General features: G+C 55.4%; 330 protein-coding genes and 10 non-coding genes across 340 annotated transcripts in view; 171 read left to right on the forward strand and 169 right to left on the reverse strand.

Moving 5' to 3' along the window:
• Nucleotides 1–2,576: 2,576 nt before the first annotated feature.
• On the forward strand, nt 2,577–7,063 carry C8Q71DRAFT_724489 (uncharacterized protein; the record flags this gene model as incomplete). The annotated part of the gene is made up of 18 exons (XM_047921639.1): nt 2,577–2,829; nt 2,907–3,135; nt 3,245–3,446; nt 3,524–3,782; nt 3,838–4,017; nt 4,081–4,160; nt 4,249–4,415; nt 4,469–4,653; nt 4,705–5,039; nt 5,097–5,143; nt 5,360–5,394; nt 5,605–5,728; nt 5,771–5,978; nt 6,037–6,209; nt 6,271–6,282; nt 6,327–6,469; nt 6,650–6,740; nt 6,871–7,063. 18 exons carry the CDS (start codon nt 2,577–2,579, stop codon nt 7,061–7,063), a joined length of 2,916 nt encoding a protein of 971 aa, XP_047777543.1.
• A 14,633-nt stretch (nt 7,064–21,696) lies between these two features.
• On the forward strand, nt 21,697–22,091 carry C8Q71DRAFT_858777 (uncharacterized protein; the record flags this gene model as incomplete). The annotated part of the gene is made up of 2 exons (XM_047927556.1): nt 21,697–21,725; nt 21,776–22,091. 2 exons carry the CDS (start codon nt 21,697–21,699, stop codon nt 22,089–22,091), a joined length of 345 nt encoding a protein of 114 aa, XP_047777544.1.
• Nucleotides 22,092–24,415: 2,324 nt separating this feature from the next.
• On the reverse strand, nt 24,416–25,559 carry C8Q71DRAFT_797407 (uncharacterized protein; the record flags this gene model as incomplete). Its single annotated transcript, XM_047925748.1, has 4 exons — nt 24,416–24,681; nt 24,796–25,156; nt 25,218–25,281; nt 25,330–25,559. The coding sequence occupies 4 exons, from the start codon at nt 25,557–25,559 to the stop codon at nt 24,416–24,418; spliced, it is 921 nt and encodes a 306-aa protein (XP_047777545.1).
• A 1,779-nt stretch (nt 25,560–27,338) lies between these two features.
• On the reverse strand, nt 27,339–31,671 carry C8Q71DRAFT_764050 (citrate synthase-like protein). Its single transcript, XM_047924050.1, has 8 exons — nt 31,571–31,671; nt 31,202–31,512; nt 30,342–30,872; nt 29,084–30,285; nt 28,238–29,032; nt 27,998–28,188; nt 27,794–27,945; nt 27,339–27,743 (listed from the first exon to the last, which is right to left on the reverse strand). The coding sequence occupies exons 1-8, from the start codon at nt 31,581–31,583 to the stop codon at nt 27,477–27,479; spliced, it is 3,462 nt and encodes a 1,153-aa protein (XP_047777546.1). The 5' UTR covers nt 31,584–31,671; the 3' UTR covers nt 27,339–27,476.
• A 4,228-nt stretch (nt 31,672–35,899) lies between these two features.
• On the forward strand, nt 35,900–37,349 carry C8Q71DRAFT_764120 (ubiquitin-related domain-containing protein). Its single transcript, XM_047924051.1, has 2 exons — nt 35,900–36,602; nt 37,002–37,349. The coding sequence occupies exons 1-2, from the start codon at nt 36,092–36,094 to the stop codon at nt 37,214–37,216; spliced, it is 726 nt and encodes a 241-aa protein (XP_047777547.1). The 5' UTR covers nt 35,900–36,091; the 3' UTR covers nt 37,217–37,349.
• A 1,045-nt stretch (nt 37,350–38,394) lies between these two features.
• Nucleotides 38,395–40,308, forward strand: C8Q71DRAFT_908323 (uncharacterized protein; the record flags this gene model as incomplete). Its single annotated transcript, XM_047928990.1, has 2 exons — nt 38,395–39,471; nt 39,530–40,308. The coding sequence occupies 2 exons, from the start codon at nt 38,395–38,397 to the stop codon at nt 39,836–39,838; spliced, it is 1,386 nt and encodes a 461-aa protein (XP_047777548.1). The 3' UTR covers nt 39,839–40,308.
• On the reverse strand, nt 39,984–43,040 carry C8Q71DRAFT_104005 (ASST-domain-containing protein). The gene is made up of 19 exons (XM_047916275.1): nt 42,847–43,040; nt 42,700–42,785; nt 42,531–42,645; nt 42,406–42,477; nt 42,146–42,345; nt 42,048–42,086; nt 41,906–41,983; nt 41,797–41,853; nt 41,565–41,731; nt 41,483–41,500; nt 41,305–41,414; nt 41,203–41,249; nt 41,135–41,149; nt 41,009–41,075; nt 40,879–40,952; nt 40,810–40,827; nt 40,614–40,762; nt 40,443–40,554; nt 39,984–40,362 (listed from the first exon to the last, which is right to left on the reverse strand). Exons 1-19 carry the CDS (start codon nt 42,922–42,924, stop codon nt 40,353–40,355), a joined length of 1,512 nt encoding a protein of 503 aa, XP_047777549.1. The 5' UTR covers nt 42,925–43,040; the 3' UTR covers nt 39,984–40,352.
• Nucleotides 43,041–45,096: 2,056 nt separating this feature from the next.
• On the reverse strand, nt 45,097–48,045 carry C8Q71DRAFT_811652 (uncharacterized protein). Its single transcript, XM_047926060.1, has 9 exons — nt 47,734–48,045; nt 47,337–47,653; nt 46,826–47,268; nt 46,672–46,792; nt 46,146–46,635; nt 45,921–46,094; nt 45,807–45,868; nt 45,343–45,750; nt 45,097–45,288 (listed from the first exon to the last, which is right to left on the reverse strand). Exons 1-9 carry the CDS (start codon nt 47,786–47,788, stop codon nt 45,163–45,165), a joined length of 2,196 nt encoding a protein of 731 aa, XP_047777550.1. The 5' UTR covers nt 47,789–48,045; the 3' UTR covers nt 45,097–45,162.
• A 1-nt stretch (nt 48,046) lies between these two features.
• Nucleotides 48,047–49,812, forward strand: C8Q71DRAFT_764141 (Cys/Met metabolism PLP-dependent enzyme-domain-containing protein). The gene is made up of 3 exons (XM_047924052.1): nt 48,047–48,461; nt 48,510–48,809; nt 48,867–49,812. Exons 1-3 carry the CDS (start codon nt 48,270–48,272, stop codon nt 49,683–49,685), a joined length of 1,311 nt encoding a protein of 436 aa, XP_047777551.1. The 5' UTR covers nt 48,047–48,269; the 3' UTR covers nt 49,686–49,812.
• Nucleotides 49,813–50,339: 527 nt separating this feature from the next.
• Nucleotides 50,340–52,037, forward strand: C8Q71DRAFT_710235 (uncharacterized protein; the record flags this gene model as incomplete). The annotated part of the gene is made up of 8 exons (XM_047920727.1): nt 50,340–50,599; nt 50,675–50,781; nt 50,840–50,889; nt 50,945–51,037; nt 51,100–51,369; nt 51,426–51,569; nt 51,626–51,784; nt 51,837–52,037. 8 exons carry the CDS (start codon nt 50,340–50,342, stop codon nt 52,035–52,037), a joined length of 1,284 nt encoding a protein of 427 aa, XP_047777552.1.
• Nucleotides 52,038–53,633: 1,596 nt separating this feature from the next.
• On the forward strand, nt 53,634–55,536 carry C8Q71DRAFT_764152 (uncharacterized protein). The gene is made up of 4 exons (XM_047924053.1): nt 53,634–54,330; nt 54,390–54,670; nt 54,742–55,149; nt 55,200–55,536. Exons 1-4 carry the CDS (start codon nt 54,036–54,038, stop codon nt 55,335–55,337), a joined length of 1,122 nt encoding a protein of 373 aa, XP_047777553.1. The 5' UTR covers nt 53,634–54,035; the 3' UTR covers nt 55,338–55,536.
• Nucleotides 55,537–55,702: 166 nt separating this feature from the next.
• Nucleotides 55,703–58,102, reverse strand: C8Q71DRAFT_908329 (glucose-6-phosphate isomerase). Its single transcript, XM_047928991.1, has 5 exons — nt 58,031–58,102; nt 56,567–57,678; nt 56,305–56,517; nt 56,075–56,249; nt 55,703–56,014 (listed from the first exon to the last, which is right to left on the reverse strand). Exons 1-5 carry the CDS (start codon nt 58,050–58,052, stop codon nt 55,824–55,826), a joined length of 1,713 nt encoding a protein of 570 aa, XP_047777554.1. The 5' UTR covers nt 58,053–58,102; the 3' UTR covers nt 55,703–55,823.
• A 2,833-nt stretch (nt 58,103–60,935) lies between these two features.
• C8Q71DRAFT_836890 (kinase-like domain-containing protein) lies at nt 60,936–62,408 on the forward strand (the record flags this gene model as incomplete). Its single annotated transcript, XM_047926455.1, has 2 exons — nt 60,936–61,837; nt 61,881–62,408. Exons 1-2 carry the CDS (start codon nt 61,148–61,150, stop codon nt 62,406–62,408), a joined length of 1,218 nt encoding a protein of 405 aa, XP_047777555.1. The 5' UTR covers nt 60,936–61,147.
• A 690-nt stretch (nt 62,409–63,098) lies between these two features.
• On the reverse strand, nt 63,099–63,780 carry C8Q71DRAFT_764182 (uncharacterized protein). The gene is made up of 3 exons (XM_047924054.1): nt 63,645–63,780; nt 63,489–63,579; nt 63,099–63,429 (listed from the first exon to the last, which is right to left on the reverse strand). Exons 1-3 carry the CDS (start codon nt 63,729–63,731, stop codon nt 63,353–63,355), a joined length of 255 nt encoding a protein of 84 aa, XP_047777556.1. The 5' UTR covers nt 63,732–63,780; the 3' UTR covers nt 63,099–63,352.
• Nucleotides 63,781–64,530: 750 nt separating this feature from the next.
• On the reverse strand, nt 64,531–65,860 carry C8Q71DRAFT_797412 (uncharacterized protein; the record flags this gene model as incomplete). The annotated part of the gene is made up of 2 exons (XM_047925749.1): nt 64,531–65,585; nt 65,752–65,860. The coding sequence occupies 2 exons, from the start codon at nt 65,858–65,860 to the stop codon at nt 64,531–64,533; spliced, it is 1,164 nt and encodes a 387-aa protein (XP_047777557.1).
• Nucleotides 65,861–66,181: 321 nt separating this feature from the next.
• On the reverse strand, nt 66,182–67,904 carry C8Q71DRAFT_104691 (uncharacterized protein). The gene is made up of 7 exons (XM_047916278.1): nt 67,773–67,904; nt 67,523–67,719; nt 67,362–67,457; nt 67,153–67,303; nt 66,907–67,098; nt 66,624–66,841; nt 66,182–66,559 (listed from the first exon to the last, which is right to left on the reverse strand). The coding sequence occupies exons 1-7, from the start codon at nt 67,810–67,812 to the stop codon at nt 66,341–66,343; spliced, it is 1,113 nt and encodes a 370-aa protein (XP_047777558.1). The 5' UTR covers nt 67,813–67,904; the 3' UTR covers nt 66,182–66,340.
• A 347-nt stretch (nt 67,905–68,251) lies between these two features.
• C8Q71DRAFT_104766 (translation initiation factor 3 RNA-binding subunit) lies at nt 68,252–69,929 on the forward strand. The gene is made up of 7 exons (XM_047916279.1): nt 68,252–68,290; nt 68,414–68,483; nt 68,532–68,572; nt 68,622–68,716; nt 68,775–68,945; nt 69,293–69,827; nt 69,886–69,929. The coding sequence occupies exons 2-7, from the start codon at nt 68,470–68,472 to the stop codon at nt 69,903–69,905; spliced, it is 876 nt and encodes a 291-aa protein (XP_047777559.1). The 5' UTR covers nt 68,252–68,290; nt 68,414–68,469; the 3' UTR covers nt 69,906–69,929.
• A 130-nt stretch (nt 69,930–70,059) lies between these two features.
• On the reverse strand, nt 70,060–71,978 carry C8Q71DRAFT_105028 (uncharacterized protein). Its single transcript, XM_047916281.1, has 7 exons — nt 71,636–71,978; nt 71,516–71,570; nt 71,344–71,459; nt 70,927–71,289; nt 70,794–70,872; nt 70,534–70,722; nt 70,060–70,463 (listed from the first exon to the last, which is right to left on the reverse strand). The coding sequence occupies exons 1-7, from the start codon at nt 71,762–71,764 to the stop codon at nt 70,453–70,455; spliced, it is 942 nt and encodes a 313-aa protein (XP_047777560.1). The 5' UTR covers nt 71,765–71,978; the 3' UTR covers nt 70,060–70,452.
• A 2,556-nt stretch (nt 71,979–74,534) lies between these two features.
• On the reverse strand, nt 74,535–76,010 carry C8Q71DRAFT_764211 (flavoprotein-like protein). The gene is made up of 3 exons (XM_047924055.1): nt 75,294–76,010; nt 75,030–75,243; nt 74,535–74,932 (listed from the first exon to the last, which is right to left on the reverse strand). The coding sequence occupies exons 1-3, from the start codon at nt 75,513–75,515 to the stop codon at nt 74,805–74,807; spliced, it is 564 nt and encodes a 187-aa protein (XP_047777561.1). The 5' UTR covers nt 75,516–76,010; the 3' UTR covers nt 74,535–74,804.
• Nucleotides 76,011–78,735: 2,725 nt separating this feature from the next.
• On the forward strand, nt 78,736–79,263 carry C8Q71DRAFT_858796 (uncharacterized protein; the record flags this gene model as incomplete). Its single annotated transcript, XM_047927557.1, has 5 exons — nt 78,736–78,794; nt 78,845–78,937; nt 78,996–79,104; nt 79,163–79,180; nt 79,234–79,263. The coding sequence occupies 5 exons, from the start codon at nt 78,736–78,738 to the stop codon at nt 79,261–79,263; spliced, it is 309 nt and encodes a 102-aa protein (XP_047777562.1).
• A 255-nt stretch (nt 79,264–79,518) lies between these two features.
• On the forward strand, nt 79,519–81,277 carry C8Q71DRAFT_764232 (uncharacterized protein). Its single transcript, XM_047924056.1, has 10 exons — nt 79,519–79,617; nt 79,674–79,689; nt 79,753–79,798; nt 79,862–79,962; nt 80,046–80,105; nt 80,177–80,204; nt 80,262–80,319; nt 80,372–80,396; nt 80,447–80,874; nt 80,934–81,277. Exons 1-9 carry the CDS (start codon nt 79,539–79,541, stop codon nt 80,868–80,870), a joined length of 837 nt encoding a protein of 278 aa, XP_047777563.1. The 5' UTR covers nt 79,519–79,538; the 3' UTR covers nt 80,871–80,874; nt 80,934–81,277.
• A 1,433-nt stretch (nt 81,278–82,710) lies between these two features.
• Nucleotides 82,711–85,493, forward strand: C8Q71DRAFT_764260 (uncharacterized protein). The gene is made up of 18 exons (XM_047924057.1): nt 82,711–82,733; nt 82,796–82,888; nt 83,020–83,226; nt 83,277–83,369; nt 83,430–83,538; nt 83,600–83,617; nt 83,671–83,696; nt 83,755–83,780; nt 83,839–83,900; nt 83,963–83,987; nt 84,048–84,059; nt 84,115–84,130; nt 84,181–84,226; nt 84,285–84,385; nt 84,458–84,517; nt 84,570–84,712; nt 84,767–84,791; nt 84,845–85,493. The coding sequence occupies exons 3-18, from the start codon at nt 83,168–83,170 to the stop codon at nt 85,272–85,274; spliced, it is 1,251 nt and encodes a 416-aa protein (XP_047777564.1). The 5' UTR covers nt 82,711–82,733; nt 82,796–82,888; nt 83,020–83,167; the 3' UTR covers nt 85,275–85,493.
• Nucleotides 85,494–90,037, reverse strand: C8Q71DRAFT_811677 (DNA mismatch repair protein). Its single transcript, XM_047926061.1, has 24 exons — nt 89,869–90,037; nt 89,473–89,807; nt 89,191–89,415; nt 88,991–89,132; nt 88,837–88,935; nt 88,603–88,784; nt 88,429–88,543; nt 88,305–88,366; nt 88,141–88,248; nt 87,986–88,078; nt 87,674–87,934; nt 87,441–87,612; nt 87,327–87,390; nt 87,213–87,274; nt 87,055–87,155; nt 86,975–86,993; nt 86,885–86,925; nt 86,663–86,830; nt 86,565–86,610; nt 86,464–86,509; nt 86,241–86,416; nt 86,119–86,186; nt 86,023–86,065; nt 85,494–85,967 (listed from the first exon to the last, which is right to left on the reverse strand). The coding sequence occupies exons 1-24, from the start codon at nt 89,912–89,914 to the stop codon at nt 85,717–85,719; spliced, it is 2,925 nt and encodes a 974-aa protein (XP_047777565.1). The 5' UTR covers nt 89,915–90,037; the 3' UTR covers nt 85,494–85,716.
• A 775-nt stretch (nt 90,038–90,812) lies between these two features.
• Nucleotides 90,813–91,365, reverse strand: C8Q71DRAFT_858798 (uncharacterized protein; the record flags this gene model as incomplete). The annotated part of the gene is made up of 5 exons (XM_047927558.1): nt 90,813–90,913; nt 90,968–91,034; nt 91,098–91,122; nt 91,175–91,257; nt 91,330–91,365. 5 exons carry the CDS (start codon nt 91,363–91,365, stop codon nt 90,813–90,815), a joined length of 312 nt encoding a protein of 103 aa, XP_047777566.1.
• An 868-nt stretch (nt 91,366–92,233) lies between these two features.
• C8Q71DRAFT_797417 (pectin lyase fold/virulence factor) lies at nt 92,234–93,461 on the forward strand (the record flags this gene model as incomplete). Its single annotated transcript, XM_047925750.1, has 3 exons — nt 92,234–92,794; nt 92,850–93,110; nt 93,168–93,461. The coding sequence occupies 3 exons, from the start codon at nt 92,234–92,236 to the stop codon at nt 93,459–93,461; spliced, it is 1,116 nt and encodes a 371-aa protein (XP_047777567.1).
• A 1,522-nt stretch (nt 93,462–94,983) lies between these two features.
• Nucleotides 94,984–95,664, reverse strand: C8Q71DRAFT_858800 (uncharacterized protein; the record flags this gene model as incomplete). Its single annotated transcript, XM_047927559.1, has 5 exons — nt 94,984–95,029; nt 95,093–95,107; nt 95,172–95,345; nt 95,397–95,482; nt 95,533–95,664. The coding sequence occupies 5 exons, from the start codon at nt 95,662–95,664 to the stop codon at nt 94,984–94,986; spliced, it is 453 nt and encodes a 150-aa protein (XP_047777568.1).
• A 1,507-nt stretch (nt 95,665–97,171) lies between these two features.
• Nucleotides 97,172–99,152, forward strand: C8Q71DRAFT_870418 (concanavalin A-like lectin/glucanase domain-containing protein; the record flags this gene model as incomplete). The annotated part of the gene is made up of 8 exons (XM_047928327.1): nt 97,172–97,316; nt 97,371–97,498; nt 97,553–97,688; nt 97,745–97,973; nt 98,031–98,046; nt 98,110–98,270; nt 98,333–98,393; nt 98,461–99,152. 8 exons carry the CDS (start codon nt 97,172–97,174, stop codon nt 98,731–98,733), a joined length of 1,149 nt encoding a protein of 382 aa, XP_047777569.1. The 3' UTR covers nt 98,734–99,152.
• C8Q71DRAFT_764288 (NAD-P-binding protein) lies at nt 99,063–100,765 on the reverse strand. Its single transcript, XM_047924058.1, has 9 exons — nt 100,659–100,765; nt 100,367–100,599; nt 100,284–100,299; nt 100,190–100,221; nt 100,103–100,127; nt 99,961–100,051; nt 99,788–99,902; nt 99,616–99,726; nt 99,063–99,517 (listed from the first exon to the last, which is right to left on the reverse strand). The coding sequence occupies exons 1-9, from the start codon at nt 100,757–100,759 to the stop codon at nt 99,207–99,209; spliced, it is 1,035 nt and encodes a 344-aa protein (XP_047777570.1). The 5' UTR covers nt 100,760–100,765; the 3' UTR covers nt 99,063–99,206.
• A 1,229-nt stretch (nt 100,766–101,994) lies between these two features.
• On the forward strand, nt 101,995–105,525 carry C8Q71DRAFT_858803 (uncharacterized protein; the record flags this gene model as incomplete). Its single annotated transcript, XM_047927560.1, has 3 exons — nt 101,995–102,793; nt 102,861–105,118; nt 105,178–105,525. 3 exons carry the CDS (start codon nt 101,995–101,997, stop codon nt 105,523–105,525), a joined length of 3,405 nt encoding a protein of 1,134 aa, XP_047777571.1.
• A 1,622-nt stretch (nt 105,526–107,147) lies between these two features.
• On the forward strand, nt 107,148–109,109 carry C8Q71DRAFT_858804 (G-protein alpha subunit; the record flags this gene model as incomplete). Its single annotated transcript, XM_047927561.1, has 11 exons — nt 107,148–107,352; nt 107,417–107,990; nt 108,039–108,091; nt 108,139–108,204; nt 108,261–108,320; nt 108,372–108,398; nt 108,453–108,529; nt 108,579–108,759; nt 108,815–108,897; nt 108,963–108,996; nt 109,060–109,109. 11 exons carry the CDS (start codon nt 107,148–107,150, stop codon nt 109,107–109,109), a joined length of 1,410 nt encoding a protein of 469 aa, XP_047777572.1.
• A 100-nt stretch (nt 109,110–109,209) lies between these two features.
• C8Q71DRAFT_105738 (uncharacterized protein) lies at nt 109,210–110,810 on the reverse strand. Its single transcript, XM_047916283.1, has 2 exons — nt 109,986–110,810; nt 109,210–109,931 (listed from the first exon to the last, which is right to left on the reverse strand). Exons 1-2 carry the CDS (start codon nt 110,697–110,699, stop codon nt 109,407–109,409), a joined length of 1,239 nt encoding a protein of 412 aa, XP_047777573.1. The 5' UTR covers nt 110,700–110,810; the 3' UTR covers nt 109,210–109,406.
• A 48-nt stretch (nt 110,811–110,858) lies between these two features.
• C8Q71DRAFT_764312 (putative adenosylhomocysteinase) lies at nt 110,859–112,841 on the reverse strand. The gene is made up of 8 exons (XM_047924059.1): nt 112,767–112,841; nt 112,665–112,711; nt 112,576–112,611; nt 112,471–112,523; nt 112,352–112,421; nt 112,253–112,287; nt 111,780–112,194; nt 110,859–111,730 (listed from the first exon to the last, which is right to left on the reverse strand). Exons 1-8 carry the CDS (start codon nt 112,783–112,785, stop codon nt 111,113–111,115), a joined length of 1,293 nt encoding a protein of 430 aa, XP_047777574.1. The 5' UTR covers nt 112,786–112,841; the 3' UTR covers nt 110,859–111,112.
• A 171-nt stretch (nt 112,842–113,012) lies between these two features.
• On the forward strand, nt 113,013–113,441 carry C8Q71DRAFT_710295 (uncharacterized protein; the record flags this gene model as incomplete). Its single annotated transcript, XM_047920730.1, has 3 exons — nt 113,013–113,158; nt 113,216–113,302; nt 113,357–113,441. The coding sequence occupies 3 exons, from the start codon at nt 113,013–113,015 to the stop codon at nt 113,439–113,441; spliced, it is 318 nt and encodes a 105-aa protein (XP_047777575.1).
• A 3,558-nt stretch (nt 113,442–116,999) lies between these two features.
• On the forward strand, nt 117,000–118,283 carry C8Q71DRAFT_823039 (uncharacterized protein; the record flags this gene model as incomplete). Its single annotated transcript, XM_047926229.1, has 1 exon — nt 117,000–118,283. The coding sequence occupies one exon, from the start codon at nt 117,000–117,002 to the stop codon at nt 118,281–118,283; it is 1,284 nt and encodes a 427-aa protein (XP_047777576.1).
• A 440-nt stretch (nt 118,284–118,723) lies between these two features.
• Nucleotides 118,724–120,338, reverse strand: C8Q71DRAFT_764334 (thioredoxin-like protein). Its single transcript, XM_047924060.1, has 7 exons — nt 120,155–120,338; nt 119,945–120,095; nt 119,738–119,809; nt 119,506–119,672; nt 119,286–119,449; nt 119,215–119,230; nt 118,724–119,165 (listed from the first exon to the last, which is right to left on the reverse strand). Exons 1-7 carry the CDS (start codon nt 120,239–120,241, stop codon nt 119,127–119,129), a joined length of 696 nt encoding a protein of 231 aa, XP_047777577.1. The 5' UTR covers nt 120,242–120,338; the 3' UTR covers nt 118,724–119,126.
• Nucleotides 120,339–120,946: 608 nt separating this feature from the next.
• On the forward strand, nt 120,947–123,131 carry C8Q71DRAFT_848869 (uncharacterized protein; the record flags this gene model as incomplete). The annotated part of the gene is made up of 11 exons (XM_047926684.1): nt 120,947–120,955; nt 121,005–121,140; nt 121,200–121,258; nt 121,322–121,360; nt 121,413–121,531; nt 121,584–121,682; nt 121,743–121,820; nt 121,955–122,068; nt 122,122–122,527; nt 122,593–122,702; nt 122,763–123,131. Coding segments are annotated over exons 1-11 (1,533 nt in total), but the record flags the coding sequence as incomplete, so codon positions are not given.
• Nucleotides 123,132–126,339: 3,208 nt separating this feature from the next.
• On the forward strand, nt 126,340–130,641 carry C8Q71DRAFT_106368 (uncharacterized protein). The gene is made up of 9 exons (XM_047916285.1): nt 126,340–126,590; nt 126,648–126,764; nt 126,820–126,885; nt 126,944–127,338; nt 127,402–127,456; nt 127,508–127,789; nt 127,846–128,055; nt 128,105–128,290; nt 128,343–130,641. Exons 1-9 carry the CDS (start codon nt 126,546–126,548, stop codon nt 130,500–130,502), a joined length of 3,516 nt encoding a protein of 1,171 aa, XP_047777579.1. The 5' UTR covers nt 126,340–126,545; the 3' UTR covers nt 130,503–130,641.
• Nucleotides 130,642–130,779: 138 nt separating this feature from the next.
• C8Q71DRAFT_710393 (uncharacterized protein) lies at nt 130,780–133,742 on the reverse strand (the record flags this gene model as incomplete). The annotated part of the gene is made up of 3 exons (XM_047920738.1): nt 130,780–131,104; nt 131,444–133,312; nt 133,372–133,742. The coding sequence occupies 3 exons, from the start codon at nt 133,740–133,742 to the stop codon at nt 130,780–130,782; spliced, it is 2,565 nt and encodes an 854-aa protein (XP_047777580.1).
• Nucleotides 133,743–135,201: 1,459 nt separating this feature from the next.
• Nucleotides 135,202–136,340, forward strand: C8Q71DRAFT_106386 (ribosome recycling factor domain-containing protein). The gene is made up of 4 exons (XM_047916286.1): nt 135,202–135,702; nt 135,771–135,868; nt 135,927–136,065; nt 136,121–136,340. The coding sequence occupies exons 1-4, from the start codon at nt 135,259–135,261 to the stop codon at nt 136,199–136,201; spliced, it is 762 nt and encodes a 253-aa protein (XP_047777581.1). The 5' UTR covers nt 135,202–135,258; the 3' UTR covers nt 136,202–136,340.
• A 239-nt stretch (nt 136,341–136,579) lies between these two features.
• Nucleotides 136,580–138,474, forward strand: C8Q71DRAFT_106415 (uncharacterized protein). The gene is made up of 5 exons (XM_047916287.1): nt 136,580–136,829; nt 136,896–137,263; nt 137,322–137,985; nt 138,045–138,247; nt 138,304–138,474. Exons 1-5 carry the CDS (start codon nt 136,674–136,676, stop codon nt 138,374–138,376), a joined length of 1,464 nt encoding a protein of 487 aa, XP_047777582.1. The 5' UTR covers nt 136,580–136,673; the 3' UTR covers nt 138,377–138,474.
• A 702-nt stretch (nt 138,475–139,176) lies between these two features.
• Nucleotides 139,177–140,535, forward strand: C8Q71DRAFT_764366 (mitochondrial carrier). The gene is made up of 4 exons (XM_047924061.1): nt 139,177–139,407; nt 139,460–139,615; nt 139,663–139,838; nt 139,891–140,535. The coding sequence occupies exons 1-4, from the start codon at nt 139,324–139,326 to the stop codon at nt 140,516–140,518; spliced, it is 1,044 nt and encodes a 347-aa protein (XP_047777583.1). The 5' UTR covers nt 139,177–139,323; the 3' UTR covers nt 140,519–140,535.
• A 2,664-nt stretch (nt 140,536–143,199) lies between these two features.
• Nucleotides 143,200–146,358, reverse strand: C8Q71DRAFT_764375 (uncharacterized protein). The gene is made up of 7 exons (XM_047924062.1): nt 146,140–146,358; nt 145,707–146,077; nt 144,704–145,642; nt 144,445–144,636; nt 144,192–144,381; nt 143,792–144,126; nt 143,200–143,725 (listed from the first exon to the last, which is right to left on the reverse strand). Exons 1-7 carry the CDS (start codon nt 146,293–146,295, stop codon nt 143,263–143,265), a joined length of 2,646 nt encoding a protein of 881 aa, XP_047777584.1. The 5' UTR covers nt 146,296–146,358; the 3' UTR covers nt 143,200–143,262.
• A 459-nt stretch (nt 146,359–146,817) lies between these two features.
• Nucleotides 146,818–147,348, forward strand: C8Q71DRAFT_106520 (uncharacterized protein). The gene is made up of 3 exons (XM_047916288.1): nt 146,818–147,029; nt 147,091–147,244; nt 147,319–147,348. The coding sequence occupies exons 1-2, from the start codon at nt 146,931–146,933 to the stop codon at nt 147,205–147,207; spliced, it is 216 nt and encodes a 71-aa protein (XP_047777585.1). The 5' UTR covers nt 146,818–146,930; the 3' UTR covers nt 147,208–147,244; nt 147,319–147,348.
• A 2,260-nt stretch (nt 147,349–149,608) lies between these two features.
• Nucleotides 149,609–159,395, forward strand: C8Q71DRAFT_764402 (uncharacterized protein). Its single transcript, XM_047924063.1, has 33 exons — nt 149,609–150,034; nt 150,088–150,388; nt 150,439–150,463; nt 150,521–150,898; nt 150,956–151,064; nt 151,120–151,497; nt 151,548–151,639; nt 151,698–152,256; nt 152,385–152,963; nt 153,019–153,148; nt 153,201–153,283; nt 153,336–153,508; nt 153,564–153,630; nt 153,683–153,834; nt 153,886–154,140; nt 154,204–155,481; nt 155,535–155,575; nt 155,632–155,726; nt 155,777–155,820; nt 155,877–156,073; nt 156,130–156,176; nt 156,228–156,300; nt 156,349–156,590; nt 156,640–156,702; nt 156,755–157,008; nt 157,059–157,244; nt 157,297–157,743; nt 157,795–157,878; nt 157,934–158,110; nt 158,167–158,288; nt 158,342–158,494; nt 158,545–158,607; nt 158,666–159,395. The coding sequence occupies exons 1-33, from the start codon at nt 149,998–150,000 to the stop codon at nt 159,069–159,071; spliced, it is 7,290 nt and encodes a 2,429-aa protein (XP_047777586.1). The 5' UTR covers nt 149,609–149,997; the 3' UTR covers nt 159,072–159,395.
• A 691-nt stretch (nt 159,396–160,086) lies between these two features.
• C8Q71DRAFT_709872 (uncharacterized protein) lies at nt 160,087–161,738 on the forward strand (the record flags this gene model as incomplete). The annotated part of the gene is made up of 3 exons (XM_047920710.1): nt 160,087–160,490; nt 160,549–161,346; nt 161,405–161,738. The coding sequence occupies 3 exons, from the start codon at nt 160,087–160,089 to the stop codon at nt 161,736–161,738; spliced, it is 1,536 nt and encodes a 511-aa protein (XP_047777587.1).
• Nucleotides 161,739–162,161: 423 nt separating this feature from the next.
• On the reverse strand, nt 162,162–163,702 carry C8Q71DRAFT_858815 (uncharacterized protein; the record flags this gene model as incomplete). The annotated part of the gene is made up of 4 exons (XM_047927562.1): nt 162,162–162,819; nt 162,871–163,241; nt 163,295–163,514; nt 163,590–163,702. The coding sequence occupies 4 exons, from the start codon at nt 163,700–163,702 to the stop codon at nt 162,162–162,164; spliced, it is 1,362 nt and encodes a 453-aa protein (XP_047777588.1).
• A 679-nt stretch (nt 163,703–164,381) lies between these two features.
• C8Q71DRAFT_908353 (uncharacterized protein) lies at nt 164,382–167,660 on the forward strand. Its single transcript, XM_047928992.1, has 8 exons — nt 164,382–164,644; nt 164,703–165,097; nt 165,166–165,470; nt 165,524–166,019; nt 166,079–166,282; nt 166,347–166,578; nt 166,644–167,017; nt 167,092–167,660. The coding sequence occupies exons 1-8, from the start codon at nt 164,468–164,470 to the stop codon at nt 167,570–167,572; spliced, it is 2,664 nt and encodes an 887-aa protein (XP_047777589.1). The 5' UTR covers nt 164,382–164,467; the 3' UTR covers nt 167,573–167,660.
• A 355-nt stretch (nt 167,661–168,015) lies between these two features.
• Nucleotides 168,016–168,951, reverse strand: C8Q71DRAFT_848877 (uncharacterized protein; the record flags this gene model as incomplete). Its single annotated transcript, XM_047926685.1, has 5 exons — nt 168,016–168,392; nt 168,458–168,479; nt 168,585–168,691; nt 168,753–168,894; nt 168,940–168,951. 5 exons carry the CDS (start codon nt 168,949–168,951, stop codon nt 168,016–168,018), a joined length of 660 nt encoding a protein of 219 aa, XP_047777590.1.
• A 1,271-nt stretch (nt 168,952–170,222) lies between these two features.
• C8Q71DRAFT_709897 (P-loop containing nucleoside triphosphate hydrolase protein) lies at nt 170,223–171,333 on the forward strand (the record flags this gene model as incomplete). The annotated part of the gene is made up of 3 exons (XM_047920712.1): nt 170,223–170,491; nt 170,564–170,696; nt 170,755–171,333. Coding segments are annotated over 3 exons (981 nt in total), but the record flags the coding sequence as incomplete, so codon positions are not given.
• A 724-nt stretch (nt 171,334–172,057) lies between these two features.
• Nucleotides 172,058–173,412, forward strand: C8Q71DRAFT_106740 (uncharacterized protein). Its single transcript, XM_047916289.1, has 3 exons — nt 172,058–173,172; nt 173,241–173,290; nt 173,345–173,412. Exon 1 carries the CDS (start codon nt 172,385–172,387, stop codon nt 173,162–173,164), a length of 780 nt encoding a protein of 259 aa, XP_047777592.1. The 5' UTR covers nt 172,058–172,384; the 3' UTR covers nt 173,165–173,172; nt 173,241–173,290; nt 173,345–173,412.
• A 470-nt stretch (nt 173,413–173,882) lies between these two features.
• On the reverse strand, nt 173,883–176,063 carry C8Q71DRAFT_106775 (NCS cytosine-purine permease). The gene is made up of 10 exons (XM_047916290.1): nt 175,714–176,063; nt 175,572–175,662; nt 175,411–175,518; nt 175,303–175,362; nt 175,130–175,252; nt 175,011–175,079; nt 174,755–174,961; nt 174,660–174,705; nt 174,336–174,610; nt 173,883–174,285 (listed from the first exon to the last, which is right to left on the reverse strand). The coding sequence occupies exons 1-10, from the start codon at nt 175,850–175,852 to the stop codon at nt 173,910–173,912; spliced, it is 1,494 nt and encodes a 497-aa protein (XP_047777593.1). The 5' UTR covers nt 175,853–176,063; the 3' UTR covers nt 173,883–173,909.
• Nucleotides 176,064–177,543: 1,480 nt separating this feature from the next.
• On the reverse strand, nt 177,544–178,943 carry C8Q71DRAFT_106851 (uncharacterized protein). The gene has a single exon (XM_047916292.1). The coding sequence runs from the start codon at nt 178,582–178,584 to the stop codon at nt 177,862–177,864; it is 723 nt and encodes a 240-aa protein (XP_047777594.1). The 5' UTR covers nt 178,585–178,943; the 3' UTR covers nt 177,544–177,861.
• Nucleotides 178,944–179,145: 202 nt separating this feature from the next.
• On the reverse strand, nt 179,146–180,840 carry C8Q71DRAFT_858823 (uncharacterized protein; the record flags this gene model as incomplete). Its single annotated transcript, XM_047927563.1, has 3 exons — nt 179,146–180,180; nt 180,232–180,387; nt 180,439–180,840. The coding sequence occupies 3 exons, from the start codon at nt 180,838–180,840 to the stop codon at nt 179,146–179,148; spliced, it is 1,593 nt and encodes a 530-aa protein (XP_047777595.1).
• Nucleotides 180,841–182,266: 1,426 nt separating this feature from the next.
• Nucleotides 182,267–184,263, reverse strand: C8Q71DRAFT_106876 (uncharacterized protein). The gene is made up of 3 exons (XM_047916293.1): nt 184,184–184,263; nt 183,775–184,127; nt 182,267–183,719 (listed from the first exon to the last, which is right to left on the reverse strand). Exons 2-3 carry the CDS (start codon nt 184,015–184,017, stop codon nt 182,367–182,369), a joined length of 1,596 nt encoding a protein of 531 aa, XP_047777596.1. The 5' UTR covers nt 184,018–184,127; nt 184,184–184,263; the 3' UTR covers nt 182,267–182,366.
• Nucleotides 184,264–184,617: 354 nt separating this feature from the next.
• On the reverse strand, nt 184,618–185,402 carry C8Q71DRAFT_764429 (uncharacterized protein). Its single transcript, XM_047924064.1, has 2 exons — nt 185,260–185,402; nt 184,618–185,209 (listed from the first exon to the last, which is right to left on the reverse strand). Exon 2 carries the CDS (start codon nt 185,046–185,048, stop codon nt 184,704–184,706), a length of 345 nt encoding a protein of 114 aa, XP_047777597.1. The 5' UTR covers nt 185,049–185,209; nt 185,260–185,402; the 3' UTR covers nt 184,618–184,703.
• On the reverse strand, nt 185,152–187,146 carry C8Q71DRAFT_106892 (uncharacterized protein). Its single transcript, XM_047916294.1, has 5 exons — nt 186,704–187,146; nt 186,563–186,652; nt 185,943–186,507; nt 185,536–185,889; nt 185,152–185,480 (listed from the first exon to the last, which is right to left on the reverse strand). The coding sequence occupies exons 1-5, from the start codon at nt 186,886–186,888 to the stop codon at nt 185,256–185,258; spliced, it is 1,419 nt and encodes a 472-aa protein (XP_047777598.1). The 5' UTR covers nt 186,889–187,146; the 3' UTR covers nt 185,152–185,255.
• A 2,272-nt stretch (nt 187,147–189,418) lies between these two features.
• C8Q71DRAFT_764438 (delta9-fatty acid desaturase) lies at nt 189,419–191,417 on the forward strand (the record flags this gene model as incomplete). Its single annotated transcript, XM_047924065.1, has 5 exons — nt 189,419–189,838; nt 189,895–190,316; nt 190,370–190,730; nt 190,784–190,959; nt 191,012–191,417. Coding segments are annotated over 5 exons (1,547 nt in total), but the record flags the coding sequence as incomplete, so codon positions are not given.
• Nucleotides 191,418–191,744: 327 nt separating this feature from the next.
• On the reverse strand, nt 191,745–193,206 carry C8Q71DRAFT_724534 (uncharacterized protein; the record flags this gene model as incomplete). The annotated part of the gene is made up of 3 exons (XM_047921640.1): nt 191,745–192,206; nt 192,262–192,973; nt 193,031–193,206. 3 exons carry the CDS (start codon nt 193,204–193,206, stop codon nt 191,745–191,747), a joined length of 1,350 nt encoding a protein of 449 aa, XP_047777600.1.
• A 1,595-nt stretch (nt 193,207–194,801) lies between these two features.
• Nucleotides 194,802–197,191, reverse strand: C8Q71DRAFT_764447 (uncharacterized protein). The gene is made up of 10 exons (XM_047924066.1): nt 197,037–197,191; nt 196,775–196,967; nt 196,545–196,718; nt 196,424–196,490; nt 196,025–196,372; nt 195,757–195,973; nt 195,622–195,704; nt 195,341–195,573; nt 195,162–195,290; nt 194,802–195,104 (listed from the first exon to the last, which is right to left on the reverse strand). Exons 1-10 carry the CDS (start codon nt 197,082–197,084, stop codon nt 194,869–194,871), a joined length of 1,728 nt encoding a protein of 575 aa, XP_047777601.1. The 5' UTR covers nt 197,085–197,191; the 3' UTR covers nt 194,802–194,868.
• A 401-nt stretch (nt 197,192–197,592) lies between these two features.
• On the reverse strand, nt 197,593–198,366 carry C8Q71DRAFT_848884 (uncharacterized protein; the record flags this gene model as incomplete). Its single annotated transcript, XM_047926686.1, has 3 exons — nt 198,294–198,366; nt 198,085–198,246; nt 197,593–198,051 (listed from the first exon to the last, which is right to left on the reverse strand). Exon 3 carries the CDS (start codon nt 197,908–197,910, stop codon nt 197,593–197,595), a length of 318 nt encoding a protein of 105 aa, XP_047777602.1. The 5' UTR covers nt 197,911–198,051; nt 198,085–198,246; nt 198,294–198,366.
• Nucleotides 198,367–198,776: 410 nt separating this feature from the next.
• Nucleotides 198,777–199,474, reverse strand: C8Q71DRAFT_107032 (uncharacterized protein). Its single transcript, XM_047916295.1, has one exon. It carries the CDS (start codon nt 199,355–199,357, stop codon nt 198,959–198,961), a length of 399 nt encoding a protein of 132 aa, XP_047777603.1. The 5' UTR covers nt 199,358–199,474; the 3' UTR covers nt 198,777–198,958.
• Nucleotides 199,475–200,224: 750 nt separating this feature from the next.
• On the reverse strand, nt 200,225–202,044 carry C8Q71DRAFT_858829 (uncharacterized protein; the record flags this gene model as incomplete). Its single annotated transcript, XM_047927564.1, has 4 exons — nt 200,225–200,278; nt 200,341–201,397; nt 201,459–201,838; nt 201,889–202,044. The coding sequence occupies 4 exons, from the start codon at nt 202,042–202,044 to the stop codon at nt 200,225–200,227; spliced, it is 1,647 nt and encodes a 548-aa protein (XP_047777604.1).
• A 166-nt stretch (nt 202,045–202,210) lies between these two features.
• Nucleotides 202,211–204,096, forward strand: C8Q71DRAFT_908363 (uncharacterized protein). Its single transcript, XM_047928993.1, has 4 exons — nt 202,211–202,331; nt 202,384–202,711; nt 202,766–203,477; nt 203,533–204,096. The coding sequence occupies exons 2-4, from the start codon at nt 202,536–202,538 to the stop codon at nt 203,863–203,865; spliced, it is 1,221 nt and encodes a 406-aa protein (XP_047777605.1). The 5' UTR covers nt 202,211–202,331; nt 202,384–202,535; the 3' UTR covers nt 203,866–204,096.
• Nucleotides 204,097–204,139: 43 nt separating this feature from the next.
• Nucleotides 204,140–204,803, reverse strand: C8Q71DRAFT_764456 (uncharacterized protein). The gene has a single exon (XM_047924067.1). The coding sequence runs from the start codon at nt 204,567–204,569 to the stop codon at nt 204,225–204,227; it is 345 nt and encodes a 114-aa protein (XP_047777606.1). The 5' UTR covers nt 204,570–204,803; the 3' UTR covers nt 204,140–204,224.
• On the reverse strand, nt 204,613–206,514 carry C8Q71DRAFT_107181 (uncharacterized protein). Its single transcript, XM_047916296.1, has 6 exons — nt 206,225–206,514; nt 206,084–206,173; nt 205,464–206,028; nt 205,057–205,410; nt 204,781–205,001; nt 204,613–204,730 (listed from the first exon to the last, which is right to left on the reverse strand). Exons 1-6 carry the CDS (start codon nt 206,407–206,409, stop codon nt 204,718–204,720), a joined length of 1,428 nt encoding a protein of 475 aa, XP_047777607.1. The 5' UTR covers nt 206,410–206,514; the 3' UTR covers nt 204,613–204,717.
• Nucleotides 206,515–207,911: 1,397 nt separating this feature from the next.
• Nucleotides 207,912–209,229, reverse strand: C8Q71DRAFT_107219 (uncharacterized protein). Its single transcript, XM_047916297.1, has 2 exons — nt 208,150–209,229; nt 207,912–207,993 (listed from the first exon to the last, which is right to left on the reverse strand). The coding sequence occupies exon 1, from the start codon at nt 208,916–208,918 to the stop codon at nt 208,250–208,252; it is 669 nt and encodes a 222-aa protein (XP_047777608.1). The 5' UTR covers nt 208,919–209,229; the 3' UTR covers nt 207,912–207,993; nt 208,150–208,249.
• A 3,984-nt stretch (nt 209,230–213,213) lies between these two features.
• Nucleotides 213,214–214,106, forward strand: C8Q71DRAFT_107290 (uncharacterized protein). The gene is made up of 2 exons (XM_047916298.1): nt 213,214–213,306; nt 213,357–214,106. The coding sequence occupies exons 1-2, from the start codon at nt 213,290–213,292 to the stop codon at nt 213,925–213,927; spliced, it is 588 nt and encodes a 195-aa protein (XP_047777609.1). The 5' UTR covers nt 213,214–213,289; the 3' UTR covers nt 213,928–214,106.
• A 3,364-nt stretch (nt 214,107–217,470) lies between these two features.
• Nucleotides 217,471–219,372, forward strand: C8Q71DRAFT_107490 (uncharacterized protein). Its single transcript, XM_047916299.1, has 6 exons — nt 217,471–217,760; nt 217,812–217,901; nt 217,957–218,521; nt 218,575–218,928; nt 218,984–219,204; nt 219,255–219,372. The coding sequence occupies exons 1-6, from the start codon at nt 217,576–217,578 to the stop codon at nt 219,265–219,267; spliced, it is 1,428 nt and encodes a 475-aa protein (XP_047777610.1). The 5' UTR covers nt 217,471–217,575; the 3' UTR covers nt 219,268–219,372.
• Nucleotides 219,062–219,845, forward strand: C8Q71DRAFT_764513 (uncharacterized protein). Its single transcript, XM_047924068.1, has 2 exons — nt 219,062–219,204; nt 219,255–219,845. The coding sequence occupies exon 2, from the start codon at nt 219,416–219,418 to the stop codon at nt 219,758–219,760; it is 345 nt and encodes a 114-aa protein (XP_047777611.1). The 5' UTR covers nt 219,062–219,204; nt 219,255–219,415; the 3' UTR covers nt 219,761–219,845.
• A 42-nt stretch (nt 219,846–219,887) lies between these two features.
• C8Q71DRAFT_764515 (uncharacterized protein) lies at nt 219,888–221,774 on the reverse strand. The gene is made up of 4 exons (XM_047924069.1): nt 221,654–221,774; nt 221,274–221,601; nt 220,508–221,219; nt 219,888–220,452 (listed from the first exon to the last, which is right to left on the reverse strand). Exons 2-4 carry the CDS (start codon nt 221,447–221,449, stop codon nt 220,120–220,122), a joined length of 1,221 nt encoding a protein of 406 aa, XP_047777612.1. The 5' UTR covers nt 221,450–221,601; nt 221,654–221,774; the 3' UTR covers nt 219,888–220,119.
• A 1,760-nt stretch (nt 221,775–223,534) lies between these two features.
• On the forward strand, nt 223,535–224,727 carry C8Q71DRAFT_107524 (uncharacterized protein). Its single transcript, XM_047916300.1, has 3 exons — nt 223,535–224,306; nt 224,359–224,512; nt 224,582–224,727. Exons 1-3 carry the CDS (start codon nt 223,731–223,733, stop codon nt 224,617–224,619), a joined length of 768 nt encoding a protein of 255 aa, XP_047777613.1. The 5' UTR covers nt 223,535–223,730; the 3' UTR covers nt 224,620–224,727.
• Nucleotides 224,728–225,109: 382 nt separating this feature from the next.
• C8Q71DRAFT_764520 (uncharacterized protein) lies at nt 225,110–227,660 on the reverse strand. The gene is made up of 2 exons (XM_047924070.1): nt 226,687–227,660; nt 225,110–226,626 (listed from the first exon to the last, which is right to left on the reverse strand). The coding sequence occupies exons 1-2, from the start codon at nt 227,374–227,376 to the stop codon at nt 225,370–225,372; spliced, it is 1,947 nt and encodes a 648-aa protein (XP_047777614.1). The 5' UTR covers nt 227,377–227,660; the 3' UTR covers nt 225,110–225,369.
• Nucleotides 227,661–227,709: 49 nt separating this feature from the next.
• C8Q71DRAFT_848893 (uncharacterized protein) lies at nt 227,710–230,568 on the reverse strand (the record flags this gene model as incomplete). The annotated part of the gene is made up of 13 exons (XM_047926687.1): nt 227,710–227,911; nt 227,960–228,126; nt 228,180–228,368; nt 228,423–228,590; nt 228,642–229,103; nt 229,154–229,189; nt 229,243–229,410; nt 229,528–229,538; nt 229,591–229,615; nt 229,679–229,938; nt 230,005–230,211; nt 230,448–230,501; nt 230,532–230,568. 13 exons carry the CDS (start codon nt 230,566–230,568, stop codon nt 227,836–227,838), a joined length of 1,860 nt encoding a protein of 619 aa, XP_047777615.1. The 3' UTR covers nt 227,710–227,835.
• Nucleotides 230,569–231,418: 850 nt separating this feature from the next.
• Nucleotides 231,419–234,715, forward strand: C8Q71DRAFT_797434 (uncharacterized protein; the record flags this gene model as incomplete). The annotated part of the gene is made up of 7 exons (XM_047925751.1): nt 231,419–231,569; nt 231,591–232,189; nt 232,245–232,535; nt 232,680–233,183; nt 233,281–233,811; nt 233,872–234,199; nt 234,351–234,715. The coding sequence occupies 7 exons, from the start codon at nt 231,419–231,421 to the stop codon at nt 234,713–234,715; spliced, it is 2,769 nt and encodes a 922-aa protein (XP_047777616.1).
• A 163-nt stretch (nt 234,716–234,878) lies between these two features.
• C8Q71DRAFT_764522 (uncharacterized protein) lies at nt 234,879–235,850 on the reverse strand. The gene is made up of 3 exons (XM_047924071.1): nt 235,761–235,850; nt 235,374–235,710; nt 234,879–235,315 (listed from the first exon to the last, which is right to left on the reverse strand). The coding sequence occupies exons 2-3, from the start codon at nt 235,515–235,517 to the stop codon at nt 234,947–234,949; spliced, it is 513 nt and encodes a 170-aa protein (XP_047777617.1). The 5' UTR covers nt 235,518–235,710; nt 235,761–235,850; the 3' UTR covers nt 234,879–234,946.
• Nucleotides 235,851–237,050: 1,200 nt separating this feature from the next.
• On the reverse strand, nt 237,051–238,301 carry C8Q71DRAFT_107575 (uncharacterized protein). The gene is made up of 2 exons (XM_047916301.1): nt 237,745–238,301; nt 237,051–237,676 (listed from the first exon to the last, which is right to left on the reverse strand). The coding sequence occupies exons 1-2, from the start codon at nt 238,125–238,127 to the stop codon at nt 237,136–237,138; spliced, it is 924 nt and encodes a 307-aa protein (XP_047777618.1). The 5' UTR covers nt 238,128–238,301; the 3' UTR covers nt 237,051–237,135.
• A 3,604-nt stretch (nt 238,302–241,905) lies between these two features.
• Nucleotides 241,906–243,314, reverse strand: C8Q71DRAFT_107747 (uncharacterized protein). The gene is made up of 3 exons (XM_047916302.1): nt 242,706–243,314; nt 242,112–242,644; nt 241,906–242,052 (listed from the first exon to the last, which is right to left on the reverse strand). The coding sequence occupies exons 1-2, from the start codon at nt 243,033–243,035 to the stop codon at nt 242,156–242,158; spliced, it is 819 nt and encodes a 272-aa protein (XP_047777619.1). The 5' UTR covers nt 243,036–243,314; the 3' UTR covers nt 241,906–242,052; nt 242,112–242,155.
• A 1,223-nt stretch (nt 243,315–244,537) lies between these two features.
• Nucleotides 244,538–245,592, reverse strand: C8Q71DRAFT_709855 (Pyruvate/Phosphoenolpyruvate kinase-like domain-containing protein; the record flags this gene model as incomplete). Its single annotated transcript, XM_047920709.1, has 5 exons — nt 244,538–244,639; nt 244,703–244,763; nt 244,815–244,947; nt 245,000–245,216; nt 245,269–245,592. The coding sequence occupies 5 exons, from the start codon at nt 245,590–245,592 to the stop codon at nt 244,538–244,540; spliced, it is 837 nt and encodes a 278-aa protein (XP_047777620.1).
• Nucleotides 245,593–246,973: 1,381 nt separating this feature from the next.
• Nucleotides 246,974–249,350, forward strand: C8Q71DRAFT_858843 (cytochrome P450; the record flags this gene model as incomplete). Its single annotated transcript, XM_047927565.1, has 14 exons — nt 246,974–247,225; nt 247,285–247,399; nt 247,450–247,467; nt 247,521–247,540; nt 247,596–247,607; nt 247,662–247,727; nt 247,783–247,888; nt 247,945–248,096; nt 248,159–248,384; nt 248,447–248,456; nt 248,509–248,802; nt 248,863–248,949; nt 249,004–249,123; nt 249,182–249,350. 14 exons carry the CDS (start codon nt 246,974–246,976, stop codon nt 249,348–249,350), a joined length of 1,647 nt encoding a protein of 548 aa, XP_047777621.1.
• A 1,107-nt stretch (nt 249,351–250,457) lies between these two features.
• C8Q71DRAFT_797437 (RlpA-like double-psi beta-barrel-protein domain-containing protein-containing protein) lies at nt 250,458–251,025 on the forward strand (the record flags this gene model as incomplete). Its single annotated transcript, XM_047925752.1, has 4 exons — nt 250,458–250,562; nt 250,618–250,728; nt 250,787–250,874; nt 250,928–251,025. 4 exons carry the CDS (start codon nt 250,458–250,460, stop codon nt 251,023–251,025), a joined length of 402 nt encoding a protein of 133 aa, XP_047777622.1.
• Nucleotides 251,026–251,912: 887 nt separating this feature from the next.
• On the reverse strand, nt 251,913–253,946 carry C8Q71DRAFT_848898 (dynein regulator; the record flags this gene model as incomplete). The annotated part of the gene is made up of 9 exons (XM_047926688.1): nt 251,913–252,257; nt 252,318–252,581; nt 252,642–252,767; nt 252,825–252,956; nt 253,015–253,111; nt 253,172–253,349; nt 253,416–253,731; nt 253,787–253,854; nt 253,934–253,946. 9 exons carry the CDS (start codon nt 253,944–253,946, stop codon nt 252,234–252,236), a joined length of 1,218 nt encoding a protein of 405 aa, XP_047777623.1. The 3' UTR covers nt 251,913–252,233.
• Nucleotides 253,947–256,168: 2,222 nt separating this feature from the next.
• On the reverse strand, nt 256,169–258,293 carry C8Q71DRAFT_811737 (FAD/NAD-binding domain-containing protein). The gene is made up of 5 exons (XM_047926062.1): nt 258,141–258,293; nt 257,511–258,073; nt 256,769–257,451; nt 256,604–256,718; nt 256,169–256,543 (listed from the first exon to the last, which is right to left on the reverse strand). Exons 1-5 carry the CDS (start codon nt 258,246–258,248, stop codon nt 256,351–256,353), a joined length of 1,662 nt encoding a protein of 553 aa, XP_047777624.1. The 5' UTR covers nt 258,249–258,293; the 3' UTR covers nt 256,169–256,350.
• Nucleotides 258,294–259,440: 1,147 nt separating this feature from the next.
• On the reverse strand, nt 259,441–261,124 carry C8Q71DRAFT_858846 (uncharacterized protein; the record flags this gene model as incomplete). Its single annotated transcript, XM_047927566.1, has 8 exons — nt 259,441–259,847; nt 259,916–260,030; nt 260,090–260,096; nt 260,159–260,346; nt 260,401–260,455; nt 260,505–260,884; nt 260,940–260,993; nt 261,047–261,124. The coding sequence occupies 8 exons, from the start codon at nt 261,122–261,124 to the stop codon at nt 259,441–259,443; spliced, it is 1,284 nt and encodes a 427-aa protein (XP_047777625.1).
• Nucleotides 261,125–262,984: 1,860 nt separating this feature from the next.
• C8Q71DRAFT_764594 (uncharacterized protein) lies at nt 262,985–264,111 on the forward strand. Its single transcript, XM_047924072.1, has 3 exons — nt 262,985–263,353; nt 263,614–263,751; nt 263,833–264,111. The coding sequence occupies exons 1-2, from the start codon at nt 263,024–263,026 to the stop codon at nt 263,665–263,667; spliced, it is 384 nt and encodes a 127-aa protein (XP_047777626.1). The 5' UTR covers nt 262,985–263,023; the 3' UTR covers nt 263,668–263,751; nt 263,833–264,111.
• C8Q71DRAFT_764595 (FMN-dependent dehydrogenase-domain-containing protein) lies at nt 264,093–267,027 on the reverse strand. Its single transcript, XM_047924073.1, has 12 exons — nt 266,793–267,027; nt 266,104–266,333; nt 265,858–266,047; nt 265,737–265,806; nt 265,627–265,678; nt 265,416–265,575; nt 265,126–265,347; nt 265,024–265,077; nt 264,931–264,964; nt 264,803–264,873; nt 264,453–264,741; nt 264,093–264,398 (listed from the first exon to the last, which is right to left on the reverse strand). The coding sequence occupies exons 1-12, from the start codon at nt 266,937–266,939 to the stop codon at nt 264,289–264,291; spliced, it is 1,629 nt and encodes a 542-aa protein (XP_047777627.1). The 5' UTR covers nt 266,940–267,027; the 3' UTR covers nt 264,093–264,288.
• Nucleotides 267,028–271,501: 4,474 nt separating this feature from the next.
• C8Q71DRAFT_108510 (uncharacterized protein) lies at nt 271,502–273,365 on the reverse strand. Its single transcript, XM_047916304.1, has 6 exons — nt 273,017–273,365; nt 272,727–272,967; nt 272,640–272,676; nt 272,506–272,584; nt 272,121–272,449; nt 271,502–272,059 (listed from the first exon to the last, which is right to left on the reverse strand). The coding sequence occupies exons 1-6, from the start codon at nt 273,102–273,104 to the stop codon at nt 271,610–271,612; spliced, it is 1,224 nt and encodes a 407-aa protein (XP_047777628.1). The 5' UTR covers nt 273,105–273,365; the 3' UTR covers nt 271,502–271,609.
• A 146-nt stretch (nt 273,366–273,511) lies between these two features.
• On the reverse strand, nt 273,512–275,413 carry C8Q71DRAFT_710334 (uncharacterized protein; the record flags this gene model as incomplete). Its single annotated transcript, XM_047920733.1, has 7 exons — nt 273,512–273,627; nt 273,669–273,756; nt 273,812–274,498; nt 274,549–274,710; nt 274,790–274,974; nt 275,024–275,243; nt 275,297–275,413. Coding segments are annotated over 7 exons (1,575 nt in total), but the record flags the coding sequence as incomplete, so codon positions are not given.
• A 301-nt stretch (nt 275,414–275,714) lies between these two features.
• Nucleotides 275,715–277,284, forward strand: C8Q71DRAFT_836976 (Mob1/phocein; the record flags this gene model as incomplete). The annotated part of the gene is made up of 3 exons (XM_047926456.1): nt 275,715–276,218; nt 276,272–276,407; nt 276,457–277,284. Exons 1-3 carry the CDS (start codon nt 275,917–275,919, stop codon nt 277,282–277,284), a joined length of 1,266 nt encoding a protein of 421 aa, XP_047777630.1. The 5' UTR covers nt 275,715–275,916.
• Nucleotides 277,285–278,095: 811 nt separating this feature from the next.
• C8Q71DRAFT_108417 (guanine nucleotide binding protein, alpha subunit) lies at nt 278,096–280,731 on the reverse strand. The gene is made up of 15 exons (XM_047916303.1): nt 280,314–280,731; nt 280,246–280,260; nt 280,162–280,182; nt 280,081–280,106; nt 279,403–280,028; nt 279,299–279,351; nt 279,185–279,250; nt 279,073–279,134; nt 279,017–279,020; nt 278,934–278,964; nt 278,811–278,883; nt 278,570–278,750; nt 278,432–278,514; nt 278,334–278,367; nt 278,096–278,268 (listed from the first exon to the last, which is right to left on the reverse strand). The coding sequence occupies exons 1-15, from the start codon at nt 280,528–280,530 to the stop codon at nt 278,216–278,218; spliced, it is 1,545 nt and encodes a 514-aa protein (XP_047777631.1). The 5' UTR covers nt 280,531–280,731; the 3' UTR covers nt 278,096–278,215.
• Nucleotides 280,732–281,871: 1,140 nt separating this feature from the next.
• On the forward strand, nt 281,872–287,125 carry C8Q71DRAFT_858853 (uncharacterized protein; the record flags this gene model as incomplete). The annotated part of the gene is made up of 8 exons (XM_047927567.1): nt 281,872–282,826; nt 282,880–283,142; nt 283,197–284,606; nt 284,672–284,925; nt 284,974–285,244; nt 285,306–286,720; nt 286,791–287,016; nt 287,105–287,125. 8 exons carry the CDS (start codon nt 281,872–281,874, stop codon nt 287,123–287,125), a joined length of 4,815 nt encoding a protein of 1,604 aa, XP_047777632.1.
• A 1,772-nt stretch (nt 287,126–288,897) lies between these two features.
• C8Q71DRAFT_108579 (uncharacterized protein) lies at nt 288,898–289,884 on the forward strand. Its single transcript, XM_047916305.1, has 3 exons — nt 288,898–289,084; nt 289,131–289,504; nt 289,567–289,884. Exons 2-3 carry the CDS (start codon nt 289,204–289,206, stop codon nt 289,761–289,763), a joined length of 498 nt encoding a protein of 165 aa, XP_047777633.1. The 5' UTR covers nt 288,898–289,084; nt 289,131–289,203; the 3' UTR covers nt 289,764–289,884.
• A 498-nt stretch (nt 289,885–290,382) lies between these two features.
• C8Q71DRAFT_108596 (uncharacterized protein) lies at nt 290,383–291,461 on the forward strand. The gene is made up of 2 exons (XM_047916306.1): nt 290,383–290,900; nt 290,959–291,461. Exons 1-2 carry the CDS (start codon nt 290,552–290,554, stop codon nt 291,357–291,359), a joined length of 750 nt encoding a protein of 249 aa, XP_047777634.1. The 5' UTR covers nt 290,383–290,551; the 3' UTR covers nt 291,360–291,461.
• A 1,674-nt stretch (nt 291,462–293,135) lies between these two features.
• C8Q71DRAFT_108631 (uncharacterized protein) lies at nt 293,136–296,840 on the forward strand. The gene is made up of 5 exons (XM_047916307.1): nt 293,136–293,652; nt 293,707–294,225; nt 294,283–295,125; nt 295,196–296,272; nt 296,334–296,840. The coding sequence occupies exons 1-5, from the start codon at nt 293,248–293,250 to the stop codon at nt 296,565–296,567; spliced, it is 3,078 nt and encodes a 1,025-aa protein (XP_047777635.1). The 5' UTR covers nt 293,136–293,247; the 3' UTR covers nt 296,568–296,840.
• Nucleotides 296,841–297,217: 377 nt separating this feature from the next.
• On the forward strand, nt 297,218–297,904 carry C8Q71DRAFT_764653 (uncharacterized protein). The gene is made up of 2 exons (XM_047924074.1): nt 297,218–297,798; nt 297,861–297,904. The coding sequence occupies exon 1, from the start codon at nt 297,232–297,234 to the stop codon at nt 297,712–297,714; it is 483 nt and encodes a 160-aa protein (XP_047777636.1). The 5' UTR covers nt 297,218–297,231; the 3' UTR covers nt 297,715–297,798; nt 297,861–297,904.
• A 113-nt stretch (nt 297,905–298,017) lies between these two features.
• On the reverse strand, nt 298,018–299,842 carry C8Q71DRAFT_764655 (uncharacterized protein). Its single transcript, XM_047924075.1, has 6 exons — nt 299,307–299,842; nt 299,186–299,242; nt 299,073–299,129; nt 298,935–299,000; nt 298,829–298,879; nt 298,018–298,765 (listed from the first exon to the last, which is right to left on the reverse strand). The coding sequence occupies exons 1-6, from the start codon at nt 299,495–299,497 to the stop codon at nt 298,204–298,206; spliced, it is 984 nt and encodes a 327-aa protein (XP_047777637.1). The 5' UTR covers nt 299,498–299,842; the 3' UTR covers nt 298,018–298,203.
• Nucleotides 299,843–303,620: 3,778 nt separating this feature from the next.
• C8Q71DRAFT_710059 (uncharacterized protein) lies at nt 303,621–305,665 on the forward strand (the record flags this gene model as incomplete). The annotated part of the gene is made up of 4 exons (XM_047920719.1): nt 303,621–303,787; nt 303,958–304,202; nt 304,340–304,697; nt 305,044–305,665. 4 exons carry the CDS (start codon nt 303,621–303,623, stop codon nt 305,663–305,665), a joined length of 1,392 nt encoding a protein of 463 aa, XP_047777638.1.
• An 838-nt stretch (nt 305,666–306,503) lies between these two features.
• Nucleotides 306,504–306,851, reverse strand: C8Q71DRAFT_684739 (P-loop containing nucleoside triphosphate hydrolase protein; the record flags this gene model as incomplete). Its single annotated transcript, XM_047919794.1, has 1 exon — nt 306,504–306,851. A coding segment is annotated over one exon (348 nt), but the record flags the coding sequence as incomplete, so codon positions are not given.
• Nucleotides 306,852–306,858: 7 nt separating this feature from the next.
• Nucleotides 306,859–307,943, reverse strand: C8Q71DRAFT_108758 (uncharacterized protein). The gene is made up of 2 exons (XM_047916308.1): nt 307,354–307,943; nt 306,859–307,304 (listed from the first exon to the last, which is right to left on the reverse strand). Exons 1-2 carry the CDS (start codon nt 307,794–307,796, stop codon nt 306,956–306,958), a joined length of 792 nt encoding a protein of 263 aa, XP_047777640.1. The 5' UTR covers nt 307,797–307,943; the 3' UTR covers nt 306,859–306,955.
• A 2,713-nt stretch (nt 307,944–310,656) lies between these two features.
• C8Q71DRAFT_858862 (uncharacterized protein) lies at nt 310,657–311,225 on the reverse strand (the record flags this gene model as incomplete). The annotated part of the gene is made up of 2 exons (XM_047927568.1): nt 310,657–310,880; nt 310,949–311,225. The coding sequence occupies 2 exons, from the start codon at nt 311,223–311,225 to the stop codon at nt 310,657–310,659; spliced, it is 501 nt and encodes a 166-aa protein (XP_047777641.1).
• On the reverse strand, nt 311,043–311,936 carry C8Q71DRAFT_108954 (uncharacterized protein). The gene is made up of 2 exons (XM_047916309.1): nt 311,842–311,936; nt 311,043–311,791 (listed from the first exon to the last, which is right to left on the reverse strand). The coding sequence occupies exon 2, from the start codon at nt 311,729–311,731 to the stop codon at nt 311,255–311,257; it is 477 nt and encodes a 158-aa protein (XP_047777642.1). The 5' UTR covers nt 311,732–311,791; nt 311,842–311,936; the 3' UTR covers nt 311,043–311,254.
• Nucleotides 311,937–312,813: 877 nt separating this feature from the next.
• C8Q71DRAFT_710270 (uncharacterized protein) lies at nt 312,814–313,164 on the forward strand (the record flags this gene model as incomplete). Its single annotated transcript, XM_047920729.1, has 1 exon — nt 312,814–313,164. A coding segment is annotated over one exon (351 nt), but the record flags the coding sequence as incomplete, so codon positions are not given.
• A 125-nt stretch (nt 313,165–313,289) lies between these two features.
• Nucleotides 313,290–314,953, reverse strand: C8Q71DRAFT_764688 (uncharacterized protein). Its single transcript, XM_047924076.1, has 3 exons — nt 314,528–314,953; nt 314,287–314,464; nt 313,290–314,226 (listed from the first exon to the last, which is right to left on the reverse strand). Exons 1-3 carry the CDS (start codon nt 314,886–314,888, stop codon nt 313,434–313,436), a joined length of 1,332 nt encoding a protein of 443 aa, XP_047777644.1. The 5' UTR covers nt 314,889–314,953; the 3' UTR covers nt 313,290–313,433.
• C8Q71DRAFT_764692 (uncharacterized protein) lies at nt 314,809–316,168 on the forward strand. Its single transcript, XM_047924077.1, has 3 exons — nt 314,809–315,285; nt 315,358–315,511; nt 315,560–316,168. Exons 1-3 carry the CDS (start codon nt 315,065–315,067, stop codon nt 315,950–315,952), a joined length of 768 nt encoding a protein of 255 aa, XP_047777645.1. The 5' UTR covers nt 314,809–315,064; the 3' UTR covers nt 315,953–316,168.
• Nucleotides 316,126–317,655, forward strand: C8Q71DRAFT_870583 (uncharacterized protein; the record flags this gene model as incomplete). The annotated part of the gene is made up of 7 exons (XM_047928328.1): nt 316,126–316,292; nt 316,350–316,510; nt 316,563–316,718; nt 316,784–317,003; nt 317,049–317,179; nt 317,227–317,422; nt 317,555–317,655. The coding sequence occupies exons 1-7, from the start codon at nt 316,250–316,252 to the stop codon at nt 317,653–317,655; spliced, it is 1,008 nt and encodes a 335-aa protein (XP_047777646.1). The 5' UTR covers nt 316,126–316,249.
• A 2,174-nt stretch (nt 317,656–319,829) lies between these two features.
• On the reverse strand, nt 319,830–320,886 carry C8Q71DRAFT_724568 (uncharacterized protein; the record flags this gene model as incomplete). The annotated part of the gene is made up of 4 exons (XM_047921641.1): nt 319,830–319,964; nt 320,033–320,094; nt 320,215–320,263; nt 320,323–320,886. The coding sequence occupies 4 exons, from the start codon at nt 320,884–320,886 to the stop codon at nt 319,830–319,832; spliced, it is 810 nt and encodes a 269-aa protein (XP_047777647.1).
• Nucleotides 320,887–321,981: 1,095 nt separating this feature from the next.
• C8Q71DRAFT_858866 (uncharacterized protein) lies at nt 321,982–327,626 on the reverse strand (the record flags this gene model as incomplete). The annotated part of the gene is made up of 12 exons (XM_047927569.1): nt 321,982–322,191; nt 322,238–322,263; nt 322,324–322,834; nt 322,876–323,540; nt 324,366–324,525; nt 324,595–324,957; nt 325,017–325,181; nt 325,242–325,674; nt 325,729–326,054; nt 326,118–326,467; nt 326,526–326,931; nt 326,985–327,626. 12 exons carry the CDS (start codon nt 327,624–327,626, stop codon nt 321,982–321,984), a joined length of 4,257 nt encoding a protein of 1,418 aa, XP_047777648.1.
• Nucleotides 327,627–330,047: 2,421 nt separating this feature from the next.
• Nucleotides 330,048–331,189, forward strand: C8Q71DRAFT_109082 (uncharacterized protein). Its single transcript, XM_047916310.1, has 4 exons — nt 330,048–330,205; nt 330,258–330,329; nt 330,379–330,866; nt 330,931–331,189. Exons 1-3 carry the CDS (start codon nt 330,168–330,170, stop codon nt 330,839–330,841), a joined length of 573 nt encoding a protein of 190 aa, XP_047777649.1. The 5' UTR covers nt 330,048–330,167; the 3' UTR covers nt 330,842–330,866; nt 330,931–331,189.
• Nucleotides 331,190–331,345: 156 nt separating this feature from the next.
• Nucleotides 331,346–332,458, reverse strand: C8Q71DRAFT_908394 (uncharacterized protein). Its single transcript, XM_047928994.1, has 3 exons — nt 332,260–332,458; nt 331,744–332,198; nt 331,346–331,693 (listed from the first exon to the last, which is right to left on the reverse strand). Exons 1-2 carry the CDS (start codon nt 332,298–332,300, stop codon nt 331,766–331,768), a joined length of 474 nt encoding a protein of 157 aa, XP_047777650.1. The 5' UTR covers nt 332,301–332,458; the 3' UTR covers nt 331,346–331,693; nt 331,744–331,765.
• Nucleotides 332,459–334,951: 2,493 nt separating this feature from the next.
• Nucleotides 334,952–336,206, reverse strand: C8Q71DRAFT_109175 (uncharacterized protein). Its single transcript, XM_047916312.1, has 4 exons — nt 335,986–336,206; nt 335,842–335,923; nt 335,731–335,783; nt 334,952–335,656 (listed from the first exon to the last, which is right to left on the reverse strand). The coding sequence occupies exons 1-4, from the start codon at nt 336,126–336,128 to the stop codon at nt 335,185–335,187; spliced, it is 750 nt and encodes a 249-aa protein (XP_047777651.1). The 5' UTR covers nt 336,129–336,206; the 3' UTR covers nt 334,952–335,184.
• A 186-nt stretch (nt 336,207–336,392) lies between these two features.
• Nucleotides 336,393–337,428, reverse strand: C8Q71DRAFT_109189 (uncharacterized protein). The gene is made up of 2 exons (XM_047916313.1): nt 337,054–337,428; nt 336,393–336,972 (listed from the first exon to the last, which is right to left on the reverse strand). Exons 1-2 carry the CDS (start codon nt 337,282–337,284, stop codon nt 336,577–336,579), a joined length of 627 nt encoding a protein of 208 aa, XP_047777652.1. The 5' UTR covers nt 337,285–337,428; the 3' UTR covers nt 336,393–336,576.
• A 438-nt stretch (nt 337,429–337,866) lies between these two features.
• On the reverse strand, nt 337,867–338,870 carry C8Q71DRAFT_764711 (uncharacterized protein). The gene is made up of 2 exons (XM_047924078.1): nt 338,317–338,870; nt 337,867–338,260 (listed from the first exon to the last, which is right to left on the reverse strand). The coding sequence occupies exons 1-2, from the start codon at nt 338,676–338,678 to the stop codon at nt 338,209–338,211; spliced, it is 414 nt and encodes a 137-aa protein (XP_047777653.1). The 5' UTR covers nt 338,679–338,870; the 3' UTR covers nt 337,867–338,208.
• Nucleotides 338,871–339,444: 574 nt separating this feature from the next.
• On the reverse strand, nt 339,445–340,642 carry C8Q71DRAFT_109152 (uncharacterized protein). The gene is made up of 3 exons (XM_047916311.1): nt 339,875–340,642; nt 339,744–339,794; nt 339,445–339,687 (listed from the first exon to the last, which is right to left on the reverse strand). The coding sequence occupies exons 1-3, from the start codon at nt 340,538–340,540 to the stop codon at nt 339,646–339,648; spliced, it is 759 nt and encodes a 252-aa protein (XP_047777654.1). The 5' UTR covers nt 340,541–340,642; the 3' UTR covers nt 339,445–339,645.
• Nucleotides 340,643–340,745: 103 nt separating this feature from the next.
• C8Q71DRAFT_858869 (NAD-P-binding protein) lies at nt 340,746–342,091 on the reverse strand (the record flags this gene model as incomplete). Its single annotated transcript, XM_047927570.1, has 6 exons — nt 340,746–340,947; nt 340,998–341,126; nt 341,186–341,586; nt 341,637–341,784; nt 341,870–341,910; nt 341,981–342,091. 6 exons carry the CDS (start codon nt 342,089–342,091, stop codon nt 340,746–340,748), a joined length of 1,032 nt encoding a protein of 343 aa, XP_047777655.1.
• Nucleotides 342,092–342,918: 827 nt separating this feature from the next.
• Nucleotides 342,919–346,042, forward strand: C8Q71DRAFT_109350 (ABC transporter transmembrane region 2-domain-containing protein). Its single transcript, XM_047916314.1, has 10 exons — nt 342,919–343,329; nt 343,410–343,745; nt 343,801–343,991; nt 344,051–344,278; nt 344,337–344,421; nt 344,481–344,655; nt 344,708–345,185; nt 345,238–345,406; nt 345,465–345,516; nt 345,575–346,042. The coding sequence occupies exons 1-10, from the start codon at nt 343,078–343,080 to the stop codon at nt 345,871–345,873; spliced, it is 2,265 nt and encodes a 754-aa protein (XP_047777656.1). The 5' UTR covers nt 342,919–343,077; the 3' UTR covers nt 345,874–346,042.
• Nucleotides 346,043–346,568: 526 nt separating this feature from the next.
• C8Q71DRAFT_109382 (uncharacterized protein) lies at nt 346,569–348,214 on the reverse strand. Its single transcript, XM_047916315.1, has 3 exons — nt 347,985–348,214; nt 346,753–347,907; nt 346,569–346,690 (listed from the first exon to the last, which is right to left on the reverse strand). Exons 2-3 carry the CDS (start codon nt 347,891–347,893, stop codon nt 346,677–346,679), a joined length of 1,155 nt encoding a protein of 384 aa, XP_047777657.1. The 5' UTR covers nt 347,894–347,907; nt 347,985–348,214; the 3' UTR covers nt 346,569–346,676.
• A 1,497-nt stretch (nt 348,215–349,711) lies between these two features.
• On the forward strand, nt 349,712–352,041 carry C8Q71DRAFT_764723 (uncharacterized protein). The gene is made up of 3 exons (XM_047924079.1): nt 349,712–349,829; nt 349,884–350,013; nt 350,073–352,041. The coding sequence occupies exon 3, from the start codon at nt 350,103–350,105 to the stop codon at nt 351,798–351,800; it is 1,698 nt and encodes a 565-aa protein (XP_047777658.1). The 5' UTR covers nt 349,712–349,829; nt 349,884–350,013; nt 350,073–350,102; the 3' UTR covers nt 351,801–352,041.
• A 59-nt stretch (nt 352,042–352,100) lies between these two features.
• C8Q71DRAFT_811773 (uncharacterized protein) lies at nt 352,101–355,764 on the forward strand. The gene is made up of 2 exons (XM_047926063.1): nt 352,101–353,217; nt 353,270–355,764. Exons 1-2 carry the CDS (start codon nt 352,331–352,333, stop codon nt 355,656–355,658), a joined length of 3,276 nt encoding a protein of 1,091 aa, XP_047777659.1. The 5' UTR covers nt 352,101–352,330; the 3' UTR covers nt 355,659–355,764.
• Nucleotides 355,765–356,607: 843 nt separating this feature from the next.
• C8Q71DRAFT_109409 (uncharacterized protein) lies at nt 356,608–357,680 on the reverse strand. Its single transcript, XM_047916316.1, has one exon. It carries the CDS (start codon nt 357,439–357,441, stop codon nt 356,692–356,694), a length of 750 nt encoding a protein of 249 aa, XP_047777660.1. The 5' UTR covers nt 357,442–357,680; the 3' UTR covers nt 356,608–356,691.
• A 26-nt stretch (nt 357,681–357,706) lies between these two features.
• C8Q71DRAFT_109476 (uncharacterized protein) lies at nt 357,707–359,933 on the reverse strand. Its single transcript, XM_047916317.1, has 2 exons — nt 359,873–359,933; nt 357,707–359,803 (listed from the first exon to the last, which is right to left on the reverse strand). The coding sequence occupies exon 2, from the start codon at nt 359,631–359,633 to the stop codon at nt 357,972–357,974; it is 1,662 nt and encodes a 553-aa protein (XP_047777661.1). The 5' UTR covers nt 359,634–359,803; nt 359,873–359,933; the 3' UTR covers nt 357,707–357,971.
• A 281-nt stretch (nt 359,934–360,214) lies between these two features.
• Nucleotides 360,215–362,207, reverse strand: C8Q71DRAFT_109483 (uncharacterized protein). Its single transcript, XM_047916318.1, has 2 exons — nt 362,109–362,207; nt 360,215–362,038 (listed from the first exon to the last, which is right to left on the reverse strand). The coding sequence occupies exon 2, from the start codon at nt 362,028–362,030 to the stop codon at nt 360,303–360,305; it is 1,728 nt and encodes a 575-aa protein (XP_047777662.1). The 5' UTR covers nt 362,031–362,038; nt 362,109–362,207; the 3' UTR covers nt 360,215–360,302.
• Nucleotides 362,208–363,551: 1,344 nt separating this feature from the next.
• On the reverse strand, nt 363,552–367,313 carry C8Q71DRAFT_764743 (uncharacterized protein). Its single transcript, XM_047924080.1, has 4 exons — nt 366,554–367,313; nt 365,688–365,888; nt 364,749–365,636; nt 363,552–364,696 (listed from the first exon to the last, which is right to left on the reverse strand). Exons 1-4 carry the CDS (start codon nt 366,821–366,823, stop codon nt 363,902–363,904), a joined length of 2,154 nt encoding a protein of 717 aa, XP_047777663.1. The 5' UTR covers nt 366,824–367,313; the 3' UTR covers nt 363,552–363,901.
• Nucleotides 367,314–370,288: 2,975 nt separating this feature from the next.
• C8Q71DRAFT_710346 (uncharacterized protein) lies at nt 370,289–371,079 on the reverse strand (the record flags this gene model as incomplete). Its single annotated transcript, XM_047920734.1, has 3 exons — nt 370,289–370,645; nt 370,702–370,776; nt 370,843–371,079. Coding segments are annotated over 3 exons (669 nt in total), but the record flags the coding sequence as incomplete, so codon positions are not given.
• A 1,438-nt stretch (nt 371,080–372,517) lies between these two features.
• C8Q71DRAFT_710215 (PIF1-like helicase-domain-containing protein) lies at nt 372,518–372,939 on the reverse strand (the record flags this gene model as incomplete). Its single annotated transcript, XM_047920725.1, has 2 exons — nt 372,518–372,664; nt 372,727–372,939. Coding segments are annotated over 2 exons (360 nt in total), but the record flags the coding sequence as incomplete, so codon positions are not given.
• A 4,347-nt stretch (nt 372,940–377,286) lies between these two features.
• C8Q71DRAFT_681253 (uncharacterized protein) lies at nt 377,287–379,331 on the reverse strand (the record flags this gene model as incomplete). Its single annotated transcript, XM_047919751.1, is given in 8 exon segments — nt 377,287–377,418; nt 377,473–377,652; nt 377,709–377,916; nt 378,041–378,381; nt 378,395–378,591; nt 378,646–378,759; nt 378,819–378,958; nt 379,015–379,331. Coding segments are annotated over 8 exon segments (1,629 nt in total), but the record flags the coding sequence as incomplete, so codon positions are not given.
• Nucleotides 379,332–389,282: 9,951 nt separating this feature from the next.
• C8Q71DRAFT_676050 (uncharacterized protein) lies at nt 389,283–390,122 on the reverse strand (the record flags this gene model as incomplete). Its single annotated transcript, XM_047919711.1, has 1 exon — nt 389,283–390,122. A coding segment is annotated over one exon (840 nt), but the record flags the coding sequence as incomplete, so codon positions are not given.
• A 3,148-nt stretch (nt 390,123–393,270) lies between these two features.
• C8Q71DRAFT_858885 (uncharacterized protein) lies at nt 393,271–397,004 on the forward strand (the record flags this gene model as incomplete). The annotated part of the gene is made up of 3 exons (XM_047927571.1): nt 393,271–394,625; nt 395,182–395,213; nt 395,269–397,004. The coding sequence occupies 3 exons, from the start codon at nt 393,271–393,273 to the stop codon at nt 397,002–397,004; spliced, it is 3,123 nt and encodes a 1,040-aa protein (XP_047777668.1).
• A 925-nt stretch (nt 397,005–397,929) lies between these two features.
• C8Q71DRAFT_764765 (uncharacterized protein) lies at nt 397,930–400,944 on the forward strand. Its single transcript, XM_047924081.1, has 3 exons — nt 397,930–398,340; nt 398,963–399,533; nt 399,582–400,944. The coding sequence occupies exons 1-3, from the start codon at nt 397,957–397,959 to the stop codon at nt 400,559–400,561; spliced, it is 1,935 nt and encodes a 644-aa protein (XP_047777669.1). The 5' UTR covers nt 397,930–397,956; the 3' UTR covers nt 400,562–400,944.
• Nucleotides 400,945–401,446: 502 nt separating this feature from the next.
• C8Q71DRAFT_764773 (uncharacterized protein) lies at nt 401,447–403,896 on the forward strand. The gene is made up of 2 exons (XM_047924082.1): nt 401,447–401,660; nt 401,710–403,896. Exon 2 carries the CDS (start codon nt 401,900–401,902, stop codon nt 403,661–403,663), a length of 1,764 nt encoding a protein of 587 aa, XP_047777670.1. The 5' UTR covers nt 401,447–401,660; nt 401,710–401,899; the 3' UTR covers nt 403,664–403,896.
• Nucleotides 403,897–404,513: 617 nt separating this feature from the next.
• On the reverse strand, nt 404,514–407,100 carry C8Q71DRAFT_764781 (amidase signature enzyme). Its single transcript, XM_047924083.1, has 7 exons — nt 406,880–407,100; nt 406,017–406,800; nt 405,827–405,905; nt 405,685–405,772; nt 405,570–405,631; nt 405,145–405,515; nt 404,514–405,089 (listed from the first exon to the last, which is right to left on the reverse strand). Exons 1-7 carry the CDS (start codon nt 406,909–406,911, stop codon nt 404,814–404,816), a joined length of 1,692 nt encoding a protein of 563 aa, XP_047777671.1. The 5' UTR covers nt 406,912–407,100; the 3' UTR covers nt 404,514–404,813.
• A 1,457-nt stretch (nt 407,101–408,557) lies between these two features.
• On the reverse strand, nt 408,558–409,701 carry C8Q71DRAFT_908407 (uncharacterized protein). The gene is made up of 3 exons (XM_047928995.1): nt 409,156–409,701; nt 408,971–409,103; nt 408,558–408,910 (listed from the first exon to the last, which is right to left on the reverse strand). Exons 1-3 carry the CDS (start codon nt 409,651–409,653, stop codon nt 408,675–408,677), a joined length of 867 nt encoding a protein of 288 aa, XP_047777672.1. The 5' UTR covers nt 409,654–409,701; the 3' UTR covers nt 408,558–408,674.
• A 3,718-nt stretch (nt 409,702–413,419) lies between these two features.
• On the reverse strand, nt 413,420–414,290 carry C8Q71DRAFT_109667 (transcription initiation factor IIA gamma subunit). The gene is made up of 4 exons (XM_047916319.1): nt 414,041–414,290; nt 413,893–413,980; nt 413,775–413,834; nt 413,420–413,716 (listed from the first exon to the last, which is right to left on the reverse strand). Exons 1-4 carry the CDS (start codon nt 414,076–414,078, stop codon nt 413,561–413,563), a joined length of 342 nt encoding a protein of 113 aa, XP_047777673.1. The 5' UTR covers nt 414,079–414,290; the 3' UTR covers nt 413,420–413,560.
• A 582-nt stretch (nt 414,291–414,872) lies between these two features.
• On the forward strand, nt 414,873–419,264 carry C8Q71DRAFT_109706 (hydantoinase/oxoprolinase). The gene is made up of 21 exons (XM_047916320.1): nt 414,873–415,019; nt 415,267–415,623; nt 415,673–415,755; nt 415,807–415,924; nt 415,981–416,659; nt 416,714–416,859; nt 416,913–417,026; nt 417,078–417,118; nt 417,169–417,406; nt 417,463–417,569; nt 417,619–417,675; nt 417,725–417,742; nt 417,801–418,004; nt 418,064–418,074; nt 418,128–418,200; nt 418,250–418,373; nt 418,426–418,577; nt 418,636–418,821; nt 418,877–418,953; nt 419,007–419,102; nt 419,158–419,264. The coding sequence occupies exons 1-21, from the start codon at nt 414,992–414,994 to the stop codon at nt 419,228–419,230; spliced, it is 2,982 nt and encodes a 993-aa protein (XP_047777674.1). The 5' UTR covers nt 414,873–414,991; the 3' UTR covers nt 419,231–419,264.
• A 330-nt stretch (nt 419,265–419,594) lies between these two features.
• C8Q71DRAFT_858892 (hydantoinase/oxoprolinase) lies at nt 419,595–423,829 on the forward strand (the record flags this gene model as incomplete). The annotated part of the gene is made up of 19 exons (XM_047927572.1): nt 419,595–419,622; nt 419,964–420,320; nt 420,371–420,453; nt 420,508–420,625; nt 420,678–421,356; nt 421,409–421,554; nt 421,617–421,730; nt 421,782–422,060; nt 422,117–422,223; nt 422,274–422,330; nt 422,383–422,400; nt 422,455–422,649; nt 422,707–422,790; nt 422,844–422,967; nt 423,021–423,172; nt 423,228–423,410; nt 423,471–423,547; nt 423,601–423,696; nt 423,751–423,829. The coding sequence occupies 19 exons, from the start codon at nt 419,595–419,597 to the stop codon at nt 423,827–423,829; spliced, it is 2,976 nt and encodes a 991-aa protein (XP_047777675.1).
• On the reverse strand, nt 423,751–425,628 carry C8Q71DRAFT_109783 (uncharacterized protein). The gene is made up of 5 exons (XM_047916321.1): nt 425,588–425,628; nt 425,188–425,405; nt 425,071–425,127; nt 424,062–425,018; nt 423,751–424,007 (listed from the first exon to the last, which is right to left on the reverse strand). The coding sequence occupies exons 2-5, from the start codon at nt 425,364–425,366 to the stop codon at nt 423,992–423,994; spliced, it is 1,209 nt and encodes a 402-aa protein (XP_047777676.1). The 5' UTR covers nt 425,367–425,405; nt 425,588–425,628; the 3' UTR covers nt 423,751–423,991.
• Nucleotides 425,629–425,682: 54 nt separating this feature from the next.
• Nucleotides 425,683–428,077, forward strand: C8Q71DRAFT_109847 (phosphatases II). Its single transcript, XM_047916322.1, has 6 exons — nt 425,683–425,948; nt 426,004–426,220; nt 426,280–426,374; nt 426,428–427,293; nt 427,386–427,640; nt 427,694–428,077. Exons 1-6 carry the CDS (start codon nt 425,873–425,875, stop codon nt 428,009–428,011), a joined length of 1,827 nt encoding a protein of 608 aa, XP_047777677.1. The 5' UTR covers nt 425,683–425,872; the 3' UTR covers nt 428,012–428,077.
• A 989-nt stretch (nt 428,078–429,066) lies between these two features.
• On the forward strand, nt 429,067–431,046 carry C8Q71DRAFT_858895 (uncharacterized protein; the record flags this gene model as incomplete). The annotated part of the gene is made up of 7 exons (XM_047927573.1): nt 429,067–429,115; nt 429,187–429,300; nt 429,350–429,400; nt 429,465–429,582; nt 429,634–429,783; nt 429,838–430,703; nt 430,781–431,046. 7 exons carry the CDS (start codon nt 429,067–429,069, stop codon nt 431,044–431,046), a joined length of 1,614 nt encoding a protein of 537 aa, XP_047777678.1.
• A 381-nt stretch (nt 431,047–431,427) lies between these two features.
• Nucleotides 431,428–432,190, reverse strand: C8Q71DRAFT_858896 (uncharacterized protein; the record flags this gene model as incomplete). The annotated part of the gene is made up of 6 exons (XM_047927574.1): nt 431,428–431,451; nt 431,503–431,558; nt 431,618–431,744; nt 431,809–431,893; nt 431,950–432,044; nt 432,101–432,190. The coding sequence occupies 6 exons, from the start codon at nt 432,188–432,190 to the stop codon at nt 431,428–431,430; spliced, it is 477 nt and encodes a 158-aa protein (XP_047777679.1).
• A 267-nt stretch (nt 432,191–432,457) lies between these two features.
• C8Q71DRAFT_764810 (armadillo-type protein) lies at nt 432,458–435,987 on the reverse strand. Its single transcript, XM_047924084.1, has 11 exons — nt 435,809–435,987; nt 435,691–435,747; nt 435,461–435,625; nt 434,964–435,409; nt 434,516–434,913; nt 434,208–434,464; nt 433,777–434,155; nt 433,395–433,729; nt 432,950–433,340; nt 432,776–432,894; nt 432,458–432,722 (listed from the first exon to the last, which is right to left on the reverse strand). Exons 1-11 carry the CDS (start codon nt 435,929–435,931, stop codon nt 432,522–432,524), a joined length of 2,871 nt encoding a protein of 956 aa, XP_047777680.1. The 5' UTR covers nt 435,932–435,987; the 3' UTR covers nt 432,458–432,521.
• Nucleotides 435,988–436,060: 73 nt separating this feature from the next.
• C8Q71DRAFT_109955 (DNA binding protein) lies at nt 436,061–439,224 on the reverse strand. Its single transcript, XM_047916323.1, has 14 exons — nt 439,034–439,224; nt 438,848–438,985; nt 438,620–438,792; nt 438,470–438,563; nt 438,283–438,417; nt 437,986–438,226; nt 437,843–437,936; nt 437,635–437,788; nt 437,468–437,576; nt 437,135–437,410; nt 436,965–437,079; nt 436,752–436,908; nt 436,536–436,697; nt 436,061–436,467 (listed from the first exon to the last, which is right to left on the reverse strand). The coding sequence occupies exons 1-14, from the start codon at nt 439,127–439,129 to the stop codon at nt 436,201–436,203; spliced, it is 2,211 nt and encodes a 736-aa protein (XP_047777681.1). The 5' UTR covers nt 439,130–439,224; the 3' UTR covers nt 436,061–436,200.
• A 98-nt stretch (nt 439,225–439,322) lies between these two features.
• Nucleotides 439,323–441,670, forward strand: C8Q71DRAFT_837024 (uncharacterized protein). The gene is made up of 2 exons (XM_047926458.1): nt 439,323–439,645; nt 439,706–441,670. Exon 2 carries the CDS (start codon nt 439,724–439,726, stop codon nt 441,335–441,337), a length of 1,614 nt encoding a protein of 537 aa, XP_047777682.1. The 5' UTR covers nt 439,323–439,645; nt 439,706–439,723; the 3' UTR covers nt 441,338–441,670.
• A 273-nt stretch (nt 441,671–441,943) lies between these two features.
• On the reverse strand, nt 441,944–449,915 carry C8Q71DRAFT_908417 (cell morphogenesis N-terminal-domain-containing protein). Its single transcript, XM_047928996.1, has 9 exons — nt 449,824–449,915; nt 448,935–449,773; nt 448,424–448,887; nt 448,240–448,363; nt 448,044–448,181; nt 447,786–447,986; nt 445,322–447,733; nt 445,116–445,270; nt 441,944–445,064 (listed from the first exon to the last, which is right to left on the reverse strand). The coding sequence occupies exons 1-9, from the start codon at nt 449,852–449,854 to the stop codon at nt 442,199–442,201; spliced, it is 7,230 nt and encodes a 2,409-aa protein (XP_047777683.1). The 5' UTR covers nt 449,855–449,915; the 3' UTR covers nt 441,944–442,198.
• Nucleotides 449,916–454,201: 4,286 nt separating this feature from the next.
• On the forward strand, nt 454,202–455,308 carry C8Q71DRAFT_724594 (uncharacterized protein; the record flags this gene model as incomplete). Its single annotated transcript, XM_047921642.1, has 3 exons — nt 454,202–454,647; nt 454,701–454,778; nt 454,828–455,308. 3 exons carry the CDS (start codon nt 454,202–454,204, stop codon nt 455,306–455,308), a joined length of 1,005 nt encoding a protein of 334 aa, XP_047777684.1.
• A 9-nt stretch (nt 455,309–455,317) lies between these two features.
• C8Q71DRAFT_764858 (uncharacterized protein) lies at nt 455,318–456,117 on the forward strand. Its single transcript, XM_047924085.1, has one exon. It carries the CDS (start codon nt 455,431–455,433, stop codon nt 456,070–456,072), a length of 642 nt encoding a protein of 213 aa, XP_047777685.1. The 5' UTR covers nt 455,318–455,430; the 3' UTR covers nt 456,073–456,117.
• A 240-nt stretch (nt 456,118–456,357) lies between these two features.
• Nucleotides 456,358–457,323, forward strand: C8Q71DRAFT_110144 (uncharacterized protein). Its single transcript, XM_047916324.1, has 3 exons — nt 456,358–456,526; nt 456,594–456,786; nt 456,844–457,323. Exons 1-3 carry the CDS (start codon nt 456,483–456,485, stop codon nt 457,171–457,173), a joined length of 567 nt encoding a protein of 188 aa, XP_047777686.1. The 5' UTR covers nt 456,358–456,482; the 3' UTR covers nt 457,174–457,323.
• C8Q71DRAFT_110164 (uncharacterized protein) lies at nt 456,970–458,246 on the forward strand. The gene is made up of 4 exons (XM_047916325.1): nt 456,970–457,345; nt 457,408–457,495; nt 457,550–458,087; nt 458,153–458,246. Exons 1-3 carry the CDS (start codon nt 457,324–457,326, stop codon nt 458,082–458,084), a joined length of 645 nt encoding a protein of 214 aa, XP_047777687.1. The 5' UTR covers nt 456,970–457,323; the 3' UTR covers nt 458,085–458,087; nt 458,153–458,246.
• Nucleotides 458,247–460,244: 1,998 nt separating this feature from the next.
• On the forward strand, nt 460,245–460,929 carry C8Q71DRAFT_110185 (uncharacterized protein). The gene is made up of 2 exons (XM_047916326.1): nt 460,245–460,772; nt 460,836–460,929. Exon 1 carries the CDS (start codon nt 460,395–460,397, stop codon nt 460,752–460,754), a length of 360 nt encoding a protein of 119 aa, XP_047777688.1. The 5' UTR covers nt 460,245–460,394; the 3' UTR covers nt 460,755–460,772; nt 460,836–460,929.
• Nucleotides 460,930–463,707: 2,778 nt separating this feature from the next.
• C8Q71DRAFT_764878 (uncharacterized protein) lies at nt 463,708–465,188 on the forward strand. Its single transcript, XM_047924086.1, has 4 exons — nt 463,708–464,055; nt 464,116–464,220; nt 464,277–464,369; nt 464,428–465,188. Exons 1-4 carry the CDS (start codon nt 463,901–463,903, stop codon nt 464,855–464,857), a joined length of 783 nt encoding a protein of 260 aa, XP_047777689.1. The 5' UTR covers nt 463,708–463,900; the 3' UTR covers nt 464,858–465,188.
• A 370-nt stretch (nt 465,189–465,558) lies between these two features.
• On the reverse strand, nt 465,559–467,415 carry C8Q71DRAFT_764881 (histidinol-phosphate aminotransferase). Its single transcript, XM_047924087.1, has 4 exons — nt 466,730–467,415; nt 466,415–466,671; nt 465,892–466,364; nt 465,559–465,822 (listed from the first exon to the last, which is right to left on the reverse strand). The coding sequence occupies exons 1-3, from the start codon at nt 467,276–467,278 to the stop codon at nt 465,908–465,910; spliced, it is 1,263 nt and encodes a 420-aa protein (XP_047777690.1). The 5' UTR covers nt 467,279–467,415; the 3' UTR covers nt 465,559–465,822; nt 465,892–465,907.
• Nucleotides 467,416–467,567: 152 nt separating this feature from the next.
• C8Q71DRAFT_811807 (uncharacterized protein) lies at nt 467,568–471,661 on the forward strand. The gene is made up of 5 exons (XM_047926064.1): nt 467,568–468,129; nt 468,209–468,453; nt 468,504–468,618; nt 468,670–471,096; nt 471,163–471,661. Exons 1-5 carry the CDS (start codon nt 467,986–467,988, stop codon nt 471,415–471,417), a joined length of 3,186 nt encoding a protein of 1,061 aa, XP_047777691.1. The 5' UTR covers nt 467,568–467,985; the 3' UTR covers nt 471,418–471,661.
• Nucleotides 471,662–472,112: 451 nt separating this feature from the next.
• Nucleotides 472,113–473,698, forward strand: C8Q71DRAFT_764885 (WD40 repeat-like protein). Its single transcript, XM_047924088.1, has 6 exons — nt 472,113–472,224; nt 472,279–472,704; nt 472,763–472,851; nt 472,920–473,261; nt 473,313–473,538; nt 473,600–473,698. The coding sequence occupies exons 1-5, from the start codon at nt 472,173–472,175 to the stop codon at nt 473,499–473,501; spliced, it is 1,098 nt and encodes a 365-aa protein (XP_047777692.1). The 5' UTR covers nt 472,113–472,172; the 3' UTR covers nt 473,502–473,538; nt 473,600–473,698.
• Nucleotides 473,699–473,754: 56 nt separating this feature from the next.
• Nucleotides 473,755–476,469, forward strand: C8Q71DRAFT_823076 (glycoside hydrolase superfamily). Its single transcript, XM_047926230.1, has 17 exons — nt 473,755–473,966; nt 474,019–474,326; nt 474,378–474,476; nt 474,538–474,575; nt 474,641–474,733; nt 474,791–474,927; nt 474,981–475,019; nt 475,079–475,089; nt 475,149–475,293; nt 475,354–475,458; nt 475,574–475,593; nt 475,654–475,674; nt 475,741–475,760; nt 475,816–475,976; nt 476,031–476,052; nt 476,111–476,204; nt 476,255–476,469. The coding sequence occupies exons 1-17, from the start codon at nt 473,924–473,926 to the stop codon at nt 476,279–476,281; spliced, it is 1,383 nt and encodes a 460-aa protein (XP_047777693.1). The 5' UTR covers nt 473,755–473,923; the 3' UTR covers nt 476,282–476,469.
• On the forward strand, nt 476,464–477,556 carry C8Q71DRAFT_837041 (uncharacterized protein). The gene is made up of 3 exons (XM_047926459.1): nt 476,464–476,656; nt 476,717–477,096; nt 477,155–477,556. The coding sequence occupies exons 1-3, from the start codon at nt 476,571–476,573 to the stop codon at nt 477,442–477,444; spliced, it is 756 nt and encodes a 251-aa protein (XP_047777694.1). The 5' UTR covers nt 476,464–476,570; the 3' UTR covers nt 477,445–477,556.
• A 388-nt stretch (nt 477,557–477,944) lies between these two features.
• Nucleotides 477,945–479,394, forward strand: C8Q71DRAFT_823077 (uncharacterized protein; the record flags this gene model as incomplete). Its single annotated transcript, XM_047926231.1, has 8 exons — nt 477,945–477,966; nt 478,204–478,415; nt 478,470–478,515; nt 478,571–478,669; nt 478,822–478,887; nt 478,956–478,984; nt 479,201–479,297; nt 479,354–479,394. 8 exons carry the CDS (start codon nt 477,945–477,947, stop codon nt 479,392–479,394), a joined length of 612 nt encoding a protein of 203 aa, XP_047777695.1.
• Nucleotides 479,395–479,985: 591 nt separating this feature from the next.
• C8Q71DRAFT_764895 (isoleucyl-tRNA synthetase) lies at nt 479,986–484,202 on the reverse strand. Its single transcript, XM_047924089.1, has 17 exons — nt 483,875–484,202; nt 483,753–483,825; nt 483,633–483,702; nt 483,402–483,465; nt 483,211–483,355; nt 483,106–483,159; nt 482,819–483,054; nt 482,606–482,759; nt 482,123–482,555; nt 481,969–482,057; nt 481,126–481,916; nt 480,995–481,076; nt 480,701–480,948; nt 480,546–480,646; nt 480,395–480,492; nt 480,243–480,344; nt 479,986–480,194 (listed from the first exon to the last, which is right to left on the reverse strand). The coding sequence occupies exons 1-17, from the start codon at nt 484,124–484,126 to the stop codon at nt 480,070–480,072; spliced, it is 3,117 nt and encodes a 1,038-aa protein (XP_047777696.1). The 5' UTR covers nt 484,127–484,202; the 3' UTR covers nt 479,986–480,069.
• Nucleotides 484,203–484,278: 76 nt separating this feature from the next.
• On the forward strand, nt 484,279–484,361 carry C8Q71DRAFT_t87. Its single transcript has one exon. It is a non-coding gene; the product is annotated as a tRNA-Asp (tRNA).
• A 234-nt stretch (nt 484,362–484,595) lies between these two features.
• Nucleotides 484,596–487,400, reverse strand: C8Q71DRAFT_764901 (prolyl-tRNA synthetase). Its single transcript, XM_047924090.1, has 8 exons — nt 486,848–487,400; nt 486,352–486,795; nt 486,167–486,302; nt 486,055–486,119; nt 485,912–486,001; nt 485,244–485,863; nt 484,883–485,190; nt 484,596–484,829 (listed from the first exon to the last, which is right to left on the reverse strand). Exons 1-8 carry the CDS (start codon nt 487,326–487,328, stop codon nt 484,670–484,672), a joined length of 2,304 nt encoding a protein of 767 aa, XP_047777697.1. The 5' UTR covers nt 487,329–487,400; the 3' UTR covers nt 484,596–484,669.
• Nucleotides 487,401–487,516: 116 nt separating this feature from the next.
• C8Q71DRAFT_764904 (cyclin-like protein) lies at nt 487,517–490,137 on the reverse strand. Its single transcript, XM_047924091.1, has 4 exons — nt 490,020–490,137; nt 488,481–489,968; nt 488,288–488,425; nt 487,517–488,232 (listed from the first exon to the last, which is right to left on the reverse strand). Exons 1-4 carry the CDS (start codon nt 490,035–490,037, stop codon nt 487,975–487,977), a joined length of 1,902 nt encoding a protein of 633 aa, XP_047777698.1. The 5' UTR covers nt 490,038–490,137; the 3' UTR covers nt 487,517–487,974.
• A 120-nt stretch (nt 490,138–490,257) lies between these two features.
• On the forward strand, nt 490,258–491,326 carry C8Q71DRAFT_764907 (bucentaur or craniofacial development-domain-containing protein). Its single transcript, XM_047924092.1, has 4 exons — nt 490,258–490,362; nt 490,412–490,496; nt 490,548–490,679; nt 490,752–491,326. The coding sequence occupies exons 1-4, from the start codon at nt 490,305–490,307 to the stop codon at nt 491,185–491,187; spliced, it is 711 nt and encodes a 236-aa protein (XP_047777699.1). The 5' UTR covers nt 490,258–490,304; the 3' UTR covers nt 491,188–491,326.
• On the reverse strand, nt 491,327–494,026 carry C8Q71DRAFT_764909 (uncharacterized protein). The gene is made up of 5 exons (XM_047924093.1): nt 493,804–494,026; nt 493,554–493,730; nt 492,140–493,470; nt 491,703–492,082; nt 491,327–491,650 (listed from the first exon to the last, which is right to left on the reverse strand). The coding sequence occupies exons 1-5, from the start codon at nt 493,940–493,942 to the stop codon at nt 491,581–491,583; spliced, it is 2,097 nt and encodes a 698-aa protein (XP_047777700.1). The 5' UTR covers nt 493,943–494,026; the 3' UTR covers nt 491,327–491,580.
• A 190-nt stretch (nt 494,027–494,216) lies between these two features.
• Nucleotides 494,217–494,318, reverse strand: C8Q71DRAFT_t97. The gene has a single exon. It is a non-coding gene; the product is annotated as a tRNA-Thr (tRNA).
• A 57-nt stretch (nt 494,319–494,375) lies between these two features.
• C8Q71DRAFT_764914 (DJ-1) lies at nt 494,376–495,663 on the reverse strand. Its single transcript, XM_047924094.1, has 7 exons — nt 495,493–495,663; nt 495,264–495,432; nt 495,070–495,199; nt 494,929–495,009; nt 494,824–494,875; nt 494,741–494,751; nt 494,376–494,669 (listed from the first exon to the last, which is right to left on the reverse strand). Exons 1-7 carry the CDS (start codon nt 495,540–495,542, stop codon nt 494,563–494,565), a joined length of 600 nt encoding a protein of 199 aa, XP_047777701.1. The 5' UTR covers nt 495,543–495,663; the 3' UTR covers nt 494,376–494,562.
• A 95-nt stretch (nt 495,664–495,758) lies between these two features.
• Nucleotides 495,759–495,830, forward strand: C8Q71DRAFT_t88. The gene has a single exon. It is a non-coding gene; the product is annotated as a tRNA-Glu (tRNA).
• A 95-nt stretch (nt 495,831–495,925) lies between these two features.
• C8Q71DRAFT_764916 (chaperonin 10-like protein) lies at nt 495,926–497,592 on the reverse strand. The gene is made up of 8 exons (XM_047924095.1): nt 497,410–497,592; nt 497,283–497,349; nt 497,164–497,231; nt 497,006–497,107; nt 496,847–496,950; nt 496,315–496,795; nt 496,179–496,262; nt 495,926–496,123 (listed from the first exon to the last, which is right to left on the reverse strand). Exons 1-8 carry the CDS (start codon nt 497,446–497,448, stop codon nt 496,034–496,036), a joined length of 1,035 nt encoding a protein of 344 aa, XP_047777702.1. The 5' UTR covers nt 497,449–497,592; the 3' UTR covers nt 495,926–496,033.
• Nucleotides 497,593–498,945, reverse strand: C8Q71DRAFT_111047 (uncharacterized protein). The gene is made up of 4 exons (XM_047916328.1): nt 498,702–498,945; nt 498,613–498,643; nt 498,412–498,472; nt 497,593–498,363 (listed from the first exon to the last, which is right to left on the reverse strand). Exons 1-4 carry the CDS (start codon nt 498,815–498,817, stop codon nt 497,798–497,800), a joined length of 774 nt encoding a protein of 257 aa, XP_047777703.1. The 5' UTR covers nt 498,818–498,945; the 3' UTR covers nt 497,593–497,797.
• C8Q71DRAFT_710449 (acyl-CoA synthetase) lies at nt 498,840–501,835 on the reverse strand (the record flags this gene model as incomplete). The annotated part of the gene is made up of 12 exons (XM_047920742.1): nt 498,840–499,010; nt 499,087–499,302; nt 499,353–499,369; nt 499,424–499,536; nt 499,596–499,763; nt 499,885–499,992; nt 500,055–500,250; nt 500,318–500,351; nt 500,536–500,566; nt 500,619–500,980; nt 501,327–501,411; nt 501,471–501,835. The coding sequence occupies 12 exons, from the start codon at nt 501,833–501,835 to the stop codon at nt 498,840–498,842; spliced, it is 1,866 nt and encodes a 621-aa protein (XP_047777704.1).
• Nucleotides 501,836–502,529: 694 nt separating this feature from the next.
• C8Q71DRAFT_764931 (uncharacterized protein) lies at nt 502,530–503,599 on the forward strand. The gene has a single exon (XM_047924096.1). It carries the CDS (start codon nt 502,681–502,683, stop codon nt 503,440–503,442), a length of 762 nt encoding a protein of 253 aa, XP_047777705.1. The 5' UTR covers nt 502,530–502,680; the 3' UTR covers nt 503,443–503,599.
• A 32-nt stretch (nt 503,600–503,631) lies between these two features.
• Nucleotides 503,632–506,202, reverse strand: C8Q71DRAFT_764934 (phosphoglycerate mutase-like protein). Its single transcript, XM_047924097.1, has 12 exons — nt 505,745–506,202; nt 505,458–505,686; nt 505,342–505,375; nt 505,215–505,261; nt 504,994–505,149; nt 504,850–504,929; nt 504,673–504,791; nt 504,542–504,613; nt 504,448–504,481; nt 504,204–504,378; nt 504,013–504,146; nt 503,632–503,961 (listed from the first exon to the last, which is right to left on the reverse strand). The coding sequence occupies exons 1-12, from the start codon at nt 505,965–505,967 to the stop codon at nt 503,771–503,773; spliced, it is 1,494 nt and encodes a 497-aa protein (XP_047777706.1). The 5' UTR covers nt 505,968–506,202; the 3' UTR covers nt 503,632–503,770.
• Nucleotides 506,203–507,892, reverse strand: C8Q71DRAFT_764947 (oxidoreductase). Its single transcript, XM_047924098.1, has 5 exons — nt 507,561–507,892; nt 506,961–507,510; nt 506,786–506,907; nt 506,703–506,730; nt 506,203–506,645 (listed from the first exon to the last, which is right to left on the reverse strand). The coding sequence occupies exons 1-5, from the start codon at nt 507,835–507,837 to the stop codon at nt 506,504–506,506; spliced, it is 1,119 nt and encodes a 372-aa protein (XP_047777707.1). The 5' UTR covers nt 507,838–507,892; the 3' UTR covers nt 506,203–506,503.
• Nucleotides 507,893–508,199: 307 nt separating this feature from the next.
• C8Q71DRAFT_111060 (exocyst complex component Sec5-domain-containing protein) lies at nt 508,200–512,203 on the forward strand. The gene is made up of 17 exons (XM_047916329.1): nt 508,200–508,236; nt 508,290–508,567; nt 508,622–508,726; nt 508,781–508,806; nt 508,855–509,052; nt 509,111–509,191; nt 509,244–509,389; nt 509,445–509,689; nt 509,738–509,856; nt 509,907–510,026; nt 510,088–510,218; nt 510,267–510,618; nt 510,672–511,045; nt 511,107–511,223; nt 511,285–511,426; nt 511,487–511,665; nt 511,758–512,203. The coding sequence occupies exons 2-17, from the start codon at nt 508,494–508,496 to the stop codon at nt 512,058–512,060; spliced, it is 2,712 nt and encodes a 903-aa protein (XP_047777708.1). The 5' UTR covers nt 508,200–508,236; nt 508,290–508,493; the 3' UTR covers nt 512,061–512,203.
• On the reverse strand, nt 512,102–514,442 carry C8Q71DRAFT_110748 (DUF155-domain-containing protein). The gene is made up of 13 exons (XM_047916327.1): nt 514,111–514,442; nt 513,928–514,040; nt 513,492–513,875; nt 513,415–513,440; nt 513,307–513,361; nt 513,205–513,249; nt 513,102–513,153; nt 512,907–512,997; nt 512,776–512,852; nt 512,708–512,719; nt 512,550–512,639; nt 512,386–512,485; nt 512,102–512,332 (listed from the first exon to the last, which is right to left on the reverse strand). The coding sequence occupies exons 1-13, from the start codon at nt 514,360–514,362 to the stop codon at nt 512,292–512,294; spliced, it is 1,338 nt and encodes a 445-aa protein (XP_047777709.1). The 5' UTR covers nt 514,363–514,442; the 3' UTR covers nt 512,102–512,291.
• Nucleotides 514,443–514,573: 131 nt separating this feature from the next.
• C8Q71DRAFT_764956 (DnaJ-domain-containing protein) lies at nt 514,574–518,178 on the forward strand. The gene is made up of 13 exons (XM_047924099.1): nt 514,574–514,754; nt 514,805–514,959; nt 515,009–515,030; nt 515,084–515,103; nt 515,158–515,216; nt 515,272–515,493; nt 515,543–515,680; nt 515,742–516,313; nt 516,370–516,525; nt 516,587–516,714; nt 516,774–516,910; nt 517,527–517,656; nt 517,759–518,178. Exons 1-13 carry the CDS (start codon nt 514,690–514,692, stop codon nt 517,773–517,775), a joined length of 1,821 nt encoding a protein of 606 aa, XP_047777710.1. The 5' UTR covers nt 514,574–514,689; the 3' UTR covers nt 517,776–518,178.
• A 2,097-nt stretch (nt 518,179–520,275) lies between these two features.
• C8Q71DRAFT_111511 (Gti1/Pac2 family-domain-containing protein) lies at nt 520,276–522,376 on the forward strand. The gene is made up of 6 exons (XM_047916330.1): nt 520,276–520,580; nt 520,635–520,712; nt 520,770–520,809; nt 520,867–520,949; nt 521,014–521,147; nt 521,207–522,376. Exons 1-6 carry the CDS (start codon nt 520,453–520,455, stop codon nt 522,013–522,015), a joined length of 1,272 nt encoding a protein of 423 aa, XP_047777711.1. The 5' UTR covers nt 520,276–520,452; the 3' UTR covers nt 522,016–522,376.
• Nucleotides 522,377–524,034: 1,658 nt separating this feature from the next.
• On the reverse strand, nt 524,035–526,483 carry C8Q71DRAFT_764982 (DNA glycosylase). The gene is made up of 8 exons (XM_047924100.1): nt 526,036–526,483; nt 525,891–525,967; nt 525,812–525,833; nt 525,537–525,752; nt 525,197–525,451; nt 524,917–525,139; nt 524,335–524,824; nt 524,035–524,262 (listed from the first exon to the last, which is right to left on the reverse strand). The coding sequence occupies exons 1-8, from the start codon at nt 526,411–526,413 to the stop codon at nt 524,199–524,201; spliced, it is 1,725 nt and encodes a 574-aa protein (XP_047777712.1). The 5' UTR covers nt 526,414–526,483; the 3' UTR covers nt 524,035–524,198.
• Nucleotides 526,484–526,783: 300 nt separating this feature from the next.
• On the forward strand, nt 526,784–528,523 carry C8Q71DRAFT_811863 (SURF4-domain-containing protein). The gene is made up of 7 exons (XM_047926065.1): nt 526,784–527,143; nt 527,206–527,260; nt 527,319–527,560; nt 527,609–527,851; nt 527,909–527,931; nt 527,992–528,033; nt 528,089–528,523. The coding sequence occupies exons 1-7, from the start codon at nt 526,848–526,850 to the stop codon at nt 528,124–528,126; spliced, it is 939 nt and encodes a 312-aa protein (XP_047777713.1). The 5' UTR covers nt 526,784–526,847; the 3' UTR covers nt 528,127–528,523.
• C8Q71DRAFT_t96 lies at nt 528,468–528,539 on the reverse strand. Its single transcript has one exon. It is a non-coding gene; the product is annotated as a tRNA-Glu (tRNA).
• A 57-nt stretch (nt 528,540–528,596) lies between these two features.
• C8Q71DRAFT_870717 (acyl transferase/acyl hydrolase/lysophospholipase) lies at nt 528,597–531,412 on the reverse strand. Its single transcript, XM_047928329.1, has 10 exons — nt 531,015–531,412; nt 530,861–530,957; nt 530,639–530,805; nt 530,309–530,578; nt 530,162–530,258; nt 529,910–530,113; nt 529,741–529,858; nt 529,482–529,691; nt 529,249–529,458; nt 528,597–529,195 (listed from the first exon to the last, which is right to left on the reverse strand). Exons 1-10 carry the CDS (start codon nt 531,372–531,374, stop codon nt 528,916–528,918), a joined length of 2,013 nt encoding a protein of 670 aa, XP_047777714.1. The 5' UTR covers nt 531,375–531,412; the 3' UTR covers nt 528,597–528,915.
• A 469-nt stretch (nt 531,413–531,881) lies between these two features.
• C8Q71DRAFT_709852 (WD40-repeat-containing domain protein) lies at nt 531,882–534,462 on the reverse strand (the record flags this gene model as incomplete). Its single annotated transcript, XM_047920708.1, has 4 exons — nt 531,882–532,384; nt 532,439–533,324; nt 533,384–534,061; nt 534,130–534,462. The coding sequence occupies 4 exons, from the start codon at nt 534,460–534,462 to the stop codon at nt 531,882–531,884; spliced, it is 2,400 nt and encodes a 799-aa protein (XP_047777715.1).
• Nucleotides 534,463–534,711: 249 nt separating this feature from the next.
• Nucleotides 534,712–534,783, forward strand: C8Q71DRAFT_t89. Its single transcript has one exon. It is a non-coding gene; the product is annotated as a tRNA-Glu (tRNA).
• A 221-nt stretch (nt 534,784–535,004) lies between these two features.
• Nucleotides 535,005–537,722, forward strand: C8Q71DRAFT_837093 (uncharacterized protein). Its single transcript, XM_047926460.1, has 2 exons — nt 535,005–535,584; nt 536,083–537,722. Exons 1-2 carry the CDS (start codon nt 535,115–535,117, stop codon nt 537,506–537,508), a joined length of 1,896 nt encoding a protein of 631 aa, XP_047777716.1. The 5' UTR covers nt 535,005–535,114; the 3' UTR covers nt 537,509–537,722.
• A 25-nt stretch (nt 537,723–537,747) lies between these two features.
• On the reverse strand, nt 537,748–537,848 carry C8Q71DRAFT_t95. Its single transcript has one exon. It is a non-coding gene; the product is annotated as a tRNA-Asp (tRNA).
• A 68-nt stretch (nt 537,849–537,916) lies between these two features.
• On the forward strand, nt 537,917–539,316 carry C8Q71DRAFT_765005 (uncharacterized protein). Its single transcript, XM_047924101.1, has 3 exons — nt 537,917–538,149; nt 538,206–538,732; nt 538,790–539,316. The coding sequence occupies exons 2-3, from the start codon at nt 538,354–538,356 to the stop codon at nt 539,011–539,013; spliced, it is 603 nt and encodes a 200-aa protein (XP_047777717.1). The 5' UTR covers nt 537,917–538,149; nt 538,206–538,353; the 3' UTR covers nt 539,014–539,316.
• Nucleotides 539,317–539,863: 547 nt separating this feature from the next.
• C8Q71DRAFT_710232 (WD40 repeat-like protein) lies at nt 539,864–541,567 on the forward strand (the record flags this gene model as incomplete). Its single annotated transcript, XM_047920726.1, has 8 exons — nt 539,864–539,967; nt 540,032–540,092; nt 540,157–540,408; nt 540,467–540,727; nt 540,780–540,869; nt 540,922–541,250; nt 541,319–541,354; nt 541,420–541,567. 8 exons carry the CDS (start codon nt 539,864–539,866, stop codon nt 541,565–541,567), a joined length of 1,281 nt encoding a protein of 426 aa, XP_047777718.1.
• An 875-nt stretch (nt 541,568–542,442) lies between these two features.
• C8Q71DRAFT_111990 (uncharacterized protein) lies at nt 542,443–544,056 on the forward strand. Its single transcript, XM_047916333.1, has 5 exons — nt 542,443–542,703; nt 542,754–542,982; nt 543,045–543,262; nt 543,322–543,518; nt 543,568–544,056. The coding sequence occupies exons 1-5, from the start codon at nt 542,679–542,681 to the stop codon at nt 543,955–543,957; spliced, it is 1,059 nt and encodes a 352-aa protein (XP_047777719.1). The 5' UTR covers nt 542,443–542,678; the 3' UTR covers nt 543,958–544,056.
• Nucleotides 544,057–544,281: 225 nt separating this feature from the next.
• Nucleotides 544,282–546,535, reverse strand: C8Q71DRAFT_111803 (NADP+-dependent D-mannitol dehydrogenase). Its single transcript, XM_047916331.1, has 10 exons — nt 546,465–546,535; nt 546,056–546,390; nt 545,920–545,986; nt 545,840–545,851; nt 545,721–545,776; nt 545,562–545,663; nt 545,399–545,508; nt 545,002–545,338; nt 544,700–544,927; nt 544,282–544,644 (listed from the first exon to the last, which is right to left on the reverse strand). The coding sequence occupies exons 2-10, from the start codon at nt 546,089–546,091 to the stop codon at nt 544,552–544,554; spliced, it is 1,041 nt and encodes a 346-aa protein (XP_047777720.1). The 5' UTR covers nt 546,092–546,390; nt 546,465–546,535; the 3' UTR covers nt 544,282–544,551.
• An 800-nt stretch (nt 546,536–547,335) lies between these two features.
• Nucleotides 547,336–548,467, forward strand: C8Q71DRAFT_111899 (uncharacterized protein). The gene is made up of 4 exons (XM_047916332.1): nt 547,336–547,717; nt 547,780–548,010; nt 548,065–548,225; nt 548,278–548,467. Exons 1-4 carry the CDS (start codon nt 547,582–547,584, stop codon nt 548,446–548,448), a joined length of 699 nt encoding a protein of 232 aa, XP_047777721.1. The 5' UTR covers nt 547,336–547,581; the 3' UTR covers nt 548,449–548,467.
• A 166-nt stretch (nt 548,468–548,633) lies between these two features.
• On the reverse strand, nt 548,634–549,950 carry C8Q71DRAFT_765033 (signal recognition particle SRP19 subunit). Its single transcript, XM_047924102.1, has 3 exons — nt 549,536–549,950; nt 549,208–549,455; nt 548,634–549,152 (listed from the first exon to the last, which is right to left on the reverse strand). Exons 1-3 carry the CDS (start codon nt 549,787–549,789, stop codon nt 548,728–548,730), a joined length of 927 nt encoding a protein of 308 aa, XP_047777722.1. The 5' UTR covers nt 549,790–549,950; the 3' UTR covers nt 548,634–548,727.
• Nucleotides 549,951–550,196: 246 nt separating this feature from the next.
• C8Q71DRAFT_797491 (uncharacterized protein) lies at nt 550,197–550,827 on the forward strand (the record flags this gene model as incomplete). Its single annotated transcript, XM_047925753.1, has 3 exons — nt 550,197–550,219; nt 550,267–550,375; nt 550,426–550,827. The coding sequence occupies 3 exons, from the start codon at nt 550,197–550,199 to the stop codon at nt 550,825–550,827; spliced, it is 534 nt and encodes a 177-aa protein (XP_047777723.1).
• A 624-nt stretch (nt 550,828–551,451) lies between these two features.
• C8Q71DRAFT_765040 (P-loop containing nucleoside triphosphate hydrolase protein) lies at nt 551,452–553,895 on the forward strand. Its single transcript, XM_047924103.1, has 2 exons — nt 551,452–552,295; nt 552,357–553,895. Exons 1-2 carry the CDS (start codon nt 551,474–551,476, stop codon nt 553,674–553,676), a joined length of 2,142 nt encoding a protein of 713 aa, XP_047777724.1. The 5' UTR covers nt 551,452–551,473; the 3' UTR covers nt 553,677–553,895.
• A 987-nt stretch (nt 553,896–554,882) lies between these two features.
• On the forward strand, nt 554,883–555,811 carry C8Q71DRAFT_112216 (uncharacterized protein). Its single transcript, XM_047916334.1, has 3 exons — nt 554,883–555,073; nt 555,132–555,328; nt 555,385–555,811. Exons 2-3 carry the CDS (start codon nt 555,176–555,178, stop codon nt 555,643–555,645), a joined length of 414 nt encoding a protein of 137 aa, XP_047777725.1. The 5' UTR covers nt 554,883–555,073; nt 555,132–555,175; the 3' UTR covers nt 555,646–555,811.
• Nucleotides 555,812–556,392: 581 nt separating this feature from the next.
• C8Q71DRAFT_724628 (uncharacterized protein) lies at nt 556,393–557,085 on the reverse strand (the record flags this gene model as incomplete). The annotated part of the gene is made up of 2 exons (XM_047921643.1): nt 556,393–556,616; nt 556,677–557,085. 2 exons carry the CDS (start codon nt 557,083–557,085, stop codon nt 556,393–556,395), a joined length of 633 nt encoding a protein of 210 aa, XP_047777726.1.
• A 121-nt stretch (nt 557,086–557,206) lies between these two features.
• On the reverse strand, nt 557,207–558,500 carry C8Q71DRAFT_765049 (uncharacterized protein). Its single transcript, XM_047924104.1, has 3 exons — nt 558,338–558,500; nt 557,877–558,280; nt 557,207–557,818 (listed from the first exon to the last, which is right to left on the reverse strand). The coding sequence occupies exons 1-3, from the start codon at nt 558,369–558,371 to the stop codon at nt 557,513–557,515; spliced, it is 744 nt and encodes a 247-aa protein (XP_047777727.1). The 5' UTR covers nt 558,372–558,500; the 3' UTR covers nt 557,207–557,512.
• A 322-nt stretch (nt 558,501–558,822) lies between these two features.
• Nucleotides 558,823–560,621, forward strand: C8Q71DRAFT_765052 (uncharacterized protein). Its single transcript, XM_047924105.1, has 7 exons — nt 558,823–559,147; nt 559,204–559,413; nt 559,469–559,552; nt 559,610–559,734; nt 559,786–559,942; nt 560,087–560,268; nt 560,319–560,621. The coding sequence occupies exons 1-7, from the start codon at nt 558,878–558,880 to the stop codon at nt 560,485–560,487; spliced, it is 1,197 nt and encodes a 398-aa protein (XP_047777728.1). The 5' UTR covers nt 558,823–558,877; the 3' UTR covers nt 560,488–560,621.
• Nucleotides 560,543–562,566, reverse strand: C8Q71DRAFT_823101 (NAD(P)-binding protein; the record flags this gene model as incomplete). The annotated part of the gene is made up of 3 exons (XM_047926233.1): nt 562,116–562,566; nt 560,769–562,058; nt 560,543–560,590 (listed from the first exon to the last, which is right to left on the reverse strand). The coding sequence occupies exons 1-3, from the start codon at nt 562,347–562,349 to the stop codon at nt 560,543–560,545; spliced, it is 1,572 nt and encodes a 523-aa protein (XP_047777729.1). The 5' UTR covers nt 562,350–562,566.
• On the reverse strand, nt 562,567–565,119 carry C8Q71DRAFT_765057 (CTP synthase). The gene is made up of 11 exons (XM_047924106.1): nt 565,026–565,119; nt 564,866–564,973; nt 564,676–564,812; nt 564,489–564,623; nt 564,242–564,436; nt 563,927–564,186; nt 563,745–563,877; nt 563,610–563,698; nt 563,402–563,559; nt 563,028–563,330; nt 562,567–562,974 (listed from the first exon to the last, which is right to left on the reverse strand). The coding sequence occupies exons 1-11, from the start codon at nt 565,084–565,086 to the stop codon at nt 562,727–562,729; spliced, it is 1,827 nt and encodes a 608-aa protein (XP_047777730.1). The 5' UTR covers nt 565,087–565,119; the 3' UTR covers nt 562,567–562,726.
• Nucleotides 565,120–565,612: 493 nt separating this feature from the next.
• Nucleotides 565,613–566,511, forward strand: C8Q71DRAFT_710022 (uncharacterized protein; the record flags this gene model as incomplete). The annotated part of the gene is made up of 3 exons (XM_047920716.1): nt 565,613–565,646; nt 565,715–566,155; nt 566,225–566,511. 3 exons carry the CDS (start codon nt 565,613–565,615, stop codon nt 566,509–566,511), a joined length of 762 nt encoding a protein of 253 aa, XP_047777731.1.
• A 615-nt stretch (nt 566,512–567,126) lies between these two features.
• Nucleotides 567,127–571,972, forward strand: C8Q71DRAFT_837132 (alpha-aminoadipate reductase Lys1p). The gene is made up of 6 exons (XM_047926461.1): nt 567,127–568,295; nt 568,366–568,806; nt 568,857–569,849; nt 569,898–571,091; nt 571,145–571,750; nt 571,810–571,972. The coding sequence occupies exons 1-5, from the start codon at nt 567,200–567,202 to the stop codon at nt 571,720–571,722; spliced, it is 4,302 nt and encodes a 1,433-aa protein (XP_047777732.1). The 5' UTR covers nt 567,127–567,199; the 3' UTR covers nt 571,723–571,750; nt 571,810–571,972.
• A 1,058-nt stretch (nt 571,973–573,030) lies between these two features.
• On the forward strand, nt 573,031–574,575 carry C8Q71DRAFT_858944 (uncharacterized protein; the record flags this gene model as incomplete). The annotated part of the gene is made up of 2 exons (XM_047927575.1): nt 573,031–574,042; nt 574,100–574,575. The coding sequence occupies 2 exons, from the start codon at nt 573,031–573,033 to the stop codon at nt 574,573–574,575; spliced, it is 1,488 nt and encodes a 495-aa protein (XP_047777733.1).
• A 1,231-nt stretch (nt 574,576–575,806) lies between these two features.
• Nucleotides 575,807–576,493, reverse strand: C8Q71DRAFT_858945 (uncharacterized protein; the record flags this gene model as incomplete). The annotated part of the gene is made up of 2 exons (XM_047927576.1): nt 575,807–576,030; nt 576,091–576,493. 2 exons carry the CDS (start codon nt 576,491–576,493, stop codon nt 575,807–575,809), a joined length of 627 nt encoding a protein of 208 aa, XP_047777734.1.
• Nucleotides 576,494–577,841: 1,348 nt separating this feature from the next.
• C8Q71DRAFT_765086 (uncharacterized protein) lies at nt 577,842–580,765 on the forward strand. The gene is made up of 15 exons (XM_047924107.1): nt 577,842–578,054; nt 578,108–578,200; nt 578,258–578,361; nt 578,419–578,458; nt 578,933–579,005; nt 579,056–579,089; nt 579,140–579,153; nt 579,226–579,233; nt 579,284–579,412; nt 579,474–579,494; nt 579,555–579,595; nt 579,646–579,698; nt 579,751–579,758; nt 579,813–580,343; nt 580,398–580,765. The coding sequence occupies exons 1-14, from the start codon at nt 577,927–577,929 to the stop codon at nt 580,306–580,308; spliced, it is 1,242 nt and encodes a 413-aa protein (XP_047777735.1). The 5' UTR covers nt 577,842–577,926; the 3' UTR covers nt 580,309–580,343; nt 580,398–580,765.
• Nucleotides 580,766–581,504: 739 nt separating this feature from the next.
• On the forward strand, nt 581,505–582,269 carry C8Q71DRAFT_710050 (uncharacterized protein; the record flags this gene model as incomplete). Its single annotated transcript, XM_047920718.1, has 2 exons — nt 581,505–581,909; nt 581,964–582,269. Coding segments are annotated over 2 exons (711 nt in total), but the record flags the coding sequence as incomplete, so codon positions are not given.
• Nucleotides 582,270–583,486: 1,217 nt separating this feature from the next.
• C8Q71DRAFT_112765 (uncharacterized protein) lies at nt 583,487–584,791 on the forward strand. The gene is made up of 3 exons (XM_047916335.1): nt 583,487–583,587; nt 583,650–583,680; nt 583,745–584,791. Exon 3 carries the CDS (start codon nt 583,748–583,750, stop codon nt 584,693–584,695), a length of 948 nt encoding a protein of 315 aa, XP_047777737.1. The 5' UTR covers nt 583,487–583,587; nt 583,650–583,680; nt 583,745–583,747; the 3' UTR covers nt 584,696–584,791.
• Nucleotides 584,792–585,719, forward strand: C8Q71DRAFT_112766 (uncharacterized protein). The gene is made up of 2 exons (XM_047916336.1): nt 584,792–585,334; nt 585,391–585,719. The coding sequence occupies exons 1-2, from the start codon at nt 584,888–584,890 to the stop codon at nt 585,406–585,408; spliced, it is 465 nt and encodes a 154-aa protein (XP_047777738.1). The 5' UTR covers nt 584,792–584,887; the 3' UTR covers nt 585,409–585,719.
• An 83-nt stretch (nt 585,720–585,802) lies between these two features.
• Nucleotides 585,803–587,327, reverse strand: C8Q71DRAFT_710253 (glycoside hydrolase superfamily; the record flags this gene model as incomplete). The annotated part of the gene is made up of 6 exons (XM_047920728.1): nt 585,803–585,981; nt 586,035–586,095; nt 586,157–586,814; nt 586,869–587,014; nt 587,072–587,153; nt 587,218–587,327. The coding sequence occupies 6 exons, from the start codon at nt 587,325–587,327 to the stop codon at nt 585,803–585,805; spliced, it is 1,236 nt and encodes a 411-aa protein (XP_047777739.1).
• Nucleotides 587,328–588,076: 749 nt separating this feature from the next.
• Nucleotides 588,077–589,892, reverse strand: C8Q71DRAFT_765105 (uncharacterized protein). Its single transcript, XM_047924108.1, has 3 exons — nt 589,752–589,892; nt 589,438–589,693; nt 588,077–589,384 (listed from the first exon to the last, which is right to left on the reverse strand). Exons 2-3 carry the CDS (start codon nt 589,526–589,528, stop codon nt 588,318–588,320), a joined length of 1,158 nt encoding a protein of 385 aa, XP_047777740.1. The 5' UTR covers nt 589,529–589,693; nt 589,752–589,892; the 3' UTR covers nt 588,077–588,317.
• Nucleotides 589,893–590,666: 774 nt separating this feature from the next.
• C8Q71DRAFT_765109 (uncharacterized protein) lies at nt 590,667–592,931 on the forward strand. The gene is made up of 3 exons (XM_047924109.1): nt 590,667–592,517; nt 592,569–592,805; nt 592,860–592,931. Exons 1-2 carry the CDS (start codon nt 590,942–590,944, stop codon nt 592,778–592,780), a joined length of 1,788 nt encoding a protein of 595 aa, XP_047777741.1. The 5' UTR covers nt 590,667–590,941; the 3' UTR covers nt 592,781–592,805; nt 592,860–592,931.
• Nucleotides 592,932–593,987: 1,056 nt separating this feature from the next.
• C8Q71DRAFT_710398 (serine hydroxymethyltransferase-domain-containing protein) lies at nt 593,988–595,946 on the reverse strand (the record flags this gene model as incomplete). The annotated part of the gene is made up of 8 exons (XM_047920739.1): nt 593,988–594,328; nt 594,382–594,616; nt 594,672–594,801; nt 594,859–595,160; nt 595,231–595,321; nt 595,424–595,635; nt 595,687–595,794; nt 595,857–595,946. 8 exons carry the CDS (start codon nt 595,944–595,946, stop codon nt 593,988–593,990), a joined length of 1,509 nt encoding a protein of 502 aa, XP_047777742.1.
• Nucleotides 595,947–597,180: 1,234 nt separating this feature from the next.
• On the forward strand, nt 597,181–599,254 carry C8Q71DRAFT_113076 (uncharacterized protein). The gene is made up of 4 exons (XM_047916339.1): nt 597,181–597,363; nt 597,428–597,831; nt 597,912–598,513; nt 598,569–599,254. Exons 2-4 carry the CDS (start codon nt 597,569–597,571, stop codon nt 599,021–599,023), a joined length of 1,320 nt encoding a protein of 439 aa, XP_047777743.1. The 5' UTR covers nt 597,181–597,363; nt 597,428–597,568; the 3' UTR covers nt 599,024–599,254.
• C8Q71DRAFT_113047 (uncharacterized protein) lies at nt 599,154–601,206 on the reverse strand. The gene is made up of 5 exons (XM_047916338.1): nt 601,134–601,206; nt 601,041–601,071; nt 599,935–600,976; nt 599,316–599,875; nt 599,154–599,260 (listed from the first exon to the last, which is right to left on the reverse strand). Exons 3-4 carry the CDS (start codon nt 600,971–600,973, stop codon nt 599,340–599,342), a joined length of 1,575 nt encoding a protein of 524 aa, XP_047777744.1. The 5' UTR covers nt 600,974–600,976; nt 601,041–601,071; nt 601,134–601,206; the 3' UTR covers nt 599,154–599,260; nt 599,316–599,339.
• Nucleotides 601,207–601,798: 592 nt separating this feature from the next.
• On the reverse strand, nt 601,799–604,335 carry C8Q71DRAFT_765131 (uncharacterized protein). Its single transcript, XM_047924110.1, has 7 exons — nt 604,146–604,335; nt 604,027–604,090; nt 603,828–603,904; nt 602,660–603,773; nt 602,537–602,601; nt 602,103–602,472; nt 601,799–602,044 (listed from the first exon to the last, which is right to left on the reverse strand). Exons 3-6 carry the CDS (start codon nt 603,855–603,857, stop codon nt 602,158–602,160), a joined length of 1,524 nt encoding a protein of 507 aa, XP_047777745.1. The 5' UTR covers nt 603,858–603,904; nt 604,027–604,090; nt 604,146–604,335; the 3' UTR covers nt 601,799–602,044; nt 602,103–602,157.
• Nucleotides 604,336–604,787: 452 nt separating this feature from the next.
• On the reverse strand, nt 604,788–606,970 carry C8Q71DRAFT_710442 (carboxylesterase; the record flags this gene model as incomplete). Its single annotated transcript, XM_047920741.1, has 5 exons — nt 604,788–606,172; nt 606,232–606,320; nt 606,371–606,472; nt 606,522–606,701; nt 606,756–606,970. 5 exons carry the CDS (start codon nt 606,968–606,970, stop codon nt 604,788–604,790), a joined length of 1,971 nt encoding a protein of 656 aa, XP_047777746.1.
• Nucleotides 606,971–609,580: 2,610 nt separating this feature from the next.
• C8Q71DRAFT_858957 (oxidoreductase-like protein) lies at nt 609,581–610,583 on the reverse strand (the record flags this gene model as incomplete). The annotated part of the gene is made up of 3 exons (XM_047927577.1): nt 609,581–609,687; nt 609,747–610,010; nt 610,073–610,583. 3 exons carry the CDS (start codon nt 610,581–610,583, stop codon nt 609,581–609,583), a joined length of 882 nt encoding a protein of 293 aa, XP_047777747.1.
• Nucleotides 610,584–610,766: 183 nt separating this feature from the next.
• On the forward strand, nt 610,767–612,043 carry C8Q71DRAFT_765156 (Mov34-domain-containing protein). The gene is made up of 4 exons (XM_047924111.1): nt 610,767–610,957; nt 611,018–611,069; nt 611,120–611,695; nt 611,745–612,043. The coding sequence occupies exons 1-4, from the start codon at nt 610,821–610,823 to the stop codon at nt 611,892–611,894; spliced, it is 915 nt and encodes a 304-aa protein (XP_047777748.1). The 5' UTR covers nt 610,767–610,820; the 3' UTR covers nt 611,895–612,043.
• A 1,296-nt stretch (nt 612,044–613,339) lies between these two features.
• C8Q71DRAFT_113379 (uncharacterized protein) lies at nt 613,340–614,782 on the forward strand. Its single transcript, XM_047916341.1, has 3 exons — nt 613,340–613,602; nt 613,657–614,530; nt 614,590–614,782. The coding sequence occupies exons 2-3, from the start codon at nt 613,729–613,731 to the stop codon at nt 614,691–614,693; spliced, it is 906 nt and encodes a 301-aa protein (XP_047777749.1). The 5' UTR covers nt 613,340–613,602; nt 613,657–613,728; the 3' UTR covers nt 614,694–614,782.
• Nucleotides 614,783–615,819: 1,037 nt separating this feature from the next.
• C8Q71DRAFT_113496 (uncharacterized protein) lies at nt 615,820–617,419 on the forward strand. The gene is made up of 3 exons (XM_047916342.1): nt 615,820–615,892; nt 615,935–616,843; nt 616,896–617,419. Exons 2-3 carry the CDS (start codon nt 616,009–616,011, stop codon nt 617,354–617,356), a joined length of 1,296 nt encoding a protein of 431 aa, XP_047777750.1. The 5' UTR covers nt 615,820–615,892; nt 615,935–616,008; the 3' UTR covers nt 617,357–617,419.
• A 778-nt stretch (nt 617,420–618,197) lies between these two features.
• Nucleotides 618,198–619,079, forward strand: C8Q71DRAFT_710184 (uncharacterized protein; the record flags this gene model as incomplete). The annotated part of the gene is made up of 3 exons (XM_047920724.1): nt 618,198–618,283; nt 618,344–618,720; nt 618,784–619,079. The coding sequence occupies 3 exons, from the start codon at nt 618,198–618,200 to the stop codon at nt 619,077–619,079; spliced, it is 759 nt and encodes a 252-aa protein (XP_047777751.1).
• A 255-nt stretch (nt 619,080–619,334) lies between these two features.
• Nucleotides 619,335–621,964, forward strand: C8Q71DRAFT_765179 (uncharacterized protein). Its single transcript, XM_047924112.1, has 3 exons — nt 619,335–619,513; nt 619,570–620,768; nt 620,823–621,964. The coding sequence occupies exons 2-3, from the start codon at nt 619,662–619,664 to the stop codon at nt 621,858–621,860; spliced, it is 2,145 nt and encodes a 714-aa protein (XP_047777752.1). The 5' UTR covers nt 619,335–619,513; nt 619,570–619,661; the 3' UTR covers nt 621,861–621,964.
• An 868-nt stretch (nt 621,965–622,832) lies between these two features.
• Nucleotides 622,833–624,615, forward strand: C8Q71DRAFT_709965 (phospholipase C/P1 nuclease; the record flags this gene model as incomplete). The annotated part of the gene is made up of 2 exons (XM_047920714.1): nt 622,833–623,379; nt 623,786–624,615. 2 exons carry the CDS (start codon nt 622,833–622,835, stop codon nt 624,613–624,615), a joined length of 1,377 nt encoding a protein of 458 aa, XP_047777753.1.
• Nucleotides 624,616–624,865: 250 nt separating this feature from the next.
• Nucleotides 624,866–625,479, forward strand: C8Q71DRAFT_858964 (uncharacterized protein; the record flags this gene model as incomplete). Its single annotated transcript, XM_047927578.1, has 6 exons — nt 624,866–624,903; nt 624,943–624,977; nt 625,052–625,120; nt 625,171–625,226; nt 625,276–625,378; nt 625,439–625,479. 6 exons carry the CDS (start codon nt 624,866–624,868, stop codon nt 625,477–625,479), a joined length of 342 nt encoding a protein of 113 aa, XP_047777754.1.
• Nucleotides 625,480–625,976: 497 nt separating this feature from the next.
• Nucleotides 625,977–628,026, forward strand: C8Q71DRAFT_710027 (uncharacterized protein; the record flags this gene model as incomplete). Its single annotated transcript, XM_047920717.1, has 5 exons — nt 625,977–626,122; nt 626,174–626,260; nt 626,319–626,397; nt 626,677–627,848; nt 627,906–628,026. The coding sequence occupies 5 exons, from the start codon at nt 625,977–625,979 to the stop codon at nt 628,024–628,026; spliced, it is 1,605 nt and encodes a 534-aa protein (XP_047777755.1).
• A 465-nt stretch (nt 628,027–628,491) lies between these two features.
• Nucleotides 628,492–629,664, reverse strand: C8Q71DRAFT_113687 (AAA domain-containing protein). The gene is made up of 5 exons (XM_047916344.1): nt 629,355–629,664; nt 629,176–629,294; nt 629,020–629,125; nt 628,564–628,964; nt 628,492–628,509 (listed from the first exon to the last, which is right to left on the reverse strand). The coding sequence occupies exons 1-4, from the start codon at nt 629,575–629,577 to the stop codon at nt 628,651–628,653; spliced, it is 762 nt and encodes a 253-aa protein (XP_047777756.1). The 5' UTR covers nt 629,578–629,664; the 3' UTR covers nt 628,492–628,509; nt 628,564–628,650.
• A 655-nt stretch (nt 629,665–630,319) lies between these two features.
• On the reverse strand, nt 630,320–632,634 carry C8Q71DRAFT_113656 (uncharacterized protein). Its single transcript, XM_047916343.1, has 6 exons — nt 632,469–632,634; nt 631,484–632,405; nt 630,951–631,430; nt 630,837–630,899; nt 630,741–630,772; nt 630,320–630,686 (listed from the first exon to the last, which is right to left on the reverse strand). Coding segments are annotated over exons 2-5 (1,197 nt in total). The 5' UTR covers nt 632,137–632,405; nt 632,469–632,634; the 3' UTR covers nt 630,320–630,686; nt 630,741–630,771.
• A 16-nt stretch (nt 632,635–632,650) lies between these two features.
• Nucleotides 632,651–634,435, reverse strand: C8Q71DRAFT_765193 (endopeptidase). The gene is made up of 7 exons (XM_047924113.1): nt 634,242–634,435; nt 634,074–634,193; nt 633,409–634,020; nt 633,250–633,359; nt 633,099–633,192; nt 632,978–633,045; nt 632,651–632,917 (listed from the first exon to the last, which is right to left on the reverse strand). The coding sequence occupies exons 1-7, from the start codon at nt 634,387–634,389 to the stop codon at nt 632,864–632,866; spliced, it is 1,206 nt and encodes a 401-aa protein (XP_047777758.1). The 5' UTR covers nt 634,390–634,435; the 3' UTR covers nt 632,651–632,863.
• A 1,103-nt stretch (nt 634,436–635,538) lies between these two features.
• C8Q71DRAFT_765207 (uncharacterized protein) lies at nt 635,539–636,626 on the reverse strand. The gene is made up of 4 exons (XM_047924114.1): nt 636,273–636,626; nt 636,182–636,221; nt 635,999–636,126; nt 635,539–635,938 (listed from the first exon to the last, which is right to left on the reverse strand). Exons 1-4 carry the CDS (start codon nt 636,407–636,409, stop codon nt 635,773–635,775), a joined length of 471 nt encoding a protein of 156 aa, XP_047777759.1. The 5' UTR covers nt 636,410–636,626; the 3' UTR covers nt 635,539–635,772.
• Nucleotides 636,627–637,260: 634 nt separating this feature from the next.
• Nucleotides 637,261–639,819, forward strand: C8Q71DRAFT_765220 (cora-domain-containing protein). Its single transcript, XM_047924115.1, has 13 exons — nt 637,261–637,741; nt 637,794–637,814; nt 637,873–637,937; nt 637,993–638,070; nt 638,133–638,243; nt 638,306–638,349; nt 638,425–638,602; nt 638,920–638,953; nt 639,016–639,158; nt 639,219–639,299; nt 639,349–639,411; nt 639,470–639,567; nt 639,626–639,819. Exons 1-13 carry the CDS (start codon nt 637,369–637,371, stop codon nt 639,729–639,731), a joined length of 1,395 nt encoding a protein of 464 aa, XP_047777760.1. The 5' UTR covers nt 637,261–637,368; the 3' UTR covers nt 639,732–639,819.
• On the reverse strand, nt 639,820–641,313 carry C8Q71DRAFT_765228 (macro domain-like protein). The gene is made up of 2 exons (XM_047924116.1): nt 640,648–641,313; nt 639,820–640,584 (listed from the first exon to the last, which is right to left on the reverse strand). Exons 1-2 carry the CDS (start codon nt 640,848–640,850, stop codon nt 640,062–640,064), a joined length of 726 nt encoding a protein of 241 aa, XP_047777761.1. The 5' UTR covers nt 640,851–641,313; the 3' UTR covers nt 639,820–640,061.
• Nucleotides 641,314–642,044: 731 nt separating this feature from the next.
• On the forward strand, nt 642,045–642,472 carry C8Q71DRAFT_765231 (uncharacterized protein). The gene has a single exon (XM_047924117.1). It carries the CDS (start codon nt 642,101–642,103, stop codon nt 642,326–642,328), a length of 228 nt encoding a protein of 75 aa, XP_047777762.1. The 5' UTR covers nt 642,045–642,100; the 3' UTR covers nt 642,329–642,472.
• Nucleotides 642,401–644,658, forward strand: C8Q71DRAFT_765236 (uncharacterized protein). Its single transcript, XM_047924118.1, has 2 exons — nt 642,401–642,909; nt 643,036–644,658. Exons 1-2 carry the CDS (start codon nt 642,729–642,731, stop codon nt 644,181–644,183), a joined length of 1,329 nt encoding a protein of 442 aa, XP_047777763.1. The 5' UTR covers nt 642,401–642,728; the 3' UTR covers nt 644,184–644,658.
• Nucleotides 644,659–644,792: 134 nt separating this feature from the next.
• C8Q71DRAFT_765242 (uncharacterized protein) lies at nt 644,793–646,153 on the reverse strand. Its single transcript, XM_047924119.1, has 8 exons — nt 645,945–646,153; nt 645,771–645,889; nt 645,634–645,712; nt 645,509–645,583; nt 645,389–645,452; nt 645,261–645,328; nt 645,120–645,202; nt 644,793–645,052 (listed from the first exon to the last, which is right to left on the reverse strand). Exons 1-8 carry the CDS (start codon nt 646,120–646,122, stop codon nt 644,957–644,959), a joined length of 762 nt encoding a protein of 253 aa, XP_047777764.1. The 5' UTR covers nt 646,123–646,153; the 3' UTR covers nt 644,793–644,956.
• Nucleotides 646,154–646,190: 37 nt separating this feature from the next.
• On the forward strand, nt 646,191–647,605 carry C8Q71DRAFT_837178 (uncharacterized protein). Its single transcript, XM_047926462.1, has 3 exons — nt 646,191–646,762; nt 646,822–647,077; nt 647,130–647,605. The coding sequence occupies exons 1-3, from the start codon at nt 646,407–646,409 to the stop codon at nt 647,541–647,543; spliced, it is 1,026 nt and encodes a 341-aa protein (XP_047777765.1). The 5' UTR covers nt 646,191–646,406; the 3' UTR covers nt 647,544–647,605.
• A 1-nt stretch (nt 647,606) lies between these two features.
• Nucleotides 647,607–648,986, reverse strand: C8Q71DRAFT_765245 (P-loop containing nucleoside triphosphate hydrolase protein). The gene is made up of 5 exons (XM_047924120.1): nt 648,741–648,986; nt 648,525–648,679; nt 648,367–648,448; nt 648,288–648,312; nt 647,607–648,233 (listed from the first exon to the last, which is right to left on the reverse strand). The coding sequence occupies exons 1-5, from the start codon at nt 648,798–648,800 to the stop codon at nt 647,737–647,739; spliced, it is 819 nt and encodes a 272-aa protein (XP_047777766.1). The 5' UTR covers nt 648,801–648,986; the 3' UTR covers nt 647,607–647,736.
• Nucleotides 648,987–649,066: 80 nt separating this feature from the next.
• C8Q71DRAFT_t90 lies at nt 649,067–649,146 on the forward strand. The gene has a single exon. It is a non-coding gene; the product is annotated as a tRNA-Val (tRNA).
• Nucleotides 649,147–649,403: 257 nt separating this feature from the next.
• Nucleotides 649,404–651,003, reverse strand: C8Q71DRAFT_765252 (uncharacterized protein). The gene is made up of 3 exons (XM_047924121.1): nt 650,966–651,003; nt 649,964–650,867; nt 649,404–649,910 (listed from the first exon to the last, which is right to left on the reverse strand). Exons 2-3 carry the CDS (start codon nt 650,835–650,837, stop codon nt 649,471–649,473), a joined length of 1,314 nt encoding a protein of 437 aa, XP_047777767.1. The 5' UTR covers nt 650,838–650,867; nt 650,966–651,003; the 3' UTR covers nt 649,404–649,470.
• A 1,333-nt stretch (nt 651,004–652,336) lies between these two features.
• C8Q71DRAFT_765266 (Aldehyde/histidinol dehydrogenase) lies at nt 652,337–654,919 on the reverse strand. The gene is made up of 10 exons (XM_047924122.1): nt 654,394–654,919; nt 654,020–654,336; nt 653,574–653,964; nt 653,229–653,506; nt 653,077–653,151; nt 652,968–653,023; nt 652,856–652,915; nt 652,763–652,801; nt 652,632–652,704; nt 652,337–652,573 (listed from the first exon to the last, which is right to left on the reverse strand). The coding sequence occupies exons 1-10, from the start codon at nt 654,439–654,441 to the stop codon at nt 652,477–652,479; spliced, it is 1,434 nt and encodes a 477-aa protein (XP_047777768.1). The 5' UTR covers nt 654,442–654,919; the 3' UTR covers nt 652,337–652,476.
• C8Q71DRAFT_724657 (uncharacterized protein) lies at nt 654,647–655,718 on the forward strand (the record flags this gene model as incomplete). The annotated part of the gene is made up of 3 exons (XM_047921644.1): nt 654,647–654,932; nt 655,040–655,123; nt 655,510–655,718. The coding sequence occupies 3 exons, from the start codon at nt 654,647–654,649 to the stop codon at nt 655,716–655,718; spliced, it is 579 nt and encodes a 192-aa protein (XP_047777769.1).
• C8Q71DRAFT_t94 lies at nt 655,141–655,222 on the reverse strand. The gene has a single exon. It is a non-coding gene; the product is annotated as a tRNA-Val (tRNA).
• Nucleotides 655,719–656,920: 1,202 nt separating the features above from the next.
• C8Q71DRAFT_870860 (uncharacterized protein) lies at nt 656,921–660,626 on the reverse strand (the record flags this gene model as incomplete). Its single annotated transcript, XM_047928330.1, has 11 exons — nt 660,385–660,626; nt 660,040–660,321; nt 659,872–659,983; nt 659,548–659,812; nt 659,277–659,490; nt 658,848–659,202; nt 658,361–658,776; nt 657,884–658,280; nt 657,590–657,831; nt 657,325–657,492; nt 656,921–657,271 (listed from the first exon to the last, which is right to left on the reverse strand). Coding segments are annotated over exons 1-11 (3,036 nt in total), but the record flags the coding sequence as incomplete, so codon positions are not given.
• Nucleotides 660,627–661,694: 1,068 nt separating this feature from the next.
• On the forward strand, nt 661,695–663,372 carry C8Q71DRAFT_870872 (uncharacterized protein; the record flags this gene model as incomplete). Its single annotated transcript, XM_047928331.1, has 7 exons — nt 661,695–661,982; nt 662,043–662,156; nt 662,216–662,305; nt 662,368–662,496; nt 662,554–662,721; nt 662,788–662,912; nt 662,969–663,372. The coding sequence occupies 7 exons, from the start codon at nt 661,695–661,697 to the stop codon at nt 663,129–663,131; spliced, it is 1,077 nt and encodes a 358-aa protein (XP_047777771.1). The 3' UTR covers nt 663,132–663,372.
• A 545-nt stretch (nt 663,373–663,917) lies between these two features.
• C8Q71DRAFT_709876 (transferase) lies at nt 663,918–665,621 on the forward strand (the record flags this gene model as incomplete). The annotated part of the gene is made up of 8 exons (XM_047920711.1): nt 663,918–664,007; nt 664,059–664,426; nt 664,476–664,591; nt 664,651–664,758; nt 664,811–664,917; nt 664,979–665,147; nt 665,212–665,392; nt 665,447–665,621. The coding sequence occupies 8 exons, from the start codon at nt 663,918–663,920 to the stop codon at nt 665,619–665,621; spliced, it is 1,314 nt and encodes a 437-aa protein (XP_047777772.1).
• Nucleotides 665,622–666,100: 479 nt separating this feature from the next.
• C8Q71DRAFT_710097 (cytosine-purine permease) lies at nt 666,101–668,222 on the forward strand (the record flags this gene model as incomplete). Its single annotated transcript, XM_047920720.1, has 12 exons — nt 666,101–666,249; nt 666,306–666,395; nt 666,450–666,533; nt 666,592–666,615; nt 666,671–666,730; nt 666,789–666,948; nt 666,998–667,029; nt 667,095–667,301; nt 667,351–667,396; nt 667,448–667,731; nt 667,792–667,853; nt 667,909–668,222. The coding sequence occupies 12 exons, from the start codon at nt 666,101–666,103 to the stop codon at nt 668,220–668,222; spliced, it is 1,512 nt and encodes a 503-aa protein (XP_047777773.1).
• Nucleotides 668,223–669,120: 898 nt separating this feature from the next.
• C8Q71DRAFT_765306 (uncharacterized protein) lies at nt 669,121–670,760 on the forward strand. The gene is made up of 3 exons (XM_047924123.1): nt 669,121–669,255; nt 669,307–670,239; nt 670,293–670,760. The coding sequence occupies exons 2-3, from the start codon at nt 669,348–669,350 to the stop codon at nt 670,745–670,747; spliced, it is 1,347 nt and encodes a 448-aa protein (XP_047777774.1). The 5' UTR covers nt 669,121–669,255; nt 669,307–669,347; the 3' UTR covers nt 670,748–670,760.
• A 414-nt stretch (nt 670,761–671,174) lies between these two features.
• C8Q71DRAFT_765316 (uncharacterized protein) lies at nt 671,175–673,266 on the forward strand. Its single transcript, XM_047924124.1, has 5 exons — nt 671,175–671,349; nt 671,405–671,418; nt 671,475–671,675; nt 671,734–672,263; nt 672,317–673,266. The coding sequence occupies exons 1-5, from the start codon at nt 671,304–671,306 to the stop codon at nt 672,951–672,953; spliced, it is 1,428 nt and encodes a 475-aa protein (XP_047777775.1). The 5' UTR covers nt 671,175–671,303; the 3' UTR covers nt 672,954–673,266.
• On the reverse strand, nt 673,267–677,173 carry C8Q71DRAFT_765318 (uncharacterized protein). The gene is made up of 9 exons (XM_047924125.1): nt 676,995–677,173; nt 676,234–676,942; nt 676,012–676,182; nt 674,848–675,956; nt 674,693–674,792; nt 674,523–674,642; nt 673,991–674,469; nt 673,906–673,930; nt 673,267–673,848 (listed from the first exon to the last, which is right to left on the reverse strand). Exons 2-9 carry the CDS (start codon nt 676,853–676,855, stop codon nt 673,454–673,456), a joined length of 3,021 nt encoding a protein of 1,006 aa, XP_047777776.1. The 5' UTR covers nt 676,856–676,942; nt 676,995–677,173; the 3' UTR covers nt 673,267–673,453.
• Nucleotides 677,174–677,192: 19 nt separating this feature from the next.
• On the forward strand, nt 677,193–678,200 carry C8Q71DRAFT_114431 (orotate phosphoribosyltransferase). Its single transcript, XM_047916347.1, has 2 exons — nt 677,193–677,403; nt 677,457–678,200. The coding sequence occupies exons 1-2, from the start codon at nt 677,309–677,311 to the stop codon at nt 678,040–678,042; spliced, it is 681 nt and encodes a 226-aa protein (XP_047777777.1). The 5' UTR covers nt 677,193–677,308; the 3' UTR covers nt 678,043–678,200.
• Nucleotides 678,201–679,859, reverse strand: C8Q71DRAFT_114450 (uncharacterized protein). Its single transcript, XM_047916348.1, has 2 exons — nt 678,864–679,859; nt 678,201–678,804 (listed from the first exon to the last, which is right to left on the reverse strand). The coding sequence occupies exons 1-2, from the start codon at nt 679,762–679,764 to the stop codon at nt 678,359–678,361; spliced, it is 1,347 nt and encodes a 448-aa protein (XP_047777778.1). The 5' UTR covers nt 679,765–679,859; the 3' UTR covers nt 678,201–678,358.
• Nucleotides 679,860–680,406: 547 nt separating this feature from the next.
• On the reverse strand, nt 680,407–681,470 carry C8Q71DRAFT_114532 (uncharacterized protein). The gene is made up of 6 exons (XM_047916349.1): nt 681,170–681,470; nt 680,866–681,111; nt 680,761–680,811; nt 680,624–680,704; nt 680,521–680,564; nt 680,407–680,469 (listed from the first exon to the last, which is right to left on the reverse strand). Exons 1-5 carry the CDS (start codon nt 681,375–681,377, stop codon nt 680,533–680,535), a joined length of 618 nt encoding a protein of 205 aa, XP_047777779.1. The 5' UTR covers nt 681,378–681,470; the 3' UTR covers nt 680,407–680,469; nt 680,521–680,532.
• Nucleotides 681,471–683,856: 2,386 nt separating this feature from the next.
• C8Q71DRAFT_765354 (DER1-domain-containing protein) lies at nt 683,857–685,046 on the forward strand. Its single transcript, XM_047924126.1, has 5 exons — nt 683,857–684,088; nt 684,141–684,174; nt 684,232–684,271; nt 684,330–684,420; nt 684,474–685,046. Exons 1-5 carry the CDS (start codon nt 683,939–683,941, stop codon nt 684,909–684,911), a joined length of 753 nt encoding a protein of 250 aa, XP_047777780.1. The 5' UTR covers nt 683,857–683,938; the 3' UTR covers nt 684,912–685,046.
• Nucleotides 685,047–685,770: 724 nt separating this feature from the next.
• C8Q71DRAFT_765355 (uncharacterized protein) lies at nt 685,771–689,073 on the reverse strand. Its single transcript, XM_047924127.1, has 6 exons — nt 688,939–689,073; nt 688,151–688,835; nt 687,730–688,101; nt 687,246–687,675; nt 687,034–687,194; nt 685,771–686,980 (listed from the first exon to the last, which is right to left on the reverse strand). Exons 1-6 carry the CDS (start codon nt 688,980–688,982, stop codon nt 685,937–685,939), a joined length of 2,736 nt encoding a protein of 911 aa, XP_047777781.1. The 5' UTR covers nt 688,983–689,073; the 3' UTR covers nt 685,771–685,936.
• A 3,190-nt stretch (nt 689,074–692,263) lies between these two features.
• On the reverse strand, nt 692,264–692,924 carry C8Q71DRAFT_114732 (uncharacterized protein). The gene is made up of 6 exons (XM_047916351.1): nt 692,756–692,924; nt 692,653–692,697; nt 692,556–692,600; nt 692,458–692,502; nt 692,352–692,406; nt 692,264–692,300 (listed from the first exon to the last, which is right to left on the reverse strand). Coding segments are annotated over exons 1-6 (279 nt in total). The 5' UTR covers nt 692,844–692,924; the 3' UTR covers nt 692,264–692,299.
• Nucleotides 692,925–694,193: 1,269 nt separating this feature from the next.
• On the reverse strand, nt 694,194–695,230 carry C8Q71DRAFT_114729 (uncharacterized protein). The gene is made up of 7 exons (XM_047916350.1): nt 695,186–695,230; nt 694,865–695,104; nt 694,668–694,718; nt 694,558–694,614; nt 694,448–694,504; nt 694,331–694,387; nt 694,194–694,275 (listed from the first exon to the last, which is right to left on the reverse strand). The coding sequence occupies exons 2-7, from the start codon at nt 694,965–694,967 to the stop codon at nt 694,229–694,231; spliced, it is 372 nt and encodes a 123-aa protein (XP_047777783.1). The 5' UTR covers nt 694,968–695,104; nt 695,186–695,230; the 3' UTR covers nt 694,194–694,228.
• A 1,017-nt stretch (nt 695,231–696,247) lies between these two features.
• C8Q71DRAFT_765423 (DUF803-domain-containing protein) lies at nt 696,248–698,207 on the reverse strand. The gene is made up of 7 exons (XM_047924128.1): nt 697,914–698,207; nt 697,767–697,863; nt 697,673–697,687; nt 697,546–697,621; nt 697,335–697,495; nt 696,987–697,278; nt 696,248–696,940 (listed from the first exon to the last, which is right to left on the reverse strand). The coding sequence occupies exons 1-7, from the start codon at nt 697,995–697,997 to the stop codon at nt 696,379–696,381; spliced, it is 1,287 nt and encodes a 428-aa protein (XP_047777784.1). The 5' UTR covers nt 697,998–698,207; the 3' UTR covers nt 696,248–696,378.
• A 78-nt stretch (nt 698,208–698,285) lies between these two features.
• C8Q71DRAFT_765426 (Creatinase/aminopeptidase) lies at nt 698,286–702,131 on the forward strand. The gene is made up of 25 exons (XM_047924129.1): nt 698,286–698,721; nt 698,777–698,845; nt 698,920–699,001; nt 699,063–699,094; nt 699,144–699,175; nt 699,224–699,275; nt 699,327–699,470; nt 699,523–699,660; nt 699,729–699,904; nt 699,961–700,014; nt 700,100–700,169; nt 700,220–700,349; nt 700,404–700,521; nt 700,580–700,601; nt 700,662–700,702; nt 700,757–700,856; nt 700,916–700,925; nt 700,986–701,026; nt 701,078–701,084; nt 701,140–701,162; nt 701,219–701,242; nt 701,303–701,329; nt 701,388–701,432; nt 701,484–701,608; nt 701,665–702,131. The coding sequence occupies exons 1-25, from the start codon at nt 698,508–698,510 to the stop codon at nt 701,824–701,826; spliced, it is 1,938 nt and encodes a 645-aa protein (XP_047777785.1). The 5' UTR covers nt 698,286–698,507; the 3' UTR covers nt 701,827–702,131.
• Nucleotides 702,132–702,346: 215 nt separating this feature from the next.
• C8Q71DRAFT_765439 (uncharacterized protein) lies at nt 702,347–705,750 on the forward strand. Its single transcript, XM_047924130.1, has 6 exons — nt 702,347–702,469; nt 702,598–703,243; nt 703,293–703,664; nt 703,726–704,155; nt 704,205–704,371; nt 704,428–705,750. Exons 1-6 carry the CDS (start codon nt 702,426–702,428, stop codon nt 705,535–705,537), a joined length of 2,769 nt encoding a protein of 922 aa, XP_047777786.1. The 5' UTR covers nt 702,347–702,425; the 3' UTR covers nt 705,538–705,750.
• A 1,678-nt stretch (nt 705,751–707,428) lies between these two features.
• Nucleotides 707,429–708,198, reverse strand: C8Q71DRAFT_858990 (mitochondrial ribosomal protein S5/S7; the record flags this gene model as incomplete). Its single annotated transcript, XM_047927579.1, has 2 exons — nt 707,429–707,483; nt 707,537–708,198. The coding sequence occupies 2 exons, from the start codon at nt 708,196–708,198 to the stop codon at nt 707,429–707,431; spliced, it is 717 nt and encodes a 238-aa protein (XP_047777787.1).
• A 1,612-nt stretch (nt 708,199–709,810) lies between these two features.
• C8Q71DRAFT_837214 (uncharacterized protein) lies at nt 709,811–711,162 on the forward strand (the record flags this gene model as incomplete). The annotated part of the gene is made up of 9 exons (XM_047926463.1): nt 709,811–710,119; nt 710,148–710,193; nt 710,249–710,362; nt 710,418–710,444; nt 710,507–710,572; nt 710,625–710,693; nt 710,746–710,771; nt 710,824–710,920; nt 710,977–711,162. The coding sequence occupies 9 exons, from the start codon at nt 709,811–709,813 to the stop codon at nt 711,015–711,017; spliced, it is 795 nt and encodes a 264-aa protein (XP_047777788.1). The 3' UTR covers nt 711,018–711,162.
• Nucleotides 711,163–711,168: 6 nt separating this feature from the next.
• C8Q71DRAFT_811995 (uncharacterized protein) lies at nt 711,169–714,072 on the reverse strand. Its single transcript, XM_047926066.1, has 6 exons — nt 713,623–714,072; nt 713,493–713,573; nt 713,199–713,396; nt 712,716–713,145; nt 712,504–712,664; nt 711,169–712,448 (listed from the first exon to the last, which is right to left on the reverse strand). The coding sequence occupies exons 1-6, from the start codon at nt 714,061–714,063 to the stop codon at nt 711,291–711,293; spliced, it is 2,469 nt and encodes an 822-aa protein (XP_047777789.1). The 5' UTR covers nt 714,064–714,072; the 3' UTR covers nt 711,169–711,290.
• A 6,597-nt stretch (nt 714,073–720,669) lies between these two features.
• On the forward strand, nt 720,670–722,266 carry C8Q71DRAFT_115825 (uncharacterized protein). The gene is made up of 10 exons (XM_047916352.1): nt 720,670–721,112; nt 721,167–721,212; nt 721,268–721,381; nt 721,437–721,463; nt 721,531–721,596; nt 721,652–721,720; nt 721,778–721,833; nt 721,902–721,998; nt 722,054–722,150; nt 722,205–722,266. Exons 1-9 carry the CDS (start codon nt 720,849–720,851, stop codon nt 722,092–722,094), a joined length of 780 nt encoding a protein of 259 aa, XP_047777790.1. The 5' UTR covers nt 720,670–720,848; the 3' UTR covers nt 722,095–722,150; nt 722,205–722,266.
• Nucleotides 722,267–722,358: 92 nt separating this feature from the next.
• Nucleotides 722,359–726,563, reverse strand: C8Q71DRAFT_724675 (3-hydroxy-3-methylglutaryl-coenzyme A reductase; the record flags this gene model as incomplete). Its single annotated transcript, XM_047921645.1, has 7 exons — nt 722,359–722,809; nt 722,867–723,719; nt 723,772–724,750; nt 724,802–725,047; nt 725,260–725,790; nt 725,841–726,209; nt 726,261–726,563. The coding sequence occupies 7 exons, from the start codon at nt 726,561–726,563 to the stop codon at nt 722,359–722,361; spliced, it is 3,732 nt and encodes a 1,243-aa protein (XP_047777791.1).
• A 3,997-nt stretch (nt 726,564–730,560) lies between these two features.
• C8Q71DRAFT_710359 (photo-regulated tyrosinase) lies at nt 730,561–732,665 on the forward strand (the record flags this gene model as incomplete). Its single annotated transcript, XM_047920735.1, has 7 exons — nt 730,561–730,684; nt 730,739–730,932; nt 730,991–731,331; nt 731,385–731,590; nt 731,646–731,798; nt 731,852–732,432; nt 732,492–732,665. The coding sequence occupies 7 exons, from the start codon at nt 730,561–730,563 to the stop codon at nt 732,663–732,665; spliced, it is 1,773 nt and encodes a 590-aa protein (XP_047777792.1).
• A 193-nt stretch (nt 732,666–732,858) lies between these two features.
• Nucleotides 732,859–734,531, reverse strand: C8Q71DRAFT_765493 (uncharacterized protein). The gene is made up of 8 exons (XM_047924131.1): nt 734,327–734,531; nt 734,171–734,269; nt 734,091–734,115; nt 733,996–734,040; nt 733,858–733,932; nt 733,731–733,810; nt 733,164–733,678; nt 732,859–733,109 (listed from the first exon to the last, which is right to left on the reverse strand). The coding sequence occupies exons 1-8, from the start codon at nt 734,468–734,470 to the stop codon at nt 732,977–732,979; spliced, it is 1,116 nt and encodes a 371-aa protein (XP_047777793.1). The 5' UTR covers nt 734,471–734,531; the 3' UTR covers nt 732,859–732,976.
• A 486-nt stretch (nt 734,532–735,017) lies between these two features.
• Nucleotides 735,018–735,643, forward strand: C8Q71DRAFT_765497 (uncharacterized protein). The gene is made up of 3 exons (XM_047924132.1): nt 735,018–735,249; nt 735,317–735,502; nt 735,555–735,643. Exons 1-2 carry the CDS (start codon nt 735,108–735,110, stop codon nt 735,454–735,456), a joined length of 282 nt encoding a protein of 93 aa, XP_047777794.1. The 5' UTR covers nt 735,018–735,107; the 3' UTR covers nt 735,457–735,502; nt 735,555–735,643.
• Nucleotides 735,644–737,082: 1,439 nt separating this feature from the next.
• Nucleotides 737,083–737,657, forward strand: C8Q71DRAFT_858998 (uncharacterized protein; the record flags this gene model as incomplete). Its single annotated transcript, XM_047927580.1, has 6 exons — nt 737,083–737,188; nt 737,247–737,285; nt 737,342–737,374; nt 737,442–737,456; nt 737,522–737,557; nt 737,626–737,657. The coding sequence occupies 6 exons, from the start codon at nt 737,083–737,085 to the stop codon at nt 737,655–737,657; spliced, it is 261 nt and encodes an 86-aa protein (XP_047777795.1).
• Nucleotides 737,658–740,120: 2,463 nt separating this feature from the next.
• C8Q71DRAFT_710298 (uncharacterized protein) lies at nt 740,121–740,966 on the forward strand (the record flags this gene model as incomplete). The annotated part of the gene is made up of 1 exon (XM_047920731.1): nt 740,121–740,966. The coding sequence occupies one exon, from the start codon at nt 740,121–740,123 to the stop codon at nt 740,964–740,966; it is 846 nt and encodes a 281-aa protein (XP_047777796.1).
• A 1,819-nt stretch (nt 740,967–742,785) lies between these two features.
• C8Q71DRAFT_116574 (uncharacterized protein) lies at nt 742,786–746,156 on the forward strand (the record flags this gene model as incomplete). Its single annotated transcript, XM_047916355.1, has 6 exons — nt 742,786–743,053; nt 743,178–743,835; nt 743,885–744,262; nt 744,316–744,745; nt 744,796–744,962; nt 745,018–746,156. Exons 1-6 carry the CDS (start codon nt 743,010–743,012, stop codon nt 746,152–746,154), a joined length of 2,814 nt encoding a protein of 937 aa, XP_047777797.1. The 5' UTR covers nt 742,786–743,009.
• Nucleotides 746,157–747,454: 1,298 nt separating this feature from the next.
• On the forward strand, nt 747,455–748,255 carry C8Q71DRAFT_724679 (uncharacterized protein; the record flags this gene model as incomplete). The annotated part of the gene is made up of 5 exons (XM_047921646.1): nt 747,455–747,575; nt 747,693–747,803; nt 747,853–747,912; nt 748,044–748,104; nt 748,207–748,255. 5 exons carry the CDS (start codon nt 747,455–747,457, stop codon nt 748,253–748,255), a joined length of 402 nt encoding a protein of 133 aa, XP_047777798.1.
• A 2,103-nt stretch (nt 748,256–750,358) lies between these two features.
• On the forward strand, nt 750,359–754,238 carry C8Q71DRAFT_116692 (P-loop containing nucleoside triphosphate hydrolase protein). Its single transcript, XM_047916356.1, has 9 exons — nt 750,359–751,117; nt 751,170–751,652; nt 751,705–751,767; nt 751,820–751,866; nt 751,929–752,310; nt 752,367–752,933; nt 752,984–753,267; nt 753,324–753,605; nt 753,662–754,238. The coding sequence occupies exons 1-9, from the start codon at nt 750,498–750,500 to the stop codon at nt 753,979–753,981; spliced, it is 3,048 nt and encodes a 1,015-aa protein (XP_047777799.1). The 5' UTR covers nt 750,359–750,497; the 3' UTR covers nt 753,982–754,238.
• Nucleotides 754,239–754,373: 135 nt separating this feature from the next.
• Nucleotides 754,374–756,847, reverse strand: C8Q71DRAFT_710468 (major facilitator superfamily domain-containing protein; the record flags this gene model as incomplete). The annotated part of the gene is made up of 19 exons (XM_047920743.1): nt 754,374–754,605; nt 754,660–754,755; nt 754,807–754,827; nt 754,878–754,912; nt 754,968–754,998; nt 755,049–755,112; nt 755,165–755,198; nt 755,254–755,303; nt 755,368–755,482; nt 755,531–755,546; nt 755,598–755,664; nt 755,723–755,745; nt 755,796–755,950; nt 755,999–756,030; nt 756,085–756,166; nt 756,220–756,404; nt 756,455–756,530; nt 756,584–756,612; nt 756,661–756,847. The coding sequence occupies 19 exons, from the start codon at nt 756,845–756,847 to the stop codon at nt 754,374–754,376; spliced, it is 1,530 nt and encodes a 509-aa protein (XP_047777800.1).
• Nucleotides 756,848–758,337: 1,490 nt separating this feature from the next.
• On the forward strand, nt 758,338–760,499 carry C8Q71DRAFT_710360 (Aspartate/glutamate/uridylate kinase; the record flags this gene model as incomplete). Its single annotated transcript, XM_047920736.1, has 7 exons — nt 758,338–758,546; nt 758,599–759,034; nt 759,086–759,181; nt 759,233–759,395; nt 759,442–760,112; nt 760,170–760,413; nt 760,480–760,499. The coding sequence occupies 7 exons, from the start codon at nt 758,338–758,340 to the stop codon at nt 760,497–760,499; spliced, it is 1,839 nt and encodes a 612-aa protein (XP_047777801.1).
• Nucleotides 760,500–761,018: 519 nt separating this feature from the next.
• Nucleotides 761,019–763,834, forward strand: C8Q71DRAFT_116809 (MFS Git1p-like glycerophosphoinositol permease). Its single transcript, XM_047916358.1, has 19 exons — nt 761,019–761,103; nt 761,243–761,412; nt 761,478–761,506; nt 761,568–761,643; nt 761,711–761,895; nt 761,959–762,040; nt 762,095–762,126; nt 762,186–762,340; nt 762,394–762,416; nt 762,479–762,545; nt 762,599–762,614; nt 762,667–762,781; nt 762,840–762,889; nt 762,949–762,982; nt 763,036–763,096; nt 763,152–763,182; nt 763,234–763,268; nt 763,321–763,341; nt 763,400–763,834. The coding sequence occupies exons 2-19, from the start codon at nt 761,277–761,279 to the stop codon at nt 763,791–763,793; spliced, it is 1,542 nt and encodes a 513-aa protein (XP_047777802.1). The 5' UTR covers nt 761,019–761,103; nt 761,243–761,276; the 3' UTR covers nt 763,794–763,834.
• Nucleotides 763,835–764,470: 636 nt separating this feature from the next.
• On the forward strand, nt 764,471–764,956 carry C8Q71DRAFT_116941 (uncharacterized protein). Its single transcript, XM_047916359.1, has 3 exons — nt 764,471–764,628; nt 764,683–764,755; nt 764,807–764,956. Exons 1-3 carry the CDS (start codon nt 764,528–764,530, stop codon nt 764,891–764,893), a joined length of 261 nt encoding a protein of 86 aa, XP_047777803.1. The 5' UTR covers nt 764,471–764,527; the 3' UTR covers nt 764,894–764,956.
• Nucleotides 764,957–765,973, reverse strand: C8Q71DRAFT_116959 (uncharacterized protein). Its single transcript, XM_047916360.1, has 2 exons — nt 765,633–765,973; nt 764,957–765,577 (listed from the first exon to the last, which is right to left on the reverse strand). Exons 1-2 carry the CDS (start codon nt 765,795–765,797, stop codon nt 765,020–765,022), a joined length of 723 nt encoding a protein of 240 aa, XP_047777804.1. The 5' UTR covers nt 765,798–765,973; the 3' UTR covers nt 764,957–765,019.
• Nucleotides 765,974–766,680: 707 nt separating this feature from the next.
• On the forward strand, nt 766,681–772,689 carry C8Q71DRAFT_837249 (uncharacterized protein). The gene is made up of 17 exons (XM_047926464.1): nt 766,681–766,891; nt 766,946–767,070; nt 767,125–767,245; nt 767,296–767,800; nt 767,853–768,284; nt 768,334–768,424; nt 768,480–768,697; nt 768,753–768,992; nt 769,043–769,346; nt 769,397–769,540; nt 769,601–769,746; nt 769,795–769,955; nt 770,008–770,118; nt 770,170–770,834; nt 770,886–771,428; nt 771,484–772,300; nt 772,357–772,689. Exons 1-17 carry the CDS (start codon nt 766,803–766,805, stop codon nt 772,613–772,615), a joined length of 4,971 nt encoding a protein of 1,656 aa, XP_047777805.1. The 5' UTR covers nt 766,681–766,802; the 3' UTR covers nt 772,616–772,689.
• A 5,777-nt stretch (nt 772,690–778,466) lies between these two features.
• C8Q71DRAFT_724686 (uncharacterized protein) lies at nt 778,467–779,316 on the forward strand (the record flags this gene model as incomplete). Its single annotated transcript, XM_047921647.1, has 2 exons — nt 778,467–778,755; nt 778,814–779,316. 2 exons carry the CDS (start codon nt 778,467–778,469, stop codon nt 779,314–779,316), a joined length of 792 nt encoding a protein of 263 aa, XP_047777806.1.
• A 467-nt stretch (nt 779,317–779,783) lies between these two features.
• Nucleotides 779,784–779,901, reverse strand: C8Q71DRAFT_t93. The gene has a single exon. It is a non-coding gene; the product is annotated as a tRNA-Pro (tRNA).
• Nucleotides 779,902–780,857: 956 nt separating this feature from the next.
• C8Q71DRAFT_116988 (uncharacterized protein) lies at nt 780,858–783,797 on the reverse strand. Its single transcript, XM_047916361.1, has 5 exons — nt 783,532–783,797; nt 782,954–783,475; nt 782,756–782,896; nt 782,294–782,563; nt 780,858–782,235 (listed from the first exon to the last, which is right to left on the reverse strand). The coding sequence occupies exons 1-5, from the start codon at nt 783,775–783,777 to the stop codon at nt 781,012–781,014; spliced, it is 2,403 nt and encodes an 800-aa protein (XP_047777807.1). The 5' UTR covers nt 783,778–783,797; the 3' UTR covers nt 780,858–781,011.
• A 109-nt stretch (nt 783,798–783,906) lies between these two features.
• C8Q71DRAFT_765604 (Prefoldin subunit 3) lies at nt 783,907–784,981 on the forward strand. Its single transcript, XM_047924133.1, has 5 exons — nt 783,907–784,049; nt 784,099–784,172; nt 784,234–784,345; nt 784,407–784,577; nt 784,637–784,981. Exons 1-5 carry the CDS (start codon nt 783,975–783,977, stop codon nt 784,856–784,858), a joined length of 654 nt encoding a protein of 217 aa, XP_047777808.1. The 5' UTR covers nt 783,907–783,974; the 3' UTR covers nt 784,859–784,981.
• Nucleotides 784,982–786,613: 1,632 nt separating this feature from the next.
• On the forward strand, nt 786,614–788,677 carry C8Q71DRAFT_709969 (cytochrome P450; the record flags this gene model as incomplete). Its single annotated transcript, XM_047920715.1, has 6 exons — nt 786,614–786,839; nt 787,065–787,454; nt 787,508–787,937; nt 787,994–788,389; nt 788,448–788,547; nt 788,606–788,677. The coding sequence occupies 6 exons, from the start codon at nt 786,614–786,616 to the stop codon at nt 788,675–788,677; spliced, it is 1,614 nt and encodes a 537-aa protein (XP_047777809.1).
• A 482-nt stretch (nt 788,678–789,159) lies between these two features.
• Nucleotides 789,160–790,882, forward strand: C8Q71DRAFT_765610 (dihydroceramide delta-4-desaturase). Its single transcript, XM_047924134.1, has 6 exons — nt 789,160–789,405; nt 789,454–789,650; nt 789,702–789,980; nt 790,044–790,156; nt 790,212–790,491; nt 790,545–790,882. Exons 1-6 carry the CDS (start codon nt 789,180–789,182, stop codon nt 790,824–790,826), a joined length of 1,377 nt encoding a protein of 458 aa, XP_047777810.1. The 5' UTR covers nt 789,160–789,179; the 3' UTR covers nt 790,827–790,882.
• Nucleotides 790,883–792,052: 1,170 nt separating this feature from the next.
• C8Q71DRAFT_765616 (uncharacterized protein) lies at nt 792,053–793,383 on the reverse strand. The gene is made up of 5 exons (XM_047924135.1): nt 793,111–793,383; nt 792,958–793,056; nt 792,802–792,900; nt 792,369–792,750; nt 792,053–792,302 (listed from the first exon to the last, which is right to left on the reverse strand). Exons 1-4 carry the CDS (start codon nt 793,281–793,283, stop codon nt 792,369–792,371), a joined length of 753 nt encoding a protein of 250 aa, XP_047777811.1. The 5' UTR covers nt 793,284–793,383; the 3' UTR covers nt 792,053–792,302.
• A 1,499-nt stretch (nt 793,384–794,882) lies between these two features.
• On the reverse strand, nt 794,883–796,235 carry C8Q71DRAFT_117229 (uncharacterized protein). The gene is made up of 5 exons (XM_047916362.1): nt 795,866–796,235; nt 795,731–795,814; nt 795,553–795,678; nt 795,106–795,493; nt 794,883–794,992 (listed from the first exon to the last, which is right to left on the reverse strand). Exons 1-4 carry the CDS (start codon nt 796,069–796,071, stop codon nt 795,112–795,114), a joined length of 798 nt encoding a protein of 265 aa, XP_047777812.1. The 5' UTR covers nt 796,072–796,235; the 3' UTR covers nt 794,883–794,992; nt 795,106–795,111.
• C8Q71DRAFT_117238 (uncharacterized protein) lies at nt 795,859–796,908 on the reverse strand. Its single transcript, XM_047916363.1, has one exon. It carries the CDS (start codon nt 796,818–796,820, stop codon nt 796,128–796,130), a length of 693 nt encoding a protein of 230 aa, XP_047777813.1. The 5' UTR covers nt 796,821–796,908; the 3' UTR covers nt 795,859–796,127.
• Nucleotides 796,909–798,164: 1,256 nt separating this feature from the next.
• Nucleotides 798,165–801,941, reverse strand: C8Q71DRAFT_765627 (NMDA receptor-regulated protein 1a). Its single transcript, XM_047924136.1, has 16 exons — nt 801,776–801,941; nt 801,521–801,714; nt 801,256–801,459; nt 801,048–801,204; nt 800,872–800,994; nt 800,707–800,817; nt 800,167–800,654; nt 799,953–800,084; nt 799,818–799,897; nt 799,689–799,758; nt 799,577–799,631; nt 799,447–799,527; nt 799,183–799,380; nt 799,030–799,128; nt 798,731–798,975; nt 798,165–798,667 (listed from the first exon to the last, which is right to left on the reverse strand). Exons 1-16 carry the CDS (start codon nt 801,915–801,917, stop codon nt 798,473–798,475), a joined length of 2,574 nt encoding a protein of 857 aa, XP_047777814.1. The 5' UTR covers nt 801,918–801,941; the 3' UTR covers nt 798,165–798,472.
• Nucleotides 801,942–802,019: 78 nt separating this feature from the next.
• C8Q71DRAFT_765630 (armadillo-type protein) lies at nt 802,020–807,293 on the forward strand. Its single transcript, XM_047924137.1, has 22 exons — nt 802,020–802,661; nt 802,714–803,301; nt 803,357–803,421; nt 803,469–803,555; nt 803,614–803,799; nt 803,854–803,902; nt 803,954–804,023; nt 804,083–804,216; nt 804,274–804,632; nt 804,688–804,808; nt 804,862–805,026; nt 805,073–805,281; nt 805,333–805,453; nt 805,504–805,638; nt 805,694–805,736; nt 805,791–805,896; nt 805,949–806,063; nt 806,113–806,259; nt 806,325–806,414; nt 806,468–806,544; nt 806,599–806,803; nt 806,858–807,293. Exons 1-22 carry the CDS (start codon nt 802,044–802,046, stop codon nt 806,921–806,923), a joined length of 3,756 nt encoding a protein of 1,251 aa, XP_047777815.1. The 5' UTR covers nt 802,020–802,043; the 3' UTR covers nt 806,924–807,293.
• Nucleotides 807,294–807,307: 14 nt separating this feature from the next.
• C8Q71DRAFT_117349 (60S ribosomal protein L44) lies at nt 807,308–808,200 on the forward strand. Its single transcript, XM_047916364.1, has 7 exons — nt 807,308–807,502; nt 807,560–807,573; nt 807,634–807,664; nt 807,718–807,838; nt 807,897–807,982; nt 808,037–808,085; nt 808,136–808,200. Exons 1-7 carry the CDS (start codon nt 807,486–807,488, stop codon nt 808,136–808,138), a joined length of 321 nt encoding a protein of 106 aa, XP_047777816.1. The 5' UTR covers nt 807,308–807,485; the 3' UTR covers nt 808,139–808,200.
• Nucleotides 808,201–810,564: 2,364 nt separating this feature from the next.
• Nucleotides 810,565–812,389, forward strand: C8Q71DRAFT_908525 (uncharacterized protein; the record flags this gene model as incomplete). The annotated part of the gene is made up of 6 exons (XM_047928997.1): nt 810,565–811,145; nt 811,268–811,355; nt 811,407–811,533; nt 811,583–812,191; nt 812,247–812,298; nt 812,370–812,389. Exons 1-6 carry the CDS (start codon nt 810,680–810,682, stop codon nt 812,387–812,389), a joined length of 1,362 nt encoding a protein of 453 aa, XP_047777817.1. The 5' UTR covers nt 810,565–810,679.
• A 1,053-nt stretch (nt 812,390–813,442) lies between these two features.
• Nucleotides 813,443–816,502, reverse strand: C8Q71DRAFT_849024 (Pkinase-domain-containing protein; the record flags this gene model as incomplete). Its single annotated transcript, XM_047926689.1, has 8 exons — nt 813,443–813,968; nt 813,990–814,118; nt 814,169–814,363; nt 814,417–814,658; nt 814,708–814,862; nt 814,914–815,086; nt 815,136–815,909; nt 816,027–816,502. 8 exons carry the CDS (start codon nt 816,500–816,502, stop codon nt 813,443–813,445), a joined length of 2,670 nt encoding a protein of 889 aa, XP_047777818.1.
• Nucleotides 816,503–818,778: 2,276 nt separating this feature from the next.
• Nucleotides 818,779–822,336, forward strand: C8Q71DRAFT_765651 (MFS general substrate transporter). Its single transcript, XM_047924138.1, has 17 exons — nt 818,779–819,029; nt 819,083–819,305; nt 819,541–819,569; nt 819,725–819,800; nt 819,889–820,073; nt 820,144–820,225; nt 820,285–820,316; nt 820,377–820,531; nt 820,586–820,608; nt 820,665–820,747; nt 820,841–820,955; nt 821,065–821,114; nt 821,183–821,216; nt 821,367–821,427; nt 821,495–821,560; nt 821,624–821,740; nt 821,799–822,336. The coding sequence occupies exons 2-17, from the start codon at nt 819,137–819,139 to the stop codon at nt 822,025–822,027; spliced, it is 1,506 nt and encodes a 501-aa protein (XP_047777819.1). The 5' UTR covers nt 818,779–819,029; nt 819,083–819,136; the 3' UTR covers nt 822,028–822,336.
• Nucleotides 822,337–822,362: 26 nt separating this feature from the next.
• On the reverse strand, nt 822,363–823,557 carry C8Q71DRAFT_117581 (uncharacterized protein). The gene is made up of 3 exons (XM_047916365.1): nt 823,175–823,557; nt 823,006–823,116; nt 822,363–822,952 (listed from the first exon to the last, which is right to left on the reverse strand). Exons 1-3 carry the CDS (start codon nt 823,366–823,368, stop codon nt 822,457–822,459), a joined length of 801 nt encoding a protein of 266 aa, XP_047777820.1. The 5' UTR covers nt 823,369–823,557; the 3' UTR covers nt 822,363–822,456.
• A 1,369-nt stretch (nt 823,558–824,926) lies between these two features.
• On the forward strand, nt 824,927–828,665 carry C8Q71DRAFT_765665 (chaps-domain-containing protein). The gene is made up of 12 exons (XM_047924139.1): nt 824,927–825,044; nt 825,108–825,150; nt 825,206–825,279; nt 825,356–825,504; nt 825,557–825,649; nt 826,194–826,378; nt 826,431–826,616; nt 826,669–826,886; nt 826,935–827,081; nt 827,133–827,843; nt 827,902–828,195; nt 828,255–828,665. Exons 1-12 carry the CDS (start codon nt 825,003–825,005, stop codon nt 828,420–828,422), a joined length of 2,310 nt encoding a protein of 769 aa, XP_047777821.1. The 5' UTR covers nt 824,927–825,002; the 3' UTR covers nt 828,423–828,665.
• A 468-nt stretch (nt 828,666–829,133) lies between these two features.
• On the forward strand, nt 829,134–830,450 carry C8Q71DRAFT_765668 (uncharacterized protein). Its single transcript, XM_047924140.1, has 5 exons — nt 829,134–829,229; nt 829,331–829,444; nt 829,502–829,597; nt 829,656–829,760; nt 829,824–830,450. Exons 3-5 carry the CDS (start codon nt 829,506–829,508, stop codon nt 830,185–830,187), a joined length of 561 nt encoding a protein of 186 aa, XP_047777822.1. The 5' UTR covers nt 829,134–829,229; nt 829,331–829,444; nt 829,502–829,505; the 3' UTR covers nt 830,188–830,450.
• A 1,695-nt stretch (nt 830,451–832,145) lies between these two features.
• Nucleotides 832,146–834,223, forward strand: C8Q71DRAFT_859020 (G-alpha-domain-containing protein; the record flags this gene model as incomplete). Its single annotated transcript, XM_047927581.1, has 11 exons — nt 832,146–832,359; nt 832,409–832,429; nt 832,481–833,120; nt 833,169–833,221; nt 833,276–833,392; nt 833,512–833,538; nt 833,593–833,669; nt 833,721–833,901; nt 833,954–834,036; nt 834,087–834,120; nt 834,174–834,223. 11 exons carry the CDS (start codon nt 832,146–832,148, stop codon nt 834,221–834,223), a joined length of 1,497 nt encoding a protein of 498 aa, XP_047777823.1.
• Nucleotides 834,224–835,552: 1,329 nt separating this feature from the next.
• On the reverse strand, nt 835,553–835,639 carry C8Q71DRAFT_t92. The gene has a single exon. It is a non-coding gene; the product is annotated as a tRNA-Arg (tRNA).
• A 934-nt stretch (nt 835,640–836,573) lies between these two features.
• Nucleotides 836,574–840,056, reverse strand: C8Q71DRAFT_765681 (glycoside hydrolase). The gene is made up of 14 exons (XM_047924141.1): nt 839,696–840,056; nt 839,339–839,639; nt 839,222–839,287; nt 839,033–839,164; nt 838,879–838,972; nt 838,767–838,822; nt 838,636–838,708; nt 838,547–838,579; nt 838,337–838,492; nt 837,745–838,283; nt 837,626–837,694; nt 837,076–837,571; nt 836,816–837,019; nt 836,574–836,755 (listed from the first exon to the last, which is right to left on the reverse strand). Exons 1-14 carry the CDS (start codon nt 839,829–839,831, stop codon nt 836,738–836,740), a joined length of 2,373 nt encoding a protein of 790 aa, XP_047777824.1. The 5' UTR covers nt 839,832–840,056; the 3' UTR covers nt 836,574–836,737.
• Nucleotides 840,057–840,264: 208 nt separating this feature from the next.
• C8Q71DRAFT_812065 (uncharacterized protein) lies at nt 840,265–841,469 on the reverse strand. Its single transcript, XM_047926067.1, has 5 exons — nt 841,341–841,469; nt 841,206–841,246; nt 841,069–841,148; nt 840,889–841,006; nt 840,265–840,827 (listed from the first exon to the last, which is right to left on the reverse strand). Exons 1-5 carry the CDS (start codon nt 841,404–841,406, stop codon nt 840,584–840,586), a joined length of 549 nt encoding a protein of 182 aa, XP_047777825.1. The 5' UTR covers nt 841,407–841,469; the 3' UTR covers nt 840,265–840,583.
• A 188-nt stretch (nt 841,470–841,657) lies between these two features.
• On the forward strand, nt 841,658–844,368 carry C8Q71DRAFT_117894 (uncharacterized protein). Its single transcript, XM_047916366.1, has 4 exons — nt 841,658–841,908; nt 841,959–843,219; nt 843,278–843,456; nt 843,513–844,368. Exons 1-4 carry the CDS (start codon nt 841,723–841,725, stop codon nt 844,242–844,244), a joined length of 2,358 nt encoding a protein of 785 aa, XP_047777826.1. The 5' UTR covers nt 841,658–841,722; the 3' UTR covers nt 844,245–844,368.
• An 827-nt stretch (nt 844,369–845,195) lies between these two features.
• C8Q71DRAFT_765691 (glycoside hydrolase) lies at nt 845,196–848,644 on the reverse strand (the record flags this gene model as incomplete). Its single annotated transcript, XM_047924142.1, has 15 exons — nt 848,125–848,644; nt 847,774–848,074; nt 847,658–847,723; nt 847,468–847,599; nt 847,326–847,419; nt 847,217–847,272; nt 847,093–847,165; nt 847,008–847,040; nt 846,798–846,953; nt 846,354–846,744; nt 846,207–846,330; nt 846,088–846,156; nt 845,538–846,033; nt 845,276–845,479; nt 845,196–845,216 (listed from the first exon to the last, which is right to left on the reverse strand). The coding sequence occupies exons 1-15, from the start codon at nt 848,258–848,260 to the stop codon at nt 845,196–845,198; spliced, it is 2,352 nt and encodes a 783-aa protein (XP_047777827.1). The 5' UTR covers nt 848,261–848,644.
• Nucleotides 848,645–849,864: 1,220 nt separating this feature from the next.
• Nucleotides 849,865–851,803, reverse strand: C8Q71DRAFT_765696 (uncharacterized protein). Its single transcript, XM_047924143.1, has 3 exons — nt 851,654–851,803; nt 851,252–851,599; nt 849,865–850,858 (listed from the first exon to the last, which is right to left on the reverse strand). Exons 1-3 carry the CDS (start codon nt 851,777–851,779, stop codon nt 850,124–850,126), a joined length of 1,209 nt encoding a protein of 402 aa, XP_047777828.1. The 5' UTR covers nt 851,780–851,803; the 3' UTR covers nt 849,865–850,123.
• A 911-nt stretch (nt 851,804–852,714) lies between these two features.
• On the reverse strand, nt 852,715–856,118 carry C8Q71DRAFT_117996 (glycoside hydrolase). Its single transcript, XM_047916367.1, has 14 exons — nt 855,789–856,118; nt 855,434–855,734; nt 855,321–855,386; nt 855,131–855,262; nt 854,987–855,080; nt 854,882–854,937; nt 854,754–854,826; nt 854,668–854,700; nt 854,458–854,613; nt 853,860–854,398; nt 853,740–853,808; nt 853,185–853,680; nt 852,919–853,122; nt 852,715–852,859 (listed from the first exon to the last, which is right to left on the reverse strand). The coding sequence occupies exons 1-14, from the start codon at nt 855,925–855,927 to the stop codon at nt 852,839–852,841; spliced, it is 2,379 nt and encodes a 792-aa protein (XP_047777829.1). The 5' UTR covers nt 855,928–856,118; the 3' UTR covers nt 852,715–852,838.
• Nucleotides 856,119–858,219: 2,101 nt separating this feature from the next.
• Nucleotides 858,220–860,261, forward strand: C8Q71DRAFT_908538 (uncharacterized protein). Its single transcript, XM_047928998.1, has 3 exons — nt 858,220–859,342; nt 859,404–859,677; nt 859,736–860,261. The coding sequence occupies exons 1-3, from the start codon at nt 858,513–858,515 to the stop codon at nt 859,838–859,840; spliced, it is 1,209 nt and encodes a 402-aa protein (XP_047777830.1). The 5' UTR covers nt 858,220–858,512; the 3' UTR covers nt 859,841–860,261.
• Nucleotides 860,262–860,433: 172 nt separating this feature from the next.
• Nucleotides 860,434–863,056, reverse strand: C8Q71DRAFT_859028 (uncharacterized protein; the record flags this gene model as incomplete). The annotated part of the gene is made up of 4 exons (XM_047927582.1): nt 860,434–861,231; nt 861,285–861,463; nt 861,519–862,848; nt 862,904–863,056. The coding sequence occupies 4 exons, from the start codon at nt 863,054–863,056 to the stop codon at nt 860,434–860,436; spliced, it is 2,460 nt and encodes an 819-aa protein (XP_047777831.1).
• Nucleotides 863,057–863,545: 489 nt separating this feature from the next.
• On the forward strand, nt 863,546–865,278 carry C8Q71DRAFT_765706 (glycoprotease family-domain-containing protein). The gene is made up of 6 exons (XM_047924144.1): nt 863,546–863,783; nt 863,835–863,895; nt 863,947–864,117; nt 864,171–864,727; nt 864,783–864,859; nt 864,909–865,278. Exons 1-6 carry the CDS (start codon nt 863,593–863,595, stop codon nt 865,064–865,066), a joined length of 1,215 nt encoding a protein of 404 aa, XP_047777832.1. The 5' UTR covers nt 863,546–863,592; the 3' UTR covers nt 865,067–865,278.
• Nucleotides 865,279–865,598: 320 nt separating this feature from the next.
• On the reverse strand, nt 865,599–868,306 carry C8Q71DRAFT_908540 (uncharacterized protein; the record flags this gene model as incomplete). The annotated part of the gene is made up of 4 exons (XM_047928999.1): nt 865,599–866,517; nt 866,571–866,749; nt 866,805–868,098; nt 868,154–868,306. 4 exons carry the CDS (start codon nt 868,304–868,306, stop codon nt 865,732–865,734), a joined length of 2,412 nt encoding a protein of 803 aa, XP_047777833.1. The 3' UTR covers nt 865,599–865,731.
• A 1,035-nt stretch (nt 868,307–869,341) lies between these two features.
• Nucleotides 869,342–870,497, reverse strand: C8Q71DRAFT_118054 (uncharacterized protein). The gene is made up of 2 exons (XM_047916369.1): nt 870,174–870,497; nt 869,342–870,123 (listed from the first exon to the last, which is right to left on the reverse strand). The coding sequence occupies exons 1-2, from the start codon at nt 870,357–870,359 to the stop codon at nt 869,413–869,415; spliced, it is 897 nt and encodes a 298-aa protein (XP_047777834.1). The 5' UTR covers nt 870,360–870,497; the 3' UTR covers nt 869,342–869,412.
• Nucleotides 870,498–870,618: 121 nt separating this feature from the next.
• Nucleotides 870,619–871,534, forward strand: C8Q71DRAFT_710171 (uncharacterized protein; the record flags this gene model as incomplete). Its single annotated transcript, XM_047920723.1, has 5 exons — nt 870,619–870,768; nt 870,873–870,913; nt 870,970–871,049; nt 871,112–871,229; nt 871,291–871,534. The coding sequence occupies 5 exons, from the start codon at nt 870,619–870,621 to the stop codon at nt 871,532–871,534; spliced, it is 633 nt and encodes a 210-aa protein (XP_047777835.1).
• Nucleotides 871,520–873,415, reverse strand: C8Q71DRAFT_118051 (D-amino-acid oxidase). Its single transcript, XM_047916368.1, has 7 exons — nt 873,038–873,415; nt 872,860–872,978; nt 872,765–872,810; nt 872,571–872,707; nt 872,122–872,520; nt 872,036–872,070; nt 871,520–871,971 (listed from the first exon to the last, which is right to left on the reverse strand). The coding sequence occupies exons 1-7, from the start codon at nt 873,069–873,071 to the stop codon at nt 871,638–871,640; spliced, it is 1,104 nt and encodes a 367-aa protein (XP_047777836.1). The 5' UTR covers nt 873,072–873,415; the 3' UTR covers nt 871,520–871,637.
• Nucleotides 873,416–873,442: 27 nt separating this feature from the next.
• On the reverse strand, nt 873,443–875,294 carry C8Q71DRAFT_765722 (D-amino-acid oxidase). The gene is made up of 8 exons (XM_047924145.1): nt 875,153–875,294; nt 874,978–875,096; nt 874,876–874,921; nt 874,688–874,824; nt 874,227–874,634; nt 874,128–874,162; nt 873,838–874,080; nt 873,443–873,776 (listed from the first exon to the last, which is right to left on the reverse strand). The coding sequence occupies exons 1-8, from the start codon at nt 875,199–875,201 to the stop codon at nt 873,692–873,694; spliced, it is 1,122 nt and encodes a 373-aa protein (XP_047777837.1). The 5' UTR covers nt 875,202–875,294; the 3' UTR covers nt 873,443–873,691.
• On the forward strand, nt 875,295–876,029 carry C8Q71DRAFT_765731 (uncharacterized protein). The gene has a single exon (XM_047924146.1). The coding sequence runs from the start codon at nt 875,414–875,416 to the stop codon at nt 875,726–875,728; it is 315 nt and encodes a 104-aa protein (XP_047777838.1). The 5' UTR covers nt 875,295–875,413; the 3' UTR covers nt 875,729–876,029.
• A 217-nt stretch (nt 876,030–876,246) lies between these two features.
• Nucleotides 876,247–878,653, forward strand: C8Q71DRAFT_859035 (DUF500-domain-containing protein; the record flags this gene model as incomplete). Its single annotated transcript, XM_047927583.1, has 8 exons — nt 876,247–876,310; nt 876,365–876,405; nt 876,459–876,582; nt 876,635–876,735; nt 876,790–876,795; nt 877,283–877,404; nt 877,454–878,462; nt 878,519–878,653. The coding sequence occupies 8 exons, from the start codon at nt 876,247–876,249 to the stop codon at nt 878,651–878,653; spliced, it is 1,602 nt and encodes a 533-aa protein (XP_047777839.1).
• Nucleotides 878,654–880,396: 1,743 nt separating this feature from the next.
• On the forward strand, nt 880,397–884,927 carry C8Q71DRAFT_765740 (uncharacterized protein). The gene is made up of 4 exons (XM_047924147.1): nt 880,397–881,128; nt 881,873–882,287; nt 882,339–883,477; nt 883,528–884,927. The coding sequence occupies exons 1-4, from the start codon at nt 880,435–880,437 to the stop codon at nt 884,469–884,471; spliced, it is 3,192 nt and encodes a 1,063-aa protein (XP_047777840.1). The 5' UTR covers nt 880,397–880,434; the 3' UTR covers nt 884,472–884,927.
• Nucleotides 884,928–885,332: 405 nt separating this feature from the next.
• C8Q71DRAFT_859037 (D-amino-acid oxidase) lies at nt 885,333–886,841 on the forward strand (the record flags this gene model as incomplete). Its single annotated transcript, XM_047927584.1, has 8 exons — nt 885,333–885,381; nt 885,450–885,568; nt 885,619–885,664; nt 885,722–885,858; nt 885,915–886,316; nt 886,368–886,402; nt 886,465–886,707; nt 886,757–886,841. 8 exons carry the CDS (start codon nt 885,333–885,335, stop codon nt 886,839–886,841), a joined length of 1,116 nt encoding a protein of 371 aa, XP_047777841.1.
• A 391-nt stretch (nt 886,842–887,232) lies between these two features.
• Nucleotides 887,233–889,154, forward strand: C8Q71DRAFT_871088 (D-amino-acid oxidase; the record flags this gene model as incomplete). Its single annotated transcript, XM_047928332.1, has 8 exons — nt 887,233–887,278; nt 887,338–887,453; nt 887,505–887,550; nt 887,607–887,746; nt 887,808–888,206; nt 888,271–888,305; nt 888,361–888,603; nt 888,659–889,154. 8 exons carry the CDS (start codon nt 887,233–887,235, stop codon nt 888,750–888,752), a joined length of 1,119 nt encoding a protein of 372 aa, XP_047777842.1. The 3' UTR covers nt 888,753–889,154.
• An 873-nt stretch (nt 889,155–890,027) lies between these two features.
• Nucleotides 890,028–892,853, forward strand: C8Q71DRAFT_849041 (uncharacterized protein; the record flags this gene model as incomplete). Its single annotated transcript, XM_047926690.1, has 4 exons — nt 890,028–890,180; nt 890,236–891,565; nt 891,619–891,797; nt 891,850–892,853. The coding sequence occupies 4 exons, from the start codon at nt 890,028–890,030 to the stop codon at nt 892,681–892,683; spliced, it is 2,496 nt and encodes an 831-aa protein (XP_047777843.1). The 3' UTR covers nt 892,684–892,853.
• A 792-nt stretch (nt 892,854–893,645) lies between these two features.
• C8Q71DRAFT_849042 (uncharacterized protein) lies at nt 893,646–894,548 on the reverse strand (the record flags this gene model as incomplete). The annotated part of the gene is made up of 4 exons (XM_047926691.1): nt 893,646–894,074; nt 894,123–894,194; nt 894,254–894,395; nt 894,472–894,548. The coding sequence occupies 4 exons, from the start codon at nt 894,546–894,548 to the stop codon at nt 893,646–893,648; spliced, it is 720 nt and encodes a 239-aa protein (XP_047777844.1).
• A 697-nt stretch (nt 894,549–895,245) lies between these two features.
• Nucleotides 895,246–898,320, forward strand: C8Q71DRAFT_118720 (uncharacterized protein). The gene is made up of 5 exons (XM_047916371.1): nt 895,246–895,247; nt 895,304–895,641; nt 895,697–897,044; nt 897,104–897,282; nt 897,336–898,320. The coding sequence occupies exons 2-5, from the start codon at nt 895,489–895,491 to the stop codon at nt 898,113–898,115; spliced, it is 2,460 nt and encodes an 819-aa protein (XP_047777845.1). The 5' UTR covers nt 895,246–895,247; nt 895,304–895,488; the 3' UTR covers nt 898,116–898,320.
• A 704-nt stretch (nt 898,321–899,024) lies between these two features.
• Nucleotides 899,025–899,669, reverse strand: C8Q71DRAFT_859042 (uncharacterized protein; the record flags this gene model as incomplete). The annotated part of the gene is made up of 4 exons (XM_047927585.1): nt 899,025–899,363; nt 899,423–899,473; nt 899,528–899,598; nt 899,657–899,669. 4 exons carry the CDS (start codon nt 899,667–899,669, stop codon nt 899,025–899,027), a joined length of 474 nt encoding a protein of 157 aa, XP_047777846.1.
• A 632-nt stretch (nt 899,670–900,301) lies between these two features.
• On the forward strand, nt 900,302–906,898 carry C8Q71DRAFT_765758 (uncharacterized protein). The gene is made up of 20 exons (XM_047924149.1): nt 900,302–900,821; nt 900,877–901,411; nt 901,481–901,675; nt 901,728–901,844; nt 901,891–902,150; nt 902,210–902,591; nt 902,648–902,952; nt 903,005–903,335; nt 903,391–903,775; nt 903,828–904,519; nt 904,576–904,955; nt 905,012–905,180; nt 905,233–905,336; nt 905,396–905,605; nt 905,654–905,710; nt 905,761–905,920; nt 905,973–906,406; nt 906,464–906,552; nt 906,612–906,696; nt 906,750–906,898. Exons 1-20 carry the CDS (start codon nt 900,438–900,440, stop codon nt 906,804–906,806), a joined length of 5,331 nt encoding a protein of 1,776 aa, XP_047777847.1. The 5' UTR covers nt 900,302–900,437; the 3' UTR covers nt 906,807–906,898.
• Nucleotides 906,899–907,302: 404 nt separating this feature from the next.
• On the reverse strand, nt 907,303–908,657 carry C8Q71DRAFT_765762 (uncharacterized protein). Its single transcript, XM_047924150.1, has 2 exons — nt 907,988–908,657; nt 907,303–907,936 (listed from the first exon to the last, which is right to left on the reverse strand). Exons 1-2 carry the CDS (start codon nt 908,313–908,315, stop codon nt 907,647–907,649), a joined length of 618 nt encoding a protein of 205 aa, XP_047777848.1. The 5' UTR covers nt 908,316–908,657; the 3' UTR covers nt 907,303–907,646.
• A 1,619-nt stretch (nt 908,658–910,276) lies between these two features.
• On the reverse strand, nt 910,277–911,406 carry C8Q71DRAFT_765763 (uncharacterized protein). The gene is made up of 3 exons (XM_047924151.1): nt 911,176–911,406; nt 910,981–911,099; nt 910,277–910,868 (listed from the first exon to the last, which is right to left on the reverse strand). The coding sequence occupies exons 2-3, from the start codon at nt 910,993–910,995 to the stop codon at nt 910,617–910,619; spliced, it is 267 nt and encodes an 88-aa protein (XP_047777849.1). The 5' UTR covers nt 910,996–911,099; nt 911,176–911,406; the 3' UTR covers nt 910,277–910,616.
• Nucleotides 911,407–911,628: 222 nt separating this feature from the next.
• Nucleotides 911,629–913,549, forward strand: C8Q71DRAFT_118851 (uncharacterized protein). The gene is made up of 13 exons (XM_047916373.1): nt 911,629–911,752; nt 911,838–911,855; nt 911,912–911,956; nt 912,019–912,358; nt 912,414–912,459; nt 912,511–912,624; nt 912,683–912,709; nt 912,763–912,828; nt 912,881–912,949; nt 913,002–913,060; nt 913,119–913,215; nt 913,276–913,364; nt 913,429–913,549. The coding sequence occupies exons 4-12, from the start codon at nt 912,086–912,088 to the stop codon at nt 913,314–913,316; spliced, it is 792 nt and encodes a 263-aa protein (XP_047777850.1). The 5' UTR covers nt 911,629–911,752; nt 911,838–911,855; nt 911,912–911,956; nt 912,019–912,085; the 3' UTR covers nt 913,317–913,364; nt 913,429–913,549.
• Nucleotides 913,550–914,853: 1,304 nt separating this feature from the next.
• On the forward strand, nt 914,854–917,798 carry C8Q71DRAFT_119192 (uncharacterized protein). The gene is made up of 5 exons (XM_047916376.1): nt 914,854–915,113; nt 915,170–915,503; nt 915,594–916,622; nt 916,679–916,857; nt 916,910–917,798. Exons 1-5 carry the CDS (start codon nt 914,964–914,966, stop codon nt 917,702–917,704), a joined length of 2,487 nt encoding a protein of 828 aa, XP_047777851.1. The 5' UTR covers nt 914,854–914,963; the 3' UTR covers nt 917,705–917,798.
• Nucleotides 917,799–918,223: 425 nt separating this feature from the next.
• On the reverse strand, nt 918,224–919,780 carry C8Q71DRAFT_119011 (chaperonin 10-like protein). Its single transcript, XM_047916374.1, has 5 exons — nt 919,714–919,780; nt 919,218–919,659; nt 919,049–919,162; nt 918,576–918,991; nt 918,224–918,516 (listed from the first exon to the last, which is right to left on the reverse strand). Exons 2-5 carry the CDS (start codon nt 919,549–919,551, stop codon nt 918,325–918,327), a joined length of 1,056 nt encoding a protein of 351 aa, XP_047777852.1. The 5' UTR covers nt 919,552–919,659; nt 919,714–919,780; the 3' UTR covers nt 918,224–918,324.
• Nucleotides 919,781–919,846: 66 nt separating this feature from the next.
• C8Q71DRAFT_765788 (40S ribosomal protein S26) lies at nt 919,847–920,757 on the reverse strand. Its single transcript, XM_047924152.1, has 4 exons — nt 920,677–920,757; nt 920,353–920,530; nt 920,232–920,297; nt 919,847–920,178 (listed from the first exon to the last, which is right to left on the reverse strand). The coding sequence occupies exons 1-4, from the start codon at nt 920,677–920,679 to the stop codon at nt 920,033–920,035; spliced, it is 393 nt and encodes a 130-aa protein (XP_047777853.1). The 5' UTR covers nt 920,680–920,757; the 3' UTR covers nt 919,847–920,032.
• Nucleotides 920,758–921,614: 857 nt separating this feature from the next.
• C8Q71DRAFT_765800 (uncharacterized protein) lies at nt 921,615–923,579 on the forward strand. The gene is made up of 4 exons (XM_047924153.1): nt 921,615–922,273; nt 922,326–922,868; nt 922,931–923,063; nt 923,123–923,579. Exons 1-4 carry the CDS (start codon nt 922,083–922,085, stop codon nt 923,342–923,344), a joined length of 1,089 nt encoding a protein of 362 aa, XP_047777854.1. The 5' UTR covers nt 921,615–922,082; the 3' UTR covers nt 923,345–923,579.
• A 595-nt stretch (nt 923,580–924,174) lies between these two features.
• Nucleotides 924,175–931,184, reverse strand: C8Q71DRAFT_710121 (uncharacterized protein; the record flags this gene model as incomplete). Its single annotated transcript, XM_047920721.1, has 11 exons — nt 924,175–924,951; nt 925,003–925,181; nt 925,234–926,137; nt 926,309–926,587; nt 926,643–927,059; nt 927,384–927,483; nt 927,821–927,883; nt 928,719–929,533; nt 929,582–929,760; nt 929,819–930,709; nt 930,995–931,184. Coding segments are annotated over 11 exons (4,794 nt in total), but the record flags the coding sequence as incomplete, so codon positions are not given.
• Nucleotides 931,185–932,861: 1,677 nt separating this feature from the next.
• C8Q71DRAFT_765812 (uncharacterized protein) lies at nt 932,862–934,475 on the reverse strand. Its single transcript, XM_047924154.1, has 5 exons — nt 933,880–934,475; nt 933,748–933,825; nt 933,374–933,685; nt 933,121–933,326; nt 932,862–933,065 (listed from the first exon to the last, which is right to left on the reverse strand). The coding sequence occupies exons 1-5, from the start codon at nt 934,051–934,053 to the stop codon at nt 932,966–932,968; spliced, it is 870 nt and encodes a 289-aa protein (XP_047777856.1). The 5' UTR covers nt 934,054–934,475; the 3' UTR covers nt 932,862–932,965.
• A 181-nt stretch (nt 934,476–934,656) lies between these two features.
• C8Q71DRAFT_765815 (zf-PARP-domain-containing protein) lies at nt 934,657–936,940 on the reverse strand. The gene is made up of 9 exons (XM_047924155.1): nt 936,735–936,940; nt 936,638–936,655; nt 936,513–936,579; nt 935,894–936,228; nt 935,830–935,838; nt 935,708–935,771; nt 935,381–935,654; nt 935,129–935,326; nt 934,657–935,074 (listed from the first exon to the last, which is right to left on the reverse strand). Exons 1-9 carry the CDS (start codon nt 936,808–936,810, stop codon nt 934,970–934,972), a joined length of 1,146 nt encoding a protein of 381 aa, XP_047777857.1. The 5' UTR covers nt 936,811–936,940; the 3' UTR covers nt 934,657–934,969.
• A 517-nt stretch (nt 936,941–937,457) lies between these two features.
• Nucleotides 937,458–941,901, forward strand: C8Q71DRAFT_765820 (WD40 repeat-like protein). The gene is made up of 13 exons (XM_047924156.1): nt 937,458–937,635; nt 937,690–937,975; nt 938,565–938,650; nt 938,702–938,794; nt 938,855–939,044; nt 939,098–939,239; nt 939,294–939,472; nt 939,525–940,393; nt 940,442–940,592; nt 940,645–940,743; nt 940,794–941,300; nt 941,353–941,438; nt 941,488–941,901. Exons 1-13 carry the CDS (start codon nt 937,599–937,601, stop codon nt 941,562–941,564), a joined length of 2,802 nt encoding a protein of 933 aa, XP_047777858.1. The 5' UTR covers nt 937,458–937,598; the 3' UTR covers nt 941,565–941,901.
• An 8-nt stretch (nt 941,902–941,909) lies between these two features.
• Nucleotides 941,910–943,593, forward strand: C8Q71DRAFT_119335 (uncharacterized protein). Its single transcript, XM_047916377.1, has 11 exons — nt 941,910–942,070; nt 942,157–942,185; nt 942,242–942,382; nt 942,441–942,481; nt 942,530–942,622; nt 942,684–942,730; nt 942,794–942,804; nt 942,853–942,955; nt 943,012–943,115; nt 943,168–943,234; nt 943,300–943,593. Exons 1-11 carry the CDS (start codon nt 942,023–942,025, stop codon nt 943,375–943,377), a joined length of 762 nt encoding a protein of 253 aa, XP_047777859.1. The 5' UTR covers nt 941,910–942,022; the 3' UTR covers nt 943,378–943,593.
• Nucleotides 943,594–943,727: 134 nt separating this feature from the next.
• Nucleotides 943,728–945,570, reverse strand: C8Q71DRAFT_119473 (uncharacterized protein). The gene is made up of 4 exons (XM_047916378.1): nt 945,325–945,570; nt 944,761–945,084; nt 944,457–944,616; nt 943,728–944,402 (listed from the first exon to the last, which is right to left on the reverse strand). Exons 1-4 carry the CDS (start codon nt 945,463–945,465, stop codon nt 943,801–943,803), a joined length of 1,227 nt encoding a protein of 408 aa, XP_047777860.1. The 5' UTR covers nt 945,466–945,570; the 3' UTR covers nt 943,728–943,800.
• A 1,600-nt stretch (nt 945,571–947,170) lies between these two features.
• On the forward strand, nt 947,171–949,053 carry C8Q71DRAFT_765837 (uncharacterized protein). The gene is made up of 7 exons (XM_047924157.1): nt 947,171–947,301; nt 947,361–947,549; nt 947,607–947,678; nt 947,742–947,961; nt 948,022–948,318; nt 948,388–948,544; nt 948,620–949,053. Exons 1-7 carry the CDS (start codon nt 947,188–947,190, stop codon nt 948,702–948,704), a joined length of 1,134 nt encoding a protein of 377 aa, XP_047777861.1. The 5' UTR covers nt 947,171–947,187; the 3' UTR covers nt 948,705–949,053.
• Nucleotides 949,054–949,298: 245 nt separating this feature from the next.
• On the forward strand, nt 949,299–950,593 carry C8Q71DRAFT_119544 (uncharacterized protein). The gene is made up of 6 exons (XM_047916379.1): nt 949,299–949,497; nt 949,554–949,679; nt 949,802–949,844; nt 949,896–949,980; nt 950,038–950,209; nt 950,276–950,593. The coding sequence occupies exons 2-6, from the start codon at nt 949,570–949,572 to the stop codon at nt 950,358–950,360; spliced, it is 495 nt and encodes a 164-aa protein (XP_047777862.1). The 5' UTR covers nt 949,299–949,497; nt 949,554–949,569; the 3' UTR covers nt 950,361–950,593.
• Nucleotides 950,594–950,667: 74 nt separating this feature from the next.
• C8Q71DRAFT_765851 (uncharacterized protein) lies at nt 950,668–954,377 on the forward strand. The gene is made up of 15 exons (XM_047924158.1): nt 950,668–950,731; nt 950,803–951,119; nt 951,226–951,398; nt 951,454–951,606; nt 951,662–951,817; nt 951,873–951,917; nt 951,979–952,161; nt 952,216–952,281; nt 952,355–952,460; nt 952,515–952,565; nt 952,622–952,701; nt 952,757–952,980; nt 953,032–953,525; nt 953,587–953,776; nt 953,833–954,377. The coding sequence occupies exons 2-15, from the start codon at nt 950,999–951,001 to the stop codon at nt 953,915–953,917; spliced, it is 2,127 nt and encodes a 708-aa protein (XP_047777863.1). The 5' UTR covers nt 950,668–950,731; nt 950,803–950,998; the 3' UTR covers nt 953,918–954,377.
• A 735-nt stretch (nt 954,378–955,112) lies between these two features.
• Nucleotides 955,113–957,884, forward strand: C8Q71DRAFT_724729 (uncharacterized protein; the record flags this gene model as incomplete). Its single annotated transcript, XM_047921648.1, has 11 exons — nt 955,113–955,283; nt 955,342–955,491; nt 955,864–956,088; nt 956,148–956,213; nt 956,288–956,555; nt 956,613–956,692; nt 956,748–956,959; nt 957,022–957,238; nt 957,284–957,473; nt 957,541–957,733; nt 957,800–957,884. 11 exons carry the CDS (start codon nt 955,113–955,115, stop codon nt 957,882–957,884), a joined length of 1,857 nt encoding a protein of 618 aa, XP_047777864.1.
• Nucleotides 957,885–959,994: 2,110 nt separating this feature from the next.
• Nucleotides 959,995–962,322, forward strand: C8Q71DRAFT_710170 (Metallo-dependent hydrolase; the record flags this gene model as incomplete). Its single annotated transcript, XM_047920722.1, has 13 exons — nt 959,995–960,235; nt 960,296–960,342; nt 960,408–960,761; nt 960,818–960,856; nt 960,913–961,022; nt 961,085–961,217; nt 961,265–961,364; nt 961,429–961,633; nt 961,703–961,780; nt 961,839–961,851; nt 961,910–962,035; nt 962,088–962,153; nt 962,221–962,322. 13 exons carry the CDS (start codon nt 959,995–959,997, stop codon nt 962,320–962,322), a joined length of 1,614 nt encoding a protein of 537 aa, XP_047777865.1.
• Nucleotides 962,323–963,016: 694 nt separating this feature from the next.
• C8Q71DRAFT_119703 (uncharacterized protein) lies at nt 963,017–964,439 on the forward strand. The gene is made up of 7 exons (XM_047916381.1): nt 963,017–963,045; nt 963,105–963,257; nt 963,311–963,466; nt 963,520–963,588; nt 963,639–964,185; nt 964,272–964,348; nt 964,409–964,439. Exons 2-6 carry the CDS (start codon nt 963,186–963,188, stop codon nt 964,346–964,348), a joined length of 921 nt encoding a protein of 306 aa, XP_047777866.1. The 5' UTR covers nt 963,017–963,045; nt 963,105–963,185; the 3' UTR covers nt 964,409–964,439.
• Nucleotides 964,440–967,399: 2,960 nt separating this feature from the next.
• Nucleotides 967,400–969,298, reverse strand: C8Q71DRAFT_849058 (iron permease FTR1). Its single transcript, XM_047926692.1, has 5 exons — nt 968,702–969,298; nt 968,529–968,645; nt 968,398–968,469; nt 968,207–968,341; nt 967,400–968,153 (listed from the first exon to the last, which is right to left on the reverse strand). Exons 1-5 carry the CDS (start codon nt 969,117–969,119, stop codon nt 967,651–967,653), a joined length of 1,245 nt encoding a protein of 414 aa, XP_047777867.1. The 5' UTR covers nt 969,120–969,298; the 3' UTR covers nt 967,400–967,650.
• Nucleotides 969,299–969,997: 699 nt separating this feature from the next.
• C8Q71DRAFT_724732 (Fet3 ferroxidase protein) lies at nt 969,998–972,371 on the forward strand (the record flags this gene model as incomplete). The annotated part of the gene is made up of 8 exons (XM_047921650.1): nt 969,998–970,155; nt 970,213–970,356; nt 970,412–970,502; nt 970,552–971,167; nt 971,223–971,326; nt 971,378–971,655; nt 971,710–971,900; nt 971,950–972,371. The coding sequence occupies 8 exons, from the start codon at nt 969,998–970,000 to the stop codon at nt 972,369–972,371; spliced, it is 2,004 nt and encodes a 667-aa protein (XP_047777868.1).
• A 923-nt stretch (nt 972,372–973,294) lies between these two features.
• Nucleotides 973,295–975,444, reverse strand: C8Q71DRAFT_765866 (DUF647-domain-containing protein). The gene is made up of 8 exons (XM_047924159.1): nt 975,196–975,444; nt 975,034–975,136; nt 974,970–974,979; nt 974,841–974,917; nt 974,699–974,782; nt 974,280–974,638; nt 974,052–974,229; nt 973,295–974,001 (listed from the first exon to the last, which is right to left on the reverse strand). Exons 1-8 carry the CDS (start codon nt 975,283–975,285, stop codon nt 973,376–973,378), a joined length of 1,527 nt encoding a protein of 508 aa, XP_047777869.1. The 5' UTR covers nt 975,286–975,444; the 3' UTR covers nt 973,295–973,375.
• A 480-nt stretch (nt 975,445–975,924) lies between these two features.
• C8Q71DRAFT_119868 (uncharacterized protein) lies at nt 975,925–978,678 on the reverse strand. Its single transcript, XM_047916383.1, has 11 exons — nt 978,140–978,678; nt 977,800–978,084; nt 977,675–977,752; nt 977,471–977,626; nt 977,339–977,413; nt 977,154–977,273; nt 977,026–977,101; nt 976,888–976,972; nt 976,404–976,837; nt 976,170–976,344; nt 975,925–976,113 (listed from the first exon to the last, which is right to left on the reverse strand). The coding sequence occupies exons 1-11, from the start codon at nt 978,431–978,433 to the stop codon at nt 976,026–976,028; spliced, it is 1,866 nt and encodes a 621-aa protein (XP_047777870.1). The 5' UTR covers nt 978,434–978,678; the 3' UTR covers nt 975,925–976,025.
• Nucleotides 978,679–979,583: 905 nt separating this feature from the next.
• On the forward strand, nt 979,584–982,395 carry C8Q71DRAFT_119916 (FAD-binding domain-containing protein). Its single transcript, XM_047916385.1, has 15 exons — nt 979,584–980,028; nt 980,087–980,212; nt 980,276–980,410; nt 980,463–980,480; nt 980,531–980,596; nt 980,648–980,752; nt 980,803–980,856; nt 980,904–981,061; nt 981,118–981,232; nt 981,286–981,450; nt 981,513–981,719; nt 981,781–981,903; nt 981,959–982,044; nt 982,098–982,129; nt 982,184–982,395. Exons 1-15 carry the CDS (start codon nt 979,741–979,743, stop codon nt 982,243–982,245), a joined length of 1,740 nt encoding a protein of 579 aa, XP_047777871.1. The 5' UTR covers nt 979,584–979,740; the 3' UTR covers nt 982,246–982,395.
• Nucleotides 982,386–984,288, reverse strand: part of C8Q71DRAFT_119909 (uncharacterized protein) — a 3,607-nt gene continuing 1,704 nt past the window's right edge. Inside the window, exons 7-11 of the mRNA XM_047916384.1 lie at nt 984,165–984,288; nt 983,719–984,103; nt 983,485–983,661; nt 983,240–983,432; nt 982,386–983,185 (exon numbers count right to left, since the gene is read on the reverse strand). The exon at nt 984,165–984,288 is cut by the window's right edge and continues 364 nt beyond it. Coding sequence (XP_047777872.1) covers nt 982,545–983,185; nt 983,240–983,432; nt 983,485–983,661; nt 983,719–984,103; nt 984,165–984,288 — 1,520 coding nt within the window. The 3' untranslated portion in view covers nt 982,386–982,544. The remainder of the gene's footprint in view (nt 983,186–983,239; nt 983,433–983,484; nt 983,662–983,718; nt 984,104–984,164) is intronic.

The following is a 984,288-nucleotide window of genomic DNA, read 5'->3' on the forward strand; positions in this document are numbered from 1 at the left end:
CTTTTCTTACCACCTCCTGCTTGCGAAATCGACGAACCAGCTCCCTTAGGTCGTTCAGGAGGCTTAGGGGCTTCCTCTTCCTCCTCCTCGACTCCAGACGGGAAAATCTTTGCGATCCTAGTGAAGTACTTTAGCACGGTCTCCACCTCGTCCCGGTAGCATGCACAGAGAATTTGGTAGTCATGCGGAGTGTATGCTACACTAGGATCGAGCCCGTCTTTGTCGAATACGGGAACGTTCGGGACTTCGTACAGTTGACCATTCAGAAGTCCGGCAGCATTGTAAAAGTAACTGCTGAGCTTTCGTTTGAGCCACAGGTAAGTGTGCTCATCAGGTCGGATAGCTACGACGTGCCCGTCCTCGTTGTACAGAACACTAGGAAGCGTAATGAAGCTATCCAGCTTATCAAAGATTTCTTTCCAAGCTCTAGTTTCCTTTCGCTTGAAGCCTTCCATAGAAATCTGAGCTGGTAGGGAGTACAAGTCTCTCTGAAGGTAAGAGAAACCGATCGATCGAGCCTTAATCCTCTTCGCAATGTCCAGATCGAGCGATTCCATGTAGGATAAAGGTGAGGCGGTCAGCGGCGCGTGAATAGAGTTCATCTTTTCAGCAAAAGGAACGAATTCGGTGAGGGGAAGCCCACCGATTAATTCGTGGACCGGCAAAGAGGAGAAGTCGATCGGTTGACCCGAAACAATCGGATCGGCGAATAGTTCTTCGTCGAGTCTCTGTTTCCCTTTGCCTTTCTCAGGCGATTGAGAACCAGAGTCTGGCTTCGATGCATCGGAATTTCCAACATTCTCGAAGCCTGAGCTTCCTGCGGGAGTAGCGTTAGCGTTAGCCATCTTGAGCTTGCAAAAAGGTTAGTCGGAATGTTCGTTTGATAAAAGTGGACCCCCCAACGTCCACCAATGTTATGGACTGGGATTGCTAACTTACCGAGTACTTACTTAGTAACAACCGTCGGTAGTTACGTAATCGTAGTCGCCTTAGTTAAGAAATGAATTGAGGATTATCTCGTTGTGAAGAGGATTAACACAACGATTTGAGTGATCGACTTATGAGGTTTAGTCGATCGAGAATCGATTTCGCTCAACAAGTTCACGCACTAAGTCCGGAGTGGCACAGTAGTGCCTACGTTCTTAATGAAGCTAAGAAACTTGGTTGAGCAAAGTAAGTCGGTTACGACTTTAGTGAATAGAGCGTTACAACAATAGTTGAGGATGCCACTAAACACGAACCCGACTCTAACCGTAGATCGATGAAGCTTACTCTTACCGAACCCTTCAGAGTAGCGCGAGGCTATACTAATGAAGGGGTCAAGGTAGATCGACTTAGCGCACGGCTATAAGTACGATCGACCTTAGTATGTCCAGCGCGGAGCTATGGACGATCGAGTGGCTCACACCGATAGATTGAAGTTCAAGAGAGTGTTATTTGTCTGGTCACTACCACAGTGTTTAAATACATTCCAAACGTACTAGAATATTCTACAAGAGAACAATAGCCTTTCCAATGTCCTCGGTCGAGTACCCCGTATACTCATTGTTCTTAGACCGAACCGATCGGCTTTAGTTCGGTTGCCCTTGCCGAGTCTAGACAAGTCGATCCCTCGCCCGAGCGATCTCCGGGATCAGCTGATACTGACTCTAAAGGGTAAGTAAGGACTTGTACCGGAAAGGAAGGTCTTCGCCGTAAGTCACGTGTCAGCGCTTAACCACTTTGACAGGCTTTCGCGACTTAGGCAATCCCTTTGACGTTAGGCCTACCTAACAGGTATGGGTATGCTGCCAGACACCCATGGGTACTATATCGGGCCGGGATCTTGGCCACCGTTCCATATCATTCCTTGATGTCCCATCACGTCCTATATCACTCTTTGATGTTCCATCATGTCTCATATTATTCCTGATGTTCCATCACATTTCATGTATCTCTCCACATCAAACTCCGAGTTTTGGCTTACTCATGCTGCTTACCAGCTTACTCATATCCCCAAAACCTCGGACTTAGTGCTTACTGATGAACCACTGATACAGCATGTGACCTGTATCAAATGTGTATATATACTGGGCTGGTTTGCCCTGTAATGATAACGATCCTTCGTCCTCTCCTCTGCCTGCCAGCATAGGATCTTCCCTTTGGGACTGGTCTGTTCACTCACTCTTTAGTCCTTCACTGCCACTGGGCTTACTAAGCCTAAAACCTCTTTCTTCAACATATTGTAGTCCTGCACCCTTGATCTTGTAGCCAACGTAGCCAATGCCCCGTCATCCATATATAAGGTCAAGAAGATGCAGACATTGCTGAGCAATACGTGTAAGATTGAAGTAAAGCGGTACATGGGTGCCTTTGGTCATACCTACCATATTGTTTGTCTGTGTTCTTTGGTCACAACGGTAAGCATAGGGCATTGCAAAAAACAGAATGATGACAAACAGCTTTTTTAAACCTTGGCAAACCCTCGGATACGCCCTCACCTGTGTTTCTTCCCCAACAATGCTGGCAAAATACTTGAAGAGGCCTACCAAGCCAAGCAGCGGCTGAATGAAGTTGATCCACACCTACTCACTCCTATGTATTGTGTCAGAGGGAATGACTTCTACATGTTTGAGCCGGTGCAGTTACTTGGCGGCAGGTTGTGTATTCCATACCAGTTTTTCACTCGCCAGGATGTCATGCACGTCAAAGCATGGCCCATCATCCTCGGACATGACAACCTTAGACAATACAGTTGGATCATTGACAAGGGATCTCCATTTACCTGTCCTGTGAAGGATCTTGCCATGACAATCATCAGCCTCCTACATGGTGGTCATCTTGATAATTGTGTGCCAGATATCAAGGAGATCCTCAGTAGTTATCTCATTCAACTATCCTTCAGTATTGTCTGAATGTATGCACAGGGGAACATGACACTCCTTTGTTGCTGCTAAGTCCTTGGACCAAACCTCTGGTCAATCCGTGGTGCACCAAGGCCAAAGGGAAGTGGGTCTTATCATCTGCATACTGGCTATACTGTGACAACACCTCTGGCAACCATTCAAAGAAGTGGAACGAGCACAACAGCTTCATGACACCTGCTGGTATTCCAAGGGAGCATGCTCAAATTGATTCCAACCATCCATTTCCTATGTACCTCAAATGCTGCTCTGCCTCTAGAGATGCTAGATAGGGTTATCTCAGAGATTGAGTCAGCACAGGGATCATTATTCATGCTGCAATGGCTGACATTGTACAACAGAGAAACACAAGAATCAGGATTCTGGGCCTATGATTGTCATGAGCATGATATGGTCCTTGTCATCATCTGGGTTCTTGCCATGCTTGGAGATAACCCCATGCAGAGTGAATTTGCTTGCCATGCTGGACTTGAAGCCAAATTCTTCTGTCGCATGTGCTGGGTGAAGGGGAAGGATGGGCACCAGGAGTCACTGAGTGCCATGGTAAACCGTGTTAAACAATTTATGAAGTTGAATCTGACATACTTGTCTTCAGATTTACTGACCATCATGATTCATAGGTAGGGGGACAGAGACAACCAGCAGAGACTCAAAAGCTCTCAGAAGATGTCCTCTTCAAAATCAGCACTATGCAAAGGCAATCAGATACCACTGAGCTTCACACTAACTCCGGGATCAAGGATCGATTCTTGCAGTTTTTCTTGGACAAAGTAGCCAAGATGAAGAAGCTGAGCCCTTTTTGTGATGATGAGGAATTGATCAGGGAGGCCTTCAAAACAGTTCCTCTCATACCATTCAGTCCAATCTGGCACCTCAAAGGTATATACAAAACATGATATATATGTTTGGAAATATTGATACAGTGATTTTACAGGTTTGAACCCTCATGCACACACCCCTGTGGAGATTCTCCATGTCATCCTTCTTGGCATAGTCAAGTACTTCTGGAGAGATGCAGTAGATCGGCTCAAGGAGAAGGAACTGGAGATCCTTATAATCCGACTCAACAGCCTTGATGTCTCAGGTATTGACCCTTTGGTCAGTGCCTTGGCAGGTGAGACACTTGTCTGCTATGCTGAATCGCTGGTTGGCAGGGACTTCCATATCATTGCACAAGTGGCAGTCTTTGTCCTCTATGATCTCCTCCCCCCAAATATCATCAAGGCTTGGGCTGCCTTGGGTGCACTGGTACCATTGGTATGGATGCCTAAGATACCCAAAAAAACAGCTTATCTTGTGAATCAGTGTTATACAAATGTGCTGATCCCTGTGATATTGTATTCAGGTTCAATTGGAGGCTGCAATCGACCACTTCATGAAGTGCACAATGGAATGGACATCATGTTGGTTCAACAAGTCCAAAAACCATTTCCTCAAGCACCTGCAGGAACATATTTGGCAATTTGGGCCAGCTGTCCTTTTTGCAACCTTCAATGCTGTTATCCGTGTATGGTGCATTGACTCAAATCGGCTAGCCCCATCTCATGATACAGCAAACCGTGCAGCTTGCTTAGCACGTGTTTGCCACCTCATCAGTGGGGGATTCTATTGTTCAAATCCACAAGAGCAGGGGGTATTCAACAGGAGGACCAATGGAATACAGCTGGGCCCAATCCCTTTGAACTGGTCTCTCAGCCATCTATCATCACTCAACGCCTAGAATTACAAAATGCAGAACCTGACAGGACAGGTATCATCATACATCTCATAAAATTATCCAGCTCATTCATCAATTTATCAGGCTTTGTCTTTGGCATTGAGAAGAAGGCTCATCCCTGGAGTTCAACAATGAGCTCTGGAAATGCATCAATAAATAACCTTCCTGCAATGGTCTACCTAGGCAAAGATGTCATCATTGCTAACAGTGACAAGGTTGGTGTTGAAGACTTTGCAATCTGTCAAGATTCCATGGCAAAGAACTGGGTTGTCCAGCTGCAGGAAATCCTAGTACTTCAAGATTCAAGATCTCATGCAATGGGTGTTCTGGTGGAGCTCTATCAAGCCGGGGACTTTGTTGAGCCATACTGTATGCCACACCTCAAATGGACAAGAACTTCTGTATTTATTCATCCTTCAGTGAGTGCCACAGAATTCAATGAGCAACAAAATATGATATGACTTGATGTTCATCAGAAAGTTTGTTGCTCGGTCAATGTGCAGCACATATTCCTAGAAGCAGGGTGACTGATTCAAGATAAGCCTGTGGTAAAACACAAATAGCCAGAGAATAGTCCTCAATGCATCCAAAATGTGGGATGCATCATGGATACAAACCTTTGCGCAGACTACACCCTCAGTTACAGATCACAAGCTGGAGCAAGCAATCCATGAAGCCTGCAGGAGGGATTCTCTGAGTCTTCACTTAGACAAGCTGGACTTGTTGCAACACGGCACAGGAGTGATGTAACAGCCACCTGTCACACTGTCACAAGTGGGTTGTGCCGCCATGCCATCAGTCCCCATTCCTCATCGCTCAACATCTGCCAGGTCTGCAGTGACAAATAGTGGCAAGACTCTACCATGAGTAGTCTCGACTCCATCATGAATTGCTCACAGGACATGGAGCAGTATCAATATTCCCAGTCTAATCCATCATATCCATCTTTGTTTTTGACTGCTCAGACGACATCTCACCCCATAGCCCCCAGTCATGCACTTCAGTCGTGCACCCTTCCTACACCTCCTGGCTTAGTAGCCCCTATGACAATGCACACTCCTAACAACAACAGCATGGCCTTTGATATCTCCGGTGACTTCAATGTTCAGTCAGTCTCATTTGGCCCAGGCTCGTCTCGTCCACCTACCAGTACTCCACCTGTTGCCAGTCATGGCAAAGGCTTGATTGCGGCTTCAAACAAATGTCCTCAGATGGACTTGGAAGTGGGATGTGGGCACCATGACGAGAGGGTTCAGTCACAAGGCACCGGCGTACCTGGAGTCAGGCATGCTCAGGTCCTGGGCACGAAGCTGGGACTCAACGCAGACAACATGGTGATGTTGTCTTCATGGGAGGTGGTGCGTTTATTACATTATCTTTGTGACTTCAACTAGTTGAATCAATTTCCGGGTACAGCATGCATCAAAGGAAGGCCTCCCACATGCAGATTACATGTTGCATCTCATCACCTACGCCACTGCCCTCCACACCAACAAGCACCATGAACGTGTCAGTGCAATGGAGAAGAAGATTGTCAATCTTCTGAACAAGGGCCCAAGGAGCTGTCCAAAGGCAACAGTGGATGCAATGTTAGCATGCTCGAAAGTAATAAAATTTGATCACAATTGAATGTCTTTTGTCAACATGAAGTCAGAGCTGCAGGTGCGTTTTCATCTCCTGTCTCACACTGTGACATCCATATTGAGCATTTCCATTGCAGGAGATAGCCAAAGCCAGCTGCAACAAGTTCAGTCTCGATCCAGCATGATTGACTGTCAGCTTCAAGAAGGTGCTTGCAAAGGCAGCGCAGAAATCTTCGAACAATGGCCGTGGTTTTGTACACAAAATGGTGAGTATGTTATGTCTATCATGAAACTACCCAGCACATACACGATCACATCTGCAGCTCATCCCCTCTGTCAAACCATTGAGCGTGACAATTATGCTATGCTAGCATCACTACACACGCACACAAGGCAAACATGCATATGCCAACAATGAAGTCAATAAGAACAAAACATTGCCCCAGTCCACTATGAGTCCTGCACCATTGTGGTTGAGCTCAGTGACCTCGCAGACATCCAAGAGAGGCAAGAAGAACGAGAAAACAGTGACAAAGGGTTTTTGGGGTCCAGTATGAGGTGTACTTGGCCAATTTTGTTCGCACATATGGGTGGCATGGTGCGGCATACAATGAGTACATCAGTATCATCAATGTAAAATTTTCACTCTGATTGACTGCCTTTTCAGCCACATTGCCTTCCTCCTCAAAGAGGACAAGATGATGTACCCTGATCCAACAGCCCCAACCTGCTTGTTGCCATGGCTGCAGCGGCTGAGTCATGGACAACCCATTGCTGGTTCTAGTACCGGGCCCGGTACCATGAATGCGGCAGCCTTCAATGGACTTTGGGACCTTACACCTCCACATCATATGGTGTAATACCCCCTCTCCAGTCAAGAAAACCACTTGAGTACTGGCCGGCTAGACTGGCAAACCCGGCTCTGGCTGACCCAAAAGTCTCACACTCTGACTGGGCCAGCCAGACCCATTCAGGCTGGGTTGGCCAGGGCACAGAACCCCTCTTTAAACTGCACTGGTCAGGCCGGATATGCCATTCAGACTGGCTTGGCCGGAGACCAGCCAACTCAGGGAGACTGGATTGGCTGGAGACTGGCTGGCTCAGAAAGACTGGGCCAGCCGACCCACTAAGACTGAGCCCACCGGAGGTTGGCCAGCCCAGTCGAACCGGGCCAGCCGGACTCACTCCAACTGGGTAAGCCAACCTCGGGCTCACCCAGTATGACTGAATTGGCCGACCACACTACCACCAGATTGGCCAGGCGTCGGCCGGTCCACACCCCATGGAAAATACTATATAGCTGCCTGCCCCTGGAAATGGGTCTGGTACCTTCAAAAGCATCCATCCGGTGCCGGAATATCCAAATTTTGAGCCCCAGGCTCTTGAATACTATGAAAAATGCATGTCAGGAGCATCCTGTATTATAAACATCATTTGATACTGTTCCAGGGCATATGACTGGAGGGTGCCTGTATAGGCCAGTCCAATGCCACTGGGGGTGTGTATCAGGCGCCCCAAAAGCCCACACAATGCTGGACAAGCTTTTAAACACACACTGGCAGTAAACCAGTGTAATTTCAACAATATGGTTATTATTCCAGGGTGGATGCCATTATTCCCTTAAATAGGCCAGTCCAGCACTGCCTGGGTGTGTAACAATGCTCATAGTAGTCTGTCAATATATTGATTCAGTGTCAATCACAAAAGTAGTGATGATTAACATAGGTCAGTCAAGTGCATTTTTGGAGTATGTTTGTGAGGCATTTGTGCCGATTTACAAGCCATTTGCAACGAAAGGCGCACGGCAGCAATTTGGCACCAATTTGCACCACATTTTCATAGGGGTGGTTTCCTGATGCACCGCTGGCTCATGCTATAAACACTTGCCCCAGTCGCTGCACCAGTGGCCATCACTCGGATTTTTTGACTTCAGGAGTTCTCCTCCATGCGACCTGTCTCCAAAACACGAACCCTCGCCAGCCAGTCCCATCCTCCAAGTTGACAGCCACTGTGCACTGCACGCCAAAGGCGGGACACCAGCAATGAACAGCGGCTCAGAAGCTTTACCAATGACATGCATCGACACGTCCACTGACGGCTGGCCCTGGCAACGCACTGAATTACAAGTGAGGACGTTGATAGCTTCCCTCGCGCTGTATTCAGGTTGTGATAGCCTTTTATATATTGTTCATTCACGTCATTTCATAGCATTCCTACGATTTCAGACAGACATTGTATTGTTTGCTCATTCCAAAAATGTGCACGCCGGCTCTGCCTCCGCGTGCCCTCATATGGCAACTAGCGTACCACAACGCTCTTGAGTGAGCATGTTGCTCTCGAGGGTGCTCCACAGAGACACTATCTCTGCAAGGAGACAAAGTCTCCATATGGTACATGGCGAACATCAGCCCTCATCTCCGAGCCTTGATCTCTGGGTGTGACGGATGCTGTAGAACGTATCAAAGCAGCGTATACTAATGTCTATAGGACTACCTTTGAGAATCGCGACCCGCAAGCGTTCGTACCTCGACCCTAATTAATTAGTATATCTTTGTATTTTACTGTAATTACGTAGGCGCGCGCTCGCTGTTACCTCGCGCGTGCCCAGCAATTAGACGCCAGCTTCTCCCTGTCCAACTCCACCATTCGCCCGTGTCCGATACCGCACCGTACGAACTAGGAGCTGAGTCCCTAAGTCGTGTGAGCTCCTCGCTCCTCGACGCACAGTGCGTGCTCCTCGCCGCACTGAAGGATAGGCTCCTCGCCTACTCCTGCCCCGAGCTCGGCTCCTCGTCGTCTCGTCACCTGAGCTCCTCGCTGCAGGCACGACTTACCCTCGCCGGCTACCCGCCTGCGAACGTCCACGAGTACGGTCGTCGGCTCCTCGCCTCGACTCGATAACTCGTGCATCACTGGCTCCTCGCCAGTGCACGTCCGCGTACGTGTCAGGCTGGCTCCCCGCCTAGGCCCGACACTCCACTCCCGGCCGGCTCCTTGCCAGCCCACGACCTCCACGACCTTAAATACGACCCGGTCTCTGAGCGACCACCAACGTTCAAACCGACAGGTAGCCCGTTCCCTCTCAGTGCGAGTAGACGAAACCACCGTCCCTCACACTGGGGGACTACAGGGTGAGGCACGTGCCTGCACTTGCTGCCTTTTGGGACGATGGAGCAATGGTCTCCTTAGGGAGAATCAGGCATTTCCTGATGTCAGTTCCACAAGTGAACCGTCAATTTCTGTCATGCAAATCTCGCGCGTACTCCCAAACATAGGCCGCCAGCGGCTCACTTAAACGCGGGGTGTGGGTGACATGCCGATCAACCATGAACTGTCCCACGCAATGCCTGCAGCCTCCCCGCCAATCCATGTGAAGCAGGGCAACCCGGGTTGAAAACTCGTGCTCTGTGCTAGTGCGCATTTTTCCCCATACCTTCACCGACATTTCCTGTTCACTGGAGCTCCTCACATCGTACATCAACAACACATGTTGCAGTTTGGGTTTGATGATGCAGGCCTCCGGGTCTGTAGTCAAGAATTCGGGAAGAGACACCATCATCAAGTTTGCCAAAAGGCCAACAGACGAGCTATTTGCCACCCTTCGCATGAAGGTGATGGAGCTCCTAACCACCCTCGCCGCTGAAAAGCACCCGGGGGAGTTGTTCCAGGCGGCTGTTGAGCACATCACATCCCTCCACAAACAGTGCAACAAGCGCATGCATGAGGCAGATGCAAAAGTAGCCGAAATGGCTGACACAGCAATGGCAGACGCCCAGGGGGAAACCTCAGGGCCGTCTTTGTAATTTCACCAGTATGTTGCCTTATCGAACCACAACCAAACATAAATGCTGATGCGGGAGGATCAGCCAATCCTTTCCCTCCACATGTTGAGTGGCGGCCCACCCCGACGCACTTTGACGACGAGCCTATCAATGCAGAGCAGCTCAAATCTTGACCGGTGGCTTCAACAGTCCCCCAGAGTACCTGTAATCGTACCTGTACCATCTCCAGTACTGAATGATAATGTTCCTGACAATGAGGTTGAGCCTGAACCGGCCTTCAATGTCAAACTTGTCTCTGCCAACATGCAGAAATCTGCTGAGAATACAACCCAGCTTCTGGAGCGCTACAGAGATGCCGACATCATCTGTGTGCAAGAAATTTTCTGGAGACATATTAAAAATGTGCTATCCAGTAAGAAAAAGGATGGGGACCCGTACAAAAATACAACCCCTCACCGAAATTTTATGTGCTTTGGTGTGTCCTCCAAATCCCGGGTTGCCACATACGTGCATCGCCGTTGGCATGGAGCTAGTCCCCACATCATCACCAGATCAGCGCCTCGCGGTGACTGTCTCCTGGTCTCCTTTGGTACACCACAAGGCGCGTGTAACGTGCTCAACATGTACAATGATAACGGGCCGAGCAATGTGATTTCTCACTTGCTCGAGCACATGGACTCCCTCCCGCCTATCACCATGATGGCAGGCAACTTTAATTTGCACCATGTCACTTGGGAGAAGGTGATGCGCAACTGCAATGAAAATCCTCCTCATGGAGGTACAATTCCAGACCTATGGGACCTAACCACGGAGCTTCAGCTACTCCTAGACAATGACCCTGAAGCACCCGCCACTTGGAAGTCTAATAACCCCAGGCTGGCTGTGCAAACTCTTGATCTGGTCTGGCATAGACCAGACATCGAAGTATTGAACTTTGAAGTCAATACCCATGCTCCGCTGACGTGGGAATGGAATGCCAGCGATTCACCGGAACCCGACCCAATAATTGCACGTGTTGGACCCGGACCCGCATCAAACAAGTTCTGCGTTGCAATTGCCAAGCTTATTGCTGATCTTCCCATGCGGTGGGAGACAGCTGATGAGCTACAACAAACTGGAGACAAGCTTTATGCTTATATCCAGCGGACATGGAAAGGAAATGTGGTGAAAACTCAGCGCACAGCCCATTCAAAATCCTGGTGGAATGCAGAGTGCAGTGCAGCTCGCAAGCGCCAAATTCTCACATCTAAGCAATCCACCTCCTCGTTGGGAACATCACCGGCGTCTACCATGTGACGTGGCATAGCATCAAACCAGGCAAGCACTTCTTTGTCATGCTCCCACTGTGATAATAGATGCTGGGCAAATACCTCAGCTTTGTCATTGATTTTGTCAAAGAATTTGACAACGTCATTGTGATTTTTTGAGAAGGGTTTGTCATGGATACCTCCTTTCCCGATATGCTCATTCAGATTGAGCCACTGTGTTTGGCGCCAAACTGTGTGAGCATGTAGTCACGCCCAATTAAGGGTAAGCATATCACCGCAAATTTTGTCATCCTTACATTTGGACAGGATCTCTGCCCACTCAAAGGTGGCTGCTAATGGATTCATATAGGCAAAATCCGCAATATCACTGAGGCCCAGCCACGCTGGGTCCGGCTGTATTAGGTGTCCACGTGTCGCTGCTTCCTGCCAAATGGGCCGATGAACGGAGAATGTTTGTGCTTTATAACACACATCCAGAACAGGCATTTGAAAAGTATGTGATCACAGGTTTCTTTATGTCCGCCGTGTCCGCACAGGCATTTGATTGGTCCTTGAACTGTTCATGATATTCTCCACAAGGGAAGTGATTGGTCAGAAGACGTGCAATTTTTGCCATTTTCTGGTTGCTAAACTTGAGACCTTTCGTCTTGAATAAGAACAATTGGTTGCAAACATTGGATGGTTTAAGCTGCTTATGCCACCACATCTTGTTGCCCAAATACTTGTTAGGGCGTGATAGGATAGAGGGGTGAGGGACACCTCTAACTTTGACTTTCCGCACGTGGTTTGGATGTTTGTATTCCCGGGCCCACACACTGAGCATCTCACTCCAAATGCCTTGCTGGGCAAAGGAAAATGAGACAATATCAGCCATCGGAATGTCCCGATCATTAACGAGGTCCGAAGCAAGCTTGTTGACTGCTTCGTTCCAAAGGATGCCAACGTGTGATGGGCTCCACAGGAAGATGACCTTGCAATCACGTCTTCCTTCCAGGAAGCGAGCAGCTTCCTGATTTGCCATGAGGGCAGCCAGCTGGCTCGGACCCTTACCCAGCTTCATGATCTTCTGCAAGTTACTGATGTTGTTGCTTGCAAAGATAACTGTTTCTGTGCTGCCTTCGACATGCTCCCAGACTTTGTTGGCTGCCTTTGCAGAGGCAAGAACCTCCGTGTCATAGCTAGTAGTGCGTCTGGCGCTGAACGTGCCTTCTGCAACCTTCTGAAGCTCCTTTGTGATAATCCACGCAGAAGCACATCACGTGTTATCCGGGATGTCCCGGTCAATGAGCACAGATCCATCGGTCCACATCACTAGGGTTTTCTTATCAAAGATAAGGTAGAAGGTGCGGGGTGTCCAGGTGTCTTTGATCCATGCTCTGAACTGTCTGCTAATTTTTCTGTCCTTTTTTGGAGGAGGATCATCTCACTTCTTATGCCGGTCTCGTTTTTCCCGGCTGAAGAACATCTTCTGGACTCGGTTATCATCTAAATTGATGAGCTGGTCTCCAGGTCGACATGCATCACTGTAATGAGAGAACTCCTCATTGCTGCGTTCAGCAATTTTTGTGTTGAACTTCCGAGTTTTCAGTGTTCTTATCTTATCAGTTATGTATGAATATGGACTTATGTTCTGCAATGTCAGATTACATACGTTCTTTGATGGACTTTGCCTAGATTACGTCATGTGACTTTAGTCCGGATCATTCCATGATATTCCACGACATTCCTTGATGTTCCATGATGTTCCATATCACTCCTTGATGTCCCATCATGTCTTATATCACTCTTTGATGTTCCATCATGTCTCATATTATTCCTGATGTTCCATCATGTTTCATATATCTCTCCACATCAAACTCCGAGTTTTGGCTTACTCAGCTGCTTACCAGCTTACTCATATCCCCAAAACCTCGGACTTAGTGCTTACTGATGAACCACTGATACAGCATGTGACCTGTATCAAATGTGTATATATGCTGGGCTGGTTTGCCCTGTAATGATAATGATCCTTCGTCCTCTCCTCTGCCAGCCAGCATAGGATCTTCCCTCTGGGACTGGTCTGTTCACTCACTCTTTAGTCCTTCACTGCCACTGGCTTACTAAGCCTCAAACCTCTTTCTTCAACATTTTGCAAACACCCTAAGTGGTGTGCGAGATGCCTTGCGGCTGCCCTCAATAAAGGGCATGACAACGTTGAGTTGGGAAGTAACCCACTCTTTACCCAGGATCGCCTTTGTGGGGTGGCCCTCGCCTAAAGTTCAAAGACGGAGCACGTAGCGCTCCATGTATTGGGTGATATTCTCTTTGAGGGGCACTAAGCCTGCCAGTGATTCCATTGCTCCAATGGGTGTGGTGCGGAAACACCCCGTAATCCATCTGCAAGCGCGAGCTTGGGCAGTGTGAACTTTGCAAAGTGTCCACCCAATTCCTTTCCAGCCCAGCTTCCACCTGAGCTGCACACCATAACAAATGAGCGGAAGCACATGCGCTATGTATAATTGTCTCTTCTGGGCCGGAGTGAATCCGCAAAGAGAGTTGCCTAACATTGATATTGATGATACCGTGCTAGCGACTTTGCAAGCGTAGAAACGAACATGCGATTTGAATGACAACTTTGGGTCAAAGTAGAACCCGAGGTATCTCATAGACGATGAAGGGACCACCCTCACGGTTTGGTTCCCAAGTGATAGAACCACATCTGGCCCGAAGGGCCGGTCTGGTCGCCATGGGTCCCAATGTTTCCAAAAATGGATGCACTCGAGTTTATCTGCTTCCACAGATAGCCCGAGCCTGATAAGGTCAAGCATTAGAGTGTGGAATATCACCTGTATTGTAGCACAGTTTAATTCCACTTGGGTAAGGTTGGACAAGTTCCGAGGAACTGCCACTAGGATGCCTCCATCATCAACAAAGAATTGGATGGAAGAGTTACCCAGCATCGGTTTCCCAACTGGGTATTGCTTATGTGACACTGGGGCAATATAGAATCCCGATGCAACAGGTGACAGTGATGAGCCTCATCCCATTCCAAGTGGAACAGCAGTTGCCTCCGTGACTTTGCCGTTGAATAGGTATTTGGTAAACCTTCCCACGAAGTAGTCGGCAAAGAAGTTGTAGAGGTTGTCTGCAAAGCCTTGCTTTCTGAATATTTCCACCATCATTTTGTGATTGATGGAAGGATAGAACTGTGACACGTCCAGCAACAGCACGGATGGTGTCATATTTCTGGCCCAGGCTTCATGCATGAAGTGCACAACTTGCATTCCTGCATCAACCGTACTGTGTTCAATAGTACCACCGAATTGGCATGGGTGTAAGATGCCATATTTCTGGCCATCAAACTGCATGTGCATTGCAAGAAGCTTCTCAAATAGCTTCCCAAACATGCTAAGAAGGTGTATTGGTCAATATGCTTTAGCTTTGCTATAATCCAGCTTATTAGGTTTTGGTATAACAACAGTGATGGACCTCTTAAAGATGTCCGGGAATTTGTGCAATTGAATGCATGCATTGTAATATGCCTTAAATAAGGCATAGACTTTAGATCCCCAGTTGATCATGTTAATCCTGTTCCCCTGTTTATCTTTAACTTCTTCAACCATGCGGAATATGTGTTTGCACCATTCCCAATTGACATGATCTTCGCCTCCAACCAACGTGTTTGACGTGTCAGCCAGATGTTCCGTGATCTCTTCCATAGAGATTTCGTTGAAGGGATGCTTCTCGAATTGCTTGAACTCTTCTCGAATTGTCTCATTGACTTCCTTCAGAATAGAAGGAGTGAATTGCTCTCTGAACTCTGTTTGGAGTTCATCCTGCAATTGGATAACGGATCCGTCGGTGCACTTGATCTGTACGCTAGCATCCAATTTCCTCAGCTTAGCCCAACTTACAAAGTTGGAGATGAGCTGGGGGTGGCAGTTTGACAGCATTTTGTCAAAGAATTCTTGCTTAGCGCTTTTTTAGAAGCACAGTGGAGAGAGTTGTTCACTTTACAGTGTCTATTGTTAGCCCCTTCGTAGAGCTTGTGGTAGTTTTGTACTGATTGGCATCTCTGCCTACCATACATAGAGCAAGGCCAATAAGGCCTCGCACTTTGTCACATGAGATGTTGCGCGTGTTAGACCAACATGCTCTACCTCATATTGATTCGCTTCTAGACTCAGTGGCTGGCCTTATGGCCGATGCCAGTCAGTTGTCAGACAAATTAGCACCTAACTGGTCTCCTATTGGACAGCAGGGTGATGCCCTTTGGTTCACCCCGTCACCAGGCAGGTGAATGCGTCGAGGGACTCTCTATTATGATACTCTGCATGTACCTACGTTGTACGGAGTCTAAACTCGGTGAATAAAAATAAATAAATAGAAATATAAAAAAATGCCTGCAGCCGTTTTTTTGCCCATGTACAGTGACCGGTGGATGACTGTACAGTCATTTGCATATTGATTTGACAGTCGTGTCGGAGGATTCTTTGTTTACTCTGTACAAACATTGCCATATCTGGAAGCTCTAGTGCACGCCCAGTGTAACGGCATGACACTCAACATCACTGCAGTCTTGAATTGTGTGTGGCCTTGAACAAGTGGTCTTGGCGGGAGCATCCGTTGTGGGTGCCTTGTGCAGTTGGGTGAGCTACAACACTGTTCATGTGTAGGTACTAGGCTTGCAATTGAGGCTTGGAGAATGCTGTGTATGTATTGCTTATACTGCAGTGACTCATATCTCTAACAGCTACATTGCCTACTGTAGGTATAAATTACATGGGCTATGGAGTCTCTAATTACGTGGCGCACGCGGATAGGCATCCGTCCCACGGTTCTCAGAAGTGACATCGTGTAATGTGGGGCACGTCAGCATGTCCGTCACGCTTCTGCTAGAGGGGTCGGACGTGCACCTCCAATCTGTATCAATGTTATGATTGAGACGTCTACTTGCATCGGAGTCTGACAAAAATGAACGTGTCCAAGGTGTCGAGATCATTGCCAAAGACCAGGGTAACCACACGACACCCTCGTATGTCTTGTTCTCCGACAACAAGCAGTTGATTGACGATGTCGCGAAGAACCAAGTTGCGATGAACCCCTGCAACACCGTCTTTGATGCAAAGCGTCTCATCAGTCGCAAGTGCATTAGTATGATGTGACTCTATGTACATGAGATCATAGCTCGTAATCTAAGTACATGAAGGTTACAGTATGCACGACATAAGGACTAGTATACAAGTGTACCAAAGTGAGTAGTATTAGCTGTGTGTGTGGTGTGCACACCAGTGCGACGGCGGGAGTCCATATTAGTGTATGTACATGCATGAGCCAAGACCGGAATCAACCAAGTCGTTCGAGCTCTGACTGAGAATGAGGAGCCGGCGCAGTGGCACAACGCAATGTGCGTGAATTGTTGGAGATGAGCCATTCGGCTACATCCATGTTAAACACGGGGTCTTGGACCATGCCGAAATGCACCTCTTCGCTCGGAAGGTTTGTGATGACATTGTGTGACTTGCGGTGCGATCAGTAAAAAGTCGGACCCCTGGTAATCAAGCAAAATCGAAGTTATGACATACTTAATGAGGTCCAATAGCACATGGTGCATCTCACCAGCATCCTCCTAAACAAGGATGATGCCGATGTTGGATGTGTGTATGGGGGAGTTCCATCCATCAAGCAGAACGTGAAGTGCATGGTTACGATGCTGGGATCACGCACAGTAAATACTCAATAACATCCAAATACAGAAAGCACATACCTCGAAATACGCCGTCAGATGAGGTGCCAAGTCCTCGTAAAGCCTCTCGACATCATCGCGGACTGTGTCCTTCAACGGCACTTTGAGATTTGGGTTCCGCGAGACAAGCCTTAACTCATCGAGATACTCCGGGTCTTCAACCGAGAGGAACGACCGCTTCCAAGCAGATACATGGACGGCAATGAGTGTGCGATGGCAAGCTTCTGAATATGGTGCTAGATGTTGTATAGCTGAGGGACCCTTTCCGTGCCGAACGTCGCAGCTTGCCGCAGCGGTGTGAAAGAGTCGCTCATGTAAATGTGGTCGGTGCGTGGGATTGCCGTACTTGCAATTGAGACGAAGGAAGATGATTGCCTTGCCGTTGATCAACTGTTGAAGTATAGACTTGGTGTAGTGTACATAGCACGGTGCGTGCAAATGGAACTCAATGACCTCTGCAAATAAAATGAGCACTGTGTGTGCCTAGATTAAAACCATGATGATATGAGACGTACCGAGGATCAGCTCATCGTCCTTTTGCAATAACTCTAAATCAGATAGCTTCGAGAGCTCGTTCAGCTCCCTCTCCGAGTCGTGCTCAGTGCCCTGAGGGAGGCTGGTCTGATTGCGCTTCCAAACGGGCTCAACGGTGGCGGGATTGAAAGGTAGATGTTGCGGCTGTGCATGCAGATGACACCTGCGTGGGAACGGGAGATAATGCGGACGGAATGGATGCCTGAGAACCTGAACTTGATGGAAGAGAAGGGTCTAGAAAGGAAGGATGTGACAGAGCTGGAGTACTACTAGTAGCGTGACCGTGAGTCTGAGTGATGTAATAAGGAGTAACGTTCGGGTGATGAGGGTTCATACCAGTACTGTAGTACTAATAGTAGTGACTGGCGTGTTCCGCACTCCTGACTCGAGGGGAGGCAATTAGTATTGGGTTGTCAATGGTGCGCATCACCTCATTTATAGGACGGGACAAGCTCGCACTCACCAGTCCCGTGCAGTTCAACAAAGACGACGCGTCGGCACGCGCATCTCGTGCTACATACAATGCAAACGCGTCGAGTGACGGGACACGTGTCGCTTGTAACTGTCGCATTACAGTATGTGACTCATTGTGACCTTACATGTCATGGGAAAAACTGGCGTGGAAACGGATGGCTCGCCCTGAGAACGGATGGCTGGGAAACGGATGGCTGGGAAACAGATGATATCTGCAGATATCCGCGGATAGCCCTATCCAAACCAAGCCCTGACAAGCCCCTCTAACGACTGGGCAATTTGGGCCCCGTTTACCTTGGTCACCCCGTGGGAATCGGGACTTGGTGAAATCGTGCATCTGCGCTCTGCACTCTTGACCTGGCTTTCAGCTTCATGCTTCCATACCAGCATTTGAATGTCAAATTGAGATATATTGGATGTCCCGTAGGTCACAGAATGTACAGTTGTATACGTATAGACTTGTGAATAGATTGCTCGCCTGCATGAAACCCCCAAGCACGCTGGCAATGCAGGTGGATGGGACATGTCCAAGGGCGAGAGGGGCCACCACCATCAATGCCGAGAAGAGAATATGCGGGAGGTGGAGAGGTGGAACCACACTCATGAGGAGCAGGTGAGTACGTTGAAGGAGTGCAAGTGAAGTGGTGCAGCCGTATTTAGCAAGAGCGGCATTGAATAGGCTGAATGCCGATACTGGTGAAGGGTCGGGTGGGCAAGGAGGCGGGGCAATGAGCGCGCGGGCGTGTGAGCAGGCGTGCGCCGAGCAGGCAATCATACGGGGATGCGGGGGTGCGGGTGAGTGAGTAAGCGAGCATGCACGTGGAAAGTGGATGGGTGTATGGGTGGGCGGGTCACTCACCGGCCTGCCCATCTGATCACCGCTGGCCTGCTCGCTCATTGACCTTGCCCCCCGCCCATGGTATCCGCCGTTTTGCTCGCGCTCGACCTTGCGTGTGTCGCATCTGTGCATCCCTGTTATGGACTGGGATTGCTAACTTACCAAGTACTTACTTAGTAACAACCGTCGGTAGTTACGTAATCGTAGTCGCCTTAGTTAAGAAATGAATTGAGGATTATCTCGTTGTGAAGAGGATTAACACAATGATTTGAGTAATCGACTTATGAGGATTAGTCGATCGAGAATCGATTTTGCTCAACAAGTTCAAGCACTAAGTTCGGAGTGGCACAGTAGTGCCTACGTTCTCAGTGAAGCTAAGAAACTTGGTTGATTGAAGTAAGTCGGTTACGACTTTAGTGAATAGAGCGTTACAACAATAGTTGAGGATGCCACTAAGCACGAACCCGACTCTAACCGTAGATCGATGAAGCTTACTCTTACCAAACCCTTCAGAGTAGCGCAAGGCTATACTATTGAAGGGGTCAAGGTAGATCGACTTAGCGCACGGCTATAAGTACGATTGACCTTAGTATGTCCAGTGCGGGGCTATGGACAATCGAGTGGCTCACACCGATGGATTGAAGTTCAAGAGAGTGTTATTCGTCTGGTCACTACCACAGTGTTTAAATACATTCAAAATGTACTAGAATATTCTACAAGAGAACAATAGCCTTTCCAATGCCCTCAGTCGAGTGCCCCGTATACTCATTGTTCTTAGACCGAACCGATTGGCTTTAGTTCGGTCACCCTTGCTGAGTCTAGACAAGTTGATCCCTCGACCGAGCAATCTCCGGGATCAGCTGATACTGACTCTAAAGGGTAAGTAAGGACTTGTACCGGAAAGGAAGGTCTTCGCCGTAAGTCACGTGTCAGCGCTTAACCACTTTGACAGGCTTTCGCGACTTAGGCAATCCCTTTGACGTTAGGCCTACCTAACAATCCCCGCCCACTCGTATCTGCCATGCCATTTGCCTATCCGGGCAGCTCGAGCGTTGGCCCAGTGGTTCAATGACCTGCTGGTCTGCTCGTGCACCCGTCCTCTTGTTTGTCCGCCAATCCCCTCGTTCACTCACCACCTCCCGCCCGCTCAGCCGACCACCCAGTGCCCAGACACATGCCTGTGGTCTGTTCATCGGCTGTGCTTGCGGGCAGGGCAGTTGCTCTGCGTATTCGCAGTCGGTGTGAGCTAGTATGTGCCTGCAGTCAACTCGCTCGCGTGTGCTTGCACTCACCTTGCGTCACCGCCTCTCGTATACCGACCTTCACGTTGAGTGCGGGTGCAGCAATGGTCGTTGGTCGCTTCCGCAGAGGTCGGGCGGCGAGTACTCGCGAGTCGAGACAGCGTGAGCGGGCGGGTCCTTGCCCATGAGTCGTCTGTCTTTGCGTCTCACGCGGACACGGCAATCCTTGTAGGTAGGCGAGGGTGACTGGGACGGACAGCCTGCTCCTTGCATTGCTGCCTGACCTTCAAAGCTCATTGCCTGAGACTAGAAGACTTGTCAGCATAGTTCCATTTGATATCACTTTACAGACCTACATTGCACGGGAAGTCATCAGGAAAATCCCCCCCTCGGAATTAGCATTAACGCTGCAACATCCACAGTATTACTGCGAATACGTGGGATTACTCCGCATGCCGACAGCCATTCATGACATTCTCGTGAAATCCTAGGTATGATAGGAATCGGTTCTGTATACTAAGTAATATTGGTGTCATTGATGTCATTCACTGTGTCAGGCACTAGGTTCACATACAGAACGAGAATAAGCATGGCATTCCGACACATGTACATAGTGGTACTAATATAAATTGTAGAGGCTATGGGGGCTTTGGTACTAAGTTGGACATGGTACATTCATTTAAGACGTTCTCGCTTGTCCAATGTACTGGAGGCTTACGCGCGGGCACGGTCAAGTACCCGCCCCGTGTGTACAGTCATCCCGGGTCCTCGCAGGCTGGCGCGGGTACGGATATTGGCGACGCATCAAGCGGGCGAGGAGAGTGGACGGCGAGCAAGCGTGCAAGGACGAGGGCGATCGCGCGGGAAAGCAGGGGGTGGACATGCGTGCGCCGTGCGGGCAATCGCCAGCAACTCGGAGGAGTGAGTGCGTAGACAGATGAGCAGGCGGCAGGACCTGCCCGCTGCCGGTCGCTGTGCATATAATGGGTACGTGCGGCCTGTGCTGCGCGCATGGCGTCCACTTGTCAGCCGTCGCTGTGGGTGGGGCATTTGCCCTGCGCACTGCTGGTCGCCATGTGCATCGCCTGAGCGGGTAGCTTGACCGGTTGCCCACCGGTCTACTCCCCTGCTAGCCTGCCTCCTCATCTGCCCCTGTCTGCTCGCCTGTCCACTCACCCGCCTGCGTGCTGGGAATTTGCCACGCCCGCTTGCGGTTGCCGTGCATGTCGCCTGGGTGTGCGCAGCTCAATCGCTTGGGTGCGACTTTGCTCGCGTTTGAGGGTGTGCTGCGTGCCGCGTGCTTGCATGCGAGTGGGTCGGGTGTGCGAACGCGCAGGTGGGAGGGGTGGGTGGTCGAGCAGGCGGGTATGTGTGCGCGTGAGTGCGCGTGAGTGAGCGTGTGCGCAGGCGGGCTAGGGGCATGGCGCACGTCCACAGCGAGATGTGCTGCTGATTCTTCAGTGTACATAGACACCGGTACTACCTATAGATCTTCGTTAACATGCTTGGAGGGAATGCTACTCACCTTTAATGAGCCCGGCTCCAACGATAAGACGACAGTAATGGCTGAGTCGCTGCGGCGGCCAAGTCGTGAAGGCCTGGATCTCGACCGGAGGAGAGCACGTGCCACGATGCCACTGCCACGTCAGGCGCTCCCAGAGTCCCAACTCTAAGTCTCCCTCCTCTTACTGCCTCACCCTCCCTCGCCAGCTCCCACCACGGCTTCATCCCCTACGCGTACCACCCCGATGTCGACATGCACTCTAGGCCCGACGAGGATGGCCTTATCTTTGACCCGACCTACGGTGAGTGCCGTGCCTGGTGGACGAACCTCAGCTGGCGCGGCGTCCTCAACGTCACCGTCACACTATCCCTCCTCGCCCTCTTCATATCCTACCCCATCATCTCCCACCACAACAACGTCCTCACCCACATCGCCACTGCCGACACCCACATCAACACCACTGGTCAATACGATTTCTCCTTCCACTGTCCCTTCATCTCTGCCGCTTCCCTGTTAATCTGACACATCATCCCCAGGTCCAACGTGCGGAGATACCCGCTGCCCTTCCCACAAGACACGCCATAGTACCCCGGATGCACGCGTATGCCCTCACCATGACGACGTCTCTCAGGTACGTTCACCCCTTTTCCTGCTATCTGTGCCTACTGTTTGTCTGCCGTTGTACCGTATGCATTTCCTGACTATCCTCGCTGCACTTCCCTAGCAGTCCGAGCCCCGCAGTCCAGTAATGTGCGCGTGTGAACACAATATGCAATTGGTGTCCACCTAGCTCGGGCCGTGGCCAAGCACCCCCGCTGCCCATGCCGGTCCCATCACAGCAATGTAGTAAGTCTTTCCCGGTCTCCTCGCAAACCGAACCTGAAGTTGACTGTATATGGACCATGCACGAGCATGAGCATACCCATGACACTCACTCGGCGCCAAGTGCCGCGGCGATGAGCTACAGAAGGACTGGAATCTCGTCAAGAGCCGGATCTGCGCAGGGTGAGTGTGTTCCTCATCTCATGCGAGGGAGGCGTGTAGACAGCTAGCATCTCTCCGCCTCGCCCTACAGGCCGCCTGTCTCGCCGCTCTAGCCAGTGTGGGTAGTTCATATAGTGTTGTTGAAGGTAACGTACTCTGTCATGTCGCTATCAGTTTTGCTTGTCTCGTTGTGATTGTTCTCTCCATTTACGACTTTTGCTCTTGTAATCTCGGACACCGGATCTGCGTAGTGTAACACTTGTTAGGCCCTTATGTAGTAGTACCATTGAATGCAGTGCAATACACGTTATGTTCTCTTCAGTATCCTGTGTGAATGGAAATAAGATGCCAGACTGCTGTGAATGTCCACGGAATACTGCAGAACAGATTGCTCATTACATAGGTATGTCAAGCAAATCCTTTGTAATTACACGTATTACGGAGTATTCATATTTGAACCCACCGGGACCAGGGAATTTTTGTCTTTACGAGAACAGAAAGAATAATCGGGATTACTATCAATATCATGGAATAACACTATGTTCTTGCTCATTCATCAGAGGTATTTTTCCTGATGCAATAGAGTGTATTCGAAGCGCGTTTGGTTTTGTATTAGCCGCGCTCCCTTTTGTATTATGGCCCGCCGTGGGGGGCCGGGAGACTGCTCTAATCCTTGGAAAAGGCTGATCTAACTAATCAAAGAGCCCAGCCGCATCGAAGAGGGCCAGTCTGGCCAATTGCGGTGCTCACCTGGGCAATGCTGGGGCAGGCGGGGCAGCCTGGCAGCGTCCCCAGTTTTTCACTGGCACGGGAATCATTGGTATTAGTGGGGAGCTCCAACGCCCATTTCGAATACACTTGAATGTGTTGCGAATGTGAGGGTCAGTGAGGGTCGCAGGCTGACAAGGCTGAGAGAGCAAGCAGCGCACGCTCAAATTCTCTAAGTCCCGTTTCCCACGGGTCGACCAAGGTAAACGGGGCCCAATTCGCCCAGCCGTTCTGGCGAACTGAGGAGTGCCACGACTGAATTTGAATTTCTTGACGCCAGAACGGCTGGGAACGAGCCTACAAATCAATATGCAAGTCACTGTAGCTGTCAGACATTGTTTGCCGCGTGGGAATCTGGGTGCACAGTCACGTGATATCTATCACCAGCGCATAAAACTGCTCGACGCACGTCTCCCTTCCTCACTCATTTACCGGACTCGCACTATTGTCCCCCTGTGACCGAACGCCTTCGGGCCCTTCTCGCAGGAGTCTACCGCTTGTCCCAGAGCGCACTCACCGCCCCAGCTGGAGCGCACGCCCTTCCCTTCGGGTTGTCGACGTCGTCGGCGCTGGCGTGCTTTTCCTTACCAGGGGTGGTACATTCCCTCCACTGTTTACTCGCTTTTCTATTGCTGCCCTCGACTCATGGTATCGGTCTAGACAATGGATTCAATGCTTATGTATGTTGTGTATGTAGTATGTACCAGTCAAATTGAACTTCTATGTTGTACGTAGTGTATGCACAAGATGCAATGCAACCTTCCAGACCCTCGACAGCCGGACTCGAGTGACAATGAGGCTGAAGCGCCACGTCAAGGAGGCAGCACGCCTGCGAGGGAAGGGAGGAGTAGAGCAGATCAAAAAGGACAGGTGTGTGTGGTCATACTGGGATGAGCTCTCAACACGAACCGCTACATCACCTCCGTCCGCGCACGTCAGACGGCTCCCCCTAACGTACGACGCGCCTTCCCCGACAGCGCGTCTCTACTGGCCGCATTCCGAATCCAAACTATACCCCAGGGAGCGTCCCACCACACCCGTCCTGTACCGCTACCAGTCGCCCCTCCCTACAATCGAGTATAGCCCGAACATGTTTAGGCCGTTGCGGGCTTCTTGTTCCCCTTTGCACCCTCCTTCCCGGGCACGAAGAGCCACCAAATCGCCACGATCGCCCGGATACCGCAACCAACGCCGAGGGTGCCCGCGGCGCCGATCTGGTCAATGAGAGCGCGGCCAACGAAGCCGCCGAGGAAAAGCGAGAAGATGGCGATGACCTTGTGGTCGCGGGAGATGATGTGGCGGTTGAGCTGGAAGAGCTTCGGGTCGGCCATGAGCTCGCACCACACGGTCGTCAGTACGACTGCAAAGGGAAGGTGTCAGTTCGATGATTCACGATGCTTCGGGGTCATGCGCGCGGCATCGGACAACACCTAGATCGCGGCGCGACCCAACCAGCTCACTGCAGAGTACCCACCAGTAGTCGTGAACTGCGTGTTGACCCGCTTGCCCATGATGCCCTGCAGGCCGATGCTCGCACTCATGAAGCCGAGCGCAACAAAGCCGAGTGCGTTCGTCCAGGCGGGGTTGAAGCGCTCGGTAGCGACGGAGATCTGGCCGCCCTGCCAGGCGGCGATGGCGGCGGCCATGGTGAAGAGGGCCTGGATGAAGGTGCCGAGCATGAGCCAGGCGCGGGACTGGGGCCCCATGCGGTCGCCGAGGCGGCCGATGAACGCGCCGGCATTGAAGGTGATGAGGGAGCAGAGGGCCTGCTGGTCGGCGATGTGGAAGGTGTGGTCGGTCGGCCTGGAGAATAGACGGGCGATGGCGAGGCCGAGCTGGGGATGAATGAGCGGGTGTGAGTGATAATACAAGGTAAGAGGGCTGCGTACGACGCACCTGGACCGTGTTTCCTGTCTGGAAACCTGCCCACACGAAGACGGCGGTGAACGCGACCGAGTCACTGGGAGACGGTGAATTTGTGAGGATCAGTGATACTGTCACCACGCACATGAAGCCGGTCATGAAGCAGAACGCAGCCAGCGGGATAGTGGCCTTGACTGGGCTGACATCGCCAAAGAAATGCTCTCTGGTGAAGAGGGTGGATGGCGAGACCCAGAGACGGGCGGTCTGCTGCATGGTCGTGACCGAGGCGGGGTGGGGGAGCTCTTCCGCTCTGTTCTCGGCGTAGTGCGGGCCGGGCGGGACATCGTCGCGCTTCTCGGAGCTGTGGGCGGACATGATGCCGGGCCTTCTCTGCGGGGGAGGGAGGGGGCGAGGGGGAAGATCTGGGACGCGAAACGAGCGGGACGGCCGGAGGGCACAGGGAGGAGGGCGGTGGCGGGGCCCGCTATTCTTGTACCGTCTCCTCCTCCATCGCGCAATGCGGCGAGCCGCCCAACCGCGCTCTCCCATTGGCCAGCGATGTTACGCCCGCCCAATCCCCGCCTGTGTCTCTCCCCGACTGCCATCCATCCCTTGGCCGAACAACACCGCAAATGTCCAACATGATTGCCAAGCATCCTCCCATGCCTTCCCGAAGATCTGTCTGGCGCGGTGGCTTTTTCTTCCGCTCAAACGGCACTGTGTCTACATCGAGTACACAAGTGCGAGCCAAGCTTCTTGGACAGTTTTATGAGACAGTATTCTTACCACGTCAAGAGCCCAGCGAAGTAAACATTTCTCGGCATGTCATGTATGGAATACACTTGCTCATAAAAGTCTGACGGCGTTACGTGTCTTCTCGCTTCCCGTCCAACTATTCTGTCAGACTGACGGGAGTAGGACAGTGTACCCTACTTAGGACGGACCTGGACGCGTTCCGAGTGCCACTGCCAAGTCACGGTCGCGACTGGTCCGCTTGGCTAACGAACTCTGGGGCCACTGCAACTGATCCGCGGAGAGGTCTGGTCTGAGACACTCAACTTCACAGCAAAATGAATTGCCCGAGGTAAGTCTACTGGACAGAGGTGGAGTCGAGCGACGCTGCGCACCCGAATGTGGTATGACGCACCCTTGTCTCTGTGTTGGACGGACTCAAATGCATTCCCACTCGGAGTGGTGCTCTCTCAGCGGAATCTTGGATTTGATTGGTCCGTAAAGTACTCACGGCACGTTCGACAGGAACCTATGATCGCGAGCTCTTCTTCCCTGCAGTCTGAGTTCCAGTCAGAGCGAGACCTCGAGAAGCGGCGGTACGATGATGACTGTGATGAGTCGAAAATTAAGCACGCTGGCAGCTTCTACGATTCGGTCAGTGAGCACGGAATCAAGTGATATGCCAATAAGAGGCCCACAGCGCTTTCACAGAACTTCCCTGAGACCATGTTCATCGACATACATTTCGAGGATCCTGTCTGGCATTCCGCATGACAGGCATCAACTCCTTGAGTTCAAGAATAGCGAGTACTATCTCAGCGGAACGCGAAGAAAACTCACCACCAAACGAGAACTTGCCCATTCCTGAAGTGATTGAGCCTGACAAGCCCGGACTAATCTCAGTCTGTGGGCTGACCTTGTTCAAGCTGGCTACCTATCCGGTTCGAAAGTCAGCGCCTCAACGAGTGAGTGGGCCCACGTCACTGCGGACAAAGCAGGTTGCGCGGAGCGCTTACATTGTCTGAACATTGTCAGAACGTGTATGTCAAGATCCGAATATTATCTATTTTCCTAGACCGAACATTGAAAAGCAGCCAATGAGGAGCCGTGCCTTTCAATGTTCGGTCACCGATAATAGTTCATGTTCGGATTTCGAGATGATATACTCATTCTAACGATGATCTGACACTTATCCGACGCCAAACAAAGGGGTTTGTCCGCAGTGCGTACTGACCTTGACAGAACATCTCGAGTACCGCCTCGATCACGACAGGCTCATCCTCCCTCCATAAGACACGCTCCACCTAGCCATGCTAGATCAGCCCGCGCTTCACGACAAAGGCAACATCGCCTCCGCTCGAGTCGCACCACGGAGTTAGATAGTCTCCGACTCTCCGTTGGGAGTTAGAGGGGCACAACAAAGAGAAGGAAACCGTCTATGTCGATGCATCATTAGTCGTTTACACATGCAGTTATAACTACGAAAGCGTGATAGATGTACTACAACAGCCCCAGTCCAATCCGCCCGCACCCAAGAACAGCATCGCACCCTCCGCCATCTTACGCCATCTTGCCGAGCACGCGCGGCTGCTGCAGGTCCGCCATGTTGATGAAGATGTCGTCGGCAGGGTGACGGTAGAGCGGCGCGCGGAGGCGCTTCTGGTCGAGGTGGTGGCCGATGAAGCCAATGCTGCGCCCGAGCACGAACAGGCCGTTCAGCGTGCCGATCCTGATGTACTCGTCCGCCTCCTCGGGCGCGAACGCGCCGCTGTCCCGGAGCAGGTCGACGAAGCAAACTGCGATGCAGCCGTCGACGTTCAGGATGAGCTGAAGCAAAGTCAGTAACGGGAAAGAAATGTGCAAGTGGATGCACGTACTGTGTCCTTCTTGGACGTCGTGACCTTCTCGACCGCGAGCGCGTAGTCGAGCAGGCTGTGGCTCGGGAAGTGCTTGTGCACATACTCCTTCACGAGCTCGACACGGAGGTCAGGGTTGTTGACGCTCTTGATCTTGTGGCCGATACCGCTGACTGTTGTCCTGGTCAGCACTTCCCCACCGCCATACATCACGGAGCCACTTACTCAGCTTGTTCTGCTTGCGGCATTGGTCAACGAACTCGCGCGGCGTGAGACCAGTGTCGCGCGCGCCAGAGAACATCGAAGCGGCCTCGTCGAGCGCACCACCGAAGCGGCTGCCGATGGTGAGGAGACCGGACGCGAGCGAGGAAATCAGGTCCTTGCCCGCACGGGTCGCGACGATGGTGTTCATCGCACTAGACGTCGTCAGTCTCACATCAAATGATCCCAGTGAAAGCTACTCACCCAGAGACAGCCGGACCGTGATCGGCAGTGAGCATGAGCACCATCTCAATGAACTTGGTCGCCCACGGCGGGAGGCGGCGCTTGAACCACAACAGAGATACGACACCGCCGAGGCCGATGTCCTCCTTGAAGACATCCGTGATGCGCATGCCGGCGTAGAGCAGCTCCTGGCCGCGCTCGTCCGAGATGGTCGAGATGAACGCCGCAGGCTTCCTGATGAGGCCGAGCTCCTGCGCCCACTTGTAGTCCATCGGGATGACGGGGGGCTCGCGCTCCGGCTTGGGCACGATCGCGCCGCTCGAAACAAGGCGCTCGTAGGTCTCCTTCAGCACCGCGGGGAGGTCCTCAAACGTGTCGGGCACAATGAAGCCCGCCGCGCGCATCGCGCGGTTCTTCGCGTCGGCCGTCTCCATGTCCGAGTTGGCCATGGAGCCCGCGTGCCCGAACTGCACCTCCGTCGTGAACATCTTCGCGCACGTCCCGATCGCCCATGCGACGATCGGCTTGCGGATGATGCCCTTCTTGACGGCTTCGATGACGCGGTATTCCTCCACACCGCCGACCTCGCCGAGCAGGACAAGCATCTTGCAGTCGGGGTCCTGCTCGTAGCGCAGGAGATGGTCGATGAAGGTCGAGCCGGGGTAGCGGTCACCACCGATGGCGATACCCTCGTAGGTGCCGTTCGTGACGAGCGAGAGGATGTTGTTGAGCTCGTTCGACATACCACCAGACTTGGATACGTAGCCAACGGAGCCTGCGCGGTAGAGCTTGGACGCGATGATGTTGTCCATCATACTGCAATGAAACCTGTCAGCCTGTATCGCTTCAAGCTAGACATCAACTCACCCTCCAGAGTTACCAATACGGAAGCAGCCCGGCTTGATACCACCAACAGTAGCAGGACCAATGATGAGGACGCCCTTCGCCTTCGCCGTGTGCAAGATCTCGCGCGCATGGCGCTCGGGCACACCCTCCGCAATGAGGGCGATGCACTTGATCTGAGCGAACTGGAAGATCTCGAGTGTGCTCGAGTACACACTGCGCGAGCTCGCAAAGTTCACAACAACGTCCGCATCGGGGTGCTTGCTCACCGCCTCCTCAACGCTGGTGTACACCGGCAAGAGGGTCTCCTTCGTGCCCCAGTAGAACTTCTGGATGTGGTGTCCACCGAAAGGGTAGATCATCGCCGCGACCGACGGCGCCTCGCGTCCGCACGAGTAGTCAAAGTCGAGCATGCCCTGAATGGCGCGGGGCTGGAGGCCGTACACGAACGCGCGTGTGCGGTCGTCAAAGGGGCGGAACGCGGGACGCGTGCCCTTGGCCTCGACGTTGTCGAAGCGCACGATCTGGTCGTTGGGCTGCGAGCGCTCGCCGTCGGGGCCAATCGAGCCGATGGCCGTCGCGGGGTCCGCGCTGGCCTTGATCGTGGGCGAGGGCGGGCCGACAGGGGTGGCAGCGATGGAGTGAACAGGGTTCTTGGGCTTGCCAGCGACGCCGAGTGCGAGAGGGACGATCTCGGTGATGTGCGTGTCGGGACCGTATACCTTGATGGGGACGCCGAGCGACTCGCCGAGGAGACGCATGGCCTTGAGGCCCTCCTGGTAGTTCGGGCCACCGCGACGGATGTAGATCTTGACGTTGTGCGCGATGAGCGGGGACTTGTACTCCTTGAGCGCGCGGATGATGCCCTTGAACGTAGCGGCGACGTTCGTGAAGTTGGCGATACCACCGCCAATGATGAGGATCTTGCCCTCGGAGTGGGGCGTGCCGCGGGTCATGAGGTCGATGATTGTCTTTGCGTACTCGTACGTCTGGCCCTCGGACGGCGCACCCGAGTACTCACCGTAGTTGGCGAGCTCGTGCGCGAAGCCGTGCGCAGCGATGGCGTCAGAGTACACAACGGAGGCACCACCACCCGCGACCATGGTCCAAATGCGACCCTCGGCGTTAAGCACGGTGAGCTTGAGCGAAGCACCGGTGGAGGCATCGAGCTTCTGGATGTACGCCTCCTCCTTGGTCAAATCACGACCGAAGGGAGCGGGCCAAACCTATCATGACGGAGCAAATGAGCACATAGCATAAATGAGGTTCGGACGCTACTTGCCATGGGCGGACCACGGTCAGCAGAGACAGTCTTGCCCTTCGAGGTCGTCGCCTGGCTGCCAGGCTCGTACACAGACAGGTCACGCGCGATCGCCCACCTGGGGCCGCAGATGGACTCCGCGGTCTGGTCGAGCTTCGCAGCCATATCGAGGTAGTAGATGGTCGGCGCACCGCCATCGACACCATCAAGGCAGATGAGCGGGTTGATCTCGAGGTACGCAAAGTGGAGGTCGACGTAGACCGAGTAGAGGCGGATGAGGAAGTCGACGAGGGTCGCCTTCTTCGCCTCGGGGACGTACTTGAGGAGGGTGTCCGCGATGGTCTTGCGGTCGGGCACGGGTGCGTTCACGTGGATCTGGAGGGTCAGTGCCTTCGCGTCGACGTCGCCGATGTCGACGCCGCCCTCGTGCGTGAAGAGGATGTTATCGCCATCACGGTCGGAGTTGATGCAGACGTAGTACTCGGTGTTGGAAGGGTGGGGGAGGAAGGGCTCGACGATGAAGTTGTTGAGCGTGCCTGTGATGGCCTCGACCTGCGTGTTCCGACAATCAGCTACGGTTCATCTCGCTTGTAAACTAGGCTGGCCAGAACAGCGAACGCGTCAAGAGGCCCGACGGAACGGAGAGAGCGTGTTGCGGCAGGGTCACGTGGTGACATAATCGGTACGCGCCTCGCCCACAACGCGAGGCGATGTATGTCCCCAACGCAGTGCTAGCGGACCAGGCTGCGCGTGCCCCCAGAATGGGGAGCGGAATGCAGGGATTCCACTGCGGGGGATCGTCCGCGTCGACAATTGACGCCATGGGGGCGGAAAGGAAACAAGACCGTTCGGAAGCGGGGAGGCATAGCGGAAATCCGTACCTTCTGCGGCTTCCCCGCGCGAGCCTGAATCCACTCCTTGGCCTCGTCCCAGGTCTTGTTGAGGGCAAGGAGCCCGGCCTTGCCTCGCCGCTTGATGAGCTGGTCGGGCTTCGCGACGAGTTTTGTGGTGAACACCCAGCTCGGGAGCTGCGTGTCGGGCGTGATGGCGTTCGTCTCCGGGTCCCACGACACCTGGGCAACCTTGGGGGCGGGGAAGGCGAACTTGGTGGCCAGCTGCCAGGAAGGGTCTACGGCGGGTGCGCGCTCGAGCCAGTAGGCCAGCAGGAGTTTCGCGTCGTACTCGCGGATGGCTGGGGTGGTGTAGCTGGTTAGCGATGGTAGAACAGATCAGGCGGAATCGGGGCGTACCTTTTGAAGACATGGCAGCAGCTGGTGGGTCGTGAGGAGGAGGGAAGGAGGGCGCGAGGGGCGATATTGGCTGGAGGGTATTTATCAGTCGGATGTCGCCTCACTTTGCGCTGGACGATATTCGAAAATGGGGAAATGGGCCTCCCCCAAGTTTCGCACGGTCCATCTCGCCACGGCCGTTCTGCGCTGCGATTGGCCCGCTCGCCCTCTCCAGCCTTGCCATTGATCTCTCCGCTCGTTTCAGGCAACAGAGTCGTACGAGCTCATGGCCTGCTCGTGTCCGACGCTCCTTTGACATCCTCTACGTGTCGGTACGCGGTCCGCAATCTGCTACTTATCGCTGCATCTCCTTCTGCAACATGCGGTGCGGCACCCACTCGTTCGTACTTGCCATTTTAGCACAGTGTTGCGCGAGTAGCTCTGCTCGCGACACATACCGCGAAGAAGCCCCGGTGAGTCTCCCGGACATCCTCTACGCACTTTCGCAGCGTAGACTGCTGTCAGTTGTCATCACACCCACCCGAGATGCTGTCGGGCAATCCGACGGGCGCATCATTGTGCTGCAGTACGGCAATAAGCCCACTTGAACCGCTGGCAGACAAATCGACAGGTCCTGCATCACCACCACTGTAAACACTTGCTGCTGATGATCATACAGACCTCACAACGCGTATCCCCATAAGTGCCTGTCGTGGTTAAACCTGTGTCTAATCCGCGTAACAGGACTGCGGTCGGGACGGAGCTTTCTCAACGCGTCACTGCTAGACATAGCCAGACGCGTGATAGGTTACATTGCGGGACTATCATCCGGGCGTTGTCCGTAGGGGATGTTCCGAACCTGCTAACGGGATACGACCAAGTCATGGCTTCGTCCGAGCCGACCAACGCGATCGCACTGCCCGGATTCCGGCTCAGTCGATCCTTTGCGCGGAAGGAGGTGTCCGAGCGATACCTTCTGTAGGCCGACTCTGAGCACGACCTGTTCAGGGTGCGTACGCGGTCGAATACATACGGAGCGTCGCATCGACTGAGAGATCTCTTATGGTCTGACTCTTGAGCTTTATAGGCATCACTGACGGGCGTATATGAGCGGCGCTCAACTTTGTGCGACGGGCGGCGATACGGATTACAACAGTGCTCTCAAGCCTATTGCCCAGACGAAGTTGTCCAGATAGACCCAGCGGCGTCTAGGCGTCGAGGGGCTGGACTTCGAATGTCTTTCCTTCGCGGACACTGGGCTGCTCCACCGATCGCCGTGTGTGTACCACGAGCTTGCGTCATGCACGCACGTCGAGTACTGGTCCGTACTGTGCCTCGGTGCCATGGTGGCGTCTGCTTCACAGCCGTGGTGAGTGCTACTTGCATTAATATTGTGGTGCAATCCGGGCCCATCCAAGCAACAGGTCTAACACCGTCCATATCCAGGTAGTCAGCTGCAGAGCATTCAACTTGGAATGTCCGAAACAATTTGACTGAGTTTGAACAGCCAAAACAAATGCAGGGTTACATTGTTCGATTCACTTTATCTGACGCAACTGCGTAGAGACCCGCTTCAATCCACCCTCCGAGCAGCCCTCGTTGGGATACCTGCAGTACCGGAGTCTAACTTCAGCTGACACTGTATAGCCACTCGGACTAGCACCCGTTGACCACAAAACATGTTCACAGACTCTAGGAGGCTCATCCCGGCTGGCCGGTGTCTTTCCCCCATCCTCCGCTCCCTTGCGGCGACCGCGGTGAGTTTTGCATGTGGAAAGCGACCCTCGTCATGGTTGTGGTGTGACATAGATATATGATCTTCTATGCCACCAACAGGCGAACCTACCCTCACTTTGTGCAAAGACATGCAGGGCAACTCGTGGTTGGTCAAGAAACCCTTCAACGGCAGCACGTGGAAGCACTTTTCGGACATAGTACAGTATCCGGAGTATCCGGACGTGTCGGACAAGAATAGCTTCCTAGAGAAATGCGAGGAAGCTGCCGCGAAGGCAACCCACGCCGCCATGGTCAAGTACGATATAGGTCTACGCAAGGGATGGGCGTACGAAGAGATCGAGGACATGAACCACATAATGTTCGACAATGACCTAGCCAATGCCATTTTGTGGGACTGGTCTGGGGCGAGGAACATCGAGCACTCGGATGGACCAACGGTAAGCGTTTGCTGTGTCAGGTCATCAGCGGCAAGGTGCACTCTGACAATGTGTGCCAGTTGACGAACCTGAGGGACCAAGCTGAGGACAAGGTCCACCATGCGCTGCTGGTGTACTGTGACTACCCGGTGTACCACGCAGGGGGGACGGATAGTGCTAGCGAGGCCTCCGATCCGGACGCTGCTATGCGCCCTCTGACGCCTCCTGACGGAGTTGGCTTTTACTAGGTTGCGGAGATTGATGGGTAACCGGTAGACTCACCAAACCGTCTATCCTGGAGAGAGTAGAGTATACCTAGGTGGTGACATGGCTTGAGAGTCGCGTGTAATCTAAGTTCACCTTTGGTCCTATTAATGGCACTCTCCTCCGTGACCGGTGCTGCGAAGCGTGACGGTCCCAATATTGGCAGCTGCAACGTCAGAGACTATGCAGAGCCGGGGTTAATGTCAAAAATTGGCAGAACAAAACAGCTGTACAGCACGTACTTCTCTCGGAACGCATCGAAGGTCGTCCTATTTTAAGTCATGGCGGAGCTGCCACTGCCACATCTCAAAAACCAAAAGTAACAAAAGTAACCTGCCACCGAGGCGGCACATACTTGTTGTTTTAGCAATCCGGACTATACAATTTGTGCCGGGACACGTGCGATGTGACTGGGCCACGCCGTCGAAACCGCGGACCGATGCGACGAAGTGTCAGTGAGCTGACAGCGCTGAAGTACGAGGTAGTCACTAGTAGTGAAAACGCACCTCCGTCGTAAGCGCATATGCATATGCGTCAGTCGTGGATGTATGCGCGCGAAGTACAACGACGAACCACAAGTGCGGTTGACTATCGTGTCGCGCGACGACTGACGTCGCGGCCAACATCCTGCGCGGCCGGCAAGGACCACTGACTGCCGCGAACCTCGCACGCACACGCACAAACACAGCACGTCCAGCAGATACAACAAGTACCAATATGGATGTAGCAAGCGGGACCGACCCCGCGATACTTAGGGATCGATGTACGCTGGAGGCTCAGCAACTCGTCCGTGCCCGCGTAAGTAGGCTCGATGGTCGTCGCAAGCGCGCCTTTCGCATACTCAATCAGATAGGATACCGGTGCATATCGAATCGATCTCTCGAGACACTCGTCAGAGTCAGAAAAGAAATGGGGCATGGCGACGATGATGCGAACGTCAGCGACTGTAGCAGACCTTCGCTATGCCGCGTACTGCTGCAGCACAGGGGAAGTACGAGTAGGTCGTCGCTCAACACACGGTTGACCGACGGTGGCCAGTAGTGGACAATCAATGAACGTCATGTTCTATGTGATCCCAATTATTCGTTAGTACAAGACGGCTATGCTGTGTACTACGTGACACTCACCTGCGAACCGTCTCAGGCTTTACATCAGGCACCACCGCGTTCAACCTCAGACTGTTTTTCCCGCTTTCCCGCCCGTCTCCTCCTTCGCCGGCATTTCAGAGAAACTCAGAGCTACCTCCGAAGGTTGAATCACGTCTGCGCCACTGGGCGAAGGAAGAGAGGTGCGTTGAGGCAGGCACACGATGGACGCTGACCGCACCTCGTACGACAAGGAACCCCGGACCCGATTGCGTCCAGTGGTTGTGCACCTCACAGAGGGACTGTCGTGCGACGTCGCGGTGCCGTCGTCGCCGGCCACAGGCGACGCGTTCTGGTCGCGACTACGCACGCCACGTCGAGCCAACTGTGGAGTGACATTTTCGCCTCGCAGAGGGCGACAGCGAGGTTCGAGAGCGCATCTTGTGTGGGAGGCCCACGGAGGCGCACCAACCGGTCGTGTTCCCTTGGACGGAAACGGGCGGAGGGGCGCCACGTCGTGGCCCGAGGCATTTGGGAGCGGAACGCGTCGGGGAGGTGGTGAGACGTCATGATGGGCGACGCGCGGGCTGGGTCAGGGAGGATGGCCTCCTCGCGCTCCGAGTTGAATGTCGAGGGTAGGATGAGAGGTGTGAACGAGAGCATGGCGGAGCGAGGCGAGGCGTACGCAGAGTGTCTGGACGGCGAGATCCAGATCGAACGGAGGCCGCCAGATGGCATCGGGCAGAGGCGGCGGCTATGTGCGGGACGGTTCCTGATTGGCTGTGCTTGCCCCCGCGGCGTCTTCAAATTCAGCTCGCCTGGCCAGCGGACGACTGTGTGCGCCCGCCCTCCGCCCTCGCTGCCCCTCCGCCTCGCCCGCTGCCCCTCGCCCTCGCCAGCCGTCGCACGGATCACACGCTCCCATTCAGTCGCCTGCCTTCTCGCACGCCCCGTGACCCACTCTTCTCAGCCTCTCACGCGCACCCAGCCGACGCAATTAAAGCCCGTCCCCGCCTGCACGCTTCCTCCCTCTGCCCGCCATGTCGTCCCCCGCACCAGCGCCGCCCCACCCGCCCACAGACGACCCCCACCCGCCCCCGCGCTCCTTCTCCCAGCCCCAGTTCCCCTACCACTTCGCCCCGGCGCCCCCCTCCGCCGCCCCCTCCATCCGCGAGGCCACCATCGTCCGCCTCTCCGCCCGGCCCTCCACCGCACACGCCCCAGGCAACCCCCAGCTCGGCCTCGGCGCCTTCGCCCCCATGTGCGCCTCCGCCCGCACCTCCTACACCCGCGTCGACCAGACCGCACCCGGCACGCCCCAGCCCGAGCCTGCAGAGCTCGAAGACGCAGACCAGCCCCCAGACGCCGCGGAGCTCGATGCCACCGAGAAGGTAGATCCGGAACATGCTCATCAGGAGCAGGCCGTCCCCCAGATGCCCCAGGTCGCGCTCACCTTCCTCACCATCACCGGCAAGCGGCGCACAATGTCCTTCGACCCCGACGCGACCATCGGTCGCGTAAAGGAGCTCGTCTGGAATGCCTGGCCAAATGGTGAGTCCTCCCCTCTGCGGGCGCAATTGCAAAGAGACCTGCCATGCTCCGACGCCCCGTCGGCGGAACCTACGTCTGCGTCTATCTCTCTCGTCTTCCCTTGCCGCTTTCATGCGATCTGCGCATCCGCTCCGCGCACCAGGAGCCTACGCAGAACCGGCGGCCTCGCGAGATCGGAATCTCCGCCGTCTTCGCCGGCGTACCCACACCCACAGATCACTGGGAGATTCTCAGTCCACAGAGCCACGGCTGTTCGCGAGCACAGTAGAGCTGGGCACGTGCCGCCCTCTGCCCCGCCTTCCCTTCCATCTTCCATTATTCATCTCGCATTCATCGCGCCCGCATTTCCGTGACCCCTCCGCGCGTATCACGGCCACCTTACTCACCCTCCAATTGCAGAGTGGCAGGACGAGCGGCCGCCCGCGCCGTCGTATCTCCGGGTCCTGTACCTGGGCAAGATCCTTCAGGACGAGGACACGCTGTCGAGTGCGTCCCACTCCTTCTCTCGCGTGCATCGCAGGCTGACCGGGCGCCGCTCCCCTGCTCTCTCATTCTCCGGCGCATCGTTCTGCCCCACTCTCGCGATATACGTCCTCCCACTCACTGCACGCTGACCGCGCCGCGCCCGTCCCGCCGCGCAGAGTGGTCCTTCCCGGTTACGCAACCTGACCCCGCCGCGCCGCCGCCCCAGGCGACGGTCGTGCACCTCTCCGTGCGCGCGGTGCCCCCGCCCGCGGACGACGCGCCGAAGAAGCGGCGCGGCGCGGGCGTCGGCGACGAGGAGGAGGGCGCGTGCGGGTGTGGCGGGTGTGTGATATGTTGAGCGCGATGTAGGACGGCGGGGCGGGGCGCACACACGACTCGGAGCGCCGCAAGTGTGGTGGATCGCTCCGCCTGCCCGCGCACGTTCCAGACGTCCGTTAGGCCGTCCCCCTGGCCATTGTGGTACGATACCTATGCTTGCCCCCTGCCCCTGTTGAGACTGCCTTGCTCGTTCATCCCTATTCGGATCCCTGTTCTCTCCCTCGAACCCCTAACCCTACGCCAGGCTCAGCCCGCCTTCTCCTGTCCTCCCGACGCCCCTCTGCCCGCTCTCCCCGACCCCTACGCGACACGATATGACCGCCATGACCACCGCTCACCGACTAGTTAGTGCTTCCTTGCTCTCGCCGAGCACGCCTGGATATCCACACACATCGCATATACCGCCCGCATGCACACACCATACATCCCATCCCATCCCATCCCATCCCGATTCTATCTTGCACCCATTCGAGTTCTGGTTACGATCGCCCCGTTGCCGCTGCTGTGATTCTTAGTACGAGTATAAGTACGAGTTGCTAAGCTTAGCTTACCTTAGAGTGTACCTTTAGTGCTTAATGCTGGTTTTGGAGACGCTGCATTTGTTTGTTGGACGGGGTGTGCGTGTGAGGATCCGTGGTCGGCGGGTAAGGCGCAGTGGATGCGAGTCGCGTGCCATGAGCACCTGCATATGCATTACATATGCCTACAGTATGTTCTCCGCATCCCTGCGTTCCGCCCGCGAGCTTCACGCTCCGGGGACGAGCGGGGCACGACAAGGTCCCGTGTGCATTTTGGCCATCGCCGGGTGAGTCGAGTAGCCTCTACGCACACCCAGTGGACCCTCTACTTACGGCATACAACGTGCGCGTGTGCGTACACGCCACAGACGCGAGCCGCTGGGCCAAGAGCTCCCCACAGCCACCGTTCCAACCATCCGTGTGCCTTTGACCACACCCTCCCGGAACTTCACCCAACTTCTCACGTAGCAATGTCCACGAGCCTGTTCTCCCTCAACGACGATGTCCTCTCCATCATCCTCGCGCACCTCTCCACACGCGATGCGTGCCAGCTCACCATGACCTGCCGCACGGGCCACGCCCTCGCGATGCCCCAGTTCCTGAGCGAAGTCAAGTTCCTGTGCATCTCGCCCAGGAGCGCAGGGCGCATCCGCCAGTTCTGCGCGTTCATGCTCGCGGACCCCGAACGGCGGATACCGTGCCTCCGCACGCTGCGACTACTTGGGCCCGCATTCGCCCTCCCGGAGTCTATGGGTCCCGACGGAAGCGCAAATCTGAGGTACGAGTGTCCGTGCCATCTGAGCAGAGTCCTCCAGCAGGCCTCGCGGCTGCGCGCGCTGCACCTCTGGAACGCCGCCGCCCTGCTCCGCGCCTCAGACGGCTGCTGCTTCCCCGACGCACTCGCGGGCCTCCCCGCCCTCGACGTCGTGCACACGCACGGGCGTCCGTGGGCCTGCGCCCTGCTCGCCCGCACGGCATCCCGCCCGCGCGCCCTCCACCTGCACGCGGAGCGCGGCCTCGCGCGGCCGCCCACGAGCGACTTCGCCGCGGGCAGCCACCTCCCCGCGCTGCTCAGCGCCGCCCTCGAAGAGCTGCGCCTCCAGCAGTGCGTCGCGCTCGCGGAGAACCTCTACCACGCAAGCGTGATCTTCCCGCGGCTCCGCACGCTCACGCTCTCGGGGTATTGCGCGGCGCTGGCGAGCATCGCGAGCGTGTTCCCCGCGCTGCGGACGCTCCGGCTGCAGGACGTGACGTTCGCGGCGGGCCAGCCGATCGCGGCGTGGCCGGTGCTCGAGGGCCTGCAGACGAACGGCGACCTCGCGATGCCCCTGGTGGGCCGGGTGCGGAGGCTCGAGCTGCAGGTCTCGCTGAACGTGCACGAGCGGATGCCGCTGTTCGTGGCGCTCCTGCAGCGGACGACGCCGGCGGTGCTGTTCTGCACGGTCGCGCATAACCGGGTCGCGGAGTGGATGAAGGAGGTTGCGGGCGCCGCTCCTGGGCTCAGGTACCTTCACCTGGCGTTGCAGTCGCTCGACGCGAGATTGGTGGTGGGTGGCAGGGATACAGGGCTAGGTACTCTCAGAGCTGAAAATCCTCTTTATGCAGACGAGTTGCGCTGCGGCGCTGGGCGATGCCCCTCTGAAGGGTGTGTCCTTCGGCTACACCGCGCGCCTGCCCTTCGAACGCGATGAGCGCTGGGCTGCGTCCCTCGCACTCAAGGTCGCCGCGTGCGTGCCGTCAGTGCAATATGTCGGGTTCAACGTCCAGGGGTTCTCGTCTGTCGTCTATAATGACCTGGACGCGGTTACGTGGTATAACGTTGATCGCGCGCAGAGGGGGGCGCAGGTTGAGCGGCTGACGGACTGGAGGGCGGAGCAGGTGTTGGGGGAGTTGCTGGTCGCGAGCACGGATTGACAGAACAACCGTAGGGTAACGATCCGTCAACACGCATTGGCGCTTCCTGATATGCCTGGTAGTGGACGACGTGCTCGTCAGGCTTAGAGTGAGTATATCCCGTTATCCACGAACCGGGAAGTCAACATATGTACACTGCAGCGGGTCTGCGCTGTGTGTACCACTTGCATACACTGTATTAGGGATATTTTATGGTGATGCGACCGCTCGAGCTTTGCATTCACCATCGGGCTCGGCTGAAGACGTGGATATCCACTTCAGCCCCGAGGTCCATGACGGGCTGATACTCTACGCTGGTGCGCCACGCGGGCGGTGCGACTTACATATGGGTGCCATCGCTCTCGGGACCGCCTATCTGCTCCCGCTGTAAGCCCATGGCATGTGTGTATTTGACGAAGCAGGAAGGGCAGAAATGGCACGAGAGGCACGATGTCTCTCGTCCGGTGCGTACGATGTATAGGGCCGTGAGCCTCTTAATCGCCATGTCCATGTTAACGCCCTGCCTCATATTGAGTCACAGACTACTAGGTGCACGATACGGGCCAAGTGTTCCCTCGTATCGTAAGAACAATCTATCATACGCACTCGTTATTCCATGCCTCACTTCTGAACAACACGTCCGTCAATCTCAGAGCGTTTCCGGTATTGACCATCCGTAGAGACGATGGTGCTGTTCGCGTCGAGAACGTGGCTCTGTCCCAGGACTGCACCCCACGCTGAATTTCGACGCAACTCGTGAGCAATCAGCAATCATCAGTGTCTGCGGGAAACTCACCATCATAAGCTCTCGCACGAGCGTACTTCGCGGAATCGATAGTGATCTCCGTTTCAAAGCCGTCCTTTGGAACGACTGCTACTGGACGCAGGATGCTAGGGTGCGCGCCTGTCAAGATCTCCCACTCCGCGACCTCCGTCGCGCCGTTCCTATGCTCTGTCAGCGCGACTCGCTCAAACGTGCACCCCAAGCTTACCAGCTCGCCCATACGGTCCTGAACAGGGATCCGCTTAGCGACTATCGACTCAGATATACAGTCACTCACGATCCGTTGAACGCGATGTCAGGGGCTGTTTGCGGATAGCCAATCCATGTCGTTGTCTTCAGTGAGCGGTAGTTCTGTCAATCATCACTTGATGGCGAGCACATCAGACGAGCAAGCTAGCGAGCCATACCTCAATCAGCGAGTCTACCAAACCTTCGCCGCCTAGTGCCGCGGAGTAGATCATCGTCCCATTGGGTCTGTTGGTATATCTCAGTCACACTGTCGCTCTATTTGCGGTACGCATCTCGATACGGACAAGTACTCGGAGATCCTAAGTCACTTGTGGTTATTACGAGACATGGTCGACAACTGAACGCGACCTACCATGGGTTCGTGCCTCCTCCGAAGACGACATTGCCATCAGGGTCATACTAAAACATAAAGACTCAATGGATGTTTCGCCAAACACGTCCCGTCTCAACGCACCCTGAGAGATCCCTGGGAAGTGCTGGTGTATGGTGTCAACGGAAGGAATTCGACCAGCATCGTCGCCTCCATAGTCGTAGTATTGAGAAGAAGAGACAGTCCTCGCTCGGCTGTCCGTGCGCCGTAAGCGATCCATGTCTTCCCGAGACCCAAATGTCCAAATGGAAACGCAACGTACTGGTCTGGCCCGTGGTGGCTTAGGACAAGTCATCAGTGTCAGTCGAACAAATCTCGTGGGCAATTCATAGTAGTATTCTCACCTTCGCCAACATGCATACTGACCACAGTGGGTCCGTCGACGAAGCGCGCATCTTGTTGCCCGTAGAATGTCGCGTTGAGCCCGAAAGTGAAGCTGCTGTTCTTCCCGCCCAGCTTCCAGATGATCTCACCGTCCGTGCCGTCAATGTAGTAGAGCGCTTGCGTGTGACTGAGTGGTCGCGTCAGTACAAGATCAAAACTTTCGGATGGGGCAGAGGGGCTCGTCTAGCATACCCAGAGGAAACAAGATAGTTGCCAGATGTATCCTTGTCGATCGAGTTGATACGGAAGCTACGTATAGGGGGTCAGAAAACGCAATTGGGATGTAGAGTGAGAACTGTACTAGTCCCAGGCGTAGTACGCGGTAGTGCTGTTCGCCGCAGTAGTGTATGACTCCGAGAACGGAACGTGTTCAGAGGAGCTGATCGTAACACATCAATGCGTCAGTAGTGCTCGGGGACGATGTATAAACAAGAGGTACACACTTCCACTCGAAGACGATTTCGCCCGTAGCGATGTCAATCCTTGCAGCGCGCGATCTGTCATCAGAACCGTAGGAGACTCGGATGCCTTCTAAACTTACTCTTGGAAGAAATTGTATAGCACCCATCCATCCTCAGTACCGCCGTAGTCGGAAAGATCAGCCTGCACAGGCCAGTAGACGGGGAGCAGAGCGGTCGAGTTTGTGGCCTTGGGTATCGTGAACTCGTGCAGATCACAAGTGTCGTTGAACGTGGTCGCGAGCACATGCGTGACCGCATACGTCGAGTCCATTATGTACGCCTGCGGCAATAACGGACATTAGAGGCATACGTGTGCGGAGGATGATGCAACGGCACTCACTTGACCTATGCCGTACCGCGAAAATGGGTTGACTGTGCCATTCCAAAATGTGAGCACATCCGTCCCGTTGAGCTATGTGAGCCTTGAACCTCTGATGCCATCCAATTTGCTGCGCATGTACGCACGTTTTGAACGTCCAGGTCGAAGCACATGCCCACTTCAGGATCTGTCCATACTAGATCTCCCTTGGAAGTGTAGATCGCCGGTGCGGGCTGCGGAACGTCCGTACTCCAAGGACAACTAAGGAATCGATGAGCCAAACGCGCGAGATCTCCGTACAATCCATAAACCTACGTCATGTAGTACCCGTCATGATAGTTCTCGGTGGGTTCTTTCGCGACAATCCACTTCAGTGGTTGGAGGTCCGGACGCGAGCGGAACTACCCGAAGGATACTTTTAGCATACCTGCACAGCGAAGCACTGAGGACATATAGACGTACGCTGAGAAGCTCCTGCGCGCGTGCAACAGTTGCACTTAGAGCGAGCAGAGCCAGGGGCGGCGAGGGGAATAGCTGCATTTTGGGCACCGTTGTGGACCGGGCTACACAGCACGGTGAGGATCGTCGCCATATATACTAGCCAACCTTTGCAACCAGTTTCCGAAGTGCCCCGTAATGACGAGAGCCTGTATTACACGTCGTGCATATTTCCGCCCTAAGGCCGCAAGCACAAGGAAAAATTCGGCGTCTTTCCTACTAGCTGTCTATTCAGTCCTCCAGAAGCAAAACGTACGTGCCGATGGCTGCCTTGCTCATTAACACCCACCATTCCGAAAGAACGGAGACTTACCTCGGCTAAAGGACCCACAATTCGGAATTGAGGGAAACCCCGGGATCCTTGATGAGTATGTTAGTACAAAAGGGGATATACGATATGCGAGGATGCCCGTTCATGGCGTACCTCATGCCAGTAACTTCACGTCGCTGCCTCCAGCAACGAGAACACATGGCTAGAATCGCTCTGCGATACAGGATAGCACTAGTGCGTATGCAGAGAGGAAGTGACTTAGTACCGAGTACAGACATCGCGCGTAGGTAGTCATTCCGAACATCACCGTGTCGTGAGAAGCCCGTTTTGCTACCGCGAGTTGAAGTGGAGACACCCGGTGCCATCCATCAGGCCTTCGTTCAAGCCTTCAGGTGCGTGACGCAGCCTCGGCGCGACGAACATTCAAAGGCTAGTCCCCGGAGATATACGCTGCCGACGTTATATACGTCTCGCTTGATATGACGTCGCGTCAGTTGTGAGTACATATACCAGAGTGCAAACGACTTGATCGCGTCGCTGCGTGCCTGACGCTGCAACGGCTATGTATCAATGTAGAGCCACTGGGTGCAGGTACGTACAGACTCACCTTTCATATACCCTTGCTGGCCGAACTCAGACACCTTTCGGATAATGGCATCTGCTTGGGTACGTCGCGCAAGACTCCAGCTGCCTGAAGTCAGATGGGTCGGGGCGAAACTACTTCACGTAGTCACCGTAACAAATTCTTACAGGTTTCGGTGTCTGCCACGGATTACAAGCGAGAGCTTTCTAAGGGGCGATACATTGGATACATGGCCCACTCACGCTGCAGTGGAAGTTGAAAGCATACGTGGGTAGTACGTGGGTATCCAACCAGTGTTTAATGTCAGACTGAATGTACGCCGGCGAACGTTCAATGGACACCATCAACATGTCACGATCGAACTCCGCCGCGGTCACGTGTTATGGGGTACACTTCGCAAGTCGAGTCTCGACTCCACAGAAAGTCCGATCCACGGGGACATGCGTTCCCGGAACGCGTAACGCGGAACGCGGAACGTCACGCCCTGTGACGTTTAGTGACGTTCCTAGGGAGCGCAGCCGCCGCTTTGTTGACTCCTTTTCACTCAAAGTACCATCTAGAACTATGTTTCCAACAGTAGCATTACTAGTATAGACCTTTCGGCTTTGCGATGCAGCTGGCGGAGCGTGTTGTATCATCTGTGATCATTGAGGGTGACCGTGACGAATTTGACGATGTTACCGGAATAGGCAACTATTGCTCGGCCACATCTTGCCTCAGCCTCGCGGGTTGGTATAATCAGTTTTCGTGCTATACTGAGCATGCAGACAGTGTTACAATGCTGTCAATATATCGGAGTGTAGGCCTCAATAATATTGTTCTTACTGAATGTACTTTGTCGAAATCAATTTCAATTTGTACTAGTCTAGTATGCATTTCTGTGATGACGCCGAAGACGTGCCACAATTGGTGCTGAAATACACAGTGGACAATATTCACAGCTGCTTACGACCATAGTTATTTTCCAATGATCAGTAGGTGGTAAGAGCTTTACAGAGTGATTAGTCAAGATTTCATATACTGTAAGTAGTAGCCTTCAACTACGCTTTGAGCTCTCGTCACGATGTGACGCGTTCCCCAAGGCCGTTCCGCAAGAGCGTTCCCGGAACGCGTTTCCGGAACGTACCTCCCAGTCGATCGGACGTTCTCCGACTCCAAGTTGGGCTGGCGAACAGCGTGCTTTGGCGTGTCTCGGGTGAGTTTAGACTGTATGTTCCTCGAACTCGAATATCAGAACACTTCTTTATTTACAGCAATAGTTTCCAGTGGCTAATTTATATATAGGTATGCTCGTAGTACCATTGAGATGGCACCGGCGCAGCACTGACACTGGCCTGTTCTTGTCATCAACATCAGGTTATAGCTGTTCAAACAACAGATCATTTCTGCCCTCACTTATATACAGGACTACAAGCCAATGATCATCCTACTTTGAGGACCCCTTCATCATCTCTGGATGGTGCTCCAATGTTGAGATACCTTTCTTCAAGATATTGAGGAAGGTCTTGTGAGGGAATGTGTCTTGATGAGGTAATTCATCATCCATATTTGACTGAATAGCCTGTGAGCAAATTCATAATGTCATGATGTAACAAGAAGCTCTCACATCACCATACATGGCTACAAGTGCTTCATGATGCCTCTTCTTTTTGTTTGCAGTCTTGACTTTTTCCAGTTCCTCTCCTAATCCATTCAGGACATCTGCAAGAGCCATGGACACATGTTCAGCTGTGAACAAGAGACTTTGCTTATCAGTATCATGCATGTACACCCAATAAAGGGGTTGAATATTGGTGCGCTGGGCAATGATACCCTGAACTGTTGTTTCGCCAAAGCATGTCTGGAGACCCTCCTTCAGAGACACTGGACAGCCTGGAGTGTCAACCAGGTGTTGCCAGACAGTGTGCCCCAATACATATGCAATAGACTCAAGGTCATGAGCAGCTGTGTGAGGAATCAACCATTCAGCATTCACTGCTCTGAGCAATTCCAAGGCAGTGAATTGTAGTGCATCCTGAGGTCAATCACTCCATGTCAATCATGTGAGTAGTAAGATATGACTAGACCTACCATTGCAGGCACACTATCAATTGGTCTAGAGGATATACCATTGGCTGCTTGCATGCATGCATCTGTCATGGGTTGTTGTTTGAGCCACTTCCTCTCCATGTACAGCTCTCATACCTGATATTCCAAGCATTGAGCCATCTATCTCAGCCATGCCAAAGTCGGCCAGAAACCCTCTAATTGGCCAATCATTCGAGCCGGCCGGAATTGCCGGTTCATCACGCCAGAGCAACATGGTCCCCGGATTGACATTGCCGTGGAGTATCCCATGTTCGCAGATATACTGATGTGCTAACACGTAGAATTAGAAACACTGCGCACGTCAAAGAACAGATGACTCACCTTCGACAATCGAGTAAACTGCACAGAGTAGCTCAAGTTCGTCCCTATACTTCCACAGCGGCTCTGCGACCCTCGGGATAACGGTACGATGCAAGGTCTTGGACGGATGCACCCGGGGACACTCGATCTCACCGCGGATCCGTGCAACGGTAACCTTAGACCACGTCTGCGGGTCCGCATCATGACAGCAGACGTCGCCGCCACATAGCAATCTGGGGATACCGCGCGGGCAACCCTCAAGTTGGTCAATCAGCGCGTATACTTCTGTCTCAGACAGACTGAGGGGATTGCGCCAGTATGACCTCAGGAGGTGGAAGTCGCCCTTGAGAGCGAACCCTCTCCCCGACTCGGTCAGCTCGAGCACTTTCCATACCACCGTGCCTCGGCCAACGAGGGAGAGGGAGGTCCAGATCGGCGGCCCTACTGTACACCACTGGCGAGCGTCGTCCCCGATGTGGCTGATACGATAGGACGGGTAGTACTCCGGACGCTCGAGGCACACTTGCTGTTGGGCAGAGCTGGAAACAGAGGACAGTTGCAAGCACAGCCTCAGGTCGCCGCGAGACAGTGGCACCACGGACGGGTCTTGCCCCAGCTGATACTCCGTCAGGTGCCGCGTGAGAGCGCGCACGACGCGTACGAACGTCCTCGCATCGCGCTGGCCTGGCTTACATCCAGACGTCGCAGCATCGTCGACGATGCTGCGAGCAGGGGAGAAGATGACGCCGCTACGATCGGCGATCATGACTCGGAAGACGGTGCCAGATATAAGGAGGGTGATACTGAAGTTCCAGAACGGCCGCAGAGACATGTGGTAGCGAGCGTAGTCCGCACACTCGAGGATAGCTGGTGCCGCAGTCGGCGTGCTGTCATTCGCGGGAACAATGTCTTCGTCCATAAAAACCTTCACCTTGGCGAACCCAGCGCAGCAGCCCCAGATTGGGCGGTCTTCATTTCTATCGGTGAGGGTGAAGTCAGGACAGATATTGGTGTTTCCGGGCGTACAGGCTCCGGCCGCGCGAACTGGAGGCCAGGAGGACGGAAGGTCAACCGCGCGCTGGAACTCGCGTAGTGCTCTTGAAGTGTCATCCCCAGAGTCCGTCAAGAACGTCAAAATTCTTTGCTGCGAATGCCGACATCATGATGGTCAGCACTCACGCGTTATATCTTCGGGACAGACTCTGTGCGCACCAACTGCTCGCACATATACTTCTGAAAATCGACGCGTTCCAGCCTTCTGCGGATTGCCCTCAACGCCACTTCATCGAAAAAATCCCGGTCAACGGCGCGTAGCTCCTCCTCAGCTGTAGCAACGACACGGAGAAGAGTGTCGATGTTCTCTGCCTGTTCCGCTTGATAGCGTTCATGACAGCGCTCGACGGTAGCCTCGTCTTCTTCGTCTATACGGAGACGCTTGAAGACGGAGGGGTCGTCGTACTTGATGCTATCCTGGAGCTCCCGAGTCAGGAGTAGCTCTGTCTGCCAGTTTGGGCTTTGAACAATCTGCACTACATCCGAGTTAGTACCAATGTCAACTCACGGAGGGTTTGGTTAAATGATAGTCGAGGAAGGGAAAAGAAATACTCACGATAATGCTCATACTCTTCCACTGAGTCGAAGTAGTCGAACAAGTCCGTTGCCATGATTCAGACTCGGCCGGTGTACGGGCCTGACGCCAGACTGAGAGACAAGCTGTTGACGGTGTTGGATGAGTCCTGTGTTCCCTTGTACTACGCGAGCTGGGAGCTAGCGGAGCTTCCTGAACATGCAATCGTAGCAAACAATGGCCTCCTCCTACGAAATGCGAAGAAAAAAGCAATGATAGTCGGAAGACGAATAAGCTCTGTGGGGTGTGTAAGCACGGTGGCCGTAGTCTCCCAGCCGCGCGCTACGGGGCCAACGTCTGTGTCGCGACGCTTTCGCCAGTCTCTCGTCAGCCCTGTCCCGGATCTCGTCATGCTGTCAATCCTCGTATATAATCCTCGCTACGTCGTCTGTGCATCCTATCATCTACGACCATCTCCGACCACTTGGCGCGCCGGAGATAGACTTTGTTTCCCCAGTCCCATTAGCTGAGACCTGCTCAAGCTTTTCCCCGCTCGCCCGGACTTCTCTGTACCCACCATGTCCCCTGTCGCGGTGAACGGCAAGACCAACGGTCTGCATGCGAGCAATGGCGTCGCTAAGAGCCACCCAGATGGTTTTGGGACGCGGGCGATTCATGTAGGCTCAGAGCCAAATCCCGAGACCGGCGCTGTTATCCCAGCCATCTCCCTGAGCACAACGTACAAGCAAGATGGCGTTGGGAACCACAAGGTGCATTGCCAGACACTCTTCCGTATCTCATACTCACTCCGTTCGAAGGGTTTCGAGTACTCGCGTTCTGGGAACCCGAACCGCAATGCACTCGAGGCGACCTTGGCCTCGCTAGAGTCAGGCGGAGCTTATGGCCTGGCATTCGCGTCGGGCTCCTCCACCACCGCGACGGTGTTGCAGTCTCTAGGCCCTGATGCACATATCATCAGCGTGAACGACGTCTATGGCGGAACTTTCCGGTATATGTCGCGGGTCGCGGCCGAGAATCAAGGGTTGCAGACGACTTTTGTAGACTTGGAGAGTGCGGACGACGAGACCATACTCGCGACATTCCGATCCAATACGAAGGTACGCATATCCCATGCTGGAGGGAATGAATCGCGCATTGATAGCCGTCTTCTCTAGCTCATCTGGATAGAATCACCTACAAACCCAACTCTGCGACTCATCGACATCCCCCGAATCGTCTCTCTTGCACGTTCGACTCCCGCTTCACCTCTTGTTCTCGTAGACAATACATTCCTGTCACCCTACTATTCCTCCCCACTCCTGCAAGGTGCAGACATCGTCGTGCACAGCCTGACCAAGTACGTCAACGGGCACTCCGACGTCGTCATGGGCGCACTCATCCTGCCGGCACACCACGCCGCGCTCGCGGAAAAGCTGCGCTTCCTGCAGAACGCCATCGGCGCGGTGCCGAGCGCGTACGACTGCTGGCTCGCACAGCGCGGCGCGAAGACGCTGCACCTCCGGATGAAGGCACACGGCACGAACGCACTCGCCGTCGCGCGCGCGCTGCAGCGCTCGCCGCACGTCGAGGAAGTCATCTACCCCGGGCTCGCGACCCACCCACGGAATGACCTCGCTTACCGGTCCCTCTCGCCGCATGCGCGCAAGTTCGTCGACCAGTACGTCGCACAGGACGGCGAGGGTGGCTTCCCGTACGGCGGGATGATCTCGTTCAGGATCCGGGGCGGCGCGGAGGAGGCGGACCGCTTCCTTACTGCGACGCGCCTCTTCACGCTGGCGGAGTCACTCGGCGGCGTTGAGAGTCTGGCTGAGCTGCCCGCGCAGATGACGCATGGGAGCATCCCTCCCGCGGAGCGTGCCCTGCTGGGGATTGGCGACAACTTGATCCGGCTCTCCGTCGGTGTGGAGGAGGCTGAGGATCTTGTTGCGGACGTTGATCAGGCGTTGGAGGCCGCGGTCAAAGCTTCAGATTAGACGGATGGACGTTTGCGAATTGTGAGAGTAGTGTGGGCTTGTAGCTGCAATCTGGAGAGTACTGTACCCTATTGTAATAGACGATATTCAGGATTCGAACGCAACAAGGACGTGAACTTGAACGACATGACAAATGTCCACTTGTCCCCAATAAGATGCGCTTGGCAGCTATACAGTGAAACCGGCAGGAATGTTGATGAGATATACTATGGGGCACAAGGTCGCGGCAGACGCAGTGAATGACTGGGCGCTCTGTGGCTCACAGCGGGCGTCTGTGGACGCACTCCGCTCGTGAACGACTCACTCTCAGCCATTCTTCTCTTATATTAGGTTTGCGTAGCCTCGCGTCTGCCTCGTTGTTGAACGCGCTCCTGGGCCTTACTTGTCTCCGTGGTCAACTCAACGACAACCTGAAGACGACACATCTCTCGGCCTCTGGACAGTGCGATCTTGCCTGCCGCCACACATACGCGTCGAAGTCCAGGTAAGCCTGTCCCTCCATTTCTACGTAGCGCACACAAAGATCGGGGAAACGTGAGACACGGGAGTTCTTCTGTGAATCGAAGATGTCGATGGCGCCGTTCTTGAGAGCACTCGACACTAGAAACTCCGGACGCTGACGTCCTTTCCTCAGTCCGTCCATCCATCCGCGCGATGAGCCAACCAGGATCATCAACAGGGCTCCTGCAGGCCGTTCTCCCAGGGTCGTCCCACTCAGCCGATGCGCCCTCCGTAGATGCGCTCGTCGCCCAGATTGTCGGGAACGACAACCCCGACACGCTCGCCCGAATACTCAAAGACACCGCGCCGAAGGAGTCGCGCGACAATGCGCTCGTGGGCATGCTCGCGAACGGGCAGGACCCCTTGCTCGTTCTAAACCCTGAGCAGCATACACTTGGCTATCTCTACATACTGTGAGTGCTTCGGTCTTCTGTGTGGGGTACATGGCGTCTGAATGCGGGGTGGCGGCGGGTGTCGGATGGGTGTAGATCTGCGCGATTGAACAGCGCGGGGGCACCGAGGCCGAGTCGGGAGGTGATCGAGGAGTTCTGCAGGAGGTTCAACCCGGAGCAGGCGCGGCTTGCTCCCCAGAGAGGTGCGCCATCTTGCCATCGCGAACTGGCCTCGCTTGACTAACACGTCCACTCTACTAGTGACTGCACTCGCAAAGTCTATTTTGCGCGCAGCCCATGATGCAGGACACGTATGTGCTGTTCTTTCAGAGTGCGCCAGAGATGTATTGATACCCGTCTGCGCAGGACAAACTCGCGCTGGGTCCATTGTACGACCTTCTCACGCGATACCCGCCATCACTAGCGTGTCTCACCACTCTGCATCCTCTATTCGTCACAGTACGTGCTTTCCTTCGAATGTCCTCGCCAGAATACCAAAAGACTAACCCACACTCGACCAGTATTGCGTCGCCACGAAGCACTACACCCTCGCGCTCCCTGTTCTCGGTGTGCCGATAACGACTATTGACCTGAAGCTCTCCGACTTGACATACACGGACAACTTGCAGTACCACTATGCGGGTGGTGTGGCGCTGGGAGCGTTGAAGCAGTGGAAAAAGGCGGAAGAGTTCTTTGAGATATGTGCGAGCTCCCCGGCGCAAATGCCTGCCGCGATCCAGCTGGAAGCAAGCAAGAAGCTCGTCCTGGTCCAGTTGATCCTATATGGGAAGGTTAGAGTGTCAGTATAGTCCGGACCATTCTCCTACTGAAGCTCTGGTGTATATAGACCGTCCCCCCGCCTAAATACACGAATGTCACGCTACAGCGACTGCTCAAGAGCTCTCCGTATGGGGCGTTCGCGAAGAATTATCCTCAAGGCAAGAATCGGCTGCTAGCGAGCATCCACAAGGACAGGGATCTCTTCACGAACGTCAGTGCTAGTTTTCTCTTGGTATGCATCATCATCCGCTGACTGTACCCGTACAGGAGAAGCACCTCGGTCTGGTTCTTCAAGCGATAGACCGCGCGCCGCGCTGGCTGATCCAGAAGCTCACCTCGACGTACCTCACGCTCGGCCTCGCGGACATCGCGAAGGAGGTCGGCATCGACAGCGAGGAGGAAGTGCGCTCGATCATCCTCAGCATGGTGCATTCCCTCCACCCCTTCACTCACCCTGGCTGACCATGCGTGGAATCAGATTGAGTCGGACGAAATCAATGCAACGATTTCGGAGGACGGCACGGTGACATTCTCGGACCCTGTCCCGCAAATCTCGAAGGAGGATGTGGACAGGATGCTCCGCCTGGCGCAGGAGCAGACGAGGCTGCTCTATGAGCTCGAGCGGACCATGAACGCAAACAAGGACTACTTGACGAAGGTCCGCCGTTCCACTTTCTGATCCTTGTACGATGTTGGGCTGATCGTGAACGTGGGCGTGTAGGCTGTCAAGCATAAAGACGAGGCGGGCTGGGGCCCAGACGAAGATGTGTACTCTACGGGAGGCGGTGGTGGCTGGGTGGAAGATTCGGTCATGTAAAAGAATAGTATGTACAGGTATCCTTCCCGTGTTGCTTTCGAACGATTTGCTCGCTGCATGACAAAAGAAGATCTGTTCGAAGTAGTGGGCTGCTGGCGGGCGATATAAGTATGCCCTGAGATCGCGTGTTGCAAGCCCCCCGACCAATTGAGTGACATGCTTGTGCAGGTTGATAGGCGATGACAGTCATAGGATGCGAGGATAGGTGTCCTTTCAGTAAATTTCAGTAAGATGGAGGGATAAGCCAGTCTGTGACTCTCACTGTGTATGCGACCCAGAGGCACGTGATCGCGACGCGAAGGTTGTCTTGGACATTGACCTCAGCCCTAGCCCTACAACCTAGCCAGACCGGTTCGAATCACACTTTGTGCAACAGGGAGCTTGGGAAACACCCACTGCTTTCATTGACTAGGACTCGGCTGGTGTTGCCACAACGTGGATAATTCTCAGCGGTCAACATCAATCGCAAACAGCTGCGTCGAATTCCTCTGGATCCACAGGCACTGCAAGTGTATCCGGAAGGCTCCTGTGATGGATTACTATGACTACTTTGACTCAGACGAAGAGTATATGCGGTATAGTAAGTGGTTCAAGTGTATTTCCCCGACATCATAGAGCCGATTTCCGCAGGCAACCGCACCTCTGAATTACCGATGGCTTGGTACTAATCTGCTTCGAGAACAGCACATAGCCCAGACCAACATGAGCTTCTCCAGAGGGTGCTTAAAGGGAACGTCAAGTACAATGATCCCTCTGTCTTCGAGCGTCTCCGCTTTTGACAAAGACGATGACGCCGTCATCGAGCATTGTCACGAATGCTATCAAACGGAACAGGAAGAGAACATCAACAGTTTCATCCGCGTCGTTGCAGAGGCTGAAGAGGATCTACGCGCCGTCGACCGCGATCTTTTCGGCGACACAGCACTGGGGGCAATACGTGAAAAGCTAGCACACACAAGGTTTGTGTGAGCGATTGGTGCGCAAACAATGTATTGGGGATGTGGTCCGTGCTGCTAACCATCATGATGTCGGCATTTGCAGCAGAAAATTTTGACGTCCTTGACGGACTCTGGAGGTGACACTTCAAGAGCACTACGCGAGTTTCAAAGCGCGGCTGAAATTTCGTCCTCCTGGTCTCCAACTCGCGCGGTCGGAGGAAATACACCCGGGATCGCCAACTTCTGTCCTGAGTTCGCCCTCGTTGAGAGGACCGAAGACCGTCCATCTTGGGATCGCTGTTCTGCGCTCGTCAAGGTGACGCTCTTCATGGATGAGCACGTTGTTCTCGAGGACGACAGCGCGGCGACGGTCACACCAGCGATCCTCGAGTATGCGGACTACGCTCGCTGCCACATGTCTCTGCGGCCGTTCTGGAACTTCAGTGTCACCCTCCTTATAACTGGCACCGTCTTCCGAGTCATGATCGCTGATCGTAGCGGCGTCATCTTCTCCCCTGCTCGCAGCATCGTCGACGATGCTGCGACGTCTGGATGTAAGCCAGGCCAGCGCGATGCGAGGACGTTCGTACGCGTCGTGCGCGCTCTCACGCGGCACCTGACGGAGTATCAACTGGGGCAAGACCCGTCCGTGGTGCCACTGTCTCGCGGCGACCTGAGGCTGTGCTTGCAACTGTCCTCTGTTTCCAGCTCTGCCCAACAGCAAGTGCGCCTTGAGCGTCCGGGGTACTACCCGTCCTATCGTATCAGCCACATCGGGGACGACGCTCGCCAGTGGTGTACAGTAGGGCTGCCGATCTGGACCTCCCTCTCCCTCGTTGGCCGAGGCACGGTGGTATGGAAAGTGCTCGAGCTATCCGGCGAGTCCGAGAAGGGATTCACTTTGAAGGGTGACACCCACGTCATGAAGTCGTCCTGGCGTGATCCTCTCAAGATACCCGAAACAGAGGTATATACACTGATTGGCCAGCTCGAGGGCTGTCCGCGCGGGGTTGCGAGACCGCTTTACGGTGGCGATGTCTGTTATTATGAGGTCCTGCAGACGTGGTCCAAGTTGACCGTCGCGTCGCGGCGACGCCAAGGATCCGATGCGCCCGTCCAAGGTCCTGCACCGTGTTGTTCTTCCGAGATCCGGAGAGCCGCTATGGAAGTATACCGACGAGCTGCAACTGCTGTACGTTTCCACTCGATCGTCGAAGGTGAGTTGCATCATACAGTCGGTCAAAGTCCGCAGTCGTTCAACCTCAGCCTTTGGTAGCGCATCGGTATCTGTGTGGGCATGGGATCCTCCACCAGGACATCAATCCGAGCAATATGTTCCTCTGGTCCGACGAGGCGGCCCTCCCACCGTATACGGAAGATAGGCCAGCCAGTGGTATCCTAGCCAGCTCCGACATGGCCGCAGTGGATGACTCGCTGCTCGCAGTCAGCTCTGTGAGGAGAATCACTCCGAGCAACGAGGGCATGGCAGATGACAAGATCCCGGATAAATCGAAGATTGAGACCCGTCAATTCACACCGCGTAGTGTGCCTGAGATAGTGAGTGCATGTATATCCTGTCTATGACTGATCTGACAAATTTGTACTCAATAACTTAATCACCACACTAGGATACACTACAATTCATGGCATTGGAACTACTCCAAGCAGTACATGCTGGAAGGGACATTCCCCATACAGCTGCTCATGACCTCGAGTCAATTGCATATGTCTTGGGTTACACTGTCCTGCAGCATCTTGTTAACACTCCAGGTTGTCACATTGCCCTAGCAGAGGCCTTTCAGGAACACTTTGGCTACATGACAGTCAAAGGCATCATTTATCAGCACTCTGGTATCAGGCCCCTCAAGTGGAACTATCTGCAGGACTGTGGTAGTCCAGCAGAGGCATTCATAGCAGACCATGTGTCATTGGCTGCCATCTCAGATCTCCTTGATGACTTAAGGCTCAAGGTGTCAAAAATCCATGCAGCATATGAGCAAAGGAAACTTGCTGAAACACGTGGCAACATGTACAATGTGAGTAGCTCCTATGCAAGGTATTTGTCATGCTCATATGACCTATGCAGCTACAAAGCACAAGGCAATTGTCTCAGGATGAATTCTTTGATCACGCTATGCTCCTGGAGCTATTGGGTAGCACTATCTCATACCTAGAGCAACATCCAGAGGAGATTAAGTATTCAGCCATTCATGGGAGTATGTAGATGAGGCTATCTAGGGCTGAAGGGTACAAATTTGTTGAAAGTTATGGGCTACACCTCGATGATGTATACCATAGAATGAGCAGAGGCATAGCTCTGTAGTGCCCATTGTGTTCAATTTCTATCTTATATTGTCTGTTTTTTGTTACTTCATAGTGTACTTGAGCTGGGATGCAAACACCCATGCCATCATACTTCCCTGGCCATTTCAAGCTAGGGCATTGATATTCTCTGTATCTGTATACAAACATTGATAGTCAAGTTTGTAGCATAGGTTGCCTTGCTTTGTACAATAACAAGGTGATCAGTTCATCCACAACAACTCACATATCACATCTTGACTGATTTGCAGACCTTGTGGAGCATCATGGGATCAAACAAAGAGACCTGTTTGTGATTCCTAGTACAATTTCTCTACATGTGGTTACTTCTTCCTGCCCTATTTTCATCTACTTCTCATGACTAGTACCGTGCAAGACCGGAGGCAAGTCACTCAACCCTATGCTTCTGGTAGTAGTGGATGACACCCGTCGTCTGCAGAGTTATGCATGTCAGCGGCATGGTCATCAGGGAGAAGTGTGGGCTTACCGAGCTGTCGTGGCCGACGACATCCTGCGGCTTGTCGAGTTGCGCGAGGATGTTCTTCGCAAGCACCTTGCCGAGCTCGACACCCATTTGGTCTACGTCATTGTTATCAGTTCATGTTCTCCAGACATGTAGAAGCTCTTAGAGCCGCTCACCGAAGGAGTTGATGCCCCAGATGACACCCTGCGTGAAGATCTTGTGTTCATAGAGTGCGATGAGCGCACCGAGCGTCGCGGGTGTGAGCTTCGGGAACATGATGCTGTTGCTCGGGCGGTTGCCCTCGAACACCTTCGACTTGATCAGCGCCTCCGACGCGTTCGGGCCCACCTCCTGCACGACCCTGTCAGCAACTGCTTATCCGACCACGACCCAAGCGGATACTCGCCTTGCGGACCTCCTCCTCCGTCTTGCCGAACGCGAGCGCCTCGGGCTGCGCGAAGAAGTTGCTGAGGAGGATGCGGTGGTGCAGCGAGTTGCGGATCGGGTTGTGCGTCGTCGCCGGCGCGATGAAGTCGGCCGGGATGAGCTTCGTGCCCTGGTGCACGAGCTGGTAGAACGAGTGCTGGCCGTTCGTGCCCGCCGCTCCCCAGATGATCGGCTACGATGCTCGGTCAGTCAACCCTCGTAGCTAGCAAGTGAGCACGTACACCAGTCTGGTAGTCCACGCGCTGGCCGCCCTTGGTGACGAACTTGCCGTTCGACTCCATGTCGCCCTGCTGGAAGTAGTCTGCAAACTTGTGCATGTACTGGTCGTACGGGAGGAGGAGCTGTGTCTGCGCGCCGTAGAAGTCGTTGTACCACAGACCGACGACCGCGAGGAGCACGGGAAGGTTCTGCTCGAGCGGCGCCGTCTTGAAGTGCTTGTCCATGCCGTGCGCGCCCTTGAGCAGCTCCTCAAAGTTGTCGTACCCAATCACGAGCGCGATCGACAGGCCGATCGCACTCCAGAGCGAGTACCGGCCGCCGACCCAGTCCCAGAACTGGAACATGTTCGTAGACGAGATACCGAACTCGGTCACAGCCTTTGTGTTCGTGCTCAGCGCGACGAAGTGCTTCGCGACGTGCGCCTTGTCCTTCGCTGAGGCCAGGAACCACTCTCGCGCGGTGTGCGCGTTCGTGATCGTCTCCTGCGTCGTGAACGTCTTACTCGCGATGATGAACAGCGTCCGCTCGGGGTCGCACTCCCGCAGCGTTTCCGCGATGTGCGTCCCGTCGATGTTCGACACGAAGTGCGCCGTCAGGTCGCGTTTCGCGTACGGCTTCAGCGCCTCCGTGACCATGACGGGCCCGAGGTCGGAGCCACCGATGCCGATGTTGACGATGGTGTTGATCGTCTTGCCGGTGTAACCCTTCCAGGCACCGCTCCGGACGGCCTCGGTGAACTCCTTTATGTGTGCGAGCACGCCCTGGACCTCGCTTGCGCCGGCCTCCTGGATCTGGAAGTCGTTGAAGTTGCGGAGCGCGACGTGCAGCACGGCACGGTCCTCGGACGTGTTGATGTGCTCGCCGGCGAACATCTTGTCGCGGTACGTCTCGAGCTCCGCCTCGCGCGCGAGCGAGAGCAGCGTGTTGAGGATCGGCTCCGTGATCAAGTTCTTGGAGTAGTCGAGCAGGAAGGTGACCGGCGGGCCATCTGGCGAGACGTACTCCTTACTGAACTTGGCAAAGCGTTGCGGGTCCTGGGCGAACAGTTCCTTGAGGACGAGCTTTGACTTGTCAGAATCATAGGTCTGCTGGAGCTTCTTCCATGAAGGGTATTCTATGCCAGGCTGCGTTAGCAAACTCGCGCATGAACTACATGCGAACGATATAGAAACTGAAGTTGACTTTGAAGCCCGCGGCGATCTATGACTCCCGCCATGCTACAAACCATTACATCCCTCTCTCGCGCGTATGACCGCACACGTCCTGTGCGCGATCCCCACACCACGAGCGAGCTAGGCCAAGCCAAGTTCGATCGCTCTCGTCCTCGGCAGAGATCAGAGACTGCAAGCTCATTGACTAAGTCTCGGTCGTCACTGCTGCATCGCTACATCGCTCGTGGCCGGAAATAGCAAGTCGTCCGAAGCGAGCTCATGGTCGCGCGCTTCTTGTCTTCGTCCCACACTCACCTGAGGCAGGTCTTCCGCTCATGTTGGATATGTGATCTGTGGGATTGGGAGAGGTGAAGGGAGGAGGAGGGGAGGTCGAGGATGGCGGACCGGCGTGGCCCCAAGGTTATATCAGGACGATCGTGCGAAACCTGACGATATACCTTTTGCCCGACCTCCCACTTCGTGCTCCCGCTGCTCACGACCGTCGATGATTTCCAGACATTATTGCCATCCTATCATCCGGCATCCTGTCCCGCTCGAAACGTGGCTCGGATTCCCAGACCGAAGGGAATGACTGCGGGACTTGCTGCGGGCGCTGGACGCTCACTAATCGCTCGTCCGGACCACAGCGGTATCGTACGGCCTGACTGGCGCAATGACAGAGCAGACGCGGGACTTTGACCAGCCAAGGCGAGTTTCGGATGACTTCTGCGATCCTCTGTTGCTGCTCTCAAGCGGGCGGATGTCCGGTACTTTAGACACGTGCGTGTTGATCGTCGTCGTCGGTCTCCGAGTCCCTAGGCGTAAGCAGGCCTCAGGCCATGCGTTCCATGACACATGCAAGGTGAAGTACCGTGCAACATACCTGTAAGCGTGCATGCTGAGTATCTCGGAGCGGGAGGCCACGGGAGCGGGGTGGGGGCACGGATGGCAACCTCAGACGGAGGAAATGAGACAGCGCGAGTGCAGTCGCACACTCCTCCGAGGACCGATAAGCACCCGTCTCTCCGTCTCTCGGCAACGTGCTAGTGAGTCTGTCTTTCACAAACACGGCAGACGTCAGTGGTTTACTGCCTGCTAGCAGACGTGGTCGATTGGCCGCATTTCGAGGAGGACTATATTGCGAGTGGCGAGACGAGTGAAGGATGCAATTCTCCCGGAGGATACACATTCCACGACCACATGTTGATACTCACACATGTTCCTGTTCCCACAGTCTACAGGCCTGCTCGAGTAACTCATGCGCTGTTCTAGGTACGTCAATCCATCTCAATAATACCCTTGGTTGCATCCTGACATGCGCATGATACAGTCCATAAATCACTCCGTAAGATATGCTCTATGCGGAGACCAATGGCACAGATGTCGACATAGGGACCCCTCGTAGACCTATTGCGTCGATCGCTAACCTCTCTCGTGCTCAACGCAGAAGTCAATAGTTCCACTCTGATACATCACCCTCCGGCTGTGGCCCTGCAGCTCTGCCTGACCTGTCGCGCCGTCTTCTTGCTCGAATCTCGAATGTACAATATACGGACATCGAGCATGGCATCATCGAGAGTACGCATTCATTGCATTAGTGTAATGTCATGGTGGGACTGATACGATCTCAAAGACTTCGACCAGCCATGGCATTGCTACCGCACTCACGAATGATCACCATGTTTCTGTGATCATGTCGCGCTAGCAGGAAATTCATTGCACGCTCTGTCTCGAATTCTCGATCGCTGGTCGCCCCTTTGCAGACCACATGTCGTATGACGTACCCAGTTGATTGAATCCGTCATGGGAGGAATACAAGCCGGTCCTGGGCACCCATGGTGTTTTTTTCGCGTCACCACAGTAAGCGATGGTATTCTGCGCATGCAATCAGGACACGATGCTAAGACGCCGAACACCTCGAATGGTATGCGTAAGCCTGTAGACGTCGACCTCTCGTCGGGGTAAGTAACTGGAATTGGGAGGGTCAATGCAAGGCGTTGGAGTATCACGCCGCCTGTCAGTTCCATGACTCCTTGCCCCCGAGGCCCAGGGTCCTAAGGCGCACATACATAGGGCGGTACGCTGGTTGGCAGTCGTGCAACCCGAGTCTACTACAGCGCGCCGACTCTCCAAGTCACTCTCACTCATTTTTCGACTTTCCTTCGCATGATACGGTTGGATTAATTTCCTCGCAAGACTTGTTGGCTTCGCCATGACCATGTATGACAATATCCTAGCCCTCGCCGTTAGTCCCCTTGATATAACTTACCGGTCTTGCAATCCGTATCTATTGTGCGTCATCGTCGTTGCTCAATTTACAAGGACCAGAAGCTGTATATCTCTTGACAGGTCAGAAAGAGTCACTTCATGAACTTATTTGACCTCGCTAACCTCCAAACACCGACAGGGGATATTAGACAGTGATTCATCCGGGAAGCCGATGCGTCTCAGAAGCAGGTTCGACCGTATACGTCGCACTCAGCTATGACTCTGTCTTGAAATTGAGCGGAATGATAGGGATGAGTGTCCAGTAGCCCCGAACCATACACGGCTAACTGTATATATTCCAGTGGCCCATGCTGTATGTGTCCGACCCGAGGGAACTACATACTATCTCACCAAGGAGGAAAAATCGTATTTACACCGTGACCGCAAGGGGCTCATGCACAAGGCAACTTCGTGTTTTCAGCCACTCCGTCGAGGATCAGCCTGGCATATACGGCAAGTCTTCTGGTGATCATTATCCTTCGCATGCCTCTCACAACTTAATCTCCCGTAGGCAGACCACTCGACGGCCTTTCTGAGGGAGACTCGGATACTCACAACTGTCAGGTTTACTGTAGTATCTGACCGACTTGAAAACAGTCAGAATTTCACCGTTGCCACACGCAACTGCTGTCGAGTCTACCGTGACGGAATAGTCAGGTTCAGACATTGGACCGTGCATGAGCCCGAAACAGGCGTTCTCGTAAGCGGAAGCCGTGTTCCTCCCGCTGACTGCGTTGATCATTCACGCGACGGAGCGCATCACCCTCTCCGAGTCGGAAAGGTACCGGAATTTCACGGTAATTTTGAAACGAACTGCAGGTAAGCGGCAGCGCCCTTCATGTCTGCCGCTTTCCCGTAGTTCGACCCGACGCTTCCGCCACTCTCTTCGAGGTCCATAGATGCATTGTACTGTCTAAAGCATCAGCAGATCCACTGGCCGACACGTACAAGTCATCACTACACCTCTGTTCACTCGTTGTTGCTATTCAATCGGTTCCAAACCACTCAATACAAACAATCCCTCCGTACTAGTCGAGAATCACGAAGATAAAAGACCATCACAATCTTGACCGATGCATCCATCGCCGTCGGTCTAGGCCGCGGGTAGACCAAGACTCGATAGGAGGCCCGCACACATCCATCCGCTGCTACGAGCCGACGAAGATGCCTCGAAAACACATAAAAGGGACAGGTTTTCGCCAGTGTTCGCCATTATTCTCGTCTTTGCATCAGCATCCGCACACTCAGTTACAGAGTTGCATATTCTTCACGATGCTTGTTGTACTTCCTGACTTCACTGGCATAACCCTCGACGCTGGTCGTCTCGAGCTACTCCAATCCGTGGGCGCTGGCGCCTACGGTGAGGTGTACCTCGCCATTGATCATGAAGCCTCGGCCTCCTCCCTGGTCCCTGTCCGGCGTGCAGTCAAGATCGTGCCGAAGGCTGGTCCTTCGAAGCGCGACACGCAGCGCCAGCGACGGGAGATCACGATCCAACGACTCGTCTCGGACGTGCCCGGCGTCCTCGAGTTGCTCGATGTCATCGAAGACGACGCGCACTTCTACCTCGTGACGGACTATCGCGACTGCGATTTGTTCGATCTCCTCGTCGAGGGCGTCGTTTTTGAGGGCAACGACGAACGGATCCGGTCGGTGTTCGTGCAGATTCTGGATGCGGTACACGGGTGTCATCAGAAAAGGATGTATCACTGTGACCTTAAACCAGAAAACATCCTCTGCACGGCCGACGGGAAGGAGGTCGTTGTGGCCGACTTCGGGATGGCGACGCCTCTAGCGCGAAGCTACTCCCGCGGCCACGGGACGGGCTCCTATATGAGTCCTGGTAAGTCCTTGGTGCACAATCATTGACGGGCAGCGCTGACCTTCATCGACAGAGTGTCTCGATTCCGCTACTGGGCCGTACTCCACCAAACATGCGGACATCTGGGCGTTGGGGAGGATCCTCATTGACCTCATCACAGGCTGTAGCCGCCCCTGGTCGGAGGCCTCGCTCGACGATCCCGACTTCAGGGAGTTCCTCGAGGATGAGCAGTACCTCGAGAACGAGTTCGGCATCTCGAGCGGAGCCGCGGACCTCCTGAAGCGGATCTTCAGGCTGAACCCCATTGCGCGCCCCAGCCTTGCGCAGATCCGCAACAACGTCCTCCGCCTCGACACGTTCTTTGCCGAGTCCGAGGAGGACCTTGAGTGGGACGACGAAGACAACGAGTCAATCGACTCCACTCCCACACCTGAGGACAGCGTCGCCGTTGTCGGTACGCCCGGCAACAAAACTCCGATAGCTCCTCGCTTCGTCGTTTCCAAGGAATACGTTCGACCCCTGCTGCTGCCAACACTGGCAAGAAAGGCCGATGCCGATGAATTCGCGCTCGGCTTCCTTGACGGCCTGGAGATGCTTATATGAAAGTAACTCCAGTGCCAACCTAGTCATGCGAGGAACTTAAAATCTGGGCGCGGATTCCCGCCGCCTATTACCAGCTGGATCATCACAGGTTAACGAACGATAGAGCCTGAGGGGGGAAGGAGAGCGCCTAGTGCCAATGGACATCTACGGACACATGTCTTGGGACACTTATGCATATGGACGCTGTGCCATCGGACACTTCGAGTACACTGCAGGACAGTCAGTATCGGACAATGTGCCATGGTCACGTAGGTTAGAACAAAAAGCCAAAGGAAGAAAAAAACAGCACATACATAAAGTCAAATACATCATCATGACAATCTCTTCTGCGTGCACGTTTGCTACACTTGCGTCCCTCTCTCCGAGTCAGCGAGATCAAACTCGGCAGCTAATGATGGTAGTACTTACCCAGGCTCCCAGACGCTACTAGTACAAGTCATGTCGCTCGGGCACTGGTGCGTAGTCAGCACACAGCTGTGCGTGTATCTCATGCCCTCCCCGACAAGTGCCCTGTAACCTCAGAAGTTCAGTGTGTTGGTCCAGCTGCATGATGATACATCGAAGTGTGACTAGTTGACTACCGGCCACTAATGCGTAGCGGATACCGCCGTCACGTGCACATACGCATTCTGTAGGATATCGATCACTGACAGTGGCAGGGTACCTGCGAAGCTGCTACAGCAGATGTTGGATTGAGGTAACGACTGGTTCCCTACAGACTTTTTAGTAGAGGGACGAGCGGCTGCTCTGGACGTTCATAGATCCAATAGTAATAACCGTCTAATCAACTGCCACTGGAGTGGACGCATCGATGATGTTCGACTTCATGCCAGTGCAGAGTTCATTGCTTCGATATAATACACAACTTGCGCATCCTTCCAGCTCATTCCGACAGCTAACAATACAACAACACATACAACAACACAGCACACGCGCATTCAGTATTACTTCCTGCCAGCCTTCTTCGCGGCCGTCCGGGCCCGCGTGATCTGCTTCTTCCAACCGTAGCACTGCGTGCAAGCTGCCGGGCGCACCCTCAGCCACACGCCCTCCTTCACGTAGCGAACAGCCTGAGCTTACCGGCAGAGCCATGCTTCTTGCACACGTACTGACCTTCCTTGTTGACGCTCGACGCAGGCGCCTCGATACCTTCGCGGTTGATGGGGTCGAACTGCGCGAGAGCATGTCGTCAGACACGCCAGAGGCACGCTATGAAAGTCATTGGTCGGGACGCACCCCAAAGAAGGTATCGTTCTCTTCCCGTCCGTCGAAGGAGCAAGTAGCGCACTGCAGAGACGAGCAACGCTCAGCGACACGCGGCATCAAAGGTAGTGGACAGCGGGACTCACGACTTCCTTGAAGTGAGGGCAGAAAAGGGCGTCGTTAATCTCAACAGACGCTACGCTGCTGTCTGACATATTCGACGGGTTCGATCGAGAAGAGACTAGGCTCAAGCAGAAACAACGACACTAGACAAACTCAGTGCAACGAGACAAGAGGCAATATGGCCGTGGTGTCTGGCGAGAGGGATAGGGAGGTGGGAACGCACGGGGGCGGATTATATAGGGAGCTGCGCGGAAGACGGTGCATCTGGGTTCGCGACGCTACCTTGCCTGACGAAGGCTGGAGTGCACTGGGCATCTGACAGCGGGTGTGGCCAGATGACCCTCGTCTCCTCTCTCCTGGGTCCAGGAGCGGTCCCATGACATCACGTGCGGATGGGTGCCATATTTCATGCACACTTGTTCTCGACGACGAAGCTGGCGATACATTGTCAATGGGAAGTGCTAGTACTGGCCTTGCAAGCGGAAGTAACATAGACGATGCATAGGCAGGTACCAAGTTCTTGCATAACTTGTACCACCACTTTAAGCGCCCACCCATGTAGAGAAGTCGATACCGTGTAGCACGACTGAATAGGCGTATTGAACGCTCGGAGGCCCGCTGACCATGACCATATCTAAGGAGGAGACAGAAATCAATCCAGTAACACACTTGCACGCGATCTGAACAGCACTCTTTAGCGGCTTCACCCTGCTCATCCGAAGTGCTACGTACCTCCGAGTAATAGGCGAGTACACCGTGACCAAGGCCGCAGCACGTCAGGAAAACCATCGCAAGCTCAGCTCGTTCGTACGACCTGATGGCAGAACCTCCCACCAAACTCAATCGCCCCACAAGACGTCCCATCCTCCTCAACACCCAGATACCCCGCCTCCACGCGCGTCCACCCCGCCCACGGCGCCCTCCTCACAAACAGCTCCGCCCACACCGTCGCCCGAAAGCTCTCAAACGCAAACCTCGGCTCGTGGCCCTCCCGCAGGGGCGCGGGTAGGCCGATGAACGAGTCCGGCGGGGCGCGGACGACGACGCGTAGCCTGCGGGAGAGCGTCCGGACGTCGAGCTCGACGACGCCCGCGCGGCTGTCATGGTGGACGTGCATCCACGGCGAGAACCCAAAGACGCCGGCGGTGAACGGCGGGCGGAAATCCCACTGGAACCGCGGCGAGCGGTAGCCGACCAGGAAGGCCTGCACGCCGGGCAGGGCCTCTCCGCCCGCGAACGACAGGCACGTCCTCCGTTCCGAATCAGGCCCGAAGGCCTGACACCAGATCCACCCGCGGGGGAAGGACGTCCCCCAATTCTTCTCGAAGTGTGTTTTGCCTGTGAGCTCGTGTGTGAGGCCAGCGTGTGTTAGCCTGGCGGAGGCGTCGCTTGCGACCGTCTGGACGTGCCAGTTGAGAGGGAGGTAGGGCGAGAGGGGCGCCAGTGGACCCATCGGGCCTAGGAAGGAATGCAAGTTGGACCATGTTCGTTGATTAGAGAGGTGGAGGTTCAGGGAGAGCTTGGCGTCGGGGACGTTGATGGAGTAGTCGACAGATTCAGGGCCCACGCTCATGGTACCGATACCTTCGGCTGTGACGCTGAACGACACAGGCTCGTTCGGAACGACATCCTGGACCGAGATAGACAGGTGATCCGGAAAGAACTCGTGCGTGAAACCAGTAGCCTCCTGGCCTTCGGGAGGCATATACGACACGCAGACAAGGTTTGGCCGTCGATCTGCCTGCTTGACCAAGCAGAATATGATCGCTAGCGTGGCGCCACCCCCCAGGAGCGTGCGTGAGTAGTAGCCCTCGAAACCGGACGCTTCATGAGGTGCGAAGTCGTCGATGACTCTCCCAGGAGGCCGGATGCGCAGACGTGAGCATATATGCGTGGCGAGTGTCTTGAGAAGCGCAAGCGGCAGCAGTGACCAACGTGATACGGTTTCCTGCATAGAAGACATTCAGATCCGTGCATACCGTGCACATGCGAACGAGACCTTTGTCAGGCAACTCACCATGACCTTGCGCGTAACAAATGCGTGGACAAGTCACCGTGACCACCGAGTTAACGGGCAGCAGACGGGACGATGGACTGAGTGGTTGAGAAGAGGGCCGCAAGATCATGCAGAGCCCAGAGCTCGGTACCTGTAGATATAGGGACTTGGGTATGCGCGAGTGCAGCGGCAGAGCCCTGTCATAACGTCATCGACAGCAGAGTGCGACTACCCGCTCAGCGTGTCAGTATCCGCATAATATGGGCCATGTCGCCGAGTATCCAGTTATGCAAGGGTCATACTCGGTCAGACCGTGATCAAGGACAAGCTGACGAATATACGCAAGAGGGGAGATTGACGGAGCGTATATGATTGTCGAATTGACAATGACCAGTGCACGGCAGAGGGTAGAGATGTCACACCACGGTACATGACGGTGTTATGTCACGGATCTTGTCACACAGTGACACGCACCGATCACAGTAAGTGGCAACTGGCCCCAGTCTGGCTCTTTCATGCCTCGAAGCGAACGTATTACAGTCACAGAATGAGTCGACGTATTGGCAGCACGGACACATAGCTTCGAGCACAGATTGGGACACCCTCGCGCTCAGTTCGATTCCAACACGCTCTTCAACAGCAACCCGTGTTTCCTCTGTTTCGTAAAGTCGACCCCGCCGTTCTCCTGTGCGCGCTTGAACTCATACTCCACCTCAGGCTTGATGCCCGCCAACAACAAGTCCTTGGTAGCATACTTCGGCTTCCACCCCATCGCAAGCGCACGATCCGCGCGGCAACGGCAGGTCGTGCCTCCATATTTGCCCGCAAGCTAGCACACGTTCAAGTCAGCCGGTCGGTCGAAAGCACTGCGCAGCGGAGACCCTGAGACGTACCACGGATCCCCAGTGCTTCAAAAGCTCTTCGTCAGTGAACGTCGTCGGTTCCGCGTCTTTTGCGAGCCCGAGGTCCACGAGCGCTTGTCCGATGGCCTGCCCGATCTCGTAGAACGAGACGTGGTCGCTCACGCCGAAGTAGTAGCCCTCCCAGCCGTGCCCGACACTCTGCGGGTCTGCGCTGATAGCATCGAAGAGCGCGATGTACATGTCGACGGCTGTGTGAGAATCGAGGCGTGTCAGTTGCTGTCACGGTGCAGACGAGCTTGGAAGGACCACTGACTGTCCTCGATGTTGATAATTGACCAGACGGCCTTGCCAGGCCCGATCATGCCCGCCCGGTTCCTGTCCAGCGCCTGCTTGATGAGGGCAGGAATCTGGATAGAGAGCGGGTTCGCGATCCCAGCCTCGAAGACAGGTCCAGACGCAAGGCCGTCTATCATCCCGGGTATCATGATGTACGAGCGTGTGTAGCCTGCATAACTGCATCAGCGTGCCCGGCCGTAGCTGAAGTCTGAAGTGAAGCTACCTTGCTCGTCTGCGCCGATGACGGCGAGGGAGACCTTGCGGTGGAAGGCCGTCTCAGGAATAGCCTTCAACTGCTCGACGTTCAAGTCTGAATAGACCGTCTCCGCAGCGTATTCTCCGTTCGCCGCCTCTGCGATCTCGCCTGTGCCCGACTAATAGTGATCGTCAGTCGTAAAGTGGACTATACGCGCGCATATGCGCTGTACTAACGGTGTGGATGAGAATGGGGAGCTCTCCGGTAGTCTCGTACGCCTTGCGCACACCCTTCAGGAGTGCGTTTATGGCCGGTAGGTCGTCCGAATTTGCCTGGACAGAATAACTTGCGTATCAGCGTTTGTTCTCAACTGGCAGAGGTACGTATGAAGACTGACGACGTTGAAAATGACATGCGCGCGCGAGGCAAGCTCCTCTATCTTGTCAAAATCGCTGAGAGAGGCTATCTCGGCTTTCACTCCCAGCTTCTCCAGGAGCTTCGCCTTCTCGGGAGAGCGCACAGTCGCGGTGATACTAAAGGTATCTGCTTTGGGATGGCTGAGGAGGCGGTTCAAGACAGACCCTCCGATATAGCCTATGATATACAAAAGTCATGTTACCGCGTACGACGTGCGACATTGCACATACCTGTAGCTCCGAAGAGAAGGATTTCGGTCTTGCTTGTCATGTCGATCTTATTCACTGTTAGATGCGGGGTCAGGACTCAGAAGAGATGCAGCTGCAGGGCATCGACGCTCATGATTTATATACGGAAGTCAACCGAAGTCAACCGAGGTTCCCTAGCATCCAGTCCGTCGATGGGCCAACCCGATGTCAGCGGTTAGATGGCGGATACGGCTTCATAAGAGCGTTCAGTACGCGACGGGGTCTGGGTGGCGCATATCTACAGGCTGTAGACGGCTTTCCTGCCCGCGGTGGCAACAGCCTCGGACTCGGAGCGGGGCGTGGCGCCCAGAGCTGGCCCCACAGCCCACTGCGGACAAAGCAAGTTGTGGGGAACACTTAAACATCGTCAGAACGTGTGTACCATCTCGAAATCCGGATATTATCTATTCTCCGGGATCGAACATTGGAGGCGGCCAATCACAAGCCGCGCCTTCTAATGTTCGGTCACTGATAATAGTTCTTGTTCGGATTCCGAGGAGGTATGCTCATTCTGACAATGTTCTGAGACTTACTGTAGTATGTACTGTATCCCCTTTAAACAAAGGGGTTTATGTGCAGTGGCCAGGGCGCTGACTAATCGTGTCTGCGCCACGTTTCTGAAGATCTCTAATCTGCGATCGAGCTGAAGCCGAAGCTTATTCCTCTGTCCACGACCACCATGGCTAGCGCAGCGTACGTGCTTCCAAATATCATTGAACTCTCCCTAACACACGAACGCAGACCACCAAAAACATCCTGGGCCGACGACGTCGACGAGCTCGGTGAGTAGGTTTTCGTCCTCACCTCGTCCTCACTAAATTTCCGCTTCAGAGCAGCCCGCCACTAAGTCGGAGGACTACGTCGACGAGAATGGGATCCGTACAACGGTCGAGTACACCGTAAATGACGATGGGAAGAAGGTCAAGGTATGCATATCTAAGCTCGCGTTATCTGAAAGCCAAGCTCACGGCGCACACCGTTCAGATTACCCGCAAGATCAAGCGGGTACTCCATAAGGCGGTCGTCGACCATACAGTCGCTGAGCGGCAAAATTGGACGAAGTTTGGACAGGAGAAGGGCAACAAGGCGGGTCCTGACCGGGCAACAACCGCGGTCGGTGAGAACGTTTACCTGAAGCTGAGCGCGGGCAACAAGGTGAGCAGTACACGTCGCTCCTGTTTCATCAGCTGTGTATCTCCCTTGTGTGAGCTCATGCCCTGGCCTACTTGCGCCGGAGGAGGCATCCTGTTATCCGTCTATGTGTCAATCGACGCCAGTCATTGGCTCGAGCATCCCTAGGCTGCCGTAGCGCGGCCTGGCGCGCGAGGGCACCTGGACGTCCACTACATATCGCCGCGATACATGGAGCCAATGGCCCTTCAGCGGTTCATCAGCTGTTCGTGTCCCCTGCTATCCTACGCATATGATGCATATGTCGCTCAGAGCGTACTCAAATGATCGCACAAAACTAAACTTTCCTACTAACACGGTACTGCGTCTAGTCTTCCGAACCCGAGCCCAGCGCGGAACAAGCCGTGAAAGCCAACCTCGTACGCGCTGGAGCGGGCAAGGTCGTCTGTCGTCTCTGCAAAGGCGACCACTTCACCGCCAAGTGTCCCTACAAAGACTCGCTCCCGGGGCTCGACGGCGCGGACGCGCCTCTCGGCGGGGGCGACGACACGGGCACGCCCGCGGAGCCCGCCGCGGCGCCGACTACCGGGGGCAAGTACGTCCCGCCGTCGATGCGCGGCGCGCGGGGGCCCGGTGAGTCGATGGGCCGGCCGGGCGGGTCACGCGACGACCTTCCGACGCTCCGCGTAACGAACATCTCGGAGGACACGCAGGAGAACGACCTACGGGACTTGTTCGGCGCGTTTGGCCGCGTCGCGCGCGTATATGTGGGCCGCGACCGCGAGACAGGCGCGGGCAAGGGCTTTGCGTTCGTCAGCTTTGAGGAGAAGTCGGTCGCGCAGAAGGCGATGGAGAAGATGCATGGGAGGGGGTATGATAACCTCATCCTCAACATTCAGTGGTCTCGTAAGTCGTATTCTTGTGGTATGCGGTGCATTGCGGACGCTGATCGTATCGTCGGCAGAACCGAGGGAGCAGCGGTGATCTCCATGCTGTTGTATTGTACTGTATATCCTTGCGATGCTTATGCTTTCACGACGGCGTGCCTATCCGTGTCGCAACATGTCTTGCGAATCTCTCGTCAGTATCCTCGCTTTCTAATCGAACTTGCACAGAAGCAGCTAAGTCGCGTGACAATCTCACCGTCCTGAAACCGAGCGGCCCGGCGGGTCAGTGCTCATGAAAACCTGAGTGCCAGGTTGGGGTCAGGCCGGTCAGGGCGCAGCCTGAGCGAGCGCAGTTCAACAACGCCATTGCCGCATCAATGGCGGCGTGTGTGACGCGGCGGTGATGATACCCCACGTAGGCATCGAGAGCACGACTCAGATCATGAGGCGACAAACTCAAGCACATCTCAAAGCATCTCAAAGAGTAAACTGGCAAGCCGTAGATTGTATAGACCTCTGTCCACAACGCGGATATGTCCATGCTCACCGCATGCTACAAGTGACTCACAGGTCACACGCGATCAATTGACGGTCGCATAGCACCCCGCCAACTCGTTTGCATGTCCAAACATACATTAACTTGACTATCGAGGATCTGTGTGGAGTCATGCAGTACATACATAATTGAGCATCGCGAGTGCATGATTGCGATTGGTGCAACGCACCTTTGCTCAACGAAGCGATATGTCGCTTCAGCTCTCCGACACTATTCGATAGGACAAGCACATTAGCCGACAAGCCCTGCATGTCCTTCCTGAGAGTACTGATCTCCTGAGTGAGATCTTCATCCACCGTACTCGGTGTCGGTCCATTGTCGAGGGTGCGATTGGACCCTGAGGCCCTACTAGTACATGCTGTGTACGCGCACATCGGCGGCGGTCAACACAAGGCCGCATATGCCTCCCATCTGAATGATAGTGCTCACCAGACGACGTGCCCGCGGGCGGCTCCAACTGACGTCGCTTTGAGCTACGCCCTCGATGCGATGGTGACCGCCGCTTCCGCTGCGCAGGCAAGGAGTCGTCAGTGCGACTACAACGGCAAATTGACCAACTGACCTTGGAGTGAGTAGACTCATCGTTGTCGCCCTCAGACGACGTAGAGCTGTCTACATCACTTGCAAAGGACACGGACCGACGTCTTGACCGCGACCGCAACCTCGATGACGACCGACGCGAGCGGGATGCCGACGAGCCACATGAGCATGAACGGCAGTGCCGCCTGACGGACCGACTGCGTCCTCTGGAGCGTGACCTACTTCGCCTGCCATACTCGTCATCGTCACAGGGAGCGATGCACGCCTGTCTGTTCTTGTGACACCTGTCGCATGCAAAGGGCCCTTCACGCGACTCCACATATTCTGGGCTCAACGAGATCCAGCACCCAACATGATGGCGACGACATGTTACACAAGCAGGCGACTATTGGTTGGTTAGGTGAGTGCATCCGTGAAACCCGCACCAGCACCTGCTTACCATTATTCGCCTGTATTGGCGCTTTCTGTTGACAGTCTCTATGAGATCAATTTGTCCGCCGACATTACCCCTGCCATACACTCTCTGGGGCTTCTTAAGAATCGATTTGGGTAATGCTACACAACGTCAATGTCAGTGTTGCTATATCACTGGAGCAACCAACTTCACTTACTTCCGGCTTGAAGCTCAAACTTGACTCTTGGCGAAGGTGGCGCAACGTCATCGCTCTGTGAGTTGATCACTCAAAGCTCAGCGACGTGACTTCAAAAGCCCATGGTCTACTAGTACTCACAGACTCATCTGACTCAGACCTATTGTTTTCATTGTTGCCAGCGACCTTTCCATTCAACTGTCCGGACTTCCTCCGGGCATTTGACCCCGCTGTCTGCTCTCGCTGCCGGCCCACGCTATGTCGTGCCATCGGGTGCGGCCCCGGGCTCTTGCTCGGTGGTACGTCGTGATCCTGTTCGCGGCGACTCCCGGTAGTTCTCGCGCCTTGCCTCGCGCTGCTTTGAGCATATGGCTGCCCATTGCGACTGCCAGACGCCTTGGCAGGCTGTGTACCGGATTGACGTTGGGTAGCAGTCTGATCCTAATTCAGACATGAGCGATAGGTCAGCGCAGGGTGTGGTGCATGACTGACATTCTCGGCGACAGGAGCTGATCGTGATTCCGAGCTGTCTCCGTTGGAAGCACTGTTCGTATCAGATGCATCGACTACCCCGCTTCCTGTTGAGCTCGCATTTGCCAACGTTGTTGTGGTATGTAGCTTGCCCCCACCACGCTCTCCTCACCATTCAAAAATTCATGAATAATAGAGAGAACGTGATTGCTAGGACTGACCTGCTTCGATCCTCAATTTCAAGTTGCGGATTTCCGCGCGAGCAAGGTCTGGCTTGTACTGCGGATAAGCTGTGATACGTGGGTCGTCAGCGCGCACACGCGACGGCCGAAGGCCAATCACCGACGCATCGTCACACTCGACGAGGAGCGAGCATAGCAGCGGAGGGATCGCGACAATGAGTCGCATGTTCTTGGCTTCGTCCAGTACGTTTTTGGCTCGCATCTGCAATCATCAGCATCGGAAGACGAGGTGCGTAGTGCGAGACGAACCACATATACTGCGAGATCGGTACGCTAATCACCAGAGGCATGAACTACTCTGAGAACATCGACGGTCAGGACGAGGGGGACTCACCAACAAGATCTGTTCCCTCTCGTTGATCCCCTCGATTTCCCCTCCCAGCAGCGTCTCTAGGATCTTATTGATGTTCGAAAGTGTCGAGTTCATGTGTTGGAGCTTCTGAAGCTTCTCTGACGCAGACCCAGGTGTGGAAGTGGATGCCATAATCTCCGAACGAATCAGCCACAGAGGGAACCGCAAGTACGAGGTGAGGGAAAGGGGGAATATGCAGAGCAAACCCTGCGCGATGCGATAGATTTCAGGGCTTCAACAATCGCGATTACGCATTGATGTACAAAGTTAGTTCCATAGATTAAGTACGACGCAGCAACGGCAGGACATCGCGAACCTTTTATGTAAGTTCGCCTGCATCCCGCGCCAAATCAAGCATACGTTTTGGACGGCAGCTGCAGAGGAAGACTTCCCCATATGCTTCCATCACGAAAGTATCAATCCGCTCTAAGACCTCCACCAGTTCGGTGACGCATCATTCTCGTGCGAGCCTCTACCTCACGGTCGAACCAATATGACGCGGAATAACGAGGATCTCGTGGCCAATATACTGTACAGGCTGAGAGCATCGAGCGAAAGCCATATCAATGGGCACAAGACCAACGTAGGGAGTGTACGTACCCAATCCGTCAGCTGGTTAGTATGGTTACAACCGACGTAATGCCGCGCGCCTGAACGAGTCTGCTTTAACGCAACATCTGCTTGTGAGATGCCGTCAACGCCGACGTCGTACAATCAGCATTCGCGAACCGCTGCAGTGTCTGCCCACCTGAAGCACGAGCATATTGTCCCATCGGATATCGATCAGGAGGGCGTCACCGAGTTGGCATGGTCGCAGTATCAGACCATCGGGAGACTGTTCACCCTCGCCTTCAAGAACTCGCCCCCCCGGAAGAGTTACCTAGAGCATCACCCGTCAGTCGACAAGTGACAGTAGCGAGACAATTAGGGGAGGAGGAGTACTGACAGTGTTACTGATGAGTCGACAGTAAAGAGTAGTAGAGCGCCCGAACCCACGCGCAATACGCGGTCAGGTGACCGCGATTGACAGTGACACGCTCATTGTGCTAACACTGTGATAGAGCGACATGTCTGCGCATGCGCCGTATATTATCGTAACATACTTAGAGGCGGTGCCATGGTATGAGGTTGGCGCTCTGTCTAGACATCAATAGACCTGGCATCTGAGCGTGGCATGCCCGCACTTGCACCGGCGCAGACACTGCGTCAATCCTTGGGAATAGCAAGAACCGCATACCGATCAACCCATTCAAGGCTAATTAGTAGCTACCCACTCACCTCTCATTCTCGACCGAGTAGCGTTTCCAACACCATCACCCCGTCCGCCTCTCCGTCCGCGCCCAACTATGTATCCTGAACGGGCGCGCACCGGCAGCGACGTCGACGCTCCAGTTCAATTCCAGTCCTCGCATCTCTACTCCACGCCGGCAGCATTGTGACGAGGATCACGCAATACGAGGCGTAGACGCACAAGGTACGGCGGACCCAAGTATGGGACCAGTAGTGCCAGGAGCGACCTGTATCACTATTAGTAGGCCAAATGACAGCCAGCAACCGTCAGAAATCAAATCGTAGTATTTAGACACTCTGACGCGGACGTACCGCCCAGGGCACCGGTCGACCCCTTTGCAAATTGCGACAGCCCATCTGTATCGCTGCAGTCTTCCCGGGGCCGATCCGCGTAGACTACAAGCCCGCGTCGACAGGAAACCATATGAGCGCAAGACAGTGACGAGCCTGAGTCTGCACCGGTTAATCAGCGCAGCACATAGCGAGTGCAGGATACGTTTGTTGGACACAGGTTCGCAACGCCGTCAACCCAGTGACCCGCTGACCTGATGGTGACGTTAGAGTTGACGTCGACGCGCCGTCGAACATTCCATCGAAGCTTTCATAGGTTCGCAGTGGTTCGCACGCAGGCGTCGAGGCGGACTCTGGAGAAGCCGAAGCTAAGTTGAGAAGGGAGTGAGAAGGGAGAAGATCGGCGCCCGGGTCCGCGTGAGCCATCGTGCCATTGACCGGCGAGTTCGCGTGCGTAGGGACATGGGAGCAGCCACTGCTCGCTGCTGGACAAGACAAGGAAACGGCGTGCACACCGACCTCATCACCTCGACCCACAGACATGCCAGAGCACGGCAACAGCCACGACCCGACAGCGAGAAGAAAGCGATAACAACAAGACGCTACAATACGGATACAATGTCATTCGAGCACTAGTCCTTACTAGCTAGTCCCTCGTACACGCTTAGAACTTGACCTTCGAGACGACGCTGTAGAAGTGCTCGCCCTGCAGCTTCGCGAGCTCGAGCTCGAGCGCGGTCGGCTGGCGCGAGCCATCGGCGCCCGCGAACGTGCCGGCGCCCCACGGCGAGCCTGCAGATGAGTTGTGGTCAGCCATCGGTGCGTCATACGGGGAGCGGTGGGTATATGCTATATGCGCGCCCCGGCACTTAGGGAGAGGAGGACTCACCACCGCGGACCTCGGTGAGGTTGGCGAGCTGGCCGAAGGTCTTGCTGTAGCCGAGGGGGACGAAGATGAGGCCGTGGTGGACGAAGGTGGAGAGGAGGTTGATGACGGTGGTCTCCTGGCCGCCGCCGGGGGTGCCCGTCGAGACGAACACGCTCACGTACTTGCCCGCGAGCGCGCCCGTCGCCCAGAGCTGGCCCGTCGCGTCGAAGAACGCCTGCGCACATCGTCAGCATCCGCGCTGCAGCAAGCCGGAGGGGGACGCACCTTGAGCTGGGCGGGCATGTTGCCGTAGCGGGTGGGCACGCCGAAGATGAAGGCGTCGAACTGGGGGAGGTCGGCGGGCTGGAGGACGGGGTAGGCGGGCTTGGCGGGCGCGTGGAGCAGGTCGAGGATGTCCTGCGGGAGGGTCTCCGCGACCTGGTAGATGGTCGCAGAGCCGCCGGCGGCCTCGACACCGCTCTTGACGGTCTCGGCCACTACACGCATGTCAGTACGCAGCAAGGACCACAGAGCGAGGACGGGACGCACTCTTGGCGATGTGGCCGTACATGGTGTAGATGATGATGGCGATCTTGGGGGAAGACATGGCTGGTGGTGCGGGTGCGGAGGACTGGGCTGGCTTTATATCCTTGGGTGGGGCGGGCTTATCGTCGTCGAAGGCGGCTTTAGTCTTTCTGGAGGGGAAGCACATACACTGCACGCAAGACGAGGAGCAGGCCCCCCCTTATAAGCATCGATCGAGCGCCTAGGGCGAGACGGCTGCAGGGTTCTGGAAGGGCCGTGCATCGAAGGACAGCGAACGCGCACCCGCCACCGCCGGGAACACGCTCCTCGACATGGCAGCACCCCGTGGGACGGCCCTCCCATATCCGGCCAGGCGCCTCCCGCTTCAGGCACTCACCGCGCGCCCACCGCTCCCGCGCCCGCTTGTCAGCACTCGTCAGCCCGCTGAGTCCGCCTGCGGTGCCTGGGGTCGCTGAGCAACGCCGCCCGGACGTCGCCGGCGGGAGTCCGCGCCCAAATGCGGCAGGCGTGGTGCGCGCGCTGCCCGATGTGGCGGATACGCCCCCGTGCCCGATGGATCTCGCGGCGCGGCGAGTGCGGCGGACGTCATGGCCGCGTCCGATCGCGCGAACATCTTGCCCGAGACGTGCGCGCCCCCAGGCAGTCCCCAGGCGCCCCTGTCCCCGTCGAAGCGTGTCGCCCGTTGGAGGAGGAGTCTCCCACACCGCCATCGATATCCAGTCCTCCTACCCCGCGGATCCCCTCGCTTGCAGCCGCGTGCTGACAACACCCTCAGACAGGGAGCGTAAGGCCGCTTGCGTATGGGACCGTATGTACTCGCTCGCTGACCAACCCTTGCAGAACCTCGCAGCGACTGTTTTGCGTTTCGCAGGACGCCCGGCTGTCGACGTCTGCTGGTCACCGGAGCACGCTTCTTCATAATATTAACTCTGTGCTTCACCCTGGCGCCGCGACACACCGACGGATAATCGCAGGTTTACGTACGTCCAAGACAAATGCAACGCCTAGGCTACTAATCAATATTCTCTTCGCATCCTATGCTTTCGAGAGGCAGAACCTACAAGCCGGCGGTCGGAAACCCGGCTGTCCTACGCTGCTGAACGTTGATCACATCAGTACGTGTGCAGCGCGTCCGACACGCACCCGCGACGAACTAGACTCGTAAAGAGCACCGTCCTCCCACAGAACCTCCACCCTCAACTCGAGTACCACACGGATGTCAGCCCCCTTAATCAGCGCGAACACAGGAGTGTCATTTCATTTACTTGCCCTCGGTCGTCTTGAAAGTTTCGTAAGCACCCCCGAATACAGCGGAGCGTCGCCATTCGCCACATTCACAGCTCGACAGGGTACTACGCCTGCGTGACCTCTGCGCGCGTCCTGTACAGGTTATCTAACGGTCACCTATAATCAAGGCTACAACGACGAACACTCATCTCTCTTGACGGCGTCCTTTCACTCTCAGCTTGCCTGACAATCCCCATGGTCCGTAGCGCAGACAATGACACGCCTGCGAACAACGGCGCTCGGGACCGAGACGCTCTATGTTAAGTAGTAAGTCCATGCCTACTTACACCTGCCTTCTCACAGCGATCCGATCTCCAGGCTCGAACTCTTCGCAGGCACGCCGCACGGACCAACGCGCTTACCACTTGCATGACCCTAATATTCTGATAGGGCAGCGCGCATCTATTCTTGTCCATTCCGTCCGTTCAACACCATTGACGGATGGCTTTAAAAATTAAATAGCAGATACCACCCGCTTCCCCTCCTCATAACATACGCTGTAATCCCGGGGACTTGAACCTGACTCTACCTCTAATGATACAGGCGATCCACCATCAGCATACACTTCAGCTTCCTCCCGCATCCATACCCGCACTCGCGCTCTCGACTTGAAACTGAGCGACGACGTGGCTCGGACGCGGGGTTACTCGCCCCGAGGACCACGCAGAGGACCGCGCCCGGACGTGGGATTAGTAGTACTAGTCTAATACTAGCAGGCACCAGCGTTGGAGCTTAGCGGAAAACTTGAAGACTGTCGTCGTCTTCAAGTTTTTGTTCAAGTTAGTAAGCACTCAATGTATTCCCTGTTTCCATCATTCACAATATACCCTCGCGGTACCCATTCGACGAGTTTCGCCTGAAGTACATGGCATTGTCCTGCCAGTGGAGCTCGTCGTCGAGTCTCTAACACCGTGAAGTGGCGTAGGTGGCGGTAGCGTGCGATCCAATCTCGATCGTCCCGCCGGGGCCCGGCGGCAGACAAGCACTACGCCGACTCCGACTCGTGGGGACAGTCACTTACTACTTTTCACGATTCACGATGACCAGAGGACCTCAGGCTTCAAGCTTCCTGGCAAGGCTCACACGCACGCTCGAGCTCAAGCAGAGACTGGCGAAGTGATCGCTGCTACTCCAAATGTGCCAGCTCGGCGCTGTCCATGATGGCCTTCGTGTCTTGCTGTCACCATCTATATGGTGTGATTCTGAAGAACGTTCTCGTTGGCAGATACAGAGTCAACGCTTTCCAGTCATCATCGAGACGAAGTGTGGCTGAAAGCCATCCCGGTGAACGGCCGGCGCATGGCTACACAACTTCCGCCTTCCGCTTTTGGCAGATCGTCAATGTGGCTGCCTCCCAAGAGCTTCGTCGAGTACCTTTCTTGCCTCTGCTGACACCTATCTCATCGTCTCGCGATGCGCAACGGCCACACAGCGCCAACGAACATGATTGGGTCCCTGCAGTGTATGATACACTCACATGGTTGCATGTAGTTCTACCGTCAACCGTTTTGACGGGCTCGAAAATTTGGTATGACGATTGCCTAGATTTCCTTTGCTATATCAGTTGGACTGACGGGTTGACTTGTAGAGTTGAGCCAGTGCTGAAACCTTGATCGTCCCCTCAGGAATTCATGCGTTTGAGCACCTGCAACTCCTCGTCGTCTTGGTCCAAAGATATCATCTGTGTGTCTTGATCTTGTTGAGATGTTATAACTGTCCATTTAGAGAGCGCCGACGCCGGTGTTCTACAGGTATGGATGGCTTGATCAATTTGTGTTCTATCACGTCGCTGTCTCTGCAGGTCTCGTCCAATCTTAAATATGAGGCGGCACCTGAAGCGGTTCTGTCCGTCCCCTTGCGCCAGTGCTCACACATCCCTCGCCGGCAGGTACTCATGGCCGGACTGGGCAACACATACGGCGCCGCTCTTGTCGGCACATGCATCTCTGCTGTGTACGGCTATAACATCCCCCTTATCCTACGCTTACTTATCATGCGTGTAGGCTTTATGGCGTGACGATTCTGCAAGTATTCATGTGTTTCCGAGAATACCCTCAAGATAAGTTCTGGGACAAGCTCGGCGTCTGTCTATTATTGTACGTACCCTAACCAACACCTCGGGCTATTGCTTATGCAAGCGATGGTGTACTGTAGGATCCTGGACTCGCTTCACACTACATTCTGCATATATGCGATGTATTGGTACCTCGTCATCAATTTCGGCGTCTTTCCTGAGCTTGCGATGATGCACTGGAGTTTCGAGGTGCGACTGTCTTTCATCGGGTCGATCATTCGCCATTGAACCACCTATATTGCGATAGGCGCAACAAATGCTTAACGTAGGCAGTCGATCATATAGCTGTAACTATTCATTTGATGATCTGTATGTCAGGTGCTCGTGATATCAGGTGTGCACACGTAGGTTTCAATCTCATGTTGACAAGCTAGAAAGATACCTTATCTATGATCTCTCAGGCTATATATCGTGCGCATATGCAAGTGTGAGTACATGGACACGTTCATATGCAAGGCCGCACTGTTTAGGCTGAGAACCGGCCCAGTGGAGGCTGTAGCAGGCATTGTTTATGGCCGATATCATTTCAGACCTATATTATTGTCTGCTGTGAGTTTGGCGAACACCTACTCCTGGCGTAGACTGACTGTTGCGATCTCAGGGGATCGCTCTATGCGTTGCATATGGTACGTATCAGCCCAATCGACCCTTCTCACGCCCATACCGAACATCATTACTGTCTCGCTACAGCTACAGCACTGGGTAAGTGTTCATACTTACCGATTGCAGTTGGCTGTATCTGAAGTCATCAATTGCAGAGAGTTGTTACGAAATGTGAGTAGCTCATCGGTCCCGATCTTGTGTAATCACTTGTCATCAACTGCATTCACGGCACAGTTCGACGTTGAAGATTTTCGCATCGGCTTTTGAGTCGGGTCATTTGGTACGTGCTACTCTGTTCACTCCCGTAGGACTATGCTTTGACTAACCTCGCTGGACCTACCAGTGGATCATGTACTACTCATTATCGATTGCAAGCTGCATTGATATCTTCATCGCCGCATCGCTTTGTTACTTGTTGTCGAGGTGCCGAACAGGCTTTTGTAAGTAAGTACCTTCGTTCCTGATGTTCATCGCCGAGCGCGAGTTCGCAAGGTTCATATCCATTGACATGACTCGGCACGGAACAGGACGGACTCTCTGATATCGTGGCTGATGTTCTATACCATCAATACAGGGCTAGTCACGAGGTATGTAATATTAAGAATTCAGAAGAAAGGATCAACTGATAATCCCCCATAATCCGGGCCTCTCTGCGTAGTATGTGCTCTCTTGTTGCCGTCATCATGGTATATTTTAGACCTGCATGCATGCCGCAGATTTCTAACTAGACACGATCTCGACAGCTTGCGGTTTTCCCAAGAACATTCTTGACAGTGGCGTTCCAATTTGTTCAAGTCAAATGTCTGTCGAACAACTCTACTGCCTGTCTTCGCCGAACTGATCCCACACGTAGTATATATCAATTCATACCTTGCTATGTCAGTTTTGTTTGCTGTCGAAACCTTGGTACGTACTGATCAGGTCGTAGGCTCAATGCCCGTAGCTCTCTGCGCAGGCATAGGGATGGATCCCTAGGTGGTGGCCTCAGTATACCACGCAGTATGATCTTCATGCCATCAAACTCCGCGGGCGAGGCAAATGGCGTAACAATAATCCCCGATCCGTGTAACTCGAACCCCTCTGTCAGGGTACAAAGTAACACACGAACCGGACGACACAGCAGTATGTCTGTGGAAATCGACCCCCGTCGCGATGCGCACGGCGGCGTTCTTCACATTTACAAAGACGCATCCTTGGCACAGTCGCATGAAACCCTAGTGGTCATCAACACTCGACTGCGAGACTCGTGTCCTCATGTTGACGCAGATAACAATCCTTACGATAATCGACGACCAACTGTGCGCAGGCCTTCCCCGACGTTCGCTCGGAGGACATCGGTCGTATTCATTTGAAAAGGTGAGAGAGCCTGTGAAATACTATGTTAAAGACTCTGACACAAGTTACGAGAACTCTAGTCGTGCCATTCTTGACCTTGTATTCACGGGCTTGCGTGTCGAGTGGGTGTCATTGATGATGATATTGTATGTGAGGATCACGGCTTTGTTCTTGGCCAATATGAATGCGTCGACTCAGTACTCGGGATTTTCTACGTCGTATGTTTTCCATGTTTATCTACTGACGAAGAAGTGATGGAGACCAATCCCATCGAGGGGACAGTACACAGCATGACCCGCCGCCGAGGTGTATAGCACTTCCCGAATAAGGTATAAAACATGGCACTCTGGTAACTCACTGGAAAAGTGGTCCATGTCTGTAGAACTAGCTCAGGGCGGTGGCGATGCCAGCAGCCCAGTGCCACGTACAAAGTATAACATTGATCTCGTAGAGCGTCAGCTCTATTGGGCTGCTCTTCGATGAATAAGATTATCAGCATGCCAGTGCTATATTGACCGAGTCGTGTCCATAATGATATAGTCTCTGACAAGATGAGGCTAGTAGCGAACATACCATATCGAATGATATGTTTCCAATCTCTGAGTGCCTCCGCGTCATGTGGCGCATGTCGGCGATCTGGACAGAAGAATGAAGATACACAGCTCGGACATAGGTGAGCGCAGTCCTATGACTCACCGCCGGGACCGAGTCGACTAGGTCGCAGTGCGCGCGTAGGTACTACGTAGTGACCAGCGCCACAACTTGCGAGAATATCAAGTTGTCTTGTACCAGTGCTTCGCCGGTGCAGTCCTAGGTGACGCAATATACTACTTGCCTCACTGTTTACAGCATGTGTTGAGGGATTCGTGCAACAAATCCCACCTCAAGCGCCTGGTGTAAAGCAGTACTCCTCCAGCTTGCGTCGTCGACTCGTTGGCAGGTGGCGTAAGTGGCGGTAGCGTGCGATCCGGTCTCGGCTGTCACCGGAACAGCGGAACTCTTTCCGGTCCTTGGACTTCTCCTCCTCGAAGTCCTCCTCCTCAGGCTCTCCTCTCAGGCCTGGTGGCACTGCGCCGAGTATCCGACTCATCGCGCAGTTACGCGGCCCGAGATCTTAAGCTCAAGTATACGCCGGCGACGTGAGGTATCTCCCTCCAGGCCTGTCAGCTTCGCGGTTCTCCATCAGGATAGCCATGACATATCCTTGTTGACCTCACAGTGTTCACACTGGCCAGCACGTTGACAGAGTCCATTGATCCGCGGTGAATGGCTCGTGCGGTGGACATGACCAGAAAGACGAACGCTTCACTCGTCTCACCGCTTCCACGTTCATTTGCACCGCGGTACGAGTACAAGCACTTCCCACATGGGCCGTGCACGTCCTGGGCCGTATGACACGGAGCATGGATGCCACGTCAGGCCGGAACTCGCTGCCCCAAAGGTGAACTGATGCAGCTAGCTGCTCTTCAATCCCGTTGGTCATCGAGTCTGCGGGAGCAATCTTGCGACGCTGCGAAGGTCCGCACGCCAGCGCTGGCATCAAGAAGGAAACCCTAGCAAGTGATTCTCTTAGGCCAGTGACTCGGAAAACCTGAGCATAGAACTGCCAATTACGACAGTAAGTTCTTCTGACATCTCGACGGCCAGCGCATGGCTCATTGATAGCCCTTCGCTTCGCGTTCGTGACAGATCGTTAAATCGTCGGCTTCTCAGGTGCTTGGTCGAGCGCGGCCATTGTATCTTAACTCTCTTAGCTATAGGCCAGGCTGTGCGCAAGGACCCTATCACGCCAACGAGCATGATTTGGACCTGTGTATGCGACTTACTCACATGGTTGTATGTTGATTTACCGTCAAACGTTTTACGCGCTTGATGATCTGGTATGTTGACTGCCCAAATTGCGCTTGCTCTACTAGTTTGACTCATTCTTTGACTGGTGGAGTTGAAGCGGTGCACAAAGTTAGATCGTGCCGTCGAGCGGTGTTCCGGATTTCGGACGCGTGATACGATGTATCCATCGAACCTACTCGTTGCGGTATGTTATCTGCTTCTCGGATCCTGTCAAGGCTGCTGTAGGCCGTCAATATCAGGGGTGCCGGCGCCGATGCTTCACAGGGTTGGACAATTTCTATCACCGTATGATATCTCACGTCACTGTCGTTGCAGATAAAACCAGACCCGACTACGAGGACCTACAGTGGTTTTATCCACCTCTCATCCATATTACGCAAGCACTTTCTGAGGTATTCTCAGCCCAGTATTTCTATCGTACAGCTGGACTAGCTTCGAACTTGACGCGAAGGCCTCCCGGATCATGGGGGGACTAAACGACACGTACGGTGCCGTTTTTGTCGCGATATGCATCTCCGCCGTGTATGGTCAAGCCACTTCCTTCATCATACACACACTCATCATGTTTCTAGGTTGTACGGAGTGACGATTCTGCAAGTGTTCAGCTACTTTCGGGACTACCCTCAAGACAGGTTCTGGGACAAGCTCGGTGTCTGTTGGCTATGGTATGCACCTCAATTTCACTGTAGGGACGCAGCTCACGCCATCGCCGGTGGTAAAACTAGGGTTCTGGACTCGCTGCACATCGCATTCTGCATATATGCGATGTATTGGTATCTCGTCATCAATTTCGGCGTCTTCGCTGAGCTTGCGGTGATTCACTGGAGTTTCGAGGTTTGTGATTCCTTCAGGTGGACCCTCAAACTGAGCATTTGGCCAACCCACACTGCGATAGGCAGCGGAGATGCTCAATGTAGGCCATATAATCGATCGCTTTCGACGCGTTGTTGACCATATGTATGCCAGACGATCGTGATATTCAGCGTCCAGGGGTGAGTTCCTATCTTATGCCGACGAAGGACGATAATTTATAAATGAATAACCTATAAGACTATACATCGTGCGTGTATGGAAACGTGAGCGTGTCCGTTAACGACATGTTCATCATAATTTATACCCTGAACTCTGGGCTAGTGGATGCTGCTGCAGGCGTCATCTGTGGTCGCCGTCAGTTCAGACCTATATCCATCTTGGTTGTGAGTCTGGACGCTACATAGCCGTATGCATTCGATAGCTGACTTCCACCATACCATAACAGGGGGTCGCTCTGTGTGTCGCACTAGGTGAGTGTGGGCTTATCGACCCGTGACGCATGTATACCAAACACGATTATCTGCCTGCAGCTACAGCATTGGGTGCGTGTTCATAGCGATCGCCATCGTTGGGTATATCTGAAGCTATCAAATTAAGAATGTTGTTACGAAATGTGAGTCGCATAATGACCGTTGCTTGCTGTTCACTCAACGTACGTTGCAGTTCGAGGCTGAAGACATTCGCATCGGGCCTTGAGCCTGATCATCTGGCAAGTATTCCTTCCAAGACTAGGTGATATAAGTATCTCACTATCTTCCCGAACCCAGTGGATCATGTACTACTCCCTATCAGCTGCAAGCTGTATTGACATTGTTGTCGCCGCCTCGCTTTGCTATCTACTGTCGAAGTGCCGGACGGGCTTTCGCAAGTGAGCTTCTTTACTTCTGCGATCATTTCCGGAGTAAGCTTTATAGCCATTGTCTAACTTGGCGCGGCACAGCACAGACTCACTGGTAAAGTGCCTGATGTTCTATACAATCAATACGGGGCTCGTCACAAGGTGTGTACTGTGTAATGACACCCACTTAACGTCTTACGACCTGTCTACATAGCATGTGCTCTCTTGGTGCCGTCATCATGGTGCGCTTTACAGTTACGCGCATGCAACATACTTTTGATAAAGGACAATCTCCTCAGCTTGCCGTGCTTCCTACAACGTACCTCACGGTGGCGATTCAATTACTGCAAGTCAAACGTATGTACACCGACTATGTAACCCTTGTTCTTGCCAAGTTAATTTCGCACATAGTATACGTCAACTCCTATCTTGCCATGCGAGTGAAATTCACTATTGAATCTCGTATATTGCGCATTGACCAGAACATAGGCTCAATGCTCGCTGTTCGCTGCGTAGGCAGAGGGACGATTCGCCGGGGTATAGTATCAGCCTACCGCGTAGTATGGTGTTCCATTCACCACTCATCGCTGGCGAAATGAGTCGAGCAACGTCGACGGCTGACCCTGGCGCCACCATACGATGGAGCAACACGCGGACTGGATGCGGAAGGGTGTCTGGGGAAGTCGACCTTAGTCGCCATGTACATGACAGCGCTCATGGCGCCTACAAAAGTACAGCGTTGTCCCGGTCCGACAAGTCTCTAGTCACGTCATTGGACATTTTACCGGACTCTCCTTCGCAACTTCGAAACTCCCGCCTTTCTATTGACGCAGACCGCAATGCTACCGAAGCTCGACGGCCAGCTGTGCGTAGGCCTTCTCCGACGTTCGCTCGGAGGACGTCAGTTGTTTTCCTTTAGCAGGGTGCTGATGTTTGATTCACAGATCAACGAAGTCTGATGACGTCGTGGTGTACGGGATTCAAGCCGTAGACTACTCAAACCAAGGGTTACGCAGACTTTCGGACAGATAGGTACTATGTAGCGCGATGCTTGTATGTAGGATGTGTAAGCCCCGTGGCTGAATAGGCGTTGACATCGGGGATGATTGACCTGCTTGTATATATGAAGTATCTGCGTGGTTGTTGTGTCACGTCAAAATCTGCTGAAGAGGTGCTACTCACAGACATACTTAGTGGTCAGTGAATCCGGTTGCATTACCGCCGACGATGTAGAGTCCGTAGGGAGTATACAGTACACATGAACATGATCGTAGCATATCGACAGCGAGATAGCAAGAAATAGTGATAGAGGCGACGAGAGAGCAGCACCGGGGATACAATATGAAGCAGGGAGTATCTGATTATATTAACGAAGCGAAAACACTTTGTACCCACGCATTACTCTCAATCCGAGGTTGGAAGCGCTCGTAGCACTTCTTGAGTTCCGCCAATTGTGCAGCCGCATTGGAATCATCGTCATCATCGGCCATGACGATATCTTCACCGTCATCCCGGGACGTGCTGGCGGCCCATGTTCGAAGCAACTCCTCAATGATCTTGGTGCCTTCCTCCACGACCTCAGCGGGCAGTTCGGGCTCTCCGTGCTTGTCTTCTGTCGGCCAGGTCGATGGTAAGCAGCGCGGTGCAGTTGAGTACATCGTACATACCAGTATTGAAGTCCTCCAACTCATCCGCCTTCCGTTTCGCGAGCTGGGAGGGCATATGAGCAGGCCTCTAGGCCATCTGTGAGTTCAGCCACGTACCTTAACGACATTCTCTGGAAAGTTCGCGAGCTCAGCGACGTGAATACCGAAGCTTTGGTCGCAGACACCTAACCGCAACGATGAGAACGAGGCAGCACGAACCGAGGTGTCATATATCGTACCGGGTTTAACTTGGTACAGCAATGTAATATCGCGATCTCGGGTCCCTTCGTCTGCCTTCGAGACGTGAGCGACTACATGGAGGTTCTTGACGTGGGGTATTTGCTGGTCTAGGGCGGTGAGCTCATGGAAGTGGGTAGCGAACAAGCAAAATGCATGTATCTCGGACGCGATGTGTCTATGGATGGTCAGCGCCGCACTAAGGCAATTGAAAATGTGACGTACTCTGAGATAGCCCATGCAAGACCAAAGCCATCGTACGTTGAGGTACCTGTGAAAACCATGATTTCATCCATGGCCACTTGTAGTCTGTAACCAGAGCGTACCTCGACCCAGCTCGTCGATGATAATCAAGGAATCCTTCGACGCAGACTATCAAGGCACGATGTCAGAAAAACCGACTAGGCAGTGTGAACATACGAACCCGAAGGATTGTAGCAGTCTCAAGCATTTCTGCCATGAACGTTGAGATACCCTTGAGCTGACTATCGCCCGCTCCCACTCGGCAGAGGATGGAGTCAAAGACAGGTATGCTGGCCTCTGAGCACGGCACGAAGCAGCCGGTCTGTGCCATGAGGGCAATCAACCCGGCCTGCAGAGCGATATGAGATGTGGTGCTGCAGCTAGTCAGCAGGTCGCGCCGTACCTGTCGGATGTATGTGCTCTTGCCGCCCATGTTAGGTCCGGCTATGTACTAGTCAGTACTCTGCGGCGAAGCGGAGGTTCAGGGACGTACTAATGATCTGGAACTCGCTCTCATCTTGTGAACGGACGATGATGAGCGGAACGCAATGCAGTTAGTGAAGAAGGTAACAGCTCACTCTTGATCATCTCGATATCATTCGGGATAAAACTCATATCATCCTGAACCTCGAGGCATGGATGCCGAGCGTCTTTGAGGACCAGACTACCAGCTCCTTCATCGTACGATCAGCCTGCTATCCCCAAAGCCCCTTTCCACGGACTAGACTCACCTTTTTCTTGCATCGTCGGCTTCACGTACGCCTCCGGAGCATTGACCGCCACGTGTGCAAAGCTGCATGCCTTCAGCGTCAACCGTACCCCATACGGCAGCGAAAACGCCTCACCTCACGATCACATCCAGATGCGCAAGTACGTTGTTCCACGACTCCAGCACGGGAGCATATGTCGCTGCACATAATCAGCCAGTCACCCTCCAGCCCACCAGCGGATGAACTCACACGCAATGTTGACGACCTCCTTGACGAGCCCGCTTTGCGTCTTCTGGTACTGCTCCGTCGTTTCCTGATACTCGGTCGCAAGCTCCTTCAGCGCCTTCGACGTGAAGAAGACGCCGCCCTTCGTGACGCCCAGCTCAAAGTACCCCTTGTTGCCCGTGACCACTTTCGAATCCTACACACCCAAGTACGCTCAACCCGTCCATCTTCCATCCAAGGAGAGCGAGACTACTCACGCCTTTCGGCACCCGGAAGACATACCCATAGACCTGCGAGTTCTCCAGGTGCAGCTTCTTATCGAGGTTGAGCCCGAGATCACGCCCCGCCTTCTTGTGCTGCTCGTCGAGGCCGTCGCGTACATCCTTCAACTTTTCTGCGAGCGCCTGCAGCCGCGCGTCGTAGTCGGGCTTGATGACGAAGTTGTGGTTCTCGAGCTCGTCGAGGTCGAGCGTCTGCTCGACCATCTCCGCGTACTTTGACAGGCTGTCATTAAACTCCTAGAGAAGACGTGAGGCGCAGCACGGGTCTGAATTCATGCGGAGCTTTACCTTCAGCTTGGTGAGGTAGGTCTCTTCGAGAAGCGTCTTATACTCGTCGTTCGACGTGTCGACGCTCTCGAGGGTGGTGATGAAGCCTTCCAGCTGTGGAGAGATCACCGACGTGTTAGTTTCCCATAGGAGCGGAACAGCGGACAAAGCATCACCTTCAGGATAGCCTGATATATTCGTACCACGTCTTCTAGAGAGGCCACAGACTTCTGGAACCTCTTGCATATACGATGCATATCCGGCATCATCTTCAGGTAGTCATCCTGTACGAGATGCGTTCAATCGAGGTGCATAGGAACACGATGAACGACCCACGTACCTGTAGGATCCTGCGTGCATTGGCGTCATCGATGAAGGACTCGACCAGGTTCTGTCTCTTCCCTACACTCGTCGCAAGACATTCTCAGCATGAGTCTCGCGGAACATCTCAAAGCTGTACGTACGAATTTCATGCAAGTTGACAAGCGGCTGCTTCAACCAGCTTCCCAACAGCCTCGACCCCTGGGCGGTCTTGCACTTATTGAGCAGCCCAAACAGCGTCGTGTTCTTGTTCGAGCCCTACGTATCCTCGTCAGCCCCCCACGTCCATACTGGACCACAATCACAATGGCCCTCACAATGTTTCCGGGAGCCTCAGTGAGGTTGAGCGCACGCAGCGCGCTCGCGTCGAGCCGCATGAACTGGGACAAGTCGTGTATGCGGATGCTGAACGTGCCGTGGTTCGATGGGTCAGAGAGAAGGGAGAGGTATGAGACGAGGGCGGATAGGGCGGAGGGCGCGGCGGGGAGCGAGAGCTCGGCTGCCAGCGATATGTTAGGATTATTGTTAGGTTGAAGAAGGTATATGCGCACGTATGACAACCCCTGCGTCGGCGCTTGACGTCGAAGGCATGGAGCTCGGGCTGAGCAGACGGACCATGTCCTCCTTGATGTTCTTCGCAGTAAAGTCGCCTATAGGGCGTTCAAGTTGACCTTTCTGTTACACTTGGAGAGAGCCTTAGCTTACTGGGTTTCCGTTCTGTAATGACCACCCCACAGCGGTCCAACACCTCCTTCAGCTTCTTTAGCTCAAAGTCTCGCTCTGAATTGTTTTTGATCGTCCCTGTTGGTATCAACGCCTCCTTGACCGAGAGCTGGATGATCAGTGTCTGCACAACATAACCAATTCATCAGAGAGACACCCTCATGCAGCATATACCTGCATACCTCGACGTTTGAGTAGAGGTCATTGTCCACGAAGTCAGCGACACCGATCTCGCGCGTACTTGTGTCTGCGTACGCAATGCCGATCGTTTTGGTCCGTGCCTTGGATGGCTCGCCCTGAGCCATAGGTGAGGACGTGATTTTGATGGCCATAACGATGGGCGCGGAGAGGATGTCGGTGTTCACGAACAACAGGTCCTCAACTGCCTGCAGGTTCCCTGGTGACGCCTACAAGCGAGATAAGTCCACATACATAGCACCCAGCAGCTTCATCAGAGCACTCACCTCCTTGTCCAGCTTGAACTTCGTCGCCTTCTTCCCCTGGCCCGCCTCCGGCGCCCAAATCTCCACCTTCAGCTGCCTCGCCGTGAGCGCCTCCCTTAAGAACGACTTCGCCTGCCCTTCATTAAGTGTCACGCTCGGGAGGCCGTGCTTCCCGCCGGGTCCCAGGTACTTCAGGACGGTGTTCGTCCGGAAGAGATGCGTCGCCACGTAGAGCGCGTCGGGCCCGTGGGCGGAGTACCACTCGCCGCGGAAGAAGAGGCGCAGTGTGCCGTTCTCGGGCGACTTCGGTGGGAGCTTGGCAAAGAATGAAATAAATCCGGGGTGCGAGGAATTGTCTGCGCGGATGTGAGGATTGCTGCAATGCTGGCGTGTGGTATGGCGCGAGCGTAGGCTCACCTATCTCATGGTCCGCGTCTTTCTCCTTCCCGTACATCAACGACATTCTGAACGACCCAAACAAAAAATTGGGGACAGAAATTGAAATAATCTCTCAACAAAGCAGTTGTGCTGGCGTAGCAGTCGTGAATACCGTCGACAATGAGGTGCACGCGCGCGTTGGGAGTCGCGTCGACGCGTCTCGAGCGCCTGAGCGCGTCGTGGACGCGTCGCGGTTTCGGACTCCGCTCAAAGGCAGTTTTCCTCGCGCTGACGCGACAATCTCTTCTCGACCGTTCACCACCTTCTGGCTGCTTGCTCAACGAGCTATCCATCTAATTCTCGACGCCACACCCTTCAAGACAGCTTCTACGAACCCTTGGTACCTGTCATTGCGGGATGGAACAGGACGAAGGGCACGCAGGATGTGTCCCTATGCAGATTCGCTCAGTCACCCATCTTCCGTGTCCTCGCTTCCGTCTACCATGTTACACAGACCCTCAAGAAAGAATGGGATATATACTTAGTACATAACAGCACCATTGTGTACAGGCGCAGCGGCTTTCCTCACCGCAGCCTCTGAAGTGGTTTTACGGTGCAAGAGCGACGTGTACGCTCGTCGTACTTCTCCCTTTATTACTCTCGCGCCTCTCTACCATGGTGTAGGAGTTTGTCACGGGAGATACATCCCACATCCCATTCTCATATCATAGTATGTTGCAGTAATCCAATGAATGTCAAGTGCCAGTACTAGAGTAATGCTCTAGTCTCGTATGAATTCTTCACTCTGACGCCGGTGAGAGCCTGAGGGCGTAATACGCGCGTCAATTGCAACAGTCTGGAGGGGCACAGATAGATTACATCCATTGTCAACAGTCAAGGGCCATTGTGAACGGCGGGGAGGATATACAGGTCCAAAAAAAAGGGTTATCCAACAAAGTTCGAGGCAAGTATTAACCACGCGTTTAATGCACGTACGCACCGCCGGTAGCACCGTAGTTCGGGCCACCCGGAGGTACGCCGCCTGGCTGGGCGTAGAGAGGCTCGTACTGGCCACTTCCGACGTCTGTTATACCCGTCAGTGAGCGAACGGACCTTGGGGAATGGGACATAGACGTACAGCGGAAGCCACCCCGACCATAACGCTCCTCAGCCTGCATCTTCTTGTAGATCAGCCAGAAGGCGTGCTACAGCAGAACACAGAGAGTCAACACAACGAGGAGAAGGCGTCAGGAAGACCGAAGACTCACGATGTGACCAGGGAGATATCCAAGACTAAAAGTCTGGTCAGCCCAGGCGCTGCAACACGGAACACAGCCATACTCACATTGTCAAGCAAATGTTGATGAGCAGGTCGCAGCTGCAACCCGTAATCATCGCTGCCGCGGCAGGGGGGAAGATGATAGCAATCTACCACAAAGGCAGTCCCGCCGTCAGCACCTCCAAGGCTCCCCAGCCGACCCTCCGCAAGACCATACTCACCAGTATCAAGCAAATGTCGGAGCCGCGAATAGCCATCGTGAACTTGGATTGGATGTAAATTTGGGTTCGGACTGAGAGCGAGTAGGTGAGTGGTGCCGTGCGAGAGAGGGAGCTGAACGCAGGTAGAGGGCGGTCAGCTTAAGTACAGCCGCGAGCTTGAACGCAGCTGCGGCTTGCGGCAGGGGCGTGTGACGTAGGGCGGAGCTATGGAGGATCGAATTGACTGGGTCACCGTGTGAGTCTGAATCGATTCGATGTAGATGGGCGCCTCTCACCTCTACCCCTACACTCATCTTCTAAATAAGTTACTGGATGACATGACATTGACAGTCGGGACTGACCGCCTGCAGTATCTTATTTGAAGAAAAGCCCATCTTTGAATCATACAGATGATGTGCCATGATGAGTAGCTTGTCGTATGATCGCAAAGCCAAATACTTGTTGGAATTCGCACGTTCGTCTCGGATTCAACGTTCAATTCGCGAGGCACCGTATCCGCCAACCTTCAATGTTCATCGATGTCCAGGTCATATACTCAAAACTACGTCCCATGGCTTAGGTCCTCACGCGACACATATTCTCGTGCTGACTGAAGTTGTCCTGAAGTTGGCTCTCAAAATACATCGCGCGCAGAACGACCGCCGTCCCGCGGCCCGGGACTGACATCAGAAGGTTCGTTTCTGCGTCACTTGATTGCGTCCCGGAGACATCTTACTCTCAGACCTCCAGAAAACGATTGGTCCAGCTCACTATGAGTGACACGCTCCTATGCTACGCCTCGTATAAATGTCGGTTGCTCTGAGCTCGACAGCTGTCGCCTCCTGTAGTCCGTCGCGGCTTTGTATCAAAAATGGCGTTGAAGAGCTGGATGTCTGTGCTCTGCTCGTTCGTACTAGCCCTATATATGTCTGCAACACTCACCGTTGCCCTGTCGTTCGACCGCGCGACATGCCAGTACCCAACGGACGACCCGCTCGAAGGCTGTCCATCCGGCACGCTCCTTGTCGGGCCCTCCGGCAACTTCAGCACCATTCAATCCGCGGTGCTCAGCCTCCCGAACGACACTACGCCGTACATCATCCTCGTCGAACCGGGCAACTATACGGAGCAAGTGAACGTCACGCGGCCAGGCCCGCTCTACCTGCTTGGCCAGACGCTCTCGCCGAATGACCGCACACAGAACACCGTCGCGGTGTACTGGGCGGCCATTGCGGGTACAGGCGACAACGCGTACACGAGCACGCTCACGGTCGCGCCGACGCTGAACGCTAGCTTGACGGGCTCGGGGCCGACGGGGAACCCTGTACCGCCTGGGACGCCCTTTGGAAACACGGACTTCAGGGTGTACAATGTGGACTTTGTCAATGACTATGCGCCGTATTCGGATGACCCGAGCCTGGCTGTGAGCGTCAGCTACGCGAACACTGGGTTCTACTACAGCGGGTTCTACAGCTACCAGGACACCGTAAGGCGCTTCGTGGATTCGTGACATGCAATCAGCACTCACCCCTCACCTTCAGGTCTATATTGGGAAGCTCGGAAACGCCTACTTCTACGACAGCGAGGTTGCCGGCCAGACAGACTTCTTCTATGGCTTCGGCACCGCCTGGGTCCAGTCGTCTCTCGTAACACTGCGCGGCTGCGGAGGAGGCGTCACCGCGTGGAAGGGCACCAACACGACCTTCGAGAACAAATATGGCATCTACATCCACGACTCTGCCGTCATAAAAGCCAACAACAGCCTGAGCATCGCAGGCCAATGTGCGCTTGGCCGGCCTTGGGTGCGTCTTCCTCCCGTTTGCGCCCATATCTGCTGACAGCTTCTGCACGCGCCGCAGAACGCGCAGATGCGCGCGATCTTCGCGAACAGCTACCTCGACGACAGCATCCGGCCGGCTGGGTACATCGAGTGGCAGGACACGGACCCGCGGATCGACTATAACACAACGATGGCGGAGTTCTATGACGCCGGGCCCGGGTTCAACCTCACCGGGCGGATGGAGGGCGGCGTGACGACGCTGCTGACCCTGGAGGAGTACGCGCCGTATGCGACCGTCGAGCAGGTGTTCCAGTACCCGTTCAGTGGGGAGTTCGGGAACGTGGGGTGGATCGACTACGCGCCCTGGAGTTAGGGACGAGAGCTGGCAGGTCTGTAGCCTAACACCTCGTACCCATTGCGAAGCTATATGGAAACAAGTGTTTTCGGACGTGACAGTCATACACGCTTGTCACAAAGTGATGATCGTGACGCTCAGTCGAGATTATAGAATACTCAACGTTCTTGTCCCACAGGCAAAAGCCTTACCCTACACGTTCGGCATCCTTGCTGCTCAGATTATCCACTGCCAGACGAAATGTACGTAACCAATGTTCCATGCTCCCATTGACTCAACGAAAGGGCTCATTGGGCCGTGCACCAGTATACGTCAACTTCTACCTAGCCTTATGAGTCAGACCCGAGCACGGCTGTGACCTACCAAGACACTGGCCTTACTTCTGCTCACAGGGCCAACGTCCGCAGCTCGCTCCGCCTACAGAACAACCGACGAGCGGCCTTAAACGGATACATGCTGCGCCCCGTCGGTCCCTCTTCGCAGCGCTCAGACGACATAGTTGCCATCAGGAAGGACCCGCTCTTCCCCGAAGAGAGCTACGCCGGAGGACCCAGCACGCTCATCGAGCTGTCACCGAACGCTCGTGCGAGTAGTGCGTCCTACGTCGGTGAGAAGATGGCGATGACAGAGGAACCGTGAAGCTGCACCCGCTGCTAGCTTTGAAGCTTGCTCGGTCACCTTGTACGGATGCAGACACGGAGGAAGCTCCACTGCATTGCATACGACGCAATGATTCGATGATTGAACGGAGTTTTTGTATTGATGTTTGTTCTCATGTAAGATATTGCGACGACCGAACTATGTCTCTCGATGTTGTTCGAATAGCGTTCATTGCACTTCTCGGTCAGACGGACCTATATCAACGATATCTGGAAGCTTCATATCCACCGCGAATCTTCGGGTTGTAGCGGCTCGTCTCCCAGGTGCGACCGACTGACTCCACCAACGTACAACTATGTAACCGACGAGACGCCACACCGGGCCCAATACGCTCTCCGAGCCTCCCGTACGGAGGCGAACGTCCATGTCGCCGCAAGGCTCGACCTGAGCGCGGTCCCTGCGCGGTCTCGCACCAACGCGACACAGCCCAACAGCGAACCGCCGTTGGTGCGACGAACGTCCGAACAGTAAGATCCTCTCGGATAGCGCTGTACATGTAGCAGACAACTTCGGGGCGGCGATTGAGAGGGGAGACCACTGCCAGAATAGCGTATTCGTCTGCAGAGCGGCGAGCCATGGCTGGACCGTAGCCCACTGTTCAAGCCAAAACGCCGTACCTAAAAACAGCCTAGCCAGTAGCGAACATCTGAACAACGTACCATTTGGCAAGAACTTGGTGGGGCGGGCGTACCTGGCCACTACTGACGTTACTAGCAGAGAATATGCACCAATTCGAAGAACAATGTGCGTGCATGCTCAGCATTGTTTGTCTCGAAGGGAGACACGGTCTTGAGCCCGTGTATAGCGGAATTGGAGCAGGTCCATGGCGGGTTACATCAAATGCACATTATATAGTTGGCGGCGCTGCCATGTGAAGCCTCTAGTGATGTGCCTCTTTCTCCGCGTCCTCGACGAACTTCTTGATGCTGTTCATCCTGATCAGTTGGAGAAAGTCCGTTCAGCTCAGGAAATAATGTACGAAGACTCACAACTGCTCCTCCTCGCTGTATGACGCAGAAGCGCTACACGTGAGCCCATACGTAGTAGAGCGAGACGTAAGCTACGCACCTCGAGCCCGCGTTGAACTTCACAGTCTCCTTCACGGCCTCGATGGGCGACTTTCCTGTGCTCGGGGGAGCCGCCTCCTTCTTACCACCTGTCGACAGCAAGCCAATGCCGACCGCGGTCGCGATGGTGCCAAGGGCGAGGTATTCGTTTTTGATGGCTCTGCCAAGGATGACGCTGTAGGTGCTGTTAGGAATCTGCTCAGATACTTTAGGCAGCAGGACGCACTAGGACATGGTGGCTTTGAAATCGGGCGGAGGAGGCTGCTGGACGAAGAGGACAGCAAGGACGACTCCGGCTCGCCCGTCCGGCAACTGCCGACCCGGTTTACCGCGTCGGTGGCTGCGCCTCACCAACGCCTCACCTCTTTAAGCTTCAACTTGATTCTCAACCGCCGTTCGAGCGGGGCTATTCTGAATTCGACTTCCTGGCAGTAATTTGTAACCTCGTCTTCATCACCACAATATAAACCGCTAGTGCCACTGTATCGCGGCATCGTCTGGACTGTGTCAAGTTAAGGGCACGGATCTACCGTAGGTCTTCATACGAATCGGTGAGTTTTTGTGCAAAAGTTTCATGCTTTGCAGTGACTCTGAAGTACAGTACGTAGGTGCCTTCTGTGTGCAGTATGTAATGCTTTGCGCAACCTCACGAAATCGGCGTTTCTGGCCAGCCACGCACAAGGTCCATGTTCGCGTCGTCTTGCCCAAGCGACGAGTAACGACACACGGTCAGAAATGCCGAGGAGAAGCGTTGAACGGTGAACCGTCGCATGATCTGGTCGCACAAGCATCGCGGTTGTGCCCATGTGCTAGGTACTTGTTGAAGTTGGGAACTGACTGACCGCAGTGCACTGGCCAAGCTTTCGCGTCGCAATCTTCCTAGTTCCACAATGGTTGAATATGCGCTAGATGTAGGGGTGACTCGGAAACGGTAAGAAGACTCTTCCTCCAGGCTCAGGCGGGTATGCCGTCGCGATGGTAGTTCGGACCGCCGCCGTTGTGTATCCAACGCTCCCACGCGGCAGGCCCGAAAGTTTAGGGTGCCTGACACTCTTGGCGGTTCAAATTAATCTTGCTCGCTCCGGTTCCTTGCGTGCCACATCACAAGCGACGGCAGCCCATTACAGATCAATCCCGACTTTGCCTTTTCAGTTGTTCGGCCCCAGTGCAACGGTACGAATGCGTCCAGGACGCTAGTGTTAAGTGTGCTTACCTCGATGTTGTCAGACATGAGGCCTGAAGGCCTGACGATCTGTTTATGCCAGGTAAGTAACAGGCTTTCCCTTGTCCAGCGCTGTGCAGCGATCGATGAACACAAGCTCGAAAGAGTTCATGTCGTCTTCGCGTGGGGTAGCGCGGTTTCGGAGCGGCTAGTCCATGTCAAGACGTTTGCTGTGTCGCCTCCGTCGCAAACGGGCAGGATATGCCGCTCGAGGCCAGCCGCCCTGGCTGTCTTTTGACAGGCCTCGATCACACGCGAGCGTCGGCATTGCCACAGCCGGTACCCTCAGCCCTCCTGTCTGGTGAAACCGAGGGGAAGAATCGTGCTGCTGGAGTTGCTCCTCATGCATCCACTTCTTCTCGCCCGCGAATACGGGTCATCGGGCCACATCGTCGTATCAGCGCCCGCGCGACACAATTCGCTCGGAGCGGCGTGTTGTGGGCGCCACGTGAGTGTGCATGAGGCGACCATACTGCCCGCTCCGAAGCTAGGCCTGACGGGAGCGGACCTCATGGGCTGGAGATTGGAGGCGAGATGCGTATGCTGTCGGAGACAAACACCCAGCTTGGCATCTGTCCAACCCCGGTCTGTTTGCGCCGCCATGGGCCTGCTGTACACGGGCGCGTCTCGGGCCTTAGCAGGGCCTTAAGCTCAGTCTTAACGCGCCGTGTGTTTCCGTTCCTCCTTCCTCTCGTCCTGTTCGTACTCTGCCTTGTTGCAGCCCGAGGTCTCCGCCGTACCGCGTGTACCGGGCAGTCCCTTCATTTCGTTTGCCCGTCATGGTCCTACACCGCCAAGTCCTCTGTGCTACAATGCTCTCCTTGGCCAGCGCCGCACTGGGATACGAGCTCATCCATGACTACTCAGGGAATACGTTCTTCGACGGTTGGGACTACTATGGCAAGTGGGACAACCTGACCCTAGGTAAGCGCACAACACATTACGAATCGACATACATCTGAGACTGATGGGATCCAGGAAACGTCACCTACCTGACACAGGAGGCTGCGACGCAGCAAAAGCTCACTTACGTAAACGACGCTGGAAATGCGATCATCAAGGTAGACAACTTCACCACGGTTGCGTCCGGTGAACGGCGCAACTCGGTACGTTGACAATTCAACGGATTCCGTCCTCTCGCTCACTCTTCGTTTCACCAGATCCGTCTTACGTCCCAGGAGTACTATGACTTCGGTACCGTATGGATCATTGACGCCCTCCACATGCCGTGGGGGTGCTCCGTCTGGCCTGCTTTCTGGAGTACGGCACCCGACTGGCCGGTTGGTGGCGAGATTGGTGAAATGCAACTCCCCCTACGCGATCGCAGCATTAATTGACAGCCCGCGCTACAGACATTGTTGAGGGTATCAACACCCAGCCCAACAACCAATTCGCTATCCACACGACCGAGGGTTGCTATCACGACAACCCGCCAAATCAGGCGGGGTTCAACATCGACACGAACTGTAGCCAGGCGTCAGGATGCACTGTAGGCATCAATACCCAGAACAGCTACCAGGCCGGGTTCGCTGCAGCCGGAGGCGGTGTGTATGCCACACAGTACGACACCTCCGGTATCTAGTGAGTTCTTACGGTCAGACACCTGGAGAGGCGCACGGCTGACAAATTGCGCACTAGCATGTGGTTCTGGAGCGTGAGTTCATTGAGTGTCGTTTAGTGTTGTATACGATGGCGCTGAGCGGTCTTCATCTCCCAGCGGCCGAATGTGCCTGCCTCGCTCAGCAGCTCCTCGACGTCGATCAATATCTCTGATTGGGGCACTCCGACTGCCAGTTTCCCGAACGACCAGGCGTGCAACACGACGAAATTCTTCAAGCCCCAGCAGCTCATTTTTGACATCACGCTGTGTGGCGACTGGTGAGCGCCGATCGTCCCATTATAGCCTTTGCAAGTCCTCATGATCGAATTCTCGTGCCTAGGGCGGGCGTCCCGGGTATTTACGACTCAGAGTGCTATAACGCGGGACCGCACCACGACTGCGTGAGTCCCGATCATACGTTCCACCGGATCCGCAGAAACAGCACTCACAAGTGGTTGATATTTGCAGTATTTGGATAACGTCGTGGGGAACGGCAGCAACTACGACGACGCCTACTTCGAGGTCTCCTACGTACGCACGTACGCCACCGGAGCCGCGCTCGCCGCCGCACAGGCGAGCAAGACCGCGACGACTTCGTCCACGGCGTCGACCTCCTCCGCAACGCAGTCGCATACGCAGACGTCCGACGCCTCCCTGCCGCGCGTCAGCCTGCACGGTGTACTATTCATGTCGATGTGCGTCGCAGGCCTCATCGCCGGGAGCGTGCTGCCGTTGCTCTGAGCCTGCCTGTGAGGATTGGCGGCTATGTATACATCCCACCCAGGACCTTATTGGACTTCTCTCTCTCTTGATCGGTGTTCTGCGTGTGTATTTACACCCTCGACCTCCATGCTGATGACCCGCCGATGACCGCCGACTCTGCACGCTCGCTCCGTAATTTTATTGCTTTACTGTACTTGGCTTCTCACATGGACTTTTGCTTGGATGACCTGGTGTGTCACTCGTGGACTGTCTGGTGTATTCCCCTTATAATGTGTCGTGTTGGGTTTGGGTGTTTTCGAACAATGCTGTTGTATTGGGCAGAAGTCCCGCTGTCATTCGTTTCCGATGCACGCGGACACCAGTGTGGTTTGAGCGTCAGGTAGGGCTCTCGTGTCGTCCTCGTGTAGCGGCGTGCTACAGAGTGAGTCGCATAGCAATCGCCTCATATCACCGCCGCTGCGAGTGTAAGTGGAAGCTTTCACCGTGCTGCTTCAACTCGCCATCCGCCGTGCATCGTGCACTTTTATTCCCATCTCCTCCAGAAGGCGGTTCGTGGTATCCCACAGCTCCCGCGCCAACGCAGGATTCCGTGCGTCTGCATGCGGAGGCGCTCCGATGCGACCAGGGGCCTGCAGATATGCGCCCTTGTAGCGCTCCATCTGTGCGCGTACAACCGGCGCAGCCGCGGCGAACACAGAAGTGAAAGCGCCGCGCGCGGGCGGTGTCCACAGCGCGCGGATGAGCAGGGACATGACGTGAGAGACACCGGGCGGTTGCGATGCAGCGTCGTTCTCAACGCCCTCTGTCAGTGGGCAGGGGTAAGGCGATGAATCACAGCGGTAATGAGGGCATGTATGGTCGGTAAGGAAATGAGATGGGGCGCGGTGGATGGAGACGTACCGGTGCGCACTAGGCCTGGGTCTACGGACATGGTGACGATGGGTGTGCCGGCCTCGTTGAAGCGTCGTTGGAGCTCGGTTGTGAAGAGGACGTTCGCGAGCTTGCTGCGGCCTGCCGGGCGAGGTGTTGTCGGTCAGTACAGCTCATGCGAGGATACAAGACGTGAAAGCACAGTATCTGGCGAGGCTAGGACCCGGTATTATGTCCCATTTGTGTTCGTCATTGAAGTCATCCCGATTGCGGAAACGAATCCCCCGTCTGAGGAATGCAATGCCTCCGGATGAAACCTCAAGAAGCACGACAGTCAATCATGGCTGTCCGTTGACCGTATGAACGGATGCTGACGTTCACAATGCGGACATCGCTGCCCGGTTCCGCCGCTGTCTTCGCAAGGAGCGGTAGGAGGGTCATCGTGAAGACGAACGGACCGATGTGACTACGAGCTCTCACCTCAGGACCCAGTTGAAGTAAGAGAGGGCATGCGTACTTGGTCATCATGGCATCCTGAATGTCTAGCAAACCAATGTATACGACTATGAGTACAGTAACGAATTCCGTGGTGTGCACAGCTCACCATGTTGTGCTCTTGTATAAGGACCGCGAGGCCTTCGTAAGACCTAAAGCATCAGCAGGAGTTCCTCCAACGGTGAGCCGCAGGTCGAGCTCACATCGCCGCGTTGTTAACTGGGAATCATCATTACTCATTTCTTGAGCCAACTCGTACTTCCGGCAAACGGTAGCAACAACATACTCAGTATGTCCAGACGATCTTCCTGGGAGAGCAGCTCTTCCGCCGCTGCTCGCGCTACAGAAGGTTCGTTCAGATCGAGCCGTAGCCATATTATTTGCCCATCTCCGGGAGCCAGCCCTTCATCGTGCAGTTTGTCGATGGATGCCCGTGCCTTCGCTTCATCCCGAGCGGCCATGTACACCTTGGCGCCGTGACGGGCAAGGTGTTGTATCGTAGCGTATCCGATGCCTCCACTACAGGTGAAGGCCAATCGTCGTCAGCTATACACAAAGGATGAAGATGCGATGCTCACTTTCCGCCGGTAACGACCACGACTTTCCCGGTCAAAGACGGGAGGTCATCTTGGGGATCGAAAGTGTCCGTAGATCGATACATGAGTCCAAGTGTGTCCATCAAAGCACGTACCGAGGATAGTCTCATCCTTATCAGAAGCCGAGCTGTAAGACCGCGAGCCTGAGAAGATATCTACACTCGAGCTCCGAGTCGGCGGCCGTCACCGACGTGGCTTGCAAGGTCCAGCAAGGATATGCCAAATGGCGCCGGCATTGGTACCAGGCCATACTGATCCCTCAGCGGAGTATTCGACATACAGACCCTACTTGATACTCAGGCTCGTGGTACTGTGAGATCAATGTCGATGTATACATATGACGACGCGGACTGCAAAGGCAAAGTGACATTCGGACAGGACGATCACTGGCACGTTCCGGAGGTGGGTTCACGATCATGTGATCGCATTATCATCGCGTCGCGGTACTGCGTGCGCCTGATTCGCACCACGCTCATCGCACAATCGTAAGCAGAAGACCAGAATCGCCGGGCGCAGGTGGACAGCTTGGAGAACAGACCATACGATGCCAGATCGACAACCCGCGAGCGTCCGATGGACTCCATGGTCGATGTACTGTCCGAGGATACTGCACTGCACCCTGGTACTCACAGTACGTACGTCTCGGCAGGCAAAGTGGACAAAGTCGTCTCTACAAGGTAGGATATATGACAACTGTACTGAGCCCACCACTGCCGCCGGGGTTTCCATGACCAGGAAGGTTTCTGACAAATTTGTTGTCGCTCACACTGGAATGTCAGTCCTGAGAACAATTATGAGTATTTTATATCTCCCGAGTTCTGGAAGACCATGCCGCGGATATATCAACGTTTCGCGCAGGGTCCGAGCTTCAAACTTCAGCCTGAGGTCTATTCGATCAAAACCGTTGAGAGGACTCAAGGAAGATTAGTTGCAATTGGAATTACCAAATCGGTCTAGATAAGCCTTACACTGGTAACTCATGTTATTTTCTTGCGCCAACAACGTACAAAGAATAACGTAACTAATAGTGGCACCCCCTTGTGAGGTAATGATCAACGGGCCTTGTTTCTGAATTGCGCGGAAAAGCGCGTTTGCAGCCTTGTGCACCAACTTGTTCTCCAACCACCATCCTCGCTCCTTCTTACTCTCTTCCCCGCCCGCTTCCCCGCCCACTTCCCAGGAGAAGTCTCGACATTCGCCTTCCCGTGAATTCCCGTATCTCCCCGCTGATCGATATACGAGGCTCTATTTCGCCGACGCCCGCTTGCGCGTCTTCAGACACCAACTCCTCCTATCGGACGACCTGGTCGTTACTCGCATGGTCTCCTCGCAGCCACCACAGCTCTCCAGGCCTACTGAATCGTACGCCGACCGCGCAAAGGGCGCGCAGCCTGCTAAGCCAAAGAATGGCCCTGCTGTCCAACGGTCTCCTCAGCCATCAACCTCGGCGACCGGTGCATCTGGAACTGCCCCAAACACGAAGGTGACCGCTCCCAAACCAATGCCGTCTCCAGGCTCTGAGATGCCTACATCTCCCGCCACACAACCGAGCTCGAGTTCATACGTACCTCCTGCATCGGCCACACCCACCATGAACGGTGACGTAAAATCACCCTCTGCTGACTCGCCACCCTCGGTGCCGCAGAATGAGGCGGCATCTACCTCGTTGACTGCACAAAAGCTCGCGCCTCCTCCTGTGAATGTCTGGAACCGCCGCATGGAACAGATAGTGCAGACCCGAGCGAAATCTGGACCAGTTTCCTCGCAGTTTCCACAGCCATCACCTAGCCCTCAGGACCCTTCTCCTAGTTCCCAAAACACCCCCAAGCCTGCAAGCTCGTCAAGTTCCAAGCTACAGAATGTCACTAATCATGCAACGGCGCCACCTACAATTGTGGCGAACGGCACGAGCAACGGTGGTCACGGAAACGCTGAACACGACGCGTTTGTGGTGCATTCGCGGGTGCGGGCACCTCTTACCGATGATCCTGAAAGCTGGCCGGAGGTCGGAAAAGTTGTGAGTAGTGGGAGTGGGCAGACTGATTCCGAGCAGAACGTGAAGGGGCGAGAGAAGGGAGACAGAGAGAGCGAGCAGGCACCAGGGTCCACACGGAAGAGTGCGTCTCCTCTTTCATAACCTTGTCCGCTCCCCAATTCGTCACCGCTTCTATTTCGCCTTGTGAGGTACCGTCCGGACATCACTGCGCATCGATACTAACCCGCAGACCGCGTTGTCCTTCGCAGGTGAAAAGCCGAAATGGGTACCCATCCCAGCAACCGAGCTACAGGCTGCCGCGGATGCCCAGCAACGAGCACAACATATACGCAACCGCTCTTCGCAACATCTCCATGCGCATTCGCGACCTTCCAATCAGGGGTCCGGCTCGGCGTCGGCGTCTGGATCAGGCTCTCAAGGTCAGAGCCGGACGCAGTCTGTCGCGGGAGGGACGCGCCAGTCCGCGTCGGGCTCGCATGCTGGGTCTGTCTCACAGTCGCAGACGCAGAGCAGGACAGGCAGCACGCAATCCAGCCCTCCTGGCGCATTCGTACGTGGCGGGCGGCGCCTGCCGGAGGAAGGCATGACGTACCCGGTAGGCGCAAGTCGCAGCATCAGCATGCGTTCGTCGCAAACCGGCTCGCCTCAGGCCTTCCAGCCTACGCTCCCGCCGCCTCCTGACGCTGTCCAAGGCGCGATGGGCTACCGCGGCATCCCACCGAGCCTGGGGAGACGAGGCTCCGGTCAAGGCGAGCAAGACCAGCCAGGAATGCCTCCGTATTACGTGCCCATGCCGCCCAGATCTTATCACTCGCCTCATCCCTCCGACTCACCAGCTCACCCTCAGTACGGCTTGCCCCCGATCGCTCCTGTACCAACATTGTATTCCACACCGGGATTGCAGCCGCCGCCTCCGGTGCCTTTCGCCGGGACGCCGCCCTATCCGATGTATTCGCCGTACGGCTATCCGTACCCACCGTATATGTATTGGCAGCATGGCACATCGCCGGTTGCCCCTGAGGGCGTTCCACCGCCCATGATGCTTGGTCGACCTTCTTTGCCGGGGGAGAATGAGGGTTCGACCACGTATCGCGATCCCAGCTTCGTATTGCCTCCGCCTGCAACGTACGAACATCCTGCAGACCAGCAAGTGCAGGCGACCCAGGTTGGGAGTACAAAGAGCAGCGCAGCGCCGGTTGAGAGGGGCCGGAGGACGAGGGAGTTGAGCTTCGGGACGATAGATTCGGATGTTGCAGCAAGTCAGGGTGATGGCGAGGAGCCAGAGGTATTGGAGCTGCGCGTGACCAGCGAGGAACCACAGGAGGGCAATGGCACGACGAAATCAGGAGCACCATTCGCCATAGGTGTCGCGCCAGGTGAGCCGGGACCCGCGCGCATACGATCGCGTACATCTTCCAAGGGACGTACGCTCGTGGTCGGGGATACTGTCCCCGCCGTCGCACGGTCGGTGTCGGGACAGTCGGAACCGTTCGCTCAGCTAAGCGAGGATGCCGCCTCTGGAGTGCGGGGCCCAGTCGAGGAGATCGAGGCGGCTGTGAAGGTGATCGACCTGACGGAGCCCGGGGAGACTAAGTGGGAATTTGGCACGACCATGCAGGCGGAGGCGGAGATCATTGCTGAGGTGGGTCCCAGACACACTCACGTCAACGGTGCAGAGCAGGCTGTACCACCACCTCCCGGTCCTGCGCTGGGCGTGACGGGAATGAACGCCGCCTCGCCGCCCTTCGTCTACCCGTCCACCTACGCGCCACAGCCCGTCTTGCCCCCGATCATGACCACCACGAACGGATTCGCCTCCGCACACTCGCCCTCGTATGCGGGACCATCAGCACTACCGCCTCTATCCACTACCGAGAGCCCGAACGATGACTGGCGCGTCAAGGACTATGGGTACGGCTTTGGGCGGAAGAACTACGCTCCTGCCTCCGCGGGCGGTGAGCGGGAATACTATGGTCGCTCGAGGCGGGGGTCGTTCGGGGGCGGCTATGGGTACGATCGTGGCCATGAGCGGGGTGGGTACGCAGGCCGTAGGGGGCGCGGAGGCGGGCGTGGGTACGAGGGGAGAGGCACCTTCCACGCGAGGACACATTCAAGGGGCGGCAGCGCATACCCCAACGCGCAAGCGCGCCAGCCGCCTTTCGTTGTTCAGCAGCCACCGTCGTTGCAGACTGACCTCAACGGGTACTATGCTCCACCGCCTTCTGGGACGACGTACTACTCTCCTGTGTACGACCCCTATGCCGCAGGCTACCCTGCACCTGCCTATCCACCATTCTTTCAGAACTTGCCTCCCGGCGCACCTTTGCCCATGCCGATTTCGCCGCTATCCTTCCCGCTGGACTCCATTCGGTACTACCTCCTGGGCCAGCTGGAGTACTACCTCAGCCCTGAGAACATGGCGCAGGACTTCTTCCTCCGACAACACGTAAGTACATCGATGGGGACTCGAACCTGATGCTGATGCTGACGCTGATGTTCGCGCAGATGGACTCCCGCGGGTGGATATCGATACCGCTCCTCGCGTCGTTCAAGCGCGTCAAGCAGCTGACGCCGAACCTGCAGCTCGTGAAGGACGTGCTAACGCTATCTACGTTCGTCGAGGTCCGGGACGAGTTCGTGCGCATGCTGCAATGGGCGCAGTATGTGCTTCCCAATGCCCCCGAGAGCGCTGTCGAGGGTGCAGAGCGCCCGGAGGGTGGTGCATCAGAGAAGGCCCCTGCTGAATACATTCCTCCGCATGGCGAGAATTCCCCGGCTGAACACGGTGAGGAGGCCGAAGAGGAAGAGGAAGATGTCGTTTTCGTCCTGGAGCGCCCTGCTGCTGAGGCCTGAGTATCATCTAGATGGACGTGGCTGGGTCGTCGTCTGGGGCTTGGACTCGCAGCTGCGCAATTCACCACGCCGCCGTAGCCTCTCATCGCTATCTTCTGGTCACTGGTATCGCCGACACACACAAGTCGTCGCCTGATTAACATGATCAACGAACAAAACCCGCGCATAACTTCCTGCGCACCACCATTGTTAGACTATGTCGAGATGGGCCGTCGATGGTCGCCGGCCCACCAGCAAGAGCATCAAGACTCCACCTCGGACTTCCCCCTCGTCTCTCGTTCACTCTCTACCCGGTCTGCTATCGGTACTGTGACAAACTATCGCACGAGCCTCGAATGTCAATGTTCTCATCGCATACACAACGCATATCCACCGCTACGCTAAGCTATCTCCGTCTCTTCTTGGGCACCCCGTATATTCTCCATGTCCTGTCATGTCGCGCGTACGTGTATTCTCTGATACTGTGCCCACCATCTTGTCCACGATCGTTCCCCGGTATTATTACTATCCCCTCCTGTGCATAATCATCCCTGTGTTTTTCTATTACGGGCTTCCGGTCCAGGCCAATCGAGCGTCTTGCTGAGATGACAGCCCGAGTCGCCCGCATTTGAGTTGTTGACCGGGTGCAACCTGGCTCCCGGCCGCCGGTACGTACTTCGGTGGCTGGGAGCTCACATACACAGATTGGGCTGTCGTGTGCTTTGTATCAACTTCGTGCGCCACGGAGGTGTGCTGTTCCACACCTTGACGACCAGCTGCCAGTGACGGCCACCATGCAATTGACCTGGATGGCCGGAGCGGGCGCTCGGGTGGTCTTTTTGATTGCTCCTGCAGAAGGTTCAAAAAAGCAAATTCGAGTATGCATGCCTTCCCGCCTGCTGAGAACAAGCTCCGGGGTGGACGTATCATATGTTCGCCAGTGTATGTACTGGGCAAGGTGGCTGCACACCGGTCTGCACCGGTACCACACAGTGGTGTGCATGTGGGCAAGCACCGATCGTCCGTGGGCGGTGGTACATTCCACTGATCCTGTGCAATCATCCAGGGGCTGATCAGGACTTAGTTCCATGCTGCTTGTCATTCTACCAGCCTCTACTTTAAGTGTACAGCCGGGTCCGCTATCAAGCCTCGTACCAAGTCGACTGAGTGGACCGCGGGTGGCAACAAGGGCAGCATGCGCCTGTGACATAACGAAGATTAACACAACGCGCTGAGCGCTGAGTTGCAATCACCGACTCCGGATTGAGTTCACTGTTTAGCAGCCGTGGCGGTCGCGATGCGATAGTGGTTCACCACTCCGACTGTCATGGTGGGGGCACTGGCACTGGCCAAATAAGACTGCCGCCCGCCCTCCTCCTTTGTGGTCTCTAGCAATGATTATAACATGGCGAATGGATCATATAAAGCGGGTAGTACTTACTGTATTTGCAAACACCAGCGGCCACCATATCGCCGCGAGGCTTGATCTCCATGCGTGGATCTTACTCTTCGATCTGGAGAGATGTCCAGATGATGCACATAACCGCCGACAAGTTCGGAATAAAGCTCTCTATCCGCATGCGCCAGCCTCTCGCAGTCCACCTCTCCCGGGCCCAGCAGATGCCCGCGCTCTTGTCCCGTTCATGCGTTGGTCCAAGCCCGCCACCCCCACGACACCAGAGACATGGCCCCCTCATCCTCCACCGGGCGAGACGGAGCTCGAGCGCGCCGTGCGGGTCGAGGAAGAGAAGGAGGCTAAGCGAACGTCGGACGCAATCGACAGGGAGCTAGAGCTGGAGCGGGTAGAGCAGCGGAAGCACAGGCATTCCACGAGGGTGTTACTGCTCGGTCAGTGTCCCCCTCGCCCCCTACTTACGTGCGACGCGAGCTGAGCGGCGATGCGGACTGCCAGGCCAGGCCGAGTCGGGCAAGTCGACGATGCTGAAGAACTTCCAGCTGCACTTCGCACCTGAGGCCTTCCACGCCGAGTCCGAGGCGTGGCGCGCAGTCATTCATCTCAATCTCATCAGATCCGTCAACTTCATTCTCGACCTCCTGCCCGGCGGCCCGTCGTCGACCCTCTCGGAGCTGCGCCACTCACGTAGCTTCTCCGGAAACACGCTGGGTGATGCTGACAGCCTCTTACGGCATTTCCGAGTGCGACTGTCGCCTCTGCGTCAGGTCGAGCTCATCCTAGTGCAGCGGTTGAGTGCCGACGATCCGGCGCGCACAGCGGTCAACGTCGAGGAGGCCACGCCATGGTACTATGGGCGAGCTTCAGAAGTCTCCATTCGCGGAGGGTCTGGATGGAAGGCGCTCCTGCGCCGGAAGTGGAACTCACAGATGGGAGCCCGTCCGGACGAGCTGGATAAGGCGAGGCAAATCCTACATGCCTGCCGAGAAGACATTGCCGAGTTGTGGGTACACCCGGACGTGCAGAAGGGACTGGAGGCAGAAGGTGTAGTCCTGCGAGATCAGTCTGGATTGTGTGTTCATTCGGTCTGAGGTTTCGGTCACTGGCTGACGACTCTTAGTTTCGTTGACGACGCGCTTCGTATCGCAGCTGCAGACTATGAACCAACGCCGCGTGCGTATGCACCTTTCGCGCCTCTGGATGATTCTCATACTGCGCAGTTGATATCCTCCGAGCGCGCCTCCAGACAATTGGCGTAGAGCAACACATCATCTCGGTGGAACGATGTACATCTCCCAGGCCTCGTCTCCATTGCATGTTATGGCTGATAAGTCCTCTCTAGTTGGCGAACCCAGCCACCGATGGGTCTTCTACGACGTCGGTGGCGCAAAAGGCCACAGAGGTCAGTGACTCTGGCCACCGACTACGCACACTTGTTCACACGTTGTACCAGCCTCGTGGGCTCCCTTCTTCGATGACGGTTAGTCGCGTCTACTTTCTCTTGGGACGATAGAATCGACTTGACTGCTGTCAGTGGACGCAATCCTCTTCCTCTGTCCCATGTCCGGCTTCAACGAAGTCTTGCTGGAAGACCGCAGGGTGAACAGGCTGGTACGCAGGAGCACTCGCTGTGTCGCGCTGTACTGAGGCGTGTTCGCAGCTCGATTCGTTCAATCTGTGGAAGACAATATGCATGAGCCGGCTCCTGAAAGGGACAACCTTCATCCTACTCCTCAATAAGACTGACCTCCTCAAGACCAAGCTCGAGGCCGGCGTGTCCTTCGCGCAGTATGTGAAGAGCTACAAAGATGGCCCTAACGAACACGAACATGTTTGCGATTGTCTGTCGTCTTGCCACTACGTTGGTCCCTACGTCTGACGCGTGGTCTGGTGTAGACCTGAAGCGCAAGTTCGTCGCCATGTGCAAGCATAACTCCGCTCGAGAACGGCAACTACACGTCCACGTCACCTGTGCCACCGTAAGTCCCGCCCGACCACATTCTGATTTTACAATCTCCACCCAACTAACGTCCATTGCTACCAGGACATCAGTACCACCGCCATCGTCATCAACCGCAGTAAGTCCACGTACCATTGACCACCCGAACCTACCACCCTGACGTCGCCTTCCGTGCCTGAAGTCAAGGATGCGATTGTCGTGAACAACCTCATTTCCAGCGACTATCTCTAGTCTGTCTATGATTATCTATGGCCGCTGTGCGGACCGCGTGCAAAAGTATTGTCTTGTATAGTGCGTCCAATCATTGATATATGTCCGTCCGGGCTGTAGCCTTCCTCACGATACTTGTGCCTATGTAATTCGTATCTGTACGTCATCTTGTTGTATCTGTCACCCTTCTTTGCGGACCATGGGATACCAGCGTGCCTTCTCCGTCTAACACAACGAGGACGTTTTTACGACAGCCTAACCACCGAATAGAGACGAGCCGAAACTATGTACAGACTGATCACACGCAACCACTATAGCTCAGGAACCCTCGTGAGCAGTAGCCTCCTCAGGCTCCTCGTCGTCTAGATACGGGAGCCAGCTGAACGACGGTACGCGGAGGCTCAGACGGTCGTCAGCCTCGTCGAAGTGCATGGCAGCAGAACCAGGTCGGCTGCAGTCGTGGACGACGATAGTCGGGACCGCCGCGGGGTCGCCGGGCGCGTTCACGTCAGCCGCGACAAGGAGCGAAGCGAAGGCCGAGCCGGAGACGGACGGGGAGACCTCGACGATGTCGACGGTGAGCCCGGCTTCGGGGATGCTTTCGAGCGTGGGCGCCGAGAGGTCCTCGGAGAACATCGCTACCAAAGGCTTTGATTCCGCAGTTGCAACTGGAGCAGGAAGCGAGACGATAGTGGCCGAGGGATGAACGTCCCGCGCAATAGGGAAGCTGCAGTACAGCAGCCTGGGAGTCCACTCGGGGCTGAGGAGGTCCTTGGGCTTGTCCTCGAAGTCCGAGCCGACGAGAGTGGGGCTCGGCGCGTGTTCGACGTCGGCCTTGCTGATCTAATGTTCGCAGCGGTCAGTGTGCAGGAACGGTACAGAGGGACGATAGCGAACCCGCTCGACATTGGTGGCGCCCCACTTCGGAAGGAACCTGCTAGCGAGGGACGCTTTACCGCGAGAAGACCTGACAGTGTTCATAGTCGGAAGCAGGAGCGGCTTCGGGCCCTGCGAGCCCGCGACGAGTTCAACCTTGCTCGACCCAGAACGCAAGACAAAAGGGCGAATCGCTTGCTGCTTCTTCTTCCTCTTCGCGAGTTGTTTCTTGAGTGCGAGACATTGTATGAGGACCCGGACGAGAGCGACGCTACAAACGATGGTGGCTAGGACAGCAAGCATGACTGTGAGCACGAGAGCAGTAAGAGGCGACAGATGAGCGGCAGCAGATTGAGATGCAGCAGTAGCATTGAAAGACGAGGCCGTCGAATTGGTACCAAGAGCGGGCGCCATGGCGGTGGATTCGTCGGTCTTGAGGGTCGAGAGCTTGACGATAGCAATGGAGCGAGAGCAAGAGCACACCAGGTATCGATACTCGATTCGCCCAGCTTTAACATTCGGAGGCTGACCGTCTACGACGGGGCTGGCACTCAACCATATATATGCTAGGTCCATGCAGTCTAGACCTAGCGACATTGCGTCCTTGACCGAATTTTTGCCAGCCGCCCGGCGACTTCCTGACCTAGAGAGTCTCAGCATACAATTCGGGACACAAATTGAGGCCTCAAATGAGATACTTCCGTGACGCAGCACCCCTTGGCTGAGCAGATTCATTTCAGACGACGTGGCGATCGCCTCACCCGTTTCGATATCCTATACTTATACATCGGCAAGACTTGCGCAACAGCAACCTGCACCGAACCACATTGATGAGCACTTGCGAATCTTGGAACCTGATTGGGACCAGCCGGGCTGACGTTTCTCACGAGTGTATATCGCGTAAATATGTTTGATTGCAAGAGACAAGGCGCGTTGAGGCCCACTCTCCAAGAGAATACATCCATGTAACTCCCCACACCCGCACCGCGACGCGCCCCAGCACAGCGCACACGCCCACCGCGGCGCGCAGGCACTGCCACTAGCCATCAACAAAATCGGGATGTTGAAAATCCCTTCCCAGGACCTTTTTCATCGGTGAGGGCACGTTGAGGCCGTCTGTCTCGATATCGTCCTACCGCCCGACGCGTCTAGTAGCGGTAGTGGAGGGGCTTGTACGGACCGCCGACGGGGATGTCGAGGTACTTGGACTGCTCGTCGGAGAGCGACGTCAGCTTGACGTTGAGCTGCTTAAGGTGCGCGCGCGCGACCTCCTCGTCCAGCTCCTTCGGCAGCATGTGTACGCCGAGAGGGAATGCGGAGTTGTTCGTCCAGAGCGCGATCTGAGCGAGGACCTGGTTCGTGAAGGAGAAGGACATGACGAAGGACGGGTGGCCGGTGGCACAGCCAAGGTTGACGAGACGGCCCTCAGCGAGGAGGAGGATGTGACGGCCGTTGGGCATCGTGTAGCGGTCAACCTGAGGCTTGATGTTGACGACGGACTTTGCGTTGGCCTTGAGCCAGGCAACGTCAATCTCGACATCGAAGTGACCGATGTTTGAGACGATGGCATCTTCGGGCATCACCAGGAAGTGCTCGCCACGGATGATGTCACGGTTACCGGTGGTGGTGACGAAGACGTTGGCACGGGGAGCAGCCTCCTCCATCGTCGTGACCTCGTAACCAGCCATCGCGGCCTGGAGGGCGTTGATGGGGTCAATCTCAGTGATGAGGACGCGAGCACCGTAGGCAGCGAGGGATTGCGCGCACTAGACAACGATCAGACACAATGTAATGGGACATGCGAGCAACACTTACACCCTTGCCGACGTCACCGAAACCAGCGACAACGGCGACCTTGCCGGCAAGCATGACATCGGTGGCACGCTTGATACCGTCGACGAGCGACTCGCGGCAGCCGTAGTAGTTGTCAAACTTCGACTTGGTGACGGAGTCGTTAACGTTGATGGCGGGGACCTTGAGCTTGCCCTCACGCATCTTACGGTAGAGGTGGTGGACACCAGTAGTGGTCTCCTCAGACAGACCGCGGATGCCGGCGAGGTACTGGGGGTACTTGTCGTGAACAAGGCTGGTGAGGTCACCTCCATCGTCGAGGATCATGTTGAGGGGCTTGCCATCGGGGAAGGCGCAGAGGGTCTGGTCGATGCACCAAAGGTACTCCTCCTCAGTCTCGCCCTTCCAAGCGAAGACGGGGACGCCAGTCGCAGCGATGCTAATCAATGTGAGATCGATCAGTTGAATGTTCTCACGTAGATTGATTAAACACCAACGCGGCAGCTGCGTGGTCCTGAGTCGAGAAGATGTTCTGTACGGAGAGAAATATGTCCCGCTTCAGTACGGTCCTCAAGGCAGGATAAACTAACACCCACGCATGAAGACCATGAGACCTCAGCGCCAAGAGCCGTCAACGTCTCGATGAGCACTGCGGTTTGGATGGTCCTGGAGAGGTTGTGAGTAATCTGTGAGGGAGGACAAGCCGTCTACTTACATGTGCAGACATCCAGCGACGCGCGCACCCTTCAAGGGCTTGGATGCACCGTACTACAGAAAATGGTTCATTACGACGTCCGGATTGGAAACAAGTCCAGCACACCTTCTCGCGCATGTACATGAGACCGGGCATCTCATTCTGTATCGCAAATTGTCAGGACATACTTGAGCACTGAGGTGCTCTAGACCGACCTCAGCGAGCTCGATCTCCTTGCGACCGAACGCGGCGAGAGAAATGTCTGGCGAGAGATTTCAGCAAGCTGGAATGATTGTCGCTCTTGCAGAGGTGCTTACCAGCGACCTTGTAGACCATCTTTGCGTGCAAATCAAGAGCGAGGGGCAATGGAGAGGAAGGTGGGGGTCGAGGACAGAGGAAGGTGAGAACTGGCACGATAACGCGGATCGAATTTATTGAGCAGCGTCACGTGCGTGCTCAAATACTCTGCCGTGCGACCCGTGCAACAACGTTGTTCGCCTTCCCTCACCTGCCGTCTCGCGTCGAAGCAGGAATCTGACGATTCTTCATGGGGTTTCCCGTTTATGGCCTCCACTACCAGTAGTGATACTAAGGCCGTGTCCAGCAAGTGCCGGCTGGCCGAGATAGTGCAATACAAGTGCGACATTGAGGTCGGAAAGCGCAGCGAGCCACAGGTGCATTGCTGGCCGGTGCCACGAATCTTCAGGATGTACGTCCCACGAGCTGTTCTTCGCGCGCGTTGAGATACAAATCCTTGGGAATCTAGCTGTCCTGGACGACCGGCCGTGGAGCTGACGCGCTTCGTGGAAATGGACATGAGCACCGGTGAGATAAGCCTCCCGTCGGATGCGAGGTACGCCAGGCTCGTCCGTGTGCATAGGACACGTTCCGAGACGGTGTGGAACAGCCAACAGCTCCCGAAAGGCAAGCCATGGCGAGACATTGCCCGGTACGATGAGAAGGTTGCCGTATCGACGGGTGAGAAGGCTTGAGCGAGTTGTCGTAAGTCATCTGTGCGACCTGTGTGGTACAGTTCAGATGATCTATGTTCTAGTCTATTGTAAACGTCTCGGAGACTTCACTATGGACTGTCGGCTTGCCGACTTGTCGCTATGGTCGGTGCCTCGCTGTCTGACGAATGACCGACACATTGATACAAACTATGTTGTCGCCTTCACAGAGCGACGCAGAATCTGACTCACAATCTTCGCATACCGATGAGCCACACGTCCTATAGGACGTCGCCCGGTGGCAGTGGTATACTGTGCAGCGAGGCTTTCTTGATATCATTCTCAAATATCTCCGGCTCTTAGCTACTCGCAAAATGGCTATGGTCGTGATTGTATCCACGTCTTAAGGCGGCTTTGACAGTTCAACCTCACATAGCCGCCAGGCAACGAGGACGGACGATCATTCCACACGCCTGCGCCAGTTCTACGCAACAGCACAATGCAACCGGTTGTTGCCTTCATCGACAACGAAGCACCTGGCCAGCCTTGGAAAGCCTTGGAAAGCCGGGCTCACGATCTGAATGCTCCGCTTCTCTCCGAAATTACCATCCGAAGAACGATATGTCCGTCGCCTAGGCACGGCCGTCATGACGGGGTTTGTCTACGTCCTCCCCTAAGAGGCATATAAGCCGACTGCAGTGCCTGCTGGCTGATCCCTTCCGTGATCCCGCTCTATAACTCACGACACCTTGCAGATGGGGGCACCATGGCCTCAATCACATCTCGGTGAGCGCTGATAGCGGCCCAGTGGGTTTCTCAATCTGAACACTGTCGACCAGAACACCGCTGCTTCAAGAGTCTGCACAGGCGTCCCAAGATGCGCCCACCGTGCATAGACTTTGAACGGCAATGGATGCCTCGCAGGTCGGACGCTCGCGCATGCACAGCGCCTGTCGTTGGATCGGAGCAGTGCGTTTCGGTGTGTGTCCTGTCCAGATGTTGATGGGGCCCCAGCCGTTTATAATTATGAGGCTTGAGGTGGGTCATTGTCCGGAGGTGCGTGTTGGGTGCGTGCAGTCGTGGCGGCGCAGCCTGATGCAATGGGCAAGGTTGTCAACGTACAGGAAAGCGGCTTGATGCGCTGGGGATGCACATAGTGCGCTCAACTGCACTTGTGCTGTTGACTGTGCGGTCTGCTCTTGCATGCAGTGGGCTGTAGCATCAAAGCGGGGTAAACTTGGGTACGTCGGCATTGATCCGCCTATTCGGCGTGTTTGCTTGCAGGCTTTGGGAGCGTTTAGGCGTTAGCTCATCCCCGGCGTCGAATGTTTATACAGCCGACAACACTGCGGGGCCCACACCGGCATCGAAGCGGCCGCTGCCTCTGAACTTCGGCAGAGCAAGTCAATCAGTCGTCGATGTCGATCATTTTCCCACCTTTGATATCTGGACATCGCGGACGCCGGAAGCTCCGGTTAAGATCGACACAACATGTTGACCAGCGGCTCCGCGCGTGCGCGTTATCTTTGGACCGGAGGCCCGACTGTGCCCTCTGTCACTGTGCTTTGGCGTGACCGTGGCTAACGGTTTCCAACCCGACGCAGCATCCCGGACACATCGTCCGGAACCGCGCGGACATGATGGCAGGCGCGAGGCGGGGTGGGATGATCGGCGACACGAGTAGGACAGCCCGGACAATGCCCGGACCCCCCTCGTTGTCTTCGGGACAGCCCGCCCTTGCACAGCCACCCATCGTAGGTTGTCTCCGACCCCGGGTATTGCTGGATGACGCCAGACGGAGCGCACACCCTCCGTATGCATTGAATAGCCGATGTCTCTTCGCCGACGGAAGTATGTGCGTGTATCTCAAGGGACGTGTAACTGAGCTCGGAGGTTATAGATCCTCTCTAGGTTATACTCTACCACAACTACTACATTGAACTCAAAACCTCCGGCGGACGCATCGGAATGGGCAGATGCGGCCGTCGAGAGCAGAGTCTGGGACGCCCTATGGTCGGCGATCGTGAGACCGGCGTCGTACCTGCTGCCCTTTAATGAAGCCTGCGACAAACATTCTGCCCCGGCGGCATAGCTACTTGTGGGTCTCTACCAATTTCTGACGGTCGTCCCGGCGGTCCGTACTCATCCCTGTGTAGTCTCTGACACGAGCGATTTCTATATTCCCCTCGGCGCCAGATGTCTAGGCAATCAAGGCACTCGTTCCATCAACCGTCAAACCGCCGCCTTCAAGGTTCGAGCCACATTCCCTTTCTTGGGACTTTGCTTCACGTCGGGTTGTCTTCGGGCTCCTCGTCGAGTCCGAGGGCCATGTCGCTTCGACACAAATCCTTCGAGTCGTTCATCATGCATCATGAACTGCGTCTTACAGGCTGCGCGAGCCTTAGCATCATTTGGCAATATGTTGGAGTCGTGTCAATGTCAGTTCGACGTCAGTTGCCACTCCACAGCCACAACTTCCAGGTGCTGTATTCTCTCTTTGCCCGCCCACGCTTGGATGGTAAGCCTGTAGGCTCTCATGTTCGTCATAAAATGATAGTATCATGTTGATGGCTGACAGCTTCGAACCGATGTCTATCACTTAGTCTGGCCCCAGTGTCGGCTTCGGCGGGGCCATACTGGGATGTTGTGAGAGCTGTGGACCTCACGGCGCAGCATCCTGAGAAGGGATACTGTAGAATTTCGACATCATGTTCAGTGGGTGTGACCTGTGACGCTGAACTAGGTAGGCGCCCCAGTTCAGGACCGGCTGGGACCTGTGACCATAGGGCTAGTTCAGTCCAGAGGGTCTGTCCGCGCTGGGGCCTACGTATGTTCACAAACCGTCACTGTGACCATCGGCAAAACCTCAGTTCAGGACCCCCTGCGACCTGTGACTTCTGAACTGAAAGCCCAGTTCAGAGAGGCCCGTGACCTGTGACTGAACTTGATGTCGAAATTCTACAGTAATTGTGATATTTCTGACCTATTGCGCCCGCCCGTCATTGATTAGCATTGTTTTGCAGATGCTGTGCCCCGACTGGTTCATCATGAGGATCAATGAGGCAGTGCTATATGCCATAGCCCGTCGTCTCATGACAACATGTGATTTGTTGTACGTACCAGTACACCATCTACCGCGTAGAGATGATACGTAGACGGCACGCAGCATTGCGGCCTAGAAACGGTGCTCTCCCAAGACTTAACGCCCGTGTGCAGCTAGAGATCGCGTGCGGAGATCGCGGTGCCTCGCGACCTCTCTGATCATCGTCTTGGGTTAGAGTGGACACCATCGGTCGGTTACGAGCTTGCGACCGTAATGTACGCTGAACACGGGAGTGCAGTGGCACTGCCAGCTGATGAGTCTCAGCGTTTCACTACCTTATAACTGCCCGTACCTACTCCTTACCTCCCCACTCCTGCCGAGACACACTGTGTTCGTGCTCACTTGAGCTGGCATCTCTTCCTACCCTTGTTTCTCGCCAATCCGCCTTCCCTTCGGATCTCGCCTCCCTTGCGAGTCTAGACGATCTCCTGACATCGCCATCCCAATCCATTGGCTTTTGAAGTTGCATTTCCAATTGAATATCGTCATCCGCGTCAATGTCGTACCCTCACGGATCGTGGTCGACAAAAGAAGAAGGCGGACATGGGCGGTATACCGACGCTCCAGAAGCAGCAGGCTTTCAGGTGAACTACATAGCGCTGAACTTCATCAATACCTCAACTGACATGATATCTCGACAGGGAACCCATTACCGACGCGTACCTGAGCGCGGAATGGTGAGGCAAGCGTCGTCGAGTCCAACGTCGAGTCTATCTGGCGCCATGGGAGACGCTCACATCACGAACCCTCAAATGGGTGGCGGCGTACCGTCGGGGATGGCTTGGTCCATCCCCCAAGGTGCCTACGGCCAGTTGGCGGACGAAAGTTCGATGTCCTCCTTCGGACCTGCGCCACCCACCCCCGCCTCGGCTAGCCCTTCAGGGCAGTTCTCTCTTTACACATACCAGAACGCATACAGTACTCCGTCATATAGTCCTAATCCTGATCCATACCCTCACCATCCTCCCTCTCTTCCATCTCCGACTCCTTTCGAGCAGTTTGCGATGCAGCAAGCTAATGCAGATGCAATGGCACGAGCTCACCACGGCATGTCAACCCCTAGCCCGACCTCCGCTGGCGCCATGGCTGGCCAGATGTCCATGGCCCCGAGCCCCATCCCAGGCGCGGTCCCAATGGGACGAGCCCCTCGCCGCTCAAGCTCAGACGAGATACGGCAGTTGCACCAACGGATCGCAGAGCTCGAAGCCGACCGTGACACCGCCCTCCAGCGCGCGCATCAGCTCGAGCAAGAACTAGCGCGCCGCATAGGCGGGTTTGGGAGCTCCTTCGCGTCGGGCTCAGGTGCCCTTCCGTCCCCCGTCCCTACTCCTACGCGTGCGGCCCTCCCGATGGCACTGGAAGAGAACTGGCGCGCGCGCACCGAGGCCCGCCGGCAGATCTTCTGCTCCGTCAACCGCGCAGGAAACGCACTGTGTGCGTGGCACGACTCCCGCCGGGAACGCAGGGCGTACCCGCCGCGTAACGCACCACCTGGCGTGCTCAACTGCGGCTGCACGTACGAGGAGGCGCTCTTTGAAGAGAGCCTCTCGCGGCACGGCGTGGGCAGCTACCACCCCGGCGAGTCCGTGCGGATGGACCCTGCGCTGCGGAACCCGCTGCTCCAGCTCCTTCAGACCCGCTACGGTTACCGCGACGGCGACTTCGACTTCGACCCCGTCACTCAGACGTGGCGGGACGGCGAGGACGCCGCTCACTGGAAACAGAAGCTTGCCTCTGGCGCGGCCAACGCGAGGCGCAACCGCGGCGAGGACCGTCGGTGAACCCATGCCAACCCCCCAAAAACGTCTGCATGCATATGATCTGTGTGTTCTTCATTTCATCTCATCGCATCGTCGCATCTCCCCCTCTCTCCACACATGCATCTGCTATCGTCCAACAGTTCGTCCTTAATTCAAACATCCTCGATTCCGCCCCACTGCACCGTTGCATTACTATACTATGTTTTCATAGAACGTTCCTTTCTCGCTTCACTCTTTGTATCCCCACTGTAGCCATCATCCCGTATCACGGTCTTTTTCTCTCTTCGCTCCATAGAGGTTTGGTTACCGGTCTGCCCCCCACTGTATCCCTAGTCGCCCTTACGATCGCTCAGTAATCGATGGACATCGTCCGCGTTGTAACTTAGCGCAGCTCTGCTTCCCCGCGACTCATCATGCATCAGGCCCCAGGACGTGTACGCTCCGAAGGTGACGTGCGGTAAGTCCATTAGAGCTCGCCGAGATCCGTCCTGACACCTTACATTGACAGCATCCCTATGCTGATTCAGGTTTCATAGGTGTTAACGGGGCTGTTCGGCGACGCAACCTGAGACCGACAGCACACCGCTTCCTACCCTGCCTCTGTGCATCGAAATGAAGACGCCTTGCAGTGTATTGCCTCTGTCGACAGCGAATCACTGCACTCGGTGGGTTCCAAGTCCCGCAAGGCTTATGTTACAAAGGTTTCATCCGTAACATTCGACTCGAGAAATACATCGCTGCTTAGTTGCCCAAAGGGGAGGCCGAAACTGACAAGATGCAATGGTCGATGGGAAAGGGCAAGAATGGGCCTGAAACCCAATGCCGTACACAGACTTCACGGACGAAACGGCACCAGTACGAAGATCAGGGAGCGTAGTCATACTTCCCTCCCAGTTCAAGTCCCTACGGAACCGGTAAGTCCTAGTTGTTGATGCGAGTGGAGAGCACTCACCCGTCGATACGCCGGTCTAAATCCAGTTGGCATGTCAGCGTAGATTCTCTCATACGGTAAGCATAACGCACCGCTCGTGGATGCGACGGAGGTATCTCTGAGTGTTGATTCCCAGAAATTCTGGACACAGCATGGACATGCCTTCCAGCGGGAAGATCATCATGTAATCTGCGGCCGTCGGTTGCTCTCCCCCCGCAATCCATCCTCCGTCAACTTCCGTGAGGCGCTGTTCAATCTGTAGGAGAGATCAGCTGGTCCTTCGGTTACAAAACACTCATGCGCGAGCCTCACCATTTGCGCATGTGTGCGTAAACGCGGTTCAAGGGCCTTGGCTCGCAACTTGGCCATAAGAAAGCCGACGATGGGTCGGATCAGCCAAGGTGTTCGCTCCGTAATGATGTGCGTAATGTAGCTGTTCACAAACAGTGGCATGAGAGAGCCCTCGGAGGCGTGCGTGTCTAGCGCAATCACATCAGTCCATCATGCTCGTAGCCACAGTGGCTCATATGTTCGCGAAGCGTACAATATAAGTCATCGACTTCTCCACTCGCGGGAGGCCGCGCCCTGCCGTTGCCATATTTGCGAATGATATACTCTGAACGTATCTGTCAGTGCCAGCAATGGGAGACATCAATAGCTGCGCGCCATGGTCGGACTATGTGCTAAGCAGGACGAAGCGTACAGCTGCACGGGACCATTATGGAGGCATTAACCATTGAGATGAACACACCAACAATAGCACCGCTCTCTGCTAGATTGACAGAACCGTCGGTGATGACGGGTGCTGTTCCGATAGGATTCACCGCCTCTAGCTCCTCCGGAGCCAGTAACCCAGGGGTACGCTGGTATTTCTTGATCTCGTATGGCACCCCAAGTTCTTCCTGGAAAAAACACCGAGGTTGGTACTCTAAATCTGCGCGTAAGATCATGGGGTGCTCACCAGGAGCCACAGTATGCGCTGAGAACGCGAGTTGTTCAGGTGGTGCACGATGATCTTACCAGACGGGAAATTGTTCGTGTCTGCCATTGTGGTAGCCTCGACAAAATGGCGGATTAAATCAGGCGGATTGGGTCCGGCGCGTGGAGTGCAAGTAGAAAAGAGGACGTGGTGGTTGCAACTCTGCTTCAAGACATGCGATTACTAACTCGGACGCGGTGGCGTGACGTGCGCGGTGGCGCGTACGCGTCACGTAGCCACGTGCGGCCAAAGCGCCGGGGCGGGGCCTGGCAGTCCGAGTCGCTAACCGCACCGACCACGACATCATAGAGACTCAAGCGGCACACTACAACACTGCTGTCTTTCCCGCGTAGAAACGGTGTGGGGGCTACAGCGCAAAAGAACAAGAAAATATGAACCTGTCTCTATTGATCCTACTGGCTTGCATCCTGCTTTCGGAACACTCGCGAGCAATCTCGTGGTTCGAAGGCAAGCAGAAGGAATCCACTGCGACTCCAGGCCAGTCATATGAAGAAACACAGGAAGGTAAGGTAAACTCCCGCAGCACCGTGGTTGTATAGTATGGTTCATCTTGGGACCCAGATGAAATAGCGACGATTATACGGGGTGCAGGTGAGCATGTGCCCATCCTACTTGATACATACAAGGTCAAGTCTTATATTCTGGTTCTGGCAGAGTCTTTGCAAACATACAGTCGGAAACCAGACTGTTTCAGACGTGCTGCGGGCCTCATCCAGACTCGTTGCAGCGAGCTAGATATGGACGAGGACGAGAGAATAATGGGTACGGCTCTCACACGCCCTTGTTGCTATCATTTGACCTTTCCACTCAGCTGCGATATCGATGACTCTGTGCGAACTCAGCACTGCGAACCACCACTCACCTCCTCTGGAGTGCGTCGCGTTCTCTACCGAGTCGCGCTCGTCTCGACCCCCTGCCCACGGACCAGCGCATAGAAGTTGCGTTGAGTGAGTTTGAAATCACAGAGGTGCATGTGTCGATCTTAACACCCCGTCATCTTGGTCAGAGCATTGTCACGTAGTGCTCAGTATTGGTCGAGCTACTCTGGATACTTGCGTGAAGTTTGTCAGTGCCCGTGGTGTTTCTACCCGCATATATGCGCACTAATTATACTTATGGCTTTTTCAGCGCAATTGTGCTACGCGTTTCGGCGTTGGAACGACATTGGTGCGAACACGGTAGCCGGCCATAGCCTGACTAGGCACTGATGTCTCCACAGATACCGCCAGGGATATATACCGGAATGCAACACTGGAGAAAGTGACGCTGCTTCAATACCTCAATGATCGGGAACTCAAGCTACGCCAAGCGGAGGAAATTTCTCAGCTCCTTTTACGGGTGCGATTCTGTGATCGTCGCATGGCGCGCCTATTCATCACTTCGGTCGTAGGATATCCTAGATGGGGTCTCAAATTTTCGCTCCTCTGCCACGGACACACAATCAGCTATTCAGGATCTGGTTCGTAAAGTATCAGCGGGGTTCGATCAGGTCTGTTGTGCGGTCCTCTGATGCATTCATGTAACACTCCCTGACACACTTATGGTGCAGGGCGCGCTTGCTCTGGCGGATGCTATCAGTCTGCTCCTCGCACATGCCGAACACAATCAGATGGAAGCAATTTTGCGGGTATGTTCGGGGAAACGAGCGGCGTACACGCGCTGAACGTGGAGACAGGTCGATTCTGCACTCGGCGAAGCTATCCAGCGTGTAAGAAGGCACGTCTTCGAATCGCGAGTTGCTGATCAGTGGTGTGCATGCAGCATTCGACATCACTGGACCTCGTCTCGACGTCGACACAGCGGTCCTTCCACGACCATGTCGAGGGAATCTTCGCAATCTCGAGGCGATACTTCGCGGACATAGGCGATGTTGCAGTGAGCCATATGACCGTACGCACATATCGACTCACAACATTGCGTCTTTTTAGGGCGAGATCTATATGCGCTTGTCGGTCGTGGGCGGTGAGCTCGGGGACATGCACCAGGCAGGTCACAACCTCCCATACAGCGCTCCGTTCTCTTTCTCACACGGAACCCAGTCTGTTTCCCAGCTAGCCACCTCCCTATCCGCTCTTGGCTCCCAAGTCGACTCCAACCTCGCCCAAGCGCAAGACACGCACGCGCTACAAGTGGAGTCCTCCGAAGCCGCCTTAGACCTCGCGAACTCCCTCGCGGAACTCAGCGCGGCCGCACATCATGAGATGCAAAACATCTCTGGCACCGCAGAAGGAATCCGCGAGAGCATGCTGGACGCCGCGGCGGAGGCGCTCGGTCCTGACTGGCTCGCGTGGGGAAGGGCGTTCGCTTTGTGGGTGTGCGGTGTGATCCTGCGTGGTAAGTGCCACTGTACTATACTGGCTATGACCTGAAGACGCAGATTAAAAGTCATTCTTGTGCAGTGGATCCCTCGAGTCTAGAGCACGTCGCCGCTCTCCCCATGGTTCGCGCGCTCATCGCCGCAACTCGGGTGGCGAGCTGGTGCGTGAGGGCAGCCGCTTCCTCGTCTGTGGTGGGTGTTCCTTAGATCCCCGCCCATTATATAAGGTTTACTAGAACAACATTCACCCAGAGTGTGCTATTGCTCGTGCTGTCCGCGAGGCGCTGGCTAGGCAGCTTGCCAATGCTAGCCTCGAGCCAAGACCCAGAGAGGTACGTCCCCTCGTGTCGCACGACCGCACTGAATCGCAGACCCCTGGATCTGGTCACAGCGACTATGCGACTACTCCGAAGCCTGGGACCCTCAGTAGCGCACGGGCGATCCCCTCTATCGGCTGGTCTGAGCAGCAGCGCTATCGGCCCAACTGTTCTCTCTCGCCGTCAATTTCTCCAAAGCCAGCAAGACGTTACCGCCCTCGAGTCTCGCGCATCCCAGACCGATTGTGCAACCCCTCCGCCTCTTGACCGGAACATCTGCCCTGAGCTTGCATCGAACCTTGACTCTCACTGGGAACCATCTCCGCTCTGCACCAGCCGCCTGTGGACACTTGCCGTTCTTCTCCGTCTCCGCCCGCGGCCGCCTCGTGTTCTCGCCCACCATCCGATACCAATCCGCGCTGGTCTGGTCTGGTGCTACGGCTTCTGCTTCTATCAAAGCTTTCTCATTCACCGGCTTCTGTGTGTGCGTGACACTCTGCTCTCCTTTCGGTGACTTCTGGCTCCGGGCGCTGTGCGGTCGCGGTTAGGGTTGGAGGGTTGGATTTTGCACACCTTCAGTGACGGTATGAACCTATGCATTGGCGCTCGATACATATTCCTTCGGTGGCGCTACTGTACTTCCACTCGGTGACAGTTTCCTACTGCTGTAGCTCTATGTCTCTCACACACCGTCTCGCTGCTCTCACAAACCCGATTGCGCAATTTGCGTCCCAGAATGTAATATTACTCAAGTATAATACTATGTTCCCCTCGTACCATGCTACCGTGCGGGTTTCATTCATGAGAAGACGGCTACTGTACCAAGGGTTCGGTAGCTCTGTGGACAGAAGAGGATCCGGGATTAGCCGTGCTAAGCCTGGAGTCTAATCGCTCGAATAGGCAGGATTAGGACAGCTAAGCTTCAAGTAAGCCTAATACTTAGCCGAACCCTAATCACGACGCTGACTCCCTGACTGCGAGTCCTCGGAAGCGACCTCTCGAGCTTCTTCTCTTTCCTACCGACCTCCTCCCTGGCATGCACGCATCTCCCTGACTGTACTAACACCCACTTGAGCAAACCAGGCATGGCGACGAGGACCAAGACGTCGCGTAACGCCACCAAGGCGAAGCGCCCAGCTGAGCTGGCCACTACCACCGTGATCGGGGCTCCGCCCGCTGCCGGACAGTCGAGTAGTCAGGCGAAAACAGGAAAAGGAGTTCCTCAGCAGAACTCCAACTCAGCCTCTGTAAGCTAGTATTCTACATGCACGGAAGACATGGATTAAGACCAGCGCGCCGACGTCGGCTGTGTATTGTCACTTACAGGTTTCCAAATCTCTTGAGACAGTGGCGACACGCCCCAAAGACACGAAACAGGCTGAGCCTGAGACAAGAAAATTGCCGACTCCGCTGAAAACCTCGCCTGCTGTCAATGTCACTGCGAGAGATTCTTCACAAACCTCACCATCTACAGCGCCACCGCAAAATAAGGTAAGCAGCTAGTTTACGACGAGGTTGCAAATGCTCAACTACACGTAACTGGTTAGGTGAACCCATCATCTGCAGACTCCGTCCCTGTATGCAAGAAGTATTCCACTGGTTGCTGCAAGAGGCAAAATTGTCCTGATCTACATGTGAAGGGTAAGACGGACAGACCGTCCAAATCTTGGTGTCACGCTGACATTGTTCAATATGGAATCCTGATTTGTTAGATGCGCCTTCAGAGAGACTCAAACAAGAACCAACTTCCGCTAGTGATCTGCTTGACGTTCTCTCCGACGTCGCACAGAAACAGCCAACCCATAGAGGAACCCGAAAGGTGGGTTGTGAGCGAGCCATTTGCATCCTGCCCCTCTTGACCAATTTTCGGCGCTTCAGGGAGTACGCAAATCAAAGCCGGTTTGTTGGCCATACCGTCGCGGTCAATGCAACGACGCCAATTGTCCGAAGAGGCATCCTCGCAGTTGGGGCCCTGAACCATCGAGAGAGGAATCAGGCGACGAGGAGACGGAGGATGAAACCGAGAGACCTGCTGCTGAGGCCTCGAGACCTATCGCGGACGTTTCGCGTACAGCGGACGTGGCGGGAGTGTTAACTGCTGTGCCCACGATCCCTACGAACACCCTGACTCGTTCGTCATCCACGATGCAACCACAGAAGCGCGACAAAGTGGCGAATGCTGCCCGCAGTAATGGAGGTGGCAAGCATCTAGGCAAGGATCCAGACGATAGCCAAGTCAGTCCCAATTCCCATGCCTTATGCAAGATTACGCTGACGCAGTCCTCTCACTTCCCTTCTACAGCTAGACCAACGAGAGATATGCCGGAACTACTCAAAAAACCGCTGCAAGGATCCCCGTTGCCCTCGACGACATGTCGAGCCGTTGCGCAGGTCTAAGACGCGCGAAGGGGATGTGCAGAGCGAGCAACAGCGACAGCAGCTTGCTGTCGGTGCTGTTGACTCTGTAGCAGCTGGCCCTCCGCCGTCGGTGACGCAGACGCGTGGCGCTGCTGCTGCTGAGGCCAACAGAGGTATTTCCCGTACTTCTCGAGCGCCTGAAACTTCATTGTCGCCTTTACGCCCCTCTACATTGCAAAAGGCGCCTTTGCATCCACTCCCTTCGGCTCCTGTGCCGTCATCGTTATCCCCGGTAGCTGTGTCCCAATCGCCAGCATCGCGAAAGGCAGCAGAAGAATCGAAAGGCATCGGCGATCCTCCCTCGACAGTGCGTGTTTCGTGATGGTAGATTTCGTAGCGTTGACGGATCTTTGCAGAACGGAGACGTGTGCCGGTTCTTCTTGGCTGGCAACTGTATAGTTGCTAGATGTAGGCATTCGCATGAACAACGGAAACCGGCCCCGCTGGCTCCTTCTCCCATCGCAGTAGCACCAATGCCGTTTATGGTCAGTGCTTCAACAGTAAGTCGGCCCCTACTAGTTCGCTGGTATCACGCTCAATCATTTTCAGGAACTGGACCATCAATCTCCTCTCAACCATTTCCCATTCTCTGATGAAGCAGAAATTTCTATGGAAGCTTCTCCCCTAATACACAACATCAACGGTCTCCCGCCGAAGCCTGTGGGTTTATCTGTCAAGCCCGGTGCAGATATATCAGCTCAAGGCGAGCATCCTGCGCCACAGGACGGCCGCCCTACGCGCAAATGGGTCCCCGACCCTAGACCATCTAGAGTATGTTTGTTTAGATAGCCTCAGAAATCGATGACTGACGTTTGCCCCAGAGGTCGGATGTCATGTGTCTGCACTATCGCAGAGGCACCTGCAGTTACGGAGACGACTGCTATTTTACCCACACACTAGCGATTGACAAGAGACGCGCACGGGTACGCCGTCTTGGACCTGTATCTCGGGTTGAGTGGCTGATGGTCTTCGGCAGAAAAAAGACGAAGTGTGTAGGTTGTTTGTGTTCGGAGTTTGTGATTGGGGCGAGAACTGCCAGCGCATGCACATATCGGCGGACAGCCCGACTCTGGTGCTTCCAGTGCAGCGACCGGGGCCTACACAGCCGGCGAACTCGGAGGCACCAGCGGCAGGAACAGTTCCCACTTCGGAGGCACCGGACGCGAGCGGGTCTGAGGCGGTTGCTAGTCGGGTCAGTGTATAAGGAAAATGCGTGGATGCAGGCCGCTGATTGTATCTCTGACAGGGATCATCGGTACTAGATAGTCAGCATCTCGGGATTGAACAGACGCGCATAAACATGGTGCGTAGTCGATTGAACGCGATTGACAACAGACCGGCTCGGGTATGTCACCACCTTGCGTCAACTCTGGGGATACGGAGACTCACCGTGGTTAATCAGCGGTATCCCATCATATGCCTCGACAACCTCCGCGGGAGGTGCAGAAATGAGGAACATTGCCCACGGACACATGTTCTCTCAGGGCCTAACTCGTCTTCAATGACTTCCCCCCTGGAGGTAAGCAATGCATTGTCTAGTTTGTAGTCAAACTGACGCACTCCTGATTGCTCAGAAGTCGCATGGTCTGCCGCCGCCACCATCTGAGCGGGTGGGTTTGGCATGCAACGCGAAATCTGAGGTCAGTGTCACACTGCCGACAGATGAGTATCAGATGGCTAATAGGCCTTGATCCTCAGCCGCCTGCCCCTACTCCCAGCACGCGAGATGTCTGCATGAACTGGCTGTTCCGGGACACGTGTTTGAACGGAGCGAGTTGCATGTATGAGCATCCACCAAAATCCGGATCAATGAGACCGGGGCCAGCTGTAGATGTCTCTTCGGGGACTGTCACACCAATGCCCACAGGGGGCTCAAACATCCGTGGATACATACCGGCAGAGAGTAGACAGCCTGAGTCGCTGAATCTTGGTGGTGCAGCGGATGTGGTCACTCTATCCCGCACTCCCGAGCGTACGGTGCCTTCAACGAATCTGCACCCGGATACGACTGATCGTGAACGACGGCCTCAAGGCACGACGGCCGGAGATCTCCTGCTTGATCTCAGAAGAAATGCCAAAGGGTCAACTCATACGTCAGTGGATAGTACTTATCTTTGCTCACGACGAAGCTGACCTTCTCCGTGACATCTCATCAGGTCGCATTCGTCTGCTTCGGAAAAGCCAGGCCCGAGTCAAATCCGCCTTCAACAGGTATATCTACCGCCACGTATATGTACGGATCGGCTCACTGTTGCCTTACAGGGCGAGATTCCAGCATCGACGTCGACGTCGACGCCTTACGAGACAGCAGCGAGGGATGCATTTAGCGCGCTGAGTCACAGGGCCGGCGGCTCCTCTTCGTACTACGAGGTCTACGGCTTGACGTTCGCAAATTTGCGTGCCAGTAATGTTGGCCCTCGCCTACGGCAGCAAAGACCCGAGTCTCAGGGAGACCATGGTGGGGGAGTGCCTGCACACACATCTCGTGTCAACGTTCCAATCGAGCATGCTGAAACCTCGTCCGATACATCATATTATTCCGCGGTAGGTGTTCTTTTTGCATCGTGTTTCTCGAAATCTCTGATCATCTTCATGTACAGGAATATGGCTCCGACCCCTCCGTCGATGCAGCCCAGTCATCAAACACGTCCTTTGATCTGTCGCAGACTCCCGCTGAGCCGTCACAGCCTGTATGCTGGGACTTCCTACATGGGGAATGTACAAGGCATGTCTGCCGCTTTCGGCATGAAGAATTCGATCCAAGGAAGGAGACCTTGAGCACGGAACGTCGGCGGCAAGTCTCGGGGGTCGTATGTGAGGTTGTCTGCGTCAGTGAATTGCACTAAACCAGTTCTCCAGCGTCGATCCGATACATACCCCTCGCGAGGCGATCATACTGCAAAGAACTCTTCGACTCGTATTCCCGGCTCGACCTCAAGCGCAGGACATCATGACACCTCGCACGATTTGCCCAAGTCTGATCAGCCCGGCCGTGCTGAGCCTTTCGCGGCACCTGCATTGCCTCCTGGGCTGGGCTTGGAAACTGTGCGTGTCCCCATCAAACACCTGCTTTCCGTACACTTACGCGCTTCGACAGAGACGTCCTAACCCAGGCCTCACCGCCCAGCGAAAGGAGCCGCCCGCGAATATCACGTTGTCTGTCCTTGATTCGACACGAGTGACATACGGACCAGGTTTCGTTGTCCAGAGTGTCGTCACGGGCTTCGAGACGCGGCAGGTGGTTTTGAAGGATCTCCCTGTTGATGTCACTCCTGCGGATGTCACGGCTGTTCTGAAGGCACACGGAGAGGTCGCCTCTGTGTATCTCCCTGATCCAGGGAAAAGAGGCGTTGCTACGGCCAGGGTCACGTTCGCTTCATCCGAACAAGCTGTGACTGCTGTGTCCGCTCTCGATGGGACCGAGGTCTTCGGCACGACCATCAGCGCGCGTATGTGGTCAGGACAATCCTCCCTGCTTGGAAAGGCCAGGCTTGCCGACGGAGACGTTCTCTTCGAGTTCCCTTGTGCCCACAAGACAGGGTATATCGGATATCCAAGTCGCGCACTCGCGGAGAAAGCCATTGCCCATGCCAACAACACAGAGGTCAAGGGTAATTGGGTCACCGCTGAGATGCATGAAGGGATTCCGATGGTCGGCGCCTTCACTGTCCGCCTTCGGGGCCTCCCCGCCAGCACTCAGGTCAAGGACCTCGGGCGCTACGGCAAATCAGAAGGTGTCATGCTGGAGCGTCCCAACTACGACTCGTCGAAGGTCGCGATACACCGCTTGCGCGTGATCCTGGACAATTTCGGGTCGATGTTTTCATTCAACGTGCTGCCACCGCCGTACAAGCGAGGCACGATCCGTGCGTATGGTCAGTTCGAGACGCCAGCAGCCGCGGAAACGGTATGTGCAGCTCTGCACAACCGACGACAACCATTCTGTGGCCATGGAACACTCTTCGCTACCCACATCAGCACGCTCGTCTACGAGCTTCCACCCGCAGTCTTCGACGCTCTGTCGTCCGACATACGTCTCCTCAATGCGTTCATCTGGAACACCTTCGAGCCAGGCAGTAGCATATCTATCGTCGACAAGCGTGCGACTGTGGGTCCTCGTTGCCCTGTCCGCGTGAAGCTTGCAGCACAACGCATGCCAGCGCTTACCAGGATGAAGAGTCATTTCGATCGTCTGCTACGCGGAGAGAGGGTCGAGCAGGACGGCGAGATCATGTGGGACAGCTTCTTTGCTCGACGCCCAGGTATATTCTTCCTAGAGGAGCTGCAAAGGCGGCATACGGGCGTTCTCATCAATCGAGACATTGGGCGGCATATATTAACGCTTTTCGGCCCAGAGCCAAAACGCGCGGCTGTTCGCTCGGCCATCGTGTCTAGGGTGGACGAGTTGAGGCGACAGAACTGCCACGTCATCCCCCTGCCTGGTCGACTCGTCGGTCTCTTCTGGGGAGCAGATCTCGCGGCTCTGCGACGACAATTTGGAGAAGAAAATGTTTCTCTGGATCCCGTAGCACGTGCCTTGAAAGTGCGAGGGGACGATGTAGCCCACGAGGCAGCACTTCTGGCCGTCAAACAAGCTCGCGAGCGACATGTCAGCGAGAGGCAGCAGCCTCAGGTCGAGTGCCCGGTATGCTTCAACGAGGTGACCAACCCCGTGAAGCTGGGGTGCGGCCACACATGGTGCAAGACCTGTCTCCAGAGCTACTTACGCGCATCGGTCGACAACACCGCTTTCCCACTCCTGTGTCTCGGGGACGAGGCCCGCTGCTCTTCACAGGTACCAATCCATATTGCCCAGGAGGTCCTCTCGACGAACGACTTCATGAGCGTCGTCGAAGCGTCATTCCGCGCCTACGTCCACTCACGGCCGTCGGAGTACCAATATTGTCCTACCCCGGACTGCTCACAGGTTTATCGCCGAACTTCCAGCAACAACACTCTGCAGTGCCCGTCGTGTTTGGTGCGGATCTGTCCGAAGTGCAACTCTGAGGCCCACGAACGCTCGCCTTGCCAGTACAACGAAGCGAGCGATCGTCTGCTCTTCGATGACTGGAAGGGCAGTCATGATGTCAAGGATTGCCCGAGCTGCAAGGCACCGATCGAACGAGAGGCGGGCTGCAACCACATGATGTGCATACGGTGCAAGACGCACATATGTTGGGCGTGTCTGGCTACGTTCGATACCTCAGGCGAAGTCTACGAACACATGCGCTTGATCCACGGAGGAATAGGACTGTAGCCACCGGAAGGAGCGTGTCGCATTCCCGCGTTGCAGTGGTTCAGTTATTGTGGTATTTATGCGTGTGCCCTTGCGTTGGGAACTGTTGTTGTACACACTACTCGTGATATCCCCCATTGTAATGTACAGACGGGTCTGAATGCGATGTTTATGCGAGGGATAGTCTGATAATGAACAATACATGCTTCGGATGATACAAGATAGTGAGCGGACGCCATACAAATAATTAGTACAGATCGAGTCCTTAAACCCCCAAAAGATCGTAAACTTGAAAGACTCAGACGGTGACATATTGCACGAACTGCGGCAACCCGTGAGCCCACGTACACCGAGCGAGCCGAAGGGAGACACACACCTCTTTATACGGCCGTTTCGGCGGCTCCCCATGGAGCGGCAGGGACTCGGGTAGCTCTGGCACGTTCGGATCGTACTTCACCTTCTGACCATGGTGATCCATGAACCCGTCCACCGGCAAAGGATAGTTCGCCAATTCTGGGGGATTCGCCGAGTTGCGCGGTGCGTACACCATGCACCACCGGTTCTGGTCGTACACAAGGTGGTCGCCGCGTTTGTTCCAGAAGCCCTTCCGTACCGTGCGGGTGCTAGGCGAGTGTCCAGGGGGCTGAGGGGTCGGCGCAGAAGAGTAGGCAGGCGCGGCAGACGCGGAAGTGTAGGCAGAAGAAGAATGGCTATGGCTATGAGTATGCCCACTGGAGGAATAAGAGGACGTTGGCTGTTTCTGAGAGGCATAGGCGGACGAGGACCGAGGAGGAGAAGAGTAGACGTGAGCGAGCTGCGTACCAGATGCACGATTCGAAGCCGGCTGTGCGCTGGAAGGATATGCAGACGAGGACTGAGGGGGAGAAGAGTAGACCGGAGCGGGTTGTGTGGCGGACGAGCGAGTCGAGGCCGGCTGTGTGCTGGAAGGGTATGTAGACGACGTGCGCCCGCTGGAAGGATAGGTCGAGGTCGAGGACGGCTGAGAGTTTGACTGGTACGTAGTAGCTGCCGGTTGTGTAGCAGAGGCAGAGGAGTACGCTGAGGCCGAGGACAGTGCTGGGTAATTCGAGGGCATCGGAGGCCGGGGCAGCGGATTCTGGGTCGCGCGGGAACTTCGTGAGGGCGACGGCCCGCGCGAGCGAGAATGTTCGCGCGAAACGGACTGTGAACGAGAGTGCGAGTGCGATGGCTGAGTGGGCGACCTTGGTCGTGCCGTCGGCGATCTCGTCGTCGTCGCCGCAGCATTAGGCGAGCGCGTCGGCTGACTGGGCGGCGAGCGCGACGACGTATACGACGCCGACATCTGCGCATGCGCATGCGCGGACTGACGTTCGTCCAGAACGGGGTACGTCACACTCCTCGATATCCGTTGGGGGCCACTCTCCGGCGATGCATGGGACGACCTTGGTGGCGAGCGCGCATTCGCATACGGCGTCGCCTCCGGGTCGCTATACCGCGCCCTGTCCACTGGTTTCGGCGTGCGCGGCTGGGATAGCGCGCGCTCCTCCGGGATCGACTCGAACGTGGTCGACGCAGAGAGCGAAGGGTACGTCGAGCTCCGGCCGAGCTCGCGGCCGCCGCTGGGGCTCGCCCCGCCGATGTTGCGCGGCACGGAAACCAGCGGGCTCAGCAGACCCTCCGGCTCCTCCGAGAAGGAGGCGAGGTATGGCAGCGGTGCGGCCGCGGAAGGTGGGGAGCCTGATGAGGGCGTGGGTGCCGAGGACCGGCGCTTAGACAGGCTGTTCGAACGGCTGGGGGCGTTAGATGTAGTTGTAGACGCGGAGGCGGGTGCGTAGATGGGGCCGTGCTGCTGATTGTTCGGCGATACCGGTGCACGGGAAGATAAACGAGCGGGGTCTTCCTGCGTAGAGCGCCGAGAAGTGGGGGTGGACGCGTAATGCGCGTCGTCACCACTGAGGCGGCGGGAAGGGGTGTTAGCTGCAGACGGTGCGCTTGGCTCACCACTTGACCGACGGGTATGTGCCGAGGTTGTATGCGACTCGTCCGTGGTCGACCGACGAGTGGGGACGGGTGTTGAGGTCGCGGAATAATGTCCCGGCGTGCGGACAATGCTTGGACTAAACGTCGGATGCAGTTCTCTCCTTGAGCTGAAGGCTTCTGTGGCAGATGGTCCACCGGCCGGTCTACCAGAACTGGCGGCGGTGGCAGCGGCCGCTGCCGCAGATGCTGATGAGGTTGGTGGCTTCGGGGACGACCGTGGCTCCACTGGCCTTGTATCTGGAGGGCGTGGCGAGACATCATGACTCCGCTGACGCTGATGCTGTTGGGAATAGGAAGAGTATGACGAGTATCCGTTGGGCATGTTCGGTGGCGGCGGAGGGACAACATTGGGCTCTGCAGCTGGCCCCTCCGTCCGACTTCGACTGGGATCCCGCGGAGAGCGTGCAGTGGTGGAATCGTATCGCTGTCGGGGCTCCGGCCTGTCCTGCGCACGAGTCTGTCCAGGGATCGTATCGCGCGCTGAAGTCGAGCTTCCGTACGTGGCACTATACCGATCCTGAGGATACCGCGATGGTGCGTCCGCTGTAGACGTACTTCGTTCGTGGCGCGACCGCGACGGCTCCCGAGTGGGCGGGCGGTCGTCCTGCATACGCGACGTATCCCGACCCTGTCGTCCATCCACCCCCTCCCTTCCCTCCCTTCCTTCCCTCCCATCCCTCCCATCGCGCCCATTGGGCAGGTCAGTCGTATCCTGGTGCTCAGGAGACTCACAGAGTTCCGTCGGGACCCACACCCAGGGCGTGTGCACAACCCCATTCTCACGCGTCTTCTTCTTGGGCGTCGTATCCCTGCGAGGAAGAGACGTGATGACGGTTTCTGCGGGCACGATCGTGCGGGGCGCACGCACCTAATGTCCATATTCTCGAGCCCCAGCGGATTGTCCAACAGCTTCGTGCTCCAGTAGTCGCGATCGCCCGGATTTGGCTGGCGCTTGTACGGGTTGAAGTTGTTCGCCGCGACATACGCGCTCGCCGCCTGCGAGCCCCAGCTAGGATGCGGCGCCCACGCGGGCACGCCAGGTTGCGCGCCGGGGACGGGGCCGCGGAACATGGGGTTGAACTGCCACCGCCCCGAGGTCCACGCCTGCGGGTTCACGCCGGCAGGGATGGGTGGGGGCCCAGAATACCCGGCGGGCGCGGTGGGGGGCCATGAGCCGACCCAGCCTGTGGGCGCGGTCCACACCTGGAACTGCTGCTGCTGAGGATTTGCCCAGGACATGGCTCCGCCAGAGACGGTCGTGCGCTAGCAGGATCGCGCGGTGCGGGAGATCGGCGTGTGCTAGATTGGGGGCGGGCCGTCTAGGGTTCTGTAAGGATACTGGCATAGATATATAGTCTTCCGATGGCTGGCGGTGGATGGCTCTTGGTCACTTACAGTGTCCGCCACGGCATGAGAATGGAACCCACCCCACTACGATCAGTCGCGGACAGACGCACAATGGCTTGAATGAGGCGATTGTTGTCTTGCTGTGTGCGCACACACGGTATTGTAAGGGTAGACAAGCTTGCGGAGGCTGCGCGATCTGCGCCGGCACAATAGCGAAGAGCGGTGCCCGATGCAGAGGCCGCGGGGCGAGTGACGAAAGGCCTCGACTGGTGGCTTGATATAGCACGCGGGGACACCCCAGTTCCTCGACACGCCCTCAGGTGGCTGCAGCACGGGGAAGGTAGATAGCGTTGAGTGACCCCGGCCAGGTCCGATCCACAGAATTAAATCGCGCTTCGCTGCACTGATCGGGGTCAAGATACGCGGCGCGTGTCATCGTGGCATCACACTTACCGCGAACACGTCTTGCTGTAGTCAAGGTTGAGACCGCAGGCACGAGAGGACTCCGGGAGGACAGTGCGCAAGATGCTTCCAAGGAGGCCCAAGCCAATGCAGTGCCCTGCCGGGCTGCACATCCCCGCCTGCGGTACGTTGTTGATGCTTGTTTGTGCGAGGTGGCGCCGGTACAGTACTATCATAATTGCAAGTTAGCTTCGAAGCACGGATAGAGGCGTTCGACATTACAAGGAGGTCCCGAGACGCGTGCCTGGGGTGCGGATGTTGTCGACCCGCTCATCCAGCACCGGATGGTGGTAGTTCAAGGGAAAGAGGCAGGCCCCTCGTTCCTCGGTGTAGCCCGTCTTATATAGCCGCACCTGGACAGCTGGCATGGAATAGCACGAATTCGAGATGTGAAGAGGCGGGTGGCATGAGGTGTGCTAACGATCCACGGCTCTCTGACGCATTAGGAATGTGGACTACCCGATCAGGCAGGTTTTCAATGCTCAGCAGTCCCACCGTCACTTCTATTATCCGTCAGTGCAGCGCACCATACTACGTATATATGCAGCTATGTACATTTATATTGTTCTTTTGGATCTACAGCATCGAAGACTGAGGCCCGGGATTTTGTTATAGGACATATTACTGCAACGTGGTCTTTAGGTCGGTTGGATCAGCACCAGATCCGTAAAGGGCCCATCAGCTTTCAGTGACAGTAGAGCCCTCAGATATTACAGTATAGGCAACGAGTCCGCCCTTGCTACTGAGGGAGGTGACTGAGCCGCTTGGGCGTCGGGCGACGCGTGTGTACAGTCTGAGTAGAGAGTGGATACGCGTCGCCACAGACGCGTCTGTCACGTGCTACGCGTAGCTCAAAAGGATGCCGGGTGTAGTCGGCCCAAAACTCTACGCAGGCTGCTAATACATTGCGCTTCTGGCCATTACTGGCGGTCACCTCTCCGCACCCATGTCTCTACCGCGAATATGCTCCGCATCTTCACGCCTTCGCCTCATCGCACCCGCCCGGCGGCCAGCAATAGCCATCTCAGCCCAACGTCGGTGTTACGCCTCCAAGCGGAAGGCAGAAAAGGAAGTGAAAGACGGCAAGGGCAAGCACACGCACGTCGTCTTAACCGACACCCTCGTCCCCGGCTCGCAACAGAAGCTCGCGGGCGAGGAATACCACAGGACCGAGGAGAAGATGAAGGGGCTCGTCGAGAGGTTCCGGAAGGACGTGGCGGGCATGGAGATGCGCGCGAGCGGGCGGGTCACGCCGGAGGTGCTCACCCCCGTGCGCGTCACCGTGCCGGGGCACAAGGGCGGCGATGGGCTTGCGCACCGGCTCGAGGAGCTCGCGACCGTCGGCGTGCGCGAGGGCACGACGCTCCTCGTCACCGTCTTCGACGAACATGTGAGTGTAGCGGAGGCGTATGCGTGGTGGCCGGCCTGCGGGAAGCTCATCTGTGGTGCATCTAGTAGACGTTGAAATTTGTGGAGACGGCAATATTGGACGCGAAGATCCAGGGCGTGATGCCCCAGAGACTCGATACGAGGACACTCAAGATCCCCATGCCCAAGTGAGTGGCGCGGCGTTCTCGTGCCCTTCGTCCGACGTTGACGATCGGGACTTGACAGGGCAACCGTGGAGGCGCGCAATAACATGGTCACCGCGGCCCAGCGACAAGCGGAGGAGGTGCGCCAGCTGGTGCGGAAGCAGCATACTGCGAGCATCAAGAAGGGGAACTACAAAAAGCACGCGCCCGAGTTGGATGAGGTCCGTTGTGCTCCACAACCTTTGGTTCCCAGCGCATGTTTGACACACCTTATAGTTCCAATCGCTCACAAACCAGTACCTCGCGGAGATCGACAAAACCGTGTCGGACATCAAGAAGAGCGCCGGTGGTAAGTGATAGGACTCCGTCTTGTAAAGACTGGCCTTCTCTGGGTTATTTGGTCGCGCACGAACACATAGCTATACCTCATCACTACATTAATATCGAATCTCCCTTCCTTTGCCTTGTATACACAGGCAATCTTGAGAACCGAGTGGATAGCGCAGGAGGTGCGTCCTCCGCATGGTATGAAAGTCCTCCATGTGCTTCGCTATGTCTGTCCAGTGACACCCACGATACATAGACCGTTCTATGCATATCCCCTGGCATCGTCCCATTGTATGCTGGTAGCGGTGCGTGCAGCCGTACTCGGCGCTTACTGCACTTACGTATACGATTCGACCGACAGCGTGCAAACCTTGCGGTCTTTGACGTGAGTACTGCAAATCAGAACTCACCTCAGTCTGCGCTTTCGCCTCCTCTTTGACTCAGTCACTTACCGTCGTCTCTTCAGCTAGACATTACTAGCTAGTAGCCTGTGACCATCAGGATGACGCTTGAAAATTGGACTCTTACCTCTCTCGACGAGTTTAGTTCCCTCGATGATGCAGTGCAGGAGCTCTGTCGACCTCACGTCAATTATCTGGAGCAATTGAAGGCATACTATCGGCAAACGACGTTGGAGATTCCTCACGTCTGGATCTTCGTATGTGCAACTTTGACTATATTGAAGTGTGACCCATCGCCGTCGAGTGCTAATCCGCATTGATAGGGGGAAGAATCAGTCACATACAGAACTTGCATATGGACGGAAACCAATTGGTTCAACGCAGAGCTCCTTCGGACGCAACTTCGCTGTGTTCAAGAAGATCTCGCCTTCCTAACTGACGAGCAGATCATTGGACGTCTGTTGAGTCCTGATCCTGCAAAGCCAGTCAATTTCTGTCGGTCAACCGAACGCCACTATCAGGATTTTTACGGCCACTCGGTGACTGATAACGAGGATACAACGGTATGCAAGACGCACATGACGCTTTGCCAAGTGGCGCAAGTACTTCAATATGATGGGAACTCGGAGCTCCTAGCCGAGCATGCCATTGCTATAATGTTCGATGGCATCCCAGGTGCCTACGTCCGAAGGTATGATCCTGTCTCGTTCCCCAACGCATGTTTACCCTGACAATGACAATGACATCAGGCAGAATCTCGGTGTCATGGGTCTCCGACAAGGAGACTTGGAGGATCCAGTTGGTCCCATTGACTGCGCCGTGCTCTCCGTTCCCGTAGAACCATCAACGCCGAGGTCCTTGGAACAGCTATCCGGTTTGCCTATCAGCGCTGTCAACCCTGCACTTCTGTTATGCGCGAAGGGCCCGGCACGATGGCTCAAGTCGGCGGAGCCTCAGTCGGGCGCGCCAAACGAGGAGCTCACAGCGACCCTGGTCCGTATTGCTCGTTTGGCCGAAACTAGTCTCGCGTCACTAGTGGCTCTCGGGACCCCCGCGGCTTCCTCTACCAGGGACGATGCCCACTCAGAAGCAGGCGGCACAATGGCACCCACCGCGGGAACTCGCACTTCGGAAGCTGTGGAACTGGGGGACTGTCCTCTCATGACAATGGCTCTCGTCTACGACTCGGAACGTGTCCTTCTAGTGGCTCATATTCCGTATGCTGCCCAAGATGTGGCCGACGGACGCAAGTACTTATCTTTGGTTTTCGACACCCTTCCGTTTGCTAGCCGATGCTCCGACAGGAGCATCCGTCAGTTCATTCGACAGCGCTATCAAGTTGCACTTGCGCTGCTATCTGTGCAGCAGCACGTTCTCCGCATGGCCGCGTATATGGAGCGTTGCAGTTGGCCGGTATGTGCCGAGAGCAAACGGTCGTAGATGACCTATACGAGAGGCTGACGAATATGCAGATGCATGTCGGCACATTGACTCCGACCGAACCATCAGTCGTTGCAGAGTTGGCGACATCGCATGGCTTCATACCAGAAGCGGTTGCCAATCCTGAGGCAGTTTGCGCACAGAGCACAGAAGTCGTACAGGCCTGGTCGCAGGAAACACGGTCGCCGGAAGACATCCGGGGTGCACCTCAGCAATCTCAGGTTGCCATTGAGAGGCACGCACTACAATCCCTTATTACAGACTCTCCGTTCTGACTCATAACGTCATTAGCTCGGATGGTTTGAGAGAACAGCCAACAGGCCCATTTGCGGTGATCAACGCAGACGTCGAAGGCAATCAGTAAATACCGATCAATCACACTCTGTGGCTGAGCGATGGACTATCCATGGACTTAGGAACGCCGACCAAGATCCCAGAAAGTATATGCAAGCTAATATACCCTCAAGAAGCACAGTACGTCACTGAACAATGGTGATCCTGCAGTACGTGCGAGTTACTCATGTTCTGAACAACCTAGCCTGAGGACTCTCATTGGCGACATGACTGCTGATGTGCAGTGGGAGTACAAGCACCGTTTGGAAGACCGCCCGCAAGATCAGGATAGCTGGTACACCCTTAGTCAATACTACAAGCCATTGACAAGGAAGTACATGAACACGCAGTTCTGGCGAGGAGATGTGGCTCCGATACCTGTTTCCCCCAACTACTCAGCGGAGGTATGGTTCTTCGTGAACGCTCAGTTCATGAAAACGCCTGAATTCCTCAGATACTGGCCAATGTGGTTATACGAGCGAGTGGATGTTTTTCAAGTATTCTCATATATCACACAGCATATCGAAACATGTATGCTAGGGCCACGGTACTCTATCGGTCGGACGAGAAATGTATAGCAATGTCATTGGTTTCTTAGCTACATGTTCCCGGAGTATATACTCGATCTAAAGGGCGTCGCGATGACTAGGCTCTACTGTAAGACTAACGACCGCCCTCCTTACCTCATAAAGGTCGTCCTAGTGGGCTGCCTACGGGAGACTACTGTAAGACTGAAGCCGACGACTGCTGCACTGCATGCCATCGACTCCGAGCGCTTTTCCCGACTTCTGCTACTCAGCGCTAAATAGGTATATGAGGCGACTCGACTCGGATGACGACTGTGACCGTCCTTCTCCCCCATCAGGCTCTTTCTCCTCTCTCTCCCGCTGCACGACTTCCTCTATACCTTAGAGTATTTGTACACATGCGCTGAAGTTTCTTTTGCTCATACCCGACGCTGGCCAAGCTTGCGGAGTAATGGATGCCCCAGAACCGTCTACGGTATCAGCAGACGCTGACCCGATGAGCATACGTGCTCTCAAGGATATATCCTTCGGTTCTGTACGTGGACTTCATCACTATTAAGGATCGCGGCAGTAATAGTTGCTAACAGATTGCTGGAATGACATCTAAAGTATTCGAACACCCCTTCGACCTCACGAAGGTCCGACTACAATCGCAAGTCCTAGACGCAACCGCACGCTTCAACGGGCCAATCGACTGTCTAGCACAGACATGGAAGAGGGAGGGGTTACGAGGCCTATACAGGGTGAGCACGCTTCTTTCTCAAGAAAGCCGTGTATGAACTGTTGGCAGGGCTTGCCAGCACCCATAGTTGGGGCGATGGCGGAAAACGCGTCGCTTTTTTGGACGTACACCGAACTTCAAAACGCCATCCGCTGGTATGAGAGGCAGCCGACGACGCATCAATTATCACTCGGACAGCTCGCCCTTGCTGGCTCGGGTGCGGGTTGCATAACGAGTTTCGTACTGTGAGTCTCTTCCTGCATCATCGCTGGACGGTCCAACAATTGTTTCGCACAGTACTCCCATAGAGCTAGTGAAGTGCAAGATGCAAGTACAAATGCTTATGGTCCCAAGCGTATTACCAGTTCAGGCTGCGGCAGCGCTATCCTCCATCGCGCCCGCTGCCGCTCTCCCCGCAGATGTTTCTGGCTCGTCTCTTCACAAGCTTCCTGGCCCCATCTCCGTCCTCAAGTCAATTATACGCACCTCTGGATTCCGCGGGCTGTGGCTCGGCCAAACCGCGACGTTCATCCGGGAAACCGGCGGGGGTGCAGCTTGGTTTACGTCCAAAGAGGCCGTCGCGACGCTCCTGCTCAAGCGGCGCAACGTTCCGTCCCACGACAAGAAGGAGCTGCGTCCATGGGAGTCCGCTGTGTCTGGCGCCGCGGCGGGCATCGCTTACAACGTTGCGCTCTTCCCGGCGGATACTGTGAAGAGCGCCATGCAAACGGAGGCGGAGCTACGACCGAGGGCAGCTGGGGAGCCGGGCCCTACATTCCTGGGTACCTTCAGGGCGATGCACCAGGCGCAGGGCATCAGAGGGTTGTACGCTGGCTGCGGTATTACTGTGGCGCGGGCGATACCTAGCAGTGCCCTCATCTTCTTGATCTATGATGGTCTGAGCAAACGATACGGGTCGCAATGACATACATTTCACCATGACAACAGTGAGACGACTTTTAGCGGTCGTAGCGTCCAAGGCATTATGGTGCGGGCCACCTAGACAGCGCTACTGTTGCACCGCGGTCAGATTGGCCGGGTGACATGCTATGTCGGGACGTGCGGCGATGCAGTTTTACGGTGTGAGAAGCACTCGCGGGCGAGATCTCCACACTCCCGCGATGGGTCATCGAAAGCGATGAGTACTCGAACGACTGCGCGAGGCGCATACTCATGGACGTCATGCCCATCGTGGAAACAGAGGACGTGCTCTACGAGGCATGTCCCCGCGAACAACGTGCGGTGCGCGGCATCGTCGCGAAGCCGGCGACGGATCGCATGGATGAGGATTTGGTAGTGGAGGAGAGGTCACCAAACAGTAGGCGGCTCACGCCCTGCACACCGTCCATGTTTACGTCGAGCGGAGAAAAGCCGGGTGGAGACCGAGGTGCTGGGGACGCTTGAAGTCATATAATACGGACCATGCCCCGACTGACCATCGATGCGTTCCCACTTTCAGTTGCGTGAGCTCGGCTTCGTGCATGGCCATTCGTGAACGTAGCTTAAGGCATTTCGACTTCTTCTGCGCGATGGATGGCAAGAGATGTGTATGTCTGCGCTTAAGGTTCACATAGACTTTTGAGATCGACGCACTTCTCCGTGAGAGTAACTTAGACGAAGCGATAGAGGTACTTTTCGTCAACGCTACGGTTATGCGAACCGAGTCGACCGTTTCCCGGCATTCTTTTTCATCGAGCAACGTGTCTATATATTGAGCGATGATCTCGGACGCAAGTACAGCGAAGTTTCAGTGACTTACTGTCACACCATTACCAGACCCACAACACCATACGGTGTTTGGGTTCGTGACATAGTTGTTCTGGTTGTTGCCATCTGCTTGCGTTTGACCCAGCGACGCAGACATGCTTAGCCGTTGAGCTTTGATCGATAGCTTTCAAGTGTTACTTCAGGCTCGACATGACGGAGAAGGCGAGATGAGCATCGGTCCGCGACGTCGTCTCGAGTGAGGACCCCACAGGCATTCGAAGCACAAGGCGTAGCGCCCTTCGTGTGGTGCAGAGGATGTATGGTTGGGTAGAGTTGATTCGTGCTGTTGTGAGCGAACATGTCGTGGCTATTACTGATCTATCCCCTTGAGTCATCATTCGTAGCAGGGCGTGAATGAATGTTCCTATCATTGGATCATGTTACGCAGACGACTCACTGTGTTTAGTCTTGAGGGATCTAGCGCTCCTAGACGTCAGGCGGCGAGTCTATGACTCCATGTCACATCCTTCCCTGCCCAAAGATGATGGTAAGTTAAGACGCACCCTCAGCATATGATGGCACAGATCGCGCTGTGAGAATAACCTTTCCCGTAACCGGTACATACGCCAGCGCAGGTGTTTGCCTTCGGGTTGTTCAAGTTCGAAACGTGCGACCAACGGTCTTGCGTGCCCAAGACGACTTGACAAGAAGCCAGCATCATACATACAGAAGGGCGTATCGCTTCCCTGCTGATCAATCATCGTGTGAGCTAAATATTGTCGTAGCAGAAACTCCCGGGTAGACGAAACATCGAGTCGCTGCATGTTTTAAGTTGACTTATGCCGCAAAAGGCTCACGGCTGACGCGCTAACGAAGAACAGTAGGCCACACGCGAGACGTGAAGTGGTTTTAAATTATCATCAGGTCTAGATCTCGGGATGTGACACGAGCGAGAGACGACGCAAGCCAGACACTAGTAGTAGATTTGACCGGCGATATACCGTGTTCCGTCACCACATAGTATTCGGGTCTAATACCCGCAACAAGCAACAGCGCACACTTGGTGAAGACAGCAACTGCCGCAGCCTCGATCCATGATAGAGTCCATCTTAGTGCTTCTGCTTCACCGAATGCGAATAAATCAGAGGGCGCGCCAGCGTGTCGCGTGTCATTCTCTACCACACTGATCCCGTCATTGAACGTTTACGTGAGGGGAGGCTTCATTGATACGTGAGGCTTGAGGCCTTGGGGACGTACCGTATAGTAGTAGATAGCAAGAGCGTACGTGACTACGCCTAGTCATTGTTCGTCGCTCGTCACCATGAAAGACCGATGTCGTGGGGCTCGTCTGTGAGTGCCTTGGCGAGTGCCTCAGTGCTCGGGCTTCAACCTGTTCTGTGTGATCACAACCAGTCAATGCTATCAGACTTCAAAGCACTCCGAAAAGTGCCGCACATACCGCTAACTATGCCATAAATGTTCCATCATGATGAGGTACCGTGCTGTAAGAGGTTCAAGTTCATGAGTCCTTCCCACAGCTCTTTTGGTCTATGCTTGTAGAGCATTTTAACCGTTGAAACGTCGAAGCTTGAAGCTTTGAAGCTTGAAGCTTGAAGCGTTGAGTCGGAAGACGGTATACACCAAGGAGACGAAAGCTAAGCGCTCGCGCGCGCCGCTCGACTTGCTGGACCGATTGATTTGGGACCATAGCTTCAACTTGGAACTTGAAGAGAAGAGAGTTCGTCTCCCTGCATCTTCTCATCTCTCAAATGAACGATTATCATTCATGAACAATCTTTATGCATGCGCTGAGAACCTCACACTACGTCCGGCGACAGCTGCGGCCTCAGGCTTGCGAGTCGGCTGTATCCAGCGCCGCCGCGACGTGCATCCGAACATCTTCGGTCGTGCTTATTGACGAGTACAGGCTACATACGAACAAATACATCTTGCATTACGTTCCTACTTTGCATCGATCTTGAGCTGGTTCCGCAACAAACGCACATGTCGCTCGATGAACAGTAGCGCCTGGTAGATAGAGAGCCACTCCTTCATTCCCAACGGGTGTCTGCAATGCGAAATCTCCATGACTCCGGCGTTGATGAATGACCACCGGTACCGCGAAGTAGAATGTATCCACTCAATTGCTGGGAAGTTGATATCGACTTTGAATGAGTTGCTCGTGTAGAGCACGCTCAAGACAAAAAACTTCTGGTTGACTTGAACGGAACATTCCTGTTCTGTAAGGTCACGGTCAAGGCTCCAGCCTTGGTTCTTGTAATGCTTAACAAGAAGAAAGGTCATCGTTCGACGCAATGCACGAGTTATGCACTTGCGAGCAGCCATCACGGAGGCATAACTGCCATCAGAGTCGCCATGGTGAAACACCACTAGAGGCAGGCAGCCGCAATGGGACACCGTGGCACTTGAAATCCGAGAATGACAAGGCCCTATCAGCTGCTAGCATGCTGCGAGAAAAAAAATTGCGAACCCTTTAACCGGCCGTGAAATTGCAGACCAATACGGGCCATGCGGGCTGAACATTCTCCGAACTGCGTCTCCGATGAGCCTTTCGGAAGCCAATTCCCGAGCAAGTTGCTGAGATGGAGTGAAGAGGTAGGTCAAACTGAGCAGACTGCCTATCTGATCTTCAGTCGTGTTAACTCGAATGAGTAGTCGTGGCACGTATTCCGGATACTGCGACTTGGAATGTCCTAGCCAAGTATGCCCGATGACACAGCCGTTGAGGAACAGCAGGATCGTCTTGACACGCTCTGTCAGGAGTTGCACCGCGTTCTTTATGTTATCCTGCACGCCGGTATCACTCTGATTGTGGGCACATGTAAGACAATTCACGTTCTCGACATCTTGCCAGAGAGCCATGGACATACCTCTTTTCGGTATCGAGGCAGGACGGGTATTGTGGTGACAGAGCTCATTGGATGACTCGACTCTAGATGTCCAGTCGCCGCATCCCAGAAATATTTAGATAGTGTAGAAGTGTTCTCCGTTGGACGCCACCCGAAGCCACGGAAGTCCCATTCAATCTCGGGGATGCTGGTAGTAAGTTTGAATTGGCTCCTAGTACGCGAGCCCTTAGTACTTCAGCACAAATCCAACATATGCCAGTGTATTGTGACATACCGGATTTCAAGCTCAACATCATCCGTAAGCTTACAGAGATGACAATTGTCGGGAGCATGAGGTCCATGCCACTCGGAGGCACTACTACAGCGGGACCTCGCGTGGCTGACTTGTGGCCTGATTGAAGAGTGCGAATGGCCGCGAACACCCTCTTGGGACGTGGGCGTGTCATTCGCGAGCATAGGTTGCGAGCTGACACCCGATGACATGCAGTTGGTTAACGTAGTGTTTTGGGATGCTACGGTATGAGCCACGTTACCTCAGTTGGTCCACTTCTCCTAGGCTTGCGGGCTCTGGATGTTCTGTGTGACATCCTTGAAGCCAGGTTTCTACGTCTCGATGTGTCAGCTGTCGGGCTGGTTCTTGGATATCAATTGATCCGATCGGCATAATCGTCTCAAAATATTTTTGCCACGATCCTGCGCTTTCTTGAGCTTGTTGGGGGTTTCCACGCGAAGATTCAGTACGTATTTCGAGTCCAACCGACCTATCTTCCAACCATTGTCGCAGGATCTCCACATGCGACGATAGAACATCCTCGGGCCATTGGACGCGTTCCAATAATGTCACGAGGCGGACGACATGTTGTTGCAGCGAGAGGAGCGCAAGGGCGACCCGATAGCGTCCGCGAATAAACTCTGGGACATCGCCAATGCATCGGCAAGGGAAAGGCAGGGTGTCCACGACTAAAGACAAGTATGACTGATTATTGTCGTCAGTGACACAAGGGATGTGCGCCACGATGTGGATCTGTTCCGAGTCATAGATGAGGCCCATCGTCATAGCACAGGCCGGTAACAGCACCGACGCCGTTGAGCCAGTGTTCGAGTCGTGCGATGGTGGTAGTAGAGCGTCCTGAGGGCTCGGAAAGTGGGAAAATGATCGGATAACAGAATCCAGACTCATCTCCGTTGTCAATGCGAGATTGCGAAGCGTCCGTGATAAGTCTTGTTCCGTGGGGGTTGGCTCGGTCAGATCATTGTTGCTCGGCCCGGGCCATCGGGTGGGACCTTTCATGGTAAGCATAAGTGCCGGATTCATAGCACTGATTGGTGTGTATGCAAGTCGCTCCATAGACTTCGAGTTTGCAGGCCCCGTCGGGTAGTACATCAGCGCACAGTCGACAAGCTCAGGTAGAGTCGGAGTCGATGAAACCCCTGAGTCCGCATGCCAAAGATCTAGGAAAGACAAGTTTTCTCTGGAAAGCGGTCTGAGAATTTGCAACTGGTGATGACATGGTACATGCAGTGCTAAGACATTACCTGCGCACATAGGTTGAAGTAATGCCGTCAAGACTTGTGGCGATGGCATGTTCCGCTAGGACCTCTGAGTCCTGATATTGCAGTATTTGCGCGACCTGTTGTAGCGACATATGTGTTGGATGCCGCGGGCGGTCGCTGTTGTATGCAGTCCCCCAGTCAGGACGATCGTGGGTTATGTGGCGCTCAACCGGCATCGAGAAGTGTAGAGGATGATGATTCAAGTTATTGACCACCCCTGCGCGATCGGTAAGTTCTTCGTCACTCAAGGGGTGGAGGTCCGCTTCAATGCAGCGTAGATGTAGGCGGACTATGTCTCTGCTGAGATCCCCAAACCACGTTTGTTTGTAGTGCTTGTCAGAACTTCCCTCGTCCTGGCATGAAAATGCAGGGGTTGGTCAGAAGCTCCTATCAAGTTCTAGGGGCATCGACTCACTGAAATCCAGGAAGCTGGAACTTCAAATCTTTGGTGCCATGAAGACTTGAGGTCGTAGAGATAGGTGATATGATGTTGAACGGACTGGATCTGCAGGTCCGACTCGCCGGAGCCTATTGACGAGATGGAGGCAAAAGTCCATTTTGAGGCCGTCATGATGGATGAAGTTGTGACTTTGTAGAAGGCAAATGTACACGCGATGCGTTTTCAAGCTTTCCGTACAGAGCGATGGTGTTAAATCGTGACTGCAACTTGAAGTGCATATATATTACACACTCTCCAGGGCATTCATGGACGATCCCCACGGAATCGGGTTTTTTCATAGTGACGAGCGGCGAACGATGGCTAGACATAGTCACGTCTTGCTATCTATTAGCAAGTAGAGTACGTCCTCAAGCCTCACGTATCAATGAACTCTCTGCCTCCCCTCGCGCAGACGTATGACTGATAGGATCAGTGTGGTAACAGGTGAAGCGCGACACGCTGTTAGGCTCCTCGATACCTTTGTATCACCTAAAGCAGAAGGGCTAGGATAGACCCATCGCACACTTGGGTCGAATATTCACATCAAGCGACGCGAAGACTTGGTGAAGACAACGACTGCGGCAGCCTCGACTCACGATGACGGAAGGTTAGGCGCTCGCGCCGCATTTGGCGGCGGCTCGATTGCTGGACGGACTCGGACCGTGACTTGGAACTTCCGTCTTCCTTCATCTCGTCCTTATCCCTCGACTGAACGGCTTCCTCTGAACTACTTGCATGCATGCACTGAGAACCTCAAACTACGTTATATGCGTTGGCAAAACTTGCACAAGCAACCGGACGCTTCAGAACCGCTTGCGGCTGACCCCATGAGCATACGGGCTCTCAAGGATATCTCCTTTGGTTCTGTGAGTAACTGCTACCTCTGCTTGAGCTCATAGAGCTCATGAAACCTGACACATTGCTGAGATGGTCTCTCAGCTATATCGCCAGCCCTCAAATTGCACGAAGGTCCGAACATATTCGCAAATCCTAGACGCATCCGCACGATGGAATGCGCCAACAGACCGTCTGATGCCAGTGTAGACATGGAAGAAGGAAGGGTATACGGGGACTCCTCAGGGTGAGCACGACTTTCTTTTGAGGGTACGCCATGGATGAATATTGAATTGTTGCGGGGCTTGCCGGCGCCCATAGTTGGAACAATGGAGGAGAACGTGTCACTTTTCTGGTTGTACACCGTGAATCATCCGAAGCAAAGACGTTCGGAGAAAGCTAAGAAGACACAGTTTGTCAGACATGGGAAAGAGAATGCAGAACGATGTGAAAGGAGAAGCTTGGAAGCAGGTCAGTAGTAGGCGGGACATGCGCTCATGCTAGGAAGCTGAATGAGACAATCGTAGGAGCCGGCCACCTTCAACACGGGGAACTAAGTCCGCACCAAACGATGCCTTGATGGGCGTACACGCAGACTGGTCGGCAGCCTGACAGCGCCTCGCTGGTTTCTTCGAAGGCAAGCGCAAGTAGAGGCAGCAAAGAAAAACGAATGGAGATAGCATTGCGCCCTTTTAGCAGCATCTGGGTGTGACATAACAGTGAGTCTGCGCATAAAAACGAAGTCGGTCGAAACTGACTTGCTCATCGGGAGAACAGAGTGCCTTGTGTGTAGTCCAATAAGGAGAGACACCGCGGCGCTAGCCTACCGTATGATGAGGAGCCGCTCAGAAGGCCTGTGCATAGGAAGGGTGAGTAAGGATACGAACACATCTCGGATTTTCCCATGAATCTTCGTTATGCCATCAACGCGTCTGAACAACCTCCGGAGGTTGCAGACATGCCCCTCACGACACTGAAGCTTGAAGAGGACCCGGACAGCAACTGGCGCGAAGATGTGTGTCCCGAGCCGGTGATGTAGCTGGCAGACCGCGTTGTTATTGCTTTGCAGGAAGGCGACTTCCTCTCGGCGTCCCGATGTCCTTCAAGCTCAAGCTTGGAATGCAGCAATACTTATAGCTCTCATACAACGGAGACGTGATGCAGTAAGCGGACGATGCCATTGCTTGTCCCACATGGCGATTATTGCTCCTCAGCGTGCTGCGTCGTCTGAGGGCTATCCGAAGCTTGTGATTGTCCAGCGTCGGTTGGCGATACTTGACGTCGGCTGCCATCCACGGCATGTGAAATCGCGTCAGTCTACTCATGTTTTCGCCTGAAACAATTCGCTCATTGACGGTATAAATCCATCGTCCCAGAGCGAGTTGAAAGTTATCCATCCGCAACAGCCCGAATGCACTCCCCGGCGTTGACTTCCCTCCATTGCTTGTGGCCTCTGCGCATCGCTGCTTCCCTGTAAGCGACTTTCGGCGTCTACTTCCGTGGATCTACACCGCTGTGTCCGCCCTGCTCACTCGTTGCTTATGCGTATCAACACATGACCTGCTCCGTGACAGGCCACCTTCTGAGTTCTCATTTCGCCCACTCATCCGCTGCACACGCGCACGGAATTGCACCCCCGAAGGTAGTCTTGTGGACAACTTCCGATCGATCTACGAGCGCACTCAGTGCTAACTGCCAATTGTGTCCTAGGTCTTGCGGACCTACTAGCTACGTCGGCGAATTGCGGGGTGCTTTGCTGGTCAAGGTATGTCGTCATTGCCTCAACTTCCCTTGTAATTCTAGGTACTCCTCCAATTGAATCGCATGTATGGAAGTAGACGGCAGCGCCAAGAAACCATCGAATCCTGGAGCGCGAACGCTCACTCGGCCCGACTCTGCTCGCTAGGTACGCCAGTCTTTTCGAACGAGCATCGATCTCAGGAGAAGTAATCCGTCAAACTCAGGGTGTGGCCACCTTCGCCAACTCGGATGTCCACATGAGTTCGATGCGCGCAGGTACCTGTCTGCAGAGTCTGCATCGAGCGTGCACCGAGCGCCGCCATGCCCTCGGTGATAATGGCCATGCAGGTAGGTCTATGTTCGCATCGTGCTCGTGCTCGTGCTCGTGTGTTCCTAGTCTCTGTCACAACTGCTACCAACATCGGATTGGAAATTGGACTGGCATTATGTGCAGGCGCTCGCTATGGCGCGTCAATTCGTTACTTCTGCGAATGGTCCATTGGTTCTGACCACATGAAACGAGCCCCATTGAAGACCCTCCACAGCTACCTACTCCGATTTCGCAACCTGATCTTTGTACCAGCAGCCATAGACGTTGGCGTTAATCAGGCTTTTGCGTGCCGATGAGGTGCAAAGCCCTCGAAGTTGGATGATTTTTTATCTCAGGCGAGCTTAGTCAGCCCTTGGAGGACTCACACTCTCGGACTCACACTTCCGGATGCCCGACTTCAGCAAATGACAAGTTTTGTGCCCCAGGTCATGGACGTCGGGGTCATGTAGAAGCATTAGCTCCACCCCCCACCCCCCCCCCCCCCCGATCCGAGGGGTACTATTGTGGATTATGACCTGAACGGCCTCCGGACATTGGTCTCCTCGAAATGGCTATGATGACGGACCAGTCCCCTTTGGTCTGTTACGCGGTCTGTTTGATCGAACACGGGAGCCCCCGCGTGACTGGGGAAGCACCACCTCGGCGTGATGAAGAGTCGCTTCTGCGATCGGTTGTAATTCTGAACGCGCCTTTTCCTGAATCCTCTCAGCGTACCGCGTTGTCGCATTCTCACGTCCCGATGCCAGGGAGATCATGCGGCACAACTCGAAACGCAATGCATCCCCAAACACGCGTGGGTCCCGTATTTCCAGGAACGTACGACTGCTATATGGCTTAGGTCGCGAAGCCGGTCTGCTTTTGGCCTCCGTCCCTAGGTTCGTCCAGTCCTACCGTCCTCCACTCCTTCCTGCTTGTGCGCGTTGGCAGCGATGTCGGCAAGCGGCTCGGAAGACCGGCTTGTGATCGGTATGTGCGAAATGTTAGACTTGACTTCACAGGCTGACGTAGCCTTGTTTCAGCATCTGAACCCCCCGCGGGGTACGATGCCACGGGGACGCAGCCAACGGCTCCTGCAGCCGCCACACCCACGACGACCGCAGCAGAGCGCACTTCAGGCGCAACGACCGCCGCCGCTGCAAAGAAGCAGCCATTTTACAAGCGCAAATGGTTCATCGCGTGTCAAATCGTGACGGCGATAGTTGGCATCGTCCTGATCTTCGTTCTGCTCTTCCCTGTCGTCAGAGCCATCGCGCAGGCCATCGTGAACAAATCGCAACTCAACGTGGAGAAGGCTTCCATCCTGACCCCCCAAAATACGACGTGCGTCTCACTTCGGATGTTAAGTTTGCTTACGCTGACTACGGGTACAGCTTTCAGCTGCATATGGAAGGATATGTGAGCCGCGTTGCCATTGCCTGTGACGAGATTCATTGACGCCCGCGTCTGTCCAAGGTATCGCACACCGGTATATTCAACGCGAAGATAGCGTTCCGTGAGCCTATCAGCGTGGCCTGGGTCGACCAAAACGGCGACCAAGAGGTCGTGCGCAACCTCGGTACGATGGAGCTCCAGCCGCTCTACGCCAAAGGGAGCACGAAACGCGCCCCACTGAACCAGTCGACGACGTTCACTATCACGGACGAGGACGCGTTTGGAGAGTTCACTATTGCAATGATCACGCGCCAGAACTTCACATGGCGTTTGACGAGCAACAACCTTCAAGTGAACGCTCTCAGGTTTCCTGCGGCGAAAGGTCTTCACTTCAACAAGGACGTAGTCCTGAACGGGATCAACAACTTCGATGGCAAGATCGTGCTCGAAGACTTCCAGGTGCGCCTCGTGTATTGGCCAGTGAACATCGTTCTGACTCAATGCATCCTTGTCCAGCTGCCAAGCGATGCAGCGAATGGGATCAATTTCGTCGCTAAAACGAGTCTGGACAACACGAGCCCCTTTCAAGTCGATCTAGGCACATGCGTCTTCGCACTGAGCTATCGTACGTCGCATATCAGTTGGACTCATTGGACCCCTCAATAATTAACGTCGTTCAGGCGAGGTTAGCCTTGGGGAGGGAACTAGCACCGGTCTTACGCTGACTGCGGGCAACAACTCCGTTGATATGTCGGGCGTGCTTGTCAAGCATACGAATGAAACCGAACTCGTAGTCATGGGCGAACTCTTCACACAGTACCTTAACAGCGAGATCTCGCCGGTCATCGCGAAGGGAGTCAGCTCACGACAGTCTGATGGTGCTGCCGTCTCTTGGCTTTCTGCGGGGTTGGAGGCGTTGTCGCTCACGGTTCCATTCAAACCCAACGCGCCTATCAACCCCATACAATCCATAGATGTCCCGTACATGACCCTCGGGTTCACGCCGGAGACGGCTTGGCAGCCTTCGACCTCGAGCTACGGCGTGCAAGCTCACATGAGTTCGTATCCATCCATATATGATCGGTACAATGCTCATATTCTTCGACAGAGTTGCCCTTTGGCTTTCACGTGTCTATCGGCCAGATCGAGAACGCGTTCAACATCTCTCATAGCAGTAACAACATTGCGTCTCTTTCTACGGTAAGTCGCCTTCATTCTCTCACGTACTTTCAAGTGCCCACGTGCTATCCTCCTTCAGTCATTGGGCCAGTCCACGTCCGATATCAAAGTCCTGAGCTCAACGGACACCGAGGGGATCGTCAATATCACAATCGAGAACACGCCCCTTGTGGTTCCTAACAACGACGCAAATCATGACCTGTTCTCGATGTTCAACCTCAATCTCACGCAGCAAACCCAGTCAGATTTCCGGCTGGTCGGGCACGCACGCGCCGTTGCGAACATGAGCATCGGGTCTATCGTCCTCAATCCCATCAAGTTCGACGTGCCTTCGCAGCTCAAAGGCTTAGGTGGCCTTCAGAATGCCACGAAGATTTCCAGTGTCGATGTCTTAGGCGGGACGAACGACGCGATGACTCTGGCGATCAACGTCTCGATTCACAATCCGTCGAACCTCAACCTGAACACGGGCAATTTGACGATGCAGCTGTATCGCGGCGGTGGATACATGGGCACGACGCTCCTGCCGAACCTAAATCTGACGATGGGGGATAATATTATCCAAGCTACCGCGGCGTTTGACCCCAATGCTAGCGGCGAAGGCAAGCAGACTTTGGATGACTTCGTGGGTGGTACAGGTAAGATAGCTCTCACTAGCCATCTTCTGCGGCCATGTCGGGGTCTTCGCGCATGTGCGCATGTGCCCAATCGTCTCTCGCCAGTCATCCCAATCGCTCTGTTCATCGACTGACTTGTTGCATTGCAGACGCCGACATAATTATCAAGGGTTTCGACTCCAGTACCGAAGTCGCTTCCCTGCTGGGTGCTTTCAAAACGCTGAGTTTAGGAGCGACTCTGCCTGGTCTGACGTCGAGGCTTCTTGATAGTGCCTCGCTGACTATCTTGGAAACGACCGGCATCACGAACAACATCTCTCACGTCACTGTTTCTCTCGCTAATCCATTCACTGCTGCCTTGCAAATCACCAGCATCGCGTCGACGGTCTCCTCGCATGGCCTAACTCTCGGTACCATCAAGTCGACCGATGCGTTCACGTCTGACGGGAAAGCCACGACGAACTCACCAGAGCTCGATCTGGACATGGACCTCGATCCCGCGGTGATCTTCTCGTTGCTCCGCGCTCTGGCGGTGGATCAGGGGATGGACACGGCTCAGGTCGATGGCATCATGGAGATCGGCGGCATTCAATTAGCTCAAACGTATGGAAGGCGGAACGTCCATGCCAAACGCAATATTTACACGAATTTCAATCTCCCGTCATACGTTGACCAGGCATTTGCCAATCTGACGTCTAACGTCACTTTGAGCGCTGGTGTGAAAATCGGTATGTCAATTGCTTTCGTCGTCAGTGTGAACGCCCTAGTCATGATGTTTGGCAGGCGACTACGAGACAACATTGAACTATACGCAAGGTGACCTCACGACCAAGACGGACGAGAGCTTGAACCTGCTGCTTCCCGTGTTAGCTCAGCCGATCGTGCAGAAGATCGTTACGGACTCCGTTCTTGGGTATGTACGCCTATGCGTCACGCCATCCTCTCATCTCATCTTTATAACGTAGCATCGAGACGTTGACGATTAGCAATCCCACTGAGACGAGCTTCTCCGTCTTGCTCAATGGATCCATAACCAACGCCGGCCCATGTTAGTGATTTCTTTCGTGACGACGGGTACACAGTGCTGACCGTACTCGCAGTTGACGCTACGATCATGTTCTCGGATGGGCTGTCCATCGCGTGGAACAACCAGACTTTGGGAAAGATGGCGATGCCGAACGTGAGTCTCGTTGGCGATGTCGGTGCAGCCTTGAACATCCAAGAGGCATCGTTCGAGATCGCAAACTCAAATGCTCTGGAGAAGTTCACTGAGGTAAGTTGCGCTTTCTGCCGGATTTTCGTGCCCTCCGATTCATCTGTCTTCATAGGTTCTATTAAACGAGGAAAGCTTCGATTGGACCATCTCCGGTGGTGGTCTCGTTGTGTCTGCCCTAGGTATGTCGTAACATTTGCCACAGGAGCAGCTTGATCATTTCTCGCACCCCAGGCATCAATGTCGAGAACATCACGATATCCAAGTTGGTGACATTGAAGGGTATGAATGGGCTCCAGGACGGCGTTGTCATTGAATCATTCGACCTTCCTGAGAACGATCCGGCGGGCGGTGTCCACCTCACGCTGAACACGAGCATTACGAACGTATGTACGGTCATTTGCTGCCTTGATCAGCGTATTCACATTCTGCTTTAGCCATCACAAGTCGGTATCGCGCTGGATTCTATCGCGTTCTCGAACTACTATGGCTTGACATACTTGGGCCCGGTCGCATCGGAGAGTAGTTTCGATCTGGCGCCTCTGTCTACGACTAGTCTTCCGCTAGTCGGACGTCTGGTCCCTCAGAATGAGTCGAGTGGCCTCGCCGATGTGTCGACCATCTTCAACAACTTCATTCATGGCAAGGATAGTAACGTCACCGTTTACGGCGCCTCCGCGGGTTCTGCAGATGTAAGCACACATGCCATTCTCTTAACTGAGTGCAAAATTAATGATCACACCGTATGTGCGTAGGTGACATGGTTGAACCAAGCCATCAAGACACTGGAGATCCAGACGTCTCTCCCTAATCAAGGCGTCCAGAAGATCATCACTGGGGTCACGTTGGAAGAGATGTCAATGATGTTCACGCAAGACACGGCCTATGCGCCCGCAACGAGCAGCAATGCAACGACTGCTTCTTTCACCATCCCGTTCAATTTCCCCGTGGACATCACGGCAGTCGCTCAGAACATCACAGCTGCGTACCAGGGCACTGACTTTGCTCAGCTGATTATTCCTCAAGGACCGGCGACAACGGACGTCGATACTCGCATCATTCATCTGACGTTCTCGAACATCCCATTCGACGTCATATCCGGCCGAGACAACGTTTTCCAGCAGTTCTTGGCCGAGGTGACGATGTCGGCGAACGAGACGTTCCAACTCTCAGGCAACGCTGATACCGAGGCTAGTACGGCTGTGGGTACTCTATCGCTGACGGACATCTCGTTCTCGGTCGACACAACGATTGCCGGATTGCAAGGTCTGGATGCGGAGCCGGCACTTGTCCGCAACCTGGACGTTTATCATGGTTATTCTGACTACCTGCTCATCACCTGCGCGACGACGCTCCTGAACCCGAGCAACTTGACCATCGGTACCGGGGACGTTTCATTCGGCCTGCTCTTCAACGGCCAGACCGTGGGTAGCGCGGACATCGACGGTCTCGTCATCGTTCCTGGTTCTGCGAACTACAGCACGGGCGTGCATTACTCTCCGCAAGGCGAGTCTGCCACCGCCGCGGGCGAACTGATGCTCGAGAACTACATTCAGGGTGTCATTTCCTCCACGACGATTCAGGGCTCCACGGATACCACAAACGTTGACTCGCTGAAGCTAGCCATGTCTGAGGTGAAGCTGCAAGCGGACATCCCGGCCCTCCACCAGAACCTCATAACGGCCGCATCGCTCGTCTTCCCGAAGGATATTGTCAAGACTGGCGTTGCTGATGCAACGTTTACGATTGCGAACCCGTTCACCGCAAGCATCAACCTCTTGACGGTCAATGCGTCAACGTTCTACGACTCGCTCTACATCGGCGGGTTTGACCATGTTGACATCAGCAGTTCGCCCATCTCCGTCCCCGGACACGACAATGCGACCTCCTCGACGCTACCATTTGACTTCGACCTGGATCCCTTGGTGATCATCCAGATGCTCGAGTCGGCCGCACAAGCAGGTGGTGTTGACCTCGGACCCCTGACGGATTTGTTCCAGATGGTCATCGACGACCCTGATTATCATCCGAATGTGGGTGGTCTGTGTCATCTTCTCTGGCTAGTGTCGTTGACGACTGTTGTCAGGTTACTGCTACAGTTGCGGATGGGGATTCAGGATGTTCGAGGTCTGTCGGTATCCGCGACTACGATTTGTGCCATTTCTGATGAAGCCTTATTACAGCGGGAATCAGTTTGACGTCGACGATGCCATTCTGAACGCACTTTCTGGGCTGAAGGTGGACCTGACAGTGGAGAGCGGACTCAAGCTAGACGACTGTGAGTGCATTATGTATTCCATCATGACTTCGCTGACAGCAATGCAATAGTTGCCACTCAGTTATCGTTCAATCAGTCCACCGTCCCAGCTCAGGTAAGCTCGGAACATCCTTCTCCTCCCGTGACTTCCTCTTACCGTTGAATCTATAGACCGACGAGACCGCACTGTATCTCATTGGCGTAGTTGCTCCCCCAATCGTTCAGAAACTCGTGTCGGCAGCGTCCATCAGCTTCAATAGGGCCATCATCAGCGATATCTCTGAGGATGGATTCAGCCTGTCACTGAACGGCTCTCTCACTGGCACAGGTCCTCTGGACGCCCTGATCGAATATGTGGAACCGGTGGCGTGAGTGCTTAGCAGGTGTGGAATGATGCATGACCCTGATGATGAATCTCCCAAAGGGTTAACTGGCAAGGCAGCGACATTGCTACTCTCACTCTGCCGAAAGGTGCGTATTTACGAGATCGTTTGTGGCGTCGTCTCACATTCCTACTATCAGTGTGTGCTGCCGCAAATGCGGGTGTACCCAACTACCAGACCGACGCACAGTTGGCGATCACGGATCATGATGCGTAAGTGAAGCAATGTTCACCGATATACATCTGCTCATGTGTATTCAGCTTCACGGAGTTCGCGACGTATATGCTCCACAACGAGGATTTCGAGTGGACGATCTCTACCAATGCTCTCCGTGTCACTGCGTTGGGCACTGTCTTCGACGGCGTGCAGCTCACCAAGAACGTGACGCTGAAGGCATTCGATGGTCTACCGGGTGTCACTATCTCTAACTTCCAGCTGCCTGGCGATGCTCCTGAAGGCGGCATCAGTATCGAGACGGACTCGTCGATACCATCCCCGGCTCGTGAGTCCCCGACTTTCCTGACGACCTACCAGCGCTAAGTGTAGCGCAGAACTCGGGGTGTCTCTTGGTACCGCTACATTTGAGGCGTATTATGAAGGCGTACTCGTTGGACGTAAGTGCGCCTTCGTGTTGCCCAGTACAAGTCTCACGCTCTCCCATCGTAGCTCTTCAGGCCTCCAATCTTACACTGACGCCGGAGTCGACAACGTCCACGCACTTCAGCGGTCGCATGATCCCACAGAGCGGAGGAGACCTAGATGTTGTTGGCCAGCTCTTCTCTAACTTCCTTGCCGGGGAGAACCAGACGTTGAGCGTAACTGGAGAGTCGGTGGATCCAGGATCTGGTATAATTGAGTGGCTCAGCACCGCCTTCAAGACGCTCACGATCAATGTGACACTTCCTGGCCAGAGATACGAGGTACATTCTTCACATCACTCCTACGTGCGCAGTCGTGAATACAGCCACAGGTCATCAAAGCGATCACAATCGGTGACTTGGAGGTCGTCATGACGGACGACGGCGAGGCCTACAGCCCACTCTCTAGCTCGAAGTCTACGGTAGCGCAATACGCGAATCCTTTCGGATTTTCGTTGCAAGTCATCGAGTCCGCAGAGGACATCATCATTAGCGCCGGCGGTGGCGACGTGGCATCGGTAGGCTGCCTGTATCTTCGACTCAATGAGAAGATGCTAACATGTCCTCTAGCTGAGCGTACCGGGTCAGCAAGTTTCCAGTGGCACTTCGACAGGAAACGACGTCGACATGGTGCTGAGCTTCACCAGCGTCCCCATGAACTCTCTCAGCGACAGCAACTTCAACGCCTTCTTCGCGGGAGTCACCCTCCAGAACGGCGTGGCCTTCGAGCTTTCTGGGGCAGCTAACACCACCGCGCGCACCCCAATCGGTGACGTGCCGATCTCGGGCATTCCGTTCAACGTCTCCTCGTCTCTGGCTGGAATTAACGGGTTCGGTGGCACCGCGTCCATCTCAAACGTCACGATCACTGGCAGCGGTGGTAATGGTGGTGATGAATATGTTGTTTCGCCGCTGACGACGACGATCAACAACCCTTCGAATATATCGTTGGACACTGACGACATCTCGCTCGGTGTGACCTACCAGGGGACCTACATCGGAAGAGCAGCCATTCAGGTGAAGTAACGCACACAACTGTCAGTGTTTCTCTCATTAACGCACATGCAGACCTTCAACCTTACCCCTGGCGAGAATGCCATCGCGTCAGAGTTCCACTACGAGCCCCAAGATGCCAACGATACGACTGCTCAGGTTTGTCGCGATTGAAGCGTGAATATCATACCCATCGTACTTATTTCGTACACAGGCCTTCTTGGAGTCCTTCCTCACGACTGGCGACAGCCTTGCGTTGTCTATCAAGGGCGACTCCGACAGCACTTCCTTCGGATCGCTGGTGACCGCTCTGGAAGGCGTCTCGCTGAGTTCGTCCATCACGGGCATGAACGCGAACCCCATCCTCACGCACGTGAACGTCTACATCTCGGTGAGTTGGTGGACGTCTGGTCCACCCGCCTCCTGGCCTGACCTTAACCTGCTCAGCTCTCGACGCTCGTGACAAACCTTGTCGAGGTCGACTTCGACGTGCACAACCCCTTGGATGCGGACCTCGACATCTCGCGCGTGCAGGCCGATAGTGGTGTCAACAACGAGGTCTATGCATTGTACGAACTGGTCGTTTGCTTTGACCCTGTCACGCACTCACCTTGTCGCACAGCTTCAACCAGCCATTCGACTCGTTCGTTATTCCGCCCGGTGGGACAGTGAACAGCGGGAAATTCGGGAATGTGCTCCTGACGAAGGGCGCTCTCGCATCTCTGCCGATTATACCATTGGGCTACCTCGACGTCGCGTCTGCGCAGACTCTGACGTACGTGGCTCCTCACTACTACATTGGTTCTTTTCTGACAATCTGTACAGCATCGCAGTAGGAGGATACGAGGTCCCTTGGATGAAGCTCTGGCAACCAGGCACGCCGACAGAGTGAGTGTTCCTCGTCCCGTACAATGCGCATCCACGGGCCGCTCATGCTCTACGACAGTTACCACCTGGACATCCTTGGGCTCGATTTCGGTGATCTCGAGTCGGCACTGTCGAACAACTCGAGCTCGAACTCGATCATGTCTGCTGCGTCCTCCGCTGCAGGCATCGTGGCCTCCGCGACATCAGCCGCGGGGAGCGCCGTCTCTTCCGTGACGTCAGCCGCGGGGAGCGTATTCTCCTCTGTGACCTCGTCCGTCGGCGGCGCGGTGTCGTCTGCTGCGTCGGCGGCAGAGAGCGATGCGAGCTCGTTCGCCTCTGCAGCGAGCAGCGCCGTGACGTCCGCCGCGTCCGCCGCACAGAGCGTTGGGTCCGCAGCGCAGAGCGGCGCGGCGTCCGTAGCGTCCGAAGTGGCGAGCGACGTCATGGCCAAAACCGCGTCGCCCGCGACAGCGTCCAGCTCATAGACGGGCTCGCACGACGAACCGTCATCCCTACCGAATACCCGGCTAATGTGTACAACGGCATACGGACAATACGGCATATGTGGCGATACCTTGCATGATTCTTGACGGCTTGTACTTCTTATGTGTAACTCTTATGACGATTTGACACGTTCTGTGACGGCTTGCGGTATACACTCAACTTACATACCGCTGTATTAGTAGTACCAGTTCACCGTATTGGCTTTTTGGCGGAGTGCTGTATCTTTACCAGTCGTTTACATGTATGCTGCATGTACGAGCTGATGATTCCATGTTGAATTGCAAACTGTACTCGTCTGACAGTCACGGCTCAGCAGGCCTTATTCGACTCGGAGCACTATCGAAGTATTGCTGATCGGGTTTGAAGTATGATCATAACTTATGCGAGTCTTGAGTAGAACCATAGAGTCATATCATCTCCCGGTGTCCTACTAGACTATGCCATGCTCTCCAGTCGACCAAGGGTTCCCTAGACGTACGCGTTCGGCGCCGTGCGAGCCTCGTGTTGAGCTGCATGGCTGATCGCTTGTTCAATAGAGCCATTTGGTCATTATTGTCGACGCCGACATGCGGCCGGATGAAGGTCGGTACCGTCGTCGGCGACTGCAGTCCGCTCAACTTGATGGCCTTCACGCGCGACACGCGTCAGTGTCAATGGGTATCCGAGTTTGTCTGTCGGTCACGCGACCGCGACGCGGGGGGACGCATGAGCACTCAGCACAAGTCCTCGGTGCATAGTCCATAAAAGATGTGAAATTCAGGATGATCCACAAGATGGGCGACCGGAGAGTGGACGACGTTAGTTTTAGCCGGATACAGCGTTGTCGTCAAGATCGAGTTCGCGTCGTTGACCCAGGCGCTCGCGCTACCACAGTGGGCGCCTACTCCGCGTTCATCGCTTCGACCTCCTCACCCATCGCTCCGTTTACGTTCCCTCGCCAGCTCTGTTCAGTCCCGGATGTCCTCACAATAATCACCCTTTCTTACTTCTACTTACATGAGCACTGGCAAGTTCTCAGCAAGGCCACTCTCCCTCACTGGGCCCCGTCCGCTCCAACTCGTAGATGGCAACGCTCAGCCAGGAGGGTTAGGTTCGCCCTCCGCATCCTCGTGTCCTTCTCCTACCATCTCTGGCCTCTCTACTCCTCCACCGACGGCCAAGTCATCTAGAAGCGGCAAATCTCGCCGACAGTCTTCAATATCCTACTTCCCTAGCGATAACGCGCCAACATGGGCGTTACGCTCCCCGACTATCGCTGTTTCGCCATCGCTGAGGCGGAGCGCGTCCGTAGGCCAGCCTGTGAAGAGTCCACCTGTTGCGGGTGACAGACGGAGTCTCGGGAGCTCAGAAGGGCTGCAGTCACCTCGGGGTGATCGTGGACCACTGACTCTCACGGAGAAGTACGTCGATCCCTATAATCTTCTGCTTCTCGGGAAACGAGATTAACGTGGATCGTAGACATGCCGACCTTTTGCAATTCATTGCACAGAAAGAGTCGAAATGTTTGGAGCTGCGCTCACAGTTGGCTGTGCACGAAGCCGAGCTTGCACAACTGAAGCGAAAGTGGGAGCGTATCGTCAGTCGGGGCGTGGACCGCGCGGCTTCAAGCGCCCCCAACTCCTCGGTCGCAAGCCCGCTCTCCCCGCTCGACGGCATCAAGGAGGGTGTGCAGGGCGTGAGCCGCCTACTGCTCGGCGACCTCTCCTCCCCCTCCACATCCTCACCGACGGTACCCGTGCAGTCCGTTGCCGGCTTCGCGACGAAGTCGCGTGCCGCACATCGCTCGCGCGGACACGCCACCTCGCAGAGCACATCCTCTGTCTCCACGACGGGAACGACATCGACGAGCGTGCGCCTCTCGCAGTCGTCCGCGTCGTCCCTCGCCTTCGACGACCCGCCGCGCGAGCTCGACGAAAAGGGCGATCTCGCAGAGCAGGAGTGCCGCGGGAGCGTGGAGATCTCGCCCGCGAGCGCACTCAGGGCCGCGAAGCTGCACCGCCGCAAGTCGCGAGACTGCGCCCCCGCGCCCCTGCCGGACTCGCCGACGACCCCGAACGCCGCGTCCGCGATGTCGCCCACATCCGCCGCAAGCAGCACACGCGCGAGCAAGCGCGCTAGTTTGAACCTGGCGAGCGGCCTACCGCCCCCCGCGATACCCGGTGTGGGCGCGTTGGCGGTGCAGCCGATGTCCTCGTGGATGGAGACGGTCGGGAGCAGCGTCGGGCGGAAGTGGGAAGAGTTACAGAACGGCGATACGTGCGTCATCTCTTCGTTTCATTCACACGCGCTGGCTGTGTCTGACGGTATGATATAGGTTCACGAAGGGCCAGAAACGCGCATCCGTCCTGTTCTCGGACGTGTCGCAGTCACTCTTCTCCGCGCTCGCGTCGCCTGGCCCCGTGTCGAGCAGCTCCGTGTCAATATCAACGAACCCGTTCGCGGCGACGCTTTCCCCGCTCTCGACGTCGCCTTCGCCCTCACCCTCGCCGGTCGGCGCGCAGGCTGCGTCATCGTCGTTGTTGGAGGACGATGATGGCGCGCAGGGACTCGGCAGCGTGTTGGTGCCTGATTCGCGATCACCACCGATCTCGAGCACCCCTGCGAAGCCCAGCAGCCGCGATCAGAGCGACGACGAGTGGAATTGGTAGACTACGTGGTTGACGCGGCTTGGATATGTCCGTCGCGTTGCGCACGCTATTCCGCTTACGCTTTCCATGGCTGCCGCGTGGGTATGCGCTACATAATGTGTTGATACCTATGACGAGTGTCCGCAGGTGGACATATTTGTGCCTGCCCCAAATCATCAACTGTTGCTGTGCATCCTCAATCGTGACTCGGAATTCATCAAGGCTTCAATTCAACTGTCGCAACAATCTTGTATACCACCGGGGTTACTCCATGCCTTCTACAGACTGCCGATTCCGGTGCAAGAACTCCTTCGCGGCCTCCGTCCATATATCAGTACGTGCTGATTCCTGTTACTACACGGCGACTGACGACTATGAGATAGTGTCAATATTGCGATGATTTTACACTAGACTCACAATGCACAGCAGTTTCCTTCATGCCTTTTATGTCTTTTTTGCTGGTCTTTGTTCACTTCGTCGATGGATGTCGGTAAAATTCCGAACTACATCCAGACGTCGATACCTCTTCTGAAGGCGTTGATTGTGTGTGGACACTGTCAGAATGGCAACAAAGACTATCCAAACTTCCTCCACTGGCATGTCCACAGCAAGTGCATACTTGGCAATGACCCGTGTGCGCAGAGTCCAGGAATACTGATCTTGACCGTTCTTCTTCGTCTTGGCAATAGCAGGGTAGTTGGCAACTATGGTGAGATCATTGGCACCATAGAACACTCCAAATGTGACATCCAGTTCATCCAGTTCATACTTGGTGAGTTGCTCAACCTCTGTGTCATATGGAAGTTTGTGTTTGTCATAGTGCATGATGATGACAACCAGCTCTGTTGGATGGAGTGCTGCACTCATTTGGGTGATGGCTTTTTTGAGTTCTTCTGGTCCACGTTTGGCTTCAGCAATGAAGGTGATCACATCTGGAACAGCTTGATCTGCAAGTGTGCTGTCTTCCGATTGTGTAACATCCCATTGGCCTTCCATGGGTACCTGGGTCTGTTTGCCTGTTGCTTCTGCTTGGATGAACATGTCGGGGCTTGCACCCTTTGTAGTCCGTGATAGTGCATAGATCAACTCAGCAGGGGAGTTCCTGGACAAAGGTGAGGGCATGAGTCATTTAATGATTGATTAGAATGCTCACGATCCAAATTTGAAGCCTTTGCCTGCAGCACAGCGCATAATGGTGTCAATCACAATGCCAACGTGTTTCTCCGTCACTGTCTCCGTATCCTTATAGCTTGCTGGTTGAACCAATAATAGGAACACCAAAGCAAAACAACAAGAAATTGCATCAGCCCTTGTCAGAAGATCTGGCACAGATGCTTTCAAGTCATCATGATCTTTTGTTTTTGCATTCTTCTCCTTAGCCTCAAGTTCCTGGATGTTCCAAACCTCCACCATATTTGCCTGTGCAAAGGAAAATGCCATGTCAGTTATGAAGTATCTCCCTTGGTTGCTTTCATATTTCTGTATGTTGTTCTCTATGGATTGATTGATGACCAAGGATGAGCTCTGGCCAAATTTAATCATTTTGACAGGTATATCTCAAGACATGATGAGCTTACTGGGTGGTCCAGTCCCATGAGATCTTGTGCATCTTCATATGATACTATGAGGTATCGCTGTAGCTTGCGCAGGAATTCATGGATCTTCTTGGTACAGATGCCAACATCTTCATTGGATTTTGAAATCCCATATAGTGCCACTTTATCAATTTGCGTATGGTCCCAGTCATTCAAAATATTGATATTCTGCTTCTTGAGACTGTTGAGACTGCTGTGTGCACTACTGCAAGATACATCAGCAGCACAAATGGTCAAATCAATCATAGCTCTACTATATTTGGCATCAGGAACAAACCTTGCAGGGACTTCAAGGTCTCGCTTGAAGCCCAACAGATCCCGGATTGACTGGTAGGTGATACTGGGATTGACCTGCTTAGCATTGAGCTGTCTTGGTGTCTTTGGTGTCATGCTTGTAGGTGTTGGATGAACAGGCTCTTGTGTCTCCAAGCTGTGAGATGCTGCACTTTTATAAGGTGCAGACTGGTCCATTACATAATCACTATGAGTCAGCCAGAACGATGGGACAATTGTTAAAACAGATTGCTAAACAAGGTGAAGCACAACAATAATGGTCTGATAATCAGGCCTATCATCAACAATCAATATGTTCCATCTTCAGGGTGCTTGTGTACGTTGGGAATGTGTGTTGTTTTGCTATTATATTGCTGAAGGTTCTTATTGTGCCTAAGCTTCACACAAGGCTCCAATAAGTTGGGATTGTAAGCTCATGGTGTTGTGCATCATGTACAGTTGATGCCGCCGGCATGTGGGATGCTAAGATGTAAGTGCTGGTAGTTAGTAATGTGACAAATCTGACTGAGGGAACAGTGACTTGTGGCTGCAGTGGTACAGGTAGCCCCAATGCGGCTCCGAGTACGGCATATACAAAATGGAAAGAGGTCTAGAATGAGCCAAAGGTGAGTCAGAAAAGAGAACACAAAAGAAATACAAAACAATAAGTCTATTTGTAGGGCCGAGCATCGGGCGCTCGTGCGATGTATCCTGGCGCCCACGCATCGGCCTCAGTAGTACACACATTTCTATTGTGAAGCTGAGACTGAAACATCATCAATTCATTCCTGTGTCTGTTTTGTGCTCCTGTACCCACTATTTAAGCTGCAGACTCGAGTCGTGATTCCTCAGAGATACGCAACACCTTCTGATCAACCTACTATGCCGCCACCTGCTAACTGGACATTTGCCGCATCAATCAAGAACACAGATACTATCCTAGTCGACTCGGATGAGATTGAGAACTGTTGCTCACAACAAATTGAATATCTTCGTGCCCTGAAGGCTTCTTGGTACGGGACTCACTATGACTCAGAAGTCCTGGCTAGCTGGAAATCGGTGAAGTTTCCTATCATTTGCTCTGCTGTCGGGAAAGAAGTTGATACTGGAACCGCAGCTCAAGTTAAGTGGAACACCGTCGGAGGATGATGGATATCCAGTTGCAACTGCATTCAATGTGCAGATCATCGGCGCCCAATTGTCTCATGTGTCAACCTCCGAGACCCTTGTTTCCGACTTGGAGAATAGTGGAGGGTCGGACGTGAACGTGGACCACTCTACAGTGCATGATGGTCTCTGCGCCAGGCTGAGACGACCAGTGTCTGTTACGCGCTGCTCAAGCTCTGCATACTGGGCCGGGTGGTACCCACTGAAGGCCGATGAAGCAAATGTTGACCTTGCCATGACGCTGTTTCAGGTAGCCCAAGTACTGCAGTATCAGGACTCACAGTTCCTGGCTGAACACGTTATCGCCACTGCATTTGATGGCATTCCTGGCACCTATGTTCGAAGGTATAACCTCTAATGGTACTCGGACACACTCACATTGCAACTGATTCTGTATATTCGATCGTGATCAGGAAGAACTTGGGCATACTGGGGCTTAAACACACTGAACACGCAATTGAACCCGTCGATTGCGCAGTAATTCATGTCCCCACAGGGCGTTCGGTCGAGTCTGCCCTCGAATACCTGGCTCACATCCCGATCAGCGCCAAAAGCCCAGCATTTGTTCTCTGTATGAAGGGACCTATGCAATGGGAAAGTGGCTCATGGCAAGCCGGTTCAACGGGATCACAGAGGCCAGACCTGCAGTCGATCATACACGATTTGGCACGGTTGGCAGAAGTCAGCCTATCTTCTATGGTGCAATGGTGGAGCACACGTCAGTTTGTAACCCTCGTCATGATGTATACACGCTAACATCGACTACCACAGCTAGTACAGATGCACAGACTATAGCCTTCCCGCCCGCTTGTGCGATGACAATTGGCCTTGTCTACGACTCAGAGAACATCCATATGGTGGCGCATATCCCCTATCACACAGATGGCAACTACAAGTACCTGTCGCTGCTCTTCGATAAACTTCCCTTCCCCTCCCGATGCACTGGAAGTGTTCACGAGTTCATTCAAGGTCGCTACCGAGTCGCACTCGCACTTCTCTCCCTACAGCAACACATCTGTCGTCTCACCGAGCTCCCACAACAGCGGCACCTGGATTCTGTGCAAGCACCGCTCATCGTGCCATTCCCTGGGACGCGTGTCGATGACGAACAGATACAAGCTACAGACAAGTCGGAAACAGAGGTAGAGGAGCCGTATGGGCTAGGCCGGGAACAAGTCGAGAACTGGCGCCGGCAGACGACTCGGACGCTCGAAGCAGGTATGGAACCAGAACTTCAAGAGTATATGACCGGGTCCGACTCAGACAGGTGATGGTGATTTGGTGACTGCTTGTCAGTACCCGTGAACTCACTACACCATAACGCAGGCCCAGATCAAAGGATGCTGCGCATCAGTCGTCTGTCATGCACTTCAATGATGACTCGGACTCCGCGGATCCAAACTTTACTCCTATCAGTCCTGTTGAGGACGTGTACAGGCGTTTCACTGTCTCTCTGGAACGGGAAGACCAGCAACTATTGTCTCTTATGAAATGGCTTGCATCTCCGAGTCATTCCTGTGATACTTCGAGGTAATGTGTCTGACTCTCACTGCATGCACGTTCACCTACTCACAATGTTTGTACAACGCTCTAGTGACAGTTTACTATCGCTGACAAGAATTGTGTGCGGCCACGATACAATACTGCCAATGGCTCCACTGATGGCTGAGCGATGGAAGCACCTTTCGCTACCATGGGGAAAAGTGTATGAGTCTGCGAAATTGTTGCGTTCCTACGCCCGCGACGCAACCAGGGGATTTTTCATGACCGGTTTCAACAAGGAGCGGACAAAGGCCATTCCTGTGGGGTTCTATGAAACACAAGAGGTAAAGTTCTACTTATGGCTCATAGGCCATCAACGCTTGCATTAACTGATCTCATCGCCTACTAGTACGTCACTCAGAGTGATGGTGATACGCATGCGCCGCAATCTCAGGCTACTACTGTTACTGCCGCACAATTGACCTCTGGTCTCGTCAAGAAAACCATGCAATTCTGCAGTCAATATATGACATCCGAGGACAGTTCTTGGCTGGGCTCGGGCTCTGGCCGCTCCGACGACTACATGGAGTCGGTGCCGAGGGTCTACGTTCGAGATGACGCGACAGCGGAGCAAAGAGCCAGTATCTTGACTCTCTTTCACCCCTGTGCTCCTTCCTTGCAGCTAGTACAAGAGCTGGCTTCTGAGCACCTCATCGGAGACACGATCCTGAAACTCCTTGCGCCTTACTCGGGCTATTTCGCCTTTGTGCCTCCAGTCATAGGGTACGTTGTCTTCTGCCTGCGATCGATCCGCACAGAGTTTGTAAGCCTTGCGCTTTGCTTACTTCATTTTACAGGGCCCATTCCGCCATCGACGAGAACTGCCACCTTCCGTTGGCAGTGATCTTACCTGGCGATCCTAGTATCAAGACGAAAGATATTCCGGGTGTGAGGCGTCGTATGGCTGAAACTCTCAGTCGTACTCTCACCACGCTTGTCTTGCATCATTACCGCAACAATGACTGGATGTACGATCGGAAACTGACTGAGGAAGATGCAGCGATTCACTTGGACAAGCACTTCTTCGTCTTCAGTATCTTCTATAAGAGGGACTACTTCAGCATCGACATCAACTACCCCGTGGTTGAGCCAGTCATTCCAAAGAGCAAGGACTACATCTGGAGATTCTGCAGTGTAGAGGGAATGCACAGGACGCTGGAGGACCGTGTGCCACTTGGTCCCGAGGATAAACACCCTATTTTCCAAGCACTTCTATTTGTCGAACAGCATATACACTTGCTGCGACGTAAACTTACCTCCAGCGGGATGGAGCTGTAGATTAACACGGTTGCTTACTTCCTTCTGTAATCATTCCACTTCACGAAGCGACACAGATGTAGATTGATTGTAACAAACCTGTCTTCACTGGCAGCTCGCTGAGCGCGCTGAGCGCTGAGCAGCAGCTCCTGTGCCAGCCAACGGGCTCCGCAAACATAAATGGTCTGTCATCAATCTAACCAAACGATCACGGTGTAATGCCACAAAACGTCCCATTCTTGCTAATATGTGTTGAGCCATGGCCCTGTATACAGCTGTGGTCGCATCTCTTCACTGAAATCATACCGCGTCTTCGCTCCAACCATATGAATAACTACATGAGTCCGGTTCTTGTGAAGTATGAGCCGTAGCGTCTACTCGGTGATACTGCATCCAGCGAACAAGCCTCTGATGCCCTGCGCCCGACACATCGCTCTGTACTGAGGAACGTAGGGTCCGGATCCTCAGCTGCCCTTGACCGCGACTTCCGCCTCCGTCTGTATTGCGCGCTTCATGGTGTCCGCCAAGAAGCGACGTTGTAGGCAATATTCGCCGCGGCACCAGACACAGCGGACCCCCATGTACGCAGTTCCCTTCTGTGGTAAGACGGGACGTCGCGCCGCTTGAGCAGGAACGTCGCGACGACCTCCTTTGAACGCGAACCATGCGGCATCCCCACCGGCCTGCCGGATGAGGGTCGCGGTTTGGCCGAGCCACATCCCACGGAACCCAGGTATACGGATGATGGGCTTGAGGATGGAGCTGGGGCCGGGAAGCTTGTGGAGAGACGAGCCAGAGATTTTTGCAGGGCGAGAGGCAGCGGGCGCAACAGAGGATAGGGCTGCCACCGCAAGAGCGAGGTGCCCAAGTGTTCGTCAAAAGTGTGTCGCCGGCTGCTTCTCATACCAGTGAATGGCGTTTCGGAGTTCTGTGTACAACCAGAAAAGCGACACGTTCTCCTCCATCGTTCCAACCTGCGTTTTGCTGAAAACGTGAGCGCTATCTTGTGGAGGGCAAGCGAGCGAAAACACACGAGTTCAGTGGGGTCACCGCCGACTGCGCGGTACGTGCCGCACTTCTGGCTCAAGAAGTCGTCGGGGGCGCCCTCTCTGCGCGCCCGGTCGTAGCCAATCGACTCGCCTGGACATTCAAACGTCGGTCACTCTCGCGACGAAGTGGAGGAGCATGGAGCACGACGCACCCTTCGAGCAGCTGGGGAAGAACTTGAGCGCCGGGTGGCTCTGGACGCCGTACGTCTCGGCAAAGAAGTGCAGCGATGCAAGAGACCAGCTCGCCGTGCCAGCCGCCCAGCGCAGCGCCGCGATCCGTTGCGGGCGTTCGCCCTACAGTCACGTGCAGCGTGGCGTACGCGTCGATGTCTTGCTGACCGGGTTTGACATTAAAGCCTTGAGCTACCCCGGAGCTACCTCTGAGACCAACGCATGGCCAAAGGGGCCGCCGGCCGGCAAATGCGCCAATTCTTACACCCAGCCAGCTAGCGATGCCAGCGCTTCGCCGCGCCGCCTTGCGCACGGGCCGTTAGTGACGGAGAATATGTTACCTATTGGGCCACAGCCCATGAGTTAACCAGGAGTAGCGCGGCGCAGCCGATTGGAATGCGGGTGAGATGAAGAACGCAGCCACCGTCGAGAATGTCTGTCCTATGACGGCGGCGCGCAGCGACCTTCTTTCAGGGCACCCCCTCCCCTTTATACCCAGCCCAATATGCCAAAACAGAGCACACGTGCATGCATTAAACAAACGCGACCTCGCGAGTCGCGTCGGACACATGATCGCGTTTTATAACGTTAGCGCGTTCCCACGTGATTGCTTCCATCGCGGCAGGGGTTGGCTTGGATAACGCCATCCACGGATATCCGTAGATATCATCCGTTTCCCCGCCATCCGTTCTCACCAATAACCATCCGTTTTCCTGCACAATTTACTCCCACGGTAGGTGGGGTCACACGCAGTCAGAGATTCGTAACGAGATGGTCACAAGCGACGGGAGGTCGCCTCTAAGTAAGTATCGCTCTCTATCTATGTACTACCTGCAACCCGCCTCTGCCCGCAATGCGCACGGGTGCTCGTGCAGTGCAGGTGAGCGAGCGGTTGCAAACTAGATAATGTCTGCTCAACGCTGTCTAGTCCGTTGCTGCCTGGCCACACCCGCAACCTCGACAACCCCACTTCAACCTCCAAATTTCGACATGCCGACCCACGAGTCTGCACCGATGGCGCCGACGCCGGTGTCAGTGGCACCCAGACCTGCAACAACGCCTTGGAGAAGCACCACGAGAGCGAGCCGGGCAGACACAAGGGCAAGAGAAGGTGAGTGGTCTCCAACCTACGGTCTCGGGCACGGCTGATACCGTACGAGCACGGAGTGCATGGCGACAGCGCGCACGCAGGCTGAATTCCCCGCGCGTAAACACAGCTGACAAGCGCACCACGACCACCAGCACGTCGCCGCGATGGGAGACGGAGACCGGGAAGGACGCCGAGTGGACGGTAGGTGTGGGCGCGGGCGAGCGGATGGCGGGCACCATTCACAGCGGCGACGTAGGGCCCAAGGATGATCGCCGGGTTGGCCAGGTCTGCAAAGCAAACCGGCTTGCGCGATTGCAAGACTTGGGCACTGTAGTCTCGTCCGGAGGGCGTCGCGACACCCAACGCCTCGTCCATCCTGCACCTCCTCCGCGCGCACCCGTCTCCGCTCACGCCCGCCGAGCTGTCTCCACTCTACATCACCTCCGCGGACTTCCACGCCGCATTGAAGCAGGTGCAGCGCTCTGCGAAGCGCGAGGGCTTTACCTCTGTGCCCGACGTTACTTGGGCGGACGTAGGTGCGCTGCATGCGACGCGCGAGGAGCTGCACATGGCGTTTGTGCAGCCGATCAGGAGGCCGGAGCTGTTCAATGGTGTCCGCGTGGGGCGGGCGTACATCAGTCCTCTCTGACACATATGGCATTCAAGACAGGGATTCCAACGTTTTGACCAGCCTATGCTCAGCGCCCGTCCTTGGTTGTACGGCGTGCTCATGTGGGGCCCGCCGGGTTGCGGCAAGACACTCCTGGCGAAGGCGGTCGCAAACCTGAGCAGGGCGAACTTCATCAGCGTGAAGGGGCCGGAGCTGCTGAACAAGGTGGGTACCTCTGGTCTTCATCCAGTCTTCGCACAATTTGATCAATACGCCGCGACAGTACGTCGGCGAGAGCGAGCGCGCCGTACGCCAGGTCTTCTCGCGCGCACGCGCCTCTGCGCCATGCGTGATCTTATTCGACGAGCTCGACGCGCTGGTGCCGCGGCGGGACGAGGCGCTGTCCGAGTCGTCCGCGCGCGTCGTGAACACGCTCCTCACCGAGCTCGACGGCCTCGACGCGCGCCGCGCGGTGTACGTCATCGCCGCGACGAACCGCCCCGCCTTGATCGGCCACGCGATGTGCCGCCCCGGCCGCCTGGACAAGCTCCTGTACGTCGACCTGCCGAGCGCAGAGGAGCGCACGGAGATCGGCCGCACGCTCATGAGACGAGAACCACGAAAACGCCGCAAGCCCAGGGAAGGACAAGAAGGCGTCCTGCAAAGGCCCGAAGGTCGACCGCGGACAGGTCCTGCTCAAGCGCCTCGACGCCATCATCGCCCAGGAGCCTACCTTCCTCGTCCCCGACGACTCCATGCCGTTCCCGCTCGTCACCGCGGACGCCCCGCTCCGAGGGAGGGTGATGAAGCTGCTCGAAGACATCATAGCGCAGGGACCCCCGTCGCTCGGCCCAGCCTCTGACACGTCCGACTGAGACGCCTCGAGTGTGGAGAGCCCGTTCCCGGTTACGCCGCCGACCTTCGCTGTGGACCAATGCCTCCAAGTGCTGCGGCCACTCGACGTCGTCCCGCTTCTTCGTCTGTCTTCATCGCCCGAGCACCGCGTGATCCTGCTCCCCGAGTCCTCGCCGCCGCTAATACAAGAGTCCCTTACTATGACCCATGAAGAAGAGATCTGGTCCAAGATCACCGAACACGGAGTTTCCCTTGAACAGTCGCCGCCATGGGCGGGCTCCCACTCTAGACAGCGGGCGACTGCTTGGTCTTTCGCATCGAAACGTCCCCGAATATGGAATATCTCCAGCCGCCTCCTCCATCCTCCTGGAACGCACCGAAGGAGGAGGACGTGCCAAAGCATGTCTGCGTGCCGAAGATGATCGTGAGGCTAGTCAGGCCGAGGCCATCGCAACTTCGTGGACCGCCCGTCAGGCCAGCTGGTGTCTGAGCCTCGTCCATCGGCCCTGACGTTGATCTTGGCCTCTCGATTCTACTGAAATTCTCATCTTCAGCAGCGTCGGCACCCAACGCGGGAGATGCTCACTTTCTCGTCCCTCCTCTGGTCATGGCTGCGGCCACACCTGTTCATAAGACTGTGTCGCTGTCCACGGGTAACTTCTGATATTTGCAGTATATTGCTTCGTATTCCTAGTTATCTTGCCATGCATTTGTCACGCCTTCCAAATTCTTGTTCCTCATCCACAATCGCTCTGGTTGTCTCCGGTGTCTTCCATGTACTGTCATCCTCGTCTTAATCCCTTGGCTATTTCGATGAGTGCACCTACCCAATCTGTATCAGCATCATATCCGCCTCCGCGGTGGGCATCACAACCTAGTGTGTTGAATACTCCTATTACATATTCGCCATAGGAGGCGATTCGCGTTTGTCAAATCTCCATAAGCACTAACGCGGATACACATGGCGTGCCCATGTGCGACGCGAATAATGGCGCTTCCATGTACTACATCGAGGGGCTGGGCCTGAGGACAAAGTGATTGAGTACCCAAGTACACGGATGAGGAGACACATGCACGCTGAGAGTCGCGGATCATGCCGAAGGAACGCTCAAGAACTGGCGAATATAAGAGACCATCCCTGGAGCTGCTGCCGCGCAGTGTACTGCACTCGAGGTCTGGGGTTGATTTCCAGGGCATCGTACCATCTCAGCGGGGGGAAGAAGACATACGAAGAGGCGGCGACACCATGCCCTTGGATACAACATCCTCCCTTCCGCCTTGATGCGCCTATAACTCTTCCCCGTCTCACCCTTCAATGCGACGCGCATGTCGTAGTCTTAGTCTACGTCGAGGAGATGCCTGTTACGGGCGAGGGGAAAGCAAATCTGACCTGGGTGGTTAAGACGAGACCTATCAAGCAACTCGGGAAACGCCAACACCTAACCCTAGAGATCGACTCACAACGCTCCGGGGTAGGCAAACTCACCTCCGTTGTCGAGTTGCGCCGCCATTGGATCCTGTTTACCGTGTCTGGCGGCCCCTTTCTGTGCAACCTCCGCGTCCCCGTACCGTGGGCGGCCCTCGACGACCTCGAGAGCTTCACCCACTCCAAACTGTACTTCACACTCCCCGTGCTGCCTCGTCCGCACGAGGAGTTCCGGCGAAACCCGCTGTTCACGAATGACGAGGAGAATCCGTACGCCTTCGAGCCGCCCGAGAGAGGAGCATCGGAGTTGGAGCCTGCGGTGCGACTCGCTCGGATTACGTGTCAATGGAAACCCCCTTCGCTAGACAGGAGCGTTGACTCGGAAGGGGAGGTTCGGTCCAAAAGCCACTGAAGAAACCGGTAAGTGTCATCTTGTCCCGAAAGCGTAGCACACGCAGCATCTCACCCATGCGTCCTATGTTACATAGGCTTGGCCTGTATATTCGGGTCAGAAAGGTCATCTTGACGAGATCTGAAGGTATGAATGATGAATCTACTCACTGCCCGACATACCGATGATCGCCCACCTCAGAACAGTCGTCTCAGCGGCATGCCACCACGTCTCGCAGCCGATAGGAAGTCGAAGGGGGCACGAGAGAGGCAGCCTACGGGAGACTGCCTCATCCTTGGCCTTTCAAGCGACGAGAAGAAATTGAGTGCCATGCACTCTGACAGTGCTGGAATGCGTCCTGGAACTTATATGATCGTAAGCCAGTAGTTGGTAAAATGAACACCGACGCACATGTTCCCTCCAAATTGCGCCAACGGCTATCCCAAGTAGTTTGTGATCAGATTTCAAATTTCAAGAGCGACATGACATGGCTCAGAGCATGCATAAGTCAGCAACAAGCAAGAACGCGTCAGAGCTCGAAATCGAGATAAAAAGTGCATTCAACGCGTCTGTCACAGGCATGTGCGCATGTAACGTCACGCTGCCACTCGCAAAGCAGCGGATGAATGAGTGGTTAGAAGTACAGGCACGGATTCTGGTCTATAATTCAGAATTGAGCAACACAATCTACATATACTTATGTTGCTTCTAGAAGCGCAATAATCCGGGGGCGCCTTCACGGAGCCTTCTTGACGACGCGAGACAATCACACCAGCCTCCTAAACCGCAACTCCACCAGCCTCAGCGGGACGTAGAACAGCGCCGTCGCCACGAACGCCAACTCGAACCCAATGTCCCCCGTCGTCTTCGCGAACGGGCCGATGAACCACACCTGGTCCATCGACGGCACGATCAGGCCGCACGCGAGGAGGCACGCGCCGATGGCCGCGAGCCCGAGCGGGAGCCGGCGGTAGTCGTTCCAGTAGCGCAGGTCGTAGAGGGCGAAGTCGCCTCGGCGGATGACGAGGTGCTCGACGATGACGACAGCACAGAACGCGCTCGACCAGTAGCCGATCAGGCCGAGGAAGTTGCTGAGTGCGTCGTAGAACTTGTGCTGGCCCACGATTGAGAGCGGGATGATGCTGCGGGGGTGTCAGCGCGAGACGCATTAGGCGGAGGAAGTGGGACGTACATCGCTATGGCGAGGACGGAGAAGAAGTATCGCGGCACGTACATGGCCTGCGGGATGAACACCTGGAAGGACATGCAGAACGAGTAGAGCGTGATCGCGATGTTGCCCGTCGCGCTCAAAGCGAGCATCACTGTCAGGAACTTGCCGAAGTTCCCGACGGGGCTGAGGATCGCCTCGAGCAGCCCGCCGACGTTCCCGTTGTTGTACCCGTCGTTCCACGCGGGCACCGCGGACGCGGCAACGGTGAACGAGGCGCCGAGACATTGCAGGAGGATCTGGGGAGAGGTCAGGACTGCGCATCTAGAACGAGGAGGCGAGACGCACGATGGGGACGTTGAGACCGAGATAGGTGTACGTGAATACCTTCCAACTGCGAGCCAATGAGGGAGTATCAGCGACGCTAGGTACGAGGGACTTACGCTGGGACGTCTGGCGTGTAGTATAACGTGTAGTCCGAGCTTATGGGCGCATAGCTTATCACGAAGCCCGCGATGACCGAGGCGAAGCTCAGGATGGCGGCAGCAGTCGCTGGTTCTGCCGGAGGAGGGTTTATGAGGTGTTTGCCGCCAAGCCCGGCAGCGACGACGTATGCAACTAGCACTGGTATCCACATGAGTCGCTCGTACCTGGGCACACGTCAGCAACAAACGGAGTGCCATGCATATACACACACACCATACGAGGACTTTGTAGCCGCAGAAAGAAACAAAGAGTGAAATTATAGCAATGATTACGATCCCAACACTTTTGAACCGGTTAGTACGGGGAACGAGTTGTGAGAGAAGGCGACGCACGTCCAAGTAAGGTTTCCATTCGATACACTTGATAATGTCTGGCCTCCAAGAATACAGTTCAGAATGTTATACCCCATGCCCGTCGCCATACCCAAGATGCTCATAATGATAACGCCGAAGTAACTGGGATTCGTGGTGAGTACGAAGTCGCGGTGCCTATTGGAGTGACGTACCCGAAACTGTAACGTGCTTGGCACATCTGCCGGAGCCCTAGCCTCGGACCAAACGTTGCGCTGATATGGGATGAGATGACGATGACAGTGGAGGTAAATCAGACGTACAGATACGCTGGAGGGATGTTCGTGAGGAGGTTGATAAAGAGGATGACTAGGCATGTGTCTCGAAGCCCGAGACCGTATGCAATGGGCCCCAGCGTACCCGCCGAGAATCTAACAGGCCAAGATAAGTCAAGCACAAGCGCATACAGCCCATGGAGACGCACGAGAGGATGTTGAAGTTCGCGGAGAAGAAAACGAAGAAGACCTTGCTGTAATGTCTATCCGTTCGGTCCTCCGGGGCGACGGGGACGATGCCTTCACGGACGATGAGTTCAAGCCCTCCGTAACGACTGCAGTACCACATACCTCGTTCCTCCACTCCCCATTTCAACAACTGCTGCCTCCACCGGGTCTTCGCGAATAACTGATGGTTGTGCAAATCCCCCACGAGCGACCCGGCGTCCCTCTCCGAATCCGCCACAGGGTCAAATTTCTCCTGGCTCATTGAAGCCGTTCGTTATACTTGCGTCCAGCAGCCGTCCAGCAGAAATACGTGGGGTGTAGTCCTGGACAAGCAGTGCGGGATGCGATAAGCATGCGGTTGGAGAACTATATACATAGCTCCGGAGACAAGGCCGGATGAGGGCACCTTGATGCCCCAGATTCCGACAAACTCTATTCGCTACTCACGAGTGTCAGATTCTCCACCACCTATGCCGTCCTCGATTTTCCTTGTTTTGTGTAGGTGCGTGTACTGAGGGCGCGGACGCGTGGGTCGAGCAGGAGTTGGTACAGGGCTGCCATGCGGATTCCGGAAGCAAAAAAGTCAGGGTGGAGAGCGGGATGCCGGCGGCGCGGATGTTGCGGGCTGACTCGATGCATAATAATATGGCTGCTTGAGAGAGGCAAAGATTGACGAAGCCAGAAATGACAGAAAGCAATGTGTGTACGGTTGGTGTAGCATCAGGTCGCTCGCCGTCGTCCTCAGCAGGACCCCTGATAATCCCTCTAAAGCCTAGGTCGGCAGGTCTCGAGTTTTTGTCCGACCGAATTTCACAAGATTTGGACGGTCTGTGTCCGAAAATCGACCTAGGTTCCGCCTGGCGGCGGTTCTTGTCCGGATTTTCGAGACTGGCCTAGTTTAGGGTCGATTTTGTCCGCATTCTCTGTTCTAGCCTGTTTTAGCGTCCAATTTCGCCCCCGACGTGGATTTCGCTGTAGAGACACTGATCAGCACCAGTAGTATCGTTTGAGGGTATCAGAACGTCTATCAAGGATGATACAATATTACCTATGCCCGACCTATGCCCAGCCTCACCTCCGCCGCCTATTGCGCAGGCACAACTAGCTTGCGCATTCGGATCATTGAGTGACTGGAATGAAGATTACAGTGAATGTCGTGGACAAAGAGACATACAGTATCTATGAGTACATCGCAATGACCATCGAGCGCATACCATCCTCGTCGGCCTCAGGCTATGCCTGCCAGTGATGGAACGACGTCAGAGGATGTTCGACGCACACAGTCCATGGGTCGTCACAGTCCTAATGAAGATATCTCGACAACACAATGTATCTACTGTTAGGTCTAATGTTAGAGGCGTTCACTGTCTGAGCGGTGCGGCCTGTGCCTACATGGTATATCTCCCGCCCCAGAACCCTAACCCCGCCGGACCCCGGAGCTCCAACCCCAGGCTCCATGTCCGGATGCCCGACCGGCCTACCCAGAGCCACCTTGTTTTTGTCCGACATCCACGTCCAGCAATTTTCGATCTTGGACCTGATTTGTCCGGATTTTGACCAGGCCAAACCGGCCTCTAGGGCCAGTTTTTGTCCGGATTCCGACCTATGTGTTGGGGGTATTATCAGGGGTCCTTCCTCAGCTCCATGAACGGGAGAAGCAGGTGATCGTCGCGTAGCGTAGCCTTGCGATGCGGCACTCGCTCGCAGGTTGACACACCGAATCGAGTTCCATCATGGCTCGTTCCCGAGGAGCAACGGAGGCCGTCCCAGAATGAATGCAATTCTCAACTACATACATACAAACGGACGTGTGTTTGTACTGCGAGCCTCTTACTGCAACGATCCGTTGAGCATGAGGCGACCTACGAGACTCGAGACGCAGAGCGAGCGCTGATTACGTCATCATATTTGGCTAAGGCAGCTCGCTTCGGAGACAGCCAGCTGCAGCCCTTCCTTCTGTCCCTCCTTGAGTCTTGAAGCTTGACCAGACGTCCGTGGTCGCGTTGCTTGCAATATCTGAATTCTAATACCACAATCGACCTCAGTAAAGATGCACACTTCAGCCCGCTGGTTCAAAGATCAACTGATCGCACGGGACCATGAACGACGACTTGGGCCCACTATCAGTACGTCCGGCCGTTTGTCTACCGAGTCCAACAACCGTTTCTCAGTCCCAGGTATTTAACGTGATAAAACACACAGATCTACTGCTTATGCAAACCAGTGACCACAGCCCTTGCCCCGCCAAAGCTTGAGAGCGAGCTTGAGCCTTCAACCGGCCAGCGATCCCGGTATAATGCGCATCGACGTATGCCCTGAACTATCACTCTCGGAGCCTCCTTTTCTACCATCCGGCCCTTCTGTCATCTTGCTGCGGCTCGTGCGGCGATCCGCGTCAGCGTTGGTGATGCGCGCAATCAGTCGCTCCGACCGCGACTCTGCCCTCTCGCCCAGCTCAAACTCGTACGGGTTCTCCTCGTCGCTCGTGAATATCGGGCTGCTGAACTCCGCGTGCGGGCGCGGTAGCGCGGGGAGCGTGAAGTAGAACTTGGAGTGCGTGAAGCTCTCGAGGTCGTCGAGCGCCGCCCACGGGATCGGCACGCGCAGGTTGCACGAGTGCGGCGCGCCGGAGACGGTGAAGATGACCCAGTGCCGGCGCAGGTCCGCGACGGACGTGAGCCGCCCGATGCCCGACCGCTGCGCGTTGGTTTTGAGGACGACGTGTTGGCGTTTCCCGAGTTGTATCTCTGGTCTCGACTGAACTATCCAGGTCAGGCCTTTGCCCTCCCCCATGGTGGGCACATCCATGACGTGGACGTTAACTATGTCGTGCTCAGCGCATTGGATGCTGAGAAGAGGAAGGGTAATGGGCGGAGACGGACGCGTCGATTGCCTGCGGCGTTTCACGCCCGCTGTCTGTGCCGTTTGTGCCACGTCCATGGGCCGAGGGGTCTTCGACATAGACTCGGGCGCAGGAGGACGCGTTGCCTGCATGACGAGGTATGGCGATGGCTCTGGTAACTGCTGGCACAGCGGGATGATACATATATTCGCTTATACCTGGGCGTTTGTCGCCGCGATACGCGTCCCCTGCGCGCTTGTCAAACTGTCTCTGCATGCATACACTTCGTTGCCTCATCTCGTCGCTGACGGACCTTGCCCCTCAGACGGTTCTGGCACTGGGGGCGCCGTTGTTCGCTTCACAGTCGTAGAATACCACGAGTAGGACGGAGGAACATCGTTATCGGTTCCTGTGGAGAGGCTTTCACCAAATGGGCGCCCCTTTATCCAGTGCGTACGGCATCCAATTTCACGCACGTCGTGTCAATAATCCATCATCGCGCGCATCACGACAGATGAGAAAGACGGAATGGGATTCACACCGCCAGAGCGGCTATTATACTGATACAACACGGATATGTGTAGGAGCGATAGCTGGTAAAACGAGGCCAACAGCAATGAAACGAGAACAACAGCAAGGGAAGAAAGGAGGCATTACAGAAGGAAGATCAGAAACGGCGACATAGGCAATTCAAAACGAAGCGACGTGCAAAACTAGACGTAGGAGTATAGTGACGCGGCCTTGTCAGCCGGTCTTGCCGCAGCGATCATTCGCGGAGGGACCCCCGCGTTGGATAGTGACACTGACGGCACACTGGCAGATCCTGGGTGCTCTCGAGGAATCGAGAGGCCTAGACCAGCTCCGGGACCGAGGGACGACACCTGCACGCCAGTTGGTCTGACGGGTGGTCCACGAAGTTGTGAGCGCCTCGGCTTGAGGAAGGGCGTGGGCCCGCGAACATACATCGGCCTCACGGGCCTCACGATCCTCCTGGGTACGCAGACTGGCTTGGCGTCCTCCTCCCTCGGCGCGTTCCATGACGGAGGCGGTGGCTGGAGGTAGTCCATCTCTGGCGATGTCTCGTATCGGAGGAGCGAGCCGCCGTCCGGGATCTGGAGCGGGAGCTCGCCCAAGGCGGTGTCCTCGAGGACAATGGCGGGCGGCGACTGCACAGGTGAAACTCCGTGTCCGGTGATCTTGGACCAGGTCTTCTTGACGGGCCAGATGAAGTACTCTTGCATTAGTGGCGGCGAGGATTCGGGCAGCAGGACCACGCGGTGCTCGGGCGATGGAGAAGGCAGACGAAGAAGCAGGACGACGTCGAGTGGCGGCAGTACTTGGAGGCCTTGGTCCACAGCGAGGGTCGGCGGCGTAACCGGGAACGGGCTCTCCACACTCGAGGCGTCTGAGTCGGACGTGTCAGAGGCTGGGCTGAGCGGCGGGGGCTCTTGCGCGATGATGTCGTCGAGCATGTTCATCACCCTCCCTCGGCGCGTCACGTCCACGGTGACGAGCGGGAACGGCATGGACTCGTCGGGGACGAGGAAGGTAGGCTCCTGGGCGATGATGGCGTCGAGGCGCTTGAGCAGGGCCTCTCCACGGTCGACCTTCGGGCCTTTACAAGACGCCTTCTTGTGCTTCCCTGGGCTTGCGATGTTCTCGTGGTTCTCGTGCTTGGGGCCTGTCCTGGTTACTGGCGGGCGGAATGGCTCCGCGGACTGAACCGCGTTGGCAGTGTCGACGTTCGTCTGTGGAGGCTCGCGTGAGTCGATTGAGCGATGAGGATACAGGCCACTCACCAGTTTGGTGTCCAGAACAGGCATGCCCGGTGCGACGAGCTTATCGTGAGGGAAATCTTCATTTGCGGACGGTAGAGCAAGCAACTCGCTTGGATTGTCGCTGAACCCGCTCTCCGACGCAAGTACCTTGGGAGGGTCGGTGACCGGAACGGATGGCTTCCACGCGCCGTGTCAGCCGATGTCATTGGGCCAGATGTATGCACTCACTTGTGTGGTCGACTCGGACTCGTTGCATCTCTGGGTCCTCAAATTACCTATGATTTGACCAGGTGCTTGCCCTTCGACTTTCTCGGCATTGCCCGTATGGGTACCTCCGTTCAGAGTAGTGCTCGAAGAGCACCCGCGAGCCAAAGGCTGACGGTGAGCCTCCGCAGCGGAAGCATTGCGAAGCTGTTGATCTTCATCCTCCTTCGTGGTCCCAGACTGTTGGCGACGTCGGCGGAGGAGGTGCAGGAGGTATACTCCAGCGGCCAGGAAGAGGAGGATGGCGACGAGGACGAATGCGGCATAGATCAAAAGCCTCTTATTGTCCGTGAAAACAGTGGGGAAGCTTGAGGAGCCATGGCTGGTAGACTGAGGTGCTGCAGGCGAAGTCGGGATGGGAGCCATCTCGACCTGCTAGAGCGTCGACTGCCGGAGACTTGGCGGACTTGGGGGCGAGGAAGGTAAGGATGTGGTAGTCGAGGAAGAAGCAGCGATGTTCTGGCTGTCGGTTGGTCGGAGGATGGGCTGGTCCATTGGAATTCAGGCTTGCTTGCCAGCCGCGCATCGTCATTCGTGCTGATCGGTTGCGAGCATAGTCTGAATCTAAATGTCATGTGTCGTACATTTGAGTCGCGCTTGCTCTCTGTTAGCCTATCTTGATGTCACTACCTAGGAATAGGTTGAAATATAAGTATTATGCGGAGCGTGCTGCAAGGGGATTGTGGATGGTCTATGAGTGCTCTCGACGCTTCTGCAAGACGCGTCTCTGAAGTCGCGGGTGTACCCACGTGATCGCGTTCGTTGAGCGCTTCGCAGCATCGTGCTCCTCCCGCTCAAACGTAGCTGATCTCTCGCGGTCTTCATAATATGTCAGCGTACAATCACGAAGCATCTTCTTATGGATTCCCGAAATTACTGCGCTAGCCCGCCAGCATCATGTACGTTTATTTAATCTCTTTGGCCATAGAGGCTTGAAGCCCACTCCGGGCCCCCTCCCCGCACTGCTGCTGAGTGCCGGCGCCGAGGCGACCGTCGACAGGACAACAAGCATAAGTAACAGCCGCCACGTACTTATAAATGATGGACTGTACATTGGCGACAGCAGATCAATACAAGATGAGTTCATATCCGGCTTGGCCGCTTGGTGCGTGTTCAAACTTCATCACTTGCACGATACTTCGCGGATAATCTTGTGGGACGCCCTACTGTACTTCACTGGGGTAGATGAAAGGGCAAACATATGCTCCTTCCCAACGCCAGCTTGATGTCTCACTTGCCGCTCATCAGCCACATTAATGGTCGTCAGTCGAACAATTGTGCTGACGGCTTCAGCTCGTTGGCTTCCTGTACGCACTGGTACGGCAGTGAGACGCGGCTACCTGTCAGGCCTAGATGTCTAGTCTATAGCGCTCTACCAAAGACCGAGAAATACACCGATGCCCTCGGCACGCCTACCGCACACTATTGCAGTCGCCGCGACCCTCGTACTGCGATCACCTAGGCTCAAGCGTTCGACGAACGTTCGACCGCGTCGCTAGGGGATCCCCTTCCCTTTCTCGGATATCCGCGCCCGCTACGGACGATTCGATCGTACAAATGCACCATGGGCATGCGAGCCGGAAGGACTACGTTGCGTTTGCGCCGAAGAAAGACAATTTGCGACGGACGAGGACTTGAAGTGGCCGAAGGATGTTGGGGATGATACGGCCATGCGTGAGTGGTCACTGAAGGTGGAATGTAGTGGGTCGAGACAATGTCTGATACAAATGAATTGAAAGTGAAGTGAAGGCTACGGCATTTGGACTGAGGCAGAAAAGGGGTCACGACGTCGTATGAACCGACATCTGCGTTTGTGAGACTGTAAACACACGTTAATCACCAACGACATGACAAGGTCAATTCACGTCTAACGGTGGGTAAGGCTCACCGACTCAGGCTGTATCTTCCGACTGACAGCCGTCTCGCAATTTTCTCATCGCCTCCTCCACTGGCCTCCATGAATCACGTATTTCATCTATCTCGTCTTCATTAACGCATGTGAGGTTAGGGAAAATCGCGTTCAACACAGCTCCTATCTCTGAGGGATCACCCAACACAGGCGAGTGAACAGTGGAAAGATCGTCAAGAACATGATTGCAGTGGCTGCCATCGAGTTCCGAGAGAGGCGTGGTGATGGGTCTTGATGTGTCCACGTTGATAGCGAGTGTTTGCAGCGACGGACAGTGCTTGGCGAGGTGCATCAGTCCTTCCAGAGTCGTTGGAGTCAGGCTTTGAGGCGGCGCTAGCACCCATAGCTCCAGATATTCGAGACACGGCCAGGATGTGGCCATGTCTCTGACGGTGTTGTCGTCGAGGAGGAAATGTAGATCCGCGCCAATTTCTAGGATGCGCAGACGGCGAAAGACGTTGAGAGGCCTTAATGACACGGCGGAGAATAGCTGCTCAGAGCTGTCTCCATCGATTTGTACATTGATTTTCTCCAGGACGGTATGTGCACAGCACTGGCTGATTAGCCGGACCATGGTAGCCAGGTCCTCCGAGTCCAACTCCGTGCTTTCAACTTTTTCGACCCGGATATACAGCTCTTGAAGCCGTGGGAAGCAGCAAATCCTGAGAAACACGTTGGATTGAGACATGTAATCAGTTTGCAGGCTCAGCTTTGTGAGAGCAGGGAAGGTAACATCGGGCATGGTGATATCTTCATCGTCTTGATCTCCAGTGTCCATATATTGTACACTGAGCCACAGTTCCGTGAGACTTGAAAGAGTCGCCAGCCGAGGGAGGACGTCGGGGACCATAGACATGGTGAGCATAAATTTGAGGACCTTCAGCCGCTCCAACGACATCAAGATCTCGACACCGATAGATTCTGTGCTAGGTTCCCAAAGTACCTGGAGCTCTAGCTTTTGGACCTCCGGTGAACAACGTGGGAGATGGTGCAATGTCGGGACAATGATCTGTGAGGCAGTGGGCATAGCCTCATACGCTGCATCGATATATATTCTGGAAAGCCGTGGACCGAAGAGCATATGCGCACATGCATGGGAATCGAATGTCTCTCTCACGATCCAACGGAGGGTGGTTAGACTGGGGAGAGGGTTACGGGATGGCCTCGACGTAAAAAGCCAACAAAAAAGCCTCTCCGACTCGGAGACAGTGCCAAAGTCATTTTCCGGCGGATATATTGAGCGCACGCCATAATGTAATTGCCGTATCCGTTTGGCGTAGAAGTCAAAGCGCACCCAGTCCAGCTCAGTAGTTGGCCTAGTAGGCTCCCTGAGCATCTGCATATGTCGCTCAGGTTCAGTTTGCGAGTGAGCACCATGGGCTTGGACTTACTAATGTCTTTCTCGGGGGATGACTACTAGTAGAGACCATCCACAGGTCATCCGGCAAGCACTGTATAAGACGAACTAGGCGGTACTGCTTCTCCCATAGGACGTCCAAGGCTGGCTCGTGGAACGTGCGGCATGTGAGCACTAACGCGACAAGCGTCCGTGTGTCGACCGAGAGCCGCCGATCGCCGCCCGCCTCATTGACTATCAAACAGAAGAGCTCCGGGATAGTCAACGCACGATGCATCGTAGAGAGGGCTCCTGGGATGAAGGGGCCTCCGGGATTGGAATATTTTTGTATACGAGAGGACTGTCTGCAAGCGCGAGTGGCACCAGAGTGGCACCGTTCTGTGAAGACTGCCAAAACAGTAAATTCAATAGTCTCGATATATGAGCTACGGCCCATTACTCACTTCCTTGGATTAGGTGTTAGCTGTTGATCTCGATGTCGAATGGACGAAGGCCCGTGTGGCTTGCGTTTCGACAAGCAGAGGTCGTAACTTGAGAGCGGGGCCGCCGGGGCGACCGGTCACCGCGACGCGGCGACTCGCGCACGTGATCTGCATGACAGGCGCTCACTCATGATCAACAGTGCACGGGTGACGGCGCCCGGTCGATTGCTCGGACTCACTGGTACTCAGAGTCACTGCCAGCGGGACGTCCCAATTAATAGGACGTCCGTAAGATGTGCTCTTCTTCGCTGTAAATCTTACAAGAGATCTAGACCTATAAATTAGAGCTTGACGTGCTGGCTGCCTGATGTTTAACTCAATCTTGTAGGACACCCCTCATTGTCTTCACCAAACGGTGATGTTCGACAGCCCGGTTTGCCGCAATGAAGGACACGTATGTATCTCAACTGCGATGCATTCAACGCTATATGGATGGCTACAAGATGATACCAGACAAATCGACACATATCGAAACATATACCTAACCGTTTCCGTACATGGTAGAGGTCCGGTGAATCCCAAGTCCAATGATGCAAGGACTGCAAGCTAGAGAGTACAGATCAAGGCGAAGGAGATGAGTTGAGACCGTAGCCAGGAAACATGCAAGGTGAGACATATAGTAGAGAGACAAAGAGACGCGTATCGTACAAATCGAGATCCGGAGAGTTATCCGCCGAGTCCATGCTGTCCGAGTCCATGCTGATGTCATATGCAAGAGATGAGAACGGAAAGAGAAAATGGAAAGAAAAAGCGAGTCAAGACTGAAGTATGCCCCCAACAGTCCTGACCCGCGCGATGAACGGCATGCCACGAACCCGCAGGGCATCACGGGTTCGCGACATGTCGGACATCAAGAAAGAGTGGTGGTACAGTACGAAAGGGAAGGAACATAAAGAGAAATAATGATAGGCTGTGTGGCGTCGATGGTCGACGCGTTGATGAGCAGAGCGCGGCGTGCGTCTGCTGCGCGGGTTCTACAGGTGGACGCTGCAACGACATCAGTATGGATTGCATTAGCCAACCCGGGAGCCACTCACCTCTGTCCACCGGTAGCCCACATCGACCGAAGGTTCTCCTGGAGGATCTTCCGCCCCTCCTGCGCGTGACGGAGGGCGACGTCCTCACCCATCTCGTCCCGGAGAGCACGCAGCTCGGCGTGGCGGCGCACTCGGCGCTCCCGGAGGCCAAAAAGGTTCAGGCCAGGGTGCTGGCGGCGCAGGAAGCGCTTGCAGAAGCTCATCGTGGTAGGACACGGACCCTGAGAGCGATAGATGAGCATCGAAATCACGAGCATGTAACACAAAGAAGCTCACCTCGTCCTCGATGAGCGAGACGTTCGTGTAAGGCCCGCTCGAAGGAGCGGGGCGGGCCTCCATGAAGGTCATCGCGCTGAACGTACGCGGGCGCGTGGCAGAGCGGGGCAGCGCAAGCGGGGTGGGTACCGGGCCGTCTTGGAAGATGACAAGCAAGGGACGAAGAGCCAGAGGTGCGGTGGGCGTGTAGGTCGCGAGGTCGTATGCGACGAGCGGGCGAGGACCACCGATGAGCGCGTGGTCCTTGGGGAACGCCCGAGCCATGCGAGGCTTAGGACCGACCTTCCGGATGGCACCCGACGCGCCCTGAACGTCCAAGTCGGACGGTATGCCCGTGAGCGAGGTCACGAAGAACTGAAGCAAACGCGTTAGCCGACTGTATGCGATGTATAGATGATCGCACGCACCATAGACCAGTACAGAGTCTGCCCCACGAATCCCAGAACAGCTTGCAGGCCAAGATGGCCGATGGGTGTCGTGCGCCATGCCGTCCGAACCGGCTCGAGGGTAGCGACGGCGACGTAGGCGATGACGAGCGTGTAGAACACGACGAGGGCGTGGATAGCTCGACGTGAGCCAAGGTGATGGTGATCCTGGAAGCCTCCGACAACCGTACGCGCAGGCTTGACCACGTACGGTGTCTCAGGCGTCCAGTCCGAAGCAGGCAGTATAATGACGGTCTCGGGCGATGGCTGCGAATGCGTCCGCGGTCGCTCGGCCAGGAGGCAGGTGTTGGGAGGGACCCAGACGACGATGTCCCCTGGAGGCCGCACGATCAAATCCGTAGTCCATTGCGCGAGATCGAAGGTAGGTGCCGCGATGAGATCCTTGGTCTTGCTCCACTTCCGTACGTCTTCCTTGATGTCCGCCAGCTGCGCGAGGTATGGGTCGCCGGGGTCGTTGAAGAAGGTGAAGGAGGAAAAGGTTGGAGCGTTGTCGAACACGTCCGATGTGATCGGGATAAGGCGTTGGCTGCTCGATGAGACTGTCAGTAGATGCATGATGGGCAGCGGACAGTTGGACTCACGTAGTGTCGTACACGAACCCTGCCATACCAGACCCGATGTTGCCCACCACCGATCCTCCGACAACGTTTGAGAGCTTGTCCCCGATGCCACTGTGTATACGGTTAGCTATGGTGTAGTCATCAACGACTATGAGCGCGTACCTGAAGGAGTTGGAGACATGGTCGATGAACGACTCGACCTTGTCGATGATGAGGGGGCAAGGAGGGTTACTGCCAAAGAGGGCGTGGGCAGCGAGGCCTCCCTCGCCGCTCAGTCGACAGTAGATGTACGACTTGGGGGCGAGGGAGAGTGCGCCCGCAACGAGGAGGGCACCGAAGGTGAACATGGTTGATATTATCAAAAGGGGGGATGGAGGACGAGGGCGCTGAGAGGGGCGCTCGAGGGCGAGATGGGGAGACAGGGCGGTGTGGGCAGCCGTATTTATATGTTTGTGGGGAGGCTGTTGGGCGTTGTTTGGCGGATTAAACGGACTGCGTGCGTGACCGCGACGCGACGCGTCGTTTGCGCGCGGCGCGACCGACGCTTTCCTTTTTTGGCTGACAGGGTTGGTTCGAATTCTGCCCAGACGCTCCTTGTCTTTATACCACACCCATCACCCACGCCCCGCCCTCGCTGCGCACTCGCACTCTTCTCGGCCATGGCCTCAGCGACGTGCAGTGGGCCATTCACGTCCACATTCCGCCCCAAAATGTTTCTTCTGCAGTCAAACAAGACAGGAAGCGCATACATGCGCCCCGCCGCCAGGGAAACTTCATATGCAACGCCGCCGACAACGGCAACGCCTTCCGTAGGGTCGACAGAAGATTGGAATATGGCCAGGGAGGTGTGCGCGCACTAGTGAGTAGTCAGTACGCGATTCGCGGCAGAGCCAGACACTCACCAGCAACCTTCGAGGCCGATGTCTCATATACGACCTCAGGTAGATTACTAGGTTCGCCTTCCGCGCGTTCCTTTCGTCTTCCCGGCGGTAATTCCTGCTCAGATACGGCTTTCCATGTGACGCACTTTGCGCATTAAACACTGCTGCCGCACCATGGCAAATGTCTATCCTGCCCAGAGATGGTGAGTATTCAGCAAAATCGCGGAAGCGGGTGCACAAGCGCCAGCGGCTGGTAAAGATGTGATCTCAGGCGCCTCTCGGCTGAGAGGATTTGCCAGGATTTGCCTCCGCTCCCAGCCACTCCAGGCTCGCACCTGGCTCCGCATGCGCACTGTTGAGCCGCAGCGCCGACGCCTGAAAGCTGCGCTTGTTCTTGCTTGGTGGAAATCAGCCGCGAAGCCACGAATGACACGTCCCCCACACGAACAAACCAGATGCAATAGGGTTGTGAAAGGTCTCAACGGGCTGACGCAGTGACGGCGCCGGCGAGCTGCACATGCCACTCGCGCTTAGCCTGTGGTCCCTATGCATGCACAACCCCCAGCTTGCACAAGCCTGGGGATGGTGACATCGCAAATCACCAGCATCTAGCCCTTCACTATCGACTCCCCCGTGGGTTTCGTGGACATCATGGATTGTCCAATCGCTGTGTCATCGGTGACGTACAGTTTGTCCAGGTACGACGATTGCAAAGTCTGACTGGTACGACGAGGTTGCCTAGCCCGACAGACCATCGAAACGACGCTGAAGTCACGGACGCTGCCTCAATCGCCCACGTATCGTCCATCATGGGGAAGTAATAGGAACTCCGCGATGGAGGCGAAGGGGGACGACAGGACGACCAGCATTTTAGAGCTCAAGTGACGAGCTATTCGTTTTGGTCGCAGGCAACTGCAAGGTGACCTTATCTCCGGTCCAGGCTTAGTCCGTGCTTAGACGTACACAACTCGTGAACTCACCTCTGCAGACGCCAATGTGTACGCTGGGGTAGCAGATGCGAGGCCGATATATGCTCGTTCCCCAACGCCAGCTATTGCTGTTCATGAATTCATGGTTGGTCAGTACTCAGTAGTCGCCGAGGGACTCGCTCGTGATTGTGCCGGCAGCTTCGGCTCGTGCTTCAGTATCCTGTACGCAGTCGTACACTAGTGACCTGTTGCTCTCTAGCAGGATGCAGCGATAAGACGTGTCCACAGCGCATACTTTACATCGTCATGTGTACTGACTATGGCAAACCCTATAGTCTTTTGAAGACGGAAGCCTAGGTAGACGGCTGTGAGACTTCGTCAAGGCTACGTTCGCGAAGGTACCTACGTGTTCAGCAATGCGCATCCTCGCCCGTAGCAATCTGAAACGGTGGGGTTCCCAAACACATAAACATGCCAATGCGTCACTTCCATTCACCAAGGTCTGTCGACTGCGTCTCATTGTTCCTCGTATGGTCGTGAATCGACTGAACAGCTTTGCGCCGATGCGCTATAGCTACCCTGACCAACGACTGGACTGTAGCAGATGTAGTACTGTCAAACATGGACTGAGTAAAGGTCTGCAATACACATTGCGAGAACAGTGACGTACCGTCCGCGTCAAGCTTCGCACTGCGACCCAGTTTGATACGGTCGCGTCAGCCTGAGAGTCAGAGCATCACACCAGCCTCCGTGAAACTAAACCTATTCCTGTCAATCGCCGGACACACTGCATTGTCGGGTTAGTCTTGGGGCAGTCTGTGGCGCGTGCATGATGAGCCGTCTAGTCGAATCCCCAAACGATTTGAGCGCAAAGAAAGGGCAATACATCGTCGAGTGTAACCTGTGGAAATCCAGAGTCTCGTGAAGAATATGACGGGTGTGTGAATGAGACTCTAAAGCCCACAGCCCGTGGAGCGGTCGACCGACGCCCAAGTTAGGCTTTGTCTGGACAAGCGCCCGTGCGTCACCAGCATGTACGGGGCGGCACGTGATGACGAATTCGTTGGGGATGGCCGCCACCGTTGGGCCTGCGAAGGGCGTATATATTCTCTGCCCGAAAACATGTCCCGCCGCCTTTCCTTCCCTCCCCCCGTCCACGATGTCCACCGTCGTGCAGACACGGCCCGCGTCGCCATCAAAGGCTCACCCCAGTCCTCCCCAGACTCCGCCGCACAAGCAGGCGAAGCTTACTAAGGAGGAGGAGCCGGCCGACATGAACATTCCCGACAACTATGTCGCCTGGACCCTTAAGAACCAGAAGGCCCTTCCGCCCATCACCCGGGACAATTGGTGGAGGGAGTTGAACTACCTCAGCTTGTCTATCCTCACGATCACCCCGACCATTGCCCTCGTGGGCGCGTACTACACGCAACTTCGCTGGGAGACAGCGCTCTGGAGTGTCATCTATTACTTTGTGACTGGCCTCGGTGAGTCTATGTGTCGATGACCGATGACGCTCGTCGTTGACTGACACTCCTGACAGGCATCACGGCGGGATACCACCGTCTCTGGGCCCACCGCGCGTATAACGCGTCCAAACCTCTCCAGTACGCACTGGCAACCGCAGGCGCAGGTGCCGTTGAGGGCTCGATCAAGTGGTGGTCGCGTGGTCACCGTGCGCACCACCGCTACACGGACACGGACCTCGACCCGTACAACGCGCACAAGGGCTTCTGGTATTCGCACGTTGGCTGGATGATTCTCAAGCCGCGTAGGAGGCCGGGTGTTGCGGACGTGAGCGACTTGAGCAAGAATGAAGTCGTACGGTGGCAGCACAGATGGTACCTGCACCTGATCATCAGCATGGGTTTCCTGGTGCCGATGACTGTCGCTGGTCTGGGGTGGGGCGACTGGGCAGGCGGCTTCATATACGCCGGTGCCGCTCGTCTCTGCTTCGTTCACCACGTAAGTATCTCGGTCACTCCTCTGGTAGAGTTGGTTCTCATTCTGTGTTGTAGTCGACGTTCTGTGTCAACTCGCTCGCGCACTGGCTGGGTGAGGCGCCCTTCGACGACAAGCACACGCCCCGCGACCATGTTGTTACCGCTCTAGTCACGATTGGCGAAGGCTACCACAACTTCCACCACCAGTTTCCGATGGACTACCGCAACGCCATTAAGTGGTACCAGTACGACCCCACGAAGTGGTTCATTGCGACGATGCAGAAGATGGGGCTTGCGAGTCACCTTAAGGTCTTCCCCGAGAACGAGGTGCGCAAGGGCCAGCTCACGATGCAGCTCAAGCGTCTTCGCGAGACGCAGGAGCACCTGACGTTCGCACCGGATGTGAATGAACTCCCGGTCATCAGCTGGGACAGCTGTAAGTACTGATGCGTTTTTCTTTCTGAATGCTGGGATTGACAGTGCGATTAGTCCAGGAGCAGGCGGCTAAGCGTTCTCTTGTTGTCATTGGTGGCTTCATCCACGACGTCTCCGCGTTCATGGACGAACACCCTGGTGGCCGTCACCTCGTCACGAAGAACATCGGCAAGGATGCGACCACTGCATTCTTCGGTGGTGTATATGACCACTCTAACGCTGCGCACAATGTATGTTATCTGCTCTCTGCACTGGTACAGGAGCTCATGTATCATCTCGCAGTGGCTCTCTATGATGCGGGTCGGCGTCCTCCACGGCGGCACACAACACGGTCTCGAGGACAAGAACGTTCCGCCCTCGCAGCGTCTTCGCATCGCACGGTACAGCGAGCTCGGTTCTGGGAACGCGTCGTCGACGGCGTACTCGGACGGCGAGGGCCTCCTCGGCTGAGCTTCGTTCCTCTGTGGCCCTCGTGTAGCGCGTGAGACCCCATGCACGCACCCGTTGTTGTAGTATATGTCACTTTCCTTTGGATACGACGAAAAGGCAGCGTCGGAGATTGGTTGGTCGGTGATGCGACGCGTGGCTGATGGTGATTGTGGACTTTTTGCATAGATACATTCGCTACGCTGTAGATCATCGCACTATTTACGAACGGGATGACGGAATGAAAGGTTCATTAGACCTATTGCTTCGTGTGCGCGGGGATGCGATGAGAGATGTGGTCCACGTTCGCGCGTTTCACTATAGAGGTGCTGAAGGACTAATAAAGAAACAATCATGGCGCGGATGGGACGTCGCGACCTAGTACAGGCGAGTGACGAGGATCCCTACTACGCTCCCAGAGACAAAAGACAACGAAGACCCAAGAGACGATTGACACCGAGACAATTCACCGAGAACATAGATAGAAATAACGATAACCATGCCGTAGGTGGGACAACCGGCGACCCACCTGGCTTGCCCCCTCAACCCCCCGACACTGAGGCTCCAGAGCCCCATGTCGGCACCTCCTCTACCTCTCCTCACCCTCTCCATCCTCCCCGTCCTCCCCGTCCTCCCCGTCCTCCCCGTCCTCCCCGTCCTCCCCGTCCTCCCCGTCCTCCCCGTCCTCCCCGTCCTCCCCGTCCTCCCCGTCCTCCCCGTCCCCGTTCTCCTCAACCTCCTCGTCCTCCCTGGGGAGTGTGAGCGCCAGGAGGTCGTCCGCGATGCCCTCTGCGTTGGCGAGTCCGTCCTCCACTTGACTGAGGACGGCATCCTGCAGGTCGAGCCGCGCGATGCCAGACTGGAGAAGATCCTCAATGTTCGCGTCGTGCTCCGCCATCGCGCGCATGAGCTCGGCGATCTCACGCTCGAGCTCCTCATCCGAGAGCGCTGAGAGGTCTTCGGAGTCCGAGTGCGAGTCGGGTGTTGACTTTGTCGATGCTGATACTTGTGTGGGTGTTGTGGGCTCGTTGAGAGCTGTTGGAGCGATGGGCTATGCACATAGATATCAATCGCAGAGAGTGTGGAAGCGAAGTAGGGTAGCTTACGAGGAAGAAGTCGAGACCAATTTGGGCGACCCCTAGCACAGCCAGAGGAACGCCACAACCAATGCCAGAGTTATACCAGGATGTCGGGAGCATGCTCCAGAGCATTGCGCCCACGACGAGCAGATAGAGACCGTAGCCGGGGAGGTGCGCGGTGGCACCGACGGTGAGGCTGACCTTGCGAGTCCCGAGTGCACCCGAGAGCCGAAAAAGGCGCAGTAGCAGAGCACCAAGACGTGCCGTGTGACGCGGAGCCTCGAGGACGCGAGGCGCTACGTCAAGGGAAGCTGGCAAAGAGTGCAGGTCCCTGAGCAGGCACGTGTTCGGAGGAACATACACGACGAGCTCGGGAGCTGGAACGTTGAACAGGTTCTTCATCATAAACTGGCCAGGGCAGACCGTGCACATTGGGGCTTCCCAAGGGATCAGCTCGTACTTGGGTGCGACGATGATGTCCGTCGTCGTTGCGAGCTGCTCGAAAGTGCCGTTGTTGTCAGGGTCGCTGTTGACGAGGTGCAGGACGAGGTTGGTGAAGCCGTATACCGTGTAACCGTGGACAGAAGAGGTGTCGTTGACGAAGGCGAGGTTGTCGGAAGCCTCGGTGGCAGACATAGGAGCGATGTTGCCGCCGATAACGAAAGCCATCATGTCGGAGACCAGTTCGTGTCCGATGAAGGAGTAGCCGAGAAGGCCAGAGGTCGTGTTGTCGAACCCGCTGCATGCGTGATGTGATCAGAGAGTATGAGGCAGTGGGAGTGAATATGTAACGAACCTGAGCGAGTCCTCAACCTTGAAGACGACCTTGTCGACGGCGCCGATGATCCTAGGGCAGAGACCACCAGCGCCGAGACTGCCAACCGCACTCTGACCGAAGTCAGACGGGCAGTAGGCATGGGCGAGATGGCTGAGGGCCCGAAGGCCCCCAACAATGACGCCGAGGAGAACCATGTTGCAGTAGAGTGTTGAAGTTGAGCGAGAATTGTACTTGTAGTTGACGGTAGCGGAGCAAGAGACGAATGCCCTGTGGCCGGCCTTTTATGCTGCAGTTCGCCTGCAGTCTGGAGTGCAACCTTGGTGTCAGCCTCAACACTAAGCCACATGTTGGTTGGTCGACGTCAGCAACATGATTCGAGTTCTGACTGAGCTCACATTGACTCATCCGACAAGTATGCCACCGAATCACTCTCAACGTCGTACCATTATCAACGCACTGATGATCTTCACTCTGGCAAATCAGAGGTACGACGGGGCGAGCTTAGCCTGAGTGATCAGTGCAGGTCCCGCCAACTTGAATGCCGTCTGAGCCAGAGTTTTGAACTTGTGCCGTTCTCGTTGTCATCATCATATGGAATGCAACACTGAGAGCAGGAATTAATCATACCGTGGCCAAGAAAGTGAATGGAAAAACTTACATGATTCGTGACGGTGTGCCACTTCCGAGTCCTCAACTTGAACAAGACCGACCGTGACGGTAACGCGAGTCGTACATCGCGTCGCAGCCACACGGGCGCCTATACACGCTTCCCGCACGTCGACGCGTCTGCACTCCCGCGTCCTCTCACTCGCCCACCTGTATGTGGACACGGCATGCCAGGAACCTGGAGCGGCGCATTCCGTGCCGCGTCGCAGATCTAGCAAAACAACGGCTCCCGCGGACTGCTGCAGGGACACTCTGCGACCCTACTCCACATATTCCCGTACGCGGCCATCAAGTTCATCGCCTATGACCAGGTCGAGCATGTCTGTCCTCTCCGCTCTCTGCACCGAGCGCGCTTGCTGACTGCGGCACGCAGATCCTTATGCCAACGCGAGAATCACAGACGAATGCACCGCGTCTCGCAGCATGCGCGATCACTGGATGAACAACTCACCCGCCCTCGCCAGGCATGGTCTCTGTGTTCTTCACCTACCCGCTCCTCTGCAAACTCTATAGGGCACTCCCCGTCACACTTGTGGTACAATACCGGCGACATGCACAGTGCGGCGAGTACGATCTGCTTGAGGACGTCCGCCGCGGGGCGGAGCGTCTTCCCCGCCGCCCACGCCACGATGGACACAGACACGGTCGTCCGCCGCCTGCGCAGCTCGCGCGTGTGCCCCTGCTCCGCCTCCGGGTCCGCGTCGGGTGCGCGGTCGGGGTGGTGCCGGAGCGCCTTGGGGTGCAGCGAGCGCGAGTAGCGGATGGACTTCGCCGACTTGGGCGAGCGCGAGAGCGGTGAGAAGAGCGAGCGCGAATGCGGCGGGGGAGAGCGGAGAGTGCGGGGAGCTAAGCCGGGAGAGGGATTCGAGTACTAGTGCGGCGGGTGCAGTCTTCTGGTGGAGGACTGGGGCGACTGCGATGGTGTCAGTGTATTGTCTTTGAGCGCCACGCGCGGGAACGTACATGTATCGTTCTGCTACTGAGCTCCCGCTCTCTTCGACACACGCAACCCGCGCGCTCGGTTATTTGTCAAGTGTTGCGTATGCTGTGTATGTGTGGATGTTCAGCGCTGATGCAATCGATCTTTGAGCAGCAGACTAAAGGCTGTATCATTGTATCGCAGTGCACGGTGTGGTGAATGGCCTCGTTGCAAATGTTGAAAGGCACGTAAATACAGTACTGCAGCACACTCATGAAGCCTCAACATTATTGGGAAAGAACTTCTCCACATCAACCGCATAGTCTGTCGTGGTGCTTACGCGCGCATCCTTCGCCTGCTTCAATGTTGCGTGCCCGGTTTCCGAAGTTTGAAGCATGGTAGCCATATTGAACCAAACTGCAGACCCACGCCCACATTCGTCTCCTTCTATCACATTGTGCTTGTCCTTCTCAGGCACACTACCATCAGTGTGGACGAACTCGATATCTGTACTGCCAATGTCAGTTTAGCGATTCTGTCATAACAGATTGGAGCAATACGTGCCATGGACATCAATGTTGAAGTGCAGAAACAGGGATGATGGGTAGATTACTGGGGTCCATGGTGGAACCTCTATGACAATGCCTGCTTCCCAGATTACCAGCCATGATCTATGCTTGGAATTGAACTTTGCTGTAAAGAACATTAACAGGCTATAAATTTGGAACACTGGAATGGCTTACAGTTTGGTAGCACATACACCATAAGCACACATATACCCACCGGATTCTTGGCATCAGAGTGCGGCATACAATGAACACGGGGTTGATTTGGGAATATGCCATTGAGACAAAAATCCCAAAATCCACCAAACAGAGGATAGAAGCCTGTGTTCTCTGCATGCCACTCAGCTGATTTTTTGAACCTCTGAAAGATAGCTGGAAACACAGCCTCAACTGTACTCTCAATGAATTTACTAAGAACAGATGTGAGTTGTGAGAGGTGTATGACATTGATGGCTCACTTCAGCCTTATAAACAGCTCATCTTCCAGAAGGCCATCTACAAGCTCTTTGTTGTTCTTGTGCCAATTTGTCAACGTAACACGCTGCAAACATCAGGCTCAACATTGGTTAATAGCAAACCGTAAAAAAACATACGGGGCTGGACTGGCGATAATGACCTATAATGCGTGGGAGATGGGGACCGCGATGCCCTTTTGCAGCCTTCTCTTTCTCCTTGGGATCAAGTAGGGCGTTGCTAAGGAGCATGTTGTGGATGTGAACGAAGGCTTCCGCGTTGAGAAAAGGAGCTGGAAAGCCGCGATAGAGGAACAGTCGTCCATGAATGTCTACGACCTTCAGCGTTGATGCTGGCCTGACAAAAAGCATCAACGGCGATGGATTAAAATGTAAAGATCAAACTTACCCATCGCCGATGTAAGCTAAAGGTAAGAACTTAGCTACTTCATCTCTTATGCTTCCGTCTCGCCAGCGGGCTGTAATATCGTTACGCGACCATTCGGGGACATTTCGACCCTGCCAGCCCGTGCTGGTAATGTTGACGTCCGTCTTGATATCGAAAGACGTAATCGCAGCCGTAGTACCTGACGTAGACACCCGGCTTTGTAGCTGAGCCATATGCCGCTGTGTCTTCTTCCTTTCCTGCTGGATGTGCTGTCTGTAACGTGTGAGCGATGCCTTACCCGCTCTGTTCCGTTTCGGTCTGTCGCTGCTCGGATTGCTCGCAGCTTGAGCCTTTGGGCCAGCGACCGTTCTGCATACATGGGAAGGTTAGACTGTAAAAGAGATAGTTCGTAACACTTACATAGCATATTCAGGATTAGGGACGTTTAGAACTACCTTATTGTTCTGTTTTGTGTGATACGCAAAGCCTAAGTGACTCGGTTCATTGCATTGGTTATCAAGCGAACTAATGATAAGCTCACCCGGTGACTTCGTAGACGTATCGTTGGCAACTACCCGTACGTTGCCTGACCAATGACTGGAAGCTGCTACTGGTACTAGTTTGACGTCTTCATCATCGGAAATTTCGCCCTCTTCTCTGTCAGCACTGCTAGGGAGCGTAGCCACGGCAGACGGAACGGCTTCGGATACATCGCCTAGCAAATAGTCACTGAGACATTGATTTTTTAAAGACGGTTGACATATTTGGTACCTTCGGCGTCGGTCCCGCCACCCGTCGCAAGTGCCGACTCTAGGTCGTCACCCTCTATCCCTACTCCAAGAGCAGCGCAATCCAAAGCAATGCAACCCGCGTCTTGTACGTAATCGTGCATATTGGCTTCGTGTTCGTTCAATTCCAAGAAATTTAGGACAAGATCCCGTATGTCACACATCGTGTTGACAGTCTGCATATCCGTTGCGCGGTGCATGAACAGGTGAAGACGAATGTGCAGTAGAATAGATATATCGCTTACCATCTCAGACACAGGACATTGGACCGTCGTACCGCTGGGCATAACCATCACTTAGCAATTGAACACAGACAGACACCGACAGAGGGTGCCAGAGGTTGAGAATCTTGAGATCGCAAGCTGGTGCAGAACAACGAGCGTGCTGACGATCGCGTGCGAGCGCGCCACAGACGCCCGAAGCATCTGCGATCCCAGTCTACTACCCTGGTCCCAGCGCGCGAGATAGGCCGATAGGTCGCATGACCACGCATTGCTAGTGCCTCTGCAGGCTCTCCTACCCATCTTAACATCTCACCGCGAAACTGATTTCCGTTCTGACAGGCCCGGCACCCGCGCGTACGCCTCCGCACAGCGCAAACGCGCCCCCAACGCCGAGCTCACGCCGCTCTCCGCGTCCGCCTACTTCGCGCAGGCGACCCAGATCGCCGTGCCCGACTCGGGGCTCGACGTCCGCGCGTACTACACGCCGCCGCGGGTCAGAGAGGGCGGGGAACCGGGGACGGTGATAGTGTGCCATGCACAGCACAAATGTACTCTACATCTATTGACATCTTGCAATCTAGCTCTCGTGCATGCCTCCGCCCTTGCCTTCTTTCCCTTCGTCAGTCGTGACACCGACAGGCAGCCCGCTCCCGCTCAGCTTCACCCGCAAGCTCGCATACTTCCGCCGCTGTGCCGTGCTGAAGCTAGGCTGCGCCTTCTCCAGCGCTCTCTCAAAGTCTGGGACGCCCTTCGGTTCCTCGCCAGCAGTCGCCAACCCATCCGCCTCCATCTGATCTAGCGCGCCCAACGTCCTTCGCAGCGCAGCGACGCCCGCCTCCCGCACGACGGCCGCAAAGTCCGCCCCGCTATACCCCTCTCCCCTCTCCTTCACCATCCTCTCCACCTCCGCCCTCTGCGACTCCCCACCAAGCGGGACCGCCGCTTGGAACTTGTTCTGGGTACTGGCGGGCACAATGGCCCCGCGGATTGAACCGTGTTGAGGGTGTCGACGTTCGTCTTCGCTGGCTTGTGTCACCTGGACTGAGCCATACATTTGTAGGCCACTCACCAGTTTGGTGTTCCGGACAAGCGTCCCCGGTGCGGCGAGCCTATCCTCAGGGACCTTCTCGCTCTTGGACGACCGATCAAAAGACGCACGAGGGACATCGACCACCCGCTCTCCGATTTAGGATGTACCTTTTGTGGTGTCGGCGAGTGAACCCAACGGCTTCTACGAACTATGTCAGCCAACGCCAACGAAGCTGGTAAATTACGTGCGTTCGCCCTTCGACCTTCTCGACGTTTTCCTTGAGAGTATCCTTGTTCAGGTAGTGCTTGAAGAGCACGAGCATCCGCGGCTCAAGTTCAGACGTTATGCCTCCACGGTGGATGCATCACGGGGCCGTCGGTCCGCACGCGCTTCCCTAGCCTTGGCTTGTTGGCGACGTCGGTGGCGAAGGTACAGGACGTAGGACCGGCAGACAGAGACTCAGAGAAGGACGGCCACAATTTAAACTTCAAGGCGATCTTCAGTTGCACTCGGGGAAACACTAGACAGTGCAAATCATTGGTGTGCATTCATCACCACTGTGCAAACGCGATGTCCGTGGTGCCGGCCCCTGCCAGAGGGCGTATGGCGATATCAACACAATCATGATTCACGATGAGTGCGTTGTATCTGCTTGCATATTAAGATATGACCGATGACAATATCAGGTCCTTGTGTGAACCAGCGTGCAGCACCTGATGGTAGGCTCAAGAATCGGACTCTTCGACTGCTTAATTTACGTGCGACGCAACGATTACTCATCGGACCCAAGGATGCTTTGAGATAGTCCCGGATGTCCGTACTGTGATTTTCGCTCGAAGGTCGCCACGCGCGTACTTGTTGAACGCCGGTATAGACTAGATACAACGTGATTGCATTTTGCATTACATCCCCACTACGCCAAGCCAAGTTGTCTCCGCAGCAAGAGCGCATGTTGCTCGATCAGTAGTAGTGCCTGATAAATAGCGAGCCAATGCTTCTGTCGGAATGGCTGCACACACGGCGACAACTCCACGACCAAGGCATTGATGAATGTCCACTGGTATCGATGCGGGGTGGATTGCGATCTCTCAATCGCCGGGAAATTGACCTCGACTCTGAACAGCTCACGACTGTAGAGCACGCTGAAAACAAAGAACTCCCGGTTCAGCCCAACGGAAGCCTCTGTCTGCGTCAGCTCCTGATCAAGTCTCCAGCCTTGTTTCTTGCAATGTTCAGCAAGAAGAACAGTTACAGTTCGCTGTAATGCTTCAGCCATGTGTCGACGCGCAGTCATCACGGCCTCATCGGACATGTCAGGGTCTCCATGAAGGAAAACTGCTAGAGGTAGGCAGCCACGATGGGAAACAGTGGCACTGGAATGAAGAACCACACTGGAAGATTAGTCCGATTTGCATGTGGTGAGTTGAACATCGGCGCACCCCTTGCTTGTTGAGATAGCGGCCCAATACGGACCATGTGGGCCGAACAGCCTTCTTATTGCATCTCCGATGAGCCTTTCACTAGCTAATTCTTGAGCTAGTTGCTGAGATGGGGCGCGTGCATGGACTAGACTGAGTAGGCTGCCTATCTGATCTTCGGTTGCATTCTTTCGCACGAGCAGTTGTGGCATGTATAGCGGATACTCGGTGGGCACAGCACGACCCAGCCACCTCTGTCCACGGGTTCGGTTGTTGAGAAGATTCAGGAATAGCTTGACCCGTTCCGTCAGCAATTGAGTAGCGGTCTCCGTGATATCTTGTGCCCTTGAACCACTCTGTAAGTATATCAGACCTGAATTCACTACACTGTTCCGGAGCACCGCAATTGACAGCGTACCTCTGTTTTGTAACGAAGTTGAACGGGTATCGGCTTGACAGAATCGAATGGCCTAGAGGACAGTAGTTCCATCCCGACATCGTCAACATAGTCATGCAGTGATTCGGTGTTTACCGTTGGTGGCCATCCGAAGGCACAGAATGTCCATGTCACAGGACCAGCTGTGCCGCCGTGACAAATGTCAGCAGTCATTTTTTGGCTCCTGCGCTTCCGGTTCAGCACAGGTATTGTCATGCATTGTATCGCGACGTACCGAAGACCCTCGACTCGAACATCACTTTCAGACGTGAGCTCACAGAGTTGGCAATTTCCGGGATCATGACTCGGGGGTCCGTAGGCACTGCTAGTATAGCTTGTGGGCTGTGGAGAGGCAATCCTGATGCGGATATTTGTATGACTAATCAAGTTAATCAGCGTAGTTCAGCACGTATTACAATGATCATGAAGGCACCTTTGTACCACGTTCGGTAGCTCCTCCTCCTCCTCCTCCTCCTCCTTCTCCTTCTCCTCCTCCTTCTCCTTCTCCTCCTCCTCCTCCTCCTCCTCATGCGAGTCCGGCATCTCCAATTGAACTCCCTGGAGTTCGTCTATCCAGTTTTCGACTCGCAACACCGCTAGCATCCGCTCCGTGGCTTTTCGCTGCTGCTCTTCGGCCAAATCGTTCGAATCAACCGAGTCGGTGTTGCCTGCGTCATCCGTATTGGACTCGGATTCAAACGCAGATGGATCCATCTCGTATTCATCCCGCAAGACATCGCGACCTCTAGGCTCTCGAGGCTCACCGCCAGTGGATTCCGAACGTATATCGAACTCAATCGCCCTGTCTTCCAGTAATGACTGCAGTGCCTGCTCTTGCGCCGACCGAATATGCTCAGGCCAATGGACATGTTCTAGTAACGTTACCAAGCGGGAGATGTGATGCTGCAGCGAGAGGAGAAGAAGAGCAACCCGATAGCGGCCACGAATGAACTCGGGAACGTCTCCGTTGCACCGGGAAGGAAAGGGAAGACTGTCCACGAGTAAAGATAGGTATTGGCGTCCATCTTCATTGAAATATGGCATGTGCGCCACGAGGTGAATTTGCTCCGAGTCATAGATGAGGCCCATTGGCATAGCACAGGCCGGTAGCTCGATGGTCGGCGTCGAGCAAGCATTAGAGGATGGCAGTGTGATATTCTTGTCACCTGAATGGTGCACCAAGGATTGGAAAATAGCCTCTACACTGAGCTCGCTCGTCGACGCAAGAGTGCGTAACGTCCATGCCAAATCCCGGCTTGGTGTCCGGGTCGGCTCGCTGTCCGAGTGGTTGCCGCCTGGCCATCGTGAAGGACCTTTCATACAGAGCACTAGTGCTGGGTTGATGGCACTGATCGGTGTATAGGCGAGATGCTCTAGAGACCTCGAGTTCGTGGGGCTAGGTCCCACCGGATAGTACATAACGGCACAGTCGATGAAGCACAGGCTCGGTAGCTCTTCTGATTCTGCGTGCCAAAGGTCCAAGATGCCCAGATTTTCCCTAACAAGTAGAATGATCACTGTTGGCATGATATGACCTAGACCGACTGGCGGGACGTTACCTGCGAATGTAGGTCGAAGCCACACCATCCAAAGCTGTGATGACGGAATGCTCTGCTTGTATCTCCGAGTCTTGGTATTGCAGTATCTGAGCTACCTGGTGAATCGACATGTGTGTTCGGTGCGTCGCATGATTGTCAATGAATGCATTCGTCCATTCAGAGCTGGGGAGACGGTCCACGTAGCGCTCGACAGATGTGGAGAAGTGCACAGGAATGTCGTTCACCAAGCGGTCGGCCAGTTCGTCGTCAGTCAGGGGATAGAGGTCCGCTTCTATGCAACGAAGGTGGAGGCGGACTATGTCCCTGCTGAGATCCCGATGCCTACTAGTAGTCCAATCGTAGCGGCATTTGCTCCCTTCGAGTTCGTTGATGACATCCTCCTGACACGACTGATCAGAAATGCTCTACGGACTCGACAGACGCGACTCACCGATATCCAGTGCGATGGGATGTCTAGTCTTTCATTCCACGCTCGCTTCAAGTCATGGAGATAGGTAAAATGATGTTGGAGCTGGACCTGTAAATCTCGGTCGAGCGAGGCGGCTACTGTCGATAAGGAGCTGAAAGACCATTTCGTGGTTACCATGACTTTTTCAGGCTGGACTTGGGCAATTTCGTACAGGTGACAGCATACCTCGACATGAGTACTACGTTCAATTGCTGCAGGATCGGTACGCGACCGCCACTTGGCAAATCACGTGGTCGTGTTTCCCTCGACGTGCGCGGCGCGGCGACTGGCACTGGCAGCCTTTCGATCTTGCCAATGAGCTCAGCACAAACCTCAAGTAGACAACGCCAGCTGGCAGACCGTAACTTCGCCACAGTGCACGCTCATCTACAGATACAGAATGTCATAGCATGCCGCAATAATGGGTGAGCGATTCGATATGCCAGTCGAAACCGAAATGGCACTGATGTCGGACAGGCGAGGCTTCCAGCTGATGCTGACACGGTGGATTGCATCCTAGACCACCGGCCAGCAGAGCACAAAAGGCCGACCGCAGGACGTTTGCCTCTTCCTCCGCTACCGTCAACTTCCAAGTCAACGCACGCACAACTTCAACACTCTACAACAACATGGTTCTCCTCGGCATGATTGTCGGGGGTCTTCGGGCCCTCAGCCATCTCGCTCATGCTTACTGCCCGCCTGACTCCGGTCAGAGTGCAGTCAGCAGTCCCGGCGCTGGTGGTCTCTGCCCTGGGATCACTAGCGCCGTCGACAAGGTCGTACTCAAGGTTGAGGACTCGCTCAGGTGAGTCTCTCTTCTCAGTCGCGCTGCTCAATGTCCGCTGACCACATCGCGCAGCGGGTTCGGCAACACGACCTCTGGCCTACTCGGCTACTCCTTCATCGGACACGAACTGGTCTCCGACATGATGGCTTTCGTCTTTGGCGGCAACATCGCTCCTATGTCTGCCACCGAGGCTTCCGACCAGATCGCCTTCGTCAACGACACCTCTTCTGTCCACGGTTACACGGTATATGGCTTCACCGACCTCGTCCTGCACCTCGTCAACGACGTTCCCGACAACATTGGCGCCCCCAAAGTACTCGCAACGACGACGGACATCATCGTCGCACCCAAGTACGAGCTCATGCTCTGGGAAGCTCCGATGTGCACGGTTTGCCCTGGCGAGTTCCTGACGAAGAACCTATTCGACGCTCCGGCCCCCGAGCTCGTCGTCTACGTGCCTCCGAACACTTGCCTGCTCAGCGACCTGCACCCTCTGCCTGCTTCCACCGACGCTATGCCTCATGCACTCAAGGCTCCCCGTCGTCTCGGCTATCTGGGAACTATGCTTCTGCGTCTTCTCCGGCTCTCGGGTGCACTCGGGACTCCTAAGGTCAGCCTCACCGTCGGTGCCACCGCGCACCTCTCCGGCTATGGTCTCTATCTGCTCGTTGTGGGCGCGATGCTCTGGAGCACGCTCACGACATCCTGGTATAACATCGGCATCGGTTGTGGTGTCCCTCTGGCTGTGCTAGAGGGTGCCCGAATTGGACTCAACTTCTACCTGGTAAGTTGTCATAACATGCCTGTATGCGCCCGGCGGCTGACAGGTCTACGCACAGCCTCGTAAACCGACAATTCACCTCGCATCCCAAACACCGGTATCAACGAACTCAAACCCCAGCTCAAATTCGAATGCGGACTCGGACTCGGAGGATCTCTCCGCGCTCTCGGACGAAGACCTCGCGCGCGAGATCGCAGAGCTCATGCGTGCGATGGATGAAAACGACGCTAGAATGGACGCGTTTGGGAGCGGGATCGCGAGGCTTGACGGGGGTATGGACGCGTTGGACAGTCGGCTCGCGAGGCTGGACGCGCTGGACGCGGGCTTTGCGCGACTGGAGGAGGAGATTGGCCACGGACAGGGTATGGAGGGGGAGGGCGAGGAGGGTTGAGAGGGTATGCCGGGTGGTGCGCTGTGCGTGCCGTTCGACAAACTCTCTCACTCCTTTCTTGGTTATTGGGATGCATGGCATCCTTCGGTCAACGGTCACGGTCTATGGTTACGTTTACTTTATGTTCTTTATCTCTTCTCGTTCTTGGGTATTTATGGGTGTTGCAGCATGATTGTCGTCTCCGGCCTGTACTAGGTCACGGCTTTCTCAATGCAATTGGGTTCATTGACTAGATAATGTTCGACATACCGGTTCGCCGCAATGAAGGACACAAATGTATCTCAACTGCGATGAATTCAACGCTATACGGATGGCTACAAGATAATACAAGACAAATCGATACATATCGAAACGTATACCTAATCGTTTCCGTACATGGCAGAGGTCCGGTGGATTCTAAGTCCAACGATGCAAGGACTGCAAGCTAGAGAGTACAGATCAAGGCGAAGGAGATGAGTTGAGACCGTAGCCAGGAAACATGCAAGGTGAGACATATAGTAGAGAGACAAAGAGACGCGTATCGTACAAATCGAGATCCGGAGAGTTATCCGCTGAGTCCATGCTGTCCGAGTCCATGCTGATGTCATATGCAAGAGATGAGAACGGAAAGAGAAAATGGAAAGAAAAAGCGAGTCAAGACTGAAGTATGCCCCCAACAGTCCTGACCCGCGCGATGAACGGCATGCCACGAACCCGCAGGGCATCACGGGTTCGCGACATGTCGGACATCAAGAAAGAGTGGTGGTACAGTACGAAAGGGAAGGAACATAAAGAGAAATAATGATAGGCTGTGTGGCGTCGATGGTCGACGCGTTGATGAGCAGAGCGCGGCGTGCGTCTACTGCGCGGGTTCTACAGGTGGACGCTGCAACGACATCAGTATGGATTGCATTAGCCAACCCGGGAGCCACTCACCTCTGTCCACCGGTAGCCCACATCGACCGAAGGTTCTCCTGGAGGATCTTCCGCCCCTCCTGCGCGTGACGGAGGGCGACGTCCTCACCCATCTCGTCCCGGAGAGCGCGCAGCTCGGCGTGGCGGCGCACTCGGCGCTCCCGGAGGCCAAAGAGGTTCAGGCCAGGGTGCTGGCGGCGCAGGAAGCGCTTGCAGAAGCTCATCGTCGTAGGACACGGACCCTGAGAGCGATAGATGAGCATCGAAATCACGAGCATGTAACACAAAGAAGCTCACCTCGTCCTCGATGAGCGAGACGTTCGTGTAAGGCCCGCTCGAAGGAGCGGGGCGGGCCTCCATGGAGGTCATCGCGCTGAACGTACGCGGGCGCGTGGCAGAGCGGGGCAGCGCGAGCGGGGTGGGTACCGGGCCGTCTTGGAAGATGACAAGCAAGGGACGAAGAGCCAGAGGTGCGGTGGGCGTGTAGGTCGCGAGGTCGTATGCGACGAGCGGGCGAGGACCACCGATGAGCGCGTGGTCCTTGGGGAACGCCCGAGCCATGCGAGGCTTAGGACCGGCCTTCCGGATGGCACCCGACGCGCCCTGAACGTCCCAGTCGGACGGTATGCCCTTGAGCGAGGTCACGAAGAACTGAAGCAAACGCGTTAGCCGACTGTATGCGATGTATAGATGATCGCACGCACCATAGACCAGTACAGAGTCCGTCCCACGAATCCCAGAACAGCTTGCAGGCCAAGATGGCCGATGGGCGTCATGCGCCATGCCGTCCGAACCGGCTCGAGGGTAGCGACGGCGACGTAGGCGATGACGAGCGTGTAGAACACGACGAGGGCGTGGATAGCTCGACGTGAGCCAAGGTGATGGTGATCCTGGAAGCCTCCGACAACCGTACGCGCAGGCTTGACCACGTACGGTGTCTCAGGCGTCCAGTCCGAAGCAGGCAGTATAATGACGGTCTCGGGCGATGGCTGCGAATGCGTCCGCGGTCGCTCGGCCAGGAGGCAGGTGTTGGGAGGGACCCAGACGACGATGTCCCCTGGAGGCCGCACGATCAAATCCGTAGTCCATTGCGCGAGATCGAAGGTAGGTGCCGCGATGAGATCCTTGGTCTTGCTCCACTTCCGTACGTCTTCCTTGATGTCCGCCAGCTGCGCGAGGTATGGGTCGCCGGGGTCGTTGAAGAAGGTGAAGGAGGAAAAGGTTGGAGCGTTGTCGAACACGTCCGACGTGATGGGGATGAGGCGTTGGCTGCTCGATGAGACTGTCAGTAGATGCATGATGGGCAGCGGACAGTTGGACTCACGTAGCGTCGTACACAAACCCCGCCATACCAGACCCGATGTTGCCCACCACCGATCCTCCGACAACGTTCGAGAGCTTGTCCCCGATGCCGCTGTGCATACAGTCAGCTAAAGTGTAATCATCAACGACTATGAGCGCGTACCTGAAGGAGTTGGAGACATGGTCGATGAACGACTCGACCTTGTCGATGATGAGGGGGCAAGGAGGGTTACTGCCAAAGAGGGCGTGGGCAGCGAGGCCTCCCTCGCCGCCCAGTCGACAGTAGATGTACGACTTGGGGGCGAGGGAGAGTGCGCCCGCAACGAGGAGGGCACCGAAGGTGAACATGGTTGATATTATCAAAAGGGGGGATGGAGGACGAGGGCGCTGAGAGGGGCGCTTGAGGGCGAGATGGGGAGACAGGGCGGTGTGGGCAGCCGTATTTATATGTTTGTGGGGAGGCTGTTGGGCGTTGTTTGGCGGATTAAACGGACTGCGTGCGTGACCGCGTCGCGACGCGTCGTTTGCGCGCGGCGCGACCGACGCTTTCCTTTTCCGGATGACAGGGTTGGTTCGTTTTCTGTCCCGACGCCCCTTGTCTTCCTACCACGTCCATCCGCACTTTCCCCGCCCTTGCCGGGCCCTCGTCTTCCTCGCCGCTATGGTCCTAGCGACGAGCAACGCCCTGGCGACACGTGAAGTGAACAGAAGAGCGCATCGATGTGCATTACTACAATCGTCCAGTCAGCAAACAGAGCGCATACAATTTCCCTGTCATGGCCTCGGTCGCCGCATCCGGGGCGTGTATGCTGCCACGGAGGCTCCTGGGCCCTGATAGGACACCGGTCTCCCGGACGTGTCATCTAGAGCATGAGGCAAGCGTTCAGAGATATGATTCCCTGCTATTCACAGTGTGTGCACTCACCGGGACCATCCAGCGCACGACCTGGTGAAGGAAGGCACTCGGAGATTGGCGCAATGCCAAGCGTTGACGCAAAAGCCCAGGCACACTACCCCTTGTAAGTCGCTTTTGCTGGTCCTGTGCACCGCATATTGAGCATATGTTCACAGGAGAACAGAATGTTCGTAAATACCACCTGCTAGCCTGCGGAGAGACGGGTGACTGGTGAGCACTGATCGAGTACAAGGTAAGCAGAAACGAAGTTGCGCGCCCCGATGTATGGTAAAGATGTGATCTTAGGCGCTTCGCGGATGCAAAACTCTCCCTCCGCATTATCTCCGAGTCACCGAAGGTCGCCGACTACGTTGCCGGCAGCCAGCTCGCCCTCGGTGTTCTATCCCACCGCTATGCACGTATGCCTCAAGATCTCCTCTTGAACACGTTCCAACTTGGCACGCAAAGCACTCACAAGAGACCGGGTATGCGCTTCTATTACCCAGCAGGCAAGAATGGCTGTGTCATAGTAGTCGCTGACTTCTACATGCTACGGACAGGTTAACTTTGTACATCCTTTGGACCAAGTCATGGAGCAGATCATCTGCAACCTCTACCCGGAATGATCTCCTCGTCTGTAGGGCCGTCGCATGCAAGAATGTGTTCTCCGATCGTCCTCGCCTCCTTGCCTCTCCGACGCGTTCGATTTCAATAGTCGACTTCTTGCTTATTGGCGACTCGTCGTTTGCGAAGGCGCGCCTGCTCATTTGCATGCACGGCGGCGATGGACAACACGCGCGGCCAAGCGATTACCGGGGACTATTGGCGGTGGCGACCTTCGTCTCTGCCCACGAAGGGGCACAGCGTCTGGTTTCTCTTGGTGAGCCTCTGGTTTTCGGTGCCCCTAGCTCCCTTTCGCCTTTTTCGTCCTCAATGTACGTGCTCGTTTAGCCGGGCGCGGCTCTTGCTTGTCATCGTCCCCTTCCCGGCCCCTCTTGTGGCCCGCCAAATCAGGCTTCTTTGTGGCAATGCGAGTCCTATAAAGATTGGGCATGTCAACACAAATCCTGTCTCGACTGTACGAGAAGGGAGCATGACTGCGTGGGTAGGCCAGCCGCGACTCACTGGCAACCGTATCGGTCGTGCAGTACGATGACCCCATCGAACAGCGATTACTTAATCGTTCTACTCACCTGTTCTTGGGCGGGAAGTCCGCTTGAGTTCCCTTTCGCACATTGTATTCACCATTTCGAGGTTTCGTGCACGGATGGTCTGGATGGTGTGGGGCGTGAATCAGCCCCAGTCCTCCGGTGAATATATGCCTCTAGCCATACCTGTAGTATCCTCGATGGCAGCCCCACCTATGTTTGACTCCGTTCGTTTCGTTCTTTCCTGGATCCTCGCACTTCGTCTTGGCTCGTTTGCCTCCTTGTGGGCCACAACCGAGCGTGTATGTGGCCGCGAGCTATCACGGACCTTCGCAGCACTGGCCAGTGTCCTCTCTCTCATGGATGGTGTGGTGCGTTGTTTCCTTTCTGTCGCGTATGTTCGCTTTGGGATCACGTCCGCCTCGGCTGCTCGGCGATGGAAATGAAGGAGGAGGGCCGCATCCTTCAGTTCGCGGGCCTTCACGCTCGTCGCCTTCATGAAGCTTGGACTTCTATGGATTGTCTGGGACATGGTGATCTTCAGCTGGATAGGGGATTGTGTACGTGGGTTGCGTATGCTTGTTGGGGAGTAGGGGTAGGTGATGGCTCGTCTGCTTGTGGCCGGAGGGCCCAGGGCCACCTTGCTTTGTACCTCGCGTCGCGTCACGGGACCGCGTGCAGGGGGCCCCCTTCGCGTCGCCACTCGTGTGGCCACCCGGGGACAGCGGCTGTAGTCCACTGGATGTGCTACGTTCCAGCTCTGCGGTTTCCCCGACAGTGATACAGCATAGATATAGATACCCATGCGAGCCATTAAACTCGCCTCTGAGAGCAGTTGATTTGCGAAGCACGAGTGTGTGGAGGCTGGGGAGCGACAATTGAAAGGGAGCCAGAGGCCACTGGTGGTCGATGATAGAACGAGATTGACGATGCCAATGAGGGGAGGATCATGCACGTTCTGGTCATCGTGCGCTATTTATATTGCGAAAACGCTTCCTTTGTTGCCGCAGCCGTTGTCTGACAATGCATGATGGATTACGCGAATCGCATTGGTGACCCATTGAACTCGAACAGAATAGAGACACAAGACTCTATGAAAGGAGAACAATTGGCTGTCTGAGAAAGCCATGGGTGACGAAACAATCGCTCTCGGACTACAGCCTTTCCCGCTGCCCAGGAGCTGAGCACCGCACGACTCCACACTATAGGGGTTGCTCAAAGAGTCGAGATTGAATGCGACATTTCGAAGCACGCCTTGGAGTGGTCCTCGTATATGCGGCAGCTACACAGGCGGCTCGACGGTCTGATTCAGCTATGCTTCAGTGACTAATCGTAGTTGGTTGGACTCGAACCGGATGCAACAGATTGGAGAAAACACGCTACGTCCATAACTCCAGTTCTAGGAAGGGGTGGTGTTGATATGGCAATCACGAACCGAATCGAAAGGTGCTAGTACTGCTATGTACCCGTCAAGGAAATCAATGGCTTCACTACCGCTACAGCATCGAGAGTTGAGGAACTACTCACAGAAGACAAACACGACATACTCCTTGCGGAGAGCTCGTATGATTGGTAAGTACGCTGCCTGCAATCCTTGCACACTTGATTTCGCCTGTCGTGACCCGCCCGCCTTTCCATAGAGCCGTTTCATTTTGATCCCATACATTGTTCGTGGCCTACAACGTAAAAATGGAGAGTGTTCAAGTACAACGCGAACGTCGAGGCAATTGCAAAGTCGCACGCCGCCGCCCGGCGTACAGTAAAGATGCGATCTTGACAAGCGCTAAGCGCTTTGCGGATGCAAAAGCCGCCTTCCGAATCGACTCATCCGATATCGCCGAGGCCACGTTGCAGGCGGCTAAGCACTGCCGCTACGCATCCCTGACGCATCCTGCTTTCGTCCTTCGCTACTCCGCTACGGAGTCTCACTCTTATCGGTGTGTATCATACTGTGCCTGCCGCCTCGGAGACCGTGACCGTGTTTACAATCGACTGTGATTCCTCCGAAACATTGTTACACAAGCATCCTCCCCTTCTGGATTGGGTCGATCAGCCACGCACGCCGGAGCCTGGAGGGTATCCAACGCTCGAGTTAGCATTGATTAAGCTGATATTGATATACTAACCAGATATTCTCACTTATATCTGATCACTGGTCGCAAGAAGCTCGCCGGTATCGCCGTCAGTCAGGAGTAGCGTCAAAGAGCGCGTTCATCCTTCTGCAGACTGCAGGTTCAGGGAAGACACCCACCGGTACCGCAGGACGGACCAAATGTGGCGCGAGACTCAGGCACTGACCTGAATACATCCCAGGAACCAACACCGTACACATCGCAGGGAAGCTGATCCGCACTGCAATCCTCAAGACAATAACATGCAGAAGATGGTCGTTGCGTTGTCGTGCTACGAGAAACGGAGATGTCTGAGTCCTGGAGGTGCGACAGCAAACATGCTCTCCAGCTGAGCTGTCGATCTGACACACGACTGAAACAGGTGCATCGTCATGGAGTCGCTCAACTAGAGACCACGCATGTCATTCGGAGAAGCTTGGCTACCGAAGTCACATCGAGAAGTGCGTCTACCGACCTTTCTCCCTGATGACTAGGCTCCTTATTCAGGTGTCCCATCGGATGATCGTTAAGTGCTATGGCGGCCATTCTTACTTCGACGACCACACAATTGACGCCTCTCGGCAAGATCCACTCTTCATTGTTCACGCCTATCTCTGATTTCTCCGATTTGCCTTCAGGGCACCGAGCTATGTATTGCATTTCTGTATCGTAGTGCTGCTCCTTATGCTGAACAGTATGTTGTACCCAGATGACCGTAACACCCTCCATTGCCCGGAGGATGTCATCGCTGCAGTCAAGCGTCAGCCATACGCTTGAGTACGGGGCACACCGGTCCCAACAAATGATGCATATGCAACACCAAAAGTACAAGGAATTCCTCTACTGGACCTCACCCTATTCTCCAATTCTCTTGGACGTCAAGAAGTCTTGATCGGTGAGTGCTACGGACTCCGCCGTACGTATGATTTGATCGTCAGGTACACACTCCCTCGCTGTTCATTTGGCTGTCGCCAATCATTCAAGGCACTCCTATTCGACCGACGTCAGCGCCGGTGCTCATTACAGGGAAGCCTTTTGTGTTCGATAATCCCACTCCTGAACGAGAAGACGTGAAGCTTTGCAATAGAAAGCTTCTGTCGCTGAAAGCATTCGGTATGTTCCTTCACATTCTCGCGTGCGCGGCTTCGATCTAATGGTATGGACGGGCCCGGGGGACATCTGTTGGACAGTTTTCTTGATTACCTACTGCATCGCAGAATTGAACCTTGCGTTCGAGCTTGGAAGATTGGTTCGGCGGGACAGACCGTGCGATTGATGGATACATTGGAGGGCGAACACATCCCTTTCTAGCTCATGGCCGACAGTGAGGCCGTCGACGCTCATCGCGGCGATGAATCTCCGCACACGGTTTAAGGCCTATAGATACCGACCGCGCATGAAACACTCCTGACTTCTCTTCGTGAGGTCGTCCCGCAATCTCGGATACAGAAGCCTCCAAATGGGGATGACTTGAGGCGATGGTATTGCTGTGCGCCTTCTATTTGACTTCACTTACATAGATGCAGCCACAGAACGTGGCTACCGCGTGTCCGAAGCCGCCGATCGTGATAACTTGGTTTGGCAAAACATAATCACCCATGTGAGTCTCTCTCCTCTGGCTTCTGGCTGCCCAATGGGCAATGATCTGAGTTCGCAGCTCAACGAGAGGATATAGGGACGACCGGGTAGAAGTCAAGTTGAAACAGTGCCCTGGTGGGATACTATGCTAAGAGCAGTGCTGTGGCTGTGGGGGCCCGTCGACAATGGGTGGAATTCGACAACGCTCAGAAGTTGGGAGACGACGGCCTGTCCTAGCCTCTCTGACTCCCTCATCAAAGCATGGAAGTGTAGGGTCATCATTGACTGCGCTGTTCGTTCCCGTCTGGTGGGTTGTCGTAGCAGACGCCCTCCGCCCCTCTGCAAGAACAATGGGGACCACATACAGTATGTGACGAGCACACACCACTGGTTGTCATGCTTCTGTGTGTCGGTCCCTGGGCGCCATGACCTCCCTAGTGCTTCCGATATCCTTGTTCGTCTTTCCACTGATGATTGCTAGGAAATGAAGTGATAGAACCTGAAACGGCTTCTCATTTCGAAAATATTCGCGTCTGCGGAACCTGGGAGGCAATGAGGAGTCGTCCACCTTTGTTGTGGGTCGCGCGTCTCCCACATGATGCATGAGGTAGGGCGATGAGCGACATGCCGACCTAAGCACGGTGGCATCAGCTTGCCCAGTGGACTTGAGCTTACCTTCAGCTGACCTTGCGGTACCAAGAATCGCACAGATGCTGCTGGCTTGTGTGTGCACACTGCCGTTTATAAGCCGGCGTTGGCATCGCGTCCTTCCAAACTTTGCCCCGCTGCCTTCGTAACATCATCTCCACGCCGTTGGGACAGCTCTTCAGAGTGCAACGGCTCTCATCCTCGCGAGCCACTCTACGCTTGTTCGCCAACGTTCCGTACAGCGGAATCGCCGCCACCGACCTCCGGCTACGAGTCGTATCAACATGACCAACCCACCGACCGGTGCCCCGTGGTCCACTATGCCTGCACATCAGGATCTATACAGTACGGGTCGCCACCTCGTCGCGCAGCATCGACCTGAGCAACAGACGCTGTAAGCACTGTCAGCTTCCAACGGTCGAGCCGGTTCTAATGGCGTCGACCGCACCTTTCCCAGGACATCAGCGCCGTCCACACGAAGCGCCAATAGCTATGCTCAAAATCTACCTCCGTAAGTTCGCATATTGTTGCGTGTAGCCGATTTTCTAACTCTCATTCTATTAGGCGTGCTGTGTCATCGCGCAGCGAAGCTAGCTACCATCGACCATCGTTTCCTCAGTAAGTCCATACATTTCCGATGCCCCGTCCCTTTCAATACTCACATGTGGGTGTAGAGGCGCTCAAGCGGCGCAGCCATCGTATGCGTACCACAGCGCATATAATGCCGATACGTACAGCCCTCAGTGAGGCACAATACTTCATGAATTGACTCATGATGTGTCTGACCGCTACGCTCATGAAGGTACCCACGTGTCGGGGCTACGCCCTCTTTGTATACCTCAGCGCAGATGCCCGGGACAATTCCGTACGTAATAGCAGCGACTCTGATAGCACTGCCTGACGACGTTCTTCCAGGCCAGCGCTCCCGTTCTGGTCAGACGCCGGGGCCACCAGCATTCATCACAGCACTGCCTATGGACCGGCGACCGCCTACACCGATCAGTACCGGGATTTGTCTCCAACAATGTACAGCCCGCACCAAGCGTCTTCGCCCGGGTCCCCTTCTTCGTCTTCGCCCTCGAGTTATCACTCCGTTTCCCCCCACCAGCTCATCGGCATGCCGCACATTCCAGAGTCGATTCCATTTTTTCCTGCCGATCCCGTCCCTCGCGTTCCATGTCTCTGGCTTGGCTGCAACGTCCTACTCGATGATATCTCTACTGCAGGGATCAAACGCCACATCCGCGACTGGCATGCGGATCTGTCCGGGACGTCCCACAAGGACCGCAGGGCATGCTTGTGGGATGACGGCAATGGAAGCGTATGTGGCCGCGAGCTCGACGCCGCTAGCTTTGCCAAGCATATCGCGTCGGTGCACTTAAAGAGCACCGCACAGGAGTGCGAGTACTGCCACAACACGATCGGTCGGGCCGATTCGCTCGCTCGGCATAAGCGGGACCACTGCCCGCATCGTCCTCGCAAGTGAAGCCGAGCACATGCCATAATCATTTCGCGGCTTGGAGGGTGGTACGCCTGGTTCGTCTGGTCTTCAGGCTCTTGATAAGTTCTTGCACTACTTTGTGCGCCTACATCCCGCCTCCCATGCCGTGTGGCGCAGGCGCTATCCACAAAAGTATACCTCGTACTGGTTCATTGGTTATCTGGTTCATTGGTTATTCCCTTCGGTTTCGCGACTCTTCCCTTGGATTTTGTGTATTGCTATGCTGCTCGACTGTATCATATGACCGCCCCGCCTCGATGTAGCACGTTCCCCGCAGTACTGGATAGCTTCTGCGAAGAGATATGTCGTGATTGTCTTCTATGCCCAATCCACTCTCAATACTTTAGCGATCGTGTATTCGTTGCTTCTCCTGACACGTAACACAGCAGTAGCATCTCCGGTAGCATGCTGCTCCGCTTGCAATTGAACGTATCGATCTATATTGCATTTTCCCCATGATACTGAGTTGACTCAGTAGAACTGAAACCATGCAAGTGGCGGATTGTCGCCAATCAGTTGCATCCGGTCTGAGTCCACCCAACTACGATTAGCCACTGAAGTGCTTAAGGATAACCAGTACTACACCTTGTAACTCAGACTGTCGAGCCACCTGTGTAGCTGCCGCATATACGAAGGCCAGTCTAAAGCGTGCCTCGAAGCTTCATGGCGACCACGAGTCTATGAGTAGCCCTATAGTATGGCGCGGGGCAGTGCTGAGGTCCTGTGTACTAATCGGATGAGCGACAAGGACTGTAGTACTCGAAGCGCAACCAGCGGGGATTCCGAGAGCGGCTGATCACCGCTTATGGCGATATCAGGCAGCCGATTGTTCTGCTTTCGTGGAGATGCTTGCGTCCCTCTTTTGTTCGATTTTGTCGGGTTCGTTTCGGAGTCATCAGTGTGATTCGTGGAACCCCTTATGCATTGTCAGACAGCGGCTGCGGTGACAAAGGAAGCATTTTCGGGAACATTGTCGCAGTATAAATACCTATAGCGTACGGCGAACACAACGTGCATGACGCTCCTCCTCACCGGCGGTGTCACACTTGTTCCACCATCGACCGCCAGTGGCTCCCGAAGCTTTCGCTTTCGTCGTTCCCGAGCTTCCACAAACTTGCAGTAGCTCGCAGAGGCAAATCTGATGTCTCGAACCGATCTCTATGCTGGTTTACTCTCGGGAGAACAGCAGAGCTGGAACGTAGTATACATAGTGGACTACAGCCGCTGTCCACGAGTGGCCACACGAGTGGCCCAGGCGACGCGAAGGGGGCCCCCTGCACGCGGTCCCGTGACGCGACGCGAGGTACAAAGCAAGGTGGCCCTGGGCCCTCCGGCCACAAGCAGACGAACCACCACCCACCCTACTCCCCAACAACCGCAGCATACGCAACTCACGAACACAAGCCCCTATCCAGCTGAAGATCGCCATGTCCCAGACGATCCAAGCAAGTCCAAGGTTCATCAAGGTGGCGAGCGAACTGAAGGATGCTGCCCTCCTCCTGCATTTCCATCACAGGGCAGCCGACACGAGCATACCTGCAACCCGGTCAAACGCGCACGGCGGGCGACAACACAACAAAGCATTGACGAGAAAGAGTCAACTGGCCGATGCGACGAAGACTTGCGAGAGCTCGCGGCCACGTACACGCGCCGCGGTGTCTGTGGAAGATACAAAAGCACCAAGACGTAGTGAAAGAATACAGGCAAAGATGAAACAAAGGGCAGACACAAAAGGCGGAGTTGCCCCGGAAGATACTGCAGGTACGAGGGCCTGCAAGCGTTGGTCACCAGCATACTGATCCACGCTATCGATTGGCCCATACCTCCCAGGCGACAGAAACGAGCACGGTGAACACAACACACCGAAGAAACCTGACCCGCCCGAAAACAGGTGAGTTGGACCGCTGTTCAGTGCCATCGTATTGCACGACCAATACTACGATCTATCCACGAAATTGTGCTCCTCGCTCGTGCATCCGTCAAGGAATTATATATTGATTCGTACAATCGATACAGGGCTCGCATTGCACCGAAAAGGCGTGCTTTGATAAGCCACAAGAGGGGCCGAGAAGCGGACGACAGCAAGCAAGAGCCACGTCCGACTAAACGAGCACGTACGACGAGGACGGAAAAGACCAAAGGGAGCTAGGATCATGGAAAACCAAAGGCTCACCGAGATAAACCAAACGCGGTCCAAGGAGTCCCCCGTCGGCAGCGACGAAGGTCGCGACCGGCAATAGTCTCCGGTAGTCGCTTGGCCGCAAATACTGTCCATCGCCGCCGTAGACGCGAGTGAACAGGCGCGTCGTGACGATGTCGAGTCGACGATATGGAGGAAGTCGACTATTGCTTGGGAGATGCGATGCGAAGAGGCGATGAGGATCCGGAATCAAAGGGAGTAAACGCACGCAGTCTTGCATGCGACGGCCCTACAGACGAGGATATCATTCCGGGTAGAGGTTGCAGGAGATCTGCTCCATGACTTGGTCCAAAGGATGTACAACGTTAACCTGTCCATAGCATGTCAAAGTCAGCGACTAATACGACACGGCTATAATTGCGGCCTGCCGAAGAATAGAAACGCATACCTCTCGTGTGAGTGCTGCGCGTGCCAAGCTCAATATGCTCACCCAGAGCCGAAGAGGTAGTAGATCGTGAGGCATGCATGCATAGCCTTGCATAATGGTGGGATAGAACACCGACTCGGAGAGCGAGCTGGCTGCCGGCAACGTAGTCGGCGACCTTCGGTGACTCGGAGATAACGCGGAGGGAGAGTTTTGCATCCGCGAAGCGCCTAAGATCACATCTTTACCGTACATCGGGGCGCGCGACTTCGTCTCCGCTTACCTTGTGTGTGCGCAACGCTGTCTCCGCAGGCTACCAAGTGAGTGCTATTTGCGAGGATTCCCCTATGAATAGATAACCATTCCACGGCGCACAGGATGTGTAAGAGCGACTTACCGCTTGGCGTACTAGTACTCCCGCCGGACATCTGCGCCAACGCTGAACCTCGCCGCGGCGCCGTCCTCCCCCACCCTGCGGAAGATGGTGATCAGTGGGTAGCATACACTCTGAAAAACCAGGAATTATTGCTCTGAACGCTTGCCTCTTGCTCTAGATGACACGTCCGGGAGACCGGTGTCCTATCAGGGCCCAGGAGCCTCCGTGGCAGCATACACGCCCCGGATGCGGCGACCGAGGCCATGACAGGGAAATTGTATGCGCTCTGTTTGCTGACTGGACGATTGTAGTAATGCACATCGATGCGCTCTTCTGTTCACTTCACGTGTCGCCAGGGCGTTGCTCGTCGCTAGGACCATAGCGGCGAGGAAGACGAGGGCCCGGCAAGGGCGGGGAAAGTGCGGATGGACGTGGTAGGAAGACAAGGGGCGTCGGGACAGAAAACGAACCAACCCTGTCATCCGGAAAAGGAAAGCGTCGGTCGCGCCGCGCGCAAACGACGCGTCGCGACGCGGTCACGCACGCAGTCCGTTTAATCCGCCAAACAACGCCCAACAGCCTCCCCACAAACATATAAATACGGCTGCCCACACCGCCCTGTCTCCCCATCTCGCCCTCAAGCGCCCCTCTCAGCGCCCTCGTCCTCCATCCCCCCTTTTGATAATATCAACCATGTTCACCTTCGGTGCCCTCCTCGTTGCGGGCGCACTCTCCCTCGCCCCCAAGTCGTACATCTACTGTCGACTGGGCGGCGAGGGAGGCCTCGCTGCCCACGCCCTCTTTGGCAGTAACCCTCCTTGCCCCCTCATCATCGACAAGGTCGAGTCGTTCATCGACCATGTCTCCAACTCCTTCAGGTACGCGCTCATAGTCGTTGATGATTACACTTTAGCTGACTGTATGCACAGCGGCATCGGGGACAAGCTCTCGAACGTTGTCGGAGGATCGGTGGTGGGCAACATCGGGTCTGGTATGGCGGGGTTTGTGTACGACGCTACGTGAGTCCAACTGTCCGCTGCCCATCATGCATCTACTGACAGTCTCATCGAGCAGCCAACGCCTCATCCCCATCACGTCGGACGTGTTCGACAACGCTCCAACCTTTTCCTCCTTCACCTTCTTCAACGACCCCGGCGACCCATACCTCGCGCAGCTGGCGGACATCAAGGAAGACGTACGGAAGTGGAGCAAGACCAAGGATCTCATCGCGGCACCTACCTTCGATCTCGCGCAATGGACTACGGATTTGATCGTGCGGCCTCCAGGGGACATCGTCGTCTGGGTCCCTCCCAACACCTGCCTCCTGGCCGAGCGACCGCGGACGCATTCGCAGCCATCGCCCGAGACCGTCATTATACTGCCTGCTTCGGACTGGACGCCTGAGACACCGTACGTGGTCAAGCCTGCGCGTACGGTTGTCGGAGGCTTCCAGGATCACCATCACCTTGGCTCACGTCGAGCTATCCACGCCCTCGTCGTGTTCTACACGCTCGTCATCGCCTACGTCGCCGTCGCTACCCTCGAGCCGGTTCGGACGGCATGGCGCATGACGCCCATCGGCCATCTTGGCCTGCAAGCTGTTCTGGGATTCGTGGGACGGACTCTGTACTGGTCTATGGTGCGTGCGATCATCTATACATCGCATACAGTCGGCTAACGCGTTTGCTTCAGTTCTTCGTGACCTCGCTCAAGGGCATACCGTCCGACTGGGACGTTCAGGGCGCGTCGGGTGCCATCCGGAAGGCCGGTCCTAAGCCTCGCATGGCTCGGGCGTTCCCCAAGGACCACGCGCTCATCGGTGGTCCTCGCCCGCTCGTCGCATACGACCTCGCGACCTACACGCCCACCGCACCTCTGGCTCTTCGTCCCTTGCTTGTCATCTTCCAAGACGGCCCGGTACCCACCCCGCTCGCGCTGCCCCGCTCTGCCACGCGCCCGCGTACGTTCAGCGCGATGACCTCCATGGAGGCCCGCCCCGCTCCTTCGAGCGGGCCTTACACGAACGTCTCGCTCATCGAGGACGAGGTGAGCTTCTTTGTGTTACATGCTCGTGATTTCGATGCTCATCTATCGCTCTCAGGGTCCGTGTCCTACGACGATGAGCTTCTGCAAGCGCTTCCTGCGCCGCCAGCACCCTGGCCTGAACCTCTTTGGCCTCCGGGAGCGCCGAGTGCGCCGCCACGCCGAGCTGCGCGCTCTCCGGGACGAGATGGGTGAGGACGTCGCCCTCCGTCACGCGCAGGAGGGGCGGAAGATCCTCCAGGAGAACCTTCGGTCGATGTGGGCTACCGGTGGACAGAGGTGAGTGGCTCCCGGGTTGGCTAATGCAATCCATACTGATGTCGTTGCAGCGTCCACCTGTAGAACCCGCGCAGTAGACGCACGCCGCGCTCTGCTCATCAACGCGTCGACCATCGACGCCACACAGCCTATCATTATTTCTCTTTATGTTCCTTCCCTTTCGTACTGTACCACCACTCTTTCTTGATGTCCGACATGTCGCGAACCCGTGATGCCCTGCGGGTTCGTGGCATGCCGTTCATCGCGCGGGTCAGGACTGTTGGGGGCATACTTCAGTCTTGACTCGCTTTTTCTTTCCATTTTCTCTTTCCGTTCTCATCTCTTGCATATGACATCAGCATGGACTCGGACAGCATGGACTCAGCGGATAACTCTCCGGATCTCGATTTGTACGATACGCGTCTCTTTGTCTCTCTACTATATGTCTCACCTTGCATGTTTCCTGGCTACGGTCTCAACTCATCTCCTTCGCCTTGATCTGTACTCTCTAGCTTGCAGTCCTTGCATCGTTGGACTTAGAATCCACCGGACCTCTGCCATGTACGGAAACGATTAGGTATACGTTTCGATATGTATCGATTTGTCTTGTATTATCTTGTAGCCATCCGTATAGCGTTGAATTCATCGCAGTTGAGATACATTTGTGTCCTTCATTGCGGCGAACCGGTATGTCGAACATTATCTAGTCAATGAACCCAATTGCATTGAGAAAGCCGTGACCTAGTACAGGCCGGAGACGACAATCATGCTGCAACACCCATAAATACCCAAGAACGAGAAGAGATAAAGAACATAAAGTAAACGTAACCATAGACCGTGACCGTTGACCGAAGGATGCCATGCATCCCAATAACCAAGAAAGGAGTGAGAGAGTTTGTCGAACGGCACGCACAGCGCACCACCCGGCATACCCTCTCAACCCTCCTCGCCCTCCCCCTCCATACCCTGTCCGTGGCCAATCTCCTCCTCCAGTCGCGCAAAGCCCGCGTCCAGCGCGTCCAGCCTCGCGAGCCGACTGTCCAACGCGTCCATACCCCCGTCAAGCCTCGCGATCCCGCTCCCAAACGCGTCCATTCTAGCGTCGTTTTCATCCATCGCACGCATGAGCTCTGCGATCTCGCGCGCGAGGTCTTCGTCCGAGAGCGCGGAGAGATCCTCCGAGTCCGAGTCCGCATTCGAATTTGAGCTGGGGTTTGAGTTCGTTGATACCGGTGTTTGGGATGCGAGGTGAATTGTCGGTTTACGAGGCTGTGCGTAGACCTGTCAGCCGCCGGGCGCATACAGGCATGTTATGACAACTTACCAGGTAGAAGTTGAGTCCAATTCGGGCACCCTCTAGCACAGCCAGAGGGACACCACAACCGATGCCGATGTTATACCAGGATGTCGTGAGCGTGCTCCAGAGCATCGCGCCCACAACGAGCAGATAGAGACCATAGCCGGAGAGGTGCGCGGTGGCACCGACGGTGAGGCTGACCTTAGGAGTCCCGAGTGCACCCGAGAGCCGGAGAAGACGCAGAAGCATAGTTCCCAGATAGCCGAGACGACGGGGAGCCTTGAGTGCATGAGGCATAGCGTCGGTGGAAGCAGGCAGAGGGTGCAGGTCGCTGAGCAGGCAAGTGTTCGGAGGCACGTAGACGACGAGCTCGGGGGCCGGAGCGTCGAATAGGTTCTTCGTCAGGAACTCGCCAGGGCAAACCGTGCACATCGGAGCTTCCCAGAGCATGAGCTCGTACTTGGGTGCGACGATGATGTCCGTCGTCGTTGCGAGTACTTTGGGGGCGCCAATGTTGTCGGGAACGTCGTTGACGAGGTGCAGGACGAGGTCGGTGAAGCCATATACCGTGTAACCGTGGACAGAAGAGGTGTCGTTGACGAAGGCGATCTGGTCGGAAGCCTCGGTGGCAGACATAGGAGCGATGTTGCCGCCAAAGACGAAAGCCATCATGTCGGAGACCAGTTCGTGTCCGATGAAGGAGTAGCCGAGTAGGCCAGAGGTCGTGTTGCCGAACCCGCTGCGCGATGTGGTCAGCGGACATTGAGCAGCGCGACTGAGAAGAGAGACTCACCTGAGCGAGTCCTCAACCTTGAGTACGACCTTGTCGACGGCGCTAGTGATCCCAGGGCAGAGACCACCAGCGCCGGGACTGCTGACTGCACTCTGACCGGAGTCAGGCGGGCAGTAAGCATGAGCGAGATGGCTGAGGGCCCGAAGACCCCCGACAATCATGCCGAGGAGAACCATGTTGTTGTAGAGTGTTGAAGTTGTGCGTGCGTTGACTTGGAAGTTGACGGTAGCGGAGGAAGAGGCAAACGTCCTGCGGTCGGCCTTTTGTGCTCTGCTGGCCGGTGGTCTAGGATGCAATCCACCGTGTCAGCATCAGCTGGAAGCCTCGCCTGTCCGACATCAGTGCCATTTCGGTTTCGACTGGCATATCGAATCGCTCACCCATTATTGCGGCATGCTATGACATTCTGTATCTGTAGATGAGCGTGCACTGTGGCGAAGTTACGGTCTGCCAGCTGGCGTTGTCTACTTGAGGTTTGTGCTGAGCTCATTGGCAAGATCGAAAGGCTGCCAGTGCCAGTCGCCGCGCCGCGCACGTCGAGGGAAACACGACCACGTGATTTGCCAAGTGGCGGTCGCGTACCGATCCTGCAGCAATTGAACGTAGTACTCATGTCGAGGTATGCTGTCACCTGTACGAAATTGCCCAAGTCCAGCCTGAAAAAGTCATGGTAACCACGAAATGGTCTTTCAGCTCCTTATCGACAGTAGCCGCCTCGCTCGACCGAGATTTACAGGTCCAGCTCCAACATCATTTTACCTATCTCCATGACTTGAAGCGAGCGTGGAATGAAAGACTAGACATCCCATCGCACTGGATATCGGTGAGTCGCGTCTGTCGAGTCCGTAGAGCATTTCTGATCAGTCGTGTCAGGAGGATGTCATCAACGAACTCGAAGGGAGCAAATGCCGCTACGATTGGACTACTAGTAGGCATCGGGATCTCAGCAGGGACATAGTCCGCCTCCACCTTCGTTGCATAGAAGCGGACCTCTATCCCCTGACTGACGACGAACTGGCCGACCGCTTGGTGAACGACATTCCTGTGCACTTCTCCACATCTGTCGAGCGCTACGTGGACCGTCTCCCCAGCTCTGAATGGACGAATGCATTCATTGACAATCATGCGACGCACCGAACACACATGTCGATTCACCAGGTAGCTCAGATACTGCAATACCAAGACTCGGAGATACAAGCAGAGCATTCCGTCATCACAGCTTTGGATGGTGTGGCTTCGACCTACATTCGCAGGTAACGTCCCGCCAGTCGGTCTAGGTCATATCATGCCAACAGTGATCATTCTACTTGTTAGGGAAAATCTGGGCATCTTGGACCTTTGGCACGCAGAATCAGAAGAGCTACCGAGCCTGTGCTTCATCGACTGTGCCGTTATGTACTATCCGGTGGGACCTAGCCCCACGAACTCGAGGTCTCTAGAGCATCTCGCCTATACACCGATCAGTGCCATCAACCCAGCACTAGTGCTCTGTATGAAAGGTCCTGCACGATGGCCAGGCGGAGACGACCCGGACAGCGAGCCGACCCGGACAGCGAGCCGGGATTTGGCATGGACGTTACGCACTCTTGCGTCGACGAGCGAGCTCAGTGTGGAGTCTATTGTCCAATCCTTGGTGCACCATTCAGGTGACAAGAATATCACACTGCCATCCTCTGATGCTTGCTTGACGCCGACCATCAAGCTACCGGCCTGTGCTATGCCTATGGGCCTCATCTATGACTCGGAGCAAATTCACCTCGTAGCGCACATCCCGTATCTTAACGAAGATGGACGCCGATACCTATGTATGGTCGTGGACAGTCTTCCTTTTCCTTCCCAGTGCAATGGAGACGTTCCTGAGTTCATTCGTGGCCGCTATCGGGTTGCCCTTGCCCTCCTCTCGCTGCAGCATCACATCTCCCGCTTGGTAACATTACTAGAACACGTCCATTGGCCTGATCATATTCGGTCGGCGCAAGAGAAGGCACTGAGGTCGTTACTGGAAGATAGGGCGATCGAGCTCGAGATACGTTCGAAATCCACTGGCGGTGAGCCCCGAGAGCCTAGAGGTCGTGACGTCTTGCGGGATGAATACGAGATGGATCCATCTGCGTCTGGATCCATTTCCGATAAGGATGAAATCAGCGTGCTCTATACCCACAAGCTGTTCCGAGTCGAGGTCAATTTCCCGGCGATTGAGAGATCGCAATCGACCCTGAGTCGATACCAGTGGATCTTCATCAATGCCTTGGTCATGCAGTGTTCACCGTGCGTGGAGCCATTGCGACAAACGCATTAGCTCGGTACTTATCAGGCACTACTGGATGACTATCCGTAAGGATTTAGAGGCGTCTGATGGCCTCTAAACAGTTTGTAGCGGAGTTTAAATAGAGCTTAGAACGGGTTTCTAATCCGTAAGACGTGTTTAGATCGTCTACAGGTCGTTCTAAGACTCCCATGCGCTTCTTCGGTGCGAGTGACGACGAGTATGAAGTCGAGGAGGAGGAGCGCCTCCGTCTCGGACTTGCTGCTACACTCATCCTAGGTGCCCTTGACTCTCGGCTCACCAGGCAGGTGCATCGCCACCGGGCCTACCTCACTCGCCCAGAGCTCATGCCTGATCCACGCATTGATACACCTTGGCAGCGGCTCTGGCAGAGCCAAAATGACCGCGCGTTCATCACGACAATGGGAATCGATGTCGGGACCTTCCGTTACCTCCTCGAGAGCGGGTTCACGAGGATTTGGACAACGACTGCAATACCACGCACTGACACCGATCCGACCGGGCGACCTCGACTTGGTCGCCGCTCACTTGATGCTGCTGGCGCACTCGGGCTTTACCTACATTATCTCAACTCTACCATGTTCGAGAAGACCCTCCAGGAGGTTTTTGCACTGGTCCCCGGGACGACCAATCGATATCTCAAGTTCGCCCGTCGCGCTTTGCTGACGACGCTGCGGAGCATCCCCGAGGGGAAAGTCAAGTTCCCGGAAGTTCATGAGTTTCATGAGCTATCAAAGCTCATACAGGTGTGTAGGCCAGTCAGAAATCCGGGTATAGGTTTGCTGATTTGCTCTGTAGAAGCGACACCCACTCCTGAACGGCGCATTTGGTAGCATCGACGGGCTGAATATCGCGACGCAAACGTCTGATGACCCGGCCATCGAGAACGCAACGTACAATGGATGGTTGCATGACCATTTTACAAGTTGTGTTATTGTCTTCTCGACTAGAGGTGAGCGGTGTCAGTTTCGGTATTGGTTGTCGCTGAACATCGATGACAAGGGGTTGTCATTGCGTGTAGTCTCAACGCACCCGGTAGCTGGCATGACGCGAAGGTAGCCCGTCCGATCTACAAACAGCTCCGTGATAAGGCTCCCGACGGCTACTTCCTCGTGGCAGACTCGGCGTTCCCGCGAGGCGGTGCGGAGGTTGAAGACCATATTCACTCGCCGCGGCGGTCTGGGGAGCTGTTGCCTCAGGATCACCGAGAGCGAGCGGCTGCCATTGCCTACGACAATCAACTGTTGTCGTATCGGCAGACGGCAGAATGGGGCATGCGTCAACTTCAAGGATCGTTTGGCCGCCTCCGTGTCCCGCTTGATGTCAATGACAACGACGGACGTGCAGACCTTCTCGAGAACTGTATCCGGATGAATAATGTACGTGCCATACGAGTTGGGATTAGTCAGATACAGAGGGTGTATGAACCTATTTGGCGAGCCTCAGAGGCAGCTGAACTCTGGAATTCATTCGAGCGGATGGTGATTCGAGATATCCGGCGCGGAGATAGGGTAGCACGATTTCACATTGTAGACTCAGATTGACTCAATACATATTAAAATGTGTGTATTGTCTCTTGAACTATATACTGTCACTACGAAGCATGGTATCTATGTCGTGAGTACAAAGCGCTAGACTAAAGGTGAGTAAGGTAGAATAGGCTGAGTGAGTAGGGAGGGCATATGTATATGTACACGACATCGGGAAATGAGTGTGTTATCATATGAGACTATGTGATTCTGAAGTGTATATACGGCAAATAATATGATAGGGAGATGGGTATAGTACTCGCGCGATCATGTACCTCACTTACTCTGGGCCCTGGGGTGTGTTGCGTGCGATGCGGCGTCGACGGGGTGTGACGGTTACCTCATATGCGAGCTCTCCCGCTGGCTGTGAGTCCTCCACGCTTGCAGCCGCAGCCGCAGCGAGTACATGAAGCCCTGGCTCTCCGACCGGCGTGCTAGTACGCTCAGAGAGCGACGCCGCCGCCGATGCGTGCGAGAACACACCAAGCGATGGTGTTCCGGTGTTGGCGGGACCGCCCGCTGGCGACGCCGGCGCTTGAGGCACCGTCAACGGTCTGCGACCATCACCAATGGCAGACGGTGGTGTAGAGCTCGTCGTCGCAGCGCTCCGTGAATGCAGGGGGATGTACGCATCACCCGCCTCTTCGCGGGCAAACGCGGCCTGAGCGGCCATTCGCGCAAGGTCGGGCGGTGGCGAGTAATGCCGGTGGGTAGCCCAGTTTGACGGACCTGGCGACGGAGGTGGCGGTTCCGAGGGGAGGAGGCTTGGTGACTCGTGAAGATAGCGCGCTGGGCTTGACTCGTAGGTAAACGGACGCGGAACAGCAGTCGCAGAAGAGGGCGCGGGAGATGCTGGTAACCCGCGTGGCGTTCCCAAAACCCCGAAGGGGTGAAAATTTGCTGAATGCGTGCCCTGCGCCTGTTCCCGCCGGTCACGACGACGGAGCTCTTCTTCAAGTCGCTCCGCCCGCCGCCTTTCTTCTGCAAGCTGACTGCGCGTGTCGCGCATCTCATCAAAGAAGAGCTGCAGAACCATACCGTCGGCTTGTCGAGCAGCCCGAACGTCATCCCGGGCAGCTTGAGTAGCTGGGTCAAATGCAGTCGCGATGTTGCTGAGCAGGTTGTTGGAGATTCCTGAGCGTGTCTGGCGGCTCGCCAGTGCGCCAGAGCCTGCGCTGGTATCGACAGTGGCAGATGCTGTGCTAGATCGTCGCAGTGGGATGGACGGTGTGTTGTCACGGCGGTGCGTACTCGAGGCAATCGCCGTCTTGGCCTTCTTACGCGGGGGAGCTGACTGCACGGCATCTGGATCAGGCTTGACCTTCGGAGGTACCTCTTCATCTGAGTCGAAGATCTCGATGACGTCGGGTTCGACATCGCCTTGCTGCCGCTCAGGCTGCTCGACACCGTCAATCCCAGCGTCATCGTCAAGTGTGCGAAGGTGTGCACGTTCGTTGATGAGCTCCTCGATGGTCCATGCTTCTTCAACCCACCATGGCACCTCCGCTTTACCGGTCGGCTTTGGCGTGCGAGCGAGCTGCACAACATCAGGGTAAGGATCTTTGAAATTTGTATAAATGCACTGAATTTTACTCACCGCCTCAAACTTTGACCTCAGAGGTTTGACTTGACGTTCAGGCCGACCCTCCGTCAGCGCCCACTTGTTGTAGATCGACTTGGCGTTCGACCACTCGTCTGGACCAAGTGGCAAGAGCTTGCGGACAACGTCCATCAGCGTGCCCAAGTCTGCTTCGGTATAGGTCGCTGCACCTGGCTGGCGACCACCGCGCCTTGGAGCTGCCGGCGCCGCTGGCCCGGGTGCACCACCACCATGAGGAGAACGTCCACGTTTGCGTGCGGTCGGTACGCCTGAGCTGCCACCCTTCGAAGCTGGCTTGGACGCTGTCTTCGATGTCGTGGTAGGGTTTCGGACAGGAGTGGCCCGTGCTGGGACTTTCTGTGATCGGCTCGGGGGAGGCTTCACTGCACGGCCTGTGCCTGACCCGGGAGCATGCGCATGAGTACGGAGGATCTCCGAGACTTCCGGCAGCTCATCGTCGCTGCGTGGCTCCTCCTTCACCTTCACGGCGGGAGAACTCTGCGGCCAGTGAGTGCGGAGGGGTTGGCTTGGACCGGGCATGGCAGCCCCAGCCGCCGCCCAGCCTTCGGCCGGCTCCGAGCGGGAGTCAGTCCTGGCCTGTACAGGCGGCACCGGTGGCGGTAGGTCTTGGTCATCGAACCCAGGGTCCAATGGGCTACGATCTCGCGGTGAGAAGCTCCAACCCATCAGGAAAATACCCACCTGAGAATTCGCTGTGAACCCCAGCTTTTCCTAAGAAAATCAGGTAAAGACGTACATTCCTATGTTTCTGAGAATCGCGGGAAATAGCCATGCTCTTCCCCGTCGAGTCAGAATCACGAGATAACTTGATGTATTCTCAGGAATAAACCATAGCTACTCACTCTTGATATACTATTACAGTTCATTCTCTGACGAGCCGTTGCGATTATTCACTCCATTCGGTGACCATCAGACGGTTGTTACGTTGAACGACATTAATTTCCATGTGGTATAAGATAACAAGTCCGTGACGACAAAGCAAACTCAGCAAATGAGCGAGCAAGGAGAGCAACACATAGCACATGAACGAGCAAAGGAGAGCAACACGGAGCGAACGAGCGAGCAAAGGAGAGCAATTACTACGATTTACTATGATTGATGCTTCGTGAAATATGATGATGGGATCTATTCGTCGGGTATAGCGTTCCAGTCAATGTCCGAGCCACCAATCCGGATTCCTGTATTCAAACCGTGACCGCCGCTGAGATAGATGTCAGACGTGCATCACAGTAAGTTCGGGGAAACATACGTCGCGGCCTCGAAGATCTCATGCATAACGCGATGATACCGTTTTGGCCTCTGCTGGCGCAGCTCTGCGAGACGAATCATGTGTTCGCGGTACACAGGTGCACTTGAGGCACCAAATTCCGAACCCTTGACGAGTTTAAGATGGGCATCCATAATGACAGACTCAACCTAGTAAAACGGGGAGGATCAGAAGCTGCAACAGAGAAGAGGATGAAACACACAGCTGTCATAGCTAGAGCCACCATTTCCGGCGGTACCTCATACTCCAACGGTACACTCCGCATAGACGACGGGCAGAGTGCGATGTTCTGCGACCCAACGCCGAGATAGACTGCGTTTCCAAAAAAGGCCGAGCGCACCGCCGACTTGACGAGCGGACCTTCGTAGAGAGCGCGCCGATCAAATCCATCCTATGAATCCACCTTCAAAACACATGTGAATGCGAAGAAGCAAGTCATACGTACCGCTGGTGTCCACGGATAGATGTAGCACATCTCTTTGAGGAATGCAACCTTGTCGGGAATAGGGTGGACGCCATCCGCCGAATCATTTACGAGCTGGAACATGTGCTCAGCACATGGCGTCACAGCTCGTTTGATCGCAGTTCGACATTGCCCTAGCCGGTGAGCAACCTACGGAACAGTCAGCATTTGTGAGTATAGTATGCAAGGAATGGTACTGACGTAGACCGTCAGAGGTCTGATGTAGAGCTTGTATGACCCACGTTCCAGGCGGTCGGCGACGTCGCGCTCACCGGTATACCCGAGTGCATCAGCCGCCTGAACGAGTGCCTCGAGTGCCATTTGATCAAGGCCCGCTTTGTCCATGGGCGTTAGCAGTTGAGTGAGAGCCTCTAAGTCAGCATTGGAATCGCGGTCATCTTTGCGGCCAAAGACCACCATTTGGTCCCCGATGGTGTAGCTGTAGCGGATAACCTGCTTCATAACCTCGTCCTGAGCCCGCAGGTTTATCTTGACACTTTGCGGATTCTCGATGATATCGATCCTAGTCCGCGGGAGCCACGTGTCATCGTCCGCCGAGTTGTCAACTTGTACTGCGGTTGCGGTTGCATGCGCCGGAGCGTTGCGTCGCTGTGATTGAACCGTTGCCTTCGGAGCAGCCTGCACCGGCCGAATCACAGGCACCTAACGTAGTTGATGTGAGTTAGCACATACACATGAGCTCGTGTACGTACCTCCGTCTTCAGCTTTGCGCGCTGTTTCTCCGTGAGCTATATCATCTACTAAGTCACACAACAGCTATTCACTTGTGAGTTGAACGCACCTGCCGTTGTCCACGCGATGTGACTACCGGGAACTCATCTTCGTCCAACTCATCACTAGGGTGAGGACTTGCATCACTCCGCCTCTCGTAATAGTTAGACTGAAGGCCGGGCTCGTCCTCCTCTTCCGAGTCATTCACCATGATGGCGTCGTCGTCAGTAGTTGGAGGCTCCATGGGATACAATGAAACCGAAGAAACACTTGAAGATCGTGAGCTCCTTGAGCGGAATCGAGGAGGGCGAGCGCGCGATGCATCGTCTGAGTCACCATCTTGAAGGTCGCACACCAACTGTGAGCCTGCTGCATGGCAGGTCGTAACTCGTTCAATCACTCAGCAAACGTCACTCACCGGAGCCCTTACTGATGGTCACTCTCTTGTTGACCAACAAATCCAACCGTCAGAGAGAAGCACATCAGTAGGATAGGATGGGCCATACCTCTGCCTCGAAGTTGTCACACCGTTCCCACTGCTCCTCTACTAGCTCGTCATCGCTCATCTCCTCGTCTACATGCTTGTCAGTGGGATTACCATGCGAGTCCGCATCTTCACCATCGTCGTCCATGGTATCTTCAGCGGATTCGAGTGGGCGGCCCGTGACAGTCGCTGTTTGTGGCTTCGAAGCACGCCGAGGATGCAGCTGCGGCGCCGGCAAGTCTGAGTCCGACTCATTGATGATCGCAGCCTTGTATGGTCGCTCTGAACGTAGGAACATCACGGGTGAGGCAGGAGGTAGGATCGCTAGGATAGCGAGTCGCGACTCACTATCATTGACCTTTGCTGGCCGCGGATTGCCGACCTTTGCTTTCTTCTGCGGCTGCCGCTCTGTCTCGTCGCGATCTCCACTCTGGCGTAGGCTTGCCCTTGCTGCTGTGCTCCCACTCTTCTTGACACCCTGGGTGTTGACCGAGTCCGCCCTCTTGCGTTTCTCCTTGTGGACATTCGACAGACTTCCGGATCCGTCGACATTTGCTAAATTTAGCAAGTCAGAACCTTGATCGCGCTCAAGATAACCTCTGTTGACTTGCCTTGCACTGTTTGACTGTGAGTCGTCCCTTGCGATTTCACTGCCGTCTTCTTTGTCTTGGACTCAGCTGACTTCGTATCTACATCGGCGCGTGGCTTCTTGACCATTGGAGCCCACGCTACACGATGCACGGGCAAACCAAACGGTGAGTACTGAATCTTAAGCGAACACAATGACTTACCTTTCGATGCCGCCTGAGAAGCAGCACGAACTGGCCGTTGGCTTTGACTTGGGACTTTGACATACAACATGTGAGTACACCTACTATGGTTGAACACTGCCGCAAAACTCACGTTCTTCATGGTCAAGACCTTCTGCCACGGCGGCACCGTGACCCTCGTCGACCCTCGAACGCTGACCAATTCGGCTGCCGGGAACAATCCTAGTGGGCGCCATCCAACTTGGCTCTCATACAGTGGGCCGCTTGCCAGTGAGAGACAAGGCGTGAGAGAGGTATACAAGGTATAGTCGTTAGAGTTACCGGTGTATGCAGCTACTCAGCAACGGTATTAGTTCTATGTAGACGCATACTACAAGAACAAATCATACATGGTCGACGCCCTTGTCACGCTGGCACTGGAGCCGGAAGCCACGTATTCTCGCGATGAGGACGTCGGGAGAATTGGAACAAGGGAAGGAGTGTCTTCAGGTGAGTGGTGATCTATGCACGAAGGAAGGATTGATGATTGAAGTAAAGGCCGACGTGTACGATTATGGATGGGTTGGAGTCGTGCTGGCACAGGCGCGTGGTGACCGGTGAGGGATCGGGGTTGCAAGTCTGCGTGCGTGCAGCTCGGCAAATGGCGACCCTCGCTTGTGACACTGACAAAGCGGTACGTCTTGCGCGTTCAAGTTGCTATCGATCTCCCACATTCTGATACTCACAATTTTGTCTCACTGCTGAAGACCGCCTACTTGACTAGCATACTACCGCATATTTTGGTGAGTAGAGCAGTGCAATTGACTTGCCCCACGTCCGGACAATTTTACTGATGGCTCACTAGTCTTTTTGTGTATAATACCGCAATGTCGTTCAACTTCAGATGCAATGGATGTAGCCGTCTCTTCACGCAACATGGTGCCTACATTCGACACCTCCAGACGAGTGCTCTGCCTGCCTGCCAAGTCGCCCGCGCGCGGCACGAAGAATCTATGCGCCGGCCAACACGTCGGGCCAATCATCGCCGCGCTGCACAGTCGCAGTCAAGAAGCCGATCACCAGAGTCTTCACAAGCTAGCAGTAACGATACGCGACCCGCGGAAGAAGACAACGACGATGGGGATGACCAGATTGCATTTGAAGGTGACTTCTTCGGTTCTGCAGAGGACTATAGCATGGGCGATCTCCCGTTCAGCAGGGATGATGGCGAGGATCGAGGCGAGGATGGTGAGGATCGAGGCGAGGATGGCGAGGATCGAGGCAATGAGGCTGACGTTGACGAGTCGAGTGATGACGAGTCCTCCGATGAAGAAGCTGTGGGACTCGACATCATCGAGCCAAGCGACGAAGTCGAGCGCGACGGACGTCAGCTCCCGTCCTCGATGCCCGACCGTGAGGGATCAGCAAGTCCCAACCAGGATCATGTAGAGAACGATCGCGCAGCAGAAGAAGCCTTCCTAGGCCATCCGCCAGTAGGACGGGGCAGTGCACCCGGTGGACTACAGCCCGCTGCTCATGAGCAGATCCGACAGCCGCCGTCGTATGTGGTTCCATTCCCGGGTGGCAAGGCAGGCAAACCCGTGCCTCCTGGGTCTGGACAGGCATCTAAGCCGGGTTACGATACCTATGCCGAGACGGTCGACCCTCAGTCCAAGAATCCGTACGCTCCGTTTGCCTCTAAAATGGACTGGGAAATCGCACGTTGGGCAAAGTTGCGCGGATCAGGATCGACAGCTTTCTCTGATCTACTTGCCATACCTGAGGTACGTCATCTGTGCTTCACGCTCACTCACCAAGGGCTGACTGGTTTTACTGCAGGTTCGTGAACGGCTTGGTGTATCTTACAAGAACTCGGACCAGTTAAACAAGATCATTGACGAGAAATTACCGACCCGACGTCCGATGTTCCAGCGCTTCGAGGTCGCTATCGGCGGCGAACGTTTTGAGATGTTCAAGCGTGACGTTCTCGAATGCGCGCTTGCTCTCTGGGGCGATGCGGAACATACGCCATACCTGTGTGTCTCTCCAGAGCGCCACTATGCTGACGCGGACCACACCCAACGTCTCTACCACGATTTCAACACAGGCGAGTGGTGGTGGGCAACACAGGTATGTTGTAGGCTGTTTGTACAGAGTGTTACAAGTTACTCAGTGCTATGGTAGAAAATGCTCGAAGCGAAGGAGCCAGGCGCGACCGTGATACCAATCATCATCTCCTCCGATAAAACTCAGCTCACGACGTTCCGGGACAAGACAGCATATCCGGTCTATCTCACGATAGGCAACTTACCGAAGGAGATCCGCCGAAAGCCGTCACATCGCGGTCAAATCCTACTCGCGTACCTACCGGCCAGCCGGCTGCAGCACATTAAGAACAAAGCCGCGCGCCGCCGAGCTCTGGCGAACGTTTTTCATGCCTGCCTCTCCATGGTTCTCGAGCCTTTACGGAAGGCTGGTGTCGACGGTATTGAGATGACAAGCGGTGATGGGGTAGTGCGCCGCTGCCATCCCATCCTCGCGGTGTATGTCGGAGACTACCCCGAACAAGTCCTCGTTACAGGAACCTACACGGGACAGTGTCCCATCTGCAAATGTCCACACGACGAGCTCGGCAATTACCCCCGTGTATGTCCTTACCGCGACGTTGATGAAGTTCTCGACGCTCTCCATCTCTTCGGCACCGCTGACTACAACCATGCATGCGAAGCGGCCGGCATCAAACCGATCCAGCATCCCTTCTGGGAGCATCTCCCCTACGTTGACATCTTCCAATCCATAACCCCCGACATATTGCAAACTGCATCAAGGCGTCATCAAACATCTCCTCGCATGGATCACCGCCATTGTTGGCAAGGACGAGGTCGACGCACGTGTCAAGCGACTGCCCCCAAGCCACGGCATGCGCGTTTTCCACAAGGGGATCAGCGGACTGTCACGCGTGACAGGTACAGAGCACAAGCAGATCGCACGTTTCATCCTAGGCATTCTCGTCGACGTCCCATTACCGAGGAGCGACTCCGCGGAGCTCATCAGCGCCAGCAAAGCGCTCCTCGATTTCCTCTATATCGCGCAGTACCCGGTCCACTCGAAGATGACTCTAGATGCGCTGGAACACTCTTTGTCCGAATTCCATGCCCACAAAGGTGTCTTCGTAAAACTGGGTGCTCGTGTTCACTTCCACATTCCGAAGCTGCATATGCTTACCCATTACGTTCGAGCGATCAAGTACTTCGGCACCACTGACAATTACAACACGGAGGCCACGGAGCGACTCCACATTGATTTCGCGAAGGAGGCATATCGCGCAACGAATCACAAAGACGAATTCCCGCAGATGACGAAGTGGCTCGAGCGCCGCGAGAAGGTGTTGCAGCACGCCGACTACGTTGGATGGCGCCTACTGCGTGCAGAAGGTGGTCAAGACGGTACGATTACGTCGCGTCAGGGGGTACGCTGGCGTCCACCGGACATGGCATGTACGCTCCATCATCTCATGACGAAATACCCTAGCCGTAAGGCTGTTCCTGTCACCGAACTGGTCTCTTCGGAGGGCTATGGTGCGACATACCTTATGCCCGCTCTGGCGCGCTTCCTCATCGAGCACAACAATCCCTTACTGTCACGGAATGAGGTGGAAGCTCGAGCTGAATATATCCGCTTCCCTTTCACGGCTCTGCCAGTCTTCCACAAGATCAAATTTCGCAACATTGAACATCACGGCAAGGAAACTCTGGACTCGATACACGCTCGACCGCGGCAGCAGGGGCGCAACAGTGAGGTCATGATACCTTCCCGGTTTGACACTGCCCTCGTACATGTACGGCCCGGCCCACAAGTTGACGGACATGCTGAGCCACGGGAAGGACTGTCAGGTGCGTCATGTTCCCTTGATTTGCACAGCACACGACTGATGTTCATATACAGATATGCGTGTGGGACGAGTTCGTGTCGTTTTTACGCTCCCACAGAACGTTCTTCCCCAACTGTTCTCGGTGGTAACGACCCAGGGTACGCGCTGCCCGCAGCACCTTGCATACATCGAATGGTTTTCCCGATTCACACGCAACCCTGACACCCATACCCAAATGTACAGGATCACGGCACTGACTGGTCCTGACAAGATCGGTTCTGTAGTGCCACTTGCCCTGCTCGAACGTAGTGTCCATCTATTTCCGAAGTGGGGCGGTCCGGCGCCAGTACACTGGACGAAAGAGAATGTATTGGATCAGTGTAAGGCATACTATCTCAATCAGTACAAGAACCCGCACGATTATTACAATCTGTATTAGTACATTGTTACTTAGCGTTACGTGTCAATGCACTGTTGCACAATTGCTCTCAACTGCGGGCTCCTTAATGCTTCAACTCCCAAGATTGAATACTAAATGAATACTGTATTCTCGGATCTGACGGCATCATTCTCAGGTCACTCTCTGCGGACCTGGGATTGACCGCCGTTTCCTGAGAAAGCCCGAAGTGTCTGAATATTCTTGATAATTCCCGAACCTACATGAGATTTCTCAGGTGGGCTTTTTCCTGATGCCGTATGGGTCACTGTACGTAGACGGTTCATGCTCGGTAGAAGGTGGGAGGGAATACGGGTACGGATGCGCCACCGAGGCTTGGTTGGTACGGTAGTGTGAGAAGCCTTGATGAGCAGCGGGCGGCATGGAAGTGGAGTGAGATGAGATGTCGAAAGGAGGGGACAGGCTGTACGGCGGGGACGGCCCTTGAAGAAAATAGGAAGGTGTATTACTATATGGTGCGTGCGTGTGGAAGGATGGACGAGGCGTGCCGGCTTGACTGACTGCTGGCACAGGACCGTGGGTATCAGGAGAGTCTTCTGTCGTCCGAGTCTGTCCACCAGACCGGAAACGTTCGGTAGTAGGCTATAAGGAGGGTGCGTTCAGTCTCTGTATTCCTTCGCGTGGCTGACACAAGACGTACCACAGTAGACTCGGAACGGAACTCTGTAGTACTCAGACCATGGAGACCTTCGGATGCCGGTGGGCCGACGGCCTCGTCCTCTGAGAGTCGCCTTGCCTTTTGCTTCCCCGCGGCTTTGTCCGACATCGGTGGTTGGCGCTCCATTGGACTCGGAAAGTTGAAGGCTCTTAGTAAGCACTCGACAAGTCTGTTGAGGAGGAGCCGAGTTGGAAGATGATTAAATGAAGAAACGAGAATGCAGGATAAGAGTAGAATGAGAGTAAGGGATGACAGGTGAAGGAGAGTGCGGTAGAACGAGTGGATATGCGTCAGAAGGTGAGCAACCGTTGTGTTTTCTCTAGAGATGGATCACTGCTTGGACGTCTTGGATGATCACTGTTTATATACCACTTTCTACAGCCCACTCTCGACTCAGGCCAAGCGTACCAAAGCATGACGCCGTCTGGGGCTGGAACTTGGCATTGTGCAAAGGTACGCTGTGTCTCAGAATAATCTGCACATTTGAGCTCACCGAGACATCCGCGGCGAGTGAGCGATGGTTTATTCAGCAATGTTCATGTGGATGTGGTGCCGTAGACACAGCTTACGAAGAATCGAGCCTCTCCAGGTGCGCTCTATGCATGCTTTTGGACGTCCCCGCCATCGGAATATTTCCAAATATATCCATTCCAAATATGCTCCCATGTGCTACAATCCAAACCACCATGCCTGTATTGTACAGCCTGCTGCGGCGCAACCCCCTTGTTGGTCTCGCCATACATCGCTCACAGCGGCTATACCAAATGAGGAAGCCGGCGGGTCATTTTTAGGATTTAGTGCCGTGATGACCGCTGATCTAGGTCGGGGGGCTCCCCCCCTCATTTCAAAGTTGTGCGTTTACGACCGGTCCAAACCCTTCAAAGCCTCTGAAACGCAGACAGGCTCTAGCAAATATGATTTTCCGATCTCGATGTGCTCCATGCCGCGCGGCCATCTTCCGACCTTCCCTGTTTGAGGTTCGGAGTGTAGAGACTTTCAAACTCCATGCCTTTACGGCGGCCAGTGCCCCCGTTTGATGACCTTCATTTCGCGTTTAGAGCTCGCAAAATCCATCTAAACCCTTACGGATAGTCATCCACTATTGATCGAGCAACATACGCTCTTGCTGCGGAGAGAACTTGGCTTGGCCTCGTAGGGATGTAATGTACAATGCAATCACATCATATGTAGTCTATGCCGTTCAACAGGCGAATTTCGAGCGAAAATCTCCTGCCCACCAGAACTGGGCAGGTCAGTATATCGAGGACGACACGCGCAAATCACACAACAGGATGTTGAGAGCCTCAATATTGCCAAGCCCGGGTACGCCCTGCTGCAACGAGCTTCTCCACCTCACCGGTACCAGGTTACCCAATGCGAACTTCAACGCTAACAGCGCACAATTCGGCTGACCCGATCTTGGAGACTCGGCCATCGAGGGATACATTTGCAATCACTTGCGTCTGTTACTAGTCATCACCGAGGCGGCTAAGAAGATGCATGGGCCGAAAAAGAGCAGTCCGCAGACCTTCCCCCAAGCGTCCCAATGGCAGGACTTACTTGACATGCATATGACCGTGTACCACGTCTACGTACACGTCCTTTCTCCGTAGACAGTGGATGCGACTCTATGGACGTTGGCACAAGACGAACCGTCCTGGGATCGATTGTGCGGGCAAGCTCCAAGATAACGGAAGGTGTTGAGAGTCCTGCGTCTAACATCTCCACGGCAATCATGCAAAGATCATTTCATTCCGGCGAAAGCACGACAACAGACAGATTGCAAAAGATAACCACCACAGCCAGAAGCACGCCCTAGACGGAGACCACCGATCCGAAAGGAGAAACAGCACCCCGACGAGTCCACGAGTCTTCCACGTATCCAGTGGGCAGTGAGTGCTGGTGTCCATTTGTCGGACAGCCTCCGAGATGATGATAGACCGGAATGCGCGTCTCCCGAGTTCCGACAAGGCAGCTTCAGCTGGCGTTCGCCTGAGAAAAGGTAACAGACCGGAGCCAGAGTCGAGGGTGGAAGCCCGGCAAGCCAAGCAGCAGCAAGTCCCAGGGAAGGCAGAACCAAAACTCGCCATAAGCGCGTGCTCGAAACCCAAGAGACCGAGGACAAAGACCAGGAAAATGCAACGAAGATGGCGAGATCGAAGGCGGCGAGACCGGAATTGATTCCGGACGAAGATCGAATGCGAGAGCGGGAGTGAGTAATGACTGTTTCGGTCACATCTGAACGGAGGACGAGCGCAGACCCACGCGTCCTCCGCGACCAAAACCTATGAACCCAGCATTCATCAGCTATCAGCCTCGCCACCGCACTCCACAAAACCCAAGCGATACTCACCAGACATGTGCACTCCCACGCCTTACTTGGACTCGCGCCGCCCCGCGCCTCGCTGAGTGCCTCAGCAGCGGCTCTCGGGGCGGCGGCTCTCGAGCCCAAACTATCTTCCTCCTGCTCCCTCCTCTTCCCTCCTCCGACGCAAGGTTCAGATGAAGTGGGGGAGGGGAAGGGGCTCCCGCCGAATGCGCGCGACGATCGACGCGGGGACCTCGGGGAAGTCTATCGCGTACGTCGTCGACGGGGGCGTCGTCCAGCCCCGGGTCGAGAGCGAGGGAGACTTGGAGGAAGGTGACGGCGAGCGGAGAGAGGGCGGGCGGTTGGTGCGTGCCGGGGAATTGAAGCCAGACATGCTCGCAGGCGAAGATGTGTCCGAAGGGGCGCATATGGGAGAGAGCGGCGGCGAGCGCCGCCCCGCCATCTTCGCCTGTGCCGCCTGGAGTGCCCACGAGGGTGCCCAGAATCGCTCGCCCGAGGAGTAGGCATTGCCATAGATGTGAAACGAGGAAGTCGCGATGCCGGGGGAGAGCGCGGCGGTCGGCGAAGCCCGAGGAGGAGAGAGGCGTGCGAGGCGAGGCGGGGATGTGTAGACTGGTTGTGGGGTCGGAGGGGGTGCTATGGGTTTGGGTTCAACGGGAATCTTCGCTTCGACTGTCAGGACGGCCGTTGGAAGTCCGCGATCTATAGCAGTGACAAAGGCGTCAATCAGCCAGACAGCCCCGCGCATATAGTGGGTAGAGCTCACCATGAGCACCCCTACCACGACGCGACCCGGACCTCGAGGACTTGAAGAATGCGCCTAGCGACCAACGTCCAGTGGGCTTTTCGATCCCCACTTCCCAGTCATACCCCGCCCGTCCGCGTTTCGTGCGCCCGAGCCAGATACAGACGAGAGCGATGCAGATGATAACCCACGCCGCGATGCCGACCCCAATGAGCGGGTAACTTGCAGAGCCCGTCGTGGGTACGAACGCCGCGTCCTCCACTGTCGTAGTGGGGGAAGGGGCGGGCGGGTCCGCGCGCTCGATGCCAGGGTGATACGGGAAGGCGATGGGTGCCATGATTCAAATTGAATGTTGTGTGCTTGAGCTTGAGCGAGAGGCGAGTGCTTCAGCGGAGCGAGAACGCAGCAAAGATGATGGTCCGTACAAAGAGAGGGAGGAGGGAAGCAGGCCATAATTGAATCCCCTTGCATTCCTGACTGAAAGCCAGAACAGCGATGACAATAGTAGGGCTCGAGACTGCTTTAGACGCTGTGCAGACAGGATCGCAATGAGGGTGATGTATTCCATGATGGGACGGAATCTAACGAGCCACGAGTTCAGCATAGACATCTACTGGGCCACTAGGAAAACACGAGCACGACGACAGGTGGGATTTAGTGACCAGCCATTCCAGCATCGGAGTCGGGTAGATCGAGGTCGTCTTCGGTCGCGCATGGGCCCTGAGGCACACCCACGGCTACGTTCGCCCACGAGAATGGAGATGTATCGCACTGTCGGGTGTCATCGTGGCTGAACGGGGTGTCTGCGATGGCGAATGCCGTGCTACGCACGGTGAGTCTGACTGGTCTGGTGGTCGTTCGACAACGGCGGCGAGCGACTGAGCGATGTGTGTCCGTGTGTACGTAAGCGACACGAGGCTCCGAAGCGCTCCCGGTCACTGTCAGCGCACGATCGGACCTCGTATGTACAACACCAACACCCTGTTGGCCTCGACGACCAACTAACTGGGAATATTTGACTTCGACTCGGAAGCCATATAACGCATGCGTATAATACCACATCCAATTGAACTGAAGATCCACACAAGACTTAAACCTCAAGCCCGCCGATTAACGTTACAAACACCGCTGGGGTTCAATTGCATTGAAATGTAGTCTCTCAGCAAGAATTTGATTCACACATCCGACTTCTGCAACGCCAATTTCTATTCCATAGCGTGCAATACAGACTGTTCCAAGTAAGTCATTACTGAGTATTGAGGAGTGACAGTAACGACTCAAATTCGGCATGCGCTAGTTTCCCCGGGCCCCCTTCGCATTCAGAGCGAAGATGAAGGGCCCAGGTACTCAGCCCGGGGACCAACGACAAGGTCCATGCCAGGACCAGCCTCCGCTCGCCCATTGCAGGCATACGCAGAGCTGACCCGTACCCCGGGAAAGGAGGGAACATACTTACCTGACTCGCCCGCCCAACACCGCGATGGACACCGCCCACTATGCACTGTGTCCGTGCCCGTCAGCCCCTCCGACCAACCGCATCACCAATCGAAGCAACTCACGCGTTCATATTGCCACAAAATCCCACCACGCCGTCCTCCGCACTGTGTGTCGCGCCCCTCCCCCGGCACATTGCCAGCGGTGCGTCCTCCCTGGGCTCGCGGGAGCGCGACAATGAGAGGCTGACAGCCCGGATTCCCGGTTAGTACGAGTGGCTTCTGCCACCGCATACCGTGCAGTGCCGCGCCCCTGCGGCCGTACCATGCTGGTGGTCGCTCGCCGATCACCGCAGGGGCTTTGCTGTCGCGGGGCGTGCGAGGACGTTGAACGTGGCTGCCCACCGTGCGGCGCATTTATGCTAGGCGACGCCGAAAAGTGGTGAGCACCCCCGGTTGCATGAACCGAGAAAGGATGGACTTACCATCGGTGGGTCACAGAGTTGCCGTTACTATCAGTGGCGGCGGCGGCGTCGACGAGATACACCACGGGTCCCTTGATGACCGACGGTCTTGACGACAGTCGAGTCGACCCGAGGATCCAGATATGAGTGACCTTGTGAGAGAGGGAGCCGGTGGACTTGAGCTTGAGCTTGAGCCGAGCTTGCCTGCGCGCCAGACCAGACGGGGAGGAAACTAGAGCCAGAGTGAGAAGATGGAAGAAGCAGACAGAGGACAATGAGACTCCATGAAGCGTCAGGTAGGGTCTTTGTACCTCTTGGATGTTCTGTTAATGACCGTGCTCATTGCGTGTCAGCCCCACAGCCAGCCTCAACGGCGGGCGGCCAGAGGCCTGACGAGGTCAGCCATCTTCGACGTGTCATTGGCATCGCCCTCGTCCATTGCCTCGTGTTAATGTACGTGCCCTCTGGAATGTGCGGGCGAAGGAGACCGACCCGCTACATACTGGACGGTTGGTTATATTGCCTCCGTGACGCGGTCACGTGCCCTCAGTCTCGAAATATGGGCGATGCATAGAGTGCATTTGCATTCGTTTCAAAGATAGAGTCACAATTTCTAAACGCAAAAAATAAGTAAAGTACTGACATCCACACCGCCACCACGCACAGATCACCCGCCCGACATCGACCATGTCGGCCCACTCCTTCCAAACGCGCACATGCCAGTAACATAGCACAACGCGAATCAGACAAGCAACCACATGTTAGCGTGCATTGAACAGCACTATCGACAGGGGCCGAGAATCGGCGCGGGGCCAGTTCCTCCAACGATGTTGGGATGGACGTCACGTAGGGTTGCTTGGGGAGGTGAGGGAGGCGGAGTAGGCGGGATGGTCAGTGAGCGGCGAGCGATGGTGCGTGATGTTGGAAAGGTATGTATTCGGGGATGAGAAGGGGCGAGTGCGGCGATCCTACGTAGAAGGTAGAGAGATGGGGTGTAGGACCGAATGCATTAGGGCGACTAGTAATGTGATTAAAGAGCGGAGGGGCGACTAGGACAAGTTGCATCGGGTCAGCACTTGACATATACGAACTACCGTGCGGGCGACTCACCTAGTACGATAGTGACATATGCGATATCCGAGCGAAACGTCATAGAGATAGTCGAAGCGTTCAAAGGTGAGGTCCTATGCGGGAAGACTAAGAAAGTAGGGCGTAGGACCAAAGCATTATACCAGTGGAGGGAAAGATTAAAGGGTAGAGATGCGACTACAAGAAGCTGATGCAAGTCATTCATCTACGACTAAACGAACGTGCACCATAGCACTTACCGAGACCATAGGATACACATAACATGCGAGGCGGAGATTCAGGAGCGAGGACCAACGTCGGGAAAGCGAAGCGAGTTGAGCATAGGACCAAAGCATGAGATTAAGTGGCGAAGCGATTATACGTTAGAGGGGCGACGACTCAGAGAACACGCATTTAGTCGGTCGTCTCATCGAACTAGACTTCAAGAGCGTACTCACCTAGTATGTAGGATCGTAAGATACGAAGAAGACGGGCAATGCAAGGAAGCCAAAGGGTTCCGGGGCGGGGTGTGGCGCGAGGAATGCAAGGAGAAGGAAGTGCGAGACCAACGCATTAGGCCGAATGGCGAAGTGATTGAAGGCGGATAGGCGAGCATGAAGACCTACGGTCGGGACTTGTTACTCAGTCCCCAGCCAAACAGAGACATGCGGCAGTACTCACCGGAGAGAAGAAACAAACGCGATACAGGAACGGAAACAGATAATTCAAACGCGACCAAACGAACCACCGAATGCAGGTTCAGGATCGGCCACACCCTTCATGATCGCAAAGCCACATGCCGCTACGGTCTTCTCGGCGCCGGGCTCAGTTGGCACGACCTCGTACTCGAGGGCACCACTTCGCCACGATCCACAACTCGGGCCGAAGCGGGCCTGGAGGTCAGCGAAGGCGACATCGAGCTTGAAGCGCGCCATCGCGAGGTCGTCTTCCGTGTACGTCGCGGGGTTGCAGCAGACAGTGTACGGCGTGCGGCTATGGGCGTGACTCGGCTTGTCTGACTCCGGCGCGGGAGCAGCGTCCGGAGAGCGCCTGATAGGAACGTGCGGGGACCGCAGAGGAACAGGGGAGTGCTTGACTAGAGAGCGAGGGCGCGAGATAGCGATCGGCGGGAAGTCTGGGATGGAAAGCAGAGGCGGCGAGGAGGCGTAGGGAAGGGCGGGGTGGTAGGCGAGCCAGTCGGTTTGAGTAGAAGTCTGGGTAAAGCGGGGAAGATGCAATTAGGACGGGGTATACTGATGGTATGGAGCAGCGCACCTTCTCGAAGGACTTGCTCTTGAGCATCGGACTCGCTTCGACGTCGAGGCCGGTACTTGCAGTGTGTGCCCAAGGGAACGTTAGGACACGCCAGATTCGCGTCTTCAAGCCAGGCCGAGCCTTGAGGCTGTCGAGCTCGTCGAACCAGTCGGCGTCGCGCGGGGTCAGGCAGACGTAGAGGGCGTACCACGCGAAGAGCACCGCGAGGAGAGCAGCGACGAGGAGCATAGCCAGACTGATGCCCTTGCCTGTGCCGGAGGCGATGACCCCACGCAAAGACACAAGGAAGGACGTATCTTCGAAGACGGTGGAGGACTGGATGGGTGCCATTGATGCTTATTTGTGAGATGTTGATTTGTCGAGGAGAGCCTTGCGACTTGAGGGTGCGACGCGACTTTCGACAGGTGGAGGTGACGACAAAGAGGGAGGACATGCTGCGGTCCTCGGTTTTGTAGCACATTCCGCCGGCGACTGGTCGTCTGGAGAGCTACGAGACCTGACGTCGTCCAGCCTGAACTAGAGCGTCGTGGTTCAGCCTGATGGACGCTGCTATCTAGGCTGGATAATGGCAGACCTCGTAACAGTTCAGTATGCGCATGGAAGGCACAATCACAATGCACTCACGCGAGAAAGCCCTGCATCGACTGGCGTTGTATCCGTTGGGACATCTCGAGGAATATGCAGCTCAAAACATGGCCAGATGTCACCGTGCCTAGATGGTCAGAATTGCGATTACTCGATGGTCTGCATGTCCTTGCGATCGAGACAGGGTCGTTCGATGCTTTGCGATACACTGGTTGACTGTAGCACGCCAGAGAAAGGTCCATACGCAACGAATGCAGGGTGTGCTGAACCATGGCAGCCGGCGAAGTGGGCAGTACCCACTCGTTCAACGCGAACTTGAAGATGACTGCACGCTTAACGGGTCAGTCCGAGACGAGGGTAGACCGTCCAAGTGAAACTTCATCCGTGTTGCCCATGCCGTCAAATTGAAGCGAGCTCGACACGGGTCACTGCCCCAAGTGGTCAATATCAGAGGACTTGTTGCTGAGCGACTGACGATGTCAAGACTTTGAAACCACAGTGTGCGTGTCGACGTCGTACTAACGTGCCCAGACATGCTAGCCATTGCGACCAGAAGTCGCATCGATTCCGAGAGAACACACGAGAGCCAACTTGCCAGTGTGTGTAATATTCATGGTGCAGTGACTAGCAGATGAAAACGCAGCTGGCAGTCGACGGCAGGTTGAGAAGCGCAGTATGTGCAGAACACCACTAGATATGCGCGTGCGAGCGAGGAAGGTGAAGGAAACACGGATGTGTGAGTCTGATTCGCATGAAGGTGTCCATGGTGAGCGTTGTCACGGTTGTGCACAGAAGGAAGTTGGGAGGAGGATTGGAGGAGCATGGAGGACCTGGAGAGTCGGGAGTTGGAGGGGAGACTCAGGTCGCTTGCGACACCGAAGATGAGCGTTTCGGTGTATGCCGAACCTCGATCCTCCTCCTCCTCCTCCTCCTCACACGACGACCGTCAAAATTCGACACCCGTTTCCTGCGACACTATACCCAAGCTACAACTGAGACCACGCCGGACCATGCCACATCTACCGAGTCTGTATCCCATGCAATGTTTGAATGGTGGTCACACCGCTGGCTTCGTCAGCTACTGCCGCTACTACTACTAGACTCCAGCAACGTAGCTTTACTTCGAGCGGGTTGAAAGGACGGCAAATGTCGAGTCTGGAGCACAATGTGTTCGCTTCTACCATAAGGTCTTGGTACGAGAACATGCATTTACTATTCTACAGACACGCAACTGCTTTCGTCTATGCTCAGTACCTCAGCCCCTGCGACCCGACCTGCTCGCCCGCTGCGACAGCGAGGCTTTGTGCGAGTGCTTGGGCCATCGCACCACTGTCCGACGTGACGTTGATCTATCGCTCGTTGCGTGAGCCCTCTGCGGGAGATGATGCTAGGCAGACAAGCATGCAACGCACCATGTCGAAGCCCTCTTCGGCGCGTTTTGCGGATTGGGAGCCGGAGGTGCAGTAGATCGCGCTGAGAGAGCAGAGGTAAGTCCTGGCCCTCCATGTGACCTCGACAACGTACCATTTCTTCCCCTTCGCGTGCGCCTTGCGCAATATCTCCTGGATGATCACCTCCATATCCGGGTGTGGATCCGGCGACGGCGGCGGGTAGCCGTGCGCCAGGGATAGGTCGTAGGGCCCGATGAATACGCCATCTGCATCACCTCAGTGATTGTGATTCAAGCGTTCATACACGAGAATGCTCACCCAGACCATCCACGGAGAGAATCTCGTCTAGGTTCTTCACTGCATCAACGGTCTCGACCTGGGTCATGACTATAACGCCGTCATTCGCCGTCGCAAGGTAGTCCGCCACAGATATGCCCCATGCCGTCTGCGTGAAGGGACTGCCGAAGCCACGGATACCCTTAGGCGGGAACCGGGCTGCTGCGACCACAGACGTCGCCTGCGCCGCTGTCGACACCTATTCCAGAGAACATGAACACAGGCAGCACGCGCGAGTACTCGAGACGTACCATCGGCACCAAGACGCCCCTTGCCCCCGCATCCAGCACATACTTGATCTGCCACCCCGCACTCCCATCCGCACACGCCCCCGTGGCCGGGATGCGCACTATCGTGCTCGGCGCGTCCTTCCCCAGCCCAGAGATCGCTACGATGCTCTCAGCCGCCCCCGGCTGGAGCGACGTCATCCCGTGCTCGCAATCGATGAGCAGCCACGAGAGGTGCGGGGACGCGGTCGCGGCGACCCGCGCGTTGAACGCCCCGGGGAGGGTCAGCCATGCGCCGAACGCGGGCTTGGACGTGCGGAACGCTTCGAGCAGGCGGTGGGTGGACATCGTCGTCGTTCAAGTTGTAGATTGGGAGGGTGGGCACTCACATCCGATATATAGCGCACTTTGTTAGGGTTTCGGCGTCGAGGAACCGGGACGTGGAGAAGGGCTTGAAGCGGTGGCCATGAGACGAGGTACGAGAGGCAGATGACCCCGAAGGCTCTCCGTTGCGTCCTCCGGATGGATTTGCCGCATCAGGGCGACCATCGAAGTCCATCCGGCCCACTCTCGGATGACGCGGCCCGCTGCTCCTAACCTCCATTGGCTGAGTGTCGATCCCAACTTTCCCGGCTCACGGACTGGATCAATGCGCACATCTGTTTCGGTGAGTGTATCTGGCTGTTCAGGCGTTCACACCGATGCACTTGGACTTCCACTTAGCGCGCGCACTCGTGCGCTGGAGCGCTCAACGGCCTTACACCAGCTTAGCTCCGTATAGGCAAGGATCCTCGCTCAAGTTGAGTGTCATACGCGGACGTACATCGCACAGTGGCATGCGTGTACTCAAGGTTGACAACGCTGAGAGCTTGAGATCCGTAACACCATGCCTCTTTTGTTGCCTAACAAGAGGTAATGTTCACGTCGGTTATGGCGTAGACACAGCATGGCTGGATTACTATGGCAATGCACTATGTCTAGAGCTCACGGTGGTCCTGCTGCCCACTGACGTTCCGCTGTGCCTAAAATACTGCGAGCTTCGATTCAGACGGAACCCTGTGCTCTTATCAGTGCCTGACATTGACAACACCGTGACATAGACCCGCGCCGACTGTATGTGCCAGCTTACGCGCTGGTGCTACTAGTAGTGGCAGTGGATGTCGCTCAGCATTGGTATCCCGCCGGTCAGTGCTGTGGCTCCGAGTATTTGTCTCGTCGGTTTGAAGTTCAAATCTAGATTCTCGATGTCTATATCGCTTGGTTCTGATCTCCATTGAGTTGCTGACTCATCGTATGCTGTAGATCGTGGAGCAAGGCTCAGAGCGAGAGTAGGTGTGCTCTGGACTGGGATGGACACAATCTCCGACGTAGAACACTGCGGTTAAGCCCATCGCGTTGCAATCACAGCCTCGACAGCATTGACTGAATGGTTCGTCGGCTACTACTCGTTGACCCAGGCTGCTGCTGCGATAGTCGACGCTCCGTGAGACCTTTCCCAATTAGGAGTGCATCATCAATTGCGTAGCCACGCGGTTATTACCGCCCTTGCACAGAACAAGACAGAACACTGCGGCGCAGGTCAGTCAAGGCCTGTCGACAGAGGTTAGCGAACCCCAGCTTCATTTACGTTGACAGATTGCCGCCTCGCGAGGGCTTTAATAGGGGGACCTCTCCAGAGACACTGAACAACAACATCTCCTCTTTCCCGTGCCTGGCAGATTCAAGTTGAATGGCTAGTACCAACTACGCAATCACAGCGCTCACGTCGTTTGCCACCGCCGCTCTTGCATATGCCCTATGGAAAGTAGCGAAGATTATCGCTGGGCCATACCGATCAAGCATACGCAACCTTCGCGGTCCACCGAGCGTCAGTTGGATCCGCGGCAGTCTTCGCGACATACAAGCGGAAAATGCGCACGTCTTGTTCGAAGACTGGCCCCGTGAACATGGGCCGACCTACACGTTCCAAAACTGGTTGAACGTGAGTGGCGATTACCAGCGCTCTTATTTCAGTTGACACGTTCCTGACCATCGTTACAGTCATATGCACTGTTCACGAAAGACCCGAAGGCAGTGACCCATATCCTCAACCATGGGCAGATATATGCGAAGGGACAGATGGACGCGTTCTTCCTCGGCAAGATCTTTGGACATGGTGAGTAACCAATACGTCGCTTGTGTAGATTTGCGGCTTAAGCATCGTAGGACTGCTCACTGTGGACGGTAAGCGTATTCTAACGTGTTCCACCTTTTGTCGGAAACCTCATCCACACCAGGTGATCAACATCGGCAGCAGGTAAGGAAAGCCCAGTCTCGTGTGCTGGGTCTTCTGTTTACCGACCTTTAACTAGAGGCGCATCATGGTATCAGTCTAGTTCGTTTCGAGTTCGTAAGGTCCTTGCTCAGCCATCGAGTAGAACCCCGCATTTGGTCCCGCTCAAGTTCGAGAGCTTGCGGATATCTTCGTGGAGAAAGCACAACAGGTAACTATGGCCTCAATCCCGCATGCCCGTCGCTCACACGTCACGATTACTTCAGCTTCGAGACGTCTGGAATGAGCAGATAGCAAAGTCTGAGGCATCAGCTCCTATCGAGGTCACTTCTGGATTGAGCAAGGCGACTCTGGATGTCATTGGTCTCGCAGGTCGGTTCTGCATCATATAGCCATGCTCCTGACGGTTGTGATTGACTCGAGTATAGGTTTCAACTACGCGTTCAACGCGCTCGATCCCAGTGGCAAACCGAACGAGCTGAACGAGGCTTTCACGTCTATGTTTCAGATGCTCAATGACAGCTCGAGTATCAACTGGCTGCTCATGCTCAAGTATGCACTACCCATTCTGCGGATCTTCGTGAGTCCCTTCTGCTGAGTGGGTATGCCATGTATCCATAACATCTAACATATGATGCGCAGCCTGATCAGTTCGGCCGGGAGACAGCCGCCGCTCAGGCGGTCACCCGGCGTGTTGGGATGAAGCTCATCCAAGAGAAGAAGGCGGAGGTCCTCAAGGCAGCGTCTGGCGGGGCAGACTCTGGTAACGCCTTGCGGAGCCGCGACCTCCTCACATTGCTCATCAAAGCGAACATGAGCTTGGACGTCCCGGAGAACCGCAGACTCACCGATGAGGACGTGCTTGCTCGTGAGTGAACCGTTCCTCACCTCCCCGCCTCCGTTCCGGTACATAGCTGACGATATACACAGAGGTGCCCACGTAGGTGGACTTGGTGAACCTTGTAGGAGCGGGACTGCTCACTGCGAGTTAGGTTCCTCATCGCTGGGCACGAGACCACGAGCTTTGGTACCGCCTTCTGCCTGTGGGCCCTCGCGCAAGCTCAAGACGCTCAGCAGAAGCTCCGCGAGGAGCTCCTCAGCGTAGAAACGGACAGGCCTACCATGGAGGAGCTCAATGCGCTTCCGTACCTCGATGCGGTCGTACGCGAGACACTTCGTGTGCACGCTCCCGTGCGGGCTACGGGCAGGAGGTCTACGCAGGATGACATACTCCCGTTGAGCGAGCCTGTGACTGACAGGAATGGGCGCGTCCACCACCAAATAAAGTGCGCTCGGACTGATATGGACGACTTGGATGGTGTAGGCTGACCCTCCTCGTTTTTCAGGATCGACGCGGGAACGGACGTCACGATCCCTATCCAGGCTATGAATGTGTCAACGACGATATGGGGTGAGGATGCTGCTGAGTTCAAGTAAGTTGCACGCCACAAACTTCAACCCGCACCTCGTAACGATGCGTGGTCCAGACCGGAGCGATGGGAGAAGCCATCTGAGGCGATCCAGGCGATCCCGGGAGTCTGGGGCAACATGATGACGTTCCTCGGCGGCTCGCACGCATGCATTGGGTATCGCTTCGCATTGGTGGAGTAAGCAACTTTCCTAGACGTCTCACAGCGTACCCTCCCACTCACACCGTCAATATAGGATGAAGGCCTTGCTGTTCGTGCTCGTACGCGCGTTCGTCTTTGAGTTGGCGCTCCCAGCAGATCAGATCATCAAGCAGAGCGCCGTCGTTCAGCGACCGTACATCAAGGGCAAGGTCGAACAGGGCGCTCAGCTCCCTCTGCTGGTGAAGCCGTACCAGCGTAGGTAGCTCGTTGTTTGCTCTTTGCTCGGAATGTGTCAATTTATTCGCCTGCCGCCGCTGGCGGACACTGCGACACGCCGCAAGCAGTGCGATGTAAGTGGCATTGTGCAGTACGTGTTCCCCCGACGTCATGCGCATCGAGGAAGCGAAGGAACAGATCTAGAGTCGCAGAGCTCAAGACTGTCAGCCACGGGCTTGGACCCCGAGACTACGGTCACCAACCCCGACCCTGTAAGTCTTCCAAGTTCCACCAGCACAAATTTCCTGCTCGCTGCGCACCAGGCGGACAGCCTTACATATGTATGCGGAGCGGGCCAGCTAGCATAAACAACACCTCCCTTGATCCCTCGGAGTGGTTTACGGAGCCAGCGCCACCGGAGTCCGAGGCACGTCTGCCCCGCCGGGTCGGCGCGCCTTTCACAGGCATTCTCGGCACTTTCACCATTGATGAGCAACTTGAACTCGTCTACCAGGATCGCGATAATGACACACTATAACGCCGTGGTTTGTCCAGGGCTTTTCTCATGCAATTGCAGACCCCTAATGCACCTGCACTACACTGTAAGCACACACGAAACGCGGCCAGCCACACTTGCCAGAGCCGCGCACCAGCGCCAGCGGCGGGCCGCCGCCGCCGATTGGCCAAAGGCGCTCCGACACCCCTGTTTGGGAAAAACGTCGGCCTAGCTCTAGCCCTTCGTCATACGTAGCACAAGGGCGCGGTACACTCGACCGTCCACACCCCGGACGTCGACAGTGTCGTGCCTCTCGGGCTATTGTTTCGGCGGCTTGGAGGCGGCTCGACCGATGAGCGGGAATGTCTAGGCCCTCCATGTGTTGCGAGTTGCATTTCGGGGTGCTTGCCGAGCTCGTTGCTCGTGCCCTCTGCGTTAGAGGTACACAGGGATGTGGACTCGGTCGAGCACCCTCCTTTTTTTCTTCTCGTAGCGTCGAGGGGTCGGAGCGTTCTGGGATATAAAGGGCCCCATGCATCGACTTTGTCTGCACCGAGCCCGCTCGTTCCCTCCCGTCGACTTCGTTGCTCAGTCCCTCGCGCCTCGCACCCGCGACATCACTCCTTCGTACCCACCTATCCCTCCAACATCGCCGACAATGGTCCACTTCGCTACCCTGGTCATCGCGCTCTGCGCCTTCTTCGCCTTCGTGGCTGCTTCGCCCGTGGCGAACCTCGAGACGCGCACCACCAACACCGGCACGGTAAGCTTCGACGTCAGCTGTGAGGAGGGGCATGGTGCTTACAGTGGCTTTGCAGGGTACGTGGTACGAGGTCGGGCTGGGTGCTTGCGGGTCCACCGACGCCGACTCGGACTACGTCGTCGCGATCTCGCACGACATCTACGGGAGCGGCGACAACTGCAACCAGGTTAGTCTGCCTCGCCGCCATAGTGGTTTTGAATGCAAGCTGATGAGTATTTTGTCAGTATATGCGCATCGAGAACACTGCCAACGGCCAGGTCGCGTACGGCCAGACTCGTGATAAGTGTATGGGCTGCGAGTCGACTGCCATCGGTGCGTACCACACACGTCTTTATGACGATTCCCTCGTCTGATTCATAACGCAGACATGAGCCCGTCGCTGTTCCAGGCCCTCGGTGCCTCCCTGGACGACGGTACCGTGACTGTCTCATGGAACTTCATGTCCAAGGACTACAGCCCGTGAGCATCGAGCTCCGCCGCCAAAATTCCACCATATTAGACATGTACTCGCGTCATTACCGACGAGCCGCTCCCCAGGTGGAAGCAACTCGTCACCTTGTCTGTAGCATAGAAAACAAAATGTAGCGTTTGCTTTCGACAGAACGACTGTCATACGAATTGACAGGCATGAACTCACTGGCGGACTGCACCGCATGAAAGCTACTAGTGCCTGTTTGAAGCGGGGGAGTCTCCCACAAAGCATCTGAGCGAACGTCGGCTGTCAGTACTTCAGTATCGGTTCATATTTGAGACGGAGTGCTTACTAGAACGCTCTCAGGCTGACCGCATATATGCGTTTTCCGGGCCTGCATGGAGAACGATGTACTAGTGCTCGGTCAGTAAAAGGATGACACCGACTCGGCGTCAGTTCTCGTCAAGTACAACGAGGATTCGGCGCAACTTTGTGAGTAAAGGCTAACTTAGCCGAATGAGATCGTATCATCTCTGACACAGCGAGGCACAATCAACTAGGACCGGTACTACTGCCGCTGACCTATTGTTCGGGCTGGCAGGTTGAGTTCTAACTTCTGGTAGAGCGGCATGAGAGCTGCTATATCAGCCTGGAAAGAGCCACGAATCTATCAGCATTGCTCTCCCAGCGTGTATGTATACGATCAGCCGTTCAACGCACTCGGGACCGTCCCTGGACCGGGTGTCATGCACGGCGACACTTCACGGCGTTGGACACGCATGGGGATATTCCTTGAATTACTAGTAGATGCCGCAGCGTCGGCTGATGTAGGACTCAAATAAATCAGCGTAGTCACGATGCAAGTCGTCGAAAGGTGAGGAGGACATCGAGGTCAGGGACACGAGGGCGGGATACGTAGCCACGTGCCAGTGGAGGTTGGAAAACCGCGCCACCGCCATCAAACCGCCCCCATCACTTTCTGAACGAGTTCGGAGTAGTATGATCATAACTGCGGCCTCGCGGAATGCTGCCAGCAGTATATGCAGAATCATACAAAGACGGGGGGATCATCAATATCAATCCGGTATAGGGCTATCATACAGGGCGTAAGGACATAGCAACAATAGTAGAGAGCAGTGATGCAGAGCGAATGAGAGCTTGGAAAGACAAAGCAAGAGAACGGTATGACGAGGAAATTTGTAGAGTCTATCTGTCCTAGGTGTGAGGACATGTCTTATCGACGGGCCGAGACCGCCTTCCTAAGGCTTCCAGATTTTCACGGTCTGAACACAACATGAATGAGATGGAGGGTTCCGAATGGCGAGACAGACGAGATGACGCACGTAATCCCAGCACCCCGAGGCGATGACACTGACTCGCCTTGGCGCTTGGGCCTGCCCATCCTTGCCATCGTTGGATGCAACTCCTCCCAAAGTCTGCCGGCCCCATGCTAAAGAGGATACGAATCGTTCGCCCGTCTCCATCTTACGCATGCAGCGTCCGGTCTTGAGATCCCATATCCGGATAGAACCGTCGTCCGCAGCAGATAGCAGATATTGTCCGTTCGGATGAAACACGAGACCATGCACCCAACCGTCGTGTCCAATCTACGAGAATAGTACGTTAGACACGCGTGTAGTATTATCCAGGGCCAAGATGAGGCGCACCAAGGTATGCAGGCATTGTCCTGTCCGCGCATCCCATATCTTGATTTTCTGATCCCGAGAAGCCGTCACTACAAATGCAACGGATGAAGCATCGTCTGAAGCGGCAGGTTCGGATTCAGTGACCTTCTACGTATGGTTAATCGTCTGCAGTGCTCGGCATGTTCAACGACATGATGGACACACCTTGAGCCCAATGAGCTCACGAATGGCTGATACCGCGTTTGCAGGCACAAATACAGCATTCTCAACCACATTATTATGACCTCTTAGTTCTGCCCTTGTTGTTCCAGTCGTCGTCTCAACGACGCGGGCAGTCTGCGCTCAGCCTCAGAGGTGATTGTGTGCCCTAGCCGAACGAAGAATATGCGCTTACGTGGTCCATGCAACTCGTCACAAGGAATTTCCCATCTGTGCTCGGCAATGCTGTCCTGATCCAATTCTCGTGAGGTCTCATGACCTTGACACAATGCCTGCGATGAATGGTTGTTAGGACAATCAGCAGAGAATTGGAAGGACGCATGTACACGTACGTAGTAGCAATTTCCCATATACGGACGCTTTGATCGCGACTGGCACTCACAATGCGATCATCACCTGGTAGGAACCGGACGGTAGAGATAGAGTGGTCGTGTCCTCTGAACGTAGCGATGTTCTTGTACTCGTTTTCCGCATCCCACAACTTGATGAAAAGGTCGTGCGAGCCGGACACTGGGCGTGGTGACGAAGACCTCATTAACAATGCGTGCGGTACGCCGCAGAGGCAATGCGACTCACCGAGATATTTCCCCTTGGAGTCATACTCGCAATCGCTAACACGCCTCGTATGCCCTTGAACTGTCCGTTCCAGTTCTCCACTCTCCCAATCCCATACCTTCATCGTGCTGTCATCACTTGCAGACACAAGAACAGAGTAGCGGGGATGGAATGTGACTGCGTTGACGTTGGCCCTATGTCCCGTGAGGACTACTTTAGGAGGTACGACTGTCGGGAGCCAGTCTGGGTTGCTTCGTTGATTGAGGCTTGCGGGGTTGGCAGCAATGTTCGCATTGTCTTGCAGCGCCTGAGCCAGTCGAGACTCCAGGTCGATGATCTGGCGTCACATATGTGAATAATTGACCAAGTGTATAGCCTTCGACGGTATTCACCTTCTTCTGTAGACGTATAACGCTCGTCCACTTTTTGACCAGAAGTCCACTCGTCTTCTGGTTTGTATCTATAAAATTATGGGACGGCGGTGTCGATGTGGCGCGCGTAACTCGCGTGGTTTTCGCGTACGCCCACGAGAAACGCACATGGAGCGCACATGGCGTCCACGTTCGCCGCGTGGCCTCAGCCACCTACCGGCCGGGCGCTCTCTCCTCCCCGGCGCCTGCGACCCCGCCCGAGTTCAGCGCGAAATGCAGGACAACTCAGTACCGGGAAATAGGACCTGTGAGTACTGAGGGATGATAAATTAGTCAGCACCGGGAAAACATAACATATCAGTAGTGGGAAAACAGGACACATCAGTACCGGGCAATAGGGAATATCAGTACCGGGAAATAATAGGATGAAACAGTGGTGATATTCAAAACATCAGATCATATTCAAGAAGACAATTGCTGAATGTGTACCACAGGCCAGGAAACATTCAATTAAAATGAAATTACAAGACTGAACATATTGTGAGCACCGGGAAATCAGTACCGGGCAATAGGATACCAGGACAATAGGGAATGTCACACCAGCACCGGGAAATAGTAAGAAATGTCAGATTATATTCGAGAAGACAAAGATATCACTGAACCACAGGCCGGGAAGCATGAAGACTAACACACAGCATTGAATGAACTAATGCTGCCAGGCCGTGGCGAAGCCATGGGCTGGCAATGCCCAAGCATATAACCTTCAAAGTAACACAAAGCACAGAATGAAAGAACCGCCGCCAGACCTGAGGCGAAGCCCAGGTCTGGCATTGCCTAAGCATGAAATCTTAAAAGTAACATGAAGCACAGAATAAAGAAATCACCTGCCATGGGCTGGCAATGCCCAAGCATATAACCTTCAAAGTAACACAAAGCACAGAATGAAAGAACTGCCGCCAGACCTGAGGCGAAGCCCAGGTCTGGCATTGCATAAGCATGAAATCTTAAAAGTTACATGAAGCACTGAATGAAGAAATTGCCCCGTAAACCCGTGGCGAAGCCACGGGTTTGCGATGCTCGTCTATAACATTATGGGACGACGGTGTCGATGTGGCGCGCGTAACTCGCGTGGCAAGCCACGAGAAACGCACATGGAGAGCACATGGCGTCCACGTTCGCCGCGTGGCCTCAGCCACCTACCGGCCGGGCGCTCTCTCCTCCCCGGCGCCTGCGACCCCCGCCCGAGCTGTCCCCGAGGCGGGATTTCCGCGCGAAATGCAGGACAACTCAGTACCGGGAAATAGGACCTGTGAGTACTGAAGGTAGTGGGAAAACAGGACACATCAGTACCGGGCAATAGGGAATATCAGTTACGGGAAATAATAGGATGAAACCGTAGTGATATTCAAAACATCAGATCATACTCAAGAAGACAATTGCTGGATGTGTACCACAGGCCGGGAAACATTCAATTAAAATGAAATTACAAGACTGAACATATTGTGAGCACCGGGAAATCAGTACCGGGCAATAGGATACCAGGACAATAGGGAATGTCACACCAGCACCGGGAAATAGTAAGAAATGTCAGATTATATTCGAGAAGACAAAGATATCACTGAACCACAGGCCGGGAAGCATGAAGACTAACACACAGCATTGAATGAACTAATGCTGCCAGCCCGTGGCGAAGCCATGGGCTGGCAATGCCCAAGCATATAACCTTCAAAGTAACACAAAGCACAGAATGAAAGAACCGCCGCCAGACCTGAGGCGAAGCCCAGGTCTGGCATTGCCTAAGCATGAAATCTTAAAAGTAACATGAAGCACAGAATAAAGAAATCACCTGCCATGGGCTGGCAATGCCCAAGCATATAACCTTCAAAGTAACACAAAGCACAGAATGAAAGAACTGCCGCCAGACCTGAGGCGAAGCCCAGGTCTGGCATTGCATAAGCATGAAATCTTAAAAGTTACATGAAGCACTGAATGAAGAAATTGCCCCGTAAACCCGTGGCGAAGCCACGGGTTTGCGATGCTCGTCTGGCTGATAGTCGGACTATGGGGTATTGAAGGCACATGATAACAACGATTCAATGCGCCACCCGCCTCAGAGCATTCCTCTTTGAACTGTTCAACCGTCTTATGGTATCCCGCCAAGCTGAGGTAATCTAACATTGCCTTGTGCCTGAGTGCAGGGAACGGATGAGAACGAATGAACCGATGATACACTGATACCAATGAACGCACAACTCATGCTGCTGACGATCCGTAAGTCCGATCGACATTGCAGGCGGAAGGAGAAGTGCGAAGGGTTGGGCAAGGATTGAAGGAAGCAACCAGTGGACTCGGATGTTACGTTGGGTATGATATATTCCAACTTTCGAAACGCCACAACTACGGTCACGTTCTATTTGTTTATATTTGGAGGCCTTGGCGTTGGCTGCGTCTCGAACATGTACTTACTGTAACTTACATACACAGGCCCGGGCAGGCCATCATTGAACGAGTCCGGCAGACCAGGATGCCTGCATAACCGTACAAGTGACACTGGACATCACAGTACACCCCCACAGACTTATTCGCTACTTTTTATGCTCGACATCTCTCAGTCCTTGAGAGAGGAGCGAAAAACAGACATGGTCATAGACGAGCTTATCCGTCCAGTCCTCGCTTGAGCCCCACAGCTCCTTGAACTTGACCACCTTGTCCGGGTAGCTTGTCTGGAGGATCTCGTAGACGGCGCGCCATGACGCGTCGAGAGCACCGACGACCCAGCTGTGTTGAGCAGGTGTCAGCTCGCGACCATTCAGGTGTAGTGCAAACTCGTGTACGTACGCGTGTCGAGTGCTCAGGGCCTCGCCTGCGAAATGGAGCCGGCCAACAGCAGCGGGCTGTGTCAAGTGCGTATATGCGTAGGAGAATTGGCCAGGACCAAACATGCCGTATGCGCCTGCAATGCCACGTATTAGTGAATAGGCATTCAGTGGAAATCTCACATACCCATGGACTCCGGATGGACTGCCCAGCTATACTTGTAAGAGTCCACCCACTGGTCCTTCAGAAACGTGTAACCCTCGTCCGGCAAGAACCCGTGGACGGCCACGAGGTCCCGCAACACGATGTCCTTCACCTGTTCTTCAGACGCATCTCCGAATAGCGCGCTCCAGCGGTTGGCGTCCTCCGTCCAACAGTAGCTGACCATGAGCACCGTGGACTTCTCGCCTTTCCCCTCGCCGTAAGAGGGGTAGACGACGGTGCGCACCATCCGGTCGCTGTATGACTGCCCCCCGACGATCGCCCCGTACTGATACTCCGGCTTCTGGTACGTCTTCATCGTGCCCGCGTCAGTCCACCAGGACGTCTTGAACTTCACGCCGATTTTGATTGCGGGTCCGTAGCGCAGCTCGCGCAGGGCAGTGTCGTGCTCTGCGGTGAGCGACGCGCGGCTGAGGTCCATTGTGCGCAGACACGGCAGTGGGACGGTGCTAATGACGTGCCCGTATGAGCGCGGTGCGACTTTGCCGTCGGCGAAGGTCAGCTCGACCTGCGCTTGGTCGCTGCCCCCATCCTCGTCGGGGTCGAAGCCTTTAAGGGCGATGGCGGTTACTCGGTGGCTCTTCTTGACAGCATGAGGTTTGGTCAGTAGACCGTTCATCTTCTCCGCGATGACTTGTGATCCGCCGCTGTCGAGGACTCATTCAGTACATTGGGTGAGCGACAAGTCTCGCGATTGACGACTCACTCGATGCACCGCCATTCGACCTGTTTCTCCTCGTTCCCGCCGCTGGGCGGAAAGTTGAATGCCAGGGTCTCCAGGACCGTCTCCGAAAGAGCGTGATCATACCACCCACTGGACTTGTCGAACATCTCCAACCAATCGACTACGGGCGTGGGGTATGGCATGAGCCTCAGCTCATCGAGCTCCGGACGAGTGTCGCTGCGGTTAGCAGACATATACGCGCGGGTCGAGTACTGGTCGTACTCCATCATGAGCTTCCATCCCTTCTTGTCATCGCGCTTGATGTCTTCGGCCAACTGCTTGACGAAGGGATCCACCACGTTATTGACGAGGGCGGACCAACCCTCCTGTGCGTACTGAGAAGGAATGTTGCGGACATCCCAGGCGGTCGGGTCTTGGGTGGATGACGCGCGCTTCATGATCTTGCCGTTGTACAGCAGGGTGGAGTTAGGACTCTCGAATATATAATCTATGAGCGACAAGTTTGCCTCCTCGGTGAGCTTTTTGAAGAGATGGAAGGTTCGTTTCATCATCGGCGTATCTGGGAAGCGCATCGCGCCTACGTCCTGAATAGAAGCGGTGCAATCAACTATCTGACGATCCCAGCTGACGGAACCAGAGCGGATAACGTACGAAATAGTCATGTTCCTTCTTCGAGAAGTTGTAAGTGTAGAGCCTGCCGCCTACGCGGTCGGAGGCCTCCAAGACCTCATAGTCGATATCGAGAGACTGCAACATCATCGCGGCATAGAGGCCCCCAACGCCAGCCCCGATGATGCCGACCTTGGCTGAACGAGTGTCCGGTGGGCAGCCTACCAAGATCGCGCCATAGGGAGGGTAGTCCAACAAATCGAAGTCGTCGCCAGCATTTAGTGCCCAGGAGACAGGAGTCCGAAAGGCTTGTGGTAGGTGCATGGGGACTTTGTATCGATACTTGTCATTGATCCTGGAGTGGAAGTTGTCGATAATGGCCTTGCCGTAGACGGAGAAAGGGTCGGTGTAGTCGACAGCGGTGGGTTCAGAGTCCTCAGACGCCATGGTGCGAATGGATGCTGGGTAAAGTTGCCGCACCGCAACAGACATATTTATCTGTACTGCCGTGACATCTTGCAGGAAGCTTAGTCGGTCATGCAGAACGTCCGGGGCATGATTGTGGTTTCCGTGGAGTATGTTCGTTGACTTGATGTCATACCGCGAGACAAGGAGTGACGCACCAGCAGTGATATGGCTTGGAAGGACGGATCCCATCGAGGAGCGGCCATCGAGAATCCCAGAAGCGATGATCTGCCCATAGCTTATGGAAAAGAAGAGGTGATCATTGGGTATACGGCTCGAATTATAGGACCGCAGTCCGTCATTGACTGTTTTGAAGGATTGGTTGCCAACCTCATTGCCAGTGGGGAGCCATTGCATCCATGACACGTCGTCGGTCTTCGTATAATGCCGCTGCGTCTGACTTCTCCTCATCTTGCGATCGGAAGGCGAATGCCACTGTCTAAACTTAGGCACATTCAGCCACATTCGTAGTATGCACTGAAGTCTGGATGTCAGAACAAGCTTCTGTGGACGATCGTCATCAGACTGCTGCCTACATCCCGACCCAGTGTGCACTGAGACCGCTCACCTTACATGTACTTGCTGCTGACCTCGACGCAATGTCCACGTGCCCAGAGTCTTTTCAACGACAATCTTCCTCGGCTACAATATGCAAGTATCTGAGAAAATATACATCTAATGCCCAGCATCATTGAGCCCTAATACTACAACATTGACGGTATCGGGGAAGGAGCGACGTTTCCAAAGAGCGCAACAACAAAGAAAGCTACTCGTACAGAGTCACGTCTAGAGCCAAGCCAGCCAACTAGAACTGATATTGATGCGACACCTAAGGACATATCGCCATGGGCACTCACAAAAATCAAGGTCTAGACATCTACGAATGGCCGATAATCAATACGCCGTGGTGCCAGTTGCGCAGGATCGGAGTCTGCGAGTCCGCGGAGCTCACGGTCGAGTTGCTCGCTGTGGAATCCGAGCGCCTGACAGCCGCAGCAGGGTCCGTGACAGCCCAACTTGAATGCGCGACGGCTGGCCTCTGCGGGAGCCTCGTTCCAGGGATCGACTCGGCCCCGGGGAGCGGAGGCAGGTCCTTCTCGTTCAAGTTGACTTCCGAGTCCTTTGTCCTGGCCTCCGAACTTGAAGGTGTCATCACGAACGGCGTGATGCCATACGCCTCGGGCGAGTCCTGGTTGATGCATTTCCGGGGCATGAACATCGGGAGGCAGGCCGTGTTCGGAATGAGGTGGCGCGTGCTCAACACGAGGATGACGTTCACCAGACCTGGCAATGAAGCACCCGATAAGCACCGGGGCGCCGGCGAACTCGAAGACACGTCAATGTCAACTCACCCTGAAGGTTGAAGATAAAGTCTGCCAGGACTGTCGCCCAGAAAGGGACGTCGTGCCCGCCGAAGGACACAAAGCGGGCGATGGTTACCGGGAGAAGGCATACGGTGTACGCAATCTAGGGTATGGGGAACTCTATCAGGATTTTCATCAGGGAAAGTCGGGGTTTGTGCGTACGGGATGCCTAGCAGGACGGAGGTTAGCAAGTGTGTGCGCGAGAGAGGCAATGCGGATTATTATGCTTACCAGACCATCCGAGCGGCGACGCTCATCATTGCTGTGTCGGTAAAGTCCCGCGTAATGGCCAAGAGCCACCGTTGACCGCGCGGGACAAAGCGAAGGCACCATTTGCCGTCCATCTTCGTCAGGTTTCCTCGCACGCGAAGAACGATGACCGTATAGAGTAAGACCGAGCATACCGCCGAGACGAATTCCTGTCGTAGAGTGAGCTTCCAAACCTCAGCACTCGGTAGGTGTTGCGGACATACGAAGAAATACTCCAAGAACATCTGTTCCGCATAGTAGTTATTCGTGATCCAACACCTGAAAACAATCAGCATGCACTCCACCAGGCGAGATACATAGGTCTTACCAATACCCTGACGGACCGAAGTACGGCCCTCTAGCCTCCGTCTGGACAGCAGTCACGCCGATAACAGGTACAAAAATAATGAATGACCAGCCACCGATCACCAGAACCGTGCAGGTGGTATTGCTCATGTTTTTCCTCAAAAACAGAAGCATGAAAACGTGCACAGACAGCGCGACCGACCAGAATGCAGCCGCGACGTTGCCGGCATTCTTCAACACGCCCTGGGTGCTGCAGAAACTCCCGCCCTCCACGGCACCGTCCTTCAGCCACTGAAGGTCCATCATGGACGCGATCGCCTGGAGGTAGTTTGCACAAAGCAGGGAGACAAAGATCGGGATGACGTGCGTATTGCGGTAGCATGGTGGTCGAAAGGCGATGACCTAGGACCTGCGTGTTAACAAGACACTATTGATTACAGTGTACATGACTGCTCACCGCACACAGTGCGAACACCGCAATCCCGGATAGCGCGCCGGCAGCCACCAGGCTCTGGTTGGGGCAAGTTCAGATCTGGCGAAGAAGCACACCAGACAGAGGCTCACCCGTATTCCCGCCTTCTCTGCATTCCCATAAATAACGGTCAAAGCGGACGCATCGATGCCGGAGACTGAAGGAACCATAGGAAACCAAAGCAGAGCAAGCTCTGTGTGACGAACAGACCAGGACCGGCCGGAACACGAGAAGAAGGCCTAGTCGTGAGCGGCGAAAGGGAAAAAAGGTCGGAAGGGGTGGCGGACACGCTCGCTGTCATCACGAGTACTTACGAGGCAAGGGCCCTGAGTTCTCTGCACGTTCGCACATTCATCACAGATATCACACTTACTGTCATGATATCAAACTGTGTAAGGATAGCTGTCGCCATGGGCACGTTCATGAAGCAGGGGCTGTATGAGTTGGCAGGAAGATAAGAGAAAGTGAAAGCTTCGAAGCCAATCCTGGACGAGAAGTTGCGGGACTTGTGCGGATCCCGAGGCGGAGAGTGCCATAGCTACCCAGCTGACAGCCCTTGGGTTCGCGGGCGGTCCACTTGTCCGTAAGACGTAGTTCGACAACCTTTTTGGCGAGAACAACAAGAAGCGAGCTGAGAACATGCAATCAAGTGTTCCTGATCCATGGCCATATTGGACAGAACGAGATCATTGGTCTTTCTGAGGTAGATCTGTGGTTTGCACTGGTAAGCGAATGACGACTTGATGAAAGTGGAATTCAACAATCAATCGTTGATTGGTAACTCACGTTATTCAGTCTATCGCTCCTCAGGCCGTCAGGATTCTGCACGATTCGTCTGCATCTACACTGTAGGTGCATGGAGTGTTGTGGGCTTCGAAAAATCTGATTGAACAAGTATGTAAAACACTGCGTTAGCCTGAGAGAGCCTCGCCTGGGAGCGTGCGGGGTCTCATCATCTTCGTGAGATGATGCATTTCGCGCGCGCATGTATCGTCGCATAATGGTCGACGTAAATTGCCCTTTCCATAGGGCTCTCGAAGCCATCCGGAGTACGCAAACGGTTCTTATTGACTGAATTGCTCTTCTGAGCACAATCAGAGCATATTGGTTTGTCCCCTGACGTTTGGTAGGACTCGGAGGCAGGATGGAGGGACGCGGTGAAGCCTGAAGGTGGTGGGCGCTCCTGGACCAAGTCTGGACTTGATGGGTCACACGACGTTACTGTTCTCGGTCACGGTATTACAAGCGCGCCGGCATTGTGACTCAATAGCCCCACGCTGTCACACGCATGGCAGTAAGTACTGCTGGCGACTCGTTCAGGAACGACCGTGACATGTACCTGGACATCCATCTCATCGGAATTACCCTCACACCGACAGGCTAAAGTTGATGACTGCAACGTACCAGCTTTAACAGACCTTATTGACCGCGAAGGACTACCCAAGTTACACTAGCGACTGATCGCGCGCGAGTCATCCATTTGCTGCGGTATGTAGTTCTTGCTTTCTTTCCCCTTGGAATGATGTGAATTTCACAATATGTGGAGGGGTATTCGCCCCCATGTCACTTGAGGTCTGTATCTCGCGCCGGTATACTACTCAGCTGAGAAGGAACCGCGTCGAGATGCAGGTCAAGAACGGAAAGCTGAATGGATTGCTTCCATCTGTATTGTCGTCATCCACTCTTGCTGACGCATCGTAATCCCTAGGGTACAGCACTCATAGATGTGACCAGCATCATTAGTGGCTCTTCGAACGCTCATATAACATGGCCGCCGCAATCTGGCCCTCTCAATCTAGCCCTACTCCTGGATAAAAGTCATGGCCGCTTTATATTTAACGTTTGGTTTCCCATGTCGGGATTCGCCCAACAACGGATTGGCGGTTAACTGACCTCACGCCAAGTTTGGATTCTGACGGGCTCACACCGTCACTTGTCAGCCAAGTACGAAGGAAGGCGCTCAAGCGCTCGCGCGGTTGTCTCAAGCAGCTAGCAACCTTGTCCTCGGTCTCAGCTCCCATCTCCGTCGCTTTCATTTCCTGCTATCTATCGTTATCGCACTGCCCAAGATGCCCACCAACGCCAGCGCAACCCCGAAGACCGTCCTCCACGCGATTCACAATCTTCCCAAGAGGGTCAAGAGTAGCGGGCAACTGCGCTCCCGGAGCATCCGCCGCGGAAAGGAGAACTCTACATCATCGTCGCGCGCGCCCACTGCCTGCCGCACCCGTGCCGCTAATCTCATCATCGCCTCAGAATCATTCGTGGCGGCGCGGTGGGCGCCCTGGGACGGCAAGGTCGTCATCAAAGTGGCCGTCCCGTGCATGGACGACATCTGGAAGTTCAAGATCCCCGAGGGCATCACTCTCGAGAGGCTGACCCGGCGGGTCGAGGCAAAGGTCGGCTTCCCCCTCGCGTTCTCGTATTCGTACGCGGCAGGCGACTGCGAGCGCGCGGTGCGCACGGAAGAGGCGTTCCACCTATGGGTGGAGACGAGGGTTCAAAAGGGGATCAACACACCACTCATCGCGCGTGTCCGGGTGTAGGAGTTGGCAGGCTGGAGCCACTCACTGGCGGGGGCCGTCTGTCGCTCGTGCTGTTCTCTTTGTTTACTCGTTGGCCAGTCTGTCTCTCGGCTCTGATCATCTGTTGTTGTCAGAAAAGCCATCACTTCTGCGTCCTCAGAGTCCAAGCTCCTTCGTTCGCTCCTTGACGGTTCTTTCCGCGCGAGGTACAGGCTGCGGCGCCGAGGTCATTGAGCATAGCCTGTGGTCGACTGTCTGAGCTCAGTCTAAGAGTGAGCACCCATTCTCACATACACGCATGGCAGACACTGCCTCGTGTACAGCTGAATGCTCATACAAGTCACCGATAACAGGATACTTGGCAGATGAGAAGTCATTCTGACTGCGCAATCAGGTATCGTCCACATGCAGACGGCAGATATTCGGGTCGAAGTGCGCGAAACGACCAAATGTGCGACGATGACGAGACGCGTTCGGCCGCGTGTCGGCGCAGAGCACCAATGGCCCGCGCGTACGTATACTGTAGTCAAGTGCATGCTCATACGTTGGGGCCCGGAGGGGTGATGGCACCGCGGGACACAGTGCATGTGCAGCACCAATAAGCCGTTGACAGTATGTCCGAATCACATCGCCCCGACTCTGGTTCTGTAGGCAACATACACCCACGGAGCAGCGGCTGAGTACTGAGTTCTGGAAGTCGCGACTCGGAAGCCCTGTCTGGGAGTACGAAGACCTAAAAAAACAAGGTATCACTCGGTTACCATCCGACTCGAACTACTCGTGCACATCATGATCTACTCAATCGACTATCAAGCTGCCCCTAGTCTCTTATCCATATAGCTCAAAAGCTCCGGTCTAAGCTGGTCAAGGCTTGTCACACCCAGCAACCTCATCCCCGTCTCGATTTCCTCGCGCATAACTACAACTTAATATCAGCATCCTCTCCGCACATCACGAAACACCGTGGACGCACTCTGTATGACACGCCGGCAGCCATCCTCGCCCCACACGCCATTCGCATACAAGAACGGCCGCCCGAGCCCGACGCCCCGCGCGCCGAGGCAGAGCGCCTTGAGCACGTCCGTCCCGCGACGCACGCCGCCGTCGATGTACACTTCGTGCTTCCTGAGGAGGTCCGGCCGCTGTTGGTAGAGCTCGTAGAGCACCGTCATCGGCGCGGGGGAGTAGTCCAGCTCTCGTCCACCGTGGTTAGAGAGGATGATGGCCTTTACACCGTACTCATCGAAAGCCTTCTCTGCGTCCTGAGCCGCGGTCAGTGGGATTCAGTGGGATGCAGTACGTATGTCATTGAATGGTTCGCACCTCGACGCACTGGATGCCCTTGATGATGATAGGAAGTTTCGTTATGCGGCGGAGCCAGGGAAGGTCGTCCCCTGACGATGACAGTCATGAGCGACTATGGGGTATTTGACTCATCATCGCGGACTTACAGAGAATATCCGGGTCTTGATACCCAGAGATCGCCTGGAGGGACAAATGCCCATGTGCATTCTCCAGAGTGAGATATGCATGGCATCACTTACATGCGCAACGCCCATCCCACTACTCCCAGACTTCCCAAACGTCGACGGGCCATCCTGCACGACCATCAGCGTCCACTCAGCCCCACCAAACATCTCCCCTACCTTCAAATCCTCGCCCTTCGCTTTCTGATCGAGCTCGCGCTTCCCGGGAACCGCCGCGTCTACAGTGAGCATGATCGCCTTGAAGCCCTGCGCTTCGATCTTCTTCACAAGCGTCCCCGAGGCTTTCCGGTCCTTGTTAAGGTACAGCTGGAAGACAAGGCCCTGGCCCGGCAGCTTCACCGACATGCACTCTTCCGTCGAGCAGCTCGCGTTATTCGAAATCTACCGCGACCATGTTAGAACGTCGAATGAGCACGGGCATTCAGCATGAGGTGGGAGAGTCGGCTTACACCTTGAATGACGCCTTCCTGTCCGGCAGCGCGCACGGCGTTCATCTCACCATCGGGGTGTCCAAGGCGGTAGAGCGCAGCAGGGCTAATGAAGATAGGAAGAGAGCTAGGTAGACCGAAGAGCGTTGTCGCTGTGGAGATTTGAGAAACCTTGTTCATACTGAACCCTTTCACTGAGTGTGATGTGCGTGTGAGATATAGCTTCACCTACACCCGAGGCCGAAACCAGAACCGTTTGAAGGCGTTGCTGTTCTCGAAGTACGCTAGCAATGGGAACATGGTCAGTATGACAAGTACGAAGGTACGTCCATGACCACCTACTGGCTTCGTCGTCAGCGGTCGAACGGTAGTATGCCCACGCCGTACCGGTAAGGACCTTCTCTGCCAATACCTATGGAGAACATTGAGTGCGCGGAGAATAACAGAAACAGTGATAACGTACCTCTATGTCGTGCAGGTTAATGGCGGCAGACGGAGGAGGAAGGTTCCGCCTCGCTTCTGCTATGCGGATTTCCTCCTCAGTAGGCTGGTTCGCATCCTCTGGAATCGTCGCTGGGTCGACGGGTCCGATGTGGGCCTCCATAGGTAGTTGCTGGAGTGTATTCGGCGGGTGGATGGGGACAAAGGCCTTGCTGCAATACCATAAATTGAGTGCGACATACAAGACGCCCAGAAGCTGAAGACATACGTCGCATCCTTTCCAGCGTTCTTCAGGATCACAGCAGGACCTCCTGGATGCCATTCGAGCACTGAGGTGGCATCATAGACCTGGCCGTCGATGATGACCCAGCAGCTCTCCCGTGTATTGTGCTTCTGGACTTCCTCGTACGAAATGTAGTCAGGGGCGGCTTTGCTAGGTTTCGGGACCTTGTTTCTAGGAGCGTCAAGATTAACTGGATATAATGACGCGTATCCGGCCTGGAATAGATGGTTAACACTGGACACGAGCAACATATCAAAGCAGAGAAACAGACGTGCGTTCAGCATGCATTATGCTATAATTAAGTGCTATGACAATAGGCGGGGAGGCCAGACCGCGAGCTGGCGTCCTGTGTCCGAATCATTCTGAGGTTTGATGTGAATAAGATCAGACGTGAGACAACTCAGGACGCTGACGCCCCGACGATCTCACCATACCTCCGCCAGTCGACTCGCACTTTTGCCTGGATGAGCACCTGGCCTCCTCGTCTATTGCCAACTTGAGCTCTCACAGCGACCCAATTTGCCTCTGCTTTCCTCCTCGCGCAGAAGTGATAGCGTAGATTGCTGGAAACATAGCAGGTCTCCACCCGCCGGCAGTCTCTGGTAGTACGCAGGGTGGGTAACTCGATCCAGAAATCCCCAAGCGATTCACGAATAAGGCTACACAGCACTCACATATGACCCGATCACGATGCCCGTTGTGAGGATAGCAGCAAGCCATGGCCGTCCATTGAAACCAGCGTGAGAGTGGACGCGAGACGCTCCGCGTGTTCCTCGCCGTACGTTGCTCGTGAACAACCGAAACGACCTCGCCGCGAGCATTGTCTACGTTCACCCTCCTCTTTGCGGTGAGTCGAACCTGCCGTTGCGTAAGAAGACGAGGGACATCGGGAGAACACCTTCGTGGGTCTTAAGAGGTGCTCAGGCGGGCGTCTCTCCGTGCCTCTTAGGGGACCTGACCATCACGTGGACGTGTGTCTGCGGGGATACGGACCGAGCACCGGAGACCGGGCCCGTTCAGCAAGTCGGATTGAATGTAAGTTAGGTGCGAAAGCCACCATGTATTTACATGAAGAGGTTGAGGAAGGTTTGGACGACTTGACGGCTATGCAATCCTGTTGCTCATGATTTGTCGGCTGGTACGGCGCGTCCGACTCAAAATCGGGGCTGACTACCTGAAGGGGAAGGTGACCTACTAAAATTGGCAAGAAACCTGCCAGTGGGTCACCTGCGACCCAGCAGGACCCGGGCAACTCCCCTGGGTCTATGTCCGGAAATTGGGTGAAGGAGGGGCCCCGCAGGGGCGGAAACTTTGTCCGGTATTGGGTGGCGAAGGCCGTCGGACGCCTGATCTTTGTCCGGATATAGGGTGGTCGAGGACCGTGACCTCCAGACAAGCGCTCGCTTCCGATAAGATCACCGATATGGTATCGCTCCAAGCTTCAACCATCGACCCGATACTGAACGCTGAGCCGCTGTGAAACAACATAGCGGTATGCTCGAATAGGTTTAGCTCGGGCCATAGGTGGCCCACATGTCTGTGGCTCGCGGAGCCACAGGCCTTAGGCCACTGGTTGCCGGAGCTGAACGCGGTACACTCTTCAACATCGCGACGCGTGCGCAGATTGCATTGCGGTCTGCCATGTCTAACCTCCCCGACTTCAGTACGCGCGAGATACGCAGGATTCATATATTCCACGATGACCTAGAGCCTTTGGTCCCCGGAAGACAACAGAAAATACCCGGAACGACCTTGAACGCGTTCGGCGCATGGCTACAAGACCTGGCCCCGGGGTCAAGGCAAGATACGTGTTTCTTGTCTTCGTGGTTGCCCGCACTTGCAAGCAATGAAGTGCGGAGTGATACCTGGCATGGATCTATAGAAGGACATATACTTGCCGCGCAAAGAAACAGTTCCGGGAAGCGCAGTTCCTCACGCAAGTTCAATATTATGGCCCAGCAACTGCGCCACCGCGACCAGCGCTAAACGACAAATCCGCTATGACATAAGTCACGTGACCTGCAACTATGTCCGCTATTGGGTGGGCGAGCGCAAAATTATTGGGTGAACGGGGCCGATTTTGGGTGACCTGGGCGGACATAGATACGCGGGAGTTGCCCGGGTCCTGACCCAGCCATCGCCAGCCACTATTGACACTGTTACTGTTTCTGCTGACAGCCAAACTCATAGTCTCGATTCAGACGTTATAGCAGTGTCACGTGTGCCTATCAGCGGAGATCGAAAAACGCATACCACAGCCACTGCTATAACGTCTGGTCATTTTCGTAGAGAGGGGTGGGGGTCACTCGGCCCCGTGACGAAACGCGCCGCGAGAGAGGCGGCGGCGGGGGGCGCAGCGCAACGTTACTCGTCTCTGTCGCGCCGACGGTCGAAGTACATACCGTGACTTGCTCTACTGTGCTCGCTAACCTCAGCAATGCTACCAAATTACTACCGCGGCTCTGACGCTACACCAGCCGCTGGTCTCACAAACTCGATGTCAGGGCAACTCTCGCTGTTAACGGGATACTGAACATCACACACGCCCATGCTCACGCATCTCGTCGCTCTGACTCCGCGAAGGCCGACGAGAATGGCATGACTCCGTACGACTGGACCGCAGGTCAACGTTACGGAGGCGATCAATTTTGGGCTCGACTGCATCGTAATTGCGGGAACTGGCGCCGGGAAGATGATGCCTCTCGCAATGCTACTGGCACTGTTGGGGGCCTAGACAAAGCACGAAATAACGCTTGTTTTATCACCGCTTCACGAGCTCGACCTCGATCAGGTAAGCACACTGTGAAGTTTAAACCATGATAATAACCCCTCCACGCTCACATCTCAAAGTTGTCTACGGCGCCCGCTAGTCACGTCGGGCAGGGCAGCCTCAAATCTCGACACGGGCTTCCTGGACGTTTCTGTTGACGTTGTATGTGGACATGCACTTTCCGTTGCAGGGCTCGTACGGAGGTCTTCGCGCGGCGAGGTTGCAGAAGGGCGTCGAGCAGCGCAAACTGTGGAGCGCATGGACCCTGTGGGTTATCTTGATGGGCTGTATCAGGGTCTACTGCGTTTGCAGGGTACAGAAGAACTCACCCTACGGTTGGACTTACATTGTATCACGTCCCCTACATTCCGGACCTAACATGGTCCATGCTGCCGGCGGGAGGAGATTGCAGAGCTCGAGGTGATAGTATAGCGCGGATGTATACAGCAGATACACCTCATCTGTGTGTGCGCAACGCGTCGTGCACCGCGACGTATGCGCCTCTCTTGCGGCGCGTTTCGTCACGGGGCCGAGTGACCCCCACCCCTCTCTACGAAAATGACCAGACGTTCTGGAGGTGTGTGTGGTATGGGTTTTTCGATCTCCGCTGACGTACGCACGTGACACCTCCAGGACGTCTGGATCGAGACTACCAAACTCATATTGATAGACGTTTCGCGCTCACGCGACGTTATGTTTCCGGCCGAGGTGCCGGGCTGCCGCGCCACAGCTGCCACCACGTGGCACGAGGCAGGCTGCAGCCACCGCCCGCCACCCTCCGCCACCGGTGTTCGCAGAGCTCGGGATTAGCGCAAAGAAAGGTCTAAATACAATGAACTTCGGGCTGGCGGCGACCTTTACGCTAAGTATCGTCTGCTGTGATTGACTTTGTACGGTACACATACTGCTGCAACACAAAATCATGACTCTTGGACCGCGCGAAGAAAAGACGTGCAACGACCACGCAGCAATGAGAGCAGGGACACTGATGCGGGAGCGGCGCAGACATACCAAAACATCGCGGGAGAGAAGGCTGTCGGTTGCGGCACGCAGCGGGTAGCGGGCGGCGGGCAGCGACATGGCAATCATGTCCGAATTAGTCTGCGTGTAGTAGGGGAGCAGGCACGGTAGGTACCGGTGTGCATGCGGGCAGTCAGACGCGGGCGATCGTACACACGGAGGCGAGGCAACGTCGAGCGAGACCAGGTTGAGACCATCCGGAGGTTGAAGCCGTGAATCCAGTGCACAGTGCGCAAACACAGTCAACATACCTGCGCACGCCGGTGACATCCTCCCACTTCGACCGAACCACCCTGTTTTCCACAACCAGTGCTTGACCATCCGTATCTCAAAGGGCATCCACAACAATTAGAGCCGCGGTATCTAGGCTAGGATACACAGCTCGAAGGACTCTGCGGCGATGGTGTTCGGGTCCTCGCACCTTGACCTGGACCATGGCTGCCGCGTAGCCATGCTGAGTTGACCAATGTTCCGTAAGAGACTTGGGAAACGAGCTGACTCGAGCAGAACATCGAGACATCGAGCACGGATTGAGCGCTGAGCGCGGGTAGTCAGCGACTGGTCAACGAGGATAGCACTAGGTGCGTTCAAAATTGGCTGGAGCCCTGGAGCCCTGGAGCTTGGAGGTCGGAGGCGCCTGGAGGTCGGTGGCTGGACGCGAGGGTTGTCGGCAGTTGCCGCGAGCAGTCCCCCGATATTCTGCAGCGGTTCATGCTTATGTCATGCCAGTCACACCGTCTCTTAGAATAGATCTGAAAACCTACTACAGTTTGTGACCGTACAGTGCTGTTCATGAATTCCCCAAATGTATGTGTCGCTGTACTCGGCCGGGGCTAAGACTTGGATGAGGGCAAGGAATTGTATACGGTAGATGGACACATCTACAGTAATTATGTAAGCATGTGGCAATGACTGTAACTTGAAGTTAGTAGGTTCACGACCGCATCCGAAGCAAATCATTGACATCCCTCACGCAAGTATGCGATGCGCTGACGTCGATAATGATTAACTTCAAAGAACGGCGACTGGAATTATCGTCCACAAACCCCGAGCCTCAATCGCTCAGGTCACCCGTGTGTGACGCGTCGTTATGCAGGAAGACGAGCACTGGAGTCTGGAGGAATTTGCTCGCGGCAACTGCCGACAACCCTCGCCGCCAGCCACCGACCTCCAGGCGCCTCCGACCTCCAAGCTCCAGAGCTCCAAAGCTCCAGCCAATTTTGAACGCACCTACTGAGCAGTACGAACCGCGGGGCCGGGGCAGCTGTGGCGCGGCAGCCCGGCACCTCGGCCGGAAACATAACGTCGCGCGAGCGCAAAACGTCTATCAATATGAGTTTGGCTGGAATTTGAGCGTCTATGACATAGCCAATGAGCGAATTCTTGACCTGATCATCATACGCCGCTTTTAAAACGTCACATTGAACCTCAATTACATTTGCCAGTGAGAGCGGAGCCCCAGTATGTAGACAACCACAGTACATGACGATTCGTCTTCTCTTTCCCATCTCATCTCGAAACATCCCCAGCAAGGAATCCATTAACTGTCGAGGTACACCACAGCTCCCACCAACTGTGCATCCAAGCATCTGAGGAAGCGACCGCACTGGCACAGAGCAGCGAGTTTGACATTTTCACTATCGCTCATTGTAACGCGAAGGGATGGTCTATTTGGCGACATACATACAATGTATCCGGAGGTCAACTCCTGATTCGAGCCATCGGTGGAGGTTGCGGCGTTCCCCACGGATCTGGCAGACCATTCGGATAGCCTAATTCAGCATCCGAGTCGCTACCACAGCTTGTAGGGGTATCTGGACCCCAAGAAAACAGTGGCTCAGGAGGCCGCAATTCCAGGGGTCCGCAATCTCGACTCCGCCTGCGCTCGCTGGAATGTGAATATGTGAAAGAGCTGATATCTGTCGCTGGTTGTCGCCTAGGAATGATCACTATAGATTCGAGTATTTCCGAGACGTCCGCCGGGGTGGTGGGTGACGTCGGTCGTGACGCAGGCTCTAGGTGTAAAGAGGCCTTCTCCAGAGCATCCTGTACATCGAACTGAAGACTGGTGGGCACCGTTTTCCGAACGGAATCTTTCGGAGCGTCCCTGAGTTGGACTGCACGAGCAGTGAGTAACAATGATGGAATAGCCTGCGGCAATGGTCCGGCAATGGTCATTATTCTATCAGAACCGGCAACGACGACGACGTACCTGCATCTGCCCAAGCAAAGGCAGTAGTGCAGCTCGCATAGAGGTATCGATCGCGATCGTCACAATTGTGATGATGGCCACTGCTGCGTAGAATGCGGTCGCCTCGAACATAACACTGATCACAAAGCCATAGACGTTCCGCGGCTCTGTTGATTTCCAGAATCCTCGCAGCTCTCGCGAGACACGGTAGATCCGGATGACCATGATGGCAGGCAAAATAAGGTTGTAACCGAGTGCGACACCGAGGTAGACTAGGCCTGGCGTAGATGGTGTGGTGGTCCAGGTCATGATCAAACCTGTGAGGTCATGACGGAAATAGGACCCAGTGACTATTTCGTCCCTTCGTCAGCGGCGCACGAAGACATGTATCGGCGGTGGAACTTGCCGACGAGTCCAACAAGTATAGTGCCCATAGGCATCCATACTGATGGCGCATTATGACAAATCATGCTGCATCTCCAGAGCTGCTCGCGATAGTCAATACATTCCGTGTACACGCCGACATATGATGCAACCAACCAGTAACGCGTCGGAAGACCAATGGAGGACGAGATATCTGGAAAAATCGCGTCAGCGCAAGGAAAGTAGAAACATCGTGAGACTGACATCATGGTGACGGCAAGACTGAGTTTGTTCGTGGGGGTGTATGTAGTGAATAACTCGGTCACATCCAGGTTGTCACTACTCCCGAAGAAGATCTTGATATCACAGACGAGTTGCAGAACGATACTGAGTGTTGCGATAGTAAACAAGTAACATGTACACGCAAAGAATCGGCCGTTTATACGGGATGAGAGAGGTCGCAGAAAGTGTCTTAGGACGCAGGAGAAGAAGGCAGCATGGGCACCTGAGAGAATATCAACAGGCATTGCAGTGCGAATAGTAAGAGAACCAACCGTACGCCAGCATTGATAAGGCCATTCCTAGCATATTTGCCTCCTGAATTCGAGAAGATGAGTTTGAATGAACGCAGGCGGTAGTCATGGGTAGCAAGCACAAGCAGAAGAGTCTCCGCTTGGTCCGCACTGTGATGTCTGCCCACGACTAAATACCTCGTCCAACGTATACCTCTGAAACTGGCTGTATAATACACCCAACTGTAGTACATGGTATCATGCGGGCTCGCGTTCTTGCATTTGCAGCGCAGGCTATATGAAGGGTGGTATGCTGTGTGAGGCGCCGGTCACAGTCGTAATAGCTGTGTTGTATCCGGATTCCAAATATCGCTGGGCGGGCACTGGAAGGTTCGGAATCGGCAATCAGGGTACTGAGATCGTTCCACAAACTTTGACTGCACATGGTGGCCAAGTGCCCGGGGCACGCGAACTGTCATGATGTAGACCATTTTCGTCGCACTGGCTGTCATTGATATTCGTCGACCTACCGCTTTTCTATTGCTGTCGTATCTCCTCAACGGAGCTACTTACACGATCCAGCCACATGTCCAATATCGCCAACTGCATGCCAGCATCATGGCCATCTCCGCTAGATGCAGTAGAACCTGATACTATCGTTTAGTAATGTATTGGCGTTGTAGGCCGGCCTTACCGTAGCCCCATCGACTCAACTGCGCCTTCAGAGGATCCACTAGCGTGCGCGTCGCGTTTCTCAAGTTATCCTTGTCTCTGATCCCAGTCTGCAGGTGAAGGGAGACGTAAGTCACTATGTCTTCCAAGTAACGCCATACGCACCCGGTTACGGACATCTCTCATCAGGAGAACGTAGTATAAGGACAAGCATTCCACCAATCTCAGGGGCTCCTTGGTGTTCAGAAACTCGTCTAGCTCCAGTGTATTTCCAGGGGCAAACAAGTCAGGCGGATCTGGGCGCAAGATGATAGGTCCAAAGGCCTTCAGGAACGCGGGCGAGGCAAACACGTTCCTCTGAGCTTCGGCGGATCCTGGTGGTGCAGCCAGCGCCTCGAGTAAAGCTTCTTTGACTAGACCTACGGAGGCTACGCGCATTTGCGGAGAGGAGTCATCGTCTGTTAGGAGGCCCTGCAGGAGTTGTACCCGGACAGGTGAAGGTGCGAGTGCGAGGGCAGCGGATAGCACGCGGAAGGTGTAGTGGCGTATACCGGGATCCGGGTGTACGCTGGCTAGAGGGGGAAGGACATGCGCGAGGGGGACAATGAGGTCTGGAGGGAACTCGGGGCGCGGCACCTGCGAGACTAGGGGAACAATAGCATTGATGAGCACTGATAGCACCTCGTCCAGGGCCGTGTTAGCTTGAAGTGACATCAGGATTACAGGGAAGAACGAGATCAGGGCTGGTGTGTCGAATTTGTAGTTCTGGAAGTGTGCTAGAAGTATCATGGATCCCAACGAGGGTTGCGAGGCGCAGTTCTGGACTGTCAGTCCGAGAGCTGCCATGGACGCCTGTTGGATAACTCAGATGACACGCCTTCATACCGTGGAGTCGGGCGCACCCAGATGGCCTTTACAAAGTCTTCCTCTTCCGGCGTATCTTCGTCTTGGGTAGGAATAACTAGTCGCGGGTACTGTGACTCAAATGCATGTCGTGCTAGAGAACCATTTGTGCGGTTCGAGCACAACTCCATCGTCGAGAGTATAAACGGGATCAAGACATCCTACAGAACATCATGAGCCCAGCAACTCTCTACAGGGAATAATACATACGACAATACTCTTGCGTTCTATCTCGTCGACCTTGTCATCCGACTTGGCCCATCGTGTGATCTCGTCCACCAGTTGGTGCGTTGAGTCCAAAATCATGCGTCCTGAGGCGCCACTAGCGCTCCTGATGGTTTGCGACATGACCGACTGAAGTTCGGAGAGCAGTGATCGAAGTTGTTCAACAGGGGATTTCTTGCGCCTAGGCAAACGCGGTACAGCTTGACCAATTGAAACAATTGGGGGCGTTCAATCATGGAGGATGCCTACCTAGCGAGTATATGGTCAAGATTCGAGCGATCTGACGGACTAGCCAAAGCTCGTCGTCGGCAGCTTCTTCGGGCTCCTGGTCCAATTCTAAACGTTCCACGATCTCTTGCGAAGCCATAGTGGCTTCTTTGGCACTGCACTCTGTGCATATCAGTCGTATGAGGTGATCGGCACCGTCGCTGGGATGGGGTATCAGAAGTGGAAGGATGGTCAGAGGTTCCTGGTATCCTCACATAAGTCAAAGGTACAGGTGCACATAATCACTGGACGCACCAGCGAGGATACAAGATCAGAACTCTGGATCGCTTGAGCGAGCTGTTCCAGCGTATGGCGAGCATTTCCTTCACGAGCAGCTGAGGTTATAAAGATCGTGAGGGCCAGACTAGGATCCTATATCCTGATGTCATTAGCGATTGTCTCAGTGCAATATGGAAGTCTTGAGGTCTCTACCTCATCTGGCAATTCATCCTCGATACCCAGCTCTCGTCGAAGTTTAACCAGTGCATAATCCGACATGAATGATGATGACTCCTGCGATGTGAGTGCGTTCAATTGGGATCCGTCTGGCCTATTCTGTAGGTGGTTCTGTCCCAGAAAAGCAGTAGCTCAAGATACAATGTGAAGAGGTCACGGTGAGAGGCGAGCGACTCGGACCGGTGGTTGCGGCAAGAGTTACACTGCGATGTAATCTATAAAAGCGTGCTTGTAGAATGTGTAGTGGACCATCAGTGTCAGACCTAAGACACTGCTTACGAGAGTAAGAAAGTAGTAGCACTGACACTAATACGCCCGTTCCATACGAGTGTACTAGTGTACTAAGTGACTCAGTATTGTTGACCTCTGCCTATAACGTCCACGTCCGCCAACTCATTCCCGTCCCACTCTGGGCAAGTATGGCCGCAGCGACTGTGCATCCTATTCAGCGTCCCCTGAAGGGCTCTCGTATCTCCTCGTTCTACCCTGTGAAGGATATTCCACCACTCTCAGCGCTCGACAGCGCGTTCCAATTGCAAGAGTACATCTCACTGCTCATACGAAAGGACGTGCATGACGTCGACGCCATCGTGTCAATTCCGGGGAAGGGGAAGCAACGGGAGGGAAGCGACGGCGAAGGTGCTAAGGGTGACGATGCGGAAAGCGCAGAGAGTAAGGAAGTGACGGTGGACGAGGCGTGCTGGATCTACGAACAGCTGCGGTATGGCTACGACTGCTCGTGTGTACGCGTGTAAACTCACGGCGGCTTCGTAGACGACTTGCGCAGGACCTATCCCATCCGCTCATTACGATGCTGCAGCAGGAATGCACGCGACAGACGTGTCCTGAGATGAAGGCCGGAGAGTGGTTGTACCTCTGCGTTGCCCACGGCACCGAGGGCGCAATGGAGGTGAGTACCGCTTCTTCATCATAGTCGCGAGCTCATGTTAAACCTACAGCAATGCTGCGCCATCGACTACATCCTGCACACGCTCGACAGCGCGACCTCACTTCTCAACTCGCCGCGTAACTTCCCGTCCCGACTCTCCATCCCTGCACCCTCGCACCGGCACTTCTCATCCCTTGCCCGGCGTCTCGGACGTATCTTCGCACACGCGTACTTCCACCACCGCGCCGCGTTTGCGCAGGCCGAGGCAGAGAGCGCTCTCTACGCCCGCTTCCTCGCTCTCACCTCGCGCTTCGAGCTTGTTCCAGCTGAGTTCCTCGTCATTCCTCCCGGCATTGTCGGTTACGACGAACACGACGGTCCGGATGAATACCCGCGCAGCATGCTTGGTGCTGCGCTCGACCCGCGCCGTGAGCGCGAGCGCGGTCGCGAGGACGAGCCGCGCGGCATACTGAATACCGACGCACTCGGGGAATCACTGCCTGCCGGAGAGGAGAGGCGTGAGCCTAGCCCGCGAAAGATGGGAAGAAGCAGGACCGACACGATGGTGCACAGCGAGATGGCGAGCGTGGTGGAGGAACTCGGGCGCGCCAACGCTGCGGACGGAGAGGCAGACAGTAGAGAACGCGTACCTACCATCCGTCCGGGCGACGTCCAGAAGAAGGCCGAGGAGCAGACAGCTACTGAGGAACCCCTACAGACTCGGACAACGGAGGGGCCTGAGCATGAGCCCGTAACTGAAGCGGAGCCTGTCAGAGAAGCGGAGAATGCCGTTTCTGAAGAAACCCAAGCTCAGTCAAGCGATGTAACAGAGCCTGAAGAGGTACGTCGAAGACTTGCGCATGGATTAGGTGTTCACGAAACCTACATTTCAGGTTGAGACAGAGACAACGCATGACAGTGCGGCGCCGGCTGAGGAAGCTGTTCCTACAGAGGAAGCTGATATCACGTCGACGGAGGAAGCTCCTGCTGACGTCTCCGTTGAGCAGCACGAGGACTCGCAGCCAGAGCCTGAACCCACTTCCGAGGCTGAGCAGGCCGCGCAGGAAGCTACGGAGACTGAGGAGGAGACCGTAGCTCATGCAGAGGAGCTAGCTGCAGACGTGGTCGCCGAAGCCGAAGCAGCACATGAGGGGAGGGCGGACGAGGAGTCAGTGCCTCAGCCGGCAGAGGACGAGACTCAGCATGAGCCGTCAGTCGACGTAGCTGAGGCAGCGCCTGCCGAGGAGACTGCTGAGGTAGAGGAGGCGCAGGCCGATCTCGTCGGAGAGGTACCGTCGGACGAGGAAACTCACGAGGAGTCGACAACGACCGAAGAAAATACGGCGACCATCGCGGAAGAAGAGGTCACGCCGGACGTGCATCCTACGACTGAGGTGGCGGGCGGAGAGGAGTGACGGCCCGTCCTGTATATTGTTACTTCGGACTGACTTTGGAATACATTTTCGAGCCCCTGACGGCTTTGTTGTCTCAAGTTTCGTCGCTTCGGGATTACATGAGAAGCCGCCATGGGCAGCTCGAGCTGCAAGGTGGGACTGTGAGTGAGATAATGAGCATAAGCCCTAGCTTAGTTGGAGTCGATCAGGATGAGACGCACGCCTCCAGCACGAATGTCAGCGACCTCGCGTCGAATGTACATACTGCATCTCCACAATGAGCAGGGGTACGACACTGCTGGTATCTGGACAGAAGGCGTACGTGGCATTCACCGTCGCACTCGAAGTAGGGTATCTCCAACTGCAGTATTGCAGGCTAATGTACAACATCATCCAATCCGCGAGCAAAGTCCACTGCCCAGAACATAGATCATGTCATGATATCAGACTGCTGTCTTTTAGGCTTCGTACAACGACAGTGTCTTGCACTAAATGACGCAGGGTATTGGTCAGCCTGATGCCACGAATAGGTCCCAGCGTGAGCAGCACTTACCGTCCGCAAGGATATGTTGCGTGGACTTGGTATCCTGGGGACAGGAGCACAGTTAAGACAGGGGCAGGGTAGATCAGACGTTGGTATGGTCAACTTACGGTCACAGTCGTGAAATGACAATAGAACATTCTCGGCTCCGGGCTTCGTTCCTTATGGATCTGCGCGAACTTCCGCTTAAGGTCTATCCCCTCCATCAGCATTCAGTCGGCGCTCCTCAATAGCAATAAAAGACCGACATATAGATGTACTATCGAAATCGTTCGTCCGGTTGCCGTACGAGACTATGTACTTGCTTAGCTTGATGCCCGCCTCGAGCTTCGCCTTGAATATGTCGACCTTGTTCAGGAAGAGTACGATGCTCGTTTTGGCGAGTAGCGGGTTTGAGACGATCGTTTTCCAGAGTACGACGGAGTCTTCCTGCATCGGCCGAACAGTCTATTAGCTCATTGCGAATGAGTGAGTCGCAGAGTTACGCACCAGTCGGTTGACAGTAGGGTCTTCTTCGAGCGTCTGGTCGAAACAGCTGATGGGTGCGAGGAAGAGGATCGCGCTGATGACGCAGTCAGTGCCGAGTCGTACTTTGACAGATGAGCGGCGTACTTCATGTCGTCAAAGTACGGCGCCCATGCCGCTGGTTACGAAGTTTCAGTCAGGGGTTATCATCGTACACAATGGGACCGAACCTCGCTGTAGCCAATGTAAGTATGGTCTCTGAGGAAAGAGATCACACTATACTCACCAATGATCTGTGTCCTCCAACGTCGTATATCCTCCAGTCCCGCGTAATCCCGCCCAATGTACCTGAAGATGAAGGTCAATAGACTACGCAAAGCAAGATGGAGCTTACGTGCCTTCCTTGATGGAGAATCGATACTCGGTAATTCCTAATGTCTTTAGACGCGCGCGGAGAATGTCCTCTGGAAGATCCTAGTATCTAGAGCACAATTTTTTGGTGACTCACGCACCATCTGTTGGAACGTATCGAGGGGACGTTACACGCTCTAGCGAGTCGAGGAAGCTACACCCGGATGAGCAATACGTTCCGTGTTGTGGATGCAGAAGTACTCACAAGCCGGGCCGGTCTTCTAACCTTATACCTTGTATTTGAAGCAGCGAACGAATGGTCTCGTCGTTCCACAGGCGAATCATATCCTCCCCGCACGCGTGGATGATCCGTCCCGGATCCTGCCATTGACGCATAAGTAATGCTATAGTGAGAGATACAACTTCAGAGCTCGCCTGTGGGTCATTCCAGTCGATGCCGTCCCCACTGTCTGCGTCGCGGCTGTCCGACAACAACCTACCAAAGACGCCCTTCCACGCAAATAGGGAATTCACGGCGACCTCCTTCTGGCGGATGCGCTCCAAGTAGCTCACGTTCGACGCCTGGGCAAGGTGGGTCGCCTCGAACTCGGCAGAGCCGGGTGGCGTGAGCTTGCGGATGAGCGCCTGCTCGACCTGGAGGAGCGGGGAGAGTCGCATCTTGAGCTTCAGGTGCTCCGCAGTGAGCGGCGGGTATACTCGTGTACTCGAGTCAGAAGGTGTGCGGCTTCTGGAGGGGCGACCGCCGGTGGGGGTACTTGGCTGCGCCTGGGCATTTTGTGCTTCTGCCATGGCTTCGAGGATGTTATGGATTGAACGGACAACATTGAGATGAATCACGGCGCGCCATGAGGCTCGTTCGGCGCGAAATGCCTACGACTAGGATCAGTTTATGCGCTGTAGGAGGACTGGGTCGATGACTTGCTTTCGGAGAGTTCATAAGCTGGAAGTCTGTCGATCCTCAAAGTCAGCGTAGCGCACACAACGTTTCAGATATTGCACTCACTCTTGAGCGTAGTCGATTTCCCTTCGTGCCACCATCATGTCAGATGTCGGTAGCTCGACCTGAAGCACAAACGACAATACTTGCCTGATTCACTTTGACCTTCATATCCGACGGCTCAGCGACCTCCGACAAATGATCGACAACGAGCTCACCCAGAAGCAAGACTTTGATGGGTTTCGGGCCCCTCTTCTCTGCCCTTTCCTGTGCCTTCAGCTCCTCGTCAATCATCTCCGATACCTTCCTCGCATCCTCTTCCGCGGACAGCCTCGCGCTGCGATCCTCCTCGTTCTCGTCTTCGGGTGGCCTCAGCGCCACATCGAGCGGGTCTGGCGGTGTCAAGACGCCCGACATCTTGTCGCCGTACGCCATTCGTCGTCCCCTGTCTCCTCTGGACCGTCGTCGCGCCCGGGGCAGAGAGGGCTCACTGCACGGTGAAAGTACGAGCGAAGGGAGGCGAGTTTACCGAAAACGACATAACGACAAGCGCTAGAGATATGGCGGAAAGCGCGGACAAGTCGCGCTTATCCTCGACCGTAGCGTGGTACCGCCGCCGGCAACGTTTGATTGGCAGTTGAGTACACGCGGCACCTATCCTAGTCTCAGGCCTGCACTCAGCTCGCATATGCATGTTCTCCCTAGCAACAGCGCGAGATCGCCATTCGTTGGCACGACTTCACGTCGACGCTCGTACAAGTCGAGCGTATACTGGCCTTCAATTCGCGATCGACGTACATCCCCGCGTCACCGAGCGGAACCTAACAGCAGCTGGGTCTTGCCGGTGTGGTTACTGCCGATGAACCGGAGTCTAACGGAGGCTAACCAAGTTTGCCTGGTCTCGAATGCGTACACCATAGCACAGCTCATATGTACGCTTTCGCAGAGTCGGGACGACAACCACTCCGGCTGTGGCCCATGCTTCGTGCGTTTTTACATCCACAGGCTGCAATTCAATGTCCTGAGAGTCCTCCCACCCTCATGAACGGAAGCAAAGAAGCTTCTTCGATTCTTCAGCAGACGCTCAGCAACGATTGATAAATTCTTCCGTCGTCGAGGAGGTTAAGTAACGTACGATGATTGCGATCTTCGTCGAGCGTACCCACGCGATCTGCAACGCGGACACCCCGGAGCGACGGCCGCATCATAAGCCATCATATGATAGTACAGTAAGTAATTTTGTGGACAACTACGCAGGTCGCTCTAGGTTGCCGCATCATCATGATCACGCATTTCGCATCTAACAGCCATCTAACAAAGGACCCCTGATAATACCCCTAACACATAGGTCGGAATCCGGACAAAAACTGGCCCTAGAGGCCGGTTTGGGCTGGTCAAAATCCGGACAAATCAGGTCCAAGATCGAAAATTGCTGGACGCGGATGTCGGACAAGAACAAGGTGGCTCTGGGTAGGCCGGTCGGGCATCCGGACATGGAGCCTGGGGGTGGAGCTCTGGGGCTCGGCGGGGTTAGGGTTCTGGGGCGGGAGATACTCCATTTCGGCACAGGCCGCACAGCTCAGACATTGAACGCCTAACATTAGACCTTAAGTAATAGATACATTGTATTGTCGAGATATCCTCATTAGGACTGTGACGACCAATGGACTGTGTGCGTCGAACATCTTCTAACGTCGTTCCATCAGGCATACAACACTGCTTCCTCACACTGCTGTCCAGCTTCTAGGTTCATTCTTGCCATTCCTGTTCGGAGATATGACACAAAACAATACCGTCGTTGATCTCACCACCGACGACCAGGTCTTCAATGCAAAGGACTGGATTGGCGTAGGCAAGACGTGGCCGCAGGATGTCCCTGGTTACCTACAGGAAGCACGGTCGAAAGTGTTTACTATACCTAGGGAATGGTCTGCTATTTTCCCTGAACATGATCTACCCGTTCTCGACTTCGTAGCATGGTCACTACCACCGGTATCATTCGACATTCGTTTCACCCATCCAGGGACCTGGTTCACACAAGACGTATCAAACACCGACGTGACCGTGCTCATGGAACGATCTCTCCCAAGTCGGGACTACGTCGAGAGCCTAGAGAAGGCATCTAATCAGGCGTGGTTGAATGGTGCGCAGTCAATGCACGACTTACGTTATAACGACCGCAGAGAGCGACTGCCCCTCTACACGTTGACCGCATGGCATGACCTGCTGGAGATCCGGGATGCTCAACAGTCCTGGAAGAGCTCCAGGAGTTGGCTCGCACACGTTCGCAAGGACCCGAGTCTAGCGGCTGGTGCTGTTGAGGCTGAGAAGCTTCTGCTGTCACTCAGCTGGGATAAACCGTGTTCAACGCCTCCCCGACTTGGAGCCAGGACTTGTCTAACAAGTACGCGCACCTTGAACCGCCTGCTGGATGATAAAGCGTGGATATCGGGGAGCCTGATGGATGCTATGATTGAGCACGTAAACCGTCGGCTGCAAGACAAGAGGGAGCTTGCCTTCGAAGTGCTCATAGCAAGTCATGTAGTCATGCAGCAACTCCGTCGCGCAGTTTCGCTGCATGATTATGGGCAGAAGAACGTACCCATGCTCGCACGTTTTGAGCAGCGCGTCAAGCTCGATCGATACGAGCGGTTATACCTACCTGTCTTCGTGCATAACTGTCACTGGATTGCGGTCGAAGTCAATTTCTCACAGAGCACGATTGCATATGGTACGTACAGTACCTCAGACACACTCTTGATCATGCTAATTGAGAGATTGCAGGTGATTCGTTACACGACATGCCAGCTCCAGATGCGGAGATTGAAGTAATTCAGCACTGGCTACGAGTACGCTTTGCATGGCTACGTTTCAAGGATCTGGGCAACTCGTTAGCGCACGGAAGACAACACGACAAGAACCAGTGCGGGATGTGCGCCGTCAACACCATCACGCATGCGGTATTTGGTGACAAGCTTTGGGAGAAATCACGAAGCTGTCTGGAGCGGTTGCTCTGGTTCAATAAGTTAGCGAGCCGACTGACAATCGTCAGTACTACATCATATGAATGAGAACAAACACTTACACGTAGAGACACACAGCTGCAAGACGCTAGTACAGAGCATCCCCTTGCCGTGGACGGCCTCCGAACGACACCTATGGCTACACCTCCTCACGGCGATGATCGTCGGCGAACCTCCGCGCTCTCGCTGTCAAGTATCCTCAACCCAGTGTTTCCATCCGATGTAGCACCCTCCGCACGCTCGTCAGACACACGCCCTCATGGCGATGATCTCCGGCAAAGCTCTGCGCTCTCACTGTCGAGTATCCTCAACCCGCTGTATCCATCCAACGTGGCACCCTCCGAACACTCGTCAGACACACACATTCCACCGTCTTTACTGCCACCCTTACCGTCTCCTCCGATTTCACCACCTGTGTCGGAAATCAGACGTTCGCCAACTCCCTCACCAGTACCACATACCGCACCGAACACCAAGCCCTCGTCGTCGGCATTCTTTTCGATCTTCCAACCGGATACTGAGGCTGCTTGTCGCACTTCGCGGTCTTCAAATAAGAGACAGGTGTCGGAACGATCGCCATCTTGTTCCCCCTCGGAAGGCACTGGCTCCTTCACGAAGAAGAGGAAGATGACAGAACGTTCGCCGTCTTGCACTCAGCCCAAGGAAGGGACTAGCCACTCTGCTGTCCATGAGCGCAAACAGCGGCGGGAGCTTGACGCAGGCACCTTGGCCGTTGACGCGAGAAAGCTGGCAACCTTCAGGAAAGGGATTCTGTTCATCGATCAGCGAGCAGAGTTCGATCGCAACGACATACGCATAGTCAGGTGTTCAAAATGCGGCAAGGAGCCCAAGATGAAGAGGCCTTACGAAGTGATGCGCTTCCGCGAGCATTATCGCCGCTGCAAAGGATCCACAAGGCGAAAGGGAACAGAGGCGGGAGGAATGTCAACGCTTGTTGCATTGGGCTGGACTGCAGCATCTTCCTCGACGTCGTCCCGCCCCCAACAGAAACAGATCCTCGCACAGCCACAGCGAAGCGAAGTGCCATGTCCAGGACTCACCAGCCATTACCACGCATTCATAGCCCAGTATCTTCACCGCACGGCGGTCCACGGAGGTGGTGCGCGATCCATTGTGGTGCTGGCGAAAGAGCGATATGGCAAGACGTATGCGCGACTGACGAAGAAGGAGAAGAACATCGTATTAGACGCGCAGGCGCTTGAGCATCGGTGGCGGAATGACCATGCGCGTGAGCGCGTGTTCTCTACGCAATGTAGCCGGTTTGTGGAGGTAGGCGTAGACGAAGAGCTATCGCCTTGCTTTTCGTGCCTACATCTACCTTCACTCGAGGCATTCGCACACGCAACGAAGAAGCCAGCGCCAGCAAACAAAGACTTCATCTTCGTCAATCATCGCTTCCGGGACCCGGTCTTGGGCGAGCTGTATGCTAAGGTTATAGGAGTGAAGGAGCTCATTGACGAGGCTCAGGTATGTGTGTACTTCTATTGCTCAGTGCCATGAGACGCTTATGCAGGTGACGGGTCATTTGTTAGCTTGATTCCTGTAGTCCGTTTGTACTGTACGCCAACGGTGTATTGAAGGGAAAGTTCAAGAGCGACAAAATCCTCTCAGGCCTCCTTGAAGCGTTCCTAATCCGGAACGACAAAGATTTCCGAGGCGTCGGCATGCAGAACTTCAAGTGGCCATCAGGGTATGACGAGTTCGTCAACCTCATTCGTTTCCACAGTCCAAGCGCATATCGGGTTGTGGCGCAGTACCTCCCTAGTCGTACCGATCGCAGCTACAAGTATGTCATGAGTTATATCGCTGTGTCGTTGTTCTCATGAATATTTAGGCATTGCGAGGCACGACAGCCTAAACTGCATATGGGAATCGGTGATCCAACCTTCAACGCCGTGGTTGATCAGCTGGCGATCTATGAGTACAGTGGCCCAGTTGGTCTTAGCTGCGACGACACGAAGCTTCTACCCGCCCTCAGGATTTACTGGGACTCTAAAGAGGCAAAATTCTTCCTCGTTGGCGGAGTTGAGGGGCGATTGCAGGTGACGGACCCGGACGCACTCGAGAAGTCAATAGATGATTGTGGGGCAACGCCTGGAGCGAAGGTATGTCGCTACAGAGCTACTACAGGATGATATCGTACTGACTCCACACAATACAACACAGCTTCGGCTCTGGTGTATCCAAGTCCCGTTACCCAAGATACCACCCATCGTTGTTGCGGCGATCGCAATAGCAAACGACATGAATGCAGACAACCTTGTTCCCCTCTCGGACAAGATTCTGCGCGGACTCATAGCCCGGGAAGTCCAGGTCGTATCGTACGCGTGTGACGGAACGGAGGTTGAGCGGTCTGTTCAACGCCTGCTAACAGACCGTGCAGAGGAGCGGCTGAAGTACGTCATCCCCAGCCCCGATGCAGACAGCTGCTTGGAACCACACGAGATCGTGATCCCCGTGATCGCTGGTCAGCCTGTTGTGATGATTCAAGACTCAAAGCATGGCGCGAAGACGTTTCGGAACAACGCCTACTCTGGCGCCCGCTTTCTCACTCTTGGGAACGTCTACTTCCTCTATCGCCACATCAGACAAGCAGCCCGAGGCAAGGATAGTCCACTCTACGAACGCGATGTTGAACGACTCGACCGGCAAGATGACAACGCTGCTGCACGTCTGTACTCGGCACAGTTCCTGCAGTATCTGGCAAATGAACACCCAGACTTCGTCGGCGAAATTCTCCTTCTATTCGTCTTTGGTGAACTCATCGACGGCTACCAAAATCGGTCAATCTCGCACCATGAGCGCATCAAGATGGCGCTCCGTACACGCTACTTCCTCGAGATGTGGAAATCGTACCTCAGCGCAACGGGCCACTCGCAGGTCAAGTACTTTATCTCTAGGGAGGCAACCGATATCATGCGCATGCTCGTAGACGGGCTGCTTGGCCTAATCTTCGTACACCGGGACCACGTTTCCATGGACCCCAAAAGCGAGTCTATGCACGGCTGCTTCCCTCTTCTTCCGTGGTATCATGCATCCGAACCATGCGAGCATGTCTTCGGTGAGAGCCGTCGACTTGTCAAGGACTTCACTATGTTGGACTTCTACTTCATGGTCCCGAAGCTGCGCTTGAAGATTCGTGAGGCTGTTTTCCGCGCCGAGATGTCCGATCCAAAGGCGCGCGCCAGTGGCTATAACCATACGTACTTCGATGTCCATGGACTCGACATGCATGCCCTAACGGTGTTCCCGACGGTGGCCGAAATTGGCTTCATTTCAAAACAGGTGTATGATGAGGCGTCATCGCTGATAGCACTGACTGGACTCTCGCCTAGTCAGCTTGTTCAGCCGGCAATCCCAAGCATCTCATCATGGTACACAGAACCTGCTGATGACGACGACAGCTCGGACATCGACATGTACGAATCAGGTGTCAAAGACGATGGTGGTGATATCTGGAAGATGCTAGGCCACGATGAAGAGGACGATATAGCCTGTAAGCGGCTGCCCAGCGAAGATGACGAGATGGTCTCCCTGAAGCTCGCGGCAATTTCGACTACTATCAGTGACGTGGTGAATGTGTACGTCAATTTCGTCTCTGTGTGCTGACACATGCTAATGCTTATGCTTGTTGGTGAAACACCATTTCAGTGCGGCGATGCCTGACATCGAGGACGATGTCGAGGCCGATGTATGTGCTGAAGAATACCGGGACATCCGTGAGGCAATCTACGCGGCATTGCCTCCTGTTGATCTCCCCGCAGAGAAGCAGAAGCCGCTCGGGCTGGGTCATATCCTCCCTGCTCAAGTCGACTTCAGCGCACTCGTAGAGCTTCGCAGGATCCACCAGACGCGACAGGCAGAGAAAGGTGTACGAGTGCGTTCAGCCATTCCTCGCACTACTGCCGCCGGCGACGAAGAGAAGGAGTCGATACGTCGTCAATTGATAAGACGCTTCACATCAGGAAAACGTGCAAAGTCTCTGACGGTGCCTGTCAGGGACTTCAGAAGCGCTCAGGACACTTCAGGTCGCTTCAGATTGCTCCAGTTGATCAGTGCTCAGGAACTCCAATTTTTGGAATATATTGTCGTCAGACAGGTCTGTCAGACAGCCTCAGACAGCTCAGACAGACCGTCAGGCGGCTCAGATTGTCAGATTAGTCAGTCAGGACATGCTCAACAAATATATTTTTGGGCGACGAATCACTACCACTGTACTGTACAACACTACATAGGCTCACGCGATCTACAGCACGCACGTCGAGGTATTATTGTTCAAGCACTGCTCCGCACGCGTCGCAGCCGTCTTTGCTGCGCTCGTGCTTGTTGGTCGCGCACAGCACACACGGGGGGGGGGGCGCTTACAACTTGCTTGACGGGGTCGTCTGTGGGATCGAGCGTCGACTTGGAGCGCACTCACCTGTGCTTCCGGCTCTGCGGGTGGCAACCTCGGTCCCTCTCAGCATACTCGTCCTCCAGAAATCTTCAGCGATGTGCTTGGCGCATCGCTGTAGCTTGTTGCGGCCGTATGCGCTTGTTATGCACCGTGTTGCTGTAGCAGCGCAGGCTCGGGTGGTCGCGCTGCGCCGCGGCCCATTCCTCCATTGCGACGTGCGTCGGGAGGCTCAGCGAGCAAAAGACACCCGGCGTGCGCGGATGCACGTCGCCATACGGGTTGATGCCTAGCTGCGTGAGCCGGTTCAGCGCACTCTAATCGAGTAGGTCCAACACGTGCCGGAGTTTGAGTTGGGGTGCGTCAAGGCCATTGCCCCAGTGCATCAGCACGCGTTCCTGTGTGCGCAGCCGGAGAGGTGGGTTGCGAAGACGAGCTGTAGGGAAGGGGATATCTCGGTCATCGAGGAGGGTTATGACATTGAGAGGAGGCGTACCCATGTGTGCATGAACAAGAGCCTCTACTACTGGTGCACCTGGGGCCGTACTATCTGGGGGACGGACGTAGTAAGACCGCGGGCTGTTGTCGAAGTGGATGGAGATGGTGCGGATCTTGTCCAATGCGCTAGATGCCATCGCAAAGAGTTGCTCCACGGACGCAGGCCGCCGGTCTCGGGATTATACTGGTAGCCCTCAAGCTGGCAGAACGTGCTGTTGCGCGGGTTGCCGATCAGGCCCAGCAGCTTCGAGCAGTGATGGGATCCTCAGGCGGTACATCAGCGAGCTCGGCGACGATGAGGCGCGCGAGCTTCTCGGAGGTGCCCGTGCTCGCAGCGCCGTGGACGTTCTCCTCGGAGGGCGCATACTGCGTGTAGGACCCGGCAATCGAGCAGGAGAGCAGTGGTGGTTGGCTCGCCAACGACGTAGAGCGGGACAGTCAACCAGTGCGCTGCAGGTCGTCATGAGCGTGTTTGCATGCCTGAGGTGACAGACGCGGATACTCACTTGTATCGCCCGGCCCCAAGGTCGCCTCCTCCCCGACGAGCTCGAGCACGACCATCTTATACACCTCGCACTCGTCACGACCGCCCCGCCGAACTCACCGCATTCTGAACCCACGACGATTGTCTCCTTCAGCTTGTGCATGCCACGCAATTGTGGGACGCGCGGCGGGTCGGTCCACGTGCCGACGTTTTTTGCGGATGGGCCCACGCGTATGTTCTCGAGGTAGGCGGCAAGAAGGCAATGGCGAAGCGAAGGTGAGACGGCGATGAGGGTGCTGAGGCCGAGTGAGTGTGGTGAGAGGAGGGTAGCAAGCGCGCGTTGGTGGCGTGTCGTGGCAGTCGTGGCTGACTCGGAGGCGCTTAGCACTTCAACTGCGCCTGCGAGTCGTGACTCACACTACAGCCTCCACCGTCAGTTCACTCCACCCACTCTACAGCTCGACGCTCAAGCCCGACGCTGCGAATAGCAACCTGCACTAAACACGACAGGGATGTGAGGGTGGCAGAGAGTCGAGACGGAGGAATGGGGGCACGGCGGGGATAATACAGGCAAGTGCGAATGCTCGATGTTTGTTTAGTGACCCCTTCTTTGCAGACAGACAAGTGAACGTAATGTTCGTTCACTCCTGACGCTCACTCGCGCACCCGAGCACCCTCGCGAGTATCCCATGGTGCCCGTTCCCGTTCGCAATCGGCGCGCAATGGGCATCTTCAAATCGTCCATCACCTCCGAGTTGCTCAATCCCTCCCTCAAGTGCGCCGTCTCTGCGCGTTGTGCGCATTCTGCGCACGCGTGGAACATCTTCCTCGACCGCTTCCTCTGCGGCACGCCCCATAGCCTCGACATGGTGGAGGCGGCGCCACGATGGACAAGTGGTACGCGTAGCTTTGGACGTACGAGCGCGGGTCGAGAACAAGTGCGGGGAGTGGGGACGGGCAGTAGGATATGCATGAATGCAAGACCACCAGGTAAGTTGCTGCCCAATTTGCTGTTTATGCCGCGCCGCTCCCCGCACTGTCTCGTAGCGTAGAGCGTCCTCGAGCGCGCTGCGCGTGGAGTTCACTTCGCCGGGCGTGCAGGCGAAAGACCGCAAGTGGCGGCGCGTGCTCTGCGTGCTCGAGGGTACCATGTTCAAGGTGTACAAGTGCCCGCCCAGCATCGCGGGTGTCAGCGCGATCGAGTCGTGGTGGGAAAAGAAGGTTGGCTTGGGCAACATCACTGTCGTGAACACGGGCGCAGTGACACAGTCGGGGATCAGGGTGAGTGCTGTCTGAGGACGTGCCGACAGTGAGCGGACGGGAAAGGAGGATACGGACCTCACGAGCCCAGATCCGAACGCGAGGGAGAGTGAGCCGCAACAGCAGATACCTCCACCGACGCAGTCGAAGCTCCGCCTGCCGGGGAGCCTTCTGCACCCCAATCAGTCGAATAATAACTCCAAAGGGAGCTCGACGCCAAGTCGTCTGAGCATGTCGAGCTGCCAGTCTAGTACCTCATCTCAGACGCAACGGCGCCGGAGTATGGAGCCCTCACAAGATGACCACTCATTGATACGTTGCGCGTGTGTCGAGCGACACGCCCTCTCGTTGGACAAGTTTTGTATCGTCGAACGCGACCTCCCCACGGAGTGCCACGTCCAACCAATCATCCGCAACCTCCCCGCCCGCGACTGAGCTGCGTGCAAGACCCACATCGGAAGCCAGCACTGCAGTGGTTCATGCACCCGAAATGCATGCTGTCATGCCCTTTGCCGCGCCCAAACTACCTTAGACATTTGTAATATTATGATTGTAGTAGCTCTGAATACATTGCATTTGCGCCGATTTACATGCAGGGGAGGCTTCCTGACAAGCTCTGTGATATCTGCTGTCTGATGTACTGTGCTCTCTGACACTGTCTGGGACTTTCTGAGGTCAAATGAAATGATCTGATGAACAGCCAAGTCTGGAGTCCCCTGAGGCCTCTGACGGTTGGCTCTCAGACACACATACCATCAGAGATTGCACGTTTTCCTGATGCAACGAGATCCTGAAGAATCAACAAGTAAGAAGCACGGCTGGTCAAGATCGCTTACAACGATGGTGCGAATCAGATGCAAAGGCCCTAACTGGCAATTCCTTGAACGCTGCGACTACGGCTGCAGCTTCAGCGAAGAAGGTCTGCCTGATTGTTTCGGACGATGGGTCTCATTTGCTGACACAAATGCATGCCAGATTTTGAAGAAACGTCAGCAGTGCTTCAAGAAAGCAGGTGTTGTGCACGCCGAGGACCTTGCACATGGTCAAGTGTCGGACCTGCGACCTTTGCAAGTTGGCGATTTCGGCATTGTGGTTGGAGAGGACGGTTCAATAGTGATTGCCGAAGGTGAGTCCCGTCATCATGATATAGCTCTGCTTTACTGATATCTACCTGTTGATCCTAGTCATCACGATCTATTCGAAGACTGGCGGTAAGAACGGCAAACATGCGCACGTCGATAATGCAGTCAATATTGGCGCGGTGTCAAATATTGCAGTACAGCTGTTCGAGTACAGCTTTAACACTCAATTCCGCGCACTTACGAAGGCGACCTCCGCCTTCCAGACGCATAATTTCGCGCTGTTACCATCAGTGCAGTTCCTGTGCCTTCTCCGCCACAAACCTCACTCAGCTTCGGGCCCATTCGGCGCGATCACCGTTGATATGCACGTACAAGATCTTCCTTTGTTCAGGGAGCTTCAAAGATCAAAGGCACAGATCCACGCAGCCCTCAAGCTGTTCAGGAAACGCGGTGCGAAAGGTAAATCAGCAGCTGAGGCCGACGAGGACGGTGTGGTGGAATGACTGAGGTTCTGGCACTCGTTCGTCATTGCGATGTACTCATAGACATGTCTGTTTGTCCACGACATTCACTGTAGTCTTCATTCAATCTATGTTCCGAATGCGCAAGTCAGTTGTGCCTGCGCGATAGGCGGCGGAGGCGAGGTCGGGCATAGGTAACATTGTATCATCCATTATAGACGTTCTGATGCCCTCAAACGATACTACTGGTACTGATTTGTGTCTGCAAAGCGAAATCCAGGTCGGGGGCGAATTTGGACGCTAAAACAGGCTAGAACAGAGAATCCGGACAAAAATCGACCCCAAACTAGGCCACTTTGAAAAGTCCGGACAAGAATCGCCGCTAGGCGGAACCTAGGTCAAATTTCGGACACAAAACGTCCAAAATTTGCGAAATCCGGTCGGACAAAAACTCGAGACCTGCCGACCTAGGCTTAAGAGGGATTATCAGGGGTCCTTCTAACAACTACTATAAAATTGACCGGTTGTCAGCTTGGCGCGGGATGGCATGAGGAGGTTGCCTTCGGTATTCAGTGAGTTCGCTTCCTTTCCCGCGGACGCAGGTTGAGCGGGGGCCCAGAGGTCCCGGTTCAAACGCTGTCTTCTTTTGGTCGAGTGCTAGAACTTCCTTTGGCAGGAGCGGTGAAGAAGTTCGGAAACGGCCACAGACTCGGACTTCTTCATCCTCCTGAGCTCATCGAAGAAACTACGTACTGTCATTCCGTGGCACCCCCATGACCCTCTGTCGTCTAGAATTCTGAACGTGGCTCTTCGTGCGTGCGTTCCATTGCCAGACGTGAACGTTTGAACGTCTGGCTCACCCCATCCGTCGGTCCGCTACTTAGCTAGGTGCCTCTCCATGGATGGCGCATCGCCCCGCCCTCGGTCAAGGACACTTTCAAATTTGCCTCACGATGCGGGCGCCGTGTACCCATCATTGTCAATTGTATGGTCCTCCGTGAAATCACCACCTCGTCTCAGTCTATGGTCTTGTTTCGGGGATGTGCCACTGTCTCGTGAGTCGTGCCAACAGCAGATCATATTCGGTTCCTCAAAGTCGACGTTGAGCAAAAGCCTATATACGCCTACTGAGAAGACATGTCACGGCGCGGTATTGACTGGGAATTGACGACTTCCTCGTTACGCTCTCTTTAATGGGACATATGATAATTGTTGTCCGTTCCTGATAGATTGAGCCATTGTATGAAGATCACTCTGAAGAGCAGAATGTCCTATTGGGCGAGTACAGTCGCGGCGACACATGAGTGACTGACAAATGGGGTTTGCATACCATATCGACTGACCCCTGAATGGTCCCGGGGTCGGCCTGGGAGACATAAAGTTTCTCCCTGAGACGAGTGAGTTCATCGCGCCAGTTGTTCTTTTGAGAGTTACTGGGCGACATGGAACCGACGTCACAGTTGGAAGATGAGTTCAGCTGATATGGTAGACGATGATTGAATACGGCACTCGAACACGATCTGCTGTTCACGACGTCAGGCGTCGGCCGAACTGCGAAGGACTGACTCCGAGGAGGAGGAGCTTGACCGTCAACGGCCGTCACGGTGCAAGCTTCAAGTTGGACGCGGCGGATATCGGTCCTCGTCACCTCGCAGATAAATTTGAAGCTCAAGAAAACGGCGCCGATTCTCTGTAGCGTGTCTCTCGCGTTAATCCGGAAGTAACTTAAAGATGCTCACATCCGAGTACGGGATGTACTTTCTGTAAGTTTCGTTGACGTCTGGAGACTGGCCGCGACGGCGGAGACGCTCAGAGGTGGCGACGAGGTGATTTTGGGACTCCGCCACCAGCATCGCTTGTTCTCCTCCCCAATCGCAGTCGTCGGGTCGGTGAGAGTGGAAGCCTGGCGTCGGGTCAGTCGTCTGGCCAAATGAGCGCGTCCTACTATCGCGAGCAGACCCACTTCTACCCGAGCGTTCATACCACCGTCTCCAACAATGTCGTACTACCCGATGACCACACACAGGCCGACATCGTTGCGCAAGACAGCCCACCGTCGCACCCAGCCGGCCCACCGCGATACTGCACCGTGAAGGGATGCACGGTCATTTTGTTGTCGGACTACCTGCATAAGATGTGCGAAGCCTGCAGAGGTCGCCATCGCGTCTATGCCATGACGAAACGCGCGAAGCGCAAGATGGAGAAGGCAGCGTTAGGATCGCATGGCGGACAACCCGTCATATGGATGCCACAAGACGACGCGATCGAGGACGAGGACGACGAAGGAGAGGCTCCTCAATCCTCACAGTCTGTCGAGGCCGAAGAACGTGCTGAAGTGAGTGATACGATGCCACTTGCCTATGGAGCTCTGAGCATAGTGATCGTTCAGACCGCGGAGACCTTCCGCTTTCCCCCCGAATCATGGGATCACAATGCCATCGACCCGACGTTGTTCTCGCAGGAGTCTGCGCTTGCTGGCGCACTGACTCTTCCGGGGTCGTCAAACCATTCCTTGCGAACTCGTAACATTGCCCGACAACAAGAAGCATTAGCCGATGCGGCTTTGAACTCCCCATACGCCCCGCTTGCGGATAACCCGACTTCCATGAATCTTCAGACCGGCATGCAGCTCCCTCTAGCGTCGTTGAGCCCAGCTATTTTTGATCGCCCGTCTGACGGACGAGATGAATCTGCCCCTCCTCGAATCTGTTCCATCAAAGGCTGCAAGGCCCACGTGCCCGGGAACTCTTTTTTCAAGATGTGTGAGCCATGCAGAGACCGATATCGCAACTATGGCATCACCAAACGCGCCAAATGGAAGCAGGAGAAGGAGGTCGCGGTCGCCGAGCTACAGAAAGTACACGGAGAGGAGGACGATCGCCCAGCGGAGGCAGGATTGTCCATGTCGGTCAGTCGCCCGCCTTGTTATATATCCTCGCCCCGTGTACTCATTTCCCTTATGCAGCCGCTGCTCAAGTCGACCGAGCCCGAATGGCACGAGTGGCAAACTGACGGGACAACCCGCATGCAGACGCCCCAAAGCGCGGACGGCGGCGCGGGCCCGAGTGCGCCCCGCCCCGCCCGGATGTGCACCGTCTCGCACTGTCGCGAGATTCTCCCGAGCGACTACCATTTCCTGCGGTGCGACCGGCACCGTCTGCAGAACAGGCACCACAGCAAGCTCAAGCGCGTGCGCGACAAGGAGGTCAAGGTCGCGGCGTTCAACCACTGGATGGCCTCCGTCGGTCACACCAACGGCAGCGAGCCTCCGCCGGCGCTCGTGCCCGACGACGGGTCCGACTCGGAGGAGGAGCACGGTCCCTCGTATGATAATGAGGGCACGCCCGGGACTGGGATACCCGCAACTGGCCTCCCGCCCGCTGCACGCGGCATGCGGCGGACGAACCATGTTTGCTCTATCAAAGTGTGCTTCAATCTGCTCGCACCGACGAATCCCTGGCGGATGTGCGATGCGTGCCGGGCGAGGGACCGAGCGCATCGAAGGGAAAAGGCACTGAGGGATAGTGGGGTTATTACGACGCCGCCACCACGGGCGCCTCGGAGATCAAGGACTGCTGATGGAGTTGATCAGGAGCAGGCCGGAGGTGACGGAGCAGCTGGCGACCTACCGAAGAAGAAAAAGAAGAAAAAGAAAAAGAAAAAGGCGGTCGAAGAAGCTCCCGCCGAGTCGCAGCCAGGCGGATCGGATCCTGCAAGTACGACGGTGCAGCAAGCGCCGGATGTAGAGGTGTCGGGCGAGCCGCAAGCGCCAGGTTTGGTGTTCATGGCACCTCTGTTGCCTCCTCAGGTATGCTCTGCGATGATCCTATTGAGGTGTTGTCTCACAGCTCTGTATGCTTGCTCCGCCCACCGCCTAGTCGTCATCTGCAGCAGTCACTGAACAAGCCCCTCCGTCAGAGATACCCGCAGATCCAACACTACCCGCGAACTCAACACCGCTTGCCGAGGTACTACCAACAACAGATGTACCTCCACCTGCGAGTTCACATCCAATGGCTGAGCCGATCGCAGCCCCTTTCCAGATCGTCTCGGCTGAAGAGATCGTCTCGAGGACTACACAAGCAGAGGCTACCGCGGCTGCACCCAAGAAGAAGCGGAAGGTGCACAAGAGCGCTGCAAGTGGCATGCCCTCTGCTCCCGGGCACGTCAACGCTGAGGCGTCGTCAAGCACCTCTGGCGTTCCTGCTGCACCGTTACCCCCGCCGCCTATCCAACCTGCCCCTCCGGCTGCCCACGAACCACTTCCGTTCCCCCCTCCGCCTCCATTCCCTATCGACGCACCCCCGCATGGGTACCCCCAGTACTACGCACAGCCGTACGGCATGCAACCGTACGGCGCCCAGCCTCCCCCATACCCATATAGCCACTATGGTCCGCATTACCAGTACCCTCCACCGCCCTACGCGTATCAATCGCCATACCCTGCGTACCCGCAGCCCTACCCATACGCACCCTTGCCACCTTATGGCCAACAACCTTACGGACCTCCACCGTACTCTGTGGCCGGGCCTCCGCCGCCGGTTCCCCCACCACCACAAGGAACATACTCGGTCTCGTCGGACTTCGTGTCGCGCACGGACTACGCGGCAGCGTCGCAGAGCGTCCACCAGCAGGGTGGGACGTCGTACGGGGGCCCGGCGGGCACCGCACCGCACTACGCAACGTTCTCCGCGAAGACCGGTGAGCCGCACAACAGGGTGTCGTCTGTGCCATCGGTGTTGCGGCGGAAGCGCCCCCTAGAGGGAGAGGGCATGTTCTATGCGGGCAAACAACCGGCGGCGAGTGCCAGTAGCTCAACTGAGCAGGGAGCTGCTCCGCCGGTGCCTGAGCGTCCTGCGGCTTCGGCTGCGCCTGAAAGCGATCCTCATCCCGAGGTCATCGCTAGTGCGTCGAACAGTGGAAGTGGCCCAATTGATGATGCAATGACCCAAGTGGTGCGTACCAGACGAGGGCGAGCTAAACTGACTGGCTGACTGGGTGGGTTTGCCTATGCAGGTGTGTGGCAACCAGAAGTGTCGGCGCCCGCTCTCTGCGACCCACCATGGCGGCCTTTGTGCGCGCTGCAGGGAGCGTCTGAAGAAGCGCTCGGAGAAGGCGAAGCATCGGTTCAGGCTCGAGCCGCGCAGACTCGTTGGCAAGGCCGGTGCGACTGCTGACGATCGTGGCTCTGTCGAGAGCAGCGAGCAGCATGTGCACGTCACTGAATTAGGAGCCGCGTTGGCTGCGTGATGTAGGCAACTGCATTTTCATTGCGACCAAGTCGCACAGTCGCTGTATGGCTGTATGACCTTTCTCATGTAAGCGGCTTCGCTGTTTGTTGTAGCATTTGGACCGAAATGCATGTGAGACCCCTTAGCTGTTATATAATACAGTCTCGTTAACCCAGTCATGACTTAACTTACTTGCATGTATGAGGAAGTTTCCGTTTTCGGTCGGGAATTGGGATCGACGCTGACGTCATGGCGACGTATCCAGAAAAGGAAGTTCAACTGATGGACCCATTTGGCGCGCGTCGTTCTTGTTCAGTTGCCACCACCATCATTGACCATCGCCGACTCTTCGCACTCTCCGTATAAACGGAGCTCATATGCAACCCAATAACGCAAACGTAAATAAGAACAAATCGAGGCCTTCTGTCCCGTGGACGAAGGGATACTTCGCGTTTCCGCCAACTGTAACTCCGGATGGCCGCGTCGTCTTCACCTTCGCGGTCAATGGCAAAACCGAGGATCCGCAAATCCTGCGCGAACGCGAGGAGAAGGCTGCGCGCGCTGCGGAAGCTGAGCGGCTGGAGCGTTTGAAGGAAGAGGCCTGGCAGGAGAGGCTCCGGCGCGACGCCCAGTTGCGCGAGGAGCGCCTAGCGCAGGAACGCGCCGAGGCTCTCATCGGCGAGATGGACTGGGTGCGCAAGGGCGGCTCCCTGCGCGATGCGAACGGCCGCCGCGACATGGTGCGCACGGAGCAGCTGCGCGCGCAGGTCCGGATGCTGGACGAGGAAGCGCGGCTCATGAACCTGTGGAGTGGCTACGAGACGCGTTGGCGTGCCATGCTGGCGGGAACGGGCCCCGTTACCTTCGCAAACGTGCCTTGGCCCCTTCCTGTGGCACTGAAGACTGTCGACGAGCTCGTCCCGGCTGCGTTAGAAGAGTTCCTGTTTGGGTCCTTGCGACTGAAGGATAACACGGTTACGAGGCGCGAGCGCATGCGTGCGTCCCTACTGCGATGGCACCCGGACAAGCTTTCCGTTCTCATGTCGAGGGTCGTCGAGGAGGATGAGGCCGTGGTCCGGGAAGGCATCCACACGGTGTTCCGTCACCTCAAGGCCATGCAAGACTCTGACAGGCGAAGTCCTGACAGTGCCGCTGGCAAGTCATAGAGTTCGACCATCGATGTGATTGTCGAACAGTCGTTTTCATCATGGATATGGTCCTGCAGATCTTCGGACCCCAATGTAGATTATGTATGTGTACAGCCCGTAGATATGTAGTCGCCCTTGTATCATTTACGCCGCCGTGTCCATAGTGTACTTCTTGCCCTGTATCATACAAAGTTCCGCCGCGTCAAACATATGCATGTAGTAGTCAACCTTCTCTCTGTCGCACCTCCGAAGTGCCCCTTGCCCGCAATTTGCATTGCGCTCTTATCCGACTGTTTGTATTGCAATCACGAGGATGCTTGAGCGCAGAAGTGAATTCAACTTCCAAATTCCAATATCAATGTGCGTTCCGAGTCAACGCAAGATATACAGATGCCATACAACCAGGATAAGTTAACGCAATCGACTACTATTAAGTACACGCAACAGCATGATTAGACCCAGACGATCGACCTACAAGTATGTATGCACAAGACATTCAAACCACCCCTACCAGCTACGTCTCGCGGTACAGTGGTCGCGTTGGTGGCGAGTGAGCGAATCCGCGCGTCCGATGACGCTGTGGCAGTCGTCGCATATCCTGGCCGTACTCTTGAGGTGCACAGACGCGACGTGCTTCGCGTAGCTGTTCATGTCGAGCGGACGCCCGCAAACACCGCCGTCGAACTCCCACCTGCAGAACCCCCGCGCGCCTCTCGCGCATTCAGCGCGGCTGAGGTGGTGATGGTCATACAGGTGACGCTTCACTCCCGACGGAGTGGTGTCGATCAGCACGGTGTTGCATCCGTCCCACCGGCAGATGGGTGGGACAGATGGCCCAGGGAACATCGCGGGTCCGGAGACGTTGGCGTAATGGTGGTCCTCGAAATACGCCTGGTGAGGCTCAGAGTACCCGCCTTGATAGGCCGGCATCGCCTCAATGTTGTAGGGAGTGGCCATCTGCAACGAGGGTGGGTGGGGCCAAGATGGCTGGTCGTCTATGTGCGCCGCATGATTGACCACACTCCCGTAATGGATGGGATCTGTGTCCCAGGACTCCCAAGTTGTTGACCTGTAAGGAATGAGTGGAATGAAGATGGTGCCCTTTGGAGCGTTTGCGGACAGTGTGACGTACGGTGGGTTAGTGGTAGAGACGGAGGCGCCATATCGTAGCCAATCATGGTCTCTGCCAGTTGTGCGCGATGAGTTTAGTTCGAACTGTGGCAACTTATAGAACGTACTGAGCGGCCGTGTATGCATTGGTGTCGAGAGTTGAATTGCCCGCTTGATCCACAGTGTTCACATCGCTGGAAAGTGAGATCGACGTGAGTTTTTCTCATGAAACAAGCGGAACGCCGAGAATGGATATGCAAACTCACTGCGTGAGATAGGTGTAACCATACCCCGTCGTCTGTCCGTACGACGTCGCACCATGACTAGAAGGACATAGCTGGATGAGAGACATATCGGACGTCTTAGGCCAGTGACTTACGAGTATAGTCTCGTACGATAGCCTGAAGTGGGTACGAGTGCCTCAGTCGGTGGGCTCCTGAAAACGAGTAGAAGAAGCCTTCAGGTCAATACCACGTTACAAGAAGCACATTGGCGCTTACCCTCGTCTGTAAGAGGGATCCAGCGGTCCGATATACGGTGCACGAATGTGCTCGTCTCCTGAATAGTCGAAAGCGAATTCGCGGCGAACTAGTGGCGCCGCTTCCTGTCGCATCGATTGGAATCCGCCACTGTCAGATGTGAAAGCATGGAAAGTGTCCGGACTGTGACTGCCTCTGTGCCGGGAATTCATGAGGACGATCGTGGTCGACGTGCCGCAGGGTGGAACGCGAGCCTTTTTGCGCGCGTCTGACGTGGAAATATGTGGGGAACCAGCATATATAGGACCTCAAGACGCTCGGTGGGATGCCCGTTCGTTCCACCGCCTACTCCGAAGGCTGGGCTGTCGATGAATATGTCAGGTGTGTTAGTTTGCCTCTTCTTTTGTGGTTGACCTGCGTGCGCTACTCCAAAGATGGTTGCGGGCTTATCGTGGCGAATCGCCTCGGACATCCATTTCCACCGTATTGCCATTCCGTAGCTCGCCCCGTCGCTTCACCCTCAGTGAAATTTTCAGTGGAAACGACACACGCTCACCTCAGTCCTTCGATCTTTCAGGAGCGAAACGTACAGACGCGACCGCACTATGACAGTTCTGAGTGGTCTGCGACACTTCTGAACCTGGCCTGTATCCCACCGCCCTGGATAAATCCCAGTTCTGTAGTGAACCAGTCCGGTTCGTGAAATCTAGCGGAAACTTTACAAATCGTTTAGTCCGTCAGTATGACACGCACACAGATATAGACATGCACGCACAGAATATGGGACGCATCATAGAGCGAATTCCGCAGTTAAGATGATACGGCACGTATTCTGTCCCGCTGTTTGCACCCGACATCATCCCCTGAGGTAGGGAAGGTAAAGAACAGTACCGTTGACGTCACTCACGACGGTGAAGCTGCTTCGTATCGGCACGACACTCTGCAAATCAGCACCACGCCGATAATTCTTGCAAGGTATCTCACCAATGATTTCGCGCGAGTCACCACGAAGACAGTGGTCGATGGAACCTGGGGCTTTGCAATGCTCCATGGTTCGCGCTGGAGCCAAGTCAGTGGAAGACACCAAGGAACCGCGCTGAACATCCAGAGTGCTTGCCAACTACTCGCCACCGTCTGTCGGTGCATATGCACATGGGATCATCGCGAATAGCGTATTGATTACGGGCAATGATAGTGGCTAGAAACCTTAGCATCACACAACGGGCTATGGCCGGATTATGACCGCCTACGCCCCATGACATCTCGCCACAGAGCCCTTATGGTGACGTCAGTCCGCAGCGTTCGTTAGGAGAAGGAATGGTATGACTCACCCGACAGGACATGACAACGGTGTCGCTGCGATTTACCAGCGCTCAGAACCGCACGACGTAAGCTTCCCGAAAGCGAGTACCCAGACGGCACAAACACGGCCAACTCGGGCAGCGGGATCGTGCCCTCTGTGAAAGGGACTCTGTGAAAGCAATACCATCAAAACTTATAACATTTTAACGGTCTGATGTCCTGGTTGTTGGTACTGACATACCGCACTGAGCTTGGGAGTTTTGCAGACAAACAGCAACTTTAGTACGTCGTTGATACATTGCCCCAACGTCCCGAGCGGCATAGAATGTGATGTAACCCAACTGCGACTCTGCAGCTAGCGATTTTAGGATCGTCGACGTCTGTCGACATTGCCAAAGGAAACGTCTGGTTGAAGGAGCGATATCAATACTTCCTCCCAGCAAGGCGGGTCAACGTTTATTCCATCTTACTGCTGCGCGCGTTGAGAACAAGAGACAATCCGCTTTCTTGCATTTTCAGGATGCTAGCAACGGGTGGTCGAGGAGGATCCAAGATTCACATTGATTAACTCACTAGATGCTTTCCCGCAGAGGTTGGCACCGTGTTGTCCTCATTTCACGCTTTGAATCTCTGCGGCACGTCAAATTGTCTCGGTTAAGTAGCACCCTTTCGAAGTCCGTTGACCCCTCCTGAACTTTATTTGTAAAAAGGGTCAGCGCGCCCCTTTCTAGGCTGAGAAACGTGAACATGCCGTCGAGGTCCGAATTCTCGCCCTCTTGTTGGCTCATGCAGCCATTCCTACGGCTGTTCATGACCGTCCAAAGCGCCATAGTGTTGCACCTTGCATCGTGAGGCTACGATTGAGCATCCCAGCCTTTCAGTCGTACCTGCAGGACGGCTACGCGCGCTGCATCCAACTCCCGCTGTGACTCCGAATCCTTCAGGAAGGTATCCACTCCGTGATGTGATCCACATGGTATCTGCAGATCATTGTGGTACCAAGGTGGCACCTGTACAACAACAACGTCACGGCGTGATCAGATCTAGAACAAACGAACGACTGATATGCCTCGAACATACTCACGACCTCAGGCCTCAGGTTTTAACAGCGATGTCAGCAATAACTCCTTGCATTGCTTCCACGGTATCGAGGGTCCCGTTAGGTGAGCCACGATGTCGCTGCTGCTCCGCGCCTCGCACATCTTGAGATCGGTGCGTGCGGCTTGCGTTCACTTGTCGAGCGCTCTGAAGTCGTTCATGATGAGATGGGCCCTGGACCCTGGTATCGACTGGTGAAGTTTCTTACCGAGATGACCAGTTTCATACGATGTTGTCGGAGTGGCCGCCTGATGGGCTGCCAACGCCAAGGCGTCGTCACTGTACACCGTCAGGAAAAATGTAGTGACCGTGATGAATAGACTGTTGAATAGGTCTTCAGTTGGGCAAAGGAGTCGCTCGATCCCGTCCTCCGGAGCTACATCTATCACAAGTACCGCAGATCTTGTTGTAGTGTCGAACGGTCACGTCCAGTTGCAATCAGAGCCTAAGACGTGGTCCTCAATCGTGAATAGTTGACTGATGACTTGTACGCAGCGAAATCGTGGTAAGAGAGCAGTACACAACGGAGGTGACAGTTCATTGCAGCACAGCGACCAGGAGTCTTCATGGATGTTCTCAAGTCGCAGTTGCACTTGAGGTGCGACGACCAAAGGGCCGAGTAACGACTCGGAATTGAATGAGAGTTAAAGTTCAGATCAGTTCGGCAATCTCCGGTGGCTCATGGGCACGCCACAGACTCGGACAGGGGGTCGGACAGGCTCTGTTCAACTTCGTACTACTACCAGTACTAGCTTTCGTGAGTCGAAGGATAGGTCGCGAGCCTAGCCTAAGTCTCTGCAGGTCTCCTCTGTATGAGTGGCGTTTTCGCGGGAAAATACGTACGATCGTCACTTGAAATTACTAGCTCTCACTTACCCTGGCATCGTAGTCGGTGGCTTCACTTGCTAGCAAGCCATACATTAATGTACTTACAATTTACGCTCGACCACTTAGACTTACCGTTCGTCGCTTAGACGTACATCATGGTTCGTGTGCTGTCCTACTCGTAAGTCTTAGGTCTCGCTCAATGAGACTTAGTCTCGCTGACATTGACTTAGTGTCACTTACTTAGACTTAGTGTCGTCCACTTGGACTTACTACTCATCGCTCAGACTCGTGTCGTAGTTGGTGCCATCACTTACTAGTGACCATTTAGTCTCGCCGACAAAAATTTAGTGTCGCTCACTTAGATTTAGTGTCGTTCGCTTAGACTTAGTGTCGTCCACTTGGACTTACAACTCCTTACTCAGACTCGTGTCGTAGTTGCTGCTAGTAAGCCTTAAGTCTCGCTGACATACACTTAGTGTTGCTCACTTAGACTTAGTGTCGTTCGCTTAGACTTAGTGTCGTCCACTTGGACTTACTACTCATTACTCAGATTGTGTCGTAGTTGCTGCTATTAAGCCTGAAGTCTCGCCGACATAGACTTAGTGATGCTCCCTTAGACTTAATGTTGTTCGCTTAGACTTAGACTCGTCCACTTGGACTTAGTATTCATCTCTCAGATTCGTGTCGTAGTTGCTCCTAGTAAGCCTCAATTCTCGCTGACATAGATCCAGTGTTGCTCACTTAGACCGAGTCTCGTCCACTTAGGCTTACTATTCGTCACTGAGGCTAGTGTCGTAGTCTGTGCCATCACTTACACTGACTCATGCGACCTACTCTGATATGTTATAAACTGTAGTCGATGACTGTATGCTACTCGAGCAATCTCCAGCCTGCAGTCATGGAGCCTTGTGACTATCTGTACTACTGGCTTCGATGACCATCACATTGCTCACTATTCATCGCGATTGAACCGGCTCAGTCATCTATGGCATCGATCGCGATAACACACCTACATTGTACTATCTGCTTCACCGGTGTTCAATTGCCGCTCCCACAATCGCTCAGTGTTATCATCGCTCTTTACTGCCCTTATACTTTGCTGGAAACATGGACTTGAGTGACGATAATACAGGAGCCGATTCGCACCCTCAGGGACAACAGCTCCTCACGGAATTCCGGTCACGATACCACCAGTACGTACGGAATGTTGAAGACATCACAACAACCTCGACAGATCCAATCGTCATATCTCGCCTCAGCGATGACCTGCTGCAGTTCAGTCAGCTCGTTGAGCAGGTGAGTGTCTAGGTGTCGATACCTATTCATCGCTCTGAAGCAGCCTATATTCGAAGCATACAGGTGTATTCGATGCCTCAGAGCTCACGATCATGCGGGAAAGTGTCGCTCTCCTTCGACACGATGTTCACCTTCTATATAACGATAGCCTCGACCAATCCCATCATGGACGGCCTGTCATATTGACCGAGGTCCACAGTGGCGGTCGTGGCCGTCCGAGGATCGTCATTGACCCGACTTGGCTACGCTGGGCCTATGGTCACAAATCAATCGCGGAAATTGCTCGTTTCTTGAATGTACACCGTTCTACTGTTCGTGCCGCCCTCCTCGAGTATGGCATCACCGAGGCCCGGTCAAATCCATTCTCTCGCCCGGGAGACAGCCAGTTCAACGGTGACCTGGACGATGGCAGCCAACGTGATGATGACGAGCCTGCTAATGCCAGAAATGAAGATGGCGACGAGGACGAGGACGATGGTAGCCGTTCCGAGTTGCCCGAGCATGCGGGGGAGAACATGTATGTATCCGAGACCACTCACATGTGGGCTCGACAACTGATTTCGATCCCCATTGTGTCAGGGAGTCTCAGGCTGGGACTGATATGCCTCAAGTCACATCCTATACCCGCCCTCTCACCGACATCAGTGATGATGATCTCGACGATGCTGTCCGCAATCTGCGCAGCCATTACCAACGTGCAGGGATCACCATGATGCTTGGCCTTTTGCGAGGAAATCTTGGAATTCACGTATCAAGAGAGAGGGTCAGGCAGTCACTGCTTCGAATTGACCCAGTCCGACGTGTTTTTGATCGTATCCGGATCGAGCGCCGCAAATATCAAGTCGCTGGGCCAAATGCTCTCTGGCATCATGATGGTCAACATGGTTTGTCAAGCTGTTGTAGTATGGTCAGTACTCATGACTTACTCACAAGCATCATTGCACAGGAATAATTCGCTGGCGTATCGTCATCCATGGGTTCATTGACGGCTACTCACGATTGATCGTTGGCCTACGTGCGAGCAACAACAACCGTGGTTCGACTGTCCTTGATCTGTTCCTGAATGCATGCGGAGTCTATGGCGTGCCATCACGGCTTCGGGGAGATCATGGCACAGAAAACATTGAGACTGCATGCTGGATGTACGACAACATGGGTGCCGGACGAGGCTCATACATATGGGGACGGTAAGCCATACAGTTCAGACCCTATAACCATCTGAAACTTCATACAGGAGTGTTCATAATGTTCGAATCGAGCGGCTCTGGGTTGACGTCACAGCACAAGTAACGTCCAAATGGGCCACGTTCTTCACCGACCTCGAGCTGCGACATGGGCTGAACATCAATGATATGGACCACATCCACCTCCTACACTTTCTCTTCCTTCCCATGATCAATGCTGAGCTTGTAGGCTTTGCCTCGGGCTGGAACCACCACACGATTTCTGGGATCAACCGGACACCTTCCGACCTGTTCGGATGGGATATGTATGTCCACGGTGTTCGTGGTGGCCAACTTGCTTCGGACAGTGAGCGACCACTGTCAGAACAAGAGCTTGAGGATTATGGGGTCGATTTCGAGGGCCTCGCAGACGATGCCCTACTGGAGTCGCGCGAGGCGAACAATCCTCAGGCAGAGGATGTGTCATCCTTCCTCGGTCGCATACCCCCTCCCGATCGTCTCAACACCATCACTGTCGAGACCGAAGACCTGGACTTGCCAGGGGAGATGATACAGGGTTTACAGCAGCTGAAGGACAGAGTACATGACCAGGCTGACGACGAGACTCTCATAGGACTATGGACTGCATCACTTGTTCTCATGTCTACATACTTTGAAAATGGGAGCCTGTAGCCGAGGATTGAATATGCTCGATATGATCGCAGTACCGTACAGTACCATACAATAGCGCTATTAGTCATATACTATGCATATGGACAAGAGGTGGGTCAACTGTTCGGAAATTCAGGACGAGAAGGGGGACGGAATGCACTACGAGCTGCACTTCACCGACGACGGAACGACAGCAGAAGCTGACATTGTCATTGGGGCGGATGGTATCACGTTAGCGGTACGCACGACACCGCTGATCGACAGGACTTATTACAGAAAGCGACTGTGAACACTGTTTGAGACACATTACCACGACACCGAAGCGAACGGGTATCATCACTTACTCTTACTATCGAGCTATCGAGCTATCATACCGACCGACCAGTAGAGACTCAGGGCAGTCAATCCTGAGCATCAAGGCTTTCGGTACACAGTAGGCATGAGTTCACATATATATACAGATGTTCGACAGTAGACCACTTACCATAGAATGCTCGACTACCTGACGACATTGTGCCAGACACCAGTATTCTGGGAAGTCAAAGGCGATGGAATCTCATCTTGTGCCACTCGTCATCATTGGTGCCTCGGCCACCTCGACCACCTCGAGCAGGTCGGCATCCGTGTCCGCATCTGCGTCAACCTCTGCGTCGGCATCTCTGTCAGATGTACTCTTAATTACTATCATGAAGTCGCGTAGCTCCGCCTCGATCGTTTCTGGCTTCAGCAACAGTCGGTCGTTGGCCAACTTGTAGATCTGTCTGCGGGTAGCGCCTCTAAACAGCGTTGAGAGCGGCCTCCGTACAGGGAGCCTACAGATGACGTTGGACGATACCCCACAATGTAATTCAAACAGACGCACTCTCAAATCAGCACCACCATAACCCTTCGTGAGCTTCGCCAGGCCCTGGACGTCAGTCTCGCCTGTCTCGCCCTCCCAGCCAGCCCACTTCTTCGTCATGATCCGCAGGATACGCTCAAGAGCCTCAGAGCTAGGCAGTGGGAAGTAGAACTCTCGATCGAACCTGCCCGGTCTCCGCAACGCAGGATCAATAGCATCAGGCCGGTTCGTCGCGCCGGTCACGATGACCTGCCCTCGGCCGTCCGTACCGTCCATGAACACCAACAGCCTCGACACGATCGACGCGTGAATTTGGTCCTGCTTGGACGAGCACACAGGCGCGAGGCCGTCAATCTCGTCGAAGATTTTGCATGGCCGTCGAGGCGCGTAATGCGACTCCTCCTCCTCCTCCTAGTCTTTGGCACCGTCCGCTTCTTTCGCGGGCGAGGAAGGGCGGTCTGGATCAAGCACTAGGTCGTCTTCGCTCCCTGATTCTCGGTATGACCTGCGGATGACCTTCGCGTGACCCTGTATTCGGGCTGCAGCGGCTTGGGCTTATCCTCGTCTACTGGCACTGGTTCTTCGTCCACGTCCATGGATGCATTGCTCTCGTGATACTCTGATCCCGACGCAACGGATTCAGACTGCGCGCGGGCTGCCGAGCGTGTACTGGGTGGCATGAACAACGTCTTGAGGGGTATCTTGATCTTCAAGGGCTGGCTGTGGTTGGAGGTGGTACTGTGAGTGGCGAGGCCGTTCGGCGCAGTAGAGTCGAGACACCACCATTGCCGGGAGAGCAGCCGCCGCCGCCGCCCGGACCTGGGAAGGAAGTGAGCTCGCAATCCACGCGCTCCTCGGGATCACACACCGCACCGCAGGCTCGTACAGCCCCGCACGCGAGTTCCTCGTCGACGCGCACGCGCAGCACGCACAGGTGAAGGTGAGCACGTGGGTCGGGGGCGTCGCGCTCCTAGAGCTCACGGTGCTCGCACTTAAGGAGGCGCAGGCGCGCACGAAGGGCGTACCTGGCGTCGATGCGGCGCACGCAGACGTGCGCAAGGAGGAGCTGGCGAGGCGGAGAAGCGGGGCGTCTGGGAGGGCGCGATGAAGGAGGCGGAGGGAGGGCTCGAGGACGCGCTTGCGCGTAAGTTGTTCATGTGGGAGGGCAGAGAGCCGCGGCGCGAGAGAGGGAGTGCGGCACGGCGAGGTAACCGCGGCCGATGGGCGATTGGGAGCGGTGGAGCGTGCGGCGTGCACGGGGACGGGGACGAGCTGGCTACCGCCGTCCGCAACTACGCGAGAGAAGGACATTCAGGCGAGCGTCGGCGGCGAGGTAGTGGTTCAGCTCGGTCCAGGCATCCCGGATGACGCGCAGACGCGCCTCTGCATCGTCGCGGGCGACCTTGGTACGTTCCACGCGTGCCTTGGCGTCGAGGATCGCCTTGACGGCAGCGTCGGGGAATGGCCGGAGCTGGCCACTGGAAGGGGTGGCATGGGTGGCCCACGAGGGTCGCTTCCGAATTGGCTCGTCCTCCGAGTTGCAATCACCTGCAGGTATGAATATAGTGTCCACATCTGCTAGTGCGTTCTCGTTGCTTGCATTCTGTCACGTCCGCTGCTCGCCATCTGGCCGCCGCTGCCCCTTCCATGTTCTCGCCCTTGTCGCTTGCGTTCTGCCGGTGATCATCCTGAGAGGCGACCTGTGCACACACATTCCGCGCGTCGATAACTTGTTTGAGGCGTCGGGTGAACAGGCGCGATCCGCTGCACAGACATGGCTCGTGTCACTAGAACGCGATCGGCTAGAAGGGATGCGAGTGGTCGCGATGGGCCGGCGATGAGCTGGTTCGGCGCGTGGCGTGGTGCCTGCACAATGCAAAGCACGTCTTCGGGCGGGCACGTTCGTGATTGTGCAGCTCTTTGTGGCTGGCGAGAGACACCAGGGGGGCCGTGGGTGAGGAGCTGAGCGAACGCGGCGAATATACCATGCAGAATATGTTGCTGCGCCACGTCCGGTGCACGACGCCGTGTCGAGCTGCCCCACATAGCTCCCCATAAGTCCCCGGTATATGGTCGGATGGTCTTCCACAACGTGAACGAGGCGTGAGGTGGCTACCCTTGCACTCCTGGGCACAGAGATCGTGTAGACCGAGTTACACAGCGTGCTCGCCAAATCATGTTTTGAGACGTACCTTTGACACTAACTCTACTTCGCCCCACGCACGCCGACCTACGCGTTCAATGGAGCGTCCGCCGCCCTTACGAGCGCACCTTGGTCGATGTGCAATGAGGTGGTGTGACACCGTGCGAGTGGCAGCTGTGAGACGATGGCGTCCAGGAGGCCCGTCCGACACGGAAACCCATGTTCAGTGGTGTGTCGGCCTCGTCCAGGATAAGCTACAACGCAGGGTACGTTGTAATCACTGATGCCGAGCGAAGGACGCGCGGAGTATCACGCACCCGGCCATGTTAGTCCGCTTCAACGCCTCACGAACATCGAGCTCGTTCTCCAACACATTCCGGACACGACCTGGACCCCTGGGTATAGTGGTGTGTTGCCTTTGTGGATGTCGCAGCAGACGGGATTGATGCGGATGTATGAGCGCCAGGCGAAGCGCAGGACGAGGCGCGTTGGGGTGGCCGGACTGGCGGTGTAAGAGCCCGCCTGGCACGCTGGTGTGCATTGAGCGGCGCGTGTCGGTGTGACAGGCCGTGAGTGTGCGTGGTCTTGCGCACAGCGAGATTGAGCGTTGCAAATGGGGGGCACAAGACGGGGGAGGATAGCTGCGGCTGGTGGGACTACGGCTGCGGCTGGTGGGGACGGGTACTTACCTCGTTATAGCTCTGTCGGCCCCTCTGTCCCTCCCTGCCTCCTGTGTCCTCCTCGAGGCTCCAGCGTCGCGGGAGCCCGTTACGGCTGCTTGAGGCGCGGTGCTGCAGCACGCGCCGGCCATACGAAGCGGACGCGATTGCGCGTCCCCTGTGCTACGTCACGGGACCGTCTCTTGCTGATGGACCCGCGGGCAGTGTTGTCGAGGGTACGGGTGTGTCGGCGGGCGAGAGGGAGCGGTGGGAGGGCGGTGGGAAGGTCGCGCAGAGCCGGATAGGGGAGGTCGCCGGGCGCTGCGGGTCGTGCGCTCGGTGCGTTTGCACTTACTGTATCTGGTAGTAAGCCCGGGCCTGAGCCGCCGCTGGGCCGGGCTTGGGCTTGTCAGCCCGGCCTACGACATCACTAACCTGGATCGCCCGCCGATGGTTGTGCTTGAGGTCGTAAGGCGCGCTCTGGTGACGACGCGCAGACATGGTGTCATGCGCGTCCGCGCCCGCGCCCAACGGCGTTGGTCCATGTCGCGGTGCTCGGGGTGGCGGTTTGTGACATTACGGGGGTGGGATGCGAGTGCTCGCCGTGGGCGATGTAACGGTCCGGCGGGTGCGCACAACACAGCACAAAGCACGGCTTCGGCCATATCCGCACGTCTTCGCGTAGCTGACGAAAGGCACCAGGGGGGCGGCAGGAGGCGAGCTGGGCACATGAGAGATGTTCGAGCCGCGAACTACCGTACAGCATGTCTTGCCGTGACACGTCCGGTGCATGAAACTACGTCGAGCCTCCCAGCATAGCTCCTCGCATGTCTCCAGTATACACACAGCGTGGTCCGACGGTGTTCCGCGACGTGAGCAAGGCGTGAGACGGCTGCCTCTGGGATGGTGGGCGCCGAGGTCGTGTAGGGCGAGTTAGACAGTGTGCATGGCACATCACGTTATGGGACATACATTGTCGAGTCTATACCGTCCTCCGACAAAGTTGACGAGAGGCGCGAGAAGGATGCCGGTGGCTGTCGGTGCAAGCGAGAGCGGTTGCGGGCGCTGTTGGCTGGGCCGCACAGAACATCGCCGCGTTCAAGCGCGGCGTGGACGATTGCTGCAAGGGGCGGTGAGTCAGCGAATGAGAGTGCGGGCGACCTATGGGGACAATCGTCGCCAGTCGTCGCCTCGAGGATCTTTGACACTCATAGAGCTCTTGTGGCTGCGGCTGCGGGAGTGTGGCGAGCGACCGCGCCTGCGAGCGTGCCGCTCATGGTGGGTCGGACGACCAGACGCGTCGACGTAATGGATTTGGACCGAGTCGTCGCGGTTACGATGGTGAGCGTGGTAGGAAGGAGCGGCCTGGCTAGAGGTGCTGTGATACGGATGAAGGGCCGGGACACTCGCACTGCCAGAAGTGCTGCAGAGGGACGAGGCCGGGGTCGTGACAACCGTTCATGTAGCCATACCAGGGAGAGGTGGAAGGCTGGAGGAACATCCTCGTCAGGTTCGACGCACTCGCTAATATCTTCATCGTCTTCAGGCTGTCCGTCGACGTCGTGCGCACCTGATGCGGGCGCATCCGCGGGGCTGAGACCGGGCTGCATATCGGGGACGGCGGCCCGTCGACGTGGCATGCGACAGCGTGCGCGTCGTACCCGCGTACGGCACAGAGGGCGACGTCGGCGGCGCGTACGCGTACGCCGAGGGCTGGGCATGGGATGACGAAGATGCCGTGTGGATGCTCGCCGTGCGCGCGCCCTCAGTAGCCTTGGCGGCCTCGCTCGCCCAGTGGACCGTATTCAACCGCGTCGGCGTGGGAGGCGGAGGGATGACGGGTGCGGGGGAGTGCAGGTGAATGCTCTTGATCGTTGGATCATGCAGGATTTGATGCAGCTGTGCGCGCCGGCGCACTTGCCGCTCCTCCTCAGACATCTCCTGGCAGTTCACGTACCTCCGGGACGTCAGGTTCCGCCGAATCCGCTGTCCTTGCTGTCCTGGGCCTCGCGCCGCTCGTGGATGGCCGTGTGGAGGTTGTGCATGCCTGGGGACGTTGAGCAGCCCGCCATGTGCACGTCGATGAGGCTCCGCGGGAGCGAGCGCGCCATCGGGTCCTCGTACCTGAGGCGCGACGAGCCGGCGCGGTGCAAGCCGTTCTTAATGGGGATCGCCTTCGCACTGCGGTTGCGCACGCCCTCGTCCTCGCTGTCGGGGATGTCGTCGCTGAGCGCACGGAAGGTCTCCGACGTGAGCGGCGGGATCGGCTGCGTCTGCGCGACGGGCGAGACGTGGAAGATGTTCTCTCTCCCGCCCATGTCGATCTTGAGCGAGTTGGTAGGCTCCGGCCGCTCGTCGGCTCTCTCGTGCACGATGACCATGTCTTCTTGCGGAGGAGAGGTCTGAGGGCTCGGGCGGCTGCTGATGTCGTAGCGGGGAGGCATCGGGAGAGGATTTTGGTGATTACACTCGCACTCCCGGACCGCCTCAGTGAGTCGCTTGCACTCGTTCGAATTAGTGGGAATGTCGTCTCCAGGACAAACAAACCACGTACCCAGTCCAGTTGCGGTCAAGCTTCGTGAGTTACTCCCCAAGCTCTACCTCGGCATTCTTGAATTCCTGGCGGTCATGATCACGTAACCGCTGGAGCTCCGAGGCCAGCGTGGTAACCTTCGAGACTGCAGGAACGCTGCCGGAACGTGGCCTCACGCAGCTAGTAGCATTGGGGAGGGGAGGTGGGAGAAGAGAGGGAAAGGGCAGGCGGTGGCTGCTCGAATTGGTGCGAGGAGGCAGTGACTTCGTCGGGGTAGGATGTGTTGGTGGGGTGGCTGGGAGAACGGATAGCCAGACGAGTAGCCTGTGGCATGCACGAAGACGAGGACGAGCTGGCCATCGCCGTCCGCGGCTATGCGAGAGAAGGACATGCGGGCATCGGCGGCACGGACCTCGATGGTGTTGAATTGGAGATAGTGGCTGAGCTCCGTCCAGGCGTCACGGTCCTGGATGACGCGGAGACGCGCCTCTGCGTCGTCGCGGGCGACCTCTGCGCGTTCGACGCGTGCCTCGGCGTCGAGGATGGCCTTGACGGTGTGTCGCACGGCAGCTTCATCAACTGGATCGGTTTCAAGACGAGGCCAGAGATGGAGGGCACCGTCTACGAGGGCAAGTGGGCCGAAGAGGTTCCAAAGGAAGAGATCCTGGAGCTGTTTGAAGGCTGGGAGAAGGAAGTCCAGGATATGGCGCAGGTACGTGGAATGCCTCAACGGAGAACCGCTGTCTGACGCACGCGCTCAGTGCGTCGACACACCTACCCGCTGGGTAATCAACATGATCTCGGATTTGCCCTTCTCGGTACGCGGACGCGCAGCCTTGCTCGGTGATGCGGTATGTGTTCTGTGACCTACCACTCCCGAGACGGTCGGTGAACAGCGCCTAGGTGCACGCAATGGAGACGCATCTCGGGGCCGGCGCAGGACAAAGCATCGAAGTACGTCCGATGGTGCTACTGTAGCAGCATAGCCTAACGACGCACCTACAGGACGCATACATCCTCGGAAGACTGCTCGCCCATCCCTTGACGACACTCGACCGCGTCCACGAGGTCCTCCGGATTTACCAAAGCGTCCGGCTGCCGTTCGCCAACACGATCTTCAAGTACGCTCGAGAGACGGGTCGGATGTGTGAATTCAACTGGCCGGGCCAGTACGACGGGAGCGACTGCTCCAACGAGCGCGAGCAGCTGGATAAGTTGGGCAAGTCGATCTACCGAAACTGGCAGTGGCAGTGGCGCGAGTCGTTTGACGAGCAGTGGGATGTGGCGGAATGGGCTATCGAGCTGTTCCAGCACACCGACGCGCAGAGAGTGCAGGCGCAATGATGATCGGAGTACTTTGAATTGATCAACACTCGACAGCGTAGAATGTAGAATACTCACCGATGGGTGAGCCGTGATGGATATGCTTGCTGCGTTCCTTGAGGCTTGACACTCCGAGCACTGCACGAATGCGAACGACAGCACAATAACATCAGAACAATCTAACTACTACTTCATACAGCACGACACGCGGGATTAATGTTACATAGCAGCGGCGACAAAGTTCGTGAGTTCATGCAAGCAACTGAACACGGTATACCAAAAACGACTATTTACATTTCTTCCTTCTTGAGCCACTCGTCATCGTTAGAGTTGTTCGCCTCGGCGGCGTCGACGGCCTCGAGCAGGTCGGCATCCGCGTCCGCATCTGCGTCGACCTCCGCGTCGGCGTCAGCGTCCGCATCGGCATCAGCATCACCATCTGCATCCATGTCCTCGGAGCGTGAGCCGCCACCGCTCGCGCGCGAGGCGTCAGAGCCTCTCGGGGATCCTCTGGCGGACGCGGCGGCGCCGTTCGTAACACCGTTCAGGGGCGGCGTGTTGCTCAGTGAGCTGCTGCGGTCGGTCGACCGGTGGTTGCTCTGCAGCACCCGTCCGGCGGGGCTCTGCGCACGGGAACCCTTGGGCCGTGAGACGCGGTCTCGTTCCATCTCGTAAGCGTCGTCGTCGTCGCCAACGGATGCACCGGGCAGCGTGGCGATGTACGGCGGGGTCGGCGGCGATCGTTGGGATCCCAAGTGGCCGGAGGGCGGCGACGTCGGTTGCGTCCTTGCTTCCTCACGATCCCGTTCGTGGTCCCTCTCATGGCGTGAGTACGGCGACGTCATGGACGAGGCGAGACCGAGGTGTCGCGAGGATTGCGAATGCGGGTAGGAGTGGTTGACAGGGAGGGTATCCGAGCAGTGGAGAGAGCAATCAGGGCCGGGGCCGTGCCCATTGAGGGTGCTGTGGTGGTGGGAGGACGGGTGGATTGCCGCGGGTGGCTGGTGATGGTGGGAAAGGCCCATGGCGAGTTGTCCGTCCATGGTGCCGCGCCGCTCGACGCGCTTCATCTTTTTTCGGCAGCTGTGGATCGCGCGCTGTCAGCTACGCTCGCGGTGGGAAGGCACGAGGAGATGGTCTCACCGGTCGCACACTGTCCCCGGGCCTTCGGGCCCTGGACCCCACTTCTCGACGCATTTGCCTTCCTTGTACCGCCCTGGCAGGCCGCACTGGCGGCAGATGCGTTGACCGGATGCGTTCGTAGGCGGGAAGCCGCCACCGCCCATGACCGAGGGTCCTGAGATGACGGAGCCGTTGGGACCTGCAAATAAGCCTGCTCGTCAGCACGGAGGGACGCGGCGGTACGACAGTGATCAGTACATACCCAATGTAAGGACGCTTCCATTGGGCCCGAGGCTTCCAGAGCTCGCTGCGCCGGACAACTTGCTCTTCTTGACGGGCGCTCCAGTGACTGGCGGCGCAAAGATGTGTGTCTGGTAGGTCTGCATCTGGCCAGGGGCGCCGAGGGGGCCGTTTACGCTGGGATGGCCTGGGATCGGCGAGACACCGCCACTGCCAGGAGAGCCGCTGCTGCCGCCTGGACCTGGGAAGGAAGGGGATGGGTAAAGTTGTTCGTGGGTGAGGGCAGAGAGCCGCGACGCACCTCGAGAGCGGGAGTGCGGCACGGCGAGGTATTCGCGGCCCATGGGCGACTGGGAGCGGTGGCGCACGCGCGGCATGGACATTTGCTGCGAGGGGTGGTGAGTGAGCGACTGAGAGTGCGGACGACCTATGGGGACGCCCTGTCGCTCATGGTCGTCGCCGGTCGTGGCCTCGAGGATCATCTCGTCGACGCTCATGGAGCTCTCGCGCTGCGGCTGCGCGAGTGTGGCGAGCGACCGCGGCGGCAAGCGTGCCGCGCATGGTGGGTCGGACGCCCGGACGCGTCGACGTAATGGATTTGGACCGAGTCGTCGCGGTCAGGGTGGTGGGCGCGGTAGGAAGGGGCGGGCTGGCTCGAGGCGCCGTAGTACGGGTGAAGGGCCGGGACACTCGCACTGCCAGAGTGCTGCAGAGGGACGAGGCCGGGGTCGTGACGGCCGTTCACGTAGGCATACCGGGGAGAGGCGGAAGGCTGGATGGGTTGTCAGACGGCGACGGAGAGGGAGACGCGAGGGGTGCTCACCGATACACTGTACTGCCGCGTGCGGTCAGTCTGCTCACGCTCGCTGCGGATGCGCTTTGCCGGGGGAGGGCCACCGGGGCCAGTGAGGCTAGCGTGGTAGGCTTCGAGGCTGCCGGAACGTGGCCTCACGCGGCTGGTGGAGTTGGGGAGGGGAGGCGGAGGGAGAGAGGGAAAGGGCGGGCGGTGGGTGCTGGAGTTGGTGCGAGGCGGGAGCGACCTCATGGGGGGTAGGGTGTGGTGGTGGGATGGGTGGGAGGACGGGTGGCCGGACGAGGGGCCTGCGGCGTGGACGGGGATGAGGACGAGCTGGCCGCCGCCGTCCGCGACGATGCGGGAGAAGGACATGCGGGCGTCGGCAGCACGGACCTCGATGGTGTTGAGGTAGTGGTTGAGCTCCGTCCAGGCGTCCTGGATGACGCGGAGACGCGCCTCTGCGTCGTCGCGGGCGACCTCTGCGCGTTCGACGCGTGCCTCGGCATCGAGGATCGGCGCCTTGACGGCAGTGTTGGGGAAAGGATGGGGCTGGCCACTGGAAGGGGTGGGATGGGCGGCTCACGGCGAGCGTCGCTGGGCTCGTCCAGGCTTGTGGTACCTGTCATGCACCGAGCCTGTACACCGCCGTAATGGGCCAGTGGCCTTGTCAATGGTCATACCCACGGATATTGGCACATAATATGTCGTATCCGCGTCCAGCCCGCCCTTCAATATTCAATGCTGGGGATGCCACTCCTCCGGCGGTGGAGGAGGAGGAGGGGGGACCATTTAGCCACCGGCCGATAGCGCACGCGCGTCTCGACTTCTTGACGGGGTCGTCGATCGGGTGGGAAAGCAAGATCGGGCGCTAAACAGGCTTGCGCGCGTCGCTCAACTTCAATCGCAGCTTGATCACAGCTCGCTCTGCTGTCCGAAGTCATTGCTACAATGCCCCGGGCTAAGAACAATGCTGATTCAAGGAATAACAACAGTAATCATGTAGCTCCTGGCATCTATGAGCCTGTACATACTGAACTTGTCTTTTCAGTGATGGTACTGCAGTATCTCACCTCTGAAGAGGTTCTGCAGCAGCTCAGCAACTTAGAGCCTCACGATACGGATGATGAGTCGCCTGTCCTGCAGAACCTTGTGGACAAGGTCATAGGGTATCGTCCGTCCCTGGAACAGAAGTCTAGTAACCGGACTGAAGTGAGTCCTCTGCTCATCTACATGGTGTAAATTTGATTCAATTGTCCGATAGATCATAGATCATGTCATCAACCATGCAATTCAATTGCTGTCTAAAGAGCAAGAGCAAGGACATGACAGCTACCTGGCTCTATTTAGAGAGCTACAGAGCAAGCGCCAGGTATATATGTCCCAAGGGACTGCATCTCACTGGCAGAAACGGGCTCTGGTGAGACATCATAGGTCTTACAGAGTTCATTGGAGTGTACATGCTAAGTGCTCTCACTTTTTCAGATCACCATGCTTGGGCTTAACAGTAATGGGCCCTCAATCTCTGACTTGATGGCTGGTCATGCCCTCCCTACGGTCATCCGCAGCCGTGGGCCTACACAGATGACCCGCTATCAATGGATGTCAGAACGCAAGCGCAAAGAACATGTGCTTGTCAAGGAGTCTACAGGCTATTATGTTGTACCACCTGATAAATCTGTTATTTTCTTGTCACAAGCCTCAGGTGAGCTACACTTGCATTTTTTTTTGATCTGTTAACAATTGCCAGATGAAGGTCCACCTGAGATTGAGTTGGTAGTCATCCGCAATATAGCCATGGATGCCCCCATCTCTGGGGCCTTATACCAGTGGCTGTTTGACATTGCAGAGACTGCCTGCAGTGAGAGGCGTGATACTCGTGTATGTCTCTATATATTCTTTGTTCTATCAGGTTTTTTCTCACACAGTGGGCTAATATACAGCCAAAGCACCCTGGGAAGATGGTCCAGGTGGGCTTGAATGGTGGCCCCCGTCACGCCCGTGTCCTAGGATGGGCCAAAAGCTACACCAAGGTGCTCAGCCGGGACAGTCGGGAGCAGCATGATACCGACATCATTGGGGCCACAGGCATCGTATGGAGCCTCATCCAGTCAGCTGCGCCACGTGAGATCATGGAACATGTTGAACAATGTCTCCAGAATGAAGGGATGCCAGACATGGCAACACGTGATGTTGCAGAGGGTATATTTCAAGCTAGCTTTGACTGAATGTGTTGCTGACTGGCTGTGTGTCTAGGCCAAGGCTTTACAATCAAGGCTGACGGTATTGATTACAAGTTGTCAACTGCTAGAAGGTCTCCTCCGGAAGCCTACATATCCCGTGGATATGCTGCGTGAGTTTCAACTCAATCAATCAGTTCATAAACACACTCAGTGAATTGTCATTCCAGCTGGTCTCATAGAGACCCTGCATATGCCAAATGGGCATTCTCATTCTGTGTATCGCGCACTGTCAGCAAAGCACAAAAATCGTTGCCTGATGGTGGAGCCAATTTCGTGGACGCAGCCCTCAAGGTTGTTGTCAAGCAAGCCAAAGGAACTCTGATGATATTCAAGCCAGATTCCCTCCATGGGACAACCCCTTCATGTGGCGCCATGAACCATGCTATCACATTTGCATTCTCAAAGCGCATAGCTGATATGAAACGGGAGCTGGATGCCCAAGGTCACTCAGTCATATCGTTTGCAGGAGCGGGAGAGGGGGACTTAATGGAGTAGCTTATGTAGTACATGCTGCTGGCTCAATACCAATACAAGGCTATGCATATGTTAGGTTCACTCCACGTCTAGGCCGGCAAGCACAGTCCTCGAGATGATTGCACACTGCGCAGAGCATGGTCACATCTCTGGACATGCACGCATCAGTCTGGTGCCCCGGTATTCATGATGCAGACAGCACACTCCACGGGCAAGCAGACGTTCTTGCGAGTCCGCACCCAAGTCTCAGGCCGAGCGTCAGCTAGTGCGAACACCTGATTGAGTCGGGTGTTCCTGCTGTTCGACGATGAGGTGAGTTCTACTGCAGCAGTGATCGAGATTGACTTACCGATCGATACTTGACAGGACACATTCAGCCTCACGAAGCTCTCAGCCCAGTCATTGACTGCATAGAGGTCAGGCACCGACACCGCAGGTGGGTGTTTGCAATCGACCTGCCGAGCCTGAGGCTGCACTTGGTGGCTTCAGCCCGCCAGTAGGATTGGCCCTACACACCACCCGCGGCTTGGCTCAGCCGCCGTCGCCGCTGTCCACCGGATCAACCGACATACCACTTCTCGGTCGAGCAGGCACGCGGTGTACGCAGGCCAGGTCCGTGAGTGATCGCAGAAGGCTCGCCGGCACCGTGTCTACGGATACTTGCGCCTACTGCCCGAGTACTGCCCCACCGTCTGTTTGTGGCTCTCGGGTGCCAGCTGGTGTGTGGACGCCAGGGGTGAGTTCTACGTCAGCAGCAGTCGAAATACACTTACCGAGCAAGATTGGACAGGACACGTCGACTTGGATCGTCGACGTGAGTGTCGCGAAGCTCTCGGCGCGGTCATGTACTACGCACACTGCACAGAGGGCGGAAAGCCGGGTCGTTGGTCGCAATGCACTCGCCGAGGCTGCATGTGGCCCTCCCACTGGCATGTCTCATTCCACGACCGCGAAAGATCACAGCCGGTCCTACAAACTACTCAGGGCTCGACCCGTCGCCACAGTCCACCGGACGTATCGACAATCGCCACGGGGCGCCGGTGGTGGCAAAAGGTTCGCCAGCGCGGCGTCGAGCAAGCTTCGAGGCTGTGCGACGAGAGTGCGGGCAGCCGCGCAGATGAGGAAAGCGGTGCCAGCGCGTGCTCCCATATCCGTCAACTCGATACATACCTGCCCGTATTGCTGGGTCGTTCCACTCGTCAAGTGCACGGATTGGCTGTGAGTTGCGCTGGTGTCCGACGCGGGCGCATGCTTCAAGTTGCCCGCACACACGAGGGAGAGTGTGGGGAGCTGCGCAGACGAAGTTTCGTCAGCGCGCCACGTCAGGCGGTTTAGTTGAAGTGCCCAGCGAGAGCACGCTGATGGCGCGAAAGGGACGCATTTGTGCGTAGTCGTGTCGAGGACTGCGGCTGCGGGAGGGCGGAGCGTAGTTAGCGTAGCAGTGTCGTAGTGGTACGCAGCAGGCTTGCGTGCGCGAAGTATGCGCGTGAATGTTGGCGCCCGTGTGGTGTGCAGCCCATCCTACACACGACGAGACCTGAAGTGTCCTCTACATACTACAACACTCCCTGTCTCACGAAATCCGCCCGGTCTTGTGGTCCCCCACACCGGCCCGCCCTCGCCAACTGCCGGCCGACCCGTTCGCAGCGCGCCCTGCGGGTAGAGCTCCCCGTGTGTGACGTGCAGGTGAAGCCGTCGCCAGGCCGTGCAGGATCCCAACGCAGACGACATCGCACTGCCTGCGGAACGTCCGCCAATCTGCGAGCCGTAACGTAAGCCAGGTGACGTCAGCAGGCTGTCAGGACTTGAAGGTACTAGTGTACGTTGTAGAGGTCGGCGTTCGAGCTGGTGATCTGGGGCGCGTATGCATCCAAGAGGAGCATACGCCAGAAGAGGTCAAATTCCATCTTCCCGGCTTTGTCGAGCTCTTGCCACAATAAGCCAGAGTTCTGACACATTAGACGTGTGATCAGCGACCACAGACTGCCAGCGAATAAAGAGAAGAGTGCACACGCACCTGGAAGACACCCGTATCGACTTCGCCGAGTGCGATCATAACCGCCCTTTCGACACGCTCAGCTCCAGACACACGCTCAGGTGTAAGCACGGCTGCGCATCACTCTCAGTGCCCTTGTGATGGCTGCGGTACCGAGTCAGGCCTCGTAGCCATGCGATCAAAGACAGGATGAGAGCACTCACATTTCATGGAACCTTTCGCAGACGATGCGTGCCGTTTGTTGGACGCGTACTATGAGGAGACCGACGAAAGCGATGTCCGTGGTTTGCCCTTTCCGGAGCTGCCCGGACGCAGGCTCGATGCAGGGGCGGATGCGGGGCGAATAGCATGCCCATGCCTGCCGCACGCAGCCCGAAGCTCTCCGCCGTGCTTGTGTTCGCATGCGTATATGCGTTCCCCGCAACGGTCTCGGGTCTAGGTCGCGCGCCCATAGGGGTGCTACCGATAGTATACCCGCGTCGTCGTGGTGGCGGCTGAAGCGGCGGAGGCGTCGTTGCGGGGGCGGGTGTAGCGCGGAGCATTGCCATCGAGAGCGGGGATCGTCCGCGTAGCAGCGCGCTCACGTCCGAACCACCGCTGTACAGCATAGACTCGATCAGATCCAGATCCTTATCTTGCAGGATCGTGCGGTCCAGATGTGCATGCGGCTGTGCGAGTTGTGCATCCACCTGGCGCGGGGTCGGGGGCACTGGCCCGGACACCCCGCCCGCACCCATCGAGTTCACAGGCGATATCGGGCGCTCGCTGGCTGTGGCGGGTAGCGAGGAGGTCCGGAAGCGAGGGGGACTTGGCAGCTCATCGAAGATGGAGAGAACGGGCGGCCGGGGGACAGCGGGGGGTGTAGGGCGGGACATGGAGGAAAACAAGGATGGCAGCGAGGAACGCGGCGCCAGAAGGCAAAGGTGACGATGATCATGGCGTGTCGCCGGCGGTCAGAGCATCTGGGATGAAGACAAGGAGACCAGCACGGTCGACGGCGGGGTGGGCGGTGGGAAAACGGGGTCGAGAGCGTCGCAGCCAGCGACGACGACAAGTAACCGTGCAGGCCAGGCTTCCCACGTGCTCGCCGTGCTCCGATCTATGCTAGGGCAAGCATGTGGGCGCGTGGATAGGAGAGCCGCGAGTGGGCGTGCATGCGTGTCTCTGCACGCTGGTTCGCCCCTGTCTCGGCCGTCTTCGCGCTGGACACAGGTAGATTAGTGATCATTGGGTCATATTCGCAGGCCGCAGCGTGTCGAATGAGGGTGGACGTGCGCAGTGCACACGAGAGGGAGGGAAGGGCTTATAGGCTGTGATACTACTCACCATGGCTGCTCCTCTCCTCCCTGCTCTTCTACTCGATCTGCAGCTCTGCTGATGCTACACGCGCTGGGCTGCCCTCCTATGGATTCTTCGCCATCGGTAGACCAAGTCGCGCGCGTCTTCAGCGATTCGCATGCACGCGTCGCATTCGTGTGGCGTGCCAGTCAAGCGAGCTGGTGTGAAGGTAGGTTCGTCGCAGCCCGCAGGCCTGGGCTTGGTGCGACGCCCCGCCGTTGAGGCGCGTGAGAGAAGGATGTGGACGAAGGTGGACGATCGCTGCGAGAGAGAGTCAAGCGCGCAGAGCTGGTGCAGAGACGCGCGCTCAGGCGATGGTGGGTTTCCCACGAAGACGTGCCTGGCGAAGTCAGGCTCCAGAGCTAGCGGCGGATGAGGGCGGCTGGGACCCTCAAGGCGAGATCGTCGAGGAAAGGTGAAGGGATGGCCTGTATGTAACAACTACGTCCTCGCCGACCTCTTCGACCTCTTCGCGTTTCGCGCACCGGCACCCTGCCGTCTTCTCGCAGTCCAAGTCTACTTCCGATGGCCGGACCTCCGCTGTGATACATCGACGACACTGGTTCCCTAGGGCAAACCGAGCCCGCTGTCTTGTCTAAGCTGTGTGCCATCTCCCGGTTCTCTGCTCCCCGTCACGGTTGAGTATCGATGTCATTGAGATATTGCAAAAGACAGGTGACGCCGTGTGCCAGGATGGTGCCCGGAGCCTCGGAAAGTTTAGTCTCCATAGTGATCGATGGTATATCTCCCCGTGGTGTAGTGACGCTGACACTCATGGTCGGAGCGGGGGGTACAAGACTCGGAGCCGGTGATGGAGGCAAAGGAACGACACGCGGAGATATCTATCACGAATTTAGTGTGCGCAAAACTTCATGTAATGGTACTCACCAGTCTAATGGTCGGCGAAGGCATCACTTGAGAGTAGGAAAGGCTCAGTAGATACCTCGTCCTCTGCAATTGATAAAGGGACCGACAAGGGGTCGCGGCTCGAAAACAGATGCGCTCATAGAAATGGAGGACACCGTTGAGATAGCCGATGGCGTGAGTAGGGGGTAGACACGCAGAGAGCGGGGCGAGCGCGGGGGGAAGAGCCGCAAAACGTTCGCGCAGGGGCGGGTGCGAGCGCGCAGGAGACCGCTGGAGTGGGCGCGCTGGAGACGGCGGATGCGAGCGTGCGCGTTCGACGTGGACGGGAGCAATGGGAGATGGCGAGCGCGCGTAGCACGAGGGCAGAGGAGAGGCTGGAGGGTGGGGGTTCAAGGTACTCACCGATGCCATCTCCTCCCTGCCAACCTCTCTACCCGTCCCTTCGCGATGGATGTCCCGCGCGCTCGTTGGGGCTGGTCGACTGATCGACGCGCCTTGCGAGACAGTCTCGCAGTCGCAAGTCGCGCTGTTCGAGTGCGCGGTGCGCGGGCCGTCGGCCGCGTTTGCTCTTGCACGCATCGAGGCGACCTGTACGTCGGACTTGCGGGTGCGCTGGACCTCGGCCGTCCAAGGTGAGTGACCTCCTGTCGAGGCCTTACCGTACGCGCCGACGCGTCGGGCTCATCATCGCTCAGAGGGCGCGGCGGCTCGACCTCGGGCCTTGAACTGAGAACGGCAGAGCGGCTACCGGTACCGAGCGTGCGGTTTCGCACAGCTCGGTACGCCACTTGCGGGCCGTTCGCTCGAGCGGATCCGTAGGCGGTACCGTGGAAGGCGGGGCGCGAGGGAGACGGGGTTCGAGGAGGGTCGGCGACGCGGAACGTACGCGCGTGCGCGCGAAAGACGGCGGTAGGTGCGTGCGTTCGACGGGCGCGCGAGGGTGGAGTGAGGGCGGCGGGCACAGCCGCAAAACGCACGCGCGTGGGCAGGTGCGAGCGCGCGCGTTCGAAGGGAGGCGACGCGTCGCATTCGCGGGGCGCAGACGCGTCGGTCCGGAGCACGCCGGTTGGCAGTGGGGGCGGAGCAAGCGCGGCGAGCACCGCCGTGCGGGAGAGCGTTACCGTTGGGAGCGGTACTGCAGTCGAGATAGGGGTAGGCGAAGGAACACTCGGAGGAAGGGAGACCGTCGACGGTGTCGGTGTGATGGACTCGGAACTTGGCGACGATGGTACCGGCGTCGCAGACTCGGCGGTGCTCAACTCTGTGATGGGAGTCACTGGCAGGAGACTCACATCTTCCTCCTCTGTGAACGGCGACTCGTCCACTAGGTCGGAGGAAGGATGTCTCAAACGACGTCAGGTATAGCGGGGCTGGATGGAGTCGGTGGCTGCTCAATTGTGGAACGAACATCCGTGAGCGTTGGACCATGCTGTGAGCGCGACATTCTTGGTGCTTTGTCTGTCTGCGAAGACGCGACCTGCAAGAGCGCGACACGTCCAAGTGGTGAGCCAGGCCAGACGCGACGGCTCCCTGTTGTTGCTGTTGCCAGTCTGCACTAGCTACACAAACGCACTGCGCGCACGGCGTTAACGCACTGCCGTGGAACAAGCACGTTCTGCAGGTTTGTGCAGACCGATAACGTCAACATGATGGAGTCGCCAGCGCGAGCGAGCAGCGAGATGAGACATCCAGACAGGTGTAGGAGGGTGAGTAGAGGAGGGCAGAGGCAGCTCGGGTGTGGTGGTGGCGCGATACGAACTTGTGCTCAGTCCATATTTGGCCAATACAGCCTCAACATTCGTATTATTTCGTGAACTGATGTTATAGAAAATCCTCCTGGCATGCCGAACGAAGGCGAGGAACACACTCGGCCGAGAGCAAACATGGTATATTAAAAGTGAGTGTCTGTGAAATGAAGCGATATCGTAGGGAGAACAGATTAGGAAGGGGCGATAGTGGGTACGAGGCCATGTGAGCATAAGATGGCATGAGTCGTTATGTCAGGAAAAAGCGATACATGTGAACCTGGCGAGCCATATAGTATGGAATCAATAGATTCCTCCATGGGGGGTGGCGATCGCAGTCAGTATGTCCTCGAGCAACCAGCTATCTATGGCGTCGATGAGCGAAGCTGGTCCATCAGGGGCACCAGAGCCATACGTCTGTCGTACGAGTTGGGCCAGATACCCTGTCGGGATCGTTCCTGAGTTGAAGCAGGTCTGCCAGCTGACGATACCCTGCTCCAGACAATACCTCCGAGTGTTCGTAGGACAGATGTAGTCGCTGTCGTTGTCACCGACAAAGGTGATCTAAAAGTGACGACACATACAGGTCGTAAGCGAGAATATTCACAACTTTGGATGATGTCATGCACGAACCTGGATGGGTTCACTGCTGACGATCGAATCAGAGCCTGTCGCAGCAATCGCAAGCATACGAGGTCGGAAGCTCGGAGAGTCAATCTCGCCCAGCTCAACCAGTTCAGACTCAAACAGGCCTGCAGCTCGCTTTCTCTCGAACGATGCACGACAAGGGATCCCAGTTCGCTTCAGGAAGCCCCTGAGAACATCGGCGAGCTTCATGGGACCTGAGTCGGCAGTTGGGATCAAACGAACTGGCAGCGAAACCGAGTGCTTGACGAGGATATCGAGGCTGTCTTGCAGCATGGCATACCCAGTGATTCGTGTCGAGTAGCTTTCAATGACGAGAGCAGTCGGTCCACCAGCGAATGCCTGTGCAGCCTGGAAGCAAACATCTCGCCTCAGAAGGCTACAAAGGATCGTAATATGGCTTGACAAACCTTGGACAGGGTAAGACCATTTGCACAGGGCAGGTTGAAGCCCGAAAGAAAGGCTCGTGTGTCTGCATGCGATACGACAGCATCACTTCCTAGCAAGGCTCGATACAGCAGAATCGGGGCAAGGGCAGCATGACTTTCGGCATCCCGATTTGCATAGTGGGCGACCTGCAGCACACTTCGTCAGAATCGCCACCAGAAATACCAGTTCTGCAAACAACGACTCACATCAATTCCAGCATAGACCTCAAGATGGTGTGCGAGTGGTGTGAGGTCGTCAGTTGGGCCCATGTTGTCTAGCTCAACGATTTTCGCAGCAAGACGAGGGTGGAAAGCTTCCATGACCTCCCTCGTGATCGCTGCAAACTCGCAGCCATTCAGGAGGTAGATGAGCCAAGCTCCATCGATACCTGGGACAGCCAGCCCATTGACAAGAGATATCCCTGTGATCGCTCCAAGAATTGCGAGTCGTTGTCTGCGAGATTGATCAAAGCTTCGCAAGGGAGGACAGGCGAGAACTTGTGATCTCTCGCCAAGTCGTGCTGTGAAAAACGACGACAGATATTGTTTGAAGCCGGCGAGTAGGATCGTGATAGTCTGTCGTTCCAAGCCATCTCCTGAGGATACTGTAATCGAGTGCCCATCTGAAAGAGCCTGTACCCTGTTCGAAGAGTGATGATCAGTCAGAGGTTCAATCGCTCGATGGACGACTTACACTCGGAATGAACGATCTTTAGAGAGGATTTCTGAGAAATCATGGCCAGCTGCAGCCTGACCGAGCATGTCCTCGAAGACAACTGCACAGTGCGATGTATCAGTGCCCTGGACTTGCAGGTCAGGAGGGGCTTCGTCGCCAGAACAAGCAGCCCCGAAGACAGCATTCCTGAACTCTGCGAGCGACTGGCATGGCCGGGCAGGGCTGTATGGCCCCAGGGATGGCTCAAATGGAACCGACCAGGGCAGACGAGGAGGTACCAGCGAAAGGAAAAAGCTAGGCTGTGTGCCTTCTCGCCGAAGCCGATGGCTGTGGTACAACGATGGCTTCAAGGGAGGTAGCATTTCGAGGTGAGAATCGAGAACATGGGACACAGAGGATCAGCTTACCAGGCGATCTGGTGTTTCTTCGCTTGCAACCCGAGGGAGACGATTCTGTTCTGCTCGCGAAGGTCGGAACTGTGATAATGCTGGAGGAGAGTCGTCGATCATAAACATGCCCAGCCTTGGGCTCGTGGGAGGAGTTGGGCCTAGGACTTCTTCAACCTCCTCGTCAGCAGCACTCGAATCTACGATACACGACTCGCAATGAACCCCGTGAACCTCGGGCACGAGCCCTGGGTTCATGTTATCACGAGGTAGAACATTGTAGAAGTGCTCCGAGACACAGGTGTGTGGGCGAGGAAAACTGCCTGGTGGTGCATCTGGCAGACACAGCGAGACTGGGCAACGAGCAATGACTAATACAAGGACATGGCATCAATGTGAGTGTGCTGTACGACAGATCAAGATACTTACCGAAGTACACAGCAAGGGAATTGCCCTTAATACACAGCCGAGGTTTGCAGAATTGATGAACATAAGAGCGATTAGCCATGTTGGCGACAGTCATCTCTGGTGAGATCGGGTGTCGGCGAAGGTACGAATGTCCATCCCGAGCACTCGGGGTGCCCTTGTTATGAAGACCGAGAAGCTGCACCTCCAGGTGCTCATGGCGATGCTGCAACTGGCCTGGCTCCTGCACAAACTCGTACCGAAACTGCGAGTTCCTGAGGTCGGTGATGATCTGTTCGATGAGACTGACAACAGATGTCTCGAAGGTGCACTCGTATCTTCGTGCAAGGCCGATAGAGTTGAGCATATCGAACATCGACGAGTAATGGAACTGGAACAGAGGGAGCAAAGTTGAGGCATCCTCGTCGATCTATCAGACTTGCAAGTCAGACATTGTCATACAAGGACAAGAACAACACTTACGTTCGGTGGATAAATATGAGCGAGGATGCTCAAGCACCCATCGTTCGTCAGGCACTGCTGGGCGACCTCTTGCTGTGTCCCAGGTGGTGCAGCAGAGGCCTGGCTCTGTCGCGATCGGGAGCTTGAAGCCACTGATCGTGTCTGTCGCTGCCCACGACTCGAGCTAGCTGGACCTAAGGTGCGAGCTGCAGATGCGCGCCTCGCGACGTTCACTCGCTGTGACGTGCCTGGTGCCTGGGTTGCATTGAAACCAAGGAACGGTTGAGTAAGCGAGGGAGCAGCAGTAGATCCTGCCACAAGAGCAGCGGGGAAGCCGAGGGATGGCTGCCCCAATGAGACTGGATGCGACGACGAAGAGGCTGTCGGGATACTAAGGGCTGACGATGATGCAACAGGAACAGTGCTACGACGGCTTTGATATCGAGTGACTGGAGGTGCAACGACAGCTAGCTGGCTGCCAGCAGGAGGGTGATCGCTGGCAGCAGGTTGCTCTGAAGAGATAGTCGCCTGGCTGAGATAGCTAAGAATATGATCAATCTGGGCTGGAGAGCACTGCGAGAGGTCGACCTGAGCAGCATTAGGTAACTGCGAAGGAGCTTGGGGAGAGCCATTGGGGACTCCACGAATGTTGCGATTATTCATGATGCTGAGTACAGTCATGAGTGTCACAACGAGGTGCCTGAAGGACAACGCTTACTCACCGAGTAGTATATGTTATTGTTGGCGATAAATGAAGCGACTGAAGGCTGCCAAAGCCACAAGATAATTGTCAGGGCCATCCCACATTCGGTCAGAGAACATTGGACTCACATTTACGATGACTGAAGAAGAACAGCCAACAAAGATTGACTGTATGATGTGGAGCGACTAAAGTAAAGCAAATCAATGACAATGAACCACCAGCAGAACAACGAAGACTGGCCAATTAATGGAGAGGAGCTGACAAAGATTAGAGGCTAACCAATGAAGAACGACTCGACGATGGCGAGAGCCCGACGAGTGGCGAAACGACGAAGGATGACTGACAGGGAGGAAGCAGTGATCAATACCGAATCCATAAGCGACTGGGAGCTGGAGACTCACCGAACAACACAGGCTGACCGATGAAGAACGACTCGACGATGGCGAGAGCCCGACGAGTGACGAAACGACGAAGGATGACTGACAGGGAGGAAGCAGCGATCAATACAGAATCCATAAGCGACTGGGAACTGGAGACTCACCGAACGACACAGGCTAACCGATGAAGAACGACTCCACAATGGCGAGAGCCTGCCGACTGACGAAACGACGAAGAACGACTGAACGAGAGTAAATAGGTGAGAATGAAACATAGGGCCCATGAGCGACTGCACACTTACCAGAAAACAAAGGCTGACCGAACGACGACCAGTGACCGACAATGAGCGATTTGACGGTGAAGAACGACCAACGATGAGCAGCAGGAGGTGGTGGGAAATGAGCAACCACACGACAACGACTCCTGACTAGACAACGACGAGAGAGACTGTAACAGGTACTGTCGATGTGCTGCAGATGCGAGGACGAACAGTCGGCCGAGTGTCGTGCGACAAGGGGAAGTGCTGTAAGTACTGGGCAAAGGTGGCTCGTACAGGTGGTGATCGTAAACTGACCTCGTGTATCTTCGCTAAGTTCGCAGCAGCTTCGCTAAGTTAACGAGTGCCAAGCCTGACCAGAGGTCGGCAAGTTCTGAGCGAAAACAGTAAGTATTTGGGGCCTCGTGTATGCTGCGACACACCTAAGGTGTTTCAACCCAAGTTACTCGTCGGCACATGAACGAGAACCTGCAATCGAGCTCAGTAAGTTGCCTCGGATCTTCTAAGAAGCTTACCAAGGCGATCTGCGAGTGCAAGCGACCTCAGCACATTCTTGAACCGAAGTCCAAGTACATTGGAGAATCGTAAGTGTCGGCAGTACGATACACCACTGTGCCTAAGTACAGCATCTGCGACAAGCGATCAATGTAAGCCGAGATCGTACGAAATGAAATGCTCAATACAGCCTCATTGTAAGTCTTAGTGAGTGACTAAGTAGTAAGTGTTACCCGGCGACTAAGTTTTCACTGTAAGTATTTTTCCGCGATAACGACCGTCATACCTCTGCCACCCCACAACCCCCTGTGCTTTCATCGATGGACGACCTATACCTTCTCTATCTAACTATCACAACGTGCCTGCCACCCCCGAGTCATTAAAGGTGCTCCTCACGAATCCGAGCTTCTACCCAAGCTTACCTTGTGGATTTGACATGCAGTACTGGGAATGAGAAGGCATGGAATACTACACCAAATGGACGCGTACAAACAGCCTCGCCAGTGTGATCAACTTGAATTATGGCTGCGAATCCCGAGTCACGGACAGTGGCAGTTGACCGGGGAACACGCGTCCTGCACGCGTCGGACATACACTCTCCGTTGATGCTCTGACTTACTTGTCGTCGTATTGTCATGGGTGCTAGAAGCTGAGAAGCTCTTCATATGAACTTCGCGGTGTCCGTTCATCGACGCTCTGTGGGGCTGTGGCTATGCATGCCGCACCGGAAAGCCCAACGGAGGCTGTGATGTGACTGTCGGACCGGCGGGAGAAGGCACTTGCATTCGTTCTTCAATCGTGCGTGTTTCCATGATCCGCATGCATCCTGGACGGCGTTGACAACATACAAGCCATTACGAGTAGACATTCGATGCGGCTGTACAGTCGGCGCTGCGTCTGTTGGCTGTGTAGCTTGACCGGGAGCGAAGTCGTCCGTGAAGATAGACCGGGCCGCAGGCCCACCACAGGCCTTAGTCTCGTTCGCTGGTTTGCATTTACGGCGTATGTGACGAACAGCCTCGGCGTCGAAGCCTCTCCTTACGCCATAAGTCTTGCTGCGCTGTCATGCCGATTAGGATCGTTCAAACCGACGGACCGGCTCATTGAATAGTGATTCGTGTGACATACGCTTCGCTGCAAGCCACACAAGGGTTGTGACATAACCCTGACTTGGCTGACCCATTATATACCCATGCCTCGCGGACTGCGAGTCACCCTCGTCCCCTGCTTACTGACCACGTTCTTGTGTCCCACACGCTCGTTATGCCTCACCTTCGCTATAACGACAACCCGACCGCAAGATCTGCTCACGTAGGCCGTTCTCGAGAACATTGGGGGCTCGACCCACCGTATGCTTACCATAGTGTGCAACCAGTGGCATCTTCGTCAGTGCGCACCTCTCAGATATATTGACGATGATCCTGACTCGAAATCCTCTTAGTTCACATGTCTACGGGGCTACCACCGTGTCTAACGGTCGCTTGACTATTCATCCTACCAATGACGACAATTTGTAAGTCAATCTCCTCTTCTTGGTCGGAGCACGAATGAACAAGGCACAGCCAACGTCAGGTCAACTACCAGCCTTCCAATCATTACGCCCAGAACAATCCCCCTCCTAGCCTTCTCAGCCGCGACCAATTTGGAGCGAGCCCCTCCTTACACTCCGGCACCCCGAACTTGAATCCTCCTCCTGGCGTGCACACGGTCCCCTGCTGCTGGGGCTCCTGCACCATCTCTCTGGACGACAAGTCGCCGGGCGGTATGAAGCGACACCTCCATGAGTTCCACAACCAAGACATGACGGGTGGTCCGCCCTACACATGCAAGTGGGATACCGAGAACGGAACTCCCTGCGGGAAGCCGTACGCGAGCGAGGTCACACTCACGAGGCACATCGCCGCGGTTCATCTTAAGTCGTCCGCTGAGAAGTGCCCGCATTGCGGGATGCCGATGAGCCGCAAGGACGCGCTCAACAGGCACATCCAATCGTCGTGCCGCAAGGCCAATGGCCCGCCGCTCTAGATCGGAGGTCCTGCACCAAATTCTGGTAGGTAGGCCCTAGCTGATTTGATCGACAACCCGCTTCTCATTGACATACCTTCCTCCCGTAGCACTCCTGCCGCCAGCGGGTCTGACGACCCAGGGCGTTGGACGCTCGATGCCCGTATGAACTTCTACTCGCCAATAGAGTCACCCTTCATGCGCACACTGACTTCTTTCCCCCGTATAAGTACCTAGAGTGGCATACGCCTGATCCCAGTCACTACTCTGATGTATTTTTAACGAGTGCTTGACGACTATTCGAACTTCATCACAATGAGCAGCTGTCGCTTCGCCACATCGAAGATGTCCTTAAGTTCACTGCACAGCCCTTTGTGTATTGCCGTCTAGACTTCCCGCTGGATCCAGAGTGATGCGACGCTCAAGGCTATGTCATACCTGTAGCACAGCACTCACGGCGGACACAGAAGTATCGTCGACTTTGGAGGGCCGTGACGGCCACATAGAAGACTTGAGGCGCAGTCCTGAGGCCTGAAGCCCTGAGGGGCTGTGGTGATATTGTGATTCTCGGGCATGCATGCTGAACGTATCCTACAGATGAAACACTAGAAGGCTACATAGATGTCATAAGGTATAGTACCGATTAGTGCAGATCTAGAATGAGTGTGGTCCGATGGATGTGGTGTACGATGAGTAAAGTAAGGTAGTAATGGTCATTAAAGGCGATGTAAGACAGGGGTAACTTGAACATTGAAATATTGAAGGAGTATGCCGAACCACGACCGTGCGTGGTCCACGGGCATGCTCGAAGGCTTCCGTGAGCAGGTGTCGTCGCCTGGACGACCTTGCGCTAGCATCCTGTGCTAAAGGGACCTGCAAGTTGTCATCAATATGGGCCCACAGGCATAGAAGAGTCCACTCACATGCGTGAGCCGGCTGGCGACCTCAAGCATAGTACCCCTGCAAGACAGGGCAGTACTGTTCCTGGTGCCGCTTCAACGCGTCCTTCCTACTAAAGTTCTTGCTGCAGAACGTGCAGACCTTCCTGCCCTGACCGAGGTGCACCGTCGAGATGTGCCTCCCGTGCGCGACCGCGCTCCGGCACTCCGTCTGGCAGGTGCCCGCGCCGTCGTCCCACCGACACTCCGAGCTGCCTTGCGACTGCCCAGAGCTGCTCTTGGGCGGCATGTCAGCGGCGTGGTACTGCTGGAGGTGTCGTTTGATCCCGGGGCCGGTGACGTCGTCGAGGGGGACGCCGCAGTGGCCCCATCGGCACAATGCGAGGGGCTGGGGTGCTACCGGCCCGGGTGCTGCAGCCTGAGGTTGAGGTGGCATGTAGTAGGGATGGACAGGAACGCCGTTGCTGTTTCCCGCTCCACTGAAGTATCGATCAAATGAAAGTCAGCGTGGTAATACCTTCATGAGCCTGAAAGACTCACTATGTCTGATATCCGTACTGATGGAAGTTATAAGAGGACATATACGTAGTAGGAGGCAAGGGCGAGGCCGTGAAATAAGGCGGCTGCAGCGTTGGATGCACGGAAGGCGAATTAGGGGTATGAACTACAGATATAATAGAAGAACAAAAGAGGAAAAGAGAAATGACCACGGGAAGTCCCTCGTAGAACGAAAGGGGAGAGGAGGGGATGAGCCTCAGCGTACAGACGCGCCCGCTATATATTCGTCCTCAAGCGTCACGAGGTGGATCGTATGTGGTCTTCAGTAGTAAGGGATTACGCCACTGAGACGATAACGTATGCATCCTATCTGATCGTACGGCCACATAACATAAGTCACCCCTCGTGGAGGAGCCCATGAGAGCGCAGAAGGGCCCACTACGGTGGTCGGGAATCTAGCCTGCACAGCGAACCGGCAGCGGCATAGCACGATGTCGTATCCCGGTCTACTATGGTGCTGGCCCCGCGGGCCGAAGACACGACGCTCACGTTGCCTCCCGCATCTGAAAGGCCGCCCGAGGATCTGACAGCGGATCGTGGGTCACCGGTGAAAACGTTGGATATTACTCTGCTTCGTCGAAGACGCGACAATGTTGGAACCTGATTCTTTGCCTGGTCAGCGTTCGCGTATGGACAACAACAGAGCCAAATGAGATCCCAATTGAGCCTCGGTAACGCCCACGGACATAAGAGGCTCATTCCGCAGCCATTCAGGGGGATCCCGCGTGTGCTCGAAGAAGACAGTTCGCCGCGGTATCACCCCACGAGAGCATAATTATCGGGCCCGCGATAGTAGAGCTCTTGACGTGAGAAAGCCTGAGCAGTAGATCAGTGACAGGAATGTTCGGAAAGAGTAGAAGCCATACCCCGGGACACATGATGCCAGAGATTCCCATGCTACGATATGCAATAGTCAATTTCTCAGAGCCGCCGTGGGAGTCCCGCGGAGAGCCTGCTTGCGTTGGAGGATTGCAATGCAGATGCTACAGGAAGTATTGCGCATCTTCTAGTCCCAACATCTGCTACGCGTCCGGCCCGACAACCATAGTGTGCGCGCAACGAGAGGATCCCAGTACCCAGGCACCAGGCATGGCGCTCAATCATAAAGGCGCACGTCGTTCTATGTCATCATCAATATGACGGACACTTTCCGTGCCCGACGGGCCATAGGGCGCGCGGACTCGCGAAATAAGGAAGACAAACGTTTGACGCGTTTGACGAGTTCGATACAAGTCATACCACAAACGCGCCTATAGATCACGGCCCACATCGACAGCGATGTCAATGGCCGTCATAAACTTGAAGAGCTCACAGAACAGCCCGGTAGGGTCTGATCGGGCTACTGGCCGGAACCCAGACTCGGAATTCACGGCACCAGACTGTGGCAGGTAAGTAGACGGGACTGACTACTGCCAGTACCACGCAAAGCCCACTGGCAGAATGCCAATTGTAGAACGCATCACCACAGCTTATCTGATCCGCTGTATTGCAAAGCCGTCTGTCCTATGGCGGCAAGTTAAGCAGTTTGCAATCCGAGCAGCAACACTCTCATCATGTGGGTGAAGACGAAACGCACCGACAGCGATGGCCCGATCTCCGTTTGCATACTTTGCCGGCCGTCCTTACACAGCACGTCCTCCAAACGCATTCACTTGAGAGACCGACATGGCAACCTAGCCTGAAAGCTATCGAAGGGGCAAAAGACATCGTCAGCGAGCACTTTCAGCGACATGAGTCCATCAACACTGATAAGCTCTACGCACTAATAACGCTGCCGTCAGGTATCACATAGTTTTTTCTCGATGTACTGGCATGAGCTCGCCACACTAGTACGCGTTTCTAGCATGGGTAGGACATAACGTGTTGAGATCGATCGAACATCGTTTCAGTCGTCTGGATTTCCCGCGATGGATGTGAACGTCGATCAGTGCTTGAGATGAGATTTTTGCGCTGTTGCCCACAGTGAACCAAGGCGAGGCAAGCTCGCGTCCGTGGACACGAGGATCGTGGACGCAGACTCTGCCAGACTGAGACATCGTGGAAGTCGGAGTCAAGCCAGAATCGGAGGAAAGGCGCCGAAGGTGATCAAGCACTTGAGTGGCGCCGGCTCCATGTCGTACCAACGGGCCAATCATTGAACTTGTCTAGCGGGATGTATGAGATCGCGATGAATGGACCGAATGTGCAGGGTGATGACTTGGTGATGACTGTATCGATTCTATCCAGCCCGGCCCTCCATGACATTAAAAGCGAACACGAGCCTCGTCCTTCTCAATCAGCAAAAACAAAACCCTGATGAGATTGGAACAATAGTCTCCGTTCTTCTAGAATATTTTGTAATGCTTCGACTCAAAGTCATCCGGCGCCGTCTCTTTACTAGACTCCCGAGTCGACCAAATCAACACAACGGGATCTCTAGCGTGATACCTGCCGATATGTAGCAGTAACGTGCGTTCGACAAGGTTGAGGCGGACGTTACGTGACTTCCGATGCTGCCAGTGACGCCGCACACGATGCGGTGTAAGTTCATCTCATACATACAGGTATAGCGCGCGGTCGCTCCGGACACTGTACTGGCACTGACAGTGCCTCTCAGGATCGCAGCGCCAGACCCTCCGACCGAGCAAGAACCTCAACCAGGGCATGTTCAAGGGATAATACATCGTCGGCACGATAGATCGGGAAAAGCAAGGGGGGAGGCAGTACTACATGTCACCATTCGAGACGCCAGTGTGTCAGTCACAATAATTCAGATCTCACATAGAAGGATTCTAAACAGGCCCAGCCTGAGTATCCGTTCTCAAGGGGCGCATTCTCACCGCACGTCCAGTGTCTTTAGCTGCCCCGCACAGCATTCCCACTACTGTGCAACCCCTGAACCACAGAGAAGCTCCTGAGATCCATGTACTACTCGCACGGAGGAAGGGGACCCGAGTCGAAACCTCCAAGCCGGCCGACATCGCCTCCCAGGCTACGCGCCGGGGGCGTGGGGCAGCTAGTTTGTTGGTGACGCGTCAAGGCGTCTCCTCGACTGAACGTCTTCTTGCACCAACCGCAAATTCTTCTCCCATACTTGCAATGACAAGTCGAGATGTGGCGCGCTAGCGTGAGCAGCGTCTTGTACTCTTGTTCGCAGGTATGGCCATCGTCCAACGTCCAGTGGCACGTCAGCACAGTTGCGAGGGCTTGGCGCCAGCCGACGCCCGCTTTCCCTGCAGCGTTGGAGGCTAGACCGCCTGGGGGCGTAATCGCGCGATTATGGAAAGCTTGAAGGTGGCGTTTAAGCCCTCCAGGGCTATGGTCATCGAGGGGAATGCGGCATGTTCCCCAACGGCACGGAAGGTGGCCAGGAGAAGAGTGGGACCCGTGCCGACCCGTGCTATTTTGTTATGTGTTTTGAATGTGGATGAATCAGACTGTGACGAGCGTTTCCAGAAAGAAATCTACACGTACGAGGCTACAACGATAGGTCTGTCACGCAGGCCGTACTGCATAGTCGAGCCTGCCTGAGCATGCGAATCGAGGTCACATAGCATGCTCACCGCAATTTCAAGAGTTACTCACCGAGCCTTGAGGATGATGAGAAGCCAGGCGCTGTTCAGGCGCCCACACCTTCTCAGGATCAGTGTGCGCTAGCGATACTAGTCTGTGATGACAGCGTCCGTGAGACTGCCAAATCTACGATTATCACAGTGAACAAGTTCTTACTCTTTGTGGCAGACAGCATCTAGTACGGCACCCTGGCGGCTGGCTGTTCCCGTCACGGTCATAGGTAGGCGTCCGAGGAGTGTGTATGGCTTCCGCGCAGGCGCGCCAGCAGCATGATCGTATCGCTGTCGATATGGAGCCATCTTTGTAACGAGACGGCAGGATAAAAGAAAGACTAAGGTGAGAAACGAGCGAGATAGCGAGAGGCTGCGCCGTCGACCTACATGATTTATAGACAAGTGAGAACTGATGTCACTGGCTTGCACACGTTCAACACGAGGTGGTTTTGATGTCGTATAAACATCGTATAGACTGGACGAACCGGTAAGCAAGGTCGGGGCGCGACCTGCATGCTCCCCAGTCCACCAGGCACGCTACAAGCGGGAGGGTGGACGCGGATTCGATTAGGTCCGCGAGCTGCCCTTGACACAATAGCCACGGGGCTAACCGCATAATCTGGAGTAACGTGCCGTGTAGCGGGTGCCAGTGGCATGGACACGGCGATCTTACGGCCTTCGAGTTCTCGAAAAATTCCTACATTGATATGTGGTCAGAGCCAGGCCAGAAATGCGTGCAAGTGAACACCGAATGCTATGGTATCGCATATTGCGTTCGAGATTCCGTGGCCGGACCCAAATGTGTCAAGGCACGCAAGATCGGCACTCCATTTGAGGAAGGGGCGCCTTTCCAGACAGATATAACGTTGTGTAGCATGTTCAGCGAATCCACTGGAACGCAAGCGGGCACTGCCGTTGCACGCCCGATCCGGAGATGAGGCTGGCATGATCGGGGGGGCTGTAGAAGAAATCCTGCGAGTCGTGAAGTCCACCAAACTCCAACTGCTGCCGTTATGCCGGATCGTACGCGCAGATACACAAGGGAGAGATACAGGGGGCTCAGGTCGCGCGCGGTCGCCACCTCGACGAGGCAGAACGTACACGGCATGTCGTCCTCGAGATGGCGGACACCGGACATGCGGTATTTAATCTATCGGTGGACGGATGCCGTCAACGCGAAGAGACGTCAAAGTTCAGTGACATCGCGAACGTCAGCATGCTGCAGACTCACCGGGGAATCGGCGCTGCAGAGCGGAAGTCTCGTAAATGCACCGCCGCATAACATGCTCCTCTTGCCAACGGCGTGCCACTGCCACGAAGCCATACACTGGGTATGGTTTCCCCCGCATAGCCACGTAATACTGCAGCGTTGGCAGCCCAGTAGCACAGGAAGACTGCGGTGTCCTGGGCGGTGGTGGAGAAGTTCGGGGCCCAAGACAGTCCGAAGTGCGTAGAACAGCATGCAGACTCGGAAGCAGCCCAAATTTGAATGGTGATAGAGTGGTGAATGAACGGTCGGAGTGTTCCGTTGAATACACTGGGGTCACTGTCAACATAGTCCAGTCATGGCTATGAGCCGCTTGACCAGTGCTGGTGCCTTCCGGCCGCTAGTAGTTCTATGGAATGACTCGGAGCGAGGTATTGAGACGACGACAACGCAGTGACCTACCAGTGCGACGTTGATACCAAGTGGCTCTCCGTCCCATTCATTTGCATGAGGGAAACGGTCGGTCGTGTGTCAAGGACACTGTTAACGAAAGACTCGCAACTGCATCGCCCGGCGCCGAACCACTGCCACAGTGGCCAGGCCTGAGGCCAGCCACCGCCGGGTAATTACTAATATCCGCTCTTTACGCATGTCATACTTATCCCGCGAATCGCCGCGCCAGCCATATACAGTCTGTTCGTCTTGCCGGATCCTTGGCCTGAGACCTGGGTCCAATGAGAGTCGAGTGTTAGACGTCCACGATGGACTCGGACAAGGCTGCACTGTTACACGCCGCGTCGACGTCTGAATGCAATCGACATTACATAATACATAATGGTTGCTTGTAGCCATCATTTCATAAGTGATAGTAGAGTCGGACATAAGATGGGAAATGTAAGTCATATGTTAGCGCTACTAAGTGGACATGACGGGTAACACGGAAAACGTCTCATACACCGAACACAATGCAATGTACAGAGGACAGAGCGATAGGCAGATGACCGACAATAAGTTAGATCATACCCGGGTGATATGGCACATAGATTGTTGAACAATAGAGGGACGAGTGTACAGATGTGTCGTGAGTGGTGAAGCTTGAGAAGACCGTTAGATGAAGCAACACAGTGTGTCGTCGAACAAGGAGCGAGCCGCGGTACTTGAACTTGGAGCATAACGGGTTCAGACCCGTGCATCCTGTGTGGTACGAGTCGCGTTCGCCTTGCAGTGACGCCTGCAAATGATTCGAGATTAGCTATGCCTTCAGTTGGTAGAAATGAATCGGCCGACCGTCTGGTTCGGCGCAAGGGGCCGCCGGACTGCCCGCCAGAATAGCCTGGATGGCGAGGACAGGTCGCCGTCTGGTGCCGCCTTAAAGCATCTTTCCTACTAAATTCGATCTCGCAGAACTCGCATGTCGCCCGCCCGACGCCCAAATGTCGAGACGATATATGGCGGGCAAGCGTACGGACCGTATGATAAACATGCGCGCTCGGACAGGGTTCGCCGTTCAAGGTCCACTGACAGACCAGCGCGCATGCAGCATTGGATTGGCCGCCACCAGCGCTGCTCGCGTTTCCGCATGGAATCGCATCCTCGTGGTGTTCCGTCAGATGTCGCATCATTCCTCCGCTGCGGTGATCGTCCAGCATGATGCCGCATGGACCCCAAAGGCAGGGCTGGAGTGCAGGATGAACCTGGGATGGGGCCACATTTTGATGTCGCGCAGCGACACTATTACTTTCGCTGAAAAGAGCAGTCCGATAATTCAGACAACGGCTTCATAAGGTAAAATCCAGCCCGCGAAAGTCACTGACGTACCGTGTGCTAGATAAGGCCGGGATTACCGGATAACTCGAAGTCTGGCTTGTTATTGGAGTCTAAAATTGCATCACGCTTCATCAGTCGCGTGGTCATAGCGAAGAAGAGATGCACCAACTGGTTGCCAGGAATATTGCGTATCCGCAGGCTGTGAGACATTGTGGTTCGTAAAGTTGCCATAAATAGACGGCTGTTCGAGACTGGACCGGTGGCAAAGTCGTGAGAATACAACGTCCTTCCTGCTGACGTTCGTGACTCACTATCCATACGGTGCCGCTGTCCACCGATGATGCTCCTGGGGTCTTCCTGATGGCGCGAAACCGGGCTGAGGGCCGGAGGCCGTGTGTGGAACCGACAGAGGGGCGTAACGAACGGGGTACTGGCTGGAGTGAGACATGCCAAAGATTGGGATGAGGGGCGTCAATAGGCGTCGTGAAGATATACAGTTGCAAGTTTGCAGGGCCGCTGTTCGTCGTACCTACAACATATATATCATGCAGCATCTACAGCCGGTGGAAAGGCAAACCCGCGTGCAAACCACGTTTTGTTCATATTTGGAAGGTAGGGAGAGTTCAACGAGGACCGTGGACGCGTGCCTGTCATGTCAATGTCATCGCGGAGTCGAAGCTTGTGGTGGTGGTCGCTGGGCGTCTAATGTATGTCAACCGCGACCGACGATGAGCGCGACCCCACAGTCATTGAGAAGTTCCGACGCATAGAAACGGCACGAGCGTAGGTTTTCAGTGTCGCAAGCCCTTCCCTGAGCCCGGCATCGACCGTCGGCTTGTATGCCTGCACTCAGCTGAGACGAGCCAGCTTCAGGCCCCACTGCAGTACCACCTATGTCGGCACTGTGTTTGAGTTCGTGCCAGTGAAATCAGTGGAAATTGACCCACCTCACAGCCCGCCACGTTGATTCCAGGCGTATTGGCGTTGCAAGATTGCCACTGTAAAAAAAGTGCCGCCATTCAGGAGGGCGGATGATCCTTTGATTGAAGTCTATTCTGCTTGCCCGGAAGGCACGCACTCGGAAGCTCGTGAATTGCAGGAACGTGTGCGACGGATGGCGAAACAGACTCCGGGGTGCAAGGCCTACGCAGCCAAGGCGGACTTGACAAGGTTGGCCCACCCGCAGGGGAAGCACGATGTGGACGCATATCACTAGCGAGTAGTGCAACAATGCGCTCCCGGGCACCATACACACGACGAACAAGCCAGCCTCGTTCACGGCTCGTTGTTGACATCGCACCCTCTCCTTCACCACTAGAATCAGGCTTTGCAACCGTGCTGCCAACTCGTGACACGCCACACTCCCAGGGTTCTGCCATATTTGGCAGATTTGTGGCGGGCGCGCACTCGTGTGATACAGCCAGTCGGCCTGCAGAGATGGACCATAATCTATATCACCACGCACCCTGATACGAATGATTTGCCACAGGGTCGAGTCACAGTCAGTGATGACTGCCCCAAGGCTGTCCATAGAATGGGAGGGCATTGACCTACGTGTGGCCTTCTGAGCTTGAGAGCTGCCTATATTGGTAAGCCGGGCCCAACAGGACCACCGCGCCCGTACCACAGAAATCACAGCTTGACTGCGCTTGCGGTCGGATGCATGCCTCGGTGGCCCTAAGGAAAACGATGCTTCTGCCACCGATCCCCGTAGGGCGGAGGGCGGAGGAAATCCTATCGGCATCGACGAGGCGGGCGGACCACAATCTGCAGTGGTCTGATGGCGGGTGATATGTCAATGCAGAGAAGAAGTCTCGACGGGGATGCAGCAGCAGAGCAGACATGAGGCGAAGGGACGGCCTGAACGCTCAATAACGCCACTAGATTCTCACCATGCACACGTCGCAGTGACATTCGTCTTTAAATGTTATTCCTCCCCACACCGCCCCTCACTCTTCGTCAGCAATCTTGACAAGCAGCTTACCGACCGTCTGCCCGCCAGTCAGGTCCTTCTGCGCCTGCTGCACGCCCTCGCTCGTGAGCGAGTACTCCTTGTGGACCTGCACCTTGAGCTTGCCCTCGGAGGAGAAGCGGAAGAGCTCAGAGGAGTAGAAGCGTCCCTCCTCGGCCGTGTAGACGTAGTTGCCCATCCTGCGCAGCGCGTCAGCTTCGCATTGCATGAAGGGAATAAGGAAACGCACGTAGGTCGGAGTAGCTTGAGGTTCTTCTCCACGAGCTTCAATGGCGGGAACGGCGGAACGGCGCCCGATGCGTTCCCGACGGACACGAGCGTACCCTTGCGGCGGAGCATCTTGAAGTTATCCTCAAAGCTGCAATAGCCGGGCCCTGTGAGATTCGCGCACTCAGAACAGTGGGCCGACCGACTCACGTATCCTTCCCCACTCCGTCAAACACAGCATGTACGCCCTCGCCCTTCGTGATCTCCAGCACCCGCTCAACCACATTTTCGTCCTTATACAGGATAACGTGGTCCGCGCCGTAGCTCTTCGCGAGCTCCGCCTTCTCTTTAGTCGACGTCGTCCCGATCACGATCGCGCCGCGCTCCTTCAGCAGCTGCGCGAACTGCAGGCCGAGCCCGCCCGCGATGGTATGCACGAGGATGTAATCCCCCCGCTGGACGTTGTACGACTCCGTGATGAATGTGAGGGCGGTTAGGCCCTGGACGAACAGGCCCGCGGCGGTCTGGAGCGACACGGACTCGGGGACGGGGAAGACCTTGGTCCAAGGGATGCTCGCGTATTCAGCGAATGTTCCGACGTTGCCGGCGTACTGGACTGGCATGAGCACGTCTCCTCGACAGAAAGGGGGATGCAACGCACAGCAGCCACTTTCGATCCAACCTTTAACCCCCGCTTCTTGAACTCCTCATCGTTTACGACGCTGGGATCGGACGGGAGCGCAGCAACGGTGCCCGCGCCTTCTGTGCCAAGCACGTATGGGAATTGGTCGATCTTATAGAGTCCCTTCCTGTTCGATCGTAGGCGATCTCAGCCCCATTGAAGCACATCCAGCGCGCGCCATGCGGCAACGGGCAGGTGGATTACGCACTCACCTAAAGTACGTATCAATGAAGTTGACACCGCCGTAGTGCATCTATAGGGACCCACGGCGATCGAGATTAGCCTCGGTTATGGAGACGGACATGTAGAAGACGTGCCTTTACGAGTACATTGCCGGGTGCATTCTCTGGGAACGGCAACGTCAGGTTCTCGATCACGTCGAAGTCGCCCGTCTTGTGGATGCCGACGGCTTTGATGTGTGACGGGAAGGACATCTTTCGGCTAGCGGAGGTCGAGAGGAAGCGGGATACCTGCGCAAGTCTGCGGGGAGCTCTGGGTCCAGTGATCATAGCAGGCTTTATGTAGGTGCAGATTGAGTACGGAGATTATATGCTTCTTGCTGAGTCACTTGCTGTAGCACTCGAGATCACGTCACAGCACGCAGCTTTGGTTGTCCCGGGAGTAAGGAGTAGTACATCTGTGCGTGCCTTGAGGTTAGAGCAGCGGCCAGCCGGCGAAACCGCAAGTGACCTGGGAGGGAGCGAGAGGGCGTCGGCCATCGTCCGGGCGATAGAGTAAGGCGGCCCGGACGATTGGTAATGGTGCAGGAGTCCAACATAAAATGAATATTCGCGTTTCTTGCATCGGACATGCTGGACTGGCTGCATACTGCGCATAGACCACAGGAGACGTGCCAAGTAGCGACAAAACCTCAGTACGCTGCTACGCAATTAAGATAGCAGAGCTGGACTGGAGCAGATGAGTTGCGCTGTATTCCCACGCGCTGTGAGCTGGTTTGACTCATTCGCGCCCTTGGGTTGATCGATCGAGATGCAGCATCGCGAGATCCCCGCGTGGGCCTCCATCTGCCTCCATACGAGCATCCTCCAACGCTCAACGTCCCCAGCCGATTTATACGAGCTGTTGACCTGATGTGTACCTATCACAATAACTATGTACGCTTTATACCAGTAAATCGTATTCGTCGGAATACGGACCGAATGATCTACTTACGTAGCGAAACCAAGATTCGAGCCCGATACAGTACATGCATGCATATGACGCGCGACAATCACATGTCGCGCACGGCGATGGGCTACAGTGAACTTGAAAGGTCGCCGTCGTACACCATCATCATCTCCTCGCTGGCCCATGTCCCCTACGCGGTAGAGACGCTTACTCTACCTGCATACCACTTCGACTGTACCACTAGCCCATCTGCCACGTGTCCGAGATATCTCAGCGAAGTGCCAGTGACGAGATGTCGATCAGGAATCGGCTTGTCAACGCCAAGGGTGCTCCGCGCCCTTTGCTTTTGCTCATATTCTCCTTGATTCTCCTCCGCTCTCGCCTGTACACAGGACCAAGATCAGCAATACGCAGGTTGAGGGCAACTGCGTCCAAGCAGAACATCAGCGAGGAGGAGTTAACGCGGGCACTGCAGCAAGTATACGTGAAGGATGCGGATGGAACGACGCGACTTCTTGTACCTCATGAAGGTCACATCGAGCAGGTACGTTCGTACTCTCTCCGCTGTCTCTTCTGGAACGCTGGCAGAGCACAGTGTTGCTCACGTCCGCTCAACCCAACCAGATCCCCATCCGCCCCACGCCCCCATCTGTCATCGCTGACAATGCACGCAACTTCCCTCCCATCCCTGCCGCACACAAGCCCGGAATAGACAAGACCTTTCTTAGACAACTGCTCGCCATCCTTCGCGTCGCATTACCGACCTACCGCTCCAAAGAGGCCTTCATCCTCTGCGCACACACCTTCTTCCTCGTCTTCCGCACCATCCTCAGCGTCGCCGTCGCACGTCTCGATGGCCGGATAGTGCGCGACCTCGTCAGCGCGGACGGGAAGGGCTTTCTGAAGGGGCTGGGGCTATGGTTTGCGCTTGCGGTTCCGAGCACGTACACGAACGTCATGGTGGGTGGTATTCTGGGATCGGTTGTGGAACGCGCGCTGACGCGCGCCTTCGCAGATTCGCCACCTCCAAGCGACGCTTTCACTGAGGCTGAGGACACGCCTGACGCGATACACGGACGACGTGTACCTGTCATCGTCGCCAGAGTTGCGATACTATCGTGTCGCGCTAGAAGGCGGACTGGACGACGTCGACCAGTACATTACGTCTGATATTGCCTCGTTCTGCGACTCTCTCACCGGTATTTAGTACGTCTCCCATAGCGCGTGTTGTTTGCTTCAGTCCACTGACAGGATGCATGGAACAGCGGGAACGTCCTGAAGCCCTCTCTAGATCTCATCCTCTTCACCTCTCAGCTCTCACGGACCCTCGGATTTCGAGGCACGTTCCTGCTTGGGCTGAACTACTATGTCACTGCTAGGATCCTGCGCGCGGCGACGCCCGCTTTCGGGCGACTGGCTGCGGTCGAGGCTCAGCTCGAAGGAGAGTATCGCGCCGGGATGGGGCGTGTTGATAGGGAGAGCGAGGAGATTGCGTACGTGCCTATTTGGAACGTGCCGTGGAAGGCGGACAGGCATCTGATAGGCACATAGCTTTTACAGCGGCGGGCTCCGGGAGAGGAGCATCCTCTGGAAAGCTTACTTGAGGCTTATTCGGCATGTCAACTCCATCTACAAGGTTCGAGTCGTTGTTCCTACGTACTGCAAGCAGCCCCGGCTAATTGACCATGTATCAAGATTCGCATTGCATACGAGTGGACGGAGGACTTCGTTATAAAGTACTTGTGGAGTGCTGCCGGATACTGTCTCATTTCCATCCCCGTCTTCCTCACACGGCGAAGACATGTCGGCGTACAAGCAGGCATACCGACGGTCTCAAGGCCCAATGACGAGGTCGCGAACCGCACCGAAAGTGAGCCATCGCCGTCTCCCCCACAGTACCAGTCACTCACCGCACGCTTCAGCCTACATCTCCTCCCGCCGCCTGCTCCTCTCCCTCGCCGACGCAGGCGGACGCGTCATGTACGCTTACAAAGACCTGCTCGAGCTCGCGGGGCTCACCACGCGTCTCTACTCCCTCCTCGCAACCCTACACAACCTGCCTCCTCTCCCGCCCACATCCGACGCCGCGCATGAGGACCGCATCGAGCTCAGGGACGTCGACGTCGGCATACCCAGCGTCTCGCCCGCCGTCATCGCCGGGGTGCCAGAGAAGACTGGGTCGTCGTGGATCCTGGTTAAGGACCTGTCGCTGGTGCTCCGCCAGGGCGAGCACTTGATGATCACGGGGAGCAACGGCGTCGGAAAGACTGCTGTAGCGAGGGTCCTCGCGGGCCTCTGGGCAGCGCAGGGCGGCGGAGAGGTGAAGCGTCCCGCGGGGAAGCAGGGCGTGTTTATCGTCCCGCAGAGAGCGTACATGGTGACTGGGTCCCTACTGGATCAGTGCGTCTGCGTCTGCATGTTGAGCCTGGAACCGCGCTGATGTGGGAGACAGGATCATCTACCCGCACTCGTATCCGGAGTTCTTGGAGTCGGGCAAGACGGAGCAGGACCTGATGGACATCTTGGCCGCGGCGAACCTTGCGTACTTGCCCGCTCGGGAGGGAGGCTGGTCCACGAGGAAGGAGTGGCGCGATGTGCTGAGTGGCGGCGAGAAGCAGCGGGTGGGTCTGAAACCCTACAGTCCTACACTGACATGGCTCACGGCGGGTATGCTCCCAGATGGGCCTTGCGCGAGTGTTCTACCACATGCCGAAGTTCGCGGTCCTTGATGGTGCATGACATTATGTGACTTCCTCTATATGCGTCTAACACAACCGCTCCGCCCACAGAGTGCACAAGCGCCGTCTCCAGCGACGTCGAAGGGCGGATGTATGAGCATGCAAAGTCGCTCGGCATAACGCTCATCACCATCTCGCTGCGCCCGTCGCTGATGCGTTATCACACACAGCTGCTCACGCTCGCGGGGGACGGCACGGGAAGGTGGACGTTGACGCGCATCGGCACCGCGGAGGAGCGCATGGGCATCGACCGCGAGGTCATCACGCTCGAGAGCAAGCTCGCGGAGGTTGAACAGTGGGAGGCACGCGTTCAGGAGCTAAACCAGATGCTTTCTGTGCAGGAGCAGTGATTGAGGATACTGTATGGATATCGGGTTTTGTCGATGTATTGCAATCGATATTGTGGAGTAGACAATGTGTTACATGGGAAACCGCCGAAGCCATGGCTTCGGACTGTTAATAAGTACAATGACGATGGGGACAGCTAAAAGACTCGAGTACAGTAGGCAGATGAGGGTCATGACGTCGTCCTGCGAGACAGTTTGAGTGTCTAAGCTTGAAGCTTGAAGTTGAACGTTGAAGCTTGAACTACTGTACGTTCTAAGTACCAACGTTCTAGCGACACCTCTTCCGTGCGCTTCTACGACGGGGAGGCCCAGTGGCACAGATACACTACTAAGTAGCCCCTCAATCGTGCAACACTACGAGCGTCTGCGTTGTGCTCTGCAGTTTGGCGATCTCCATTGGCCAAAACTCCTTTTGTGGAAATACCAGGGTGAGATGTTGCAAGCGTTCCACAGAGGTAGCATCTCGACGATTGCACATCGAGGACGTGATAGCTCGCACGACCTGCTCCGATTCGGCAGCGGACCCTGGAAACGGCACACCATCCTCCGTCGCAGTGAATTCGAACCGGATACTTTTCAGCTTCGGCCATGGCAGCGGCTCATGCTGTGATGGCGTGTCGGGTCCAATATCACGTAGGAAGTTGAAGAATAAGGGATCTGGGCCACCAAGACACAGGTCCTCGATATGCGGGAATGCGCTGTATAAGCGACTCCAATTGTTGCCAAACGTATCGTAGTTGTCATCTTCGCCTTGGACCAATATGCGTAGTGTTAATACGGACGAGGGGAATACCATTGGCAGCTCGTTAACAATCTGCTCCTGAAGATAGCCCTTGTTCCATCTCCCGTGCATGGCGTGTGACAAGGTGAATGACGACGGACCACTAGTCTGAGCCTCATCCCGTCCAGATGCTACCAATTCTAGGTGTTGACTGCCAATTGTCACCTGCACGCCCTGTAGCGCGGAGAAAACGGGTAGAGCTGTCTTGTCGGCCGGAATAATGCCTGCGAGCAGGGTTGACAGCTCGTTACTATCTTGCTCGTCGTACTCTCCGAAGTCTGTGGAGATGTCGATTCTGACGGTGCGTGGAAGAGAGAGATGTGCAAGAAGAAAAGACAGGCTCGGGTATTCGAAGTCAACGTCGTCCAAATCGAAATTGCTGAGGTCAAGTCGTCGTAGGTGCCGTAACTCCACGATGTTTTGGCCAGCGTGTATAGGGGGAACGATAGATTCAAAGGGTGCTATGGGAGAGTCAAGCACGAGACACTCCAGGGCAGGACAACTGCCCAATGCGTCAAGCAGTGCGTTCCAGCTAGCGTACGGCACGTAGTCCAACTTGAGCGATGTCAGAGAACGCAGGCTGGCAATGCTCGCAGGTACTCTGACCTCGCAGAGTGTCAAGGACTCCAGATTTGGGAAGCGGTCACCATGTATGCTGATAGCCCCGTTCGGAGGTGGAATGGATGCAAAGAAGGTCCATAGCATGTCGTCGCAATCGTCGATGGTCAAGGAAGAAATCCGCTCCATGCGATGCTCGATCCAGGGGTAAGAGCTGCACGTGTCCAGTTGCGCGACTCGATGCGAATGCGGGGAGAGCGCATTCAGAAGGGAAGCTGGAGAAGCACTGGCAGGGGTACGCTGACCCTGCATCGCGATGGAGAGGCTGACATCCCCCGATCGGGTTAAGTACATCTCGAGGATGTGTAGCGGCATCGCGATCGTCACATCGGACCATAGCATCGGCAAGGAAACCGCGATATCGTACCAGTGATGGCAGACGAGTAGTACGGTGACGAACGACCAGTGCCGAGGATGTTGCAGTCGTACAAATCGAAGGATCTCCGCAAACAGCTCGGTGGGAAGCTGGTTGATCGGTACTGTCATATTGAGGAGACAGTGTAGCTTGACGAGGTACTTTCGCAGAGATGCAGGGTCCTCAAGGCGTAAATGTTGCACGACGGCATCAGGGAATGGCGAAGGTGGGCGGATGCCACCGTGGGCCACATCCAATTCGGAAGCCATTGCGTTACTGGTTCCTGAACCGTAAGACGTACGGGGACGAGACAACTATGAGTCGACGTTGAAGGCGTTAAGGATGGTTCATTACCCGTACCGTGTCTCGTTGTATCCAGCTACCCTTCTGCCCGTGTAGGACGTTGCGTCACGGCTCGAACTTGCCTGGGTCGAACGCAGCTTGGAGAAGACGCGCGACTTCTTGCTAACGTCTATGTTTGTGAGTCAGATTGTGCACTAGTCATACATAGTAACGAAGTCAGATATCACCTCGGACTGTTACACTTGAGTGACTGGGTGAGTGCAAGCCTGGTGTTCGTGCGAGACGTGCGGTCTGCCTATGGGAGACTAGTGACACGGTAGTAAAGCCGTACCATACCTTGCGTAGCTTACATAATCCACTGTCGTGTACATCGCGCATCGGGCGCGCAATGCGATCTTGACTTCGCCGTCATCCCCGCCTCGCCGCCGTTCGCTTACAGTGAGTTTTGGTAAGCTTCACATTGCTCCTACGACCTGCTGAACATGCTGTTGTAAAATTTTGGCTGAAGCAAAGTCATATAGTGCTGCCTCCCCCTGTCGTCAAGACACCGGATGAAACTTTCGATCCTTCAAGTGAAAGATCGATAAAATTGACAAAATCTTTTTCACGATATTTCGTATGAAAGATTGTCAATAAAAGTCAGAAACAATCAATTAATCATTCAGACTCGAAGTATCAGGAACAGATCACAGAAGGATTCATTGACAAGTGTCTTTGATCTGTTTGTGATCCTCTAGGCAAATGATTGAGAACATGATATTCAAAAATTCTTGAACACTATGTGGCTCAATTGTTCTGAAAGGATTGAAAACAGATTGTCACATGGGGTGTTACAATCTTTTCTCAATCTTTCAGGCTGTCACAATCTGTTTCAAATCCTTCCAGCTGTTGATATCTTGGTGAGATTGGAAACAATTTGTATCCCAGGGGTTCAAAACAATTTGCCCAAAAGGATTGACAAGAGATTGTGACACTAGCTGTGACACTGTGCCACTTCCCTATGACAGAGCAGTGAAGGCAATTATGCCAAACCTATGATAAGCTGCCTTCTGCTGGTATGCTCAGTCATTTTTGGTCCCTCATTCATTGCCTGCCATCACATGAGTCTCATTAGATGCACTCAGTGTATAGGGTTGTACTTGTGATTGTACATTCCTAGAGATGTGCATCTCATTGTATGACTAATGAACATGTCCCAGACCTGTGCATGTCCAGATGCAATGAAAGAGGGACCAAAATTGACTGAGCATACCAGCAGAAGGCAGCTTATCATAGGTTTGGCATAATTGCCTTCACTGCTCTGTCATAGGGAAGTGGCACAGTGTCACAGCTAGTGTCACAATCTCTTGTCAATCCTTTTGGGCAAATTGTTTTGAACCCCTGGGATACAAATTGTTTCCAATCTCACCAAGATATCAACAGCTGGAAGGATTTGAAACAGATTGTGACAGCCTGAAAGATTGAGAAAAGATTGTAACACCCCATGTGACAATCTGTTTTCAATCCTTTCAGAACAATTGAGCCACATAGTGTTCAAGAATTTTTGAATATCATGTTCTCAATCATTTGCCTAGAGGATCACAAACAGATCAAAGACACTTGTCAATGAATCCTTCTGTGATCTGTTCCTGATACTTCGAGTCTGAATGATTAATTGATTGTTTCTGACTTTTATTGACAATCTTTCATACGAAATATCGTGAAAAAGATTTTGTCAATTTTATCGATCTTTCACTTGAAGGATCAAAAGTTTCATCTGGTGAGAGGCTAGCTTATCGTGAGAAGTTCAACTGGTACGAGTACTGGCGCCCTGTGGCACCTTTGGTCCTTGCGCGCGAACAGACGCGAACGCCCTTGGCAATTGCAAGCCTACGACTGCTCTCAGGCTAGCGTAGCTGACAGGTGGGTGTATACTAGTAGTCATGACGTCTAGGTTGATTTTAATCGTGGGTGTAGGCAGTTGTACATATACGGGTTGCGTCCCAACGAGTACGTAGAGTACTGGAGTTGAAGCACGGCCTCTCAAGAATCGACTCATGCCCGAGCCACAAAGTGCTCTACCAAGTACATAGCTGCAGCAAAAACAGTGCGTGTGCTGGCCTAATAACATCGCTTCGTCTGAGTCGGCTACTCATGAGTCGTAAGGTACTCCAACAGGACTCGGGCTTCAGAGCAATGGACACCAGTCGCGACATCCGTCCCCCATCCCCACTCCATGATGCAGTCCTGCAACATCTTCCCCTTGAGGACCCTATAGCTCTACGAAGGTGCCTCGTCAAGCTACATTGTCTCGTGAACTCGACAGTACCGATCAACACGTTGCCCGCCGAAGTGCTCGCGGAGATCCTCCGATTTGCACGTCTGCGACGTCCCCCACACTGGTCTTTCACCACGGTACTGCTCGTCTGCCATCATTGGTATGACATCGCAATATCGTGGCCGAGCCTATGGTCCGACATAACGATTGCCATGCCGCTGCGTATTCTGGAAGTGTACTCAAGTCGATCGCGCGGCGCTGGCCTCTCTCTCACGACCCAGGGTGGACGCACCGCTATCGGGGCTCCCCCAGATGCCCTACTGCGTGCGCTCTCCCCCCACTTCCATCGGGTTGCGCAATTAGACACGTGCAGCTCTCAACCCTGGATCGAGCATCGCATGGAACAGCTGTCTTCCCTGATCGTCAATGATGACATTATCAATCCGCTGGCCCGCTTTGCGCCAGCGAGATCGCAAGTTATCACTCTAGCTGGTGACCGATTTCCACGACTGGAATCCCTCATTCTCCGCCAGCTTAGAGTTCAAGTGAACTTAGCCAACTTACGCTCGCTCACGTCGCTCACAATGGAGCGTGTATCGCACGCTAGCTGGAACGCACTGCTTGTCGCACTAAGCAGTTGCCCGGCTCTGCAATACCTCGAAATCGACTCTCCCAAAGTACATTCTGTGACTTTCCCTACGCATGGCAACAGTGATGTCATCAAGTTGCGGTACCTCCGAGGCCTCATTCTCGACCATTTCGACGAACACTCAGGCCTATCGTTTCTTCTCGCACATCTATATCTCCCACGCGCTGCGAAAATTGCTATATCCACGGACATGGGAGAAGGCCACGACCTGGTGACAGGGGGGTTTAACGAACTATCAACACTGATCGCAGACACCATCCCTGTTAACAAGACATTTCTACCCGTCTTCTCTGCGATACGAGACGTACAGGTCACGGTTAGCAGTCCTCGGCTACAAGTGGTGGTGTCTACGCCGAAAGAGGCTCCCGCAAGCACTCCGTCCACGTCGTTCGCCTTGTCATGTACTCTGCGAGACAGGTGGAATACGAGAGCTGTTCAAGAGCAGATCATGCTCGAGTTGCCGATGGTGTTTCCTGCGTCTTTGTCAACACTGCACATATGTGTCAAGGACGACGATGATGGCAACTATTACGGGCCATACGGTGTTAACCTCGCTGAGGTTTGGAGGGGTTTGTACGACGCATTCCCACAAATCGAAGACCTATGCCTTGGCGGCCCTAATGCAATCTTCTTCGACGATTTCCTAGGCGATTTTGGGCCTGGTGCTTCACTACAGCATCTGCCACTGCCATGGCCAAAGCTGAAGCGTGTTTGGTTTGAATACACTGCGACGGCGGATGGGGCGCTGCTGGGAGGGCCTGACGAATCAATGCGTATCATATTAGCAATTACTACCACGATGTGCAATCGTCGAGACGCCGCCTCTGCGGAACCCTTGCAACATCTGACGGTGATACTTCCAACGCTGGGGGTTCAAGTGGGGATGTGCCTCTCGAGATTGCGGAGCACAACGCAGAAACTCGTTGTTCGCGATATCCGTGGACAGGGAATCGTGCTGGAAAACTGAGGTCCCCCGAGTCGTTGCAACTTCAAGTGGGCATCGGCGTCGTATGAAGGCCAGGACTGTGACTTCGGAGGAGGTATCGGTCGTCCAAGTTACTGGAGACGTGTTAACGTAAATTCATGTACATTATGAAGATGGTACGATCTCTTTGCCATCGCCTCTGTTATCCTGGGCAGCCTTCGGCGGTTGTGACTCTGAGGCTCTGCGTCGGGAATTTCCATATATAGGAATTGATGCGCCATCACGTGCACCCCTGTTCCGATAAGTTACCTTCGTACGATAGCTCACAGTCACAGGCGCCTCCTCCACTCTCCTCCATCTCCAACCAACTGCACCCGCCTTTGCTGGCCGCATACTGCATAGATATCTCAGGCTGTCAACTCCGAGTCAGTGTTCACGGCCCTTCGACTCAGGCGTGTAGGGCGGGTAGGAGCGGTGCCGTTCCCCACGATCTGACTCAGCACGCCCTCGGCTTGAATAAATTGGACGAAGAGTCGCGGAAAGCATTCATCGCCTTTACTCGCCCTACATTCATGTCTGCAGCTATAACCTCGACGTCGCAAGAGACGGGCCCTAATCCCACGCCGTCACGAAACCGAAAACCTAAGGGACATCCTCGAGGAGAGTTCTCTGCTCCTTCCGCCCCTGCTGGTCCATCTACTGCTAGGGAGCAGCCGAGGTGGCAGAGAAGGCCTGCTGCAGAGACTGGGGATAGGTCAATGCAGAATGCTGGTCCTGTCCGCGGCGCGGGCGTGGACGCTGTCAATACCAATGGTTCAGGAAGTCCCTCACAGTCCAGGTCTGGCAGCCGCCCGCCACGCCGCCGTCATCGAGCGAATAAAGATGCGCAAGGCGGGCAGTCTAATACAGCTGGGGTAGCAAGGGCACCCATCTCCTCTTCTGGAGACGCTGGTACCACGTCGGAGAAGCCATCTGCTGCGACCACGGGGAAGAAGACGAATCGTCGCGGGGCCAAGTTCAAGGGTTCCCTGTCGGAGACTACGTCTAGCAATGCAGTCGACGGTAAATCCGCAACAGACTCCAAACCTTCTGATAAATATCGTGTCGCGGTCCCCAAGGGCGACGACCTCACTTCGAGGCTGATTTACGAACTCTCCACGCCACCTTTCCCCGACTGTCTCATCTGCTTCGCTCCCATGCACCCAGCTCAACCCACCTGGTCGTGCTCACCGTCCAACCCTGTCTCAACGATCCTCGACGACGATTCGGAGCACCGACGCGCCGGCGAAACCGCGCAGTGCTGCTGGACGACATTTCACCTGAAGTGCATTCGATCCTGGGCAGCCAAGAGCGTCAAGGACATCGTCGAGGCATGGCGGGCTCGAGGAGAGGAGCGAGAAGGTGTATGGCGGTGCCCTGGGTGTCAGTCAAAGCGGGTTCCGGTACCTAGCAGCTATTGGTGAGTACAGATGTGCTTGTATGCGCGCATATATGCTAATATACTCATGAAGGTGCTTCTGCGGATCGACCCCCGAGCCCAAATCATCCCGTCTAGCGACCCCGCACTCGTGCGCTAATCCGTGTTCGCGGCCACGCGTCTGTGGGCACGCCTGTCCCCTATTCTGCCATCCCGGCCCTTGTCCTCCCTGCCAAGTAACGACCTCGCTACCCTGTCACTGTGGAAAGGATACTCTCATGTTCCGGTGCTCCAGCCTGGCACCTAGCAAGGCGACCAACAGGGCCGCCGCCGAGCTTTCCTGTGGAAAACGATGCGGGCGCAAGCTCAGGTGTGGTAACCATGAATGTGAGGACATCTGTCACCTAGGACCATGTGGCCCCTGCAACGTACGCGACCTCGTCAAGTGCTACTGTGGACGCGAAGAGAAGGAGGTACCCTGTGGTGACGGTGAGGAGCATCAGTGTGCCCTCGATGATGGAGGGAAGGAGACTAGATGGGTCGGTCGTTACCAGTGCAGCCATCCCTGCGACAGACCGTTCGACTGTGGTATACACCGCTGCGCTAAGCCATGCCACTCACCTTCACCGACTCCCGCTTCTTGCCCGCGCTCTCCGTCCGTCGTCGCGCATTGTCCATGTGGCAAGCACTCGCTCGACCCGTCCTCGGCGTCACACTTCCCACCGGGAACAAAGTTGCCCCGCACGACGTGTACGGATCCCATCCCGACCTGCGAATCGATCTGCATGAAGCTACTCGAAGGGTGCGATCATGCCTGTGCGGTACGGTGTCACACTGGCTCTTGCCCGCCGTGTACGATCATGATTGTCCGGCCGTGCCGCTGTGGCTCGACGACACGAGACATCCCCTGTTTCGAGGCTCGTTCTTCCGAAGAGGGCGGGGAAGAGATTCTTTGCAGCAAGCCATGCGGCGCTCTGCGTGCGTGCGGGAGGCATCAATGCAACCGCCTGTGTTGCCCGCTGGCCACCGTCGCAAACGCGACGAAAGGGAAAGGGAAGGGAAAGAAGTATGCCCAGGACTCTCGCATCCTGGACGAGGCTGGCTGGCACGAGTGCGACCTGCCCTGCGGAAAGTTGCTCGCATGCGGGAATCACTATTGTGAGCTCCGTGATCACCGCGGCGCTTGTCCCTCTTGTCTGCGGAGCTCGTTTGAAGAGATGATTTGCAACTGCGGGCACACCATTCTCGAGCCTCCCATCCCGTGCGGGACGCGAATCAACTGCCACTTCCCATGTGCTCGTCCACCGCTGCCTTGCGGTCACCCGAAGGCCCAGCATGCCTGTCACGAAGACCCGATGCCGTGCCCCCCATGTCCGTTCCTTGCCAGCAAGCGCTGTGCCTGCGGCAAGAAGACGGTGGATAACGTCCGCTGCTCGCAGGAGAAGGTGTCGTGTGGAACGCCCTGCGGGAAGCTACTCTCGTGCGGTTTCCATCACTGCGAGCGACTCTGCCACGGCGATGAGTGTGGGCCGTGCCATGCGACATGCGGAAAGCCGAGGAAGCTCTGTTTGCCTGCGCTGCATCCTTGCGCTCATCCATGCCACGCACCTGCCGCATGCGACGAGAGCGAACCCTGTCGTGCGATTATCCACATTTCTTGTCCGTGTGGGCGCATCCGACAGCCGATCGCTTGTGGGCGGAGCATGAGCAACACAGCCGGACGAGAGGGCTCGCAGTCGCTGAAGTGCTCGAACGAGTGCATGGTAGCGAAACGCAATGCGCGGCTGGCTGAGGCGCTCGGCATCAATCCCGACAAGACGGGTCCCGCGAAGGAGGTTGTGTACAGCGACGAGTTGCTCACCATCGCGCGTCGCGAGCCCAAGTTCTGCCAGATGGTCGAGAAGAGTTTCGCGGACTTCCTCAGCTCGGAGAAGAAGAGTCAGGTATTGGCGCACATGCCGGAGCCGAGGCGTAAGTTCGTGCAAGCGCTGGCGGGCATATACCGTTTGGACAGCCAGATCGTCGACCAAGAACCCAACCGCAGCGTGCAACTCATCCGGAGGATCGATACCCGCACACCAACCCCTCTACTCTCCGTCGCCGCTGCTGCCGCGCCTACGACCAGTATGCCTACACACAATCTGGGGAAGCTCACCGACCTGCGCAGTCCTGGGTCGGGACTCCAGCCTCTTAACAGACCGAAAGCGATCCCTGCGCCTGTGTCGACCCCAGCACCGGTCTGGAGCGCAAGTGCCGGAAGTTCTTCCGTGGGAGGTTGGAGAGCGGTTGTGACTGGTCAGACCCCGCAGTCGCAGCGCCGGCCTGCGAATGCGTGGGGCTCGCCAACGAGCAGCGCGTCCCGGCCTCCTTCTCGTCCGACGGCCCCTGCGACACCACTCAGAGTGTCGCCAACGCCTGCTGCTTCCTCGACGAGCGTGCAGGCCCCAGCAGATGTACCTAATGATTGGGAGGATGACGTTTGAGTAATAGATGGACTGGACACGTAGAAATAGATTGCATGTAACAACACGCCAAGTAACTTATCCTTACTAGCCAATGCGAAACGAAAGCGAAGGTCGATTTCACAAAGAAGGACGCCGGAGTGTGATCTGCACCTGCGAAGGGCACCTGCTTGACGGCGCATTCGCAGGGCAGCTGAGCAATGTGAGTATCATGGTCGTACATCATTTCCGTCAGTACGAGCTGACAGGGCCTCGTTGTGTAGGAGGAAACCACAACGTACGGTTTGATCAGAGCCCTCAATTGCTGTTTAAGTATCATTGCCGCCTCTACCGGTACATCATATTGTCTCGGACGTCGTAGACGGGTCCGAGAGCACCATCCTGGCACCATCAATGCTCTATTGTGACCTGCAGAAACCTCAGGCTGGGGTCAAGTCCAACACCAGCTTGCACTTGGGAGTTGTACCTCAACAATCCTAGACAGCTCGCCCAACTCCAAGCGATTCCGCATTTAAATCTTACGGTTCCTCGTGAACCAAGAACTCCGTGTCTTCATCGTCACTCGCTAGGTCTTCTTTGATGGTAAACACGAGCTCCTCGGTCGCGCTCCGTAATCGTGCCAAGTATGCCGCTAGCTCGGACGGTGCCTCCGCGAAGACCAGGTCGAGATGTTGCAAGCGTTCGATGAAACCATTAACACGACTCCGACTGCATATCGACGCAGCAATATTGTGCATGATTGAGTTACGGTGCCACTCGTCTGATTCACCCGCGTTTGCAGTGAACTCGAGTCGTACACGCTTCAGTTTCGGCCATGGCAGCGGAGCACAGTGCTCACGCCGCTGCTGCGGTGGCCACGGGTCCAGACTCGGATCCGGCGGACGCATGTCTTCAAGGAAGTCGGTGAAGAACTCCAGGGATGGGCCGCCGAGATCAAGTTCTTCAATATGCGGGAACGTGGCGTATAGACCCTCCCATGACAAGCCTTGGTTACTATTGTACGGCACATGCGAGTCGTAGCAATCATCGCCATTGATGTATAGGCGGATTGTCGTCACAGAGGGGGGGACAGTGTTCCTAGCTCGAGTACAATTCGCCTTTGGACGGATCTCATGTTGTATAGATTGCCTAGGTCACAGTACAGGTCGACTGACAAGGCACTAGGACATGGCTCTGTCGACGTGAATCCCTCGACTTCGAGTCGACAGTTTTTGGTTTTAACTTTGATGCTTCGTATCGCCGAAAACATGGGAAGAAGGATCTTGTCACGGGGAACAGCATCGGCAAATACTGTGACGCTCGGGTTGAGACTATCATCGTTGTAGACCGTGACGTGATGAAAGTATAAGCCTGGCTCCTTCCGGGTGGTAATGTCGATCGTGGCTGTACGCGGAAGGGAGAGATGTGCAAGGAAGAAGGCTAGACTCGTATGCCCCTCAAACTCCGTGAGGGTGAGTGTGTGGAGGTGCCGCAACTCTATTATTTGAAAATCGGCAGGTCCAGTAACAGCCATTGAGTCGGCATCAAAGTCGACAATGTCGAGATATTTCAAAGCTGGACAGCCACTGAGCGTATCGAATAGTTCGTTCCAGGTGTCGTACGACTTGGACATCCGATCGAGTACGAGCGACGTCAGATTATGCGCATCGACGATACTTGCTTTCGTCCTGACGAATTTCAGCGACCTCAGGTTTGGGAGGCGGTCACCATGTATACAGGGGGCCGGAGAATGGGAGGGCGACTCGGAAGAGCTGCGCGGCGATACAGGAATATCGTTCATGGTCAAGGAAGACAGGGATGTCATGGGGTGCTCGACGTAGGGATCGAAGCTACGTGTAGCCGGGTGCGTGATTCGGTCGAGATGCGGAGAGAGAAATCCACAAGGACTTGAGGAGTACTTGCTTTGATGACCCGCGTATCAAGTGAGAGGCCAGCTCCGCGGGACCGGCGCAGGTGTATCTCGATGATTTGAAGTGGTATTTCGAGCGTTATTTCGGTCCATAGCACCGGAGAGGAGACTGCGATGTTGTACCAATGACGGCAGACCAGCAGTACGGTGATGAACGGCCATCTCGAAGGATAAGGAGCCCGTACAAGTCGCAATATCTCCGTGAACAACTCGACAGGCAGCCTGTTAACCTGTGCGGTCGAGTTGAGGAGGGACTGCATCTTGAGTAGGCAGCCCCGTATAGCCGTAGGGTCTCGCATGCGCAGCAGAATATCATCGGGCAGGGGCGACGGTACGCGAAACTGTTCTGAGCAAGTGGGGGCATTGCACTGCCTGCGACGAATATATGAGCGGGTTCTCCACCATAACTGACTGCCGTTTGACCTTCAGATCGGAGTAAAGACCCTCCAGGCAGCGCTAGCGAGTGTGGCGGGGTTTGTCTCGATCCTATAAGTAGCGCTACGTGAAAATGACCAGGAGCACTCAAGATTGCAGATCGAGGTAGTAATGCCGCGTATGATGTCGTATGCATCGCTGTTCATAGCGGCGCACTCGAAGCGTGCACGTTTCAACTTCGGCCATGGGAGCGGAGCATGATGTGCACGCTGCGGCAGTGGTGTGGGACCAATGTCGGATAGGAATTCGTCGAAGAACCCCAGGGATGGACCGGCAAAGTCAATCGCCTCGATGTGGGGGAACATATCGTATAAGCTCTTCCAGCTCTCGATGCCAGTGGGATCTAGCCGCATATCGTAGCATTCATCGTCCGTGATACGGATGCATAGTGTCGTCGCAGATGGGAATAATAATCCTAGCTCGATCATGAGCTGCTTCTGGAGGGATCTCGTGTTGTGATTGTTGTCGAAGTCGCAATACAAGCCGACCGAGGGTTCGTGGATACCAGTATGGTCTAGTTCCGCTAGCAAGAAGCCCTCGACCTCCACACGGAACCGGTTAATCCCAACCTTGATCTTTTGTATCGCAGAGAACATAGGGAGAAGCGTCTTGTCCTGGGGAACAGCGTCAGCGAACATTGTGTATCCGGGCGATAAGTTGACGATGACACCCGAGCCGTCCATGGCGTCACGGTCGATGGGTCCCTTCCACATGGTGATGGTGATAGTAGCAGTACGCGGAAGGGCGAGATGTGCGAGAAAAAAGGACAGACTCCTGTGTCCCTCGAACTCTGAAAGATTGAGCTCCCGGAGGTGCGGCAACTCTATGGTCTGGCGGCCTGCTGGTGTGACGACGGCCATAGAGTCAGCACTGAACTTGACGAACTCGAGATACTCCAGAGATGGACAGCCGCTGAGCGAGATGAATAGTCCGTCCCAGCTGTCATAGGACATCTCATCGAGTACGAGCCGCGTGAGACAGCGCGCATTGACGATGCGTACTCTTGTCCTGAGCTCGACAAGTGTCAGGGACTCCAGCTGTGGGAGGCAGTCACCGTGGATAGAGACAACCGAAGACTGAGGAGACGAAGAGCGGTGCTGCGTGGCAGGGCTTGAATCATCCAAGGTCAAGCAAGACAAGGACATCATGCGATGCTCGGCGTAGGGATGGAAACTACATGTTTCCATGTGCGTGACTCGACTCTCGAGATGCGGAGACAGGGCCTCCTCAAGGGCGGGTTGAGGAGCACTTGCATTGATGAACCGCGTGTCAAGTGAGAGGGCAGCGCCGCGGGATCGGTGTAGGTATCTCTCGAGAATTTGAAGTGGCATTTTGAGCGTTATTTCGGTCCATAGGACCGCAGAGGAGACCGCGGTGTTGTACCAATGACGGCAGACGAGCAACACAGTTACGAGCGACGGTTTCGGATTCAGAACAGGGTACTGTGCGCATACGAGTCGCAGTCTGAGAATTTCCGTGAGCAATTCGACCGGTAGCCTGTTCACCGCCGCAGTTGCATTGATCAGGTATTGCAATTTGAATAAGCAGTCACGCATAGCTGTGTGGTTCCGAGTAGGCAAGTGCCGCAAAATATCCTCGGGAAGGGGCGACGGTATGCGAAGAAGTTGGTCTGAGTCATGATCAGAGGCCATCGCACTACCTGCCTGAGCGATATGTGAGCAGACCCTCCCTCGCTATGACATACTATCTCTGGGGAAACCTACAAGCTCGCTTGTACTGGACTTCTCCTGATGATTGCTGCGTGCTCTACGCGCAAGTGACAAGGAGCGATTCGCGATCGGAACAGCTGCAATCAAGTTGGCTGCAATTCCGAGATCGTGTCTAGTTAGAAATTCAGACACAATCAATCAAGATGTCAAGCGGCACTCACCTGAACGTTGGTTTCGCGACAGAGATGTACAGAGAGCCAGGACCGACTGGGCAGCCTAAGTCGCGGTGTCGAGCACTGAGCTTGCTGTCACAGTGTGACCGTGGCAGGCATGTCACGCGGCCAAGAACATACGGCGCCGGCGACTTCGACTCTCAGCATCACCTCAAATCGCTACAACGACAAACCCCATGAGCATCAGACGATATGATCGAGTCTCGAGGACGAACAGAGCTACATGCACAGAGATGGTACATGTTTTATTATATACTACACCGAACCCTGGTGTTTATATAACGTCGACGACTTGGCGTTCATACCGTGACATAGGTTCCTTCGCCCTACTGCAAACATAATGGCACCCGCAGGCCCCTCGTAGATGTCAATCACTAGCGACACCCTATAGCATAGTACTCTAGCACTCACTTCACTCTCACACCCTTATCACCCGTTCGATAGCAGGATCGTCCAGTACGAACTCTTTCCCAGCGACATTGCATACGAGATCTTCCGTGACGCCTCGCAATCGTCCCAAGTACGTCCGCAAATTCGGCGGTTCCGCGGGAAACACCAGCACAAGATGTTGCAAGCGTTCCACCGAGACGGCGTCGCGACGGGCACAGATCGAGGTCGTGATGGCTTGCATGATCGCCTCCGATTCGCCGGCGTCGAGTTCCCCATCGGTGCACTCGAACTTGATTCGCGTCAACTTCGGCCAAGGCGGCGGTGTCTCTGTCCTGGTTGATAGCGCCGGGCCGATGTCGGACAGGAAGTCCGTGAAGAAGTCGAGAGTCGGTCCAGCAGCGTAGAGTTCTTCGAGTTGCGGGAACGCATCATATAGGCTCTTCCAGCTCTCCGTGAGTTCCAGGTAACCATCCCGTGTGTCGTACATTTGGTTGTCGGCGAGGTATATATGTAGGGTGGTCAACGTCGGGGGGAACACTGTGCCCAGTTCGGATTGCACTTGCTTCTGAACAGACCTATGATTGAAACACTCCTCCAGGTAAACGTCGATGACAAACGATGCAACACCGGTACGAAGGCCTTCCACAGTGGATGCTCTGACTGTGACTTCACGGTCGTCTTTGATGCTGAACTGCACATCCCGGATTGCAGGGAATGCAGGGTAGAGTTTCTCGTCCGTTGGAAAGATGTCCGCGATGACAGTGTCCCGTAGGTCTATGGCCTGACTCCTATCAATGAAGGCTTCATATTGTTGCCCCATGGTGTCCAGGTACGCGTAGACGCTCATCATCGCCGTGGGCGGAACTGACAGACGAGCCAGAAGGAAGGAAAAAGGATCATGTTCGTGACGACACTCGCAGAAGAAATCCCGGAGGCGCCGGAGTTCGATGATAGGCTGGCCCGTGGTGACGGAGGTCGAGTCCATTGAGCCATATACTTCGAAGGTTTCGATGGTGAGGTTCTCCAGGGCCGGACAACCCCTGAGTAGGTCGAACAAATCGTTCCAAGTGTCAAAGGTCATATTGTCCAATGCGAGGGACGTCAAGGAGCCTGACATGTTGACGATCCGCGGCTTGACTTCCAGCGCGACAAGGGTGAGGACTTTGAGCGCTGGGAGATGGTCACCGCGGATGACGAGTGTCTGGCGGGCCTTCGGGACCTCGGGGTCATAGCTATCCTCGATGTGCAGAGAGGACAGTCGCTCCATGCGACATTCAAAGTAGGGCTGGGTGTGAGGGCCATGCGTATCCAAACGCACAATTCGGTTAAAGTGGGGAACGAGTGCGTCGAGGAAGTCGTTCCGAGGAACGCTGAAGGTTTCCGCTCGGGCAGCAACCGAGAGCGGCCTCTTGCACGATCTACGCAAGTAAGCTGCCATGACTTGAAGTGACATGTCGCCCGTAATCGAAGTCCACAGGGTCGGCGAGGAGACGGCGAGATCGTGCCAACGGCGGCAGACCAGCAGCACCGTGATGAACGACCATTCTTCATGATGGCCGTACCTCGGAGCGAGAATGAACTCAAAAATCTCCGTGAACAATTCTGGGGGTAATTTGTTGACTGGCGAAGTCGAGTTGGCGACGATGCTGAGCTTGGTCAGCCAACTCCGCATAGCTTCAGGGTTTTGAGTGAGGAAACGCTTCAGTACGTCCCCAGGAAGTGGGGAGGGTGTGCGCAATCGACCCAATTCCGACATAGTTGCACCTATGTAAGGATATGTGAGTCAGGTAATCGCCCGTCGCAGACCGATTGAGGGGCAGGTGAGGTTACTCACGGTCTCGCGTCTGGCTGTCTTCGAGACTCTATTACAGTCCACAAGAGTAGTATCACAAGAGTAGTATGAAGCGTGTTCGAGTCTTGTTTCGAAAGCCAGATTGAAAAAGGCTAGGCAAAGCGAGTGTGAGCCACCGACTGAATACGTAAGGCGACTCGCACTGCAGAGCTGACTTACTTTAATGTCCGTGATGGTTGTGGTACAGGCGCATGAGTAGGGGGACAACGCCCCTTTATACGGGGCGTGGCCATCCAACTAGGGTCGCACGCACTATATGACCAGCGACAACCGGCCACATGCAGCGAACCGCCAAAGCAAACAGAGCAGTTGCCATCGTGACCATGATCCAAAGCGTCCCCTGTCGCAGCTAAGCGTCGCGCTGTGGCCATTCTGCGCTTTAGCCTTTGTCTGTCAAAGCGTGTCGAGTAGCCTAAGTAACGTGGCGTTATACTACAAAGGCGCGGTGTGTGTACGTTCAGATCTGTGATGGTAGAACTGTAGCTCGTTCAGCACGGCGACTTTGTAGCGAACATGATCCAACTACTAGTACGTACCTTGTCTTTTCGGTAAACCGTTGGAGTAGACGTCGCAGGGGCCGAGCACTTGCCACCGTTTCATTATGTACTCTCGTACAACATGCGCGTTGATTGAAGAAAGCGTGGCCTGTCGAGATCTCAGCACGAGCAATACCCACCTCGGACGAGTCCATTTGGTTTACTCACGGCGTCGTGACACTCCCTGCCTGTGCACAGCTGTGCACTTCCTAGTCCGTAAGCGCTCGTGCAGCTATGTTTCCCAACTTAGGCTGCACGCACAATAACGATGTTGCTTGTCCTCACCGCTCGATCGGCCTTGATACTATCTGGTCCGCCGAAATTTACTGGATGAAGGTGGGATGAGAGTACCTCCTGGTGTCGTCAAAAGAGTGTCGTTCGCATGTGTGGCACGATGCACGGTGAGTCGCAACAACCGAGTCAGGCAAGAGCGATGCATGAGTTTGTATCTGAAGTCAATGGGACTCGATGCGGTGGCCTTGGTCGATTGGATACATGATGTGGAGAGCGGTTTCTGGCGTTCTGCGGTGAGTTCAAAGACTGTTTTTTTTTTACCGCAACGGAAGGACGGAGCGGAACAGCCAGTGTAACTCGGAGGACAAAGCAACGATTCTTGATGTGACTTGCTTGCCTCAAGGCCAACCTAGTGCTCGACCATCGCCGATCATGGACAGAACTCGAACAAAGCAAATGAGTGAAGCAAACCAGATGGTTAAGGCCGTTGAAACGTTGAGGGCCGGGACCGTTGCCACGGGCTGGCACGTAGTAATCATAGGCGCCTGGCGCCCATCGCTTGTGCAAGCGTCAAGCTTTCCGCCGACTTGCTCAATTCCTGGCAACGAAGGTCAAGTTGCTGCTAGTATGCAGACGAATGACGCATCACAGGATGGGCAGTAATCACTACTTAGCAAGATCGGATTCGCGGCCAAAAGCTCGTTTTGTTCGTGATATTCGTGATATAATCGATATAGAACAAGCAATCAAGAAACGACGTCTAGGTTCATATGCGGACAGCAGTACAGGCGTGTAATTACAGAACGACAATGCGTACGGAGAGAATATCATACACGTGTGACTGGCAGGATATCAAGGTATGAGGAATGCACATAAGTGGACGGTGAATCCTAGGTCAGTCGAGTCGTCCGAAGGAAGGCGTGAAGAATCGTAAAGTACGTACATGTCCACAATAAATATGCTATGCGCACCGACAAGGGATCGTACACCAGTTTCATTCTTCGTTCACTGACCGAGGGGCACCTCCACGTCTTCGTACCCCTCGCCGGTCCAGCGTCGCTCTAGCCCGACGCGCCCTGTGCCGTCACCACTGACATGCAGCCACGCCTCGAGTCGCCGACCAAGCTCGCCACCGCGTCCGCCACAGTAATCGCCCGTGCCCTTCAGCAGCTTCTCTTTCTCCTTCTCGCACTCCATCACTTTCTTGGCCATTGGGACCTTAGGCACACCCTTCCCGCCTGCCTTCCCGTTCCCATTCGCGCTCGCGTCGGCCTTCCCAGGGCCCTCCGCCTTACGCTCACCGTCGCTCGACGCTGCATCCACCAGCGTGGGGCTCTCGCTGTCCTCGCTGCTCCCGTCTGCCTCGCCATCGCCATACACCTCCGCAGGCACTTGCTCGGGCGTGTGCACACCGCTCTTCTCGCACTCCCAGCTCTTGAACCATTCCTCCTCTTCCTCCTCCGGGCCAAGAATGCTGTTCACGAGGCCCTCCTCCCATCCGTCCCACTCGATGCACCGGTGGGCCATCCGCAGCCGCGCACCTGCCGCCTCGTGGTGCAGCCATTCCTCCACGACGTGCGTGATGTCGATCGGCGTAGGGTGCCCGTCGGCGAAGGATGGGATGACGATTGGTAGCGCAGACGACGCGAAGGGCGGGAACGCCGCAGGGCGCGACGCGAGACGCTCGACGGTCGCGCGGAACAGCTTCGACGTGAAGGGCGAGGACTGTAGGAACGTTGGCACGTGCGCGCATGCCCAGAGCGGCCGCGTCGTCGTCGACTCCCAGTCTATGATGCACGTCTGCAACGATCATTAGCAGTTGGAAGTGGCCAGACCGGACGGGACTACGTACAATCTTGGAATGGTCACGCTCGTCCACGAAGACGTTCTCCAGGCTGAGGTCGTGGCAGTCCAGGCCGAACTCCTCGCTGCTGCTGCTGCCGCCGCCGCCACCACCGCCATCGCCCTCCTGCTTCTCACTACCAGGCAGTCGCACACCCAGCCTCTCCATCATCTTCACCACCCTCTCCATCTCCCGCCTCACCTTCTCCTCTCGCTCCTTCAGATGCGCGACCAAAAACGTCGACCGCTGCATCCGCCTGTAGTCCCGATACATGTTGTCCCCAGGGCCCTCCCACTCGTCCTCGCTCTCGTCCCAGTCCCACTCCTCGCTCGTGTCGCTCTCGTCCCCAGGTAGCGCCTCGACGTGGTGGTGTCTGCTCGCGTCGACTTCACCCGGATCGAGGTGCAGCCGGTGCGGCGCTGCCTTGCCATCGTTCTCCCGTCGCACGCCTTCGACTTCGCGCGCCGCGCATGCCTCGAGGTACGTGTGCGTCGTCGTCCACGGCCCGCGGTCCATCTCCGACGGGTGCGGGAGCTCGCCCCGGTGCGAGCCAAAGAACGGCCAGGAGACGATCGGCCCGACGTGGAACTGCGACCGTGCGGACGTCGATGCGGAAGCCGGCGTCGCAGTCGCGGTCGACCCTGCTGTTGACGACGGCGCCCGTGTTATGGCGGGCAAGTAAGATGCCACCGTCGGTGTTGGCGCTGCGGACGAGAGGTACGGAGGTACAGCGGTAGGGGGGCTCGCGTCAAGGTCAGGACCAAGATACAGGGACCCGATGCTGGGGAAGCGGTGAGCAAAGAGCGGGATGATGAGCGCCGCAACGTTCTCCATCAGTGCGGCGAGCTGCTCGTGTGACAGAGAGTGAAACACCTTCGAGAGTGGAATGCCTGGCGCCTGCACGGTGTTCAGATTCGGTAAGCACAGGAGAACGCAGTCGGAGCACACCTTGGACATGATGATGTACTCGCCACCAAGCCGGTTGAATGGGTTTGCATCGTAGTGGTAGACGTCCGGCACTGGCACGTTCGTGCGCTCACGAAGGTACTGCATCGTCGCGATCTCGGATTCAGTCTTCAACCGCGGCATGAAGCGACGCGCGACGCGAGCGATAACTTCCCTCCCGCTCACGAGCGTGATTGAGTATGCCTATGCACGGGTCAGCCTGAATTTAATGGAAGTAGGGATCGTGACGGTGACAATGTTCCAGGCAGCGGTGCCCTACTGCATGCGGACGATGAGACATAGTGTCTCATGATAAGGCAAGCTTGTGGACTGTTACTCCAGCTGGACTGCCCACCTTCACATCCAGATACTGAAGCTCGCAGCGGCCACCGGCGGTAGATGCCAAGGAGCGAGGTCATAGGTAAGCATGCCTTACGAAGCATGGGTGTATGGCAAATGCACGTCGGATGGCTCTGCCGTGGCGACGAGCCCACATCACTGGCTCAGCAGACAGATGCATTATATCCACGTTGTGCGAAGACGAGTGGAACGGCGGCCGTGAGCACCGCTCCATTCGCCTCCCCGTCTGTGGCATGGTTGCTTCCCACAGCCATCTCGGCACCGCGCATGTCTATTCCAGAGTGAGAGCGATCGAGAGAATGGACATGCCGGCGCAAACTCGAGGGTGAGCACGGGAGCGCGAGAGCGTCGCCAATCATACTTTAACTCTGTAGCCCGGTCCCGATGTGCACGGCGTTCTGTGGACGTCTACCATACTGCCCAGATGCCGCATTGATACGAAGCCGGACCTCCACCGCCCGACGCCCAATCCACGACAATTCAAGACAAGGTTGGGCACCACCACTCACCTTGTGGAATGTGCCAGCGCCGAGGAACTTGATCCTCACGACATTCTCGCCCATCTTCTCGTGGACAATATCCTTCAGGAGCTTCCGGTCGACTTGGAACGGCGGTGCTCCATGTACAGCCGCGTCAGCTTTCGCCTCTGCCTTGCGGTCAGCATGCTCGATGTCCCAGTCCCATGCGAGAGGCGGTCTGGAACAGAGGTCGTCAGCCATCCCGCGGTGGGTGGCGGCGGAGTTATTTGGGGGTAGCGAGGCGTGCTCGCCGCGGAACATGGTGGTCAAGGGCGCTTCACACGTCGGACTGCAAGCCTCGGGTGTCGTAGACGCGGTGGTGACTGTGCTGGATGAGCTGGTAGACGAAGGAGAGTTGAAGCTCGCACGCGAACTCGAAGTCGAGGATGAGCCGACACTCGAAGTCGAGGATGAGCCGACCGACGAGGGGGAGGAACAGCGTGAAAGGAGGTCGTAGAGCCTGGAGAAAGGGCGCAGCAGAGGGAAGTTAAGCTAAGCGACGCAGTTCAGGGCTGATGAGATGGGCGTACGAGAGCTTCCTTGGCCGTTGGCTGCCGTGCGCGTTGCGAGCGAACGCGGGCTGGTGGCTGAAGACGCCGCCACCTTCGCCACTTCCGTCATGTGATACCGCTCCCGCCATCCGAGTCGCGAACGTGCGATGGTCAATGTTGCAGGTAACTTACAGTACGTGGTGTCCGTCGGCGCAGCGTACTCTCTATATATCCCTATGCTACTCCTCTGTTCGAGGCTACCGCACATCCTGACTCGCCCGCATTGTCGCCGCACTCGCCATTTGTTTTCGTCGTCGGCCGAATCCTCAGAACCCATCAGATCTTATCGCCAGATGCGGATCTCGATGGCGGACCGCCCATTTCCCCGTTCGCATTGCGCGCGTCCGTATTGGGTAGTCCCCGCCTCACCGCCTGCCCTTGGCAGGCTTGGATATGGGGCGAGCCAAGTCCAGCCGTTCTCCCCCGCGGTGCCCCGCAACAACTGGACAGAGCTCGGCGAGCCTGGTCCAGCGGGGAAGTCGCGGCTGACGCTCTAACGGACGTGATAGGCCGATAAGCACACCAAAAGCACACCATGTTCATTTCCAACATTGCGAAGTGAGATCCGGCCGTTTTCCGTGTTGCACGCTAATGCTGTTCTCTACTCGTTCAGTCGGCCTGCTGATCATGGTCGCGTTCTCGATGTGGTCGGGAGCTCCTGGGTAGTTCGGTCGATGGGCCGCAAGCTCAATTGAACAGCGGACGGGGACGGAAGGGCAAGGTGAGCATCGTTCCGAAGCCCCGACGAGCGCGAAGGTCCACGTCAAGTCAATAGGTGGTTGACGCACTGTCGATATGTCAATGTCCGTGAGTTCGCCGAGCTTCTTGGACGTGTCTGACGCGTGGTTACCACTTAGATCTCGACAGTCGCGCCACCATGGGACTACGATCCTCCCACCCGCTCCGGAAGCTATGCAGAATGAACGGAGTACAGTTTGAGTACGGTGGATATAGAGCGGATCCGCCCGTGTTCAATGGTCCGTGTGCCTTATAGCTGTTCCGCTCTGTGCTTCCGTTGCGGTGATACACATCCCAAGTCACCGCAGAATGCCAAAAACCGCTCCACAATCATGTACCCATTCGAGCGAGGCCACTGCATCGAATTCCTTTAATCCCAGGATCAAACTCATTCATCGCTCTTGCTGAGCAGTTGCTTGGTTGTTGCAACTCACAGTCCACATGCATGCAAACGGCACTCTTTTGACGCCACCGAGAGGCGCTCCCAGCTTCGCCGACTAGTTTTTCGGCGGGCCAGAGAGCATCAAGGTCGATCGAGGTGGGTAGTGCTCGCACTGAGATCTCGACAGGCTACGCTTTCTCCGTTCAACGCGCACGTTGTACGAGAGTACGAGAGAGCACTCTGGGTTGGCTCGGATCCAGTGAATGTTGATTGAAGGCTTACATCCTTCTATGGGTATCACATAATGAAATGGTGGCAAACGCTCCGCGACGTCTACTCCAACGGCTCACCGAAAAGGATACTTAAGGTACGTGGTTGTTGGATCCGCCGAAGTCGCCATGCTGAAAGAGCCACGGGTCCTCCGGCACAGGTACCGCGCCTTTGTATTCACCGCCGCGTTGCTTGGGCCACACGACACGCTTTGACGGACAAAGGCTAACTTGAAGGCGCAGAGTGGCCACAGCGCGACGCTTGAGTATGGACAAGAGTCAAGGGGTGGTTAGTATCATGGTCACGATGGCAACTGCTCTGGTTCGCTTTGGCCGTTTGCCACGTGCGGCCCATTGCGCTGACTATGTAGAGTGTGTGGCCTTTCAAGTTGGGTGGCCGAATCCCATATAAAGGGCGCGGCGCGCCCAGAACCCGATGCGCCTTTACCACCACCATTGTGGCCACACAAGTAAGTCAAATTTGCTGTGCGGGTCGTGGAAGCTCTGTGCGTGTATTTCGTTGTCTTACGTTCCGAACTGCTCTGCGTAGCCTTGTTCGACATCGTTTTCAAGCCACGACTGAACCGCACGGTCATACTACTGGTGTGGACTGCAAGACTTCAAAGCCACTGGACGCGAGCCCGTAAGTAGTGTCACATCTAACCCTCGATCGGTCCGTGGATAGCGATTACTTACACATTCTGGCAGAGGTGCGACGATGCCAGAATCGGGTCGATTGCGCACGCCCTCCCCACTTCCCGAAGACATACTGGGGCATTTTCCAACTCAGGATCCTGCAGCTATGCGGAGCTGGCTAACGAAGCTTAGCATCGTGACCGAATCGACTTCGCCAGTCAACAAACTGCCTCTCGACATCTTTGTCAGTTTAAGTGCATCTACTTTCATTCATTAATGAATTAAACCCTGGATCTGATTTACACACTTTTGTACCCCTGTTAATCTAATCCTAATTCAATGCAGTCTTAATCCATTGCTCAGCTCATATGCCCAATCCTGGTGTATTACAGAGGTCTCTTGATGCACTCTTAATGCACTACTGATCCACTTATGATGCACTGACTTAAGACATGCTTGATCTCAGTGTATTACAGGGGTACCTTATTACACTATTGATCCACTAAAGATGCATTGTCCAAGTCAGTGTATTACATGTTTAAGGCATACATGTATGCAGTTCTAAGCCGCTGGATTAGTTTTAGATCAAGGCAAAAAAAAGCGGACATTGGGGGTTTGAACCATAGACATCAGAAAGCATTACATAATCACATCATCAAGTCGGACCAGAGGAACACTAACCACTACACCACAGGTCTGTTAGAAAGGCTGTAACACAATGTTATATGTCACATTACTGGGATGCTGGACTTAGACATACTAGCAGGCTGCCCGTGCGGTCGCACAGGAAGTAGTATGTACTGAGGCATGGCAGAGACTCATTTGCGATCAGAACATCAACATTTTGGCAGTGCGTTACATTTCAGGCCCAGAAGCTACTTGTTGGCGATACTACGGGTGTGCTGCTCATCTGGCTTGCGCGTGGCACCAGTATCTACGTATTCGAGCTCTCCACTGTCTTCCGCGTCACCTGGCTCCGACTCCTCCAAGCGTGGCCGCTTCGTGCTTTTGTTGGCAAGGGGACTTGTTGTGAAGTCGTAGGTAAGCTTTTTGATACCTTTAGAGGTTGCACTGCCCGTAGGTGGTGTAGCTGACGGTTCTGTGAATGTAGTATGTCAGACATGAAGTGGAACAATCATGACGAATCATATCACTCACTGTGGATAGGAGGGACTGGGAGTCTGTCGAAGTAGACGATGTTATGTAAGCGGACATTGAACCACTGCACCACCTCATCCGCGCCACGTGTAACGTCCTTGAGAAAACCTTGAACGTGGAAGCGTGAATCGGTGTTCTTGGGCATGGGCTTGCCCCTGCTTTCATAGCGCTTTGAGGAGGGGATCTCGACCCGCATCGGGAAGTTGCTTGGCTGGCGAAGTGGCAGCTGGGACACATACTGAGTTGGCAGTACGTCGAACATTGAGATGTTGTTTTGGATATTGGTGGCCTGCCCGCATGCAAAGATGAACGGGGAATGCGCTGGATCAGCTCCGGGCGCAGGGATGAGCTATGGTTCGAGTTTGACTTAGAATGTAACTGAGCATGACGGAGGCACATTCATACCTGTAGAATATCCCCAACAATGTCGTAGTCGGTGGCGCTGAGCACGGAGGAGTTCACCCTCGCATGTGGCTGCATCTTCACAATCTAGTCGCACATCATGAGTCACAAACAGCACGTGTGATCTGGATTAAAGATTCGTACCGTTGCAACAATAAAACATACGATTGGCCCATCCCCAAACTCAACACCTCCGTCGTTCCAGTACCGGAAGTTTGCAATGAGCGGCTGATGAGGATTGCCTGAGTATATGCCAGCATCCAGCCATACACTCCTTGGCTGCGAAGTGTCAATGATACGGGGCCGCTCGACCACTGCAATACCTGTGATGACAGAGGAGGTCATGTTGGGAGCGGAGAGGTTGCGACGGGAGTGGGGGGAGACACGTCAACCACTGCAGTGTCCTCACCTGCCTTTAACTTGTGCGGTGAAGGGCCCGGTACGCTGGAATGCCGGAAAGCCATGTGGGCATTAATCGGGTGCTGTAACCACCTCATTCACCCGTTGACATGGCATGGAAGAGCCCAATGGGCCCGATGTGCGCTACAGCCTGTCCGAGGTGTAACGTTTAAGCCAAGGCACCTCAAGTCACAAAACGGGTAAATACCACGTCATGTGGCCGAACTCTAGCACACCCGGACTTCAGGCTTCAGGCTTGCATTTGTATCAGTCACAGTTCGAGGACTACAGTAAACAATGTTCAATCAAGTAGTACTTCCGGATACACAATATTGTACGCGCACTCTGGCTCATCATCTGGTAGGAGAACCTTGATGGTCTGCGATGAGGTGGAGCGTGAAAGCGCCACATAGAGCTGCCCATGTGTGAAGACAGGCACTCGGAGGTCAAGCCCGACGTACCTGACCGACTGGCCCTGGGACTTGTTGATGCTCATCGCAAATGCAAGGCGCACGGGGAACTGCCGGCGGGACAGTCTGAATGGGAATTCTCCATTGCTCGTGGTCGGGTTGAGCGTGATTCGGGGGATGAGGGCAACCTCGCCATGGTGATCGCCGCCGATGAGCTGGACCTCGAGGACACGGGACGACATCTTCTGGATGATCATACGGCTCCCGTTGCAGAGCCCACGTGATGGCGAGATGTTCCGGAGGAGTATGATGGGGGAACCGACCTTGAGTCGGAGTTCGCCTAGAGGGAGGCCAGATGCCTTCAGGGACCGCAGGTACTCGACAGGATACTGGTTCCCTGCAGTGTGATCATCATCAGCACCGGCCTCAAGGATGACACTGTCCGCGCTGTAGAAGACCTGTTCATCACCCTGCATTCGATCAAGGATGCGGTTGTTCAGGTCGTCGACGTCAGCATTTCGAGCAGAGAGGATCATCCGTGCAAGGAAATAATCAGGTGGCGGAGGTGCAGCAGTGCCGATGGCCGGATACGTCGAGTCAATCAGGGTGTCAGGGCTTTGCGTCAACATGTGTGGGGGGAGCTTGACGGAATGAGGGTCACCAGCCGTGCGGCCATGGCCAATGTCAAGTAGCCAGCGCGCAAACGCAGGAGCATCGCGAGCTGCCTCAAGGCGCATGTTCTGATGCAGGTGAAGAACCTCAACGTGCGCCCATAGAGGAGAGGACCGAAGGGACGCTTCAACAATGTCAGAGCGTGAACCTTTGACAACCACAGGCAAGATCTGCTGGAAGTCACCGCCAAACACAACAGTCAGACCTCCGAATGGGCGCTGATCATTGCGGATGTCACGCAACGTGCGATCAACAGCTTCAAACGCCCATCGGTGCTGATTGGCAGCTTCGTCCCAGATGATGAGACGCGCGACGCGGAAGAGGTTGGCGTACTGGCTTTCCTTGCGTATAGCGCAAGTCGACTGGGCATTCAGGTTCTCCACAGGAATCTTGAGGCGTGAGTGAGCTGTGCGACCGCCTTTCAGCAGGAGCGATGCTATCCCCGATGATGCCACGCAGAGGACGATCCATCCTTCTGCTCGAACCTAGCAGGAATTTGTGTAAGCACACACCGCCTGAGTAGCAGATAAAAGGCAAGCCAACGCACTTTATGACACACCGTGTTATAGACAAATGTTTTGCCTGTGCCGCCTGGACCGTTCAAGAAGAAGATGCTGCCCTGCTGGGCAGTGACAGAATCAATGATCCTCGAGAACGCATGGCGCTGGTCAACATTGAGTTGAGGGATGCGGAGATCAGCCTCTTCATCAGGAAAAACGTTCGTGTCTTCAGTGGTCTTGTGGAGAGCCAAAAGTGACATTATGTGTCACTATGTGCCACAAGAGCCTTAAGGTAAGTCAATTTCTTATTTTGTCTTACTTAAGTACACGTTTACTTAAATGAGAACAAAAAAGTACCCTTATTGTTCTGCCCCCTTTCACTATTGCTACTTCGTTCCTTCTAATTAAGCACTCAAACATTGTGTTCTTTTTTCTCTTAATTGCACTTCAATGCGTGGTGTCTTTGGCTTCCTTGGTGCTCTTCAGCATCATGCACAATAAACTGCCGTCCATTCATACTATTGATAATACACGACTGGAAACGCATAGCAATGAAGCAGCTCTGCCGCCCGACAACCGTAGACCGACAACCGTAGACGATGTTAATATGTGTGACGTGACTTCAGAGACAATGGCGAAGGAGAGCAGGAGACAGAGCGAGATGGAGAGCGAGAGACGGCACACTATCGTACATCGAACATGCGCAACACACGATTCTTCCCCAGAGTTCAGCGACTCAGCAACGTCATGGCCAGTATGGGTATCTAGATGGGGCAGACCATAACTGAGCTCAGACCTCCGGTTACAATCAAGTCCTTGCTCAACTTACCTTGAAGCATAGACCATGACAACGTAGCCAGGAGTCCTCTATCAGACTGTCCCTGTTTGGTCCTCACGAGCCGCGCCTTGTCAGGATGAAATTTGACACTAGATTATGGATCATCCTCTGTGATGAGATGACGGACATGCGTACCTTCACGTTCCTTAGCATCCCCGGCTCTGTCCTCCCTCTCGTCTACCTCGTCGTGCTCGATCTCATCTTCCCCACTTCCGTCCTTCTCGCTGACGTCCTCTGCAGCCACGTCATCATCTGCCTGGGCATTGTGGCTGCTGCGCACAGAAGGGCCCTCTCTACTGATGACGTTGTCGTCGCCCTCCTGACCGCCTTTCTCAGGGCTCGACGAACTGGATGGCTTGGTTGCCGAGACAGTAGGAGCCTTCCTTGTGCTCGAAGGCTTTCCAGCAGGCGAGCCATGCGGCGTTGCATTGCTCCCTCCCAAAACCACGATATCTTGCTCTTCAAGGGCCACATCGAGGAAACCAGTATGCACGCCCACCTCGTCCACATCGTCCGTGTCTTCGAGCCGCGATCTGAGATAGTCAGTGCATTGAGGGATTGATTGCAAAGCAACTGCACACAGCTTACATGATGGACTTCCACACAATACGCTTCATATTCACGTAGGACGGATTGTGCTGAGCCTCCATGAACTCCAAGATTGCCATGACGCCGTCCCATCTGTAAGAAGAAAGATAAGCCTCGATGTTCTGACATATGTGATGAACGTACTTGGCAGCATACTGCTTGTTCGTGAAGAAGTTCTTTGCACCTGGCTTGGCAAACTCCATGAGGGCGGACTCGATCTGTGCGTCACGAATCCGTGAGACCCCATTGTGGATTGAGCTCTGATAGCCATGCGAATGACGGTCTGGACTCACAGCGTTGCACACCACAGCGATCAGGTTGTTCGGCACCTCGCTGAACTCTTCCGTGGCCGCATGCAGGTTCGCGTCCGCTCGAGCTCCAAGGCCCCAGTGCTGGTAAATCAGCTCTGAAATAGCCGGGTGGAGGAACACCTCCCCGCGCTTAAAGTCGCTCTTCTGTCACCCAGATCATTAAGGTGTACTCTGCAATGAACTCGCACTCTCACCTCGGCATCAAAATGCTTGCGCGCATCTAAGGCAATCGTCATGCCACCGAAGACAAAGTTAGGGATGTTACGCAAGCCACCAACGACGGTCGTCGGGTGAGTGGTGATCAACCATGTCGCCAGGTTCCTCTTCTGCTGAGAAGACAGGCTGTCGAGCTCGTACATCTGAGAGGTAACAGTTTTGGCCTTCCTCTTCAGCTCGTTTCGGAACTGCGCTGCGGCCGCCCAGACCTAATGGAAGTCAGGCACTCGCGACTCTTCATGACAGACAGAAACAAACGCTCACCACTGTGTAGACATTCTTGCGCAGCTTGTCAGTCTCCTTAGTGTCCTTGTTCCCCTTGTTCCCCTTCAGCACTTGGAAGGCGGTCCTTATGGACTTGTCAAGCCCCCCTGCCCTGCCCAGTTCATAGGCGTCCTGCAGACTGCTCTTGATGAGGTCGTCCCTCTCAGGAAGACGGCCGCTGCTGACTGATGGCTCAGACGTCCAAGCGTTCTTGAGAGCAATGCGCAGACGGAGGCAGTTCTGCGCCGCAGAGACGAGGGCCTTGATGTCCCTGGGGAGCTGTGTCACCTTGGCGCGTGTCTGGCGCCTACGCCTCTTCGCCCGTTGCTTCCCAGTGCTCTTCGACTCCGCCACGGTCTACACAGTCAGTGGGGACAGCGTTCGAAAGGATAAACCACGTACCTCTACTCCGTCATCAACAAACTCGTCACCATCCTTGTCCTCGTCCCCGTCCTCGTCCTCGTCCTCGTCCTTGTCCTCGTCCTCGTCCTCGTCATCTTCCTCTCCCTCTTCCTCGTCCTCATCGTCGCCGTTGCTTCCATCATCGTCTTCACCGCTTTCCGTACCGTCAGAGTCTTCGGTGTCGCGCTTCTTGTTGCTGCTGCCGCTAGGACGCATGTCCTTCTTGGCCGTGGTCACCGAAGCTTTCACCTTCCCAGCATCCTTGTCTTGAGCCTTCTTGGAGACTGGAGACGTGCTCGTGGTAGGTCGAGGCTACACAGAGGGCAATGTGAGAATGGGCTGCAACAAACGGTGTATGACAGTACCCATGGAGGTATCAACACATAGGGCTCTAACCGTACCTTGGGAGGTGAAGATGTTGTCCGAGTCGACACAGTGGACACCGGTTTCTTGGTCGCGTCCGCCGAACTTGAAGAAGCGGGCTGCGAATTCTTCTTTGTTTTCTGAGCAGGCTGCGCACCTGTGTCGTCGCTATGTTCCTCAGTCAACTGAACAGCCTTGGTCTTGACCTGCCCTTTGCCCTTCGGCGCAGTGTCGTGCCCTACACCGTTGTAAGGATCACAATATGCCATTGGCATTTACGGATACATAAGGCTATCCCCTCACCGAGCATCTGGACAAAAGCGGCTTCGTCCTGATCCAAGTTCTGCTTTCGCCCTTTGAAGGCGGGCTTGGGCTTGGGCTTGGGCTTGGGTTGAGCTACAGAACGCACTCAGTGTCAGTTCCTGAACGCGTATGTAGCACGCACGCTGGGACGGCTCTACAGCCGACGTAGTGCTCTTCTTTCCTCTGCTCCTCTCCTTAGATAGGACAGTCGTGTCCTCCTCCTCTTCAACGACCTCCACGTCCATCGGCTCCTGGACATCGTCACGGCCACTCCCCTCGTCAGATCGGCCTTCATTGTTCTTCGTACCTTCAAGCACGTCGTCGTCTTCAGCTTTTTTAGCCTTCTTCTTCTTCTTGGGCTTGGGGGGCTCTTCGCTGGTGTCACGCTGCTCAGCGTCCATGGCCTCTAACTTCCTCTTACGGATCTCTATCATGCAACATTATCAGAGTCCTCGATTGCAACAAATACACGACTTACTTTCCACGCGCTGTTCTTTGGCCAGCGAGGCTTTTGTCGTTGCCTTCCTCTTGCGCTTCAACTCGGCCATCTTGGTCAGCTCAGCGATTCTCTTGTGTAAGGCAGCGTCAGAGAGGTCCTCATCGGGAACATCACTGTCGGAGGGAGCTCCCCTGTCCTCCGCAGCATTCGCACGGTTCATCTGCGTGGCGCCTGTGTTCGCGCGAGCGCTGTTACTGGTGCCAGGGGCCTCCTGGCGAGCGGCTGAGCGGGTGCGTGAGGCCATTTTCAACAGCAACAACGCAGGGCAGATGGGTGTACAAGACTGAGAGTGTGCCAAGCGTACGCTAGGAGGGCGGAGATGTGTTGAACCCGAAGGCCGCCGAGCTTATCGAAGTTCCGCGGCCTCCCTCTTCGCAGTGATAGAAGCAACTTGGGACACGCGCAGCTTAATCAGCAAAGTCCCATCGAGGCCGTTGAGCAAGTCCAAGCGATTATCAGCTTCCTGAACGTGTTATTTCAGCTTGTGACGACTGCTGCGAACATCATGAATGGACCAGTAGGGTTACAGAAGAACAATTGTAGGGAAAATAGGTCGGAGAGTACGTCAAATAAAATTACGGTTACTAGACCATCCGTTGCGCCCATTGTGCCATTTGGCCATTTCCCGGTCAGTATGGAGTACAATAGAGGCTCTACGACCCTTGAAGTGTAGGTTGAAGTGAGTCAGATCACAAGAAGGGAATACGACAAAGTCGCCGTTACGCAAAGGAATGGTCAAACCAGGTTCATAGAGGACTAGTTCTCCGCCTTCAAAATCACCGATCGCGAGGACTAAGCACATGCTGTCATCCTTGCTATCCCTGTGAGCCGCAGTTGAGACGTTGAGGTTGATGACCAAGCCCAGAAACGGCGCAGAGACTGCCTGGTTGTTGCCAGGCAGTATAGACGCGTATGCGTCTAGTCGCTCGTATACATCCGGGATCATCGCCTTGAACTAATAAGGGCATCAAATTCTCTGTGGGAGATACAAACGAGGCAATTCATTCACCTTCATATCCAGCCACTCGAACACTGGACCTAGGATTTTCTTCACGGACTGGTAGATTGAGACGTTCGTCGAGTTCGCCATGTCCTTGGAGGGGTACGGTATCATTTGATGGTAGTTTGTCTTCAAACCACCAGTCCTCTTCAAGTTCATAGGAGGTACGTCAGTCGGAGCGTCGTGTCCCTACAGACGTATGTGAACTGTCATTGAGGAAGATCCAAGATTTATAGAGCACTTACAGTCGTGCAATGACGGTTGTACCAGGAGAAATGAAGTGCCTGGAAGACATGGTCACCGCGCTCCTGAGCGGTATCAATTACCTTCAGAGCGTCGGGCTCAAAACAATCGGCCAAGCGATCGATGAGACGATCTCGCATGCTTTGCTCCATAGACTTGCATATGCTGGCAACAATGTCCCCGTGGCAAGAGTGTACGGTGAGTACGTCGCTATTGGAACAATCGTCAGCCTCCCCGAACTCCTGAGTATTGTGTCTCCTACTCGTAGAGGCCAGGGTTGATGCGTATGTATCCAGGCCCTACGCGTACGCCATTGACATACGCTTCCCGTAACTACAGAATCAGGGCTGTTAGAACGACCCCTGCGGTACGTAGGATGCAACTTACCAGCCTCCTTAACCCGTCGACAGTTGACGGTTCTACTGCGTCCTTAGCGAATTCTCTTTGAATTTCCGTCCATCTCGAGTTCTTCTGTCTGTCCGACGACGCTACACACTGTCGATTGGTGGCTTGCTGAGGGTCAAACAGTGAAGTGACGCATGTGACCTGCGTCGTCAGGAGAGGCACTGTCAACTTGAACGCTGGCTGCTCTAGTGACTGAAAAGCGGCCCAGGCAAGGGAAGAGCGAGGAAGAGCTCGGAATGAACTGCATTCTCTTATGTCAGCATTGAGTATCTGAGTCATGCACCGAAACATACTTTGAGGGCAGAGCGTCGAAGAGACGATCAGATGTGCTCAGATCGCTGCACAGGGTCTCTGCAGAGATCGCCAGCTCTGAGAGCAAATTCGTCGAGAAAAATTCACCGAGTTTGACGGGGCATTGTTGGCTGAGAAACGCCAGCGTTGGTATGATGGTGCTCTGGACAAGTCGTCCTGCAGAGCTCTCTGTGATTGGCAATGTTCAGTACTATATGGAACAACAAAAGTCTGTACACTCACCGCTATTCGGGTTACGAAGTATATTTGCGAGATCGTACGCTATATTGCCGTCTGCCTCAATGAATGGCGTTCGTAGATCAGTGTAGGCCAGCCAGAGCAGCATGTAGAATGATCCTTGAAGTCGTCAGCACATCATCAGTCTCTCGTCACGGTCGCCGCTACTAGAATCTCACCTCCTGCGGCAAGCGATATGAGCTTGCTACCACCGGCGTACCAGTACTGCAGAGTTCGCACAGATGGTGAGTTGACATCTTGGCTCAGGTGTTCTCTGTGTAGGGCAGCGAGATTGACGGATTCTTTCCAGTTAGACAGACTAGATATCAGGATATGTCAATAAATAGGTACAGTGAACCGTGAGTACACCCTCACCTTGCACACTTGAAGCTGAGTGTCATGAGCGCAACGATAAAGTGGAGGTGGAAGACTGCAGTCGAGTTTGCCGTACGGATGCACCTCTGGGCAATCTCAGACAGGGTCTCGCTCCCTCCGCCGTATGATGCTTGATGCGCTGATAGCAGAACACCCCCACATCGGCTGATATCATGCTGCAAGTCGTACGCTGTGAGCGTTTGCAAGAAAATGTTGATCGTGGTGCTCCTAGCCTCATGTGGCTGTGATGCCAATTCCCAAGCAGCAGCCGGCTGATTCTGAGGTGCAACGTACTGTGTTCCATTTCGGGGACAGGGCGCCGGAAGGGGGTAACGAGCTGGTGCAGGCTGAGCAGCCTGCTTCACTCGAGCAGGTCTTGACGCAGGGTCATATTGCGTCTGAGCCAGCTTCCGCCGAGCCTCGGAACGCTTCTGAGTGCTCTTTCCGCTCGGCTGGACTTGTGAGATGCCAGGAACTATGAAGAGCGGGAAACTGATATCAGAACGTTTGAGACTGATGCTTCAGCAGAAGACACTCACCTTGCGATGTCGAAGACAGTGGTCCAGAAGGTGTGACGGTCTCTGTTTCTGTGAGTTCTACAAAGATATATAGAGGTTCAAGTCTATTCGGAGCATTGAAAGCAATAAACTCTACCACGTTGCAGTCGCATTAATAGTGACTGCATATTGGGACTCAAAGTCGACGTCGGAACGGACGCCAGGATCCCGGTTAGTTCCCTAATCTCGGCAATATTCAACTGCATTCCTGTCTGTTCATGGTGCTAGTAAGATATGTCATTATCAGTGCCATGGTAGGCAGGCCTACCTTCCTGGTTGAGTAAAGATTGAAGAGTGTGGAAGTTGGGATTTGAACGCCCCAGTTGATCGCAGGAAGGCGAAAGGCCTGAGCCGCGCGGGACGATCGGACCGCAGCGCGGCCCGCCGGGAGGGGGTGGCGTGGTTTTTTCCCCGATGCGCAACGCGTTGCGCATCGGGGAAAAAACCACGCCACCCCCTCCCGGCGGGCCGCGCTGCGGGCCGGCACGGCACTTGCTCTAGGAGGGTAGGGAGGGTGGAAAGCGCACGGCGTTTTGCCTTCTCCAAGGTCTGCATATGCTTAGAACGCGTAATAGCTTCATCAAAGATTGTATATAGCCTGCGTGGCGGAAAGAATGTACAAATGACGATACCGAGACAATACCCTACACGAGCGAAGGCACTACAAACGACTGCGAGATACGACAACTGCAAGATACGGCGACAGCGAGGGTACGAGAGCGCAAGAAGGGTACGAGAGCGCAAGATAGCGTAGTCAGAGCGAGATGTATACAGTGAGCGCAACAAGAAAGGCCGATATCCACTATGTACATACGAAAAGCGATACGAAAGCGATGTGGAGAGTACACAGTGAGCGACGCAAACGCGCAAGCGAACAGTTGCAAGAAACAGCCCTAGTCAATCCGCTGTTTCTTGGCTGCATGCTCGCTCACCACCGCCGCACGTATTACACTCTTGTGGTTCCCCGTCTCGGGAGGCTGCTGCACCGGGGCATCGGGCGCATACTGGGCATTCTCCAACGGTGGGTCCAGCGCATGGAGGAAGGCGAGCTCATAGGCGAAGTTCTTGAGGCGTGCTGTGGCTGTCGGAATAGATCCCATCTGGATAGTTTCACGCAGTTCTTTAAGCACTTTGTTCAGCGAGACCTCTTCTCCCATCACGTCAGGTCCTTGCTTGGATTGTTCCAGCACGTCATCGAACTCTTCTGTGCGGATGCCGTACTTTGCCATGAACGCAGACGGACCATCTTTGATTGCGCTAGTAAGGGCCGTGGAGCAAACATTAAAGACACGCTGCGAGAGGCTCTGCAATGCAGCACTCCAACGTATCTCAAAGAGGTTGCGCCGTGAGGCAGTCTTCTCTGAGTCGTATGAGTCTCGGATTGCCTGACACGTCAAGAATCAGTAAAGTGTGGAGCATAGAACGAAGAGCACCTACGATCCCGAGCCCTTTCTCCTCCCAGGTGGCCGGAGTCCGAGCCGTGTTACTGCGACTCAATTGCTCCAGCTCCTCAACGTGCTCAGGCACAGAGAGATCGGAGCACGTAAGCCATGCGCACTGACGGTGCATGAAGATGTGCCCGTCAATGAGGTACTGAGGGGTGAGCCAAGGCTGCTCGTCGCGTGTTGGGCCCGGATCATCGCCCTCATCGAATTGCATCTCCTGGAGGCACACCTTCTTGCAGGTCTCGATCCAACCTTGCGCCCATTCCTTCTCCGTTTTCGCGGCTACACTCTCCTTTGCGCACTTCTTCACGTAGTCGGAATATTTTGGAGCAGAGAACTTCTTCTGTTCTTCTACATTCACAAAGACGAGCAGGTTACGTATCCCCCAGGGGTTGTCGACGGGGGCGCGCATGTATTCAACCAACTAGAAGGGCCATTAGTGTTCCCGACATTTCAGACGGGTAAGAGTGTATACTTACCCGGAAAGAAAGGTGGTCCGGCTTCTCGGCCTTGGCAATTTCAATTGTCACAACACTTATGGTCGCATACTTTAAAGGGAACAACAGTGAGATGATGGTGTCTGGGATGTGACTGAGAGGGAACGACGGGACTTGGACGGGAGCGGACGACTTGGCTCCAGAAGCGCCAGAGCTTTCAGTGCGAGGGTCGGCGTCAGCGTGAGGGTCAACGTCGGCGAGAGGGTCGGCATCGGCGTGAGGATCGTGATCATCAACAGTGGAGGGGCCATCAACGACGGAGGGGCCATCAACGTCGGAGGGGCCATCAACGTCGGAGGGGCCATCAACGTCGGAGAGGGGATCCTCCGAACGCTTTCTCTTGCCTGCCTTCGCCTGCCGATCCTTCCTCTTGTTCTTCTTCGAGCGCGAATCCAACCCCTCCTGAGCCTTTTCATCCTCCCTGGCCTTAGCCTTCTCCGCCTTGCCTTTCGGCCGCTTGGCCTTAGCCTTCTCCGCCTTGCCTTTCGGCCGCTTGGCCTTAGCCTTCTCCGCCTTCGCCTTCTCCTCCTTCTCTGCCTTCTCCTCAGCCATCTTGTCGGCTTTCCGCTGCCTGGCCTCCGCCTTGGCTACAGCATCGTCAGCTTTCAGCCTAGCGGCCTCTGCAGCCGCCAATGCCCTCTGCTCAGGGGTCATCGACCTGGCCGCCAGGTTCTTCTCTTTTTTTGCCGCGGCTGAACTCGTGGCGCGTCCCGCCGACCTTCCCCAGAATGTGTCTGTAGGGTCGGGTATCGGTCCCTTCAAGTCCTGGGAAGGGTTCAAGATGACCGCGACTGTCCATGTGCCCAACGTGATGATCCCTGCCCTTACTGCCATGTAGAGAAATAGGCTTAAACTGCTCGCAAGGAGATTGTGAGCTGGAGAGGGGGAAGACATGTGGATAGTCTGCTTTTGAAGATCGTACGTGAAACTATCATTTCATGTGAATCAGCATCTGTGGCGTGGCTGACGTGCCACACTCACCTCCAAAGCCTGAAAGTATCCGGATGGCGTCGGATGCAGTGACAGAGGGTTATCCAATCCTCTGGAGTAGCTTCGACGGTCTATGCGATGCTTAGTGACTGGCAATACCCGTAGTCTTGCACGCTTACCTTGTCGACCGCGGGAATGTAGGGCCAGCGAGGATCGTCGAGGAGGTGCCCAAAGATATGGTGCAGCGGATTGATCTCAACAGCTATGTCCGGGAGTTCGAGCTCGCTGGAAGCAGGGCTCGAAACGTTCGCACTGTGCGTGCCGCCGGACTCAGAGCTCGGGGGGTGTGAAAAGTAAACTGTGTAGACATCGTCAGTGGTATGTGGGCGATGGGCGGGATCTATGGGGACTTACCGGGCGAAGGGTCGCGATGGTCGGTGACAACAATTGCACCGTCGAGGGTTGAGGAAGTATCTTCCCGAGCGAGCTGGCGATGCAGGTAAGTGCAAGAGTCAGGATCCTTGGAGGAAAGATCGATGGGGACGTGAACGTAAGACATGGCGGGCGAAGGGACGGAGCGATCGCGGGACAGCTTCTGCAGAGTGACTCGAGCAACGACCAGGGTCCTGACACGCGCTATATACTTAATGCAGCCTGGGAATTGCTTGGGAGAGGCGATACGTCGGCCGGCCACTGCCCCCTTTGTTTAAATCGTTGGGCAACCACCCACACGTGGAGCGCCGCGGCGGCACGGGGTATGCCCCACGATTGGTAATCAAACGCCACCGAGCGGTGTCATGCCCCAAAAGGAAAGGGACAAGAGGCAGTACTCACTTTGAACAATGAAAAGTCTTCACGAACTTCACGCGAAAGCGGTCGGTGGTGGAGGAGAGAGAGAGAAGTGCGTGCGGTCCGAGCGCGGAAATAGCGATGAATGGAAGCCCGCAATCACCTGACATTAGGTACGTAAGGGCGGAAAAGACGGACATCATCGAACGAAGGGCGTCATAGAGCCCTCCTTGACTTTCGGCGAGTCCTGCGTGCCACTGCTAGTTACAGAATACTCATAATTGTGTGTAAAAATCTTGCACTGATAATATAAAGCATTAGGGGTGATGGATATGATACAATGTCCGGTGGTGGAGGAGGTAGAGGTGAAATCAAGAGGAGAGTACCGTCCCGAGGAAGATGGAGGAGTGAACTTGCCTGCGATCACCTGACAAGAACAGGAGAGCCGAGGAGTCCAACAGAGTCGAACACGATGGGCGTCGCGCGCAGTATACAACCTTCCGCTTCCGCGACAACAGTGAGTTTTGCGTGCCGCTACTGGTTATCAATACTCATAGCTTTTATAGAGATGGTAAAGAGGTCTTTAGAAGACATCCTCGGGACCACTTGCGCCGCCTGCAACCACACATTCAAAACCGTACAAGGCCTTACCTCGCACCAGTCAACAAGCCGAAAATGCGCCTGGTACAAGAAGGGAAAGTTGAAACAGGTCTTTGATTTCGACGATTCGGATTCGGACTCTGAAGAGGATGGAGACGACGTCGAAATATCCGGGTACAGTGAACCTGGTTTCGATAGGTACGTTAAGGTCTGCAATTGGTCCGTAAGCTTCCTCACTATTCCAACTTGCAGTACTGGCAGCGGTGCTTCCTCTAGCGTCTTGGCAAGCCGACGTTCCACGAGCCCGGGGCGCAATGTTCTTGACCAGGAAGACGATGACCTGGGCTCTGTCTTCGACTTCATCGGTATCTCAGCCCCTCAACCAGCGGCTGCAGGTGAAAACAACGCGGAGGCCGGTCCTTCGTCTAGGCCACTGAGAAGGACTGCAATTGCGCTGGATGACGATGAAGACACACGAGTTGAGGAGGTGGATGAAGAAGCGGCGAGAGTGCTCCGCATGGTTGAAGACGCGGGTGACGTGTGGAGCAGGGGCGGAAGTGCCAAAAAGAGGCGTACAGAAACTGCAGAGGATGAAGGTGAGTACGACGCCGTAGATCAATGGATTCTTGTAACGCATCTGTGCAGATAGAGACTTGGAACATGCCGGTGATGACAATCCCTGGGATCCTTTCGACTCAGAGATGGATTGGAAATTTGCGTCGTGGGCCATCCAAGAGGGCCTCACGCAAACTTCCATTGACAAAGTTCTTGAGATTCCCGGTGTGCGTATACTTCTTTCTCTTCCCTTCGGCTCCTTGATTCAAGCCACCGCAGTTCCGGGACAGACTCGGCCTTTCCTATCACAATTCATACACACTTCTTCAACGAGTCGACTCTCTTCCAGAACGCGCGGAGTGGAAAGAGCGTTGGCTAACGTTCAAGGACCGGCCAAACGAGAAGCATCTTGTCCAGTACCGCGACATCATCGAGGCCATACGAACCCTCCTCGGTAACCCCGAGCACGCTGACCGTATAGTCTACCGACCGCGCCGCATATTCACTGACGCGTCTCGCACCAGCCGCATCTACCATGAGATGTGGACAGGGCGGTGGTGGCATGCCATTCAGGTGAGTTTGATAATATTTTTCCAGTGTATCCGGCCTTGACGTTCCACTCAGAGTCTCTTACCAGTGGGTGCAGCAGTGGCCCCGGTGATAATTGCAACAGACAAGACTCAGTTGACGCGGTTCTCCGGGAGCAAGGCCGCGTATCCAGTGTACATGACTCTAGGCAACATCCCTCGCGCCCTTCGCCGCAAACCTTCCGAGCACGCCTGCATCCTTATTGGTTACCTGTCTGTCGACAAGGTCAGTTCTGATGGAATCACGCAGCGCAAGCAGCGCGCCCTCATGCAGCAACTATTCCACTCGTCCGTTCGCGTCATCCTCGAACCTTTGATCGAGGCCGGCAAGAACGGGATCGACGTGACCGGAGGCGACGGCGCCGTCCGCAGAGTCCACCCCATCCTCGCCACGTACGTCGCAGACTTTCCCGAGCAGTGCCTTGTTACCTGCACGAAGTACGGAACGTGCCCCAAGTGCCGACTACCCGAGGCTGATCTCGACGCTGCTTCCCCAGGAGTGCCAAGGAGCGCGCTTTGGACTCTGGACGTTCTACGCCTTGCAAGGAAGAAAAGCGGCGGAAACACCAACTCAGCAACGTACGCGAGGGCGTGTACCAGTCTCGACGTCTCCGGATACGTCATACGCCCTTTCTGGAGCGATCTCCCCTTCACCGACATCCACTCGTGCATCACGCCCGACATTCTCCACCAGCTCTACCAAGGCGTGTTGAAGCACATCGTCGAGTGGTGCAGCGACCTCATCGACGAGAATGAACTGGACCGCCGAATTCGCACCCTTCCCCCCGCGTTCGGGACTCGTCACTTTGCTAACGGGATCACTTCTCTATCCCAAGTATCCGGTATGGAGTCCAAGCAGATCGCACGCATCCTGCTGGGATGCTTGGTCGGCAAGATTCCTCAGAACGTCATGCTTGCGTTCAGATCTCTACTCGACTTCATCTATCTCGCGCAATACACCACCCACGATGACTCCACCCTCCAGTACATGGAAGACGCCCTCAAAATCTATCACAAGAACAAACAAGCTCTGGTCAATCTTGGCGTGCGCGAACACATGAAGATCCCGAAGTTCCACTCCCTCCTCCACTACGTCGAATCAATCCGGTTGCTTGGCGCAACAGACAACTACAACACGGAAGCCTTCGAACGTCTTCATATTGACTATGCCAAGAACGGCTGGAGGGCGTCGAACCATCGCGACGCGCGTCCTCAGATGGTCCGATGGCTAGCACGCCAGGAGAAGATGATCATGCTCAGCTCTACCATTCGCAGGAAGCTACAAATCGACGAGGATCCGGACGAGGACGCTGCCTTTGCGTCTGAAGACCCGGACCTTTCGACCAAGCGCCACACCCAGATCAAGCTGCCAAAGAATCCAAGCGTACCGCTCCAGTCCATCAAGCTCGTCGAAGAACGTCACAACGCACCCGGTTTTACACACGCACTCCTCCAGCATATCTATACCCTCAAACTCGGTCGACGCCTCACTCCGACTGAGCTTCAGACCGCGTCGTCCAACTTGCCGTTCAATCGCGTCGACGTTTTCCACGGATTCAAGTTCGCTCCCCAGCCATTGACTGACGACAAGAACGAGACCGACGTGGTGAAGGCGCGTCCAGCATGCGCCAAACAGCCTGCCCGTTTTGATACAGCAGTCATCCTGCAGGAGAGTGATGCAGAGACGACCGGCCTCCAAGGTATGTGACCGACTCGCGTTCAAATGAATATTCGTTTACTCAAAGACGCATGTCGCTCAGGAACAAGAATAGGACGAGTCAAGGTTATCTTCAGACTCCCGCAGCGCATACATGACCCGCGGACCAGCGTTGCCTTGCCTGCGCCTGCGTCCTGGCCAGATCAAGGGCCACTAGCGTATGTGGAATGGTACTCCAAGCTCGCACGTACAGCCGACCCAGTCCATATGATGTACGCGGTCAACAAACCCGCTCTCAGGGCCAACGGACATCCCCAAGGAGAGATAATACCTCTCAGCATGATACGGCAGTCTTGCCAACTGATTCCCAAGTTCCCCGGATCAGTGGGAGATTCTCCTGAGCATCTACCAGAGGAATGGACGACTCATACTGTACTGGATTGCGCTTCAAAGTTCTTATTGAACAATTGGACCTCTCACTACGCGTATCAAACACTTTGGTAGTCATTAGCTAGCTTACACGTACTCCAGGGGTCTTAATGTAGAGCACTGAAGCTGCATGGCTCGAGTCTTGAAAACAAGGCGCAAATCTCAAAGGTACTTCATTTCCCTTCAGCGGTCTTCAGGTGCATACTGCACTCGTTTAAGGTGCACAAGTTACCAGAGGTCGCTTAAGATCGCATGGTTCTTATTTAAGACCTCTGAAGTAAGAAACGTTTTTCCTGATGTTGTCGCTCCACTCGGCGATCGTAGTCGAGCTGCTCAGTGATATGAGGGTTCTCCACTTGACCTTCCCAATCGCGTTGAGGCTGTGGCATGCCATCAACTCGGGAGAGCGAGTGTCCTGTCTCGTTCAGGATCTTCTCGAGGAGGAACAGGCCATAATCGTAGACGTCTTCATCGGCTAGTTCAGGCATGCCAAGAAGGCCAAGGCGGTGGCGCAGGTCGTCGCAGATGCCAGCACGGAACTCATGCCAGAGGGCTCCGGGATCGGTGGGATTGCAATATATGAGCAACGTTGCAAACAGATGCCGAAGGCGACTGCCAGTCTGCATCTCAGTCGCCTCTTGAAGACATTGGCGCCACTCGCCATCGTCCTCGAGTAACCCACGGGCAAGACAGGCCTGACGGAACGTTGGATACAGCTCGTTGTTGAAACGCTTGAGATCGTCCCAACATGTAGGTCCCTTGACTACAGTGAGAAGTGTTCGCAGATAAAAGCGTTCACCGGCGTTCGGAGAGACAAAGTACATCCGTCCAAGTGCAAAGCCACTCTCTCGGATCTTCCATTGCTTTGTCCGTGCGTTCCAGGTAAAGAACTGGGGAAACTCCTGATACGTGTAGCGGTGTGCGATGTCGGAGTAGGAACAGGAAGGTGAGTTAGCTCGGAAGAAGGCTGTGAGCATAGTCTTCTCGTGCGAGGCGCGTCCCAGTACAGCGTCAGCGGGCTCATTGGGATCAAACGTCACCAGATGCTGGCCTGGAAGGTGCACCTGAAGGCGGACTACGTTTGGTTTCTGTTGATGGAGCTCAAGATGATAGATGCGCCAGACAGCCTCAGACGCCGAGACATAGCGACTGTCTATCCACCGGCGGATCTCGTCACGGCGGTGAACCTCGATCGTCCCGCAGTCGTGGCCTTTGTGGATGTACTTGTTGATGTACTTCATTGACGCGAACGTAACTGAGCACTCGACGTTGATGTGACAAAAGTACCGCGCAGATAGATAGGCGTTGTGAGGCACGATCCAGCGATTGTCGACGTCTTGATTGCGAACCCGGAAGGAACGACCGTCTTCTGGGCGGCGGTACAGCGGGTAGCCTTCGCGGTCAATTGACGTTGTTGCCCTGAATGCCTTGGGATAGCCCTTCGAGCACCGGCCATCCTTCATGCACGGCGCATTGCGGTTAGCATCGCCGCAGGGGCCATGCACCATGCATTTCTTGACGACGTCGAACAGCATCGGCTCTGTCGTGGGATCTGGCCAGGTAGCGCGGATACATGAATTGACAGCGGCAGGATCGAGCAGCTTGTCTGTGCGCTCAAGGAATATCAGGAGGTGCATATGGGGAAGACCGCGCTTCTGGAACTCGATGGTGTAGATGTGGGCGACCGTACGTCCGAAGATGCCATCCTTCAGGATCTCCTCCAACAGCGCCTTCTTCTTAAGGTTGAACACACGCACCACCAGGTCAGGCCGATCCGCTGCAGTCTGACCGGGAAGAAGTTCTCGAGTGATCTCCGGCCACTGAGGGTTCGCCGTCATCGTGAGGAAGAGGTCGACGTTCTTGAAGTAACGACCAATCGCCATGCCGTCCTGGAACAACTGTTGCATGTAACGTGGGCCACCAGTGTATGACGAAGGCAAGACGACCATCTGTCCCAACTCATTGAGATCGACGTCTCGGCCGCCACGCATCGCATCAGCCAGTCCACTGTATAACGTGGCGCGGATCGTGTGCTGATGATGGCGAAGGTAGGACAAACGCCGCTGATCACAGGCTGCCCATATGTCGACCAAATACTGCTGGAAAAGTCGTCCACCCCTGAGGACCAGCGAGAATTGCTGTGCGCGGCATTGGATCTGGTATGCGTAGAAACGTGTCTGTGAGATGGAGGAGTCCGGAATAGATTGCAATGTGTCTGGATCGCGCAGAGGAAGGTTGAAGGTCCAGCCGTGTTCACCGTGAGGGAAGAGGAGCGTGTACTGCAAGCACGCATACGCTGGATGACATTCACTGACATGCTGAAGTGGTCCGTCACGCTTGCGAAGAATGATGTCACGGCGATCTGCTCCCTCTGGTTGTTGCGTAGGGAGCAAGACAGCGATTTCATCTGCCGTTGGCAGATTATACCGCCGTTGGTCACGTTCATTATCGACCACCAAGCGCAAGGACACCTGCTCGACATCCGGGTGCTCCTGGAGCGTTTCGTAAGCGTGCTTGTAGAGATTGACGTAGCGATGGGAGTCGTTGAGAACACCTTGGATGAGAGCCATGGTATCTTCGCGCCGTGAGCCATTCCGGCGGACACGCTCTGCTAACGCTGCCTGCGCATCATAGACAAATAGCTGAGCATATGAGCGGGGTTGGCCGGAAGGGGGATCGAGTGAGCCGGACCTATGGCAGAGCTCGCCGTGGATCCGAAAGACGTATGGACCAGGACCACGGTTGACACTGTCATCAATCTGCACACCGAGTGACGTGAAGGCGAACACAGAGTTGTACTGGCGAATGTTGTTGCGGAACTCTCGTGCCTGTACCGTGTCTTGGACAAAGAGTTGCTTCAGAGGATCGGGGGGGTCTGGAGGAGCGGGGACATGGACCTTGCCCGAGTTACAACAGCCACCGAACATCGGATTGCGGGCTGAACTGGATGTCAGGCGCTCTGCTAGCCAGTGGAGAGCGCCGCAAAACGTGCATGCAACGTCCATGCTGCCTAAATCATGTCTCGCCGGTGGATCACGGTAAGGCCGGCGTGCTTTTGGCAGTAAGCGGCGATGATTTGAAGCTGTAGTCAGTACGTCAGCAAGGCGAGATAACGAAAATACAAAGCCAAAAGAGACGAACCTGGCCGGTCATCTCCGGGAGGCAAGGGCCGTACTTGGACTGGTGTGGGCGGCCGTGGGATTGGCGTGGGAGGCCGTGGGAAGGGCATAGGCCGAGGAAGCAGTGATGGTGACCTAGGGATCGGCGGCGGCGACCTAGGGATTGGTGATGGTGACCTAGGGATGGTTGAAGTCGACGTTGGCATAGGTTGTGTAGGGATTGGCGTGGGTCGTGTAAGGGCTGGTGTATGCGGCGTAGATGTCGAGGATGACGTGGTGGCTACAAAGGAGATAAGCACACCAGACAGACAGAATGATGGGCACATAACATACCGGGATGAAACGTAGCACTACTCGGGTCATAGTGGCGAAATGTCACGGTACCACCATCTGCATGGCCCTGTTCAGCATGCTGTGCCCGACCACGTCCACTCGCTTGGCTACGTCCGCTCTGAGCACGATTGCCTCCCCGTACAGTGCGCCGGCGAGTTCCACGACGTTGTAGCTCCAGAAAGTCGATCGTTTTGAGCGGTGGTTGTACACCAGGTGGAGGTGCTGTGAGAGGTGGCGTTGGCAGAGGCACGTGAAGGCTGGACTGGGGAGGAGCCCGAGCATTCAACAACGCGGGGAATAACGAAGGGAGGGGAGGATGGTTCTCGTTCCAGACCACGGGGCGCTGAGAGGGGGTACCATGCAGAGCGGGCAGTTGGTCGTGCGTAGCACCATTTCTTGGGCTGAGCGGATTCCGGGGAGAATGGCCTGGCGAGCGCAGATTTGCCGTCGAAGTGTGTCTGCGGCGTGGGGTCGTAGGGCTCCGCACAGAAAGCGCAGGGGTTGGCAGACCACCGGTGGTACGCCGCGATTGTGATTCGTGAACGGCCCCAGAACGGCGGTGGCGCGTCGCGCGGACAGGGCTAAGCGCCTGCGCAGATGCTTGCGCAGGCGTCTCGCACAGATCACGTGAAGGGTGCGCTGGTGCGAACGATGCGAGTCGATTATGGTCGACGTCAACTGCTCGCCCGCTTGGAGGCGTCGAGGCAGACGTATTGAGGACGTGGCCGTCATTGTCGGTGGTTTCCACAGAACGACTGTTGGAGGTACTGCCAGGAGTGCACCTGCGCCTTGGCGCGACGCGGATCGGGCTCAGTTCGCGACGGCGGCGATCTTCAAGTCGACTGACAGCCCATGCACGCCGCACCTCTTCGGCATCGGGAAGAGTGACAGAGCTGAGCGAAGGGAACATAGGGTGTCAGTGGAAGGCAAGTTGGCACAGGAGGTCCACAGTACTCACCTTCGTCACCATGTCCCTGGCTCGCCTGAATTGCCTGGCCGGGACTCCCATTGCACCCGACGTGCTCGATCGCGCTGCTCCGAGACTCGTCTGAACGGAATAGCAGACAAATTAATGATCTGTCATTGCGAGAGCCCAGCCACGAACGTCATAAACTACAGCCGGTTCAATGGACAACACAGCGCAAGAGAATGGAGGAGATGCATGACAAAAGAATAAAGGTGGGTGCATGATAAAGGAGACAATGGCGGCTTGAACCACCGCGGGCAGTGCCACGGAGAGCGCGGAGGGCGACTTCTCGCGTGCGGGTGAACAGACGCGCACCGCGATTGCAAGACTGGAATTGCTGACAGAATGTAACAACTGCGTGGCAGAGTTGTCCAGCGAGCGGCGACCGCGTCGGTGATTGCGAGACGCCTGGCTGGTCTTGAGACATGCAGCGTGTCAAGAAGAGGCACTGACCGTGGGGAGGCGGCACGGAGGAGTTCGCGGTGAAATCTATGCCGTCGCGCGGAAGCTAGGCGGGGCATTGAAGGATGTCCCAATCGCGGGCATGAGCATGACGGCGTGCGTACGGGGATGGGATGGGGATGCGCGCTAACAGACGGGGATGCAGGAAAAACGGTATAGGCGCGAGCAAGGCGGTGAGTCTCAATCAGGCAAGCCGTTTGGCACTTCCGCAAAAGGAAACCATGCTCCTTTACTATAGAAGATTTTGGATGCTGGCACAGGGTGCCCTGCATTAGTGGTGGATCAATAGGTGTATTAGCAGTGAATTGACACAGTGTGGTAACAGTGTATTAGCAGTGACTTGACACAGTGTGTTGACAGTGAATTAGCCGTGAATTGACAAAGTGTATTAGCGCTAACCCAACATGTGACTCAAAAGTGACTCAACTGACAATGGATGCTAGATGTCAAATTTGTTAGGTCAAAGGTTAAAGTCACTTTTGAGTCACATGTTGGGTTAGCGCTAATACACTTTGTCAATTCACGGCTAATTCACTGTCAACACACTGTGTCAAGTCACTGCTAATACACTGTTACCACACTGTGTCAATTCACTGCTAATACACCTATTGATCCACCACTAATGCAGGGCACCCTGTGCCAGCATCCAAAATATGTCTAAGTCCAGCATCCCAGTAATGTGACATATAACATTGTGTTACAGCCTTTCTAACAGACCTGTGGTGTAGTGGTTAGTGTTCCTCTGGTCCGACTTGATGATGTGATTATGTAATGCTTTCTGATGTCTGTGGTTCAAACCCCCAATGTCCGCTTTTTTTTGCCTTGATCTAAAACTAATCCAGCGGCTTAGAACTGCATACATGTATGCCTTAAACATGTAATACACTGACTTGGACAATGCATCTTTAGTGGATCAATAGTGTAATAAGGTACCCCTGTAATACACTGAGATCAAGCATGTCTTAAGTCAGTGCATCATAAGTGGATCAGTAGTGCATTAAGAGTGCATCAAGAGACCTCTGTAATACACCAGGATTGGGCATATGAGCTGAGCAATGGATTAAGACTGCATTGAATTAGGATTAGATTAACAGGGGTACAAAAGTGTGTAAATCAGATCCAGGGTTTAATTCATTAATGAATGAAAGTAGATGCACTTAAACTGACATCACTGCTCTCGAATTGTTGACGGAGATCTTTGAGTTTGTTCTCCCTCCGAGGTGCGAACATCATGAAGAGTGGTCGACTACCACGGTGCTACTAGTCTGCCGCCTTTGGCACGATCTCGCGGTCTCCTCGCCAACATTGTGGACCTCAATTGCCGGCAACATGCCACGTCAAGTTTTACAGGTCTACTTGCGTAGATCGTGCAAGAGTCCCCTTGTGGTTGTCGCACGAGCGGAAACCTTCGGCGCTCCACAAGACGACTTCTTGAGTACGCTCGTTCCCCACTTGGACCGAGTCGGGCATCTGGATATCCATGGCTTTCAGGCCCGATCCTACGTCGCCTATCGCATGGAGCTGTTGTCCTCTATGCACATCCAGGATAGGTGTGACTCCGATTCTCTGGAACAGGAGCTCATCTTCCACGACGACCATTTCCCAGCACTCAAATCCTTGACTCTTGTCATGCTCGAAGCCAGACCGCGAATCATCGGCACGCTAAGTTCCTTGACGTCTCTGGCATTGAGAGGCGTGGTGTTCTACACGTGGGACGAGTTGTTCTGCTTTCTCGGGAGTTGTCCTGCTCTGGAAGACCTCGTCATAGAGCGCTTCGGGATGTTCAGCGAATGGTCCCGCGCCGAGGACCCTGTCCGACTCACCAGGGACCGGCCTACCATTGAACTCCAGCACCTGCGAGAACTCTATTGCGCACCTCGCTGGGACCACGAAACGATTACGTTCCTTTTGGCGAATCTTTCGCTCCCAAGCACGGCAAAGATCGGCGTCCTCATGTACCTGGATTTCGAGAATGAAGAGTACGCTGACATCCTCGCTATGGGTCAGAGTGTAGACCTACCGGACTCCACGGTGATCGCAGGCATCGTCCCGGAGGACAAGACATTCTTACCCATATTTCCTGCGATAAGAGCCGTGCAGACTAGGATCGTCCGGGTCGGAAGTGACCTCAGCAACTCGATTGTGCAAGTCAAAGCATTGGCCATGGACGACGACCTTCATATCGGTGGCACGTCGGTCACCTTTACTACCGGTTACGTGACGGATGCCTTCAATCCTAGGTCTGTTCAAAGAATAATACAGTCTGAGCTGGGCACGGTGTTCCCCTCGTCCTTGACGGCGCTGCATATGTATGTCGACGACAGCGACTGCTACTATGACACGCGGGACGGCTCTCTTCAACTCGCAGAGAGCTGGAAGAGCCTCTACGAAGCGTTTCCGCAGGTCGAGGAATTCTGTGCTGCGGAACCAATACTCGAGTTCTTCACTGATTTCCTGTACGATATCGGTCCGGTGCAATCGATCAGGACAGACACACCGCCGCCCTGGCCCAAGTTAACGCGAATCAAGTTCGAGTACACCGGGACGGACCCAGACGCCGGCGAATTGGAGGAGGTCATGCAAGCCATTACGACCTCGATCTGTGCTCGTCGCGACACCGTCTCGGTGGAACGCTTGGAGCATCTCACACTGACGTTCCCCGCGGAGCCGCCGATTTTGCGGACGTACTTAGGACGATTGCGAGGCGCCACGGATACCCTTGTATGCAATATTGGCGGGGAGGAATTGATGGAGGTCGATCCTGTCATGGAGTAGAAGGTAACGTCGCTAGTGCTGGTATCGGGGGTCTCGGACTTCGCCTCGGATGGTGGACGTCGTTTGGATTGAATGGGCAGGACAACTTGCGCTACGAGTGTAATGTACTGTACTACTGTGTAGGTTATGTAAGTTAGTGCCACAGTGGCTCGGAGGAGGAGGCGCCGGCGTCTAAGGTTCGAATATCGCAATCACATGTTTATCGCGCCCAGGCCACTGAGTTTGTGAAGTACTGCCGTCCCCCATTGGTTCCCCATCATCATTTGTTCGCTCATCGACCGTGAATACTGTTGGGACCTTGAGGTTCGTAATCGAAGTGAGTAGTCGTATAAGTCGTCTTTGAATCGTGTGATCCATGTAAGGTCCGTTTTCTTACTGCTGGCTACATTCTTCGCGCTCAGCTGCCATAGCTGCACTGCCAGTGTGACGTCGGCGCAGGAATTCATCAAGAACGCAACACTGCAGTATATCTGAGGCGGAGACAATCGTGCTAGCTCGTGGGTGACAAAACAGTCCAACATTATTGGCAACCTACTCATTTATCTGTTATAGATGCGACGGTGACGATGGCTTCCGAGTCTGCGCGGGACGTCATCCGCACACCATCACCCCTACCTATTAATCACCTGCAACTTCACGATCATCGTCTGAATGCGACGGAACTGCGGAAATACGCAGTCAAAGCGCAGATACTTATCAACTCGGCCCTCGCTATCAACAAATTGCCGCCCGAATTGTTCGCGGATATTCTGGAACTCATTCGGGTCAACTGTCCTAGGAAATGGTCGTTCGTCACCGTACTGCTGGTGTGCCACCATTGGTATCACAGTGCGGTCTCTTTCCCGAGGCTGTGGACCCGCTTAACGTCTAGCATGCCGCTTCGAATCCTCGAGACATACTTGCGCCGATCACGCGGGGCTAGCCTCTCACTCGTCACCAACAGCTCCGTGTCCGCCGCGGTTCCTCAAGATACTATGAGAGCGCTCTCTCCGCACTTCGAACGAGTCGTACACCTGGATACATACAGTATCCAACCGTACGTCCAGCATCGCATGGAACGGCTTTACTCCTTGATCATTGACGACTGCATCACACTCCCACTCTCCCTGGCACACCACTCTACATCAAGCAGTCGTCAGACCATCGTCATACGCGGCGACCACTTTCCAAGGCTGTGCTCCCTGAAACTTTATGGGCTCAGGATGCCAGCAAGCCTGGTCAATGTAAACTCTCTGACGTCGCTGGAAGTGGAGGAAATGTCAGCCAGCCAGCTGTTGGACTTGCTCAGGAATTGTCCCGCCCTTACGTGTCTCGAGATCGAATCCCCCACAGGCCACCCTATGGCCATCCCCATGCACGATGGCCAACATATCGTCGAGCTCCCGCACCTCCAAAACCTTGTTCTCACATCATTTGACGACCGCGTCATCTTCGGCTCTATTCTTGCGCACCTCTCCCTTCCGCGTAGCGTGAGGGTCGAGATTAGCGCTGCTGCCTTGGGCACCGAAGACTTCTATGTCGCCGGCTATGCCGAGTTACGAGGACTAGTGATTGCGGCCGGCTTCATTCCTGATGACAAGACGTATTGGCCCCTCGTCTCTTCTATCCGAAAGGTAGAGACGTTGATCAGCAAGACATGTCTACAAATTGTCGCGTCAATGCCAATTGCGCGAGAACCCCGGATCGACATGCGGTCGAGTCGCTTTCGTTGCGACCTATACGCTCTGTTCAACACAAGTCACATACAGAAACAGATCATGCTCGAGCTAGGGACGATATTTCCTCGGTCCCTAACAGCACTCAAGATCATAGTCGCCGACGCTGATCACTACGAGAACCAGGGAGGTTCCGTCGCGGAGAGTTGGAGACGCCTATACGACGCATTTCCAGAAATGGAGGACCTGGATATCGGCGGTCCAACTATAGATTTTTTCACCGATTTCTTATTCGACATTGGTCCGTCGCCGCCGCCGCCTGCTCACGCTCCTATACCGTGGCCGAAGCTCAAGTATCTACGACTCGAATACACGGGAAGTCACGGCGCCGACTCGCTAGATGAACCGGAGGAGGGATTGGTCATGCAAGCCATTACCACCACGATATGCAACCGCCGAGATGCTGCCTCGATTGAACGCTTGCAACGCCTCGCGATTGTGTTCCCGACGGAGCCGCCGCATCTATGGACGTACTTGGGACTGCTCCGAAGCGCGACAGAGGAACTCGTATGCACCATTGATGGACAAGACCTGGTGTTAGACGATGAGGACGCCAGGCTTTTGTCGCAGTGATGCATCGACGATAATCATGTGCCTCTTCGAGAGTTTGAGGTACGAGATTTCAACGACATGAAAGGAGATCAACCTGACTCGAAATTTGTAGGCCCACGTTTCACTACGCCTGCGCACACTGGTGTCACCTGCCCGCCGCTGATTGAAGTTCGAGCGGTGACTCGACGAAACCTGTCAGGCGCACCGGTAAGTATGAGGAGGTCGGCCGCCTACCCACGCGTATGAACAGACATGTTCGTCTTTGCACGCAATAATACACGGGCTCCCGGCCCATGTCGACGCACGCCTGTCCGAGTCCGAGAATGTTGACGATTTTGCAGTTATCCGTTCCAGCGTCACGCTACAGTATTATACCACCGCGCCTGCTGCCTTCGACCCTTGACTTTGATTAGAACCACTGTGACCTCGCTTTCCCCTTCATCGAGCCTCGCTTCATCATCGGTATGGTTGTGGTTATCATGTCCGGACCTTCAAGTTTGACATAAAGCGCTTTCGGGCAAATCGGCGTCGACGCGTCGCACCGTTGATATTACCGCGCAATGGCGGTGCAACGCATTGATGCTCGTAGCTCCGTGGGAGAACATATTGATCCTCTGAATGTGAATTCAATAGCAGCGCTCCGAGGCTGTCGGGTAGGCTCTATCATATGTCCTTTCCATTATTTCCGTGCATTGGCCCAGTGTCACCTTACTCGTAAGCGCCCCTGTTGTGTACCCCTCTCCTGTCAAATCCGATGAGAGAAGCTTACCGGAACGTCCAACTCAGCGTCGTTATTGCTTATTTCTGAGGGCAATTCCGGCATCAATCAGACAGTCAACATACGGCGTTTAGGACGGGCGTTGTCGCAGAATTGAATCTTAGATCACTCATGTGCCTCGGCGGGCCGCCCACGAGGGCCTGGTCCAGAGCCTGAACTCGTCTTGCCCTTCCCTCTCACCGTCTTCAACGCCCCATGGCCCCCTACACACCGAATCGACCCCTCCCCGAACCTCCAACGCAGGCGACCCTCGCGGAAGCTCGTCGTGAGCTCACGACGAAGCAACAGTCGGTCCAAGCGCTGTCCGACCGAATCCGGGCGGCCGAGGAAGAGCTTGCGCGCACGGTTGCAATCGCGAAGGGGGGGATCCATGAGCTGGAGAAGGAGCGCGACGAGCTGCAGGAGCAGGTCGCACACACGCTCGCGTATGTCGCTCCGATCCGCCGTCTGCCGCACGAGCTGCTCCGGTACATCTTCCTGCTCAACTTCGAGGAGTATCCGTGCTGCGCGTGGGTGTTGTCAGCGGTATGCGTACTGTGGCGGAGGCAGGTACTGTCCATGCCGACTATGTGGTCCAAGGTGAGCTCCGATGTTCACGGCACTGTGCACTCTATCTCCTCTATCATCGGCGTCAGACGGGTAGACCTCATTCACAACGGTGGCAGACATCCCTAGATCACGGTCTTCCTGGCGGAATTGCGGGTTCACATATGGCGAACCCGTATCTCCACTGTGTCTCATCTTTGCGTGGTATCCCCGCTCCAGCCATCTCAGCTCTAGTCATGATGTTATGCACCGAGTCCGGGCGCAATGGGTCTGTATGGCCACGTCATCTTTGGAAACAAGGCGCACGCGGGAATCGGACAATGTCTGGCAGTCTCGAGCAACAGGGATTTGGTAGATGAGGGACTGCACCTTCATGTGCGATCCTTGTTCATGCTATGATACCAAGATATCTGTCCGGCTACGAAACGAGAATTTCATATGGCATTGGTGGTCCTGCCCCGCCTAGCCAACAAATACCTTCTGTATGACGCTGGTTTCTATCCGTCGCGCCGAATATTACTTCGGCCAGAAATACCTCTGTGGAAGCCAACAAATACATTTCGCTATGCTCCAGATGCCCATGTTGTTATGGCTCCTTCCTTCATGGGGCGTAGCCTTATGTGCACCCAAGAGGCTAACGATGAATGACTACCAGATTCGCCTCGTTACCACACAGTCAACATCCGCAGATACGATACGACTTTGGCTGGAACGCTCGGGATCTACAGTGCCCCTAGACATCGAGATACTCCTCCGCTCGCATCCTTCATCCTCAAGTGAGCCATCCCCACGGCGTCGCGTCTCGCCTCCGGCGCACACAGTGTCGGATTGGGGCTGGATACCGCCGCCAATGCCTGCGGCGACTCCAGGCGGAATGGGCGGAGTGACAACGGCGTATATCATGGCGCCTCCGACAAACATCGCACTCTTCCCCCCACCTCCGCCACCTCCGGCCCTTGGCCCTGCAGTCCAGCACACGCACGGCGCAGCAAACACAGCAAGCCACGCGCACGACGATCTGTGGGGCATGCCTCCACTTGTGCCCGCAGCGGTCTCTGCTTCGAGCGAGCGCGAGAGAGCGTCGAGTCATCAGCGGAACAAGAAGAACATGCACTGGGGCCACATAGCGTTCTTCTATCTGGTGGAACAGATGCATCGCTGGCGGCGATTCGTGTTCCGCTTTGAGAAGCAATTTACGTCCGTTACCGCACTCAGGGCGATCGAAGGTGAGCATGAGCGCTCACCCTGACGATCGGCACTGACGATTGTCGCAGGTGACGCGCCTCTTCTGGAGGAATTTGAAGTATCGGCGGCCGAGCCCGCGTTTTATGGGGACTGGAAATGGTTGCCGTCCGCGCCGTCGAATATGGTTGTCGACATCGGCAACCTACAAACGCTCACGCTGAACAACGTTCCGTTCAAGTGGTCGTCGCCGATGCTGCGCAACCTGCGCTCCATGTCGATCCGCACGCTGCCAACGATGCATCCCGCTCTGGACCGGGTGATGTTCATGATCACGTCCAACCCGCAGCTCGAGTCGCTCTCGCTACATTTTAGCTCGCCAAATCCGCCCGTGCTGCCGTTGACGCCGACCGTACTGCGTGAGCTCAAGTCGCTGACGCTCGGCGGGCACTATCTGTTGTCGAGCCTCGCAGACGCGCTCGTTCTGCCGTCGCTGGAGTCGCTTATCCTCGACATTGATGCACGCGAGCCGATCGAGGACACGGTCTCCGCGTTGCTCGCACGCTCGAACAATCCGCCACTCTCGCGACTTTCGCTAAGTTACACGCTTTGCTCCGGCTCCAGCTCGTTCTACTACGGCGGCGGTGCGGGTGTCGCGACGTGGCACTTCCTGAGCGAGCTCGACCACCTACGCACACTCCAGATCGGCGGGGCGCCGTTCGAGCCGCTGCTCACGGCACTCGGCGCCTCGGACGACGACGCGCAGGTGCCTGCGCAGGTACAGGCGCAGGCAGAGCACTGGGTGTGTCCGAACCTCACCACGCTCGCGCTCCGTGGATGCCACGCGCACACGGACGGCGTGCACAAACTTGTGCAGATGGTGGAGGCGCGGAACCCCGACTTGCACGGGCCGTACAACGCCAATACCGCTGCGGCCGGCCTTGGGCTCGGCCCCGCGCGCCTGCGACATCTCGAGTTGCATGATTGCGCGATGCTTGGGCCGGACGTGCTCAAGTGGCTGAAGAGCCGAATCGAGGAGGTCGTGTGTACGGAGCCCACATTTGAGGGGTGAGCAACATAGATTCTTGTCGGCCATCACGCGCTTGGGTCGGGCACTCAATGCTTCCGTAGCACCTCGCCGAAGACGTGGGCGTCCTGGTTCGTCGAATGATTGATTCGTGCTCAAACACTAGCATGGTGGATGTATTTTAGCGCTATTTTATCTTGGTTTGTTGTCTGGTTATTTATCGGGCATTTGTATAGTGGGACGTTTCGTTACGTCGCTGTATTTTTAGCTTACTGTCTGTTGGTTGGGACGAAAGCTCTCGCGAGACACTCATCCTTGACGCGATTCCATGATATGTTACGAGAGGAAAGACGACAGACTGCTTCGCTTGGCTCCGCCTGGCCAGTAAGGGCAGTATATGATAAAACATGTACCATCTCTGTGCATGTCTGTTCAACTTGTCTTATTCGCCGCTGCTACGCCCGGCAGGATCCGATATGCATATTGTTGTATGCACCAATGTGAAGGCAACGACACAAAAATATTTCAAGTGACCTGTGAGCACCTATAGTATGTACAGTACAGTGCTCCTCTCGCCCGCGGCGGCTTCGCCGCCCCGGGCGATTCGGAGCTATGCCGCAATCAGAGGCATATTACCACTTTCCTTGTTCACCCAGAACCTTACTACACCAGACTAGTCAATGCTACCGGATGCAGGCTCTTGCAACTCTGGAATTCGAATCTTACAACAGGCGGTTTGAATGTTTGACTCGGAAGCGCGCGGATGATGTAAGCTGTCCGACGTGTCTGTCCAATGAGACTGTCCGATGTCGCGATCTCCTAACGCGGTGCTGACCAAGCGAGGGCTCGGACGTTGCGGAAAAGACCCGATATTAGCATATCGGAACGTCTCGGCCTCGAGACTCGATACTATCGTCTGATGCTTATGGGATTTGACGTTGTAACGATTTGAGGTGATGCTGAGTCCAGTTTGAGTCGAAGTCGCCGGCGCACTGATGTTCTTGACCGCGTGACACGCCTGCTACGGTGACACTGTGACAGCAAGCTCAGTGCTCACGACCACGAGTCCGAGTCGACACCGCGACTTAGGCTGCCCAGTCGGTCCTGGCTCTCTGTACATCTCTGTCGCGAAACCAACGTTCAGGTGAGTGCCGCTTGACATCTTGATTGATTGTGTCTGAATTTCTAACTAGACACGATCTCGGAATTGCAGCCAACTTGATTGCAGCTGTTCCGATCGCGAATCGCTCCTTGTCACTTGCGCGTAGAGCACGCAGCAATCATCAGGAGAAGTCCAGTACAAGCGAGCTTGTAGGTTTCCCCAGAGATAGTATGTCATAGCGAGGGAGGGTCTGCTCACATATCGCTCAGGCAGGTAGTGCGATGGCCTCTGATCATGACTCAGACCAACTTCTTCGCATACCGTCGCCCCTTCCCGAGGATATTTTGCGGCACTTGCCTACTCGGAACCACACAGCTATGCGTGACTGCTTATTCAAATTGCAATACCTGATCAATGCAACTGCGGCGGTGAACAGGCTACCGGTCGAATTGCTCACGGAAATTCTCAGACTGCGACTCGTATGCGCACAGTACCCTGTTCTGAATCCGAAACCGTCGCTCGTAACTGTGTTGCTCGTCTGCCGTCATTGGTACAACACCGCGGTCTCCTCTGCGGTGCTATGGACCAAAATAACGCTCAGAATGCCACTTCAAGTTCTCGAGAAATACCTACGCCGATCCCGCGGCGCTGCCCTCTCACTTGACACGCGGCTCATCAAAGCAAGTGCTCCTCAAGTCTTTGTGGATGCACTCTCTCCGCATATCGACCGAATTACGCACCTGGCCACACGTAGCTTCGAGGCCTACGTCGAGCATCCCATGATGTCCCTGTCTTCCTTGATCTTGAATGATTCAGAGCCTATCGCGCAGCACCGCTCTTCGTCTCTTCGTTCTTCGGTTGTCTCTATACACGGAAAATGCCTCCCACAGCTGGAGTCCCTGACACTCGTCGGGCTCAGGACAAGAGTACGCATCGTCAATGCGCGCTGTCTCACGCGGCTCGAACTCGTGTCGATGTCGTATGACAGCTGGGACGGACTATTCATATCGCTCAGCGGCTGTCCAGCTCTGGAATATCTCGAGTTGAACGAGTTCAGTGCTGACTCCATGGCCGTCGTCACACCAGCAGGCCGTCAGACCATAGAGCTGCCACACCTCCGGAAGCTCTATCTTTCACAGTTCGAGGGACACAGGAGCCTGTCCTTTTTTCTCGCACATGTCGCCCTTCCACGTACTGCCACCATCGTCATCATCATGTGGAAGGAATCCATCGACGACGCCATGGATGGCATCGTCGACTTATCCCCCGGATACACAGTGTTCGCTGACGCTGTTCCCCATGACAAGACACTTCTCCCGATGTTCTCTACGATACAAAAGATCAAAATTAAAATTAAACCCGAGCGTGTGGAGGTCGAAGGCTTCATGCTAGCGGCACTAGACCATACTGGTGTCCGCGAACCCTCGGTCGGCTTGTATTGCGACTTCGGCGACGTACACAACACAAGGTCCCTCCAAAAGCAACTCATGATCGAGCTAGGATCATTATTCTCATCCGCCACGACACTCCGCATCTGTATCGCGGACGATGAATGCTACGATATGCGGCTAGATCCCACTGGCATCGAGAGCTGGAAGAGCTTATACGATATGTTCCCCCACATCGAGGCGATTGACTTTGCCGGTCCATCCCTGGGGTTTTTCGACGAATTCCTATCCGACATTGGTCCCACACCACTGCCGCAGCGTGCACATCATGCTCCGCTCCCATGGCCGAAGTTGAAACGTGCACGCTTCGAGTGCGCCGCTATGAACAGCGATGCATACGACATCATACGCGGCATCACTGCCTCGATCTGCAATCGTCAACTCGATGCCTCTGTCGAACGCTTGCAACGTCTTATCATTGTTCTCGCGGATGTCGATGGACCATCGAATCTGCGGAGGTGCTTGAGACAATTGCGGAGCAAGACCGAGGAGCTCGTATGCACAATTGGCAAGCAGGACCTAGTGCTGGACGATTTAGACCCCAGTCTCTTGGTTCTGCATGGGGACGTCAACGAGACTATGCTGTCGGAATCTTGAGGCATATATTTGGACGAGCCGTTCATGGTACGCCGGAAGGCCACAGTTCGATTTCCATTTGAGGTGGCTGTTGCCGCGTTCGAAGTATGTACGCACGTGTCAGTGGCAGCAGAATATCAACGATGTTGTTGAGGTCAAGTTGTCCGTACTTTGCGTACTTTCAAAGGAAATGGATTAGTAGCCTGAGTGGAGTCTGCAATGTGGACTCGAGTAGTTGGGGATAACAAAGGTACTATTTGCGCCGTATGGAGCAGTGTCGTATCCGCATTTGGTCATGGCCAGATCGATCGCACGTCTTGAGCGAGCATTGTTGAGGAGGAGGAGGAGAGGTTGAGGTACGTTAACTTCATTGACATCGCTCGCTCATCGTGCATGGAGTTCGCGACTCGGACAACCAACTCTATAGCTTGATAGCGAGTGCCTGTGGACATAAAAGACACAGCACCGCCCAAGGGCGAGGCATACCCCCTCAACCCTAAACAATCAACAGGTCCAGAAGTGCTCAGGTAGCGCAGGTCCGGATTTAGCAGTCAAAACACGAACTACTACGCCACTGGAAGGCACGACATACACCGTGACCGAGAACTTGAGCACCCTCTTCCTGCTGCATTCTATGCCCCGTCTAGTCCCGCACGGATTGATTCATTCATTCGCAGAGGACGATCAAAAGAACTTGAATGGCCATGATATATGGTATCCCTCTGCGTATGCATCCAATTCGTATTGACTCTTAATTGATGTATAGGCTCAAGCCGTGTATTGTTGTCCTCAGTGGTCGGCAAAATACTGGACCCTTCGTTGTCTTTTACCCTACTATTTACTACACCCCCCCCTCGCCGACCCCCTGGAATTTACCGGTGATTGACTGTGTAAAATAGCCGGTGTACTAGTACAGATGACAAGCTGATGACAAGATGTACAATTCTGGTGACGTATAGTCAAGAAACCCACGCAAAGACCGAAACGATAAGGATTATATGTCTACAAGTTGAGATCAAGTTTGTTCTGACTATTCGCCGACGTTATGTCCGCTGACAACGTACTGTATTGTGCACGCGCACGTAATAAGACTCCCCACTGACTCGTCTCTCACCGGCCTAGAGACTACAGCCAACTTGGAATAGATTCACCTGCTCATTCGCCGGAGCGGTCAGAATTCCTTGGCTATAAAGCCGTGCCCTGCGTCCCACAGCGCACGCTCGACCTCCGCCATCCCAGCGAGCACCTTCTCCTCCTCGAGTCTCTGCCCGACAACTTGCACGGCGAGGGGAAGCCCATGCATGCCACTCGGGTCATAAAGCGAGTATACGCCGCGTGCGATGTCGTTCATATTCTGATACTCACGGCCTTGTTTGAAGTCCGCTGGTAACCGGTCCAGAGCTTCGTCGACGTACGTAACCGGAACGATACCGGCACAATAATCAAGCTGCGACAGAGCTGTGAGCGGACAACTTTTAGATCTGAAGAGGGAAGTGACGCACAATATTGAACAAGAAACAGTAGCTCGCAGAAACAAGCGTAGCTGTACCGGTGCCGCCTCTTGGTACGGGAGGGATGGCATGTGGCACTGTCAAAACGAAGTCGATGCCCTGATCTCGCCATGCCTTGTGCCATGCCTCTTTGAATGCTTCCCGCGCGACGGTCTGCACGTGCTCCTCGGCGATAGTCATTGGGTGGATCGTTTCTAGGAGGGTAGCCCACGCTTCATTCCGACCCTCCGGACGCGAGAGGAGGCGGTACATAGATGCCAGGAACTTCTTGGCCCAGAGCGGCAGGGAGAGCATCAGCTGCACGCTGCGTTGCGCGCCATTCATCGTTTCCCCCGGACGACGCGGAGCATGCAACGCGATACCTGGAGTGACGTAAGATTCAACTCTCGTCCACAATTGTCTGGTCGGCTATTCACCTCCGTCGCCGAAGAGAAGTTGGAAGCCGGCTTTGAGACCATCTAAAGTGGGTGGAGGAGTGCTGGGGATAGATACGTCATTCGCGATCTCCGGAGTACAGATATGAGCACGAACAAGTCAACGACCTCGTGCCCCGCTCGCCTTAGGGAATCTACGGCCTCCCGTAACGCGCGCAGGCACGCAGGAGAAGGAGGCACAATGTCTAAACGAAGACAGTCAGGAAGAAGTCGATGTCAATCAGGAACGCAATGCCTACCGTCGGACCAAATAACGCCCCATCTCGGCTTTCGGCCACTGAGCACGAAGTCAACCGGGCGCCAGGGGAGCGGGATACACTGTACGTCGTGAGAAGCGGGAGGAGGAAACCCATACTATCAGCGAGGGAGCCCCGAGTACTGACACCGGTAGCGGTGACGCATGTGACGAAGCAAGAAACGCGCACGCACGGTATGATCGTACAGCCACGGCTGCATCTCCACTACTCGCTTCCAGAATTCGCGCAAATCGTCAAGTGTCCGGGCGAGGGGCGACGTTACCGTTGGAGAAGCTTCCAGGCCCGGCATGCATTGCACGCATCCGTGAGCCGGGAAACGCCCGACAGAGCTCTTGACGGAGTAGACACCACAATAAGCCGCAGGGAATCGTGCACTGCCGCCGATGTCTGTGCCGACTTCGATGATGGAGCCTTGGTATGCTACGAGGGCCGCCCCACCACCCGTCGACGCGCCAGGGGAGAATGCGGGATTGTATGGGTTGAGTGTCTCACCGAAGACGTCAGACTGGGTCTCGAAGGAAAGCAATCCGGTGGGTACAGCCGTCTTCACGTGAAGCAATGCGCCGGCATCCTGCAGCAGTCTCACCAATGGTGCAGACGTCTCCGCAGGTCTGCCGGTTCTGGCGGAGAATCCGAGGGTTGTATCGTAGCCCGCAACGTCTATGCAGTCCTTGATGCTGATAACAACCCCGGACAGCGGCCTCTGTAGCGGTACGTCGCGTTCTGCATCGCGGATCATGAAGTCGGAGAGGCAATTCGTCGCGTCGTGCGCCATGAGAGCGCGTTTGCCATACACGTGCAATACGGCCTTTGGAGCGATGGTATGTGCATTGCACTCCGAGGCAACCTGTGAGAGAGATAGCCCAAGTATCTTCTGGTCATCGTCGGTGAGCGGTTCCGAGTAGATCGGTGGAAGAGTGCTGCGCTTGTGCACAAGTTCTTGCTGCTTCCGTGCGCTGTTAGTGGTTGGCCGCAATCGCCGCATTGGTCATGAGTATACTAGTCGGTATACCTCTGAGTCGCAGAAGCACTCACCAGTCTACGAGATGACGCCGGGACGCGAACATATTGGGGGGCACGAAAGAATCACGGCGGTTCTGGGGAAGAGCGGGTTTAATACCTTCGTCACGCGCGTGCGGCCAAGCCGGTATCTTGTCTAGCAGTCGTCACCGGTGCATGGCGGCTGCCAGTGGCTGAGTTGAATTGTGCTGAGCGGGAGCACGTCCGAGGGCGAGGGGACGGTGGCAATAGCCGCTAGGGAAGGTGCTAGCCGCTGCGAGCTAGCGAGTTGCCCAACAAGAGGCAACAGTGTTACGTACACCCGGATGGCTGACCATCGAGCGCCGGAAGATAGCAGCCACGCCGAGTCGCCCGGTACCGCAAGTAGGATAGCGCGAGAGAAGGGGTGACAGTTGCCTGGCGCAGGGTGCTTCTGGTAAGGGTGCGTGTGTAAGTGTCAGCCACAGGGCAGTCCTCACGCAACGGCGGACGGGGGTCAAACTCATGCAGTCATGAGGTACAATCAACGCCAGCGAGAGATGAACGGCAAGTGCGTGCAAAAGGGGATTCAGCAGAGCCATCATACCTGTACGATCCGGCGCCTGTGTCATCCGAGCTTTTCGCACTCTGTTCAATGAAACCGAGCCTCCTTTGCTCCGGGATCACGACAGGAGGCAGCGAGGGCCGCGGGACGGGATGCATGTCAGACGTTCTGCCGACCAAGATTACACCTACGTGCACAACGAATGCGAATCAGCCTGCTCGTTCGATCTCCCAGAAGCTGTGCGCAACGCACGGAATATCCTGGCTTCGAGCCACTCCCGGCTGCCGAGAATGTGGGAGAAGATTGGCGGCGATGCCCAGCCCCTGACGACGAGGCCTTGGAAAGCGCCACGGTACAAGCCTAGAGGAGGCTACTGTATCCCGTCGGACGTGAACACGAAGCACGAGGCTGTCGTTCCAAAGCCATAGTATACCGGTGCTTGACAAGTCGGGAAAATGGGCTCCCGATAGTTAGACGTCGAGTTCGAAGGGCCGAGTGGCGTAGTCCATCCCATCTGTCGGATCAGCTTCGGGTTATCGACGCAAGTCCAGCAAGTAATCCGGTATAGGCCAAGTATAGGCAGTGAGACACTTGATGAAGCCAGACGTGCTGCACTACCTTGGCATGTACGCTCTATTGCTCAGCTGTATGTTCGTATACCTCATCCTCTATCCGAGTCAGACTTCGTTTGCGAGACAGACGGTGAAGCGAGCATTGGAGACTCACAGATGCATTCTTGTCCTTGATGTTGACCGTCGGAGAGCTCAGTCATTCACCACCTAGCGTTGACAGACACCGGAGTGCCTCAAACCCGCACGCGGACCATGTGCACAAGCACCACGTCCCACGAGATTGTACCACATGTGCACTGAAAGGGAGTAGAGAGATAGACAAGTAACCGGCATGCTCGGGACGCCCGTGGGCAGACATTTGAATGTGGTGGCACCGTCGGCGACAAGAAAGCTGCGATGAATATATGAAGTCAAGTGAGCGATCATTGATAGGGAGGAGGGTCGGGCACACACTAAGGCGTTCGGGAGAATTGAGGTTGGAGCACGCAAGGAGCACGCATGCCTGCTAGGCTGCCGCACCAATAACATCGGGAGGTTGGTATGAACCAGCGAAAGACCCCGTTATTTGAGATTCTCCATTCCAGGCATGACACGCTGATTAGCAGACCAAGTGGCCCGAAGTCCACGATAGCAATTGAAACATCATCCTGGGGTACAAATACAAATGCGATCAGAGCAAGGCAGCAACAATTCTCTAGCGAAATACGATACAAAATCACATAACCATTTCGATGTCTCCATCCTGCGCATGCCCCGCAGGCCCGTCTCTTGCGCCGTTCAGACGTGGAGCAGCTTCAGTCATGTCCTCTTCTGGAAAGGGGTAATCGTCCAGATCACTGTGGGTGAAGAATTCGTCCGGATTGAGGTCTTCGAGATGCAGATCGTACTCTGCGGCATATGCTGCGAGTTCCTCCTCCTCCAGATCATATGGATTGCTCGAATGCTGCGGGTCTGCATTGGCGTTGGAACGTCACCATCAATTCGGTTCCATCAGTACTACACGCGACTTACCAACAGTTTCGTGCTCCCACTCTGCTGTCTCCTCCAGAACAGGATCAAAAGATGAGCCAACGTCGACTTGATACGATAGGCGGTATGCGTGCTGCTCTTTCCGCTTCCCGCTCGCGACCAGCCTGTGGAACAGCTACAGGCGCGTAAGGCTCAGTAACTCTGCCAGCCCGCATAGACCCACATACCTCGTCATTTATCATCTCCTCTTCATCCTCGTCGTCCTCCATCATCTCATCTTCCCCCTCGCTGCTCGCCTCACTGATCGCATTCCGTCTCCCCTGAATCTTCCGCTCGCGATCCTTTTGTGCGCGCTCCAGACATCGCGCCCTAAATCGCTCCCTCAAGAATGCTTTCCGCGGAGCCTCTTCTGTTGGGACAGTCGGCGTGGATGCGGACGCCGTAGGGGGCATGGGCTGGAAGAGGTCCCCGCCGAGCGTCACGCGCCGTCGCTGCGATTGCCTCCGCGAGGCCGAAGGCGAGCTGACCGAGTGCGACTCAACGGACTTGTATTGCGCGCGTCGCCGCGCGTATGACGGGACTCCTGGCGAGGAGGCCGGCGACGAGCCCTCGGAGGACGCGAGCGGGGACGAGTTGAGTGGCTGGTGGCCGAGCGAGCCATACTGGTACACCCGCGTCGGCCGTGACGGTGTTGATGGCGGTGAGGACATCAGTCGTGTGGACATTGTTATGGTCAGACGTTACGTGCGGAAGGAAGATGTGGCATTCAGGAGAAAGACGCGGGTCGTGTAACGGGAGCGTGACGAGACGCGTTCCCACACGCGCGTTGTTTGTCTTTGTGTACGCGACGCGTTCCGCGTGGCTCTGAGGTAATGCCATTGCACTCAGTACACCTTCAGGTTCGCAGACTCCAATTGCAAGCAGACTCGCAGCGCGCCAAAGTCCACTGTCTGTGGTATTTCTATACGGGAATAGGTTGGACAATGTACAGTCAAAAGACTCGGAATTCGAAGCAAAAGGGCTGCCTCCCGAACGCAAGCAGTACAAACTCGGCAACCTGAACCCGCTAGAACGGCAGGGAAACGAGACGAATTCTTGACGCATTCTACTTCACGTGGAGTAAGTAGTCAATGCGGTATTAAGCTTGCAATTTCAAGTCTATGTATGAAGAAGACCTTATCTGCCCAGCGGGTTCCAAACGTTCGCCCGACATATGGGTCCTGGTCCGATTCGGTCCAATGATGCTCGCCGAGGATCACGGGCCCACTCAGGCCTGCGTGCCAGCCTGAAAATGAGCCTCCCATCTCTGCTTTGAATATGCGTCGAGGTCTGTTCAGTAGTGACTCCAGGAACACGAAGACGTCTGAACACTGAACTATACACCTGATCCACAGTTGTGGGCGTCAAGAAAGACGCACCTGAGTAACCTACGAGACAAGAGTGAGTCCTCAGAGGTATTCTTCGCCACATGTGCTTATAATGGTATAATTTCGACATACGGACCTGTTACATCATGATGACACCTCTGCAGACCACATCGTCCAATGCATTCGTCGCCACGCGCGACTCATGCAGCGCTAGTCATCATGGATCAGCGCAGACGCTCATTACTAGGTGACGAGCATCGCAAACCCGTGGCTTCGCCACGGGTTTACGGGGCGATTTTTTCATTCTATGCTTCATGTAACTTTTAAGATTTCATACTTATGCAATGCCAGACCTGGGCTTCGCCTCAGGTCTGGCGGCAGTTCTTTCATTCTGTGCTTTGTGTTACTATGAAGGTTATATTCTTGTGCATTGCCGACCCGTGGCAAAGCCACGGGTCTTGCAGGCAATTTGAAAATTCAATGCTTCATGTAATTATTGTAATAAATGCTTTGGCGTGCCAGCCTGTGGCTTCGCCACAGGCTGGCAGCATACCCGTTAGTCAATGCTTTGTGTACCTACTGGAATAGATGCTCTGGCATGCCAGCCTGTGGCGGAGCCACAGGCTGGCGGCGTACCCGGTACTCAATGCTACATGTTACTCCTTTGAACTGCAGTGCGGAGGGCGCCCGAGGGCATATCCTGGTGTGTATATTGGTTCCCGTTATGTACTTACCTCCTTGCACCCGCCACGATGCCTCGGGAACACCTCAAGAAATTTCCCAATGGGTTTCTCAAGTTTCCCGGGGACACCTCGGGCGAGGATACACTGGTGAGCGGAGGGCGCCCGAGAGCAGCTTTCCTGTCAACATTACCTCCCGTCATCATGCCCGTTGCCCATCACACACGCCGCGACGCCTCGGGAAACCCGCTGAAATGTCCTGACTTGCCGAAGGGGTTTCCCGTTCAAGGTCCCGCCGCTCCTTTCGCGCGCGTCGGGGACGCGTCGGGCAGGGACCGCGCAAGCGCCGGGGAAGCGGAAGGCGCCGGGCCCGTTAGAGTGGTAAGGATTGGGCGCACATGGTTTGCCACGCGGCCAACGTGCGCTCCATGTGGCTTTCTCGTGGCTTTTTCGCGCCACATCGACCCCGACGTCCCATTCTTTTATGATGACGAGCATCGCAAACCCGTGGCTTCGCCACGGGTTTACGGGGCAATTTCTTCATTCAGTGCTTCATGTAACTTTTAAGATTTCATGCTTATGCAATGCCAGACCTGGGCTTCGCCTCAGGTCTGGCGGCGGTTCTTTCATTCTGTGCTTTGTGTTACTTTGAAGGTTATATGCTTGGGCATTGCCAGCCCGTGGCGGGTGATTTCTTCATTCTGTGCTTCATGTTACTTTTAAGATTCCAAGCTTAGGCAATGCCAGACCTGGGCTTCGCCTCAGGTCTGGCGGCAGTTCTTTCATTCTGTGCTTTGTGTTACTATGAAGGTTATATTCTTGGGCATTGCCAGCCGAAGCCATGGGCTGGCAGCATAGTTCTATTCAATTCTGTGTGTTAATCTTCATGCTTCCCGGCCTGTGGTACACTGTCAGTGATATGCTTGACTTTTAGAATATCAGGGCAATTTTATTCCCTATTGTCCTGGTATTTATGTGTCATTTTCCTGGTACTACTCAGATATCCTATTTCCCGGTACTGATTTCCCGGTGCTCCCAATATGTTCAGTCTTGTGATTGCATTTTAATTCAATGCTTCCCGGCCTGTGGTACACATTCAGCAATATTTCTTGTCTTCCTGTTTTCCCGGTACTGATGTTGGCTATTTTCCTGGTATTTATGTCCCATCCTCCCATTACTGACATGTTCTGTATTCCCTTCCATCTTTGCAGGCCTCGGGAACACCTGTGTACTCACAGGTCCTATTTCCCGGTACTGAGTTGTCCTGCATTTCGCGCGGAAATCCCGCCTCGGGGACAGCTCGGGCGGGGGTCGCAGGCGCCGGGGAGGAGAGAGCGCCCGGCCGGTAGGTGGCTGAGGCCACGCGGCGAACGTGGACGCCATGTGCTCTCCATGTGCGTTTCTCGTGGCTTGCCACGCGAGTTACGCGCGCCACATCGACACCGTCGTCCCATAATGTTATAGATATCATACAGGCCACTCACCTGGTCACTCAACACAGCCTCATGGCAGTGAAACTTTCCGCCGAGGGGCTGTCGTGCTTCCCAGTTCGACTCTCCCTCTGATACTCAGCCCGTTCACTCGCAGATTCACTCGCATGCCGTGAACCCCAACACATCCAACGTTACTCTCGACATACTAGTCGTTCAATTCCCTCTAACGGGGATCGCCCGCCCCAATATGCCGAAGCTGCATGACCTCAGGCGCGGAGCTCTGCTTGAAAGTTTGAACACCGACTAGTGGCCCGAGCAAGACGCCGGGCGTGCGGTAACCTAGCGCAGCGATGCAAATCCTCGGGAGTCGAGCTGTGGCGGGTGGATGCGACGTCACCGAGATGTGCAGAGTCGCAGGTGACCGACGACCGCGGGACCCGTGTATTGGAAGGCGTCAAGTCGCCGGCCTTGTGGGTGGGCGACGAACCTGAGGTGCTGCTGACGTTGTTCGTGTCTGGTTGACCGGTAGCACGTATGATGATTAGGATCGACGAGAATGAGGCAGGGATCTGAGGAGTAGCGCTTGATTGCCACTCGCAGGGAAGTGAGACTATAGACACGTACCTGTCGGTCTTCTGTAGAGCTGCATGGTGTTGGGGCTGAGCGCTGAGCCGCTGAGCCGGCACTAGGCAACAACATGCACACTGCTAGACACTCGGCACCTGCAGCACGTTGCATCATAGGGAGCAAGTCGCGAGCATGGGATCTAGTAGAAGTTGGCATCAGTTGTATGCTCCCATTGCGATGCTGTTCTTCGCGCATAGCGCGCCGCTTGGGCTCTCTGCTTACTGCATTGGCATCAGTTTGCATCTCATTGCGGCGAGGAGTTGGGTATGACACGGATCGCCGATGCTGCTGCCTGAGGCGAACCGCATATCAAATGGGTTACCGCCGCCTTCACTGAAACACGAGCGAATCTAATCCCAGCGTGACAGACATAGTCCATACAGTCTTCCGTCTAGGACATGACCTATGATACATGCAAATACATAAGCTCACTAACGCGCACAGCGGAACATACGGTATGGCTTCATGCGAACGACGACGATGCGACAAGTGGGACGAGCGGGAGACACGGGGCGCGGGAGACTATCACTTCTTGCCAGCCTCTATGGCGTCACCGTTCTTACATGCGACGATCTTGATCTTGGCCGCGGACACCAGCTCGTTCTGCTCCATCTTGAATGTTGGGTTCTTCACGATGAACGTCCATACGTCGTCGCAGAGCCGGTAGGTGTGCAGATGTCCCTACGTGCGACGACACCATGAGCCACCCAGGAATAGTAGGATAGTGAGGGTCACAGACCTTCAAGGTAGTCTTGTTCTTGACCGATTTGACCATGGTATCAGCGAGGGACTTGTCGAACTGAAGACGGGTGCACTTGTCAGCCATGGGCATGGTATGAGTGGGTGCGCCACAGGACCTGCTGCAAGACCTTCATCGCTAGCTGTGGCGTGATGGCGCCGCTCGTGATCAGCTCATCAAGGGAGTCCGTCAATGCCATGCCGATTCTAGACACAAGGCCGTTGCATTGTCAGCTGTAGAACCTGCACACGGGTGGTCATACGCACGAGGACCCGCGGTAAAACTCGTAGTATGCTGAAGCCATGTCTCGGGTGGGGATTCCTGAAGCTGTATGTTGCTCAAGGAGGCTAAACCGGAGCTAGCTGTGCGCAAACGAGTGGAAGAGGACTGGAGGAGGAACACTGGTGAAGGTGTCCGACAAGGCTTTGCTCTCCCTGGCCGCGGTGGTGGCGCGAGTCGCTGACTGACCGGCGTCACACTTTGTGATGAGTCCCATCTGGCGTGACATTCCTTTTCTGGCAGCCATCTTGAGTAACGCGTTACTGTCATATCACGCTTTGCCCAGAGCTCCGTTGACCAACCGTCGACTTGAATCCCGCGTCTCGTCAATGTTGGACTCGACTCTGAATTGTACCAGATACATACCTATCGACGTCGACCAAGTCACCACAATTGAATCATACTGACTACGCGAAATCATCTCATCGGGACACAGTTGTCTGTTCACTCACCACTCAACCCGGTCTTTCGCAGCCAAATGCGCGGAGGACGTCGTATGCCCAATCATCACGGCGCTGGCAGTACAGCACTGAGAAAGCGCATATCGCAGTACGTCTTCCTGGCTCGAAAAGGACTCGAGGCACACATATTGCTGTTTTGACGGTGCGTGAGGAGCATCCTAAGTGTTACCGCTCTTCGGCGTGGGGGACAGGGGGACAGGGCCCAGGGGTACGTGCGGCAGCTCGCTCGAGTCATTGAAGTGATTGCTTATCACTCGGCGTTGCGATCCATGTCGGGTCGAAGGCACGAGTGCTTTACGAGCCTGCTGTTCCTGTGTAAACCACAGCTTATCGCTACGGCCTCCTGTTCGACTCGCCGAGCACCGATAAGACGGGTGCAAAGGAGGGAGGGAGGGATTTAAAGCTCTCATCGCGAGAGAGCAGCTTCATCAGCTGCGCATCCACGCACACTCCCAATAGCCGAACATTTAACAAGACATGCTGCGCATTGGCGTCGACGTTGGAGGTGAGTGCCGTTGACGATATGGTCGCTACTGTTGCATCAATCCCGCCAGCTATTGGGGAAGCACGTTGTTTGTTGCGTCTGCGTGGTTCATGATCTATGCGAACAACAGGCCGCACAATACTGCTCTGATCGACCCATTGACATGGATCTGCGAGACATGAGAGTGGATACTCAGTCACCGTTGTCTTCCTTTGTCACTCTTGCACGTACAATTTGGAGCGACTGCAAACTCACTCATGATATATAGGGACGAACACCGACGGTGTTCTCATTGACGTAACTCGTCTTCACGAGCCCACGCGCGGGGTGCTTGCGCACTTCAAGGCGCCCACCTCTCCAAACGTCTCAGATGGCATCGAAAACGCCGTGCGCCAGGTCCTCACGATCGCCTCCGTCGCTCCTGAGAAGGTCTCCTGCGTCAGCATCGGAACCACGGCGTTCATCAACGCGGTACTTGAAGCGGATGGCCGGCGACTTGCGAAGGTTGCCGTCGTCCGGATTTCCGGTCCCTACACTAGGCAGTGCCCTCCGTTTATCGACTTTCCACCGCGCTTGCGTGCTTTGACAGAAGGCCATGTCGGGTACGTTGACGGAGGACTAGAAAGTAAGGCTAGCTTTTCCAGATCTTGGATGTGTTCGCTAACGACGATTAGTCGATGGGCGCGAAATCAGACCACTCAAGGAGGAGCAGTTGATCGAGCAATGCAGGTTGATACGGGAAAAGGGTCTGAAGAACGTCAGGATTTCGATTCACTCATGCGTAATCGAATGCTCACACCATATGTAGGTGGTGCTTTGTGGAGTGTACACGGCATTGGATAGTGAAGGCAAGCACGAAGTCCAGGCAGCGAAGATCATGCAGCGCGAATTAGGCCCAAGTGCCAACATCGTCTGCTCACGCGATGGTACATCTCTCGAATTTTTAAAACCCTCGCTCGCCTATGTTGACTGTCCACTCCAGTTGGCCAAGTCGGCTTCCTCGAGCGAGAGAACGCCACCATCCTCAACGCCTCTATACTCACCTTCGCTCAACGCACCATCCGCGGCTTCCAAGCAGCCATGAATGCGCTTAACCTCTCCTGCCCGCTCTTCCTGACGCAGAACGACGGCACGCTTACTAACGCCGCCTCCGCCGCGCGCCTCCCCATTCGCACCTTCGCCTCCGGGCCGACAAACTCTATGCGTGGCGCGGCGTTCCTCGCGGGGCTGGACGAGCACAGGGCTGGCGCCCAGCGTAAGTCGACGATCGTCGCGGACATCGGCGGGACGACGACGGACGTAGGCATCCTTTTGCCGTCGGGCTTCCCGCGTCAGGCGGCGTCGTTCATCGAGGTCGGAGGTGTGCGCACGAACTTCGCGATGGCGGACGTGCAGTCCATCGCCCTCGGTGGAGGCTCGCTCGTGAAGGCACACGAGACATCGCAAGGACTCCATGTCTCTGTCGGCCCGGAGTCCGTTGGACACTACCTCACGCGGGATGCGAAGGTGTTCGGTGGTGACATTTTGACTACCACGGACGTCGTCGTCGCTAGCGGTCGTGCAGAGGTGGGAACGAAAGAGGCAGTCTCGGGTCTCAGCACCGATATCGTTGATAAGGCCATGGCGAATATGAAGAAAATGCTAGAGGGCATCATTGATAAGTATGGGACAACTCGAACAGTATCTAAAGGAACGTACTGACGATGATCAATTAGGATGAAGACGTCGCCGGAAGATGTCACTGTCCTCCTTGTGGGCGGTGGAAGCATCGTCTCTCCGGATCATCTCGAGGGGGTGGGTGAGATCCTGCGCCCACCTCACTACAGCGTCGCGAATGCCGTTGGCGCGGCCATGGCGAAGGGTAAGTAGATCACGTCGGGTTCAAAAGCTCTCACTGAGGCAGTTTGACTGCAGTCGCTGGCGAGATCGATACGATTGAGCTACTGCAGGGTCGGAGCATTCACGACGTCATTGACAACATCAAGGCCCAGGCCATCGACAAGGCGATCAGAGCAGGGGCAGATCCAGGTTAGCCTCGCCATTCGTCTGGCAACTCATCTGGCTCACAGACGTTCCTAGCCACTGTCAAGATCGTCGAGGTCTCCAACCTTCCTGTCCAAGTAAGGTCATGGTCGATATCTTCCCCGACTCATGCTGACACGCTACGCAGTATGTGACCAACCAAGCGACCCGCATCATCGTCAAGGCTGCTGGTGATCTGGCTCCTGAGGCAGTGGCGTCAGTTGGTGCAATTGACAACGCTCTAGAGGCTTCGAACGAGGATGAGTATAAGGAGGATGACAAGGCGGCCTCAGCAGATGTCGATGAGGAAGAGAGCATTGACATCGAAAAGTACAAGCCGACCATCAGACCCGACAGATCGTGGGTTTTGTCTGAGCTCGACCTCGGTGCGTATATCGACGTATCAATCTCGTATCACACCGCTAAGTAGCATCCGCTGCAGAGTGGATCGCGGAAGGATGTGGCGTCATGGGTACTGGCGGCGGAGGCTCGACTTATCCGCCGTTCCTGATGGCCCGCCAGAAGATGCGCGAAGGAAAGGAAATCCTCGTAAGTACAATGTTACGACTGCATCAGCAGTACTCGAGCAGTATGACAGGTCGTGGATCCCGATGACGTACCAGAAGATGCGTATTTCTTGCGCTGCATGTTCATGGTGAGAGTGATTATCCGGTGTGTTTGGGACTTGTCTTAACTCGTCGTAGGGTTCACCCAGTGTATCGGTGCGCTCGCTTTCCGACATGGGTATATGCTTGGGTTTGCTTATCTGTTTTCGTGCAGTCCGAGCGGCTACAGGGCGGGACCGAGCTCCCGGCAGCCGTGCGCGCCTTGACAACGTATATGGGTCTCAAGTTGGACGACGACGTCTACGGCGTAATATCTGACGAAATTGGGGGCGGCAATGGGCTCGAACCTATAATAGTCGCTGCAACTATGGGGAAGACCGTGTTGGACGCCGATCTCATGGGTCGGGCATACCCCAATGTACGTCTGTATTCTGTGCTGAGTTTACATGATGATGAGAACCCTGTCTTGTCTACTAGCTCTACCAAACGTGAGTTCCTCTATCTCCCAGCGGCTTCAATTGGCACTAATCGCCCCACGTAGTCTTCCCGGTGCGTACAACGTCTCAGGCGGGTTGTGGCCTTGTGCCATCTCAGACGCTATCGGCAATACCGTTGTATGTGTTTCATGCTACGACTTGCGCACAGCGTCTGAACCTCCGCCAGGTACTGCCAAGTGCTAGCAGCCGAACGTCAGTCGAGACTATCCTGCGCACCATCACCACCGAACTGGGGTCTTCAAGTGGGCTGACTATGCCTCCCCTCAAGCGAGTCACCTGTCAGAACTTCGGTAGGTTCCCCTGCACTATCACTTGATGTCTGTCCGAGCATATATGCGTTAGGTGTCACCCACAGCGTCTCCCAAGCTTGGCGCCTAGGGCGTGCTGTCGCACTCTGTAGGAAGAAGAATGACCTCAAGGGCATCCCGTCAAAGATCCTAGAGATACAGAACGGCGCGTGTGTATTCATCGGAAAGATTGTCGATGTATCGAGGGTCAGTGTTTCCACGTCCATGTCTCATGGCATCCCGACTCAGGCTATTGGATACTCAGGAGGTCCGCAAAGGGTTCACATGGGGCTCAATCAAAATAGCACCGCTCATGGAGGACGAGGAGGAAGAGGGAATCGCGAGTGCGAGCAGTGCCCCAGTTCCGTATGGACCAGACGACCGCCTCGTCATACCATTCCAAAATGAGAACCTGTATGCGTGTCTCGAGAAAGCGGACGGGAGCAGCAAGGTAATGCTAATTCTCATTCGACTTTGTCAATTAGCGACTCATAATCTGTCTGAAGATTCTTGTGACCGTGCCCGACTTGATAACCGTGCTTGACTCACAAAACGGCGCGGCGCTAGGAACGCCTGACTATCGGTGAGTCGAGCGTAGTTCGGCCGTTCGTTCACATGCCTAAGGTCGAATGCTAGATATGGTCTGCGCGTCACTGTCATCGCTATGGCCGCGGACCCCAAATGGACGACCACGAGTGAAGGATTGACTACCGGTGGTCCATCTGCGTTTGGGTAATGTCCTTCATTCACATGTAAAATGGATAATCAACTCAACATGCGTTGACAGCCTGAACCAAGTGGAGTTCACGCCTATTGCGAAGTACAAACCGCCTCACAGCGTCATCGCTGAGTTTGCCTGAGATTGAACGGCGATGTATGTTTCAAACACAATCTACGTTTCGCTGGCGCAGGGAGTCGTACTACATGATTAGGCATCTATTTGTAGATTTGATGTAGCAAAGGGTGTATCCGTTCCAAAAACAATGTTGTATATTTTTCCGTCATAGGGGATGCAGAAGCTAGGACCGAGTGAGGAACACGTACGACGGCTTGCTTGGATTTCGCTATCGCGGGATTTCGGCGAAACCGCAACGCTTATCTGGGGGACCGATCTTCTGACTCGTCTTGAATTCAGCGTTTTGATAAGGCCTCCTCCAATTTAAGGAGTGCGTCGTCCGAAGTGCGGACCGCGTCTTTCGACAGACTAAACTCGTCGCCACTAGCATGTTGCGCATCGGAGTTGACGTTGGCGGTGAGTATCGATCGGATCTCAGGAAGTGTATCCAAATGGGGAAACGTTCAAACGCCTTGACTTCAAGTTCACCCTTTCCTCGATGTCGACCAATATTTCATGGTGTCTGCCATGCAATCTTTGCCCTCAGCAGAGACTGTGATGCTATGCGATAGGCAAGCACGAGAACCATATTACTTGTGTCGACCTCCTTAGGGCTTGCTAAGGAGGGTCTTGTTGCGTGGCACTTTCAAGGCCGCTGTCGTTCGAGTCTACATGAGAGTTGTGAAACTCGTGTTTCTTCCAGTCTTATTGTTCTCTGTATAGAAGGGACATGATTACTGACCTATGAGGCCTCATAGGTACGAACACCGACGGCGTACTCATCGATCTGACACGCCTGCACGAGCCAAACCGCGGAGTTCTCGCGCACTTCAAGGCACCGACAACTCCAGACGTCTCACAGGGTATCGAAGCTGCTGTTCGAGAAATATTGAAGAATGCAGATGTAGCTGCAACATCAGTCTCCTCCCTTAGCATTGGTACAACCGCATTCATCAACGCTGTGCTCGAGGCGGACGCACGCCGCCTCGCGAAAGTTGCAGTCATCCGCCTTTGTGGACCATACACGAAGCAATGTCCTCCCTTCGTTGACTTCCCTGCCCGCTTGCGGGCTCTTACAGAAGGATACGTGGGGTACGTCGACGGTGGTCTTCAAAGTTTGTGCGTCTTCTTGCAAGGAGAAGCGTGTGCTCAATGCGAGCAACAGTTGATGGTCGTGAAATTCTTCCCTTGAACGAAGACCAGATCACAGAGCAGTGCAACATTATCAAGAGGAAGGGTCTGAGGAATGTAAGGGCTCACTACATTCTCGTCAGGACCTCTTAGAAAGCTAAACCTCATCAGGTCGTCATTTGCGGCGTGTTTTCTCCGCTCGATAATGACGGAAAACAAGAGCAAGCTGCTGCCAAGATCATCCGACAAGTCTTAGGTGACGGGGTCAACGTCGTCTGCTCGCGAAATGGTCAAAGCAATCTTTTTCGCTACTGCATCATTGTTGACATCGTCCATCGCAGTTGGACAAGTCGGGTTCCTAGAGCGCGAGAATGCGTCCATCCTGAACGCTTCCATCCTGACGTTCGCCCAGAGAACTATCCGCGGCTTCCAGGCTGCCATGAAGGTTCTCAACCTCACGTGCCCTCTATTCCTTACGCAGAACGACGGCACCCTCACCACCGCAGCATCTGCTGCGCGACTGCCGATCCGTACGTTTGCGTCGGGACCAACGAACTCGATGCGAGGTGCCGCGTTCCTGGCTGGCCTCGATGAGAAACAGATATCACAACAACGCAAGTCGATCATTGTTGCCGACGTCGGTGGTACGACTACCGATGTGGGCGTGCTTCTTCAGTCTGGGCTCCCGCGACAGGCAGCGTCGTTCATTGAAGTAGGAGGCGTACGCACGAACTTCTCCATGGCAGATGTGCAGTCGATTGGGCTGGGAGGTGGGTCTCGTGTGAAGGTGTTTGAGACGCCTCAGGGCCGCACCGTGGTAGTTGGTCCCGATTCTGTCGGACATTACATCACAAGAGACGCAAAGGTATTTGGAGGAGACATACTGACGACGACTGACATTGTTGTCGCGAACGGTCGTGCGGACCTAGGAGAAAGGAGCAACGTCGCTCGCATCGAGCCCGAAGTCATCGAGAAGGCCAGCAAAGTGATGAAGAAGCAAATAGAAGGGATCATCGACAAGTGTGTAGTGCTTGGCATCGCATGCATGCTTGGAATGACAACTTGGACTTAGGATGAAAACCTCCCCCGAGGACATCACTGTCCTGTTAGTTGGCGGCGGCAGTATTATCGCACCAGAACAACTGGCCGGCGTCGGAGAGATCATACGGCCGCCTTTCTTCGGAGTTGCGAACGCTGTCGGTGCAGCAATGGCCAAAGGTATGTCCCATTCTGATCCGCGACCGGTTCCCCTGCTGATTGATTTCCTCCTGCTTTCGTAGTTGCTGGAGAAGTTGACACCATCGAGATTTTGCAAGGTCGCGATGTACACGAAGTCATCGAAGGTATCAAGGCCCAGGCTATCGAGAAGGCCATCAAAGGCGGCGCAGATCCAGGTGAATACATAGGAACCATAAGCAATCCCCACACTCACTTTTTCAACACAGCGACTGTCAGGGTCGTCGAAGTCACCAATCTTCCTGTGCAATACGTTACGAACGAGGCAACACGGATTATTGTCAAAGCTGCAGGTGACTTGGCACCGGAAGTAGTGGCCTCCGTGTCCTCAATCGATGATGCACTGGACGCTGAGGATATCGCCAACTCCATTGAAGACGATAAGACGGTTCTGACCGACACTGTGGAGGACGTTGCTGTAGACATCGAGACCTACACGCCGAACATCCGACCAGATCGCTCTTGGAGTATATCCGAGCTTGACCTCAGTGCGTTGTGTTCGTCGGCTCAGCATGTCCCGAGACTCATGATCCCCCTCCTTCAGAGTGGATTGCAGATGGTTGCGGTATTCTAGGCACAGGTGGGGGCGGAACGACATATCCGCCCTACCTGATGGCCCGCCAATTGCTGCGTGATGGGAAAGAAATCATTGTCAGTACTTGGATCTAGCTGCAGTTGAACCGGCATTGACCATAGCTCAGGTCGTCGACCCGGATGATATCGCAGAAGACGCTTTGTTCTTGCGTTGCATGTTTATGGTGAGAACTTGATGCACGTCCACCCTATGGCATCACACTAACATCGAAGTAGGGATCCCCCAGCGTTTCGGTACGATCATAAGGCTGCCACAGTCTGGTAGCAAACTTACCATCTCGTCTGCAGATCGAACGCGTGCAAGGAGGAAACGAGATACCCACGTCGATTCGTAGGCTGATGACGTACATGAACCTCGACGATTTCACAGGCGTCATCTCTGATGAAATCGGAGGAGGGAACGGTATACAACCCATGCTTGTCGCGGCTGAGATGGGCAAGAAAGTTCTGGACGCTGATCTTATGGGTCGCGCGTATCCGAACGTGCGTCTTTCTACTCAAGCTCTCTTTTATAGGAATTGACTGTGGTTATGTACCAAGATGTACCAATCCCTTCCTGGTGCTTTCAACATCCCTGGCGGCCTGTGGCCTTGCGCGATATCCGACGGCGTGGGGAACACGGTGGTAAGTATCAAGTACAGCATCATGCAGCCACGCACGCTCATCTGCTCACACAGGTCATGCCATCAGCAAGCACGCCCAAAATGGTTGAGACCGTTTTACGTAGCGCGACAACGGAAATGGGTTCCAGAAGCGGAGTCAGCATGTCTCCTCTCAGCCGCAAGAATTGCCAGAAATATGGTAACACAACCATTGTATGAATGGTGTTCGTGGTATTGATCCTGTCATGATAGGGGTCATACGTAGCGTATCTCAAGCATGGCGCATCGGTCGTGCAGTCGCGCTTTGCCAGAAGAGAAACAATTTGAAGGGTATACCTGCTGCAATTCTAGGATTGCAGAACGGCGCTTGTCTGTTCGTCGGTAAAATCGTTGACGTCCAACGAGTGAGTTCACGTCCCGTTTAGTCACGCTCTCGATAAGCCTGACACCATTGATCAGGAGGTGCGCAAGGGCTTCACCTGGGGTCAAGTCACTATCGTACCTCTTTTGGAGGATGAGGAAGAAGATGCAGGCTCAGTGAACGCGACGGCGCCAGCATATCTCCCGGACGACCGCCTCGTCATACCATTCCAGAACGAGAATTTGTATGCGTACCTGGCGGCTCCAGATGGGCTCCAGAAGGTAAGTAATGATAAGACCGTAACCGGCATGGAGGTATGCTGAAGTCTTGGCCACTTGCAGATGTTGGCTACCGTGCCAGACCTCATCACTGTCATAGACTCGCAGAACGGAACGGCGCTCGGGACCCCGGATTATCGGTGTGTTGTGTTATCACAATGTCTGAGTTACGAGCACTCAGATTTGGATTTAGATATGGATTGAGAGTCACCGTCATCGCCATGGCGGCCGACCCCAAATGGTCGAGTACTCCAGAGGGATTGGCATGCGGAGGTCCGACTGCTTTCGGGTTGGTACTTTTGTCGCTTCTTTGCTGTGAATGATTCTGACATGTCTACCACAGCTTGCATGACGTCGCCTTCAAACACATAGCTCAGTACAGAGAGCCCGTGAGTGTCATATCGGAGTACGCCCCAGCGTGATTGGATGGGGGACTGCTCTGTAGATATCACCGCGTCGGCGTGCCTCACAATGTTACGATATTCTTGAATGTGCCACAGATGATGTCTACGAAGATGGACTGAAAGATAGCTTTGCAATGTACAACGTTTTTCATGAATTGGAGGATGCGTCGTATCCCGCACCTAACACCAAGAGAACCTTATCGCCATACGTCAAACTCGGTTCTTATGTGTCATGAAGGCGAACACCTACTTCTCGTTGAACATCCATTTCAGCTGGCTCTCGTTCTCCTTCCCGTACCACTTGCACGCTGATACATGGTCCGTCCTCTCGGATGTTTTCCAGCCAGATTCGCTCGCAACGGCTTGCAAGCCCTCAGGCAATCCCCACATCTCGACCTTCTGAATATTCTCCTTGAGCGCGAACTGCGTGAGCACTTTGAGCAGGGCCGGCAAGGTCTCCTTCGAAGCGCGCACGCGGGTCGTCACCAGCGCGCGCGACGTCTCGTTCAAGCTGTCCAGAGTCCAGGTAGCGTACGTGGGCTGTGTCTCCAGATCCGCGAAGACTTCATCGACCCCGACGACAGAGCTCGGAAGCAGCAGAACGCCCCACGTGTCGAGGGGTAGCACTGATGTCCCATCTGCCGCGAAGCTCATCGTGCGTTGTATGACGTAGGCACCAACGCCCTTGGTTGGAAGGAGGGAGATCGTAGTATGACCGGAGGTCATGGCTGCTTCCACCACATCCGCTCTCATGAACGGCACGTCTAGTGACCATACGTGCTTCGCGTCGTCCTCGGTAAGCCATATGTGAGGCGATGTCGCTCCCGGAGTCGACCCGGTGGCTGCCTTGTCCGCATACCAGGACGTCTCAACTGCTCCGCTCGCAAGCCATCCACCACCTGGCTTAGCGGTAGGCCCACACAGCTGATAGAAGTCCTTGCCGACGTCGCTGTACAAAACAGAGAATTGCGCCTTCTGCAGCCCGAGCTCCTCGGGTACCTCGGGCGGAGAGCCCCAAGCCTCGGGGAAATCGGGCAGTGCTGAGCGAGGAGCGACGACCCAATGGAGGAGGCGCATCATGTGTTGAGCGTAACCCTTCTTGCGCTTCTCAGGCGGGGTGAACACGGATGCTATGGCGCAAGTGATCACTTGCTTCGCGCCCGCGGCCGGGTCTGAGGGATCTGCAGAGATCGCTATTCGGCGAAAGCTGCGGCCTACCTCAGACATTTCAGCCAAGAAACGAGGTAGGGGATACGTACATCTCACATGAACACATGAAGTCAAGCGTGGTAGGATCTGTCCGAGGAGCTAATACCCTACGTGAGACTGCTATTAGATATCATCTGCAAAGACACTGTGGAGGTCGAGTTGCCTACCATGTGGTCATCTTCTTGTCCACAGACTGCTCTTGTGCGTCCATAATTTGATCCCTGAGGAGGTAGTCCTCAAAGCTAAGTTTCCTACGCCACTGATGCGCATGACGCCTACGCGATTCAAGGACTTGGTCCGGTGTCGCAGGGTAAAGCGACAATTCGGATAGAGGAACAGCAGCCATGACGGAATGTAACCTTTGCTTAGGAGGACTTGCTCGGATCTGTGAATGCGGAATGAGCTTGCATCTCTCGGACTCGGACTAAGATCGATGGGCACTGAAATGATATTTTCCTGGCCCTTAGTTCAAGTTCAAACGTTCATGACTCACCTCTATCAGAACTGATTCCAGCGAGTGTCGAAGGGGAATTAGTGCCCATGTAACTCCTCCTTACGGCTGCTTACCAATCTCTTTCTGGTACCACGCCCAGTCGGCGTTGACTCACACCTACTCACGAACAGAATGCACTCCTGGCAACCCTGCTGACTTGGAAAGACGGGCCGGGTGTTGCCGACCATCACTACGCATACCATATATGGCAGCACACTATGACTTCATCACACGGTCGGCCATTTGGGCCCTTGGCAGCGCCATCGCCAACGGGGACAATGGCCTGAAATGATCAATGAGGAGCATCCGCGTTCCTCCACACCGCTCTGCTGAGTCTGAGCGAGTTAGCACTCACGGCCATGACAGACTTCATTCGTCGTCTTGTCTCGCTTGACAAGGCCCGGTACAAGGATGATGAGCTGGACATTGACCTTGGTGAGTCTGCTCATCAGAATTGCAACCGTGTCACTGAAGTTCTTGAGCTGTTCAGATCTTGTATACATCACTGAGCAAGTGATCGTCATGGGATATCCTGCTTCAGGGTTGGAAGCGCTGTATCGCAACCGGCGGGAGGATGCCAAACGTTTCTTGGAGCATCGTCACGGCAAGAACTTTTGGGTATTCAACTTCTGCCCTGTCGCCGAGAACTGCTACCCTGCCAGCATTTTCGACGGCAGGGTCAGTCGATACCCCTTTCCTGACCACCAGTAAGTAGGCGACTTCTCGCATTGTTCGACGAATGATTGAGATGAGCGTATTTATGCAGCGCGCCACCATTAGCCATCCTTCCATTAGTCGCTCGCGAGATGCGTGCGTGGCTAGAGCCTTCTAAGGGGCGGGTCGCCGTCCTGCATTGCAAAGGTATGATTCAAGACTAAACACATTGTCGCATACTGAGTAGGCCTCTCATCAAGCGGGCAAGGGTCGATCAGGTACGATGGCCTGTACGTACCTCCTCACCTCAGACGAGGCTCCTAGCCCCAGTGCTATGAGGCGCAGTCAAACAGCGAAGGACGAAGCCACCTCGCGTGCACAGCAGATGATGAACTCAATGCCTTCAGACGAAGTCTCCCCAGAAGAGCCGCCCCAGACGGAGCCTGGGACGCCCCTGCCTCTGGACATCCAGGGGAACACCGAGGACGACAGCTCTGGCGTCGCTCAGCAGGCCGCCGGAGCCGATCACGCAGACAACCTCGCGCGCGTCCTCGAGCTGCACACGTCCAAGCGGATGAAGCGGCCCACAACACCCGCCCAAAAGTCGAAGCAGGGCGTCAGCATCCCCAGCCAGCGCAGGTGGCTCTCCTACTGGTCGCTCCTCATCGCGCACCAGGCGCCGCCAGGCTTCTGGTCCACGGAGCCCGGCGCCCTGCGCCGCGCCGCGCCGAAGGTCCGCCTCACCGACGTCACGGTGCGCATGCGCGAGCTGTCGGGCGTGAAGGTGAACCTCATGCGCGCCGCGAACGCGCTGCTCGAGCGGACGAGCTACGCGAAGGCGCCCTCCGGCGAGATCGCGCCCGCGTCGCGGGCGGGCGGGCGCGTGTGGGTGTCGCTCGCGCGGTACGACGACGGGCTGGTCGACACGCTCGAGCGGTGGGAGCGGCGGACGCGCGACGACGGCGGGAACATGGGCCGCCGCAAGCCCGGGAGCGAGCGCGTGGGCGACGACGCGCTCGAGGACGTCTTCAAGGACGACAGATGGGATAAGGGTAAGATGGTCAGGCCGTTCGCGCGCCTGGGCGTGCTGCGGGAGGAGGACTACCGCAAGGAGGACACTGAGACGGTGAGCCAGCCCCCGCCGCGCCTACGTGCATGGCCCTAGCGGCATTGGTGATGGATGAGCGCTGATGCCGCCACTACTGTGATTGCAATCAGGACGGAAAGGTCATGACGCGGGTCCTCAGGCCGTTGACAGATGACAACTGGGGCAAGCTCAGGGAAAAGATAAGGCAGTATGAGGAGAGGGAGGTGCAAGACAACGACGAGAAGCCGCTGCCTGATAGCGCGAAGGACGAGCGCGTCGAGTCGGAGGGCGCGTCCATCAACGACGTCACGCAGACTCTCAAGGACAATCAAGGTGTCGTGCTAAGTGCTGATCGGGAGGTGCGCGTCAAGCTCTACATGGGCCAGGTATGTCGGCGATATGTCCCTCCACTGAGCAACAATCAGCTAACCCGCGTCAGGTCTTCCTGGGCTGGTTCTGGTTCATTCCCACCTTCCACATGCCCCATCCCCGCACCCCGGCCGGACAGAGCACCAAGCTAGTGCTGACGCGCAAGGAGCTCGACTTCCCCATTGGCATTGGTGCCAACATCATCGACGTGACAGTCTCGATGGATTGGGTACCTGAGAAGGCGGACGTGCTCGATCCGCCGTCACGCGAAGGCAGTCTGGCGTCGCGCCAGGGGCGCGGGGAGCCGGCCGTTCTGGCCTCGTCGCTGCAAGCCGTGAACGACCCCATTGCGGGCGTTGTGGATACGAAGCAAGCGGCGGAAGACTAGATTATACCCTGGTGGGGATAGGAAACACACGTACAGCCGCGATTCCTTTGCACCGTTGAGATGGCGGAATGGAAGACAGACGTATGTGATTTCTGCGCCGATACAGTGACCGAGAGGCTGGCGAACATCGCTCATGAACGCGGCCGGGGTTTGTGCGGGCGATATAAGCTCATTCGAAGTTCGCAGGTAGGTAAGAACGTTGACACCACCACCGTCTTCCGGCCCAGCGCAATGGTTTGCTTCACAGTACTTGTAGCCCAAGATGCGGAAAACTGGAAGGAGGAGGAATACCAGCAAGTAGGGCTTGAATCGACCTGACCTACTCTGCCAGTGTACATGTCAACCGAATGAAATGGATTCATGACGCCGCGGGTTCCTGGTCGACTCCATATACTTCATCAGAGTTCAAGGTCTGTGAGTAAGAAGCAGCATCCTGGGGCTGAAGATATTGCCGACTTCATATCCGAAGGCGAACGCAGGGCCTGTGCGCGCGAACGCCGGAGAACAAGACGCAACTGCTAAAGTCCATACACATCCGCTCGTTGCGTACCGATGTATGTTACTCCTTGGCTAAGCTTGGCACTTCCGCGCGACAGTGAAGCGAGAGTCCGCCCAGTCGCCAAAGCCAGTGCCGCACGGACTTGATCGGGATGTCCGGTTCAGAAGTCCGGCGCGTCGGTGGTTGTAGATAGGCTCGCACGAGAAGGAGGTAAAGCTTCAGGAATACAAGTAGACTACCTCATTAGACCACTCACGTTTTGGTTCTCGCAGAGGCAGGTTTCGCCGTTGTCCCGGGTTGGTTACGGAGCGGGCGGCTGTGGTCTACTGAACGCCGCGGTGGCAGCAGCCAGATCCCGATTCGCGCTGTGATGGTGTGATTGGGAAGGCGCGGGAGACGCAGCCGATGGGCGATCGTCCGCTTGGTCCAGGTGTCTCGCAATTTCCCAGGTCGCCTCCAGCCGCCCCTATCGTGCCCTTCCTCCGCACCACGACCTCGTCGACACCGACATGCCTCGCCGTGCCTCCCGGTGAGCGCACATCCACAAAGTACCGGCATGATCTCGTACGCGCTGAAGGCTGCATGGTTCGCTCTTTCTCTATCGGGTGCGTGATACGTCTGTGTACCGTCGGCGATACTCGTGGGCTCATGGTGCCGGCTTCTGTCCGATGTCCAGGTCTTTTGAGTAGTTTGGTGGCCCTGCGTTACTCCGTTGTCGCCCTCGGAGGACACTGGATACCCGTGTCATACGCCATTGCCAATACGACGATGCAGACTACGTTCTGCCTCGGTATGTCCCAACTTCGCCGTCCTGCAGACCAGCAGCTCACTCCATACAGGCATGATTTGGAAGATGAACCCGTACGCAATGCCGTCAGGGTTCTGTAGACGTGAGCCGCAGCGCCGTGTTCTGTATGCTCTCACCAATGCTGACCGCTGTTCTTCCTTTCACAGTCCAGGCCGCACTGGTTACCCTCTCATGGTTCGCTATGACTGGCCTGTGCGCCATCATGTCAGTCTCCACGTCATTGACGATCGTGCGTGCCCGGGGGAAAGTCACCATGGCGGAATTGTGAGTCGCATCGTTACCCCCGTCCCTCGTACAGTGCTCACGAGCGCGCAGCCAACGTTCCCTAGAGTGGCGTCCCGTATACATGCCCATCTTGTGCGGCAGCCTGGCAGTATTCTTCACGATCTTCCTTGTTGTCTCGCTCAAGCTGCATGCGCTCGAGGGAAGCGATGGCTTGCAATGCGATGTCGCGGGTCCTGCCTGGTATGTACATGCCGGTGCGCAGAGGACCGCTCTGACGATCTCTCCTCTTCTCAGGATCCGTCTCTTGGGTTATGCCGGTATACCCCTTCTATTCGCAATACCCTCCCTTGTGCTCGCTTGTGCCTCCATGTTCCTGCTGTGGTCCAGTCGACAAGGATCCGCCAACCCCCCCGCGGATCGCGAAGCCCCCAGGGCGGCGGATGCCTTCACAACAGCCCCGATACGCCGCTCTTTCTCCACGAAGCGGTTCTCTGCACGGACCTTCGAGCCCGACACACCCATCGAGCCCGAGCCAGAAACACCCGCTTCGGCCGTCTTCGACGCAGACGTGCGCGAAGCCTCCAGAAGCGTGTCGGCCACCCCGTCCGGCGAGCCCATGATCTACATCGTCCCGTCGCGGACGCCGTCCGACCACGCGCGGCACAGCGTCGGGCGCGCGCCCATCAGCCCCGTCGTCGCGCGCCACAGCCGCCACTACCACCTGCCGTTCTCCTGGAAGTCCGGCTCGACGCTCTCCGTGGGGAAGCTGTCCGCGGACGCGCGCCCGAGCCGCTCGCCGCGCTCGCCCTCGCCGATGTCCTTCCTGCCGCACATGTCCTCGAGCAGCGCGCGCACGAGCCCCGAGAGCCTCCACGTGTGCCCGACGCTCATGTACGGCCAGCCGACGTCCTCGACGTTCCTGATGGACCTCGGCGACGGCTCCGCGGACGGGCACGCGCAGCGGCAGAGCGGCGTGTTCTGGGACGAGGCGACGGGCGCGTTCGTGTACGACGGCGAGGACGACGGCGAGGACGCGGACGCGGACACCGCGAGCGGCTCGATGCGCTGGGCCCGCCCGTCCGACGCGTCCGACTCGACCAAGTCGCCCGAGCTCGAGTTCGCCAGCCCCGCCCCGGGCGAGGGCGCCATGATGTACACCTGTAGGTCCCGTTTGCGCTCCTCCCCCGCATCGCGCGTCGCTGACGAGAACCCCCGCGCCGTCGCACTTGCCGCACAGACCCGAAGCGGCCGCCGTCTTCCGACGCGGCGGCGTCCACGCCCGCGTGGCGCAATGCGGATGTGTGGCGGACGCTCTTCTTCGAGACCTTCCTGTCCGTCGCCCAGATCGTCGGTGCGGTTACCTCGCTCGCGGACGTCTTTTCGGCGCGCGGCGCGCCCACGCCCTTTGGCTCGCAGCACGTCGCGTTCCTCTTCTTTGCGTGGGCGCCGACAATAGCGTTCGGCGTGCTCCCCTGGCGGCGGCTCATGTCGCTCGTCCACTGATTCTCCGCGTAGATCTCCCGCTGAGGTCGTCTCGAAAGCGTCACCATCGTTCCTTTACTCGGCAGTGCATCAGTGCATCATATGTATTCCTAGTCAGTCGTTCATTCCCTCCTCGTGCTCTCGGATAGGCCGTATCCTAGGTTTCATAATGCCTCTACACGCGCTTGCTTTGCGGACTCTGCAAGAGCCTATATCCAGCTGCGTAATCCCTATGCATACCCTCGCTCCAATGTACTTCTACTTGCGATGGAATCCGCTCTGCGCATAGTGGAGATGTCTATGCATAACTTGCTGCGATTGCTGAGTGCACTCGTGAATACAGTCAAACGAACAAAACAAAATCTAGGGGAACAGAGGTATGATGCAGGAATGGGAGTGCGATCACCCGCGACGAGACACAAAGTTCTGTTGCTCAAGAATGAGCTCAACCACACGAGCAAGAAGACAGCGACTTACATCCAGATCCTGTTGTGTAGCGACTCCAAGCACGAACTTCCGGCTATAGTCCGTTACTGGCAAGACGGACATTCGTCTAGAGGGGCATCTCATGGACTGTGAGGGCGTGACATACCTATAGCAAAGACGTTGTGCCGCAGAAACTCCTCCAACTCCGGTAGCGACGTCGACGGCGTGATGATCGTGTACGGATGGGAAGACGAGCGATTGAACTTCGTCAGATGTATGATGACCCTATCATCCTGTGCGCAGGCCCAACAACGCATTCGGTGACGTCCTGGAGAACGGTACGAGATGCAGACATACCGGAGCAGCCTGCCCAGCCTCCCACTTCTCTTTCAGCGCAGCGACGTCCAGATATCCGAGGGGCTTGCGGTGGCGGTCGAGGACACTGACCGAGCATCGTCAAGGCAATCTGTGTATGGTTGGATGGCGAAGAGGACATACGGGATATACGAGAAGTCGCGCTCGTAGGCCGACTCGATCGCTCGTGAGATGGCCTCATCGGACGGCAGCGCGAATGCTGGTGGGAGTTGTAGGTCCTGTCGTTCGTATGTTTGTCCACCTCCACATACAGTGCTGCGTCCAAAAGACATACCTCCACCACCGCTCCCCTGTACTTGTCTCCCTGGCTCGGCAAGGCAGACCCATTGACTTGAGACGCGCTCGCTGTCGACGCTGCAGCCATCGTGGCCGTTGAAGACAGTCACCAAATATAAGCCCAAGCTATCCAGGTGGAAGTGTAGAGACAAGACGCGTTGCGCGAAGGTCGAGGTCGAATGGCACCATACTGTGCTCGTACAATGGGCAGTTTCACCGCGGGAGGATCTTGAGCGGCCTCCTTTGGCAGCGCGGCAAAGGCCGAGCGGTTCTAGCACGCATAGGAATTCATACTCGGGCCTAGATTTCGTTGCAGCAGGCGTAGGAGGGGCGTTCTCAAAGCAAGGGCCCATGCGAAAGCGCGAAAGAAAGCTCAGGTTCATGCGACAAAATTACACTAATTCTGTCAATGATAGCGACTACAGCTTCATCTGGTCCTCCTTCTCGTACCCGGGGTTTTTCTGCAAAATGACGAAGCCCTCCAGTACGGGCGCGAAGGGGATGAATTCCTCCGTCGCGAGCTCCGCGCGCTCGCTCGTGCCCAGCCGTACCGGTGTTGAGTGTGTCTGGAAACCGGAGATCGTTCTTGGCTTGCCGGCTTGTCCGACGACGTCGACGGCCTGCATATGTTGAGGTCAGCTGAGGTCGAGACATGAGCCACGTCGTTACATACCTGACCGACACGGACAGTGACCGGGAAGCTCTTGAGCTCCTCGTTGAGGGTGATGAGGAACCTCGGGTACATCGCGGTCACGAGGAAGTACAGCATCCAATGGTACTTGTCGAGCACGACTGAGAGACACAAATGCGTCAGTGATCTTCCCCTGACACTCCTCATGCTACTCACAGCCCTTCGCGTCCGTGAACGCGAGCAGCGTCGCAAGCAGACCCGCCACAGCCGGTCTGCTCATGATGTTGCGATCCGAGAAGAACGGGTTGATAGTGAGCGTGCCTTTGCCCATGTGCACAAGACCCTGCGCGATGCGGACCATGAACAAACAATCCGGCTCCTTGTAGTAGTAGCCCGCCAGTTGCCGGAGCATCTGCGCAAGCCGGGCGTTGTTGGTACCCGCGCCGACCAAACCCATCGCGAAGATGGCATTGAGCGCGACGGCGAGGTCGTTGTCGTGGCTGTACTTGGAGAGGGTGTCGAGGATGGGGAGTTGCGGATTTGATGCGCTGAGGAGGCCGAGAGCGAGAGGAACGGTTTTCCGGATGACGGGTTCGCCATAGTGCATCTACAATAGGCGGGAGTCAGCGATGTTTAAGTCCACTTGGGCTTCGCGACTCACTAGGTGGTTCAGTGTCCGCATGGCCATCTCCGAACCGACCTCCTCGCCCATTGCGACCAACGCAATACCAAGAACGGCGAACGACTGGAAGGTGTCGTCCTTCGGAGGCTCCTCTGGTGCGGCGTCCTTCTCGTCCTTCTTCTCGCCCTCCTTCTTCTCATCCTTTGACGGCTTCACAATGTGCTCGTCGCAGTGGTGGAGCATCTCCTGGACCTTAAGAACGTCACCCGTACCCGCGTACGAGCACGTCTGCACGAGGACCACAGCCTGCTTCGAGATGGGGTGCTCAATCGCTTTGAGCGTCTCGATGGTCGCATCTGATCCGTCCTGCAAGCCTACGGGCTGTGAGCCAGCCAATCCTAAACACTCAATGACTGCATACCTAGGTAGAGCAGCGCGAGACCGAGCAACATGAATCTCGTCCACTTCTCCTCGAGCTGCTTGTCATCGCGCTCCATCAACGTCTGCAAGATCGTACTCGCGATCTCGCCATTTCCGCTGCCCACGAAAATGAACCCGAGCGACAAAGCCGTCAAGGACGCGATCTCCATCGACACGCCGTCGTCGCTGACGGTCGGGACGAGCATCTGCAGCAAGTCTTCCCGGTGTGAGCCGACGTAGGCAAGGCCGAGGCCAACGATGGCGCTGGTCTTCAGCGAAGCCGCCTTGTTCTCGACATAGTCGCCAAGCAGTGCAAGGGCCGCATCGGCTTCTGTCCGTACACCGCAGTTCAGGATACCTGTCGCGAGGAGCGCACCGGCCTAGAACAGGTCAGACATGCATGCAGTATACGCCAGAAGATATGGGAATGACCTTGATGTACTCCTCCGGGACGTAGGTATACTTATCGACATGGCTGAGACCGACATCCGTGTCCCACAGCAGACTCAGACCAAGACTCGCCGCGGCACTCATCATGCCGTGCTCCTTGTTCTTGTAGATCCAACTGTTACCCTCCTCAGCCTCCACCATGAGCTTATCGTTGCCGAAGCCTGCGTTCACGAAGGCGTTCACGAAGGTGCCCGCCAAATTGCCCCGTGCCGAATCGACGTTCGCGGCCGCAGACGTTCCTGCAGAGAGCATTAGCAGGAGTGGATTAGAACAAAGAAGTAAAAACGCACTTGTGTTCTCAAGATGCGACTTGTACACGTCCTCCAAACTCTTCGGCTCTGAAACGCCTAGCTCTTTGCCGAAGTCCCGGAGGTGCTCGCTCAGGTGCGTGTTGCTCAGGCACTCTACAATATCCTCCGGTAATTCTGACTCGCCCTCGTCGGCACCGTCCTCCGACATTTGCGGGTCGATCCATTCTCGCGGGATCTGCGCGCGCGCAAGCATGAATGCGAGTTGGCGCTTCATGAGCGGATTCGCCGGAGCGTTGAAGTCCTTGCGAATCAGCTCAGGGTTGCCGAGACGTATTGAGAGAGCGAGTGCTTGTGGGAACTTGTGTTGCTGGCCGAATATCATGTGTGCTGTCCGGAGGAAGGCTCGGTCGTCTGGCGTGGGGAGTAGATTGACACAACTGCATACTATGAGTTGAGACCCATACCAAGGGTAAGGAGTAAAACGCACCGAATCATGTACTGGCACACTCGCTCATAGGTATTCTCATCCACAAGCTCTGATATCCGGTCAACAATCTCCAGCTCCTCCAGCAGGTCGACAGCGTCTGGTTCTGCGTTGTGGCGCAGCAGGAACGTCGCGCACACCATCGCCAAATCCTGGAGGTCGTCAATGGTTCCGATGACCTGTGGGGGCTTCATGGCTTCCTGTGCCGCCTCCGTGTCCTTCTCTAGAGCAGCAGTGGTGTCCGATTCACCGAGCACGCGTGCGCTGTACTCCTCTCCTAGCTCTGCAGCCAGGTGGCGGACGTATTCGTGGCCCCATGAGCCCGGCTCTGATATTTGGGACCCTGCGGGCGCGAGGGACGCGGAGAGCAGGCGGTAGCGGAGGGTGCCTCTAGGCTCGGTATCCGAGTACGTCATAGCGAGAACAGACAGGATGTCTGCGAAGAGGCTCTGCAATAGTTCAGTACGATAAACATACGTCAACAGATGGGCCTGGCTTACCTTGTTCTCCGAGGGTGGCCATGTCTCGTACAATGATTGCAATTCGGGGTAGTGTGGATGCAGGAACTTCAGAGGTTTCGGAACGGATGTCATGGAGGACGTAGAGGTTCGAATAAGTGTCCGAAGCGTCTCAAGGGCAGGTCGGTACAAGTCCGTGTTAGATTCCTACACATACAGACTCGTTAGTAACGCAAACGCGGTACGCGCACCGGTCGTTCAGTACTACACACCTTGAGCCGCTCTACCAACATTTCTAGCTCATTCTTAAGCTGGAGGTCCTCCTCTGACTGCATAGCATTCGCAGTGAGCCGGTATTCGCGACAGGCATGCACTTCCCATGGTACGCACCAGGTCCTCTCCCGCCTTCTCGTCCTCCTTCAGCTTACCATCGGCCTTTTCCGCTTCCTCCTCCTCTTTCTTCTTCTTCGGGTCCTCAGAAGTCACCGGAATAGCAATAGTTGGCTCAGGCATCGTCAAGCGGGTGGTGGGTGGTTAAGTGAGAGGAGTGAGGTAAGGCTCGAGGCTTGGGTGGCTGAACGCGTACGCGTCGCGTCCAGTTTCGTCAGGATTTGTGATCACCTGCCAAAACGAGAATATGGATATTCCAAGTGGCCCGTCAATTTCGAAGTCAAATTCAATCATCCACCGGAAGGCAGGCCAGTACATCTTAGCTGTCAACCCAACAATCTTACTCCTCGTCGTGGACAGTGGTCGTCCCAGCAATACTGTACGGCGTACTATCAACACCTCTCGAAGACACGATACAAATCCGGCAGGTTTGCCACCTGCACCACATCTCGGTCCAGCAACGACTTCGGTGCAGCGAGGTAACGTGCCGCCGTCGGGAACAGGACGTGTTGGATCTGCCACTGAACCGCCTTATCCTCAACCTTCTCTTGCTCCGTCAATTCATCCGGAGAAACCGGGATGACTGGCTCTGGAACGTAAAAGAACGCCAGCTCCCGGAGGAAGCTCTCGAAACACTCTTGCTCAGCCGTCCAGTCAACCTGCCAGGGCGGATTGGCGTCAGTAGTTGTCTCGCAGTGGGGAGGTACATGGTGCAGGGGAAGCATACCTGGGGCCCTAGACGCATGAGGAACAGCGGAAGCTTGTCGAGGTTTGGTGTATAGTCCCTCAGCAGCATCGGGAGTGTCTCGACTTTCCCATCTGCGCTGATGCCGAACGAGAAGTACTCCTCCAGCATCTCCCTCCGCGATAGCAATGTATCCACAATGCACTGTCGACGATTTGAATCAGAGTCGCATCACGAATCGCCCGTATCTCTACGTACGTCGACGATCTGCGGCCTTGTCATCTTACTCCGCTCGACGCCCTCCTCGGCATCTACTGCGAGGGTCACTAGTTTGCGAAGTGAAGGCGCAGGGTCCAGACGTAGTCTCCCCAGGTCACCGAACTGCCTGAGACCGATCTGATAGAACAGTTCTTCACTGTCCATGGTCAGCGGTCGCACGAGCTGGTGAGCAGGACTATGCAGCAGACTTACGCAAGGGCTCCGTGATTGACAAGATACAGTTTCGTCGAATGCTGGATGAGTGACAGACACTTGTTCACGTCCACGATCCCCACAAACGTATGTTTCTGCAGGATCTCCGTGAGGTCTTCAATAAAACGTTTCAGCAACAAGACGCGATTCTCAAGCATATGCAGACGCACGGTTATGCCTCCCCTTCACTACTGCGGCCCTCAACTGTCTCACCGACGTCAAGTAGCACTGCGACTCCTTGATCTCCCTCACCCTCGACCCGCTCTGCGTACCCGGGGGCGTACCCGAACCCGCGTTCGGTGAGCCGCTCCCAGACTGCGTGCCATCCCCGGGACGCTGCTGCGAGGGGCTGAAGACCGGGAACATCGAGTCGAGCGTACGGTCTTGCAAGGATGTGCGGACTTTGTGCTGGGAGAGCGTCTTTTTGGGCTTCGCTGCTTGTGATGCTGTTAGCAGAACTAGTCAGTGTCTATGATAGCGACACGGAGATATTGACGGCGTACGTGGGGGTTCGGGCTCGTCGACGTCCATCTCGTCCTCCTCTCGAGCGCGTTTCTTGCCCTTCCCTTTGTCTTGTGAAGGTGTCTCGGCTATGCCGCCCGTGAGCAGGGTCTGACGGAGGCGCAGGCCACGTTTAGCTACTAGTCTAGTCGTGGAAGATAGAACTGACCTGATACTCGAAGACACGGCTCTGGCTCTGCCCAACGAGCTTCTCCTGCACCGCATCGCAGATACGTTCGATGATCTCGTCGTCATTGAGGAAGTGGACTTCGCGCTTTGTCGGGTGGACGTTGACGTCCACGGAACGGGGTTCGATGTTCAAGCTGCAACGCCTTGTTCAACAGTGAGTTAAGCGGGAGAAGAACACTTGGGTAGACCTGAGATAGACGTAGGGTGAAGCGCCTTTTGGCAGGACCCCAGTGTAGATCGCCTCTACTGCCTTTCGTATCTTGGTTGACTCTACCAAACGATCTGTCACTGAATGAGCGGTGAGAACTCAACGAGTGTCGATGACACTCACGATTAATGAAGAGCAAGAATACCAGTTTCTTCGCCTGATAGTTGGCGTTGGTGAAGTACGCATCTGCGTCCCAGGAGCCCTTATCCGGTACTTCCTCGTCGTCGTCCTCTTCGGCTGGGGTACGGGAAGACACTGTCATGTGCAAGATTTCCTTAGCTATCGACTGGCCATACAGCAAGCGGATCGCTTGCTGTGTTGTCGAGGCTGACGGTGTGGTTACGTCTGGAATTGGTGAACCCGCCTTTCAAGATGACGCTCTGTAAGTATTTAAGGGAGTGAATAAGGAAAGCGAGTCACCTTCCGGCACGTGAAGGATACATGCGGGTTGTGAATAGCGTACTTGGTCACGACGTCAAGGATACGTGCATACTCTTCCGAGGAGCTCCGTAGTGCAGAGAGTCGTGTGGGTGTATTATAGAACAGATTCTCAACCTATGGTCATGATGTTACAACGTGCGAATGTGTGGGGTATCCTGACACGCACAGTAATAGTGGTGCCATCATTTCCAGCGCAGGGCTTGGGATCAGCAGAGGTACCTGCCTTCATCGGCGTCAATGCACCATCTGCATAGCATGCTCTGCCAGTGTCAAGGTGTTACTATCATGTAATAAGATCTGCATATATGCGGCTCACTTCCATGCGCAAGAATCTGCTTTCGTCTTAGTTACGACGCTCAAATGTGCGACATAAGAAATGGACGCGAGCGCTTCCCCGCGAAAGCCGTACGTCGTCAGACGCGACAGGTCGGAGAATGTGGCCAGCTTAGATGTTGTGAAACGTTCTGCGAGAATGGGTAGATCGTCATGCTACTTTCTCAATTGTCTGAGCAGCAGCAAGATGTCATTTGTGTAAGATACATACACGGATACCAGACCCGTTGTCCTGGATTTGCAGTAGTTTCATGCCTCCATCCTTGATTGTGACACGTATGGAAGTAGAGCCTGCATCTAAGCTATTCTCAATGAGCTCTTTCAATGCAGATGCAGGTCTATGGATTATCTACACAAAAATCAGCGGCATACAGTGACTTGTGATACCCACACGCACTTCTCCAGCAGCAATGCGGTTGATGACCGATTGTTCCAGTCGACGGATTGGTTGGGGGCCTGGTGCAGGAGATGGCGAGCGGTCTTGCGTAGTCATTAGATATAGCACAATCAGACAGTGTTCATGTTATATTTCTAAGTGTATGTCAGAGAAAAGCTGGTTGGAGGTAAATGAGTGGTGACGGGTGTGGCTGAAAGCTCCTGAGCGCCACAAGCGCGTTATGACGAATCACATGATGCTGTAGCATTTGAACAACTGCCATATGTGGACACCCGACCACCCGGCGCAGGACGTCGGCATCTGCATCTTTCACTCTCCCAACTTGCTCACAGCCGCCATCCCCGCCTGCACCGCCCCCCTCGCTGTCGACGCCGACGACGGCCTTGCCCGCTCCGCGGCCGACGACCCTCGCCACAGACTGCTCACGACGACGCATGACAGAATAGAATCAACGGTCTTGTGGGGCTCCTCTAGCGCTCCAAACGACCTACGACCCTTCGGTATCGCCCTGGTCAAACACACGGACAACGCCAGATTGACTAACCGGCTGCCCAAGCCAGAGGGACAGAGAGATTTGTTTGTGCGGTGTGGCAGCAAGCTCAGGCAACGAAGGTGCGTCCACCTCCGGTGGCCGAGGCCGATCCCGTAAATTCACAAGCCTCGCCCTTGCAGAGCACTCAAACCTGCGAGATGCCTCCGACGTTAACCAACATGCCACCGTCGACGCCACCGCGCGGCCGACAATCGTCACGTTACCCCGCGTCGCTTGCCCTCGGCGATCCCGGACGCGTTCCATTACACAGGCGGGGAACGTCCAAGACGTACGAGCGGCTGGAGGACTTACTGCGCGAAGCGGGCTACAAAGAGACGCGCGTATTCACGCCAGAGTCGGAAAGAAAGGAGGCCCGAGATGCTGAGAGCAGGAAAGGCAGTCTGCGCGGGGGCGTCGACTCGGTGGTGGGCTACCTCGCGAGCTGGGTGCCGGGGTCGGGCAGGACGGAGACCACCTCCCACGTCCTGAGCACAACGCCTCCGCACGAACCCCGGCTCCATTGGTCTCTCCCACCCTCACCGCTTGCGCATAAGCACAAGCTCCCTGATGAGAACGGACGACCGCGAAGCCCACTCTCCGCGTCCCCAACAGCCTCGAGCACCACAATCGCGTCTTCTGTCGACAGCTCCGATGGGCGCACCGTCAACTACAGACATTACGCCAAGCATGCACACAACGCACAGCCTCAACTGCTCCGGCCCAAGACCTCCGCCTCCAGTAACCTGCGTACATATGCCCAGGTCTCAGCTGCGCAGGGCTACCTCCGGCATATGGCCTCCGCGCCCAACATGCCCAAGCGCCGTCCCTCAACGCGCGAGACGTCCGTCGACCGCCATTCCGTATATGCCATGGACCGCGGGCAGCCCGCACTCCCACCCCGCTGGCTCGAGTCCGTCACGAGGGCAGTCGCAGGAGCAAGCAATCCCCACGCGCACGTCGGGGGCCCGCAGACCGCCCGTAGACTCAGCCGCCCGTCCTCGCGCGCCCCGCGTGCGAGAGAAAGGGCAGGTAAGTTTATGCTGGCGGACCAGACGAACCGCCAGGCCCGGAGCGCGTCGGGGGTGCCGCCCGGTCTCACGTCGTACCTCGCGCGCGCGGAAGCGGCCCCGAGCACGGTCAGCACCGCGCGCGTGATGTGTAGGTCTGCGCCCGCCTCCCGTTCATCCTCGCGCGTTGGCGACAGGGACGCGCCGACCAGCGCACGGAGTGGTGCGTCTCGCACACGGAACCCACAGCCCAGCGCGCGGAGCGAGGCTTTCAGCTTCTCGTCGAGGCGGCAGAGCAGAAGTGACGGCGTGCCGCTGCTCGCGACTACCTCCGTCGAGAACGACGCGTGGAGCACTCAATGGGTGCACGGGGAACGCGTGCCGATGACCGTGGTTCGCCCCGGCGACGCCGGCGATGATGATATGTACTCGGACGGCGAAGACGATGACGATGACGACGACGACGGAGAGCTCACCTTCGCCCGGCTGCTCGTGCCTCCGAAGCGGCAGTATTCCATTCAGAGCCTGCGGAGACACCTCCACCAGAGCCAAAGCCGGAGCAACCTGCACGAGCCCGAGAACCCCTGGGATGAGGACGGGGAGACGCTTGCCGCGGTCGGGCGCGCGATGCGAAGCCCTACGGACGATGAGGACGGCGAGGGCTATGGCTGGCAGGCGCTCGGCATGCCCGGATTCAAGAACGGCACTGTGAAGAGACGCAGCGGCATCCCTGGCGGTTGGGCGGGCTTCACGAATCGCTCATAGCATCCGTGGGGCGAAGGAGCCGTCTCACTCTAGTATTGTATCACCAACACCACCTCCATTGCTCATGTTCATTATTCACCGGCACAGGTTTCGTACCATCATCCCTCGCAATGACTTATAATGGTATACTTAATTCATCTTGGTCCCTTCCGCCTTACCATCCAGGACGTACATTCCCGTACACGTACAGCATGCACGATCTCTCCCCCATCATATATTCCTATAATGCTGTAGACAAAAGAAAGGATACCGCGTAGCATCGAGCGGAATATCAACGGATGTGACATAGCGAAGTAGTAAGTTGTGGTTGCCTTAATCCTTGAGTCCATGAACGCCTCAGCCGGCCTCAAGTTCAATGCCACTGTAGTGAGGATTCATGGTTACAACGAGAGTCTGAGTCGTTTGACTGCCAGACCAATATAAGCACGAGCTGCAAAGGACCAATGAGACCGGCTGCATTGACTGATGTGAACTGGTACTTGACTGGTACCCTTGATTTGTGCTTCGCATTATGTACATCTTGGCAATGTGTCTCCGCGCATGTGCCAAGTTCTTGTATGCGCATATGCACGTTTGTCTTCCACGTCATGTTCTCGCCATTTTTATGCACACACAAAACCTATATATCATCGAATGGACTAAGTAGTCAAGGGAAACAACAACAGTTACCCAACTGGCGAGAATGATCACAACGTCAGAGCTAAAGACGCAAAGTCGTGCTTGTGCGATCATATGTAGTCCCCAAAGTCCCAATGCGGCATATATACATAAGAATACATACGAGTGCGGTAGAGTACAGTGCACGACAATCTATTGAACGAGCAGCGACAAAGCAAGCGCAAACGAACGGGAAACTTCTGGTCAATAGTGATGTGAGGTGTTCAGTGTGAAGCGAGAGATGGAAGGAGAGTCAAACTCAAACAGGTCAGAACTAGTATCGTAATCGGAGTCATCTGAATCTTCGTATGGCGAGGCTGGCTCGACAGCATCGACGTCGAAGACGTCAGCAAAGGGTGTCTGCGGGATGTCGCCAGTAGCATCTGTGGACTTCGCTAGGATAGCAGCGACACGCGCTTCCAACTGCCTGTTAGCATCTGGGGCGGCGGAACGTTCCTCCTTGAAGAACGCGCTGAGCTCGTGGAGATTCTGCACCATCTCTCCGAGGTCGTCTTCTTGATGCAGTTGCTCGTCGTAAGGCGGAGTCATCTGGGGATACTCGGTCTGCGACAGGGGTTGGTCCGGATCATGCGGATGCACGACGAGCCGTAGCGCGTATAGGTTCTGCTTGCACGTCTTGCGGAGAGCATCGGAGCGCGGGACGCACCAGCCCGACTCTTGTGGAATGCCGAAGATCTCTGCAACCGACTCGACCTCCTTGGCGTCAGCACGCAGATGCGTGTACAGGCTCATGCGCAGGACGTGCTTGGCCGCAGGTCCGCCAGATATCTGCATGGGCTCATCGAGGACATCCAACGCTTGCGATGCGAGGTCGGTCTCGAGCAAGCGCAGCAAAGGCATCAGGAGCTCTGAGCCGAGGAGGTCGACAGGTCGCCGCGTCTCTCGTTGTTGAAACAAGACCTTCAGGATCTGCATCGTGCTGATTCGCAGCCACTGCTCCTTGTTGAGGACAAGACCCATCAGGAGTGTGATCACGTTTGTCCAGTGCTCCGATCCATAATGCTCGCGGAGGCTGGCAACCGACTCCCGCAAGAAGTCTTCCTTGGTACGGAACCGACTCTTGGCGAAAGAAGTCATGATTCGGACAATGCTCGGGCGGGCCTCTTCTTCCGCCAGCCGGCAGATGCTCAGCGCAAACTCCTGGAGATCTACGTCCTGTTTGCCATCGATCATGGCTTGCAGACAGCAAGGCAGTGCGACGACATAGAGATCGCGGACGCGGCCCTCGGACGGATCTATGAGCCTGCCATTGTTGACCTTCGAGAGGCGCTCCAGCAACTTAAATGTCAAAGCTGCTGTGCTGGAAGCACGTAGCCCGGTAAGCAGGCATGGCTGCAGGGCTGAGGGGCCTTGCCAATTCTCCGGTTTGTGGTCGAGGAGAGCCTGCATGGTCTCCGGGTCGTCCAAGTCCAGTCTGCCCAACAACGCGTCCAACAGCTCGAGCGTATGAAGGAACTCATCCTCCACTGTGGTCGACAGGCAAGCCAGGGCGCACCAGAACAACACAGGGATTAGTGTTGAGTCAAGACTGACCCAGGACACCATAGCCTTCAAGGTGTCGATCATCTCCACGTTGAATTTGCTGATCCCAGGTTCTGAGTCGGCGATAGAACTACAGAGGCGTCCCAAGAAAGCCGCGACGTTCGCCGGGCTGACGGGCGGCGAGAGCGCACGATACAGCTGTAGGGAACGATGGGCTATCTCGCGCTTCACAGAGGCCGTGCCCCATGTCACTGCCCATGCCCCCCAGTCGATGCGCACTTCGGGATGCAGCGGTTCGATGAGATCTAGGACTGCGCCTGACAACCGCTCCAATCTAGCATCAGCGTCCGTCGAGATCTGTCGATCCGTTCGTCGCTCTGCCTCGACTTCCTCTTCGATACGATGCAAAGCGGCCTTGAGATCCGAGTGTGTCCGGAATAGCGAACGATCCGCCACTTCGTCGAAGCCCGAAATGCAACAACGGAGGAGTTGGACGAGCATGTGGCGACATCGTCGCTGCAACAAGGGCTGCGTGTCGTCGATGTGGACGAACAGTGCATGAAGCAAAGGGCAGATATGCTGGTCCAGATCCCAATGACGATCGAGTGTTGCGTCCGAGAGGAACAGGAGGGCGAATTGAGATTGAGTGAGATTGAGCCTTGGCTGGCCAGAGAATAGAATGTCGAAGTCGGACCACTCTTCGATCTCTTCGGCGTCGAGCTGCTTGACCTTGTGATCATAGACGGGTATCATTCGTGTCGGGTGTATGCATCCAGCGATGTTGACGAAGATATCCCTGCCGATGACACTCTGGACGAGACATGCGATAACCTTGGCAGAACAGCTGATGAACGGTGCGTTCCCGACTTTGGGCGACAGCTCCAACAAGTACTTGACGACGGCTAGGCCGTTGTACTGATGGGGCTCGTCGACCAGTCGTGACCACATGACGAGGATCTGTTCGGCATAGTGCTCGACATATTGGGAGGTCAGCTTCATCATGTGGAAGACCACGGAACGGCCAGTTCGCGATAACCCAGACTCCTCGGTGTCATCGACGAGTTCGATGTCGGAAAGCCAGTGCTCCAGAGTTTGCAAGAGAATAAGGGGGCTGCCTTGAGCGTTGGCATCCAATACGCGGGGTATCCACTCGGAGAACTGCGCAAGCACGAAGGGTGCCTGTTCGGGATGCTCTCCAGCAAGAGTGTCGGAACAGGAGCGATGAGCTTGGAGGTAGGCGCTAGGTGATGCACTACATATGGCCGCTTCAAACTGCATCAGAGGGATAAGGCCGGAGTACTGCTGGTGAATCCCTTCAAGTATTGCGAATGCACGTCGGCGGATCTCCAAGAGCGGGTGGCACAAGTTGGATAGGCCGAGACAGACAGCTTGGCTGAAGCTGAACCCATGAACGACCGCAGGATCGCTGATGACGTCCGCCACGACGGCAAAGAAGCGCTCGTTACTGGTCCCCAATTGTCGGGTCGTCACGAAGGCTCTCACGAGCACCTCGTCCATTAAGCGTTTGTCGGGAGGCGCATGAACCAAGAGCGACCGAAGCGCTTTCCTATTGCAAGCAACAGTCAGGGATGAAAGGAACATCAAGCGAAGTACTCACTTGCCAGCCTCCTGATTAGGCTCATGGAAGGAAGCTAGAATCGCGGTCAGGCGATCGAGGGTTGCAGATGGATGCAGAGGTTTCAAGTCATCATCCGACACGTACTTATCCATCGGGGACATAGACGTATGGTCAGGAGGATAGAAGGCTTTGTGCTGGGGCAGGGGTAAGCAGACGGCGTTGGTCGAAGGAAAAATATCACTTACGCACAAGGCCGCCATGGCACCAACGGCAGCGTTGGACAAGGCTCGCGTTTCCAACTGGAAGCTTCGGATGCTCTCTGCTTGGTCTGTAGGATCCATGTGGAACTTCGCGGCAGCGGTCTGCATGAGCACAATCCGTCTTGTAACAGTCTCCGACTGCTTCCCCAGCTGACACCATTCTTCGCATAGTCTGTACAGAGACAGATGCATATGGGCCGGGATGAAACGATCTGAATCATTGAGCGTGGCGAGTCCGTCGAACAATCGTTCGACCGTGCCACAGAAGTAACGTCGCAACCTTTGGAGAGAGAAGACATCGCGATGTTCTGGGGCCGCTAGGAATGTCTGCATATTCCGGATGTACTTGAGCACATGCGCAAGGACGGTTTGCTTGCCAGACGACCGTTGCTCCTGCAACAGATGAGCCGTCAGGTAGTAGATGCCTGCCACAGCTGTATGGAACCCTTCTTGACGACGTGCGCGTGCTCCTCCGGAGGGCGCCGCCGTAGTCTTTGGTCGCTCATCGTAGAACTGACGGGCAGCGAGTATGTTCAGATCCTCGAGTAGTTGCGAATATGCTCGCGCGGGGGAAGAACTGATGCATGATACGGCGATGTTGCGGAAGGCGGGATGTTCAGAATCGAGGAACTGGCTGAGATATTTGAAGAGGTCGCGAGTGGTCACCATCTGATCACGTTCGTAGTTCGCCTCAGACCTGGCACGGGAGTGATCACGTATCGGATAGTTCACGGTCGGCCTGACATCGGAAACTTGAGCAGTCGCAGACAGTATCTTGATCCACGCGTGCCACTGCAGAATGACACGTCCGTAGTCGTTGAGTATCTTGGCTGTGTCCTTGTCTCCGCTGGACGCAGACCTCGGTGGCAGATTCAATGGCGTCTTATTCTGCACTCCCGCCAGCTGCACGATAGATTGATGATACCGGCTCGCCGCAGCAACGATCTGTTCCCGGAATGTGACGAGGGCGTGAGGCATGCCCTCCATGCAAGGTCTGAGCAACGCTGGGAATACATGTATCCAAATCTTCCGGTCCTGCTCCATATCGCTCTCGGCCAGTCGCAACGCGATTTCCCCGTGGGGCGCCTTCTTCAATTGCTCCAAACGTGTGGTCTCGGTGGTGTCCATCATGTCCTCGTATGCGTCTAGGTATGCAGCTGGACCTAGTTCGTCGTGAAGCGCCGTAAGAATATGGAACGATGTTGGCGTGCGACCGTCGTAACGCGAGACCAACATCGACTGGAAATGCACCTGGAGAATATGGAGAAGACGAACGGCCCTAACACCATTCATGTAAACGGAACGCTTGCAGTGTGTCAGAAGGAACAAAGCTCCTGCTTCGATCTCGTCCACACGAGATAGAATGGCCTCCACGTCCTCGTCACTGAGTTCCTCCGTGGGTGTCTGTTTGATTCGATAGATCCACTGATCAACGAAGGTGATCCACAACGTCACGAGTCGCGAGCTCTCGATGTTCAGCTTGAGTCCGGATCCCTCGGTACACATGAGTGTTGGGTCGAAGAGGAAGGCAGAGAAGCGGGATAGTAAGGCAGATGCCTGCGCGGGGTCATTCATGAACCGTTGCAAGGCCTGCGTAGCAGCCTCGCCCACTGCTGGTTCTACGTGGACGATACCGCGTATAAGCATGTCGTACGCATCTTCAACGGCGAAAGAGGAATGCAGGCAGCGCGGCCACGACTGGTACACCGTCTGTAGGATGCTGATATGAGGGACGTATTGGTTGGGGTACGCGACAGATCCTTCGGGATGTCGCCGGATCGTGAAGCTGTGAGCATCCTCGTACGTCGGGCTGAGGCGCGTTGCCGACCATTGCTCGTCGAGGGAAGACCACTTCCCTACAGTCTGGAAACAGCTGAGAGCAAAGAACTTGAGACATAGACTGCAATGGTCGAGGAAGTCCGACCAGCCCGCTTTCAACGTCAGCGTCGAGGGCAAGGGCTCCGACGATGTCGGGTAGTCCTCTCGGTTCGGCAGCTTCGTGAAGTCGGTAGCGCTCGGCCAAGATGGGGTCGGCTCCTCTCTCTCCATAACGTGCAACGAGAGCAAGACCGCGCGGGAGGCTATGGCTATCCGTTCGGGTGCCAATGAGGTGGATAGACTCGCACCCTGTGCTGTGACGTTACGCTCCTGCAGTAGCTCGAGGCACATCTCGCTGCCGAACTCGAAGTGTCGGGAAAGTACGAAGTGCATCATGTAGACGAAAGGGTCCAGGTGTTCTTCTGGGGGGGTGATGGAGAGCCGATTTGCAGGGAAGAAGTGCCTTAATATCGTTTCCAGCTTCGAGGTTGTTGTGGAAGCCGGCTCATGGCATCGATAGAGGTACGTCCAGATGAGACGTACGACGGCATTCAGCACCTGTGTGCGATACATCCTTTCCTGGAAACCGACATTCAATGCGCATTCCCTCTTGACAACGCCGCGGACTTACCTTGAGCTTGCCCAGACCAGCCTCCAAACAAGTACTCCAGTTCTTGGCGAAGAAGTCCTGTGGAGCAACGCACAGCGCAGTGACCGCCAGTGGGTACGCGACGTGCCAGTATCTGGGCTTGCTCATCATGTCCCGTGCTCTCGGATAGATGACTTCAATCGCTTTCGCCCATTCTGGATGATTGACCTCCGCCTGAGCAGTCTATAGGAACAACCTCGTGTCAACGTCATTCGTGCCGAAGCAATGCAGAAAGCAGACCTTCGCAATTGGATGCAACATATATACGAGGGTCTCCGCGAAGGATGTCTTGAGACGATTGCCGTGCGCGTTCTCAAACGACTTAGACAACGACGCCATGAAGTCTGCACCTTCTTCGAAAGCTTCGGGCGGCCACACCTAATCACAAGAGTCATTGAGTCAATGATAGGCTTCGTCCACTGTAGATGATCCGTACCTTTATCTGCACATGCTTGAGACCCTGGACAAGGTTCTCGTACTTGAAGTCCGCGTCTTTCGGCACTAGACCCGCTGCTACTGGTTTAAGCTCGGTCAAGAAACGATCTGTCACGCTCTCAAAGCTGACAATGGGACCAGAATGAGCAGACAACTCGTGCGCGCGAACCTGTGACATTGCTTACCGGACATTGGCAATTTGACCCAACAGCCTCGCGTACAGCTCCGCATTTATTCGGTGATTGGCAGACTGAGTGAGCAGTTTCACGTCGGGTCTCTTGAACTGCTCGAAGGTTAGTTCCTCCAAGCTTTGTCCAACAGCTTCGCCTAGCGCATCCTTGGCCATGGACTGTGTTGCAGCCAGCAGTGCACGACACATGATGTATATCGAGGCGAGCGACTTCCGCTCCACGAGCATCGACGCAATGTCTTGCGTCCGCGCGACTCGTGCGCTGCCGGACGGGAGTGAGAGATGGTGGTGCACGAGCCTCTCATCTACCCCGTCGTTCTGTGACTTACGCCAACGCATAACAGATTCGACTACCGGTTTCGCGTGCTTCTGCGCGACTTTCCCTAGCGAAGTCAAGAGCTCGTCCAACTTGGTGTCAACACCCGGGCCCATGAACTCGGTGAGGATGGCGTCACGATCCTGCGCACATATGAGCCAAATCCAGCGCATATAGTAAGCATACGTACCACAGGCTGCCGCAGAAACTCGTCGATGTGTTGCTCACCGGATGCGGCGAACCGAATAAAGATGGCGTGCAGAGCGTAGTCCGACGGGGTTCGCGGGTCCATAGTGATCTTGTCCTCTATGTCGAAAATCGTGTGCGATTCATCGAGCGTAGACATACCCCCGAAGGCGCTTGGTTTGCGAGGTAACGGGGGTGGCGTAGAAGGTGCGAAGCCGCCGCCATAATCGCTTCCGGCATCGGAGTAATGGAATATAGAACCGGTTTGCGAATGTTGCGAGCGGGCATATGCGTGCTCCCGGGCCTTGGACGACGTACCGCGAGTCCTAGACTCCGTGGACGCTGGTGTGGGAGGACGGAACTGAGGCGGACTAGCGTGCGATGGCTGATGACGATGAGGTACTGGCGGCAAATGCCCTAGAGAAGAAGTAGAACGATTGAAGGGGTTTTTGAGAACGGGATAAGCCTGGTGATCCAGCACAGGCACGGGAGGAACGGGGTCGGTGGACTTCTTGCTGAACGCATTCCGGAGCGAGGCAAAGGAGGTCTTCTTCGCAAATGAGGATCCACCACCGCTGGTATTGTTGGTAGTGAAGGATGCCTGTGCGGAATGCGCGAATGGCGACTTGACTTTCCGACCGCTGTACTGCACAGAATGCACCGAGTCCTCAGAGGTAGTGGAGTCTCCACGAGCATGGAAGTAAGACTTCTCCGCACGTTCTGGAAGTGCCAACGGGGTCAGGATGGTAGGCGAGTCTTGTCCTGAGCTCGAGTTTCCCCAGAGGCTGCCGCCTTGCGGGCGTCCGAAGATGGGGGTCGAGCTGTAGTCATCTTCGTCGAAGTCTGCGTATGGTTAGTATTCGCGTCGTGGTAGACAGGAGCGTAATACGCACCGGGGATCGTTATCTGAATACCGTCCGACATGACTCCCCTCTAGCACCAGACAAGACGTCCTGGACGTTGTGGCGGAACGCGTGCATACAGTCGGCGTTACTCAACTTGCTGTGTGCAGCGCGACATTGCGTTCAGTAGGCGTGGGAAATATCACGGGTCGCAATCCACACAAGTGCGCCTGATTATATTCAAATTGTCGGCATCGACGACAACACCCCCAGCTCATTGACGACTCGATTTATATGCATACTTACGACTTCTATCACCTCCTGTTCTGGCCTCCAAGACAAAAACGAAATTTCCCCAATACCCCCCCTGGCCGCTCTGTTGTCAAGTATAGGTCAAATGTCGAGAAGTTCAATCTGGCGTCTCTCTGCGTCGGCCAATGCACCGTATGCGTGCTGTTTCCACGAGGTACGAACTACTGCTGAGTTGTGTCATTGCTATGCTGCCTTTGTGCTGCCTGGCCTGCTTTTTGAAACATAGCCTCGATGATCCGCACGAACAAAATGGATTGCTGCCGTCAATTTGCAACACCGAGCACCACATGCACCTCAGGGTCTATCACCCTGACCCATGATCATTTGCAGGGTCATCGAGACCCCCAGCATGGTCGGTCATGACGGAAATGCCCTTATGAAGGGTTCTCGAAATGATCGTTGCTTGACATTTGGCGCAAGAAGCTGCCAGACTCCGGGTCGAGTTGATAGCTCAGAAGTCCACGGTGGGTGAAACAGGTACGTATTCAATGGTTTGGAACGTCTCGGGGATAGTACTACGAGTGCCGCCCACAGGTATTTGAGATATCCAACATTGTGGAGTTGAGAATCGTCCCTGGTCCCGGAAGTGGCCTCCTTGTCGCAGGGATCCACGTCATGCTTAGATCGGCGGACCTGCTATCAGCTCAATGCGCTTGTATCCTGGCCAACTTCATCGGGTGCGTCATCCCCAGTTGATGCTGTCTAGATCATCAACGAAACATTGACCAGCCTGCGAAATCCCGACTGTTCATCTCCAATCTTCGAACGAACTCCGCTGTCAGTGTGGCTTGTAAGTAAGACCTGCGGCGGATCTGGTCGCTCCCTTCGTGGCGCAGCACACATCGTTCCGCCGACAGCCGCATTTAGAACACCATTGGTCGGTGGCAACCTGCCAGGGCAATGTCTGTCAGTCGGCTGCATCTGAGTACCGTTGTCGAAGAGTGCTGCAGCGGAGCGTCTTGCAAATCACTGCGCGAATGCGTTGGTGTGACGCCCATTTGTTGCCGCTGACATCACCCAGTGAGTCGCGCTGTCTCTTCGAGTCTGAAATATACCGACGTCGCCCGAGCTGACCGTCTCGATATGTATTTAGATAACAGATACTTCAATAACATAACTTCAGGTGCAAAGGGCGTAGTAGGACATGATGGTTCTCCGCTCTGATCAATCTGAAGACCTCACAACGCTCGATTTGCGAGTACAGGAATATCGAAATGGATTCAATGTAAGGCCACTCCGTGATGAAGCGGATGTCACTCGTCAGCATCATTGACATGTCAGGAATCCCAAGGCTAAAGGCATACAACGTCCAGAATAGGGCACCATGCAACTATCCTCGGAGCCCCGTTTCCCCTTGCAGTTAGCCCGCTGCGCGGCCCTCTCTTCGGGCTCGGGCTTGCACACCGGGCACGGACAGTCGGTACGTCGACGAACCGGAAGTCCGCCCCCCGGAAGCGGCACCTTCACCAGCAGTACCCTCTCCCGGGCCCTTTGGCGGTATGTCACTCGGTGGACTGCATACGCAATGCGGGCACGGTTCGCAACCCCACCTGACTTCGACCATGGGAACGATTGACGTTGATACCTTTAATTTCCGACCTCGGAGGCCCGGAATCGTCGCCTCCCCAGCTTTGTGTGCTACTTCGCTGGTGGCACGGTCTAGGTTGCCTGTGCATGGTCGACCAATGAAGGTGGATGTCCACTTCCCACCGAGTGCTGATCGTACGAATTAACTACGGCGTAGACGTCGGCCCGCTACACCGAGCGTCGTGCCCGATCACGCGATTGGCATTGTACACCGGACCGTGGGTCTACACCTGTAAGTTACTGACAGCGATAGGCTTCTCATAGTCCAATTGCTTCACACCCCTTTCAGTCGCTTCCGAAAGAGCAAGGCTGCACTCTCGTGTCGATGTCGCGTTTGCTCCGTTGCCTCCGATCCTGATCGGGCTTCTTGAGCTTGTCACAGACCGTCGAAGCAATGCCATCTCATGCCAGCTTCGTACCCTCAAATCCACGACCCTGCGTCACATTTCATTGGTACGTGCACCGTCAGACTGCTCGGTGAGCCTTGGCCCGTCTGCTCAGACAGCGTATGGCATCCTGCCTAACCAAATGCAGACATCTCAACAGTTGCCTGACACGCCTTCCGGATCCAGCAGCAGGTGCCTACATGCACGCAATCAAGCATAAGGCAGCATCTCAAGTCGGGTGTATTCGGACGCGCTTGGTTTGGAGGTTGATTTGCAAATCCTCGCCATGAGTGCTAGCGTCGCGAGGCATTATGGCATACGGACTGAGACAGATAGGTTGTTACAGGACTGGGATCGCAAACAGCATCAATCGTCGCACCCTGAGCCCCTTGCCGGCATGTGATCTGTTCTGACGATGCGAAGACGAGGTACGTGCTAAATCTCTTTCATGAAGCCAAGAGCCGTTCTGAAAGAACACACAGGTTTGCGCTGGTTCGGGGCGTGTAGAATGACAGAAGCCCACCGAGCGCTGCCACCGTTCCCACACATCATCGCTACATCATGTCGGCAGCCATTCCACCATCTGCATGCTCTCCCACCGTGGTGTGGCCACCTCGTAGGATCGCTCGTTCGGTCGATGGATGCGAGTGATGTGAGCTCTTGTGAGCTACGTGCCGTCTCACCTCGGACTCCGAGGGAGGTCCAACAGTTGCGAGTCCCCGTAAGCGATCTCTGCAGACCTCGAATAACATCTGATCGTAGTATCGTGTTTCCACAGATTGGGTTCTACACGCCCGGCCGGGGAGCCGATGCGGCTACACGGCCAACGAAACGATCGTAGGCAGCTTGCGAGCGCCGACGAGCACAGTCCGCTTACGAGCTCGACTAACATCTGCCCGATCGCTGCGTGTGAGGCGAGTGAGTTGGGGCGCCCGTGATCCGAGCATGTTCGCAGCCCGCGATCGTATCGCAAACCGGGCAGTGCAAGCCGATCTCAAGCAGTCTTCCGCGCTGCCTACGAATCGATCCACCTGCCCTTTTGGGTGACACCTCGTGACCAAATGCCCGAGCCAAGTGAGCTGACACGAACTCAAGGTTCCTCGGGCTGTGAGGTCATATATCGCTCCGTTTTGGTATATTGCAATCCTGATTGGCATATACACCAGCATAAGTGTATAATAGATGCCCAGTGTGCACACCAGAGCATGGTGCCGACCGTTGGGTGCGGGCCCAACAGCACGATATGTCTAAGTTCGTAAGTCCCTATAGTCTACTTGACGGCCCTGTCATATATATACAGGTATGTTGAGCAACCTATATCGGTCCCATGGCGAGGCGGTAATAGCGCTGGGCGAATAGCTTAGTGTCTCAAGTTCGACTCCTGCTGTTGTTGCATTTTTTCGCCGTATGCCTGAGTCAGCCAACCTAATTTTCCTTCTTTGCTCTATATGACTCAGCCTCACGTGCATAGATCTATCCAGCAACATAGCCGAGCTTGCAGTCTGCTTGCAGTCTGGCGCGTCGTCCGAGTGCACTCAGGTCACTGCTTGGCGCGGGGGCGCCCAGAATTGCTCAGCCCGCAAGCCGGCTGTCACGCCGATAGTATACCCGGGCCGTGTGGGCTCACGAGCCGCACCACAATCCGACTGCTCTCCCTTGGCCGGCAGTGTATGCTATTGAGTAAGTACTGCGCCCCCTTCCAGCCCCTTCCGCCTTCCTGGCTCGTGCCCTCAGTAGATGGCTGTGCTGCCAGTTCGCCAGCGTGCTAGCGGACCTTGGGATGCTGTGGCGGTGTTCCTGGGTGTTCGGAGCCCCATGCAGGCGCTTGGATGCGAGAACGTTGGGCATGATCTGGTCCATCAAATCTGTACGTTGGTACCGCACTGCGCAAATCCTAACCGCTGGCAGCGCTGGAGGGCGGGTTGGAGGGCGGAGGGGTCAATGGGACTGTCGCGCTTGCCAGATCGCGCCCCGCGCACAGTGCGCGGCGGAGGCATATTTGTACCTGGGCGAGATTATATAGTAGTAGCTGTATCTAGATAGGCGGTGAATTGGAATACAACCGGTGGCTGGATGCGCGCTCAGATTCGGATCCGTGTACATATACCCGATCGACTCAGGCGGCGTGCAGCGTCTACTTTTCAATGCCTTTCGATCCGTCTCCCCCACCATCCTCAGCCTCCACCTCAGCCATGAACCCATCCGCCTCCGCACGCAACGCCCCCAGCCGTGCCTCCATGTACGACCACCGACCGTACGACCCCCGCCACCACACCCCCGGGCACGATACGCGTGCATCGGAGGCGTATGGCGATGGTGCCTCGGACTTCATGAACGATTTCGACAGCTCCCGCGCCTTGGCGTCGACGTTCTCGCACCCTGCGGGCTCATATCTCGCGCCCCAGGCGTACTCCTATCCATCGCTCGACATGAACGGCATGTCCACGCGCACGCCACACGCGCGTCTCTCGGTGGACCCCGCACTGGTGGGGCCCTCCAGTGCCCCGTTGCATCAGGGCGGGTCGCCGATTTACCTCCATCCAGTCAGTTACGGTGGATCGACGAGCAGCGGTTACTTTGGCGGCGTTCAGTGGGTCATTCGTATCAGTTCTGCGTCTTGTCGGTCTCATGTGCCGCCCCCAGACCATCTTCCTACGCCACCTTCAACAACGATGAGTGGACAACATTCCCCTATGACCCCACATTCAATCCCATGCCTCTGTATGTTCGCCTTGTACTGATGTGTTCACCCCTCTGATACCTCGGGTAGTGCAATGCAAGACTCAGTATCGCCATCCGGTATGGCAATGACGTCCCTGCAGCCGGATTCTTGGGGATTTAAGCCTTTCGAGCCGTCACCACCATCGAATGTGCAGATTACGTCCGTGTCTGTAAATGATGCACCGTCTGCTTCTTCACCTCCGGAGAGCTCGCCGCCATCGCGCTCCGTTGTCTGCCAGTGGGGCCAGAAGTGTGGCGTCCTCTTGGACGACCTCACCGCCGCGGGCATTGCACGGCACCTCAAGGAGTATCACGTGAAGACCTGGGACAACCGGTCCCGGGGGCGCTGTGAATGGCACGGGAGTCCGTGCACAAACACCATGATGTATCACCAATCCTTCGGGAAGCACATCGCGTCAGTCCATCTCGGTGCAACCGCGCGACGTTGCGAAAAGTGCGGGGAGACTTTCGCACGTGCGGACACGCTCGACCGCCACATGAAACTCTACTGCCGCCAGCGTAGCAAGTAGACGACCCGCTGACTGCCTTGCTACTGTTGGTACGTTCGATCCCGTTCCTGATCCTTACTATCTGATATGCTAACCCCGCATCTCCGCGGATCGCAGGTATTGCTTCTAGCTTGCCGACCTAAATGTCGTACCTGATGGGTACCGTACTGTCCGCTATGGCCGACGTTCTACCGTCCGCAACTCTTCCATCTCATGGCCAGGCTGACTATGGACCATCGCAATACGTGCCCCTTCTCCCGCTGTCTCGTCACACCTCCACGCTATGCAGTACTATTCATCTGGGATTTTCGCGCGCACTATATCCTCGCTATGCTACTCGTCGACGCACCTATTCCTCGCAACTTGTTAACCTCTGTAATCATCGCCCCTCCACTCACCTAACGACTTCTCGCCTCTGCTTGGTCGGAGCGAGTAACGGTAATCTAACAGAACCCCTGTACCTCGGAATCCCTCCTCCGCCTCTCCCGACGCTTGCCGTCATTATCCAGACCATGATCCTGATCTATCTCACCAACTATCCCTTGCGCAGTAGCGGTCTCAGCCTCTGGCCCGACCTCCACGGACCTCGCGACGGTACTTCTCGCTCTGCATGGCTGAACCATGCCTTTATCACCGCCGAGGCTGAGGCGCGTGGTGCTGCTTTTGAGACTTTGGTTGGGTTGTGCATGAGGATTGTGGGACGCCGCCAAGATAGCGGTCATCTTTTCTGGACATACTCTGCATGGACGATTGGTGATCGCTGTAGCCACGTAGCCCTGATCTGATCGCGTATCTCGTCGTAGCTGTGCAATGCATTAGGTTTTTAGTTACATAGCGGGTGCATGGCACCGCCACTGCTCCGTGCTCGTAGGAGCCTCCCGCCTGCGATGGCCTCAGCCCTGAGATCTCCCTCGGACGATGTGTATGTTGATCCGCCTCGCCCGTCCTCCGCCATTTAATTTGGGCGCCTTCAACCACACAACCTGCCTGAAACGGCAGTTGCGCGAGGCGCTGCGCCCTACACGTGATCGCATATACCGTTAGTCGGCATTCGTCCATGTCCTTGGCCTTGCAATTCCCGGTCCTCCCTGGGTCCTCCTCTACCAGTACTACACAGCGTGCGCTGGCCAGCATGCTGCTGCTGATCAACAGCTGCGCGTGCGGCCTCTCACGCGTGTGACGCCCGTGCTACGGAATGCCTAGGAGAGATGTCCGCCGACCACGGACGAACGTACCCAGGTTAGCATCAGGCCCTGTGATTTCAAATATACATACTCTACTCCACGTTCTGCTGAGGCTATTGCAGAGAGGCTTTGTTTCACCCAGGCGCGCCGCCTCATGCCTGCCGATATGACATCCAAGCAATGGTCGCATTGCTTGTCGTGGCAATGATCAAAGAAGCCACACCCCGGATCTCCGGATTCAATCGCAGTGTAAGGATGTCATTGGCGAAGATACCGGGGCTCAGTACAATGGCCGGAGCTGGCCTCCAGAGGGGAGCCATGACGAGATATTCACTTGCGCAGGCTTGATTGACGCATGCTGCATTTAAGGAGCGTCGACTGCGTTGGATCGACGCTCGTAACACTACCAGATCCCTGCGACCGCACAGTCTCCTCCTACCATGTCGAACTACAGCGGCGGATCCCAACCTCGCACCAACAACTGTCCGATCCAAGGCTGGACGGCTCCGGACGACGCCGCTGCCAACCGCCAGGCTTGGCGGGACACACACCCCACACCTCTTCCGTACCGTGGCAGCGCGCCCGTGTTCAGTGATCCTCAGCCACTGGCACCCCAGGCTTCTCAGACCACACCGCTCCCGCAGTCATTTAACCCCGCGGGTCACAGTGGATTCCCCGACGCGATGGGCGAGCCTTCGATGAATCCATTTAGGTCGCCGGGTCGGACCGATGCCTATGGATCAGTGTTCGGTATGTCTTCAGGCGTACCGGATTCTTCTAGCTCGTGGATGAGTGCGCGTGCCGACTTTGCGTCAACGTCAGGGCTCGATCAGCATCGGGGAATTGCTGGCTATGGGTCAGGTACAGCGGACAGGTAGGAATTATAAAAACGTCGGCCTCCGTGCATACTAAAATATCTGTGCTCTGGCAGTGTAGGCTTTGGTCAAGCATCCCAATTTACTGGCGGTTGGCAACCGCCCTTGAACCAAAATTATGACCAGATGTCAGACGATTTGGCAATGGGGTACGCTGTAACCACCGTCGGCATGGCGCTCTCTGACCGAGTCGGACTCCACAGCCCATCGTACGACCCGACACTTGATAGCGCCTGGCCCAGTTGGGAACCAGCGATCATGCGTCGTTCATGGAGCTACGGTCAGGGCGACTCGCTGCCGTTCCGGTCAGTACCGCCAATGTATCATCCACACGCTTCCAGCGACCTTCTGCCGCGTTCCAACACGGCGCCCCCGATGGACATGCGGCGTTCAGGATGTTCGCCAAGTGGCGGGCCCGTAGGCGAGCGCTGTCGGTGGGGTGGCCAGTGCCAGACGATAATAACCGACCTCACGGCCTCGGGAATCAACCGCCACCTGAAGGAGTGCCATGTGCAGCCTTGGGACGACCGGACGCGCGGCTACTGCCAGTGGGAGGGGAGCCCGTGCAGCAAGAAGGTGCTGTTCTACTTCGGCTTTGGGAAGCACATCGCTTCGGTGCATGTTCGCTCCACCGCGAGCAAGTGCGATATGTGTGGGCAGATCTTGGCGCGCGGGGATACCCTCGATCGCCATGCTAAACGCTTTTGCCATGGGCGGCCTTCGAAGCCCCAGCCTTAACAGGTACGCGAGCAGATGAGCCTTTGTCTCGCGCATTTGCGAACAGAGAAGACTGACCGTTGCCATAGAAGAGACGCTGTGAAGGGTGAGACGACCCTCGCTCTCCATTCTATGACAGTCTGCAAATTATCGGACAAAGCTTGTGGGTGACCGCGCAGGGCGCATCAGACAGTTCACGGAGCCCATCTTACACAGCACGTCCTCTTTAATACCTTTTCTCTTCCATTCCTGCTTCTGTAACTGCATTTTCTCGCGGAGATCACGCTGGAGCCTGTGGCGCACCGCGGATGTGCCGCTGTGAACGATGCACGTCGATCCCAAGGGAGGTAAGACGATCGTAAGCCTTCCATGCACGTGTGTACGCTTCACAGCCAGCCAGTAGAACGCAATTGCCCGCCGGTTTGATAGTGCCTGACGCCTTGACGTACTGCTTCGTCCCCGACCGTCTTGGACAACGCAGAACGCTCGCCGCCCCACTCCAGCGCGCCCAATAAATTCAATCCTGCGGTCCCGCCGTAGCCACCGAGTCGCCAATCCCACCGTAAGTAAATCACAGCGCGCTGCTTATCCAAATACGCCTGGCGGTGTACTGCCAAATCTCTGGAATTCACCGACAGGCCCATGTTCGATACGGCTTCAACGGCGCTACCCTGACAGTGGTACTAGTAGCAGCAGCCCACCAGTCCCCCCTCGTGCCAGTCACCACTCGGTCTAGATAGTGCCGCAGGTGCTTTTGCCCACCCGCAGTCGACTTCGCCCGCGCCTAAGCTTATGCACCAATTCACGGCGGAAATTGTGTGGTATGTTTGATTATAGCTTCGGTTTGGTATCGAATGGCCCGGGTCAAGGGTCAATGGGGCAGCCCCGGATCATGAGACCCCGCCTCACGCTGCCGCCCTGCGTGCGTCGCCGCGTGCTGGGCCAGTGGGCCTACTGTGCCGAAATATCATCGATGCCTGTGGATATGTTCCCAGACCGCACGTGGGAAATCAAGCACTGGCAGAGGAAGTTCGCTTCGGGCGGAGCGCGGGCGCACCCATCCTTACGTGACGCCTCCGCACTTTGTTCTCCCGCTCCTCAGCCAACTCAGCGCTTGGCCAGCCTGAGGGCATCCAAGCCTCATTTGCGCTGCGTAAAGAGCAGCTAATAGTTGATTTGGCCGGCTGGAAATTGATTCGGCATGGCGTACCACGCACGCGGCTGGCCTATAGTCGGTAGCACAGCGCTTGGCTTCAAGCTTCCCATCCACGATGGCACGTTCCAGGTTCGGGCCCCGCCCTATTATGTGGGTTGTACTAAGATGAGGTTTATCTGCAAGCCATCTGTTCGCTTATGGGCGGTCGCCCGCGGGTCACTTGCGGTCCAGCATTCCCAAGATAGACATGATTGCACCGTCACACCTCTAGCGCCGGACTCACTGTCCACCCTCGGACTCATATATCCTTCTGCTTCCAGGACATCCGAGCGTCCTTGCCATTCCCGCTGCGCGCACTCAGCGTGAGGATAGCGGTACCTTTTGGAATCTTATAGAGCCACACTACATATAATCGGCGCACCTCGCTCCCGCCGACCTCCGCCTCTGTGTCTCCTTGTGGCCCCTCGAAGATCAGACACATCGCCTAGCGTAGATTCAGTCATCAGAGCTTCGCCCACACAGTCTTCCGTCGAGAAGATGGACACGCTGTACGACTCACTCAAGATTGGTCAGGACAACGTGGTCGCGTTCGAAGACCCGGAGCTCGCGATGCGCCACGGTGTCTGCGAAGGCGAGGTTCACGACACACGAATCGGCGAGCTGGGCCCGTGAGTGTCTTGATAGTGCTTGACTGGTTCCCTGGCATTGAGTTTTGACCCACTCAGAGCGACATGGTCGCCGAACGAGGAGTACAGTAGCGGCTCCCATGTACCTTCCATGGCACGTCCATGGGAGGAGCCGAATAACGTATACATGCATGCCAATCCCATAGCTGACCCGTGCGTATACATCCGCATGACCGGCTTCTTACCGCATGGCTGACGATAGTATGAAGTGGTTACCTTCCTACAATGCCTGGCCCCTCCGACGGCGAGTCGAGCTACTACGCTTCGCCACAAGACGAGTTTCCCCTCCGCCACCACGGTTCTGGTTATCACCTAGACCCCGGTCCCGCCGTCTTCGATCCCCACTATGCTGCATGGGGACACAATGACACCGAGGCAGCCTTCAATAGTCAGTTCCTGCAATCATCATCGATACAACCGGCGAGAATCCACTCGAGTGCGCGTCTTCGTCTCAGTTAGTTTTCATCATGTTTCTGACCTCCCGCAGGGATGAGCCGCCCTCTCGCATCAAGCCACTACACGCCCTGCGCCTGGGGGAGTGACTGCCGGATCCCCCTCGACGACCTCTCCCCATCCGGGATCTCGCGGCACCTCAAGGAGCACCACTTCCGCGACCAATCGGCGCCGTGGCACCCAAAGAACCGGGGCCACTGCAAGTGGTGGGAGGCGGACGGCGTGTGCAACAAAGACCTGAACTACGCGAGCTTCGGGAAGCACATCGCGGCAGTGCACCTTCAGAGTACTGCGAGGCCCTGCCCGAACTGCCATCAGAACCTGGGCAGGGCGGATTCGCTTGAACGCCACATCAAGAACTACTGCCCTCGCAGCAGCCGCGCGGAGAAGAAATGAGGTGCCGTAATTTGGCCGGTACGTTCCGTCCTTTGTGGTACTTCAGCGCGTATGGTGCATTCTGCTTATGCTCATCAACAGGTTTTAACTGGAGGATGCGGCGGACTACTTGCGTTTTGTGTGATTCGTTATGTCGTCTTGCTGTGTTTCGCAATTTGCTGTGTAGGTCCGTCGACTTCTCTGGGAACTTGCGGCCCCTGTGATTGGAGCAGATACCCAGTGTGTATGTGATCTAGGACAATTAGCCGCCATGGTGTAAATAGTGTACTTGTAGTAGCATATGTCCTTAGTCGTGGAATTCCCCTACAGATGTCGTCTTTGCGGTCAAGTCGTATACCTTGATTGATTTTGAAGGTGTAGAAAAACGTCGTTGCGGCGGCTCACAGGGAGCGGTCGCCACATACCCTGCTGCCCTCGGATGTCTCGATAAGTAGTGTCAGTAACATACTTGGCAGTCGATAGCACTTGGTACATGGGGTAGCCTGAGTGTCCGCGCAAACTCATTGTCGCGGCGATTGCCGAGGCGTCTGAGGTAATCTCGATCCCCCGCCACCGCCTCCGGCTCCAGCTCCAACTATTAAGTTGTTTAAGTTGCCACCGCCGCATCACGACACGCCCGACGAATGTTCGTGCGTGCGCCCCGTAGCGGTGTCGCGCAGTGGCAGGCCCATCACTTCGTTGGAAAATAAATAGGTACGGCGCTCAGCTCACTCGCGGGATCATAGTCATGCTCATGCGCGCCAGCCTTTCTGCGCTCAGCGCTCAATTTCGAGCAAGTTATGATAGGCGTCTGGTACTTACTGACGCTCAGTTCAAAGCAGGCCGCGCCCACCACTTACTCATTCACTGCTGCAGACGGGCAATGCTCAAGTTATGACGACAAGAGGAGCACAATCACGTCTCAAGCTGCCCCGTTCCGCGGCGAAGGGGCTCACTTTCCGCGCGCGGACATCTGACGGGCTCGACATACATAGACTGGGTAAAGGTATGTCCTCAGCTTACACAGCTTCGTGAATTCCACGTCTGAACGGGTGCAGGATGCAGGTGAAACCTGGCCGTGGTACACTTACAGGTGATTTTCGCGAGTCAACGGATGCACAACTTGTCCCGGAGGTTCTGCTGTCATGGCCCTTTCCCGGGCCAGTGCCCTTCTGGCTCACGTCAAGACGACACGGAAGAGGGGGGCGACACGCTCAACATTGCGAACGAATGGTGGCCTCTAATTTCGAAGACGGTGAGTTCGCGAAAGATTTCAGGGTATTCGACGACCTGTTTCCATTCCCTGAGTGAATGGGCTTAACGACGCCTCAGGGCCATCGTCCGCTTAGGTGCTATGTTTCCCACATACTTCAACTTCCCAAAGGACCAGTGCTGCAGAGGCCAACCGGCCGATGTCATCGGGTCTGGAGACTCAAATGCATCGTTATTCACTCGCTGGCGCTGAGGAGGCGCGGATGTCCGGTGAAATGCTCTGTTTATGCTCGTATGTCGCAAGTGCAGAACATACGTGCGAGGTCCGTGTCATTGTCTCAGACATATGCCCCCTCCCCCTCGCGCTTCTCCATTCTCCGCGGGTATGGCCTGCACGATGCTGGAATATCCTTGAATCATAGTCTCCAGGGCGTGTAACCAATGGCAGCGCGGTGCAAAGGAGCCACCAATGGTGCCGGGAAGTACACATGTAACGACTCGACGGTCCATGTGCGTGTGGTATGTGAACCATGGTGAATGATTCAAGGCACTCATATGTCGTCACGCGGTCTAGCCTTTGCAGAGCGACCCCTTTTAGCAAAAAGCCCCGTGCTTGTACAGACTACAGGTGAGGTATCTTCGTGTTAACCGGTGTGTTCCACTGCTGTCAGCATATCCGCTGCGACGACACGGATCAACATTCGGCAGATCTCGAACAGGCATCGCTGTCCAATTCATTCGCCCACAAATTTCGAACCTCCACAAATGACTGTGCACTCCGAAGGCCGAGGGCACGCTCAAGCAGATAACAAGTTCACAGCATCGTCCGTCTGCCGACAGTCTGAATGCTCGCCCATGTCCAAGCATAGGCCAAGCTTGCCGCGCTCCGTGTTTCCCTCCGGACTCGATGGCTGCAACAGTCCAGACGCCGCCATCAAACATGACGCCCCCCAGACAAGACATTGCGTCCTCAACACGCCTACATACTTGCGTTGAGATCACTTTCGCTACCACAAAGACGGGTTACAAGGCACATGGAATGTGGCTCAGAAAGCAAAGTGCGGCCTTGATACTGAATTTTATGGAATTGGCTGAGCCGCTCGTCCTCAGGAACATATTTTCCTGCTAAGAGCGGCATCTGAGGATGACATCATCAGCCAGCTATGTCGGCAAAGAGCAAATAATGGTGCCGTTTGGACAACACTGAAACTGGAGCGAACATTAAGTTGGTACGTAACCCAGCCACAGGGGCTATACGACTAGCGCCGACTCTCTGTAAGCCATCGCAGGCGCACATGGCCCACTCGTTGCTTTTGTCCACTTGTCGCTCCCAAAAGGCTTGGCAGGTGTCTGCCTCAGGAGGACCTCTCCAATGTCACGCTCTAGGCGATTACGATCGGCCCGAGAGGGTAGTGAGCGTTGCTACACATCTACACTGCTTTCATGTCGCTCACACAGCCATGACAACTGTCTGCAAGCCGGATCACCGTATATGGTCGTGCGCGAATTGCCTCCGAGCTGTGACTCTATCGATGTTCTCGACCTCATGTAACTGAGTGCTATCGCGGATACGGTTTACGCCTCCAGCTGGGCACCGGTCTCTTGTTAAAGCACCTTGGGAGGGATTCTGTCTATGGAGCCGGAGGAGGTTGTGTGGCTGGCAGCGTGCGAGGGCCTGAAAGAAAACTTCAGAAGATCGATGACTGATGGCAGGCTTCCATAAGTTCGTTGAGACTGTCAGGCGTCAATTTGTCCAGGTCCAGTATGACCTCCTCCTTAGTAGCCGCGCTCCCTGCGCCTCGATCCGGGATTTGGAATTACAGTTGAAACGGCCGATCATAATGTCATCGTCGGCAGTGACAACAAGAGTTGCTTTACATAGACCATGGTGTAGGCCAGTATAAATCTCCAAGTGGGCCGAGCTCCTTTCATCGCAAGTTCCATCGAGCCTCGACATGTACTACCCTTACCACAGCAGCCTGAGCAGCATACCTCCAGCCAACGGTGCCTATGGCAGCAATGACAGTGGGTACCCGCCAAGCAGTGCGAACCAAGCACACTCCCCATACGCGACCTCCCCGTCTATGCATGACGCGGGCAGTGGTTACTCGTAAGTGCCTCGCCGTCCTGCCAGTGGCACCCATGGCTTTGGCTGACATCTGTCCCCCAGGGCGCCCCTCTCGTCGAACACCCCTACTGCTGATGTGGGTCAGTACATCATGCAGGAGTATGAATTTGCGTACACTGGCACCTCCTACGACACATTATCGCCCCAGTCAGTTGTCCTCTCGTTCGTGTAGCGCACTGTCATTCATGTCTCGGTTCTGCTAGGCTCTCTCCAACACCATGCGGACATGGCTCATACAGCACTGGTTGGCATGCAGGCCAACCAGGACTGTACGCACCGATGCCAATGGATCGGAGGTATGTTGGCGAGTTGCGATTTGCACTGGTCGCAGTCTGACACGGAGGTATGAAATAGTACTACCCAATCTTATCACGATCAGCCACCTTCCCAGAACTCGACGAGCCAGATGATGCAGGGCTATGGTGGAGGTTCCCAGCAACCCTACACACCCCAGGCACAACTGTCCATCTATCCGGGACGTCTCACGCTTTGCGAGTGGGACGGCGGCTCCTGCGGGGTCGCACTTGACGATATTACTCCGGCGGGAATCGCGCGACACCTGCGAAGCTATCATTTCCGCGGAAATTGGCAGGCGCGGGCCCGCGGACGGTGCAGCTGGGGCACGAATTGTCGGGGCGACGACATGAACTACGAGAGCATGGGGAAGCATGTGGCGCAGGTGCATCTTGGAAGCACGAAGAAGCAGTGCCCTCAGTGCGGAGGGACCTTTGCGAGGAATGATGCTCTGCTTCGCCATCTCCGCGAGCACTGCGACACTGTTTGAGCGCCGCATCGGACCGAATCTTGTGCACCTTGATGCTTGGGTTGCTCACGTCCTATTCCGATTTTCCCTCACGGATATTATTCGCCGTACCCTCTTCGATTCTCTTGCTTCTTGTGTAGTATTGCAGCATTCCTCGTATGACGGGGGGTCTCCACCCGAGAGTCTCTTTCCCGCGCTTTCGGTCACTCACATGTAGCCGTAGTCTAAAGCTTCGAATCCATACATGACGGTCCCTCCTTGCTTTATTTGTCAATGTCAATTCGAGATCCCGGAGATCCAGCTCAGGCGGGATCAACCTGTACTCCGCCGGCACGTCAATGCATATACTTACTACGCAATTTGCCATTATGCTTCCGGTGGACCCACGATGATTCTACAAGCACCCTCAAATTCGACATCACCGATCATGATCGTGGTATTCGTTGACCCACGACGGATGTACAGACACTGCAGGTTTATGCTTGGTATGCTCGTTCAAGTAGGGTAATTGACCGCTTCATGGACGCATATGTGCATGAGGCATTGACCCGCTAGTTTCGAGGTCATGGCACATGGTGCGTGTCTCGCTTGGTCTCCGCTCAAGCCGGACGAGCGAAACGGATTCAGAGACAGGGAATGGATCTATGATTTGTGATCTACAAGTGATCTCCGAGTTACCTTCGTCTGTTCTCCAATTGCCTCAGTGGCCCCAAAAGCGTCAGTTCGAATCTCGAACAAAGTTCACACTGCATCAATTTGCGCCCTCATGCTCGTCCACACATACAACTTGACGAACGGCAATTATCATATGCTCCACGTCGAGTAAGCTTCCTGCACTAGTTCGCTACTCGGTTCTGTCGTTCTTTCCGATGAAGTACGGCAAATCTTTCACAGCCCTGCTGGGCGCCTGACGCCCATATTGATGAATAACCGATTCGGGCGATTCTGTGGTCGCCACGAGCATGTGCTCATCGAATTCCTTGACACTGTGATCGAACGCAAAAGGATAATTTAGGACAAGTTCAGGTCGGCCAGGGGCAGCTCGTGTACAGCACCACAAATTCAGCGTCTTCACATCTTCTCCAGCATCTCCCGGAGCTTGCGCAGTACCACTGCGTTTTCCTCCTCGCTCCCCACAGTGACGCGAAGGCACCCCGCACACCCTGGCTCACTGCCCCGGTATCGGACGACGACACCCTCGGACTCTGCGAGCGTCTTGTATATCAGCTGTGCACGCGCGTTATCCGGCTGGCTCGACCCGCTCTTCTCCAATACAGGGACCACGACGAAGTTCGCGTGATTGCCTCCAATCGCGGGGCCCAAGCCCAGGGGCGCGAGCTCGGCAAGGCCCTTGAGCAGAACCGCGCGTTGCGCCACAAGACTCGCGACCTTCGCGCTCATCGCCGAGACGGCGGGCGGCGACAGCGCAGAAAGCGCCAGGGACGCAGTGGGAGCCGAGATATTGTACGGCGCCTTCGTGTTCATGAGAATTTGCACAAGCGCAGGGTGGGCGAAGGCCATGCCCAATCTGTCAGGGGTCAGTGCGGCTCGCGGGAGGCACGGTCAATTTCGACGGACCGAATAGCGGCGAGCCCGAAGCTCTTGCTGAGCGTTTGCATGACGCAAAGATTGGCGTAGTCGTGCAGCAGCGGCACTGCGCTGCCCTCTCCAGCGAAGTCGATGTAGGCTTCGTCTACGACGACGATGCCCTTGAACTTGTCGTAGTCCAGCAGCTCCTGCAGCGCGGTGAGAGAGATCAACGTGCCAGTCGGGTTTCCAGGTGAGCACAACATGATGAGCTTGATGGATGGATCCGCGTCGACCGCTTTCTTGATCTGCGTGGACCGTCAGTTGGTCGTGAGCAAGGTAGCACTGCAGCGAGGCGTCTCACACCTCCTCGACATTGACCGAGAACCGGCCACGCTCCCCACCCTCGCCAAACTCTCCGCTAAGCTCAAGAGGCACCTTCACGGTACCAACATCGTTCACTTGCGCGCAGACGGCGTACATGCCGTATGTCGGCGGTGTAGTGAGGATCTTCTCTCGCCCGGGGGCAACGCACACCCGCATGAGCAGGTCGATGACCTCGTCCGAGCCTACGCCCAGGAAGACGTACTCAGGGCCTGGCAGCCCTCGCATGGACGCAAGACGTTCCCGGATGGGGTCATTCCGCGGCGACGGATAACGGTGCAGGTCAAGCGAGAGGGTCGACTGCAGCTCGGGATCTAGTTCGGAGGTGTCTGGGCGCGCATCGCCGTTCGGGCGGGGGATGGAGTGTCCAAGAGCGTTCTCGTTCGCGTCCAGGAGGATACCCTCCGAGTAGTCGTCTCGCGCACAACGGTATGGGTGCAGTGAGAGGATGTTCGGCCGGATGACCTTCTCGATGTCGAAGTGCGCGGGCGCCTTGGGGTACAGCGACGGTGCGAGGCCGAGGATAGTCATTTTCGAAGTCTTGTCGGTCTACCCGCCTTTCTCGCCCACAGAATATGGTAGAGGAGGACAAGCAGCGGTTGCTGGTTCGCCGCGAGAAAGCTCTGCTCGTAGTCACTGATCATGACTCGGGATACACTGCAGACCTGTGCCCGCGGTGCAGGAGATTAGATAAGATTTTGATTTCTGCATTCCGGATCACTTACAGTTCCGCGTAAGTACAGTAAAACAGCATACTGGCGCTACTATTGGGCGATAAGTACGTCACTTACCCGCCCCTGTTACACGTAACACGTTGTTACTTAGCACCACGTGAGTTCATTAAAGCAGCGCTTCTGCGGCCTGGCAGGTGCCCCAAAGGTGCCCCGTGCATTCCCCGGGGCCCGAATATCCTGAGCGACCTGCGAGCGCAGTTGCATTCCAGTCATCGCCTTACTTTGCTTCCTCACTGTCGCCAGCGTCGCCGCAGCGGAGGTCGATAAAAGCACGAATTGGCTGATCAGCCTGCAAGTGACCCATCAGGGACCCGCTTTCGATTAAGGGCCGCTTCGAGCATCTTCTCCTGGCAGCCGGCGCCAGCGGCTTAGCTTGCTCGGGCCTTAGGCTTAGCCAGCAACCTTTTCCTATACCATCTCGACGACGTTCTCCGGCTCTCGGACTCTGGCAGCACCCAGCCGATATCTTTACTCTTCAATACTTCGTTGTCTGCATCCACCAAGATGATGAAGAAGAAGCACCAACCGACCGCGCAAGATCTATACCGGGCGCGGAAGCAGAGGGAGGAGCAGGAGAAGGACGCGAGGCTACCGCCAGGTTTCATCAATCATGGGAACACATGTTTTATGAACTCGACTCTACAAGGGGTGAGTACGATCGCCGCTAGCCACCCATGTTGTGTCATTCCGTATGGAACATCGACCGCTGAAACATCTCCGGCACCAGTTACTGGCAACGGAGCTTCTACACACCCTCGTCAAGTTCCAGGCACCTCCGCCAGCTGTACAGAACACGTTCGGTTCCTCGATCGTAGCAAAGCGGTCACCGCAACTGACGAACGGGCATGGCCTGGGAGGCGAGGACGACCAGCCGTGGGTGGAGGATATGCCGCTGGGAGACGTATTCATCGACGTTATGAGGAAAGCGTGGGATATCCAGGAGAGTCGTACGCGGCAGACTATGAGCCCAAAGTGCGTACACAGGATCAATGTCCAATGGAGACTGACTGTTACATATGTAGGGAAGTGCTCTTCACCATCGGGAAGAAGTACGACCAGTATATGGACTTCCGGCAACAGGACGCGCATGAATTCCTCAGACATATGCTAGATGCGATGCGTATGGAGGAGCTAGACGTGAGTGGACACACTCCCGTTTTTACACGGTATGGCCATAACTAGCCGCAGGTCATCAAGAAGAGGCAACCTCCTCCGCTGAAGGACTCTCGCAGGCGTCCTCGCCGCAAGCGTACCTTGCCACCAGCCTCCTTGACAGACGCCGGTGAGGAGAAACTGCAATCCTTCGTGGACATGCTCTTCGGCGGCCACCTCGCCAGTATCCTCGTCTGCGAGAAGTGCAAGAAGGTCTCGCTAACATACGAGGAGTTCAACGACCTCAGCCTGAGCATCAAGCCGGAGGACTACTCCAAGGACCGGAAGCGTGACCGCTTCAAGCAGTTCGCACGAAAGCTGAGGGGTCCGTTCCGGCAGCCGGGCCCACGCTCATCGTCGGTCCCACCGACCGACCGCCTTCGGCGCAGCATCGAGACGCCCACGCACGAAGAGGAGGAGCCGCCAACGAACGAGGGGCCCCGGCGGAGGAGCTTCGAGCACACGACGGGCGAGGATGCTGGACGCGAGGAGGTGGCACACGAGGAGGCGCTGGACGAGGTGAAGGATATGGTGCCCATAGGTGGGTCTCCGCCGTCCGCTGCTGTCGACGACACGGAGGCGGGTGCAGAGGCGAGCGACGAGAAGGACGAGCAGGAGTCCGACCTGAAGGGTGAGGAGGGCAAGAAGGACAAGGCCGACCCGTGGGGCCGGCTCGGCAGGCGGCTGAGTGTGTCGGTGCGGATGGGCATGAAGGCGCTGGACCCGGGTAGCCCCAGTCGATCTGTCGAGCGTGGCCGGAAGGTCCGGCACAAGGACAAAGAGAAAGACAAGGACAAGGATCGGGAAGCCGATAGGACACCAGCGCGCGTTCCAGAAACGGAGGTCGTGCGCACGTCCGTAGCCAGCCTGGGCAGTGCGTACGACAGTGGCTCGGATGCCGGGGATCAGTCCGACACTGCGAGGATGCGTCTCGGCTCCGCGTCCCCTACGCCATCGCCTCTCTCTAATCCGCCAATCACGGCTGCGTCCTCAAATCCACGCGCGCACAACATTCGGCGTCTTACCGGGCTGAAGGCCAAGCGCAAGAAGAGCATGCGTCCCCCAAAGCCGTCACGGGAGGAGCAAGCATATCTGCGGCAGCTATTAGCTGACGTGCACGTCGCGTCTAACAACCCCTTCGCGGCGCTTCAGCAGGCTATCGCGAATGGGCAGACGCACACTGCCGCTGCACATGCAGTATTGACAAAGATGGGACACCTCCCTGGAATTGAGGAGTGCCTCCGGATGTTCACGGCTGTTGAGATCCTTGACGGCGAAAACATGGTCGGCTGCCATCGCTGTTGGAAGATCGCGCATGGCTTGTACAAGCCCAAGAGACCCAGCGTCACGAAGGACGACGACGACGACGAAGCCGCAAGCGACGGTGAAGACGAGAACGAGGACAGTGGTAACAGCGGTTCGTCGGACAAGCGCGACGACTTCGATTCTGTGATAGCTCAGAAAGACACTGCGTCCGCGTCCGTTGAGACGTTCCCTTCCTCACCAGACCTGTCGGGCGACGGTCGTGTATCGCCTGCGTCAACATCCGCGCTCCACAGTACGCAGAGTGTTACCTCATTCTCGGATGGGCTGTCTGATAACACGTCCGTGGTATCTGCGCCGACGACCGTGTCTACAGGTCTGTCCCGCGCTACGAGCGATGGGGACAGGCTGGAGAGGCTGCACGCGACGGGGCTCGTCGGCCGTACGAAGCCCATCACGTACGGTGGTCTGCCTATTCCGTCGATCTCGACGACTGCACCGGAGTCGTCGCCGTCGCGTTCCGCGCCCTCTACGGAAGATGTAGCATCAGAAGGGGGCGGCACGCCCCGCAGACCTCCAGCCAAACTCCCGGGTGCCTCCCCGTCAGACGATGATCTGCTCACGCCGAGGGGCAGACGTCGCTCGAAGACGCCGGACGCGTTCGATGCCGAGAGCGATACGTCGGCCAGCAGCTATGAGTCTGACACTGACGTCTCCGCGAGCACGTCCGCGTACTCAGATGCGACCTCCGCGCCATCCATCTCCGTCTCGCCCGCCCAGTCTCCGCGCGCGTCGACAGATGATTTGCCAACTGCCAGACCCCCCGGTACGGGGCCCCCGGAACATGCGCAGGCTGGGCCGACGTCGCCCAAGATCTCCAAGTCGAAGCAGGTGATCTTGCGGCGGATGTACAAGCGCTACCTCATCGCGGACGCGCCACCCATCCTTGTCGTCCATCTCAAACGGTTCCAGCAGACGTCGAAAACGTACAGCGTGTCGTTCTCCGGCGCCAGCGGTGTGAAGAAAGTGGACGAGTACGTCTCCTTCCCGGAGTTCCTCGACATCGGGCCGTATCTCGCGCCGCGCAGAGAAGACTACGGATTGGACGAGGACGGGAAGGTCAAGGTCAGACATACGGACAAGGAGCAGCGCCGGTGCATGTACCGCCTCTATGCCGTGGTCGTCCACATCGGGAACATGGTGCGTATCAGAATTTGGGTTCGCTGCTTTTGGGAGGCATCGTCGCTGACGTACGTATGCTCCCAGCTCGGTGGCCACTACATCGCCTACACCGCGCTGCCGCCCTCGCATTTCGCAACCAGCCCCCCGAGTACGCCTCCTGCAGAGCCGCCGACGCCTGGGGCGGCATCTGCGTCCGGCACTGAACATGGACACGGCGCGAAACATCAGCAATCTCCGCCGAGGCAGTGGGCGTATATCAGCGACACTGTTGTGCGGTTGACGACGATTGAGGAAGTGCTGAAGGCGAAAGCGTACATCTGCATGTACGAGCGAATCTGAGCCCGGGACCTCCGTGATCGGCAGTTCCAAATGGACCTACACTTCCCAGCGGACATGGCTGTATGTGTATTGTGTCTTTATATCGCCTCGCGTCGAGGACATGTCACCACTAAATACTGTATTGTGATAACTAACTTATAGCCCCGAACTATCTGTTAGAAGTACCCTGTAGCAAGCTATCCTCTGCCGTATCTACCGTTACCACACAACGCTAACTCGATCTCATCGCACATAATACAGGCACCATCCAAAGTCAGATGTGAAATTACGAATCCCGCGTGAGGCCCTTTCGCGGACCTCGGCGAGATGATTGACAGGTAAGGCACGGTACCGTATGGTCTACATGCACCATACGTACCGTACGCTCCAGCAGATCGGCCAACTCGGACATCTGTAGATGAGGCCGTGGCGCGTTCCATGCTGCATTGACAGTCGACTCGTCACCGTAGTGGCAGTGACTGGGAACAATCCTGCTGTCTTCTCTTGACTTGCAGGCTGGAAATCGACTGCAATAAGTTCAATTTACCGGTAAAGAGCTATGCATTGTGTAATTTTGATTCCTTGCCACCATGGCCACATCGGCGGCGAGAAGCAACGGCTTGGCACTGGCAACAGCGCTCGGCGTACAGTACAGATGGAATCTTAACGCTGCAAGATGTCGGCACGTGACGTTTAGGATCGACCGCCGTCCGCTTGCTGTCGAGGCCAGAGTCCGAGTCAACGCTGCCCACCGACTTCGGCTTCAAATACTATCAATGACAGAAAACGAATCCCCTGCGGATATTCAGCTCGTCGCGCAGCTAGAAGGTCTCGTACATCCACCGCAAAATCCGTGCTGCAGATACTGAGGGCGCCGTGCAGGTCATGATGATCGCGCCTGGCATGTCGCGTGGAATCCTAAGCGACCAATACTAGCATCATGCTCAGCGGACAAGACGGTGCGGATGTATCACTATCACTCGACTTCGTCTACAGAAGGCGAAGGGGAAAGCAAGCCAGTGTTCTCGCACAGTACGACCATCCCGACCGGGCATGCAAAGACAGTACGGTCGATCGCTTGGTCACCATCGGGGAAAACGCTCGCTACGGCGTCCTTCGACTCGAACATCGGTATCTGGGCGCAGGAAGACGAAGATGACGCCGAAGATCTCACGGGAGGGAACGGAGAGTGGGAATGCATGAGTCTCTTGGAGGGCCATGAGACGGAGTGCAAGACCGTTGCATATTCGGCGGGAGGAAATCTTCTGGCGAGCTGTAGCAGGGACAAGACAGTATGGGTCTGGGAAGGTGCCCCAATTCTCCTGTGCAGTGTGATCCTGATTGACTGACGCATTGGCTCGTGAAGTGCACCCGGACTACGACTTCGAGTGCATGGGCGTCCTCATGGAACACTCCCAAGACGTCAAGTGCGTCGCCTGGCACCCCACAGAGGAGGTCAGTCATCGACCTCTCCCCGCCCTCCGCACGTGCCCCCGCTCACCAGGCGCGCCCCACCAGCGCAGGTCCTCGCATCCGCGTCGTACGACGACACCATCAAGCTCTATCTAGACGACCCTTCGGAGGACTGGTACTGCTTCGCGACGCTCGCCGGGCACCAGTCGACCGTGTGGTCGCTCGCCTTTTCGCCCGACGGCAGGTTCCTCGCGTCAGGCTCGGACGACTTCACAGTGCGCATCTGGGAGCGCGTGCAGGAGCACCAGTGGGAGTGCGTGGAGGTGCTGGAGGGCCATGAGCGCAGCATTTACTCCGTCAGCTGGGGGAAGGGAAAGGCTACAAGCGAAGGGTCGCTCGGCTGGCTAGCGAGCACGGGCGGCGATGGACTTATTCTCGTCCGGGAACTCAGTGTATGTGGGCAAACTGGCTTGCTATGGGGTACTCTGACGGTATGGTAACAGATTACAACACCCGGTGAGAGCGGTGGAAAGAGCACACTCTCGGACAAGGTGATCGCGCGTCTACCCTCCGCACACGATGTTGCCGATGTCAACAGCGTCGTGTGGTGCCCAAGAGATGGGTACGAAGATGTGTTCGCTACAGCAGGTGACGACGGATTGGTGAAGGTGTGGAAAGTACACACAAATTGAAAGTCTGTACAAGAGCAAACGGCAGTTGTAGACTAAGGTACGCGCCTCTGAACGTTCCGTTTTGGAATATGACTGACTGATCGTCCGTGGATCTGCAGCATGAACTACTTTTTGTATCGATAGAGTGCAATTGTCTCAGAGCTGCATAACCATCTGACGAAAGGCGAAATTCAATGTGCATCGTCAATTAAACTTCGACCCTCTCGAAGTATGAAAGCCTCCTGCTGCGGGATAGTACGGGTCACCCGCTTTTCCGCTCTCGGCAAAAGCTCGGGAACAACACTTGTATGACCATACCCCGTGTCCGCTCATGTCTCGCGACTATACTTGACGTTGGCATGCAGCTGCTGCGGTGAGTTATAAGACGGTGTCTGGGACGTAGTCACCACTCTCCTCGCCTCCCGCTCGACTGAATAAACTCCATGGCACAATTTCCGTCGGACTTCGATTGGGGCTTCGCAACGGGTACGCATTTACTTTCAAAGTCAGCAGGCTCACGTCGTGCATCCGTCTCTAGCGAGCTACCAGATCGAGGGCTCAGCCTCCTTAGGTGGTCGCGGACCGTCCATCTGGGACACGTTTTGTAAGCTTCCGGGCAAGATCCGCGACGGCTCCAGCGGCGAAGTAGCGACCGACTCGGTCCGCCTCTACAAGGAGGATGTCGCGCTCCTGAAGTCGTACAACGTCAAGGCCTACAGGTTCTCGATCTCCTGGTCAAGGATGATCCCGTTGGGCGGAAGGGACGACCCCGTCAACCCGGAGGGCATCGCATTCTATCGGTCGCTCCTCGAAGAGCTGTTGAGGAACGGTATCACGCCTTATGTGGTCAGTATGTCGAATGACCGTCGGGAGGGTGCGGCTGATAGCGCGCGCTAGACACTCTACCATTGGGATTTGCCGCAGGGACTGCACGACCGGTACGGTGGCTGGTTGGACAAGGAGGAGATTGTCAAGGACTACGTCAACTATGCGAAGGTGCGTCGTGGTGCGAACTAATACAAGCTATCTACTCGGTATCTACGATCCGGTCTGTCAGCTTTGTTTCGATTCCTTTGGTCATCTCGTGAAGAACTGGTATGTGGTCCAACGCTTGACTACTAGTACGACGTCTCATCTATCTGACCCTCCTCACATCGCAGGATAACGCACAACGAACCGTGGGTCATATCTTGCCTTGGATATCAGAAGGGCGTCTTCGCACCTGGACACGAGAGTAACACGGAACCGTGGATGTGAGCTTCGCGTCATCATCCTCTGCCACTCCGCGGGGCCTCTGACTTCTACTGAAGTGTGGCCCACAATGCAATACTGGCGCACGCGTATGCTGTGAAGCTATATCGTGAACAGTACAAACCCGTCCAAGGCGGCCAAATCGGCATTACACTGGACTGCCACTGGCAGATACCATATGATGACTCTCCGGAGAGTGCGTATATGCTATGAATTACACGCAACAAATCGTATCAATTGGTAATGCAGACATCGAAGCTGCCAAGAAAGGGATTGATTTCAAACTCGGTATATTGCCATAACCCTCAGGCCCGCCCACTGTTTACTCATAGCTCGCGGTCATTCAGGCAGATTTGCGGTAGGCACCAGTCGCCTCTAATCACTTGGCTGATATCTTGATCCAACCTGTGCCGCCAGGATCCCATCTATAAAGGGTACTATCCCGAACGAGTGAAGAAGATAATTGACGATCGCCTTCCTGAGTTCACAGAGGAGGAACTAGCCGTCGTCAAAGGCTCATCCGACTTCTTCGGCCTGAACACGTATACCTCGCAGCTCGTCCGTAAGTGATGTTTCCCTCAAACAGGCGATGCGTCTGACAGACACCATGGAATCACCACAGAGGAGGGTGGGACCGACGAAACAAATGGCTACATCACTGTTGGTCACACACGCCCGGATGGAACCCAGCTAGGGACCGTAGGTGCGAAGAACATATGCGTGGTCAGTGTCGCACATTTCTGAGACGCCGAATCTTATCTCACTCAGCGCATTGCACTTGGCTACAGACCTGTAAGAGCCTCCGTCATCTCGGCGTTGTTGATGCTGACCGATCATCCAAGATCCCCCCGGGTTTCGATCTGTAAGTCCTTCATTTGCAACGTCAGATGCGGCTGATAAATTGACGCATGCGCCTCCACAGCTACTCAACTACCTCTGGAAGGTATGGTAGTCTTCGGTCCGTTGGTCTAGCCGCGTGTTCACTCCCATAATTTCGTTATACGCGCAGACGTATCAAAAGCCGATTTAGTATGTTCGCGGATTTATCACCTCAACACCTTCTGAAACGGCCTTTCGGTCCCAGTGTGACGGAGAACGGATTTGCTGTGAAGGACGAGCATAAAATGACCATCTCTGAAGCGCTTCGCGATAAAGATCGCATTGAGTACTTCGAAGGGTACGCGAATGCGATGCTTCAAGCAGTGACAGAAGACGGTGTCCCTGTCAAAGGGTACTTCGGCTGGAGTAAGTCTCACGAGCGCTGTAGCCCTTCTGCATCTTATGGTTGTATGCCTGCAGGCCTGCTCGATAATTTCGAATGGTAAGGAGTACGCTCCTCTATGGGTCGTAGGTCGACTGATAGAGATCGGGTGTTGCAGGGCGGACGGGTACGAGGCTCGTTTCGGTGTCACATACGTCGATTATGCCACGCAGAAGAGGTATCCGAAAGAGTCTGCTCAATTCCTCAGCAAGGTGATATCCTCTACCAGGGTGCCGCGGCACGGTTACTCATGTTTTCTCAGTGGTTCCCGGAGCATACGAGCGCCTGATGTCGTCCAAGAGAAGCACTGCGTATGATAGCTAAAGCAAAGAAGGGCGTCTTCTGGGTTACCCTCTCCATAGAGCTCTATGGATGCTGATGCGGGGAATCACCTGTGTTCCCGTAAGGAATGGGCGCATCACTTCTGTCAAACGGTAATGTAGGAGTGCGGCCGGCGTCCCGACTAGTGCTGTTTCACGGTGTCGCCGGACTTCTCACATAGATAAAGCTCAACGGTATGATCTTGCGTTCGACGCGGATTGGTGTCCCTCACAGGCGTCTCATCTTGGTGAGCGGATATGTCAAGCGAAAAGGCCATCAAACTGTTTGACATACGCTCGACGTTGACTCCACAAGCATGGTCACCTCATGTTTGGAGAACAAGGTGAGCGAGCCATGTCTCTGGATTCTGTGACATATCCTTGATAAAGTGCTTTGCTCCTAGATTTGTGCTGAACTTCAAGAGACTACCCTATGTTACGGAATGGGTGGCATACCCTGACATCACCGAGGTGCTTACCGAAGTAGGCGCGCCACCGACACGCACGACAGAACCACTGTACACTCTACCGGCAATTGTTGATGCCATGACTGATTCGCCAGTCATCATATCCGACTCAACCGCTATCGCGGACTACCTCGAGGATACATATCCAGAGCCATCAATCTATCCTCATGGTAGAGAAACTCAACTGTCGTATGTTGCCAAGATCGGGCAGTTGGTCGCGATACCAATGGCGTTTATTGTCGTCCCAAATACGATGAAGATACTGCCGCAAGGCCGTGATGTGGAGTACTATGTCGGCTCGAGGAAGGGAATATTCGGTATGTCCATGAATCGCGCAGTTGGTCGGGACTGTGATTGAGGGACCCGTCACTCCAGGTATCGACTTGGATGATATGTACAACTCAAAGAACGAGGCGGAGAGATGGCAGCAGCTGGAGGGAGGGCTCGAAGAGCTGTCTACCATTGTGGAAACGATTGAGCACGGAGATCGATGGCTGTTCGGGACGGCCGAAGGACCAGGGTACGCTGACTTTGTTCTTGCGGCTGCCTTCGTCTGGTTCAGAAACGCAGGCCCCGAAGATGGGTGGGAGAGACTTAGAACCATGAACGGCGGTAGATGGGAGAGGTTCTTCAAGAGTGCCCTAGAATACATGCAAGTGTTGTAAAATCACTCGGATCGTAACACCAATCGAGCATGATAAGTATCGCAAAGCTATACTCGTATTCGTTACGTAGTTTCTAGCGAAGCCCTGTGGTCACGTAGACGCGTTCCAAAACCCCCATTGTGATGGGAGATCATGTGTTAGTCCGACGTGCACAGACAAGTAGCCTCAGTGTCAGAGGTGCCAAACAGACAACAAGACCGCCTAAAACCTCGACCACCAGCGGGTAAAGAATATTTGAATGCTGGCCTCCGTTGCCGACCATAAGACACAAGAAGCACTTACGACTGAATGAATGCTGCCCATCAGGTATGCTGGCAATGTGAAAGTGTCTCGGTCTAACAAACTCGAGGGTTAACTTTATACAACTGGTATGTGATTGCCGGCGTGAGCTTGAGCTTGAATGAGACTGAGATTCCTATGATCGCCTCCTACTCCTACAGGAAAGTGGACTCAATCGTAGGCTCCAATAGCTTGAGTCTATCTGAGCTAAGTTACCGGGAATGCTAGAATTGCGTGAGGTGGGTGAATTCCTCTCCCAGGGAGGCTGAGGAGCGGGTGGTAGGCTTGTATCATCGCGCCATTTGGTGAAGTGGACAGACTCACTGTTTTACTGATCTGTCAATCTGTGTTCTATAAAGCCACGCCGACACTCATCCCAGGAGACTCCAGTCGCTGCAACAACCCCACGACATTGTGGTCCTTTGTAAATCCGAAGCGAGTCGCCCTAGTCACTGGTGCCGCTCAAGGGATAAGGGATAGGACGTTGCATCGCCTCACGCTTGGCCAACGAAGGTCTGATCGTGGCCGTGAACGACCTCCCCAACAAGCTCGCTCAATTGGAAGCAGTCGCCTTGGAGATACGATCGTCTACAGGCAGTCAAGCCATAGCTGTGACCGGAGACGTGTCCAGCGAAGAGAATGTTCAAGCGATGGTCGCCGCTGTTGTGGAGCAGCTCGGAGGATTGGATGTGGTAGGTCGTATTCATTGGTTCCGGATAACATTGGTAAATTGACGCCGCCCGCAGATGATCGCGAACGCTGGGATCACAGGGTTTCGCTCCCTGTTGGATCGTGAGTGTAGGACCTTGAGGCATGGACTATCACTGATGGGCCTCCTTTAGTTGAGGTGAAAGAGTGGGATCGATCAACGCCCGGGGAGTCATGCTGTGCTACAAGCACGCGGCGAAGCAGATGGTCGAACAAGGTCGTGGGGGCAGAATCATCGGTGATTAGACATGTCAACTCTGTATAGGCGAGCTCACAATGAATCTGCTTGCGACAGGTGCGTGCTCCCAAGCTGGGACACAGGTTGAGAGGAAGCCAGTCAAATCGAGACCGACACCAGGCTGACTGGTAGCCTGTACGACCGACCCGAAGGCATACCGAGCCTGTCAGCCTACGCCGCCTCCAAGTCTGCCGTGCGAGGCCTAACGCAATGCGCAGGTGAGGCAGCAGCTGCTAGTGCTTCATGATTCCGCATGAAGGCGCCATCTGACTGTCTGTCAATGCAGCGTTGGAACTGGCCGCGCACAAGATTACTGTCAACGCCTATGCCCCCGGCGCAATCCGCATGAACATCGGTGAGTAGACAATGAAACGCAGTCCTCGACCTGGGACTCACAAGTATCCACTGAGTCAACAACGATGAGGACGCACGCGAGGATGAGCGTCTCGGACTGCCTCGGGGCACGACGACAAAGAAGGTGAGAACGTGTCGCAGGCTCAGTCGTATCTAGACTCACCGGGACGTTCGCAGCGATTGAATATGCCTACGAACATGCCGATGGCAGACCATGAAGTCATTGCCAGCGTTGTCTCGTACCTTGCCAAGCCGGAGTCGTACTTCATCACCGGCATCGCACTTTATGCAAGACATCAGGCATGAAGTTAGCCCGATTCATCTGTGGAGGCCAAACTATCTCGGTTAACGGCGGGACACATTGCGACTAAGACTCAGAGGTTAGCAGAACGCAGGGTAGAGCAGCGCGTGGGTGTTGGCGCGAAGAGACATGACATCGCTGTATAGCACCCCCTCCTGTAAGTGGCGTGGCAATAGACATAAACTCGGCAAATACCTCTGTTCGGTTCAGACAACGCACGTAGCAAAATCTGAATCCGTCCTCACCAGTGTGGTCTCGTTGTGGCTGGACAACTCTCATCTCATACTCACACTGCAATGGTGGAGATGCAACATGCTGTTTGCAAGGCAGAAGAATTTTAGCGGGACCCTGTTGGGACTTCCCGAAACACGTCTGATCTATTCGGACAGACTGACGCATACCATCATACTCTATATAATCTTCAGCAGATGACAGGCAACAAAAGGATCACAACTCACTTAAATCGCTAATCCTACCGGCGCCGTTAATGCTAAGCAATATGCATGAGCTTATGAGCAGCACTCCAACTTGTCAAGTCTCAGGCATAGTGAGGGCTGTAGACCGTGGAAACCGCGACCTACCTCGCTAGTCTCGTCCTATTCTCGGAGGTCCCGTCACAAAGGGAGTGGAGCCAGTTAATAGGAGCTTACATTACGACACCTAGTCTCCGTTGCCGACCATAAAAGAACGACAAGCGCTACGACACCATGTGAATGACGACAGATATGCTATCCAGACTTGGAATTCAACGCGAAACGACTGTTGAGCATCTACGGCACAATATGCCGTCTTCCTCGCTAGTATGCAGCCAGCAGCGAGGACATTTATGCAGGGAAGATGGGCGGATGGTGATGCCCAATTCTCCACCGCCTGCGGCTATGTCAGTGAACGCCCATCAACATTCAGGACCTTACTAACCTGGTAGTTCTCGCGTTCTCACGTACTGCCAGGCTGGCTGATGAGATGGCTGTGTATCCAATGATAGGTTGGACACAACGCATATTTCTCCAAGCATTTTAACTGCACATATCTGATGAGTTGCAAGAAATTGTCCACCACTGAACGCTCACCTTGGCTCTGAATCAAGTCAATGACATCACGAGTCTCGGACGATACATCATTCGGGAGCGTCAGGTAGACGTCTGCTTCTGGGGACCTGCGCAAGTGTCTACAAGAACGACCATGAGTCATGCGTGAGATAATGATGTACAACACTCATACTTCGCCTCCCTAGCCTCCTCTAGGACAGACAGAACTTGCGCGCGCACGTGCAAAAGTTGTCCCATCTGCAAGTCGACCTCGGGATCATTCCAATGCGCACTCTGTCATACGGACGTGAGACAATGGATAGTCGATCGACTGTTCATAGTGCACACCAGAGGTGTCCAATTCTTGCTGAAGAAGGAGGCACCATCAGGACAGAAGATCTCATGAACCTCCTCGGCGAGATAAGGCAAAATGGGTGCCACAACGTTGGTCATCGTGTCGAGCACCTGGGCCAGTACCGCAATTGCTGTACGGCGTTCCGGACTGTCCCTTGCATTTGCGTAGAGACTGTCCCTCCTTACGTCTATATAGATAGGCGACAACTTGGTGATGAGAAAATCTGAAACGGAGCTGACCACTATAGGGGGTTCAGTGACACAATCGCGCTCCGGTAGACGGCATACCTCTAGCGAAATCGTAGCTTGCGTAGCTCTTCAAAGCAGTATCCTCGAATTTCCATAGTTCGTGCATAATGTATCGTTCAAGCTTGGGAACTGCGTGAGCCTCTACGAGAGTTGCATTACGCAATCCTCACCAGCCCCAGACGATCGCGTTCGAGCTTCTCAGAGGAAGGCGGATCCTCCATCAAGCCGAGGATGAAGCGCATTGTATTCCGTGTCTTCATGTACATTGAACGGCATTGTTGCAGCACTGCAAGGTGGATTGGCATATCTTCGGTGAACTTGACGTTGGCAGCCCAGAGTCGGAGCACTTCCGGGCCAAACTCGAGTTTGCCTTTCTCCGCGCCGTCGTGGATGATGTCCATAGGGTTGATGACGTTCCCCAGCGACTTGCTCATCTTCTTCCCGCGCTTATCGATAGTCATGCCGTGCGTGATGAGGGTAGAGTAAGGGGCCTGTTGCTTCCCCTCTGCATCTGGGGCAGTCGCAACGGCGGTGAGCAGCTGGCTCTGGAACCATCCGCGGTGCTGATCTCTTCCCTCTAAGCAAACATCTGCGCCAGATCGCCTGCCAGTGACAGAGACCGTCCCGTCCGCGTACAAACCTTCCAGCATCGACCACGAAGAGCCGCTGTCGAACCAGACGTCCATTGTGTCCGTACCTTTATGCCAGGTCTCTTCCAGCTGCTTGTCGTCCATACCGTCACGCAGCGAGGGTGGGACGAACTCGGCTACGGGGCCTTCCCACCAGTAGCTGGTGCGTTTCTCCTGGAGGATGTTGAGGATATGCTTGAGGCTCTCTCCGTCGAGCACCGCGCGGCCTGATGGTATGTGATGTAAGGAGAGTATAGGTACGCCCCACGCACGCTGCCGCGAAATGCACCATTCTGAGCGTTGGCGGACGTCTATTGCCAATCGATTATGTGCTACAAAGAACATATCAGCGGTGTGGCAAGGTTAGCAAGGCACACGACGTACAGCCTGCGGGATGGGATGAGATGCCCTCTATGGCTGCGAGCGCATCATCCTTAATCTGATCGGTGTTGGCGAACCACTGCGACGTTGCACTGAACGAGTACGGGGCATCAGCGTTTATGTCCGCAAGGTGCCCTGAGTCTCGCTGAGCACGTACATGATGATAATGGGTTGGTCCGTTCTCCAGTCATACGGGTAGCTATGCTTAATTCGTTGCAGCTTCCGCAGAGCACCAACTTCCGTTAGCAGGTCCACGATTGCCATGCTACCACTGGTCAGGACTTCCTTCCCGATCAGTTCCTTTGCAGCCTTAGACCCCACGACGTCCGCGATATTCTCGCTGAAGCAGCCAGTCACGTCCACGTGGCACAGTAGACCTGATGTCGAAGTGTCCGCCGCCGACGACAGTAGACCAAGTGAGCGGAAGTCATTGTAGTCCTCGTCACCATGTGCCGGGGCATAGTGTACGAGACCTGTTCCGGCGTCTGGGGTAACGTGCGAGGAAGGAATGACGGGTAACGACTTGACAGGATCAGCTTCATTGAGTGAGGCAAACAATGGACGGTAGGTAGCCCCGACAAGATGTGACCCTGTAGCAGACATGAGCATCAAATTTTGCCTTCTGGACACCAATTTTCACCTGGAAACTCAGCCACAGGGATGTTCGGGTACGTCATCCCCAGGCTCTTCACCAATGCTGTTTCGCGATCGACGGCGTAAATGTCTACGGGAGCAATGGGGTCGTCACTCGTGGCTACGGCCTTGTACATCATATCCGGATTGACGGCTATGCCCTAGCGAGCAAAATAAGTCTTATATCTGATCCCAAACACTACAGCTCACGGGCACGCACCATGTTCGCTGTCAGCGTCCATGCCGTCGTTGTCCAGACCAGAAGACGCGCCTTGCGTTGACCATTGACGAGGGCTTTCAGGGTAGGGCTCATGTTCGGGCTATCCGGGTCTAACTCGAAGGCGACGTAGGCTGCGTGCGAGTGGTGCTTCTCGTTGTAAGTCAGTTCGCCTTCTGCCAGCGCCGTACGTGAGGATGGCGAATAGTACACCGGTCGCAGTTGCCTGTAAATGAGCCCTGGCACCAACTCAGCAACGATGTAACATGAATGAATGACGTGCAACTGACCTTTCTCAACCATGGTCTTGAATATGTTTAATTGCCGCATCTCGTAGTCGTGATCTGAACCTACATGAGACGGCGGACGCGGCCATTCAGCATCGAGTGACCCACCCATTGTACGATACGTCGACTCCGGCGACCAATCTGCCATAATGCCAAATTGACGAAACTGGTCTCGCTGCGCGGCAACTTCTTTTTTGGCAAATCGCTCCGCTTCTGCTCGTATAGCCTGTGGGGTCAATTCCTCCGCGCTTTTCTGCGACGGGTCAGTACGAGACCTCGCATGTTTGCAAGTCACTCACTTTCAGTTTCTGCAGCACTTTGTTCTCGATCGGTAGCCCATGACAGTCCCATCCCGGGATGTAACTGAGACATAATAGTCAGCCGAAGTCGCGATGGTACTACTGGATGTGATTCTGTCCGCATAGACCGTTTCTGGTTGTACCGCAGCTTTGCTTCTGCCTGTTTGTGACAGTCATATGGGGAAACAGAAGCTCATCCAAAGGATTTTTTGTAAAGTAGACGACACGCACTGTACGCGATGTCCCAACAACACATGATACCGGTTGATGATGTCCTTTAGGATCTTGTTGAGCGCATGACCTGACACATGTGACGATGCATCCCAAAAGAGTCTCACAGAGGATACGCACCTAAGTGTAAGTCGCCGTTTGCATACGGTGGACCATCATGCAGGACGAAAAGCGGGTTGTCGGCTTGTTTCCACTAACCTGGATATGTTCAAGACCATTCTCGCTTGTATCTGGATACATACCTGCTGCCGGTATAACGCATCACAAGTCCGGTCCTGTAACCTTGCGTACGTGGATGGAACCATATGTTGTCCGAGCTTGAATTTTGGTAAAAACAAGGTGTCCGTATACGAGGTGGTGTCACTGCTGAGCGAGGCCTTGCCACCAGACGAACAGGCGGTTGCGCCCGAGAAGTACCGCCATACTGTCTGCTTCGATGAGTGTTTAGCCCAAGTCTTCCATGCTATTGGGCCGTATTGGAGCGACGTCCTCATGTCCCTCCACTATGTTCCAAATGAGCAGCAGAGCGACCACAAGCAGAGACTTCGTGGCGAGCAACGGAAACACAGCACGCGCTTCGGAGCCTACACGCATGGTGGATGCACGCTTTACCCTTATATGATTATAATTTTAGCTAATTATATAATCCCTGGTAGTATATCGGTTAGTACACGCGCCTGTCATTCCAAGCGCGCGCGCGAAAGCGGGGTTCGACTCCCCGCCAGGGAGTAATCGTTTTACCCCAACACTCTATATGACAGTCCCTTCCGATTTTTACCCTTTCAGTCTCACATACTTATGTACTCGACTCGAATTGTAGCCAACGATGGCGATGGGACCGAGTCTCCAGAGATGGGGGTATTCTTGCACAATGCTCCAATAGTCATTTAGCCTGCTTTGACCTTTCCGCACAACGTTTTTACTAGGAATCTGAGTATCTGGGCTTCGTCTCTCCCGATTCGCTTGTGTTTAGAACAGCTTCTGATTATATAAGTGGTCGGTCTATACTACATTCAAATCACTACCGCCCCGTGCCTTCAGTAAGAACGACCAAACATGGTCCAACGCTTCGCGTCTTTGCCACACGCAGCGCATTCTGTCTTGCCAGGCTCGATAGGCGGCCAGCGCGACTGGTCGAAGGGAATGCACAGCGACTTCGCACCCGCTGACGGAGCCCGCTCATCCTGTGGCTCGGCACTAACGATAGTACGGTAAGCAATAGCCACATGTTGCATGCACGAGATACTTACGACCGAGCACTGCGTTCCTTGATGTCGTCTTCGCATGCCTCCTCCTCGCACCATGGCATGACGACGACACACTTTTCGTCGAGTGTAGGAACAACGTCTTCCCAGCGCGTCACCTGCTTGAGGCGCGAGAAGTACGTGTCTTGCGCACGCTTGAACATATCGGATTGTATAGTCTCAAGTAGATTCGGCACGGCGGACGTGACATCTGCGAGGGGGATCGGGGCCTTGACACCAGTGTCGCGACGGACGCCCAGTGTTTGGTTCTTGACGAGGTCGGCAGGACCGATCTCCAGACGAAGCGGCACACCCTACGATACACGTGCGGTGAATATTAGGATTGAGCTATGAGATAGCGACCTACCTTCTGTTCCCAGTCGTTGAACTTGAAGCCAGGCGTGTAGCCCTCACGGAGGTCCGCCTTCGCCTTCACGCCGGCCTTCTTGAGCACGTTGGCGAGCTCCTCGCACTTGTCGCTGATCGCCTTTCTCTGCTCGTCGGTCGTCTTCGCTGTGATGCCGCATGGGACAATGACGACCTGAATGGACGCGACGCGGGGCGGAAGGACCAAGCCTTGGTTATCACCGTGGATCATGACCATCACGCCGATAGTGCGGGTCGACAAACCCCACGAGTTCTGCCAGACATATGCCTTCGCCTGACCGGTGGGATCATTCGGGTCCTCGACGAAGATGTTGAACATCTCCGGGCGCGAGAAGTTCTGCCCAAGACAGTGCGAGGTGCCCGCCTGAACGCCACGACCGGTCGTCGGGATAAAGCCCTCCACCGTCGTCGTGTACAGACCGCCTGCGAACTTCTCCTTCTCTGACTTGACACCCCTGATGACAGGGACCGCGAGAAGGTCCTCGTAGACTTGGCGGTAGAGGTCCAAGATCTCGTGCACTTCCTTGTCGGCCTCCTGCTTGGTCAAGAATGCGGTATGACCCTCTTGCCAGAGGAACTCTCGTGTACGCAGGAACGGCTCTGATAACGCGTTAGACGCATCGACACAGAAGAGCCACACACACTCACGAGGGTTCTTGAACTCCCATCGGACAACGTTGTTCCACTGGTTGAGCTTCAGAGGCAGATCACGGTGGCTCTTGATCCATTTTGCGTAGTCTGTGCAGGCGTGAACAATGCTTTACGAATGCCCGACATCGCAGAGCACTTACAAGGGTACATGACTGTCTCTGATGTTGGGCGCACAGCGATGGGCTCCTCAAGCTCAGACTGCCCCCTGCATCGCGGTCAGATAGGTTGACAACGATTATTTATGCGACTCACGCCCGAGTGACCCAAGCGACTTCGGGGGAGAAGCCCTCGATGTGGTCCTTCTCCCGCTCAAGTACCTTTGCCGATACGAACATTGGGAAGTACGCATTCTGCACACCCATTTCACGTATCCGTACATTGAACCAGTCTAGCCAGCGGATCAATGCATTGCCCGCATCCAGAGTCTTGTTACACACCTTGGATTACCTCCCAGATGCTGTACGACCACGGGCGAAGGATGTAACATCCGCTCACGTTGTAGTAGTCAAGCATCTCGGCCTTGATGAGGACATTCGTGTACCATCCCGCGAAGTCAACCTCCTTCTTGATACCGATGGCAATCTGCACAGCGCCCTCGATCTTCGCATCCTCCTTCTCCTTCTTGGCGGGGGCGGCCGCTGCCTGAGTCGTAGACGCTGCCTGACCTTCAGACATCAGAGCTTGGAAGTCGATCTCCTGCAGGGGCGCGTCCTGGGTCTGTAGAGTACGTAGATATGCAAGGATGTCTTTTCCGGTCAGGAAGAGTGTAGTGGTGGAGGAGCGGGCGCGGACGGCGAAAAGGGAGGATGATGAAGCGATCGAGGCGTCAAGGACGGTTGTGACCTTCGGGTATGTCTCCGCGGTCAGGATGAGAGGAGATACTGTGCATCGGCGGTCAATCGAACGATGCGTAAGAGTAGCTGTAGCACGTACGAGAATTCTTGTCGAGCGCGAAGAACTCGTTCAGCAGGTCCTCAGACGCGACGCGCACATCCTTCAAGTTCAGCTTCTTGCCCACCGCTGTGGAGTTGACTTCCGTGCTCTCACGGGCGATGATGACCAGGGGCACTGGGGTCGCGGTTTTTGCGGTCTTGGGCTTGTACACCATTGTCTTCAGAGTTTCGAAGGATTGAGGGGCAGACGAGCTAGCCTGCAAGGCCTCCCGCCAGTTCGTCGCGTTCGTCGCATCGTGTGTCACCACTGCGACAGGCTGGATTGAGAGGCCAGTCAAAGACTGAGTAATGCTTTCGACTGAAGCCATGGTCCCCGTCGAGAGAGGTCGATAGCGAAAGCAAAGAGGTACAGCGCCTTTAGGAAGTGACTCGACGCGTTTTTGGGATGTTATCGATTGCGCAGGGATCAGCCGTCTGCTTATTCGTGTCAATCGTCGCGCCGCATGTCGAGAGACCAGCATGCAGCCAACCCGTCTTACTTACACGACTGCAGCAGCGAGGACGTCGAGGAAGCGTGAAGGGACTATAGCCGGTCGGCGAGCAAGGCGCTCGCTGCCCGAGTCGATCTCCTCGATCGTCCAGACTCCAGAACAGTTTATGTAACAATGTCACTGTCCATCCACGCGACGGGATTCAGACCAACCATACGACAGAGCATAAGTGAATACATTTTATATTCCTACCGAGAGCGACATATAATGGTGCATGTACCATAGGTTCGATGCTACAGGTGAATGCGACGTCCGGAATCCGTCCGATCCTATGCATCTAAGTCGTTCGCCGTAAGATGGCATTGTAGTACAAAGCAAACAGGAGAGTTATGGACATTGCATTGCCGGGTGGGGGAATGGGGACGAGCTAGGGCTAGGGATGATGTGGCAGATCATCGCAGGCGATGACGAGAGTGCAGAACACACCAGTGCGGTGAGAGTACAGAAGCGGGAAACAGACCAGAGAGAGAACAATAAAGAGGTATGCAAAACGTGCGGTGCGATGCAGGGTCCAGGACAGATGCGGCGGGCAGGGAGGAAGGGGATGCGCTAGCCTGTGCGGGTGTGTAGGAAGGAGGTATCCAGGTAGTCGGGGTGTATGAGTGAATGTGCACGCCTAACGGCGCGCGCCGAAGTTGAACTGCTTCGTCCAGTACGCGCCTGCGCTGGCTTGCGCCCTTGCCTTCGCCAACGCCTCTTCCGCCGCGATCGCCTCAGCCTCAGCCTGCGCCACAGCGTCTTCCGCCGCCTGCGCGTCTTCCGCAGCGTGTGCCTGTCGGATTGCCGCCTTCAGCTCCGGCAGCACGTCCACCAATGACACCGCCGTGCCCTCGGACCACCGCTCTATAGCCCACGTCCGCACGAACACGCTCGCCTGCGCAAAATCTCGTCACTCAGTGGCTACCGGCACAGGTACGAGTACAACATACCTTCAAAAACTTCTTCGACGCGTACTTCTTGAAAAACGACTCGTGCCTCACCGGCTTCAGCACGTAGTTCAACATCAGGTTCGCCGTCGGGTAGAGCGCACTCTCAGGGTAAGACGAGTAGTGTGCCAAGTTCGGCGTCTGCGGACAACAATCAGCCACATGCGCTCCGAGTGCACCCATGAGCCACACGTACCCAGTAGTCGAAGCCGAGTATGAGACGCGCCAACCATATTGAGGCGGCAGCGAGCAGCGATGGCGGCGCAGCGATCAACCGCCATTCGAGACATTGGATCTCGAGCAGGTACTTCGCGATCGTGCGCACCTGGATGTTGTACTCGTCCGCCTTGCTCACCCGCCGCAGGAAGTGGATCGGGTTCGGGTAGCCCAGGTTCCAGTCGATCGTCTTCAGCACGTACCGCTCCGCCTGCAGGATCTCCGCCTCGTTGTAGCTCGAGTGCGCACAGTACAGGAAGTTCGTGGCGCTCGGCGCCACAATCTCCTCCACCTTCGCCGCGATAAACATGCACGTGATCCCTACCAGCTGCAGCTTCGCGAGGGACACGACGCGAGTGGATAGGAATCGGTCGATGATGTTTACGCACAGGAACAGAGTCTCGGGCAGCAGCTTGAAGCGCGAGTGCACCTGAATGAGCCAGTCCGTCAGGATGCCCCGCATCTTCCACGCCAGATCCTTCTGGTTTTCCATGTACCGCGGGTTCGGCATCGTAGTTTGCTCGACCTCCTTGAGGTAGTCGAAGATCTCCACGACGTACTCGCTCACCATGAGCGGATCATCTGCATCCTCGGCGTCGAGGTCAACCCACTGGTTGCCGTTCGGATCTACCTCCGGCGGATCTTCATAGAGGATGGCCCCTTCAACCTCTGCGACGGCCGCTTCGTCAGGGTAGTCGGAAGATGTCCTCCGCTTCTTGAACGCACGCTCCGCCTCTTCGTCCTCCTCAAGCTGTTCTTGCCTGAAAGCAGGTCGGCCAAAGGAGCGACGTGGGGTGCGCGAAGGGATGGCGGAGGGGGCTGCTGCCGCAGATGCACGAGCGGCCACAAATCGTTTTGGTGCTGGGACGGGGTCAACGACCATTGCATCATCCTCAGGCACCTCCTCCACTTCCTCTATCGTCTCCTCCTTTACCTCCTCCAAGACAGGCACAGGTTGTGGCTGCTCAGCCGACTGTAAAGCTGGGGTCGTTCGCGCCCGTCGCGCAACCGTCGTTGATGGACCCGTCGTCGCAGAGCCATGAACGACGCGTAGGGGCGCGCGAGCAGTAGTGGTCGTGGTTGTGGTGCTCTTCTTGATAACAACACCTTCGAACTTTTCCTTCAGGTGGAGGACCTTCTCCTTGCCCTTCAGCGCAGTCAAGCCAGGACCCGCATTCACAGGCTTGGCGGCTTTGTTTTCAGAGGGTTTGGGAACCTCACCAAGTGCCTCCCGTTTCCGCTTATTCTGTGCCGCGGGGTCCACTTTCAACGCAGCGGCCGCGGCTGCTTTCGCGCGGGTCGCGGCGGTCGACGCGGTGGCTCGCGCTATTCCTGCTGGCTTTGCGTTCTCCGGAGCATTCGCAGTGGTCGATGGGGGTTTCGCTCGGGTGATAGTGCGTGCAGGACGGTTAACCGCGTTCTCATCCTTGTGGACGGTCAAACGGGTCGCCCGCGTTACACGCCGTGTCTACACCGTTTCAGTATGACGACTGAAGACGAGAAGCTTAGGAACACTCACAGGTATGTTTGACGACATGCGAATGCTTCTCCTGAGCTGAATTAAAGGTTCGACAACAAAGTACGTTACGGCGGGAAGGGGTAGGTTTCTGAGTTTCCGCCACGCCGTTTTGTTGAGTTTAAGCCACAGACAAATAGGAATAAACATCGCGCACTCACTAACGCGCCTGTCACGTGGACCCGACGCGTCGCAGGCGTCTATCTGTAGGGGCGGGCGCCAGCCACTGCGTCGTTTTGCGACCAAGTCCAAACCGTGACATTTCTTGAACTTATCACCACTTCAGCTATGCATTCCTCTTCTGACTCGGAGGATGATCCTGACTATGTACCCCCAGTAGACAATGGTAAGCATATCTTCCCTTAGCCAGCCGTACCTCACCGTCTGCCCTACAGACTCGCAATCAGCTGGCGATGAACCGGACCCGAAGCGTGCACGCTTGAGCAGCCCATTGGAGGAAGATAGGCTTGAGGAGAAGAAGTAAGTTGCAGCAACATCTTATCCATCATCTTATTGAGTAACAATCCTCAGAAAGCGGGATGCTGCATGGGCAGAATTCCAGGCTTCTCTGTCCACGCCACAGCCAAAGGCATCCGCCTCGGACGCACCACCGCGCATGGTGAAGATTGAAAAGCGGTATCGATTTGCTGGCGAGGACGTTGTGTAAGTCCCATCTTCCAGCTAACTGCCTAGTTTCGTCGTCCGGTTTGATGTGTTCGAGTGCGCCGCTCGTAGGGAAGTGAAAGAAGTGCCCGAACACTCAGATGAAGCCAAGAAGTGGCCGCGATGGCACCCCGCACGGGAGAACGACAAGGATACCACCACTCCTACGGTGGGGCCCTCGCCGAAACCTACAGCGTCCAGTTCAACACCACCGTCGACTAGTACCATATCCAAGCCACCAGCTAAGCGGCCAGGGCCTCGGAAGCCGAAGACGACGCTCGCACCACTACCTAGTGCGCAGAAGGCAAAGAAGCTCACTACGCTGGATAAATCTGCGATGGACTGGCGGGGCCATGTGCAGATGGACGGTCAGCCTGGGCTCAAGGATGAGCTTGAGGCGAACCGCCGTGGTGGTGGCTACCTCGAGAAGGTGGAGTTCTTGCAGCGAGTCGAGGAACGGAAGGCAGACGCGTTGGACGCTAGCACGTCGAAGCGACGCAGGGGTTGATGCAGCATTCGACGCTGGACCTTTGACTATCCTCCGGCCCCTGCTTTGTATTTATGTCTGTCCGTATTCTACCTTGTGTCGGGTTTGCTGCGCCGGCAATACCACAACGAATGTTCCCTTGGATGTGTTACCGCAAGGCCAGCTGTCAGTACTGGTACCTACGGTTACGGTCGAACGTCCTACCTTATGGCGAAGGAGATACGATGAGATGGTTCATTGGAGCGGAACGGAGGGTGTCCGCAAGTGATATATTAGTACACACAGAAGTTGCAAGGTATCGACAGTGTCCGGTTGGTAAAATCGTACAACGATACATGGCTAGCAGCCGACGGGCAAGATGGACGTACAAATACAATGATACAATGGACATGAGGAACTATCTGGCACGCCTGATCAAGCAGACCCTTTGCATGTACGCTTGTGGTCGGCCCAGTGCTGCTTCTGACATCCAGAATCGCAGTACCTGCAATAGTGTTCAGATTCCCATCAGTTTGACAGCGCCCCTGCCCACATACCTCGTATTCCCGCAGCCACCGCACTTCTTCAGAACAGCGCTCGGGTTGCCGCAGTACGAGCACCGGTAGAGCTCCACGGCAGTGGGGATGATCTTGGGGTGCGCACAATGCCCATCCTCTTCCGGAGCATCATCAACGCTTATGTTCTCGAGCCACGCCGCGAGGTCGTCTTCTGCTCTTGCGGGCGTGGGCAGACGGTGCGCCGACGGCGAGCTCAAGTCCATCGTGTCAACGCGCGCAATCACCTTATCCCATGACCTGACCGCAACGGGCCATTGCTTCACGATGAGCTCGCGAGTCAATCTGGCCTGCGTATTCTTTGGCGGGAAGCCGAGGAAGGTCTGCATCTTGTCCGCGAGCGCGACCTTCTTGAATGCATCCTGCGCGAGTTCGCGAGATTAGACCGTCGGTTGCAAGATGATGGGTACTTCACGCACCTCCAGCTCCCGCAGATCAGGGCTGAGCTCGGGACCACGCGTGGCGAACGAGCATATGACATACCAGTCAAGGACCGTGCTCATGTTCCTCGAGTCCGGAGGCGCCTCCGCCATGAACCTCTTCGCATCCTCGCACGAAGACTTCAAGAATGCCATCCCTTCGTTGTAGTCTCGGTCGCCGGCGGTCGCCTCCTGCAACCGGTTCACTCCCAAATTCCCAGCGTGTTCTACCGCGCGCCAGAGCATGTAGTTCCGCACGAAGGGCGTGATCTGCGTGGCCTTCAGGCCCTTTTTCACCGCGCGCAAGCCGTTCTCGCTGTCCGCCCCCAGTCCGATGGCATAGTATGCATAGGCCAACTGCGGGTTGCGTTCGAGAGCCTTTTTCGCCACCTTGATCGCGTCCGGGATGCGCTGCTTGGTGATGTACCATTTGATCTCGAGGATATCCGCGTCGTCCAGGTCGCTCTGAACTCCCTTGGCCCTGACGGCCCGTGCGCAGTGAGGCAAGCAATCCGCCCACATCGTGAAGGGCAGGCCAACATCTATGACCTCCAGTTGGCCCGTGCGCTCGTTGACGGCCTGGTACATCCCGTTGACGATGGAGAACTCCGTACGCACAATGAGTTCCGCGACCTTCTTCCCAAGTTTGTACAAGTCCCTATCTTGCATGCATGCCTGCATCGCCTTTTGGAAGTCGCCGCTCGAGCGCAGCGTGACGGTGATGTCGCAGCGCTCGAAGCCAAAGTCCATCATCACCTCGGTGAGCTCGTCGGGGAACCGTCGCTGGACGGCCTCCATCAACTGGCGTGGGTCGTAGAACCGCATGTCTCGCTCGGACTCGACAAAGTTGAGGCGGATGATGCCTCCGAGTGCATTACACCGTATCGTAATCTCGTTGCTGTGCATGCAGGCTACGAGGAAGGACAGCAGTGGTGGCAGCGCCTTGCACTGCTTGTAGCAGTGCAGCGTCGAATTCGTCATGAGGCCCAGCCCGTGACTGATGAGGAATGCGGAAGCGTTGGGCTTGCGGAAGTTGTCAATGGTCGCCTTGAGGACCGCACGCATGTCGATGAGCTCGAGGAGCTTGGGATCGGGCTTGTCGTCCTGGCCGACGACCGCGCCGATGGCATGGCTCATGACTACAATCGCCAGTTCTGCGACTTTTTCATCATCAGGAAACTCTTCCATGATACGCAGGAGGACTGGAGTTTGTTTCGCAATGTCCTGCCTCGCTGCGACTCCGCCGTGGTGTGTAACGTTGCACAGAGCCTGCAGGCCAATATGCCTTGTGGGAGACATATCGAGCAAGGGCATCATTTTTGAGACCAACCCTGACGCGGTGGTTAAGCATCCCGTCGCGCCAAGATACTAGACATGGTGTACGAGAGAAGGGGTGGGCGGCGCTGAAACATACCGGCTTTGAAGAGCTTGTCCCGTAGGAGCGCATCTGCGGACATTTTGGCCCAGATACCCACAATGCCTCCCATGATTTTTTCATTGCCAGCGCCCTTCGTATAGGCAGCATCGAGCTTCTTGGAAATCTCGTTGAAGCGCGCGTGTGCCTTTTTCAGCCCGCTGCGCGTGGTCAGATCTGACAATGGGACGTCAATGTCTGTGAGCACTCCGAACAAGGCATCCGTCGGTTGCGATGGTATACAGCGCACCTGGGAGGTCGAAGTATCCGCAAAGAAACTCGACGATCGCGTTCCATCCTTCTGCGTTCTCGATATCGTGAGCAAAGGTAGCAGGGATTTTGTACTGCGAGGTTGTGCTGCGACGCTGCTTGGCGTGCTTTGGAGGCATCCCTATAGATATGTTCGGGTACCCAAGTAAAAGGTAGGGCCAGAGTCTGCCTTTGCACGCGTCCCGGGCAGAACGCTCGGTCCGAGTCGGTGGTCGCGGACTCGCGCGACGCGGATCGCGCTCGCGCGCTTAAGTATGTCACGTGATATTTAGAGCGCGCCTACTACCACCCAGCCACATCAAACCTCCTGCTGGCCTTTCCCGACTTTCTTGCTGTTCTACCGTCACCTACGCGTTCAGCTTGACCTTGGAGATCATACCGCAGCAAAAAGAATGCCCATTGGCTGGATTGAACAACCGACCTCACCATCGAGGTTGGCATACGAATCTATGCGAATCCTACGAGTGGCGCGCTCTACCACTGAGCTAAACGGGCAATGACTTCGGTTGCCTATCGTAACACATAGTTTGAGTGGAGTTTCCGAGCGGTCTCCAACGATACATGTTACAGTTTGGCAACTGACGTTCGCGCTCCCCACTCACTGGCAGGAAAGTGACCCACGGGGGGTGGGCGAGGAGGTAACTTATGACCAATCCAACAGCGGAGGTGTTGTCTATGCATATGTCATTTACATGTCTCTCAAACTTCCCGAAAGTCCAAATCCCAAGCTCAGATAAGTTTAAGCAAAGGTTCCAGGTGGGAAGACCATGGGGCCTGCCACCTCCCCTCGCTTCTCCTTGCCACAGAGGAGCTCAACGAGAGTGAGCGCGAACGGGAATGCTGTGCCTAAGTACAAGTGGTCAGTAGTCAGTACACGCATGCTAGGCTCTAGCGGCTAGTCACGAACGCGGACTTACCTGGCCCACGGCTACGTAGTATGTTATGTATCGTCAGCACTGACACTGTCATTTTACAGCAATATAGCAGCACTGTTACTCACCTTGTGACAAGCTTACCGGAAACAACAACAGGCTCTTCCGAGTATTCAAAGTCTACTTATCGGTCAAATATCTACGATGATACATACGGAAGCACCAGCACGTACCGCCCTCGAGCTGCGCCTTCACGCTCGGGTGAGATGTCAGCGGTTGCTTCGGTAGACCAGCAGTCTTTGCTGCCATGCTACCTGATTTTTTTTTCGCTATGGGTCATCTCATAGTACTACCCACAGTGCGCTGGAGCGTACCTGCGCAAATCATACCGACATACTTGTTCTCCTTCAGATACTCGCGCACCAGATGCTGCACAGGCGAGTTGGTCGCGATCGTCTCCGCGCCCTTCGCGCCGCCAGGGATAACGAGTAAATCATAGTTCGCCTGTACACTCGCGCGTAAGCCATCGCTACAATACATCCTTCGCTTAGTGACACTATGTACATACTGCAGCGGCGGCTTGTGGCGAGAATTGCTGGTCCGGAAGGATGTTGATCCCGCGCGATCCCGTAGCGCACGGCGGGCTTGTCTTGTTCTGTGACGCAGCGTCTGCGGCGGCGACGTATGCTGACGTGCAAGATACACCAGCCCGTACGAGTGTGTCGTAGGTGATGGTACTGATGACATCGCGGACTATGAAGGCAGGCCTGCCACTGTCAATGACGCGAGGGACTCACAATTCCATCTCTTCCGTCCCGTCAGCAATCAGAATCAACGCGGAAGGCATAGTCTGAATCAGTATGCGGTATGAGAGTAGTGAGTGCGTGCAGTCTCGTGGTGATGCAGGTAAGTGTCGTATTCCAGGGCTCTTCAAGGTCCTTTTAAGTTGCACCACCTTCGAAGTGTTCACGGACAGAATGAATGCCTGATGATGTCACCGACTGATCATGATGTGCATGAAGGCTTCGAAGGCTGTTCAACAAAAGCTGCACTTCTCTACCAATCCGATATGGTGTAGTGGCTAACATTATCGCCTCTCACGCGATAGCCCGGGGTTCAATTCCCCGTGTCGGAATACATTTTAGTTTTTAGTGTTCGCCTTCCCGACGATGAAGCTTATGGTGGTCGAGGCCTCCCTGCTTTTTGCACAGCCAATTGAAACAGTTTCAGTGAAGGGTATCAATATGTCACATTGCTACAGGGAACTATATCCATTGTTGCTACAGTGTACGATGTAGCCAGGACTTCTCTTCTTCTCGCCATTGTCCAAACTCAGCCTCACGGCTTGATCGCGATCTTGAGAGCGCCGCGGCTGTTCATCTTGTCGAGAGCGCCCTGGTAGTCCTCGAGCTTGAAGACGTCCGTTACCTACCCGGTGACACATAAGCCAGCGTGCGCAGACATTGTTATGGACATAACGTACCATGCCCTTGACATTGACCTTTCCGCCGTCGAGATATGCGACCGCACGCGGGAAGCAGTATGCTTGAGAGAACGAGCCGATGACCTATGGCACACAATAAACACTTCATCTTCCACAGACATGAAAGCGAACATACCTTGATCTCGTCACCGAAGATCTTGGACGGTGGCCAGTGGACCATCGCCTTGTTCTCGTACACACCATAGATCATGATCGTGCCTCCCCTCCGCACGTAGTTGATGCTCTCCTGCGCGAGCTTCTCCACGCCGGTCGCCTCAACTACGACGTCGAAGCCGTACGGGTTGTCCTTCTTGAGCTGCTCCCACTGCGGGCCGGGGTTCTGGCGGTCGAGCTCGATGTATTCGTCTCCAGCATTGAGCTGCTTGGCGATGTCCATCTTAATTCCCTTGTTCGCCGCGATGACAACCTTGTGCGCGCCGTTAAGCTTGAGAAGTTGTGCGAGGATGAGACCAGTGGGGCCGGCGCCGAGCAGGAGGACATCGATGCCGACGGGCGGGTTGAGCTTGTCCAGACCGTGAATGGCGCATGCCGCGGGTTCGAGAAGCGTTGACTCCTCATCAGTAAGGTTGTGAATCTTGTAGCACTTCTTTTGATGGCTACGCAATGGCGTCAGAATCCGTGAACAGACTTGCGCTAAGAACACGCACTAGACGATGTATTCAGCGAAACCACCGTCCATGGTCACACCACGCGCATTGAAGTTCTCGCAAAGCACCGCCTGTCCCCTCCGGCAGTAGAAGCAGTTATCGCACTGCGAGCCTGGGGTGTCAGACGTCATCTCGCGCGCATATATGCTGACGACGTACAGAGATGCCGACATCGGCGACGATTCTGTCGCCAATTTCAAAGTCCTTGACGTTCTTGCCCTTCTCCACTACCTTTCCGATCGCTTCGTGACCGGGGATGAGCTGTGCACACGTACAGTGAGTTTTGCGGAAAGTGCGAGTGACGCATGCGTACGTACCGGAAACGTGGCGATGAATTCGCCTTCGTGGATGTGGCCATCCGTGCCGCAGACACCACAGCATGTAACTATATGCGCCTGTCAGACGTCTGCATTGCACATTAGACACATTCGCTGACCTTTCAGGAGAAGATCATCGTCGTTGCACTTCGGGATCGGCACTTGCCTAATGTCGAATTTCTGGGGCTAGACAACCACGCGATGTTTATCAGACTGATCCGGCGATGACCTGACGTATGTACTCACAGCGCTGTAGTAGAGCGCGCGCATGGTTCCCTCGGGCATGGTGGTCGTTGCTGTGTGTGTCGAGCAAGAAGTAGGGGATGGTGGTCAAGACAGAGGCAGAGATACGCCTCGATGGGCTGGCTCGTATTTATCTCTGGACATCGAGCGCCGGATATGCTTTCTTCACCCGGCCCGGTGCCTGACGTCACGTAGAACTGCGAAGCAGACGACGCGTCGTAACGCTCCACTATAGGCTTACTTTCGCACGGTGTAGGCGTGACGACGCGGTCCCGTGCACCGTGACGGATAAGTGACGGATGGCGTCTGGTGGGCAGGATCGCCATATACAGCCGTCTGCCACAGCTTTCGAGGCCAGCGCTGCCAATCGATGTCAACACGGGCTGCGCAATCAGCACCCCCGTTTACCAAGCCCGCATGATACAGGGTGCGTGGCGCGTAAGCGCAAACCAGCGGGCGGACGGCACAACGTCAGCAGGGCACCACAGCGCGGGAGAGGGTATTGCGGAGGCGAGTAGAAGGTGATTATGATAGTCCAACCTACCGAGGTGTAGGACGGGGAAATACATGCACTCCACTGGTGGAGCAGCGAAGGAAGAAAACGTTCAATTAGCACGATCTGCAGAGGCATCGGTTGCGACAAATGAACCTGTGTGCCTGGCGTCGGTAGGTCGACACTGCTGATAGTCATACTTAACTGCGGATCCTCGGGAGCCTCAGGCCTGATACTATCCAGACAAAAGCCGACCAGTTGCGCTGGCCAAAGGGGATTGAGACCATCCGGGTGACACTGGGCAGCACCGTGGACTGGCCTATGCCACATCCTATCCGAACGAAGCGGGTGGAACCCAGTATCGGACTGTCGACCACAATGACTATTGTACGCGGCTAAGTGCCATGGGGTGCGAAAGACTAAAAGCCGAAGTATTGAGGATCGGCGGACAAAAGTAGCTGGGACTATCTGAATCAAGATGTGACGTCGCGCTCAAGATCATCCGGACTCACAATCAGACTGGGAGGGCCGGATACAGGGTGAGGCCTGGTCCAAAGTTCGGACGAAAGTAAGCTAGTAAAGACTCGCTCAGCCCATCCTAATAGAAATGCTCAGGATCGTCTAGACGAAAGAGCCAGCTTGGGACACGGCCTCTCAGCCCATTACCAAGGAGCCTCACACAGGCCCGTTGCGGACAAGCAATCATAACCTACAGGAACTACGGTCCATTGAGCAACCCCCGCACTGTGAACTAAAGTCAGAACGAGGCCGCGGGCTGTTTAGAGAATACGAAGACGAGTACATTTCCCTACCGTGACAGACGCCGCACATGTTGTTACACGATGCCAATTTATACACAATATCAGCTCCTTTGGCTCGGTCTTGACAGTTACGAGCGAGTTCGCAATGTCCTTGCATTGACCGCCAGCATCGCTACGCGTCATGAAGTATAGGTTGCTGCCGTTGGCGCGCCGGCGCGACCAACGTCCTTCTTCGCCAAGTCCTTCGCCCACTTCCGCAGGACGTGCTTCATGACCTTTCCGCTCGCGGTCTTCGGCAGCTCGTCAGGCACGCCGTCTTCGCCCGTAAACCATACCCAGGCAGGCGCGTTCTGCACCCATCCAAGCGAGATGGGAAGCATCCGTCGTTCAGCTGCGGTGTACGTTGGCCGCTGCTCAGGGACGCACCTGCGGGTTCATGCCCTGCGCAACGACTTCGCGCACCTCCTCGCGGGAGAGTTGCCGCGGCGCATTGGTCTCGCGGACGATCAGCGCACCGACTACTTCACCCAGCACTGGATGTGGGACTGCCACTGCGGCCGCCTGGCTTATCGCGGGATGTGTGGTCAGGACGTTCTCGATTTGTACGGGGAAGAGGTTCTCCCCGCCGCGTATGATGATGTCCTGTGACTTGTCTTGAGGGATCTGAGCTTCGTTAGGTATAGTGTGCATACCTTGATTCTGCCAACCACTGGAGTGAAAATCCGGCGTGAGACCGAGCAGCCTGAAGAGACATGGATACTACCTTTCAGGTATCCTTCCTCATCCATGATGCCCTCATCTCCCGTGCTCATCCACGCCACCCCCTCCGGATCCCTCACAATCGCCTTTTCGCTTTGCTGCTCGTCTTCCCAGTACCTGCACAAGTGAAACCAACATTAGGCATCGGGGAGCATTTGTGGCCTGTGAATACATACCCTTTGTGCACCAAGTAACCTGATACTAGGATTTCGCCCGGTGTGCCGACGGGCACTGTCTCCTTATGCTCGTCGACGATCTTCGCCTTCACATGCGGCAGCGGACGGCCGACTGTCTCAACACGCTTGATGATTGGGTCGTCCGGATTTGTCTGGAAAGACACCGGACTGATGCATAACGGAAAAGCATGGAGTTGCATAAACCATCACCAGCAAAGGCGATCACATACCTCGTTTCCGCTGCTCGATGCCTCATATGTCAGCGCCTTCCACGATATTGAAATGAGACGGAGACGGACTCATGCCGAATGCCACAGTGAGTTCGTTGAGATTGAGCTGCTCAATCAACCGCTTCATCATCTCGATTGGCACTGGGGCTCCAGACGCAATCCCCGTCCTATTCCACATGATCAGCCTCACGAACGCGCCGAGATACCAGGTATACTACTGGCAACATACCTCAACGAACTCGTATCGACTGTCTCGCCCTCTGCACGGCGTCGCTGCACCTCGTGAAGGACACCGAGATGGTGCGTCGGCACGCCATGCAGCGCAGTGCACCGCTCGTCAACGATCGCGTCGACAATCGCCGGCGGCGAGTACGTCTCGGAAGGGTAAACGATGCAGGCGCCATGGCTCCAGGCGGCAAGATTTCCTAGGACAAGGCGTGTAAGGGGAAGCACATCAGTCGGCGAGAGGGAGGTACCAGCAAGGAGAGGGACGTATCAAAGCAGTGGAATAATGGCGGTACGTTACCTGTACAACGAACAGTGTGAGTGTTGTGGCCGGCGATGAGGAGATTCAATGAGTACGTACAGAGGACATCCGAGGACGTCAGCCGCATGTTGCGTGCGATTGAGATCGCGTTGTTCAGCAGGTTATGATGCGTCAGCTAGAAGGTATCAGTACGTTCCAGGGGCGCAATCCGCTGTATACATACCGAGACTGCCTTCGGGGCGCCCGTCGTCCCACTAGGCCGCAGTATATCAGCAAGTAGCGCGACTGCGCTCGCCTCGCACTCACCTTGTGAACTGCAAATTCATTACTTCATCGCAATGCAAGCCCCTCGCAAGCTCTTTAACCCGCGTCTTCAGCGGGCCATCTTCCCGCCACACGAGGACCTCCCGGAAGTCCACCGCACACCGCGCGACCTCGCGCTCCTCCTCGAATTTCTTCAGGTCACCACTGACTCTGCCGTCCGCGCCGGGGACGTTGTCGACGACGATGAGATTCTTGAGTGAAGGGAGGTTCGGTTCTTGGATGTTGCCAGGTGCAGATTGTGCGAGTGCAGGGAAGGCGCTAGCGAGTGTGCGGACGTAGGTCGAGGAGCGTAGACTTGGGACGATGAAGAGGTGCTTGGCACTGACGAGGTTCAGGGTGCTAACCTACCACATGCGTGAGGGTCAGTGACTGAGAAGTGGTAACTGGGCCTGAAAACTCTATGAAAACTAGTGAGCCCCTTCACAAGCCCGTTCAATGTTCACTAGCACTGGTGATCGAGCGAGCTGTCCGATGCGCCAGAAGGCTCCACATTTGATCTGAGATCAAGCTAGGATGCATGAGTATCGAGGTACGGCGCTGCAAGCGGCCGTCTCATACTGGAACATGACATTAAATGAATGATATCTCCTGAATATGGGGGTTGCTTAGTGTGAGCGCATGCTCTCTCTCCAAGTTCAGCTCAAGTTTGCAGGTATATGAACACTGGAAGGAGGAAGAATGACCACCTACAAGTTCAGGTAGCCTATATGCGGGGTTGAGCGTTACGACGATGGCACCTATGCTCGCGCAAGCCCATTGCAGCACCGCATATGCGCTGTGCGATGTCGTGACTATGCGTGCGCACCCTCTGGAGGGTTCGGGTGGTGTACGTACCTGTTGTTGCCCATTACCACCCCAACGCGGTCACCCTTCTGGACTCCCATGTCCAGTAGACCTCGCGCGAGGGCCTGTATATGCGCATCGAACTCTCCAAAGTCCCATGCAAGATGGCTCTCCACGAGCTGATTCTGCGGAAATGGGCCGCCGTGAGGCCGAGGTGGCTCGCTTCTCGAGATCAGAGCAGGTCGGGACGCATGCTTGGCTAGGATCTCCGTGGCGAAGTACTCCGGGAACGTCTGTCGGACGAGCGGAGGATGCGTGGGACCTTCGACCGCAGAGAGCGATACTGCGCGTCGCAGCAGTTTCGCGATCCTTGCGGGCGACGCGTTAGGGGGCGGGCGGGGGCGCAGGAGCGACATGACGGCAGTGTCACAAGAGATCGCCAACAGTGAGCATCACGAGCTCAATACATACAGAGTTAGTCCGAGCTCGGAAGAGATGCATGTCAGAGATCTATGCCAGAATCAGGCCGGGTCAGGGCTCGGGGAGCTGGTCATGGGAACAGCTACGGCACGGTTAAAGGACAAAGGGGCACCAACCTTCGGAAGTACGCTGCGCAGCGGCCGTCTTCTCGTAAGAATTCATGAGAATGCGACGGCGCCGACGACTTCAGTGGTAAGATGTAGCGGCGAAGCTATAGTCGGTGTAGACGACTCGCCCGTAGCACCTCTGCATAGGCCGCACGTATCCGTACCCTGAGAATGACAGGTCATTTCCCGGCAGATCCAATACCTCTAGAATGCTTCTTGAAGTTCTTCGCGGTCGGCATGGGCAATCCCCAATCAAGACGTCGGGCGGAGGAGGAGCGAGAGTGCCCCGATTGGACGGTACTGCAGGTTGACAATCCAGATTCCAGACTGGGGAAACAGACGAGAGTATTTTGAGGTAACTAAGCAGACCAATAAGACACAACGCTACGGGACATCCAGGAGGACGGCGACTTGCCTGCCAACTCAGTCGTGGTCACTGCTAAGTGGTCAAGGTGTCTTCGGGGCTCTTGACTGTGAAACGTTCGCGTCCCACGTGACCGTGCACTACGCGTAACGCCGACGAGACGATACATGGCGGCCTACAGTACCTCATTGTGCCATACAAGTCCGACGCATAGGCACCTCTGCATGCAGCACAACTCAGTGCGATCCTGTGATTAATCATCCACGACTTCGACCCCCCTTCGAGCACCGTTCTACAGAGAGGCTCACAGATGGCAGACATCTCGAAACGAGTCTGGATACGCTGGGGCGACGGCCAGCCTTTCGAAAACACGTCCACCCTCGTCCTCACCGTGCCCTCCCAGACGTTCGTCGACGTCCGTGTTTTCAAGTCGCACGAGGCGCCCCCTCAAACAGCCGAGCCTTCCACCGCTGCGTCAGGTCTCGAGTGGGCCTTCTCCGGTGTTGCTAAGACCCAGTACCGCGACGGGGTCTGCCACAAGACGTGGACACACCATATCGACTCGCGGACCGCGCACGGAGCCGAGCCGCCTGTCGACGAGGGCGACATGTTCCCGGAGCCGGACGGTGTGCTCTGCCGCGAGACGGGGCGAATGGCCAACCCCGAGACAGGTGAGATGTCCGACTACGAGGAGATGTGGGAGACGGTGGAGGCGAAGACGACTGGTCAGGACAGAGACAAGTTCTGCCTTGTCGCTACGGTTGGCGGCCCCGCGGCGACGGCGCACATGGCTAGAGGGGCTATGATCCGCATTGGGCAGTACATCCAATGCTTGCTGATCATCGACGACGAGGTGAACGTCGAGAGATGGATATACACAGGTGAGGACGCGACAGACGCGATAGATGGTAGCACTGTCGGGTCAGAGGGATGGATACGAGTGGTGAAGCTGGGTCCCCGCGTCCTACCATGTCCTTGGTTCTTCCGAGCGACGGCGCGTTCAGTAGGAGCAACGTTCGAGGATAAGACGCAGCCTTGGACGTGGACACTTGCAGAGAAATCTTCGTGGTGACGGCGTATAGGGCGTGTATCCCATACTCTTGCTTATGACCGTCCTTGACTTAATCTGATCTTGTCGATCCCCGAAGCTATCCTTCCCTGCGCACATCTCAGGCCCATCCCCGTTCTCCGTCATATCCGGCTTGATAGGACATAAGACTGAGAGGCGCCTCTTCCACACCACCGAACGAATCCACACAGAGAAGTCAACAATTCTGACCTGCGTGCGGCATCCGCCCAGCACATAAGACTTAATCATCAATTCTGAGAAGGACCTACTCTAAGCAACCAGTACATAGAAAATATTCGTGCCATCTATACCGCACAAACTCCGTGCCCGTCTACCGACCCCCGTGCTTCCCGTGAAGGCCGGCGGGTGCGCACTCCGCATCCCAGTCAACCGGGGTGAGCTCCCTTATCCGCTCCTGGAACGCGGCCAGTGTACAGAACTCGGGTGAGCCGGGGAGGTGCTTGCCGTCCTCGGCGCAGACGGGCAGCGGCAGGTTGCGATTTTGGTAACGCATCCGGACATCTGCCATGGGCCGTCAGCACAAAAAAGGAGTGGCGCACGGTAGAGGCTTACAGTGCTCAGTAGACGCGTCTGTGTGCTGCCGGAATGGTGCGAGGACGCTCTGCCATATCGACTGCTGCTGTTTCTCCGGCTGCGTTCGTCTCCGGAATAGCTCGAAGGTGACGGCGGACGAGAAGGCCGGCCACCTTCACAAATCACATCATGAGTTTTGCCCAAGCTGCATCCACATTGACCAAACTTACCGGTTATCGAACACATCAAGCGTGCTGCACAGTGCGGCCAGGCAAGTGTCGTGCGTGCTATGTATCAGGATCTTCAGTGAGTCCCCTGAGGCATTCATCGCCTTCGCCTGCATCTTGCGCGAAAGGTCGCTCAGGAGCGGGCCCATACCCAGGCGGCGCACCTCTTCAGTTTGGTCTGATGCGGGAAGGGAAAGGGCTCGTTAGCAAGCGAGCTAGAGCGTACGATACGGTGCGAGCATCTCACACCCTGCGAACCATTCGTGAACCACCGCCTTCTCCTGGGATCAGAACGATGCCTGAGCAGCGAGTCGCGGACGTGGAGAAGATGGCAGACGCACAATGAGATCCACCACGGCGGGGTCCTTCAACTCCGGCGGCACTGCTATTCCGTGCGCATTCGCGGCTCGGACCTATACGGACAAACGCGTATGTCAAGCAGGACGGGGTAGAGGAGGACGGACACACGCACAGTATCCAAAATGCCCGAAGCCCGCGGTTTGCCGTCTAAGCGTACGGGATTTCCTCCAATGTATTTTGACAACTTCTTGTCCAGAGGGGCCAGAGTGTCATTCCATTCGGACGCAGCAGCTAGGAGTACAGTATCTACTTCAGCAAGGCTGGACGGAAGATATCACTACAGGCTGACCTTTTGCGAAGCCGACTTGCAGGATCTCGAGTCGTTTACATGCAAGCGTATTGCCAAAGAGGTTCTCATCCTTCCCGTTGCTAACGCAAGATTGCATTAAGACGTGCCAGGAAGCTTCGAGGGATAGCCACGGGTGCAACTCACCGGATCCTCAGCTGCGGTATGAAGTCAGATGTGCTTTTCGAGTCGGGATACAGGCCATGTGCGATCTGCTGAAGCGACTCGATTGTCCTCGGCACATTAGTGGATCGCAGGTAGACGTCGTCGTGCGAACTAGCTACGTCAGGCAGGAAGCCTAGTCTGAGTGAGAGGCGGGACGAAAGCATCGTGAGCATGCAGAGGCTTGCGACAACCTGTCGACGCACTTGTCTATGTAAAGCTGCCGGAGACCGCGCCCATAGTCGTATGTTGTCTGTCAGCAAGAACGTATCTTGTATGAGCGAGGGTTCTGCGTTCCGTCGGGTGCAGGTACCATAGGAGAAGTGGGCTTACCTGCCTTCCAATGTCCGTCAACTCTCCCAGCAGACTTCAACCATGAATGTAGGTCAGAACCAGTGAAGAACAATAATCGCGTCTTCCGACAGAGACACGGTTAGACATGGACTCACCACTCTCCCGGAGCAGCCGTCCCATCCGGCCGCTCGACTACGCGCACCGTCCTGAGCGACTCTTGCTGCTGCGCCTCCCCTCCGCCCACCGGACCTCTCACGCCCGGGATCGACGGAGTCGCGCTCGAAACAGCGGCACGGAAGTTGCGAGCAGTATGGCAGAACATCCAGTGCTTCGGGATCGACGCGGGCGGGTCCGCCATCCGCACCCCGACAGGCGTGCGCTCGCCTTCAAAGGCCCTCGTCAGACCTGCTGGATCAGGGTTTGTATGAACGACTTTGCGCACCATGTCGTATGTAAACGTGCACCTGCTCAAGCTCGAGATCCGGCGGTGCAACGGGGTAACTGTTGACGTCCAGCGGCACGGAGCCGTTCAAGCTCCTTGCGGTGCTCGGCCCTGCGTCTCTGCTCATCTCCAATGGAAGGAACGCGCCAGCCTGTGCTCGCAGCAGCAGGACGAGGACCGGGAGGCACGCGATGAGGCTGAAGGCGGGGAGGAGGGGCGGCATGAGGCTCTGGCTCGGGGGCCGCACGGGCTTTCCCGGTTGCGTTGACGAAATACGGGGGAACCTTGGGCGAGCCAAGCACGTCGCTCTCGATTTCGAACACGACGGACACGGGTCAGGAAGGTCGCTGGCTGCTGTCTGATGCAGTGCTTGTGCAGCGCTCAGGTCGGTAGTTGGTGGGCGCCCCCGCAGTGCAATCACAGATAAGTACGTCCAGTTCGGCCTGGAGACGCCTGCTACTCAGACTAGCACTGAGAGCGGCTGCGCCGGCGTCGTCATGAATGTTAAAAATGCAAGCGAGCACACAGCAGTGAATGTGGGTGTGTATAATCCATTACGACAAAGGCTATCGTCGAACTCTGTAGAGTCCAACAAGCCGAGCCATGTCAATAACTAGAGCGTCAACGACGGCGAAGGCGGAATAGTAATGTACTCTGTAAATCTGCAAACGCAGTCCCCGAACGACGATGCTGTACAACCGGCACTCCTGCCCGTTGACTGCCCCCCTGCCCACCAATGCGAAGAACGCCCGGCTGAGCTTACATGGGAAGCACAGTGTTGAACACGTAGTCCCAGATCTTGCTTGTCACACCGAAGCCGAGCTCGAAGTTCTTGTAGTGGTGCGCAAGGTGATACTTCTTCATCTCGCGGACATATGCCGGTAGCTTCGTGTGGTGCAGTCTGTCAGAGGTATCAGTCAGCCGGCGTGGCTGGGAACGTTGTACTAGGAATACTCACGCGTAGTGCATGCAGTCATACAGAACGTCTGCGCGGTGGCAGCGTAAGCAAGATGTGCTAAGATCAAAGTGGGGAGTACTCACAGAACACGAAGGCACCGGCGATAACGCCGTTCGCCATAGCCGGTGGGAAGAGTGCATGTGCGAGCTGTGTCATTGGGAAGGAGAGCGTCGCGAAGAGCACAGGAGGCATAACAAGCCGCAGGCTAAAATATCCGTGAATATTCTTATGCATCTCGCTCACAGCTGTGCGACATACCGGTCCATGGGCAAGTAATGGTGGATGCCGTGCATGCTGAAGTGCAGCGTGATCCCGACAGAGTTGTCCGGGAGATACTTGTCGACGTGAAATAGGAAGCGGTGAAAAATGTACTCCAGGACGGTCCACACAAAGTTGCCGAGGAAGAAGCACAACGTCGTCTTCACCACAGCGGAAGCAGGGATGTGAATCGCCAAAAAGAGCTTCAGCGGCGCCAAAGGATTTTGGGTGAAGAGCGGCAGGGAGTTGCCCCCAAGGGTGTATTGCACCAGCGAGCGAACGAATATGTAGCCCGCGATGGGCAACCAGAATGCGGGCACGACATACCAAGTCGTCCGGGTGAATATCTCAAGGTAGGCAGGCCCGAAGAGACGCGGGGACTCCGGAGTGTGGCGGGGCTGGTGGACCTGCTGCAGGTAGTAGGACTTTGACCAGTTCGCCTCCCAGACCTGGCGCATCAGAGGCTTGCGAAGGTCGAGAAATTCGTTCTTTTCAAAGTCGGCAGCGACGTCCGTGTTCTCTGGGTGGAAGTTCTCGTCCGGGACCCAGTCTGGACGCCAAGTCAGCGACACTCAAAAAGGAAGATCCCTGACTACGCACCGTCGCTCACGATCATCTCGGGGGTGCCCAGCCTCCCAATGAAGCACTCGTCCAACATGTCGTACGCGGAGTCGGAATGGTCGTGCTCCTGTGGGTCGCGCATGATCTCGTTCACGTCCTTCCCGGCATAGTTGAGGATGAGGTCGTCTCCACCCGGGTGGTCGGCGAGGAAGTTCGTTACGTCGTAAACCTTGCCGTTACGGGTGACCCAACAGCTCTGGGCGGTGCTGTGGGCGGCGACGTCCTCGGACGTGAAGATGCGGATGCGCTTGGACATGACGGCGGGAAACAAGGAGCGCGTCGGAGGCCGGGAGTGCTGCGCTGCAGTGATATGTGCTTACAGTACAGGAGTTTTACTGTTCCTCACGCTCCAGATCACGCGCTGGACCCATCCTGACCCATCTCGAGCTCGGCGAGAACGTCTACCATCCTCTCGCCGCATCTGCATGCACTGGCTGCGACGAAGTGGGACGACAATAAGTTCCTGCCGGATACCAACGTAGTTCTGCCAGAGCGATTGCGTTTTAACGGTCGCGACGCCGTTCGGGCATGCCCGATCGAGGCGTTGCAGGAAACCAGTTCCTACCTTGCTGCCAGAGTGCCAGTATCATCGACATCGCTACAACAGCATACGCGGATGAAGGCTGTACATACATATGGATGTTGTCCAATACGGGCGGGTCGCAGTTAGTCGTTTATTCGACGAAGTTATTAAACTTACTGGGGCAGTGTCCGGGCGCTTAATGACCTCAACGCTAGAAGGGGCAGGTGCACTGCGATACCATTTGGCATTGGGCAGCGGCTTTCCACCGACACAGAACAGCGAACATTACCTCTATGACCACGCGCGGTTAATACTTGACTGCAATCGTCGAACGTCTTGAAGGAATAGTTCTCTCGGCTGTCTGGTGCAGGGACTGGTGTAAGGCGAAGATGGGCAGGCTCACTTTCGAGGTCGATGATGCGGAACTCTTGAAGACCTACAGCATATCCTCTCTTGCGCCGAAGTAGGACGACTATGCCACTTATACTTTCTGCCTTTAACAACCTTTGCTGGTTAGGAAATGGGAGGAGGTCGATCACGAGAAGGACAACTCCCTCGCAGGCATGTTGACAGGCAGCGGTGAGGGCGAGCAGGATCCATTGGGCCTCCAGGATGTCATCGAGTGCGTCCGTGTATCTAGACTAATTGCTGTATCCCATATTCATACGCCGATCAGTGTGCGAGACATGGACCTCGAAACGAGTCAGTAACGTCTGAATTACTGTAACGCAGTTCTGAGCCTAGTTACAGAGACCGCGGTCCTCATCTCGTCCAAGTCGTTCAACCCAAAGGCATTCTTAAACGCGGTCCACCCCAATGCGACCTACCACGACCTCGCTGCAGGAATCCAGCATCTGCGGTCGTCCATTGATGCCCGTTCCGAAGCAGTGAAGGTGCTCGTAGAGGAGCACTTCAATCGGTTCGTCGCCGTGAAGGCTTCCACAGATGGTATGCATTCTTCTCATGCGAGACCGTGGCATAAACTTCATGAATCTCTACCTCGCAGCCCTATACGCGGAAATGCAGGAGGGTCTCCTAGCGGAGAAGTCTGAGTTCGGCTCAAGACCGGCCAGAGACCACATCAAGCGTATGTTGGATGACCCACGTTTTTGCGTAGGATTTACGCAGCCCTACTGCAGAGGCTGCTCAGAAGGCAGATCAAGTCTTTCTCCCTGTCCTGGAAAACGCCATGAAAGCCCAGAAGCTGCGCACTACGTTGGGTGTATTCGAACGGTCCAAGTTCTTCTTCAGTTTGCCTGGAACCCTCATTGAGTTGATCGAAGCGGTATGTTACTACGGCATATCCGTGTGTACTCCGATCACTCATGCATGTCATACAGGGACGCTACGAGGCAGCACTGCGAGACTACAAGAAAGGCAAGTTCCTGCTAGAGACAAGACCCGGGCAGATATTGCCCGTAGGTCCGAGAGATGCTCAAGGGTCCAGCGCGGAGTCACAGCAGAGGAAGATCCTCAACAAGGTCTGGGGCACCGTGGAGAAGGTGATGGGCGAGATGAAGAACCAACTTCTCACAAAATTGCAAGAGCCCGCGCGCGGCGTAGACGAGCAGGAGAAGACCATTGAGTGAGTCTGAGACGCAAGGCACCGGCGTAGTCATGACCTTCTCTCCAGGATTCTGCTCGAGCTCAACCCTTCAGATGATCCGGTGTGGACATACCTAGACGCGCAACACAAATATATCATCAACCACATGCAAGAAACCTACACGACTTCCGTGGAACATATTCGGTGTAAGCGAGCTTAGGGCTGGTATGCGAACATCGCTAAATATCGTTTGAAGCCGTTCACAACGCTGCGCTGCCTGTCATCCGAAGTCCGGACACACTTCCTGGCATCCTCGCTGGCCAGCTCCAAACATGTATTGCGGCATTAGAAGCAAAACAAGGGGACGTAGTGATTGGTACGTCTGATAGACCAAATACGGTATCTTCTTCTCATGACTGCTCTACTGTGACGTGCAGCGCAGGCAGGGGCAATCGAGGTCTGGGCAGCCGTCCTAGGAATGGTGAAGAATGTATCAGAGGTTATGCTCGCCGCATTGCCCAACTTCTGGCGGATCGCTAGGGGCTTCCTCGATGGGAAGTTGAAGAAGGCTGGTACCCTCTTAGATTCTGCCCACAATGACTGACCTCGCGCGCAGAGTCCGAACACCGGCGGCGGTGCGCGGCGCAGTCCTTCACAGTGTCGCACGATGGCCCTGGACATTGTGAAGTTGTACATCTCGCTGTTGTCCGAGGTCTTCATGTTCTCTGACAGCCGCGTATCATCGCCGCCCAATACCGTGGCGGAAGCGACGCCGCCCCTACTTCCCCGCGATTCGAATTCACTAACGACTGCTCACCAGCTCATGAGGGTCATTGGCGAGATACAGGACAGTGTCAACGATGTGAACGGCATGGATATCGCGAACGAAGCGAGCTCTAGTCTGAAGGGCCTCCTGGAGAGCGCGAGGTGGAAGTTCGAAGATATAGTCATCCATGGCTGGCTCAGAGGTAGGGGTCATACCGACCATCGGAGGAACGGAAAGGCTGAACATTTGCTCCAGACGCCAATATATTCTATCACCTGGAGGAATGGATAGGATCCATCGCTGACCCGTTTACGACACTCTACCTCTCCAAGCTGCGCGCATTCCAGAAGGAGATGTCCGCGTGTACCTTCAAGATCGCCGGCGGAGTTGATCTGTCGTCCTCCGCTGCGACGTCTTCGTCCCGTTTAGTTAAGCGGAAAGCTGTCGCCCCGGAATTCACCTCCAAGATCACGAAGGCTTTCCTGGACTCGCTGTTCGCAGTACTCGATGGCCTCGTGCATCTAGCATCCGATGAGTCACCACCCGGTGCTGCACTACCAACCGCTGTATCCGAAGTCACCGGAGCGACGAAAGCCAACCCATTGGAGCTAGTCAATATACAGGACACCGTACGAACGTCTAAGCGCTTCTCTGTAGAATCCGCTGACCTCATACCTCCGATTCTCCCAGGACAACAGGATACTGCTCGTGGTATCGAATATCGATCATCTGAAGCGCATATTGATTCCCAATATGGCCACTGAGCTGGGGAACAGTCTAGGCGTGTCTATGGAGGAAGACAAACGTGTAGGGATTCAAATCGGTTTAGTCATTGCGATTGGCAGACAACTGAATTGGCACTCCATAGACGCTCATGTCGGTCGTGCAGGAACTCGACAAGACGCTGTTCCAGAGTTACGTCAAGCCCAAGTCCGGCGCGCTAATGGGCATGGTACGGAATGGGGTCCTTGACCCCCAGATGGATTGGTACGAAACCCCACAACCAAGAGGTTGGTGCCTGCGCTATCAGGGATGCTCTGCCCGACCTAGACGATGATTCTTGCTCACAGAGATCCGTCCGTATATCTTCGAGATCCTCATGTTCCTTGTCGGTGTGCACGCTCAAGTTAGCGCGGCAGCAGCTCCGCTGCTGGAACGCACCCTCAATGCGCTCGTAGAAGATGTTGCCGAGGAGGCGCTCCGCTGTTTCCGCCAGGTGAAGCGCTTCGGAATGGGTGGCATGCTTAGGGTGCGTAGAATCTCTTCCGGAGGCATCCTTTCCCTGCATGCCGCCACAGAGGCTTGCGCTCCTCTCACACGCGTGACCAATCCCACCCACAGGCCACGCTTGAGATTGAGTTCCTTCACCAAACGCTCTCGCGTTACGTCACTCCCTCCGCGGACCAGACGCTTTCGGATTTATACACGAAGATCTCGCAGGCATACGCGCGCCGACCCGGCGACGAGAACTTGCAAGCCAACCTGGACGGCGTGAAGAAGACCCTGGCGGATACGCGCCGTGCCACCGGAATCGAATTCTTATGCTTTAGGCAGACGAAGGATAAAGCCAAAAAGGAGGGCACTTCCGGCGGGTCGAGGACCAGGGAGAAGAGACGGGAGAAGCAGCCAGAAGCAGGGGGTTAACCATTCCAGCGGGTCTGGCTCACTCAGTGGGCTTTCTCCGGAGACCCTCGGTGCCTGCCTTGCCAAAGGGGCTAAACGTGCACCTCATTCGTACTGATGCGTCTTATAGACAACTCCGGAACCTTACGATACCTCGGATGGATATACGACTACTTGTGCTACAATGCGACGTGTGTGGTATAGTGATAGTAATCAAGGTTTCCCCGTCAACGCCAGGCGTAGTCCACGAGATTATGCGAACAGGTCAACGATAATCGTTATGATCCCGAGGACTGTATGAAGGTGAGAATACGTTCGGCTATTTGTCAACTCGGGAGGTGCATACCTATCTCTACCACGATCAGAGCGATGACAATCTGCTCGAGACGTTCCGCATGCCGGCTCGACACGGTCTCTTTGAGAAGCTGGAGCATATCTTGTAGGACCTGGGAGCATGGTCAATATGTGAGACGACTAGCCGGATGGTGTACGGCATGTTGCTGCGCGCACCTCGACACGAGTGTTGAGCAAGTCGATTCGCTGAGGAATTTCTAAGTAGTCGCGTGCTGCATCGTACAGCGGTTGCAAATCAGGGTACGTCTATACGGCAGACAAGATGTCGTCGTTATGATTAGAAACGGCTTTACCAAGCAGAGAAAGCCACGTACCCAGAACACTTCCTAGATATAAATGAATGACCCTGAGACACGGACATGATGTACGATGAACGACTTACCGGGGAGTCTAGCACTGATCCGACCGAATTGATATTTGTCCTCAATAGAAACAGCTCGCCAATCTTTCGCATGATATCTACATACACAGACTCGTTGTAAATTCAGATAGCCACGGGATTGACCAGCGTACCTTTATGCGGCATCCCGATCTTCCCTGTCTCGCTTATGATCTCGGGAATGTCCTTGGTCTCTTCGATGGTTGTCGAGATGAGCTCCTCAAACTACAAATGGACAGATTGCGCATGGGAAGGTCAGGGTCAGACCACGGATGCAACGCCAGAGTGGGAATTGCAAGTACTGATGCATCGCACGGTATTGAACTCACCAGAGAAATCTTGACAGACTGCGACAAAGCATGCGACAGTGAGAGCTTTGTCCTAGACGCAGCAGTCAGTAGACCGGCTACTTTACGGGTCGATAGGCCTTACATGTAACCTGATCCCACACGCAGAGTGATCACATCGTTGTAGATCCTCACCGACGTACGATGTGAGCTCGGAGTCGCTAATGGAAAATGCAATACTACTCACCGGCTATAATTCGCGTAATAGTAATTGAGATCTTCCATCTCTGCATCGTGCGGGGCTAATACTCGGGGTAAGAATTCGTGAAAGGCATAGGTTTGTCGGATGCCATACCTAGTTTGTCCACCTCAAATCGCTTGCTGAACAGAGGTGAGTCAAGATACGTAGCGTGCGAGTGAAAACTGGCTGACATTGACGAGAGGAACCGCTTCTCCTGGGCCTCAGTCATGCCCCAGAGCACAACCGTTCCGTACTTGAACATGAATATCTCCGCCTCCCTGGGAGTCTCGGGCACTAGGAACTTGTGCTTCCTCCTACGTTTGGTGACTTCCTGTTCGCCGTCTGTATGAGCATGCCCATCTCTGTCCGGTGCTAGCTCCGGTACGCCGAGCAAATCCCCAGTATCCGGCGAACCAGCCTGAAAGCGTACTTGACGCTGCGAGCCGGAGGACGCCTCGGCGTGTTCGTCGTAAGCATAGGGTGTGTAGATAACCTCGTCAATGATTCGGGGGTTAGTGTGGTATGAAGAACGCCTCGCATTGAAGAACTTCATCAACTCCGGGAACCGATAGGAACTGTGGCAAGTGCTTAGACCGCGGATACCTTGTCAACCCAAACTGGACTCACCCAGCAGTGGCATAGGCAGTCACGCGCGGTAACGACTTCGCCTTTCGTTTCGTCAAGCGTAATGCATCCCGTCTTGCAGTGCCAGCCGGTATTAGGTCGATTTGGTTGTAGACCTAGCCGAATAAGCAAAGCGGCGCAACGTTTGCATGCAGACATCCAACATAGGTGCTGATCGGTTCATACCTCTACGTCTTCCGGCTCCTCCTCATCATCTCCGTCCTCATCGCTTTCCGCTTCCTCCTCGCTCTCCTCGGCTACCGCCGCGTCTTTCGGGGGTGCGGGGACCTCGACCTTCTTCGCTGGCAAAACAGGTTCTGGCTGCTCTGGCAACACCTTTAGCTTGCCCGCGACCTTTGTCGACCGGTTTGCACCGCGAGCCTTGGCCTCCGGCACGACTTGTGCAACGATTTTCTGTGTTGACTGACCAGCGGACATGGCAGACTAGAGGTGATCAACGGGAACCGGGGAGTGTGCAACGACCACTGGCAGTGGCAAGTCCGAAATGTCAATGAGGTCAATATTGATCCCTTTAGTACGCTAGACCATAATTGGAAGGTAAGATTGGATTACCCCGCTCTCTATTACGTAATTATCCGCTCCCCGAAGCCGTTGTGGCGTGCCCTCACTGGCAGTTGGCCCGGGCCCGGGTCTGGCTTGTTCTGCGCGCTCAACTGTCGCGCATTTTCGCTCCTCCATCTTGCGTTAAAGAGACCATTGCAAATCGCCGTTGGGAGGGTTGCGAAGGGATCAAATCGCGAACTTATGTCGGGTGTGACCACTGACGATGGCGGCATACCAGGATCTCCCGACGACCGAGAATACCTCTAGTATGTCAACGTGTCATGAGTGCAGCATATACTCGCTGAACGCCCGTCAGCACGGTACTGAATTTGCCAAAGACGGCCTCGGATCAAGAAATACGGGAGCGCTACCGTCAGCTCTCTGTGTTATTCCATCCGGACAAACACCAGGATGAGACCACAAAAGCAACGGCAACTCAACGGTTTTTGGAGGTTCAGAAGGCGTACCAAGGTGCGGAACACAGCAGCGTTACAGGAGTAGTATCATTGATGCGGCATAGTCTTGTCCGACCCCTATAGTCGGTGAATACTTCTGTCTCACTGCTCCTCGCGTCGAGCCGCTCACATCGCGTCAGACGTGCCTATGACCTGCTAGGTTTGCGAATGTTGCTGATATATGCGTCCCCTTGCTAAGCGTCGGTCAGCTCAGGTCCACAGGGTCTACAGGTTATTCGTAAGACCGACCTTACTGACATCCCAGAGGCTGAGGCAAGTCTTTTGAGGGCGATGGACAGCCAAGCTTCGTGTCTTATTATCTCGGCAGCTCGATAATTACCTGCTGCGGTGCAACCGGGAAATGCAAGATGAACGACCCGAGATGCTGTTCAAGTCCGAAAACCGGATCGTTGCTGGTTACGACGCAAGTTCATTGTTTGACGAGGACATTGGCTACTACTCCGATCAAGTCCCTGGAAAGCTAGAACGTTTACGGAACAGGTTTGAAGATATCAGACAAACTGGGTTGACATTCAGGCATAAGTTCCAGGTATGTGCTCGCGCCTTCGCTAGCTCGCTCGCTGACGTGCACCTCGTAGCGGAGAATCAATGACAAGACGTCCATTGTTGTCTCCGATCGGTTGAATGCCCGTCCCGCTAGCGGGCGACCAGGCCCTGTGCGTATCGCACTGCTGGGTACAGTTTCCCATCAGTTTTCGCCGCGTCTGAATTTTGAGGTACGTTATCTGAGTCGCCGTTCTAACTGCCTGTACTTATTACGTGAACGTATACCACCAGGCCACTGTCAGCGTCCTGCAAACGTCTCTTCTATCGACGAAGACAACATACCGAGATGACAACAACACACTCACCTGTCAGGTCCATCCCCCACGTGCACTGTACTGGCTTTTTTCTGGGTTTACCTCATCTCCCGGACCGATGACTCTCGCTTATTCCCGTCGCCTCTCCAGCAAGTCGCCGATGGAGGGGACAGTCATGTTCCAGACAACGTCTGTGGCACCTGCACTGGCCATCATCTTGTCCTCGGCCCGCTTGTTCGACCATACTCCAGAAGCCAATGTCCCACCAGCGTTCCTTGGCGCCAGCCCTCCTCTGCGCCCGCCGTCCAAGTCTGGTCTTGCGATGGGTAGTACATATTGGGAATTGCAGTTCTCGCTGGCGAGCTTGTGGAGCGGGATCAACGCGGAGTGGGGCGTTGTTTTGGCGGAAATTGGCTTGCGACTCAAAACAGGCATTCAGCTGGGGATGGCGGGACTCAGCTGGTCCTTTGGTGGCGAGTGGCGTAGGGGAGAAAATTCTGTCGGGTCCAGTGTTGCCTGTAACCTTGGAGGTGTCACCTTCAAATTTGAGTGAGTCTAATAGACGTACATGTGAGCAAAACACGAAGAGTGACTCAATTTCACAGCATGTCTTATTTGGGGCAGGCCCTCACCCTCCCCATCGTGCTCTCGCATGACCGAGAGCCAGGGCTGGCACTTTGGACCACGGCAATGCCCTCGGCGGCACTTGTCTTGACGTACATTTTGGTCCTTCGTCCACGCCATCGAAGGGAACGCCTTCGGTGCGTTTCATATCCGTCGAGAGCAGTCGCGCTGAACTTACTGTCTGCTTTCGCTGCTCAGGTTCTTCCGAGACGCGCGCCGTGCCTTACACGAGGAGAAAGCTGAGCTCCAGCGTGAGACGAAAGAGACTGTGCATCTGCTTCAGGACGTCGCAAAACGGCACATGGACGCAGAGGGAGCATGCGACGGTACGTGTCTGGATGCCACCTGCTGGGGTGCGAATTCTGATTGGACATGGTTGACCCAGGTCTCGTCATCCTCGAAGCATTCTACGGTCCTCTGGAGCGCGATGAAGCGGCCGAGGGCCTGGATCTGGACGTCACTGTGGCTTTGCAGGCTTTGGTGCACCGAAGTCAGTTGTACATCCCCGGCAGGCGCAGCAAGGTTAGCACCTATTCACTTAAGCATTGCCAATCTTCTTGGCATTTGGATATCGAGTCTCTCTGCTCGACATAACGGGAGGCATCTGCGCCTCCTCTCTCGCCACGACCTTATTCGGACCTTCGACGCGACGACGCTCGGAGGCTTCGGCGGCTTTTTAGCCGTTTAGGCACCGTGCTGCTGACAATGGGCGTATCCGAGCTTCCCTGACAGAACCATGTCACTCGGGTTCTGATGGCTGCCACGCAGTCTTGCCCATCTTCCCTGTACGTCGTGGCGTCGAGCGACAGTGCGCTCAGGTTCTGCTGCGCTCGCGGCTCGACGTACTCCCTCGGCAAGTCCCAGAAACAACGCGCGCCTGTTCGGGCGACGTTCTGTGATCCTTCTTCTGTCGTGGTGTCTTGTCAAGGGTGACATCGGTCAATGAAGCGCGTTCCAATGTTCACTCTCAGGTTATCAAGCCGCACGCAGAAGCATATCACTTGTCCGTGTGACCAGTGCGTCTGCTAGTGTTCGGCGAAGGTTATGCGGTTATGCCTCGCTTCTGCAGAAAGCTGTTGCCATCGCAATCCATTGTGCTCCATGATCAACCATGACTAACATCTCCGATGCACCCTAGGCTGGCCTCCAGGGGTTCTATGACCCTGTCCCCGGGGTGGCAAAAGTGCTCCGAATCCGATACACATTCCGAGGGTCTCTGCATTATGCAGAGATATCGGATTGGATGCCCGTGGTGCTGCCTTTGGAAGGTACGTCGCTCCGCATCTTTCCTTCGCACGTCACTCTTGACCCGCGAGGCTAATTGGCGCTTGAACCTTCGTCGAATGTCGGCCATGCTCGGCGGTCTGTAGAACATCTTGTTGATTGACCGCGACGCCGGTAGCACGGGAAACCTGGTTGGACAAAATCCGAATGTGACAAAAGAAACTGCGCCTGACGCAAACAATAGTGGCACCATGCGCTGGCAAGACCTCACCCACGACTCTATCTAATAATATACGACACTCCTACGACGCTAATACATGTTCTATAGTGACTAATCGCAAAATCGCCCTTACTCTCCACTCTCGGATTTGCCTGCTTATCACAAGCAACCGCGAAATGTGCGAGAGGCCATATCAATGCTACCCTAGCGGCCGTCCTGAATGTCTCTCGCATCACATGTGAAGCAGTTCGTCGGCAATACAGTGGCCTCCCAACGCTTGGCTCGCTCCGCGATGATGTCGGTGGGCATGTTTAACGAACCTGCCATACTAGCTGCCTTTGAGGGCTGCCCTGCCTAATGCACTATATGAGATTGAGCCCGGAATCTAGCCGCGAGTAGCCTTAAGGGGGCGTCGCCGTCGATACGGATTGCTGCCGCCGGTGCACACGACAACGTGCTGTGCATGTATGGCACAATAGCTCCATTGGAGAGGGTGTCAATACGACTTCAGGGTCACTACGCGTCTGTACTCGTTCTCGTGGCCGCCCGCCCGGAGATCGTCTGCAATTGCTCTTGTACGTGCGCTTGTTCTTTTTGCTGATGTGACGTCTGAAGGTTCTCATTCTTCTATCTGCTCTAGAGCTCGGATGCCACGACCACCATAATGACTACCAAAGTAGTATCAAAGAGGTAGAACGCCGTCTCCTGAGAATATCAGCAGACTCGCGGCATACCAGAACGAGTCGCCGCGATCATGACCTCATCCCCGTGGACGTCTACCAGTCAAGACTCTCGGGCCTCCACACACCCACGTAAGTGAAATTAACCGGTATAACCACCGGTCGGTAGTTTGATGTCTATCCGCACAAGTTGCGCACAAGGGTAAGTATTAACTACACTCTTCGCAGATCTGGAAGAGCGCTGCCGTAATTGTCCGAGTTCCGTTCTCACTACCGCGGCGGTTGAGCGCCATTAGGACGAGCACCTGTCATGGATTCATGCGCCGCGGACTCTGCCTTTGGAAAGGCCCGTTGAAGCGGGTCTGATGCTCGCTGAAGCTCTACAAATATGAAGGTCTGGTAATGGTGTTGCTCTCACAATCATGTCCTCCATGCGACGCCACGCTTCGCGCGAGTGGAATCTCCGGGTTGACCCTTTCCCGGAGCCTGGATGCTCATCGCTCTACGGATTCGCGGGAGCTCCGCTGCCAAGTTTGCTGTTCAGAGTGCGTATTATTAACGATGTACGGTCCATGTGAGGGCTCGAGTCCTCGTTCGCTTGTCTTCTCCCGCGATGCTCGCCGGCTGTCGAAAGACATGCATCTTGAAGTGACAAACGTGGCGTTAGCGTGGTAGTACATTGTACGTGATCTGTCATACGTGTCGGCGTTGTGATAAAGTTCATGGCTCTTTTCCCTCACCCGCTTCCTTTCCGGTGTGCTCCCTTACTTCCTGTACTATCCTCAGACGCACAAAGCGGCCCGTTGCAGAGGTCGAAGAAGCCCCGGGACGCGAGCAGTGGCGTCGTTCTGATACGGCCCTGGGTTGACCTCTCAAGAGTTCCCTTTGCGTGCTAGCACCGATGATCTGCATTGGTGGGTATCTCAATTGGTGGGCGCGCTGATTGTACAGGATGGCGGAGTTAGAGGCGGGCGCACTTTGTACGCCGCCCATGGCCCGCTAATTTGTCGTACCCCACGCTCAATCTTATCACAACCTTGCTGGTGTCGATTAGATTGAGTGCAGCGCCCCGAGCGCGCGAGCCTGATTAGGGCGACAATTCGCGGGAGCATTGCGGCAACGATCGCGATTCGCCCCTCGGCGGAGGACGACAAGCTGACATCCATTCCGGTGGAATGTTTTATCAGTAGTCAATCTGCGACTAAGCCTCGTTAGTCACGCAGGGGTCGCTGCGGCATGCGCCAGTGGCCTGGGCTCCTGGCAGCGGCTATCAGACCATCACAGGGCGATGTGATTAGAGTTCCCGGTAGGGCGCGGAAATTCGCTCTGGAGACCTCCGAAAAAGATGAAGGAGAGGGGGACAGCGGCAATCAGTCTGTGCACATTGGCTGGCAATGACACTCGTGCCTGCCAAATAGCCTGTGTGGGGGCTTCGGTGTCTGGAACTCGGAAGTAAGTGTTTGCGGACGGTGCAATCTCGACAATTGCGGCTAGTGCAGCCGGCTGGCCCCCGAATGTTCTACGGCGTGTGCAGCCGAGGAGGGATTCTGGGGAGTGCGAGTGGAATGGGACTCGGTACGTTGCGAGGGGCGCACAGGCCTGGCCGACCGCGGCAGGGGAGGCGGCAGGCGGGGTTGGGTGGGAGCGAGTCTGAGTGACTGATCTGTTATGTACGATTTCATTCCCCGATCTTCCGGAGCGGCCCATTTGTATTATGTCCATGCGGTCAACTCTATACAAACTCAATCGCATCTCCCCAGATTCGGGGATCCCCTGCGCCTGCGGTTAAGTTAGGCTCTGCAGCCTGCCACCCTCTGTTGTTCCACACCTCTGCGCTAAATCAGCGCTACGTCCTTCGTATATATAAACCCTCCCCCGCCGTGCTTCCCCCCTTTGGACCCCCCACACCCTGCCTCTCTGACATACACTCACACCGTACCATGCAGCAGCCCACTCTCCAAAACATGCGCATCCGCTCCACGCGCGATGCATGCCAAATATTCTACGCCGTCGCAAGAAATGTCCTGCGCATGACCACCCACCGCCTCGACGCGGAAGAGCGCCGAGCGTAAGCAGTCCATCCCACCTGTTGTAACTGAGATTCACCGTGAGTCGCATGCAGAATAAAATCCGGCAACGTCTACGTCTGGGAGGAACGTTGCGCCAACGCCGAAGCCACCGGTATGGGCATGGAGCGATGGTCAGTGGCTCATCCAATATTTTATCTTCGATATCCGCTGAACGGCGCTTCGTGCAGGACTGACGGCATGGGCTGGGGGCCCAGTCGCGTCCGAGACGTGAGTGCCGTCGGCTTCGCTGTTACAGATGCCGTTGAGCTGAAGATGATATGCTAGGACTTCCTGTTCTATCACCAGCGCGAGAACGGTCTCAACGAAGACTCGGGCCACCCCTCCGCGCGGTGGACCACCATGATGAAGTGGGACACCCTTGCCTCATACCTCCGTTACATGGTCTGATGAACTTTGACTTCCCTGTCCTAGGGGTCGCGATACTCGCGGCGGAAAGCCGGCATTCGCCCGCTCGGACGCTGAACGCCTTATAAAGCAAACATACAGCGTCCACGTATCCTTGCCCGAGGACAGACCGCGAGGTGTCACTCGGAAATGGCATCTTAGTAAGTACAGCGCCGGCGTCCTATGTCGAAGCGGTGCTCATCGCAACCCACGACTATAGCCGCATACTTCAGCCAGACCACTCTGGATAGTCTGGGCACCATCGATGACATCCCCAACGTGGGGGATGTACCTGCGCCGGAAGGTTGGTTTCGTAGTGCTCGCGCCAGCAAGGGGAAACGTGCGGAGAATGGGTCGGGCGATGAGCTCGTCTCTGCTCAGGACCCATGGGGCCTCGGATTCCAACCTCCCCCGAACCATGGGATGTCTCAGTTCCCCGTTGAGCCCGCCTTCGCCGTGCAAGGCATGCAGTTTGTCGGGCCTGCCTCAGCCGGTAACGTACCGCACGCTGCGTACACCTACGGCCCTCGCCAGACGGTGCGTGTCGACTACCAACCTGTCGCGGGTACAAGTGTGCAACCCTACGGTGCCTCCCAACCCGCGGGACGTCCACATCTGCCGACATTGCAAGACAGCGGCCTTAAATCCTACCGCGACCCGTCCCCGCTGAACTTCACCTCCTCCAACTCAGCGTCGTCCTCGTCGGACTACGACGCCTCACCGCGCCTGCCCTTTGCGTCCCCTCTCACGCCGCCGCCTGTCAACACGCGCACCAAGGCCGTCGTGGTCCAGGCTGAGCGATCGTCGGGCGGACCGCGTGACCTCGTTCCGCTCGATGTGCTGCAGGCTGCCTCGCGCATACCGCGCGACCCCGTCGACGAGCAATTTTTGCGGAAGCTGTCCAAGTCGAAGACGGGCAGCCGGGACGTGCCCCGCTCGTTCGCTGGGTCGCCGCACCAGAGGCTCGGCGCACCAATCCTCGACGGTGAAGACATCAAACCCCGCATCCCCTTGCAAGCGGAGTGGTGAAAGCCGCGGGTGTCGTGCGCGCGCGCCTCTCCGAAGGACCCTCAAAATTTGCCCCCTTGTTTACAATATTCGTAATGGTTAACGGACGCTGAAGCATAACGCTAGCTATACCCCGCATATGTACATGTACTATACAGCATGTATCCTCCCTGTAACTCGCTCTGACATCGCAGTGCTCTCGAGGACACTTCGCTCTTCCGTGTCGCTCCGCCCACGCTATGCATGTGCTCCTGGCTTTCACCGCATCCCCCTTCAATCCCCCTTGCCCTGCAAGCTCTACATGACTACGTTCCGTACCTGCCTAATGTGAAGGGGCGAAAGGCTGATCGACCCTGACTCGGTCCGGGAGACGCATGGTCGGATGAATAGCATTCTACGATCAGTGGACACTTCACCGCTTCTCCGTGCGTGTACGTACACCCCTGGCCGTTGCCGTGATCTGAATAACCTTTCCTTCCGCCCAGCGGTTATGTTGCTTGAATACCGCTGGTGTACCATCTCGTACGATATAGATCCGCCGCGAGCCTTGAGACTGATGGGCGGTGCGCGGTAGGGGGTTCCTCCTCTCCGAAGGTAGGGTATATCACTACTGCGCTGCAGTTTCTCACTGTTCGTGAGTAGCACACGATGGGGTAAGTCCAGCTGCATGGTGATTAGCTCACTGCGAGGCTCGAAGCGGGATCGCGGAAGTCACCAGACTGGAATCATAGGGGTATGTGCTGCCCATAACTCCGGATATGCTCATGATTTTGCATCCGCCCTGAATTCTTGCAGTAGATGCCATATGCATGTTCTGGACCCGCCTGCGATTGGGGCCTTGGGTTTATGCCCCTTTGCCGACTTCCGCTCCCGATCTTGGTCGATGAAGACTCGGACGATGATGTCCGCCGTCCGCCGGAGGCCCTGGCCCATCTCACCAGGTCTCTTGGTCAGCAGTGCCATTGTGACATTGTCGCGCATAGCATACTTACGCGAGGTGGTACTGTATGGGCAGACAAGGTTTCCTCCCGTCCACCGCTGGGATCTTCTCTCTGATCCAGACTTCCCGGCGGCACTGATTCATCGGGTAATCTGCCGGTTATTGCCAGGCTTCTCCGCGATCACCCGCTTGCTCGAAGCTCGGATCGCGCACCCGCTCTCCTGGGTTCCATACGTAGCATCGGCGAGCACCCCCGGGAGGGAACCCTCTCTCCATGAAGTGGGCCTGTTCCCGTTGACAGTACATGCCGTGATTCAGTGGGCATATCAGCTAAGTGTTCAACATGTTATTCAGTGGTTTGATGATATGTTGGCAGGATCGCGATCGTGGCATTGTCCTACCGCGAGCAGTCAAGATCGCTCAAACTGGTCTCACCGTGCGCATGCGTTTGTTCTAGAGTTCTAGACCTAAGGTTAACGACGGATGTTCCTTTTGTTCGGCATGGCGCACTGGCGCTGGACGCCGCATCCAGCCACTGCATTGTTCTGGTGACGGAAGCAAACGGAGGTTAGGCAATTCGTCAAGAATGGAACGAGAAGTTCAATACGAACCTTGTAGCGTGTCCACTTGTCGCCCATATGTGACGCGGCGTAGAGACTAGAGTGGGTTGAACCCGCAAACGTGTTGGGCCCGTCTGAGCTGATTTCGAGCGAAGGCGAGGAACTTGGGAATATTCTTCCTTAAGTCCTTGCCAAAGCGCTCATAGACAGTGAACAAACTGCGGTCGTGGCTCGGGTAACTCCTTCCGAGCCAGGCCTGTTCCAAGAGTCACTCAGCGACGCTCGGCGCTATTCAGTACTATAGTACTATCTACACCGCACTTCTGCAGAGCACCCCCTTCTGGGAAGCAGCTCTGCGAGAGGGACGACACGCTCGCAGGGTCGGGTTGTTGGCAGAGACAGAGCAGGATGCGGAGTGCAAGGACAGCCATATGGCCGACCATCGCTTCACCTCTGGACTCTCATCTCACATCTCCGAAGACACCAGCTGAGATGCGGAGTTGTTGCATCTTAAGTCAGGGTCGGTGCATGTTCGTACTGCCGTTATGACCGGATCATGATAGTCAAGGACGGCTAGCATCCCCTTGAAATCTCCTCCATCTGTACATTATTGTGCGTACCATCCACGAAAGGGTGCATACATGCTTGTCGCTGCTTGGCAGAACATTTCGTCCGCGCGGTGTTCGTCAACACATGGCCAGGGATCAGCTGACATTCCCCCACAGCTTACGGGTCTGATTCCAGACCTTGAGGACTCCGGTGCCAATGCTATGTGAGAATAGAAAGGAAAGGTCAGTCCTATGATCCGCGCCTGAACTGCTCAGGACGAAGTGCACCCACTTAGCGTTGATGACGTCGTCCATGGGCATCCACATCGCCTGTACGGGCGCCTCAGAATGGAGAGCCTTAGGCTGTCCGGCCTTGGACGGAGCCTTCCGTACCTTAGACGACTTCTTGCCATCCGCATTGACTGCGCGCTTAGTAGGACCGCCGACCGGTGCAGGTAGGCTTAGCGGTGCCAGGCACGGAGGCTCAGCGCTGCCACCTTCCAAAACGACCCACTGTATCCGATACGTCTTCTTGATGTGGGAGAAAATGTGGATGACATCGCCGGCAGGAGCAACCTTCACGATCCGCAGTGTGCTCGAGCCTTCCGAGCTGGAAGATGCCTTGTACGTCTGATCTGCCGAGGTTCTTGCGGCATATTGCGGGAGTGGAACGGCGAGGATGCCAGACAAAAGCGTGTGTGGTATCTCGATCTGTTCTGCGGACGTCGTAGTCACAGGGACATTGGACGCGGTGGGAAATTCGTGCAGGCCGGCCAGAAGACCTATTCGTAGGAGGCCGGTGGGCATCAGCACGGCCCACGCAGCAGATAGTCGTTCGAGATGCAAGAGACCAGAAGAGATGCAGCTGACTCACCGCCTTCTGGACGCCGAACTAGCAAGAACCACCGCTCGCCATCGGCGTGGTGACGCCACTCGATAACGTTCACGATGTCTAGTTCTTCTCGGGATTTCTTCTTGACTACTTTCATCGGGAAACTCGTCACCGGGCTGCCAGCCGACAGCGGTTCGCATAGCGCACAAAGTTCCTCGATATCTCCTACTTGGTCTTCACCGTTCGACGCCCCGGATCCCGGCGCCTGAAGGCGAGTTAACAGCTTATACCTCGTGCGTGCCATGTGTGCCGTCTGCCCTACCTTCGTGTCTGAAGCGCTCTGCAATTTGTATGCGTGGCACCACGGCCTCACGGGACAGGAGGAACACTGTGGATCACGAACCTTGCATACAGTGGCTCCCAATTCAATCAGGGCCTGGTTGAGGTCTCCCGGACGCGTGCAGCCGTCTACTAAGTCTGTCGCTCCACCCCAAAGGAGATCAAGGGTCTGTTTCCCCTTTGGCGGTGCATGGAGTGCCAGTAGACGGCTGAGAAGCCTGTGCACGTTCCCGTCTAACTAGAAGCAGTGAAGCAAGGTGTCCAACGCGCCGAGCGGAGTTGTTGTTTGAATAGGCACCAAGCTTGAAACAAGTTGAACTCACAACAGGGACACACTGATTGTATGCAATTGAGGAAATAGCTCCAGCACTATACCTACCGATTCCCGGTATGTGCGTCTCCAAGTCTTTTGCGTTATCGGGCAGGCGGCCGTCGAATTGCTCTACGACCTTTTTGGCACCACTCAGTAGGCGGGCGGCGCGCGAGTAGTAGCCTAAGCCTTTCCAGAGGCCATTGACGGTCTCAATGTCGGATGCTGCCTGTCAGTCCAGTCAGCAATGAGAACGGTCAGTCAGCAGCTTTTGCTCCCGGCACGTACTAAATCCATGATTGTCGGGAACCTTGTCAAGGACAGTTTGCGTCAGACCACAATGATCCTAGCGACGCATCTAACGTACTTTGCCATCCACCTATTATAGTACGGTATCACGGTGTTGACTTGAGTCTGTTGAAGCATGATCTCGGAAATCCACACCTGGGAGAACACAGGATACCGCGCGTGAGTTTCCACACCCCGACATGCTGCATACGGGCTAGGTTCACCTCATAGGCCCTCTGTGCGCGTTCATCGGCATTCATACTTGGGTGATAAGGTTTCCGCCATGGCATACCCCGGGATTCATGTACCCCTTCATACCATCCGAGCAATGCTTCTCGAATAGGCACAGGTTCGGCCACGACGTGTATAGCAGCTGGGTGAGGTGGCCCTGATGCTGTTGCAGGTATAGACGTATCTTCAAGCTCGTCTTCTGGTTCTTCGGTATCAAGCTTCGCGCGTTTCGTTCTGGCCTTCTTGATACTTGTAACGCGTTTTGTTCTCTTTGCTTGCGTCGTGGCAGACGTCTTGGACCCTGGTTCGTGTTCATCGCTGTTGGCGTCACTGTACTCGCTGTCAGATGATACGACGCGTTTTCTGGCCATCTCTGGTGAAGAGGCAAGGTTCCCGGGTATCGCTGTTCGGGTCGCGTTCGCGGTGGTGGCTGATGTTCGGAATTAAAGTGCAGACGCTGAACGCGTCTACGCGTAAGTTGTAACGCGCCACTTGCGCGCCTGACTGCTCCTACGCAGTACTATCATAACTTAATAGGTGCAAACCAAGCAAGTCATTCAGCCCACGTTTCGGCGAGCTGCGAGGTCGCAGAAATTTCGCTGGAATGAGGATGCTGTGCAGAACGCAAGCAGTGGAAATGAGCGTGTATTGGAGACATACCGCGCCGCTGTAACAGCTCATCAAGTGGCCATCAAGCCGGAGGCGGTGCACCAGGAATGGCATTCAAGTTCCCACGGGCGTGACACGTCGCCCCGCGCCTTGCTCGTCCGCCAACTCGTCTTTTCTAACCTACTCCCATCTCGCCATGTCTGCTCGTATTTCTCTCGCCCGCCCGGCGCAGGCTACCGGTGGCTACACTCCTGACCCTCATGGCTTTGGCAACTCACGACCCTCGAACGGCTACAGAGCCGCAAATCCTGACGACCCACTCGAGAAGCTACGCGCATTCGCTCAGACGGCGGAGGAGAACATCGACATCTACGCGCAGCCTCTGAAGCCCCATCTGCCGGCGATAGGCCGGTTTCTGATTGTCATCACCTTCTTGGAGGACTCCCTACGAATCATAACACAATGGGGTGACCAGCTGTGGTACTTGCAGAAGTACGTGTGCAGACGCGTATATGCATTGGCTGTAAAGGCTAATACTTATGCTTGACGTTCAGACACCGTCATTTCATCTGGGGCTTCTCACATCTCTTCCTGTTGATTAATGTGGTCGTAAGTGGACGTGACAGCTCCGTCTTGATGAAATGCAGACGCCTCGGAATCTTGTCAGACGATGCTTGTCGGGTCAGGTGCTATCATCGTGAAGAAGCACTCTGAGTATGCTGTTGGCGGTCTTCTCGGGGTCGTAGTCATGCAGGCGTTCGGATACGGGCTCATTTTCGACCTCAACTTCTTCCTCCGCAACCTGAGCGTGATCGGTGGTCTGCTCATGGTCTTCACGGACTCGATGTACACGCGCAAGAAGATCTTCGCCGGCCTCCCGTCCATTAGCGAGACCGACCGCAAGAAATAGTGCGTGTTCTGTCTCGCCTACGTCTTGTGAAGCTGACACTGGGACAGCTTCCTGCTCGCCGCTCGTGTGCTACTCATATTCCTGTTCCTCGGCTTCATCATCCGGGGACAGTGGAGCATTGGTCGTGCGATCGTATCCCTCGTCGGGCTGGGAGCATGCATCATGGTCGCGGTGGGTTTCAAGGCCAAGTGGTCCGCTGCTTTCCTCGTGATTATTCTGTCCGTCTTCAACGTGTTCATCAACTCCTGGTGGAGCGTCCACTCCGCTCATCCCCAGAGGGACTTCCTAAAGTGAGTTTAGCTTATGATTGCTGCAGCGTCTCCTTGCTGATAGACGTTTTCCACCAGATACGACTTCTTCCAAACACTATGTGCGTATCGAGTGCCTCGGCGTATGTACGTCGTAGACTAACCAATTTCTCTCGTACCAGCGATCGTCGGTGGCCTGATCCTTCTGGTCAATATGGGCCCGGGTACGTCATCTCATGGGGTTCGACACTGCTTGTGGCTAACCCTCGTCTAATATAGGTGGTCTATCCGTCGATGAGAAGAAAAAGACGTACTAGATTCTGCCCGCGTGGTATGGTCCAGTGCGCACACGATATGGGAAGGAAGGAGCGTCCCTTAGCAGGGTGCAGGTCGAGGCCGGCGGACGGATGGTAATACTGGATTGGAGCGGTCTCACGGTGTATATGCAACGACCGAAAACCTGGCTTTCACGGATCCCTTTACTCTTTACCATTAATTTATTCGATGATGACATGGCAGCTATCTGAGGGATACAGATCATAGCATAAGTACATTGTTGCGACTTAATCTGGCCGATTCAGAAGTCTGGATCATTGCACTGACTCGATACTATGAGTCGATACTGACCGATGAAAGCCAAATGAAAGCAACAAAAATATTCCGACACGGGGAATTGAACCCCGGGCTATCGCGTGAGAGGCGATAATGTTAGCCACTACACCATATCGGATCTTGTAGCTGTTTACAATATTTTGATATTGTTGATCGACGGACCTCAATCCGACCCTTTCCCAACCATTTCCCTTGAAGGTTGAAACGTTGACGGACTACTACTACATTGCAAGTACGGCACCTGAAGCTTGAAGATCGACTGCGACAGCGACATACAATCAGGCCTATAATACGTCTGAAAGCAATCTTGCTGAGCAAGCCTCGACTTTCGCTTCCCCGTACCTCAGATACTCCTCTGTGAGTGACACGATAGGCTGTCCGAGCTTCTCGTGGTCGTCTAGATGGAATGCAACCTGTCCACCATATGCCTTCCAAGGGATCCACCGTCAGGCTTTATAACCAAGAACATCGCGATCGACCCTGTCAATGGCATGTCAACGCACCTTCACGTCCCAATCTTGCTCTGACACGAGCTCTCCCATGTCGAAGCGGTGATAGGCACCAGGCCCGCAAAGCAAACCTGCCTCGTAATGTTGGCTGGATGAGCTCGTTGGGAGCGACAAGAGCCGTAAATTATTTTTGACACTTGTGGGCTTGAACAACCAGGTGACCCCCTTGGGGAAGGCGATATCGGGATTGCCTCCGGTGCCGATGCTCACGAGGCAGCAAACCTGACGAGCGGGGCCAAAACACAGGCGCGATTCAGTTATCAACCTGAGAATGTGTGACCATCAACAGAATAACTAATATTTCTGCGGTTTACGCACTGCAATACTGGGTTGTTATATCCGAACCCACCGTCCATGTACTTGTAGCCGTCCAGCTCGATGGGTGCAAAGTACACAGGTGCTGCGGTGGTCGCTCTTGCTGCCTCCCAAATTTTGTAATCGGCCAAGGATGGATTGACTTCGGGGTTGTCGTATGTACGAAGATGAGTCACTCTCTTATTGTTGAGGTTCTGGGAGTGACTTTGCACCCTGTGCGTCTGTCTCGCATGCACTCCTCTGGATTATTGAGTTCAAAATAATCCTCTACAACTTTCTTGACGGCGTTCTCGAATATTCGTGCATTATACTTTGTCCCAGACTTGAGCATATTAGTAGTCTGGGTGATGCTGGTGGCACCGAAGATTTCCCTAGAGAGTTTCTGGTAGACATCTATACACTGCCCAATTGTCATTCGCAAGCGGCCAAGCATGATCGCGATCAAGCTGTTCTGTGGTGTATGTGACGGGTCATTGATGAAGCTTATCCACTCACCCACCAGTGCTAGTTCCTGCCATCATATCAAAAACCTCGCACGGACGAGCATTCTCATCGCCACGAAAGAGCCTTTGCAAGATGTGGAGGGACGATATGCCGCGCACGCCCCCTCCGTCTGCATATGGTCAGTCATGTACATTTGGATACCTCGTAGCGGGTTACTCACCAAGAGACAGCAGGCGGAGAGGGCGACCTGCAACACCATAACCTTGATCTATGCGGAGTCGCTGCGCAAGAACCTCCGCTTCAGTACTTTGCGTATCATCGGGGAGTGTTGATAGTAGCTGATTCCGGATGTCTTTGTTTGTTCTTGTGACAATATTCCAGTCAACCGTAGGTTGGAATTCAGTACGCAGCCTCTTCTTGTAGCCTACACGTTCATCAATAGGCAAAACTCGCAGATAAGAGGCTATAGTACTTTTGTTCGAGACATGTACGACTAGGCGTCCTTCCTTTGCATGATTTTGGCTGCCTTCGAAGCGAGCACATACACGCACACCGATGGCATTACCGGACTGCCGACGAACAAATGAATGGCGAGCTGAGACGATCATAATATTCATACCTGTAGAAAGCTGAACAGGTTATCGGCACGCGTGAACAGTCTCCCCTCGTCGTTCGCACAATCCACATGTTCCGTGTTCAGGTGGTGACTGACCCAAACCAGCTCACGGCCGTTCATTATTTTCGGATGTTTCGAATCTGGCTTCTCAAGCACGGCAATATCGAACCAGCTACACTGATTGGCGGGAGGGAAGCCAGCAGAGCCTTGTTGACGAGCAGAAGTGTACAGACGGAGGTCTCTGATACGATTGAGGAGATCGGCATTGAAGGCCTGTATGTAAAGCTATAGTCTCAGCAGGCGCACGAGGGGTACTCAATGACATGCACCAACGGGAGTTGTGAACCACGTACGGGAGTACACTTTAGCATCGGCGGCTTCGACGAGGCAAGCATGTGTAGCCGTCACAGTCACAGTGTAGACACCATTTAGAATATGTTTAGGCATGATGGGAGTGTTGGAGGTACACAACGTCCACAACGTCGGGGAGACTAGATCGACTACAAATTCGTTGTAGTCAATCATATGAGAATACAAACGGCAGCATTTACTTACCCTTCTTGAGGACATTCGCTGTTAATGTGCCTCCAGATGCGAAATTCCTCGAAAGGACGTGCTGAGCGCAGATGCGCACTCCAATACAGTTGCCAATCTAGTAACATGAAGCGCGTTGTTGTGAGGGTCACAAGAAGACAGAAATCTGACCAACCCCTACTTCGTTGAGGATCTCCCGACGACGATCGAAGATAATACCGAAGTGTCTGGCGATGCGGCGATGCGAATGCAGTACGTTAAAGTGTGACGTCCATACCAGTTCCTTGCCGTCTTTGACGACTGGCTGCGTCGCGTGCTTGTCCTCAAGAATACAGAGCTCGAACCATGTGCATAAGGCATGATTTGGAGCATCCTGCGAGCCTTGGTCGTCGTGCGAATCTGTCCAGAGCTGAAGCTGTATCGCCCGACGACAGAAATCGTGATCAAGTGGCTTCGTCTTGAACCACAGCTTCTTCTCGACGCCACAGGCGACCCCTTCTGAAGTAGATTGTGCCAAAAGTACCCTCTTGGACATGCCGAAAGTGGGACTGCTATGGGAAGAGATACGACACGGCTCTCCTAGCGGGGTTGTATCAGTACGGCATATATACCGGTCCAGGTGCACACGATTCTGGCCGGTATTACCTCAGCGAAGATAGCAGATGAGGTATTTGAATCAAGAATCAGGCAGAAGAAGACGCCAATATACATAGCATGAGGCGCAAATGATTGGTCGGCAGAGTCGCCGATGGGATTCAGTAGCACTGCCTACGCCGAGTGTATCTCAAGCGGCTCATGCGGAGTGCTGGCCTAGGTATTGCCTAGGTACATGCAGGTACATGCAGAGAGATAGCCCCCGCTAGGTGCGTACGTTTGGACTTCTTTGTCTGGATGATGGCCGGGCGAACGCTCTGGGTACCTACGGCCATCGTCAATCCAGCGCAACTGCAAGCTCTATGATATAATGTCCCACCAGTTGGGCTGTTCATGATACGCAGAAACTGTACGACGTACAGGGTGAAATACACAGCGAGGATTGCATTCATCCCCGCCTGAACGTATTTTTACTTCCGCTGCGCATGCCTTTGCGTCGCTGAGTCCTTCCCCGCCGCTCGGTTTCACTGAGCTCGTGTTCAGGGTCTTCTCCGCCTCGTTCCATTCCAGCGCCGAACGTCTGAACGCCCTTCCTTTTCGCCTCCTTCCCAGCCTTGGCTGTGACGCGGCTCGAGCCATCCATGTCTTCATCAGAGTCATATGCGCCTGAAAACCGGGAAACAAACGACACTTCCATGCCACCATCGCCCGTCTGACGGACATCTGTGGCGTCTGCCCGCCCCTTGCCCTTGCCCTTCCCGGCGAGAGACGATCCGGAGCGCCGTTGACCAAAGGTCGCACTCCTGTCCGTAGAGCGGCCCACTCCAGATGCTTGTGCATGTAAGGGCACGAGGTTGACTTTTGGTTGACGCTGATGTGGTCGCGAGCGAGGCTGCGAACGTGCCGAATTTCGCGCAGCCAAACGGGCGCGGATGTCGTCTGTCCAAAGCTCTGCGCACGGTCAGTGAGCACATACCGTTGACGAGACCGACTGGGACGACATACCTCCCGCAACGTCACTGTCCTGGCTCTCCTCGCTCTCGTTCCCACTTTTCTCGCTCTCACTCAGCCCGTCTGACGAGCTCTTGTCGCTCTCTTCTTCCTCGGCTTCGACTGCTGTCTTCGTCCTTCCGTTCTTCCCTGCAGCCTCACGAGTCTGCCGCTGCGTGGCCGCTGACGGGTTGAGCAGCGCGTACTCTCGGGTGCTCTCGTCTACCTGGAATTCAGGGTTCTCGAAGAGCGCGGCGAAACGTGGGTCATTAAGCAGACTCGGCTTCTCCTGAGGAGCCTTGCCGTCAGCCTCACTGCCCTCCTCGTCCACGTCCATCGCATCACCCTCGCCATCCGCATGCGCTACCTTCCTCGCCCGCTTCCGCTCCTCCCTCTTCTTCTCACGCTCCTCCTCCTTCCGGACCTTCTCCGCCAGCGCCTTGTTCACCTTCACGCCCGCAAGCGCGTTCTTCGGCGCACGGATCCTGCTCTCCGCGAGCTTCTCCATCTTCTCGCGGACAACGCGCTCGCGCTGCTCCGCGTAGACGTATGGGTTGGCGATGACACGCGCGGTATCGTAGAGCGCGAGTGAGACGAAGTAGCCGTGCATGTACGGCTTGAGCGCGGGCGTGCCGACGAGGTGGTCCAACCCGAGGCTCGTGAGCTCGTCGCGCGTGACGAACTTGTAGTCCTTGTAGGCGGTGCGCGTCGTCTGGTCTTCCATCTCCTCGGTGAGGTTTTCGAGGAAGCTCGCCCAGCGAGGGGCGGGTCCGAGTTGGGGGATGAGGTAGGTAGTCATTTGGATGCCTTCGTTGGCGAGAAGTAGGAGGCCGCTATTCGGTACGTGATGGACGTCGTTGATGTCCGCAGCAGGTGTGATCGAGGCGAAGTTGGTCTCCGGCTGAAAAAGACGAGTGTTAGCCAAAAAGAGGTTCCGAGGAAATGCGATCACAGACGTACCGCATCTTTGTCCCAGATTTTGATGACCTTCTTGTCCGCACTCAACACCAGCCCGTCGCCTGCCATCCGACTGCCGCCCTCTATCCATGCGACGTTCTTCACCGGCAGACCATAGCCTTGGTCTTTCATTGCCAGTGGTCGAGCGGATCGGATGTCGTAGAGCAACGTGTGGCCGGACGACGTACCAATCGCGTAGGACAATCCGTCTGCTCGGGATGAGATTGCAGTGACCGAGAGTGACTGAGCTGCGCCATCGTCTATACCCGGTAGAGCGGGCACTGCCGCGCCTATGGGCAGCAGCCTGTCCTTCGGCAGTCTGAGGATACCCACTCGGGCCCGCGACCGCGGATCCCAGAACTCAACGGTGCCATTCCCTTCTACGCCGAAGCCGAATAGTTGGTGCGCCGGATTGATGTCAATGGTGTTCACGCCTGCAATTGCCTCGCCGCCTTCGCCCTGTAGTAGTAGAGGGCTCATGAAACGACCTTGGTCTAGATTGAGACGGAAGATCTCTGGGCCTGAGGCCGCGAACAGAGCGTCGCACGAGGGGAAATGGTACGCAAGTGCTCGCCCGAAGCGAGGTATTCGTGTGCGGTAGTGAAATCCGCCTTGCGTGTGTAGCTCTATAGAGCGGTCGTTTTGGAGGTGTATGCTTTTGGTCCAGTCATCCGACAACATCTAGCCCAGATATATGCGTAGATTAGCACCAGCAATATACAAATCCACGCCTAGGAGGACTTACTCACAACGAAGTCGACGTTCTCCGCATCAGTATGCCGCTCAAACTTGAGCGACAACTGGTCTAGGTCCCAAACCCGTATCTGCGGCTTATACGTGCCAGTTGCAACGGCATGATGACCATCCCTCGTTGTTTTCACTCGGTTACTCGCCTCGGGGAACTCGAAGTGCTGAATGAGCTCGATGGTCGACTCGACCTGCTCCCTGACAGCGCCGCGCTTTCCCTTACCTTTGACTGCACGTTTCCGTGTCAGCCAGTCCGGTAGCGCAGAAGATGACCCAGAAGCTGTGCCATTGACGGTGTAGACTTTGACTGCCGTAGGATCCGCGAACGCGACCATGTCTCCAGCGCAAGACCAAGCGCAGTATTTAGCGGTCTGATGCGACGGACCACAAGAGAAGATTTAGGAGAAGCTGCTTGAACGATGTGCAGACACCGCACAGATGAAGAGAGGAGTCGGGACTAGAGATGAGGTCGGTGCACACAGACGGTGGCTGAGGACATACAGAGGTCGAAAGTTTAATGAGGCAGATTTGCACAGTAAGAGCTAAACATCAACATAGATACTATACAAGACTGCTTTCCATAATCCGATATGGTGTAGTGGCTAACATTATCGCCTCTCACGCGATAGCCCGGGGTTCAATTCCCCGTGTCGGAATACATTTTGGCTCCACCGAGTGAACACAGCTTAAGTATTTTGGGCACAAGACGAGGATCTCAAGCAGCCTTCGGTGGCCCTGTACACACCTTCACTCGCGACCGCGACCACAACCTTTCCCTTAGAGCCCGGGACCTCCATGCCCACGGTGTAGACGCATAGGCTTAGGCGGTGATCTCTGTGGCTCAAAAATTTCTTCGCGTGCGTGTCTCTAACGCTGTTGTCCGTACTACATAAGTACAGGCAAGTGAACTTCCCCTCACCCGCTGCGCGAAGCCAATTGTACTGATAAAACATTCGACTCTGCACCTTCCCAGGTCATCTTGTCATTATGATGGACGACTTCGCGGAATGGCGTTCCATTCGGCCGTGGCGTCCTACCCTGGCACTGTCCATCCGTGAAATAACATCGGTTTCCGTCACCTTCATCCTATCCTCCCCCTACAGCTCCGACTCCATCGGCTCTCTCAGCATGTCTTCCGACGAAGATGAAGGGTCAGGCTCGGAAGACGATTGCCAGCCAGACAGGACGCAGATCATCTCGGATGTCCTCGCAAAAGGGCTGTCGGTCAAGGTCAACGGCATCCCTTGGCAAAGAGTGCTCATCAAAATCGACGAGGAGACGGATGAGGCCGTGATCATCTTGTTCGGGCTTATGCCAGGCAGGCAGTATGACGTCGAGCTGGGAGTGGTGCCGGGCGAGAGGACATTGCGAGGGCAGATCACTACTGGTGAGTACATCCTGTTCGGGCTTGTCTGGAGGGCGGTATGGCGAACGAGGATTCGGGACGACGATGCGTGGTAGTAGGTCGCCCCCGGAGATAACGCCTACACGCTCCGTGCCAGATGAGTTTCCCTCGGACTTGGCGATTGCGTTTTCCTCGCCCATCGCGATCGGCGGGTCTACAGTCCAGAAGGGACTCCGCACAGGCTATCAAACATCTGCATACTCAGCTGACTGCAGAGTACGTATCTTTCCTTGCTGCGTTTGATCGGGGCTCCTGGTCCTTGCGTAGACCCGTCCGAGCAGTAGCTCTGGCCCATCATCGCCGCCACAGACGAAGTAGGGCACCGAGCGCACGACATACGTGAGGTCAACATGACTGCGCATGCGTTAAAGTGGTGTGACATCGCCTGCTAACCGTCTTATCTGCTACGTAGCGATAGAGCCCTGCTCCCGTACCGTCTGTCTTCGCTCAGCTGCTGACTGCTCGCTGACCTCTATACCTATCCAGATAACGACCTCCACTCCGATCCCTTACGGCCGGATCCCCTGACGGAGGAGGCCGTCCTCCTTAGCAGCTCCCTTCCCTCTAGCAACTCTTCCCAAGCGCTCTCCATCTCTCCTTCCCAAACCTCACCATCCTCCTCCCCTTCCGCACCTGTGCTGATGCCAACCCCAGCACCTCTCACACTGGAGGCTCGCCGACAGCAGCTCACGCACGAGCTCGCGACGCTCAACGCGGAACACGCGCAGCTGACTGCGGCGCTCAAGACCGCGCGCAAAGAGGCGCAGAAGGCGGACGCGGGTCTGCGCGCAGAGATCGACGCGCTGAAGCGTGCGGCTGAGCGCGGCGCGGCGGGCGAGCAGCGGGCGAAGCAGAAGGTGCTCGCGCTGCGCGAGGCGAGAAAGCAGACGGAGGCGGCCGCAGAGGCTATCGAGGCGGCGCGGAAGGAGGTGGAGGCGGCGCTCCCTGGGCTCGAGCAGCGTGTGCGCGAGGCGGAGGAATCGTTGGGGAAGGTGAGACAGAGGACAGAGGAGAAGAGAAACGAGCGCAAGGAGGCAGAGGCGAGGGAGCGGAGGAGGCGCGAGGGGTGGGGGGCAGAGATGAGTGCGCTAGGACGGACGTTGGAGAAGTTGGCTGTGAGGAGGGAGAAGCTGGATGGCTCGGGCGAAGGCGCGGGAGGGACTATCGGCGAGTTGGAAGAGAAGCTGAGGAGGCTGGAGGAGGAGCGCGAGAGGATAGAGCGAGATCCGTTCGGCTACGAGGGCGAGCTCGGAGGGAAGGACGCGGACGGGTCGCAGGAGAACGAGGACCCGATCGTCGAACCCGAAGGTCGTGCGACAAGTCGCTCGGACCACCAGAGTGTATCTGGCAGCTCCTCGCAAGGTCACCAACTCTCGCACCACCACTCAAATCACACTGGATCCGCGCATGCGCATCATCACCATCCACACCAGCACCCTCGCAAACGACACTCACACCCTCATACCCACCACAATCCATATCATTCCGTGTTTCCACCTGCACGAACCGCTGGCCGCGACGCATCGCAATCACATACGCACTCGCAAACCCTTCCTCCAATCCAACGACCGGCACACAGCGCACGGCTGTCGCTTCCAGGCCATCGCGAGCTCAGCGCAGGCCCTGGCGTCATCCATCTACAAGCCCCAGCGGCTGTTTCCTCTCACGTTCACAAGTCCAGCGGTCGATCGCATGCAAACGGACATACCGGTCGTGCCCACTCCAACTCAGGCTCGGGCTCTGCATCGGGATCCGGGTCATCCGCGGCCTCCTCTCCGGCGCCGGCAGCGGGTGGGTCCAACCTTTCGAGCCGCGCACCGACCTTCGAGCCCTCGGGACTTGGGCTGAGCGCGGCGAGGAATGCGTCCGTCGCGAGCAAGTCTGAATTGAACCCTGGGAGCAGTCCGTTTGCTCCACGATCAGGTATCGCGCAAGGAACGTACTCCCACACAAGACCTCGCGGTGACTCTACATAGTCGACAAAGCCCGTGCTATCACGTCGTTCACGATTGTAGCGTCTAGTAATTTAATGTACGTTCCGGCGCACGTAATAAGATATCTGCAGGATGTATTGCACCATCACGGTATACACATAAGTATTTTACACATACACAGACGAATTGACAAGATCCCGGCGTGGGCAAAAAGCGGTGTAGTCCCTTGTTTATGGAGAGTTTGTATCGATGCTGGTGGGTACTACGAGCCTCAAAAAGATCTCTCTGGCGGGGAGTCGAACCCCGCTTTCGCGCGCACACAGGCAGGCTGGTGAAGCCGACTGATGACAGGCGCGTGTACTAACCGATATACTACCAGAGATGGAGGTTATAGCGGGCGTGCTATTATAAGTCAATCTAACAGACAGTGGGTCTTGAAGCGTTCAAGCTCAAGTTGTTGCTCAACGTTTGACATTGAAAACTTAGGTAGTATATATAGGTACCTAGGGGACTAGTCGTACACGGCGGCGAAATCTAGGCTTCGAAGAGCCGAAGGTCCCGGCACAGCGGGTTCTGGTAGTGAGGAGTGGCCATTCCTGGAGGATATATGGGGTGGGCGTTTGTGGGTCCACAAATACTTGCTCTTTTTGGATGGCCACAAATGGGTGTGGGTCCGCGCAGGCGTACGTCGATTTCCATCGTCTGTCGTGGGCGGGAATTGACATGATTGGTTTCGAAGGCCAATCCATTGCCGAGGTAAGCGATAGCCGAAGCAGGCTCAGGGATATATAGCCTGCTCACCCCGCTGCAGTTCACTATCATCCCCCGACTCTCAAGTCGTCTGCATCGTCTGCACCATCCGCCTCGTATCTCTAAACTTTGCCATCATGTCTGCTCGCAGCTCGACCTCCACTGCCTTCCTCATTCCAGCTACCTTCAGCACCTGGAGCGCAGCGCAGGAGCGCGATCTCGAGTCCCAGAGCCTCCGTAACCACGTCCGGCTTCCCACTCCTCCAGCAGCACTTACTCACACCGCTCGTGCTCGCTCCTCCCTTGAGGAAGGTTCGAACCCCATCGACGACTTCTTCGGCGTTACTTCCCCGTCCTTCATCCCACGCGGCACGCAGGACAGCCGCCATGACGCGGTCGGTTTGCCCGTCCACTTCGACGACGCGCCGCCGCCGTACTCGTCGTCGGAGCCGCCTGCGTACAGTCGGTACGGCGAGCACCCAACGCTCGCGATGTATCTGTTCAAGTTCGGTTTCTGTGAGTACATCTTCCCCCATACATGATTGACCTTGCCGCTGACGGGGCACTCTCCAGTGTTCCCACTCTTCTGGATCGCTGGGTCCCTCATCCTCATCTCCCCTCTGCGTGCACCAGAGGACTGGGAGCTTACCAAGACCGAGGCGGAGAGAGAGCAACTCATCCAGTCCATGCGACGCACCGAATTGAAGTGGGCAAAGCGCTGCCTCATTGCCTTCTCCGCCCTCGCACTCCTCATCTCCGCCATCGTCGCCATTGCGGTCCTCGTCATGAGGACGTGAACCCACCTACATCATGACCTCCACATTGTGATCAGTCCTCTACCCGCGTCGCGACACGTATCCGTCGGACGTCCCCACTCGCTGACCTCCGCATCACCATCCATACCAACTCTTGCACACTCGCTCGCACCCACCCGCTGTCGCCCGTCCGTTGGCAACTGACGGACCATCGACCGACCGACCGACATTCCCGCTCCTTCGACCCACGCAACTTCGGATCACGCCCAGGAGGCCCACATTGACACGCTCCTGCACACTCGATACCTCACACTCCCTGGTGACATACGCACCGGCTTGCGCCCACACACTATTCGCACTCCTTGGTTAATCGTTATTCATCTCCATTATGATGTACAGCTCTGTATCGATAGTTGGTCGTTAGATAGGTTACTTGTATCAATACAAACGGAACGATTTCTTTCATTGCAAGTGAATCGAGAAAGGCAGAATGTCAGGAACACGGGCAATAAAGGAGCATACCTGAAAGTCGATATGCTGCTGCAGAAGATTCCTGTTTTTGATCTGGCATCGTTCGCTTGACAAGCACGACCACGGAGGAAGGTCATGTTGCTCAAAGTGATGCGGTGGGCACGAGTGCTGATCTGTGACAATGTGACTCGCAAGGACATCGGTGGCATCCACAGCGAAAGGGAGTTAGTCTTAAGAGTCGCTTGAGAGATTGTTCTCAACGTGAGGCATTCTATAAGGCAGTCATGGGACGATGGTGGTTCGGGTTCAACGAGGTTGGCGCTTATTTGCTGTGGCAGCAGGCCACTTTGTCGGGCTGTCCTAGCTTGTATTCGCGTGTCTCTTCTCGTCTTCCACTGTCAACTCCTGGAAGGCTCACAAGATGATGCAGACGGGCCTCATACCGAATGCTCACAGCGACCTCGTCACGGACGCGTCCTACGACTTCTACGGTCTTCGCCTCGCGACGTGCAGTCTCGACCAAAGGTCAGATCTACTTGCTTTACTTCCGCTCGAAGAGGAACATATTGACGCGCTTGTGCTGTCTAAGAATCAAAATCTGGAGACTCGACGAGAATAGCGGGACTTGGAGTGTGGAAGATGATTGGAAGGTACGCGTCTCATTGTCCTATGTAACTGAACACGCCGAACGCGTCTTCATCTTAATACCCACAGGCCCACGACGCCTGTATCTCCAAAGTCAGCTGGGCACACCCAGAATTTGGCACAGTGATCGCCTCCGGGTCGTTCGACCGAACTGTCAAGGTATGGGAGCAAGCCAATCCCGGCGACGGCGACGGACCGCAGCTGAACGGAGGCGCGGGCCCCTCGAGCGGGTCGCGATGGATAGAGCGGGCGATGCTCGTAGACGCGAAGGGGACTGTGCGCGCCGTTGAGTTCGCGCCGCATCACTTTGGGTTGAAACTGGTGCGTGTCAGAGGCCGATGTATCGCGCGGTCGCTGACAGGGCTAGGTGCGACACTAGGCGACAATATCGTCCGACAACCACCTGCGTGTGTATGAATGCTTGGAGCAGCCGTCGCTCGCGACATGGCAGCTGTTGGAGGAGGTGGACGTGACGGCCCTGCCGTCAGCGTCTGCACCGCGCTCGATCGCGCCGACTGTCACTCTGACTACACCGACGCAACCGTCTGCAACGCTCGACGGGGCCAGTGTCTCACTCGCAGCCCATGCCGCACAGCAGCAAAGCCAGCTGCCCAGCAGACCAGGGCTCGGTTATAGAGAAGTGAGTGTGTCTGCAACTTATTCAGTCATTCCAATGTTGACCCCTTTGCTAGGCGGACGGAGGGTGGTGCATATCATGGTGTAAAGACCGATATTGGGGAGAGATCATAGCGGCGGCGAGCGGGATCAACGGCCTCGTCAAAGTATGTAGTGCGCTATCTGCCCGTCTGGCAAGGAGCTAAACGCGCCTTGCAGATCATCCAACTCTCTGCCGCTCGGACTCCATCAACCATCCTCACGCTTGATCCGACGCCTGCGCCACGCCCGCCAGGCGACGGCGCCGCACGAGGAATAGCATCACCGGGTGACGGTGATGCGCCTCAGCCATACGCGATCACAGCCGTTTCGTGGGCCCCATCATGCGGCCGCTCCTACCACCTCGTCGCCACCGGGGGCCGCGATGGCCACGTACGGATATGGCGCGTGAAGCCGCCTACATTGGAGGACGGCGGGGACACCGACGGCACAGATGCGTCTGATACACGGTGGTCTGCTGCTGTAGTAGCTGATTTTGACGACCACAAGTGCGTGCTGGCGTTCATCTCTGATTGGAGTTATTCATTTTTCATGCTATGTACTGTTTCTGTTCTAGGTCAGGCGTAGGGCGTGTCGAATGGAACATCACAGGGTACGTGCAATCCGATGAAGCGTCAGATTTTATACAGCGTGAATGACTGACTCCGCGATCTTCAGCACCGTCCTCTCTTCTGCAGGGAATGACGGGCGTGTGCGTCTTTGGAAGATGACCGCGGGCAACGTATGGCGACCCGCTGGGCACATCAGCGTCGAACAGGCCGAAGAACAGGCAGCCGATGTCGACATGGACGACAACCCTGTATAGAGCCAACGTCCCCATGCCTGCGACAACCACGTCGTACCGTTCGGTATCGAAGTTCAAGAAGTGTACGTTTTGTTCATGACTGCAAGGGGTTTCTGAGAGTTCTCCCGGTCCCGCCGGCTCCGCGATGCCCTCGTCATATGTGCGATAGCGATGATCGGCTCAGTTCGACATACGCTCGGAGATTGGCAGCGGGTCTCCTCAGCCTTCGTACAATCCACATGCAAGTTGAGGATGCAACCTTTGTGTGCTCCGTTAGGTGCACATGGCCCAGAAAGTCCAGAAGCTCGGCGTCTGAAGTGCACAAGTACGTGCGGCTTGGTTTATCCTTCAGGCTTCAGCTTCAGAATCCACTCGTTCTAGCTGCCCTGCAGAAGCCAAGCCTACACTATGCACCCTCGTTTGTACGTACTGCCCGAGTGACTGGCCGGTATCGTCCGTGCTGCCCAATGAAGTCGTATATCGACCGCCGTGTGGAGAATCAGTGTGGCGGCCGTCATCAGCCTGTCATTTTGATTGGCCCGTCCAATGTGGTTCGGTTCCGGTCGTGCGCGGACTCATTTGTATTCGTCTCGGAGGGAATGCTGGGTGATAGCAAGATGATACTTCGCTGGCATGACATTCCAATGGCTGCACTGTGACAAATATATTCAGCAGTTCTGGCAGACTTCACTTCAATCAGCTTCTCAACGTCGGTGGCTGCACATATCACAATGGGCCGTTTCAGTCAAACACTCACTGCAATACGAAAGTTTATGTACCGGATTCAGAGGGCGTTGCGGATGGTGAAAATATTCGTTCGGTTTGCATGACAGGAGGATGCCGTGCGATGAATGGAGCAGACAAGGCTAGTCCAAATCAGGCTGATCCTCTTGCAGCTCGAGCCTCATCTGAGATCCCGCCAGGAGCGACGCAATGAGAATTTGTCGATTGTATGCGACCAGTTTCGTCCAGCGGAGCTCCCAAGGAGCACCCTTGCCTACCTACCATTACATATGATGCGACGCGCCCCGTCCAGCCTCTCTTTTCCACCCCTCAGAAGCCCCAGCTTATCTAGAGCTCGCGCAGGCGTCGTCCCCTCCTCACACTCAAGGCTAGCGGCGTGTCCGCCTGCATGTCATTCGTTACAACCATCCGGAGTAAGCACCTGCGGTCCTTGCACTTGCGCGATTTCTGCTGACGCAGGTAGTCGTGGCCACGGTCTGCGAATGTACGGCGATTGTAGCAACTACACTTCGGCTATACTACCGCGCATCCAGGAGACACCTCGGCCTCGATGACGCTTGGGCAGCCTTCTCGCTCCTCGCAGTCATTTTCCTGCTCGCGGGAGCATGGATGCGCTCGGACGTGAGCCTGCCGATCCACAAGCGTGTTATGGGTTACTTTATGCTCAACTCCTGCTTTACCTGCGTCCTATGGTTCGTCTTCCCATCTACCTCGCTTCGTCTGAGCGCAGTGGATGATATGGTCCACCCTGTAGGTCCGCGCGCATGAGCATTCTGTTTTCCGTCATGCGAATTATCCCGCGCTTAATGAACCTACGACAATATTCCTACGTCTGTTCGGTGCTGTTCCTAATCATGTGGATTGTCGTGCTCGCGCAGAAACTGTACATCTGCGTGCACAATAATGCTTGGCAGTCCAAGCCGAATGTGCAGTGTGTTCTCGGCGAATCTGTGGGCGGTGTCGAGCTCGCCAGTGCGTTGCTCCCTCGTCGTCCCTTATCCTTGGGCATTGCTCACCTTGTGCTCGCATAGCCGATATCATTGCGGACTCGATCCTCGTTGCCCTGCCCATCCGGCTCCTCTGGGACATAGGCATCTCCTCCACCACACGGAAGCTCCTCGTGGCCATCTTCTCTGCAAGCATGATTACGTCCGTTGTCAGCATCGTCCACACAGCATTTGAGCTTAGCCCAAATCGTGATGCTGAGGCCATCGCTGCTCACGTCGAGGTGTGTACCCGGCCTCACTCCTTGCTGTCCTTCTAACTTGGTACCGCAGGCCGCTGTATCCTTGATCATCTGTAACCTCGCTGTGCTCGTCACCTGGCTCGTGCGCCTTCTCCGGTACGGCGAGGACCTCGAGTCCGGCGGTTGGTCCGACTACTCGACAAGTACGCCCCGTCGCAGGTCGCAGGTCACATCGCTCCGTTTCACCGACGCTCCTGCGATTCTGCTCACCGCGAATGCCCTGGGTCGCAGCCGTGGGGTTGATAGAGAGTTCGACGAGGACGTCACGCGCGGCGGGGAGCTCCCCTCACCTGCCAAGCATAAACGCAACTCAGACCCCTTCCCCTCCGTTTCCGCGGGCAGGCCAGAGGTGTCTACCGTCACATTCACCCCTGATACGAAAATGCAGGAGGACGAGCTGCGTTCGAGCGAAGCGAATTAGCCTCCGCCCGTGCTACCTCTCCTCTCCGCGCCCGCTCATCCTTGCTCGGCCCTATAGGGCATCGCGCAGCCCATTGTGCCTTAGTGTATATTCTGCTATTTGTAACGACCAAATTTGTAGCTGCTTATCTTGTTGCGTTCACGGGATGTTGCGCAGTGGCGTATCATTAGGTAGACTCCTCTTGTCGTGTTAGCGTCAATGTACTGTTTATCATGTGCTGCCTCACAGTCCGCGCCGGCTCCGCGATTATTGATCCCCCACCTTAGGCCTCTTAGCGCGACCTCTTTGTTGCGCGACGGTAAGCAGAAATCTTCACATGCATACGTATGCTCACTAGTCGCTGATTTCTCAAGTGCAACTTCACACGGGGACGTATACGCAGAAGCGTCAATGTCCTTCGCGGGTAAGCTTCTCGTTGCGGAGTTGAGTGCGACGGGAGCGGGAAACACCAGAACTTCGCGCTAATAAGGTATCCATCATTGATACTACTGTCCACTCAGAGCCCACCTCGTTGACGTTCATGCCGACTGTCACCGCAGCAATATCGCGATGCCCCAATCTACGAGGGATTATCTATCGAGTGGCTTGACAAGTTCAGCTGGGTTTGACAGCAATCTTCAGCGCTCCGCGACTATGCATCTTTGCCAGCGCCTGCTCGTACTCCGCGATGGTGAACACGTCCGTCACCTGTGTATCGTCGAGGTTACTATGGCCAACGCATAGGGCCACAACGGAGACGTACCATCCCCTTCACGCGGATCTTGCCGCTATCGAGGTACTGCACCGCCCGGGGGAAGCAATACGTTTGCGCGAAGGACCCAATGATCTGGATTTCGTCGCCGAATATCTTCGAGGGCGGCCAGCGCACGCGCGCGGCGTTGTCGTACACGCCGTAGATCATCAGCTTCCCGCCGCGGCGGACGTAGTTGATTGCTTCGTTCGCGATCTTCTCCGACCCCGTCGCCTCCACCTACATTGTACAAATCCGTCCTAGTCAGCAAGGTAGCGCGAGCCACCGCCTGGCTTGACACAGGGGCCACTCACAACAACGTCGAAGCCGTACGGATTGTCCTGTTTGAGCTGAGCCCACTGTGTCTCGGGGTTGACCCGATCGAGCTCGATGTATTCGTCGCCTGCGTCGAGCTGCTTCGCTATCTCGGTCTTGATACCCTTGTTCGCCGCGATGACGACTTTGGTCGCGCCGTTGAGCTTGAGGAGCTGCGCAAGGACAAGGCCGGTCGGGCCGGCACCGATGACCAGGGCATCGATGCCCACCGCCGTCTCGAGCTTGTCCATCCCATGGATGGCGCACGCCGCAGGCTCGATCAGGGTGGCCTCTTCATCGGTGAGGTTGTAGATCTTGTAGACCTTGTGGGCAGAGCTATGGGGTGAACAGATGATATGGGGACGGCGTCGAACATGCAATGCATGGCAGACGTACAAAGTGATGTACTCGCTGAAGCCCCCTGGCTGGGTCGCGCTGACGCCCTTGCCCTGGAAGTTCTCGCAGAGCAGAGTCTCTCCGCGCCGACAATAGAAGCAGGAGCCGCACTAGTGCGATGTTCAGCTGACTGAAATACTAGATACATATATCACGAACTCACAGTGACGCCAGGATCTGCAACACACCGGTCGCCCTTTGCGAAACCTTTGACGTTCTTCCCAATTTCTGCTATGACGCCAACGACTTCATGTCCCGGGATCAGCTGTATATGAAGGCGACGTCAGCGATATGGCGAACGGTGAGTTGCACCAGGTCTTACCGGGAAAGACGCGATGAATTCTCCTTCGTGTACATGGCCATCTGTTCCGCATACACCTGGTAGCGAGTGAGCATTAGCATAGCTACTCGCGTGCTACCAGTGGCTGGTATGTCCCGTACCGCAGCATGTAACTGTTCATGCACACACATGGGTCACTGATCAGCCGCAATAATAAGGATGCACACGCGGATGCACGCACCTTTCAACAACACCTCATCATCTCCTGGCTTTGGAATCGGCACCTCTGTGAGCGTGAAATTGCGGGGCTACTCCACAGTCCAAAGAATGTATCGTTATGATGGTGATGCACAATGTAGACATCGCGGGTCACGTACCGATTCATATTGGACTGCTTTCATCTGTGCCGACATCTGGCTGTAGTCAATGGCCACTGCTCACACTGGCTGTAGAGTCTCAGCTTGAGCAGAGTCTGCACGCTGTATGCTGATGAGTATCGCGGGGAAGGGTGTACTTTCATCTCGCACATCCGTCCGCATCGTCGGGCCGCACACCAATTGCTGCCTCGGCGAAAGTACGGCTGGCACAGGAGCTATCGGCACCCTCTTATCTGGTCGAATCCGATTTGGGCAAACCAACGGGAAACGGTTAAGAATTGCCATGGTGCACCTCGAGCCGAAGGGACGCGCCAGCCAGCGGGCTGAGGCCGTTCCTTGCTGCCAGTGAACTCTGTGAGTAATAGGTTGCTTTACTATGCGTGGGAAAGTAGTCACAGTGATTACTGACATGGGTAAGTATGTATGTAACAATGTATGATAGATAGGTTAGAAGGCCTCGAGATCGACGAGGGTAGTTTGCAGTCTGCCTTCATGGAGTGCGATTTCTTATCGTGCTCTGTCTGGACTGCATCTGGAGGGTATAGTGGCTCTATATCTATTCATTGCTAGCAATTGCCGCCTTCGGTCAAATGTCAGTGCTCCTGACCTTGACCTTGAGCCTACGAATGTCACTCACAGGGATCGAGTGCATATGACACCCTGTGACTCTTGTGCGTTGAGGCCACAAACAAATAGACGTTCGGACGTACCATTGGCAATACCAAGTCAGGAGACATCAAGGAGACACGTAGATCCTCGAGGCGTCCCTCGGAGGTGAGCGACACCACTCCGCGTGTCTACTCAACGCTCCCGACCCGGCGTGCGTACAAAGAACCACACATGCAGGCGACACTTCCGACCTACTTTGTTTGAGGACTGAAGTCAACGGGTTGAACTCTGCTAGTGAGATTGTGTTGTCACGGCCGTACTGCAAGAGCTCACCACCTGACCCATGCCGTACAAGCAGAACACCTAGTGCATGGTATGATGATGCCTCGGAGTCATTCTCCCTCTTCTCCCACCATGTATGCATACGGTTGCTATGACTATCATGTCCTCGTCCTGGCCTTCCATATGAATCCCACTGACTACCTCAGGCGCTACAGAGCACCGACGCTAGACAATTATGGCCACACAATAGACGTCCACCCAACAATTACCCGTTCCCTCGCGCGGAGCCGGACAATTAGCCTTCGCGGACGCCCGTCATTGTTGGTACATTGATGTCTGCGCACGCTGCCCATCATATCTCGCCCGGACGCGTCTCACAATGCGCGCGACATACAGCCTAGAGCACGCACAAAAGGCTGCACGCCGGATTTGGGCGGGCGGCGTGCCGCATGCCCTGGGGCGCATTAGAAGCATGGAGGGGCGGCTGCGAGCCAGGAGGAGCTCCCAGTGCGTATAAATCAGCCTCTCGACGAGGGATAGGGCCAAGGAACCCAATCTCCGAGCACCGATACTCCCGGGCCCAAGCAATCCTACTGCCCCCGCCCCCGCTCTTCGACGAAAGACACTAACCAAAGATGATGTCGACGCCTGCGCAACCTACCTTCAGCACTCGCGCCGCTGGTAAGGCTCGGGCTTCTGATGTTGGCATCCGATCGCGCATGACGCAGGTCCAAGCTCAGGTCCAGGTAGCCCAGCGGCGCGCCGCGCTCGGTATGTTTCAAAGCTTGTACGGTCCAGAGGCTCCAGCACTGACTTCGCTGTCACCGATCCAGCTGTTCGTCAACCGACGACGGTGTCGCCGCACCAGCTGCACAGGCGATCGCCGTCCGCAAGCGCGGTACTTGACTTTTGCCCGAGCGAGTACCGCGAGACGACCGCTTCTCAGCAAAGAGGAGAGCTGGCCGGCCCCGTTTCCAAACCGAACGTCAAGGGCCGGCCCAGCGACGTGGATCTCCGTCACGGAACCATGTACGTCAACTGGGTGCAAAAAGCCGTTCTGGCACGTGAGTATATGCTCCGGATAGCTTCAGGACGAGGAATACTGACGAAAACTGTAGGCCTGTCGCATATACCCCTCATGGATGTACCGCCAGAGGAGGAGTCTGAGTACCGCGGGATGTACAACGTGCTGTGGACACACATCGCAGAGATGGAGCCGCTCCTGCCGCTATATGCTTGTTGGATGGCGGAGGACACGATCAAGCAGCTCGTCACTGCCGTAGGTCCCTCCCCCTATCCGAGATTTCTGTGTCCTGATGTGGTACCGGTAGAACGCGGTCGTGAAGCAGCAAAAGCTATATCTTGCGTCGGAGAGCCCCCGCTTCATCATCGACCTGCAGACGGTCACGCTATTCACGCGGCAGATTGAAAAGCTGAAGGAAGCAATTGCCGAGAGGCAAAGAGCGATGCAGCGCCAGGCAGCAGAGCACGGACAGAAGTAGGGATGCTGATGAGAGCGTCCAAGCTTCGGCTTGAAAGTTAGGAGCCCACAGAATCATGGATACGCAGGGAGGGGATACCAGGATTGCCTGCAGGGACGGGCTTGCTTATTTGTTCATATATCGCTAGTCTGTAGCATAGTCTTCGAAATTCACCAAAGCTACGGGCTGCCGAGATACCATTGATGTGCTGTTGAAACAAGGCAAGCTTTAATTGATCCACGATCCTGCTACAGCGACAATACATGAGCAGTACAACCGTCTCTTGACATCCAGAGCAACTCATCCTCTCACCCTCACGACCTTCCGCTTGCCCTTCCCTCCTCCGCCGCCACCGCTTACTGCGGGCGCGCCCTCCTGCGTGTTCATACCAGCCTTGATCGTCTCTATCAGCACACCGCTCGGCAGCGCGGGTGAGTATGGTGAGACCTGGCTCGTCAGCGGTGGGTGCGGCAGCGGCGGGCTGGGTGGCTTCGGGCGGCCCTTCGTCTGCGAGGGTGGCTTCGAGGTGCTAATGGAGACATTCGAAGAGTTCGTAGCCTTGGAAGGCTTGCCGGACGCGGGCTGCTTGCCCTTGTAGGGTGTGGGTGTTGGCGCAGGTTCTGGCGTCGCCGACTCCGTCGTGGATGTCGTGTAGGGCGCCTTGGGCACGTTGTCAGGCTTGACGAGCTGGATTTGGTTTGCTATCTTCTCGAGCAGCTGTTTCTCTGGGGGACGAAACGCGTGAAGGGTGCGCTAGGGGGAGCAAGCGGGGAGACGCACTGGTACTGATGCTGGGGTCGACGAGCCGCCCATCCTTCTTCCACTGTACACGCACCCTCCCGGGGTTGTCCCAGTCGCGCGGGTGTGCCTTGTTCATCTCGTGCAGCGTCCCAAGCCCGAGCCTGCTCGCGGCATCCGCGATGTCTCTGCTCAGCGGCCACCAGAGGCTCTTCGAGCGCGCGATGCGTCGCTCGCCGGTCCCGTGGGGTCGCTTCGCGTCGATGTATATTGGGTACACACACGTCCATCTTCCAGCAATGAGAAGTCAGAAGGAGACAGAGGTACGGACATAAGCAATGCGAAGAGGAAAAAGCGAAGGCGGGCGCACTTCTTGTAGGGCGTGATGTCGGTGACCGCTCGCGAGCCATGCTCTGGCACGGGGGCCTTGAATTGCGTTTGTGAGGGTGATGCAGGTCCAGCGGTTGGGGCACGCAACGGGGGGACGTCGTCGTCTGAGTCGGCGTCGTCTGAGAGCTCTGTGAGGATGGCGCCGCGCAAGCCAGTATTGGGCAGGGGCTTGTTCGGGAGAGGGAGGTCGGTGTCATCGTCGAAGTCCTCGACGACCGCTGTTCTGCGAGACATTGGCGATGGCCGAAAGGCGGGTTAGCAATGTGCACTCGAAAGTATGCCGTAGAGGATGGGATGATGGTCGTAGTGCGCGAAGGGACGTCCGACGGCCTGTGCCGCCGAGTCTGCGCTAGACGCTCTCAACTGCTCACCTGCAACCGTCTTTTCGTAGCTCTTTTGACATTGCTTCAAGAGCCTCATAGGTGGTTTTATATGTGAAGAACGGGACAACGGCGAACTCAATATATAAACAGCTGCTGTGTTCCCGAGTCGGCAGCAAGTCGCGGCGCCAAACGCGGGACTGATGGCCAGCGGGAGCCGTTCACAACCTTCCAACCTACTACTATACACGTCGCGGACCGCGATGTGTGCTGCCTGTCCGTCACTATTCTGAACATCAAGGGCATTGCTAGCGGGCTGATATGAGACTGACCTGGCAATTATGGTACGTCGGAGCAGTCAGCTTTGCTACCGCGACTCACATCTTAGAAGGCTCTTCATCTCGTCTCTTGTTCAACTTACCGTAACTCAGGAGGTCGGTAACACGACAGATCTCGTCTGCCGACCGTTTGGAACGTGTGAGCCTTGTCCAAATGATGCGGTGAGTCCGGACTGCACGTCGTTGCCCTCGTCAATACTGACGCCCTCCAGCTGAACGAGCCCTTCTGCCAACCCTTCGGCAACCGTCGACTGATGCATTGCTCTCCTCGCACACCCTCTTCTGCATATCACCCTGCCTCCGGTCCAGTACCCTTCCGTGGCGATGAACACGACTTCGACCGCGGACCGCCGCCCTTCGCGGGCGCCGACTCTGACACTGGCCAGTCTGATCCCGACGGGGGCGAGATCCCTGCTTGGGAGGCCTGCGGGCGCATCGTTGCGAAGGAGCGCGGCGACTTCTACGAATTCCTCGCATGCAACGCCGTCATTGCGGCTGTCGCACTCGTCGTCTTGTTTATGCGCTCGAAACGCCTGCAGGCGATGCATGCTAGACAACTAGCGGCAAGGATTGGACTTGTCAGAGGGCCTCCGGGAGGCTGGGCTACTGCGTAATTGGGGCTTCATGGGACGCAGAGGATGTATTGTACGCCGTCCGTTAATACCCTACCATCACTGGTATACATCGCGCAGTCGCATGGCTTTAGCTGAACCGAACTGCATCATACTCACACTCGCGTTTAACTAGCTGCGAATGGCTCTGGGTTATGCCTAAGATGCAGGTTTGGGCAATGATATGATGAGGCACCCTGCGAGATTCACTCAACCACATTCGAACCGCACCGGCTGGCAAACGATTGCTACATCAGTACTACGTACGTTATGTAATGAAGTACTTGAGCTTACAGTCAGTACATGCATGTATAGATGTAAGTATCATACGTGTCATATACAGCAACACTGCGAGTTTGACCCCCGCGGAGAACCTTTTCTGAATTCTGCATAATAGACTCAAAGGCTTCGAACAGGCTTCGAAAAGGCATGTTTCCGTCGAACATGCTGTGAACATGCTGAAACGCATCTATTCTGAGAATGTTCGGGTTAGTATTTCGGAAGATTTCGGAGTTGCAAAAAGCTGGTTTGAACTTTGCCGCGGTGGGAAAAGCGCTGTCCGGCGCCAGGCGTCACGTGGAGCGTCTATATAAGAGGAAAATTCGTGTAGCGCTCGGTAGCCCCGCTGTCCTCTTCTTCCCGAACCAATATGTTGGCCACATTGTGCGCCAGGGCCGTGCGGGTACCCGCCAAAGGCTCCTTACGGGTACACGCGGCGAGAGGTACGTCCAGTCCTCGTCACTCTGGTGGTTCGAGCTTGACCGTCGTGGCAGGTGTCTTCAGACAGACACCCATCCGGCGATGGGCTGCTACTGCTGCTGCTCAGACAGCCCCGGAGGAGGCTCTCAGTCAACACGTGGAGGCACACCAGGCGGCTTCTGAGACACCGGAGTTCTCCACTCTTCAGGACGTTGTCTCGCCCAACACCCTGAAAGCGATCATCGGCAAACCGTTCGAGCTTACGCGCATGTCCCCGGTGCAGGCCGCCGTACTTCCCCTTCTCCCCGGTTTGGCTGAGCCCCACGCACCTGGCGCAGAGCATCCCCGCGACCTGCTCGTCAGAGCACGAACAGGTACTGGTAAGACCCTCGCTTTCCTGGTGCCCGCTATCGAGGCTCGGATCCGGGCCATGAAGGCATACGGTGAACAGGCGGTGACGGACGCTGGGGCGTCGGCGGACCAGCACACGCAAGAACGCGCGATGCGCCATTTCGCGCGAAGCACTCCCGGTTGTCTCGTCATCAGCCCTACGCGCGAGTTGGCGACCCAGATTACGAACGAGGCGCTGCGTCTCAGCTCCCACCACCGCGGTTTCGAGGTCAGGCTCTTCGTCGGCGGTGCTAGCAGGAGAAGTCAGTTGCACGATTGGCACAATGGCAGGCTGGACATCGTCGTCGCGACCCCGGGTCGCATTCGGGATATTATGGAGAACGAGCCTGATATCAGTAAGGCCTTGAAGCGGACGAACATGGTGTGTGATCTCCTCGCTCCCTTGTTCGCTGTCATTCATCGTAACCTACCCTGTCTTGTAGTTGATCCTGGACGAGGCCGACACACTTCTGGACATGGGTTTCCGTGATGACCTGGACGCCATCGTCTCGCATTTGCCAAAGTCCCCATCGAGACAGACGTTCATGTTCTCTGCCACGGTTTCCCCCCCAATTCGACAGATTGCCCGTGAGTACCTTGACGCGAAGCACTCGTACATCAACTGTGTCGACGATGCGGCGCCTCCGACCCATGCTAGCATCCCACAATACCATACTGTTGTGCCGTCCGAGGGCGACTTCGTCCCTCATCTCCTCCGCATCCTCGCCCACGACCAGTTGACGCACGGCATAAAGTCCAAGGTCCTCGTGTTCGCCCCTACGACCAAAATGACGCAGCTCTTCACGACGATTGTCTACAGCCTGGCTTCTACGCTGCCTGCGGGTAAATCGACGAGAGTCACTCCGATGCACTCAAAGCTTAGCCAGCCGTCGCGCGACAAGGCTGCCGCCGCGTTCCGCGAGGCGTCGCGGAACCCCACCGTCCTCGTCAGCTCGGACGTGTCTGCCCGCGGCGTCGACTACCCCGGGGTCACGCGCGTCATCCAGCTCGGGATTCCCATCACCGCTGAATCGTACATTCACCGTGCAGGTCGCACGGGCCGTGGCAAGGATACGACGTCCGGACGCGTCGACCTCGTGCTTATGCCTTGGGAGGCTGGCTACGTCAGCTGGAAGCTCCAAGACATGCCGCTGAAGCCGGTGACGTCGAACGAGCTCGTGAGGCAGGTGCAAGAGCTCGCGCAGCGTTACGATAACGGCGAGCTAGACGTCAAGTTTTTCCACGCCGCGCAGAAGCCGTACGCACCGGTGCTAGAGACGATGCAAGATGAAATCAAGGAGCTGCACGGCCGGCTCGACGAGGAAGCGATCGTGGAGACTCTGATGTCGCTCCTCGGGTACTACGGTCCGCGTGTGGCCGATCTGCGCGTGCAGCGCGAGGTCGTCCTCGAGGGTGTCAAGAAGTGGGCGACGCAGGCGATGGGTCTCCCGAAGCCGCCCCATATCTCGGCCTCCCTTCTCGGGAAGACGGGCTTTGGTGGTGGTGGTGGTGCCTCGTCGCAGTTTTCCCGCGGGCGTTCCAGCAGGTCACTATCCAACCAGCAACCATGGATCGGCCGTGGCAACAGGGAGTCGCGCGGCTTTGATAAAGAGTCGCGAGGATCTGACAGGGATTCGCGGAGCTACGGTCAGCCTAGAGAATCTCGAGGGTTCGACAGAGGTTCTCGGGACTTTGGCCGCGACTCCCGCAGGAGCGGCGGCTATGACAAGCCGGCGCCGAGGAGGTCGTTCGACGATGAGTGATCCACCTACGTTTACTCATCGCGCAAAAGCCTATTGTGCAGGCGCGATGCCTCGCACGGAGGTTGTTGACCGCCAGCTTATGCGGTGGTATGGGTTAGACTGGGTGCGCAGCGCCGCTGGGCCGCATTGTACTTCTAGTATGGTACCTACGCTTTCATGCATGTAATAGGTTTGTTGCGCTTTCGATGCGAATAGAGACGACCTTGGGGCTCCCCACTACTCTCTGGATTGAGACAAGATGGCGATACATATGCACTCTTTGAATACTCAGGCCTCAGGCCCAGGCCCGGCAAGTCTTGAGCGCTTGAGTTTGAACCCTAATGCATAAGGTCAACAGCCAGCTTGGACGTGAGGCATGAGACTGCGGCCGCGATGCAACGTTGCATGTCCATTCGAGTTGCGTACTGTATCCACTAAGCCTGAGCGAGCCAGGCGAGACATTTCATATTTCATATTTCAATCCTTGGCGTTGACTGGGATTGAGACAGTGGTGAGTGGAGCACCGAGCGTATCGTACCGATTCGATCTCCTGGGTATCCAGGTCTGCTTACCTCATTCTCAGGCTGTGGCTCCGTCACTCATGTATAACTCTATACCGTTCTATAGCATCTCTGCTCTGTGCATGGCAGCACGCGTGCGTGGGATACAGTACTGTGAGACTCATGCGTCGGACCTTCTGGACACTCGGAGCGGAGATAGGCTCCCAATCTCAGTTACGTACTAATTGTGGGCCGAGCCTGGCGTGTCTTGTCGGCTCGTCCTTAAGGAAGATTTGGCACGGTCCGCGGGAACGAGCTAGCCTACAGATAGTCTCCCCTGTTCATAAAAACACAAGTGTCTGCGCTCTTGCTTGGCTTGACGGTCTCCATTCCCGACTCGGCGGCGATTATCCAGCAATCATAGGTACCGCCCAACGGTGATGTTCGAGTTGACCGACCTCAGGCCACCACCTACAACGATTCGGGCCGTTACGTGGTACGCCATTTGGAGGGATGGATTAGCATACGAGCTTACTGGCCGCATAGCCCGGCAACGCGCACCGTGCGTCTGGATGTCGCTCTCTGTCGCCACATTCGCCTTCGGCGCTTCGTGCCCGCTAGGCCCGCTCATTGCACGCCGCATTCCGCGATTTGCCACCTCCGCACTCGCTAGGGAGAAGTTGACTGTCAGAGACCACATTTGCGAACCTCTTGTTATCAGCCTTGGCCTCGGGGCGACTGCTTACTGGACGATACGTCAAAAGTAAGCTGAAGCAGCAGAGAGGACAGATGAAGCCTTTCGTACCATCAAGCAAGCCCATCAGCTCGTAATAAATGCTCATAGCTTTCCACGCTTGCGGGCACTAGTATCGTCTGCGCTCTCATTACCGCGCACATGGGAAGGCCCAGCTCCAGAAGGTATGCTGTACCGTACGACACTCATTCTGCCGTGTTCACTCAATAACACGTCCGGCAGGCGTCGCAGAGGAACCTGCCATCAGCATTCTGCAGAAGATCGCCATGCGCGCGGCAACTGTGTGGACATCGTCAACAGTCATGTATATGATGCGTACGGGCGTGGGGGAGGATCTGCGTCATCGGCATGTTTCACAGCGCGATATCGATTTAACGACCCTGTATCTTGGAGGGGCAGAACGTACTGAGAAACACTTCGTACGTGGCCTTACTGCCCAAAATTCACAGGTGTGAGCTTACCGCTACCGTGATAGCGCATTTGGCAAATCAACGGCGCTGCTTGGGCCGCAAGCTTTGTCTGGCTCCTATTCATAAAACGTCCGAGTCCACGGCTTCACAGGTTTGAGATGGGGGCTTCTATAACTTTTGTCACTCTCTCCACTCTCTTTGTGTTTCAGCAATGCGGAATCCTCTTGCATATTCGGGACAGACATGTTGTCGCCGCGGTGCTGAGAGAGAGGCTTCCGGGGGTTCTGGAAGATGAAGTTTGGAAGCCTGAGCCGAATGAAGAATAGGATCGAAGAACGAGTCCCCGGGCAGGATGCGGCCCATACTATGTCGTCGATTTGTCTGTTCCGGTTACTGTCCGGATTGTATGATCGCATACCCCCACTTACCCACCAATACTGTAGAGCCATGACCGACAACGTAATATCGTACCACGCTGATGGATCACACGACGATAAAGCTGATATGAAGCAACACTACCGAGGGCAACCTACTCTGGAACACCGCAAACGAAGCACAAGAAATGTCTGACATGCTGATCACTGTATGATGCACTCCCAACGGGACTTCATGAGTTGGTTTCCCATGTCCTCAGGCAGGGTAAGCATTCGCTAAGTGGGGAGCTTTGTTATATTCGTGTAGGGATACAGTCGCATAAGGTCCTGAGCAGAACTACTGATAACGATACAAACAATATAGGAGAACAGCCGGTCTCTGGAAAGTCGTCGGATTCATCTGCTCGTTATTGAAGTCAGATGGGCCATGATAGGCGAGAACGTTCAAGTTGTAGTGACGGGAGAGGAATGAAGGTAATCCCGAGCGGCACATCTACATGGGTAGTGCTTGCCAGAGCGGCGGGCTTGATGCGGAAAGGCAAGGGAAGGGGCTTGTCGTCGTCGAACAGCGGGCCTTCCACCAGGAATCCGCGGGTCTCGTCAACATCGTCGTGGCAGAAGTCGGGACTGGACTCAGAGGTCGGGAGCGGCGCGCTGCGCTCGCGAACCTCGATTATCGCCGAAAGGGCCCGTGCGTCCTCACGTCCTCATAAGAAAAACGGCGGCGAGCACGACGGCGAGCACGACAAGGGCGAGAGCGAAGATTGCGATGAGGCAGCGCCTTGCCCACTTAATCTCCGTGCGTCGCATGCTCTCGATGAGCTCCTGGCGCTCCGCGTCTGTCTTGGAGAGCTCCCAATCCTGTGGGGCGCGAAGAGGAGAGATGAGAACGAGGGCGCCGGCGATCCAGAACAGCGGGAAGACTAGTGAGCGGAGAGTAAGTAAAGGGTGGTGAGAGCGAGAAAGCATGCAGGAGCACTCACGGAAGCCAAACTTGAAGAGATACATGGCAAGCGTAGGGTGCTCCACGTAGCGCGTGTATGCGGGAGGCTCCGAAGAGTAAGAGTACGGCGGCGGCGCGTCCGAGCCCGAGTCGTCGTGGTGCACGGGCAAGGACATCGTGTCGTGGCGGCTGTCCTGAGTGCCGCGGGGCGAACGGCGAGAGGACGACGCGCCGAAGAAGTCATCAACTGCGTTTGTGCCCTCCTCTGCGTTAGAGGGGCGGGTACGAGGGGCGTGAAGGCGCGCTGCAGGAGGAGTGGGGAGCTGTACGTTGAAGTGCTCGTGCGTGCCGGAGATCGTCTGTGCTTCGAGGTCGCGCTCCTGGGCGCTGCTCCATGTGAAGACGGAGGGGATGATAGAAGTGGTAGAGGTCGAGGCCTGGGAAGACATTGTAGGCAGCGTGTGAATATGTTGTACGACGAGAGTACTGAGGATGCGGAGGCCCGGGGCTTCGAAGGCTGGAGCGATGATGGGGACCTTGCAGTGATCATGGTGGGCTTTATATACAGATGGCGCGCGAAGAAGCGAAGGTTGGGAAACCAATCCGTTGCTATCGACAAGGCAAAGTTGACCAATCAAAACGTGCGCCCTCGATAGCAGGCGTGGACCCACAAACGCCCACATCCCAAAGGTTGCCCAATACGGAAGGTGACAACAGTGGGCGGCCGTGGGTAAGCCAAATTGGACCACGAGTCGGCATCACGAGACCCACGCTCCCAATGCACTTCTCAGAGTCATCGAGAAGGATACACGAGGCGAAGCACGCTATAGGGGTTTCCCCATTCGCTACGACCATGAATACAATCGAAACGTCATTTTACAGTGTGGCCTTCATTAGCTCCCTCATCTCCGCATTACGGAACAGGTTTTTCTCAGGCCATCGTCCCTCTGCAAGCTCGACAACAAATTTGCCTAGCTCTTCTGTAGGGGTATATATGGACGGTATGAGGTTCTTCGCCAGCGGAGTCATGACGATGTCGACTGCGCGGTGCCAGGCCGGACGTTGGTTCTTCCGGTCCTCTGGGTACTCGTTCGGTGGGAAGAAGTATGCTGGGCGGAACATGCGCGCTTCCATACCTGGCGTAGTACTGCAGAGTTTGGTGAGGTCTTTCTCGGCGCGGCCCTACAGAAAAAGATAGTCACTTAGAAGAGGCCGAGAAAAGGACGCGCGGAAAACGCACCTTGACCCTCGCCCACATCTGTAAACTCGTCTCGGTGGGATCTGAATGCTCCCCGCTGATGAAGACAAATCTGAACGGTTCGCCTTCGCCCCTATTCTCCCCCACGCCGGCATCCTTCAGTGCAGTCGCCGCGTTCAGCAGGTACCCGTAGGTCATCTCTGTGTAGTCCGTCTCATTCATGCCCGCAACACTCCTCCCCAGCGCCCATACACACGCATCGTTCTGTGCGAGTTGCTTGGCGAGGTCGGTAGGGTAAGACAAGAAGTCATTGTGGATGATGGTGGTGGTCTTGGTGGAGGCGTTGGGCGGGAGGACCGCCCATGAGGGGATCGGTCGACGGGAGAGAACCGTTATATGGGTAATGGCGGGGTCAACTACAGCTGCACGGTAGGCCGCAAGACCAGCTACACGGATCCCAGTGCTTAGACATTTGCGCTATGCAGTTGAGAAGAGAAACGTACCGACACCTGTGACACCGGTCAAGAGAAGCTTCATATGGACTAATGTGTGGGGAAGACGATACGACTCGGCAGATGCTGCAGATCATGCTTGCTGGTGTACAAACCTTTATATCATCTAGATGTCGTCCGTGCCGCTAGGTTGCGTATCCCGGCCGGGTCGTGGCAGGGACTGCCTCACATACGCGTCAGCCCCGGGCGGTCGGACCCACCAGAGGCCCGCTGCCATAAGATACTTCGCGAGGCATTGGTTGGCCACATCGTGAGTCGCATTTCCAGTAAAGCTTCATGCTATGAATGAAATGACATCCCAGGAAGTCCGTTGAAAAAGAAAGCCGTGAGCCACGGTTGTTGGCGGCCTGTGCCAGGGAGATGATGCCGCTCGGCGATGTTACCCTGTCAAATATGTAGGGTAATGAATTACTTATTTACGGAACCATAAGTAATCTGTATTGAAACCTGTAAGTATACTTACCGTGAGACCCATCCCTCGCCACACTGTGGCACACTCGTCGACCACGACACTCACCTTTGACTTCGATCATGTCCTCGAAACGCAAGTGGGATCAGGCTGCTCCGGAAGAGGACAATACCCCGACGAAGGCCATCAAACAGGAAGATGGCAAGACTGCGTCTGAGGCTGCAGCTGCAGCGGCCGCCATCGCTGCGAAAATCGCCGCGCAGTTTGCTGGGTCGGGTGGCAGTGGATTGCCAGGCGGAAAGGATCCGCACGATGGAGATTACATTCGCGACATCGATATCAACGACCAGCGCAACAGATATCTGTTGACGAAAGGCTCGACGCAGACACAGGTGGGTACAGCCTGGGAGAAGCTGCCGTTGGCCCTCTCACGACGTCTTGTTGTCAGATCCATGAGGACACGGGTGCTTCGGTCAGCACGAAGGGTGTATGGTACCCTGACCGTACCAAGGCTACAGAGAAGGACCCTCCACTGTACCTCCATATCTCTGCGACGTCACCGGAGATGCTGCAGAACGCTATCGACAAAGTCAATGAACTCATCGCCATGGACATGGGCTCGCTAGTAGAAGACAAGAAGGATCGTATGAGGGAACGTGTGAGTGCATACGCAGCTAACGCAATTCAACGGACGGTTGTTCACGTCCCTGTAGCGCAAATGGCCGGAAGAGAAGATTCCCGTCGGTATCGATAGTATTCGGAACTTCAACGTCAGGGCAAAGGTAGTCGGGCCTCAGGTGAGTATCACTCCGAGATGCCTCGCGAGTATGTCGTGATAGCCCTTCCTATCACAGGGTATGTTCGTGAAGTACATTCAACAGGAAACGAATACTCGCGTGCAAATCAAGGGCATTGGCTCCGGATTCGTCGATCAGGAAACCGGACATGAGCACGACGAGCCGATGTATATTCACGTAACGTGCGTCTTGTCCATCTCAACACACTTCTTCGGCTTGCTCATTCCGCGCAGTGGCCCTGATGAAGGGCAGGTACAGCGGGCAAAGGTCCTTACCGAAGACTTGTTAGAAGTCGTCCGTCAGGAGCACGCTAAGGTCAAGACCGTCGTGCAGCAACAGCAAATGGAGCTCCACCAAGCCCAACTGCAGTACGCCGCCTACAGCTATGGAGTATGTATACTCTGCTCATTCGCCCCCCTCTCTGCCTGTGTGCGATCTTCCAGGCGCGACGACCCTCGTTTTACTGATCTGATCTCCACTTGTATCCGGGCATGTATCCTTCCTGTGTGGATTGCTAACGTGGTAACGCTCTAGGGATATGCCCCTCCGCAACCAGGTGCCGCGCCTCCGCCCCCGCCCCCGGGCGAGCAACCGCCTCCTCCCCCCGGTGCGCCACCTGAAGGAAGCGCACCTGCATCTATGGGCCAGGACAGCTCCGCAGCTGCTGCAGCGGCGGCTCCGAGTGCCGGTGATATGGACGCATACAAAGCATACTGGTACGTCTAGCGACTCCGCCGTCCGACGAAGGACTGACGAACGCGCGCAGGGCCGCGTATGGATACGACGTCAACTCGCCCGAGTTTATTTCATGGCAGCAGCAGCAATATGCACAGTACTACGCGCAGCAAGGGTACGCCGGGCCTGCGGGTAGCCCACCGGCTCCGGGCAGCCAGCCTCCAGGTGACGGCGCACCGCCGCCACCGCCTCCTGCCTGATGAGCGACGTGCGAGGTACTGTATAGGTTTGGTTCATGGTATCTTGCGCTTTGATCTAGCCATTTCTGCTGGTTCTTACGATATTGTCGTAATTCCCTTGTGTCTGGTATGAATGTATAATTGGGTGCTGCACACAACGGGAAGTCCCGGTATATATCCTACAAGATGGATACATGAGCCAGTAAGTAGTACATGATGTCGATATGAGCCCAGCAAGGATCTATCTGTATTGCTTCTGGTCGAGCCTACGTCAACACCCTCTGTGGGTCTACTCCAACCACATTTGCCACCTTCTCGATGACCTCCTCTACACCCTTCTCAGCCCTTGCGAGGCCGAAGCCGTGCCCTTCTTCCTTATGGCCCGCGATCACACGCTCCCATCCTTCGCCATCCCCCCTCTGGTGCTCCAACACGACCTTGCAGACACCCTCCAGCGTCGTGATGCCCCCGTTGTAGCCTAGTCCACCTTTCTCCGGCGATGAGCGTGCCCGCGAGTCATCGAATATGAGGTGGATAACGGTTAAGGCGAACATTGAGGGCTGCAGGAAGGTGATATCGCCGCCGAGCCGCGGCATGAGCTTCGTGAGCACCGCGAGTGGCGACTGCGCGAGGAAATGGCGCAAGAGGTCGTATCCCTCAACCAGCTGCGCAATGCCAAGCATAGTCGTGCACGACAGCTTCGGGAACACGCACACACCATTGGACAACTGCGTTAAGGCATCGTATACGTCGCCGTACGTCGCAGGCGGCCCGGCATCCGCGACGCAGAATGCCTGGCCGCCGACGTCTGGGCTCTTCCCACCATTCTGGATCTCTATGAGTCGCGCCTCGTAGCAGAGGTGCGCGAGGGAGCAGTTCTCGACGTAGATGAAGGACTGGAGGATGTTCGGGATCCATGTGGGATTCGTCTTCTTCACTAGATACACTCCGACCAGCAAGTCGCCGCCGGGGCCGTAGATCCCGTTCCCCGGGCGTATGCAGCCGGTGCGCAGCACGCTCTTGCCCGAGGGCGACTTATCCGCTGCACGGACGACACGCTCCGCGTTGCATTTCGAGACGGCGTAGTTGGAGAAGAAGTCCTCGTGCCGCTTGGGGATGATCGCATCGTCGTCGTTGACCAGCTGCGTGAAGTACTTCGGCTCCTTCTCCCACGGCCAGAGGAAGAACCGGTTACTGTGCACGGAGATGGAGCCAGACGAGGTGTACACGAAGGTGGAGGCACCGGCGCGTCGTGTCGCGTCCAGCACGTTCTGCGTCCCGCGCAGGTTGACCTTCTCGGAGAGGTGAAGCAGGTCGGGGTGCCGCTCGAAGAAACGGATGGTGGCTGCGGTATGAAACACGGTGATCTCTGGCTCTGGCTCACCGGGAACGGCGAGCGGCCATGGTTTGTCGAACGCAGCTTGCACCGCCTTCGCGTCGGACACATCGACTTGGATGAACTCGACCTCTGTCGCAGCGCCCTCTAGCAGGTCCTTACGAATGGGCCGGCGGATGTCGAGGACGCGTATGCGTCGGGGGTCCTCCCCGCGTGCCAGTAGATGTAGGACCATCCATCCTCCCAGAAAGCCTGCCTATCACGCATCTGCGTAAGATCGTGAGGCCAAGAAACGCAGTAACCTATCACTCACCCCGCCTGTGATGATATATCGTCTTCCGGTCTTGGGCGGGAGCTTCGCGCTCAGCAGAGATGTAGGGGAGGCAGCCAGCTCGTCCACCGTGCGTCGGACATCCTCCGGCGCCCACCGCTTTGGGGAGAACGCGGCCGCCTCTGGGGCGACGCGGCCTAGCTTTGCGTCGTTGAGACGAATGTAGAGGACGAGCAGAAGTAGGCAACCGACGACGAGCCAGACCGTGGCGACCATAGCTGAAAGAGGTGTCGGAGAGAGAGTGGCCGTCGGCCGCTGGCTATCTTCTAAAGCCAGACTAACCACATCATATCATTGCGGCTGTCTTGTCAGATATTGCCTGTCATAGCTTGGAGGTTCGCGCGCAAGACGGCTGATGGGAGCAAGATGGACGGTGGGAAGAGGACGTTGGAGAACGATGTATCTCGCAATATGTAATGAGCGCGTAGCCGGTGTGTAGTGGACTGGTGGAATTGGCATTAGATATATGGCTAGCGAACCTATACATGCGTGTAGTATTTGACATTGCGATGAGTATCATGCGTTCTAACATTCGACATATTGTAGGAGTACCACACGATCTACACGATTCAGACAACCCACTCAGACCAACATCATGACTCCTGCCGCAGAACCTTCTCCACACCAGGGGGAGGCGAGTCATTTCTGCGGAGCTCGTCCTCGCTGACCATCGAGCCTTCGGGGTGCGGCGGGCGGAAGTTCTTGAACTGGTACTCCATCTGCTCATCCAGGACGCTCTGTCCGGACGAAGCGGCGACAAAGCCGAGGAAGGGCGGCGAGGGGTTCAGGGGACGCGTGCAGAACTCCGGGTGTGCCTGGAAGCCGACGAAGTACGGGTGATCTACTCGAAGGCCGTTGTCAGCGCAAGTACGGCAGATGGAACACAACGCTCACCCTTGAGCTCGAGGACCTGCATCCGCTCGCCCTTTTCGTCCCGACCAATGAACGACATCCCGCTCTCCGTGAGCTTCTCGATATATGCAGGATTGACCTCGTAGCGGTGGCGGTGGCGTTCCCAAAGCTTGCCTGCGCCGGCGTATAGCTTACGAACTTTCGACCACGCCTCGCTGCCGTCCTGGAACACCGTTGGCCTGAGCCCAAGACGCATCGTGCCGCCCATATGTGTCCGCGAGATCTCAGGCATGAAGATGATGATCGAGTGCTTGGCCTCGGGTTCGAACTCGCCGGAAGTCGCACCTGCGCACAGTCAGAATAATGAAGATGCCAGGGATGAAGATGTCAGGACCGCGCGGTCGGTGAGGTCTAACCTTCAAGGCCACAGACGTTCCGCGCCCACTCAACAACGGCCAGCTGGAAGCCAAAGCAGATACCAAGGAAAGGGATTTTCTGCTCGCGCGCCCACTTGATGGCGAGCATCATGCCCTCCGTGCCACGCAGGCCAAACCCACCTGGGACGAGGATGCCCCTGTCAGAGTGTCAGTGCCTTGTGGGAGCAGCATCCGGCGAGACACTCACCCTGCAGAGACGACGGCCCGCCATGCGTCGTGGTACCTCGCAGGGTTTGTAACCTGCGTCTCGGGTTCGAGATCGGACGAGTCAACCCACTGTCAAGAAGTCAGCTAACGTTTCAAGCGAACGCGTCTTCTGAACCTTAAGGATGAGACGGCGGTTGCACCTGAAGGCAGAGTGCTCGAGCGATTTTGTCACCGACATGTACGAGTCGTGCATATCAGTGTACTTGCCGACCAGAACGATCGTGACGTCGTCAATAACTCGTTCTTGGCTGTAGGACGTCCAGTGGTCATCGCTCAGATATTACAGTGGGTACGCACCGTTTTGTGAGCTCTCTCCATCGGCGCTCCAAATCCGTGCCCCTATCCTTCATCTCCTGCGTGAGCGCGAGTGCACCCAGGTTCAAACGCTTGCGGAGGTAGTCCACAATGCCTTGTGATTGGAGGAGTAGCGGGACGTGGTAGACGGAAGAAACATCGTGGACGCCGATGACCTGTTCTGGTGCGACGTGACAGAACATTGAGATCTTGGCTTTCGTAGCAGGTTCAAGGGGTTTTTGTACGATGAGGCGGCAGGCAATCTAAAGCATCCGCCCTCATCAGCATCAAACAGTAGCATGATGAAATATGCGCTACCAAGTCAGGCAGAAGACCCAAGCCTCGGAGTGCGTGCACCGTGGTTTGTGTCGGTTTTGTCTTCTGCTCGCCATGCATATCTGGGACCAGGGAGACGTGGATGAGAGCAAAATTCTCATAACCGACCCGGAACTGGAACTGTCGCATCGCTTCTACGAAGGGCGCGGACTCAATGTCGCCGACCGTTCCCCCGAGCTAGACAATTGCATCTTCAATCAGTGCATTGTAGCGAGCATAACGGTCGTACCTCCACAATGCAGACATCCGGCTCTTCACCGGTGTCATCCACGGGGATCTTCGAAACGCGCTCTATCCAATCTTGGATGGCATTCGTGATATGGGGGACGATCTGGACGGTCTTTCCGAGGTAGTCTCCCCGCCGCTGATGTCATGCACTCAATAATCGCGACATAGACGCGGGGTAGACGACGGACCTCCTTCTCAATGACCTCGCGGTATATTTTGCCGGTAGTGATGTTGTTGTCGCGCGACAGCGTCACATTCAGATACCGCTCGTAGTTGCCGAGGTCAAGGTCGACCTCGCCGCCATCGTTCAGGACGTAGACCTCGCCTAACGCGTCTCTCAGAAGGACATCACACGTTCTCAGGCAGAGGCGACCTCACCATGCTCCTGGGGCCGCATGGTGCCTGCATCTATGTTCATGTATGGGTCAATCTTGATCGCGGTGACCTTCAGGCCGGTCGTCTTGAGGAGCAGGCCTGTCGAGGAGGCTACAACGAGTGCTTGAACATGACCTGACACAGGCGACGCGCTGGAGCGTACCAATCACGCCCTTCCCGATGCCGCTCACCACACCGCCAGATACGATGATGTACTTGGTCATTTTTTGCTCGTCGTCGCCGTGCAGAAGGAGAAGTCTGCAGTAGAAATTTGCTGGGCGAGGGCGCGCTTTACCCCTACCCGCACGTGACCTAAACGCGCCTGTCACATCGTGAGTCACCGTCCTGTTACGCGTCTGTCACAGTGTCAGTGTCACCGCGGCAGCGCTGCATGGCAGCAGCCCAGTGGCAGCCTCCCTGGTCCGTCCACTGACAGTGGCGGTGGCTACACACAACGGCTTTCTTTCTCAACGGACTTCACGAACTGTCAGTTTCATTCATACATGAAGCTGTACTGGAAATGCGACTCACAACGCCAACCAATGCCCCGCGAAGTATTGTATGGCAGCGGGCCTCTGGTGGGACTGCCGGGGGCTGATGCGTATGAGAGGCAGGCCCCACGATCCGCCCTGGATACGCAACCTAGCGGCACGGACGATATCTAGATAATATAAAGGTTTGTACACTGGCAGGCCTGATCTGCAGCATCTGCCGAGTCGTATCTTCTTCCCCATGCGTTGGCCTACATATATGACGCTTCTCTTGACCGGGGTCACAGGTGTCGGTACGTATTCTCTTTTCAACTGCATATCGCAAACGTCTAAGCACTGGGTGGCAGTGGGTGCCGTGTAGCTGGTCTCGCGACTTACCGTGCAGCTGTAGTCGACCCCGCCATTACCCATGTAACGGTTCTCCCCCGTCGACCGATCCCCTCATGGGCGATCCTCTCGCCTAACACCTCCACCAACACCACCACCATCATCCACAACGACTTCTTGCCTTACCCTCCCGACCTCGCCAAGCAACTCGCGCAAAACAATGAGTGTGTATGGGCGCTGGGGAGGAGTGTTGCGGGCATGAATGAGACGGACTACACGGAGATGACGTACGGGTACCTGCTGAATGTGGCGACTGCACTAAACGATGCCGGCGTGGGGGAGAATAGGGGCGAAGGCGAACCGTGCAAGTTCGTCTCATCAGCGCGGAGCATGCGAATCCCACCGGGACGAGTTCGTAGATGTGGGCAAGAGTCAAGGTATGTTCTTCCGCGCTTTCTTTCTCGGTCTATCCTAAGTGAATAATTTCTTTTGTTATAGGGCCGCGCCGAGGAAGACCTCACCTAACTCTGCATCACTACACCAGGCATGAAAGCACGTGTAGTCCGCTCAACATACTTCTCCCCGCCGAAGGAGTACCCTGAGGACCGGAAGAACCAGCGTCCAGCCTGGTTCCGCGCAATCGACATCGTCATGACGCCGCTGTTGAAGAATCTCATACCGTCCATATATACGCCCACGGAAGAGCTAGGCAAGTTACTGTCAAGCCTACGAAGGGACGATGACCTGAGAAAGACCTGTTCGGAAGGACCTGATGGAAGACGCGTAAACGTAACATTTCGCACTGTATGCGCGTATGGTCATAGTGGGTAGATCATCCGGTCATCTCTAATGTAACGGTATTTTGACTCGTTCGTCCTTGTCGGTGAGATCAAAGTCTCACTACATTGGGAGCGTGGGTCCCGCAGCAGTGCCGACTCGTTTAGGTTCAGCCCACGGGTTGATGACATTGATAGTCCAATACATATTTATCGGGTCTAAAGTGCTATTCTGTCGTGTCCTGACAGATCATCCCTCTCATACTCCTTTTTGTGCTTCAATCGCGCACTTTATTTCGGGCTCACAGGTGCCAACCTACGCATGCTTACCCTGTGTTTCCAGGTCTTCAGCACCACCTGGCTGACGATGTCTTGGACGTTCATCGACTGGGCCGCCGTGGGTGACAGTGCCCTCGTGCTGGTACACAAGCGCAACCCGAACCTCAAGGTCATATTCCGTATAAGTTGCGTTCCATCGGCCTGGGGACGGATCAACTGCCGCCGTTTATGATCTAGTACATATATTTTCGGACAATGTGTGGAACCTCGCAAACAATCACTGTGACACGGCCGGAAGGACACGACGCGTCTTCAATGACTCTTCAGTTATTAGGCACGTGATCGCGATTTAAGCACCTTCGCACCGAGTCAGAACTTCTTCTCCTCCCCCGTCGTCGTTGTTGTCGTTCTCGCCGTCGGCTTGCTCCCAAACAGAAACGTCAAGCTTTCAGAGATAGCGTACCATGATGGACGCGCGGATGGCGAGGACACTCGCTCGCCTACAAAATCTGCCATCGATCTCGCTCCCCACAGACTATCCTCGGCTCGCAGGGAATCGACTGGTCGAAGCCGCTTTTGCTGCTGACCTCTCGGAACCAACATGCAAGGGACTCTTGAAGCTTGCTCTATATAACGAGAACGAGGACGCGGAAGAAGAGGAAGCACCGGAGGTGAGAGCGCCCTCACCTTTCCACATCCTCCTCGCCGCTTTCGCTGTGCTCCTACACCGCTACACCGGCGATACAGATCTTGTTATTGGCTCTTCGTCCGCATCTGCACGGGATCCTCTCGTTCTCCGGATAGCAGTAAATCCGGATGACCCATTCTGGGCGGTCGTGCGCAAGGTGCAGCAAGTCGAGCAGGAGGCAGAGGCAGACGCTCTGCCGTACGAAACCATCGTACATGCGCTGGGAAAGGACAAGCATGATACTGCAGAGAGCGCCCGACCCCTCTTCCGGGTGCGTTTCTTCGACGAGACTGACACACCACAAGAACACTTCCTACGCAGCACCAGCCTTACCTCCGACCTCACCGTCTTCGTGACCCGCCAACATGAGACCAGCCGGAGCTCTGTCGCACCCCACATCGGTCTTCGTCTGCTATACAACTCGCTTCTCTTCACGCCTTCACGCATGACGTGCATTGTCGACCAGCTCTCGGTCCTCCTACGGAAGGTCGCCGCAAACCCCGTCGCGCCCGTAGGGTCCGCCCCTCTGCTCACCCCTGCCCAACGCGCTATCCTACCAGACCCAACAGCCGACCTTAACTGGTGTGATTGGAAGGGTGCCATTACAGACGTCTTCTCGCGCAATGCTCGCCGATGGCCTGACCGTCCATGCGTCGTTCAATGTCTTCCTCCCGCCGGCTTCGACCACCCCCAGGAGAAGCGCACATTCACCTACAAGGCCATCCATCACGCGTCCAACATTCTCGCCCACCATTTGCTGCAGGGGGGCGTTCAGCGAGAGGAGGTGGTCATGGTGTATGCGTACCGCAGTGTCGAGCTCGTCGTCGCGGTCATGGCCGTCCTCAAGGCGGGCGCAACGTTCTCTGTGATAGGTGCCTATCTTTCATCTCGAGTCTTCGCTCATGAAACTTACTGGCGGACGGATTGGCTGATGCGCTGCAGACCCCGCATACCCACCGTCCAGACAAACCATCTATCTCAAGGTAGCACAGCCTCGAGCATTGGTGGTGCTCAAGGGCGCCGGCCGGATCAGCCCAAGTGTCCGCGACTTCATCTCGTCTGAACTCCAAATTCGCGTGGAAGTTCCTGCCCTGGAGCTGCTCGCAGATGGCCAGATTGTTGGTGGACAGGGCGCTGACGGCAAGGACGTCTTGCACCCGCAGTTGTCGCTAGGCGACAAGGACCCGGACGTCGTTCTGGGGCCCGATAGCGTCGGTACGCTATCCTTCACCAGTGGCAGTACGGGCATTCCCAAGGGCGTGCGCGGGAGGCACTTCAGTCTAACGCACTTCTTCCCTTGGATGGGCGAGCGTTTCGGCCTTGGGGAAGACTCCAAGTTCACAATGCTCAGTGGCATTGCCCACGATCCTATCCAGCGTGACAGTACGTGCTTCTGATATTTATTTGTTCTCGTTTGTTAACGGTAGTATCAGTGTTCACGCCACTGTTCTTCGGCGCAAGGCTGTATGTCCCTACCGCTGACGACATCGGGACACCTGGACGACTCGCGGAGTGGATGGCAGAAAACGAGGTGACGGTCACGCACCTCACACCCGCTATGGGTCAGCTTCTGTCCGCGCAAGCGACGCGACATATTTCTTCTTTGAGGAACGCGTTCTTCGTCGGTGATATTCTTACGAAGCGTGACTGCCTGCGGTTGCAGTCGCTCGCGGCGAACGTCCGCATCGTGAACATGTACGGCACGACGGAAACGCAGCGCGCGGTATCCTACTTCTTGCTCCCGAGCGTGTCCGAAGACCCTACATTCCTTGCTACCCAAAAGGACGTCATGCCCGCTGGAGAAGGCATGGTCGACGTCCAGTTGCTCGTCGTGAATCGCAATGACAAGAACGTACCGTGTGCAGTCGGCGAGGTGGGTGAGATCTACGTCCGCTCCGGAGGTCTTGCGGAAGGGTATTCCGACACAGAGGCAACTGCTCAGAAGTTCGTGACGAACTGGTTCGCAGCCGACGCCCCTCCGCGCAAGGATACTATTCTTGAGCCGCCCTCGGTGCAACCTGGCCCCGAAGCACAGTTCTGGAAGGGGATTCGCGACAGGATGTACCGCTCCGGCGACCTGGGGCGGTACCTACCAAATGGTATCGTCGAGTGCACCGGCCGCGCCGATGACCAGGTCAAGATCCGTGGTTTCCGTATCGAACTGGGCGAGATCGACCTGTATCTCAGCCAGCACCCGCTCATCCGGGAGAACGTTACGCTCGTGCGGAGAGACAAGGACGAGGAGAAGGTGCTCGTGAGCTACTTCGTGCCTGTTAGCGGGCCTGGGCTCGACGAGTTTGCGAGCGACGTGCCGGAGGGCGAAGAAGAGAAGGGCGTTGTCACTGGCATGCGCAAGTACAGGAGGCTCATCAAGGACATCCGGGAGTATCTCAAGAAGAAGCTCCCGAGTTACAGCGTCCCTACTCGTAAGTCAACGTGACGGTTCATAGATTTTGTGCTCAACCATGGAACAGTGTTCGTACCTCTGAAGCGCATGCCGCTGAACCCCAATGGAAAGATCGATAAACCCGCACTTCCCTTCCCTGACACAGCACAGGCCGCGCCTACCACCGCTCAGGCAGGCCCCGCAGCTTCGCCGACCGAAGAGGCCATTCGTGCCATTTGGGCGCGTGTTCTCCCGAGTCCACCTTCACCTATTCCTCTCGACGAGAGCTTCTTTGACGTCGGTGGTCATTCAATCCTTGCGACGAGGCTTGTCTTCGAGATCCGCAAGGCATTCCTTATCGATGCACCTCTGGGCCTCATCTTCGACAAGCCGACGATCAGCGAGCTTGCTGCTGCAGTGGACGAACTGCGCAATGTGGAACTTGGCTTCGCGCACGCTGATGGGGGCCAGAAGGCTTCGACAACTGAACAGTCAGCGCTCAAGGCGGCTCTGAAGCGCTCGGTGCAGCCCAAAAAGGCGGTCAGCTACAGCGAAGACTACGAAAGCCTGTTAGCGAAGCTCCGCCCGTCGTACTCAAGCGTATCGGAAGATTATTCGAATCGCCCTCTGACCGTGTTCCTGACCGGTGCCACTGGCTTCCTGGGCGCGTTCATTCTGCGCGAACTGCTGTCGCGGCCTGAACGTGTCAAGAAGGTCATTGCCCTCGTCCGAGCGCCCGACGCTGATAAGGCCCTTGAACGTCTGCGGGACGCTGCCAGTGGACGTGGCGTATGGGACGAAGAATGGGTTAAGCAGGCGAGGCTAGAGGTCGTTAAAGGTGACCTTGACCAGGAGCTCTTCGGGCTGGGAGTCGCGGCGTGGAAGGGCATCGCTGGCGAGGCCGACGCCATCGTGCATAACGGTGCGCTGGTGCACTGGGTGTATCCTTATGAGCGACTCCGGCCTGCGAATGTGCTTGGTACGCTAACGGCGATGGACCTCGCCGCGGTTGGCAAGCCGAAGCTCTTCGTATTCGTGTCGTCGACGTCTGCGATCGATACGGAGTACTACGTCCGGCTGTCTGACACATTCTCCAGGGGCGAGGATAGCCTGGGAGGTGTGCCGGAGAGTGACGACCTCGAGGGCGCCAGGACGTCGCTGAAGACCGGATACGGACAGTCTAAGTGGGTTTCTGAGAAGCTTCTCTTCGAGGCGGGCAGGAGAGGCTTGAAGGGACACATCGTCCGTCCAGGCTATGTCGTTGGTGACTCAGATTCCGCAGGTCAGTCGGCTCGAGCGCTTCTCTGCCGCAATACTGACAGACAGCTCATTTAGTCACCAACACCGATGACTTCATTTGGCGAATGGTCAAGGGCTGCATCCAGCTCGGCCTCGTCCCTGACATCAACAACACCGTGAACATGGTGCCAGTGGATCACGTAGCACGCTGTACTACACTAGCAGCTCTCTCGCCTCTCTCGGCTCCTCGCGATGCACAAAGCGTGTTGCACGTCGCCGCCTACCCCCGTCCTGCCTTCAACGACTTCCTGTCCTCCTTGGCGAGATACGGCTTCGCAACGCAGCGCTGCGAGTACCTCATCTGGCGGCGACAACTCGAGAAGCACGTCATGGAAGTGCAGGATAACGCGCTCTTCCCGTTGCTGCACTTCGTCCTGGACGACCTTCCGACGAGCACCAAGGCGCCAGAGCTGAACGATGCGAACATGCGCGCTCTCCTTGCGCCGCACATGGAGAACACGAGCAGCACCGTGGACGATGAGCTTATGGGCAAGTACCTTGCGTGGCTCATCGACGCGGGATTCCTGCCGTCGCCGAGCAACCAGTCTCCCGAAAAGCACCTACCACGACTGGCTGGCGGCGTAAGGCGAGCTGTTGGGCGCAGTGGCGTCTAGTTGTCATGTGTAGTTCGCTGAAAGCCCGGTGAGTTGCAGCGCATATATTGTCAACCTAAAGAAGACGCACTCATACTCCTCTGCTAGCCTAAAGCTCCAGTGCTTATGCAAAGGCACCATTGGGGAAGCAAAAGTAGAGCATGAAAATCTGTAGCTGTATTCTGTGTATCATCTATATTGCCACGACAGTGATGAAGTTCATCCGATTCCGTGCTGCGAACTGACTGATGCTAGCCTCCTTTGACACTCTGGCGCATGTGCTCTTTTGACACGCGTGCCCTTGACATGCACTCCTGCACTCCACTCTCCGATGCACCGCCCTTCGACATGCACAAGACACCGCAGGGTAAGTACCGTTGGGCTACCCTGGGGCTACCGTCGCAGGAAGCGTTTACTTTGCTTCCGCCGGCAACGACAAAGCCTCGATCAATCGGCGGGACCCAGATATGATAGATCTTCCCAGGGTCTTCCCGATATAGTATCACTGGGCGCCGCCACAGCCTCACTAGGCCAGACTAGGCCCAACTTCTCTCGCCCGACTCGACGGCCTGATCACGCGTCGATCCCCTTTCCGATACAGCCTCGTGAGGACTGAACCCTTTCTGTACAAGACGTAGTCTCGTCTTGTTACAACAAGCTTTCTTGATCAGCCCGTACTACTACGGTACCGTCTCCGGAGCCGTCCGGTGGCCCTCATCTTCAAACCACTCGCACCTGAAACGCTGAGCACTGGGAGCCCTCGGCCAACTTCAGTACGTTGTCTCCCGCCATTTGCGGTTCCGATGACACGCGCCCGCACGTTTGATGGTCTATGTTCACGCCTGACAGTGGTAGGTACAATCGTCTCTCTGAGTTACTGCCAATGCCAGTGACTACAGTATCACACTTCATAGAGCACCACAGACAACTTGAACCGCAGAACGCGCCTGCTTACGGTACCACTTTGTTCCCAGTGGGATTCCTTGGCCACCTGCAGACCGATCTCGCCCTGGGCCTAATCATTTCGCGCATGAAGTGCGCGGCTACAACCTAGTAGGCTTTCGAGTCTGACCACCGCCTCGCAGTAACTGTGTCGCTCTTTGGTATACGTCTATCGCGTAGCAGTGGGTGTGTTTTGCTTCACCTTCATAGCCTTGGTGTCTCACAGCAGTCCCATTGGTCATAGGTGATACTGGTACTAGCGACTCCTCCTGCTACCTGAGGTTCGTCCCTCGACGGCACCTACCGCGACGAGATTGTTACTGACGTGACTCCATACTGGCGCAGCAGATGCACTCGACGGCAGTGGCACATCCTCCGACTTCAGACATGTACACCGAATCAACATCGCACGTAGATGAAGGAGTTGGCGCGGATCAGGTTGACCTGAAGAATGCGGACAACAGCCTCGGGTCGGACTCCGATGAAGGACTCAATACTGACTCGACCGACGATGATTATATCGGCCCTTGGAGGGTGCCACGGTCTCTTCACGGATCCTTGCCACTAGACCTGTCCGACCGCATTCCTCTGGAGATCATCGAGAGTATTATCGACTGCATGGTGCAAGCCGCGTTGGTTCCTACGGCGCAAGTTTGTCGTGCATGGTATCCCCGTGCCAGGCACAACCTGTACTCCACCATCCGACTCCAGTCCCGCAGATGCTATGATCTGTTGGTCCAGCAAGTACGCACGTCGCCCCGCGTGAAGCAAAGGCTCGCGACAACGGACGGCCTAATCGTGACACACTTCATCGAGCGCAAAGGGGATAATATACCCTTCCTGGACGCTCTGCCCCTCGTCTTTGCCGACGCACTGCCCGCTTTGCGAGTGCTCAGCATAGAGGGGGCGCTCCGTCCAGTTATGCACCCAAGCTTCTATCTCGGTCTCTTGCAGTTCAAGCACATCGTATCGCTGCGCTTGTCTGCTGTCGAGCTAAGCAACATCACGCAGTTGGAGCGGATCATCTTTGCGTGTCCGCACGTAGCAGAGCTTGGCTTGGACCGCGTTACCCTGGTCTCTGGGGCCACTCCCGTTCGCTGGGGATCCAGTCGTCCAGCACACACCCGTTCCCGGATCGCATCCACCACCTCGCTTCGACGACTCGATTTCAAACTGAGCCTTAGTTCGGGAAGCCTATTGGCTTCTGTATCAATAGTCGATTGGCTTGTGTCCTCCGCCATATGTACTTCCTTGCGCGATCTGGAATGGGCCGTCCGCGGTCCCATGGGCGCCATTGGTCACATGAAACACGGCGCGTTCAACGCACAGCTCGATCGACTACTCGAAACAACTGGTACATCTCTGTCGTCGTTTGAAGAACAATGGCCGGGGTTATCTGGTCAGATGAATCTCCATCTACAGCAATAACCACCGACTAACCTAGAGTGTTGTACAGTTGGTTCTGTCATTGTTCCGAATCTTGTCCACAACCGTGCCTTGAGGTACTGGACGTTCACGGTGAATATCAACCGAGATCAGTTGGAGGACGGCTGGTCCGCGGTAGCAACCCATCTGCGCATGCTCCTCTCCACAGTCCGAAGCTATAAGCTCCAGTGCATCACGATCAGACTCGGCGCCATCATCCGCAACGAGCAGCCTGCCTTGCCGAATACAAAGGAGCTCAGTCCTCCCCAGGAGAGGTTCGTGTCAAGGACTCAGTTGCGCCGTCTACACAACGTCATGGTCCAGCCGTACTTTGGCGCGTTAACTGCTGTCCATGTCGCCCATCCGGTTTTCTACCATGAAGGGACACGTTGCAAGGGAAATCCACGCGACGCAGAGAACATCAGAACTGATGTTCAGCAACTGCTGGGGCCGTGGCACGATCGCGGTTTAGTCAAGTTCTCCCATATGCCTGACCCGTATGTCTAGCAGTGAGTAGGGAAGAGGAGGCCATTAGTGCGTACCCCGTGCAATCTCACACATGAACTTCAATTGCTTATGAGGTCACTTTACAGGGAATGCGAGGACGTGTAACGCGGCCGTTGCGGCTGTCCAGTGGACAGGTGATCATACAGGCATCACGGGTCGGAATCTGTATGATGATCCAGTTGGCGAGTAGGCTGGCACCAGCTCGATCGCGTATTTCACTATTAGGAATGCATTTCTCAGTACTGTACACTCACCGGATTCAAGCTCTCTCTGTGATAATGTCAGTGCATAGCAAGTTAGCTCTGCGATGGGAGGATGATTGCCCACAATCCACATACTATGTGAACTAGTCGACTTTATTGAGTGCGATTGGATGCTAGCCCTGCAACACATGTCAGCATTGATCGATATACTTATGTACCACCAGCTCCTCATCAGGGCCTCAGAAGCGGGAGTCGATCGCGGCTGGCTGCGAGGTTCTCAACCACGACGTTTGTGACCAAAGTGTAGACAACCTCTACGACTCCCACAAAGTCGCTTGACTTCGGCTCTGACTCAGTGAGAAGAGTAACGTATATAGGTCAAACGTTGGCACTTCGAGCTATAGAACCTTCGCAGAGGAGGATGGTAGAGACAGACTTTGAGTGCGGGCGCCGTGGGCATGAACAGGTCACGCGTCACGCGTCACGGTCCACCTGAGGCTGTCACGGCGATTAACGGCCACCGTGACCATTCAAGTTCACCGAATGCCCACGCAACAACGAAGACAGCACTTCAGCAAACACAGCTCAGCTCACCATTCTTGTCACCAGCTCTCACTCTTTCAGTCAACGTGCGTGTTCAGTAACCAAACCCGTCGTTATCCCATAGCGATACAGTCGTACAAAATCCAGACATACGAATAACGATACAAGAGTAGGGCGCGAGCGAGCCAGTCTCGCGCAGATCATTTGAACCATCGTTCAACGATCATATAGGGTGGTAGAACTCGGGGGTAGACGTCGTGTTGCGTGAAGGTGATGGCGGTCGTAAGGGCGGTGAGAGAGAGCTGCGATGTGAGGTGCGCCAGCGCGGGGCGAAGGAGCGGGTGGGCCACAGTGCCAGGCAGCGTAGGCGTGGGTGTTGCGTGTCGCTAGGACTCGTCGAGGTGGTCACGGCTGCTAGAGCCGGAGGGTGTAAGTGCATCGCGCTGATGGCGTCGACGTCGCGGGGTGGATGGTCTTGAAGGGCCTCATGTCCTCGTCAGGAACACGGCGGCGAGCACGACGATAAGAACGACGAGCGCAAGGACTGAGAAGGCGACGAGGCATCGCTTCGCCCATTTGACCTCCGTGCCCCGCATGCTCTCGATGAGCTCCTGGCGCTCCGCCTCCGTCTTGGAGAGCTCCCAGTCTTCCGGTGCGCGCAGAGGGGAGACAAGGATGAGGGCGCCGGCGATCCAGAACAGCGGGAAGACTGGCGAACGAAGAGTCAGTAAGGGGGCGCGAGAGTGAGAGCACATGCGGGAATACTCACGGAAGCCAAACTTGAAGAGATACATGGCAAGCGTAGGGTGCTCCGCGTAGCGCGTGTATGCAGGAGGCTGCGCGGAGTAGGAGTACGGCGGCGGCGCGTCCGAGTCCGAGTCGTGGTGCACAGGCAAGGACACCGCGTCGTGGCGGCTGTCCTGAGTGCCGCGGGGCGAGCGCGACGACGACGCGCCAAAGAAGTCGTCGATCGCGTTGGTGCCCTCCTCAACGTCAGAGGGGCGAGTACGAGGCGTGTGAAGGCGCGCTGCAGGAGGAGTGGGAAGTCGCACATCGAAGTGCTCGTGCGTGCCGGAGATGGTCTGTGCCTCGAGGTCACACTCCTGGGACCTGCTCCAGGTGAAGACAGAGGGAATGACGAAGGTAGTAGAGGTCGAAGCCTGAGCAGACATTGTAATAGGCAGGGCGTAGGCGACGATAAGGGTCGTGAGGCTGCAAGGGACTCTGAGAGGCGGGGCGATGATGGGGACTTTGCAGTGATCATGGCTGGCTTTATATACAGCTGGCGCGCGAAGAAGCGGAAGGTTGGGAAACCAATCCGTTGCTATCGACAAGCCGAAGTCGACCAATCAAAACGTGCGCCCTCGATAGTAGGCGTGGACCCACAGGCACCCACATCCCGAAGTGGCTTCCTAATGCGGAAATTGTCAGCAAACCTAAAGGGGAGCGCACGTGACTTCGCTAGGTTTGGAAAGAGGCACCGGATGCGGGTTAGTGGGCGCACCGCCGGCGAGTATCTGCTACGACGCGATCCCCAGCAGCAGAGCCATATCCTAAGCACAAAGCATCATATGCGGGACAACTTGGGGACAACCTCAGCAAAATGAAAATCTGAAACGCTCCTTGTCGCGCGCATGAAACACTTATAAGCAGACCTGTAGTTGGGTGAGGTCTGAAGGGAGTCCGTCCGGCGTGGACGACTCGACTTGTGGACCTGAGTTCAGCTCTGCAGCAGTGGGAGATCCAGAATTCCTTGTGAGTGCTGTCGGTCAGATGCCAGTGTCGGGGCCTTGTGTCTCACAGCTACATGAATAATCGTACATTTGCTACCTCGGTCAGGCCGGCGCGACTCAGAATATCTTGTCCGTCAAGCAAATGAGCTGTGGGCGAGACTGCGGCACAGAAGCTCACCAGGTTGTATTGGCTAATGATGACCGCGGAGCAGCTAACGCAGGAGCAACCTGAGATTGCTCCCGAATCGGAGGTTATCCCGCTTCATGTCAAGTCATCGAGAGGGTCGCTGTTGTGTTTCACATGAACCTGTGGATGCGAATTCCATTCGCCCTCGCTGAATCGTCGAACAGCTCGAAGGTGTGGTCGAACAATGTCGATATCCGGGTTCCCTCTTGCATCATCCAAGTCACGTGGGGTCTGTATCATGGTGAGACATCCGAATTGGGAAGGCTCTCATACCAATGTTTGACGGCCCAAAAGCTGGTGCCGTGCGTGCGCGACGCGCAACCACGCCAAGCACCGTCTGCAGCATGCCTTTCTCCGAACGCCAACGTGGGCCGGGGTTTGCGGGGCACGCCTCACCTGCGAGCGATAGAAGACAGACCACGAACGCGGGCCACGCCAGGCACACGGTGATAAGTCGCGTATACTGCCAATGCACGGCATCAACAGCATGACCTCTCTGGAGGCTCTTTGGGAGCCCTGAAACTTCGAATCGTGATAGAGTGAGAACAAGTGCGATTCGCGTCGAAGGCGAGCCGCGCGCCAGCGTTCGGCTGGCCCTAGGCTGGCCCGCCGCCCGTGGACTGGAATACATACTAATCTCCACGCGCTCTCTCTCTTACCCCGACATCCATGTCGTCCACCATCTATGGTCCTCACTCCTCCAGCTAATGCGACATCCGAGAACCCGTATCTCTTCACCGGCAGCTACAAGTGGCTCGATAGCCGCGTCGCGTCCTACATTCGCATCGCATCCGTGTCGATTGCCGCCTATGAGTGTGTCCTATAACAATGTACTCCCTCACATGATCACTGAAAGACGTCGGTAGCTATGTCTTGACTCTGCCCGCGGAATGGAGGTTCTACAAGAGCCAGAGGTCGTGGAGGTTGAGTACGGGCTGCATACTGTTCATCCTCATCCGGTGCGTCACACGCTTCATCCTAGCGCGGCGTAACTCACACTCTGTAACTGTTTGCAGCTACATCAGCATTGTGGTACTCGCTGTGAACACCGTCGGCTACTTCTCCCACTTCAGTCCGGAGACATGTTCGCACTACTTCTGGGTTGGCCCCATATTCAAAGGTGCGAGTCGACCTCTTTCAATAGTCTATGTATGCTCAGGAATTCTCGTGCACTTAGTGCTACAGACTATGGTATCTCAGGTCATCTTGGGCATACGGTATGTCGTAACCAGTTTTATGACCATTACTATTGCTCGCGGCGACAACTCTGGGAACGAATGAGACCACCCGCTGTTTTACTAGACGCAGCTCTGCCATCACAGGACTCTGTTCATATGTCCAGCCAAGAACATTGCTGTCGTCCGTGAATTCTGGAGTCCCCCGACTTCTCATTAACTATCGTCGGCGATGATTGCTCGTATGTCCGGACGAAACCCCATCAGCCTTACCCTCCTCCGAAACGCCTATTATTAAGTATTAGCATTCAGTTAGCGGCATCTCTTCCTCGATATCAGATGCTCTAGGATGGCGAGGAGATGTCTAGCGCGGTGCTCCGTTCATGGATACCCTCGGATCCTGTTCATTTCTCCACGAATTTTCGTCCCGAACTTTTTCCTCCGCGATCCTTTCACCTATGGTGCCTACGCTATGCATCGTTCGATCAACGCAGGGGTGCTGATCGTATGACACAGGACCGTCAACATATCCAGGCGGTCTCCATGCGTGGGCGCCGTAGTTGCTGGGCTCTTCGTTATGGTCACCACAGTGAGTGCTCATTGTCTTCCCACAAGGTCACCGCCCACCAATGGTCGCAGGGTGAATTGTTTACGGATATGTTCCATCGCAACCGTGAGTCTTCTCTGTATATGGCTTCGTTCCCCACTCAACGACTCCGCTAGATGTCCAAAATCCCGTGAGTCACGTCTCGTTCGCGAATAAACCCTTTCCTCACAAGCCCTGGCGTTCGCGGCTGACTACATCATAGCGACATAAGTGAGTACTTCCTGCGAAACTCTGGCACACATGTTGACGAGTTGACGCAGCTGCACTGTCGGCGAGCGCGGGATCTTCCTGTCCGCGTGGCTGTACTACCTCCTGGCGATGTTCTACGACGCCGTCGTTCTCGGTATATCGTCCTTCTACCTTATGCGATATGGACCAGTAGCCGGGAGGTGAGTAGACTCGCATGCGACCATCATGCCGTAGATAGGAATCGCTGACCGTCAGTCGTAGGATGTCCGGTCTTGTGAAGCTGTACGTGCCCGCCTGACAATGCCCACCAGTCGTGCGGAGCTAATATATGGTGCTCTTTAGGATGTTCTATGATGGCCTAGGATATTTTGCAGTGCTGACAGGTATTTGGCTGGCTGGTCACCACTCTAGCGGTTCTGACCATTTGCACTAGGCGCGAACGTCCTGAACCTCGTACTCTATCGCACCAGCGATCTTATGACCCAGGTCCGTCTTTCTCTCCTCAGGCTTCCCACGTAGCCGACTGACGTCTCTGCAGTCATCAGGGTCAGTAAAGCGGTCATCGAAAGGAGGATTGTTTGCATACTCACTTGTTCACAGGGCTGCCGTTGGCGAAGCCGTCACATGGATCATGAGCCAGAAGCTGCTCATTCACCTCCGAGATGCGGCCGCGGAGGCGAACCGCTCCACGCACATCGTCTCGCGTCCGCTGCGCAGCCCGCGCGCCGTCTCGCGCGCCATGCGCTCGCACTGCCCTTCCTCCCAGTCGTACTCCTCGCCGTTCTCGGCGGGCGGCCTCGCCAGCTCGCAGGAGCGGAAGAGCAACGTGGCGTTCGCCGATGCGGATGGCGACGGAGACGTGCTTGCGTGGTCGAGTACGTCGCTGACGGACCTCGTAGGGAATCTGAGCGACGTCGAGCTGGACGTGCAAGTGGAGATTCAGCGTACTGTCAGTGTCGAGGAGGGCAGCCGTGCGGTGGAGCAGTGCGCTTGCACGGGTCATGTGCCATGCGTTGTGTGGGTCGGGAGCGGGACGAGGCCGGAGGGGTTCAGCGAGAAGGACGTGGAGAGGGAGAAGGAGGGCCCGGGGAGGTAACATTTGTGTCTGGAGGGCGCCCTGTCACGGATGCGGTGAGTCTTTACATTTCTCAAGCGGCGAGTGCGGATGTTGACGGCGGGGCGAAGTCGCTCTCATAGATCCAGTATCGTTATTAGTTTCCGCGTGATCGTGTCCTGCAACTCGCTCTTCTTATCTTCGCATGTACACTTAGCTATTCCGGGAACATTCTACCTTCAGGTACTGCAATGCATCGTCCTAATCAGTTACCAGTCGTATGTATGTGAATTGGACGATCCACTGCATGTCGCGCATGGTATATAGCCTGCAACGGTACTTCCGAGATTCATGTATGATACAATGTACATTCTTATGTTCATTCGCGCGCGGCTGACGCCATGTTGTACTGCAGTCGTTCCGAGGATGTGAAGCTACTTACATACGTGGCTGCGCAACTTCTCGGGCAGAGTTATTGGCCGGAATAGAATGATGCAAGGTTTGTGAGCAGTACTCAGGCAGTACTTACATCTGTAGTTGGTTTCCACACTGGGCAATCCACTCGTACCTCGGACGTCGCCGACACCGCGCCCCGCGCTACCGTGACGCTGCTTCGACACTTTCGAGTTTTCAACAGTACCAGGCTCTCGTCTGGACGTCTTTATTACACGAGCAAAACTTGATCTGAAACACACACCAACGACAGAGGGGATGGATGGACAGCGAGGCTGCAGCGAACGCTCAGACTATGACCTACTTTCCGGAACCAACACTCAAGCATGATGCCTTCGCCTCTTCCAGCAATCACGCAGATCTCGACTGGAAAGCCCTGGGGATTCCCTAAGAATGCATTGCTTCATAGCAGGAGAGCCTTGAGGTTGCGTACACGTTTCTCGCGCTGGAAGGCGGGCGGTGATGATGGGTGATACATGATGAACCACAGCGGGTGCGTCTGTTCCAAGTCTGTTCTGCGGTCGGCGCCGTAACGACACGCAGTGGTCCGGCAGCTACGTCTCGGGAAGGTGGATGATAGATCATGATACAGTACGCTTATCCAACGATATAAACCCGCAGACCTGCATCTGGTGCGTGTAGGCAGCTCAGAACACCCGACATCCGCATTGAAAGCAATGAAGCTCCTTCTCACAGGCGTCACGGGCGTAGGTGCGTCCCGGCCTTTCCTGCGGTGGTCATGATGTCGGTATACTCAACTGCTGGATATCCTGCTATCGCCTGCAGCCGGCCTCGCCATCTATCGCAGAGCCCTGGAAGACCCAGAAGTGACGCACATAACCCTCCTCACGCGCCGACCCGTCCCCGACTGGGCCGTACTACCTCTCAACGCCTCGTCCAAAACGACCACGATCATCCACACCGACTTCCTCTCGTACCCCGCTGGACTTGCCAAGCAGCTCGCGGAGAACGATGCATGCATATGGGCGCTGGGGAGGAGCGCCGTGGGCATGACTGAGGAGGAGTACACCGCGACGACCTATACAAACGTCATGAACGCCGCGCGGGCAGTGAAGGACGCTGGTGTGGGCGAGGGGCGGCCGGTGGACAAGCCGTTCAGGATTGTGTACATCAGCGGGGAGGGTGCGGATCCGAGCCAGAAAAGCTGGCAGATGTGGGCGAACGTCAAGGTGCGCGAATGTTTGATTAATCGACGACCACTCTTGTTTACGGCGATTGGACAGGGCCGCACGGAGAAGGACTTGACAGAGTTCTGCAACAGCACGCCGGGGATGAAGGCACGCATATACCGACCTGGCTACTTCTTCCCGTCCAAGATGTATCCAGAGGACCGGAAGCACCAGCGTTCTGCGACCATGGGCAGGGTCGACAACGTCATGACCCCGGCAATCAAGTGCCTGGTACCCTCCACGTACACCCCAACGGAGGAGCTGGGCACGTTCGCGGTCGAGCTGGCGAAGGGCCGCTGGCCGGACAAGGATTTTTACCGCAATGCGGATATGCGGAAGCTGGTGACGGAGGTGAAGTGATCTTGGACGGGTTGGGGTGTACCTTTGACAAGCTGTGTTATTTTCCTTTCTTATATCAGTATTCGGGAAACATTGTAGGAGAAGCTGCCAACATGGTGATTGTGCCACGGTGTGAACAGTTCCCGGCAGAAGTGGCACCGCTCAGAAGAGGGAGTGCACGACGCTGTCCATGCGTTGTTGGTACCAGTCTGTCGACACTCCTTTGCTCCGTGGCTCGACCGCAGTATCGTGAACCTCTTTTGCACAGCATCAACAACAGGAGAAATCAACCTCTGAATCTGACCACGGTGCGTACGTCGATTGTTCTCACCCAGGCTTGGCTTAAACCAATGGTCATAGTATACAATCCTAATGCACCAGGCTCTCTCACTCGCGCAGCGACTGATTGTCTTCTGGTGCATTACGAGCACGCAGGACACCCGCTCACGACATACTGAGAGGTGGCCCTTGGGTGCGCTCTGCATGAAGGGACGTTTTTTTACGGTTGTGCGATTCTCTGTACGGCATTTGCTAGCTATTCAAGCACTTTTCATTCCGGACTACCACGTTCTGCATACAGTCAAGCCGGACACCGCAGCAGGTTCGCTACGTTGATTGACCTTCCACCCTTGCAGCGCTTATGTCTGACGCGCTAATAACTGCCACCTAATAGGTACCTATACCTTGCCACGCAGCAGATGCGGCGGGTACGCGTCTGCCGTCAAGCGATCTGATAATCCAAGTGATCTATCACTCAGCGAACAATCGGACGCGTTATCGACAACCACGGACCTACGCTGGCGAACACACAGTCAATAGGAGGGCGAGGATTGGTTCGGTTCTTGCAACCTCCGCCCTTTGTGCGTTGAGTGGTGCCGGTGAGTGTTTGCTATCGGACAGATAACGACATGTTGTGTGACTTGGTATTGACGTTATCGCTCTCCCAACGACATCACGTTCCCCCTTCCGAATGTGTTGTGTAAAACACCAGGACGAGTCGCATAACGCAATATCTGAGCAGGCCGACCTAGTTTGTCTCCCGCCATTTGCGGTCCTCCAACAACACGCGCGTCGCCCGCATAGCCTTTTCTCTTGCGCCTGATGGTCGTTGAGAGCAGGAGGCACCGTTTCTCCGAGTTGCTGACTATCATACTTCATCTAGAGCATAGATGGCCGCAGAAGGCGTCTACATTCCGTTCTCTTCTCAGGCCCTCTGCGGATCGATCTCGCCCAGTCATTCCACGCATGAAGTGGGCGGTTATAACCTAGTAGGCCTTCGAGTCTGACCACCGCCTCGCAGTAGCGGTGTCACTCTTTGGTATACGTCTATCGCGTAGCAGTGGGTATGTTTCGCTTCATCTTGGTAGCCTTGGTGTCTCACAGCAGTCCGATTGATCACAGGTGATACTGGTAGCGACTTCTCCTGCTACAGGTTCGTCCCTCGACGGCACATACGGCGACGAAATCGTTACTGATGGGACCTGATACTGGCGCAGCAGATGCACTCGACGGCACTGGCACATCCTCCGACTTCGTTCATGTCCACTGAATCAACATCGCACGTTAATGAAGGAGTAGGCGAGGATCAGGTCAACCTGAAGAATGCGGACAACGACCTCCGGTTGGAAAGACTCAATGCCTACAATGGCCTTTGGAGAGTCATGATGCCACGGCGGTCTCTTGACGGATCCCTGCCACCCAACCTGTCCGACCGCATACCTCTGGAAATCATCGAGAGTATCATCGACTGCATGGTGCAAACCACGTTGGTTCCTACGGCGCAGGTTTGTCGTGCATGGTATCCCCGCGCCATGTATAACCTGTACTCCGCCATCCGACTCCAATCCCGCAGATGCTATAACCTGTTGGTCCAGCAAGTACGCACGTCGCCCCGCGTGAAGCAACGGCTCGCGACAACGGACGGCCTGATCGTGACACACTTCATGAAGCGCAAGGAGGATACTATACCCTTCATGGACGCACTGCCCACTTTGCGAGTGCTCAGCATAGAGGGAGCGCTCCGCCCAGCTACGCACCCAAGTTTCTATCTCGGTCTCTTGCAGTTCAAGCACATCGTGTCGCTGCGCTTGTTTGATGTCAGGCTAAGCAACATCATGCAGTTGCAGCGGATCGTCTACGCGTGCCCCCACGTAGCAGAGCTTCGCTTGCACGGTGTCACCCTGATATGCACAGCTCCCTTTGGCTGGGGATCCAGTCGTCCAGCACACATCCGTCCCCGGACCGAAGCCACCACCTCGCTTCGACGACTCGAGATCAAAGTGAGCAAATCGCTCGAGCGCGAAACGGACCCCACGATGGATTCTGTACCGATAATCGATTGGCTTGTGTCCTCCGCCATGTGGGGCGTTGGCAACATGCCCGTGATGGCCTGTGATGGCGCACCGGCGCAAGAGACATGTGTTCAAGCAGCTCGATCGACTCCTTAAAGCAACTGGTACATTTCTGTCGTCGTTCAATGAGCAATGGACGGGGTATCTCGGTCAGATATGTCTCTAATTTACAGCGTTTAAACGTTTATCACCGACTGACCTTCAATTATTGTACAGTCGATTCCCGGATTGTTTCCAATCTTGCCCACAGCACTGCCTTACGGTGCTTGACGTGCACGGCACATATTCATGCACTTGAACCGGTTGCGTGGTCGGACGGCTGGATCACTTTGGCAATCCATCTGCGCAGGATCCTCTCCACAATCCGAAGTTACCAGCTCCAGCGCATCACGATCGAAATATACTTCGATAGCGAGTTGCCTGCCAAATCAAGTACAAAGGAGCAGTCTTCGTCCGAGACCCTCCCTGACCCGGCAGAGGGTGAGGGTTGCGTCGGAGTTTCACAATCTACGCGACGTTATGGTCCAGCCGTACTTTAGCGCGTTGACCGCTGTCCACGTCGCGATGCAGATTCGGTACACGGAACGGAGACGGAGCAAAGTACATGCACACGATGACGCAGAGGCGATCAAGTCCTCAATCCTGCTGCTGCTGGCACCATGGCGCAAGCGTGGTTTAGTCAAGTTATCTCTTCACATGCAAATCATACGGCGAGTAGAGCAGAAGAGAACAACAGTGCGTCCCCCCGCAATCTCACCCATGAACGATTGCTTACGAAGTCATTTCACAAGGAGTGCGAGGATGTGTAGCGTCCGTCGCTGTTGCGGCTGTTTAGCGCACAGGTGTTCGTACAGGCATCCCGGACTTCAAGGATGTGGTCAATGCGATTCTGAATCTGTATAATATATTGGTCGGCGAGTCTGGCAACAACTTGATTTCTTCAAGTGTTTGTAAGTCAGACATCTCTGTGTCCCGGTGTGATGTAGCGTAATGAACTCTCAATAATCTCGTGTTGTTCTTCGCCTGCAATCAATTCTCCGAGGTGACCTCCATTAGTGAAAGAAAGATGTTGTACAGGATGACCCAGGGTATACTGCTTTAAGTCATGGTTACTAATCGCTACATAGAATACCACAGCATGTAGGGTGTTGCAAAGGGACGCACGGCGACGTGGACGTCGCATATACCAACCAGAGAGGCGATTTATAGGGTTGTGACATCTTCGACCGAAGTTACCAACGACTCGGTGACCATGGAAGCAAAGGTGCAGCGCATGCTCGCAGCCCTGATGGCGTCCACAAGCATGTTGTCGTAGTCGCTCGCGGCTTCCCACATCGCCCATCCTCGCAGACCTGAGTTTAGTATATACTTGCCCTTGGCCGCTGTCCTCAGCGTTAACGACCTGTCCCAAGAGGACCTGAGAAAAGCAACTTACTGAAGGAGTTGGCGTCGTCGTAGGATACCATGACTTGCGTATTGGAGTTGTAGACAAATGGCTGCGCGTACAAGTGAAGTGCGTGAGCGTCTACCAAACGGTTGCCACGGACGAACACTCACCGTAGAGCTGCACGAGTCCCAGAGGTAGTCAATCCCGTCTGCAGGCATGCCGGACGCATCGAGGAAGCCCTGTTGGTACATTCCCCAATAGTTGAAGATCCCCGTAACCGCGCTCGACGGGTTACCACACTCGTCCGTCGCCGTCGTCCCTGGCGCGGCCGTGTCCCAGCTGTCCCCGTTCGGCTGGCCCTCCGTATCGAACGACGCATACATCCTCAGCGTCTTGTTCGTCGAGGACACATACGCGTTCTCCTTCGTCACCCTGAAGCTATGCCCGTAGCCCGCGACGCCGAGCACGATCTTATCCGCCTTGAACCCCGCGGCGGACCACGCCTTCACCGCGCTCGTCGCGGAGCCCTCCTGGCGCGCGGAGGACGCGCACGCGTCGGCGAGCGGCGAGTTTGGGCCGACAGACGACGAGAAGCTGCCCCAGACGTCGTAGTTCATCGGCTCGATGTAGTCGAGGACGGAGTAGAACCCGGAGACGTCTGTCATGGGCGAGCCGGACGAGTCGAGGAAGGGCTTGAGCCCGACGGCGGCGGAAAGCGTCTTGGAGGGCAGGCGACTCCGGAGCTCTTGGAGGAAGAGGAGGTAGTTCGAGGCGTCGTTGGGAGACTGCTCGTTACAGCCGATGCCAGTCTGGCTCGGGTATTCCCAACTGCGTCACTGGTCAGGATGCGAAAGAGGGTGTAGAGAGAGAAAAGAGGCGCACTCGAAGTCCAGGCCGTCGAGATTGTAAGTGTCGACGAGCTGCACGGCTGCATTGACGAAGTTGGACCGACTTTGCTCGGTAGCTACTGCTGACGAGAAGTATCTTGACCCGGTCCATCCGCCGACAGTAATTGACGTGTTCACATTCTGAGCCAGACATGAGACATCGAGTCTATCCGGGAAGACCTCATGGACGAGACTTACGTTTGCGTGAGCCTCTTGCACAAACTGCTTCAGCTGGTCATCATACCCGTCAACGGGTATAGTTTGATCTGTGGTCGGTTCACTGTATCGCGGCACGGTCAGCGCTTAGCAACAAGGACCGCGCTTGCTTCCGATAAGCAACTCACAGAAATGAGTATGACACCCTCGTGTATTGCGTCCAGTTCATGTTCGCAAGGCCGAACGCTGGGTTGTCCGCATCTTCCCAATTTGCGAACCAAGCCATCGCGACCGGCATCGTACAGCCTGAGGACCTTGGGACGACCGCTGCAGACGCCGGTGCCACAGACGCAAGTAACTGGAGGAGCGGCGCCACCATGGCCAGGCGTAATGGATCATACATGCCCAGCATGTCGTGAAAGGTATACCAGTACTGTCACTGGAAGGAACGATAGTAGGGGTCGTAAGAGTTCACAAGGGAGACCGGGCGAGGAGGAAGTTCGAAACCCTTGAAACCCGGAGCCTTATAAGAGCCGCGTAATTGTTCAACTTGGTCGTCAGCCACGCGGCTGCCAGCATAATGGTCCGGGAAGGAATCCTGTACGCCAAGCCTGGACCTACAATTATGACAAACATCCTCGCGTTGCTGCGTGCGCGATGCCTCGCTGCTGAGGGCGGCTGGCAAGTCACAAGGGCGAGCTTCAAAGCGCATGGTAGCCACGCGACTGACCATGGGAACCGCGCACCTTGGAAGTACTTGTGACTAGGCAGCTGTGAAAATTCTCTGATTCCGACCCAGAAACTGGATTGCGTTCAGTCGAGGAGTGGCAACGACTTCAACATATCCTGCAGCGGTAGACGGTGTGTATATACTTATATCAAGGTCGAGCATGCATATGGGACCGCAGAAGCCAGTCTCACCACAAGACCCTTCACGATCACCTGCGAGAGGGCTTGCTCTTCCCAACACAATCGAAAAGAAGACCTCACCAACTCTCACGTTGCAGACCTTTACTGGTCACGCACATACGACTCAGAAACATGATGTCTGCAAGGAAAGCATGCAAATTGCGAAGTGCTAAAATACAACGAGCCTCAGGCCCAAATGCGTAGTGTCAAGTAGCGGATGTAGTCGGAACGACAAACTACGTAGGACAGCTATAGATTCAGTCCATCAGGCGGCCCTTCGAAGCGGCCACCGTAACTACGCGTCGTACCAAAGTTCGACGACCACACGTCGCCACGGGGTATAAGTGCGAGTACATTTTGCGGGAGGGGCGCGACGCGCTCAGCAGTTCTCGCAGTTCGCGACGAGGCCCGAGTCGCCGGAGCTGGTCGAGCCCGTCGACCCCTGGCTGGTAGGGTCGGCAGAGGCAGCAGAGTCGGTCGCGGACGCAAGGTTGCCGGAGGCAGCGCTCGAGGCGGCAGACGCATCAGTCGCGGCACCAGACGCAGCCGAGGCGGCGCCAGAGGCGGCGTCCCCAGTAGCAGAGGCAGCGCCAGCCGACGCAGCGCCAGTACCGGCGGCGGCAGCAGAGGAAGCAGCACCGGCGGCGGAAGCACCAGCGTCGGTCGCGCATGCGCCGGCGGCGGTGACGGTCACAGTGACGGTCTGCGCAGCACCAGCGTTGCCGTTGCCGTTGCCCGCACCAGCGTTGCCGTTACCGTTGGCAGCACCAGCGTTACCGTTGCCGTTCGCAGCACCGGCATTGCCGTCGCCGTTGGCCGCACCCTTGCCCTTGCCAGCCTTCCCGCTGCCCTTAGCACCAGCGTCGCCCGCGGCAGAGCCGGTACCAGTGGTGGAGTTCGCAGCGGCAGCACCGTCGCAGCCGTTGCCTGCGTCGACACCGTTCGCGCCAGCGGCACCGTTAGAGCCGTCGAGACCGGCACCGTTCGCGCTGCCAGTCGAGCCGTCGAGGCCAGACGCGGTGCTGTTCGCAGCGCCCTCCGCTCCAGATGCGGTGCTGTTGGCCGCGCCCGCCGCACCCGCCGCGCCGCTGCAGGTCGCGGTCGAGTTCTGGCCGTTCGCGGCCGCCTGACCGTCCTTCTTCTTGTCCTTGCCGCCGTGCCTCTTGAGCAGGCCCGTCACGCCGGCGACCTCAGTCTCGACGGCACCGAGGGCACCGTTGACAAGGCTCTCGCCAGGGAGGCCGAGATCGGGGAGCTGGCGACGCTTGAGACCGGTGATAGACGACACAGCGGTCTCGACGGCGCCGAGGACACTGTCGACGGCGGACTCGCCAGGCAGGCCGAGGTCAGGGACGTCGATCTGGCGTGCAGCCAAGATGGAGCTTGTGGGCGCCGCGGCGAGGACGCCACCGCTGCGTGCTGCAACGAGGATAGAGCTAGTGGGCGCTGCAGATGACATGTTAGCCTGTATAAATTATACCACGAGCGTAATGACATACCCGCAGGCGCCACCACAGGCATCGCCCAGACGGAGGGACCGGCCATAGCTACGACGGCGAAAGCCGTGAGTGCGGATGTGAAGCGGGACATCTTGGTAGAGTCGAGGATGCGTTCACTGGGATACACGGGGGATGTTGAGCGACAGGAGGGGTGCTGACGAGCGTATAGACAGTTGGGTTAAGGAAAGTATACGTCCGAGGCGACTCAGCGAAAGGTCAGCAAGTCGAACGGAGCACCGGGCTCGGGGTGGGTGGGCTTAGAGAAAGAGGGGGGATGCAGAAAATCAACGAGAAAGAGTACATTATATACGTACAGCGAACAAGGAGTGATGGAACAACGGCCGGTTGGGAGGGACTGTCGTCGTCCACGTTTGCAAAGGTTCGCAACTTCTGAGCATGATGGGTGTGGAGCGAGCTGGAGTCGCTTCGTCCGCTTGGTGAAGAAGAAGCGTTCCCTAGCGTATCCATCTTGTTAGCGGAGAGTCCCCGTGAGCTCATGTTTGAGTAGCCGCCAACTCTATCGTCACATCTCCGAGATCGGTCACCCCTTTCGTCATGACTTGTTCTGTTGACCGGTTCCACGATGGGCGTCCGCAGCACGGGGAGACCGCTTTCCCTCTGTCGGGCATGGCAACGGAGTGCGCCCTCGACCCCGGCGCGGCCCAGGGGCGGCCCGTGCGCGTCGTTGACGCTTCTGCAGATCTGTACCGGCAGTGTACAGCATCCGCCAGTTTCGGGGGGTGCGACTCGACGCACCAACCTCGGTAATTGTGGACAGACGGCGGGCTACGGCGGGTGGTTTAGCCTGAGCACGCTTGGAGCACGCGATGTCCTCACTACGCTGCTATTCTGGTCCCATAGAGTTGCTGTCGGAGGGACCGGTGCGCTCAACTTGAAGTACGACTGCCGGTATGCCCGATTTGTATGCGACAAGATTGCTCGCAAATGAGAGAATATGAGTAGATTCACGTATGTCAGAGTCTCAAAGTCGCCATAATCTAGTGCGGAGGTGACATAGGTCTCGCAGAATCCATCGCAACGGGTCGCAAGGTCGTCGCCAGGTCGACGTCGAGAGTGAGAGAGTCGGAGTGATCACTCCCGCCCGAAGGTGAGAACCACATCATCATCATCATCCACAGACGCCCACGCCTACGCGGACGGCATCTGCCGGATTTGTGCACCCAAACGGAAGAAGACACGACAAACACTCGCACACCGCCGCAGTCATGTCTTGTTAGAGCGAATCATCTCATACTTCAGCAAACAGAGTCGGGGAAGGACCTATATGGCCCAATACATTGTGCAACGGCTACGACAGCTATATATTCAGTCCATCCAGCACGCGTGCACCAGCGGCGACACCCAGGTCGGTCGAGTCTGTGTCGTCAATCATGATATGAATAACTTAAAACTGGAATGAAATGGGCATCGCTGTCGTGTCGTATTCCGGGAGTGTTCGTCATCATGTTTGGGAGCTTCAGGAGTTCAGTAGGCCTCCTCGTACATGCGGCGCAGGGGCACGCGGCGCATCTTCATGGGCATAGGCATCGTCGGCGCACCGGTTGGTACTTCTGTGGGCGACGCACCGGCGTCGGTGGACGCGGAGGAGCCACTGGCGTCGGTACCAGTCGCAGCGGCGGAGGATGCGGAGCCGCTAGACGACGCAGAGTCGGTAGGCGTGGACGCAGATGAATCGGTTGCAGAGGCAGACGAAGACGCGTCCGACGTTGCAGCGGACGATGCAGCAGAGCCGGTGGCAGATGCCCCGGCATCACTTGTGGCAGCGGACGACGCAGCGTCGGTGGGGGTAGCAGCGCTCGAGTCGGTGGCGCCGGACGAAGCAGCAGAGTCGGTGGCAGAGGGGTTTCCGGTCACGGACGAGGATGAGGCAGAGTCTGTGGGAGTCGCAGAAGCGCCTGCATCGGTGGACCCAGCCGAAGAACTTGAAGCATCCGTCGAACCGGCGGCGCTCGAAGAGTCGGTGGGCGTAGCGGAGCCAGAAGCGTCACCGGTCGCAGCAGCAGACGCAGAGGAGTCAGTTGCGCTCGCGCTGGAGGAGGCGCCACCGGTCGCGCCCGCAGGGTCCGTGGGCGTTGCGGACACGTCGCCAGTTGCAGTCGCGGAGGAAGGGTCACTGCCACTCGCAGATGCACCACCACTGGCACCGGTAGGGTCGGAGGAGCCAGTGGGTGTCACACCGGCACCACCCGTGGGCACGGAGCCATCCGACGAGCCTGTCGCGCTCGGCGAGGAAGAGTCTGTTCCACTCGCCGAGGGGTCACCACCAGCACCAGCGGTGCTTGAGGGGTCAGTGGGAGTCGCACTCGCACCGTCAGCCGGCGTAGAGCCGGCAGAAGAGCCGTCTGTGCCAGACGAGCCATCCGTGCCCGAAGGGGTGGGCACACTGCCCGGCGCACTAGAATCAGTACCGGAGGCGCCGTCAGTGCTACCGGCAGGCGTCGCAGAGTCGGTGGGGGTCGCACCCGCACCGCCAGAGCCGTCGGGCGAGCCAGTGGGGGCTGCGCCGGCACCATCACTACCAGAAGGCATGTCGGTGGGTGCACTGCCCGGCGCGCCGGAATCGGTACCAGTAGCACCGTCAGTGCTACCAGCGGCAGGCGCAGTAACAGTGACAAAGACAGTGGTCGTCACAGTCGGTTCCCCGGAGCCCGAGCCAGAGGTGGGGGTCGCGCCGTCGGTACCTGTGGGGGTAGCCCCGTCCGAAGAGCCACCCGAGGGACCGCCGGAAGGAGCAGCGCCATCCGTCGAAGAACCGTCTGGAGGGGTAGCGCCGTCTCCACCGCTTGAGCTCGAGGCATCGCCCGTAGACGTCGGTGTCGAGGCGCTATCCGTGCCGGATGCAGTGCCAGTGCCGCTTGACGAGCCCATGCCACAGGCGTCGGTGGGGCCAGCGCTCGAGGCGGTGCTGCTGGCGTCACCGGATGATCCAGAGGAGGGGTCCGCGCCGCTGAGGGGATCGCTCATGCTTCCGTCAGATGCCTGGCGGCGGTGCCAAGGTGCCTGGTGGGATCCAGTCGCGCGCGGGACGAAGGCGGTCACGGAAGAAGTGGCAGCTACAGCTGGGCAAGAGGTTAGCGATTTGCATCGAAGAGCGTGCTCGAGAGACATACCATTAGGGCGCACGAAAGGTGCGCGCTCATTGATGGGCGCAGCCAAGACCGAGGACTGGATCGCCAGGATCGCGACGAGGAGGAAAGCGAACGGGGACGTGAAGGGAGACATGATGAAGTTCGTCAAGAACAGTGGGGAACAGCGATGCGACGTAGGATCAGTGGATGCCCAAAGGCGTAAAGAAAGTAGCCTGAAAGAAGAAAGCGAATGAAGACCTGCAACAAAGAAAAACCAGACTGGGCACTAGGCTCAGTGAAAGAAGAGAAGGGAAACGAAATGCAGAAACGCACGGGCGAGGGCGCAGCTATATACCGCCACGGGCGGCGAGGATGTGAAACATACGATCCCGGAACAGGTCCCGCCTTTGCGCTACTGTGATCATGATGTTTGATGGCGTGGAGCTTTGGACAGGCTCACCGAAGGCACCGAACAGGACCAACGCATGACGGGCGTCTCCTGAGGCCAAGAACGATACCCGAGGCATATCGGGCCTATCAAGTCTGTCAGACTGTCACTAGCTCTCAAGGCGCTGCTACATGTCGCCCCTCTCCACCTCTTTCGTCATGTATCAGCCGAATTACCGGCAAGGCCGTCCATGTAATGATGTAGGCCCATCGCGATGCGGCGACGCATGTACGACAACTAATTGAAACGGTCCGGGCGCCCCCCACTTGCGGCCGCGCGAGAGGCGTCTCAGCACATCTCGATGCTGTGACGTTGAATCAAAGAGGGCACGATGTTGGCACTGCGCGCAGCAGTGACCTGGCAGTGACTCGTCAGCACATTCGTGATCCCAGGGTGGTCCGCTAGATGTCTTGTTGCGAGAGCCCATACGGCACGTCGCACGTGGAGAGAACTGGATGGCAGGCTCCTTGATCCTGCTCAGATCCATCTCTGCTCGTGGAACCATCGCATATGTATGAGGATAGAAACATGGGTCGGTCAAGGATCAGTCATATTGGTATGTAGAACACTCGCCGTCGATTCTTGATGTTTCACATTCTGGGTTCAAGTCATCCACTGCTTTCTGACCACAGGGGGTGAGTAGAAATCGACACCTGATAATGCAATCAGGTCAGTACCAAGCAGCATACCTAGGAAGATCACTCACCAGGATGCTTACTGTACTCCTCGTAGCGAAGAAAGCAAGGACTGAAGTAACTGAGACGCTTACTGTACAGGTAGCGCGTCGTCGATACAGATGAGCTGCGAAAGCGGCAATTACAACTAAAATCGATAGCACGCTAAGAATACACCTGTGGAAGGCTACTTCTACAATACATCTACAGCCAGGCAAAGTTGAATCGCCAGCGTAGGCCGGACCCTGTTGAACGTCCCGCCCTTTTGCGTATACCTGAGAACAATCCGCACCTCATGCCACGCATGCGCCAATCACCGAGCAATGCCCCAAAGCACGTTCAATCATCCTCCTCGATGCCCTGCGGCCGCTGGATGGTGCTTACGTCCACACCGGGCAGCGGCCACCGCCTCGCGAACTCGCGGACATCTCTGCGGAGCGCCTTCACGCCTTTCGCGCCCTCCTTGCCCTCCTCCTCAGTCACCGCGACGCGAACAAAGTCCTTCAGAAGCTTGCTGCCCGCCTCCTTCTGAAGCACAAGCGCGAGCTGGACCGCCCGGTTCAGGAATCCCGCGACGACCTTCATGTCGCCCTCGACCATGTCGCGCGACGTGAGCGCCGACGTGCCCAGCCGGATACCGCCTGGTGTCTGCGCAGATGCGTCACCTGAGACGGCGTTCTCTATCAATGGCAATCAGTACCGAAACTTTGACGGGTCTCGTCGAGAAACATACTGTTGATGGTGATCCCAACGAGGTCACACAGCTTCTCCAGCTTGCTCCCAGTGAGACCAAGCGGGCGCAGGTCCCAGAGGACGAGGTGGTTGTCCGTGCCCTTCGTCTGGAGCTTGTAGCCGTTGCCCACAAGCTCGTCACCAAGCGTCTTCGCGTTCGCAATGACTTGCTTCGCGTAAGCCTTCCAGGTAGGCGAGCAGGCCTGCTTAAGAGCGGTGGCGATACCAGCGATGGTCTGTATATCCATACTCGTCAGCAATCAGACGGTCTAAGACAAGTAACATACTGACGTTGTTGTGCGGGCCACCCTGGCAGGCAGGGAACACGGCATCGTTCACGCGCTTCTCGAGATCCTTCGCCTTCTCGGAGTCCTTCCGGAAGAAGATCAGACCCGCACGGGGGCCACGGAGGGTCTTGTGCCTATCCCGGGAACACGTCGGCGATCCGTATTCGGAACAGGCGGAACAAGAGACTTACGTCGTGGTCGTGACAACGTCACAGTACTGAAACGGGTCCGCGAGCTCCCCGGCCGCAACGAGACCGCTCGTGTGCGCGATGTCCGCCATCAGGAAGGCGCCGTGCTCGTCTGCGACGGCACGGAGCGCCGCGTAGTCCCAGTCCCGCGGGTAAGCAGAAGCACCGCAGATGACGAGCTGCGGCTTGAAGATCTTCGCCTGCGACGCGAGCTGCTTGTAGTCGATGAGCTGCGTCGTTGAGTCGAGCCCGTACGGGAACGACTGGAAGTAAATGGACGACGCCGTCATCTTCTTCTTTGCGGTCTGCATGGCAGAACGTCAGCGGGGTGACATCGCGGAACCGAGGAGGGCGTAGGTGGGAGCGGGTACGCACGTAATAGCCGTGCGTCAGGTGACCGCCATCCGGAAGCCCGAGACCCATCAACCTATCCTGCGGCTGGAGGAGTGCAGTTAGGGCGGCGAAGCTGGAGGCGACACGTCAGTAGTACCATGGGATAGCAGCGCAGACAGTGCTCACTTTGCGGTCTACAATTCGGGTCAGTGAGATGTTCAAACGGTTAACAAACGGAGCACATACACTGCCTGAGTACGGCTGGACGTTGACACCCCACTTGGCGGGGTCGAGGTGGAACGCCTCGAGTGCGCGCTTCCTACAGAGCACCTCGAGTTCGTCGATCCACTCGTTACCACCGTAGTACCGTGCCCCCGGGAGACCCTCCGAGTACTTGTTCGTCAGGATGGAGCCGTTTGCCTCCATGACGGCTTGGCTCGTCAGGTTCTGAGGTGCATGTCAGCTCCGTCGTCACCGAAGCAACACAAACTAACGCACCTCCGAGGCAATGAGCTCCAAACCCGAAAACTGCCTCCATGCCTCCTTGTCGATGATGTTCTTCACCTCCGGGTCGACTTCGGCAAGCGGGGCGTACAGCGCCCTGTTCTGTAGAACACACAGCGTCAGCCTAAACATATCTATAGCAGAAAATACATGAAATAGCGCACAAATTCGAGAGTGGAGGCCATTGTTCTGCGGACAATGGGGGTGGGGGCGAGGGCGGCGGGACGGATGGGACGAGTCAAGAGACGCAGCATTTTGACTTTGAATTTGGGGCGGCGGAGTCCTGGCGCGATCAAGGCAGATCGCGAGCCCCTAGCGCCCATAAATTCACCCCGCCCTTTGTCACGTGCAGGATATGTCCTCATTTAGGGCTCTTCCCGACGTGCGTGGCAGTTTCGACGCTTCTTCTGCTCTTCGCGTCCTACGTTAACGAAGGTTTCTCAGCAAAGCGATGAAATGACAGGGACTCGTACCACTTCTCACGTAAATCATGGCGTGTTTGTGCTGGAGGCGAATGGTAGCAAAGCAGGTAAGCGAACGAGCATCATTCAGTACGTGTAACTGGCGCTACTTACTCACAGCTCAGCTCTGCACGAGGCCTCCCCGAACCCAGCGTGAAGCATACACATTACGTCGCGTTGCAGCCTGTCGCAGCGTTGACTGGAAGCGTCCGAGTTCGCCCAACGCAGGGGATACTTCCCGATCAGCACTGTCAATAATACCTCGTCAACGCTTACACGTCCATGAGCACTGCGCGCGTGTTTCGACTTACAGTCCATCAAGATGAGTGTGAGATGGAAGACGGAAGATGGGCGAGGGGCAACGGGAGGCAGGAGATGGGGGATGGGGAGAGAAAGCGGTCGGTCGGTCGGCCATCGCAGGTCTGTCTTATATATGCGCACACGACCGTTTGACAGGCACTGAACTCACACAGAAGACATCTCGAAGACAATGCCGAGACGCGCCACGGAAAGAGAACTGAGCGAGCCCAGTGCAAATATGGAAGGTGGTTTGCCATATCAGGAAGCTCTGGTGAGTGCCCAATGACGTCGAATGCCAGATGATGTCATCCAGGCTTGACCGTGACGGGCTCACGATCGACGGCATCCCTAAAACGGCAAGAAGCCTGGTGACCGTTCCGGATGTCACACCGCCACGGCCACCGTAGACACCCAAGTGCCGGCACTGTACGGTCGCGTGTTAAGTTTGTGAGGCGAGTGCCCTTATATACCCAAGGCGTTGAACTTACACTGACGGGTACAAAGGGGCTAAGTGCTCGACGGTCGGAGGCGGGCTCGGGAAAGCTTCCGTACTTACCGCGTGCGACAACGGGCACGACTCCTTCTACATAAGTAGAACTGGGGATAACGTGTGTACTGCTAGTCACCCAATGGAAGGACGGCGAATGTCCATATTTAATCAGGAGGCAGTTTATTCATGTGAGCGATGCTCCGGTAATGACTCGACGATGCAATGCAAGGTGGCCATTCTACTGACCACGGTGTTCAGGATGCCGAGGTGCTCGCCGGTGGCTGCGAATGACCCCACACTGAAGGGCGGACATTCGTCTTCTCCACGTGAAGACTGCGTGGACGATGCCAGGCATAGTCGAACTCTAGAAGCAAGCTGCACGACTTTGCTGCCCCTGCAAGAGCCTCGCACTCTACTCTGGTACGTATGTCTCTTTGTCGATCCTCGGACGAAGATCCTCGCCTATACTGATGGGATTTTACAGGAGGACGCTTTTCATCGACTAGTATCAGGGCACAGCTCGACATGGCTTTCATGTCCCGACTCCTCGCATGGCTGCCCGAGATCTCCGGGATGGATTCCAACATATACTTGCCGCTGGAGACGCTGATTACGAGCGCAACAGATGCGCTGCAGACCCAAACCTTGGCTGCATTGCAAAGACGCAGCGAACAGTGGCTACGGGGATGGCAGCATCGTCGATGTCACGGTGGAAACCATGGCCTTCAACGTGCTCGCATCCCTATTGAAACCTCCGAACACATCATGGATTATATGGACTGGCCCACGCTACGCAGCGCCACGCTGGTTTGCCGTGCATGGTATCCTGGAGCCAATCTCCGTCTATTATTCCACTGTCAAAATCACGTCACGCATGAGCTATGACATGTTGGTGAGGCAGCTCCGCACATCGCCTCGCGTCAAGCAATTCCTCGCAACCACACACAGACTTACCGTCACGTCGTCAGGCTCGCCCACACAGACGGGAGACATCCCCTTCCTGGACCCCCTACCCCTTGTCTTTGCGAGCGTAGCGCCTTCACTGCGAGTACTCGACATCTCCTGGGTATTGCGACCTGTCATGCATCCGACCTTCTACCGCGGCCTCCGTCAATTCCCATGCCTCGCCTCACTGAATTTGTTCCATGCCCGACTGAGCAACATCGCCCAGTTGCAACAGATTGTCGTTACGATCCCTCACCTACAGAACCTTACCCTGAACGAGGTGACCTTGCTGCGACCACGATCTGCCGCACGCACCGATCCCCGGACGAAGACCGATATCCGGCTCAGACAGCTACTCCAGAGATTCGCGTCAATGGGGGTTACTATGGTCTCAACGGTGTAGAGGCCTTCGAAGCTATAGTCAGCTGGCTGGTGTCCTCCGCACTATGCGTCAGCTGGCTGGTGTCCTCCGCACTATGCGCCTCCCTTCAAGGATTGATCACACAATCCTCTTTCTCGAATGGGGATGCCCACGAACGTGCATGTATACGCCTCGATGCGCTCCGCAGAGCAGGTGGACCAGTTCTCGCGTCGTATCGTGACACACGGAGCGAATTTTGGGATGGTCAGCTATTTTCTACTCCGTAACGTCGGACAGATACTGAAGTAGAGATATTCAGCAGGTCGCCGTGTATCTACGTATAATTTCGCGCATAACACGGCGTTGCGTAGCCTAGAATTCAGTCTAGACATCATGGTCAGACAACCGGATAGCAACTGGCCTACGGCGGCGGCAGAATTGCGTGCTGCGCTTTCCACGATCCGTAGCCCTCGCATTGAACACATCATAGTCGTGACCTGGATCGTGCTCAATGACGTCGACGCACTCGACCAGACGAGATGCATCCCGTCTCTCGAGATGGTCTCCCCGGAGTTACCCAGCCTACATGCCGTCATGTGTCTACCGTTGCTTCAACGCTTTGCAGCGTGTCGACGTCAAATTGGAGCTTCGGTATACTGGCGTGTTACAGAGCAAGGAATGGGCGGACGATATCGCACGAGCGCACGAGCGCATCTGCCGGGAACTGTTCACACCGTGGCGCAATTGCCATGTTGTCAGCATCTCCTACCGTGACAAGACTGTCAAGTGGTCGCACTAGCATTAGAATGCAGAGTGTTCGATTCCGCTGAGTGTACAGTACTGGGAAATGTTTCCCGAATATTGATACAAGAAATCGAGTTGGTGCCAGACCTGCCGACCGATTATCATACAGATTCCGAATCCCATTGACCAAATTTAAGTCCGATATGCCTCTACGAACACCTGCGTGCTAGACAATCGCAACGACCGCGCTACACATTCTCGCATTTCCTGTGAAGTGACTTCGTAAGCAATTGTTCGAATGTTGATGGGTGATGGTACGCACTGTTTTCCTCTTCTCCCCTGCTCACTACAAGAGGTGAGGCGGATAGTAGATTTTAGTCGTATGAGAGACCTTGACTAAACCGCGCTCGTGCCACGGCCCGAGCAGCTGCTGAATTACCTCGATCGCCTCTGCAGCATCGTGTGCATCTCCCTTGCTCCGTTTCCGAGTCCCAAGGCTAAGCGCGTACTCAATAGCGACGTGGACAGCAGTTAACGCGCCAAAGTACGGTTGGACCATGACGCTGTGTAAATCGCGCATGAGCTTCAATAGACGCCTCCCCCATACCTCCTCCTTTTCCTCCTCCTCCTCCTCCTCCCAGTGGGCCCGGAAGGGCATGGGCTCGGTAGTCGCTAGCTCGGGACCGAAGTATATGTCGATCATGATGCGCTGGAGCTGGTAGCTTCGGACTGTGGAGAGGATTCTGCACAGATAGCTTGCCACAACGGACCAGCCGTACTTCCGCTTGCACGCAACGGTATCAATATTCGCAGTGCACGCCAAGTCCCGTAGGGCAGTGCTGTGGACAAGATTGAGAACACTGATATAAGACTCGTATCCAACTGTACATCAAGTGAAGATTAGTCGGTGATAAATGCTGTAGATCGGAGACATGTCTCACCGAAAGCCATGTCCCACTTCGTTTTATCATTAAACGACGACAGAGATGTACCAGTTGCTTCGAGGAGTCGATCAAGCTGCTTGAAGATGATTCCCGCGCGCGCCATCCCGGCCAGATTGCCAACGTCCCATTCCAGATCACGCAGAGATGTACATATGGTGGAGGCCACAAGCCAATCGATTATTGATACGGAAGTCATCAGAGATTCCGTTTCGTGCTGGAAGCCGTCCATCGCTTTGATGTCGAGTCGTCGAAGCGAGGTGGTAGATTCGGTCCGAGAACGGATGTGTGCTGGACGACTGGATCCCCGGCCAACGGGACCTGTTTTCATGAGGGTGACGTGGTGCAAGCCAAGCTCTGCTACGTGCGGGCACGCGTAGACGATCTGCTGCAACTGCTTGATGTTGCTTAGCCTGATAGAACACAAGCGCAGCGACACTATGTGCTTGAACTGTAAGAGGCCGAGATAGAAAGTCGGGTGCATAGCAGCACGGAGCCCCCCCTCTATGCTGAGCACTCGCAAACTGGACAGTGCGTCGGCCAAGACGAGGGGCAGAGCGTCCAGGAAGGGTATAGTATCCCCTTTGCGCTTCATGAAGTGTCTCACGATTAGGCCGTCCGTTGTCGCGAGCCGTTGCTTCACGCGGGGCGACGTGCGTACTTGCTGGACCAACAGGTTATAGCATCTGCGGGATTGGAGTCGGATGGCGGAGTACAGGTTATACATGGCGCGGGGATACCATGCACGACAAACCTGCGCCGTAGGAACCAACGTGGTTTGCACCATGCAGTCGATGATACTCTCGATGATTTCCAGAGGTATGCGGTCGGACAGGTTGTGTGGCAAGGATCCGTCAAGAGACCGCCGTGGCATCATGACTCTCCAAAGGCCATTGTAGGTATTGAGTCTTTCCAACCGGAGGTCGTTGTCCGCATTCTTCAGGTTGACCTGATCCTCGCCTACTCCTTCATTAACATGCGATGTTGATTCAGTGGACATGAACGAAGTCGGAGGATGTACCAGTGCCGTCGTGTGCATCTGCTGCGCCAGTATCAGGTCCCATCAGTAACGATTTCGTCGCCGTATGTGCCGTCGAGGGACGAACCTGTAGCAGGAGAAGTCGCTACCAGTATCACCTGTGATCAATCGGACTGCTGTGAGACACCAAGGCTACCAAGATGAAGCGAAACATACCCACTGCTACGCGATAGACGTATACCAAAGAGTGACACCGCTACTGCGAGGCGGTGGTCAGACTCGAAGGCCTACTAGGTTATAACCGCCCACTTCATGCGTGGAATGACTGGGCGAGATCGATGCGCAGAGGGCCTGAGAAGAGAACGGAATGTAGACGCCTTCTGCGGCCATCTATGCTCTAGATGAAGTATGATAGTCAGCAACTCGGAGAAACGATGCCTCCTGCTCTCAACGACCATCAGGCGCAAGAGAAAAGGCTATGCGGGCGACGCGCGTGTTGTTGGAGGACCGCAAATGGCGGGAGACAAACTAGGTCGGCCTGCTCAGGTATTGCGTTATGCGATTCGTCCTGGTGTTTTACACAACATATTCGGAAGGGGGAACGTGATGTCGTTGGGAGAGCGATAACGTCAATACCAAGTCACACAACATGTCGTTATCTGTCCGATAGCAAACACTCACCGGCACCACTCAACGCACAAAGGGCGGAGGTTGCAAGAACCGAACCAATCCTCGCCCTCCTATTGACTGTGTGTTCGCCAGCGTAGGTCCGTGGTTGTCGATAACGCGTCCGATTGTTCACTGAGTAGTAGATAGATCACTTGGATTATCAGATCGCTTGACGGCAGACGCGTACCCGCCGCATCTGCTGCGTGGCAAGGTATAGGTACCTATTAGGTGGCAGTTATTAGCGCGTCGGATATAAGCGCTCACTGCAAGGGTGGAAGGTCAATCAGCGTAGCGAACCTGCTGCGGTGTCCGGCTTGACTGTATGCAGAACCTGGTAGTCCGGAATGAAAAGTGCTTGAATAGCTAGCAAATGCCGTACAGAGAATCGCACAACCGTACAAAACGTCCCTTCATGCAGAGCGCACCCAAGGACCACCTCTCAGTATGTCGTGAGCGGATGTACTATGCCCATTGGTTAAGCCAAGCCCCAAGCCTGAGGGAGAAAAATCGCGGTACGCACCGTGATCAGACTCAGAGGTTGATTCCTCCCGTTGTTGATGCTGTGCAAAAGATGTTCACGATACCGCGGTCGAGCCACGGCGCAAACGACTGCCGACAGACTGGAACCAACAACGCCTGGACAGCGTCGTGCACTCCCTCTTCTGAGCTGTGCCACTCTTGGTTATATCGAACCTCCATGCCGACCACGACATGTTGCAGCGCGTAAAAGTACGGCAGAACCATGACACTGTGCAGCTCTTCCGTGTCCGCAACGAGCTCCTCCCGGGGTGGGACGAGCATGTCCTCGTCCAGCCTGTCAGCCTGCCCAAGCTCGATCCCGATGTCAACTGTGATGCGCTCGAGATTGTGGCTTCGGATAGTGGAGAATGCTGCGCGGAGGGTGGCGACTAATTCTAGCCAATCCCCTCCTAGTTCTGAAGGATCGATACACACCGTCAATCTCAAGTGACGCAGGGCCGCGTTGGTGTCAAAATCGTAGCCCCGGGCTGCAAATTGACCTGTAAAGTGACACATTATTAAAGAAGAAGAGGGCGTGCAGCTCGGAGGAGTACAAACGGCTACGATAACAGTCGTCTCGATGATGGAAGGATATCAGAGACCGTCCACTCGATTGGAGGAGGCGGTTGACCTGTGGAGTATTGGGTACTGATGTCGAGTCGCCGATCCGGCTATCCGTGGTCAGATGCTGGAGAGACGCACAGCATCCTGAGGATACGAGCAGGTCTACAATGCACCTAAGGTGTGCCTCTCTCGGATCGATTTCTAGTCGCTGAAGCTGGGGAGTAGTTTTAGCATGGAAGCGAGTATACGCTGAAGCTTGAGATCTGTCGCCGGAAAGGCGCCTGTGGATCACGGTCACCCCATGCAAGACCAGATCCTGTAGATGCGGAAACACGAAGACAATGCGTCGCAGCTCAGCGGTGTTGTGGAGGCGGACGTGACGCAGGTGCAGTGACCTGACGTGTTTGAAACGCGCGAGAGAGGAATAGAACGTCGGGTGCATCGAATGTCGGAGGCTCGACTCGAATTCGAGTACTCGCAGAGCGGGGAGTGCGTCGGCAAAGACAAGGGGTAGGGCGTCCACGAACAGATATCGTTGATCTATGTTCAAGTTCCACCGATATGAACCATCAGAGTGACCGACAACCAGTCTACTCGTAGTTGCCAGCATCTCCTTCACATGGGGAACCTGGCGCAGCAGTGCCACCAGCATACTGGATCCTTTGCGCGAATCAAGGAAAATGGTCGAGTACAGGTTGTGGATAGCACGAGGCCGCCATGCCCAACTGACCGATGCCGCAGACGGTAGATCGCGGTAGGCCATAACGTCCATGACCGTCTCGAAGATCTCAATTGGGATGCGACTAGAGAGCGAATGTGGCAGACGGTCGTGGGCCTGCGAGAATTCATTGGTCGAGGAGATAGTGGACGGGACTATGTCACCCGAGGGGACAGTGGTCGGGGAGGTATCCTTTGTGACAAATAACGTGGACGAGGAGGAAGCGGATTCTTCGTGTGAGTTTGCCGCCGGGTTGTGCGATTTATACAAGCCAGGGTCGTTTGAGTTCGAGTTGCGTAGATCACCTCCATCGAGTCCGACTTCCTCGCGCGCTTCAGCGCCCGTATGTGTGTGCCGCGGTACGGACAAGGAATTGTCGGTGGGAAGGATCTGATCAAGCAATGAGCATTGCTCGAACTGCAGCTAGAAGAGGAAGAAACTAACTGGAGAGACACCTTGCGATGTCTGCGCCATATCGAAGTGACTAGCACTCGAATACTAATGATGCCCGTTCAATTGACCTGTGCGTGCAAGATTTGATGTAAGTTTCAACGTGTCTGACCGTGCATTGCCTGTGCGCATTCGCTGCACAGCGTATTGGGGACAAACGTCGAACTGTGAATCAGATACTGTTGAGACTTACCTCATATGTTGGGAAGATAACAGTAGCTGCGCCTGAAGTCTCCGGCGGGGTTGTATACGTCGCTCTGCAGTGCCGCAGATGTATGAACCATCCGGCACAACTGCTGTGAAAGAACGAACCAACGCGGTACGGTGATCGCCCTGCCTACCGCGTGGCAGTGTATGTGATGTGTCTGTCAATCCTTTTCCTCTACTGACAAGCAGAGTCGGAAAGGGCTCCAATGACCAAGCTGCTCTTCGTTCTGATGTTGTGTGATGCCGCCGTCGAATGAACGAATCAAAGTGAAGGCGCGCGGAGGACCGTGTCACGCACGTGATGTCACGTCCTCGCCACGACACCACCAACAGGCTTGTTGAAGGTCGTCTCTGCCTCGAGCAGAGTCAACTCTACCTCTGCACAGTCCGTAGTGACTCTAACAAGAATCCCATACGACATCGGACATAGGTGCTAATCACTGGACTTTATCCAATCATACTGGGAGAAGCAGTCGGGCGATGCAACGTTTGACTGCTCGGATCGAACCGCGCGCGTTAAGGCACTGTATGAGCTTAGTTGTATTACGCTACTGGATACATGAAGGTATTCTATGCGTACACTGCTGTGCTGGTTACGCGATGTCCAATGTGGATGTCGTAAAATACATAGCTTCGATGCGATGCAAGATCATAATGCATGCAGACACAAAGATGAGCATAATCCCAGAAGAAACCCGAACACCAAAGATACTCAAGAGCCATAATCCCCTTGCACGGTCATCACGATCACCAATGCCCCCTCGCCGGTAGCGCAGGGCCATTGGCAAGCTCCGTGCCCACCTTCTGCACGACCTCCATTCCCAACGGCTCCAACACCTCCCTCCACACCTTCGCTCTTCGCCGACCCTCAAATATGCTCATCGACCGCTCTCCGGTCTCACCCTCAGGCCCAAACACGAACACTCTGTCCTCTGCCCACGGCGCCTCGCCATACGCGAACGCAATCCAGCGTGCCTGTATCGCATCCCGCACCCGCGTGTACGCGTAGTCGTCGACGATAGGCACGCCCCAGTCGTCCACGAACCCACTGTCGGTCGACACGTCCGAGTCCGACGCACCGCTGTCCATCTCGGCATCGAGCGTAAGCGCGGAAAGGCCTACAAGGCCCGTCGCCGGTGCGTGTTCGTGATGCTCGGGCGCAAGCTGCGGAAAGTCCCCGTCGTCCGAGTCTGAGTCGAAGTGCTCCGGCATGAGCTGCGAAGGACCGAGGGGCTTCCCCGGCGCCGGGTTCGTCGGGAAAGGCACGTTGTCGAAGAGATACACCAAATCGACCGCATGGTGCGGAACGGCCCGCCCTGGGCCCTCCTGGTCGAACACGTAGCGGTACACGCCCTTACCCCCGCGCTCGCGTCGTGCGTGGGCAGCGACGCATTCCGCGGGCCAAGCAAAGCGCGCATCATTGATGAGTTCGAGTACGCGCGCATGCAGCTCGTCCGGCGGTGCATGTGGGTAAATGTCGTATGCACGCAGGAGCGCATTTGCCTTCGTGAGCGACTGGCAGATCGCGCGTACGCGGCGTTCAATCGCTGTCGCCGACCACATCGACGCGGGGAGCGCCCAGAGGAGCGCCTCGTCGCTGCAATCGCCGATGAGCAGTGGTTGCTGGCGCGTCGGCACGGGCGTGTGTCGCGCACGCGAGCGAGACCGCGAGCCGGCGCGAAGGTGGGTATGGTTGTGATTGTGGGCAAGATGGTGCGAGCGGCCGTGTCTGTGTTCCACTGGCTGCTCGGCCTCGGGAGCCAGCGAGCCGGAGAAGTGTTTGTAGAAGAAAACACCATCGTTGACTGCGCGCACGCTCCCGCCAAGCATGACGAGCTTGTCCGCATCTACCTTGCGGAGCTGGTCGATGCTCTGCACATGCAGCGCGGCCATATATCTCGACAGCTGCCATCCGGCGGCATGGACAGTCGGGATCTCGAGGTCCATGATAGCGCTCTGGACGATGGCGCGCTGGACAAGGGGTTGTCTCTCATTTGAAGCAGAGTGAAGGTGGCAGAGAATATCGGCAGCGCCCGTCGACTCGCCGAAGAGCGCGATGTTCGAAGGGTCTCCGCCGAAGGCCGAAATGAAGTGATAAACCCATTCTAGCGCTCGCCGCTGGTCGCGAAGACCTAATGTATGATGTCAGACGTGGGTTCAGTAGCAATGACATCGAATAAGAAATGCATACCGTAGTTACCGACGCCCTCGTCCCCTGCAGCCCTGTTGTCCTCACGAAGGGCAGTGCTCGCGGCGAAGCCCAAGAGACCAAGGCGATAGCTATGAATTCGTGTGAGCACCTGCATACATGGAGAGTGAACGGTACGCACTTGAAGGTGATCATAATCACAGGCTTGCCAATGAGCATGCTTTTCTGTACGAAGGCGCCACCGTCATAGACCCACTTGGAGCCTGAACCACGGTTTCCGCCCCTTCACCATTGTTAGCAGGGGAGAAGCGAAGGAAGTGGTCCAGACGTACCCGTGTACCCAGAGCATAACAGGGAGACGCGACTCTGGTGTCGCACTACCGGGACAAGTGATGTTAAGATTCAAGCATTCGAATTCATTTTGTTTTAGAAGCTGGACAGGTATGTTGTCCTCAGAAATGCCAAACAGTTCTGCGTCCGCGTCGGGTTGTCTTGACTGCGGGCAGATAGGTCTTACATAAACAGGATAAGTATAGGACTTGCACACGTTTTCACCTTCAACTCACCCATAGTGACTAGCGTCCGTCTGGGGAGGATATGTAGTGTTCAGCCTCGACTGACGGAAGCGCGCAGGGATGCTGGCGTATTTTATTCCACGATACTGGTGTACGGGCACCTCAGCAGTGGAAACCGGATGGATGACACCGGTAAATGTCGTAGCGAGGTCCTCATGGAGGACGACAGGCTCTTCCAGATCCAACGCAGGAACCTTCGCAATCATTGCCGATGCTCGCAGCGGGTGCTGGCGCGTGTGAAGCCAGGAGGCTCAGAGACAGGGGCAGCGTGGTCGCGGACGAGGAGTGCGAGGCGCAAGAGGTGCGGGGCCCCAGCGACCGCACCTGGACATGGATTTGTACCTGCGCGGGGTATCTGTCCAGACGGTCGCGCACGCGCACATCGATCCGTCCGAATACGGGGAGGCTGAAAACTCGACGGATGTGCCGCGAAAGGCAAGCCCCGCACTGGGGCGTCGGTCCAGGTGCCTCGGAAGTTGCCGGGACCAGCGGGCGAACAGACTCGAACGCTCGGCCAAGTGAGCAGAAGGGGCCATGGGACGCAGCCGATTCGCCTCGACCCCGTCTTGACATCAGCATGACGCCCCCTGTGCACTGGCCTATCGAGCCAACAGTTGGGATGCGCCCCTGGGGCGAACACGGATTAGCACCGAAGAGCGCGCGCCAATGGCTGCGAGCGTGCACAGCAGTCTAAATGAGCATCAATGAGCGCAAAGAACCATGTAAAGGTCATCAAAGTGCGTTGTACGTACTCTCTTTCGCGTTAGGTTTGGGCATGCCGCTAGTGTGCTGAGCTGCGACGGAAGCCAGCGCACCAGGTCGCCCAATGGGGCTTTCACCGCCCCTGCAGTTCGTGGTACAGAGCTTTTTGCCTTTTCACCGCGTCGACGTCTGCACGTCCGCGACATCAATCGATAGCGCAGCGTGACGGTGATGAGTGGCCCTGGAGACTGTATTCGCCAAGTGTGAAGTTAGCCTTCTGTACTGATGATCTCGGAAACATCAGGAGTCTGGGCGGGGTTTGTACGATAAGTAAAGAAACTTTGTAATAGGACCTCTCACCACACGACTGCTTGTTGCGTAAACTTGATCGCAGGACGTCTTACGCACGTACGGTCAAGAATGACACACGCATCTAAGCATGTATTGCTACGGTACACGGCCCATACAACGGCAGGTATACACCACAACCCATATGTATGCAGCACGCCCCGAGCGCTAGCCTGTCGGGGGTAGTCAGGACGTGCGCGGCGATGAGGTCAACGGAAGGGATGACTTACCTGAGAAAGGGAGATGTGGAAGACGTAATGCCGTGGCTACATCACGACGAAGGAAGGTTCCAGGGCGCGCCGCCTTTCCGGTATGACCGGCGCGTGCAGCTGATCATCCTTCTCCTCACAAGACTGGATGGCTAGGCTCTCACCGGGTGCATAGGTTAGACTGTCAACCGACGTCAGAACGTGGTCACCGCCGTCAGGATAGCATATGGTCCCAGACTAAAGGCATCTAACTCACCGAACTGCTGTCGGGCGGATTGTGTGACCTGACCTGCAGTAAGAAATACACCTCCTCAACGGGGCGGACAGTGAGTGGAGTTGTCCGAATTGGGGGCCCGGCCATTCCGCACCTCGGTAATCAGCCGTACCGGGACGACTTGCCTAGCCCGTGAAGTAAACACCCCAGAATGACCGCCGCAGCCAAAGAGAACATATGCCACGTCATGCTTCCCAGTAGCCCGGTGAGAGGGACTCAGGGAGCACGGAGGCAAACCAAAGACACCAGGCCCAACCCAGTCCAAAGCAACAGAAAACCTAGACCAGGACCCGCAGTCGGTAGCTGTACAACGCTGACGCACCACCCCAAAACACCTATTGAGACCCGATAAATGTACTGGTTATATGCGTAGCCAGAGTAGTAAAAGCCTGCTTGATGTGCACGGTCGCCAGTCCCAAACTACCGTCGAGACTAGTCAGATAACATGGAAGGAGTAGGGAAGACTGCCTGCCACCTCGTCCAGCTTATATCTTGATATCGCACTCGCCGTGGATTGTTGCACGCTTGACACCTGACCAGAAATGCGCAGATAAGACGCGCCTGTTGGGGCGGGGTGTCTTCGCGTGCGCTCGTCCAATTGAATGGCGAAGACTCTTGGTTCTGGCGTCATTCGAAGTCAGAGGTTGGCTTAGCTCCGCTGGACGACGAGACCTGGTGAGGGAGCTGAAGAGCGACCTTGTGATGATCTAGCGGGTGTAACTTATTCATCATCATGGCTCGCCGTCATGGAATTACTGTATGCCGGCGGTAGGGTCAGAAACCGACATAATCGTCTTTGGCCAGCATATGTACACTTACCTTTATGGAACCCCCCTAAGCCTTTGCAGCTTCCCTCAACACACGTACTCTCCAAAAATGCCACGATGAAGGCTCAGGCTCTCACCCAGCTTCAGATGCCAAGTTTCTGGGCAACAAGTCGTTTTCGCCGAAGTATGATTTGTGCGGATTCGTTGTGCAAGAGTTAATGAGGTAGAGGTGGAGGACGTCAACCAAAGGTCAAACGGTGCTCGGCGGGATAAAGCTCTGGCTTGCCTGCTCGCGAAGTGCGCCTACAGAACAATCATACGAGCATGTAACGACGGATGGCTTACTTACTGTTCATGCACATGGCATGTGTATGAGATGGTGGATGTGCGATGTTTGTACAATGCGTCACGAGCTGAGGAATGTTCCTCCTTGGTTGTCCAGAGTAAGACATTCGCGGATCATCGCTCTATCGAGGGGCATGAGGGAAATCGCAGTCCAGTCCACGCTCTAATGAGCTATCGTTGACTGAATACGATCCATCGCAGCCCTTCATATAGTGCAGCAGCGGTAGGCAATGTCCGTCTCCGCTTCCTACGTTCGCGTCGAACACCATCGGACACATCTGGTGCATCTTTCAGAACCGTGGAAAGTAGTGATGTAGGGCAGGGTGCGCACACTAACCGGGACTCTCTGCTGCTTCACGCTCCCTCTTCGCGCGCAGAGATCGCTCAAGCTCCTCGAAGGCGCTGAGAGCGACATTATGGGATGACTTGGGTGTCTTCTCCTCCGCGACGTCCTTCCTTGCAACCTCAACCGGCCATTCGCGCTCTGGCACTCCGCGTGCTTGCAATGCGGAATGAAGGGCGTCCAATGCATGTTTATAATCCTCGAGGGCAGCAGCGTACAAGTCGTATACGCAGACAGCACAACCGGACATACAGCATTCTATCCGTGCAGACAGCCGACTTAGACTATATGGAAATGCAAAGGGAAGCAGAACGACGTACCGTCTGACTGGGGTTCCTTGGGCCTCTCGGGCAACGCCAGACCATAGAACGTCCGAGTCCGCGGTGCATTCGTGGATAATGTGCTCATCTCCGCGTCAGCAGAGGCATGGTCCGCTTGCTCAATCAAAGTGTCCCTGCGTGCCTCGTACCCGCCCTTCCCTCGCAGAGAGCGTTCTAGTCGCTTCCATCGCGCTGTGAGATTCTGCCCGCCCCGCGAGCGCAATCGTTGTTGCTCTATCTGGATCTGAGTGGGTAACGTGTTTGGACGTGGCGCAGAAGGCTCCGGTGCAGCAGAAGGGTCGAGGTTGGTCGGAGACTCCGTGAGCGATGTTGGCGAGGGCGGCGTAGACTGTCCGGAAGATGTGGTGGCAGTGGACGCAGAACGGGCAGCCGCAGAGCGGCGACGACCACCACGGGTTACCAAGAGAGACGGCCGTAAACGATGGGCATGAATGGGGGCAGCGCTGAGCACGTCGAGGAAATTGACGGCGACGCGGAGTGGAGGGCACATTCAAAGAGGCATAGCTGCAGAGTTCTATTACCGTTTTAGCGTTCATCTTTGTAGTGTTTTGTAGACAGGCTTGTAATACTTGTTAATGCTGTATTGACCATCTGTATTGGTGATCAGCAAAAAATGAATTGATGATAACAAAGGTAACATAGGGTTTATATTGACTTCTGTTACTAGTCCACGAGCCTGTGTGGCCTGCATGAGCGCTGCCCAGCGCTGCCTTCCTCTTCGACGACCATGGCGTCGTCGAGCACCGCGCTGAAGACCTTCTCGTTGACCAATGACATCTTAGAAGTCTCACCTCAAGACGAGATCTACCGCTTCGACCAGGCAGCGAACCGTAGGCTCCTCCAGGAGGCACCTTGGGCGCGTGAGTGCGTACCGTCCCTCTGAATGCTGAACACTCGAATGCGAGCTAACCCTTGGCGATGCAGTCCGCACTACTTCAGAGTATGCAAGATCTCTGCTGTAGCGTTGATCAAAATGGTACGTACCTTCCCTCTCGTCCTCGATCGCCACTCATCCACGCTTCTCAGGTCATCCACGCGCGTTCGGGTGTGCCCTACGAGATTATGGGCCTCATGCACGGCAAGATCATGGATCGCACCCTCGTCATCGTCGATTCCTTCGCCCTTCCAGTGCAGGGTACAGAGACGCGTGTCAACGCGGCGAACGAGGCGAATGAATACATGGTCCAGTACATCCAGGGCAGCGAGCGCGTCGGGCGCTATGAGAACGCCGTTGGGTGGTATCACTCGCATCCGGGCTACGGCTGCTGGCTTTCGGGTATCGACGTCAACACACAGATGACGAACCAGAAGTACCAGGACCCCTTCGTCGCCGTGGTCATCGACCCGAACCGCACCATCTCCGCGGGCAAGGTCGACATCGGTGCGTTCCGGACGTATCCTGAGTCCTATGTCCCGCCCGAGGCGGGCGCGGGCGAGTACCAGAGTATCCCATTGAGCAAGATCGAAGACTTTGGTGTCCACGCGAACCAATACTACCCGCTGGAGGTGCAGGTGTTCAAGAGCAGCCTAGACGCTGAGCTCCTCGGTTTGCTGTGGAACAAGTACTGGGTCAACACGCTGAGCCAGAGCGCGCTGATATCGGTATGTTCTGCACTGTGGCTTGCGTTGGCAATCGACTGAACATCCACAGAACCGAGCATATGCAGCCTCGCAGCTCTCGGATCTTGCACAGAAGCTCACGAAAGCGCAGACGAATGTTCCGAACACGAAGGCACCGCCGCCTGCACTCAAGGACGACAAGGCTGCGAAGGTTAGTTGCATTGGGTGTGATGACCATTGAATGCTAACGGCGGCGAGTAGAAAGAAGAGAAGAAGAAAGAGGATCAGAACCAGTTGCTGAAGGGTGCTAAAGACAGGTATGTCAGTTCCCGTCTCGATGTGGACAGAACTAACAAATATCGTTCGTAGCGAGAAACTTGCGACGGAAGCGCAACATGGGCTTATCGCGCAGGTTCTGAAGGACGTCATCTTCTCGATGCGTCCCCAGGACGCGGCGCGACGTGAGCTCGGTGAGGCTGTCGATGCGCCTATGGCCATAGGCTGATCTGGACGCTGGCGATCGTGCATAAATTCGGAGTGGCAATCGGTTGTATTATCCACTATTCTGTAGTATACGTGTGCTCCTCGTCCTTGTCTGTTCGTTACGATCCGCTAGACGCAATGCATTGTATTGTATATCTGATATTGTGCCAGATGGAGACATGTCTCAGAGTCAAGTCGATTCACTTGCGAAGCCTCACCGCGCGGTATGTCCTCCATTCCGATCATATATGCATCGTCAATGACACGTCATGGTATAGAACAACAACTCAGCTTGGTCTCATCGCACCCCCAATGATATGCCGCCGCCCTTATCTGTGACCATCAGGTCATCCATACATACCACTGGCGAAGAGTGGTGAAAGCTCTACGCAATATCTCGTGACCAATGTCGACGCGACAAGGTCTGGGTGCCAAGTTCAGCGAAGCCCGGAGTAAAAGGGGCGACCCGAAGCCAAATATCAAGCTACGATGCCATGAAATGCAGTACCCGGGATCCCCAGGATGCCGGCCACCGACGATATTTGCAACAGTTGTCTCCCGCGGGCTTGTTCGCCTCCCGTAAGGCTCGCACGACCTTCTCGCTCACGTTGACCGCACCGCAGAGTCACTTCGAACATCCCACGTGCTGCCCTCGGGCACCACCTCCATTCCGCCCACGATGCAAACGTTCCCGGCGCGGGTCGACCCTGAGTCTGGACTCTGTATGCGCATACTCACCAGTATCTGATTATAACAGAGCTCGGATCCCCAATATACGGGACTTGCAAGCTCCGAAAGCCATGTTGAGACGCTGACTGTGCGGACTTGGCGGTTCAACGGCACAATTAGCAATGACAGTGCACGCGAGGGCACGAGTCCATACTATTGCGATCGGATAAGACCCGGAGCCCTGTCGTCGAGCCTTCGTTGTTCAAAATAACAGACAGAAGACGCTTTCCAGCTTCTATCGCGTCGAAACGAATTGAACAGCCTTTGCACCGCCTACGCTGCTATGTAGATAAGCAGCCTGGGTTTGGGATCCCACTGTGAGTCTCACGAAACAGCTTCAACGAATAAAGCTTATGATCTCTGCTCGCAGTATCGTGGCGATGTCGGGAGACAGTTCCGTCAGCTGTGTTGGTCCTATGTCTATCAGCGACGGTACAAGCAGTGCTGACCTTTCGTCCAGGCTATGCCTGCAGGATCACCTGTGTCTGTTGACGCACGAGCTAGCAATCATACAAGACAGCTCTGAGGAAGACTTTGCGAGCAGTTCGGACGACCAGATAGCTCTTGATGGAAGCCATGACTTCACACTCGACGTTTTGGCCGAGCTCGAGGACACAGATCGCAATGAACTCACCCTGTCGTTATCCCTTACCGATCGCATCCCCATCGAGAGCCACGAGAATGTCATCGACCACATGGAGGAGGAGGAGGAGGAGATGGGTCCATTTAGCCGCAATGTACGCGTATCTACTACACGTGACATCCGACAACGTTCACTACTTTCATGACAGGATCCAACCCAAGCGGCCCCCTCTATTCTATAATATCGTACACTATTCGAGCAATAACACGGCGTGAGTACAATGCTACGTCAGTGGCGTATGCTGCGACACGCTGCGCTGGTCTGCCGGGCTTGGTATCTTCGTGCCGCTCGCGGCATGTACTCAAGCCTCGAGATCTCGTCGCGCAGGAGCTATGACTTGTTGGTGAAACAGCTACACACATCGCCTCGTGTAGAACGATGGCTGGCAACCACACGACAGCTATCCATCATCGATGTTCGGAGCGACACTGGCAAGGTCTACATCCCCTACTTGGATAGCCTGCCTCTGGTGCTGGCCCATGCATTACCAGCTTTGCAAGTGCTCGACCTAATAACTGCCCTGCGTCCCATTATGCATCCGACATTCTACCTGGCTCTCCCCAATTTGAACCACGTCACCAGATTGTGCTTGCGCGCTCGCCTAAGCCTCCTCGTCCAGCTGCGACGGATCGTATCTGCGTTCTCGCGCCTGCAAGAACTCGCTCTCCACCTTCAATTCGAGGTCCCGTACCCATTCAGCGCTCAAACTCACCGATTATCGGACATCGTCACCCAGAATAGGTCTCCCATCCGACTGCAAAGCCTTGAGATCACGTTGGTCGGAGGTATGGCCTGTTTGCCTGAGAACCGTGACGCTCAAGAATCTGAAGTCCGCAATATGCGATATATGGTCACTTGGCTTGTTTCTTCAGGAATCTGCGCTGGCCTTCGCCAGTTAGTGCTTGGTATCGATGCCTCATCCGACACCGCTGCGGAGTTCCCATCTACGCAGGCCAATCGGCTCCTCGAAGCAAGCGGGTCATGCTTGACTTCCTTCTGCGAGAGAAACATCTTCACTCGCGGTGAGAATACCTCCTGCTTTGTAACCAACCAGCTATTAATGATACCGGATATGGCACAGGCCCTTGCACGAACCTCATGAATAATCCAGCCTTGAGCTACTGGGAGTTCGACATCATTGTCTCATATTCGACGCTATTCTCTAGTCCGCCTGCAGAGCATTAATGGCTGGCGGTGGCAGCAAGGCTGCGCGCTCGCCTCTCTACCATCCGAAGCCACAAGCTCGCGCATATTGAGGTTTACTGCTGCGTATCTACCCGCGGCGGATGTGACGAGGACGAGCTGAGCACCGTGGCGTTTCGCAACAGCTTCGACTCGCAGTTGCGCAGCCTGCACGATGTCATGAACCAGCCCTATTTCGAGGCGTTGGAGGGCGTCCGTGTCAGGACGGTGGTGTACTACAAACAAGGGCACCGTCACAGCAAGGAGTGGGCAGATACGCTCACTGCAGCGACAATCTCTGGGATGCTCCGCCCCTTGTTCAAACCATGGGAGAGTCGTGGTGTAGTCAAATTTGCCTGTACTACAACGAACTCGATCGCCAGCTGGTACTTCAGACGGGGGCATGACGTTATGTACCAATACGTAGTATAGGGCCCCAGTTCAAATGTTGAAACGTTCCTGTCATGTATGGGCACTGGTTAATTATGATTTATTGTAGGCGAAAGCTAGTCAGCCTCTGTAGGTCCATCTAGTACCGTCTACGCTCACTGAGTGTCCCTGGAGAAGTTCTACTGTAGCCCAGTCCGCCGAACACGCCGGCGCCATGGATCCATGGACATAACTTAAGTACTTACCAGGCGGGTGAATGCGTCGAGGGACTCTCTATTATTATACTCTACATGTGCCTACGTTGTACGGAGTCTAAACCCGGTGAATAAAAAAAGAAAAGAAAAAAAAAAACTTAAGTACTTACATAAGTATCGCTGGGTCGGGCGTCCGACGTCGTCACGTCCATCACGCGTGTGTGACAGCCGGCGTTGCGATCCCGTGAACGCCTAATCTCCTCCTCACCGCCGGCACACTCAGCCTCTGGGTTCTCACTGCTTGACAACATCGCGTCCAGGTCACTCCGCTCAGTCCCTTCAAGGCACCTTTGAGTAGTCAGGCGTGCCACTGGCACTCAGGTCGACTCTCAACCTACTCTTCCTGTCATAAGTGGGACTTCAAGGGGCAAATCTTCACGGGAGAGGGTATGTATGCATGTGCCAGCTACCGCAACTTTTGCCAGGCGCAGTGCTCTTGGGACCATCATGGTATTCATGAGATTAATTTCCAGACCCACATCCGCTTCGAAGCTTGTATTCCTGCGACCTTCAGTTGGAGGTCTCAAATCAATGGTTCATCCGTTGACTAGTGCTTTGGTAAGCTATCAATTTTGTTCATAGACTTCGCTAACTTGCAAGACAATCGTTTCCCTACGTAGGAATGCATATTTGATCCGGCGAGCTATCCGAACGGCTGTCCACTGGAAGAAGCGATGTACACTCCGAGTCCTGTACCCCAGCTTCCACCGGAATTATGGGAACAGGTTATTGATCATCTATGGAACGACACTCCGACACTACGGGAATGCAGCCTTACGTGTCGAGTATTTTTCACATCCTCGCGATACCACCTCTTTTATCGCATCGAGCTCTGTTCGCAACTCGCCTGTTTGTGCTTTCGAGACGCGCTCGACTCCTCGAGTGCGGCTGGAACAGACATTGCACTGTATGTGAAGATCATCAATATCGTCGGCCTGCCTCTGTGCCGACTCGGCGACCAGTATGACAGCGGAAACGCACTGTTGTTGCACGACATCATCACGCGATTACCCAACGTCAGCGAACTGCAACTGGATAATGTTGACCTCGATGTTCACCTCCCGATGGATTACTTGGAAACGGGCGAAGAGCTCCAATCATTCTCTCATCTCTTCCCACTCCCTGACCTCAAGAGCTTACGCCTTTCCTCTGTTATGGTCCATTCCATACATGACATCACACGCTTGATAGCAGCGTTTCCTCGACTGTCCACCCTCAACATAGAACGAGCACTCTGGTGGCAGGATAATAGCGACTCTCCACTGGCACCGACAGAGCTCGAGGACGCACGAGGCACACTACAGCACCTTGGACATTTGTCACTCTTTACCGTGCCGAGTCCAATCGACTTGCTGCGACGTATACAGAGGTTCCCGTCGTTGCAAGCAACGCGGCAGTTTGGATGGACAACATATGTTGCAGACGAGAAGCGCATCCTCTTAGGCTTGCTGCGCGATTCCGCGAGCAGCATCAGGGTCTTGGATCTCGTCACCAGATATGACTGTAATAGTGAGTGGTCGAACCTTCAACTAGTCAAGATCCTTACCCATCAGCTATGCAGTTTTCGCAGACCTCGATGCCTCCGAGTACGCCAACGTTCAGAGCCTCGATCTGAACCTTGCCGCGTCTTCGCACGACCTCGACGCCTTCTGCCCCTCGCTTCCCCCGTTCCTTACGCAATTCGACGCTACGAACCTACGCGAGCTTACCTTGGGCTTCAGCCTCTTCCGCCCGACGAACATGTACTGGACGTTCGTAGACTGGGCCGCGATGGATGCCGCCCTCGTGCAACTGCACGCGCGCAAACCCTCACTGACGGTATTGATCCGCATCGCCTTCGTTCCTGCGGCAGGTCTCTCGGACAATGTCACGGCGGACATCGCGGCGCCACTCGTCGAGTACTTGCCCCACACGCTGAGGGCACAGACCCGCGTTGGCGTTAGGTGCGACTTGTGCGACTCGATGACTGGGGCAGTCCTCCGCCAAGGGAGTGTCCGCTGGCTATTGTCGGACGGAGAATGAATCTAGGATATCGAAACTGGCGGCTGGCCAGTGGCCTTGACTATCGCGCTCGGATGTACTTATGTATGTATGGTGATCTTGTATGACCGTCTTTTCCCAGCTACTAATGGACTCGCCATATTGTATTTACTCGGATGTAGCCAATATGACCTGAGTCCTGACCTGTCGAAAGTAAGTGGAACGGCGAGCTGCGATATCGCTGATCATTTCTGTGCAATTGGATTCTACGATGACATGTAGATCATTCGCGGTTCCACCACTGCACACACTGTTTGCCCCTTTCATTATGATAGCCCGGTTCCGTCACCCTCGCGTGCTCCGCTGCGTATAAGCCCGTCAGACACCTCACAAGGGTGCGTCAAGGACTCACCTTCATAGTGCTCTCGCTGACGGTCGACATAGGTCTATGAATAGTACGAGGTGCGAAGTCATAGAATGATTGTCTGAAGCAATGTGAAGAACCCCGCTCCTTTGTTGTGACGACATACTTAGCTAATGGCTACGATACGTGACACACTGACGCCTCACAAGGCACTGCGAACTCCGAGAGAAGGTAAGCTTTCGAGTCAGCGAGTCAGAGAAAGTGACGTGCAGGTTGAAATGCAGCGAAGGACTCGAGTGGGAAACGTGTCAGTTAGTCTGACTCGACAGTTGCTCCTCGACTGCCGGTAATAACGATCATTGATATATGATATAAGCAGCGACTTTCCTTACTTCTTGGCTGAAGTAGCGGCATCAGCTGACGACAGCGGAAGCGCAGTTGGAGTCACAATCGATGCACAGCCGCGTCTCAGTCAATATAACCCGAGCACGTAGCATTGCACTGTTGTGCAAGGTAAGGATGTCCGGCCAACAACTCATCAAACTCTTTGACCTACGTTCGACATGTACCCCTCAGACGTGGTCGCCTTTCACCTGGCGAGCAAGGTAGGTTCCATTTCAAACATCACACTCCACGGAACTCTCATGCAGTATTTTGGGGGGCAGGTTCGTGCTGAACTACAAGAAAGTGCCGTACACCACCGAATGGGTGGCATTTCCCGATATTGGCGAGGTGCTCTCCGCTGTCGGTGCGCCGCCCACGAGTCAAAGTTACCCGAAGTACAGCGTACCCGCTATCATCGACGCTTCGGTGGACCCGCCAGTTGTTCTGTCGGACTCAGCGATCATCGCGGACTATCTCGAGAAAACGTACCCGAAGCCGTCCATATATCCCCATGGAAGAGAAGCACAGATCAGGTGGAGTGACGCGATAATGGAAAACGTCATCAGGCGGATGCCGTTCATGGTCATACCCACCACGCCCAAGATCCTGCCGGAACGCGACGCTGAGTACTTCGTTGGCACCAGGAAGATGCTTTTCGGTATGCCCACCTCGTCCATACGATTTTTGTTGTGGCTGAGGAATCAACTTGTCTTTGTTGAAGGTGTCGATGTCAAAGACATGGTAGCTCGCAGTCCAGAAGAGGAGGCCGAGAGGTGGCAGGCACTTGAAGAGGGCCTGAGCAAATTGTCAGCCCTCACGGATGAGATTGAGCACGGAGAACGATGGCTGTTTGGAACTGTACAAGGACCAGGATATGCCGACTTTGTTCTGGCTGCGATGTTCATCTGGTTCCGGCTGGCAGGCCCTGAGGGAGGTTGGGAGAGAATCGAGGATCTGAACGGAGGGAAATGGAAGAGGCACCTAGCTCATGTCCAGGAATATCAGGAAATCTTGTAGGGGCTCGTCAAGTTAAACAGGTGTAATAATAGATCGTGACATTAGGTATGGCCACCCGGTGGCTACGCCATGAGCTTGAACCGACGTACAATCGTGCTGTTCCACGTCATATAACATCTTGGTCTCGGCCACCCAAGACGGTGGTATATCCAACACGTCGCCAGAAGCCACAATATATCAGGGGATGTCGCAGAAGGGTTACTCAGACCGTAAGTAGTCGGATTCTGGAGAGTTAGTCACTCAGACGCTCGGGCCTGCGACGCGACGCGTCCACGTGATCGTTATTTGTTGATGATCCCCGGCCCGGTCGTGTCAGTGTCACTACTCTCTTTCTCCCCATTGCGTTGACCGGCTATAGCTTGAGCACTTTCTTCCACATTGATACGCGCTGCAAGTGCTACTTCTGGACACAACAATAATTCGCGAACCAACTTGTGGGTGTCGGTCCTTTGTTGCCAATATTTATCATCTTGACTGTGACTCTGCGCAGCGCCGCCTTGATCCTGCGCATCGAAGGGCAGTTCCAAGCCTGTCCAGCCTTCCGACCGGTCTTCCTGCCCTCCTATCACGAGACGTAACACAATGGTCAAACATGCACTCGAAATCCCCAGTTCCTCCGCGACGCCACCATCCAAGCGCGCCCGCTTCGAGCCCGGCACGAGCAGTCCCACGCGCCGCTATCTCCCATCCGCGTCCGACTCCTCGCCCTACACTCGTTATTCCTTTCCGAGCTCAGGGACGGGAACCAGCACGCCGTACAGCATCCCCTCCGACTCGCCGTCGAACCCATTCGGCCTCCAGCGCGCGCTCCTCGCGCTCAAGCTCCCGCGTCCGCTCGGGTTTGCGAAACACCTTGCCTTGCGCTTTCAACTCGTGTATGAGCCGCCACGCCGCGATGTGAAGGGGAAGGGCAAGGCTCGCGTAGGGCACTATGACATAGGCGGAGACGTGGATGAGGCGGATCTAGCGAGGACACTCGCGGAGGAGCTCGACAACGTACACCGCGTCGTCCAGGTGCCGACGAACTATACATTGCGCCATCTCCACAAACTCATCCTCTGGCTCTTCGCGTCCGACGCGCGCTGGGAGCGCCCCGCAGGCGCGAAGCTGCCTACCAGACATCGGCGCAGCTCGCGGCTGAAGGAACATAAGGTTCCGTCTAGTAATGGACAGCGCCGTACGAGATCCGCTCACGACGGACGTGCGAGGGGCAAGCGGAGGGTGGCGGAGGTAGAGGAGCCGGCGTTCGCCCCGCGGCCGGCTATAGGCACGGACATCCCACCCAGCTGGGCCGGGCATGTGTTCGATGTGCGCGACGACGTGCAGCTCTACACGCCCAGCTACCGCCCTGGCGTGATCAAGCGCAACGCGGGGCGCGTCCGCGTGCGGTTATCGAGTGTGCGTGACAGGCAGCTCTTTCCGGATTTCGGCGACGACGCGCTCGTTGGTGCGTCCTCTCGTTACGCGTCGTCTGCTGCGAGTACGAGTGGCGCGTGGGACGAAGGCGAGGAGCTGGATGTCATCAGCGTGCCGGAGACGAGCTTCGAAGAAGACGCGGACGACCTCAGCGGAGATGATGCAGAAGGGGACGGTAAGGGTGCGACGGAATGGGTGTGGGAGGCGGAGGACGACTATACGGTTGGACACATCTGGCCAGATGGTCCTGATCTAACGAAGGGCATTATATATGTGCGTCGTCCGTTTCACTCGTATGCTATCTCTGGCTTATGATGTGCCCTGCAGCACCACCTTCCAGGCGTGTCCATACATATCACGCAGAACAGCAGCAAGCTTATGCCGCGTAAGGGCGTCGGGAACCAGCCGTTTGTCTTTCGCTGGAAGGGGTCGGCGCGTGGAGCCATCCGCATAGCCCATCTCTCTACTCCATCCACCTCCCTCGATTCCCTTCCATCGCTCGCCTGCCTGTCGGACGAAGTCTTTGAGGACGAGACGGACACAGATGAGCTCCGCCTCCGTCGATGGAACCACCTCGACGCGTTCGCGCGTTTCCTCTCTCAGGAGGAAGAGCGCGAGCGTACTCTCCGCCGGCAGCGCACCCGCACCCTCCCCCCTGGTCTATCCGACGCAGGGTTCAGCTCGCCTCCATACGCCCGCCTGGATCGCCTTCACTCGCCACTCCCGCCCTCGTCCCCGCCCCGGTACAGTTCGTCGCCCACACACCCCGGGCCCTCGAACTCCTCGCCGCCCCTCTTCGCGTTCCCGTCCCTCGAGTCACCGCAATCCAGTCCGCGCAGGCCGCGCACGTCGCCGCTGCGGCGCACGTTCTCCCCGAGGGCGCGCGCGCGGACACTGTCGTACCCGCTCTCGTCGCCCGGCATGCGGAGCACACTGAGCACGCTCCCGCTCACGACGCCGTTTCCGGCGCACCCGCTGCTCGCGAGGCGCGTGCGGCGGGCGTCGAACAGGTTGACGCGGATCACGAGGAGCGGGTTGAAGGAGATGGGGAGCAGTGAGGAAGAGGATGAGGGGAAGAGAAAGAAGCAGAGTAGCAAGGGTAAGCGGGAGGAAGAGGCAGAGGAGGGTGGACGTATCTTGGTCGTCGACTCGGATGGCGGCGAGGATGTTGACGGAGAGGGGATCGACGGGCCGAATGAGGATGTAGAGTTCGATGGGGACTCGCTGTTTGCGGATGGAGAGGTGGGGGACCTGCAGTCCGATGGGTTCTGGAGTGAGATGGGAGGTCTTGGCTCTGAGCATGACCAGTGGATCGGGGAAGGGAGGGAGGAGGATTGGGACCCGTTCGGGGAAGCCGAGGTGTGAGGCTCCTGGATAGTAGCGGCGGGTTTGTTATACTTATCGATATGTGTCATATCATTGAATATAGTTCTCCGATTGGAGTGCAAGTCGCTCCCCTTGGAGGAGTCCACTGGTCAGTGTTTCATCGGTGAACAACTTGAAGACGTCGCAGAGAACAGTGACGGATACATATTTTATATGTCTATCTGCAGGTGTATTAGAATGGCGGATATGTAACACAAAATTTAAAGGGGGCAGACAAACAGGTGCGCTCGGTTCGAGTGGACGGTGGATGATCTGAATCAGGCAAGCCAACTGCCGCATTCGGCGCACATGGATGGTGACGTATATGCAGTTCTATCCTCCTGCACTGTCTCATCCCCATTTCACGCTTCCATTCGACGTGTTGACATGTGAAGAGACGTAGAAAGCTGTATATAAGGCTCAGTCTCTGCGACGGAGGACTCGCCGCTCTTCTCCCGACTCCGTACGCCCTCAGCCTCTCGCGCCCGGCCCCTCCTGACCGTAATCCCTGGCGGACATCTCGCGGTTGAGAGTGATCAGTGTCTCCGCGCTACAACATTCAGTACCGGCCCTGAGTAAGCTCTGACGGTACAACACTGCCCGACATCGCCTACTCTCCTGAGGCAGCCTTCCACAAAGTCAGGATAATGGGCGCTTATTGCGGTAAACATGGGCGTCTGTATACTGTGGCTGGGCCGGACACTCAGGCTGCTGGCCGACTGGCTGTCGCTCAACTTGGCTGCCTTTGTTCCGCCACCGTCTGGGGTTGAGCATCGTCCCCCCGCAGTACCAACACTCCCTTGTCCTTCCGGTGCGGACAAACCCTTCTCAGGCTTCCTGAGGACAAGAGCAAGCACCCTGACTCCGTCCCTTTTGTTTCCGTTGCCTCCGCTACCGATTGGGGCAAGCTGCATATAACGACACATCTTGATCCACAGGTCCTCCGTTGCCTCCCCCCGACTGTTCACAAGCATGCGAGCAACTCTCGTCTGCGCCGCTCTCGCGCTTGCTAGTGCTCCCGGTGCGCTAGCTTGGGGTGCCGCTGGTCACGAAATCGTTGCGACTATCGCACAGATGCACCTCCACCCAGATGTCCTTCCTGTGCTCTGCGACATACTCCATCCTGGCTCTTCCAAGGAAGCGGACTCAAATGGGTACCCACCTTGTCACCTCGCTCCTATCGCTGCATGGGCCGATCGCGTCCGTATGACTCCCGCGTACCGGCACACCGCAAGCTGGCACTACGTCGGCGCAAAGGACGACATGCCCGGGGAGTCGTGCGTCTTCCCTGGCGAGCGAGGCTGGGCTGGTCGTCGCGACTCGAATGTACTTGCTGCGCTCGGAAACCAGACCTACGCAGTTGCCGGGTTCCTGGACGGCGAGGTCGGGCTGGCAGAGGCAGCAGACGCACTCAAGTTCCTCGTGCACTTCGCAGGAGATATGCATATGCCGCTGCATCTCACTGGACGAGAGCGCGGCGGGAATGGCGCGAAGGTGACGTTCGATGGGAGGATGACGAGTAAGTATGGGCCTTCCGGTAGTGCAGCGGGAGCAGGACTCGGAATCTTGCTAGAACTGAGGCCCTGCTTTCGTTCCGAGTTCTCGTTATGTATGCTAGGCTCTGTCGCCCCCGCTGGACCTTTGTGGTCTAGCGAGCGTGATAGTGGAATGAACATGTTGAGACGTGGGGAGATGGGAGGGGGAGGAAAGCAGCGACCGCCGCAAATAAGCAGCTGCTTTCGCCCGACATGCGGCGCATCATGATTATCTCGTTCCCAGCTTCTGTGCCTACATGCGCTCCGCATCCTTTCATGCCCCAGCGCGCGTGGATCAGATGCGCTTCTCCTCGCGTGCCTACTGCAGCCACGAACCTTAACTCAAACGCCACTACGTCCTCGACTACACTTGCTAACCATGCCCCGCAGACTTGCACTCCGTCTGGGACAGCTTCCTCCTCGCCCAAGCGCTGCGGAGCATCCCCGCGAACTACTCACGCCCGATGCTGGGCGACCTCGAGGTGCACCTCCGCGGCGCGATCTACGACGGCTACGTGCGCAGGCTGATGATCGACGGCTTCGGGCTGTCTCTGAGGGACAAAGATGGGGTCCAAGTCCGTTCTGGCGAAGGCCGCTTCGGTGCGGTGGAGGAATGGCTGGCGTGCCCGTCAGAGGACGAAGACGACGAGGACGAGTTCGCGGAACAGGAATCTTCGGTCATGCAGACGGTCCTGCGCAGCGTCGGTCGCGTGCTCAGTCTCGAAGGACGTAGCGAGGTCGTCACGCGCAACGGCGGCGTGCGCCGCCGCAGACACAACAGGCACACAAAGCGCGCGCGCGGGCTCTGGAGCTGGCTATGGGCGGGCAAGGATGAGGAGCGCTGGGACGACGACGTACTCTGCCCGTATGCGTGGGCGCGCGCGATCCATGAGCTCAACTGCGAGTTCCCTATCTGGCCTGCGGAGCTCGACAAGGTCGCTGCCGCGGGCGCGCACAGCTCTAGGTCGGTTGATGTCGAGGGCTCGTCGTTCGAGCATCATGACTGCGATATGGACGGCGGGGACGCTGCGATGGAGGCAGCGGGCCGTCCCCCCCGCCCGCATCCCGAGCTGCTCGAACTCGACACGCCGGAGTATGCGGGGCGTGTGCGCGAGGGCTGGGTCGTCGAGCGTTTGTTGGCGATGGCGGGCATTCGGCTCGCGGGCATCCTCAATGGGCTCGTCTTGGGCGAGGGCGAGAATGACGTGCGGATTCACTGAAAGAGATGGCTGAGATGGAGAATTTGGACGGTTGGATGCTCGGTGTGTGGTCGTTTGTATGTGTATCAGTATCATGTAGAGGTGCTCACTCGTGTTCTATGTTACTCGCCGAGATCGATTCTCTGATGTTGAATGTTTCCCTTGTCTGCATGCGGGTGAGACGTGCGCGCATGGTTATGGCGTGCAATATAACAGTGAGTCACACGAGGACCTCCATTCCGCTGCTGGCAACGGCGGGGGCTGCGCGAGCATGTCCAACGATGCGCTCAGGGATGCTGACCTCCGCAGGTAAGATCCAATTCTGTCATTCAACTGAACGGCATGCAGTGGCGGACGCGGCCATACTTCGGTGAACAGCACGGGTACGTGGAACGTGGGCTCTTCCAGAAGCGGTGGGGTGGTCATCGTGTGGTCCGCTCACTATGGTTATTTCCAGCGCTGGAACTCGCCAAGTATAACATCACCGTCAACGCATATGCTCCTGGACTGATCTACACCAACATGAGTGAGTGTTTCTGGTAGTATATACATTGTTGGCAACTCACTTCGTTACAGTCGGTCATGACGAAGAAGTACGGCTCGGTCTCAAGCCTGGCGCACTAATGAAACAAGTTCGTATCAGTGAGCCATGGCGTTGCTATTATGCTGACAGCATTGCAGACGCTTGGATTGCCAGAAGATACGCCCTTGCCCATGGCTGAACCAGATGTAATAGCGAGTTTTGTCTCTTATCTGGTGAAACCCGAGTCGCATTTCATCACAGGTATGTACTGGTTCTGAAGAGTAGCAGACCGAGCGAAATACTGAGGAATATTCCTTGCAGGTCAGACTATCAACGTCAATGGCGGTGGGTACCGCGAGTGATGTGGAGTCAGCACTCTGGCAGGAGCTGCGGGGTCACCGGTAACCGGTCAATATTCAATGAGTGATATGCAGTACAGTAGCTGCTGTCTGTATAGTGTTCATCTATGTGAGGAGGAACATCCCATTGAGTCGTGCACTGCAACTCGAGAGCCGAGTTGGATCGACAGACTCGGATTAGTTGTAAGTGCAATTTGCGATCGACCTACCGTTGGGTTAGTCTTTGGTGGAACGTACGACTCGGACATCTGATATCATACCTAAGTAAAGTTCACATTGTTCAGGGATTCACCGTGACAATGTTGAAGGTGAAACGGTTGAGGCGGCCTAATTCGGCAGCGCTGGCGATTAAGGGTGCGAAGAGTGCGAAGACGTAATATTACGTAAGCGCTTAATGTGGCAGGGTAGGACGCGCTCGGAGACGGTGGCACGGACGGGAGACGGCAGTGCTCTTCTTTGTCCTCCTCCATTTCCTTCCTCTACTTCGTCTTTGCTCTATCATGTCCCCGGCGGATGATACTCAGTATGACGATGGCTCTCAGCCAGTTTCTGTGCCCGACACGGCCGACACGGGCGAGAGCGGCAAGCTCAAGATGATTATATCACTTGTCAAGAAGGTCGTGGGTGTGAAGGACATCGCGTCCATGTACGTGGCAGGTCTTGTCGAGCCTTGGAGCCGTGCTGATAGCAAGGTCAGGCGACTATCGCTGCCTGCTTCGTTGCTGGAGCCGATCCCGAACCTGGAGTACTGGCATTATCTGGACCGGCCAGATCTGTTCGCGGCGTGAGTGCTGCTTTGTCGGCGATCATCAGTGGACGTCGAGGAGTTGACATAACCACAGCATTAATGATTCTGACGATCCTTTCGAACGCATGCTGGCCGCTCTCCGATTCGCGTTCTCCAAGGATCTGAAGTTCATAGTAAGTGACTTATTCTTCACGTGTTTCCCTCTCCGAATGCTCCGTGGATCGCTTCTTGCTTCCCGAAGCGGTCTGTGTGTGCGGCCTCAATGGAGACATCTGTGTTTTGCGAGACATGCGTGGATGTGCGCAGCAATAGTCGGGGTTGCGAATGTTTGCAGTGCTGGATGGCTGTGGCTGTGGAGTGCTGCTGCGCCGTTGAACGCTGTGTCGTATCCGGAGTCAAAGTGGTTGACGCAGTTATACATGGGTTCACGCATACTGACTGTACCATTGTAGCGCGGCAAAGTTTGCAAACCCTACAACTCTGTTCTCGGAGAGCACTTCCGATCGCATTGGGATGTGATCCCGGTCGAGTACCCGTCCGACCCCACGGAGCCGCCAATCCAGCATCTCTACCTCACCTCGCCCGCACCTGAATCGACATACTCTTCTCTGGCGCCGACTCCGGCGCAGACGCCGCGTATACCGGTGTCTGAGACGGCGAGCCTGAGCGGTCGCAGCATCAAGAGCGGCAAGAGCGTCGTCAGCGGGCTTAGCACGCTGTCGCGCGGCACATCCACTCCAGGAAAGAGCACCCCAGCGACATCTCCAGACTTGGTCGAGACGAACCTGGAGGCGGGCGTGTCAAGCCTGAACCTCAACGACGGGAGCACGGAGTTGCTGGAGGCGGACGATGCGCCAGAAGTGGAGGGTAAGCGGCGCGTGCGCGTCGTATTCCTGACGGAGCAGGTCTCGCACCACCCGCCCGTGTCAGCCTTCTACGCGTCGTGTCCGAGCCGGAAGACGGAGCTTATGGGCGTAGACCAGATCTCGGCGAAGGTCTCTGGGACGACAATCCGCATCGTGCCGGGCTCGTACAACAAGGGCATTTTCGTGCGCCTCACTGGCGGGCCGGGGGAGGGCGAGACGTACCAGATCACCCACCCGGTGGGCTCCGTGAACGGTATCTTGCGCGGGAGCTTCTACATCACGATGTGCGAGGCGACGATCATCGAGTGCAGTGGCGGAACGGATGAGGAGAAGCTGCGGGCGGTGATCGAGTACAAGGAGGAGTCGTGGCTGGGGAAGGCGCACTTCTTGGTCGAGGGCGTGATCCACACGTACAAGCCCGGGAGCACAGAGCACCAAGAGTGGACGCGGGTGAGGCATGTCCCGCGGGACCGTGTGCTCGCAACGCTCGACGGTTCGTGGAAACACCGCATCCGGTGGAAGCGTGTCAACGCTCCGAGCTCGGAATATGCAACTCTGATCGATTTGTCTATGCTGTGTGCGATACCGAAGTCGGTCAGGCCGCTGGAGAAACAACATCCGAACGAGAGTAGGAAGTTGTGGGAGAACGTGACGAACAATCTGCTGGCGAAGGAGTATAGCGAGGCTACGAAGCACAAACTCTCTATCGAGCAGCGCCAGCGTGATGATGCCGCGGAGCGGAAACGGAAGGGCGTGCAGTACGTACTGGTCATACTGCTGAGGCTGCTTGTTGTCGCTCACGAATGCTGTGCCAGGTTTGTACCGAATTACTTCGAGAGCGACGTAGATTCCGGCATACCCAAGCTAACTGAAGCTGGCCGTCAGGCACTAGAAGAGGAGCTCAAGGAGGAGGCGCTATACCCGTTGGAAGCCTGAGCTTGCGGAGGCTGACACATGGACACTCATCATGACCTTACGACTGAACACACCCTTGTATTATTCTGCCACGGTCTCGCTGCCTCTTGAAGGTCCATGTACGCACATTCGTTAGTAGTCGATACATGGTCTTACATGCTAAGCGCCGGGGCTTGTTCCAGTGACCGTGCTTGCTCGACAGAATCCTCAGGGTTATCCAAGAACATCGAAATCGCGCACGCGTGACGCAAGATAGTTCGCAGAGGCGGGGTCGGGACCGGCCATGCCTATGGGTGAGCCATGTACCACAGCCTCTTCTGAGCATGCACTTGCCAATCACGATCGCATGACGATCAACAGCTACCTGTATATCGACTATCATCTGTGCCGGAGACGGAACGCGGAAGCCACGGGCTCCGACATCGTCCAAGCACTTGTACCCGCATTTCGCGACCTACTTGCGCACGGGGGAAATTGATCGTGCTATGCTCGATGTTTTTAAACCTATACACATAGCTAAGGGGGATTGATAGACATGATGTGCAGCATCTTGCGTACAGACTGGGACTGATGTGACCCGACTCGAACTCGACAACAACGTAGCAGATCATACTTCGCTTTGAGCGAAACGTATACAACCTCGAATCAGTCCGGCTCAACGAACGCTACCTCCATATTTGCGCCGCTCTCGAGATCCTCCGCCGTCGGTCCCGATCCGTCCGAGTACATGTGCATGCGCTGCATGAAGGCAGCCACATCTGCAACACCTTGCTCGCGCAACTGGCTTGCATACTCGCCGTCATCAAGCACAGGTTCCGCTGGGTTCCAAGAAATCGGTTCTCCATGCCATCCATTCTTCAAGTGGACGTAATTGAGGAAACGTCTCCATAGTGGGTCTGTGGAGAGAACCGAGGCGTTGCCAACGACAACAAGGAGCGCTTTCGCGCGGGTAATAGCCACTACAGAAGAGCTCAGTGAGACCCAACTTGTATCATTTGGTGATGATCCACGAACCGTTGAACCTGCGAGGATTCGCTACGAAGCCAAGCGTGTAGCGCTGGTCGTATTGCAAAAGGTCTCGCGTGCTCCGTACAGTGGTGAGGATGATCACTCGGTATTCCTGATGGCCTTTGGTCAGTGTCGCAACGGTAAACGTCAAAAAAGGCACACCTGTCCCTGGAACTCTTCCACGCTGGCTATCTTAACATGTGGAGCGAAGCCCGACAGTGCTTGACGCAGTTTCCTGACTTGCGCACGGTAGGGAGCTATGACTCCGATTTCTTCGTCCGCTAGAGACGTAGCAAACATTCAGAACAGTTCACCTAGATACGGACATAGAATACGCTCACATATTTTGAAGCGGGCATCAGCCTTCAACTTCTGGATGTAATCCTTGACGACCGTGACCTCATCAATGTTGAAGTACGACGGCGATGACGCCTCCCTTTCATCCTGCCCAGATATCGCATGAAAGACGACAGGAAACTTGCGATTGACGAGATGCTGCCACCCAATGAACGAGTTGATGACAGACGGAGTACCGCACACTTCCAGCTCGTTTGCGTAGAACATCTCGTTTGGGAAGTTCAGAATTGCACTATGGGACCGGAAATTCTTGACGAGCTTCACAAATCTGAGATACTGTCAGCCTTTGTGTACACGAAGTAGCGACGGAACGTACCCCATTCCTCTGCCAGACTGGTCATTGTATGCGTCACGGTCCATGAGTCTTTCCAGGTATGACTCACCCAGACCGAGATCGCGAGCAGCGCTCGACCTAATAATCGGTCCGAGTTGTTTGGGATCGCCTGAGAGTACGATGCCCGTCGTAGAAGCCGCCATGGGTCGGACCGCTGTCATGACCTCGGCCTCGGTTGCTTGGCCAGCCTCGTCGACAAAGATGTGGCTGAAGTGTCCTCGAGGTAGGCCGACGCCGTGCGCGAATGACGCGGAACCGCAAGTTGAGACGATAACTCGGAACTTGGCCAAATTGGTCAACGAAGGGACAGCAAAGTATCCTTGTGGGGTGCTATAGGTGAACGCAAGCAGCTGCTCCGGCACTGTGTTCTTTTTGCGCGACGCTGCGTAGTGTCTGAAGAGTTGATCGGGGCCGAGGGCCAGCAATCGCTCGGCTAGGATGTCAGCAGCGCTATTACTAGGCGCGCACGCAAGAATACGGGCATTCGGATTGCGGAGCAGTTGACGTATTGCCTCGACGACAGTCACTGTCTTTCCGGTTCCTGGTCTATAGACTCAGGAGTCAGATGCCATTCTCATCAACCCTACAAAGTGAGTCACGTACGGGCCAAAGATGATGAAGGGTGCGAGCTCCGTTGACCGCTGCAGAATCAAACGGAGTGCTTGAAGTTGCGGAGCGTTGTTTGCGATTGACGGATTGTACAGAGACAGGGTAGTATGGGTCTCCAATCTTGTCCCTATGTGAGCAGTTGTCGGAAACAAGACACGATCACTTGGAAGCGGCAACACCCCTAGAGCCTCATGCTGCCGTCGCAACGGTATGCGATTAAGCTTGAATCGGACGTTAAAACGTGCCCCTTGTGCTGGCTTGAAGGACGCGTGAAAGTCGATGCCGACATCGCTGAGACGTACGTCATGCACGAACCCTTGGAAGCATCGACCCTCAGGGCCTGCTCCCGAAGATTGCACTTCGATCGTGTCACCTTGCACACTGAGTCAACAGACATGTTTATGGGGACGACGACGACATCACTCACCGATCACGACGCTCGGCCGTTTCTCAGCGAGTCCGGGTACGGAGAGACTAAGGTGAGATTGACTATGAGTCCACGGCCAAGCACAGAGTCACTCACTAGTAGAACGCCCCATCCTTCACGAATGTCACGCCCTCTATGTCGTAACGACGTAAATCATTCCTACAAATTGTCAGTCTACATATGTCGCCACGAAGAATACATATGACATACTCCATACGCCACTCTTCTGTCCACAGAAGTGTCCTGAAGTGGATAACGTGCGTAGAGGTGTTGAATGCTTTCGGCAAGAATCTCGTCCGGATGATTTGAGTGAGATCATCTGCCGATGTATCCCGGAACGCTGCTGCGAGCGCTGGTGGGATAGGGTACATCTTCAACTTACGAACCCAAGGGACCGCATCCAACGCTGGTGGACGACGTCCCGGATAGTAGCTCTGGCCGTTCCTCCACGGGACGCGCTTTTTGGCTACGTATGGTGTAGCCGCCTTCAGGAGCTCGCGGTCACCGTGGTCGCCTACGACGGCGTGGACAGATCGAACGATGACGAATTGTCGATTGGAGCTGTGTCTGCGGAAACGCAGCTCGAGATGACTATCGTACTGCCCATAGTTCGCCTGAACGAGCGACAGTCTGAGCTGGACATCCTGACCATCAACGAGACGGCCGTCGCCTGCAAGCTGCGCTTGAAACCTAGAGGCTACGTAGTCAGTCCAGGAACATGATACTACTAGGCTATAACTCACGATGATGATACTCGATTTGCTCGATCGAAGACAGTCACTTTCTCCACAATGGCGCTGGGCGAGCCAGCAGACAGATGAATGACTACGACTTTGTGGACACCTTGTCTCGACTCGTCTGGCTTGATAACTCCGAAATCAATGTCGCCGTCGGGAACGACCGCGACGCCTTCCTTGTCTTGCTCTGCTTGCTCGAAAGCGCCTTTGTGAGCCGCGATGGCTTCTCGCTTCTTGTGTTCCGCGTTGCCGAGGTGCTGAGGCCAACGGTCCTTGAGCACAGTCACATTGCACAGCGGACAATGCTGGGCGCGATGAGCGAGCTGTGCAGCGGTCGGTAGCTCTACATTCGCAGAGAGACCTTGGCGGGACGCTGCCTTTCGATGGCTAGCACTGGATATGTGCGCTTTCCAATTGTTATTGTTGTCGAGATTCCTCTCGCATATGAGACAAAATGGGTACGTGACGATGTTGTCTGCGTTCGCGGTGAGTTCGCGGTGCCGTCTGCCTCGAATGTGGCTTCTGTAGATTCCCCGAGGAGCACAGATGACACCACAGGTCTCGCAGAGCTTGACATCGTGCTGGAGTTTGCAACCTTGCGTGGTGCATTCTCCGGCGTACAGAGTCGCAGGGCAGTAGGACGCGAGGTAGGCAGCCATGGTGTAGCCAGAGAGGAGGGACGCTGTGAGACAGAGCGAAGAGATGTCTGAGCCAGGCGGACACCTCGTGTACGCGACAGGTACGTGCGTCGGCTGTGTCAAGCCCTAATGAGGATGCACAAATTTGGTGCGAATACCAGAAGATGGCCCGTGCAGCCTCGAGGCCGGCGCCAAAGCGCTCATCTAGCACCGTCGCAAGCGAGGAGAACATGGTTCCGGGTTGCTGCCATCCCTTCGAGCAAGTACAACCCCGCCAATCGTGTCAACTGCTACGTAGCATACTGCCCGTGTCAGCGTACAAGCGTACCGACTCCATAACGGAATTCACTGACAAGTAGATGGACGACGTGCAGGAGAGCAAGGTTTGGACTTGTTCCGGTGGCGTGGGTTGGTCGAAGGTCGGAGGTCCGGAAGGCACGATGTCCTACGAGATGGTTAGCACCTGGAGATCGTACGATACCTTCATTGCACTGTGAGTGACCAACTATTGCACCAAACTCATCAGGCCAGAGCAAGGAGTCCATCACCTTCGTGCCTCATCCACGACGGTGCGAATGCATGCAGTTACAGACCAGCGAGGAACGATACTAATAGCGGGAAACATAACATCGGGACTCATCCGCTGAGTAGTCTGATGCGTTCTGTCTCATGTACACCGGGATACGCACGAGGTCATGAAGGTGTCCATGCGATAGAAAGCATCAAATACAAGTGTGTGAACTACAAACTACGAGAAGAGCTTGCTGACGGAGGTGTTGCCCTCCTGGTTCTTCTTCAACACCTGCGCAATCACAGTAAGCAATCATTGGTCGGCGAGATCAGACTGATGGGAGACTCATACCTTCGCCACAGCAAATTCGAAGTCTTCCTGTGTGACATGTTGCCTCCGTTCCCGTAGGGCATACATTCCTACATACAACAGTGATGAAAATCCGACCCTTATGAAATAGAAACGCACTCACCAGCTTCGGTACAGATACCTCGGACCTCAGCACCTGAACATTGTCCCATCTTCTCAGCCAACGCACGCAGGTTAATCCCTCGTTGGAGAGACATCTGCAGTTATCATACATAAGCACGTATGTCAAAAGAGGGTCGTCGGATAGTTCGTACCTTGCGCGAGTGAATACGCAAGATAGCCACCCTAGCTTCCGGACCCGGTGGAGGGAACTCGATCTTCCGGTCGATACGGCCCGGCCGGAGCAAGGCCGCGTCCAGGATATCTTCCCCGGTGTGAGCGCAAACATAACACCACTTGACCGGCCAACTTACCTATCCGGTTAGTAGCCATAATAACCTTGATGTTCTTCGTCGCCTCAAACCCATCGAGCTGGTTCAGCAGCTCTAACATCGTCCGCTGCACCTCAGAATCACCGCCTCCAGACCCGCTCTCGCCTCGCGAGCTACCAATGGAGTCGATCTCGTCCATGAAGATGATACTCGGCGCGTGCTCCCGAGCCATGACGAACAGCTCCCGCACCATCCGACTACCCTCGCCAATGTACTTCTGCACAAGCTCCGAGCCCGAGACTCGGATGAACCTGCAGTCTGTGTGGTGCGCAACCGCTCGCGCGAGCAGCGTCTTTCCTGTACCGGGAGGGCCGTACAGGAGGACACCCTTCGGTTGGGCAATACCGAGAGACTCGAAGAGCTCTGGGTGCTTGACAGGTAGTTCGATGACCTCCTTGATCTCCTTAATCTGCTTGTCGAGGCCGCCGACCATCTCGTATGTGCTGTCGGGGACCTTCTCGACCATCATGAGAGAGACGAGCGGGTCCACCTTGTTGGGAAGAATCTTGTGTATTGTGTACGAGTCTGAGCGGAGCGCGACTCGGAGCGTGGGCTTCAGAGAGGCGACGTCGATGTCCGCGTCGAAGTCGACGACTTAACTCGAGCAATCAACAAAAACGACGTTTCTCTAGCAGTGCATCACGTACTGTATTTCCCCTCAGGCTGCACCTTCACAAGAACCTTGTTCTTGCCCATTACCTTCACTACCTCGCCCACATAGCTACCAGGTTCGTGTAACAACTGTAGCTCCTCTCGCAGAAGTCGTACTTCGCTTCATGTTAGTAGCATTCTACCCCAGTAATGATAAGGCATACCTCTCGCGTTCAGCGCATTTCGCTGTGCCTCTAGACGTCGCAGGTTCTGAGTCTTCTGGTTAATATCGAGCTCTGCTGCCTCAATCTTCGCTTGGTAGTACGACTTGATGCCGCCCATAGGTACAGGTGTTAAGGCAGTGCGTGCCATTGCGAGGGAGATGTAAGGAGGGAGGAGGAGGAGGAGGACTGTCGGCGGAGAGAATGAGATGCACGCTCAGAGGGCGGCGACGCGTCACTTACGCGTCGGGTTTCACGTGACAAGTCCCCCCCCGCAAACAGCAATTCATCAGATCCAGATCTTACATCTGTTGACGAGCCACATTTGACTCTTTCAGTTCGTCAGTCGTTCGCCGCGCGATGTCGAGTATCACATTAAGACACTACCCAGATCAAAGCAATTTCAAGTTATATTTGAGCTTCTCAGGAAGACATGTGCCCGAAAATGTTAATCGGATGGAGTAGTATGCATGTACTTATCCTCAGACTCTTCCCAAGGAACTTCGAAACAGTACCGTGACGATGATGGCCCGGGCCGGAGGCAACTATACGACACCCTCAAGTTGGTATACGGTGCCAGGATTGCGGCTTGGTCTGGACCTTCAGGATACCGCCGAGTCAACGTGTGGACTGATGTTCGAGGGCCTGCAGTAATTACCTGCACTTCGCAATTCACTACTCGCCCAATGAACTGTCATTGGCTGTAAACGATTATCCCGCGCAGCCCCATCCGTCTCGAGCCAAAGGCGTTCTCTGACCGTGTAGATCATGTGCGAAGGCTCTGGGACGTATAACGGCATGTCCAATCATACACCCTGCCCTCTTATCTGATCTTCGCGACGGTGTCGAGGTCTTGCAGACTGCATGGGGCGCGACAGTTCCAATCATGCCGCCCCGAGAGATAGGCTGCAACTGAACATACGATGCCGACAGTATCCTAGTCGGTCCTCGTGGAATCATTGCCAGTCACTGGACGACACAAATCTCCCCATGCAGCGTCTGCGGATCATTTCGACTAGCGGTTTGACGCCAGTATCGCGGACTCTCTGAGGTTGGCGGCCTACTGGTAATGTCCTACTTCATTTGGGAATGGCTCTGTGGTAAAGACGGACATCGCGTGATCGCTGCTAGGGCTGCAGACCACTCTGGAACGCACTGGGCGTGCCCTCTCCGCGCTTCATATCCCCTAGCGGAACGGTCAGCATGAGTTTCTGGCTCAGGCCGAGGAGGGCGATCCCGCGAATGAGGGTGCAATCAGAATTGCAGAACTACTATCGACTCTGACCGCCATACATGATCCATAAGAATTACCGCATCCTATGCACCGGCGTAGGGCACTTCAGGCCAGGTCTAAAGATAGCGAAGCGCAGGCACGCACCGTGCAGGGTAGGCAGGGGGACCCTACATGAACGCTATTGAGTTTTTGAGAACGAGGGTTCCTTCTCTTCGGAAGGGTTCATGAATCATCGTGACCTAAACTGATGATAAGTCAAGAAGACGCCAACTCTAAATGCTAGTAAGCCGATGCGATGACTCACTCCCGGTATTTTCGGTTGAGCTCCATCCACCCTGCGGCCGCCTCCCTGTGTTGGCGGACGAAGTCGTTCATCTCTTGCTCTGGTATCCGATTGATGTCGACTCTGTTCCAGTAGCGGGACATGGTGAAGATGATATCGCTAGCGTCGTTCTCGGCGCCCCGACTGTGTGCGTGCTGTTGGAGGGAAATCGGAGGACGGCCCAGAGAAGCGAAGAGGACTCACAGCGCCCAAGCTTTCAGTTTTGCCCGTATGAATTCGGACATTGTTAGGAAGGGGATATGACGGATGATCTGCACTTTTGAAGAATCGAGGCGTCGTGGACCCTGCTCTCCGGCAGGTAGTATTTCAATCTGTAAGAATGAAAGGTAAGGTCACAGCCCCGTGAATAAAGGGCGATATACGAACATCGATGGAAGGAATGTACCGATGGTACGTGGCATGCAACCTGCAACAAGGTCTATGATCTGACCCGCATGAACGAGATCCACGGATTTACCTGCTGCTCCAGGGTGAGACCACAGTCGTAAAGTCTGCGCTTCCGGCACAGGCATGTCGGACTCGACGGAAAGGGTGAGAAGCACCCCCTTCAACTATACAGAAGATTTCCTGCGGCAGGTCAACGCGTCTGTCCATGGATAACAGCGATGACTTACATCGGCATGTGGTGCGTTGTCCAGCATCGCGGTGAAGACGTTGCCGTAAAATGCATGAGGTACCTCAGCGGCATGCAGAAGTCGCGAGAGAGCGGCCGCAGCGTCGAGCAATCTGCTCGTTTCGTGCATCATACGGTGGCGAGAGGGGAGGAGAAAGTGGAAGAGCGAGTCCAGATGCATCCAAGACATTCATGTACTGTGTCGCAAGGAATCAATCGAGAAGTATAAGAACCAGCTGGGGTGGGGAGGGGTTGGCGTCCGGTACTAATATCGTTGCCGACAGAAATGCTGCCGGTGCGTGGCAAGCGTCTGATCAAGGACGACGTTCGACTCGGCCTAGTCACGGTTCTCCAACACCATTGCATATCTAGGATCGCGCACACGATCTTGCGTAACATGCGCTTGCCTTTCCCCTGTACCGCGGTGCAGCCTACATCACATGCCCCTACCACGCGCGTGATTGACAAGGGGCGGCCCCCAATACGCCTTAGGTGTACTACTCCGAGCTTTAAATTAAGGGCTGCAAAATTGCAGCCGCGACAGCTGCTCGAACTCACCATTGACCGGCGGTGCGCGCAAGTACTAGCGTCATGTCTGGTGTGGACAGCACTGGCCGAATGGTCGGGATCGGATTCGCAAGCTTGAGGACCTGAGCGGTACGAGGAAGCGAGCCCAACCCGGAAGCATTGTTCCCCCGTAGTAGCGGTCTCGCAGGGGACGGGAGTTCGCTCTGCGAGGACCCGCACGGAGTGTGGGGAAGGCAAGGTGGGGACGCCGTGCGGTTCTCGGAGGCAAGGCTTGCCTTTTGCGGCGCGGCATTGCTTACGTCAGACCGACGCGATCCTCGTCGCGTCGACAGACCCGCCGCTGAGCTTGTTTGCCGACCTCGACCACCTCCTGCTGTCTCTCGCTCCCTCGGGCGGCCCACGCTTTCCGCGCATGCATATGCTGCAGTGGACGTCAGTGAATAACCATGTAACAAGCCTCATTCGCAACGTAGCAGGGCACGGCTCGTTGCATCTATCGAAAGCGCCTCCTGCGCGAAGACTATATTCTTGCCGCACCGGTATCGGATGGATGTCAGTTGCTGCATCTCAGCAATATACTCGCTGTGCGTCCTTAGCGTCCCATAATGCTCGCAAAACGCTGTGGTGTCAGCCTGTGCGTAGGAGTTTGGCATGGCTGCCCAGACTCAGCCGCCGCCCAACCGAACCGGACAGTGAACCCTCAGACGGTCTGGAGGAGGCTGCGAAGGTGGCGATCTTGGAGAAGGCTATGAAAGGACGACAGCCGACCGACCTCATGCTGAGATGTGAGTCCGCCCGCTGCCCTAGCTTCTCCTTGCCGGCTCACCTTCCTACTAGGCACTATCCTGGACGCTGATGGTGCGCGTCCTTCATGGCCTGGCCAATTGATATGTTTTATATGGGTCTTACGTGGCAGGCAATGTCAAGACCATTTCGGGTCAATTCAGAAGAGCCGACCTCTGTTCGGAGCATCGTTTGAACGTAAGCGACATCTCCGTGTCAGACTTGCATATGCCGCTAAGCTGTCAGGAGGCAGCCCCGTGATCTGAGAAAAATTGACTCGCGAATACCTAACCTTGTGCCCACAATATTGGTGCGAAAAGAGGTTATCCTTGTACGTCTTCACTGTTTCGCTGAATAGATCACCTTTGCACGTGTCTCATCGATTTCCCCAAGGTCAACATCCTGCACATTCGTGCCCTTGTCAAGGCAGACACCGTCGTTCTCTTCGATACCTATGGTTCGGCAGACTCCAGGCTTCACTCCGTGTTCCTCTATCACCTCGAGGTGCGTAGGACCGTCGCACGTTCGCGCCTTCATTCATAGAATTGTGTGTGTTTGTTCTCTAGCACAATCTCAAGACCAAGAGTCCGGGATTGCCTTATGAGTTTAGGTGGGCACCGCCGCGCTTTGCGGCCCGATGAATGGCAGCTTCTTACCAGGTCTAGTGGCGTCTTCGGATTCCCAGAGCACTCGATTCTATCCTTCTCTCCGTGCTGAGCGCCCTGGAGGCTGAAATGGTCTTCATTCGCAACCTCATCGGCGGTTTGCTAGCGGAGTTAGAGGACGACATTGATCATGATCGCTTCAAGCGGTTACTTCATTACTCTCGGCGCCTCGCCAGCTTCCAAAACCGCGCGAAACTGGTGAGTCTTCTTTCCCATGGTTCTCCGTGTGCGGACGGCAGGGCCAGGATCCAGCGTGCTCGGACCATGCTCCGGTGGTGCTGCGTTTGGCTTTAGAGTTCCGCGCCGTTGGCGGGTTTGGCTCCGGGTGTCGGTCATGAACGGGAATCTCGGACCACCTGCTTTCGCCCGATGGTTTGGACGTCTGTCTCGGACTCGCAAGCGTACACCCTGGCGCATGATGTCTAGAGCGCAGTCGGACCTCCGGCATGTGCCTTCCGTGCCGTGATGTCCGGCTAGCTTGCGAGGTCAACTGACGAGGGCCCACGTGCGATTAGGTGCAAGAGGCTCTCGAGGAAGTGCTGGAACAAGGTTTGTCCATACGCGCATATCATTTACGTTCTGCGAGTGATTTGCCATCCTGAAACCCCCAGACGAGGACTTAGCCGCGATGTACCTCACGGACAAAAAGAACGGCATACAGCGGAGGCTGAGCGATCATGAAGATCTTGAGGTACTGCTCGAATCGTTCTCTAAGCAAGTGGAGGAGATTGTGAACGAAGCGGAAAACATACAGGTTCGTCATGGCGCTTGCTGTCGTCATTGCCACGGCAGGAGGGCTCATTTCCTTCATCAGAGCAATGTGCAATCTACGCAAGAAATTGTTGAATTAGTATTAGACTCTAATCGTAATGAACTACTCGCACTGGATCTCAAGGTAAGGACTGGTGTGCTTCGTCATGGGCCTGTTACCAATACTACGCTAGATCTCAATATGGACTATGGGAATTGGAATGGGAACACTAGTAGCCGGTCTGTTCGGCATGAACGTACGGATTTTCCTGCATTTATACTCGTGAAGGTACTAACGATCTCGTCACACTATAGCTCAAGAGCACTCTCGAGGAAAACGAATACGCGTTCGGCATCTTGTCGATCGCCTCACTTCTCATAGCCTGCCTGTTCTCGTGGAACGGCCTACGTCGGTACGTATCTCTGCTGCGCGTCGTGAGTGACACACGCTCACGGCACGTTCTGTCTCAGACTCGCGAAAATCCGCAAGGTCGGGCTCGGCTCGAAGAACCGCAAGGTGTCCGAGCAGTTCTTGCTCCGAGAGTACTTACGTTCGAAAGGGGGTGAAGGCTGGTGATGATCACCACGATGTGCTGCTCTACGCGTAGCTGCGATACCGTTCCGTCATTGCATTGATCCACAATCCCATAGTAGATAGAAGGCATTAAGTTATATTGCTCCCCCTTCAATGCATCTCGGTCCCACTCATCATCACGCGACGGATGTGGTCAGCGCTTGCGCGACAGAGCTGTTTCTTGCGCCCCGGCGGAGCGCCCGTTTGACCGTTCACTTGCTTCAGGCTGTCCGGCTAGCGGAACTACGTACGCGTGATATTTCCTGATCAACAGCTGACAGACAAGTCCGTTCTGCATACACGAGCAGTTGGCAGGGTGAAGGGTTCCGCGCTTCACAGCGAGTGGGTATCGTTCGCCTCCTGCGCGTAGTCGAGCGCATCGTTCCACGACAAGGAACTCCACTTCTGCGGGTTTTCGCAGGCGTCGACGTAGTGCTTGACCGCGAGCGCCATTTGCTGCGCGCACCGCTCCGCAGACACTCTGCCCACCCCCGTCGCCAGCCCAGCCATCAGGACCTTCTTGATCCTAGTAGCCGCCTCACCCTCTGTAGCAGAACCACTCGCCCCCACAGAGGCATTGTGCTGGTCGAGCGCGACCAGCAGCGACCACATGCAATTGTATACGACCTCGCGGTTCCAGGTGACGGTCTCGGGGATGCGCATCGTGGGACAGAGCGCAATGTAGCCGCAGCCGTACTTGTTGTCCGCGCAGACGGTGCCCTTCAGCGGGACGAGCGTGCACGTCCCCGGCGGCGCGTAGCCCCGCCATTGCCGGTAGAGCACGGCCTGTGCGATCTCCGTGGGTGCCTCGAAACGCGCTGGGGGAGCGAGCTCTTTCGCGAGGTAGTAGTCGAAGCTGAGATGCGATCAGATCGTGGAGATCGTGCGTTGGGCTGCAGCGGAGCCTGAGGATGCGTACCTCCCGTCGAGACGGCCGTACGAGTTTGCGGGCGAGACGATGCAGTCGAACTGCTCCGCCGGGAAGGACAGGTCCTCGTTTGTGGAAAGAGTGATCGTGAATCGCCCCCGCGCCGCATCGGGGACATGCTGTGCGAACGCGCGCTGCCACGCTTTCACGAGGTCCTCCGAGATGTCGAACAGGACGAACTGAATGCCTTCCATACTAGTCAGAACAATAGGTTTAGATAAAGATGCAGGTGATAGTTTGGTCAGGTGGCGGCCCGCTGGTAGGTGCTTCAACTTGAAGATGAGGTCGCCACAGCCACTGTCAAGGACCTACACCCACAACACCAAACATGGAATGACAACGCCACCCCCAGATCCAACAGTGATGCCCCGGACTTCCTGCGTCGCGTAGCATAACCTTGACTCAGCGTACGTGTACCCGGTTGGAGACCGCGATAAGGAAACGTATCGCGATTTTGTAGCCTGTCGGCCGTTCTGGATGTTGAATCCGCTACAGGCTACCCAGGCTCGCCAGAATTTTCCCATAGCTGGGCCAAAATTAGCGCTTGCATGGGCAAACTGATGTCCGCACAAGTTTGCACACGGAGCCCATCAAAAAGCGAAGGAAAATAGGTGAGCAGACGGTATGCCTGATATCAATGAGACATCGAGAGTGTGGTCTGAATGGCAAAGAGGGTTGGGAGCGGATCCAGCGGAGGCAGAGCTGCGGGCACGTGCACAATGCGCGACGCGTTTGTGGCGCTCAGAGCCTTATGACACCCAAGCTTTTGTTTCTACTCTCGCACGTCTCCATTTGTCTGTGCATCTATAGCATATCAGTGTCCTTCTGCATCGAAAACAATCAGGTAAACACTTTTTTCACGGTCGAGGTCTTGTGCTCAAGCGACGTGTATAGCACGCTTGCTCCATTCCCGTCCAAGACGTATTGAAATACTTACTACCACCAAGGGTGTGTGGGATCAGTGACTGGTACCCTCGACGTCCATAGACTATGTATTTTTTGCTAAACAAAGCGAAGATGCTCTTATAACCTCGAGATCTGGGATAGCAGACTGCGCTTGGTATGCGCCGTCACCTTCCAAATAGGGTGTGTTGGCGTTCACTTTTGTGTTTCACATCGCACAACGACGCTTCCGCAGATACTGTCGATCGATCACACCTCGCATATAAAAGGACCCCCCACCCTCAGAAAGGATGTTGCCTCTTGCTCCCGACTTGCTCCATCACGAACCCACTGCTTGCTGCAGGCCATCAGAGCCGCGAAGCATATCGTATCTTATAAGCAATGTTCCAACCTGGTTCCACCAGTCCGGATAGCGACCCACAGGCATTGACAGGACTAGCTGCGCAGGCTGCGTCCCGGCTCCAACCTTTCCTGCCGCAGTCACCTGTTGGCCGAGACCATCTCAATACCTGTATTAATTCGCTGGGTTGTTGACAACAACATGGCCACCCTCCAATCCGACAAACTCATGCGCCAGCAGGTCGAAGAGTGCATCTCGACCCTCCAAGAAGATATTGTCGCCGCCTTTGAGGCACTCGACCCCGCCGTACCCAAATCCAAGCGCGACTATATGGACCGCCCCGTCGATCCTCCTGAGACGCGGGACGCGACGCGTTTTGCATGGCCACATGTAGGTTCAGGGCAGGTCGTTTCGCGCCCGAGCGTTTGAGCGGGCACAACAGCGTTTTGGAACCCCGAAACCGCCACGAAGATCAGTCCCCTTTGGTTTTGGGCGCGTTTTCTGGGTCCGTCAAATCTCAGCATGAGAGTCCGGAGTTGGTAACATTGTCGGAGTGTGCGGCCCGGCGTCTCGCAGCGTCTCACACGTGTGAGACGGGCGGTTCCTCGAAGGGCGTTCATGCGTCAGTGATTCGACAGCGAAGGATTTCCCTGGTGACCGCCACAAGGCCTGCGAGCGTTGGTTATCGGAGTCCACGAGCAGTTTGCCGCCATACATATCGCAGCCCATCTGGGCGCTGTGCAGGTCAGTCACTGCGGCCACCCTCCCCCCGCTCTGACCGATGCACCGCCATCCTCATCGCTGATTCCCAAGCTGACCCGTGCCCGCCATGCTAGCAGCATTACAGCACGGTGAGCGTCTCATCGCGCGGCAGACGCTCTCGCTCGTGCCCTCCAGTGCGCTCCCAGGGTCTGTGCTGTCCATAACCAGGCCCGACCCGACAAACACGAACACCGACTCGGGGTCGCCAACCTTGCCCTTGAGTACGTCGTTGATCTCGACCGGCAGCGGTGCGTCCTCTTCGTCTGGTGTGTCAGGCACGTCTTCATCTGTTCCATCTGCATCGTTTGGTCGTCCCACGACGTCGCCGCCCATTCCCATCCCATCTTCCTCCTCTACGCCCTCGTCGCCCCCAGGCTCATCGACGTCTACGCCCCCCGCTTCCTCTGCCTCCTCGTCCCTTCCTGGATCTTCTACGTCCTCGTACCCTGCGTCCTCGGTTCCCACGACCAGCAACGTCATGTCATCCACATCCGAGACCTCTTCCAGCGCGAGCACCTCCCCCACCAGCGTTGTCCTGGTCGGCTCACATGTCAAGACGGGTGCCGTCATCGGCGGTGTGATTGGTGGAGTTGTCTTCGTGCTCCTGGTCATCGCAGGGCTGCTCCTCTACTTGCGTATTCGGCGCCAGATACCCGGTCGCTCGCGCCGCCGCTCTATGGGCGAATTCGACTCGGGGCGACCGGCAGGCCAATACGCTGGTCTGTCCTCGCGGAACGGCACCTTTGAAGCCGTCGCCGTCCCCCCTCGATCGCATCAGCGGTCGGGCTCGCGTTCGTATCCCCAGGCCGACTCGTTGGGCATGATCGTCACCCCGACGACCAGCAGCGCAGGGCACGATACATCGCCATTCGATGAGGCGGTTGTCAAGGAGGGACAGAAGCCCCGTGCTGGACGCCGCCGATCAGAGTACATCGAGACCGTCCCGCCGCTCGATTACGCACCGCAGGCTACCGAGACCTCGCCGCGCCGTGCACGCAAGCCATCGAACGGATCGAGCACGCGGGCTGTCGCCCTCGCGAAGCTGAACACCAGCACCGCGAACAACAGTACGTCGACCACTGCCACGGCGTCGTCAAGACACTCTCGGCAGCGCTCGATGGATCGGAGTGCGTACGCGGGGGCGGGCAGCAGTATTCCGTCCACGCCGACCGCGGTGTCGCACACGCACACCCGGGGTACGCCCAGCAGCCCGACGAGCCCGGTCAGCCCGTACGCGGCCGAACCGATGAGTCGGAGCACGTCGACGAACGTCGGCGCGGTGCGCCGGAACCCGACGCGCAAGCCCGTCCCGTCGTACCATTCCAGCGCCTCCGCCGCGTCCACGGAGAAACGGCAGTCCACCTCGAGCACGCCCGCGCAGAGCCTCACGCCCGCGCACTCGCGCGAGGACCTGGACGGCCGCCGGTTCACCGCCCCGGACTTGAACCACAAGTCGAGCTTCGGCGACGCCCGCCCTGTACACTATCTCGTGCCGGACCTCCCTCCCTCCGCGCGCAAGTGAGGGCCGGTGTAAAATGTACCAGTAGCAGTGTGGTGCGTCTTGCCGAGTGTGCTGGTGATGGACCGGTGGACTGATCGTGCGCAGCAGTGTAGGTTGTCGCGCTTGCTTTTATCGTTATCCTTCGAATTTCGCAGCTTGCTTTGTTTTCGTTGCCAGGACGGTTTAGGAACACCTCTTCGCCTAATTCTCGCTGTGGCCTTCGGTGGCCATCAGCCCTTGCTGTCGTCGTACGTAGGTACCGACGCTGATCACCCTTTTCGTGCCGCTAGATGCCTACGCCTCCCCCGTCACCCCCAGCCCTTGCCCCTGCCGTCCTACGGCTATCTATGCATGTACCCATCTACAGCATCTAGTTGCTGATGTAGTTGCTTCTTCACGCCTTACGACTTGTTGTAATGACATACGAATCACCTACCCACTTCGACCGCAGACGCGCAGTACTGTGTATGGGCGCGGGGCGCGCCCACATTGGTGGAAGTGTATTCAGGTGAATGACATACGTCATTCGCAGCTCGCTCAGACAGATGCCGTCGTAGGGCGCATGTCATGCCAGGTAGATCCGCTGCTTCTCCCTGCTAATCACTCAACTTCTGCTGCAGATGTCAGCGCGAGGGCGCGGAGCTACGTCGATAGCGCACACGCTACGGGCGCATGTATCAGAACCTAGAGCCAAACGCGTTCTACTGACCGTTCTACTGCGACTATGCGCACAGCTGAGAGCATATTATATCATGTCTATAGATGTGAAATATTCTACGGGGAAGGTCTAGGCATCATGCATCGCTCCTGGAGGGCTCGCCCTGCGGCTGCGCCTGCTGTTGCTCCTCCTGCGCCGCCTTCATCTTCTGGCCCAGGATCTTCGCGCTGACCTGCATTGCGTGACAAGCGGTCAGCACACCACGGACAGAGAACGGCAGAGAGGTGACTGGGACGGACGTTGCGGATGTGCATCGCTGCGCGGTCGACGCCGTACTCCTTGCTCCGCTTGTAGTACACGAGGGCCTCTTCGAGCTGGCCGCCTGTAGGCGGGTTGTATGCGGTGAGGTGAGATAGCTGTCGGGTGCAGGAGCGACTCACAGGCTTCGAGGACTGCGGCGAGGTTGAAGGCGATCTCGGGGTCTTCAGGTTGGAGGGAGGCGGCGACGCTGGGTGGGTAGGGACGGTGAGCGGTGAACGGGGACGGATGGGGAGTAGGAAGAACGTACTGGAGGTGGTGCAAGGCGAGGTCGGGCCGGCTCACGGGAGAGATGATGTATGCGCTCGCGAGGTCTAGGGCGAGGCTCCCTCAGCTGGCTCTGGTCAGGCAAGGAAGGACCAGGACGTACTGGTGTGTGCGTCGGCGCTGGAGGGTTGGAGGGTTATCGACTCTTTCCACGCGGCGATGGCCTCATCGTATTCCTCTTGGACAGTCAGCTGTGATAGACATTGGAGGGGCGGATGAGGGACGTACTGAGGTGGTAGTGCGTGACGCCGAGGTTAAAGAGCGAGCTGGCGGTGCGCTTGATGTCGACGCTGCGCTGGTAGAGGGCCTGGTCGGATGTGGAGAACTGAGCGAAAACTTCAGACAGGGTAGTACTACGGGCGCACCTTGGCAGCCTGGACGTCACCCTCCTCGAGCTTTTGTGTGCCCTCCTCCAGGCACTGCAGAGCCTCTACCTCTCCCGGGTCTACGGTTGTTGACTGCTCCGTCGTTGAAGTCGCCCATCCTGCACACGCCACAGCTTTAGCAGTACGCTACAGGCGGATGTAGGTTGTACGTACGCCTCTGAGCGCACGCCCACCGAGTTGCCGCGTGCTTTTTGCTTGCCTGCGTGCTGCTTGCATTCGCGTTCGTGCGGGCTGCGTGCGTAGCAGACCTTTGGGTCAGAGATGAGTATGCCCGGACGGCTCCAACGTTTCTCGTGCAGCCCTTCGCTGCTGTCCGTAGGGCGAAGGACATGTTGTGGGTTATACGGTCACGATGGAGAGGCAGCTACGTACACATAAGACTCAGACTGTTCACATCCTCGTGTGTCTGACACGTGATCCCAATCACAGCGCGCCGCGACGCGCCCTCCTCCCCCTCCTCCTCCCGAGTCCCTGATCCTTCACCTCGTTCTCGACGTCCACTTTCCTGGCCCGTGCTGAAGCTCTTGCACCTCTGTGGACTCACTGCAACTGACCGCGACTCTGTAGTTCCCGACGGAACCCTCGATTGCTAAAATCTATGCCGAGCCACTCGCCATGGTCTTCGTGAGCGCGTCCGTCGACGTCTACCTCTTTACCGCCATCGCGGTCACTCTTCCTGTTCTCTTCTACCTACGCCAGAGAAACAGCGGCTCGCGACCAGAAGCGCCATACGAACCATACCTCATCATCCTTGTGGCCCTACACACCCTGTACATCTTGTACACCTTGATTCTCTGCTGGCCCTTCAACCTCTTCAGCCGACTCCATATACCGCTCAATGCATCTCCAGACACAATACGGAGCACGCTCGTGAGACGGGCTGGGCTGGATGTGGATGCACCACTTCCGAGGTCTTTGGAGGAGCTCTTGACCCGCCTCTCGGCGTTCGAGATGCGTACGCTCTATGTCAGGTTCTTGTTCCACTCCTACTCACGCTCAGGCTTCAATGCTGACTGACGAATGTACGTAGATTCGGGCAAGCCGTTCTGCAGGAATGTGAGCACTGCAAGACCTTCAACGACTACGCGCTCTTCGCATTGCCACGCGCGTTCTTGGAGTACGTGCGCGAAGTGGCTATCATTGGGATGCTCACCATCCGGGAGACCGGACGAGAGCGCTGGCGGACGTACGTCGTCGGCGCGCTGATTTGCGCCGCAGTGGCGGAGGCCTACTGGATCGCTACCGCCGCAATCGACGTGCCCGAAAACGGTCTGGACGTATTCATGGTACGTACACCTCGGCCATCCTTCCCTCGCTCCCCATTCATATTGCTTGCAGTGGCACGACATGCTTTGGGCCCTCCGGCAGCTCGTCTTCCTCGTGACGCCCCTCCTCACGCACTTCCTCCTCCCCTCCACACCCTCGTACGCCTCCAACCCCACCGCGCCCGCACACGCCGCGCAGCTCGCGCTCGAGCAGGCGTCCAGGCGCCTCGTAACTCTGCGTTACACCCGCGGTGCGGTCATGCGCGACCCGAGGATGCGCGCGGCCGCGGGCGATTGGTGGGAGCGCCAACGAGTGGAGGGCGAGTGGGCGAGGGAGGACGAGACCGTGCGGAGGGTCGCGGATAGGCTAGGGAAGGGCTTCGACGAGACAGGTGTAGAGGGAGAAGGGAGGATACGGAAGATCACAAGGGAGGCGGTGGCGAGTTTCAGGGCAGGGCTTGTCGCAGCGCAAGCAGAGCCGTCTTGATGTTCAGCGAATGTACTCACGGGACGGAAGGTGGGCAATTTACATGTATTGGCGTGGTAGACAGGGTCACAAGACAGTGCTAAGAAGATGTAGGAACTCACATATCCCAACGTCAGGCCGCATTTCGTCGCGTCTCCACGAGTCCGACTCGACGCATCCGCATCCTCGTCCCCGGGAGTCTGAATGGGACCCCTCATGGTCCTGGCCTCTGTTGCGGCTGAGAACTACCTTCTGCAGACCAACCTCGTCTCTCATAAGGCATGTACCCATGTCCCCGCGTCGAACCCGACGCCCCTCGAGATCCGCTGCTACCAGCCCCACGATACCCGCCGCCTCCATATCCTCGATACCCGTCGCCTCCATATCCTCGATACCCGTCGCCTCCATATCCTCGATACCCACCGCCCCCACCGCCTCCACGCCATCCTCCTCGCACTCCGTAACCTCTGCCCGCAGCCGGGAAGAACGCGTCGATCCGGGACTGCGGCTCCGGCGGGGGCTGCGCGTCGCGCAGGCGGTCAAGAATGGCGAGAACGTCCTCGCGCGTGTACTCAAGCGGCTGCTCGCTGGGTGGGAGGCTGAGGAAGCGGGTGTAGCCCTCGTGCGCCGAGGGCGGGCGGTATTGGGAAGAGAAGCGGGAGAGGATGGGGAGCGCTTCGGAGGGTGACTTGATTGTCGGGTGGTCTGTGCCTGCAAGGGGAGACTGAGGTCTAGGCGGCGAGAGGAGCAGAGAGAGGAGCTCACGTTCTTGGAGCCGTTGCGCGCATACCTGTATGTCGCGCAGCATGTGAGTCCCGAAGCAAGGGTATGCAGCGCAGCTCACCTCGTACGGCGTGTCAAGGACGAGGACCCACGCCTCCGTCCCTGGGAACTCGCGCGCGATGCTGATCCACGTCGCCCGCTGTCTATTACCTAGCATGAGCAACGTAGCACTGTACTTACCCTGCATCCGACTCTTCTCGCAGCAGCAGAGCGACTCACCGAGCGTCGAAGTTCGACCGGTCAATGCACACCGAGAGGCCCTCGTCCAGGCTCTCCCGGGCGAGTGCCTCTACGCGTTGTCTGTTGCCGAGGTCGTCCTGGTTGCATCGTCTGAAGCGAGGGACGTGTTTTTCCAACGCTTGGGCGAAAGTGGACTACCCAAAGACAAGGGATTCCATGAGAGCTCACATGAACCGACAGTGTCATACAGTGTACCTTCCCCGACCCAATAAGCCCGACCAGGATGAGGACCACTTTTACGTTGTCCGGGTTCATGACCTCTGTTTAGCCTTGGTGGTACAAGATGACAAAGTTCAATGGTGAGTACGACCGAGCCGCAGGGTATTTTCTGAGGAGTCTAGCAGGAAGACTGAAACGATGGAGTGCCGCTATAACGGCGGGCCAGAAGTCGTGAACAATCCCTCCGAGAGAACGCGAAAGGCAGCCTGCGATAATTCTTGCAATGGGGGACGGCTGATAAGCCAGACGGGCATCGAACTCAGCCTTGTCATTCTAAACTAACCAGCCGGAAAGGTATTGAAGGCTCAATGGTGTAGTGGTTATCACACCTGTCTTACACAATGGACACAGGTGGCCGCCGGTTCGATCCCGGCTTGAGTCAACTTTTTGCCCTCCGAGTCTCTTGTGTCAAATTCCAGAGGATACTTTCAGTAGGAACTCATCCGAGCGAAACGTCGAGATTCCTGATCGGAGATATCATGACTGCATGTCGTGAGCGTTGCAATGGGACCAGTATGGGACCATCTACCGCTTGCCGGTCTGTAACCCCTATCCACAGACTCAAGGTCGACGTTCATCCAACGCATTGGCGTGCGTAGTGAGTTGGTACGGTGCCGGTTGCTCTGCGAGTCGCACAAGGTATTTCCATGGCGAATCCGGCCACAAAAAATACACCAGTGTATTGGACGATCCAAGATTGAACACATTAAAGCCAGTACAGCTTGTCCGGTACCATGTAGCCACCCACCACCAAGCGCACCCGCAGTCCCACACGCAGAGTAGAGGATATTTGGGATCTCAATGGCTGCGCTGCCTCCGGCAGCCGGCCATTCTGCCGCAGCAGACCGTAGTCAAAACGCATATACACGACCAGCGAAGGATTCTTGTTGTGTAAAAGTGTGAGCGTCTTGTCAAGGTTTGACCAATCCAATGCTGGCAATGTTGTGTTATCAGGTGAAGTTGATAATTGTATGTCCAAGTGAAGGGCTCGCAGGCTGCTAGGGGTGCGAGAGAGGCACACCGGGAACGACGTTGGATAGGGATTGGATGTAGCTTCCATGTCCATGTCGTAGAACAGATGGACACGGAGTACTCTCAGGCGTGATTGCAGGGACAGATCCATCCTCGTGGACAATGCGGGAAATTCTGCTGCCTGAATTAGGTATACACAGAAATAGCAGTTTATAAGAGGTGCGTACCGTCAGAGCTCTTTGGTGCAATGCAGCGTATTTCGAGCTCCTCCAAGGTGCTCTCCGCGTCGCGGAGCATGTCCATGAGGGTATCAACGTCTTCCTCATGCCAGAAAGTCCACGACAACTTCTGCAAGGCACATCGGAAAGGCGGCTGCCTGAGTGCGCTTCGCAAGCGTGCCATCTCTCTGAACGTAGTAACACACAGATTCCTGATACAAATCAGTGATTCGTGGTCAACGTTCCTGTTCCATGGCAGAAGCGGGGGCCAGCGCGCAGGTCCCGGATGTTTAACGGACAAGTCGTGTAGCTGGAGTGAAGATGCCTGTGGAAATGCCGCGAGAAGCAGCACGAGATCGGAGAGCGAGTCGAATGCAACACACGACGAGACGTACAGTGTCTGCAGCCGTGGCAAGGTGAATAGTGACTGGAGCGGTAGGTCGGGGTACCCGCCGTCCAGTGCATCCCCGGTCCTTGCTGTCAGCACCTCCCACCATTGGACGTCGACGTCCCAAAGACACAGACAGTCAACGTTAGGCAACAACGAGAGCGTCTTCTCCAGGAGTGGCACGTCGGACGTGTTGGGGTATTCGAGGCGAGAGACGTGGACATGCAAGCAGACGTCCTTGAGCGAGACCTCGCACACGTACCGCGCTATGCCAGTGCCAGTTGACGAGGAAGCAAGTATGAGCTCCCGGAACTGTTCACAGCGGGCAGTGCCTTTCAGCATTATAGCGTGGAATAGATGCCTTCGAGTAGATGCCACCCATGCGCGCTGTGTCAGGCCGCATGCTCCGAGGGATGGACGATCGGACGATAGATTGTCGACGACGTGGTCCCACAGTTCGGGTGGGAGTGTCAATCGTAAAGGCCGTGCGTCCATCCGACTACGTAGGTGAGTAGTAATATAGGGCACTAATGCAATCTACGAACTGCTCGTGAGTGAAGTGGAGATGTGATAAAAAGCGGGGCTCACTTCAAGTTAATACCCTCGATTACAGTCTCGACACCACGGCACGTCTGCAGTCTCAAGCTCAACTGGCGTTCAGAGAGAGCGATTAGCGACGCAAGCTTGAAGCGGTTGGGCGACTGTAACACTACCCAAGAGTCAAAGCATGAAATGATGCTGATGGTGAGTGACGGATTCACTACACGTACCTCATGAGCTGTTGGAACGTGAGAACGTGAACAGAACTAGCTAAGGAGTAGCATGGACGTTCTAACCAAGTTGTAACGTAGCCTTGTCGGGCTCTGTGAGCTGCGTACGTACGGGCTCGACCGATGGGCGTCTGATAATCCGACCAACACGCAATCAATCGCGGACAATACATAGCCAGCGCTGGACTTATGGCATATGTATTCCACGAATGTTGCAATATTTAGGACCATCCGCTGATCATTGCTAGTCTGCTAAAAGTGTGGTGGACTTATTGCGGACCATGGCAATAGTCGGTGATCTGCGCACGCTGGTCTCGTACCCATCCGTGTGCCACCGCACGCCAGCTTCGACTCGAACCACTTGGCTACACCGCTCCATATTGATAAATACAACAGACCCGAAGGCTACTTTACCTCCTACGCCGCTTTGACCCCGCGTGTAGAGCTGGGCGAGTCCGTTGATCGTACAACTTGATGTCACCAGGAGGAGCTACAGAGCTACTGGCTGAGCGCACATAGGATGCTTTTGATTAGTTCACCGACGGTTTGTACAGACCAATCATCAGCGCTTCAGCGGCAGCTCGGGCTTGTTTACTCTCTCTGCCGACCGTGGGGTACCAAACCGAGGCGGTGTCCCACACGATCGGCTTGTTGATCAGCTCGAAGGTGCACTTTGACACGAGTACGCCCAACGTGACCCTTGCAAACGTTTCGTGAGCATTATGGAGGCGATATCAAGTACTCAAGAACGCACTAATCTCTATCTTGGAGAATTTGAAGCCACTGTACCAGTGGAATGTCAGTGTCACATGTATGACGAATGTTGCATGCAGGAGCGCTTGCCTCGTCATTCTGCGGCAAGTCAGCAAAGTTGCGTTGAGTGCTTGAGAGTGGCACACGCACATGTTCGAGTAACCTCCCGATATTCAAGCTATCAAGAGTCGGCGACTGTCGCGGGAAGGGGGAGAGCATGCGCTCCGACTTTTCAAGCACATCTTCACCCCACATCTTGCTCAGGTTGCAACCGGTGAACCCGACCAAGACTACCCACCTTCTCGAAACACTGGTAGCGACTGTCAGCAGCTGAAAGCTGCCAATGGTGAGCTGGCTTAGAGGCTTAGGCGCGAGATCGGATGCCCGCTTATCCTCTGGCTAGCCAATCGGAGGCCCCTATTCCCGCCCGTTGTGGGCCAGGAGAGCGTCGAGACGTGCATTGTGCACTTGTAATTATTTGACTTTGCAGATCAGTGTCACCGTGCTCATTCAGCCAGATAGAAATACACCACAAACTCTTGTGCATCCAGCTGTATGCTACATCACAAATGTCCAAGGGCACCGAACGAACGTCCAGAATGATAGTGGTGTCACAGTTTCGGCAATGGTGCTTTGACAATAGCTGCCATGGCCTCGTACTTCCCGTCCGTGTAGGGCATGTACCGGCCGTCCATGAACGGCTCCGCGCTGATAAACGTTCAATGAGCATCGGCACTCAGAGCTAGAATGTCAAGGGGCCACGTACGCAAGCGGGACGTGGATGTAACTCCGTAGATGCGTGAATGTATCGAACGTGTACTTGCCGTTCCATCTGCCGTCTGGTGAGGTCCCGGGCGAGGTCAGTATCGTAGTAGTCTCGTTGCAATAGAGACGTACAGCCTGAGTCTCGCTGGCCACCAAACGGCATCTCGTATACTGCAAAACGTCAGTTCTCTTGACGATTTGCGAAGGTTTGACGACAATACTGACCCGCTAACTGACTCGTCGTGTCGTTAATAACGAGTGTGCCGCTGTTTGTGCGTTCTAGAACTGCCGGCGCGTCAATACTCAGTCAATACAACAAGAAAGAAAAGGCACGTACACTGCTGCTTCACGTTTTCGCTATTCGTGAATAGATAGAGGACCAGCGGGACCGTCCTGATTTGCTGCACCGTTAGCTGCCACCTCGCACATCAATTGCGAATACGCACTGTGCATTCAGCAACCTAATCGTCTGTTCCATGTCGTCCACAGGCACCAGAGGCAAGATCGGCCCGAACAGCTCCCTGCGCGCCGCGCATCAGTTTCGTGACCAAATGCGGCACCGCCGCCGTATTCCATGCAAATCACTACGGTCACTCACTCTTCCATCAACGCATCGTCCGGCACCACGTTCTTCACGATCGTCGGCGCGATTCGCGCTTCGCCGTCATATCTGCCACCCCTGACAATCTCGCCCTTCGTGCGACTGAGCAGCGCGCGCAGGCGGGCGTGGTGCGACGGGTTCACGATCTTACCCCAGCGCGCGGACTCGTGAAAGGGTCCGTCTGGCCAGAAGGCGTCGTAGTGCTTGAGCAGCGCGGCGATGAACGCGTCTTGCTTTGAGCGAGGGACATAGACGTGGTCGGGGGACACGCAGAGCTAGAGGGTAGGGTTAAGTCCGGATTCTTTCCGCTTCATTGCGTTGGAAACAGCAATGGAGACGTACCTGCCCGCTGTTCTGCCCCTTGCCGTGCAGCACGCGCTTGGCCGCCAGGTCCAGGTCCGCGTCGTCCGCAATCACGACGGGCGACTTGCCGCCGAGCTCGAGCGTCACAGGCGTGGCGTGTTTTGCCGCCGAGGCCGCAACGATGCGTCCCGTTCTACCACTGCCCGTGAAGAGGATATGGTCCCACCGGAGTTCGAGGAGATGCGTGGTCTCGGGCACGGCGCCGTTCAGGATTGAATACGAGTCGGGGTCAAGGTACCGCGCGCAAAGCTCCTCCATGAGCTTCGAGGAGGCGGGCGCCAGCTCTGAGGGTTTGACTACACAGGTGCATCCGGCGGCTATGGCGCCTAAGAGGGGTCCGAGATTGAGGATGTACGGATAATTCCATGGTCTAACAGGCACGGAGATTGGCAATGCAGCGCTAGACGGAGACACCCAACACTCACCCGATCACCAAGACCACTCCGTGCGGAACCTTATACACCGTCGCATCCCAGCCCTTCTTGAAGTCCTCCACGACCTCCACCTTCTCCGGGCGCGCCCACTGCTCGACGTTGTCAATGGCGTACCTAACTCCGGCGATCACGCCGTTCAGCTCGCCGACCGTCTCCAGCTTCGGCTTGCCGAGGTCCTCGCCCACCGCCGCCTCGAGGGCGGATAGGTTCTCCTGCACAAGCCTCCCGAGCTGGTGGAGCTGCCTTCGACGGTAGTCAAATGGTCGAGTCTTCCCAGCGCGGAAGGTCTTCTGCAACCTTTCGTAGACCTGCGCTACAGTCAACTTCGAGTCCGCAACTTCGCCGGCGTGTTGAGCAACGCTTACCTCACTGATCTCGTCGAGGGTGTGGTATCGCAGCTCTGTAAACGACATGCTGACCACAGATGTTCTCGTGGATGGTAAGGCCGCCTCTCATATATCCGCTGACCAATGTTGTCTTGTGGCGCGGAAGCAAGCCATTGGAAAAAATACACCGGCAGAATTAGGATTGGTGGTGTGGTGGGAATTCTCAGAGACTTACGGCGATGTAACGGTGTCGATCGTCAAACGGCAGCGAGGATCCAGGTGAACAGTAGTTATGGCAATGGTCGTTGGCAGGTCTTTTGGGGTCGACTTGCTGCGGCTGCTCTTCCACGTCTCTGCCTCCAAGCCCCTAAACTCAGCGATGGTCTTGGCGATTGGGTCCTTCAGCGTCGAACAAGCAGTCACAACTGGCCAGCAGCATAGTCAGAATACAGGTGAAATATCGACGAGCAAAAGGGAGGGGGGAAGCGTCACAGTTGACAGCAACTTGCGCGGAGTAATCACACATCTACAGAAGGTCCGACACAGCAAGAACACGGATATCTTGAAACAAGATCTATGTACGTTCCGGCCCCGAACTTAATTGGAAGCGAGCCAATTCTCAGGAGCTGTACACAGTAAGTACGCTGTACAGTGCGCTTCTAACGTATTCTCCGTTGCAATCCAGCAATGGGGTTCTGTCTGCAAGTCACCGCGGTCGGCGTCGGCGGCTCAGCGCTCAACTTCGACCATTTCAAGACGTTCAGTTCACGTTAATTCACAAAAATATGGTTCAGTCCGGGCTCGAACCGGGGACCTCCTGTGAACACCAATGTGAGACAGATGTGATAACCAACTACACCACTGAACCGATAGAAGTGTTAATGGCACAACAAATCATCACAGTGTTGCTTTTCTAAATGTCACTCAGGCTGCCGTAACAGCACTTGTCGTCTTCTACTTATCGGCAACGGAGGCAACGTTTGAATTTCACTGTTCTAGACACTTGTCAATGAGCCTCATGTACCGTTACCCGCTAGTCCGAGGATGAAGGTCTCGCGCCACACGCTCAGCCACATCGCGTCTCCGGATATTCCACGGCGCTGTCTAGCTCAATTCTTGCGCAATTGGTTCATAAGGCCCCTTTATTTGTTCCAGGCATCAACATCAGCATAGTGAAGATGTCACCGAGGCGATACACACACAAGAACGCGCGCGAGGCCAATTCCAGAGTCGGAGGCCGTAAGCGCTCGTGCCAGCTGGTGGCGCGGCACACGGCGTTCGAACGAGACGTGTATTGGGAGTTTGAGGCGATCCTGGTGGAACATTCGGATGTTACGAGCTGTGGTCTGCTGCGGTGGTGGTAGAGGTGAGCGGGGTGATATCAAGATTGGGCTTGGCCTACGAGACTGTACTGCATGTGCCTTTGTAGATCATCACAGAAGCTACCGGACCTAGGGAAGTTGGAAGAGGTGGTACTTACCAGTAGGGCATCCGTAGTAGGGTATGTACACAATGAAAAGTGTGGCCTCAATTTAGCTCGATGCGTGCCTTCTCTTCTGTCCACTACTAGTACTAATACCACTTTGGCTGCGGGTGTTGTCACCGAACAAAATATATTCCATATCCTACTAATAAAATGTTATAGAAGCACGGGCTGCCTACTGTACTGAGTACTGTACCCACGACAAGAGTCCCCAAAATTTGAGAGCACATTGCCAAACCGTGTCCATGAAATGTACTCTGTTGGAAGCATCGAACGCTGTGTGCCGCGCCGCCAGCTGGCACGAGCGCTTACGGCCTCCGACTCCGTAATTGGCCTCGCGCGCGTTCTTGTGTGTGTATCGCCTCGGTGACATCTTCACTATGCTGGTGTTGATGCCTGGAACGGATAAAGGGGCCTTATGAACCAATTGCGCAAGAATTGAGCTAGACAGCGCCGTGGAATATCCGGAGACGCGATGTGGCTGAGGCGCGTGGCGCGAGACCTTCATCCTCGGACTACACCGCCATTTTTCTCGGATGTGGCAATGCCCCGGGAATTTCGGGCGACGCCGAGCCGATTGTTCAGAGGTAGCTCACATTTCCATCGCATCGGTGTCGGGTCAGCGCACTCATCTCATCGCGCTCCAAGAATGAGGTCTTCCGCAGGCCCTGCTCACGTCGTCATGCTCCGACGCATTGCCTGACCATGTCACGGGAGAGAACATCTGACGTATGCCCACGGCAGCATGGGCAGACCTGAAAATGTAGAGGTATAATGGATATCTGTTTCGGGTCTTCATAGCACCACAGGATCTGGGCAGCGGTAGCAGACAGTGAGTAGGAACAAGCAGCAATTTGTACTTCATTGATCATTTTGATACTACGATGCTTCCTCCATATCTACATCCGAGTCGTTATCATTGACCAGGCGATCAACGGGCTCGCCGTTACTATCAGCTGTATGTCCTGTCAGTCACGATGATGCAGGGACAACGAGGTACACGAATTGGGACAACTACGAACCTGTAACTCTTGGCCCTTCCTTTTCGGGTGCACAATGCGCGGTCGCAGCGTCAGCGCGAGCACGAGCCTCCTTGTTACGTGCCCGGGTTTCAGCAGCTTTTGCTGCCGCTTGTTTACGCCGAAGTGTGCCGGTTAGGTGTAGGCCACGGGCAATTTGGCTGTGCTTAGCCTGACGGTACGCGCGAGCGATGTAGTACTTCGGTTCGGTGAGGTTTCGCGGCAACGTCTCACGAATAAGGTCGCCATTGTGCAACGCGTGCATGTTGAGTAAGTAGCGTGGCTTATCCGTGTGCTTCACAGCGGAGCGAGTACGGGCAGTGACAAGTCGTTCCTGGATAATCGCCTCTGGTGCTGTTGCGGAACAGCCGCACACGCGGCAGTCGTGTTGCGCATTGAATATGAACAAGACATCCTAACATAATATATGAACGGCCTTATGCAGTTCTGGAGTGTTGAGGAACTCACCTTCGGTGCGACTAAGCAAACCGGCCCGTCATGCGGAGTGAGAACTGGCATATTGAGATATTCATCACATTTATCAGCGATGTCGAAAGGCTTAATGATGGCGACTGCTTCTCCGCCGTCAATGGGAGATAAAATCTTGGAAATACGACCAGCCATGACGCTGGAATGCTGTAACGCAACGCGAGTTTTCAGCGTCTCAGGCTGTGGCAGCCGTACTGATAAGGTCGGCTCAACTTACGGTCATAGCCTGAGCGTCACGTCCCACCGCGGCCGCCCTATCCTGACTGGCTTTGAAGAAAACCCACGATTCCGGCTTGCATACGTCTGTGGATTGTGATATGAGGTACTTACAGTGCTGCCACTGTGTCCCTGAATTTGTGGCAGCAGCTGAGGCCGGCGGGGCATGAGAAATGCTGGATGGTGGTGGCTGAACTTCGCCCAATGATTGTGTTGCATCTGCCCAACTCGAAGGACACCGCTTCGCTTGCGCCTCAAGCCTAACTGAACCTGCGGAATCGATTAAGTAACGAAATCTAGATCATATCCATATCTGGCTCACCTTCTGGGAGAGATACGTGTTCGACCCATCCGAGACGATGCTGAAGGGTGACGTTCTCTTTAAAGAATGCCCGGACACTGTCACCAGCACGTATGTACTCTCCTGTGGAGTTGCGCCACCAGCCACCGCTAACCTGATGCTTGAAACGTTCCATGTCAGCGAGAGTGACTGCAATGTCACGGCTTGGGGCTTGATGGTTGGAAAGAATGCTACAGAAGCGGAAGATAGCGTTCCAGCACTCGAAGATCTCCGTAGAGTAGAGGATAGCGGGGCCGAAGCGTCTGATGTTCGCAATGAGATGAGTCAGAACGTGTAGTTTGTTCTTCGTCAAGATCCGGTTTGGGTCAATGATTGCCCAGATGTCGAGCACATTTGCAATGAGAATCTCCAGGTCAGCCTTATTGAACGCGACATAGAAGGCAATTGTGGGTCAGCCTGAGACTTAGAACACCGTGTGAAATCATATCAGGTGCTCACAGTGTATTGGTCCATATCACGGATCTTACTGAACCACAACGCCGCACCAAGTTCACCGGTAGCCTTCCAGAGGTCGCGTATGATGTCGGGGCATAGGCCACCATACAGATGGAAAGCGCCAACCTGCTGTAACGCTTTGAAATGTTTCCCGACAAGAGAATTCTTGTATTTGAGTAGATAATCGGCTCGAATGGGCGGTAACGATAAGCCGTCCACCGAAGATCCGCGTAGCCGGGTAGCAAAGAGTTCGTCATTTCGTTTGTCCCAGGGCGAGCTCGTCGTGTGCCAGAGATACTTGTCTTGACCAAGCAGAAAGGTATGCAAGATCTCACATGGGGTATCTAGATGAATCTCGACACCAGGGAGACCGAGGAGGATATTATAGTGGTCGCCGGGTCGCAGAGCATGTCGATCCGCTTCAAAAGCATGAAACAAGATATGGCGGTGAGTAATACTCATCAGTACCAAGGAATGGGAGGGAACGTACGCGAATCCAGTGGAAGGCTGTCATAATGGTGTGAGGGTTGCTGGACCAGCCATTCGTGCAGCTCGTGTTGGATCTCATTCATGATTGTCGCCTTCATATCCTGCTTCGCCTGCGGATCACGGCTGACGCGCCGGTCTTTCAGTCGGGGATCCATCGTCGTCTTGGACGTGATACGTTCTTGCTGCATTGCACGCGCCTTCTTGATCAAGATGTCAATCCAGTATTGTGCGGTCTTGTCTTTGACGCCGGTGTGCGATTGCATGAGATCGATCGTGTCTTGAACACCGAGGCCTGCTATCCAGAGTTGCGACTTGATCTCGTTGACAGTGTATTCTGCTGAGCGTAGGCGTCCCGGCTTCAGCACCGAGGCAAGACAAAATAAGCAACTGAGTCAATAATGCTGCCGTCAATATAGGAATTCGGACTTACCTGGAAGAACGTCTCATATTGCTCCTCTTGTTCTCGCTCTTCGGCGGTACCTCCGATTCTGCAGGCGCGACAAGGTTTGTTCCCGTTCCCACCAATGTGTGAAGTATGCTCTGACTGCTGAGGGTTATCGGCCGGGAAGACGTGAGGAATGAGCCGGAACAAGACTTCTTCATGGAGCGCGCAATCATATGCCGTGTGCCATTGGTCGGGACCTCTGTGGAATCAACTTCCCACTCAGTACGTGTGCCGTCTACATGCACTGAGTGCTCACGTGTCCTTTGCAAGTATTTCTAGCTGCTCAGAGGACGAAGCGTGTTGTGAGGTCGAACAGAATCGAACAAAATACTCTTGCTTGAGCTTGTCATGCGGTAAGTTGATGTTTGCCATGTAGACGTTCGTATGCGCGTTGTATTGCTTAGACTTGTTGCCTGACACATCATCGCTCCAGCTCATCAGCCGTACGGTATAAGCCGGGCGCTGCGCTGCAATTGCCCGGACTGGGTGCTGGTTCTTTGCCACCCATGATGGTGCAGAGTCTGGGTGTGGATTCAAAGACGGTCTGTTAGCATCAAAGTGCGTCGATGTTCATGCACACTCTCACCGTTAATTCTGATCTCAGTCTCCCTTTCTATATCAATAACGTTGTCCTGCAGCTCCTTCGCTTCGACCCGGATTAGCACATGATCGCGAACAACGAAAATACCAGTCTGTGATGGTCGTTTCAGTGATTCCAGATCCGGAAATGTAGCATCAGAGGGCTTACTGCAGCATAGTGCACTACAAGATAACCATCAAGACAGTCAACATCTCTGTCCTGAACGAACCGAACGGGTATGACAAAGCGTCCATCGCGCAGGCGTGCAAGCTCTCTGATGTAGAAATGACGACGTGGTGCGTTCTCCTTGTCCATCCACATCAGTTGACCGCGATCTAATGCCTTCTCATCCAACTCCAGACATTTCTCGCCATCGTAGAACTCCGAGATCGGTATGCCAACTCGTGGGAGAAATGACATGTGCGGCCGCACCAATGGGTTAGCAAAATCCTACAGGGTTATCAGTTCCGATCCACAGACCCGCATTATTTGCTGTTTGAAGATTCGACTTACAAGACGAGTTGTCTCAGATGGGCAATTCGCGTAGAAGTGGTTGTTTTGGGCTGATACGTGGTGCGTAGTCTGAATGTTCATTTCCTTTGTCAAGCGAGCCTGCTGTGCACGCAGGTGTGCAAATGTCGGGACATTCAACGCGCCACATTCCTTCAACGCCCATATGAAAACCTTCATGTGGTCGTCAGAAAGCCTCAGCCGTGGTAAGTTATCGAGTAAATCGAGTATAAACATCTGATTTGCCATGACATGTGTTGTCAGCTTCAGATCGTGTGAATACTACTCGGAGACTCACTGTCTTTGACGTATATGGGTGCCATTGCGGGTCATTGTGCACATGTTCGTAGCCTGGCAGCGGCATCTCGAACGTGTTCTCGTCATCCTCTGGGTTATCGGCAAGGCCTGGTGATGACGGAGTGAAGGTGAGCTTTCCTCATGGCTGGAACAAAACGTACGAACCTGCAAGGTGTAACTCGGCTACAGCATCTGCGATTGTCGGCCTCGCTTCCTCTTCATCCATGACTGACTCGGACTCAGTGATCCCAGCCACTCTCGCACCCCAATCGCCGTGTTCAACAAAGGCATTGCCCAGAAGGTTCCCGACCTCCCTGCGGATGCGTGCACGGGTGTCTTCCTCCGGTGTTGCACCCGCAGACAAGTGAATTTCATGGCCAGCGTCGTCCACAAATCCATGATCACTGTTGTCGTGTACGTGATCCAACGGATTGTACCGAGGTGAGCCATCATTGCTGTCTGATCCTCCGTGAACCTCGTGCGCGCTGAATGTCTCTGGTAGCGACATCGTGGCCGCTGGTCCTGGCGAGTCATTGGAATTACTTCCGTGCCGGGGTTTTGCAAGATATGCCTCAACGGCATTTTGGTGCTTGACCGTTTTGGTGTGTCGCCCGGGTTTATTGCGTAGGAAAGTACTATCCTTTCCTGAAGACGAGTTCTGACTGCAAGGCACGCACTTCCAGACAGTCGGATCATCTTTTACGGCAACAAAGTACCCTGAGAACCATGGTGAGTTCATGGTTCGAACTCAACGTAATTGGACTCACCTCCGTTGTGAAGCTCTGTCTTGTCCGCCGGCATGTGTTCGTCGCGTGCTCAAGCGTCGTGTTTAGCACTGCAAGCGAAGTTAATGGCCGCCAACCGGGGACTCTGCGCATCGCGAGGACAGCGCCGCGGATGCACGTGATCTCGTCGTTGTGAACGGTATAACTCCCTCACCCTCCGCTGCCAACAGCTCTCCATTCACATTCTTTCCCATTTCTCGATTTGTCGTTCTTTGCCTCCTCCAAAACTCGATGTCAGACTTGTTTGACTCCCTGCTGGAACTTCCTCCTTCATCTGCTCCTTCCAGTCCGCAACCTGCAACCACCGACCTCCCGACGACTCCCGCAAATTCTGCTGCAACGGAGGATGCTGCGACAAGGGAGGAGGCACCGTCTCAGGCTGCCAACTCCGCTTTGAGCACTCTTTCTGCTGGGCAGAAGCGACGTGCAGAAGACGAACTTGTTCAATATGCAGAGCGAACTGCGCGTCGGGTCCGTCTCAGGCCAGCAGGTCAGCAGGAGCTCCAGGATGTTGCTCGGGTACGTTTTCTGTGGCTCGTATGGCCCAGTTCCGGATCTTAATGTGCTAACAAATGCTAGCTCTCTCCTGATGAACGGTCAGTCTGGTTGGCTGCACGTCTCTTGAAGAACGAGCAGCACTTGGAAGTCATCCAGCCCGCGGACGCTCAATGGCTCTTGCCAAAGGGATTGAAGGTATGATTTGCGGCTCACGATCTGTACAACTTCGACTCATTCACTGACTGCTTGTGAAGGATAAGATTGATCTCTACACGTTTCTGATCCTTCTGTCGCCGGAGCTCCCAGCTTACCTCAAGAATGCGGTGCCTGTCAAACGAATGAAGGTAGGCGTGTACTTCGTTAGCATGGTGTCGATTTGCCTAACGTGACACGATATCATATGCAGACCCTTCTAGAGCAGCATCCACAATGGGGATATACGGCCGAGGTCCGCGGCGACTCATACAAGAATGAGATCGTCATGAAGAGGATACAGGAGCGCTTTACTGACCGGCGTGCGGAGATCAAGCAGCTGGTTGGTACAGCATCTTCGACATCATCTCTGTTGACTTACTCGTGTCTCACACGTCAGCTGTGGCTGAGCCTAGGTCCGCAGATGCAGTCGTCAACTGCTAGCAAAAAGACCCGCGCTGCTGCATTGCGGATTGATATTCTGACGTTGTGTGAGAACATCGCGGACAAGCACTCTGCTGTCATGTTCAAACCAACGCTCGAATTGTGCGCGCGGCTCGCATTGCTGGTATGTAGTATGATCGCTAGTTCAACGTGGTTATCCATCTCACATTAGCTTGATGATCCTTCGCAGCGTCGTGTGTTGATAGAGGTCCTGACGGAGCCCACACTGAATGTGAAGGATTACTGGGACCGGGTTGACGATCGCCTTGAGCACATCCGCGGCATGTACCCTAACGAGCCTCGCAAGGTTACTAAGTACGTCGATTTCATAATATTATGCAGCTCCGTTTCTGACGGGCCTGGCTCTCAAGACTTTTCATGAACATACTTGATGCCGACAAACAGGAACTTGGTGAACCATCGACGCTACTACCCTCAGCCCGAGGGAAAGACCCGTCAACAGTTCCTTCCCAGATCCAAGCTCTTGCCGACAACGCTGCCGGTGGATTCGCTGAAGATATTCGTGAGGACTAGCCTAGTATTCTGTGTTTTGGTAATGGTTGTTGCTTACCTCGTTGCTCGTCTTCATGCTTTCGTTGCTCTTGCTACTCTGATGCTCTCCACCACTCTCGCGCTGACTATTCGCATGCTATACACTCGTATTTCCGTCTAATTGTCTTTTCATGATACATAACGTTCGTTACGGTCTATTTACATCACGCCGCCATGGCCGTCATAGTAGTTCGACGCTTCAGGCAATAATAGTCAATGTCACCGGTACCACCGTGCATCCCAGTGCTACGTGATTTAGATTACAATAATCGTGATTCACCAGCACAATGCTCATCACATCTCTTCAAGTTCGCCCGACGTACTTGCTACCCTGGTGACTCGGCGAGCCTAACATAGTCATCCTCCGTAGGTGAGGATCATACGGATCTTGCCTGAATCACCTGTGATCTGTCGTACCCTAATCATATGGCATGTAGTGGATGTACCACAGCATACTTTGATGACCCGAGCTTGTCAGGTCCGTCGTATAGGCGGCTGAGGAGGCTCTCTCCTGATAGCACCCTTCACCTGATGCAGCGCTCTCACGGGCGCTCTCCCAGGACCAGATGCATCCGGTGGCAGCTGATGGCGCTCGGCCGAGCCAGACCTTGTCCCAAAACGGGCGTGTAGCGGGTAACGGTACTCATGGCCACATGAACATGGATAGTGAAGAACATCATAATGGACACGCGCGGTATGCATTTGTGTGTGGTAGCGTGAGTCACAATCAGTCCCGTCAGTGGTCATTTTACCGATGTTACTGCCAGAATGGTCTGCGACTTCTTCCACCCCAATGTTGGCGGTGTCGAAAACCATATCTACATGCTCAGTGCTAACCTCATCAAACGAGGGCATAGGGTGAGGGTGCTTCTACTCTACGTGGGGTGTATCAACCAACACGGGCGACAGGTCATAGTCATAACACATAGTCACCCCCCGGATCGTGTCGGCATCCGATGGCTACTCCCTGGGCTGAAAGTATACTACTTGCCCTTCCCGACCATCGCCTCATCTGCCACGCTACCGGACTTTCTTGCATTTCTGCCTTACCTACGTTATATTGTCCTACGGGAAGGAGTAGAACTCATACATGCTCATGCTAGCCTTTCATCCTTAGCGCACGAGGGGATTCTCCACGCGCACTTGATGGGCGTGCGCACCGTCTTCACTGACCACAGCCTCTTCGGGTTTGACGACGCCGCGAGCATCTTGACGAACAAGCTACTAGAGGCTGCCCTCCGAAATGTCGACGCAGCTATCTGCGTCTCGCATACAGGGTGCGCACGACGTGATTCGGCCCGACGAATGCTAAGCCATATCTTGTAGCCGCGAGAACACTGTATTGCGCGCAAGAATTCCGCCAGAATGTGTCTATGTCATCCCAAATGCCTTAGTCGCAGAGCAATTCAAGCCTGACTTAACCCCCAAGGACGCCCGTGAAGGTCGATGATTGTTTTGTATTCGCTTGTGACGAGAAACTGACGTCCATGATCGTGAGCAGTGACGATAGTTGTCATATCTCGTTTGGCATATCGGAAAGGCATCGACCTTCTCGTCGCTACGGCGCCCCGCATATGCATGTTGTTCCCGAACGTCAAATTCATCGTAGGTCAGTATCCTCGTCCTCTCTTTGTATGGCATCATCACTAGAAATATCACAGGAGGAGACGGGCCAAAGATGATCGATCTTCTACAAATGCGAGAGAAATATATGCTCCAAGACCGGATAGAGATGTTGGGTCCTGTCCGCCATAGCGATGTCCGCGATGTAAGTCGCTCGCTGCATAGATCAACCCATTCGACTGACCTGTCGACACTCGTTATACAAGGTGTTAACCCGTGGAACAATCTTCCTGAACACGTCACTCACGGAGTCCTTTGGCATTGCCATCCTTGAGGCGGCTTGCGCGGGGCTCTACGTCGTCGCGACCCGCGTCGGCGGAGTTCCCGAGATTCTCCCGGAAGACATGATCTCGTTTGCCAGTCCAGACGAAGATGGTAGGCTCCAGAATCCAATCAATCGTGAGGCAAACGAGGCCCATCTGATGCAGCGAGCTCTCAGATGTGATACGAGCCATGTCCGAGGCCATCGACATCGTCTCCAAAGGCCAACACGATCCCGCCCGAGCCCACGAGCGCGTCAAACAATTCTACGACTGGATGCAAGTCACGGAACGCACGGAACGTGTATACGCGAACGTACTGCGCACACGTCCCCGGCCGTTCTGGGTCAGATTGCAACGGTAGGCAGCACTTTACCCATCCGTCGCAACCCCTCACCCATCTCGATTACACAGGACGTTGGAGCTGGGGAGGTTTGCGGGACCCATCTTCGCGATTATCCTCTTGGTCGACTGCCTGTTCTTTGCCTTCTTGGAATGGTGGATACCTCGCGGAAGCATCGACAAAGTGGAGATGCACTGGGACCAACAACGGTTCAGGAAGGTGCGCAGACCGTCGGACGGCGCTTGATGAAGCAATATTGACCAGGCAAACTCCATGAACAGCTTGCCGAGGAGTTCCAGAATTCCTCTGCAGAAGAGAAAGCTCAGGTAAACGTATCTACGTCTGCATCTGGAGGAGAACAGGTCAATGCATAGCCAGTTCAATGGAACTTGGACGTTTCACACGTTCTCCGCCTGTCTGTCCCTTCCGATCTCCACTCCGGAGGTAGCATTGTTGTATTTATGTTTCACGCTGTCTACTCAGATACTCTTATCTGAACGACCACTTTGACCTTGGATTCGCCTGACATCCCCGGAGCCGCGCAGGGCCATGTGCACCCTCCGCGATGGACCCTGTCCCGCATCAAACGCTATTGACCTTCCATCAGGAAGCGCCGTCTGCTTCGCTTCTTCGTCTTCAACACCACCAGTCGACCGTCAACGGTACGCCTTGCTTGTTCTCCTCAGATGCTGATACTGGTGACATTTCGGGCATCGTATATGTAGATGGATACTCTCGTGGACGAGAGGAAGAGCGACCTCGGCGTTCAAGAGCTCAGCGCTAGTGAGAGGACGCCGTCCCCGCACCCCAGGTATCGCGGGGTGTTCGAGAGAGTCACTCATGCGTTGACTCGCTGGGCTGTTGAGACGAATGGGTAGGCATCGCCACTGCATCTTGCGAGGACTGACATTCATGATCGCATCGTTCTAGCATCGATCCTATCCCTCCTTCTGACAGGACGGACCGCAGACTGTACCAGTTGTTCTTCGTCTGGTTCACGGCGAATATGAACGTCCTTGCGTATGCAGTCTTATTCATGATATCTCTCAAATCACGAATTTGGTTTCATGTCAGCTTCGGTACCGGTTCCGTAGGACCGGCATTCTATGGACTGGGTCTCCGGGAGTCGCTCATCATCCTCTTGATAGTTGATATCATGTATGTGCCTAGTACCAACGTTCCGCATAGCATCACTGCTAAATCGCATCCTTCTCAGATCATGCATCATCCCGGCATACTTGTACGTCGATCAGTCCGAAGGTAGCGTGCTGCACGTTACTGACATTGCGCCTCAGCACCGTGTTCGGGCCAAAGCTCGGCATGCGTTCAATGGTCCAAGCACACTACACCTGGGGGTATGGAATCCTGTTATGGATATTGGTACATGTCGATGACGCTCTGAAATTGCCGCAGGTATTACGGTGCTATGCTCCCAAGCGCACTGAACGTCTTCTCGATGGAAGGCTTCCTCATCCTGAACACCATCATTGGCGGGCAGATGCTTGCAAGCGTATCCAACGGACATCTGAACGACACCCTAGGCATCGTGGTGATCGCCATCGTATCACTGCTGGTGAGCCGACATCACATTGCCACGTTACTGAAGGGCTCACGTTCGCCAGGTGTCGTTCTGTGGGTACAGGGTCATTCACTGGTCAGTATATACACGAAGTATCAAAGATTCCTGCATCACTACTGAATAATTGATCCACGGCTCAGGTACGAGAGCGTCGCGTGGATACCAAACGTAGTTGCGTTCATTATCATGTTGGGCATCGGAGGAAAACATCTCCACGACGCTCCTGCTTCTGAGCCAATCTCAGCATCCGCAGTCATTACATTCGCTACCATCACAGCGTCCAGCGTGATCAGCTGGTGTCCGATGACCCCAGACTACGGGGTATACCACTCCGCAAACGCATCGTCGTACGTCGTCCGAGATTAGATTGGCTCGATACTCATGTCGGATTGACAGAGTTCGAGTGTTCCTGTATGCATACGCCGGTTTCCTGGTCGCGAGTGTACGTGTGTCAAAGACCACGTCATGCACGCACTGAAATCCTGTTTTGTAGATCACGGGTCACATGTTGGGCGCAGCATTTGCTGCAGTGGCGCTCTCCGGCACCAACCCAACTTGGCAAGCTGGATTCGACGATGGCAACAACGTCGGCGGGCTATTCGAGGCCATCCTGTCGCCCGCCGGAGGCTTCGGCAAGTTCATGACTGCTCTGTGTGCTCTGACGATCCCAAGCGCATGCGCACCGACGATGTACACCTTCTCCTCGAGTCTGATGACGATCAGCTACTACTTCGCAAGGGTACCTAGATATGTATACGCGACGGTATCCGCGGCTATGTGAGTGTTTGTCAATCTGTTTTAAAGATCTACGGTCGCTTACATTCCATTCCTTGGCAGCTTGATAGGTGTGGGCATCGTATGCGCAACACGGTTTTATACCACATTCACGGATATCATGAGTGCGTATCATCCTGGTATTCGTTCTCGCGCACCGGCTCATTGATCATCGATCAGGCCTCATCGGGTACTGGAGTGTCGTTCACGGTGTGATGATCCTTATCGAACACTTTGTCTTCCGCAAGAACGACTTCGCCGCGTACGACCTCAGCGCATGGAATCAGCCCCGTCGACTGCCCCTCGGCGTGGCAGCCACAATGGCGTTTTTGTGTGCATTTGGGATCATCGTACCATGCATGGACCAGGCTTGGTACGTCGGCCCCATAGCGAAGGCAGGGAGCGGTGATATAGGCATCATTGTGGGGAGCTGCGTGATATGCGTTCTGTACCCCTGCTTCAGAGTCGTTGAGCGGTACTGGTGGAGGAAGTAACGCTTCCGAGACTATTCCAGATGGGATGGACTGTCGTCGCATGACACTGCTATCGAAGACTCGGATGAACGACCTAGAGACGGCTTCCACCGTGACTGGCAGAGGCACACGACGAATCTACGAAGCGCTTCAAATTATCCTTGTTCTGCGACCGGGGACTTGGAGGCGTGTAGCCACTATCATACAATCGATTTACTCAATAGCGCGTCGTTTACGATAAACATACGTCCGTAGTCTCCTGCAACAGGCTTTTGAGTCCTCTCAGGCTGCGTGCGCGAGTGATGCTAAGTCAAGCTCGAATTCAGTGTGCCCCATCTATATCATAAATTCTTGCAGTATGTGTAGATATACACGGTACACCTTGACAGCAATATTCTCCGTGGCGGTTGCATGCTCGTTTGGTGTTCGTCCAACGTCGGATTATTAGATGTAGTACTAAGGGTGGCATGGGCGCCGGGATACATCGCATGAGCGCCCGACGCTCGTACAAATAGATTATTTCTCTTCCTTTGCTTTTATTTTCCGTTCTCTTTTGTGACTCGCTGTAGACTTGTTCTCGTTTCGTTTATGCTACGCTCGGAGTGGCGTCGGAGTGGTTACCTGTGCCACCGCCCGGGCCACTCAGCCCTCACGCGCACAGTTGACTCACCCCATTGTTCGTTTACTAATCGCGCTTACATTTCGTTTACGACTCTCGGAGTGGCACACTGTACGGCAGGGTATATACTGTTCATACCCGGGATGTAGGCCCAAGCTTCGATAGGAGGACCTTGCCTACTCACCGTCCCGTCCGACTATCGTGACTGCGCCGACGCTACTTACTTACGCTCACCCGCGCCGACGGGCCGACGAGCCGGTTTCCTCATATCAGACGCCCAAGTACTCACTCTCGCTCGTACCGGTACGTACTTACTCGTACTTACTACTTACTGCCACTGGCCCAATATTGCTCTAACATTACAACGCACTGGACGCCAGTAGAGCTTGAGACCGCAGACGTGCCGTACGCGTAGATCGCGACGTAGGCTGTCAAGTGAGCCCCGCCTTCTACCACATTTCCACTTCGCTAACGGGTATACGTTAGATTGCGTACTACCCTGCATTACTACCCACCTACGTAGCTGGATGGAGGCACGAACTTTACGCTTGGTACTTCCACCCGAACTATGGGACCACGTCGTCGACAATCTATCGTCCGATCGTCCATCCCTCGGAGCATGCGGCCTGACACAGCGCGCATGGGTGGCATCTACTCGAAGGCATCTATTCCACGATATAATACTGAAAGGCACTGCCCGCTGTGAACAGTTCCGGGAGCTCATAATTGCTTCCTCGTCAACTGGCACTGGCATAGCGCGGTACGTGTGCGACGTCATGCTCAAGGACGTCTGCTTGCATGTCCACGTCTCTCGCCTCGAATACCCCAACACGTCCGACGTGCCACTCCTGGAGAAGACGCTCTCGTTGTTGCCTAACGTTGACTGTCTGTGTCTTTGGGACGTCGACGTCCAATGGTGGGAGGTGCTGACAGCAAGGACCGGGGATGCACTGGACGGCGGGTACCCCGACCTACCGCTCCAGTCACTATTCACCTTGCCACGGCTGCAGACACTGTACGTCTCGCCGTGTGTTGCATTCGACTCGCTCTCCGATCTCGTGCTGCTTCTCGCGGCATTTCCACAGGCATCTTCACTCCAGCTGCACGACTTGTCCGTTAAACATCCGGGACCTGCGCGCTGGCCCCCGCTTCTGCCATGGAACAGGAACGTTGACCACGAATCACTGATTTGTATCAGGAATCTGTGTGTTACTACGTTCAGAGAGATGGCACGCTTGCGAAGCGCACTCAGGCAGCCGCCTTTCCGATGTGCCTTGCAGAAGTTGTCGTGGACTTTCAGACCTATTCACTTTGTTGAGCCTGAGGAAGACGTTGATACCCTCATGGACGTGCTTCGCGACGCGGAGAGCACCTTGGAGGAGCTCAAAATAATCTGCATTGCACAGTCCAACTTCGACGGTACGCAACTCTCATAAACTGGGATTTCTGTGTATACCTAATTCAGGCAGCAGTATTTCCCGCATTGTCCACGAGGATGGATCTGTCCCTACAATCACGCCTGAGAATACTCCGTGTCCATCTGCTCTACGCCATGGAAGCTACATCCAATCCCTATCAAATGTCGTTCCCGGTGTGCCTCTCTCGCACCCCTACCAGCCTGCGAGCCCTTCACTTGGACATACAATTATCAACTTCACCTGATAACACAACATTGCCACCATTGGACTGGTCAAGCCTCGACGACACGCTCACGCTTCTGCACAAGAAGAATCCTTCGCTGGTCGTGTATATGCGTTTTGACTACGGTCTGCTGCGGCAGAATGGCCGGCTGCCGGAGGCAGCGCAGCCATTGAGATCCCAAATATCCTCTGCTCTGCGTGTGGGACTGCGGGTGCGCTTGGTGGTGGGCGGTTACACTTGTGGGCGTGGACACTCGGTATTACAGGACAAGCTGTACTGGCTTTAATGTCTTCAATTTTCCAGTACTTTTGCTGTCACCTGTGGCCGGATGCACGGTAGAAATGCCTTGTGCGAGAACAACTGCTACCGTACCAACGCTACGTACGCCAATGCGTCGTAGTATCGCAACAGGATAACTTACCGCAATTGGAGACTCGGGGAAAACGCCCTCGAGGTGGATCCTACGGCCCACTACAGAGGTTACAATGTGCCACACGCGTGTTACGCGGCTGAATGGAGAGTCCCACCTCCTCCCCCTGTTCTCAACAGATATACACAGGAATATCCTTGATGTCGAGAGAGCACTACTCAGTGTACTGGCTCTGTCAGTGAATCGGATAAGTTAGCTCAGAGTTGGTTGCCTAATTTAAATATGGACGGTACGGAGACGTGTGCATCACGTGACCATGCCGCTGTGGCGTCGCGTCAATTGCCACCCACTGCCATTGCTCAGCCCAAGCTCAGCCCACGGCGGGCCCGACTCGGAGTCCTTTACCCTCTTAGCACGTCAATCAGTCTCAGGAAACGCGTTTCTGCGCAAGGGTTTCTACAAGCAGATCACTATGGTGCAGTCACAGGAGAGCTTCATGTTTACGGTCGGGAAGTTGGGTGAGTCCCGACTCAGCACAGCAGGTCGTTACGAGTGCTGAAACATGTGAATCAGACGCCGGGATGGCTGTAGGTCTTCATAGACTACTCTGAGCCATGATTCAATAAGAACCATGTCTGTTTAGATCCTGCTGGGGGAGCGGGCGCACCTAATCGAGTTCCCATCCTTGCTACTACCGCCCGGGGCGACCACAGGCTCCATAGTCAACATCTCCGTACAACGCAATGTTGTCGAAGAGAAGAAACGCGATACCGACTTCTGGAGCCTACAGAACGACATTCTACTGACATATGGAACGAAGTCCCCCGAGAACCCGAAGCTAGAGGTGAGCAGGCTCCAGACATCTCATGCTGCGCCGGGAGACAAACGGCCTGTGCTGGTAGGTCCGGAACGTCACCCAGACGTCCGTAACGCTAGAATGGCCTGCGCTCAAACTTGCCACGGCAAAGCTCCGCTCCCTTGATATCTACCGCAACCGGCAGCGCCTCGCATCAATCCCGTCCCCACTCACCAACACCTCCACGAAGCTCTCTGGCCTGCAGATCGACACCGAGTATACTTTCCAGCTCGTTCTGCGCACCACCGCGGGCGTGTTCCCGTCCAACCTCCTTCGCGTACGCACGCACACAATGACGGACACCTCCGGCATCTGCGTGTGCTTCGGGAACGTGCAGGACCCCGTCCAGCTCGAGAACTCGAAGATGGCGTTGCAGGAGATGGGTGCGAAGTGGAGCGACAAGATCGAGATCGACACGACGCACTTCGTGTGCACGACCCCTGCTGCTACGCCCAGCGGCGCGGCCGCGTCGGGCGGCCTCACCACCGCTCCCGGTGTGGAGTACCAGAAGGCCCTGCAACTCAGCATCCCCGTCGTGCAGCCACACTGGATCCTCGCATGTCATTCCACGAAGAAGTGCGTCTTCCCTTCAGCGCCCTACTCGACTCAGCTGACAGTGGTCCTCGCAGAATGGTGCCCATCCACCCTTACTACCTCGGCGCGACACCACCCGCAGCCGCGCAGTTCACCCGGCCACAGTCCATGTCTCAAGCGAGCCTCCAGCGCGCCCAGAGCGCCTCGCCCTCGCAACAACAGCACCCCAACCGTGCCGCAAACCGGCAGTCCATGCCCCCGCAGCGCGTCTCGTCCGCCTCGCCGCCCGCCGCCGCAGCGCACCGCTTCGAACCCATGCCGGAGGAGCAGGAAGACGAAGGCGACGAGGTGAGCGCGAGCCATTCGGGACACATCCGCAAAGGCACGATGACGAAGAACTTTAAGTTCCCCCCACCGTCGCCCCCGCCGCCCGTCCCGCCCATGCCGACGGAGCCTGCACCGACGTCCCCACCCCACCAGCAGTCAACGTCGCCGCGGCATGAGTCAGAGCCGAAGCCTCGCAAGGAGGCGGCGGCCCCGCCGGATAGCGCGCCGCCTGTGTCGGCTGGGCGTAGAGCGTCGACTGAGGAGGCGAGATTATCGCCCGTCCCGGTCATCACACCGTCTGTCGTTGAGGTCCCGCCACCGCCACCTGTAGACAAGGAGATCGCGCCGCGTATCCCGGAGGGCGACGACGACCTCGGAGAGACCGAAGAGATCTCGCTGAATTGATATCCCTTGTGACATCCTATTACTGGAGGCCTTTACATCGCCCGTTGCTTTCGTGTGGTGGAATTATTTAATAGTTTGTTCTTGCACGTACTTCGGGGTTGTAGTGTACATGGCTTCCGTGAGTAGACTTGCCGTTTTGCGGTGCGCATCGTGCAGCCGTGACCTCGTCACAGAACTGGAAACATATCACCGGCATCGATGTCTTTGAGCTGGCAGCAGCCTTACGGAGTTCAGGGTACATCGAAGTACTAGTAATCAGCGTAACAGATGACCAAGATGTCAGCGATGCTGGTCCAGGACTTGCTACTCATGAAGAGGTACCACCGGTACCGGTCGTGAATATGTATGTCATGATTGGCGTCTGCGTATAAGATGGTACAATTGTTGTGGGTCAATGCGAGAGATGAGTCCGACGTGGTATCAAGCTTGAGATGCTAGTAGCAGATACAGTGCTGTGGATATGATGAGTGGGTGTGTGAGCGTAACTAAGTCGTGAATCATCATGACGATGCGTGAGCAAAATCAATCGCAACAATTCTTTGTCCGGAACGGCGGTTGTCGTTCATAGGTTTGCCACCAGGTGATGTGTCAGATGAGCGAGGACCAGAGTCTGAGGGGGTTGATGATGGAGATGAGGTTGTCGAGGGCTCTTCCTGGCGTTCCTGGCGAGAGGCAGCTGTGGAGTCGTGTGTCGAAGAACTCGGGCTGCTCGGAGAGTTCTGACTATCCTCGGCTGTTGAGTCTTCACCTATATGCTCTGCTACCTCGGCTTCATGTTCCTGGCTGCCGCCCGGAGCTTTGACACGCTGCTCAGTCTGTATGGCTACGAGCGTGTCACGATCCGCGATGGCCTGCAAAGCGCTGTCGGCGGAATGTATCATCGTCTTCAATGCGCCTAATATGTGATGTGTCAGTCGAAAGGGAATGCTAAGTTCCACGAGGCTGCACTCACGCTCTATACTCAAGATGAAGAGCGTCTAGCAGGGTAGCGGGAAAATCAGTGGGCAGTTCTGAAGCTAATATCCATGGGAACGCACATGTTTGGCGTCGTCGTCTGCCAGAATCTCCTGCTTGACTCTCTCATCGACGTCTTCATTGGTCACGATCTCGTCCAAGAGCTCTCTCAGCGCCCTTGGCACGTTCCTCGCGTCGTGGTCTTCTTGATCATGGCCACCGCCCTTAGCGAAGAACTGCATATAGTCATGGAACGTCTGCGCCTGCTGTATGATTTCGTGTGGCAGCGCCTCTAGCTCTTTGTGCGCTTTCTGGTGTGCCTCTTCCAGTTGCGCCTGGACGGTTGTCATGGACTGCTCCTCCGGCTCCACGGAAACTTCGCCTTTACGGATGGCATTGACATTGCGCATGCGATCGGCCCCTGTACGTTGTAGCTGGTACTCTGCGTGGGGAACCTCGATGGCTTCGTCCGCAGTGCTCTTGCGATACTTGCGTACGGCAATTTCAAACACCTGCGAGTGCATCGCGCTTTGATACTTGGCAGAGCATGCGTCTTCGATGACTGAGAGTATACACGTCAACGTCTGCAATATGGAAAGACAGATCGGTACTTACCGGCAACAAGAATGGTCATGGTCGCAACGCCAAACAGAGCCCAGACGACGAAGGTAGAACGACCAGCTGGAGTGGCTGGTGCATAATCACCATAACCTGTCGTCAAGAAGCAAATGAAGCCTACGTGCTGATGAGTCAATGTTTCCTTGGCTTCGCAAATAGGCACTTACAGAAGTACATGGCGATCCCATACGACCACCCCTCGGTTGCACTGAATACAGCGGAGCCGACAAACCAGAATACGAAAAAGAAAGTCCACGCTATAATGAGCTGAACAAAATGTTAGCCATACTCGCTTGCACGAATCTCACGGGGAAGTAATCACCTTGACGAAATTCGCATTTCTCTCCTCGTCTGCCATCTCTTTCTTGAACTTCGCATAGGGCTTTGTCGGAAGAGCGTCCGCCGCGTATTGCCTCAGCCACTTCGGCGCCGCAATGTACTTGCCAGGCGAAGAACCGGACCGTTCCTTGGCCCTGCGACGGCTGTTGGCTCGCATCGTCTCTCTCTGCTCCTGAGCTGCCTCGTGTTCGTCATCCTGGGCCTCGACGATTGTATTGATGACCTCCTCGCGGTGCTGAACTGAGGGCCCCGGCACGTGTATCTCGCGCCCGCTTATGACCAAAGCCATCTTCGTGAGCATCGAAGCCATCCGCCCGAGTTGCGCGTCCGTCGGAGTGCCGACGTGCGTGGGCCACCCGTCGCTCGCCAAAGCGCCGATCGATTCGCCATGCACGACCCTGTGCGCGGGACTGAAGTCCACGAACATATTCAGCGGCACGCCCGCCTCGAGCGCCGCGGCGTGCAGCTGCTCGTCCGACAGCGCGTTGATGTTCATGTGCTTCCCGAACGGGTGGCCCACGACGTGCTTCGTCTCGCGATCGGCGGGGTCCTCCGGCGGGCTACGCAGCCTCGGGAACTTGAGGAGGCGTATCACCCACGACTCCTCGCCTGCCCCCGCCATGCCCCCGCCGAGCCCAACAAAGCGTACGCCCTGCTCCTCGCGCCACTGCGCGTCCAACACCCACACGGGGCTTCCCTGTTGGCGGAGGCGCCACTCGATCGCGCGGCGCCAGCGCGTCTGCCAGCGCCGGAACCGCCGTGCCTCCCGCCGGCGTGCACGCACCTCGCGGAGACGCTTGCGGTACCCGATTTCGAGCCCCTCCAGGACGGTGTCGCGGCAGAGCGAGATGACGATTCCGAGGATGACAATCCCAAATACGTTGTAGACACATACCCAGACACGGCTGCCTGTATTGCGGGGAAGGATGTCACCAAAGCCGATGGTCTCGATGGAGACGACGGTAAAATAGAGGCCGTTGATGTAGGAGAGCGAGATCATAACCGAGTTGATCAACGCCCCAAGAGCGATGTACATTAGGAGGATGATAACCAGAATGACTAGCGATCGTTGCTTGCGTGTCAAGCCGCTGCCTAAATTGCGCATACAGTGAGCAGAAGATCACTATACGACGAATAATGGGCGCACCGCTGCTGGCGAAATCTTTGGTGCGAACATAGTCGGCGATGAGACTCAGATTCGTGATAGTGGAGACTATGGTCGAGCACAGCGTCATCCAGAACGACTGTCCGTACGTGAAGCCGTCATCGACTCGGTGGATGACGCCGAACGCAGTCACAACGGCAATGTTAATAGCGTCTACAGGTACGTGAATGAGACCAGGACACAAAAGCAGATCCGGCAACGAACCGTGGATTGTTAGGAACAAGATACAACAGAGGGTGGTAGCTCTGATCCGCTTCTCTGCGAACCTCAGTATGAGACAGATGTTCGCGAAGACAGCGCATGCCATTGAGAGAGCCAGGCCCACGTCTAAAAGCGGAGGATTTTTTCGAACGTCCACCGTCTGATTGGCCTCTGTCCGGATGTACCAACGCTCGGTGAGACCAGGTATCTCGAGCAGGATAGAAAACGGTATGATGATGCCAGAGATGATAGGTGAGTATCGATATTGGGGAACATAGCGTTCCGTCTCTCCAGGCTTCGCTTTGGGGAAGAAGAGAGTCCTCGCACGAGAAAGCAAAGTCGGCTTCAGTGGGTCCGACGAGCTGGACCAAGTCAAGGTACGACTGGGGTCCAGCTTTGAGCCCGTAATCGAAGGGACGTTGCTATGATCCTCAGTGTTTCGTAATGGACGAGAGCTTGAGGTCGAATGCGGAGTGTGATGGCTTGCTTCATCGTCCGACGACGCCTCGGCTGGCCTACGATCTCGAGCTGGTGGAAGGTCCTGTTTCTCGACGTCTCGGGGGGCTTCTTCCCTGCTATTCCTTGTCAGAAGCAAGGCTATATTTATCAGCAAGCTGAATCCCATGGTGTAGAGCGGATTTGGTGTGGTGTGATCTACTACGCGGAAGAGTGGTACATGATCGTCACTGCGTGTCCCTATGCGACCGTCACCCTGTATGTACTTCGTCAGGAGGTCTCAGAGCCGTATAATTAGGTAGACACACCGTAAACCATGAGGTACCCTTGTATATTTCCTCTCGAAGTCAGAAAGACGCAGCAGGACCGAAGTGGACAGAGCTAAGTTGGGAAGGCCACATTTAGCCAGTTGAATGCACCGTGAACTGTGTAGCCGCCCCGGCGCCTACTGACGGAGAACGCCTGTACATTGACATGTCAGGTGACCGTGCAATCTGGCGCCGGGGCGATCGCCTCCTCCCTGCGCTGAGGTCTGGTGTCTTTGCATTAATTTATACTCTTTATCCTTCCACCTGCGCTCTGTGTTTGATAGTTCGTGCTCCCGTACTCTCACGCAACAAGCATGTCCTCGTTAGACAAGTATCAAAACGACCTCATCGAACATTCGATGGCGGTCGGAGCCCTCAAATTCGGATCCTTCACCCTCAAGTCTGGACGGCATGTCACTTTCGCCACTGTACCAAACTCACGGAAACTGATGGTCATTATAGCCTATCACCGTACTTCTTCAACGCAGGACTCCTCGCAGACGGACCCGTACTCGACACGCTCTGCACGGCCTACGCTAAGACGATCGCCGACTCTCTCAAAGCCGGCCTACCGCAATTCGACATCCTCTTCGGACCAGCCTACAAGGGCATCCCCTTCGCCGCGTGCACTGCGCTTCTCCTCCACCGCGATCATGGGATCGATGTCGGATACGCGTACGATCGCAAGGAGGCGAAGGATCACGGCGAGGGCGGGGTCATGGTTGGCGCTCCGGTGAAAGGCAAGCGAGTGCTCGTCCTGGACGACGTCGCCACCGCCGGAACCGCGATACGCGGTGCAATAGACGTCGTGAAGCGCGAGGGTGGGAACGTCGTAGGTGCGGTGTTACTCCTGGATAGGGAGGAGGTTGGCAGGGAGGGCAAGAGCATGATCGAGGAGGTTGAGGGCATCTTGAGCGGCAAGGGCAGCGTACCGACGATCCTGAAGATGCGGCACCTCATGACCTGGCTAGAACAGCATGGGCGCACTGAGGAGCTCAAGAGTATGCAAGAGTACTGGGAGCAGTATGGCGTCAAGGACTCAAGCTAGAATCGGAGTCGAGGCTTAGTAAATAGAACACCGTGGAGAAATAGCAAGTGGTTTGTACGGGTTGAATTTACGGGAAAGAAAAAAGGGTTCGTTGTTCCGCACTTCTCACCTGCCACATCAACCTAACTGCTCTCAGTTTCATATAGCGATAGAGATGTATATGACAGTAGAAGTCGCGTTCTGTACATTCGATCAGCTGCAGTAGGCTTGCAACGATTTTACAGGCAGCAGCTATTTCTGTGTACGAATACTCCTGTCGTCCACGACGAATCGACATATTGCCTCCGGGGCTCTATATCAGTCCTAAAAGAGAAATTCACGCAAGCCAGTAGTACTCATCCGGGACAGACTCTCCTGCAGGTCCAGGAGTATAACCGCCTAGTGACACACGGACACGCAGCCCTGCGCGCAGCGCAGTGGACAACCGCGACATCAGGGGCTGCACCACCTCCGGCAAGCGCGCATTCAGTCGTAGACCGCAGAAGAGACGCAGATACACCACCAACAAGGGGTTTCTCTTGTGCAGGAGTGCCAGTGTCTCGTCGACGCTCGGCCAATCCATAAACGACCACAGCGGGATTCCATCAGAGGACACCGACAGTTGGATGGGCAGGTGCAAGGCCCGCAGAGTGTCGGGGGTGCGAGAGAGCAACGTCGAGAACGTCGGAGGAAAGGTATTCGATTCAACATCCGTTGTGCTGAGGAGAGCCACGCGGAGCATCCTGAGGTGTGAATGCAGGGATAGATCCATCTCGGCGAACACTGTCGAGGATATCTGCCTGTCAGACGTGCACGACGGCCTAAGCATGAGACGTGCGTACCAATTGAATTCGCCATGCAGTGGACTTCGAGTTCTTTTAAGGTACTTGACGCCTCTCGCACGATGGTCATGAATAGAGACTCCTCATCGGCCCTTCGTGTGAAGATGTGAGGCATGAGTCCCCAGTGCAACTTCTGCAGTGCACATTCGAAAGGCGGGCGCTTGAGCGCGCTCAGCAAGCGCGCCGTCTCCGTCAACGCAGCGACAGTGAGATCCCGAATGCATATGACTGGCTGCGCATCCGTCCGCATGTTCTCTGGCAGCTGCGGGGGCCAATACCCCGGGCCCGAGTGTATGGGGAGCAGGTAACGTAGCTGGAAGGACGACGCCTGCGGGAATGCGGCGAGGAGCAACACGATGTCAGAGATCGAGTCGAAGACGACCGACAGAACGTGCAGCGTCCGCAGCCGTGGCAAGGTGAACAGCGACCGTAGTGGCCGGTCGGGGTACCCGTTGTCCAAAGGATCTGTGCCTGGTAGCTCCGGCCACCACTTGACGTCAACGTCGTCTAGCCACAGGCAGCTCACATTGGGCAGCATCGAGAGCGTTCGCTCCAGGGGCGGTACGTTGGATACCATCGGATCATCGGGGCGATCGAGGCGCAGGCGGACCTTGGTGAGCGTGACATCGCACACGTACTGCGCTATGCCTGTGCCGACGGACGAGGACGCGAGGACGAGCTCTCGGAATTGTTCACAGCCTGCGATGGTATTCAGCTTGACCGCTCTGAAGAGATGTCGACGGGTCGATGCCACCCATGCTCGGTGTGTGAGGCCGCATGCTCGGAGGGCTGGACAGTTGGATGATAACTCGTCGATAACATGGTCCCATAATTCGGGTGGCAGATGCGAACTTGAAGTTCGTGCTGGCCGTCGATCAACCGGGTCAGTAACGTGCGCCATCTATGGGACGTCGTTAGCGAATGTACTTCACATAAGATGTAGAGAAAGGCTCGCCTGTGACTTTGTCTATGCTCTCGACACTACGTCCGCCCGATCAACTCAGGCTAGTACTGCACTGATGGGCGAGTCGACCAGAGAAGTAGTAGTGGATCTATAGACAGAGTCAGACCAAAGAATCGTAGGTCCTGTTCTATGATGCTGATGAATGGTACGACGCCAAAATACCTACTACACTGTAGGACCGCACAGTCGTGTACAACCTTGGTGTAACCTCATGTCGCGATCGGAAGCTTCGGGCCCATCCCGCGGCGTCACGTGAAGACCTAACTTCAATGAAGACGCCTTGAACTCTCTTGATGAGCACGAATGCAATGGTCGCTCTACACTGGCATACACAGTTATGACAGGGTTTTAGTCACGAAGTCATTTAGTCTCCCCTAGGGAAACTCCAGACAGGAATGACCCTTACGCGCGCGGGCGTATATGAACAAGAACTTGGACATTCGACGTAGTAAGAGCTCGTGGCATACAGACCAGCTCCAAGAGATACGGCAACAAGAGTATTAGCATTCCAGCAACGTGGGTTATTGAGCATCGCGGCGATAGTGATCACCAGTAGGCAGGGACATAACTCCTCAGTCGTCTTCATGACAAACATCATCCAATACTACACGGAATCCCTACTGCCATCCGCTGCGACGGACACTGAAGGCATCCAACGTCAGCCCATATCGATGGTATTCCTATACAACCCACCACGAAAAGTAGCTAGTCCTCACTGGAAGCATCATTGACAATGTCTAGAATGTAGCTTAGTCATTGACTACGGTCTGCAGTAAAGGAGGATCATGGTACTTACCATGGTAGCCAATGTAATTGCTGCCACCCGGGCTGGTGCGGCGAGTGAGATCTATGACCTCATCGGCGCCGTCGACGATGTCTGGGAATATAATCGCACTAAATCCATGAATTCTGATCCTGACAGCAGCAACGCACCGCGCCATGACGAGTAGCTCCCGCTACCGGGGCTGGTACGACGGGCGAGCTCTGCTGGGAGTTAGCATCAGGCAGAGCAGTGCGTATACAGGGGTGACGACGGACCGTTAGCCTCGGCGACCGGGGCTGCGAAGGCAGCGTGTAACAGAGCGACGCTCAGGAAAACGGCAGCTGCGAACTTCATGTCTGTCAGTAGGAATAAGTAGGCTAGGTCGACGCCTTCGCTCTCAGCCCCTTTTATATAAACTTGGTGCGTCTGTGTTCTGCGTTCACTAGGCGACTTACTAGCTGAAAATGATCGTCCTGGATTTGGGCTCCAGGCACTCATTGCTGCTGACGGCCTGGTGGGCTCTGCATCGTACAGCTGTACAGCCTGTCGCGAGATGTTGCGTCTCCAAAAGAGGCTTACCCCAGATGACGTGCTCGTCGATGGACGCGTGGTGCCTCGAAAGAAGGGCACACACGCACCTGCGGGAGCCTAGCGTTGACGAAAAGAGGATGGCCAGAGTCCGGATGTCGATTGATCTGAGCAGTTTGATGCGCTTCTGTCTTTTTCGGAGATAGATTCTCGACAGACCGCCCCAGATGCTTCTGAACTTGGAGTTGGGGACGATCATAGGACAGATGGCACTTGATCGCCCTCGCGTATACCGCGCAAAGGGAGCGGGCACCCAGGCACATGCGATGTCACTAGAAAATTAGTCTAGGTGGAGCAGCGGATGCATTGATCCAAGGTATCAACGCCCAGAGTTCACCACATGTTCGTCAGTCACTGTTACAAACTATTCGGTGATATGTTTCGGTCAGCCACTTTCAAGCCGAACATGGGCCTGACCTCCAAGCTCTTCGGTCGACATGCGAGAGGCAGAGAAGTCGACGCAGGTGCCAATTGGCATGTCGTCTAGAAAGAGGAAGAGGTGCGATGTCAGTGAGAGACGCCTTCGCACCTGGTCCATAATGAATGCAATACCACGGATGCGCCTTCTTCGGGACGGAAACCGGCGGTTCGAGACGTATGGAAGTGAACCTAGGAATAAAGCTATCACCAATGAGCTCGATCTACATTCTTTATCAGATCACTGTACCATACCTTGCCGGACAATGTTTCGAACGTCTGGCTGGCGCTTGACAAATTCGCGTGCCATCGTGACTAGCGCTTCATGAGTAGATCATGGCTGCAATTAGTGCGGTTCGGGTTATATAACTCCAGAGATCTTGCAGTGAAGACTGACCCAAGAACGCCTGCTGAAATAGATGTAGGGCTAATTGTAGCAAGGAAGCAATACCGCGTATTTGTGGGAGACGGTAAATTAACATGAAGAGCAGAGACTATGACGGTCGTTATCGCGGAAAAATACTTACAGTGAAAACTTAGTTGTCGCGTAAGACTTACTACTTAGTTGACACGTGAGCCGTACACTTTGGACATAGATTCATGCCGTTTCGTGCACTTGGTGTCTACAATCATGCATATTTCTTGTCTAGTCACTACTGCTGTATATAATTTGCAGTAAGACACACCCGTTGTCTGCTCACCTAGAATGCCCAAGTCCACTTCGGCGGCTGATCAATTGCCTAATGCGGAATCATTAGCCAATTGTGGCAACTCTGTCTACGCGCACTGCGACTGTCCATTGCATGACATGGAGAAAACGAACCCCGGAAGCCCGATCATGACATTATAGATTCGGAGCTGTGAAATGCCTTTTAACACTCCATAGCCCCCACTATTGACGAGACGAATGGCCCGGGATGCTTCAGCCTTTGGAGAGCCATGACCTTGAGCCCGCGGTTCTCATAGTGTCGAAAGGGACAGATATTGTGATATGAATTAAGAGCATATAAATTCAATACAGAAATGTCATGCGTCGCAGAGAATAAAGGGAAAGCCGTCTGGCGCAGTGGTCCTGGCAAATGCGATGTTCATCCCGATTTGGCAAGGCCGCCTCGGACACGTCGGGCGGGCGCCAATCGCACTAAGTCTAAGTCGCGCGAAAGTAAGTCTTCAGAGTAAGTCAATCGCCGCGGAACTACGACCTGCCAGTAAATATTTTACCGCGAAACCGTCACTCATAACTAAGCGACACCGCGCGCGCATCGTCTGCTGTCAGTGGATGCCTTCCCGCAGAGGTTCGCACCGCGTTCTATCCTGGGTCTGCGCTGCAAACCTCTACGGGATACCGGCTGATCTCTTTTCCACCCTCTCGAACTATGTCGACCCCGTTCGGGTCTTCGAGACCTTGATGTAGAAGGGGTCGGAATGCCCTTCGAGGTTGAAATGTACGTACCGTCGGTATTCGAATTTGCGCGCTGTCGTTGGCTCTTAAGTTACAACCCTTCCATACACTTCGCCTTCCTCTGACGTTGCATAGAGGCCAGATATCGCACGTCACAACGTGAGGGTATGGTCCAGCACCCCTTCAGTTGTCTCAGTTGACGTACGTGCAGCATCTAATATTCCCAAACGCTGCGGGAAGGCATCCAGTGTATCAACACCTTCAAGCGGACCGATGCATGTAATGATACTGCTTACCGTCGTATACTCCAAGTATGCCTTGAATGCATGTTATCCAGTATAGAGTTTGTTGCCACCACCTGGGTGTTCGACTACGAGTAGTTAGTCTCCCCTAGGCAGACCTTAAAGAAGACCTCTTGGACGGACAGGGGGGGCGGTCTTCTAAGGACGAGTAGTACCGTCACGGTGTAGTACGGACCAAGTAAGTACGGACCCTGCACTGCGGACAAAGCAGGTTGCACGGAGCGCTTACATCGTCAGAACATTGTCAGAACGTGTATATCATCTCGAAATCCAATTATTATCTATTTTCCTGGACCGAACATTGAAAGGCAGCCAATGAGGAGCCGGTCACCGATAATAATTCATGTTCGGATTTCGAGATGATATACTCATTCTAACGATGATCTGAGACTTATCCGACGCCAAACAAAGGGGTTTGTCCGCAGTGCTGAGTGCCGCCGGGGTGTCGCGGCCGGTCCGGGCCGGAGCATCAAGCTCTCGAGATCGCGATTGACACGTCTCACGTGATGGCATCAGCTCGGCAGGACACGTCGTCGCGGCCAAGACCCAAGGTGTCCTTTTCCTTCTCCTCCATCCTTGGATTGTATTTCGGGGCTTCTCATACCACTACTCGTCTTACTAGGCTTACTGGTCTAGGCCATGTCGCTCTGGTCGGAGATACAAAAGGTTCCGCCAGTCACCAAGTTCCTATGCGGGTCCTCTCTGGCAATCACCGTGCCAGTCTTGCTCGAAAGTGTCGCTCCTTATATCTACCTTTTCACAAGGTCGCTTGTGACGGAGAAGTTTGAAGTGTGTATGATTTTCTAATATATAGTCACCGTGGACTTATCTTGGGCTTCAGGTATGGCGTGTCTTCACAACTTTCTTTATAGGACGTGAGCGCCACATTCTCGTCTTGTGGTACTCGTGCTAAACAGACTTACACACGTTAGCGTTCGGCATAGGCTACATCTTTCACTTTGCAATGCTCTAGTTGAGTCTTAGCTGACTCCGACTGACCACGTCAAGACTGATGCACCGTCTTCCACAGCCAATACTCCTCGGAGGTGGAGAAATCATATTACCGAGAGCGTTCAGCGGATTACGCATGGCAGCTGTTGCAAGTTTGCATCAGCATACTGGTACGTACTCTGAGCTACTCACTACACAACTTCGCATCGACACCCTTCCACAGATCATCAACCTCCCGCTGCAAAGCATGGCCCACCACCGCCCGATGCTCATCGCGCTTGTCTATCTCACCTCGCGGCTTGCTCCACCTGACGCGCAGACGTCGCTCTTCGGGCTTGTCACGATCCCCGTCTTCTACATGCCGTACGTCTTCATCGCTATCGACCTCCTCGGGGACGGTCGCGCCGGCGCCGCGAAGGCCATCTCCGGCGCAATCATCGGGCACCTCTGGTGGTGGGGCGTCTGGGAGAGCAGAATTATCGAGCGCTTCGGGGCCGCGCCTGCGTGGCTCAAAAAGTTGCTCGGGCAGAACTCTGGGCCGTCGGCACACGGAGCGTGGAAGAGGGGCGGCGTGGAGGGTGTCCCCCCGAGGCAGGTGAGGGAAGAGGGCCGGCCGGGTGAGCATAGTTGGGGATCGGGGAGCCGCCTGGGAGGTTCTTGAGTGCAGAGTGTCTCTGGGTGGCCCGGATGTCGTCGCTATTTTCCCTGGGAGAATGAACGTTGTACCCATTGGTTGTATTCGCTAACGTGTGTGGTAACTGTGCTAGTCATTTTATGCACGCGCGTGACAAACGAACTCACCAGGCTCGGAGACCCTGAAGTTCACCGAGGGGCGGGCCGATGTACACTTGGGCTTCCCGTTATTCTCCATCCTGACCTCCGCGAACCTGGTCACCTTCTCTGGCGTGGTTGTTCGCTCGCAGTCGCACTCAAACCTTACTGGGCTTGCATAAGTGCGACTACTCATATGATGACTGGCGGCTCATCGTCAAGCTCTGCGCACAGGAATAGGAGCAACTTGAAGCACCCCATTGCTCCCCGATGCATATCAAGTGATCAATTTGCGGCAGACACATCGATACCACTACGATACGAGCACCTTGACTCAGTTTCAGCCCGCCCTCCCCTCCGTCCAAGAGATCTTTAGGGTATGCCTAGGCGAGACCAACTCGGTTTGCGGGTTCGTATCACAATGAGGTTGTGTTGGTATCTTCGTCCACCGACGCACGGACTCGAAACTCCCCCGGCGACAATGGTTGACTTATCCCGTGTCATGCGCTTCGCCGGGTGGTAGTCTAACATTACTTACGAAGGTTGCGCTATATCACAGTCAGATTCCCGATGGCTCAGACGTGTCGCTGGCTTGTGGATGGTATAATATAATATGATACTCAAAATCAACATGCTGCTGAGACTGAGTACCATCATTGCCCGGCAGTAGACGCATGGCATGTCGTGCTTTGTCCGACATGGCTCTCGGAAACAAGTTACTTCCATGTCGTATTGTGCTTGGGATGTTTCTCAACGCCTCATCCCTCGTTATTGGCGTAAGAATCCGTCTCTGCGTGCCGCTCGATTAGGAGAATTGACTGGGAGGACATAATGAAAATACGATCATGTACAGCGTGCATATAAACGTCCAACATCGTTCAACGGTCGTAGCAAAGTCGACTACCTCTGTCTCGGTTATCCCGCTTTATTTTTCCCCTTTCTGTCCGGCTGCGATCGACCTGCTCCTGCCCCTCCACGGCCACCGTCGCCTCGTCCCCGAGTCCGCTTCGTACCCCTGGTCTGTCCGCCACTTTCACCCGCACTGCTACGTTCCTCCGTGCGCTGGTTGCTAAGGCCGCCTCTCCTGCCACGCTTCTTGGGCGCTGTATGCGAAGAGCCTCCTGCCTTAGACGGCGGGTGAGTCTGCACGTTCGACGAGCCCTGAGCCGCGGAAGCACGGCTCATCGATCGCGTTTGCACACCGCCAGCCGGCGCCGGTGCTTGCGGCGCAGATGGCGCAGGCGGCTCTGGGTCGGGAACCAGGATGAGCTTCTTGCGGTCCGTCTCTGCGTTCCGCCCACGCGGCGCAGGCGTCGGGGAATCTTCACGCTCGTCATCCTCCGGAGCATCGTCCTCGTCTGGAGTCTCCGGGATCGCCGACTGCGCGGGAGCACGACCGGACTTGGTAGCAGGGCGGGGCGTGTGCTGCCAGTCGCATTGGTCGCGGCGACGTCGTTCCCGTTCTAAGTTGACACTTTCCTCCTGTTCAGCCGTCAGAACTGGAGGATCCTCGGTAAGCGTCTTCTCAGCGTCGTCAAATGCTTGCATGAAGGCTGAAAAGGTCTCCGCGAAGTCGAAGTGCCCTGTCTTGTAGCCCGTGCGGAGGATTCTCCACAAACGCTCGAGCAGTGGTTTCAACGGCGTGTAGAAGTCGTCAATGAGTTCGAGATCACTGGTGAATGACTCCTCGTCCCTGATGGCAGTTTGTTTGTTGGTCCCCAGGACGGCGATATCCGTGACCTCGAAGAGCAGCCGGAACCTCCGGGTAAGAGCCTTATCTGTTCCCTGATGCAAGGCTTCTCGTCGTAGACCTGCGCCCCGTTTGCAGAGACAGATCCACAGTAGAATCCACAGCACGCTCTCAAGGTCATGGTAGAAACGGTGGCGGACATCAGTTCCAGCGGACTTGTAGTAAGGTTGACCGAGGAGTAACTCTCCGGACATGAATGGTCGTGTGCCCTACAGCGAGAAGATTACCCAAAGCAACTCACACAGCCAATTGTGTCACTTACCGACATTGGATCATCAAGTATTGCGAGGTCGTTGAGGAACTTGGCGTAGTCGAAGTCAATGACAAAACCTTCACTGCCGCCTTCAGTATTCCCGGTGACCAGAAGGTTCTCAACGCTCATGTCGCGATGGATAACCTCCTCTTCATACGCAGTTTTGTAACCTGGTAAAGAGATGAGTAAAGGATCAATGTGCGCAAGACCCGTGGGCTCACCGTGCAAGACGTCGTTCACTGCGTGAACAAGCTCCACGAGTGATGCCGCATACTTGATGGACCAACCATACGTCTCGATCACTATTCTTGAATGAGTTCGGCCTCGAGGCGACGTTTCAGGTAAGTCGAAGGACGGCAGATAGTCCAACGCATAGAGGTATCTCGTAGTGTTGATACGGTCTCTGTCAGGCGAGGACGCAGAAATCTTGGCATGTGCGATGTCACGCTGTGAAACGTCAATACATCGAGGTTTGCCCTGGACGTTGAGATCACTGCGGGTTCGGGACGATGTCATGTCATCGTGCCCATTGATCTTGACGACAGAGTAGGATCTCATCCGGGCAACCCCCCTGGCAGGGCCTATCTTCTTGTAGAATTCGCCCTCCAAGTGTCTTTCGTCGTCGCGCCATGAGTCTTTCACAACGAAGACCTGTGAATGGTGTCTGAATATAGGCGGGGCAAGAGACAACAACAGCTCACGCACCCTACGCCGTTCCTGTGGCAGATGCAACTCGTCCCAAAGCCACGCCTTCCACACGCGCGTCGCGCGCCCACGGATCACACCGCCTCTGCTCATGCTGACGCCCTTGTACAGCACGAACGTTTCCGTAGCAGTCTCGTCCATAACTCCATAACCGCCGTTCGGCTTCGGTTTCGGCATCGTGATGACCCAGTACGTCGTCTCTTGTTGTTGCTTCCACGACTCTTGGTACGAGTACTTTGGCGTTAGGCTGGACAAGTCGGAGCGCGAAAATATCCGCTGCTGGTGAATTGTTGTCATCGAGGTGTCCCAGCCTAGACGGTCAAGCGAGAAGCTCGCAAGCCCGGCGATGACGCGAATGAACACCTTGGGCTCCTGCAAGTCTGTTCAGAATGCGATATTGAGGCAGCAAGAAAAGACGTACGTCGTGGATATTGAACACCGTTGACCCTATGACACCAGTCCGGTCGGCCAGGTAGACGGACACGTTGGCGCACGCGACGACAAGGCCGAGAACAAAGCAGCGGTCCGCGGACTCGCGAAAGACAAGCCGGACGTACTTCAACAACTGCAGGAGGGCGGGACCATCCGTCTCTTTCTTCTTGACTTCGACGGGGACTAGAATACGGCTCCACGGTATTTGTGGCTGCTTGGCTGCAGACACTCCGAGCGCCGCGACGATATCCGGTCGAACCTCTGATATGTAGGGGTCTCGCGACAGAGGAGTAGCATCATGGCAGTCGTACCAACGAAGACCATTTGTCTGTGTCGGCGCCCGCGTCTCCCAGGCCGGCACCTCCATTGCCTGCGATACAGCGTTGCTGACCGTTCCGGCTAACTTGACGAACTGGGGGTAGAGCGTCTTCTCGAGGGTAGGGGGAGAGAAAGAGTAATGTGACCATCGTTTGGTTTTGGTATCGTAGGCGCTGTGCTTTGTTCTGCAGAGGATGCCGTACACAGAGTTGATCAAGGCTTCGTCGACAGGAAAGATAGTCTCCAGGAAGTCAGGAACCTCGCAGAAGACGTGCCCGTCTAGCTCTTGTACGACCTCGTATTCGAGATCCTTGGAGAAAACCTTTCTCTTGTACGCCTGATCAGAGTACGCAGTGCTGGAAGGAATTTGACCGCTCTGTGAGCCTTTGATCGGAGTGTTATGGGGCTGGGATGAAACCCGGAGTGCGGGATAGCCGAGAATTCTGACTGTAGACATACCTCGAGGAGTCAGAGGGCGATGAATCCCGGTGATACTGGCACATTATATACGTCGGCGAGGTGGCAGCGCGGAGGCGGAGTGAACAATGGAGGCCGTGGACAAGAGCGCTAGCCGCGTTCGAACTTGAACAACACGAGGGCACGAGACGCCCGCGTGTGGGGCACAGCCGATCTCCATCAAGGATGCATTCCAAATTAGGCAGTTGTTGTGCTTTGCCATCAGCCACCGCCCGCTGCCGTTTCGCGCTGCGCACCGCTCCCTGCCTCAAGAAACCCTACAGCATGGGCGATACAACCTTGAATATCGACTTGTGAATAATTATGCTGTCCTGGAGTCTTGAAAAGGTCTTTGTCGCCTTCGAACCTAGCGCTCTTCCGGATACATCATACATGCAGGCCTGAGGAGGCATCATCGCCTCGCTTCTGGGCTATGCGGAAGTTTTTCGGAAGTCCAACCGCACTCAGACTAACCGTATTTGGTGTATTGATTGGGGATCCCAAAGCAGCAGACAATGCGCTCTTGTGCCCATTGACTCATTGTGAGTAGACACATCCAAATCCGTTGTAGTTGCCACAGCCTGCAGCCACAGAGAAGTACTTCGCGTGTTCCGGAAGAACGTTTGCATCGCCACACACCATGAGGACCTATATACCTTCGATGTGGCTTCGTCCGACCAGTGACAGCAATCACGGCTTCTTCACAAGCACGGTCCGCGACCATAATGCACACGGTTATTCGGAGACGATGCCTCGCCGGTGACAGAACAAACCGTTTGTAACCTTGTCTTTTGCGTAGGTTCATCGTTCTCTGATCAGCGGAAATTCAGCACAAATGCCAGTCCGTTGTTAAGTCTCTAGGCGAAGCCTGTCCTGTCGGTCCATCCGTAGCCAAACAACACGGCGGTAGCTTGTACGAAAATGCGTGTAAGTATATCGCGTGCATCAGCAAATGTCCGTTCATGCACGCACTTACGTAATACGCACAGGTCGAATCACAGCCATGCTACCTCCTGATTATCCTGCCTCTCAGACTCGAAAAGCGACACGGCCTTCGATGTCACGATGTCTAATGCTTCTGAGCATATAGTAGGCTTAATATGCAAGCCGAAGATGACCCGCCCGAAGGGAGGGTCCACACTTAAGTACTTGCTGCGTAGGGAACGGCGAGACGTTGTGGTCTTGTCCAGAACTAGGTTTCGAAATCCGTAAGCATGTTGAGCGCAGTTCGTATCGTACTTCAAAGAAATCTCTCATCTGGTGCGCCGCCTTGCGCCACTGTAAGTACTGTTACTTACATGTGTGGGGGAGGATGATGATACGAGCCACGTGGATGCTAAGGTGACTATCACCAACTAGCAGCTAAGTACTGTGTACCAAAACATACTGTCGAAATGGGGTCGTATATCTGTAGATAACTGTAGACGACGTACCAAGCCAATGAGTTCGTTGGTACCTGTATGAGTTAAATAGACATGTAACTCGTATGTGGCAAAGTTGTGCCACTGCGCCACAGAGTTGGAGAGCGACTTGACCGGCCTGTTTTGAGTGCCTCTTCCTTCGGGAGCATATCCAGACTATTCTTCACTTCTGTCCGAGTCCAAGGGTCACCCGCCGAGAAAGAGCTCCAAGCCAAGCGCGGGGTTGAACTCGAGTCCTGAATGTCAACATGACGGTTCAAGAGCTCGCGATCACGTGAGTGTGGCCACCGCGGATGACGCGTCGCGCAAGAGCGCGCTTTCTAAGTTTCTTGGTGCTCGTGCTAGAGAGCTCCTTGGACTCGTACCACGACCTGGTCGAGTGTTTCTCACGCTTTTTGCTGTGCCAAGGGAGGACACCAGGCAACGTACAGAGAGACTCCGTGAGTCTCCTTCGCCTAGGATCCTAAAGTCGAGAGCTCCCCGTCGCAGCCAATAGTCCATCTTCTCGCAATGTCGAGTCGAGTCGACAAGAACACTGAACGCTGGACCCCGTCACCATGGGTATACCCGACCTAGTCGCGATGACATTCCCGCCACTCAACCGCCATCCGAGGCTTTCCATCGACTGGTCTTCAGCTATGCCCAGCCGCTGCGCTCGCTGTTTGCGGAGCAGCACCTCGAGACCCAAAGCCAGGCTTACTCCGGGCCTATACCTACCGTTACCAATCACCCACCATTACCACAGGCCTCGAGGATGCTTGATCGCAAAAACCGGAATTCCCTCGTCGGGGCTGACACGACGAGCCCGATAAGCGGCCGGTCCCAGGACTTTAAGACAAGTAGACCGCCGGAGAAGGTACTGAGAGGAGGATAAGGAAATGGACCGTTTGTTGGCATCGTTACTCCGGACCCGTTGCCCTGCTTTGACACTCCCTATGCTGCCATATACCGTTGCCTGCCCATTACTACATAAGCCTCATGTCGTTACCCCGACCCCCCACCATCGACTGCCTACTGTACTTAGTATAGTAGGACCGCGTCTTAGCACGACTTTGTCTTCTTGTTGCGGTATATAAGTGCTGAATTCATCATCATCATCATTGGTGCTCGTGCTGGATCGTCGCGCGTCGGTGAATCATATTGGTTCGATTGACCACGTATTGACTACTTCTACTGTTGCACATGACAGAGGCGGAAGAAACTGTGTCCTTCGCGATCCGAAAGTTATGCTTAGTCTGAACGGGTTTGCAGGCCAAAGAATCGGCGCGCTTCTCTGCAGAATGTCGGGATATCTTCACCCACAGTGGTGCGTGTTAGCCCCCTCAAGCTCGTCTGACTACATACGGCCCATGAGTTGTTCGCTAGAGCATAGCACGACTGTCTATGTTCAAGCTGGTCCTCACGCTCTGTTCTGTACGAAGGTCAGCACGTTCATGCATCCCAACAACACCCAGCAGGAATCAATTGATTTGCATCGATTACATATTCCATTCAGACATCGCCATGCAGTCACAATCATACAGTGCTGCATTGCTATTCATATGGAAGCGCGTATGCAGAGCTCAGCATACTACATGATTCTTCTGAGGCTATTGTTGGACTATTCCACTGATCTCATTCGGCTATGTTCAGTCAAGTTCTGACGCCTACGGTCAGCACTGAGATGACAATATCAGAGTCAACGCACCATCCGGAGTGATGTAAGCCTCACCTCCCGTGCGCCTATCGAGTGCTAAGCAATTGAAATGAACAGTGAGATACGAGTATCGTGTCAGCTGCGCATCAACTCACCGTCCGGTGTAATGTAAGCTTCGCCGCCCGTGCGCTTCACGACGTCTATTCAGCAAAAAGTTCTTATCTGTCAGACTTCGTTTGACGGGCAATCGTGGACAGTGCTACCGTCTGACACGATATAAGCTTCGCCCCCGGTGCGCTTGTCGAGATCTAGGAGCGGTTGTGAGCAAGTTTGCCACATTATTTAGTTGAGTGTCTCACCATCTCTCACCATCTGGTGTGATGTACGCTTCCCCGCCCGTGCGCTTGTCAAGCTCTACCAGAGCTGATCAATACGAGCGTCTCGCACATGCTCTAAATAACTGACGGTCAGGCGTAATGTAGGCCTCACCGCCGGTGCGCTTGACCACGTCTTCATTCATTTGCGATCAAATACCACGCTGGCATTGTATCACGATGACTTACCACTAGAGACAATGCAGGCTTCACCACCTGTACGCTCGACGACATCTGACGGACAGTTACAGTTCGATCGCCAGAGATGTATATGCAAGACACGCACCGCCCGACACGATATAAGCCTCTCCACCCGTCCGTCGAGGTAGCGCTGTCGCAGTATGTATCAGATCCAAGACGTGTTCATGGACTATCTCGTCGTTGCTCACCGTCAAGGTTCGCCGCTACAGCGGGTACTGCGCAAGCAACATGGGATAGAGCAGCAGCACTGAAGAGGAAAGCAGACGTCAACTTCATTTTTGAGACGGCGAATTGATCCTGAAGAACGTGCGGGAACAGATACCCAGTGGCCTGCCCATTATTTATACGCCATCGCAGCGCCTTTCCGCACTTGACGGCTAGTTGAACAATGCCCTGGCATCAATGATCCAGAAACCGTTTGGAGACGGCTTGTGGCGGCTCATCTCAATGACGAATGTCTGCTCATGGGTGTGTGGCCAGCAGGCGCGCCGATCAAAGAGTATGGGTTGCGCCCGGGGCCGATGGGAAGACGCGAGTCACTATATCCAAGGTAAGCGTTGGGCTTATTAGGACTCCCCGCGCTCAGTTGGTACTGCAAAAGAACACTGCTCACCAGTGCATACAACCAAGTTGTATCGCTGACTGGGCCTGCCTCTCAGTGAGCAGCTGGCGTAGGGCATGCGGCCGTTAATGCACTCAACTCCGGTGCAATGATATAGCCACCTTGACATATGCTCTAGTAGATTTACGCGCATCAACTCTCCCACCATTCCTGTCAGGGACGAGACAGGTCTGACTCACCGGGCGGTATTCCGATTCGAGCTGATGCGGGTCGTCTGAAAGGACAGCGCTGCTTGGGACGAGAAATGTCTGTGACCGCGCCTCCGATCCTATGCACAATCCGCCGGCAATTCTTGCTCAAATCCTCATGCAGTCGTATAGTCGCGAGTGATTGCAACCCAAGAGTATTGGTCTTCGATTTGTAAGGGTTTGAAAAGATATCGTCGACTGGGAGCATTAGCGAGTGTCCACCATAGACGAACGCGCATGCCATAAGCCGACAGGATCCGCCAGTACCGATATTTGATCTCGAAGCCGGCCGCCGCCTGAAAACATACAACAGATCGTTCATCATCATAGCGCGTATGGCGTTTCTGTTCCCAAGGACAAGTACAATGCTGATGTGCAATCGCAGCACGGCAGGTCAGCGAGACTGTCCCTGAATGGTCTTCAATGCCTGAGCCGTCAGACGAGACCTAAGCGACAAGGCTACCCACGTCGTACGGTTGACCCACGAACGCAGTGGCGTACCGTGCAGACGTACTGTGCAGAGCGTATTGTGTGAAAACGCAGAAGGTATCGCTCGAGGCGTCCCGATACAGTTCCGTCAGAGGGAGAGATCATAATGCTAATCACGAACCACGTTACATTTCGAGCGAGAAACACTTGCCCAGAGGTCCAACTACGCATAATGCAACAATGCATGGACTGCGTTTCCACTGAAACACGCTCACCGGTATGCTCCGTTACTGTACACCCGCATGTAAGCACGCTCCATTCAACGAAGACAAGGGCTGACCATCATCAATGAAGAGTCCTCGATCAGGCCATCACTTGTCGAGGGCAATGTTCGTGATATCTGTGTGGTTTAGGAACATGCATTATCCAGGTGCATATCTAATAGGGCACATACCGCGAGTGTCAAGGTCTCAATAGAACAGGTCAGCGCCCGCGGCATTGCTGGTACGCAAATGTCAACTTACCATCCTCGTACGGGACACCGTATCCCACAGCCTCGTCAGATACGCGTTTCTTCATGTCTTCATAGGGTATCTCAAGTAGTGAGTTACGACATTGACGATACGCAGATAAAGATTGACCTTCCTCGTACGGGATACCGTACCCCACAGCTTCATCTGATACGCGTTTCTTCAGGTCTGCACAGGCTCCGTTGGATAGCACATCATGTAGATATGCATAATATAGCAACCTTCTTCGTAAGGGACACCGTAACCCACAGCCTCGTCGGAGACACGCTTTTTGAGGTCTATAAGACGGATTGGCAAACACAATAAGGCCGATATACCTATAATGACTTACCTTCTGGGAGACCGTAACCCAAAGCTTCGTCTGAGATGCGCTTCCCAGGGTCTAGACAGAAGTGATCAGCCGGTAGAACGTTGCCAGGAAGTAGGCAATATCTAATCCTCAGACTCCACGACGTTATGTGAAACGTGCAGCAGTGAGACGTCCCGGTGGGTCACATATATATCATGCACTGCAAAGAGCTGACTTACTGTTCGCAGCCGCAAGACGGTTCTCATGTTGAATCGCCGGCATGGCAGTGACGAATTGGAGGAGGACGCAGGCAAAAAGAACAACCGTAGAGGTGAACTTCATGGCTGGTGACTGGTGATGCGGCAGCGCAAAAGAATGCGGTACTGGACACGCTGTCTAGCCAGCTTTTATCCTCGAACCATATGTAGTCGCCCTCGGCATCCTGAGTGCCTCGATGAGATGAGAATCTTGAGAGTGCACTGCCGGCGTCGACACGATGTATGCAGCATGCGGCACGTCAGCCTACTACAGAGACAATTCCAGATCAGTTAGTTCCTTGCCTTCTACAGGCCAGAGGGAGCACACGCTCATCATTCTTTCCGTGCGACTCAGGTCGGACAAGGCCGACGTCGGATCAGTCTGCTACAAGTCTTGACAGGGTCAACAGAACGCTCCGACGGTATGAAATATTGTTTACAACACCAATGAATATTTGATTTTTGAAGCGAGTGTATTTCCCGACGGAGGTTGGCACATGGTCATTGGTGGAAATAACCCTGTAGTTCGAGTTGAAATTTCTTCCATATTTCTTGGGCAACTGCTCTGATACTCTGACCCCACATGTACGATCTGTTGGAAGCGGTCCTGTCAGAGACACTGCCCCAGAATGCCCATCACATGCCTCTAGCATGCGTTCGTGCTGGACCTGCCCGAGGCCGCCGCTACAATGCTACACGGGGCCATGCCCACAGAGTGCCATTTTGTCAACACAATCGTCACATACGGCTGTTCAACGACACACAGGCCTTCAGTAGACGGAGTTGGAACTTGAGAATAGAAGGTGCGGGGCCTTACCGAGATGGAGAGTTAGTTGCCAACTCCGAGAAGCTGACATGGTCACACGTCAGCACTGTCGCCATATAACTTGGAGTAACTTGGGATCTTGTCTGCTGTTCTTGTCATGACCCCGCGCGGTTCGGCGACGTGGAAATAGTAACTTGACGGCATTGAGTGAATGGGTGCCGCAAGCCTCGAGTCAGAAGAATGCAGCCCTGAGAGGAACGCAATCATCCCTCGTGAACGATGTCGAAGTACTTCAGTACTCACGTTGGTGCTTCAATTCCACCGCCAGGTCAAATATCGGCAGTGAGGCGAGCCAAAGACTACAGGAACGACCCAACCTGTCAATGGTCCGGACGCGCTAGGTGATCCATCAATGCAATATCTGTGAACAGCTCATGCGAAGTGCGCGGATTGCTGGAAAATGTGCCTATATTAAAAGCAATGTGAGCGAAAGACAACCGACAGCTGAACACGACATACGTACTCAAGTTGAAGCTACTCAAGAGTCAACACGGTGGTTGCAAGAGCGCCCGGACATTCCCCACGCTCGAGCGCAAGCATGAACCATCAAAACTCATAGATAGTCCCCAAAGTACACACGAATAGTAGTGTTGTATATCGTAAGTTTTAGTCCGCGGTCGAAGAGCTATACAACAAGAGACACAGAGAGTTAGACAGACACTCGCCCACGTCACCGCGGCGACGCGTGTCGGCTGCCGGGGCTCCGCGAGCCATGCCGCCGCTCGTCCGGGTAGTAGCGCAAACGAGTCCGTTCGTCCGCATGCTCCAGCTCGTCGTCGTCGTCGTCTTCGTCGCCGACTGCCTGCGGCAGCCGCGCGAGCCCGACGTTGTCCGTGATCTCGTCTTCCTCGTCGAGCGCGTTGAACAGCGTCGCGGAGCGCAGCCCCGCGGAGTTCTGTCGCCCGTGTCGCGCGCTATGCGGCGCGTTGACGCCTCCGGCCGGTGTGCCCGCCGCGCCGCCCCAGCCGTCGATCGATACGCGGCCTTGGAGGCTCAGGCGGGGGTTCATGATCCCGCTTTCGAGTGCGGAGTGGCCGTGGCCGTTGGCGACGGTAGGTAATGACTCGGGTTTCCGAGAAATTTCGAGGAGATGGACGCCGAGGAAGGTAGTGATGAAGCCGGCGAGAAGAGAGATAGAGTTCGCGGGGTCATCCGTGTTGAACCCCTGGAACAGAATGACGGAGGCGACGATAGTGGCTGTCGAGAAGCCGACATAGTACATGGGGTTCACGCTGAGGGGAGGTTAGCACTTTCCGCGGCGCTAGTGAATGGACGTACACGTTTGTCGAAAACGTATCCAGTGCCTTGTTGAAGTAGTTCATTTGCACGAGAATACAGCCTGCTACGGTGATGCCGAACACGTATGTGCTCACGTGCGTAAATTGATTGTTCCCCGCGAACGTGAGCTTGACCGCGACGCCGAATCCCTTGATAGCCATTACGGACACAGAACCGACTACCGAGCATATCGAGATGTACACCAGCGGGTTGGACCGACCGTACTTGGGGACAACGGCATAGATCATCACTACACTGAACACCAGCACAGTGAAGCAGTACATCAGGAAGCCTCCAGAAGACACTCAGGACACCAGCGTAGTTTGCAGAGAAACATGTCAAGCTCACCGGGCTGCAAAGCGTAGTGTAAGATCTCGTCCACTGTCTTGATCTCCTTGTCTTCTGGAGCGTGGAGCACGATGATGAGCGACCCAAGCAGACATAGTGCGCAACCGACACGCCCAAGGTGTCCAAGTTCTTCATCTAGCAAGAAAGACGCTAGGATGGCGCTGCGAGATGGTCAACGGTCGATTGTAGAGCATAAGGGAGGCGAACGGACCCAATGATGACACTGAGTGCGCCTAATGGTGTAACCAATATTGGCGGGGCAAATGTGTATGCAGCAAAATTGGCGACTGGAGAGGACTCGTCTGTATATGCAGAGGAATACGCAGGACAGCACTCACTTTCTCCTAGAATTACTGCAGCCCGTGCGATCCACCGTCAGAAACTCAGATATCCCCAGAATGCCGCCCTCGCCACCGCCAGAGCGAGACTCACATGTTGATATCCCCGCCCACCAAATAGGATTTCTGAGGTACGCGTAGTTGTCCGAAACTTGCGAATACGTGGACCGGTTGCTTGCATCGTTCAAGCCCTAGCACCCGTTTCAGCACGCTGTCTCCCGCACGACACGCAGGATCCGACCTTTTTCGTGATGATGAAGCTGGTTCCAATAGCGAGTGAGCTTGATACTGCGAGTGTCAGCCCTATATACTTGTCGTCCACCATGTCAACTTGAGGGAGAGTCTAGGCGCGTGTTAAGGAGTGGTGTGCCGCCTGGCAGGAGTGTCTAGCGACCAAGTCGGAGTCGTGAGAATACAGTTGGGTATCGTTTGTCGCGCCAGGGTCGTCTGCAGCGTCCTCGGACAGGTGTGTCGGCTGTGAAACGTTGGAGGTGGGCGAGCTGGGAAAGCGCATGAGCATCGCTCCCGCAGCGAGCGTCTGCGTGACGCTATTGTCACTGCCACCCAGTTGTGAACGACGTGACGGTCACAATAGTACCAGACCGGCGGTGCAGATGAACTCTCGCACCTGTCCTCACAGGGCCTGTGTTGCCCTCGCAAAACACCGCTCATGAAGCGCAGACCACGCTGCCTTGGTACAAATCCCACAATGCTCCAAAGCTCTAGCTAGAATAGCGCCAATTTCAGCTACTTAGACGTGTTAGGCTCACGTGACCTTACCGACTGTCGGAACGCGGTGCCCGGACTTCGCTCATCCATTCAGTTATTCAGCTGGATGCTCTTCGCAGGACTACGCGTATGTTCTCGCGTCACTCAATCCCTCTCTTGCTCAGCTAGGCAGCAGGCGACTCTCAGGACGCGATTTCTTGCCACGATGGCACCGGCAACTCAAGCCGTCAATACTTCCGAGCGGTTGCAGGCGCTGCGAAAGCTCATGTCGAAGCCTGATTACAATGTCGCCGCCGTCGTTGTGCCCAGCGAAGACCAACGCAAGCACCTTCTTGATGTACACCAGATGCGTGCCATATTGAGCGATGCATATAGATTATAGTGAATACCCAGCGACGTGCGACGAAAGGCGCGCGTTCATCTCTGGCTTTACTGGGTCTGCAGGTGCATACCACCTCTTTGATTGGTATGAGTGAAGACCCGTCGGAAGCTTATGCTCGATCCGTCGATACGCTCAGGATGCGCTATCATCACTCCGACCGACGCTTTTCTATTTACGGACGGTCGCTATTTCCTACAAGCAGAGAAGCAGCTAGACAGGTAGGGATTCATGCTCGATACGCGGACCAAGCAATAGCAATCTCACGTTTGCATCCCACAGGAATTGGACATTGATGAAACAGGGTCTTCCAGGTAGCCATAGGCCGTGCTCCTGTCAATCCGCTTCGCTAACCGCCCGCAGATGTGCCTACCTGGCAGGAATTTCTGTGGAAGGTATACATCTCACCTAATGCGCGTGGAGCTGTGTTGACACTGTCGAAGAAACTGCCCAAGTGCACGCGCATCGGAGTTGATCCGACAATCGTTACTGCGTGTATGTTCCCATTACCCCGCGGTCAGGTTGCAGACGGTGACAGTTTACCAGCGGATGCCGACACCATCCAGAAAAACCTCGAGCCGCTCGAGTCACAGCTAGTGTCACTCAAGCACAATCTTGTAGACCTTGTGTGGACCAATCGACCTCCCAGGCCGACGAACGGCATTTACCCGCTGGACCTGAAGTACGCTGGTATGAGTGTCTGATCCTTAGCTTCCACTCTATGTCCTGATGATACTCATAGGCGAGTCGCACGTGCAGAAGATTACACGACTGCGAGAAGAGATGCGTAAGAAGGAAATGCATGCCGTAGTCGTGAACATGCTTGACGAAGTCGCTTGGCTGTTCAACCTGCGTGGATCGGACATCGACTACAACCCAGGTAGGGCCCGATACTCTCGGTTCCAGCAAACATAGATTCAAGCCATGACTAATGATGCAATCTCGAAGTGTTCTTCGCGTATGCCGTTCTGACCCCAGAAAAGGCACATCTCTTCCTGAACCCCGCACAAATCGACGACACGCTCCGCGAACACCTCGGCGGCCACGTTGACATCCATCCATACGACTCGTTCTTCTCCTATCTCCGAGAACTGGGTGCAGAGATCGGACTACACAAGAAATCAGTGAGCGTCACATCCGCCTCATAAATCCAAACCGCTGAAACCTAACCTCCTCGCAGAGGGCCCTTGTTGGGGACAAAGCAAGCTTAGCCATAGTGGAGGCAATGGGAGCAGTGCGTTATCCCTCCGCGTCCCACCGCACTGCGAAGTCACTTGGGCAGTCTTTGCTGACGCTAGATTTCATGCGACATTATTAAGGACAACGTCGTCGTAGCACGCTCGCCTGTCGCAGACTTCAAGGCCGTGAAGAACGAGACGGAGGTCGAAGGTACGCGACAGGCAATCTGCGTGACTCGTCCTGACGGACTGTGGATGTAGGGTTCAGGCAGAGCCATATCCGCGACGGCGTCGCTCTCGTTCGATACTTCGCGTGGCTGGAGGAGCAGCTCAACAATGGGGTCGAGCTCAACGAGTGTCAAGTAGCGGACCAGCTGGAGCACTATCGGGCGTGCGTACCGAGACTATCGAGGTTATGTGCAGGCTGAATCTCAATGTGATCCAGAGAGCTCGATTTCTTCCGCGGACTGTCCTTCCCTACCATCTCGGCGACGGGACCAAACGGAGCGATCATACACTACCAACCGGAACCGAATGATTGTGCCATTGTTCGCAGAGACCAGGCAGGTTGATCTGCTGAGTCCAGACTCGCTCTACAGCTGCTAATGGGGTGTAACGTAGATCTACCTTTGCGACTCAGGGGGTGGGCTGCCCAATTCCTCACCGTCGCGAACATCTTGATGAATCCAATCGTACAATATAGCACAATTCCTCGACGGGACGACGGACGTTACGCGAACTTGGGTCAGCACGAATTCGTTCCGTGTATACCCTACATTTGGCTCACACCCAGTTCAGCACTTCGGTACTGCGACGCCCGAGGAGCGCCGCGCTTTTACGCGCGTGCTCCAAGGACACATCGCCATTGACGCGGCGGTGTTCCCGAACGGGACAACGGGTGCGTTTATGCTGGTGTATGAGCCGCTGACCTGTCGAATTGATGCTCCGGTGCACCAGGATACGTCATGTACGTGTTGACTTCAATCCTAGAAGAATATGATACAATGGTCGACTGACTATTCTTCAGTGACTCGTTCGCACGAAGACCCCTTTGGGAAGACGGACTCGGTACGTCGTCTCCTGTAGTCGCCTGATTCTGCTCCACTCACAGTGCGGTAGATTTCCGGTATATTTTCTACATGTCTGGGCTCGAAAGCTGGCATGTTGATTCGTGATTGCAGACATGGCACAGGTCACGGAGTTGGTGTGTTGCGGACCACTTCTTCCAATATGTATCGTATTCAACGTACCGATTTCCAGGTCATTTTCTGAACGTCCATGAAGGTAAACTCCCAGCCTCTTGTGCGATCACTATAATCTTCGATATTTAAACATGCATATCAGGCCCGCACGGGATCGGCGTTCGCATAGGTGCGCCAGAGACGACGACAGCTTGCTCCTGATGGAGGATAGCTCATGATTGCAATAGCGTATAACAGTACACCTTTGAAGTCGGGTATGACTGTGTCCGATGGTCAGTGCGGAACTTGTGACAGTCAGGGCGCTCCGACTAATCTCTGGGCAGAGCCTGGCTACTACGCCGACGGGCGATTCGGCATCCGCATCGAGAACGTGATTATAGTCCGCGAAGCGAAGACGCCAAACAACTTCGGAGAGAAAGGATATCTCAAGTTCGAGCACGTCACCATGGCGAGTGTTTCTACGGATGCCCTTCATTCATCGAGCCTCACGCAAACGATACCTAGTGCCCGATCCAGAAGAGTCTCGTCGATGCCTCTCTGTTGAGTCCGAAGGAGGGATCGTGGCTGGATTCATATCATGCGGAGGTGTTGGAGAAGCTCTCGCCTTTGCTTCACGCAGACCAAAGGGCACTTGCTTGGCTGCAACGCGAATGCTCGCCTCTCTGATGAGAAGGCTTTCTTGGACTACGAGCCCCGAGATATACTGACCTCGCGCATCCTACAATAGAACATTTTCGCCACCTGGCAGCGGATCCTTGTAAGATGTAAGTAGACATTATTGACCATCACGAAGAGTCAGAAGGAGGTCGTAAAGTGCTCGCGAGGCAGGACGACTCGAAGAAGGACAGAAAGCCTGAATACAAATACAAGGTCAGAGCTGGCCAGAGTCGGCCATGATATGGCTCTCATCGGCGCGTCCATACACAGTATATCTTACTGTCAGTGTATATACGTCAACAGCGGTAAGTAACGCGTCTCCTTGTCCGCACGATGCGCGATGCCCGACAAAAATTATTAGCAAATGGCGAGCACTGTGTAAGCGTCCGTGCCGCTGATGAGCTCGGATCGAAATTAACCTGCGGAATCACGGGAGGAGCCAGCGGGCTGTGGCTAACACAACACCTGCCTAATTGGGAATATAGCGTGGCCACACATGGGCGTCTCGGCGTGCGCTCGTGTTGTTTAAGTCGAAGGTCAAGAGCACGGCCTCCTTTGTCTTCACCCTCTTCGTGCTGCAACCTGCTGCAACACTCGCGACGTGTACAATGTGTCGCTGGTGCTCGAGTTCATCGCCCTCAGAATCTTCGAGGTATGTCTGCTTTACGCCTTGTTGGTGGCAAGGCGCAGTGGCGCAGTGGCAGGTTAATTCATATCCCTGTCCCTGTCCTCGGCCTGTCAATACTCTTAGTAGTAGCTGAAATAGAAATTTACACACAGTCACACATACTCTGCGCCGGCATGGAAACGCGCCTTTCTGGCCAGAGACCTAGAACACGACATCATCAACGAACTTGCGCAGGACGTTTATTGTGATATCTCCGGTTTTCTGGACGCCCTCTTTCCTGTCTCCGGCGATCTCATTGAAAAGGTCTTCGCCAAGGCTTCAAAGTCTGGCGGGTGCTACAAACCCTTGCGTAGGCGATGGTCGGGTTACCCTATCAAGCCACCTGCAAGCGAAACGGCTCTGTACGCGTCGTTCGTGGCCCTCGTGCAATCTGTTACTAGCTGCATTCCTGAGGCTGATACGCGGACGAACGGTCTCCGATGGCGGGACCACCACGATCACATACCCCTCTCGCGAAACCCCTGCACTCCGGAAGTTAGACCCGACATCGTCGCGACGATTGGAGTAGCAGATGACAAGCCCGTGCCGTGGAGTCGCATTCTGGTCCCATTGCAAGTCAAGAAGCAAGAACAAAACAGCCCGGCATTGTTGCAACTGTTGAAGTGCATGCGCATGGTATTTCACGAGGCGATGGATCGCTGCTTCGTGTTCGGCGTCGTCATTGCATGTGCGAACATGTCGGTGTACCTAGCGGACCGGGCCGGCGTCCTCGGGTCTGTGGTAATCAATATTCACGAGGTGTGTGGCCCCGCTCCCTTTCTGTGGATCGCTTCTAAGATTTGCATAGGAACCACGATTGTTTATCCGCATCATAGTCGGCATAAGCTCGTTGTCTCTCGCTGACCTCGGGTGGGACACCTCGATGGCAATCATCGGCCAGCAGAAGAAATACACTCGAAGCCAGGTACGACGATGGAAGCCCAGGCTGTCCTACGAGGTGCCCTGGAGTCGGGAGCAAGAGGACCAATACTGGGTGATTGACATGCCTCAGCCAAAAGACGGCGCCGATTATGGTGTCATGGACGAGCGCATGACCGAGAAGTTTGTCCTGTACAAGGCGCTCAATGTCCAGCGTGGCGAGGTAATCCGCGGGCGCGCAACGCGTGTATGGAAAGCATGGCTATTCGATGAATTGACATTACCGCCGGAAGAGCGTCGGGTGCGTCTCATATTGCTGTGTTGCATGCTTTCTGACTAACTGACTGACGACGCACCTGAAGTTGTTCATTCTGAAGGATATGTGGCGGGACGACGAGCGATGCCCAGAGGGTGAGTTTTATGAGCACATTGGATGCGTACCGGGAGTCGCGACGATGCGTTCATACGGAGTCGTGTACGTTGATGGCAAAGAGGACACGGTCATGTCGAGAATTCGGCGCGGCGTGCAGGTTTGTGCCAAACCTCGCTACATTAATGCGTCGCAGAAGAACATCAAACGGGAGATGATTCCCTCATCCATGCCTGACAGAACTCGAGGAAACACGACTGATTACGGTGTGCTCATCGATTACTTACCTTTCGTGGACGTGCCCGAACGCCCGCCTGGAGGAAAGACCCACTCGAGGTTGATCATGGAGTCGTATGGATGGCCGATCAAGTACGCGCTTTCACTCTTGGAGCTGGTGCAAGCCATGCACGATGCACTTGCTGGTGAGTGGGAAACGATGACAGCATTGCATTGTGCTCATTCATCATATAGGTTATTGGGCTGCGTACAAGAAGGGCGTTCAGCATAAAGATCTCAGCGAGGGTAATATCCTCATCACGGCTCACGGAAAGAAAGGCGAAGGTCATCGAGGAATGGTGATCGACTTCGACTACGCGAAGTTTATGTCGGATGCCACGCTTGCTGAGGATCCGATCTCGGTGAGCCGAGCTTGCATATGGGACCAAATGACATATGACCAACGCAGTTGTTCCAGGGCACACTGCCGTTTATGTCAGGTGAACTCCTGGAGGGAGTACCATACTACCTGCGTACTCCCGCTGGTCAGTCATCCGACAGTGACGAGCCCTCAGATGATGAAGAAGCCATACCACCGGCTGACGCTACGCCTGTCCACACGTTTCATCACGACCTGGAGAGCATTTTCTGGATCCTGCTCTGGTACTGCATTTGGAGAGCCGGGCCTGCACTGCGGCGGCCCCTTAACGAATGGCAGACTCACGACAGCATGGCCGGAGAACAATACAGGAGGTATTTTGCGACTTCGGAATTGAAACAGCTCGGATCCAACAAACGTCTACTCATCAAGAGCCTGGAAGATCGCAAACGGTGTTTCGATGTCGTGTCCCCTTACTGCCGGCCCCTCTTACCTCTTATCCGTCGCCTCTGGAAGATTCTTCACATCGGATACAAAGCGCGACGCTTCAATGAGGACGAGGCTTACAACACTTTCTTGCAGGCTTTCCAGGACATGGAAATAAGCCTCAGCGACAAACCTGTAGAACTCAGTGAGGACCAAGAGCGTGCCTTCCAAGCGGAGCAGCGCCGTCGCAAAGAGGACCTCATGAACTGGAAGCGTTCACCAAGAAAACTGGCAAGGCAGGCCGTTGACAAGCCAGTTGCCGCCGACGAGCAAACTCGTCGCGCGAACGAAGCCGGGCCAGCAGCCGTCGACACCGACACTGACGAACGCGAAGAGTCCCCGACCCCTCTGCTTCGCCCATCTGCGACGCCGAGCCGCGCCCAACGGAAGCTCGTTCATGGTATTATGGCACCTGGGCCATCTACCAGAGCATTGCTAGAACCGCCGCGGACTGGCGGAATGTCCACGGGATTGAAGGCGCAGCCTCCCCTGCCACCTGGGATGAGCCAGACCAGTGCTCCCATGCAAACGAGATCCAAGAAACGCGGCCGTGAGCGGATAGACGACGTTTGCGTTGGGGTTGGAGCGAGCGAGCAGGGCTGTAGCGCGAAGAGAGCTAAGCGAGGTAACGATGGTCGTGGTCGTGGGGGTGGCCGTCGTGGAGGTCGATCGAAACAGGGCAGAAAGGAGAAGGGCAGGGCGCGTTCACCGAGCGAGGGGTAACTGAGTCGGGTGTGATGCTGTGTGATGGAACACGCACACTGTACGTTATTGGATTTTCGTGTCTGGCTTCCTACCGCCCGAGCGGCCTGCACTGACCATCACTGGCTAGGTAGTCCTGCGTGCCAATGACGATGAACGGCTGCGTTCTACATATACGTTGAAGCTTCGTGTTGTGTATACATACGTACACGTAATCCCATGCCATTGGAATGCAGATATTGAGAATGATTCGTATATACCGCTTCTCCAGAGGCGTCGCCCGCGTCACTGGCACTTAGTCGAAGACCCCGCTGCCGTTCCGCGAATAGATTGCCTGCCCTGTGGAGCAACGGACCTTGGTCAGGGAAGCATGCGCAGAGCACTGGCGGACCTGCTTACTGGTAACGGAAGACCCCTCGGACTTTAAGCTTCAAGCTTCAAGCTGAAGATCGAGCCAAGGCAATTGAAAGAGAACTGGCTAGCAGAGACAGCCGAGCTGCGTGCCATACTGACCACGTTCCGATGCTCCTAGCTTGGCCATTTTGCAGTCGAGACCCTGATCATGCTCGACTGTGAGCCACCGATTCTACAGGAGTTCACCTCACTGCACTGGGAACCTGAAGTCGCGCAGCCTAGGCCCTATACGACTTCTTGGCCCGCCCTTACTTCGATAACTGGATGAGGTCTATCAAGGTGGTTCTCCACTACAGGGAATCAAATCAGGGCAGGCTTGAAGCAGTGGGCGGACGGCATGGCCCGAACGATTGTCCCAATACCACTTCGTTTAAATGGACCCTCCTCCTCCTCCTTAGTGATTGTTCGCACTGTGGTACAGCCGCGGCATAGTGAACGTTTCATACAAGACCTTGACAAAACCTCAGATGCGCGGATACGGGCGCGAATGTGGCACGTCAACCTTTCGTCGATTCCTCTGCAGAGACTCAAGAGACTCGGACGTCCGCCTGCCACCCCAAACATCCCAAATTTCGGACTCTTGTTGCGTCCCTACCGGTATGCGTTGTCTTTCTACTGTCAGTAGTGAGCTGTTGGGAAGGAGAAGACTGCGTCTGGATTGTTCGCACTGTGAGCTGAAGATCCTCCATGTAGCATCTCGAAACAGAACATATCTGTCGAGGCGACTCCCAGTCGGCCTCGTACGCTCGTACGTGACAAGGCATTACTACACCCGTGCACGGGAGTCATGCTCGCAGTACACATAGGCGAGTACGCGTACTGACCTACGCCCGGCCTACGCTACCGTGGGCCCATCTGTTCGAAGCCCTGCCAGTTGCATTCAAAATTTCGAACTCATCTAGCTAAACATCGCTCAGCGCCAACTATACAGCCTGTTCGAACTCTGTATCTGTGCACATCCAGAAGGCGAGACCCCTCAGCGCACAGGCATAGACACGGATTGTCCGACCGTCCACAGAGTCTGAGACGGCGGTGTCTAGCATGCACTGCCGAGGTCGCTCCGCCCCGGACGCGAAGTGGAACGCAGGCCTGCGGCATCCCTGCCACCGCCTCACTGAGAAGTGCGGGGCTCGCGGCACATATTTCGAACGCCGAGACGAAGTGCTAGCGCACTCAGACGTCATTCACACGGACGCGTCAGTACGGTGCAAACGAGGGCTGATAGGACATCAAGGGAGAGATGTAGAATCAAAGCCTCACCAAAGGACCAACACTGAGGGTGAGGCGATCAGCCCGAGAGCCTGCGATAAGGTGAGATGGCCCAGACATCGTGCTTCTGCGCCGTACGACGGATGGCGCTGGCGGTAACTCGAGGCGGATCAGCCGGGGCCAGACAACGTCGTTGCTGCTGGTACAACACCTAAGTAAAGGACTGCATGTGGCACGCAACGGAGGGTGCGACGGATGAAATTGTTGCCAGAGCAAAATGAAACCATTTCTACCTTCCTCCTCTATCTGGCATTTTATGGCGCCGGGACTTGAGGACATTTCCTCTGCAACGTCATCAGTCAGATCGGCGCCAGGACAAAGCAACTATCACACGCACCTGTTCAAGATAGCCAACTTGTGCACTTCCTCCTTCATTCTGTACGCAGGACTCAGTTCCTTCATATTCTCCTTCCCAGCGCCCTCCACAATCGCAATCATCTCCCGCGCCAGGCGGTCCTGCAACTTGAACCCCGGCCTTGTCTTGCTCGCCTCAAGGATCCACCTGATAGCTTTGAGCATGCGCTGCTTCTCGGGGGCTGGTTCTGGGTAGACGGCGTTCTTCGACGGCAGCTTGATCGTGATGTTGCGCATGATCGGGGAGACGTACTCGACCGCCTTCCGGAGGATGGGCAGGGGCGGCGCGCGCGTGAGCATGTGGATGTTGATGAGCGTCTCGGACACGATCTTCCGTGCACGTTGCTTCTCCCCTTTCCAGTTGATGCAGCCCGCGATCAGTTCCAGCAGTGGGTCGTACTGCGGCGGTATGTATATAGGCGTTTCCGGGGTTGGGTGGAGGGTCTTCCGCGGAGCTGCGGGACTTGGTGCTACTGGTAGAGGTTCCGCGGCTGGCACGAGGGTCTCCCGGTCTACGATGCCATTGTCATTGGATGCCTGGCTGCTTGTCGCGCCGGTTACGTTTTCTGCAACCCGCGAGGTAGTGAAGCCTCGTCTTGGGGTGAGGCGCACCCTGAGGGCACTTTGCCGCAGGCCAGAGAGCATCACTGCAGAAGAAGGTTCAGTTCCTGGTTTCAATACAAGGAGTCGGAGTGGAAGGCAAAGCGCAGGACACTCACGAAGGATTGTGGCGAACGACAAGCTGGCGTAGAGCACGACCTGCCTTTCCCGGCGCCGACCGGTTCACTGTCACATATCATGTGGTCTGTCACACAAGCTCTGTCATACCTCAACAGCTGCGGTGAGTCGTGACGCGTGACCGGCGAATGGTGACCGGCAAATGCCCTCGAGGACTCAATTGCACGTTCGATACGAAGGACGCTCAGCTTTGGTCTCTTGCCTCCATGAGGATATGCCATAGTGCGCATCATGTGTCGATGGGCCGACCGAAAACTGGTATCGGCTTGTTACAATGAAGACACCCGTTCAGACACAGCCACGAGACACATACTGGACTCAGGACCTCATGCACATGGACGGCTCGCACTAGCAGCAGTACAATGTACTACAAACTGCATACTCTGTCGCATGCGATTCGAACACATCAGCGCCGACACGTCAGGGCGGCATGAAAGGTGAGTTCCCTGCCTTACGACAGCCTATCTGACGGGACCTCCAAAATTTGCAACTGCTTCGTATGTGGGCGCGGCAACATGTACAATTTTCTGATGGTAGTGACTGTAGGCGACTGCCGTCGAAGCAATTGACCATCCAGTACACGTACCACCGCACATACCCGGTGTACTACTACTAAGAATGTGGCAGCTTCGAATTCGATGAGTCTACGACAATGAAGACGCGAACGAAACACGAGCGCAGTGGAGACTTGTAATAGTAAGTTAGGTCGTTCAGTCATCATATCTTGATGGTTATCTTGCTTGACAAGAACCTCCGAACCAGGGCCACATGTCTGTATAGAAGCGGAAGGCGGTTTGTCTACATGTGTCCCATGGCAAAAGAATCTTCCTCAGGTATCCTCCGTCTCAGCAGCGCATGCACTGGGGAGGCAGGGGGAGGCATGGGGCCCCGGTTTGTCTTGGGTTTGTCTGGCTTTACGCGAGGCCATGCTGTACTAGCGTGCTTTAAGCCTAGCCTCGCGCGCGAATTGCCGTTCAAGTGCTGAAGAGCCTTGGAAGTGCCTGTAGTCACCCAATAGTCACCGAGACAAGTACGAAAATCGATACTTATCGCTCTTCGATATCATATATAGTGACTGATATGCCCTCGATTAGGAGCCCCCTGGACTAATCCGGAAGTCCTGTGCTAACACACTCGCACGTCAGACCCAGCCGACTCACTGCCGACTCATCCTGATCACTAGCGGGTTTTGAGGCTTGGTGAGATCCGCGGGCATCTACACGAACGCGGAAGCAAATCTGCTATTCCTATAGCCGCAGCAGACGCACTCCGTCGCACTTCGATGCCAGCGACTCTCTTTCCCTTCGGATTCCAGTCGTCTGAATACCCGACACGCAGGGCTTGCGCAGGGCCGGCTGGTATAGTCTGGGTCCAGTGATGATGATTATCAAACGCGCGTTCAGCTTCTAGGGCCGTGAGATTGATATACGACATGCTGACATCTCTCTATAAAGAATGGGTTCCTACATGGCCGTCCCTGCGACAACTGTCCCTGCCACTGCACCTAATCAGCTAAGACATGTCTGGCTCTGCTCGCGTTGCGTTCGTCTCCGGGGCCGCACAGGGCATCGGGCTCGTGATCGCCCTGCGGCTCGCGGATGACGGCCTCGATGTGGCGGTCAATGACATAGCATCGAAAAAGGGCCAGTTGGAGGAAGTCGTCTCCCAGATCAAGTCGAAGGGGAGACGCGCGATTGCCGTCCCGGGAGACGTGTCCGTGGAAGGGGAGGTCCGCGACATAATCGACAAGGTTGTGGCTGACCTCGGCGGATTGGATGTCGTACGTATTTTGTGTTGTGCTTCGTCCGCTGCATGCAGTCAACTTAAGGTTCCGATGCTCAATGACAAATGGGTAGCTCGTTGCGAACGCCGGCCTGCTGCTTGTAGCGCCCGTTCAAGACAGTGCGTATGCCTGCTGACCATCGAATCTACTACCGCCTGACCGAGTATGACGCAGTGGATGCCGAGGAATGGGACCGTGTCATGGCCGTGAACATCAGAGGCACGATGCTCCAATACAAGTATGCGACCAAGCAGATGATCAAGCAGGGCCGGGGTGGGAGAATATTAGGTATGAAGTCCCTCCTCTCGATGGCGCATTCATGGCTTACGGGTGTCCTTGCTAGGTGCCTCGTCCGTTGCTGGCAAGAGAGGTAGGGTAAACTCGTCCTCATCTACGAATGCAGTGTCATGTATGTGATTGTGTACGTGACAGGCTGGGGCGGCCTCTCCGCGTACTCGGCGAGCAAGTTCGCTGTCCGAGGTCTGACGCAATGTCTCTGTACGTCTACTCTGTTCCATCCTCGCACATAAAATACCCAATGGTGCCACAGCACTCGAACTGTCGAAGCACAACATCACAGTCAACTGCTACGCTCCCGGCATCGTTATGACCCAGATGGGTGAGTTCGCGTCTACTGTCTCCACGATTCTAAAACCCACCGTGCCTTGCAGCGCAGGACCTGGGCGCTGGCCTCGCTGTACGTCTCTTCCCTCCGTCTTCAGTCAGCGTACCTCAACGTTTCTTTATAGAGGGTCGGCATGCCCGCAGAGATCCCTGTGGGCGAGCCCGAGAGCGTTGCGAGCATCGTGTCCTATCTCGCCAAGCCCGAGGCATCGTTCGTCACCGGTAAGCGACCCCGCTACTTCGCGCAGCTTCTTTGACCGAAGAGCCTCACTTCGTAGGGCAATCTATCTCGCCAAACGGCGGAGCGGTCTTCGACTGAGCAATGCATGCGACGCCTCCGAGTCTGGAGAGGCGCTGTATATGAATCATACTATCTGTATTCCATTGACATAGGCTCATGTGTATGTATGTGTATACCCAAAACGAAGCTTCATTCTCAATATAGCATGTACACGTTCATTGTCATTGGCGCGCGGGACTGCCTACTCAGTCATGGTCTGCGCATGCCGCTCGTGCGATGGGACCGAGGATACAAATATTCAACAGCGTGCATTTCATATCGCATTGCTCGATAGTCACAGTTGAACCACCCCTAGCTCGGGTCAACCGCCCTACCCTTCCCCTTTCTGTCTGGCTGGGATCGACTTCCACCCCCACCCCCACCACGACCACGGCCATTCCCACTCCCACGAGCACTTCCTCGTCCGCGTCCGCCGCTACCTCGCTTAGCTCTCTTCGCGCCACCACCCTGCTCGCTCCCTTCACCAGCAACACTAGCGTCGTCTGCCCCCTCACGACCGCGTTTCTTGGACTTCGTCTGCACGGGAGCACTCGTCTGGCTCGTCTCGGATGGCGGAGGAGACTGAGCCTCGGACGCGGTGGGAGCTACTGACACGCGGCTCATCGATTGCATAGACACCCCAGTCGGCGGGAGGGCTTGCGACGCTCTGGTAGATGGCCCGGACGCCATAGCGTCTTGAATGAGCTTCCGTTCGGCGCGGCTTGTCGTCGCAGTCGGAGGAGGCAGAGGCGTCGGGGACTCCTCGCGTCCGTCGGAGTCGGTGTCGGCTGGTTCGGCTTCGTTCACGCGGCCAGTTCGCTGTTCGGCGGCACTTTGATTCCCTACCTTACCGACATCGGGAGCTGCCTCCTGCCTTGCCATTTTCCTGGGCGTACGCTCCCAATCCATGAGATCCACCTCGCGACGGCGCTCCTCTGCTTGAAAGGCACGCTGTTGGTCCTCGTTGAGCTCTTCATCCTGATCACTGAGACTTTGTTCCGTGTCCTTGAAAGCCTGTAGGAAAGCACGGTAGGCCTCGACCTCATTGAAATGTCCTCCATATCCATTGCGGAGTATCTTCCGGAGGCTACGGAGGAGAGGCACAAGCGGCCGATGGTAGGTGGTCACGGCGCTGAGACAGTCTCCGAAATATTTCGGGAGAGCGAAGAGATCATACTTGTTGTAGCCAAGCTGTTTCAATCCCGGGGCCTTGAAGTACCGTTTGTATTGATCTCCGGCCACCCCGTCGTCAGCCTCCCATCCGTCGAGACGCCGCAGTGCAGGTCCGGCTCTGCAAATGCAGATCCATAGCAGGATCCAGAAAAGGCTCTCCAGGTCATGATAAAAGGTGTGCACGGGCCTAACGTTGTTTGCGTCGTCGTGTTGGTCATCATCGGAGAGCTCGGCATTCGCACTGAGGGAGTAGCGCTGCCCCGTCAGGATTTCGCCTGACATAAACGGCCGTGTGCCCTGTCACAAGTGCGTTGGTCATATGTCATTCGGTCACGAAGTAAGTTTGGCGTACCGATATCGGATCCTCAGCAAGCGTGGCATCCCCTAGGATTTTCGCGTAGTCAAAGTCGATCACCATTCCCCGACGGCCCACTTCCTTGCTTCCCGTAATGAGGATATTAGTGTCGCTGAGATCTCGATGTGTAACACCCTTCTCGTACGCAGCCCAGTGACCTGCGCAGCGAATGAGACTAATACATATATCGTCGTAGTCTTTCTACTTACCGGCAAGAGCATCGTGCATGGCTTGCACCATCTCCAAGAGCGAAAGCGCGTACTTGATCGGCCATCCATACGACCCCATGATCAGCCTCGAGTGGGTCCTCCCTCGAGGCGAGCGCTCGGGTACCTCGATGCGAGGCAGGTAGTCGATGAGAATGCCGTAGTCAGTCGTGTTGTCTCGAGTTCTATCGGGCGTCGACAAGGGTATCGTCTCCAGTAGGATATCCTTCTGCGAAATGTTGATGCAACGGGGTTTAGCGCAGACCTGCAAGTCGCGGCGGATTCTTGTCACGACCTTGTCTTCTTTGTCATCGACGGATACGACTCCGTAGGAACGCATCGTCGCAACCCCGTCGTGTCGTCCGATATGTTTGTAGAACTCGCCCTCTAGACGTCGCTCGTCGTCTCGCCACGTATCCTTCATGATGAATAACTTCAGGCGCGTCAGCCTGGAGTGCGAGAGGAATGCAGCAACGTGAGACGCACCTGGCGGTCCTCCGGCGATAATGTCAACTCGTCGAAGAGCCATGCTTTCCATATGCGCGTTGCGCGCCCACGTATCACCTCGCCACGCTGGACATTGAACGCCTTGTATAGGACGAACTTCTCGGTATCCTTCTCGTCCATGACACCGTATTCAGCGCCTTCTTTAGGCTTGGGCATGTCAATCACCCAATAGTAGTCCTCCCTCTCCACGGTCCAGGGTACTTGGTAGGAGAACTGGGGCTTTTTCGACAGTCGTAGCTGGCTTAGAGTGTATTTTTTCCTCTCGCGAATGACCGTCATCGAGGTGTCCCACCCAAGATTAGCGAGCGACGACGTGCATATGCCAGCGATGACGCGGATAAACAATCGTGGTTCCTATGCGTGTCTTAGAAGCGATGCACAGCAAGGGAGCGGGGCCACACACCTTGTGAATGTTGAACACTGACGACCCTAGGACGCCCGTCCGGTCAGCTAGGTACACCGACATGTTCGCACACGCAATGATGATGCCGAACACAAAGCAACGGTCAACCGCCTCGTGGAATACCATGTGCATGTACTTTAACAGCTGCAGCAGCGCCGGGCCTTCCCGTTTTTGTTTCTTGACTTCGACCGGGACCAGAATGCGGCTCCACGGGACGGACTCGTTGTTTGCTACTCCAATCGTTGCGATGATGTCGGGTCTGATTTCCGGAGCGCCTGGATCTCGAGAGAGGGGCATGATGCTGTGGTAATCCCTCCATCGCACGCCGTTCATCTGCGCGCCAGCCATTCTCGAAGTGTAGTTGGTGATGGATTGCACGAGTGCCACGAACGGCGCGTATAGTTCCAATTCTTGCGCCGGTGAGTTGATGGGATATTCCATCCACTGTTTACTGAACGAGTCGTAGCACCCGCCAGGTTTCGACGCCCTGGTAAACACCTTCTCAACAAGCGTGTTGGAGACAGGAAACAGGGCCTTCAGAAAGCCGTCGACATCACAGAAAACATCCTCCGCAAGCTCGTTGACGATGTCGTTTTCTAGTTGATTGGCCTTCCACACGCGCTCGTACGCCGCCGCTGAGTGCGCGTGACTAGAGAAGATTTGTGAGCCCTTGAACTCGGCCACTGGGATATTGACAAGGGGATGGAGCGGGTGTGCGTTGCCACCGACAAGCCGTAGCGTAGACATACCTCGAGGAGTCAGAGGGCGACGAATCCCGGTAATTTAGGTACATTATATATGTCGGCTAGTGTGGCAGCACGGAGGCGGAGTAGAACAAAGGAGGCCGTGGCTCACAGCACTAGCGTTCGAACTTGAACAACACGAGGGCACGAGACGCCCGCATGTGGGGCACAGCCGATCCCCATCAGGGTGTATTCCAAATCAGGCAGTTGTTGTGCTTTGCCATCAGCCGCCGCCCTCTGCCATTCCGGGTCAGCGCAGCGCATCGATCCCAGTGCCAAACAGCCCATGGAGTCTTAAAAATCCCTCCGTCGCCTTCTACCGCCGGCCCCCGTCCGGATTTGGTCCGGATACGTGAACTTGAAGGCCTGAGGCCTGAGGAGGCATCATCGCCTCGCTTCTGGGCTATGGGGAAATTTTCGGGAAGCCCAACCGCACTCAGACTCACCATATTTGGGAACTAACTTGTGGATCCCAAAGCAGCAGAAAATGGCCCTTTGTGCCTGGCAGTGACTCACCGTGAGTGCACACATCCAAATCTGTCGTGGTTACCACTGCCTGTAGCCAGAGAGGCACGATCCGCATGTCTCGGAAGAACGCTTGTATCTCCACACCATGAGGACTCGTATACCCTCAATTTGGCTTTTTCCCAAGCACGGCGTCCATTTTCGATGCGCGTGGATATTCAGAGATGATGCCTCACCAGGAATAGAATAGTTATTGCCGTCTTTCCTTCGGGTGTTCTGTTCAGCGGACAGCCAACCTTGCCCAGCACGAATGCTCCGAGTCGGCCGTTGTTAGATCTCCAAGTGCTGCCTTGCTTGTAGGCTGTTATGACGTTCAATCTTATTATCTCAACCTGCACTTGAACAACGCCGTGACGAGACGTTCATGTGCGGCGACGGTATGATATTCCCAATTGGGTAGGTCTCATCAGCGAACGCACTGCACGACACCCGGCGTAAAAACGCATTGCACATAACATGCATGATGCAATCTCGGCCACCGGAGTTGGTTGATTTGTGTGCATCTATGCAGACCCAATATTTACTGCCTATGTCGTACGCAGCGATGCGTCGTTGTTAGCCTACTGAGAGACCGTCTCTGCGTTCCGCGGCTCGACCAGGAGGGTTGAGGACACAGTGAAAGTCCGGTAATGTACAGTATGCATAAACGTCCAACATCGTTTAACGGTCGTAGCAAAGCCGACTATCTCTGCCTCGGTTATCCCGCTTTTGTTCTCCTTTCTGTCCGGCTGCGATCAACCTGCTCCTCCCCCCTCCACGGCCACCATCGCCTCGTCCCCGAGTCCGCTTCCACTTTTACCCGCACTACTACGTTCCTCCATGCGCTGGTTGCTTGAAGGCCGCCTCTCCTGCCACGCTTCTTGGGCGCTGTCTGCGAAGAACCTCCTGCCTCAGACGGCGGGGGAGTTCTACACGTTCGACGAGCCCTGAGCAGCGGAAGCACTGTTCATCAATCGCGTTTGCACACCGCCAACCGGCGCTAGTGCTCGCGGCACAGATGGCGCAGGCGGCTCTGGTCGGGAATCAGGAAGAGTTTCTTGCGGTCCTTCTCCGCGTTTCGCCCAGGCGTCAGGGAATCTTCATGCTCGTCATCCCCCGGAGTATCACCTCGTCTGGGGTCTCCGGGATTGCCGACTGCGCAGGAGCGTGACCAGACTTGGTAGCAGGGCGAGGCGTGTGCTGCCACTCACCTTGGTCTCGGCGACGTCGATGATGCTGTGAACAGAGTTGATAAAGGCTTCGTCGACAGGAAAGATAGTCCCCAGGAAGTTAGGAACCTCGCAGAAGAGGTGCCCGTCTAGTGCCTGGACAGCCTCGTATTCGAAATCCTTGGAGAAAACCCTCCTTTGTCTAGATACGCAGTGCTGAAAGTGAATTGACCGCTATGTAAGCCTCTGATCGGAGTGTTATGGGACTGGGATGAAACCCGGAGGGCCGAGGATTCTGACTGCACTGCCAGACTCCAGTGGACATACCTCGAGGAGTCGTAGTGCGATGAATCCCGGTAATGTTGACACATTACTTATATACGTCGACGAGTGTTACAGCAGCGAGGTGTAGTAGAAAAAGGAGGCCGTGGACAAGAGCGTACCTGTGAAAGTCAAATAGACATCAGTCTTGCTGTGCGCCATAATCGGAGGAGGCACAGTGGCGTTGAAGGGCTCACGATCACGTGAGTGTGACCCCCGCGTTCGACGCGCCAGTGGCGCCACTCAGGAGTCAGTGACTCGGACCCCTGCTGTGTACTGTAACATACTACGTGATAGCACTGTGATAACGCGTCGCTCGCAGAACCCGTCTTTTTGTTTCGTATCGTGTAATCCCGCGCTGATTTTCATCAAATCAACGGAAGATTTCTCCTTAAACGGTACATACAACCATAGTCACGTCACCTCATGAGAGGCGGAAGGAACGTCGTCCTCTTCAACCCGGAAACCGCACTTCAACTCGAACAGTATCAATCTCAAGTGACTGTCATACTTATCAAACACGATAAGATTTATTTCCACACAGTTTTCAGTGCTTGCCCCTTCCTCCCGATATATGGTTCACGGGTTGTTCACCAAAGTACAGCCGCCGCTACAGCGCCGATGCCCACATTCGTCATCACGCTCTCCTATACGGTCCTATCCGGAAGTCAGTAGGATTCATTGAAATCTCTTCCAGCAAGACTCGGCTGACCTGTATCGACCCCAGCGTTGGCAAGCAAAACCATCACTCCTCGAGGGCGAAGCTCCCGTCCGCGATGTCTGCATCACGGTGAGGTCATCATGCGCTTGGTGCATATGGTATGAAGCGGGGACATACCACGCGTTTCAATGTCTAAATGAAGAAGACAACTCAGTGAGCATGACATCTCCGGTACATAAAACTAGATAATGTCTGACCCTCGGGTGGGATGTAGGTTGAGACATGCCCCGGCGCTGTTGCGGACGTCCCGGTATGTCATACTCGTGCGATCCGCTATCTGAATGAATACATACCGCGTTTGGCGATGTCTGGAAGAGCAGGTCAGTCAACGTGGATTTCCTGAGAACAGTACAAGACAAATCCTAGACTGACCATCGGGCGGGATGTAGGTCGAGACATGCCCAGGGGCTTATTCATATCCCAATACGTCAATTCTCGCAATCCGTAAATTCTTCAGATACTACATACCGCGAATCTCGAGGTCTAGCAGCGTGTAGTCAGTGACACAGCAGGATGAAAAAATGCTGTAGAACACGTACCATCTACGTCACCGATATTATCCGAGATAATCAGCAAGGCTAAGATATCCCGACTCCGAGACGACGCTCACTGTTCAGGGCTACAAGGCGCTTTTCAACCTGAACGACCGGCATGGCGACGGTCGCCTCGAGGAAGACGCAAGCAGCCAGAACGAAGGCAGAGATGAGCTTCATGCTGGGCGAGTGACGATGACGCAGTATTGGGTATGCAGGAATGCGATTCCCACTTACACTATCATGTACAAGACGGCCTTTTATTCTGGTCGAGCTACGGGGATGAAGTGATCTAGCGACATCAAGGCGACTCCGAGGACGTTAGGCCGGTCGTTGACGTGATGCCTGATCACAGCTAAGGATTGTCCCGTCTCTAGGGCTAATTCGTCCGGGACGGAGAGCCAAGACACTCTTAGGCGAGCTCGCATCGTAGTCCATAGGTACCCGTGGCATTCATCAGAGTGTCTACGGAAGACATGAGCGACAGAGCGTGAGCCAAAGGCCAAAAGAGCGACGGTCCTGGCTCCTCAAGCCTGCGATATCGATAGGAGAGAGAGGGACAACGTTGATTGCGCGCTTCCTGACCCGCCTCAGCAGATCCGGCTGTCCATCATGGTGCATGAGTTACGCTACTAAGTAGCAGATGACGAGGGCACAAAAAACGCTCACCAGGTGAAGCACATATAAACACCAAGCAATGTTCGGAGGATCGTTGTGAAAGTCACAAAAGACGCAAGCGAAAACGAATTCTCCTTCGTCATCGCGAGGCGTCGTACAATGATGTCAAGGATCATGCAGCACTCCCCATGTTCGAACTGCTCGTGAATCTTGTGCTCCTTGGGCTAAACTGCTCCTGGTTAGTCGTAGAGATGTAGCTCTTCATAAGCTCCCGGTCCAGAATTCCTTCTGAAGCTCAGCCCAAGGCCTAGCCTGTCATTCTGCGGCTGCTAACACACGACTATTTACCTGATTTGTACGCAATGAGTCCATCTGTGGACAGATGCCGGCAGCACAGCCTTGGTCAGCCGTTCATCAGTGGCGCAGCTATATGAACTCGAACTACTACCGTTCAAGTTCTTGACAGCTCTTCTGATGATCCCAACCATAGAGGCGGACTTTTCTGCCCGCGTACGGCGAACTAGAACCAGCAATGTGAGGCAAGATGTGAGGTGTAAATTCCATTCTACATGATCGATTGATGGTCACGTAGCTCTGACATGGGCATGTACGCGCCGGGGTTTACTCACCGGCTGCGCATACTGTAGAATTTCGACATCATGTTCAGTGGGTGTGACCTGTGACGCTGAACTAGGTAGGCGCCCCAGTTCAGGACCGGCTGGGACCTGTGACCATAGGGCTAGTTCAGTCCAGAGGGTCTGTCCGCGCTGGGGCCTACGTATGTTCACAAACCGTCACTGTGACCATCGGCAAAACCTCAGTTCAGGACCCCCTGCGACCTGTGACTTCTGAACTGAAAGCCCAGTTCAGAGAGGCCCGTGACCTGTGACTGAACTTGATGTCGAAATTCTACAGTACCTCAGTGCAGATGGCACCCTTCACACACGAGCCACATACGAGCCAAGTTGTTTTCGGGGAAGACTTCCATAGTCTTGTGTGATAAGTCTGGCCATTGACTTTCTGACGTCCAGGGTAGCGGTAACTTTGATGCCGACCGGTCGGATATGTTACGCCTCTACTGGGTCCAGTAACTCCCCGTTTTCATGGGCAGGCTTCCGGATGGGCGTCAACGAGGTTCACAGAGTCCATGATCATGACAGGAACGTACCATGTACAACAAGGAATACTAAGAGAGGATATTCATTGCCGAGAGAGCCCTTCCTGCATCGAAGGGGGACATCAGCGACACCTCTCAGGACTCAGTGGGCAGGACACACGTCACTGTAGGGTCCACGTATGACTGAGGCCAGTACTGAGTAACATCTTCCGACAGTTCAACTTGAAAGATCGCTAGCCGCTGTAAAACTAAGGGTAGTATACTCCCTACATATTCAATAGCTCTGCTCATTCAGACGAAATCCCGCTCGTACTGTGGTCCATCAGTCTAGTGCTCACGAACGCTGACAATCATCAAACACACCTCAGCTTCCATGGACACTCGATGGGGTTCCCGGAGGAGGAGTCGGCACTGACGTGCACTTAGCGACGCCAGACGAACCAACAGACTGCTCATGGTGTGCACCAACGTTAAAAGCGTCCCAATAGCAGCTCCGGACTCCGTCGAGTCCCCGAGCAAGGCCAACTTCAAGAACTTGAAGACAGACACAACAGCCGTTGATTCGTTGTCACGAAGCCTGACGGCAGTCACATTGACGCGATCACGCGACCTCCTCGACGTGAACTAGACGCGTCGATCCTGGTTCCTCTCTGCATTGTGCATTTTTCAAGACACTCTTATGCTGTTACGCCCATCATGAACGACCCCGCTATGACACACTCTTCACTAGCAAGCGATGTACTCTACCTGAACATGCGGCGACTGGTGGTCATAAGACGTGGGAGATAGTATGACGAAAATGTAGTATCAGCAAAGGTGCGTGGTCAATCGCTGGTCTTACTGTAAACACGCGGTTTCCTTCTCCATTGTCTCTATCAAATTGAGCCACCATTGGAATAACTCCGGGGAGTCTTGCTTCCGATACTCCGTGGAATACCTGCCGCACTTTGGGAAATGTCCATCAAGTGACCATCCTTGGTTCAACCGTCTGGTTTTGATTGCCTCGTGAGGGCGATGTGCGATCATTTCTGCGCTTTGAGAGTTGACTCAGTCTCTGCGACTACCAAATTCTTGGCTGCTGAATCCGTTTCGGAGGTCCTTTTCTAGTTATGTGACACGCTAGCCTTAACGTGTTGAACCCTAGAAGGCCTGCAGGCATCACGGCCCATCGATACCTTACTCGACTCCAACGTGGATTTCCCTATGTATGTAGGTATGTCATATTGTGCGTGATGTTTTACGGGTAGTCATACTGAGTTTACTTACAAGCTTCTGCAAGTCCGAAGCACTCAGTAGCATCGGCACTGCAGACCTCGGCTGATTGCGGCAGTAGGCATATGATTGTCCTCGGACGTTTTTCTGAGCGTGGATCGCAGGCTATCGCAGGTTCACCAAAGAATGGTCATCTGCTTGATACCTCGATCTCCCTGGGAATCCTGGGGCCGGGAGCTCATATGAGCCTCTGGTCGCGCCTTTTCAAACATCTACTGCACTGACACCATGACAGCCCCTTCGACTCGTGTGGCGATTGTCACCGGAGCAGCGCAAGGTATTGGCCTGAGCATTGCTCTCAGATTTGCAGACGATGGATTGGATGTTGCCGTCAACGACATTGCCCCAAAGAGCAGCAAATTGGAAGAAGTCGTGTCGCAGATCCGCGCGAAAGGCAGGCGATCTCTGGCTCTACCCGGCGATGTGTCCAATGAGGAAGAAGTCAAGGCGATGGTTGCCAGAGTGGTCGAGGAGCTCGGTAGTATCGATGTGGTACGCAACTACATGTGCACAGCATATAAGTGTCTGACTCGCATCCTGGGCCAGATGGTAGCCAACGCGGGCATTGCGTTGCACAAGCCGTTCCTCGAGAGTACGATCCTCAGTTATCTGGCGACGTTCCTTCGTGCTGATGTTCACGCGCATAGCGACCACGGAAGAATGGGAGCGCGTCGTGGCGATCAACTTGCGAGGCGTCATGTTGTGTTATAGATGTGCTGCCACACAGATGATCAAACAAGGACGCGGCGGCAGAATCATCGGTCAGGTGGCTCGGCCGTGGGTGAGGCGTGATGAACTCATCAAGTAGGTTTATAGGCGCGAGTTCTCAAGCAGGAAGAATCGGTAAGGCACAAGCACTGGCATGACGAATTGAATCTACTCGCTTACTTGACGTTCACCCCATTGTCAGGTACTACTAGTTTAGCCGCATACAGCGCGACGAAGTTCGCCGTCCGTGGACTGACGCAGACTGTCGGTAAGCGGGGCAGAGCCAATCTGTCATGATGTCAATATTGTACTTATTATGTTAGCCCTGGAGTTGGCGCCGCACAGGATCACTGTGAATGCCTACGCCCCAGGATTCATCATAACCGACTTAGGTACGATCCCTCAACTAAACAAAGCAAGTTTGGCCGTTCCCTCACAGTCGATTCTAGCTTATCATCCCGATGATACGAAGAACGGAGGAAAACCCGGTTCGACGGTCAAGAAGGTAATACTTCGAGTTCGCTCTCGGGACGGTGGTTCATCAATGCGTGGTTCATCAACCCATTGTCACAGCTGTTCGGATTGCCACTCGACTCGCCTGAAGCAGGACCCGAGACGGTGGCAAGCATGGTGTCTTACCTTGCTAGTCCAGAATCGCACTTCGTCACAGGTCTGACCAACAAGCAGTCGCTCGCACCGAGTATGCTCACACTTTCTTCACTCAGGTCAAACGATTTTAGTCAACGGCGGCATTCTGATGGATTGAATCCGAACGTCTCGAGCCTCAACGCGCGGAGATGCCACCAGAGTCAGTCCACATTGGTATATATTCGTTTATTGCGCAAATCGTGATAAGTTACTACTACAACTCCGCAGCCGTCCGTCTAGTAAGTATTCGTTCGATGGTAAGCAAGTACAGGGTGAATGGGCCGCTAACGGCCCCAAATGCACTAGGGACAGGTAAGATTGATAAGGCTATAAGAGTAATCCAAGAACGAAGACATGCAACGACAGGACTGCGGCGCTCGGATCATGTCGTCTTCGCGTCAATGCTGTAACCGCTCGCCTGTACAGGCGCGGGTGTGTGGGCTCCAGGCGTCATCGGGGTCATGACGCCTTTAGAGACGTTATTCCAGAAGTTGGAGGTGTTAGGTGACGGGATAGCGGGAGTGTCGGGGCGGGAGACCGCGGGTGTGTTTGCCTGGGTGTTCGCCTGTGACCGGTTATGCGCCATGTGCGCACGGACTAGGTGGCCAGCGGCAAGGGCACTGATGAGGGACAGTTCACCAGCCATGACAGCGGACGCAATGATGCGTGCAAGCTGTTGCGCGTTCTGGCCGGGGTTCGTTTGATGCGCGCCCTTGACGCCGAGCAGCTCGAGGACGGCCTGCTGGGGTGCAAGGACAGTGCCGCCACCGACAGTGCCGACCTCAATGCAAGGCATGGTAACCGTCATGAGCAAATCCTCGCCGCCGTTCGTCCTGGAGATGGAGTGATCAGTAAGCGGATGTGTATGTAAAGCTACCAGACAAACTCACGGTTCCATAAGCGTCATGCACTGCGAACTCTCGACGTTCTGTGCTGGGTCCTGACCAGTCGCCAAGAAGATTGCAGTAAGGATGTTCGCGGCGTGCGCGTTGAATCCACCAATCGAGCCAGCCATGGCACTACCGACCAGGTTCTTCTTCGTGTTCAAGTTGCACAATGCGTCGACCGTCGTCTTCAGAACGGACTTCACAACTTTGCCGGGGATGACCGCCTCAGCGACGATGCTCTTGCCACGGCCCTCGATCCAGTTGATCGCAGCCGACTTCTTGTCTGTGCAGTAGTTTCCGGAGAGCGCGAGGACAACCATCTCGGGGAACTCCTTCGTCATCCTGTCCAATGCCTTCTCTGTGGCCTTCGAGATCATGTTCATGCCCATCGCATCACCCGTGCGCGTCGCGAAGCGGACGAAGAGCGTCCGTCCCGCCATCGCGCACTTGATGTTCTGCAGCTTGGCGAAGCGCGACGTCGACTCGAAGGCCTCCTTGACCATGCCGTAACCCTCCTCTGACTCAACCCACGCACGGGCCTGGGCCGCCATCGTGATCGAAGGGAAGTCGATAGCCGGGCCGCGAGTCATGCCATCGTAGGTGAGCACCGTGGTGACACCTCCGCCGGCGTTGAGAGCTTTGCAACCCCGCGAGGTCGACGCAACAAGAGTGCCTTCCGCGGTAGCCATAGGGATCGGGAATAGCTCGCCGTCAACCTTCAGAGGACCAGCGACACCGAGAGGGATGGGTATGTATCCAATGACGTTCTCGCAGCAAGCACCCATGACGCGAGAGTAGTCGTAGTTGGACATGGGGACATCGGAGTACTCGAGCGACTTCGTCTTGGAGGCACGCGCTGGAATGAGGGAGATCAGTCACGGATCGTCAGTAAACGCGATTGAACTCACAGATCAAAGCCCGACGGACGAGAACGGCACGCTCCAAATCACCGAGTACCTTCTCCAGGGCATACGGCGCGATCTTGCCGTTCTGCGCGAGCAAGATGACCTCCTCGTCGTTCAACATCGAGAGGGCGACAGAAACCGGCTTGGGACCATTGTCGAAGATCTCAATGCACTCCTCGAGCGTACGCATTGCCAGGCGGCTTGACTGCTTCCGGAATGGCAAGTTCTCGGGATCGCTAGAGGGCGAAGACGTCTCAGCGGGGGTAGGAGGTGCACGGATCGCCGCTTCGCGGAGCTTCATGTCAATGCGGTCGAGGTTCAGCGGAGGGATGACAACAGCAGCCGAATGCTTCGGCCGCTCGACATGCGCAGGCGGGACGGTAGCGGCCATCGTGACAATCGTAGGAGCCACAGGCGCATGAGAAATCGTAGGCTCAGGAGCTTGCTCAGTCGGCTCAGGCTCTTCCTCCCTCTCCAGACGCACCCTGGAACGTACACGCGAACGGAAGCGCACGTCCTTGTCCCGTACGGCCTTCATGGCAGCCAATCCGGAGCCTGCGGCAATGCCACGAAGCAGGTAGCCATTCAGCGCGACGCTCAGGCCAAGAAGGACGACAATCCACTTCGAAAGCACCGGATCGCCAACGAGGTCAGACCAGCTCGACATGAAGTTCTCGATGGCCTCGGCCTTGGAGCCGGAACGTCTAGCGGTGGGCACGACTCGCAGGTAGACAGGAGCAGCGACTTTGACGAAAAGCTCGGACTCCGACTCTGCGCCGCTAGCCTGAACGCCTGCCTTCTCAGCGCTAACAAGGCTCGCAAGGATGCGCGAAATCGCAGGGCTAGTGATGTCGACGAGAGGGGTAGGAGGGAGAGCGTCAGCAGCAGTGCGGACGGAGTGCTTGTGGTGGCGCGTGCTGCTGCTGGCGGACGTCAGGGGAGTAATGAAGTTGAGGATGTGCAAAGTCAAAAACGAGGCAATCTATAACAACAATAGTGAGTGAGAAGCCAAAGATGGACAATAACAACTCACCAGAAGCAGCTTCAACCGGTACATAGGGTTCTCATCCGCCGGGTGCGCTTTGCCGCCATGAGTCTCCGGGAGCAAGGAACCCTTCACTCCCAACACAGCAGCGGACAGCCTCTCACCAGCCGTCTTCGGAGTTGGCCCGTTCGTTGCTGGACGCTTCGAGAGCGCAGGGCGGATTCCACTACCGGTTTGCGCAGCAGAGCTCGAGCTCGAGCGGTTCATTTGGCGGACCCGCTTCACGCGGCGCATCTATAAGCAAGCACAGCCAGTCAGTCACTGATACGGGACAACTCGACAAACAATTGTGGATTTCACAGGCCCGCCTCCAGAGACGCATGCGCCGGGAACTGCCGACGGAAGTCACAAGCGTGACGCAGCACGTGTAGGTTAGTACCCATGACCAGCGGGCGTTCTCTGGAGCGACCAAGGGAGATGGAGAAGTACGGGAGCAGGACACTCACCTCCACCATGACTGTCAGCACCGCTATATAGAATGTGCAGAGCATCAAACAATCCATGCCCAACGCAACAGCCGCCACAGAGCAAAACTCCTTCAAACCGCCAACGCCGCTGTTCACGCCGACCAACAGAACAGCGATCTCAAGCGCGTAGTCCCGGAGAATGAGGTTGCCGACCCGGTCGAGCGCGTCAAGCACGACCTCGCCCGCAGGCTTCATCCGTCCGTCTTCCTGCGGCTTGAGGGCCTGCGGGTGGGCCAATACTGCCTTTGCGAGACGGAGAGGCTTGTCGAAGCCCACGGTACAAACGAGGAAGGGGAGTGCTTCAGTGAGCGCGATCAGGTCGAGCGGGATGTTGAGATAACGGCAGAGCGGGAGCGTGAAGAGAAAGGAGATCAGGCTGGAGGAAAAAATGCCCGTGCTCAGCCAGAAGTTCGAGCCCAGCGCACGCGAGGAGAGCCAGAGCCGGATGAATGTCGCGTGCATGAGCACATAGCCGAGGAGGACAACGACGATATCGAGTGAGTCCGCTTTCTGCAACGGCTGTCAGACTATACGTCACAGGGGCAATGCGTGCACCGTACCTTGGTCAACTCCCAGAAGCGCAGGATCGTGGCATGGACAGCATAGGCGACCCACTTGCTGCTCTTCATCTCGCCAATGGTCTCCTCGCGCTTGGCGCCAACGAGGTCATATTCGACGTTGTCCACCGTCACGGACTTTACCTGCTGCAGTGATGCGAGCCAGTCCTCCGTGGCGCCGGATACAAATGACAGCGTCAACACGGAAGCCGACGAGTCGGATGAACGGGTCACAAAACACGGAATAGCCGTGACATTCAAGCCGGGGTAATAGCAGACTGACGAGTATGAGTCGCCTTTGAGGCCGGTGAGCTGGGAGGGCAGGTGTTCGACGATTTCAGAGAGCACTGCCGGGGTCGTGGTGGGGAAGGCCTGCGCGAACCATGTCAGACGGTAAGTTCTGAGGCTGTGCGCACTACTCACCGTCTTCTCCTTGTCGTCCAGCCTGAACACAATCTGCTGCAACTCCAACGCCTTGACGCCATCCTTCGGATGCTTGACCGCGTCCAGCCAGTCCCGCTGCGTCACTCCGAGCCATTCGCCGCCGCTCAGCCGAGCGTGGGCCGGCCTGACATTAGTCGGATACGTGGGCGCAAAGAAGGACGAATGTTTGATGCCCGAGAGGATGTGAAAGTAGGCGAGGGTGGCAAGAACGAAGACGAAGACGATGGACTCTATGGGGAAGTAGACGTTGTGTGTCGCGAAGGGCCTGACGAGGGCGCGCATGATGGCGGGTCGGTTGAGCGACGTGGCCGAGAAGAGGTGAAAAGTGGGCTCCCGCGACGAGGTTCTGGGGAGTGGAGATAAATAGGTACGTGCAAAGCACGGATTAGCCGACTCCAATCGTACGAGACACGGACACGCGCGCGTGAGGCGCTGCAGGAATGGTACTCACCAGTCGGTCGGAGCTGCCAGGACCCGTGCTCGCTGCTACTCGCGACGACGGAATGGAGGAAGGCAAGCCGCGGTGGGGAAATGAAGAGGAGCAGAGGACGACGACGACGACGACGAGCCGGTAATTGGCCTAATTTAATGTCCGGTGGGCCCACTTTCTAAGCGCCCATACAACCGAGCTGAACCCAGATTACGTCAGTCATCCCCGCTTTATTGCCAGATTTGGGCATTCTCGTGCTCGTCGCGGTTTTTTGTCTGTCTTGTTCCTCATCTCGCCGCCGCGGTCAAGTGCGAGTACACTTATTGTTGAGCAACTGGAGCTTCACACCAAACAGGATCTCCTGGCGTATACATATGACGCCGCCTATTGTGTCCATGTTGCGCTTACCGCATCCGGATCGGACTCACACTCGCCGTCACACACACTTCCGAGCTCCTGACCGGCGGGGTGTCTCCTATCCCCAGGATGTACACATCCCGAACCATTCGCCAGCTCTCGATCTGCGATAGTGTCTATTCCATCGATTGCTCTGGTGATTATGGACGGCTCAATGGCCTAGTACTAGTGGGTCGTGGGACTCAGTGCACTCTATCTCCTACATTTCATTGACCATTGCTGATACGTTGTGTATCACAGATGACTTCTTGGTTGCGGCTGCGGCGCTGCTCTCCCTTGACATGCCCGTTTGCAACTGATCCTGCGCGGTGTTAAGTGGTCGACTTTATCCTTAGCGACGCCACACGGCCTGCTACTAATATATCACGAATGCAGACGTGAGATGGACCATCCATTACCGGTCTTACCACTGCCAGCGGCTCCACCAAGGTGTCTCGACTCGCCTCAAGAACCATCCGTTGATCACTTTATAGAGGTTCATAGAAGTCACCCTCGCAGCTCTTCAGGAGCATCCGCGTTCCTATCGCACACCCTGCGGTTGTCTTCTCCGCACCTCTTCCGCTCTGCAAATGGTCATTCATGCTTCCCAGGCCGTCACTGGTCCGAAGTAGTACCAGCGAACCTCGCGGGTTGAGACATCCTTAGTTGGTGCTGTACAAGCCGCACTTTCCGCGGTGTCGCCGTGACTTCGCGGGAATGAATGCCGCTGGCCGCGCCTGGACCTCGACGCCTGTCGATAGCCCTGGCAACGTGTGTACCGCATGCACTCGCATGTTGTGAACACCCTCCTTGCTTGCTCTTGCTTTTGACAGTGGTAACATTCAAACGAACCTAGCAGCGATAGGCCAGTATCTCATGCTCGACCTGATCTGGCTGTGCTGGTCGATTGCTGTCTCAGTACTTAGCTGAAACTGAAAGATGCTTCGGAACACCCGGCGTGGAAATATGCCACTCAAATACCGTGACATGAGAATCCGACTTCAAGCTTAAGGTTGACTGGAACCATCGTCCTCACAGACGTTGACTCAGAACACGTCGCGCCGACGCATACGGTGAGCCCTCAGATATCTGTTTGTTCAGGCTATTGATAATCGGTCAGATGCCCTCGCGGCCGCGGATTGAGAGGACATATGCGTGCGTGTCTTAGAAGAGCTACACATTCACTTTTTGAAAACTCTCCAGGACAGTCTAGGCCCAATCAAGGCTCTCGGGACGATGCCCATGCGATCTGCGAGCGCAAGCTCCTCAACGAAGCGTCGCATCTGGTTCAACTAAAGGAGAACTCCGTCTGTAATGGCAATGCGTGCATTGAGCGTATACGCGGGTATGCGATTGTGCAATGCTCGAGGTTTGCGCTGATTGGGATTGTTTTGCGGCAGACCATGACTGCACTGGGGAACGCACTCGGTTGAGCGTTACGAATGCTATAACTATAAGCCCGAGGCACGGGGCACATGGAAGGCAAAGTCCGGCCGACCGACACTGGGGTAGGAACAAGGATGATGCAATGACACATTTCCAGGCATGGTGATCTTCTAAGAGATGCACGGACACGTAGGATCGCATCGGTCCGAGGAGACTCGGTCTACTCGATATATGTGCAATAGGTAAGCTTCCCTCGTACTTAGAATACCGAGACTGAATTGGATTGATGCGACCGAGGATTCCGCTATTCATTCGTGCCGACCGCAAATGTCTTATTCGGCACCCTACTGACAGCTAAACGGAACACATCTGTTTGATAGGGAGTACATATTCATTTGCGACCGCTGGACACGGCCCTGAATGACCAGGTACTGCTGTCTGTCAACGTAATGACTACCGCTCGACTTCGAGCGGGGAACTCTCAACCGTGCAAGTGACCCATTCCATACTTGAAGTTGATCTGGTACTGTAGCGCTGACGGATGCCTACCACCTAGGGCCTTACGTAGCCGGACGCATACCCATTATTGTGGGGCATATATGGTGCGAGACACCTCGAGGAGTCGAGAATACATGCTGATATTCGACAACCTGCAAACGCCTGTGGAACCTGAGGCACCGCATTGGTAAGTACTCCCTTCGCTGATCAGTGCTATCGGGCTGCTGAACACCCTATTGCAAATCACTGGGACGCCCTTGTAGCGACAGCATTTGCCGATTTCCATGCTCGATATGATCGCGATACCCTCTCCCTGGAGAACGACAAAATCGTCAATTGTGTGTGACTCGCATATCCTTGCATAGGAAAACTCCCCGGCTGCAATGGTACCCTTGAGCTCGTACGAAACGTTGACTGCTAGCTTGACTGCCCTACTGCTAGATATTATCGACAACCTTGAGCGTCAGCTGTGCACGCCCCAGGGCCACGGGTGAGCGGACCTTTCTTGGGGACTGTTTCGCATTACCTGATCGCCACACTCCACGGACCTCTGTCATGGATTAGGGACTAGACCTGCAGAATAGCAAATACAGGAAACGTGTTTGCTTCCGCGGTTGCTCAGCGGGCGCAGGGATCATTGCTATGCATCATCGTTCGCATATCACATATCGGGATAGTTCATCCTAAGCAAGGTTTGATAGAGTCAGCGGCGTCACTAGCCTTTTCAGACAGGAAAGTCTGAGCGCTCCGAGTGTCCGATGCATCGCAAGACCGACGGCGCGTATTCGAAGAGCGTGAATGTGCATCATGATACTGCTCTCCTGAGGCACGCAGTGAGTGCTTTCATATTGTACTGTATTATTGCCGCGGCGGCCTCCGCAACGTCGGTAAAAGGTGTGACGCCTGACATACCGCACGGCTTTGACGTCCTTCGTAGCTACATGCAGATGTCAAGCTACGGCGGCTCGCTATCCACAGTGAGTCTTCTCCGAGGCTCTCATCGGTGTGCGCTGACAGAAGTGGAGAGAAGCGGCATAATTGGCGCAATGTGACATCCTCGAAGCAGTGGCATGCGTCCGCTGCCGCTCACCACTGCGCCCATGGAAGCGCTGTCAGACAGTCGCCACTGTCAAGGGCGTACAGCCGTACGCGCGTTTACAATCAATACGGCCATGTTGGAAATCATCTACTGCTCGTCGTCCTCGCGCGTTTTACGCTGGGACTGACGCGAAGGTGTCTACAAGGGTGAACATTCCGAATGGAAGCCTCTCTACAACCGTTGCCGATACCTCTGGTCCAAACGAAGCTCAAGTTCAGCATGGAAATAGGTTTATGTGGTCGGTAGCCGCTCTTCGCCCTGTCACCGCTCGCATTGACCCTAATCCGTGTTTGTGATCCGACACCGGGTGGACTATCACTGGGGCCTCCCTGACATGTCATTATAGCACATCGCCTCCAACACGGGCGGCACGCTCACGAGACCGCGAAACTGCCTCGTATAAAGGAGAGGGCTTTCGAACTGTCTCCCAGCACTCTACAACTGCATCTTACACACACACCACATCGACTATGAGCGCACCCGACTACCGTCCCATCATCACCGGAGCTCCTGGCGGGTTGGCTCCCAACCGCCTTGAGTTGCGCGACTTCGTCAAAGACAAGAAGGGGTTCGCTCTCTACGTGCAAGCTCTCGGTCAGTCGTCTTTCTTCACGCCCCTTGTCTCAATCGTAATTCATGTCTTCGCAGATGTCATCTTCAAAGAGCCCTTCGACAATGACTTCTCCTGGCCCGCCATTGGTGGCATCCATGGCTCCCCGAACGTGCGATGGGGTGATTCCGGTCCCGCAGATGCGCCCGGCGGCGACACGTTCGGCGGGTACTGCACCCATGGCTCGGTGTTGTTCCCGACTTGGCACCGGCCTTACGTCGTGCTCTTCGAGGTTAGCCCTTTGAGTGACCCTCGTGATTACATCCACTCATATGCATACCTCCGGATAGCAATCCATGCACAATACCGCGAAGAAGATCGCAGCCGAGTACTCGACAGACCAGCTCGGGTGGCTTAAGGCAGCGGAGGACTTCCGTGTGCCCTACTGGGACTGGGCGCGCCCCCTCACTGGCAAGGAGCAGGCCGTTCCAGAGGAGATGATCAGCGAGACCGTCACCATCATCACTCCGCAAGGAGCGAAGACGGTGAAGAACCCCGTGCACTCGTTCACCTTCACCTCGAAGTACCCGTACACGACGTTCGGTTCTCCGTGGGATGCTTGGCAGACCACCCTCAGGTACCCCACTAGCAACGCCCCGGATGCGAAGAGCCAGATGGATCTCTTCAACACGTACGCAGAAAGCTCTTTATTATGCATATCGCTTTTAACACGGATTACTTCAGTACGTTCTCCCAGAACAGCAGCCAGATCCGCACGCAATCCTACCAGATGCTTACGCGGCTGTTGACCTGGAACTACTTCAGCAACCACACCACGAAGCAGAACCCGCCGATTGCCAACAGTATCGAGACCATCCATGATACCATGCATCTGCTGATCGGCGGTAACATCGACTACGAGGGACACATGTCCGAAATCCCCATTGCTGGTGAGTAGGCGTGATCAGATCGAAAGACTAGCCATAGCTAAATCATACTTGGTAGGATTCGACGCCGCATTCTTCTTGCACCACGCGAATGTCGATCGCATGTTGGCACTCTGGCAGGCTATCCACTACGATGTTTGGGTCATTCCCGGAGACCAGCCTAATGGGACGTACACCATCAAGGATAACGCCCCTGTCAATGTTCAGTCTGGTCAGTTGCGAGCTCCAGTCTTTCTCAGACATACACTAATACGCCTATATCAGATCTGACGCCCTTCTGGCTGACTCAGTCTACTTACTGGAACTCCAAGGATGTGCGCGACTATGTGGGCAACCTGCACTACTCATACCCCGACTTCAACGGCCTTGAGGGCAAGACTCCTGCTCAGGTTAGCGCTGCCATCCTCAAGCATGTCACCGAGCTCTACGGGCCGACGATCCAGCCCGGCGGCCCGGAGAAGCTTATTGCAGGCTCCGGCTCCGTCCAGCCCGGAGGTCCCGAGAAGCCTGCGACCTCGTCCAACCCCGGCGACTCCGCGAGCGTCGGGTACAACAGCACGACGCACGAGTGGACGGTGCACATTCGCTTCAAGAAGTACGAGTTCGGGAAGAGCTTCGCGGTCCAGGTCTACCTGGCTGATACGTACGTCGGCTGTGTGTCCGCGTTCGCGACCACCGCCGGCGCCGCTCAGCAGTGCGAGAACTGCCGCAACAACGTGGACATCGAGCTCGAGGGCTTCGTGCACCTGAACGAGGTCATCCTGCAGAAGCTGCACACGCTCTCGCCGGACGTCGTGAAGCCGTACTTGACCGAGAACCTCAGTCTGGGACTCAAGACCAGGAAGGTAAGAGTGACCTCTCCGTGCTACGAGTTCACGCCATGTTCACGCACTGTTCTCTGTAGCCCGACGGTACCCCCGCCGACATTTCGCGCGACCTGCCGTCGCTCAAGGTGGCTCCGTTCTCGCGCCAAGTCTCCCAGGACTCGCCTTACGAGATTCCTCGTCTGGGCGACGCGACGTACCACCACGACGTCCTCGCAGGCAAGCCTGGCCACACCCCGGAGGACCGCTGGTAAACCGTTCGTTGTGGAGGTGGCGTGTACGATAGCCCAATGATTCATGTGTTGGAACGGAGTGGCCTGTAAGAATGACTGCTGTGTATCACCATAATCATATCTTTGTCCTTACGTCTATCTGTAAAATACACGCGCATCCATGTTGTGACCTGGCCTAGTATCTGATGAGCTGAGAATCACCCTTCTGAAGTAATCTCAAGCGTCGTTGATCCTGCCAAGGTAGCATATGTCCTTAGCTGTGCAAGACAGTGCACCGCGTCTGCGTCTGCGTACTCTACTACTTATACAACAGACAGGATCAAAGTACAGCTCTACCGAGACATGTTTAGCTCGGCGGGCATGTTTCCTCCAAGCACGCCCGCGATTACGTTGTTGATTGCCATTGTACCCATTCCTAGCCTCGTCTCATTGGTGGCGCTTCCGATATGAGGCAAAACTACGCATCTGAATTCGTCGTTAAATCAGACGAGACTGCGTTACTGCGGGAACAACACCTACCTCGGTTCCTTCACAAGCGGGTGATCCGCCGGGACATGGGGCTCACCCTCCACGACATCCACGCCGGCGCCGGAGATCCACCCCTCCCTGCATGCCTTCGCGAGGGCCTCCGAGTCAACCAGGCTTCCGCGGCTCGTATTGACCAACACCGCTGTTTTCTTCATGGCCCTCAAGAACTCCTCGTTCACCACATGATACGTGCTCGGCTCTCCGGGCGCGAGCACGAACACGACGTCGCTCTCGCGCGCTAGCTCAGCGATGTCAACTCGGCGGAACTCCGCGAGGCCTTGCGACGCGTACTTCGCGTGCATTTCTGCGTCGCGCGCGGGTTTGGGCTGCGAGGAGGGGTTACCGGTGTAGAGCGCGCGGGTGAAGCCGAAGGGAAGAAGCCGTGCGAGTGTCGACTGGGCAATGCGGCCGAAACCGAGGAACCCTGCTGTGCGGGTTGGTTGAAGCCAATTTGCGCTTAGCTGGGAGCCACAGAACAGGTACGGTGCCCATGGGTAGGCGGACCACTGTATGACTCCGGTGAACAAATGGTCGTGAGAATGTGAGATATGGACGCGCCTGCCCGTTCTGGACGATCGTCGTTGTCTCTTTGACGTTGCGGCCGGCCATCAGGGCGAGCATGACAGTAATGTCAGCGACTGTGATAAGGTGAGCATGTGGCCCTGAGGAGGAAGGGGGGCATCACCTGCTTCCGTGAGGACATCTGGGGTATACCCAAGCTTGATTCCTCGCTGTGCGAGTGCTTTGACGTCGATGTGCTCTATGATATGATTCTCAGTAGGCTACGCTCCATGGTGTAAACGCTCCCATCGCTGATGCTGACCATAGCCAACGGACATCGTTGAGACAACCTTTAGAGTAGGGCCGGCTGTATGGCAAGTCAGTCTTTGAATATCAGTCAGAGTATCCTCGACATACCAGCGTCAAGAAACTCTTGGTCAACCTGATAGACATCGTTCATACGAGTCAGTCACCACTGTGATCTTGCCATGTCTGACCTTCTCAGAGAACAGAAGCAGTATGCCTGTCGCGCCAGGGATGTTGTCATATAACCATTTCTTATCGCATGGCTGTGTCTCGGAGTGCCATGCGACGACCTGGTGTGAACACGGCTTTAATATCTGTACTTCAACTCCGTAAGAACGAACGCGCACATCGAGATCCGAGCGATCGAGTAGGCGCATGGCCTCGGCGCCCAAGTTCCTCGTTACGACGACTTTCGGGCGGGCCATGCCGGACTGTAGGTGCGCAGTGATAGAAGTTATACGGCGAGCCAACGACAGAGCGGCTGAGGACATGAAGGCTCTGAACACAGTGGGTTGTGAGTGTTACGGTCACATATAAGTACTTGCATGAGCCCGGGCCGTTTCGAGCGTGTGGCTCGGTCATGTGCCGCAAGCTCACGCCGATGAACGCAGCGGAGGCCCGGCTCCGTCAAACGCAACTTCTCGCCAGATAACTTTCAGTTTACTGTAAGTAACTGGCATCGACCTTACATCCGTGAACAGCATCGGGTCATATTCGAGGACTGCCAGCAGTATAGCACTGCCTACTCGGCCGGCTTAGAGTAAGTACTCGGTCAACTTCTTAGGAGTTGATTCCGTACTTGATCCATTTCTTATGGTACACTCATCAATATACGGCGTACGCCGCCGTGGATCCCATCGAACATGGTGCAGCCGTTGTTGTCAATGTTGAGGCCTGAGGAATGCATCGGGTGGACCGACCTGGCAGTCTGGCAGGGTATGCGGTAGAGATCCAGGCCCGATACAGTATCAAGTACTGCATCACGAGGCCGGTACTTTTCAATCGAACGAACCCGCCATCTCAGATTCAACGTACATACGTACTGGCAGCTACCTAGGGGAATCAACACCAAAACACGCGGTGGTCTCAGGCGGTCTCTGCGCTTGCACTACGCCCTCGGCGCTGCATATGACCTTCAAGTTCCTGGTCTTCTGCTCTGCCACTAGTCCCCGCGCGAGATGCCAACACTACCTACAACAAATCACGACAACACCCGTCTCCATCTCAACAGTCGAGGCCAGCCAAGTCGTGCTTTTCACCTCGACGTTATGTACGTTCGTGGGCGACTTTGACACTCCCTTACTCTCATACAGTTTGGCCTCCCTGTCGCTCTCAAGTTGTGGCCGGCGGCGTCACGGCGCGGCAAGGCTTTGGCAAGGCCGCGCTACCTGCAGCTGCATGTCGGTTGATCAACGACGAGCGCTGTTCTGGCGCTTCTGCAAACTGCATCTACAACACCGCCCAGCTTGATAGGTGACAGCTGTGTCGCCAAGTTTCCTGCCTGTGAGGCGTCCGCTGAACAGGTATGCTCTGCCGCCAGCTAATTTACCACAGTATCGGTAACGGATCAATCAGATCATACACCGCGGGCAAACCAGGTTTTTCGGGCTCCGAAAATGCTAATAACATCGGTCCTCCATGGGAACCTTTTCGGAGAGCTTGACTGACTCCGAAAATGCTCCTACATTTCTCATGTTCGTAGCATGTTCGCCGAAAACACGCATGTTTGGCCTCCGAACATGCTGAAATCGGCTGAAACGCATCATGTTCGCAGCATGTTCTGACAATATTCGGAGTCCGTAAAGGTTCCCAGGCGGGACCGATGTTCATAGGGGTTTTCGGAGTTCGAACAACCTGGTTTGCCCGCGGTGATAGCTGGACCGCATTCTGAATCTCAAGCTCTCCGCGGCCGATTGACAACACTGTGATCGGCATGTCAACGTCAGAAAGACGTGGGCGCTGCATGACAGCCAGAGCTTGTACGTGTATCCGATACTCCGAGAAAACCTTGTACGGTGTCATTCTTCTGCTCGTCTTGCCAGCTGTATTGCGGATTCGAAGGTCGCGATACAGAACAGGGTGTACTGTATCATAGCCACACCCGCCATGAAGCAGCGTGTCTGCGGGGGACTGTTATGCACACGGCCGAGGTACGCCTCAACGTCAGGATCGATTGCCCTTCAAGCTGTGCTAACACACATGCGCCAATCCGCCTTGATACAGGTAGGGGTTAGGATCTGCCGCTGTCGGATGGCTTCGACAACTGGATAATCACTCATCGTGCTACTCTGAATGCTGTTAGTCGGAGGCCGAAGATCAACTGCTACGGACACGGCGCTCAGAATTGTCAACACGAGACCGACAAGCCGCATCAGGCGCATCGCAAACCTGCTTTCTTTCAGAATCCATTCCCGTCATGCCAAGGCGCAAGAGGGAATAAAACTCGGGATTGCCACCGCTCCGTGTTTTAGGGGAACGCCTTGCCAGGCGCCTTGCGTAGTGTTGCGCCCATACCCAACCAGAGAAACTTAAGTTATATGCGTGCAGGTATGTGGTTTCTATTTTGGAGTACACATGTGCAGTGGCAACAAGCTCGGCAGACACTCCACAGACATAATTCAAGGAAAACATGGAGCTCGAGTAGTCGAAGCTCGAGATCGTCTGTGTAAAGACGGGTACGTTCTTTGAATGTTGTGCGTCGAACAGCGGGATGACCTGTTGTGTGATCGCACTGAGGTAGGCCGGTCATTTTGCGGGCTTTGCTATCCAAAGCTCTGCTACTAGACTCACTGCATTTGCTAGATTCATGTGCGTCGTGTGGCCGATCGTTTGATCGTCAACGGATCACCTGCGGATCACACTGCAGCCAGAATAATGATCGGTGAGCGGATGCTTGTGCCAAGGTCCAAAGGTTTTACGGTCCCACTTGGGTGAGGCGGCCGCAGTGATGCCGGGGCGTTGAGCGCTCAACACACGGGGGTGCTCGCCGGACGACGCACGTCCTAGGCAGTTCTGCGTACAGCATAAAAGGCGAAGTCGCAGTAGTGACTCGTATTCGACCATCGTACTGCTCTAGGTCTCAGCGTCGCCACTCCTCATCGACATGAAGCTCTCTACTGCCTTGGTTTTCCTCGCCTGCGCCCTGTTCGAGGTCGCCACCGCTGGGCCTGCGCTGCTCGGCGGCGCCCTCTACGGTGGCCCCAACGAAGGTCGGTTGTTGTCTGTTCAGCCGTGTCATCTGCCTAATAGCCTGATTGTCCTGCGTAGTCCTTGATGACCGCGGTTTCCATTCGTGGAGCGAAACCGGTCAGATGCATGGTACTGGCTCGTATGCAAAGCACTAACAGTGCTCTGCCTACTAGCACCTCACGTCGGCGAGGTCGATGCCGAGAAAGGTGAGATATAGTATGTCCCCAGTCCGCGATACTACACCTAGTGTACTGAGCTGATGGTTATGTGTAGACGTTGAGACGCGCGGTATGTATCCTTATACTTCACGGCTCTTAGAAGTTAGGCTGACCTTTTTGTTTCCATTCACTCAGAACACCACGTCGATGGTCTTTATGCCTTGGAAGAAGGTGTGACGCGGCTTGCTGGGCGATTATGTTCGTTGGAAACTAACGTCTTCTACGATCATGTGCGACAGATGTTGAGTGTATGAAATGTTCTGACCTCTAATTAAAGCAGAGCTGAAACTCTTTTTAGAAACTTTTGTGGTGTGCGCACCGGGAGTCGATTCGGGAAGAGGGACGTTGTTGGTAGCTTCTGGCTATACCGGACCGGATCTCTACTGTTACTTGCGGACTAGAGTTCTTCGTGTGTCCTGAATGTGTTGCGTGGCTTGCATTATATCATTTCCTAAGCACGTGGTGCGCAAAGCTCAGGCTCGTGAAACTTGGAGAACGTCTATGAAGGATTACCATCCCCGACTCCTCCCGAAGGGAGGGAGGGCTCTGTCAAGTAGAAACGATATTGCGCCGGGGATGCCGTGTCGCCGTGGGAAATTTTCGTCCATATACGGTACGCGCGATACCGCATAGGGAAACTGTCCACATGCAAGCCGTGCGCTCGCGTCTGACCGAGGCTCTGCCTGGCTCTGTGTTCCGCTCGTGCGGCCGGATCTTCCTCCGTTTTTTTCCGAGCATATATAACATGCCTCCTGCCACTATTATCGAGACATTCACTTCAACACATCTTGTCTTCCCCCCTGAAGCTGCCATTTCCATGTCACAACAACTAACTAGTATTGCCCCTACTTCCCAACTACCAGATAGGGCCTTGGGCTCAATACTAGTTTTACCAGACAGTAGGGCTGCTCAATTCTCGCCGCCCGTTCGTCGGTTCGTCGGGCACCTGCCCCGTAAGGCAGGTAGCATCAGATCCGGATCAAGCCCGGCAGATTCCCGACTAATCCAGCCACCGCCTACCGACAATGACGCTTAACGACTCGTCGATACTTAGCACTGACTGATACGACCTTGCACCAGCCAGAGGACGAGCCTAGGGTGACTCGGAGCTCAAGCGCTCACGTCCTGGTTGGTTTACCGTCGCAGAGCTGTGAACGGCGATTTCGAAGTTAAAGAATGTAAATGTAAGATGCATCACATAACATTTGAAGCAGTCAATGTAGGTTATTGTCGGGACAGATGAGAGAGCGGCAGGGGAAGAAAAACGCGATGAATAGCCCGATTAGAAACGAGACTCAAGACTGTGAACTGACAGCAGTGAACGCGCGCGTTAACGGAAAGTTACTGCTGACTACCTATGTGATTATGTAAGCCCACTGATAGCGAGCCCTCGACACTGTGTGCATGCATCCCATAGCAATTGGCAAGATTCAAATATTCTGTGGGTATCGTACACATCCGACACCTCGTAAGTAATGTACAGTCGGGATGTGAGCTCGTTCTCTCGTTGGTCCTGCCGCTTTGGGTAGGCGGTGGCTGGATCAATCGGGAATCTGTCGGGCTTGATCCGGATCTGATGCTACCTGCCTTACGGGGCAGGTGCCCGACGAACCGACGAACGGGCGGCGAGCATTGAGCAGCCCTAGTGTCTCAGGCCCACTACCAGTTTTACCAGATGATTCTGCAGACTATATACCAGTCTCATCATCAGACAGCATACCACATACAATTGCAAGTGTCCCTAATGACACAGTCCAAGGCATCATGAATAGCAATCCTTCATGGTTCTATTATACTGATGATTATTACCTGCAGCAATTACAATCCCTTACCAGAGCTGAATTATGGGCTGCTGTTTGTACATGTGTTGATCAGACACAAGGTATCAGGCAATCCAAAGTATCTTTGGCTAAGCAACTACTGCAGCATTTCAACTCATCTAAAGTGTTATTGGCAAATATGTCAGATGTTCTCCTGTGCCAAACATGCAACTGCTCTCTGCTGCTCAGTTCACCATTCCACTGTAGATATATAATTTTGAAGCATTACTATATACAATTATATGGCTGCAAGATTCTGAAATGTCTATGCCAATCTCCTATGCTTTCCAGTATAGCACATGATGTTGCTCATTCAAGTACAGTTCCTGGACCCTCATATTCTCAGCCAACTGAAACATTTAGACAAGGACATTTTAGATCATTGTTACACCATATTTCAGACTGACTACATGAAGAGCAAAACAAGAGCAATGCAAATACTGGTTTCCAAGATATTGGCCATTAAGCAATATATCAGTGACTTGAGTATTGCTGAAGTGTACCAACAATACTTCACAGCTGTGACATACAGTGGCAACATGTTATCTAATGTGCCAAAGCCATGCAATATTGTTGAAAGTATCTTGATTGCATACTATGGTGATGCTGTGATAAATGCAATATTCCATAACACACTCCCAGAAATAAGGAAACAGCAGCAAGTTCAGTATCAAAGAGACTATAGAAGGTTGAAAAGACAAGACAAGAGCATACAACTAAAGCAATCATACCTCAGTGAAGAAATGAATTGGCCTACCATACCTAGCACTGAGACTGAGCTACAATGTGCATACAATTATTGGAAAGCAACACAATGGCATTCTCCTCTCATCTGCTCTGTGTGCTCTAGCAGTGCCCATAGATTGAAAACAAAGATCTATGATATGAATCAAATCCCCAACATAGTGCATAACATGTCTGTTTTGCAGGTACATGACCCATGGATTATTCCGAGATGCATTGTACAGCAAAATTCCAATGAGTTCTTGTATGGAAATGAATTGGATGGCTTCATGTTGGATAAAAAAGGGCTGCTATGCAGTGATCCTATCAATCACAGAATAGCACTATGTTCAGACTGCTACAATTCCCTAAAGAAACCAGCTATGCCCAGATATGCACTGGCAAATAATCTATATAGAGGTCATCTTCCTACTGAATTCTGTGACCTTACATGGGTTGAACAGATGGCATGTGCTATTTATCATATCACTGCCCATGTAACCCGTTTGTATGGATCTTCAGAACCTGGACAGCCAAAGATTTTTCATGGAAACACCATAACACATGATATGAATGTCATATCAACAACAACAGTGCTTCCTAGAACTCCTGCAGACATCACTGGGTATCTCTCAGTTGTATTTACTGGACCTCATAAAATCAAAGCCAGTGACCTGGGCAATACATTCAGAGTGCGAAAAGCCAAAATATGGCATTTTCTTCTTTGGTTGAAGCACCATAACAAACTATATGAGCAGATCCTGTTGGATCAGAGTAACATAGATCGATTTCCAGATGATGGTGTTCTTCCTGGTGTTGATGCTCAATTCATCCAAGACATTCACCAAAAAGTGATGAAATCTTCCAAGAAGAAACAGCAGGTTTTACAGAACATCCTGCAGAGGCTTTTATGCATGACAACTCTAAACATGCAGATGATCAACCAACTGTACTGCTGGAACACACAGGTGTATCTGACCCAGAAGGAGACAGCATTAGTATACAGTAGTGATGCTGATACTTATGTTCTGCTTTAGGTCTATGTTGTACCACGAACAGCGGAGTTTAAAATCTATGTAGATTATTGTATCATCTTATCTACACCACCCTCACCGCTCAATCGATGTTCATTCATAACACTGCGGACAAACCCCTTTGTTTGGCGTCGGATAAGTCTCAGATCATCGTTAGAATGAGTATATCATCTCGAAATCCGAACATGAATTATTATCGGTGACCGAACATTGAAAGGCACGGCTCCTCATTGGCTGCCTTTCAATGTTCGGTCCAGGAAAATAGATAATATTCGGATTTCGAGATGATATACACGTTCTGACAATGTTCTGACGATGTAAGCGCTCCGTGCAACCTACTTTGTCCGCAGTGTAATACGGTTCAGGCACCCACATGGAGTCGGGGACGGCGCTTGCGCCGCTACAGGAATCTGGTCGCCGCGTGGACGCGTCAAACGCGGTAGCCACATTCACGTGATCGCGAGCCACTTCACCGATGCCACAGTCAACCAAGTTGCACCTGCTCATTAGACCTTCTCCCAAGGCGACACTGAACTGGAATGCGACGATTATCCTCTGGATCTGCACGCAAGGCTCATGAGAAAGGGCACTCCAGACTGGTCAGAATTAACGTGAGTCACGACTCACGTCGCTCTCGCTCTCTGGAGCACTGCGGCATCCGAGTCGCGATGGTGGCAGGTTGGTTGCATGATGTCCGTGCGACGCGGCAGGTACGGTGAACTCATTGAGTAGGTCGTCTACAGATACACTGCCGCACACAGGCAATATACTGCGGTATACAGCTGCTGCTAGTTGGTGATGGTCACCTCAGCAGTGGCCCGTACCAGTCTCATCGATATCCTCCGCCACGCGTGTACCGATATCTTACGGCGGCGCGATAGATTTTAATGCGATATTCGAGGTGCGATATGCGTGCTGAACACGGTTACGGGCCTCTCGGCCTAGATATCGGCGACGCGGCGACGTTGTGCCCTACGCACTCGGGATGATTCCCCGCATACCCGGACCGTACGAGTCGCAGAACATGGCAAGAGTGGGCTTTCCCTTGGCGCGAGCCATCTCCGGCTGTGCATGCCAAGCCTGTACATGCTCAGAACCATGGGATGTTGTGGCATGAAGAGAATGCCCGACTTTGGATTTGAGCGGCAGGGCGATCAGTACAGTGTGGCTTTGAGTTGAACTGTGCGTAGGTGCGATCATAAACGAACATTGGCTGGCGCAAATGGTAAACGTACATGCTCACGCAGTAGGGCTATGATCCTGCCGCTCGGCGACGGACAACCGACAAACAAGGCAACGCTTGGAGATATAATAACGGCCGACTTGAAGCAGGGTGGCTGTCCGCTGAACAGAACACCCGAAGGAAAGACGGCGATAACTATTCTATTTCTGGTGAGGCATCATCTCTGAATATCCACGCGTGTCGGCAAGTTGCGGAAGCCGGGCTTGGGAAGGAGCCAAGTTGAGGGCATATGAGTCCACATGGTGTGGAGATACAAGTGTTCTTCCCAAACATGCAGATCGTGCCTCTCTGGCTATAGGCAGTGGTAACCACGACAGATTTGGATGTGTGCACTCACGGTGAGTCACTGCCAGGCACAAAGGGCCATTGTCTGCTGCTTTGGGATCCACAAGTTAGTTCCCAAATATGGCTAGTCTGAGTGCGGCTGGGCTTCCCGAAAATTCCCCCATAGCCCATAAGCGAGGCGGTGATGCCTCCTCAGGCCTTCAAGTTCACGTATCCGGACCAAATTCGGACGGGGGGCGGCGGTAGAAGGTAACAGAGGGCTTATTAAGACTCCATGGGCTGTTTGGCACTGGGATGGATGCGCTGCGCGGGCCCGGAATGGCAGAGGGCGGCGGCTGATGGCAAAGCACAACAACTGCCTGATTTGGAATACACCCTGATGGGGATCGGCTGTGCCCCACATGCGGGCGTCTCGTGCCCTCGTGTTGTTCAAGTTCGAACGCTAGCGCTGTGAGCCACGGCCACCTTTGTTCTACTAGTACTCCGCCTCCGTGTTGCCACACTTGCCGACATATATAATGTACCTAAATTACCGGGACTCATCGCCCTCCGACTCCTCGAGGTATGTCTGCACTACCACACGTCCGTGGCAAGGCACGGGTGCCAGTTCCAAATCATATCCCTCCTCTCTCTGCCCCCGTCAATACCCCACTAGCTGTCATGAAAATCTCACATACCATCTCTAGTCACCCGCATTACGTGCCGGCGTACGAACGCGCTCAGACGACAGGTGCACTAGAAGCTCAGATCGCTCACGAGCTTTCGCAAGACGTTTTCTGTGAGGTCGACGGCTTTCTGAAGACCATGTTTCCTGTCTCCGACAACCTCGTCGAGACGGTCTTCGCCCAGGCGTCACAGTCTACTGGATACTACAAATCTTCGCGCAAGCAATGGTCGAATTATCCCACTGCAACACCGGCCAATGAACAGGATTTGTACGCGCCGTTCGTAACACTCGTGCAGTCCATTTCCAGCTGCATCTCCAAGTCTAAGGCTGGCCGCCGCATGTCAACGAACGACGTACGATGGAGGGATTACCACAGTGTGCCGCCCCTCTCTCGGGACCCTGGCGCTCCGGACGTTAGACCCGACATCATCGCGACGATTGGAGTAGCAGACAACAAGTCCGTCCCGTGGAGTCGCATTCTGGTCCCGGTCGAAGTCAAGAAACGACAACGGGAAGGCTCGGCACTGCTTCAGCTGCTGAGGTACATGCTCATGGTCTTCCGTGAGGCGGTTGACCGTTGCTTTGTCTTCGGCATCGTCGTTGCGTGCGCGGACATGTCGGTGTACCTGGCGGACCGGACCGGTGTCCTAGGGTCTGTAGTTTTCAATATCCACAAGGTGTGTGGCTTCGCTCCCTTTCTGCGCATCGCGTCTAAGACACGCATAGGAACCACGATCATTTATCCGCGTCATCGCTGGCATATGCACGTCGTCGCTCGCTGATCTTGGGTGGGACACCTCGATGACGGTCATTCGCGAGAGGAATAAATACACCCAAAGCCAGTTCCGACTGTCGAAAAAGAACCCCCAATTCTCCTACCAAGTACCCTGGAACGTGGAGAAGGAGGACTACTATTGGGTGATTCACATGCCTAAGCCCAAAGAAGACGCTGAATACGGTGTCATGGACGAGAAGGATACCGAAAAGTTTGTCCTGTACCAGGCGCTCAATGTCCAGCGTGGCGAGGTGATACGTGGGCGCGCAACGCGCATATGGAAAGCATGGCTCTTCGACGAGTTGACATTACCGCCGGAAGACCGCCAGGTGCGTCTCACATTGCTGCATTCCTCTCGCACTCCAGGCTGACGCGCCTGAAGTTATTCATCATGAAGGATACGTGGCGAGACGACGAGCGACGTCTAGAGGGCGAGTTCTACAAACATATCGGACGACACGACGGGGTTGCGACGATGCGTTCCTACGGAGTCGTATACGTTGATGGCAAAAAAGACACGGTCATGACAAGAATACGCCACGACCTGCGAGTCCGCGCCAAACCCCGTTGCATCGATCTGTCGCAAAGGGACATTATACCGGAAACGATACCCTCAGCGACGCCTGACAGGACTCGAGGGAACACGACCGATTATGGCATTTTCGCCGATTATTTGCCTTACCTTGACATACCCGAACGTGAGCCTCGAGGGAAAACCCACTCAAGGCTCATCATGGAGTCGTACGGATGGCCAATCAAGTACGCGCTTTCACTCTTGGAGCTGGTGCAAGCCATGCACGATGCCCTTGCTGGTGAGTTTAGAAACGATGACAGCATTGCATTGTTCTCATTCATCGTGTAGGTCATTGGGCTGCGTACAAGAAGGGCATTCAGCATAAAGATCTTAGCGAGGGTAATATCCTCATTACGGCTCGCGGAAAGAACGGCGTAGGTGATCGAGGAATGGTGATCGACTTCGACTACGCGAAGTTTATGTCGGATGCCACACTTGCTGACGATCCGATATCGGTACGCCAAATCTGCATCACAACCAAATGTCTTTTGATTAACGATCTCACAACAGGGGACACGCCCATTCATGTCGGGCGAGATCCTGGAGGAACAACACTACTACCGTGCTGCAACTGTCCAGAAACAAGGCAGCACAAGCAACACTACTAGTAGGCCTCTCCACGCATTTTATCACGACCTGGAGAGTCTTTTCTGGATCCTTCTCTGGATTTGCATCTGCAGAGCTGGCCCGGCATTGCGGCGCTTCCGCTCAGTAGGGAAGGCTAACGACTACGCTGCCTTATCACAGCACAACTTGCTCTTCACAGCGCCGGGACAGAAGCAGCTCGGTCAAAACAAGCGTTATCTCATCAAGAACGAGGAAATTTTCGACGACTGTCTCGAAGTTGTGGCTGATTACTACCAGCCGCTCGTGCCCCTTCTTCGTTGCCTCTGGGGTATTCTCCGCAAGGGATATCAGGCACGGCACTTCGACGACAGTGAGGCCTACGCTGCTTTCTTGAAGGCTTTCAAGGATGCGGAAACAAGCCTCGGCGACAAACCTGAGCAACTAAACGAGGACCAAGAGCGTGCCTTCCAAGCGGAGAAACGCCGTCGCGAGGAGGACCTCATGAACTGGAAGCGTTCACCAAGAAAACTGGCAAGGCGGGGCGTTGACAAGCCAGTTGCCGCCGACGAGCGAACTCGTCGCGCGAACGAAGCCGGGCCTGCAGCCGCTGACCCCCACTCCGATGAACGCGAGGAGTCCCCGACGCCTCTGCCTCCCTCAAATGCGAAGACAAGCCGCGCCGAACGGAAGCTCATTCAAGACGCTATGGCGCCCGGGCCGTCTACCAGAGCGTCGCGAGCTCTCCCGTCGACTGGGGTGTCTATGCAATCGATGAGCCGCGTGTCAGTAGCTCCCACCGTGTCCGCGGCACAGTCTCCCCCGCCATCGGAGACGAGCCAGACCAATGCTCCCGTGCAGACGAAGTCCAAGAAACGCGGCCGTGAGGGGGCAGACGATGCTAGTGTTGCGGGTGAAGGGAGCGAGCAGGGTGGTGGCGCGAAGAGAGCTAAGCGAGGTAGAGGCGGACGTGGACGAGGAAGTGCTCGTGGGAGTGGGAGTGGCCGTGGCCGTGGGGGTGGGGGTGGAAGTCGATCCCAGCCGGACAGAAAGGGGAAGGGTAGGGCGGTTAACCCGAGCTAGGGGCGGTTCGGCTGTGACTATCGAGCAATGCTGTATGAAATACACGCTGTATGTCGTTGAGTATCAGTATCTTCGTTCCTATCGCATGAGCGGCATGCGCAGGGAGTCGCGCGCGCCAACGACGATGAACGAATACATGCTATATTGATACTGAAGCTTCATTTTGGGTATACATATACATACACAATGGAATACAGATAGTCGCTCAATATTGACTCGTTGAACGTCCGTCGTCGAGACTCGAGAGACAGGAGCGCCGATGGGTACGTAGCGCACGTGCCAAGTACATACAGTGTTGTTCGTGAAGCGCCCTCCGAGAGCTGCGCCGCTGGCAGCCACCTTGCCCTCGACAGGTGCAGACTTATGGGAGACCCGAGGGAGATCGGGACGTCGCTCGTCATCATCTTTTCAGGTCTTGATCAGTTCTTTCATGACTATCCGCAGCAGCAGGATGACTCGATAGACGGGCTGCGGATCAAGCATGTCCTCCCAGAGTGCGCCTCTCGTGCGGCGGATCTATTCAGACATCGCTATGGAGAGAGGTGAGTCAGTCTTCTCGATGGCATTGGGTGTTTTCGCTCAGAAATTACTACACCAGGTTCCGCGGTTGGGCGGCGTGAGTTATGGGCGAGCGGGCTGGCAATTCCTGCTGAACGATCCACTCCACGTATCTGCTCGCTGTGGCATTCGACGTCGGCACTCCTGGCAAGCCGAACATGTCGGGGAACTTTGGGAAGGAGAGTACCATCAGTTCGTATCCGTTCCAGTGTCGCCTTGACCTCTACGTGTGGTTTTCAGTATCGAATGCGTGTTTAATCAACGTCTCGAAGCTATGTGAATCAAAATTACGTGTCATCAAAGTAAGCTTCGGAATCTTGAACGGCGTGGAGACCACAGTGATAAGATGCCATCCTCAGGCCTCAGGCTTCCAGATACATCATCATGCATAGCAGTTGACACTTACTCCCAGTCTCCTCGCTTGGATCATGGCAGACCTATCTCACGACGACCGGGAGACAGCCACGACGCTCACGTCATTGGACAGATGCTGATGGACATGACTGCCAGCATAACGTCTGATGTGAACAATGTGTTGCTCCTCCGTATCACATCAGAACGCGTCTACCAAAGATGCCTCCCCTAAGGGACGGTTCACATTGCTCTTGGGTCTTGGGGCGTAAAAGTTCGCACTGCGCTCATTGAAACTCCTTCGCGGGCGGCTCAAAATATGCTCAAAAGGAGTTCTCACTTTCCTGGCCATCGCAACCTGTAGGTTGCCTCGCTGTTGCCTGTTGTAAGCATGAAGCTCGCCCCCGCCTTCATCGTCTTTGCTTGCGCCTCACTTGGAATTGTCATCGGCGCCCCGGTGGAATCCGAGTCCGTTCAAGTCGAGAAAGGGTTCAAGTTTATAGCAGAAGACGGTGCGTATCGTCACTACGTACTGAGTCTCTTGCCGATTTCATGAGAGCGGAGGGTCGTCCTTATTCTGCCACGTCACTTCGAATGACCTAGCGTACTGAGGCTTGTTGACTTGTCAGCCCCAATCGATGCGTTTGCTGGGCTCGACAAACGCTGCAATGCAAGAGCGGACTCTGTCCTCGATAAACGCTGTAACATCGTCGCCGTCTACGATATTGCAGTCGATGAAGGTGTGCAAAAGCCCGTTTGCGAATGATTGTTGCATCGACTGACTGCTAGCTTTGTGCAGATCTAGCAACTCGTGCGAACGAGTCCTAGAAAAACGAGTCGGCGACATTGGTGAGTCATCTTTGACGCGAACGTTATACAGACTTACATGTTGCTGAACTGAACAGACAGTGTTCGAACGGATGTTTAGGCGCAACGTTCAGTTTCGATTTCGCACTTGAACCTTAAACCCATGCATGTAGCACACGAACTGGTTCTATTCCCTGCCATTCCGTCAGGAGTATGGTTAGGCGAGCTCGGCCAGTGAGCCTATGACCTACTGTGTTCCCGGGCCCGGACACCGTCGCGCAGTCACTGTCGCTGGGTTCTGACCCACAAACTCCAGACTCATTCGTTCCTCCTCAGGCTCCAGCGAGAACAGAAAGAGGCTATTACATTAGCAGTCAACCCATGATACTTAAAAGTCAGATGTAGCCGCCAGCCTGACGGTCCTCATCGCGAATGAACAGCCCAGGCGGCCCGTTTCACTGTCGGGATTTACGTGAGCAGAGTCTAGTGCATCCTATAGAGAAGGTCAGCGACTGTAGTACAATATGCAACGGAGCTCACAACAAGCCCGTGTGATCAGTCTGTAGCGGGGTTGCCTCTTTGCTATTGAGTAGTGCATATACGTAGGGCAACGTCGTTCGCCGTCAGGTCCGGATTTGGTTACCTCGTGTTGAGTGCAAGACGGCCGTCAAAGCTTCTGTCTAGTATGATTATGAAGCTGGGTTGCAAAGCTAGAAATTGTTGGACGTGATTATGTCCCTTACAAAGCAACTTGAACTCACAGAAGCACGGGGCCACAACGATGCTATACCGAGTTGCGAAAGCGCAGCATCTAACCTGTGGTTCGGGAACAGAACCTCATCATGCAGTACGCTCAGCGCGCAGGCAATTTCGTCAACGTCTGGAACCCGAACGTCGCCGTTCCTGGGCGCGATGCTGGACGCATCCTTTGGACACGAATAGTGGCCCGTCAGTCCGATGAACACGTACTCTGGCCGGATACGCACGTTGCAAATTTAATGCACTGGTTATTCGCAGAGCTTCAAATGCCGGCCTGGGGATGAACGTTTGAGCAATGGTTCTTGAACGAATCCTCAGCCTGGTAAGTAGATGTGAGCCACGGCGGTGCGACGGCGAGGACCCAATCGGACTCCCGGCCAGGGCTTGACGATTCAAGTTCTTGCCGCAATCATGGTACGCCATTGAGCTTAAGATGCCAACGTGGTCTACGTGACTTAGCATCTTTTGGGGGCCATCCATTGATCCAAGGGCCATCGGAAGTTCGGAACTCGACCACCGCGAACTCGAACAACGTTCAAGTTACCAGCCTGCTCGTGGGCGTCGGGTCGTTGGCACGTGACGCATCAAAGCCGGCAGCGGGGAGCTCGAGCGCCAGTGAGCTGACGCTCCTGGACCTCCTCCTTCTGGTGAGCGAGTCTACACGGCACACCCTAGTGCCTGGTACACCATCTCGGCTGAGGGAACGCATGCTTTTACTGTGCCTACTTACAGGAGATATCAGGAAGCTTGCTCACTCAGGACACGATGAACCGCCGAACTGGCCCGCGCGCAGGCCGAGCTCTCGGGTAGCCTCAGAGCTGAACTTCACACTACCCCAGGGCCGGGTCTCCTAGCAAACTTGAACTGTTCTTCTATGACACCTCTAGCATCGCACCTCCTGACGTCTTCGACGGCATCGGTGTAATCGACCTTTGAACATTGTTTGCGTCGTCCCGGCACTATGGCGTTCCCGCCCTTCAAGCTGTTTCAGCTGTGAGAACTTCAACGAACGATACGCCCGCCCCACGTAGCCTGCGATATCCTGGTCTCTAATGACGTTCCGAACCATCGGTCAGGTCTGATCAGGAGGACTGACCTAGACCACAGCGATGATACCGTGGTCGCTGCCTGGGAGAATGAACTCAATGTTCACGCTCTCGTCTGGGTGAGTATACGTCGGTCATGACGGTATCGCAGCATGGAGTTGACGTTGTGCGTCCAGTTCGGCTTCGACGAGGATAGCAAATGGAAGACACGCCGCGACACGCTGTTCGTCTCGCTGCACTCGAGCTCTCCACACAACCCGGATCGCGGTCTTCACGCGTCTCGATTCCGAATCCTTGGGCCGTCCTTACGAGCGAATCTTAACTCAAGCGCCCCCGTCATCGCATGGCTTCACCGTAATGTTGTCGAGACTGTATCCCGGGAGCCGCTGTGCACGCCCAGGGGATCATCCGGTTGTGGTAGTGCTAATCTTGTCTAGACTCCTGTGAGCCTGTGCGTCATGACTGTGCAGGGTGTTGACTTACGTCCAGCATCGGATCTTTTATTAGAAACGCACATACGATGCATGTCTTTTCCCGCCTTTGAACCAGCGCATACCGCGGCATGCTAGTTCTTAGACGGTTGTTGCCTCAACTCGCTTGCGGAAGTACCGGAGAGTTGCTTATCGCGTCTGTGCAAATCCTACGACATAACTGTTCTGTGCGAATCCGAACACGTTGTCTTATGTGGAGGACTTCTTCTTTAGATCGACACGCGCGTGCAGCGTGCCTTTTTTTTCACTGCTCAAAGCAAGCTTAAAGGGCGCTCCGCGATTCAAGCATCCTGACCAACTTTCTGCGTTGCCTCCGCTTGGGCTTGTCCTCATGGTCGTCGTTTGCCCACAACTCTTGTTGAACGGCGCCTGTGCAGACGGCGCCTGCGGCTACAGACACGATGTTCAGATTTGCAGGCCCTGTGGAGCCATATGTTACAACGCGACTTTCTATCAGACCCACTGCGCTAGTCAGCGGCATCACAAACGCGTCAATGGGCTCCTCGACACTTTTCACTGCTCTGTTTGCCAGACCAACGTCTCCACGGTCGACGGGTGGGCTATCCACGTCCGGGGCAAGAAACACAATACTCTTGCTCGACAGCAAGGCGTTGACCCAGATGTCCCGCCGGAAGAGGCCAGCACGCTCCCGGGCCACGTCTTCTGCAACGTGTGCAGCGTCGGCATTCCGCAGCAACATTGGAATTCGCATGTCAATTCGCGGTCGCATGGAAGAAAGAGTCTGGTCGCATCGTACGAGGCCGCCTTCGAGGAAGCTGGCAAGAACAAACATGGTATTGACGTCTCACATGAGGACGATGGGTTGGACTTCGGGATCGTCGACGTCGAAGATGCTCTGCAAGGCGCCACTATGACACTGACCGTTAGGAACACAGTTCCTACGTCGAGAGTGAGTCTCGTTGATGCCAAGTTTTCCTCGCAATCGCCGAGGTGAGTAAACTACACTCACCTGCACGTGTACTCTTGTTGACGCCCTCCGTAGGTTCTCTGTATCGTATGACACTTCCGTCCCGCTGCTCTCATGCAGCAGAAGCATCAACATCTCTGTTGTGCTCCGACAGCAGTACCGCGGACACTACGATGACCGTCTCGAGATGGTTTTCGAAGACACGTCGCTCAAGCAGCGCTTCGTCATCATCCGCCCGGTCAAGGCGATAGTCGGCAGCCGCGCAGACTACGAGGCCCTGAAACCTAAGTCCCCGTACGTGCCGCGCAAGCGCACGCCGCGGACACCCGAGACCGACGTCGTACCCGGAGTGGCGCCGCCCTCAGTGAAGGCGGTCCCGTACGTCGGGCAGCTCCCGCACGCTCGCATCCCACCCAACATCGCGGGGGCTTTGTCGAGGGGCCAGGCGGTCCGTGCGACGAGCTACTTCCGGAACTCGATCTTGCCATCGCAGCTGAACAGCGAGACGCACGCGCGCTACTACAAGACGCTTCTGTGGGTGGAGGAGCATAGGATGGAGTACGTGCTGTCAAGCGTCACGAGCTAGCCTTTACTAAGAACCGCGTTGCAGGAATGACTTGCAGATGTATGATATCACCGACACGAAGCTTACGCGGCACAATCAGTACTACTAGTGCGTACACAAGGTTTTGATATCTCGACCATGCCTCACAACTAGCTTTCAGTCTCGCGGTTCCTGGCTTGGCCGAGAATCGCCCCAGTGTCCTCGTCGGTATGTAACGTCGTTCGACCTTGTGCGGCACGTCACGCGTCACGACTTATGGTCTTACATAGGTGATATCATCCTCGTCCAGCCAAGCGGTTCCGCCCCAGGACGCTGGTTCGAGGGCCACGTCCACTTCGTACGCAGGGACGAAGTCGGACTCTGCTTCCATACCTCCTTCAGGCAGCAGTCCGCAGGCGACTTGTACACGGTGCGCTTCAAACTCAACCGTATTCCGCTGCGTCGTCAGCATCAGGCACTCGATGCGGCCTTCCACCCAGATCGCCTCCTGTTCCCTACTCAGACTATCATCCAAGGGACTCGCCCGTCGAGGTCAACTGTCCAGCCGCATATCTACAACAGACTCATCGCGGGAAACGAAGCGCAGTTGCAGGCGGTGGCATCCATTGCTAGTCTCAGGCCGGGATCCGCGCCGTTCGTCATATTTGGCCCGTATGTCATGTCATCTCTGCATTCGGAGCGTACTGCTGATACACACTCACATATAGGCCCGGCACCGGCAAGACGATCACGATGGTCGAGAGCATTCGGCAGGTCCTCCGCCTCAACCCGCGGGCCTGTATCCTCGTGTGCGCCCCTAGCAACAGCGCCGCCGACCTCGTCGTCTCGCGCCTCTCGATTCTCGGGAACTCGCAGCTCTTCAGGTTTTACGCTCCCTTCCGAAACAAAGACCTCGTGCCGGACTCGATATTACCCTTCACCTACCGCACCGAGACGGGCCACTTCTCTGTGCCTCCCATGGCCATTGTCAAGCGATACAGGGTCATTGTATCCACATGTGTGTCTGCATCGTTTGCGCACGGGATCGGCATGCCCCGTGGACACTTCACGCATGTCTTCGTCGATGAGGCTGGGCAGGCGACTGAACCGGAGGTGATGATTGCCATCAAGACGATGGCGGACAACGACACGAACGTCGTGCTGTCGGGTGATCCAAAGCAACTTGGGCCAATTATTCGCTCTGCGGTTGCGCGTGATCTAGGGCTGGAGAAGAGCTACATCGAGAGGCTGATGGCGCGTCCTGAGTACGATGAGACGGCAGGCTACGGTGTCTCGTGAGTACTCGTCATCTTCAGCAAGACAGAAAGCTCATATACATACGTAGGGTAGTGAAACTCGTGAAGAACTTCCGGTCCCACGAATCGATCCTTAAGTTCCCGAACGAACGCTTCTACAGGGGCGAGCTGCAAGCTTGCGCAGAGACCAAAGTCACGCACGCGTATATCGGTTGCACAATCCTTGCCAATCCAGACTTCCCTGTCCTCATTCACTCGATTTCGGGCAAGGACGATCGCGAGGCGTCTTCGCCGTCATTCTTCAATATCGATGAAGCTTCGCAGGTCAAGGCATATGTTCTAGCGCTCAAGGCCGACAGACGCTTCCGTACGAGTGAGTGGCTGAACTGAGTTGTCTGTTGATGTAGTGGAGCATTGATGGTGGTGAAGGCGATGCTGACATAGGTATCATCACCCCATACCACGCGCAATGCCTCAGGCTCCGCTCGATTCTACGGCCCGTCGCGGATGGGATCAAAGTGGGAAGCGTCGAAGAATTCCAAGGCCAAGTGAGAGCATATCTTCGGATACACGCTGCAAATATTGCTAATGCTTCCACATTGCAGGAACGCAAAGTAATCATCGTCTCTACTGTACGAAGCAGCCGTGAGTTTGTGGAGTACGACCTGAAGCACACTCTTGGCTTCGTGGCGAACCCTCGTCGGTTCAATGGTGCGTGTTCCCATCTAGTGAGAGACTTCTCCTGATATGACGGCCCATTGGTACAGTCGCGGTCACTCGTGCTCAAGCATTGCTGATCGTCATTGGCGACCCGGATGTGCTCTCACTGGATCCGCTATGGCGCTCATTCCTCAATTATGCTCATGGCAGAGGGGGGTGGAAAGGGCCTCCGCCTTCTTGGGATACCGGTGCGACCGTGGACCACACAGGCGGGTATGACCAACGCCTGAAGGGGTCTGCCTTGGCGGATATGAACGAGTTCACCAGGCGCATGGAAATGATGACTCTCAATGGTGTCACGTCTGACTCGGCTGACGATGAAGACATCGATGTGAACGTCGATCGTCCATGGCGCGAAGTCGAGTAGTTCAAGTATTGCAAGGCCGTTCGATCTGCTTCTTGTTTCCATCTTGCTGAGACGATGCCGGAAATACATAGTATGGTTGCCATCAATTGACCATTGCCTAATGAATGTCAAAATTCGCGCAATCTCCTTGTTCCGTACTAAGTATAGTACCCGTATACTTAGTACTGCGGTGACCCGTTTGTGGCCATGGACTCTGCATAAAAACTGATTTGGGATCGCCTGTTGAGGCAGACTGCCTGCACATCTGTCCGCTGATGCTTATGTACCGCATGTGCTGATGCCAATGTCCATGTCCTGCACTACCCTTGCTTTCAAGTAGGGAGAGTGGAACCGTGAAGAGCACGTCGGACAGGTTGAGCGCGGTCCTAGGGAAAGTATCCGGAGATGTACATCTACAACACAGTTGCTACGTCCTTCCCACACCCTTTCTCTGTCTCTTCGGGATCGATGTGATGGGATTTCGTCTCTGCGTCACCAATCTGACCCTCCCAACCATTCTCCACCAGATATTTGAGGAACTTCTCGTCTTGAAGCGCCAGATCTACGCCCGTCATCTCCGGAATGAAGACATAGGTTATCAATATGCCGACGGCTCCGAAGATTGCCGCAACTATGAACGTCCACCTGAATCCATGGGTGAGGTTACAGCTAAGATCACTCTCGGAATGTGGATGATACCTCTTTCCGATATTGTCCTGGATTGGTATGAATACTTGGATACCAACGGCGGCCCCGACTTTGCCCATGGCCGCTGAGATGCCGAAAAATGTGCCTCTACAGTTCGTTTTCATATATGTCATACCTGCGGCTGAGGTCATGACCTACCGTATTGGGGTTGGATAAGACCTATGCAGTTGGATGAGGACGAATCAAATCATTGAAATGTTGAAGCATACTCCGCGCTAGCGAGCAGGGTTATGTTGCCAGGACCCTGCACATCGGTATTCATATGTGCCAAGTCTCTTGACAAAGCAATCCCAGCTTACCATATTGCTCATGAACACCATGAGCCCATAGCTGTAGCCAGTGTTAAGCGTTATTGTGCAGAGAAATGCATGAGGACTTACAGGACGATGAGAAGAGGCACGATATTGATGATCCGGTCATACCCGCACCCTATAATGAGGCCTACTCCCCGTCTTTCAGTAAATGTCCTCGAAATGAAGAGTGGTTGAGAACGTACCGAAAATAACATATCCACCGAAGCCGAGCATCATCTGTTCAACGTTCTGGCATTTCGACACTCATCGATCCGACAGTCCGGCGACTAACCGTGTAGCGGCGTCCAAGAGGATTGCAGAGGAGTGCACCAACTATTACGCCTTGATATAAACATCGACAGGGATCGTAAAATGGGACACATATACAGAGAGGAGGAAAGCAAACCTGGAAGAGCAATGGCGCCCAAGAGCAGTTGCCACTCCGCCGTCTTTTTTATGTCTCCGTCCTTGATGACACTGCTGATGATGCTCGCAGAGAAGATGCCATTCGGATAGTCGATCTGTCAATCTGTCTGAGATCATGCGTGGAATTGGACTGCATTGCGTACGAAGGCATACAGGAAACTGAGTATGTTGCATGTCAGTAGCTCATCGGAGAAGAGAGGCATGGCGTACTAAGTCCCCGCCGTGCCAATGAGGGTCTTCCAATATCGCTTAATCGCGAGCTTATAAGGAACGTGGTCTGTGCTTCGACGATAACAGTGAGTACCGACACGCCATGTCATACAACATCGACGTACGTCTGATCGCGCCTTCTCGATACCTATGACTTCTATTAATAGTATCAGGGAACCTGGGAAGACACAGACGCACAATTTTGATGTAACCATACGCATACGAAAGTAGAACACGGCCAATGGGAAGACGATGCCAATACCAAAGCATACTCTCCAGACAGTGTTGAGGTGATCTTCCCCGGCGGCGGACAAAACAATCAAGAATATTGTAACGGCCAGCGGGCCTCCAGCCTATGGCCGTCAGTACTCTGGATAACAACTCACTAGGAAACGACCTACAGAGATGGGGAAGTCGGTAACCATAATGAACACTGTCAGGTCAGGCTCTTGAATGAATGAGGGATCATCGATGATGTAGAACGGACCTGCGCCTCTCTGATGCACGGCTACCTCATCAGCTCCTTCCCTCGCACTCGTCGAAGATGCAGGGTACTCTCCGCCGGCTCCCTGAGAGTATCATTAGCCATTTGCAACAGAGGCCTGTGTACATAGTAGCTTACAACGCCTGTGATACCTCTGGCGATCGTCATGAACCAGAATAACCCTTGTGCACTTCCATGTGCGCCATGTGCAACAGTACACAGAATAGCACCAATCGTAATCAATAGAGTTGTCATTACGAGGCCTGCCTTCCGTCCAATTCTGTCGCAAAGAATCCCGACGGTGATCTGCCCAATGATCTCGCCTGTGGAACTTGTTGATGTCAGTAAACAGACGCGAACGCATGACACTTACCGACCAGCAGTGCGTTGGTAACGCGCGTAGAAATGTTCGACGTGTAGTCAGAGGGATATAACTTCTTGAAGACGATCTATCTCATCGTTCATTGGTGTCGTCGCACAGTCGAGCGAAATGCTCACTCACATTCGTCATAGTCATGAGATTGTTATGATCTAGAAACGTTCATATTGTTCAACTGATGGACACATAGCAATACTTACAGCCATCTGAGATTAGCCCAAAGGCGGAGGCAGCGATGGCCATGTACGCGCTGATTGTAGCCTTTCCATGAGTGCGCGCTCTTCGAGGAGCAACAACGGAAGTAGCGTCCACACTAGAACCAGCGACGACGACATGTTCGTCAGCAGGCTCGACTGAATCCTGAATTTTCTCCTTAGTGTGAGGCATGCCGGCGAGCAGTAGGTGGACGTACGAGAAGTGCGTATCAAACGCTTCCTATATGCTTGTTCTTCCGTATCCATAATTGATCTCAGATGGAGCCTCGACCCTTCAGCAGCCGAAGAGACTTCAAGAAGTTCCCTCCATACAAACCAATGCTTGTGATGGCCCTGTGCGGAAGAAGAAGGCCGATCAGCATAGCTGTCAGACGGCAAACCTTTCGAGCCAATGCTTGCACATGGGGGAGGGAGTATGGGGTAGGTTCTGTCAAAGGACTTCTGTGCCGGGTACTCCGCCTTCTCGCAGCTGACTTGGTCAGTGACAAGTACTTTTGTATACGTGCCATTACTAGAAAGGTTTACATAGTGCCGCATCTGCGGCTTGACAACACGCGCTGGAGGCCTCTGTCGTCGAAGGTTTGATCGAGCAGGTTGGAAGTGAGCGAGGCCGGGTCACTCTCGGACAATCGAGCCGATGCAAGTAGTGCTGAGCGCTGCCAAGCGCTGAACATTTGAACAACGATTCTTGAGTAACTTAGGGGCAACCTGAAGTTGGAAATGCCGCGAGCCTAGTGAGTCGTGACGTGATTAGATGTGTAGCTGACGGTCAGATCGCCAGCATCGATATCGCACCTGCACCAACGTTGACTGTCATCTCACTCGATGGCGCTCGGCCGTGTCAGAGAGGTCAACTGACAATGAGAGGAGTCCAAAGGTGGTGATAAGGACAGCGCACGATGTTACATGTTCATAGAATCATAAAACTGAGTATCAAAAGAGTTTCTGATACGGCATGTCCGAATCCACTCTCGGACGCAGCTGTTCAAACGGTTGCTGTCAGGTATACGGTCGCTTTGCACGTGCAAAATCTATGTTCTCACCGCCTTGAAGCGCTTTATGGCGTTGCTCAGTGGCAAGGGCTCATCACAAATGAAAGAGCGATTGCCAGTCGACATGTTCGTGGAGCGCAGCCCGCGGTGCTTAGCCCTGGCTTAACCTGTGGCGGAGGATTGATGTTGAACGATCACGTGGGAGGAGTACAGTACATAGTTTATCCATACGAGGAAATTCCGCCACAATCCGACCGTCGGACATGTATGTACTCCAGCTGAGTCGTAAGGCCAATTGTCATTCATGGATAAGCACATTGCAGAGGAAAGCATACACATTTTCCTCAGTTACGTTCTACAACTCTGAAGCTGGATCAGTACGTCGTGAAAGACGAGTAAGTTTACTGACGGAGGCGGGTGTGCCGCCGGCATTTCTTTATCCGGAAAACTCTTAAGAGTCACCTCCCTGCCGCTGACCCCCGCAATGTGGACATGCCACAAGATGCTCAACCTCGACAATCATACCACACCCATTCCTAATTCCGATTACTGTAGCATTAGCAAAGCCGAACGATACCCGGAGGCTGGGCCTGGTCGCACCTGAGGTGAGTCACTCAGGAAGCTTCAAATACCCGGGCTGATGATGCAGCCTGACTTGCAAGCTTTCATCATGTCTACTCCGCCTAGTTCTTGCCCTCCTAGCTCTTCCCCATCACCGTCATCATCTCGCTCGGCGTCAGCAGCGTCGTCCAGCCCGCCGCGAACACCACCCAACCTCCACCAAAACACCATCGACCCGGAAGCGAAATGGCTCGTGCAGAAGTTTGGAGGGACGAGTGTAGGAAAGTTTGCGGCAAAGATCGCGGATGACATCGTTGCGTGCGCGGTGCATAGCTATTTCATGTTTCCCCTTTGCTGACTGAAATCGCAGAGAGTACATCGACCAGCACAAGGTCGCCATCGTCTGCTCGGCACGATCTGGTTCTACCAAGGCGCTGGGCACCACGAACCTCCTTTTGCGTGCAGCGAAGGAAGCCCTTCAGCGCACAAACAGCCCGTCAGAGACACCGGGACATATGACACCCGCCCTCTTCTCAAGAACATCGCAGGCACAGTCACCTGTGGACAGCCCACGAGGACGGAGCACGTCCTCGCCCCGCATGGATCCCGTCTCTCCTGGGGGTGCCCTGAACATGTCCTCCACGAGCTCAAAGTCAAGTCCTTTCAGCGAGACGGTCGGTCTCATCCGTTCAGAGCACATCACAGCTGCTCGCTCGTCAGTCCGGAACGCTGAGCTCTTGCGCGAGCTCGAGATGGAGATCGAGCGGGACTGTGACTCATTACGTTCGTTCTTGTTTGCAACCCAGGTCAGTATCCTTGCATCGAATACGGAACACACGTCACTGAGTCTTGTCCAGGTCATCGACGAGATCTCGCCGAGGTCACGCGATACCATTATTGGCTTTGGGGAACGATTATCGTGCAAGGTTATGACTGCTATCCTCAGGGATCGAGTACGTACTTTCCACGTGTCAAATGATCGTCCTGTCTCACGTCTGGTCTAGGGAATCGATGCCGAGTATGTCAGCCTCGAGAACATTGTCCCGCTCTCCGAGGAAGAGTCCTATGCGGGCACAGAGACACTCGGCCAAGAGTTTTATGACCGAGTTGCTGAGGCTGTGAGCGAGCGCATCCGACAATGCGAGCCTCGCGTGCCTGTGGTCACTGGTATGCCCTCTTGAAGCTACCCATCCACGCTGCTCACACCTTGCAGGCTACTTCGGCCCCGTCCCGGGCTCTCTCCTACGGCAAGTCGGTCGCGGATACACCGACCTCCTCGCCGCACTACTCGCCGCCGGGCTCGGTGCGTCCGAGCTGCAGATCTGGAAGGAGGTCGACGGGATCTTTACGGCGGACCCGCGCAAGGTGCCCACGGCGCGGCTCATCCCGATCATCTCGCCCGAGGAGGCGGCGGAGCTGACGTACTACGGGAGCGAGGTCGTGCACCCGTTCACGATGGAGCAGGTCATCCGGCGGCGCATCCCCATCCGCATCAAGAACGTCGAGAACCCGCAGGGCGGGGGCACCGTCATCCACCCCGACCCCGACATCGACGCCGCGCCATACGCGGAGGAGGCGGGCATCCCGATCCCCGGCACGAACACTGTCTTCCGCCCGCTGGGCGACCTGCACGTGGCGAGAGATGAAAGGAAGCTCCCGACGGCGGTCACGATTAAGGAGCGCATCGTCGTGCTGAACGTGAACTCGAACCGTAAGAGCGTGTCGCATGGCTTCCTCGCGGGCGTGTTCGGCACGCTCGACCGCTACGGCGTCGTCGTCGACCTGATCAGTACGAGTGAGGTGTACGTCAGCATGGCCATCGAGGACAACCTTGATAAGAAGCTCCTTGACCGGGTCGTGCGCGAACTCAAAAAGAGCGGAACGGTAAGGTGCTATCGGTGCTCGCTCTGCTCCATAGGACTAATGATCCTCTGACTTTAGGTGACGGTGAGCAGAGACATGGCTATCCTGTCTCTGGTGGGCAAGAGGATGCGGAACATGGTTGGCATCGCGGGGCGCATGTTCACGACGCTGGGAGACGGGAAGGTTAATATCGAGATGATCAGCCAGGGTGCGAACGAGATCAACATCTCGTGTGTCATCGACGCGCGCGACGCGGTCAAGGCGCTCAACCTCATCCACCAAAGCTGTTTGCAGATCAGACCAGACGGCGCCAGAGGACGCAGTGAGTGCCATTCCATCAAGTGTCTTCGCGTGTTCAGATTATTGACTCCGCACTTGTCTATTGCAGTGGGTCCATGGTTGTTCTGAAAAGTTGTCTAATGCCGGGAGTTTGTTGTAAGCTATGTATCCTTCACTGTAGCCTAGAGTTGTATACCGTGACGCCCGTCCAACCGCGCCAAAAATCAAAAAGAGGACCACGATCCAACTCGGGTCCTTGCCTTGATTCTCCATACCGCTGTGTTTTCGCGCGTGCTTCACTAGCTTCCCTCCTGCCCTTACATCGCAACTTTATCCCAGAAAGACGTACGACGATTGCGAAACATCCTCGTATCTTGTCCCGACAGGTCGGCCAAAGCATAAGGTTGTAGTGCGTCGTTACTATTTCGGATTGACAGTCCCGCACGGCTCTCCGCTGACAGTCTGAAGCAGGGGCACTTGAGCATATATCCAGCGTGCATGCCGGGCGCTTTCCCAACGCTAACAAAGTGAGTGACGCCACGCTGTAGTACTCGCACATATCTTGCTCACTGACACGGAGTTCGCTAGCAAGCAATGAAGTACAGTGTGGACTTCAGTCTTTTTCTTCTATCGTCAAATGCGCGCACGTTCGTCCGACCAGAGAACGGTGATCTTCGCTGGAGACGCCACGACGATGCTTCGAAACCTGTTCCTGAAACTTTGAAACCTTACTGTACGTGCCTTGAGTCGGTGGCAGGAACTCTAACGTTTACACGAGGCGGGTTTTATAACTGGGATGCGCGCGATACATCTTACAGGTGAATCGCTCAACGGTATCACACTATGGCGCGCTTTGCGAACTCGGGCGACAGCGATGCCGCCGTACAGGTTGAAGATGACAAGACCATGGATGACATGCAGGGGACTCCAGCACTCCAGGATCTCGTCTCAACTCGGCGGAGCGATCGCGTTGCAAGGAAAGTCACGCTTGGCGCGTACATGGCGATTGCTGCCTCAGCCTTTGGCCTGATCTCAGACGGCTGTGAGTAGGAATATCGCCAAAGGCTCGAGCCGTATATTTCTACTCGTCACAACTAACACTCATAGATCATAACAACCTGATGACGATGACAAACGTGAGTGTTTGCACGTCTCATGTTCACAATGCTTTACATTCCGGTCGCCACACTTCCTCAGGTTGTCTTCAAAAAACTGTACCCAACTGAATACACCTCCAACGTATCAACCCGTGTCTCGAATGCCATGTTAGTCGGTCAGTCATGGACAGGATGCGACCGTCTCGTCCTTTCAATTGATCACCGAGACGATTGGTATTGTAGGAGAAGTCATCGGCCAGGTCTTCGTCGGCATCTTGTGCGATAGGCATGGTCGTAAAAGCGGGCTTGTGATGACAACGTTGCTCATCATCGTCGGGGCAATCCTCTGCACCGTTGCGCATGGGGCGCATGGTGGTGCTCAAAGCCTCTTCTGGTTCATGACTATTGCTAGGGGAGTGACCGGTGTGGTACGTATAGAATACGCCTCATGATCCATATCCGTCTGAGGGTATGTCGTGAAACCGTCGTAGGGCGCTGGAGGAGAGTACCCTGCATCGTCGACAAGCGCGAGCGAAGGGGCCAACGAGACATCGATTGAGAAGCGTGGGCCTGGTACGTTCGTGGCAATGGTCGGCTATGACGTTTGTCCTGACAGTCTACTCGTAGTATTTATCATGGTGACCGACTTGCCTCTAGTCGTAGGTGTACTCGTGCTCGTCAGCTCTCCACGGCAGCGTTGACTCTTCGGATTCCGTAGTGTGGCGGCCCGCTAGCCGTCTCCGTCTTCTTGATTGTCTTGTCCGCTGCAGGACAAGCGCACCTCGAGACTATCTGGCGCGTTTGTTTTGGTGTTGGGATCGCGCTCCCAATGACAGTGTTCTACTTCCGGATGCGCATGCTGAATTCGAAACTGTACGCGATATGGACATTCATCATGATGGCCTACTCTGACAACAGGTTTGTAGCTATCGTGAGGGCGCTATTCGACGTGTGTTGTCCTTGTACCAATGTTCAGGGACGCGGGTTGCTGATTATCGCGGTCTGTTCTAGGACGCGTCCCGTACTGGCTCTCACTCAAGAGGTATTGGAAGGCGCTGATAGGCACAGGCGGGTCGTGGTAAGCTCTCCTGGTGGATTACCTCAGACTGCATGCTAACGCCTCAGCATAAGGTTCCTCTTTGATTTTGTGAGTAGTGGAGAACGGCTAATGCATCAACTCCGAGTCATCCGTTCCCCAGATATTCTATCCGAACGGCATATTTTCTGCGTCTATCATATCAAGTGTCATCAAGGATGGTGACGTGAAAGCAACAGCTGAGTGGCAGTTGTTACTGGGTGCTATCGCTATCCCTGGTGCGTGCAAGATTGATGATGTGGAATGTGAGTCTCTTAGAATCCTGGGAACATGTAGGAGTCTTTGTGGGAGCTTTGCTATGCAATCCTCTAGGCAGGCGTAACACAGTGAGTGGACTGCTCCGTGGCCTCAGTAAAGCATGTCCAGCTGATATGTCTGTGATAAGATGATACTAGGATTCAGTGGCTACGTCATCTTCGGTAGGTCATAGTTATCTGTCCTGATCACAATGTCGTCAAGTGCTCTGTTCTAGGGTTGATCATCGGCATTGGCTATGACAAAGTCACAAGAATCGTGCCTCTTTTCATAGTGCTGTGAGCATACCTACGTGATTCCTGTCATATCTGTCGCACTGACTTGCTGATGTAGGTACGGGTTGATGACGTCCATGAGCAACCTGGTAAGGGGTCGCATCCATCCTGCTTGGCTGTGTCTGATTCACTGAGATCAGGGCCCTGGTAACATGACGCTGCTCACGAGCGCAGAGTGAGTCGCGTTCGCTTCGAATATTCAAAACTTAGCAGCTCAGACGACATAGATCATACCCGACTCCCATTAGGTAAGCTCGGCTCTAGCCATTGCTGCATACGGACCAACCTTTTTCCACGTTTGACCAGGGGTACATTCTTCGGGCTTTCTGCTGCACTAGGCAAGGCGGGAGCGGCAGTTGGCACCGAGGTGTTCACGCCGATCCAAGACAATCTTGGAAAGCGGTGCGAGATGTTCACACATACCTTCGCAATGCGAATTCTCATGGACTCGTCGTTGACCCGCAGATGGACGTTCATCGTCGCCGCGATTTTTGGCGCACTCGGTATACTGGTCACCTACCTGTTCGTGCCAGATATGACTGGTATTGACCTCGCACTGGAGGACACGAGGTTCCTACGGTATCTTGCTGAGAATGGCTGGGACGGAGATGTTGGTATCGCAGGAGACACTGGTCCATTGGGTACAGAAGAGGTCAAGTCAGGTAGCTCGAAGGGATACGATGACGAGGAGGTAGCTTAGCGATAATGTGAAGCACAACGAACACGGAGTCGGGTGTGGGAATTGAAGGCTCCTTAGGAACACGGCGATGTATCAGTCCAACTTACTTATGTCGTTGCCGAAGCGCACTGCATCGCAGGAGGTGACATCGTACCGTATCGAACGATCGACGTCGATCACTGCGCAGTCTCACAGAGTCTCACCAGATGCAACACGATCATGTCACTCAAATGTCACCGGTCACCTGTAATGACTGAACAGAATGTACAGATATTGACTCTTACTGTAACCACGCCGAAGCTCAATCTCAGGGCTCACCGGCGAGGGTCGGGACATTGTACTGTGATTCTACTATATGCAGCCTAAGGACATGACAGCTGAATTGGGGGCGCGCACGTCGACGTGCCAGAGGCGACGCGACGGACTCAGTCCGCAATTGGTGTCTTGCCGTGACAATGATGCGATTGGCACTAAAGGTGCCTCGTGACGTCTCACATACAGTTCCTCAGAGTTGGCCACCCTGTCTCGGGTGGGGGAAGCAGGCAACAAAACTAGTATATGATGGTTTCGGTTCACACTGTGACTGCCAGAGGGCATTCAGCACAGGCTAGACTCAAGCTCAGACATCCGGTCAATCAGAATGCGCGGTCAGAGGCTTTTAACCGGTGAGAAAGAGCGAGTCGCTCAGCAGCCTGACTGTCCGCAATCCGCACTTCACACTGCTGTTTAACTTAACCTTCGTACGACACGACGTCATGATTCTGTTACCGCTCAATCTCGCCGTCGCCTTCACGTTCATGAATAATATGCTCTTCTCTGCGCACAAGCAGGACACCTTCGCAACCGACATGCTGAGGTAGGGCAGCTCTTGCGTGGCTGGAACTCATCCGGTCCTGAACACGCGCCCCAGCAATTCCTTCGGATCAGCAGACATCCAGTGTAGCAAAGATGCCTGGGACCTACACATGCCAATCAGCTGTAATGTACGAGACTCGTCCCTTTTGCCTACTTCCAGCGCCTGATATTGGATTTAGGACGGCTACACCTGCTGGACAACAGCAAACTCCACTGAATGCACAGGGCCATCAGACTGTGAAGTCGGGATCGTCTGCGCTCGTTAATCAGCATCGCGGAACTCGGACATGCAAACGTAAATGGATGTCGGGTGGTCTAACGCATCGCAGTGATATAAATCGCTTGTCGTATTTATCTGTATTATTTGTAACACTAGCAGAAGGCCTCGCCAATTAGTAGATGAAGGGGAAGATACGGTACGGCACCCGCTTTGCATACGCCTCCCACTCCTCGCCGAAATGCTTCTTCAACACCACATCCTCCTGAGGTGCTCGCTGGAATAAGCTCGCCGACCCGTACAAGAATGCCGCGACGTATGTCCACGCCGCAATCTTCCCTCCGCGCGTCGCCAGGATTCCGCACTCGCGGATCCACGACCCAGGCGCAATGTACATAAGCCCAAGGCCGATTGTGCTGAGGATGGATCCAGTGTAGGCAGGGTGGCGAGTATACTGGTAGGGCCCCGCCGTGATGAGCTTGTGACCCTCTCTGATGGAAACCTCGAAGGTGAAGAGGCGGCCCAGCGTGCGATAGCACTGCCAGCGGAAATATGCGCCGAAGTAGCCAATGGCGGCACCTGCGACGAACAGCGGGCTGATGGTAATGCGGCGGGTGAGGGAGTAGGGGCCCACAACGAGGGCGTCGAGGATTTTCTGAGACAGGGGGTGCGCGGGGAAGTGGCTAGCACCGATGACGAGCACCTCCAGGATGCTACCGGACAAGATCAAGGCCTACAAACCGCGAAGTCGTCAGCAACTCTGAAGAGATGAGTGAAGGCTGACGCACCTTAAAGCCAAGCGTGTAGAGTCTCGCTGTCGCAGAGAAGAAACGTTCAAACGCGCTGACTCCCTTAGCCCTTTGCTCAACAGGGACCTTCGCATTCGGCGCTGTCATGACCACATAGCCACCCACTGCGCCAGCGACGAGGAAGGGAATCTTAACGAGGGACATCTTGTGGGTTGAGCAGTGCTGTACTAGGATGGTGAGGACGAGCAGATGCAGAGGGCGTACTATGTCTTTTAAAGGGGCCACCTGCACGATGCTGTCGGATCAATCATGATCTCCAAACGAAACCGCGTTATGATGGATGCGCGAGTGCGCCGCTAGACCAGGAGTCTAAGAAGCCGTCCAGCATGGTCTTGGTATGCATTGCTAGTCCGAGTCATGGAGGGGCGGCAAGAACTGCGCGTTGCTCGGAATGAGTGGCGATTGAGGATGTATAGGATGTTTGGCACATACCTCAATCGTGTCATATACGACAGTGACGGCCAGGGGCCATGTGTCTGGGTCCCGACTATGACCAATGTGTTGCACCACGACGCTAGGACGCGCACGGGCGGGCTCGGGCGGGCTCGTCGTTCTGACGCTAGCTGAGCCCTACCTGAGGCTACACTCGGACTATGTAACTTGTAAGTTTACAGATCCGTTCATCCGGTTGGAAACTAGGTTGTGCCATCACTGCCAGTGTCACTATCATCGCCGCCCGGGCGCCCGTGCCAAACGTTCCCGGACACTGGCAGTGAGTTGAGCATACACTGTCTCAAACGGCTCTTCGAGGACAAACGTATGGACGTCCTGCATGACATAGTGAATGTAGGAGCTCGAGGGCGAGCCAGGGGCCAGGTGAGATGCGCGCGACTTCTCTGGTACAAAGGCGGTGGACTCGGAGGTGGATGGAGGAGTTAAGTCCCGTTGCACACAGGGTACCAAATCGGGACGCCCCAAAAGGGCGCCTAATTGTAGCAGCCCCGGGCCTTTCCCGGGCCGGGGCCGCCTCCCTCGTCGCCGGGACGTCCCCGTGGTTCCGACTTTAAGTTTCTGGGCGGCAGGGCCTCTTCGTCCCAACCAAGTCCTGACTAGGCCTGACTCTCTGCTGAGTCGACTAGCTTCTGAGTCTTGACCAAGTCTTGACACAGCAATAGAACACTATACTCTGCTGTCGTGCGTATTGGAGACATGGGCAACGTTCAGTCTCTGACGCGCACCACCGGCGCACTCGACTCGTTTGTGGCCGAGCTCGGAGGAGACATCATCTATGAGCGGAGGTAGTGCTCCTTGCATCCGTACGCGTAGACTGTAAGTGAATCCTTATGTGGCAGTATGGGCTCTGCCCGTTTCCTCAAGACGGTGAAGTGCCGACACAGAAATGGCTACTTGGTCGTCAAGATCTTCGTCAAGCCGGATCCTGGGCTGAGTCTCCGAAAGTACCACAGACGACTGAAGGGTGCGTTAGATACGCGAACATTGGCCCTCCACTGAAGTGTGAACGATGTTACAGTTGAGCGCGAAGCGCTAGCGGACCTTGTCAACGTCTACAACTACCAGGCGTTCGTGGAGACAGACAAGGCGGGATATATCATCCGACAGTGGATTGCGAGCAGCCTCTACGACCGCATCAGGTGCGGGTAACCTCAAATGAGACGAAGTCTGCATGCTCATGCTTTTGAAGCACACGTCCCTTCCTCAGCCTGGTCGACAAGAAGTGGATCGCCTTTCAGCTGCTACACGCCCTTCGCGACGCACGGAATCGCAAGATCCCTCACGGCGACATCAAGTCCGAGAACATCCTCGTGACCTCCTGGAACTGGGTTCAACTCACCGACTTCGCGTCTTACAAGCCGACCTACCTGCCGCTGGACGACCCGTCCGACTTCTCCTTCTTCTTCGACACGAGCGGCCGGCGGACATGTTACGTCGCGCCCGAGCGGTTCTACACGGCGGCGGAGAATCCGGCGATCAGCGCGAAGAAAAGCAGACTGGCCATGGAGGACGGCGAGGGCAGGAGGGATGGCAGGGTCACAGAGGCAATGGACTGCTTCAGCGCTGGATGTGTCATTGCGGAACTCTTCCTTGAAGGTTCGCCGTTGTTCACGCTCAGTCAGCTGTTCAAGTACCGCGAGGGAGAGTTGAGTGTAGAGTCTCAGCTGAGCGCCATAGGGGACGACCCCGTGAAGGTGCGAGGACTGATCACATCCGGGACGTATCTACTAAGTAATACGGCTGTAGAATCTCATCAAGCAGATGATTGCGGTTGACCCCGCGGTCAGGCCGTCTTTCGACACGCTGCTACACACGTCCCGCGGATCCGTGTTCCCCGAGTCTTTCTACTCGTTCTTCCACAACTACGTCTCGTCCATCAACGAGCTCTCCGGACCTTCTCCATTCGCGTCAAATGCCGCGCCTACTGTACCGCCCACGCCTGCAGGCGCCACGGTCAAGAGTCCCCAGGCCGTCACGCCGCAGACCATCCCCGGGACATCTACCGGAGATGTCTTGAACGAATCCCTGCCCAGCGACTCCGATCGGCGCATGGAGAGGATATGGAGCGATTTTGAGAGCGTCGAGCCCTTCTTGGCGGTCGACTCCGCGCAAGAACAGACCGTCATGGATGTCAAGGTAGACTACATGCCGTCAATGGGTTCGTCGAAGCCATTCCAGGTGAGTCACGAAGTGCGAACCCAGGTTCATTATGCCGACATACGTGCAGGACATTTTGCCAGTGGAGCTGTACATTCCCAATCGAGAGAGCGGAGCTGGTCACCCCTTGAGTGCGGGAAGGCGTACCGCCGCCGCAGAAGGTACAGTCTCAGTCTATCCTCTTCGGATATCTGATGTTTATTTTTATGTGCACAGATGGTCCGGCCCTCATTGTCCTGGCCCTCGTTTCGGCGAACATCCGCAACTGCACCCTGCCTAGTTCTAAGCTGCGCGGACTAGACGTCCTCCTGGCGCTCTCGCCGTACCTCACCGACGAAGCGAAGCTGGATAGGATGGTCCCCTACGTGGTTGACCTCCTTCACGACGACGCGGCCATAGTGCGTGCTGCGGCCATGCGCACGCTCATGCAAATAGTAAGCTATCTCCTATGCCCGAGTCCGAATTGTTGACTGAAGCTACTTCGTATAGCTTATGCTCGTTACTGTCATCACACCCTCAAACGCAGCGATTTTCCCGGAGTACATTATCCCTGCGGTCGCCCATCTCGTTCGTGATCCCGAGGTATCTGTGCGATGTATCTATGCACAGTGCATCGTCTCGCTCGCGGATACGGCGGTGCGGTATCTCGAGATGGGACAAGCGTTGAAGGCACACGGGTCATACAAGCTCTCGCCTGACACGCAAGAGTATGACGAGGCACATTTTGAGGTATGCGACACACTTTATGCATTGAACCACTAATTGACAGTGCGGTGCAGGTGTCGTACGACGCGAGCATACAAGAGCTCCAGAACAGCATCCAGGAGCACCTCTCTGCGCTCCTCGTCGATCCGTCGAGCGTCGTGAAGCGGGCGGTGCTGCATAATATCTCTTCCCTGTGCATCTTCCTTGGGCGACAGAAGACGAACGACGTGCTGCTCAGCCATATGATCACGTACTTGAATGACCGTGATTGGTTACTGAGGTACGCGTTCTTCGACTGCATTGTTGATGTAGCTGCGTGTGGCGAAGGCCGGAGCTTGGAAGAGTACATCTTGCCGTTGATGGTTCAGTCGCTGTCAGGTATGTGCGCTGACTGTATGCACTACGAGTTTCACTGACTTCGCGTGAAGATGTAGAGGGCGCTGTCGTTGCCAAGGTTCTGGCCGCGTCAACCAGCTTGTGTGAACTTGGCCTGTTCCAGAAAATGCGCATTTGGGAGTTGATGAGTGCGACTCTGGGGTTCCTGTATCATCCGAATACCTGGATACGGCAAGGTGCGCGGCTTGCTTGATCTGTGCTCACAAGGACGACTGTCTCACACGACCGAACCACAGGGGCTGCGGCCTTCATCGCTTCCGCTGCAAAGCATCTACCTCCAAGCGACGTCTGGTGTATTCTTTACCCATCTCTCAAGCACTTCCTGCGCTCAGACGTACGAGACGTTGATGAACACAGTTTGCTGCTTTCTTTGAAGCTTCCGGTATGTTCAATATCATATATCATGAGTCATAGGACTTATCAAACACAGCTGTCCCGACAAGTGTTCGACGCAGCGGTGCAGTGGGCCATGAAATCGGAGAAGTCGCTATTCTGGCGGACCCATCGTGGCTCCAAGCCCGAATCTCCGAAGGATAGTCTTGCCACTGTGCGGGGTTCGGGTACGGTCGGGACCCGAGGTCGGACTGAAGAGTGAGTGACCAAGTTGAAAATGCGTTGCGCAACGTTGACACTTTTTGGTCAGGGACGAAACACAAATTACCAAGTTGCAGCATATGGGCATGACGCCTGGTGAAGAAGCGAAGTTGACGTCCATGCGTGATTACATCCTCAAGCTCGCGCGTAACATGGCGAGGTATGTCTCACTCACCGCCGTTGACTCTAATTTAAGTTGACTATGGGCTAGCTTTGCTTCCCGCGTGAGTGCCGAGGGCGACGCTGAACAGCTCAAGACGACCGTCGGTGTCGAACTCCAGAAGCTAGGAGTCGTGCCTCAGACCGTATTTCTCAGAGGCCCACGCTCGGTATCCAAACACCGCTCATATTCGGAACTTTCTGCGAAGTCGCCGATTCTTGGGACCCCGCGCTCTGGGCGCACCTTCAGCATGGATCACACAGCTGCAGCTGCAGCAGGGGCGCCGTTTGAGGACTTGCGGCGACGACTCGCCATCATCAACGGCTCAGCTACCTCGGTCAATGCCACGAGCCCCCGCGAGGCACGCAGCCCGACCATGCCTTCATTGGAACACGCCATCCTGCCCTCGTCCGCATCCAGCGACATGCCGCGCTCCCCAGTGCGACCAGGCAGTCCTACAGAATCCATCATCTCTATCACCAACCCGTCTGCTTCGCGGCCGATGCGCATCGGTAGCGTCGACGGCCAGAAAGCAGCGCCGGCAATAGGGTCATCCAGAGCCAACGCCACAGGATTGCTGGATGCGCATGCCTATGCCCGATCGGAAGCATCGCCCGAGCGGTCGGGAAGGACGTCACCTCTGTCGCCAGCCCTGACGATACGACCTCAAAACGACAAGCTCCGTCCTCCTTCACTGACGCCGATCTCGACTTATGGTGAGCTGGATCTGACGATTTTCGGATCTATGCTGATTTAGATATCTGTAGATGGTCAGGAATTCGGCCTGAACAACCTGCTTGAACAGATCTACATGGACAACACGCGAGAGCTTCAAAATGACTTCGGACCTCATGTTCATGAGGGCGCGGTCAGGCGCCGTAACGCTGCTAGGCACAGTTTCATGTCTCGAGAAGGCGGCTCTCGTCGACCCGAAACGACTCTCATCGCGCACATGAGCTCACACAACGATGTTATCACAGGCATTGCGGTATCGCCAGACCACATGTTCTTCGTCTCCGCGTCGGACGACAAGACGCTCAAGGTCTGGGACACTGCTCGTTTAGAGAGGAACGTTACTAGCAAGCCGCGGCAGACCTATAGTCAACACCATGCGAAGGTGAAGTGTGTGTGCGTGTTGGAAAGCCTGCATTGCTTCGCGAGCGCTGCCGACGACGGCAGTCTTCATGTCGTGCGAATACATGTTACCCAGAGTGGCAGCCTGCCGAAGTACCACAAGCTGCAGCTCATCCGCGAGCATCGACTCGATCAACCCGGAGAGTACATTACGTGCATGGCACACTTCATGACTGGTGAGTCTTCCTCACATCTTACGAGCGAATGGTTGTCTGAACCTTACCAATGCAGATACATCGTCAAGTCTGGTCTACGCGACAACACACTGCACCATCTCCATCCTCGACCTCCGCACGATGCGGCAGCTACAGAAGATGGAGAACCCGCGACATCACGGCCCAATTCTGTGTCTATGCTTGGATCGCAAGCGTGCGTGGCTTGTCTGTGGCACGTCCACTGGGGTCCTGTCGCTCTGGGACATCCGGTTCGGCATCCTCATCAAGAGCTGGAAAGTCTGCACGGCGTGGAAGAGCAGGCAAGCGCGGATATACCAATGCGTCGTCCACCCGACGAAAGGCAAGGGCAAGTGGATCATAGTGGCGGTGGAGGCGCCGAAAACCCCGAAGAGCCATGTCATCCTGGAGGTCTGGGATATTGAGAAGTCGTCTCTCGTGGAATCCTTTGTTACCAGGACAGTCTCAAACGCAGCGGAAGAACTGCAAGATCCCCCGGCAGTCGACTCAGAAGAGGCGGAGACGAGTCCGGCAGCAGCGATAGCGGCTCTGGTGCGTGCTCGTCAGGAGAGCGGCGGCTCGCTCGAGTCCTTTGCGCACCGCGGCCTGTCCGGCGTGACCGGTTTGCCCGACTCCCTGGACGCCGTGTCCCCGAACGTCCGTGCGATCGTGGTGGGGACTGAGTTCGGTGGGCATGCCCCGGCGCGCGCCACCATGGCGGACCAGGACGTCCGGACGAGCCGTACTGCGGGCGGGCGAGGATTCTTGTTGAGCGCCTCGGAAGATCGGAGGATACGATATTGGGACCTGGCGCATGTGGAACGGTCTGCGGTACTGACGGGCATGGACGCGGATACCGATAAACCAACATATAGGTGAGTCACCATTTGTTCTTTGTGTGAGCTGCGTAAGCTAATATTTCCTCCGGTAGCGTGCCTGCTTCCGCTGACTCTGCGCCATCACGGCTCCTTGAGACCTGGGTATCCTCACTATCAGCCAGCCATAGCGTTAACCGGCCTCCACAACGACTCTCGCTGATCAGCCATAACCAGCATAATTTGCTTAAGGGGCACCAGGACACCGTGACGGCGCTTGCGTGCATCGACTCGCCCTTCCGAGGGGGCATTGTGAGCGGCGATCGCTCGGGGGCGATCAAGGTGTGGAGGGTCGAGGGGCTTGATTTGTCGTGATCAGTGCTGTATCGTTAGATGGCTTTTGTGTCTTGTTTATGGATTCGTTGGCTTGTGCCTCAAATGCGATTCGGGCTACTCAAATGAGGCGGCCACCCGTAGCAACTGGAAGTCGGTGCTGTGGCTGAACCGGTAGTGGAAACGCGTTCTCACTATTGTCTCCAGCCATCACATGTGAAAGATTCGCGGATTCAAAGTCATAGCATATTCATTTTAAATCATAAGAACGCACCGGATATTATCTAGGATTGTGGAGTCCGGGCAAGTGCTCTCTTTTTTTTTTTTTTTTTTTTTTTTATTCACCGGGTTTAGACTCCGTACAACATAGGCACATGTAGAGTATAATAATAGAGAGTCCCTCGACGCATTCACCCGCCTGGTGACGGGGTGAACCAGAGGGCATCGCCCGGCTGTCCAACAGGAGACCGGTTAGGTACGAATTCGTCTGACAACTGACTGGCGTCAGCCGTGAGGCCAGCCGCCGAGTCTAGAAGCGAATCAATACGAGGCAGAGGATGTCGGTCTAGGACACGCAACATCTCATCCACCTCCTCGTCGGGAACATCACCGGCGTCTACCACATGACGTGGCATAGCATCAAACCGGGCAAGCACTTCTTTGTCGTGCTCCCACTGTGATGAAAGATGCTGAGCAAATATCTCAGCTTTGTCGTTGATTTCATCAAAGAATTTGATGACGTCATCGTGATCCTTAGAGAAAGGCTTATCGTGGATGCCTCCCTTCTCAATACGCCCCTTCAGATTGAGCCATTGTGTTTGGCGCCAAACTGTGTGGGCATGTAATCGCGCCCAATTAAGGGTAAGCATGTCGCCGCGAGTTTCGTCATCCTTACATTTGGACAGGATCTCTGCCCACTCGAAGGTGGCTGCTAATGGATTCATATAGGCGAAATCCACGATGTCACTGGGGGCCCAGCCACGCTGGGTCCTGCTGTAATAGGTGTCCACATGTCGCTGCTTCCACCCAAACGGGCCGATGAATGGAGAGCGCTTGTGCTTTTTAACCCGTATCCAAAACGGGCATTTGAAGAGTATGTGATCGCGGGTTTCTTTATGTCCGCCGCGTCCACACAAACATTTGATTGGTCCATTTTTCTTGAACCGTTCTCGGTATTCCCCGCAGGGGAAGTGATTAGTCAGTAAACGTGCAATTTTCGCCGTTTTCTGATTACTAAACTTGAGACCTTTCGTCTTAAATAAGAACGATTGGTTACGGACATTGGATGGCTTCAGCTGCTTATGCCACCACATCTTGTTGCCCAAGTATTTATTAGGGCGAGATAGGATAGAGGGGTCGGGGACCCCTCTAACGTTGGCTTTCTGTACATGGTCCGGGTGTTTGTATTCCCGGGCCCACGCGCGTAACATCTCCCTTCGGATGCCTTGCTGGGCAAAAGAAAAGGAAACTATATCAGCAATCGGAACATCCCGATCGTTAACAAGGTCTGAAGCGAGTTTGTCGACTGCTTCATTCCAAAGAATGCCCACGTGTGATGGGCTCCATAAGAAGATGACCTTTCGATCACGCCTTCCTTCCAGGAAGCGTGCAGCTTCCTGGTTTGCCATGAGGGCGGCCAGCTGGCTTGGACCCTTACCCGGCTTCATGATCTTCTGCAAGTTACCAATGTTGTCACTTGCGAAGATGAGTGTTTCTGTGCTGCCTTCGACATGCTCCCAGACTTTGTTGGCTGCCTTCGCAGAGGCAAGAACCTCGGCGTCGTAGCTAGTAGCGCGTCCGGCGCTAAATGCGCCTTCTGCAACCTTACGAAGTTCCTTTGTGATAATCCACGCAGAAGCACATCGCGTGTTGTCCGGGTTGTCCCGGTCAATGAGTGCGGATCCGTCGGTCCACATCACTAAAGTGTTCTTATCGAAGATAAGATCGAAGGTGCGGGGAGTCCAGGTGTCTTTGATCCACGCTCTGAACTGCTTGCTGATTTTTCCCTCCTTCTTTTTCGGAGGAGGGTCGTCATGCTTCTTGTGCCGGTCTCGTTTGTCTCGGCTGAAGAACATCTTCTGGATTCGGTTGTCATCTAGATCGATGAGCCGGTCTCCAGGTCGACAAGCGTCGCTGTAGTGGGAGAACTCCTCATTACTTCGTTCAGCAATTTTTGCAAACGCCCTTAGCGGCGTGCGAGATGCCTTGCGGCTGCCCTCGATAAAGGGCATAACGACGTTGAGTTGGGAAGTAACCCATTCCTTGCCAAGGATCGCCTTTGTGGGGTGGCCCTCGCCTAATGTTCGAAGACGAAGCGCGTAGCGCTCCATGTATCGGGTGATATTTTCCTTTAGGGGGACTAGGCCCGCCAGTGATTCCATTGCTCCAATAGGCGTGGTGCGGAAACACCCCGTGATCCATCTGCAAGCGCGAGCTTGGGCGGTGTGAAATTCACGAAGAATCCACCCAATTCCTTTCCAGCCCGGCTTCCACCAGAGCTGCGCACCATAGCAAATGAGCGGAAGCACATGTGCTATGTATAGTTGTCTCTTTTGAGCCGGAGTGAATCCGCGGAGAGAATTACCCAGCATTGATATCGATGATACCGTGCTAGCCGCTTTGCATGCATAGAAGCGAACATGCGATTTGAATGACAACTTCGGGTCGAAGTAGAACCCGAGGTATCTCATAGACGCTGAGGGGACCACCCTGACGGTTTGGTTCCCAAGTGATACCACCACATCAGGCCCGAAGGGCCGGTCTGGTCGCCATGGGTCTCGGTGTTTCCAGAAATGGATACACTCGAGTTTGTCCGCTTCCGCAGATAGCCCAAGCCTGATAAGGTCGAGCATTAGGGCGTGGAATATGACCTGTATTGTGACACAGTTCAATTCTACTTGGGTAAGGTTGGATAGGTTCCGAGGAACTGCAGCCAAGATCCCTCCGTCGTCCACAAAGAATTGGATGGAAGAGTTACCCGGCATCGGTTTCCCGACCGGGTATTGCTTATGTAACACCGGGGCAATATAGAATCCCGATGCAACCGGTGACAGTGACGAGCCTTGTCCCATTCCCAGTGGAACAGCGGTTGCCTCCGTGACTTTGCCGTTGAATAGGTATTTAGTAAACCTTCCCACGAAGTAGTCGGCAAAGAAGTCACAGAGGTCATCTGCAAAGCCTTGCTTTCTGAATATTTCCACCATCATTTTGTGATTGATGGAAGGGTAGAACTGTGACACGTCCAGCAGAAGCATGGACGGTGTCATGTTTCTGGCCCAGGCCTCGTGCACGAAGTGCACGACTTGCATGCCCGCATCAACCGTACTGTGTTCAACAGTACCGCCGAATTGGCATGGGTGTAAGATGCCGTACTTCTGGCCATCGAACTGCATACGCATTGCAAGAAGCTTTTCAAATAACTTCCCGAACACGCTGAGGAGGCATATTGGTCGATATGCTTTGGCTTTGCTATAATCTGGCTTATTAGGCTTGGGTATAACAACCGTGATGGACCTCTTAAAGACGTCAGGGAATTTGTGCAGTCGGATGCACGCGTTGTAGTATGCCTTGAAAAAGGAATAGACTTTAGATCCCCAGTTGATCGTGTTAATCACGTTCCCCTGTTTATCTTTTAATTCTTCAATCATGTGGAATATGCGTTTGCACCATTCCCAATTGACGTGATCTTCACCTCCGACTGACGTGTTAGACGTGTCAGCCAAATGTTCCGCAATCTCTTCCATGGAGATTTCATTAAAGGGACGCTTCTCGAATTGTTTGAACTCTTCGAGAATTGTCTCATCGACTTCCTTCGGGATGGAAGGAGTGAATTGCTCTCTAAACTCTGTTTGGAGTTCGTCCTGCGATTGGATAACGGATCCATCAGCGCGCTTGATCTGCACGCTGGCATCCAGTTTCCTCGGCTTAGCCCAACTAACAAAGTTGGAGATAAGCTGGGGATGGCAATTCGACAACATTTTGTCGAAGAATTCCCGCTTGGCGCCTTTAGAAGCGCGGCGGAGAGAGTTGTTCGCTTTACGGCGTCGGTTATTAGCCCCTTCGTAGAGCTCATGATAAATTTTGTACTGGTCGGCGTTTCTGCCTACTGTACGTAGAGCAAGGCCGATAAGGCCTCGCACTTTGTCACATTGTTTAGATGTGAGAATCTGGCGCTTGCGAGCGGTACTGCAATCGGCATTCCACCAGGATTTTGAACGGGCTGTGCGCTGGGGTTTCACCGCATTTCCCTTCCATGTCCGCTGGATGTAAGCATACAGCTTATCTCCAGTTCGCTGTAGCTCATCAGCTGTCTCCCACCGAGTGGGGAGATCAGCAATGAGCTTGGCAACTGCTAGGCAGAACTCGTTGGATGCGGGTCCTACGCGTGCAATTATCGGTTCGGGCTCCGGTGAATCACCGGCATTCCATTCCCACGTCAGCGGAGCATGGTCACTCCGGTGACGTGCGTGGGTATTGACCTTAAAGTTCAATATTTGGATGTCCGGTCTGTGCCAAACCAGATCAAGAGTTCTTGCGGCCAACCTAGGGTTATTGGATTTCCAGGTGGCCGGCGCTGCAGGGTCATTTCCTAGGAGCAATTGAAGCTCCGTGGTTAAGTCCCATAAGTCTGAAATTGTACCTCCGTGAGGAGGATTTTCATTGCAGTTGCGTGTCACCTTGTCCCATGCGACGTGGTGCAGGTTAAAGTCTCCCGCCATCAAAGTGATAGGCGGGAGGGAGTCCACGTGTTCGAGCAAGTGAGAGATCACATTGTTCGGCCCGTTATCATTGTACACGTTGAGCACATTGCAGGCGCCCTGTGGTGTACCGAAGGAAACCAGGAGACAGTCACCGTGAGGTGCTGATCCGGTAATGATGTGGGGACTAGCCCCGCGCCAGCGGCGATGCACATATGTGGCAACCCGGGACTTGGAGGACGCGCCGAAGCACGTGAAATTTCGGTGAGCAGTTGTATTGTCATACGAGTCCCCGTCCTTTTTCTTACTGGACGGCACGTTCTTAATATGCCCCCAGAAGATCTCTTGCACACAGATGACGTCAGCGTCTCTGTAGCGCTCAAGAAGCTGAGTCGTATTCTCAGCAGATTTCTGCACATTGGCAGAAACAAATTTGACGTTAAAGGCCGGCTCATGCTCAGCTTCGTTGTCAAGGACGTTATCATTCGGTACTGGTGGTGGTACAGGTACGATTACAGGTGCTCCGGGAGGCTGTTGAAGCCACCGGTCAAGGAACTCGAGCTGCTCGGCATTGATAGGCTCGTCGTCAAAGTGCGTCGGGGTGGGCCGCCGCTCAACACGTGGAGGGATAGGGTTAGCTGATCCTCCAGCATCAGCATTCACGTTCGGTTGTGATTCCATAAGGCAACGTACTGGTGAGATTACGCAGACGGCCCCGAGGTTTCCCCCTGGGCGTCTGCCATCGCTGCGTCAGCCATTTCGGCTATTCTCGCGTCGGCCTCGCGCATGCGCTCATCGCGCTGCTTGCGCAGGGATGTGATTAGCTTCTGGACTTCCTTCTTCACTCGGTCGTCCTGCTGCCTAGGTGACTCCGCCGCCTCGATCTTACGTGAGACCAGGGCTTTGTCGTTATTGTGCTTCCAGACCGTGCAACTGGTCCGGTTGGCTGGGCCGTGACCTGCCCGGAGGCAGTTCGGGCAGTAGTGGTGGTCAGAGGGACAGACCGGGAGGTCATCCGTCCAGAACCGCGCTTCGGTGCAGCACGAGGCCTCCGCCGCATGCGCTTCCTCGGTGTGATGCTCGCCGCACAGGGGGCAGCAAAGCTTCTGTTGAGTGCATCGGTCACTACCGTGACCCCAGCGCCAGCATTTGGTGCAGGGCTTCATCGCGTTGCGTGCGTTGTAGACCTGGACGTTATGACGCGTCCCAAAGAGGAGCACGTCTCTGGAAGCCAGCTTATGGGCGATAGCCCCGCTGTGATAGTCCCGGACGAAGCATTTCAGCTGTCCGGTACTGCCTTGTCTCTCAACGGTAGCGCGAGGAGAGTTGGAGAAGGGGACGACGACGTCGAAGAGCGCCTTCGTATTCTTGTCGATTTCCGCACACCGGACGAGCTCGTGCCAGAACTCTTCCATGGTGACGTCGGCGAGCTTTCTCTGACCCGGGACGGCCCGAGCAGTGACAAGCGTTTTGATACTGACGCACGTGAGCTCGTGGATGTGCTCGACGTTCGCCTGGAAAAGATCCCCCGGGCGCTTTTCAGCGGCGAGGGCGATAAGGAGCGCAGTCACCTTCTCGCGAAGGACGGCGAACAGCTCATCAGTCGGCCTTTCGGCAAACTTGACGATGACATCGCGCCCCGAGTTCTTGAGTACAGACGAGGAAGCCTGCATCATCGAACCCGAACCTCGGCAAGCGTCGTTGATGTACGACGTGAGGAGCTCCAACGAACAGTCAATGTCGGTGAAGGTATGGGGGAAAATCCGCACTAGCACAGAGCGCGAGTTCTCGACCGGGTTGCCCTGCTTCACATGGATCGGCGGGGGCTTCTTAGCGGGAGCGGGCGGAGCCGGCTTCTTAGAGGAAGGCGTCCCTGCCGCGGGTTGTCCGGGGCGGGTGACGAGAGCAGAAGACCCGGTGGGCCCAGGAGGGGGCGGAGCGCCAGGGCGAGAGTACCCCGGGCAAGTGCTCTCGGCAGCCTTGAACGCGAGAGACCCTTTTGCCCACCAAAGCGTCAAGCTGCCTAATGGCTCCCATTGTTTGTAAGTACATCGTATAAAAGACTGAGATACTATCTAGAAATCATATGCTGTTTTCGCAGGGCCAACTGAACGTATATGGGCTCGGAATCCTACCTGTTTTCACTACTGCACCAAATTTCACTAGTTGTTCAGCCACAGTGGGTATTTGGACTTGTTAGGATCGCAAGGCTTTGGACAACAGCGCCAAACAAATCTGCGGCGTAGCTCCACAACGCTCTCCTAATCAGGGTATATCTCCTCCTACGGATAAAAAGACGTTGCAACGGAGCGGACTCATCTTTGATAATTGCAAACAAACGCATGTGCACACGGCGATTATGCGATGATACTTAAATGAAACAGAATGGCTTCAAGGTGCGAGAAATCGGCAGCAAGGGACGACTCGATATTGAGCCGTGAATTCGCACTGATCTTTGCGCTGACGTGTACTGGAATACAAGCTAAGTAACTCTCTCATGAATGGCGTAAAAAGGGCCTTGCCGGGAATTGAACCCGGGGCCTCCTCCATGCAAATGCTATGTTTATATGAGACATTGATGCAACATTGATGTCGCCCTAAGAAGGAATCATACGACTAGACCACAAGGCCACGCTTAGTAATAGCAATATTGCCCTATGAACTCGTTCTGCGACGAAAGAACGCGTTACAACGGACTTAACTCAGAACAAACGGAGACCCCAGACGATGACCGCGGGACTGAGTATACTGTGGCTGACCCAGCTTTGCAAACGCGTTTGCAAAGCTGTCCCACGCCCTCTAAATCGGAGGGTCCGCGGTTTTTGCCTCGTAGTACCGTTCTTATACTTATTGAGTGTGTGCATGAATATTTATGGGGGTCTCCGAAGGCAGCAACATGCTTTCGGCAGCCGTGCAAACGAGAGACTCGTCCTCCCGCCAAAAGATCGAGTGCAGTTATTTAGCGCTTGTCTAGCGCCCTCAAATATTGAAAGCCCGCTCGCGCGCCGGCAATGCCGGGTACGCGCCAATTGCCACTCGCCACCGCTCATTGTGGCGGAGTTTGTTTCGGCACCGGAAGAGTCCGCATATTGTCTGTATGTTGCGACTCCCTGTCATTGCACGGTGCAAAGGAGCATGTTCCTGTCGCTTCTCTGGCACAGGAAATTTTGACAAACATACTGGATAGGTATCGAGTCCATATGTAGGTCAGAACGCACATAACGAAATGAGGATGCCAATCTACGGTACATCGACTTCTCGTTACACCTGTATTGGGACGCCCGGAAACAGACCTTTGCAATTTTTCTGCAACATGTATTGCGTGCCGCCGTCTGAGCATCTGACACGACAATGTAAAATACGAAGCGATTCCGATGCCATTTTCCCGGAGAGGTTTGCCCTTGTAGAAGGGGAGGAATTTCGCTTTTTGCATAGCTGGGCCGTTTTGCAAAGCTGGGTCAGCCACAGTACGGTCAAGTAAAGCCCAGTAAGTATGGGCCCATTGCCCAACACACTGACAAGTCGAGTCAAATCCCCCTGTTCAGGCGTCCATAATTTATGCCTCGACGTTGGTCTGTGAGAGAAAAAACTGTCGACCGACATTGTGCAACGATGCCCAGTTTGCACAAGTACGGACTGATACTAGATATCAGTCCCCTCTGACATGTTTGGGAGCCTCGGGATGTAAACAAAGATATAGCGCGTGAAATGACAGTCCCAGCTTGCAGTAAATTTCCGCACTCATGCATCATCCACATCCTCACCCTCCTTGTCCTCCATCCGGACTTTGCGTTTCTGGCCTGGCATCTCCTTCCCAGCGCCAAAGCCCACGCCAGCTTTCTTCCGCAACTCATCAATGTCCGCCGCGCCATCCTCCGCCCATTCCAGGACGAGATGGCGTCCAAGCAAGTGCGTATGCCGCAGCGCCGCGTGTGCGCGCGCGGCCTCGTGCGGCGATACAAACTCCAAGAAGGCGAATCCCCGTGTGCGGTGGTCAAACTTGCGCGGGAGACGCACGGACTTGAGCTGCGCGTGCGCGCCGAAGAGCTGCTGGATGTCCTTCTTCGTCGCCTCGAACGGGACGTTCTTCACGATCATCTTCGCGCCCCGCGGCTTGCCCTTTGTCTCCTCACCCTCCACCTCGTCCGCCCCACGTCCCGCCCACTTCACGCTGAGCACGTGCCCGTCTAGCACGAAGCCCTCTAAGCTCTTCAGCCCCCGCTTCGCCTCGTCCTTCGTCTTGAAACCGACGAAGCCGTAGCCCATGCTGAGCCGCGCGGCCGGGCGTGCAGGGTCCAGCTTCATTTGGACGCGCGCAAAAGCGAAGCCGGGCAGGTGCCGCAGCGCGTTCACAAGCCCATCCGTGGTGGTGCTGAACGCGAGGTTCTTGACGAACAGCGTCGTCCCCGCGGAGAGCGGCAGCTCAGCTGCCGCGGCATCCGAGGTGTCTGCGACAGCATCCATGCTGACCGGGGCCATGACGGGCTTGACTGCGGCTGAGACGATGGGTTCGGATGTGCCCTGTGAGTCTGCGCCCTCGGCGAACATTCCGAGTGGAGCCTTCTCGAGATACATGATCGAGTTCCCGAGCCTGCGGTAAGCGAGCGCACGGAATGCGGTCTTCGCATCCGTGGCGTGCTCATACTCGACCACCGCGAGCGTCCCAGCAGGCGGGACCAACACGCGCCTCAGTTCCCCGTGAGAGCTGAACATCGTACGTAGAGTTTCCGCGGAGGTGCCGTACGGAATGTTCTTGACAAGAATGACTGAATCGGAGCGCTGTGATCGGGTTGAAGCGAGGGATTCGAGGACGACGCCGTGCTGCTCGAGGAAGGACTTCGTCTCGTTGATAATGTGCGTCTCCGCAAGAGCCAGCTTGACTGCCGCATTGTCCGAGTCAGGGTTCAATATATCGGACTTGGGTATGCTCATCCGATCTGCTATGGATGATGCGACGGCATCCGCCTGCACGTCATACAAGTTGAGCTGCTGCTGATACCAAGATATATTGTCTAGTACGTACATTCATATACAACATCGCCCAATTGAACTCCCTTCCAGCTCCCGCCTTCTTCTTAGCCTCACGTTCCTCCTTCACCGTCTTTTTCCTCCCGCCCTCTTCCACCTCCGACTTGCCCTTGCGGTCTACCGCAGGTAGGATATGCAACAGACGCCCCTGAAAAGACGTCTTGTCCAACGCCTCGTATGCGGCAAGGGCTTTAGCCGGCTCGGCAAATGTCACATACGCAAGGCCCTTCGACTGCTTGGTCGTGGGATCCAACGGTGCATGGACCTGAAGCGGAGGGTCAGCATGATTCAACAGCGTGAAGTCCAGAAGGCGGGCGTAAGTCAGAGCATAAAATTCTACTACGAATTTCCCAGTTAAATCAACACCCTCGCAAGCGAGTCTGTTGTCCCTAACTAATTTGTCATCACGAAGACCCGCCTCCGGGACAGCGTAATGTAACTGAATCGCGACGCTCACCTGAGAGACAACCCCATGCGATTCAAATAGCTCTCGCAACTCGTCTTCTGTACACGAGAACGGGAGATTGCGCAGGAATAGCCGAGACGTCTGCAGGATCGTAGTCTTGACGGGGTCTGGTGGCGGCTCTTCCTCCTGAAACTGATACAAGGACAACATGAGTCTGAATGCTTAGATGCATGAGCCGGACGAGCTTACCTCTTCATCGTTGTCACCCTCTTCCGCCTCCTCATCCGACTGCTCAAATGCCCTGTCTGATACATCAGGTTCATCCAGGACCGCCTTCGTCCGCTGCTTAAACCAATCCATATCCGACACTGCCTCGGTCACATCAGGCTGGGGATTTTCCAACGGTGCGTCGCCGTCCATGGTGTCAGCATGGCGTTGCTTGTCAGTCCCCTTCTTTCCCTTCTTTTCGTCCGCGACCACATCATCACCAGTCCCTGCAGACCGAGGCCCTTTGGAGCTGGTCGGCTGCGGAAGCGCATCATTGTCAGCCCATGAAGGACCTTTCTTCGTGCGCGGCTGCATGACCTGCAAGAACTCTTCGAGGTGAGACGCCTTGCCAGCCTTGCCTTTCGACGCCTTGGCATCCTTCGTGCTGCCCTTGGCCGCTGACGTACTCCCCTTCTTACTTGCCTCAGCAGGCGACGCTTCGGCTGGCGACGGGCCAAGCCGAGGTCGTTTGTTGGGACGGGGCGGCGGGGCATCCTTGGCTCCCTTCACGACTTGCGTCAGTCTGCCGACAGTCTGAGGCATAGAACTAAGATACTCACATCGACAGCATCAACGCTTATGCGCGAGGAGTTCAAGAACGTCCTATCGAACCACTTCTTCGCGCGTTCTGCCTCAGCAGGCGTCTTGTAGCCGATGAAGCCAAACCGGCGTGAAGTTCCATCTGCATTTAGAAGGAGCTTCACATCTGTGAGGGTACCCCCAGGACCATCCGCCGCTTCGAAATGCTTTCGAAACCTATCCTGTGTGAGGTATGAGGGCAAATTCTTGACAATGAGGCGAGACATTGTCTCGAGGGCGAAAAGGGAGAAGTTCGAAATTAGAGCAGCGAGAAAATGCGCAGTTCAAATACGTGTCGGCATTTGCCGAGCGCCTATACACCGAGCGCTAACGCGCGAGAGTCGACCTCAGCTTGACCAGGACCTCGGGCTCCATCTCCTCTTCCAGCTCGAACTCCTGCTTCATATCTAGAGAGCTAGAAAACATGTCCGTTGCGGAGGGAAAGAAGCCACAGACGCAGGAGAAAAATCCGCGTGGCATTCCTCAAGCTCCCTTCATCGTGAGTATCACGTCTGGTTTGGTCGAGCGAGACTGAAGTGGGGTCACAGGCAGACGTGGAGGAGTATCTAGGGAATAATAAGGACGTAGAGACAGCATTGAAGGAGATTCAGACCGCCCTTGCGTGTGTACTTTGTTGTCGTGTGCTGATGGTCCATCTTACATCGCGATGCCGCTGCTCACAGGAAATACCGCTACATGGACCATAACCTCGCGCAACGGCGGAAAGGTCTCGAGGACAAGATCCCGGACATCAAGAAGACACTGTCCATGGTCGAATTCCTGCAGGAGAGGCGAGTGAGTGAGTTGCCTACTCGCGCAACCGTATTTCACCTGCTAACGCGAGTGTGCCCCACAGGAAGGCAAGAGCAAGGCTTCGGAGAGCGACGAAGACGATCTAGACGACGACCTCGACGATGACGCTGCCAATGACCAAAAGAAGTCCTTGCGGACGACGTTCGAGCTGAACGATACCCTCTACGCCGAGGCCGAAATTGAGGACACCGACACAGTGTACCTCTGGCTTGGGGTGTGTCCACCCTTCTCCTTCTCTTCGGGACCACTTATTGGATTAACCTCGTGTGTAAGGCGAATGTCATGTTGTCGTACAAGCTACCCGCGGCCATCGCGCTGCTCCGCTCGAAACTCGAGGCCGCAGAAGCATCGCTACAGACGGTCGTCGAAGATCTTGAGTTCCTCCGCGAGCAAATAACGATCATGGAGGTAAACACAGCGCGCGTATACAACTGGGACGTGAAGCGGAGAAGGGAACTGCGAGAGAAGGAGGCGTTGGAAGGAAAGAAAGACTGAGAAGCCAACTGTACGTTATGTGATGCTCCTATTACACGACTCACTCTCGACGCGACAAGTGTCCCCGCGTTCTATGTACTTCTGTTCGGCTGTGACCGCACTCCGGGACGTCGTTATTCCGCAGGAACCAACGCACCGCTGCCCCACTACACGCGTCCTTTGCGCGTCGTACTACAGCTGTAGTTCATACCTATGCCGGTAAGCTTCCGCTACACGTTTCATGAATCGCAGCGTACTCTCGTTCTTCCGCCCGCTGATGCTGCTCACCCACCCGTCGTGCTCTTCCCGCCTTACACAGATTGAGGTCTGACTCAGATACGCGGCCTCGACACCTGATCCACGCAGGTGTTCCCACAAGACGCTCTCTCTGACACTTCAGCTTCATCTTGATGAACGCGCGCTACGCACTTCTGACCGAGGACTTAATGGCCGAAGACTCTGTGAGGTAACCGAACCCTGAGCTTATCCTCTCCGCAGCTGGTTTCCCTTCTTAAAGTCTTCTTTCCGCGTTGGCCCGCACCCCGAGCAAGGGTTCGACCATACAATGACATTCTTTATCTGCTGGAACCAGTACTGACGTACTTTTCCGTCGGATCTGCAGTCCGTCCGTTCGGAAGGCGCAAGGAATAGCGAATAGGACAAGCACGAAGACCTTCTGTAGTCGAGACCGACAACGACTCCATCGCAGCCTTGACAACGTCGGCTGCGTCAAGGCCTTCTTGTCGTCGTCTTGGTGTTCGTGCTCGTGCATAGCTGCGATGTCAGACCGGGGGGTGAAGCAAATGAACTGTTGTCTCGCTTTGTCCTTTGTCCATCGCACTGCTGTTCCGTCATGTCCGGAGCGAGCCCCGCCCAGGCACTAGAAATGCTGCCGCGGCGCTGAGCCATCTCGATCCGTGGGACAGCCTCGGAGATCGATCAAAGGCAGCGAGCAAGAGAGGCTGAGGCTCCCTGAGGGCGAAGGCTGCGTCGGTTCTCTCCCGTCCCTCCGCGGTCTGCTTCCTGCAAATCTACTCCATTTTGGTAGCCATCTAAGCCGCATGGCTCTGCAACGGGATCCTTTGGTGGGTCTATCGTATATCCACCAACGCGTGGTGATCTTTCGAGCCTCAATTGAGCGTGTCAATGCCGCCGGTGTGAGTCTAGTGGCGTCACCTCGCGCGCTGCAAAGTCATCAGAATGCTTTCAGAAAATCGTGATTGGCCACCGACCAAATTGGTTCTCGTGGCTGGGAGTGCACATTCAGTCTTCACCCACACAGTGCACTTGCTTCAACTGCGTCAGAGCGACCGACCACGGACCTGTTGCTTTCGATTATGGCGAATAGGTATTGCCGACAGCGCAGCACTGATCACAGATGTCACTGCGACAACCTCACAGATTTGCAGTCATAGCTGTCCAAGCGACCGCGATCGGTGGGCTGTCCCATCCCGGGTGGTTCTAAAACAGGGTGCCGTGGGCCAATCCGGCTAGGACAAATTGACGGGTCATGCGAGGCGTGGCGATGGCAGCGGGTGGGACGCCCGAGTGCGCGTTTCCCGTTTTGTGTTTGGGTCGCCTGCGATGCCGACTTCTCGGGCGCCCCTCCTCCCTGAATCTCGGAGCTCGTACAGGTCGCGTCTCGTGCCCGATCTGCGTGCTTGACCTACCGCGGGTGTATATGAGCTCGCTGCCTCCGCATCATTTCCCCACTTCGTTCCCCCTCACCGGTTGTACTTGTTCCCTGCCACGCCTGCCACGTCTTCCTTACTGCTCATGTCATCCGTGCTGGACGGACTGTCCGGCCTGCCCATCGCGGCTTGGGCTGGTGTCGTAGTCGCTGCTGTCCTCCTTGTGCACTTCGTGCCGTTCATTGCCGACCCATTCGGGGTTCGCTCGTATCCTGGGCCTTTCCTCGCGAAGATCTCCGACGCATGGCTGGGTTGGGTGGCGGCACAGGGCCATCGCTCGGAAGTCGTTCATGAGCTGCACCAGAAACACGGTAAGTAGTGCCTTCGTCGAGGATGCCCCTATCGCCCTAGAAGCCGCCCCCTTTCCACTTTCGGTGGCTTTGTCAGCGCTTTTGCATCATCGATACACCATCTACATGCCCTGTTCTCCGGCAGCAGCGGACATGAGGGTGTTCTGATGCGCACGTAAAATGCTGGCGATGACGCACCGAGAGCCTATTGTCGATTGCCGGTACAGCAGCTGACCACTTCGGTAGGCAAGTTCGTGCGGATCGCACCCAACCACGTCTCGATCAGCGACCCCGACGCGCTCCAGGTCGTCTACGCGCACGGCAACGGCACGCTCAAGTCCGTCTTCTACGATGCGTTTGTTTCCATCCAGCGCGGTCTCTTCAACACCCGGTCCCGCCCTGAGCACGCGCGCAAGCGCAAGATCGTCTCGCACATCTTCTCGCAGAAGAGCGTGCTCGAGTTTGAGCCCTACACGCGCATGCACGTCCAGAAGCTGCTCAGGCAATGGGACCGCCTTTACGATCTTGCCGTGAAGGGCGGCTCGGGCGAGGAGGGTGAAGGCTGGAAGGGCTATGACGGCCGCCTCTGGCTCGACAGTCTTCCGTGGTACAACTACCTCGCGTTTGACATCATCGGTATGTCTCCGTCTCCATGCGCTGTTACGCCTCTGACATCAACTCCGATGCAGGTGACCTCGCATTCGGTGCACCCTTTGGTATGCTAGACGCCTGCGCCGACGCCGCGCCCGTCGCCATCTCGCAAGAGAAGGCAATGGCGTCCTACGGCGACGACAACTCGCCTGAGATCACGTACTTTCCTGCCGTGCAGATTCTCAACGACCGTGGCGAATACTCCGCGTCGCTCGGCGTGCTCCCCCCGCACTGGCGCCCCCTCGTCAAGCTCATCCCGTGGTACCGCAAGGGCAATGAGGCCGTGCAGCGTCTGGCAGGCATCGCGATTGCGCAGGTGGCTAAGCGGCTGACGGTACCCACTGACCGGGCGGACCTGCTTGGCAAGCTTCAGGAGGGCAAGGATGATGAGGGCAACCCGATGAGTCGGGAGGAGCTCACCGCCGAGGCGCTCACGCAGCTCATCGCCGGTTCCGACACCACCTCCAAGTAAGCACACACCTACGCTTTCTGTGCCCCATCCGATGCTGACACGCCCTGGCCAGCTCGTCCTGCGCAATCACGTACCACCTTGCCGCGAACCCGCTTGTGCAACAGAAGCTCCAGCGTGAGCTTGATGAGACGCTCGGCAACGATGACGACTCCGTGTCGACGTTTGAACAGGTCAAGCGTCTGCCGTACCTCGAGGCGGTCATCAACGAGACCCTCCGTATCCACTCGACCTCTGGTATCGGTCTCCCGCGGGTTGTTCCTGAGGGTGGCTTGACGGTATTGGGCCGGTACTTCCCGGAAGGAGTTGTTCTGTCTGTCCCGACGTACACGATCCACCGCGATCAGGCCGTGTGGGGTGAGGATGTCGAGGCGTTCCGTCCCGAGCGCTGGTTTGAGCGCGACGAGAAGGCGATCCAAAAGACTTTCAACCCGTTCTCTTTCGGACCAAGGTGGGTGGCTATATGCGCCGTTCGCCGGTACATCACGATGCTCACGCATGGGATGTAGGAGCTGCGTCGGACGTAACCTGGCCAGCATGGAGTTGCTTATCATAATCTCGTCCATCTTGCGCCGGTACCACTTCGTCCTGGAGGACCCGGATATGAAGGTGTGTTGGCGTGTATCCTCAGTGGGTGACGGGATGTTGATATCTGCCGCCTTCCTAGCTTGACACAAAGGAGGGGTTCCTGCGGAAGCCTGTTCAGTGCAGGGTCGGCATCAAGCGCAGGACTGCATAAGCAAAGAGTGCTTGCATACATACTAGTTCTCCTCGCACTTGTTCTACGCAGTATACATGTACCCCGTGTGGCATAGCATAGCGGTGATTTGTGCATAGATAATGCTATTTATTTTCCATGTAGTATGCTGTCCACGCCACCGATGAGGAAGTGTGAACTGGTCGTGGTTCGCAGGCAGGGAGAGTTATCGATTCTGCTGGGCGACAAGGCGGTTTCTATATTCGCACTGCATCACGTGCAATTGACAGGTCGCAAGCTCAGAGTTAGGTGTCCTAAGGATAGCAGCATGACACGCGTCGAAGGTAAAGGTAAAAGAGTTAATCTGACATCCGAAGACCTTGTACTACTTTTACTTAGTATACTGAGTTGAAGGTGCGTCACTCCCGGCCCCGCGCTACTGGGGACTAAATTTTCGAACCGCTTGCGCCGAAACATATTTGGGCTCGTGATAGTGCATGTGGCTGGGGGCTTCGAGCTCGGATAGGAGACCAGGCGGTGCCCAATGGAGCCTGGACGCTGTTTGGCGTTGTTAGGATCAGAAGGCTTTGGACAACAGCACCAAACATCATCAGCGGCGCCCTCACCGCCGAAGCGTCAGCAATGCAGCGCCCACGCTTTCCGCAATACCACCCACGACTTGCTACGGGACGTTTGGGGAAGAGCTCGAGCTGAGAGCAGCCGAGTGATGACCGCAAAAGATGCAGCAACAGCAGGCGCAGCGGGTGTAGGTGCGCACGCCGGCGTAGGTTGTTACACCCGGAGCTTACCTGATATAGACTTCAGCTACTTCGGCGGCGCCGAGTCGCTGTCCGAGGGCAGGTCTCCCCGCAGAACGACAGTGGTGTCTTCCGCAGAGAAAGATAATGGCGTCTCGCACGTTGCTCCCCCTCAGAACCCTAACGACTTTCTGTGGATCATGACGGAGGAACCCCATCGTAGCCGGCGTATGGCAATAATGAAGGCTCATCCCGAGGTACGTGCACTGAGAGATACGATTCGTACATACTCTGACACAGCACTGAAGGTTACAAAGCTCATGGGCTATGAGCCTATGACGAAGTACGTTGTGTTCGGCGTGGTCTCACTCCAGCTCATCACGGCCTACTTGCTGCGGAACACCAAACCACTGTCTCCCCTGTTCTTCCTGTGTGTCTACATCATCGGTGGCACAGCGAACCATAACCTGTTCCTAGCCATCCATGAGATCACGCACAACCTGGCATTCAAGGGCATCAAGGCGAACAAGGCACTAGCGGTGTTTGCGAACTTGCCCATAGGCGTTCCTTACTCGGCTGCGTTCAAGGTACGTGGCTATTACCCATGTCGCGCTATGCCATAGACACGCCCGAACTCCCGTCATATACAGAGATATCATCTAGAGCATCACAAATACCTCGGAGAAGACGGCATAGACACCGACCTCCCCACGCACTTTGAACTGATCTGTCTCAATAACGTTCTGGGGAAAGTGTTCTTCGCGTGAGTATGTTTCACGGTAGGCAGGATACGTTCCCGGTCTGACGGCTCCCTGCAGGACCTTCCAGATCCTCTTCTATGCTCTGCGGCCGGGCTTCGTCCGGACGCAGCAACTCACGCAATGGCATCTGTGGAACTTGCTCACCCAGCTCACCTTCGACTACCTCCTTGTCAAGACCTGTGGTGTCCGCCCCTTGATATACTTGCTGGGCTCTAGCTTCTTCGCGGGCAGCCTGCATCCCCTAGCAGGCCACTTCATCGCGGAGCACTACGTATGGGACGGGCTCCACCAAGAGACATACTCGTACTACGGGCCGCTCAACTGGTTCGCTTACAACGTGAGTCCGCGTCCATCACAGACTCCTCTTCTCGACTCACTCGCCTCTCACAGGTCGGCTACCACAACGAGCACCACGACTTCCCCTCGGTGCCCTGGACGCGCCTGCCGGCGCTGCGGAAGCTCGCACCCGAGTTCTATGACACGATCCCGTCGCACCCGTCCTGGCCGATGGTCATCGTCAACTTCATCCGCGATCCGGAGGTTGGCATCTTCGCGCGCGTCAAGCGGCCAAGCGACTTCCGGGAGAAGCTCACTGCGCAGAGGGCTGCAAAGGGGGACGCCGCAAAGCAGGCTAGTGGGAAGGAGAGCGATTCGGACGAGGGGAAGGAGTAGATGCTCTGTGACATCGATGTGTCGTCGAGTGTCAATGATATCCGGTGTGCCATACACTGTCACTCTGCTTCAATCTCAAGAGAGTCGTACTCTTCAGTGTGGTACGTCGAACTAATTCTGGTAACTGAAAATTGTGTAGCTGTTCCGCCGGCCACCTGCGGACACAAGCTACAGCAGCTCTTAGATAGCAACTGGAGATGCAACCTCGAAAATGGGAAAGCGGACTCGACTCCTATAAAGTAAACTACAGTGAGTCCTTTCTTCTCTATACAACTGCTTCCGACGCTCAATCAGGGCCGCTCAAGCATCACCTCCGCTGTCCATATATGCACCAAGAAGCAACTCGAGGTAGACTGCGCATTCAAGCCGCAGCCACCACCATGGCGTCATCGTTTGAAAGTCACCAACCTGCGCATGACCTTTGCGAGGCCCGGAAACGCCGACCGCGAATGTATCCGACGGACGTGTTTCACGAAGGTGGTGCTGTCAGGAAGAACTTTGTTGCACAATATTCCATTGCCCTTCGCGCTCTTGCAGATGTGTTTGCCCCAAGGGTCGACGACGAAATACGTGATATCCGAGGACTGGCCTCTGAAGAAATGCCATGTCAATCTCAGGACAGAGCGCGGATAGCCCTCACTCACATTGACAGCTGCATTTGCCCCAGCAGCTCGGGAAACCAGGCCGGATGCACGAGGTCGTGACGTATGAACGGTTGGTCGTAGTCGCTACATCAGGTAAGTTATGATAGCTGATTGGCACTCAGGCGCGACATACAGGCAACTCAGGGTCACTGGATGGGTTTGAATGGCCTGACGAAGGATGCAACGTCGCCGACCACGGAGACGAGGCGGCATGATGTTGTGCTCGTCACAGTGCCGACAAGGTGGACCTAGAACATGGTGAGCCGTACGGTCATATCACGAAAGACGATCCACAACATACTACAAGTGTATCCGATCTAAGCATGCGGAACCGGATGCGCAACGAGAGGTGGACGTCAAGATGGAAAGAGTCAAGACGGTGTAGCTCCGCTAAAGAGTCGTTGCCCGGAACACCTAAGTCGCACGCTCATGCTCACCGGAGAACTCTGCCCTGTCTGAGAGGCTATTGACAGGGTGATGAATCGATGACAGATTGACTTTGCCTAACGGCGAGCGCACCACGGGTGGGAAACAACAGGTCTGGGGACACCGCCTCCGAGTCAGACCCGTCTAGATAGTGTGGTCGGACACCATGGGGAACGCGTCCGCAGGGGGTTCGGCTCATAGGGTCAATGATACAGATGTGCGTGCGTAAAATACAACTTCAATCTAATATACATCGCTCGGGAACTAGTGACGACCAGACCATGCTGGTCATGAGGGTGGTGAAGAGGATGTGAGTGCGTCGACATGTTATGTGGTTTCGACTCGTTGATCAAGAGATTGAGGTGGCGTAGATGAGTATAGAGATAATGTTGAATCGTGCGATGGTCTGAAAGATATCCGTCCAGTCAGCGCCTCTGCATTGACACGATGAGCGCGTACAGATGATACTCACTCAAACGTGGAAGCACCGGCCCATCAGTAGGTGACGGTCAAGGCTATCTTTCCTGGAGAACATCTGTCCGCAACCTCCGCACTTGATTTGAAAGAGTTTCAAGTGCACCGTGGCGACGTGCTTCGCGAGTTGTAGACCATCCCCAACCGCCTTGGCGCACGGTCCCGCGGCATCCTTCCACTCGCAGATGACGTTACCACATCGGTCCTTCGTGAACCCGGAGGTGGGCTCGTGGTGTTCCTTAAGGTGCTTCTGGATCACTGAGATCTTGCTCTGAATCGGCAGCATGTCCAGCGTGAGATGGTCGCATGGGCCGCCGAAGAAGCAGACCGTCTCCGCCGCGCCGCCTACCGTGATGGCCGGAGCTTGGGCAAAAGGGGGCCTAAACAATGGTCAGTGATTCTCTCAATGCTGTTGCAGCGGACGTACTCACGTGCTGGCAAGAAGTCCACCATAGGTGTGGTGCTGAAGCGCATTTGTTGTGTTCGCCGGATCAGCTCCTTCTGGGGCGTATTGCGTGCCAATTGCTTGACTGTATGTCGAGGAACGATAAACAACACCGTCACTAACCATGTAGGCATGTACGTACTGAGCAATCGGCGCCGCGAGAGGGTTGATAGCGAGGTTGGGGTGGATGCTTGATGAGTTGGCATCCAGTAGATGCTCATTGAGGTTTAGGTAAAGCGCACTGATAAGTCAAATCAGCGCCAGTCACTCAGATAACGGCCAATGGACTGCTCACATATCTGCATCCGGCGCATAGGCAGTGGGTGAAGCCTGCGGCGTGTTCCCGAGGAAGGCGGCGTCACTGTCCTCCTTAGACAGAACGATGCAAGGGCATTCGGAAGCGACGCTCGAACCGCGCTGGAAGTCCTGGAACCAGTCCTCGACACTACGATGGTATGGGCAGTACATGTCGGCGACGGTTGAACAGACGTGTCATGAACGGTGACTTGTGAGCGAGGTCCCTTTTTATCTTCCTGAGCACTCACCAGGTGGGATAAGTCCGCCTGTTGGACGTCCTACGAGATAGGTCCACCCTCCACAACGAGAAAGGGCGCAGTGGGCTTCGACCCAAACATGGTCGGCTGTGACAACGGCGACAGACCCTGGCTTGATGTTCACCGGTCACCATCCACATCCTCAGTCCCGGAGGATGTGGACAGTGGTGGACATCAAGCCATCGTGGATCTAGCTTGTCCAGACTCCAGCCCAAGTTCACGCTCCTCGATCAGCAAGGTGGGTCCTCACGTTCATTCCGAGCGAAAACTTTCGATCGCGGAGGGTCACTGTGGACATTCACACGACCCTGTTCCCTCGGCACGCACGAATCTTGACATAAACTATCGATTGGTCTGCCACGCGTTGCGCGGAGGAGACCCATGCGGAGTCCCAGGTGGAGGCGCAGCGAACAGACGTGCCGCCCATGATGGTGAATGCGTCCGGCACAATAGCCTCGATCTGTGAGATGTGGGTAGGGTAGTATCAGTATGTGTCCACCTTAGATTCAAGACTCGGAGGAGGTTCGATCAGAAGGTACGACATGAACATGTCCGAGCTCGGAGCACCGACCCCAAGTTGTGGACAGGCTCGCGCACGATACCGGGGGCTCGCACGGTCTTATCATCGTCGTGTCCACGGCCGCGACTCCGTTCGTGTGAGCAGACAATTGTCCATAACATCGACGGTGGCTACGGAGGTGGATCGGTGACCCCCAGAGCGGAAGAGGTGGATCTGCATGCCATTAGAGGGGAGAGCGCCGAGTCGTTGGGCTCGACAAACGCTCATCATGATGATCGGGCCATTAGCGTGGGAGGAAGAGGCGGGCGGAAACCAGATATCCGACATCGTTTGGTGGTCGGATGACTGCGCTTGCTTACGCTGCATGCCAGCCCTGCCGGTGGCTGCCAGTGCCAGTGGCATCACTAACTTAAGTCTGTACGTCCGTCGGTGGACGTCGACTGCGCCGCTCAGAAGTATGCGACCGACGGACGAGATCCTCCGTGTAATGCTCGCAGGCGTCACTGGCACGGTCATCTGATATAGCATCCGAGTCGAAACAGACCACTCTCCGCCGGCGTAGCTGCCAAGTGGCAAGTTCCGGTCTGCGAGGGAGCCTATCGGTCAGTCCGAGTCCATGTCATTGTCCAGCCTTGCACAAATTTACGACGAATTTCCAGAGAGGGTGTGTTGGTTTGATTCGTAACATACTAGTGAGTGGTGAGGCGCGGCGTGCGACGAACATTTCTGACAAGACGAGAGGTCGACGATATCGCAGCCGAAAGCCCAATTCAGCCTTTCCCTGGCTGAGATGCAGCCTACGACGAGAGCGGCGACACACGATGTCATAACCGCGATAGCGAATACTCACCGTACACGCTGGCAACGTCAAGGCCATGGCCGTTGCATTAGTACTGGTACGCTCCGTGAGACGTTCATGTAATCACATTGCACATTAGTATCAAGCCCTGCGAATAACTCAAATTACAATCCTTGCACAGCAGCGGGCCAAAGTAACATTGTCGACTCAAATACTCGGCAAGTACGAGAAAGGCTCACGACATCGAGTCAAAGTAAAGGAGGACCTGCTCCAACACTGGTAATATCTCCAGCGAACGCGTCATCTAGCTCCTGTCTAGTAGACGCGATGACTAGAATTGCAACATCTAGAATAGTAACATCGATCTGTAAGCCACCCAATAATTGATCGCGAACGTAGGAACTCACAGGAACTCACGGGCACTCAACCGTAGGGACACCGTCCCTCATCTTTGTGGCGTTTCAACGCATCTTTCCTGGAGAAAGATCCATGACAGGCATCACATCGGATCCGGAAGAGTCCAAGGTGCACGGTGGCAACATGCTTCGCCAATTGCTGCATGTCCGCGACTGCCGTTTCGCATGTTCGTGTTCCTAGTAGCCACGGACAAATAATTTTGCCACCGCGGTCTTTGTGGGATTCGATGACTGGCTTATGATCATCCTCGAGGTGTTTCTTTATTGTCGTGACCGGTCGCTGTTGCGTGTCGCGTGCTAGTAGGTCAGCCAAGCGATGACATCGCCCACCGATGCAGCATAGGGGAGGTGCAGCGGTAGCATTTTCTAGATACACGTGCGATGATCCACTTCCAACGAAGGGGTCAACAGGGTCGCGACTGAGTTCGACTCGTGAGTGAGCACTCACTGCGGAGTAACTTGGGAGGAATGACCGTGAGCGGTTGGTCGTTGAAGCACGTCCAATGTATAGGCCGATGGATCATGCGTTCCTGGCGTGTGCTGCCAATCGAGGCTTCGCACCGTTTGATCTTGCCTGGAGACTAATCAGCGAGGCTGCTTCCGTCTTTTGCATTTTTTCAACTTACTGAGACACGTATGACGGAATGTTGGCATACGAATCGTCAGCCAAGGTAACCGACGTATCGTAGGCATGCGCCGCTACTGTCCTCCTACCGACTCCATTAAATTAGCAGTGGAAGTGGTGCCCAGGACAGGCTTACGGAGACAAATCGGGACCAGGTGCCGGCCAGTCGTATTGAACAAACGAAAAGTCGTCCACGGGAGAAACAGCGTAGTCATCGGCACCATACCAGAGAAAGGGGGGATTTGAAGGGACCTCAGTTGTGAGAGGCAGACTCGTGTCGAGCGCATGGTCCCAGTCCGAGTCAAAGCCGTACGACTCCTCGTCGTAGAAAAAACCGGACATGCTGTGGAGATCAAGAGGCTACTCTTGCAGTCACAACTTAAGTGTAGCGGAAGTGTTCAAATACGCCGCAGAGAGTATAGCGAAACGAGGCGCCTGACGGAGTCGTTATTCAACGGTATCAGGCACTGGCAGGTGGACCATCCCACCCACGTCACGAATCGACGATCGCGGTTTTCGATCCTGCGCGATCGGTTGGCCGAGTAGTGGTGGAGACGGACAGACACTAGAGCCGAAGAAGTTGCGGGCGTGGCTTGGTGGCATGGCCCAACAGGGCTAGTACGGGAATAATGGCATTGCCTGCAGGCAACTTTGTGGTGGTACCTGGCAGATGCGCCGCAGTGAGGAAACATGCTTGAGGGTGGGGATTCCAAGTCCAGAGCGCGAGGCGGAGGTGCGATTTCCACCACAATGGCCTCCGATTGGCCTCGAGGCTGGGGTTCTGAACACGCTGCCTTCCCCGCTAAGCGGAGAAGGAGCACCTGCCTTACCTGGTGAGTGATGCACCGCACACACGCAGCTCCACGAAGGAGGGGACAATACAAGCGGCCGGATATGGCAATTGTGGGTCCCCTTGTCGACTCATGGTGACACAGCCTAGGGCCCAAGCGCGTTGTTCCTTGCAATTGTGTCCTATCGCGAGCGAGCGATAGGAAATCGAGTCTGCCCTTGCGGTGGAAAATCAGCCGTGAAATTTGAGGTGATGTCAGCTGCCAGTGCTGGTTGTTGAGAGAGAACGTAGGGTGGATCATAGCTAGCCGTGTGACTCCAGCACAGGTCGCCCAGAAAGCGACCCTGTCGAATCGATGGAGCGGAGCGGACAAGTGAGGCAGGCAGTGCCATTGGATAGCACGAAACGCAAGAGACGCGAACCTCGAATTCACAGGTGTCACATGCCGCTGGCACAGCCTGAGGGCGTGAGCATTGCGCTTTGCGAGCGACGCGGTCAGGCGAGGATTCTGCGACAACAACAACACAAATATCTTCACGTTTTGGCGACCTCCTCCTCGCACCACTCAATGCGCCTTGTAGTCACGGTGCGACGTACTATAGTACGACTAGAAATCGACTACACGATCGGCGCAGCCACCAGCAGTGAACCGCTGGCACAACGTACGGTATGTGAGGCTTACTACTTTGCATCGTGCCTCTTGGATAGTTGGTTGCACGGCAATCAGTTTGAGTAATTGGATCTGCACTTCCGAGGGCGCTGTTCTTACCTAAGCGATGGCGGTGGGTAGCCTCGCGTTGACCTCGAGGACATGTTCAAGTTGGTCCTGGTGCTCGCCGCGTGCAAGCGCGTGCACCCCCGCGGATCTTCCACGATGGGCCGCGGAGCGCAATGCGCATGTATGTAATGCCGATGATGCTCATTGCCATCATGCATTGCTTGGTTCAAGTTCGGCTATCGCGCGGAGGAGCATTGAACACCCGCGATCCGCTCAGATTGACTTTCATAGCGTCCGTGGACCGTCGAGGTTTCCCTGCTCAAGCCGTCCAGGACGGCCAAGTCACGATCAATCAATTATCAGACACCTGATTATGCCAGCGGTGGCTCGAATAATGGCAACAACTTCTCAGTATCACGAAATGAACCCACCTTGCTCATTTGGTCACATAAGTAAGCCTCCGAAAACCACGCCAACACCTCAAATTGTGATCATGCCAAGTGGAAAGCGTCCGGCCGGGCGCGCCCTGGCTCTGAACGTGGATGTTGAAACGTTGAAGCCTGAAGCTGAAGGTAGATGGTTAGGACATGGCCGCAATGCCGCGGCGCATCTATAACATCCACCATCACGGTGTGCAGGTGGGAGCTCTGTCATCGCTCATTCGCCGTTACAACGAAGGGTGGTCTCAAATGCGCGATTCCCGTGACAGCTGCAGCAAGGGGAATGCGGTCTGCACGCGGCCCCCGTTAGTTCATTTGTCACTAGATTTTGGGCGCGGGCGCACGCAGTCTGGTGGATTGTAGGGTGGAAGCAGGGGATACGTATCGGAATGGCCCTGAGGGTGCGCGTTCAATGAGACGACACAAGTAGTGGAGAGATACCGCGTTGGGCACCCAACTACTGTTCCCCATGTGCTACAACACAACACGCCTTGCGCTACCACACATATCACTGCTGCCGGAATAGACGGCAGACCTCGAGCTGTCGCTGAATTATGCCGTGTGAGCATGCGCTGTGACAGTTGCGCAACTGACGTCTGGCCACCTCCCCGAAAGACTCGGTATCAAGGCCCCCCACGGCTGGATCAACGTGGAATCGGCACCCGTTCAGTGGACGTATCATGCGCATCAGTTGCCCACCCACGAGCACGATTGTGGGCTGCGTTGCATGTTTTGGGAACATATACTGCCGAAGCAGTCGTGCCAGCACGATACATATGAGGATACAACAGACTATCAGCCGATGACCTCGGGCTTTTCCACCTCTCCGTTGACGGCTTCTGTCTCCGCAGCATTCCACCGAAGCGCAGCTTGCTCGGTCGGCGACTTGAACACGGTGGACCGCTCGAACCTGCTGTCGCATGCTGCCTTGAACTCTTCCACTCGTGACGATTTGATCTCGTGCAAGAACGTGAGCGTGTCGAGAGCGGTCTGCAATCACAAAAGGCGGATATGAGTATCACACGCGGTTGACATGATACTGGTGAACCTGACCTTGAGGTCAAGCGACACATCCGGGTTGAATACGCTAAAGACTGAGCCTTCGATTTGGTCCAAGGGCGCGTTCAGCAATCGCGAAACCTTGGCGGATGCGAGTATCGCCTTGCCGTCTGAGGAGTGCTTCTGCGAATACTGTGCGTTGAAGTGTTCCAGAGACAACTCATCCGGAAGCAAGTTTGCCAATGCATCCTTCACTACCGGAGCCATGGGTTCCGGTGATAGTTGAGTAGCAGAAGAGACTAGATGCACCACGTTCAATCATGCGGTACAGCGTAAAGATTCGCATGACTTACGTGTATGTCTGAAGTGCGCTACACGAAGATGCAGCTCTGGGTGGTCTGCGTCAAGGGCACGCGCGCTGTTGAGAGCCTTGACTGCTTGTAGGTACTTTTCTGACGGACAGCGCTCAGTCATCATCGCTGCATTATAGCGTGTAGCGAACTCACTGCGCCGAACAGCTACATCGTAGATCACTATCCACGCGTCGATGTTGTCTGCAGCAACTGTACGTAGCGGCGCTACTAACTTGGCAGCCCGCTCAAGAGGATCTGGTGCCTGCAAGATTTTGTCGCCGTTCGGGTCGTCATCCTTCGCTGCCTGCGGCTCCAAACCCTTGTCTTCACTCGAAGTTGATGTTGTCGTGGCTTTATCCAAGTGATTAGCATAGGAATTAGCACAGGAATAAACCAAGTAGGCATATTGCTGCGTACCCTTCTTGACTTCCTCCTGCACCTTCTTCGCTGCCTTCTTGGCCTTCTTCTTGGCCTTCTTCTCCGTATCGCTGAAGCCAGCTGTGCTCGTCATGAACATTGGTACGCCTTGATGATCGAGATCCCATACCTCCCGGCGAATTCGACTTCGCTATTGACGGATCGTCGTGCAATTGCACCCATATCTTGATATGACACTATCAAACCTACGACGGACGTGAGGCAATTGAGAGCCAACGAACCTTAGATGCATTGATTGCCGTATGGATGTACGCGGGATGCGATCTCAGCCGATCCTCCCATGAGATCATGCTGATAAGCATGATCGAATGAGCGAATCTCGGACCTTGACTGAAGCGAACCGTACTGACTCGAGGTATATGTTGATGGTGAATCTTCGTAGTGAGTAACCGTGGAAGTCGAACTGGTCGTCCTCGAACTCGTTGAAAACCTGAGATTGCGCGTATCACGTCAACGGCTGCAAAAACACGAGATTCCCCACGCACCTTTTGGATAGTCGAGTACTTCTTCAACGCCAAGCCGAGATTACCCTTCCGCAGGTGTGCGTCGGCCTCCTCAGTGAGATAGAGGAGGGACTGCATGTCCTCCAAGTCTGCGCCAGGACTTGAGGCGTCTTTCTATGCGCAAGGGTTAGTGAGCCCGATACAGCCGATATAGTAGATCGGTCAGCGAAGGCAAGCTGCAGGCCTTTGACCTCACCTTGGTGAACAGCCCGAGAATCTCGCTGGCCTCGTCAGTGAGCCCCGCGCGCAGTCGGTACTTCGCACACTTCGTGTTCAGGAAGCGATCTTGGAGGTCCAACACGCGCGCCTCGTCCAGGCAGAGCGCTGCACCGAACGGATCTCCGCAGCGCTTCAGCACCCTGCCTCTGAAGGTGTACAGCTCCGGCAGTGTCGGTGTGTGTGTGGCACCCAGTTCCAGGAGCTCGACCGCGCGGGCGTGGTCAGAAAACGATGAGTAGTGCTGTGCGAGGAAGTAGAGCGTCCACAGGTATGTAGTCGGTTCGGAGCTTTTGGGCGGTTCTGATGTCACAGCGAGCTCTTCCCGGATGCCCTCCACTATATCTTGGATTGCTTGTCGCTTTGCGGGGTCCCGGTACAAGGCCTTTACGTCCGCGAACAGAGATGGTATACCCTTCTCCAGTCCTGCTGTGAGATACGCTGTGGCAAGCTCCTTGAATTGGTCGCCTTCATCACCAGTAAGAACGACAGTGACATGAAAAGCGATAATCCGACAAACCGTCAGCGATGTTCAGCGCCAGTCTTTTGGGAGCGGCAGCGCGAGGAATGGCCGCTGCAAACTCCTGCAATGTCTGCAACGCTTTGTCGCGGGTGTCGGGAGTGATCGCATCTGTGGGCGTGTTCAGTATCATTGGCTAGTCATTCCTTCTAGAGGAGACTATACCGAGGTCTACGTCGTTGTTCAGAAGGTAACCCTTATAATATGTATAAGAATCAGGGTTTTGTTCGATGAGGTTTCGCCATGTACTGTTAGCCTCGGGCATCTTGAGTTTCGACATGAGGCGGGCTGGGAAGTGGTCACACTTGATGCCCAGGAGTGTTTGCACGCTACCAACACACCTCTGTATTCTATGATCGCCACTCTGTCGACGATTGCTCTGGATTTTGCATTGAGGTCCAGGAACGCGAGAGCCTCGCTTGTGTCGCCCATTTCTTCCAAGAGACGGACATGGTAGAGTAGGACCTCCGAGTGCTCTACGTCGTAGTCTGGAACATTCTGCGTATGCATGGGGAACTGCGCACGTATCCTAGACAGATCGTTACACACCTTGAGGACCGCCTCGTATTGCTCCAATACCTTCCGTGCCTCGGAGAGGTTGCCGCTCAGATGGTACGCAACCGCCAGGCCGATCCAATTCTGCCGTAGGGTGGGCCGAAGCCGAAGAAGAGTATGCCGCGTGTCCACAAGACCATCATAGAGTCGGAGTTGTGTCTGCAGATGCGCAGAGTCCCTCAAGATGTTCAGGTTCTCCTACATTGTACACGCGTTGACATCCCGCGTCCATCGAAGCATCGGAGCATCCAAGGCGCACCTTGTCGAACCGGAGTGCCTGGGTATAGGACTTGAGGGCCTCCTCGTAGTTTTTCTCTCCCTTCTGGATCAGACCGAAGACGTGCCAGCAGATGTGCGATGTTAGGTCCATCCGCATGCCCTTCTTGACCAGCTCTATGCCCTCCTCTCGCCGCCCCATGTGCGTCAGAATGAGACCCTTCATGCAGAGTGTTTCTGTAAACGCATAGGAACATATATCTGAGACTGAACGGCCTCCGAAATGACGTCTGCGTACCTCCGTGCTCGGGGACCTTTTTGAGGATCTGGTCCGCCGCCTTGAGGCCATTCTTGAGCTGGCGATTCTCGTAGAAGTTGAGCACCTCCCTGAAGAGTTTGGCCTCCTTCGCGGGGAGCGCACGGTTGACTGCGGGAGGCATGACGGTCGCTGTTAGAGATCGAGCTCGAGGACTTACGCGCTCAGCGCTCAGCGCTGGGCGCGTACACGCGGATATTGGGAAAATATGGCCAAATAACGCGAACGCGCCTCTCCTCACGCCGCCATCATGGTGGCCCAAACCCGCGGCCAGAACTCCCCTCACAAGCTCAAATTCCAGCAGAAGCTCGGCGGGCGCGGCCAGACGACAGATGCTCTCCAAAAGAAACTCAAGACGCTGCACAGCGAGCTCAGGGAGATGGACCAGGAGCACGTCGACGTGAACACATTGTCCGGAGTGCGCAAGGAGCTCATCGAGGACACCATTCTCATGCACAAGGACACTGGAGTCAAGGCATACGCGGCATGCTGTATCGCAGACCTCTTACGACTCTATGCTCCGGACGCGCCTTATACCCAGCGCGAGCTCGAGCGCATCTTCTCGTTCTTCTTCCAACAACTCGCTCTATACCTCAAAGGCGGCGACTCTCCATACTACGAAGAGTACTTTGACCTCCTGGAAAGTCTGTCGACTGTCAAGAGTGTTGTACTTGTGTGCGACCTGCCGGACGCGGACAAGCTCATGAACGAGGCGTTCCGCAAGCTGTTCGCGATCGTGTGCCACAACCCGCCCAAGAAGATCGAACTCTTCGTGGCCGACATCCTCACAGCGCTCATTGACGAGTGCCAGAGCTTGCCGAATGGTGTATTGGAGTGTCTCCTGTCGAAGTTCATGGTAGAGGACTTGGTGCGTGCCCGTCCCTCCGCTCGTTCTCTCTCGCGTTCTGATGCGGCCACAGCGTATGGAGAACCCTGAGTATCGCCTTGCCGTACAAATTTGTAGCGCGACCGCCGACAAGCTGCAGCGACATATATGCCAGTACTTCACGGAGGTGGTCGTGGAGCAGTCTCGCGCGGAGCAATTCGACGAGGTGGCCAAAGCACACAGCCTGGTCAAGCGGCTGAACAGGTCATGCCCAGCCCTGCTGCACAACGTCGTACCACAGTTGGAGGAAGAGCTCCGGGTGGCAGAAGGTCGGCTACGAACCATGGCGACAGAAGTCCTAGGTGAGATGTTCGCAGACAAAGGCGGCGCGGACTTCGTACGGAAGTACCCGACGACATGGAACGTATGGCTCATGCGGAAGAATGACAAAATGGCCTCAGTTCGGCTGACGTTCGTCGAAGCGGTCAAGGGCGTGCTGGGCAACCTTCCCGACCAGCAGGAGGCCATTGAGGACGTAATGCAGCAGAAGCTCTTTGACCCTGATGAGAAAGTGCGTGCGGCAGTTTGCAAGCTGTACTCTCAGCTCGACTATGAGACAGCGCTGCACCATGTGTCTCCTGCCATGTTGCGCGCTGTTTCTGGACGTGGCCTTGACAAGAAGGTGCGACAATTCCACTTTCACGTCTTGTGTAGGTTTGTGTCTCATCCATCACTAGCATGTCGTACGCGTAGAGGCTCTCAACGCAGTTGGCCGGCTGTACAGCCTGGCATACCCTGAAATGTGCGCGCTTCATTTGGTGCATTCGTACCATGCCTCATGCATCGCAGTGAGAACAACGACCCGGCGGCAATTACTCAGTTCTCATGGATACCGGAGGCGATCTTGCACATGGCTGGGACCACGATAGAAGTGAAGTCAGTTAACGGACTGTTGGCACACTTCGTCATGCTTACATTGACTATATTTGTCCAGATCCATCGCAGAGCAGATACTTGCTGACTTCATATTTCCACTCCCTTCGCCACCATCAAGCTCATCATCAAAGAATACTGGTGAAGTCGACGAAGCCGCTTGGACAGATCGCCTGCTCTACATCATGACATTTCTGGATGAGCAAGCTACGAATGCTCTTTTGAGCTTCTCCGGACTGAAAGGCCTGTGAGTGTGGTGGTTTCTGTTAAGTAATTCTTGATTCTAGGCGACGGGACACAGGACGCGCCCATCGACCGAGCGGTTCGTACAAGCCTGTATCGACTACAACGTACGTGCAGACTTGCTTGCCTTGAGCTCTGTTGACTCACGTTGTCTTCAGGGAGGCATCATAGACGCAGACGAGGAGAAGGTCACCGAGCACCTCAAGCTCTCCACTAGACGAATCGCAGGTATGCTCAACAACCCACCATGTGACGTTCGCCTCATACCGCGATCCGTGCCTGCCCAGCCACCTTCCCGGATCCCCAGAGAGCAATGGAAGACCTGCACGCGTTTGCGAAGCTTAACGAAAGCCGTCTGTACAAGTTGCTCAAGACATGCATGGACACCCAAGTAGACCTCAAGAGCCTCGTCAAATCCACAGTAAGTTTGCGTCATCCACCGCTGCCTACCACGAATGCTGACTTGGCCGTGGCGTAGACCGAGTTCATACGCCGAATGGAGCAGTCATCATCGTCTCTAGTGCCGACGATGACAATCTTCCTCCGCCGCGCGAGCTTGCGACTGGTGAACCAGTCTTCGGTACCGACGCTCATCAAGCGTGTGCAGAAGGGCGACTCCGGAGACGGAGTAGGCTCAAGCCAAGCAGACGCGCTGGCGCGCAATGCGCAGATATGGATGAACCACATTGCTAAGCATGGTGCACCAGTGTACAAGTCCCACGTGGGCGAACTGTCGAAAGCCATCGCGGACGAGAAGAACACGAGGCTCGTGGAGGTGTGCTTGCAGGCTCTGGCTGCAGTGTCTAACCTCGACAAGAAACTTGCCCCCAATGATAAGTGCGTTACGCGGATGCGTGTTGTTGTCAGGCTGGATACTGATAGATTCTGCTAGGAGGACGTTGGACCGAGTGATGAAATCCGTCATGAGTCCAAATGTGCGCCATGCCAAGTTTGCAGCACGTATACTTGCGCATTGCAAGGACTCGGAAGAGGCATGTGGGACACTAGTCGAGGTGCGATCGACTTTTCGTCCACGCCATTGAGTTTCCTCACGCCTTGTGCGCAGTCTATTGCCGATGCCCTTCCGCAAGTCGATTCTGATCACCTCGCTGCACATATGGCTGTGTTGGCTCAATTGGCTCTGAAGGCGCCGGACGCCTTCGAGCATAAGAGCGACGTGGTCACAAGCTTCCTGATCAAGAAAGTTCTCATGAAACGTCAAGAGGAAAATGTGAGTCGCTCTGAACCATACTGTCCAGCTAGCTGACGGAGGGCAGGATGAGATGGACACGGAGGAAGAGTGGGTGGAAGACTCCGCGATGACACCACTACTCAGAGCGAAGTTGTACGCGCTGAAACTCTGTCGCAATCGATGTCTCGCGCATGCACGGTCCGAGACTGCTGTCGAGATCGCGCGGCCAGTCCTAAAGATGTTCATCGCGCTACTGCAGAACGCTGGGTCGCTTACGGCGGATGCACACGATGAGTACGAAGGCCTTTCAATGTCAAGCGCGTGTATTGACATGCATCCTTTAAGTGTGAAGACAAAGGCACGGCTCCGGTTGCAGGCTGGCATCTCCATGCTCCATCTTGCCACTGTAGAAGCGTTCTCGAATGAGATTACTGAGAACTGTATTCTTGTCGCTATAACGATCCAGGTCAGAGTGGCTAGTCTTATCTTCTGAGCGCGAGCTGAATGCCTTCGCAGGATCCTTGCTATCAAGTCCGGATTACGTTCATGGACAAGCTAGTTGGTTTGTTGACTGCGCGGAAGCTGGGACCGAATTATAACGTCATTCCATTCTTGGCTGTGCATGACCCGGAAGCCGATGTCATCAATAGGGTGAGTGGTGCATGTCAACGTGGCCTACAACGTCTTGACTGTAGGCTGCATACAGGCAAAAGCGTACGTGATGACTGCGTTGCGCAGCATACCTAAAGGTATGTTTTGCCTAATCAGCCGAGGGCGTGTCATTTGGTTGACACTTTTGATAGTTTTCCGCCTCCAACAATTTGAAGTCGTTTTCATCCGCTTGCTGCACCTCGTCGCCCATCATCCGGACTTCGCTGTCAATGCGGAGGCCCTACCAGATCTTGCTAAGTTCGTGCACTCCTCTAGTGTTCTTGACTTCTGGACTGAATATCGATCTAAGATACGTCGAGTTCTACCTGGAGCATGTCGCTACCGCAGAGAACATATCGTTGCTTTACCACCTCGCTATGAAAGCGAAGACGGTGCGGGACGCTGTCTCCCACAAGTATAGCGAGGTGAGTGTCCTCAAGACCGGGCTTGCCCCATCTTCTGATTTTCCTCCAGAATCTCTACGCTATCAGTGAGCTGGCACAGCACCTCATCAAGGCTCGTGCGAAGCAGCACTCGTGGAGTCTCGAGAGTTATCCGGGCAAGGTTCGGTTGCCAGGCGACATCCTCCGGCCACTACCCAACGCGGAGGCGGCCAGCGAGGTTCGTCTACATGACATTGTATTCAGTATCTCTGGCATTGAACTGATGTATGGCGTGGTACACAGATCATCAAGACAGTGTATCTTCCTGAGGAAACACTGGGTTGGCTCAAGGAGCACCACAAGGCTCACCCGAAGGCTGTCCAAGAGCCGAAGGTAGCCTTTAGCTACTTTTGAAGTCTATTATGTGCTGATTTGTCGTACCATAGCCTGAGAAGCCTCGCGTGGAACGTAAGACAACTGGCAAGCGGAAAGCCCCTACCACCAAAACAAACGGGACAGCCAAGTCAGTGCAGCAGATTCCCTGTCACGTTTCAATTAACTTATACTACGAATGTAGACGAACGCGAACCAGTGCAAAGCGCCGGAAGGCGGATGATTCTGATGAAGATGAGCCTTCGTCGTCACCATCAGATGAGGACGACGAGGATGAGGAAGAGGTTGGGCGTGCGACAGCACCCTCCGACTCAGATAGTGAAGCAAATGGCCACGAAGCTGAAGAGAAAGAAGAGAAACTTGGGCGAGGGGCGAGGACACGAGCTAAGGTACGTCCGACTTACCGCTCCGCGATGTCTAAAAGTCTCACTGGCTATGTTCAGGCCAAGATCAAGCAGCAGGCCAAGAAGCCTACAAAACGGAAGGCGAGGGGCCATTCCTCCGAATGATTTGCCTTGCTCCTTTGGATGTCTCACGACTTGTTACGAGGGCTCCTTCCCTGTCTATGGATGCCGTAATGATCTGTCTGCTTCATTTGCTGTAGCGTTGCTGTCTCTCGCTGTCTATGCGCTATATATCGTACCCCTATCTTACTGAAAGCAATCGGCGTGTTTTGTATCTCAGGTTTTCCCCTTGGTGTTTGCCCATAATTCAGGACTGAATGTGTTGTTGCCTTACGTTAAGCAACGGCGGATCGCTCGCTGACGCGAGCGTAGAAGCTTGGAAATTGGAACAGCGAGGCAAAAGTTGAGAGACGATCATAATGCGCAAGGAGGTATGTCTCCTGCACCGTCGTGTCGGACACTGCCCTTTCACAAAGCGTGGCGTTCAAGGGCGTTCAGTAGAATTCACAGATATGGGAATCGGTGGCTGATGGACGTCCAGCCACAGAGCGTCGGAGTTTGAACTCTAACCTGGAACTGGTTGCCACTTCGGGGACTGCCGCTAGTGCCAGTAAGCCGAGCACCATCGCCCGCCCAAAAGTTACTCAACGCCGCCGACGCCCTCAAGATGGTCAACGTTCCGAAGTAAGTGCTCGTCGTTATCGGTGTTCAGCTGCTGTTTGACCGTTTAATTCATCATAGGACACGACGCACCTGTGAGTAGCTTTGCTACAAGGATAGGGAGACCTAACACTGACATTGGCACGCGCGCGAAGACTGCAAGGGCAAGCAGTGCAGGAAGCACACGTAAGTTGAGGACATTGTACGATGTATCCAGATGCTCAGACGATATGCTGCAGGCCTCACAAAGTTACGCAATACAAGAAGGGCAAGGATTCGTTGGCCGCGCAGGGAAAGCGTCGTTACGACCGTAAGCAGTCTGGTTATGGTGGTCAGACCAAGCCCGTCTTCCACAAGAAGGTAGGTACCATCTGGTTTCCTTGCGAACCGGTCGCTGAGCCGGCTGTGGGTACAATAGGCGAAGACGACCAAGAAGGTCGTTCTCCGGCTAGAGTGCACCGTGTGCAAGTACAAGATGCAGATGTCGCTCAAGCGCTGCAAGCAGTACGTTAACATCGATATGGAACTCTGGGCATTGCGTTCTAATGTTTACCTCAGCTTCGAGCTCGGTGGTGAGAAGAAGACGAAGGGTGCTGCCCTCACTTTCGTGCGTATCATCCTGTGTTCCGCGTCTCCTGGTGCTAACTGGCGTTCCAGTAATCGTCTTCCCTCTTCTGTCTTTCCTTGCCTGCGTCTATGTTGTTGCTGCCGTCGTATACGCTATACTGAGCTCCATGTGACATGCACTCCTACCATGCATATGCCATTCGCAAAACACTGTACACTAAGGGTGGGCTCGCCCACAACGCATGGAACCATGGTGGAATGCTGCACACCAAGGGGCACCTCTCACGGTCATATCATCACCTGGGATCAATGTCAACGCTACCTGTGCGCCTTGCTGGCCGATTTGTGGTAGTAGGGCTCTGAGGCCTGAGTACTCGAGTGCCGAATCTTTGAACATGATACACGCCTCCGCAGAACTCCCGGAGCGAAGACAACGAATCAGATTGCTGGTAAGCAACAATAGTACACTACTCACTGGATGAAACTTTCAATCCTTCAAGTGAAAGATCGATAAAATTGACAAAATCTTTTTCACGATATTTCGTATGAAAGATTGTCAATAAATGTCAGAAACAATCAGTTAATCATTCAGACTCGAAGTATCAGGAACAGATCACAGAAGGATTCATTGACAAGTGTCTTTGATCTGTTTGTGATCCTCTAGGCAAATGATTGAGAACATGGTTTTGAATATTGTGTGGCTCAATTGTTCTGAAAGGATTGCTAATGGATTGTCACATGGGGTGTTACATTCTGTTCTCAATCTTTCAGGCTGTTACAATCTGTTTTCCAATCCTTCCAGCTGTTGATATCTTGGTGAGATTGGAAACAGTATGTATCCCAGGGATTCAAAACAAATTGCCCAAAAAGATTGACAAGGGATTGTGACTCTAGCTGTGACACTGTGACACTTCCCTATGACAGAGCAGTGAAGGCAATCATGCCAAATCTATGATGAGCTGCCTTCTGCTGGTATGCTCAGTCATTGTTGGTCCCTCATTCATTGTCTGCCATCACATAAGTCTCATTAGATGCACTCAATGTACAGGGTTGTACTTGTGATTGTACATTCCTAGAGATGTGCATCTCATTGTATGACTATTGAACACTTGTACAACCCCTAGACTTGTACATCTCATTGTACATCTACTTGTACAACCTCTGGACTTGTACATGTCCAATGTAGAGAGATGTACATCTACATGTACATATCTTAAGGTTGTACATCCCATTATACATGCACATGTACAACCTCTGGATTTGTACATATCCAATGCAAAGAGATGTACATGTATGACGAGATGTACATGTACGACGAGATGTACATGTTCGACGAGATGTACATGTTCGACGAGATGTACAACCTCCGGACTTGTACATCTCCATATACACCTCCTCCTCTTGTTCTCCTCGAGCGACATGATCACATCAATCTAGAACAGCCTAAGTCAGCGCCATGTACATCTCATTGTACATGTACATGTACAACCTCTGGACTTGTACATGTCCAACACACGAAGATGTACATGTCCTTGTACATGTCCAAGAGTTGTACATCTCCATATACATCTCCGATGCGGCGTTGTCTTGTTCTCCTTGCTGCCGATCGTGCCTGCCACGGGGGCACCTGAAGGTTGCTATCGGTAGCACTGCGGGCGGCGAGTGGGACGGACGGGAAGAGCCACTTGCGGGAGGGCGGACAGATAAGAGTCGGGCAAATGAGCGTGTCGAGGAGATTGCTGAACCACGCGATATAGTAGGCCTGCGTGGCGGGATCGCCGGAGGAGGGTAAGAACGGAGTGCAAGGAGATCGAGGCGTACGGCGCAAAAACCTGATGTCCTACGAGCTGGCCGGGCGGAGGCTCAGGAACAGTCTTGACACATTATATTGGCTAGAGAGGCGGTCAGCAGAATGCAAACAAGAGGACGAGGGGTTACGCACCTTTTTGAACATCCAGACGAGCAGGAACAAGTCCTTGTTCGACGGCCCATAAAGGTTCGCCAGGAAATAAAGGGCCGCCCCCTGCCGCCACCGCTGTGCCTGCGAGGGCGCTCATAACGTCGCTCTAACGCGCCGTCCCTCGCGCGATGCGTCGAGCACGTGCTCGAACGTATCCTAACGGACATCAATAGGGGATTGTTCATAAGTATTAAGTGGGCGTACTAGCGAGTGGGAGAAGGTCCAAGGAGCATGTAGCCGTTGTTGCCGCGGATGAATGCGTCGCCGCAGCGATTCGTGAGCGTGCCGCCGACGCACCCCTCGGTCTGCTCGAGGGCACGAAAGTACGCCTGTCCGGAGGTGAGCGACATGGGGTGGCGGATGAAGATCAGACAAGACACACCGTGGGAGTCGACGCCGGAGGTCAGACAAACGACAACGCGCTTAAGCAGTGTGTGGGCGAACCAGACGCGGCTGATCGCGAGGACAGCGGGGAGGGCTTTGCAGAGGCAGGGGCAGGCGGCTTGGGTGACGGGTCGTCCATGGCCGGCGGGGAGAGGAAGAGGGAGGCACGTGCGGCGTGTTGATCGACTGATCGACGGGAGGCGCGCGCCGCGCGTCGCTGGTGCCATTCTCCGCTCCTGCACGTCGCAGAGTACAGCGCACCCCGGTCTCTGCGCGCTCCCCGCTACATCATGTCCGACGCTCATGTAACAGCCCCGGCCGCCCCAGGCCGCCCTATGCACGAGCACGCCCCCTCGCCCGACGCCGCCCAGGACGACGACGATCGCCCGCGCGCCGACCCCGACCGCCCCCAGTCGGAGCGCGTCCGCTTCGCAGAGCCCTCCTCTGCTGCGTCTGGCGACTCGGAAGGCGTGCCCCTCTCCCGCACGCGAGTACCTCCCTCTCCTGCCATGCCTCCGCTGTCTCTCCCTCTCCATTCTCAATATCTGGACGTCCTCGACATCAGCTGGCACGCCAACCTCCGCTACGACGCCCGTCTCGGCGACGACGACGGCGACGAGCCCCCATACGGCTCCTACCACGGGCCCCGCGATGCCCCGCATCTCCGCCATGTCCGCATCGAGACCCTCCTGGGGCCCCGGGGTTTCCCAAGGTCGCTCTTCGCCCAGCGACACAGAGCAGCGCCCTACTGGCCAGGTGAGTGCCTCCGCATCCATGTAGCGATTCATGTCTTGATTTTCATTGCAGGCTAAATTCCTGCTTGTTGTCTGTGCGTCCCAGCCACGTTCCTCCTCTTCTCCAGCTCCCGTTCTCTTCAGCTGCCCTTTTTGATCCACCCGCCGATCCGTTCATCTCCGTCCTACAACGCGAGCTCATCTTCGCTCTCTTCATGACCATCGGTTGGGCGTACGTCGATTGTCGTCACAAGCATTGCGTCTAATTCTAACATGTCCACAGATGGTCTGCCTTTGGCATATTCTTCGCCCATCTCGCCCGCCATCACACCGACTACAACGTCACACTAACCGAGGTCCTCTCCGGCCAGTACATCGAGACCGGACCAACCGTCATCTGCGCCGTCTGGGTCTTGGCCCTTCCTCGGCATGGCCTTCTTCCTGTTCATCAAGGCCAAGAAGGGACCCGGTCCCTACGCCTTTCCTTCTGTCTTCGGTACTATCACCATTGACATATCCTTCGTCACCGCAGTCCTCTTCCCCTACCCATACTACACCATCGGCAAGGTAGTCGTCCTTCCCCTCGTCCTTCATGCCAGCCTTTGTATTCTGGCGAGCGCGACTATCTTCGCAAGTACGATCATCGCACAGTATGCGAGTGCTCTCGCGCGCTCACTAGAACTAGTACTCGAGTCTGCGATTCGCGAACATCGCTCCATCTTCAAGCTTTCTCCCTCTGGCTCCGACTTCTCTGCGACCGCCAAGAAGATATCCCGTCTCGTGACAAGGGCAGGGGGCGGGCTCGGTCTCGCCGCTGCCGCACCACGTCTCGTCAAGAGTGACATTGCTTTTGGGCGGTTCGCGCCCAGCGACGTCGGGCGCGTGCAGGAGTTCGGACGCGGTCTCATTGTGCGCGCGAACGGGCTCGATATCTTCCCGCTCATTGACCTGACGCGCGAGCGGTTCCCCGTCACACCCCTTCCCAGTAACCCACCTGTCAGTTCTCGTCGACAATCATCGCATCCAGGCACCACAGCGATCGGCCGCGCCTCGGTGGTGATCGAGATGGTACGTCGCACCATGACCTTGACATTGCATACGGCGCTGACTTGGGCTGCTCTAGATCGACGCAATTATATCGCTCGAGGAGAACAAGGGGAGGCTACATTGGAGATGTATATGGAGATGTACAAGTCTTGGACATGTACAAGGACATGTACATCTTCGTGTGTTGGACATGTACAAGTCCAGAGGTTGTACAAGTAGATGTACAATGAGATGTACAACCTTAAGATATGTACATGTAGATGTACATCTCTCTACATTGGACATGTACAAGTCCAGAGGTTGTACAAGTAGATGTACAATGAGATGTACAAGTCTAGGGGTTGTACAAGTAGATGTACAACCTTGAGATATGTACATGTAGATGTACAACTCTCTACATTGGACATGTACAAGTCTAGAGGTTGTACAAGTAGATGTACAATGAGATGTACAAGTCTAGGGGTTGTACAAGTGTTCAATAGTCATACAATGAGATGCACATCTCTAGGAATGTACAATCACAAGTACAACCCTGTACATTGAGTGCATCTAATGAGACTTATGTGATGGCAGACAATGAATGAGGGACCAACAATGACTGAGCATACCAGCAGAAGGCAGCTCATCATAGATTTGGCATGATTGCCTTCACTGCTCTGTCATAGGGAAGTGTCACAGTGTCACAGCTAGAGTCACAATCCCTTGTCAATCTTTTTGGGCAATTTGTTTTGAATCCCTGGGATACATACTGTTTCCAATCTCACCAAGATATCAACAGCTGGAAGGATTGGAAAACAGATTGTAACAGCCTGAAAGATTGAGAACAGAATGTAACACCCCATGTGACAATCCATTAGCAATCCTTTCAGAACAATTGAGCCACACAATATTCAAAACCATGTTCTCAATCATTTGCCTAGAGGATCACAAACAGATCAAAGACACTTGTCAATGAATCCTTCTGTGATCTGTTCCTGATACTTCGAGTCTGAATGATTAACTGATTGTTTCTGACATTTATTGACAATCTTTCATACGAAATATCGTGAAAAAGATTTTGTCAATTTTATCGATCTTTCATTTGAAGGATCGAAAGTTTCATCCAGTGACTTACACTACCTGTCCAACATGTAACTTGCGATGAGAGTACTTATGCGACGGTAACACTGCGTGATGCGAGGTATGAAATCAAATTGATGAGAAAGCTGTGTAGATGATGTCTCGATTTGCAAGCGTGTCCAGGTCTAGCAGACTGGGAAGTCAATGCGAGACTCAGCCATAGTTCAGTGGGGCGCCCCCGCCGTAGTCGGGTCGCATTGGATTGGGATGGGCGCGCCTCGGGGCCATAGACGATGGAGGTGGGTACGGCGGCATGTTCATGCTTGAGGTTGGGCCAGCAGGCGGCCACGGACCAATGCCCGGGGGCGGTTGGCCCGGGCGGAGAACGATGGGGGGAAGCGTGGTGGGCTGAGGCGCGTAGGATCTCTGCGGCGGGCCGAAGACCTGCGCGTGAGTAAACGGTGGTTGGGGAAGACCATGAGTGGTGGGTGGGGGTAGGCCGTGGTTAGTTGGACCGAAACGGAACTGGTCGCGGGTCGGAGGCGGGCGCCGGTGCATTGGCTGAGGCGGGCCTTGAGCCATGGGTGGTGGGAGCGGTCGTGGGTTGTTGAAGGCACCCATGTAGGGGACCATGCCACCTGGAGCGCCGGCACCCTCCCGCCTGCCACGCTTGTCGAATTCATGCGAAGCTTCGTACTTGGGCAGGCTGAACGAGCGGAAGATAAGCATGCAGAATTGCCTAAATGAGAAGTGCACGTACCTTTTGGGATCAGCAGGCAGAGGGTCTGTCCAGAAGTAATCGTGGTCCAGGGCTTGCTCCGCCGTCAGACGCTCCCTCGGGTTGCACGTCAGGAGCTTGTCCATAAGATCGATCGTCTCCGGACCGAGCCTACAAACGCGGTGAATCCCACGCGGTTACACAAGAACGGTAATGCTCACTGTTCGTAGACCGTCCTGAGTCGCCGAGTATAGTGGGTCCATGATCGAACACCCTCACAGCCAGGCAATAAGTCCCAGCCAGGCCAAGTTTGGTCGTTCGGCGTGCCACACAGCTGCCATATCTTCTCGAGCTGGTCGATGTCCGATCCGCCGGGAAGAATGGGCCTTCTCCAAAACATTTCACCCAGCACACACCTTACGACGATGTCAAGACCATCGCCGCATATCAGACACGAGAATGTACATACCCGATGCCCCACATATCAACCTCTCCGCCGTACTGGCGCACACCAAGCAGGAGCTCCGGCGGACGGTACCACCGCGTCACGACGCAGTTCGTGTACTTGCGCTCCTTCCCGCGCACATCCTCCTTGACCTGTGTAATCCGCGGGTCGAATGCGCGCGCGAGACCGAAATCTGCGATCTTCAGGCAGCCGTCGTTCGAGATGAGCAGGTTCGCCGCCTTCATGTCACGGTGCAGGATGTGGTTCTGTGAGGGTTTAACAAGTTGCCCATACGGTAGGACAGTATCTGCATACCCGGTGCATGTATTCCGTGCCCTCGATCAGCTGCTTCATGTACAGCTTGATCTGGCTGGGTGTGAACTTGACACGCTCGTTCTCGAGGAGACCCGCGAGATCATGGTCCATGTATGGGAAAACCATGTAGACAGAGAGCGGCTCCTTGCCATTGCCTGCACATCGTCAGTCACCAACGCATTAGGCTGACGAGAAGGATCACGCACTCTTGACGAGGAACATGTCCTGGATGTCAATAATATTCTGGTGGTGGAGCGATTTCAAAATCTTGATCTCGCGCAACGCCGTGACAGGCATGCCCTCCTTCTCATTGTGCATGAGGATTCGCTTGAGTGCAACACAGTTGCCCTTTTCACGATGCACGGCCTTGTGCACCTCACTGTAAGCGGGTGAGCACTTTGGCGAGCACGCCTTGAACAGACACGTACCCGAACGTTCCTTCACCAAGCTTGGTGAGAACGTTATAGTCATCCTGCCGACCACATCCGACGAATATTCGGCCATAGACAGCTGCTTCCTCTTCGCGCGAGCGCACTACCGGCTTCCGCTTCGTTCTATGTTGCACTGGTGGAGGCGGTATGGGCTTCTTCTCCTCCACTTGCCCCTCCTCTACCTTGGGCTCAGGCGACTTCGGCTTCCGCACAACGTCCGTTCTTGCGGCAACTTCGAGGGGCGGAGGTGACAGCACGTGCAGAGGTGTCAGACCCTTGTTCACAGCATGCAATGTAAACTTGACCGCAGTGTGAGTGCTGGGGAACGTCGCATCCTTTCTCGTGGCCTCTGTCGTGGTGGGTTGGTAATCCTGGTGGTACGTGGGCCGAGATTGCGATGCGTGAGGTGAACGTGGCGGCGTGTGTGGTGAACGAGGTCGCGACGGGCCCGCTGCAGGGGGCGACACAGGTCTATACCCACCAGGCGACGCAAGACTGTGGTTCTGCTCTTTCCGTTTGTAGTCATCGCGGTCATATCCATCGTGCCTCCGGTCTCTCCGGTCGTAGTCGTCGTCCCTGGCCAGCTTCCGCCTTTCCCTACTGCGGCTTCGGCTCCTACTGCGGCTTCGGCTGCGTGCACCAAAGCTGCTACCTCTGTCGCGGTAGTATCCGGCAAGGGCGTTCGAAGTGTCGGCTTCTCGCCGCGTAGGCAAACGATGTGTTTGCTTCCTTGCAGACGCCGGTGAGGGTGACCGCGGGGTGGAGGTGGATCTGGAGCGTGCCGGAGTGCGTGTGCGTGAGCGCGAAGGGGTGGACTGCCGCCTGCGAGGCGACGGCCTGCGTGGAGAGACGCTGCGAGGAGAGACGGGGCGCGGTGGGAGGTCGTACCGCGCGCGTTCCTGTTCTCGTTCCCGTTCACGGTCTCGTCCATGGTCCCGTTCTCGCGACCTGTCCCGCTCGCGGTCATGATATTGGGTACCATAGTGGTCCCTTCCTGCCCAGCTATTGTACCTCCCTGCAGGAGGCTCCCAGCGGTCTGCACCGCGAGAAGGAGCTGCACGAGTTTCGTGCCGCATGGGCTCGGCTACTGTCCATCGGCGGTCCTCGTACCTGTACCGGTCATCCTCCCGACCCCGTTCGTATCTGTCTGCATTAGAATATGGTTCTGGATCCTCCCGTGCAGGCGCCTTCCGCTTGAAGGGGAATGGGACTTTGGGTTTTGGAGGTGGGGACGCCTGTCGTGGCGGAGGTGGCGGAGAATCGTCTACTTCTCCTTCCTCTGGCGAGGACGGTTCGTGCCGTTTATTTGGCCTTCCATTCTCCGGAGATCCCGAAGCTGCACGTTTCGAAGGCGTCGAGTACATGGGAGTCGGTGTGGTCGTGGAGGGAGGAGAAAGAGGGCAGCACGGTGTCTCAAGCCACACTTAGTTGCCATATATGGGCTGACTATGGTTGGGTGATTATGTAAGCGTCTCAGCTTCGTTCAAATATGAGGTTCAATGTACTGTACTTAGTCTGTCACGGCCTCCGCTTTTATATAGCACTCGGTCCGTGAATAGACAATCATGAGACTGTTCCTGCTTGCAGCAATGTCATAACAGTGTTGCTCGCCAGGTCTCAGCTTCGTTTACTACACACGGCGCCATTGAACATGACAGGAATGCCTGAGCGCTGGGCGGGCAGCGGGCAGGCCATAGCACCTCACAGCACCTCACCAAGGTTCTCGGAAGCCATGCGAGCCAGTCGAAGGTTTACGGCTCACAAGCCGTGTGACGGAACGCTGCACATGTCTACACGGCTGTTCCTTGAATGGTATGTGCCATACCGTGCAACCTCAATGTTCGGCACAGTGATCTCTTTTGCCCATAGGTGACCATACAGTGGCTTCTCTGCGAGTGCGGCGGAAGTATGTCGCATGCAGATACACGCTTGGTTGTTGCGTCGCGGCCGTTCCTTCAATTGTCATGGACTCTTCTTGCGTGGACTTGTGTCGCCCCCGGCTATCTGGTCCATGTCATTGACTACCGAATGACTACAATGGACCCACTGCGCCCGTGAGCTGCTCTTGCACTTACAAGCCAGTGTCCTTGGCTTGGACGAAGCGCGGCATAGCGAGTTTTTACTGCCCTCAGTTTCACACAAACTCTGGGCTTAAACAGACAATGCCACAATCGCAGTATCAAGAGTTTCATGACCGCTTCATCTGTCTTTCAGCTCATGCATCGTCATCCTCAGTTGGCACGTCGCCCTTCATGATCAGCTGGGGAAGGCTTACGAGTGTCATGCGATGTACTACTAGTATGTCCAGCGATATCAAGGACAACGGCATCTGCTATGCGGCTTCTCGGACATCGTTCTCTCTCACAGTATCGGCAAGTCGACCGCCGCAGCTACATATGTGTACAATGGTGAAGACGAATGACAAGTCCGCTGAGATTCCGAGTCAGTGTCCCCATGCTTCTTCTGTGGGAGTAGTGTGGGGAGATGGATAGTCGAGCCGCCCGCTGAGCGATGTCGCAGTCCGAGAGAAGCTCAGCGTCGTTTGGCCTCTCTGGCAGACAATGCGCGTGCACAATCCAAAACTCAATCTCTTCAGGTCCTCGCTAATTGTCTCACATGCCTCCCAGTGCCTCGACGCTCACTCCGCCTATGGTCGTGAAGACTTTGGAGTTGTGAGTGACCACGGGAGAGTCGTTGATTACTATCCATTATGAGGAATCAAACACGATTTCCCAAGGCATGTATAAGATCTGTCGCGCACTCCCATCTCACTTCCTTCTTTCGCGGCCCTTCTCACGCTCGTCAAATGCACTTCCATACCTCAGACCACCTCCTTTCCATCCACTCTGGCTATATTCTACGTTCGGGGCATATGGCGGTGTCTATACTAATCATCTTGCAGATACTCGATAGGTCCACTTGCATCTTCGCTTGTCATTCTGTAGCTGGCTACAACGCGGACAATTGCGATCATTGACACTTCAGTTCATTCAGACCCGTCGGCATCACACCGCGACATACATGCAACGATCGAATATCAGTCATTTTAAGGTACGAGGACTCTATGAATTCCGAGATACAGCCGCGTACTCCACCCGCTAACCAGCCAATGCTGCACGATCCTCCTTTGAACGGCGTACCCTCCAGCCTATGGACCAGGCCGAAGAGGCCGAATAACTGCACTTCCTCCGCCTTGCCAGTCCGTGGACCTCAGTACCGGTGAATCCTACCTCTCCTCTCGTGCAGGATCACCCACACTCCTTGTGTTGCCCTACGAGCGCTCCTGCCCTCAACATGTACCCCTAGGCCCTGACAAGCTCCGACTAACCCTCGCTACCACACAGCGCCGGGCATCATCGAAATAGTACTCTACTGGCGTGCTTTTCAGAGGTCTCGACCACGCCCGAGTCTACTGAATGCTAGAAATGGATATGCGGCGCTAGCTCGCAATCTCTGCCGGACCTCTTCCGCATTTTGCGTGCTATTTGCTGCGATGTACTGACAGGGGCTGCCCTGGCTGAGCCAGTCGGGCGAGCAACGTTGGCGTGAACGACGCCCGCCATCCAGGCGCCCATTGCCGTCCCATTCCGGCTCCGAGGTTCCTTGCACGTGGGTCTTCCTGCGATCATGATCGACATCGAGATCCCGAGCGCCGACCCCGCACAGGCGCCCGACTGGGATTGGGGCGGGCGGTGCACGTGTGTTGTGCAGCCATACGACAAGCAGCGCACGGGTCTGCCTCTGTCCCTGGGCCGTCCCTGTCCTGCTGTGGATAAGAGGCGCAACTCTCTCCGAGTCGCGCGACCTGGCCCTCTCTCCGGCATCCGAGCACCACCGTCTTGGGGCCTTCTGTTTCACGCGTGCGGGTATAAAGCCTCACCGAACCCATCAGTGCGTTTCAAGTCGCTCGGTCTTTGTTCAGTCCTTGCTCAACTGCACTGCAGGACTGGTGTTGCAGCCTTTTGCCCCACGGACTACCTCAACTCCAAGCGTGCCAGATGTCGGACGACGCAGAGAAGCAGACCACGAGGGAGGCCATCAGCGCGGTGCCCGCGTTGGATACAAGAGCTACGAGAGATCCGGAGGACAGCAAGATGAGCAAGAAGGCCAGGCTCAGCGCGTACTTCACCATTGCCGCTGCCGCGTTTGGGCTCATATCCGATGGTTGTGAGTGTCCAGGCTCGACTGTCCTCGACTGTCGAAAACCCGGCGCGCCCTACTCCATAGTGGTGCTGGTCACTAGCCCTTCACACTGGCGAAGCGGTGGACGATGATGCTTGGTTGATCCCAAGGTCGACGTCCTACGGCCGGTATTTATGGCGGCCAGTCGGGTTTTCTGACATTGTTCTCATATCTGGATTTGTTGGCTGATCAACTCATGACTCCTGCCATTGTAATGAAGATCAAAACAACCTTATGACGATGACGAATGTGAGTACGTCGCTAGATGGGGATCCGGGGGATCTTGCCATTTGTTCGTTTGTTTCGTTCCTTTATTGTCACTGAGGGTCGAGCCCTATGTTCCAAGGGATCTACGGCGGGAAATTGACGGCAGCTAACGGTTCGGATATGTGCGTCTGTTGTAGGTCGTGTACAAGAAGCTATACGCAGCGGAATACACGTCCACCGTGTCCACCCGCGTCTCGAACGCGCTTCTAGTCGGTGAGTATTATCATCCTCCTCCCAGCGAGCGAAGATCTCATCTTCGGTATCTGTTCACGGGTTGCCACGGCTGACGAGTATCATACAGGCGAGATCATCGGTCAGGTTTTCGTTGGCTTGATCTGCGACCGTATCGGGCGGAAAGCCGCTCTGGTCATCACGACGCTCCTCATCGTCATCGGTGCGATACTCGCCACGGCTGCACACGGCGCACACGGGAGCGTCAGTGGTTTGCTGTGGTTCGTCGCCATTGCGCGCGGTATTACTGGCGTGGTGCGTTATCTCTCGCATCCAGGTTTCTCTCGCTGCGGTTCGAGTTAATGATCATGGGCTCGTGTGCTAGGGTGTCGGCGGAGAGTATCCCGCGAGCTCAACAAGCGCAAGCGAGGCCGCGAACGAGAAGATGGCCAAGAACCGTGGACCAGGTACTACACATCACCCCCTCCTCGGCTCTCGTTCTCACTGGCAACCCGTCCACCTACAGTCTTCATCATGGTCACAAACTTCGTGCTCAGCGTAAGTCTCCAACCAGCAACCCGGCTAGCTGCCGCTCTCTGACCTCAGTCCGGCCTGCAGTTCGGCGGACCGCTCGCGGTGTGCGTCTTCCTGATTGTGCTCAGCGCGGCAGGCGAGGACCACCTCGAGACCGTCTGGCGAGTATGCTTCGGGATCGGCGTCCTCCTCCCGCTCACCGTGTTCTACTTTCGGATGCGCATGCTTTCGCCTAAGCTGTAAGTCACGTCCCTCACTTCTCGTACCATACGTCACTGACCCTCGGTCTACAGATTCCGCGAGTCTGCGATCAAGCGTGCGTAGGCTCCATAAATGTTTCAATATCCGTACTGACGACCCCATCGCATTCAGACCGCGTGCCCTACTGGCTCGCCATCAAGCGCTATTGGCGCCCACTCATCGGGACGTGCGGCGCGTGGTTCCTCTACGACTTTGTACGTCTATTGTCCCCCCTTTCTATTCATTTCCCCCCCTATTCCGGCTCACCATAATCGGAATCTGTACTTATGCTGAGCCGTGGTCTGTAGGTGACCTTCCCAAATGGCGTGTTCTCGGGTACAATTATCTCGAGCGTCATTCATGATGGCAGCATCAGGTCGACAGCAGAGTGGCAGCTCCTCCTTGGGGCAATCGCCTTGCCGGGTACGTCTCCCTTCCTCAATTCATTATCTCGTGGTCCCTGCGTGGTCCACATCATGGAGGACTTCGTCCATCAGTATGTGCAAACGAGCTACTGATCCATGCGGCGTAGGCGTGTTCGTGGGCGCGGCGTTGTGCAATCCGTTCGGCAGGCGGAATACGGTGCGTTCCTATCGCCGCTCGATTTCGCCGAGGGTGCTAAGCGGGTGGGTCGTGGTGGGTGCATGTAGATGATCCTTGGGTTCAGTGGGTACCTCGTTTTCGGTGGGTATCTTCTCCAGCGGATCTGCGTTGTGGGCGTTGATGTATCTGACTGCGCCTCTTTCCCGGTGTCAATTGCCCTCGCTGAATACACCCTTCGATGACGATCTGTGTTGATCTCTGCATGTCGGTCCATCGAATCGCCATCGGCAGGGCTGATCATTGGATTGTCATACGACAAGATCACCAAGATCGTTCCCTTGTTCATCATTTTGTACGTGGATCCTCGTTCTATCTGAGTACGCCGGAGCCATCCATCTCACGGTGCATACGTCCTGTAGCTATGGCTTGATGCAGTCCTCGGGGAACATGGGCCCCGGAAATATGCTTGGGCTCATTAGCGCTGAGTACGTATGATCACTGAATGTTCAGGACAAGCTTGACGAAGTGCGCCTCCGGATTTGTCGTAGATCGTACCCAACTGCGATTCGGGGGACGTGCTATGGTCTGTCGGCCGCTATTGGGAAGACAGGCGCGGCCATCGGCACGCAGGCGTTCACACCAATCGAGAACAACCTCGGCAAACGGTGCGTCTGAGCCATCTCTTGATCCGTCTTCTGCGACCATCCGCTCATGCCCGCACAGGTGGACATTCATCATTGCGGCGATCTGCGGCGTCGCCGGCGTGCTCGTTACCTATTTCTTCGTGCCGGACTTGACCGGCGCCGACCTTGCGGACGAGGATGTGAAGTGGCTCCGCTACCTCGCGGAGAACGGGTGGAACGGCGAGGTCGGTGACGAGGGCGATGAGGAGGCGCTCGCCGAGAAGATCAGCGCTGGTAAGGAGGACGACAGCGTCGATGAGAAGGCGTAGGCACTCGCTGCTGTGTGCCAGAGAGGCTGCCATGAAGGGGTGACGGTATGATTTACGACATGATCTATGATGTGACGTGTTTGGGCTTGTCATTTTCAGTGCTATCTCAAGTGTTGCTGTAGCATACTGTGTTGTAGGTATCCTTTCTTGGTACAACATGACCGGCTCCGTAGGCATCTAAACTAAACTCACATAAGAGCCAAGTTACACATGGACCGAAACACCTGCTGTGTACCTCCGGTGTTCATCGACTGTTGCTTGTTGTCACGCGCAAGAGACAATAGATCTAAATAGACTACGAATGACTGCCATTCAGACGCAACTGAGCTGCAAAAGATATACATATTGTGAGACTACAGGCTTTTGTAGAGATCTAGGCATATATGTAGTAGGTACAGGAACTCTCAAGATTCGGACGTCTACTCTATCTTACTTGCTGTGATGCCGGTTCTTGTGCCGGTTGAGCGCGAATTTCTGCGAAAGCACGTCACCGCAAACGTCGCACTTAACCTGCATGCCCTTGAGATGCTTCGTCCAAATGTGCTTGGCGAGGTAATACATGTCTTGAACATCCACCTTGCATGGCGGCTGTCCATCGGCGGCCCATTGACAGATGATCCGCGTGCCACCGGCGCGGCGGCCAACATTGAACTGGTGCGCGTGGCACTGCTTGAGGTGATGGCGCAAGCCCCTCATCTTCTTGTCTACGTCATCCTGAGAGAGGTGGAAGCAGGGACCGCCGTAGAAGCACAGTGCCGCCGCGACTGCAGCTTCAAGTGCGGGATCTACAGCGTAGCCATCGGCGGGCAGCACATGTGGTGCCTGGGTACTAAACGTGACCCACGGATACATAAAGGTCGTGTACAGACCCGTTGCACGCTCTTGTACTGGATCGTATGGCGGTGCTTGCACTGCAGGCGACCATCTGCATGACGATCAATGACCCACTTAAGGTGCCAACCCTCTCAAACAACTTACGGCGCTAGCGCTTGCGGGTCGCCGTTGTACTGCGCTGTGGGACTCATCCAGACTCCTCCGAGTCCTTGATAGTTGACGTTGCCCCCATTACTGGCTGACATAGACGTCGCACTGCGGGTAGACCTTGGGTCTCAGCGTACATAGCAAGGAGAAGCCATGCATTACTCACGCAGCGGGGCCTGCGGGCATGTGCCCAAAGGGCGCGATGAAGTCCTGTGTCACAGCGGTGGACAGACCCGGAGGCATGCTAGGCCACTGTACGACGGGAGGATTGTGAGGACGGGAAGCTGCAGCGTTCCGCGTCGCTTGTCGAGTGTGATCAAGCGGGATGTAGAGCTGGGAGGGTGTAGTGAAGTTGTACATGTCGCTGCGGTATCATAGATGGTAGGCGGGGTGAGAAGCCAAGCGTTGACGGTGCGTTAAGTACCTCGAGCACAATCCTGACTCGTCCACCTCTTGGTGTCTCGAGTGCATACTGAATTGTCTCGCTAGAGAGGGTGGGAGGCTGCGAACGGAATCGATCTTGGTGGTAGTGGGTACCGGTGGACGAAAGGGCCTGACAGACGAGCCTGGTGAGGAATCCACCGAGTCAGTTGTGGATAGACTCGGACGGTGGACGTGATCCGTACCACGCCTGCATCATACATCATCCAACGAGTTCGCAAGGGAAGTCACCAATCATTACTCAACAGAACATGGGTCCTTTAGGCTAGTAGCGCAAAGGGTTTCGAGGCTCTCACAACTGGAACACAGGGCTTTCGGTGGACAGATCTAGGCTGCTCTCGGTGCTAGTCTTGAGCGATGCAACTGTCGAAACTAATAGACAACAGGCCGGGGACGGATCTAAGTGTTACTTTAGCCAATGGAAATCAACAGTCAGACCTGCCCGCAGTGCTTGTTAAGGAGGATCGTAGATATAGCTTGCCTAGACCCACCTGGTGTACAGAGGGTGCGCGCTCCGATGGGTGCGCGACAGTCAACCAATCTTCGCACAGCGACGCATGCCAGGAGTCCTCCGGAAAGTGCGATAGGAAAGAGGCTTCGAGTTTGTCTAGATTCAAGGGTCCCAGTGGACAAGCCCAGACTGCTCTGAGTACCATTTGAATGCGATGCCACTGTGGGAGCCAATGGGTGATCAGGCGAGAGACGACAAGGAGAACCACCTCCACTGGAAGTCAACCAATAGCGTCAGACCAGAGCTCCAGAACCTCGAACACGCATCGCAACATGTTCGATCATACCATGACCTGGAATCGGACGGTGGATTCGCCGGCATTGTGTGCATATTGCTTCCGATGATGTTGATGACTGGACACGCACATTCTGTGACGTTGGTTGGGGCACTAGGTTCAGAGTAACCGGCCACTGTAACTTGAATGAGGACATTACGCTCATCGTCCCGACTCTGACATACACCGCCTGAGTCAACAGGAGCACCTATAACGGTTCGATAAGTCACCAGACAGCCCATGCATCACTTAAAGTAGGCCTCGAACGCACATGCGTGTACATGCATATGTGCTTGTCGAAACAGACGAGCACCGCAACCCCGCGAACGCGGTACAACACAAGTGCATAACCAGATATGTAGAGTAGAAGCCACACATACCAGACAATGTCCCATGAGTGTTTCTGCGCAGCGCGGTCTGTCACGCAGCTGCTAGGTCTGCAGATAATCAACATGAAGCATCCAGAACAAGTCCGAGTTCACTCCCATGCCCAAGCAGCTGCGTGACATGCAGGCCGATGTCCACCGCTCTCAGCAATCGTAACTAAGTAGACCCGAAAGACGCTTTGAAGGTGGGGGTACGACGAGCGCAAGGGGAAGCGGGCAGCGTCGAGCTTCGAGCGATAATGGCAGTTTGAATGAGCGTGGTGGTGTAGGTGGTGGTGTGTTTGTTTGGCCGCCGCCGTCGCGCCCGGACGCGCCACCACGCTGGCTGGACGCAGCACGACCACGACCACGCTGAGCTCATACCTCCTAACACTACGCCGCAATGGCGGATGCGGCCTTCAAAGACGTTCCGGAGATATTTGAGGTGTGTTGGAATGTCACGGGCTAGAGGGTCTACGCGAGACTCAATTGCGAGGGCGCGGCACAGGTCGATGTTGGCGAAGCACTATCCGCGCGTACTGAAGCTTTATGTCAGTAACAACCGCGTTTTTGGCGATATGTTCGGAGGTTGACCAGCATCAACAGCTACGTGGAGAGAGCTTGGACCCCCAGACTTGTGCCATGTCATGAAGAGCACTGGGCGGAATGGGCAGCGCGACGTGAGTGCTCCGGTGTCATACCGTACCGCGTTCGTAGCCGTCCTCAATCATATTGACCCGCGACGATGAACTACAGCTCGGATCTTATCATTATGTGTCCGGTGTCGATGCATCGTCCTCAGCCTCTCTTGCTGCCTACATCAACTCCCTAACATACGCTATTGAAGACGACTCGGGTTGGTTCTCGAAGGGCTCGGCTTGGAAGGTCCGGAATGGGTGCTATTGGTGCGTGGTACTGTCTCTGAGTCCTTCATCCATCACACTTAGTGTGCTCCAGTTGCTTCAATGCGTTCTCGCGCGTCGACGTACGCGTCGACGTCAAGATACCCGGTGGCGTAAACGCGTATATTGTCGATCTGCGTGGCGAGAGGTGAGTACTTGTCTGCGTTCTCGTACTGGTTTGCTCTCTCCCAGGCGGAACTGTAGTTTGCATATGAACACATGACGGTCGACTGAACAGGAGTCGTCCGTGAAGCCACGCCGAGTTTCCTAGGCGGTTGGGTCTCGTAGGTTGTGCCACAGAGCGCTAGAGCTCTCGGGCCGCTGCGTTCTGGACGAGCCTTGCCCCGATGATGAGCGACCCTTGTGAACCGGTGTCATGACAGGCATGTTTGTGCAGAAAGGGGTCAAAAACATGCCCGAGTGCGATTGTAGTCCGAGCTTGGCTTTGGGTCCAGGGAACCCCGGTGCACACGTTTCACACCTTGCGAGGACCCACAAAGCTGTATTGTTTCTGACTTCGTTGAGTAGGATGGCGAAGTGGTGCTCTTCCGGGAGCAGCAGTGAGTCATCCAGCCTCGGCTGCCGGACGCCATCTCTATAGGCTATGTCTACCTTCGACAGTGTCCTTCATCTTGCCTCCGTGAACGATAACATGGCGTATCATGGCCTCCCCGCTAACGTGCACGGTGTAGACACGATCTCAACCAAGACACGCAAGACATGTGGCAAGAGGTTTACCTATCCGCTATCCTACGAGCGATCCTATACTCTGATGACTCCGCGTATTGGCTGGATGCTTACCGCAAGCTCGACCCGATTACCACACCTGAGGGTGAGCTGCGCTTCCTCCAGGCCGCCGAGACCCTCTTCAGCAAAGGTGGGTCGGAGTCTAGACAATGTAAAGAGTGCCGCTAAGGATGGTGGGACAGGCTGGCAGGTTGGCTCGGAGCCCGAGATCCAGGTCGCGACCATTGTCTCGAACCACCTTACATCTGCTATCATGAAGTACTTCGGTGACAGCGGGCGGTATCAGCACTCCGCGAACCTGTTCGAGAAGCTGAGCGCGAAGGAGCCCGAACTCTCGTCTTTACTTGCGCGGAGCTACATCGGCATGAGTGCGTGTACCTCTCCTTCTCTGTCCCGCGCGTCTAATGTGGTTGGTCACAGACGAGGAAGTCAAAGCAGTACAGATCATGGCAGCCGCGATCAAACAAACACCGCAGTCCTACACTCTCCTGCACGCGCAATGTGAATTCCTCCGCTCAAAAGGTAACTACGAATGGGCGCTCAAGCTGGCGAAGCAAGCCGTCAACTGCGCACCCAGCGAGTTCGTGACATGGGAGAAGCTGACCGAGTTGTACATTGACCTCGGACAATTTGACTCCGTAGGTGGCCATTAACTCGCGACAGTAATTAGACTCATGTGTGCACAGGCGCTTCTGACGCTGAACTCATGTCCTATGTTCACCTACAACGGCCGAGACGCACATCGTAATCTGACCGCCGCCCGCGTTCACCTTCCGCCGAAAGGCCAGATCGTCGAGATCCTCCCTGAGCGGATCAAAACAGAAGACGACGAGGTCAGTACATCGATACTCTCGTTGCTAGACCCCCACTCACATTGCCTCTAGGCCGACCCCGCTCTCCTCCGCCTGCCCGCACCGGGCCTGCGCGGCACCTGGTCACGCGCGTACGCGCTCCTTACTCGCCTCGTCTCACAAATCGGGTGGGACGAACTGCTCAAGACGCGGAGCTCCGTCTTCGTCATGGAGGAAGAGTACCGGATGCAGAAGGCGCAAGCCGACGTACGCACGTACACGCCTGCTGCCACCCCCACGACCGCGAACGGCCTCCCGAAGCGCGAGGCGTCCCTCCCCGACAGCGCGACGCTCGTGTCGAAGGCGCAGGCCGACGACGACGCGTCGACGCGCGGGATGGTGTCCCCGGGGCACTCACAGAACGCGTCTGCGGTAGGCGAGTCTGAAGGGCTTGCAGCGGAAGCGAGCCCGAATGGGATCCCACTTATCCGGATCTCGACGGAGAGCGACCGCGAGCGGGCCCAGGCCCAGGCGGAAGCCGAGGCTGAGGTTGAGGCCGAAGTAGAGCAGGCGGAGGGGGCAGACTCTGAAAAGGCGGTGAACGGGAATGGGGAGGCAATAGAGAATGGGATGGGCCAGGCTGCTGCTGACGTGTTGGAGAGGCCTGTGCAGGCTGCTGCTGGCTCGGGGGACGGTGCACAGGACGGAGACTCATCCGGGGGCCCAGGCCAGGAGCCGTTCTCCTTCAGCAACAAGCGTCTCTGCGAGCGCTGGCTGGATAACCTCTTCATGGTTCTTTACGAGGTATACTCTCTTCATGCTATGCTGACGCGAGCGCTCCGTCTGACGGCTGTGTTCCTAGGACCTGCGTATCTGGACGATCTTCCGTGCGGAGGTCGCGCACTTCAAAACGCAGCATGTTGCGTACCGGAAGACGGCCCTTGAGTGGGAGATCCTCGGCGATCTAGGCGCCCGTCTGTTCCACAAGGAGGAAGCTAAGGAGGCGTACACGCGTTGTCTTGACTCTCCTCGGTACTCGTACAAGCCGTGGTCGAAGCTGCTCGACATGTATGCCGAGGAGGGCGACATCCAGCGGACACTGCAGGTCGCCATCCGCGTTGCCGCGTATCAGTGGGGCGAATATACCGAAATGACGGTGAGCCCGAGGACGGCAACTCTTCTACCTTTCATTGATCACTGATGGTTCGGTATCAGTATCCAACCCAAATAGCGCGCTGCGTCTTCAGGCTCGGGCAAATACACGGGCACGCCAAAATCTCGTACACCTTGTTGAGTATGGGCCTACCCGAGGGGATCGCGAAGATCATGGAGGGGTACCTGAACTACGGCAAAGTCTTCAAGGTGGAGGGGTATGACTTCTAATCGCTCCAGTATGGCAGGTTGTACATAGCCGGTGCTCGTTATTTAAGTTCCCTTTTTGTTGAGTCTCTCCATGGGCCCCGCAGTGACATGCAATCACTGTGAGGAACTAATACCCTGATGCTATGCAGATTTATTCATCCGCGGTTGGACATTGCAGGACGCGGGTCGCGCGTTTTCTTATAGCCAGTGCATTCCATGCAAAGCGTTTTGGTAATGTAAACAGTCAGACTATGCGATGCAAACCTTATACTCAGTGGTCATCGCAGGTAGAAGGCCTCCCGTATCGCACAGGATTATATGGATGAAGGCGTCCGCGATTCAACGCGGTGATACTAATAGAGTACTTACGCTTCGAGCAGTGACGCGCTGGCGCCTAGGAACAGCACTGCCTCAAGGGGAACCGTTTCGCCGGTGAAGGCAATCGAGAGGCTCCATTCGTATGAAGATGACGTTCTGTGTTGAGATATTCGCATGGAAGACATCGACTCTGTCGACATCGGTATCCAGGGAAGGTTCGACAAAACCGCCGAATTGTCCGGCACAACCTAACCTATACACACGAGGACGTGCATACAAGGTTCGCACAGCCCGAGCGCAAGGCATCCAAGTCCAAGGCATGCATGCACTTCTGCGAAGACAGGGTTGCTGCGCCTCGCTGTCAGTTGGATATAGGTACTGGTCAAGAAGCAAGTGTTCTTTGACATCGCGAGGGTTCCGTGTGATGGTCCTGTACCCCTCGACTCGGAGCCCACGAGGCGGCAACAGATATAGAGGCGGAGTCGGCCAGTGACAGCAGCGCTAGTGGAGGTGAGCGTTCCGCAGGTACATAACCGTCTCTGGAGCCATTTACACATACCGTACCTCTCTTCCGCTTGCGTCGTCGACATGTCTTGTGCCTATCATACCAGCTTCGACGAGTGGCTCCAGGACGGCGCCCTCGACTGTCCTTGTGCGCCCCCGCCTCAATGGATCGACCCCGCTACGCCCGGGGGTCCGGCTGGCTATGTATTGGGGGGAGAAAGGTGAGTAGCCTATTGACTGATACTATATGGGTGAGTTCCATTTATGTGGCCTAGCAGAACGATGTACTCAGAAGCTAAGGGTTATGCACCGGATTCCTGGGAGTTCCCCTGCTACCCATACGACGCCTGTGACTCTCCTGCTGAAGGAGCCCAGTACGTAGGGCGTCCACATCATTCATCGTACCGTGGCTGATTGTCGATCGCTTCGTAGACCGCAAGTCAGTGCAACGGCACAATACCCTCCAATCGAGGCATACTACGCGAATGCAACGGATGAGTGCCATCAACCGGCCTATGGGTGCCCGTTGGCTGTACAGTGAGTACCTATGAATGTTGCCTTCACTGCAACCTCATCAGATAAGACGCTGATGCTGCGCAGGGGACCTACTGTGACGCGGGATGCCGTGCAGCGCAATGCTGTGGACACCATCTGCTTCTTCGGTGGTCCGTGTGCCCATCTCACGCCAGACTCTCTGCGGGCGAGTATTCCGGCCGTGCGGAAACACCTCGAAGAATATCACGATCCGGCCTCCGTCCTCGCGAGGGGCAGTACTGGAAAAGTGAAATGTCAGTGGGACGACGGGGGCGGTCGGTGCGGGCAGCCTGTTAGCAACCTTGCGAAGCACGTCGCCACACTGCACCTCAAGCTCTTCCAGGTTAGGTGTGAGGACTGCGACGGGGTGTTCTCCAGGCGGGACAGCTACAAGCGTCACAAAGCACAGGGCAGGTGCCCGCATGATTGAGTGAGTGCTGCTCCCGCCGATGAGCCTGCAGAGTGGCTGCAAGATTGGGGGAGGAGTCTCTGTGTCTGCTATCCCCGCCAACCGACTCCGTATCAGCTACGTAAAGTATAGTAGTAGACCAGGTAATGTGTATCTCTACGGCGGCGTACATGGCACACACCTTCTTGATTCTGCAGACAGAGACGGTGTGGCAGACGTCTCCGGGTCACGTATCGACATCGGAATGCGTGTATTGTGTATAGAGCACCAGCGGGTATTCGGTGGCATGGCCGCGGACATATTTCCCCCAGTCCAGAAACCCACAGAGCCTCGGATTTCGCAATGTCAGGCGCGTCGCACGCACGCTGTCGCCGTCAAGGACCACCCTGGACCACCGCACTCTGGCCGCACAGGCGTGGATAAGCTCCTACCACTACTTAGCTTGGTTGCTGCGCATCGCACTCCGGGTCCCTGGCCGCGTTTTATGGTATACAAACGCATGCATTTGGAGAGACCTCCGCGGTTTACTGGTATGTGAGCGACTTTGTTCCGCGGTGAGTCGTGACAATTCCAGTGCCAGTAAGTACTTGTCCAGTCCTAGAGGCTGGAGTCAAGTGGCAAACCTGGGACGCAGAGTAATATTGTGTGCAAATCCCAGTGGCACGTGTTTTATGCCAAGCTATCCCGCATTGAACTCGGGAGGATCTGCAGCATTCTCAAGGCAGAGAATGAGATGCACATATCATACATGAGGTATTGACTGCCCTCCAATGTACAGATATGTTGCACGGCCTGTGGGCGGATTCCCGAAGACCAGCTGAAAGGATGACGTCAACCCCGTTATCCAGATGAGCGTCCGTTGTTTCGGTTCACGATCACTATCCCGTTTAGGAAACGCTGATGTACGAGACTCATCCGGAAATAGTCCAATAGTGGAGTATCTCAGTTCTAGAATACAAGACTTGAGTACCTGCATGCTCACGTATGAGATGCGTTCTTGCCCGAGCGAATGTTCTGTCCTCTTTGATCTCGAGCCACATCGTCCTGAGGTTGGGTGTGCGGCGGGCCCGGCGCGTAGATTCGCTGCACTTTGACGCAGTTGGATTTCGTACGTCAACACAATGCGCCCGACTTGCATGCATAGCACCACAGAAAAGCGCGGTCAACCACAGGCCGTCCCAACGAGACGCTGCGCCCGATACATTGTTTACAAAGCCCATGCGATCGGAGGCGCACAACGGTTACCTCAGCCGATACCGAGCCCCACGCTCTGTGGTTTTGTCCGACGCCGCTAGACTAATTAGTGTGGCTGGATGGAACGGCACTAGTGCGTACATGCTATCGCTGTAACCAGTGACTCGGTCTGACGCTCTCGTATGACCATTTGCTTCCGCGATAGTCAGGGCCACTACTCCCAATGGTCTCGCACGTGCACATGCCGTGACAGCAGTTGTCCCCTTTACAGCTGGTACACGGGCTCTGGAACCTGCCTTTCCTGCTTTATACGGTATACCTGATGCACGGAGCTTCGACTACAGAGCTGCTGGCGGCGCACAAGTCGAAGACGAGGACGCGGACGACTTCGGTGCCTGGCTTGAGCTTCCCGGCGGATTCCAATCGTGATCAGGCACAAGCCGCCGAGTCGCGGAGCACTCGGGCGCAGAGGCCGGCCTCATGGCGCGCAGATCCGGCGACCAGAAGGCTCCGCCGCGGCGCGCGTCGGCCGGCGGGCAGCGCGACCGCCCCGAGCAGCGGCGGGCACGCTCCGGACGACATCCGGGGCCTGCGGCGGCCCATCACTGTGTCTGGTGGGTGCGGAGGCCGGCGGAGTGCCAACGAGGAATGGATTGATGGCGGGCGTCTGATCCAGGCGCCGGGTGCATACTTATGTGTGATGAATCCAAGCTGTGATGGCGTCCCTCTCTTTCCTCCTCCCATCATCTCCTCCGCCCGCAGCCTCGCGAGCTCACCTCCCAGCCATGCCTGCACGCGAGCCTGCAGACCACGACCCGCTCGACGCCATCTTGCGGCCCCCGCTGGACGAGACTCCCGAGGAGAAGGCGTGCCGGGTTGCGCAGGAGGAGGAGGCGCGCCGAGTCAGTCTGGCGATTGACGAGAGCATTCGGCAGGAGCGTGTCGCAAGGAAGAAGATGAAGGTCGTGAGGCTACTTCTGCTCGGCCAGAGCGAGTCAGGTGCGTGAACGCGTTTTCTGCTGCCTCTCCGCCTGCTCATCTCGTGCAGGCAAGTCCACGACGCTCCGACGTGAGTTCCCTTGTCTCTCTACCGCGCCTAGGCGCTGATGTGGTGCTCCAGAGTTCCAGCGGCTCTACACGCCGTCTGCCTTCCGCGAGGAACGCATCCACTGGCACTCGATCATCCAACTCAATCTCATCCGCTCCATCCACATCATCCTCGACGCCCTCGCGGACGTCCGGCCGCACGAGCTCCCGTCCGCGCCACCCTCGCCCACCTCCTCGCCGCCGCTCGGCTCGCGGCGACTCGCGCCCAGCATGTACTCCGCGCGCAACAACGTCTACGGCGACTCCGCGTCCGCATCAGACACCGACTCGGCCGAGACGCCCTCCGCGCCCACGCTCCCCGCGCACCTCAGCCAGATCCGCGCGCGCCTCGCGCCGCTGCACCACGTCGAGGCGCTGCTTGTCTCGCGGCTCGTGCCGCCCAGCGAGGACGCGCCGTTCCTCCCGGAGCGGCCGCGCGTGGACACCACCGGCGAGGTCTTCGTGCGCCCCGGGTCGTGGAAGCGCGGTTGGCGGATCGGCCCGTTCGGCGGCGGCGGGCATGGGCCGGTCGGCGGGGAGGAGCGGGAGCTCGCGGAGGAGGTGCAGGGCGTGCTCTGGCGGTGTAGCTCGGATTTGATGACGCTCTGGCACGACCCGACGGTGCGATCGATATTGAAGAAGCGGAAGATCCGGCTGGAAGAAAGCCCTGGGTTGTGAGTCGCGTACGGTTATCTGTGCGCGGCTATTGATCGACGGCGTAGCTTTTTGAATGAGTTGCCGCGGGTCACGGCACCGAGCTATCAACCTTCTGACGGTGAGCGTACCCCTCTGCAGTACTGTATCTGAGTTATTAAATTTAGCTATGTAGATGATGTGCTGAAAGCGCGTCTCAAAACGGTCGGCGTGTCCGAATACCGGTTCGAAATGGAGGCTGGCTCCGAGAGCGGCACGCAGTGGCGGATCATCGACGTCGGCGGGTCTCGAAGTCAGGTACGCGATCCACGCTTATGCCCCTGCGGCCCCGATCTCATCCCTCTTGCAGCGGCGTGAGTCCTCCGCACGATATGATCGCCGGACGTGTGCACTGACAGTTGAGATTGGCAGAAACCTGGGTTCCCTTCTTTGATGACAGTACGGTTAACTGCGCCCTTGCTGTTCGATGAGGTACTGAGCTTGCTCCGGTAGTCGATGCTATCATCTTCCTTGCGCCCATATCATGCTTCGACCAGACGCTCGCAGAAGACCGGAGCGTGAACCGGCTAGTGAGTCGCCTGCGCCGTTTGTTGCTCCATCCCTTTGACGGTCCTATGCAGGAAGACAGCGTCCTGCTGTGGAAGGCCGTCTGCTCGAACAAGCTGCTCGCCCGGGTAGATCTCGTGCTCTTCCTGAACAAATGCGACATCCTCGCGTCGAAGCTCGGCTCGGGCATACGGCTCGCGAAGTACGTGAAGAGTTTCGGCGAGCGGCCGAATGAGTCTGAGGCTGTGGAAAAATGTGAGAGCCTCTTGGGGCGTCGTGCGACGGAAGTACTGATTCGGCGCGGTAGACTTCAAGAGCAAGTTCAACGCAATACATAGGGAGTATTCGCCGATCCCGCGGAAGTACTATGGCTTCTGCACCTCTGTGACTGTGAGTAGCGCAGAGTATGCCGCATGAGGCGTGCTGACGGTAATATGTAGGACACGACTACGACAGGGGGCATCATCGCCAGTGGTATGTAGACGAGCTTGGTATCCGCAGTGCGCTGGGACTCACGAATCTGTCAGTGCGAGATATGGTCGTCCGAGAACACCTGCGTCGATCAAAACTGCTGTGACCCAACCGCCGATCCCTTGTTTGCCCCTCCCCCCTTCCCGCTTCAACAGAACTTCTTCACTGCGGCGGCTCGCGGCCCCACCGGCCGGCCAGTCGCTCTCCGGATCCGCCGACTGCCATGTCAGATCTCTCCCCGGAGCTCTGAACCCCGGTTTTCTTGCATAGGCTATGATGCCTCAGTAGCGTTGCTGCACGCTTCCAGCTACCCGTGCGATCTGGTGTGGTAGCCGCAACGGGGCCGTGTGCCCACTCCGAGGGCCGGTCGGTGTATCGTGCGCATAGCATATACCGAGCCTCGACGCCCCGCCTCACCGTCCCGCCCCACTCTACGACATGCTCATGCAGCCCTTGACGACCCACACTGTCTGTTGCCCGTTTACCCCGGAACCCCCGTGCATCATGTAGTCTCGATCCCAATCCCACCATGATTCCCCTGCATAGTCTCCTGCCACCCAACTCATGCTAGCGCTTTCCCGACGCTTGGTCGGGAATCGAAGTACCGAAGGACGGCTGGCTCTGTACATAGTGTACGCGCATATGACCCGGATCTCTCGCATTGTCCAGGCTCAAGTCACTTTTAGTTGTCATACCATCATATATTGGAGGATCTTGTGTATCTACTTAACTTAATTATGGATGTTGATGGAGTGGTCGGTCTCATTGCGTGTGTACGTCGGCGGTGGGCGCTGACCGTGGATCCGGGACCAACCTCACTCATGATGCGCGGTGGGCTGCTCCTATGGCACTCTGATCGCTGTACATGAAGGTTGTCTTCGTAGGTAGTAAGGGATGCGCACTGTAGCCATGCGTTGATCTCACTGACATATGTACCGATGAAGCCGCCAACAGGATGCCATGAATGACTTATGTTATATAGCCGCTCCTCCGTTTAAGCCCTGCTCATCGGTGACTGGAACACGATGCTGCGACTGTGCAGTCACGCAACCTATGATCTGATAGTTACATAGTACGCAACCACAATTAGGCTATGTGCGCACCTTAGGATAAGCCTACCTTACTGAAACAAACGCTTCTCAATGACCAGAGTGATTGAGACAGTAGATGGGTGACATATGTCACTGCGCAACAGCGCCAGCCTGAATCGTGGGACGGCGTAAAGTAGCACGTAGGTGGTACTGGTACAGTCGGGACTGGGTACTCCCAGCAAAGTTTTGACGCACGTGGACCCATCTTGCATGGTCGCAGTTTCCATTTATGGTATGTTATCCAATTTAGGAAGGTCTACCATCTAGGGGTCACCGAAACATCAAGCGGTTTCCAGCACGTCTGTAGGGCGAAGAATAGGCAAACAAGTACCAAAAAAACGATATGACCACCGCAGGGGTCGAACCTGCAATCTCCTGATTTGTCATCTACTCAGTCGTAGTCAGACGCGATGCCATTTCGCCAGGCGGCCATGGTTTTTAACCGGCAAATTTACCATGACTACTTATTATTTTACATGGTTTATCTAACCGGGGCAGGGTTAACATAAGTACTGACGCCGGCCGGGATCTCGGCCACCTAAGCAGTTGATGCATCCCCCTGAGCCTATGTGTGCATTGAGTGCCCGGGTGAGTGTCTATAACTTTGATAGAACATCCTAGGTATACGGTAAAAATATTCAAAGAATTTGTGGGTCATTGAGATGGCAATGGGAGGGGATTTTGTGACGAGAGTACTGGCGGCTGAGTTAACTATGAAGTCGGCCACGTAGTTGCACATGAGCCTATACGAGGCTGTTGAGTGTCTACGACGCTCACAGACATTATCACAATACTTCAACAGCCACTGGGCCTGAGCTGTGAGCACAGTGACTGGATGCAGTCAAGGTGTACAGGATATGCAGCCGGGAATTGCCAAATATGGGCATCACCACACGGATTGATTTTTCCAGCTTGCACTTCTCGGTATATGGACTTCATATATGATACATGGATAGACAGGATAATTAGTTAGACCCTAGTAATTATTCCGTGACTACAGAATATGTTTCAATAGACAAAGAGGACGGTGACCGACTACCTAGGGTGGCCGAGATCCTGGCCGGCGTCAGTAGTACTCGGCCACTCGACTCTCGCGGTCGTTTAATACAGTAGCATTCGGGCTAGTAGTCTAGTACGTAGTCCTATGGGTTGCGATGTTGTAAGTTACCTAGTGAGCGCCGCCAAGATGCCGAGACGCGCATGCGCTATTGGCCGGTGGCTAAATGGATTCCAATCCTTATTTGTGCATGTTGTCTAAAGGCTTGCAATCCTAATACATACAAACAGATTGAGCCACAGGAGGCGCCAAGTCTCCGTCGGTTTGCCTCCGCACCTTCCAGAGCTCCTGCACGAAAGATCTCAACATCTCTTCAACCAGGTCTGATTGATATTAAAACCCAATAAGTAGCGATTAATAAGTACTTAAACTAGTTTTGCACAAGCGTGCGCGCGTACGAATTACACAAAGTCCACGGCCCTTCTAGTATCTACACCTCAAATGTCGAGTCGTGTGATGCATCGCGATATTATTAAGACCACGAAGTCGTCTATTGAGTGGTATCCCGCATCAGCCCAGAAAAGCACAATGAACGGCGAAGTAGACATACCAGATACAGCTTCGTCGAACTCGCGCCGACCTGCAATTGAATATCTCCCTCTGGGATGTACCACAGCTGCCTCTCCGTGCTCCACAACGAAAGGTCCTTTCGGCGAAGAGAGAACGTGACAGTGCGTGTCTCCCCGGGCGCAAGGCCCTTGAGCTTGTCAAAGCCGCGCAACCAGATGCCGAGACTATCGGGGAAGGTAGCATACTGGAGAACAAGCACCGGAATTGGCCAGGATTATGTATGACGTGCACTGCACTCACCAGCTGAGCAACTTCGTTTGCGACCACACCCCCAGTGTTCGTGACTTGCGCCGTCACCGCTGCGATGATATCATACAAACTATTGCTTCCGTCATGCCCTTCGAATGGCTCGTTTGTCTTTTGGATAGTACTGTTGTCCGCCTCGAAAACGCTCTGCACGTAGATATTGCTGTACAAGAACGTCGAGTAGGAAAGACCGTAGCCGAACTCGAAGCGCGGCGTGATGCTCAGGGCACTGAACCAGCGGTAGTCGATCAGCGTCGACTCGCTGAAGTACGCTTGCGGTGCGAGAACCGGGTCGTCCACAATGGTGTCAGGTGGATACTCGTCGAGGGAGTGACCGATCGTGTAGGGGAGCTTGCCGCTCGGTGAGACGTCGCCGAAGAGCACGCTCGCGATGGCATCCCCAGACTCTTGACCAGGGAAATGAGCAGCGATAACAGCTTTGACGTTCGGGTTGTCGATCCATTCTTCCACCAGAACTGGGCCACCAGCACTAGAGGTTAGATCCCGTCAGCATGTTCCGACCGGCGCTGATGGTTGGACCTACTGCATCACGACAATGGTATTGTTGCAGTTCGCCGCCACCGTCTGAATCAGTGTCTCGCCGTCATGATCACTGTCACTGGAGATCAGCCATAGTACCGGACGTGATACGGGGCAACTCACAGGTATAGGGTAGCGCGATCTTCGCCCTCCCTCGTGAACGCACTCACGAATACGATCGCAACGTCCGCGCTCTGGACCGTAGTGCTGATCGCATCGTAGTCCGAGTCGTTGAACACCGCGTACGCCTGCGAGTTCATCTTGCGCGCACGATAGTTGATCGCCTCATACGGTGTAACAACGTACGGCGGGGTCGCCCAGCCAGAGCCGCCGCCTAGAGTCAACGTGCCGTTGATGTTCCAGCGCGGGAACTGAGCGTTGCCCTCGCCGTTCAGGGCGCTCAGCTCGTTGGAGCCTGCGTCGCTTCCGATTATAGCGATGACGCCGGGGGTGCCCAATGGCAGCACGCCGTCCACGTTCTTGAGTAGCGTCGCAGAGTCCTCGCCGATCTGCCTGATGAGCGCCATCGTCTCGATCTTCCGCACGTCATGCCAGTAGGCGTCTTCCGTTGGATAAAAAATCTGATCGACGTTCCACGTCACTGCTGGAGGAGGGTTCGCGGATTGACCTGAGAAGATCCAGGGAGTCAGGAGGCGGATGACCTGCGAGTGCCCGAGATCAGCAAGGGGCCAGCACGTTGAGGACCTCGACGTACCGCGTCGTCCACTCGAGACTCGGCAACTGTCCCGTCCAGGACGTAGGGAATAAGGCCGTCACCCCACCATGCGCCAAGTACGCCGCCAATACCGACACCCGGCATAGAGATGTCGAGTCCGCCGTTGATGAACTCAGCATCACCCCACACTCCTCCCTAGAAACACTGGTTAGCGTCCAGTGGACAAAACTTGATCGGTAATGTACGTACCCAATCAGACATGATACCGCCCTGGAAGTTAAGCTACACATGGGGTTGTCAGACTGGCTCGCATTATACGATTTAGGAAGTCTACACACCTCGCCCTTCAGGATGTTGTTCTGGGTGTAGGCATTGGCGCACGAATGAGTTTGATTGACCTCATTGTACGAGCTATGAAAGATACTGGTGGTAAGCGATGTAGCAGACTTGCACGCAACGTTGTGCTTACCACATCACATAGGCCGTACCAGCGCGAACGGCTTCGGCAAAACCCCACAAGTACAACTATCCCGTATATTAGTTATATATTGTGGGAAAGTGATTCTGCTACGCTCACTCACCTCATGCAGTGCCTTGTCATCGATGTTCGACGAGATGGGAGCCTGCACGTTCACAGGGAAGACTGAGTACGACTCCAGTTGGTTGAAGGAGTTCCTGCGCATCTCATGTCAGAATGGCTCACAAACGATTAGCGAAATGACTAGCGAGTCTGACCTGAATGTCTCTTGCTCATAGCCGATGTAGTGCTTGGATGTAGCGAGAACGCCGGCATCTTGCACGCCCTTGACTGTCAGGTAGGCAGCTTCACCGGTACCATAGGGATCGTCGAAGAAACCCTCGAAGTTGCTAATAACAGAGGTATTAAGACCATATGGCATATCCGTGGAGACAAGTGAAACTCACCGACCGCCGCGCGGGCTGCGTCCGAGCGGACCGCCTGTCACAGGGGAAAGCGCGATGTTTACTCCCCTTCACTAGGCGTGAACGTCCGCTGCCAAATCTCCACCAGTCAAAACTCACTGGTCGAAGAACTCTTGGCCCATCGCGCGCCCACGCTGGTAGATCAAATCCCTATCCCATGTCGCGGCCACCGCCTGTCCAGCTGGGAACTGGGATGCACCCTGGATGAGGCGCACTCCCGCGGGCCCATCCTCCAGGCAGAGCGCGGGGACACCAAGTCGCTCGACTGCACCCGTGTTACCGACGCAGCGACCCGACTGACCGGTGATGACGGTGATCTTCTCCTCAAGTGTCATTTGCGCGACGAGGGCTTGCGCGCTGGAGAACGCGTCCGTCCACGCGTTCCCGCCCGTCGCGTTGGCTGGGTGCGCGGCTCGGTCAGTATACACGCGCAATGGCATGATATGTGATGCGTACGCGCTGGCCATGTCCCGGGCGAGTTGTCGGAGAGCGTGGTCAAGCCCGCGTCGTCGCGCCGTGATGCTTTGGCCGACGAGGGGATGACGAAGAGTAGAAGAGCGACAGTAAGCAAAGGGAGTGTCGCTGAACGCATGGTGCCCACTTGACCGGCCGCGGTAGAACGGGTCCAAACGAACTTCAGAAGCTGTCCGCTCGAGGGACGCTTTATATGGATGGTCACGGTAGACCGTGACCGCGTTTGAGCGCGTCCGGCCTACGAAGCGATGCGCGGCGGCCGTCCCCAGAGCCCCAGCGGGCGGGTTGACCCTCAAACATACATGATACTGTTCTGCCGTGCATCGGTCCAAGAGCACTGAGCAGATCCCAAGTCCGAATGCCCAGTGCAATTGATGCCCTGATCAACATCCGCGGCCGCATCAGAGCGGCGATCATGGCCATGACGTCATGGACTGAGCCTCCGAGTCGTGACTCAGTCGTCGACAAGTCGGCGTCGCCGGGTGACTGACTGCTTTTTGTGTTGGTCGGTTTTGGTGCTGAACGCGCGCTCATGACCGTGAGCCCAAGTTGCGAAAATGTTCGCTCACTTCACCACTCTCCTACAAGTACACAGTCCACGCGATAGTATTCGAGCGATGCCTATCACTCACCCCGCCCGTGGTCCGCGCACTGGCCAATGCATGCCGGCGGCATCATGGTAGAGGCGAGCTGGGTTGACGGACAAGAGCTAGAAGGCGGCTTTGGGGACGTTGGAGGAAGCATTGGCTAGCGTTGGGGCATGGTATTGAGTCTATGGATCTTGGTATTGATGTGTCAACGATGATGAGTAGAAAGCAGCGAGAGAACTCTCGGGCGAACACAGTGACGAGGTAGGCGGAGAACATGATATCACGACTTCAACGCGAACCACGACTTCTGCAGATGACCGTCTGTACCAACATCTGCGCGACCGATGAAGCGATGACCTGATAGAAACGCGGGCAACCATAGCGCGTCATCCTCCCACATTTTGTCGTACGGGATGAAGCGCAGCCCAGACGCATCGTCTACTTGTTTGGGGTTCTGGATGACGTCTTTATGTCGGGCTTCCGTGTCCGGGATGGCGAACCATTCCGGTCGCATCTCTTCTGACCTATGCCGTGCCGATGCCATTGTGAGCAAGAAGATTGTAAGACATCGCTGCCATCGCTCACTCAGTAACCGTGCCTTCGAACTTCTCAGCGTAGTAGACTTCGATATGAGCAGCCTCGGTGATCTCGGGGCTCATGAACAGCAACGTGGCCCTGTGTTCTAGCTGAGCTGTTATTCCCGCTTCCTCCTGCGAAGTGTGTAGCAGCATAAGCATGGAGTTCTGAGTGGTCAAGCAGACGAACAGAGACGTCCCTCGAGCTCCCGCGCTGCTGCCTCGGCGGGCGTTTCACCCTTGTCAACCTTGCCTCCGAAGCCATTGTACCTTCAAGATGGGCCTTGGGCGATGAGTTGTTGATGGGCTACGTGTGAAAGGACCTACAATCCCTTTCCAAAACGTCTCTTCTTGTAGCCAAGGAGCAGCTGCCGGGTCGCATGCAAAATGAGAACGACCAGTGAGGATCATACATTCAACGTCCGCTATCTGCATGGCCCGAGCACGTAGTGTTGTACTGACCTTACCGTCTTGCCTCACGAATGCATTCGTGTACAGCTTCGCTTTAGCAAATGGCAACCAATCCATGGTACCCGACTGGCACAGCAAAGAAAGCGCTTCCAGGCCATCATGTTGCAGTCCAGGTGGTATCCTTGTTGGATTCACAGACATGCTGATACAGTAGATGACAAGCAATGGACTGTTGTGAGTCGGCCGCGACGCTAGATCTGGCGCGGCCGGCGCGTGCCAGCAGCCACCGTTGTGGCCACACAGATCGGAGATCCAGCGTCCCACGGTCAAGTTCAACTGAGTCACCCCTCCCGCGCCATCCACCAACTACCACGTCCTCACTCCTGACCTACGACGTTTGATAACTCTGCAACACAGACTACGAGAGGGCGCAATGGTGTGGAAGGCTGAGTATGCCGCAGAGCTGCGGCCATATATCTCCCAACTTCCTTTCGACGAGTTTATGGAGAGATTCATGCCGGGTCCCGACCTCCCTGTGGCGTTGGCGCGTGATGCCGTCGACACGCTCGAGGCCAAAACGAAGGAAAGGAAGTCCTGGTGGTTAGTATGCCAGAAAATTGTACGTGTTGCACCTGTACGAGATCCGTCATTATTGCTCATGCGTATTAGTGCGAGATGGCCCAGCCTATCTTTGACAACTGCCCGGAAGGCGAGAGACTAGTCGCGAAGCATACTGGCAATTTTCGTGACAACACGGACGACGAAGATCCCAGTGGCTACCTCAAAGTCGACGTTTCTGTCTACCCCGCACACGAGGACGCCGTGAATGATTGCACAGACCCTGACGACGATGACTCCGACTCATACACGGACAACACGGACTGGGGTGCATATGAAGAAGACATACCCGTACTGGATACACCTGAAGCGCGTACCCGCTGGGCGTGGATATCGCTCGCAATCATAGTCAAGATGCGCCACAAAGCCTCGCCATTCGAGTTTATGAACGACATGACCGAGTCATTCCTTCGTTACAACCCACGCGGAAATGGTAAGGCCGATCGCTCTCTCGGATACCTCGCCGAGTGTGTCTCCAAGGTTTTCCGAAGGCAACATCGCCTCCATTGCTTCACGATATACGTCTGCAAAGGCAAGGCGCGCGTGGTGCGCTGGGATAGGGCGGGCGCTGTTGTCTCGACGCCAATCGACTTTGTAGAGGACCCACGGCCGCTACAAATGGTCTTCTGGAGGTACGCGTGCATGACACAGGTTCAACGCGGATTCGACCCAACTGTGTCTCTTGCTACAAAAGCGGAGATCGACGCGATGCGGGCCTGTCAAGCGCCGAATGAGTGGGCCGACAAGTGTCGCCAGGACGCTCTCAGTCAACCTGGTTGGCCTGTGTACAAGGTCAAGATGCCCGCCGAGAGCTTTGTCGACCAGCGTGACTTCAAACCGCTCCTCGACGACATGATCATTAAGACGCGCAACACTATTGACGACCGAATGCCGACTGGAGAGGAACCGTGTTTCCTCGTCGGCAAACCCTTTCATGCCAGCGAGTGGCCTATCGGGCGAGGATACAGAAGCTACGTCACCTATGAGGTGGCTCTGGACCGCTTGGTCGTCGTGAAGGACTATTGGAGACCCGATACACCTGGCCTGATCCCCGAAGGCGAGGCACTGGCAACGCTGAGAAGGAACGGCGTACAGAAAGCACCGACGCCGATCGCTGCTGGCTGTGTGATCTCTGACTCTGGCGACGTTCAAACGACGTACGCGCAGGACTATTGGCCGGCCTATCGGGGGGCGAAGAGTAAGCCGCCTGTCCAGAGGCATTATCGTCTTGTCATAGAGGAGATTGGCTGCCCGCTGGAGTCACACCAAAGTGCAGAGTTCCTCACCAGCCATCTCTACGAGGCTATAGACGGTGAGGATCGCTCGAGTCATACGATGTACGTAACTCGTGCTGAATGCGATCTCCACAGCACACAGACAGGCATGGGAGGTGCGCATTCTCCACCGAGATATCAACCCTCGCAATATGATCATCTACGATGTCGACACGCCTGGAGGGTGTATAACGATCAGCATCCTGGATGGTTGGGATGTCTGTCAAACGGAAGAATTCATCAACGCTGTGACAGCATCGCGTCCTGGTCGCGCAGTGAGTGCTTTTCTCAGCGACCCCTCCCCTCCATTGTACTGACGTTTTGCCGTAAGGGTACATGGCAATTTATGTCTGCCAGGCTTCTGTCGAAGCCCGCCAAAAAGCATGAAGTCGAAGACGACCTGGAATCCTTCGTCTACGTGCTTTGGTGGATGTGCCACCGTTTCTACACCCCGGAACTCCACCTCCGCCCATTATTGCGCTATATAGCGACAACGTACGACAGTTGGCATGACACACACAAGCAGGAGCCTGTCGGCGGTGGCTGGAAATCCAGCTTGATGTCTAATGGAGGAACCGGCGTCATGGGTCGCTTTCGTTCTGACACCGGTACCCCTCTGGACGGGCTGCTCGATGAGCTGAATTCGATTTGCCGCGACCATTACGCTTACGTGGAGCATAGGGAGAGGGTTGACGAAGGACACGTGGAGTATGATCGCGGCCCTATATATGCAATGGCCCGACCATGCCGCCCACCTCGACGTCGGAAGGGTTCATCGCCTTCGAGTTCGCTTTCAGCTTGGAAGCAGCCGGAGCTCGTACCCTTTCCCTGGCTCGCGGACCACGCCGCGATGCTTGATGCTTTTGCTTGCGCATTGTCGGCCCCAGCGCGCGAATGGGCTGCCGTCGTCAAGACCGGTGACACTTTACACAAGGTCGACCCGACCCAAGAGAGCGACTGGGAGTTCTACGAGGGAAGGCGGCCGGACTACGAATGCGATTCAGAATCAATTCACTCGTCTGGTTCAGAAAGCGCGGCAAGTGAGGACGATAATGGAGCATGATGCGGGGTGTTACGGGCGATAAACAACCTCGATGCTGTACCGTTACATGGGAGCATATCCATAGCTTGACAGACGTTACCACTACTACAGAAGTCAACTGACAGGTTCAAATGACACATTGAGCATCTAAGTATCTCTCAGTCACGTTGCTCGCCGGTCCATGAAAGGAGATCCGGCCTCCTCAGGTTGATGCGCGGCGTTCTAAGACAGTACCTTACCATGACTACTGTCACCGCGGGCAAACCAGGTCTTTCGAACTCCGAAAACCCTACGAACATTGGTCCCTCATGGGAACCTTTTGCGAATTTTGACGGACCCAGAACATGCTCCGAAAATGCTCCGAACATGCGTGTTTTCGTCGAACATGCTACGAACATGCTCCGAACATGCTGAAATTTGGCTAAAATACATCATGTTCTGAGGATGTTCGGAGCCCAAATGCCCCCAGAAAAGGTTCCCATGAGGGACCAATGTTCGTAGCGTTTTCGGAGTTCGAACAATTTGGTTTGCCCGCGGTGTGTACCGCTGCGATGTGCTTCACTACAACGCAGACGCTGTACACGCGAACAGCTAAGTATATACATAGATTCTGTAATGCGAGCATCCAACGATACCGCTGTTGAGGTACATATCTACAATGCGGTACGGGAGGGGGGTAGAGGTCAGTACTCAGTGGTAGATGGCGACGGATGTACTGAGGCAGTACTAGTACACTCTGCCACGAACCCACATGTCTCGAACCATCATGAGCTATGTCAGTTCAACTCGTTTGCAACTCGTCGACTCATTGGTTTTGCAGCAATAATTACTACATGTTATTAGGTGCCAGTGGGCACGTGGGACAGAGGATACGAAGGCCCCCAAAGTGATACACAAGCGTGTGCTCGTGCTCGTTACACAATCAATATACAGCCTCCTACAGCTAGCTTGTCCGCGTCATCCGTCGTGATGTCATTGAGACCATGAAGCCGTCTTTTGTGTGGTATTCGAGTCAGCTTGAACCGGCATCACGAAGTGCAAGACAAACGTACCAAATACAGCTTCGTCGAACTCGCGCCGACTTGCAATTGAATCGCTCCGTCTGGGATGTACCACAACTGCCGCTCCGTGCTCCACAGAGAAAGGTCCTTTCGGCGAAGGGAGAACGTGGCAGTGCGTGTTTCCCCGGGAGCAAGGGTCTTCAGCTTGTCGAAGCCGCGCAACCAGATGCCGGGACTATCCGGGAAGGTGGCGTACTAAGGATCAAGCATTAGGACAGACGAAGATTGGGCACGACGTATGGACTGCACCCACCAGCTGAGCAACTTCGCACGCGACCACGTCCCCAGTGTTGGTCACTTGAGCTGTCACCTCCGTAATGATATCGTACAAGCTGTTGCTCCCGTCATACCCTTCGAACGGCTCATTTTTCTGCTGGATCGTGCTGTTGTCCGCCTCGTACACGTCCTGCACGTAGATGTTGCTGTACGAAAACGTCGAGTAGGAAAGACCATAGCCAAACTCGAAGCGCGGCGTGATGTTATATGCACTGAACCACCTGTAATCGATCAGCGTCGACTCGTTGAAGTACGCTTGCGGCTCGAGAACCGGGTCGTCCACAATGGTGTCGGGCGGGTACTCGTCGAGGGCGTGACCGATCGTGTAGGGGAGCTTGCCGCTCGGGGAGACGTCGCCGAAGAGTACGCTCGCGATGGCGTCGCCGGATTCCTGACCAGGGAAATGTGCAGCGATGACAGCGGTGACATTGGGGTTATCGATCCATTCCTCCACGAGGATCGGGCCCCCGGCGCTGAAGTTGGGCTTGGTGAACATGTTCTCTTGTGACAGCAGCAGTAAGACCTACTGTATCACGACGATGGTGTTACTGCAGTTCGCCGCCACCGTCTGGATCAATGTCTCGCCTTCATGATCACTGTCGCAGGAGATCAACCATGGTACCGGACGTGATACGGGGCAACTCACAGGTACAAAGTAGCACGATCTTCACCTTCCCTTGTGAACGCACTCACGAATACAATCGTGACGTCCGCGCTCTCGACCGTAGCGTTGATCGCGTCGTACGCCGTGCCGTTGAATACCGCGTATACTGCGAGTTCGACTTGCGCCCACGATAGTTGATCGCCTCGAACGGCGTAACGAGGTATGGCGGGATTGCCCAGCCAGAACCACCACCCAGGCTCAAAGTGCCGTTGATGTTCCAGAGCGGGAATTGGGCGACGCCCTGGCCTTCCAACGTGCTCAGCTCATTGGAACCTGCGTCGCTTCCGATGACAGCGATGACTCCTGGCGTTCCCAGAGGGAGCGTGCCATTCACGTTCTTAAGCAGCGTCGAGGAGTCCTCGCCAATCTGCCTGATGAGCGCCATCGTCTCGACCTTCCGCACGTCCCGCCAATAGGCATCGTCCGTTTGATAGAAAGTCGGATCGGCGTTCCACGTCACTGCTGGAGGAGGGTTCACGGATTGGCCTGGGAAGATCCAGGGAGTCAGCAGACGGACGACCTACGAGAGCCCGAGATCAGCAAGGGGCCAGCACGGTGAGGACCTCGACGTACCGCGTCGTCCACTCGGGACTCAGCGACTGTCCCGTTCTCGACGTAGGGAAATAGACTGTCGCCCCACATTGTACCGAGCACGCCACCGAAACCGACACCGGGCATGCAAATATCGAGGCCGCCGTTTATGAACTCTGCGTCGCTCCACACGCCTCCCTAGAGACCATAATCAGTGTCCATGATTCAGGATTTGATCAGTGACGTACATACCCAATCAGACATGATACCGCCCTGGAAGTTGAGCTATACGGGGGAGCGATCAGGCTGGCTCGTCTGATTTGGGAAGTCGACACACCTCGCCCTTTAGAATATTGTTCTGGGTGTACGCATTGGCGCACGAGTGAGTCTGGTTGACCTCATTGTACGAGCTACAATTGGTGAGCGATGCAACGCAGACTGACGCGCAGCATTGTGCTTACCACATCACATAACCCGTACCAGCGCGAACGGCTTCGGCAAAGCCCCACAAGTACACCTATACGGTGCATTAGCCACGAAGGCGAGGAACAATGCCTCTGCCACGCTCACCTCATGCAGTGCCTTGTTATCGATGTTCGACGAGATGGGCGACTGCACGTTCACAGGGAAAACTGAGTATGACTCCAAGTTATTGAAGGCGTTCCTGCGTCTCGTGTCAGAATGGCTCAGAAACAACTAGCGAGTTCCTGACCTGAATGTCTCTTGCTCATAGCCGACGTAGTGTTTGGCTGTAGTGAGAACACCGGCATCTTGCATGCCCTTGACGGTCAGATAGGCAGCTTCACCGGTACCGTACGCATCGTCGAAGAAACCCTCAAAGTTGCTGATGGCAATGATATTAAGCCCGAACATAGCACCTGTGAGAGACAATTGAAACTCACCGACCGCCGCGCGGGCTGCGTCCGAGCGGACCACCTGTCACGGAGGAAAGTGCGATGTTGACCCCCCTTCGCCAGGCGTGAACGTCCGCTGACACATCTCTACCGGCGGAACTCACTGGTCGAAGAACTCCTGGCCCATCGCGTACCCGCGCTGGTAGATCAGATTCCTGTCCCATGTCGCAGCCACCGCCTGTCCAGCTGGAAACTGGGATACACCCTGGACCGGGCGCACTCCCGCGGGCCCATCCTCCAGGCAGAGCGCGTGGACGCCGAGTCGCTCGACGGCACCCGTGTTGCCGACGCAGCGACCGGACTGACCCGTGATGACGGTGATCTTCTCCTCAAGTGTCATTTGCGCGACGAGGGCTTGCGCGCTGGAGAACGCGTCCGTCCACGCGTTCCCGCCCGTCGCGTTGGCTAGGTGAGCAGCTCAGTTAGTACACACAGTGTCATAAAGTGATGCGTACGCGCCGGCCATGCCTGGGGCGAATTGTCGGAGAGCGTGGTCAAGCCCGCGTCGTCGCGCCGTGATATCTTTCCCCGAGATGAAGTGGTGAAGAGTGCAAGAGCAATAGTGAGCAAGGAAAGTGCCGTCGAATGCATCGCAACAGCGTGAACGGCGCTTTAATGGGTCCAAGCGAGTTACAGCGACGATCGCTTTATATTATGCATGCGAGGGCATATCTGCTATGCGGCAGCCGCTGATAGCAGCCTGGGTAGAGCCCAAGCCAAGGGTCGAACATCGAAGCCCATGACGTGCAGGTTGGCGACCAGGCGCAGGAGGTCATGCGGACAGGTAGACCATTGAATAAACATTCTGCCGTGAACTATGGTCCGTACGCACACCGGTCCAACAGCTTTTCTTGTGTGCTGAAGGCCGGAATTTGCGTTGATCGCAATGCGCAGTGCTCCCAGGCTGTTTACAAACCGCGGTTAGGATGGGGGACGTGGCGGAGCAGGTGAACCTTGGGGAAGAGCGGGTTGTTGTGACAATGCACGTGTTTGACGTGCGTGCGGCGAAGACGGAGTGTCGAGGTGTCCGATATATGATATTGAGTATGCCCTAGATTTTGACGCGGAAGAGCGATCATGACCCGCGCAGTATGTAAGTAGTGGTCCGTGGAATGCTTCGCGAGGCACAACCTGGCACAAGCCCGCTTCCGGGGCCCCAGGTTGTGTCGGAATGCGGGACCGACTGGGACCGAGCTTGAGACTTTCCTGGAGCAAAGCTTGCCGGACGGACTTAGGCCAGACCCACCCGGGTTGAGCCACCGACGCGTCCCGGCGGCCCGGGCTTTTGTCGGTCAGTCGACCATAAGCTTACATGAGGTCGGCGCCCAGATTTGAGAAACCTATAAGTACCGACGAACTGTACCGTTACACGGGACTGGCACGCACCGGGTCGAAGCTCGGTGCAGAGGACGCTACGAGTTCCGTGATTGCCAAGATATACGCCGAGTGTTGAATGAACGCTGAATGGTTTACCCTGGTCACTACTTCCTGGTCCCTGTAACAATGCTATCTCCAATTGGGGAGTCACAGTGCCATGAATCTTCGCCTATGACCAAGCCAAACATGAATGAGCTTCTACTACTCACCCCACTCATATGCAGAGGGACCTCTGGTCATTCCTGTTGAGTCGCCGAGTACTTAGTAGCACGTTGCAGTCATGAAACACTGGCATCATCATCTTGTCGCCTCTCCTACCGCGCGGACCGGGAGGCTTGACCCAGTGTTTTGATGAGCTCGATGGCGCCACCGTGAGCAATAAGTAAAGGAGACACTCACGGATGTTCAACAGCGCAGGAGCGTTTTGGTGCACGACATACCATCCGGATGTGAGTCTTCGTTGGCACTTACCTATATAGTACTCCTGACCAATATGCAATCTGAGGCGATCCTGTGGACACACAATTCGCGGCGGAACTCACAGAGATTTTACGAAGGCCGCCAGTGCAATATGCAGTGGATATCGCTGACTTCCGTCATGTAATGTTGACTGGTCGCGGAGCGTAGGCCTCAAGCGATGATGATCGCAAGCACCGTGTCGTCCTTCGCCATACTGGAAACCTGCCTAAGAGTCAGTGTCTCATTCAACGAGAGTAGGCCACTCACTGATCGGGTAGGTCAATTCAGCATCGACAGAAGGCGACGTTGTGTACGTCAGCCCACAACGCAGAGACAACTGAGCAACCTTCCTCGGGAGGTACTGGTGAACGGACATTATTATTGGGCTACGCTAACGGGGCTCGGCGATGATGCGTCGTATACAAATACAAGTTCTTGTCCGGGTCAGAGCCTTTTTGCAGAATCTTGGCGGAGGAAAGTTACAGCTTGGTTACAGCGGCTATTCATACATGAACGCGGACGCAAGTCCTGAAGCTTGAATCTTCGTGGCCGATCGCGCCGATCGTCGTTCCAATCACCACCCGCACCTCCTCGTCATCTCCAGAACCGAGCAGATAGTCAGCTCGGTCCGTCCCCGTTGGGCAGATGAGCCGTTCCGCCATTCAAGGACAAGCTCGCCTCTGCGCCCGCCTCCTCGGGCGACTCTTGCACGCTCTCCTGTCGCGCCGCGCGTCCTCGTGGCAGAAGGGATCCGGTCTCTGCAACTCGCGCGCCCCGCTCGACGCTGGCACGTCGACTGTGCCCCTGGCTCTGACTGCGGCTGAAGCTCCCAGATTCCGCAGGCCGTCTGTCCACGCTCTCTCGCCTGGAATACATAGCATTGATGTGGTATGTCGTAGACGGGGAGCCGAAGGATGACGAGAGTGACGGTGGCGGTACCGATGGATAAGAGAGGGTTGTGGCGGCGCCTGGATAGGGACCGGGCGGGTTTGATGTGAGAGATGCCGAGGAGGGAGGCGTTGTAAGGTTCGTAGTGGCACTAGCGTAACTGGTGGGCATAGGAGAGGCGGAAGGCGGGGAGAGCGGGAAGGGCGAAGAGGAGGACACAGAGGATGGCGAGTGCGATAATGGCGTATTGGCTTCGGACATGGCGTTGACTGGGCGGTGTATCTGCGATGGCGGACGCGGGATCGGTACTGGCGTCGGGCGTGAACTCTGCGAGTGTTGAGGACTTGGGATGATCAGGATAGAGGTGGATGGAGAAGAGGTAGATGAGGGAGTTCGGCGGTGGGTGGGTTGGGAGTAGGGATCGGGGGATGCGAGGCCTATGAGATTGTCAACCGGTAGGCCCAACTACACGGAACGGTCTATTCAGTAAAAATGTCGACTGTATAGAGAACAAGGTGATGGCAAGAACGCAAACGGATCATCAAGGAGCTACTAGTGGATGTCCGGGACTGAAGCGACGTTTGGGCGAAGGGTTCTGAGGTGCTCTGGGCGAAGACAGAAATGCACAAACGTAACACATGGGCTGTCCGAAGAAGCTGTACTCTGATATATGCAGACTAATCCTGATAAGTTGCCTCTCGGACAGCCTTTCATCGTTGCCTCTCGGCATGCGTCTTTCACGGTCGGTACGCGGTCGGTACAACCGCGATGCCGACGTAGTGGCACGGAAGAGCTGACGCCCTCCGCCTCTGAATAAGAGAGAAATAGCAAGAGAGAACGCGCAACGTCGAAACTCACCCGCCTCCTGTGCTCAATTAGCTCCTCACGATAGATCTCGTTCAACCGTGTAACGCGAATGTAGTCGCGCTCGGTTTCGACAAGTCTCGTCCTCAGCTGCTCGTTCTCCCTGCGCATCGCCTCAAGCATCGTCTCTGTGGTCGGTTGAGCGGGGTTCCGATAGCCCAGAAATGTCTGCATGCCCAGCCGGGTGTCGACTGGGGAGATGCTGCCGCTGCCGTTGCCATTGACCTGTGCTTGCTGCTGCTGGGCTAGTCGCAGAGCAGATATCTCCCTGGAGAGCCTGTTGACATGGTTCTCCGACTCGGCCTCGAGCGTGTTCTCGAGGGCAATCTTCTCCTCCCGAAGCTGCGAAGAGGTCAACGAGTCATGTCCTCCGGCCCGCCGCTGAAACTAACATACCCGCTCGAGTTTCCGCGAGAGCACGTTGATTATACGCTCTTCCTCGGCCTCATACTGGTTGATGAGGTCTTCGCGACTGCTAGAGCTCGTCGACGAGTAGCGACGAATGGGTGGGGAGACGGACATGTTGGGCGAGAGGCATGAGCGTCGGCGCCACCCCCGCATTTTACACCGCGTCGCTACAGTTCCAGAAAAGGAATGTGCCAGTAGTTCGCCGGCACGCTCCGAGTACTTACTGAGTTACTCCTCCTCGCTTAGTATTACTATTCGAGTCATACAGTTGTAGCTTCGTTGCATATGCCTGCATTTGACTCTGCGACAAACACTCCCTACTCAGGGTTTATGTATCTTTAATTTGGTCCTACACAGTAGACTGTAGCTACGTAGGCTCATGCGTCATCTGGGAATGCTACTGACATATCCGATTCCTCTCCGACGTAGCACCGGATCCAATGGGAAGAACGGGAAGATAGAGATTGCGAGATAGAAATTCGCCGGCTTTGACTTCAGCGCTGCCCTCTCAGTCTACATTTTGACACAAGGCGGTGTAGCATATCTCCTCTGACACAAATTCAAGCCCATCTGTCCCTGACAGCGTGCTACTACCTCGTGTTCAATGTTCAACGTCCGAGTGCTCGACCGGACCCCACTGACATAATCACTGAGGCAGCATGCCACCTTGGACACTGATGGCTTGATCTATCCAGTATGAAGTAGGCAGGACTTCATGCATCTAAAGATCGAAGACCAACTCACCGGTGATGACGATGCTCGCAACGACTTGCAGGTGAGTCATGAGGTACCTGCAGTAGCTATTACGGCGAACAGTGACAAGCAACACACTTACCTCGTACACAAAGTCACTGCAACAAGTACTGACCACCAGAACCGTGGCAGGCACCATGTCCGCCACCAAAGTGCTCATCAAAACTCAGTAGCAACTATGACGCGAACCAACGTGCGGGTAGCTCAAGACACGCATCGCCACTTACATGCCGTGTCCGAAACCTGTTAATGGGCAACCATGCTGTCGGTGCGGGTGAAACTCCAACTCCGTTCAAGGTGCACAAGGGTGTCTCTCTCAACGAAGCGTTTCGTGCAATTTGCAACTCCATGGAATAAACAGCAGAAGATGATCCTTGGGTTTTGTCTCAAGTATCCTGCTAGGTTCAATGATACTTCGGCTCAGTGGGACAACGACGTCGCCTAGAAGATGTTCATGGGTGAGAAGACACAGGAACGATTATGAAAGTGGCAGGACATACCAAGTACAGCTTTGTCGAACTAGCACCTACTTGCAGCTGAATCTCGCCCTCGGGAACGTACCACAGCTGGCGCTCCGTGCTCCAAAGCGACAGATCCTTGCGGCGAAGTGGGAACGATGCTGCCCGGGTCTCTCCGGGTGCCATACCCTTGAGCTTGTCGAAGCCCCGCAACCAGATCCCGGGGCTGCCGGGGAATGTAGCGTACTATGAATTGATCTACTAGTCAGTACAGAACCCCCGAGGGGATGATAGCATCCGATGCTCACCAACTGCGCGGTCTCGGACGCTCGAACGTCCCCGGTGTTCTGTACTTGTGCCATCACCTGCGCAACGATGTCGTAGATACTGTTTGTGCCGTCCCATGCCTCAAACGGCTCGTGCGTCTGCTGGACCGAGGTGGTATCCGGCCAGAACACGCTCTCGACGGAAATGTTGCTGTATGCAAACGTCGAGTACGACAAGCCGTAGCCGAATTCGAAGCGCGGCGTGATGTTGTTCGCGCTAAACCAGCGGTAGTCAACCAGCGTGGACTCATTGAAGTACGCCTGCGGCTGGAGGACTGGGGTGGCGACGATCGTGTCAGGCGCGTAGTCGTCCAGGGAGTAGCCGATTGTGTAGGGGAGCTTGCCGCTTGGGGAGACGTCGCCGAAGAGCACATTCGTGATAGCAGCGCCAGCCTCTTGTCCGGGGAAGTGAGCGGCGATGACCGCAGTTACATTCGGGTTATCAATCCAAGCCTCGACGAGGATGGGTCCACCAGCGCTATTGCAGTATTCAGTCAGCCCAGCTGAACGACTACAACAAAATTGGTTGGTACTTACTTCATCACGACAATAGTGTTGTTGTTATTCGCAGCAACGATGTTGATCAGTGTGTCGGCATCATTGTCGCTGTCGCCGCGCATCAGCACCCGCAACACTCAGGTAGCATAGCCAACATACAGGTACAAGGTCGCACGGTCCTCGCCTTCCCTAGTGAATGCGCTGACGAACACGATAGCCACGTTCGCACTCGGGACCGTCACATTGACAGCATCATACGCCGTATCGTTGAAGATCGCGTACACCTGGGAGTTCAACGCGCGCCCGCGGTAGTTGATAGCCTCGTACGGCGTCACGACGTAAGGTGGGATCGCCCAGCCCGAACCACCACCGAGCGTGAGCGTGCCGTTGAGGTTCCACCCGGGGTACGCGTTCGAGCCTCCGCCGTCGAGCTCACCGAGTTCGTTCGGGCCTGCGTCGCTCCCGACGATCGCGATCACCTTCGGCGCACCGAGGGGCAGCGCGTTGTTGGTGTTCTTGAGCAGCGTCGCGGAGTCCTCGCCGATCTGCCTGATGAGCGTCATCGTCTCCACCTGGCGGACGTCGCGCCAGTACGCGTCTTCTGTCTCGTAGTATTGCGGGTCAGCGTTCCACGTCACTGCTGGAGGCGGGTATGCTGGCTGGTTGGAGAAGATCCAGGGAGTCAGCGTGCGAATGGCCTGAGGAGCACACAGGTAAGCGAGAGGGACAACGACAATAGGAAGGGAGGGGGGCATACAGCGTCGTCCACGCGACCCTCAGTGACTGTGCCATTGGCGATGTACGGAAGGAGGTTTTGTCCCCAGAATGGACCGAAGATGCCTCCGAATCCTACGCCTGGCATGCTCATGTCGAGCCCGCCGTTGATGAACTCGGCATCACCCCAGTCACCACCCTATGAAGGAGCGTGTCAGCATGCAACTGATGAGGGCACATCAAGGATACATACCCAATCTGACATCACCCCTCCTTGGAAGTTGAGCTATCACAGAGAAGGGTGGGTATATGCGCGGGTATAACGATATCGTGACTCACCTCGCCCTTGAGAAGGTTGTTCAGCGTATATGCATTCGCGCATGAGTGCGTTTGGTTGACTTCGTTGTACGAACTGCACCAGCAGAGATCAGTCACAGAGCCAGGCGTGTCGCGTTGTTTGTACGTACCACATCACATAGCCTACTCCTGCGCGGACAGCTTCAGCGAAGCCCCACATGTAAAGCTCCACGGACCAATCAGATAAACTCAATAGATAGAACAATCATGCTTACCTCGTGCAGCGCCTTGTTGTCAATATTGGACGAAATGGGCGTCTGCTCATTCACAGGGAAGACATCGTAGGATTCAGACTGGTTGAACGGGTCCCTGTACAACTCGCGTCAAGTCTGTCAAAGTGACAACTACTTCTACCTTACCTGTATGTCTCCTGCTCGTAGCCGATGTAGTGCTTCGCCGTGGCAAGGACGCCAGAGTCTTGCATGCCCCTCACGGTCATGTACGCGGCTTCTCCCGTGGCGTAAGCATCATCGAAGAAGCCCTCGAAGTTCCTGCGAACGAGGAATCCCATCGATCCTGCGGTCTCAGCGTGCACGAGCTCTGACTCACCTTCCACCGCGCGGGCTCCGCCCGAGGGGCCCACCAGTTACAGGACCCAGAGCTACGTTGACTCCCCTTTAATCCTGTCAGCATCCAGATAATTCCGTTATGATCGCACTTACTGGTCATAGAACTCCTTCCCCATCGCGTATCCGCGCTTGTAGATCAGCTCCCTGTCCCAGGTCGCCGCGGCCGCTTGTCCGGCGGGGAACTGGGATACTCCCTGAACGGGACGCACGCCGGCGGGCCCATCCTCCAGACAGAGTGCCGGTATACCGAGGCGCGGGACCGCGCCCGTCATACCGACGCAGCGCCCCGGTTGGCCCGTGATGAGGGTGACCTTCTCCTCGAGAGTCATTTGCGAGACGAGGGACTGCGCACGCGTGAACGCACTCGTCCATGCATAACCTCCATTCGCATACGCTGCACACATAAATATGAGCCTTCTCGCTGATCAAGTTAAAAAGAGTCACATACGTGGAGGCCATGCTGCAGCCGAGTTGTTCGAGAGGGTGGGCAAGAAAGCACTACTGTCGGCGCGCGGCAGTACATCTCCGAGGATTGGAGAGACGAGCGCGAGGGCGACAGTCAGCAGAGAGAGTGCCGTCGAAGGCATCGTAACGCCAATGGGTTTGCGGGGAGCTCACTTTCCGGGGACGTCGAGGGAGGGCTTTATATACCGCGACGGGCACCGCCAGAGTGCGTCCGTGCTGCAAGCCGTCGCGGCCCCCCGAAGCGAGAGAATGGCGATCTGACCCTTCGCATGCCACTACTCGTTGTGAGAAGGCGAGTAGGAACCACGTGTGGAGGGAACTGGGGCTGGCGCGAGGTCTCTGCCGCCGTCGGTGACCCGTTTTTTTGGCTTTAATTAGGCTCCGTGTAAGAGAGGCATGATTAGCGTCCGATATGGACAGGGAAGCGTTGGCTGCCGCATCGAGCCGTTCTCGTGCGAGCTGACCTAAAAGAATCTGGGAACATGAGGACCTTCCGGATGAAATGCCATTTGGAACGAAGGCATACTTGCAGCGGTCGTGTATCACAGCACACGCATTAAGCGGTGATAAGAATGTTGGAGATGAAACAGGTGGTACAACGATACTGGCGTTCACTGACATGATTGACCAGCCCACAGAAGACGTTCACGTAGAACGCAAACTCCCCCTTGGATAAACGCTCGCCGGCGGCTCGGGAGAATTTCGGTTGATCAACGTCGAGGTGCACGAGCAATAGGATGCGCGAAGTAGTAATTGAGAGGCGACGGCATGAGCATGGGTACACGGGGACGGGTGGGTCGAAATCAGGCATCGTCACGGTGTCGCCAATTGCGTGTCATTCCTGTAGAATACTCGAAATGAGGACATTTCTCCGCATACCGCCAGGTGACACGAGGTAGACACCACTGCAGGGTAGAACAAGGTAGATGAGAGTCCCAGGTATCCAAGGGCTATTAACAAGCCATTGGTCGACATTGTCCATGTACGAGGAAGAGGAGCGGGACGCGCCAAAGCCGCCGGAAACAGTGAGGTGTTTGTACGTGTTGTCCAAAGCCTTTGGATCCTAACACAAGCAAACACGCTGTGGCACTGGCCTCCCTGAATGGACCGACGCCACGGTGGCTAGCGTGCTATTGATGAATAGCTGTTCATGTCATGGACTAGCTAGCCCGGAGGAAGTTATGTGATGCTACACTTCCGGTCAATACAATATCGCAATAATTGCATGCATAGGACGGCCTACATATCTTCACTTTCTTAATAGAGCAAGGGCATTTCCAATAATATTGGCGGTGAACTTCTGTGATGAGAAAACGCGACACACAGCGGACAAATCGGTATTTGAAAAGCTCGAACATTGATCTTAAATAGAAAGGGTCAGTAGTTTTCTAAGAGGCCATGTACGGTTCCGTAACATGGTGCTTAAAAATGAAATGTTCACCGAATGTAAGACTTTTCGTACATAGCGGCTGACAAATGTTATGTTCAGCTACAGTACATTGTCCAAACGTTCTCCTCATGTTAGCAGCGCGTACATTGCGACTAAACTCTGTATGGTCAGACAATGGTAGCCGTTCTAGCATCACTAGTAAATTTAGAATGTTAGAGTGTCGTGCATTGTGGGAACAAAGGGCGCACATTTGGAATGTAATCACAATGTAAGAGGGGCTGCGCACATTTCAAATGTAATGATAATGTAAGACATACATATCAAATGTAATGACAATGTAAGCGCAATGTTAGAGGAGCCTTCTTACATTGTGATTACATTCCAAATGTGCGCCCTTTGTTCCCACAATGCACGACACTCTAACATTCTAAATTTACTAGTGATGCTAGAACGGCTACCATTGTCTGACCATACAGAGTTTAGTCGCAATGTACGTGCTGCTAACATGAGGAGAACGTTTGGACAATGTACTGTAGCCGAACATAACATTTGTCAGCCGCTATGTACGAAAAGTCTTACATTCGGTGAACATTTCATTTTTAAGCACCATGTTACGGAACCGTACATGGCCTCTTAGAAAACTACTGACCCTTTCTATTTAAGATCAATGTTCGAGCTTTTCAAACACTGATTTGTCCGCTGTGACAGCTCCTCTTATCTTCCTGCACGGACAGAGATACTCAAGTACGAGCTTCGAGCATAGATATTAAGTGTAGTCTGGCCTAGACTGTGTATCCTCCTTACCCCCACCTTCCGACTCCGTTCTGTGATCGTTTAGTTATCTCTCTGTTGTTCACTTGAGTAGTGCATACCACTCGTGCGCACAGACCGCGACCACCGTTTCCACTACTGTATTTCCTTGCTGGTAATCGCGGATCGCGGCGTCCCAGTGTCGCGCACACGTGCCACAATGAGCGGAATGGCCATTGTTCCAGATGGACCCTGGTGCTATCGCCGATAAGGAGCGGACTCATGGCGCGGCAATGGCGCGGTGGGAAGAAACGTGTGCGCTGCACGTTCTCCCGGCCGCACTAGGCCGCCAGCGCGGACGGGTATCCCCGACGTATACCATATAAGGCAACGGCGAACAGCGCCCCGCCGCCGCGGTTGCCTGATATGGACTGCCGCCCGGGACCGTCCCGAGCGAGCGAGTCAGGCGGTGCCGCACCATTTGCGCCCCATCACGACGCCTCGTTGCAGGGCCTGTGGTAATATATACCGACGCCCCCGCTCGCCGCGTCGCTATCCGCCCACCCAATGGCATACTACCGGTACAGCAACTCGACCCCGTCTACACCCCAGGTCTTTCCCTGGGACATCGCGACCAGTGAGCATGACACGCCCCCGCAGCCCATGACCCCGCTTGTCACCCATTACTCGACGCCCGAGGAGCAAGAACAACAAGTCCAGTTTGAACAGTTCCTGCAGCAACAGCACCAGCAGCCGCCGCTACAGCCTCAGCTCCAACCTCAGCCTCAACCACAACCAACGTACCAGCAGCCGACCACCATACAGCTGCAAGAGCGTCCGGTGTACACCGCCCAATATAGATTCGACAATATCACCCAGGAAGAGTTCCGCCAGCAACAGACAGCACCCGCGAGTGATGAACGTAGCGTCGGGACGTCAGGTAGCCGGCGCGCTTCGAGTAAGCCGCCATTGCACATCTCCACGACGTCTCGAGCGAGCGAGAGCCCCGGTGCATCTTCTACGCCCGGCGCAGGCCCGAGCAGCGGTGTCGGCCCTGCCCGGCACTCGCGTGCCCCGCACAGCACTCACCCGTATCGCCGCCCGCACTCGGCGGCGGGCGGGAGAGGTGCGTCGAGGGTGGCTTCCGCGCCCTCCGACTCCGCGACGGTCGCGCGGTTGCACCCAGTTTCGGAGGGCCGCGAGCCTGAGATGGCTTCGGTCCCGCAGATGCACGCGCAGGCGCAGCAGCTACAGCAGACGCGCCCGACTCATGCAGGCGCGAGCACGCTCGCGTCGTCCGCGATGGCCGCGGCATCCATGTCTGTGACTTGTCCCGCAGTGAGTTTGTGGCGGGATCGCGTATTGAGACAGAGCACAGCGGGCGGTGCGGGTGCCAGGTGCGTACGCTCCGACTCGGGGCTCACCCATGCACTTATTCCTTGCACGCGCCGTCCGAAGCACGAGTCCACAGGGAGCACTGCGCCGCTACAACGTCTGCACCGACATCCAGTTCGACACTGTCGACAATGTCCTCGTTGCCATGTTTGAGCTTCCTGGTGTGAAGAAGACCGACGTCCGCATCGCCATTGCAACCTGCCCGTTCAGTCGCGTCAAGCAGCTCACCGTGTCCGGCACCGCTCGTAGCGCGCTCGCTACGGAGCGAGGGCACTCAATCCGAGAGCGCAAGGTCGGAGAGTTCGCCAAGAGCATCAGCATACCTCCCCAGACTCAGGTGCGTGGTACGACCTCAATCGTAGACAGCTGTCAGTGTTCAGACCTTTGCCTGCCAGCCCCACGATGTGCGCACGAGCATGGAAGACGGCGTGCTCACCTTGAGGATACCCTGCGGCCAACCAACACAGGCCTTCCAAGCGCAAGACGTGCTCCTCGCGTGATCCGTTCCAGCCCCCGAAAATCCCCATATCGTTGGTGACCGCAGTGCGATCGCTGTCCCGACTCGACTGTCCGAACACTACGCAAAACCACAACTCCGTGTGATACCAAGAGAATCGTCTTTCACGTCGCTTTCAAAGTTTTGGACATTTTCTTGCTGTCTTGCTCGCAACCTCTCGCACCTGACTTGTATCGTGTAGTAGTAACTTAGTACATCGCCTCTCCGCCGCCGCCTACCATTGACACCCGCGCCGCCTATCGTACCGAATCGTAGATATGTACCTCGCAAGCGTTCTCATCCCCCGAATATCTGCACTACGGAATCCTTATAATTTTTCGCGCGTTCATGGTCTACGTCAAGTTGTTAAGTTGTAGTGACTCGGTACCTTGGTCAACAGCGATCCTGTCTTCCGTATATTGTTCGTTAGCCATACGATCATCCGGCCGCCCTCCAGGTCATACGGAAACTTCTCTAAGATTGAGGGATACATATGCATAACAAAAACGTGTATAAGTACAGCGGGACGCCGTGGCACAGTAAGAACGAGGATACCAAGCACATGAGTACATAGCATGAAGCGAGATATCACTAGTCCTAAGCTTCGTCGCGCGCGACTACAGATTCCTCTGTCGATGACTGAAGCCCCGTGGTCGTAGTCCTCGCTCGTTTGAAACGCCCAGCCCGCTCCGTGTCCACCGATTCGCTTTCGAGCGACCGCCTCGATCTCGACGACCGCTGGCTGGAGCACGCGTCGCTGTACTGAGAAACGTCAGAACTCCGGAACTCAGGCTCGTCGAATTGATCGTCGGTTCGAGTGACTTTCGCCCACTCCTCCAATGGCTCGCAGAGAGCATCCCAGAAAGCTCCGAACACCTCCACGTGATTCGACAGCGCTTCGTAGGCATCGACTTTAGGTGCTGCCAGCGTCCTGTTTCGCACAATGTCGTTGTTAAAACGGTTCCTCAAGTTGGGCAGTGCTTCATGGGAAACCGGTCGGGCTCCTGCCAGGGCACTGCTCGACTTGGACTTGGAGCTGATGACAGGCTCAACCGCGTAGTAGTGTTGTTGGCAAAGTGTAGCGAGGCGTTGGAGAAGTCTGCCCAGTGGAGTGCCCCGGTCGACTTCGATGGCTGGTCTGCCGCTACGTATGGACTCGAGCTTCTGTGCGCCGCCGATCTCTGCCTTGTATTGGTCATCCTTCTGGAAACCTTGCTCCTCGTAAACGCATAGTATGCGCGATTTGAGTATATTTGCAATACCCGTCAAGCTGTGCTCGACGAAGCGGAATAATATCCAGTGGAGGACATGAATGGATGATTCTAGATCATCCGCGACCTCGTGTCTCTTCCCCGGATTGCGGAGTAGCCGGGCAGACATGAACTGCCATGTACCCTAAGAGACGTAGTCAACACTGAATCTTCAACCACATGTTCGACGCGACATACCGCGCGAGATGGACGTAACACCGTCTCGAGATACTTCTTATCCTTGCATAGGTCCCAATCGATAAGGATGCCGATAGACTGCATCTTACCGTTCTTGTCGATGTAGCGGAGGATGAGAATGTTGCCGGCACTGATGTCTCTATGAAGAAGTTCCTTCAGCTCCCATGCCTGTCTGTGCCCTGCACAAATGATGACAGAGTCAGTATCGTACATTCGACAGGACAACAAACATACCGTAGAGCGCATGCCATATCACCTTGACGAGTTCGTATGGACTTTTGTGTTCTTCAAGTGGTTCACCAATCTCCTTCACGACGAGACGATAGTGCTCTTGCCTCGGCGCATAACACCCCGTCCTCTCATCCACCGGCAAGAAATCCTGTGTACACGTCTCCTGGACGCCCATCTCATCCTGCACGATCCCGGCAGCCAGAGGCGTTGGGACGTATCGCACTCCCACACTCCTCAGCGAATGCAACACCTCCCCCTCGAACAGTGAGCTCTTGATACATGGTCGCCAATAGTCTTTCAAGAAGACCAGCCGTCGACGCGACACGTCGTAGGCGATGTAGCCTCTCATACCTCGCCCGGCCGGGGAATTCGTGGCAGAACGATGCTTACCGACGATGAAGCACACCTCGTCCGAAGTCCCCACACGATCCTCCGGTATGCTCAGTTCTTCGGGTTCGTAGAATTCATCAGCGATCGGTTGCATGCTCCGCTGGTCGATCAAGTCTCCGCGTCGCATCGTTATCTTGTAGACTGGCCATCCGGGCTGATCCAGTGCGGCGTCGCGGTAGGCCCCGGCCGCATTGTTCATCGCTGGACAGGATCTCATGGCTTCTATCTCCTCGACCGTCGCCCTGGTCACTGTCGGATCGAAGCCACGCTCTACTTGATTCATGCAAGCATATCGCCACAGGACCTTGTGCAGCAACGATGGATCCGCCTCGAAGTTGACCGGCGTCGAGACGATAGTACCGGCTCGGTCCGAGCGAAGAACACGAACCTGTCCCTTGAAGACATAGAGGGTGAAGATGTGCAGCCGGTGCTGCCGCCTGAGCAGCTTCGCGATGTACTTGCCCATGCACCCGAGTGCTCTTTCTGCCGCTTCGCCAGTACGAACAAAAGGCCTCGGGGTCGGCGGGTCACCGTCGTCTGTAGCGTGCCCCTGGCCCCTACCTACCGCAGCAGATTCCTGAGGGCCATCACGGTGTTCAGCATCGCCGCCGCCATCCTCGCCTCCGTCCACCGCCTTCTTGCGTCCGACATCCTTCTTCTCGACTTTCTCATCCTCAAAGTCGAATGCGCAGTGCTTTTGAGCTGTCTTGACCTCCACCAGCAATGAGATCCACGCCCAGCGAGTGGCCGCATGCGAGCCTGTCAACTCGGGGCGGGTGTAGTCACCCTTCGCGTCGTCGTCTACGGGGTAGAATGAAACATCAACCTTCAACTTCTCGCTATAGTCTTCACAATGGCTGTCGTCAGGAGTGTGGCTCGTGTTCTTTGCCGCCAACTTGTCTCCGTGAGGACAATGATCGAAGATTGGCTGTGCGACCTTGCACTACTCGTAGGCACGTCATTAGAAACAGCATGGTACACATGACAGCTGTACGCACCAGTTCATCACAGATATTGGTCTCTTTTGTCTCCATTAGCACCGTAGTACTCATACCAGGGATCTCCTTCGCCCACTTAGCTGGCATATCCGGACCGGGCATGAACCGCTCCAGAAAGTCATCAAAGGCAATCTCGCTGATTTTAGGGTGCATCTCTTTGACGTACTGCGGCCCCGGGCGATGACCAGGGTATTCTGCTCGTGGACGGTGTTGGCTGTGAAGGTCTTGACGGAGGCAGACGAGCGTCACGAGCCTGTACGGGCGCACTCCGAGTCTATATACTTGAAGTTATTGGTCGCCGACCATGTCGCCTTGCCAATGCCATGTCCGAGTTTGGAGAGCGCGCCCCACGGTCACAAGGTATGTAGACGGCCAGCGTAGAGGCTGAGCGCCGCGGTCACCGGTGAATGCCAGAAACTTTCAGATTGTGCGCGGCCAATGCGCGGCACGACGAAGCGGACGAAAGCGACGACGCGAGAAGCAGAATCGCGTTGGAATCGCGGTCCCGACGAAGCTGGTGGATACTAAGTATGGGCAATTGGAATAAGTCAGTGTTGTTAGTAAAGGACTTCCTTTGTAGGAAGTCCGAATTTTTCCGTGCAGTATGTAAGTATTCAGAGGCCTGCGGTGGCTGAGGAGCATCGAGTCTCACTTCCACTCTTCTCTAAGAATCTCTTGCCTTTGCCCGGATGTTCGGGATCAAATCTGGAGCAGCCAGGGCCGTCAAGAATGCTGTTAAGTCGATACCGACTTACCCTCAAAGACCGCAGAAGGTGTTCACTGTACTGGGTGTGGAAACCTCTGCGGACGACAGCTGTGCGGCAGTCGTCACTTCGGACCGCCGAATTCTTTCAAACGTAGTCATTCGGCAGGATGAATAGTTAGTCGCTGCGTCTCTTGGTGCTGATGGTCACTGACGTGGTCCGTACAGTCATGCGCCAACCGGAGGCATACACACGCTGGTGGCCATAGAGGCACATCAGCGGAACCTGGTGAGTCTCTCAGTTCCTCGACCTACAGACCTGGCGCGACCTGAATCCAAGCCAGGTGCAGTGCAGAAGGCGTTAGACGACGCGGGCATGTCTGTCCAAGACGTGGACGGCATTGCCTACACCCGCGGACCCGGTATGACAGGCTGTCTGGCCGTAGGGTCCAATGCAGTGAAGTCACTGGCTGCCTCCCTCAAGAAGCCATTGGTCGGTGTGAATCATATGGTACGCTCCTTACGCTCCATTCGCTCTACTCTGATGCAGATCTTAATTGCCAGCAAGCCCACGCCCTGACACCGTTCCTGACCGAGCCCGCTGACATGCTCCCGACGTTTCCCTTCCTCAGCCTGCTCGTCACCGGTGGGCACACGCTTCTGCTTCTTGTGGAGTCTCCACGGGACTTTAAGATCCTCGCAACAACAACAGACGAGGCTATAGGACGCGCCATCGACAAGGTCGCCCGATTACTCAAGCTGCCGTGGGGCGAGCGTGGGTTAGGCGCGTCGCTCGAGGAATACGTCAAGAAAGGGCCACCTGAGGGATTCGACATAGAGAAAGGCTACGAGATCCCACTTTACTCGACCCCCATGCACCGCCGCCTGGAGTTCTCCTTCGCGGGTGTCCACTCGGCTACGGAAATGTTCTTGCGTGAGCGCGAAGGAAATATCGATGAGTGCACCAGATACGCTACAGCGTACGCGTTCCAAAAGGCGACTGTGCGTCAGCTCGAGGACAAGCTCAAGTTGGCTTTGCGGGCGTGCAAACAGAACCGCGTACCCATCAGGCATCTGGTCGTCAGTGGTGGTGTTGCCTGCAACATGTACCTGCGGCAAAGGCGAGTACATTCTGTACCCAGCTTCCTGACAATCCCTAAACTGACGATCATGCAGGTTGTCCGAGTTTTTGGAGGAGCAGGATGAGTACTATCCGATCGAGCTGATCTATCCTCCGGTCGAGATGTGCACTGGTGAGTCTGCTCACTGTCGCGCAAGTCGCCGAAGCTGAGATGCCCTCAGATAATGCTGCCATGATTGCCTGGGCATCAATAGATCGTTTCCTCACGGGAGACACTGACCCTTACAGTACCGACCTGGTTCCACAATGGAGCGTGGAGGACTTTTTCTTCTATCCGGAAAGCAGTGTGTCCCCTGCTAACCCCAAACCGATCTCCTAGTACCATCTCACTGTACAAATTGGGTCTCTGGGCGTGTAATGCATTTTTACTCATGGGCCAGAGGACGTACTCGTTGTGCATGCTCGTTGGCGGTGGGGTCCACACACCGTTGTGATGAACCAGGCCATACATACGTTCACTCTCCGCCAAGTGCACTGTGCTGGATGTTGCAAAGGAATCATCATCCTAGTAGACGGTAGCGTCTCAAGACTCAGACCATCAACGCGCTTTTGAACCAGCTGCAGCGATATGTCCAGCTCCGTATTATCCAGCTAGAAAAGGTTCAGAGACGGTGCCTCTGAGCCTGGATTGCACGAGATAAAGACTCAGAATAGTGCGCAAATGAGAGCCTCTCGAGGTCTGCAGAGGGTGCAGATCGTGCGCTGTGGCGAGTATAGCGGCGCCTGCCTCGGACGGCGATGTGAATTCGATGACCTGGTGCGTCAAACGTCGTCGTCATGCACCCACGAAGCCTACAGCGCGATTGTAGAGGAGCAGTAACAAGTGATGATTGATTGGCAGGAGAGAACAGCGTATGAGCATATTACAAACAAGAACGATAAGGAAATCTACGCAGACACACTCGTCCGGAGTGTCTGCACACGATGCAGTCCTCAGTGAAATACAGGGAAAGTGCGAAACGCAACAAACACAGCAAGACATCATTACTCCTCCCGTATTTCCTGCAACGACTGAAGGTCCGTCGTCGTACTCCTCGCTCGTTTGGCGGGCCCAGGTCGTTCCGAGTCGACCGATTTTCCCTCGAGAGACCGCTTCGAAGCCGACGACCGCTGGCTGGACTGCGCTGCGCTGCGCTGAGTAACGGCGGAACACTCGAACTCAGGCTCCTTGAATTGATCGTCGGTTCGAGTGACTTTCGCCCACTCCTCCGATGGCTCGCAGAGAGCATCCCACAAAGCTCCGAACACCTCCACGTGATTCGAAAGCGCTTCGTATGCATCGACTTCAGGTTTCGCCAGCGTCCTATTTCGCACAATGTCGTTGTTGAAACGGTTCCTCAAGTTGGGCAGTGCTTCATGGGAAACCGGTCGGGCTCCTGCCAGGGCACTGCTCGACTTGGACTTGGAGCTGATGACAGGCTCAACCGCGTAGTAGTGTTGTTGGCAAAGTGTAGCGAGGCGTTGGAGAAGTCTGCCCAGTGAAGTGTTTGGATTCTTCAATTCGATGATCGGATTCCCGCTGCGCAATACAGTTCGCTTGGTCGCTCCACCGAGGTCACTTTTTCTCTCGTCACCCTTTGCAACACCCTTCTCCTCGTATACGCTCAGTATACGCGACAAGAGAAGATCCGGTGAGTCCGTCAAGCTGTGCTCGACGAAGCGGAATAGCATCCAATGGAGAACATGAATGGATGATTCTAGATCATCGGCGATCTCGTGTTTCTCCCCCGGGTTGCGGAGTAGCCGGGCAGACATGAACTGCCATGTACCCTAAGACTCGTAGTCAACATTGGATCTTCAACCTCATTTTCGACGCGACATACCGCGCGAGATGGACGTAACACCGACTCAAGATACTTCTTATCCTTGCATAGGTCCCAGTCAATGAGGATGCCTATAGACTGCTTTCCACCGTTCTTGTCGATGTATCGGAAGATGAGAATGTTGCCGGCACTGATGTCTCTATGAAGAAGTTCATTCAGCTCCCATGCCTGTCTGTGCCCTGCACAAGTGATGCCGGAGTCAGTACTGTGTTATCAATAAAATACCAAACGTACCGTAGAGTGCATGCCAGATCGTCTTGACGAGTTCGTATGGACTTTTGTGTTCTTCAAGTGGTTCACCAATCTCCTTCACGACGAGACGATAGTGCTCTTGCCTCGGCGCATAACACCCCGTCCTCTCATCCACCGGCAAGAAATCCTGTGTACACGTCTCCTGGACGCCCATCTCATCCTGCACGATCCCGGCAGCCAGAGGCGTTGGAACGTATTGCACACCGGTGCTTCTCATCGACTGCAACACCTCTCCCTCGAACAGCGAGCTCTTGATACACGGTCGCCAGTGGTCTTTCAAAAAGACCAGCCGTCGACGCGACACGTCGTAGGCGATGTAGCCTCTCATACCTCGCCCGGCCGGGGAATTCGTGGCAGAACGACGCTTACCGACGATGAAGCACACCTCGTCCGAAGTCCCCACACGATCCTCCGGTATGCTCAGTTTTTCGGGTTCGTAGAATTCATCAGCGATCGGTTGCATGCTCTGCTGGTCGATCAAGTCTCCGTGTCGCATCGTTATCTTGTAGACTGGCCATCCGGGCTGATCCAGAGCGGCGTCGCGGTAGGCCCCGGCCGCATTGTTCATCGCTGGACAGGATCTCATGGCTTCTATCTCGTCGACCGTCGCCCTGGTCACTGTCGGATCGAAGCCACGCTCTACTTGATTCATGCAAGCATATCGCCACAGGACCTTGTGCAGCAACGATGGATCCGCCTGGAAGTTGACTGGCGTCGAGACGATAGTACCGGCTCGGTCCGAGCGAAGAACACGAACCTGTCCCTTGAAGACATATAGGGTGGAGATGTGCAGCCGGTGCTGCCGCCTGAACAGCTTCGCGATGTACTTGCCCATCCGCCCGAGCGCTCTTTCTGCCGCTTCGCCAGTACGAACAAAAGGCTTCGGCGTCGGCGGGCCACCGTCGTCGGCAGCGCGCCCCTGGTCCTTGTCTACCGCAGCAGATTCCTGAAGGCCATCACGATGTTCGGCATTGCGTCCGTTGTCCTTCTTCTCGAGTTTCTTTTCCTCGAACTCGAATGCACAGTACTTGTGAGTCGTCTTGATCTCCACGAGCAATGATATCCAGGCCCAGCGCGTGGCCGCACGCGAGCGTTTCAACCCAGGGCATGTGTAGTCACACTTCGCATCGTCGTCAACTGGGTAGAATGAAACGTCGACCTTCAACTGCTCGCCATAGTCATCGCAATCGCTGTCATCAGGATTGTGGTTCATGTTCTTTGCCACCAGTTTGTCTCCATGAGGGAAACGATCAAAAACGGGTTGGGCAACCTTGCACTGCTCGTAGGCACGGCGTGAGAGCCAAGCTAGTGAACACAACAGTCATACGCACCAGTTCGTCACAGATGTCGGATTCGTTCGTCCCCAAGAGTACCACACTGTTCACAACAGGCACCTCGACCACCAACTCGGGTGGCATATCTGGACCCGGCATAAATCGCTCCAGGAACTCATCGAAGTCCAACTCGCAAAGTTTAGACAACATTTCTTTGGCGGACTGCAGGCCGCACTGTCCTTCCGGTGGACGGAATTGATGAGTGTGTCGGTAGATTTAGCTTGTGCGGGGGTATTGTATACAGATGGCGGGTTGGGAGACCTGCATGAGCGCAATGTGACGAGAACAAAACGCGGCCGTGTTCGATCCTCTCTGCGCGCGTCAGATCTCCGATTGATGTGGCTGCACCACTGCCGGCGGCTCATGTGTGGGCACGCTGCCATGGTGACACTACTTGAGTATACTTAGTGACTCAGTGTGAGACTCGGACTCGCGTTAAGTATCGAGCCTATATCCCCTTTAACTCTCAGACCCGGATATTGTTCGAGCCTGGGACATATCATCGCACAGTCACTGTAGGAGGAGCCTGCCGATGTTAGAGTCCGGGGGCTGAATATGCCACCGGAGGCTTTGGCGGCGAGGCTCGGGAGATGGAGAGAAGGCTACATCACACAAGTCTATTCTAGCGGTACATGGTGAGGCTCTGTCTTGATACGCTACCCTTATTTGACCGCCCTCCCCCCTCAGGAAGGTCATCCCAGTGGTCTGCCTACGGGAGACGTACGAATACAACGAACAGGAGGCCGGATGTCCTTTCATGAACCGGCCTGATCCGGCCAGCACTCAGCAATAGGTATTATGTGCATGGATAGCCTCGACCGCTCAATTGACTTCACACGTAGTACAACCAAATAGCATTGACAATGTTTGCCAAGCTATGCTACCCCTATCCGCTGTCCTCGATAACGCACCTCTGCAGTATCGAGGTTGCTCATCTTCACCGTCAACATACTTCCCTCCTGCGCGCAGCTCCAGTAACGCTCAGCGTCATGCTTCATTATCGTCCTCACTTGCCAGGCCATCTGAATCAGAAGACTGACTTGAATCGATGCATTCGTAGTCCGGCTCTCCCTCCCAGTACTCCCACTCGCTTTCTCGGGTCGGGTCGACGTTGAACAAATGGTCAGCGGTCTTGAAAACGACAGCCCATCTGTGTGCTGGAGCCGAAAGTGCGCCTGCAAAAACAACTAGCATCGCCGCGTGGTCCGCGAGCCAGGGATAGGGTCACGGTGGCTGAGGCGTGTGGCGCGAGACCTTTATCCACGGACTAGCGGGTAACGGTACTCATTCGGCGCTTGAGAGGCCCGCATCGCGTCGATCTCCGCTTTTGTAGCAAGAGACACAGTTGGGTCGAATCCGCGTTGAACCTGTGTCATGCACGCGTACCTCCAGAAGACCATTTGTAGCGGCCGTGGGTCCTCTACGAAGTCGATTGGCGTCGAGACAACAGCGCCCGCCCTATCCCAGCGCACCACGCGCGCCTTGCCTTTGCAGACGTATATCGTGAAGCAATGGAGGCGATGTTGCCTTCGGAAAACCTTGGAGACACACTCGGCGAGGTATCCGAGAGAGCGATCGGCCTTACCATTTCCGCGTGGGTTGTAACGAAGGAATGACTCGGTCATGTCGTTCATAAACTCGAATGGCGAGGCTTTGTGGCGCATTTTGACTATGATTGCGAGCGATATCCACGCCCAGCGGGTACGCGCTTCAGGTGTATCCAGTACGGGTATGTCTTCTTCATATGCACCCCAGTCCGTGTTGTCCGTGTATGAGTCGGAGTCATCGTCGTCAGGGTCTGTGCAATCATTCACGGCGTCCTCGTGTGCGAGGTAGACAGAAACGTCGACTTTGAGGTAGCCACTGGGATCTTCGTCGTCCGTGTTGTCACGAAAATTGCCAGTATGCTTCGCGACTAGTCTCTCGCCTTCCGGGCAGTTGTCAAAGATAGGCTGGGCCATTTCGCACTAATACGCATGAGCAATAATGACGGATCTCGTACAGGTGCAACACGTACAATTTTCTGGCATACTAACCACCAGGACTTCCTTTCCTTCGCTTTGGCCTCGAGCGTGTCGACGGCATCACGCGTCAACGCCACAGGGAGGTCGGGACCCGGCATGAATCTCTCCATAAACTCGTCGAAAGGAAATTGGGAGATATATGGCCACAGCTCTGCGGCATACTCAGCCTTCCACACCATTGATCTCTCTCGTAGTCTGTGTTGCGGAGTTCTCGGACGTCGTAGGTCAGGAGTGAGGACGTGGTAGTTGGTGGAGATGGCGCGAGACTCCGAAGAGGGTTGAGTTTGGGTTGAGTTGAACTTGAACGTGGGACGCTGGATCTCCGATCTGTGTGGCCACAACGGTGGCTGCTGGCACGCGCCGGCCGCGCCAGATCTAGCGTCGTCACTGTCGCGGGCGACTCACAACAGTCCATTGCTTGTCATCTACTGTATCAGCATGTCTGCGAATCCAGCAAAGATACCACCCGGACTGCAACATGATGGCCTGGAAGCGCTTTCTTTGCTGTGCCAGTCGGGCTCCATGGATTGGTTACCAGTTGCTAAGGCGAAGCTGTACACGAACGCATTCGTGAGGCAAGACGGTAAGGTCAGTGCAATACTACATGATCGGCCCATGCAGACAGCGGATATTGAATGTTTGATCGTCACTGGTCGTTCTCATGTTGCATGCGATCCGCGTCTCCCCGACAGCTGCTCCTTGGCTACAAGAAGAGAGGTTTTGGAAAGGGATTGTAGGTCCTTTCACTCGTAGCCCATCAACAACTCATCACCAAGGCCCATGTTGAAGGTACAATGGCTTCGGAGGCAAGGTTGACAAGGGTGAAACGCCCGCCGAGGCAGCAGCGCGGGAGCTCGAGGGACGTCTCTGTTCGTCTGCTTGACCACTCAGAACTCCATGCTTATGCTGTTACGCACTTCGCAGGAGGAAGCGGGAATAACAGCTCAGCTAGAACACAGGGCCACGTTGCTGTTCATGAGCCCCGAGATCACCGAGGCTGCTCATATCGAAGTCTACTACGCTGAGAAGTTCGAAGGCACGGTTACTGAGTGAGCGATGGCAGCGATGTCTTACAATCTTCTTGCTCACAATGGCATCGGCACGGGATAGGTCAGAAGAGATGCGACCGGAATGGTTCGCCATCCCGGACACGGAAGCCCGACATAAAGACGTCATCCAGAACCCCAAACAAGTAGACGATGCGTCTGGGCTGCGCTTCATCCCGTACGACGAGATGTGGGAGGATGACGCGCTGTGGTTGCCCGCGTTTCTATCAGGTCATCGCTTCATCGGTCGCGCAGATTTTGGGATAGACGGTCATCTGCAGAAGTCGTGGTTCGCGCTGGCGTCGTGATGTGTCCTGATCCGCCTACCTCGTCACTGCGTTCGCCCGAGACTTCTCTGACTGTTTTTGACCCATCATTGTTGACGCAATACCAAGATCCAGAGATTCAATATCATGCCACCACATTAGCCAACGCTCCCTCCAACATCTCCAAAGCCGCTTTCGCGCTTCCCCAGCTGGGCTCGTAGCCGCTCGGACCGTATCCATAGTTGAGGAGCATGGGGATCTTGCTCTCGCGCTCCCGTCCATCAATCCAGTTCACCTCCATCCTGATGCCGCCGACATGCATTGGTCGCAAGCCACACGTCTCCTCCACAATGAGTGGACGGAGGTCGTCGATGGTAGGTGCCCGCTGTGCGCGGATCTCGGGCGGGGCGAGTTCGGGGCAGAGTGCTAGGCAGCGCTCGAGAATCTGCGTGGTCGTTTCGGGGCGGGCGACTGGGTACCTGGAGAGCGTCGATGGAGTCAACGGCCATTTTCGCCAATCATATCCTGCACTGTCAAACGCACCAGTCATGAGGCACGCGCACAGTACCAAGAACGACCTACACGATTCCCCGGTCAGCTTAAGAAATTGTCGGATAGAGACTACTCACGTCACCATTCCGTCGCGGGAAGACATAGGTATCGATCGTCGGCTCAGGCGAGCTCAGGCTCATCGCGTCTCTGACCCAGGGCGCATGCACAATGACATTCTGGCCCCTGTTCGGATACACCTCTGCGTCCTCCACCCCACCTAGTGTCTTCGCGCCCAAGCCATTGCATACAACGAGCGCGTCCGGGGCCGCCGACGGCTTGCCGTTCACCCATATGCCGGTGCCGCCCTCAATGACCTGGCTGATGTGCTGCACCGTCCCCCGGACGATGTGCCCGCCACGCGCGATGAAGCGCGAGAGGAGGTAGTTGAGATACACGGGCGGGTCGATCACGTAGGAGCTGAAGCTGTAGCCGGCCTTGGCCCCGAGGCGCAGTTCGGATTCCGGGATACGCTTGAGCTGGACGGGACTCAGTCATGACGGACTGAAGAGGTTGAGTGGGGACGTACGTTCGGCATATCGTCTGCATATTGGCCTAAGCCGTCATAATAAAAGGCGTGTTCCGTTGTGCGATGGAAGCAGGCTTCCGCTGGGCCTCCTGGTGCTGACAGTTCCCACATCACCTTGAAGGTGTCCTGGCGAACCTCTGCAACGGAGCGGCACATTCAGCCATAGGGAATAGATAAGCAACTGAGTGACGCACTTCTCAAGTTCTCATCGGGACCTCTGTATACGCCATGGGACGCACCCTGCCGTCACCAGTCAAATGGGGCTACTTCGAGTGCAAAATCCACGTACCGCCCAGAAGCTCGTATACTTCACCGTCTTCGGGTCGCTGGGCCACGTTTCAGCGACGATCGTCACGTTGTAGCCTCCCTGCTCCTGGATCGTAATTGCCGTCGTCAGACCGACGACACCTAGAAGAACGCGCATGGTTCATCCTGAGCCAGTACATGAACATACGACATGCACGTACCAGCACCTATAACCACGACTTCCTTGGTCTTCATGGTAGCGGGGTCGGGAGGAAGAGGCGTGTCAGCGGTCGACGGCGACTCCCAGACTTATCATTGTTGCCCCCAGTCACCGGCGCAAAGTTCGGCATCGCGCATATCGATGTCGAACATACTTATAAGTATGGAGGCAAGGGGGCGAGACCATATAAAGGAGGACGAGAGATAAGGAGGCTTCTAGCTTTCAAGCTTCTGGTAGCTTATAGCTATGTTCCAGGAGTCAGCTGCGTGCGTGAGATGATGACACCATTAGTGTTCTCATGACTGCAATGTGCTACTACTCGGGTCAACAGAAGTGACTAGAATGATCTCTGCATACGCGCGGTGGTGAGACTCAGAGGGCGTGAGTAGTAAGCGGTGTAATTCTGGTGTAATTATAATAAGTTACATCGTGGATCGACCCGTCGCTGGTGTGGTACGTGTGATCGCGGATCGCGCGGAACAGCGCGTACCGGCATATCGGCGCCCGCCGTCGATGTCAATATTAAGCATGGTCGTCGAGCTATCAAACGGCCTCGTATTCGAGGTTGGTTATAGTACATGCACATGCCTTCCAGGTCGAATTTGGGTCAAGTACTGATATGAATATAATAATGGTCGTACATAGCCAACTCAGTTCATGCTGACTGCCAAGTATCCTCCATCAACTCCACTGCAATCGCCGCTGACCCCCACGACGATTGGAAGCCGGATCCGCTGTGGCTATAAGGCGGCATATACTTGAGACTCAACAGCGCAGATGTGGTTTTAGAAACAAGCTCACCCGTAGTTGAAGACCAAAGGTATCTTGACGTCGGGTTTAGGAGTGTTCAACCACTCCGTTTCCAAGCGTAGGCCTCCCTTACGAGCCGGTCTGAGCCCGACCCCAACCTCAAGAATCTGCGCGCGGAGATCGTCCACGGTCGGTGCGCGCTGAGCGCGGATCTCGGGTAGTGCAAGCTCAGGACAGAAGGCCAGACAGCGTTGCAAGATGTCTTCAGTAGTGTCCGGGCGCCCAGCCGGGTACCTGCGATATGTGCGTAGCCATGCGAACCCAACAATGAGAGGCCTTACCAGTCATTCTCTAGCTTCGTTCCTCCAATGATCACCTGGAGAGACGACGACATCAGTCCATGATTGGTCAATTCTACATTTGATGTGGGCGCGTCTTACCTCGCCATTCCGCCTCGGGATCACGTATGTCCAGAGGCCGTCTTCATTGTGACTCGCGGTCTTCCCGAAACGTATCCAGGGGGCTTTAATCAGCAAGACCTGCCCTCGGACAGGGTACACAGCTTTGTCTTCAACTCCTCCGAGCGTGGATGCTCCCAGGCCCGTGCAGACGACGATCGCATCGACCGGCCTCGTCGATGCTACACCTCGCGAGAACAAGTCCACTCCGCCTTCCGCAATCTGGCTGACATGCGACACCCTGCCGCGGACGATGGTGCCTCCGCGGGAGAGGAAACGTGCCAGTAAGTACGCGACGTACTTCGGTGCGTCGAAGGTGAGTGTCTTGAACGTGCAGCCAGTCTCAGCGCCAGGTACGCCGACGAGGGAGCCCTGCGGCAGGACCTCGTACTAGACCGACATGAATTAAGAAGTGCTGCATTCGGGGCGAGGCAGGGACGTACATCAGGATACCAATTGTAGTGGCCATCTCGGCCGTCGTAAAAGAACTGAGTTTCCTTTATGCGTAGGAAGCAATGTTCAGCGTCCGCACCGGGCTCTGAGAGCTCCCACATCTTGTCAAATGTTGCCGAGTCGATTTCTGGGTAAAGCCTATCAGCATCAAGTGAACTCATCGCGCATATACTCGTACTCTGCATCCTTTCGTCGCCATTAGCAAAGCTGACATGATGGCCGCCCTGTCGCGCACGAGTGAGCGGGAAGTACTCGAATACAAGAGTAATACCGGGCTTACGGCCCATGCACTGCAATAGTCGATGGACTTGGGATCGGTAGGAAACCGTTCTGCTATTATGGTCACGTCATAGCGGCCCTTCTCTTGGATCATGACGGCGGTGGTAAGACCGACGACTCCTACAATGCTATCAGAGCTGACACCGAAGAGAACAGGCTCTTTGAAGAGTACATACCTGCGCCCAGGACAACCACATTCTTGTTCGCATCAGTGTCCGACGACATACTCTGCTGGGGTTGTGCTGGGGAGCGAGGAAAGTGGCCAACTGGTCGCACTTTTTGCAGGGTATATGTATATATACTGCAGGCTGACTCGAGGCTCCAGATCCAAGGATCGCCCGCGATAGCAGCCGCTGCTCTCCGTATCTCTGGGAATCTCTATACCTGTCTATGCCATAATGCGCGCGGTTCAGGGACCTGTTAGATTGTGCTAGGTCATGTTCTTCATTGCGGTCAGTTGCCTCTCACACTTATTACAGTACTCCCGTACAGTTTCTACTCGTTCTGCACCATCTTCGAGCATGATTGTCTACACAAGCTATCCCAACTTGCTGTCTCAAGGAGTACAGCTAATGCACAATTGTAGCCGTCCCACAGAGCCTTGGTTGATCAGAGTCAATCATCATGGCTTGACCCTGAACAATGTAGGTGGAGAACAACGCACCTTGTCCGCGAGACGACGCGGTGTGTACCTGTATCAGGCCTGTCTGTCGACAGCGCCGCTTCGTCAACACCTCTCAGCCAGCCAATAACACGACGGAGACGGGATGTATGGGTTAAAAACGACATCAACAGACAAATTTTCATTGAATGTAGCTCTCACTACTATCTAGAAGTCCATCATTGCATTCGGCAGAGCGAACCTAGAGCTGCTAGCGAAGGCGGAGCCGTCCATCTGCGCCAATCGACAAATGGCCCCTTCCCGGTGAGCAGGATGTGGAAAGAGGTGATAAGGTGTCGGCGCAGGAAGAAAGCGTTGGTGGCGCGCGTGCAGCTGGTTGACACTGTCGGAGTCAAGAGCACTGGACTCCGCCGTTCGGCAGATGCCCGCCGACCGCAGCGCGGGGGGCGAGATTGTGACGGAGACGGAGATGGCCTCGGCCGAGTGGCGCAGCGGTGGCTGTGAAGCCTGATGCAATCCGCGTCCTACTTACTCCTCTCCCGAACATCCGTTTCCGTCGCATGTGACTATGGTTCTGGATGGAATGCCACTCTGCTTATTACCCCGAGATTGACTAAAAGACAAATTACTCCTTTCACTCGTACCACCATGAAGTTGAACACGCCGTTACCTCAACCTCTCCCGAAGGAATGCGCCAAGGCAGCGAAGATATGTACGTGCCTATACCCTCGTCATGTGTGCCATGCTAAACCATGCGTGTTCGCAGTCAAGTCGTTCGTTGATAGCGGAAATAATGGACTCGATGGGGTGCGTCGTCTTTAGCGCAAAGACAAGGCAGCGCTGAATTGAGCAAGCTTTAGGTTATTCCGAGGAGTGTGCTCCAGCACGCAAAAGGATTCGCCATCTTCACTATTTTCAAGGCTGGTTTCCTGTTCTCCGCCCGCGCAGGGTCAGGCGTTGTCATCGCGAGACTTGAGGACGGATGTGAGTCGCCGTGGTCGTACCATCTCACTCGCACGCTCACCGTTCTCCGCAGCATGGTCAGCGCCTAGTGCGATAGGCTCCGCTGGTCTGGGTGTTGGAGGGCAGGCGGGCGCGGAGATGACAGACTTCCTGGTCGTGCTTAACTCCCGAGGTGTGAGTGCTCATGCCTACTGCGTTGCGCTGCGGACACCCTAACCAGTGCCATAGGCAGTGGTAAGTCGAAGTTTACGCTATGGTCCTCACTCCGGTTCGTTCGCGGATCAAGCTTCCTTGGCCGCGCTGCTCGAGTCATTGTCATTTCGGCCTTTTCCATTCTGCGAGGCGCCGCGCCGAAGGCTGTCCGAAGTCTACGCACGCGAGTCCAGCGAAATGAAGGCGGCGCGTGACAAGCCTTGTATGCCCCTAGTATATAGCCTAGCAGTGGCTTTGGAAGTTCGAGCTCTGGAGCGCTATGCTGCGGCCTTGTGAAGCTTCTCAGCCTTATCCAGACGCGGCTTCGCAGAGAAATTCCACGAGACGGAGGCTCATTCGTCTCACTTACGGAATCCAACTGCGTGGCCAGGCAAACACGCGTTGCGCTCGTTCCATTGTGCTCCTGCACCGGGCATACGTTGAAACGCGTGTTCTCCAGATATGATACTATTAATTCTGCCATGTGAGACAGCCGCATCTTCAACTCCTTGCTAACGGATGTCTCTAGCGGTCATTCATGTCTGCCGGATCGCTCACGTTAGGCGGTAACATGAGCATCGCAGTGGGTCCGCTGGGGCGGAATGGCGAAGCGATCGGATCCGTGAATTCCAGTGGGAAGATGGCCGCGATGTAAGTGCATTCATCTCACTGTATGATGCATATCTGACATCCACTACAGGTACAGCTACTCAAAAACAAGGGGTCTATTCGGTGGCGTCTCGATCGAGGGTTCGGTCATCGTTGAGCGTCAAGATGCGAATGCACAGGCATACCACTCGAATGTTTCGGCGAAGTCACTGCTCAGCGGCGCGATTCCTCCCCCAGAATGGGCAATGCCACTCGTTCGGACGCTCGAGGCGTGCACTGGCATGCCTGGCGGCAGGCCATGGATCGAGGAATTCCGCTCTCAACACGAAACCCCGTATGCGTTCGAAGGCATCCAGAGCCCGCGTAATGAGCACCCAACCCCGCTCGACCTCGGTCCAGACGCGCTATCCGGCGCGAGCTCGCCTCAAACAGAGTTCGGCGTGGGCTCACGGCCAAGTGCAAAGATGAGCCGCTCACGGAACAGCAGCTTCGGGTTCCCACCAGCGAGCTGGGGAAAGCGCAAGACGTCTGGCGCCTACTTCGAGAACGACTTCCACGATCCGAGTCGTGCGCCGGGGCCATCGGACCTGGGGGCGCAGAGCAGTTCGCCGGTGGGGCGGCGCGCCTGGGAGGAGGAATCTCCGTCCCCGCGACTGAACCGTGTGCCCAAGCCGACGACGGGTTACTTCGATACGAGATTCGAATCGGATTATGCAACGGATGAACAGCTTCGACGGCATCCAACCCTAAGTCTATCCGGCAAGACTCCGACGCGGACATTGGACGACGATGATGACCCACGCGAGAGGAACCCGTTCAGCACTTCACGTCCCAACGGCGGCGATACGACGAGCCACCGGCGTGCGTACAGCGCGTATGCGCCGTCCTCGCTCTCGGGCGGCGAGTCACACTCCCAGCGCGATCCGTTCGGGTCACGCGACGACCTGGACGACCTGAGCTACGGCGGGAAGCCCCCTGCGAAGATCAGCTCCACCCTCGCGCCGCCGAAGCTTACGCCCAAGGTCGAGCTCACACGGCCGCTTCAACCACACGAGGGCGTCGCCCGCGCTATTGCCCTGTACAATTTCAATGCGGTGCAGGTGAGTCGTCGGAGCTCCGGCGCGGGTAGTGCGTATCTGACTGGTCTTGGTCCCAGCCTGGCGATCTGTCGTTCTCCAAGGGACAGGTGATCACGGTGACGAAGAAAAGCGTCGATGTGAATACGTGGTGGACGGGGAAGCTCGATGGGCGGGAGGGCATCTTCCCCGCGAACTTCGTGGAGGTTGTGTGAATGGAACGGGCAGTGCAGTGTGTGACGGACACTTTTGTGCATTTTGACTGATTAGCTGTATTGCTCCTAGATTGCTGTATTGTTACACTGTAATATGGTTGTAGTATCTCTGTCAGCGCCGCTGTCGAATGTAATCATCCTCACGACTGTGCACCAAAGATTCTGCATGCTATCGTCACAGGACCTGGAATTTACACAGTGAGTACGTCGGTTCATTGAAGATGCACAAGCACTTAGGGGCACCGTCGCCGCCAGATGTTTTTCGCCGGAGAATATGAGCTTGTGGGCTGGCTGACTGTGCTCCCCTGAAATGGTGCATGTTTAAGTGACTTAGCGCATGAGCCAAATATGAGCTTGAGCTAATGCTGCACTAAAAGTGGTGAGCACCATATCATTGTACCTCGGCAGTGGCGTTGATAGAAGCTACCCTCCAGACGCGGAATCATCGCCAGCGCTGCTATCGACCTGCCGTAAGTCCGTACTACTTACCTTCATTCATCATGTCTCCAGTCCATGAGCTGATAGGCTCGCCCGCCCGCGTTTCTCGATCGTATGGTGCGGATCTTGAACGTTTGAGCACTCAAAATGTGACGTGCTCGTTGTTCTTCGAACATGAGCTTGATTGGCATGTTCGCCAGGTAACATTTTCTCGGCGATCATACACGATCGTTCGCCTAGAGAAGCCGTGTCTGTCGCGTTAAGCTATCGACCATGGTCAGTTTGAACTCGTTATTGCGTGCTAGGTGTCCGAAAGGCGTTTGATGTGTTGGTGGAAGCGCTAGTGGTGGTATCTCCACAAGGACAATCAGGGATAGCTTCTGACAAGGTGCGTTTCTCAGTTGTGGCGTATCTGCAAGCTCAAAACTGAGCCACCTAGGCTACAGTATACCGGCAGATGTAGTTCCCAATGAATTGCTGGACTTCAAGTCTTCTCGAGTACCGCGCCGGGTGTCCTTGCAGAAAGGCTTTCACTCCGACTCTCACATACATTTCGATACTATATTGGGATGACGCGTTTACAACGTCTGCCCCCAGCTGAGACTGCAGTGTGAGATACGTCTGGCCTTGTCCCTTACGTCCGTGTCCGTGTTCTGACCAACAGCAATTGGTCAATAGGATTGGTCGGCAGGACACCATGCGGTCTTTAGATTCCTCAAATGAAGAGTAATAGGGCTTCCGTCGCGATAGATCCTTATGATAGGTAAGTACGACCCAAGACTCTCTACAACCGCAGGTTGCCCACCTTGGGCTCAAACGTCATTGGTGCCTTTGAGCGTCACGGAATGATTGACTACGTGCGAGGCCTCCGCAGTGAGGGTGACGCTGGATGTTCCTGAGCGGTTCTACTGCGTATCTAACTTGCGGGGAAGGTGCGTCTGTAACGAGCCTCGGCTGTTCTCCTCCTCATGGCTTCCCACCCACGGAGCTGGGCTTAGAAAAAGCAGGCGCCACCACAGCCTCTCGTGTCCGGTCTTTTCTTGTGTCTAATGTCTAAGATTTTCTGCATTTCGAGGAGACATTGTCGCTGTTTTATGCAGTCTTCTGTGTACGGACCATTACTGGGGCCGATTGGCGTCAGGGTTTCATGCTGGAGAGACATGTTCAGTAGCACGTGTTGGCGAGCAATGTAGGGCCCTAGGGGGAGATCTGAGATTGAGATGGACGCGTTGTGGAGTTTGAATTGGGCGCTCCGGCAGGCATTCATTAGGAAATCGAAAGTGGGCCGATGCCCGTCTCTGCGACGGCCTGCGCCCCAATCCCCATCCTGCCAGGCAACCACCATGTCGACGCCGCCGCTCTCTGGGTCGGCGTCCGCTTCGTCGAGCGCGTCGTCGACCGGCTCCTCGTCCCCGACTATCGACTTCTCCCAGCTCAGCTCGGAAGAGTCCCTCGACCTCCTCCTGCAGACGATCTCCCAGAATGCAAACTCGGGCACGGTCTCAGACGAGTCTCCCGCAGACACGCCTCCGGACTGGGAGCAACTCGCTGCGTGGGCGCGGAATGAAAGCAACAACAAGATCCCAGACTTCAGCGATTTCAACTTCTCGCTTCCCATGGACCTGGACTTCGACCCGAACATGGCAATCGACCCCAGCGCGCTGCACTTTGGCTCTATATTCGAGCAGAGTCTCGCTATGCCCTCGGAAGCTGTGTACGCAGCTCAGGCGACCAGCCAGACCCAGAGCCTCGTCTACCCTTCACCGGAGGACATGAACTGGCTCAACCAGCAGCATATGCAACCCGAGACTGGCAGGCGACTCAGCATAACCTCCTCTTCTTCTTCGTCTGGCGCGTCCCTCTCGCCCGTGATGGAGAATTCATCTGTCAGCAGCAGCGCATCCGCCAGCAGCTCGCCGCCAAGCGAGAGCTACTTCAGCGACCCGGCACAGGAGCTCGCGCACAAGGTCCGTCAGATGGCGGGCGTGACACTGGCTGTCCCCGTCAGCGCACAGGTGCAGCAGATGGTCGCAGCAGGTGAGTACATCGTACGAGCTGCATTTCTCAGATCCTCCGTGTTTGGTTGGCCCATTGCTGGATTTTCCGCCTATTCGGCCCCCATCAATGCGCTCATCACGAGTGTGGCGATTCTAAAAATGCGCAGTGGGGTGATTTCAGTGTCCTCCGGGTGCGGCCTATCGTCGTATGGTGTCTCCCTTTGACGATAGGAGGTGTCCGCCGACGTCGCGTGCTCCCTAAGCGTGTAGCGCGCAGTGGGCTGCATATGTCCGGTGCAAACTAGCTCGCCGTTGTAACGGACACCTGTCAACGCAACCTGCAATTGCACACATGTAGGCTTGCTTTGGTCGGGTCGACTGGCGCCAAGTGCACTTTTGGAGTTTCGGTGGCGCCGCACAGGAAGCCTTTTGGACGGCCTACACCCGAATGGTCTGCATTCAGTAGGCTGCCGTAAGGCTTAGGCATGAACGGTCAGAGGCACAACTCTTCGCGAATCCCCGGCTACTGTACCTCCCGCAACGACCTACCTCTTGTGGCTATGGCCTATTCCTTCCCAGGAAGCAGCGGAGAGCGATAGGCGGAGAATCCCACACTCTGATATGAGCCAATACGGCAGGCCGCGTCATAGACTGGCCGTGCGCAAGCGCGGCCGTTGGCAACAAGGCATGCCCACCGTGTCTTCGTTCGTTGACGAATCTGAAGTCATCTATATTTTCTATCCTCTCTGCTCGTGATCACCTACTGACGTTGGTGTCACTGCAGGCGGCCAAGCGAAGCTGCCTATCCCCCGCCTCCCACGCCCGGCCCTCTCCGCCGCCCCGAGCAGGCAAAGCCCACCGAAGAGTGTCCCGAGCCCGGATTCAACATCCTCGTCGCTTAGCTCGCCGAAGAGCGACTCGCCCATCGAAGCGCCGCCGCCACCGCCCGTGCAGTCCGTGATCGGGCGGCCCAAGACGAGCCACACCACGATCGAGCGACGGTACCGGACTAATCTCAACGCGCGGATCACCGGCCTGAAACAGGCGGTGCCTGCGCTGCGCGTGCTGGAGGCCAAGGTGAACAACGCGGAGAACCTGTTCAACGATGTTGTGGATTCGCGCGGCTTCGTGGACGGTGTGAAGGTCGCGCGTAAGATGAGCAAAGCGAACGTTCTCGGCAAGGCTGCTGAGTACATCAAGTACGTATTGTCAGCGCTACAATTATTTTCTGTTGTTCTAACACCTTCCAGGGTACTCAAGAAGCGCGAGGCGCGCATGAAACGGGAACATGACGGGCTTAAAACCCTCATCGCTGGTCTCGTCGGCGGCCCGGCACTCCTCAAGGAGTGGGAGCGCGAGTGGCGGGAGCGATTCGGCGGCGAGGAGAAGGACGAGATCGAGGAAGACGGCGGAGGAGGCGGCAGCGACGACGAGGACGGCGATGGCGAAGACAGTGATGACGAGGACGGCCGCGCGAAGAAGAAGCCGAAGATCGCGAAGCCGGTGAAGAAAGAGAAGCCTCCTCGTCCTCCACCTGCGCTTGTGCAGGTCGTCCCCGCTGCGCCAGGCATCCCCGGCGCAGTCCCGGAGAAGCGGAAGCGCGGCCGCCCGCGCAAGAACCCGCTACCCCCTGTCCCAGCTGCTATTCAAGCTGCATCTGCTCCCGTCGCGCTCACTGTGCCTCCCGTGTTCCCCGTGGATGTCAAGATGGAGGACAGCATGGCTCAGTCTGCGGAGCAGAGCGCGCAGCAGGCGCCCGCGCAGCAGTACCTCCTTGCAGCCTTCGCGTTCTTCTCGGTCTTCAACAACCCTCTTGCTACTCGGACACATACGTACACGCATAGTCACGCCGAGCATGCGCACCAAGGAACCGTCCTGACTCCACACCAACCCGCGTACTCGCAGCCGGCGTTCCCAACCCCATCTATGCCCGTTGTGAGCGGCTTCGGCATGAGCGAAGTCGTCCAGGGCATCCACCTGCTCGTGTCTACTTTGGTGTTCGTCTATGTCCTTGTACCTTGGTTGTCAGGCGCGCTCCGGCATACTCGTGGCCTCTCTGTCTTGTCTGCGCTTGCCTCGCGCGTCCGCGCCGCACACACGCACACAGAAGAACCGACCCCGGAGACGACTGTCGAGACCGTTCGTGTCACAAAGTCCCGTAGTCCTCAGGACAACGCGCTTATGGACATCCTCCACGACGCTCTGCACCCTATGCGCCGTGGTTCTCCCGACGAGGCCGCGCTCCTTCGCCGTGCTCTGGGCATATCGGCCGGTGTCCTCGGATTGATGCAAGGTGTCATCAAGGCTAGCAGACGCGACCGGGGTCTTGAGCTGAACCAACTTGAACAACGCGCTTGGGTGCGCTTGGGCGAGCTCGTTGCCTTCAACGGTGAGTTTCCTAGCGCTCGTGGCGTGCACTCGGCGCTAATCCTGCTGTAGACCAAGTCGGCAAGGCTACTCGCATTCAGACCTACTGGTGCATGGCCTGGCATGTCTCGACCTTCTCCACCTCCACTACGGATCTCTCAGCCCTGGCTCTGATCATCCGCCCCGTCTCCTCTTCGAAGGCCACCGCGCTCTGGGACGCCGCGCGTAAGCGCGAGGTCCTGCGTCCGCACGAGAAGATCGTCCTGGACAACATGAGCGTGGACGACGCGGCTGAGTGGCTGGCGAAGTGGCAGCGCTGGCACGAGACGGAGCGCACGGGCCGCTGCGCCGCGTGCGAGAAGCGTACACCGCTCGGCGTCCTCGCTGCGATCCTCATTCGCGCGCGCCTCCGGAAGCACGCCGCGGCGCTGTTCGTCCGCACCGTCGTGCGGGACGACGCCCGCGCGGGCGCGGATGAGTGCTGCAAGGGCGACGGCTTCGAGTACGATGCGGACAAGGACTTCCGCGAGGAGCACGAACGCACTGAGACCGTTCAAGCGGGCAAGTCGATCGGCGGGCGGACTGCTGAGCTTGCTGTGCTGTTGGAGCGGATTTGGGATACCGGCTTCTGCACTCATGAGGACGTCCTGCCCAGGCAGCAGGACGACGAGGATGCGGACTGCGAGGACGCGCATGACCTGGCAAGCAAGGACGAGGCTGAGATTCGCTCTCTGCTCAGCGCAACAATCATCTACCGACGTATCTTCCCTTCTTCGTTCCCCGCCTGCTCTACGTCTGTTTCGTTCATCCTCTCCCCTCCACCATCCCCGTCGCAGCGCAACGCGACGCTGCATATGGCGTTGCGGACAGCGCTGGGTTCGCGAGCATTTGAGTTCGCTAGCGGCGGGCGCCTCGAGGACGAGGAGCTCGCTGTCGCCCTGGAGGACTCGCGTGACCGTGTCTGCGACATGCTCGTGGAGCTGGAGAAGTCATGTAGGAGGGGCGCGAGATTTTAAGTCGAGTCCCTTTGTATGAGTATGCGATCGCGAGTAATCAAGTAGTAGTAGTACGCTTGCTTTGTGACTTTCCACTGTCCTACCTTAGGCTCTTGCATAGATGCTATGTTGGTTGTAGGTATTTATGCTTGGATTACTGTAGGCCATTTTGACATTGTAACGCCCATTGGTAGCCTGAGACTTGAATATTGAATAGGCGCATGGTTCTTGCTTCGTCGTTTCGATGTTCCTGCGCTCAGAGCTGCTGGTCAGAGTGGGATTGAAATGGTGCAACATGCCTGCGGCCTCGCGGCCGAGGTCGCCCTGTGGCTAGTCTCCCCACGCAGACGTAGACAATTCCTTCAACCTTCGTGCCTCAGGATATCCTTGTCTGACCCTGTGGCAGACTTGTGGCGGACTCACGACTGGCCTTTGCCGGCCCAGCAGCCATCTCGAGCTCGCAGTCGCATCTCGACCTCTCCCGTCACTCTTCAGCCTCAGGCCTCAACGTCCACTCGCGGTCTGATTCTGGCAGTCGCCGCGCCGTCTTCCCGCGGTTCACGGAGGTGCGAAGCCAGAAGAAGTCTGATAAGCTTGGGTATATGCTACTTCTCTCAGCGTATGCTATGGGACAGCGCCCGTACTAGTAGTCAGCTGGGAGTCCTTGTGGTATGGATTTGGAGTTCTGAATCTCTATCACAGACACTGCCCAACGGCTTGTATCGCGGCGGAGCGGACATGCTTATCCGGGCCCCCGAGTCCGATGCATGTCTCGAGAAGTGGCTTCAGCACCTTGTACCCTAGCTCTACGCTGGTTCCTGCTGGCGGTGGTCGTAGCAAGTTTGCGCACGGCAAAGCGGCGCTTCCGAGTCAGATCAGAGGATGTCCAAATATCAACGCGAAGAAAGAAGTGTCGTCGTTCTTGGCGCAGGTGCGTCCTCTTGACCTACTGCCAACGCGCGAGATATATCTAACGAGATGTAATCCATGGTATCCCAGGAGTGACCGGTCTGACAACCGCGCTCGCTATACAAGAGAAAGGTGGTTATGAGGTCTCCGTGATCGCGGAGACACTCCCGAGTGACCCGAAACGACCGGAATACACGAGTCCTTGGGCGGTATGCTGCACCGTGTCTCATGTTTGACGGGGCACTCATGCAAGTTTCAGGGAGCGCATCAAGCATTACACACTGGCCAGGATGAGAGAGATCGGCGTGAGCTAGCTTCCATACTCGGTTTGATCTATCACAGTCTCACCGCGTGTACTTCAGGGCTTGAACAAGATACATTCAGTATCATGTGGGAGCTCGCGGGACAAGGTAGTCCTGCAGAACATTGCCTACGTCGCATCACCGAGCGCGAATACTTCAGGGACGAGTTGGACTTTCAGACCCACTGGATGCCTGACGTGAGCGCTATATTTACAACTCGGTACAGAGGTAGTGTGCTGAGTGCGTCTTGCAGTTTCGGCAGATCCCTTCGGACTCGCTCGTGTCAAACGCCCAACGGGGCTACGCTTACAGCACCTACACCGTCGATCCTCCTCTATACCTCAACTACCTACTTTCTCGCTTCCTGGCGCGGGGTGGGACCGTCGTGCGCGGGAAGGTACAGCACGTCAGTCAAGTGCTCGAAGGCGGCATCGACGTCTTCAACCGCGGGCGTGCGTCTACGACGCCGGTCGACGCTCTGATAGTATGTGCGGGCCTCGGTGCGAGGACTCTCGGGGGCGTCGAAGATGAGGCGGTCTATCCGAACAGGGGACAAGTCATCTTGTTGAAGGCTCCATGGATCACTGAGGCGTGTCGGATCAGTGATTCGACTGGGGGCGATCAGACATACGTTATCCCACGGCAAAACGGGGTGGTAAGTGGTCCACAATGGAACGGCTTCGCATGATGACCGATCAAAGTACAGGTATCCATGGGAAGTACAAAATCCCCAAATGACTGGTCCGTTGATATTGCTAGAACCTGCTGGCAGTTCCACTCACATTCTTTCTTTACTGTCATAGGTTTCCCATCGCTCGTCCAGAAACCACGGACGATATTCTACAACGTTGCCTCGCGCTGTGCCCGGAGCTTGTACCACTACAGATCCGCGCAGAGCGCTCCGGCACCATCGAGGACTTGCGCCCGCTAATCGTCGAAGCTGGCTGTGGTTTCCGCCCTGCGAGACAGGGCGGCATCCGGCTCAAGTCAGAGTGGGTTCAGTCCCGTGGTACCGACGACAAGAAGCTTGTTGTATACAATTATGGGTATGATCCGTGTCTCCGTACGGTTCGAACACTCACTCATGTTGAGCAGACATGCTGGAAAGGGCTACGTGACGTCCTGGGCCTGTGCTGCAGCCGTAATCGATATGCTCGAAGCCGCTCTCATGAAGGACTGATGCGGGCCTTCGGGCGTCTAGCCCCTGACTAGGTCTGTCTTTGTGACTCGTGCAGGGGTTCTTGTTAGGTGCGTAGCTACTATAGGATCATGGTACGCTACTAGCGTATTTAGACGCAGCACCATGCTTCTACGCCGCGACTTCCCGGGCGTTATGAATGATTCTTTGGCCTTTCACGGGTCGCGACATTGCCTGGCCGCCTTCTGCGGCGGAGGCTGCTCAACGTTCATGACTTCCAAAAACTTGTTCCGCCGTGATAAGCACTGAGTCGACGCGTGGATAAGATAACGAGCGGAGGCATATGTTCGTATATAAACAAGCGTACAAGTTGCAAGTGGATTGGGCAAACAGGCAATCCGCTGTGACAGCTGGTTCCAGTAATAGCCTAGGTATGTCTACTACACAAACTGTCAAGAACGTGGTCGTGTTGGGTGCAGGTACGGATATTAGGACTATCGACAGAGCTGTAGTCAACGCTGATACGCTACTGTACCAGGGGTTGTCGGTCTTAGTACCGCTATCAGGCTTCTCGAAAAGGGCCACGACGTATCTATAATCGCTGAGTCGCTCCCTACAGACCCGAGATCCATCAAGTACACCAGTCCATGGGCGGTGAGTTCTAACCCATAAAGCACTGGTTAGAGATGCTCAACGACACATCAGGGTGCATACCATGTGATGTACATGGGAGATGACCCTCGGCAGAAATGTGCGCGAAACCAGCTTCCGGTTCTCTTCAGGTGGCACTGACCTACGGCTATGCAGCCATTCGTGAGGAAACCCTCAAGGTCATGCTGGAGTTGTCTGCTCCTGGCGGTGCCGCGGAAGGTTGCTTCCGCCGCCTGTCGTCTGTCGAGTACTTCCTCGAGGACATCGACCCCACAAACTACGAAAGTCTCCTCCAGGTAGGTCACAGTGACCCTTTGAATGACGTTGGAGTGCTGACTCAGAGGTTGGAAATTGCAGCCAAAACGTATCCCACAAGAGTCCTTGCATTCCAAGGCAAAGTCGGGTTACATATTCGACACGTACACGATCGACACGACGCCGTATCTGAACTACCTCCTCGCACGCTTCATCAGTCGGGGCGGAGTCGTCGTACGTGGATCCGTCCAGCACGTCAACCAGATCATCGAGGGCGGTGTAGACGCGTTCTCTCTCGGAAAAGCTGCTCAGCGACCCGTAGACGCACTTGTTGTCTGCACCGGACTGGGTGCGCGTACACTGGGCGGTGTAGAGGACAAGGCAGTGCACAGTGTCAGAGGGCAGCGCGTCCTCGTACATGCACCGTGGATCGAGAAGGCTATGGGGCTTGAGGAGAGCCAGGAGAAAGACACGTATCTCATCCCGAGGAGGAACGGGAATGTAAGTAGCTCGGTACACGCCGTCTGAAGTTGGGTATCTGACTTGCTATCTTTGCGGGCATCAGGTTATTTTGGGCGGTACACGCGACGTGGACGACTGGTAAGTCACAGTACGCACGCGGCACGCGTGCATGGTGTGCTGATTCTGTGAACAGGTACCCCATTGTGAGGCCGGAGACGACGGAGGACATCCTCAACCGCTGCCTGGCGCTCTGCCCGGAACTCGCGCCGCCGGAGGTGCGAGCGCAGCGAGCCCCGACAGCTGATGATATCCGGCCCCTGATCGTCGAAGTGGGCTGCGGGCTGAGGCCAGCACGAGACGGAGGCCTGAGGCTGGACGTCGAGTGGCTTACGGATAAGAAGGACGGCAGACAGGTGCCGATGGTGTTCGACTATGGGTGCGTATGACGGTGATTTGGTGTGGCAATATTAATTGACTGCGAGGTGGTGTAGGCACGGAAGCAGCGGATATGAGAGCTCATGGGGATCGGCGGACATGGCAGTCAGCTTGCTGGAAGACGCGATGGCCGGCAAGGCGAACAACTGAAAGTCGGGATTCACGTAAAGTGGTCGGCCAGCGTTGCAGGGGCCAGCTGGCTGAGAGCGGGGAAGTACCTCATTGCGGTGTTGTAATGATACATGTGCTTGAGGTATCTACTGATATATGCGATCTCGTTACGTCCATTCGTCCCGCCCAGATCTACGTTGCTGACTCTGCGCCTTCGGAACGCCATCCGTCCCGAACAGCTCCAGATGCACCCTCTCGTCCTCGATGCCGTACCCCTTCAGCGTCCTCTCCATGTCCACCATGAACGACATCGGACCGCGGACGTAGTCAAGTACTGCGTGTGCTTGTCCCCAAGAACAGGTCATACTCTCCATCAAGCTTTGCGGGGTCCATGCGCCCCGCCTGGTGCTACTGCTCGCCACGTACATCTTCCGCTGCCGGGTTCGACGTGAAGCACATCGCATGGACATTCTCATGCGCCTGCACGACATCCGCGACTTGCTCCGCATACGCGCGTACCTTCTGCGCGGCGCGGCGCGTGGGTCTACGCGACGGCCCTAGCGACAACCGAATTAGCGTGTTAAGGATAGACACGAGGCAGGTGAGGCCGACGCCTGTGGAGAGGGGGCGTAACGGGTGCTTCTGTAGGCTCAGCGGTGGGATCGAGGAACAAATCGCAACGACATTTAGACGATGTATTGTTGGTGGATATTCAGTCGTACGCACGTACTGTATGCAGAGACATCATCGGCTAGAGTCCGGTGGACGCTCTCCACCTACGTCAAAGGCAATCAGGCTGCTGTTTGTAGCTGTATCACAATTGACAGATCGGCCTTGGAATGCTCAGACTGGGTGATTTGAGAAGAGGCACACGAGAGGCAGCGCGCGGCATACTGCGATTGCGCTGCGCCAGTCAGGCAGTATGAGCAGACACAACTGCGGGGGTGTCGAGGTACGTTTCCCGGTCATGGTTTTTTTTCAGTTTTGTTGCTTGCTCGCAGAATTGCAGTTCTGCAGCCCCCTCAGATACAGGAGGCTAAGGCCGAGTGGTGGTTGTGACCAGTGGGCCGCTACTTACTTGGAACCCCAAACACGTGTCAGTGCCAGCCTCGTAGTGGCGGAGCCACATCAATCTGAGATCTTGGGAACCTGCCACATTCCAACGACCAACTTGAATAGCTTACACAGACTCGGAGTGCGCCCGTACTTGGCCCGTACAGGCGTCGTCTGCCTCCGTCAAGACCTTCCGAGTCACACCCAACGCCGTCCACGAGCAGAATCGCCTGGCGAGTCATCGCCTGCAGTACGAACGACATGCGCCGTATGTTTAGCGAGTTGGGTTTTGATGATTTTCTGGACCGGTTCATGCCGGGCCCGGATATGCCAACTATGTTGACGAAGGAGATCCCGGGCATGAGCAAGGCGGTGCTACTGGGGACAGAAGATAACAATATCTGTGATGAACTGGTGCGTGTAGTTGTTATTCTTACCATGCTGTTCCTAATGACGTGCCTTCGAGTAGTGCAAGGTCGCACAACCGATCTTCGAGCACTGCTCTAACGAAGACAGGTTGGTGGCAAAGAACACGGGCCACAATCCTGACGACAGCGATTGTGAAGACTATAGCGAGAATTTGGAGGTTGATGTTTCATTCTACCCCGTAGACGACGACGCGAAGGGTGACTACACCCGCCCTGGGTTGATCGGCTCGCTTGCGGCCACGCGCTGGGCGTGGATCTCATTGCTCGTGGAGGTCAAGACGGATCACAAGCACTGCGCATTCGAGTTTGAGGACGAGAAAGTCGAGAAGAAGGATGTCGGACGCAAGAAGGCGGCGGACGGAGGCGAGGACGGCGGCGGCGATACTGAACACCATGATGGCCCTCAGGAATCTGCTGCGGTAGGCAAGGGCCAGGGGCACGCTACAGACGACGGTGACCCGCCGACCCCGAGGCCTTTTGTTCGTACTGGCGAAGCGGCAGAAAGAGCACTCGGGTGCATGGGCAAGTACATCGCGAAGCTGTTCAGGCGGCAGCACCGGCTGCACATCTTCACCCTCTATGTCTTCAAGGGACAGGTTCGTGTTCTTCGCTCGGACCGAGCCGGTACTATCGTCTCGACGCCGGTCAACTTCGAGGCGGATCCATCGTTGCTGCACAAGGTCCTGTGGCGATATGCTTGCATGAATCAAGTAGAGCGCGGCTTCGATCCAACAGTGACCAGGGCGACGGTCGAGGAGATAGAAGCCATGAGATCCTGTCCAGCAATGAACGATGCGGCCGGGGCCTACCGCGACGCCGCTCTGGATCAGCCCGGATGGCCAGTCTACAAGATAACGATGCGACGCGGAGACTTGATCGACCAGCGGAGCATGCAACCGATCGCTGATGAATTCTACGAACCCGAAAAACTGAGCATACCGGAGGATCGTGTGGGGACTTCGGACGAGGTGTGCTTCATCGTCGGTAAGCATCGTTCTGCCACGAATTCCCCGGCCGGGCGAGGTATGAGAGGCTACATCGCCTACGACGTGTCGCGTCGACGGCTGGTCTTCTTGAAAGACTATTGGCGACCGTGTATCAAGAGCTCACTGTTCGAGGGGGAGGTGTTGCATTCGCTGAGGAGCGTGGGAGTGCGATACGTCCCAACGCCTCTGGCTGCCGGGATCGTGCAGGATGAGATGGGCGTCCAGGAGACGTGTACACAGGATTTCTTGCCGGTGGATGAGAGGACGGGGTTTTATGCGCCGAGGCAAGAGCACTATCGTCTCGTCGTGAAGGAGATAGGTGAACCGCTTGACAAGCACAAGACTCCCAAGGAGCTCGTCAAGGTTATGTGGCACGCACTGCACGGTATGTTTGTCAGTCTGACGTGCATCTGTTATTGACGTGTGGTCCTCCCACAGCGCACCGACAGGCATGGCAGGACCAGAAGCTTCTTCATTGCGATATCAGCGCAGGCAACATCCTCATCCTCCGCTACCTCGATAGGAGAGGGAAAGAGCAGGCTATAGGCCTCCTCATTGATTGGGAAATGTGCAGATACCAGATCTACCTCGAAACAATGTCACGGCCAGGTCGTTCTGTACGTGGTGTCGGTCATGAGTCGAGGATTAGGAGCTGACTCTCTGTCTCAGGGTACCTGGGAGTTCATGTCCGCCAGGCTTTTGCGCTACCCCGGGAGGAGACACGAGGTCGCGGATGACCTGGAAGCATTTGTCCATGTCCTGGAATGGATCTGCTTCCGCTTCATCAAGCACACACTGACCAACAAGTCTGCGGCACTCAAGATGGAAATACTCCATACCTATGAGGCGTACGGATTCAAGGACGATGACCCAAATGGACAAGCAATTGGTGGCCATCAGAAGGAAGCGAACATACGCAGCGGGATGCCAGCCGTTGGTGTCGACCCATACACTCCACTAAGCGAGCTTCTCAAGACCCTCGCCGTACTGTGTCAAAGACACTACTACGCGGTCGAGCCCATGACCAAATCCACTTCCGCGTCGAGCAGTGCCTTGACAGGTGATCTCCCGGTTGACGATGGCATGTCGGAGTTCAGCCACCCATTCGGCGATGGCAATGAGTCTTCAAGCGACTCAGAGGGCGAGATCCCGATAACACCTGCAGCCAAGGCATCCGAAACGCTCTCAACGCACAAGAAAGTCTTCGACGCTTTCTTGAAGGCTCTCCGCAAGCCAGCACAGCAGTGGGCGAAAGTCGTCCGCACGACGGATCAGTTCAAGAAACCTGCGTTCCAGGGTTCTACTGTGACTCAGTGCAGCGCATCGCGCTCTAGCCAGCAGTCCTTGGGTTTGAAGCGGTCTCACGAGGGAGAATCGATGGACTCGGAGCGACCTGAGTCCCCCAAACGAGCAAGGACTACGAAGACGGACTTTCAGTCGTTGGAAGAAGAACGAGAGAGGCCTTCATGTGATTGTTGCGTTTCATCCCTTCGCTATCACTGAGAGTTAGGCACCCGGACGAGTATCTCTGTGTCGCCTAAGTTCTCACTGTTCTCATTTGAGTATGTTGTTCTCCCTTCATGAATGATCGTCATTACTGCTCCTCTACGGTCGCCTTGTATGCGTTGCGAGTGAAGGATATCGGTACTGATATGTCGTTGGGCACCCCTGTATTCAACTACGGGTGGCATTCGGCTGCGATGCCTGCGTGGATTCGACGCTGTATACTGATGCTGAGAGATCGAGACGAAGCTCGCAGAGGGAGTATCTGAGTCGATCTGCAGGAGTTGCGCCGGGACGGTGCCTTTGTGCATTACCTTGAACTTGCTTTCGTGGTTGATTCCTTCCTTGTTGCCGTCTTGTGAGCCCAGCTTGCGCCCCATGAACGTCGATGATGTGGCTGCCCCGAAGCAAACAACTCGTGCTCCGGTGACCCTATGTACAGCTAGTCAAGTGCAATCGACCAGTCTGACAGATGGACGGCAACTCTCTCATCACACACTTTTACACGCGCATTCAGACTTGGTTGCCGTGACAACTTGAAGAACGCAGACAATCATATATGCAGTATACATAACAACACACCACAACAACATTACTGCCCACCCGCGTGTAGGGCAACAGACCCTTCTTCCTCTAGTGACTCGAGGCCCATAGTCGCGCTCCGCATGCGCTTCGAAGGGCCAGGCCTCGTCATATCTGCCGATTCTCCCTCCAGTCGTCGCTTCGAGCCCGACGACAGCTGGCCTGAACGCTCGATTCGGCGCAGATTCATGGCGGAATTCTTGAAGACAGGGTGATTGAATTAATCCGGAATGACAGCGACAAGGTCCCACTCGGCCTCTGGCTTGTCGAGTGCACGGCGGAAAGCGTTGTAGACCTTCCTGTGTGTGGAAAGCGTCTGAGAACCCATTACTGACGTCACCATCGGGTGTTCTCCCTCAGAGTCGCTCGAAACGGGCTCTTCAGTCCAGCATCTTCTGTCTCAATCGCTCGTCCGAAGGGGCAGCCAGAGGCTTGACCTTGCGCTTGGGCTTGGGCTTGAAAGTCAAATAGTGTTCGCGGCAGAGCGAAGCGAGCTCGTCAAGCAGTTCGCCCAGGGGTGTTTCCGGATCTGTAAGCTCGACTGCCAGGGCACCATAGAGCATTTGAGTCGCTTTCGCCTCGCCCCCGATCTCCTCTTTGTTCTTTTCGCCGTCCACCATGGTTTCTTGCTCTTCGTACATATGCACAACATGCATTTGGAGAAGGCGGGGTTTCCAAGTGAGGTTATGTTTGACAAAGCGGAGACACATCCAGTTGAAGACGTGAATGAAGGATTCGATGTCGTCTGCGACTTCGTGTTTCTTTCCGGGGTTCTGTAGAAGCCTGGCAGACATGAATTGCCACGTTCCCTACAAACGGTGAGCTCAACTTCACATGTGAACAGCAAATTGACTTACTGAGCGGGCAGGACGTGATGCAATCCCGAGATACTTCATGAGTTTGCAAAGATCCCAATCGATCAAGAGCACCTGCGATGAACTGGGACTCAACAATGCAGGTTCTTCAGATCTCCGATTGATGCAGCCACAGGCGCGAGGTCGGAGCGAGTCGGAGGTGGCCACTGCGCTGCCCGGCAGCGCCCGGCCTCGCCGGTGCCAGCAGCCACGTTACGACCCGGTAACGTGACCACGTGGGCGGGATGCCTTTTTTGCTCCTGCCCGACGTGGACACTGGAAATTGAAATCTATCAGGCCAGTAGTCTTCGACGAGCGTGAGACACACTATCCACTTCAACGTTCAACGCACTCGAGAGCACTTCCTGGGCTGGGAGTTGAAGCCAGCAGTGCATGGCCATGCATGGCCCGGCCTCCGCGCTGTGCCATTGCAGCACAACGCAAGCCTAAGTTGGAAGTAGCAACCAAGTCCGTACTTATTTGGGAACAAGGTCGCACCCACCTGTTTCAGTGTTTGATCCGATCCGCCCTATGAACGCTGTGGCTACCTCGTGGCGGAGCCACATCAATCGGAGATCTTGCGAACCTGCATTGTTCTCGTCCCAACATCGCACGCCTTCACTCGAACCATTGCCACATTAGGTGAGCTCTGCGTGCGGCGAAACGGTTCCGGATCTAAAAGACACGAGGATACCTACAAATTAGGCAAGTTATCCATCTCCATGAGCAAGGACAATGCTAACCCTAGGAAATCACGAAGCGAACATTCTCCGTTAAACATCGTGGCCCACTGACTTAAAAACCGAGGCAGACGCACCCTTCCTGTGTAAGTCGACTCATCCTCTTTCTCCGATGTGCTCTTCGCCTGAGCCTGCACCTAGCCTCGCGGGTGGCACCACCCCGCCCGCTTCCCAAGCTGAACATTCGTGAGTAGCAAGTTCTCCTTGTCCCTAGAGTTCTGAATTGAGTGTCGTGTCAGGAGGTCGCCGAGCCCATCCGGTACTGACGTTTCAGCGCGTCCAACGTAAGTCCAGCGGTGCTCTCCGTGACGGCCTTCTCGACTGACAACAGTGGCAGTGGTCCCGGAGCCTCGACGTCGGCTGAAGACGCAGACGGCGCTCCTCTCTCGTAAGTGTCCTACGGAGTGCTCGACTGCCTATGTGCTAACTGTGAGTGCAGTGAAGACGCCAGTCGCTCGCAGACTACAGCGTCCCTCCGTGCTACGACGCCGCCTAACACCCAACCACCCGACGGAACGAAGATAGAGAGTACGCCCGTACACGCGTCGAGTTCCAACAAGACCCACACAGCCAAGGCCGTCCACGGGAAGAATAGTCTGGCGGTTCAACGCCCGCAATACGCCAAAGGGATGCACTCTAAAATTAGCGAAATAGACTTTGATAGCTTTCTGGAGCTGTTCATGCCGGGTCCGGATATGCCAGCTGAGCTGGCGAACAAGATCCCTGTCATGGACAATACGGTCCTACTGGGGACGAAAGAGACCATTATCTGTGATGAATTAGTGCGTCTACCTGTTCTGTTTACAAGGATATTTCTAACGACGTGCGTATGAGCAGTGCAAGGTTGCACAACCGATCCTCGATCACTGCCCTAGTGAAGACAAGCTGGTGGCAAAGAACACGAGCCACAATCCTGACAACAGCGATAAAGGAGACTATGGCGAGAAGTTGAAGGTCGACGTTTCATTCTACCCCGTCGACGACGACGCTCAGCGTGACTACATCCGCCCTGAGTTGACAACCCCGCGTGCGGCCACTCGCTGGGCATGGATCTCATTGTTCGTAGAGATCAAGACAGCGCACAACAACTGCGCACTGCGGTTCGAGGACAAGAGAGTCACGAAGAAGGACCGCCGACGCAAGAAGGCTGCGGACGGCGGCGAGGATGGCGGCGGCGATGCCGAAGATCTTGATGGCCCTCAGGAATCCGCTGCGGTAGACAAGGGCAAGGGGCGCTCTACCGACGACGGTGACCCGCCGAAACCGAAACCGAAACCAAAACCGAAGCCTTTCATTCGTACTGGCGACTCGGGGGACAACGCACTCGGGCAAGTCGGGGAGTACGTCGCGAAGCTGTTCAGGCGGCAACACCGGCTGCACGTCTTCACGCTCTACGTCTTCAAGGGCCAGGCCCGTGTCATTCGCTCTGACCGCGCCGGTTCAATCGTGTCGACGGCTATTGACTTCGAGAAGGATCCCTCTTTGCTGCACAAGATCATATGGCGATATGCGTGCCTGACGCAAGCCCAGCGCGGGTTCGATCCGTCGGTGGTGCGAGCAACGCAGGAGGAGATCAACGCCATGAGATCGTGTCCAACTAGCAATGACGCGGCCAAGACCTATCGCAGTGCCGCTCTGGATAAGCCTGGCTGGCTGGTGTACAAGATCACGATGCGGCGCACGGACTTGATCAACCAGCGGGAGATGCAACCGATCGCCGACGAATATTACGAACCCGACGAACCGAAGGCGCCGAACGATGCTGCGGCGACTTCGAATGAGTTATGCTTCATCGTCGGCAGGCACCTCTCTGCCACGGATTCCCCGACTGGGCGAGGAATGAGAGGCTACGTCGCCTATGACGTGTCGCATCGACGGTTGGTGTTTCTCAAGGACTATTGGCGACCATGTATCGAGAGCTCGCTGTACGAAGGGGAGGTGTTGCATTCACTGAGAAAAGGCGGGGTGCGATACGTCCCAACGCCTCTGGCTGCCGGGGTCGTGCAGGATGAGGCCGGCGTCCAGAAGACATGTACGCAGGCGTTCTTGCCGAAAGATGAGAGGACGGGGTGTAGTGCCCCCGCACAAGAGCACTATCGTCTCGCCATCAAGGAGATTGGTGCACCGCTTGACGAACATGAAAGTCCATACGAACTCGTCAAGGTGATATGGCATGCGCTCTACGGTACGTGTGTTGTCCTGTCGAATGTACGATACTGACTCTATTACTTATCACTTGCGCAGGGCACAGACAGGCGTGGGAGCTGAAGGAACTTCTTCATCGAGACATCAGTGCCGGCAACATTCTCATCCTCCGCTACTTCGACAAGAACGGTAAAATGCGGTCTATAGGCATTCTCATCGATTGGGACCTATGCAAGAAAAAGAAGTATCTCGAGACGGTGTTACGTCCAGCTCGCTCGGTATGTCGCGTCGAACATGAGGTTGAGGATTCAATGTTGACTACCACTCTCAGGGTACGTGGCAGTTTATGTCTGCGCGGCTACTCCGCAATCCAGGGAAGAGACACGAGGTCGCGGATGATCTGGAAGCATGCATTCATGTCCTCAATTGGATGTCTTTGCGCTTCATCAAGCACAGCTTGACGACGATTCCAAGTTTACTCTTGTCGCGCATGCTGGTCTTATACGAGGAGCAAGGTGTCGAGAAGGGTGACCAATACAAGGCAGAGGTTGGTGGCGCACAGAAGCTCGAGTCCATACGTAGCGGCAGACCAGCCGTCGAAGTCGCTCAGGACACTCCACTGGGCAGACTTCTTCGACGCCTCGCTACAAGTTGCCAACAACACTACCACGCGGTCGAGCCTGTCATTGACCTCAAGTCGGAGTCGAGCAGTGCCCTGGCAGGAGCCCGATCGGTTGCCCATGAAGCACTGCCCAACTTGACGAACCCGTTCAAGGACAATGCGCGAAATAAGACGGTGGCAGCACCTAACGTTGATGCCTACGAAGCGCTTTCGAATCACGTGGAGGTGTTCGATGCTTTCTGGGATGCTCTCTGCGAGCCAGCCGAGGAGTGGGCGAAAGTCACTCGAACCAACGATCAATTCAAGGAGCCTGAGTTCGAGTGTTCCGCCGTTACTCAGCGCAGTGCAGCGCAGTCCAGCCAGCGGTCGTCGGCTTCGAAGCGGTCTCTCGAGGAAGAATCGGTGGACTCGGAGCGACCTGGGCCCGCCAAACGAGCGAGGAGTACGACGACGGACCTTCAGTCGTTGCAGGAAATACGGGAGGAGTAATGATGCCTTGCTGCGTTTGTTCCGTTTCATACCTTCCCTGTATTTAAGTGAGTCGGACTGCGTCGTGTGCAGATACTATCCGGACGAGTGTGTCTGCGTAGATTTTCTTATCGTCCTTGTTTGTAATATGCTCGTACGCTGTTGTCTCCTGTGATCAATCATTAACTATCACTGCTCCTCTGTGATCACCCTGTATGCGCTACGGGTGCACGACAGCGACATTTGACGAACAAGATCATTGAAGTCATATCATCACCGTCCGAGGCAGGCGCTATACTCGCCACAACGTAGTCAAAGCACGATCTGCTCCTGTGGACCAGCCTGATATTCGCCGACTGCTACATCTCCCTCTGCTACAGCGACGTGCCCTTGCGGCGGGGTGCGAGTAAACGACGTAGCCGCCGGAGATATGTTTACAACCTGTCGAATGACCAGCGGGCCCGGCATATTACTAGAGTGCTGCCAAGATTGTCCATGCAGGCGTCCGGTATCGACAGGGTTAACGTTAGTCGTGCTGTCGCGTCGACGAAGGTCATCTGAACGGAGGCACACCGTGTACACCGTGAACCTTCATATGAGAAGTCGTCAATTGGCCTTTCAGCTCGTGTCGTCGGACGTGTTTCAGTGGGTAATTGGAGCATGTATTCCTTGGGACAAGTCAGTGAGACATCCTTGTATGTCCCTCAAAACCCGAGATTGCCTACAAAGACTCTTCAGCTTCGCTGGTGATACATTTTCAGGTCACACTGTTACCACATACCGATACGCCCTGTCGTGCATACCGGCGAGGCGAGAAATTCGACATATGTCGCAGAACGTCTACATCACACGTACGCGACAGGAAATCGAGTCCATCAACACAGCGGACAAAGTACTCGCAACAACCATCGCCTGTGGGGCATGGGAAGATCAGATTCGCTCATGCTCTGCATCCAGCGCAGCGAGCTGGTCTACAAGATCCTCCATGACCGACTTCGTGTGTGTATGCCCTGTACCGCCGCTCTGCGAATCCGGGGGAGCGGGTGACGATCCGGGACCTATCGACTGTCGCTTCGTAGGGACCAGCAGTGTGCCCTGAGGCTCAAATCCAGGGGCTATCCGACGAAGAGCTTCGCGCTTCCGTCGCTCTTTCTCTTCCGCACGCGACTTGAGGTACGCCTCGCGTCGAGCTGCGTGAGCGGCAAGGGTAGATCTGCGCGAGTCTTCGAGGCGGATTACGTGCGGTTCAAGTGTGAAAGGATATACAAACTGTTCCAGACAACAACATTCAGATGAAGTATTTTTGGCGAAAGCTCGGTCGTGCGCACGTATGCAGAGACATCGTCGGGCAGAGGATGAATGTCCGGTGGACGCTCCACCTACGTTAATGGCGAATCAGACCGATGTTTGTAGCCGTATCATAATTAACAGACCGCTCTTGGAACCCTCAGACTAGGTGATTTGATGAGAGGCACACGAGATGCAGCAGCATGCTGCAATTGTGCTGCGGCAGTTGGTACGAGTCAGTATGCCCAGACACGACTGCAGGCGTGTCGACGTACATTTCTCGGCCATCATATGCGTGTTCTGAGGGATATTGTTACTGTCTCGCAAGAATACTCGGACTGCAGCTCAGCAACTAACGATCCTGAATGAGTGGTGGTCGTGACGGAGGGTCGAGGACCGGGGATGCTTCGGGCTGTGGGGACGGCAATTGCCGATACTTACGCTACCAGATCCACAATCAGATCGCATTGTGGCTGCCTGGCCCAGTGACAGCGTCGACCAAACTCAGCCTGTGAGTACTTGAGTACTTACCGCACTTACTCTGAAGAGTACAGCCTTGAGAATTCATTCGTACAAATCCCATCCCTCGTCATTACTTGGCCAATGTTGGCTTGATTTTTTTTGCTGGCGGCCTCTGCTTACTTATTGAATCTGATATCGATGTTCCCCGCCGAGGCCGTGGGCGCTTGAGCGATGTAGGTATACGTTGTACTTGTTAGGGCTGTCCGTGAGTTACGCTTGCTCTACATTGGCTCTACATCATCCATGATCTGCGTAGATACCCTATGCATGTATATAAAATGTATGCAATACTTCACGGTCAGAAATCTGCTGAGATAGGTAAGTACTGATTAAATATAAGGGATCTCCTTGCCCATGATGACGATGCGAGATCGCTCACGTGCGGACGGTCCCCTTGGGCGCGTTGCCCCTACTGACAAACTGTCTTCCGCGTCGTCCACCTTCGCCTCCTTAACCCATCTCCTTGTCTTCTCCTGGACTGTAACTGTACATTCTTTGACATCTGTACTAATCTACGCTAGATTCTGGGTAGACATGGCGAAGGGTAAGTCGTCTGCGACATCCGCGACGCGCAAGAAACACGCCCGCAAGGCAGCAGCCGATCAAGTCGAGGAACCCCAGATCCCGAAGGAGAAGAAGGCGAGCAAGAAAGAGAAGAAGAGCAAGGAGCCTCGCAAGAAAGTGTACATACCACCGGTCAAGCCTGCACCAGTTCAGCCAGATCCGCTCGACACGCTAGGCATTGCCCAGAAGTTGCCCCCAGAACTGCTCGTCGTGCTTCGGAGATTGGCGAAGAAGGACTCAATCACGAAGAGACGTGCACTAGAGGACCTCCAGGCAGGCTGGGTGGAGAAGGCCAGGAGCGAAGGGCCAAATAGTGGATTGTTGGAGGTGATTGCAGAAACCATTCCGGTCTGGGTGAGTGTTTGCGCTCTCCTGAACATATACATGTGTAACTTACGGCCTTGAACAGCTACACCACGTTCCTCCTCTTTTCCTCCATCCATCCAGGCGCATCCGACTCCTTGCCGTTGGTCTGCATGCTTCCCTACTTCGACTGCCTGCGGAAGTCTCGACGCGGCTCTTCTTCACTCTGCGTGAGGTCCTAACTGCCGACCAAACGGAGTGTATCCTCGGCTCGTGGCTTCTCGCAGCGCATGATGTGGACCGCCAAGTCTCTGCGTTCGCTCGAGAGTCTTGGATCCGTTGTGTCTCTCTCGCTGCATCTTCGCGACCGCTTACTCTGGACGTCGAGCTAGTGCAGCGACTCTGGAACTTTGTACACCGCACCTTACTCGATCCTGGTGGTGTATATCTGTACGTGAACCCCCCGCAACCCGCAGCACCAAACCCGCCGCCGGGCAAGAAAGGCGCGAAGTCGCCACCTGCGAAACGGACACAAGACGAGGACTCCGGCCGCGCAAAGCCGGAAGAGGAAGAGGAAAGCGAGGGTGATCGGAGGGCTAGGTTGCGCATGGGCGCATGTGGGTCGGCGGTGTGGATGCTTAGTACGTACTGTGCCTGTACATACATGCCGAGAGATGCAATTCAACGTCGTCCTTCCTTGTTCTTCCCAGGTGCCATCGTCGAAGGGAAACCGGAGATCATGACGAGTGAATTCCTCGCGCCATTCGCAAACCCCGCGTTGTGGACGTTGTTGTATCATGCACAGAATCCGCCATTCGTAGAAGTCGAGAGTTTTGGCTGGATTCAGCCGGGGGTGCGCAGGGCCGCGTGGTCATTGCTACAATCCGTTCTTGAAACGTGCAAAGGTCTGTCACAGAATGCATCTTCAACGATTTTCTTTGCTCATGCCGTCAGTAGATCGTCTCGACCCGCTTATCCCGGTACTCAGTCGAGCCATTCTGCGCTCGGCATGGGTGGAGCCAGATCCTAACGTCAGGGCAGCGATGTGGCGGCCTTTTTTGACGTTCCTCCGAGGTACGCCCCACCATACTTATGCATGCTCGGCTAACGCGTTCCGCAGAACATCCGAAAGCCTGGGAGCTCGATGCGAGTGCGCCGAAGGACAACGATGGGGAGGACGCCGTCGACGAGGATGACTCAGACACGGATGAAGACGAGCGTCCCAGAGACGCTCAGGCGAACCAGTCGACAAACTCGGTAGCACCTGCGCCGCCCCAAGCATATCGAGAGTTCCTCCAATTTCTCGAGCTTGGATGTTCGGGCTCGCCTCTGCAGGGGTACCCCACGATCATTGTGATCGTGTCTACGATACCGCCTGCAGTACGCCCACTGTCCTTCCTCCCAACCGTCGCAATGTTTGCTGATATGACGCTGTGTAGATCTGGGGCGCCAGTTCGGAGACACCCCTAAACGACTTCTTCACATCGTTCTGGGCGGCTGTGGACGGACGTGCGCTGTCTGCGCTCGACAGAGCGGCGACGAGCGCCGCGTTCTTCTCGGCGCTCCTGGAGTGTTTGACCTTCCTCGTCAGGCGGTTGCTGAACTGCTCTGCAGAAGATGCGAAACATCTTCTGCACGGCACTTCTGCCGGTGAGACAGCTAGTGATGACGCAGAGCGGAGGAAAGTGGCGCAGAATCTGGTGGCAGAGCAGTATGTCAGGGCGTGGGAGGCGCTCAGCAAGCGACGACTGAGGGTGGAGGCAGAGACGGCTGCGAACTTGATAGTCAAGTCGTTGACGGGGCTCTACCAGCTCAATGACCGTGAGCCCAACACTGTATCGACCATCGCTCCATTCTGACACTCGCCATTCTGACAGAATTGTTCTCCGCCGCCTGGGACGCACTGTCGTCCAGCATCTTGAAGGCCCTCGAGAGCCAAGATGGCACCGTCTCCCCGATTGCGTCGACTATCCTGAAGGCCTTTCAGCAGCAGTTTGACAAGGGAAGTGCACAGGCAGCGGCCTCGAACGCGCTTGTCGCTCAAGTAGTCCAGTGCGCGATCAAGCGTTGCGAGGCCATCCTACAGTCGGAGGAGCCTCCTGCTCAAGGTCAAGTCGATGCGCTCGTAGACGTTCTCAGTGAATTTGAAGGCTCCGTGTTCAGTGATTTAGCCGTGGAGAAAGTGTGTTCTGTGTTAATGTCTCCGGTGTCGTGTGCTGACCATCGGAGTCCAGGCCATCGACGAGACTGTTCGTCAGCATCTACGACGCGTGCTCGCGGTCGCCCCCTCACTTTTGCTTGTGTACCTCTCATATCGCCAGGACGAGGCACTCTGTCTGCAGTTGTGGCAGGACGTCCTACGTACACTTGCAGGATCATCCGGGGGCATTGAGGATGCGGTCTCACCGTTACTGAATGCCCAGGACAGAGGTGCGCTTCCTGCGTACCTGCGTGCCGAGGAAGGCGACTTCGACGACGTTGTCGGTGACTTGCTCGCTCAAGTACTCGCTGGATCTGCGAAGACGAGTGAAGTCAATGTACTTCGCAGCATCATGCGCTCACCAGGTGGGTCCTGCACATGAGTAATAGAATCGTCAACGCTGACTGACAGCTGGCACAGGGCCATTTGTCTCGGAGGGCTCGTTCAAAGGCCTGGTGGAAAGTCTAAGTTCAGCATTGAACATGCACATCCCTGTCGTCTGGACGGACGCATCTACATCGTTCTTCGTCTTCGGCGTGTCTTGGAGTCTGCTAGAGGTGCTGACCTTTAATCATCTGCCTTTGTTACAGACGACAGAAGGTTCGACGGCCCTGTTCGCCGAAGTTTTTCTCTTCGCGAATCTTTTGCCGTCTGTGAGAAAGACCGATGAGGAACAAGTGGGAACAGCTCGGAAGCTCTGGCGAACATGGATGCTTGAAGGCTCGGAGGAGACCCGAAGAGCTACAGCGGCTGTAGTAAAAGATCGACTGCGCGAGATGCTGCTCGACTGTTCGTCGCTTGTCAGGTGTGCTTCATCGAGTCATGCGCAGTACCAACATCTCACGTCTTTGTGACAGCCCTGAGCAGATTTTGCAAGCGGTAAAGACCCCGGACGCTTCGTTCGACGTCGAACCTCTTGTGGACATTGTGCCTTCCGAGGTATCGCTCGACGACATGCTCGATAACCTGTCAGCCGTGCCGGGCGATGCAAGCCTTGCTGTTGTGGATCCGCTCGTTCCGCCTGCTTCGTTGTGCGATGAGACGGCTCTGTCCAGTCCGGATACGGACACTTCAGGATTGTCTCGATATGCCCGAGTCGTCGAGGGTTTGGCGCTACACCTGCTCGACGACCGACAGGCCGCAAAGGCAAACGCCTGGGCGCTTCGACATCTACTGGCGCTCTCACTCTATGTGGACGAACTCATTCAAATCCCTGCCTCGAAGAGCCCTGTCTTTTCCGCTGCCGTCTCTAGATCAATACTACATGACTACATCACCAAGGCGAGACAAGTTGCGACTTACGTCTTATCGTCGTCACAGGATGAAGGGTGGCATACGACAGTCGTAGGCGCCATCATCGCAGACAAACAGGATATTAGCCTTGGACCTGTGGGCAAGCTTGTCTGGGACCTCGTCAACCGGGGAAAACGATTCGACACCGTCCGGGAATCTCGGATTTTGCATACAATTCTGGAACATATATTCGGCAGCATCTCGAAAACTGAGGCAGAACAATGGGTACAGCTCGCTCGTAAACTGGAGAGGCAAGGTGAGATCACAACTCGCGACTTAGATCATTGATTGAGGTACCGATGTTTTTTCTAGCCCCGCATACATCCCTCGCCATTGTTTACTCGGTGACCCAGTACGCCCCCGAGCCGCCCATCCTCGACCGATACCGGAACGAGCTCGCGGCCGGACTCTTCGGTGTCCCACCGTCGAAGGCAAACACGCAAGGCCTATGGTTGCTTCGCAGACTGGCAGCAATCGCGCCAGATCCTGACTCTGATATCGTCTTCATGCCGCAACCACGTGCGGTCAACTTGATGAAGACTTGCCAACAGTGGATTACATCTGACGAGGATATCGACGAGGATGTCGAGAGCGAGATGACGCTGATTTTCCTGCATCTAGCTCCCATTTTGCAGAACGTACCGGGCGCGCACTGGGACTTGATATTCGATGTGATGGAGAACAACCTCGAGGTGCGAGGGTCTGATGCGTAGAGCTGAATGTGTTTCTTATTACTTTTGCTTTGCAGAGTTCGTCGCTCACGGAACAGACCTCTCTTGTTGTCCTCAGCAGGACTCTGCGATTGTTCATTGCTATCCAGGATCTGGCCTCGACGAACAAGGTCCTCCGTGAAGTTTGGCAGGATAGAGAGAATACATGTTTGACGTTGGTTCGCGATCTAGTCTCGGTGAAGCTGGGTGCGTGATAACAAAGAGCTTGGAAGACCTCGAATGCTGAAACGTTGCACAGAATCCGAGCAAATCTCTGCTCCGCTATCCGCGTGCCGTGAGCTTGCCCTGCAGATAGTCCAAGATCTACCGGAGTCTCTCATAGACCAGACCACGATCTCTAAGGTTTGCATTACGTTATATTATGTCGTGCAGGGCGGTAATTTACCTGATCTTGTGAATAGATGTGTCATATCATTGAGGACATTGCAGTCGGCGTCCAGAAGATGGCCTATCGGCTGCTTCATGAGGCGGCGAGGAAGTACACGGAGCACATGGTGATCGAAGCCGCAGTTGAATCCGAGGAGCCTATGAAGATAGAGCTACCTCTGGAGCTCGTCCAGATTCTGCAACGAGACCTCAGTGCGGAAGAGAACACAGGTTTCGAATATCAGGTGGGTCGCTCGAGTTGCGGCGCGCGCGTGATTTTAATACTGGTGCAGCATTCTTCCGGCTACTTTCTTGCATGGATGCTCGCCTTCGACCACTTCGCGAATGCCGTGAGTCGACCCTTTCGTCCACCGCGCGTTCAACTAACACCTGCTTCCAGTCGCTCAAAGTCAAGTCTGCTTACATCGAGCAGCTTCGAGACTTGGGTCTTGTGGGCGAACACCTACTTCCGAATATATTCGCCACGCTCGGCTTGTATGGAGGTATCGCAAAACCATTCAAACTCGACATATGGTTCATCGAGGAGCTGTACCTCGACTGTACGTTGCGCAATCCGTCTGCACTCGCCACGCACAATTGACCTCACGACAGCGTACTCTGGGGATTCGGCATTGAGCGTCGGTCTCTTGGCGGCTCATCTGTACTACCGCGCGCTTCTTATCGTGCCGTCTCTCATTCGCAACTGGCTCTCCGAGTGCCGCGATCGTCAGTTGCTCAACCGAGTATCGACCTACACGGCGGCGCACTTCTCGCCCGCTATCATAAGGACCGAGTTGGCCCAGGTCAAGGATCCAGACGCGGCGGCCGAGTTCACAGATGAGAACCTCACGATCAAGGTCGCGAATGCGGTCAATGAAGTGACGGCGTCGTACGCGGTGGACGAGTACTTGCTGGGACTGACGGTCAAGTTGCCATCTGACTACCCGCTCCATGGAATCGAGATTCGGGACAACAAGCCAGTCGGTGTCCCTGAGGACCGCTGGCGAGCTTGGATGCTTGGTATTCAGCAGATCATCTCATACAGGGTGCGTCGTCTTCTGTGCGATGTGAGGCCCTTTCATATTCATTCCCTCGCAATGCAGAGCGGGAGTATCACCGACGGCCTCAGCTTCTTCAAGAAGAATGTCTCGTCCCACTTCGAGGGTCTCGTCGAGTGTGCGATCTGTTACTCGTACGTGTCCTGTGCGTCGAATGTTGTTCTGTGCGACTGAGTGTTTTGTGGCTCTGCAGGATCATCAGTGCGATGGACGGCAGTTTGCCGCGCAAACCATGCAGGACGTGCAAGAACCGCTTCCATGCTGGGTGTCTGTATAAGGTGCGTCCACCTGCTTGACTTAACTTTGTGGCGCCCCGCTGAGTGTTCTGTAGTGGTTCAATTCAAGTCATTCCTCCAGCTGCCCGCTCTGCCGGTCAGAAATCATTTGAAGAGGTCTGGAGAGTGAAGTGAGAAGTTGAAAGACTAGTGTATTTATACCGGTACTGTATTGCGAAGCAACTTCCTCGTTCTCTACTATCATTGATAGCGCATCGACGCTCTCGCCTGCGGCTTCGCGCTTTCCTTCTCGCGTCCGCGTGTGCGCGCTAGAGTGAGGCGTGGGCGCTCCGGTAGCGGTCGTGCGTTGGCGTGCTTTAGTTTGGATTTGACGAGACACCTCCGGATGGTAAGAGTAGCAAGCAACTTTGGTATCTCTGCGCGCCGCCTACTCACCTGCAGGCCGATGTTCTTCGCGCTACTTGGTGTCCCCACTTGTTGTCTCCCTGTATATGGAGGACCCCTACTTATTAAAGACGGGCTATAGATAGATGCAAGACTATCGGACGAACCTTGTTATGGCCGGGTCTCATCTCAGTCACGAACCTGGTCGCATACTGACCACGAACAGCATCGGACTGACAGACATCGCAAACGAGCACCCGATGGTGGAGAGAGCAACTTAGGTGGATCACAACTAATGCTACGATTGACTAAAACTACAAATGCAACAATGACAGACCCGGATATCTAATAAATTAGTACACACGCGGGATTACGGTATGGGCCAGACCGCACGGGTTGCGGCGATGTATGGTAAAGGTGTGGGTGTGCCTCGCGAACGCCCTCTTCGATCCGCTAGCATGTCAGCTTTTCACTCCGCCCCGCTCGGGATCGCAGGTGCCTCAGCAGGCAGGCCGCATAGCCTCGCTAAGGCCATGCCTTCCGACTCGGGTCCCCGAAGCCCAAAAGCCCTCCTCGATCCGTCTAAGACACTCTTGCGACGCCCAGCGTCAATGCGACCGCGATATTTGCCCCGCCACACGTGGTCGACGGAACGCCCGCTGCGAGTCAACGGTGAGCTTCTGCAGGCGCGCCATGAGCTCGCGTGCGAGGAAGACGGTGCCCTTTTCCTCCTCGTAGAGCGTGTGCGCCTCGTCGATCGGCTCGAGGATATGCAGGTCTGCGGGATGCAGGGCGGTGGAGTGGGAGAAGCGGAACTGGGTGATGAACTCGTGCCGGAATATGTGCACGTCCGAGGGGACCAGCGCGGAGGACATAGTGCCCTGGTGCGAATGCGGGACTGGATGGCGGATGTAAGCTACAGAAGGATGGGGATGACGGTGCGACGTACCTTGGATGAGGCAGACTGTTCCCTGTACTTGCGCAAAAGCAAACCGCTTCGGCTGAGATGGTGCCGTTGCAGAGCTATACGATGAAGGCAACCCCGAGGCCGCAGACGGCAGGGTAGCGTAGAGAGACTGAGACGACGAGGCAACGGCAGTCATGGCAGAGTGTGAGGAGCAATTGGTGGACGTGAACACAGCTACGCGGGCCCTTATATAAGACACGCGAGAACAAGGACCGATCGCCGATGATGGGTGGCAGTGGTGTGTGGCCGCCCGTATAGGGTTTTGACGAGGCGGACAAAGCGAACGCTTTATAGCCGTCCGGCGGGGCATATTGCGGCCACGAGGGGAATTACGCGAAGTGCTAGCCAGGCAGAAGCCTCCGTGCGTGGGCTTCCCAAGGGGCTTCCAGATCGGACCTGCTCGCGCGCCCAAGCGTCAAAGCATCAGCCTGGCCATTACAGAGACGGTCACCTTGCTTCGGAATGCGTCTCATTCAGCAGTCACTCGGCCGTCGCACGGCCGCTATTGCACGACACTGGGAACGTAGAACCTGAGCAGAGTGAGTCGCCGCGAGTCATGGCTTTGTCAACAGGAGCTCGTAGTCACGGTGTGCGTCGAAGTCGCGCTTGGCCCAGCCGCCGGCCAATTGCAGACAGCCGCCGGGGCGCCGACTCGCAGCCTGGGACTGTCTCGTTCTCATGGTCCAACACAAAGTTCTCGCTCCACGGCGGCGCGTTCGCCGAAGGGCAGCATCGCGGACTCGCAGCACTTTCTGGATTTTTGGGTGGGATCATCCACTATCAAGCAGCATCAAGTGACCGCGTAGGCTGCACGCGCGAAGAGAGAAGGCTCCGCTTCGAGCCGCGAGCCATGCTGAACTCTCCTGGAGGCAGCGGCGCGCAGTACATAGCCAACAATACACACGAAGAGTGTGTTCTTGATCAGCAGATACGCCATCGATGTGTCCACCACGGCCCTCCGATCGCGCGGCCGCAGGCGAGTATTTGCGAGGATAACGCGAGGCTCGGGGGAGGGCTTTGACAGACAGTGACAGGACCCGCGCCGCGGATATGTCCCCGACGACACAGATTGCATCAAATGAAGTGATTTTTGGCTGCAGGATGGCAATGCGAATGTCCTCCGAGTCGCCGCGGCGCGACTTGGTGGCGGCTGCACGCATCTTGCGAGTGAAACACGCGCCGCCAGACTGGACTCATTCTCCAAACGCGTGGCAGGCTGGACGACGACGTCAGGCCATCAACGAACAAGCTCGCCACTACCACCCCGAGGGACCGGTAGCAGCGAAAAGGTTGTGGCAGTCGTGTGCCACAAACCGATGATCTAGACCACCAGACCCGGAAAAGCACGATAGAGGTGCACATGCCGGACGGCTAGCTAGCTACTGAGCTCGAGGGCCTGCAAAGGGCCTGGTACTGAAAGGCAATTCGAAATCGCGTTGCGGCGACAGAGCGAAACTCAAAACTGTTCCTTTACCCGCGAAGGTCGTGGCCAGGACAGCGTCTCGGTTCCGGTAATCTGCTTGCATCGCGGACAATCTCCAGGGTAGTAGAATGGATCCAGGAGAGCTGTCGGTCGCGCAACGAGAGCCGTATAGCAGTGTGGCCTCGTCGCTGCTTATGCTACCCAAAGAGAGAGCATAGACGAATTGCACGGGCAGCGGGTGGAGGAGGGGAAGTATGTTGCCTTGCAGAGCGGGACACAGTACGAGCGCTCCGAGGTACAGGCGTCCAGACCAGAGTCTGAGTCGCAGAGTGTCCGTACGAAACCTTGTACATACGTGGCGGTGACTGTTCCGCACTTTCCCGGCGCACGAGGGCAGTGCACGGATTCGGCGCAGAAGTGCACCAAAGAATGGAACCTGTCGGATAGGCATGCACGGAGCACAGGACCCACGAGCGGCCGGAGGAAGCTTCCGGTGTCACGGACACCAGCAGAGGAAGACGAGGTTCTGTAGAAGCTGAGGGGTGATGCCGAAAGATCTGCACAGGCAGACACTCCGATTGCGCAGCAAGCACGCGGATGAGCACAATGTGCTGAAGAGACACGGTGGCGCGGGCCCTGTCAATATTGGGAAGGGAACGAAGAATGAAGGGCACAAGAAGTTCCGCATGACAGGTCTTCGTTGCTGTTTTTGACGAGCCAGCATAGGATTAGACGGTAGTAGCGGTGTTGCGGAAGCATTCTGACAGCTCTCGCAAATGCATCTGATACCGTAGGTGTTTGCGATCGAGGTGTGTGCGCGCGCGAAAAACATGAAAAGGTGATTGCAGGTACAAAGCTGATCTTCACGTTGCGTCATGGGCAGCGGCGTGATCGTGGGCAGTGCAGTGGTTCGCCGAGTGAAGTAACCCCGAGGAAAGTTGGCGGCAAGCAGAAGTACGAAGAGTGAGGGATCGAGCATCCCACGGACGGTCCACTACCACCGCCTTGGCGTGTAAGTACCTGCTCCTGGTAAGCCAGACGCCCTTCCATAACGAGTACACGCCAAGATGCAGGGGCTTCCGCAGCAAGAGTCGAAGCCATCCAGTGACCAGAGTGGATCGTGTGGGATTACGGATGACAGAGAGGTCACGCCCGTTGTCGACTGAGGAGGCAAGTCAGATGTCCTGCTTAGTAGGTCACCAGCGGTTGAAGCTTCAAGCCTCGGATTGTCCGTGATGACCTGGATGCAGCTGCGGACTGCCACCCATTGACCATGTCACTGTCAAAACGTACAACGGACGGGTTGACACACCCCAGACAGCGCGACCCGCGAGTATCGACAGCTTCGCTACCTCGGTCCCGGGCCCGTTCATAGCCGCGGGGTGCAGGGCAGGATTCTAGAGACCACGTCGATGACCGCATCCATGGGACCAGCGACAGGTGAGATTTCTTCGGACTCGACCCAGATTGCGCGGACCGCTGCCTAGATTTGGTCGGTGGATCCATGCTCTCGATTGTAGATAGGCGTTACTGCAGACTGATAGCCCGGCAGCAAGCATGCCGTCATCCAACATGCCAGGGATGATTTTGGATGTCAGTATTGCCTCTGGTGGCGGTCGCCTCGGGCTCGACGGTCGCGTTTCCCATCTTCTACGAGGTGTCAAACGACAGGTGCGTATATATCCACCTCTGATCGAACGCGCGAAGCTGAACAAGACGGTATCCTGCGTTGTACCACTGGAGCTAGGGAACCTTGACCGACGGTGTTGACTCGGCGAAATAGCCATCGGACTGTAGCTCAATAGCAACGGTCGCACCAGGTATCACCCTTCTGTCATTATTATGCGTTTAAGGATCTTCCTGACAGAGGAGGTTGCGCGCGACGCCTTTTTCGGGTGATTGTTCGGCGTCCAGCACTGCCCCATCAGAAGTGTGCTACTTACTTGTCCTATGGTCTTGCGCAGCTGGCGAGGCGACTAGATTTGAAGTCATACCGTTTTGCGGGGCCAGTCTTCGGAGCTACGTAGCACAGCGGGTGAAGTAGGTCGCGTCTTCTGACTTAGGCTCGTCTTCATCAAGCACAACTAACGATTGTCACCTGCAGAAAAATTGCACGCACCGGTTTGAACGGAAATTCGCCATTTTTCTCCCCGACGAGCATGTAGCGCATGCAGCTGTAGCAGGTGCCTGCATTGTAATGGACGGAATGAACAAGATTGCTTGCGCTGTGGCTTGGCTGTGGCGCGGCCAATTGCACGGGATTGTCCTCACGCCGACACGTGCACAGCCACGTGGTCATGGTTGCGTCCCGATATGGCAGTCGTGTACGTCAGAGCGGTCGCGCTGTCCGTCGAAGCATGTTACTTAGCATAGCACGTTGTGCACTTTCTCACTGCTCGCTTGCGCTAGCATGCGGATCGGTTGATGGTATGTTCACCACTGCCCTACTCCTGACTTCAGCTGACTGCTCGCTGTGCGAGGAGCTAACCAGGAACGGCCACCAGACAGATACCGGGGTTTCATACCCGGTAAGGGTCTCAACGTAAATCAGTGATAGAACCCACGATATATGAGGGGCGCTGCGAATCAGGCTGGTGTAGGTCAACAGGACTTTTCCGTCCCCGCTCTCTTCTATCTGTCTGCCAATTTCAGCCGCAATGGCCCCAGGACAAACAACACCCTTCACAGTCGCGCTCATTACCGGAGCTGCGCAGGGAATAGGACGGGAGATTGCCCTCAGGCTCGCGGACGATGGCTTTCATGTAGCCATCAACGATATTCCGAGCAATGCAGATGCTTTGCACTCCGTGGCGAAGGAGGTTGAAGCCAAGGGACGCAAGGCCCTTGCCGTTCTCGGCGATGTCTCCGAAGAGGCAGCTGTCAAAAGCATGGTCGAGAAGACGGTAGAGGTTCTCGGTCGACTAGACGTCGTGAGTACCATCCTCTTGGCTAGAAGAAGGAGACTGAAAGCAGGCGCGAAACTAGATGGTCGCCAATGCTGCTATAGCGTACATTAGCGCCATTGTTGACAGTCAGTCGTCCCGTTCATGAACCTTTTTTGCTCATCTAATCCTGCGAGTAGTGGATGTAGAGAAGTTTGACCGCGCACTGGCCGTAAACGTCAGAGGGGCCATGCTTTGCTATAAGTATGCGGCAAGGCAGATGATCAAACAAGGCAACGGTGGGCGGATCCTTGGTACGTCCGCGACAACCCAGTCCGTATATCGCTTACTGAAGGGTATCGTATCCCTCAGGAGCGGCGTCGATCCTCGGAAAGCGCGGTATGCCCTTCGTACAACAGTAGTTACGCCATTTCTCACGAACCATGGGGCAGGTGGACCTGCAGCTGCCGCATACGTCGCACCGAAGTTCGCAATCAGAGGTCTCACGCAGTGTCTCGGTGAGCCCGGAATGACTCTCGATCTGCTCTGATCTTACGGACTTCTTTCTAGCGATCGAACTCAAGGCTCACCACATCACGGCCAACACGTACGCTCCCGGCGTAATCCTTACCCCCATGAGTATGTAAAGACCCGCCCGCGTTCCCTGGTGAGCTTCTAACGGTGTTATCAGCTGACATGGGCGCTCTGGACGAAGCCAAGGGTGGCGGTCACGGTGCTGCCACGAAGTGGGTGAGTGATAAGGATGATCCTTCCCAGCCACGAGTTTATGACGCATGTGTGTGTCAAGGTGTGTGGGCTTCCGCCGGACGGCCCGGATGCTCCCCCGGAGGTCGTGGCTAGCCTCGTGTCGTATCTGGTTAAGTCGGAGGCGTACTTTATCACGGGTGAGTTTGCGATTGCGACCAAGCACATTGGCTTTTTTGACACTTCGTTATGGTCAACAGGTCAATCCTACAATGTTGATGGCGGTGTCGACTTCAGCTAAGCATTAGTTTATCCTCCTGCGACTTCTTTATGGATGTGCTTATAGCTGGTGCGTGGACGATACTATTCTGACCTGACTACGCATGGCATACTGATACGTCTATCTCGCGCAGTACATTATCCTAACCACCGTGTCCGGCCACATTGGCCTGCGGTTGTATCTGTATATATTGGAAGAACGAACATCGATACGTGAATGCTATCTACATAGCGATCGGCTCCAGACACGAGACGGCGTGTGAGACGGCGTGTGAGATGACGGCCAAAGACCGCACACTAATAGTCCGTCCGGCATTCAGACGCAAGTAGTTTGTCAGAGCTGATCAACTGCCAGTATTGAGGCTTGTTGCACGCAACATAACGTCCAATGTGTATGATCCGTGAAGCTCGCTTCGTCATTTGTACTGGGTGATGGGCTTGATCAAATACAGGGCGTAGAACTCCGGTCAATGCACACGGCAAGTTCATAGACCTAGGTCCACGCGTACGCGTAGAGTCAGGCTGCACTGCATTTTCAAAAGAGTGTATCATTTTGCGGAAACTCACCAGATGACATCGTTGAATGGTTCTGAACGCTGCCGCAGTCCTGTAGTCACACTACCCACCCAGAATTGCGCTTGAGACCGTTCTAAGTCGAGGAAGCCCAAGTTGAATGGCGAAATTCCAGACATGAGACGGATGTCGAAGTGCGAACCAAGTTCATGAGGGTTCCTGTCAAGTAACAAGTTGATGCCACAAACAAGCTCGCCCCCACGTGACGCCGTGTGGCATCTGTGGCTCGCGAGTGTGGCTCAGGTGTGGCTCCTCCGCGCCTGTGGCGGCATCAATCGGAGATCTGAGGAACCTGCATTGTTCGCGGGCCAACGTCGCACGCCTTGACTCAAACAACCGCCATATCAGGTAGGCCTGAGTGCGGTAACACGCTTTTAGGCCTAGATTTGTGCGATAGACACAAGGTAACCTACCGATTAGGCAAGGGGATATGCTTCGGCTAGCAACGACAATGCTAACCCTAGGAAATATCGACGCAGGCATTTCCCGTGGCCAACGAACGTCGCGCCTCTCTTATTTACATATAAAGCGCACACGTCCGCGCGCTCTTGGTGAGTCCCCCCTCATCTTCCAACCATGAATTCGCCTCCTGAGACAGTGACCAGTCCCTCTGAAGACTGGCGTCACAGTGGCACCTCACCTCCCGCTACTCAACCATCGTAAGTTGCAAGTGGCTCTTGTCATGGAACATCAGACTGATGGTCGTGCTAGGGCACCGTCGAGTCCTTCCAGCACCGTCCTTGCAGGGTTACCGACAGAGCTAACGTAAGCCGTGCCGTCGTGTCGACGAAGGTTATCATCTGAACTCACAGTGTACACAGTGGAGAATCAGCTCTGTCAAGCACAGTAGGCGCGAGTGCCGAAACATCGTAAGTCTCCTCTCTGCTGAATGACGGAGTCCTTCACTCAGACTGCCGAGAGTAGAGCGGCAAGCTCTTCACACCAAGCGACCGCTCGCGGTTCTACCCCAACCGGTACCAAGCCACCCACAGACATACACAGCACTCCTGTCCACGGAACGGCATCTTCCGTTCATACTCAATCTGTTGCCACAAACTTCAAGGACGAAACAGTGCTCAAACGACTTGCGAAGGAGATGAGGTCGAAGACGGTTGAAATGAACTTCGATCAGTTCATGTCGCGTTACATGCCGGGCCCTGACCTCCCGCCTGAATCCGTGCTCAATATCCCTGACTTTGATGAAGATAAGCTCATGATGTCGGAAAACCATGTCTGCGTTGAGTTGGTACGTGTGATACTTGTCTGCAGACAAGATCTCTGTTGATGGGCATGCGTGAACAGTGCCGAATTGCGCAGGTCATCCTAGATGGCTGTCCCGGGGAGGAGAAACTTGTTGCAAAGAATACGCGAGACCACCCGGATTCCAGTGATTATCACGACTACGCAGAGCAGCTCAGAGTTGACGTGTCTTTCTATCCGACTCATGGCGATGCTACAGCCGACTACGCGCTTCCGCATGAGAGCTCGAAACAAGCCTCTCAGTTCCGGGCTTCGACGCGCTGGGCTTGGATCTCGTTGCTAGTGGAGATCAAGACGGTCCACGACCAGTGCGCTTTCGAGTTCGAGAACAAGAGCAACGCCGATGGCGTCAAGGAGTCAGCGACCGAGGACAACGGCGCGAGCAATGGGAGGGCGAGGGGAAAGGGTCGGGGACGAGGACGAGGACGGGGTCGGGGACGAGGACGAGGACGAGGCAGGGGCGGAGGGAATGCAAGGAGCGAGAGCAGGGGCAAGGGCAAGGACAAGGCGACCGACGTCTCCACCAACCCTGAGGATCCCACTAATCAGGCCGACAACACCAAGCAACGCAATGAGGACGACGCGAAACCAAAGCCATTCACCCGACCTGGTAAAGGGGCGACTAAGGCGCTTGCACAGATGGCACAGTACGCCGCGAAGCTGTTCAGGAGGCAGCATCGGCTGCACCTGTTCACGCTCTTCGTCTTTCAGGGCCAGGCTCGCGTCATCCGCTGGGACCGAGCCGGCGCCATCGTCTCGACGCCGATCGACTTTAAGAAGGAGCCGTCGCTGCTGCACCAGGTCATCTGGCGGTACGCATCCATGGACCAAGTGGGGCGCGGATTCGACCCGACCGTGGTCAGGGCGACGGACGACGAGGTCGCAGCCATGCGGCGCTGTGAAGGACCGGCTGCGTGGGTTAATCAAGCTCGCGATAATGCTCTTGGCCAACCAGGATGGCCGGTCTACAAGATCAAAATGCGGACCAACGATCGCATAGACCAACAGGGCATACAACCGCTCTCCGAGTTCTTCTCCGAACGTGATGACTCGAATGCGCTCGACGAATCAGAGAGGCCGACGGACGGAGAGTACTTCATTGTCGGCAGGCGACACTTCGCCACCGACTCTCCAACCGGGAGAGGAACAAGAGGATACATCGCCTATGATGTCTCTCGTAAACGTCTGGTCTTTCTTAAGGACTACTGGCGGGCCCATATCAAAAGTTCGACGCCCGAAGGAGAGGTGTTGCGGTTGATGAGGAGCAATGGTGTGCGGAATGTTCCGACGCCCATAGCTGCTGGCGTTGTGCAGGATGACGCAGGCGTTGTGCAAGAGACGCGTACACAGGCGGAGTTACCCCCGGATCAGAGGACGAAGTGTCCTTCGCCAACCCAAGAACACTATCGTCTCGTCGTGAAAGAGATAGGTCAGAGGCTTGACGAGCACGAGTCTCCGAAGGAACTCGTTGAAGTGATGTTCGATGCATTAAGCGGTAAGATTAGCTCATTCGTTATGTGGACGATGCTGACATCTGTGCTCTACATTCAGCACACAAGCAAGCATGGGAGTTGACCAAACTCCTCCACCGAGACATCAGCGCCGGCAATATCCTCATATACCGCTTCACCGACATCAACGGGAGGCTGTGTGTAATCGGTCTCCTAATCGACTGGGATTTGTGCAAGTTCCAATGCTACTTGGAGACGGTGTCGCGTCCTGCGCGATCGGTACGTTGAGTTCATCATGTGGCAGAAGATGTTCGCTGACCGCCAATCCCAGGGTACGTGGCAGTTCATGTCTGCTCGGCTCCTCAGCAAGCCCGGGAAGAGACATGAGGTCGCGGACGACCTAGAATCATTCACACACGTCCTCAACTGGATGTGTTTCCGGTTTTGCCTGCACCGCTTGTCGGAGAAATGCGATATTCTCAAGACGCGTATACTGGCCCTATACGAGGAACAAGGTGTCCAGAATGGTGACGAGAATAAAGAAGAGATAGGTGGCGAGCTCAAGAGGACTCTGCTCTATAGCGGAAATCCAGCCGTTGAATTGGAAAACCTGGACACTCCACTGAGCGAGCTTCTCAAGGACCTCGCTTCGATGTGTCGCAAACACTACCTGGCGGTCGACGGGCCTGCCCTCAAACCTAAGCCTCGCGGCGCTGTTGCAGTGGGTGACGCGAGTCGTGATGCACGGTCCGAGAAGTATCAACGCATTGCGGCGGCGCACAGGTCAGCCAACGCCGGCGGAAGCCAGGAGGCGCCTGTGGAAACGGGAGCCGAAACGCTCAAAGACCACGAAAAGATGTATGGCGCTTTTGCTTGTGTGCTCGCTGCGCCCTCGGAGCAGTGGGATGAAATCAAACGAACGACGGACCGATTCCAGCTACCTGAGTTCAAGAAGTCTCCCGTGTACCAGCACAGCACTGAACAGTCGAGCCGGTGGTCATCGGGCTCCAAACGATCGTTGGAAGGAGAATCGGCGGACTTGGCGAGGCCTGGCCCATCGAAGCGCCTTCGGAGCTCGACTAGGGGACTCCAGTCGCTGGAGGAAGAGGCTGGCGCCCAGGAGTGATAGGTTGATGCCGATGTTCTGCTAGTGTGCTGTATTTTCACTATGATATGTATCATTGTCACCTAGTGTTTGTCTATCACTGTGCTTTCCAACCAGCCTATTCCAGCAAGTCTATATGGCATGGCCACGCACCTTCAAAATGCGCACCGTACTTACTAGTGGGACTAGCTCGTTCGTATAGCATGCGTCTAAGTGACCACTTGACGACTAGTATTATCGTCTATCATTATCGTCTGCAACGGAGAGTCGGAGACTAGCATTGGCGTCGGGGACAGCGCTGCCTTGCTGTAGTCTCTCCCATCCAAGCGAGAGCTACGCAAGGCATTGCTCGATACGCACGGCCAGCAGGCTTGCCGCCCCGGCGGACACGGCAAGGCACGGTAGGCGGGAACAAACGCTTCGAGTGCATGTGGTGCCATGAAATGTCACTGAAGTATGATCAGCACCGGTCGGAAACAGGCCTGAGGTATAGAAGGAGAGATTGGCTGCAGGACTCGAGCAGACCATATACCTACAATACATTCTGTGATGCCATTGGCGTCCTACATTACTTACAAGTATATTGATTGCATCTTGCTAACACAACAAGTTGAATGCCCAAACAGCGCTGACTGAGCTGCTCAGTCAACGAGACAGACGACCTTGCCTGCCGCCTTGTTTGCCTCCATGTACTCATGCGCCTTCGCCGTCTCCTCCATCTTGAACACCTTGTCCACGCTCGGCTTGAGCTCGCCATACGTGATCGCGTCGACGATCCACTGTAGCGGCGCCTTCGATACATCGAGGTAATGCGATGAGCATACCGTCAAATGCTACGAGAACGCACTCAGCCACCTCCCCGTGCATATCACGAACAACTCGGCACACGCACCTTCCACGGCGACAGCGCTGTCATCGGGTCAAAGTCCTTTATCGTCCACTCGCCCGAGACGCAGCCGATCATCGAGATGACCCCATCGTCCGCAGCGCTCTGGCACGAGTCCGCGAGGGTCGTCCCGCCGACGAGCTCGACGACCTTAGTCGCGCCCCTCCCCGCCGTAGCCGCCTTCACCTGCTCGCGCACGCTGTCGTTCTCGTCGAGCAGCACGACGTCGACGCCGGCGGCCTTGAGCGCATGCTTCTTCGCCTCGGACCGCGTCGTCGCGAGCACGGTCGGCTTGATGTCGGGCGCGAAGAGCGAAGACTTGGCGAGGGCGGCGCAGGCGAGCCCGACGCTCGTCGTGCCTCCGCGGATGAGCAGCGTGTCGGTGCTTTGGAGCTTGAGCGACTCGCTCAACGTGCCCCATGCTGGAGAGTGTCAGCGATGGCCGGTGCGCTACCTGATGCGAGAAAGGGAATGTTCACCTGTGAGGTACGTCTCTGGGATGGCGGCGAACTCTGCCCAGCCCATCTGCTCCGGAAGCTTGATCGGGGCGGATACGGACGTGTGTGGGATCAAGGCATACTCCGCATAGCCGCCTACCGTTCGCTACGTTCAGCACTAGTCCTTGCGCACAGGTTATAGACAGCGCACCATCGAACTGACGACCCATGCCGCCCATGCAAGCAGCCACCACATCACCCTCCTTCCACTTCGCCCCGCCTCCAGCATCCTTCACAACACCGACGCACTCGATCCCCAACACCCTGGGGAACTGTATGCCTGGCGAGTGTCCTTGTCTTGTGAAGAGCTCCGAGCGGTTCAGGCCGTACGCCTTGACGCGGATGAGGACATGGCCCTCCTTCGGCTTGGGCTCCGGGTGGTCGGTCGTGTAGACGAGCTCGGCAGGGGCGATGGGCGCACGAGGACAGACGACGGCTCTCATTTTGTTCGTTGGTGCAGACAAAGAAAGAAACCGTCTGAGCATAGAATGGCCGGCCTCCACGGCGATAGACCCATTATATCCGGGACAGTGTGGGGACTGTAGGGAGGCGCGAGTGCAGATGACTCACTGCTATGTAATCCAAGCGCTTGTCTCCAAGCCCAGACGTCAGTCCTTGCGCATACTTACAGTTAGACGACCACATACCAGGCGTAGTGGAGCATCCAACTCCATCCAGACCAATCCCCACCTGGACACTTAGGCGCCTACAAACCACTGGTTAGGGACTTTTGCAAATCCATACGCCTACCACTGAACTGCGACTGAGCTGCACACGCAGTTGACTGTAACACCCGAGGGCATCCATTCTCACAAGATAAAAGGCAATACATCGCGCTCTGCGTACTGGTACAGGCTATGAGTGCCAATCGGAGTCGAGTTTGGTGATAGCGTGAGGTAGATGCGGGACGAGTGGGCCGGGCATGCAGCGAGCATAAAGACATGACATTGTCTCCGTATACATAGCCTATGCACCCCGAGCCTGCGCTGCCAGCGCCGCCTTGGCGTCCTCGGCCGCGGCGACAGCGGGGTTGACCTTTTTGCCATCCTTCCACCGTACGCGGGGAGGGGGGGCACGGTTGCGGCGACCCTCGCGGGAACGGACACGAACAACTACGGGGACAATGAAGCACAACACATAGCGACCTTATTTTCGAGGCACGTACCATGCGAGTGAATTGCGCACGACACGCAGTAGGCGATTTTGATGTAGAGCTTGGGGATAACGTACTCTGGTGGAAAGACCGTTGAACAGCACGTTCAAGAGGGAAAAAGCTGGCAACGCACCAGAGTACACGCTCGCATCGCTGATGTCCCGCACCGCCGCACTCTCGACCATGTTGCGCACCGTGAAGCGCTTGATGGCCTTGTCCTTGCCCACGCATCGCGAGCAGTTCGAGCAGCGAACGAAGTTTACGTGGCCGCGGCCCTTCTTGTTGCGGCCGTTGTTTCTTCTCTTCTTAGTCTGTGAACGCAAGCACGGTCAGCATTCCGTGTACTGCCACCCGAGTGTCATCTGAACCGCGAAGCCGCCATCCATCCCTTTCTACAGCATTCTTTGGACATTTTGCTGCACGAAGGGACGGAGCTTTGGCATATGGAGACACTCACCATCTTGAATCGGGGTGTCTTGAGGTGGATGTGGTGGGACCCGACGACGACGATGGGCTTGGTGCTGCCTCGCTCAATCTGGGCATACCAGCCACGCCCTACCCTTAACTCTCCACGTGACTCCAAACTGGCGCTCGCTCTGAGCGCTCTGAGCTCTGGTTAGCGCTGAATGCAACTTGTCCTAGACTCTTTGCTGACGTCGGCGACTTGCACTGGACTATGTGCTCTTCTTCAGTGTTACCAGCGACTCCCTGATGCAAGAAAATAAGATGTAGCATTTCGACATTAAGCCACGACGATTACGAGGTCGCCGCCGTCCGCGACCTTCATGTTGCCAGTGAATCGTTCGTTGGCAGGATATTATTCCCTCGGCTACAAGAGGCTACCCGGGAGTACAAACCATTTCCGTTTATTGAATACGCTGCAGGGCTAAACGTCTATCTGTTCCGTTTGTTTGTGGTAAGTAAGCAACGGAGACTAGCATCGTGACCTTGATTCTGAATCGGAACTTGGCACCATACGTATAGTCTTCGCGGATCAACGTGCAGGCTTTCAAATTGGAATGGCTTCGAAGTGCCTCGTCTCTCGCTATGCGTTCGTATCCGACACTGTAAGTGACAAGTGACAGGTGCATAAGTTTGAGCCTGACTGACAAAGTACACTTCGATTCACTTAACTAGGCTTACTACTACCCGCCTAGTGGCCTCAGACCGAGAGCTGCAGGATGATGCCGCGAAACAAAATGATGATGCTGAACAAGCTTTGTACCCCACAAACCTCGTATAGTAGCTCTTCTTTCTATCCTACAAGGGGCCCTCTAAGTCTGAGTCAACAGAGATCCTCCAGAGAGGCGACGCCGTACAAGCCGTCGGTCAAGGTAAACCCGATTTTCACTGCGTGTTGAGGGCGATGTAGTACTTGATGACGCTCCTCCCGACAGGTTGCATGGATCCTCAGGAGAGTCAACAATACTGCGCCAAGCTTTGTATGCGATGTCTCGACTAGAGTCTTGGTCGCGCTTATGTAGCCCTGCGTCGCCAGTGTATGGTGCCGATCTGGATAAGACCCCTTCAAGTTGACGGTGAGTCGCATCCACAATTCGTCAATCAGACCAGTTCGCGCTGCTAGTAGACGGCTCAAGGAGTCTTCCCGCACAGTTAGTGATCTCTGTGCCTCAAAGGGCAGATCGTGAGACGGCCCATGTCTGGAGAAGCCTGTATCTTTGCCTTACCTGCTAACGATCAGGTACGAGTGGACATAGATACACGCAATCGTGGAAAACACATGAACTGACCGTCGATACGTCATGCATCTCAGTATCCTTGAACGCAAATACTTCGTTCTTGCTGATCAGGGATATAAGACATGGCGTATACGGGGTCAAGCCAGCGGTCCTCCCTTCACACATGTCTGCTAACGCCCCTACTTCACCTTTCCCCGCGCCCGTTGGCGGCGTTCTTTTACCTGAGGATTTTGCGCCTTCTCTACTATTCGGCATCCTCTACTTGCTTCTGATCCCGTTCATCGCCCTTCGTTTCATTTCAAAGTCTTCGCGCACCATGGTCATCATGGGTGTCGCTCTGACGACCATTGTGCGGTGCGTGGTTGGGCTACGGTCATCAGCTTTCCCCCGCTGAACCAGTGCGCAGCGTGCTGAACTTTGCCTTCCGCATGGCGCAGTCCAAGGATCCCTCTCTACGCGCGTCGATTACCATCACGATCTGGCTCCAAGGATCGTACTCTGCGACGTTCATCGCCCTGGCAAACGATGTCATTCACATCGGACGTGCATACCTCGTCGGGACTACCCGGGCCAGGGAACCAGAGGATCCCGCCGATGACAGTGCCCTAGAAATCCCCGTACCAGCTGCGAGCGATGGCCAGCAGGTGCTTGGCGACTCAATACATCTGGAGGACCGCGGGTTCCCAGATGTGGCGAGCAAGTCATCGTCGAAACAGAAGATCGACATCAAGGAAGTGGAGGTGGAGGTCACCATTGGTGACATGAGTAGCCTGCGAGACGAACCCAACTTGCGAGACGAACCTAAACGACGACGCTACATCCGCATCCTATGTATCATCTTCACTACGCTTCTCATCATCTGCAGCATCATGTGGGCAGTCTCTGGGGGAATATACTACGGGTCAATGCTGAACCTGGCATCCGACGCGATGATTACCCAGGTAACGAGGTACGAGCGCGTCAACTCGAAATGTCTATCGAATCTCATACACAATATTGGACATCATCAAGCATGATCGAAACCGTCATTCCTTTGCTCGTGTTGCAGTCCATGAACGTCCTCTTGCTCTTCGCCTGGATAACACGCCCGAGGCGGGTATGCCGCAATCGCATACTCTATCTCTGCCTCATCTGCTGCATCCTCGTGGGTGATGTCGTACGCACTCTCCGCATTCAACCACCTGATTGTTTTCCGCTCTGCAGACGATCCCCATTGTGTACCGTCTCACTATCTCGTCGGTCATGACTACCTCCTGGGAACCCGACGCCCCGGACTCGCTCAACAGCCACACACAAAAGGCGTTATTCTACAGCCTGCATATCGTCCCAGAGCTACTCGCGGCTGTGCTGCTGCTCCGCATCAACATCAGAATAGTCTATAACACGGGCTTGGGAGGGGACTGGGGTATGAGGGATAAGAAGTGAGATTGATGCGTTATCTGTAGACCTGGGTATGGAGTTTCAAGGACACCTATTTGTGCATTAGATCAACCGGCGCAAGGTCATTAGATGTAGATATAGATGTGACGTCGTTAAAAATTACTCATTACATAGATATCTTGTTGGGAGCCGGAGCATCCCGTTGCTGTCTTCTGTGCCTTTTTCAGAACCATCCCTTTGACTTGGAGAGCGTCGACCGCAGGAGCGATGTACGGGTCCCGACTCAACTCAATACCATCGAACCATGACGATATGCCCTACCACGCAGTGCCACCTGGCATGCCACCTTGTGATGCACTGTGTGGCATGCATTACCTTCCCTTCTCAAGGGAGTAAGCCTGATCGTCAGAAGCCAATGCATACTCAGACTCGAACCGCGTGGCATGCCATGACGTAGGAGTCCCTCCGTTCTATCGTCAAAGAAGATGTATATGAACATGTTGTTCGCGCTGATATCCCTATGAATCACGCATTCCTGCTCCCACTGTGCCTGTCTGCCATGAGCTAAGGAGCAAACAATGCGTGCTCCGGTGATCCTTAAAGTGCGACCGGGGACACCAACTGAAGGGCCCTCGACGGGAACTCACGAACCATACAGCTTTGCACGCACGTTAAAGACTTAGTCGTCGTGGCAACGACGCGCATACAGGGCGATCGTAGAGGAGCAGTAAGAAATGATGAATGATCAGGAGAGAACAGCGTACGAGCATATTACAAACAAGAACAATAAGAGACATACTCGTCCGGATAGTATCTGCACACGACGCAGTCCTCAGTTACAGGGAAGGTAGAAACGCAACAAACACAGCAAGGCATCACAACTCCTCTCCCTCCCGTTCTTCCTGCAACGACTGAAGTTCCGTGGTCGTACTCCTCGCTCGTTTGGCGGGCCCAGGCCGCTCCGAGTCCACCGATTCTCCCTCGAGAGACCGCTTCGAGCCCGATGACCGCTTGCTGGACCGCGCTGCGCTGCGCTGATTAACGGCGGAATTCTTGAACACCTCCTTCTCGAACTGATCTGCCGTGTGGACGACCTTCGCCCACTGGTCCGCTGGCTTTAGGAGAGCGTTCTTGAAAGCCTTGAACACCGGCGCGTGCTGCGAAAGCGTTTCGAAGGCCTCGACTACAGGCGCTGCCGGCACCCGGTTGCTTGGCTCATCATCGTTGAACGGGTCCTTGAGCTCCGCCGATTTATCGTGAACCAGCAGATGTCCTGTCGGCGCGGACGTAGATGCGATCTTGGGCTCGAACACGTGGTAGTGTTGTTGACAAAGAAGGGCGAGGGTCTTGAGAAGCTCGCCTAGTGGGGTGTATGGGTCGACTCGAACGGCTGGCATCCCGCTGAGCATACCCACTTCCTTTCGCTGGCCACCAATGGCTTGTCCGTTTGCGTCACCCTCCTTTGCCCCGTACGCCTCATACCAATGGAGTATTTCCATCTTGAACGCATCGGGTTCGTCGGTCAGGCTGTGCTGGATGAAGCGGTAGCACATCCAGGTCAGGACATGGATAAAGGCTTCCAGATCATCCGCGACCTCATGTCTCTTCCCGGGGTTTCTCAGCTGTCTGGCAGACATGAACTGCCACGTACCCTGAAACAGATAGTCAGCTCGTAGTCCTCAGCTCATGACCGATCCACATACCGAACGAGCTGGCCGTAATACTGTTTCGAGGTACTTCTGGTACTTGCACAAATCCCAATCAATGAGGAGGCCTATGACCTGTACCTTCCCATTCTTATCGATGTAGCGGAAAATGAGGATGTTTCCTGCGCTAATATCGCGATGAAGAAGCTTCTCAACTAGCCACGCCTGTCGGTGCGCTGTTCGGGAACCAGAGTCAATAATGCACACATGACAGACAGACAGACATACCCCACAGCGCATACCACATCACTTTGACGAGCTGCTCGGGAGTCTCGTGATTGTCAAGCGGTTCACCGATCTCCTTGATGACGAGACGGTAGTGCTCTTGTATGGGCGAAGAACACCCCGTCCTCTCATCCTTCGGCAAGAACGCCTGCGTACATGTCTCCTGGACGCCGGTGCCCAACTCATCCTGCACGAGCCCAGCAGCCAGAGGCGTTGGGACGTATCGCACCCCGCCTTTTCTCAGCGAATGCAACACCTTCCCTTCGTACGGCGAGCTCTCGATGCGCGGTCGCCAATAGTCCTTCAGGAAAACCAGCCGTCGATGCGACACGTCATAGGCGACGTAGCCTCTCATACCTCGCCCAGTCGGGGAATCCGTGGCAGAGAGGTGCCTGCCGACGATGAAGCATAACTCATTCGAAGTCGCCGCAGCATCGTTCGGCGCGTTCGGTTCGTCGGGTTCGTAGAAATCATCAGCGATCGGTTGCATCTCCTGCTGGTCGATCAAGTCCTTGCGCCGCATCTTGATCTTGTACACCAGCCAGCCAGGCTTATCCAGTGCGGCACTGCGGTAGGTCTTGACCGCGTCGTTGCTAGTTGGACACGATCTCATGGCGTTGATCTCCTCCTGCGTCGCTCGCACCACCGACGGGTCGTACCCGCGCTGGGCTTGCGTCAGGCAGGCATATCGCCATATAATCTTGTGCAGCAACGATGGATCCTTCTCGAAGTCGATAGCCGTCGACACGATGAAACCGGCGCGGTCAGAGCGAATGACACGGGCCTGGCCCTTGAAGACGTAGAGCGTGAAGACGTGCAGCCGGTGTTGCCGCCTGAACAGCTTCGCGACGTACTCCCCGACTTGCCCGAGTGCGTTGCCCCCCGAGTCGCCAGTACGAATGAAAGGCTTCGGTTTTGGTTTCGGTTTCGGTTTCGGCGGGTCACCGTCGTCGGTAGAGCGCCCCTTGCCCTTGTCTACCGCAGCGGATTCCTGAGGGCCATCACGATCTTCGGCATCGCCGCCGCCATCCTCGCCTCCGTCCGCAGCCTTCTTACGATCGCCGTCCTTCTTCGCGACTTTCTTGTCCTCGAACCACAATGCGCAGTTGTTGTGCGCTGTCTTGATCTCTACGAGCAATGAGATCCATGCCCAGCGAGTGGCCGCACGCGGGGTTGTCAACTTAGGGCGGGTGTAGTCACGCTGAGCGTCGTCGTCGACGGGGTAGAATGCAACGTCGACCTTCAACTTCTCGCCATAGTCTCCTGTATCGCTGTTGTCAGGATTGTGGCTCGTGTTCTTTGCCACCAGCTTGTCTCCACTAGGGCAGTGATCGAGGATTGGTTGTGCAACCTTGCACTGCTCATACGCACGTCGTTAGAAACAGCCTGGTACACAGAACAGCTAGACGCACTAGTTCATCACAGATAATGGTCTCTTTCGTCCCCAGTAAGACCGTATTGTCCATGACAGGGATCTTGGTCGCCAGCTCAGCTGGCATATCCGGACCCGGCATGAACCGCTCAAGAAAGCCATCAAAGTCCATCTCGCTAATTTTAGGGTGCATCCCTTTGGCGTACTGCGGGCGATGAATCGCCAAACTATTCTTCCCGTATACGGCCTTGGCTGTGTGGGTCTTGTTGGAGCTCGACGCGTGTACGGGCGTACTCTCTATCTTCGTTCGGTCAGGTGGTTGGGTGTTAGGCGGCGTCGTAGCACGGAGGGGACGCTGTAGTCTGCGAGCGACTGGCGTCTTCACTGCACTCACAGTTAGCACATAGGCAGTCGAGCACTCCGTAGGACACTTACGAGAGAGGAGCGCCGTCTGCGTCTTCAGCCGACGTCGAGGCTCCGGGACCACTGCCACTGTTGTCAGTCGAGAAGGCCATCACGGAGAGCACCGCTGGACTTACGTTGGACGCGCTGAAACGTCAGTACCGGATGGGCTCGGCGACCTCCTGACACGACACTCAATTCAGAACTCTAGGGACAAGGAGAACTGGCTACTCACGAATGTTCAGCTTGGGAAGCGGGCGGGGTGGTGCCACCCGCGAGGCTAGGTGCAGGCTCAGGCGAAGAGCACATCGGAGAAAGAGGATGAGTCGACTTACACAGGAAGGGTGCGTCTGCCTCGGTTTTTAAGTCAGTGGGCCACGATGTTTAACGGAGAATGTTCGCTTCGTGATTTCCTAGGGTTAGCATTGTCCTTGCTCATGGAGATGGATATCTTGCCTAATTTGTAGGTATCCTCGTGTCTTTTGGATCCGGAACCGTTTCGCCGCACGCAGAGCTCACCTAATGTGGCAATGGTTCGAGTGAAGGCGTGCGATGTTGGGACGAGAACAATGCAGGTTCACAAGATCTCCGATTGATGTGGCTCCGCCACGAGGTAGCCACAGCGTTCATAGGGCGGATCGGATCAAACACTGAAACAGGTGGGTGCGACCTTGTTCCCAAATAAGTACGGACTTGGTTGCTACTTCCAACTTAGGGTTGCGTTGTGCTGCAACGGCACAGCGCGGAGGCCATGGCCATGCGCTGCTGGCTTGCTTTCAGCCCAGGAAGTAGAAGCTTCGTGCTCTCGCTGAGTACTTGCGTTGAAGTGAACAATGTGTCTCACGCTCATCGAGGATTACTGGCCCGATGCTACTGGTTCTCGCAGACCAAGGACATTGGCGGGGTAGTATTCGGTGAAAGTGGCACCTGCTGAGAGCCTCGACTTGAACATCATGGCACACCGGATCTCCGATCCGTGTAGCCACAGCGCGGGTGGCTGAAGCCACGCAACCATGCGCGCCTACTACTAGTCGTCACTGCCAGTCGCGACCGACTGAGTACACCTCACAGTCTAATATTGTGTGTATCTAAGTACATTATCAGACTTCAGCATCATGGCTAAAGCCATGAGGTCGAGGGACCCCAGACAAGCCGACGATCTATCTGGGCGCTCTTCATCGTTCCGTACTACGACGAGATGTGGCCCGGGAAGGCGAAGGCTCACCCAGGTACTACTCTCTACAGTCCTCTTAGGAAGTCACTTTGTCGGTAGCGCAGACTTCGCTGCCGCGTGCAGGCAGTAGAAGTGCTGGCTCGGGTTGCTCTGAGTCAGTACATAGTCTAACAGGTTTATCATGACATGCGTGTCATTATCTTCCGGATCGCTTCAATGTGCCAGTTATATGTACTGTTCTATGCATTATAGTACTATACAGCAGTGATAGTACAGGTGGTGTTAATTTATGCTGCCCGCAGCAACCACATCATATTGTCTAATTGGCAGAGAGGTACAGCTTCCTGAGCTGAAGAAGGCTATCCCCGGTGACCTTAGCCTTGAACTTCAATGAAGTGCGCCCGACGACACCACCAGAAGGGTCCATGATTGAACGGCTGCAACCCACGAATCACACACCTTCAATGCACGCGCGTTACATCAAGACTCAATTGACAAAGACCCAGGCGAAGATGTATTTACAATAAACAACAATATCACTGCTCCTGTGCTTCGTCGTGTGGGGCCACAAATCCTTCTTCCTCCAGTGACTCAAGGCCCGTCACAGTCGCGCTCCGCATGCGCTTCGATGGGCCAAGCTTCGTCATATCTGCTGATTCTCCATCCAGCCGTCGCTTTGACCCCGACGACCGCTGGCTTGAACGCTCAGTACGGCGCTGGAACACGATGGAGTTCTTGAACACGGGGTCGTTGAATTGATCCGGGGTGGCAGCGACCGAATTCCACTCGACCTTCGGCTTGTCGAGTGCACGGCGGAAAGCGTTGTAGACCTTCTTGTGTTTGGAAAGCGTCTCGGAAGCCGTGTCTGAAGGCGTCTCCGGGCGCTCTTCCTCGGAGTCGCTCTCCAGGGGGTCCTCGAAGAGCTCCATCTCATCCAGCGATTCGTCTTCATCTGGCCCACTATCCAAAGGGACAGCCTGCGACACCAGTTCGGACTCGGGCTCGACGGCTAAGTAGTGCTGACGACAAATCGAAGCAAGCTCCTTCAGGAGTTTCCCTAGTGGAGTTCTCGGCTTTGTGAGTTTGACCGCCGGCCTGCCACTGAGCATTTGAATCCCTTTCGCTTCGCCCCCGACCTCCTCTTCGTTCTTTTCGCCGTCCACCATGATGTCTTGCTCTTCGTACATATGCACAACGTGCATTTGGAGAAGGCGGGGTTTCCCAGTGAGATTATGTTCGACAAAGCGGAGGCATGTCCAGTTAAAGACGTGAATGAAGGATTCAATGTCGTCTGCGACCTCGTGTTTCTTTCCGGGTCTCTGTAGAAGCCTGGCAGACATGGATTGCCACGTTCCCTACAAACGGTGAGCTCAACTCCGCGTGTGAGAAGCAATCTGACTTACTGAGCGAGCAGGACGCGACGCGATCCCAAGATACTCCGTGAGTTTGCATAGATCCCAATCGATTAAGAGCCCTACAACTCGCGGTTGACCCTTGTGGTCGATGTACCGGTATACGAGAATGTTCATTGAGCTTATGTCTCGATGGAGAATTTTCTCCACCTCCCAAGCTTGTCTGTGCACTGCGTCAAAGGGCACGGTGAGGAGACGCTCGCGGAACCAATAGTTGATCAGACGCACCATACAGCGCATCACATATCACTTTGACAAGCTCCCAGACAGATTTTACCTCCTCGGTGAGTGGCTCGCCAATTTCCTTCACGACGAGACGATAGTGTTCTTGGATCGGCGAGTAACACTTGGTCCTCTCATCCCTCAGCCATTCCTGCGTGCACGTCTTCTGCGTGACACCCGCATCGTCCCGAACGACACCAGCAGCCAGAGGAGTTGGCACATTGCGCACGCCGCTGGCCCGCAAGCGCTTCAGCGCCTCGCCTTCGGGAATCGAGCTGTCAAGCCGAGATCGCCAATAGTCTTTGAGGAAAACCAAACGATTGCGAGATACGTCGTAGGCAATGTAGCCCCTTGTTCCCCGCCCGCTTGGTGAGTTAGTGGCGAAGTATCGTTTACCAATAATATATGATACCTCGCCGCCGGGCGCAATTGAGTCGACCGGATCCGGTTTCATGAACTTTGTGAGTGGTTGGATGCCCTGTTGGTTGATGAGATCGTCGGGTCGCATCATGATCTTGTAGACCGGCCATCCTGGTTGGCCCAGAGCATCTTGACGGCACTTGTCAGCCCATCCGTTCGGCGCCGGGCAAGTCCTCATGGCTTCTATTTCCTCGACCGTCGCCCTGACCACCGTCGGATCGAAGCCGCGCTCTACTTCATTCATGCAGGCATATCGCCAAAGGACTTGGTGGAGCAGCGATGGATCCTTCTCGAAATCGATGGGTGTCGAGATGATCGCGCCGGCTCGGTCCCAGCGAATGACACGAGCCTGTCCCTTGAAGATGAAGAGCGTGAAGAGGTGCAGACGATGTTGTCGCCTGAACAGCTTCGAGACGTACTCCGCCATCTGCCCAAGTGAATCATTTGCCCCGGTACCCGATCGAATGAACGGTCGCGCTTTCCCTTTCGTGTCGGTCTTGCCTGAGTTCTCGTCTTGCTCCGGCTGCTTCGTGGGGTCCTCAGCGTCGTCATCGACGTCGGCCACCTTGCCTTTGCCCTTTCCCTTGGCCGTGCCCTTCCCCTTGCTCCTTCCGTTGCCTCCTCCCCTACCTCTGGCCCTCACGCTGCCACTATCCCTCCCCCGGCCCTTCCCCTTCCCTTTGTTCCCGGCTGCAGACTTCACGGGATCATCATGGCTTTGGTTTTGGGCACTCACGCCTCCGGACCCGTTTCCATCCTCACGGTTTGTCTCCCCCTTGGCCTTGTCGCTCTTCTTCAAGTTGTAGCCGCCTTTGTTGTCAAACGTAAAGGCACACTTGTCCAGAGCTGTCTTGATCTCCACTAGCAGCGAAATCCAGGCCCAGCGTGTCGAGGCTCGAAACTCCTTCTTCTCCGAGTCGTCGTCCGTAGAAGCATAGTCGGCCCGAGCATCGCGGTGCGTCGGGTAGACGGAGACGTCGACTCTGAGCTGCTCCGCGTAGTCGTGGTGGTCACTAGAGTCGGCGTGATCTCGGGTGTTCCTCGCAACGAGCTTCTCCTTGTTGGGACAGCCGTCAAAGATGGCTTGAGCGACTCTACACTGCTCCCCAATATTCCTATGAGCGGCGGCGTGAAATGCAACATAGGATCGCACGTACTATCTCAACACAGACTGTGTTTTCCAATGCCATTAGTTTGTCCTTGTCGAAGTCTGGGATCTTGAGTGTGGACTCCGACGGAAGATCAGGGCCCGGCATGTATTCCTTCATGAACTCATTGAAGTCCATCTCTGTCATCTTCGACCACATCTCTTTGGCGAAACGCGTCACGTCTTTGTCTCTTCCTGTCGCAGCGGACACCGAATTGGTAGCTAGATTAGACACTTGGCCACGGACAGGGGTGCCGTGCGTGTCTGTGGGTGGTATGGTACCGGTCGGGGTGGTCTCGCGAGTGGCTGCTGCTTGGTGCGAAGGACCCGTTCTAGTAGGTTCGCCGCTCTGAGCGAAAGCCACAATCATGAGGCGGCGTATAAGACTTACGATGATTCCGCACTCGCGCCTACTGTGCTTGACAGAGCTGAGATTTCACTATGTTCGATGACCGTGGGTTCAGAATACCTTCGCCGACGTGACGGCACGACTTACGTTAATTCTGTCGAGAGGTCTGCAGTGACAGTGCTGGTAGGACTCGGCGGAACCCTAGCATGGCCGTCAACCCGGTGTTCCGTAGCGAGTACGACGCGTTACTTACGATGGTTGGGTAGATGTAATCGGAGGTGAGGTGCCACGGCGGTCTTCCGATAGACTGAACATCGTATCAGGAGGAGAATTCATGCTTAGGAGATGAGAGACGACTCACAAAGAGAGCTTGCAGGCGTGGGCAATTTATATGCAGATCAGGAAGCCACAACGTTGGTTGGGCACGGGGAATGCCTGTATCGATTGTTGCCCGCCAGGGTTAGCATTGTCGTTGCTAGCCGAGCTAGATATTCTTGCCTAATTGGTACTAGGGTCCTGAACGGATTTGCCCAAATCGAGGCAGCGCAGTGCTTTGTCGCGCACAGGCCTTCCTGATCTGGCGGCGGTTCGAGTCAAGGGCTGCAACCAACTTGCGACGTTGAACGAACCGGGAGAACAATGCAGGTTCTTCAGATCTTCGATTGATGCAGCCACAGGCGCGAGGTGGCCACGCTGCGCTGCCACGGAGCCACGCTACGCCCCGGTAACGTGACCACATGGGCGTGAGGCCTTGAGCTAAGAGCTTGTGCCTCAGAGTACTATTATAAGTTCATGTGTACTCAATATGTACTTGGTTAAAGTGGCATCTGAGCAGACCCGAGCTCTGCGAGGCGCAGTGGTGGAGGTCGGGTTCTCGGATGTGGCGCACTGGATCTCCGATTCGTGTGGCCACAACGCCGGTGGCTGGAGCCACGTAGCCACGCGCGGCGCGCGCGTACGCCAGATCCGGAGTCCCAGTCGTCACTGTCGCGATCGACTCAGCTTGTCGTACGGGAGGAGAGCGTCCAGATGGATCGACGCTCTCCTCCCGTACAACAAGCTGAGGTGGGAAGACGACGCGCTGTAACTCTCGACAGTCCTTTCAGGTAGTCATTTTCTCTGAGTCCGGATCGCTTCAAAGTCATATTTATTATTAACGTTCGATGCATTTAGTATATAGCACTGATAGTACAGATGGTGTTCATTTATGCTGCCCGCAGCAAACACATCATATTATCTAATTGGCAGAGAGGTACAGCTTCCTAAGCTGAAGAGGCACGGAAGGCGTACGACAGACGGGGCAACTGCTCTTTACGTTCAGCGCCGACCGGATGCATCTGCCACGCCCCGTCCATCAGTATTCCTGTCGGTCAAGCCCGATGACAAACTTACGGCGAGCAGAATACATGGCCACAGCGGGTCGCACTGGCCTCTTCCGGTGCTTCGAGGCAGAGTGGACAGTTGAAGACAACGCCGGAAGGCGCGGGCGCTGCCTCAGCTTCGATGCCTTCTGCTATGCGCCTAGCTTCCTCCGCGTCATGGGCAGCTCTCTCCGCCGCGCACTCGTGCGCCGGGGTACCGCTCACCAGTACCGTCGACTAGAACACATCAACATCTGCCTCTACATCCGGGGAAATCGACTTACTGGATAGCTAGCATCCGTCGTTGCGCTGTTAGGCGGGCCTGCACTGGTATAGCCAAGGTACTCGCACTCCTCATCGAAGTCGAGCTCGTCGTCCTCGGCCCAGAGCTCTTCCGGAGTGGGCATGGTGAAGGGGCGCGGCTCCGAGACGTCGAAATCATCGTCCGCGAGCTGCTCGACGTCCTCGGGGAACATCCGCTGGCCAAGGGCGTCCTCCCATCCGGGACTATCGGCGAAGACGGTATCGTTGTCGTCATCGTCATCGTCGTCATCGTCATCGGAGTCGTCGCGGTGGACTGCCGCGTACTCGATATGCTACCAAAGGCCATAGGGTGTCAGCAGAGTCACAGACATTGAAGGATGGGTGAGCGACAGACCACTCGGAGACCAGCGGCGGTCTGGAATTCGACCTCGCAGGCCGCACAGTAGTGGTGCCTAGGGGAGTTGCACCAATGCTGTATAGCACGAAGGTTAACGGAGGCTAGAGACAATGCGGCAATGGCACATACCTGGCGGCGCCAATGGCCGTTCGCGAAGCGGATGCCACAGGGTCCGCACAAAGGGTGGTTCGACGAGTGCTGGACATGCGCAGCACAGGCAGCCTCGTCGATGAAGTACTGGTCGCAAAGCGCGCAGTACAAGGTAGACAATTCAGCGTCAGACATGAAGAACTGAGCTGACATGTGCACGAGTGATGCTAGTAGTGTGAAGTTACAGTCTGCTGGACTTGGAACGGATGATGGCAGACGGGCAAACTACCAGCCCTTATATACGCGAGGGCGTGCTCTTTGGAAACAGACGAGCCATCCGTCCACTGTGGAGCCTTCCACGGCGAACGGATGTTTGTCCGTTGTGCGAGGCCCTCCGGCATCCGTGGTCTCGCCATTGCGGTGGGGTATTTGGATGTGGTGTCTGGTCAAGTTCGCAACGGGATCCTTCATCCCAATGGCTGTTCACGGTTATTAAGCCTTTGACCACTGCTTGCGTCACTAGGTTCGGATTCGGATGTCGGGTTGATTCTGAAGACAACCGAATCATAGTTAGGAGGGGGCGGCGGAAGACTACGGAGGCTCACAACGTACTCATCCGCCCGGCCTGGAACAGCCTCTGGAACGGCTTTGCACAAACCAGTGTCGGCGGATCATGGGGAGTATAGACGATGGTAGGATTTGTATCCGACGTCGTCGGATACGATTCCTACCATCCGCCTATACTACCCAATGACCGACGATGCTGCCGGTGTCCGTCAAGGCCAGGCTTTCGGACCTAATAGCCATGCCACAAAGTAGCCTAAAGTAGCACGGTATCGATTCACTAGGACACGGCGGGTATTCTATATCGGTACACGCGCAGTAGTCACATAAGTTAGGTAAGATATAGCGTCACGGTCGTAAAGTCTATGGAGCGGCGATCGCAACAACAGAACAGAAGGGAGTGGACGCGAGATTCCAGGACGGGCAGAAGAGGAATACTATTACACGATGTCCATACATTACCTTGGCAGGATGAGATGCAAAGCAACTACGGATGTGACAACGACAGCGGACGAGAACGGAGGGTCCGACGACACGCAGGGATGGGACGAGCTGAGGAAACCATTCACTCGTAATCATCCTCGACTTCAGACTCTTGGGCCTTTTTCCTCCCGCGAGAGGCAGCCGGCTTGGCCTTCGACGCAGGCTTACCCTTGGGGGCGGGGGCAGTCTGAAGAAACAACGCGTCAGACATACACGCAAGGAATATTCAGAGCCAACATACCTTCCGCTTCTTGGGGGCAGGCTCTTCTTCCTCTTCCTCTTCCTCGTCGTCGCCCACAGCTGCGATCTCGTTACCGAAATCCTCGCCGGAATCGTCGTCGCTAGTCTTTTTCTTGCTCTTCTTGGCAGGTGCCTTGGTCTTCTTCTCCGCCGCGGGGGCACGCTTACGCTTCGGCTTTTCTTCCTCGTCATCGTCATCCTACCGCACTCAATCAACATATGCTTACGACGACTCAGGTCAGAGCTAACTAACCTTAGCCTTCTTCGCCCTCGATCGCTTGGGCTTCTCCTCCTCGCCATCCTCGTCCTTCTTCTTGCGCTTCGGTGCAGCCTTTTTGGCAGTTTCGACGGCCTCTCCAGGACCCTGGTCTTCCTCCGGCACCTCGCCCGCGTCCCACGCGCGCTGAACCTTTTCTTGTTCAGCTGGTTTGAGGTCGTTGAAGCCGTCGATCTCAGAGGACTCGCTGTAGGAGGCTTGCATAGATGCGATCATCTTGGCGTCAGCACAGCCGAAGTGTCGCCAGTTCCTGAAGTCAACGCATCAGTGGCCAGGATGAAACAGTATGGAGAGCGGACATACACAGCCTTATGACCGCGGAAGTCTACCTCCTGGCCGAGCCGGAAGAAGCCCTTGCCGACACTGTCTAATGACGGAAGTACTGATGAGAGAGAGCACATAACCTAGGTATACGGTGTTCCTACCTCCACACGCTGCGCGAGGGACGAATGAGTAACGCACGGTAGATAGAGGGTGAGACCAACTCACTCTTGCACTTGGCTCGGCTAGACGACGCGTACTCCAACTTGAATACGCTCTTCTGCGGCTCACCATTCTCGTCAGCATCAGTTTTCTTCTTCCTTCCGGGAGCCTTCTTCTTGGGCTTCTCCTCATCCTCATCCTCGTCCTCCTCGCCCTCGGGCTTCTGCGCAGTGTCAGGGATGTCTTCATCGGCGACCTTGCCATCCTCCCAGGCCACACGGATTTTGTCCTTATCCTCGTCGGTGAGGTCGTCAAAGCCGTCAAGCTCATCTGCCTCTTCGAACGAGTTTTTCATGTTGGAGATGATTTTGGGGGTCACACAACCCCAGTGGCGCCATGAACTGCGACGATAGGTCAGCAAGCCGCCGAACAGTATTGCGACAGAGACGGCCCAAAAGAGCCCGCCATTCGCGACCCTGTCCCCTTGGAGATCTGGCGTTCCAGGCGTGCTCAGGCCGGTACTGAAAACTGGTTCGCGCAGGAACAGGTTCTAGTTTTGTGGCCCTAGCCAGGCGGCCGCCAACACATGTCGGACGACCACTCAGAACGAAGGTACCGCTACACAGCGAACATAGCGCGCGCAAGCCACAGACATCTCTACAGTATACAACGGATGTTTACTCACAAGGAAGTGTTTCCTCTGAAGTCTACTAGACTGCCAAAACGCAGTTCGCCCTTGGCAATTGGAGTTCCTAGCGATTACGCGCGATCTTAGCGTCGAGAAAATTAAAGGGAGACCACGATACTCACCTTTGCATGGCTTGGTACCTGTCGACGCGCCAGGACGGCAGAAAACGCGTCGGTCAGCACTCGAGCCCAAGTTGAACATCCACGACAAAACACTGACCATTGCACTTCGCCCGAGACGAGCTCGCATATTCCAATCGGTATCCCGACTTCTTGCCTCCTTCTTCGTCAGACATGGTTGGGGGATGTGAGAGTGCGGGTGGAAGATAGGGTTCAGGTAGTGTTCAGGTGTGCGGTGGGGTGTCGGCAGGTGACGCCTTTTATCTGGTTGCAATGCAAGGCTTCAAAGTCCGCTTTGAATAACGCTGCTTATATACGCTGGGCCGCGCCCTGACGCACGGACCACCTCCGCGTCCTCCATACAGCCGGCCATTGTCATCTCTGCGACCTGATTTCCGAGGGAAGAGTCTGTAGACTGGCCCGAGCTGCCTCGCACAACTGGCTGTAGCCTTGAGGCCGCTCGCAGCAGGGGTGCTCTCGGGGTCCCGTTTCCGGGCAATTGCGATAAGTATCCTCGTTTGTTTCACTCCTGGGCATAGATCTTGGTCCTGTAGCCCTTACTTCACCAAACTCGCCATCAATTCTATGTGACTGACTGCTAGGCTCAAATATTGCATGGACACAGAAAGCGAATGCGATCCTTGAGTCTGTACATACTTCAGTTCGAGCCCGGCGTAGGGAGAGGACCCCGAGAGGAGCCGAGTTAAGCAGGATAAGTACCTAAGTAATACTTAGTGTCACTAAGAGCACTGTGTAAATAAAATACACCTCTTCAGAATCATAAGTACGTGAGTTAGCGACAGTCAGGCTGCTCACCCGGCACCGTTCTCAGCCACAGCTTTTGGCCAGAGCGATCTTACTCCCTACCTAGTCGTCTTCGTGTCTACTGCTGCCCATTGCCCGAACTGGTCTAATTTATTGCACTGTTGTATTGTAAACCGCCTCTGTAAAGTCACTTCTAATCATGAAGTTCACCAAGCCGGCATGGGTCACACACAAGGGTCGGTCGTACATCGCCCGTATGTCTGTTCAGTAGCTCACAAGTCGCGCCGTAGATTCTGCCATGAAGGGCGAGCAAGAGAAGAGGGTCACCATCTTCTCCGTACACGTCCATCCAGACGGCTCGCGGATAGCTACGGGCGGCCTCGACGCGAAGGTCCGCATATGGAGCACCAAGCCGATCCTCAACGAAGCGTCCGAGGCGTCAGGGAGACCTCCGAAGAGTCTGTCTACGCTGACGATGCATACGGGACCGGTCCTCGTCGTACGATGGGCGCATTCAGGGCGGTGGCTCGCGAGTGGCAGCGACGACGAGATTGTAATGATTTGGGACCTCGATCCGTGAGTAGTCGCTTTATCCGTCTAGGGACGTGCTTCTCCATGAAGTCCAAGACTTGGCTGTCTATCTGCGGTTTCGGAAGAACACGATTCCCTTGTGTCATGCAGACACTCGACGAGCACTGTCGCGCGGAACTCCCTACGCTGTCTGGGTGACGCTGGGCCCTTATGTTTGGATGAAGTCAGGCGCTTCGCTATGTGGGCTCACCTATCCGGACTTGGGGCCCCGCATAGTTCCAGGCTCGCAAGCCGCGATAGTGGATCAGTCTCTCCTGGTGTCTCCACCAACGTTCTACCGCGAGATCGAGCGCCGAGGACAAGCCAGTCCCTGCCAACCTCCAGCGGGTGCTGACTCCTGAGGTCAGACAGCAGAGGCCATCATCATGTATTAATCGGTAATTACCAGCGGACACAGTGACCGTCATCGCTCCTCAGGGGATGGCAATGACCTGAGTATCCAGTGGCAATCGTATGCTGCATTGCAGCAATGCCTTGATCGTCACGTCCTTCTCCGCGAGGACAAATTCCTTAACCATCTTCCCTGTTGCACTAAGCGTCCATGTCCAATACTCAACCAAGTTTCGAACTGCAGCTCTGCAAAAGGAAAGGTGTGGGGCTCCGACGAAGTCAACTTCGAGGGTTGGAAGCCGCTCAAACGGCTCCCGGGTCACGAGAGTGGTACGTCCTATGTTATGTTGAGTGAACGTTGAACCTGAAACGTTGCCATAGATGTCACAGACATGGCTTGGTCACCCGGAGACCGCCACCTTGCCACAGTCGGATTGGACTCGTGCGTTCTGATCTGGTGTGGGTATACTCTCGGTACATTCACCATCGTCTCGCATGTCTTCTACTTTTCTAACGCAAAACCAATCACTGCAGAACGCCTGCGCAGGATAGACCAGCACCAAGGCTTCGTCAAGGGCGTCTGCTGGGATCCAGTGGGGGAGTTCCTCGCGACGGGGTCTGACGATCGGTCGGTGCGGATATGGAGAACAACTGACTGGCAGCTCGAAGCTGAGGTCCGAAAGCCGTTTGATCATTCTCCAGGGACGTTCTTCAGGCGATTGAGGTTTGTCCTTGCGTGCTCCGGTGGATGAAGCATATCTCATGCATTGCCTCTAGTTGGTCGCCCGATGGTGCCCATATCACCGCCTCGAACGCGACGAATAACGATGGATATGTTTTCATCGCTGCTGTGATCGCCCGCAACACTTGGACGTCTGAGATTAGTCTCGTGGGACACGAGAACACCGTTGAGGTTGCTGTGAGTGCTTCCGACTATGTATAGCTCGGACAGTGTCTTTATCTCTATCCCTAGGCGTATAACCCACATATATTCCTCCGAGATCCGTCGCTGCCTGTAGTCGCGTCAAATATCTGCTCCGTAGTTGCCCTAGGGGCTGACGACCGCGCGGTGTCAGTGTGGCAGACGAAGTCGGCACGGCCGCTGATCGTCGCCAAAGAGGTCTTCGAAAGGCAGATCATGGATTTGAGCTGGTGCGCTACCTTCGACCCAACGTCTTCGTCAGTTGTCCTAATAGCCCCGCAGGTCGCAGGATGGGCTTACGCTATACGCCGTGTCTTCGGACGGCACTATGGCTGTCTTCAGCTTCGACGCGGAGGAACTAGAAGGAATTGCCCCCCAGTCCGCGCAGGAACAATACCTGAAGAAGTTCGGCTTCGTCGCGGCGCCGCTGCCCACTGGCTACTCGCACGAGGTGGCCCTCGAGGCGCGGCAGACCCCAGGCAACGCCCGCATGACGCCGCCGCCATCACCTGGGCGCGCAGAGGCCAAGCCGACGCAGACACAGACGGGCTTCGGCGGGGCATCCGCGAACGGCGGCGAGCAGATCAACCAGCTCGTCGCGAAGCGGAAGGCGAAGAAGCGGATCCAGCCGAACTTCGTTGGTGCGTTGCCGGGCTCTGTGCCCTCTGCGGCCAACGTTCCCTCTGCAGGCGTTGGCCGCCCTCCCTCCGCCGCTGGACCATCGTCCTCGTCTGCACCCCGCCCACCCGCGTCGCACCAGCCATGGCTCGGAGGCGCGAACCCGTTCGGCGCGGAGATCACGGACCTTACGGGTGACGACGTCGACCGCGACGTGGACATGTTCCCGGGTGACCTGAGCACGGACGTGCAGATCGCCGCGCTGGACACGGGCAGGGCGAAGCGGAAGACGCTGGACGGCGTCGATGATCGCGTCGCGACCAAGACGCGGACGCTGGGCGGGGACCGCGTGAGGGAGAACGTGTCCGTGCGGGAGATCTCTGGGTCGGCTGGCGCAGGAGGAGCGCTGGGATTATGGAGCGAGCAGAGTAGCGTTATGGGTAGGCTCCAGGCACCGCCGGTCTTGACGTACGTCAAGGCGACAGTCGAAGGTAGTGAAGACGTGCTTGAGGGAAGGAACGCGGAGGATGGTGGTACGTGGTGTCCGCCCTTGGTTGCTCCTGGACTCACTGTGCTTTTAGGCCCTACCGAGGTGACGTTTGTGAGCGGGAAGCAAACGCAGTGGCTCGACTATCTCCCGTCGCCTGTCATCGCTCTTACCGCGACTGCCAACTTCTGCGCTGCCGCAATGCAAGATGGTTCGGTCAATGTTTACTCCTCAACGGGTCGCCGGTGAGTGTTTCGCGCTAACGAATGCTAAAATCCCATTAACGTCCGTCGATAGGTTGATGCCAACATTGTCACTGGGATCACCGTGTGCATACTTGAGCGGTGCGAAGCACTCCCTTATGCTTATCACTGCGTCAGGGATGCTCTACGTATGGTGCGTGTAGTTCGTTTGTCACATAGTTCAGGTATTGAGTCTCAGTCTAGGAACACGAAGAAGCAAGCCGCCGCCTTCCCAGCAACGTCAGTGCTACCCATCCTCGGATCGTCGCCCAACACGACCATCGTCCACGCAGTGGTCCGTCCAAACGGTGCACCGGTCATGCAGTTGTCGACCGGCGTCGCATATACCTGGGACGCTGCACTCTCGGCATGGACAAAGCTCAGCGAATCGTGGTGGGCAGAAGGCTCGGAAGCCTGGCAAGGCCGCCAGCGTTCCGGCCAATCTGCAGCGCGTGGTGTCGTGGCTATGCTCGAGAGTAGCATCAGCGAGCGCGTGGGAGACAGCGCGGGGGCGGATAAGCAACGACCGTCATGGTGGCATACCGCCCTTACCTTGGGTCATCTGGAAACGAAGCTGCATGCTGCGAAGGCGCTGGAGAGTCCGCAAGAGTACAAGCAAACGCTGCTCGTGTATGCGAAACGGATCGCCGACGAAGGGTTCCGGGGAAAAGCAGAGGAATTGGTAAAGGAGCTTTTCGGGCCCGTATACTGGTGAGTGATAGCGCGACTTCCGATGTAAATGAATGCTGACCCTGTTTGCCAGGCGTCCGGGCCGCGACGATGCGTGGTCGCCTACAACCCTCGGCATGTCCAAGCGCGATCTTCTCAGAGATGTACTCGCGATCTTCGGTGAGTCTCAGTTCAATCCGTAGGTGTGCTTGGCTGACAACCTATCAAGCTCGCAGCAAGACGCTCACGAAACTGGCCATGGACTGGCAAGATATGCTCAAAAAGGCGACCAATGAGGAAACATGATACAGACTGGACTGACCGATACCGGTGATGGAACATGCAGTGCTCTATCTCGTCATGCAGGTTCTAGCTTTCTGTTGGGTGTATATCTTTATGCTGTTTTTCTTGAATGGCCGTGCAACGCTATCAGTACAAAAATGCCCGCACCGGTTTCGCACGCATATTGACCGCCTCAGCTCAGGCGTTTGGGCTACCTGAGGCCGGCTTGGACGTTACCATCATACAATGTCTATGATACTCGAACAGGTTGGTACTTAGCGTCTTCGGTGCAGGCTATTGCCGCACGGTGGCGGATGCTCGACACACTATGATTTAGCACGTGGTTGTCGGTATGTGACGTCACGACTGCGTCGTTCTCCGCAACGGCGTAAGTAACACAGCTGGAGTACTTACGCGCGTATACAACTTGAACTCGACTACGTACCACCTCTTACGCGTAGCGCATCTTTCAAGACGCCATCATGGGTGTGGGTAGCTCTAATATGAGCAGTACATGTGTAATTCGTGAGGTACAGTTTCACTGCTTCAGAATCACAATTCCTGGCTTTCCGCGCTGTACGTATGTTGAGATGAGCGACTACTCATACTTCTCTAGGTCGCGAAAGACGTTTGGACGTTTTCGTGGTATGTATTGATGCGGTTGTCGTCCCATTTCTTCGCTGATAGGCCTTCCTGTACAGTCCATTCTCCCGCTTTGGTATCCTGCCGGTTGGGGGTCGGTCGACCGCCGTGAAATTGTCTAACGGTGATGTGTGGGTCATGGCTTCGACCCCACTGACGACCGAGACGAAAGCCAAACTGGACGAACTTGGGCCAGTCAGGTCTGTTCTCAACGGTAGCCTCGTTTGACACGCAGACTGACTTATACATGTCTTTTAGGTGGATTGTCGGAGCTGACGCCGTCCATCATATGTTCCTCGGTAAGTAGACGTAAAGGGCGCCGGATCACTAGTCTCACCATACTACAGGAGAGTTTAAGAAGGAGTATCCCGAGGCGAAGCTGCTCGCGGTTGACGAGGCAGTCAAGAAGAAGTCCAAAGAGGGCCTTGAATTCCACGGAGGTAAAGCGACAGGTTACGTGTATTGCTGACGACTGACTCACATGGTGATGTACAACCGTAGTCTGGGGCACGGATCCAAGAGACGCTCAGTATGGATTTGAAAAGGATGTACGTTGACGTCGTGCCAATCCTATAGCTACTGGACAGCCCAGCTGACCTATATGTGCATAGATCCAACATTGGTGACCGGTTTTTTCTTTTGACGACGAATCCATCCTGAACAAGGACAGCTTCTTCTCTGGCTTCGCGAACCGTGATACGGCTTTCGTCCATCCCGCCTCGAAGACACTGATAGTGGCGGACCTTCTCTTCAACCTCCCAGCCACAGAACAGGTACGACGCCACGAGCTACGCGCCCACTCATGTATGCTCACTGGCTGTTCCTGTAGTACTCGAAGACGTCGTCATCGGGCAAGTTCCCCATCTTCGGATCTCTGAATCCCTACATGGGGATACACAAGCGGTTCGCCTGGTACCTAGGCGTAGACAAGGAGTACGTCTGTTAATAACAATTCTCTGCCAACCAGGCACTCATCCGCCGCAAGGGATATGAAACGCGACGTCAAGACTGTTGCAAGTTGGGACTTTGACCGCATCATTCCGTGCCACGGCGTAAGCAAATTTCACGAACCACTGCGTACTGAGAACCTTGCTGACGCCTATGTGCGCCTGTCCAGGATGTTATTGAGAAGGATGGACACAGAGCGTGGTGTGAAGCGTACAAGTGGTATCTCGATGCGGACAAGAAGGCCTGACGTGCTGGTATCGTGTGGTCAATCAGTTGCGCCTCGACTTGATTGTTTCCTAGGTCTACGTTATCTAAGTGGTGATTCTGTGGGTTTCCGATTGTATGTGGTCTATAATCTTCCGACTCTATGTAGATACTGCTTTGTAACGATCGGGCGACGCCACTTCATTGCGACATGGCGCGCTCGCAGTTACAGGATGCGCTTGCGATTCCGGCGTGACATCAAGGCGCAGAGCAAGAGGACGTTCATAAGACTGCAATATCTGAGTAAGTCCGGCGCTTGAAGCGGGTTCACGGGCGTGCCTATAGGTAGGACACCTGCAATCACTTGCGGAGCGGCCCTCGCTGCCATTCAGGATGAACATACAATCAGTGGTCGGAACAATATGCAAACGGCCCTCCATTTGTGCACGACATGCACTACACGCCTCTAGCTCTGTCCCCAAAACACGCGCATGACGATCCTCTTCACGCCTTCCGTGCGCTCCCAAACCGTCTCGACCTTCGAGCTTGGCGAGCTTTGCTGAGGGCTCGGCGCCGACGCGCCCTCCTCGACACTGTGCTCCTCGACAGCCTTGACGAACTCCGCGACGCCACCGCCAACACCAAAATACACGCGCTTCGCGGCGACCAAACACAAATACGGAGCACGCCCATCCTCGCCCAACGTGTCACGGATCGTCATCCGCGCCGTCCCCTCCGCAAGGCCGTCTGCGGGGACACACGCCGAGCGCATAACACGGACCAGCGCGGGCAGGCTCTCCGGGCGGTAAATCGTCTCGGAGGTGAGCACGATGTCGAAGGGCCCGCCGGCGCGCGCGATGTCGAAGGCCTCCCAGGAGCCGGAGAAGAAGCGGAGGGCGATGCGGTACTCCTTGAGCGATGCGAGGAATGCAGTGATGAGGGCCTGCGAGAATGGGAGTGTGCCTGGTTGGGTAGAGTCTGCGGGCGGGAGGGGTTCTTCTTCGACTTCCGGGTCGTCGGTGGACGGTTGGTAGGAGGCGCGGAAGGGGTGAGATGCGGGGGACATGTCTGCGGTGAATGAGCAAACACTCTGAATACAGACAAACAACTAGGGAGACTCACACCAAGTGAGTATGGCGTTGGGGAGTGTCACTAGCCGCAGGACAAGCTCATTGTAATCTTGCAGCACAACGACGTTTTCGTGGATGCTATTTGCTGAAGGCGTGACAGAGAAAAGTTGGTGCATGGCATACAGAGATGGAACGGCCGTTCCACAGCCAAGCTGTGATAGTCTCAGTCAGCGAAGGAGCACAGTGAAATAGAAATAAAGCCAGGCAAGGGAGAGCCCATCGATCTTGACTGTGCGACATGCGGAGGGTCTCCCCTCAGTGATGTAAATGGGCAAGGCCCGCGTAGCGACACATACCTCGAGAATTTTCTTTCCGTGCAGTCTGCTCCCAGGCGCATCGCCGAGTGTTTGGTGCAGGCATTCTGCTAGATCGATCGAGCATTCCCAAGTCTTCAGCCCACCTTCGTATATCCCTGGCACCAGGTCAGACGGTGCGTCGAGAAATTCGAGGGCATTTTCAGTAGAGCTCTGCGTTCCGTCATCCGCCATGTCGTCGGGTTCCGATGCGATGAGCTGGAAGCGAGCATCAAAGAGGTCCCGCCTTGCGAGAGTGAGGCTGTCGTGGGCGTTTGTACGGATGTTTAGTGGCGAGAAACTGATGGACGGGGGACCGTTTGAGAGCTAATGCTTTGTTGATTCAGAGACGCCTTCCAACAAGACGTGATAGCTATTTGCATGATAGTAGACACCTCTTGGCCTCGTATATCGTGCACAAAACCGGGAGTCCGTTGGTCTAGGTTCCGGACTCTGCAACAGCCAACTTTCAAGCGAGACGTTATATTGAAGCACCGTGCGTATGTGCGACTATCCCGAGGTGTCTAACATCATGCAAAATCCAGAACAGTCACTGGCTGCACTCACAAGATCCGGCAAAGAGTGTTCTGTGCTTTCCCTGGCTGGTCTCGGGGCGTCAATTGCCTCGTCTCGCCCAGGGATAGTACTGTCCTGAGTCCTCTCGGCTTGTTCTTCTGCATCTTCAATCTCGAAATCAAACTTGAACATCTTGATCCACTGTGGGATGCCGTCGAGGGACTTGTCGTTCAAATCCTAGTTATGTGAAGCTAGTCTTAGCTTGGTTCATACTATATAAGTAGGAGGAGGAAAAATGGGCGCTCGGCTTCTGCCGTGCTCAGTCGCCGTAACAAGCCACTATGGGCGCTAAGTATATCTCGAAACGGCCACTCGACTCCAGCTCTGCGCCGCCGCACGGAAGTCGTGCATCTTCTTTCCTGGGACCGACTAAGATATGAACGTGGATGCTATTCAATTACTGCTGCCATTGGACGTTACGCATGCTCGTGGTCCGTGGTGCGAGATTCATACATGCATTAATACTCGGCGTCACGACGGCTTACTCTTATGTGTTGTCAGGACTTGGTATGGCCTCTGCAAATGTCGACCCTACCCAATGTCATAGATCCTGGTAATAGTATGGACCAGTCTCAGTCATGTGCGATGATCATTGGTTTGGGAGGCGTCGAGACCCGTGCCCACGCGACTATGATATCCTGCGCTTGTTCCACGAGACTAGGAGGCATTCACTTTTTCATTCAAGCTCGCCTGCCACTCATGTACGTACTGAGTCCATAACATGCCACAAACACGCGTGTTCGTGACGACTGCGGCACATTGCTGGACAACAATGAGTACTCTGTCTCTCGTTTAACGATCATATTCTCCGCCGACAATGTTTTCCTCCCGTTCGTGCGGTAAGAGATACCGTAACCCGACTTTCCATGCATTCCAATCACACGCACTGAGCAAGAACCATACTATCAATGGCTTTACAACGAACAATATTGCACCAGATAAGGTGCGGTTCATATGGGCACATTACAGCGCGCTGGCTGACAATGTACACTCGGCCGCGGTCGTAGGATAGGAAATCAACTCACAACGGTTGGCTAATGTGCTCGTGCAGGATGGTGGTTCATGTCAGCTACCTCAAGCACCATCTTGCACTCTCTAACTTTCACCCCTCATGCGCAATATGCGGCGAATCATACGAATATCCTGAAGAACTCTCAGAGGTGCGGTCGCATCAGAGCTAGTGGCTAGACTGCTCATCATCTCCTCCAGCACGCTCATGCAGAGAATCACGCACAGCCAGAATATCCACAGCCTCTCACTCTTGGAAAGCAGGGAACGAAAGGATGCTGTAATCTATGCTACCGGCTCTTCACGACCGCGAAGGGGCTCGCCGAGCATAACGAAAATCCTAGGATCCATCCGCGATGCCCACATTGCGGATTAATACTCTTGGACAACACGACACTCAGTGAGGTGCGTAACAGGGCCACTTTTCGGCCCTTTGCTTTAACTGACCCAGAAGCCCTTGGCTCCTTCATTCGTTAGCATCTACGACGATTATCTCAAGCTCGGCCCTCGAGGAATTACATTTCCGCTGATGATGGACGCACTCATCATGGGCGCGAGAACGCCTTGAAGTCTCATGTCAACGTCGTGCGCACAGAGACCTCCACTGTCACGGTATGCATCCAATCATCATCAGTCAAGCTGCAGCTCGACACTGAGGAGTCATCACTGGGGACAGCCAACTTTCCTTTGGAACGACTCGCGGCTTGCGGAGTATCTAAATGCTGAGGCGCGCTCAGTTCCGCCTGTATCCAAGCCAAGCGATGGTACACATAGCATTCTGTATGCAGTATTGAGTGGTAGTGCTGACATGCGCGTGTCTTCATAACAGCTATTGTGGAAACAGCTATGACCCCTACCAGCAGTGATCGGCCCGGCCCTATTGGCTTCGAGTCGACCCCGTCATCCTCCAACTTTAATTGGATCGTGACGTCCGTCATACCTGCCATTCCGTCAAAGGCGGTGTGTGATATAAGGTCCAGTTCTAGTAACGGTATGGTATGCTCACGAGAACACAACAGGTTGCTGCGGATACACAGCGTCGTCAGGCGATCGACGCACAAAGGGCTGCAAGCTTCTGGCATTGTGGAATATGCGATATGAACTATCCAAATAAGAGCTTGCTCGCGCAACATCACCTCGTGACACCCTTGCATCTGTGCTGCACCCTTTGCAACGTAGGTCTATATGACGATAAACGGTACAGAAAGGTGCGATGACGATTATTGTTGAGGCTGAAACTCACCTTATGACATACCTCACGTTAGCATATGAAGAACGTACATCAAACTGAAGTGCAGCTAAGACCTCAGCCCTCGTCGAGCTCGCCAATTCCGCCGGTAAGTGTGCAGCGTCTACTCATCCGTTGAGTGCCGTCTCTAACTACCCCGAACTGAAATCAGACCGCATGCGGACCATCGGTCAGCACGGAAGAGCCTGAATTTTCAGATGGGTCCCGCCACTCTATCGGACGCGCCAACTCCAGGGATGATGGATCGTTGGACTCCGCACCCAGTCAACAGATGGGAACAGCGGGTGTACATGAGTTGGTCGACGAGTGCGCGGCAGGCACATCCGAGTCGTCGTTACACGGAGACCACGAAGGCGACGCACAGGTCGAAGGTGGGTCTCTCTCAGCTGCAATGCTTGTTCGCACTGCTTATGCAGCTCCATCAACATTAGCCGCACGGGAAGCTCCCGCTCTTACTCCTCAGGCCGTAGATGTCCGAAACACGCTTGCTGAAGAACTACGACTTGAGCCCGTCGATGATCACATATCACTGAACTCGCTTGGCTCGGATCAAAGAGAACTTACGCCTGTCAATCGACACGTCGACTCGGGCACGCCGGGGGAACGAGAGATCCTCGACGAGGGTAGAGATGTACCCATCGCGCGTGGTCTGGATGGACTAGAGCACATGCTCGAGCGTTCAGACTCAGACTCGGACGACGGAGAGGTCCGGAGTGTCGAGCATGAAGGTGAGCAAGAGTATTCATATCAAGGCTGTACAATCTCACGTTCTAATTGCTTATTGTGCTACCGCAAAGGATCGGCTCGTTCCACATCTTCGGAACTACCAACGGCCCCGAACCACGTATCATCGACAGCGCATCCGCAAAACCTATCTTGGTACTGCAGGAGCTGCCTGAAAGACCCATGCGACGATCCTACTGCAACAATGTGCGGACACATCTTCTGTCACAGGTGCGTCTATGGTGCATCCAATCCGGGCGACTGCGTTGTGTCTGACTTTGAGAGGCTGGTCTCGCGCGCTCGCAGGTGCATCGTCCGTGAGTTATCGGAAAGGATGCAATGCCCTGTGTGCAACCGGAATTTCCTCTTGAGGCTTCACGCGACAAGATGAATGGATAACGTCAGCATTCTATCACAAGGATCGAACGGGGTCAGAACCCACTCCCTATGCGCTCCGGTCGGTGTGACGTACGGCATAACTGGGTACTGTGTATGATACCGTCGCTCATGTGTTGATGGCCTGAGGTAGCTGGAGGCAAGCCTTCGTTACACGGATATGATTGCTAGCTCGGAATCAGTACTTATACATGGTAATGTTCTCTCTCGCTGCCAACAGTAATGGTATTGAAGCTCAAGTTGCACATTCTACTATGTCTCACGCTTTAAGGTTCAGCAACATCCATCTGTGCACAGAAGCTCGTCCATCCCGTATCGCCCACACCTGGCCTACACGTGCAGTTGCTACTCACGAGCTCCAAGTTCAGGACTGACGGCTCCCTGTCCTTTCCCTTAGCTCGCTGCCAGCTGTCAGGTCTTCGTCCAGACTCAATGCCTCGGAAGGGGAAGCCATTATCCTGCGCCGAATGCGGAAAGGCGTTCAAGACGTTCGACGCCTATCAATCGCATGCGTCGGCGAAAGGGCACGACGGACTCGCACAGCAGTCCATGAGGTCGAGTTGCAACGTAGTCGCGGAGCACCTCAACACGATTACGACATCCGATATCCCTCCTAACGCCTCGAATGCAACGGAGGAGCGGACCGACACATACGGCTTTCAGTGTCAACACTGCAAGGCGTGGGTCGTCTATGAAAGCGACCTTCCCTTGCACTACTCGGGTCCGTGGGCCACCCCAAATGCCCTTTTTGCAAGGTCGGGTTCAAGGATCGGCCATCGCTCGAATCGGTGAGTTTCACCATCCCAATGATTTTTGTTCTTCTGACTAGGGTATCTTTGGCTAGCATGTAACATCGGACCATGGTGACACTGGTTGCAAACGATGCTACCAAATATTCAATTCAGCGGAGGAACTGCGAATTCATCATGAAACCGTGCCCTCGCACGCCTCTATCGATATCGCGTCTAGAGTTGAGTCAGAGCTTGCGACCGGCAGTATCCGTCAGTCCTCGGAGGACCTTGGCCTCGCCTCCCAGACCCTAATGGAACCTGCCGCGGAGCAGTCAGAGGCATACACGCTAACTGGAGACAGCCTCGACAGGCAGTATTCCCCAGTTTCCGAACGTGTGCAAGAAGTAGGCGTCGACTCGACTGCAGGACAAGATGGTGTCATATCGATGGAACAGTCGAACGCACCGTACGTACACAAGGAACGAGGCTCGGACAACGGCGGGCTCGAAGCCGATGGACTATCTGAGCACGAAGATGAAGGTGAGCCGAAATCATTCCATGCACTTCATACAGTACAGAAGACTTACGAGCTCCGAGCACCGCATACGTCGCCACCGCCACTCATCGCGGAGGTTTGTTCTGCGACCGTGGTTGAGCACCCCATCGTCCCGCCCGCGCCACAGAGCATCTCGTGGCATTGCAGGATCTGCACGCGGGACCCCTGTGATGAGCCTACCGCGACGATCTGTGGGCATGTATTCTGTTATCAGTGCGTTTGTCCTGATTTTGAGTCCTTGTGATGCGCGACGCTGACGGTGCGATCGATTCTGCGCAGGTGCATTATCCGTGAGATATCGGAGAAAATGCATTGTCCTGTTTGCGGTCGACTGTTTCTGCTGAGGTTGCACGCTACGATCTGAGTAGCGTATCTCGAGGTTAGGGCCGCCAGTAGCGCGGATGCAGTTTGTTGAGGCCACTACGCACTGGTACTTGCAAATTCAGATACTTGGCGTTTGACGAGCCAAATACGAGTCGTAGCGATCATATGCAGTACTAGGTTTTCGTGTATGCATACAAGTGATAAGTTTAGTTGTCAATGTATATGATGAGGAGCTCGACCCTGAGAGCGATCCACTGAGCACTTTGGCATTCGAAGTCGGAGCGCCGGCGCCTCTAGGCCTGCAGTTCGAGCGTCCGTCGCCGGGCGCTTCTGGCACCACCTACCGAGTTCATTCCTCCCTCGTGCAATATTCACAGCTTTGCGTGCTTGTTTCCCCTCCTGTGCAAAGAGGTGAGTCGAGATGGTGCTCTGCAATATCTAGAGCGCTCACAGCCCACTCTACTGCGGTCTCGGTAATATAGAGACGCCCCGGCGGACGTCGACGTCACGAGCAGTGGTGGCCCGTTCTGGATACTAACTTTAAGTTGTCGAACTTCTAGATCCAAGGACGTCACGTACTACTAGCACACGCTACGGTGCCCCATATAATCGTTTCCTTGATAAGCCTCAGACAACACACTGACCTCGCCGTGTTCGTCCGTGCCTATTGCGCCGATCATGCCTGTCTTCAGCTGTCCCGACTGTGCTAAACTCTTCTTGGACGCGACTGCCCTGCGAGCTCATATGAAGGCCAAGCGACATGGTCAGTTCAGATTGAATCCAACGACAAGCACCGGCAGTAAGTACTGTGTTCGTTCCTGCTTCCAGCACCCCTGCTGCTTCGGCAGCAACCCCTTCATGGTCCTTGTGGGCGACATATGATGCTGCTAACTCAACATCGTCAGCATCGACTGCGAAGCCCACTACAAAGACCCCTCAGAAACCAGTGAAGTGTGCAACCTGTGGGTTGACATTCGGGTCGGAAAAGGAGATCGGTATACACTACAAGATGTCTCCTGTGCATCCATCGTGTACAACGTGCGGTAGGTATTTCGAAGATAAGACCAAACTTTCTCTGGTGAGTCGCGACGTGACCATCGTTCCTTCGATCAAGTTCCTGACATGGTATTTAGCATATTCAAACGGTGCACGCGGAGGACATCTGCGATTGCGGAGCCATTGTCAAGCTCAACGGCTTATCGACTCATTATCAGGCTTCCGTCTGTCATCCTAAGTGCGCCCAGTGTGGAATCGGTTTCAAGGACTCTGCCAGTGCGGTGCTAGCGGTAAGCTATTCAGAAAGTGCAGTGCCCAGAGGATTCCATCCTGATTGTTCCGCAGCATCAGGAGCTCAACCACGCTGATCAGTATTGTGGTCGCTGTGAGAAATGGTTCCCGACAAAACCTGATTTGCAGCAGCACTTCTTTATGAGCTCGGCACATTATCACTGCCTCGGATGTCAAATTGGCTTTTCAACGTACACGGAATATCTCGAGGTTTGCGATAGCCACATCCATTGTCCTGTCAACGATCTCATATATATGAATTCAGCACATGGCTATGGTGCACCCCCTTCTAGCCAGTGCAGCCAAAAAGGCACGCATTCCTCTGAGAATCCTGATCGACTATGTGCACTAATTCATTGATCAAATGCCAGATTGCCGAGACCCAGCATGTTCAGAAAGACAAGCAAAAGAAGACGAAGTATCACCATTGCGGCATCTGCGATGTAACATTCCTGAGCAAGGCCGATCTCAGGCAGCACAACGTCGACACGCCTCTGCACCTATATTGCTGTACCTGCGACAATGATTTCCTCGATCATGACGGGTATAAGAGTGTTGGTCGACTTCGTTGTCGTCGCATCCCGTCTTCTGACACTGCTTGTCGATAGCACATGTCAGAGAAACATCCATTGGCTACGTCAATACCTCGTCCGCCTACGTGTCCATTACCGCCGGTGAGCAGCCACCCCATCCGTCCGGTCCCATCTCAATATACTGATTGAATGTTTCTGTACGTTCGGACACAAGAACACTGTCGGAACATTGACTCTGGAAGATCTCACCCAGTCGGAATCATGCGGCATTCCCGGGAAGCCAGTCGAAGCGGCTGGCCACAGCACCGAGACCAACAACGGTATGCCGGCATCAGTATCCGCTCATCACGCAATGAACGACACATCGGGTTCAGGTGAAAGCACATCTGTCAAGACTGGCGACAAAGGAGCTCCTGTCGCGCAACGTAGGCATTCATATCAACCGTGATCCGCGGTATTGCTCAGGCCAGTCATATCTCAGCGACATTGTCAGAACACCAGGTGCAAAGCTTGTCATTTGCCGTCGCCGACGAACTACAGGTCCACGCATCTGAAGCTTACGTCAGTCCAGTTTTCCAGAAATCGATGGCGCGTCTGCTGAACGCAGGGTTTCTAGGTCGAAAATGACACTGACTCGACCATATCGCTGGGGTCCTTGCATATGGTTTCGTCGACGAGTATAGAGGAAGAGATCTCACCCACTGAGCAATCTCGTGCTGGTGCTCACTCCCAACCACACCTAGAAGAGGTCGGGCCAGCTGCTATCGACAATGCGGTGCGATGCGAGGCATCCGAGGAAGTTGAGGAGGACGCATTCTCCGACGACTTTGTGCATGTTAAGTGAGTTCTGACCTTCAATCAACAACATGCGAGCTGACTGCTTGTCATCAGTGCGGCCGCCGGGCGGTCGCCCGATGGTGGTGAACAGACGATGCAGAGCCGGCCAGATAGTGTGCTCAGCTACGTCAAGGCGATCGACTCGGACTCGAACCGTGATCATTCTATCGCCTGTCCAGCCGCTCTGGAGGACCACGGTGTTCCACAAGTCTCCGCTCCATCCAGCACACCCTCGCTCTCGCCGCCTGACGCAACAAGCATCGTCAAACCAGAGCTTCTTGATAGAGGAACACGTTTGCTATCCGAGTCTTACTCGGGCGCTCCCGCCTCGGACGCTTGTACGCAGGGCCTGTCCACTCGACCGTCAAGTATCCGGTCATCAAGCATTGAGTTTTCCAGTAGTGAATCCGAGGCAGCTCTCCGCTCTGCCTTACGCCGGCGGCGGGGGATCGGCCTCGCAATCGAGTCTGAGTCTGATGCGTCGGATACACCCTCCGTCCGCGTAGGCCGCAGCTCGTCCTCTGCTCGGTCGAGGACAGCCGGGGAAGGTGAGAATTCAACGTCTTCACTTGTGCTTCGCATGTTTTGTACTGAACTGCGTTCATGAAGTGTCGACCGTGACGGCGTCCAGAGTCACTACCGCCGGCCAATCGGTCGCCGCTCCTTTCGATGCGGCCGCAAGTAGCACGTCACGAGTCCGATCTCAGGCTGCAGGACCATCCTGGCACTGCCGGAGTTGCGGAAAGGACCCGTGCGAAGAACCAACGGCGACGCAGTGCGGGCACATATTCTGCTATAAGTGCGTCTAGGCTCACTGCGGTTGTCGATGATGCGCTGAAGGTCATATTTGCATAGATGTATCGTCAAGGAGATCGCGGAGAACCTGCAGTGTCCCGTCTGCCAGAAGCTATTCCTGATGAAGTTGGATGTGACGAGGTGAGGACCGATCGTCGTTCCACGCCGCGTCGAAATCGAAGACGGCGGTGGACGCTGATCGGTACTCCTGTGGCATGAATGATAAATAATGCGTTTCCTGGGAGATCTTTTCCTCCACCAACGTGGCCCGCCTTCTTCAAGGTATTGATAGTACGAGGACTGGCATACAGTGGACAGACAACGTACTCCTAGGCCTGTGGTGCCTGCTCGGCTACTGCTTCATGACGAAATTGTACATTCATGAGGATCGTAAATTGTCTGACTCTCCCTCCACAAATTGTATTCCGTAGGTTCGACCTGGAAACACCGTAGCCATGAGTCACGCTTCAAAGCTTCACGGCGGACTCGAAGGTCTGTAGTACCATGGTGTTGGTTCTGTGGGTACAATATTGTGCACGGGCTGTGTACCAGCATGCAGCTGCTCTCTCACTACGAACTTCCAAGTATATAATCTGCAACCATTTTTCTCAGTGTTGCTTTCTCGCTGTCTGCCAGTTCTGGATCCAGGCAGACAGAGCCCAGAGCGCCTCCTTCGAGCGCTTGCTGGCAGGCTGTCGGGCGCTCCCGGAACGCAGAATCTGCTGCAGAAGGCAGTATGTAGTGTACGCTCGGAGCCGTTTCTCTCTCATCTACATACAACACCTCCCATGTTTCTCTCAGCTCCTCAGTTATCACTAAGTTCTGTTCCCACCGCGCATTGCCTTGGCTGTCAACTCGGACCATGTCAGTATGAATGGTTGGCAGACCATGAGGGCCGACGACGTCACACTGTGGCCGATTCTGGATACGAAGCTTCGAAGTCGCCGAAGCCGTCCTCAAGGATGTCACTCGCACGCTGCGGCGCTATAAAGCCCTGCTGATAAGCCTCAGGTCAACGACCAACCTGGCCGCGATCATCGCCATCCGCTGCTCTGATCATGTCTAGGACGTCGTTCACTTGTCCTGACTGCGCGAAAGGCTTCCGGGACTCAATTGGCTTGCACAGTCATAGCTCTGCGAAGAAACACGGAGCCTTTCGACGGCCGTTTGGCTGTCCCGATTGTGACAGCAGCTATTTAACAGCGGGACTCCTGCTCAACCATACAGTGGCCAGAAAGCATGGTCAGTTCAGAGTCAACGGTACGGCGCACACTACGAGCTTCGGCTTCGGTCCTACGTCAGGGATAGCAGCAGCGACTGGGGACGCGAATCCACCCACCATGGACGAGAGGCCCGCGGCAGCGCCTGCAACAGGGCTAGTCAAATGTACCATATGCGAACTGTCCTTCACCTCGGCGAGTGAGATCGGAGCACATTATAAGGCATCTCCCATACATCCAACTTGTGGGCGATGTGGGAACTGCTTCCGGGATATGACCGAGCTGCTGCAGGTGCGTTACCGTAATGTGAATGCCGCTTGTTTATTCGGATCGTTGACGCTATCTTCAGCACCTTCAAGCTGCGCACGCGGAGGAAATCTGTGTTTGCGGAATGTCCGTCAAAATGGACGAATTGTATCTACACTACCAGAGTGCATCGTGCCACCCCAAATGCCCCGCTTGCAATGCGGCCTTCAAGGACGACGCTGGGTTATTGACGGTGAGCGGGTCGCACTGCACATTGTTCGTCCTATCTGGATTGATCTCTGTATAGCATCAGAAATTCGCTCATACCGATCAATATTGTCTTCGCTGCGACCGATGGTATCCAACAAAGCCTGAGCTACAGCGGCATTACTACGAGTGTTTTGCGCATCCTCGCTGTCTCGAATGCAAGATAGGCTTTGCAGGGAATGTCAAGTATCTCGCGGTCTGTATTAATCCACCTGATCTCATTACAATGGCTTATCCGTGCGGATGCAGCACTTGGAGCTGGTACACGAACCAAAGCACGTCACACCGGACACTAAGGCAAGGCCATGCAATGAAACTTTGTTGACCACATGCGCTGATGAGCCCGTTACGGCTACAGACTAGTCCGATTGCACAGCCTGTGAAGACCAAGGAAGAGTTGAAGAAGGAGAAGAAGGAGAAGAAAGCGATGAGGGCGGTGCAGATGCAGAAAAATCGGTGCGAATACTGTAACAAAGGATTCACAAAGAAGAAGGGGCTCAAGAAACACAACCACAAGACCTCCTTGCACCCGTGCTGCACGCTCTGCGATGTGGGCTTCGCCTTATATAAAGACTACACCGCGGTTGGTATGCCTCGCCACCATCACATCTCCATCGCTTACACGTCCGTTCATAATCTTAGCACATGGCTGCCAAGCATCCGTCTGCCATGGTCCTTCCCCCGCTTCCCCCGCGTCTATCAGTGCCGGTAAGCATTCACCGTCTCTTACCAGTCCGATGGCAATGGTACTGAGCGGGCGTCTTGCTGCATTGTAGCACCAGGTTTCGGCTGTCGCTGGATCATCAACTACTGCGGTCCGTACAGAGTCGGAGTCACGCGACATGCGGAGCAAGCCTGAGGAGGAGGAGGAGGAGGAGGTATTTCCTTTTAGCTGCTCGGAATTGGTTGGTCAACGCATCGAGTCCAACGGCGGAAGCTCGGCATCAGTGCCCGATAGAGAGGGGGCGGACGTCCACGCGCCAATCCTAGACACAAGCCCATCAATTCTTGAGGCTAACAACGAGGGAGGCCCTCTCGCGCAATTTGAGCGTAAGTATATTATTAGCTGCACTGTATTTGGGTTTGCTCAGGCGAGCCATATCTTAGCGACATCGGCGGAATACCGCGCGAACAGCATGGTAGTCACATTGGCCGACGAACTGCAGGTCCACGCGTCTGAGGTCGACGTCAGTCCAATTTTGCAGCGCTCGATGACTCGTCTGCTGATCACAAGATTTCTAGGACAAAGACGACGCCGAATCGACCATATCGCTTGAGTCCTTACGTTCAATTTCGTCGACAAGTATAGAGGAAGAGAACCTGCCTGTACGACGACCTCAGGCTGAAGCACACTTGAACTCGTTCCTCGAAGAGGTCGGGCCGGCCGTTAATGAGAAGGCGGTGCAATGCGAGGTATCCGATGAAATCGAGGAGGACGACTTCGAGCATGTCGAGTGAGTTCTCGCATACCGTCCAAGCAACGACAAGCAAATTGGAACTGACTGCTTGTCATCAGGGCGGCCGAGCGATCGCCCGATGGTGGTGACCGTAAAATGCAGAGCCGGCCAGACAGTGTGATCAGCTATATCACGGCGATCGACTCAAACCCCGACCGAGACCATTATGTCGGCTCTACAGCCACTCTGGATGACCACGGTGTCCATCAAGTCCCTGCTAGTCCCAATGCACCGTCGCTCTCGCTGTCTGATGGCGAACGAGACCAACGAGACCACGTCCGTAAAAAAAGACGCGCGCCAGCCTCAGACGCTTGTACGCAGGGTCTGTCCACTGGGCCGTCAAGTACCCGGTCATCAAGTATTGGATTTCCCAGCACTGAGTACGAGGCGGCTCTCCGCCTCGTTTCACGGCGGCCACTCGAAGCTATGCTTGGCTCTGAGGCGTCGGACATACACTCCGTCCGCTCAGCCCCAGGATGCAGCTCAGCATCCTCGATGACGGAGGAGGAAGGTGAGAGAACCTGGTGTCTCGAATTACTGGTAAATCGTACACTAAATACTGCTCGACCTTCATGCAGTCTCGTCTGTGACGGAGTCCACAGCCACTACCGCGGCCAATGGGCAATCAGTGCCTGCTACTTCCAACGCCGCCGTGACCACATCACAGGTCCGACCTCAGGCTCCAGGCCCATCGTGGCACTGTCGAAGCTGTGGAAAGGACCCGTGCGAGGAGCCGACCGCGACGCAATGCGGACATATCTTCTGCTATAGGTGCGTGAGCTCCGACTCGGCTTTCTTCCGGGCGCTATGCTCATGATGGGTGAATGTGTGGATTAGTTGCATCGTGAAGGAGATCGCGGAGAAGATGCACTGCCCTGTGTGCCATAAGCTCTTCCTCCTGAGACTCAACGTCTCACCTTGAATTAGACAGCCGCAGTGGAGATGGCACGCGTCTTGTATGCTTTCTCTGTGTGTACAGTATTTCTTGCAAAGTCTCCTTTTGTCGGGACACTCTACGAGGATCCCAACACAAGGGGTCGATGCTCTGCGGACCCGAATACATACCTCCAGCTCAAGCAACGTTACAGGCGGTGCAACACGTATGGCTAGTCTCGTGTTGGATATCTTCTTCGTTCAGCAAGCTGCTCTTTGTCTTCCTCTGCGAACTGCGAATTGATGGTGCTCAAGGCTGCGGTTCGGCGACTCAGATGCTACAGCCTGAGGCGCCGACTTGATACCTGTGAAGATCAAGCATGCAAATTGGCGGGTCGCCGGACTGTATCTACGCTCGTCAGTTTGATGAAGCCGGGCTTGTGAACATGTACACCCAGATGGCAAAGCCTACCAGTGGTTCATTCGAAGCCATTTGCACGCATGATGCTTTTCTGAACGTCACTTCAAGCCTTGTAGATCGTAATCTCGAAGACTGATCTTATAAAGTCCCTGGATCGCATGTGCATATATAGTCACAGCGAATGCTTGATGATCCGAACGACGATCCACACGCAGACACGAGAAAGTAATGTGATAGCTTGACCAAACAGTAAATCACAATCCCCAACTTGAATCCCTAATATTAAGTCCATGGAACCCCCACTCCTGTGTAAGCGAGAGTCCGGTCATCTGTTACGTGCAGCCATACTGGTTCCCGTTGGCCCAGCACGTCGTGCCACTCTGTATCACACTAATTAGCTAGTCCAACAGTGTTTCGATTCGGAGAGAGAACGTACATCGCACGCTGTGGGCGCGAGACCGGTATCAAGTTGTCCATTATTGCAATAAATAATTGCATCGCCATGGCAGTCACTACACTCGATGATGAGCACCAGAATACTGGGTACGCCCGAGTCACTCACTATCCGGTGTATGCTGAGGGGCACTCGGCCTGGCGAGGATCTAGACTGACGGTGGCGGCGTGCGCGAAACCGAGCAACACAGCGAACACGAGCAAGGGAAGAAACTGCATAGAGACCGAGAGGCTGAATAAAGGAAGGTGTTTGCTGTAGAATTCCTGCATAGGATGCGTTGACTCCTGCCGTTCTCTCTGCGTTCGAACCATTTTATACTAGGTCCCAGTCATCGATGTGAAGCGCCTTCAGCGCCGGATCGAACGCGGTGAGCCCATCAACCCACATAGCGCGTCAACCCACATAGCACATCATGCATCAATGTTTGTACAGGCCCGGAAGGTTAAGCACTGATGCGGGCGGTCAGCTAGTATGACAATGATAGGGCGCCATGCAGTAGCTTGCACAGCTGGACAGCAAACACCCACCATGTCGGGCTCAAACATACGGGAGCAGTTAAGGTACACTTATTGTGATCAAGACCGCTCATTGAAGTGTGGACAGGCCCGGGTAGAACCCGAGATGATCAGGACTCGGAGAGTCCCGTCGAGTCTAGATTGAACGGTGTCTGCTAATGCCAATGGTCAGACGGTGGCACAGTGAGCATGTGAGGCGGAAATCCTCTTCTGCTAGGAAAGATATGATGCAATAGTGAACTTACGTCGTGTGTGGCCCCTAGACGACCGCCCTCCTCCCCTCATAAAGGTCGTCCTAGTGGGCTGCCTACGGGAGACTAGGCTAATGATAGCTTACGCGGCGGAGGTACGCGCGTCACTGGCAGGACACGCACGGTCGTAAGCATGAGTAAGGTAGCTTGGCTACCTTATTGCGTGCGTAGTACGTGTCAAGACTTGGAGCACAACTGATGCAAAAGCTTTGTTCTAATGTTGAGCATTCGTACCATAGCAATCAACTTGCCACGTACTGTACGAGACAAGAGTTGCTGGCAGTCCAGCGGAATTAGCGCCCTATTGTTCGGTGCCGGCGCATCCGCACCGCCCGATTTAGCAACTATCGTCACCACACTTGAACGAGTCAGTGCTGAGTGATCAGCTATATCTTGCAGCTATCATGTCGCTGCTGCCATCAAACTTGTATTCGTTTCCATCATCTGGGCTTGGGAGACACAGAGGAGAAGTCCTCAAGATTCAAGTTGGCTGAACCACTGCTAACGCTTCCGGCGATATGGATGCTACGCAAGAATACCTGCAACGACGCGACCAGTTAGTCCGAGAAGACAGAGCTCTGCGCGTCGATGCGTCCAGACTGGCGAGCCTCACCGACATCGAAGCGAAAGCGGAAGCTGTCGTGCGTGCGACACGCGCTGTAGAAGCTGATTCGGTATGGGGCACGGGGAAGTCCATCTTCGACTACAACCCAATAGACAGCACACCCAATGTCTTCCCGGGAATGGCATTCCTGACTGGTAAGCGCATGCAGTGACTCTGAAGTGCCGCTACGTGGACGGCTGATCATGATCATTCAGCTCGTGAGACCGTGACAAAGACAAAGCTGTTCCAGATGTTGAACAAGGTGAATTTGAGTAATACTCAGTTGTACGAAGTTGATATGACGGCTTCGCTGTCTATCTTACGCAGATGCCCAAAGGTGCTCTCCTTCACGCTCATCTAGACGCAACAGTGAATGTCGATGTTTTGCTCAAGCTGGCTCTCGCCCAACCGGCCATGCACGTCCGAGCACCCGCTCGCTTGACGACAAGTAACATTGTAGCAACGCTGCCCGAGTTCAAAGTGCTCTCCCCAGGTGCCTTCTCAACCTCGTCTTCTTTGACGGACTCAACATATATCGGCGGCGAGTGGGTGCCGTTGTACCGCGCCAGGGAGACATTCGACGAGAGCCTCGAGGGCCCTGTTGGATTCGACAACTGGGTGAAAAGAGCGCTGACAATCAACCCATCTGAAGCATATGGCACACACGACTCGCCTACAAAGGTAGTTCTTCGCCCATCCTGCGCCTTTCGTATGTTTCATTGAACGACCGTCTCAAGATTTGGGCGAAGTTCTCCAGTACATTCCTCACTTGCCACGTAGGTGTCACAAACTGCTCCGAGAGCAACGTTGTGACACATATGACGACTTACAGAACCTCATATACTATCTCCCTATATGGCAACAGTACATAAGGGAGTTCATCTTGTCATCCATTGACGACGGGATTTCCTATGTAGAAGCACGAGTCAATTTCCTGTATAAGTGTGTCGAGTCCCCGTATGATGATCGTCGCAACGAATCTCATAGACGTTCTTCCCTGCTAGGTACATGACAGGCCCAGATGGACTCGAAAACCTCCCGCATAGAGAATGGCTCATCATATTTGACCGGGTCCTGAACGAAATCAAGGCAGAATTAAAGGAGCAAGGTCGACAAGATGAACTGATTGGCGTGAAGGTTATTTCCATTCTGCAAATCGTTGGTTTGCTGCTCACAGCTCCTAGCTTATCTACACGACAATTCGCTTCATCACTCCAGAAGAGCTGGAGTGGTACACGGAAGACGCTCTGGCACTCAAGCAAGAGTTTCCGCATCTGATTGCAGGTACATACCCAAGTTCCCAGCGTGTGCGAACGCAAATGTCATTCACACTCTTGGCTGGTCGCAGGATTTGACCTCGTCGGACATGAAGACTCGCTGAAGCCTCTTATCGACTACATCGAGCCCTTGACCAAGTTCATGCGCCGTAGGGAGGAGCTCGGTGTCGACCTGCCCTTCATCTTCCATGCTGGAGAAACCCTCGGCGACGGGAATGCGCCCGACATGAACCTGTACGATGCGATTCTTCTTGGAACGAAACGCATCGGGCACGGGTGAGCATCATAGTTGCTCAATGACGGCGGAGAGAATCATCACTTAATGCATTTGCGACTCGAATCTAGGTATTCTCTTGTCAAGCACCCGAAACTCATGGAGATATGCCGGGAGAAAGGCATTGCTGTTGAAGTCTGCCCCATCTCGTACGTTGCTCGATGTCTCCCGGAAAGTCTCCCAGGGCTCATGTTGTTCGCACTGAAGGAACGAAATCCTTGTAAGAGCGCATTGTTCGTATAGGATGTTCTGGCCCTGATTCGGGACGCATATCGCAGCGCTTGACATCGTCGATGCCGGCACATCCGCTTCCGATCCTGGTGAACCATGGTGTCCATGTCTCGCTCTGTTCGGACGACCCCGCGGTCTTCGGCAACATGGGCTTGACCTTTGACTTCTTCCAGGTACGCTGTGTCCATGACATGTGAAGGCTGTCCGCTCATCAAAGCAATGCAGGTCCTCATGGCGAGCGAAGTGACCGGACTTCTGACACTCGGCGAGTTCGCAAGAGACAGCATCAAGGTAATCTTCCAGCACCGCTTTTCGATAATCGATATGTTTTACAAGCTGACTCGCCTCGTGTATACAGTATTCCATGTTGGAAGACGAAGAGAAGGCATACGCACTCGGACTTTGGGAGAAGCGGTGGCTCGAGTTCCTAGAGTGGGTTGGGCGGACAGGTGATGAATAACGCGGCGCTACCTCTATGGAGAGAGAACTACACCGCGTGTGTCGATTTGATGCGGCTCTCAACAGTCGCTTGTCCTTCACTCTCACTGTACTTCAATGTAAGTAGTGCGCATCTTATCGGTGCCGTTGCAGTGTTTCGTTCGAGATCATGTCAGAGGACCTCACCGACAAGTGCGTTGACACTGCATTAGTTTGAGCGACGAAAGGGCAACTAGCGGTGCGTGGTACCATCACTCAAACTCAAAACGGTGACTGAGTTTCCTACTTTGACACCAGAGCGTCTCGATTACGACCGTAGCTGTCAGCTTTCGTAAAACTGCTGTTTTAGCGAACACCACGTTGCCGGCCATAGCATCGATGATCGCAAAGCCTCTTCCGAAATTTCTGGTGCTATATCTGAGGGGACGTGAGTCGAGTGTTCGCCTCTTTTTCTGCCTCCATCATGTCTACCGCTACCTGTATCTGCGGGGACTCGGGCGACTCCGGTAAGCGGGTACCTTCCGTCAGCGACGAGAGTACCCTTGGAACAGTACGTGCAGACCGTCTGGTGTTCGTAGTATGCTGAATTGTTTTGTTTCTAATTAGAGCACAAATAATATCAACTCAAGCCTTCCACTCGTCTGCTCCACGTACAGCCTTTTTTCCGCCTGGTGTTAGTGTGTGTACTAATGGCCTGCGTCGCAGGTGTGACGAACGTTTTGCGGATGCGCTTACTTTTGCATCGGTATGTGCCTTATAGCCTTTCTTGTATTGGCTAGCTTGAGCTGAGTTCGACCACAATAGCACGTAATTGCTGCGCACTCTAAGCAAGCATGTGGGTTCTGCGGCGAAGGATACTATCAGCATGCATATCAGCAACATTTGATGGATTCCAAGCTGCACCCAAAGTGTTGTCAATGCAGAGTTGGTTTCGAGGACCCTGTCCGGTTCGACGAGGTCAGTGGTGTTCTTCTCGACCTTGAAGGGACCTGGCATTTATTTCTAGCCAGCACCTGTGGACGTTCCATCCGGAGGGCGGATGCAAGAACTGCCAAGTTCATTGTCGTACTACCGCTCACTTGCAGCAGCATTACGACGACTCGCCTTTCCATCCCGTCTGCGAGCACTGTGGGTCTGGATTCGTGGATACCACGGTGCTTTCCAAGGTTTGTGCTCATGTATAGCTCACACTTAGGGTGTCGACTGACAACAGTGTCAGCACGTAGACTGTGTTCATCTCAATGACGGAGCAGCGTACTTCCAGCAAGGCCGGCCTATTGGCTTGAAGGTTCGTGAGCAACTCTGATGACTCCAACTTAGTCCGATTCTGTTCTGTAGGATGACAGTCTCCGCACGCAGAGTCCACCTAGTCCATCGGACCTCAGCTCGTTGCTCGGCCATCGCTCAGACTCTCTCGGCTCTGATGACTCGACCATCCTGATGTTACCTCCATGCGCGTGCGAACGCAACTCACTACACGAGTTTGTCGACCGCCCATCTGATCCCGTCGGGTCTCCTTCGCGGCCACAGTCATGGAGAAACACGCTGACTCCTGTAACGGAGGCATCTTCTACCGCATCGAGGGCACCCTCGCCGTGTCCATCCGAATGGTCTGATTACACAACGGAGCCCGCAGTCGTGGCGGCGACTCCATCGGTGTCAGCGTCGATGGCACCAAGCTCTCCGCAACGCCGTCAATCTCCTAGTCGAAGGACATCTCTTTTCGGGGACGCATCGCCGTCAGAGGCGGATCATCGCGGAGCGAGGACACCCACAACGTCTCGTGCATCGCTTCGATCTAAATCAAGCGCAATCCCACAATTTCCGTCTTCTATGCAAGCTGTTGAGCCTGTAATGAGCGGGCCTCCGCCTCGGAAAGCCGTAAGTAGGCCGTACACTCCATAGATGCTATGAGGATTGCTCACAGGCTAATTATTGCACGAATGCATCTATGCTGACAATGAACGGCAGAAGCCCGACGTGCACAGCAGGTCCGGGAGAACGACCGCGTCGACGTCTCCTCAGCTAGGAGGCGTGTCTTCTGTTAGGTAAGTGTGTTATACAGCCATCCTCAGCGAAGTACATCGTTCATAAGATGTATCCTCGAGGTCTCCAATAATAACTACAGACTCCGAGACGGTCAGTAGCATCTCGGAATCGCTCCCATCCTCAGCAACCATACCTTCCCCGACTCCTCCGCTGCTTCCCGAAGGCGGAAACGAAGCGTCCCTCGTCAGCGTGGCGCGATGCACGCTCGCATGTAGTGGCATAAAGCAGCGCGTATACGATCAACCCACCGCACAATCCTCGCATATTTGGGACAAAGGTTCTGCACAGCACCTCGAGTTGCCCAACTCGACTCGGCCCGTCGAACAAGGCCGAGAGGTTCCTCCAGCCTCCTTGACGCCGCTCGCCCCACCACAATTGGGGTCCCTGCACTGCAGGATGTGCATGCAAGATCCTTCTGACAAGCCGACGGCGACCCTGTGTGGGCATATCTTCTGTAGAAGGTACGTTCCACATACCATATCGTGTCAGGCGCCCTTTGACGTTGACGTTGACATTGACGCACGTCTAGTTGCATCAGCGAAGCAGTCACGCGAGATTTTCAATGTCCTGTTTGCAAGAGGGCGATATTGGTCCCTCTCAACGTTTAGTGCGCTCTGCCGAGCGGGTGGCCGATACCGAACCAACAAACTCGGATTCGCTGCTGGACACTTCTTGGCTTCGCGTTCCTGTCCCTCGGGCCTTGTCCAGATGTTCTCAATTCCGCAGTCCAATTTGCATGATCTGTCCTCCCTGCCGTCCGTTGAATCCCCTAAATCGTTCTGCAGTACGAACCCACCGTCTGCGATTACCCTCCGGTTTGCCACATTCGCTATCTTATCTGATACCGCCCTGACTAAGTTCTCCAAGGGTTTGATTCCGCGTTAGCTTCGGTTGCCAGTCATGAGGGTCATTCTGGGTAGACGACGATCCAGCGTTTGAATTGATCCCGGCCAATCAAACTGGGTGTATTCCTAGAACAGCTGCTAACTTATGATGCGGCCTTTTCCGACCATGGTTTAGCTGACAGGAACGCGACAGCGCAGAGCGGTGCTCTGTGTACCAGATCTCCAACTACAATTCAAATTCTGTCGAGAGTGGACTGTAAAGCCAGGTACGTCTTCTGGGTGAGTCAAACAAGCGCTCATAACATTCCGTCTAGACCAGTTCGCGAAGTCATTGGTGAGCTATTTACTTCGCAGAAAATGACACAGAGATTTCTAACATCTACTTTTTATATACAGGCAACTCGGCTTAGGGCCTTCCGACTTCCTTCGTGCCTGTGAAACCATGTTGAGCGCCATTGCCGAGATGGAAGCTCCAGCACCGGCTCGAAGTGTTGTATTCTCAGGGGATGAACGCTGCTAATTGACAGCACGCTCTCGGCTGCAAAAGCGCGACAGCGGCGTTAGCAATGCGAGCCGCTTTCGGTAGTTCATGCCAGGTTCATGCCCCTACTGCCCGAGTGCGTGCGTATGAAGAGCAAGGCCTTGGGTTCCAGAGTTTACCAGTGCGTTCAGGAAGGCGTCTGCTTTGCCTTCTGATAACATCGGCACTGATGTCGGTCCATTAGGCTTGTGTCTATCCAAGCAGTGGACTCGCGCATGTCGTGTATCCGGCGAGGCCAGCCACCGAGACGCGTGCCACATGCTCTGCGATCATCATGAGACGTCGAGCGCTCGGCACTAACGTCCGCACAATGCATATGGAATAGTATACCTGGGATGGTAGCGATCGACCACCAGAACGGGCGCGGACACTTGAGGCTATCGTCAATCTCGGCAACGCCTTCACACGCCTACTCTGTGTCGGCGTATGTTCTGAATTCCTCTCGTACATTCATTCGCGGTGGCATGTGGGCCAAGCACAAGAGTTGGAGCTCAGCCTCCCGGTACTGAGTGCAATGCGGGGTGGGATCATCCCAGAGCACTCGTTTTGGACGGTCAGGCGGGCAGAGAAGCACGCCGCGCGATGTGGTCGTCGTGGAACGCGGAGACACCCCGGGTCGCCGAGGGGTATTGCACATAGCGCAAATTCGAATGCGAACCTTCCTTCCTCGCGGCGCGAGCGCATACTGGACGGCTTGGTTACTGACACCGACGTTCGAGGTGCGGATACTGCTATCACATCGGACGGTTACGGCAGTGATGCCTGGCGCCGCCTAGTACACTGTGGGATGGATTGGACAAATTGCGATGCGTCCACTTACAAGCAGTCAATTTACCACTGTGCATACCGCCGCACCATGTGAGGTAGGATGATGCTACAACCTATCGACAGATTCTAGATGTCATCAGTGAGTCATATATCTGTTATAGTAAGCTCCGGCGAGCCCTTCAAGCTTCATTAACATTTGTGGGTTCACCTTTGGTATGCTGGACGCACTGCTATGAGCTGCTGCTGCGCACATCATGATGCATCGGCCGCCTGGCCAGTATAGCGGGATCTCGGTCGTTATTGCCGTGCAGCATCGAGGTCAATAAGGATGGACACAACGTGATCACGTTTCGCTCGTTTCCGCACAGCTCTGAGCAAGCATTCCTTTTCGAACGGTATGGGTGGCCAGTCCACAGACGTCGCGCGTCGTCATCCGGCGGACGGGTGTACCTTCCTTTTACGGTATCATCCATGCCTCATCTGTCATCGATCGTTCGCTCTGCACTGGTCACGCTTCGATTCGAACATATGTCAAATTCCTGGCCGTCGCGCTGTCACTCTTAGTTTTTTTTACCTGTCGCTCTCGCTCTTGCTCTCTGAGTACTTATAGAGGGTCGCGTCGCCCTCTCCGGTCGTTGAATCTCTCCCCGCTTCTCCCATCTCCTCCCTGCGAACCTCAAGCCTGGCAGGAGTGACGAGACAGTCAAGCAGGTCGAGTGCGGTCAGGACTCGGAGGTATCCTGTAAGTGATGTCGTTGTCAATGTTACAGTTTGTCCGTATCAGGCTTCCGAAGCGCTCACGTCATGCAAATGATCTTCTGTTTTTACCAGAACACTCGTCGCCGCGTCACCCGTCACCGTGAGCGTCCGATAACTCAACAGATGTGTACTTGACGGCCACACAAGCCAAGACCCCGGCAAGGATGACAGATCCAAACTATGAGAGTTTGAAATTCCTTCATTCGTGTTACAACCCATCGTACGCACGACACGATGTTACCTCAGATCGTTATCGTACAGGCATCAAAAACCAACCAAAGCGCAAGAGTAGTAGCTACAGACGACATTGTGAGGGGGTCCGAGAGACAAGGCATCGTGGCAAATTTTCGCATGTGCGAGACAGGAGAATAGTCAGTCGCCGCGCAGTCTACTGAACAAGCTCTTCCGCTATGGGCGCCGCCTCGCGTGCACCCTCCTTCTCCGTCTCCTCAAGCCGCTGCTGTTCCTGCTCCTGTGCAGCGAGCATCTCCTGGCGCTCCCTCCTCCTGACGCCTGCCTGGCTCTCCTTACCGAAGACCTTCGTGCGGCCCTCCTTCCACTTCAAATACACGAGCGTAATCATGACGGCTATCCAGTAGAACACGTAGCTGAGCACGCTCCCGATCGTCGCCGAGTTCGTCCAACCGAAGATGGCCGCGAAGATCGACCAGCCCGAGTTGTCGAAGTTGTTCTCGGGGTTGCAGCAGTCGATGTGCCAGACGGAGCCGCGCACGTTGTACGAACCGGGCCCATCTCCGCCCGTGTCGTCGACGTCGGACCCGACGATCTGCGCGAAGGCGTGCGACTCGAAGTACCAGACCGCCTTGGAGAGCAGGCCCGCGCCGATGAGCAGGATGAAGTTCGTCATCACGACCATGAAGACCGTGAGTGCTGTGCCGATGTCAGAATGCGAACTCACTGAGGACGGTCTAGAATGCACTCACTTGTTCGGGAGGCGAAAGCGTAAATCAGGTAGCCGACAATGAGCCCGCAGATCAGGCCAACAACGGCGGCAATTGGGATGGAGGTAGCCTGCTGCCCAAGAGAGACACCGCCGACGAAGATGACAGCTTCCATACCTGTTGCGGAACGCATATCAGAGAAGAAGTTCGAGTATTTGGGACTACCGACTTACCCTCTCGGAGGACAGTGATGCACGGGAGGACGAAGAGGACCCATTTTCCAGCCTTGGTGTTACGGTCAACATCTGTGGACGTCTCGTCAGCATCGTGGTGGATGGGCGTGTCGAGGGTGAACCACACGTACGCTCTCCGGAGAAGGCGCGCTGCAGCTTGATGCGCCATTTTGCCTTGGCGCGGTCCATCTTGAGCATCGTGACGCCCATGATGAAGATAATAACGGACGCAATAAGGGAGAAGATGCCTGTACATGCGGAATGAGCATGGCGTGTCAGGCGGGTGCCAACAATGTATACACACCTTCCCAAAGGTCCTCGGTGTTCGCCCAGAGGTCCGCCGCCTGCGTGAACCACACAGCGATGAACGCCGCGCCGACACCACATGCTACGAGGAGACCAATGGCAGCACCCAAGAAGATCTGGATGCGCATCTTGCGGAGGAGACGCTTCGTGACGATGTCATCGTCCACGCCGCTAGTGAGCTCGGGGGTCGAGGACACGTCCGAGGACGCGGACGGGTCCTTCTCGAGGGCATTGTCAGTGCCGGGGGTCTCGGGGTCGGCCCTGGCTTGGGCGTCCTTGATGCGTGCGAGGCGCTCTGGGTCCTCGTAGATGATCTGCTCGACGAGACCGAGGAGGACGGAGACGATGATGGCGGCCTCGAGAGTCTCTCGGAAGACGATGAAGAAGATCGTGACGGAGAAGAGGTCTTTGGCCATGGTCGCTACACTTCGCCTTGCGGATGCGGGACGGGCAAGCGGAGGGTGCAGACGCGACAGGGACGCGCGCAAACGAGCTGGGTCGCTGGGAGATCGCGAGCCATTGTGGCGGGCAATATAAGGAGGAGCGGGGAGAGGAAGAACGCGGTCTGTGATCTTTCTTCCGTCTCGCGCTTGCCTGATCAGGCCTGACACAGATTGGCTCGCGGGTAATCGTGCCATTATCTTATCAGATAGCGCCACCCACCCTCGCGGTCGCCTTGGCCATCCCGACGTCCAGGCCTGCCTCGGCGACCGGCGTTCCTCGCATCGTCGGACAAATCGGGCGAGGTTGCATTCGCCTCGCCGTGGCCCCGCAGGTCCTTCCTGTGCGAAGGCGGGGTTTCAGCAAACTGTGACGTCCACGGTGCGTCGTCTGCCTCCTCTGATGCAATTGAAATTGGGATGCTCCTTAGGCGAGCCTATGTGCAGGCGAGAATTAGCTGTCCTTCAAATCCAACGTCTGCAGAGCATGCCCTCGCCGACGCTAGAACTCAGGGCAGCCCGGGTTCGATCCGACTACGCCGCAAGGAGCATCATGGGCACAATGATCGGGAAGAGCTTTTGGGGCGGTGATTATCTGATAACCCGTCTCGGGAAGATGGCTTGGCGGCACCGGCTCGCGGGCGCCAAGATGAGGACTGCCGGCGATGGGCCTCGTATCTGCTTATCAGATAAAATTTCCGTGCGTCGTTATTCCGCTTGTCCAGGAAGACGTCCCACCCGCCCAAGCCTGCAGGTCACATCATCCGGGCACTTCGACGCGCCCACGTAAAAGGCGCGATCCATTTCCGCGAAGGCGTCCCGGTCCCCCTTTCGCTCGACCGTACGCGTCCACCATGCGGTCCGCTGCGTGTACCCTCCTGGCCCTCCTCTCCGCCGCGTCCCCGGCCCTCGCGGGTGTCAAGGAAGTTTGGTGGAACGTCACCTACGTCGAGAACGCCAACCCCGACGGTCTCTTCCCTAGGAGCGCCGTCGGCGTCAACGGGACATGGCCGTGAGTGATCGACGCGCAGACGACTTCACTGTTTCGTGCTGACGCTGTGTCTGGCAGGCCCCCGCCGATCGTGATCAATACGACCGATTCGCTTGTCCTGCACACGACCAATTCCCTGTCTGACCCCCTGACCGTCCACCACCATGGTATGTTCTTCAACTCGACGTCCTGGATGGATGGTGCCATGGGCGTCTCTTCATGGTACGTACATTTGTATACCTGATACTTACCGAATGTTTATGCACGGTCTTGGCAGTGGTATTCCACCCGGCGAGAGCTTCACATATGTTGTGCCGATCAACTCCTCCAACCAGCACGGCACATACTGGGCACATGCACACTCCAATGTATGTCCGTGCTCGACCACCGTCGCTCAGCATGCTTAACGCTTCGCAGGGTCAATATGTCGATGGTCTACGCACCGTACTCATCATCCAACCCGAGAACGAGACATACGCCTACGACGAAGAGTATACGATCACTATCGGTGATTGGTACCACGACCAGCACTCGGTGCTAATCAACCAGTTCATCAACATCGCTAACCCAGGTGGTGCAGAGCCCGTCCCGAGTGTGTCTCAGTGTCTCTCCCACGTTCGATCGGCGAAGCTCATGCATGTCACACGCGCAGAGGCTCCGCTGATGTACTTCTCGCAAGGCGAGTCGTACCTCCCGCCAAAGGAGGGTTCCAGCCCCAGCGGCTCGACTGCGGGCACGGGCTTCAACGAGAACGCAACGATGTCGTTCGAGCCCGGGAAGACCTACCGCCTTCGGATAGCCAACACCGGCGCGTTCGGGGGCTTCTACTTCTGGATCGATGGCCACGACATGCAAATCATTGAGGCGGACGGTATCGAGACAAAGCCGTACACTATCTCCCAGCTCAACATCGGTGTCGCGCAGCGCTATTCGGTACTAGTTACCGCGAAGAACGACACGTCCTCGAACTACGCGATTCATGCGGCCTTCGACACGACCATGTTTGACACTGTTCCGGACGATCTCAACCCCAGTGAGCAGTGATCAGCGATATCCAGCAGTGCTGTGGACTCACCGTTACTGTGTAGACGCAACCTCCTACATCATCTACGACTCCTCTTCCCCGACAGTGGAGGGCACAGTCGATGAGTTCCTCTCGACCCCCGACATTGACCTTGTCCCGATCAACCCCGTACGTTACAGCTGGCTCTAGCTGGCTATCTGCTGACGCCGCACCCCTCAGGTGCCCATGCAACCCTCGAACGCGAACCTCACGGTGACCTTCGAGTTCGACACGATGAACGACGGCACGAACCACGCCGTGTTCTACGGCGCGTACAACGACGACTCGTTCGACAGTGTCACGTACAACTCGCCGCTGACGCCGGCTGTCATGTCCGCGCTCACCCTCGGCGACAACGCGACGACCAGCGCCGCGTACGGCCCGCTCAGCTTTGTCGTCGACCATCTGCAAGTCCTCGATATCACGCTTCGGAACGCAGACACGGGCAAGCACCCCTTGTGAGTAGCCCCAGGTTAGATCGTGGAGTCATGGTAGCTAATCGGTGTCTCTAGCCACTTGCACGGCCACGTGATGCAGATTGTCAACTTCGCGGAGGACTACACGAGCGACGACCCGGCGCTGAACCCGCCGATCAACGAGAGCCAGACGAACCCGATGCGCCGCGACACCGTGCTCGCTCCCCCGGGCGGCGCGTACACCTTCCGCATCATCATGGATAACCCAGGCGTGTGGTTCTTCCACTGTGCGTATCCGCCCGTCTTGTTCCAAGCCATGTGCTGATCCGCATTCAGGCCACATCGAGTGGCACTTGGAGAGTGGTCTCGCGATCCAGATCATCGAGGCGCCCCTGCAGATGCAGGAGCGCAACTCGCTGCCGTCCGTGCTGAACGACCAGTGCGCGACGCTCGGGCTGCCCTACTCCGGGAACGCTGCGGGCTACGCGTCGGTGACGGACCTCAACGGCCTGCCCGCTGGGCCGTGGGTGCAGAACAACGGCTGGCACTCCAAGGCTATCGGCGCGATGGCCGGCTGCGTGCTCACCGCGGTGCTCGGCATGGCGACCGTCGTGTGGTACGCGCTCGGCGGACACATCTCGGAGGCGGAGATCGAGTATGAGGAGAGACTGCGGATCGAGGCGAAGGCGGAGCGTGGACGGTTCTTTGGCCTTGCGAAGAAGGTCAAGGGTCTCCGTGTGCGGCCCCGCACGGATTGAGTTCGTGTGCTCGCACAAAATGTAGCATTGGCCCGCTGTAGAGTAGTCTCGGGATGTTCTGCATCCCCCCTGTACGAGTCGGAACGAGATGGATTTTTTTCTAGCTCTGGTCTTTGGTATACACGCCTGCGCGAACGACTCTCCGTTGGCAAAGCTCAATCCTAGTGATTGCAAAGTATTCTCAGATCGCTAGCCAAGGATCTATCCACCCGAGAGCCAAAATCATGGCCGGGTAAGTCGGAGCGACAGATTTTCGAAGATGTCGAATCGGATCGACAATAATCTGAAGGCACCGCGAGGTACTGTAACATTTTAATCATTTGTTCAGGAACCGGACGGGACGCTAGAATCTGCGGAATCTCTGCCGCGACGGGCGGTGAGAATGTCGACGTTGGGGAGCCCCGCGTCCATGCACAGCTCCAGACCAGGCATATGCTGGCGGCGGATACAACACGTTCCGTGCCATGGGCATACGTACTTTGTCAATGCATCGGTCTGGAAGCCGAGCCGAGACGCATTGGGTGTGTTGCGGTGGTACGACCGCGTGGATTTTTCCGGCGGGAGGCTCGAAGGTGGGGGGGTTTTCTGTGGACAGTCCTAGAAATACCATATAGTCAGACTGAGTGGATTGCGCTACGCATCAACGTACTCCCGACTGCGTACGACGGGTTGTCCGCGTCGGTCGAAACACCTGAGCCACTGATGCTTTTGTCTGTGTAGGTGTGGAGCTCCTTGAATTAGTAGGCATCGATCGATAGATGAGTACCCGCCATACAGTGCCCGCGCCTGGCTTGGCTCCTTACTACCTGCTTTACCCTGGAAACAAAGGTCTAGTCGCATATGCCCTGGACGGACGACAACACCGTGATTTCAGTGCATACCTGCCCCTGATGATGGCACAGACCATGGTACACACCACCACAGGCGAGACACAGGCCAGTGCGGCCGCCACTTCGGCTCTAATCCTCATCTACTCACATTGCCTATGTACACGATCTAGCGATCTATACGTTCTTGCGGTCTTCATCTACCTCTTCTCCCAGGCGCGCCTCGCCATTGTCCACGGACAGCACGAGCGGTGAGCCGGCGACCATGCCTCCCTCGTCGACCTTCCAGCCTGCAGCGAGGATTCCCTCCAGGAACGCAGGGAAGGACTCCTCCACCAGACTAAAGGCGATCTCGACTGCGGACATGGCCACGTCGAAGCTTCCGGGTGCTCGGCCGTCAAGGATCCTCCCAGCCTCTTGCGCGTGCGCCCAGGCCTTCAGGTGGTCCGCAGGTTTGTGCCCTGCCTTCAAGCATATGTGCATGCGACAGGCCCCGCGGGCGTGTGGGTCGAACCAGAGGACGTACTGCTCGTCCTCGAAGAATTCGAGGATCGACTCGATTTGCGAAGCGTTTGGGACGTGGAGTCCCTTGTGGCCCGACTTCGTCGCGTCGACGCCTGGAATGGTCGGTGCGCCGGAGGTGATCGCGGCGAACGAGGACCCGATATGGCAGTGACCTAGCAAGGGTGCTGAACGCGCGGAGAGGTCGTGCAAGCGGCTTGGGTTGACGAAGATGTACTCCAGGGCGGATACGGCCTCCGGGGTGAGTATCTTCGGGCTGCCACTTTGGTCTGCCAGGTTTCCTGCGCATGGTGAGAATCACACCACACGTCACGAGTACTACCACACTTACCGGACATCTTGGGCCGGTACGCCGTCCAAACGATGTTGGCCCTCTGCCGGTTAAGAGTGCGAAGTGTTACTACCCTGACTGCGCGGTAGTTCGCCCAAAGATGAAGGAAAAGGAGGGTGAACAACACAATCAAAGTTAATGTTGTGTCGTGAACGTAGTGCATCACGAGGGACCCTCCCTGTGTCGATCACGATAAGCCATGGCTACTTTCATAGTGATATCACCTACCAGCATGCCCAGCAGCGCAAGAACGGTCTCTTTGCTACCATCCTTGGCATTCAGATCGCCCACATCACCAGATATTCGACCAGACGTCGCGAAGTGCACGGTCAGCGCCGTTTTGGAGCCTCCAGCGACGACTCCGCAAAGAGCACGAAACGCGCCGCTCAGGCAAAGCGACGCGATTCTTAGAGACGAGCCCGTGCCATATCGCACGAAGGGGTATCTATCTGTCAGTTCTAAGAAGCCGAGATGAGGTGAAATCGTGTCGAAGATGATTGAGGCGTCATTGAATATATCTGCGGCGAGACGGTAGGTCTTCGCTTCTGGAAAGAGGGAAGTGCCCAGATAGTACGCAGCAATGATAGCTGAACAATACCAGTAGGAATTAACAACGGTTGCCAGTGAGGTAATAGCATAACACTAACTTGTTAGACGACTAAATATGTCTTGTATCACAGTCAAGAAGATGGCGTGAGTTGCAGAGGCATCCGCTTTGCCAACACCATGACCTGTGTTGCATGTCTTGAGACAATGTGTCTAGCAAGAGCCCGCATGAGGAGCGTCTACCTTGTAGTACCGCACGGGACGCGATCAACCCTGCCAGGGAGCTGCAGAAGGCCTGCAGTGCGTTGTAGATTGAATACCTGGACTGATTTATCATCCAATGCAGAAGCGCCGAGACGAACCCGATCATACCATAGGTAGTCTAAGATCGCGTATTGTTTAACATCCAACCCGTCAAGTGAGATTTGACACTCACCAGGTGATACGGTGGCAGGATAGCCTGCAGGAAGGAAGACGTTGCTGAGGACATGTCTCCAGGTTCTCCGTTTGCGTTGAACACTAATAGCATCGGACGGCAACTGTAACGAGAGCTACTAAACATCGTCAGCAACATTAAGAGAGGCTATCAAGAGCACACCTCTTTCTTCGCCAGCGAGTCTCCAATAGTGTATGAAGCTATCAGGCGACCGGAATCATCGTGCTCGCTCACAGCCACCTTGCGTGGCATCGACAATGTACTAGTACTGTAGGGGTAAGCTATTCTATAGTGACCGTCACAAGGACTCGCAGAATGTCCACGATCCAGTAGATAAGTATACACAGTACTTGAGACCGATAGTCCGGAAATGAGGTGCAAGCGTTGCGTGTCAGTCCAAGGTGTGACGAGACGCCCGCGTCGTCGCGCGAACTACAACTGTTGCGGTTATTGCCACATTTGGACATATTTGATAGACGCCCCAGGAACGGGTCTTGTTTTGACTTTTGACTGTCTTCACGGCTTCCTCACGGGCCTGCTTGTCGATGCAAAGAATTGGGAGAAAATGAGTGCTCTACGTTGACAGGACGACAAAAAATCGCTGATATTATTTCCCCATTCCTGGCCAGTTCTCCGGGAGTGTTCGACTCGGAGACACAGCAGTGGAGTCTGAACGCATGTGCTGCGGTGACACGCACCTTGAACGCATCCTCTTCGGGATGGGGTAAGTACCTGGTAGAATTCTGAGCGCTCCATGCACCAAGTCCAAACGCGGTGGCGTTGTGCTGCCCGATGCGACGACCAGGGAGCGGCGCCATGGTCGACACTGGCAGTCAGACATTCAACTTCTACATACCTAAGTATCGGAGTCAGACTCGCACATGTGCACAATGTTTCAAGTCATTTGTGAGGAGCATTGTATAAACAAGCATCCATGAGACTAAATACCACATCGTACACATGATGATTAGCAGCGAGACATCCGCCTACCCTTACACTGACTCCACGTGCAGCCTCAACAAAAACATCTTCTTGCACACTGGGCAGGCCATACTCGTAGCGAGTTCCTTGATGATGCATCTGCGATAGAGCTCCTTCAGTAAACAGTGTTATCCTCTGTGACAGCTGGGACGTACTGATGGCAGAAGATATGTCCGCACACCGTCGCAGTCGGCTCTTCGCAAGGGTCCTTCATGCAAGACCTACAATGCCACGACACGGCGCTCGAAGGGACGGAAGGCCTCGCTGGGGAGACCACCTTCGTAGGCGTCACAGTCGTTCCCAGAGAGTTCGCGGACAGCTCTGAGGGCTCTGTAGCGAGGGTGTCAGAGAGTTTGCAGCACCGCTGTAGTGTATTCGTTGGAACATACCATCTGAACGTGCTTTGGACGACGCCGACCGCGATCTGGAATGCTCGTGCCGTCGAGCCACGCTGGACGCAACCGACGGAGGCCTCGACTGCACCGCATTCACAACCCGGTGCATGGCTCTCGACCCCGCCGAGGCGACTTCGTCTATCTCGTCTCGGGCCACGGCAGCGGATGATGCCTGCTGAAAAGGGGTTTGTTTGACCGAGGCGTGTTCGCTCACGTATGACAGTGCCGACTCCGGGCGTTCAACGTGAGGTCGACCGAGTGGCACATGTATTGTGCGGATTTGCGGCGTCTCCATGGGAGTGATAGTCCCCAGAGAACTGGACCTCGGTGTATACGGCTCAGCCACGCTCGATGCGTCTGTGAGCTCGAGGACTGCGGACTGCATGGTGGTAGCACTCGGCGGAGGCTCGTGTGTCACGCCAGCCTCGCTATGCTTCATGTCAATCAGGGGTATCAGCGCTCAGCGAATGTCACATACCTTGCGTAGTCGAAGTGTTCGTGGGCGGGGGACTGGGGAGTATCGAGCGGATAATCGGCCCAAGGCGCCGAGGCGCCGTCGCCAGCTGAAGCGAGTCTCATTCAGTCGGAAGCATGGTGTAGTGGGATGCGCACGTACAAAGGAATGCCGAAGGAAGACTCGGCTCCGAGGCACGTCGAGACGAGTACGATACTGACGAAGCATCGCTCTGGGTCTGTGTATACGTTATAGAATGCTCGTCAGACGCGATTAGCGATGCGACGAACCTTCAGAGAAAGCGCACTCCGAGCCGATGTGGCGGAACTCGGCGTCGGACACACGAGCGGCGTCGTGGGCAGCGAGCGTGTCTCAAGGTAGTCCTCCGGGGTCGGGGGCGTCTCCCGTCGCTTCAATGCACGGTGGACGATGCGTCAGTGATGTCAACAGCGAGGCCGACGAGCGCTCCGCTTACCACCTCGACGAACGACTCTTCACTTGACACCGGAGATGGGATCTGCACGGGTGTCGGATGGACATCCACCATGTGCTTATCATTTGGTGGGATCCGTGAATGAACATCACACAAGGTCACCGGCGCACTTACACGTTGGAAGGTCGCGGCGTCTGGGAAGCCAATACTACATGAGGCGCACGAGGGGTGGTTTGGCGAGTCTCTGTAATGCTGCTTGAGGTCCTCGGTCCCCGTGAACAGCCTTCCGCACGTCTTGCATTGAGGGGATGGGTGCGCGGAGGCCATATGCTGCCCACATGTGAGAATTCGACAAAGTTCGTATCAAGAAACGCCCACATTCTGCAGGCTCAATGCGTCGGCGAATCCCTCTCCGCATGACGTGCATTGGATGGGTGGGTGCGCGGAGGTCGTGTGCTGCACATGCATCAGTACTCGACAATACTGGGCTAAGGGAATCCCACAATTTGCAAGGCCGAGGCATCGAGAAACCCCATGTTGCATTCTTCGCACTTCGGGTGTTGCGTGGAGTAGTCGTAGTGTGTTTGAAGATCCAAGATTGACCCATGGCAGGACCCACACACGCCCCACGAAACTGCCTTCCCTTTCGAGGTTGACGTCCCTGATGCAGAGGTGGACGCTGCTGGCTGAGCAGGCGTGGTTTGAATTGGCTGCGGGGCTGCCGGCGACGAAGGGACAGCTGAAGCCGGTGCCGCTGCTTTCTTCAGAATATGGGCGGCCGCTATATGCTATTGCACGTCTGTCAGGTTATGATTCCTGTATCGGAGAAGAGATACAACGCACCTTACTTAGTTGTGTCAGGTCTTTGAACGATTCGCCGCAGCGGCTGCATGATGGATGTTTGGGCGACGCTTGATAATGCGCATCGAGTCGAGCCTCAGATGCAAAGATTAAGTTGCAGACATTGCACTTCCGCACCGGGGCGACCACCGGGGCGACCACTGGGGTGACCACTGGGGTGACCACTGGAGCGGCCACCACCTGAGCAACGTAAAATGTGTGACCTTTATCCTTACAATGTTGTCGGAGCGCGGGCTCCTTCGCAAACGCACGTCCGCACGACGAGCAGCTGGGCATATTGTCTGTGAGGACCGTGACCAAAGTCTGGCAGCAACGAAAGCAAGAGCGAGGTGCTCGAGATGCACAGCACGTCTCTCGTGCATACTTTAACTCGGGTTGCCCCGTGTATACCTTGCGGAAAGCGCGATGGAGGCGAATTTCGTGGTCCTCGGCTCAACTCCGGCTCTCACTGACAAGCGTGCCCGCGTGGAGGAGCTCCTGCCTCAAGGTTCAAATGCACATCGAAGCGCGCAAACTCAGATGGCGGTGATAAAGAACTGGCACTCACCACTTGTGGTATTCAGGTGCATCGAGCTTGTTACACTCAGGATAAATGTGTCCCCACGTATCATAGCGAAAAGACTTACTTGAGCGCTACTTAGGAGGATCTCGTCACATCCAAGAACGCGTCCGCGTTAGACTTGTGGCAATACGCTGCAAACGAGAGCATACTTTCAGGAGAGTATCTTCAGCGCTGCCTGCGCCTGTGCAGCACGGTAGGGAGTCCCTCAATGACATCGTGGCGAGAGACGTTCTGTGAACTTGAATGCCCGGTGCCCCTTCCCCGCTACCGCGTTCTGATCGCGCGGCTTTAATGTGATAAACAAGCGCATATCCGGTCTGACGCGTTCAATATCTGAAGGGCGCGCCTGTCGGTGAGCATACAATCTGAGAGGTAGTAACGTACATACTCATAGCAGGCTTCTGCCTGCGCTGAGCGCTTCAACAAGACGTGGCACGACGGCTGACCACAACTAGTCTTCCTTCGTCTCCTCGCAAGTTTGGCGGCTGAGGCATGCGGCTTGTGCGGTCATCGCAAGCCTACTCAGCGCTTTGTTAGAGGCATTCCTGCAACGAGGTAGCCTGCTGTGAGTGCGAAGGTTCAAGGATCCAAGGTCTCCCACGGTGCAGGCTGCCGCCCGAGCGCGCAACTCTCACGTGCCATAATTTCTATTCGGGACGACGCGTAGTAAGTACTGTTCCCTTCACCAACCCGGTGAAGTCGCCTCTTGCTTGAAGGCTTCAGTATGTAGTAAGACGTCCATAAGTATGCATCTCGACGGGACTGACGGGTGGTCGCGAAGACTCGCGAGCGAGATGTTTTATGTCATCACGTGACCGTGTATTACGCGCCGCGTCGCAGATCGTCGCGTCTGATGGCATTGGCAGTGTTCAGGATCTCCCACTCTGGCTGGACAGAGGGTGGAGAAGGTTTCAACAGTGACCTCACCGAGCACACAGGCGCTGCCTCCAGCTCTCTATACGACGCGCCGTCTTCGACTTCAGCACCTCTTTGACTGACAGTTTGCTGTGTCCCACCTGCGATGGTCCGCTTGCCGTGGGTCCTCTTGGGCTGCACACTTCCAGTGGTCAATAGCAATGTGATTTCAGCTCTGGGCGCGGTTCTCAGCCATGGGGAGGTACGGGGACAACTTGCGCGCCTGAACGCGACTGTCGGTGGACGTCTGTACACAGCGATCCCCTGGGAGCTGCCATGTTTCTCCGAGTACAATGGCGAGTCGGTTACGCCAGACGAGGACGCGTGCGCAGCGATCCAGGCCAACTACACGTCCCCTTTCGAGCGCACGCAGCATTTTGGCACGTACATGATAGTACGTCCATTCGTGAAGAGGTTACTGGCTAACTCGTGAATGAGACGTTTGTCCGTAGTCACAATGGAGTACTTGTCAAGCAAAGCGGCCTGCTGGGGAGTGCCTGCTTAACGTTTCGAATCCCGAGGACCCCGCAGCTTTCACTGGCGTTGACTGCGAGCTTGGTGATATCCCTTCGTACTACGTGCGTCCGCCGTGCTTTGCAAAGCCAGTGTCTGGCATACTGAGATATCCTTCGCTCGCTCAGATTGACGTTCAGTGCCCTACGGACGTGCAAGCTGCCATAGCATTTTCGAAGTTGACGGGTATCCGATTGTCTGTCAAGAACAAGGGACATGACTACAAGGGCAGGTCAGGCGGCAAGGGCACTCTTGCGCTATGGGTCGGTTCGCTCCTTCAGTGTCTTGTATGCATATCTTACCGTGGTACGACAGGTCGCAAATCTGAACTCGGTATGCTACGCTATGTGTTGTGATCCGGTTTGGACTAATGAGAGATTCAGATATCGCACGACGAGTTGTTCGTACCTGAAGGGTGCACGACCAGCTACGACGCTCTGACCATTGGGGTAGGGAGCATCACTGCGTACGCCGTATAGCTCTCTGACATACCTTTCCAGCCCGGCGCGAATACGGAAGACATCTTCGAATACGTTGACAGCATCAACCGGACGTTCATTGGCGGGTACCACCAAACCATCGGCGCCGGAGGCGGCTACTTCCTCGTAGGCCTAGCTATTCCTGCCCCCCGAACGTATCTGATATCTTAATTTAGGGAGGCGGCCACAGCGTCCTCTCTCCTGTATACGGGCTAGCTGCGGACCGCGTGGTAAGCCGTCTACTTGCTGGAACAATGCTTGAGCTGAACAACTACAGGTCCAAGTCAAGGTCGTCACACCTGAGGGGCTCTACCTCGTTGCGAACGAATGCCAGAACTCTGATTTGTTCTTCTCACTCCGAGGGGGTGGCGGGAGCGCCTTTGGCGTGGTCTTCGAGTCTACACATCGACTGGAGCCGCAGGTGACCCTGCAGGTGTACGTACTCGTCCCTGCTGAGAGGTTTCGTCTCATGAAGACGTACCTTAACACAGCGCGTCCATCGGCTTTACTGGCCATTCAAACACGAGCAACCTCGCCCAGTGGTACAGCCTGCTGGTCAACGAGACATACAAATGGGGAACTGAAGGTTGGGGAGGCCACATAACGGTCCGTATTTTTCCACTTGTACCACTACCACACGCTGACTATCGTGCTCGCAGGGCCCAGCGTTGATCTACGTGACGCCCCTGCTCAGCAATGCCGAGGCAAACGCGTCCATGCAAGCAACCGCCGACTTTGCCCTCGCTCAGGGCGGCACAGCCGTCGTGGAGGAGATGCCGTCCTACCTCGCTTTCTTCAGCAAGTACGTGCCCACAGCCGAAGTGGTACGTTCCCTACCCTTGCATGCGCTTCAAGTTAGCGGTTCCTCATTGATATGTACGGGCAGGCTGTGGGCACGGAGATCACGCTCGGCACGCGGCTGATCTCGAGCGAGCTATTCAACACGACGGACGGCCGGGCGGTGATCGCGAAGACGATCGAGAACGTGCTCTCGTTTACGAGCCCGTATGTCGTCGTGGGCACGCCGTTTTTGTATGACTACACTCCGGGCTCGACGAGCGTCACACCGGCGTGGTACGACTCTCTGTGGCATGTGCGTTCTGTGCGTCGGGTTCGGGCTCATGCTGTTTGATTGACGATCATGATGATGCTAGCTGGGCTTGCATGGTAGCTGGGCGTGGAACAGCACCGCAGAGTACATCGCCGATCAGTATACGGCCATTTCGCAGCACATACAGACCTTCCGGGACATCACCCCAGGCAGCGGAGCATACTTCGTACGCCTTCATTCTTCACTGCCTCATAAGCAGTCATTGATAACGCCCACTGCAGAACGAAGGAGACGTGTACGAGCCGGATCACACCGATGCGTACTGGGGCTCCAACTATGCTAAGCTGCTCTCCGTGAAGCAGAAGTAGTCAGTGACCTCCGCTTCCAACGCAATCCAACTGTTCCTAACGTCTTCGATAGCGATCCTGATGGCGTTTTCGATTGCTGGCAATGTGGTGTGTACTCCCATTCGTTCGAGCTCGTCGTAACTGAGGAATGCATCTTAGTCGGCTGGAAAGGAGCCTCAGATCCGCTGTACGAGTGCTTCATTCCACTGCCACAATCATGACTCGGACAATACCCCACCGCCTGTTGGTGAACGTCTTAACGAATCCCAGTAAAGGACGGATATCCTCGGACAGTCAAGGAAGGGCAACCTATCTCATTGTAATCTAGTCTATCTTTTGTTCGAATTTCCGTAGCTTGGCAGCTGTGCATCTACATATCTGCTCTGTCGAGTCTGGGTACTTGTGATATGCTGGGACTCGCTCGATGTCGCATGATGTATATTCGTATGGGCTGGAATGTCGATAGTGTACATATTTATCTCGGACTGCTCCACACACTCTGGCTATGACATAGTCTTCTTCAAGCGTTCAAAACACTCTCAAGCTCACTTAACTCGTAGATAGGCAGGCCGCAAGTGAAATCTTGGCACACCCGTACGTTCGGCCTGACATCTCCATCGCTGGGCTTCTCCTCTGGATGCTCCACGAGGCTGCGCAACGTGCCGTTAGCCTTCGCGACCTTCTTCGGCGGTGCGTTGGGATCAAAATGGATCAGGACACGGTGCGGCATGAACCGCTTGCGGATCGTCTTCAACGCAGGCGACTGTGGTGACGCTGCGGGCGACTCGGTCACAATCATCTGCACGTATCCGCGTTCATGGACCATCGCATTCGCGAGCATCGACCCAAGCGCGAACGGCGCGTGCTCCAGGAGCTGCGCGTTTGACTGCAGCACACTCGCTGCCTTCTTCGCGAACTCCGCGTGGTGGTCCTCCGCGATGTGTGAGAGGCGGTAGAGGTTCGCGAGTGTGACGGACGCGGCGCTCGGCTCTGCGCCATCCTGCGCATCCTTCATGCGAATGAGGATGTGCTCGTCGGGCGCGGAGGTGAAGTATCCGCCGTTGTCTTCGTCGAAGAAGAGCTCGTCTTGCTTCTCTTGGAGGAGAATCGCCCAGGTCGCGTACTCCTCCTTGCCGCTCGCTTCGTAGAGGTCCAGCAAACCTATGCGGCGTGCACGTCAGTGGTGTGAAGGACGTTGTTGAGCGTGGGCCGTACCCTGAACGAGGAACGCATAGTCCTCTGTCACACCTCTCGGACCCTTGCCCTCGCGCCAGCTCCGGCAGAGTTCTCCGGTCTCCGAATCATACATGCTCCCCTTAATGAACTTCGCCGCATCTTCGGCCATGCCCAACGCCTGCCTACCTTCGGCACCCGGGAGAACCTCAGCGGCGAGCGCAAGTCCTGAGATCTACGCATCATGCGATAAGTGCATGTAAGCAGATAATACAGAAGACACCAACCATGAGGCCGTTCCAAGCAGTGACGAACTTGTCGTCCAGGTGCGGGCGAGGTCGGTTCTTGTCACGCCAGTCCTTCAGCGCAGCCAGGCTATCGGTGAGTATGCGCTCGGCCTCAACACCCGAGATCCCGAACATATGCGCTGTCTCTTCGTGAGTATGCGCGAGGTACAGGACGTTCTGCCAACACGCGGACTTAAGCGATAATGAATGAAGTGCGCAAAGCAACAGCCTCACCTGCCCCTTCAGCTCGCCTTGGATGTCATGCCCCGGGTCACAATTGCCGTCCTCCTCCACGCCATATGTCCATTTGAACACGTCCGCCGCTTTCATCACGCCTTTACTCAAGCTATCCTCACCGAGCTTCACGCCACCGAGGACCGCGTCGATCTCCGCCGCAGTCCACGTGTAGAACGCACCCTCGCGCTTCTTCGTGCTGTGGAACGTGGGCAGCGAGTCCGCGTCCTCCGCGCTGAAGAAGACGCCAGCGAGGCTCGTCAGTGTGGGGAGGTAGGCGAGGATGGAGCGGGCGAGCGCGAGGAGGGGTGCGCGCTGCGGGTCGCCCTCTGGAACAAGTAGGTAGAGCTCGAGCGCAGAGCGGAGGAGCTGAGCTTGGTCGTAGCTAGCCTCGCCTAGTCAGCGGAACGAACGCGACTGGTTGCGATGTAGTAAGGCGGACTCACAGCATCTTCTCGAAGTGCGGGACATGCCACCGCTCATCGACCGAGTAGCGCGCAACCCCGCCCCCGACATGGTCGTGCACCCCACCGGCATAGATCCGCCCCATTGTGAACACCGCCATCTCCA

This window comes from Rhodofomes roseus, assembly GCF_022264815.1.
Source record: "Rhodofomes roseus strain CIRM-BRFM 1785 chromosome Unknown C8Q71scaffold_13, whole genome shotgun sequence".
NCBI classification, from domain to species: Eukaryota; Fungi; Basidiomycota; class Agaricomycetes; order Polyporales; family Fomitopsidaceae; genus Rhodofomes; species Rhodofomes roseus.

What these genes read in the sequence shown, in the direction of transcription:
- C8Q71DRAFT_764120 (XM_047924051.1), top strand. Translation starts at nt 36,092, where the DNA reads ATGTCGTCCCCCGCACCAGCGCCGCCCCACCCGCCCACAGACGACCCC. An exon ending in CTGGAATGCCTGGCCAAATG is followed by an intron (nt 36,603 to 37,001) that starts GTGAGTCCTCCC and finishes CTCCAATTGCAG; the next exon opens with AGTGGCAGGACGAGCGGCCG.
- C8Q71DRAFT_765837 (XM_047924157.1), top strand. Translation starts at nt 947,188, where the DNA reads ATGACCCCTACCAGCAGTGATCGGCCCGGCCCTATTGGCTTCGAGTCG. An exon ending in ACGATAAACGGTACAGAAAG is followed by an intron (nt 947,550 to 947,606) that starts GTGCGATGACGA and finishes ACCTCACGTTAG; the next exon opens with CATATGAAGAACGTACATCA. An exon ending in AGGCGACGCACAGGTCGAAG is followed by an intron (nt 947,962 to 948,021) that starts GTGGGTCTCTCT and finishes CATCAACATTAG; the next exon opens with CCGCACGGGAAGCTCCCGCT.
- C8Q71DRAFT_764522 (XM_047924071.1), bottom strand. Translation starts at nt 235,517, where the DNA reads ATGGAGCGCCAACCACCGATGTCGGACAAAGCCGCGGGGAAGCAAAAG. An exon ending in TCCGTTCCGAGTCTACTGTG is followed by an intron (nt 235,316 to 235,373) that starts GTACGTCTTGTG and finishes CCCTCCTTATAG; the next exon opens with CCTACTACCGAACGTTTCCG.
- C8Q71DRAFT_765207 (XM_047924114.1), bottom strand. Translation starts at nt 636,409, where the DNA reads ATGGACAGACGCGTTGACCTGCCGCAGGAAATCTTCTGTATAGTTGAA. An exon ending in GTCTCACCCTGGAGCAGCAG is followed by an intron (nt 636,222 to 636,272) that starts GTAAATCCGTGG and finishes ACCTTGTTGCAG; the next exon opens with GTTGCATGCCACGTACCATC. An exon ending in AAACTGAAAGCTTGGGCGCT is followed by an intron (nt 635,939 to 635,998) that starts GTGAGTCCTCTT and finishes GCACGCACACAG; the next exon opens with TCGGGGCGCCGAGAACGACG.
- C8Q71DRAFT_764456 (XM_047924067.1), bottom strand. Translation starts at nt 204,569, where the DNA reads ATGCCCTGCGGGTTCGTGGCATGCCGTTCATCGCGCGGGTCAGGACTG.
- C8Q71DRAFT_119868 (XM_047916383.1), bottom strand. Translation starts at nt 978,433, where the DNA reads ATGCCCAGCTGCTCGTCGTGCGGACGTGCGTTTGCGAAGGAGCCCGCG. An exon ending in ACGCATTGAGCCTGCAGAAT is followed by an intron (nt 977,627 to 977,674) that starts GTGGGCGTTTCT and finishes ACATGTGGGCAG; the next exon opens with CATATGGCCTCCGCGCACCC. An exon ending in TCTTCCTTCGGCATTCCTTT is followed by an intron (nt 976,973 to 977,025) that starts GTACGTGCGCAT and finishes GACTCGCTTCAG; the next exon opens with CTGGCGACGGCGCCTCGGCG.
- C8Q71DRAFT_117581 (XM_047916365.1), bottom strand. Translation starts at nt 823,368, where the DNA reads ATGTACAACTTCACTACACCCTCCCAGCTCTACATCCCGCTTGATCAC. An exon ending in ATGCCCGCAGGCCCCGCTGC is followed by an intron (nt 823,117 to 823,174) that starts GTGAGTAATGCA and finishes GTCTACCCGCAG; the next exon opens with TGCGACGTCTATGTCAGCCA. An exon ending in GACCCGCAAGCGCTAGCGCC is followed by an intron (nt 822,953 to 823,005) that starts GTAAGTTGTTTG and finishes ATCGTCATGCAG; the next exon opens with ATGGTCGCCTGCAGTGCAAG.
- C8Q71DRAFT_765057 (XM_047924106.1), bottom strand. Translation starts at nt 565,086, where the DNA reads ATGACCAAGTACATCATCGTATCTGGCGGTGTGGTGAGCGGCATCGGG. An exon ending in CATGCGGCCCCAGGAGCATG is followed by an intron (nt 564,813 to 564,865) that starts GTGAGGTCGCCT and finishes GAGACGCGTTAG; the next exon opens with GCGAGGTCTACGTCCTGAAC. An exon ending in TGGAGAGAGCTCACAAAACG is followed by an intron (nt 563,878 to 563,926) that starts GTGCGTACCCAC and finishes GACGTCCTACAG; the next exon opens with CCAAGAACGAGTTATTGACG.
- C8Q71DRAFT_116988 (XM_047916361.1), bottom strand. Translation starts at nt 783,777, where the DNA reads ATGTCTCGCCTCATTGTCAAGAATTTGCCCTCATACCTCACACAGGAT. An exon ending in TAAGCGTTGATGCTGTCGAT is followed by an intron (nt 783,476 to 783,531) that starts GTGAGTATCTTA and finishes CAAGTCGTGAAG; the next exon opens with GGAGCCAAGGATGCCCCGCC. An exon ending in CGCATGGGGTTGTCTCTCAG is followed by an intron (nt 782,564 to 782,755) that starts GTGAGCGTCGCG and finishes CCTCCGCTTCAG; the next exon opens with GTCCATGCACCGTTGGATCC.
- C8Q71DRAFT_107181 (XM_047916296.1), bottom strand. Translation starts at nt 206,409, where the DNA reads ATGTTCACCTTCGGTGCCCTCCTCGTTGCGGGCGCACTCTCCCTCGCC. An exon ending in CATGTCTCCAACTCCTTCAG is followed by an intron (nt 206,174 to 206,224) that starts GTACGCGCTCAT and finishes CTGTATGCACAG; the next exon opens with CGGCATCGGGGACAAGCTCT. An exon ending in GGGTTTGTGTACGACGCTAC is followed by an intron (nt 206,029 to 206,083) that starts GTGAGTCCAACT and finishes CTCATCGAGCAG; the next exon opens with CCAACGCCTCATCCCCATCA.
- C8Q71DRAFT_837178 (XM_047926462.1), top strand. Translation starts at nt 646,407, where the DNA reads ATGGTCTTCGTGAGCGCGTCCGTCGACGTCTACCTCTTTACCGCCATC. An exon ending in ATGCGTACGCTCTATGTCAG is followed by an intron (nt 646,763 to 646,821) that starts GTTCTTGTTCCA and finishes GAATGTACGTAG; the next exon opens with ATTCGGGCAAGCCGTTCTGC. An exon ending in ACGGTCTGGACGTATTCATG is followed by an intron (nt 647,078 to 647,129) that starts GTACGTACACCT and finishes TATTGCTTGCAG; the next exon opens with TGGCACGACATGCTTTGGGC.
- C8Q71DRAFT_765193 (XM_047924113.1), bottom strand. Translation starts at nt 634,389, where the DNA reads ATGGCACGCACTGCCTTAACACCTGTACCTATGGGCGGCATCAAGTCG. An exon ending in TATGGCTACTAACCGGATAG is followed by an intron (nt 633,360 to 633,408) that starts GTAAGTTGGCCG and finishes ACACCGGGGAAG; the next exon opens with ATATCCTGGACGCGGCCTTG. An exon ending in AGGTATCTGTACCGAAGCTG is followed by an intron (nt 633,046 to 633,098) that starts GTGAGTGCGTTT and finishes TGTTGTATGTAG; the next exon opens with GAATGTATGCCCTACGGGAA.
- C8Q71DRAFT_908363 (XM_047928993.1), top strand. Translation starts at nt 202,536, where the DNA reads ATGGTTCTCCTCGGCATGATTGTCGGGGGTCTTCGGGCCCTCAGCCAT. An exon ending in AAGGTTGAGGACTCGCTCAG is followed by an intron (nt 202,712 to 202,765) that starts GTGAGTCTCTCT and finishes CACATCGCGCAG; the next exon opens with CGGGTTCGGCAACACGACCT. An exon ending in TTGGACTCAACTTCTACCTG is followed by an intron (nt 203,478 to 203,532) that starts GTAAGTTGTCAT and finishes GTCTACGCACAG; the next exon opens with CCTCGTAAACCGACAATTCA.
- C8Q71DRAFT_108758 (XM_047916308.1), bottom strand. Translation starts at nt 307,796, where the DNA reads ATGTCCTTCTCTCGCGTAGTTGCGGACGGCGGTAGCCAGCTCGTCCCC. An exon ending in CTGTACGAGCCTGCGGTGCG is followed by an intron (nt 307,305 to 307,353) that starts GTGTGTGATCCC and finishes CTTCCTTCCCAG; the next exon opens with GTCCGGGCGGCGGCGGCGGC.
- C8Q71DRAFT_765005 (XM_047924101.1), top strand. Translation starts at nt 538,354, where the DNA reads ATGTCTGCTCGCAGCTCGACCTCCACTGCCTTCCTCATTCCAGCTACC. An exon ending in TCTGTTCAAGTTCGGTTTCT is followed by an intron (nt 538,733 to 538,789) that starts GTGAGTACATCT and finishes GGCACTCTCCAG; the next exon opens with TGTTCCCACTCTTCTGGATC.
- C8Q71DRAFT_764723 (XM_047924079.1), top strand. Translation starts at nt 350,103, where the DNA reads ATGGACACCAGTCGCGACATCCGTCCCCCATCCCCACTCCATGATGCA.
- C8Q71DRAFT_764050 (XM_047924050.1), bottom strand. An exon ending in CTGACCGTGGTCCGCCCATG is followed by an intron (nt 30,286 to 30,341) that starts GCAAGTAGCGTC and finishes CCGTCATGATAG; the next exon opens with GTTTGGCCCGCTCCCTTCGG. An exon ending in CGTATTGGTAACTCTGGAGG is followed by an intron (nt 29,033 to 29,083) that starts GTGAGTTGATGT and finishes GTTTCATTGCAG; the next exon opens with TATGATGGACAACATCATCG.
- C8Q71DRAFT_106368 (XM_047916285.1), top strand. Translation starts at nt 126,546, where the DNA reads ATGGTGCGTAGTCGATTGAACGCGATTGACAACAGACCGGCTCGG. An exon ending in TTGACAACAGACCGGCTCGG is followed by an intron (nt 126,591 to 126,647) that starts GTATGTCACCAC and finishes GTGGTTAATCAG; the next exon opens with CGGTATCCCATCATATGCCT. An exon ending in GTCAAATCCGCCTTCAACAG is followed by an intron (nt 127,457 to 127,507) that starts GTATATCTACCG and finishes GTTGCCTTACAG; the next exon opens with GGCGAGATTCCAGCATCGAC.
- C8Q71DRAFT_116959 (XM_047916360.1), bottom strand. Translation starts at nt 765,797, where the DNA reads ATGTCCCTCGTTAAGATTCCCTTCCTCGTCGCTGGCGCAGTGGGTGGC. An exon ending in TCTACACGCTTGGCTTTAAG is followed by an intron (nt 765,578 to 765,632) that starts GTGCGTCAGCCT and finishes CGCGGTTTGTAG; the next exon opens with GCCTTGATCTTGTCCGGTAG.
- C8Q71DRAFT_108510 (XM_047916304.1), bottom strand. Translation starts at nt 273,104, where the DNA reads ATGACTACCGCCTGCGTTCATTCAAACTCATCTTCTCGAATTCAGGAG. An exon ending in CTTATCAATGCTGGCGTACG is followed by an intron (nt 272,968 to 273,016) that starts GTTGGTTCTCTT and finishes ATATTCTCTCAG; the next exon opens with GTGCCCATGCTGCCTTCTTC. An exon ending in TATACTTGTTGGACTCGTCG is followed by an intron (nt 272,450 to 272,505) that starts GCAAGTTCCACC and finishes GGGACGAAATAG; the next exon opens with TCACTGGGTCCTATTTCCGT.
- C8Q71DRAFT_111899 (XM_047916332.1), top strand. Translation starts at nt 547,582, where the DNA reads ATGATGTCGACGCCTGCGCAACCTACCTTCAGCACTCGCGCCGCTGGT. An exon ending in CCAGCGGCGCGCCGCGCTCG is followed by an intron (nt 547,718 to 547,779) that starts GTATGTTTCAAA and finishes TCACCGATCCAG; the next exon opens with CTGTTCGTCAACCGACGACG. An exon ending in GCAAAAAGCCGTTCTGGCAC is followed by an intron (nt 548,011 to 548,064) that starts GTGAGTATATGC and finishes CGAAAACTGTAG; the next exon opens with GCCTGTCGCATATACCCCTC.
- C8Q71DRAFT_908417 (XM_047928996.1), bottom strand. Translation starts at nt 449,854, where the DNA reads ATGTCGGACGGTATTCAGATAACGATCCCCG. An exon ending in TATTCAGATAACGATCCCCG is followed by an intron (nt 449,774 to 449,823) that starts GTGCGTATTACG and finishes AACCATACGCAG; the next exon opens with ACTTCGACGAAGATGACTAC. An exon ending in CCTAATCAGGAGGCTGGCAA is followed by an intron (nt 445,065 to 445,115) that starts GTGAGTACTTCG and finishes TGCTTGCAATAG; the next exon opens with GAAAGCGCTTCGGTCGCTCT.
- C8Q71DRAFT_764904 (XM_047924091.1), bottom strand. An exon ending in TACTCGGCTTCGACTACTGG is followed by an intron (nt 488,426 to 488,480) that starts GTACGTGTGGCT and finishes TGTTGTCCGCAG; the next exon opens with ACGCCGAACTTGGCACACTA. An exon ending in CGTCGAAGAAGTTTTTGAAG is followed by an intron (nt 488,233 to 488,287) that starts GTATGTTGTACT and finishes GATTTTGCGCAG; the next exon opens with GCGAGCGTGTTCGTGCGGAC.
- C8Q71DRAFT_765851 (XM_047924158.1), top strand. Translation starts at nt 950,999, where the DNA reads ATGCCTGTCTTCAGCTGTCCCGACTGTGCTAAACTCTTCTTGGACGCG. An exon ending in AGGAGCTCCTGTCGCGCAAC is followed by an intron (nt 952,566 to 952,621) that starts GTAGGCATTCAT and finishes GTCATATCTCAG; the next exon opens with CGACATTGTCAGAACACCAG. An exon ending in GGGCACATATTCTGCTATAA is followed by an intron (nt 953,777 to 953,832) that starts GTGCGTCTAGGC and finishes ATATTTGCATAG; the next exon opens with ATGTATCGTCAAGGAGATCG.
- C8Q71DRAFT_112765 (XM_047916335.1), top strand. Translation starts at nt 583,748, where the DNA reads ATGCACTCGACGGCACTGGCACATCCTCCGACTTCGTTCATGTCCACT.
- C8Q71DRAFT_765318 (XM_047924125.1), bottom strand. Translation starts at nt 676,855, where the DNA reads ATGGGATTCAGCTTGCTGATAAATATAGCCTTGCTTCTGACAAGGAAT. An exon ending in CAAAGATTTCGCCAGCAGCG is followed by an intron (nt 675,957 to 676,011) that starts GTGCGCCCATTA and finishes TGCGCAATTTAG; the next exon opens with GCAGCGGCTTGACACGCAAG. An exon ending in GAAATGCGAATTTCGTCAAG is followed by an intron (nt 674,793 to 674,847) that starts GTGATTACTTCC and finishes CATTTTGTTCAG; the next exon opens with CTCATTATAGCGTGGACTTT.
- C8Q71DRAFT_837249 (XM_047926464.1), top strand. Translation starts at nt 766,803, where the DNA reads ATGGGCAACGTTCAGTCTCTGACGCGCACCACCGGCGCACTCGACTCG. An exon ending in TGCGCACGCTCATGCAAATA is followed by an intron (nt 768,698 to 768,752) that starts GTAAGCTATCTC and finishes TACTTCGTATAG; the next exon opens with CTTATGCTCGTTACTGTCAT. An exon ending in ACCGATAAACCAACATATAG is followed by an intron (nt 772,301 to 772,356) that starts GTGAGTCACCAT and finishes TTCCTCCGGTAG; the next exon opens with CGTGCCTGCTTCCGCTGACT.
- C8Q71DRAFT_765665 (XM_047924139.1), top strand. Translation starts at nt 825,003, where the DNA reads ATGGCGGATGCGGCCTTCAAAGACGTTCCGGAGATATTTGAG. An exon ending in ACGTTCCGGAGATATTTGAG is followed by an intron (nt 825,045 to 825,107) that starts GTGTGTTGGAAT and finishes GGCGCGGCACAG; the next exon opens with GTCGATGTTGGCGAAGCACT. An exon ending in TCAAAACAGAAGACGACGAG is followed by an intron (nt 827,082 to 827,132) that starts GTCAGTACATCG and finishes CATTGCCTCTAG; the next exon opens with GCCGACCCCGCTCTCCTCCG.
- C8Q71DRAFT_113047 (XM_047916338.1), bottom strand. Translation starts at nt 600,973, where the DNA reads ATGCACACGACGGCACTGGTACATCCTCCGACTTCGTTCATGTCCACT. An exon ending in GAAGTGGGACATGGCTTTCG is followed by an intron (nt 599,876 to 599,934) that starts GTGAGACATGTC and finishes CTTGATGTACAG; the next exon opens with TTGGATACGAGTCTTATATC.
- C8Q71DRAFT_110144 (XM_047916324.1), top strand. Translation starts at nt 456,483, where the DNA reads ATGCCTAGGAGAGATGTCCGCCGACCACGGACGAACGTACCCAG. An exon ending in CCACGGACGAACGTACCCAG is followed by an intron (nt 456,527 to 456,593) that starts GTTAGCATCAGG and finishes AGGCTATTGCAG; the next exon opens with AGAGGCTTTGTTTCACCCAG. An exon ending in GAGCTGGCCTCCAGAGGGGA is followed by an intron (nt 456,787 to 456,843) that starts GCCATGACGAGA and finishes GCATTTAAGGAG; the next exon opens with CGTCGACTGCGTTGGATCGA.
- C8Q71DRAFT_118051 (XM_047916368.1), bottom strand. Translation starts at nt 873,071, where the DNA reads ATGAAGACCAAGGAAGTCGTGGTTATAGGTGCTG. An exon ending in TCCCGCGACGGAATGGTGAC is followed by an intron (nt 872,071 to 872,121) that starts GTGAGTAGTCTC and finishes GGAATCGTGTAG; the next exon opens with GTCGTTCTTGGTACTGTGCG. An exon ending in GTGCGCGTGCCTCATGACTG is followed by an intron (nt 871,972 to 872,035) that starts GTGCGTTTGACA and finishes GACGCTCTCCAG; the next exon opens with GTACCCAGTCGCCCGCCCCG.
- C8Q71DRAFT_106851 (XM_047916292.1), bottom strand. Translation starts at nt 178,584, where the DNA reads ATGCAGGCAACGCGTCCTCCTGCGCCCGAGTCTATGTCGAAGACCCCT.
- C8Q71DRAFT_111511 (XM_047916330.1), top strand. Translation starts at nt 520,453, where the DNA reads ATGCAGCAGCCCACTCTCCAAAACATGCGCATCCGCTCCACGCGCGAT. An exon ending in GACGCGGAAGAGCGCCGAGC is followed by an intron (nt 520,581 to 520,634) that starts GTAAGCAGTCCA and finishes AGTCGCATGCAG; the next exon opens with AATAAAATCCGGCAACGTCT. An exon ending in CACTCGGAAATGGCATCTTA is followed by an intron (nt 521,148 to 521,206) that starts GTAAGTACAGCG and finishes CCACGACTATAG; the next exon opens with CCGCATACTTCAGCCAGACC.
- C8Q71DRAFT_764260 (XM_047924057.1), top strand. Translation starts at nt 83,168, where the DNA reads ATGGGGGGACTAAACGACACGTACGGTGCCGTTTTTGTCGCGATATGC. An exon ending in GCGATATGCATCTCCGCCGT is followed by an intron (nt 83,227 to 83,276) that starts GTATGGTCAAGC and finishes TCATGTTTCTAG; the next exon opens with GTTGTACGGAGTGACGATTC. An exon ending in GTCAACTCCTATCTTGCCAT is followed by an intron (nt 84,792 to 84,844) that starts GCGAGTGAAATT and finishes ACCAGAACATAG; the next exon opens with GCTCAATGCTCGCTGTTCGC.
- C8Q71DRAFT_119473 (XM_047916378.1), bottom strand. Translation starts at nt 945,465, where the DNA reads ATGTTCAAGTTTGATTTCGAGATTGAAGATGCAGAAGAACAAGCCGAG. An exon ending in AACACTCTTTGCCGGATCTT is followed by an intron (nt 945,085 to 945,324) that starts GTGAGTGCAGCC and finishes ACAAAGCATTAG; the next exon opens with CTCTCAAACGGTCCCCCGTC. An exon ending in CAACGCCATACTCACTTGGT is followed by an intron (nt 944,403 to 944,456) that starts GTGAGTCTCCCT and finishes CATTCACCGCAG; the next exon opens with ACATGTCCCCCGCATCTCAC.
- C8Q71DRAFT_765815 (XM_047924155.1), bottom strand. Translation starts at nt 936,810, where the DNA reads ATGTCTGACGAAGAAGGAGGCAAGAAGTCGGGATACCGATTGGAATAT. An exon ending in TTCAGAGGAAACACTTCCTT is followed by an intron (nt 936,229 to 936,512) that starts GTGAGTAAACAT and finishes CTATCGTCGCAG; the next exon opens with TTCATGGCGCCACTGGGGTT. An exon ending in TTCCGCGGTCATAAGGCTGT is followed by an intron (nt 935,655 to 935,707) that starts GTATGTCCGCTC and finishes CGTTGACTTCAG; the next exon opens with GAACTGGCGACACTTCGGCT.
- C8Q71DRAFT_765493 (XM_047924131.1), bottom strand. Translation starts at nt 734,470, where the DNA reads ATGTCCTCAGCCGCTCTGTCGTTGGCTCGCCGTATAACTTCTATCACT. An exon ending in AACGATGTCCGTTGGCTATG is followed by an intron (nt 733,933 to 733,995) that starts GTCAGCATCAGC and finishes ATCATATCATAG; the next exon opens with AGCACATCGACGTCAAAGCA. An exon ending in CGATCGTCCAGAACGGGCAG is followed by an intron (nt 733,679 to 733,730) that starts GCGCGTCCATAT and finishes GGAGTCATACAG; the next exon opens with TGGTCCGCCTACCCATGGGC.
- C8Q71DRAFT_908538 (XM_047928998.1), top strand. Translation starts at nt 858,513, where the DNA reads ATGGCATACTACCGGTACAGCAACTCGACCCCGTCTACACCCCAGGTC. An exon ending in GCGGGCGGTGCGGGTGCCAG is followed by an intron (nt 859,343 to 859,403) that starts GTGCGTACGCTC and finishes CGCCGTCCGAAG; the next exon opens with CACGAGTCCACAGGGAGCAC. An exon ending in GCATACCTCCCCAGACTCAG is followed by an intron (nt 859,678 to 859,735) that starts GTGCGTGGTACG and finishes TTTGCCTGCCAG; the next exon opens with CCCCACGATGTGCGCACGAG.
- C8Q71DRAFT_764858 (XM_047924085.1), top strand. Translation starts at nt 455,431, where the DNA reads ATGTCGTACCTGATGGGTACCGTACTGTCCGCTATGGCCGACGTTCTA.
- C8Q71DRAFT_765049 (XM_047924104.1), bottom strand. Translation starts at nt 558,371, where the DNA reads ATGAAGCTTCTCTTGACCGGTGTCACAGGTGTCG. An exon ending in GACCGGTGTCACAGGTGTCG is followed by an intron (nt 558,281 to 558,337) that starts GTACGTTTCTCT and finishes GGATCCGTGTAG; the next exon opens with CTGGTCTTGCGGCCTACCGT. An exon ending in AGATGTGGGCGAGGGTCAAG is followed by an intron (nt 557,819 to 557,876) that starts GTGCGTTTTCCG and finishes CTTTTTCTGTAG; the next exon opens with GGCCGCGCCGAGAAAGACCT.
- C8Q71DRAFT_116941 (XM_047916359.1), top strand. Translation starts at nt 764,528, where the DNA reads ATGATTCTGTTACCGCTCAATCTCGCCGTCGCCTTCACGTTCATGAAT. An exon ending in TTCGCAACCGACATGCTGAG is followed by an intron (nt 764,629 to 764,682) that starts GTAGGGCAGCTC and finishes CACGCGCCCCAG; the next exon opens with CAATTCCTTCGGATCAGCAG. An exon ending in ACATGCCAATCAGCTGTAAT is followed by an intron (nt 764,756 to 764,806) that starts GTACGAGACTCG and finishes TATTGGATTTAG; the next exon opens with GACGGCTACACCTGCTGGAC.
- C8Q71DRAFT_765866 (XM_047924159.1), bottom strand. Translation starts at nt 975,285, where the DNA reads ATGCCACGCAAGGTGGCTGTGAGCGAGCACGATGATTCCGGTCGCCTG. An exon ending in ACTCGCTGGCGAAGAAAGAG is followed by an intron (nt 975,137 to 975,195) that starts GTGTGCTCTTGA and finishes CTCTCGTTACAG; the next exon opens with TTGCCGTCCGATGCTATTAG. An exon ending in TTGCGCTGCTGGGCATGCTG is followed by an intron (nt 974,230 to 974,279) that starts GTAGGTGATATC and finishes TGATCGACACAG; the next exon opens with GGAGGGTCCCTCGTGATGCA.
- C8Q71DRAFT_765812 (XM_047924154.1), bottom strand. Translation starts at nt 934,053, where the DNA reads ATGTCAGCTCAGTTCTTCATGTCTGACGCTGAATTGTCTACCTTGTAC. An exon ending in ACGGCCATTGGCGCCGCCAG is followed by an intron (nt 933,826 to 933,879) that starts GTATGTGCCATT and finishes CGTGCTATACAG; the next exon opens with CATTGGTGCAACTCCCCTAG. An exon ending in GGCCATGTATTCTGCTCGCC is followed by an intron (nt 933,066 to 933,120) that starts GTAAGTTTGTCA and finishes GGGGCGTGGCAG; the next exon opens with ATGCATCCGGTCGGCGCTGA.
- C8Q71DRAFT_110185 (XM_047916326.1), top strand. Translation starts at nt 460,395, where the DNA reads ATGAGCCGCCCTCTCGCATCAAGCCACTACACGCCCTGCGCCTGGGGG.
- C8Q71DRAFT_764947 (XM_047924098.1), bottom strand. Translation starts at nt 507,837, where the DNA reads ATGTCCAAGCGCATCCGCATCTTCACGTCCGAGGACGTCGCCGCCCAC. An exon ending in CGAGATGATCGTGAGCGACG is followed by an intron (nt 507,511 to 507,560) that starts GTGCGTAGTCAG and finishes CTTGGCGTCCAG; the next exon opens with ACTGGGTCCCGGACGAGAAC. An exon ending in TATGACTGCATGCACTACGC is followed by an intron (nt 506,646 to 506,702) that starts GTGAGTATTCCT and finishes TACCTCTGACAG; the next exon opens with ACTGCACCACACGAAGCTAC.
- C8Q71DRAFT_837041 (XM_047926459.1), top strand. Translation starts at nt 476,571, where the DNA reads ATGTCAAGCGAAAAGGCCATCAAACTGTTTGACATACGCTCGACGTTG. An exon ending in CCTCATGTTTGGAGAACAAG is followed by an intron (nt 476,657 to 476,716) that starts GTGAGCGAGCCA and finishes CTTTGCTCCTAG; the next exon opens with ATTTGTGCTGAACTTCAAGA. An exon ending in CTCGAGGAAGGGAATATTCG is followed by an intron (nt 477,097 to 477,154) that starts GTATGTCCATGA and finishes CCGTCACTCCAG; the next exon opens with GTATCGACTTGGATGATATG.
- C8Q71DRAFT_765722 (XM_047924145.1), bottom strand. Translation starts at nt 875,201, where the DNA reads ATGTCGTCGGACACTGATGCGAACAAGAATGTGGTTGTCCTGGGCGCA. An exon ending in ACTACAATTGGTATCCTGAT is followed by an intron (nt 874,635 to 874,687) that starts GTACGTCCCTGC and finishes ATGTCGGTCTAG; the next exon opens with TACGAGGTCCTGCCGCAGGG. An exon ending in ACGAAGCTAGAGAATGACTG is followed by an intron (nt 874,081 to 874,127) that starts GTAAGGCCTCTC and finishes CACATATCGCAG; the next exon opens with GTACCCGGCTGGGCGCCCGG.
- C8Q71DRAFT_109955 (XM_047916323.1), bottom strand. Translation starts at nt 439,129, where the DNA reads ATGACTACGCAAGACCGCTCGCCATCTCCTGCACCAGGCCCCCAACCA. An exon ending in ATGATGGCACCACTATTACT is followed by an intron (nt 438,418 to 438,469) that starts GTGCGTGTCAGG and finishes TCATGACCATAG; the next exon opens with GTTGAGAATCTGTTCTATAA. An exon ending in TCATGCGTCTAGGGCCCCAG is followed by an intron (nt 436,468 to 436,535) that starts GTATGCTTCCCC and finishes CCGCCCTGGCAG; the next exon opens with GTTGACTGGACGGCTGAGCA.
- C8Q71DRAFT_764152 (XM_047924053.1), top strand. Translation starts at nt 54,036, where the DNA reads ATGAAGTCGTCCTGGCGTGATCCTCTCAAGATACCCGAAACAGAGGTA. An exon ending in TTTCCACTCGATCGTCGAAG is followed by an intron (nt 54,331 to 54,389) that starts GTGAGTTGCATC and finishes AGCCTTTGGTAG; the next exon opens with CGCATCGGTATCTGTGTGGG. An exon ending in CACGTGGCAACATGTACAAT is followed by an intron (nt 55,150 to 55,199) that starts GTGAGTAGCTCC and finishes TGACCTATGCAG; the next exon opens with CTACAAAGCACAAGGCAATT.
- C8Q71DRAFT_765354 (XM_047924126.1), top strand. Translation starts at nt 683,939, where the DNA reads ATGTCGCTCTGGTCGGAGATACAAAAGGTTCCGCCAGTCACCAAGTTC. An exon ending in TTGTGACGGAGAAGTTTGAA is followed by an intron (nt 684,089 to 684,140) that starts GTGTGTATGATT and finishes CTTGGGCTTCAG; the next exon opens with GTATGGCGTGTCTTCACAAC. An exon ending in CACAACTTTCTTTATAGGAC is followed by an intron (nt 684,175 to 684,231) that starts GTGAGCGCCACA and finishes TACACACGTTAG; the next exon opens with CGTTCGGCATAGGCTACATC.
- C8Q71DRAFT_764956 (XM_047924099.1), top strand. Translation starts at nt 514,690, where the DNA reads ATGTCGGGTGTGACCACTGACGATGGCGGCATACCAGGATCTCCCGAC. An exon ending in TTGTCCGACCCCTATAGTCG is followed by an intron (nt 515,031 to 515,083) that starts GTGAATACTTCT and finishes ACATCGCGTCAG; the next exon opens with ACGTGCCTATGACCTGCTAG. An exon ending in CTGACATCCCAGAGGCTGAG is followed by an intron (nt 515,217 to 515,271) that starts GCAAGTCTTTTG and finishes TTATCTCGGCAG; the next exon opens with CTCGATAATTACCTGCTGCG.
- C8Q71DRAFT_764878 (XM_047924086.1), top strand. Translation starts at nt 463,901, where the DNA reads ATGTACTACCCTTACCACAGCAGCCTGAGCAGCATACCTCCAGCCAAC. An exon ending in GACGCGGGCAGTGGTTACTC is followed by an intron (nt 464,056 to 464,115) that starts GTAAGTGCCTCG and finishes TCTGTCCCCCAG; the next exon opens with GGCGCCCCTCTCGTCGAACA. An exon ending in CCGATGCCAATGGATCGGAG is followed by an intron (nt 464,370 to 464,427) that starts GTATGTTGGCGA and finishes GGTATGAAATAG; the next exon opens with TACTACCCAATCTTATCACG.
- C8Q71DRAFT_108417 (XM_047916303.1), bottom strand. Translation starts at nt 280,530, where the DNA reads ATGGCGTACGGCGACAAGATGTCGGGCGTCTTGACACCGCCAGACCCG. An exon ending in TTTCGATAGTACATCTATAT is followed by an intron (nt 278,515 to 278,569) that starts GTCGGTCTTTTA and finishes TGGAGGGGATAG; the next exon opens with ACCTTAAGCGGAAGTTCGCG. An exon ending in GCAACATATCCTTGCGGACG is followed by an intron (nt 278,269 to 278,333) that starts GTAAGTGCTGCT and finishes TGCGTCATTTAG; the next exon opens with TGCAAGACACTGTCGTTGTA.
- C8Q71DRAFT_109847 (XM_047916322.1), top strand. Translation starts at nt 425,873, where the DNA reads ATGACAGACTTCATTCGTCGTCTTGTCTCGCTTGACAAGGCCCGGTAC. An exon ending in GCAAGGAGGACACTGAGACG is followed by an intron (nt 427,294 to 427,385) that starts GTGAGCCAGCCC and finishes GATTGCAATCAG; the next exon opens with GACGGAAAGGTCATGACGCG. An exon ending in TCAAGCTCTACATGGGCCAG is followed by an intron (nt 427,641 to 427,693) that starts GTATGTCGGCGA and finishes AACCCGCGTCAG; the next exon opens with GTCTTCCTGGGCTGGTTCTG.
- C8Q71DRAFT_765179 (XM_047924112.1), top strand. Translation starts at nt 619,662, where the DNA reads ATGGTCAAACATGCACTCGAAATCCCCAGTTCCTCCGCGACGCCACCA. An exon ending in TAACGAAGGGCATTATATAT is followed by an intron (nt 620,769 to 620,822) that starts GTGCGTCGTCCG and finishes TGTGCCCTGCAG; the next exon opens with CACCACCTTCCAGGCGTGTC.
- C8Q71DRAFT_764907 (XM_047924092.1), top strand. Translation starts at nt 490,305, where the DNA reads ATGCATTCCTCTTCTGACTCGGAGGATGATCCTGACTATGTACCCCCA. An exon ending in GATAGGCTTGAGGAGAAGAA is followed by an intron (nt 490,497 to 490,547) that starts GTAAGTTGCAGC and finishes AACAATCCTCAG; the next exon opens with AAAGCGGGATGCTGCATGGG. An exon ending in TTTGCTGGCGAGGACGTTGT is followed by an intron (nt 490,680 to 490,751) that starts GTAAGTCCCATC and finishes CGCCGCTCGTAG; the next exon opens with GGAAGTGAAAGAAGTGCCCG.
- C8Q71DRAFT_765439 (XM_047924130.1), top strand. Translation starts at nt 702,426, where the DNA reads ATGTGTCGCTGGTGCTCGAGTTCATCGCCCTCAGAATCTTCGAG. An exon ending in CATGCACGATGCACTTGCTG is followed by an intron (nt 704,156 to 704,204) that starts GTGAGTGGGAAA and finishes TTCATCATATAG; the next exon opens with GTTATTGGGCTGCGTACAAG. An exon ending in TTGCTGAGGATCCGATCTCG is followed by an intron (nt 704,372 to 704,427) that starts GTGAGCCGAGCT and finishes CAGTTGTTCCAG; the next exon opens with GGCACACTGCCGTTTATGTC.
- C8Q71DRAFT_765105 (XM_047924108.1), bottom strand. Translation starts at nt 589,528, where the DNA reads ATGTCCCGCTTCACATCCGCACTCACGGCTTTCGCCGTCGTAGCTATG. An exon ending in GCCTGTGGTGGCGCCTGCGG is followed by an intron (nt 589,385 to 589,437) that starts GTATGTCATTAC and finishes TGTCATCTGCAG; the next exon opens with CGCCCACTAGCTCTATCCTC.
- C8Q71DRAFT_765236 (XM_047924118.1), top strand. Translation starts at nt 642,729, where the DNA reads ATGCTAGCAGCATTACAGCACGGTGAGCGTCTCATCGCGCGGCAGACG. An exon ending in GTTGATCTCGACCGGCAGCG is followed by an intron (nt 642,910 to 643,035) that starts GTGCGTCCTCTT and finishes CGTCGCCCCCAG; the next exon opens with GCTCATCGACGTCTACGCCC.
- C8Q71DRAFT_764447 (XM_047924066.1), bottom strand. Translation starts at nt 197,084, where the DNA reads ATGGTTATGCCCAGCGGTACGACGGTCCAATGTCCTGTGTCTGAGATG. An exon ending in AATGTCCTGTGTCTGAGATG is followed by an intron (nt 196,968 to 197,036) that starts GTAAGCGATATA and finishes ACGGATATGCAG; the next exon opens with ACTGTCAACACGATGTGTGA. An exon ending in TACGTCTACGAAGTCACCGG is followed by an intron (nt 196,491 to 196,544) that starts GTGAGCTTATCA and finishes CGAGTCACTTAG; the next exon opens with GCTTTGCGTATCACACAAAA.
- C8Q71DRAFT_765266 (XM_047924122.1), bottom strand. Translation starts at nt 654,441, where the DNA reads ATGTCGTTTACAGAGCTGCGATACCACACCCTCGACGAGATCAGTGAG. An exon ending in AGGGGCAGAACAGCGGGCAG is followed by an intron (nt 653,507 to 653,573) that starts GTACGTCTCCAT and finishes CCTACCCTCTAG; the next exon opens with CTCTGCGTGTCCCCCGACCA. An exon ending in TGGCCAGCGAGACTCAGGCT is followed by an intron (nt 652,705 to 652,762) that starts GTACGTCTCTAT and finishes GGACCTCACCAG; the next exon opens with ACGGCAGATGGAACGGCAAG.
- C8Q71DRAFT_764594 (XM_047924072.1), top strand. Translation starts at nt 263,024, where the DNA reads ATGCCCACCAACGCCAGCGCAACCCCGAAGACCGTCCTCCACGCGATT. An exon ending in CCCGGCGGGTCGAGGCAAAG is followed by an intron (nt 263,354 to 263,613) that starts GTCGGCTTCCCC and finishes TGTTGTTGTCAG; the next exon opens with AAAAGCCATCACTTCTGCGT.
- C8Q71DRAFT_110748 (XM_047916327.1), bottom strand. Translation starts at nt 514,362, where the DNA reads ATGTCCGCTGGTCAGTCAACACAGAAAATCGTTGCACAAGTCGTGCCG. An exon ending in ACTGCCTATGCCACTGCTGG is followed by an intron (nt 513,876 to 513,927) that starts GTGAGTCCAGTT and finishes CACTTGCCACAG; the next exon opens with TTCCTATCGGTTCCCGGAGT. An exon ending in ATTTGAGGTGGACAAACTAG is followed by an intron (nt 513,362 to 513,414) that starts GTATGGCATCCG and finishes CCCGAGTATTAG; the next exon opens with CCCCGCACGATGCAGAGATG.
- C8Q71DRAFT_113496 (XM_047916342.1), top strand. Translation starts at nt 616,009, where the DNA reads ATGTACACTCCGAGTCCTGTACCCCAGCTTCCACCGGAATTATGGGAA. An exon ending in CACCAGATATGACTGTAATA is followed by an intron (nt 616,844 to 616,895) that starts GTGAGTGGTCGA and finishes TCAGCTATGCAG; the next exon opens with TTTTCGCAGACCTCGATGCC.
- C8Q71DRAFT_764931 (XM_047924096.1), top strand. Translation starts at nt 502,681, where the DNA reads ATGGCAGACATCTCGAAACGAGTCTGGATACGCTGGGGCGACGGCCAG.
- C8Q71DRAFT_764901 (XM_047924090.1), bottom strand. Translation starts at nt 487,328, where the DNA reads ATGCTGGTCTCTCGACATGCGGCGCGACGATTGACACGAATAAGCAGA. An exon ending in CGCGCTCGACAAGAATTCTC is followed by an intron (nt 486,796 to 486,847) that starts GTACGTGCTACA and finishes GCCGATGCACAG; the next exon opens with TATCTCCTCTCATCCTGACC. An exon ending in TCAACGACTGGGAACAGAAG is followed by an intron (nt 485,191 to 485,243) that starts GTAGGTCGCTAT and finishes CGTGTATCGTAG; the next exon opens with GGTGTGCCGCTTCGTCTGGA.
- C8Q71DRAFT_106876 (XM_047916293.1), bottom strand. Translation starts at nt 184,017, where the DNA reads ATGCATCGTGCGTTGACTATCCCGGAGCTCTTCTGTTTGATAGTCAAT. An exon ending in ATCCCCCGAGAAAGACATTA is followed by an intron (nt 183,720 to 183,774) that starts GTAAGTCCAAGC and finishes CGACATATGCAG; the next exon opens with ATGCTCAGGGAGCCTACTAG.
- C8Q71DRAFT_111047 (XM_047916328.1), bottom strand. Translation starts at nt 498,817, where the DNA reads ATGCAAGGACATTGCGAACTCGCTCGTAACTGTCAAGACCGAGCCAAA. An exon ending in GTCTGTCACGGTAGGGAAAT is followed by an intron (nt 498,644 to 498,701) that starts GTACTCGTCTTC and finishes TTTAGTTCACAG; the next exon opens with TGCGGGGGTTGCTCAATGGA. An exon ending in CCGGCCCTCCCAGTCTGATT is followed by an intron (nt 498,364 to 498,411) that starts GTGAGTCCGGAT and finishes TGATTCAGATAG; the next exon opens with TCCCAGCTACTTTTGTCCGC.
- C8Q71DRAFT_765033 (XM_047924102.1), bottom strand. Translation starts at nt 549,789, where the DNA reads ATGTCTCGCAGAACAGCGGTCGTCGAGGACTTCGACGATGACACCGAC. An exon ending in GACATCACGCCCTACAAGAA is followed by an intron (nt 549,456 to 549,535) that starts GTGCGCCCGCCT and finishes CATTGCTGGAAG; the next exon opens with ATGGACGTGTGTGTACCCAA. An exon ending in CGACCCCAGCATCAGTACCA is followed by an intron (nt 549,153 to 549,207) that starts GTGCGTCTCCCC and finishes TTCGTCCCCCAG; the next exon opens with AGAAACAGCTGCTCGAGAAG.
- C8Q71DRAFT_765788 (XM_047924152.1), bottom strand. An exon ending in CGATGCGAGCGTGTACTCTG is followed by an intron (nt 920,298 to 920,352) that starts GTGCGTTGCCAG and finishes TCTTTCCACCAG; the next exon opens with AGTACGTTATCCCCAAGCTC. An exon ending in GTGCGCAATTCACTCGCATG is followed by an intron (nt 920,179 to 920,231) that starts GTACGTGCCTCG and finishes TTGTCCCCGTAG; the next exon opens with TTGTTCGTGTCCGTTCCCGC.
- C8Q71DRAFT_849058 (XM_047926692.1), bottom strand. Translation starts at nt 969,119, where the DNA reads ATGGCCAAAGACCTCTTCTCCGTCACGATCTTCTTCATCGTCTTCCGA. An exon ending in GCGCGCCTTCTCCGGAGAGC is followed by an intron (nt 968,470 to 968,528) that starts GTACGTGTGGTT and finishes AGACGTCCACAG; the next exon opens with ATGTTGACCGTAACACCAAG. An exon ending in CGCTTTCGCCTCCCGAACAA is followed by an intron (nt 968,154 to 968,206) that starts GTGAGTGCATTC and finishes ACATCGGCACAG; the next exon opens with CACTCACGGTCTTCATGGTC.
- C8Q71DRAFT_112216 (XM_047916334.1), top strand. Translation starts at nt 555,176, where the DNA reads ATGCGCGCGGCAACTGTGTGGACATCGTCAACAGTCATGTATATGATG. An exon ending in AACGTACTGAGAAACACTTC is followed by an intron (nt 555,329 to 555,384) that starts GTACGTGGCCTT and finishes CTACCGTGATAG; the next exon opens with CGCATTTGGCAAATCAACGG.
- C8Q71DRAFT_114532 (XM_047916349.1), bottom strand. Translation starts at nt 681,377, where the DNA reads ATGATCGTCCCCAACTCCAAGTTCAGAAGCATCTGGGGCGGTCTGTCG. An exon ending in CGACGAGCACGTCATCTGGG is followed by an intron (nt 681,112 to 681,169) that starts GTAAGCCTCTTT and finishes TGTACGATGCAG; the next exon opens with AGCCCACCAGGCCGTCAGCA. An exon ending in CAATTACATTGGCTACCATG is followed by an intron (nt 680,565 to 680,623) that starts GTAAGTACCATG and finishes GCTACATTCTAG; the next exon opens with ACATTGTCAATGATGCTTCC.
- C8Q71DRAFT_765228 (XM_047924116.1), bottom strand. Translation starts at nt 640,850, where the DNA reads ATGGAAGGCATTCAGTTCGTCCTGTTCGACATCTCGGAGGACCTCGTG. An exon ending in TACGGCCGTCTCGACGGGAG is followed by an intron (nt 640,585 to 640,647) that starts GTACGCATCCTC and finishes ATCGCATCTCAG; the next exon opens with CTTCGACTACTACCTCGCGA.
- C8Q71DRAFT_765052 (XM_047924105.1), top strand. Translation starts at nt 558,878, where the DNA reads ATGTCCTCGAAACGCAAGTGGGATCAGGCTGCTCCGGAAGAGGACAAT. An exon ending in AAGGCTCGACGCAGACACAG is followed by an intron (nt 559,148 to 559,203) that starts GTGGGTACAGCC and finishes TCTTGTTGTCAG; the next exon opens with ATCCATGAGGACACGGGTGC. An exon ending in CCGATGTATATTCACGTAAC is followed by an intron (nt 559,735 to 559,785) that starts GTGCGTCTTGTC and finishes CATTCCGCGCAG; the next exon opens with TGGCCCTGATGAAGGGCAGG.
- C8Q71DRAFT_764402 (XM_047924063.1), top strand. Translation starts at nt 149,998, where the DNA reads ATGTCGGCAAGCGGCTCGGAAGACCGGCTTGTGATCG. An exon ending in TCGTGCTCGAAGACTTCCAG is followed by an intron (nt 150,899 to 150,955) that starts GTGCGCCTCGTG and finishes ATCCTTGTCCAG; the next exon opens with CTGCCAAGCGATGCAGCGAA. An exon ending in TCGGAAGAGCAGCCATTCAG is followed by an intron (nt 157,744 to 157,794) that starts GTGAAGTAACGC and finishes ACGCACATGCAG; the next exon opens with ACCTTCAACCTTACCCCTGG.
- C8Q71DRAFT_764334 (XM_047924060.1), bottom strand. Translation starts at nt 120,241, where the DNA reads ATGGCAGACACGAACAATTTCCCGTCTGGTAAGATCATCGTGCACCAC. An exon ending in AGCGCATACTGTGGCTCCTG is followed by an intron (nt 120,096 to 120,154) that starts GTGAGCACCCCA and finishes TGTTTTTTCCAG; the next exon opens with GAAGAACTTGGGGTGCCATA. An exon ending in AGAAGTCGATGACTTATATT is followed by an intron (nt 119,673 to 119,737) that starts GTACGCTTCGCG and finishes TGATTGCGCTAG; the next exon opens with ACACGCACGCCTCCGAGGGC.
- C8Q71DRAFT_119544 (XM_047916379.1), top strand. Translation starts at nt 949,570, where the DNA reads ATGGTGACACTGGTTGCAAACGATGCTACCAAATATTCAATTCAGCGG. An exon ending in TTTCCGAACGTGTGCAAGAA is followed by an intron (nt 949,845 to 949,895) that starts GTAGGCGTCGAC and finishes TCGATGGAACAG; the next exon opens with TCGAACGCACCGTACGTACA. An exon ending in ATCTGAGCACGAAGATGAAG is followed by an intron (nt 949,981 to 950,037) that starts GTGAGCCGAAAT and finishes ACGAGCTCCGAG; the next exon opens with CACCGCATACGTCGCCACCG.
- C8Q71DRAFT_764765 (XM_047924081.1), top strand. Translation starts at nt 397,957, where the DNA reads ATGGCCCCCTACACACCGAATCGACCCCTCCCCGAACCTCCAACGCAG. An exon ending in TGCCGACTATGTGGTCCAAG is followed by an intron (nt 398,341 to 398,962) that starts GTGAGCTCCGAT and finishes AATGACTACCAG; the next exon opens with ATTCGCCTCGTTACCACACA. An exon ending in CGCACTCAGGGCGATCGAAG is followed by an intron (nt 399,534 to 399,581) that starts GTGAGCATGAGC and finishes CGATTGTCGCAG; the next exon opens with GTGACGCGCCTCTTCTGGAG.
- C8Q71DRAFT_109152 (XM_047916311.1), bottom strand. Translation starts at nt 340,540, where the DNA reads ATGCCGATAGGATTTCCTCCGCCCTCCGCCCTACGGGGATCGGTGGCA. An exon ending in TGCAATTCACGAGCTTCCGA is followed by an intron (nt 339,795 to 339,874) that starts GTGCGTGCCTTC and finishes CTTTTTTTACAG; the next exon opens with TGGCAATCTTGCAACGCCAA. An exon ending in TCAACGTGGCGGGCTGTGAG is followed by an intron (nt 339,688 to 339,743) that starts GTGGGTCAATTT and finishes GTGCCGACATAG; the next exon opens with GTGGTACTGCAGTGGGGCCT.
- C8Q71DRAFT_765316 (XM_047924124.1), top strand. Translation starts at nt 671,304, where the DNA reads ATGGTGCAGTCACAGGAGAGCTTCATGTTTACGGTCGGGAAGTTGG. An exon ending in CCGAGAACCCGAAGCTAGAG is followed by an intron (nt 671,676 to 671,733) that starts GTGAGCAGGCTC and finishes CTGTGCTGGTAG; the next exon opens with GTCCGGAACGTCACCCAGAC. An exon ending in GCATGTCATTCCACGAAGAA is followed by an intron (nt 672,264 to 672,316) that starts GTGCGTCTTCCC and finishes TGGTCCTCGCAG; the next exon opens with AATGGTGCCCATCCACCCTT.
- C8Q71DRAFT_118054 (XM_047916369.1), bottom strand. Translation starts at nt 870,359, where the DNA reads ATGGTGTGGAAGGCTGAGTATGCCGCAGAGCTGTGGCCATATATCTCC. An exon ending in GGTTAGTATGCCAGAAAATT is followed by an intron (nt 870,124 to 870,173) that starts GTACGTGTTGCA and finishes CATGCGTATTAG; the next exon opens with TGCGAAATGGCCCAGCCTAT.
- C8Q71DRAFT_764515 (XM_047924069.1), bottom strand. Translation starts at nt 221,449, where the DNA reads ATGGTTCTCCTCGGCATGATTGTCGGGGGTCTTCGGGCCCTCAGCCAT. An exon ending in AAGGTTGAGGACTCGCTCAG is followed by an intron (nt 221,220 to 221,273) that starts GTGAGTCTCTCT and finishes CACATCGCGCAG; the next exon opens with CGGGTTCGGCAACACGACCT. An exon ending in TTGGACTCAACTTCTACCTG is followed by an intron (nt 220,453 to 220,507) that starts GTAAGTTGTCAT and finishes GTCTACGCACAG; the next exon opens with CCTCGTAAACCGACAATTCA.
- C8Q71DRAFT_106740 (XM_047916289.1), top strand. Translation starts at nt 172,385, where the DNA reads ATGAGGAGACACATGCACGCTGAGAGTCGCGGATCATGCCGAAGGAAC.
- C8Q71DRAFT_118720 (XM_047916371.1), top strand. Translation starts at nt 895,489, where the DNA reads ATGCACTCTAAAATTAGCGAAATAGACTTTGATAGCTTTCTGGAGCTG. An exon ending in CCATTATCTGTGATGAATTA is followed by an intron (nt 895,642 to 895,696) that starts GTGCGTCTACCT and finishes GCGTATGAGCAG; the next exon opens with TGCAAGGTTGCACAACCGAT. An exon ending in GATATGGCATGCGCTCTACG is followed by an intron (nt 897,045 to 897,103) that starts GTACGTGTGTTG and finishes TCACTTGCGCAG; the next exon opens with GGCACAGACAGGCGTGGGAG.
- C8Q71DRAFT_764982 (XM_047924100.1), bottom strand. Translation starts at nt 526,413, where the DNA reads ATGGCCAGAAAACGCGTCGTATCATCTGACAGCGAGTACAGTGACGCC. An exon ending in ACAATCAGTGTGTCCCTGTT is followed by an intron (nt 525,452 to 525,536) that starts GTGAGTTCAACT and finishes CACTGCTTCTAG; the next exon opens with TTAGACGGGAACGTGCACAG. An exon ending in AGTTCGGCGTCCAGAAGGCG is followed by an intron (nt 524,825 to 524,916) that starts GTGAGTCAGCTG and finishes TCCTACGAATAG; the next exon opens with GTCTTCTGGCCGGCCTGCAC.
- C8Q71DRAFT_112766 (XM_047916336.1), top strand. Translation starts at nt 584,888, where the DNA reads ATGCACTTGAACCGGTTGCGTGGTCGGACGGCTGGATCACTTTGGCAA.
- C8Q71DRAFT_113656 (XM_047916343.1), bottom strand. Translation starts at nt 632,136, where the DNA reads ATGGCTGCCTACCTCGCGTCCTACTGCCCTGCGACTCTGTACGCCGGA. An exon ending in GCAAATCGAGTATCATCATC is followed by an intron (nt 631,431 to 631,483) that starts GTGAGTTATAGC and finishes CGTAGCCTCTAG; the next exon opens with GTTTCAAGCGCAGCTTGCAG. An exon ending in ACAGAAGAGTGGCGTATGGA is followed by an intron (nt 630,900 to 630,950) that starts GTATGTCATATG and finishes GACAATTTGTAG; the next exon opens with GAATGATTTACGTCGTTACG.
- C8Q71DRAFT_113379 (XM_047916341.1), top strand. Translation starts at nt 613,729, where the DNA reads ATGCTACGTCAGTGGCGTATGCTGCGACACGCTGCGCTGGTCTGCCGG. An exon ending in GAGAAACATCTTCACTCGCG is followed by an intron (nt 614,531 to 614,589) that starts GTGAGAATACCT and finishes GATATGGCACAG; the next exon opens with GCCCTTGCACGAACCTCATG.
- C8Q71DRAFT_908407 (XM_047928995.1), bottom strand. Translation starts at nt 409,653, where the DNA reads ATGTCCACACGACTGATGTCCTCACCGCCATCAACACCGTCACGGCCG. An exon ending in AGGAGATGATAAATGACGAG is followed by an intron (nt 409,104 to 409,155) that starts GTATGTGGGTCT and finishes ACGCGCCTGTAG; the next exon opens with CTGTTCCACAGGCTGGTCGC. An exon ending in GTGGGAGCACGAAACTGTTG is followed by an intron (nt 408,911 to 408,970) that starts GTAAGTCGCGTG and finishes ACGCCAATGCAG; the next exon opens with ACCCGCAGCATTCGAGCAAT.
- C8Q71DRAFT_764881 (XM_047924087.1), bottom strand. Translation starts at nt 467,278, where the DNA reads ATGACTATCCTCGGCCTCGCACCGTCGCTGTACCCCAAGGCGCCCGCG. An exon ending in TCTCGGTCAATGTCGAGGAG is followed by an intron (nt 466,672 to 466,729) that starts GTGTGAGACGCC and finishes CGGTCCACGCAG; the next exon opens with ATCAAGAAAGCGGTCGACGC. An exon ending in TTCGGGCTCGCCGCTATTCG is followed by an intron (nt 466,365 to 466,414) that starts GTCCGTCGAAAT and finishes GACCCCTGACAG; the next exon opens with ATTGGGCATGGCCTTCGCCC.
- C8Q71DRAFT_811863 (XM_047926065.1), top strand. Translation starts at nt 526,848, where the DNA reads ATGTCTGCTCGTATTTCTCTCGCCCGCCCGGCGCAGGCTACCGGTGGC. An exon ending in TCCTGTTGATTAATGTGGTC is followed by an intron (nt 527,261 to 527,318) that starts GTAAGTGGACGT and finishes GAATCTTGTCAG; the next exon opens with ACGATGCTTGTCGGGTCAGG. An exon ending in GAGACCGACCGCAAGAAATA is followed by an intron (nt 527,561 to 527,608) that starts GTGCGTGTTCTG and finishes ACACTGGGACAG; the next exon opens with CTTCCTGCTCGCCGCTCGTG.
- C8Q71DRAFT_119011 (XM_047916374.1), bottom strand. Translation starts at nt 919,551, where the DNA reads ATGCTCAGACGGTTTCTTTCTTTGTCTGCACCAACGAACAAAATGAGA. An exon ending in CATGGGTCGTCAGTTCGATG is followed by an intron (nt 919,163 to 919,217) that starts GTGCGCTGTCTA and finishes AGCGAACGGTAG; the next exon opens with GCGGCTATGCGGAGTATGCC. An exon ending in CAGCGCTGTCGCCGTGGAAG is followed by an intron (nt 918,517 to 918,575) that starts GTGCGTGTGCCG and finishes GCGTTCTCGTAG; the next exon opens with CATTTGACGGTATGCTCATC.
- C8Q71DRAFT_114450 (XM_047916348.1), bottom strand. Translation starts at nt 679,764, where the DNA reads ATGGCGCACGTTACTGACCCGGTTGATCGACGGCCAGCACGAACTTCA. An exon ending in CTGCATGGCGAATTCAATTG is followed by an intron (nt 678,805 to 678,863) that starts GTACGCACGTCT and finishes TATCCTCGACAG; the next exon opens with TGTTCGCCGAGATGGATCTA.
- C8Q71DRAFT_109350 (XM_047916314.1), top strand. Translation starts at nt 343,078, where the DNA reads ATGTCGATCAGGAATCGGCTTGTCAACGCCAAGGGTGCTCCGCGCCCT. An exon ending in GCACGTACACGAACGTCATG is followed by an intron (nt 343,746 to 343,800) that starts GTGGGTGGTATT and finishes GCGCCTTCGCAG; the next exon opens with ATTCGCCACCTCCAAGCGAC. An exon ending in GAAGTTCGCGGTCCTTGATG is followed by an intron (nt 345,517 to 345,574) that starts GTGCATGACATT and finishes CTCCGCCCACAG; the next exon opens with AGTGCACAAGCGCCGTCTCC.
- C8Q71DRAFT_764141 (XM_047924052.1), top strand. Translation starts at nt 48,270, where the DNA reads ATGTCCCCTGTCGCGGTGAACGGCAAGACCAACGGTCTGCATGCGAGC. An exon ending in ATGGCGTTGGGAACCACAAG is followed by an intron (nt 48,462 to 48,509) that starts GTGCATTGCCAG and finishes CTCCGTTCGAAG; the next exon opens with GGTTTCGAGTACTCGCGTTC. An exon ending in CATTCCGATCCAATACGAAG is followed by an intron (nt 48,810 to 48,866) that starts GTACGCATATCC and finishes CGTCTTCTCTAG; the next exon opens with CTCATCTGGATAGAATCACC.
- C8Q71DRAFT_765252 (XM_047924121.1), bottom strand. Translation starts at nt 650,837, where the DNA reads ATGGACGCACGGCCTTTACGATTGACACTCCCACCCGAACTGTGGGAC. An exon ending in TGCACCAAAGAGCTCTGACG is followed by an intron (nt 649,911 to 649,963) that starts GTACGCACCTCT and finishes TTCAGGCAGCAG; the next exon opens with AATTTCCCGCATTGTCCACG.
- C8Q71DRAFT_118851 (XM_047916373.1), top strand. Translation starts at nt 912,086, where the DNA reads ATGGCCCCAGGACAAACAACACCCTTCACAGTCGCGCTCATTACCGGA. An exon ending in TTCTCGGTCGACTAGACGTC is followed by an intron (nt 912,359 to 912,413) that starts GTGAGTACCATC and finishes GCGCGAAACTAG; the next exon opens with ATGGTCGCCAATGCTGCTAT. An exon ending in GTCGATCCTCGGAAAGCGCG is followed by an intron (nt 912,710 to 912,762) that starts GTATGCCCTTCG and finishes ACCATGGGGCAG; the next exon opens with GTGGACCTGCAGCTGCCGCA.
- C8Q71DRAFT_811807 (XM_047926064.1), top strand. Translation starts at nt 467,986, where the DNA reads ATGATGAAGAAGAAGCACCAACCGACCGCGCAAGATCTATACCGGGCG. An exon ending in TGAACTCGACTCTACAAGGG is followed by an intron (nt 468,130 to 468,208) that starts GTGAGTACGATC and finishes CTCCGGCACCAG; the next exon opens with TTACTGGCAACGGAGCTTCT. An exon ending in CGGCAGACTATGAGCCCAAA is followed by an intron (nt 468,454 to 468,503) that starts GTGCGTACACAG and finishes TTACATATGTAG; the next exon opens with GGAAGTGCTCTTCACCATCG.
- C8Q71DRAFT_114729 (XM_047916350.1), bottom strand. Translation starts at nt 694,967, where the DNA reads ATGAAGTTCACCTCTACGGTTGTTCTTTTTGCCTGCGTCCTCCTCCAA. An exon ending in CGGTATCCCGTACGAGGAAG is followed by an intron (nt 694,388 to 694,447) that starts GTCAATCTTTAT and finishes TACCCTATGAAG; the next exon opens with ACATGAAGAAACGCGTATCT. An exon ending in CGGTGTCCCGTACGAGGATG is followed by an intron (nt 694,276 to 694,330) that starts GTAAGTTGACAT and finishes TGTTCTATTGAG; the next exon opens with ACCTTGACACTCGCGGTATG.
- C8Q71DRAFT_106775 (XM_047916290.1), bottom strand. Translation starts at nt 175,852, where the DNA reads ATGAGCCAGGAGAAATTTGACCCTGTGGCGGATTCGGAGAGGGACGCC. An exon ending in ATGGGGAGTGGAGGAACGAG is followed by an intron (nt 175,663 to 175,713) that starts GTATGTGGTACT and finishes TCGTCCGTGAAG; the next exon opens with GCATCGTCCCCGTCGCCCCG. An exon ending in GCGAACTTCAACATCCTCTC is followed by an intron (nt 175,519 to 175,571) that starts GTGCGTCTCCAT and finishes TTGGCCTGTTAG; the next exon opens with ATTCTCGGCGGGTACGCTGG.
- C8Q71DRAFT_765156 (XM_047924111.1), top strand. Translation starts at nt 610,821, where the DNA reads ATGGCGTCGTCGAGCACCGCGCTGAAGACCTTCTCGTTGACCAATGAC. An exon ending in GAGGCACCTTGGGCGCGTGA is followed by an intron (nt 610,958 to 611,017) that starts GTGCGTACCGTC and finishes TTGGCGATGCAG; the next exon opens with TCCGCACTACTTCAGAGTAT. An exon ending in GCCAGAGCGCGCTGATATCG is followed by an intron (nt 611,696 to 611,744) that starts GTATGTTCTGCA and finishes GAACATCCACAG; the next exon opens with AACCGAGCATATGCAGCCTC.
- C8Q71DRAFT_764375 (XM_047924062.1), bottom strand. Translation starts at nt 146,295, where the DNA reads ATGACGGCCTCAAAATGGACTTTTGCCTCCATCTCGTCAATAGGCTCC. An exon ending in TGCCTCGATACCGAAAAGAG is followed by an intron (nt 144,127 to 144,191) that starts GTATGTCCATGG and finishes GCCCACAATCAG; the next exon opens with AGTGATACCGGCGTGCAGGA. An exon ending in ATTTCACGGCCGGTTAAAGG is followed by an intron (nt 143,726 to 143,791) that starts GTTCGCAATTTT and finishes TCGGATTTCAAG; the next exon opens with TGCCACGGTGTCCCATTGCG.
- C8Q71DRAFT_114431 (XM_047916347.1), top strand. Translation starts at nt 677,309, where the DNA reads ATGTCCTCGTTAGACAAGTATCAAAACGACCTCATCGAACATTCGATG. An exon ending in TTCACCCTCAAGTCTGGACG is followed by an intron (nt 677,404 to 677,456) that starts GCATGTCACTTT and finishes TGGTCATTATAG; the next exon opens with CCTATCACCGTACTTCTTCA.
- C8Q71DRAFT_109706 (XM_047916320.1), top strand. Translation starts at nt 414,992, where the DNA reads ATGCTGCGCATTGGCGTCGACGTTGGAG. An exon ending in CAGAGCAGGGGCAGATCCAG is followed by an intron (nt 417,027 to 417,077) that starts GTTAGCCTCGCC and finishes AGACGTTCCTAG; the next exon opens with CCACTGTCAAGATCGTCGAG. An exon ending in GGTGGTCCATCTGCGTTTGG is followed by an intron (nt 419,103 to 419,157) that starts GTAATGTCCTTC and finishes ATGCGTTGACAG; the next exon opens with CCTGAACCAAGTGGAGTTCA.
- C8Q71DRAFT_764916 (XM_047924095.1), bottom strand. Translation starts at nt 497,448, where the DNA reads ATGCCCGAGGGAACCATGCGCGCGCTCTACTACAGCGCT. An exon ending in TCTTCGGTGACGAGATCAAG is followed by an intron (nt 496,263 to 496,314) that starts GTATGTTCGCTT and finishes TGTGTGCCATAG; the next exon opens with GTCATCGGCTCGTTCTCTCA. An exon ending in AGGTCAATGTCAAGGGCATG is followed by an intron (nt 496,124 to 496,178) that starts GTACGTTATGTC and finishes GTCACCGGGTAG; the next exon opens with GTAACGGACGTCTTCAAGCT.
- C8Q71DRAFT_908353 (XM_047928992.1), top strand. Translation starts at nt 164,468, where the DNA reads ATGCCGCCACCTGCTAACTGGACATTTGCCGCATCAATCAAGAACACA. An exon ending in GGTTCTATGAAACACAAGAG is followed by an intron (nt 166,579 to 166,643) that starts GTAAAGTTCTAC and finishes ATCGCCTACTAG; the next exon opens with TACGTCACTCAGAGTGATGG. An exon ending in TTTGTGCCTCCAGTCATAGG is followed by an intron (nt 167,018 to 167,091) that starts GTACGTTGTCTT and finishes TTCATTTTACAG; the next exon opens with GGCCCATTCCGCCATCGACG.
- C8Q71DRAFT_765426 (XM_047924129.1), top strand. Translation starts at nt 698,508, where the DNA reads ATGCTCTTCGCAGGACTACGCGTATGTTCTCGCGTCACTCAATCCCTC. An exon ending in GAACGAGACGGAGGTCGAAG is followed by an intron (nt 700,170 to 700,219) that starts GTACGCGACAGG and finishes CTGTGGATGTAG; the next exon opens with GGTTCAGGCAGAGCCATATC. An exon ending in TGGCACAGGTCACGGAGTTG is followed by an intron (nt 701,163 to 701,218) that starts GTGTGTTGCGGA and finishes ACCGATTTCCAG; the next exon opens with GTCATTTTCTGAACGTCCAT.
- C8Q71DRAFT_764934 (XM_047924097.1), bottom strand. Translation starts at nt 505,967, where the DNA reads ATGCCGCCCCTCCTCCCCGCCTTCAGCCTCATCGCGTGCCTCCCGGTC. An exon ending in GCACGTTTACATACGACATG is followed by an intron (nt 505,687 to 505,744) that starts GTGCGCAAAGTC and finishes GGGCCTTTGAAG; the next exon opens with GCGAGCGCACGCCTGTCGGG. An exon ending in CGGCAGCTTTACATAGACAA is followed by an intron (nt 505,150 to 505,214) that starts GTGCGTCGACAG and finishes CCTCTCACTCAG; the next exon opens with ACTAGGCTTCCTGCCTGACG.
- C8Q71DRAFT_765220 (XM_047924115.1), top strand. Translation starts at nt 637,369, where the DNA reads ATGCATATGCTGCAGTGGACGTCAGTGAATAACCATGTAACAAGCCTC. An exon ending in TGTTCCTCTATCACCTCGAG is followed by an intron (nt 638,244 to 638,305) that starts GTGCGTAGGACC and finishes TTTGTTCTCTAG; the next exon opens with CACAATCTCAAGACCAAGAG. An exon ending in ACGAAGCGGAAAACATACAG is followed by an intron (nt 639,159 to 639,218) that starts GTTCGTCATGGC and finishes TTCCTTCATCAG; the next exon opens with AGCAATGTGCAATCTACGCA.
- C8Q71DRAFT_106415 (XM_047916287.1), top strand. Translation starts at nt 136,674, where the DNA reads ATGACGCTTGAAAATTGGACTCTTACCTCTCTCGACGAGTTTAGTTCC. An exon ending in TTCCTCACGTCTGGATCTTC is followed by an intron (nt 136,830 to 136,895) that starts GTATGTGCAACT and finishes CCGCATTGATAG; the next exon opens with GGGGAAGAATCAGTCACATA. An exon ending in TCTCAGGTTGCCATTGAGAG is followed by an intron (nt 138,248 to 138,303) that starts GCACGCACTACA and finishes TAACGTCATTAG; the next exon opens with CTCGGATGGTTTGAGAGAAC.
- C8Q71DRAFT_764429 (XM_047924064.1), bottom strand. Translation starts at nt 185,048, where the DNA reads ATGCCCTGCGGGTTCGTGGCATGCCGTTCATCGCGCGGGTCAGGACTG.
- C8Q71DRAFT_811677 (XM_047926061.1), bottom strand. Translation starts at nt 89,914, where the DNA reads ATGTCGTTGATGTACGGGAAGGAGAAAGACGCGGACCATGAGATAG. An exon ending in ATGCACGCAGGATCCTACAG is followed by an intron (nt 88,249 to 88,304) that starts GTACGTGGGTCG and finishes CATCTCGTACAG; the next exon opens with GATGACTACCTGAAGATGAT. An exon ending in AGACTGCTACAATCCTTCGG is followed by an intron (nt 86,611 to 86,662) that starts GTTCGTATGTTC and finishes GTGCCTTGATAG; the next exon opens with TCTGCGTCGAAGGATTCCTT.
- C8Q71DRAFT_765355 (XM_047924127.1), bottom strand. Translation starts at nt 688,982, where the DNA reads ATGTGCCAGTATCACCGGGATTCATCGCCCTCTGACTCCTCGAG. An exon ending in TCGCCCTCTGACTCCTCGAG is followed by an intron (nt 688,836 to 688,938) that starts GTATGTCTACAG and finishes AATTCCTTCCAG; the next exon opens with CACTGCGTACTCTGATCAGG. An exon ending in AGTGAACGACGTCTTGCACG is followed by an intron (nt 687,195 to 687,245) that starts GTGAGCCCACGG and finishes TCTCTTTACCAG; the next exon opens with GTTACAAAACTGCGTATGAA.
- C8Q71DRAFT_764288 (XM_047924058.1), bottom strand. Translation starts at nt 100,759, where the DNA reads ATGGACACACTTGGACTCATGTATCGATCTACGGACACTTTCGATCCC. An exon ending in GCGATGTCCGCATTGTGAAC is followed by an intron (nt 99,903 to 99,960) that starts GTCAGCATCCGT and finishes GTGCTTCTTGAG; the next exon opens with GTTTCATCCGGAGGCATTGC. An exon ending in CCCAGGCCTAGTGCGCACCG is followed by an intron (nt 99,518 to 99,615) that starts GTACGTCTCCAT and finishes GCCCACTGACAG; the next exon opens with AGGGCGTTGAGAACGACGCT.
- C8Q71DRAFT_765040 (XM_047924103.1), top strand. Translation starts at nt 551,474, where the DNA reads ATGTTGGCCACATTGTGCGCCAGGGCCGTGCGGGTACCCGCCAAAGGC. An exon ending in CCTTGAAGCGGACGAACATG is followed by an intron (nt 552,296 to 552,356) that starts GTGTGTGATCTC and finishes CCTGTCTTGTAG; the next exon opens with TTGATCCTGGACGAGGCCGA.
- C8Q71DRAFT_764655 (XM_047924075.1), bottom strand. Translation starts at nt 299,497, where the DNA reads ATGAATTCCCGGCACAGAGGCAGTCACAGTCCGGACACTTTCCATGCT. An exon ending in TATCGTACGAGACTATACTC is followed by an intron (nt 299,130 to 299,185) that starts GTAAGTCACTGG and finishes ATGTCCTTCTAG; the next exon opens with TCATGGTGCGACGTCGTACG. An exon ending in GGTTACACCTATCTCACGCA is followed by an intron (nt 299,001 to 299,072) that starts GTGAGTTTGCAT and finishes CTCACTTTCCAG; the next exon opens with CGATGTGAACACTGTGGATC.
- C8Q71DRAFT_109667 (XM_047916319.1), bottom strand. Translation starts at nt 414,078, where the DNA reads ATGGCTTCAGCATACTACGAGTTTTACCGCGGGTCCTC. An exon ending in GAGTTTTACCGCGGGTCCTC is followed by an intron (nt 413,981 to 414,040) that starts GTGCGTATGACC and finishes CCTTGTGTCTAG; the next exon opens with AATCGGCATGGCATTGACGG. An exon ending in CGATGAAGGTCTTGCAGCAG is followed by an intron (nt 413,835 to 413,892) that starts GTCCTGTGGCGC and finishes ACCCGTCTTCAG; the next exon opens with TTCGACAAGTCCCTCGCTGA.
- C8Q71DRAFT_113687 (XM_047916344.1), bottom strand. Translation starts at nt 629,577, where the DNA reads ATGTTCTACGCAAACGAGCTGGAAGTGTGCGGTACTCCGTCTGTCATC. An exon ending in TGATGCCCGCTTCAAAATAT is followed by an intron (nt 629,295 to 629,354) that starts GTGAGCGTATTC and finishes CTACGTCTCTAG; the next exon opens with CGGACGAAGAAATCGGAGTC. An exon ending in TGGAAGAGTTCCAGGGACAG is followed by an intron (nt 629,126 to 629,175) that starts GTGTGCCTTTTT and finishes AAAGGCCATCAG; the next exon opens with GAATACCGAGTGATCATCCT.
- C8Q71DRAFT_109476 (XM_047916317.1), bottom strand. Translation starts at nt 359,633, where the DNA reads ATGGCCTCTGATCATGACTCAGACCAACTTCTTCGCATACCGTCGCCC.
- C8Q71DRAFT_765497 (XM_047924132.1), top strand. Translation starts at nt 735,108, where the DNA reads ATGACCTTCAAGTTCCTGGTCTTCTGCTCTGCCACTAGTCCCCGCGCG. An exon ending in GCTTTTCACCTCGACGTTAT is followed by an intron (nt 735,250 to 735,316) that starts GTACGTTCGTGG and finishes GTCGCTCTCAAG; the next exon opens with TTGTGGCCGGCGGCGTCACG.
- C8Q71DRAFT_764182 (XM_047924054.1), bottom strand. Translation starts at nt 63,731, where the DNA reads ATGCCGCGTGTCGCTGAGCGTTGCTCGTCTCTGCAGTGCGCTACTTGC. An exon ending in AGAACGATACCTTCTTTGGG is followed by an intron (nt 63,580 to 63,644) that starts GTGCGTCCCGAC and finishes GCTCTCGCGCAG; the next exon opens with TTCGACCCCATCAACCGCGA. An exon ending in CAAGAAGCATGGCTCTGCCG is followed by an intron (nt 63,430 to 63,488) that starts GTAAGCTCAGGC and finishes TGCGCCCGGCAG; the next exon opens with CTTGCACGCAGTGCTACGGT.
- C8Q71DRAFT_811652 (XM_047926060.1), bottom strand. Translation starts at nt 47,788, where the DNA reads ATGGCAACGGACTTGTTCGACTACTTCGACTCAGTGGAAGAGTATGAG. An exon ending in AGTATATGTGCGAGCAGTTG is followed by an intron (nt 47,269 to 47,336) that starts GTGCGCACAGAG and finishes CGGCATTCGCAG; the next exon opens with CAAAGAATTTTGACGTTCTT. An exon ending in TGTGCTTGCAACTGTCCTCT is followed by an intron (nt 46,636 to 46,671) that starts GTTTCCAGCTCT and finishes GTGTGCCTCGAG; the next exon opens with CGTCCGGAGTACTACCCGTC.
- C8Q71DRAFT_119192 (XM_047916376.1), top strand. Translation starts at nt 914,964, where the DNA reads ATGAGGTCGAAGACGGTTGAAATGAACTTCGATCAGTTCATGTCGCGT. An exon ending in GTCAGCGACCGAGGACAACG is followed by an intron (nt 915,504 to 915,593) that starts GCGCGAGCAATG and finishes GCAGGGGCGGAG; the next exon opens with GGAATGCAAGGAGCGAGAGC. An exon ending in GATGTTCGATGCATTAAGCG is followed by an intron (nt 916,623 to 916,678) that starts GTAAGATTAGCT and finishes CTCTACATTCAG; the next exon opens with CACACAAGCAAGCATGGGAG.
- C8Q71DRAFT_764914 (XM_047924094.1), bottom strand. Translation starts at nt 495,542, where the DNA reads ATGCCTTCCGCGTTGATTCTGATTGCTGACGGGACGGAAGAGATGGAA. An exon ending in CGCCACAAGCCGCCGCTGCA is followed by an intron (nt 495,200 to 495,263) that starts GTATGTACATAG and finishes GCGAGTGTACAG; the next exon opens with GCGAACTATGATTTACTCGT. An exon ending in TGTCGGTATGATTTGCGCAG is followed by an intron (nt 495,010 to 495,069) that starts GTACGCTCCAGC and finishes AAAAAAAATCAG; the next exon opens with GTAGCATGGCAGCAAAGACT.
- C8Q71DRAFT_764366 (XM_047924061.1), top strand. Translation starts at nt 139,324, where the DNA reads ATGGATGCCCCAGAACCGTCTACGGTATCAGCAGACGCTGACCCGATG. An exon ending in AGGATATATCCTTCGGTTCT is followed by an intron (nt 139,408 to 139,459) that starts GTACGTGGACTT and finishes AGTTGCTAACAG; the next exon opens with ATTGCTGGAATGACATCTAA. An exon ending in GGTTACGAGGCCTATACAGG is followed by an intron (nt 139,616 to 139,662) that starts GTGAGCACGCTT and finishes AACTGTTGGCAG; the next exon opens with GGCTTGCCAGCACCCATAGT.
- C8Q71DRAFT_117349 (XM_047916364.1), top strand. An exon ending in AAGCAGTGCAGGAAGCACAC is followed by an intron (nt 807,665 to 807,717) that starts GTAAGTTGAGGA and finishes GATATGCTGCAG; the next exon opens with GCCTCACAAAGTTACGCAAT. An exon ending in TCGCTCAAGCGCTGCAAGCA is followed by an intron (nt 807,983 to 808,036) that starts GTACGTTAACAT and finishes TGTTTACCTCAG; the next exon opens with CTTCGAGCTCGGTGGTGAGA.
- C8Q71DRAFT_908394 (XM_047928994.1), bottom strand. Translation starts at nt 332,300, where the DNA reads ATGTCCTCTTATAACTTCCATCAGTACGGATATCAGACATA. An exon ending in CAGTACGGATATCAGACATA is followed by an intron (nt 332,199 to 332,259) that starts GTGAGTCTTTCA and finishes TCGATACTTCAG; the next exon opens with TGGAGCGGGAAACAGCAACG.
- C8Q71DRAFT_114732 (XM_047916351.1), bottom strand. Translation starts at nt 692,843, where the DNA reads ATGAAGTTGACGTCTGCTTTCCTCTTCAGTGCTGCTGCTCTATCCCAT. An exon ending in GGCTTATATCGTGTCGGGCG is followed by an intron (nt 692,601 to 692,652) that starts GTGCGTGTCTTG and finishes ACTGTCCGTCAG; the next exon opens with ATGTCGTCGAGCGTACAGGT. An exon ending in GGCCTACATTACGCCTGACC is followed by an intron (nt 692,407 to 692,457) that starts GTCAGTTATTTA and finishes CAGCTCTGGTAG; the next exon opens with AGCTTGACAAGCGCACGGGC.
- C8Q71DRAFT_764743 (XM_047924080.1), bottom strand. Translation starts at nt 366,823, where the DNA reads ATGTTCCGCGGCGAGCACGCCTCGCTACCCCCAAATAACTCCGCCGCC. An exon ending in AGTACATCATCATGTCCAAG is followed by an intron (nt 365,637 to 365,687) that starts GTGTGCTCCGAC and finishes AACACCGTGCAG; the next exon opens with GCGCCAGGCATTCCACTCTC. An exon ending in AGCGTGACCATTCCAAGATT is followed by an intron (nt 364,697 to 364,748) that starts GTACGTAGTCCC and finishes TGATCGTTGCAG; the next exon opens with ACGTGCATCATAGACTGGGA.
- C8Q71DRAFT_107575 (XM_047916301.1), bottom strand. Translation starts at nt 238,127, where the DNA reads ATGCGCCCCTTCGGACACATCTTCGCCTGCGAGCATGTCTGGCTTCAA. An exon ending in CGTGGGAGTGCACATGTCTG is followed by an intron (nt 237,677 to 237,744) that starts GTGAGTATCGCT and finishes CTGGGTTCATAG; the next exon opens with GTTTTGGTCGCGGAGGACGC.
- C8Q71DRAFT_764711 (XM_047924078.1), bottom strand. Translation starts at nt 338,678, where the DNA reads ATGCTGGACGATCACCGCAGCGGAGGAATGATGCGACATCTGACGGAA. An exon ending in CCCTTGCGCCGAACCAGACG is followed by an intron (nt 338,261 to 338,316) that starts GTCGGCCGATTC and finishes AATCATTTGCAG; the next exon opens with GCGTCACTGCAAGGCGAACG.
- C8Q71DRAFT_117229 (XM_047916362.1), bottom strand. Translation starts at nt 796,071, where the DNA reads ATGTCCGGTTTTTTCTACGACGAGGAGTCGTACGGCTTTGACTCGGAC. An exon ending in ATTCCGTCATACGTGTCTCA is followed by an intron (nt 795,679 to 795,730) that starts GTAAGTTGAAAA and finishes ATTAGTCTCCAG; the next exon opens with GCAAGATCAAACGGTGCGAA. An exon ending in TCCTCCCAAGTTACTCCGCA is followed by an intron (nt 795,494 to 795,552) that starts GTGAGTGCTCAC and finishes CTTCGTTGGAAG; the next exon opens with TGGATCATCGCACGTGTATC.
- C8Q71DRAFT_765758 (XM_047924149.1), top strand. Translation starts at nt 900,438, where the DNA reads ATGGCGAAGGGTAAGTCGTCTGCGACATCCGCGACGCGCAAGAAACAC. An exon ending in GCTCTACCAGCTCAATGACC is followed by an intron (nt 902,592 to 902,647) that starts GTGAGCCCAACA and finishes CCATTCTGACAG; the next exon opens with AATTGTTCTCCGCCGCCTGG. An exon ending in GACTGTTCGTCGCTTGTCAG is followed by an intron (nt 903,776 to 903,827) that starts GTGTGCTTCATC and finishes TCTTTGTGACAG; the next exon opens with CCCTGAGCAGATTTTGCAAG.
- C8Q71DRAFT_812065 (XM_047926067.1), bottom strand. Translation starts at nt 841,406, where the DNA reads ATGGATTGGTTGCCATTTGCTAAAGCGAAGCTGTACACGAATGCATTC. An exon ending in TCGTGAGGCAAGACGGTAAG is followed by an intron (nt 841,247 to 841,340) that starts GTCAGTACAACA and finishes GCGACCCGGCAG; the next exon opens with CTGCTCCTTGGCTACAAGAA. An exon ending in AGACGTTTTGGAAAGGGATT is followed by an intron (nt 841,149 to 841,205) that starts GTAGGTCCTTTC and finishes CCCATCTTGAAG; the next exon opens with GTACAATGGCTTCGGAGGCA.
- C8Q71DRAFT_837093 (XM_047926460.1), top strand. Translation starts at nt 535,115, where the DNA reads ATGATGGACGACTTCGCGGAATGGCGTTCCATTCGGCCGTGGCGTCCT. An exon ending in ATTCGGGACGACGATGCGTG is followed by an intron (nt 535,585 to 536,082) that starts GTAGTAGGTCGC and finishes CGTCCTCCTTAG; the next exon opens with CAGCTCCCTTCCCTCTAGCA.
- C8Q71DRAFT_811773 (XM_047926063.1), top strand. Translation starts at nt 352,331, where the DNA reads ATGTCTGCAGCTATAACCTCGACGTCGCAAGAGACGGGCCCTAATCCC. An exon ending in CCGGTACCTAGCAGCTATTG is followed by an intron (nt 353,218 to 353,269) that starts GTGAGTACAGAT and finishes ATACTCATGAAG; the next exon opens with GTGCTTCTGCGGATCGACCC.
- C8Q71DRAFT_104691 (XM_047916278.1), bottom strand. Translation starts at nt 67,812, where the DNA reads ATGACAAGCAAGACCGAAATCCTTCTCTTCGGAGCTACAG. An exon ending in CGCATGTCATTTTCAACGTC is followed by an intron (nt 67,458 to 67,522) that starts GTCAGTCTTCAT and finishes TATTCTGTCCAG; the next exon opens with GCAAATTCGGACGACCTACC. An exon ending in TGAAGCACTGGGGATCCGTG is followed by an intron (nt 66,560 to 66,623) that starts GTACGTCTCAGG and finishes AACGTGTGCTAG; the next exon opens with CTTGCGGGCAAATATGGAGG.
- C8Q71DRAFT_765762 (XM_047924150.1), bottom strand. Translation starts at nt 908,315, where the DNA reads ATGCCCCGCCGGACGGCTATAAAGCGTTCGCTTTGTCCGCCTCGTCAA. An exon ending in AACAGTCTGCCTCATCCAAG is followed by an intron (nt 907,937 to 907,987) that starts GTACGTCGCACC and finishes TCCGCCATCCAG; the next exon opens with TCCCGCATTCGCACCAGGGC.
- C8Q71DRAFT_108579 (XM_047916305.1), top strand. Translation starts at nt 289,204, where the DNA reads ATGGTGCCCGTTCCCGTTCGCAATCGGCGCGCAATGGGCATCTTCAAA. An exon ending in CATGAATGCAAGACCACCAG is followed by an intron (nt 289,505 to 289,566) that starts GTAAGTTGCTGC and finishes CTCGTAGCGTAG; the next exon opens with AGCGTCCTCGAGCGCGCTGC.
- C8Q71DRAFT_107219 (XM_047916297.1), bottom strand. Translation starts at nt 208,918, where the DNA reads ATGGCTCGCATGGGTATCTATATCTATGCTGTATCACTGTCGGGGAAA.
- C8Q71DRAFT_764688 (XM_047924076.1), bottom strand. Translation starts at nt 314,888, where the DNA reads ATGTCCATGCCGCGCGTGCGCCACCGCTCCCAGTCGCCCATGGGCCGC. An exon ending in TGGAAGCGTCCTTACATTGG is followed by an intron (nt 314,465 to 314,527) that starts GTATGTACTGAT and finishes GCTTATTTGCAG; the next exon opens with GTCCCAACGGCTCCGTCATC. An exon ending in CCGGGGACAGTGTGCGACCG is followed by an intron (nt 314,227 to 314,286) that starts GTGAGACCATCT and finishes CGCGATCCACAG; the next exon opens with CTGCCGAAAAAAGATGAAGC.
- C8Q71DRAFT_765706 (XM_047924144.1), top strand. Translation starts at nt 863,593, where the DNA reads ATGTTCGGGATCAAATCTGGAGCAGCCAGGGCCGTCAAGAATGCTGTT. An exon ending in TGGTCGGTGTGAATCATATG is followed by an intron (nt 864,118 to 864,170) that starts GTACGCTCCTTA and finishes CTTAATTGCCAG; the next exon opens with CAAGCCCACGCCCTGACACC. An exon ending in TCCGGTCGAGATGTGCACTG is followed by an intron (nt 864,860 to 864,908) that starts GTGAGTCTGCTC and finishes AGATGCCCTCAG; the next exon opens with ATAATGCTGCCATGATTGCC.
- C8Q71DRAFT_108954 (XM_047916309.1), bottom strand. Translation starts at nt 311,731, where the DNA reads ATGCCTCCCCGCTACGACATCAGCAGCCGCCCGAGCCCTCAGACCTCT.
- C8Q71DRAFT_764312 (XM_047924059.1), bottom strand. An exon ending in GTCGCTGGATGTCTGCACAT is followed by an intron (nt 112,422 to 112,470) that starts GTAAGTAGACGG and finishes CAACCTCTCCAG; the next exon opens with GACCATCCAAACCGCAGTGC. An exon ending in AGGTCTCATGGTCTTCATGC is followed by an intron (nt 112,288 to 112,351) that starts GTGGGTGTTAGT and finishes CTCTCCGTACAG; the next exon opens with AACATCTTCTCGACTCAGGA.
- C8Q71DRAFT_111060 (XM_047916329.1), top strand. Translation starts at nt 508,494, where the DNA reads ATGGGCAGGCTCACTTTCGAGGTCGATGATGCGGAACTCTTGAAGACC. An exon ending in AGACATGGACCTCGAAACGA is followed by an intron (nt 508,807 to 508,854) that starts GTCAGTAACGTC and finishes GCCTAGTTACAG; the next exon opens with AGACCGCGGTCCTCATCTCG. An exon ending in CGAAACCCCACAACCAAGAG is followed by an intron (nt 511,427 to 511,486) that starts GTTGGTGCCTGC and finishes TCTTGCTCACAG; the next exon opens with AGATCCGTCCGTATATCTTC.
- C8Q71DRAFT_908329 (XM_047928991.1), bottom strand. Translation starts at nt 58,052, where the DNA reads ATGAGCGGAAGACCTGCCTCAG. An exon ending in GCGTGGACTACCAGACTGGT is followed by an intron (nt 56,518 to 56,566) that starts GTACGTGCTCAC and finishes CGAGCATCGTAG; the next exon opens with CCGATCATCTGGGGAGCGGC. An exon ending in CTGGGGCATCAACTCCTTCG is followed by an intron (nt 56,015 to 56,074) that starts GTGAGCGGCTCT and finishes ACAATGACGTAG; the next exon opens with ACCAAATGGGTGTCGAGCTC.
- C8Q71DRAFT_107524 (XM_047916300.1), top strand. Translation starts at nt 223,731, where the DNA reads ATGCGCTTCTTCGGTGCGAGTGACGACGAGTATGAAGTCGAGGAGGAG. An exon ending in AGCTATCAAAGCTCATACAG is followed by an intron (nt 224,307 to 224,358) that starts GTGTGTAGGCCA and finishes TTTGCTCTGTAG; the next exon opens with AAGCGACACCCACTCCTGAA. An exon ending in TATTGTCTTCTCGACTAGAG is followed by an intron (nt 224,513 to 224,581) that starts GTGAGCGGTGTC and finishes CATTGCGTGTAG; the next exon opens with TCTCAACGCACCCGGTAGCT.
- C8Q71DRAFT_765306 (XM_047924123.1), top strand. Translation starts at nt 669,348, where the DNA reads ATGGAGGCACGAACTTTACGCTTGGTACTTCCACCCGAACTATGGGAC. An exon ending in TGCACAGTCCAACTTCGACG is followed by an intron (nt 670,240 to 670,292) that starts GTACGCAACTCT and finishes TTCAGGCAGCAG; the next exon opens with TATTTCCCGCATTGTCCACG.
- C8Q71DRAFT_109382 (XM_047916315.1), bottom strand. Translation starts at nt 347,893, where the DNA reads ATGGCTTCCGAATTGGATGTGGCCCACGGTGGCATCCGCCCACCTTCG.
- C8Q71DRAFT_765610 (XM_047924134.1), top strand. Translation starts at nt 789,180, where the DNA reads ATGGAGCCTGGACGCTGTTTGGCGTTGTTAGGATCAGAAGGCTTTGGA. An exon ending in TAATGAAGGCTCATCCCGAG is followed by an intron (nt 789,651 to 789,701) that starts GTACGTGCACTG and finishes ACAGCACTGAAG; the next exon opens with GTTACAAAGCTCATGGGCTA. An exon ending in CTGGGGAAAGTGTTCTTCGC is followed by an intron (nt 790,157 to 790,211) that starts GTGAGTATGTTT and finishes GGCTCCCTGCAG; the next exon opens with GACCTTCCAGATCCTCTTCT.
- C8Q71DRAFT_108631 (XM_047916307.1), top strand. Translation starts at nt 293,248, where the DNA reads ATGAGCGCGTCCTACTATCGCGAGCAGACCCACTTCTACCCGAGCGTT. An exon ending in AGGCCGAAGAACGTGCTGAA is followed by an intron (nt 293,653 to 293,706) that starts GTGAGTGATACG and finishes GTGATCGTTCAG; the next exon opens with ACCGCGGAGACCTTCCGCTT. An exon ending in AGGCAGGATTGTCCATGTCG is followed by an intron (nt 294,226 to 294,282) that starts GTCAGTCGCCCG and finishes TCCCTTATGCAG; the next exon opens with CCGCTGCTCAAGTCGACCGA.
- C8Q71DRAFT_104005 (XM_047916275.1), bottom strand. Translation starts at nt 42,924, where the DNA reads ATGCAGCTATTCCCCTCGCCGCCCCTGGCTCTGCTCGCTCTAAGTGCA. An exon ending in GCGCGCAGGAGCTTCTCAGC is followed by an intron (nt 42,786 to 42,846) that starts GTACGTCTATAT and finishes TCCTTCGGGTAG; the next exon opens with TTCCGCTCGCGTCCGGACCT. An exon ending in CATGACGGGTACTACATGAC is followed by an intron (nt 42,646 to 42,699) that starts GTAGGTTTATGG and finishes TCGATTCCTTAG; the next exon opens with TTGTCCTTGGAGTACGGACG.
- C8Q71DRAFT_765604 (XM_047924133.1), top strand. Translation starts at nt 783,975, where the DNA reads ATGTCCGTTGCGGAGGGAAAGAAGCCACAGACGCAGGAGAAAAATCCG. An exon ending in TTCCTCAAGCTCCCTTCATC is followed by an intron (nt 784,050 to 784,098) that starts GTGAGTATCACG and finishes GTGGGGTCACAG; the next exon opens with GCAGACGTGGAGGAGTATCT. An exon ending in AATTCCTGCAGGAGAGGCGA is followed by an intron (nt 784,346 to 784,406) that starts GTGAGTGAGTTG and finishes TGTGCCCCACAG; the next exon opens with GAAGGCAAGAGCAAGGCTTC.
- C8Q71DRAFT_107032 (XM_047916295.1), bottom strand. Translation starts at nt 199,357, where the DNA reads ATGTCCGATGAGGCCGTGATGACTGCGCGTCGACACATGGCTGAAGCA.
- C8Q71DRAFT_764211 (XM_047924055.1), bottom strand. Translation starts at nt 75,515, where the DNA reads ATGCGTGTAGTGGCCGAGACCGTCAAGAGCGGTGTCGAGGCCGCCGGC. An exon ending in ACATGCCCGCCCAGCTCAAG is followed by an intron (nt 75,244 to 75,293) that starts GTGCGTCCCCCT and finishes CGATGTGCGCAG; the next exon opens with GCGTTCTTCGACGCGACGGG. An exon ending in CCTCACCGAGGTCCGCGGTG is followed by an intron (nt 74,933 to 75,029) that starts GTGAGTCCTCCT and finishes ACTCATCTGCAG; the next exon opens with GCTCGCCGTGGGGCGCCGGC.
- C8Q71DRAFT_109082 (XM_047916310.1), top strand. Translation starts at nt 330,168, where the DNA reads ATGCTTACCATAGTGTGCAACCAGTGGCATCTTCGTCA. An exon ending in AACCAGTGGCATCTTCGTCA is followed by an intron (nt 330,206 to 330,257) that starts GTGCGCACCTCT and finishes AAATCCTCTTAG; the next exon opens with TTCACATGTCTACGGGGCTA. An exon ending in CCTACCAATGACGACAATTT is followed by an intron (nt 330,330 to 330,378) that starts GTAAGTCAATCT and finishes AACAAGGCACAG; the next exon opens with CCAACGTCAGGTCAACTACC.
- C8Q71DRAFT_765630 (XM_047924137.1), top strand. Translation starts at nt 802,044, where the DNA reads ATGGTGGCCCAAACCCGCGGCCAGAACTCCCCTCACAAGCTCAAATTC. An exon ending in GGGACCACGATAGAAGTGAA is followed by an intron (nt 803,556 to 803,613) that starts GTCAGTTAACGG and finishes ATATTTGTCCAG; the next exon opens with ATCCATCGCAGAGCAGATAC. An exon ending in TCTCCCACAAGTATAGCGAG is followed by an intron (nt 806,064 to 806,112) that starts GTGAGTGTCCTC and finishes ATTTTCCTCCAG; the next exon opens with AATCTCTACGCTATCAGTGA.
- C8Q71DRAFT_119703 (XM_047916381.1), top strand. Translation starts at nt 963,186, where the DNA reads ATGGATTCCAAGCTGCACCCAAAGTGTTGTCAATGCAGAGTTGGTTTC. An exon ending in ACCCTGTCCGGTTCGACGAG is followed by an intron (nt 963,258 to 963,310) that starts GTCAGTGGTGTT and finishes ATTTCTAGCCAG; the next exon opens with CACCTGTGGACGTTCCATCC. An exon ending in ATACCACGGTGCTTTCCAAG is followed by an intron (nt 963,467 to 963,519) that starts GTTTGTGCTCAT and finishes CAACAGTGTCAG; the next exon opens with CACGTAGACTGTGTTCATCT.
- C8Q71DRAFT_111990 (XM_047916333.1), top strand. Translation starts at nt 542,679, where the DNA reads ATGTCATTCGTTACAACCATCCGGA. An exon ending in TGCTTTACCTGCGTCCTATG is followed by an intron (nt 542,983 to 543,044) that starts GTTCGTCTTCCC and finishes TCCACCCTGTAG; the next exon opens with GTCCGCGCGCATGAGCATTC. An exon ending in GGGCGGTGTCGAGCTCGCCA is followed by an intron (nt 543,263 to 543,321) that starts GTGCGTTGCTCC and finishes GTGCTCGCATAG; the next exon opens with CCGATATCATTGCGGACTCG.
- C8Q71DRAFT_116809 (XM_047916358.1), top strand. Translation starts at nt 761,277, where the DNA reads ATGGATGACATGCAGGGGACTCCAGCACTCCAGGATCTCGTCTCAACT. An exon ending in CTAGGGGAGTGACCGGTGTG is followed by an intron (nt 761,896 to 761,958) that starts GTACGTATAGAA and finishes AAACCGTCGTAG; the next exon opens with GGCGCTGGAGGAGAGTACCC. An exon ending in TGACGTCCATGAGCAACCTG is followed by an intron (nt 763,183 to 763,233) that starts GTAAGGGGTCGC and finishes CACTGAGATCAG; the next exon opens with GGCCCTGGTAACATGACGCT.
- C8Q71DRAFT_117894 (XM_047916366.1), top strand. Translation starts at nt 841,723, where the DNA reads ATGGTGTGGAAGGCTGAGTATGCCGCAGAGCTGCGGCCATATATCTCC. An exon ending in TCTCTACGAGGCTATAGACG is followed by an intron (nt 843,220 to 843,277) that starts GTGAGGATCGCT and finishes CGATCTCCACAG; the next exon opens with CACACAGACAGGCATGGGAG. An exon ending in CATCGCGTCCTGGTCGCGCA is followed by an intron (nt 843,457 to 843,512) that starts GTGAGTGCTTTT and finishes TTTTGCCGTAAG; the next exon opens with GGTACATGGCAATTTATGTC.
- C8Q71DRAFT_765109 (XM_047924109.1), top strand. Translation starts at nt 590,942, where the DNA reads ATGCGGCGCAGGGGCACGCGGCGCATCTTCATGGGCATAGGCATCGTC. An exon ending in GGAAGAAGTGGCAGCTACAG is followed by an intron (nt 592,518 to 592,568) that starts CTGGGCAAGAGG and finishes CGAGAGACATAC; the next exon opens with CATTAGGGCGCACGAAAGGT.
- C8Q71DRAFT_837024 (XM_047926458.1), top strand. Translation starts at nt 439,724, where the DNA reads ATGCCTCCGACGTTAACCAACATGCCACCGTCGACGCCACCGCGCGGC.
- C8Q71DRAFT_764653 (XM_047924074.1), top strand. Translation starts at nt 297,232, where the DNA reads ATGGACTGGGTGCGCAAGGGCGGCTCCCTGCGCGATGCGAACGGCCGC.
- C8Q71DRAFT_823076 (XM_047926230.1), top strand. Translation starts at nt 473,924, where the DNA reads ATGGCACAATTTCCGTCGGACTTCGATTGGGGCTTCGCAACGG. An exon ending in ACGGTATCACGCCTTATGTG is followed by an intron (nt 474,327 to 474,377) that starts GTCAGTATGTCG and finishes AGCGCGCGCTAG; the next exon opens with ACACTCTACCATTGGGATTT. An exon ending in GGTCATCTCGTGAAGAACTG is followed by an intron (nt 474,576 to 474,640) that starts GTATGTGGTCCA and finishes CTCACATCGCAG; the next exon opens with GATAACGCACAACGAACCGT.
- C8Q71DRAFT_105028 (XM_047916281.1), bottom strand. Translation starts at nt 71,764, where the DNA reads ATGGCACGACATAGCGTGGGCCGGCAGCGAGAGCAGACAGCGGGGTCA. An exon ending in GGTCTGAGTCAGATGAGTCT is followed by an intron (nt 71,571 to 71,635) that starts GTGAGTACTAGT and finishes ATCAACTCACAG; the next exon opens with AGCGATGACGTTGCGCCACC. An exon ending in ATGAGTCTACTCACTCCAAG is followed by an intron (nt 70,873 to 70,926) that starts GTCAGTTGGTCA and finishes TTGCCTGCGCAG; the next exon opens with CGGAAGCGGCGGTCACCATC.
- C8Q71DRAFT_765423 (XM_047924128.1), bottom strand. Translation starts at nt 697,997, where the DNA reads ATGGTGGACGACAAGTATATAGGGCTGACACTCGCAGTATCAAGCTCA. An exon ending in GCTTCATCATCACGAAAAAG is followed by an intron (nt 697,864 to 697,913) that starts GTCGGATCCTGC and finishes AACGGGTGCTAG; the next exon opens with GGCTTGAACGATGCAAGCAA. An exon ending in ACACTACGCTTTGCAGCCCG is followed by an intron (nt 697,279 to 697,334) that starts GTGAGCTTGACA and finishes TGTCTTCTGGAG; the next exon opens with GCTTCCTGATGTACTGCTTC.
- C8Q71DRAFT_811995 (XM_047926066.1), bottom strand. Translation starts at nt 714,063, where the DNA reads ATGGAATATCCCATCAACTCACCGGCGCAAGAATTGGAACTATACGCG. An exon ending in CAGTGTTCAACATTCACAAG is followed by an intron (nt 713,574 to 713,622) that starts GTGTGTGGCCCC and finishes AGACACGCATAG; the next exon opens with GAACCACGATTGTTTATCCG. An exon ending in CATGCACGATGCTCTTGCCG is followed by an intron (nt 712,665 to 712,715) that starts GTAAGTAGAAAG and finishes TTCGCTGCGCAG; the next exon opens with GTCACTGGGCTGCGTACGAG.
- C8Q71DRAFT_870717 (XM_047928329.1), bottom strand. Translation starts at nt 531,374, where the DNA reads ATGTCCAAGAGGGTACTTTTGGCACAATCTACTTCAGAAGGGGTCGCC. An exon ending in GCAGGAACTAGCACTGGTGG is followed by an intron (nt 529,692 to 529,740) that starts GTGAGTGGATAA and finishes ACCACAGAACAG; the next exon opens with CTTGATCGCGATCATGCTTG. An exon ending in TATAACAACCCAGTATTGCA is followed by an intron (nt 529,196 to 529,248) that starts GTGCGTAAACCG and finishes ACACATTCTCAG; the next exon opens with GTTGATAACTGAATCGCGCC.
- C8Q71DRAFT_106892 (XM_047916294.1), bottom strand. Translation starts at nt 186,888, where the DNA reads ATGTTCACCTTCGGTGCCCTCCTCGTTGCGGGCGCACTCTCCCTCGCC. An exon ending in CATGTCTCCAACTCCTTCAG is followed by an intron (nt 186,653 to 186,703) that starts GTACGCGCTCAT and finishes CCGTATACACAG; the next exon opens with TGGCATCGGGGACAAGCTCT. An exon ending in TCTCGCTCATCGAGGACGAG is followed by an intron (nt 185,481 to 185,535) that starts GTGAGCTTCTTT and finishes TATCGCTCTCAG; the next exon opens with GGTCCGTGTCCTACCACGAT.
- C8Q71DRAFT_109783 (XM_047916321.1), bottom strand. Translation starts at nt 425,366, where the DNA reads ATGGCTGCTGTTCCTCTATCCGAATTGTCGCTTTACCCTGCGACACCG. An exon ending in GACAAGAAGATGACCACATG is followed by an intron (nt 425,128 to 425,187) that starts GTAGGCAACTCG and finishes AGTCTCACGTAG; the next exon opens with GGTATTAGCTCCTCGGACAG. An exon ending in TTCATGTGTTCATGTGAGAT is followed by an intron (nt 425,019 to 425,070) that starts GTACGTATCCCC and finishes GGTAGGCCGCAG; the next exon opens with CTTTCGCCGAATAGCGATCT.
- C8Q71DRAFT_105738 (XM_047916283.1), bottom strand. Translation starts at nt 110,699, where the DNA reads ATGAATCTGCTCAGCCAAGGGGTGCTGCGTCACGGAAGTATCTCATTT. An exon ending in GCGCCACCAATGTCGAGCGG is followed by an intron (nt 109,932 to 109,985) that starts GTTCGCTATCGT and finishes TGCGAACATTAG; the next exon opens with ATCAGCAAGGCCGACGTCGA.
- C8Q71DRAFT_107490 (XM_047916299.1), top strand. Translation starts at nt 217,576, where the DNA reads ATGTTCACCTTCGGTGCCCTCCTCGTTGCGGGCGCACTCTCCCTCGCC. An exon ending in CATGTCTCCAACTCCTTCAG is followed by an intron (nt 217,761 to 217,811) that starts GTACGCGCTCAT and finishes CTGTATGCACAG; the next exon opens with CGGCATCGGGGACAAGCTCT. An exon ending in GGGTTTGTGTACGACGCTAC is followed by an intron (nt 217,902 to 217,956) that starts GTGAGTCCAACT and finishes CTCATCGAGCAG; the next exon opens with CCAACGCCTCATCCCCATCA.
- C8Q71DRAFT_119335 (XM_047916377.1), top strand. Translation starts at nt 942,023, where the DNA reads ATGGGTGTGGGTAGCTCTAATATGAGCAGTACATGTGTAATTCGTGAG. An exon ending in GTACATGTGTAATTCGTGAG is followed by an intron (nt 942,071 to 942,156) that starts GTACAGTTTCAC and finishes ATACTTCTCTAG; the next exon opens with GTCGCGAAAGACGTTTGGAC. An exon ending in ACCTCCCAGCCACAGAACAG is followed by an intron (nt 942,956 to 943,011) that starts GTACGACGCCAC and finishes CTGTTCCTGTAG; the next exon opens with TACTCGAAGACGTCGTCATC.
- C8Q71DRAFT_764232 (XM_047924056.1), top strand. Translation starts at nt 79,539, where the DNA reads ATGGTACGTATCAGCCCAATCGACCCTTCTCACGCCCATACCGAACAT. An exon ending in CTTTTGAGTCGGGTCATTTG is followed by an intron (nt 79,799 to 79,861) that starts GTACGTGCTACT and finishes TGGACCTACCAG; the next exon opens with TGGATCATGTACTACTCATT. An exon ending in AATACAGGGCTAGTCACGAG is followed by an intron (nt 80,106 to 80,176) that starts GTATGTAATATT and finishes CTCTCTGCGTAG; the next exon opens with TATGTGCTCTCTTGTTGCCG.
- C8Q71DRAFT_106520 (XM_047916288.1), top strand. Translation starts at nt 146,931, where the DNA reads ATGCGTTGGCAAAACTTGCACAAGCAACCGGACGCTTCAGAACCGCTT. An exon ending in AGGATATCTCCTTTGGTTCT is followed by an intron (nt 147,030 to 147,090) that starts GTGAGTAACTGC and finishes CACATTGCTGAG; the next exon opens with ATGGTCTCTCAGCTATATCG.
- C8Q71DRAFT_109483 (XM_047916318.1), bottom strand. Translation starts at nt 362,030, where the DNA reads ATGTCGGAATTGGGTCGATTGCGCACACCCTCCCCACTTCCTGGGGAC.
- C8Q71DRAFT_765731 (XM_047924146.1), top strand. Translation starts at nt 875,414, where the DNA reads ATGTTCTTCATTGCGGTCAGTTGCCTCTCACACTTATTACAGTACTCC.
- C8Q71DRAFT_765668 (XM_047924140.1), top strand. Translation starts at nt 829,506, where the DNA reads ATGTACTCAGAAGCTAAGGGTTATGCACCGGATTCCTGGGAGTTCCCC. An exon ending in TCTCCTGCTGAAGGAGCCCA is followed by an intron (nt 829,598 to 829,655) that starts GTACGTAGGGCG and finishes ATCGCTTCGTAG; the next exon opens with ACCGCAAGTCAGTGCAACGG. An exon ending in GGGTGCCCGTTGGCTGTACA is followed by an intron (nt 829,761 to 829,823) that starts GTGAGTACCTAT and finishes GATGCTGCGCAG; the next exon opens with GGGACCTACTGTGACGCGGG.
- C8Q71DRAFT_764520 (XM_047924070.1), bottom strand. Translation starts at nt 227,376, where the DNA reads ATGGGTTGGAGCTTCTCACCGCGAGATCGTAGCCCATTGGACCCTGGG. An exon ending in TGAGGTCAAAGTTTGAGGCG is followed by an intron (nt 226,627 to 226,686) that starts GTGAGTAAAATT and finishes GATGTTGTGCAG; the next exon opens with CTCGCTCGCACGCCAAAGCC.
- C8Q71DRAFT_765681 (XM_047924141.1), bottom strand. Translation starts at nt 839,831, where the DNA reads ATGCGTTCAGCGACACTCCCTTTGCTTACTGTCGCTCTTCTACTCTTC. An exon ending in TATGAGCAAGAGACATTCAG is followed by an intron (nt 838,973 to 839,032) that starts GTCAGACTCGCT and finishes TGAGATGCGCAG; the next exon opens with GAACTCCTTCAACCAACTGG. An exon ending in CAAACGAAGTTGCTCAGCTG is followed by an intron (nt 837,020 to 837,075) that starts GTGAGTGCAGTG and finishes CTTGTTCTCCAG; the next exon opens with TATGCTACCTTCCCCGATAG.
- C8Q71DRAFT_110164 (XM_047916325.1), top strand. Translation starts at nt 457,324, where the DNA reads ATGGGTCAGGTACAGCGGACAG. An exon ending in GGGTCAGGTACAGCGGACAG is followed by an intron (nt 457,346 to 457,407) that starts GTAGGAATTATA and finishes CTGGCAGTGTAG; the next exon opens with GCTTTGGTCAAGCATCCCAA. An exon ending in TCAGACGATTTGGCAATGGG is followed by an intron (nt 457,496 to 457,549) that starts GTACGCTGTAAC and finishes CGGACTCCACAG; the next exon opens with CCCATCGTACGACCCGACAC.
- C8Q71DRAFT_765616 (XM_047924135.1), bottom strand. Translation starts at nt 793,283, where the DNA reads ATGTACTGCCCATACCATCGTAGTGTCGAGGACTGGTTCCAGGACTTC. An exon ending in TATGCGCCGGATGCAGATAT is followed by an intron (nt 793,057 to 793,110) that starts GTGAGCAGTCCA and finishes TTGACTTATCAG; the next exon opens with TGCGCTTTACCTAAACCTCA. An exon ending in CTCGCGGCGCCGATTGCTCA is followed by an intron (nt 792,901 to 792,957) that starts GTACGTACATGC and finishes CTCGACATACAG; the next exon opens with TCAAGCAATTGGCACGCAAT.
- C8Q71DRAFT_837132 (XM_047926461.1), top strand. Translation starts at nt 567,200, where the DNA reads ATGATGGACGCGCGGATGGCGAGGACACTCGCTCGCCTACAAAATCTG. An exon ending in CGATCCTATCCAGCGTGACA is followed by an intron (nt 568,807 to 568,856) that starts GTACGTGCTTCT and finishes CGGTAGTATCAG; the next exon opens with TGTTCACGCCACTGTTCTTC. An exon ending in GAGTTACAGCGTCCCTACTC is followed by an intron (nt 569,850 to 569,897) that starts GTAAGTCAACGT and finishes ACCATGGAACAG; the next exon opens with TGTTCGTACCTCTGAAGCGC.
- C8Q71DRAFT_111803 (XM_047916331.1), bottom strand. Translation starts at nt 546,091, where the DNA reads ATGTCGGCACAGATGAAAGCAGTCCAATATGAATCG. An exon ending in AATTCATCGCGTCTTTCCCG is followed by an intron (nt 545,664 to 545,720) that starts GTAAGACCTGGT and finishes CTTCATATACAG; the next exon opens with CTGATCCCGGGACATGAAGT. An exon ending in TTGCAGATCCTGGCGTCACT is followed by an intron (nt 545,509 to 545,561) that starts GTGAGTTCGTGA and finishes ACATCGCACTAG; the next exon opens with TGCGGCTCCTGCTTCTATTG.
- C8Q71DRAFT_119916 (XM_047916385.1), top strand. Translation starts at nt 979,741, where the DNA reads ATGGTCCGCTTGCCGTGGGTCCTCTTGGGCTGCACACTTCCAGTGGTC. An exon ending in CAGGCAGCGGAGCATACTTC is followed by an intron (nt 981,904 to 981,958) that starts GTACGCCTTCAT and finishes CGCCCACTGCAG; the next exon opens with AACGAAGGAGACGTGTACGA. An exon ending in CTCTCCGTGAAGCAGAAGTA is followed by an intron (nt 982,045 to 982,097) that starts GTCAGTGACCTC and finishes CGTCTTCGATAG; the next exon opens with CGATCCTGATGGCGTTTTCG.
- C8Q71DRAFT_765231 (XM_047924117.1), top strand. Translation starts at nt 642,101, where the DNA reads ATGGCCACCCTCCAATCCGACAAACTCATGCGCCAGCAGGTCGAAGAG.
- C8Q71DRAFT_765800 (XM_047924153.1), top strand. Translation starts at nt 922,083, where the DNA reads ATGTCTGCTAACGCCCCTACTTCACCTTTCCCCGCGCCCGTTGGCGGC. An exon ending in ATGATTACCCAGGTAACGAG is followed by an intron (nt 922,869 to 922,930) that starts GTACGAGCGCGT and finishes GACATCATCAAG; the next exon opens with CATGATCGAAACCGTCATTC. An exon ending in GCCTCATCTGCTGCATCCTC is followed by an intron (nt 923,064 to 923,122) that starts GTGGGTGATGTC and finishes TCCGCTCTGCAG; the next exon opens with ACGATCCCCATTGTGTACCG.
- C8Q71DRAFT_765740 (XM_047924147.1), top strand. Translation starts at nt 880,435, where the DNA reads ATGTCGACGCCGCCGCTCTCTGGGTCGGCGTCCGCTTCGTCGAGCGCG. An exon ending in GCAGCAGATGGTCGCAGCAG is followed by an intron (nt 881,129 to 881,872) that starts GTGAGTACATCG and finishes GTGTCACTGCAG; the next exon opens with GCGGCCAAGCGAAGCTGCCT. An exon ending in AAGGCTGCTGAGTACATCAA is followed by an intron (nt 882,288 to 882,338) that starts GTACGTATTGTC and finishes AACACCTTCCAG; the next exon opens with GGTACTCAAGAAGCGCGAGG.
- C8Q71DRAFT_113076 (XM_047916339.1), top strand. Translation starts at nt 597,569, where the DNA reads ATGCGCTGCAGACCCAAACCTTGGCTGCATTGCAAAGACGCAGCGAAC. An exon ending in TCACGCATGAGCTATGACAT is followed by an intron (nt 597,832 to 597,911) that starts GTTGGTGAGGCA and finishes TCACGTCGTCAG; the next exon opens with GCTCGCCCACACAGACGGGA. An exon ending in ACGGAGCGAATTTTGGGATG is followed by an intron (nt 598,514 to 598,568) that starts GTCAGCTATTTT and finishes AGAGATATTCAG; the next exon opens with CAGGTCGCCGTGTATCTACG.
- C8Q71DRAFT_811737 (XM_047926062.1), bottom strand. Translation starts at nt 258,248, where the DNA reads ATGATGTTGCAGTCTCTCGATATCGACTATGAGGTCTTGGAGGCCTCC. An exon ending in AGTCCATCCGGAGTCCATGG is followed by an intron (nt 256,719 to 256,768) that starts GTATGTGAGATT and finishes GTGGCATTGCAG; the next exon opens with GCGCATACGGCATGTTTGGT. An exon ending in GCCCTGAGCACTCGACACGC is followed by an intron (nt 256,544 to 256,603) that starts GTACGTACACGA and finishes TGCTCAACACAG; the next exon opens with CTGGGTCGTCGGTGCTCTCG.
- C8Q71DRAFT_107747 (XM_047916302.1), bottom strand. Translation starts at nt 243,035, where the DNA reads ATGGCACCCATCCAGTCCTCCACCGTCTTCGAAGATACGTCCTTCCTT. An exon ending in AGAGCAAGTCCTTCGAGAAG is followed by an intron (nt 242,645 to 242,705) that starts GTGCGCTGCTCC and finishes CGCTTTACCCAG; the next exon opens with ACTTCTACTCAAACCGACTG.
- C8Q71DRAFT_116692 (XM_047916356.1), top strand. Translation starts at nt 750,498, where the DNA reads ATGGTCGTCGTTTGCCCACAACTCTTGTTGAACGGCGCCTGTGCAGAC. An exon ending in GTGGAGGAGCATAGGATGGA is followed by an intron (nt 751,653 to 751,704) that starts GTACGTGCTGTC and finishes ACCGCGTTGCAG; the next exon opens with GAATGACTTGCAGATGTATG. An exon ending in GAACCCTCGTCGGTTCAATG is followed by an intron (nt 753,606 to 753,661) that starts GTGCGTGTTCCC and finishes CCATTGGTACAG; the next exon opens with TCGCGGTCACTCGTGCTCAA.
- C8Q71DRAFT_104766 (XM_047916279.1), top strand. An exon ending in CGACGACGTCGACGAGCTCG is followed by an intron (nt 68,573 to 68,621) that starts GTGAGTAGGTTT and finishes TTTCCGCTTCAG; the next exon opens with AGCAGCCCGCCACTAAGTCG. An exon ending in CCTCAACATTCAGTGGTCTC is followed by an intron (nt 69,828 to 69,885) that starts GTAAGTCGTATT and finishes TATCGTCGGCAG; the next exon opens with AACCGAGGGAGCAGCGGTGA.
- C8Q71DRAFT_765245 (XM_047924120.1), bottom strand. Translation starts at nt 648,800, where the DNA reads ATGAACCCGGACAACGTAAAAGTGGTCCTCATCCTGGTCGGGCTTATT. An exon ending in GGCTTATTGGGTCGGGGAAG is followed by an intron (nt 648,680 to 648,740) that starts GTACACTGTATG and finishes GTCTTTGGGTAG; the next exon opens with TCCACTTTCGCCCAAGCGTT. An exon ending in CGGTCGAACTTCGACGCTCG is followed by an intron (nt 648,449 to 648,524) that starts GTGAGTCGCTCT and finishes GCTAGGTAATAG; the next exon opens with ACAGCGGGCGACGTGGATCA.
- C8Q71DRAFT_764692 (XM_047924077.1), top strand. Translation starts at nt 315,065, where the DNA reads ATGGTGGGTCGGACGCCCGGACGCGTCGACGTAATGGATTTGGACCGA. An exon ending in AGAGGCGGAAGGCTGGATGG is followed by an intron (nt 315,286 to 315,357) that starts GTTGTCAGACGG and finishes GCGTGCGGTCAG; the next exon opens with TCTGCTCACGCTCGCTGCGG. An exon ending in AGAGAGGGAAAGGGCGGGCG is followed by an intron (nt 315,512 to 315,559) that starts GTGGGTGCTGGA and finishes CATGGGGGGTAG; the next exon opens with GGTGTGGTGGTGGGATGGGT.
- C8Q71DRAFT_764595 (XM_047924073.1), bottom strand. Translation starts at nt 266,939, where the DNA reads ATGCTCGCGGCGAGGTCGTTTCGGTTGTTCACGAGCAACGTACGGCGA. An exon ending in TTAACCTGCACGACATAGAG is followed by an intron (nt 265,807 to 265,857) that starts GTACGTTATCAC and finishes TGTTCTCCATAG; the next exon opens with GTATTGGCAGAGAAGGTCCT. An exon ending in GACCGCTGACGACGAAGCCA is followed by an intron (nt 265,679 to 265,736) that starts GTAGGTGGTCAT and finishes TCCCATTGCTAG; the next exon opens with CGTACTTCGAGAACAGCAAC.
- C8Q71DRAFT_765242 (XM_047924119.1), bottom strand. Translation starts at nt 646,122, where the DNA reads ATGTCCTTCGCCCTACGGACAGCAGCGAAGGGCTGCACGAGAAACGTT. An exon ending in CAGCGCCGACGCACACACCA is followed by an intron (nt 645,453 to 645,508) that starts GTACGTCCTGGT and finishes GCCTCGCCCTAG; the next exon opens with ACCTCGCGAGCGCATACATC. An exon ending in CGCCGCAGTCCTCGAAGCCT is followed by an intron (nt 645,203 to 645,260) that starts GTGAGTCGCTCC and finishes ACCCGCCTACAG; the next exon opens with GCGGCCAGCTCGAAGAGGCC.
- C8Q71DRAFT_115825 (XM_047916352.1), top strand. Translation starts at nt 720,849, where the DNA reads ATGACAGCCCCTTCGACTCGTGTGGCGATTGTCACCGGAGCAGCGCAA. An exon ending in ATTCATCATAACCGACTTAG is followed by an intron (nt 721,721 to 721,777) that starts GTACGATCCCTC and finishes AGTCGATTCTAG; the next exon opens with CTTATCATCCCGATGATACG. An exon ending in CCGGTTCGACGGTCAAGAAG is followed by an intron (nt 721,834 to 721,901) that starts GTAATACTTCGA and finishes CCATTGTCACAG; the next exon opens with CTGTTCGGATTGCCACTCGA.
- C8Q71DRAFT_765086 (XM_047924107.1), top strand. Translation starts at nt 577,927, where the DNA reads ATGGTCCTCACTCCTCCAGCTAATGCGACATCCGAGAACCCGTATCTC. An exon ending in ATACTGTTCATCCTCATCCG is followed by an intron (nt 578,201 to 578,257) that starts GTGCGTCACACG and finishes AACTGTTTGCAG; the next exon opens with CTACATCAGCATTGTGGTAC. An exon ending in ATGTCCGGTCTTGTGAAGCT is followed by an intron (nt 579,495 to 579,554) that starts GTACGTGCCCGC and finishes GGTGCTCTTTAG; the next exon opens with GATGTTCTATGATGGCCTAG.
- C8Q71DRAFT_764513 (XM_047924068.1), top strand. Translation starts at nt 219,416, where the DNA reads ATGCCCTGCGGGTTCGTGGCATGCCGTTCATCGCGCGGGTCAGGACTG.
- C8Q71DRAFT_117238 (XM_047916363.1), bottom strand. Translation starts at nt 796,820, where the DNA reads ATGATCCACCCTACGTTCTCTCTCAACAACCAGCACTGGCAGCTGACA.
- C8Q71DRAFT_108596 (XM_047916306.1), top strand. Translation starts at nt 290,552, where the DNA reads ATGCAACGAGATCCTGAAGAATCAACAAGTAAGAAGCACGGCTGGTCA. An exon ending in TTCAATAGTGATTGCCGAAG is followed by an intron (nt 290,901 to 290,958) that starts GTGAGTCCCGTC and finishes TGTTGATCCTAG; the next exon opens with TCATCACGATCTATTCGAAG.
- C8Q71DRAFT_109175 (XM_047916312.1), bottom strand. Translation starts at nt 336,128, where the DNA reads ATGGCTCCATATCGACAGCGATACGATCATGCTGCTGGCGCGCCTGCG. An exon ending in GATGCTGTCTGCCACAAAGA is followed by an intron (nt 335,924 to 335,985) that starts GTAAGAACTTGT and finishes CTGTCATCACAG; the next exon opens with ACTAGTATCGCTAGCGCACA. An exon ending in CTCATCATCCTCAAGGCTCG is followed by an intron (nt 335,784 to 335,841) that starts GTGAGTAACTCT and finishes TCGCATGCTCAG; the next exon opens with GCAGGCTCGACTATGCAGTA.
- C8Q71DRAFT_764781 (XM_047924083.1), bottom strand. Translation starts at nt 406,911, where the DNA reads ATGTTCGCGTCCCGGCGTCATCTCGTAGACTG. An exon ending in GGGCACGAGGTCGTTGACTT is followed by an intron (nt 405,632 to 405,684) that starts GTTCGTGCTCAT and finishes ATCTATCCCCAG; the next exon opens with CACTCCTCCACCCACTTTAG. An exon ending in ACTTCTCTTCGGCGACGGAG is followed by an intron (nt 405,516 to 405,569) that starts GTGAATAGCCGA and finishes ACGTCACTCCAG; the next exon opens with GTATCGCGTTGCATGCTCCG.
- C8Q71DRAFT_106386 (XM_047916286.1), top strand. Translation starts at nt 135,259, where the DNA reads ATGTCTCTACCGCGAATATGCTCCGCATCTTCACGCCTTCGCCTCATC. An exon ending in TCACCGTCTTCGACGAACAT is followed by an intron (nt 135,703 to 135,770) that starts GTGAGTGTAGCG and finishes TGCATCTAGTAG; the next exon opens with ACGTTGAAATTTGTGGAGAC. An exon ending in ACGCGCCCGAGTTGGATGAG is followed by an intron (nt 136,066 to 136,120) that starts GTCCGTTGTGCT and finishes CACACCTTATAG; the next exon opens with TTCCAATCGCTCACAAACCA.
- C8Q71DRAFT_765131 (XM_047924110.1), bottom strand. Translation starts at nt 603,857, where the DNA reads ATGGCGCAGACATCGCAAGGTGTCTCTCCA. An exon ending in CATCGCAAGGTGTCTCTCCA is followed by an intron (nt 603,774 to 603,827) that starts GTTAGTTTCTTC and finishes TTGCTTGATCAG; the next exon opens with ATCCTTCCCACCGACAATTC. An exon ending in TGCGTCACTTGAGATTGACG is followed by an intron (nt 602,473 to 602,536) that starts GTGTGTATCGAT and finishes CCCTCCGCGCAG; the next exon opens with CATTCTCCACTATCCGAAGC.
- C8Q71DRAFT_764773 (XM_047924082.1), top strand. Translation starts at nt 401,900, where the DNA reads ATGGCCTCTGATCATGACTCAGACCAACTTCTTCGCATACCGTCGCCC.
- C8Q71DRAFT_764885 (XM_047924088.1), top strand. Translation starts at nt 472,173, where the DNA reads ATGACAGAAAACGAATCCCCTGCGGATATTCAGCTCGTCGCGCAGCTA. An exon ending in GACAGTATGGGTCTGGGAAG is followed by an intron (nt 472,705 to 472,762) that starts GTGCCCCAATTC and finishes TGGCTCGTGAAG; the next exon opens with TGCACCCGGACTACGACTTC. An exon ending in TTCTCGTCCGGGAACTCAGT is followed by an intron (nt 473,262 to 473,312) that starts GTATGTGGGCAA and finishes GTATGGTAACAG; the next exon opens with ATTACAACACCCGGTGAGAG.
- C8Q71DRAFT_117996 (XM_047916367.1), bottom strand. Translation starts at nt 855,927, where the DNA reads ATGCCTTCGACGGCACTCTCTCTGCTGACTGTCGCCCTCGCGCTCGTC. An exon ending in GAGGGGTGATGTCAGATTGG is followed by an intron (nt 854,614 to 854,667) that starts GTATGTATCCTT and finishes GCTCCTTCATAG; the next exon opens with GGTGGTGACTGGGGTGATGC. An exon ending in GACCGTGCGACCTTGTACCT is followed by an intron (nt 853,809 to 853,859) that starts GTATGTTGGCTA and finishes GCGCGGCGACAG; the next exon opens with CGACAATGATGCCGACACAC.
- C8Q71DRAFT_764895 (XM_047924089.1), bottom strand. Translation starts at nt 484,126, where the DNA reads ATGAGGACGTCGCTCCAATACGGCCCAATAGCATGGAAGACTTGGGCT. An exon ending in ATGCGTTATACCGGCAGCAG is followed by an intron (nt 483,826 to 483,874) that starts GTATGTATCCAG and finishes TATCCAGGTTAG; the next exon opens with TGGAAACAAGCCGACAACCC. An exon ending in GAGGAGGCTAGGGAGGCGAA is followed by an intron (nt 480,493 to 480,545) that starts GTATGAGTGTTG and finishes TCGTTCTTGTAG; the next exon opens with ACACTTGCGCAGGTCCCCAG.
- C8Q71DRAFT_765820 (XM_047924156.1), top strand. Translation starts at nt 937,599, where the DNA reads ATGAAGTTCACCAAGCCGGCATGGGTCACACACAAGG. An exon ending in ATGATTTGGGACCTCGATCC is followed by an intron (nt 937,976 to 938,564) that starts GTGAGTAGTCGC and finishes TTCGAACTGCAG; the next exon opens with CTCTGCAAAAGGAAAGGTGT. An exon ending in CTGGTGTGGGTATACTCTCG is followed by an intron (nt 938,795 to 938,854) that starts GTACATTCACCA and finishes CAATCACTGCAG; the next exon opens with AACGCCTGCGCAGGATAGAC.
- C8Q71DRAFT_765651 (XM_047924138.1), top strand. Translation starts at nt 819,137, where the DNA reads ATGTCGGACGACGCAGAGAAGCAGACCACGAGGGAGGCCATCAGCGCG. An exon ending in GGCCAAGAACCGTGGACCAG is followed by an intron (nt 820,226 to 820,284) that starts GTACTACACATC and finishes GTCCACCTACAG; the next exon opens with TCTTCATCATGGTCACAAAC. An exon ending in CGTTCGGCAGGCGGAATACG is followed by an intron (nt 821,115 to 821,182) that starts GTGCGTTCCTAT and finishes GGGTGCATGTAG; the next exon opens with ATGATCCTTGGGTTCAGTGG.
- C8Q71DRAFT_109409 (XM_047916316.1), bottom strand. Translation starts at nt 357,441, where the DNA reads ATGACATCCCTGTCTTCCTTGACCATGAACGATATTCCTGTATCGCCG.
- C8Q71DRAFT_765696 (XM_047924143.1), bottom strand. Translation starts at nt 851,779, where the DNA reads ATGTCCGTCTCCCCACCCATTCGTCGCTACTCGTCGACGAGCTCTAGC. An exon ending in TCTCGCGGAAACTCGAGCGG is followed by an intron (nt 851,600 to 851,653) that starts GTATGTTAGTTT and finishes ACCTCTTCGCAG; the next exon opens with CTTCGGGAGGAGAAGATTGC. An exon ending in TAATTGAGCACAGGAGGCGG is followed by an intron (nt 850,859 to 851,251) that starts GTGAGTTTCGAC and finishes CGTTCCGTGTAG; the next exon opens with TTGGGCCTACCGGTTGACAA.
- C8Q71DRAFT_764810 (XM_047924084.1), bottom strand. Translation starts at nt 435,931, where the DNA reads ATGCCTGAGCCAACTATTGCTATTCCGGTGACTTCTGAGGACCCGAAG. An exon ending in GGCCACCCTCGGAGAACAAG is followed by an intron (nt 435,410 to 435,460) that starts GTAAGCCAGGCC and finishes GAACTATTGCAG; the next exon opens with AGCCTCTTCGCAGACATCCT. An exon ending in TGCGGACACTGAACCACCTA is followed by an intron (nt 433,341 to 433,394) that starts GTGAGTCGCGAA and finishes CGCCTATTGTAG; the next exon opens with ATGCACTATGGCGAACCCGT.
- C8Q71DRAFT_109189 (XM_047916313.1), bottom strand. Translation starts at nt 337,284, where the DNA reads ATGCTGTTCTACGCACTTCGGACTGTCTTGGGCCCCGAACTTCTCCAC. An exon ending in TCTGCAGCGCCGATTCCCCG is followed by an intron (nt 336,973 to 337,053) that starts GTGAGTCTGCAG and finishes GTCCACCGATAG; the next exon opens with ATTAAATACCGCATGTCCGG.
- C8Q71DRAFT_764909 (XM_047924093.1), bottom strand. Translation starts at nt 493,942, where the DNA reads ATGCCTCCAAAGCACGCCAAGCAGCGTCGCAGCACAACCTCGCAGTAC. An exon ending in GGACAAGCTCTTCAAAGCCG is followed by an intron (nt 493,471 to 493,553) that starts GTATGTTTCAGC and finishes CCACCGCGTCAG; the next exon opens with GGTTGGTCTCAAAAATGATG. An exon ending in CTGATCTGCGGGAGCTGGAG is followed by an intron (nt 492,083 to 492,139) that starts GTGCGTGAAGTA and finishes GAACTCGCGCAG; the next exon opens with GATGCATTCAAGAAGGTCGC.
- C8Q71DRAFT_765627 (XM_047924136.1), bottom strand. Translation starts at nt 801,917, where the DNA reads ATGCCTCCCGCAGTCAACCGTGCGCTCCCCGCGAAGGAGGCCAAACTC. An exon ending in AGTACTCGACTATCCAAAAG is followed by an intron (nt 799,898 to 799,952) that starts GTGCGTGGGGAA and finishes GCGCAATCTCAG; the next exon opens with GTTTTCAACGAGTTCGAGGA. An exon ending in GAAGTCGAATTCGCCGGGAG is followed by an intron (nt 799,528 to 799,576) that starts GTATGGGATCTC and finishes TGACGAGCACAG; the next exon opens with CTGGCTTCAGCGATACGGAG.